The 1153433-nt window shown below is 38.0% G+C and overlaps 5 protein-coding genes across 12 annotated transcripts in view; 3 read left to right on the plus strand and 2 right to left on the minus strand.

The window, feature by feature from the left end:
• PTPN12 (protein tyrosine phosphatase non-receptor type 12) overlaps positions 1-27493 on the plus strand; it is a 69391-nt gene extending 41898 nt beyond the window's left edge. The window contains exons 9-18 of one of the 2 annotated variants that reach the window (XM_083860271.1): positions 1155-1221; positions 1802-1879; positions 1960-2058; positions 11064-11149; positions 18589-19553; positions 22489-22566; positions 23902-23990; positions 24940-24970; positions 25480-25596; positions 26190-27493. In XM_083860271.1, coding sequence (XP_083716397.1) covers positions 1155-1221; positions 1802-1879; positions 1960-2058; positions 11064-11149; positions 18589-19553; positions 22489-22566; positions 23902-23990; positions 24940-24970; positions 25480-25596; positions 26190-26251 — 1672 coding nt within the window. In that variant the 3' untranslated portion in view covers positions 26252-27493. The remainder of the gene's footprint in view (positions 1-1154; positions 1222-1801; positions 1880-1959; positions 2059-11063; positions 11150-18588; positions 19554-22488; positions 22567-23901; positions 23991-24939; positions 24971-25479; positions 25597-26189) is intronic. The other variant, XM_083860272.1, reaches the window with a different exon arrangement.
• Positions 27494-39868: 12375 nt separating this feature from the next.
• On the plus strand, positions 39869-81174 carry RSBN1L (round spermatid basic protein 1 like). Of its 2 annotated transcripts, XM_083858758.1 has the most exons (9): positions 39869-40469; positions 49701-49814; positions 60645-60905; positions 61224-61288; positions 73139-73276; positions 73475-73617; positions 75174-75341; positions 79878-79986; positions 80069-81174. In XM_083858758.1, exons 1-9 carry the CDS (start codon positions 39893-39895, stop codon positions 80720-80722), a joined length of 2229 nt encoding a protein of 742 aa, XP_083714884.1. In that variant the 5' UTR covers positions 39869-39892; the 3' UTR covers positions 80723-81174. The 2 variants fall into 2 exon arrangements, with proteins under 2 accessions (XP_083714884.1, XP_083714883.1); XM_083858757.1 differs by having other exon boundaries at positions 60645-61288.
• A 7942-nt stretch (positions 81175-89116) lies between these two features.
• On the minus strand, positions 89117-93875 carry TMEM60 (transmembrane protein 60). Of its 3 annotated transcripts, XM_083860448.1 has the most exons (4): positions 93791-93872; positions 93357-93406; positions 92753-92864; positions 89117-90648 (listed from the first exon to the last, which is right to left on the minus strand). In XM_083860448.1, the coding sequence occupies exon 4, from the start codon at positions 90604-90606 to the stop codon at positions 90202-90204; it is 405 nt and encodes a 134-aa protein (XP_083716574.1). In that variant the 5' UTR covers positions 90607-90648; positions 92753-92864; positions 93357-93406; positions 93791-93872; the 3' UTR covers positions 89117-90201. The 3 variants fall into 3 exon arrangements, with proteins under 3 accessions (XP_083716574.1, XP_083716576.1, XP_083716575.1); XM_083860450.1 differs by lacking the exon at positions 92753-92864; XM_083860449.1 differs by lacking the exons at positions 92753-92864; positions 93357-93406 and having other exon boundaries at positions 93791-93875.
• A 510-nt stretch (positions 93876-94385) lies between these two features.
• On the plus strand, positions 94386-156775 carry PHTF2 (putative homeodomain transcription factor 2). Of its 2 annotated transcripts, XM_083860273.1 has the most exons (18): positions 94386-94439; positions 108505-108581; positions 120129-120185; positions 123599-123668; positions 126209-126367; positions 130788-130953; positions 131634-131798; positions 136605-136806; positions 137909-138067; positions 140841-141059; positions 143075-143203; positions 144451-144723; positions 145873-146004; positions 146982-147068; positions 148133-148288; positions 151421-151516; positions 153857-153982; positions 154731-156775. In XM_083860273.1, the coding sequence occupies exons 2-18, from the start codon at positions 108537-108539 to the stop codon at positions 154749-154751; spliced, it is 2262 nt and encodes a 753-aa protein (XP_083716399.1). In that variant the 5' UTR covers positions 94386-94439; positions 108505-108536; the 3' UTR covers positions 154752-156775. The 2 variants fall into 2 exon arrangements, with proteins under 2 accessions (XP_083716399.1, XP_083716400.1); XM_083860274.1 differs by lacking the exon at positions 120129-120185.
• Positions 156776-180498: 23723 nt separating this feature from the next.
• Positions 180499-892506, minus strand: MAGI2 (membrane associated guanylate kinase, WW and PDZ domain containing 2). Of its 3 annotated transcripts, XM_083859299.1 has the most exons (23): positions 892030-892506; positions 679373-679489; positions 472397-472516; positions 423796-424011; positions 416629-416842; positions 404465-404544; positions 339160-339217; positions 332120-332241; positions 330381-330563; positions 301428-302063; positions 272757-272788; positions 268128-268317; positions 257762-257803; positions 252424-252515; positions 246292-246484; positions 245229-245315; positions 243018-243266; positions 230015-230200; positions 226286-226460; positions 223332-223572; positions 221337-221480; positions 203422-203560; positions 180499-183486 (listed from the first exon to the last, which is right to left on the minus strand). In XM_083859299.1, the coding sequence occupies exons 1-23, from the start codon at positions 892328-892330 to the stop codon at positions 182687-182689; spliced, it is 4617 nt and encodes a 1538-aa protein (XP_083715425.1). In that variant the 5' UTR covers positions 892331-892506; the 3' UTR covers positions 180499-182686. The 3 variants fall into 3 exon arrangements, with proteins under 3 accessions (XP_083715425.1, XP_083715427.1, XP_083715426.1); XM_083859301.1 differs by lacking the exon at positions 245229-245315; XM_083859300.1 differs by lacking the exons at positions 245229-245315; positions 257762-257803.
• Between the last annotated feature and the right edge of the window lie 260927 nt (positions 892507-1153433).

Consider the following 1153433-nt stretch of genomic DNA (forward strand, 5'->3'; position numbering starts at 1 on the left):
GTAAATCCTCCTGAGGACAAAACAGACTTTGAAGATCACTGCAAATCAGCTTGGGAGTAAAGGCTCCATTCTCAATAGGAGAGACTATGTAGCACATGCATCACTAAGAACTCTGTCTGTCTGTGTTCTAATATGACAAAAAAGATCTTTAATGAGCAGTAGTGGTAGTGAAACTGTAGTTTCCAGTTGAGAAGTCTTGTGAACAACAGTTTCATCCTTGACCTGAAATTTGGCTAACAGAAGAACTGTTGAGACTGAACTGCTATGAAAATATTTTGCTGAATTGACACTTTCTGACAATTTATCTGGAAATCTTGCCTATTGTTTTTAATGCTCTTTAAAGCAACAAAAGTTCATGAGTTATGTCAGGAAAAATTGAATACAGATTTATAAGCCAGGACATGTTAAATTCATGGGACTTGTTAACTCTTTATAGCTTAGTTATTCTCTTTAAGGGCTGCATTTTTTTTTTTTTTAAATTGTCACTGTTAAGTGAGGTCTAAAACCATAAACTGACTTAGCACTGAAATCTATTCACTTTAGCCTGTTCTTTTTGAATGTCAGTATAATTCTGAATGTTGATTCTTTACAACAGTGTAATTATACTGTAATGAATATGCATTATTATAACTCTGTATGTGTAAAACAGAGGAATTCATACAATTAAGAAAAAATAAATAAGATAGTTTGCTGTCATGCTTAAACTTTCAGAGCTAGGTTTTTTACCTAAAATGCAGAAAATACAGATATGATACTAAATCAAAAAAATGTGGCAAGTCTTTAAATGCATTCTGTTCTGCCATTTTACATCATTTATCATTAAACTTGGAGAAGACCACACCTAATAAAGCAGTAGTACCTGGGAATAATGTGCCAAAAGAAAGAGGCAATAAAATTGTCAGCACTGAATCATTCATGACTTCAGTTCCAAATGGCTATGAAAACTTGCATTAAAAGATTCAATGCTACATTTTGCACTGCTGATTTTATTTTTAAGACACTGTAGCGTCAGGCGTGAAATTAAAATGGAAGTTGAGAGACTTGGACAATTTTTTTTAATGTGGACTTAGGAAATATAAGTGTGGGTTATAGTGCGTTGGGGTTTTTTTATCAAATTGAAATAATATCTAACACCTCTCTGTTCATGTTCATAGTGCAGGGTGTGGAAGAACAGGAGCCATCTGTGCCATAGATTATACATGGAATTTGCTTAAAGCTGGGGTAAGGAATCCTAAAGGAAGTTTTATGACATTCTGTAATTTTGTAACAGTGATTGATTGAGCTTCCCAGTGTTCAAAAATAGTGAAATGTTTAAGACATTCTGGAACTCTTGTCAGGTTGGATGTTTAGTTTTATTGCATTTGGGCTTTAGTATAAGCTTACTTTCCTTTGACAGCAAGTTTTTATCTAAAAAGGTCACTATAAATTCTAATTTTTAAAAAATAAATTTCAATATAAATTGATTTTTGAATTCAACTTTCTCAGTCTTTCTGATTTATTGTGCAGGTCAAATATAAAGGGGTACCTTCATTGTAGGATTTCTGGATTATGAAGCAGTGTTAACATCACAGTGTCACGTTAATGGCATATCTAATTTCAAAAATGCTTAAAATGCTCTCATCTGGTCTAAATTAAATGTCACTTTGGAGTTGCTTTGAGAAAAAAATTAAATAGTTGCAGTGTGGAGAGAACAGGATTAATTTTACCTATAAAAGTTACACCTTTTTTTTAATGTTTAGCAGCTTTTGTATTGTTGTTCTGACAGTTATGTCATTGTAATTCACTTGTTTCTGTATTTCAGAAAATACCTGAAGAATTCAATGTATTTAATTTAATACAGGAAATGAGGACACAGAGGCATTCTGCAGTGCAAACAAAGGTAAAGTTTGTTTTAAAATGTATATCAGTATTCTTATAAAAAATCTTGTGCATTAATTTTTATCTGGTACCTTGTTGTAGGAGCAGTATGAACTTGTCCATCGAGCCATAGCACAACTGTTTGAAAAGCAACTGCAAAAATATGAAAGTTGTGCAGACTGGAAGATTGCAGATGGAGTGGTAGGTGTCTTTCCCATATGTAGCTGTTAGCTTCTGATGAAAATTCTCCTGTGAAGTTGTTTTTAAAGTGTTCAATGGTGTGATCTTATTAAGTTCTCATGTTTTTTAAAGTACTGCTGGCATTGAAATAGATTAGAGGAGAGAAAAACAAGTTTAAAATGCTTTTGTCAGGGAGCTTCATGCTCTACCCTTTTAGGAAAGGAGAAGGAAATGGAAAAAATATTCTTCATTGGTATTCACAGTATTTGAGGATTTTTCTGTCTTTCTGGCCTTTCTCTTTAAATTTCATGTCCCCTGTAGGTTTATTCTCTTCTTTATGTTTAGATATGTTTTCTTGGCTGTTGTTGGGCACTGTGTGAAACACAGCTTTTTGGATGAATATATTCTTTCCCTCCCACAGTCCCAGAATCCTGTACCACCCTTTGTCCCTGGATTGTGTTTTGTTTATTCAGTGATTTTCTGTCCCTAATTGGTGTAGATTCCATGGCTCTCTAGAGGGAGTATGAGTGGTATCTTCAGGACTCTGAAATATCTGGAAGCAATTTTAAATGTCCTTTTATTAAGCATCCCATTTATTTTAGGGATTTAGCTGTCCTCTGCTGTGCTTTCTAGGAAGTCTAGAATGTTTTCAATTCTTGAATTAAAGACATCCACCCTTCTGCTAACTCCTAAGAATTTGTATCAGTCCATGCAGTACTTATGAGGTCTTTAGTCATGACAAGAAGCCTGTTGAGTAAATGCAATAGGGATAGGGCTGGCTTCTTTTATTTGTTACAGATTTGATTAAGCTGATGTGGGATTTTTTTTTCCCTAAGAAATGAGCATGGCAGGGTTTGGAATATGCAGATTGATCAGCTTTTTACAGAAGTAATTTCTAAGTACTTGAGTTTTGATCATAAAATAATAGGTAGAGCAGTCTACTGTATCTTCTGGTTATTTGACTAAAATCTGGCCTGTGTCTGTGCTCTTATATAGAATCAAAAAATGTCTCTTATTTACTTATTCCTATTACTATATATACTAAATGATTTATATATTCCAGAAGATGGGTAAAACTGCGGCACAGTGTGGTGATACTCTGTAACAAAGGCAAGTGCTGACTTCAGCACAGCTTGAGAGATTTGCTGACTAATTAAACAAGACTAAATGGAAAATGAATGGTAATGTACATAGGGGTGAGAGAGGGATGAATCTCAGCTCTGTAAAGGTGGTGATGTTTAAAAAGTGTGAGTTTTGAGTTTTACTTGGATATGATCTTGGTTTATAATCAACGAGTTGTAAAGGAAATTGAATTTTAGCAGTTACTTGGAAACTAGTAAGAGCAGGGAATCTAATGTCATTGTGTGGGTACCTTGCTGTTTGACTGCTGACTGCATGTCAAGTCTGCTTATCTGAAAAGCATGTTCCAGAATTTGAACATGAAACAACTGGACAAAGGATCAAAGGTGTTGGAAGGCTCAATCCAAAGAACCGCCAGACTGAGGTGGAGAAAAAATGGCTGAGGTTAGATACAGCAGGGGCTGAGTAACAACAGAAAGCTATTATTAACTTTTTCTAAGGAATACCAGTGAGACCTGGAAGACTTAGTAAAAAAGTGACGTTTTTATAAAAAATGCAACGTGAAACTGCAGAGCTCCTTGCAGCTGAAAGCCTGTATCTTTGGGGTAAATATCTCACCATTTTGGCATCTTCTTCCATGAGTTTCACTAACCTCTGGCCTATGAAATTCCAGGGTTGCAATCTGTGGGAAAACATTCTAGGGAAGGATCCCTATATGCCTGCTCTGATCTTATTCTTCCCTGGAAGTTCCCTTTTGGTCACTGCTGGAAACAGGCAAAGTAAATCTCTGTCTGACTAGGGATAGCCTTTTTGATTTTGGGAAATGATGCTTCTTCCTACTGTTACTTGAATAATTCTGCAGAAAGGTTGAATGGAAAAAAGTCTTGTGGTGAAGAATTTCTGTATCTAAAAGTTTTGTACTTAAATTTGCTACTATCCATTTGTTAGAAAATTTGCTTTCAAGGAATGAATTGGTATAGGCTTTGCTTCTATTCTGGATTTATAGGGGAAACCTCACATATCCAGTTAAATATTTTCTTATAGTTTTAACCTGGTTCTCAAACCTTTGAAGCTCACTTGAGACATCACTTTGATATTCTGACAAAGCTCCTTTTTTACCTCCAGGGGTATTATGTAGAGTCTGTTGTATATAATATCTGATTTTCCCTGGAAGTTTTCTAGTTTGCTTTCTTTTAGAAAACAAGCATTCTGGGATGTATCTTGGTTAAAAAACTAATTCTGAGGCAGGAAGTTTTCAGGTAACTTTACTAAATACAATGTAATATTCTAAGGCTCCTTCATATATGTTACTCTGCCTGCAGATGCTACAGCAACTATGAAATCTTCGATAGGAACGACTTTAATTATGTCCAGTGAAAACAATTCTGAGTAAAATTCATGTGCTAGTTTGGATATATTATTATTAATTAATTAAGAGATGCTACTGGGATGAGGACAAAATGTGTCATTTATTCTCTTTGGATAATACTGTGAAGAGCTGGAGTGATCTGTAGGGTTGGTTTCAAGGTTTTGTTTTTCCTGATGCTGTTCTCATTTCAAGCAGTGTTTGGAATGGGTTGAGTTCCAGAGGCTCTGTGTGCAGAGCTTGCCAGGAACATCCCAGTAAAAGGTTAATCTGATTGGCAGTGAGGGGCAATATTCATGGGGAAGTAGCTCAGACACAATCCCAAACGTGTGTTCCTGTGAACTTGCCAGCTTTGCCCTGCTGGAAACAATACTGTAAAAAGCAGCAAGGCATGCAGTGTTTGAAAATAGACTTTTGATAAGGTTAGAATTTCCATTAGAATTTGATAGATTTGAAACCATATAGAATATGTATAATGTATTTTAATATTCTTACCATTAGTTATACCAATTGTGAATGTGTAGAACTACAAATGTTTAACATAACACTAAGTATTTAAATCAAATGAAAAAAGGAAAACTCTGCTCAGATACCAATGCTTTCAATAGTACCTCACAGCAGCCAAATTTCAGGGTGAAGAATTGCTGCTCAGGAGCCTTTTTTTTGTGATAAGAAAAGAATTCAGATGCTAAATTTGATAATCAGAACTATTCCCCTCCCCCACTTAGTAGTACTTTCAAGTTACCAAACAATTAAATTGGAACAAAGTCTTGGACTAAAGCCCTTCCCACTCAAATTCTTGATCATATTGTCATGTATTTCAAGTCAATAGCTGTGTTTCTCGCCATCATTGACTTTGTTAGAACTGCTGTGAAAATATAACACTTGGTGTTGTGTTTGGAAGCTTTGAAATGTATGTGAGATCATTAGTCTTGGCCATCTGATAAGGTATCCGTCAGATTTGTATCAGTGAAATATTTTATGAGTTATGTGAGAAGGTTCTTCGTGAGCTGAAGTGAACTGTTGTAGCTGTCTTGGAAAGTCTGAATCATATGGAATTTAATCAAGCTGGATGTTCTGTTTGGAAATCAGCAAAAGAAAATTGGTTAAAAGACAAACAACCAAGCTCACTCTCAATTCAAAAATGTTTCTCGTTGAATTTTTTCTCTTGATAGTACCAAGCATGTTACAGTACTGCAAGTCCTTGTTTTGTCCTCATCCACAAGTAGAAGCTTGTGTTAATAAACACTTTCTCCCAAATCTGGCAGTGCTGTACTCTCCAGTGTATCTTGCATTTCATGCTGTAAAAGCAACAGAGCTCTGTTGGTGTGGTTGACTGCACTCTTAGAAGTCATGGAGGAATCAGCTGCTATAAGAATGTTGTTATTTGAAACATTAATGTTTTAGAAACCATAAGTGAAAAGACTGCTGTTCATATTCTCTTTGCTGTTTGGCAGCTTGGAAGGATATTTCTTGTTATCACAGCATTCTAAAAAATCATGTATTTCTTCAGAGACATTTATCTCTTTGCCTCTGTTGGAATGTTTTGTTTAATCTGAGTCACTTGAGAGTATCATTTCAATCTGAAGTATTTCTCTTTTTATCTACTGATGCTCAGTGATTCCCATGCTGTTTTATGAAAAGGGCAAAAGGAATGCCTCAATTCCTTTTAAGGGAAAACATAAGATTGCTTCTGGAGGAGTCTTTGCAGTAAATTTGCCAATATTTTACCAGTACAGAAAGCTTCTGAATGATATTAAATATTTCCACTGTGAGTTCCAAAAGAAAACGATACATTGCAATTCCTGGGCAAAAGGTTTGGCAATGTGTATGCAATCAGAGTCTAAGACTATGATCCTGTATTTGCTTGCAGTTAGTGACAGCACTCTTTGGTGATTGAGCCAATGGAGGAAGCAGGTGGGGAAAAAACCCCCCTTGAGAGGTGGTAACACAGTATGGGTTACCTTAGCAAGCTGGATGCATTTGCCATGAGAATTCCTTGTTTCTCTGCATTACTACAGGAACATAAGTTACTCTGCAGTTTAGTAGACATGGGGCAATCAACATGAAGTATTTGAGTTTATGGTCTGGTCATTTGTTAATGTAGTCTTTCATAAGTAGGTATGCACATGTCTCTATATGTGCAATTTAACAGAATACCTAGAAATTCCTAACTATGAGCAGTTTCACTTGATCTCAGTAGCTGCTTTCTCAGGGGAGCAGCTCCAAGGGAAGTCTTGAAGTGTTGAGCATTTGATGCAAGGTTGCACAAAGGTCGGGGGAAGATCCTGTTCTTTTGTTTACCCATGTTGCAGTGAGAAGCCTTCCACAGTAGGATAGTTGTCTTCTGTGAGAAAGCAGGGTGCTACACTGAACACTTAGTGAATTGCACATTTGTTAATCCATTTTTAAAACGTTATTCTGTATGGTGACCCCTGTGAGCTATGTGTGTTGTCCTGGTTTGTCTAAGCTCATACTTTTAAAAATTGTGCTCTGCCCGAGAATGTAACATCTGTCTAGAGAAGCAAGGGAGTGTTGACTGATGTCGATAAGCTGTGCTTAGGAAGGCTGTGGAAGGCTTTTTCTTAATACCCCCATCTGCTCTTCTCAACAGATGCAGTCATCCCAGTGAGATACCCTACATTCACTTTCAGAGCTGAGCTTCCTCCTTTCTGCTCTGTGCTAGTTTTTCTGCATGTTTGCCTATTTGCTTAGTTTGATATATGACAGGGAAATCTGTGAGTTGGTGTCACTCAAGGGTATAAATACTCAAAATACTGGTTATTCCCTATTTCTTGTAACAGAAAACTGAGAAATAGTAACAGGGAATGACTTCTCTAAAAGTAAGCAAAGACTTCACAGAAACATCAATCCATTGAGCTAATTAAGGAGAGCAGCAAAGTACCTCTCTTTTTGGTGACAGTAATTCCTATAATTATTCTTGCTCCTCCTCATTCAATGTAACTAAAACAGTTAATGGATCTGGAGTTTAACCTGATGTACAAGTGAAAGTTTTGAACACCCCTCTGCCTGAAGCCTTCCCTGCATAGAAAATTGGGGTAACCACTGGCTATTCTGGTGTTAAATGTGAAAGTACCATTTTGTGTGTGCAGGTTTTCTTGTTGGGTTTTGTTTGGTTTGGGGGATTAATTTTTTTTTAAAGGAATTGTTTACATGAACTCTGTGGTTGTGTATGTGTCTTGGACATTTGAGTTTATATTCATTTTTCTGAGGCTTATACATACGTTTTGTTATTGGTAGCAAAAATGGCAGTGCCTTTTCAGCTACTTCTGCCTGTCTCAACTAGAAACAGCTTCTTACTGTATATGTGGAGTTTTAAAAAGCTTTGACATATGTTAGCTTCTTTAATAAGCTTTTTCTTCTGCCTGTGAGAAAAGCATATCTCAGGAAACATTCTGTTCACAAACACTTCACTTTACAAACATAGAAGGACAGGGATGCAGCTGCTGGTTTGTTTTCTGGACAAGTTAGTCTAGAGCCAACAGGCACACCCTTTCCCTTGCCAATACCCTTTAGAAAACTGAGTGCATAAATAAGAAATGTGTTCCTGAAAACTTCTGTTCTAGTGGAACTGAACTGGGAGACTTTTCCGATCTGTTGTAGGATGGAGAAGTTGGTGAGGGGGAGGAACTCCTGTAGAGTCTCACTCTGTCTGATATTTTTCTGCCTTGTGAAACTGGGATGTGGTGTGGTGCTGGGGCAAGGCCAGCAGCCTGCTCTGTTCTCAGGATGCAGTTGTTTAGGATGCATTCATTTCTAGCTTTGGTTGTTAGTATTTATGAGTAAGGGGAGCCTTTTTTGTACAATACCAATGCACTTAGTGCATTGGAACAAATACTTAAGGGAGAGATTCAGAGTTTGCATTGCACAACTGAGGGAAGTGGGGAGGAACATGACACAACCATTGAGCAGGAAATGGAGTTTATTGTTGAATACTGGGAGCCTCAGCATCTTTGGCACCAAGTTGCAGCATGGTCCCCTCCCTGAATGAGGCAATAAAATTAATGTCCATATTTGTTAAAGGCATGATGATCTATATGGTCACTCATTACTTGATGTCAAAAGGTAGGAAATTGATTCTTTACTTTTTTGAGAGGAGCTGGTAAGAGGAGTTGGATGTTTCTGGTGCTGAGGACCCCAAATGTGGATGCAAACAGGGAGGTGATTCTGCCCCTCTACTCCATACCTGTGAGACCCCACCTTGGGTACTGCATCCAGCCCTGGGGTCTCCAGCACAGGAAGGACCACTTGGAGTGAGTCCAATAGGAGGAACACAAAGATGAACAGAGGGATGAACAGGTCTCCTAAGAAGGCAGACTGAGAGAGTTGTGGTTGTTCAGCCTGGAGGAAAGAAGGCTCCAGGGACACCTTATTGTGGCCTTGTAGTACTTCAAGGAGGCTTATAAGAAAGATGGGGACAGAGTTTGTTGGCAGGGCCTGTTGCAGTAGGACAAAGTGTAATGGTTTTAAATTCAAAGATATTCAGACTAGAAAAAATGTTTTATGAGAGTGATGAAACACTGGAACAAGTTGCCCAGAGAGACTGTAGATGCCCCATCCTGGCATTCCTGACAACAGCCAAGGCCAGTTTGTCTGGGTTCTGGGTAACTTTGATCTTTTTAAAGATGTCCCTGCTCATTGCAGGGAGGTGTGGATTAAATGGCCTTTGGCAGTCCCTTCCTACACAAACTGTTCTATGATTCTATGAAAACCAAACAACTTTGATTGACTGCATTAGGAGCTTCACTTGTGTTCATTTAACTGTGAGTGGCTTTTATCTGCTAATTGAATCTTACTCCAAAAAACCCCTGATAGTTACAGCTAGTGGTCAACAGGACAATGAACTCCCTGTGCCATTTCCCTGAAAGGGCTAACACAATCCATTCATTAAGGAACAATTGAGTATTTCTGCTGGAGTACTTGTGCAATATTATATTTGACAGCGAGTTAATGGGGGCAGTTAGGGAAAAACAGTAAGAAAGATCACAATAGTTAATTTTTTTCTTCACAGGTAAAGCTCCACTTAGTAAACTGAGGAATATAATTTGATAATAGACTCTTCACAGTAGCCAACGGCAGTATGGTAACTTTTTAAGACAAGTAATAGAAATTAAAAACACAAAACTAACTAATCTAAATTTAAGTGAAGTTAGTTAACTGTTGAGGCAACATGTAGTTTCCCTTCCAAAGCAAAAATTGCTCACTGAATTCAAATGCAACTATCATATCTGAAATAGAAATTTATCAGGGAATTCCCTTTTGTTCTGTAAGACTGAAGAAGGTCAGTCTGTATCACCAGTCTCAGCAGGTAGGCTGGCAGATAGCAGACCCTATTGCCTCAGTGTGGTATGGTGCTTTGAAATGTATTACACCGATTGGGGATATTTGTTGTTCTTTTTTAAGATTGCTTTTCAAAAGAGAACTCCTGCAAGAAAAGCCATTAGGTAAAATAAGCATTAAAGTTAAGATAACACTAAGGTCCTCCTTGGTTTTGTTGGGTCTTTGGCACATGTGTGGAAATGGTATGTCAGCTCTAGACTGTTGCATGTTCTGTTTTGATTTTTAATCATACATGGTGTTTTCCTTATTTTGGCTTAGTGGCTGGGTTGAAACAGTGTTGATAGTCACTCTTGGGGTGCTGTGTTTTAAATCTGTGGTGAAAACTGCTGATGGTTGGTTGTAGCTAATGCTGCAGCTGTTGCTGAACAATGTTTGCACAGTCAGGAACTGGCAAAGGCCCACCTGTGGAAGGTTGAGTGTTTGCTTTTGTTTGACTTTTTTTTTTATCTTCTCCCACTTCTCCTTTACCTGCTGAACAATTTTGTCTTGACCCACGAGTTTTCCTGCTGTTCCTCTTTACCCTCCAGGGGCGGAGAAATGAGAGAATGGCTCTGTGGGGCTTAGCTGCCTCCCAGGGTTAACCCACAACTGTATTTTACATGTATATACATGTGTGTATGGATATATGTTTTTTATATTTATGGTCCTAAGGGGAAATTAAAGTCTTCATGCTCTACTGAGTAAATTAAACTTTCTTGTACGCAAATGGGAGATTATTTGAAAGTGGTTTAGATCAATGCATTAGGACACAAGTGTAAGATCATTCTCATTTCCTTACAATACTGTAGATTATTCTTATCTTCACTGGAGTGATTGTTCAAGTGAAGATAATTAGACTGACTGGAAAATAAATGCTTTATTATCCAATTATTCATTTAATTATTCAACATGAATAATTGGGAGGGTGTACGAGAGCTTGCTCTCTACTAAAGAAAGGTCAACTTTTGAATATTTTCTCTAGCGGATTGTTCAATGGCAAGCTGTTCAATGGCAGAATCCTCAGTCAGAAAAATCTCAAGTTGGATACACAAGATAAAAAATAATTTTGTGCATTTACAATAGAGTTTTCAAAGTGATCTTTATATTATAGCCAAAAATAGGTCATATTGTTATATGTTACTGCCAGGTGTCATTACAGATCTTTGGACCTCACAGGGCAAATATTGTGTGTATCAGCTTTACAGCCATGAGTAAAAATACCCTTTTTTCTTTTAATCAGGATGAAAATAACACAGAAAATGCTGTCAGTTCTACAGATGCTGAGAAACAGGATTCTCCTCCACCAAAGCCTCCACGGACCCGCAGGTAATTAACTGTGCTCCTGTGCTATTTTAAGCTGAAAGATGAATAAAAAGTAGAATAAAGCTACTGATACTATAAAGACTTAAGATGAATATGTTGTGTTTATAAATAGAAATATACATAATGTGAATAGAAGTCTTGTAATTGACTCTAAATATAAGCTACAGTACCTTTGGGAATTCTGTGTTTAAATATACCAACTTTGCAATTATTTTCTGTGAGTGGATAAATTTACTAGTCAGATATGTTAGATCTACTTGTGTTTTAATTCTGCTAGGTGATAGTAGCAAAACGAACTTAAAATAGCCTCAAATAATGACTGAACCCTCATTTTTGGAGACAAAACCATAATGAAACATACCCATTTATTCCAGAAAAATCTCAGACAAGTACTGTTTTTGACTAGAGTATGGCAACCAAATGCTGTTACTATTGACAAGAAGAATTGGTCTCACCAATCCTTTCATTCAGCAGAGGAAAATCTTCTCTAGCTCCTACAATGCCTAGGCATAGCTTTACAGAAGCCAAAAGTAAATCTGAACCAACAGATTCATCAGCCTAAAACGGGTACCCAACCCAAGTGTTAAGACAGTTAAAGAAGCAGCTCCTGAACCAGGTGTCCAATTCTCCCAGCTGGTTTGCAGAGAGCTTAGAGCAGCCTTTGCCAGGTGATCCTGCCTGTGTTACTTTGCCTGTAGTTAAATATAAGGTGAGCACTTGAGTTTCCTGAAGTTGTCAAATGATGTAAGAAACCACCAGCCACTTCATATTCATGCATAACATGTAGGTATAAGTAAAGTATAATTCCTTTAAAATAAAGAAAGAGATTGAAATAAGTTGGAGCTTTTTACAAACAAATTACATGGTTGATGCTATGTAGGCAATATATTTTTCTACCTTATTTGATTTGATGGTAATGTGATTGTATTCAATTATGTAGATTAAGATGATGCCAGAGGAGTCAGTTAACCCGTGTTCATGATGAGTTACAAGCTCTTAAAACTTCATCACTGAGCTTAGAAATATTATTTCTGTCCAATAGGTGATTTCCTTACTAGTGTTCCTTGAAAAAATCTTAGCCTGTATAATTTTTATATATTCATGTAATATTAACATATGTATAATTCATGTAATTCATGTTTAAGCACACATCTGTCTTATCTGCACAGCATTGTTCTTTACTTGCTGCATTAAGTTAAAATCTTTTAATCTCTCCTTAAAGCCTGGGGGGGTTTTTGGGCCTGTTTCCATAAAATCATACTTTCCCATCTGCCAGCAGGGGCAGGCAGATTGGTTTCTTAGAGGTGAATAAATGGAAGCTTTTAGCAAAGCTGTTGTCTTTCTAAAAGGGAGATTATTTTTGAAAAACAATTAATTAAACTCCTCCTGGAAGATGCTTCTGAGGAAAGACTTTATTTGCTATTAGTCACATCTGCTCAAAATACCCACTAATGAGCATGTTTTTTCTTGATGTGGGGGGTAATTATTTCAATTCTACAGCCTGATTCAGTCAGGACATAGAGCCAGGTTTTGTGTATTGTGGATGTTTTGGCATAGATGAACATCCTTTTCCTGGGGAGGATGGGAGAGCAGAATTAGTGAAACATTCTAATTTAATCCCCATATGCACAAGGAAACACTTTTAGGTTGCCAGCCAAATGTGTACTTGAGTTTTACATGCACTGTCTCTGAAGAAGTTACAAGCAAGTTGCTAAAGCTACTATTTTTGAAAAGAAATAAGGTTTTTACATTTTTTATAATCTGTTATAAATGGCTTTATAATGTGTATTTAGTAAAGCAAGCTGCATTTTTTTAGAGAAGGTTTAACATTTGCTTTGTTTTCAAAAGCAAAAAGGGCTATATAGGGACTGATAGTGCAGAGTACTTTGGGCCAGCTTGGTTTCAGGTGAACTTGCCTGAGATGATCCTGAGAGAGCAGGAGAACAGTTGGGGTTTTTTATTTGCCTCGGGATTTTTGTTTTCCATATTGTTACTGGACTAAGCCATGTTTCCTTAGACAGTAAAGTCTGTGATAGCTGTTAGTGGTTTTCTGACAGCCCCATGTCTGCAGGATGAGATGGTGACATCTCTGCAGCCCTTTCCACTGGCTCACCACTCAGGACATGGCAGAATTTTTCTCTGAAGGTCTCTGAAGAGGCTTTCTCACCATCTCTTGGTCAGTTTGTAATATTATAATTAAATCAGCTCAGTATCTTCTTTAGACTTTAGGACCTCTTTTTCTGAAAGTGCAGCTAATATGTAAACTCTCATGTCTGTGCTAAGGATGAGATGTCACTGAAGACTTTTATCATGTAAAGTAGGAAGCTTACTCAGAGAGGTATAATTAATCCTTTTAGTACTTGCTTTGGCCTGGACATGTATTAGGGAAGGAGTGATACTTGCTAGGCTGCTTTTATGTCTTCTTGGCAGTTAAAAGTATCTTTAGGATATTGTTATTATATTGGTATTAAATTGGTATTTTATTTATTTAGGTCACATGAAGCATCTAGCTGTAGTTGTTTTGCAGAGGTTTTGGAATTGCCTTCCAGTCTTTTATCACCTTGTAATGCTGTAATGTAATTAAACTCACTGTACAATATGTGAGTGCAGTCATTTAGCTTAATGTCTCTCTCCATTTGATGTCAACATAAAAAAATTCTAATATTACTCCTCGGTTATTACAGAGGTAAACAAGAACAACTCATTAGTGCATACATCAGCACCTGATCCTAGAAATTGCTTGGCTTGGCAGTTGATGATCACTTCTTGTGAAAGTCACCTTTCTTTAGAGGACTCGAGGGGATGGAAAGTCTTCATTAGTCATGTTTTAATTATGTTCAGGCTAACAAGAGGGCATAAGTAAGGTTTAACTTTGTTAGATGTAAGACTGCTAAAAAACTTAAGTTTTAAGTTTACAATTTAGGACTGTGCTTGATTTTACGTGACTGATGTGTCAGAATTCAGAGGGAGCACATTAATAACTTCTATGTATTAGTCCTTGAAATATCTGTGTACTTAGTAGTTGATTCTGAAGTTTTTGGGGAAAGAGGTGGTTTGTTTTAGTCAAGCTGTATTTTGGTTACAAAAAGTTCTTTATTTTCAAGTTCAAATGCACTTTGAAATCAAAGCATAAACTTAGAATAAACTCATAAAAAGCCAAGATGATTTAACAGCTTTTTTGTATGCAGTATAACGAAGAGCTGTGTGCTGCTGTCTGAAGGAGAAAAGGTGAAATACTGTAGCAGTTTAACTTCTCATCAGATTCTGTTTGGACTTCAGTCTAATGGTAGTAAATACCTTTCCAGTGTTATGTATTATTCTGTTTTGTTTCAAGCCCTGCAAACCATCTCTTTCTATCTCCTGCAAAGCTAAAATAAAACTCATTGATGGGTGTTCCTTCTTAGTTAACTGTCTCTAATTTTTATGCCACAATTAAAAAAAAACCAAAAAGCCTCAGTAAGTAAATTTTAAGAGATAAATTCACCAGCTGGTTCTTTTTATTAATTCATTGTACTTTTATATAAATTATTTGTAGTACATTTGCAACAGCTTCACTCACTGGACTGCAGCTTTTCTTTCATATGGATGGCAGTGATTTATTGCTGGAGTAGAATAATATGGTTATCTAGCTTCAGCCTGGTTATGTTGAGTTTAATTTTCCTATTTTAATTATGAGGGAGGAGGTAGAGCTTGGTATCTATTTTTGGTTATTCATAGCAGCTGCATTCCATGACCTTGGCATCACTCTCTTTTATTTGAAACACCCTACAGTATGCTCCATAGAATAACCATGGATTACTTAAGGCTTTTTTTCTTTTGAACACTGGCCAAATTTCATTTAAATCTGAACTCATTGTGCAGAGTTTTAGTAATACAGCTCTTTTCCATTAGGAGTAGAATGGATTGGATTTTAAAACATTCTAAAAATGTATAATATATTGCAGAGACAGCAATAAATGGCTTTTTTCATGTATACGTTTTTAGTTGAAAGCTGTGGGAAGGCTTTCTTTATTTTTTTTTACAAACTATAGTACTTTTGACAAATTGTGTGTAATTGTTATTACGAAAAATAATTTTAAAAAGTTGTTATTGCCTAATTCATGGTTTACCTGACACCTGAGAAGCCACTGGCACTAGGGCACTGCATCAGCTGCTCAGGCTTGTGTGGCAATAAAGGTGCATGAAAAATCTGCCTCAACCACCCAGGGAAATTGCATATCCAGCTGTAAATGAGGAAGTACCAAGTAGTGGCATTCCAAGATAATCAGGAGCAGTTGTATCTGAAGAGGCACTTGAAGGCTGAGTCATGACAAAGCTTTCTATTTTTTTATCACATAGTGAGATTTTGCAACCATATGTGTTTATTTAAAGGTATAATACAGGGAAGCTTGTGTCTCTTACTTGAATAGCCTGGCTTTCTTTGGTTCACTGACTCCTTTCTGTCTCAGTATCCTCTTTCATGAGCTTTCTGTTAGTTTCCTGGTATTTTAAATCAATCTGGTCCTACTGTCTCCTGTTGTTTTTAACAGTATTAGTAGTTAATTTTCAGATAATTTTCTGCCTCTGGGGGCAGAAATGTCTCTGGAGCACAGCTGTTGAAGGACATTCCCAAAGACAGCATTATGCAGCAGCCCAAAATGCCCAAGATTCACAAGACTTTTAGAAAAAACTACTACCAAACAGATTTTCTGAATGTGTTCATATCCTAATATTTCTGCTGTGTGAAAACAAACAGAAACATTATTTGCAATGCAGAATATGTGAAACAGTAATATTAAAAATGTCAGTAAAATGGAAAAAATGTTACCTATTGGGATCTAGTTCCTAATCTAATGAGAAAAAATACATAAGAGTGATATTTGGATGTCTCAGTTCCTGAGGACAGATATCCTTCAATATAAATAAGACAAAGGATGATTTTTGGCAAATGATTTCTCATTTTGTCAATGTAAGCTTTCATTTAAGAATGAAGGAGTGACATTTAACTTCAAATGTAATGGGGAACATTGTAGCAGTTCTGTTGAGATGTGTAGGAGAATGCTGTTTAACCACATTTTGGGGTGCTGATTTGTGCAGCATTTCCTGTATCATCAGTTCTATGGAGGCATCTGATGGAACTGTTGGAATACACGAGGCTCTGTTTACCAGTGGATAAACCAAAGGGTAGAGTGATTTAATGGAACAATAATTGGTGAAGAACTTAATGAATTTTGACTGGTATTGCGGACTTATAACCTTGTTCTATCTATCTAATGCTATCTATTATCTATTTAATGCTAATTTGCTGCTTTAGCTAATTGTAATGCCTAATGTTAGGTCTGTACCAGATAAGAAATTAGTTTTGCTGATTGCAAATAACTCTGGGTCAGGAAAATCAGGTCAATAAGGGAAAATCATGATTTTCAGTAGGAGGATTTAGTGGAGATTACTGATGGGCATCACTGCTGGTAAAAGGGGGCATATAAACATTTGTGCAAGTGCACTGTCTCCCTCCCCATTTGGAGCAGAGGAGAGAAATCCAAGAGGGAATTGTCCTTGTCTCTTGTCCTTAGTGTATTAAATTGGAGCAAGACTTATGTCCTCCCCCTTTCCCATCTTGTCTTTACTAATTCAGGCAAACAACTTATTCTCAAGCTTATTCAGTTTTCAACAATATCTAGAGGCAAGAGTTCCCAAATTACTTCTGTTAAATTGCTGTGATATGCTTTGCATTTCTCCTGTTTTAATGTAAAGAAAAACAGCAATATACAAGTGCAGGGAGGAGAGGAAGAGAAGGATTTTGAGGCCCAACTCTCTGTGGCAGGAGTCAGGCAGAGAATAGAAGAGATCACCCAGAACTGCAAGGGGATCTGAGGTCTTCCAGATACAAAGATACAGGAACTTGTAGGACATAATTTGGAAGCTGAGAAGTTTTCAGTACTTCAGGGGGTTTGGATTTTCACAAACTGGGAATGCAAATGGTTCTCTAGTGTGCAATCCCTTGTATAAAGATTTTAGCTTTGTAACCCATATAGCTATAGCTTGGTGCTAACAAAGTCACAAGGATGAAACACATACTGTAGCCTGTCCCAAGTCAGGTATGCTTTTATTTCTCTGCAGGACTCAGTTGTGAGACAGTCCTTGGGCTTTTTTTTTTTTTTTTTTTTTTTTTTTTTTTCCTATATGTCATGATAGTCTCAAGAATTTGCACTTGCTGAGTCCTTCTTAGGTTTGGAAGTAGGGGAGCCAAAGTAGTACCTTGATTTGCTCATTATGTGGCATGCAGACAAATAATGAGAGTCTGATGCCTTTGCCTTGTAGGCAAAGATCTTGTTGCAATTGTGTGGTCCTTTTTTATGCTGGAAGGTCTCATGAGAGCAGAGTATAGGGGCAGAGTAGAATTCCCTCCTTCCATGTGCTGGCCATGCTGCTTTGGATGCAGCCCAGGAGAGGGTTGGTTTTTGGACTGTGGTGAGCTGGTTTCTGCCCCCTGCTGGGTCATGTCCAGCCTCTCCTCCACCAGCACCCCCAAGTCCTTCTCCCCAGGGCTGCTCTTGGGTGTTCAGTCCCCAGTCTGTGTGCTGCCAGGGGTTGCCCCAAACCAAGTGCAGCACCTTGTACTTGCCTTGTTGAACCCAATGATGTTCTCATGGGCCCACCTGTGGAGCTTGTCCAGGTCCTCCTGGATTTTTAAAGAAATGGAAATAATAAAAATGCCTTCATCGGTTATGCTAAATGCTTTAGTCAACTACTTTGCATCTAGTCTGGCCATATGCTTGAAGAACTTCTCCTTTTAAGTAGCTTGAGATGAACTGCAGTTATAAGTGCTGTGGCCTTGCTAATATTATTTTGCTAATATAATTTGGATAATAAATTCTACTGGGAATATTTTTTACATTGTATGTATCTCAAGTCTGCTAAATTTGGTTTGCGACTAAGCAGAAACTATCAAATACACAAACATAAAAATACAATCCTCTTGGGCATGGACAAAAAATAAAATTGAAGGAAGATATTCAGTGTTAAGTAGGCTGTCAGGAATTTTTTTTTTTTAAGAAATCTTTCTTGGCTTTATTGAAATTTGAATTCCATATGTCAAGTTTCTCAGAGCTACTTAAGGAAAAAAGTAGTGAAATGCTGCCACAAGAGGGCCTGTCTTGCAGTGTCTTTGCAAAATGCTTCTGGGAAAGGATGTGAGCAATCTTTGAACTATTAGTGAGGATTAGTTGTGGCCTGAATGAATGTCTTTGTAATATTCTGAAAGATATTTTGAGTGTGTTGACTTAATTCTTGCCTACCCCACTATTCATATTCTGTAACCACTGTCAGTGTGCAATGGAAGCTCAGTGTGAAGTTTAATATTGGTATTACAACATTAATTACTGCAGTGGGAGATGGATAGATGTCTAAAATCTTGTCAAAATCCAGAAAACTTAGACAATTGTGTTTTGGTTGTTTTGCAGTTGCCTTGTAGAAGGAGATGCTAAAGAAGAGATCTTGCAGCCTCCAGAGCCTCAGCCAGTACCACCAATCCTAACACCATCTCCCCCATCAGCTTATCCAACAGTCACTACGGTGTGGCAGGACAATGACAGATACCATCCAAAGCCAGTTTTGCACATGGTTTCATCAGAGCATTCAACAGACCTCAACGAGAATTATAATAAGTCCACAGAACATTCAGGGAAGAACGAACCCAGCGAACACACAGAGAGGAGGCTGGAGCGCAACTTAAGTTTTGAGATCAAGAAGGTGCCTCTTCAGGAGGGACCACGAAGCTTTGATGGGAACTCCCTGTTGAACAGGGGACATGCAATTAAGATTAAGCCTGTGTCATCCTGTGTAATCGATAAGAGCTTTAAGCCACAGGAACAGATTTCAGGGGATTCATTTGTAGATGCTTCTCAAAACTCATGTATGGAATACAGTGTGCCACAGTCTAACACAGCCTTAATATCTTCACCAGAAAGTCTGCAGAGCCAGCAGGTGTCTGATACCCCACCCAGACCAGATCGCCTGCCTCTGGCAGAGAAGGGACACGCCACGTGGTCACTACATGGGCCGGAAAATGCACTGCGGACGCCCGTGTCCGAGGAGTTGTCTTCAGACACCTTGTGTCACGGTGTTAAAACTCTCTCTCTAGTATCAAACACCCCAGCTGAACATCCTTCCAGTGATACTGTTGATCATACTCCTCTCTCCGTTCGAGCACCCCTCTGTTTTACCAATCCTCTCCATGCAGATGATTCTGACACGGATGAGGTGGACTTTGACAGAGCCATGAGCAAAAGCGCGTCCAATGTGTCAACCGCAAGTGCCACAGTCTCTGCTGCCACTAATACTGAAAACATTTCTGCCAGAAAAGTATTGCCAATGTCTATTGCTAGGCAAGACTTAACAGCTGTAACATGTTCTGAAGATGGCAAAGGTAGGTTTCACTGAGGTTCAAAGTGCTGCTCTTTATCTAGAGCCAGCATCTGTAGAGCTGGACAACATAAATTTCTTTGCAATGCAATTTTCTAAAGGTAAATTTAATCAGTGCAGTATGGCAGCTTCAGAGGGCACGACTCTTTTCCTGACAGCTCTCAGTTTGCATGTGATGTGAGCTATTTTTGGTATAAGATACTACAGGCAATGATTAGCTGCTTCAAAAGCTATACTGTGAGCTTTATTGTGAGCATTTGTTTAATGCTTTATTTATAATGCCTTCCTGTAGGTTTGTATGTAATGGTAGGTTTCTATGTTATTATTTGGTGCATATTTTTTCTCTATGCCCAGTTTCATGGAAGTGTCTATAATAATTGGAGGTTGACTAGTCAAAGCATTTTCAACAGGCTTGTGCAAATACATAACAATTTCATGCTTATTGGTTGATGTGCTGTTCCTAAAAATGTAGATGTAACCTCATTCACTGCATTGGTCTTTGAAGTTGCTCATGATTTGGCTCCTGCATTTTAATAGTGTTGTAAATATTTAGCTGTGCTTTCCTCTTTCTCTGTACGTGGCTGGGGGTAACAAGCAATACAGCTGTTCATCTAAAAATCCAAGCTATGTGTTGCTAGCACTTTAAAAATTATTTAGTGGCTTTTTATCTTTTACTAATTTTTTGAGGCTTTTTTTACAAAAATTTGCATGTTAGAACATCATTTATTGAAGGCAAAAGGGTTCCAAAATGTGCAGGTGCAGATTTCAGTCAGGCTGGCACACTTAGAGCAGATGGAGGACAGAGCTGGGAAGAACAGATTAGGCCTTGGTGACTGCTTGTGCAAAGCCCAACAAAACAAGAAGTAAGGCTGTGGAGCTGAAGGAAGAACATGAACTTCTGGATCCAGCTCAGACTCCTCTGCTTGGAGCTGCTTACAGCGATGGCCTCACCTCAGGAGTCTGCGCAGACTTCATGACTTTCTGAGGTGAAATGGGGCTCAGTGTGTGATGCAAGAGGCACAACCAGCTGAATTGAAAATACTGGCTTTGTGAACTGAATGTTCACCAAAAGTCGTATATCCAGAGTTGTGAACTATTTTGCAGCCTTAAAAACAATCTGTTTCTGTAGATTTTATATAGATGTATAGATATTGTGAACTGTATCTATAGATCTATAGATTTGGGGACATTGTGTAAACACAGAACAGTACTTGCACATACATTTTTAACACTGTGACTTAAAAGATGCTCTGCAGAGCTGACGACATCCTTTCGTCATAGTTATTTCAACTTTACAAGCAGTTCTCCTTGGATTTGTTTTATAGATTTCCAGGCTATTGTATTTTTCCTTTTAGCCAGAATTTTTTTTTTTCTTTCCCAGAGCAATCATTGTTTGTCACTGTTTGGAAATTATCACCTCTCTGTGCATCTCATTATGTAGATGCTATAAGAACATGCAAATAAAATAAGTGATATGTCATAAATATGATAAAGAATTGGAGAAATGTCACTCTAGAATTTGTTTCATGTAACTGTATCAGAAACCTCTTGAAATAACAGTACAGCCCTTGTGCTGCTGGTATGTTGATGATTTCACAGGAATTGATTAAAATTCTAGCATTAATCTTTTTTATTATTTATCTCTTGTTAATAAGGGTGCTTGCATGAGAGTGAACACTTCCCTTTTTACATTCTGGTTGCAGGTCTTGTAATCCCTCTGGGACTCAGGAATATAGGGTTAGATCGCTTTGCACCAGTGATCCTAAACCCTGTTTACAGTGTTTACAGGCTTTCTCATTTTCGTACTGGCTCAGGACTCTTCTGTTTTGAAGCTGGGAATGTGCTGCAATCACCAGTGAAACCTGTCTGTGAACTTAGCAGCACCCTAATTGCCTAACCCTGACTGCTGCTGTGCATGATCTTACCACACAGTTAAATTCTCTTTTTCATTCAAATGAAGTGAAAAGTAGTTGTACCCTGAGGTAAAAGTAAAAACAAACAAACAAAGAGAACAATAAAACAGCAACACAAAACAAAACCCTTAAAACTCACTCTCAGTTAGTGCATATCTGTGGTGACTTTATTTGGTGATTTTATAGAGGCCCTTTCTATTAATTAAGGTGTTCTTGTGCTGTAAACTTGAGGTGGAGCAGGTCTCAGAAGTCACTTGGAAGACGATGGCATGTAGAACTTGATGGGATTCTGTCCCTGCAGCAGCTGGGCACGCTGTCGACTCAAGCTTTGTGGCTTTATGAGCTGAAATGCGTCTTTGTATTTTTGAATCCTGTGCAGAGTACAGTTGTCAGATGAGATTTCTTATGGCAGCAGCTACTTTAAATTGTTTTAAACCTTTAATTACTACTCCGAATTTCTTAGCAGGTCAGAGAGGGGCTTTTGCTGCCAGAACAGCTTGTGTTAGTACACTCCTGGGAGGTGAGAGGGGACAGACTGGGGACAGGATGTGGTACTGGCACCAACAGTAGCCATCTCCTCTGGCTCCTGCTTACCCTCCTGCCCAGTAACCTTTGCACTAAGCTGTGTAACCATATCGGTGCTATGGGAGCCAGTGGGCCTCGACATGGACTTGTGAGCAAAACTGAGACCTGAAAGAATGAGCTAAAAGTATTCATTGGAATTACTGAGGGCTTTTTCCTCCAAATTATTTAGGCTGAAAATGTGTTTTTGTTTTCTTGCTTGCATAACACACAAACTGATCCTACGCCCTTAATGTGAAGTTAATGTTGTTAGATGAAGTTGCTCCACAGTGTTAGTTTAGTGTGGTAAACCAAAATGTTTTATAATACTTGGAGCAAATTTTTCTTTTGTTTTAGATATCATACCAAGTTTAGGATTATCTCATATATGAAGAAATTAATTTCTAAAAGTCTAGGAGAAAAATCTATGTTTTTTAACTTGTCTAAATGTCATATTTGATTTAGATGCTGATGCTAGTGAAGATTCCTCTCCCCCGCTCCCAGAAAGAACACCAGAATCATTTGTATTAGCAAGTGAACAGAGTGAGTTTTTCATGTTTGCTGATAATTGGAGATAAAATGTGAAGAGCATGTCAGTATTGTATTTGAGTACTCCTGATTTTTGGCTAGTCTGTTGGAGCAAATTGTAAAATGGAATGAAATCTAGCATGTGCAGCAGCTTATTCTGAGGTAACTTTTACATACCCTTGAACTCAGAGAAATTATTTTTCATTTTCTGACTAAATACAGCGTTATGTGATATTTAAGTAATTGGAGACTTCAATATTAGTAGAGCTGGTTTTCAATGTGAAGGGTATGGAAATGAGATGATATAGTGGGGAAATGCAGTACAGTTAGGGAATTTCCCAGATATTTTAATTTCCTACTGCTCCCAGGTAGGGGATGGGTATGCACATGAACAGTGTTTATCTGATTCCCCTTTCTCGGGCAAAGGAAAGACAACGACACTTCATTCTGCGCTGCATGTAGTGAACAAGCCCAGTTTGTCAAGTTTAATGGAGTTCACTCTTTGACTGTGTAAGAAGAGTAACTGCAAGAGAAAGCTGACACTCACAGATGATGTGCTCCTGTTGTCATAGTTCATTCATCAAGATAGTGATGGCAGAATACAAAACAGATGAATTGAAATGAAGTGATAAATTAGGTTGATGCTTGGTACCTTCCAAAAAACCTAAAATGATGTGATTATTTACTGAGACTTTTGTTTAGTGTAATTTTGAAACTCAAAAAATTTTGGATCAAGTAGTTAATCTAGATATTTTTAGCATGAAAATGCTGAAGTTTTGTAAATGTGTTCTTTGAGCATCATAAGCATAGGTAGTTCAGAGTCAAAGTCATCCTTTCTTTGGATATTATGGACCTGTTGCTTTTCTGTGACCTCACAAGGAACAAAACTGTTTTCTTTAAAAAAAAATAAATCTTTCTTCAGGATTGGAATCACTAAAACCACTTCCATTTTGTTTGTCTTTTTGCACTATGACAGTAAAGGACAGGAATGGCTGTCCTGACTTGTATGTTTACTTAGGAGATCTGAAAAACACATACTATTACTGGCCAGCTGATATAACAGAAGTTCTAAATTGTCCTTGAAAAGGAAGCCAATTCCCCTGTTGATGAAGAGCCCCCAAAGAAACAAAACAAACATCCACAATGCAATCACTGTAGTCTTGTGCTTTGAGTTATATTGTGGCATTTTGCCTTTTCTGGAGCACTTTTCATGTAAAGACACTTTCATGTTTTTACAGGCATTTAATCTAAGAAAAAAATAAAAGGTTTAGAGCACATTTCTAATGCTGTGTATTAATGCCTCATTGTGAGGAGAACTGGAGTATGTTGAGTTGATCTAATTCTTCCTAGGCACAGCCCTGCCGAAGCCAGTTGTGATTGCACAGTCGGAGTGGAGCGTGTTGCGGGATCAGCACCTGCCCGAGCAAACAGCCTCCACAGTAAGTGCAGCAGACAAGTCTGTACTGATCTGTCATTTCTGCTTTGCTTGGGAGCTACAACTAAAAGTAAAGTACATGCTTGTGAGAAGTTGCAGCTGTTGGTCATTTAAAACTGGCCAGTTTTTCCTCTGCCTGAGCTGCTGAATTGATGTGAAGAGCATGTTTTCTTTCCAAGAAAATTATCTGGTTTTCAATAGGTCGAAGGTCAGCAATACCTTTAAAAGGATTAATCCTAAATCTATGTTAAACTATGGCCTTAAGAGTGCAAATATGCTGCTTTTAGGGAGCTTGCTGTCTGCCCTTAATGGATCTTAGGCCAATTCAGACTGGAGGAGAACTGCAGTCTCTCGTCTAACCTCAGCCCAGGCTAACCAGAGCTTTTTCCAGCTGCATCTTGAAAACCTCCAGAGAGGGACACTTCTTATGGGCAACCTGTTTTGTTGCCTGAAAATGTTTTTCCCTTATGTCCATATTTATTTCAAACCAACTGTTTTTGCCCATCAGATTTCACTTTTCACCCTTCCAGCTCACAGTCATCCTACATGAACAGCTGGCAAAACTTTAAAAGCAAATGAGTCCTTTTTTACATTTGTTACCTTTTTTCATTTTGCCCCAATATCTCACTTAAAAATATGGCAAAAAAGATAGATGTGAATTTTCAGGGACTGTAAATGTAGTGTGAGAACTAACCTACCTAAATTTTCAAATAAGTTGCAGTGTCATGTTTCCAAATTTTTATCAAATGCTAAGGTTCTAATAGTAAATTCTCATACTAGCAATTGTAGCATTTTTTTGTCAATGTTGAGTCAAGTCAAAAATGTAGAGGCAGGTAAGTATTTCCATAAATGTTACATGGTTTTGGTGATGTTTTCATAATCTTAAATTTATGACTTTATTTTAGGTTTATGGAAGTGATTTGTCATTATTTTATATATCTCTCATTTAACAGGTTTTGAAAACAACTTCACCTATACTACCTGGTAAGTAGTGGAAAAGCTTTTCTAATTTTTTTTTTCAAAATACATTTTTCCTTCAGAACAAAAATTTGCCTGAACTTGGTGTTTGCTCTGAAGATATCAAAGTATATTGTCAAATATACATATCCTATATTAAATATATTGTTACCTATGATTTCTAAGCACCTTTAGCTTAGAAAAAACATGAACAGATGCCTTTATGTTGATGTATTAAATGGCACTGTGAGCTTTTGCTATAAACGGATGCTATGTGGGATTTCAGCTATCCATACAAACTAATACAAAATAATAATCCAGATTTGGAAAACAGGAATATGTTGCTGTGACTGAACATCTACTTCATAGACAATTTTCAGGTATCACTTTTAAAAAATGAAAAATTGGCTTTCAAAGCTTTATTTTTGTAAATAATATTTGCTGCCAATATTTGTTTTTTGGACTGTAATAAAAAGTGGCATTGCCACAGTAGTGACTAAGTGAATGTTACAGTGAGGAGTTTGTGTGTTTTCCAGATTGTCCTGAACGAAGCAACAAAACACCAACTGACATTTTACCTCAGATTTCTTTTTCTGGTTCCACTGATACAAGAGGTCAAATACCAGAATTTCCTGCAGAAGTAACAGATATTGGTAACTACAATTCTTTCAAGATATAATCACTAGATGAGTTAAACAGGGGATTCACTATCAGTACTGGTTTGGGTAGCTGCTACTACTGCTGACTTCCAACTCTGCATCCTGAGATGCAGAACCCAGACAAATAAGCCTGCCTAGTCTCTTCAGCAGCACTGAAGGAATTTTCCCAGAATAAATTATTAAATAATTCTTTGCTTTGAAAAAACCTGAAGTGTATAAAATACAGAATTTGTCAAATGGGTTATAATTTTTTTAAAGTGCTGAAAATTTCCAGAAATAATACTTGATAACTGCTTAGGTATGCAAAGAAGTAGAAAAAAACCTCCAAAGTATTTATTGAAAAGTACTTTCCAGCGAGGTTTAAGTACTGAACTATAATGGTCTACAAATTCTTCTTACTATTTGTATTTCCTATGGCCAGAGTGCATTCAGAGTTCCTTGTATTACAAAGTTGTTTTCTAGCCTTGAGAATAAATCTATTCTGTAAAAACTGAGGCCATGTCTTAGTGATGTTTTGACTGCTGCCAGCCTTTGTGAGCCTGTGTTGTCCCAGCAGGCAGGAGCATTAAATACATTTCTCTCCTTAGGTTTTGGTAACCGCTGTGCAAAGCCCAGAGGACCAAGAGAGCCACCCTCAGAATGGACATGATCCAAGAACCCATGGACACACAATCCATAAATTATACTGGAAAACTCAAGTGCCACTGAGACCTAGAGAAATAGAGTTCCACTTTCCTGGGGGGCGACTAACACAGAGCAGTGTAGATCTAACTATCAATGGTACATCCTTGCAGTGCATCCCACGCAAAACCTGACACATGGTTCACAACAGCGGATTCCAGTATTACAACCTTTTGCTGGGCCATCTACCTGCCTTACTACACTTAGGAGAAAGTATTACATATGATTTATTTTGTAACTTCAAGTATTATTGCCTTAATGTCTTTTAACCCTGTTACACGCTGCTTGTAGACATATGTTAATATAGTAATACTTTTGACAGATTGTGTTTATGGACTACTTTTTGCTAACATTTGATTACCATGTATGCATTATTTTGTATATGTACAGGGCAAGTAAGTATATAATTTGATAAAGTTGCAATCATAAAATATTAACAGAAGATGTAAGAAATCTCTGCATGATCTAAATTTTTGTGTACCTTATTTGTAAGTTATTTGCCCTGAAGTTTTAGAAAATAGTTTCTGGGGTTTTTTACAAAAATTGCTGGACACACACAGCCAGAATTGCAGGTTAGCAGAGATAAAGATTGTAATGCATTTTGTAAATTGTAAGCAAAAGGTTATTTTTATATTATATACTGTTTAATTGTCAGATCTGATTTGTTCTGGTTTTCATCTAGTCATGGAGATTCAGTAAGTGCCTTGGAACAGTATTGAATTCTCTTAGCCTGTGTATGTTACTTCAGTGTTTTGAGTTCATCTGGAATTAGATTATCAAAAATATTTGTATGTTTCTTAGTATATTTGACCTGCCAGTAAAAGAGAAACCATTTTACATAATCAACACTCCTTAGTTTTCATTTTAATGTTTCATCAGTTGCAATCTTTAGATAGTTCATCTCTATCACCTTTCTGTATAGTAGGATTTTACAGTTTTAATATGGCATGTTTCTAATTTGGGAAAACCAGAACACACTGGTAAAAGGACTGTTTCAATACCACTGTCTTCTCTTACAGATGGGGAATACAAATTATGTTGTTCAGCGACTGTGTATGTAAGAAAGCAACTTATATGAAGGTTCACCTGGAGCCCTTGCAGCTACACTGTATCTTGGCAATATATTATGTCAAGAGTTAATCCTTATAAGGATTCCTTACTTAAACTTTTCTGTAATACAATCTTTAAATTAAAGAAAGTAAAAATCTCACTCTGGGTGGTTTTACTCTTAGGAAAGAAAATTGTGTCCAAAAGCAAAGTGTAATAGAGTGAAGGATGGCAGCCTGGCTTAGATTACAGATCTCATACTTGAACAGAACACTGACACTCAGAACCTTATTTTTAGTAACTACTTTAAAAGTTCTGGCTAGCAATAATGCCAGAGAAGCAAAGAAGAATGTTCAGAAGAAAATGTTCATTTTAGCTGGTGAAACTATATTAATCTGAGCTTTAGCTGGAAATGCTGTCTGATCTACTACTTGTACCTTTAGTGTCTCTGCTAAAAGACAGCTAATTGCCTGATTGCAGCTCTCTTGTAACTTCCTGAAGGTACATAACTTGCAATTACTGTCTCTGACTCTGGATTTAATCACCATGTGCTTCGTACATGTGACAGACTGCCAAGCTGGGGAGCTCTTTCAAAGAACTGTATGCACTATAAATACTTCCCATGGATGTAGTTTTGCAGTTATTCATTTAAAAATAAATCATTCAATGATATATGCCATCTGGGATAACCTATATCAATTATATTCCTGATGTGTAAACAGTTCAGACAGCTGGAATGTTCTGCAGTTGGCAGAAGAAGGCTGGCCTGAACTTTGTCTTCCTTCCCTTGTGTTGCAGATGATTAGCTCACACTTTCACTCCTACAGAGCTCCTGTGGATTTGTAATGCAAGATGGGCTGTCAGCACCCCTGGGCAGTCCAAATCAGTGGAACTTTTGGGAAAAAAAGTTAAATAAGGAAATTTCCAAATATGTTTCGGATGTACTTTTCAAGGATCCCTTCCATATTTGTCAACCAATAAAACAAATCTGTGCAGGTAGTAGTTTTTCTGGTTTTCACAGATGAATTTCACTTAACAGTAAAGGCTGACCCAAGTCTGTGCACTACAGAAAGGCCCTCTGGTTATGTTTAATTAAAGTACATCCCGGTTCATCTCTTTTTTCCAATTTGTTTTGCACAGATTTGGATTATATTCCAGGCTGAGTTTGTCACAAAAAAAAAAAAAAAACCCTCAAAGAAAGGCTACAGCCTTTTTTTGCTTTAGTGATAATGAACTGCAATTGTCCAGTATGGATTTCTGTTTCCCTTGACAAAGCTGATTCACAACTTGCTGTTCCTTGCTTTGGGTTTTATATTTTCACCTACTGTATTTCAGATAAGCTGGCAGTTTTAACAGCAAGGTGAAGCCTACCCAATGTCATTACTTTCTGTATCTGCTCTTGTGGGTGGTGCAGAGATAACTGCAGGTCTGGATGCTTTACACTGGGGAGTTTCACATCATAACTTTGAAAAATTTTCATCTTAACAGATTCATCAAAAAACCCCAAGACCTTTCCTTGTGGTTTATTTGAAATGGAATCTAGAAGGGTTTAGAGCATTACATCAGCTTGCAAATTACCACTGTAATACATTACACTGTAATGCATTACCATTTTGTACATATATTGAAATCAATCCTGTTTAGTTCCAGTCTTGATTTTTTTCCGAAAGCAGTCGTCAGTTTTCATCTCTGAAGTGCAGCTTTTCAGGCATTGGCTTGATCACTGTAGCAAAGAAGTAGTAATGCTACTTAACCCAGCTATTTTTATTAATAACCACTGCATTGGCTTGTTTGTCCTTCAGTATTTTTCTAATATATCATTTATTAATTTTTTTCTAAAGATATTAATATTGAAATAAAGCATGCAGTGAATTATCACATCAAAAGAAGAATGAGTTCTCTATATTTGAAAATGTGAATTCTCCAGACTCAGAAGAAAGCGGACTCTACTAAATACCATTGCTTGTCTCTATTACTCAGCATATTTAAGGTTGTGCATTGATTTTGCAGGTAACATGCTATTTTAGTAGTAATTAGAGCATTACACCAGCATTTTTATTTCTTATCTGCTAGGAAAACCTGCTCTGTTTACATGTAATTTTCCTTAAAGAAGTTTCTAATTTGGGAACTAGGCAGAACAATGAAAATCTCAAAGAATTATCTCTGGGTTTTTGTACATTGGAATCTTGAATTGGGTTTCTTTGGAGATAAATCTTCAAAAGAATGAATGAGATCAAGTGCAGCGCAGTGACTGGGCAGTGATAACCCTGTACTGCTGGGGCAGCTGCTTTTAGCTGCAGGTCAGACTTGGGAAGCACCCAAAGCTCCTGCCTGCAGCATAACCCTGACACACTGCAGACAGAGAAAGGAAACCCAGCAAGAAAGGGCTAGACTAGGGAAAGACTAGCAATGAATCTCACCTTCAAAAGGGGATTTTGAGGAGCAACAAAGAGTTAAGGACTTTAGACAATGGAACTGAGCAATGAGATACAATTGCACACAACTCAGGCTTTGAGAATTTTCTCAAGGCTTGAGGGAGGAGTAACATCTCTGCAGTATAAACAAACAAGTCACAATTCCTACTGCCCATTGCCAAAGAAGGGCCTTTCTCACAATCTCAAAATGCTCTTCAGCTCTTGAGAAGCTGAAGAACCTCGAAGAGAGGTTATCCTGTGTGGGCTGAAGAACGAGGCTAAATGCATGGAACACTGGACTAGGACTGAGCATAGCTGGGGCCAGCATAACGCACTGACTGCTCTGGAGCCCTCCAAGTACCTAAAGCCTGTTAAGAGCAAGGCTGTGAAGTGGTAACAGGCCTAGTAACAGCTGGGCTCTGTGATAAGACTTTTCCTAAGCATTTCAATGCATGTATTTGAACAAAACACAGGTTTGTCAAGTGTTGGGTCAAACAGAACAAGAAAATAATTGTTTTATTGGCTGCAATACTGTCATATCCTCAAGATCTGTACCAAATGCTTCACTTCATCACTTCTAAGACCACATGGCAAAAGCTTAGTATTTGCAGTCTTAAAGCAGTGAGTAAATAAAATGTTGTTTGCTGTTTTGTCTATTCAGTCATAGTTGTAACAGTTGATTTCTTTAAAAGCTTGACTCTTGCCTCTGAAATTGTATTGTGTCTGCATGAAGAACTTACTGTGGTGGAGCCAAGGTAAGAAATCAGTTTTGCATTTTGGCTTAAATCCTGCAAAGTTTCATACCCTGTTAATGTAAACAGCCATGGTGAGCTCAATGCAGGTATTCATCCAGGGGTGTTGTGTGTTCATATTTCCAGTTCTGGGGCACTCCTAAGGACAGAGATTAGCTCTGCCTCAGGCACTTTGACTGAGCTCCACAGATTTCAGTAGTGAGGTGGAAGTTGTCTTTCACATCTACAATTCCTACTTTGATCCACAGAGTTACAGTCCTTGATATAAAAGATCACAGACAGGTAAAAAAATTGATCTTTTGGGTAGGTAGTGCCACAATCTCACGGAGAGCTTGACTGTCAAGTCAAAAGAAGAGCCAGACTTGGATCAAAGATGATCCCATTTTTCAAACATGAAGTATCAAAGACTGCTGAGCTTTTCTGCTTACTCAACTGCACTCTTCACCAGAAGACACCTGGTGTGTGGTTCCATCCCAGTATATATTGCACCTGCCACATCTCTGGCCTGATGTTAAATGGACCAAGAAATCCCATGAGGTTCATAATCTGAGTGTTTTCAAGTCTTTTGCTACATTTGTTCAAACTTTTATTTGCTTTCTTGCTGTTTTCACATTAAATGGTATATTCATTGTTCTAGTGAGGCTGGAGAAGCTGGCAGGAAGAAGACACAAACCTTGTGAGGGAACATGCCAGCTCTGGTGTCCATTGGCTGTAGCTGTTCTTTTATTTGCTGCATCTCCAAAATGTATATGCTTTATGGTGAATATGTAACTTTGTAATGTCAATTACACATTTTATCAGCCCTGCCCAGTGCACTTCTCATCTTAGGGTTCCAGTCTGGCCTGCACTGAACAACTTTTGCTGTAAGCGCAGGAAGGTTGGACCTGGTACATTGTAATTCCACATGTTACTGTGGAACCTGGATACAACTGAACCCACCAGTGAAAGGTTGTCAGTTTTGTTAAAAAATAGTAATGTAGCTTCTGATCTGTTTCATTAGAGACAATCAAAAGCTGAAATAGCAATCCCTGTGAACTCTAGGGAATCTAGGGTTACGCTTCCCATTAATGTGAATGGCCCCTACCATCAGGCTTTTCTGAAAAAACACTTGTACACTGGTTTTTATAGAAGTTAATTTAAAAATTACTCATAACTCAGGTCACGAGATTTGTGGGGAGTAATGTGTGAGCACTTCAGAAGTGAAGCAAGTTGCCTGGCCAAAGTGATCCACAGAATGGTCTCTGCTTGGTGTGGGTAAAGAGTGAGTCTGGCAGGGTTGAGGAGAACAAGGAGCACGTAATGCCAGAGAAAGGAGGTGGGAAGAGCTGAATCGTAGTAAGTACAAGGAGGAAACTGTCTTTGCCTGTGGGTTATAAAAGGCTGACATGAACTCGTTAAGCAGGTTCCCGGTTTTGTAAGCTCCTCAGATGGGCAGAGAGGTGTGGTTGGGGAACAGGAATGCAGTAGAGGAAGATGCTTCTTTAAATGAATTGTTGTGTTTGAGTTTGTACTCAAATCTGAGTACGAGCCTCTTGCGTTTTGCCTGTTCAGGCCCAGACAAAGATTACTCTGCAAGGTGGGAGAAAAATAAGGATAATAACCTAATTAGGATAAACTGACCCTTGAAACATCCTGGAGCTGGGTAGGAGAGGTGGAGATGTGAAGAAAGTTAAATTCAGAAGCAATCTCCTGTCAGAGATTTTGAGACCTCAAAGTGATACCTGAACAGGGCACTTTGTGATACCATTGCCATGCAATGAATACATCTTTGTGTGCCTGTTGACATGCAAATCACTGGTAAGAAGGAAGCAATGCAAGTAATTCTTTTTATAATGTAAATTAACTTTTATTATACATTAGGACTAGTGAGACACCTAACAGCTCTGAAAAGCCTTGCTGAGCAGCTCTTGCCCTTTCTTGTATCATCAGACAGCAAATTCATACCAGTTCATTGATGCTGGAAAGAACACTCAAGTGTATTTTTTTCCCTTAAATCTATCATTTTTGGAAATAAGTTTTCAGACCCTAGAAAATATTTCTACAAATAAATTAGTTCTTTACAGTTTGGATACTGGGTATCCAAAGTTGTCCTGCATTTACTTCTCTGCCACTACTGCCTTTCACATGTCTTATTTAGAAGAATGAACCCCTCATTTGGGCAGCTATTCTGCAACAGGGAGGGTGGTCTCAGACTCCCTGATTCATAGAAAAGGGGGTGTCTAGTCTTACAATTAAAAGAAATGAAAAAAAATCAGGCCTCCTTTGGACCTCAGGCACCTGCCAGCCTCCTCTGGGTGCTAAGTTGGAACGGCCACATGAGCCAAAAGGTCTCTCTTAGACAGAGACCATGTTAGTCCATAAGATTGCGCTCAACCCTGTCTCAAGGAGGGGTCTGGCTCCAAGAGAGGCTCCTCTGCTCTTGGGCCTGTCTGCAGTCCCCAGATCACAAGAAGGGACCAGCATTTGTCACTAAACCAAATGCTTTGTGTTTCAGCCGTTCAGGGCTCCTCACCACTTTGGAACATGTGATGTGCTCTAGGGACTCCCCATAACTCAGAAAATGGAAAGGTGCTGTTACAGACCACATCATGTGCCTAATTTATATTTGAAGCCATGAGACAAATCCTCACTTTGCTAGAGACCAAAACATGTCTAACAGTAAGGTCCAGAAACAGACCACCAGGTTACATCACTGCTTGTAAATTCGCTGCACACTTCAGTTACACAACTCAGAACGCTGGCTGGAGTTTTTATTAGAATTTTTATCTTAATGATGCTTTGTAGATATATCAAGCAAGCACTTTCTAGTGTCTCTTCTTTCAGTGATTAAGAATGTGTGAAGAATTTTTCCATCTGCTTCTTCCTCTCCCTTCCCCTTAACTCTGAGCATCAGAAAGAACCAGCATGAGGGAGCTCACTTGGAGCAGCCTCTGGGCCAGAGTGTGTGGTCAGATGACAAATCTGTCCTGCACATTTACTGGAAGTGGGGCTATCCATCAGCATTCCTGCCTCCAAGCCAGAGCAAGACTGTACAAGTAACAAGGTACAGTTGTGATTTGACATGAACAGGCTGGGAGGAGCCTGCTCATCTTCCATTTCAAGACTGATCTGAGGCTGATAGTGATGTGTGAGATTAACACTGAAGTTATTCTGTCTATCCTGAGTGAATCCCAAAGCCCCTAACTGCTATCCAGTACATATATTGAAACATTTCTGGGTGACTTTATACTGTGAAATGCTTTCCTAATGCCATGGTCTAGAAATTTCAGGTGTAATTATCTTCCAGTTCCATTGGTACATCAGACAAAATCCAAGAAAATTATGGCAAATGCATTTTTACTTTCAAGAGTTTTTCTTAAACTGTTTCCCAGAATCACTGTGGCCACTGATCTGAAGAGCTGCTGCCTCTGCTGTGAAACTTGTGAGTAGACGGAAAGCTCTTTATTGTGGATTCTTCCATTAGGATGTTGTTTCTGTGAGCAAGAAGCTGAGATGAGCAGTGAAAGATTAGCTGCTACATATAACTAGCTGTTTGTTTTCTTTTTCTATATACACTTACAAATATAAACTGCTACTTTAAGTGTCTGTGCCTAAGACACAAGACTTGAATTTCCTAGAACTAAATGTAGTCCAGATCAAGGCCAGGTTGGATGGGATTCTGATCAACCTGGTCTGGTGAAAAGTGTCCCTGCCCATGGCAGAGGGGTTGGAATGAGATAATCTTTAAGGTCCTTTCCAACCCAACCGTTCCACGACCATTCTTTGATCTGTTTATCATTTCATAAGCCTTTAGGGTCCGGGGAAAAAAAGCCATCAGGAAATCCATAGGGATTTCAGTTCATTGACTTGAACTCTTTGGTAACAATAAGAAGTATGCACCTCATAGAACTGCTTGTTAAGGAATAAATATTTGAAAGTTTAGTTTGGGAGAGTCTGTGCCTTTTCTTTAACAGAATCATGGAATGGTTTGGGTGGGATGGGAACTTAAAGATATATAACAGAAACTATGTCAAAACTTATACCAAAAAAGCTCTCAGTCAAAACAAAACTAACTCCACAATCACCTGTGAAACCCTTGGAATCTCTGTGGAAAGACTTCTGTAGAATTTCCAAGCTGATGCGAATAAAGGATGGGATATGGGGGTATTTACAGCCCAGGCAGACACAGCTCAACTGGAAATGTGGCTGGTCTAAGTCCTTGTCATAGCAAATAGATCCTGATTCCTGTGCCTGCTGGAGCAAAGACTTGCAGGTCTTTCTTTCCATGATGTTTGGGGTGACCTGCAGCTGGAGCATCCACAAGCAGAAGAGATGGTGATTTCCAGGTACAGCCCACAGAACGAACCCTTCTCCTGTGGTCTCCCTTTCTCCAAGGACAGGAAGCCACAGCCTTGCTGTAGCAGCTGTGGTAGATAAGGTGGGATATAAGGTTTATATAAGGTTTAGGCTCTGTATTGTATTTTTAAAAATGCAGCCAGGATATAGTGAACAAATATGGGAGTGGACAGACTCTGGAGGGATTTGAGTGAAGGTGGATCTAATGCTAGTGGATTCTAAGGAAAATGAAAAAATCACTTATTTTATTATCTGTACACATCTGTGCAGAGCAACAAGGAATTCAGGTATCTCAAATTGCAGTGAGGAGGCTGTTAATCTGTAAAAAATCCAGAGTTGCAAGCCAGCAGCTTCATTTGAAGAAAATTCATCTCTTAATTTTTACTGAAATAAGAAAATGGGTAAGACTTTGATCCATCTCCTCCATATGTAAGGAAATACAGTTTTGCTTGCCTTGCATCCTCTTGATTTCATACTGATTTTATTAATTATGTATCTTTTGTACTGAAAAATTCTAAAGATCTTTCAAATAGTCAACTTTTTTGGGATGCTATGAAGACAACAGCTAAGCAAACTACTTTTCAACTGCAAGCAGATATAATTTAAAATTGTGTATATCAAGATTTTCCAACTTTGCTCCATTGTTGTGATTGTTATTACACTTCAAAAGAGAAATATTGGAGCTGGGGTGTTTCACATGTTAAACACAAGTGAGAAAACCAGCTGTAAAGACTAAAGAGCTGTTACAGCAGTAATCTCTAGCTGTTGGAAAAAAACATTAAACAAGAAACAAGTAATGAAAGTCCTCCCTGAAGTGTGAACTCCTTTTTGTGGTTTTTTTATGGATTCTGTAAAATGTTGGCAGACGAAGAGTGTAATAAAAACCATGAGTGTCCCCAGTTGTCTGCTCTGCCACAGTGCCAAATGTCTAACCCACCACCCTGAGCAGTCACAGAGACATCTGCTGCTTCTGAGGGGAAAAAAAAGGCTTTTTGGGACAACTGCTGCCTTGGTCACCAGTTTGAAGATTCTGGGCTACACATTCCCATGGCTCAGGTGTGGGGACACTGTCCCTTGCTAAGCACAAGGGCAGGAGGGGACAGTTCTTATCCCCCTGCAGCAAAGCTCCTCGTGCTGTCAGCAGCTCCCAGTTATGAGCCAAGTTAGTCCCCAGTGCATCACTTAGTTCAATTGTTTGGGTGGTAATTGCAGAAGTATTTGGATATGTCACTGGCTGTTCTGAAAACCCTGACTATGGAAAATGAAGCTCTTCTAAAATAAATCACACTTTTACATGATGAGACCACCTTTGTCAGTACATTTCTGTGCACATGAGGCTATTTTTCACCTCCATTTCCAAAGATGAATTAACTCACTTTCAATGAGTTTGAGGAAAAAAGGAATAACATTAAAAATTACAGTTAGCTAATTTCACAGACAAAAACCAGCATAACAACAACTAAGTGTTATCAAATGTTTTCAATTTACACTTGGCACAATTATTTCCATGCTTGACTTAAGAACTGTGCAGATGCCAAACCAAAGAAGTAAGCACACGGAGAGCAAGTTGTTGAAATTATAAAAAGATTAAATAACATTTCTGAAAGCTTTTTTCCTCTTTGGAGACCCGAGTAAGGCTACAAAGCATCACTTTGGTAGCCAGTTAAGAGTATAAAGCCAAAACACTGTAACTCAACCTGTGTACAGCATTTAGATTCAGTTTTTCATTTTATAGAGGATGTCTGAAATGAGTCTAAGTTTAGGTGAGCATATACACTAATTTGTTTAAAGAAGTGCTTTGATTAATAATAATTTATATCAGCATTTCATAATTATCCTAATTAAAATGGCAACACACTTGCAATAAGCAGGCTAATAGCAGGGGAAGCTTATTCTTAATGCATGTTGGATACTGGACTGCTTGACATTTTTACTGTTATGGTTTTGCCTCATTTCAGTTTCCATGGTCTAGAAAATCTTAATGGATTTCCCTAAGTGCATATAAAACTATAGACAAAAGTACATTGATATGATTTCCATGGTCAGTTTAAAGGCTTCTGCTGAAAGAGATGAGCTCTCTGGTCTCTGTGTGGGGGGTGCTGCCAACACCTCAGGGACTGATCCCACAAGGACTCCCAGTTCACACAGCTCTCTCTGTAGGGGACTGGAATTGTGACATGAGAACTACTGCATTTCTGTGCAGCTGTTTGGTTTAGGGCAGTGTTTTGACAGTGTTTCTTGATATTGTATAATTTCCTATGTATCTCACTCTTTTCAATTAACATCAGAACAAATTTGATTCTAACCTGTATTTTACACAAGCTATCCTGCTTGTATTTACCCCTTTTTGTTAAAGATACTCTTTATTCTGAAGCAGTTTTAGTGTTTCTCATCTGTCTCATTCAGGAGCGTCTGCCTGGGACGTGTGCACCAGCAGCCAGAGGTTTAATTAAAATAAGAGGTGGTAAGGAAGACACCCTGAAATTTAGTTGTAATGCTTTGGAAGGTGTGCTCACCACAGCTATGGTGGAACTCTTTAATGTCTCTGTGTGAATGGTGACAAAACAAGTGACAGGGACAACACCCTCCCTGTAATGCCCATCAGCAGCACGACTGTGGGAGCTGACACAGAGCCAGCCTCTGAATTTCATGCACCCTGCAATTTCCTCAGCTGACAAATGGGTATGAGATAGCAGCAGCAAACCTCCAAACATTAGTCACACTGCTTTCCAACAAGCAACAATTACATGTAATAGGTACTCTGTCATCTTGCTCCAGCTGAATTTTATGAAGAATTCACTAATAAAAACTTGGCTTATGCTTACAAGCACAACATGCTACTTCAGAAAGCACAGCAAACAAGTTCAGCTTGACCTGAGTTTAGTGGCATGTTGACAGCTCTTAAAGTTTGCTGCACATTTATAAGTTTATTTGTCAGTTTTTAAATCATGTTGGGCTATGAGTTCTTTCACCAGTTTTATATGTCCAATATAAAGATCAGAAATATGAACTGTCTTAATTATTAACAATGGTGGAAGTGCACATATCAAGATATTCAGCTATTTATACAGCTATCCAGACTGATTAGCCTAATACATCTTGCTAAGCCTGCTGCATGGAGAAAAGGGATGTACTCCTAGGTGACTGGCATTTCACAGAGGTTCTAGTCAAGTTCCTTGAACCAAACCCAAGCCCTAGGATTTACTCTAGTTAAAGAACAAAGAAACACTACTCTTCCACTTCTCAAAGCCCCTAAAAGCAAGAGGTGAAAATATGATTATGACTTACGTGAAGTTTGAGTGAACTTAATATACGATTGACTTGGGATCAATACTGGCATAGAAGTAAGATGAACTTGGTTTTAAAGCCTGTGAAGTTGAGACAGTGCCATGAGGTGCCTCAAATTCTCACTCTAGAGTCAGCACAATCCAGTTTCCATTAGGGACTGGTATACAGGGACACCCATGGCCTCGTGTGCATGTTGTGGCACCTCTAACATCAATTGAGACAAAATCACTGATTTGGACTAAGGTGGATGGGTCACCTTTACTTAACCTGGAAAAGAGATGTCCATTAAAATGTGCATTTTTCTCATCCACCGATTGAGGGGAGCTGAAGATGACCTTCACACTCGTAGGCCCACTCTAGTTTACCAGCCTATGTACACATGGGTAGATTTGTACCTGGATTTCAGCCTGGAATTGGATGTCAGTTGACTATTGCTGCAATACAGGCTGTGAAATGTTCTTCCTTCAACGCAGATGCCATTTTCCCCATCAGGCCCAGAAACAGAGTCTGAGGATTCACTCTCACAGTAGTGGAACTTGAGACATCTGAGGAAAAAGCAGCGTTATCTGCATACAGGAAATCTTTTCTTTGTTGCTGTTGAGATGACAACGAACTGCGCTTTGCCTGGTTTACAATTTCAAAACAAACAAAGGAGGAGACGGCCCAAGTGCCAGGAGCTTATTCTGAGGCTGATCAGTGGCAGCTCAAATGAAAATGCTTTGTGGAACAAAAAAATCTAAACTTAAAACCTTGTTTGCCTGCTATACACCGTGTACAGAACTCCTCAGAGCAGTTTCACCCGGCTGCCATCTGCCACGCTGGGTTTAATGTGGCAGCGACTCTGCTCTCCCCGCGGCAATCGGGAGACCCGAGGTGTGACTGACCAGAGCAGGAGCCCGGCAATAGAACACTCCGAGAAACTTCTGTGCATTTCCACAGCGCTTCCTGCTGATGCCAGAACTTGGTGAGAATTCAGGAGCAGAATGTCAGTCTGCTGCTGAGCCGCGGTTACGGCAGCTTTAGTGGCCACAGGCAGGGGTGGGGGGCTCCTGTTGGGAGCTCAATCCCTTCCCCGAGGCCCGGTGGTCGGTGATCCCCGTGACAGGGCCCCGGCTGTCCTGGCCCCGGCTGTCCCGGCACTCGCACGGCCCGGCCGCCTCTGCCTTCCCCCCACCGGCCCCTCCGGAGCTCCCGAGCGTTATCTGACTCCCGTCAAGGATGAGGGAGAGCAGGGAGAACTGGGGTTCACACAGCACCGAACGAACAAGCCCCCGGGACATGCCGAGGGACAGGTTCATCGCCTCCCGGGGCACATCAACCGGGAACGGCGCTAGTCCAGACCTTCCTTATTCCCGAACAAGCGCGCTTCCCAGGAACAGCTCGCGGGGTCGGGGAGATCCCGTCAGCCGCTCCCAGGGCGGAGAAGCCCATAACCTGAGGTGTTAACGAAAGCCCCGGGATGCGCCGGGGTCCAAACCTTCCTTATTCCCAAACGCACGCCTTTCCCGGGAGCGCCGCCTCCCCCCGTCCCCGCTCCCCTCACGCCGCTCCCGCGCGCACCCGACAGCGCCCCCGCCGCGCGCGCCCTACGCACTCAGCCGAGCCACCGCCCCCAATGCCCTGACAGCCCGCCCCCTCTCCCCGCACTGCGATTGGTCGCTCTCACTGTCTGTCCGGCATCTCCCCGGCCCATTGGGCGAGGCCGTGCCGCTGCCCTGCCCTCGGAGCTGTCGGTTGGGGCGAGCCGAGAGTAAATAGACGCCGGAGCCCAAGATGGCGGAGCTGCCCAGTCCGGGTCGTGGCGCCGCGCCCCCCGAGCAGGAGCTGCTGGGCGCCAGGACGGCCCCGGACGCCAAAGGTTCCCGCGGATCCCAGCCGGCCGCCAAGAAGGTGAAGGGAGCCGAGGAGCGGAGCCTGAAGGGCGCTAAGCGCGTCAACGGTGAAGGGGGCGGCGGTGGCGGGAGCGCCAAGCAGCCGCTGCCCGCGGTCGTGCCCAGCTACAGCGGCCCCGGGCCCTGGGGCTTCGCCGCGCTGCCCTCGGGCCCCTCGGCGGGCGCGGGGGGCTTTGCCTTCCCCTCCCCGCTGTCCCGGAAGCTGCTGCCGCCCGCGGTGCTGCTGCCGCCGTCCGCCTCCCCCTCCTCGTCCCACCAGCACCGCCACCACCGGCACCGCCTGGCGCTGGCGGCCGAGGCGGGAGGCGGCGGCAGCGCCAAGCCCAAGAGACCCAAGGAAAAGCGGGACAAGGAGAGGAGGAAGCACGGGGCGCTGCCCGTGGTGGCGGCGGCGGGAGATGGCGGCGGGGCCCTGAGCCGGGAGGAGAACGGGGAGGTGAAGCTGCTGTTCCCCAAAGGTGAGCGGCGGGGCAGCGGGGCCGGGAGGGAGGGCTGGAGGGGCAGAGGGTGCAGGGCCTCAGCTCGCCAGAGCCGCTCGGCGGCAAAGGGAGGGGGACGTGACCCGGGCCGGGGGTGCGGGCGGCCCTGGACCCGCTCTCACATCGCCGGCGTTGTGTAAGTTCGTGGGGAAGGCTCAGTCCGCCGTCAATCCTGTCAAAAAAGGGGGTGTGGAATTAGCGATGGCGTCAGCCAGAAGCTGCCAGAGGCCTTAGGTTTTCTTACCTATTAGGGAAATGAGGATGCCGAGTAATTTATTAGAAATGTGCGAACGAAACCGAATTCGGGGAAAAAACGCAGAACGTGTTGCAAAGAATCGACGTAATTTCAAAATTAAGTCGTGAATCATCTCGTTTCATAGGCTAGTAATTTTTACAGGCTAAGTCATTGAGTACTAGAGAGCGTGCAGTTTAAATTTAGATTCTTGGACTTCTGAAATCTCATGTAGTTGCTGCTTCAGGCTTTATTTCTTGAAGCTCACATCTCCCAAGGAATGCTGGAGGCCTTCAGGTGAAGGGGAGGAGTGCTGGGCTGGTTCATTACTGGGGCTCACAGAAATGGCCATACGAGATAGGACAAGATGTCAGGCAGGAGTCTTGCTTGGATTCCTGCTGAGATCAACAGTAAATCTTGGGAGCTAAAAGACAATACATGAATATCTGACGACAGTACAAGAATACAGGCTTTTATTCCTAGTGTGTCCTTTCCCAGTCTCCAGTGACCTTAAACCAGATGTTGATACATTTATATTTGCATTGAAATATGAGGAATTTGAGACATGCACCTAGTTTAATCAAATTTCTTTTAAAGGAAAGATAAATTACTGTTGTGTAAATTTAGGTTACTTTGATTGTAGCCTATACCTGTAATTACAGGATCAGCCAAGCTTGTAGAGAAATATCAATATGCCTTTTTGTCTATTGATTATGTTGTCTGGGCTGCCTTACTTCATTTTCCACTAATTTCCATGAGTATCTTAGTCTATGATTCACTTACCATTGAGGTTGGTTTTTTTTTTTTAAATTTACTTGGATTTTGATTGGTGGGTTTTAAGTATGTAATTTCAGTGCTTTCAAGTGTTTCATTTTAGAGCTTTTTTTCCCCCCTTCGTTTCTGTTCAAAAGGTGACTTGAAAAAAAGCCTTTAGAAATGATGCTCAGTACCCACTTGATGCTGGTGAGGTAATTTTGTCTTCAAGGAGAGCTGCTAAGAAATTCACCCAATATCCTTCTTGCAAAGCTCTGTAATTAATAACCATATTTGCTCAGATTGCCATAGTGTCCTACCAGTGTTAAAGAGTCATGTTACTAAATCTTGGACCATATTACAATAGCAAGATGAAATATTCTTTCACATTGGTAAAAGAAATTGACACCGATAGTGTGAACTGAATAATTGATGTGATTTGTCTTTAGAAAGGAGATTGTGCACCTTGTATCTGGAAGATACTTTTTTCAGAGGTTATATACTCAAAGGCACAAATTCTTTGGGGTTTTTTTTAGCTCCTGAGTGTTCAAAACCTTACATTTATTCCTTGAAAACTTATCTACATGCAACAAATAAATTTTCGAAGGCAAATGATATCTGTTTGGCATCTGAGTCTACAGATTTTTGTTTAGAGGAAGTAGTTTCTAAACCTCAATTTTTGTGGCAAAATTTCCTATCTAAAAGAAGAACTTTATTTTAATTAAACAGTATATTTCTGCAGAGAAGGCTGTGAGAAAGTGAAGGATACACTGAGTCTTCTGCTGAGAGCTGCCAGCCTTTCAAAAGTGATTCAGTATTTGACTGTAGATTAAAGAACAGGTTTGTGCTGTTAATCCTGTGAATAATTTACTTTGCAGAGAGGAAAGGGAAAAATGCAGTTATGATGCAGGGAGAAAAGAATGGCTGGGGGGCAGGCACATGGAATCCTAAGTACAGGGGAAAGCTAAGAATGCCATTAAGGTGGGTGGGTGGCATAGTCAGGACTTGTGCATTGGGAGTGCTGAAGCTACGGACTGGAGAAAGATACCAGAGGGGCTGTGGTTGCAGCATATAATGAGTGAACGTGGAATGAATTGGAAATACTGAGAGGAAAGGAGAAGAGCAGGCAAAAGCAGTTTGGAGGGGATTCTGCTCTTGTTTTGGGGCAAAAGATTACACTTAGGTGCTGTAGGAAAGGCCAGGAAGGTTAGAGGAAGGTAGGGTAGAAGGAGAATGGAGATTTAAGGCAGCCTACAGATATAGGTAAATTTAGACCATTTGAGGTAAATATGAAAAACTGAAAGGCTTGAACATACAGAATATATGAGGGGCGTGGAAGTAGGAATAAAATATTCTCCTTTAGGTGTAATGAGGTGAGTTTGTAGAAGCTGTGATCTGTGCATTCTAAAAATCAAACTCATGCAGGCAAGTGCAGCCTCTTGCTCCTGGAGTCTGCAGTTAGACAACCTTTTTTTGCTTTTGGTGCAGTGGAAAAGGAGCAGCAGTGTGGAATTGATGGTATTGACCATTTTTCTCTCCTAGCCTTCAGAACTGATACACGTGCCAGTGTTACACTTGCCAGAAGGAAAACTGTGCCAGAGGGGAGACTAGAGGTATAGAGAGGCAGAAATACTAAGAGATAAACAGGTGGAATGGGTGTGAGAGTTCATTGGTTGTTTTGAGGTTCTGAAAATGAAACAAGTCCATCCTCCTGTTGGCAGCCAAAATGGAGATATATTGCAGGTGGGTACATGGGATGGAGTGGAATTCCCAGTACCTTTGAATGAGGAGGAGTCATGTTTCTGGTCACTAAGCTGTGTGCTTTGCTGCACAGAGCTCTTAGGGTGTGAGGAGAAAAAGCTTTACCTCTATGAGAGAGACTGGAGGCCTGCACAGATCTCAGTACTAGAGAAAATGAGGAGCAGAGCTAGGGGAATCAGGAGAAAAATGGCAAAATTTATCTCATGAGATTGTTAGGACTGTGGTATAGACAAAATAATACAGGGAATCGGGGTGTGCGGCGATGGGGAGTGAATGAATGTGAGATCTGGCCTTGAGAGTAGTAGCAATTGCATTCTCCTAATTTTAGTTTAATTACTGTAACGATGGTAGGGGTATTGACACTGAGGAGGAAATTTTGAGATTTTTCACCTTGCATTCAGAAAAGCTGATGATAGGAGCTGGTGTGTGTCCTTCACTTGCAGTAGTGATTATGAGGTAAGGGAGCCTAGTTCTGAGGCACCCTGATTTCCTAGCCAAGATGGATGATGTGTCTAAAAACTTATATTTTCTTCAAGTCTTCCTTTAAAGACTTTTCTGGTCTTTTAATTGCAAAGAGCTTTTAAGTTGCAGAGTCATAACCAGGCCTTAGAGCTTGTGATTCCATTAAATGAATGGAGTTCAGTGACCCCTTCAGAGATGATCTGCCATGCAGAGAACCTGAAAGAGCCTTTTGCCGGATGCATGATTTATTCTGCAGATAACGAGGTTTAGGCTGTTTAAACTGAGCTTAAATTTCACTTGTCATGTACGTTCTGATAGTGGAACTAAAGTTGTGCAATGTTTTTGTTTTTAAAACACAGCGTCAGTCTGACAGAAGTGATTGCTGTTCATGCTGTGGCTGCTGATTCAGTTAGTCATTTAACTGATACTCTGCTCTAGCAGTCCATAGTTGAAATTGTTTTCATAACAGTGCAAAGCTCAGCTCAGCCACTCCCACTTGATTAGACAACGCCTGTCCAAATCTTTGGTTTTGGTCCCTGTGCTTGCTGTAAGGTATAATAGAATGGCATGATCCATCTTTTCTGCTTTTCTTGCAGTTTCTCTGTACAATTTCTCTTTCCATGCCCTTTTTTTTTTTCCTCAGTTATCCATTTTGCTGATAAGATTGCCTCAGTGTGCAGGCAGTTGCAAAATGAGATTGACATCTTTTGACTTGCAGATGGGGATTCCCCATATGAGCAGGAAAGCTGAATATGGTGCTGTAGCTCTTGTTTTTAATATTAGTCTACTTTTTTTTTTTAACTCTCCCTCCTTTGCTTCCCCCTCCCCACCCCCCTTCTTTCTCCTGCCGTCTTTGAAGGATAGATTAGATTTCAGATGAACATTTAGCAATGATTTTTCTGGTAACTGTTACCTTGTATTGTGTGATTCTTCTGGGATTTTAGCATTTAAGAAGCTACACTTTTTGGTCTTAATAGTTTTGGTCTGCTTCCAGTGGGATACTCATTTCATAGTCTGTTACCAAAGCAGGTTGAGGGAAGTTTTGGATCTTCTTTTTCCCTGCTTTAGAACTGGAACCATTCATCTTGCATGTTAGGATGTCTTTCATTTTTTCTTCTGCTAAATGTTTCCTTCTTCTGTTAACTTCTATTTCCCTTTTTTTTTTCTTTTTCCTCGTGTTACGTGACTTGACTCACTTCCCCCTCCTGTCAGTTGATTTTTTTTTTTAATATAGCAGTCATTTTCATGATTATGAGGCCTCCTGACCACTCTGAATTCTTCAATATACTTCTGTTTAGATACCCTGCTGTAAGCAGCAATGTCTAGAAGGTTTTAAGTATGATATTGAGGAGGAAGGGGGACTTCTCAAATTTCTGTTGCTGTTTGAGATTTCCATGCAGTTCAGTTTTCAGAGCTGGTAGTGACATAATGTAAGTATGCAATGTTGAGATAAATTTGGAGCAGTGCATCTTTTTCTTAAGGGACCCTGGCCCCTTTTTGATAAGATAACCTGAAGCTTGCTAGGCAGAACAAAATCTTTCTAAGCGGGAGAACCATGCCCTTCCTGTACCCCAGAATCCAGCTTCATGTGTAATTTATGCAGCAGAAACTTACTCTGATTTTAGAATACTAAATAATTTTTCTTAGTTGACACAAGATCAGGAGGCTGAAGCATTTGATCTGAAACCTCTTGAAGAGGCCTCGTTTGCAGCTGTCACATTCTCTGTTGCTGATTTCTGATGCAATGCCTCAGTGCCTGAGCTTAAACTTGGCTCATGCAGTTCTGCGTGTAGAAGATCTCCCTGGAAGTGCAAAGCTTAAAGGAACTGGGAACTGTAAAGATCATATTTCAGTTTTTTGGAAGTGTTTTAATTCTGAAAGGGATCTGTCTTCCTTTCCATTCATTGAAGAGCTTAGGGAAGTGTTCTTGCCTGATAAGAGGATTTCTTTAGTTGTATCTTGGATTTTAAACTTAAATTACTGAAAAAGGTGTCAGCCATTTATTCCTGGTTGCTGGGATGTGAAACCTATCCCTTTTCTGATGATTTTTTTGTATCCTGGAAATACTATATGGATTTTTCCACATTCATTAAATTGGGAAACCTGCTCTGCAGTGTCAATTGTAGGATTAAATAAGTGCAGGTGTCAAAGCTGTTAGCGTGGTGATATTAAATGTACTTCATGTACCTGCATAACCAGTTAAACATGGCTTCTGGAGGTTTTATTTTATGGGTGTTTGTTCAGAGTGAGGAGAGTGCTGATGGAAGGGATGGGAACTGATGTTCTTGTATGCCCCTCCCTATTCCCCCTTCCTTTCAGTTACTCTGCTGGTGGTGTTACCCATATTGATGGTGTCCCTTAGCAGTAGTCTGTAAATATTTTGCCCCATGTGCAGTGACAGCCCTTAAATCAAACAGAGCAGAGAGAGGCAGAATACTTTGAACATAATCTATGACTGACTACTAATGTGAGTTACCATCTGGAAAATGATGCAAAGCAGCTGCAGCTTTTGGCATCTGACAGGGTTGTTCAGCTCTCCTCTTTCGGTGCTGAAATGGACTTGCTTGTTTGAGCTCCTGCATGGGCTTCAAGGTGCAAATTTCCCAAGTGTCAGCCAACACATTGCATGTAGCCCATCCACTAACGAGCACTTCCCACTTCCCGCTCATTCTCTATGCTCTTAGTTCACCTTTTTGTCTATAAAAAGCTTGCAGTAGAGGCAAAGATCTGATTAGATTTCTGAAATCAGGATGGTGTGATCTTTGAATTTGTGTTCCTGTATTTACTGCTTAGGAACTCGTGGTAGTCATTATGAGAAGGTATCTCCTGAGTTGGGAAACTAAGAACTTTTACTGTAGCCTTTGGTTGTAAATGGCTATGTATTGTATAAATACAATGTGTATCCATTTCTTTTATTTATATACTTAACCTAACATCCAGAAAAAATAGTTTTGGAATTTGAGGAGCAAATATGCATATAGTTTTTTAATTAGTTCAGTTCACGGTGTAAAGTGAAAGTATTTTTCAGATGCCCTTTAGAAAGGTGAGATGGCACACACCATAATAAAATTCTTTGTCTATATGTAGCACTTCTTTTATTTTAATGTACTGCAGTTGCAGCATTTCTTTTGTATGTGGGTGTACTGTTCCTGTAATGTGCAATGCAAAGAATATGGACTTTATGGTGATACTCTTTACTGTGAACTTGAATGAGACATGTAGAAATCTCTTAATTCCTTGGGAGTTGTATTTTCTCTAAGCAGGAATCCTTATTCCTACAAAGCTCTGTATTTTAAAAAGTACAGACTGGTTTATTGAGTAGAGTTGGGTTTGCATGGCAAGGCTTTGGTAGCAGGGGAGAGAGAGGAGTGGCTTCTGTGAGAAGCTGCCAGTGACGGTGGTAGCATTTCTGGGATTATTTTAAGAGGGGGAAAAAGTTACTGCACAGGACCAAGTGCCGCTGGAGAGGTGAGTTGAGAATATCTGTGAGAAACAGGCCTGCAGGCACCAGGTCAGTGCAGGAGGAGGGGCAGGAGGTGCTCCAGGTGCCAGAGCAGATTCCCCTGCAGCCCCTGGTGAGGCAGCTGTGCCCCTGCAGCCTGTGAGCTTTCAGGGAGGAAACCAGAAAATCTGTACATTCAAATTGAGCTTCTCAACTGTTCTTTACTTGCATCAGGCTCTGCACTGGTTTTGTTACAATACTGTGATTTCTAGAAGGGAAAATTTTTCCTGAACTTTCCTCAGCTGCATTTATATTGTATTTGCAGTCACTTAAGGTATGATTTACTTGTTGCTGTTTCTGGGGGATGTTAAAGAACACATTCATTGTTTCTTTTGTTGGTAAAGTTTCGCTATTGACTCTAATTGCTTTGTAGATGTGAGAATAAACTAGAGGCTCTTTAAAAGGTTCTCTGTCTTTATGTGTTGCTTCTGACAAAACTAGAAGATTCATTGGCCTGTGATGCTTTTCATGAGCTGACCGTAAAGGATTCTTTCAGTCTTTTGTCCTCTTTCAGCAAGACTCAACATTTGTATATGGTCTTCAATCTTGCTTTGATTTGTAAGTGATAGGAGAAGTCAAGTGTGCCTCTTAACCATACGAAAATGTGGAGATAAAATCTAGGTCTTCCCATGATAATTGTAATTCTGGCTGAGTTGATCATTCAGTAAAGGTTATAAATCAAGCCTGGTGTTACTGCCTACTCGCTGAGTGTCTGCTTTCAGAGTGTTACACTAACTCCTGTTGTACAGTTTACCCAATTTCATACTCAGGTTCCAGGGGATTTACAAATAAGAGGTTCCTTTTTGGGGAGAAGCAGGTTGTAGAGGAAGATTTATGTTTGTTTAACCTATTCCTAGAAAGGTTTGTGTTGCTTAGGAAAGCTTGTTTGGTTTCCATGGTCTGCTGTACACATAAATCTGCTTTGTCATCCATCCCATCCCACAGAAGTGAAAGGAAAAGGCTGTTCTTGGACATGATCGTTTCAGTCACTTAAAACTCAGATATCCTGTAAGTGCAGCTACCTTATTATGTTTGTGCCAGTCTATTTTCTGTTCTCTCCCCACTGCTGATCATGATCTGTAGAGAGGCAACAGACTTATCTCAATTGCCATCTATTTTGGTTTTTGTTTGACTTATTTTCTTAAGACTCTCCCTAGAATACATTCTTTGCTTCACCCTAAGAATTGTGAGGGTTTAAGTTCTGTATCCTTATTACAAGACTCCTCAGAAGATAGGTATGAATGCTGTGGAATCACTGTTAGAACATTCATTTTTGTGGATTACTGTCAGCTCTTTGCACCTTTATCAACATGCTTCCTGATTAGTTTGGTTAGGGGTCACTCTGTGTTGCCTTCTAGAGTTGAGAGCTTTCTTTGGTTTGGTTCTGAAATATTTCTGATTTGTTAGTAGTGAACATACTCGCTCCTTCAATTTTATGTGAATGCTTAAGGAAGAGTAATTGGATTTCTTTGCTTCCACTTGGGGTTTATAATGCAAGTACCATGAATAAAACATCAGGGCTGTCTCTCAGCTGTATTACTGAAGCATAACATTATGTAGAAGCTTGAAATCAGATTTCCTCTTTCCCTGTGGAGGTTAAAAAGCCCAGTGAGCTCCTGGAGCAGGTACTGGCTTCAGGCCAGGAAATAAGGCATGAAGTGCTGGCTGCAGTGCATATAAGCCTAGTAAAATCTGACTTCTTTAATGCTTGGCCTCATAAGTGAATCTCAACTTGGCTTGCAAAGATGGCTGCTTGAAATTATGAATTCCTCTAGGTCTAGTGTTTTACACGCAGCAAGTGTGCCTAAAGGCTCTGCTTTTTCATGTCAGGGATTTAAAAACCTGGGGTGACTTGACAAGAAGGTAAATGAATAATGACACTGCTCAGGTGAGCTGTTGGTGATTGTAGGTGAGCAGGGGAAGCACCAGTGAATTAAATCTCTTGTGTGAATACAGCACATCTTATGTTTTTATTAATTATATCTGATTATTAATGCATTCATTAGCTTGTGACTAATATAAAAGATATTTCAGTTGACAGATTAAGCCACCTTTCCCAGGTATTTGCAAAAGCCTTTAAGTTCAGAGTACCTATAGATAGTTATGAGGTTTTCAGGGTAGGTGTGCACCCAAGAAAATGCAAACTGTATTTTTCCCCAATTCTTATGAAATGCATGCAATTCCAATTTCAACAAATGAGCTGACTGCAGATGCAAAATAAGAGCAGAAGGTACAGGAGTAAGCAAAAATTATTATACATTTAACTTGCTGGGTTGTTGCATACAGTCACAGCATAACAAGCAAAACTTTTCTGAGTTAAAGAAGCTTATGTTGGATTACGCAACAGATAAATATTAGCTTTTCATATTGTAAGTACTGGGATTTCCTTGTAACTCCTCCTCTATATCCTCTTAATAGAGCTTGCATAAGAGTAATAGGAAACATGTATGTGACAATTAATTTTCTGTTCTTGCTTAATTGTGAAATATTTATGTTTCAGGTCAAATCAAAGACAAAGTTAAAGAAAGGGAAAAGAAGCAAAAAGAAAAGAAGAAGCACAAAATAATGAATGAAATCAAGAAAGAAAATGGAGAGATCAAATTACTGCAGAAAGGTAGGTTCAAACTATGTAATAGTTTTTCATTCTGGTGCTAGAAGTATTTGTGATTGGATACTGTGTTTTAATACTATGTTTTTCATTTAACTTATGCCATTTTTCCTGGTTAGTTGATACAGGAGTTGTGAATTAAAACCTGATGTTAATTTTTTTTGTCAGCTGTGCTAGGTACTGGAAATTAGAGATAAAACTGTCATCACAGTGTTGCATGTACAATAGTAGTAATAGGAAAGACCAGTACTTCCAGGAGCAATATTAGTGGTTCTTCAATAACTGCTGAGAAGATGTAGGTTATCCTTTTATATATTGTGGAGAAGAAAGATGGATGCGTGTTACATTTTATGTCTAACATCAATTGTACAAGACCGAGTAATTAAGGAGTTACAGTTCAGGAGCTTTGTCAAATACTAAGCAGTTTTATGCAACATGCAGTCTTAGTTTTGGCTAATTTCTTCAACTTTGTTTTCTGTAATGAAAGGTTGTTAAGGTTATATTCTCATGTGGCTTATGCATCCACTGAATCTTAGAACTGTACAATAGTTGAGGTTGGAGGGGATCCAAATCCAACTGCTCCAGGTATGATCAACTAGAGCAGGTTGCCCAGGATTATCAGACACTTTATCTCCAAGGGTGGAGGCAACAGTTTCTCTGGACAACTACATTCAGATTATATATACAGAAGGGTTCTTTTATAATGATGATGGTAAGAGACTGGAGCAGGTTGCCCAGAGAGGTGGTGAATATCCCATCCCTGGCAGCATTCAAGGTCAGGTCAAGGATTGGGCTCTGAGCAACCAGATGTAATTGTGAAGATGTTCCTGCTTATTGTGGGTTAGACTAGATGGTCTTTAAAGGTCCATTCCAATGCAAACTGTGTGTTTGTTGTATGATCTGTGAAGAAAGGCAGAGACTGCTGGGACTGACAGGCCCAGAGAACAGGAGGCTCAAGGGCTCTTCATCAGTGTGTGTAAAAACCTGATGAAAGGGAGCGAAGAAGATAATCAACCTTCTTCTGGGTTTGTTCCTTCTAGGTGTAGGGTTTTGCCCACGCTTCTTAACTTCACGAATCCCCCAAGTTTTCCCATTTCTACAGCCTCTTGAGGTCCCTCTTGCTGGCAGTGCAACTCTGTGATGCATTAACTCCTTCTTTCCAGTTTTGGATCAGCTGCAGCTTGCTGAGGGTGTGCTCTGTCCCATGATGCCATTAATGGAGAGACTGAACAATACTGACATAAGATACTAAGGTCTGGATTACTCCAGCCGTGACTGTTTCCAGCTGGAATTTGTGCTGCTGCTCACAGCCCTTTGAGCACAGCAGTTAAGCCAGTACTTGAACCACCTTACTCTTCACTTAGGTCATCTGTGTCAGATTTTCTGTGAGGGTATTGCTTATTTGAGTAGACCAAGCGCTTTTTAATCTGTTGTTTTCATTCTCTGCTTTTGAAGTTAGGAACAAATTTCTGATACGTTTTTCTGTTACCCTATATATTGTCAGATTTAATTTACAAGCCAGAAACTGAAACCCTGAAATTGAATCTTGAACTTCAGAATGCTCATGTGAGGTCAGAGGCACAGAACCTGGTAGTTTTTACATCACATATTATACTCTACACACAAGTAACTGTATTAAGAACAATGGCAGTTTAAAACCTTTGTTGTTCAGATCTCAAAGTATTGCCTTGAACTTGAGGACTGTGTAAGCCTGTGACTTCCTCTGAAAAGGGCACGTGTGACTAGTCTTTGCTGGGCATGGGAGGAAGTCAGTGGTTGAGATACTGGGCAACACTTAACTGCCATAACAGTGGGTTCTTTAGGCTTTGTTTGAATAGCAGCCTTTTACTAGGTCCTGTTTCTGTTGCCATTCAGCAGATGAGGTGCAAACGGCAAAGACAGCAAGTTGTCTTACACTGATCTAATGGATGATACCTAATGGGGCTGTTGAGCCTAAAATTGTGCTTTATTTTCAGGTTAATGTAAAAGTGTGCTTATGCCCAGGGACTCTGTTAGAACACCTCTGCTGAGAAGCTTATTTCCACAGTAAACAGTGCTACAAATTAGATGCTTTACCCCTATTTCATTTGACATTTTATCAGTCGAGTATGTTTTAGGTTTGCTTTAAGGTGTTGGCTGTTAAGTGTTTTGTAGAAGCTGTGTTTGGTTTGCCAATATCCTGCAAAATTGACTCCTATTTCAGGGAAAGAAGGGAGTGAGTTAGTAGAGCAGACAGTTTTTTAGAGAAGACAGATCATCTCTATAGGGTTTGTATCCTGTTCAGAACAGCAGCTTGGTGTCTTCTGTGGGCCTCTAAAATCTGACTGGTTGTGCTTGTATGTGCTGTGAGGTTTGTCTAACATTTCCTGAGCTGTCCTGCTGATCTAACTTTACATCTTGGGCAAGAGAGAGCAGAGGCAGAAGTGCTTAATGATGCTGCTTCTTGTATGTATCAGTGGTCAGTGTCTGACCTTTTCAAATATTAACTCTTTATCTAAGAATGTCTTCTTCCTGTGTAACAAAAGTTAAGCTTAAAGCCCTATTGTTTTGAGTGCAGGATTTACAGTGTGGGCTTTGGAACGGAGTTTTGGAACGAGTCTGCTTTCCATTTCTTCGGGTTTTTGCTTTTGTGGTTGTTTTTTCTATTTTTAATGTGTGTGTTTAGAAACCAACAGTACAGTGCTTAAAGACAGCTTATTTCCTTCCTCTATGTATTACATCTATATCTTATTGTTAAATATTGCTCTGACCATCTGTTTGTGACTGACTTTGATGGAGGGGGTGGAGGTAACAGCCTACGTGACTCCAGACAGCTAAACTGGCTGTCCAAGGGCAAAGGTGACGAGTTACAGAAGAGGCCAGTGCTGAGGGACTGATGCCTTTTGAGGGAGAGCTGGTGCATAAGCCTAATTTTGGTGCTCTAAGCTGAATGTGGAAGAGTTTATTTATACTGGAGGCTCCGGGCTGTGAGCTGTTCATCTGCCTAAACTTGGGTTGGCGTTCTGTTGAAAGCAGTGATAAAACTTGCCCGTGTTGGAGAAGGGCGATTCTTAAAAAGGGTTTTTGTGCTGTGCTTGAGGCTGATAAAGGAAATGAGGCTCTTTCAGAGAGCCTGATGGCTTTTCTTATGAACCTAGAATTAAAAGGGTTTTTTGTCATCCTTTTGCACTTAAAAGATGTATTCTCTGTAGATAAGGCTATAGAATTGCCTCTATGGCTCTGTCTGCTATGTGGAAGAGCTCACTTTTCAGACAGACTTTTCAGCTCACTTTTCCTATGGCACACACATATTGTTAAAAATTCAGAAACTCTTAAGTGATTTAAACTTATTTTTAAGAAAAATCTGCATTGTAAATAGTTACTGTCTAGAAATTGAGCATTTAATGCAAAATATTTGCACCAATGTGACCTGACAAAGTTACTGGAAGTCCTGCAAAAAGGAGTATGATTAATAGGTTTATTTGTAAACAAATCCATTTCTGTTCTTCAGTTTAGAAAAAACCAGTCAGTCTTGTTTTTCTGATTGTTTATATCTGAGCACAGCAACTGCTGAAATTGCAGTAGGAGAAATTCTTAGTATGTGTTTCTGCAAGATTAAATGCCTTGGTTTATTGAATGCCAAGGTCCAGGAAAGAACTGAAATAGTATTTTATTTGCTATTATATAACATATGTAAATCCAGTTTGTTTTCTAAAGCTTTTTTAAAATTATTCTTCTGGAAGAAATGACCTTTAATTGTACATTCTTATGAACCTTGTAATTTTTTTATAGATGGCTTTTTTACATGAGAGATTTATAAAGTCAGTATATTGAACATGAGACATGAGTCTTTGTGTATCTTAAAGGAAAATGTTTAAGTATTTGTATGCAATGCATTTAGTTGAGCAACTGAGATAAGAGTGCAGGGCACACAATCCACCACACTAATTTGTCTGTGAGACTGAGTTTGTTTCACAGTCCTTAGGCACTGAGTTACCATCTTTTACCAATAAAATATATTAGTAGAGGGTAAAACACAGCTGTCAAATGGGATGGAGCAAGTGGCAACTGGAGGGGGAGCTGTGCTAGAAAGCTTCCTGCTGGAGCTCTGGATCTGGAGCTTGAGGCCAAGACTTCTGGTACAGCAAAATGAAAATGTTAAATTTTGGTGACTGAGCTCTCCTAAAGTAAGGAAGTGAAAACCGATTTTAATTACTGGCTGCTGTTAAAAATGTTTGTGCCTTCCTGCTAGTAGCTGTCATCTAGAAAACTGTGGGAAACAAAGAGTTTAGTGTTATTAATTTTTGGCTTTTGTTTTGAAATGTCTAAAGTCCCCCTCTAATAATTGCTCTGGTTGAAACAACTGAATAAAGTATCAGACTTCATGGTCTCTGCTTATTTAAAATTTCAGATCAAATGATCAAGCACAACAAATGGATGAAACATAACATAAAATAAATTTCAGGTAATATCTGACTTCTTGTGAAAACTTTTATTTGGAAGGTATCTGTAATTTGCCAGAGATTAGGTTGTCTAGCATCAATTCCAATTCCAAATATGTGTCATCTTGTAATAACAGAGCATTGACTTATGTGCATAAAATCTGAACAGTTTTGAGTATCAGCCCTTAGTAGTAGTTACATGTCACTAACAGTGACAGGGATATTATGGCACCACAAACTACAAGGTGTGCTGAGTTACCTTGGAAGATCCACCATTCCTTTAGACCTGTGCATGCAAGAATTATTGTTCTATTTATGGTACATAAAGCTTGGTGCCTAGAAGATGGCTAAAAGTTATTTAGCATTAGTTCTGATACTGCTGAGTATGTGCATGAACAGAATGAACATAACTTCCATTCCTCTGATTTTTTATTGATACAGTGCAAATTTTGTAACTCTGTCCTTGTGCAGATACCGCTCAGCCAAATAAGAGCAGAAGCTGTTCTTTGATTTTTTTATAGTCCAGTAAAGTGTGAGCTCAGTCTACTTTTTAACGACAGATCAAGGGGGAAAGTTCCTGTAAGTGTGGATGCTGAGGGTTTTTCTACCCCCTCTCCCTGTTATTTCTCATTCTTGGGGTCCTAGGGCCATGAGTCACATTAAATAAAATGTTTTCAATACAATCGAGAATCGTTAACTTCTGTCTCCTGTTCCTGAACCGTGTGGTGGAAAAAGCTTTTTGTTTATAGGTTCAGTACTTGTTGTGTCTAAATGGATCTCAGGACATATAGAGATGAAGATGCCATGCACTTTCAAACATATGAAATTAGATTTGAAGAGTTTATGTGTATGTATGTACATACCTGTGCTGTGTGTGCTAGTGAAGACTCTCTGAAACACGTGTCTTGAAAGTTTTGGGTTGCCAGTCTGTGCCTCAGCAGTAAGAGGTGAATCCTGTTAGCTTGCATCAATTACTGCACTGCTGTTCCCAAATCAGACTTAAAACAAAGTAGTTTGGATATCTCAGCTTTGTGTTGGGATCTTTATTTAAACTTTTAGATTGCTTATTTATGTTTTCACCAAATTCTGTATGTCTGCTCTGGTGCAACTTGATTACTGCCCTAGAGAGATGTGGAAGGCTGCCCTTATTTTTTGGCATTCGTGAAGTGTCAAAGCAGCGTTATTGGTTTTGGAAGAAGCCGTGCATTTTACTTTTAAGTACTTTGATATATGCAGCAGAGGAGTGACTGAATGAGTGTGTTTCTGCTCCTCTCTACTGCTAATGCAGAAGAAGAAAAAGAAGAAAGTATTTATTGGGCATTGCTGATAGCAATTCCAGTATTCCAGCGAGCTAACTCATTTTGCTCTTAAGTATTTGCAGCTTCTCAGCAGCTTTAAACATTGCTTCAGAGTGGATCTTTGAAATTCATCAGAGCAGAAGCCTTAGGCTACAAATGTGCTTCCTTCTCTATCTGTCATATTTTGTTGAAGCTTTACTGAGAAATACATCTAGAAATCAGTTTTTTGTTTTGTGTTTGTATTCTTCAGGAGAACTGTTCTACACTAAGATAGTTGAACATAAATATTCTGAAATTGGGCTTATGCAGGTGTCAAAGCAGTATGGAGAGCAAGCACCACCCACACTCCTTGTAAGAGGATAGATGGAGGAAATTGTAGTCTGATCCGTATTACAGTTAAATGAACTAAAATGTTACCTTTAAAAGGTAAATTTTATAACTTCTTTGTTAAATTTAAAAGTTCAAGTGTTCAGGTTACAAAAATTTCTATTAAGGTTTGCTAGGAAATTGATCCTGTCTCATAAATATCCTGTTGGGGAGGTGGTAGGAGTTCTTTTAACCTGTAAAACTTCAGCTTTATTCAGTGCTGGGGTGGATGGGGAAGGTGTGAGGGACAGAGTAGTGAAGCAGACCAGGTGGTTTGCTGCCCCTAGGAGGGGTGGGTGCTGGTTCTCCTGTCCTGCTCCCAGTGGTCTGTGTGCTTTAGTTCCTGTCTGACAGTGCTGTGAACAGGTCACTGATCTAGCAGCACAGTGAATAGTTTTCTGCTGAGCCACTGAGTTGTTGTGCAATAGATGAGCATCAGTCAGTAGCAGCAGTGGGACAGGACAATGTGCCAGGAGCAGTGCAGAGGAGAGTTGGATCATCTGCCAGTGAGCTCAGACATTGCTCAGCTGTGTCATAGCCATTCGAAGGATGAAATAATAATTAAAAATGTCACATTTTTTCAGTCTTCCAATATTCAATTCGATTTAAAAATTTTTTTCTTTGCAATGTGTTTGAAGTATCTATAAAAATAATTTTCCATATGTATGTCATATGCTGCTAGTGGGGAAATGAAGTTTTTGACAGAACTTGTGTATGCAGTAGCAAAAGCTCGTGAATTTTAACAAGGCTCAAAACAACTAAGCTGTTTTTGAAGTCATGTTACCTAATTCCTGCTTGAAGTGGTTTTAGAGAACTAAGTTTTACTCTTGCTGGTTTGCAATTTTTTTTCTAGGTCTTTAATTCTTTGAAAAAAAAAGTTTTGAAAAAAGCCCATTTGGAATCCTTTTTATCTTCTGATTTCTGTGTTTGAAGGCTTTTTTCCACTTCAGTGGCATCAGTAGCTCAGACCCTTGAAGATGGGATTCGCGTTTTGTCTCCCAAGGATAGATACCATTTCTCTCTTTCAGTTGCCAGTAGCAGTTTGGGGGCCCTGTTACCTTCCATTATAGATCTTCTGGTGGGTTTTTTGTTATACAGCCTTTTGTTCTTCCAGTGATTGTTTCTCTCTTGGTTTCCAAGTGTTTCAGAATTAAAACTGATCTCGCTTCTATCCTTTTTATATATATGAGGTCCAGAACATTCCATGGAAGAGAGTTGCACACAGAAGTGAGGGGCTGTGGGCAAATGCTTATTTTGTTTCAAATTGTGAGCATCGTTTTTTCAACCTGGTGTGATTTGAGAAGTCTGCAATGATGAATTGTAATACTTGATATATATGTAAATGGCATAACCCTTTTATCTTGTCTTCAGAAGTAAAAGCAGTCTATATTAAAATCAGTGTATTTAAAGCTGAGCAGAAAATTTCTTTTATATACCCGAAAAAGAATTATTTTTATCCTCTGGTTAGAAACTTCTGTCTCTTCTGAAGGTTTTGTAGAGATGGTGTGAAAACAGAGGGAATGATAAATGTTCTTCACTTTAAAAAGTCTTAGTGTAATTCCTTCTAAGGTTTTAAGTGCTTCTATAGATGTATATCAAGTAAAAAAAAAAAAAGTACTTTTACAACTAGTTTTGAAGACAAACCTTTTTGGATTTGCTCACGTGAACTTTGCATAATTTGAGACTGATTTACATGCCATCTATGTTTTTTGTCTTAAAGGCACCACTGCTTTTAAGACCACGACTGTGCTCTTTTGAGTGCTGCTGACTGATTAGAAAAAATCAACTATTTCAGTTGGAAGGGGCCTACAGTGATCATCCAGTTCAGCTGCCCGACTGCTGCAGGGCTGGCCAAGAGTTAAGCCATGTTGTTAAGGGCATTGTCCAAATGCCTCTTAAACACTGACTGCCCCGGGGCATTGAGCACCTCTCTAAGGAGGGCTGTTTTGTTGTTTAATAGGCAAAATTTTTTGTTTGGTTGGCTAGTTTTTCTAAATTTTATTGCATAGCTGTATCCTTGAAATACATTAAATGATTGATTAAAGAAACTGCCACCACATATTACAGGAGCAGTTGAATGATTGTTAGTAAAACTTCTCAGAAGATCAAATCAAAATGAATGGAACAGATTGAAAGGGGAAATCAGATAATCTTCCTTCTTGTACTTCAAGAATAGAAGTCAGTAGTTTTTGCTGTTTTGCACAGATACAGATTCATATCCATCTATTATATAAGTACCTTACATTTTGGCTAGTAATGATGGAATGTAATTTAATAGCTGGATGTTCAGGAAGAACATACAGATGCTGATCTTCAGTTGTCTTAGGATTTTCTTTGATGATTACAAACATGCTCAGGTAGGAGAGAGCAATTTGGCTTTTACCACAGCAAATAGCTTCTTGTTTTGAAGTTTGTTGCTGTTTATATTACTCTGATTAAACCCCAGTAAATATAAATTTCCATCCTTTCCCTGCCATGCATGATGTCCCAGATCTGAGTGACTAGTTTCAGCAAAAACCTGAACTCCATTTAAAAGCAAGTGAAGTGCTTTTAAAGCAAGTGAAGAAGGAACTCCTGCTTCCCCCTACATCACCTTGCTCCAGCTATAATTCCATAGTCTGTATATTCAAACTAATATAATATCTGCAGAATGCTTGACTTCTTTGTGATATCCATCAGTATAGCAAAAAATGTTCATATTTAGAGGGAAACAATTTTAAAATGCTAAGTTAATGCATTTTTAAGTGTTTGCAATACCTTTATACTCATGGATGCTTTCAGGTTCTGTATTCCTGCAGTCAGGAGGAGGGGAAAAATGTGTGAGTCTGTATTTTGAGATTTGTATTGAGATTTCAAAGCCTGCAATACTTAAGTTCCCACTGTCATAAACCATTTCTTTGGTTTTATTTCCTACTGACAGGAGCTGGTGCCGTAAGGACACCATTGCAATACCCCAGAATGCAGCAGTAGGTGATTTTTGTCAGGTGATGACATTACACACAAGGACCCTGCCACCCTGAATGAACTATTTGCAGGATTCCTCTAAGGTTGAGGTACTTAGTTGGTGAACGTCTGTTGCTGCTCTTTCTGGTCTTTTCATGCCCACTAGATTTAAAGACTCTGGTGACAGAAAGAAGATAATTATGAAGAAGTGGTGTATATTGGATCTATCAGATGAAGCAGTCCTGTTGCAGAGATTTAATGCTGGGTTTACATTAAATTTAGCCTAAGAAAGGACAGACTTACATGAAGATACTCTGCCTTTTGGCAGTTGAACTCAGTTAGCTAAAAGTGAAGGTGTGTTCAGAGAGTGTGCTGTGTTAAATCTGATTCTGAGTGAAGGGAGTCTTTGTAGTTATTAACTGTGTGGATTAGGTTAAGAAATCCTAGAATCCATTTCCTTGTTTGGGCTAAATAAGAAGTAAGGTGACCTCAGGGCACTTCTTCCCCTCTCTGTGAGAAAATAGAATCCAGGGAGATAACTAAATCTACCTCCACTTCAGGAGTCCCAGTAGTATTTAGCTGCTGTCACAGACCTCAGGAGACTCAGACCCAAGTGTCTTAATTGCTTTTTCTCCTTCCCAGTATCTGGATCTTCCATGTCCAACTTCTTAATCATCAGCAAGATTTTGTGGTTCCATGCACCAGCAGTTCTGGTCTCACTTTTTTTTTTTTTTTTTTAAGGGCTCTTGTAAGTTACTCGGGTGGAGGATGGCAACCTGAAAATAGTCTAGTGTGACATAGTAGTAAAGGCTGGCTAACTCAACTCTTGCAAAGAATTTCATATTAGTCTTGCTATGAAATACTCAATTTTTAAACTTCAAAGCTTCTGTGTTTGAACATGCTGGTCTTGAATCGCTGGTGTGATTATAATTTTGTGCTGAAACATACCCACTAACTTTGTTTTACTATATGCTAAGTCATTTTGACTGCTTGGTCTTAGGGCGGTGAAGTGCTGCAAGTTTCTTTTTGGCTACCACTTCTATTACTTGCAAAAAAATAACCTCTTGCTTGTTTAAAACAAGTGAGAACATTTACCTTGGGAATCACTTGAATGTGTTATCCCCAAAGGAGTAAGTTATGCCTTTAGGACATTTTGGACATTTAGGACAGTTTGTTTTCACTTCAGCTTGTATATTTTTTGAACTTGAAGCTGGTTTCTTTTTTGTGAGCATTTTCTTTAATGTGTCCTTTGTTTAAATTTTATTTATGTTATTCCATGTATGGGATCAGATTTTAGATGTTCCCACATGTGCTTCTTCAACAAAGTTTATCTAGTTGCAAAGGAGTGACCGTGTGAAGGAGCCCATCAGGCAAGGTCAGTTCTGGCAGTGGGATCTCGTGGGCAGCTGCTGCTGCGGGTTTGTGTCCATGGATGGTTTGTAAGGCCCTTGTCTGGCAGTGTTGGACAGCTCTCCTTCCGTGTCTCTGGGCTTCAGGGGACAGACACTGCTAACGGCCAGCTGGAGGGAATGATGGACTGCTGCTCATCATGAAAGCAGCCTTGGGAAACTTGGGTTATTGTGATGTCTTTCCCTTGTTGTCTCAGTTTATTTATCAGTTGCAATGTGACCATGGCAGGTGTCTCTTGCCCTCCTCACTTTTGGTAACATAGGCATTGTGAGCCTTGCTTTTGATCTCTGGTCTCTGTGTGCCATGGTGAGGGTTTTGGTGACTTTGAATCCCAATCTTTAAATACATATTTTGCATAAAAATGTCCTTAAGAGATTTTTTTTTTTAACTCTCAACAGGTGGGAAGGAGAAACCAAAAACCAATGCAGAAGAGCTACAGATTAAAAAAGTTAAGAAGAAAAAGAAAAAGAAACATAAAGAGAATGAGAAGAGGAAGCGTCCAAAAATGTACAGCAAATCCATTCAGACCATCTGCTCAGGATTGGTTTCTGATATTGAGGATCAGGAAGCCAAAGGCATCATAGATGATCATCTTAAGGATTTCAATGGGAAAAATATGGATCCCAAGAAGGACTGTGAGTCCAAGATACCAGAGAACAGTGAGTTTCCATTTGTCTCGTTAAAGGAGCCACGGGTTCAAAATAAACTCAAAAGGTTGGACACATTGGAGTTCAAACAACTGATTCATATTGAGCACCAGCCTAACGGAGGTGCATCAGTTATCCATGCCTACAGTAATGAACTCTCCCACTTGTCTCCTGTGGAGATGGAGAGATTTGCAGAAGAGTTTGTGGGTCTGGTTTTTAGTGAAAATGAAAACTGTGCAGCTTACTATGTAATGGGTATTGTTCATGGGGCAGCTACTTATTTACCTGACTTTTTAGACTACTTTTCGTTTAATTTTCCCAATTCACCAGTGAAAATGGAGATTTTGGGAAAGAAAGATATAGAGACAACGACTATGTCAAATTTTCATGCTCAGGTAAGAGGTTATGCATTTTACTTTCTAAAGTCATATAATCGTTTCAAACAACTGTGAACAGATTTTTTTTTTTTAGAGTAGCTGCTGTTAGTGCTGCTGTGTGGGTGACACTGAAGACTAGAAACAAGGGGTTTCTGTAATAAGTCACTTCTGTGTTATTGAAGATGAGAAGAGACATAAAATTGTTAACTGAGACATCAGGTTGCATTTTTGGTGGGAGGGCAAGTGTTTGCATGCTTGTGTGTGTAGGTTTCTTTGGATTTGTTTCTGTAGCTGAAGATTAACCATGAGTTGGAGGGTTAAAATGGTTTAGCTGCAGCTGTCTGAACAGTAGTTTATCTGTATGAACTTTGTCGTAAAACTGAAATGCTTTAATACAATGTTAAACATAAAAGCCTGTGTAGGGTACAGTTAACTTAGCAGCATTTGTAGTTTGGGTTTTCTAAATCCATCCTCAAAGAAGAGCCTGGGGGTTAATGTGGTTACGGATTTGGTCCTTAACCCTTTGCATTTCTCCTCACTTGGCTGGATTCTCTGGAAAGCTCTCAAGTTAAATGGTGGAATGACTGGCAACTTTTGAATATTTTTAAGTTTTTTTGAGAGAAATTATTTTATATTCTCTTAAAAACAGCTGCTGATTAAACATCACCTCTGCTGTTTATTAACTTGCTGGAGAAAATACATTTCTCTTGCACAGAAATTATTTATAGCACTGGTTTTCAGGAAAAAAAATCTGTCCAATTTTCACCTTGATGATAAGGTTACTGCAGAAAGCCCCTGCAGTGAGTATGAAACAATTTATGTAGAAACTCAATCTTGTTTTTAATTATATCAACTTTATCTCACAATTACCGTTTTAACTCCTGTATTTGTGAACTTAGATGTTGTATGGATCAGCTTTAAACTATTTTAGTCTTCACTTTTGAGACAATTAGAAAGAGTTCAAGTGTAAGTTACATTGTCATATTTTTCATGAAAAACATGCTTCCCCCCCTTTGGCTGCATAAACATTTGCATAGAACACTTGCATGTGTTGACAAATTTCAGATGTGTGTTATCCACAAGGATATGCAGAACTAAAATGGTGCTGCAAGAGAACATTTGCAGTGCTGGCTGAGAAAATATCCACTGCCATGGAATATGAATATTCTGTAAACTACAGTCACTGTTTTTCTTGAGTATGTAAGCTGAATCATTAATAATAAAAATCACAGAACATATGATGGGCAACTCTCCAGAGCTGCTCTATCTTTGGCCATTTTATGTAAGAAAAGCTGGATCTGTCCTTGTAAGTGTGATCCTTAAATCCAGCTGGTTGTCTTGGGTAGCATTAATAGAGATACAGCTGTGTGCTGGTACCTGCCCTAAAGAAATACTAAAGTAAAGCCCAGATTTTATTGTTGTGAATTATAATAAAGTTATTTACTAAAATGATAGATTAAACTGGTATTACAATGGTAAGATCAACATCTGTAGGTAAACCAGTCCTGTGTTTGTTGGGGTTGAAATCATAATTCCCCATTTTTGCGTAAGTGAAGGAGGAACAGAGAGAGGCTGTGGTTTGGCTTCTTTCATCCAAACTCCATTATTACAGCATTCAGTTGATCAGCTCCATGGTCTAAGCTATATTTTACTTGGCTGGAGGTTTAGTTCTGGTGTCGTCTTTTCCTTTCTGTTCCCTAATGTTTTTCCTTAGTTTTTGTGGCATTTTATCACTTCTCAGTTTGGTTGCTTGACAGAAAATGCTTGGCTCCTTGTATTTTTGCTAACTAAGGGTTACATGGTGTATAAATAACATGTACAGGCAAACATCAAACTTTAATTGTCTTCTGTGCAGCATTCCTGTTTCCTGGAATATTTAAGTCAGAATCTTGGTTGCCTAGTATATTTCCTTATGATTTTCTTATTTCTGTTTTACTTTGGCTGTTTACTTTGGTGGGGTTTTTTGTTGTGGTTTTATTTTTTTTTTTTAATTTTTTAATGTGGTCTGCTGCAGTTAAAATGTTTTGTTAGCTTTGTATTCTCCTTTTTGACTTGTTACATTTTGTGCAGATGGAGAACATTATCCTGTCTCATTAAGTTCTTTGTGAATCTTTTAAAGGAATTCTAATGTCTTGTTGCAGTATATTTTGAGGAAACTTTAAATGTATTTAGTTTTCTGTTCTTAAATTGCCCAAGCTTTGTGCTGTGGTGTTCCTTGTCCTGAGCAGCCTGAGCAATGTCTAGCAGTTGTTGTATGGCCTCAGTTGAGGAACGATTTGTTTTCTGAGGTCTAATTAGGAAGTTGGTTTTATCAAGTCTGCTTTGAGTACATATCTTGGACTTCATCAGCTTTAAGAAACTTGGGCATTCCTTTGCTAATTTTAACTAAAACACTGAAATGAAGCTCACTTTGGTACAAGAGGTTCCTTGGTAGTTTCTCAGAGCTCATGTGCCATATGTAATCAATCTGACAAATGTAAGCATTTAAAAAGACCAAGAAAAGTATTATACAAAGGAGAATGAAGGCTGAGCTAAGCCTGAAATGGAAAATATTATAGAGTGTTTCATCAACTTCTGTTTTTCTTAATCCTTTTGTTACTACTCAATCTTCCACCTTCTGTTTTGTGACAGATGGGGGTTTGGGATTTTTGGTTTTAAGTAATGCATATTTCTAAGTCATCAAGTTCTGTGATAAGAGCCAGATTGCACAGTAAATTCTGTTGCTGAGGTCAAGTTGGAGTCCTCCTAAGTTTACCTGGAAGATCTGCATCTCTCAAGTAATTTACTTAGTTTTCACAATTGTAGAGTTGAAAACTAACTCCTTGCAGCTTGCTTCCCAATACACCTGTGTCAGATAGGAGTAATGTAATTTTACATGTTAGAAGATTGTAAAGGACACAAATCTGTGAGAATATTTACAGCAGGTGCAGGAGAGATGAATTTGGAACTGGTTCTTTCTAATGAGGATTAGCTTTTAAATTTTGCGGGGAGAGGAACTGGGGAGTTTTTCATCATCCATCTTGGGCCTATGCCTGAGTACTCCTAAAAATTTTTTTGCACTAGTGGAACAGCTCTTTCTGAACTGACTGCAAAGCTTAGTCAGACTGTTTCTGTAGCTGGGCAAAATGAAATTAGTCTGGATATCCTTGTAGCCAGTAAGTCAGTCCTTCAGGTGGTGAAAAACTATCTTGTAGCTCCATCTTCCCTGGGCTGTGTATTTGTGCACATGGCAACAGCTGCATCAGTTACGCGATAGCCATGAATCTGGTTAGGCTCTTATGAGGATTTTAAAGAACGTAAATAATCAGCTTTTGCCACCTACTTGCAGCTTACATCACTTCATTTAAGCTATTTAGTGCTGTTGAGACAAATGTTAATATTTTGAATTTGTTATTTTCCTCGTGCCTGGCAAGTGTAAGTTGTTTTTGCTGTGCTGAAAACCCAAAGCTCACAGTTGGTGTTTAGCAGAAACAATACTTAGTGCATTGATTTTACTGTCTTGCGTCAGAGGGAACTTCTTAGTACAGATGAAGTAAAATGCTGCACAGTACCAAACAATTCCTCTGCTGCAAAACAAGATGGAGTATTTTAAAGCTATATTTGACAGGTCCTTGTCTGATGTGTTTGCAGGAGATCTGAAGGTGATTCCACTTTTTCTAAAGAACTCTGTTGTAAGATCATTTTTTTCCTTGTTTGACCTCTTGCTCTTTAGTGGACAAGGCAAACAATTTATCCTTTTCATTCCATTTTCTCTATATTTGAAGATTGCTTAACAGCTCCTTTTTTTTTCCTTCTCCCTAAATCAAGTATTTTGAGTTATTTCTGTCTGTGGTCATGTGCTATACCCTTATTAGTGTTTTCTCCTTATGTTCAGTTCAGTAATCCATATTTTTTTCTTAATGTACAATACTAAAAATCGACAGTGTCTGCCTGGTTTATTGATGTCAAAGACTATGAGAAGATTGCTGAAAGTGTCCTGCAGATTATTGCTCTCTTACATCTATTTGTTCCTTTTTCAGAGCAGTTTGTGATCTGCTATAGCAGCAGCTCCTGCTAATTGAGTCACTTCCCTTTTCAGGTTTATGCAGTTCATTAAATATTTATGTGAGTATAGTTCTTGCTTTTGTTTAAACTGAATTACATCCTTTGCATTCAGACCTCCTCTCCAGTTTCAAGATCTTGTTAATTTTGATCCTTTCCTGTAACAGACTTGCAGTGTTGTGATACCTGTGGGTTTTATGAAGAGACACTGCCTTCAAAGGAAGGATCCTTGCTGCCTGCCTCAGATTTAGATAGTTATGTGAGCACAGACAAAACTGCCCAGTTTGCTCTTACTAGACCATAGCAGTTTTTAGAATATAATGGAAATGTCAGATGTCAAGATATCTGCTGCTCCTCTGAACAAGCCTATCCAGTCATAGTTAGAAAGGTTAGTTTGACTTGACTGTTTCCGTTGTTGTTTTGGGTGGTTTTTTTTAATGTGACCATGTTTATTAGTTCTTACTATGTTATTTTCTAGGTAGTTGATAGTTGTATCCAGCTAAGTGTTTTTTTTTCCTGTAAATTGGAATTAGGCTGAGTAGTCTCTAGTTCCTCTGTGTTCTCTTGACACCTATTTCTTTAAGATGATGTGTTACAGTCTTCCATATCTGAAGAACTTGTTTTGTGGTTTTGAGTTAGAATCATTGAATGGTTTGTATTGGAAGGGACCTCAAAGATCATTTAGTTCCAACCACCTGCCAGGGACAGGGACACCTTCCACTAGATAGGTTGCATCCAGCCTGGCCTTGAACACTTCCAGGGATGGGCCATCCATGGCTTTTCTGAGCAACCTGTTCCAGTGCCTCACCACCCTCACAGCAAAGAAATTCTTTGTAGTAGCCAAACTTGCCCTCTTCCAATTTGTAGCCATTCCACCTTGTTCTGTCACTACATGCCCTTGCAGTCTCCTTTAGCTAGTTGAAGGTTGTTCTAGGGTCTCCCCAGAGCCTCTTCCCCAGGGTGAGCAACTCCAGTCTGTCTGTGAAGAGTCTGTCTGCACAGGGGAGAGGTGCTTCAGCCATCTCAGCATCTTCATGGCCTTCCTCAGGACTTGCTCCAACAGGTCCATGTCCCCCCTGTGCTGGGCCCCCAGGGCTGGATGCAGCACTGCAGGTGGGGTCTCAGCAGAGCAAAGGGGCAGAATCCCCTGCCTTGCCCTGCTGCCCACACTGCTGGGGTGGCAGCCCAGGACATGTTTGCCTTTCTGGGCTGCAAGTGCACAAGCCTCTCGTCCATCCAGCACTCCCAGTCTTTCTCCCCAGGGCCGCTCTCAGTTGATTCTCCGTGCTGTGTTTGTGCTTGGGATTGTCCCAGCCCGCATGCAGGACCTTCTGTCACGTGGCCTGTTGACCTTCACAAGGCCCATCTTTCAAGCCTCTGCATGGCATTCCTTCCATGGTGTCAGCTGTTCCACACAGCTTGGAGTTCTCATGGATTTGTTAAAGCTTTGTCTTGTTTTACCTTACTGCCTTTGTCCTTTTGAGGGGATGCACATCATTCAGCCTGTTCACTTCAAGAAAAGTCACTCTAACTCTACAGTGTGCAGTTAGACAAATGGCCAGGGCCAATCTGGCACCTGCTGCTGCTAAAAGAAAACGTCCTTAGCCATTCTTTTCTCCCAGCTGCGTGCTCTTGTTTTCTTCTTCAACTGGTGAATTCAGTTCGTTTCATTAATCCAGCAGAACTACTTAACTACTCTTGAGGGATTGGTTTTATTACTGAGTTGGCAAATTATATTGTTTAAATGTGTCAGAGGTAGCTCAGGAGTGACTATGGGTCTACACAGTGAGCCCCATTCCATAAAAACAGGCAATTGCATCTTCAGAGAAATAATTTCTGTTGCTTTTATTCCCAATTTGGAATAAGTTCATGTTGCCGTGTTAGCTGCAATGGACACTCAATAGTCAAATATTATTGAATAAGTACTTTAGAGGAGAACCTGTGGTAGTAATGAGAGTTCATGTTTGTGGTGTGACTTTATGTGAAGCATTGTGCTCAGTTTTTCAGGTTCTGCACTCAGAGCTTGTCATTCCCCTTCTCTTTCAGCCTCTTCAAATATTATCCTCTCCTTTCTGTCCTCCTCATTTAGCACGTTAATAGTTCTTTTGCAGAGGTTTTTGCTGTTAAGTTATTTTTTAATTTGTGAAATCTTGCTTGAAGTCACTAGTTCCTTTAGTATTTGAGGGGAATTGCTGAAAATATTTTTAAAATAAAATCTCAAATAATTGGTTAGTGCTTCATTTCCTTATCATTAAAGATTTGTGCAGTATCTATTTCTATATATTGTGTTATTTTCTTATATTCTAGAAAGAATTCTTTTATACTGGAGCTATGCCTTTTCAGTCATGTTTCAGTAGTTTTCAGTAGAACTTTGTTTTCAAGAGGATTTGCTTCTTGCCTTTAAGCTGATTAAATGTTTGGTTAGTTATTAAAATGTATAACTTTTTTAGTTTCTTGCTGTTACAATTCCTCCAAAATCCTACTTTTTTTTTTTTCCTTCTGGATGATGAAACGTCTACCCATGTTATTTGGGGATTTCATATGCAAGATGAAACATATCAGGTGATAAATGAACTACAGTAGTAAAAGGATGCTGGTGAAACTAATAATGCAGTAAAAATCTTGAGATAGTATTTTCCAATTGGAAGTTTCTGGAAATGCAATTTGTTGAAATTAGTTTTTTAATGACAATTGGGTAATGCCAGAACTGTCAAGACATCCCGTTCTGATACCAAAACCTGACCTAAAAATGGGAGGAAAGGTGAAGGAAGAAGTATGAAGTACGTGTAGTTTAATAGTAAAAAGCAGCCAGATTAAGGAGTATTTGTAAAATCAGAGCAATTTTGATGAATATTTGTTCAGTGTTGGCTCCCATTAGGAACTGGAAGTAAAAGGAAGCATTTAAGGATTTGAATGAAGTTGGCAAGGAGCAGAAAACCACTTGGGCACTTTATTGTAATGTACCAAATGGGCAGGAATGGTAATGGCCTCCCATGGCTGTAGCGTTTGCCATTAACACTGACTTTGAAATGAGATGTTTTCTGTTCTGAGATACCAGTGTGTAAGTGCATTGCTTGTGCACTTGTGTAGCAAAACCCTCTATTCCCTCAGTGTCCTTGCATATTCTTAGGTGGTGTAATGTTTTTGGGGTTTTTTTGTTGATCTTTGGTGGGATTTCATGGGTTTCTTGAAATTATTTTGAGTTCAGTTGGTGGATGATTTTTTGTTGTTTACTTTTTTTCCTCTGAGGACTGTTTTTCCAGACTTTCTTGGTTTTAAAGGAGAAAAATTGAAAAAAATTTAAACCTTAAAATTCTAGCAGGAAAATTAATAAGTTTCACTTAAGAAAAAAACTCCTCCATCTTAACCCCACAACAACCCACACCCTACTATATTAAAAATAGGAATTCAGTTGTTACTTGCCCCAGTTTACATTTTTTAACTGCCTCTCTTGGAATGCGTGGTTTCTTTGGATTGTTCCCTCCACTTTGTGACTTACTCCGACATAAAATCTTTAACGTCTAAAATGTTTCCATTTGTCAATAATGCTCAAATGCTCAAATATATTTTTGGTATTTATATATATAATATGTATTTTTGCATCTAGTCTTCAGATTCTTGTCAGACACCAAGACATTTCTGTCAAAACATTTGCTATTGCATTAAAAAAATCAGTTGAGGCCGTGCGAGTCACAGAAGCAGATAATTCTCAAGTTTTACTGATTGTGGATTCAGTGGTGGTTTTATTGTCACAGTTTTCCATTACTATGATGCAAAAGAATTGCAGTCTCCCCTTATGTGTTTTTAGGTGACATACTTCAGATGTAAGCTACATGAGAAGAAACAAGTTAGGATGTCATATTTATTATTTTATATGTTTCTATCTCTTCTGCCTGTCCATAGTATTATACTGCATTACTTGGTGATTTGTATGTATTCATTCCTGACCACATGCTCAAAGAGCAGCATGTCCTTGATTTTCAAAATATTTTTTTAATATATATATATATAGTTCCAGTTTTAAGCAAGTCTTTAAAATTCTAAAAGCCTGATCACACTGTAAGCTGTGATATTATGTCTGGGAAGATTATTTTATAGAAGGTGTATATATATATATAAATACTTCGTATATATAGTGCTTCTTTAGTGGTCAGTGCATAATTTAATATAGAATTTGATTAGCATGGGTTTTAGGACATCAGTGTTGTCTTTGTGAGTTTAGAAATGCATAGAGGAATCTGTTTCTCTTCCTATGAACAAACCAGCCAAAGGATACTGACACTAAAAGGAAGGGAAAATATTGCTGTTATCTAATATGCCATAGGTTATATTTGTTTGGTTGTTGTCTTTATTACGATTAATTTTATGTTTGTCATTGATCTAACATCAATGGGAGATTTTGGTGTTTTCACAGTATTACTTAGTAGCAGTCTTAAATTGGGAATGAGTGAAAATCAACTCCTCACTAAGAATGACCTCGCTTTTTTATATATGCTTGTCTAAATCTTTACCCTAATCTGAGGTAATGTAGTTCAAACATTAACCTCTTCTCTAAGAGTAGAGTTTAGGATGCTACAACCCAGCTCATGGAAGAGATGATATAGGAGTTGCCTTTCACGTGCCCACAGCTGCTTCATCTTTCAAACTCTTGTTCTTTCTGGAGAGGCATTAGTATTTATGACCTGTGTCATAAATTGAGAATAGAGTTTCTGAAATAGAGAATTTTTTAGGTAATTCCTGGATTAAATTCAGATCAGTTCCCTAGACTTGCTCCCTGATCATCTTTAGAGGACATAATGCTGTGAGGAAAGAAGGGAAAAGAGAGCAAATCTTCTGTTTTTTCCTGTTTATACTGGGTCTGGATGGATTAATTTTATTTGTGGATTGTGTTTTGGGTTTGTGACTAAAACTGTTGGTAACACACTGGTGTTTTGGCTATTGCTGGGCATCACTGGCAGAGTGTCAAGGCTTTCAGGACCCCCCTGGTGAGTAGACTGGGCTGGGCAAAGAGCTGAGAGGGGACATGGTTTGGACAGCTGGTCCCAGTTGGCTGCAAGGATATTCTGTGCTGTGTAACATCATGGTCAGCAAGAAATCCTGAGGGGACTGATGGGTTGGCTGGAAGGTGCCTATTGCTTGGGACTGCTGGGCATCATTCTGTTTGTGGGAGTTGGTGAGTGGTGGAAAACACCACTTGGTGGTTTTTCTTCTTTGGTTTCCTCTTTGCTGAATAAACTGTGTTTATCTGGACCCATACATTTCCTTGCTTTTCCTGTTCTCTCCCATGTCTCACCGTTGTGGCAGCTGAGTGAGCAGGGGCTGTAAGATCAGTATCTGCTGCCTGGGGTTAAGCCATTACAGAGTTCATAATCACTCAAACATTTCATTCTGTATTTGCAATTATGTGTTTCTGAATATGGTCTTTAAAGAAACCAGTCATTGTTTGTCAGTTTGACATTATTTAAACATTCATGTTGGTATTTCTTCTCCTAAGCTGGATCTTGAGAAGCAGTTGTACTGCCTCGTGATCAAGGGAAGGGTGGTTGACCAGGAAAGCTGGGAGTGAAAGGGGTTGGACAAACAATGCTTGAAAAAGTTGTGTTCATTTTTCAGTTTTAACTTTCAGTGACATGGTCTTTTTTTGGAACAAATGAAAAATTACTAAATTGATCTTTCTTAATGCACGCATTATGCTGCAGCTAAATACTTTGCTGACTTGATGTTTCATTGCCAGCACCTAGTGGTATATAAGCCAAATGGGTGGGTTGATCCAGCTGGAAGCTTCACAGCTTTTCCAAGCTTTAAGTTAGTATTTTTAGGAGAATTTTTAGAGTTTTTACTTGGAGTAGTTTCACAACCAGCTTATCCTATTCTACATGAATCAAAATGATTTAAGATGAAAAAGACAGGTAGACCTTTTTAAGAGTCAGCTGTTAACCCAGTCTTGCCAAATTCATCACTTAGCCATGTCCTTAAATTCCACATCTACCTGTCTTTTAAATGCCTCCAGGGATGGTGACTCAGCGTTTCCCTGGGCAGCTTATTCCAGTGCTTGAGAACCCTTTTGGTGAACAAGTGGTTTTAATATCTAATCTAAACCTCCCTTGGCACAATGTCAGGCCATTTTCTCTTGTCTTATCACTTATTACTTGAGAGAGTGGTAGTGTAGGTAACACGAAGCATGGAAAAAGGCATAAAAATTGTTCTCTTTAATCAGGGATGTAGATGAAAACAGCATTTCAATATGCTGGACTGGAGTGGTGGAATACTAAGCTACTTACGTCTGAGGAAGAAACATCCTTTTGCATGTTGGGCTTTTTTATAAAGTATCATAGATGTGGGTGTCTGTAGCTTCAGAAAGTGGCTTTAGGGTTCTTCCTTGCTCATTGCTGTAGTTGTAGAAGCTCCTGATGCTTTGTGGCAGTGCAGATGTAGCTGAGGACTGAGCTGATGCAGATTCAGCAGAAATGAATGGTTTTCGATATTTTATCACAAAATCACCAGCTATCTCTGAAAAAAAAAAAAAAACAACAAAACCCTGCAGGAATGTATGACTAAGGATTTGAGGAATAGGGGATTATTATTGGACTGTTCTTTTCAGTGTGTCTGTGATGGTTTGCTGTAGCATTAGCGAAGACATTTTGTAAAATCCTACTTTTAGCCATAAATCTGTATGCTGGGAGGAATGAGAGATGACTGGGAGATGGGAACAGTGTTTGGTTCTGCATTTCTGGAAAGATCTGGTTACTTTAGTTGAGTTTCTCAGATGGGCAGTGTTGTTCCATGCTTTATTTTCAGAAACTGCTGTTAATTGTCCTCTACACTGCCATAACTACTAGGAATGTTGATGGTCTGTTTGGGTAAGGAGCATAGCTAAGCAGTATTTCATTAACTTTTCCTTGCACTTGTTTACTTTTCTTGCTTTGGGTGCAGAATGTTCAGAAATGCCATACAGGAGCCTTACTTGGTGTGTGCAGTAATCCATCTGCTCTTTCCTCTGTTCTGATCTCTTCATACTTCATCTCATAATGCCACTGTGTCTTTCAGCCTGCTAAATAGGAAATTAGAAGCTTAAAGTGGACATGATCCTTGTCAGTCTCATGCCTGAGTATTTTGGTGATCTAACACAACAGATCAGATGGTTGAAAAAAGCCTTTAAACAATGTGTTTCTGTTCAAATTTTGCAGTAGAAGATTTCTCGTGAGAGGTGAATGTTACAGTTGTTAAAGTCTGAAGGGAGCACAAGATATGCTAGCACAGCAAAAATGGAGTGATGATCATTGTCTGGCTTTTGGTACAACTCTTTATGAGCCTTGTGTTCACTGTTGTAATTTGCTCCAGTTAATGTGCCTGCAAATAGGCAGTACTGGAGAGGATGAGGAGCAGAGGAAATGTTTAGAGTTAAATTACTTGAAACTCGGAGTTCTGCCTGTTGCAAGAAAAAAGGTAGAAATTCAGCTAGACTTGAGTAAGCCAGGTAAGAATTCCTATTGGCTAGTTACTGAGTGTAACATCCAATGATACCTTTACTGGTTTGGAATGGTATCTTCTTGAAAGGCAATAGTTACTCCAATTTACCTTCAGGTGTTAAAATAAAATACAAATAGTTGTGGATGTTTAATAAGATCTTCTGTCTTTCAGTTTGAAGTAATTTACTTCATAATAATCTTATGAGTATTAATTCACTTAAATACACTGCAGACTGAAGGATTAAAAAATCTTTCTTTGTATCTCAGCACAAGCATAGAGATTACAGGTGCTCATTGAATGTAGATTTTGCACAGTAGAGGACTTGGTATAACTTTTGCTGTCATATTCTACTTGTAGGTAAAAAGAACATACTCTCATGGTACGTATAGAGCTGGCCCAATGAGACAGATCAGCCTGGTTGGAGCAGTTGATGAGGAAGTGGGGGATTACTTCCCTGAATTCCTTGATATGTTGGAAGAATCACCCTTCTTAAAAGTAAGGACAGAAGGGAATGGGCTGGGAGAAGGGGAACAACATGCTGTGTAGTGCTGTTCTAATAATAAAGTGAGAGTATGTGATACTTGTTTAGATAATGGAGTGTTCTAATAAAGGCTTTCATCGTGAGGGATAAAGGCTTTTAACAAGTTTTTTAAAGTAACTCACTTGAAAATTGTGGCTTGTATTTCCCATTAGTGTACGCTGCCATGGGGAACACTTTCTAGTTTAAAATTAGAGAGTCGTAAAGACAGTGATGATGGTCCCATTATGTGGGTACGTCCAGGAGAACAGATGATCCCTGTGGCTGACATGCCAAAGTCACCTTTCAAAAGGAAGAGGTAAGTTGAATTATTTTACTTGGTAAATGTCTGGTTAGTATTTCTTTCTTTCTTTACAAATTTATTTTATCCCAAACCTTTTACTGTTTGATATTATATGTTAATATAAATTACTGTAAGTCTTCACCTCCAAACTCACTTTTTTATTCTTATGTAAGAATCTGGAAATTTTTGTTTTAATTTTTACTGTGTGGCCAAGTAAGGTGCTGGTCCTTTTTGGAGCTTTAGTAGAGATTTAAGGTGAAAACTTCAGGAAAATGTGTATACACATGTAATTACTGATATGTGCCATGAGACTGGAATTGATACACCTGTTGTTACCTGTGAGTGGATGTGTTAGGACCTCTGGGGACAAGGGCTTTTCTCTCCCCTGGAAGGGAACAACTCCAACATTAAATGAAATCTTTAAGCTTTGCTGTGGTATTGGGTGTAAGAACCAGCTGACTCTTCAGCCTCTGCAGAGGTTGAATATTGTACATGTTATAAGGAGTTGTCATGGGAGTTCTTTTCAAAATGTAAACACAAAAGGGGAGCGTACAAGAAGTGGAAGCAGGGGCAGGTGCCTCAGGAGTACAGAGACACTGTCCATGAAGGGGATGCAGTTACAGCCAAATACCATCTGGAGTTGATTTTGGCAAGGGATGTGAAGGACAGCAGGGACTCCCACTAGTGTAGGGACAGTGGAAGAAGAAAGACTAGGAAAATGGAAGGCATTTGCTGAATGGGACAAAGGACACAGAAAAAGCCGAGATAGTGCTTTCTTTGCCCTTGTCTTTTTTTGTGAGATTTACTTTCAGGAATGCTCTGTCTTGGAGACAGTAAGAGTGTCTGGAGCAAGGGCTACTTACTTGCCTTCAGTGGAGGAAAATCAGGTTAAGAAACTTACTAGATATGTGGGTTAGACAGACACAAGCCTGGGGGACCTGCTGGGATGGGTCACATCCCACAGGTACAGTGGGAGCTGGCCAGTATCATTGCAAGGCCACTGTCTTTGAAAAGGTCATGGCAATTGGCAAAGGTTCCTGAAAGCAAATGCCACTCCAGGCATTTAGAAGGGTAAGAAGCAGAACCTGGGGAACTGCAGGTCAAGTCAGTCTCACCTTCATCCTGGGAAAGTTGCCATTTCAAGCATGAGCAGCATGGCAGATTGAGGGACAGGGTTCTTCCCTCTACTCATCACTGATGAGACACATCTGCAGTGGGATCCCCAGTTCTGGGCTCACCAGGCTAAGGCAGACATGGCCATACTGGAGTGTGTCTGGTGACCTGGGAGAGCTGGGATTTACTCTTGAGAAAAGAATGCTCAGTGAGATCATATCAATGTGTTTAAGCCACTTCATGGAAGGTTGTAAAAAGGGCCTATTTCAGCAGTGCCCAGTGACATGAACAGAGAGAATGGACACAAACAAAATTACAAGAAAATCCATTTAAAACAAGGAAAAGAAAAGGTTATTTTTTTTGCATAGCTGAGCTGTTGGTTATGATGGAAATTAGATAGTTCAGAGAAATTTCTATATCATTTACTGTTTTTACTGGTTACTGTTTCTCTTATGCAGAACTACCAATGAAATCAAAAACCTGCAGTACCTACCTCGAACCAGTGAGCCCCGTGAGATGCTGTTTGAAGACCGGACCCGAGCCCACGCGGATCACATCGGACAAGGATTTGAACGACAGACCACAGCTGCTGTGGGAGTGCTGAAGGCTGTGCACTGTGGGGAGTGGTACGTGTTGATTGGCTTCACCTAGATGTCTGAAAAATGTTTGCCTGAATTTCCTTTATAATTGGAAGGGAGTGCAGAATAGGTTAATCCAGGATTAAAGATTCAGTGAAGACTTCGTAGGTCCTGGCTGAGCATTAGATGTTTGTCTGCCCTCTTTAGATTGCGTGTGGCTTTGCTGTGTGGTTGCAACCAGAAAGGTACCTTGCAGTGACAGTTCAGTAGCTATAATGGAGTTGCTGTTACTGAGGCCACATTAGATGTAAAAACACCTCACAGTTCAGTTTGCTTAAAGTGATGCATAGAGACTGAGCTGTTACTGTGGCGGGAGTGCACATGGAGTCCTTCTGGCAGTTCTTTGTGTTGTCTGGAGATGGGCAGAGTTCTTATGCTTCTGCGTCCCAAATTACAACCCATTCCCAAATGCAACCCTGATTTATGTATGGAAGCTCACCTCGGAAGAATCCTGTTGGAACTGTGTGATATTTTTTGGTGTCTGTCTTTGGAATTCCTTTGTGAGATTCAGGAAATGAAATGTGGCTCATTTGAAGCTTGTTTACCTGTTAACCAAATAAAAAGCCCATAACCATATGGACTACCTGGTTCAGATGTAAGAGGCATTTATTAATGTCTTCAGACTATGAAGAATGACTTTAGTTTTGGAGGTTACCTTTGCATATGTAAACACTATAAATAAACATATTTCTCTTTGTGTCTAATAAAATGATGCCAATTTGTGTTACAGTGCATGAGTTCATTGACATAGAAAGTAGAATGATTGTCATTGGGGAAGCACTGGGTTGTTCAGATGATAATGTGTTTGTCTCTTGGGCTCTGAGGTTTTCAGTTTCCTTCCTCTTCAGGTTGATGACAGTGGGAGCCTTCAACTTCCTGTCTGCTCTGACTCTGCTGTGGTGAATTAAGACTGAGCCGTAGTAGCAGGTCAAGAGCTGAGATAACTCTGTAGATCTGAGTATTTTAAGTTACACCTTGCACATTTGAGAAAGAGACTTGCAAAAGAAACACTCACTCCCCAAATTTGGGTGTTTGTGGAAATTAAGAAGTTGAATTGATAGTAATTTAAGTGTCTGGGAATTTCCCATTCTCATCCTATAGCTTTATAGCATTCTTGAAAGTCCTTCAGTTTGGGGAATAAAAAAGAAATACCAGCATTTCGCTTCAGTGTGAAGACTGAAATGTATCTTTTAATGAATAAAAAAATTTTGACTAATGTATAGAGAGGAGTAAAATATACAACACAAGCAACACAATAAAAGTTATGTATTCCAGGCCTTATTTGGCCTAAATTATAATTCCTGCATTCCCTTTCCACTTTTGTGTAATTTTGAAAAGCCACTTCAGTGTACTTACATGATGGGAGCTAATCAGGGCTTATGATAATGAAGCATCATTGATTAATGTGGCACATTAAAATTATTTCAGGTATTAGTTTTGCCATAATTTGCAATCTGTGGGTGGATTTATTTTAAAGGAAGCAACACGAATGGAAGTTTTGAAAAATCTAGTTTTTATTTTTGTTCAGTTTTGTTTCGTTTCTTTTTTTTAATCTGTTTGAGTAGTTGAACAAACCTGAAAAGTTGGAGATCTTCTGGGGCAATTAAGGCACTATGGCAGTAAAAATGCACATGTTCTAGTGATAAGATAATGTATATAAAAATAATTCTTTTTGTGAGAAGAAATTAAAACAATTCCTGGACTACTGAACTAAATCCATAAAAATGGATTGTGTGTGCAGGAAGAGCTTTATATTTAAAGCTGTAGATTTAAAGAAAGTAGGATGTATTTCCTAGCTGATGTTTATGCTAGGTGAGATAAATGGTGCCTTTCAGAACAGACAGGAACAGAAATGTTGAAAAGCAAAGAACAGGTTATGGTGCTACAGGACAGACATGGAAACTAAACATAGTATTTTGAGAAGAAAAAAATACTTATCCTTTCCCAGGTGTGACAGGATATTGATTTGAGGTATTTTGTAAAATTACTGTATTATGATCTTTTTATTGCTTTGAGTATTTACAGTTTACAGAAGAACTCTATAACTAGCAGACATTTTAAGGATTGAACTAAAATCTGATAAATGCAGGTGTGATCATGCTGGTTACTTAATACCATTTTCATAGGTGATACCAAGTGAGCTTTAGAGCTTATGAAGTGCCAGTGAAACTTTAAATTACAGAAATTTGTAAGATCTTTAAGTGGGAAATTTGGGTGGGTTTTTACAGGGACAGCAAAAGGCACTTTGTAGCATTGTTGGCAAAATGAAACCTGTGCTTCAGCAAGCAGCTTTTGAGTTTGTGTTCTGAAGACTGAAGTTGTTGTGCTTCTCTGTGTGATCATAGGAATTTGTTATATGTTGTCAGTCTTTATGCATTAGGCCAGAAGTATTAATAATAACACCTCTAGTTTTGAATCTGTTTTGAAAAGTGACAGCAAAAGGAATCCAGTCCTTTTGAAGAACAAGGTTAAGGGGAAAAAATACTGCTGAAACCAGTTCTCTAGTAGAGGCTTGAATGGGTTTTTCTGAAGTTATCTTAAGTTTTGTTTTCATTTAATGTCTTTCTGGACATTAACTGAACTTCTGTGCTACAGTTTTGCTTGGGGGTACGTACATAATACCTAAATTAAAGGTTTTGCAAAATATTATCTCGAAATTGTACTAAAGATAAAATCTGCAAATACAGAATTTAAAATTATCTGACGGTATTTTTTCTCAGTTATTTGCAAAAGGAATGTTGTGTTCTGTGACACAATTGCAGCACAGAGCTGGTGAGCCATTCTCTTGGACAGATATATATGGACTGAGACTAGGAATGACAGTGCATAAACCAGAATAGACACTGCTGGAAAAACACGTTGATTTGGATTGAAGTTCTCTAAGTGTGTGAAATATTCTTTCAATTGATTGAAAGTCTTAACTTCATTTACATACTTGGGACTCCAAATGCAAATTCATATTTTCAAAAAATAAACCCAAACCAACCTGCATTATAAAAGGTAGATAAATGTAGTTAATGTTGTTAATGATACTTATTAGAAGTGTTTCTAAAGCTTTTTGCTTTCAGCGTTTAAATCCTTTTTGGGAGTATATAGCTCAAAACACAGAGACACATTTTAATCTTTGTAAAACCGAAAGTAAAATACATGGTCTGAAAATTCTCCCTAGCATACTTTCAGAAGTTGATCTGGGACTTTTTTTCCTTCTGAAAGTAGCCTCAGACTGGTTATTTTTTGCTTTATTGAGGTCATGACCTAAATAAAATAAACATGTGTCCTATGTTTAAAAAGCCTGAATGAGGTGTATGTCATTGCCTGCTTCCTCGAACAGTAATAACAGGACATATATATATATATCTATATATCTATATAGATATCTTTATATAAAAATAGGGGATCATCTTGCTTTTTAAAAAGGGCTCTTGAACATCTGTTAGATTCTGAAACATCTCAGCAGCAGCAGATCACAGTTCTGGTCCCTGGTTCCACTCCATGGTCCCGACAGGCAGTGCCTGGATGTGCAGCCTGTGCCCATTGCAGGCTGAGGAGGTGCTGCATTCCCATCAGCCAGGGGGACTCCAGAGGAGGAAGGAAAGAAATCTTTAACCAGGTCCTTGCAAAACTACTCCAATATGAGCTTTATCCTTTATCAATGAAATCTTCGTATCATCACATGTAAATTTAAAAAAATCCTTTTAAAATGTAAACATGCTTCAAAAGCAAGTATGTGAAGCTTTTTTATTTTTACATGTTTTCAGTGAGGAACAGAGTTTGGCCTTTAGATCAGAAAGTTACAAGGATTGTAGCTGCTTTTGCCTTTTGTGAGCTGATTCTAGATGATGTTTCCAGAGGAACTGTATAAACGGTGTGCATTTCTTTGGGAGAGACACTTTGGAACTAGAGATGTTTCTTGTAACAATTTGAATATGGAGACAAAGCCTAATTCAGACTTCACTCTAGTGTAGCTCTCTCTAGTGAGCATAAATAGGGATGTATTTTTAAGATATGTTCTCTGGAGGATGCCAGTATTGGCTAATTACTGGCATTGTGGCAGCTTAATATATGTTCAGCTTTTAGTCCTGACTCTGAGGTGTTTGGTGTTTGGGGCTGAGATGCTGAGCAGTGGTTGCCATAGTGCTGCCAGTCAGACTGCTGCCTGCTCAGGTACCTGAGGGGTGTATCCTGTTGGAGTGCTGACAGAGTGAGCCCAGTCTATCTGGGACAGCTGTCTTTCAGCATCCAGGCAGCCAAGAGGCCAGTTAAAAATAGAAATTAAAAACTGTGTGTTTTGTTGGCCTTTTATTGCTGCCTTTACTTCCACTTATGAAGAAACTGTAGTTAATTTGTTTAACTGCTTTAATGAGGTTGTGTTTTAGATTTAACTGTTTTGATGAACTTTTTTTCTTAAAAATGTAGGTTATGGTAGAGTTGTTGGGCTTGTTAAGGTGAAAAATTTGACCTTTTATTATTTTCTGCAGCATGGTAGTTTTAGCCTCTGACTTTGCACTTCTTACTCTCCTGTAGGTCTGAGCAGCCTCGTATAACCAAAGATGTAATTTGTTTTCACGCTGAGGACTTCTTGGAGGTAGTTCAGCGAATGCAGTTAGATTTGCATGAGCCCCCACTCTCACAGGTAAGCACACTGAGAACTGATGGTCAGTGTTGTCTGAGCACTAAGTCAGAGTTTTCACCTTTCCCCCTTCTTTTCCCTACAGTGTGTCCAGTGGGTTGATGATGCAAAACTTAATCAGCTGCGAAGGGAAGGCATTCGATATGCCAGAATCCAGTTATTTGATAATGACATTTATTTCATCCCGAGGAATGTTGTGCACCAGTTCAAAACAGTTTCAGCTGTGTGTAGTTTGGCTTGGCACATCCGGCTCAAGCTCTATCATTCAGAGGAAGAACTCTCTCAAAACACAAGTACTGTTGAAGCAGGGACCTCTGCAGACCCCAAGTCTTCGGTTGTTGGACTTCAGACTGACAGAATTTGTACCATGAGCAAAGATACCTCCGAAGACACCAAATTTCCAGATGCTCTGCAGACCAAGTACCTGCAGCAGGAATTTTTGCCGGTAAAACATGAACCTCTTGCATCTTTCCCAGTAAAAGAAGAACCCATGAATGTTGATCTTGCTGAAAAGACAGTGACACCTAATGACGTCGGGGGACAGAATGTTCAGGCTAGGCTGGATCACGTTGAGTTGACATCACTAAAGTTGGAAATGGATTCTAAATTTGAACCTGGCAACAAGGACTTACAAGGCAAGTTGTGCTCTGGAGGTCATGTACATCCAGATGATACAAGACAGCCTAGCTCATCATATCCAAAATTGCATGGACAAAGAGAGGATGATTTTTTGTGCTAAATTTGTATATATGGTTTTAAATTCCTTTTTAAAGTTAATGATGTAATAATGTAAAGATCATAAATTGTGAGGCAAGTTTGTGACTTGTCTTCGCATCTGTTACAGAAGATAGTTATGTAGCTTTGTAACATTCCTCAGTGCCTGTCCATAACTGTGAAGTATCAAAGCACTTAGGGCCAGATGCACTGTAAACACTGCAGGTTTAACATAAAGAAGTCTTTAAATAATTTTGAGTTGTAGGTTTTAGAGTAGAGCTGACATTTAACATATATATTTTTTGTAAGATGAGCCAGAATTCTTTTTGACAATTCCAGGCTTTTCCATAGAGCTTATTTATACCAATTTTTTCATTTTAAATGTGTCAGCACTGTAGTGTAAATATCTTTTTTAAGAATCTTTTTAGTGTGATTTATACTGAAATGTGAGCCGCTTAATAAAGGTTCATAATAACAGATTGGTTTTATTTTTGGGTCTGCAAAAAATAATTCAGTTCAACTGACTCTTAGTGGTTATGTTTCTACCTGCCACTAATGCATAGGATGCCCTTACGCCTTGAGGGTGAGGAGCTGTAGCAAACTGAGGTAGAGCTGAGGCATCTTTGTAAATGCAGATTAGTCAAAGGCAGAATCAGTCCTCTCTTCACACGATTCCTTAAGGATGCGATTCCTTACGGATGCTTGTTCAGGCACTCCCCAAATTCCTGCTGTCAGATATTCACATGAACAGGGAGACAAACTGGCTGTTTGGAGGGCAGTTGGACATGCAGTGGGCTCCAGGAGCACTACCAGTACCTGCCTGCATCTCTCTAGATGAGCTGGTGCAAGGGAGCAAACTCTCTCCTGGGCTTTGCCTCTTGGCCCTGCTCAGGGCACAGTTCAGACAGTTCCATTTCATGTAAAAAAAAACAACCCACCCAACCAAAAAACTAACAAACCCACAAAACAAGCCAAAATAGCAGCCACTCCCTCAAGTCTGTTATCCGACTACAATTAAAAGAATATTTAAGTGGATACTTACCAAGCTAAAAAGGCCTCAACTTTAGCAGTGACCTGTAATTCACAGAGACATACCTGTATTTGAATTGCTCCCTGTGCTGATGGTGCCAGGCAATAAAGAGGCTTGCCAATATGTGTAGTGGGAAAGTTCCTCATGAGTCACAGTTTGGAAGCAAGAGGTGTTTCATTAAGAAAATAACAGCAGTGTCCAAGTTAACTGTGCTTTCCCCATCTATGGAACACTTGGATTAAGTTGTGTTCTGAGGGAAGAGAATTTCAGGGCTAGCTAGCATCTGATCTGGTAACTCTCTCATTTAACTTACTTATTATTCTCTGTGTAGTGTACTCCTGGGTGGTTCAAACACAGCCAAATGATGGGTCTCTTGGGTAGCTGCACACAGCAGTAAACTGCCCTACAGCCTGTCCTTCAGCTAAATATGTAAAACTTCAGATCCAAGGTGTATTATTTCCAAAGCCCTCTGTATCTCTGATTTTTGTTAGGATTTTCTGTATAACATTTTTGGAAGTTGTACCTCCTTAAGTACCTGGTTTATAAACTTTGATGCACTTAGTGGTCACTTTGGCTTCATTTGTAGCAATAGAACAATGTGATTTTCTGGCAATGTCCAGTTCAACTACCTGAGGTCCTTCTGTTGTAAATGTTTTTTTTCCTCATACGTTGTTAAAATGTAAAATGTTGCTGCATACTCACAGGTGGCACTAAAATCAGTTGTTTGTTAGATGAGTTCCCTGACTGGTTTAATCCAAAATAGGTCTGTCAAGGAACTATTAATTAAATCAATATTTGAATTGCTAAACATTACTCCTACATAGCCATAATTATGTATTAGAGAAGCAATAGAAATGTGAGTCTCTTGGATGTGGCTAATACATCCTTAAGTCTTACTACTGTTTTCTTTAATGCTGGCTAAGAGATTACTACCAGTTTTTCAGCCTCAGGGATCTTGCTTTCCCCTTTGCCATGAGCAAATGATTCATATGTGATGTGGTAGTTTATTGCTTTAGCAGATTCTGATCTAAAAAAAATTAATTTGCTCATGTAAGAATTTGAGCCTTCCTTATAGCAGGAATGTGGTCTCAGCTCCCTTTATTGTTTTCTGGATTTTCTGAAAATAATGCTTCCACCTGTAATCTCTGGCTTCACAAACATCCACATACAGTGACTTGGCCTTCTCTTCCTGTTCTCCGTGCTGCCCATGGGAGAACAGCAGCAGAGCAGAGCTGCAGGTTGGAGTTTGCACCAAGCATGAGGCTCTGCAGGTGTGATAGATGAGGGCTCCAGCTTTAACAAAACCAGCCTTGCCAGATGCTGCTTTTTAAAATAAAAACCACACAAAACAAACTCCCAAAACTGTTTAGTTGACTCAGAATAACAGTCTTAGCAGTGTGCTGGTTGTGCATACACTAACCACTCATTTGGGTTCAAGTAATTTTTGGTAACCTGTCAGGTTTTAGCGAAGGCTGGACGTACATCCCCCAGGACAGCTGCTGACTTTCTGCAGCATAGACCCTGTTCAAACAGAAATAATAAATCTTTGTTGTTACCAAATACAACTTTACACTTACGAGTAGGACTTTTTCTTTTGGAGACCTGCTCAGTGGTCTTGAACTTCTGCTCAGGTATCTTAGTCCTGAGATTTTGCTTCTGAAGTGCCCATAACTTCAACCCATTTTTTCTTACCATTTTCAGACCTTTAAGAGATTTTTTTTTTTAAGTGGCAGGGTTTTTTTGCAGTTTTTATGTGTTCTTTTGGTTTTTTGAGACAGACTAGATTCTCACTGTAGGCAGAATTCCTTGCAGACAGAATTTGAACCATAATAGGATTATCAATGGCTACCAGACCTCCCTTTGCATTTACAGATGTCTGCAGTCTGGGCTGACTGCTGCATTACTGTTTGCTTTTTAAAGAAAAGATTTAAAAGAAGTGTTGTCCTCTCCCTGTGGTATGTTCATTTTAATGAGGTTGTCCTTTGAGAGGGGAGTACTTTTTCTGAGAATTTCACCTCCCAAATTGTTCATTAGTCTGAAAAAGGCCTTGCTTCCATCATGTGCTACAGCCTTTATTCCTGCTGCATACAACTTCAGACTTTTGCTTCAGCAATAAATCTTTCATGTGTTCTGCTGTACTGAAATTAGTCCTTGCTTTTCCCTCTTCTCTGGATTTTGGTGATATATAAATCTCTGTTATTTTGGCTGAAATCTCCAGTGTTTTTGTTGTCTCTCTTGGCCCTTGTTCTTGTGCAGATTGGAGAGAGCTGCCCAAGCCCAGTGGTGCTGTTCTTATCTCTCTGCACATGCAGTGGTGTTCCAATTAATAATAACATGGTGTGCAGAAAATTACATGTTTTTCTAGATCTTGGTACATATTTTTGGGTAGCAAAAAATTGCATTGTTAGAGTTGCTAAGAAAGCTTTCAAGGGGGTAGTGAAGTTTTTTTTCTTTTAATATTACTGGATCTTTTGCATTTCACTGGCAACTGACTTCATGTGTTACATACAAGTGTTACTCAGTGTTGTGTCATCCCCAGCCCTTCAAATGCCTGAAAATTGACTCTGAAAGAACATTTTCATTACAGGTACTGCTGGCATGCAGATTTCCCCTTCCTTGTTATTATAGCGAATATTTCAATACTACTTTCACCGAAACATTAATTCTATCTAGTATTAAAGTATTATTTTAGAGGGTGATGATTTAATTCTTCATCTGTGAAAGAATTCCTTGGCAATGAATAAAGTTGATTTTTAAGTGGATATACATGTGCACAGTAAATAAGTTGGAATTTCAAAAGATGTAGGAAATGGAAATCTGAAATAGTAGAATGCTGTGAAAGAGATCCGAACATTACAGATCTGGAAAATTGAGTAAGTCTTCCAAGAAACACAAGACTGGTATTCATTTATCAAAATGACTGTTTTCTAATATTTGCTTGTGAATAAGATGCTGAATTGACCAGAATAAATCCATGATTTCTCCTTGTTCATTGGCAAAAGGAACTGTTGTAAGATAGTACCACATGTCCCTGCTAGGCTGAGAGCTGTACTGATCCTGATCAGGAGATCAAAGAACTCCTTGAGCTTCTCAAGTGTCATTTAATTTATTTTCTTGTAGTGATCAGGTACGTGGAGAGCCTTGTGTTTAGGCAGCACAGCACCTGTACCTTACCAGGATGTATCCAAGCTGGAAATGGAAAGGACAAATTTTCACTGCTTTGTGCTTTGCTGTGAATGACTGTCAAGAATGTTTGATTTGATTATGAGTCACTGTGTTCAGCTGATATTTTATTACTTTCTTAAACAGATGAAATGCACTTTAAAATTGTATAGAAGTTACTGATATTTTGTGCAGATCCCACTGAAGTTGCAGCAGATGTGGGAATATTTGGGGAACAGATTCCCATCAGTCACTCATTTAATTTTTCTTGAAAATGCAAGTTACTTTGTGTTCTGTTCAGAAGCAGTGATTAACTTCACAATATTTAGGTTGCTGTTTCTGTTAAAATCATCAGGGATACTGACATTGCAAATTTAGTGTATTATATTCTAACCACTGTTTTTCTCTGTGCTTTGATGCTGATATGATCTCTGCTTTGAAGCCGTGCTGTACTTGAGTGCCAGCTAAACATTGATCTTCTCTTGTTCTGGTCATGCTGATAGATGAGCCTACTGATGAGGGCGTTAGTCCTAAATAGTCCTTTAATATTTGGTGTACAGTTATCTGATACAAACATTGATTAAAAGAGCAGTTTAAACTTCTATTTTTATCAAGTTTGATTTTTCAATAGCTATTTTGATACTGTGTTTTATCATTTAATTTGCCATCCACTGGAATGACAGTGCGATGTTGGGTGCAGCTCAGGCCTGTGTTCTAAGGACTCTGCTTTTTGTGGGAGCTTTTTAATCTGGTTGTGTTAAGACAAAGTGGGGCAGTTAGCAGAGAAAGCTGTTCCTGGTGTCTGGAGATGAAAACCTTGAGAATTAGACCCATGTGTGGGAGAAGATGTAACATAAGTCAAGGCTGCTAAATCTTTATCCTTAGCATGCAAGAGTAACACTCAGGTACTTGCCAGTGTGAACTGAAGCAATTTAGAGTTTTAGTTAATCACAGAAAAGGAATTTTTAGACTAAAAAAAATCTTTAGGCAGTGATTTTTTAATGCCCTTCAGAAGGAACACTGAGATGAACATTAAGGCAGATGAACTAAGCTCACATTCTCATTGCTTTCCTGTTTCTTGCTCTTTTGCTGTTGTTCTGCACTGTAGGGAGACTTTTCTTGTATTTGTCTGTTTGGGATGTTGGTTTTGTTAGGAAAGGCAGATCAGAGGGAATGGTGTCACTGAGCTGCAGATTTTCCTGTTCTTTATCCCGCTTCAGTACCAGTTGAAGGAGAAAATACAGAATTTATATTGAACAATACTTCAGTGGCCCAGCTGCAAAGATTCCTTAAGTTGTGTTAGTTTCTCAAAGCCTGATGCTTTTCAGCAGCAAGTTGGTACCCAGGCCCATTCAGGTCTACAGGGCTCATAGGGGAGATGAACTCCATCAAATCCTTAAAAAACACTAAAGTTACAGTGAAAAGGTGCAAATGTTCTTTTCAAAATTCAGCATAGTTGTTTTTACTGCAATCCTAATTAAAAGCCAGGATGTGTTCCATGATAGTGCTATGTTTTCCATGCTGGTAAATTCAAACAACTTATTTCTGAGGATGCAATGATTCGGGAACTTTATTACTGAAAAGCCATGGGTTTTTTTTTTCCCAAAATTATATTGATGTTAAAAAAGGGAACACCTGATATTAAAATTCTGAGTTTCTGGGAATCTCATAATTTTCACTTTTAATTCCACTTTATGTTACCCAACTTTTTACACTGTGGAAATGTGAAAATTTTCATGAGGTTAGGCAAACACTTTGCTTCTGTACTATGATGCAGATGTGTCAGCAGATAATACTGATAATACATCTCTCAGATGGTTGTGTACTCCTGTCTGTGCTGGTTCAGGCTTTGATACTGCCCTCTGTGCCCGGCAGTGCATTTTGTGTGTGTCTGCACAAGTTCTCAGAGCATTCAGGGTAAACTTTGTTATAGTTTGTCACATAACTGCATTTTTCAAGTATAAAAAACCCACAAAACTGGATACTGTTCTGAAATGGTGACAAGTCAAAAAACCCAGTATGAACTGGCAATTGAAAATTTTCATTTCATGACCTTTCACACATGTGCATTAAGTATTTTCTGTCATTGGACAAAAGCAGATACTGGCTTGCAATGCATGCTGAAGTGTTCAAACTTCTGTAAATAATGGAAAGAAAGAGAGAAATTATATGGAATATCTCTCCATGTCCATTATATCTAGCCAGTACAGAGAAATACTTCCAGTTGGTTTTGACAAACTTTTGAATTGCAGTTTAAAACAAAGCTCCTTGAAGGCCAAGTTCTCTCCTTTGCCCTCCATCAGCTGCCACAGGGAGCTGAGACAACATCCTTGTGCCTTTTTATCACAAATCAGTGTGAGCCATCTCAGCATGGAGCTCTCCTGTTCCCTGCCACTTTGAGAAAATTTGCTTTTCACCTGTTTTATCCTGTTACTGAAGATCAGTTGGTCAGTTGGTAAATTTAGGAAAACCTGTGAGGAGCAGAAGTTCCACTTCCAAGCTGTGATCAAAACCTTTGAGAACAGTGTAATTATGAACAGATGTAATTAATTCCTGCAGCAGTTTCTGGAAAGGTCACAGTGGGCTGTAGTGATAAGGCAGAAAAGCAACATTCTGTGCACAAAGATCTCAGCACTGTTCAGGTCAGTTAAATATGATACAAAATACTCAAAAGGGATATGCTTTTGTCCAAGTTTCCCTGCAGGAACAAGGAACTTGGGAAGTTGAGCACTTCATCTGGCTGTGTGTGTGACTTCTGTATGACACCAGCAAGAATCATCTGCTTCAGCTTTCCAAATAATTTATTTCAAGGTTTGTAAACCTTTAAAAAAAAAAAAGCCAAACCCACAACCAACACTGAAATTGCTGATCTTTCTCTATTGAATTAGAGGCAACAATTAAAAGATTTGTAAGGACTGTGTGTGATTCTAGTTAATTAGAGATGTCAAACTTTCAGATAATTGTTACATCTGTGGAAGAGAAGGGGTTTATTAAGGGGGCAGATTCACCATTCACGGCCTATCTTGCTAATAATACACCCAGTTCCAATGAAGCCAGTTCTTGTTCTTCCATCTTTTGTTTTTTATCATAACAATCAATTACCATCATCAGCTCAGCTGAGAAAAGCTGCTCTGCTCTCCTGAGCAGCATAGGGGTGTTCTGGCACCCTCTGAACAAAGGGATTTGGAATTTTATTCCTCCAGAATCATCGGATGGGAAAGGACTATGGGTATTATTTTATGCTTGGCCCCATACCTACCACAGGTAAGTGTGTGCAGATAAAATCGTCTTGTCTGAGGTGCCTGAATGCTTGTTACATGTATCACTGCTTCTTAAGTGGGTCACCAAAGTTTATCTGAATTGGAGGTAGGGCTTTAGGTACTCTATAAATTTTGAAAGCAGCCATAACAAATTCCCAAGGTCTAGATTGCCTGCCATGGAGGGGAATCCATTCCAGGCAGGGGCTCAGTGCCCAGGTTCCCATTTGCAGAACAGACCCAAGAGGAAGGAGCAGATGAAGCCCATTCCTGTGGCATCTGCACGTGTGGACTCACTCTCACAGCTCCTGTAGCCAGCAGCTCTAAGAGCATCTTCTGAGGTTAATGTGCTCTTCCCCTCCCCACAGCTCATCCTAATCACAAGGGCCAGTTTTACTTGAAAAGTCACTCGAGGCTGAAGGAAGTTCTCCACAGGACCCTCACATGAATGGGTGGAAAGTCTCAAACACAGAGCAAGGTCCTTCCATTAACTATATTTCAGAACTACACAATGCATAGATACACCTCCTAAAAATAACTGTTCGTGCTAGGCACTCTCCATAAATAACCTGATGTGCATATCTTAGGGCTGGGTACATGGGTTTGCTTAGTAAAAGCTGATGTGTTGTTATAATAAAGAGTTTATAAATACTTTAACAACAGCTATGGTTTAAAATTCTTCTGCCTTTGTCTTTTCCTGGCTTCTCTTTTAGTGAGATAGTGCAGTCAACCACTCTGAAATAAATATGACTTAAATTAATTTTAAGATTATTTGTTACCTGATACTCTGAATTGAGGTTTGTTGCCTTAGAATGGAACATGTTGTTTTCTCGGACAAAAGCTCTTTCGGCAGTCTCCCACAATATGGTTCCTCTGTATTTTTACCCACATCTGCATGATGAAACAGCAAGAGTAAACCACACTTCAGGAAGACTGCTTTTTTCCCAGATAAATACATTTAAATGTACATAATTTTATTACTGAGACACTTTGGTCCTGGTGTGTCCTGTTACCTAGACTGTTTTTCATTCATTTGACTTTTGTCTCTAGAACTGTGAGTGGATCAGTACTTTCAGCATGTTAATAATGTCCCAGATAACTGCTACATTTGAATTTGGTGTTACTGTATCTCCTAAAAGAGCACTTTAGTCCACAAAATACACTTCTTTCCTGAAGTCCTATTCACTTGTTACCTGACAAAGGTAATTTCCTCACATCTGAGTGAGCCAGTGCTCCATGAAGCCAAGGCTTCACCCCCCCAAAATCTCATATCCTCGGGTATTAAAAACCTGAACCAGAGTTCAGGTACCGCCTTGGGCAGGTACAAATGCAGTACTGAACTCACCCTGCATTTTCAGTCTCTTGAAATACTGGTGATTTCTCACTTGGAAAGGAATCACCATTGTCTCCCTCCTCTCTGTACCTCAGCACTGCTGGCACAGCTCAGCTACTGTGTTCCCTAAGGTTCCCTAACACACTGGTTATGGGCTGTTTCAGCAGCTTAGCAAGCACTGCTTATTTTTAGACTGGCAATGGAATCTCACTGTCCAAAAAAACCACAAAAGGTGTATTACTTTATTCCTTTTCTTGCTCTTATTTGGCTGCTGTCAGTTGTTACTGATTTTTAAAGCAAATTCAGCTCCTTATGGAAATTACTGTTAACTGGTTATTTCTTGACTTACACCATAAGTGGCAGAAAATGTTAGTCCTCTGTCCCAGGATTACTCAGTGTGCTGAATACTCTGGGTAGAACATTTGTGGTTTCTTTGACAAGGTCTTCTACCTGCATGTGAAGAACCTGTATCTTATTCCATGTAACAACAGTAATCATATTAGAACAGCTTATGTTGAACAAATACTTTTATTTACAAGAGCATATGTGAGTTTTAAAATAAAAAAAAATGAAACAAGTCTACTTTCAGTCTTCAGCCTGCTTTAGCTTAAGTCTCCAGCTCAACTCATTTGACTTTGTAGTTTGAAGACCAGATTTGTGGCAGCAGGGCAATAACCCGGTACTTTGGTGCCCATGTTGGCACTGGAAAGCCCTGGCCCGGGTCAATCTCTCCGCAGATAGAAGACGTTGTAGCCCAGCTCCAGCAGGGCCCCCAGGAGCAGGGCCCAGAGCGGGATGAACACGTAGGCCAGGCGCACGGTGGTGAAGCGCTGCAGCTTCGCGCACAGGGCCAGGCAGAAGGACAGTTTGAGCAGCATCGCAACGAGGTACCAGACCTTCTTCTTCATGTTCTGGGAGCCGTTCCGGGGGTCAAAGCCCGACTTGCACCGTCCCGCCATCTTTACAATTAACATGACCAGGAGAATTGTGTCAAATATCCACACCGGAATGAAAATGAGGAACCAGTTCCACGGCGCCTTCTCATCCAGCTTCAGCACCAGCATGATGAGGAAGAGTAACGTGAACAGCCATGTCAGCAGCACTCTCTGCGCCAGGGACATTCTCATTTAAACAGCTTTGAGAGGAAGTCCTTCGCTGGCAGCAACAACCTACCAAAACAAAACAGGGTGGGAAGGCATCAAAAGATGGCACTACACCAGCATTAGGGATATTCCATACAGGAGAGCAATTCCTTGCTCTTGTTTCCCACTCCTCACCCACATCGTGCTTCCTGGCACTTCCATAACTACCCTGCTCAGCTGAGCAGTGTTTGTTCCAGTCCACCATTCCTTGGAGTGCCTTAAGTCAGCTGTGTGACTGCCTTAATCTAAATTAGCTCTGTGAAACAAACTGTACTTTAATCCTAAACAAGCTGTCAGACTCATTTTGGGATTTTTGAATGCTAAGAATATGTTTAGATCCATTTTCCACCAGCACTGAGGCACTCATAGCTAACACTTAAAACAATTCTCTCTCAGTAACAAAATAACCACAGTAAAACGTGAGCCAGCACAAAGGGGCACAAAACCCCTCGGAGGGATCCTGCAGTTTGCAGAGCTGCAGCTGAAGTGGCCCGGGCTCAGACTGAGCCAGTGAGCACTGCCCAGCTTCCTGTCAGCAATCCTGGAATTAATAAAAGCTAGATACCTGCCAAAAGGCAAACGTTATCTCAAGTATTCAGACACTGCCTGACAGGTTTATTGGCTGAGTAGAATATTTAAATTTCTCTGTAGTCATGACAAAAAAAACCAAGGCAAATGCATCTGCCACTACAGTGATGAAAGTTAAGTTCTTATATTCCTAACTGGAAAGTTTTATCACTGCATCTGCCAAAAGCCTTTCACTACAAGTGTAAAAAACAGAAGTGTGAAGGACTGTGATCTTCCTCTAGATTTCATGCTACAAAAATGAATAATTTTTACCAATGAAATGATGCTGAAATAGGTATTTTAATTATTTTAAAAATTTGAGTAAAATTTTTAAATAATTCTCTTTAGAACACTAATAATCTTTCACCTGAAATAGGAAAATGAGCTTTGATTTGTTCCAGACCACAAAAATATTTGAATTACTGAAAGTGTGATGTTGTGTTCTGAAGCACCAAGTGGGAAGGACAAGAGCTGCTTCCCCTCTGTGCCCCCAGAGCCCAGAAGCTGCTGCTCCCTCTGTGTTCTTACCAACCCACACACCAGCACCTGGTTCTGGCTCCTGAGCTCACCCAACAAGCAGAAATCCACTGACACCTTTTCCTTTTTACCTGGGATAGTTTTTTTTGCCAGATTAGGACCTTGAGCAAATTCTGTGCTCAGGTAAGATTTGCTGCTGGAAGGAGGGAAGTAAAAGTTTCTGTCTGAACTGGTTCTGAGATAACCTGCTACCTTACAGTGAGAGGATTACAATTTTGTACATCACTACACTCATCCTATGGTTTAAATTTGCGTCTTCTGATGCACAGTTCAACAGATCTACTATTTTGTTCAGTCTGGGTTTGAATGGATTTGATTTAGTGAATAGCAGTGGGATTTCTTGTAAGAAGACCCAGTTTTGCCCAAAATCACCCAAACTGGAGTTGCAGTCGGTGCATCCCCTCTTTGTTCTGGGGCTGACACTTGTGGTCAAAGCAGGTCAGTTCCCTGAGCTGAACAAGGGGGGAAAAAAAAGGAGTTTAAAGTAGGATTTTATAGTTTTGCTTTTCTCAGTTCTGCTCAGATCACCAAAGGGCCTGGTGACAGGCAGTTCCTGCCAGGGGGGAACAAGACCCTTCTCTCCCTCAGGGAAGAGCTGGAGCTCAGCAGCAGCAGCCAAGAGTTAAGGGGACAAAAATACCAGAGGAGGTTTAGACAGCATTGTTTTGCTCCTGTTACAGAAACAAACCTCAACCAGCTGGCAGGGGATTACAGAACAATTACTGTGTCTGGCCTAATGTATTTACAGTATTTTGAAAACACTTCCAATATCCTCAAGTGCAAGTCTGTGGCTGGAGAGTCATGCTCTGAAATGAAGTTTCAACATTCTTTTCATGAGAATGTTTTTCAAAACCAGCTCTAGAAATCAATGCTACAAACACTACAGGAAGGAGACTCTCTTATTAGCAAAATGGAGAAAGCAGAAACCAAACAGGAACAGACTGGAAACCTGGGTCTGAAAGGAATAAAGAAACCCAACACTCTTGGCAGTATCAGGTTATCAGACACTCAAAGAAGGTGCTATCACCTGTCTCTGGAGGAAACACAAGGCTACTGAAGATGTATTACACAGGGCCACTCAATTTGAAGGTTGCTCACTTGAAAATACTTTCAGTTTCCCAGGAACCACTTTGCAACAGCTGGAAAAAGGAGGCAGAAAATTCAGCATGGGAAGAAGTTACCCTGCCTTTCTCTGACCTTACAGACCTTACTGCCAGACTGGGCAGGAGTGGAAGGCTCCAGTCAGTTTTAGAGACATTTTTATATGAAAACTCAAGAAAATCCAAGTGTACTTTTCAGATTTTAGAGTCCAAATAAAGAAAGCCATCAGATTTTGAAAGCTGGGTATAGAGCTGAGATAACAATGAAGGGTTTGATTACAGGGAGCATTTGATTATCTCATGCTGGAAGAAAGATGATGGGCAGACTCTTTGCTGGAGCCCATCTCTCCCAACAGGATGGGTGACACGGGAAAAGGATGCAGCTCCAGGTCTGAACTGGCTCTCCAGTGAGAACACTGATGGCAGGCCGGAGTGTGAAATAAAAAAGCTCTTCACTCCTATTACAGGACCTACATAATTAGGGAGTGAAAATTTTGAGTGAGGAGAAACTTCCCAAGGAGCATCACTGACCTTGGTGGGATGATCTGCATAACGAGGAGATTATGATCGCTAATTCTGTCCTGTTTGGAAGGAAAAAATAAAGAGGAGGGCAACTTATACGACACTCAGCTCAGTAGTAATGATAACATGAACCTAGACATTTAGAGTTATACCTTGAACATCGCCTGAAAAAATCCTGAGATTCGTATTATGGTGAAACCGTATTAAACAGAACCCTAGTTCGATTAAATACCGTTTTAGAGCCTATTTCGATCGTATGGGTAATTTAACTCTTTGAAAGAAGTACAGCGATAGGCCCGGTTTAAAGCCCCATTTAAACACGGCTTTGTATTTACAAACTCGGCCCCTCCCCCGGCCTCACGGCCTTGTCCCGCCAGGCCCCGCTTCCCCGGCCGTGCCGGAGGTCCCGGAGGCGGAAGCCCCGCTCGTTGCCCGTCACTTACCGCAGGTCCCGGCGCATCCCCCGGTCCGCGGGGCCCGCGCTCAGCTGAGGGGGCGCCGGGCCCTCCCCTCCTGCTCCGCCTCAAGGATCCGCCCGCCTCCCTCGCGGGCCCCGCGCCTGCTATTGGCCAGCGGAGACGCACGTCCTGCCATTCTCCATTGCCATTGGGCGATGGCGACGTCGCTCAAGTTAATCCCGCCTTCCTCTCCTCAGCAGTCGGTGACGCCCCTCGAGCTCGGGCCGCCCCTCCCGGCGGGAGGCGGGTCAGACTGGAGCCCCGCCCTCATCACCGATTGGTGGAGCGGCTGTCCGTCATGGCGGCCCCGCCTCGGCCCCGCCGCTGTCCGTCAAGCGCAGCCCCGCCTCCCTCTCGCTCTCGTTGGGCGGCGCTGCCGCCACTTACACCTCAGCCCCGCCCCCTCGGGGGCGGGAGTGGCCGCCGTTGGCTCCCGGCCCGCGCCGGCCCCGCCCCCGGCCCGGCGGCGCGCGCGGGTGGCGCGCTGTTGCTGCCGCCGCTGCCGCCTGGACGCGCGCGCCGCTCCCCGCCCCCCCAACACCCCCCCCCCCGTTCCCGCTTCCCCCGCCAGCTGTTGCCTCGCGCGCGCCTTTCCGCCGCCGCCGCCTCGCGCTGCCCCGCGGCACCGCCAACGGTGAGAGGAGGGGGGGGGGGCCCGGCACCGGGGGGGCTCCGGCACCGGGGGGGCAGCGGCGGGGGAGAACCGGGGCGCCGAGTTCCCGCGCGGCGGGGGAAGGGGCCGAGCGGGGCGCGGGGGGCGCGGCCGGGGGTCGCGGCGGCGGTGCCCTCTCGGTGCCCTCTCGGCGCCGGCGGAGGCGCGGCGGGGGCGCGGGGCGCGCATCCCCGGCGGGGCGGCGGGATGGGGCGGCTGCCGCCCCTCAGCCCCTCCCGGGGGAATCCCAGCCGGGGCACGGGCGGGCGGCCGAGGCGGCGCCGCGGGTCCCTCGGGCAGGAGCCGGCGCGGTGCCGGCGCCGCCGGGGCGGGGGGTCCCAGCGCGGCTCCGAGCGGCCCCTGCCCGCCTTGGTCCGGCCGGGGCCGGCGGTGCCCGCGGTGCCGTGTCCCCCGTGCCGTGTCCCCCGTGCCGTGTCCCCCGTGCCGTGTCCCCCGTGCCCTGTCCCCGCCCTGTCCCCCCCGTGCCGTGTCCCCCGTGCCGTGTCCCCCGTGCCGTGTCCCCCGTGCCGTGTCCCCCGTGCCCTGTCCCCGCCCTGTCCCCCCCCTGCCGTGTCCCCCGTGCCGTGTCCCCCGTGCCGTGTCCCCGGTGCCGGTGCCGGTGCGGGCGGAGGGGCAGGGACAGCCGGGCCCTCCCCGAGCCCGGGCTCTGCCCGCCCCGCTCCGCTCCGCCGTGAGGCGCCTTCTCCCCCGGAGCTGCTCGGAGGCGCCGGGAGCTGCCCCAGTGCCGTGTCAGGCGATAGAAGGTGTTCTCTGCTCCCTTTGGAGGGTCCTGAATTTCGGCATCTTCGTCTGACCTCGTCTCTTGTGTTCTCGTGTTTTACATGCGTTCATGTTTTCTTTTTCTTGACCCTTTATATTTTTTTTTTCCCGTTTCCACCCCAAAGCAGTGGCGACCTGACTACAGCTTATCCTTGGTTTTCCATTTGGGAATGACAATGTTAGGGGACTTCTCATCACTCAAAATTTATCCCGTCACATTCATTTTCTTGGTGTTTTATTTGCTGTCTTTTTTTTGTGAGAAACAAAGGAGCTGGGAGAAATTTTCCCACAGTACTCGAACTGTCCAGGTGTTTGTTACTTTTACTTCTGTTTCCCCTACCTTGCCTCTGAGTGTTTGTTGGTCAGGTGTAACTCAGTTTCAGATTCACTGAAACTTTGAGTCCATAGTGTCAAACTCTGTGCCTTTCATTGCTTTTACATGTTACTGGTCACTTGAAAAGTAATACTGCCGAGTCTTGCATTTTGTTCCAAATTTGCCAGTATCTTATCCATCTGTCATATAATTAACTGGAAAAAGTAATTAATTGGAAAACCTGACTTGTTGAAAGTACTGTAATTAACGTTCTGAAATTCTTTGTGATGAAATGTTCCTACAGAAAATACAGCTCATCTTACAGTTTGGATACACAAGTTCTCTGGTAGGAATGAGACTAGGTATGGTGTGTCATCAGTAATTTGTCTGCTTGTATCTTCCTGTTGATGATGTTAAACAGATGGTGGTATCTGTTTTATCAGAGCATCTCTTGAAATAACCTGTTAATCCTAGTAAGTGAATCCTGATTTCTTCAGCCACACTTGGGGTGGTCAGTGAGCAGCAGAAGGATGTATTTCTGTTACCTACATTAGTGCTTGGCATCAGACTTTCTGTTTCCCTGAGGTTAAGAGGCTAAAAGTGTTCTGTGGGTAAATCTCTGGGTTATAAATAGCTGTATGCATTTGGCTATTTTTGTAGCTCTGAAGTTTTGGTGATCTTCTTTGTTTTGCCTCTTTGCTTGTGATTCCCTAGAAAGGATAATCCTTTTCTCAGAAGTCTTATTTCTGTTCCAGTAAGGTGTTTATGCATGTACGTGTGCACATCACCTTGATGGACTCCATTGTACAGTATTTGCAAGCAACTTTCATTTCTGAAGGTGAAGGTTGAGAGCAGTGCTTGGAACTTGTGTATTTAAGATCCCAATCCGTGTTTGAAGTGGAATGTTTGTGCGGTTAAACGTTCTGTTGCTATGTTTTACTGCCAATGTATGTTTTTATTCTGGGTATAAATATTACAAAGGATAAAACACGAGCCTGAGTCACCAGAAAAAAGAATTGGGAAACCTAGTTGGTTTAATTCAATGTTTGTACTATCATTTTTTCCTCTTGTGTTGTGTGGAATGTGACATACAAATAAGTTGTCAGTAATTGTTGGGAACTCCATGGAGCATTTCAGGTATTCTGGTCGTACTGGATTTCTCCCAAAGCAGAGTTAGCTCAGCTTGTCTCAAAAAGTTGATCCCAGCTGTTTCCATAAGCTGCTGAGTGTTGGTGTGAATTCTGGGAGAAATCAAAGTCCTGCAGGTTTTGAAATAGGAAACAGTATTGGTGTGTTTTGGAGGGGAGACAGAGGTGTGTTAAAGAATTCCAGTCAACCTCGTTTGAGGCATTTGACCAGACAGCGAGGGGTGGAGCACTCTTGGAGCTGAACAATGCTGTTCCTGTCAGGACTGGCAGGGGTCACTGGAAAGCAGTGGACTTTATTTCTTTCCCAATTCTCCAATGTTACACATACTGTCTTCCTTGGCTTTTTCTAAATATCTGTCTTTACTTATTTCTAGTAGAAATATTGTCGAAGAAATTTTTTTCTTTTCTCAGGACCCCTGTGAGTGAGAGTGATAACAGTCAAAGATTGGGGTTTGGGTTTTCCTTTGTCTGTGAGGAAGTCTTTTTCATAATAAACAGTGTTGTTTATGGATTCATCATCGAACAGTTTATGTGGATTTTTAGTGTGACTTATTAAGGGCACAAAGCTTGTACAATTGCTTTCTTTGTCTGTCTTCTCCCATTTGAGTCACTTCTTACTCAGATGATGAAACCCAAGTTAATGGCAACTGAAAGACATTAACTACCTACACTGTTACAAATTTTTATAACAATTTTGACAGGTAGTGACCCAAATTAATATTCCTACCCCAAAAAAGGCAGTCATAATTGATTCTCTCCCTTCCCCAAGAAGTGAGCAGCTGTTGGGCAGTCTATGTGCTAAGCTCTGGGCCATCAGCAGTATCATACTTTACTGGCCCAGCCAAACACTTGGGATGGTTGTTATGATGGGTGGGGGGCAGGAAAAATATTATGGGTGGGGTGGAACAGGACAATAGGGAGCTGTGGGACAATAGTAAAAGCAGCCAGACTTAATTGCTTCTGCCCACGGAGCCAGGTAGGCCTGTTTTTTTCTCTAATGTTTTTTTGTTTTGTGAAGGAAACAAAACAAAACTCTTGGGATACCTGTTGGAGGTACTGCTGCATTTGACTGAGGACAATTGACCACCACTTAGTCAAAGATATGTGGTGGTGTGAAAAGTAACAGACTTTGAAAGCTTTAAATGTCATGTTTTCTCCCTTGAGTTTACTGTGCTGTTATTTGTAAAGGTCCTTCTTGATGGGTGCAGAGGAAATAGTTAACTATTTGAAGAAAGTATATTTGAATTTTTAAGGAGAACCTGAAGAGCTTAATAAATTGCCATAGGGGAAAAAAGAGTTAATACTAATTAGAGCTATAATGTATTGCTCTGTAGCAACACATTGTATTGTGTCGTGTTTGGGTATGCTTTACATGTAATCATGGAATAATTTAGGAAAGGGTCATTGGAAGTCATCAGTCTGGTCCATCCCCACCTCAGAGCAGCTTCAAAGGTAGAGCAAGCATGTATACATATAGAGAGAGATAGCCATTGTGTTGTCAGGAAATTCAGAAATACAGCTTGTTTTGTGGTGGGTTTTTTGTGGTAGTTTTTGTTTGTTTGTTTGTTTTTAGTTGAAGGGGAGGATATCATGGAATTCCTAGAAATATTTGTCTTATTTCTTAATTTATGCACATGAAGGGGATTTTTCTCCAAATTTGTTTTTGCTGGGAATACATGTATTTAATTCTTCACTCATTTGAGGTGATCTTGGTAGACGTTCTCCAAAGAGCCTAGATGGCTTTCTGGAGTGAGTCCAAGCATTGGACTCATATTTGCAAATAATTTGTAGTTCTGTTCTTAAAAAAAAATAAAATGCAACTGCAGAGTGGGAGAAGAAATTAAAGCAATATCACATCAAACGTGAAATCGTGCAAGCCTTGCATTTTGGAAGTTGGCCAGCGCCAGATGCTTTTGGGTTTTAGGTGGCTGGCAGATGCTGGCTTGGCAGCCAAACACTCTTCGTGTTGATCTGTCTGAGGGACAGTTTGTTCTGTGTGTGGCTCATACTCTCCTTGGTATTGGCTTCTGGCCGTCGTGGGGTCGGGTTCAGGGGAGCGTTTGCATGGCCAAATACAGCCCAGTGATCTCTTTGGATGCTTCCTTGCATCCTGGGTTGTGAAGCTCGAGATTCCCTCAGCTGTGTGTTTATTTTTTCCCCTTATTATTATTGTTATTGTGTGTTTAAATAGCTGCTTTCTTTTCGAATGGGAGTAAAATCTTGGCTTCAGTGACTTCCTGTGGCAGTGACTTTAACAGTCTACTGATGTGTTGTAATAGAATATTTCTCTGTTAAAAATTTGGCTTCGCTGTCCTCTCAGCTTAGTTAATAAATGAAGTTGCCTGTATTATTGAGAAGCTGTTGTTTTCTTTACTATTTTCTGTTTTTCCCTTGAAGTCTCATTTAATTTATTGTAATGCCTTATTTTTCTGTTCATCATTGTGTGTTTCAATATGAGAGTCTTTCAAGTGGTTGGTAATTCATAGCCCTTCTCAGAACCCCTCCCCCAATATTTTAATATTCTTCTCCCAGTAAAGTAGGTGTATTTCAAGTCAGATTGCACAGCTGATCAACAGAGCTGTACTGCAGTGTTTTCTTTGTCCTTCCCCTTTTATTCAGGTCTCCCTGCTCCTCTGACTGTATTATATTGGATGGAGGAGGTCTCTGAGCTGCCAAAGTTCCTTTCTGGATTTGAGATATCAGTTCTTAAGGCTTTGAGTGATGTTCATGGTTCACTCCCCTGTAAGCCTTTCCTTACAGATAACATTGGCATAGTTGATACTGAATTCCATTTATTTTGCCTCTTCATTGTTAAAGTTCATACATATTCTTAAGCTTTGCTAGTTTAAGATTGCCACCTGGAAATGTTACTGCTTCAGGTTTTCTTTTCTTCTCTGCAGTGTAAAAGATAAATGTAGTGAGCACTGCTAGACCTTTTTACAGAAGCTTAAAATTTGGAATAATAGGACAGGGTTCAGTTCACTCTATTTCAGAACTTAATTTAGGCAGTACTTCAGAAAAACTCTAGTCTACTGGTCCAACTAGGAGGAGGAGAGGGGAAATAGCTCTGATTAGTCAAGATTAGTGTGTTAATGGTGCCTGAGAAGGCTTAGCAGGAGAGATGCAGAGTGTTGAAGCTGGCTCAGTCAGAGCTGCCTCAGTGCCATTGCTGCTCCCCATAGTGCAGGGTGCCCAGGTCAATCCTGTGGGAGCTGCTCACAGGGACAGTCAGACCCTGGGGCTGTCTCCTGCTGGTGACTGAGGACACTCTGCAGTGCTGAGACTGGTGTGGAGTGGTTAAAACCCTTGTGGAGCCTTACAGGGCCATCCCGACCTTCACCCTCGGCTGTATGGATGTGTCTTTAGGGAAGAGATTTGCTTCTGCTTGAAGTTCCATCTTTAGAGCTCTGGGAGCCAGCAGGAATGTGGGGTGTCTCAATTTGTGAGCTACCCTTACCTGTCAGGGCCCGATGAGCAATGACATGGTGTCTGCGTTCATCTGTCTAGTAAAAATTCTGATGGCTGGAATACTTACCTGGAATTTGCTGTTTCTGGATGCTCTCATCCTTTAACAAGGTAGTCACCAGGCACAAGTATGCTGGATGAAGCCCTGAATGTCTGCCTCTGTCACCTCAGTGTGCTGAGGTATGTGAAAGCTAGTGGAGCATAAAGAGACCAGACTAGGAAGATTTAGTCTGTTTGGTTTCAGGATTAGGATGGTTCTGCATGAAGGAGAATGGGGATTTGTGTGCACTCTGCCTTGGACTGACACTGAATGGAAGAGTTGCAGACCAGTGGCCTGTGATCCAAGGAGCTTCTGGGCACTGGTATCAGGTGCTCAATAGCTCTGTGCAGACTGGATGCTGCTGTTAATCTTCATTATCCAATTAGCTGATTGCAGTAAAGAATGTTGATTCCAGATTTTCTTCAGTGTTTTGGCTGGTTTTGATCTGCAGCAATGTTTGCTTTTCATAGACAACAGACTATTTGGAAGTCTTTGACATCTTTCCAAAGGTTCTTTGAAAGTCCACATATGTTCTATCACTTACTCTTGTTTATCAGTTAGTTTGACATGCCCAGAAATACTGATAGACCGAGACATGATCTTCCTGTGTAGAAACTGCTGATTAGACCCTATCAGATAGTCTTTCAGGTATAATGGTGTTCCATTTTTAATGATTGTTTTGAGGACCTTGCCAGATACACATGTAAGGCTTGTTACTCTGCAATTCCTTGCTTGGATCACTCCAGAGACATTTTTTTTTTTTTAAGAATAGAAGCTCAGCATTTTCAACTGTGTTCCTACAGAACAGTGGCTGTTACAAGAGGCAGCAGCTTTTTCTGACAGCTCAGCCACTTCATGCCTCAGCTGCTTCAAAAACTTGCTGGATAACTATTTGTAGAACATGATGCTAACTTGGTGATTTAGGAGTGGTTTTCAGCTTCCTGACTGTAGTCATCAAGAAACCACAACTCTGCTGTGCAGCGCCTGGTGACAGATAAACATGTCTTCCTAAACACAAGTCAGTATTTCCAGTGAGCAAGATTTATTACTGTGTTAAGAATCTCAAGAAGGAAGAAAGGAACATGGTCTTTTATTTCAAGGTGTTGACTATATTTGTTTGTGTGAAGGGTTTTTTTACCTCCCTAGTATTTGATGAGGCAGTTATATATATATATATAAATAAATTAAAAACTTGGTGTTTGTAGAAATATTTTTCTTTAATAAAGTTGTTACAGTTGTAAAAATATATGTACAGTGTTTCAGGGATTTATTAGTAAAAGGTTGCAGATGTTTCATGGGATATGTATGTGCGTGTGTGCAGTATTCAGTACTAAAAAGAGGAATAGAAAAACCTTGAGATCAACCATGTGTTGTTTTTTATTTAGTTTTTTTAAAAGATAAAGTGTTTTCAGAATTGGCTTGTAGATCCAGTGTGCTGACAGCAATTACTGTATTTGGTGAGAATATCTTATAGTAGATAAGAAGCAAAATTAACTTGAGTATAGTTCCCTTTAAAGACTTGGATTTTTCTACTTTATTGAACAGCAGAATATGTTTAAATATTGGAAGCTTTTTGCTAATTAATAAATACTGCAGCAGGCTCAAAAATAAATTATGGGAGGTGTAGAATCTTGGACTTCTCAGCTCAGAGTCCTTACCCCCCTATTTTTATGAGTAAGGTATCTATGAGATTGTGTCATGTTACTTCCAGTGAAGCCATGAACCAGTTATGTAACAAAATTAGGAAACTTGCACAGATCTTAAGGCTGAGGACAGAGATTCCAGAAATGGCTGCAGCAGTTGCAACAACTGCACGCAATGTTCTTTTACCAGAACCTGAAATAAATCTCAGAAATCCTGCTAGTCAACATTTTGTTGCTATTTCAGACAGTTGTGTAATTCCCTGGCGAAACAAGTATTCCTTGGATGAGAGTTACTTTGTGTGGCACTTTGTTGCTTCAGGTATTGGTGGGTTTGTTGTGGAAGTGAAGGTGAATAAGTTGAGTCTACTTCCAATCAGATTTTGAAAGCTGGTTCTCACTGCACGCTCTGTGCTGTGTCTGTGGTAGTTTCCTGCTTTGGCTGGTGAGTGATCAAGGGCATGAGCTTATAAGGAAATAGGCAGCAGCAGAAATAGGGTCAGATGCAGTGGTTTGTGGGCAGAATACTGAGGCCTGAGAAAATATCAGCTTTTCAGCATGTGACATCTTTTTGGAGGCACAGGCAGGCATGGACATGCTGCCAGATGTCTGTCTCTCATCATACATCACGTTTGGTGCATCTCTGTTCATAAAGAACACGGCAGCCACCATAGGGTCTGATTCATGTCTTACTGTTGCTGCTGTTGGCCTGATGAAACAGGCCCTCTCAAACAAAAACCTCCTGAAAGAGGTATCTAGGGATGTTAATTTTTTAAAATTGGTTGTTTGAGGGTGATTGTTTTTTGGGTTTTCAGGGTTTTTTGGGGGGTTTGGGTTTTTTTTTTTTTTGAGATGGCATGAAGGGCAGAATTTGAACATTAACTCTCCTAGGAATGCTGGTATCCAGTTTTAGCAGAGTTTTTGGTCTTCGTTGGGGAAAGCAAGTATGTTAATTCCTTTTTATTTACAAACTATTATGACCTTGAGTTGCAAGATGATTGGAGGGGCTTGGCAGGCAGGGCAGGAAGAGTACTTTTCATGCTGGTTGCTGGATATTGTCCTTTGGTTAGCAGTGTCTGGAGTTTTCGTAATTTAACTTGACTTTTTTCCTTCTGTTTTGACTGCTACAGGTTTTCTTAAGGGTAGCTGGAAGGAACATGATAAAACCTCCACTGAAAGGTGTGAACCTGGGAGTGACAAGTTTCTCATTTGCTTGTATACAATTTGCAATTCTGAAATGCTGTTTTGAGAACAGTGATGCATAGATAAAGTACTTAAAAAGAACAGTGAGTGCATGGCTTAGTATTTGATGTTCCCTTTCAAAAAAGAGATGTAGGTTTAATGGTTTATGTGTAATGCACATGAAAAGTAATGATTTTTTGGAGCATTGCTTTAATGCTTTCATCCTGTTCCTTGTGGCAGTGGCAGAGCTCCCCTGGGTTTGAGTGGAGGAAGGATGACTCCTGGTAAGTTTAGTGCTGTATCTGCATTACAAGGATACCTCCCTTGGTTTATTACTCATGACAGAAGCAGCTTTTCAGTCAACAGTGGATGCCTAATGTGACTCAGCTGTTTATTTGGCTCATTTTAACTTAAAGTATTGAATAATGTCAGCAATTTGGTGATAATGTTAACTTGTATTTAGATGTTGAACCTAGAAAGTGAGGGGTTTTTCCTTCATTAAAGTTGTTTTCTAGCTGTGTGTAAGTGTAATGCTTTAAGAGAGTTTGTGTGATACAAATGTTGCTATAAAATTAGTAGTTTAGGCCATAGTCTTTACTCTTCTGATTCATTGTCTTTTCTTACTCTGCATGCCAGGGAATCTTAGTGAAATTATGCCTGTGATTGTGAAACTGCAATATGGAGGATCTAACATAATGGTAAAACAAAACAGTTCGATCTTGGAAAGCAGTTGAAACCATGCTGTAGTACTCTCGTGGCTTTATATGATAACCTTTTTAAAGCTGCCTTTGATTTCCTGAAGGTACTAAAAATCAATGACTTTTTAAAAAACATTTGAGACAAAAGCAACCTGTTTTGCAGTTTTAATTGTGGTAATGTATAGTGAACATGCAATTTCATTGCTTCATCAGTCTATGATCATAATGAGTTGAGAAGGACACTCAAGTCCTGACTCAACAGCTGGATGGTATCTTGACCATTCAGGTTGGGATTGTTATAAAGAACAGGTTTCTTGAAATACTTAGTGATTCACAGTGTTTACAGGCAAGGAAAGCAACTATTTGCCTGTGTGTCCTTGCTTGTGTTGTGTTTTTAATTATGTCCTTTTGCTAGGTGACACTGCTTAGACTTGAATATTCTTAAAAAAACCCCTGGTTTTTTTCTTCTTTGTCACTATGGAAGAGCACAATTTTATTCTTAGCTTCTGTCAGTTCAGATTGCTTTAGACTGTCATTTGGAGATATATACATTTAAGTCTGACTAGGGTCGCCAAAGCCTGGCCTGTGGATATGAGTAAAATTTCTAAATATACTTTGAATTTATTTAAATCCTATCTTACTCAATAAGCATTGCAGTACTGTGGGGCTTGCATGAGCTCTTAGCTACCTAAAAACATCTAAATATAAATTTCTGTGGCTTTTGAGAAACTGCTAATTTGATTGCAAGGTGTATTGTGTAATATGATCATGACCTGAACTGGGAAGTGGCTAAGAAACCCCACCTCTGAACAGGGACCACCAAAAGTAGGTAGTCCTTTCTATTAAGCCTTAAGAAAGTAATGAGGCTTTGATTAAAAAATATTGCTAGTTATTCATAGCATTAACTGTGATTTTGATGGAAATGTAATGAAAGCTCTGTTGAATGTTACAGAGATGTGATCATATTTGGATGCTGTGTCTAATCTCTGAAGTTGGGAGTACTGTTTGTGTTGCTCTTAGTCTTCAGCTAGTAAAGATTAACTTAATTTTGCTGTGGTTACTCAGGATGTTGTACAACTGAGGGCTTAAGCTGGTCACTGTCCTAGCTGCAGGTGTTTGACACAGAACATGGAGCAGAAGGCTGGGTCCAGAGAGGATGGGGGGAGAACCAGGCAGAAGAGCAGGCACTGCTCTGTCCTGTTTGTCTCTCAGCTGTTTGCACTTGTTCACTTTTACCCAGTTGGTGCTGATGAGCTTTAGAGCTGGTCTTTTACAGGCTGGCCTCAGGATCAATGTCATTTGGAAACAGAAATGACAGAGTAACTTGTAATGGGTATGCAGAGTTCTGAAATTGCTAAAATACTTAGTCTCCAGTCTAAGGTGTTCAGTGAGCTGTGGGCAGATAGTCAGAGCCAGGGCTGCAGCTGAAGTACCTTGAATTGTTTCCATCTATCCTTCACCCAGATAAACTAGCTTCAGGCTGAGTCTATTAAACTCATCATGTCTCATTGCACTTTGTTAAACCCCTCAAAACCTAAAGACAAACTAAAAACCAAACCACAGGCCAATCCCAGCTCCTGCAAGCAGAAACAGTATCCAGAAAAATAAACCTTTTCACCTTTCATTACTGAGCTGTCTCAGAGATGGTTGTGTAGCTCTTGAAGAAAGCATGTGATATTTCCTAGTAGAGGTATTTTTACTTAGCACACCAAACTGTTTTGAGGCATCCATCCCATGATTTTGTCATATTTACTTTTGTAAGCATCATCTTTGCATTTGTTTATGCAAATGTGTATGCAAATAAGCTTTAAATGCCACCAAGATAGATTCTATGGAGGATTTAATGCAGATAGTTTCTTAAAAATATGAAAACCATGGATAATTAAATAACAGGTTTGTTGATAGAAATCAAATAAAGCTACTTCTTTATATTTGCTTTATAGTTTTGTGAGGGAATTGTTTCTTGAGGCAAAGGATTTCTGAGTGAATTGAAAAGCTACTGCAAACAAAGGTTACTGCCTTTGAAATGGCTGATCCATTTTTAGTCATATTTGACACAGTTCCAAGTCTTGGATTCATGAGTTAATGTTTGGGTTCCTGAAAAATCATTGACCTTGGAGAAAGACATCAAGTTAATGTAGCTGTTGAGGGAAAGGCTTCTGTCCACGTTCAGCAGTTCTTTACTGCTGATAATGAGTTGTTCCAACTTTTTTCTCATCCTGTGATTAGGCTGGTAGGAAGTAGGGTGTATTGTATTTGAGAGGGGTGTTATTTAAGAGAATTGAGGAGTTAAAGGTCCTCCAAGATGAGGTCATGAAGGCAGGGAAGGCGAGGGTGTAGATGAGATCAGTATCTGTGTGGCCCCTTCCTGCATTGGCACCTCTGTAGCAGGGAACTGCTGTCACTGTGACTGTGTGATGTAGGTGGTGTGTGTGGAGGCCACATGTGTGGGGAAGGGTTTAATGTCACTTTTGAGCAATGTAGCAAAGGATTTTTGAAGTCAAGTTTAGTTGAAGAGGTTTTCCGATAAGAAAGCAAGTCCTATTGTAAGGTTTGTATGGGTGAGAAAGAAGGGTGACCAGTCTATGTGATACACCAGGTTATGTCAGAGTCTCTCTTGGACTCCTTCCTTTTATGTGATAGTATTTTTATATTTATTGTGGCAATGAATTCTTAATAATTGATAGTTGCTCTTAGAAAAACAGACTCTGTTATCAGAAGCAAATAGATCAGAAACAATTACAGATGTTGACAGAGTCATGGCTGCTGGCTTTAACTGACTCGATGTGACTTACGTGATATTTTCAACAGTGGAGAAATTGAGGTGTTTGCTTGTTCAGTTGCTCCAATTGTCAGTGTTGTGATATTTCTCGAATTTTCAATGACTGTCTAAGCTCTCTGAGACATTTCTTTCACTTGAGTTGTAGTTTTATCTGAAGTTGTATAAAAGATATTGGAGTTGAACTGTTAGAAATCTTAAAAATAGGTTTGTTTGGGAAACATGAACATGTATGGCATTATGTTGCTTAGAAATCCTCAGGCACTGATATAATATCAACCCATTTGTTGAAGGTTTTTACTACAGTGTATATGGTGCATGTCCAAACTAAAGGCAGTATTATTTATATCTTTTAAGTAATGCACTGTGTAAAATAGGAGTATGTCCATGCACAAGTCAGACAAGAATGAACAAACAAATGTCGGTGCAGAACTGAGTCTTCTGGAGGGTCATTTTTAAAATAAATAGAATCATGCTGAGTTGGAAGGGAGCCATAAGGATCATCAAGTCCATCTCCCTGCCTTGCACAGGACAATCCCATGGATGTGGCCCTCCATTGGATGCTGTCTTGTATCTGAACATCTTTTTGTGTTGTGGTGCCCAAAACTGCTCCCAGCACTCGAGGTGAGGCCACCCCAGAGCAGAGGGGACAATCCCTTCCCTGTCTGGCTGGTGATGCTGTGCCTGATGCCCCCAGGACAGGGCTGGCCCTCCTGGCTGCCAGGGCACTGCTGGCTCATGTTCAACTGTCCACAGACCAGGATCCCCAGGTCCATTTCTGCAGCTTCTCTCCAGCTTCTTGTTCCCCAGTCTTTATACACAACCAGGGTTGTCTCAGATGCAGAATGTGGCACTTTCCCTAATTGACTTCATATGGTTAATACCTGCTTTAAAAAAAACCCGCAAACATTAGCATTTTTGGTGATGAATAATGTACAGTGAAGTGTCATGAGTTACTGTAATGCTTAGGTTTTTCATAAAGACACTCATTTTAATCTATTGTACAGTTTTGGTTTCCATCCCATTTGTTGAATGTTGCATAATTCTTGCTTCCTCTTAATGAAGAAATATTAGGTGCAATGTTATTGTTGATACTGACAATCTTACAGTAAGTGTAATATTTTTATATTTTTGGTTTTGGGGACTAAGCCACTGCTATCCTTATGACATTTTTAACCATGTCCTTGCCATCAGTGAGGCCACACCTGGGGTGCTGAGTCCAGTTCTGGGCTTCCCAATACAAGAGACACAGATGTACCTGAAGACTTTTTATATTTTTCTTTTTTTTAATGAACTCTGGCTGACTGCACAAAAGAAGACTATAAAAATTAGTTTCAAGATACAAATATTTTACATAGGCTGAAAATTTGGGTTGTGGGGTTTTTCTTCATACTGAAAACTAATTATTACAATGGCATCAAAGATTAACTAATGATATTGCTATCTGTTACCATTAAAACAACCATAGACTTTTTCCTTTAGTTTTATCTTTTTGACTTAGTTTTGGTCTACTGTTTTCATGAGGGTGTTAATTTTATGGTTAGTGAAGTTCTAGCACTGGTATTGTTTTCTTCTGCAAGTATTTCTAATAGTTTGTATGAATTTTTCTTGCATTTTATAATTATTCTGGACTTCAGAGTACTGTGTTGAGCTAATAATTATAGGTTGCTTGATTTATCAGAAAAAAAAAAAAGCTGCATGTGATATAACACTTGTGAGTTTCCTGTGAGACAATGACAGATCATCTCTGTGCAGCCTGTGTGTTTTACTGGGAAGGAAGGACAGAACTGGGTCTTTTGATGTCCTGTAGCAGAAGATCTGGATTTTTTTTTTTTTGTTTGTCTAGAGGAGAAAGCCCAAACTCTTACTGAAATAGAAATGAGGCAATGTGTAAAGTAAATACAGCTGCTCAGTTATTTGCAGGTAACGGGAGTGTTTCTGCATTCCCTGTTTGGCCTTCGTAGGGAAGTGGAAGTAAAGTTCTGTCTCTTTCTGTTAACAGCCTAAAATGACTCTGTGAATTCAGTGGAATAAATGGCGTCCAAAGTAACTGATGCTATAGTTTGGTACCAGAAAAAGGTAAGATTTCTATTTGTTTTTATGGTGGCTTATTGTGTTTACATGTTAATATAACAAATATACTTATGCATTACTTGTTAGCATTGTATGAGAGTGAGTAGCTTGAAACTTTTCTTCTGTAGGTAAATAAATACTTGGTGACTATATTTAGTGAAATGAAATAGCTTCTGGTCTATGCTGAAGACTCCTTACTCCCTTGGTTACCTGTGCTCTGCAAAAAAAGAAATTTTGTATTCTTGGTAGAGTGCTAATGAGTACAGGAGAACATTGTTTCTGTAGCACAGAAAAGAATCCTTGCATTTAAGTAGAAAGTAGGAATTGAAACAAATTTTCTGTCAGTAACAAAAAACCTGTATAATACCTGCCCAAAAGAGGCAGTCTTGGTTCTCCATAGTTTAATGAGTTTTTGTGAGTCAGTGTTTTCCTTGGGTCTACAGCTGTCGTTTGGAGAGGGTACATCTTGTCCTTAAGCAAATAATGGCAATGGTCTGCAAAACAGAAATTCTGGTTTGCTTCTAGAAAAGCAACAGTTACGTTTTAGAAATAAGCTAATACTGGTCTGCTTTGGTGAGGGCTTTACAGCAGTGAATTAAATGTACTGTTGAAAGAGCAAAATAATTAATTTTGCTGACTTAATTTATACCAATCATTCAATTATGTATTAAAATTTGAAAATAATTCAGTTTAATGATTAATATTTTGTTTGGGTTTTTTACCATGTACTCTGATTTGGAAGATGACTTGCAAAAGATCTAAAGTAATGAAATTCATTGTAGGATCTCATGGAAGGGGGAAGTGATGTTGGTTTTACCTGCTTCCACTCATTCTCTCATACACTTTATTCACTCACTGTGTAGTGATATCAGAATACTGATATCCAAACACCAAGGTGTGTTTGTATTTGGTCTGGCCAGGATCTCTTTGTGCAGTGCAAGAGATGCTGGATGTCAGCCCCTCTTCATGTCTCTGAGGTTGTTTTTGTTGGTGATGTCCACTATCCTGTGGACAGATCTTTCATGATACTCAGCTTTACATATAGATGGTCCTTTGATGCAAGAAAGAGCCTGCAGTCTCTGTAAATCTTAAGTGAAGTTCATATTTGTTGTTTGGTTGGTTTTGGTTGTTTTTTTATTTTTTTCAGATACTTGTCTGTTTTCCTGTTGGTCAGACAGTAAAAGGAATGGCACATTTGGTATGCTCCAACTTTCCATGCTGATGTTAGGAAGGCAGGATGAGTCACTGTGGTGTGATTTTACAGAGGGCAGGCCTTCTGCTCCTGATATAAACAAACTATTCCTCAATTTTACTTTTCCCAGGACATTGCTCCTAGCAGGATTACTTGTTATCACTAAGGGTCATTCTTTTTATCCTTGTTCTGTTGTCTTTTCCAGTGGCTTCACACACTTTACCATTCTTTTCATTCATAGTAAAACCAACATTCCTGTGGTGAATCTCTGTAGGCTTTTACAAAGATCTGCTTGGCCAGGAATTGCCTTTATGGCAAGGAGACTTCTGTTACTTCTGGAAGGACTGAGCTGTCTTCAGGAGGGATAAGATCATGTATAAACCAGATGTTGGTCTTCTCCCTGATGTGAACAAAATTTATTTGCAATACACATGTGGACTGGGATCTGCCAAATGAGCAAGTTATGTTGCTTTAGTGTGATGAAGTGTAATGTTTTGAGACAAATGGCTGTATTGCAGAAAAGCTGCAGATTTTCGTATGAATTAGATTGTAATTTCTTAAGTTCCACATATTGAGGGTTCTCCTGGATCTGGCTAGTAACCCTGAAAAGTTTTCTAACTCTATAGTGTGGGATCTGTTCCTGGGAGCATTCAGACTCTGTCACCTATGCCCTCGATTTTGCTTGTTTATTTGTATAAATCTATTACATGGCACAGTATTTTTTACCCATGGATTTTTTGTTTAAACCAAAGATTTCAGTTTGGGGAACAGAAAGAGTTGTGCTGGTGTTTAGTTGATACCAGACTTTTTTTTTTTCTTCCTTATGATGTCAAGAAACTGAACTGTTATAACCTGTTGTTTGCTTCCAGTTTTAAATTTTAATTTCAGTTTTTTTATTGTAGTTGTCAGAGTTTTCCCACTGATTAGATCTACTGACTCATCAGAGCTGTAACTGGAATTGAAAGTGGGGAGAGATCAAAACATAGTGCATTCTCGTAGTAGGAGTTTGTTTCTGGGGCAAGAGAGAACCAGGGTGGAAGTAATCATTGATCAAATTGATATTACTTGCCTTTATGATTAAATGAGAAAAGCTGTTGTTTTGGGGAGGTGTTTTCAGATTAATAAATTGGTGTATGAATGCCTTGAAAAATAACGTTAACTTCTGGTATTTCTAGTTATACGTGACTAAGAAGCACTTGGGTAGGTTGGGGCTCTGTAAGAAACACTGAGCAGATAACTTGCTCTTTGTCTTTCTTAGTTTTCAATTTTAATGTATTTTTAATGTGTTTATTACATGTGTCTCTCTACTGAGTTTCAAAGGTCTCTTGGTTTCTTGAACAAGAGATGTTTTTATATCTCTTCAATGGAAGGAGTTAAGCAATTGAGCTCTTCCAACCCTACTTGAGGCAAGTTTTGCAAACAGCAAATTTACTCATGACTCATACTATTGTCTGAAATTGTGCTCCTTACACCAGGACAATTTTGTAATACCCTTAATTGTTTAAAAGGTCAGACCTTTTATTATGTAAACATGTTTTTCTGTTTTGACAATAGATTTACTCTGCTTTTAGTGCACTGGAGCTTCTGATTACTGTCTTGTAAAAATACAGTAATCAATTCTGAATTATTTTAAGTTGGATTGTAAGATTTCAGAGTGATATTACAGCAGCTTGTTATTTGAGATACAAGATTGCATGGGCAGAGTTTTAATTCTTCCAGGGATTGCTTGCATTTCCCAGCCAGTACAAATACTTTTCCAAGGCATGGAATCTGCTAGATACAGGTTGGCTCTGTAGAAATTAAAATAAATGAAACCTCACATGAAAATGTGATTCTTGATGCACTAAGGAGTGCAGTGCTGAGGTACTGATGTGTGACAGAGGGTTTGTCTGGCTTGTTTTCAGCCCTTGGAGCTGCCCTGCTTCTTGCAGTAAAAGGGAGTGGCAGGAGTGTCTGCGTTGCTCTCTGCAAGGGTTCCAGACAGATACCCACCTGCTGCTCACATAGATGCACCACTTGGTCAATATCCTTGGGGTTATGTGTGTGTACCACAATGCTGAAATTGCTTCAGCTTGATAATTGATTAATTTTATGGAGAAAGCCATCATGATGTTTCTTGTGAAAAAAATCTGACACCCCATGTTTATTGAAAACAATTTCAGTGTCTGGTGGTATGACTGTTCTATGATACTGATACTATATATGTACTTGAAGTATTGCCTGAGTAGCAGTAACTGATGTTAAAAATAATAAAGTTATGAATAGTTTAAAATACTGCTTCTGTTGGTAACTTTTTGCATTAATTTCTTATAATACTTTCAAGTTTTACAGATAATAGTAGGTGGAATTTTTGGTCTGGTGTTCGGTTTGGAGAAGATATGTAAATTTACCTTAATGACTTTCTGATTTTCAGTCGTTACAGAAGTCTTGCTGCTAAAATGGGAAACTCTTTCTCCTGCAATATTACCCACAAATTTGTACAATTATGTTATTCTTTCTCTTGGGGATGGTTGTAGGGGAAGGCAGAATGAAACTTAATGAATTGAGGCTGAATCCTGCACCTGATTGCATATCATTTAACTTTGCCAATGCAGCTTTCTGCTGCTTTGGGTGTCCCTTGGGTACAGCTGTTAAAGGGCACCATAAAACAAATGAGATGTTTTCTCTCTCATGGCTTTAAAGGGCAAAATTAGAGTTCTAATGGCATTGCTTTAAGATCTTAATATTCAGTGTTTTACAGCTCATCAGTCCAAGATTATGCTTGCTTATTTAGATTCATAGAATGGCCTGGCCTGGAAGGGACCTGAAAATTCATGATGTTCCAAGGCCCCCCCCATGGGCAGGGGCATCTTCCACTAGAGCAGGTTGTAACTTGGAGCACTTGCTAGTGAAGGCCCAGGCAAAAATATCAGAGTACCTCAGTACTTCTCCATGTCCCTGGTAGCCAACTCTCCTCTTTCTTTCCACAGAGGGCCCACATTTTTCCCTAGCATTCTTCCTGTCATCAACAAACCTGTAGAAGCTTGTTTGTGTTGCCCTTGAGGTCCCTGCCCACGTTTAACTCTAGCAGTGCTTTAACTTTCCTAACCTGGTCCTTGCATTAAGTTAATAGAGGATGAATGAAATGAAAATTATATCCTACCTTTAAGCCACCCGATTTCCTTTTTGGCACTGAATTCACATGATGCATTATTCACCCTGGCACTAAAGGCAGTTTTTACCAAATGGACAGGCTGTGTGGCTATTTTACCTAAAACTTTGGATGCTGGAACCGCATTGATTTGAAAGCATCAGTCTTCAAATGCTGAAACCTGCAAGTGTTGGAGCTGGCATTTGTCAGAGCACTGGGGAAGAAAATGTATGTTCAGATAAAATTTCCTTCCACATTTGGTACTCAAGTAGTTGCCTGATCTAGTGGGGATTTACCTTCAGTGCCTTGTTTGCTGAGGCAAAACTCTGGTTTCTGAATCTGGTGCAAAAGATGACTCCAACAGGGGCTGTGGCTGAACAAAGCAGGCTTGCATTTTGCCTGCCTGTAGGCTCCCACCCCTGCTTTGCCTTCCCACAAACTTTCATACATCTATTTAGTGAATTTGATCAGGCAACTCATGCAGCTACAACTAAAATTGAGTCTACAAGGAGATGAACCTCTCTAATGGCAGGGGAGTGATGAGTTGAAATCTGTCTTGAGAAGGGTTTTTTGATTCCTAAATTGTTTAATTAGGCCTTGTGAAATGACAGCCTAACATTTTCTTTTCTCTTCCTGCGTGATCTGATTGATCTTTTAGCCACCCAGACAAATGCAGGGGCAACAAGGAAAGCATGCTGTGGGAAGTGGAAATGATCAGGGACGTAAGGGCAATGCTATTCTAAAATCCTAGTTGCAACACCAATAAAGTTGCTGGGTTTTCAGAGGTCTTCAGGGAATTATACTGAATAATGAGCCTGTCAGAGTGGTTTTCTTTTCCCAGTTACATTTTGAGGCTGTTTTGTTTTGTGCAACTACATTGTCATTAAAAAAAAAAAAAAAAGATATTTCAGAGGTCTTAAATCTTTAAGGCTTGGGGAGTAGCTGGGTGTTGTTAGCAAAAGTGTAGCCATGGACATAGAAAAAGGATTGCTCTTGACCAGCTCAGACAACACTAGGGTGCTGTGTCTAGCTTTGGTTATTCCTGTACTCTCATTTAGTTTAACCTGCAAATGGTTTCTAACTGTTCTTCTGTATATAGTTTATGTTTAATTGTGTGATGAAAAGAGATGTTTTTTGTGGTTTTCATAGATAAGCTAAAATTTGTAAACCATTACTCAGGGCAATAAATAAGTATGGCTGACAGATCTTAAGAAAAATTAATCTGTAAAGAATAATTCAGAAAAACCATTAGTATGTAGTTGATAAATGTTTAATTAGCTATTATTGGACTCTGAAAGGGATGGTATCTCTAAAGTGAGCCTTAGGAAAATTATTGTTCAGTGAAATGGCTGTAAATACAGTGCTGTTGCAGTTATTGGCAGAATTTAACTGGGTCATTAGTTGGCAATTCAAATAACAAATAATGTTAACAACAAAGTTAATAACAAATAACTCTTATTAAAGTTTTGAATGGCTTACTTAATTTTACTCTAAGCAGCTGCTTTCATTTCTCCATCTGATACCAAACAGGGAGAAGGGAGAGGTATCTGGATATTTTAAAATCAGAAGTAACAGTTTGGTAGTTACAAATTCAAAGCTCTGTACCTTAGGATATAGAACCTTAATCCCTTCACTGTCCTTCTCCTTTTGATTAAAAGTTACTAAACTCTTTGCTGTTAACAGACAGTGTACAACTATCATATAGTGATTTCTATCTATGGTTTATTGGCTAAGTTTGTCTTAGTTTAGCTTGTCCAGTCCACATATCCACCATAAACAAAACTGAAAAAAACTTCTACTCTTGAAAATGAAAAATATCCAGGAGGAAACCCATCCCAAGCCTAAAAGTCTTCTCCAACAGATATAAATGTACTGCTGAGCTACTGGACTATTGCCTTTACTGCAATGGGGATCAGTTTGTGTAGGAAATAAACTGGAGTTTAAAATAACTTTTAATAATCCTGTTCTTAAGTTTTGAGAAAATGAGAGATATTGTAAAAATTAGTAATATTGCCTATATAGAAATTATTTATATATGGATATCTTAATGGAAAAAGTGATAAAGAAAATCATAGTTATTTTAATTATGTCAGACTGTAGAAGTTTATAAAACATATTAGTTAATATTTTAGCACTAAATATTTTAATAAGGTGTCAGACAGTCCAAGGAAGCATTCATTATTTATTTACCAAACTCTAGATCTTACATATTTCAGTTTTGTAATACTATTGTTACGTGCCTTGTAAAAGTGTTCAGAGGTTTTAAAGAGCAAAGTTTAGCACACAAGTTTCATTATTGATAAACATTAAAGTTTCAAGATCCAGGAGGAAATACTATGTATTCTTAGGATTATAATCTTTGTTAGTCTGCGTGGCCATAAATTATAAATGCCTCTTGAAATATTGATCAATTCCATTAGAATCAGAAGGGCCTGGCGAGTATTGGGCTACAGGTTGATACCATCACTACATTAGCTTAAAGTGAATATCAGTGTCATTCACAAAGCTCAAGTTCAATCTTCATGCACACGTGGCTTGTTAGAGAAAGGCACTGGGAAGAAGCACTGTGCAGTGCTAAAGCCCTTTCCACTGTGCTTTGAACTAAATATTGCTGTGTTTTCAATAGCTTAGCTATTTACTTAAGCTAATTGCTATTGCTGTTATACAACCAAACTGTAGAGGTGCCAAATTTCAGATGTATGAAGAAATTTGATCAAATGCTTCCTGACGTATTTGATTAGGAAAGAGTAAGTGCAGTTATTTTAGATAATTGCAGGAGATGCAAATATCTCTTAAACCCAGAAAATCTTACGAGGAGTCTGCGCTTAAAAAGGATCTCAAATGTATTTGATCTTTCAGTAAAGAGCAAGTTTTATTGAGTTTACCAAATGTGTACTTGTAATTTCCCATGCCAAGTCACATGCAAGGTAGTTTTTTTTTTTTTTTTAAGATTACCTGTGAGGATTTTTTTTTCAATAAAACCTATTTGAAAGTTTATTATACCTAGTTAATTTAGGATGTTAAAAACCTGCTTCTCTGTTGTGAAAGAGTGGCTGCAGTTTTTATCTGATTTAATCTCTTACATACTGAAAATTTTTATAGTTGCTTGAAGAATGGTTGCTAATTCTGCAAATGCATAAACGAACAGAATGCCTTTTATTGTCTTTACTTGGTATTTACTGAGGTGTGGGATCCTCAGAACTGAGTGTTTTAGAGGTAACTGAGTTGGATAGACTGGATAAAATCTTGGCATTGAGAAGGCCTGGGATGCATGATTTAAACTGTGTATGAAATAACATTTACTACTTTATCTAATTCAGCTACAGGTAGGTTATACCACAATTTTTAATATCTGTAGCATATTACTGACAGGTTTCCTACAACAGGATTGTTTTGATGCTTGGTGATAAAAATTACATTTCCAAATGAGGCGATAGGTATCTTATCTAACTTTTTGTTAATTTATTTTCTACCAAGTCATAACAAATAAAAAATGCTGTAGAATACAAATTTGGATTAGATATTTCATAAATTAAATTTAGAATAAATTTCTGTGTGAAATCAATTTAAAATTGTGATATTATGTTTTATAGTTTGCTTTAAGAAAAGCTTATTGCCAGTTGTAGGCTAGACTGGTGGATTGAGACCATCACTATCAGCTGTCCTGCCAAGAGTCTTGGGCTAATTCTTGAAGAGATTTTAGAAGCATTTCTTACAGTTGTGTACTTAAAAATGGGACCATTTTTTTGACTCCTGTGTCCGAAGGATGGTGCAGAACTTGCAGCCGTGAGGGATGAGAGTCAAGGCACAGTGGGCAGGCAGTAAATGGGTACTGGAGCTGGTTGGAACATTGCTGTTGGCAGAATCACTCCAGCCAAGGGAGCCTGAATGCCTGGCCTGCAGGGGAGCCCTGGGACAGCTGCATATTGAGGGAGACCAAGTTTTGTGTATATTTAAATTACTCAGGTTCCAACCTGATCTTATCTCTGGAAGGCTATTCCTTCCTTTTACTTGCCTTTAGAGCTTAATTTCTTTGGTGCTAGACTAGGCACTAGGCTTCTTTTCCGTGTCCTGCAGGTATTTACAGTTGTAAGGAAATACGTGAATAGCCAAGAGCCTATATTTGTTTTAGATTTACATTAGATTTAACATAAAACAGAATTCAAATGCAAATACTTGTAAATCCAAACTCTTTGAAGCTGGAGTTGGCTGGTGCACTCAATAATTTAAAACTAGGAAGGTTTGCTAGTATTAACTTACATTCTTCAATTCGTTCACTAATTATGTTCTTGATTTTAATTCATATGTGTGTCTAGCATCTCTGGTAATCATTATATGTTATAATTTAGTTTGTTGTAAATGACAATGAACCTTTCAGTGAATTCTGGAAGACACATTTCACAAACTAAATCTGCTTTCCTGACATAAAGGAGAGGGAAAAACCTCATGCCTGTGTTTTTTACTTGCCCTGTTTCAGTAACACTAGTTCTTCCTATTTTTGTTTAATGTGGGAAATGCAGTGTGCCAGTATCTAGCATGCTACTTTATGGCGATGCCTTTGTTTTCATGTATTTTCTTCTGATACATTTGGAAGAGAAATGTAGAGGGATGCATATGCAAATGTCAAGAGGAGAAGTTGAGTATCAGGTTGGAATTTGATGTGCTGAGTGGCACACATACCTGCTCTCTGAAGTGCTCTTTAAACTTTGTTAAAACACGAGGAGGTGATACAAGCTAGATTAAAGTAGAAACCCCAAACAACAACAGAAACTATGTGAGAGATTGTAATAGTATTCACTGTCTGTAATTCTCTCTTCCACTCCTTTCAGTTCACACCAGCATGTCTTACTAACAGTCCTGTGCTCAGTGTCAATAACCAAAGTTGGTCAGAGGTGCTTGGACAGATCCACTTCTCCAGTAAAACAGTTGTAAAGGACCCTGTCCTTCAAAGTATCTCTGGCTCTCTCATTTTACCTCCTGATGGAAGAGTTGCTTTATAGGCCACTGTTAAAAGAGAAATGTGAATGGCAAAATCCCTGCTTCTTGTCTTTTTGTGGAGATGGAAGCTGCTGCCTAAAGAAGGAAAAGAAATATTTGTAGGAAAACATAATTAAGATTTTAAATCAGTCAACTTCCTTGTGTCAGATGTCTTCTGGGATCTGTTTCCCAGAGTTCCTTTAACAAATGGTCTGTTATTTGTCTTAAAGACTTTCAACTCCATACCAGTTTCAGCTATGAATGGAATTACAAATGGAGTTTGCTTTGCAGCTTTATTGGCACAAAGGCTTCCTTCTGCCTTTGGTTCTTGCATAACAGAGGGACACAGACTTGCATCCCCCTTTCTGCCCTTGCAGAAAGAAATTTTTTTGACAGTGGGGAGGGGAGGATACAATGTTACACAGCACAAAAATTTCACTTGGGGCTTAGCAAATTTAATGAAAACCAGAAAGGCCTGAAATTTCATTTGAGATGTATTTAGAGGGAAAAACAGAACAATTAGCTATAAATGCCTGGGTGGAGTGGTTATTCAATATATTGACTTTTTAATTGCTGGCTGTTATCCAGGTGGAGTTAGCTGTTAAATTTCCTTTGGTTTAATTACTTTAATTGTAGTAAGTCCTTTATTCTGCCCACTACTGTGCCTGACTCCCTAGTTTTTTTCCACAGCTTCCTATTTTTTTTTTCCAAATGCGAGGTGTAAAGTATTTATTATCAAAAAGCCAGTAGATTGTTTCTTTTGCAAAGTTCTTAAGTAGCAAACTGTAGAAATTGTTTAGCTCTTATGAATGGGAAATATTACTTAAATTTGAGGAAGAGTAATTCAGTTTGCAGTTCTCACTTTCAATCTTAGATATACTTTGGAGTTTATTACTCTAAGTTAGATTTTTTAAATGTTTGGTGGGGTTTTTTTGGGGTTTTTTTTTTTTTTTTCCCACTTATTGGCTGGATTCAGAGGCACAGAAGATGCCTTCAGATTTCTTTATGTGTTTGTGACTTGGTTTCCCTGAGTATTTTTTTGCATTTATGTTAAAAGGTCCTGTTTAATTAAGAACATCTTTTTTCTTTTTTTCTTTTATAACATCTAAATTAATACTGAAGGCTGAAATACTAAAAGAGAAATGAGAAAAGTGTTTTCTGGTACAAGATGTGTGCACTTGTGCTTGGATCTCATGTCTGCTGCAGTTGTGAACTGGAGGGAGGAGTCACACTCTTGCAGTAAGATTGAATTGATGCAGATTTGAATTTGCTCAGATGATGGGAGTTGTTCCTCTCTCCTCTCTGTCAGGTGTCTGTCTGAGCTGCTTGTCACCTCTGCAGGCTGGAAAAGGATCTTTGAATCTCAGGAACTGTATCTGTCTCTCTCTTGTGACTAGAAAGTGATCTTACACATAAAAAACTGCTCAGAGTTTGTGATCTGAATCGATCCCCACAATTTATGTGTCTAGGTAGAACAGCTGGGATGGCAAGGCTTTAAAATTGCCATAGTAAAAGAGATTATTATTGCTGATTATTGCCTAGAAATACTGTTTGTGTAGAGTTCAAAGCAATCTGATGATCTTTGATGACTTCTTACGAGACTTGGATATGTTGTCTCATATATTGACTTGTTCTTGTCACCATCTTAAATCCTGAAGTTTAAGGTTGCCCTTCCTCTAAATATCTGCAGTCAGTGAGGAAAAGTGCTATTTCTTGATATTCTTTGGGTTCTCCCTGGGCTGTAAGCTGGTTGATTACCAGCCTGACCATATATTTGGTTGCTGTGCACTGTTAAGAGATAAAGCTAAAGACCATCTGGCTTTAAAACTATGTGGAATGGAATGGAATGGGAATTATAGGTGGTTTTAAAAAAATAAATTGAGGGTATGGGTTCAACTAGATGTGCACATTTCTTTTGAAGTTATCTGAAAGATCATGTCAGTGTAGCTGCTGTAGTTCTGCTCTGTCTCATGGAGACTGGAATCCTGACCTGGGGTGAGAGGGAGCGTGGTCTTCCCAGTGCTTGAGCTTGCACAAGTCCTGGGATGAGGCTGGGGCTGTGTGAGGCTCAGCTCTCCCCTCTATCACAGTTCAGTTACAGATCAGCTTGATCCTGTACAGCCGAAATAAAGATTTCCTTGTAAACTCCCCAAGGAAATAACTTGCTGGCTTCATGCTTCTCTTGTTGAAGGTTGATTTGATTTTGTTTGATCAGTGTCTTCTAAATCCTAATGTAGATTTTTTTTCTTTTTAGATTGGGGCATATGATCAACAAATATGGGAAAAATCAGTAGAGCAAAGAGAAATAAAGGTAATAATACAGCATTTAATTTTTTTGTGTTTGTGGTTGTGGTGAAGTAGCCTACATTGTATGTGGTGGTATTTAATACTGGTAAAGTAAAACTAGACTTCTGGAGTGTAACCAAATGTAACCAGCATACTATGCTCTATTTATTTTACATAATTAATGACTGCAGCATTTAGTGTGATGCATCTTTCTGTATCTTAGTACTTTTTTTCTTTTCACTTAAGGCAGGGCTTAGTTGTGTTAATACCTCTGTCTTTCACTTTTCTTTGTGATGAATTCTAATGTCAGTTATCTGAGCTCTCTTTGCTTTCAGTTAGTTACCTTATACCTGCAGTTTACTTTCCCTCCTTTATGATGCTGTCATTGTTTTGTACAGTTTATTAGACTGGTAAGTACCTCAGGCTTTGTTTCACTGAACAAGCAGTTTAACAGTGTTCTGTGCATTTTGGTTTAACTAACAGTACCATCAGTGTCTGCTACGTTGCTCAATCGCTTTGGAGATAAGGGAATCAATCCTATAGGTGCCAGTTCTATGGGTTGTATATTAAATATCTATCATGTTAATTTAGATAACATTTTCTTGGAATTAACCTTTTTTCCCTCCGACACTGCATGGAAGTATTCTGCTATTTCTGCATGAGTTTCAAGGTGTTGCTATAACTTAACATCAGTAAGTTGTACATCAGTAAATTGTACATTGCTTCAGTTGCCTCAGGGATGGGTTTTTTCACTCCCCAGTACTTAAACTAAACTATATGTGGGATTTGCTTGCCTTTTGTGGGAACTGTTACTGACCTGGGCTACAGAGATTTTGTACAGAAATACACACATGAAATTGAAACCCATACTTCAGCAGCACAGCTAAGCCTGGGGTTGCCTGAAGGGTCCTTCCCATGTCCATGAAACCCCGTCACAGCTTTGAGAAGAGTTCACTGACTGCTGTGTAACAGCATGTTATTGAAATAGTTACTGCAAATAGTGCCCTGTGCTGATTGGAAACAGCATCTTGTTTGGCTCAGGAGTCCAGTAACTAACACAGTACTGGTGGTGTCTGAGTTTGGCTTGACTGAATGAAGTGCAGTTCGGGTAACACCGAGGAACATGGCTGAGTTCTGATATTGCACATTAGTGCTTTTATCTCAGAGCTCCTACAGCACTTTGATGTTATAAACTTAGAAATAATTATGTAATGTTTATAAGTTAACTCCACTAAAAATCTGAAAAAATCTTCTTTTTTACTAGAAAATGCATTTCTCTTACTACAAATACATAATTTAGTTATAACTGTAATAGAATCTATTAAGATTAAATTTGAAATTTATGTAAAAGAGTTTTTACAACAATAACAAGTACTTTTAAGGATTATTATTTAAACCTTCTTTTGCTAATGCTTACCTGAAATGTGTTTGGTGCTGAATAGAAATTATATGAAGTAACTAGATGTGCCTGAGCATTATAAAACACTGAATTTTTTTTTTAATAACCCTAGTCTGAAACACTGCTGTTTTCCACGTATGTTAGAGATTTGTGATGCATTAAGAAACTGTAGAAATTGCATCTGAATAAATTGAATGCTTCTACTGTGTGTGGCAAACAGTTCAGGAGCCAACTCAGTGGAGTCCATGGATGCTGAAAGTACTGTTTGACCAATGGAATTCTTAAAGAATGAGTCACCATTTCTTTTTCTCTGAAGGTCGCATAAAGTTGTACTCTTGACTTAGTTTTTTCAGAGTTCTTTCTTTAACATGAAAGCATAATTTGAGCCCCAGTGGTAAATTTTTCCTCAGATTGAGCATTTGTTTCTAGGGGATTATTTCATCCAAGAGACACATCTGTATTTACACTTTCAAGAGCGATCTTGTGGCCCATGAGCACTAATACATTTGAAAATGATTATATCATTCAGCATTTTCTTTTTAAACTTCACTTTTATTTATGAAATGGAGTGGCTCACTTACCCAAGATTCACAAGAATCTGTAGCTGATTCTAGAATTACAGTAATTTCCAGTTCTAATTATGGGTTTCTTTTCTCATTCCTCATAAAATTACTGCAGTTTTAAGACTGCAGTTCTGTAAAAATCTTGCATTATAAGGTCATTGTAGTCCTTGAATTTAAAATACAACTGGTTGTCTCTATTTGCCATCCTCAGAGCACATTTTGTCTTATTCATATTTCAGTTCTGTGCATTAACATTTTTTTGTTTCAAGCAAACTCATTTTTTAATAGACACATTCAAATGACTACATATCCAGCTTGTTTCAGTTTGATTTTTTGTCTTTATTTCTGCATAAAAAAATCCAGTTTAATTTAGATGTGAGAAATATTTTGAGCTGCATTCAGCTAAACGTTTTACCTGACACTATTCTTACAAAAATTAACACTACCAGATTTCATCTTTATCTCATTAACAATTTAATTTTTATGTTTTCATTTATACTTAATGTTTACATTTCATTAGTGTTTTTACATGGGAATGAACCATAGCAATGGTAGAAATGTACAGTTGACCAATTTAAATGCTTTTTGAATGAGAACAGTTAAATGACTTTCATAATAATTCCATTTGTATCCTAAATATTTTTTAAAATATTTTATTTTACTCTGTATGAATTGTATGCTGTGATTTTCTTACTGTCTAATGTAACCAAGAATCTCAGCTAAGGGGAGCAGAATAAACTCACAGCTGTCTCTGAGACTTGAGAGTACAGCATCACATTCTAACATGAAAAACAAACTTGAAAGCTTTGCCAGAGAGTTTGGTTCTTCAGTGATGGAAGATGCTGCTTCTAAAAGACAAAATAAGCTTGGTTTTCTTCCTGCTGCATTCCTGTTGTGTGGGATTTCCCCCTTCCTTTTAATTGGCTAATCTGTATTCCCTATTGAGGAAAAAAATTCAATACTTTTCTAGAATTTGGATTTTTGAGAGTTTGCTGATTAGTGGCTCCTGCATTGCAACATGATTTGCTATTTGGGTTTGGAATTAAGGAGTTGCAATGTAAATGTTTTGTCAAGTTGAATTAGACTTCTAAGGGTAAGAGAGATTCAATAATATAATTTGTTGCAAAAAATTCTGAAAAGCTATTAGACATGTATTACTAATTCTTGCAAGTGTGTGCCTACTTTGTCTGCATAATGCAAAGCCATGAGTGCTCAGTGCCTGTTTGGAAAATAGCCTGATGGGTCAGTAATTGGTTGAGTTTTATATAGATTGTGAAGTGTGTAAAAGGCATCCATTGTGCATTGTTATCTGGAATGTTTAATTTGTGATATTTTACATCTATGAAGTTTACATGTTTGTCTGAATTTTCAGTAGCAGTACAGGTTAAATACAATTACTGACCACATAGATATTTTTGTCTTTTGTAATGTCTGTCATCTGCATGGAAGTATTTTGATGGTATTTGTCTATTGCAGGGTTTGAGGAACAAACCAAAGAAAACAGGACATGTGAAACCAGACCTCATAGATGTTGATCTTGTAAGAGGTGGGTTCTGAGCTAGAAAAAGCTGAATTTCTCAGTATTAAAATAACAGCCATTCTGTGTCTTATAACCAGAGTGGATTAGTAGGTTTAAAATAATCCCAAATGAAAGAAATCACAGCCAACCCTACATAACTCTTCCCTAAAGCAGATGGATAGAAAATATGTTAAATAATGATACTGAGATAAAATTGAAAAGTTAAGAATTTAATTTAAATTTTTCCTGTATAGATCTGGATTTTTTTTAAAAAAGGAAAGAAACTTGTGTGTTGTCTTTTTTCATTTTAGAGTTACTAATTTAAAAGTCTCCTACTGCCATGCATTTAGACTTCTTTCAAGTCTTCTGATATCTGGAGGGAATGTTATATTGAAGTTTTTGGAGAGTAAAAAGTGTATAGGCCTTGGTTGTTTCTTGCCTGTTTTAAATAACATAAAATCAACAGTAAGTCAGATGATAGTACACTTTTCTAAAAGTCTTTATTTAGTCTTAATTTATTCTTATCTGTATGTAATTTCCCTCATGCCTTGTGAAGGCTAGGGAAAACATTATTTAGTGCTTTTATGCATGAGCCCAGCAGCCAGCACAATCTCCTGCATCCCTTCCAGGAAGGCAGATAGTGCACTTTGGGCACCCTCACACCCAGCGCTGGCCTCCAGCAGCCTGCTCAGCCCCTTTCTGCCCTGGGGCCTGAGCCCCTTTCTGCCCTGGAGCCTGAGCCCCTTTCTGCCCTGGGGCCTGAGCCTCTTTCTCCCCTGGAGCCCGAGTCCCTTTGTCCCTGCAGTCTGCCCTGATGGGAGCTCAGTCCTTGCCAGGAATCTCTGGCTGTGCTGCTCTCGTTGTGGCTGCTGCACCATGGTCACACCATGGCCACACAGCTCCCCCCAGGCTCTGGCATTGACTGTGGTGCTGGCACTCAGCCCCGTGTCTCAGCCCCATATCGGTGTCCTTGGACACAGAGCAGACGCTCCCTGGCCCTGGAGGGTCCAGGGAGTTGAGGGAGAAGTCAGTCCAGGCTGTGTTGAGCAGCCCTGAGGTCTGGCCAGACAAACAGCGCTCCTGGCAGTGGCTGTTTGTGTGACCAGTGCTTTTTATCCCCTTACCCCTCAATTTCACAGCATTTGTTCCTCCCTAAATTGCTCAAACCCTTTCTTTCTCCCATCTCTGGATTCTTTCCTAAATGCCCTGTAAGTACTGTGCCATCTGATCTCCTTTTCGCTGGCATCCCTGCAGTGAGTTCCAGCCCTCAGGCAGCATCCCTTTTCCTCTGAAAGATGACTTGGAGAGCTGCTCCCAGCAGTGCCTAGTGAAATTTCACACCTGCACAGAGGGGTCATGGCTCTTCTGGGACAGCCCTGGGAGGGGCCTGGTCATGGTGCTCATTCCATGGTTTGGATTCCCACTTCCTTTTCTGCCTCTGTCCTGCTCTGCCCTCATGGAGGTGGGCCTGAGATGGGCTGACGGTTCCAGAGATCGGTCTATGAGGAAAACCCTGGAAGGGCCCTGAGAAGTATTATTTGGGCCCCCCCTCCGGTTTTCTCTCTGAACTCCTCTGTGGTTGTGCAGATAAGCTTTTCTCACATCACCTAACAGTATGATTTTTTAAAACTGGGAATGTGAGAGAAAGAAACAAATCAAATACCATTACAAGAAGCTAAGAAACCTTTTCAGTGCAGCGGTGTACATGAATAGCATTTAAATGAATGCATGGATGTCTAAGTTGGCATTAAAGTAGTTTCAGAGCTGGCAGTATTTTACCTGTGCAGCACAGAGCTCATTAATGCCAGTGTTGCTTGTAACTGAGATGGGGATGGTGTAGCAGTATGGAAGTAGTTAATAGCTTTCAGTCAATAACTTTGCATAATTTGAGTAGCATCCTCATTAAGTAAATTTTACACAGTTTTGTGGCTGGGAAGAAAAAGAAAAGGAGAGATACGGGAGAGAGAAAGGACATTTGAATGAGAGAGATAAAAATTGCTTTCCAAGGAGACACAAATATAAATTCTTCTTTGGGTGGCTTCCCTGCTCCTGGGGCTAGTCCTCAGTTAGACAGATTCACTTCAGTGTTTCCAAACCTCATTCCATATTCCTGAATGACATGGCTGGTGCGATTTACAGATGCTGCTGGCATTTTAGATCCCTTTTCTGTGTTGAGAAACGACTCTGCTGTGCCTGCATGGGCTTGTAGAGTTTTCATGAGAATTGTTGCTTCATATCAACTTTCTGATACCTCTATGAAACAGAACAATTTTTAATAATTCATTTTAGAATAATTTTGACATGGCAATGTTTTATTATTCAAACATTCTGAAATACAGATATTTGTAGAAGTTCCTCGTAATGGTTGTCAAGAGGGCATCAACAATTTCTGCCATAGTTGGATTGAGGAGATAGTTATTTAAAGGAGCAATTATTAAACTCAATTATTTGCATACATCTTGTACTTCCACCATTTCACTATCTCAGCTACTCTGCTTCTAAACAACTGAGGTTTCTATTAGCCATAATGATGGAATAAATTCAAATTTCTTTTCTTTTTTTTAAAGGATCTGCTTTTGCTAAAGCAAAACCTGAAAGTCCTTGGACATCTTTGACCCGCAAAGGAATCGTGAGAGTTGTTTTCTTTCCATTCTTCTACAGGTGGTGGCTACAAGTGACATCAAGGGTCATTTTCTTCTGGCTGCTTGTTCTATACCTTCTCCAAGGTAGAGTTGGATTACAGCATCAGCTTTGACTGAATGCCTTATTTTCAACCATATGGAAGCTGCAGTGTGCTGCTTGGTTCACTTCATGCTGTTAAGGTCTATTCCAGTATTTTCAGAAAATATTGGAATGACACAGTCCCAAGCATATGTCTCTTGGTTAACATTTCTTCTACAAATATAAAGGATGCATAATGAAAAATTTAACACTCTCCTCACAGGCTTTCTTCAGCATTTGGCACATGTTAGTTTGTCACATCTGAATATAATTCAGATTTTCAGGACTATCTAATTCAATTCAGGACAACTGTTAACAAACAGAAGTCAGTTCACACCTTTTGAGATATTCAGTATTGAGTTCTAGCAGTCTGACTTTGTGAGTCTCTTATATGTGATACATAAGAGGAAAATTAGAAAGGGAAGAATGTAATGGAGTGAGTCAGTATCTATCAGTATGAAAGTCACCAAAAGAGTAAATGTTTCAGAAGTTTGTGCAACAGATATAGAACAGAAGGTTAATGAAAGTTGGGAGCAATATAAGTACCCTGAGAAGCTAAATGACTAATGAATTTTCCACTGAAATCCAATTAACATGCAATATTACTTTTTCAAATTCACCATCTGTCGTCTCAGTTGTGAATCATTGTATCATTTGAAAATTTTAATTAGAACAATATATGGAGTTTAAAAAACAAGGCAGTACCTCTTGTGTGGTGATGTTATTAGCAGGCATAAAATTAATCTCACCATGCCAGTGCCCCAAGACCTGCAGTACTGACAAATACTCACATGGCCTTCTATCAAAAGTTTTTCTTATCCCCATTTCTGAGATAGATTCCTAATTTGTTTGTGCTATGGTAAGAGATCCCGTAGTGCTAATAATTTTAATCTTGTTTATAGTAATATAGATAGTAAAATATGTCAGTTGTGGTTCGTTTCTTACCATATTCGTGGGTGTTTTATTCTGATAAACAACATTGCAGTAACTTATTTTCCTATCTTAAATTTATTTTAAATAATATACTCCCACTTAATTTTTGGCACCTCCATGAGACCATAAAAGTAGAAAAAGAGAGAGACAATGTAGATTCTGAGTGCAAGCAAGTTTTTAATTACAGAGCTTTCTTATAACTGGCCTTTTTCCCTCTCAGATTTCTTAGGGTCTCTGGTTTACTAAGTTGTGGTTGAAATGCATAATTTCCCTAATCCATATAGTGTGTAATGTGACAAACTATTTTTATGGTTGTCAGTTAACAAATAGCAGGAAATAGTGAATAGTATTCCATATTACACTGTAATCCAGCTATTTGAAATATTTAATATTGAAACTGTGCAGAATAGCTGCAGATTTTTTGAGTTTTTGAAATAAATTAAAAGACTTAGAATAAACATGTAAGTGAAATTAAATGGACATATTTACTTATTAGGAGCTATTTGAAACAACCCTCCCGAGCATTTACATAGAAGTTTTGCTTTTATTTTACTCAGAAAGTGTGCTCAGTTATTAATTTTGTACAGGCTTAGTAAAGAAGCATCAAAACATGAAGCATCCATGATGGATCCTTAAAAATAAAACACCTCAAATTCCAGTGGCCATATTTCTGCCCTGAATCTGGATATTGTATTGTAGCTTGGACTTTCTGTCATCATGACAGATTCTCACTGACATTGTTGTAAAATGGTTTGACTATATTTCATTTATTTGTGTTCATAATTAAATAACTTACTAAAGTATTTTCTATAGATTTATGAATTGCATTACTTGGAATTACCGCTGTAAAATTGATTAGCTTTACCAAGATACTTGCTAGGATTTCTGTAAATCTACAGAAAAAGCTTTTTCCTTGGCTGTAGATTTAAGATCTAGGTTTTATTTGCATTGCTTTTGTTTTGTGTAAAGGGGTTAGCACAATGTGTGATAAGAGAACTACAGAGAGATGTTTTATGCTCAAGGTCATAGAACAGGCCAGTGACTTAAGAAAGAAATAAAACCTTTTTCTTCTGTTCCCTTGTCTATCTAGTTTATTGTAATACCTCATTTTTAACTTAAAACATTTTTAGATTCTAATGGGGAAATGAAGTGCAAACTTAGTGTTTATTGTGTATTTCTTAAGTATAAAGCAAGAAACTTTAATAACGATGTAATAGTTGTTTGTTGTGGTAGTGAGATATATAAATATATATTTAGGCATTTTTGATTTTGGTATTAAAAATATTTCCAAACGTTAAATATTTTAAAAATAAATGCTTGTTGGTCTTTGAATTGTAAGGTTGCTTTCTCTGAGCCAGCTATTTGTTCAATGTGATGTTATTTCATTTGTGTCTGTTTTACAAAATACACCACTGTGTTCTAGAAAAGTGGAGGTCAAAATACTATAAATATATTAATAATTAAAGGTGCTGTAAGAAAGCCTGTTCCAACCAATCCTACCTAGCTGTTGGTAGGAGCAATTCTTGGATAACCTGAACTAGAACATATTGTCACACTATGCAGAAATAAATTCTTTGATTTCCCTTCCATCACACTTAGAAAAGTATGATGGGAGGGAATATCAATCAGAAGATTCGTAATATTTTTCTAAGTCTATGTGAAACGTTGTGGTAGGAATCTGCAATCTGCAGATTTTTGTCTTCTGGAAGATGATTTCTTCTAGACAGCTCTGCTTTACTTACTGTTTTTTAAGTAGCAGTAGTGAATTTTAAAATTATTTCGTGTAGGCCTACTCCTGCAAATAATTTCACATGGATCTGTGGAGATCTGTGTTCTCAGAAGTATGTGTTTATCCAAATTGTGTGGTAGGAGCCAAAATCAGCTCCTTCTTTGCATTTCATACCTCATGGAGCTAGTTGTACTTGTGAGGAACTCAGATAAGCTCATTTAGAAAGAGATAACATTTTCTTTTGCTCTCTGTAGTTATTTTTATTGATTTTTAATAAGTTGGATTTCTCATTGATGCATGTGGTCTTTGAGAAACCTTATACAACAAAAATGTAGTTTACTTATAAAGGATACTCCCATGCAAAACCTTTGTGCTGTAATTTAGGAAAAAGACAGAGGAGAAATCAGGAGTAGTTTTTCCACAATCAAAAATAATTCCATTGTTTTATATGTTCATCATATTTCTAATACTGGTTACCTTGCTAAAGATTAGTTAATGATAAACACATCAACCCTCTTTTTAGTAGACAACATCACATCTAGATATCTGCTGTGTTAGGTGTTGCTTCATGGGATTTATTTTAGATGTTTGAATGTGGCACATAGCTTGGTATGTGACTGCATTTTTTTCAGTCAATTTCAGTAGAAAAACTGGTGACAGCTATTGAACTTGTATTTCTTGTGCTAGGAATAGGTCTAAATTATGGGACTTTCACTTCTCAGTAGTACATGAACGCAGCCAAGTTCTCACGGGATGTGTGGATGTTAGGCACAGAGAATTATTTCCCAGTTCTGTTTCTGAATTGTTTCTTGGAGTTTCTATGGGTGGGTTTTTTTGGGGTTTTTTTTGTTTTTTTCTCTATTGCTTCTCTCAGCTGAGTTGGACATCACAGCTCTTCAAGCCAGAGCAACGAGGACATAGAGTAAGCAGAGAGGAGAGGGGTTGCTTTTTCTGCCTGCTTCATGCCTGGTGGATTTGTTCAGGTTGACCTGGAGCCTGTAAAGATGTTTCTGGGTTTTTGGGCTCTGGGTACAGGAGCCTGGATGTTGGCTGCACATGAAAAGTCTTTATAGGGTTACAAAACTAACAGTTAGCCATGGAATTGGAAGCTGGCCCTTTTTCCAACCACAAGTGCTAGTTGGAGCCCTGGTCATTTCAGCTGGACTACCCCATAGTTTACATGGTTTGTCTTTTGATCTTTCCTCACTGCTAAAAGATATGCACACAAGTATATTGAGAACATTTGTAGGGTTGTATTTATGCATGGCTGCCTGCCCGTGTGGGCAGTTTTGTCCCTTGGCTGGGACATGGAGTTTAAAAGGCATTCTGCTGTGTAAGGAGTTTCTAGTCTCAAGTCTCATTGAACTCACTAGATTGTGCTTTGTTATAACACATGATACAGAACTGAATTTATTTGGGCTGCTTTAAGGATGATATTTCCTTTTTTGGTTTTGTCTCCTACTGACATTTCACCATAGTTAGTGATTTCTTGAGAGATACAACTTCCCCAGTCTCATTTCATTCAGCCACCTTTTTTTGAGCAATACCTATAATATCACAAGTATGAAAGAAAAGATGAGTATTAAGACAGTAGTCAACTCTTTAGACCCTTATTGCTGCTGGTTTTCAGCAAAATAATAATTTCGTTCTCTCAGAATTACAAAAAGTTGGCTTAAGATGCCGGTAAGGTTTGGTTTTGGCAAAAGCCATATGAGTTGGCCATTTCAGACATTAAAATCAACTTCATTTCCCTTCTTTTCCAGTTGCTGCTGTAGTGCTATTCTATACGGCCCAGAGCCCACATAATATACCTCTGACTGAAGTCATTGGGCCAGTATGGCTCATGTTGCTGCTTGGGACTGTGCACTGTCAGATTGTTTCAACACGAACTCCTAAGCCACCTCCCAGCACAGGGGGTAAAAGAAGAAGGTATAGTCTGTTAAAGTACTTTATCATTTAGGACTGTTAAACTACTGTAGAGAATGTGCATGAAAAAAAAAAAAAAATAGGGGTTTACAGCCTGTGCTTTGCTAGAGATGAGAAATTGGTGCTCTGTTTTTTATCTGAAACTTCAAAATGGTGCTTAATTGGTGCTCTTTAACTTTTATGCATTGACTAATTTAGGCATAGCTTTATTTGAATTTTAATGCATTAAATCTGACATTTTGTCTCAAAACAGTTATCTGGTAGAGTGACAGTGTTTATATTACTGCAAATTTAGTTTTATAAATCTGGCTAATAATGTATGGAAAGTATATGTGAAAAGAGATGCTCTTGGAAATGTAGAATTTAAGTCTTCCAAGCATTCCACTGACTGTGGTTTGCTACAGTGAATTGTCCCATTAAAATAGGAAACAGTGCAGCAGTGAATTTTGTAGGTCTAAGCTTCTGATGATGAAATGAAATGTGTTTTGTGTTTAAGTATTAGAATAATGAATGTATCATACTTTGTTTATTAAACAGAGTTTATTAAATTCATATGATGAAGCTTTAGCAAAATACTTTGAAATCTTGCTTGTTTTTTGCATGCTCAAACTGCTGAACACATTATAAAACTAGCAGATTGCACTTACAAAACTACCTTCCCATTTTAATCTCTTCTGCTGAAGGAAATTAAGGAAAGCAGCACATTTGGAAGTACATAGGGAAGGAGATGGCTCTAGTACCACAGATAACACACAGGAGGGAACAGTGCAGAGCTACGGTACAAGCACCTCTTGCAGTATTGGCGCTGTCTTCAGAGATATCTGGCATGCTGCTTTCTTTTTATCAGGGTTTGTATTTATTCAAGGCTACATATGTGTTAGAGATGCACTATCCCTTTTCTAATTAAGTAAATATTGATGTAATGATTAATCTTCTGTTGATCTAGTTTCTGCTCTTAACAGCAAACTCATCTGAGTATTTGAAAATGGATTAATGTGTTGTTTCTTGAGTTTTGAAAATGCTGATGCAATAATTTTGAAAAAATATTGAATTGTCATAGAATAATTTGGGTTGGAAAGCACCTTAAAGATCATCTAGTTCTCTCCCCTTGTCTTAGGTAGGGGCAACTTCCACTAGACCAGACTGCTCAGAGCCCCATCCACTGTGGCCTTGAACACTTCCAGAGATGGGGCACCCACAGCTTTTCTGGGCAACCTGTTCCACTCTCACCACCCCCACAGTTAATAATTTCTTTCTAATACTGGAAACTAAACCTGCTTTTTTTTCCATTTGAAACCATTGTCCCTTACTACCTGCTCTTGTAAGAAGTCCCTCTCCAGCTCTGGAAGATGCTCAAAAGATGTCTCTGGAGCCTCTTCTCCAGGCTGAACAACCCCAATTGTCTCAGCTCCAGCTCTCTGATCATCTTCTCATGCCTCCTCTGGACTTGTTCCCACAGTTCCATGTCCTTGACATATTGGGGGCCCCAGCTGCTCCAGGTGGGATCTCATGAGAGCAGAGTACAGAATTAACTTTTAGTTAAATTATACTTTGTTCTTTTACTACACTGTGTAAGCTGTCAGGAAAAAAATCAACTTAGTTTCTCAGTTTTAATCCAAAGAGAAAAATTCAACTCTAATTTAACTTTATTACATTACCTCCTTGTTAGTCCAAGAGAGTGGTTATTCAGCTCTGTCACTGTCATCAAATGACATACTTTTTCTTCAGGATGCAAATAAACACTGATTTGGCTCCTAAAAAAGTTCTTTAAAAACCCATTCTATAGCTCTATAGTGCAAGACATGCTATGCATGCAGCATTTTGACTTCTATGTATCAGCATTTATAAATAAGTGAAAATATACTCAAAATAGTATTAAATTGAGAAAGGGATAATGCAAGTTGTTACATTGATGTTTTGTTGTGCATGCTGCATTGTAAATACAGGAACACTAACATGTCTGTCGTACCTGTGATCCGTGCTCTTAACCACTGGTAAAACTTACATTATGTTCTGGGAGTATCTACTGGAAACCTTGGACAAGTTTTAAAAATGTTTAAAAGTGTTATAAGAGCAGAGTTCATTTTACTTTTTCCTGTGTGGGTTAAACTCTCTTTGATAAACTGTGGATCACAGTGATGGGCACCAGAGCTGTTCTTTGGGTCTATGGGCATTGCTCTCTGGTATGTTTCAACTGTAGTCTTGTAAACTTTTTAATGTTTTATTTTCCCTTCGTTGAAGATACTGATCTGCAGTAAAAAGAGTGTTGGAAGATTATTTTTTTCCTTGCCTTTCCTGCTGTTGGGCTCAGAGTATTTTCAGTTGGGAAGGGCTGTGTGGAACTTACCTTAAAGACTTCTTTAAACCATTTAATGAGAGGTAGTGTGTGTACATATGTAGATGTGAAGCCTCCATGATGACTACTTAGTATATACAGTATTTTCAGAGGAAAAAGGACATGGAGTTACTGAGAATGCTGTAAACAGCCCTTAATCCTTTGTTACCCCACAGGCACAGTTGTTTGTATGTCTAGAGCCTTACAAACTTGTCCAGATAAAAAAACCCCTTTTTTTTCTCCCCAGGGGAACATGCAGTTCAGTTTCTTCATGTAATTTTTTTCATGGTAATGCAAACAATTTTGTCAGCATAATGGGAGTGGAGCTGGGAATGAGGAAGCAAGAGCGCAGTGTGGAGTACATTGACTCCTTTGTGATGTTGCTAAAAGAAAATCTTACGAAATCTCAGTGCAAGGAAGCTTCACAGCTACACCTGTCCTGTTTCTTAAGAAATACTTGAAAACTCTTCGGATAAGCACATTAGAATGTCTTATATAGAATGTCTCATTAGGGTTTATTTTCAGCAGTTTTTCACTTACGTGAAATCTCTGACATACTGTTTTCTGGAATTTTAAGTATAGGTCATAAATACTTGATTTCAGATTAACGTCAGAAATTATGTTTTCTGTGTTAGGGCAGGACCCTGTGTACCTACACCTTTTGCCTGTGCTCAAATCATTGGTAAACTGGAACTGTGTATTCAATAAATATCCTTTGATTGGCAGAACTCATTCTGACTTAAAAATTATAATTCTAAACTTTAATGCAGCACAGGGGCAATTTAGAAAATACTGTTGATAAGCTTTACTTGAAAAGAGGGCATTAGCCAAGCAGGTGATTTGTTCAGAATGTAGTACAGATTTGGGAATTTGCTCTGCGTGTGTCCTTACTCCAGTGGAAATCTTGTAACTTCTCTGAAAGTTTTGTAGTGGGAACAGAGGGGAGAGGGTTTCTGATCAACCCCAATGAAAATACACTGAAAGAATACTTGAGAGTGCAAATTCACACTGTTCCAGAAACTTTATTTGACTTTTCCTTAGTATTTTCTCTGGCTAGTGCATGAATAAGACTGAGAATTCATTCTTGGTTTAGCTTTTGCATATATTCAAGCCTTTTAAGACTTTGTATTTATTCCTGGTGTTCTTTGTTTTACTCTAAATAGTTTTAATTCTAGCCTAAAATAGTAAAAGTTGATTAAGGATGTATGTATATGTAGTAATTCTAGAAAACCATACATTTTTGCCTGCTATAGTTTGTTAATGTGAGGTGTTTGTTTGTTTAAACACATGCACAAAAGCCCAGATGTATATATTTCTAGCTTCAGGCTTACACTTAAATTTAGGAAGTCTCACAAAAAATAGCTTTGGTTTCTCTGTTAGAAGCAAATAAAGACTTCTGTCAAGCTCCCTGATATTTAGAATGAGCCTTAGTTGATACCAGACAAGTAGCTTTGTGATTTTAGCACTCAAACATTGCTTGAGTAGTGAAATCCCATCTGAAAAAGTTGTGCATACTTGCATATGTTCTTTCTTTCTCTGATCTATCCTTATTCAGCTGTTTCAGGCTACTTCTTATAGCTTTAAAGTTTTGTATAAAATGTATAAGAACTTCTCAAATGAAACTTGGAAGAGTTGTCCCATTAATCTGTTCATAAAGTTTAGTAGCTTGTGGAGGAAGTGTTTCTGACTGGATGTGTGTGTGTGATGAGAACTGCATTTACCTCTGCACTGTTAGAAAGAGATTTTTTTAAAGTGCTGAAATGTCATTCATTTAATGAATGACAGATTAGTTTATCTTGATTCCTCCTTATTGGAGATAATTTAATTTTAGTTCTACTTCCTCAGTACTCACAACTGACCTTACTATTTTGCAATTAGTTGCCACTGAAGGGCAGTCCCTTTGCTTTAAAACAACTATAAATGTTAGCTTTTTTCCTAGTTAGGGTGACAAAATGAAATTAAAGGTGGGAAAGGAAGATTAAACACCTTAGTAACATTGTCTCTTCTCTTGATCATTTTGTCTGCATCCCTCTATTCCATTTTTTCTGCAAGCCATTATTTTGTGAGCTGAATTGGTCTTCTTTTGATTTTTTCCCCCCTACTTTATCCAGCTGTGCCTGGCCATTTTCTGTGTTCAGGACTCCCCTTTACATGTGGGATACCTTATCTTGGAAGGAATGTGAGGCGACTCTCCAAATTCTCCCAATTTGTTTGATGTACATATTAAAGAGGAATTTAATCTTGGGCTGTGTAATCTAAGCTCTCGCAGAATGCCTCAGTTCTTAAAGAGAAAGGCAGTGCATATTCCCTCAACAAGATCAATTGAACAGATTCTTGATATTTCCTTGATCTATGCCCAGTGTTCTACTTGAAATAAAAATAAATTCAGAAGCCTTATTTATAACACTTTCCTCTTGTCTTCTCTCCCCTCTTTTTCCACCAAGCCGCCTGAGAATCTAAGAACCAAAATTTAATTTACTTTGACAATACAGAAGCTTAAGAGAAGAATAAAAGTCCCTATCAGTAAGGTAGCAAGTTGCTATTCCTCTTCATGCCTTCATCCACTGCACTTTCTAGTTTGGGAGTATAATCATGCTTTGGGAGAACCTCTTCTTGCATTAGGTAGTCTTGCTGGCACATTTATTGTCTAGGGCCTTGATTCTGGAGGATGTTATGGGAGACTTTCCACTGTAAGTGGTCTTGAGATTTTGTCCTTTAGAAAACAGCTGAACTGGTATGTTTGTAAGAGATATTGAAAAATGTTGCCTGGGTTGTTGCTGGGTAATACAGAAAAGAGTAGATCTCCTGTTTAGGAGGAGTTGTCAGCAAGCAGAGTATATTCAAAACAACATCAAATATCAGTGTACAGAGTACTAAACAGCATGTTTGTTTGCAGCTTCACGAAATTGCATGCTTGCTTTGAATTAGTAATTATTAAAGCACCTTCTAGCCATACTTGTTTTATTTGTCAAGGTAGAATAGAGGAGGTGTCTTTTCCATTTTTGAAGCTTGTGGTTTTTCTATTGCTAAAGCTGCTGTGAAGTTTTATTTTTAAAACAGGTTTCCTTCTCTTTCAGTAGCTAGTGATATGCATTTCTTTTACACACTGACAGTTTATAACAATTTTAGAAGAGGATAATGGGTGTTATTTAGAAGATTAAATAGTAACAAATATTGCATCAAAATCAAATGTTAATATGGTTAGTTTGTGGACATCTTAGTAAAGGTAAGGCATTGGTTAATAGGAATAAGCAGAATTTAGACTGAGAAATAGTTAAGAGAATAACTAATTTAATACATGTATTTCTTTTAAATACAGATCTAAGAAAGCAAAAAACTCAATAGATAAATCCACTGAAACTGATAATGGCTACGTGTCCCTCGATGGGAAGAAGCCAGGTAAAGGCAGTGAAGAATGTGTGCAGGGCCACGAACGTCGCTGTGAGGTGATCAGGCCAGAAGAGACTGGGTGGAGCCCTTCCACAGTGAGAGACACCTTGAGCAACCACAGTCACCACAAAGTAAGTGTGTTTGTTGCTTTTTATGATGCCTTTGATGCATTTTTATCTACTGTATTCTTAAAAATATTTTAAAATTTAAATTAGGTTTACGATCCTGGAGCCAAAAAATTATAGTGAGTTGTCTTACTTCATCCTATTCCTGGCCTTTCCTTTTTCTTGTAGGAGCAAGCTTAATGATGTTTAACATTCTTTGATATTCTGTATTTCAATGCACAAATCTCTGTGCTGTGTTTTATCTGTGGGTATTTCCTGACCAGGTAAATGTTCTGTTCCTTATCTGAGAGTCTGGGCTTCTATGGTCTGTCTCTGTGATAAAATAAAAGAGATTTTGGATTACTGACAGTTTGTAGTTTTAAGGTCATTCTGAGCATTCATTTGCTTGTGAATCATCTTCCATTTCCTTTTTTTTTTTTTTTTTTTTTTCAATTGTTCTGTGTGAAAAACGGGGAAAGCAGGATTTCCCTCCTAGTGAAATTGGCAAGACTCTCTATAGTGAGGAAGAGAATTGAGAGGGAATAATAGAATCATTACAGAATCATTGGAAGTGATCATAGAAGAAAGCAGAACTTTTAATTTGTCTGGATCTTATTATCTCCTGGATGTCCTGTATTCAAAGTAACACACGTTAGTGACCTCAGTATTCAACATGCATCCTCTAAGCACTTCATCCTAGTAAGAGGTGGTAAATGTTAACTTTGTAGTGAATACGTTGATAATTCAATATTATGCTGTTACTTTTGATTGGTTGGTTGGTTTGGATTTTTTGGTTTGGTTTGTTCTCTTTTCGGATATGGTACATTTTCTCTAAGCCCATCTTGGCATGTTCAGTTTATGAAAAATCGCATTTAAAATAAGAGCATCATAATCTTTCTTGAGGCTAATGTGAGCTAGGCCTTCCTATGAAAAAATGTTTTTGATGCTACAATTTCTGTTCCGTAATTCCTCCTCTGCCAATCACTTTTGAGTCTTGAAAATGGATTAATATCTGATTTAACTGAGCACAGATACCAAAGCTGTAGAAAAAAACTTGATTTCACTAGTTGAGAACAAGACTTACTAAATATGTCTCTGTGCCTTACCAATACTGTATTTCTTGCACTAGGATACTCACAGGACTGTGACAAATTTATCAGATGAAGTTTCTAGTGAGGAAGGGCCTGAAACTGGCTATTCCTTACGCCGCAACGTGGATCGCACCTCTGGCGACTGTACCCTTCGCAACAGGAAGTCTCACCATTATAAGAAGCATTACCCTCTGGAGGTATGTTCATTTCTGTTGCTTCTTGCCTGTAAATTCTTAAAACCACTTGAGTTCTTATTGAGTAAGGTACATTGAGCAAGCAGCTTGCATGTACTTGCATGCTGGCTGGAGTTAAACTATGACATTTCCATTTTTTTTTTCCTATATCAGATTTTAGGAGTCTGTAAATTGAAGTCATGCTAGTGAGGAACAGAGAAAATTTTGGTTTTGTTTTTGTTTAATGACTGTTTTGAAATTAAGAGGTTGTAATCTAGTTTCTTTGAGCTTCATCCTATTTTTCAATTTGTTATAAGGAAACTAAAATACGTTCAGTAGATTATGCTTCAGGTTGTGGTAACTCTGTTGATGTCTTGTGACACCAGTTATCTCCTCTGGAAATTTGCTTTGCTGCAGAAACAGTAGTAATTTGGAATATGCAAATTTTCAGCATGGTACTATTCCTGCTTCTCTCCATTTAATATTTTGGATTCACTTGCTTTCTTGTGGAGAAGTTCGATTGACTCTGAGTTTTCATTTTCTTGTTTGTTGAAACAACAATATAAAGTCTTGTCATGAAACCTTAACAAAATTGTTTAAGTGTAAAAATACTGAAATTTTAAGAGACATTACAGTTACAGCTTTACATTACAGCTTATAATAGGGGAGTTCACAGATTCCATATTAGCAGAATCCTTAATTGTAAGGACTCAGACATTGAAAGAGAATGGGATATCTTATTGTGGTTTTGTTTATTTATTCATAATTTAAAAAAATTACGGTGTTTGCTAATGGTATGCAACTTCATAGATATGGAACACTTTTAAAAGGCTCTATTGCTATTTTTTCACTAACACTGAGCAAAGAAAGCAAAGAGTAAAATCAGCACTGACAAAAGTCCACTGACAGATCGGTTTGATAGGCAGAGTCTCATGAGTAAACTCTCTACTTCATATAGGAAAAGTGTATTGGAAGGATTTGGGTAGTGCTTGCTCTGATCACAACTGCAAAGCCTTGATGCTTTGCATAAAAAACATTATTAAATTAGCTATTCTTTCAGTTATTTCTCACAGACTTTGGTTAGAAAGCTCCAGAATGTTAATTAATCTCAGCATTTAATGCCTTGCATGTGTGGTTTGTGATAATGGCACTGTTTGTTTCATGTTACAGAAAACGTCCCTTCACTGTGTGCTTGTGCAGCCAAAGTGCTTCACAGGAGGAAGCAGAAAGACACCATTACAGTTGATTGATTTTCTTTTTCAGCTTAGATATATTTGAGTGCTTCAAAGCCAGGGAAGACTTTGTAGATACCTTCAGAAACTAAAGAGACAGAATGTACTCCATGTTCAGCTATGGCAGTACTGTTTTCACACTTATTCCCTGTTCACTGATCTGACTGATGCAATGAAAAGAGGAAGCTTTTCTTTCTTGATACCAACTCGCCTCCCCCACACCATTACAAAAGAAAAGCAACAATAGTTTTCAAATCAGTGAAAGCTTTCTTTGTATTTAAAAGAAAAAAATTAGTAAGTCAGTGGATATACTCTCAAATTCTGTCCTACATTTTCTTTTATCTTAACATTTACGTGTCTACTTAATTGTTGTTTGAGCAAGCTATTTTTCATGTTCTTACTTTACTAACTTTCAGCCTCAGTGATATCCAGTAGTGACTGCCTTCTATAAATATCTTTTTTGCTTTAAAATAAATATACTTCAGACTCTTTCTGCATTGATGTTATCCCTCTCTTTGTAAAAGGTAGAGAAGGAGTTCAGATGAGATTTTTTCTGAACATTTCTTTACAAAATTATTTGCATAAAATACATTAAGCATGGTTTTCAGAAAAAATGAAGAACATTTCTTCACATAGTAAAGGACTATGAATAACAGTAAGTTAGTATGTCTGCTGAAACAGTACTTAATTTTTTTTTCAGTGTAAAAAATTGTGTGTTCTCAAGATAAATTAGTAGAAAGAAATAAACTTGGCGCTAAGAGGGAATGGAAATTGCCAGAGGGTGGCAGTGAGAAGACTGATACTGCTTTTAATACCACACCCCTGTCTTGCTGGAAACAGATTCTGTTTATTGTATAAAGTAGTGTAAATTCTACATTATTTTTCTGAAGAGAACAGTGGATTGTTTCATGTGTATGCATTGGGAAATTTGAATATCCCAAACTTAAGATTTTTCTTTCTTTATCTAAGAGCTATGTAAAACTTAAGTTTACAAAGGCATACTTGGTTGTCAAGTGCAGTTTGTTTAAAATAATTAAAATTTTATGTCTAACTGTGCACATTACACATAAACCTGGCTTAACTATGTGTACCCTTGCTTATTTTTCCCCTCTATACCTGATGCATCTTACTGTGTCTTTGAGTATGTTAGTAGTAACAATGTGACTTTAGAGGACTTTGAGGGTGAGTTCCTCAGAAGTTTGAGATATAGCTGGAGTTTGGGGCTCAATAATTGCTGTTCAATTCTAAACTAATGAGCTCTAAAAATCTGTGAAGTAGTTGTTTCCTTTTAATAATGAGTATAATTTGATTTTTCCGTATGTGAACCCCTCCCTAAAAAGCAGGGGCCATGGACTGTTGCTTTTTGGTACAGTATCTTAAAGTATGCAACCCCTTAGATACACTTGCAATAAACATACAAATCTTTCTGATGACAAGGAAAATGGATTAGAACCTAAAAATCCAGATAAATACAGACTCACTAATCTGAACTTTACAACATCTCTGCCAGGAAATGATGCCGAATAAAAGAGCGGCATTAATTCCAGTGGGTGTTTGGGTTTCAGGATACACCTAAATCAGGTACTAGCTGCAGTTCTCGGTGCTCAAGCTCCAGGCAAGACTCTGAGAGTGCAAGGCCAGAGTCAGAAACAGAAGATGTGCTGTGGGAGGACCTCTTGCACTGTGCTGAGTGCCACTCGTCCTGTACCAGTGAGACCGACGTGGAGAGCCCTCAAATGAACCCGTGTGTGAAGAAGGAATTCAGAGATGACCCATTTCATCAGGTTGGTACCCAGCAATTCTGGTTTTTTACACTGCAGAAGTCTAATGTTATCTGTTATGGGTCACAGAAGGCCTGGGAGAAAGACCTATATTAGATGGAAGTAACAAAGCCAAAGTGAGTTGTTAGAGTAAAAACAAGTAAAACTTGATTTCTACTACTCAGTCATTAATTTGTCAAAAGCAGAGGGTATGATAATCTATCAAAATAGCCTATAGAATATTTGAGTATTTGAATCTTAATTCTAATTTTGGGTTAGTACTGATTCATTTAAGTTTCCTCTGTGATAGGTGGTTCTGTTTGGTTGTTTATTTTTCTATTTTGGGTTTTTTTTCCATTGTTTGTTTTTTTTTGTTTAATTTTTTGTTGTTTGGGTTTTGGTGGGTTTTCCCCCACTTTTGTTTTTCTCTAGTGGAACTGCTTTTTATAAGCACTTATCAGACATCTTTCTGTTTGCTTATTTAGAAATGTATATATAAGAAAAGCAAACAGAAGGAAAATGTATGCTTTTGTATATGTGTGTATATATTATATCATGGGTGTATTATACATTTCTAAATTCTATTTGGTTATAATTTTTTTTTACCTTAAAATTAATAATAGCAATTTGGATTATTTTATGCAATCTTTTATATTTTTTAAATTTTAGTTCTTACTGCTTACATTCCATAAAACACTAAACCTAGGAGTAGTGAGTTGAATTACAGTGTGTGTGTATATATATATTATATATATATGTAGACTTGAGGATTTATATTGATTTAACCAGTTGAGAATTTTTCTATTTGATTGCAGATTTGAGTTTCAGCTGCTGGTGTTGATACTCCCTCTAGAGGGAGAGCTTGGTGAACTGTGGTTAAGAAAAACCTGCAACAAATATTTACACTGTTTTTATATTATAAATAATTTCCTCTTCACCCAGTGGAATTAAGAAGGAAGATAATTGAGTACTCAGCAGATTACAAAGATTTCAGGTCAATACTTACAAAGAAAGCAATAAAATTAAAATAAAGCTTTACTTTTAATCAATGATAATCAAAATCTAAAAATAATACCATGCCCTTGCTAGCACCACCACTTCCAGTGGTTTGATGCACAGTGCCAGGTGACTAAAGCTGAAAGCAAATTTAATCTCCTGAATGAATGGGATAGGAGGGAGACAGGGCTGAGGAAAATCAAGAAATGGCCACAGCAGTACTTGTCACCTCAATGTTTTTTCTATATCCTTTAGTTCTCACTTGGCTCTGGTTTGGAAGAAAGGTCCCTGAGCCCTAAGTGCATTCAGAAGATGAATTAATTAGATTTCTTGGCTCTAGGAGCTGACTGTAGTTGTGAGACACCTACTGCTCTCTGGGGCTGGCCAGACTCACTGTGCACAGGGGTGTCGTTATGCATAACAAGGATTGTGAAGTGTACAACTATCATACAGAACAAATTAAAAAAAACTGTTTCCCTTAGGCTTAACCTGAGAAGAGTGCTTTTCAGAATGTTGGGGGTAAATAAAAAAAATTAAATGTGTCAGAATTAAAAATTACATAAGTAGAACTTTGTTTTTATATTTCTCTCTTCTTCAGTATTTTTGAGTGAAAAAGAAGCCAATAAATCCGTAATCCCATTAACTCATCCTAATTAGAAAATGGAGTATAGAGAAAGATTTCTGTTCTCACTATTTCGTATTTCCAGCTATTTCTTGGAAAAGAAGGGGATGATTTTGAGCAATGAGGTTAACATATAGTAGAAATAAATGCCATATAGCAATATTTGTGTCAGTCTAAATGGTGTTGATTTGGTTTTTTGGTGGGTTATTTTTTTTTTTTTTTTGGTTAGGGTTTTTGGTTTTTTTGTTGGTGTGGTCGTTTGGTTTGTTGTTTGTTTGTTTTTGGGCAAATTTTTGTTTGTTTTTTTGTTTTGGGTTTTTTTTGGGGGGAGAGGGGGTTTGTTAATATATTGCTTACAAAGACATATTGACATGAAAATAGATTTTTGTTTGTGATGGAGGGTATTCTTTGTCTTTCCCAGAGTCATTTGCCTTGGATCCACAGTTTGAATCCAGGACTAGAAAAAATAAGTGCAATTGTATGGGAGGGTAATGACTGCAAGAAAGCAGATATGTCTGTGCTTGAAATCAGTGGTATGATAATGAACAGAGTGAGTATTTGTTTCACTTTATGCAAATATTGTATTTAGAAGTGTAACCACTACCTCTATCACCACTATCAGAACCAAGCTTGGTTTATGGTTGGCTGGCGAGGTTGTTGGTTGGTTTGTTTGTTGTTGTTTTTGTTTGGGAGTTTTTTTGGGTTTTTTTGTTGGTTGGTTGTGGGTTTTTTAATTTGTTTATTTTGTTGTTCATGTTATTAAGTATCTGTTATTCACATTGTTTTATGTCTTACATCACTTTGATTTACTTGTTACTACTAAATTAAAGAGCTACCGGATCTTCTGTGTTGGGATAATAAAAGCTGTTTGCATTTTTAGGCACTTGCTCACATAGCCAACCTCAGTTTTATTGATAAATGCTGTGAATATATGAGTTTGTCTCCTTGATTTCAATGAACAAGTAATTTATTGGCTTAGGAATATACAGATCTGAGTATCTGGATGCTAAAGTTAGGATTGGAAAAGAAAGCTTTCCTCTTTAGGAAGCAAACCTCTAAGAGGATGAGTGGGATGTTCTCACTAGTCCTCCCTCTTGTTTCCTAGTACTCCTCTCCAGGAAACAGTTGGAAATGCATTGAATTGATGTGCTCTTTTTCAATATAGACAACGTGGGTATTTTGTAGGTTGCTCATAAAATCCAAGCATAGCCAAAGAAAACTCTCACTAGTTCTGACAAGTTGATACTCACTCTCTCAGCTTGTTAAAAAGCAACTTATTCACAAACCTGGTTCTGATCTCTGCCTGACTCAGAGACTTTACAGGTTTGGATGCCATCACAGCACAGAGAAACTCAGCAAGCCATAGCCAGCACAACAGAACTGCAGTCCTGTCTGCACTGTAAACACTTGGATTCCACTAAAAAGGTCACAACCTAAACCAAACAAAAATAGAAGCAACATACAGGATCTAAGCAGCCCAGTCTGATTGGCCCACTTGGCTAATTCAGCATTCAGTGAATTTTTAATGCAGGAATATGCACTGGAATTTATCTGCAGTGTTTTATTGTTGTGATTAATAAATTATTTGTCTTACTTGGTTCCTGTGCATTAAGTACTCTTTGAGGACTTCCAGGTTTTTAAATAGTAAAATGTGAAGATGATTGGTTGAAGTTTTCATGCAATTTACCAGATTATAAAGTGTTTGTGATAAAATAAAAACATTGATATTTTGTTTATCAAATTAATGACAAAATCATTCCAAAATAAAATATATACCTTGTTTTCTTTTGTTTTTAGGTGAACAGCTATATACCAGGAATTGGCTATCAGATTTTTGGAAATGTCATATCTTTAATCTTGGGTTTAATGCCCTTTGTCTTTCGACTTTCCCAAGCTAAGGATTTAGAACAACTAGCTGCACATTCTGCCACTGAGCTTTGCATGACTGCATTTGGATCAGATGGAGATGTTCTGGTTCTCTCAATGGTTATTATAAGTTTTGTGGTCCGGGTATCTCTAGTGTGGATTTTCTTTTTTCTGCTCTGTGTAGCAGAGAGAACATATAAACAGGTATGGATGGACAGCAGAACAACAGACTTCGTCTAAAGCAAACCAAGGTTTAATGTTTGTGTTTTTTGACTTTGTGGATATTTTAAACTTGTTTTCTTCAGCACGCTCTGAGTCATAGATCAGTGATGAGAAACACTTCAGTGGGCTTGCAGTTTAGGAGATGACTCAGTTCCAGTGGACTGAAGTCTCTGAAGCTAAAAGGTTTTTTTTGTTGGTGGTGTTTTTTTTTTTTCCTTGAGAGAATTTCTGGGGGCAAACTGGCTCAATGCATTAACCCAATGTTTAGTCGTGTTCCAGTTTGTTTCATGTTTCCACAAGGAGTAGTTGTTTCTGGAAAAGAGCTCTATAAATTTCCAGTGTGTTTCATTCAAAACCTTCAATTCACAGAATCATAAATGCTTTGGGTTGGAAGGAACCTTAAAGATCATCCAGTTCCAAGCCCTTGCCATGGGCAGGGACACCTTTCATTAGACAGGTTGCTCAGAGCCCCATCCAACCTGGCCCTGAACACTTCCAGGCATGGGACATTCCAAATAGTTCTGTCCATCCCTGGCCAAGGCCCTGCCTGCTTTGTTGTTACATCAGTTCTGTAGCTGGAGATGGTGGGAGCTGCTCTCTGATGTTCTGCACCATTGCTTGCTACTGCAATTGAAACTTCAGAGAGCAACCTTGCTAGCTGCAGCATATAAATACTTGCTGGTCTGTAAAAGAAACATTTTTATTCTTTCTGTTCTCAAATCATAGCCAAAATATGTGATGTAATACAGTAGAATGGAATTAACCTGCTTCTAATAATGATTTCTATTGAAAGGAACTTTGGTGGTATAGGAGCTCTCTAATGCAAATAATTGGCAGGGGTTTTTTTACCCCAAATACTAAGAGCATGGCAGATCTATTCTCTAAAATTGGAAGAAAGGAACTCAAAGTGTAGCTAAATTTTGTTAATCATTAGAATGTGGAGACTTTTAAAATGTTTTAGTGTATTTCCGCTCTTTAATAATATGCTACATTTACTTCTGGTTTATATTACCATATTTTAATTTACACTGGTATGGTGTACATTAGTTTGACTTATTTAGTGAAGCCTTTTCTCTTTTTTTTTTTTTTTAGTACCTCTGAAAATCATTTAACTTTTTTTTCTCTCTGCAGAGGCTACTTTTTGCCAAACTTTTTGGTCATCTAACATCTGCCAGAAGGGCAAGAAAATCTGAGGTACCTCACTTCCGCTTGAAGAAAGTGCAGAATATAAAAATGTGGCTTTCTCTCAGGTCCTATCTAAAGGTAAAATAATGTATATTTTTGCTTTAGTAAGTTTTTAACACATTTAAGAAATTTTAAATGTCTGAAAATAATGTATGTTTATGTTCTAACATAAAATTTCTCCAATACTGCTGATGGAAGGTAGGTGATGTAGTCTGAGTATTTCCTCCTGTACACTTACCATGGGTGTGCATAAGGCCCAAGTATGTTTCACTTCTGTGACTCTGGGCCAGCAGTGCCTGCAGGCAGACAGATTTTGAGAAAGTTAATGTGTGGTTTTTGCCTTGGATTAAAACCTGAGTGTGTTCAGAATTGGAGTATTTTCTTAGTAATGCCATCTGAAAAGTTATGTGAATATGTTGGGTAAAAAATGACCACTTGTAGTCTAATACTGACAATATCTTATTTTAAGAATCTCATCAGTTGGTGTTATTAACACAAGGAATTTATAAAGCAAGATAGTTCTTGTGTATTTGTGCTGTGAGTGTATGGGTGCCAGGTGAAGCTAGAAATTATGCCCAAGTATTATCTGTAAGACATTCTGATCCCTGAAGTCTCCTATCACTAGTTTTTACAAGAAGAAAAAGATTTGTGAAAATATTAAGAAATTATGATGTGGATTCTGGAGATCATGGAAAGCAGGAAGTATAAGCAAACAAAACTTAGTGTGGTGCTTGGTGGGGTGGAAGGAGGATAACATAGCTTGGATAATAGAATGCAGTTTGGGTGTATTAAATTTCTGCATATGGTAGCCCTGCTGTAGAATATCTTCCCTTCTTTCCTTGTAACCACACTTGTATATTCCACCTTTTCCTGTGCCACCAAGAACATTTATGTAATAATGTGGTTAACAGAAAAGTGGTCAGAGGCAGGTGTGTAGGGAACTGACTCAGCTGAGAAATAACCAGAGAAGAACAGTGTGATTCTAAGTAGTTATGCTGAACACCAGTGCTGACTGGGTGGGGTTTCACTCACATGTGCATATCCTGTATTTTCAGCGTCGAGGTCCTCAGCGCTCAGTGGATGTCATAGTTTCATCTGCCTTCCTACTGACTATCTCAGTTGTGTTTATCTGTTGTGCACAGGTGAGGAAACATTACTTGTAGAGAAACAGCCATGACTTAAATAGGTTTTTAAAACAATTTTAAGTGTCTTTTGCATGGGGATTTCTAGTAAATTAGAAGACCCCAGTGAAAAAACAGTATTAGCTATAGAGCTTTTTGGAATAGAGCTCCATTTTCTATGGTCATTTAATCTACTTTAGAAAATTTTTCAGTAATACCAAAAGCAAATTTTGTTGCTACAAATTAGAGGAATCACCAGTGGTGTGGAGTCTATGGAGGACAAGTGGTGGATTCTACACCTGGGACAGTATGATTCCTGGGGGTGTCCTGTGCAGGACCAGGAGCTGGGTTGATCAGTGATCCTTGTGTATCCCTGGCAACTCAGGATAATCTGTGATACCACTGTTATATGTTAAATCTGTGTCCCCCTTCATTTTTCATTGTGGTTTTTGGAACTTTTTTTTTTTTTTTTTTTTTTTTTTTTTCTCCCTTCATTTTGCATCAAAACACACTTCTGCAAAGACAGTTGATACTGACCTTGGTTGATGCGTTTTGTGAGAAACAGGCTTGTTGGCTATATTTGCCTGCCCTCTAGTGGAAAATCTTTTAGTAACCAAATCTATGTTTAAAGAAGATTTCTGTTGCTTAAGATTTGTCTTTGAGCTTCTTTTTCAAAATATAGGGGGTCTTCTGAATGGCTTCTGGTGGCATTTTGTTTCCAGTTTCTAATTAAGTCTATTGTGTTTGCCTGCTAAGTAACTGTAAGTGTTTTATTAAGAATGTAAGTTACATAAAATTTAGTACATTTGAGGGTGTATATTTTTTAACTCATGTAGTGCCTTAGCAAGTTTGAACAGGAGTTTAAAATTGTCTTAGTGTATTTTTTATCTTTTCTCAGATCTCATATCTCTGATACAGTGTTGATCTAAGATTGAGTCAAATTTTATAGGCCTAAGAATCATCCATGTATTTATTACTGGGATATGTTTCTTGAAGTTGTGGAGATACTTAGCTATTTTATTGTATCATAACGTAATAATTGTTTCAAATTAAATTTTGATTTCTTTTCTCTTTTTTTATTTCAGCTACTTCACATGCATGAGATTTTCCTTGATTGTCACTACAACTGGGAACTCGTAATTTGGTGCATTTCTCTAACCCTTTTTCTCTTAAGATTTGTTACTCTTGGATCTGAAACAAGTAAAAAGTACAGCAATACCTCGATATTACTTACTGAGCAGGTGAGAATTTGTACAGACCTATGTTTATATATCTAAACAACTCATTCAATCTGGTAGGTCTCAGGCCTTGTAGATTTATTAAAATAGTTTGGATTAGGGAGTTAATTATGGGGAAGTGAAGCACCTTTGCAACTCAAAGCTCAGTTTGAGATAAATGTTTGACTCTATCCCAACTTCTGTTTAAGTGAGTGGGATTAGAGGTACCATCTCATTTGATATAATTTAACATCTAACAGAACACATACATAAAAAATAATTTTTAAGTATGGAAAAAAACCCCCTGGAATTTCAGTGTTGGCTGAGTGAGTAAAAGATTTGAAAAAAAATTTAACCCTCTATGAAATGAGTTGCTGTTTCCAGTCCAATAGCTCAGGGCTGCTAGATTGCATGGGTTATATATAGCCTCTTCTAGACTCCTTGGAAATCTTTTTTTTCAGTCATTTTTTTGAGCTTGGCTTTGGGTCTGTGTGTGTTTCTTCTCAGGAATGTTCTGGTTGGTGTTTGTACTTCAGACTTCCCTCTCTCCTCTGCCTGGCACTGCTGGTAGTTTTCCAAGCAAAACGTGTTCAGTTAGTGTTAGGTTAGAAAGAAATCTCTTTCTTCTGAAGTTTCACACTAGTACAAAACAATCCTTTCAGGGCAAGGTAATTGGGCAGTTCCAGAAGCCGTCAGAGGTTTCCTACAGAAAATGTGTTAAAGTAGGAGAACAAAATCTTCCATGCTGTGTGTCCCAAAGTCAGGATGTGAGGCCTGTGACAGATGATACAAATGACTCATTCTGCCTTTACTGAAGATAAGGTTGGACACTGAGAAGCTTGACTGCCCCTCTGCCTTGTCCTGAATGAGAGATTTTGCCCAAGTCTGAAACCTCTCAGAGTTCCTGAGACTGGAGATTTTCCATTGTTCTGTTGATCTTTGGAGTACAAGTAGCTGAATGTCCCAGGGAAGTTTGTCTGCTGTTTCTGCAATGAAAATGGAAGGAAGTATTCCCGATAAGGATTGGGAAAAAAAATGCAGAGAGCAAGGGGAGAGAGATTGTCAAGCCTTTATTTTGCTTTAATAGGTTTCTATACTATGCTCTTCCTGGGAGTCAATGTTTGAACATTTTAATCTAGCTTGGATATTGAAAGAAACACTTCCTGTATGTCCTCAGATCTTTAAGAAGTGTTATGTCATCAGACACTTACCTTTGCATTGGATGCAGCTTACCCTGTTACAAGTCTTTTTCCTCAAAAATGCTTGAGAGCTTTGTGAAATGAAAGCCAAAATAGAATTCACAATTGTTTCTCAGAAAATTAAAAGGATGATACACTTCACCATGGGTAGGACTCATTTTAGAGTGGTTTCACTTGCTAGAGCTGGGTACTACAGCATATTTACAGTGTTCTTGAGACAGACCCATGGAAGTCTAAGATTCTGGCTTTTCAGGAAAGGTCAAGCCCAAAAAACTGACTGACACTCACTTTATCTAAAAGAGCACATCTGATCCAGTATCCTGGAAAATGGCACACTACAGTTGTTAGGCTTACTGAGAAGGAAATAAAGCTGAAAACAAACAGGAAAATACAACAACAATGAGAAAAAAAGAAATTAATTTTAATTCCCAGATGCAATTTAAATGCTCCACAGATAAGATGAAATTGAAAATTCTACTTTTGCCAACAGAGTTCCGGACACTTCTTTGTACTTTATATTCAATTATGGATTTCATGATTAGAAGTCATGATGGGAAACTAAAAGGGATTTTTTTTTGATTTATGTTGTTTGGTTTTTGCCAGTTTTGAATCTCAAAGTAAGTGTGGTAGATGGCTGTGCATGCACACTTCTTCTCCTGATGCCAAGTTTGTTATTAAAATTAAGGAAATCATAATCATTAATCATCTCTTAAAAAAGATTTGAATCTTCCTAGGGTTTGCAGGGTTGCTAATTAGAGCCTTCTTGCATTGTTGAAATCAATAGTTTTATTTTTAAAGATTGGAATCTCTGTGGCTCTGAAAACATAATTTTAATTAAAAATGCAATGGTAATGGTTCAGGAGCTTAATATGCCTTGGAATGCATAGATTTTGATTTTTAACCTGTGTAAGAAACTTAGAGTAGACTTTTTAGGGAGATCTGATAATTTGTTACTTGTTTTAGATATCTGTGGCCCTTATTTCAATAGCCACCATGCAACAAGGTGGTTAAATATATCATAGCCTCATATAGCATCACTTCCTTTCTGTAGTCAGATAAGTGTCATCTGAAAGGCTACTTCAGCATGCTGCTAAACTGTTAATTTTTTTATTTTGAAAGGTGTCATCTAAAATAAAAAGCTTGTGGATTTTCAGGACATTTTTTCCTTTGATTTGTTTTGGTTATGCAATAGAAAAGAAAAAAACTTAGCCTTTCTCTGATCTAGGATATCATGGATAGGTTGCTTGAGAATGAAAGCTGATGTTTCAAAATTGCTAAAAGGCTGAAAGAGAGATAGTTTGAACTCTTAACTTTCTCAGAAATAATGACCTAAAAAACTCTGCATCACAGAAGTATTGAAATGTTCAATATGCTGTTCTCCTACAGCAATGAAGAGTTTAATAATTTTTCAAATATTTCAAGGCACTGGAAAGATTGATTTTCTGCAATCAAGGTGCTCATGAAGTACTAAATTACACTTGAATCTTTTAAAAGAAATTACACTTTAGCAGAGTTATGGTTTGGAATTTCATTCTGCTCAATAACTTTTGAGGATGTTAAGTCTTGTAAGGTCTGCCCACTAGTATAAAAACCTTCTAGGGATGAACTGTCAAACCTCAGGCAACCCTTGAATGAGGAAAAGAAATTATGCAAACCCTACCTATGTTGGTGGTTTTTTGTGCCTAATTTATAGATCAGACTAAACTTCAAAGTTGGTGCTATAATAATGTCAAATGTAATTTGTTATATCATAGAGCATTGTATTTTCCTGTGGTGCTGAGCCAGTACTTCTTGAATATTGAAAAGGAAACAAAATGTTGGCTTGCTTGCAGAAATGTCAGTGCAGTTTTGTCATATGGTTGCTGAGTAATCACATTGTTGAAATATTAAATAGTTCCAAATTAATTCCTTTAAATTCTGAGTAGGTGGTGATACTTGTTGTTTTGTTTTAAATCAGATAAACTTGTACTTGAAAATGGAGAAAAAGCCTAATAAGAAGGAAGAACTGACACTAGTGAACAATGTTTTAAAGCTTGCTACTAAGCTATTGAAGGTAAGAATTAAAATGACATTCCCATATTATAAAAAAGAACTAGAATAGATTGGTTAAAGAGTCACTTGTGTTACTTCTGCAGGCAGTAGGATATGCTTTGGTTTAGATTTGCCCTCATACCTCTTTCACAGGGATGCTGCTCGTTCATACATACACTGCAGTCTGTTATGTTGCTGTCATTGTAGATTGCAAATTATTATTGCATCCAGTAAGCTTTATTCTTAGCTGTATATTAGCAGTGTGAGAGAAGGTACTGCAGGGTGGTCAGGATGATGAATGCTTGGGAAATAAATGATGCAATTTTATTGTCTGTTTTGAGTGTCAATGCAGAGATGATTTAAGACCTTGTGGCCTCACTCTACCACATGCTGAATTTGGGTCCTTTAGCCTGTTGATTCCCATGTACCAGAGAGCAGCCCTTAAAATGAAGTTAAAACGCTCTTTAATTTAATCAGCCAGGAGCTGAGGTCAGAGTATTTCTTCTGGTTAGATGAGTAACCTCCACCAGCACACCTTGAGCAAGGTGTGTGTTGGTCCCCCACCTCTAAAAAGATACACAGCACTTTCCATGAGAGGACAGACAGAGTCAACAAGGCCTCAGAGCTGACAAAGCAACTGCTTGAGAGTTGTGCTGCAGCAGCAGGGAGAGCTGAATAAATCAGTGACCATCTCCTGGTGTAAGAATAAAGGACTGCAAGGCTTTTAGGACTTGCTTGTGGAGCAAATGAAAGGAAGATTTCTCAATGCATTGGATGGTGACAGGACACTGTGGATGCAGAAAGGTTATCTGGATTCAAGGAGAGACTGGCAAAGAATAGACAAAGCCCAACAGGTTCAGGGTATCATCTCATGAGCAGAAGTGTTTGTGTACTGTGGGAATGTGGATAGGTTGGATGCTGATCAACTCTTGATCTAAATTGCTTCCACTGTTTTCATGCACTTCTTGGTGTTTCCTCTTGCCAAAAGTGTATCAACTCACAACCTTTTCCAGTGGAGAACTTAGCTCTTGTGGCAGAAATCCCAGACCCAGGCCATCATTTAGCTACTGTGAGAACATACTGAAAAGTGAGATTTCCAAGCCACCTACTATGAGCTTTAAATAAACTCTTGGTAGTTGGTGATCAGTACAATTACATACTTCATTCCCAGTAGCTAAATGAGCTCATGGTTTTTTTAAATTTGATTTTGGATGGTTTTGGTCTTTAAACTTTTATAAAGACTAAATTCTGTTGAATATTCTTACTGTTTTCTTACTGACAAAATGGTAAGATGAATCCAAAATCTAAAAACTTTTTCCATGCAGAATTTCTCTGCTGTCCTCCTCAGATTCATGTCTTTTTATCTTTTGTATTTGCAGCAGAGTTTTATATGACATTACATCTAAATGAAAAGGTTGTTCATTCTTATTTCACCTTTTTGAAAGAAGAATCATAGCTTTGAAATTCTTCATTTCTAAGAAAGGGTTTATAAGGCCTTTTTCAAGGCCTAGGATGTAATGCAGGAGAGGGATGAAGATGAGTTTAAAACTAGGAAATATAAATGAGTAAAGCAGTGATAGTTGGTAGACTTTATATAATCCACTCTTATATTTTAGAACTCCTTTCTCCTTCCTTTATTTGACATATTTCCAGGCCAGAAAAGTTTAAGTGACTATATTCACACAGCAATAATTGAAAAATCGGTGAAACAGCTTCTTTTTTCAAGTTTTGTTGCAGATTAATTTGGGCAAATGTTTTGTTCCTTCCAATAAAAAGAAGAGTAAAATATTGGCAGTCTAATAATTATTAGGATTTTTTTCCCTTTATCATCCTTTTCTGGCTATATCAATCAGTTATTAGTTTCAAAATTAATGGAAAAGGAAGGAAAATGGCAATAGGAAAGACATTTTTGTTAATTTCCATAGTCATGAGGTAGTTTTCTGTCATTATGAAAAATCTTTCTTACTTTTTGTAGTTCTGCTGCCTGTCAGTTCTTTTAACACTGAAGGTGATTTCTGGTAAATGTAAGACATTTAGAGATGGTGGCACCCAGCTCTTTATTTTCTTGGCTTCAGGAGCAGTTTGGTAGATATTGCACATGGGTTGCCTCCAATTTTTTTGAGAGTTATTTAGACAACAGCAGTCAACAGTCAGTTACTGTGATATTTTATATCTTTTATCTCTCATAGGATATTTTCCTGCACATTATGTTTGATATGCAGAATTATAGGAGAATATTTTACTCCACTGGGTCTTCAAGACTTCCCAAAGTATCTAATAATGCTCAATATGTATGTGAACAAAATGCCTTTTGTGTCCCTTTTTTTTTTTTTTTAATGTTGCTGTTGTTTTGCCTCATTAGGAACTGGACAGTCCTTTTAGGTTATATGGGCTTACAATGAATCCACTGCTTTATAACATCACCCAAGTTGTCATCCTGTCAGCTGTTTCTGGGGTCATCAGTGACTTGCTTGGATTTAATCTAAAGGTAAATACTTGAGAGGCATCCTTTTTTTTTCCATAGATGGAACAGATAGTGAAGCTTAGTTAATTCTTAACCAGGCTAACTAGAAGATTTAGTGTTTGAAAACTGTTACTAAATTATTAAATTAAATCTATATCAGAAGAATAATGGTGTATTTGTCAGAGCAGCGCTTTGAACTTTTTTTTTTCATTTTGCGGCTTTGTAATTTTATTTAGTACGCTTAATTACAAGAATTCTTAGACATAAATACAGAGACACTTGAACACAAATACAAGATCTTCCTTAACTTTTTTTCACATCCCAGATTTGATTTCTCTCTTGAGCTCCTCACTGTTGACTCTGTAGCTCTTTAAGGGGGGCAGACAGAGCTGGCTATCCTTGCCTTGCACTGCAGTGAAGCTTTGCAGCAGGAATGGTACTGCTGTGACCAGTCCTACAGTGTTGGTTTGTCACTGCTGAAGGACTCTCTGTCCCCTTAGATCCTTCTCTCTGGCCCATCCTGAACTGGAAACTATTTCAAGATTCAGGTTATGAGGCAAGAGCTTGTAGTTGGTCACAAAGCCCTTTATTGGCCATTAAGTTTGCTTACATCTTCTATCTTTTTCTTGTTAGAAGTAAGTGGATGTAAAATATATTTTATTGTCTGTCATTAGAAGATGTAGCAAATGCAGTAAAAAGAAATGTGGTATTGGGTTCTGGTAAACAGAAATAATTTTAGAAATAAATTGATGTACTGCTCTAATTTTTTCAGCTTTGGAAGATCAAATCTTGATGGTATAGAGAGAAGATGAAAACACAGTGTTACAGAAAAGCTCATTGATGGACAAAACTGCCTCACAGCAGCCACTGAATCTGTATTTCAGAAGCTACAACCTCTTCAAGGAAGTCATTTGGAAAACAGAAGTGTTTACATCTGTCTTGTGCAATCTTCATATTTATTTCATCTTCTCACTGGTTTATGTTTGTTTTAGTTGACATTTATGTTTTATTTTTCAAATTATTTGCTTAGTTTTGGAAAGGGTCCGATTTAGGAAAGGTCAAAAACTGTGTGTCTGAGAGTTTGAAATCCTGAAATTCCATTACACTAAGTTGCTGTCTGTTGTTAAAGCTAAGCCAATGCTGGACATTTTTAGTTACCAGTAACACTATATGGAAGTCATTTGATTTTTAATAGTGTGGTAAAATTGCTTAGAATATTTCATTTGCACCAGTCATTTATGATGGCAATGTCAACAGATGCTTGGTTGCAATAGAAAAGTGAGATACTGAAAAAATACTGACAGTACAGTATGACAGGTAGCAAAAATGTTTTATATTGCTATTAGAAACAAGTGGGAATTTCTAATATTTTGAGTAATTCCAGGATCTAAACCTCATATAGGCTGCAGTTTAAATATCCTGGGATATTAAAAAGGTATTATATAAGAGGTCAACAAGTGTTCTTTGATAACACACTTATTAGAGCAATAATTGTAAATGGTTACCATGCTGTATAATATTTTGATAAAAACTGAATATTGTATTTATTTGAAATACTGGGCTGTTCTGCACAGCTCTGACTGTGCATGTGCACTTTTTATTGTTACTTTTAATGAGAAACTTTATACATATAAATGTATATTAATTGGGATATATTATGGTGAACTATGGAGCAGTATGTATTATATGTTGAAATTGAATATTTAAATAAGCAGATTATTTACTGGTGAAAGGAATGCTTTGAATGACTGAGCAAAAGATAGATAGATAGATGCTCTCCTCTTGTGCACTATAGTATATGCCATTCATACCACATTGAAGTTTAAGAACAATTAAACACAAAGAACAAGTTGCTCTGCTGAGCAGCAGAACTACAAACCCTGGTATTTGGCAGGTTTGTGTCTTGAAATAACTCCCATTCCTCCCCAGCAGGTGTCATTCCCATGTGCTTTCTGCTGGGCTTTCCAACACCTCTCCCTCTGCCTCCCACAAGGACCAGTCATATTGACTCGTGGTTCTTCAATGTGACAAAAATGTGTCCATCCCTGTGGAATTAAGTAACTTGTAACAAACTTTCCTTCTACTGATTATTTTGGGAGGATTAATACCACCAGGCACAAGTATTCTTATATTTTATGTTTCTAAAATACTGGCTTCATACTGAAATATGACCAATAATTGTTGACAAGAGTCTGGATATTGCCCTATGTTTACTAATTTTCAGAATTCTGAAAGATTGGAAGTATTGAGTCTTAAACTTATGTGGTATAAAAATATTTTTATATATAAAGCAACACAAACAAGCATTTTGTATTTTATTTGCCTCTGTACTAATGTTTAATAATGACCAAAGTGCATTCTGGTTTTTGGAAGAATGTATTACTGGAGCTTTAAGAACATACTATATTTAGTTTCTCATGTGAAAACTTCAGCTGCCTCTGATCTGTTTCTCCTTTCTCTGTTGTTTGACGTTGGAATTGTTTTTAAAAATTAAGTACATTTTATACACAGTTTTTTCCAAATTATGGTACAGACCTACACAGAACTTAATTTTGCACAAAATATATTTAAAATAAAAAAAAGAACAGCGGGAGTTCTATGGGTGATAAAAGATAAGGCTGTTGCTTTTTACAGCCTGTCTTTATTACAAAACCATTCTTTACTCTAGAGTGGAATTATTTTTTAGAAATGTGAAATAGTGACTTTATGGCTTTCATTACTTTAGAAAAAAAAAGGTGAGAGAAAACACTGCAGTTTGGGTCGAAGGTGAAATTAGTTTAACCATGTATACCTCAGCAACTCGCACTGTGCGGTTTGTTGCACTAACAAATGGCGGCTTGGGAAAGTAAAACATTTGTGAAATGAAATTAAAAATAATAAAAACCTTTATTTGCTACCCTTAGGTATATTCGTTATGTTAAAAATGAGAGAGGTTTATTCTCCATCCCTCAATGTGGAAAGTCCAGTATAAGAATAGAGGCAAGTAGAAATATGGCAGATCTTGCGTGTTAACTGTTATTTTTTGCCACGTGTTTTGTAACTGAAAGTGTGATCAGGCTTGGAATAAAGCTTTCTATGGTTGATGGTAAAAAAGAAAAAATTATGCAGTGAGCTATATCTTTTAGTAATGTCCACCATATTTCTGTGTCTGCCTGTTTTGATTTAAATCCATATAGTCTGTTTAGATTAAAGCACTTTTGGGAAAGAAACCTGCAGAGGGAATGCAAATGATATAGAATGTGATGTAGAACAACCCAAGTTAAAATACAGGTGAAATGCAGAAAGATACTTTAATAATTTGATTAGTTCTCCATGTTACCATCTAGAAATGAGACATTTAAAACTCTTTGGGTAGCTATCAAATTTAGTGACTTGAAAAAACTTCTCTGGGTTACAGGTTTATTTCATTCCAAGTAACACTTAAGGATATTCAGATTTCAAAGGTCCATCTTTGGCACCCAGCAGCAAACAGTAGAGAGAATTATCTTTTTTTACAGATGGTGGTAGTGGGCTGCTGCTGTTGTCTCTACTGGGTACTTCAAACCCAAGGCATCCAACTTGTCTGTCGGGGAAGAAAAGGAGTAAAAAGGTTGTTGGTGTTGTTGATCTGCCCACTGCTGCCTCCTTAGGTAGACTTTTTTTATGGGCTTCTCAGTAGTGGATTTCACTCAGAAGGAATGTAAGAGAAGACTTTGAAGGAGGAATGCATGATTCTTTGCTCTCAGTCCATAAAGCAATTATGTTTTTATTGCATGCACAAAATAGATCTGTATTGGTGCAGGAGCTGGGGAAGCAAATCTTTTAGTAAGAAGTAGCAGCTGCCAAAGTCATCTTTTCCAGTGTAATTCTTGCAAGACAACAGAGCGAGTCATCTTGAGAAGGTGCCCGTGTTGTTTGTTTTGTTAAAAAAACTTCCACAACAGTCTTCATACAGCTCACCACTTTACTGTGGCTTTCCTCGTGAATACTGCCTTTGTACCTTGTCAGTCTTAGGAAAAGTAGTGTCTCAACTGGGTTGTTAGGATCCTGCTTTGCTGACACTTCCTTTTCCTGATAATCACCCCAGTCATTGGTGATGGACAGAGCCTGCACATGTCCTTTGAAGTCCCTGTATGGGGATGTTGAGACAGAAGGTGATCTTGGCAATTCTGCTGGGCCTTAGGGAGTGTCTGACCACAACACACCAGGAGGTTCCTGCATTGCCAGTGTTCCTGACTGAGCTGATAGAGATGTTTATGGTAATACCTGTCAGCTCTGCTTTATTTTATCTGCTCCTTTTGCCTATTGCCTTCCTGAGTGAGCAAATAGACCCCACTGGTGACATCAACCAAACAGCTGTCTTGGGAAGGGGGAAGTGTCCAAGGCTGCCATGGACAGTTTGTGAGAGGAGTAACTCAGGAAAGAATGGAAGTGTGATACCTTTGATTCCTGGAACTGACAATCCACTTCTGGTGACAGTTCTGTCAGAGTTGGATATCTGCATTATGAAGTAATACCCCTGAGCCCAGCATTGCCTGGGGCTTGGTGGAGATAAGATTTTGTCGTTAGTGTCTCAAGCAGTCAATCACTGCTGGAGTCTGGCATGTCATGTACATTCTCTAGACACAAAGGCAGCCTTGAGAAGGGCCTTCATATGAAGCTTTTTCAATAGGAAGGGGACACCAAGATTTTCTCCTTATGTGCTACTACTTCCCCTGATAAGGACTGGGATAGGACAGAATTTGTAATGGACAGTTTAGGGAAACAACAGAAATCAGAGGAGGCTGCAGCTGTAAGTCTTGTCCCTTGTTACTTGGTCTTGCTGTGGATGGTCAAATTGCAGGCTGATGGCTTTGTCAACCTGTGGCTGTAGATTACTGCAGCTTGCCCAAATCATCTTGGGGAGGCTAAAACATGTGGAGAGACTGGTTCTAAATGTAGAGAATCCGCATGTCCTGCATCTCAAAGCTGATCAGCTGCTGCCACCGGGTGTTGGTCCTCTCTCATAATTTTGGTCCTCAAATGCTATACCCTGTGCAGTTTAATTTGCATGGGTAACTGCAGTATTCTGGAGGATGCTGTGGAATGTAAGGTGATTGGTACAGGGGAGGTTCATGTGAAGGAGAATTTGCCAGCCTGCAGTACCAGGAGTTGGATCTGCTTCTCCAGTCCAGGAGCAAAGCCTTGCAGTGGGCTCTGCTTGTGGCTGGTGTTGGAGTACACAGCTACTGCCACAGCAGCTGGGGCACTTGGGCAGCACTTTAGCTGCTGTTATGTCATGTTTAAGGCAGGTTGGGCTTGGTGGCAAAGATCGTGTTTTAGTGCTGTCACACCAAAGACACACCCAAGTTTTATCTATAAGCAGGTAAGACGTTGGATTTTAATTGGATGTTAATGTAGGAGCTCAGGTCAAATTGTGAGTCCCATCTTGGTTTCATCAGGGAAAGTTTGCAATGTGGCTATAGGAATAGATGGGAAAGGAGAAAGAAACCCATCTGGTTGATGCCATCTGGAGTGTCTGTCAGGCTGCCATTTGAGAGCTTCCCACAGGTACCTTTGGTGCATGTTGGTCCCTATGGAATGTCTGAATTATGCAAGTGTAAAATATCTGTAGAGTATTACTTCAGATTAGTTAGTTTAGATTAAGCGCTGGAGAGTCAGTATGTACTTCAATATGTTACAAATAACCCTCCAAAAGTGTTATTAAATAAGATAATTTTTTTTAAAGTGTATATTTTTACCTATTTCTTCTCACTTTAGTCATTTTACACTTGAATGGACACTTTGCCATCCTTAAACAAACTTTCAGAAATCTGAAGTTGCAGCAGATTTGGTTTTGTGATAAGAAGTCAATTCTCTGGGCTGTAAGCAATGGCATGTCTCCTGCTGTCAGTAAAGGAACTTTCTGGAGAGATAAATCAGGAGAGATTTCCTTTCTGGCTCTTCAGAGATGAAGCTACAACATTCAGTATGGACACAAGCACCTCTGATAAAATAAACAGCACTGATGGCTGGTCAGATTCAATTTTTCCAATACAAGCTTGTATAAGTTCACGATCCAGAGTAGGAAATAAGGTCATGCTGCAGAAAGATTTGTCCATTTTATTTCTTTTTTTCCCATTTGATTAATCATTTCAAGGAAAGGAAAGCACATGCACTTTAGGGACAAGCTCCCAGAAATATTCCACTTCTTACTAATTTAATTTATTACTTCAGTCTTTTGTTTAAGAATGACAATACTTTATGTTTAGGCACGTTTGCATTCCTAATCACCCACTGACTTTTCACTTCCTGCCCTCATAAACAGTTCCTGCTTCTTGAGCATGGCCTTATTGGTAATGAAATTTGTCAGGAATTAGCTGGCTGCCTTCTGCCCGTATCGCAATCCAAGCCTGAGTCTCTGGATATGTGATTATGAATCAAATGAAATCTTTTGCTCAAATGAGATCCTTTGCTCCTGCTCTGTCTCGTGCGTGTAAGTAAATGGGAAGTGAATTACCTGACTAATTGAAAATTGCAGTTAAACAAATGGAAGCTAAATGGAAGTTGGCACTAAGCCAGTAGTTTTGGTGAAATAGTTGTTTGAGGCACGCCATTATTTCATTAAATCATCTCTACAGTAGTGCTGACTGGGGTCAAAGACAACCAGCCTAGGGATAAAGGTTTGACCTCAATGAAAAGTCACTCTCCAACAGCTCTGCATGCTCTGCTTACTGTACCCAGGAGTGTGGTCTTCTACTTTGTGTAGGGTTCTTTGTCCTGAGATGCCTAAATTTTCGATGCCAAATTGACCCAGGGCTTCCTTGGCAGTCATTAGAAAGTCACATTTACCTTTAGAGGGGAATTAATTCAGTTGATCTTTGACCCTCATTTTAGTGATCTTCTGGGATATTATACTGTCTTGAGTGTAAAAGGAAAAGTGTGTGGATAATTTAGAATCAGATGCAAAACTTCAAGCCACTTAAATTAGGGCAGATATTCCAACTTTACTGTTTTGTTCTGCAGTGCAATTTTAACAGTTTTTGCAGCTGCATAATTAATTCGGCTGCCACTGGAGAGGAAGACATTTGTTTTCTTATTTTCTTTTTAAATTTTATTAGTTTTCTCTTAGAAAAGATTTTTGGACATGAACTCTGCAGTCTTGCCCCAGCACTGGGATCTCTCCCTGTCCTGGGGTAGGCAGCTGGTGAGCTGCCTACGTGTGTGCAGCCTGCAGGCAGCTCTGTGCAGGCACAGCCTGTGCCGGGGTGACACACAGGTGTACCTGAAGAGATCTCTGTCTTTATTACTAAAATGAGTCACTTGAAGGATGGGTAAGATCGGCTCTGGCCTTGACCTCACACGTGGGGAAACGCTGTTCCTGTTTTGGCAGAGTTGCAGGGGTCATGCCTTTGTTCTCTGCCTGTTACATTGGAAATCGCTTATGCAACACTGCTGCCAGGTGTAAAGGTGTGATGCCACTGAGATGGAAAACCCATCTAGAAGCAGAGAGCCCTCCCTGCTTGGCAAGATCATCTCGAAGCAGGGCAGGTCCCTGTGATGTGTGTCCTCCCAGCAGCTGGAATCAAGGGTACTCTGCTCAAAGGGAGTAGGGCTGACAGAGACAAGGCTTTGCCATATGTCTCCTCTGCTATCTTCAGGCTGTAGACTTGCAGCTGAGTCAAAGATACTCCTCAAAGGCCTTGCTGGCTGGCTAAAAGTGTTTGCAGAGTGGATAAAAATAGCACAGAAAATCTCCAGCTTGCAGAGGGGGAATCACTGTTATTTTACCCCGTCCTTCAGCAAGGTGTTCTGGTTCCAGTCTTTTGTAAACCCATGCTAAGTCAGACTGCTTCTAAGTGTATTTGTTGAATTATTTATTCGCCCAGCCTATGTGGATGACAGAAATAACTTAGTCACCTTCAGAGGATGATGCTGGAGCCCTGTTTCTGTAACAGGCCATTCCCCGCGGCACCTGTGCTGTCATCGTGCAGGCAAACACAGCAGGAAGAGAAAAGTACCCTATTTAACCTGCATTTCTCACCTCTCCTTTATGCATCACCTTTTGAAGCAATGGCTCTTGATAGCAGATAAACCACACTGAATATAATGAGGTGAGTCTGTTTCTAGTGTTATCGATGTGAATATTACCAGTCTTTTGACTTCTTTGCTGTCCAGGGCTCTGACTCTTCACAGCTGTTTTTTGGCCCTGCTATGACCTGTTTTCACCACTTGTGAAACTGGCTGAAGCAATTCCGGCTTCTCTCAAGTGGCTCTGCACATTTCTGCTGTCGTGCTGTTGCTACTCCAACCCACAGTGTTTATACCCTGAGCGTTGGTACTGCCACAGCTGCACAAGGAATGTGCTGCGGGAAGGGGGTGGCAGCTGGATTTTTGGCTGCAGAAAGCACATTGTGTGCCTACAAACAATAGGGATCACTGCCATCAACCTTGGAATAAATAGGAGCCATTGAATTTATTGAAATGGGATTAATTCCCATTGTGTATAGAGGGGAATTAATACAGTGAATGCAAATAATGTATATGGCCAACAATTTTAGCCTTGGGGTGACATAACACTGCAGTTAGGGATTGCCATTATTTCTTATTCTTCTTTCCCACACACATGTGCACATTGTGAATTCCAATTGCACCACAAATCCTGGCTTTCTAGATAAAAATAAAAAATTAGAAATTCAAAGTATGCAAAAGAGTAATTGTAAAATAATTGTTATAACTTGGAGGAAACAACAGATGTTTCACTTGTTGCTGGAATTCTCTGAAGGAGAACTAATTTTCCAAGCATATCGAGTACATGCTAATCAGAAGCATTTTTCTCTATGCAGCAGCATAATGATATTCCTGGAAATGTTCTTTGTGTTGGCTTAATAATGCACAGCCAAGGAATGCACTACTGGGACTAGTGGAGCAGCTTTTGCCACTACCTTTATATTTTGTTCCTTTCTAATTCTCTCAACTGGGCCACTTGAAATAAAAGGCAAAATAGATTTATTAATGTTTGAAAATAACAAACCCACCTATGAAGATAGGTGGGGGTCTCACTGAAGATTAGGTTGGTGTCTTGTTGAAGTTACTACTGAAAATACAGATACAGCACCTGGATTTCACAGGTGCTCTTTCCACCAGATCTCAACCTTTGAATCAGATCCTTCTAACAGCAGCTGTGACCTCAACTCATCAAGACAGCAGCCCAGCTCTATAAAACTTATGGTTGTAATTGCAGTACAAGAAAACCATGTATATTCTGTAACTTGGTTATTGTTTGTGGAATCCAACACTGGAGAACATCTACTGACCTTAGATGGAGATGCAGACAGGGTGGAGGGGATCAAGCCACCATCTACACCTGCCCTATGACGAGAGACTAAAGCAGTTTGGTCTCCTCCCTGGAGCAGAGAAGGTTCAGGAGTGCCTCATCACAGTATTACAGGGCTTAAGGGGCAGCTACAAAGAGAATGTAGCTCTCCCTTCACAAGTGGCAATGGGTACAAATTGCCTATTTTAGCCACAGATTTCCTTGCATATGCAGTTGTGTGTTCTCAAAATGCAAAGACTTTCATCGAATCAGAACACAAAATCAAAAGACAAAACCCAACAAGCAAGACAGCAGGACTGTTAATTCCTTGCAATGCTCCATCTTAAATGCAGTTATTATTTAGGAAAACATTTCCAGAGCCTTTGGGATAGAGTTGGGATCAGCCCTGACAGCATGCTCCTCTGACTGGGCCAGCCACAGAATTATCAGCGACGAGCACCATTTCTTCCTATTATTCTTCTAAGAATATTCCTATTTTTATTATTTCTGCACTTACTAATGCACTTTATTTAATAACAGCAGTAGGATTATCTCGTTTTTAATTTATATGGCACAGGGAAGAAATCTTAGCATTGAGATCAGGTTGCAAATTTTTATTTGAAGGTAAATTGAAGTCCTATGTTTTTGGCTTAATATGTCAGACTTAAGCAGGAGCAAGTTATTGACTGTCTGACTACAAGCAAACACTGTTAGTGTCCTAAAACTATACTCTGCAAATAGTTATAACCAGCATCAACATAATCAGACTCAAAGGACCAGAGATATCCTATGTACAAGTGTCCACAGCCTGCCCTGACTTTTGACAACAGTTCAGGTGAATGGTGTATCAGCAACATGTAACACTGGTAGGTATATGAGGTTGTACAGGCTGTTTAGATGCTCCATTAAATACTAAGAAATTATTTTTTTCAATATATTTATAAATTTCCCACACTCTCCTCTGAATGACTCATCATTAGCTGGCAGTTTTCTTTAGTATTTGCAGGAGATGTTGGTTCTGTGATGGAATGGTGTTCTGTACATGTGTGATGTGGTTGGGAAGAGCAGACAAATGGATCACTGAGACATGGAGAAGGAGAGCAGTGTGTGCATGGGGGTAGAAGAAAGATTAGAAGCAGACCAAGAATCACCAGCTGGGATCTTGAGAACACATTTTCCCTACAGAAAGATGGCATTGCCTCATTAGTTTAAGGCTGAGTGCATGGAATGTTGATGTTTAGAATAATGATAGAAATTGGGAGTAAGGTTTCACAAAAGCACAGTTTTGCCCATGTAACCTCTTCATGGTGTAGAGAGGCCAAGGAATAGGAGAGGGAAGATGTCAAGCTGAATGGAGTACATGAATGGAGTCCTGGTGCCCAGGATTTCTTCCTGTGCTTCAGATGGGGTAGGAGGACATGGAGGCAGTTATCCCTCAGTCTTTTCTCCATACAAGATTAAGGTGGCTACAGTGCACTGCTGGACCTGGATGGTTTGGAATTTGAGAATATTTCGGGTTGGAAGGGACCCCATAAGGATCATCAAGTCCAATTCCCTGTTTCTTTCAGGACCGCTTAAAACTGAACTGTATGACTAAGAGCATCATTCAGATGTTCTTTGAACTCCTGTGGGGTTGGTGCCATCACTGCTTGCTCCAGGAGCCTGTTCCAATTATGACCAACCTCTTTGTGAAAAACCTTTTTCTAATGTCTGATCTAAACTTCCCCTGTTGCAGCTTTGTTCCATTGTCCTGTCACTGGTTACCAGAGAAAAGAGATCAGCACCTCTCTTACCCCCTCTTGAAGAAGTTCTCATTATGCCATATCACCCATCAGCCTTCCCTTTTCTAGACTGAACAAACCAAGTGACTTCAGCCACTCCTTGTAAATTTTGTCCTCAAGAGATTTCACCACCTTAGTCACTTTCCCCTGTATACTCTCTAATAACTCTATATCCTCCTCACACTGAGATGCCCAAAGCACACAGAGTGCATACCAGGGCAGTGTGGAGCAGGACAATCACCTCCCTTGACTGGCCAGGAATACTGTGACTGATGCACCCCAGGATACAGCTGGCCCTTTCAGCTGCCTGGACACACTGCTGCCAGTTTACCATCAACCCAGAGCCCCTGATCAATCTTTTTGTGCCAGAGCTCTGGGAGCCAGGGGAAGCTCACATGGGTACGAGCATGGAGAAGGAAGAGTTACCATGTGGAGGGTTGGTATATTTTTGAAAACAAGCCTGGAGCACTCCACTCCCTTGTTAATGTATCAGAGAGACAGGGATGGCATTTCTCGCTTTTTTTCTGTTTGCAGCATTAGCAGTAGTGCATCTTTGGGTACTTGTGCCATGTTCTGAAACATATGGCAAATTGCTTGCCCATATGGGTTTGAAGAGCAGTGTGTGTTCAACAGTTTAAACCTCAGAACAATCAGAAGACAAGCTTTGCATTCCAAGCTGGAGAGCATGGCAATCATCTCACATTGTCTAGACTTTCCTCTCTGTCATTTTTACATATTTTGCAGTGATTACATTCATTTCCTCTGTCTTCCTTTCTGCCAAGATCTATCTGCAACCTAGATATCAGTTAAGGTAGTTTTTCATATTCATGGTATTAGTCACTGTGAGCATATTTGGAGTGAGCACTTCTGATGCTCCCATCCATTTTCGTTATGGTAAATTAATCCCATTCTGGGAGGGTGATGGAAAATGGTGTTTTTTTTGATTTATCTGTGCAGATCTCATAAATGAAATAAAAAACCTATAAAGCCAGTGTTTTAAAATAATGATGAATCTCATTTTTCTTGGGAGATATATTATTAGACAGATATACTATAGAAAACTCATTACTTTGGTTGTAAAAATGTATTAATTAGAGGACTGTGTCACAACAGCAAATGAAGACAAACTTACTACAGAGTAATTTTCACTAGAAACTAGTGGAAGTGCAGTTCTTGACTTGCTGAACTTAGGGGTTAATATCACCCTTTACAGTTTTCTGATGTTGATGAGATTTTAAATTGCTTTTGACAAATTTGAGTAACATTGCCTATATTAGCAAGCTGTCTGTGAGCAGGTGAAGGAGAGTGCTTAGATAATGGTGAAACCTCCTAAAATGGGAAAGGGCTGGAAGGTTGACTTTAATCAAAACCTTCCTCATGCTTCTTCAGCTAAAGGGAAGAGTATCTCACCTGAAAACATTGATTAAGCAGTTCTTTTCTTTTCTTTTGCTTTAGGCTGAAACTCAACATGTTACTCTTAATCTTCGCTTTCCAGTGTGGCGACTAAGGAAAATTTGCCTTTAGAATTTCACTGCCTTAGGGTTTGGGCATCAATTATCAAGCAGACAAAATCTTTGGTATAAGCAGGAGTTTGAAGGCTGTTGGTGTTTGAGGAAGCAGTGAGCCACCATACAGGTGCTGTGGAGCTCTCAGTTCAGCTGCACACACCCCTGTCCCCAAATTTGTCATGTGTATAGCCATTTCCTCGAGCTGGAAACCTGGGAATTGATTTGGTTTTGTTCATGTGATTGATTTTTGTGTTGCTATCTGAGTAGGTAGTTGTCTTTCTGCTTTCAGCTGTCATGAAATCCTAGCCTGGTGTGAGGCTTGGGAAGCTGCTGTGGTTTGGGGCTGCTTTGGGTCACCAGAGCAAGGCACCAGCCTGAGCACTGGATCCATACCCCCGGTTTCTGCAGGTTTTGTGCTGCTCTTCTCTGCACCCCTGATGCTTCCCCAAAGCATGAAGCACTGCCATGCATGTACCTGCTCTGCCCCAGCTGCACACACAGATGCGTCTGCCTGTAGCTTGTTCCCACCTTTCTGTCACTTCATCCAAAGTAGGTGTGTGTACACATTGCACACCTGTACCTACACCCAGCCTGACCCTGGCAGAACTGCACCACAGCTGCCCCTTTACAACCACTTGTGCAGAACAGATCCTTAAAGGCTCTGGCTGGTGATTAAGTGATGAAGGGTAGAAAAAATATTAACTGCAGATCCCTGCCATGATTTGGACAGAATGGCTGTTCTGTATCCTCCCTTGCGTTGCCATGGTTTACCCAGCTCAACTCAGTGTCCCCCAGCCTCGGGCCCAGCTCAGCCTAATGCCCCCCAGCCTAGCTGGGGTGCTGAGCTGCCCTGCTCCATCCTGCCTGCAGATGGGGACTGAAAACTGCATTTTCAAGGCACAGATGCTCTGAGTGCTGCAGCTCACTTCCAGAAGGCAATTATTCTTCTGCTGCAAGCCAGGCTCTGCCTCCTCCTGAGACCAGCATTTCATGAGGGGGGATGCAGTGTTTAAAGAGCAGCAGCTCTTCCCCTTGAGCTGCCTTCCCAGCTCCTCTGCTGAGAAACAGAAGGAATCTGAGGACCTGTGATGGATGCACTCTATGAGTGCAGACTGCTGTAAGAAATGGGCTGAAATATGTGGAGTGCATATAAATATGCACACATATACATGCATTTAATATGCTTTGGTTTAGATCTCAAACAGAAAATGCTGGATATACAAAACCATGGCCAAAATGTCTTTAATGTTGCCTATTCTGGGGCACAAAGCAGCAGGGAAGGGCAGCTTGGCAAGTTGCCTTTGCTTCTCTGGGAAGAGGTCATTTGGACTGTAGATGATCCAGCTTGCAGTTGTTACACTGATAATCAGGGATGGCTGCTGTGCATCATGCCTCTAAGCTGAGGTGGAGTGCTCTGGGACTGTGGTTGTCCATGTTTCCAGGCCAGCTCAGCTTTGCAGAGTACGTAGGGGCAGAAGGGCACTGCAGCACTCTGCACACCTGCACACACTGTTTTGCTCTGGATGAAGCAAATCTAGGTATTTGCTTTTGAGCACATGCTGAAATCCTCTATGGTATGTAAGAATTACTTCTCGTTTTGGAGAGACCCAACCAGGGGATTTGGCACCAGATTTCTGGCTTTTACGTTCCTCGTAAAAAGCTTGAAGAGCTCAAGTAGCCTGGTACTCTGCTGGGGATGTTTCCCCTGGACTGAAATAAACCAGGCATTACAGCTCATTTCTCTTCTAGGTTTACGTGAAATCCCGTCCACCTTGAAATCAGAGGTTTATGTTTTATTCCAGCGGAGCCAAGTTTTCATTTTTATTTCACAGGGAGTTTGGTCTGATTTATATTATTAAGAGTTTTATAAAACTTATTATTCTTGTAAGGACACTTCCTCCTCCTCCCCCCCGCCCCATTCCCCAGCTTTTAGAAGCTTTCCTAAGGGTAGAGGGACACACACTGCCCCATAAATTACATGTCTAAGATGAGGCTCTTTTTGTGACTGTGAACAGTAATATGGATAAATAGGGAGAAAACCATGACTGCCTTGCACCCCAGTAGAAAGATCCTAGAGGACAAATGCTTGGAGAAGAACATTCTCAGAAAACCACAAACACTTTAAATTTAGCAGCCTGGTACAACGTAGAGAGGGAAGCATGTCAAGGAGGTTAATGCCACTCTGAGTTTTCTTCTGTCTTCAATTTGCCCTTTTGTCTTCCTCCTCCAAGATTTTCAGACTGAAGGCTTATGAACACTGCCTATTCACACTTGCAGAATTTTGGTATGTGGGTAATTAGAAAAAAAAATCAGATGCACGCAGTTCTATTTTGTGTTGATGTTAAAGAAGACCACAGAAGGAGTGACACTGGACCTTTGCCTCAGCTCCCACAACAAGCTGCTGCAGGACAGCAGTGTTAAGATGCTCATGCTGCAGCTTCCCTCCAGCTCCTTAGCAGGACAAAACCCCTACATTTATCCTTGGTTCTCTCAGGTTTGTGAGTCTTGGCTTGACTCTGCATCCCATATGCCTGTGCTGCAAGGTGCAGGTCCCTAAGCTCTGGTGGTGTCAGCTGCCCTTGTCCCAGGGGAAGGGCAGTACTGGAGAGCCCTGCTGGGACAAAGGCTGCCACAACTCATCCCACAGTTGTGCTCATGAACATCAATTTTTTTACTTGCCCCAAAGATTCTTTGATCCTTTCCTATCTCCTTGGTCCCCCTGAGTTTCCATGCTGAGCTTCAAAAGATTTACAATGGCTTTTGTTAAATATTGAAACCTTTTGCAACCCTTTGTTATGTTCTACGGCTTCCTGAGAGACTGAATTTCCAAAGCATTTTTTGTTGAATAGCACAAACTTTAAGTCCCAGCTGTCTTTCCAACTTGTAGTCTCACTCTACCAGCAGTTGCGGGCTTTGATCATCAAAATTTCTATTATGCAACTTGATTAAAGGTATTCAGCTCTCAAGGTGAGAGCAGAGAGAGATTTACATTTGAAGTGATTTATTAACCTGCTGTAATTTAAGGTCAATGCTAGTTTCAGAATATTGTTAGTCCTTAATTTCAGTCTCTCTTTGTGCTATCCAGTAATAGACAACCAACATTAGTTTAATTCAAAGGCTTTTTGCTTCCTTGGAGGAAATACTAGAAGGAAACAAAAATGCTGTAGTCATTAAAAGGGATTAGGAAAAAAAGTGCTTTTTAATTTCCATTCGCAAAATCCCTATGCTACAAACACAACCAATTAATGTACCACCTAGGCAAGAAATTGTTGGGAGTTAGGTTTGCTTCTTTTTTACTTCAAAGAATTTTTTCCCTATAAGTTACCAAGAAGACTAAGTGTTGGATACTTAGAGAGTACTTGACCAAAACAAAGAGATGGCCAAAAGCTCAGGTGGGGAGGTTTTTTCTTTATCTATTGTAACTCCAGAAGAGAGGGGGTAACTGCCTTCTCTGATAACAAGTCAGCTGTTAAAAAACAGGTGGGGTATTGTTTCTTATCTCTGCTCAGTCTTCCAGTACCCTCATGGAATATCTTCTGTTAATGGACCATTAAAGTTCACCAGTGGCATGACACATTTCATCATCTTATTGTGAGATGCTCCACCCAGGGAGAAGGAGCCAAACCATTTCCACCTCGATAAAAAGGAGGCACAAGTGTTATCAGGCACTCTAGTGTTCCCACGGGACTCTCAAAGGAAGACTGGACCCACTTGGGGACCCCTGGCTCCACAGGATCATCATCTCTGCTTCCAACAGGACACATCTGCCACTCCAAAGGGCTGACTTTGGACTGTTTCCAACACCCTGACCAACAGGGCGTCAGGTGGTATTTCTGACTCTGTCAGGGTTTTCTAGGATTTCTTGTTTGTTTGTTTGTTTATTCTTTTGTACTGCAACATTTGTATTTTTAATATCCCTAGTAAAGAACTGCTATACCTATTCCCAAAATCTTTGCCTGACAGCCTTTTAATTGCAAATTTATAATAATTTGAAAAGGGGGAGGGGCGGGCTTACATTCCAAGGGAGACTTCAATCTTCCTTGGCAGATACCTGTCTATCCAAACCAAGAGAGAAATAAATAACTGCCACTAGTCACCCAGCTTGTATTGTACCTTTTACGTCACTTCATAACAAGGGAGTATCAATGTGAACTGTGAATGGTGCAAGTAAATTGTAACCACAGTCATTGCTCGGTAGTCTTCTTATTTTCATGATATGAAAAATCCTGGATGGGCCAAGTCTGGAATAGTTCAGCTATGCATATAGTAACCATACTATGCTACACTTCTACCAGTGTCACTGTGTGGTACAGGGGGATAACAGTTCTAATCACTTCGTTGAACATTGTGTTGTCCCACCCTTAAGGGAGAGGGAGCCCTCAAGATTTGTAAATGCTCGTGGTTGAAAGGAATCACAAAACTCAGGGGGTCCATAAAAACATGAAGTTTTTTTATTAGTAAATTACACAGTTGGCATGGAAATTTTTATGTTAGTCCCTGACCTACTATATAAGCACATGACAGTGGGTTTTAGATAAAGAAGTAAGATGAAAATGAAGAGAGAAAGAAAGAAATGAATGAAAGAGAGAAAGACAAAGAAAGAATAAAAGGAAGGATGCTCAGGCTTGGTGGGGGTACCATTTTGTAGAGAATTTTCCCTGCCCTGAAGACCACTCCTCTCTCTATGTGAATTAGTGATCATGCAGAGTCCATTCTTTCAGGCCTTTCTGGATATGAGTCAGAGGGCTTCAGGGGTCTTGGGTGGTCTCCTACGTTTCATGTCCACTTCTCAGCTTCATTTCTTGCTTGCATCTGACTTGTGCTTATCTCCAGCAGCCAGGAAAAGGATGCTTGTCACAGAAAAGTATTGCCCTACTTCAGTATATTCCCCTTCTCCGGACACATCTTGTTCTTTCCCACAGCACGTTATTACCAACAATCCTTGGCTGGCTCCACAGCCATCCAGCTACTGGTATTCAAGACATACACATTATTCCCTTATATTCTGGGCTCCTATACCAGCCCCTAACCATTTTTCAGAAAGCCAAGGAAGCTAAAGAATATTTTGGGATTCAGGCATGGTACAGAGAGTGCTCACTAAACACACTCCATTGTTTTAATATGAGTCACTTTTCCTTGAGAACAGAATAATCATTTGATATACATAACTACAAGGTCATGACTACCATAAGAAAAACAACACAAAATTCAGGTATCATGATAGAAAGCCAAAATGTTTCCACTACAAGAGCAAGTCAGGCTTGGATGTACCTACACAGGCTTTATTGGTGAAACTCTAAGCAGGGGTTGCTTGTTCCACTGGTGGGATGCAGTTTTGTGAACGTGTCTGTCCATGCATGTGTAGCTCCTCTTTGCTGTGCCCTCTTTAGGCAGGGAAGTTCCATTTCATTTTCTGTTTTTCACCAATCCTATCACATATGCAAAGAAGGAGAAAATAGTTCTGCCTCTGTGCCCCCAAAGGAAGAACTTAGTATCCAGGTACTGATTTCTTCCATATTCTGTGAGGACCTGGTCCCATCTCTGAGAGATCCAAGCTTAAATTTTGAAAATAGCTGGTATTCTTTTAAAAGAGAAAAAAAACCCCACAATTTATGGGGAAAAAAAAACACCAGAGCCAAAAATAAAATCATCTGGAAGGTCTGCAAGAAGAAAAGGTAAACAAATGTGAGGAATTCAAGTTGGGATGGTGGGCTGTTGGTCAGGGACAGATGCACTGACAGGTTCCAGGCAGAAGCACCTGAAAGAAGGGACCTGTGATGAGCCTTCAGAAACTGCACTCCGAGGGAAACTGTGTGCATGCTCTGTTAGATACACACATCTCTCTCTAACAGCTCCACACCAAACCCCGGGCTGTGCTCCCCAGACACTGAATGCACATCTCAGTGAAAAGCAGCATCATCTCTTCGGAAGAGGACACAGGATCTGCCATGCAAATGTGAACTTTGGAAAGAGACTGTAAGTTACCAACATGACACCTTTGCAAACACATTAGTAATTACCTGTTAGTTAGATGCACTGTGAAAAATTCATTCTTATAAACCTGTGACACCCACAGTTACTCACTTTTGTGTTACTTTCTGAGCACTGCACTTGTGTTCTGGGGCTGCAGCAGGCAGTGGCTGTGCAAGCAGTGCAGGCAGGACAATAACAGGTGCTGGGAGTTTTGGGCTCAGCAGCAGTCCCTGGGTAGGAGGGCTCCAATTCTCAGAAAGGCCTGGTTGCCTCCCTTGTTAGTGCTGGTAGCAGTTCTCTAGGTTGTCCCACACTGGCAGAGCTGCAGCTCAGCTTCTTCTTGACTCCCTGTAGGGCCGAGCCTCTGCCTCAGCTGTGGGTGACTGAGTGGAGATGTTGCACACAGATAATATAACAAATAACTCTGGCTGAACCTTCAGGGTTTACCTGCTTAACTCCTTCATGCAGACCAATCCTATAGATATGCTCTGGACGTGTCTCAAATTAAAGGCATCTGGGAATATTTTAATAGGGATTTAACTATCCTGACTTCAGAAACAGAGATATTGGACATGATTTGGAGCTAGTGACCCTGAACAGGTTTTCTAGACAGTGGAAATTTTTAGATGCTTCTGCAGAATAATTAATTCATTCCTGAAGGTGCCAGACAAATAGTTTTCTAAGAGTGCCCATTGGTGTCCTTTGCAAAAAACTTGGAATGAGGAATGGTAATGTAGCTATCTAAACTTGGATGAGGTTAATCCTGCTCTGTATTTGTATCCCATTAGTGCCTGGAACAGGAACTGAACCTGGGACACTAAAATTCATCTTTCTAACCATTGGGCTACTGGATATTCTCTGTCTCTATTTGCTCTATATTGTATAAATGTCTACAGGGAGTGATGACTTGCCTTTAATCCATAATGACCAGTTGTGCCTCGGAGCACTGCAGCAGCATGAGGCTATGGAGGAGGAAAGCTGGAGCAGAGACAATGTTTGCACACACACACATTGCTCTTAAAATCCTGTTTTTCTCTACCCAGTGACATGGTAAAAGGTAAGGTCCTAGAAGTGGCTGCTTGAGCTGCAGTGGCAGAATGTGACAGTGGGAAACCCAAGGGCAGAGTCTTTCTCTGCTGGAGGTGATGGAGGAACCACTGCAGATGCACAGGAATGCTGCTCATGTTAAGGGCAGCAAGGAAGATGGTGCTGGAGCAATTGTTTTCTCTCTTTGACCCTTGGTCCTGGTCTTGAAGGGTCCACAACTGCCTTTTGTACCCCCTTCCATCTTTTTTGCACTGTCACCGTATGCAGGATATTCACGTTATGTTTTTAGCTGTGCCTTAAAACAGGTTCTTTGAAGCTCTTGGGAGCACTGATTGGTGATCTGTGCTTGTCATCTTGGGACCCTGGTGTCATGTTGTTCCTTAGCACATCCTTCAGGATGTCTGTGCTTTCAGAGCTCCTTGCTATGCAACATAGTGTTATCCATTGATCACCAATTCCCAGTATTGATTAAGGCTACATGTCCTTTGAGTTTTTGACAGTGACACACTGCACAACATTTGTCATGATAGAAGTACTAAGACAACCCAAAAAAGTTTGTTTCAAAGGGGAAAATGAAGTTAAAAGACATTGCATATTGAACTCACAGAGAAGCTTTATTCTTGAGAAGATGACTCCAGTTGGTGTTAAGCTGACCAGACATCTTGTGGATACCTGCCTGGGGAGGATATTTCCTTTCTGCCTAAGACTCAAAGTTTGACTGTTTTTTAAATTAATTGATATTCTCATCCTGCTTTTATAAGTTTATGTAGTTCTAGTTTCCATTACTTTTTATGGGTTATATTGATTGCATTACTTAAGCTGTAGGTCAGTCTGTGTAACTGTGTTGCTGTGATTTGAGTTCTTATGACTTGGTAGTTTCTCCTGTGTCCATTTTGTTCTGTGTTTTCATGCCCTGATTCCTTTAGACACCATGAAATATCTGGTGGTTCCCTAAGGTCACATATATGGTAATTTAAAATATTTTTTAAATGGTGCAATATTAGCCAATGATAAGAATTCTGTGACTATGTATATTATGTATGATTTAGAGGATAAAATTGTTTTCTTTTAAATTATTTTGGTTTTTATTATGCTAGTGAATGACCTTTCTACTGAAAGACCTTAGTAAAAAATACGCTGCTTGCATTTTTTCCTAATGCTTTTTGCTAAAGTTCAGAAGATCAGCACTGGGTTGCAGAGTCTATTTTCTCTTGCCTATAAATAACTCTGTATCCAGAGCAGAAGAGCTTTAGCAGGGCCATGCCTGTGTGGCTGCCATACCCTGCATGCCAGGGGCACAGTCCCATGGGCAGCAAACCTGCTGTGGGCTGGAGAGGCCACAAAGATCACAGGTCTGAGCTGCTCTCTGCCAGCAGTGAGGCTGTGAGGGAGCCAGCCCTGAGCAGAGCTGCCCTTCTCTCTGCTCTGGACACGTGTCTGTGCAGGCGTGCACTGTGTTCCAGGGCACTGAGCAAAGGCAGCAGCATCCCACTTGGGCTGACTTCATCCCCCTTTCCCCCAGGGCAGCTCCCACCACGCCTGTAGCCTATAAAAGCTGGCCATAGACAGCTCTTTGACATACAAAGGCAAGAGAAGTGAGTAAGAGATGTTATTAAATGAATGGGTCAATTCATACTTTGTATTTCACAATGCTACAACTGCCTTTTTGCTTTTTAATCTATTACTTCAATACAGTCTTTTATAAAGAACCATGTAATAGTTCCTTACTGTCCCTCAGGCTATGCTGGCTGAGGTTTCCTGTGCTTGGTAGCTTGATGTGAGAGTAATTGTTACTGTTGTACAGTGACAGCTCATACTACCCTGCTTTGACTCGTGGGGCCCATTTGTTCCACCTGAGCCTGCAATGTTTACATGGCAAGTCCTGGATCAGTGGTCCCCAGTGACTTTTCTGTGTTGGCTGGCCCACCAGGAGGCAATCCAGACCCAGATGGGGAAAATCAGCCTCTGATTCTGCAGGGTAGTTTGCTCCAGGCCAGCCTTAGGCTGATGGTGGCAGAGTTGATGTACACATTGTTTACTGTGTCCTCCTGCTGTGAGGGAAACGCCTGAAATGAATGGAGAAATTAGGGGGAATTTGTCATTATGTTGGTCCATCATTTATTCCACTTAGACTTCACCAGCTGCATAAGCAATGAGGATTGCCAGGCCCTGCACATCAGAGCAGGGATACCTGAGTGGGAAGGTCTGACAAAAAGTGAAGAGCTCCGGTGGCATCACCTCCAGTGACCTTGTCACCTCCACTCCCATTGCTGGGGTGCTCACTGCAGCTAATGAACACCAAAGATGCTGGGGCTTATAAATGGGGCTGGAATATGAATAACTTCTATGTAATTTGCAAAATAATGTAACAATCAGTTTTAAAAACACTAGCTATCAAACCTTTTGAATTTATTCCAAAGCCATTGAGTCTGGGATGGAGCTGCTAATCAAACAACATAATGGGCCTATAAAACTATGAGGTAGAGGCCTACTTGTTAACCTCAGGGGACTGAAGGTCTGGAGGCAACCAATTTGGGCTGCACTTGCAATTTGTATGCCAGTGTGAAAAATGTTCAGTATAAAGAGACCAGGATGAGAGATGGGAGCAGAGAATTGGGCAGAGGCTGCTTGAAGCGTGTTCCCATAGGAGGTAAGGTTGCTTATCCTCCAGAGCTGCTTCATGACCAGAGCCTGGGGCTGTGATCTTTCAGTTTTATCAGTTGTGAAGCTTATCTTGCATTGAGATGTGAAGTCAGGGCAGCAGCATTGCTGGAGCTGCCCTCTTTCAGCAAGAGTATAAATTAGTATAAATCACTATAAATTAGTATAAATTAGGCAAAGGAATAAACAGCCAGGTTAAGGGGCTTGTACACCCCAAAACAGACTCTCATAATAAACTGTGGTCTTTAGGGAAAGAGCTTTTGCCCTTGACATGAGGCTTGTTTGGAGGCTTGTGGTGCTGGGTGCTAGTTGTTGGAAAGTGTCACAAAGCAGGACTCAGTGCCACATGCCCAAGGATGTAGAGCTGTTGGTGCAGCTCCACAGCCAGAGCTGTGACCCCTTCTCAGCTGGGTGTCACACAGGGTGGCTCTCTGCTCCTGGATGCTCCATCTGGGGCTGCTCTGCAAGTCAGATGGGAAGGTGCCTCCAAAAGGCTTTGTGACCTCCTGCAGCTGCCCTGGCATGGTGACATGGGTGCATTTCTGCCAGAAACCAACCTGAAAGGCAGTGCCAGGGATATTGGAGACAGGAGTCATTCAGGAGGAGGCACATGCTGGCATTTATCTTTCCTGGAGCAATATAAAAGAGTAATCAATTAGTATTGTTTGTGATGTTCAAGGTTTGAGAAGTGCTCTGAAATACTCTGTACTAACAGATTGCAGTGCTCCATGTTGCCTGCTGGGCTTATTTTTAAATAACTTCTGGAGTGAATGAAGTGCTAATTGGAATAGGTATTTCATAAATGGTGAGCTTTCTGGACTATGCTCACTGGGAAACCTCTGATTTTCCTTCTGAATTAAATAGGTACTTAAATCTAGCTTTCTGTACTTGCTGCTTTAGAGACAGGATGAACAATTTTCTGGTTTATGGACTGCAATTATTTAAGTACTTCAGCTAAAGCTCTTGGCATAGTTTTAATCCCTTTGGGAAAGTACTAACACCAAAATTCTTTAATTCTATATATATGCATGAATAGAAACTTCAGAGCCATGGGCAGCCCTGCTGCGTGGTGGTGGCAGGAGAGTTTTGGACTGGGCCTGTTGTTCATTGCCTTTAAGTAAAAGGCACTCCAGGAGGAAAATCTGCATTTCTTTTAGAGTGTTAGTAAAGAAGTGTAAATATTCAGGTGGCTTCTGTAACAGCAATGTCCCCAATTTACTGAGAGGGGAAGGACAGAATGATGCCAGTGCTCTGGTCTCACACCTGGCTGTTCCTCAGAATATTTTTTCCTGCTTACAGCTGTGCTGGGGCTCTCATCACAGGTCTGGGTTTGGCTTTCTCCTTTTAGTTCCTCCTCCCACTGCTTCCACACCTACATCTTTGGGTAGACAACAGGTCCATTGGTGCTGTGCACACTCCTGGGGTGCAGAGATAAAGGGAAATATCCCAGGGATTGAATTCTTGACCTTCCTATGTCACAGTGGTGCTGGCCCACCATGGCAGTGCCTGCTCACTCCTGGAGCCCGATAGCTGTGGAGGGTGGGAGTCCTGTGGGACACAGCTGGGGCAATTCTCTCCCAGCCCCTTAGAAGTCAGGAGAGTAGGCAGCCTGCCATCCTTGTTGTTTGGCCTTTTAAGCAGGAATTAGAGAAAATACCCTATCTTCTAGGGAAGGGAAGAGGAAAAGGCCTCTTTTGGAGACTTATGTGAAGTCAGTCCCTAATGGGATCAGACATCCCTGGGCAAGTCCAAAGCCTTCTCTAGCTTTGAGCTCCATGGCAGTGTACCAAGAAACTTTTCCACTTCACAGCAAAGCTTCCTTCCAAGCAAGGACAAACCTGAAGGGTGACATCTCATTTGCTGAGGGGTGCTCTTCCACTTTTGCCTCTGCAGTTCTGGCCCCAGGTTTCCATGGCAGCAATGTACAAAAAGAGCATAGTGGATAAGACAGAAATGTGCCTGCAGCTTTGCCTGTCCTTGCCTTTGTAAAATGAATTTGGAGACTCCCAGTAGAGATCATGGTATGTTGCATCCACAAACCCTGTCCTGAATTCTTGAATCATTAGCAGTACAGATATTCAGAAAAGAAGATAAAACATTATTTGTACTTGCAAAAGTAGTTACTGGCTGCATGTAGACTTAGTATGTCTAATAAGTAACCACTGGTGGTTTCTGGAAGACAAGGGAAGTGATTTGAGCTTCAATGCAAAGTATGTCTTTACATTTGGGTATGTCTGTCTTTACATTTGTATGACACCCAGGAGTGGGTTAATGACTTGGTGTGTAACTGGTCATGACACCTCTTAGAAAAGGTATCTCATGTTGAGCTGCTGATACACATCAGGTAGAGGTTGAGAGATGCCAGATGGTGACAGAGGGCCAAAAGAACAAGGGAAAAAGAGGAAGACAAGTTCTGAGGGACAGAAGGAGAAAATGGAGAATGGAAGATTTGATTTTCTGAATGGCAGCAGCACTTATCTCAAGTAGGATTAAGGACCAGTGGGGAGCTTAGGAGGTAGAGAAGAGATTAAGAATAAATCCGGTGGTGATGAGAGAACATGAGATGCAGAGAGGGCTAAGCATGAGATGTTTGTGTTTAGCAGAGTTGGCACAAATCAGATGGAATCTCATCTTTGATGGAGATGAGAAGATTTTGGCAATTGTGGCTAGCTGCACATTCAGATGAAAAGTATCAGGGAAGAAATGGGTCATGTTTGGACTTCTGCATCAGTTCCTAGCAGGCAGCAATCCACACTGGGTCTAAACTGTTGTCAGTCTAATCACTGAGGCCATGAAATAGGTGGATATACAGGCTACAAATGCCCCTCCTGTTTAGGGGAGCACAGTGTAGTGAAAGCAGTGCAACCTATGCTCTGTTGTAGTTAAATGAAGAGTGCTGTTCGTTCAGCAGCTTTCTGGAAGAAAAGATGACATCTTTGGTGAGATCTTGTGGGAGCAATTAAGTTTCCTGGCTTTTTTATTAAATTTGTTTGAAGGTCAGCTCTTCCAGGCTCTGCAGTTTGTATGAACAGCCTAAGGCAGAGAAGTACCTGGAGAAGGATTGAGCTCCAGAGCCCACATTTGTCACTGGTTAAGAAAAGGGCTGCACTGACATCTGTCTGTGGTGTTCTTTGTCGAAACTCCTGTCCAAATGTGCATTGGTGATCACAGGCTGGCAGATTTACTTACACTGTTGCACTGCATTTCGGAGCAGAGAATCTGCATCTATTTCCTTGTTGCAAATGCTGTACTACTACATTTAAAAGACAAAGGACACATTATTAACTGAAAAAGATAGACTGGATGAAGCCAGATGGCTTCAGAACACTTCCCTGTGATACTTCTGGGTCTGAACCAGGCACATATCCTGATTTCTCACCATGAAAATAGTGGCTATTTAAACAGCAGCAAATTATTTTTGAGTATTAAAGATGCTTTGTATTTTCTATGTGTTTATTGTATTGCAAAATTATATTATTAGTTCATCTGGTTGAAATTTTCAATGGGGAACATTAGTCTGAAAAAACAAAGTTCTGCAGAAGTTGACTCAGGCAGTATGAAGACAAATTATAATTTTTAAAGAAAATTATATTTTAAGGAAACAGGAAATATTTATATTTAAAAACGTCATATTTGTGTGAAAAATATTGCTTGTCTTCTGGGTAGACATCTTACAGTGTCTAGAGTCTAGAAACTGATGGTTTATTTTGTCTGACTGGAGGTAAGGAGCATTTAATGATGGGTGGATTTGGTCCCAAAAGAGGCTGGCTGGTTACCAATATTTTTTACAACATTATGATTTTTTCTGAGACTTTTTTTTCTGTAAAATAAATTGAAAAAGTAATTATGCCCTCTTCACACAGCTTGTCAACAAAACCTTTCTCGGGCTAGTTAGAACTGTCCATTTTCTGAGGCAAGTATGGTTTATTCTCAGGTTAATTCTGTATATGTGGTGTACTCTCAGGAGTTGTCTCTCACTGCTGGGAGTCTGGCCACCCTGGTCCTGTGTCTCTGGAGACTGGAGGGAGAATAAGAGTTTAGGCTTCTCCACCAAGGAAGAGATTTTTCTTTGTCTGTGTCACCTCATAAGCCTTAACTTGCCATTATAAAATTTGTTTGGTCACCTACATATTTATTCATAAATTAGAGTAAGAAATTAAAATGGTCTATTCTGTTTTTTATAAGGCAGTAGCTAATTAACTCTATTCATATGCAAGAAAATGATTGTTTCTCAGGGTAACACTGAAGCCTGTCACTCAAAATTAACACAAACTCTATACCATTGAAAAAATGAAAGATTTTTGGATATATATTTTATTTGACAGTGGTTTAGAATATCATACAGTAAACAAGATTTCTGTAAAAGTTAATTTATCCATAGTGGTGCGTTTCATAAAAATAGTTGCTCACTTACAGCCTTTCTGTGACTATTAATACATGGAATTATATTTATAGAGATAGAGCTGTACAAGGTAAATTCACAGCTAACACTACACAGAAATATTATTTGGAATGGGGTTTAGATGATGTGCTGTCTTCACAGGTTATCGATTACAGCCGCATAAAGCAATTACTGCACAAGGAGTAGCTGTGAACTGTGCAAATTAGAGTTTATGCAAGCATAATCTCAACTGTTTTTCAGATTTCATTGTTTGCTTTCTTAAATACATAAAAATAAGATACCGGGACGTGCATCTACACTACAGAAGCATTGTCCAAAATCAGATTCAATAAATTAATGGCAAATTATATTGGATTCTAGTTCAGGGGATAAAGATTTTTTTTTCCATTAAATAAGAATTTTATAAACAGCTACATGGATTTGTGCTTTTTTAGAAATTATAAATGGATTTTTCTTTCTAAAAAAAATGTTTGAAAGCTGCAAAATCCTTGACTTGAGGCTTTTCAAATAATCGGACAGGAAGAAACATGTCTATAAATTTCGCAGTCCAGTGCAATGTTTGAGACATACAGTAATATGCTAATTTCTTGGAACAAAGCCAATCTCAATCTAGTTTTTCAGCAGAGCATGTGAGGAACTAAGATTGCTAGTGAACAATAATTTTTAAATGTGAATTTTTGACAGTACTTAGCTTTATGATTTTTTTTTTTAATTACCAATGTATTATTGCCCAGGATTTTGTTTTAATTTTGACAGACGAATAAGCATATGCACACTTACACAGACACACACACATCTTTTTGAAACAAGATAATGACTGATTGACTGAACTCGGAGTTATTTCCTGTGAAGGCAGACTGGAATGTTTACCTGGCACTTAAGGCTTAAAATTCAAAACAGACAAGCAAGAAAGATAAAAACAAAAAGAAAAAAAAAAAAAAGGAGAAAGAGAAAGAAAGGTAAAATGGAAACCATTTTTAAAATGTAAAAATACTGAATTTACTGAATGAGGACACCAACAACTGTATTTCAGAAACCAGTCTAATTATTGTTGACGTGTGCCTGAAAGGCACCTGCTCTGCCAAACTGAGGGGATGAGAGGTGAGAGTGTCCTAAGTAAATGTGGATGGGTATGAAACATAGCACTGTTGATAAGTGACGCTATCATCTTCTGCAGGAAGGAAAGGCCTTTCCTTAAGGAAACTGCAGCTTTTTCTCTGTAGCACTCTTCCTTTCATTGCAAAGGCCTTGCAGATGCCTGGGGTTTGAGCCTGACCAATTGGTTTGTGTGCTACCTCGCAGGACTTGGGGAACCTGTAATAAATCACTTTTGAGAATAATTTGCAAATACAACTCCACCTTAACTCCTTTCCAATGTACAGAAACATGGTTTGTTCACAAAAATGGCAGTAGAAATGGTATCACAGAAACTAATCCTCTGGATTCCCCACTCCTCCCGTAGCGCCTGGTGAACTACGCTACAGGGAACCACATGGACCATCCCAAAGCGTTAACAGTGGAGACGTGTCATGGGTGTACAGTTCCAAACGATGCTTTAAAGAAACCCTTTAACCCCTGTCTAGATATGTCGAGAACAATTTATTTACAACATTTTAGCTCCATGAAAAGATCCTCTCTCGGTTTCAGCTTGCTCCGTGCAGTTTTATTTAAGGCGATGTTCCAGTTTGTGATTGCTCTAACTTGTTCCAGTTTCTTGATATAAAGTTTGAATGAAATCCAAGTCCTTCATGCAGTGGGAAAAAAATGCTAAAGCTACACTGCACTATCCTTCTCTGATGTACTGTCCTTCATATTGTTTTGGTTTCTTCCATAGCTGCCAAAGTCCCTAAAATGGAATTGGGACTTTAGGGTCGATTTTAAATCTCTGTGTTGACTATATGCTTTTGAACTTATTAGATACTGTGCACATTGTCATGGAATTACACACTAATGTTTTCATTCCTCAATGCTTTGTGTATATGTGTGATAGTTAAAATAAATTAAAACAAACCAATGTGAGACAAAAACTAAGAAGAATGTTCTGCGTCAGTTTGAGACAGTTAGAGGGCAACAGTCCCTTGCTTATCTGCTCATGGCAGAAGTACCAGACTTCAGGACGCTAGGTAGCTTATCTGAGCCAGGGATTTTCCATGGCCCTGGAGAGACCGTTGCCTTTCGAACTGCGGTGTTGGTGCTGCGAGTGCTAATGGAGTGGAGATGTCCCTTCCTGGGGAACTCGCTGGGTTTCCCATCAGGGTCCCTCTGGCTGTGGTCCATATCACTTCCAGGCGAGCTGCAGCGGTTGCTACTGTATGCCTTGGTAGCTCCTGTATCTATCTTGACATGGTCGGGTGCTGCAGCTGACTTCTTCTCACTGGTGTTTGTAGATCTGTGATCTTCTCTTTTGCTAAGAGATCCTCCTCTCTTGCTTTCTGGCTTCCTCAGCCTCCCAAACTGTTCATCACTGGTTCCAGCACACACGTGCTCTCTTGCGCCAGCCTCGATCATAATGCTGTGTCCCACCCCTTTGCTTTCTGAGGTGGGCCTGCCACCATCACTGGTCTTATTTTTGCCTTCTGAATATCCTTTCCAAGAAGCCTCTTCGTGCTTTGACCTGTCTACCTTTTTAGGACTTGCTGACCTTTCTCTTTGTTCTCCTAACCTTTTCTTTTTGTGACCATTCACCGAAAGCTCCTTTGGTTTCCTTACATCGTGTTCCCTCTTGATATCCCATGTTGGCTCTGGGCTTATCTGGTGAGAAGGGTCAGAGGGTGGGGCTATGTGTGATGAAGATAATGGTGAGATTATGTCGTCGAGGGAAAGAGCTACTTCCGGCAGACCTGGGGAGGTGGCAGAGGGAGCACTCCAGGAGTTTGGTTCGTCTGTTTCAACAACAAAGAGAAGAAAGTTAAGGGCGTATCAGCAGCACAGAGTGTATTGCATAGGCACATGTATCCTGAGCAACACTGACACCCAAACCATGTACCAGCCTTAAACCCCTCTGTTTCAGCTGAGGTGAAACTCCCCCAGTTGTGGAACCAATAGGGAGAAAACCAAAAATAATCTGTCCACAAAAAAAAAGAAAAAAAAAAGAAAAAAAAAGTACAGGAGACACAAGAACCACAATACTGGTAACTGCAAATGCTGGAAATCCTGGTCTTTTTTAATACAGATTCTGCTTTCTTCTGCCTATGTTAAATTATTCTTAAAATAATAAAGGCATGTGCTCATGAAATCAAATAGCCTCTTTTGTAGCTGTATAATGGATTTCTTAGCTGAGCAATATCAGAGCTGTCTCTGAGGACAAATGAGAAGGACTTTCTGTCATCTATTAAACATGCCCCTACAAGCATATGATAATTGACAAGAATTTGTAGCTCAGATAAGGTCATCATTGAATTCTGTCTCATATTTTTTCTAAACAGATATAGAATTGCTGTGTTTATGGCCTCACAATTCTTACAGGGTACTTACACAGCTCTGCCTTTATATCACAGCGTCAGCTGCTGACTCTCCTGGTTGTGCATTCTGAATTTCTCCTGGTTACTTAGCCTCAACACAATATGGTAGGATTGTGCAGACCCTGTTTAATCTAGCTAAATAAATGTCTCCTTTGCTGAATCATGATGATTTTCCTAATCCAAACCAGAACATTCTGGGATGCCTTTCTCTTGCATATACATTCTCATTTCTTTTGATTAACCTTCTGGCAGAAAACAACTCCATAGTGATTAATGACAGCATGGTTCCTATTCTTTACTGTCTACTTAGAGGTTAGAGAAATCACTGAACTTGGCTAATGTCATTCCCTATTTAGCACCATTGCCTGGCTTTGAACAGTATGAGGAATAATCTGTCAGAGATGAAGGACTGCCTCAGGAATCCATGGAAACGAGGTGGAACTTGTGGCAAGAGCTGCATATTTTATGGGAGAGAAAATGTAACCTTCTAGGTAAAAAACAAGCATGGACTTCTTCAGGTCAGGACTAGTATCTCTCAGTCATATCAACTGCCCTTTAAAAAAGTAACACGCATTTTTCTCAGTGCTATGGCTGCTTTCAAATTATCATGGAGATGCACATTGTTTCAAAAAATGAGATGGATTCTACTGCCCAGCCTGGGATCTGCAGCTTGCTTGACTAAAACCGCACTTTTAAGTTAATAGCTGGATTGAGTGATTGCTGTCTTGCAGATAAAAATAGGAGAGACAATAGTGAGGTGGGTGACGTAAAGGGAGGGAGCAGCACAGTTAGCTGAGGAGCTATTTATTTTCCCAGATGGTGTTTGTCATATGCTTTTGCATAATGAGCATATGTGTGGAGAGGATTAGCATTTGAGAGGGGTAGAAAGTACAAGTTCTGTGTAAGACAAATAAACATTGAGCTGGGAATCTAAATGGGCTGAGGGTCTCAACTGAATTAAAAAAAAAAAAGAAATCACACTTTCTTACCCTCCAGTTAAGGGTGACTAATGTACCATCTGCTCCCAGCTTGGCACTCAAGCAAGAATAAAAGAGGAAGACTCGTGTATGTAGAGTGATCAGCTCCTAAGAGTTTGCCTACAAAAAGCATCGACTTTGATTGACTTGTTCTTTACTTCTGTTCTTCTGCACCACCAGCCTGATGGGGGAAGAACAGACCCCACCCTGGCTCTTCTTCAGTCTGGAATCCAGGGGATCTCCTTTTATTTAATACTTGAGCCAGGGACCACGCACAGAGTCCAAAGCACTAGAACTATCCTGGGACTCAGCATAAAGCTGCCTATGTGCACCAGCAAGGTACCTGAACCAACTCTGAAGAAGCCACCTTGAGCTTTGGAAAATTAAGTTTATACTTTTCATGGCATTGTCACTCCTACCCAGAGTAGAGGTGGTGCCAAGAGTTGGACCAACATATTTGTCTGAACTACAATCTTCTTTCCTAGTTGTCCATGAGATGTCGTTTTTTCAGTTTTTCAGCGTCAGTGAAGAGCAGTGGGCCATTATTCAATCTTGTGTTAGGCTGTGAGAGCTTCTGATTACAGAAGAGCCCATTACTTTGGGTAGTATCAGCTGCACACCAGTGAAAACACCAAATAGCCTGGAGCAGCAGGATGCTTTTGGGTAACAAGATTGCCTCTGTGGAAAATATACCACTGTGCTCAAATCAGCTGTTTGTCCTCCAGGAGGACAAACCAGGGGGGCACCATTCAAAATCGACCTCTTGTGGCTCCTCTGAGGCACAAAGGATAATATGGTACCAGTTATTTGTGGGATGCTCTGTGGAGGAGACCTGGGGGTTGGTGGCTTACTGCTTTATTCCCTGGAGATGACAGAATTTCTTCTACTTTTTTTTTTTTTAAAGGGGATGAAAAAACCAACCAAATGTTGTAGTGAGAAATCACAGTGGGTTAGAAAGTACTTCAACAAAAGTGAGTCAGCATATCTCTTACATATACTGATATATTAGTATAGGTGTCTATAAACTGGGACATGCCATATTATATGCATTACTGGATTTTATTTCTTCCCCAGAAAATCTTAAGTAAAAGACAACTTGGCCAACTAAGCAAGAAAACTTGTAGCCACAGCTTTTTAAGTTTGGCTGTGGGACAACCCCAGGTGGGTCACTGGCTGCACTATGTTTAAAATACTTGCTGGGAGAGCACCTATATATAGGTTGCATTTTCAGTGGTTATGGAACAATGTTGCCATGGAATAAAACTATCATTTGTATTCTTTGGCAATATAGCACTTGCAAGTAAGAAGAAAATGACTTTCTTTTAGGTTTAAGTACCATCAGTCTGAGACAACCAGACCCAACCTAACCTGCTTTTCTTTCAAATGAAATGACATCATATAGACAGTCGTCCTCAGCCTTGGTAGACATTAGTGTCAACAAGCCATTGTTACAATATGTCACTGGCTAGTGAGGAGAATACTCATGAGAGGGTATTGCAGCCAACTTCCCTCTAATGTCTGAACATTATGGAAAAATATAAAAATTACTAGAGTAGAGCAAAGTGCAGGAATGTAAGTAATTTGTTGCTCAGAAGAAAAACCTTTTAAAGAGCCGTGTTCAAGCCATAAGGGTTCATTTGGACTTGTTCAACCAGCACTAAAATGATTGCTTCTCCATAACAAATATAAACAGGAGAAAAATGTAAAATTTTATCCTGCAGAGCAGTTAAACTAGTAATTTATTTTCATGATTATACTCAGTTTCTAGCTACATTTTTGAGAGAGTTATTAACATTTCTGAATATTTTTTTCTGTTGGTCTAAGGCTTTTTATACAACCTTTGTGTTAATTGGCAACATAACCTACTTTTACTGTCTGTTATTCCAACGTATCTCAAAGCATTTTGTAAACATAATAAACCGAAGACAGATCACTGATTTTACTTTTTTCTTCCTTCACCTCTGGGAGGAACTGAAAACAGTATTTGTTTAACAGAGCATGAACTACTAATGCCCAAACAACTTGCAAGCAGATGAGAAGAATATTGCACTCAGTTGCAACTGCTGCAGAGATTTAGGGACAACATATTTTTAAACTTGTTTCTGACTTTGTCACTATTGATAACATCCTTACTGTGAGAGAAATTGTTTTTCAAAAGTATAGCTCTCACTGAAGGCTAATAGATGCCTTCCTTCTTTCTTTGAAGGGAGAAAAATCTCCCTTGACCTACTAATTTAGACAAGACAAATGAGCTGGGAGCAGCACTATAATCTGTCACTGTGATGGCATTTCATTTGGTGTAATTTAGTAGGTGTTTGCTGGGTGGCTTTTAGTTTCCGCAAGCTACTGCAACACAAGTTGGTGGCACTTCTCCATGTGATATGTAAGAATGACTCACCTACAACTGGCTTCACATAACTCCCAGGCAGAGGAGTAAATTGCTAACTAAGAGCCACCACAGACACAAGATCTTGAGTGTTGGGAGGACAAGTGGGAGATGAACGCAGCCATTTTGGGGGAAGAGTGACACAGGAAAAACATCAGGAGCAGTTTTCTGTCTAAGGGTTTTTTTTTATTTGAGGTAGAGCTGCCACATACATGAATTGTTTGTTTTGCTCTGTCAGCTCTCACACATTCAATGGAGTGGAAATGAGGACACTATTCTCATGAGTCTACTGCTGTCTTAGCTGTTCTACCCAGATCCAGTGCTTGCTGATGGCTGAACCATGAGAAAAAGAACCCTGGCTTTAGTCCTAATAGAGAGGAGAGCTCTGCCCATGGACCTCTGATTTGTGGCTAGGCTCTCCCTTAGAACTAAAATATTTCAGATAATTGTTTAGTAATTTATCAAGGATGTGTGATTTTTCATCAGATATAATTATCCATAAAGTTCTAATATTAATTTATTGAATATTTAGTACTAAGAGTAGAAATTACATCACATTTTATTACTTAAGTACAGTAAAATCTCAAAGCCTTTTAAATTTTCAAATTTTATGAATAATGTACAATATATTAAAGCTTTGAACACTTTCATTAGTCTGAATGAAGTGTTTTCTGAAATTTCTAAGCAGCTGTTCTCATATCTTCCCAGAATTATTTTCCTAGGGAATCAAAGAGAGTTTGATTGAATAAAAAACATGGTGCTTTATGTTTTCTCCCCATTTTTGTCTGAAATTATGTATTGCCAGGAGGTGGCAAGCAGTTCTTACAGATGCTGCTAATAACAAAAATGGGACAAACTGTCCCCTGGTGAGTATCCACTAATGTTGGCAGTGCTACACCAGGAATGCATTTGGATCTTTCTCATTATAGTTTGACATGTCTTTGATGTTCCTGATTGCATTGGTCTCCTGAAGCTTTTCTTTAACGCTCTCTAAGGAGGGGTATTTCAGAATATATGAAGAATCTTTAATCTTTTATCCTGACACTTCCACAACCCAAACACACAGCACCCTTTGTCTCCTGAAATAAATGATTCTCTGAAGATTTCAGGGTTAGAAAAGCTCTTGGTACTTTCTGTTCAACTATCAGCCTTATGGAAATGTGACACAATATGCCACCCATTCCCCCAGCCTCTCCCAGAGAGTGACAATGGGCTCTGCCTCCACCTTACAGCCTGCCTGTATTTCTAGCTGTCAATTGTAATTCCTGTTAATTATTCAATATGCTATGCAAATGTTTTCTCACAAATTGCACTTTTCTTGGCATAAAATTACACTTTGCTTGTCTTCCCTTCCATTGAACTTATCCACATTCAGATCCCTGACCACCAGTGGCCCTGGGAGCAAGCACCAATGGGTTTAGGTGCCTTCTGCTGTGGGTGTTTTGTGGGGTGCTTCCTTTGGTCAGTCACTGTGGGCACATCCAGGTGGGACAGCCTTTCCATCATTAGTGCTGCTCTTATGCTTTACAAAGGTATGATGGCAGCGTGCTATGGCTACAAAATACTAATTCTATGTATAGGAATTAGATACATGGCATATACATTTATAAAAATAAACCCAGGTTATACTTGTTTATTTTAGTATATGAACTACTTTTTTCTCACACATGCAGTTGAGTGATCAGCTTAATCTTTTGAAGCCTTGTTTCTCATATAATGAAAACCTAACCTAATTATTTGCTATCTTAATGTAGCCAGATTTGTTCTACCACTTGCCTGTTTGTACTCAACAATGTCAGGATGACTCTGAATGTTTAGAATACCTTATAAATGTAACTTTAAATGTAGCTTTGCTCAAGTGTGGAATCTTTCTAGTTTTTAGTAATTAGATTTTTGGCTTCACACATTTGTTTTTTCAAAGTTTGAGGACAGTTGCTCAGGGTAACCAGAGTTAGCTTACAAGTCACAAAAGATTACAGGAAAACAAACATGTATCTGAGCCCTGACATCTTTTATTTCTAAATTTTATGCTTGGCATTTTCAAAAGAACAGAATGATTCATTAAGAAAGGTATAAATATTTGGGGTATGAAACAATGCTAGACCTAGTTTTTCTCTCCCCAAAGTCACTGTGCAGTTTTGTTTTTGTCACTGGTCTAATACTGGAAAAGGTGACCACTATTCCTATTACATGGAGCTATTGGTGGTATGGCTTCTGCAGATGTTCACAAGAACTGAAAAAATATGAATGCAAGTGTAGGGTAAGCAATGAATACTTCTATCCCTGTAAACCCAAAATGTTTAGTTTTACATCCAGAAAATTCAGCCACTGACCCATTCCAACACTGGGAAGAACAGCCCTGCATCCTGTGTGCCTCAGGTCCTAGTGCCTTTGATATTCAGATGCCCTATTTCTTTTCATGTTCCTGGCCATTACTGATGAACAACTATTTAGTTCCTTTGGATTCATTATATCCATCTTCCATTGTATACTTTACCTTGCTATTAAATGGAAGACGCCCTAAATATTTTTGCAGCAGACACAGTGTTCATAAAATTCTTGCAAAGGCCATTTAATGAGACTTTGAATGATCTCATCTCAGGTAAAATTCACTTTCATCACCTTTTCTGTACTCTGCTTAGAGGTTTGTTAGAGAACCGCTTTCATGTTCAGAGATCTAATTTTAGAATTGTTGCAACACTTCAGAAAGAGCAGATTGTTAGTTATACTTGGAAGACCAAATCTACAGATGCTCAGGAGATGATCTTACTTGGTGTTGGAGCTAAGGAAACAGAGAGAAAGGGGAAATTTAAACTTCACTAAGAGAGGGCAAAACTTTATATTGCAAGGAAAAAATGTTTAAAAATTCTTTAGAAAAATGCTGAATGTTTTCTTGAAACAAGAAAGCCACACACATTGATTTGTGTTTGCTTGAATCTGTAGCAAGCCCTATGGATGAAAGCCCTTTTCAATTTTTTATGTAATCTAGTCTTTAAATACGATTAACAAAGAAATGGGAAATGACTGATCTGACTTGGAGGATTCCTATTATTATTCTGCACTGGTTTTCATCCTACATTATTATACCCAGGGCATCATCAGTAAATCCCTTTCCCTGAGTCGGTTCTTTAATTATGGCACAGTTTCACCAGTATTTTACTGTCCTTACTACTTGAGATAATAATTTAATTGCCTCACAGAGACAGAGAGAGAGGTGTCTCAAAAGACCTCTGGAAATAGATGTCTACTCTTTTGTTGAAATGTACACAACCAATGTTGGGGAGTTCCTTTTGGAGGCTGTGGATCAAAGCTGAGTGGAGGAACAGAGAGATCTACACCCATCACCCCACACCAGGTCCTTTTTAGAAAACACAGGCCACTGCATTTAAGTGGCCTGAGACCTTTCAGGCTGACACAGGAGATAACTACTGAATTCAGAAACACTCAGACTTTCTGCCATGGAGAGCAGGTGGCTTATATTGTCTTGGATGACCTTGGGGTGCTGCTTTAGCCCTTTCCTGGTTACTCTGCCATTGTGCACCCCTTAAATATTAATTGCATCCATAAACAATTCATTGTGATTTTGTAATAGTGCCCAAGCTCTGCATCATTTGGCTCCCTCCAACATCACTCACACCTTACAACAGGATCGAGACTTTGACACTGCCCTTACAATAATAAGAATAAAAAAAGGTCATTTTTCTATGTGGAAAAAAGCTATCCAAAGCACAGGATGGGAAATGGGGAAAAAGTAAGGAGCCACACCTACAAGTAAGCTGTATTTCAGAAATGGGTAAATTAATGCAGTAAATCAGTTTACTAATTTACTGTAATAGTCTTCTGGCTGTAAATCTTAAGGCCAGATGATTATGGGTACACAGTTTACCTCATTCCAAGACCCAGTTTAGTTTATTCAAAAGCTATGATTATAATTATATCAACTAAATATTTAAATCATTGTGATCATCAGTCTGAGAGAACTTGGTGGAAGAGACTGAAATGTTAATGATTAATGACTCAAACAATTTTCCATTTGCAAAAGCAGCAGGTGCTTTGCTGAGGATGTGCAAGGTCACAGCCCAGGAGCAGAGCAGGTGTGTGTGAACTTTTGTTTAGGGACAAGCTGGGTTTTGAGCCAGATATGAGAAGAGGCTGATAAGAAGCAGATCCTGTGAGGTGGGATAATACTTTTTATCATGCCAATGTCCTCCTCCCTTACACAACTGGCTCAGCTGTAAAACCCCTCTGGGGAAGATATGATGTTATTCATCACTTCTGATGGGGCATAACTGGCTCAACTACAATGATATGAGAGGCACCTATCATGTCTTAGAAGGTTCCTTCCTTCCTTCCTTCCTTCCTTCCTTCCTTCCTTCCTTCCTTCCTTCCTTCCTTCCTTCCTTCCTTCCTTCCTTCCTTCCTTCCTTCCTTCCTTCCTTCCTTCCTTCCTTCCTTATGTATTTTCTTAAGTGATATTTTTATGCTTTTATAATGTTATATTACTATAGGTAATAATAACCAAAATGGCTACATACCTGCTTTCCATTTCAACCAAATTGTTCTAAAATAAACCCTATATATATATATACACACATATATATATTTATAAACACCAATCACACAGTGTTCCTTCACTCTAATCCCCCCCAAGGGATCTATTAACAAGAACTGCAGTTACCCTTGCCTCCAGGGACAGGTTGTAACACTTGGTAAATTAGATTTTTTCCTTGAATCAGCTTAATCCATCTGCATAAATGCTGCAGTATTACTAATACTGAAAGAGCCAAAGTGAAGAGTAGCAGCCTGCATGGGGCTTTCACCCTCCACAGGAAGCTCCTCACTGTAATGTCAATGTTAAGTCTGTGGACAGCTTAAGTACCAGTCTTGAGTGGTGCTGCTCTAACCACACATTATCATTCAATAGGTCCTCCAGGTGGTTTGGTGCCCTTTCTGAAGTGCTGAGCATCTCACATATTTATCAGATCAGAGCTACTCAGGCAGTACTTGTTCTGTCAATAAAGAAGGTTTTATTTTTTCCTGTGTGGTCAGGCAGCAGAGTAGAACTGGAGAAATCTCAGCAGTTCTCTCCCAGAGCTATGCTGGAGCTGGAAAAACTATATTGGAAGTTACTGTATAATTAAAAAAGATAATGACTTTCAAATTAGTTTTTATTAATAGAATTAAGCCACATTAAGTCATAAAAGGTGTTCATAAATATGTTAATAAAATGTGTGGTATTAATGAAAAACATTCTGCAGAAACTGAATAATTTAAGACTTGGATATTACACACTTAATTAAAGTTAAATATTAAAACTATTAATTATCACTGCTAAAATGGGCGTTAACAGTAGGCATCACATTCAGTCAAGGCAACAAATAGCTGTCATTAATAAAAACATGTAGATAATAAATAAAATTTACTTAGTAAGTGAGGAATTCAGAGCATTTTGACTGTGCATGATATGCTCCTGGAAAGTCGTTTCTGGTAGGCACTGAGGGACTCACTCAATGAGTGAGAGCAGGATCTTAAGCAAAACACTTGGTTTGAACTAAGTCAAAAAGCTCATGAATAAGTAATCCTGTTCTGCTTAGGGTAGAAGCTGCAGAAGCAGTTTAGTGTCTCTTCAGCAAACCCTTTTCAAACTGGGGGCCTTTAGGCAGTGAAAGTGCAGAGTTGACTCTGGAACCACACCTGCTCTCAGGGCTGTTGTAGGATCTGATTTCTTTGAAATGCTGAGACAAATTTAACTCTGTAATGAGATGTTGCTCTTGCTCAACAAAATTCAACACTCTCTATGGTCATGTTTGTTAAGCATTGGTTGGAGAGTCACAGTTACTTCATATTGTCAAAATAAAAAAAAGCCCACATTTCATTTTCTGAGGGTTTTTTTCCCCAACTAAGAATAAGAAGGTTTAAGAAATCTGACAGAAGCCATATCCTCTGCTAACCTTTCCCTGTGGTTGGGGCACAAAACATCAGCCAGGAGTTGCACCATGGGCTGGTGGAGCAAGGACAGAGGCAGGACCTGCAAGTCCCTCTATGGACAAGACAGACCTTGCCTTTGCCTCCCTAATGGCTGGAAATAACAGATTTTGGTGTCACTCTCTGTGTGATCATTTAGACCCATCATATTTCTGATGTCAATGAGGAGAGACCACAAGAAGCCTTGTTAGTTTAATTTAGTCTTGGGCATCACAGAGCCAGGCACTGGCAAGGCTCTTTGACACAGGGATTAGGTGATGCCTTCACACTGTTCCCTTTGGTACATAGCTCCCTGTGGCAAGGAGAACATCACAGATAAGTGGGGAAGCTAACTCTGGTAAGAACAACTTGCAGTGCTGCAGTCTTGCTATTAATTGGGTTCTGTGGCAAATGAAAGGGACTGTGAGATGAGCAGCAGGAGAGGGATTTTCTGGGATATTACCCTCCAACAGCAGAAGACTGGACTTGGTCCTATGGCAAACTGCAGAGACACAGTAAGTGTTACTGAATCTCTATTTTACCTGTTTATCTGGATTACATGAGGAAAGGAAAAACTGATGTTGTGGATACAGAGGTATGGTTGGGTTCTCTCAGATCCTGTATTTTGGGTGCTTATCTTCCAGTATTGTCAACTGGATGGAAATACAGGGAGCCATGGAAATAAATGTTAGAAAAAGGCTTGTGGGTGGGACTTTCCCCTTCTTTGGGAAGTCTGTTTGCCAGTTTATGGGAACCAAAGCAGGGATAATATTTGTTCATCTGTAGTTTTGCTGTAATTATCTACACTTTACAACATATTAGTAAATCTACTCCAGAATATTATATTAGAATAATTAAGCTTTAATTATAAGAGAACTTGCTCAACAACCTTATTAATAAATCTTTGCTCAGATATGGGGGAACACTGCCAATTTTGGTGTGGATTAGCAAGGTTCTGCTTTAGTAATAATACTGAGTAGTCAACTAGGAATTTTAATCTTTAAAGCACTTCTCAAGCATTAAATAATTAATCCCCAGAACACTCCCATGAGATAGGTAAGTAAATATTACTATCCCTGTTATATAGATGGGAGAAGCCTGGGTTGAACTATTCAACTAGACTGGCCTGAATCCACTGGGCGTGTCATTGCCAGCAGTGTTTAGGACTTGGTAGCTTTGCATGTAAAAACAGAAGAAAAGGTATGGCCTTTCTGGAAGCTCGAAGCCATTGTCACAAAACTGAAAGTCTCATGCCATGTGCCCCTCTTTATTTCAAGACAGTGTTTTCTATTTCTACATCAAGGGATAAAAGGTATGCATATCTCTTGAAATAGAAATTTGCTATATGACAGAAATAACTATATGCACCCACTTATACATACACATCCACTGTTATTTAATAGAAGGATGTTCTACTTTTCTGCCAGCTGCTACATATTTATTAAATGCTACAGACATGTTTGTAAAGCAGGTTTTAATATTCAATTTTGCCCTTGAATAGTTTTTACCCATAGCAATAAAACATTCTAGAACCTTTGGGAGCCCATATTCAAATTGCCTGATGGTTTTAGACCAATTTTATTAACCAGTATATTGGTTCATTTAGTTAGTTTTTTTTTTTATTTTTTACACACCACAGGTTCCTGAAATTAAGTTGGTATTGCTAGAAGTAAGAAGGTGGTATTGGAAATGCAGCAGGAATACGAATGAATGTTTGCAGTTCCACCAAGGTGGTCACAGGCAGAAAGGGCACTTTTCCAAAATGACTATTGATTTTTGCACTCACATCAGATAAATGATATATGGGGTAGTTCAGGTTTCAAATAACACCCAACCTCAGCTCTGGAGATTTATAAAATGAGCATTAAAAAAAGGATGAACTGGATTATCTGATCAGTACTCTGAAAAAATAGGAGTATCTGACTTCAACGTATAGGCCAAGATGCTTTAGCCATTTATTAGACAAATGTAAAATCTTCAGCCATTCTAATAGAACTAGAAAACCCAGTTTGTAGAAGACTTTATACTGGAGACTTTTGAGAGATATAACTATATTCAAACAATAACCCCAAAGTATAAGCTCCCAATTTTTAATCTATTTTTTGCAAGTATAAATGCAGTGGTCACTATTAAGGGCTACCAAACCTGTGAGGCAGTGAGGCACAGGAATGTATCACTTGATCTGGAGGTACCTTTCAAACTCCCTGCATCTCCCTTGTGGTATGTTTAAGTTCAGGTAAGCCTGCTGAGCATCTTCCAGAAGTGATTATTTATACAAAAGGGAACAATTCCTTTGTCTAAGATAAGGTCTTAAAACAGACTGCTGCTCTATGATGGTATGGTAGGGCCTCTCTTAAGGCACATTAGAATGGATAATTTGTCTGTTCTGCATCAGGAAATTTGACTCCTTGCTCAGTGCTCTAATGAATGGTAGCACAGCTACATTTTTGGTTGGGATAAGGCCCATCAAAATAGGCTTTTTAGGAAAATCCTTCCCCTCCAAGCTCTTTCATTAAAAATACCTGAAATGGAGACATTTTATAACAATCATATTTTTATTTGACGTGATACTGCTTTTTTATCAAGCAAGTATTTCTTGAACAGAACTAAAGTTCTTTTGATTTTCTGGATACATTATACTGAGAAAAAAAATTCTGTTGCAACATTTCCTGCCAAATCAATGAGAACCATTCACAGCTGGGTGACTCTGCAAAACTAACTTAAGCTATATTATACAGTACTTGCATTTCTACTTATTTCATGAAAAAGACTTATTTCCTGTGTATGTTTTTTAATAGGAGGAAAAATAAAATGATGCCCAGAAAGTTGAGGTTATAAGTATGTAGAACTTGTGCTAGAATTGCAGGTTATTGAGCTGAACACTGGGACTTGTAAAATGGCCTTTATGCCAGCCTGGATATCTACTCTGAGCTACGTTTAGTGAAGAACAAAACGGAGGTAAAAGTGAGAATACAAGGAATGATGGAATTAACATTTCTATATGATGCAGGAACTTTGCAGCTAAGAGGTCTCTGATGGTGACATACACACTTGAAATACATGGGAACATTTCGATATAGCCTCCAGATGTGTCCAGCTCTGCAGCAGCAAATTATATGGATGTGTCTGTGTTCAAAAAAATCTTATTTATAGACACAGACTGGAAATAAGCTCTGATTGGAAACACATTGGTTAGATTACCTGGATCTGCATGTGCAAGACTGATAACTTAAGGCCAGTTTAGTGCCTGGTTCCTGGGGGCAGAAATTCTGTGAGCATCACATTGGAGGAGCTGCTTGAATCTCAAAGGCTGGAAGACATCTCTGGATACCATTCCCTTTCTATTTCCAATCTGCCTACTTCACTGTGTGAGACTGTCTTTATAATTGTAGCAATTGTACTTCATTGTGCAAGGTCAGCAGCAGACAGAGCTGAATGCATCTGAACACTGCTGTGTTTTCTGTGATGACAGCAATCAACAGGAAAATAGAAAAAATAAGTTTTTCTTTTCCTTTGCTTTCCAGGTATCATATCTGTGCCCTGACTCTGTATTACAAATTAGATGTATCTGAACAATCTGTGCAGTTGGATCTAGTTCTATGAAGAAAATTGCTTGAAATCAAGAGCAAAGAGCTTTGTGTAAATTCAGCATAACCACAGGGTTTAATAAATGAGTATTGCCTTACAGCACATTTCAAAATGTGTTCAATTCTACATTAGTTATTTCTTCAAGAGGCTGCACATAAATATTGTTTGAGATCAGCACCGAATTCCCACCTTCCTATAGTTAATATTTTTGCAAGCCAAGTGCCATAGAGAAGTGGAAAATTATGGCTTAAACTCAAAAGTTTAAGATTCTCTACCTGAAAAGTCATATTCAGAAGATAAACTTTTGCCATGAGAAAAAGTGGATATATATATATATATAGCAGACCTTTGCACTAGCAGCAGTGTAACATGCAAAACTCATTTAGGATATTAAAATACATTTGTAGAATGCATAGCTGTTTTGATGTCTTAGATAATCAGTCATGAAAGAAAAGTCGGATACTGTAGAAATTATTAAGTGAGCTAGCACGTAAGAAAAAGTTGGAAAATACTCTATTAACAGTTGTGAGAAACAAAATGCATTAGAAAGATAATATACATGCAGAGTTTACAAACCGTGTCTTTAGGGTGGCCCAATAAGTAGAAATATGGGGACCCATGCTTGTCACTTTTCATGCACATGGAGAGACTGGAAGGTACCATTCCTAAAGGAAGGGGAGGAACAGCCTAGGACCAATCATTAGAATTAACAGAACCAGTGACATACAGACATTTTACTATTGTTAGAGCAGAGAATTCTTAGTAAGTTTAGAACAACTGAGTGAAAAGCTTTTATGTAACAGGAAAGAAGTATTTCTGTAAAGCTAAGACAAATAAGCATGCTGTAAGTCTACATATTAGTGGATTATTGAAATTACTGTACATATATATTCAGGACATAGATTCACCTGGTCTATGGATATGGAGTACATCTTGAGGTGCTTCCTGAAGGAGTCATAACAAATCAAAAGCAAAGGGTTTAATGCATTTAAGAACTGTGCCAATTTACTTGCATGAAAAATCCTTGTATTGGTATCAACTCTGACATTTTTTGGTTTTTTTCAGTAGTGCTGAAGCAAGAGATGAGAGTTTCTTCAAGGCCCTTCAGAAATGACTTACTGCTAAATAACTGGTTGCTTTTATCTCTTAACCAGCAATTTGCATATACTGAAACTTTAATCTTCCTCCCTTAAACAGCCCAAACTGAATCTAAACTCTAGTTCTGTAAAACCACCCGTGTGTAATGAACCCATGGGATGTGCTGTGTACATAATTTGGCATTGTGTGAAGAAACAGAGATTCCAAAAATACACAGTGCAACCCCAGGAAAGGTCTTCTAATAAAGCAAAACAAAGCAGGGGAACAGAGGGGAGGGGACCATCATTGTGTAGATCCATAAAGCACCAACCATCACCACACAATGCAGATTCCTGGTTCTCCAAACCTCAGTGATTCCAGTTCCCATAGCTCTGTGTATCCGTTATTATCACAGTGTGACCTAAAGTGCTCAGGGCTAGATCAAGATGTCTGAGATAGGGCAATGGAAAAGTTTTCCAAAATCTCAGTGTAAATGTGCTGAAGTCTCTAGAAGTATAACTTCCTTCAGGAGCTCTTAAGCAACTTAAAACTAAGTAAAACTTGATAGAAAAATTTTATCAAACCTGACAGATGATTTTGTAGTCCTGAAAGTGGGAAGGGAAACAAATTAGGTTGTTCCAGATGCTCCTTACAAGTGAAATTCAGTGTTTTTGCTCCCTCTGCACTACCAGACAGAAAGCAACAGGGGGCAGGGGGTTATTCCTTGCTGGAGAGCTGGAGTCCACCTACAGGTGCCTCAGCCTTCACCTTTACACCCTGCTGGCATTTGATTATAAGACTCATTGCTTTCAGAAACTTCCAGGAACTTTGATATATTAATGTACTGTGAGTAATAAAATCTCCAGTCAGAAAAGGCTAGGAGCAGTAAGCCAGAAAAAAAACAAGCTGCCAGGACTGCTGGGACTGAGGCTTTCCTAGGGAACTTCCTCCAAAGACACCTAGAGAAAAGACTAGGTGTTCCCAAAAAACCCTGCTGTTTTCTGGGTCTGATCAATCAATAGAAATAACTTTTTGCAGAACTCACAGATGGCCAAAGAGACTGATTTGCCAGCTTTACTTCCTCTTCAACTTTACTATTTTGGGATTTTGTGAAGAGTTTTCCCACATTTTGCCTTTAAGGATGATACTTCATCCCAGTGTTTGGCTATGCAAAGTACGTGTCCTTTTCATAGTGTTTCTATAGCTATGGCTAAGGCCTGAAATACATAATCCTAATGAGGCTCCCACAGTGTGAACAGACAGATTTTTAGAACTGCTGCACACCCAGTAGCTCCTTCTGAAGTCAGTAACCCCTTAGGCAGGTGCACACATGGGAAATTAGGCAGCCACTGCAACAAATGTCTTGACCCGTCACTTTACTCAAATTGTTTTTAATGCTGGTGGGAGAAGTGCTCAGTTCTGCAGTGATGACTCTGGGTTTTGTGTCCTGTGACATGAATGAAACCTCACACTCTCTGCAGCCAGACTTCCCAGACATTAAGTGCTTTTTGGGATCAGGATTCCCAGCAGTACTTCTAGTCTTTCTTCACATTAATATGATTTCTTACTATGACTTGGTTCTCTGGAGAGCTCAGCTGCCAGACTGTTTCCAATGAAACATGATGTTGATGTTCTTTGGGTTTGGATGAGCTGTAATATAATTCACCTCCCATGGAAGCACAGTTCCTCTGGCTATCCTTATCCTCAGCAAACATGTTCTGAGATACTGGGTGATAAAACACCTGTTTTCAATGCTTCTTTTGTTGCACCCTGCTGTGAAATCAGCTATAGTTTTCAAGCATTAATCATGTCTGAGCCCCTTTGCTTACATTCTGATGCTCCCAGGGACATTTCTGCCTTTGAAATGGTGTGGGATCTTTGGCATTTGTTTTCAAGCAAAATCAACAGCTGGAATGGAGGTAAGTTATGCATTTGCAGCACATTTTATTTCTTACCCTAGGTTTGAACAGTGTTTCAGCTCAGCCAGAATGTTCCAAGATTGGAAACGGACAGATTTCCAGGCAGTATAAGCTCACATAACTCATTCAGGAGATTTGTACCCTTGCAGCAGCTTGTTCTTTGTTTCTTCATTAAGTGCTTTCCTGTTTTCAGTACACATTCTTTTCTTTCACAAATCACTTTCTTATAACTGATGAATTTTCCTTAACACTGCTTTTACTGATGTCAATCACATCATCATTCAAACACTGACATTTCTTGAAATTAAGTACATCCCACCCTACTTTGTACTAACAGAAACATTGCATTGGAGTTTAAAACACAAGGAAAATCAAGAAGTTGAAGACTGAAGACAGTAGTGTGACAGTCTTGGCTGGCTGGTTTAGGTAGCTCTAGATAAGTTCTCCTTTTCAGTGCTGTCAATCTGAGTGTTGCTGCTGTTGGAGAGGTCTTTAAACACAGCATTACTAAACCTGACTTGGGAAGTCCCTGACCATTTCACCTGTCAGGACTGAGAATATCCAGGAGATAACCCTGGTACAATTGTGCTACTGTTATATTTATCCCTAGACTTCTGCTGCACACCACCATTGCAGTCCCAATGCCAGCTCTGTCCTCCAGCCTTGCATTTTTATACTCGACTAAGTGTTATTTTCCACTGATGCTCTCCACAGCTGGACCCTGACGAGTTTAAGAAATACTTTTGACATATACTTGCTTAAAAAACCCCATGACTATTTCAGTAAAAAGAGCTCCAATTAGTCTTGTTACATCTCAGCTGTGAAATTCTGGTTGAAGGAAGAAGGAGCTACTAAATATTGACTAGTTTTCCTGCTGTCCTCAGGACCACTTTGTCCTCAAGCCTATGGTCATAATCTTCTCTGCATTCAGTTTTGCATTATTTGGAAAAGATGTTTCTGGGGGTCTCTGACAGATTCTTCATAGCATGATGACTTAATCTTGAGATCTGGCCTGCTTGAGATGTGGCTCCCATTTTAATTTGCTCTGTTTGTTAATTTCTGTTTTTAACTTCCTAGGCAGGATGCTGTTGGAATTTAGGTGCACCTTCTGTTTGTTTTTAGACTACTTCTTACACCTTTGGGAAATGATCTAGGGAGGACTTTAATTATTTCAGTTAATTTCAACACGCACCTTCTTATTTTGCTTCCATTCTGCCTCCAGACGGGATACAATTCCAACACTTCTCTGCTTGCACAAAGCACAGATTAAGAACTGCAGACGTTTTCCTTTGCTGTGATGTTTTCTGCAGGTTGTGTGTACACTACGAAGTAACTCCTGAACAATTTTACTCCTTTTTCAGTGCAGTAGAAAAAAGGGGCTTTCAAGCACAGTTACTTAGTTCTTCTCCTGTATGGAGCTGTGAGCTGGACATGCAGCTTGGAAAATGGTCCGATTAAACAGCACTTCTTAGTAGCAACTTTTATTCTCAGTTATCTGCAATTTTAAGCAACTAATGCTAAGTATTCCAAATGCCTTCCCAAATGGCAAACTTGGGTTTGAACAACACTGTTCAACGCTGAAGTCACCATGCAGCTTTCTGTTAGCACTAAAAGCTGTGTCTGGATTTCTAGTGGTTTATATGTATTTCCCACTCATCATCTTCTGTGGAAGAGAAGACTTGTGCACATTTTGGAAGATGTGTTTTCCTAAATCAATGATACTTACACTGAAGTATTTGTAAATTTAAAAAAAAATTTTTTTTAATGTTTAAATTTATTTAACTGGAATTAGGTACAATTTTATGATTATTTGAATAACAGAAATTTATTTTGGATTTAAGTGCCATTTGGAACTGAGACTGTAAGAAATTCAGATTTGGAATTGGTCTGAACTGCAACAGATTCTTTGTTCATTGTAGCCTCCTGGACCTACCTTGGATTAAATTGTTTTCTGAGGAACCAGAGAACTGCTGGTATATAGTTCTGCTATTTGAGAAGGATTACTACCACTATATCAGTCCTGGATGCTTGTTTCTTCTTTTATTAAAAATGATGCACCTCTCCCCATAAAACAGTCATGGAGGTGACCTGAATTTCTGTTGGAGGTCTCTGAAAGGATTGCACACTAGTTAAAATTGATATTAAATGTCTTAGTATTATTTTATCAGAGGCCCTGAAAGCCATTTTGGCTTTGTTTCTACTCATCAAAAGTATAAATCACTAACTTTATTACCAGATGAGCGGGCTATGGCCCATCTTTTCTGCCTTTATTCAGAAGTTCTTGAAAGTTGTAAAAAATGCAGCATCCTGAGTATTGGCTTAGCCATAGAATTAGCTCTAGTTTAGAGGAGAAAATAGTGCAATTACCATGTGTATTGACAGCTGGGAAAGAACTGACTTTCAGTGCAGCTGATTTTAACAGAGGTATTGAATTTATGTTGGCAACAAAGGCCCACCTGAACCAATAGTTAAGCCTAGTTATTTGAATTTTTATGTGACTGTAATTTCTGATTCTAATGGGAAAGCATTCTGGAACTTCAAAAGTAAAAGTAAAAAAGTTTAATAGAGTTTTGCACCCCCTAGCATAAAGAAGTTAAGTACTTTTCATTAAAAAATAGCCCTTTTACTGAGAGATTTAAGGCCCAGAGGTGCACATCATAGAACTTATGTAAATATATGAAATTGTCACACCATACTATACAGTAAGCCCTGCTTTCAGGTTTTTTTTTTTTCAAAAAGCTCTTTGTCTTTGAAATTACCTTTGGGTAATTTATTTTTACTTTTTGTCATTTCAGTTATGAAATAAGGTTTCTATATTGTCTAAATGACTCACATTTTTGAAACACTTAAAAAGTCTCAGAAGTCCCTCTGTAACAAAATGTAAGAAGAATGGATCCTGTTTTCTCACCACAATGAGCAAAATCTCATGTTTTAAATTCAGAACTGGCTTCTAATTGATCATCCATGTATTTTATCAGAGAGAATACAAGGGGTGAAGTTGTCAAAGAAAGGAGCACTTTCTTGATAATGCTTAGAGTCTCAACCTGAGCCACTCAATTGCATGGCAACAAGATCATCTGCTGGGACTCAAAATGTGCAGAGAAGTACCAATAAGGAAGAAATCCCAACAAAGGAAGAAAAGGAGAGTTTAAGGGCAAATCAAGCAACTCCCAGCACACTCAGAGATGTCCCCTAGGAGGTTTGTAGTGCTTCCTCCAATGCACATCTTAAAAGCTACTGCCTGTGTCGGGAGGGCAGCAGATGACAGTGATGTACACACATGTGAGTAAGTCCACCTCTATACAGGTAAGCACTTAAGCCTATACTTAATGTGCTCCAGTAAATTACAGTATATAAATATCTGCAACTGCTACTTAATTCAAAAGCAATATAATTAATTTATATAGAGTCATGCACATATAAAAATGTAAAGATGAAAACCCACCATATTCTGGGACCTGGCCTGTTCCACGTTTCAACAACAGTCGCACTCTCCTGCCACCAGACTTGATTAGCTCTATTGCTCTGGCATGTGTCATGTCCCTTGTGCTTTCTCCATTGATTTCAATTATTTGATCTCCTACCTGTCAGGTAAGAAGAATATTGAGTCAGACAGAATTGCAGTAAAAGGAGCGTTTCAGGAAGAGACATATTCAATGGATCACAGGTTACTTGAATGACAGACAGACACATCAAGATAAATTTGTTCCTGTCTATCTGAGGAATATTACTGGCAGATCAAATAACCTCCAAAGTGGATTCTGAATATGGTATATCAAATGCTGCTTGTCTTCTGCTGAAATCAGTGTAATACCTTTGCAACTTTCCTCACATCTTCTGCATGTAAGAGGCTTTGTTGAATTGCTTGATATGGAGGAATCATTGGAACATTATCTGTGCTACTCTTGTAACATGCAGTGTTGTGTGAACCTGAAAAGAACTTTGTTGCACTTGCTGTTTCATAGAGAAAAGAGAGGTTCAAAGCACAAATACAAACTTCCATAATTTGAATTTCCAAATCTTGGTAGTAAAGTTTCACACCAAATTCAGAGTAGTTATGAAGCATGCTATTAACAAAGAAAGGTTAGTGCTATGACACAGGACAAGCAGGTTTGCTGGAGCTCATAGAGCATGCTTTGAACTATTTACCACAGGAGCTTTTTGCTGGGAGTAAGCACAGCCTGTGGCTGAACTGTCTAGTTAGAGCAGCTGACTCCAGGGTTCTGATTATGGATTTCTGCCACTCATCTCCTGGCCAGATTTCCAGTCAGAGTTGGCTTCATTAATATTGCTCTGCTCTGTTTCTACAGCAGTTAAACGTGGCACTGATGTCTGCATATCCCATCCACCCAAATTTCCCCAGCTTTGCCTCCAGCCTGCATGTTTTGATTTTGGCTGGCTTTCCATGCTGGAAACCTTCTCCTTCAGTAGGGGAGCAGTTGCCTTCTGCTGTGCCTGGTCAGTGCAGCAGAGAGCACATGCAGGGAGCAGCACAGTACAGCCTGCTGTGACACCCCTTTGTGGGAGCCTTGAACAAGCAACACACTAAGGTGACATGTGAGCCTCGTGTGGGCAGCACCACAGCCTTTGGAATTCGTGTCTTGCAGAAGCCGCCCAGCCCCCTTGGAAGTGCAACCTTAGTGAAACCCAAAGGGAGGGATGATCTCCTGGCGCTGGCAGAGGTGCAGGTCCAGGTGATGGGCAGCCAAGAGTAGGGCATGAGGGTGTCATTTGAGCGGGTCAGCACACTCATTTGTCAGTGCCAGAGGAACACATCCCTTCAGCAGGATCCTACCTGCCTCAGTGTGCACCTACGGCTTCCTCAAAGTGTTTTCACTACACTAAAGCAACAATGCCTGCACATCCTAGAGAGGAGATTATACAGACTTCAAGGTGATGTGCACTGTCTTTTCCTCTTACAAGACTGTCTTAACAAAACCAGCTCTTAGCTGGCCTTGGACATGGAAATATCTTCTATTTTATATGTTTTCTTTGCTACAATTGTACTTCTGTCAGCTAAAAGTGTAATGCTTCAGTGTAATGCTTCTTTCCTGAGTTTGAAATATAGTATTTTCCAAATAAATGTGCACAATGTGAAATGCCAACACAACTCCTGGAAATCAAGGAAAACTGAAAAGGTTGTCAAGAATTTATCTAGTCCTTACTTTTGCTCAGAGACAGAAAGAATGTTAGTAGAAGTAGTATGGCAGTGTTTCTTAATAGGAATTAATAGAATTAATACTCTGCATACAGGATCCTGAGAGGATGCAGCTCCTAATGACAATCTATGCTGGTACTTGGTGTGGCTAAAAAGTCATTTATCCAAATAAAACCTATCAGCATTGCTATTACACTTTGTAAATGCAGCAGAATTAACAGTGGGAGAAAAATATCAAAATTATTTTGTGCAGGATTATTTTTGAGGTGCAAATAAAAATTCTCTCTTATAAAGAATGCATTTGGTTGTACCATGCAGTGCAAAATTTAAAATATTTCTGATGGCCTTCAGGCCATACTGACACACAACACAGGTGCTCTGTGGATCATGGTGAGATCTCCCCCAGGTCTGGCCATACAGGGCTCTCTGAATCCCCCTGACTTTTGGAGAATGCAGTTGGTGCACACACTTGGAGCAAAAAGAGAAAATATGTGACATATTTTCTCTTTTGTATCTTCTGTAACACAGACAGAAGACTGATTTGTAGCATCCCCACAAGGATATCAGTCAGGCCAAATAGAGACAAAATTCAATGAGTTTGGGAAAACCTGTTTCTAAATGTCATGAAGCAATTAAACTCCATAGAAATCCTGTAAAAGTAAAGTCAGATTTTCAGAAGGCTTGAGGAAAGTTGTGTGTTTTTTCTTTTTTTTGGTGCTACATTGCCTGGGTAGACCATATTTTGCAGAATGTATTTAAAATGTTCTTGTTAGCGTGCCTTGAGAGAAGTGCCAGATTAGATCAAATGAAAGAGGTGTTTTTAACACTCCTTGATGAATAGCTTTTAAAATTAGTACTGAAAGCTGCATAGAGAATGTACAGTCCTTCAAATAAAATCCTCTGCACTCCAGAGGAGAAAGACAGAAAGATTTTAATACAGTTTAATATGTAAAAAGGTTAAGTTAATGTCACATTTTTCACTTGCTGTTTGCCTTCCTTCTGTTTTCATTGGTCACTATGCAGGGACTATCTTGTATTAATGTAACCTTTTCTGTATTTCTGTGAATTTGAATTTTTTTCTCTGTAGGCAGCATGTTGCTCATTTGGTATTTTCTTTCATTATAAAATATTGTAGTTGATTTGATATTTCCTTTTCTTATAAAATATTATGTGCAAATAACTTGAAAAAAGCTTTAAAAAAAAAAAAGGCTAGCATCTTAATTATGTGACTGAAGGAGGGGGGAGAAACAAGTTTGCAAAAATTGTTGTAGAAATTCTGATGTAGAAATCTACATCAGAAAGGGCGAGACCAGGGGTATAATGAATAGTTGCAGGAGCAGTGGGTTAATTGTGTTCCTTGCTTTTGTGTCTTGTGGATGACTGATGTACAGCTGAATTATACTGCCTTTGCAGCACAAGCCCAGCTCTGATTAGATGAGAAAAAAAAAACAAGGAAGAGAAAAGTTGTCAACACTCTTACCTCGAGAAAAGCTTCAATTAGACTTTACACTCATATCTGGGAACTCTTACAAAAGAGAAAACCTTGGCTGAGGAGTGGTTCCCCATGTATCAGCAAGGTACAATTCTTGGTTTTTTCCTGCAGATAAACCTTGATAACCTTCCCTTCCTTTCCCTCCGTGATGCAGATTTTTATATGGCTGATACAGGAGGAAACCTGCTGTGTGTTTTCTCTTTGTCCAGGCATTCAAATACGCTTTCTCCCTCAACTTTTCTATTGTGGAATAAATTTTTAGCTTTGTGAAGCTATTTCTGTCTTTTCTAAATCCAGTGATTTCTAAAGAGGATCTTAGAATACCCAAATATTGAAGATAAACCAAGATAAGGCCAGAGGTAATTGCAAGCATAAAATCACTGTCTGTTACATGGGATGCTCATTCTGTTTTTAGGATCAAAAGTTGATTCCTGCAGTTTACACCACACAGAATTTCTCTACACTTCTCTTCTGGATCCTTCCATGTCTGTTCACAGTGTGCAAACTGGAGGTATTATGAAGGTGGAGGATAGGCAGAAGAGATCAAAATGATAACATTCTTTCCACATTTACTAATAATGTTCACAGAACAAATTCTTTGCCTTTTTGTAACACGTCAGATTTGCAGCTCATGGTCAGTTTGGATTCTGAGCAGTTATCTTACATTTTACATTGTACATCTGATTTCTCTGCCCTAAACTGAGCACTGTGCACCTCAGTGGATTTTATCAGATTGACTGCTTTAGTAGGAAATTTTTATTTTGAAACAGTCTGTTTCTCAAAGTCTTTTTAAACTTCCTATGAATAGTGACATACTGGCATCAGCAAATTTTATTTTATAATTTATCAGTAGGTCTCCAATTATTAATGGAATACTGAACTGAGTTGCTTTCATCCCAGACGCCTCAGAGCCACACTTGTAATTACTATTAAGGAGCAAATCATTCAGAGCAGCCTTTGAGAGGAATTATTGTCAGTAACCATGTTAAAAGAGATTCCACCTAGAGCCTTTTTCCTCAGCCTTTTAATGTGAATTTTATAGAATGTAGTGTTGAAAGGTGAAAGGAAGATTTTACATTTTCCTCCTTTTTCCAAGTAGAAATAAGAATGAAAATCAGACATGGGAAAGGAAAATTAGACTGGTGTCACAAGATTTGAATTCCACAATTCACATGTCAGTGAACTTTCTCAGCTTTTTGATAACTTGTCACAGATTATTTCTGAGTACAAAAGTTAAAGGGAATTTTCTTTATTTGACTTTAAAAATAGGGTATGTGTTTTGCTTTCTCTAGTCTAACTTTCTTGTCCTCCATGATTTCTTAGACATAATTACAAATACTCTGTATATTTACCTTATTCATTGAGCATACATGAACATCAGCAAGTTCTGCAAACTTGAATCTAAGCATGCTTTAAGCCATTTTCTCTTTATTCTGATTTATACTAATTCCTCTTGGTTTATGTTTCTTCTGAACATCTCAATGGAGACTGATACAAAGAAAACACTGAATATTTCAGCCATCTCCTTGTTCTCATCAGGCAGCAGACCTTTTTTTTTTCCCAGTTCTTCATATTTCTTTAAACATGTGAAACAGACGGATGTTCCCTTTCCCAGTCCCAACAGGCAAGCCCTGATTGTGGGACAGTCCCCAGACTGGCATCAGCTCTGGTTTTTAACCTTCCTGGCAGTCTTCAGCAAAGACTACAAAGCAGGAGTGATCCCTCTCTGTGTCCTCCAGATGTTCTCAGCAACTTAAGGGTGAAGTGCATTGGCCAGACAGCCTGGGAAGCTTGCCTGGCTGCTGCCTGAGCTGTATTTATTCAGAATAAATGTGCTCTTTGCAGCTATGAACCTGGAAATTTTATACCTGTGGATTTTGCATTGTGTTTCTTTCTTCCTGAAAAATATGACCATTGCTGAATTTCCATGCTGTTTGGGATAAATTCCTACCCAGACCCACTGGTTCTCCTCCTAACCCAATGCCACTTGGCAAGCAGGACACTCCTCTATTGTATTCTTACAATGTGCAAGCACAAAGTAAACACCCCATCAATGTTTTGAAATTTGAATATTAATGATTTAAATGTAATTTTGAAAGTAGTTTATGTGTATGGAAAATGTTTCTTTAAAAAATCTGTTTCGGTTCAAGTTAATTCAGACGCTCCATCCATGTGTAAGAACAACTGAGCTATAAAATTGGGCAACATGTTTTCTGGCAATAATGAGAAGATAATATTCCTAAGGAATGTTTAAGTGGCATCACTATTGATAGGTTAATTAGAAAGAAAATTGTAAAGCTTCTCCAAATCATTAGAATAAAGTGCCTCAAGTACATGTAGGTTTATCTGCAGAGCCATTGTTCTGGCCATATTTTAAAGCAATTATTACTGGTCTTGTTAAAAAAAGCCGACCATACACACAAACAGAGTTTCAGAAACAGGGTGAACCAGCAGAAAAACACATATAGCTTTAATGTAGTAAAGAGGTTTTTCCTTGCTTGAGTATGCTTTTAAACTATGGATGAGAGCCCTGAGTATGTTTGCCTCTGCTGGCACATAAGGAATGGTCTCTAAGCAGGTGTATGATTCCCAGTTGCATGAAATTAAATTAATTGTGTATGCACATTTTCACTCTACGTTAAATCTAATGATAAAAGCAGCCTCAAATGATTTGTGTGGAGGGCATTGCTATCTGTCATTTTATTAATGCATTTTATAATTAAACCTCAGGAAAGAGACTAATCACATTTAATTATTTTTATATGGGCATTCTATTTTTATATACAAAACACTTTTACATGTTATTTGTTGTGGTTGTTATTGTCAATTGGTCCAAAAGGCTGAAAAATTTTCTGTACTTAGAGACCAACAGGCAACTCCAGGGTATCTATTTTGGTGAATTTCCAAGTACTGTCAAGCTCTAGCATCATTGCCTGGAGTTAGGCACAGGCTGGATATGTGCTGTGCAAATTTCCTCACAGCAGAGAATCTGTACTGCCTGGAAATCCCAGGTGTAACATGGAGCCTGAGCAAAGCTATGGGGTTTTGGTAATCTTGGACTCCCTCTGGTGTATTTTATGTATGTGAGCTTGGATGTCTCAGTAGGAGACACGGTATTTCTCTTTGGGGCAATTACAATAACATGTCCCATGCTACTTTTGAATGAACCACATAAAAGTTTGGAGTGAAAAAGTCCTTTTTTATGTGGCCAACCAGCTATTTAAGCAGCTGTGGCTTCTTATCCCCAGAAATGCCAGGCCCTTTTTTCCCACAGAGAGGGAGTCTTGACTCCTGCCCAAAAGAAGGAGGAAAGAGGGGACATAGGACATGGTGCAGAGCAAGAAAAGGTCTTCACACCACTCCTCAGCAGGAGCTCTAGCTTTTTTCTTTTTACTTTTTCACTTTTTCCTGAGAGAGAGAGAGAGTAGGGCTATTTGAGAAAGAGAGCTTGGAAAGAGGAAAATGTGCATACGTGATTGTCTGCAAAAAATGGGGAGTACAAGAGGGAAAAATGGAGTTTTCAGTCATGAGGGCTGAAAAGATAGCAAAGTGAATTTCTGGTACTACAGTACACTTGATGCCTTTCACAACATTGCTGCAAAATAATCCATGCATATGTGAAATAAAGCTGTCAAAGAGAAAAGGAAAATGCATCGTCCTACTGTATTTCATACACTATTACTTTTTTAAAACAGAGGTGGGATAACTCATTGTAGCATAATGTAATATTAATAACATGTACTTCACCATTATAATCAGGAATGGAAACCAATAGAGACTACAAAAAAGAAGAAGAAAATTTTCTGATTATCTTCTTGGTGGTCTCAGGCAGTTCTCATCAGGCAAAAGCAAAGCAAATTCAAGATATATCAAGCTGATTTTATAGATCCTACAGAGAAATCTGAGCATGGAGATTACATCATCCAAAGTTGCATCCATGCAGCAAAAGAGAAAAGAACAAAATCTGACAAGATAAAGATGAAACCACAAAAAGATTTTGAGGGGGAAAAATGCTGAAATATAATATCTAAGAAGATATTTTCAAGCATACCAGAGGGATGGAGTCTGGCAGATCTCAAAAGACACTTTGGGCACAAGGTAGAAAAGACTGCAGAAAACAGATTAATTCTTTGCATCAATGTTCACTGAAGAGGAGGGCAGCAAAACTCCTGCAGAGGGTCTGCTCACTGCAGGGTGGAGTGAGGAACTGACTCCAACAGCAGGATCAGTGGCAAAGATTTTATAACAGACTGATGAAATGGATAGTGAGAAACCACCAGAAGTAGATGACTTTTATCCTCAGTTCTAAAGGAATTTGGATATGAAGCTGTTCAACTAGCAGCTATAGGATATAATCTACTGCTTAAATCAGTAAATTGCTGAATTTCAAAGGAATGGGAAGTGGCAAGCGTGACACCAGTCTTTAAGAACGGTCTTGGAAAGTAACCAAGCGAGTCTCATGTTCAATTGAGCAGATGGAAGGAAGCAATAAGGATGGTGGGGCTTAGCTGGCACATGGATAATGATGATATAGTGGGAAAGGGTCAGTGTGGCTATTGTTGAGGGAAGCCATTCCTCACAGATCTATTGCAGGTCACTGGAGCTCTCAATGACTATATAGATTAATGTGATCTGGTTAGTATACTGACATTTTCAGAAAGCTTTTAATAGTAAAGTCTCCAACAGAGGCTGTGCTGTGGGATGAAAAAGAATAGGGTCTTCTAGGCAGGAGATTAAATTCTAGGAAAAAAAAAGCTTTAAATAAGTGGTCAATTTTCACCATCAAAAGACTTTACCACAGTGATTATTCTGCTCAGTATACTTGCAAATGGTGTGGGGAAGAGGTGATAGGATTTGCAGACAGCACATTACCATGCAGTACTGTCATATCTAAACTTAAAAGCTCTAAAAAAAGATGGCACAATCCTGTGTGCTAAAGCAGCATGTGAAATCCAGTGGTGCTGAGTGCTAAGCACCAAGTATAGTACATGTGGAAAACTACCTACTACATCACTCTAAATCAGCCATCACCCCAGAAAAGACAGATCCCACAGTCCTTGTGCTTAGCTCACTAAGCTGAAAATGTCAACACAGCCAAAAACCCAAACAGAATACCAACTGTTAGAGGGAAAGTGAGGAATAAAGAAGAAGCCATTGCTGTGTCATTTAGGAGCACCAATATCCTGAAAAATGCAAATTGTTCTGGTGCTTCCACCTCCAAATGAATGTGATCCATTGAGAAATGGTTTGGAGGAGGCCAGTGAGGCTGGTCAGGGGTAAAGATCAGTTCCCATTTGATGTAAGATGAAGTACATGGTAAGGTTCAGTGAGAAAAAAAGTGGATATGATATAGATCAATAGAATAAAGAATGATACAGAGAATGATAAAGTAAGGTTATTATATTATAACTACAAACAAAAAAAAAATAGTTTTTCTTTCCAAAAAATACAGGCACTTAGACTTGGGATCCAATGACACATTATAACTAGAATGTCAAAAGCACGAGTACATTCAAATAAATGGTAAAAAAACATTCCTAAACTGTCTTAGCATAGAAAAGTCTATAAACATCTGACTGCCAGGGTCTTGGATGTTACTTGCAGTGAAGAATCATTTAATACTTTTTCTACATTCCTTTTCTAAGCATCCTTTACCTGTCCTTATTGGAATGAGAATACTAGGCTGGTGGGTGATAGCAATGGGCCCATATCTATCCTTTTACCTTCAGAGATGACCTCTCCCAGTTTCCACTTCTCATGATTTGGGAAAGCACAGAAGAGAAGTCAATGCCTATGTCACTCCTGTTGCTGGACAAAGTGTTTTAGTTAACAGAGCAGCATCATGTAGCGTGCTCATTTTTTTTCTAACACTTGATTCTTAATTTTTAAGTTAGGGTTAATTAATTTTTTAGACCTGAAAACCTTCATAAATATTCCATAAATCCCAGATTTAAATACGATGTCTGCCTGCCAACTATTTTAGTCTTAAAATTTAATATGGAACTATTTTTATCAAGATTATTAACTTGGATTTTTTTCACAGCTGGCTTGAAAGATTTTGCTGCTAGGCATAGAGTTAGAAGGATGCTTTGAATGTGCCAAACTGGATACAATTTTGCAGGAAGGATGTTAATTAAGTGTGTGAGAGGAATACTCCTTACCTTTCTGCAAACAAATTCTAAAAAACACACACAGATTTTTGGAGAAATGCTGAATAATAGTTCACCTACAGTTAATTTGCTGTTGACTTATTAAGCTTTTATACTGTCAAAATGTATTCAGGATCCCCGAGGGCCTCAGTTTGCATTTCTCTGTTGTGCAGACAGTAGAATGTTGATCAGATTTATGTCTGCACGTCAACATATTCTTCCTTGAGTTCTGCCAATTACCCTTACCCAGCACTGAGCTCCTCTTGCCACAGGCTGGCATCCAGCTCATATGCCTGTGTATCCCAGCTGAATTCTCTGAGTTCAGATCAATCATACCTAGTCTCAGTACAAGTGAGGTTGGACAGTGATGTATGTAGTAGGGAATTGGAGTGTGAGTTAGATTACCCCAAAGGGACATGCAATTCGGTGGGAATACCTAACATCTTCTTGTGCTGTTCAGATGGATCACAAATCACAGAATAAATGGATGGGACTAAGAATATCTTTGCCTTTTGTTCCATTGCAATGACAGTGTTGACATTCACTGAATGCTTATTATGAAGGTAAGATTTATATTACTGCATAAAGTCAGCCAGGTATGCTGCAGGTTTTAAGAGTAAGTGCTACTTACGTAGAAAAGATGGGCTACTTAACTGGCATGAATCACTCTGTGGGCATTTGTCTTCCAGATATGTGCACAAAACCTTAGTTGAGCTGCTGGTGGTGGAGCACTGTATGCTTCTGGAGTGTACTTCTGCCCCCAACGTGTGGGATTATTCCGAATATTAGTTACTCTTCAGTAGAGTTTCTGACAGCTTTCTCAAGCCCTCACTCATGTTAAGGGTTCAGTAGCTGAATCCCTACTGTGCCAGCACACCACATGGAGGAGACCTTTCTGGTTCTTAGGGCCTATCAATGTTCCTCCTAGGTTTGTGTTTGCTGTGATTAGAGTAAACTTGCAAAGAGGCTTCCCAGCAGCAATATCCACTTTCCTCCAATATTCTGAACATAAGACTTCACTGCTTTTTAGGACCTGGAGAACCTGAGGATTTTCATGAGTCACTCAGCAGTATCTCAGTCTTGTACTTTCTTTTCAATCTAAAATGTGATTCTATGCTATTGCTACATCAGAAATTACAGATTAAATTGGTAAATCTTTCATTCATTCTTGGATACTGGGATTGCCTTAAATGTTTGTAAAAACTCATGACAGATCAAGCTATTCCTGCATTCTTCTTATTTCCTTGCTGTAGCTTTCTTGATTGGATAAAAAAAAAATGTCAATATGTCACTTACTCTCTTTACTGTATGACAACTGTTTCTCTCTAATTTTAATGCTTTTTGCTCTAATCACCCTCAAGCTGAGCTGAGCTACTTCTTGCTAACTGTGCTTACTGATTGCAACCTTAGGTGTTTTCCACTGCAGACTGTAGGAAATCATCCTTTAATGTGGGACTAATCACTGATGGAGCATCCCAAATAGATGCTCTGGTCTTCATTAACAAGAAATCTCAGAGAGGCTCTACACAAGTGAGGAGTCAGTGCAGACTGTGAGGTCTGCATGGCAAAGTGCTTTCAAGGATTTCCATTTACTGTAGAGTAAGAAATTGTTTGTTCTTCCTTTCAAGCTTTGATTTGATTTGATGGTCACTGACAGAAAACAATCAGTCCTGTTGATGATCAGTGCTTTTTCATATTTACCCATTTTCCACATTCCTTTAGCAACAGGACAACAAACAGCTCAGATAACCCTGCAAAGACTTTGTTCTGAATGGACTGAAGAAATACAACAATTAATGCATGGAGACCAGAATCACAAATGTTAGAAGGTTCCTAGGCATGAAACTACAGGAACAGTGTGTGGTTTCTGGTACAAAATTTAGTTGTGCAATAGGAATCTAACAAAATGGTATGTGGTACTCCAGGCATTTCTATTGGATTTTGTCATCTCTGAGATGGAAGACAACAGCAACTGAAAAATAATTTTAAAAAAGAATGAGAATATTTTGCACATGTTAATTTGGACTTAAAAAAAGTGTCTATGGAAGCTATATTACATCCAAGCCTTAGAAAGGGAATAAAGGGATCCTTTATTTGGTGGAAACAGATGACTGATCTGCTAAGAACTTAAAAATCAAGGGCTGTAAAAAAGGGATACAGTGATTTAGTGACTAGATGAACACCAAGCTAAATGTGTGCAATACCCAGTAATAAAGAAAGATGAAATGGAAACAACACCATGATGAAATGAGAGACTTCTGTTTTGCACGGCATAAAAGACTTTCCAAACACTGTAGGGTCCTAATTAGCTCATCTCTGACTATCTATTCACTGAACCCAGAACACCTTAAGTGATTTCAGGGTGCCCTGACTTGAGATGTTTGGAAATGTCATATTCCAGATTCATCTATGTTACTTTGTTAAACTCTACAGTTGTACAGCATTTAGAGAGACCAGATGCCTGCATACCACCTGATCCTTTGAGAAGCCTGAAGGGTCTTAATGGTAACAAATTTATTCTGAGACATCGTTAGCTATAGCCAACTATGGCATGCTACCATACTGTTCAGAAGCCTGGACTCCAGACTTTTCAAAGGGAACTTAAAGTTATTTCTCCTATGGCTCAAGAGAGGGCTTTAGCATCATGAGTTTGATAGGAGCCCTGTAACTTTTTTGCAAATATGATTTAGGACACATACAAAGAAGAAAATGTCAGTTTTAAATGTTGCTGAATGCTCATACATGGGTTTTGACAGCAGTTTGAAATGCAATATTTATGTCCTCCATGATTTGAAACTTTAGTTCTGTTTCCTTCCAAATAAGAGACAGACTCCCTCTTTCTGCCTGCCTCTTTTGACCCTTGGTTCTTGAACACCCAACTCTCCCCTTTTGCTATGAATAATTCTTGGTATGGGTGGATGAAAGTTTCTGAATAACCACAGATAAGTTTGGTGTGAATTTTATTATTATGGGAAATTACTTAATACACAAACTGTGCTGGTTTGCAGAATGCCATGAGCCTGAGCACAGCACAGACTGGTTACTGGTGTGAGCATCACTGCTCTGCTCACTCAGCAAGCTGGAACAAGCAAGCAAGGCCACACAGACTCTTATGCCACAACACAGAAGCTCATAATTGACACTAGAGGAGTCTCCTTGTCCATTGTGTCTGGTTTTATCTCCAGCTGTGTAAAACTGAAACAAAAAAAGGGATGCAAACCACAGAAATGCAACAAACAGGAAAAAAACACTGAAGAGTCAAAGCAGAACTGCAGACCATGAAAGATATAGAATTCTGTTGTGCCTGGATTTCAGACGTCTGTCCTGCTAAAATATATGCAAAGTAAACAATAAAAAAAGGAAAATAATGCAGCATAAGGAGATATCAGGAAGCTGGAGATAGGGCTAAATGGTGCATGAGGACTGAGAAAAATGAGTTGACAAGACAATGAAACTAGAAATGTCAGAGATGAGATGTATGGCTTTTGTGGAAGATGTGAAAAAGAGGACGTATCTCACAAAGTGACAAAATGACACAGATGTACACCGTCTATAAAAAAAGCACATTTCACCCTCATTCTTCAAAAATTTCATGTTATTCTGGACCTTTGCAGCCCTCAGTCACAGGCTCTTTGTTTGACACTGATTTCAATAAACATGCTGGCTGCTGGAGATATCATTCAAGGCAATAAGAGATCTGTTGATCATATCTCCTGTCTAGCAAACACTACAACCATGCTTAACAATTCCCCTGAGAGCAGTAAGGAACTTATCCCTTCCTTCTAAGACAGGAAGGGATAGAAATCTGCAAGCAGAGTTCTGCCAATCATTGTCCTCAGCATGAGGCAAGAATAAAATATGTTAGCATAAGCCTTATCTAAATAGACCTGTAAAATTGTTTCCAGTAGTGGCTGAATCTTCAAAGGCTGTGGGGACTGTGCTCCACATTGTCTGTGTTATGTCCCCTGTCTCTGGTGACAGATTCAACTCAATATGACTGTCACTGACTGTGTGTGCCAGGTTCTTGCCCTACTCTGAGACTGGGCCTTGCAGTTTTATTCTTAATATTGCCATCACCAGCTAGTTTCAGTGTTTTTCCCTGTTAGGATTGATTGAGAAATGGAATGCTGATGTGCTGAAATGTCTGCCATTCTGGGAAAAGATAACAAAGGCACTAATAGTTCTCCGAACTATTTTCATGGTACTTTTAATACTTTAATCCTTGTCTTATGGAGCACAAACATAGATAAGTTTTTCAGAATCCACCATTGTAGCTTGCTCTCTGCTCAGCTGTCAGAATTAAGTCATTATTTACATATATTAGATGCATTTTATATATCTAAATAAAATACACTGTCAGTATTTAATTCCAGTGTAGTGATGAGGTTTTCCCTTACAGCAGTCTCCTGTGAGAAGCTGCCATATATCTTATCAATAAATTGCAGTAAAATCTTGCCACAGTTAATTGTGGTGTGACCTGACATGATTTTATATGAAGCTGCACTTATGACTATGGTTCTCCAACACTGGTTGAGAATTGTTTAACAACCACGTGGGCAGAACATGCATGCAAAGAATCAGTTTCCTGTAGACCTCTGGGTCCTTTGATGGGCATTTCCTTCCCATGTTTGGTGATAAATGAATCCAAGTTAAACTAAGATATATGCTTGGACTTTCTGCAGAGTCTATGGGCTCAAAAAAAAAAACAACAAACAAAAAACCCCAAAAAACCCCAAAAAACCAAACCAAACCAAACCAACCAACCAAACAAACAAACAAAAACAAAAACAAAAACAAAAACAAAAACAAAAACAAAAACAAAAACAAAAACAAAAACAAAAAACCCCCCAAAAAACCCCAAAAACAAACAAACAAAAAAACCCCAGTGCATGTAAAGGTGCCATGACTAAGTGTAACAAGACCATGAAAGTTTTAAACCTGCTTTTAAAGGAATAATTTGTTGAACCTCAAGACTTAATGCAGTGTCTATCTAGGCAGGCAGAAAGGGATCCCTGAGTGGAAGAGCAATAGGATCAGAAAACTGATGAACTCTGTATGACATCAACTCACTGCTCTTCCACCTTTCCAGTTCCCAGAACAATTGTGCAGAAAATTCAAGTAGAAAGCTTCATCTGTCATGAAGTGCAATTAAAGACTATTTTAGATCTTGTAATCCTAAAATGGAGTGTTCCTTGGTGAGTTTGTTTCCAATAAAAACACAACATGCCTAACATGCCATCCCATCATGTCTCCCGAGAAGGGAGACAAGAATAATAATCCAGTTATGATTGGAAATGGTGATGTGATAATGAACTTCATAAAATCTTTTTCCTCCTTACATCAATATTTACAAATCCAGACAGTTTTGGCAGGGCCAGTGGAAGTTCACTTCTTTGGCTTGTTCTATGAGTCTGTTCTCTGTCTACTCACAAGTCTCACTGAAGTTCATAAAAGCCTGAATATCAAACTGAAATTTTCATATGGATGTCCTGATTTTGATGTCACTTTCTTCATCTTGTTTTATCATTGCTTTCTTGTTCAATTTCTCTTTGCTATCATTGACATATTGCACTCCTTCCATACTTACCTTCCTCAGTAATGGATCTACTTTTTTTTTTTCTTTTACAAGAGATAGCTCCATTCCAGTTCTTTATTTATATCTGTTTTTCTATAATCATAGTTTTTACTTTAATATACTCTGCATCTGTAATGCTTAACTCTTTCCCATGTATTTAGACCTTAGAATCTTTTGAATGTGTGGTGCTGGACTCTCAGATTTTTTAACACATGTCCAAGTGGAATTTAGCTGCTGGGACTCATTCACTGTGGTTTTGCAGTGTCCACTAATAGATTAAACATACAGACTTTGACTTCCCTATCCAGAGCTGTATTCAGTTTGAGATTTCATTTGTTCAATTATACAATTTTATAAAATCACTAGTATAGCTTCATCTCTATTACTTTAAGGTAATTATTTTATTTATTTCTGTAAAATAGGGAGCTTTATATAAGTATGAATCAGTTTCTATTCGGGCTTTTTCTGGCTGCACATAGATTGAAAACAAAATATTATTTGTGGAATATGTTTGCCTAATACATCTAAGGGCTCTATAGGTAGCATGCTTCATTATATGATCTATTTTTTGCTACAACTTAGCTGGTTTTGGTTTTCTTTTCATGGTTTCATGAGTGGGAATTGGGCTGGAGTTATGTGCATTATTTCTTTTTATAAGCATGATCTGCATGCCCCCTGTGCTATCTGTTTCAACGTTTCTCTGTAAAGCTTCAGTTAAATTAAAGAAGGCTCTTCAAGGAGGAGGAAACAGCAAGCAAAACAATAATGGAGACAATGAGGCCATCAGAAGAACTCTTAGCTGGAAAATGTTCCAGTAAGATCCTACCACAAAGGCATGGTTTGCTATCCTCAGTGCTGAAAGCATGATCAGAGAATCATGTCTTTAACAGCAATGGTATCTAAAGCAAGAAGCGCTGCCCTGATTTTTGCATGTTTTGCTGTAGAGATGCACCTGTGAAACAGAGAGATACAGAGATGCAACAACCAGCCAAGAAGTGTGAATGAATCTGCATTGTTAAAAGCTGATGTAAACTTAGGAAAGGAGATGTGGGTACAGAACCCTGCTTCCTTTGCCCACCTTCCTATCTAATATATTTCTTTCAACAATTTTGTTTTCATTTGTTTCTATTTTTTCTATTTTTGTTTTGAAGTTGTTTCTTGAGCTTCTGCTTTCAATCAGTCACAGGTCACTGAATATAAGAATCTTTCACATTCCAAACCCATTTGTCAAGTTAAAATGTCTTTGAGGCAGGAGAATAAAAGGGAAGACTCAGTGACAAGGATGCGTGGTAGAACTGGTTCCAAATAATGATGCTTTTAAAAGGTAGACAAAATCCCAATTACAGCTATCTGGTCAGAATAATACTGGCTATATGTTGTGGCCACTACAATGAAAAAGCTTTAAATCAAGTTATTTTAGAAACTATATTAGCAGTAGTCATTAAAGCATACAGGACTTTTCCTAATGCAATTGAAAAAAACCACCCCATATTCATGTCAAATACTTTCTACATTTAGGCTATTCACAAAGTGAATAGTCTACATTCCTTAGTACTAGTTTGTTTAAATGATACACAGATTTTAATGTTGATTTTCTACCTAATATAGGTTATTATTTGAAATGAACCCTCTTCAAAGGTGCTCTTTTATTTGTTTCTGTATTCTTAGCCATATGTTTCCAAATATGTGATTCTAGAGTTTATTAAAAGCACAGCTTTTTCTCCATCTTTAATCACATCATAGCTACTAATGCACATCTTGCATATGGTGTCTCATTAACAGCAACTGACAATGATAATACTAAAATAAAGGAAAGAATGAAGACCAAAGAAGATATTCTTAGCTTAAAGTTCTTAGTTTAAGCTAAAGCTGCAGCACGAAATCACCTATATTTCACACAAAAAATAAAGTGAGAGTATATCTCAATTACCAGTTGCCTCCCTGACTGCCCCACTGGTTTTTGTGACACAGGGACTGCTGCTGCCACAGCTGCCAGTGCCAGGGCCCTGCACTCCATGATACAACTGAAAACTAACTGAATTTTGCAATTCTACCAAGTGGCCAAGTTAAGAGTCATTTGAAGCACAGCAAAACTCCTGAGTTATACACAGAAAGACAGTGCTCTCTCAGTAAGACATCAAATTTGATCAGATTGTTTAGACTGTTGAGCTGAGTAGGTGTAACAACCATGACATTTGTAAAATCTGTTCTTACCACTGTACAGAACACAATCTTCATTGCCCATCTTTGAAATAAATATTGGTTGAACATGACTGCACTAATTAGATACATAAACAATTTTTATGTTGACTCTTGGTAGTCTTGCCTGTGTTCTTTCCTTCTTTTTGTGTACTCACAATTCTGCTAAGTATTAGCAGGCCTGGATGAGTTTATACCTTGTCTTTGTCACAACTGAACAGATTAAATGTCTCTATTTTTGATTAGGTTATTTTTCCTTTACACACCATGTGTTTGCTTTTTATTTTAATCATGATCCCTACAAACAAGATTAAGATCAGTAAACAAATTTAGCAAATGCTACAAAGGTGATTTGCTTAAATCAATAAAATAACATAGATGAGGTCTTAGGTTTCATAGTTATCACATGTCATATAGTGATCATTTTGCTTTTGTGATTAGAGACCCAAATGTCAATTCTGTTATTATTATCTAAGAAACATCAAACATTGTCTGAGATTTTTAAGTTGCTTAAATAAGAGTGAAAATAATGATGATAAAAATTTATAACATGGTAAAAGGTATTATCAGTCAGAAGTAATACATTTATTTGCAAAGAAACTACAGGGATCTACTATATGTATCAACTAATTTCTTGAAGTCCTATGAAATGAGATTATTTTATAAGAGGTATTTGGCATTATTTCTTTAAAACCTGATCAGAGGTGAAAAAAATGCTTTGTCTTTGACGTCATCACCAAACATATCTGTAAATGTTGGAAAAAATATCACAATGCATTTTACTCACCCTCATCCTTCCATTTCTTATTGCTGGTCCATCTTCTGCTAACCTCAATACATACAAATCCATTTTGTATTCCCTTCCTCCTCGAATACTAAACCCAAATCCTTTGGCTCCTTTCTCCAAATCAACGGTGAAATAATCAAAGTCCTGTATAGACAAATACAAAATGAAAGACAATTAACTATATGGACATTGTGATATACATTCAAGAAAACTTTAAAGTAGATGTCTTCAGAAATGTATTGATCCACTTGATATAAGCAAAGGTCCACAGATGGGTGTGGGAGGGAAACTGTGATGTAGCTCCTGATTCATGGTCAGCCAAGAGTGCAAGATCCATGGGAACAGGAGAAAACAAAGAGCAAGCTTGGGTGGTTCAGTTTACTGATTAGAGAATTAAACTGGAGATGCTGCGAAACAGCCTACCCAAGCATCTCTCTAGATGCTAAGAAGTATCTTACAAGGTATGCACATGGGGATAGAGATTTGCTATTTATATACTGAAATACACAATATTTTCACAGGGTTCTCTGGATCCTATTTAGGAATTTCAGTATTTTTCTTGATATGGTTTATGCGTCTGGTGTTGAAAATATGGCCGTACAAACCACGATGGTTCCAGCATACAGTGTCCAGAAGTTTACAATTTAATACTTTTTGACCTCTGTTTTTCCTGCCGTTATGTAAGGAGAAAGGAAGGGTTTTTTTTCCCAAAGTCTGAACTTTGAGCTAAATCCTCAACCTTCAAAACTGTCAGTAAATATCTATCATCAGAGGAGTCATGTCCAAGGTACCATAACTCTTCATCTAACTCATCATCTCTTTGACTTTGTCAGATTGGGCTCGATGTCAAAGAAACAAGTTGCATGGGCTAGTTTCTACTCATCTGGACTATTGCCAACAGAAATTTAGTTTTATCAGTCAGGATTTTCATTCCTTTATTTATTATTCCTATTAGATAAAATCTTAATTTTCAAGAAAGCTGTAGAAGTGCAGCCTGACCTAAGTACACCCACCATAGTTTGATGACTACGTGCCAAGAATTAAAAAAAAATTCCTCTCCTGATGAAAAGGCTTTTTATGTTACAATTTTCATTTCAACTCTCCAGTACCTTAAAAATGGCATTTATTTAACATTACGTTCACACATTTATAAACGTAATGTCCATTTACAGATCACACAGTTACACATTAATATTAACGATTTGGAAGTCAAAGAGAAATAGAGTAAAACCCTTTAATGCATCTTTTCCTTCTGTGGTGGCATCTCCCTTGGCAATACCCATGACCTGTCCCTACAGACCCTGCTGCCTGTCCCTGCAGACCCTTGTCAGAGTCTGTCTGTGGATGTGTTATGCCCCACAATGGTCTCTGATGGTTGAAGACCAAGACCCCCGAAGAGACTGGAGAGAGCCCCTGGCCTGGCTGAGGTGGGGCACTTGCTGAGGACTGATACGCATCTCCACGAGAACGGAATGCAAGAACAATAGTAGCTCGTTACAGTGGACTGAGCTGACTATACTGACTGTGCTAAAAGAGTACAGCTTGCAGCTTGTTCCTGAGCACCCAACCTTAACACAGGTGCCTGCCTCGGCCCTGTGTCACTTGCCCGGTTCTCCTTGGCTTCGTGCCACTCACTGTGGTAACCAACCTATAAGAACTCCGAAGATTCCGAACACCTTCATGATCACCCCACTGGAGAAGATCGCGTCTATGGGCATCTCTACACCTTGGAGATTTCTGACTCTCCACATTGGTAGCTATAATCGCCTCCCCCTCTTTCTCTATCTTTCTCACTATTCTCTATTTTCTTTCCCTACTATCGCATTGTGGGCACTAAATAAAAGTTCAATTTTTGTTTAAGCAAACTGAGTTGTCTCCTGTTGTGTCTTTTGCACTTTGAGATCTCCAAAACGAACCATCAGGTTCCCCGCATATGTTTGCGGACCCTGACAACCCTGCACTGTGCAGGAGGGCTCAGAGTGACTCTGTCCGTACCTGGGGCTGCCTGTACTCAGACAGGGGGAACTGCCGTGTGTCGGGGGAGTGCTGCCTGTACTCCATCAGCGGCGGCTGCCGGTAGTCCAGCGGCGGTGGCTGCTGGTAATCCATCACCGGTGGGTGCCGGTAGTCCAGCGGGGGCTGCCGGTAGTCCGTGGAGGATTGCCTGTAGTCCGTGAATGGAGGTTGCCGGATGTCAGGCTTCACGTCCTGCCGGGCTTTCACTTCTGACCTGTAGCTGAGGAAGGTACCAGGGCTCAGTTTCAGAGAGTGGCAAACCATTCGGAATGTGCAGCGGTGAGCAGTGAAAGCCAGCTGGCCTGGCTGCAAAATTGCATGGAGCAAATCGTCACAGAGAAGCAGAACTCTCAAGGGTAAAATAGTGGAAGCATCCAGAACAGTGAGTGCTTTTGAAAGCTGGGCATAAGCAGTTTTTCCTCAGGTCCACACTATGCAATTTTCCAGCTTGTGTCAGTGAGATCAGGATTAGACTCAAAGGGACAGGAACAGAAAAAGCGTCTTGATTCCAACTTACCTTGCCTATTTTGAAGATGAAATGCATGTGAAAACACCCACTATACTCACTACAAAATAATTCACTGAGTTTAAAAAGTGCTTTTTTCCCAAATTATTATTTCTATAGAATAAGTGGAATATCAGTGCAGTTTATAACCCCTTTCATTGACATGAAATATTATTGTAAGCTTCTCAAGGTTAAAAAAGGATAAATTCTCTGTCTTAGCTGTTACCTGTTAAATGAAAGGTGTGTTTGATATAACATCTGTTAATATAGTGTGGATTATTGTTATTATACACTCACTGTGATGCTATCTGGCTAAAAGCTATGTCAGTAAAGTCATGTCAGTAGTCATGCACAGAAATAACACAAGGTGAAAATAAAATAAATTTGATTATGAGAAATTAGTAACAAGTAAAATATTGCTTTAGCTGATAACTGGTTACAGGGAGGTGGGCCCTAAAATTTGAAAGAAAATGTGACTTTCTGACGTACAGTGACTAGTTTTTTACTTTATTCAGATGGGAATTTCCCTTGGCACGTGGAAATTAGCACATAATGGCACTTCAGGGTGAAGTAAAGGACATTCCCTACGGCAAACTTCCCTACCTCAGCCATGTGGTGTGCTAAAGAGGCACAGAGAAAGTCCTGAACTCTTTTAGCAAAGTAATTCTGTCATAGAGGTTTGGGTTATATTTTAATAAAAATGTTCACACAGTGGATGTTCTTACACTCTTCCCCAGGTATCAAAGGAAATATTTATTTCCTATACAGGAAATAGACATTTTAAATTCTGCTTTAATCATGGACTGGAAATTTTCAGTCAACAAAGTGACCATGTCTGTTCACGGACACATACAGACACAGAGACACTTACAGACTGAGAAAGGGATTTTGAAAGGTACTTATTGATTACAAAAACTACACTCTGAAAAAACGACAGCATTGTTTTTGATTATGTTGATTTATATGTTGATTATATATAAATCCTTTATATAAACAGGAAATCTGAAACGAAATGTTTCAAAACATCATTATCTTTTTAACGTAGTTACAGTGACATTATGGCTAATGTTCCTGCACAATAGTTTTAATAATCTGAATGTCTAACCAGACACAAAAACATGGGAACTATTTCCCTTTGACTTTTCTGAGTAGATTAAAATAGACATCTGCCATGTGTTCTTTTAAAACCTGTACACAGCATCTATAATACCTGCATGCATACATGCAATCCTCTTACTTTCTTTACTCAGTATCATGAGCCTATGAAAAGAAGATAGAGGACAAACAGGCTTACTGTGATACTGAGCCTTATTAATACTGGGAGCAAAAAAACTAGTTAATATTCCTAAGAGTTTTAAAATCTTATTTTGCTTAAGAAACAACGTACATGGCTATACAAACAAACTGCCATTTAGCTTATAGAATCTAGTGAAAAATAATACTATATGAATTACCAATAGTTGGCCTTTTTCTGAAATAAGAGTAATCTTTAGGCAGGTTCCAAATATATGGCCACAGCTGCATATCAGATGATGTTTTAATTCACAGATGGAGGCACTATAATTTTTGCTGAATTTGTAAATGGTGACATGAGCAATTAGAGCTTATACTTTTCAGTATAATTTTTACAGAATTTCTTTCTGGAACTTTAATTAATATCGTTTGCTGGTCCCATCTGAAAATTCCCAGTTTAACAGATATTTAATACTGACTTCCAACAGCAAAGAATGATTTTTGTGAAAACTTTGTATCGAATTTCATCAGAAACATATATCTTCTAGGAGGTGATCATTTTTGGAAAAAGTACTCAATGAAATATTAGGAAAAGTAATTTTCCTAGTATGACTAATTTAAAGAAAATAATTGTAGGCAAGTGAAAGTACTGTATCTGTTAAGCAAGGAGAATTAGAGGGTGTAGTGTCTGAATCACAAGTGAACTCAAGTAGAGGGTGTAGTGTCTGAATCACAAGTGAACTCAAGTAGAGGGTGTAGTGTCTGAATCACAAGTGAACTCAAGTATTTTCAGAAGACAAAAGTTACAATCCTGTAACCAGCATCATTTGGGGAAGAAGATCTTGATGATGTGTCGGTTACTGAAGATTAGCATAAAGACAAGTCAGTGTAATCAGCCTTGTTTAACATGCTAGAAAATAATCCAAAGCCTAAATAGTGCTGATTGGAGGTCACAGAAAGTTGTATCATCTCACAGGTTTTAATAAAGCTGGTCACAAAATTTCTGTCCCCCCTACTATTTGATTTCTATTCAATATCAGATACATTTGCTAATGTATATGCATAAAATACACATGGGAAATTGGGTGGTAAATGGTACACCAGAGATAACACCCACCATAAAAAATATCTTCCTGACTCCAGATTAACACACAAGGTAAAAGAAAAACAAGAGACCATGGAGAAGATGCAAAACCTGTTCTCGTGTCCCTGTGGCTGGAGGGGCTGCGGAGGCGGCGGCTGGGCCACGGGGCTGTGCTGGGCCACGGGGCTCTGCTGGGCCAGGGGGCTCTGCTGGGCCATGGGGCTGTGCTGCTGGGCCATGGGGCTCTGCTTCTCCGAGCTGGGGGCCGAGGCTGGGCTGTTCAGCTCTGCATCATGGGGAGATGGAGATTAAAGACCTGTCACAGTGCAGCATTTAATAAAGGGCAAAGGTACACAATAATAATTTTCAGTCACGCGCTACTTCTGCAAATTTATGCTTTGTCGCTTTTACTCTCTCAGGTTATAATTAGATTTTAAGACATTTGAACCTAATGGCCTCCTTTTGATAGTCTGTGGGGTCTGAAGTCTTGGTGACTTCTATAATTCTGGTTGACACCATCATTATTTAAAACACAATTCAACGAGGGAAATTGCTTCCATGTTTCACGTATTCTTTTAAAGAATAGAAATACTGATTATAGAATGACAGAATGATAGAATGATAGAGTCATAGAACAGCTTGGGTTGGAATGACACTTAAAGATTGTCTACTCCAACCCCCCTGCAATGAACAGGGACATCTTCTACAAGACCAAGCTGCTCAGAGCCCTGTCCAACCTGGATGGGGCATCTACCAACTCTCTGGGCAATTTATTCCAGTGTTTCATTACCCTCATCATAAAAAAAATAAATCTCTTTTTTTATATCTGTTGGAATCTACCCCTTTTTATTTCAAAGCTGTAAGACCACTTATTCTATCACAACAGGCCCTGCTAAAAAGTCTGTCCCTATATTTCTTATAAGCCTCCTTTAAGGTCAGAATAAGGTCCCCTTGGAGCCTTGTCTTCTCCAGGCTGAACAACACCAATTCTCTCAGCTTCTCCTCATAGGAGAGATGCTCCAGTCCTCTGATCTTCTTCATGACCCTCCTCTGGACTGCTCCCAACAGGTCCAGAGGACCCCACAGCTGGATTCAAAACTCCAGGTCAGCTCTCATGAGAGGGAAGTAGAGGGCCAGAACCACCTTCCTCAACCTGATCATCCATTGAACAGTCCCCCATCAAATTTATTTCTCTTAATTTAGAGAGAAGGATGCTGTGGGGTACCATTCAAAGGCCTTACAGAAGTCCAGATAGATGAGATCTATAGCTTCCTTGTCCATTGTTGTCTACGGATATAGTCACCCCATTGTAGAAGGCCAGTGGGTTGGTCAGGCAGGACTTACTCTTGGTAGAGTTGTGGTGGTTGTCCTGAATCACCTCTCTGTCCTGCATGTGCCTTAGCACAGATACAAGATATTTAAAATGCTTTCCATTTAGAAAAAAATTCACTTTGAGAGAATGAACATTTTACTGCTGTTTGGGATGATAGACCTGTCACAAAAGCTAAAACACTGGTGTCCTTACATTAGCTCCTGCTGTCTTTGAGCTCATCAAGAGTTTCCTGTCTTTTTAAATTTTTGGAGACTGTGAACAGTAAAACAGTAAATCCAATCTCATAAATTCTGACTAACCATTTCAACTGATGTTTTATTTCTCTGTATTATGTCAAATGACTAAGGTTTCACATAGGAATAGTGCAGAAAAACAGAATCATTCTTTCCAAATAACACAAAATTCAAAAAGACACAGATTGGCATAGAAAATATGGTTTTGTTGCTTTGTTATAAATAAAAGATGCCAGTCTTCATTCAGGCTTCCTGCTGGACTTGGGGGGAGACATATTTGCTGCTGAGCTAATATCAAATATATTTCTTCCAACACACTAGCACAGTCCTGTTCACCATTTACCTATTTGGATACATAAATGTGAGAGACTCCACCCACAGGAGGACAGAGCACTGCAGAAGCTCCTGCATTATCAACAGCAAAGGCAAATATTTTTTTTTCTATTCCTGATTGCAAGAGAAGTGAGACCAGTGTGGCATTGTGCAAAACAAACAAAATGGACACACATATGGCTGAGCATCCCTAACAGCAACAGCTACACATGATACAGATCTTGCCTAGTTTTACATTTGTATCTAGTTTTAATTTTTATGTGTTTTATTTTTAAAAGTTTAACATGTGAATTTTTCCCTATGGGTGCATATTCTCTAGTTATCTAATTTATGCTCACAATTATTATAAAAAATTTGTCTACTTTATAAGATATTTTCAATTTAGGATGAATTATCAAAAAAAGTTTGTATATTTGCACTTAAAACACTTCTCATGCAGGCATAAGCAATACTTGTCTGTGTAATTACTATGCTTAAGGCTGTAATTGCCCATTTTGCATCTCTGAGTCTCTTGTATTACAAGTTTTAGAGACAAAGGTTGGAAATGTTGTCCCTCATTTCTACATTACTCTCATAACTATGGACGAACTGGTAAAATCATGAGCTGCTTCTTAAACTGCTTTGCATTTATATAGTATTTTTAACCTGAAAGTATATTACAGAGGTATTAGATTTTTTACCAATTTTTATAAGCTGGGAAGCTAATATCAGAAGGCAAATGAGGTGTCCAGTGTCACACAGTCACACAGGGAAGCTGTGCTTTGGGCACAGATCATTTCTCACCACTAGCACCTGAGAATATCTTGTAGTACTACAACTCAGCTGCACCTACCTCTGTTTTCTTTCTAATTTAATGCATCCATCTCTAACACTGAACGATTAATGATGTTGTTTAACCTGGATACCAGAGAGGCTTAAACAAACTTCGTGGACTGTATGAAGTATCACACTTGTTTTAGATGCTTGCAAAGCTGACCTCCAGTAATTAATTGGGTGCTAACTGAATAGGGCGAATTCTAAGTTTTTGTATGTTTGTTTTTCCCTTCACTGAATTCATTTAACAAAGTAGATGAGTTCCCTCAGTTGCAGTCCATGACCAGTGTCAGACTATTTCCCTGTCCCATTGCTGGGTGCAGCAGCATAGGGTGAAGGTCACCTAACTGGACCATGGATCATTAAGTAATTCCATTACCTTCTGTGTGTCATTCCCAGCTCTACTGGTATTTGTTGCTGAGATATAAAGACATAGTCTCATTAATGTGGTACAATTCAGGCAGCAGTGCAGCACATTGTTAAACTAAAAAAAGCCCTGAAATCAACACCAAACCCCATGGAACCAACATCAAAAGATTTCCACTGATTAGATGTGGAGTAATGACCAGAATAATGAGTCTATCCCCTTATCCTCACCCTAGAAATGAGATAATTCAGGGTTCAGTTCTTTCCTGCCTTGTGCATTTACAGTGATGTATCACTATATGATAGTGATAGAGGAAACTGCCAAATCTGAATTCTTCCTTCACATCACTTTTTGTCACATGTAGCTGGTAGCTGAACACGCCTGGTGACAGCCATTTCAGTCTCTTGTGAATCACTTTGTCAAACTTTGGCTTGGCTTATAGCAAGATATAAGGGAACAAACTCAAAACTTGGCTCTCTTGTAGAGTGCTTTTCCATGTACTAGACAATTCTTGCAAAAGACCTTAACATCCTCCTTTTCTGTCTCTGCCAGGTTTCTCCAGGTTTGCTTTAAATATCCCTTTCATAACTTTTCAAGAATTCAGATCCTATCTGAGCTAGTGCTAAGCTCGTAATTCTGGTGTGCCGCACGTTACAGCAGAGGAAGGAGAACAAAAGATGCTCTTTCAAGTGGTGACATAATTTAAGCTAATTGGAGGCTACTTAAAATTTTCTTCCTGTTTTTAAGGGCCATTGACTTACCCTCCTGAGGAATGATGCGAAGAGTTACACTGAGACCTGCATCTTTAATTAGCTTCACAATATCTGCATGAGGCATGTTAATAATAGACTGGCCATTCACAGCTAAGATCCGGTCTCCAACTTTAAGTTTTGCACAGCGATCTGCAGGACTTCCATCAATTATCCGCCCTATTTTATGGGGTACAGCTAGACAAGAAACAATAGACACAGTTAACATATGCTGAAACAAGTGGTGATATTCACAAACAAAAGAAAATGGGTTCATTTCGGAAGGAAGTTCTATACGAATTAAAAACCAGCATGTGTAAAACCTTATAAGAATATAAATTCTTATGCAATGTCATTTGCAGTAACACTGTACTGTGTTTTTTCACTAAAAATTCAGAATCCAGATGCATATATACACATGGTGTATACATATGAGGTCCAAAATAAGTTTATAATTCAGCTATTTTGCAAACCTGGCTTGAAACAACCTAATAAGCAGACCAGGAAAACAATAAGGCATTAAACAGGGAAAGGGCATAAATTTACACAATAAATAGCAGTGATAAATTGTCTCCCATCTCCTGGTTTACAGAATTTCTTTATTTGTATGTTGCAATAGAGGCACCAAAACCACTATTTGCTTTATATACAAAAAATTGTGGCTGAAAATACCCAGGGTACATAAAATTGTTCTCCTCCATTCAAATGTGTTTATTGAAAAGTGCAAATAAAACTGAAGATTTATTGAGATGTGCAGCTCTCTAATTAGATATTAATAATAAATGAATAGAATTGAATTGACAGCTATGAGTACATAGACATGTACTACATCAAAAGAGCTCAGCCCTCTTCTCAAAACATTACAGAGCAAAGCTTCTCATTTTTGCTCTTCTCTGTTCCTCACCATTCTGTTTACTACATCCATGCTCTTGTTTTGTCTCTTCCCTCACTTTTCACTGAATTTTCTAAATATTGTTCTTGATTTTTCGACCAGTGTTTCTCTCTATTATCCTCTGGTTTTTAACTAAATTCATATGCTATAGCTGAGTCTTTTCTCTAGGCTATAGCTGAGTCTTTTCTCTAGGCTCCCCAAAGAGCATGTTACTTTTCTTTCTCTCAACTACTCATAAATATGCTTATCACAATTAATTACTATACAGTCTATTAATATCCTAATGTTTGAGTAGTCCTCTGCAGTCCCACACTTCAGTCCTGGAAAACTTAGCACAAAGCAGCTCAGCCTCACTATCCATCTTTAAACTGGTATTTAAAAATCAGTGTAGTTTGGTTGGTGTATTTTATTTTATTTTATTTTATTTTTTTTTTTTTTTTTTTTTTTCCAAAAGATAATATAACCTTAACATTTAGCTATCTACAGAGAACTTGGAAAAATGAAAGAGACTGTTCAAACACTTTTTGGGAAACATCTAGGCTATCAATGCTCATATAAAGCAATGCTCTAACAGGAGATGTGTTCAGAATACATTGCTGCAGAACAAATTTCTCAGCACCCTGATAAACATTTACTGAAGGTTTTGGTGATTTACACAGACTGCACATCTGGTATAAAGTCACAATAGACATACATCAAAGTGACTTTTGTTTCCAGTATGGATGTAAGTGTTGTTTACAGTGTTAAAAATTAATTTTCAGAACACTGAATATATGAGTGAGTACTCTGAAGTGCAAGCCATAATCAAACTGCATACTTCTATACCACTATGGTTCAGGCAAGAATATAAATTAAAACACGACTTTAGTAATACAACACATGCACTTTAGACACAACAAATGCACTTCAGAAATGTCTTGCTGCTTAGGAAATACCTAATTTATGTCACAATGTCTGAACATTTCTATGTTTTAAATTATACTAAGTATCCATAGCCACATTTTCTACAAAAATTGTGTTTATTTTACCCTTAAGGCACACATATAACTGCCATGCATACAAATAATACATGCATAAAGTGAGAAAACAAATAAAAGAGTAACTTGACTCTTAAAATCAGTTCTTAATGCATCACCAAGAATCACTTAAACTAAAATGTGCCTCTTTCTGGCATATGTAATAAAAGATCTGTCTGAAATTGTCATGTCTGCTAAATATTAGTGGAGATCTGAACATGAGACTGTCTTATGCAAAAAAGCAAGAAATTTGCTAGTAAGAAAGAAGAAAAAATATGGTAGAGATGCCACAACTAAAATTGCCACACTTGCCATTTCTAACCCTAAAGATGTTTTTGGTAGCCTAAATATTTAAGTAGAGACATCATTTCAATAGTAAGTGGTGTGGGAGGGTGAGGGGTGGGAAGTCCTATTAATTTGCCAGAAATTTTTTTTGTTGGGCTTCTTGTACCTGACAAGTGAATAGAGCAGATGTCTACATGTGTGAGATGCCTGCTGAAATCAAAGCTGGAGGTGGGAGAGCCATGAGAGTCTGTCTAATTTGGATCCAAACCCTGAGAAATGGGAAGGGAGGGAGAAAGAGGAGGAACTTGGTGTTCTTTTCTTCTTCCCTTTAAGCCTAATGGTCTTAATCTTCCTATAAAGGCACCTACCCTAAATGTTTTGGTATCCCTGAACTCCCTTCATTCTGTTATGTTCTGAAAGGATCAACAGTAGGTGACTGTGGGCTTGATATTTTCTGAGCTTGAGAAGAGGTAGTTCTTCTCAAGGGAAACTTTTCAACAGTTTTCCCCAAAACAACCTTGTGTAAACAATATTTCTTTCCCATAACAACAGGTGTTGTTTGCTATTTCCGTTGCTTAGCCAATGGGAGAGGTGTCAGCCCTATGGACCAATAATGTGCCTTTTAGCACAGCATGTTATGAAAGGGCTGAATGAATTGTAAATAAAGCTTCTGATTTCTACTGCCTCCTGACTGGAGTCAAGCATCTTTATTTCGTGTCCTATTGCAACAGGTGACCATCAGAATAAAGCTTGTGTCTGTCAAGATACCTTTTCTACTCCACCTTGCTATTTGAGGATTTAATGCTCCTCTTCTCAGGTATTGGGGCCATATGTTACCATTCGATTTTGCTGCAAAGTAGGGTGTGGAAAATTTTGCAGAAGGAATCTGAATCTCTATTGGATTCAAGGTTATGCTCTATAGGGTTGGATTCACTGTTACGCTCTATAGGGTTTCATGGGCAAATCTAGCGATTTACTAGAGGAGCTCATGGCCACTCAGCAGAAACTGGTTTATGCACATTTCTAAAGAATATGAGGAGAAGTTTAGCTCCTGGCTCTTTCCCTCCCAGTAACATTATCCTGAGGAGATCCTGTTCTTTGCTTCTCTTCCCAGTGGAACTCTGCCTGAGAGCCCTCCTAAGCCACAATATCCTGGGTACCATGGTCCCAAATGCTTCCTTGGGAAGGCAGGATTTATTTAGGGCTTCTTTTACAAGCATGAATTCTTCTAAGGGGTGCAGACTATCTGATGTGTAGGTTGTTCATAAAAAAAACCCATGTTAAAATATGTTAGAAAACTTCCAATTTTTAGAGAGGCTTTTGGTGGTGAAATACTTTGAAGGGATAAGAAGGAGCTACTCTCATTAATCTCAGGGGATTAATCAGGTAAAAGCTAAGGAACAAAGGTAGACATGAACTGTGAATTTCCATAATGAAGAGTTTTTATTGTTCAGAATGGTCACATCTAAAACAACTGTGGAAGAGCTGTGAATTGTCAGTAGGGAGTGGGTTGACTGAAGTGGCAGACGGGATCTCATGAAGAGAAATGCAAGATGATGTAAGTAAGGCAAAAATAATTCTGCCTAAGATTAAGCAGAGATGAGCCCTAAATTAATTATCATCACTTAAGAGACCTTGAAATGTGTGTCTACTTCTCTAAAAACAAACTCATTAATACAGTCAATATGACACTAAAAGTTAGAAAAAGAATAACAAGTGGAACAAACTATTGCTAGTTACTGCTGTGTGCTAAAGTCTGAGTATTGCTGATCGTTTCAGTATCCTCATCTCAAAAATCATAGCAATGAGCTCACAAAGATTCAGAGAAGGGAAGCATGGAAGTCAGAAGCAGAAAACAGCCTCTGCTCAAAGGAGTTGGCCATGAACTCACAGTCAACACCTTGTGAAAGAGAATTTGGGGCAACCTTCTGGATGGGCAGAAGAATAAAATAATTCAAAAAGGGATTAGACCAATTTATGGGGAGGAAGTCGTTGCTGATTAAATCAGAAAACCTTGGCTGTGAAAGCTGACACAATGCCTGGGAAAGGTCTTGTCTGCTGTAGGTGCTGTCCTCTCTGCTGCTGGTCACAGCAAAGAGCCAGCAGGAAGCTGTGTGGCTGCTTTGTCTCTCCCAGCATGGCAGGTCTCTTCTTGGAAAGAAACCTCCCATGTCTGGCATTTAATTAGGGTTTTGTTAACATACGATACCTTTTTTTTCTTAAATTGCCTCTTTGGTGCTTTATTTTTGTCTAAGCAGAGCATTTAATGATGGAACCTTTTAAAGGAAGTCTCAGATCACCCAATGAGTGGTAAATGTTTCCTGTCACCCTTAAAAATTTTTTACTAATCTGTTCATGCCTCTTTTAACAATTCACCACAAGCTGTTCTCCAAACATATGTATCTACTGAAGAGTGGCAGAATGTACCTGGATGAGACTTTGCAGAGAACTGATCCACTTATTTCAAAACATTGAGTTACCTGAGCAGCATTTAATATTAGCAGGCTATACAGAAAGACTTGGATTTTTTTTTTTCCCAAGAAACCCACTGATTTTGCTAAATTCACTTGTTCTGCCCCCTTGCAGAATAATTCATTTCTTGGTTCTCTCAGACTACACAATTAATGAAACTGCAAGGGAAAATTACTGTGAAGAAGGATTAATACATATTTTTTAACTGTTGAAAATATGGGAAATTAGTAAAAATTAATTTATATGTATACAAATCACACAGCCGTTCAAAATAGACATACAGGGTCTTTTTCTCCAATAGTATCAACTTGTGCAAAATGTGATACTCAGGAATTATATAGTTGGACATCTACCTTAAGGTAAAAGAAATCCTTCCAAGACTGAAGGCATAATCCTAGACCCAAAATAATCTAGCAGAGAGTAATAATGCTGCAGAAACCTTATCTAACAAAAAAATCTTACAATGGAATGTTACTTTTCTGCAGTGCATTTTTCAAAATTTCATGACTTGGGGAAGATTTGAATCCTGAGAGCACCAAAGCTTCTATGATATTTGAAGTCATTAATTTCTCTTCCTAAATCTGGCTCAGATATTTAGAGCATTACAGCACAAACTGACCCAGAGTTGGCATGTAGCAGCTGAGGCTTTCCCAGGTCTTTAATTGTGCAATGATCAGCTCTTAGCTCATTAAAGAGAAATTTAATTAAAAAATTGAAAGACAAAATGATTCAAATAAGTGGATAAGGTCTGCCTTCAGAAACTTACCCTTAACTACCAATTTACATTTTTCTCTATATTAATATTTTTATTTGATAAAAAAATCACCCACTTGTGCTCTCCATGATTCAAATTAATATCCTTATCACACCTGCATGTCACAGAACAGAGAACAAATTTTTTATCATTATACAAAATTGTATACAAATTTTGTATCATTACACTGAGTGTCCATATGCTTGGGTCAGCTCTACACAAACTGAGAGCAGTTGCTGAATACAGAAATTGCTTCTAACACCACAAATCACAGAAACACAGAAGGGTTGGGGTTTGAAGGGACCTCTAGAGATCACATAGTTCAACCTCCTGCTAAAGCAGGTTCACTCAGAGCAAATTGCACAGGATTGAGTCATAGGTTTGAATATATCCAGAGAATAAGACTTCACCACCTTTCAGGGGGCCTGGACCAGTGCACAGCCACCCTCAAAGGAAAGAAGATTTTCAGAATGAACTTTCTGTGCTTCAGTTGGTTCCAAATTCCCAGTGTCTAGCTCTACTGTCTTGATACCCACCCTTAAGATACTTGTGTGCAACGATAAGAGCCCATCAGCCACCTTTTCTCACGGCAGAAGAGATCCAGCTCTCTCAGCCTTTCCCCTAAGAAAGTTGTTCTTGTTCCCTACTCACCCCTTTAGTGCTTTACTGGCCCCTTCCAATGTTTTATGTCTTTCAAGGCTGAGGAGCCCAGAACTGGACACAGCACCCCAGACATGGCCTCACTAGGGCTGAGAGGGACAGGATCACCTCCCTCGACCTGCTGGCAATGCTCTTCCTAATGCTCCCCAGGACACCACTGTCCTTCTTGTCCACAAGGACACAGTGCCAGCTCATGGACAGCTTGGTGTCCAGCAGGACCTCCATGTCCTTCTCCACAGAGCTGCTTTCCACCAGTCAGCCCCAGCCTGTGCTGGTGCCTGGGATTATTCCTCCCTTAATGCAGGACTTTGCATTTGCCAGTTCAAACTTCATTAAATTCCTCTCCCCCCAACTCTCCAAACTGCCCAGGTCTGGCCAAGCAGAGCTTTCAGGTGTATCAGCCTCTCCCCCCAGTTTTGTAACATCAACTAACTTGCTGAGGGTACATCCTGTCCTTTCACCCAGGCCACTGATGAATAAGTTAAACAAGACTGATTTATCTATCAGCCTCTTGGTTTTGAGTATGAAAATAATTTCTGCTCATTTGAAAGACACACAAGCTAAAAAAAAGTGGATTCTAAGAAAACATTACCTTATATAAGGCTTTTCTGATTTACATTGGTAATTTTTTTACATCTATTCAGTCCTCCTAGGCATAACTGTTGAGACTATGTTTTTTAGACAGCAACTTTCCAGTTTTCCCCCTCTATATAGTAGCTAAATGTCAAAAATATCAGTTAAGGGGAAAAAAAAATCAAACCTCTGCTTTATCTATTAAAACCTGCTGGCAGATAAATTCTTGCAATGTTTTCTAATGTTAAGCCAAACAAATGAGCCTTCCTGAGCCAGCTGTCCTTTCCAATGTTATACAGTGATCAATTGAATATTTATTATATTCTCAATTCTCAAAACATGCAAGAGTTTTCATTCAACCAGCAGGGTCCAGCATATCAAGTTTTAATTGAAAGAATGTATTAAATATAAATTGGAAGAATGTATTAAACACCTGTAATTTCATTGCTATAGAAAAATTTGAATTCTGGAAAACTTGAGTATGGTGGATTTCCCATCAGGGCTAAAAAATATTTTCCTGATATTGGTAGGATATTTTATGTGACACTTACTTGGAAAATAGAAATCTGTGGCATGCTGCATATTTGCATGTGAAAATAATCCCTTTTCTTTATAAGATTAATGAATCTATGAATGGAAACATCCCATTTTGTGCTGACATGGAGCATATTTGCTTGCATAGCACAGGCAAAAGAAGCTAAATGGGAAGGAGTGCACATACCTTAGAAAGCTGAAGACCTAAGAAAAAATAACAAAACTTATAGACTTTTATTCACATTTCTAATGAAAGCAAAGTGGGCCCTGTGGAATCATTAGAAAAACCTTGATTCCCTTGATGGGTTTGTGCTAAGAAAATTCACAGTGTTTGTTCTTTGAAAACACATGAGCAGCACCTGTAGGTCCAAATGATGTATTCAGAAACACAGAGGAGGACAGAAATTATCTAGGGAGGGGAGTAATGCAGTTAAGATTCTCCATTATTTATCTAAAAAAAAAAAAAAAATCAAACAGACAATTGAATATTTCATGCCTGCAAACTGCAGCAATGTGATTTGATGACATTAAAAATCTCTTTGACCTCTTAAGGTTATTTCACTATGATTAACTGCTTATGTTGATTCGAGAAACTAAATCATATAGAAATTTCTTTCAGCTGCAAGTTTTACTAACACTTAAACATACCTAGAAAGTATGCTTTTGTAGCTGAAGAGGCAGAACAGCTCAAACCTGAATAACAAAGCTGAACAGAAATGAGATTCCAGATTCCTTGCCCATAAGCTACAAGTATCTTCCACAGGAGATGCACACTGTGGGTGGGTTTTCACTGCTATGCTCCAAAAATGTCCTAGGTGGGGTAGACAGACATCCTAATTTCCAAAGCTCTGTATCCTTTAGAATTTGAAGATTGGTCACATAAAATTATGTCCCTAAGCACCATCTTACCTAGGAAAATCATAGGTGAAACTGCTGCACAAACAACTCAGATCACACAGTTATCACTGATCGATAAACTGGTTTTTGTCTCTAAACTGTAAGGAGCTCAAAAAACTCTGGGCTGAATGCAACTTATTCAGAATGCTGTTTTCTGCAGCCAGTAGAGGCTTATCTTGGATTTATGTTTTTTAGTCAAGACTGCATGTTTTGAGAAACTTCTTTCATTAGACTCTGTTTTATCATGTTTTCAAAATCCAGCAGGCACTGGCATATGTATTGTAGGGCAAATTAAATCTACAACTCCTCTGTTGTGAAGCAGGAGGAAGATCATAACATGTATATACAGTCTTTATTTTTTTGAAAATTGTTTATTGATTAGGCCTGTATTTTCAGTTTGTTTACACTTTATAACTGTGCTAATTGACATTACCTGCCACAGTAAAATTACTGGTAATACTGCCAATTTTCCAATTTCATTGGAAGTTGCAAATTAACAAGGTCTGTTTACAACACATGGTTTCTCTCTAAAAAAGTTACAATGTAGAGATTTACAGGGGATCATAAGTACTTATGGAAGCTGCGCCACAAACACAAAAAGTAATAGTGCCAGGAAGATATGAATAGGCAGGGACAAGTTTACTCCACAAAACTCTGGGACACATTCATGCAGACATCTCACTCTGGCCACCTCCTCTGCAAGTGCTTTTCTCTAGGCTGCAGATAGTGAAATTATCTTGATACCCTAAAACTACTTCCCAAAATGTAATGCAAAAGTGTAGATTAATTACTTAAATTTAAGTATTTTAGCTGTAATTTCTCATGTGTGGAGAAGGGATGAGAGCCACATCCCCGTTTAATGTTGGAACAGCATCTGAAGGAAGGCACAATAATATATTTTAGAGGCAGAGGAAGTTAATCCTTTCGTTAGAAATAGGCCAGGAGCCTGGACAGGTGTATTTTCTTTTCTTAATCTCTCAGCACTCTAAGATCCTCTGCGTGCTGCACTAGGCAAAATGACTTGCTCCTGGATATACCACTCAAGCACAGCTCTTTATTTATCCACTTTCTCCTTTTACTGATACAATTTTGAAGCATGGCTGACCTTTTCTATGCCCCTGCTCTGTCCTGTAAAATCTCTTCATTCAATCCTTGTCATTCGTTTTCCACTCCTGATCTCCCCACATCAGAACTGTAGTTCAGTGCAAGATAATCCCCTGTGCTGGATTAGAGAACATCCCAAGCAATGCTTTGACAAAGGGAAAACAAAATTTCTACCATTATAGACACAGGAAAATAAGTGTGCCACAAGAATTGGATGTTTAAGCAAGAACCAGTAAGGAAAAATGACATTCAGCTCCAAAGGCTGACTTTGAAGTACTCAACACTAATTTATCAAAATGACAGCTATTACAGTGCTGCCCATCACAAAATGTGAAAAACAATGTGTTTCCTAATTATGTCTGTAATCTGCCCTCACTCGGTCTACATCAATAGTGAAAAAAAAAAAAAAAAAAAAAGCATTTAGCATTTTGAAAATTTCTGCATGGCAAAGGCATGTCCATAAATCAACAGTAACAACAAACCCCTTGCAAACCATATTGAGAGAGAAGCTGACCAAGACCCTAAACCTCCCAGGAAAAGAATTTCATCTCCAGTTCTGGGAGCTCCTGAGCCTTTCATGGCTCATTCTCAGGTCAGAGGGAGCATGAGGCACTCCTAAGAGGCTGTGTGGGAGCAGTGCATTCCACACCCCAACAGAGGGTGGAAAAGGGATTTGAGACTCAGCTGGAGCACTGCTACTGTGACTTCATGGGATTGCCCTACAGCTTCAGGGGCAGAGCAAACTCTCCTGGCAAAGAGAAGGTCAGCTTTTGTGCAACCCCTTCAGCTTCAGGCCAACTGCAAAGCAGCAAACTAATGAACCTGCAGCTCTGTAGCCAGTAGCAACCTTGCTGGAATGACTGCTTCAGTTTTAGCAGTGCTTGAAGCACATACACCTAGTGACACAAAGTGCTTGAGCCTGTACTCAGCAAGAGCTGTTGTAATCTGTTAGACTCTAAAACAGAGTTTGTAAGTGTGATTTCAAGAACAAGGAAAATACTTTCAGTGCATAATGCATTGCCTTCCTGAGTAAAAGTGGTGATGATACTTATTCTTCCAAGACCTCAAGTCTTTTGCTTTTGCAAGAAAGTAGAGGAGGGAACAGATATATTGAAATAAATATTCTTAAATCAAAGGAACCCTTCTTCACTTTGCCCTGAGAATGCTCCCAGTGAGACAACTTCCTGGGTGTTGCTCTTCCTAACAGTGTCTGGCACTACATGACTCTCCCTTTTTTGACCTATTTTGCCCATTTTGATTTTTTTCACAATTTCTTCGCAATTACAACATTAACATTTAATTGTGCATGTATGTCTGTGTAACATCACTCTGTTCCACATGGGGATACACTGCCTCTGAAACAAGGGGCACTGGAGACAGAGCACAGAATTTCACCCAATTAACATATTGCTGCTATGTGAACTACCAAGGTGTCAGCATGGTGCTGTGCAGGTGCACATTTTGATAGTGATGTATCATACCTTTTGGACATTGCTCTTCCTGTATCCATTTGATAGTTTCCTCCTGTTGATATGCTTTCTACCCCTGATTGTGCATTTCAATAAAAGGATTTTATGTTGTTTCAAGCTAGAAGGTACCTCAGGAGAGTTTCCCTGTTTTGTTTTCTACCAAAGGGCTCAAAACTTTGATGCTATATTCTGAATGGGCGTCAGTGAGTGCTGAGTAAAAGGGGATGATAACTTCCCTCAATCTACTGGCTATGCTCCTGTTAATAAAGCTCAAATTACTTCACCCAAGTAAATATTAAGTAAAACAACTTCTCTAACTCTAGAAAGTCAATATTTTTTTTATTGTTTTCATTACTGATGACAGATGATGTAATATTCAGGACTTTTTTCTATTACGGTTTTGTAACAGAATTTACATAGAAAGGGTATTTTCTTCTTTTTTCTGTCACTGTCTATAGCAAATGTATTTTTTTGTTCACTGCTGTTCTCATAAATTTAGGATTTGGTACTTTTTGGGATCACTGAAATTCAATGCAGTTATTATTTGAATAAATTCTCTTGTCACTTCCACAGCAGGCTGTCATTTCTCTTTACTATTGGAGATGTTCAACTGAGCATCAAAAATGACTACTTACATAGTTGGTTGTGGAGAAAAAAAAGTACTGAAAGAACATGTCACAGGGTAGGAGGCAAAGCGGGATCTTGAACTTGGGTCTGTAGTCTTCAAGAGACTATTCCAGTCACAGAAATTTTGGCTGCTTGAGCAGTTTCTCTTTCTTTTCCTCTCCCTCTCCCATTTCCCTCTCCATCTGCCGCAACCACAAACTCTCCTTATAAAATAATTTTCTTAAAAAAGCATGACTGATTTAACTGATTAACATGTATGTACCTCAATGGATTATTTTTTTTTCTTATCTTCTGCAAAGAACTTCCAGTTCTTTGGCTATTGTATTCAGTAATGTGAAAACTCAGAGTCCCAGGAGGCTAATTAGCTATGGTTATGTTACAATATTAATTCCAGCAATCATGGAGTTTTAAAATTCAGCTGAGGTAACATGAAAAGCAACTCTTTTAATAACTGCACAATCATGAAATACTGCAAAAAGAGGTTTCTGAGATAACTTGCTATTGTGAGATAAGGTTTTTCCCAATACTCTCTTAGCTGCTTTTCAGGTATGAATTTAGAAGAGTGATGTTTGGCCCTGAAGTTGAAATTGTGATTTTATTTTGTCAGGAACCAGTTTCAGGCAAAAGAATAGTTCTTTCAAAACATATTTTAGTGTAGGGAAAGCATTGTATTAGGCTGCAACTTGCAAAATTATAAATGTTCTCACTTCTCTTTGTTTTTCAGCTGTGGTCAGCATTATTTGGTGGGACATATGGATGTCTCTCAATATAAAGCCTTTTTTGCTTCCTTCTTCCAGAGGGCTCAGTTCTCATTGGGTTAAACATCATTGGAAAGACCCAAAGGTTCCCCTTTGCCTCCAGCTGCCACCACCTGGGTTTGAGTCTTCTGCAGACATCACATCTGTCTGACCTCTCCCTAGATGTATATGTATCCAGGACAGCTCTAGTGGCACCAGATGTCTATATTAAAGCAATAAAGTTGACCCACAGAAAAAAAAAAAAACAAAAAAACAAAAAAACAACAACAAAAAAAAACAAAAAAAAACAAAAACAAAAACAAAAAAACCAAAATACAAAAAACAAAACCCCACTAGTTTTCTGAGCAGAAAGTGAAGAATAATTATTAAGGGCAGATCTTGCCACCTGAGTACTATTGAGTACAGAGAGACACACCTATCCTCCTGTACTCAGCTGTAGTTTTTATGCTGTCTATACTCCATCCAGTTAAATCAGCCTCTCTGCACCTGCATCTAACAAGTTCTCCCCATTTCCAGTTGCTTCTGCAGTCCCATAATTGGACAGCTGTTGTCATAGGGTTTGCTGTGATCTAAGCTTTTTTTCAACTTGCTGAACTTTATCTTGATCTATTTAAAAAAAAAAAAGTCTGTTTCAGTTGCATGGAGGAGAATAATTTATTCATATAACTCTACTTGTTACTTACAATGTCTTTTTGAGACATAGTAACAGAGAATATTTATTTTGTGGGTGATTCCTCTATTACTCTGATAGTCAAAGAAGTGTGGGAAGCACAGAGCTTGAGAGGCCAGAATAACCTTTGGCTTTGCCCAAGACAAAACAGACAAACAGTGCCTCTGAATCAACATCAAGAGTATCTTCAGTATAAATCTCTGCAGGGATAAATTATTAGCAGATAGGTTTAAATGAACAATTTTTTTTTTTTTATTTGGGGCAAACTTAGAGAAATATAAACTGAAGAACATGATTTACTTACTTATTGTGGACCCAGATTCGGGCCTGTTGAGGGAGCTGATGATGACGAAGCCAAAGCCTTCGTTCTCCTTGCGGTGGATGACCACGTCACTGGTTTGCAGGCTGTGGGAGGCGAAGCCCTCGGGGGGAGTAGCATTGCTGCTGGAGGCAGCGTGATTGCTGTTGGCATAAGTCGTGTAGTCACTTCTTGGAGAACTGTGGTGCGTAGACACCGAACCTGGGCTTCTGCCATTCTCTGGGCAGGGCTCTCCTACAACATAAATCACACCAGTGTCACAGCCTGACTCGCTCAGTGGCTCTGTGACTTACAGTGCCTAACGCAACATGAATACAGCTGACTGTCTACAGACCAGACTACCCCAAGTATTAAACTAGGAGCTGTAATAGATGCAGAGAGACAGGAATCTACACAATTATGCAGAACATTCAAGGGCAATCAGATAAAGCAAGCATGAACACCGACTGCTACACTAGCTACAAGAGAGGAAAGGAAAGTAAGAACAGCGTCTATCTGGATTGCAAAATCATTACCAAGTGCTATTCCCTTGTCTGCTGGTGGATCTGTCATCAAGAGGAAAATGTGACTGTTTAATCCAATAAAAAATTATTTGTGTTTGGATTACAAGAATTTAAGCAGGGAGCTAACAGAGTAATTAGGATTAGCTGCATAATGTTCTTCTTACAAGTTGATTAGCATGTTCAAAAACATTCAAAGAGCAGAGCTTTTATACAATGAAAAATGATCACAAGTAGTTTTTCTGTGGGTGTCGTGGCAGAAGCAGTGGTCATTTAAAGGTTTGGAGATGCTCTTGTTTGGCAAGTTCAAAAGTGCAGAAGTGAAAATGGAGTCCGTGCACACTTTAATATTGCTTTACAGCAACAAGAACAGGAAACAAGTTAAAACTTGTGGGATTACACATTTTTTAGTGTGAGCATTTTGGCAATGGAAAACAGTAAATTTACACTTCCAGACAGGAAAAAAAAAAAAATTCTTTGCAGATCTAAGTTATTTACACAAATCAGCATTTATTGACAGTTTTGATACAGAACTTTCAGATAAATGTAAGTATTATATTTTCTGTTTGGAACAATAAGAGTGGCAGAGAACTTTTACTGAATATGTGAAGAGCTCCCACATATACACATACATCCTAGGTAGAGAGTTTGCAAATTAGACCTTCAGTGTGTGTATATATTAATAAAATAAACAGCATCCAAGGACAAGCTGTTGTTTTCTCAGTCAGGTGTGTCCTTTAGCAGTCCTTCTGCAACTATGAAATAAAGTAATTAGAGAGTATAAAGAGGAAGAAAAACAAACAATTATTATACTCCTGAAAATTTCTAAGAGTTATTGAACCAAATCTGCAGCTAAATGCCATAGTCGGTGACAAGAGAATTCTCATTTTCTGGCTGTTGTGTTTCAGAAAGCTGAATATTGTTTATGTCAGTATGGCTGCAACAGAAAGGAAATTTTCTTACCCTGTAAGAGTGACCAAGAGCTGGCTTGGCCATAAAAGAATGCAATTGAATGCCATTAAATATAGGAAAAGAATGAAAAAGGAGGAAAAGCTTAAATGGCTATTTAAGTGTCAACTGTGCAATAGTTATTAATCAGAAAAATTACATTTTGCTCCTGCCTATGAAAAAGTGACATTTTAATCCATGCTGTTCCAAAAATCACATTTTCCTAATCAAACTGTTTTCCAGATCTTGTGAATTGTGATTTTCTGTTCCATGTCTGGCTAAGTATATGTACAAAATGGTAATTCCAGGTGAGGGCTAAGATACGTATATCAGCTACAGACAGGTAAAGGAAAACACCAGATCCCTCTGTTGTGTACATTCACGCTAGTGAGAAACTCCCATGAAATCAATTGGCCTGATATATTAATACAGCATTTTTCAGTCACGCCCAACATCAGCTGCTTTAAATTCTCCCACAAAGCTTATGCTGTAACACACCACATTAAAACCCTGTTCAGCTCCTGAAACGCTTCAACATGCTACACTCCCTTGGTGTGGCACTCCCAAGGCCCAAGAATAACTTCAGGTGTTTTACCAGCATGTTTACTGTCTGCACTGGAAGCCCAGGCTGGGGGGCAGACCCTTTAGTGTCTCACACTCAGCAGCGAAGGCCGGCACTGCTCTGTGCTGGCTTTGCTGACCCTGGAGCGGTGCTGGTGGTGAGGCTGGGCATTATTATTATTATTACCTTGGTTATTGGCCATTTTCCTCGCGCTGGGGGAGCTGCGAGGGGGCGTCGCACCGGGCGCGGGGGCACCTTTCTGGCCGGAGGACTCTGGAGTCAGTAACAGAAGAAAGTCAGTGCTGCGGGAGCCCGGCTGCAGGAGCTGCGGGGCTCCAGTTGGATGGGGACTGCGGACACGAAGGTGAGTGGGAGGGCGGCTTTTTTGGCACAGGAGCGAAGGGGAGCGGCGCAGGCAGTGACAGTGGATCCAGGGCACGGGCAGGCAGAAGACAGGACAGGCTGGGAATGTGGTTTTGCTCATTTCTGGTAGCCCAGTGAAGTGTACTCACCAAAAATGATTTAAAGTTCTTAAATAAAGTTCTTTCCTCAAGAAGGCACAGGTTGTAATGGAAGGTCATCAGATTCTCCCATTAAAGCTCTAATAGATGCTGCCACACATATTTTTTAAGGTTCTGATGCTTTTCAGCAATCGAGACTGATCTAAACATCTAATTTACTACAAATACTTCATATTGGTTTAGGTTCATTTTCTGAATGTGTCTGCTTGACAGAAGAATCCGTCCCTGTTCCTATGATCCACTTGTGCCCTACAGAAGATTTTCAGCCAGCTTGCATTGCAGTTCAGTGGGAAATTCCAGATGACATCAGTGAGACCAGAAATGGGCTTTTTACACATACAAGAGTGAAATGAGTTCCTGCCCTGAACAGTTAACAGTCATTGAGCCTTTCTCTTATTGACATAGTCAGCTCAAATGGCTTTAACTTAGGTGAATGTTTAGTCCCAAAAGTGGACAAAAGGAGACAGCACAGACCAAGACAGCATGGAACAAACCCAGAGCACTTATGATCACCACACCAGGGTTGCCAGCATGTTTCCACTTCCGAAGGAAACAACACTTGGAGTATTTTTGTCAGAGAAACAAGGGACACATATTTACAATTATTCTTTCCTCAAAATGACACAAACATTCACTTTGACTTCCTCTATTTCATTCAAAACAGCACTGGTTTGTGCTGCCAGCACTGGGATCTGTTTTCCCTTTCACCTTTCCCAGTCTCCACTCACCTGTGGGTAGCACCTTTCTCCTCACAGTAAGGTTGACCTGCCCATTTCGGGCAGCATTATGCATAAGATCAATCACATATCGGTGGGTTTTGCCGGCCACTGGGATCCCATCCACGTACACCAGCTCATCACCAGGGTGGAGACGCCCGTCTCTGTCTGCTGAGCCCATGGCAATTACTGCTCCAATGAGAATCTAGGCAGCAAAGAAACAAAATCTTGTCACACATTACACTGAGCCTCCAATTTAGTGACATGAATGGGTTGAACATAAAAGAGTGGTTGTCTCTTCTTTCTGAAATTAGGCTAGGTGAAGAAATCTGTGTATATCTGAAAGCTGTGCTTGTCCTCTTGTGGGTGTGACTAAAGATGCTTCCTTGCCTTTGGTAAAAAGGTTTTTCTTACCTGCATAGGAGAGATACACCAGAGAATCATAATCTGAGTTCTGCATGATATGTTCAAATCAAGATAATCTGTCTCTAAGGAGTGTTGAGTTTCTATAGACTAAATTATACAGAAGACCTAAAAAGATTAATTGCATGTAAGGATCTTTTTTATTTAAAATTAGCGAGCCTGTGTATTTCTTGTCAAAGGTTCTTCACTGCTGTGTGATTTAAGTACCTGGAGTGATATACCTAAGGACAGGAATGGAAGTGACCCCACTACACAGAGTTCACTTTGGGACTCTTTAGGGGAAAAGAAGAACTATATTAAATGTTATTACTTGTAATGAATGGCTGCTCAGGGAGTGCTTTATTAAAATGGAAAAAAGAGGAAAAAAGCCAGCTTGTATTGGACAGATTTTTTTTCCCAAATCAACACTTAAATGTAATTTGTATGGAACATATAAACTAGTAAAAAACCTGTCCAAAACATTTTATTGACTTTCTCCACTTTCTATGCAGATAATTTCACATACTTTATTAGAAGAAGACATATATATTTTCCCTGTGGAATAACTGGTAGAACAGTTGAGATTGATTCAAACAAAACCTCCTTTCTTTGAAAGAATATTAAAGCATTCACAGAGCGTGTTCCAAATTTTCTGCTCTCTTTTTCAGTGTGAGAGTCTGCACAAAATGATGGATATGACATGCCATGTGACAATCTGCTTTAAATAATAAAAAGATAACAGCTATGAAGCATTGCTTTTCATGATGAATTGCAAAGGCTAGATGTGGTAGTCACACAAATGGGCCTGTGGTTTTTTTGTGGTCTTAGCTGCAGAGTTGCAAGTATCTCAGCATAGTGTTTAAATGAAATCCCCTGTGGAGCCTGGAGAATTTCCCCCTTTTTTTAGCCTCCCTTTGGCTTACTTTTGCTTTCAAAACTTAGCAAAGAGAGAACATGATGAGGCTTTTTCCTGCTTTCTGGGGTTCCTGGGATCCTGTTAAGCAGTGCCAGGCTGAGTGGCTAGAGAGGCTGTTTCAGGTTCTCCATTCTGTTCTTCAAATGGTAAAAAAGTATACCTCAAAGCTTTGGAAAACACTTTGTGCAAAATTCCACTACGAAATAGGTAATTATGCTCCTTTACCAGACAGAAGAAAAGTTCTCCAAGGCTACATTTAGCTATATATCCACAAAATATTCTCAAAACTTTTGAGAATTAGGCATCTCATATGAGTAAGAATTTATTCCTAGTTATTTTGAGAAGAGATGGGTGATAACCCTCTGCAGCTTGGGAGTTTATAGGGACTGGCTTCCTCCTTTTGTTTTGTTGAGTGTTTCCAGTTTTTTCATATTTTTCTGACAAAATATTAAACAATTTGAGCATCTTTAACCTTTGGAAAAACAAAATGCAGATCACAGCATGGTAGATCATCAGTATACAGAGCAAACTGGAAAAACTCTAGTTCTGACTAAGTAATTATTGCTGATATTTCACATTTCCACCATGGAATTGTGTTACTCATCTCAGTGTCGGACTCCTAACATAAGCAGCAGAGTCACACTTCAAACACTTCAGCTAGGTGTGTTTGTCAAGATGATGGCCACCATATCTGTTATTTGGTATATTTAATAGCAGGAATAACTTAATTTTCTTACTTTTTCATTTTCTGTGTCTGAATTTGTTTCTTATGCAGTATCTGCTCTCATTTCATGGCTGAGAAGTTCCCATAATAGTTATCAATTCTACATGTAAAGCACAAATTGGAAAAATATATATCAGGATTATATTACCTCTGAAGTGTGGTTTCATACTGGCATGAGATTGCTTTGAATGCATGAGGAGAAGGATGATGGCATGTAAGCAATAAAGAGTGAGTTGTAGAGAAAAAATTCTTTTATTGTTTGAGATTAAACAGGACAAATTCTGGGATTAGGATGATTGTGGCAGAGCCTAATCTGAAATTAAAACCTGTGTCTATTAATTTATACAGGTTAATCTGCTTTGATACTGACTCTCTTTGTGATTATCTGAATTTGTATTTTGGTTTCTCTGAATATAACACAGTAGCTTCAGAGGCACACAGCAAAATTTAAGTATATACACATAAAGGGCAATTCACCTTATTTTAAGTGCCAGTGTTGTCTAAATCCAAGCTAAGAATTTGAAATCTGTCTAATCACTGCTAAAATAGGACTTCCCAAGGCATGGCCTTAGCCTAAAATTTAAATCTATGGATATCTATGTCTCAGAAAAGTGAAAAGACACTTAGAATGTATCTTTGCATTGATAATAAAAAGAACATAAACATGTATCTTGAGGACATTTTTGAGAAAAATCCCAGTTCGTCTGTGTTGAAAAGGTAAAACTCTTGGAGAAATTATGTATATGTTCTTGTGATTCTGAGTCTGAGCTGCATAAATTTATGAAAAATACATCTCCCCTTTGGGACAACAATTTTCAACTTCAGTAAAGTTCCAATTTATGTGTTTTTGCAACCTTTCAGTAATATTATAATTCACCATCACAGGGTGAGATTATCTCCAAATTCTCACTTTACTGGGAGACGTGATAAATTGCTGTTGTAGTGCAATATTATAAGATTTGAGAGGTGATTTGAACTGGCACAACTCATAGTCTTGATATTTGAAAGTTCTCAATAAATTTAAGTATTTCCTTTCAAAAGCATTTTTACACTACAAATATGGAAAGTGGAGTAGTACAACAGCATTTTCTCCTTCTAAGGTGCCAGGTACCTGGTATAACTAGAAGGAAACTAAGCTACAGGCCCTTTATAGTGTCAGTATTATTCTTCTAAAATAACTTTATTTGGATTCTGCTTCTTTGAAAAAGTTATTGCCTTATGCCAAAGAATCCATATTCCTTTTCAGAAAACAAACCACAAAGACAAAAGCTTCCTTTTGTTCTGCATTACCTGACTGCACAGTAGGAGAGCTGAAATAAAAATTTCAAAGCATCTCAGTTCTTGTTTCATAGGAAAGGCAGGGGTTTGGAAAACAGGCAAAAACTGTTTCTCCTTTTCTGGAGGTGAAAGGAATGGGAAAGCTGCAGGTAGGCTGCCCATGGGGGAGCAGGGAAGCAGTGGAGGAGAGATCAGAGTTAAGAAGTCTTGTACTTTGAATACAAAATAGAGGGACACTAGAAGGAGTACATCTGTTGTGTTTATTGGTGTTGAATTTGAGCAGTGAAAACAAGATGAGCAACAAGGAGGGAGTGAGAATTGAAGACCTCAGCACTGCAACACTTAATTCTAAGAAGGTGCCTTTTTGCCTTGTACAATCCTCAGCTTCAATTTAGCTTCTTCTTAACTCCTGAGGACTTTGAGAAATGTTTGCAAAGACATATGAATCCCATTGGATTGATAAGCCTTGGGGAAAAATGCTTTTGTGTGTGCAAGGCATGGAATAGAGATAGCAGCCTTGGGCTAAGGGCAGGATGAGAGCCTGTTCAACAGGACAGTGAAATGTGTTAAAGGGTGGTTCACAGAGGGCAGCGTTTTTGGTCCTGCTCCCAAAAAATAGCAAGGTGCTTATCTCTGCACTTGATATCCAGCTGTGGCTTTTTGACTTCAGACAGTAAAGTCAAGTCAGTCCTTGCTGAAGAGACACTAGAAAGAGCTGATCCTCTGTAATAGTTCAGTGCATAATGCATGTAGCTGCAGGGCAAAAGGCACGTTTCAAAATTTCTTTTCTGCTGGGTTGCTGAGCAGAGACTCAAGTCTCTCACAACTCCAGCATGTATTATGGATATGAACTACCAGAATATCAGATATTTTACATGAATTTTCTCTTAGTCCTTTAGGTTGAAATCATTCAGTTTTATATAAATAATCATCTTTTAGACAAGGCATTTGAGCTGCACTTTTCCCCATGAGATTGTCATAAACCTCCAACAAACAGAGCCAGTCAGACCCTTAGTCTGTGACTGCTTAATTATCCTTTTGTAGTGAAAAAAGCACTAAAGGAGACACCAAGAGAGCTTCTCACAAAATATTGATCAGCCTTGTCGCCAGGGACATTTTCCTGGGAGACAGGAAATGCCATTGGACGTTACTGTCCAGAGCAGGTAGAAGGAGATTTCCAAATCTTCACAGAATCATAGAATTGCTTGGGTTGGAAAGGACATTAAAAATCCTCTAGTTCCAATTTCCCTGCCATGCCATGGGCAGGGACATCTTCCACTACACCCTGTTGCTCAAAGCTCCATCCAACCTGGTCTTAAAGGTAATGCCTTTTCTAGGGTCATTTCCAGCAGTCTAAAAAGATCAAATGGAACATTTCCACTGACACCTCAAGATTTCCTTTTTGGCTTCACCCAGTAGGTGTGCTTTGAGAACTTATAATGACTGGGCTGTCCAGAAGGGACAGGAAAAATGCTTAGTTGGGGAATGTGCAAATGATGGCTCAGTGGCCTCATTTTATGTGCACTGGGACATGCTCCACAGAAGGAAGTTACATATCACAGGGGCTTCAGACACACTGCAAGTGTAGAGGAGGAAGCACTGTTGTCTTGGAGTCCTTCTGGGCAGCTATACTTTATATTTGAAAAACCATTGAAAATGCTTTTTCCAAACCAGACTGAATTTCAATGGCATTTGAAGCATATTTTTTCGAATACACTGCATTCTTTTCTATTTATGGGAGACATCAGTAAACTGTTAAGATTTATCAGTACTTTGACAGAGGCTGGCAGTTTTAAAATACAAGAGCTTTTTTGTTTCTCAAAGCCATGTGCTGGTTAACCTTAAGGCTTGAATGAAAAATACACTATCCTATATTCATTTGAATATGGAATATATAAATTATTGACAAGGAAATATACAAATCTAATAATTACTTATACATTATCTCAGAAATGTGGTAACACAGGACTCAAGCTGTGCTTAAAATTGTGATAATAAAGCCCTATCATTATCGACCTGAGATTAGTCCTAGCTGTCAGACTGTAGTTAACACCATTGAGTTTTTTTCTGAAAGAGCACTAATTTTGCTTGCTTTCAGAATTATAGTATTTAGATAGATCAGTAATTTATCAAAATGTGTACACATTTGTGGAATGTCCTGCACATTTTCTCCTTATTTTCTGGGCTTCTATACAGTTTCTTTTAAATATTGTGCATATGGTTTATTTCATATTATATTTTATTAGCAAACCATTCATGTTAATTTTGTTACCTGTTATTTGGTTACATGGGTGCCTCCCTCCTAATGGTATAAAGCTATCATTTTTATGCCTGTTGCCACACATGATGCTGTCATTTAGCCTGGAACACTGACTTCACTCCCTGGTGAGATCTTCTGTTTTCCAAAATAAACTGCATTGTTGACTGTGTCTTTTAACCACACACACACATTTTGCATACAAGTTGCCTATTCTGAAACATGGTTATGGATAGTCTTACATAATTGGATTTTTGGAATTTTCTGCTTGAACTTCATTTTGGAAAGTCCAGATTGAGACACGCCAAGCTATGCTCCTCAGTAATGGGATGAGTGATGCTCTGTTTCCACATAATTGCCTTCTTATTCTAACATAATTCTCTGTGACACTTTTTAGATGTGGACAAGCTGAGAGTTCTGTTTTTTTCTATGGATGAATAAAAGTAATTTTACTTGTAGCCTTAACATGGTGTCCATTTGGGTTCAGTTATATAGTAACATTTTTCTGACCTTTACACAGATTATAGAACGTGGAAGTAAAAGGAAAATCAGGAAGAAATAACTCACAGGCTGCCCAGGCTCATCTCCTCCCAGGATCCTGAAGCCAAACCCAGACTCCATTCTCCTAAGGTGAACATCCAGCTCCTTGTAATCGGGACCTGGTTTAAAGAGAAATCCCATTGAGCAAAGCATTTTGGTCTTGAGAATTTGCACCAACTTCCCTCCCACCTTGTGTTTATTGCATGTGACTAATGGCATCCTGGTTGGAGCTGGTGGAAACAAATGGGCCACAGACAAGGAGGAGAATTGAAAATGTAGGTGTCTCTTGGAGGATGGTTATGTTCAGTAGAATACACTAAACCAAACTAAAATACATTCACAGAAGAACAGTATGTAAAAGTCTGTCCAAAATAGAGGTTAAAATGTGTCTTCTTGCTAAAACTGACTGAATAATGGACTGCTGTTCATCCACCTCTGGGTCTTTAATTTGTCTTTCCTTGCAGCTCATTAAATCCTACAAATAAACTGAAATGGGAGATAGGGATGCATCAGTTCAACTCACGAAATACGAAAATCATTACAGGCCATTTAAGTTCCAAACACACACACACACACACACACACACACACACACACATATATATATATATATGTGTCTCTTTATGTAATGTAGCTTTTAAGTATTCCACTTCCAGTTAATACCCTCAATAAGGAGTTTTGATGAAAATAACCACTATAAACCTCAGACTCAGAGTTTAAATTGAAAGCTAACATCATTAACGTGAACTCTTTAATGCTACTCAATTAAAGCCTCAATAGCTTTATGAATCAATAAGGTTGCATTTCCATATGCCTGCCTGACCTGTCTTTAGACGTGTATTATGTTCTGTAATATATCAGTCGAGGAATATAGAGTCTTTTAAAAGTCAGTTTCTTATAAAGGTGTCTTTAGCTTCACTTGAAAGAACACAGTGTTCTGGGATAATAATAAAAATCATTATTATTATTTCAAATATTATAAAGTAGAACCATAAGCATTTAGAGGACTAAAAAGTTGTCTGTTGTCTGTTGTGACTATCGCTTTGTTGGCATGCTCATCAGAGATGCTTTGGACACACCACCTAAAGCAGCGATTGACAGGAATGGTCTTTCCTATGGATTGTACTCTATGTCTATACATTGTGATACAAAAACTTTTAGTCAGTGTCATCTTGTTGCTGACCCTAACAGAAAAAAGGGATGATAAGGTTTATTTCAGCAAACTGTTCATGAGTGTCTCCAGAGTGCCTTGTTCCCTCAGGGTGGAAGGGATTACAGATGGCTGAAATATGGTACTTCAGCAGCTCTCACTTATAGATCTCCCCTCAAAGCCATCAGTGGACACCTCGTAAACTGTGGAATTTGGCACATATCAAATGGTTTAGTGTGGGATTAAAGCCTGATTTGTTTCAGTCAGGTATTATTGCAAAGACAGATACAGAATGACATGCACTGGCTCTATACTATGACTATGCAATAAAAAACCTCTGTAAACAGCAACATAGTGCATTATTTCCACAATCTATACTGTTGAAAGTGAGACTGAAACACAAATATTTCAATTGGTAAAATAAAAGTATTACCTTTCCCTATCAACTTGCTTCTCATATTTAAGAAGACAAACCCAAACAGAACCAAACAGCTTATTACACTGAATTTTCCCATTTATTTGCTGTGTTTCAACACTAAGGAGCAAATGAATTCTGGGTATGTACAGTATGTTAGCTTAATGCAAATCATTTAAAAGTTGTGAGAGGCAAAGGAATGTCAGATGAAAGCAATACTGTACCTGGTTTGCTGTGCCTACAAGGATGGGGCTTAGCACTAGGGAGACAGTTTTGTAGATAGACACAGTGTGATCACCCTTTGTAGCCCAGGTTTAACAGTCAAAGGCACTGTCTCCAGCAGTCTGTCACAAACCCAGCACTGTCTTTATTGTGCACAAGTGAATGAAAATGCTCAGTTGGGAATACAAAAAGAAACTATAAGAATGTCAGGTTGTGAAGAATACTTGCTCTGGCAAACTGATATGAAAACCTCCCTCAGATAACATTGACAAAGTGTTTGCAACAGACTCTAAAAATAAGGGGTATTATTTATTTTTAAAAGATGCTGGTTTTCCACCCCATTTAGAATGGAATAGATAAGACCATCAAAAAGTTTAGGATAAAAAATATTGTACAGGGGTGTATTTTCTAACATAATTTGGAAGCCTTTGGATTAACTGACTGGGCTACAATGCTCGTTTCAGAAGAACCTTCCTTCCCAAAGACTTGGAATTCTGTGGAGCCCATTGTCTGCCAACAGGTCACTGAAAATTGCTTTAAAAAAATAACATTCTTTTCTGTCCTACTAAGGAAATAAAGCACTGGAAAGGAACCCCGGGCCATCAAGTCTAGCTTCCTGTTACTGCAAACCTCTGCAAGGAAGCAGCACACAGACCTTATCAGTAAAGACACAGCCAAAGAAGACACTGGCAGTTGAGCTTGTTTGTGGCCTTTGTGACTTGGTCACCCACCTTGCAGTATCATAATGTCACAGGATCTCTGATGCCTGACTGGCACACAAGCCTGTGTGCTGTTTCAGCTTTCATGTTGGGTATGATGTGACTCCACTGGCTACACTGATCACCTTCCCATTGCTCTAGAGACAGAGGAACCACAGATTCCTGAATTTACGTCACTGAAAGTGGACCTGACTTCTACCCTTGGTTTTTGTGCTTAAGTGATTCATGAAATAAGACAGAAGACTTACTGCAAGGCTCTCCAATAATAATCTTTCATTCTAGATACTTCTAGTAGAATTGCTTAGCTACTTTCTAGCCATTCATTGCTACATTTCATGCTAAGCACTGTCTTTTCCAGGCTAACATGGAAGTATTACAGTTATAACTGGCATTTTGTAAAATGTAAAGTATAGATTAATTAACCACATATCATTTGCTTGGTGTAAAAATATCAGTCACCAGGTTAGTCTGACCAACCAACTTTGGCTAAACTCCCTTTGCATAGTTGTCAGTTTATCTCCATATTAGCAGTTAGTCTTTGAGCAAAAATGTGTTCTAAAGCCTTACTGCTGCTGAGATCCTTTTTTGTTTCTTACCTGAAAGACAGGTAAGTTGTTCACTACTTTGTGCTTTTCCACAGGAGCTCATGTTTGGTAGATTTACTAAAAGCCCCTATGATTATGTGGCAGCAGTTTCAATATTCCTGAATATGCACTGATTAAGTATTCTTACCCTTGTAAATGATTACGTTTCATCTGATATTCCTCTAGCACTTGCTTCTCCAGGATTCTGGTACTATTTTGTTCCTCACAAAGGATTGTTAGACTAAATTTTGTGCTTTCTTGCTGGAGCAGGTTTTCAGTTGATCATACAGAGAAAATTACCTGTACTTACAGAAAATGACACTCCTGTGCCTTGCAATATACTACAAACTGCTGGTTAATACAACTTCATTATGGAAAATGTGTCTTTTTGTTTTCTCTTGCTAACCTAGATTAGCATCTTGTGGTTCATGCCAAGTAAGAAGTAACGAATAGGCTTGCAGGCAAGCCAATACTGATTTAACACTGTCTTTTCCAGTTTGTTTATCCTTCCAGTCAGCTTAATGTACCTTAATGACCTGTCTCCTACCAGTTTTACTGAAAGGAGAGTTTTGCCTTAAAGTCAATATTTTTGCTCATGTAATATGGGTATCCTCTGCCAGAGTGACAATGCTCCCTGTTAGTTATACCAGTTTGTTTCTTCTTTTTGTGTGAAGGAAAACTTTCTTAAGAGTTCATTTGGCCTGGAAGAAAAAACTCACATGAATTCACTTTGCTAGGCTATAAAACCAGCTGGCTATAAAAACCCCATGAATTTGAGAATGATATTGGACAAGCTGTGATCTGATCATTGCTGCACAATGAGGACAGTAAAGAGCATTGGGAAATTCTTTCTGGTTCCTGAATGATGGGGGATTTCCTTTAAATGTAATGGTATCAGAATAGATTGTTACTGAACAATAGTGAGATCTCACAGGTGAAGATGTGATTATCAACTTCCAGCTACCCTTCTGCATTGTATTCATCTGAATCACTGGGTGAACAACACACTGATAACCATGCACGTAGTTGTTTCTTAAATGTTGAGAAAATATACACCTGAAAAAGCTTGATTAATTTTCTGTATGAGACAAGTTGAACAAGTGCTATGTGATTTTACAGTGATAAACCATAAATGTTGATATAATTTTTTTTATTAAATCTCTTCTATAATGCAATTAAGGGAAAGATGAAGTGCTTTGGTGCAATAATTTTACAGTCTTTCTGGGTGTATTCAGCTACCTATTGAAAAGAAAAACTATTTTGGAATCTGTTACTGAAGATGGTGAAGATTTTTGTTACATGCAGATAATTATAAATTGTGAATTGTAATTGACACAAAAGAACAATAACTTCATCTGAATTTCAGATGCTCTTGAAAGATGTGAAAAGCTTGAAAACAGTGATGGATCTGCTCTGCAATGTGAGTTTTTTAAAAAAAGCATACATATTCCCTCTTAATATTTATAGACAGGAAAGCTGGCAAATAAAAACTTCAGTATGAAAATCATCAAAGAAAAGAAAAAAGAACTGGTGTGCTAACAGAATTATTCAATGTATAAACCCTACTGGGTTATGCAAAACCAGTCTGATGTTATATTTACTTTAGTATCTCTGTCCAACTTGTGTAGGACTGGAAAAACTTTGATAGGATTGTCAAAACAGCCTTTTTTTTTTTTTTTTTTTTTTTTTTTTTTTTTTTTTTTTTTTTGTATGGGATGCCTCTTTTAGCTGTTCACTTAGCATAACACTGCCAAATCAAATATTGCTGTTTTTAAAAAATGCCCATTGCCATTTTACATGATCAGTGTTGACTCAAACACCCCAGAAATCTCTTGATTTTGAATGTTTTTGCTTTTACATTTTTACAGCACAAGATAAAAGTATGAGAGCAAGGAATTGGTGATAGAATTAAGATAGAATTAAATTCAGATTTAAAAAAATGATTGCTTTAGCTTAGATTTGGGCATGAGCTATAGAGATACATTTGTATGCTTAAGAGTGAACACTAATATGAAAGTACACATAAAACACAGTAAAACATAAACAAAAACTGGCTGAGAAAAAAAGAAATACTTTTCCTTGCTCAAAATGCAAATCTATTATAAAAAGATTTGGCATAAGCATTATACAACCCCACAAAGATCATACACAATAAAATGGTGACTGGGCAGTCATGACTGTCCATTATCTTGAGAAATGATTTAAAAAGAAGAATAGGTAAAACATAAAATGAAGGACAACTAGTTTACAGAAAACAAAGGCTGAAGAATACTTGCCAGAGGAATCCGCTCGAAAACCAGTCCTGGGCAGCACTTGTTCTGAATAGGAAAATGGGGAATTAAAGGTGAAATACATTTCTCAAGTTATTTAAAGATGCAGCATCAATTTCTCTGTTGTGTTTTGAATTACTAAAATGCATTTTCTATTTTTTCTCGAAATTTTGTTTTCTCCTCCCCTCCTTCTTTACTTTCCATGTGGTACATGTACATATTCCTCCTAGATTAAGACCTCCCTGGCCATTTCTGTGCAGAGTGATAAAGATGGTGAGATGATAATGTTTCTTTAACATAATGTAGGTTCTGATAAAGATAAAATTTTTAGTTTGGTTAAAACTGTGAAAATAGTGACAATATTTGTGCTTATTCAAGTACAGCAATAAAAGGGGGAGTTAAATGGGTATGCTTGGATGACTTGACCTCAGATGACTTGACCCCTGCTTTTATACAACTCAATTGCAAAATGTCCTTTATCATCAAGAGGAAGATTTCTCTAGAGGGATATATGTTGCCAATAAGAACAACTGATTGTACATGAAGGTAAATGCACGTAAATCCCTTTAAAATACTTTTAATGCAGGTAGTTTCAAAGTATTTGCATTTCACTATATGAAGTGCAGCAAATAACTGTCTTGTTTTCATATAAAACTACTTTGCTTGCATTAGAGGAATCTGGATGAGTCTGTAGCTGAATTCAGTCATGCTTCCTTTGCTAATTTTGAAATGTTCTCAACAAGAATTTGTTTTATTATTTTGGCAGCACCCAGAGTGACTTGCAAAACATTGCAAACCAGAGGTGATTTCTGGCCTACACACAACAAAAGGGCAAATAAGTATCCCATTTATGTGACTCTAAGCCAGAATACCACACTATGCATATTTCATGCTATAAAGGAGGCAAAGTCTTTCACAACAGCACTTGGAGGACAATGATGCAACCCATGAGTATATACTATCTTCCCAAGACAGAAGGATGTGGTGAGAGACATAATACAGCATTTCTCCTGTGGGAAGCTGTCTACTTCTTTGAAAGAGTTTAGACTAAAGCCACCTGCCTTCTGGTGGACTGCTTCCTAAAGGCAGCATGGGCTGCAAGGGCAGCAGCTGAGTGATTCAGAGTTCACTTGAGATAATACTGAACTGGTTGTTGCAGGGTAAAGGTATTTTCCAAAAGATGTTTCCCAAGAATGGAGATGTTTTAAATTTTTTTTGGTAAGTCTATTTAGATAACAGCGATGCCCTGTCCAAATCCAGGTCCAGTGAATAGGGACATCCCTTTGGATTTGGTGTTCCTGGTGCATTTGTGTTTAACTGTCTGTGTTGAGTTGTGTCACATGGGCTGTGCTGCTTGACTTTATAGGTGGCTGCATGTCTTTACTTTGATGGTTAAAGGAGACAATTCCTTCACACACTTCAGATTTTGTACAGCGATTTGGGATCCTTTAGGTGCGACGTGCTATCTAAATGTAAAACATTCCACCAGCACAGCTCCTGAAAACCAAAACCTTTGAAACTGATGCTGCTCCACTGCAAACTTGGAGAAATGATTTTTTTTTTACTCACAGCCTTTCAAGATTCAATGGAACTCTTAAAAGAGACAAAATGATTTTAATGTAGAGAAAGCAATTTCATCTTGATAGTCTCAATACGCTTTTAGGTTTGAAGGTACACAAGCTTTTTCTCTTGGTCACTCAGCTAGAAATGCACTTTTGAGCTGCTGTAAGGTTGGTTCATTCTGTTTCCATTTCTGCTTGCAGTCACTCTAATATCACCCAGAACTGGCCTCAAGCAACAAAAGTGTAAGAATCACCACCATTCTCAAACTGTGACCAACTAGGAAACAACTTGCTCTGTTAAGACAGACAGCCATATATTTTAAGTAAGTTAACAGTGTCCTCTTTTTTGGAACTTTATTTGTGGTCAAGCAAAAGTGCCTGTCAATGAGGTGGTTTCCTTCAAAGCTAATCTCATCAAGGCTGATAAGGCTTTTGTTCCTTTGTCTGACAGAACTTCATGTAGATTCTCACTGTTAATTATCATCTTGTAATTGACCATTCAGCACCTAGCATGTGTTTTCACTGTCGTTAAGGAATTCACACACGAATTGGAACTGCTGTGCTGAACATGCTGAATCAAACCCTAAAGTTTTCAAATATCTGACCACCAGAAAGGTAAACCTAGGTGCAGATTTGTGTTCTTGGTAACCATAGGAAAGTAATGTTCATATTAGGAAGAATCTGCTGTCAGCAGTATGTGTCTCTCTGCAGTACACATAATTGTGATAATGTCACTGACACTTCGGAGAACAAAATATAACCTCTAAATAGCTGTGCTCATGAGACAAGCAAACTGTTAACAAATAGTAGAAAACTTCAAAAGAAGAAAGATCTGTAAAAACCTTTAACATAGAAGAAGGGACTGAGTTAGCACTGTCTCCATCTGTAAAATGCAGAGATAAGTAGTTTTTTTCAAAACTCACCTAATTCTGTGCTCAAAGACCCTACAGAAAAGCAACTTCCAACAGAGAAGGAAGGACTACTGGGCCTGGATTTCAGCTGAGCAGAATGCGCATCATTTGTGCACATTCTGGTGCCTTCTATCTGCTAAGGATAAATTGAGCTGGTAATTTTACCAGAATACTGAGAGATTTGAGTGAGCTTTGCTCTATAGAAATAGATCAATTAGGTTTATAGGAAACTAACCTTACACAAGGCAATTTAAAACTTTCCATTTATTTATTATTGAATTAATTTTGACATTTTCTAAACTTCTAATAGATTTTTAAAAAAATATGTTAGATGTCCTGCCTCCATCTCATAGAAAATGAGGTAGAAGAATGAAGTTTTGGAGAGGTCAGGACAAAGAGACAAGTCTACCCAACACTGCCACCATGAAGAGGCATTCAAAGTACTGAAACTTTTAAAATGATGACATAAGATTTCTGTATTTTCCCTATGATTCCTTTTTGGTCGAACTTCTGCAACTGCATTGCCATGAGTAGTTGTAGTCTTTCATGTGAAATAGGAATAAAGTACTTACAAAATAGAGCTTGAAGGTATAATAAAAAACTTGTTAAATTCACTGATTTAATTTTGGTTTAGTTCAGCTAACCTGTCCTAGAAACAAGAATCAAGAAAGTAAAACTAAGAAATCTTCTGAACTGTTATTTCTATATAACTATAATTAAATTAAATCTCCACCATGTTGATGACTCATGTGCTCAGGAGAATGAGGATGTAGCTGTGCATCTTGAGAAGTCTTGCCATACATCAAGATTTGTATCCAAACCAGACCATTCTATAGCAATCATTGTATGATTCTTTGCATGTCAGATGAATGCAAAGCTAAGATTAATTTTGCTATTAGAAGATAGAACAGTAAAAATCTTGTATACCTGTCTTCTTGTTTAGTCTAAAATCAGTTACACTCATAGATTTATTTCATTCACTTTAAACTGAAAACTGTAAAATATTTGTGAAAATAGACAAGCAATAAACGAGAGCTGGGACATAATCCTGATTTATATGAAATCAATGGTGAAAATAGCAGGATTCTTTGCTATCAAGATAGAGCCATAGGAGAGCACAATTTACCCACAATGTGACACAAGGTTATTTTTATTTACACCAGTGGAGCCACTGGTATTCTCTGGAGGAAGAATTATGCTGATGAAAGGTAGGGACAATATTTGATACTATTTGTTTTCCATATTCTGTTGTTTTCTGGATCAGTCTTTGTTGAAAGCTAAATACATGGAACGAAACTAGCACAAGGAAACATCTGTATTTCAGCATCTCAGTACTAGCCATGCTTTATGTAAATGAGAATTTCACAAGAGAGAAGAATGAACATGGTTATGCTGCAATGTCCTTGCCAAAGCTGTGCAAGCAGCAGTTTGACACAGCTCATAGGCAGTGCAGCACCCATTTGTCTCATGCACCTGTGGCCAACTCCCCTATGCCTACAAGTCAGTTCTCTTAAATTTTTACTTTGACTCTTAAGTACACCCTGCCACTTTGCAGATCAGAATCTATTTGTATATCTTTTAGTAAAGTGTAAATTGTTAAAGAGAAAGAAATACTGCATCTTTAACACTGCCATCAGCTGTAAAACTGACACTTCATATTAGCAGAGGTCATTAGGGACCTACTTTGCAATCCAGCAATCAAAATCATTTTATGTCCGTGGTACTGTGATGATTATATACTCATAATTCCATTTGAAAATGCTTTTGGTTTCACTGTCAGTTCATATAAGCAACAAATCCATTTTGTCATGGTGAGTATTTCTTTCTGCAGTGACGAACAATACAAAACCATTTGACATTAGTCTGCTAAATTTCCTCTCCCTTTATTGTATATCATCTCTTATTAAAAAGAAAGGCTTATATTCATTTAGTAATATACGTTCTTAGACCCTCTCCATGCTGTTGCTTAGGGTAGCAATAGTTTGAAGGAAAAAACCAACAGGGACTGTTTGGAAATTGCTTTGAGAAATTCCCTTCCTATGCCTCAGTCCTTCATACTCTAGGTCAAGGAGTAGTTTGATGATAATAGACCTTAATTAGGAATTTCCCCAATACTTTTATTTACTAAGTGAAGGCAGGCGTGACTTACTGACATAAAGGGCACTAACTGGTGAATAGAAATATTGAAAGATATGGTAAACTGAGTGCAAGGAAGATTTGAAACTAGAACCTGATTTACAGTCTAGCTTACAGTCCCAAACCCTTCACCCATACAAACCCCCCTTTATACAATACTTCAGAATACCGGTTATTTAGTGCTATCATAGTTCTGCATATATATGCATCTGTACACAGATGTGCATACATATATTTTAAAGCACCATAATCAAAATGTGGTTTCTTTTTAGACTAAAAATGAGCAAAAATAGGAAAAAAAGTTAGAGACAATTTAGTTAGAGACAATTTTTTTTTTTTGGTCAGGAAAATACTGTCTGAAACAAGTGATAGTACCAATTAGTACTATTTATACTAAATACCAATTATATAAAAAATTTCCTTCAATTTTTAGTATTTTCAGTCTTTAACTTTTAACTGCAGCTCTTCAGCCAACAAGCACTGGCAGGAAAATTCTGCTTAGCTGTGACTAAAAACCCCTCAGGTGGTAATGCGTTCACTGCTAGACACCTAATAGGTTGGTTTTTTTTTATGTTCCATGAGTATCAAATTTAGGAAACCCTGATTGCCTTAGTATTTTTCTGCAAGACTGGTATTTTTGTAGTTACACATTATGGATCAGTATAATGCTGTCTGACAAATCTTTCCTACTTTAATGCAGATCTGTGCTGAAAACCTGGAGGGATTCTCCAGAGGAAAGGTAGCCCATGAATATGAATTGAAGTGCTTGTCTGTGACCCTTACAGAAAGGTAAATCTGCCTAAGAATGCACCTTATTTTGTGGAAGCTAATTATGCAAATACATTTGCTATTTACATATTTCACAGGTGTTGGCAAACTTTGATTTTTGGTTCTTTTCCAATTTTTAAAAATCTCTGGCAGTAAAAAAAAAAATAAAATGCATAAAACAGCTGATAGATTTGAAAGGGACTTGAGAAATTTTTTGAATACTGTGGTCAGAGGAGACAATAACATGGGAGATTTTGAAGAAAGTAACCTTTGTCCTTCCAGCTAAAGGTGGAATTATAATTGTTCATATTTCACTTTTAATGAGAGCTTATCACTGGCTTGTCTCATTCTTCCTACTGGCATTTCTGTGTCACATCACCAGCCTTGGCTAACTGAAGGACAAATGTAACCCAACCAATGTAAAAAATAATTTATTTTACCTCTTTCCTTAGAGGAATATAACATATAACATCAAATTTCTATGATAACTAGAGAAATAATATGGCATTATGATTCTCAACAGCTTTGTGACTCTTGGTTGACTAATGTCTGCCCACAGGGGTGTCTGAACAAAGTTTTCATAAACTCTGAATTTACAATAAACAGAGTTCAATATAAATATATGACAGCATAAGAAGAATTTATAAAAGCAGAAATTTTACATTCAGGTGAGTGAAGTCTCCTAATGATAACTCCAGAGCTCCAGTTACAGCTATAAAAATCTGTCTCATATGAAGTCATAATTTTTTCATTAATAGGAAATTCCTGTTCTGATGTTCCATTTTCTACCTTCTGTACCTAACCTGGTTAACAGGAGAGTCACACTGTCACTTACAAGCTAAGAGTTTTTGCAAGGAGTTAAGGGTTTTCCTTTGAATTAATAGGAGGACAGAAAAAAGGAAAAAGTATCCAGTTGAGCAAATTATGTTCCAGCAGAAAGTTAGGTAGGTATTTTTCACCATGGAAAAGAAATAAGAAGAGAGAGGGGAAGAGAGTAAAAATAAAATCCCAAAACCCAAACCAAAAAAGCAAAAAACTGCAAACCAAACAAAAAAACCCACCCAAACCAGAGAGACACAGTAAAAGAAGACAACATAAACCTATTTCCCATGTTTTGCTTTTAAGCAGTTGTTTTAGATAATGTGGTAGTCCTGCACACTGTTTGGAAACTCCTCATGCTCCTTTTTTATCTCCTTGGAGCTTTGAGCATCAGTGATAGGTGACAGCAGAGGCTGGTGACAGCTAAGAAGGAAGAGCTGGCAGGTAACAGCTAACTCATGGCAAACAATTTTCAGAGGTACTATGACTTCCAAAATAGAGTTGCACTCTGTTTTTGTACTAATGTACTAATTTGATTGCCTCTACAAAACTATTTCCCGTGCAAAATGGTAGTGCTTTGCAATTCATATCAAATCATTACAAACTGAAATCTTCCCATCACATAGGGTCTTGCAGGTTCTTCATGCTTCCTAGGTGGAGAAACATTCCTACAGAATGAAAATCATACTTTTTCATTGAGACTTCTGCTTGAAACCCCATTCTTGCTACCATTAGGTGGGGATGAGCTAGAGGCAACATACTGGTCTAGTTCTTGCACTGCTTTGAGTCATGTTGCTTGTGCTCCTCACAGAACTACCCTGTTTTTCATAACTTGCTTCACTCCCTGACTGGGAAGCAGGAGGCTTTATGAGGCCCTGGTGAGAGCTGACTGTGGGGAAACCCTATGATAAAAGGCTCTGTAGAAATTCAGAGCTATCGAAGTACAAAAACTGTTTAGTAACAGTTTCACAATGAGAGACAAAAATTTTGCACTATCTCTTTCTTTTTGAATTTTCCAGGTCATGATTGTTAACTTCTCTGCCCTATTTTTAGAAGATGAAGATGAAAAGAAGGTCTTGCCACAAGATAAGAAAAACTTGCTTTGAGATAAGAAGAACTTAACCCAAGTAGCTGAAATTTTCCTGTGAATATTTAGGTTATGCTCTTCCCAAAGATAACCAACCTGACACTGCCAAATGGCAGGAAACAGTGTTGTCTTGAAACTCTCCCTCCTATATACTTAAATTAGATGACAATTACTTGACTCAGTAATGGATTTCCTTCCTGTTGTTTCCATCTTCAGGAAACAGGGCAACTATGTGGAGCTAAGGCTTGACAAATTGAGTTTGCTAAAATGCATGCTTATGGCATTCATGAAACAAAAATGTCAGGGAGAATAGAGATCTTTGGAGGCAGCTATTTATAAATAAGGGATATAAATGAGTGCAGACAAGATCTGGTTGGGAACTGTGGAACCAAATCTTAGAGAAAATGTTGAGGGGATAGCAGCGAAAGAAGATAAGAAATTTAAGTTTCCAGGATTAGCTGGAGGATGGGACATTGCTGGAAATCTAGGATAAGGTTACTGCAGTCTGGCTTTTTATCCCTTACTTTCTTGTTTTGGGCCTAGCAGCTTCACAATTTTTAGTTCTTTGTTTTTTTAGGCAGCTGGCCGAAAACATCTCACATACAACTTCCAGTTGCTGTTTGGACAGAACTCAAATGCAATTATACCATTTAAACACAGGCTTTAGCATAACTCCAACCCACGTGTTAGATCGTCTTCCTGTGGTGAAGTATACACTCAGTACACAGTATAAGACAGTAGCTGATATAAGTAAAGGATAAGAGTTCATCTTGGTCAAAGAAGTGCTCAGAAAACTTGAAGAAAGCACCCATGAATATTGAATGGTGTGAGATATCTTGTAATGGAGTATATAATCTTCTGGGGGTTAGTAAATCTTTGTAGTTGACAGCAGATCTATAGTCCCACAGTTTTATAAAGGGCACACATGGATCAAGCTTATATTGGGGATCAGGATGAAAGAAAATGCTATATAAATATGTATGTCATATACCCATATGGCATATATAATATTTTAATTATCTCACAGAGATATTTGTTTCAATGCAGGAAGTCTTCACACTTGGCCTGGTGACTTTACAGAAGATGGTTCTGATTGCTGAGTGTAAAGATGTTTGTTAAACTACATCACTTCTAAAAGGTATTGAGATGGGAAATGATTATTTGCAAAGGGTTTTGTTTGTTAGAGCTTTATACAAAGCTCTAGAGTTTTTTCAGTAGAGGTGCTGAACAAAAAGGTTTTTCAGTAGAGGTGCTGAACTAGATAAAATCCTTTCTAACTATGGAATGGATTATTTTCCTTTTAATTTATCATATACCAAATTCTATCACTTTGGGGAGTTCAAACAAATGTTTTTATTTATATATTAGTCTAGCCCTTGTTGCACATGAGAAAGTGAAAGATGGGAGATGTCTGAAAACTATTTCCAATCTTTGCTCAAAAGTAGTCCTAGTTGTACTTCTTTCAAACCTATTTGGCCTACTTCACACAGTATCCTGATCCATACTTCAATGAGTTTTAAAATTTCAACTATTATAGTCTCTTTTTGTACATTGTCTTGGGAATACCAGCCAATATGGACTACGTTGTAAATATACTGGAAAGTTTAGTTTCTACAACTAACAGTTTATAATTGAAGATTAAATACTTTTTTTACAAGGGTCTAAGTAAGTTCTCAAATCCATATTTAGGGTATTTAAGATATGTGGTATTCCTCAAAAAAGTCAGCAATTTATTTAGAGTACATAGAATTAAATTTTGGATCTTAATTTCAGGCACTTGTTAAATAAATAGAAAAACACCAACTACCTCAAAAAAAAAAAAAAAAAAAAAAAAAAAAAAAAAAAAAAAAAAAGTCTGGATTATGGAAACTGAGTTTTAGGGTGACAATCTATACTGAAAACTGTTCCACTAATAGGATCAATGTGGCAGAAGATGGTGGCACTGGCCACAGTGGCAAAGGACTGAGGAATGTGAAATGCAGGTTTGAGACAAGATCAGGGTTTACTTGGAGTTGATGTAAAACGAACTCTGGTGTTCCTCCAGCATATCCGATCTTGTGGGAACTGGGAATACCAAAGCCAAAGAGGAGATGCTGATGCTGTAACTAAGGTATAGGCCAAGGCAAGTAAGAACAGTATGAACAAGTGCTGGGGACAATAATGTATTTCCTTCAGAGTATCACTTCGCATGGTGAGGAGATGTGAACTTTCTAGGTCTCTGGACCCAACTAATATTAATGGGTTGGTCTGAATCAGCTCCAATATTTTATGTGTAATTTATAGCATGGTTTGATCTATAGGCTCAAGTATTTTACAAAAAGGAATTGAAAGGTGGCATGTGCAAGTAATGGCAGTTGTGAAGAAGCTTTCACTGAAAAATTTAACTATTTTTAAGAATTTATCTTAATAAGTGTAAAGGCTGCAGGCAATTTAGAACAATATTTTTAGCTAAAATATTCTTTAAAAAAGGAGTAAATAAGTCTAAGCCCTTTAATTATTGTTGTCAAAAATATGGGCTATATTTCCAAAACCATGAGAAATTAAATGAAGATGAGCATATTGATGGCTCAGTACTGTTTTGTATAGGTCTTCAAATAGTACTTTATGCTATGGGTGACTTTCTAACTACCAAGGACAATGTGAAAACTTGTCAAAGACATTTTTATAAAAACAAATACAGTTGAAATTTCTTTAACAAATGTCACTTTGAAGTGAAAGTAGGTGAAACTCTTTTTTTCATTGATAAATTCACATTTTCCTTTTGCTTGATGATGAAGAAAAAAAACCACAGTAAAATATGGTGGGACATATACTGTGCTTCACCAAGGATTTAACAGTCAAAATGGGGAGATCAAAAATATAAGGAAAAAACACCTACGAAAGTCAAATATCGGAATCTAGACAAGATATAAGAAAAAAATGTAAATCTACAATCTTTGAAACATTTACAATGGTCTCTATTTACTGGAAAGAAATGTAGTTTCTTTAAATTGCAAAAGATAATTACAGAAAAATCTGTCAACATGACACATTCATAGGCAAATTTCAAGTATTAAATGGTCAGCAGGGTCAAGAGAGCTTTCACTTACGCCTACTTTCATAAATAGCTCTTGATTTCTCATACAGCTCATATGGGTCAGGTTTTCGTGGATCAAAGGCCTCTGTTGAATCAGGAAATGAACTCCTGTGAAGAGCGGGTGGATAGGGAATATTCTGTGGCATGGCTGGAGCAGACACACTTGTTTGAGGGCTGCCTTGATTCTCCCATCGTTCCATCATCTGGAATAAAAACATACGGAGAATAAAAATGAAGTTTTGCAAAAACTGTGGCTTCCACAATGAGACCAAGGACAGTGATTTCTGTTGAAGATGTGTTTTATAAAATTAGTAAATCTATTTGCTGCCTTTTGAAATGAAAGGTGTGTGTTGTGCTGTTTATAAAACAACTTGGCTAAATTTACTTCTTAATTTGTTGCTTATGGCAAGATGTGACCTTTCTCAGGTTAGATTAGGCCCAGCATTACCTCTGAAGCATGTGGAGTGCCTCTCACAGAATGTGCTGAGCTACTGGAAATTATTTACTAAAGTGGAATCTGTAGGTTTGTAAAGACACAATCATCAGATTAATCAAAATATATAACATACATGAAGGTAGTGCTTAACAAAGGAGGGACAGACGGTGCAGCAAGTGAATGACCTTAATGCTGTATCTTCTGAGAATACATGAAAATAACTAGCTGCTCAAAGCAAAGTAGATAACTGTAACTGGGAGCAGTATTTACATCTCCAACTGAAGATTTAAAAATCCAAATTAAAACCAAAAGAAAATCAAAACAAATGAAAACTGAAAATTATTACAGCACATATTCAAGCATCTAGTGTTCAAAAAAATCCACTAAAGTGGCATTATACAAACAAGTTTCCAAGCACAGGATAAGGCTTTCAACTCTTCCAGGCCATTTACAGGAAAGAAGCCTAGAGCAGCTTATTGTCTACGCATGAGGACACTAAGACATCTGTAGTCCACATATACTTGGTGTGAAAAAAGCCTGATGCAGTTAATCATCAGAACAGAGAGTAAAGCCTACCTGCTGACCCAAACACCTGAAAATGAAAGACACCTCAGTTCATGCTTTTTTCAAGACTGTCTTTAGCAGTCTCACATATACATCAAGCTTGAAGATATGATAGGCTGAGCAAAAGAAGGCTTGAGAATCTGCTTTTTTGAAGAACAAGAAGTTGGCTACTAATCAAATTACATTAGCAAATTTCTTTGAAAAGGCTAACTTAAAAAAACCACAGATGTTTATCCCAGGAAATGAGTACTTGGCTATTCCTATAACCTCTCCTGAGGATAAGGGTGGTAAAGCCTCCAGAACAGTGTGTTCTCACACAAAACCCAACAATGGTAATTACAGAAAAAATGCCTCTTGGAAACAAACTGATCTGTAATTAAATTCCACTGACTTCTGTTGTTGTATCAGCAAAGCTTTATCAAAGATGATTGCAGGTTTGCAGTGAGCTTGCTCTACAAATTCTGTGACTATAATTTGTCTTTAGTTCCTTGGTTTAAGAAGGTGTTTGGGTCAGCAGGTGGGCTTTACTCTCTGTTCTGATGATTAACTGCATCAGGCTTTTTTCACACCAAGTATGTGTGGACTACAGATGTCTTAGTGTCCTCCTGGTGAATATGCTGAATAACTATTCTGCTGCACATCCCAGGTGGTCTGACCTTCTTAGGCTCATACTTAAGAATAAACAGATTATAGATATTGGCCATTTTTAGTTGTCAAGCACCTCATTCTTTTACAAAGCATTTTTACAATCCAAGCCATGTTTCTGTCAGAATTTCAGCAGTAGGTAGGGCTGGTTCATTCAAAACTGTAAATATGTGCATTCTGTGCAATACAGTGGCATATGGAAATACCATATTGAGTTGCCATTGAAATAGCTTAGGTACAGGAATGTACCTTGGGTCCCTTCAGGTACCCCTTACACCAAGGTAAATTTATCCTCTGCAAATAATTAGGTAAATTAGCCTTTGTGATAAGTCACATGAATAGCACAATACTACTTCTGACAGCCCTAAAGAAATTACCTCCAGTAGTTATAAACACTTGTGTAGTATATAATTGCATTATGGAAGTGTAAATTCAAAGGTCTAGAAATACACTTGATTAGGACCCCTATGTCTAAATAGGAAAGAAGAACTAAGCTCAATTCAAGTTTCTTATGATAAAGGAAATTACCAGAAAAATATGGTTAGGCTTTTTACCTTCCCTTAGGAATCTGAAAGAACACAAGCCAGTGAAACCAAACTATCTATCTTATCATTATGAAGAGGAAAGACGTGTAGGGCCACGTTTGTCTAGAAGGGAAAGATTCCTAATTTCTTTGAAAGTGCTGGGGAAATAGATCACTTACCTCTTTCAAAATGCAAAACTGGACAAAATCAAATACTTAAAGAAAGATTTTAAAAAAGAAAGGAAAATATAATTATCTTTGATGAGCAAACTTTACCCTGGAGAAAGGACAAGAAACTGGAGATCAATTGGCAAAACCTTACTGGGTCCCATATGTCTAATTCTTACTTGCTGGTTAGCTCTAAATCTTCAAATGTGACATTCAACCAGCTAAATAAGCAGATAAACAGAAGGGGAATTATATCTCCCAAACCCATATCAACTAATTAAACAGTCTCCTAGTGTTCATTAATGGAAGTTATCATAATGCTACTTCAGAAAAGAAGGCATTCTTGGAAGTGAGTAAGCACAATAGGAAGGGCAGGGCATCAGATCCAAATTGGGGCAATAGTTTGGTGACACTGGTCATGGTCATTTTGCACTATATATTATACATGATATACATATATAATATAGGCACTATATACATAGGAACCACTGAAAATATCTGTTACCCCAGGTTACTCTGTTTTCCTTTGCTGTTACACAGATACAGGCTGTTGGGGAGGCTTTCTAAACGTCCTGTGTTGGCCTCACTGCTTCAGACTGTCCGCAGACAGTGCTGCAGGCACTTGATTTCAATCTTATCTTCAGGTCTTGGACACGAGAAATTTATGTCTGAACTATTTCTCTAGTTAAAAGTGGTGACAGAGAGAGGAATTCACACTGCCTTAACTCGGTTAATCATTTGTGAAATCTCTTGCTGAGGTTACCCCAAAATAGAGTAGCTGTGAGCAGTCAGCCTGCAGGTGCAGCACACAATGGTGTTCTGTTATTCTGTGAGCCCTAGTTTCCTCACACCATTCCAAGAAAAACTGCATCAACTCAGGTTGTTTTTCTAGATTCTGATTATTGGCAAGTGCTACTTGAGCAGGAACTACCATACTGTTTATATAATGAAATGTTGCAGAAAATCATCAAGAATAAATATGCTGATATTTATTTATTTGATGTGTACATGGAAAGGCTAAGTATGGAGAGGAGGAGGTTTTCAAATGTGAATCTTTAACAAGTGAGTTCCAAGCTATCTATTCCCTTACTTTTTATCTGAGACTAAAGGTTGAACACCCCAGCCATTCAGGAGTCTTAAACTGGTGAGAAGAAGCCAGCCTTTAATAATCTGATTTATTTTCACAAATGTCCTGCTACATAGATGAACAAAGCAACTTCTGCAATACTTATTCCAGTGTATTGTATACATACTCTATCCTTTTACAGCAAAAGCACCATAAGCTGAAGCAGTCTGATGAAGTTGCATCAGCTGATTAATTGCTATTTGTACTTGACAGGGTATAAAAAATATTTTGGCAAAACTTAAGCATGTCGTGCTCCAATATGAGAGTATGAAAAGTTGTTCAGATTTTACATACTTCCCCTGCCTGCTCCCAATAAGAATGCTCTAAGTCCTTTAAAAGCTATTGCTACTGTCATTCCCATTGCTCTTAGGAGTCTTCAGTATCTATTTTCCTCTATACACATTTGATGAGAATTAAGAATTCCTCTAAGGTCTGTAAAATCTCGATAAAATGTCAAATTAAAAAAGAAAACCACCAAAAACCAAACAAACCCCTAAAACAATAAAACAAACCAGACAACCAAAAATAGTAGTCTATGAACTTTTTTTCATACTGTGAATGCTGTCACAAATTCAGGAAATTACATAATGTGGTGCAACAGAATAACTACAGCTATTGCTTACAGTCTTACAGTAGGAAAAGTCTTTACACCTTGGGTTTTACTGTCAAAATCATAGAAACACAGAAAAGTTGATTAAAAGGCACCTCAGCCAGTTCTGAGCCCAAGCTCTTATTTGAAGACTGCAGTTCTAGGTATCTTAAAGCAAGAAAGAATAACCATCTCTTTGAGGATGTTAAACTCAAGCCATTTGTAAACCAGAAAAACTGCATGTTGTTAATTTCAAAGAATTTGCCAACTAGAAGACTAGACTGGCCTCATTTCTGTCGCCTTCTCCTCCAGACCTCTTATTTTTAAGCCACCACATTTCTGGATCTTGCCACCCATGTTGACATTAAGGTTTTCCTTTTTCCAGACCACTTCTGGTAGACTCCAAGCCAACAGACCTTCAGAGCTTATCAGGGAGGCCACCCCTGGTACTGTGTCACTTGGAGCTGAGGCACTGCTGAGAGGTGTCTCATGAGCTGGGAACAGGATGGGTAGTTGAAAGTCTACAGAAATTTGGTTGGCATGATAGTCATCCTATGAACTCAATGTGTACGATTTTGAAAGGGAACTTACAGGCTTTGGAGTTTTCCATGGAGAAAAGAAACCTGAAATAAACAAAAAATAATGTTAGCAGCTTTTTCTGATGCATAAAGAGTGGATGCTAAGTGGTGTTTATGCTCCCATTCTCATTCAGGTCTGCAGGTAATATTGATAGATATGAGAATTCTCTACACACAAGGGGTGAAAACACAAAACACGAGGGATAATTTCTAAGAAGAAATAGATAGAAATATATATATATAAATATACATACATATACATATATATATATATATATATATATGCAAGTGGAGCTATTGAGATCATTGCCATACTTTACAAACAGCATGGGGGATTAGGTTGAAATTAAAAGAAGTAATCAAAAGGACTTCCAAATGTCTTGGTGGACATTGGATAAGACACCAAATGACCTGATATTGATGTGTCAAATGCAGTCGCACCTTTAGGAAGAAGCATTCAGAACATCCCATCAACAAAACCTAATAATACAAGAGATTTTTTTAGAAGAAAAGCCTGAAGAAAAATAACTGTTTCATCAGTCTAGATAAGGTGGCCAAGTCTTGAGAGGATTGCTTATTTTGATACTGTCCTGATTTTCAGTCTTAGTTAACAAGCAGTTATACATGACTACCTCTTTTACACAAGTCCTTATCTCGTTTTCCTTAGTTATTGGCTGATAACTTGCTTCAGTGACTTTCCTAAATTTCAACTCTTGTAGCTTACAAACGTTTAAAACTCCAGATGTGTCTTTTTCATAAAAGGAAATAATTTGAAACAGTCTTGTAAACACTATTCCTATCTTATGCATTACAATGCTAAAAACCTTTACAAAGTATTAATTTAAAAAAGCCTTACAAAGGATATCAGGTTAGATTTTTTAAAATAACAGCTTTCAACACAGCTTTCATTAAAAAACTCATTCTCGGTTTAATAGCAGGTAAAAAAAAATATCTGTGGACCTTCCTAGGTAATATTAAAAGCTAATAACAAAGAGTTCATTTGTTTTGTTAGAAACAGAAATGGGGCTTAAACTGAGATATCTAATAGGAGGGCTGTTCTTTCATTCAAAAAATGAATTCAGCTGAAAGAGTAGTACTGACTCCATTTTTTCTTTTTCTAAAGTGAGTCTAAAAAGAAAATTAAAATTATGAGAGCATTAGCATAGTATCTTTCTACAGACAAATCACAACAGAAATTATATTTGCACATATATTTAAGGTTTGTTGAATTCTGTGATAATGAGGTAATTTTTTCTGCCCTGATACCTAATTAATTTCAACTGAAATATCTTGCAAAAGCATTTGAGCCATTTGTAGTGAAACACTGGATATTCAGTAATGCTGATACACTTTTTTAAAAAAAAGTCTATTGAAAAAAGTAATCTTGGACAGGTTTATGTTTACTGACTCTACAGTGCCTGGATAAAAACTGCTTTATTAACAAGTGGACAGATTTCTTTCCATCTGCAAACTCAAGCTGAGATAACAGGCATCCTTGATAGGTCTGGCTTGTACATCACTTTCAGTATTAAAGATTCTGTAGCAGAAACTTATTTAATAACTTACTGGGTGGGTGGCAGATGGCTACCTTTTTATTACCCACTATGTTTCTGTACTGCTAATAAGAGTGAAAACTAGAAAGTGCTTTTCCACTCTGAGCTAAAGATAAGAGTAGAAATTTGCTCAAATCAACTTACTACCCTGATTTGTTCAGAAAATATTGGTAGAGGTAACACTCCTTACCCATTGATACTAGTGTACCTCCCATGACTTACTGTCATCAAAAACTACCTCTGATTAAACTGAGAAGTATTTTTTCCCTATTTATTTACTGTCTCCACCTTAAAAATAAGTTATACTGGAGATATCATAAAAAATATTACTATCAATTAAAAATATATTAAGTATTTAAAAATCAAATAAACAATGACATATACATCAAGTCAAGATTTTTTTTTAAAAAGACCTCCAATTAAAAAAATTCAATTATTTGTTCAAACAAAGAGAATATGAACTTATATTTAGCTTGGAGGTTATGGGCACAGACTGCAACATACAAATGACAACATCTACACTCAAAACAAATAAAAGGCAATATTTATTCACACAGCATGAAATTATGTTAAGAATACTAACAGATATAGGATGCCAAAAAAGTAAAAGATCCAAAGGAAAGAAAAAAAAAAAAAAAAAAAAAAAATTGGACATCCATATGTATACAAAAGGATGCTATAGAAGCAAAAATCTCTAAAGGTAATAACTAAAGGTAATAAACCTTGGGACTAATAGTAAAACCCATTTTTCTGATTTAATTTCATCTGTTACACCTTGATGTCTCATAAAATGAGATAATATCTCACCTCTGTCAAAGATTAAGTGCTAGACTAAAGGGGTGAAGGCCTAGTTCTATAAAGTAAACTTTACATTGCATCTTTTACATATATCTTGACAATTTTAATGTTGTCCAACATAAGATCTACACTCTCACCTGAACTAAACATCCTTTTTCCAACCTAAACAAAAATGATTTTTATAGAATACATGGCATTACCAGTTATTCAACATGAGACTGATCATGAATAATTGTTGTGTACCAAACATCCAGAATTATCACTGGTATTTAAACACATGCAACGAATGCTGCATATTCAAGAATTCAAGAGAATATTGCATATGTAGCCCACTGCAAGTGTTAAAGAAACTTCACATGAAGAGACATAAAAGGAAAATGCACTTTCTTGGGCATGCTACACCCCTCCTTCTAATTTTCACTTTTAAATAGTACTCTGCATGAGTACAGGAACAAATCTTCTACATGTAGAAAACTGAGGATTAAAATCTCACCTGAAGAATATCCCTTAATAATGTATATTCAGTGTCCACTCAACAGTGTTGGCATCAACAGCCACATCTACAGCAGGCAATGAGAAGAAGTGGACTTTTACCTAGTTTGACCTCACTTCACACCACACTTTCCCTTGACTTGCTGGTGCTCCTTACATGCCAAGTGAGCATTCCCCACAAGGGACAGCTGGATCCCACCTGGATGACAGCTGCCAGCAGACTGGCATCAGTTCATATACAGATGCTGATTTATCAACAGGACTGAAATCTGTTCTCCAAAAAATGCAGGGTTTTTTTGAGTACTAATTCAATACTAATACTGCCCAACCTTCTGATCAACTCACATCCAACTAGAAACATATACTGAATAAGTTGTTACAACCTCATTCTAACTCCAGATTTCTGCTTCTCCCTCCCCAAACTCCCAGCCCCCTGCTATCCAACTTGCGATGTCTTCATAAAAACATGAGTAGCTGAAAATATTATATTTCATTTACATATAAACACCCCTCACTTCCATATCCACGCGTTTAAAATTTGAAATAATAAAAGTCAAATTAGATCCACCTAAAAATACTTCATGAATCCTGTTCTTACCATGAATGGCTTTTGGCTCACCAGTGTGCCTGACAGCCACCCCTTATAGTAACCTCACCACACAAGCTGTAGCTCATCTTTTGAAGATTTCTGTACCTTTTTTATTAATACCCCTTGTAAAGACAGCCAGTACAGATCTGCATCAGTTTTGGAAAGGACAGTGGGGTTACTGGCTTTTGTTAAAGAGCAACCCCCAACATTCATCCAGGTGCTAGCAGGAAAATACACGTAAGCATGCAACAATAAAAATACATAACCTCATATTCATCTGCAAAATTAGTTTTGAGAATATGATTTCTTATTCCAGGTTGGTTATTTAAACTGTAATAAGGTACAGCAGCTGGTGGCCAGCGCATATGAACATTTTAATTATTTAATTAAAAAAAAAGCTGAGGTACAGTAACAACCACACGTTTTCTAAAAATCAGAATTACATTTCCTCATACAGCAGTGTTACAAACATTCTTTTTGAGATTGTTTTTTAAGTTGTATTTACCACCTTCCAAAATGAGCTTCCCTGGAAATCACAGCTGTGATGCTTTCTGTGTTGTAACTTAACTAAAACACACTGAGAACTGAAAATATATTTTGGATTCAAATATATTAGGAAGAAAAAACTTTTTTTCCTTTTTTTCAGATCAAGGCAAATTCCAGCTTCAGTTTACTGCACTTCTTTTAGATGAAGATATCCTGTAACAAAAGACAAATCACATCATACTCATTGTATCTACTCCTTCTTATATCCAAGGTTAAGTATGCTTTTGTTGTAAAATGTTCTTACAGATATCATGTGCCTTACACTTCAGCAGGGATTTATTGTTGAAAAGTTTAGTTTCCTAAAAGCAGCTTATCTGGCAAGGCTTTGAGCATTTGCAAGACAGAGTTCTGATTTGTTTTCTTTTCAGCTTTTTTTTTTTTTTTTTTTCAGTAAAAATCATGATTTTGGCAAATTCCATAATGACAGTAATACAAAACCAGCCCTTGGTTATTAGTCTGCTACCATGGGGATGACTTTTGCTTCATTTCCGTCTTCATTATTCTCACATTTTCGCATTGTTTCCTAGAAAAGTTCTTCCCACCTTGCAGAACCATAAGTAACTAACACAGCTATTGCTAAGTCACAGGACTTTTAATGATGTTCACCTCTGTGGCAGATGTGTATGGCTAATTAAACTGAAGCCTGGGAACAGTTTGATTTCTGCAGTGACGGCGTGTGCTGCAGGGAGGAACTCAACAGCATCAAACACAAAGCCTTTTAATCCAAAGCAACATTCAGGGTAAGTCAACATCCCTCCACATCACTTGTCACACTTTCACTTTTAAATGAGTGAAAGCCCACTAGCTTCCACCAGGCTTCTTGGGAGTTTTTTTGTGCTTTAATATCCTTGTTGCATATGGCTTCCCAAACAAAGCTGTCTTAAGCACTGAACAGACCTTTCTCTTTCCTAGATGCTTGGAAGTCACTGAACAGATGGCTGATGAGCACTCCCAGAGCCTTAAATGACTCCATGGGCATTTTATCAACATCCATGTGACAACACTTCAAGCAAAAGTTTTCCTTTCTAGAAAAGTTACTGGATAAATTTACTGTAACAGTAATTTTTTTTTTTCCTGTGCTTTTTTTCTTTCTCTTACTGGAATCCCTGAGACGTCTATTATTTGTCTACATGGGCCTGATTTCCAAAGGTATTAAATACTCATTAACTTCAAATGGATGTGACAGGAGGGAATACTGAGAGTTCAGACTTTAGCAGGATTCAGGGAGTTATTTCTTGCAATTCACATTACACCTGGTTTCTCCCTCTGTATGTTTACCTGTTGTTGAGCTATGTTAAGTGTGGTCAGATTGTGTGCATTAAAATTTTAAATATCCTACAGCTAAAATTCTGAAAATACTTGTGGGAGGTAATTTTTTGTGTGTATATAGAAACAAATATATACCATTAATTCAATTACTCTTCAAATATTTCCCCTTTTAAGGAAAAGAAACATGCTCAATGAGAAGTAGTACATTCAATTAATTTATATACTGTAGTAAACAAAATCTAAAAGGAGATAATGAGTGAAAATAAATGGAAATAATACTTATGAAAACAAGCAGGTGATAAAAAGTTTCAGTTGATCATGTCATATTTAAAGTATCAGATGATGTATAGGGAATGGCAATTAGTAGTTCCATTTCTAATAAAATCAATCATTATTACATAATATTTTTCAAAGGTCCATCTTTTTCAAACAGCTCTAAATATTGAGCTCTTACTCTAGCAACAACAAAAAGTTGATTTACCTTGAAATAAAGAGTAGGTGTAAGAAGACTGGGAGCTCTAGCTCTTCAAGCATAGTTAGCTAGTCCTGCTGTCAGCTGTCCTTCAGAGTGATGGTGCCATGCTGTGGAGGATCCATTTGGTCTTTAGCTGGGATGGCACCTGATGCAATGGGTCAAAAATCAACACATCCCACATCAGAGTGAGATGAATGACCCACTACCTTTGATCAGGCCACAACATTCCATATGTTTAGAGCCAGTGCCTTTTCCCTTGCAGTAGGCTACACACAAGCAGCATGGCAAGTAACTGATTCAGCACTGTGTTGCACTGAGATGAAGGCTGGTTACACTCATCAGTTGTTGTATCAAATGCAGGTTCACATTAATAAAACTGAGAAATACATCTGTCCTCCTTATGGCTATATACATATGCTCAGATGTTACTAAACACAGTTTTTCCTGAAAAAAAGACTCATAACAGTACAAACTGATTCTCAGTAGTTGCTTGTGCTGGCATTTTGCTTTATTTTGCATTTTGCTACTTGATTGCTCCTGATCTCAACCCAAGTGAAACTGCAACAGAGGTAGTACTCCAGTTTAAATTATCACTGGTTTTCACTCTTTGGCCTACTACACCTATGAAAAGTGATCCCAAAGGATGAAAACATTCCTGCTTACAGACAGTCTATGAAGCTATGGGCAAAAAGCTGTTCAAAGGAAGGTCAGCTAAATCTTTACCCCATTAGGTACCACCCTGGTTGGCTTATCTCTACTCCAGATGACTTGGGGGCATCATGAGTCCAAGTCTTTATTTCAGCTCTTCAGAAGTTCAGATTTCTTGACACATAGCATAAAGTGTGAGACAGAAGTTTATCAGAAATGATGGTACTCATCAGAGGTAGATGAGTACCTTAGGAAAATGTACCTGATCTCATCCTACTGAAGTTGCTGAGGTGAGTGGCTCTGGTGCTGACATGACCAGCTCTGGAGTGCTCCTGTGAGGGGCACAGGGGAGTTGTCTGAACTTGGGAAGCTCAGAGGAGGGACAACAGAAGCCTGCACCTCACACCACAGTGGCTGACAGGATCAGGAGCAACAGGCCAAGCCTTCCTCCAAAGGATAAAAGAAGCCTGTAGGGATCTCTAGGGGCCAGGAGCACCATCAGCAGGCTGGGCACACAGGGCCTGGTGTGGCACCAAGGGCATGATGTAACAGTCTGGTGGCAAGTGGCACAGAAGGGCACCCAGGAAAGGTGCTGCCAGCTATAAGAAGAAAGACATGGCCTCTTCAGCTCTGCACACAGCATGAGGGACACAGCTGCCCAGGTGCAGCTCCAGTGGGAACATGCAGCCACCCCGGTGCCAGGATTTGCACTGCCCTTGTGCCAGGGCTGCTGGCACAGTGCTCCTGTGCTCAGTGACACCTCTGGGAGGAGGTGAGTAGGCTGAAGAATCAGGGGTAGTGTAGGAGTATCAGACTACTGGAATCTCAGCATATTCTGAGCTGGAACAGACACACAGGGATCATCGAGTCCAACTCTAAGGGGGTGGCACATGCAGAGATGGAGCCTCTGACCTTGGCATTATTAGCACTGTGCTCTAACCTTCATTCCCTGTCTTCCCTGGGACAGACTCCCTAGATAGATAAGACACATGATAGAATTTGTTATCCTCTCTCCCTGGCTGAACACTTAAGAGATTGATGGCAGTGGTGACAAGTGCCTGCCCAGTGCATATCTCCTCTGGGGCTGCCTCATCTCTCCAGGTGTCTGGGCATGGCAGGTATGAGGCTCTGCAAGTGGAACCAAACATAACTAAAGTGGTGCTTCATCCAGCATGGGCATCATGCTGTCATCAAGTTGGCCTGCTCCCTGTGCCAAAGCTGCCTTCCAAAACAAAGATGGGTCATTGTCACAGCAAACTCCCTTTTGAAGGGAACAGAAGGGCCAAAAAAATACGCAGCCCAGACCCACTTCTTATGGAAGCCTGTTGCCTCCCTGCAGCCTTGGTTAAAGGTAGGAAGAAAAAGCTTCCTACCCTGATACAGCCCTATTATTCATTTCTCAGGCAGAGACAAAGTTGGAACAAGAGGTTAGAAGGAAATCAGGAGAGATTTCAGGACCTTGAGACGAGTGGTTAAGGGATCAGAAGCACAGGTAGTGTTCTTCTCTATTTGTACAGTTGTGGAAGATTATGACAGAAGAAACAGGAAGAACCAGCAGATCAATCCTTGGCTCTGAGCCTGTGCCACCAGCACAAGTGTGGGTTTTGTTTTTTTTGATCATGTGTTACTTCAGAGAACACCAGTACTTCAGGGAACAGACAGGGTACATTTGTCTAGTACTGGGGAATCTGTGCATTGAATCATTGAAAGCAATGCAAATCATTGAAAGAGGTTTAAACCAGATTTGAACGGGGTAAGGGATAAAACCAGGCCTGCTAGAGGTAACCCTGGGGGCTGCATGTCACTCTTTGGGGGACAGGGTGCTAGCAATGTCCTCTGGTCTGCTGTCTCAGTGGAGGTGAGGGATGGAGATCTGTGAAGAAGCAGAGACATGAGGGTTATTGATGTGCTAGATACCATGAGTGCAGCCAACAATGGTCACATGTGAATTAGGGCTTCTCCCCCCAAAAAGGGGTCAGGATCAATAGCCCAGGTGGAGAATGTCTACACCACTGCACACAGCACTGGCAACAAACAGGAAGAACTGGAAGCACAGTTCTTGGTACTGCAGGAGAACTGTGACATAGGTGCCTTCACAGAAACGTGGTGGGATGACTCACATGACTGGGCTGCTGCAATGGATGACTATAAACTCTTCAGAAGAGACAGGCAAGGAAGGAGAGGCAATGGGGCAGCTCTGTATGTTATGGCCTGTCTTGACAGTCTGGAGATTAGTGGTGTGATAACGGGGTTGAATGTTTAAGAATCAGGGGAAAGGCCAACTAGACAGATAATGTGGTGGGAGTCTTTTGTAGACCAACCAACCAGGATGAAGAGGAACATGAAATATTCCTGCATAGGGCCAATGAAGGATCTGGAGCACAAGTCTGATGAGGAGCAGCTGAGACAGCTGGGGGTGTTTAACCTGAAGAAAGGGAAGCTCAGGGGGGACATTTTAGTTCTACACATTTCAGGTAGGAGGTTGTGGTGAGGTGGGGGTTAATATCTTTTCCCAAGTAACAACAGATATGACCAGTGAAAATGACTTAAAGTTGCACAGGGTATGTTTAGATTGTATATTTGGAAAAATTTCCCCACCTAAAAGATTGCCAAGCAGAGGAACATGCTGCCCAGAGAGTTGGTTGAGTCACTATCCCTGGAGGTATTTAAAAGATGTGTAAATGTGGTACTTCAGGACATGGTTTAATGACAGACTTTGTAATGCTGGGTTAATGGTTGGCCTTGATGATCTTAAGGCATTTTCTGATCTAAACCTTTTTATAATTCTATGATTCCAAATTTTGATGTTTATAGAGCTGATACAAAAGCCTAAATGACTGTGACATCAGGTACTACCAATATTCAGCCTTTTAAACATCGGAGCACTTTTTTGTGCAGTTCATGAAATTTCACTGACCTAGCCTGCTTAAGCAACAAATTTTCAACAATATTCAAATCTTCACAAATAATTAGAAAAAGGATAGCTATTCAAAGTCATGAATACTAGAAGTAATTGCTGTTCTAGCTGGAACCGTCACCGGTCACCTGAGTCTATCAGAATGTAATCTAAAATACACCAGAGAATCTCAGGCTACCATTAAATTTCACTTTCATGAATAGCAAAGACTCTTTGTTAGCAAGAATAGAGCCATCAGAAAAGGTCAGAAGCTGGCATGGTAATGAGTTAATTTACATTCTAATGGACATACAGGTGTTTATTTTCCTTGGCTGCTACAGCTCTGTGAATTGCTTATCAGTCAGAGATTTAAAATAAGTTATGAAACCAGGAAAAAATCCCTACAAGTACCATGTCTTTCTAATTAATCTAGATGTGAGGCAGAGAATTTTTGCATCATATCTAAAAAACTGCAGAGGCAAATGCAACAGTTAGTGACAGTTTCTGATGTGTAACTATGCTAGACGTTGAAAAAATAAAAATCTCAATTTGTGGAAATGAAAAACACATTTTTGGAACAAGCTTTGTATGTGGTCAAAGACCACACACAAAAAACCCAACAATGAATTATTTTCCAAGGACAAAGATACTAAACACCTACAGAATATCTCATTTTTACACAAACTGTCTTCACTTTTCAGACACCAATTACCAGAACAGCATTACTCTGTTACAGATTTATTTCCTTGCTGATAGCAAATTATATTATCTGAAGGACAGTCATGTCTTGGAATAGAGAAAATGCTGCTGCAGAACAGATTTTACTGGGACAACTTGACCTGGAGTAGAAAAAATTATCTTATGGAATTAAGGAAGAGCCTTGTCTCTTTTTATGACCAAAGTTTCTACTAAAAGTTCAAATCCTTAGGTTTATATCTTAGTTTTTGATTTGGAGATGCAGGTAGTATTGGATGAACTGTAATTTTTTTCTCTGAAGTCTAAGACTATGTATTTGTATTTAAATACTAACCCAATTAGCAAAAGTCTGCATGCATAGGTACTCATACATGATGAGCAAGACATCTCAGATGGTTGCTCACAGATTGTTTAGTCTATCAACATTTTGAAAAGGTCAAGGGTATATTTTTGTACAGACATGAAAAAGAACCTTTTCTTTGGCTGAAGGGAAATTTTCCCTGAAGAATCTCCAGGCTTTCTCATGTGTGTTGTCTAATGGCTGCTGCTAAAACCAGTGTCACTGGTTCTCTTTCCAGACTAGCAATTACACTCTTGACTGTACTGCTCTAATGCTGTGAGAACTGGTCAGGAAAGCAATGCCTTTTCTTGGGCAAAAACATATTGTTGAATGCAACTCCCTCTGAGCAGAGCAAACCCAGCAAGGTGAAAAGCCTGTGTCAAAAACACAGAACCAGCAACATCATTTGGAATATAAATTGAGACTTCAGAACCCTGACAGCTTGTGGCTGTTGCCTTCTAGAAGGGCCTGCAAGTGCTGCCATACCCCAAAAGACTTTGTATGCTTGGTAAGAACACGTCTGACAACTCAGCCTGGCTTTAGTGAAAGCTAATTTAAGCCTCAAAAATTTTCAGGAATGATGCGTCATATTTTCGGAGCTCTCTGACAGTCAGAATCTCTGCCTAACTATATCACACTCTCTGTTCTTTCATGTGTTTAGATTCTGCTCCCATTTAAGCTTTAACAATTTCTAAGCCCAATAAAGAAATCTCACATTGCATTATAGTATGTCACATTGATGAATATCAAGGCATGTTCTAAATATTTTCCGTTACAATGTAGATGGCGTGTAAGTTGTTTTAATACAGTGTCCAAAGTCCTCTTTATGAAAATACATTCACCAAATGTCTTCAGCAAGTGTGGGGGAAAAAATTCAATAATAAATCCATTCTTTTGATTGCATGTCTATCCTCCTAGTGCTGCCAACTGTGACAAAAAGGACCTTTGGTGGGAAGTGAGGTGGAAGATCCATGGGCATCTCAACAGAATAGGATGTCTATATGTCAGCAGTTAATTAAAGTCCTCATCAGTTATAGCAGACACACAAACACATATGCCAGATTTAGATATTGATATTCAGACTAGTAAATTTTCATGTGATAGTCTGTGAATTAGGAATTTAACACAGATGCAGAAACACAGGTCTGGTATCCAGAGTGCCATAACTAATGTTATTCAGAAATCTGTCCTAGACTGGCAGATATGACACAATCTATGGAAGACTTCAGAGATTCAGCTGTCATCCTTACTCTGCCATTCCAGTAAAGATTTCTTGGTATGCCAGTGCATCTCAGATGGCCCTGGATGTTGCTGATGAGCTCAGAGTCTCCCTCCTCCTGATTTCTCTAAAACTTGGGAGCACTGGACAAAAGTTCATCATAAAGCAACAAGTACTTGTGATTATAGAGACTTAGAGAACCTCTTGGCCTCCTCTGACTGCTTGTCATTATTAAATTACACAGTAGTGACTTCAGTATTTTGTGTTTAATATGTATCAAGCTGTCTGCATTTACTTTTGAAATCTGTTCTATAGAAATGGGAAGTGTCAGGAGCTCAGGTGTGTTAACCATAATTGATGCATTTTCATACCACATGACAAACACTCAATGGAAACATAATAAAAAGATAATCATGCCACTTGGCCACAGTGGTGAAATCTGGGATGAACAATAGCATGATTATTTGATGCTTTGGATCCAGATGTTATTCAAAGGAATAATTAATTTCCAATTTCCTGCTCCTTCACACCAGCTTGACAGATGAGTTTATTCCTGGCTATAGGGATTCAGGTAGAACAGAAAGATTGACAAACCATTGGAGATTGTGAAAGAGAAGACCAACTGGAGAAGCAAAACTTATCACAAGACCAAAGTTTACATGGTTAAGTCTTAGATGTGAAAATACAACATTTATTGTTGAAAAGCAAAATATTTGGCAAGGGATGTTAGTGGAAGGCCCATGTACAAAACTGTGAAAAGAACAGAGAAGTTCTAGATTTGCAGTTCCCTGGTTGAACATTCAGGCAAGATGCTTTGCTTTGAGCTACTGAAGATTTGATATTGTCCACTCTGACACGTACCTAGTAGAGATAAAGGTCTTTGCTTTCATGTTCCCACTCAGGAGGTAATTATCAGTGTACAACTTACTTATCAAGAAGAACAAAACTGAATTAGTAAAAGCTTTGCTGATCACTTTAGTGATTTAAATTATTCTAGTTAAAATGATGTTCAGATGGTTTAGCATAAGACCACAGGAGCCTGAAAGAAAAAAAAACGAGAGAGTAATAATGATCGATGGGCATGATATTACTGCAGTACAGAACACTGAAGAGTATAAAGCATGATAAATTGATCAAGATGACCTGGCTTGCAAAAAAAACATTAAGAAATGTCAATTTTTTATGAATTCCTGAAAGTTTGGAGTTGAGCAATTAACATAAAGGACGGCTGTGTCCTGAAGTCTAATGAGAGAGGAACAGTATTGATGTGAATTTTATGATGTTTAGATTATGTGCTGGTCACATGTACTCCTGTGCAGTACTTAAAAAATTAATGAACAGAACACTAAAAAATGATGCTGGAAAAGGATCCTGACAAGACAGTTGGGAAGTGATAAGTATTAAATGAATGTATTACAAGGAAAAGGAAGAAAAAGTGTGAATAGTTTTTTTTTTTTTTTTTCCTGTGACATTGCTGTGTCTCTCAGAGGAACACAAATTGGTGTCAGACTTGAGTTAGATGATATGTCCAACATAATGGAAATAAACCCCTCAATACTGAGAAAATTGGAACAGTACATAAACATGACAAGTTAAACAGAGGAGATTATGGTGCTGACAACCATGAAGCACTTTGTGGACCTTAAAAATCAGCATTTTTAGAAAGACATGCTAGGGTACCTTGCATGTATGTCCCTCCATATCTAAAACCAGAATTTACTGTGTAAGAAAACAAAGTTGGATGTAGTCTTTGGATCCATAAACCATCTTCTTCCTCAGTCTACCCTTATACTTCAGTATAAGGTGATCACAGGACAAAAACTGAATTTATGCCTGAAAAACATAGCTGGCCGAGGGACTCTGGACAAACAGCACAATTAATCTGTGATGGTCATGATATAATTAATCTGTGATGGTCATGATATATTCTCCTTGGGTTTCCCCAAAGAACAGATAAATAAAATGCCACTAAGGGTAGATCTGTATGATCTTTACCCTGTCACCCTAGAGTTTTACAGGTGTATAATCCCAATATGATAGTATAGGAAATATCTTGTAGAGGAAATTTCCCTGGTGTTCTTTAATTTAAATTTAAAATAATTTAATTTAAATTAATTTAAATTTAAAATAAATTAAAAAATTTATATTTTTAACTCTAACAAGCTACCTTAAAGAATATAATTCATGTCACAGGGATCAACAACAAAGGGTCTACTTAAGAGGAAAGGGAAGGAGAAGGTTAATTCAAAGTAGAGCCTTTTATCAAAGGGAGTTTCCATTGGTTAATGGTAATTTTCTAATACCATTTTTTGTGAAAAGCAGCTGCATTTCTAGAATGTATTGAACATTTAACAGGTAAAAAAACCATAATAAATCAGATCTCAGATGAAATTTCTATTCAGGTTCTAGAAAAAATACCTACTGACTATCTAACATTTAGCAGGATCATTTAATATTTAGCAAGCACTAAATATTAGATGTCCCTCATAACATCGAGCCTGAAATAATTTACCCAGCAGGCCTTTGCTTTTCATACCATCAAAAAGTTTTTGATCTATCAGGCAAACAACAGTTCTAGATAAAGTTGCTCTACTTCTCAGTGGATGATCTCTTTGGTGAATTTTTTAAAAAGCATTAGGACTCATAGGATAGAGAAAACAAATTACAAATCCATTCTAACTTAAAAAAATTATATTTACCTCTACTTAGAAGTTAGTAATTCAGAAAAATTTGCTGCAATTTGAAAATAAAATCATTATGCAAGAGAAAACAAAACAAAACAAAAAATTGTTTTCAGACTTTCCACAGAACAATTTTTTCCCTGAAGAATGTTCTGAAAGTTGTGTGTTCTGCCATACAAAGAGACCTTAAATGGGAGACACGGCAAATACCTATAATTCTCCTTATTCTTGTAAAGTTTATTTACTGTTGAGGCAAATAGAAAAAAAACCAAACCAGTGTGCAAGTAGCTATCACATATTAATGAATAAAAATAGGTAGCTCTGTAGAAACAGAAGCCATGAATTTTTATTCATCTTTTTCCTAGTAGGAGCAAGTTAGAAATGTAACTGAATTGCAATTCTACACCAGTAATCTGCAATAGATGCATTTAAATTTAGTGACAGAAGTATCTATGTTGTTACACTGCAATTCTTTATCTTTCAGACAACACAGATGAGCAAAAAAAAAAAAAGCTTGTGAATATTTCAGAATTAATATTCACTCTCTAGAGACTAGGCTTGATCCCTCATCCACAAAATTTCAGAGGCATTAATTTTTCTTTCTTAATTTTTTTAAAAATTTGCAACACTCTTTTCAATACACCAAATGATTATTTTCTTATTTCTTATATTGCATTCTAAACTACTATTATTTATTTTATATTTCTTTGATGTCTGTATTTTTTTCTAAATATAAATTTTATAGCTTTAAGTGGCAAAAGAGAAAATGATAGCAGTATATTTCAATTTGAATATATTTTTTTCTGACTTCAAAATGAAAATAATACATATTATTTTTGTCTTTATCACCTCAAATTGTAGAACTGGTGCAGTAGAACTTCCCCTTAATGTAAAAATCTCTGAAATCCCTAGAATTTCTGTGTGAGTTTTGTTTCTTCATTACTAACTCACAATTAAATAGCCACAGAAATGATAATCAGTTCCGAAGAAAAAGCAACTTCAGTTCTTAGTTCCAGAATTCAAGCCTTTAATCTTGAAGGCAAAGATGTATCAAGCAAGAGAAGAAGTTACATTCTATTTTGTGGCAACATAGCAGGTTTTGATTTGGTGGGGTTTTTTTTTTCCCACATAAGTGTGATCCCAGGCTGGCCAAAGATTTTATCTAGAACTGCCTAAGGTCCTTCTTATAATAGCTCAAAAGGCTTGGTTATATATATAACCAAACCAAACCCCAAAACACTGAGCTTTATCATAACAGAACTAAAATACATATGTTTTCAAATAGGGAAGACGTAAAATCATTAACTGGAGAACACAGAAATCAAAGAAACTTCAGAACAGCTTGCCCTGCTCACGATGTCCCTACATTAGAAGTCCCTGTTTCCAGTGAAATCAATGACTCTCTGAGTTATAAAAAGCTCTGTATAGTCCCTGCTTGTCCCCAGATTTTCACCCCACTCCCTCTGCAGCCCATGTGTGTGTGCTTTGCTCCTCTCTGCAGGTTGCTGGATTAGGCTATTGATCTCCAGCTTTCTGCCCTGACCCTCCTTCCATTGCTCAGAACCCACAGCCCCTGGAAATGTCTCTCCATCAGGACCTCAGGAAGGAGGGCCTGTCTTCACTGCAGAAGGACCTGCCTAACTCAGGCACTTTTCAGAGGAACAAAGGCAGCCTACACACCTAGGAGAAACCAAAGAGATCTCTCCATCACACTGCTGTTATCTATTTGACACAGAGGATGGCTGCAGCTGTTTCAGGTAAATATTTACTCATGGTGACTACAAATGTCTTTGAAGCAGTTTTATAGCTAAAAGACTCTGATAACCAGAGACCTGTAGGTCAGGGACTGTGCCTCCTATCTGCTGGAAAAAGCATCACCCAACAACACGGCTCAGTACTCTTTATGTGACCCAAAACATCTTTTCTGAATGTCTAATCTTCACTAGCTGGTTTCTATTCTTTCAGCTCTGTTTTAGACCACTTTTCCCAAGCAAAGTCCTTTTCTTGAATTTTTACAAGCTTTTCATGAACAACTACTTGTAAGATTCCTCACAGGAAATAAATCCTGAAATTACATGTCCAGTTGTCTGCACAGGAAATGAGATCTATTAGAGGAGTGAGGTAGTAAGGAAACATCTTTCCATCTACTTTGCATCCAACTGAATCCAAAAAGCCATTACTTTTGCTATTGAAGAACTGTATGGAAAGTCCTATAGAAATCCTGTATTTCAGGTCTAATAAAAAAGAAACTTTAAAGATATGACATCTACAAGAAGCTTGATCTTTGCATAGTATAAGGAAGTGTCACAAAGTAACTTTGAAATAAATGGGAAAAAAATGGAAAGATAAGATGGAAGGACAAATATGAAGAAACAGGGAAAGACAATCTGGAACAGGACTTCATTGATTTTGTTAACATTAATAATAATTGCAATAAAATAGTTTACCAATGGCATCTTAATAAGAAAAAATATAAACAAAACCTTTAGTTTTAAGAAGTTTTGCCGAATCTGCCCTTTTTCATTGTGATGAGATGCTCAGGTGATTATGCAAAATAATTCAAAAGCATTTTTACAAGTTTCGGTTGCATTCCTTACTCTCTTTCAGGAATTAATTTGCAATGACTGGATAAAAACACTTTCTGTCTGCTGATACTTAATTTATTAAGCATTCCACATTGCTTTTTATCAGTAATGTCTTGTCTATTCAATGACATGGACCAAACTCCCTGCCAACTGCAAGTTTATCAGTATTGATTTTATGTTTTCTACAGGATTTTCAAAGGAAGTACATTTATTCAGAAGCCAAGAACTTTTCCTAGAGACAGTTCACTAAAAATAAATTCCCTCACTGATTTCCTACTTATAATTATGTTAAAAGATTGATAAATGAAGTAATTTTTCAATCCAATGTAAGCCCTACTAATTTTACTTGTTTCCATTTTTAGGTAAGGAGTGAAGTTGTTGCATGTAAAGATTTACAGAAGTTCATTATATAAAACAATTAAATGTTATAATAAAATTTGAATATTAATAAATATATTAATATATATTTTAAATGAAATATTTTATGTAGGCTACATTTCTAACTTCATTTTTATAAGGAAATCCAGACTATTTTCTATAGTAGCACAAATGGGATTCCAGATTAAGCCTTTAGTGCATGAGACAGCTTTCAGCTGTTGCAATAATGCAGGGTTTTTTTTAATAACTTTGATTATTACCTATGTTTGCCTCTGGTGTGGGCAGGACTCATCCCATGAGCCCTTGCTCATCTGGCTTGTCAGTGAACCTAAGGTTCTCATCCAGACTTCTCTCCAATCTGTGCAGCATAATGGGCAAACCCAGAGAACCAGCTGCTTAGGCAATGACTGAATAAAATTATTTAAGTCACCTTCTTCAGGTGCTTTTTTTCCACCACTGGTTGTAGGGGTACATATATTGACTCATGTAGACTAGAAATATAACTTTTTATAGTTAAGTTGGGCTGTCACCAAAAATGAGTAGAAATTTAAATTTGAAATGTTGGTAGGTGAGGTTATAAAAATTTTAATAATCAACAGGGAATAATAGGTTTTTTTAGAACACTATTGGTTTCAGCTACTTTAGATGTTTGCAGTAGCTGAATGGCACCACAGAGATGCCTGTTTCCCTCACCACAAAAATCCCTGCTTGCTGCCCAGAGCAGATGAGGAAGGACTCACTGCAGTTCACACAGGATCCCTGATAACAAGTGCTGTGGAGAATGTGGCTCTATGAGTTGCAAGGCTGGGAAGACAGATCGAAGAATGTTGCATGTAAAAGATTTTCAGCTTATTTGCCTTTAGGGACATGTGAAAAAAAATAGACTCAATTAATCACTGTGAGATGAACACTTAAAAAAGATGATTTTGACTGAAGCTATATATATATGGTTTGTCTTTTAGTACAAAGCTTCCTAATGTGATGCTATTAGGATAAAGAACTTGATAAAGTTAAAAGTCTGATATGCAATTAACAAGTTACAAGAGAAACCTCTTGCTTACTCAAGATTAACTTTAGTAGAAATAATCATTCCAGTTGGTGGACATGCAGTGAATGTTAGCTGCATCAGACTCTCCAGATGTTTCTATTTTAGAGCCAACTCCACAAGCAACTGAGATCTCCCAGAGATGCTACATAATAAGTGAATAAATAGTGCATTATTTTTCAATTACAGTGTGAGAATAATTTATGATGTATTTAATCTCTAGGAGCACATCTGGCAAGCTGAAATCAAAAAGCATGTCACCAATCTTCCTGCTTGCATTGACTTTCAAAAAACTCTCATATTTAAAGAACTACAAAGAAATATATATTCTATATGGTGTAATAAGGAGACAAGCTTAAAAAGCTTCTCTTTCTCTCTGAGAAGTACTCTGGAAGAAGTATAAAATCATTGAGATGATGATTTGTTCAATCAGAGACCCCCTCTATTAGCATCCTGGGCCTAAATGTGGGAACCATAGAATATTCTAAGTGTTTAACCTGGAAGGGATAGTTGGAGTTAAGCTAGGCCAATCTCTTGCTCAGAGCAAGGCTAAGTTCAAAGACTGGGCTGACATTCAAGAATGGCAACTTCTCTGAATTTACAAATGAAAGAAAATGGAGCCAGAATGACAAGCTATAAACATGCAGACTGAGGAAGGACTGGGTAAAACATGGAAAAAGCTAGTGAAGAATGGCAGAAACTGGATGGAGCTGACTGTCTTTGACTCTGTCACATTTGTTGGCTTTCATTGGTCACAGATCAAAGCCCTGTGGACTTTTCTCAGAATTCTCTCTGGGCTGTTCTAGGGTCTTCCATCGATGTAATCATCTTGCATTTTGGCTAAACACCTGAATCATCTGCCAGAATCTTTCCATTTTCACTAAGTACTTCCTCATACTTATTCCAGAGAATATGAGATGTTAAATTGTGTGTGGCTTAAAAGTGATGCAAAGAGATGCCAGGTCTTCTGATACACTCTCCCACTAGGATCATATTGACAGTTCCTCCACTGGTCATTCTTCTTTTCCCCTTAAGGAACAGATTAAGGTGCCTTTTGCTGTACTTCAGAGAGATGATAAAGTTTATATTGCAGTACAGAGGCACTACTTGGCCCCAGATGCCTAAAATAATCATATTTAATGAGAAAAAGTTAAAATACAGAAGTTGTGCAGGGGTTGTAAGAAAAAGATATTGGCTTTATATTGATGAGTGAATTTAGTGAAATGATTAAAATAGAGACAATACTGTGGTATTCCCATAATCAGCAAACCTTTTCTATAATGTCAAATAATCTCTGAAGTATTAATAATTTTTTAAATTTCTTTAAGAAAAATGGCATTATTATAAATAATATTACTACTATTATTAATAATATTACTACTACTATTACTACCATCATCATCATTTATTAACGTAAAACATTAGCAAATTTTCTGCTATGAAAAAACCTAATTATAGAAATGGAAATGAATTGATAAAATGGATGTAAAGATTATTAAAATATTTTCTCATTCAAAGATTTTCCATCTGTGCTCATATTCATGCATACAGATTATTTTTCTAATTATCTGTGAATTTTTAGAAGTGCTCAATCTAGAACACATGAAATACAATTAAAAATGCTAACATTAGAGAAAAAATATTCTAAAAAGTGCACTGAGAATAATTTGCACTCATCTGAAATATATACTAAAAATAAGGTGACTCTGGGAATGTGTGTAAAGAAAGCTTGCCTCCTTTTAGCTTATGGTAATAAAAGGTATCAAGCAAATAAAAGTCAAGATATCAAGATTTCTCTCATTTACCAAACAGGAACACTGCACAGTATGTTTCTTCTGTGCTGAAATACTGTTCCAACTTATGAAAAATTTGGCTTTTATTTATTTCCTTTAGAAATCTGTTTGGATATACTTGGGAGACAGCTTTCAGAATTTGTGCCTGGCAGCTTTGGCCACCATGTCCTTTTTTTAAAACTGTAAACTAAAGGTGACACAACAAAGGGGTATGTATGCTGGTGCTGGTTTTGGTTGTGTTTGAATCACTGGTCATCCAAAAGCTTCCTGAGAAGGCAATGATGTATTTAATAGATGTTATAATCTTGGTTTATTAAAAAAAATAATGTTGAGCATGAATCATAAAGGGCAAGCATAGCCATTGTTAAAGCCTTCCTTCCCTTTTTAAGAATGTAAATGAAAATTGTTCAAAGAATTGTACAGGGATTAATACCTCATTTACAAGACTAATTTAGTTTCTGCATTTTTACTGGATATGAAAACCATAGGGGCCAAGAGAATTTTGTGGCTTAGGAAGTGCCTGAAAAGCACACCTTCCCATCTCCCCAGTGCTGTGTCTCAAGTCTGTAGCACAATAGATAATGTAGTCACTTGTTTCATAGTGTATTAGCTTACTTTATTACTATAAAATATTGCACTATTTTACAAATCACCACATCACAACGTCTACACAATGTACGTGACAACAGATTTGGAAGCCCAACAAATGCTGTTTAATAGGACATTACATTATACTGAACCAACAAAAACATTGTTCAACACATTTAGACTAAACTTTAGACATGCCTCAGTACACAAGCACAGGTTGTATGGTACTTTTTTAGAGTCCAGCTCTGTAGTTCTCCATCCTTTGCTGAGATCTCCCAAATCTCCTCTGAAGAAGGTGAGATTCACTCAGAAACTAGACTATGAGTGACTGGGAAAATACCCCAAGTTTCTTCATGCCTCAGTATTGCAGTAGGCTCTCCCACGTACCATGGTTGGGAGGTATTTGGCTTCAAAAGATGTCATCTTTCACTGAGATGCACAGTCCAAGAGAATACCATTAAGTTTTCTCGTAATACTGCTTGCAAGTGCAGAGGAGAAACTTCTATGGCCTGGCCAGATCCCAAGGTAGACAAGCCAAAAAGTCTGTTTTCTCAAATGAACTGTTCTTCAATTTGTGTGAATTCATTCACTAATATCAGTAAGACTGAAACCAGTCTGCAGTACTTCCACTGGAGCTATTGGGTTCTGGCAGTGACGTGGGCTGCAGCTAGCAGACCATAACGTGCCCTGTACCTCCTCAAGAGAGACAAGGAGTTGCCTATCCTGAAGGCAGAGTTCCTGCAGCTCTGCACAAATTCTGTGTGCACAGTAAATCTCTCTGTACTCCTAATAACTCTAATGTCTGACTGCTCACTGTTTGTAGCCTCTTGGGTATAAGACTTTAATGCCAGAATAGCCACTGGAGCAATGGTAGTTACCTCTTTATGGCATGCAACGATGACAATATACACCTATACACTTGTGTTTTTGCTAAAAGGTTTTCTACAGGGACCTATTTCTCCAGTGTGCAAACTAATTCCTTCCAATGTCATCATGAGTTAGGAACACATATCCCTAGGAGAAATGTCCCCAAGTTTTAATAGAAGCACTGTTCAAATTTTACACAGACCATACAAACCTACATTAGAAAACAGTTTCACCAGTGATAAAAGCACTTTTGAAACAAAATGCTTTCTAATAGTCGTTAAAAACCTTCTGTGTAATATATGTTAAAAGAGTTTATCTAGTGCTTTGCAAAATTATCCACAAATGTACCACACAATGCACAAACATTAATAAGAAAGAAGCAGCAAAACCATAGCACTACCACTTTGAAATGCAATGCAATTAATACTACTTCCGATAATACAGTGTAACAGCTACTAACTATTATTAATGTCTATTTTTTCAGGAATCCATATTCATTAAGGAAGTCTATGGTTTCTTTATCTTTTATTCAGAAATATGGAAGCAATTGCACACTGTTTCACTGCTAATCAGAGCTATACAAGAAAAGATATGAAAGTTTCATTAGTGCAAATTTCAGGATAACTGGTCTCCTGCCCTAACTCCTCCTGTTCAAGTTTGTTATTCCCTGTGTTACTGAAAGGTTACAATTTCTCTCAGCAAAAAGATTTACATTGAATCCCTTCATAAATAAGGCTCTATATGTAACTTATTTTTTTGTTTATCTGCTATAACATGTAATATTTATTGAAATAGATTTTATACCCGGTAATGGCAACAAGATGCTTAAAAATTATTTCAAGTGAATCCAAAGTATAAAACAGTCTCAATGTGTATGGAAAAAAGGATGTAAATAATTGGAAGGTTACTAGAGAGTACATATCTCACAGATAAAAATATGATACTCCGCAAAGTGAAACATGCCCTGTTAAAATCAGTCAGGAAAGCAGTGCTTCAGAAATTTTGTTAATAAAACAGGTTTTTACAACTTTTTAACAACTGTTAAACTGTTTGACAACAGTTTTAACAACTTTTTTTTTGCGCGTTAATGGTATTTGCTAAAAATCTTTCAGAAATTTTATTTCTGGAATTAACAAAGGGAAGACAACTGTCCTTCTCACAAGGCTGTTAGGAAATTATTCTCCATAAAATACTGATTTCTATGTAGGGAAGGTAGAAAGGGCAAGTGTCCATGGCTGGGAAAAGGGCAAAATGACACCTAACAGAAAAGCCAGTAAAGTGGACAATATAGCATGACTCACAGTATTTTTTGATAATTTAATGTTTTTGGATTTACTAGCTAAAAATAGCAACAAAAATGATCACAAAAACCCAAGGGAAACAAAAGCATGAGAAGAATATGTTTACAGAGAAATCACACTGAGGGAACTGTTGAATTTATGATGTCATAAAAAAAGCTCATAATTTTGAGATGGAAAGGAAAAGGGTCAGCTATGAACCTTTGTTTTCCATCATTTTTAAAGCAGATGGATCCAGGAACAACAAATCACTTTAGAGGGATGGCAAGGTAAAATGGTGTGGCAAATTGGAAAGAGAAAATTGTAGGAAGATGCTGTCAGCAGCACGTTCAAAGGCATTTATGTCTCCAGTTTCCAGGTATCAGTGGATCATGTGGTTCACTTCAAATGGGTCAGTGGTTCACGTGCACATTCCTTTTGTGTGATCAAATGTCCCTTAAGCTCACAAACAAGAGATACATGTGACATTTAAGAATAGGGCTAAAAATGCTGATATTGCCAAGTATTCCTCTCAACATTAGACTACTTTCAGGAAATAAGAGGGAAATGGATCAGGGGCAAATGTACAGTTGAAGTAAGTGTCTGCAGAGTAGAAAGTATATCAGGAAACAGCAGAGATATGAGACATCGTGTGTCCCAAAATCTCTTCTCAGAAACAATGAAAGAAGCAGAACTTCATGAACAACGCAAGTATGAACAGACTGCCATTAATTTAAAGTACCGATAGGATGCAACTATACGAAGACTGGGTTCCTTTAGGAAGTGACTGGAAAAGACGAATTTGCCAATGACTCAGGGATGTAAAACAGTAGAGACAGTAGGATGACTTTAATTTCTTTAAATCCTCAGGACTGTTGACTAGAAAGTCCTGAACTGGTGATGAGCAAGCCATGAGATACAGGGTCTTCAGTTTGCAACAGGTACTGTGTTAATATTTTGAATGAAGAACTGCAGAATGAGAATAAAAGCCACAGAGACCTCAGTGGTGGCCTGAGCTCATGGAACAAAAGAGATCAGAATTTCCTGGGCCAGACCAGTGCTAGCAGGGTGACAGTGCTGCCTCAGCTTTATCTCATGCAGCTTTCCCAAAAGACAGCAACCTGGAGATAAAGAAGCATGAGCTTTCCTGATCAGAGGAATTGAAACACATAGCAATCCTGAGGAAAAAAAAAAAAAAAAAAAAAAAAGGAAAGGAAAGGAACGGAAAAATATCACCTCTATGGGAGAAAGGTAAAACTGGCAAATTTGAAATAAGTCCATGGAAAGGGTGCTGAGGATGGAGGGCTCCTTCCACTGAAGTCTGCTTATTTTGGGGGGTTAGTGTTTTTCACTAGAATATTCAGAGATTTTTTTTGTGAAATATCTGCCCATGTTTGCAATTGTTAATGCTGTGATTTACTGGTATCTGTTAGTGGTTTGAAGGAGTTACACATCTCTACTAAGATTTATACAATCTCTGAGAAAGATAATTTGTCTTCCTTTTATTCACACAATTTACAAGTATGTAGTTGAATTCTCCCTCCCCATCTTGACTGTGTGTGCACTGCATATGGCCCTCACTATTTCCCATGTCATGTCATGGTGACACTGGCTGCTGACAGTCTGGTCCCACACCATGACTAACGATTAAACTGTGTCAACAGTGAGTCAGTTCTCTGGCTCAATTTTGTACCAATATTCTCAGTTTCTCAGAGCCAGATTGGATTCTACCATTTTCTGATTATATGATTATAAAATAGCCATCTGATGTAGGAATTTTGTCAGTCTCCCACTTTTTGCAGTTAATGTTTCACTCTCAACACCTGTTATGAGTTGCCATAACTGCATGAATCAGTCCTGGGTTGTCTGCAGGTTTCCTTAACAACAGCATTTCAGACATAGTCATGATGGATCTACATTTGAATTTATCAGTTCTTTTTTAGACAGGAACCCTTCTGGAGCTGGGCACTTCTGCTGTCTATAGGTTCATATATTTCAAAGGTACTTTCTAAAAGAGATGGCATATTTCAAATACTTGGATAGCTCAATTAGTAGAACATGCCAAACCTAGTTTTTGAAATCCTAATTTCTGAATATTTTGCTCTACATAAATTTACTACATACCACTTCAACCACTAAGTGCTGTTTTTCAGTAGTACTGGACTAATTCAGAATTTATGCTCTATCTACATTCAGAAAGACTGATTTTTGAGAGCTCTTCCATACTATTTCAGCAGCCTGTACTCAATGAAATCTACTGCAGAAGCTGAGGATAAAGTGTAAAGCTGAAGCAAAGTGGGAAAGGAGTAAATCTCATTGAGTGTTATTTTCTTTCTTTTATATTATTATTTTTTTTTTAGGTAACACTTTTCCCATTAACTTTTCCATTATTTTAGTTTTTGTTTTTCAGCACAAACACATCTGTCAGCTTATAGTAATCAATGGAAACAATATGGCTGTTCAGCAAAAAAAGATGTAAAGATACTGAACCATTTTGGTGCATCTACTTAGCAAAGAACTTGTCCAATAAACAAGAAAATGTAAGATGTTTAGCCAGTGCTAGAGAGATGCTTTGCATTTCCTTTGAGAGACAGTAATATTATTTCCATTACTATTTTTTTAACAAGCAGATACATTGCTACTTATGCTTTAGAAATCTTGAAACGAGTAGACTATGAGTTGTGGGACTTCCTCCAGCTGGTTTGTACCCCATGACAAGTCTCCTTTTGGTAATGGTGAGAGAGATTTAACTGACTTCTTTAAATTTGAGTACGGCTATTCCCTCCATCCTTTTGAAATATGCAGACCTTTCCTTCTGCATACTCTGGCTGTTGACCTTTTAAGCTTGAATTTTTAAATGTTTTTTAAAATGCTGTAGCATGTCTACTATGTGCATCCAAGGGAGTATTTTTCCCAGTATGAGATACTTCTTCCTATAGTGAGAATAAATCAATGTCAATCTGTTTCTTGTCTGCAATGTAGATAAGATTGCTGGATGAGAGAGAAATTAAGTCACTTACAGAAATGGATTTGCCACATTTAGGTGTGCCATATTCATATCAGAGACAGAAACATTACAAGGCAACACACAACCCTATGCAAAACACAGCCATCCTCCACAGGCAGAACAGCCCTTTGGTCTTAATCTTAAAAATGAGACATGAAAGACAGAATGTATAGGGTAATGATGGAAAAGGATGGAGTAATTCAAGTGCCATTACATATCAAAGGTAATAAACTAAAAATTGCATCCATGAGTAATGAGAAAGTATGCCTTGCTTTACCGGTGTCACTGACCAAACATTTCAAAGAAAGTTTCTCTAAATATTTGGTTTTGTATTTAGATTATCTCACATGACCAAATCTTATCACCTGTTTATTATATGTAACATGTTGGATAGACACATACACCTGAATCAGTCATCCTCTACTCCCTTTATAATCGGTCAAGCAGCAAATATAGTTTTAAGGTATACCTAGATATACCTGACTTATTTGAAACATCTACAGTGGAATTACATTATTACATCATAGAAAAAACTATTTCTACACCAGGACTATAAAAGGAGATACGATGACTAAAATAGACATAATAACCTGCATTTAGTTCATATTTAGTCACATAGATTCCCTTTTCCTATGAATAGATGAAAAAAAAAAGAAACAAAACCCTGATTTTCGTCTTAAAACAGTTCTCATATTTGTGTTAAGATATGATTTAGCCATCTCTTAGGTAGATCAGGTTTGATACATACACTATTTTTTTTTTCCAGTTCTTTTGAATCGCTCAAAAAAGTGAGGTTTGTTTGAATTTTAATTTCATAATCTCACAACCTTGAGTTAAGGTATAGTCACTATTTCTGATGCACAAAAATTAATGATAGTAAACTTGTTTGTTCTGTATCATCCCCTTAAGCTTAATGACACTGCAATACTTCCAAACGTTTGCTTCAGTCTTGGTCATTGTTCTACCATGAAGAAAACACGCTCTCTTTCTCTTCCTTGCATTCTCTAAAGCGACCAACCACCTCCTGCCCCAGCAACACAGGGTTAAATGTCACTGCATTTGGACCTGGTATGTTGTGTCAGCTGAGCCAGGAGAAGGCCCTGTACCTCGCTGTTTGGCCTGAGAGGAGACCAGAGGGTGTAAACTTAAAGTGCTTTTATTGAGTGCTGAGCTCAGTGCAGTATCTCCTACCTGCCACAGCCATGTGTAGAAAATAACCACAGCTTGCTCAGTTAATGTACCAGAACTTGTTAAACTATCATGTTGATCAATGTTAAACTATCATGTTTTGATCATGAATCAATGATCTAAGAAGAAATTCTCTTCAGAGAGAGCAATTATCCTCAAGGGCTTGAGTATATTGCTGCTTCAGTTTATTTTTTTTTTTTTTTGCTACTATCCTGCACTGATTGCTGAAATATCTATTTTGTTGTCTATTATTACTCAGGCTTGTTCAGCATAGTGGATTTCACACTCCACTTCTCTCTGAAGACTGGTGTTCCAAACTGTTTTCCTCTAGACGTTGATTATCTTGCCTTTTTCAAAATAAAATTCCACATTTTCGGGGTTACGCTAACCCTTCTAATCCTCTTTATGCTCTTTTTTGGCTATGAACTTCTCCCTAATTTGTCAACTTCTTAATAAAAAAATGTTGCTTACTCTATTGTTCAAGATTCTTAATGGCCATTAAGAGGGACCAGATTTAATACCAATGAATACAGCTTCTCAGCAACCATTAACTTTCTCTAAATTCATATATTATAGTGACTCCAATTTAATTATCTTCCTAATTTGTTTTCATTAAAGGAAATATCAGATTCTCTCTTGTAAATCTTTTATATATATACATGAAAAATAATTTATTGACTATGTGCCTTTATTGTGTGACCATAGTTCGTCTATAATCACCTTATGTTTGTTACTTCTGCAGTTTGATATGTTATATATTCCTTATTCTAAGGAATTTTACGTATTGTAATGATAAACATTTGTCATATGCAAACACTAAAGCTTCACTTCCCAATTTCTATTCTTCAGAAGGAAAGTAGTTAGTATTTTTGCATATTTGTGCATAGAATCCTTTTCTTTTTCTTTTGAAGCACAGAGTAATGTACATTAAGTGACATATGAATGCCTTTAGACAAACCAAGATTTTTAATTTAAAAAATCCAATCATTATTTACTTCAGGTAATAAAAAATTAGGATGGATGGTCACCTCAAACCACCAAAGAAATTTTGTTTGGCTAAAATAATAAAAACTACCAAATAACTTATCCCTGTCAACTTTTTAACTCTATTTCTGTTCTTATTGCTTCTTTATGGATAAGTCTTGACCCTCCCCTTCTAATGGTGAACATTCAAACTTACTGTGTCAGGCTGGTGAGAAAAAACAAGTTGCTAGAAGCCAATTTTTTTAAAATCAGAGAAATATATACCATGGATCTCTGTTATCAGGAAAGAAAATAACCCCAACAACTGTTGTACAAATTTTTACAATGAATGAAAAGGAGGCAAAATGGCTTAGGAAAACCAGTAACCTTGTAAAGGGCAAATAATTGCTCTGATTTTGATCTACAGTAATGAGTCAATACATACAACTATACCTAAAACTTGCAGCACTGTTTAGAGACTACATGAGTTTGCTGCAGACACCACACAAATTATTATGGGGTGAAAGGTCCAGGACTGCCCTAGTTTTACCCTTATACAGAAATGGAACCATTGACACTCAAAACACATAAAGAAATGTACAACAAACTGTAAGATTTTGCCTAGGATACTTAATTACAGACACACTTTTCCAGACCCAATGGTGTTCCTTCCCACAACATGGAAATTAATTTCCAATCTAGCAAACAAGGATGTAGTGAGTATATGTATGTCTTATGGTTTCAAACCTTTTATACACATTTTTGTAATTGTACAGACTTTCCAAACTTACCTCCTCTATGGATAATCAAAGAAGTTTCACTTCCAACAGGACATTCTTTAAGTATATCCACTACTTCTGCATGGCTCAGGTTCTGTACATTCTGCTGGTTGATCTCAACAATGAGGTCACCTTCACACAAACCAGGACATCCCTGAATGTCTAGAATTTGCTTCACCCTCTGTCCTGTAGGACTGTCTGCTATAGTGAAGCCAAAGCCCTGGGCCCCTTTCACAATGGTTAAGGTCATGAGTTCAGCTTGGGTGGCCCCAGAAGAAGCCATTGATATATTATCATCATGGGCAGGTGGTGGGAATGTGCTATCAAGCTGACTATCTGCTGGAATGGAGTGCAAGGAGTGTGGTGGTCGATCTGTTACGTCTGGAACAGACTGAGAAGTCCTAGAAATGTATTCCAAATAAGTTTCATAGTTATGTCTTCCATTTACCACTACCGGAGGCCTCTCCATTACTGCAAGGGGTGGCACCATGCTGTTGGCAGGATCTTCAGGATCAAAGGGCAAAGGGTATCCACGACATAGCACCAAGTTGACACTCTGACCAATAGGAACAGACTGGAAGAGTTTGACTACATCTGCGTGAGTATGTCCAAGGACACAAACTTCATTAATATAGACAATCACATCACCTAGAACGAGAAGAACAAACAGTGACAACATGAGACAACTTCAGTACATTTCTTTTTAATGAGATAGAAGTTTACTAAAAAAAATATGATAAATTCAATCAACATACTGACTCATATAGGAGAGACAAAAAAGTAAAGTTTGTCTGGCAGCAAATGTAATACAAAGACACAACAACAATACCAGTTATTTTCTGTGTAAGCTCATAGATGGAAAATTTAGATGGATCTAGACATTCACCTTTTCTTAACATTTCCTCCCTATTTTTCCAACTCCTTTCAGTGTAGTCTCCATAGATTACTTTTTTCATAAGGTAAAATGGACAATTATTTGGAGAGTGTGTTGTCAAGAAATATACTATTTGTTTGGTAAAGAGCAAAAAAAAAAAAAAAAAAAAAAAAAAAAAAAAAAAAAGTATTCCTGGACTTAAGAATCAATGAATAGCAATGCAAGACTGTGTATGCATGTGCATAAGGAAACACTTTTTGCATTGATCATGATATTGACACTTTTCTGTTAAATGTGATTACTTGCCATCAGCCATTCAGAGCTGCTACAGTAATTTCCTATTCTAGACATGAAATATCTATCTTACATAACACAGAGGTGTTTCATGGCATTTTCTGGAGCCAAAAGACTCAAGGACAATGACACAACCAATTATTTTGGTTGGTTCAATACTTTATATTAGAAAAATCTAGGCAAATATATGAAAATCAGTTTAATATTTTCGCCTAAGCAGCTGGTCAAATAAAACCAAAGACAATACCTTTACCTTCAAATCTTGTCTCATGTATAGCAGACCTACCAGTCTGAGCATATGGACGCAGAACACTTTAAGTCAACAGGCTATTTATGGGTCTCCATATTGCCCATGCATCAACCAGCTACTGTTACTGGAAAGCTCAGAAATAAGTTCAAGATTCTTCTGGGTGTTAGAATAGATCTATATATTTATAGCCATAAATATTTTTTAACCTACTGTTAATGTGCACATAAATATAAAAATGAGTTGTCAGTGCAAACAATTTTCAGAAGAGTTTGATGACCTACAGTCTGTTTTCACTTTCATAAAAAGTTTGCATCTTTACAGATAAAGAAAAGGATATTTGGTTAGAGAACTCTAGAAGTTAAAGTATTTTTCTAAGTGAATACTGTCTTATTATGCTATCATTAATCACCAGGATACTGTGAGATGTCTACAAAGTACACAATTCAAAAATTGACACATCACAACAAAAAGCTTTTTAAAGGTATTGAAAACTCAGCAATAAAATGAGAATGATTTAGGGAGAATGAGGTGGTTTGGGTGGAATTGCTTTAAGTGTATTTATGGAATTATGTCTTTCAAGTACTTCAATCAAAATATCTAATCCAGCAAACTGAGGATAAGAGTGTCATCAAGATGCCAATGCAAGCACTGTTTCTAAGTGAGGACAAAAGGCAAAGGCTGTTTCTATGTGAAAACTAAATGGTCAATTCCCACATGATCAGACTGTGTAACAGCCTGACAGTAATTAATTGCATATGCACAAACCGTGATTCAGAGGAAGATTTCTTCAGAGGGTGCCTAGGGAAAAACATACTAAGGACGTTTGCTTAAAGGATTGTGAGTATTACACAAATAAACCTTAGGAGCTGCAAATCCTTTCTTAAACGTGCATCATAAATAGATTTTTAAAAAAGCACAAACAGTAATGTCACTTCATAGGCAGTGCTGAAAAAAATCCATTGCTTTTGTCTCAAGCAGCTGAAAATAAAACAGTTTTCAAAAGTCGAAATTTAAAAGAAAATATGCACTGTAGAAATTACTGTTGCAATGGCTGCAATTCATCATGATTTGCTCATTCCCTGGTATAGAAAGCTCTTACCTGCATTCTCATCCCTGGCTCCCACGTTAGCAGTGAGGCTGACATTGCTCACAACAGGACTGCTTCTGTTGAACTGAGAGCTCTTCAGTGCATGCTCCTGTTTCAGTAGCTATGCCTTAATAGTAACCTTGCGACTTTTTAATCCATGCAGTCCTTATTTCCCTGAGTGCTGCCAATGCAGCTATGTGGTGGGAGGAGACCAATCTGTTTGTTCATCCTCTCTTACAATACATTAGCAGAGTGCAAAATGAAAAATGCAATTTTTGTGTTGGGCAAGTAAATTGTTGCCTGCTTTCAGCCCTTCACTTTAAGGATTTGGACTGGATTAGCTATAATATAAAACTTAAATCAATATGATTTCGATATATCAGAAAATTACATAAACTAGTTGACATTATATAGCTCTGTAGTGAAAAGAAATCAGCTTTTGCAAAAGGAGTGCAGTCAGGAAACATAAAAGCCAAGTAGTCCCTTTCCCCAGTCACTAAACAGACAAAACTGAGCACTAGAAGATTTTGGGTAAGAACTTCTTCAAATAATGACCTTCCATTATCCCTCACAGGCCAGCAGAAAATCCTTCGGCATTTCCTGAATCAATATCTTTAAAGCTCTTTGTTGTTTCTGAGGTATAACATGAACACCACACCTGGGCAGATGCTGAAGCTGTAACTCAGTCACAGTGGGACCATTTGGGACCCACCTGCTGTACTGTCACTTGGAGAATGTACAGCCGCAGGTTAAGGGTGATGAGCACAAGGGCATGAGTTACCAAGCTCAGCTCAAAGAAAGGAGTTGCAGTGGGGAGAAACAGTTTCAGACCATGAGACAGAAAGGAGGAAAAAAAGGGGTTAATTTCAGAAATCCTTCAAATTAATCTCTCAACTGTACTTTCTCCAAACCTAACTCATTTTTCCAGGCTGAGAGCTCCTCGTTGCTGACACAGAGAGAAGTACTCAGTATTTGCTAGGAAGAGAGAGATAAGGGCATTACAGAGCCAGTGCCACGCTAATGCAAAGTTCAAAACCTCTCTTCTTTAGGAAACCTCCCTTAAAGGTTCCTGTAGCATCTTTTCTGCCTGTTCTCTTCTGCTGCTTCTAATAATAATGGGTGCATATGGACAAGCATAATAGTGATCCACTTTATAACTCCTGTCTGATTTTCTGAGCAAGCCATAGTCTGCCTCCAGAAATCACAGTTTCACAGTGAGTGGGTATCTTTGAAGTTATGCAGAACATTTATATTAAGCATCAAACTTTGCCTGACTTATAGAATTAAATTTACCAAAATGACTGGAGCTTGCCTACAGAATGACTGAGCTTGGCAGGGATCTCTAGAGGTCATATTGTCCAAACCCTGCTCAATCAGAATCCCTTAGAACATCCTGGGCATCCCAGTTGCCCAGGATCATGTCCAGGTGGCTTTTGAAAACCTCCAAGGAGATAGACTCCACATCTTCTCTGGGCAACCTGTGCCCATGCTCAGTCACCCTCCCAGCAGGAAAGTGTTTTCTGACATTCAAAAGGAGTTTTCTGTGTTTGAGTGTTTTCCGATTGCCTCTTTTCTTACCACTTAAAAGAACTTGGCTCCATCTTCTTTGTACAGGTATTTATGTAGATTGATAAAATCCCCCTAAGCCTTCTCTTCTCCAGGGTGAGCATCCTCTCTATCAGGTACTCTCCAGTTTCATCTTCCTCACTAACCTGTACAAACTGCCCACATGCCATACCACCCTCGTCTTGAGACAGTTGAGGGATGAGGGAGCCCAGAAGGGCTGATCTATGGAGAAGGCATCTGAATCATCCTCTCTAGATGAGCTGGCAGGTTTGATAGACACCCAGTAGACAACAGATACCCTGGCCTACATCACAAAAATCTACACTGCCACGAAAACAGATTCTTCAATGTCTAAATTCAGCACTGAGTTGAAGAATCTTAAAAAATGCTGACAGCAAGCAAATTTATCAAACTGTCCTAAAGTTACCTCTGATTTAGTTAAGGCTCTTGAATTTAACTGAAAAATTTAGAAAGATGGGTCTGGAGGGGACTTCCTGGCTGAACCTAGTCCCCTGTTGTCAGATACAACACAGTATGTTACACCTGATGAAATTTGATGTCTTCTTCATGGAAACAACCACAAATCCCCATAATATTTCATATATTTTACTAGCTTGCTTTGCTTATTAAAGTCTGCTGATCATTACTTATTGTCATGCAATGTTAATTGACTCAGTGCCTGAATGTTTGATTAGAGGTTACATTTTGTTATCTACATATTTCAAAGCAAAATCCAGATCTATGCTGTTATTATCTTTAGTTGGATTAGTAACTGGTGAAGAAATTTCTGAGCTTAAGTATCTTTTAATGACAGATTCTGTTTTACATTCCTCTCTACAATAATGGCACAGAATTAAATCCGACATCCTGGGGATTTTCCACAAGCATTAATTCTGAAAAAAAACCCCAAATATTTTTCATGCTTGAAGTGCTTGATCCAAGCAGAATTTGTTTTATTGACATAACTAGTTTCATCACAAATTATCTTATAGTTTCAGGCAAGGTTACCAGCTCTATTTACCTCCTTCCTGAAGAACCTGTACTATTCAGTTGACTCCAGTTATTATTTCTGATAGGTTTTTGCTACCCCTGGATTCTCTGGGTAAACGTTTTGCACTTGTAGGTAAAGTTTGTCCATTTTCTTACCTGTGTTCCCACTATTTGTATACAAACATTTTGCCTATTTCTTCTTATTATGTTTCTTGTGCACTTAGGTTTCTGGTTGTACTTCAGTGAACTGAATTGCCTACTAGGCTGCCATTCTCATTGTTAATTAGAATTCACTAAACTTTGAAGTATGAATGCAGAGAAAAAAGTGCAGATTAGATCTTTGATCGAAATTTAGTAGAAATATCTCTATTCTTCCTGACAGGTTTTTGATCATGTTCTTAGTGCTAGGTTTATGTGCTTAAAATATGACAGAATGCTGTGATTTGGGGAGAAGACAGCCCTGCTAGCCCCCTGCAGCCAGCACAAACCAATAGCAGTGGAGCTAAAACCAGCTCATGGTTTGGCAAGTCAGCACAGGACGCACCAACTCTGCAGGACTTGGGCTGCATAAATTTTTGCTGCATTTATAGCCCACATAAACTTTGCTAACTTCTCTAGCATTACTTATTCCCACTTGCATTTCTCACCCATATAATCTAAATTCTGCACATGCATACTTTGCATCAGTTTCAGAGCTAGCAATACATGATTACTTCATCGTTGAAGCTTTCCCTTCACCTGCCCACCCACACTCTCTACTGTCATTACCAGATATTTCTGTCACTTCTCAGCAGTGACCTTGTCTTCTCTTTCTGCAGACTGCTGCAAGATTGCTGGCACTGGAGCCTGGTAATAATAAATTCAGAGCATGTTTCCAGTATCAAAATCTGAAACATGGAGGTAATTTTAATAACACCAGCATGTGATTGATGGTCATAAAAGAAGCAAAGATTTGTAAGAAAAGAGCCATTTTTACATTCATATATACACTTACAAGTAGCACTACAGAGAACTAGCGTGTGAGGGATCCTTTAGTTAAACAGTAGCAGACAAACTACATTCTGGAATTTTGAAACTCAACTTCCCTCCACTTGCTATAGGTGTTAATCCAGTGTGGGAATAAATAATTTCCATTACAAATGGCTAGAAGTATTTTTTCGGCTGTAAAAGACTTCAGAAATTTCTGCATAAACAGAAGTTCTCTGATTTCTTGTTCTCTGACTTGCCACAGAACCTCATAAAACTTATTTGGCTCTAGCTGCTAAGATCTGACTGCCAGACAAAAGATAAAGCCTAGGGTCTTGTAGTTCATGGTAGACTGATTTGTCTTAAAAAAAAAGAAAAAACCGCCTTAATTTTACTAATACTCAGTATAAAATTACCCTTATTTTTAAACTAAAATTTTGGAATTACAACAACTTCTTAAAGGAGATTGCAGTGTAAGATGACTATTGCATATTAGTACTGAAATACTTAAAACACCTGCCAAGAAAATAGTTACTTAGTTCTTCTAAAGAGGAACATTAGATTAACTGCTAAAACATATCAAAAAGGCAACCTGGGGAGAAGTACATGCATACAATAACTCAATAACTACAGCTACTGATCAAAAGAGCTAAATTTAAAAGTGACCACATTATTATCAGCTTTATAACAACGTTCTCTGATAGACAGTACTGCAGCAGTCACAGTGAAATAAAAAGAGCTGCTGGGAGACATAATGGGCAGCTGCCTCTGCATTCAGAAGTAGTTTCAGGACCACTTGCTGGCACGCAAGAACACTAAATCATCCATTAAAATGTCACTGCTCATACTGGCATGGAAGAACCATTTTCCAATCTTTATCACATACAGAAAGTTTTACCCATGTGTGAAAAACTTGGCAAAGCTGAAAGGTAACCAACCTCCACAGCTCCTCCTTTCACTCACTGAACTCTGGGAACTGAGGTTCAGGGGGCAAAATCAGGATAATGAAAATATTATTTATTTAATCAATCATTAATTATTATTATAATTTATTATTTATTTAAGTTGGACAAAAAGTCAAGCCAACATGTATTCCTAGGCATTCAGGCTGGCCTGATTTTCCTTTTTCTGAAATCTGAGCAACAGATATAAATCATCTGTTTGTCAGATTTGAGTCAGTACTTGTACAGAACAGCATTGTAGGCGTGGTAACTTGGGCTAAAATCTGTACCCATCACTGGACTTCATCATTCCCATTATGAGGGACTGAGCACTACCTCTGAACTTCCCTGCAGAGGCAAACACAAATATATGACACAAATACTTTTGTCTGCAACTTCATGCAAGACTCACATCTGTTGAGTAAGCAGGTGCCATTTTTATATAATCAATTTTTTAGAACCTATTTTAATTCTACTGTGACCCAATGCATATGCCTAATTAAAAAGCTGTCTATTCAAAATTTTTGTGCTTAACCAGCATGTATCATTTAATTACACTCAGGCAGATGTGGATTAGTAGAAGAAACTATTTCCTTTTTATTTTGAATATAGTGGTAAAGGCTATTTAAATAGAGGCATTTATTTGGAAGAGAATAAAATACATTCCAGAAAAATCTAAAGACCTTGATTATTTGCTGATCTAGTAAACATGAAGCATTGCAGATTAAAAAATGTAAGTAATGCAATAGAAAAAGCAAACTTAAATGAATGCTGGTCATAAAGCAGTAAAAACTAGGCAAATTTTCTTCCTAGAAACAGTTTTTCACTTCTTCAAGCATCTGAAAGCATAGCAAGGATGTTAAACCTGCTACTTTACAAAGAAAAGTAATTACTTAAAAGATGGCAAGTATACTGGAGGCAAAACCACATAAAAAGAAAAAGGTCCAATTTTCCAGGTAGCCTTTTATTTACAAATTATGTAAGCTCTTTCTGTCTAAGCTTTGCTTGCAGGAACTACTTGTGCATCCTGAAACGCCTGGTGTGAATGAACTGTGTGACAGAGCGTCAGTGGATCTGAGGAGCGAGATAAAAAATGTATGCCATGTTTGCATAGCTATTTGGGATCACTTTGAAAGGTGTCATTGTGTGCAGAGGCTCATGGAGAAATGAAACCCTTCTTTTTCTTCAGAAAAAGGAGGTCAAAATTTACAACCCATTTGCTTTTGTACGCACATTTTATTTCTGTAGGCAGCGCATCACATTTATCTAGGTAATGGCTCCCAGGAGGAAAGTAGCCCAGCCAGCCTCCCGGCAGCCTAAAGGCACAGGGGTATGGAAAAGCATGATGTAAATACCAAGCAGCCCCTGTGCCCCACTGGGAATCCTGGCCATGTGCCACCTGTCCCTGGTGCAAGACATTTTCAGCAGCATTGTCAGCTGCACACCATTGCCACTGCTGATTCCTGACATAAACTGTCAGGAAGCAAAAAGGGAGATGGATGAGGTGAGGAATTAGATGGAGAATTTATAAAGATGCTGCAGCACAGTGACAAATGCCTTCATATGTTGAAATATATTTAAATATGTATACGTTACTGGGAAATTTTAGTAATAGGCAGTCATGTTGTGAACTGAAATGGTTAATAGAGCTATTTTATTTCTTTGAGTAATGGCAGCTATTCATGAGGACAAGAATAACTAGTCACACACTAAATTAGTAATTTGTGAAAGCAACAGCACTCTGTTGGACACTTAAAAAACATGTGCAAAGATAGATGAGTAGGATTCATCTCCATTTAAAATCTATAGAGATACAACTTGAAAATTCATTTCTATTTTAGAGATATTATGGTTTCCAAGGAGATTCCTTGTAACTGCAGTGGGCATTACTGCCAGAAGTGGGTCAGTTTTATAACTCTGTTATCTATTTGGTAAAACTGCGATTTTCATCATTGTTTGATCAATACTTTGTTTTTCCTGCTACACTCACACAGTGCCCATCCAGGTGCCTTATTCACCAGATGACTCCCTGAGACCACTACAAATCTAATTTGACTATCAGTCAGGTTATTAATTTAATTTAGAGCTAAGACTTAAAGCTTTGATTTGTGGATGTTTTGTGTATTCATTGCTCAAGTCCACATTCTGCTGACTGAGATCAATGTGAGCTGCCAGCAGACAGTGTGCTCATTTCAGATCCAAACCATGGATGTGGAGCCAAATGCCAGGCACCAAATCTGAAAGTGTTGCTCTGATGTATTGATTAGCAATGCTAATCTACAATAATAATAATAATAATAGTGATAATATGCATCCATATTCTTCCCCAAAGTAATGTTTACTGTTGTCCCAGATCCTACTTTTTATGCTACAAATTCACTACCAAACTTTATGCTGAAGAATCTGACTGATTAACATCTTAATCATGCCATTAGTTGTAATGAAATGTGTGCTCATTCACTGCTTCATCCTAGTTATTGGAGCTTCTCCTGTCATGCCAAACCAGAAATTCAGTATATATATGCACTCCTAATTCTACATATATATAAATCCTCAAATCTTGCTGTATCTTGAAAGTAGTCAACAGGGTTTACAAGGTCAGCACTCCTCAGAGACATATTTCAAAAGAGGTCTGGATCACTACAGATTAATGCTTTTATGCAAAATTGAAGACAGGGAGCATTTTATCAGGCAGAAATTAAGTGTATCAAAACAGTGAAATAATTTCCAGCTAAACAAATGGATTTTTACTAGTAGTTTACTACATATAAATACCTCAGTGCATTTGAAATGGAGCTATAGATGATTACCAATTCATTAATAAATGCTTATACAGCTGTATGGCTAGTATATAAGTAATTTTCTATTCATAAGTTTTATAAAGGTCGTTCAAATTTTAGTTTATATGTGCTCGCCTTATATATTACTTCTGTATTTTCTTTCTTTTTTGATAGCAAAATCATCTACAAAAAAATTTACCTTAACTTCAGACAGCTTCTCACATAATTTCTATACCAAAAGATCTACTCAATAGTTTTTCAGGCATGTATGAATATATTATTTGCTTTGAAATTGCATGGCAAAGAGAAACAGTGGAGTTCCTTTAGGTTCTCTAAGGTTTTACAGCATTTTGCCAGGTTAATAGAGGGTAATGCATTATCAAACTGACCTTCCTTCCAAGCAAACATTGGTTGCCTTAATATCTCTAGAGCCCCTTGCACTGCCAAGAACTAATTTTCAAGGACAATATATTTTTACTCTTTGCAAAACAATTTAACACCTTCACCACCGAATAATTATTCCTTCACATTCAGCTCATTTCTGAATACTAAACTGAGTATAAAACTACAAAATTCAGCTTGCATGATATTTTTTTTTGTAAGAAGAAGGAGGCAAAATCATTAACAAAAGTCCCGCCAAGCTCCTTCTTTAAAACTGCTTTATAAAACACAGAAAACTGAAGCCTGATAATAGTTAGGAAAATGTCACTTTCTACCCTTATAGCTTTATGGCTAAGAATCAAATTCCCCTCTTATGAGGATCATGGAGTCTCCCACTAGCTATTCTTCCTCCTTTTATGTTGCATTCACCTTCTCTATTTTCTGTTTTGGTTTCTGAGAGAAAGGAGAATTTTTATAGCACTGAGAAGTCACAATATTGTTGGGACTTTATTTCCACTGTAGTAAATACATGACCAGTAACAACACCATTGCAGGGCAAAATACTCCATCATTTTCTTTTGCAATATAGGGATTCAGTGGAATGTTTGGATCCCAACACTTGCCACAACCTGCTGCAATACTGGATACATCAATTGCTGTTCAGTAGTCAAATCTCAGATCTTATATATAAAGGGGCATTAACCCTGTTGTGTTGAGAGAACAACCATTTTCCTCTTCAGAAAAGAATTAATTTTCTGGATGTCTAAATTTATTAATTTTTTAAATTGGTTAATGAATAAAGGTAAATTAAAATGTGTTATTATAAATGACTGTGATGCCACATCAGACTATTTGTTCAGATCATGAAAAAGCAGTCTCACACTATGCCTGCCATCTCCCAAATAATGTCCCCTGTGAATCATCCCATGGTAATTAACAGTCCTTCCAAAAATTATAATTGAATCTGATTTTTCCTCAAAAGGCTACCACTTAATGTCATTTGCTTCCACAAAATATCCTGCTCCTGACAAAATAGGTGGTACCATCCCTCCTGAGAGTGAATCGCTTCTATGTCCTTCAAAAACTGAGATCAAGTTGTAGTCTCCCATCCCATTGGAGATGGTGGCCAGAGTGGTTGAAGGTGATTCATGGAAAAGTTCTCTCAAGCTTATCACATACACAACTTCCTCCTCTTTGCAAAATCTGTAAAAATGGTGGGAATTGGGACAGCCACTCCATAAACTTCCTTCTAAGAAATGCTCCATAAGAAGTGCACAAAGAATGGTGAGAGTGCCATGTGTTAATGGATGCAACACATTGGAGACACAGGATAACTAAGGCTGAGCAGGGGATGTGTGTGGTGGGGTACAGAAATGGAAGGAGCTGGAGGAATGTGGGACATGAATGCCAGCAGCAGAGTGAGAGAGCAGAAGTTGCTATGCACCGAATGCTTTGTTCTTCCCTGTCTTTAAAAAACCCCTGCCTGTCTAACAGCCTTGTCCTGCTTCAGGAAGGCACAGACTGGAGCATGCTAGTGAATCCTACTCCAAAAGTTGATGTTTTTAAAATGGAGGGCAATTTACATTAAACCTCCTTTTGCTCTTTCTGCTTCTTATGGCATTTTAAGTAGGAAATTATTAAATTTTCAGACTTGTATGCAAGCAATGCTCACCTACAAGCACTACCTGAAAATGGTTTCCAGATAAAAAACATAATCGGGTCAACGGCTTATATGTCAACTACAATTCTTAGAAATACAGTGAAGTTACACAGTCATGATTTCCAATGGGGATTATAATCAGAGATCAAACTAAAAGAATGCAAACAACCCCAGGTATAAAAATGAAAATATGGCTTCTTGTCTATTTTAGCTCTACTTTTACTACAATGTTTGAGTTGAAAAAAAAACTCTCAAGATTGTCTTTGTGAATCACTCTATCCAAAGATGGGACTGCTGACACTAACAAGAGAGATATCACCATAAATAATACTGTCCTAACAGCAAAGTTAAGCACTGCTGGATGAATGAGTTCAGTGTTTGTTTGACCAAGTGTATTTTGATTTCATAGATTTTATGATATATCTAAGAGACTTTATACCAGTTCAATATAATAAAAAATAAAGAACAATAAACCAATTCACAAAATAGAAAAAACTTTTACAATAATTGATAAAAATGTACTAAATGTTATAAGTACAAAATATGATTTGTCCCTATTTTTATTTCATTAATAGTTCATACATTCTCTTTTCAATTAATATTTAGAAGAACACATTGCTGAAGCTGACAGTCCTTTAGCTGTTCTCAGCAAGGAATCCTCAAATTGTTTAGCCTTGAGAACTTTTACATACATAAAGATGAACCAATCAATCAATGAATTAAATGTCTAGTGAGCCTGTGATACTGTAAACTGCTTTTGAAACATTTGCAAGGCTTTCAGTGTTAATGAGTAAGGGGAATTACAATTAAACACTGTGAAGAAACAAATTCTGAAGAGTTCTATAATTTAATTTTTATTGGGATTGAAACTATCCAGTCTTTTCACTACCCCTCTAAAAGTATGTATATTTGTATCTCTTATGGCAAAACTATTGTAACAGAACTCCCATGGCAAGAAATATTCTGATTAACTGGGACTGTAAAAGGGATTTATGGGGAAAAAAAAAAAAAAAAAAAAAAAAAAAAAAAAAAAAAAAAAAAAAAAGATACAATGCTGTTAATGTCCCTATAGCACAATTTCTTACACTACTATGAATTATTCAATATGCTCAGGATAACTAGTGTGAATGCTTCTCAGTGTGCTTATTCATTATGTGACAGACACCATAAGAAGAGAGGACAGTAACTTTGATATTAGCAGTGACCACATTTTCATTCTCTGACTTCACTGTCCTCCCAGATTTATTGCAATAAGCTGCAAACAAAATGCTGAATCCTACAGTTCCACCTAGTAGAACTCATCTAAAAGGTACTTTTGGAAAACAGGGGCATGCATATTTCCACACTTATTCATATATCTTCAGCTAGCTTCAAAAACAGTTCTGATTTAGAAGGAGATTAAGTGGTCCATCTACTCTGAAAACTGGAGAGCATGTTTTGGATTCTAAGGCAATTTGGAATTTATAGAAAAGCAGGCATAGCTGTTTCTCTGCAGAGCTTCTGATAAGCAGAGGTGGCACATTTGCTTCCAGCTGTGTTCACTTGGGCTTGAAGGCACAGGACAACCTTCACCCTGAGGGAGCAGAGAGCACTTGCCCACATGTCCAGTTTCAGCTGCTACTCTCAGAAAGAGCCCCACAGCACCAGAGATCCCTCAAAGCCAGCCTAGCACAAGGGAATAGTGGAACTGATAGTGTCAATTAACTGATGGAAATGGAGAAAAAACAAATAGTAGCAGCAATGGAAGGAGAAATATAATGATGTGAAGAAATTGTGAGACAAACCCCCCTGACAGTGCCTACTGTCCCCCATGCTGGCCAAAGCAGCTGAAAGGCATTTCTGTACTTGCACAGTCCTTGCCAGTCCATAGATAATCTTACAAAGAGCATGCTCCCCAAAGCTTTTAATGGCTTTGTCCTGACATTCAAAAAAATATCATAATTAAAATGAGTAATAGCACAAATGGTCAAATGACAAGCCTTCTGCGTGCACAGGGAAGAACTGTTTGCACATAAAAGATGTGCTTCTGTTCCACAGGAGTCTATGCAGGTTCTACTTTGGATTAGAACTAAATATTTTCTCAATTCTCTCTTACCCACTCTCTACATTTCTTCTGTTGAAGGACTCCTGCTTGCCCTTCTCCGAGCCAGGAAAAGTAGAATGAGTACTTGTCTGTATGATTATTTTTGTGTAGTTAAAGGGAATCTGCAAAAGCAAGACTGTTTAAGATGAATGATAATATATTCCTTTTTTTCACTTGCACAAATAGAATCCTTTTGGGAAGGATGCTCTTGAGGCGTAACAAGGATTTTGAATACCTAAGTAAGACCCAGATGTGCTTAGATACCAAAAAGATGTGAAAGAGATTAAAAACTGTTGCCATTAAAAGAGAAATTAGTTACGTGAACATTCTGCAATTTCCTTAAACCTCTCACTCTACCAGATTAAAAGACAGATGCATTGCCTAATTCAGACACAAAAATATGAGTTGTGCCTTTATCTAATGGAAGGATAACACTGTTACATTCAATTGACTGAAATGCAAACAAATGAAAGAAAAGAGAACGAAAATTATACGAGCTCAATGTGATTTTTCTCATTTACAGACAAAATGGGATATAAAAAATATCTAATTCTATCACTAATAGCAATAAAATAGTAAGGCTATGGGTGCATGAGAAATTTAAATTACTCTGAAGGAGTAGCTTTTATATTTAGCCTGTCCCTAAACCTTGTTATTGCAAGATGCAAACAGAGGTCACAAAAAAAGTTGTATCTCATGTAATTTCTAATATTTGGGAGAAGAACTTGCTGTCACTGCAAGAAAGAGTAAAAATCTTGCTGCAGTCTGTTGAAGTGGATGCAATTACACTGTACAGGTATCATGCATCACTCTGTCAACTGGACAGGGCCGCTTGCATTGCCATGGGATGGCTGTCAGAAATGGACTAAACACACTCACTTTCTCCCTCTAGTCTTGACTCTGAGAGAGGTTGTTTCAAATGTCTTCTCTGATTTCTATTATATGCTCCAAATTTGGGGTAATCTTTTGGAAAATAATAGATTAAGGATTCTCTAAATTGTCTTGATTGTGTTTGCATTGCGCAAACAGCTTTTGATATAGTCTTTACTGAGACCATACTTTGTATTTTATTCTTTGCTATAGGGTCTTTGCTCTAGCCCCTCCTTTTTCCCATACTTGGCGTGGCTGTTTCCCACAGTTGTGTTTTCCAGTTATGTGAGAGAGAGAGGGGAAGAGATAGAGAGAGAGAGAGAGAAAAAGAGAGAGAGAGCAAGCGCACCAGCCTGAGGTAGCCTGCTATGGCCACTGCCATTACTGCACAGCTTAGCTGGAGACCCAAATCAGGGAAAGTCTGGCTTTTTCTGTCAGCCCTTGGTAAAGCATGTTTAACACAGAATTCATACAGGAGAAAAAAATTAGCACCTGATTCTGACACACACATGCAAAATGAGACTAATATCTAAGTGTGGTTATATTTTTATTTGGAAAAGATGAAATCCTATATACCAGGGACCAGGCTGATCACACCCAGCTTGTGGTTAGGTAGAAGATTTTCTGAGCCTGTGGCACAATTTTTCTGGAATAGGAAATTAGAAAGCTCTCTAAAAATTAGAATTGTTGTGATTTTGTTTTTCACTGAATGTTCTTAAGCTCATAATACTTTCAATTTGATTTTTTTAATATCCTCCCAACATTTTTTGAAAAATACTACTTCCAGTTGATGTGAGATTACAAGTATTATGCCCTAGCAAAAATGAATTCATTATTCTTTTAGCAAACAAAATTATTGAAGTATCACAGTCCTGCTTTCAGAACTGAACAGACTATTGAAAGAGTATTTACAACACTTCTCAGTTCAAAATAAAAATCTATCCACTCAGCACCTTGGCTGGAGTGGAATTTTTGGCATAAACAATTGCTCAAGTAAAATTCTAATTATTATCCCTATTTCCCCAAACAATTCAGAACTACTTTTTCAACTGTGCTAGAAACACTTGAATGTCTTATATAATAGTCAACGGCATTTTTTTTTGAAGCAATCAAGTTTGGTCTGAAAAAATATACTCTTGTCTGATATGCAGAAAATAATTGGAACAAGACAGACTAAAGAGATAAAAAAAAATCTGCCAAATTAGGAAGTTTTATTGAACTCTGAGTAATGATGCTGCCATTGTGACCTGTCTAGAAAATGACCAGAGATGATATGAATGTCTTCAACTTCTCCCATCTGTGTTAGAACAACTCTATCCCACTTAAATAAAATAACCTTCTAAAGTGGTATTAAAAATATAAATGCATAAATGTGATTAATATTTTCATACCATGTGTAGCACTGCAGTGTTGCATGACTTTCCTGTGGAATTTGACAGAGGGATCTACCCTCAGTCCCACTTGTCAAACAAACAAGGTTAAATACTTGTGTGGTTTACAGTGCCAGTGACCAGGTCTGACAGGAGGCAGTGTTTTTGCTGTGGGTGGATCTATTCCTCTTAAGCTGCCTGAGGAAAACCTGCCTGAGCACACCAGTCTGCTGTGTGGTACATCGACTTTTGTGGAGATTTCAGTACAAGAAAGCCAACTAGACTCCAATAAACAAAACAAGTACCAAGATCATTAGCTGAGGCTCTGCCCAATTATCCTGGTAACATGCTAGTGAGGGGGGTATGATTAATGCTGCCCCACACATCCAATGTGTTTTTCAGTCCCATACAAAGATGTTTCTTCACCTCCCCCTTACAAGAAAGCACTGTCAGGTTCTCATCATTACCTCAATTTCCACATTTGCCAGTTTCCCACCTCTTTCTGATGCCTTTTTTCAATCACCCCAGTGAAAAGCAACCAATTTTTTTCAGTGCTCTTTCATCCCTTCACCATGTTACAGGCTTATGTCTGACAGCTTCTTCAGAACTGATGGGTTTGCAGGATTCACTTTTTGCATGATTTCAGGCCAATAATCATGAACTGCTGATAGCCTTTTCTTATTGAGACTTGCAATTTTGCTTATGCAAAGGTGGAATAGAAGAGATCACAAATAACAGAGCAGCAGCATAATCCAACATACTTCATGACTGACCTTTAGCCTATGAATAAATTCTCAAGGAACACCTATCAAGACAAGGTCTCTCTTATTATCTGACTTTTCCCCAGCAGTACTACAGGTGATGCTCAGCATGGCAAAGAAAGTCTCAGTAAATACTGCATACAATGATGCTGATTTTAATGCAGAAGAGATTAGTTTAATACAAAGAATTTTAATTTACTTTCATTTGGAGCTAAAGAAGAAAGCAATACATCAAAAGTAGTGAAACTGCCAGCGTTTAAAAGATCTGTACTCACATCGGTGCTCTCAGACCTTTCTTGCAGAGCTCCTTTCTTCTTTTCCTTAGAACCTTGCCCTCCCCCTCCTGCCTCCTACAGAATCACACATGCATAGAAACACCCACTCTCCAGCCATTTCTAGCATAAAATTACTGCCTTTTCTCTCTGCCTCCCTGCAGAACAAAAACAAATTATGTCATCTTCAGCTCCAGCATATCCCAGTGCAGTCAGTTTTCTCCCTGTTCTGCACCCAGTCTCTGGTGACCCTCTTCTCCCCCACTCCACCAGGCAGTCACCCCCTGAGGCTGATAGCCAAGGCCTGGCAGAACACCAAAGCTCCAGACACCAAGAATTTGTCTAAGCTCCTGTACACAACCCTCACTTATCTGGGCATGGCAGCGGAGAAGTGTTTAGGGCACCTTGGCTCTACCACCGTGGCACTGCTTCCCTCTGGTACCTGCTGAAGGAGGAGCTGAGGAGGAGCCAGTGGTGCTCAGGCAGCTCCCACTGCTGCACACACAGAGATTTTGGGAGCAGCAGGGCACCTCAAAGCTCCACCTCCATCCACTGACTCAGGGACAGCATCACACTTACGTGAGTGCTGCAGAGGAGAAGACTTGTGTGGGACAGAGAGAAAAGACTGGAAGAATTTTTCCAGGGGCTTCTCACTTTCCATCAGGATTCACTTCATGCCCACCTCCTGGTTAGAAAAGTGCTCATTATATCATTGAGAATTTTTCATTACAGGTCTTTAAATAAACAAGCTACTTTTTAAATGTCAGAATCATCAATTACAAAGAGGCAGTCACATAAGTGCTGGAATAAACTTTGCTCTTCTTATAAAGGCTATGTGAGCAGCTAAACAAGGTCAGATGAAAGGTGCATCTGTGCTAATATCCTGACTCTGGCAAACAGACAGTGAAAAATGTTTTTAGAAGTGAACTTCTAATAAAATTGCCTCAAATGTCTCTGTAAATGCCTATTAGTTAAAGGTTTGCAAAGATCCTCAAATATGATTTATATGCCTGGAAAAGTTTTTGTCATCTCTAATGTAACTCTGGATAGTTATAGTTCATGCCATGCATCAAATGATAAAACTCAGAGCACTGACAAAAATATTGATCCATATCTGATTGAGCACAGATTTCTCTTTTAATATACATTGCACAATTGGACTTTGACAATATTTGGCCTTAATATCTTAAGCTGAACTCCATTAGGTTTCTTTTCTCCAATGTTTTTAGCAGTTATGATGGGAGTTGCTAACTTCAATAATTGTTGGACTTTACCAAGTCCTAAAATGACTGTTTCTCCTTTTGGATGGGGAAATTCAGGTACATGGATGTAAACTAATTTGTTCAAGCAAAATATTTGCTAACTGCCAAGAGAGATATTTGCCATTCTAAATGTACAGAAGAAATTGTTTCTTAAAATTAATTACTTAATTTTTTCTTAAATCCTCAAAGAATTTAAAATTTGTTCTCAAAAATGGTTAAAGGCAAAAAATGAGGAAGTTTTGAAGTCTCAGATTTTAGTATAGGTACAGATTGAATTTGCTTGCACAAGTGTGGAGGCAGAGGTGAATATACATCTATATTTTTTCTTAAAAAAACAAAACATTATTTATTGAATTAAATAGTACATGAGAAGATGATTATTATTTTCAATGTATATTTTTGTCTGTTCATACAAATACTCAAATCATGTGAGATATCTGTTAATTACATTTGATAGAAAATAAGTAATTTCTGCAACTGCAGCATTTTTGGTAGCCACTGAGTTCAGTGCACGCTGCTTACTCAAGTGGGAACTTGCAAAACATACAAAAACTGTCCTAATAAATGTGAGAATTATGGCAATATATTTGTCATCTCCTGGTCTGTGTTAAATATCCTAACAGAATCTGCAGATTTCGCATGATGAAATTCAGATGGAAGAATTTATGGACTTCCTAGAATATTCATTCACAAAACAGGCTTCAATACAAACACTCAAATTGGATAAAAGTGTATTAGGATGTGATAGTGGACAGAATAAATAGTTTAACATTTTTTCTGCCTTTGTATTTTGCATACTGAAATAACTATGACATAGCTTTAGTGTCCTTATCTATGCTTTTGCCCTTTGTGGCCATTTTTCCATGGAGTCAGACCTTGCATTAATAGAAATATGAGACTGCATATACTTGAATAATTTGTGTTCAAATAGCCTCTTTGCTTTTTCCCCTTTACTCTTTTACATTTTAATTTACGATTTCTTGATTTCTGTATGATCTCATTTTCTGCTAAAGATATAGCACCTTTGAGTACCAGAATATCTCCATTTACTCTTTTCCTAAAAGAGATTGAGGGTGTGTCTTAGGTTAAACAGGGTGTGTATGCCTTGTGTTTATGGTTTGTGTTGTATTTGTCCATAAGAGACAGGATTTTTATATTATCACAAATAGTATTTCCATTATGCCCTCTCTTCCCATCAAATTACTTCACCATTAGTTTCTGGGTTAAACAAAAACATAACTGCAGGCAGAATCTGGTCAAAGGTGAAACAGCTGGATAAAGGACAGTAAGTGCTGTACATATGGAAAGGAATCTGGCATGGCTGGGCATATTCAGACCTCAGCCATCTCTAATCAAGTATCTTCAGCTTTCTATAGTTGGTGCTGGAAGGGTTGCTCTAATGGCTTAAATATTAGAAAAATCTCAGCACATATAAGCAGGTCTGCTCATGTACTTTCTCTGCTGCAGCAAATCACTTGACACACTTATGGAACCCAGAATTTAACCTATTTACATGTCCAGGATTTTGCTGTTTCAAGTAACAAGTACACATTATCATTCTTGGGACTGATAACCATAGATCAAAATATAGTGTCAACAAATGTGAGTTCTTTAAAAATTAGGTGTCATAAACCATGAGTATTATGAGTTGTTTCCTCCTTATAAATATGGATTTTATCAAAGCAAAATGAAAGACTGGTGTTCTTTTTGGATTCCTCCTGCATTTCTGTGTAATATGTGGACTTGAAAAAAATGAATGACTCACTTCAAAAGAATTTTGAAGAAAAGTTACCATAGGAAAGAAAAAAAGTTACATATACAATATTCAGTCCAGATATTGGCATATTCTTTATGGGTAACAATAATCTATGAAGCAAAATATTGTAAGTGCTGGAGATGAAAATGAATTTATAATCCCCAGTATATGGGGGGATGAACTCTATCATCAAACTTCTTATAATGTTGTTGTTTGAACAGTTAAATGAGAAAGAATTAAGCCTATTAATTTAAAAGGGTTTTTTGTTGCTTTTTTAAACTATTCATAAAACCACAAATGTGAGTTTTGAACTAGGCTAGGGGAAACAAACATCCTTAAAATTGTCAGAAAAGGATTATTATTATAGTAATTAATCAATCACTGCTTGCTCTTTTAGATGATAAGGAAAACCAAAGGAGTCTATCAACACACTCTTTGTTGAAGGAGGAATGAGGTTGTTTAAGCAGGGGTCTAATGTCCTTTGCAACAGCCTTTGACATTTGAGATATTTGTATGTGACTTGCAGGTACCACCAGGACTTACAAGAGAGTGATGCCTGCAAAAGTAGGAGGAGGAGGCTAGGTGGGATCCCTGGAACTTTTAATGGCACTGGACACCTATGTTTATGTGACTGAATTGCACCCGCATATTGGGAGTCTCAGTTATCTCCTTTTCCTCCCTATTGCCACCTTTCTTGGGAATCTATTTTCCTTAGTGTCCTGCTTTGAACCACCTGGAGTTAAGGTACTCAGCATAAAATGTGAGATAGAAGATTCCCAAAATTTCTACATTATGGCAGACTTTAGGGCTAAACCCCAGGATATAGAGTCAGAGACCATTGAGTTCCATTTGAACTAATAATGCAAGCCCAGAATCATCTCATGAAGACATGACATGATCACGAGACATCATGTTATGTGGAGACAAGAAGTTCCTAAGAATTTTCTTTTTTGATTGTTCCTGTGACTTAGAAAACACACTGTCCATTTTCAGAAGCATTTTGAAATTCAACTTAGATGCTCTGCTACAATTGCTCTTTCAGTTTGCATCAGTAATTTTAATTGAAGACTTCAAGGGAATAGACAAATGACAGGGATAAAAAGAATCAAAAGCTCTCTTCATAGCTTGAGGAATGTCTATTTGTAGGCACTACTTAACGAATGCTCAGTAGCTTAGAGGGGCAGCACAGACTCCAAATCCCTATCAGGCAGAACAGATAGTGACACATGGATTTTTTGCAATTCAGAGAGAACACAAAGATGTTGAATATCACACCAGCCAACTAAAAAATCTGACGAGGTGCACACAAAGGCCTCAGATGTAGACAGAAATAGTGCGTGGTATACAAAATATTGATACTTTTTTTAGGTTTGTCTCTGTCCTGGTTATCATTCAATGAGTACCTCACAATATAGTGAATATCAAAAGAAGGAAAATACGAAGAAAACACTAAAATAAGAATGTCACAGGGATTAAAATTCAGTAACCTTGTGAAAAAAGCAGACATCTTTCCTAATCCTTTGGTCAACATAAGGAAAAATTTACATATGTTAATGTGAGCACTGTACTAAATTATTTGAAAGCCATAGAAACATAAAAAATATAATGGAAAACTAATCTTAGAAAAAAGTAGCACAAGTATGAAAAATTTCTAGCAACCTAAGTACTATCTTCTTGTCTTTCTATTTACATAGAGAGCTTAATGAATTCTCTGCCTTTAAATTTGAAAGAGCAGGGGATAGAAAAATGAATCTCTTAATTGCTGTCAATATTCCTAAGATGCAAGTATTAGTTTTACTGTCACCATCACACATTTAAAACCACAGCTCATATCCCTTTCCCCAGCTAAATTGAGTCTTAATATATGATATCAAATAAATAGTAAAACTGGCATTTTTTCCTTTGCCTTGTGTTTGAAACCCCTTAAATATAATGTGGTCATACTTTGACACTTTCCTCTGTGACAGGGGAACAGAAGATTTATCCTGTAAAATTTAAGATAAGATTCAGATTTAGTCCCCTTTAAAGAACAAAAAATAATTACGAGTTTTGCTTTAAAGAATTCTGGTTACATAGAGACTCAGGATAACATTTTGAGGACTAGCAATATTGATAGATTGTTAAAGCACGGGTAATTTTAACTCTACACCTCTTGCATAGTTTTGGCATTAGTTATATGATGTGCAAGTTTTTATGGTGAGAAATATAAAGTGGATTAAATTAAATGGGATATTGTGTACTGCAAAAAGGTAAAAAAAAGGTTATATCAGTTTGTCTCAGCTATAAACTATCAGGGCATCTTTTAACTCTGTCCCCATGTCTGATGCCAAAACTACAGCATTCACATTGTGGTTCCAGTCTCCAGACCCTCACAACCTCCTCGATTTAAAAAGCCAAATTAACTTGTGTAATGAAAGAAAACTGGTACTGCAAAACCAGGCTGAGGTTTTAACAAATAGTTACTCTTTGTATGTCTCACAAATGAGAAAATGTAACCAGCACTGTTGGTGGAAGGAACTACAGGTTTTGATTGTACCTGATGCAAATATAGTGTTTCTGCTATGCTTTGCAGCATTTCATCATCAGCCTGGAGGATGCTGGAATACAAGCAGCAAATATAACACAAATTCACACTGACTGGCCTAACGTGGGTGGGAGAAATCATTCTCCATGAAGCCTGAAGTAATTTTTGTTATTGCTGTTACTTTCCAAACAGTTAATTTTCTTTCTCTGAACTCCACGGGATGATTAGCAACATATGGAGAAAGAGAGATGTGCAGTCTCAGATGAAACAGCCTAGCTTCCAAATAAAGCAGGGGTAGTAAGAAAAGGAGATAATACAAGCTGGTTTTATTTGTGCTGTTCCACTGCCTCACCTGGCATCAGCTTGCAGCTGCAAGGCTGCCACTTCATGGGGCCTTGGTGCATATTTGAAAGAGTTTTAGCCCAGAGATGCCCAAGACCAATGAAAAGATAGTCATTCCTCAGCAGTCCAACCACCAGCACAGCTTCTCACTTTCCTAGCACCGTGCCTTAACTTTGTGATGCCAGTTTTCCTGGAGCCACTGGATGAGAAGGTGTCAGGCAGGTGAGATAACTAAATTCCAGCCAGCTTCAGGTACTGTGGAAATCAAGCCCTACATGTATGTTACCAGCTCCTGGTCAGTGCACCTCTTGAAATAGCAACTGTGGTAAACAGTTGGCTACCAAGGGAAGGGAATGTTGTAAAGAGAAGATTATTGGTTGGGTTTTGACTGGTAGCACTTCAGAAAGACATGACCTGTTTGAAAGAGTACAGGTACTGTGGTGTGTGGTCATGATACACTGAATGAGATTCTGAAAGTATTAACATTTCCAGATGAGTGCCAAAACACAAGTTTTAATTTTTACGTATTTTCTTCTTTGAATTGAAGGCATTCAATTCATAGTTCATCTTTTCTCAAACTAGATTTGCATCTCAGCTGAGCTCACATTAGGTGAGATAATGGTTTGTTCACATGATCTGACAATGGATAAACAGGGAACAGAATTAAGTATCTGTCTGAACTCATAAAAATGGATCCTTTTGCAGATATCCCCAATTCATTCTGTCTTGAGTACTCCACTTTTTATAAAGGTTGTAAGATATTAGCCTTACTGTGAAAAAATATGCATTAATGAAATTAGATAATTATTTCCTAAGCCTAGTGACATTGTAGGGTCAACTGTCTGATAATGGCTTAGGGTTTGTTCTTATCCACTTAAATAATAACACTCATGGTTTTGTAGATCAACAAGTGTGGTTTCTCCAATTTTCTTACATTTAAAGTAATCTCAGCTTTTTGAAAAACTCATCATATGCAGAAGACTTTTATGGGTCTTGATGATATGTCCATGGACAGAAACAAGGCCATGGGTCACTCCTTACAGCATTTTTAGCATCTCATTCCCTTTGGAGATCCCTAAGGTATAGTAAAAATGCTGAGTGGTAGACGTAGGATCAATCTCTAGCTTTTTTCTCTAGGCTTTATCCTATTGCAGTCATACAAAAGTAATAAATGTCTGCTTATGTGATAGGTGTAGACATCTGTATTGTAGACAAATATATCTGTTAGCTGAACCTTATCTTTAATTTATGAATTTCTATCTCTAGGATAGACCAACTAACACAGAAAAAAACCTACCATTCCTGAGAGAACAACATCTAAAAAAGCCCAAGTTTGCATTGTTTACAGATGATTTAGCATCTTAAAGCTGGCCAAATACATGCTTGGCAGATGAAACGAAAGAACGTATTTCCCCTTTCTTGATTCACACTGTTGAGCTATGACATTTCCCCACAGATTTATGTTTCTGGAAAGTTCAACCTGCAGTGACCAAAGATATTTATCAGTCAGAAGGGTCATCACCAGACTCCAAGAACCACTTTTGCACCATGCCTTTGAGCTGTTTCCTGGAAACTTTCACCAAAGGAAATGGAGCTTGCTGAAATGCGGAGAGTGAGAATCTTTCCCCGAGCTTGATTATGTGGGAGTGCTTCAGTTTATCCAGTCCATTGAATAACCTTGAGAATTGTAGGAGAGTTTTTGCCTTTGCAGCTTGAGCTTTTATCTGACTCAGCCGCAGGCCTAAATCTTTGTTTGCCTTAGAACAGCAGTCAGTCAAAATCACTCACTGTATAAAAACCTTTTCATGTAGATGCAGTCTTTTACCAGTGATGTTCACTCAGGATTTTAATCGAATGCAGGGGCATCTTTATATACACAGAGTTTTCTGTTGTCTGCATGAGGCTTCAGACAAGACAAAGCAATGTAACCTCCCAGAAAAGAATGTGGTATCAGCTCCTAGGCTTTCCTGAGATAGTCAGAGATGCTGTGGAGTGTAACGTTCATCTCCAGCAGCTTGATTGAGCTCCAAATGCTAAAACACGTCCTAGAAAGGCATTTTCAGGATTATTAACAACCATTAGTGCACAGATGCTAGATTTACATGAGGGCATAATAGCCCCTATGAATTCTGAAACATCTGGTAAATGGGATCAGGAATGTAATTTTGGTTGTTTTTGACTCATCCACTGAGATGTGGTTCTTCTGAGTCTGCTTGTGAGGTTTATTGTGGGTCCAGGACAAATATAAACACCTCTTAGTGCTCAGCACTGGGCACCGAGTAGTTCTGATAGCTTGTCAGGACCTGAGACATCTCTTGTTGCATCTCAGTGCATTTGGTTTGCTTCATTGCTTTGTTTCATAGCAATGCCAAGTCACTGTCAGACAGCTGCTTCTGTGTTCCCAGTGGCTTCCAGGCTTTCATCAGAGTTCCTCAGGGGTCAGTTACGGGACAGGCACCATTTAACATCTTTGTTGGTGACTGAGGCACAGGGACTGAGCGTACCCTCAACAAGCTTGTGAATGACATCAAGCTGTGTGGTCACATGCTGGAGCTCCACCTGGTTTAGTGGAAGGTTCACCCGTTTCTGGTATGGGAGGTAGGACTGGATGATCTCAAAGGCCCTTTCCAACACAAACCATTCTATGGCTGTGTGTTCCAAAGGATGAAATCCAAAATTGCTCCATTTTGAAACCTCCAGGTCAGACTGCTTTGTTATGATCATAATAAAGGGTGACAGTATCTTACATAGACTCCCTCTTTGGATAGCATTTGCATCTGACCCTTATACTAGATTTTGGGTGGAGAAATAAACCAAAGTTACAATAGTAGTTTTCTGTGAGCTTGTTTCTTTAACAATCATCTTGAAGTACAGCTTTGGTGTCTTTGCGGCCAAAGTTTAGGTAAGATAAACAAGATGTTGTCTTTTCTTTGTATTTCCCCCAAATCTGATGCAGGTCTAAAATATGAAGATTTTGATAAATATTTGGCCAAAAAATAGTATCAGCTTTGCAAGGGACAGAGTCCAGAATCCTATCAGAGCTGGGGGCAGCAGTGCTGTGGTTATCCCTTACACTCAGGTCACTTCACAAATCATTGTTACTGCCCTCAGACTTTCTACTATGATGTCCTACTGCCACAACATGATGTTTTGATCACTAACTAAAGCTTCCTATGACTCTGATCATATCTGGACTGCACATAAATTGAACAACAACAACACATAATTTGTATCAAAAGAGTAAATAAAATCTATTTAAAAAGCTGTATTTATTATCCAATGATGCCTAACTAACAACAAGAAGAAACAGATGTAATTTCAAGTGGTTTTCCAACATAAGATTTCAACAACTTTATGAACAAAAAGCTATTGATGGAACCTGTGAGGCTTTCATATCTTCAGCTGATCATATTGTAAAATAGCTCAATAGAGAGAGAAATTCTAATTCAGAAAATGTGAAAAGGATTTGATATCAGGAAGCACTTTGTTGAACAGTGCTTTTATAAACTTTCTGACCTTAAATATACTTTTTCAGTTTACCATTAACATATTTAGAAATTACACTATTCATAGAAACCATGTTAGATGCCACCATCATTAGTTGAGATTCTCCAATTACTTTACATCAGAATCTGTCACTCTTCTTAAAAATGAAGACATTTGAGGCCAAAATTTGTCCTGAGATCTAATTTTATATGTTTTGGGGTCACATAATTGTAGAGTGATTATATAACTGAATGTACATTTCTGTTTTACATTCCTAATGTAGTTGAATTAATTACCCAAGGAAAAAAGACAATGCTCTTTCTATGCATTTTAAAGAACACTGTTCTTACATGTTCTCATCACAATCCATGACTACAATAATGACCATCAACAATACTATGAAACCCATATTCAATTTCAGCATAAAAATTCAAGTAAGTTGTAAGGATACCCTGTTGTCCAGAGGAAATAGCTCCATATGACAAGTTCACTCATAACCAGGTCACACTTCAGAGGGATTAGCAAGTAACTATATCTGAGTTCTGAATCTGAGAATGTTAAACCATGACAAACAAGGAAAAGCTCTCATGTCATGTATTAGATAGTACAAAAATATTAGGGAAAAATGAAGTTCAGGTCACTCCAATCTTCTGAACTTTAGGAAGTCTGTTGTATCCTTTCACGTAATCAGCTAATTTAATAAATTTTGCCTTTGGTAACTAAACTGCATTAAGTTAAAGTGGCAACAAGAATTTTTAATTTAAAAATTAAAAATCTATATTCTGTCTCTTTCTTACATTTTTTTTTTCATATAAATTTTCTGTTTATCTTTTTGGCACTAGAAACATCACGCAAACTATCATGTCTGAGTTTTTTTTTTAAGCAAATCCTGTTTATTTTTTTTTAAATAATACTTTTCATAACCTTAACACTTCCTACTTGATGAGTCCTAGAGAGTCCTACAAAATAAACTAGAATCCAGGGTGATTTATTCTGACATATGAATATGACTATAACAAAAACATTGCTGTCCTCCATAAAGGAAGGATGAAATGATATTTCCAGAAAAATCACTTCAGACTATTCCACTTGCATCATCTGTGCCTGCATGTGTTTCTGTCTGTTCCCTCCACTGTAACACACTAAAAAGACCTTTCTCTGCTGCTGTGATCTGTTAACAATGATTAGAAAATTATCTTCACAGTGACTCTGGCCACCATGAAATGGGTTTTCTACAGAGGAAACAAAAATCCAAAACTAGCTTTTCTTTATTTCAATGTCTTGGTGAGAAATAGAAGGATAAATTATGCACATGGGATAAATTATGCTGGGGAGAGATAGCACAGAGTGACAGGGCTGCACAAATACAGGAATACAGGAGTTCAGTCCCTAGTAACCAGCTGTAACCATGGAAAGCACAACTGGACTTACAGAACAAAAATCATAAACAATAGAATGGTTTGTGTTGAAAGAGACTCTTAGGATCATCTACTTCCCTTGCCACCCACTAGACCAGGTTGCTCAGCCTGTGTCCAGCCTGGCCTTCAACACTTTGAGGGATGAGGCATCCACACATTCTGGGCAAAAGTCTTTACATGAGAGTGGAGAAACACTGGGACAGGAGTTCACAGAGGCTGTGTAATCTGCGTCTTATTAACTTTTCTCAAAGTTCATAAGACCCTCAGAAATATGATCCAAGCACAAAGTTATCCTTATTTTAAGCAGGGGGCTAGTGACTGAAAGTCCCTGCCTACTGAAATAATTCTATTATTCTCTGACTGTCTTTTCCTAAAGAGGATGACAACTGCTTGGAAACTGAATTCATCTTCCTCCAAAAGAATTTCAACCATATATACACCTGATGTGACCTTTCAGACAGTGGTTTGCAATATTTATCAATCTGTGAACATGAAAATGTTTGCTGTGCTGGTCCAGATCTTCAGAGCAGCTTTCAACATCATCAGAAATTTCTTTTATTTCATGAGTTTTCACAGATTCTTTTTTAATAGGAAACAAATGCCTATGTGTCCATATGCCACATTGAAAACTCTTGTTATGATGGTTCTAATGAGAACAGTATTGGATCAGACTCAACTGATTATTTTGCAACACCATCCTTTCCAAAGAAATAAAGTTGCACTTAGTAGTCTGTGCTCCCTATCTCTTTTCTTTCCATGTATACTTCCCTTAAGTAAACAGCCTATAAAACTATAACCCATTTTTATGTAGGGAAATGAAGAGATTTTTTGTCTCTTAAAATATTGTGAAATGTGAAAAATAAGTTACCTGGCATTTATTAGCAAGAAACTTTTACCAAGAAACTTACCTGTTCTACATATTAACACAGAAAGTCATGTGAAAACGCATACATTAATGGAGAGAGCGAGACTCAGCAATCTATTTCTCATTCTATTTCTCACGTAAAAGAATAGAGGAATCTTCATAATTACCTGTTTCCATTTTCCCATCTTGTGCTGCAGGCCCATCAGGGATTACACTCTTCACCTGGAGAAACTCATCCGGCTCGTCCCCACCAATGATGGTAAATCCAAAACCCATGTTGCTTTTCTTAAGAGTTGTGCTGAGGAAAGTCCCCTTCAGCTGTGATGCATCGCGGGTGAAGAGTGGTTTTTCTACATCAGTCAACACAAACAAGAAAGACCAAAGTTCTGATCTAGTCACAACATAGCAGGGACAGAAGATAATATCAGCTGGCACCAAGTGGCAGTGTATCAAAGGCAAGAAAATAAAGAGTGCAGGCATTCCAGGAAAAACATTTGTGAGTTCTTGTACTAATACAAAGCTAAAAACATATATTTTATCTATAGCAGATCAGCCATAAATAAAAAGATATAAATTTCCTTTGATATTAGAAATCCATTTAGAAGTGGATATTGTGTAGCTAAAATAATTACAACAATAAAAATGATCTGTGAGGTAATTTAAAAACCTCTTTCCCAACCTATAAATTCAGCTTTGTCTACAAAGTAATACATTCTTCATAACTTCCCTCCCAACCGCAATGAAGAAAAGATCCCCTGTGAACGTCTCATTCCATTTGTTAACAAGAGGAGGTAAATATCAGACAAGCATTTCTCTCCAAACACACGGGGGCTTAGGCATCCAACAAGTGACATACACGACTGCTGTGCAAACTTCCTGTGCCTTGGGGTGCAGTGTGGGTGCTGGGGGGTCCCATGCTGCACTCAGTGAGGGAGAGTTGGGGAAGGTGCAGGGTTTGTGGCCCCACTGGTCCCCCTGGGGCTGCAGTGGGGACGTTCTGTAGAGCTGCACTCAGTGATGGATGGATGGGGAAGGTGCAGGGTTGGTGACCCCACTGGTCCCCCTGGGGCTGCAGGGGGGACATTCCATAGAGCTGCACTGGGTGAGGGATGGATGGGGAAGGTGCAGGGTTGGTGACCCCACTGGTCCCCCTGGGGCTGCAGGGGGGACGTACCGTACAGCCCGCGGGCCCCGGCGGGGTCGCGCCGGCACTGCGACAGGTCGCTCACGCTGCGGGACCTCCTGGGAGCAAGGCGCAGGCGGGCAAATTTGGGTCTAGGTAAGGTTGATGAGGAGCTTTCTACTGTTACAAAGGAGAACAAGCCTCATTCTCTGACTGTAACCTCACGTTGAAGTTCATTTGTCTGTACCAGTACTGTTTGCTGCTTATACAGCTCCTTTTGAGCGCATTAATTTTTATGTTACCAAGTGGCTGCATTCTTGTAAACTCCTATAATACTGTGCTTGAGGCTTTTAACTTAATTGATGCTTGCTAGATGAGCCAGCTTAGAAACATACCAAACATCAATTAAGAGTAATTTAGAGAAAGTACAATTAAGTATTTCAGTGTTGCCAACCTCGGGTGCTCAAGAGAGAGTTGTACATTCCCAGGAACAGAATTTATGATTTTATTTAGAAAATTACTTTGGGAGTCTTACTGCGCCTTTAGTTTCTCAGCCTTTAGAAAATACTAGATTCAACTTTTCTGTTTTTTCTCTGTACCTCTGAAATTTTAAGTTGGCTGGTGAGTCCTTCAACTATTGGAACTTGGACTAAGGAAGAAAGTCACTAAGATATAGGTGAGCATTGGTAACACTACTCTTTTAACCAGACTTTGACAAAATCACTGTCACATAATTAGGAGAGCAGGATCTATCATCTTAACTAAGCTGACATGGTACTGTACCTCGGAAACCTTGGGCCTGCATAGGCTTTGTTCCAAGTTCTGCGTTGGGCATGTTATGCTGCTGTAGCTTCCTTTTTGCTTCTAGGACAGGGTTTTCAAATTGAGTTCTTCTATTTATGTGGCTGGAAAAAAATTGGTTTTGATTAAAAACTGGGTTCAGTTGGGTAAAATGATAATTTTCCCAGTAGGGTGCTGCACGTGTCTAAGGTGTGTGTAGTTAGAGAGTAAAACCATGAGGAATGCCCAGTGGGCCTCAGCGTGTCCCTTACATTCCACACAATTCCACACCATTTTGTTAGGGATGAGAATATACAACCCGTGCCCTGTGTGATGAGCAGCACTGAGCAGCATCCTACCACTTCAATATGCTGAACTCTGCTACAGACAAGTGGTTTTGATCTATGGGACTACATATAAAACAGCAGCACTGATGAAACATGCTACAGAAACAGTTTTTCATGCCTTCAGCAAGACCACTGTTCTGTGTATGATTCAAAGGATCTCAACCAGTTTTGTGCATTATTAACAATTAGTTGTAAGTGAATTTGCTCAATCACTTACAGAAAAATAAAAGCTTAGACAACACAGTGCTTTTATGATGGTAATTTCCAAATAAATCTAATATAGGTAATAAATTGAAGATTATTCCTTTTTAGTACTGTGGTATGTATCTGCTCAGTTCTACAGAAAAATCTGATGCAGAAACCAAATTAGATGGCAGATCAGAACTACATAGATCATATATGAAATATAAGAGAAGTTAGTACACACATTTTTTCTTGATTTTTTACATTTCCTACTACAGGTCATTAAGTGCATCTCTGGCATTACACCACTATTTTTCTACATTGTGTTTAGGATATGATCTTTACTACTAATGCCACCATACCCTTGATTTCAATTCTTTAAAGCACACATTTTATTAATGTGAGCTATCCTTCAATCCTCTCCTGGGATGTGTTTTGCATGCTTTCTGAAGGAGGCAAAACAATGTAGTAGGCTGCAGGGAACATAGCTGCAAGATAGGATCACGATAGAATCACAACAAAGAGAAGGGACTTGTGCTTCAAACATTGTTCTGAGGAAACAAATACATATGTGCAGAAGGGCAGGCTTATGTCACTCCTTACTTGTCACTGGGTTACCATCTATTGAGGTCTTCTGAAAATCCTATCACAAACATGGGTTTAAACACTTGGACAGGTTACCTGGTAACTTTCACAACTCTAAGATCCTAAAAGGGTCTTTTTTTTTTACATTGCAATGACCTTTTGTGTCACATTAAGCACTTTTCAGGTCCTTTGAGATTTTGATCCTACCGTCACTTCAAATAAGTGGAACTGCCATTAAGAAGTGAGGTAGACGAAAGGCAGCAAGTCCTATGGGAGTGCAATACACTTGCAAAATAGGATTTAGTGGCCAGTGTTAATGAAATGACAAGACTTTCAGTCATGTAAAAGAATATTTGATTTAATGAGATGAAGTAAACATGATAAAGCCTTAAGTTGCTACTTTGTTCACATGGCTGTAACTCATTCAAGTGACTGCTAGCTTACTCACATACTCTAAAATTTTGATTAATAGCTTTCAGTAAATTTTTGTCTGTGCTGTAGACAGAGAAATTCCGTCTCATTTCTTTCCTTTTTCAGACAGGCTGTTTAAGATTGTAGGTGTTCCTTTCCTAGACTTTTGCTTTCTGTTATTTCTAGTAATTGTCAGGGTCTTCAGCGCCTTATTCTATTGTAAACGTAGAAACTTAAGATAAAAGGGAGAAAATCTTCACTAGTTAAAAAAGGAGAGAGCAAGACTTATGTGCATAAAAAAAGGCAATAATGAACTACTAATATAAGCATGAAAAACATAATTCTGTGATGTGTTTATCATTTGATGTATTTCCATGTTGTAATTTCCATGTTGTAAAGGAAATACTGCTTTTGCCTTTACACAAGACAGTTACGAAACTCAAATGCTACATAAAGTTCAGAGCACCCATGATCAAATGAAATGAATATATATGAAAGGTGTTACAAGAAGACCAGTGAAATAGAGCATTCTACTATAGAAGATCAAAGAAGTTTTAGCTTTTTATTCAAGCAGAATTAATTCTGATATATAATTACATTCTATGAATACATTTGGAAGTAAATACTAGAATGTATTAAAGATGCCAGGAATTCAGACTTGAAGTCTGTAGGCTTCTCACAAGAGAAGTGTGAAGTTAGAAAACAGCTTCCAGTAGGAGGTATGGAGTGAGTACAACATCTAGCTTGTTTTATGTCAGCATTTGATAAAGTTAAAACCAGGGTTGCTACACATGTGGGTTAATGGCTTCAACATAGGGATCATCTCCTTCTTTAGGGGCTCTAAAGTATCCTGCCCTGTTCTCCAACTGCCCTCCATAAGAGCAGAGGTTTGACATGGCTTTTGTGCTGTATCATGCAGATGTTATGGATATCCAAGATTACACTCCAGATCTTCATTCAGGACCTTGCATTATGCTTAGTGTCATGTTGCAATTGCAGGGGACATCCCAGAGCTGCACGAGGGCCCCTGCAGACCTGGTATTCAATTAATGTGGTTCTATGATATAAAAGAAGTTGGGATTTTAGCTAATCTGTGTTCATGGCTCAAGCAAGATTTATTACTGTGGTAGTGACATCAAAGCTGGAATCCTTTTTCTACTGCCTACCTACAGTTTCTAGGTAGAGTTTAAGTTGTGGTTTGGTCCATTTAAACAGAAATATCTTTGATAACAGCTATCTTGAAAATGACATTTTGTCCTATCAGATCAGATAGGAAGACTAATGCAGGTTCTTGAAGCACCTCATGTTGTTGGTGTCACTTTAATAATTCTAAGCTTCAATTTAACCCCATATTTTGACTATTTTTTTTTTTTTGAAGTGTGCAATCTCAAAAGCACATTGTGAAATTTCCAACTAGTTAAAAAAGATGCATTAAATATTGTGTCCAACAGGAGTCAAAGAAAAGAAAATTATACTTATAACCAGTCATTTTTACCAGTCAGTAATATTGTATTATGCTTCTATACTGATACATGAAACACATCTCTTTTATGCAATTTTAAGTGCTATTCAGCTTCATGGTTAAATCAGAAAATGTGCTCCTGATGAGTTTACTTGAGAAAGAAGCTATTAGGCTGAGTAATTCTTTAGAAAGGACATTCTAGCTTTTCATCTACCTACTTTAACAACATACAAAATATATATTACTAGTCTAGGCCTTCATAAGACAAACCAAATGTGAGTTTTAGAGATGCATACAAGTAAGTGTTTTTGTGGTTAAAACAGATTTTGGATGGTAGCCAAAATGTATTGCTCATTCCTCATAGGATCTAATTCAGTGAACAATTCTAACTTCAAATTTCTTCCTTTATTTTACACAATATATATTAAATCAAAAATCCTAATGCAAAGCCTAATCCAATTAATTTCTTCTAGGGCTACTGTGGCTGTGCAGAGAAGAAGGAGTGGCTGGTCCCTCCTAGCTCACTGTATCTTAACTGGGGACATACCCTCAGAGGCAGGACTTTCTTCTGAGCTGCATTTACTTGTGATGTCAAAATACTCTCTCCATGTGATGAGGAGGCACCATCACCACCAGACAGCCTATAAGACACACTTCTGCCCTCTCAGCAGTCAGTGGGGCCAGGCTTAGTTGGTTTTGTGATGAGTTTCAGCTCAGATGCACTTAAGGCAACTGAAACACATCCTTAGGAGATTTGTGGGCTGTAGAGTCTAATTTGCAGACTTTAGTTGCTGGTCAAGGCACTGAGCTTTAACAAAATGGTAGCAGGCCAGAGCATGAGCACCAGTGGAAGGATTTTAACCTATCTCCTTTTTTCAGCTAGTTTAATATGTGGGGTGGTTTTTTTTTTTTTTTTTTTTTTTTTTTTTTTTGTAATTTTTGCCTATATCTTTTGAAATTGTTGCCTATTACCCAACCAAGTAATTCTGGGGATCAGGATGCCTATAAAATGGATACTCTAATGCATAACTTATTAGTATCTATCTACTCTTTATATTCACATTTTTCAGTTGATAACACCTTATAATGACAAAAAGACCTGAGATAACTTTTTCTATTTGAGTAGTAACAGAGTGTTGTCAGAAGTTGTAAGACAAGGAGGTATATTTTTCCAGAATAAATACCTATGACTAATTTAGCTGTTCTATTAAAGAGCCCACGTCTGGAAACTGAGCTCTGTGTTGTAGTTAATCATCCTTAAAGAGGGAAACAATCTTTTGGCAATTAGAATCCTGAAAGGCCCAGTGCACTCTAATGGCTGCTTTCCACAGTCCTGCACAGCTCAGTGCTGTTAGCTCTTAGTTTACAGATTAAGACCAGATTGCAGGAAAGTTAACAAACATATAGCAAAAACTTCTCATTTACCCACTACAAATGAAGTCAGGACTTGTATAACAAAGCTAATGAAAATGATAATGTTATCTCACACCTACATAAATCCATGATTAAGAGAGGTAGCTATACTTGAGACTTCTATACTTGAGACTTTTTTTTAACAGAATTTGCAAATATGTTGTGATTCTTCTTCAGGAACTCGACTAGCAAGAGGTGTAAGTTTCTTTGTTCTGGTTTGTTTTCTTTTTAGCTTTTTTCCTGGTCTCAGAATATTTGAGCTGAACATGGCTGCTCCTCGTAAGGTGAAATGGAGCCTGCCTGCCTCACTGCTCAACCTTACAAACTTCCCATGGAATACAAGTACCTCAGTGAGCAGAGTATAAGCCCTTCTTTCATGAGGATTTTGTAGTCCTGCATGTAAACTTGGACTGGACCAGAATGTGTGGAAGTTGGTAATCTTGCTTTTCATAATTTACCTACTTATATGACAAAATTAAGAGAGTTTATTGTAATCTGATTTTATCTGGTTAGAAATGAACTCATCTGTTGAATACTGGTAATAAAAAAGCTGTGACTGTTATATATTGTAGCTGGAAAAATGGGAAGCAGTCTTTGTTTCAAACTTATTGAGCTCAGACAGAAAATTAAACTACAGCTACATTTTACTGACTATAAAACCCCATGAGAATTTAGCAGGGCTGCAGTTTAATGCCATACCATGAGCATCCATTCCACTTCTAAAAACCTCAGAGACTGCGGCAGGTTTGATTTATCTGTCCACAAATCTTATCTGTGGTAGGATTAATAAATTTGGCACTAACAGCCTTAAAATATGTAATTGCACGATAACATCTGGGCCTGGCGTCTGTTTACCTGTGGTTGGACATGAAATGCAGATAAATTCTTGTTCCTTTTCTGACTCTGCAGTGGAGGGTGAGCCTTGCTGGTGCCAGAATGCCTCAGGCTGCACTAACAACCAAGTGGAGTCTCAGTAAGAGATTGATGCATAGAAATTGTACAACACCTGTTACACCCCAAAATACACCAAAAACCACTGGGGCAGAAGCTTTACTTACACCCAGCAGCTGCATAATTGCACCTGCAGAAATATTTGGCAGGGGTTAAGTACAAAATTATATGAAAACTGCAGCCTTTACCTACTTGGGGACATCATAAAAGAACTCAGGCATCACAAGGGGGAGTAATTTAATGGTATTACGTAGGGACTTCAAAACTTATTTTTTTGCTTGAATCTGGACTAAGGTGACTTGAGCTGAGCAGCAAAGTAGATGGAGCTGCTGCCTCTTTCACCTGAGGGCAGGAAGCAAGCTGGGGACAAAGAAGGAGAGCAGGTGCTCTGGCATTTGGAGAATAGGACAGAAGGAGTCAGCAGAGCAGTGATCAAGCACCATTTTCAGTAATTTGTTTGCTTTGTAGAAGGCTGGGGAACATGCAAGGGCATCCACAAGCTGCTGCTCTGACAACAGGTAAGAAAGGGTTACATCTTCTACACCTCCAGAAATAAGATGATTTTTTAATCTCCCTGCACACCTGAACTCTTGCATAACAGCAGAATATCCTGAAGCCTGCATCTCTAACACCTGTTCAGGGCAATCCTGCAGTCAGTGTGTTAGTATGGATTCAAGAGACTAAGGGAAAAATGTGAGACACAAAGGAAGTTTTCTATTTTCTATAAAACAACTAGAAAAATGTACTTCTTGAGTGTCAGGATTTGAAGCAGATTTTAGGTCAGGGGCCATATTCTCTAAAGATCTCTCTTGTTTAATAAAAGGCACTAATAGATAGTTGTTTCTGAACCTTTCAAGTGCTGTCTGCGCAGTGACAGGAATGATTTTCTGTCTTCTCTCCTGCACAGTGTCTGTAGAGAGTGGAGTGAGAATTGACCCCTCCCAAACAGGTCTCATAATCTGAATCTAGATTCATTTTGCATAAGTCTCATTCACTATGTTAAGTTAAAAAGCAGAGGAAATCAGATCTACTTATGTACAAACTGGCCAGGTTCTACCCTTCAAACAAAGACATTTTGTTGGCCTTTGCACAGAGAAAGAAGCTTTTTTTTTTCTTGTTTCATGACTAAAATAAAATCTGAAGAAAATAAAAGCAAGAATTGTGCTATGAAAACAGAATTTATATTGTTTTCAGCTGCATTTTTAAATACAAAATGAAACCTAAAATTTTATATGCAGCTTATAAATAACTTGACTTCTGCTACAACCAGTATAAGCACCTGATTCACAGTGAGGACTACCCAAAAATAGATGTTAACTGAGCTAAAATGATTATGCTTTGCTCTATTAATTGATCAACAAGATTTATACCTTGCTGTATATCAAAAGCTTAGATAGAAAATGCAACATCTCTTTAATAGAGATTTTCTTTGTACGAGTGTCAGCTGGAATGGTACCATGAAACCAGACCTTGGATAAAGAGAGTGACTGAATGCCTGAGTCACTGATTTGGGACACTTCGAATATATCTGGATACATTAACTGCACTGATGACTCAGAATTCCTGGTATACCCTTAGTTTAACATGCCAAGTAATTGTAGCCATTCCTTGCCAGGCTGAGCATTGCAGAGGATACCAATCTTAGGTTATGACATATTAACAGCAACTTAATATTGAACTTGGGAACTTACTCAACATAATAAGTGCCATAAATGGGATCATCAATTTTCTCCCAGCCATATGGAAGCTCTGAAAAACAAAGAGTTAATCCCTCTTAGTAAATGCAGTACAGAATGTAAAGATTTCTAATAACAAAATTGTGGATCTTTGCTGGGTGTTGAGGGAAAGAGTAGTGAAATTAGATCAAGTGACTAAAGCAAATGCCAAATCTTGAACACACCCCATGGCAGCCACAAGTAGTAGTAACTTGGAAATTTGCATGTAAAACCAGATCTCAGTTTCTAGAGCAACACATTTTGGTTGAACATCTTTATTGTTCCAACAGTTGTACCAGTCAACAACTGTAGCACATTTTGGGTGACATCACCACCAGAGGAAGTGAGGGCATTCTATTTTCACAAATAGGTACACACACAAAAAAATTGGTTTTTTGAGCTTTTTTTCTTAGGAATCCTGGAAAATTTGGTCTAGAAGGAATGAAAAGAGTTTGTCTCCTGCCATATAAGTACAGTTAGTATACTGAAATGTTTGCATTACCCTTCTTACTGTGATGGCAATTCCACAATCTCCAAAGGCATCCTGTTCCAAAGGTTAGTTACATATCAGGAACACAGGAGCACAGAATAGTACATGAAAGTACAAACCAAAAAAAGATATTGTAGCATACTCTGGACATAAAGCTAACTACATTTTTCAGAAACAGAGATCCCTAAAACATTTTACTCTTAACAATGAAACTGTTATAAATTCAATAATCTTGAAAATCAATCTGCATTCATTTATAACCAAACGGCCACATACATATTCATGTACATCCATACTTATTTTATTATCACTAACAATGAATGCTTAAAAAATTATTATACTGCCAACAGAATTTCATCTTGTGTTTAAAAGGCACCAGACAGAGGCAACAAGTATCTCAGTTGACATGAACACAGTAAAAACTTCAGTACCAGATGTGGTGAGTTGTATAGAGGAGACTCACAAAGGAATGGGCATTCTCCTTATGCACAGGAATTGATTTTTCTGAAGTTAAAGACTATGACACAATGTGTGGGGACAGATATGGAGATTCTAAAAGGAAATTTGACTGGAATTTGGCTGAGGAATTCCTTCTCTCAGATTTATTTTTCTTTTTAAACTCTGTTGCGCTATTTTAAAGCAACTTTTTGGAGACAATAAGTACTGAACTAGACAGAACAGAACTGATTTAGAATATTGTTAGCTTTGAAATCTTCCCAAGTCCTCACTCTGAATGACTTTTGTCAGGGCTATTTTGTTACTGTCACTTCATAGTAATAAAGGCAGGATAAGGTATTCAAGCAGGTCACAGAATTAGAGAATGGTTGATGTTGGAAGGGAACTTTGGAGGTTGTCTAGCCCAACCTCTCTGCTCAAAGTGGGGTCAGCCAGATCAAATTGCTCAGGACCATCTTCAGCCAGTGCCTGAATATATCCAAGGATGGAGACTCCACAACCTTTCTGGGCAACTCAGTCTGTGCCCTTTTGCCTCCTGTCCTGTCACCAGACACCACTGCAAAGAGCCTGGTTCTGTCCTCCTTGCATTTCCCTTCATGTATTTATTTAGATTGACAAAATCTCCCTTGAACCTTCTCCTCCTCAGGCTAAACCATCCCAGGTCTCTAATCCTTTCCTCGTGGGAGGGATCCTCCAGTCCCTTAATCATCTTAGTGGCCATTTACTGGACTCTCTTCTTTATATCCATGTCTCTCCTGTACAGGGAGCCCTGGATCCAGCACTCCAGCTGTGTCTCACCTGTGCTGAGCAGAGGGGCAGGATCATTTCCTTGATCTGCTGGTGATGCTCTGCCAAGAGCAGCCCAGGAGACTGCTGACCTGCTTTGTTGCAGGGGCAAATCAATGGCATATCAAGTCTCTAAGCATTAGAAAGCCCTGGTGATGCTCTTTCCAGACCTTCTCAGAATTTGAGTAAAATGAGGTGAGTTACCCTACAATGGCTCTCACAAATCCTGTGTATCTTGGGACAAGACTGTGTAATGTAATCCATAAATATTCAAAAAGAAATTAGCTGATTCAAAAATCCTGTACTGTCCCTCCAGAAAGTTTCATTGCCAACTCATGCACGATAAATAAGGAAAAAATCTGCTATGAAAAATGATGCTCTTAGCAAACACTAATGACACAGAATGAATATAAAGTATTAGCTTAAATATGATTGTTACGTTTTATTTTCATGTAACCTTGTACAGTTTTCTTCTGCTAATTAGCTTAATATTGCTTTCATAGCTGTCCATCTAAAATTACATTTCCTCAGAGAAAACTCAGACAAGTACCAGTAAAACCTGTACATAGAAATATATGCAAACACACACACATCCCCATATACATACACATACAGGTGGGCATAAGTTCCTCTCCCAAAGTCCATTGGTAGATGCATTTTTTCCAAGTATGAAATAAACAAACAAACAGATATTGTGTTCAACTTTGAAAGAGGGTATTTTTATGTAAGTTTATACACTACAAGTGTATAGATGCAGATATCGTATTTCATTTTATGTATTCATAAAAATCTGAAATAATTGAGGATTCATTATTAACCTGTTGGCCTATTTTTTTCCTAAAGTAATACTTAATTGCAATTATGAACTGGCACAACTACTGAGAAGGAAAAATTCCCTTTACTAGTGTAAAAGTCTGTAAAAAATTTAATGCATTTGACATACCAAGAAGAATCCATTTTTAAATGCATAGATTGAATGACTGATTATTTAACATCATAGGATAGCCATGGGTTCAGAAGAAAGAAAAGCAAGATTACCTTTGTGTGCTGTAATACACTTCATGTAAGGTTATGCTCTGATTTTATTATTCCATTTAAGATTTGGCCTATCAGCTATGTTTAAATAAAATTCTGTGTTGACCACTAAAACAGAATTGCTAGAGCACAAACCCCAGGCCCCTGCCTGTTGAGAATGGCAGATAGGATTAGTGGAGTGGAGTTTACTACAGAGGTTCTCTAAGAAGAATCTTCTGCTACATTAGCTTTCATGAGCACTGTGATTATTTTTCATTATATTAAATAGTGGCATCTATTCCATTTTTCACTATTGAAATGGAAGATTAAAGGACAGAAATACTTTACTGCTTCATAAAGCAGGAAGCTAAGCATTTCCCAGATTAGGGGTGAGGGCATTACAGTTTCTCCTTTTGATTTCACTGTGCCCAGGGATGATCATTAGGGATTAAAGTGAACAGTAAATATTTGTAAAAGAGAATTGTTGTAAAACACGAGTGAAGGAGATTGCTGATGGCCACTATGATATGAATAGGGAAGGGAGATATATCTTACAGCTGATATTCATTTGCTAACCTCAGCATGCTCATTCATGTGTCATTTTTGCAAGCACTAGTTCAGGGATACTGTGCTATAATATGACAGACATCTTCATCTTCAGGAGCTCAGCACTTCTACCACCCATCTCCTCCAAGTCTCTAGACTGCTGAAGGCTTTCCCTGTACAGAAGGAATAAAATTAAAAATCTACATTTTATTTTTCAAGCTTAACTATCTAACATCCTCCTATCATCCAGTGCAGGGCCTGTTCAGAAATATTTATAAAATCACCTTTTAAAAATCAGTAATAGTTTGTGCAGTGGTCAGCAATGCTGACACCATGAGTGGATGTAAGGTGCTGGATAATCTGTATGGTATCTTTATATCCTCCAGTTTTTGCAATGCATGCTTTATTCCTTACAAGAAGAGCAGCATGTAGCCAACACCAGCCATCCAAAACAACCTTTGCTCAGTAAACAAAAGCTCTGGGTGAGCTTTTAATTTGGAAGAAACTATTTCTAAAAGTTAAATGCCCAGTTGTAATGGAAGTCAAAGAAGGAAGGAAGAAAGGAAGGAGGGAAAGTAAGGAAAGGAAGGAGGGAAGGAAGGAAGGCACGAAGGAAGACGGGAACAAAGGAAAGCAGGAACAAAGGAAGGCAGGAAGGCAGGAAGGCAGGAAGGCAGGAAGGAAGGAACTATGAATTTGAGGAGGTCACTTTAATAGTCAACTGTAGTGCCTTCTCATCCCAGACTACTTATGCTAATGGTGCAGATGCTCTTATTCTGCCTTCTGAAATCTGTTGCATTTCAGAACGATTTTTAATGGTGCCACTTAACATTCTCTAGGGATGGAGGAAAGAGTACATATTGGATCTCAATGTGCCAAGATGAAAAAGCATACTACCAAGCCTGGAGATTAATTTTTCTGAAGTTTATCATTTGCTAACTGAGTTAAAGAGAGTCATAAAAACTTCTCAGGGTTTCAGAACAACAGACAGCATTGTGTCTCTACCCCACAGACAGGCTGGAAGGAAAGATGAGAGCATATTTCCTGATTCAGCTGCAATCAAAATATTTGTATCGTTCAAAGGAATATAGCATGAGAGAGAAAAAGAAAATATAATGCCTGCTGTTATTGAAAATACTGTCAATAAGGATGTGGAAGCTTTGGAACTCAACATGAGTTTGGTTCACCTGCCTTGTTAACACCCAAGCACAGGCCAGGAATCATTTTTAACCTATATGGGAAACTTTTTCAGAAACATACTGTATCTTCCCACTCACAAGTCTGTGGATTTTTTAATTTCTTGTTTTCTCTCTTTTCTTTCTCCCTGTTTCAAATTCAGTTTTGTGTTTTCAAGTCAGTTACTTAAAAACAGAGAGTATCAAAAGAGTTACAAAACAGAGCAGCCCCACAGTCCAATGCAGTCTCACAGACTCCCAGTTTCTCTAAGAGATACAGTTTTTGCAAATGTTTATCTCTAAGTCTAAACCAGTGTTCCTCACTGCATAGCTCACACCAACTAATTTTGCTTGTAATACCCTAAGGCACAGCACAGAGGTTCCCAGGGGGTGGATGCTGCTCCAATCATGCCGTGCTGCTCCCTCAGGAGCTCAGGCTTGGAGATAGTTGGTTTGGATGCTTTTGCTTGTTCAAGTCCACATTGTCCAGCTGATAAATGAAACACATTGTGGTTCTGCTGCTGCTCCTGAAACCTCTGATGCAGGTTTCCATAAAGAAAGAGAGGATAACACTACCCAGTGAAAATCAGGATTAACCTACTACCCCCATACCTGTGTGAATTCTACTAGGTCACCTGTCTGGATTCCATCTGGAGCTCCAAAAATGAAACAAATCAACAGGCATATGTTATGGCAACACTGAGTGGGTGGGAGAGGAAAAAAAAAAAGATAAAAACGCTGGAGGTTGAATTGTTCACTCTCTCAGTGGAAATAACAACAAAGGTAGGATAGACAAATCCACCTCCACAAAAAAACCCCAAACAAACTGACTATTCCTTTCATGGAAGATTTGGAAAACATAGGGAATATACCACCTCCAAGTCAAGCCATGTAAGTTCAATTTCAATGAAACTCATGTTCTCCAACTGCTATTCTCATATCAGGAAATTTCACAAAATCATGACTGTTTATGTTCTGTCTGCAATCAAAAACCATTCATGTGCAATTTCTTCTCACAAATCAAATGTCATTATGCAAAATTTCTCCTTACAGAATGGAAATAAATGTCTAAGTAATATAGCTGATAAACGCATCTTCTTCCTTCTGTGCAGCTTCTTGTGACATGCTACATCTTTAGTTATGTAGAACATATATTACTTAATATTACTATAAATTCAATAATATTTTCCCCAGCATTGTTACCAAGTGAAATACTGCCAGCAGTAGGGGTATTTTTTAATATTAGGTATACTTGATTCCTGTGACAGGCAGAACTGTGCAACTGCTAATTAAGATTTGCATTAATACAGTGAAAAATTGTCAACTGAATTACTTTTTTTTTTTGTTTGGTTTTTTTTTTTGTCTTTGTTTTTCAATCAATAAGAGTCTATAAAGGGCTTGTTAACTTTTCATTCAAATAAAAATTAAAACCCCAAATCAATTAGAAATAAATAAGGGGGAAAATAACTTATATGTTGAGAACTTAGCTAAATTACTGTAGGCAGTGCCTGAGACAGTTTCCTTAATAAAGTTTTAATAAGGAATTCAGTGCTTAAGAGGTAAGCGGGCAATAGCTGAAGCTTGTCTAAAGTACCCTCCATGGGCCTTTTCAAGAGAAAGCCAAGAGTTTCTGTTAAAAGATTTCAAACAAATTATAAAATCCTGCTTTCCAGGTATTTATAACAAATAGATTTAAGGAAAGCAGGAACATTGAAAAAAATATTATTAAAACTTTACAATTTTTTTTCATCAAATCTTGTTATCCTTTTATCTTATTCTCTGTCCTTACTCCTGGATTACGCGTGACAGATGCCTGGTTCATATTACAGAACTGCTGTGGAGAGAGAAGCTTAAACCAGCTCCTTGTTGATCTCAAAGTTCCCACTAAAGTGACCAGCATTCTGCTGGGGAAATAGAGATAGCTCACATTTTAGCTGCAAGTTCTTTCTCAGAAGCCTGGATAGGAATGCATCCAGACTTCCTTGGAATAATAAAACAGCAGTGTGCCTTAGCTTCCAAGAAGAGTGTGGTAAAATTTCTGAATTCTGTGTTAAATTACACACCATCTCATTTTTAATATAACAAAGGGTACACATAAAGACAGTATCTGCAACACCCTCATAGCTGATAGTTTTTACCTAGCTGACATGGGTGCTGCTAGGAATGAAACCCCTTCAGGACAAGGGACATTTCTGCAGATGCTGGAGGAGCTGGTCCCTGCCCTGGTGGCTCCATGCCCCAAGCCAAGGTGGTTTCAAGGCTGGTTCAAGGCTGGGCAGTGTCAGAGGCCAGGCTGAATGGAGATTGGAGCAACCTGGTCTGGTGAAAGCCATCCCTGTGCCAGGGGGATATAATGAGATGATCTGGCCCTGGCACACCCATTCTGCCTGCAGAACAGGAGCCCTGAGCACATCAGTTGTACTCTGCATTATCAGTTTGTATTCCGGAAGTTCAGCAGATTTGCTTCATGCCATGTAGAGCTCCAACGTGGAAGATTCTGCCTTTGAAACTGATTTTATTAACACAGCTGTTATGTGCTATATTCTTTTGAAAAAAACCCAACCAACCAACCAACCAACCAACCAACAAAAAAAAACAAAACAAAACAAAACAAAACCCCCAAAAAACCAAAAAACCACCAGACTGAAAAGAAACACTCTTTTTGATCTTTTGCATGTTCAAATCTTTCAATGCTTGTATCTCATTACTGACTGTATCAATTCAGTCTTGATATAAACCAGTGTTGTCTAACAAATCTATGATGTCATGAAGTTAGGTTTTTCTTCTATTTGCTTTTCAGTCTCTCACTTTACTCATATTCTTTATTTTGTTGTTAAATGTTTAAGTCCTGTGAATTTGTGGAGTTACTGAATTTACTGTTATTATAAAACCTATACCCTCAAATTTGGCTACTGACCTAAAAAGATCCATATAAAAGTATGTAGCTACTAACAGCACAGGCCAAATTTTATGGGAGGCTGCCAGGTATTTTGCCAGTCAAATTCAACAAATCTGTTCACCTCTTAATCTCTAGCATAACAAATTAAAAAAGTTTATCATTCTGTAACAAACCCAAATGACACATTTGAGTGCTATTTTCAGTGCCTTTATTAAAGAGGAAACAGGAATACCCTCAGCCTTTGCTCACAGGGTAAGTGCCCCTACTCTTGCCTGTCTTGGTTGCCCTCTGCCAAACTCCTCTGTATCATGGGGTCCAAAATCTGGATTCAGTATTACAGATGCAGACTAACTACTCAGTTCCCAGCCTGTACTGTTGCTGGGATATTGTTCCTCCCCAAGTGCAGAGCTCTGTATTTGTCCTTGTTGAAATTCACAGGGTTTCTGCTGGCCCAGTCCTCCAGCCTGTCCCAATGCAGCCATGCCCTTGACTTGTTGATGGGTCCCCATGGGGTCACCTGAAAAGCTGACTCTGTTTTCTTCTTCAGACACAGAGATGTCAAACAGGGCAGATTTGTCTATAAACTGCTGCAATACTTCTCTTCCACAGGCATTCAGGCACAGTGTGGCCCATTAACCACTACCCTCTAAGCCTCAACACCCAACCAGTTACTTACATGCACAGTTTGTCACCAACCCAGATTTTTAATGTCTTCAATGTAACACACAAAATTTTGTGACTGAAAAAAAGAATCTTGAATACGTCGATAAATGTCCTCCACTGCTTTTACTTCATCCACAAATCCAGTAATTTAAGTACAACAAACAAGCTTGCCAGGCATGATTTGCAGTGGGTAAATTCCACTAGTTGCTCCCAGTGTACTGGATTTGGATGGGATGGAGTTACCTTTCCCCACTGCAGTTTGGATGGGATGTTACCCATCCAAAGTTACGTTTCCCTACTGTGCTTTGCTCCAGTAGCTAGAAAGGTGTTGATAACATACCAGCGTTTGGCTACTGCTGAACAGTGCTAACACAGCATCAAAGGTGTCTCCCCAGCATTCACACCTCACCAATTGTCTGGGTTTGGGCAAGCTCTTGGGAAGGGGCATAGCCAGTACAGATGAGCCAAAATGAAAAAAGGCATGTTCTGTATCATATGATGTCTGTTCAGAAATTAAAGCTACAAGAAATGACATTTCTCTTCCAGACCAATTGCTATGTGTGCTGAAGTTCTGCTTCCTGAGAAGTAGCTGGATATCACTTTGCTGATGAAAAGAAGAGAGCAAAATATTTTCCTTTGCTTCCACATGTGACCATTTCTGTTACTTCATTAAACTACCTTTATCTTGACTCATGTTTTTTCCCATCTTATTTTCTTGCCTTCATCCAGATGAGGATGAAATGGGTAGGGCAGCTTGATGGGTACCTGGTATCCTGCCAAGGGCAACTCACCACACTCTGTCACCACCCTCTTCTTCAGATGTCCAGAAATGTTCCCAGAGGACTCCATGTGTCATCCAGGACACTGTCAAGGTCTGATGTCAGCCCATGTCCTGAGCTCCTCTGCCTCAGCATCTTGAACTTCACTTATTTCATGGTCACTATAGCTATAGCTGCTGTTGATTATCACATCTCTTGCTAGTCCTTGCTATTAGTTCATAACAGGTCCAGGGATGCATCACCTCTCATTTCCTTATCTGGTACCTGTAACAAGAGCTAATTCCCCAAACTGTCAGAAATCTTGGTGCCTGCTTGTCTTCTCCCTTTTTGTCCCTGCAGCAGGTGTCAGGGAGCCTAAAGTTCCCCATGGAAGCCAGAATCTGTGATCAGAGACTTACTTGAGTTGTTTAAAGTACATTTCCTCACTCTGATCAGGGAATTTGTACCAACACCCAGCACTGTCTCCTTTACTGTCCCCTCCTCTGATCCTGCCCCACAGACTCTCCATCAGCCAGCTGCTCAGGAGAGCTCTAGACAGCCATGCTGTTCCTGTGCATGGCGGAAGCCCCTTTTCCCTCACCTCCTCTAACCATCTTTCCTGGTCTAACATGTTATTTTACCTTGTTCCTGAAGGATTTTTAAAATAACAACACTGAACCTTAATTAAAATTTCAATCAACATTGGAAAACATTTGTTTCGTGACTGCCTTTTTCTCACTGGGTCTTGGGAGTCTCAAGTCAATGTTTCAAAATAAATCACATAGAATAATGCTGTCTGGTTTTCTGGTGGCTTTTTTCTGTCTCATTATTACAACAAATGGCAATTACTCAGTTTTATTTGACAGGGCAGTGATGCAAATGGATCAGTGTATTATAAAGATGTATTATAAAAAGAGACAAAAAATGTAGCATCTGTAGTGATAATGTAAAAAAAAATAAAATAAAATAGCCAAGTACTACTTTGTATGCTTACAATGAACTGATTATCTGTGGGTGGTCTACAAATAAAAAGCTATCCTGCCCAGACAGTAAAATTTCAAAGGTACAGTACTTATTTTTGATGAGCTGCAACTGCCTCAGAATCACCAGACACTGACCCTGGATGGAAATCTGAGAGCAGGTTAAATAAACTAGTGCTCTGATCAAGTACAGGGCATCTCACATCTCTGTGTTTTATTCACAAGTGGCCAGTGAAGTTCTACACAATCAGATAGAAGAATCCTCCTCAAGGTACTTTCTATAGGATCTGTTTCCATGACTACCATGCTTTTTAGTAACATGTTTTTACAGTTCTGAACTTGGCTGCATATACATAATGCAGACACAGTAGTTGTTTAAATAGTATTTGATGAAATAGATAAATCAATACAATTGATGAGAGAGATTACATTGAACTGGGGAAAATTCATGTTAACACTGCACCTGCTGAAGCAGGAATTATTCATTTATATTAGTGAAATAAGATTAGAGTCTGGTTTTTTCCTTCTCAATGGCTTCATTGCCTTGCTGAGGATGAGAACTTTAAAGGCTCATTTTTTATTAAATCTTGCTTTGCTGTACAATCAATAAAAAGCTGCTTTGGTTGCATGGAACTGCTTTCTGAAACTTCTTGTTATAACTCATTCATCATTATGCATTAGTGATATTTATGGGGACACTCACTCTGTACTTTAAACATTATGTTAAAAAAATCCCTTGGCATTTGAGTGACAAGGAAATATATATGAATTCACAAGCTTATTTTTCTTTATTTGAATTGTAATGCCATCTGCTAAAACTCAGTCTCAGTATGGTTCCGTGAGAGCAGCAGAAAAGAACTTTGCATGAGAAACAGGTGTGTGGTCCTTTGTTAATGTGCCAGACACAATGTGCTTGCATTCATAAGGGCACGTTGCAGTTTTAGTGTCTAATTAATACATCTATTTGTGTCAATGACAAAATCAGGTTTCTAAGTCGCTTTTCCTTCAACAGTTTTAACTGTGTGGGATAATAATACAATAAAGATATATCCATATTTTCTTCATGTTTCAATGTTCATTAATGTTGGCATGTCCTAACGTGGAAGAAAAGTTATAGGAAGAAAGAAAAACAAAAGTAAGGCAAAGAGAATACAAAATATGTGTGTTGTCACTTTTTATGACATTTCAGCACATAAAAATAAAAAACCATTACTATGAAAGAAGATTATAGAACTACTCTCCCTTCCTTTTATTTTTCTCTCTTCCTTCTCAGGGTAAAACCTCCCCAAGAGTGAATAGAGTAGCAACCCAAACACTAGAGAGGGGACTGAAAGGATGCTGTGTTAGTGGGATAGAAACAGAAAGGGGACAGAGAGATGGAAAAAACAGTTACTGGAAGAAGAGAGTGTCTGCTCACTTTTTCATGCATGTGCAGAAACAGACTATTTGCATGTCCGGGGACTTTCAGCTTACTCAGTCATGGCTACCTTTATCATAAACACCAACCCAGACAGATGAGGCATCTGACTTTCATGGTATTGATACATGCAATTTTGGAGTCAGCAACTGATCTACTAAATTCCAACAGAAAGTAACCTTCTACTCAGTATGCCCTGGCACGGGTATTATATAAATTGGTTCTTTAAATTAATTAATTAATATTAATTGAATTTGTGCTTAATGGTTGAAGGTAAGTCTCTAATTTGAAGCTGTACCAACTCAGTGGCAGGATAAACAAATTTCAATTTGATTTCCGCTTTAAATTTCTGCTCTTTACTGTACTCCAATCCCTTCGGCTTTTTAAATATCAAGGTGACTACAAGTTCTTTAAACAAAAGAGACCTCCAGACTGCTTCTCCTACAACTATCCCAAAATATGTATGGCCTACCACAAAGTTACTACAGAATATAGGAACAAAAATTACAAAAATTGAACAGATCTCTCTCTCACTGCAGTATTTTCACCTCATCCTAGCTTTGCCTAACTATTTTATGCCTTTCTAATTCTGCTGTAAACCAGCTTAGAACTAATCAGGTAAAGACATACAAAGACATGCCTTTTACAGACTGAACTAGTGACACTTGACTGAATTTTTTTGGAGATTTCTCCCGATGGCCAAGGAGAAGAATTCAGAGTGATTAGGCTACATCCCCTCAATGTCAACACATCCTGTTCAGAAAGCCAGTAAGAAAGGCAGCAGCATGACCTTACTCACTGCAGCCTCAGTTATTTACAAAAATACATGTATTGGGCCCAAAAGGTAATATATAAACTGCTGTTCAACCAAGGCTGTCCCTAAATCACCAGAAAAGAGTCTGAGTACATCAGGCAAATAAACTGCAGAAATTGCAAGCAGAAGAAATGCTAAGATTGATTTTGTTGTCATTGTGTGTAACTATGCATAGCTGTATTATAACCAGGGAAGAGCAAATAAGTACAGAAGAGAACTTTTTGTGGCTGGTTATGTTTCTTTTCAGTCATTTACAGTCTTCATGAAACTTAATAAACTGTACTGCAGACAGAACTCAGAGGATGAAAATTTATTGAGACTTCTATGTTGGACAGGTGTAGAAACCATTATCTTAAAGGCAAGCAGAGCTGGAAGGGACTTGATTTTACATCTCCCTTGATAGGCATTCTACTGATACATAAAGTAATGGTGGAATTATCAGCCACAGCTTTCGATGCAGGAGAATGAGAAAAATCATGTTTCTTTGTAATTTATGATATATCCACTGTGTGCACTTACCCAGAGCTAGGTATGTTTTTCCTTGGCAAACTTTAATTATTTTGAGCAAAATGTTATATGCCTACTGAATATGTGTGCTCAGCTCCTAAGTTTGCCTTTTGGGCTGAGCTACAGTGAGGACTTGGGGATTTAACTTGTATCTACTTTCTTCCCTGATCTGTATATAGGTGCTTGCATTTCACAGGCTTAGTTAACATCTGGTTCACTGGCCTGTGCTCACAGAAAAAGACAATTTCTGTACCATGGGAGAAAAATAAGCCTCCTAATCCTTTATCAGAAGCCTTAAAAATGCAGGGAACTGAATGCTACATGCATTTTAGGTGCATATTTGTCTCTGCTCCACTGACAAAAATAGTTGTGCAAGTGCCATGTTTGTAAACTGGTTGGGTTGGAACACTTCTAACACCTGTGGCAATGGCTCTGCCAGCCTTTTAGAACTCAGTGAAATGATAGAAATGTATTAGCTTTCCACTTTTCAGTTGCAGCGCTAATTGCACGAGGCAGCTGGTGCTGCAGGAAAACCTGTACTGTTTTACAGGAAAGGAGTTTAAGTGGAAGGAGGGAACATGGTGTTGCTTCACAACTGTCTCATTTTTGTCTTTAATCTCTTTTTTCCTTCTAGCATTTTAGAATGACTAGATGATGAGAAAGGAGTAAGGGACAGGAAGACTGGTGGAAATACTGAGAGAAAGCAATGGTGTGCCTGTGAGGGGAGGAAGACATGGCATGATAGGTAGGCAAGTCTTGCTTGAACCGGCCCTGAATTTCTTATTTCCCTCCATATATTATGTTTCTCCTTGAATTGTCAATCTCTTCTCATTTGTCAGTACTATTTCCTCTATTTTTATTTATTCATTTTTTTAAGCTTCTTTTTTCCTTTTTTTTTTTGATATTGAGTCAGTAATAAGCAGTATACCCTTTGGTCTCCTAAAAGTGACAGGAGACAATGGTGTCTCCTGCAAGTTAAAATAAGAACAACTGTTCATACAGCTTGTACCATATATCCTAAAGAAGAGAGAATGTTTATGTCTACAGCTTCTGAGTTTGCAGAAGCTGAGTTTGCATACCTGCACAAAGTATAAAAGAAAAGGGGGGCTTGTATAATATGATTTTAAAATCACATGCTGGTTGTTCCTTTAAACACAAAACCCCCAGTGATATGAATATATAATTCACCAGTGAGTGCTCAACATCCCAAGGATTTTATGAAATTAAAACTCATTTAGATGGCAGTCTAAGGTCCTCCTGAGAATATTTGCATTTTCTTGTCTTCCTATAATAAAGGTAATTAATGCCACTCAGTTTTTTTTTTATGACTACAACTGTAAACAAGATAAATATGGGCTGTATCAGGCCTGTCAGTTTTACATTATCCCAGAGTCTGATGTTCACAACACTTAATTGCTCTGTGGTGGGATGACCCTGACTGGGTGCCAGGTGCCCACAAAATCCACCCTTCAATCTCCTCCTCAGCTGGACAGGGCAGAGAAAATATAATAAAGGTCTTCTCCTGTTCCAGCAGGAGATCCTCCTCTTTGTCCCATGGACCTCCCTGGGCTGCAGGATCACAGCTGCCTCACCAGGGGCTGCCCCAGGGGCTGCAGGGGAATCTGCTCTGGCACCTGGAGCACCTCCTGCCCCTCCTTCTGCACTGACCTGGTGCCTGCAGGGCTGTTTTTCTCACAAATTCTCACTCCTCTCTGGCTGATGTAGCAGTTGTTTTTCTCCTTTCCCCCCTGCTTCCTAGCTGTGCTGTCCCAGAGGTGACGCCCCTGTCACTGATTGTCTTGGCCTTGGCCAGCAGTGGGTCCATTTTGTAGCCAACTGGCATTGGCTCCACTGGACACAGGGGAAGCCATCTGCCACCAAAACCTTGCCATGCCAGCCCAATACACATTGTTTTCTCAGATTTCCAGTATCCTGCACTCTTGTGTTAGCTATGATGGTATCTAATTACCTGCAGAATTGAGGGTCCCCTGAGCAACTGCAATACTACAAACACCAAGGTCATTCTCATGCCCCTTCAGAACAGGGCAGTTAAAAGCAATTGGGGTCAGTGTCTCTGAGCTAAACTCTGCCCACTCTTCGATTTGCAGGTCAGACTTCTGTCCTCTGGACATTACCAAGGTTCTGAAATAATTTAATAATGTGAACTGAGACTCCAGCTATTCATAGCAATCAAACACAGCCATTCCCTTCCACACTTAGTGACAACATACTGAAATAGCCAATGAAAGTAATGAAAAACACTGTATTGGCATCAAGGTCCCAGAAATCATCAATTCTCAATTCAATGTGTTCACGCAGCAAAATTGGAAGTCTGGAGGCTGTTTTACCCTCAAAATTGCAGGCAACAGCACCTTCTTTGCTGTAGCAATAGCAATTCACTGCAACCAGACAGCAATTAAACCATTTCACAGATCAAATTATCCTTGACTGATGTGAGATTATATTCAGCCCTGCTCATGATTCTACATTGTTCTCTTTCTTATTAAAGTTTTCTCACAGCCTTTTGGGATCTTTTTCTTAACTGCTGAGAGCAATAGTTTTATTTATTAATAGGTTTGTTTATTAAGAATAAACATCAAAAAATCTTTAAAGGACTGGAAATTTTCTGTGGGTCTATTGATGACTGTTATTTTGTGTAATCACACTTGTCTCTCATGAGGGGGACCTCTCAATAAAGGACTCAAATTGTGATGCCGAGCACACAACTTTGATACAGTTCTACAATTCAAGGTTACAGAAATAAGTCAAAACCTTTCTTCCATAACACTGTGCAAAACTGAGATAATCTGGGCAATTTTATAGCAATGAGAAAGGATATTTAGCAGGGCAAAAAGGACTGAGGAAATAGAGACACGTAATGTGGAGGTTGCTGCAGTAGGAACATTTCTGTGCATGGGCACATGAATTTACATCTCCCACTGGCAGTAGCTGCCCAGCCCTGGTGGGATCCAGACTGTCCCCTGCAGCACAGCAGGCTCCTCTCCCAAAAATCCTGCACCAGTGTCACCACTTGATGGGAAGCAGCAGAATTTAACCCCTGGTAACTGGCCATTATCCACTGTCTTATCTTAAAAATCAGAAACTGTTTATAGAGGATTTTTTTTCTGTCATATTAGCTAATCTAATGGTCAGAGGGAGATCACTCCTCAAGGGAAACTACTGCTATTGCCTCATAAGTAAGCCACTTACGTTTTTAATTTTGAGAAATTGCTAAACATTTCTGATATTCAGGACAATTAAAGACTGTGACAGTAAAAGGAAAAAAAAATATAACAAAAAAACCAAAACCAAGGACATCAGCACTTGATCTTGTGAGAACAAAATATTGGATTAAAGAAACAGAAAATTCATTCAGTTACTGCAATATGAATGGTCTTGAGATGCCAAACATGAATACAAAATTCAATTTTTAATCTATCTAAAAGTGTATGTCTGCAGTCTTTGATTTAAACTCATGTCTAATGCAAATCTTATTAAATAGATAAAAATGTTTGAAAGAAAGAAAAGAGAACAGAATCAACTGCATAACTTTTCCCCTTCCCTCCCAAAAATATATCTTGATCTCATCAGGATAGCACACAAAGGCCCTTAATGTTTTCGTGAGAATTTTTTTTCCCATCTTAATGGCTATTTTTTATAACCTTTGTGTTATCTAGAGGCCATAAAATGGGAATCTCTGCTAATGGTTCTACTTCTAGCATTTCACATCCCTTTTCAAAGTGATATATGCTAATTAAATGAACAGAAATAAAACAAATGTGCATAAGCTGATTTCAAAGATGTCAAAGTGCCATTTTCAGTAAGGATAGCCTCTTTTCTGATGTCCATTCCAAACCATATAGTAGACTGACAACATCCACAGACTATTTTTCACATTTTCCAAAGAAAGAACCTTGTAACTCCATTTGTACGCAGTTGATGCAAGACGAAAAAGATGAAGATAACAAAACCAGACAGTGCTGCCATATGTTCAGTATAGAAGCAAATTATAGTACACTAACACCCCATCACTATTGTATAAAAAGGCAGCAAACGCAAATGTACCCTAAAAAATTCTACTAAAGAATTAAAAGATGGGTAAGATAAGAGTTTTAAATTAAATACAATCTAGCCCCCTTTTTTCCTTCAACATTCCTTTTTTTTTCCTTCACTTTTTTTTATTATTAATTTGTTACAGGTTCTTTCAGTACTTTTTCTCACTGTCATTAGAGATCTTAATCTCTGACCAGTAGCTTCATATTTATTTCTTTTTTACAATTAAATATTCCAGGAACTATAGTTTGAATAGCCTAAGAATATGTAAGCTTCTTATGTCTGTTATATCAAAAAATCTCAGCCCACACATCAGTGGTCCTCAGCATCAAATCATAGTATTATATATGCCGCTCTGTCATTTTTTTTTTTTAACTGAAACATGTGACTTGTCTAGTTTAGTGCTTTAATACAAATCTAGATTTTTTCATTTCGACCCTCTTTATTTTTCCCATCAAAATTTATTTCCCCTTGAAAGAAGTTTAGGATTAAGGTAGGCTGTGCTTTGCTTTTCTGTGGTTAATGCTATGCATGGGTATCGTTCTGGACTGAGGGTATCTTTTACAATAGCTGAATTCTGAATGCTTCATGTACTCACAGGGACGGAGCTGGAAATATGTATTCAAGGTTCTGCTTTCCAAGTGTTTACTGGATTCTTCAGTTTCCCTTTCATCTTCAGAAGAAGGAATAACTACCTAGGGGCTAATAATTACATTAAAATCTCCAACGGAATTGCAAAATTCAGGAGAAATGAGGAGGGCTTTGAGCAACCTGGCCTCGTGGAAGATGTCCCTGTGCATGGCAAGAGAGTTGGACCAGATGATTTTTGAAGGTCCCTTCCAACACAAACTATTCTGTAGTATAAAGGATAATTGCTAATGTGCAATGTGGACAACTTGTCCCCAGGAATGACAGTTTCTCTACAGACAAGCTACTTCTTTTGTTTCTACTTTCACCCCCTCTTTTCCCTCCACAGCTTCCAACCAGTCACTGTTCAGAGATACTTTTTCCAGATCCTGAGTCCATTTTCATGTATCTTCTCACAGATAATGTTTCTTCTTTTCTTAATTTTTTTTTGCATGTTGCCACCAATAATTTGTGCTGATTCACCCTGAATTAGCATTCAAAATGAATCAGAAATCTTAAGAAGTGCTATGATTTATACAAAACTTGTCAAAAAGTGGCTTTTCTCAGGACTGCTGGTTCTTGGTGATGGTGTAGGTGGGTTTCTTAGCCCAGCAAGGTGTCATTGCCACTACATTTTCAAAGCAGACACAAGTCTAATAATACATTAGTCATTTACACAGCATTCTTCTCCCAAAATAATGATCTTAGAGCATCTGAAGGTGTGTGAACTGATCCAGTACAGTGTGCAAAACCACAGTGGTCTGACAAGAACCAATATTCTGGGTGGGGAAGGAGAACTCCTTAGGAAGCACAGGCTGGCAAGACAAGGAGGAGGAGTTGCCCTTTACGTGACAGAATAGCTGGAAAGCTCTGGAACAACTGGAAATGGAGCTCTGCCAGGGGATAGATGAGGAGCCAACTGACAGCTTGTGGATGAGGATTAAAGAGAGGTAAGGGTTGGTCTGTGTTTTCTATAGGCTGCCTGACCAGGAAGCACAAGTGGATTGGATCCTCAACAAGAGAACCAGATGAAACTCTCTACAGAAAGAAGCAGCTCCACGTTTGGAGACCCTGGTCATCACGGAGTATTTCAACCAGCCCAGTATCTGCTGAAGGGACAGCACAGCAGAGGTTCTTGGAGTGCAGCAGGAACTTTCTCATCCAAGTGAAGACAAAGAGAAGTGATCTGGATGTCACATTCACTTGTTGAGGACGGAAGGTTCAAGCCAGCCTTGGCTGCAGTGACCACGAGTTAGTGGAATTCAGAGGTCCCTCCCAACATAAAGTATTCTGTGATTCTGTTAGGGCTGAAGACATTGCCAGTATCTACAGGATCTGTGGTAGCCTAGATAACTGGATAATTATTTGTCAAAAGTATTTAAAAAATGCTTAAAAAACTGCATAGAAACAGGCACAAGAAAGACAATGCAAGTGTACAGAAAAGTGAAATGTACAATAGTATACAATGGGTGAAATAAATTTAGCCTCTGTATTTATTCCTCTTTTTGTCCATTTCAGCTTCAGTTTTTGAGTCTGGTTCCAGGACGTGTTTCAATACAGAGCCTACTCACTCACGAGGCACACAACTTCTGAAAATGCTTGGGTGTTATTGAATGTTTGCTTTTACTGCCTAGATCTTATAAATCTAAATCCTTTTCATGGAAATTAATTGACTATTAAAGAGAAATTTGGTTTCCTGTTTCACAAAAGTATTCCCTTAATCCTTAATTGTGCATGCTATCCCATTCCAATCAAAGCTGTAGGACTTTTAATCATATTTACATATCCATTAAGTTCTCTCTAATCACACAGGTAACATTTTATCGACCTATTTCTGTTCCAGCTCATTAAACACAGCTGTTCTGATGCTTAAGAAAAGAGCAGAATGTAAACAAACCACCCCCCACTCCTCCCCAATTAAGTGTAAAGGTGTAAAATTCAGAAAAGCAAAATGGCTGATTTAAATTCTCTCATCTGAATTCTCTTCTCAGGCTCAACCAAGTCCTCAGATTTTTCCTCACCATGAACTGAGGTGTCCTTGCAGAATTTCCATTGAACAAAAGGGACTAAATGTTGCCCTCAGTCTGCAGTGTGTAAGCCCTCACTGGAGCCACATTTACACAACTTAGTCCCAGAAACAGTCTAGCAATAGACTTGGCAGCACAGAGCTGCAAGAAAACTAAATTTATCTTGCTACATCTCATGCAGAATAAGACCTTTAAGAGCTAGTCAGGCATCCCCTCAACGTGTTTTGAAAGCTGGTACTTAATTTGTTTGCTGCACTGGAGTTGTCAAGAGTTTTCTTAGATTATAAATTCTTCTGGGCTGAGATCAGCTAATAGTCATTTGTTTGGTAACCTCAAAAAAAGGCTCTATTTTATGCTATGTGACAGTACATATTAATAATCATAAAGTTATAGTAGCAACAGGTCAAGCAGTGGCAAAACACAGTGTTTTCAGAGTAACTGAAAATTATTTATTCTGTAAGACTTATAAGCAAACACAATAAAGACGAAAAGGACTATTGAAAAAGTTCTCATCTGAGATACGTAATAAAAATGTTTTATCTATGATAAACAGAAAATTAGAAAAGAATTCTATATTCTTAGGAGGCTGAGATGGAAGCAGATGGAAAAACTGATAAAATGGGATAGGATGGCATTTCAGCTTCTGAGTCATACTGTTGAGCGTTTTTGCTTTTCTGAGATTTCCAGGATATGCAGATATGTTTCTATTCAATTAAGCCTGGATTTGCCTCCAGTTACAACTCAGCATTTATTGAATTGTAAGGATCCTTATATTCAAGGGTTTATGTGCTGACTTCAGGTAAATCATGATTCTCAGCAGCATCATCCTCACTATGAGATATTTTTTGTTTGTTCTTTAAATTACTTGTTCAAAGCATTACTTGCTTTCCCAATGTGTAGTTGAATTAATTCTCCAACAGCTTAGCAGAATCTTTTCCATATGAAATGCCAAATCTGGTTTCTGTGCTCAGCTTTCTTTTTCCACAAGACTACTGATATGTGCTTACACACTACTCCAAAATATCCACAAAGTATAATAACATTATGTTAAGAAACATTTAGATATGATAGTTTAAACTGTGCTTTTGATTCATGATATTTAAACCAAGAGATTAGCTGATTAAATCTGACAAAATAATGGCACCTGCTTCTGAATGTGGAGCTGTTATTACTGGTGCACAGTTAAAGTTGCTTTGAGATTGGTAGCTGCAGCTTGTACTGAATCCCTTGGACCTGGGCCAGAGCACATTAAAGTCAACCGAAAGAAGATTTGCTCGCATTGAAATTAATCAGAAATGAACTCATGACATTTAGAGCTGGCAAAATTGTATGCATTGTTTACCTAGTTTCCTAGATGCATGGTTGTTTTACCTACAGAAGCAATGATTGTCATAAGAACTTCTGGAATGCAGAAACAGGGATACTTTCAAAGGCACAATGTCAAGTCCTTTGCTCCTAATGAAATTATCTTTAAATACTCCCTTTAATAACATGTTTTGCTCATGCAGGGGGGTAGAAATACTCAAAGGAAAAAATGAAAAATTCTATTTTGCAGGAAAGACATTAGCTTTATAATATCTCTTCCTCAGAATATACCAATGTTTTGAATTCTCAAATAAATTAAGCAAATACTATTATGCTCATTTTTGCAGCTGGGGATGCTAAAACACAAAAAAAGATGCAATTTCTCATAGTCACACATTAAATCCCTGGCAGTGCATGGGACAGAGTCCAGGACTGCAGATTCCCTGTGAACCACTAGACTACACTACTCAGCATGATTTAAAGAGCCACCTTCAGTCTCAGAAGACAGCTTTGTAAAATATAATTTTGCAAAAGATTCTTGGCTGGATTTCACACATGCAGTAATTCTAAGTCCAATTTTTTCCACTCATCCTATTTCCCAGGTTTTTGATTCACAAAATGTTTTGAGATTAGCTTCTGAGAGCCTTGAGTTTCAGCCAAACATGGATTATGGATCAGATAATGCTAATTACAATTAATAATGTGGGCAATGGTATTGTAAATTGAGAAATTACCACAGAATTAATTTTGCACTGAAAGTTGGAGTGATGCTGCAAGAACAATATCTATAACTAGAGACCAAAATATGATAAAGATTAATTTTAAAATATTTATTCTGAATTGGGTTGGATGATAAGTAAATTTACCTACAGACCCACAATTATTCAGAAACTGGAAAAAAGATGGGATAGATTTGGCTGCTGATATTTTTTTCTCGGTGAGATTCATAAGAATAAAACTTATTTAATTTAAACACAGTGTGCAATTACTTCCCATCAAGATGTGGCCTTCATGTTCAGAGAAGATTTGAAGGAAATTCACCATTTCCCAGAAGTATAGCCTTACTGCTGTTCTCAGTCTAAAAGCAACTGTTTTCATTTGCTTTTTCAATTCTTGTGATTAGTTGTTTAACAGACTAGAACCTGGAGTTCACATATTTTCCTATAACGGAGCATCCTTCTCACTAGGTTCAAAAATTACCCACACTGTATTTTTCACTGGTTGGCTGTGCACAAAATAGAAAGGATTAAGCACAGGATGGATTAAGAAAGTAATGACGTATGAAAGTCTGGTGAATAAACCTGTAACTGGGAAACCTCTGCCCGCACCAAGACTTTAATGATTATGATGGACATGATTAACAAAACATCTGTTTTATGTTTAGTGTCTTACACTACAGTATTGAGGATTTACTGGAACAGGTAGACACATGAATATGGGCCATTTCTATGCTCACATCAGCTTTTCTGTTACTCTTCTCACTGCCAGCAGTCATGAACATCTTTATGAATGATAAGGCTGAATTAGAAGAGAGGTAATTGTGAAAATTTAGTGATCCACTGCACTGCTCCTGAAAACTGTTCTTTCCAATCACAGAGTAGAAATTGTATCAGTAAAAATTTGAAAATTGGGCAAATTTTTGTGCTATGTGCAATTTTAAATTTGACCTCTGAAATAAATATTCTCACAGAAAATGTGAGTTTCTAAGTGCAGCATCACAATATTTTAAAAAGTATTATTTTGCATAACTAGTTACATGAAAAATTATAAAATGCTTATAGCCATTATGCAAGCAGCAAAATGTAATCTCTAAGTTAGGTGTTCAATTATTTTCTCTAATATCATTAGATATTTGGTGACTACATGGTAATAATTTCTCAGCCCTAGTTACTGTAAACTGTATGAATTTACTACACTGGAATTTACTTGTTCAAATGAACATTAGAAGCAAATGATGAAGGGACCACAATTATATTCTTTATAATAGACCCTCCAAAGAGGAAGTGATATGTTCTGTTAAATCTGATGCTAAAAGAGCTGAAAACTTTCAATATTTAGAACTGACACTTAAAAAGATAAATTCTGATCTGTAAGTTCATTCTTCTAAATTGGAGAAAATGGTAGGCAAAATCATTACTGTGGAAATGTTTCAACACAGATTTATACTTGTTCAAATTTTTTTCTTCATCCTTTCCCCAGACTACTATGAAAAATTTGTTACTTTGTAAAATCCCTGTAAAATATAATATGATTAACTTTTTATAATTTGCAGTGAAATACTGGCTAGCATAAATCTTTTAATGATGCCATTACAGATGTACTGATACTACACTAGAGTGCTTTGTGGAAGTAAAAAAACATTGCAAGTGTGCTGGATATAAAAATTGTAAATCTGAGCAAGGTTGACCAGCATGTTTAATAACTTCTTGCCCATCAACATCTGAAAACATTGAATGATGCAATAGACAGCAATACCTTTGTAACAATTTTTTTTAGCTCATCTGTAATTCTTAACTATTGAAATGCTCTATTGCTGCCTCACGGACATCATAAGTACACAGAATCAGAGAATGTTTCAAACCAGCAGTCGTGGTGGATGCTTTGAAAGCATAGCACAGAAATGGTATTTCACTTCTTTTCAGTATCAAAATGAGGTAATAAAGCACCAGTCAACAAATAGCAGAGATTTTGGAGAATGGCAGGTGACCAAGGAAACTATGACAACAGTATTATAATAAATTCATCTCTCAAAGGGCTTTGGAAACTGATCAGGCACTTGGATTGTTAGTGTAGCATGTAAGATATGGAAAAAAACCCCACATTTTCAGACCCAAATGATGGTGTATTAAGCTGGGCTCGCTGCCCCACTGATGCTGTTACACAGCTCCAGGAGCAGACTGAAGAGCAGCCAGGCTGGAGTCTGAACAGAGCAGACACCCAAACAAACACACATCACACACTGTTTTGGGGGTCTCACTCTGGAACATTTAGACATATGAAGCATGATTTCATAATTCAGTGGATGTTTTCACAGTATTATCTTTTTAACACTGACAGTTTCTTCCTCTTGCAGAAGTAACAAGCTAGCAGAGAATGGCTCTAAAACAAATGGAAAACCAAAGCAAAAGGAATAAAAAAAAACTTTGCAAGGCAGTGACTGAGTCTGTACTATCTTACTGAAGAATATATTAAAGTTAAAGGCGCAACATTGCATTACCATCTTTAAAACCTTAAATAACCTCAGCTAGAAACAGCACTTCACTTTTTGCAGTCCTTTTTTTTATGAGAAACCATTCTAGAGAACAATCTGATTTAAAGAATTTGAACTCAGTAGTTTTAAACTTCTTTGATAAAAGAACATAGAAAAAGCCAACAAAAGAAATAAAATCCTGCCAGGGTATCTGATGCTAACATCTCTATAATTCAGTTTCTCAGAAGACAGAAATCTACCTGATTTGTCTCTTTAAACTAAATTCAGCTGGATTTCCTCAAGTACACTTAAATCCTTAAGTGTGACTCACTTCAATTTAGGTTCTGGAGAGCAAGGAGAAATAATTGATCTTGAGGAGGGAAAAAAAAAGAAAAAAAAAAAAGAAACTGCAATGCAGAAAAGCAGCAGCTATAAAATGGAAGTTTCAGCCCATGATATTGTGGAGTGGAGGTCAGATAAGAATGAAGGATCACATGAATGAAAGTGGGGACAATGCCAAGTCTGGTGAGTCTCAGATTTAACCACTTACTGCGGCATCACTGTCTGATCAAGTAAAGGAAAAGAGAAACTGTCCAGAAAACTTGTCATACAAAGCAATATGCTCGTTTCACCAATGCCATATTCACACTCACACAGGTGGCAACTGTATTTTAAAGCAACTAGCCTGTGATTCTGTAGCAATTGTGATTATTAAAATGTGTGCCTAGAATCCATGTGGTTCTCCTGGCTCTGTTGCAGGAAAACAGGAGAACACTTCTGGGTGGTCCATCAGCCTGGACAAGCTGTCCATGGAGATTCTTTCTAGTGGCCTCAGAGCAGGACTCTTATGTTGTGGGCAGTGCTGTCACAATGACTGTCACCAAGCCGTTGGAAAACTCCCCTCATAGCCTTCCTTCTACTTACTTTGAACTTCTGATAGAAAATTGAAATGAAAGTGGTCCAGCTACTTCCTAGAAAACGACCAGCTATTTCCTAGAAAAGGTTCAGAAAAATGTATTTGGGACAATGATAAGAAAAATCAATAGATCTTGATTATGAAATGCTATAAGAAAGTTTCTGCTTGGGAACAGAATTTAAAGATAATGTTTTTACATCAAGCAGGGCCTTTTATTAGACTCAAAAAAAATCACTAAATGTTTCAAAACCTGGTCAGGTAAAATTTCTGCAGATCCTGTCCTTTCTAAGCATGCATAAATGTGCCTGCTGATGAGATAGAAATGTGCATCTTCTTATCACAACTCTACTGCAAACATATCTGCACGAGATAACAGAGGGACAAGTGCAATATCTGATTTTGTAAGTACTTGTTCTGTCCAAGATCATGTAATCTAAGATACTTGAATTTCACCATTCCTTGTCTGCTGGGAGCACTTGTGTGCTGCAGACTATCCAGCCCCCTGCTAGCAGAAAGCCCTACAGACCTCACAGGGCAGTCCACAGCCACAACCCCATGCACTCTGCTGTCTTCTCATGTGAAGGAAATGCTGCTATTGAAGCTGCTCTTTGCAAAGTTGCAGATAAACCACATGAACCAAATTATTTCAGTGTCATTTCCTCCCACCTGCTTTTTTTAAATTTTCAATAAAATATATGGAAATCAATACTAAAATTTTATATTGAAAACTGAAAATTTAAGATTACTTCCAGAGTCTTAAACTGACCACCCAAGAAATGAACACCACTAAATTGCAACGTAAGAATGCAGGTCTTCAGAGCTAGATTCAGCAAGAGTAAGTTAAATGAAGGTTCAAACTGCCCCACTTGGCCATTTCTCCCCGCAATTCCTTGCATCAAGCACTTTGCAAAAGAAGCAAAAACATCCCACAGCCACAAGTCTCTTCTACAGAGCTCTGAGCCATGCCAGAGTACACAAAGTTCTGTCCTTTGTACTCAAGGAAGAAAGAGCCCAAGTGAAAGATACTCATACCCACATAACAAAAAGACAATATCACAGTCTACATGAACAAAAGATCCAAACTGAAATCACACAAGAAACCTGAATTTTAATGTGTTTGGATATTCAGGACTATGTTTCTATCATCTTAACAGCATTATGTAACAGTTTCTTTTTCTTTGAGTACGTTCATGTATTGAAATATATTAATTATCTAGGCCAAAGTTTTGTTCTGTCTCCACATATATAATAAGATTCAGGAAGGCAATTACCACATGGCAATTTTTTCATATCTGAAGTTTATTTCAATATACATTTCACGCTGATACGATTACAGAAAAACCAACCTACTTTAAAAAATCCTGGTTTTCTTCAAAGCTCAAATGGGATGCAGAGTGAGATTAAAATTTTAGTTTCTGGTTTTGATTACTTGGTGGCATAATGACAATGCTGTAAATTAATTAATACATCTACAGCAAGATGCAATAACATTAGTCTGAGCAAGGTCACAAGTTTTCAAGGTACCTAGAAGACCTGAAGGGTCTTTGAAGGGACCAGAATATGGAGTCACAAAAGCTGTATCACTATGCAGAGTGACAGAAAAGGAAACTGGACAACTTAATCCCTTCTATATTATAACTGGCAATTAAGGTTTAAACAGATTTAAACCAATTTAGACTACCACACTACCACAGACTAGTTGAAACAGGTAGAAAAAAATCGAAACCAGATCATGAAACTCTAGAGATTTCATCTGATAGTAAACCCAACAGGTAATAACAAGGTTTTACTGATTCTATTACCTAATATCCACAAAGGGTGATCTGACCTGTGAGCAGGAATACTGTTAATTAATCTCATTCAGCAATATGCTTAGCAGTTACATAGCAGAAAGCATTCAACAATATAAGTGTAGTTAGCAAGTTTAGTGTGTAAGTAGCTCCAGCCATCAATTGTTTTATTTCTTAATACTATTCCAGCTTCTTTTCTGCTACTGAAGAAATGCATAGACTGAAATAGTGATTTCACAGTACATTTAGATAATAAAATTGTCTTCTTGATATTGTATTTACTTCTCAGCTAGATAGGTGTGAAAATATACAGTTGTTATAACACTTTCCACAGCATTAATGAGACAGTTTCCCTTGAGCTGTGGCAGTAATATTTCTAGTTAATTTGGTTTTAGAACACTATAGAATGAGTTTTAGTTTATATTTTTGCAGAGGTTAGGAAAATCACCATGAAGAAAATCAAAATACCAAATGCTTTGGAAAACAAAAGTTTTTTTTCTTGACATCTTATCTAGACACATGGGAAAGAGCTACCTCAAATTCAGAAGAACTAGTGGTCAGTGGCACAGGTACTTGGTTTTGGAAGTTGATCAGAATTTCAATGAAAGCTTCATAGAACTTTTCTGTAACAAAACTTACTAGGAAATCTGGCTTAGGCAAAATGTAATATTCTCAAACCCACAGCACTTGTACTAACAATGTAGAGTAAGAGCATCCTTCAGGCAAGGTCTGAGACAATTCACCAGCCAGCCATTTCCTTGCCTTCAGAAATGCTCTATAAAAGGCTGCTCTGAGGCAGCTCAGGTGTTACTGCTCTAAGTGGGAGCTTTAGATACATTTTGTGGTTTTGAGTATTGCTATGTTGTAACCCTTAGGAACAAGACTTAAGAACAGGTTCAGGAGATCTCCAGCTGCTCAGGAGCCTCCAGCCATGCCACTGCAGTCCAAGCCAGTCTGGGTAAGCTGCACTGTCTGTCCTGGGAAGGTCAGACACAGTAAAGCCTCCCTCCTTCTATTCCATCACTCCTGCCTCTCTTCTGTGTACACATGAAGTTGGGAGCCCAGCACCACAGCACCCTCTACTACATTTCATCTGGGAAAAACCTCTCCTGGGATCCACTGCCTGCCACTCAGCTGCTGTGCAGCTCAGCAGCTCCGGCAAGGGCACTCACCCTGGGGAAACACCATTGCTGCAGATGCCCGCTTCCAACCTTTCTCCCACCAGCACCAGTGCCTCCTGTAGGCATTGGAAATATTTCTAGAAATGTCCTGAGAAGCTGGACTGGGAGCCAGGCTTGGGCTCCTGCCCCTGGAACACCCAAGCCCATCAACTGCAAACCCAGCTGGCAGGGGGAGGAGAGAAAAAGCTTTCATAGTTGCTTCTTCCAACTTTTGTGTGCTGAAGGAGATTAAATGGGCAAACATATCTTCCTACACAATGCAGTGGGTGTAGAAATAACTTGAAAGTCTGCCTGCAGTCCAGGGCAGTAATGCAGGCCAGATGTTTTTCATGCTAGGAAAGGCCATTGATTCTTATGCTAGGAAATTTAATTGTTATTAAGTAAAAAGGTAGAGACAAATTAAATCTATGCAAAGGGAGGTTGAAATGATCAGAACTGTTTTAATTTTTTTTTTTACACTTGGATATACAGAAAATAAATTGAACATGTTTATCTCCTGCACATTTAAATAGGGAATCTAAAGCCACTGAATTTAAGTAACAAAAATAATTTTTTCCATAAGACCTGATTAACTCAGCACCAAGGAGTATCACCAAGACTTAACAGGATTTAAAACAGGTTTAGTAATTTGTAAGTCTAATGAATATTTGGGATAATAACTGAAGGAAAAAGGTCCTTCAGATTGAGGTCCTATCACAAGCCCATGAAGGTTAAGAGGAAACTTCCTCTAATTCAAATTAAACTTTAATTGCCACTCCTGGGCTTCCTGTGCTTCTCTCTGAAGCACATGACATTGTTAGTGTTGATCAGCAACAGGAGTGCCTATGCTCATAACATTCTGCAAAGCAAGACCACTAACCTAAACCCTGCACAGATTTCTGTACAAGTGCTGTGATTTCTACTGCAAGAAATAGCCGCTAAGAAAATTGTGTGTGTGTGTGTTTTTGTTAACTCTGTGATTTGGCAGCATGTTGTGGATTGTCTGTATCAGTTTTTTGCTGATGGACTCTCCCTTCCAGGCCGCAAAAAAAAAAATATTCACCAGTCACAGCAAGTGGGAAAAACAGAAAGGCAGTATACAGTGAGACAGGATGCATCCCTGCAAATAAAATGAAAGGTAGAATTGTAGTCCTGAGTTTCTTTGATATGCTGTCCTCAGATTATCCCAAATGATTGTCCTTAACAGCAACAGTGCACTGGGAATCACCTTTAATTTTCAGAATAAATTAGACAAGCCAGGACATGCAGTTTAAAGGGTTCTCTAGCTGAGTACTTGTTGTGTATGCAATTTTTAAATAATCACATTGAAGTTGCTCCCTGACGGCTTTCCTTTGCAAGTGACAGAAACTGCATTCCAGAATCCTTTTCTTCAAACAAAATTTATATATATTTCAGTCACTGGAGATTGGCTACTTGCATTCTTATGACAACATGAAGGCATATTATTCAGTGGAATTCCTACTTCAGTAAAGGGAAAACTCAGTTACCCCAAATTCCTCCTAGCATTTCAGTAAATTAGCATTATTCTTTTCACTTCCTATTATAAAATGTTTCTTTATTAACATTTCATTTCACTAAGCCGTTCTAATGTACTTTACCTTTCAATAGGCAAAGAGACTGAAAATCTATTCTGTTTTATTAATCACTGGTAAAATACATAAACCACTCAGATTCCCAGATAAATGGTGTAACAAAACTACAAAAATAATATTATTAGTACCAATCAAATGCTATAGTTATGACAACTAACAAATTCAAAAACCACTTGCACTAAGAAGTTTGTGTGTGCCTGTTTATTTCCTTTAGAGTGCTTTTCCAAAAATCAGAATTTTAAAGATTAAAATAATTTCTTCTATAAGGACAAATCAAGAAATTAGAAATCCCAATATATATTAGTATTTATATTTTTGATGTTTATGATTCCAGGATTAGGTTTTGGGTTTTTTTCCCTTAGTGACAGTTTTACTTCCTGATAAATAAATAAATAAATAAATTTCATTACTTAAATAACTGCAAAACACATACCATGTATTGACTTAAAAAAGAACATCCCATTCTTGGGGAAGCAGGGCTCATGCATCTTAGGATACTTTTAGCCAAACATTTTCCAAGCAAGCCATTTGAGTTTGATTTATTACATACTGAACTGCTTTACAGGAGCTGAGTAGAAACTCCAGAGACAGCCACTAATCTATTAATGTACACACACATCTTCTCCCACAAACTTTTACGTAATTAGGCCAGGCTATAACTTTAAATATAAGTGCTCATTATCTTAGCTACACAAATCTTTAGTTAATTTTCATGCACTATTATGGAATATGGGTCAACCTCATTATTTCCTGTCTACTGAGGATAATTTCTCTTCCTGTTCATAAAAGCTGAATGTCATAACCTATGAATTAAAATACTTGCCTTGTATCCTCGCTTTTATTATTATTACTACTTATGCAAGTTCCACTAGAAACAGGACTTTTTGTTCTGTGCCTACAAGTTCAAAGCCCAAGGTGAAACTTCACACTAAAAATTATATGTGATTAAACTGGAACCTGGCAGAGACACAAACCCAACATGAAGAGTTCAACTCATTAAAAAAACATCAGGCAGGCAGGTGCTCTGCAGTTCTGGTGTGGCTGAGTCACACAGCAGATGGGGGTGAATGGTAAGGGGCAGATCTTAGCTGGGCTGTATTGCCTGAGCTCTGCTGGCTTCAACAGAGCTGCCACAGCTCACGTGAGAAGAGAGATGCCCTTGACTACCGCACACAAAAAAGCAGATACCCATCCATGTGTGTGACTTAAAAGCAATGGTAAGAGGCACAGTACTGTAACATGAGGGACAAAATTCCACCACAACATCTTAATATTTCATGAGGCAACTCAATTTACTCAAATGCCAGACTTTCTAATTTCTGCTTTTTAGTTTTTTTTTTTTTTTACATGTAGGTTTTAATTAATAACTCTTTGTTTGGCTGGAAAAGGTGAACACTTTAGGATATAAATGCATTAAAACCAACATCACTCCTCTGCTGTTACAAAGTTTTATTAATAATCAGAAGAAAACCAGTGTTTACTACATGGATGTCCAACAATATTCCACCAAGCTCTGGTACCCTTTTAGTGGAGTGTATGGGTGTGTGCAGGCATTTACAAAATGAGCCCTTTAACTCCTTTCCAAAGTAAGACTAAGTTTAAAAGCTAATTTTCTGCAGGTTTAGGCCCAAATACATATTTTCCTCTATTTTCATAGGGGCCTGTCAGTTGTAACAATCCTATATACCCTCTGAGAGGGCTCGTGATTTTAAGTTTTTGTCATCCTGGCAACAGCATGTATGCTGCATCTTCCCAAAGTACAAATATTTGGGATGCTGTGTGACATATCCTGTGAATTTCCTGGGGCCCTGATGTTAGATAAGGGGGCACATGGACACAAGATACTGCTCCTGTGAGGGGTTTGTTGTGTAAAGGGAAAGGGATGCAGCTGTAGCTGGTCACCAAAATATTGCCCAGGAGGGCTCATGGCAGCACAGGGCTGTGTGTGACCCTGCAGAGCCGCTCTACAGGCTTTCCCTGTGCTGGGCTCTTGTGTATCCCAGATCCATCAGTCAGGTGGGCTTCCCATGGGAACATGGTGGGGCTGAGCTGAGACAGTCTGAAAGAGGAGCGGTGGAGCTGAGGGCTAGTAAATGTGTGGCAAGAACATGTGAGACTCAGCACATCTAAAGCCATTCACAGAGGAGAAATCCATGCTCAGCCTGGGCTGTGCTGTTCTAATTGGAGTCACAGGGTGCCTGACAGCCAGAGCCTCCTGCAGCTAATGGGACTTGTAGCTGAAATACGATGATTCAACTGTGAAATTCCATCACTGACTATGATCCTGCACCATACCAGTCCAAATGACAAACTCTGAAAAGCAAGTAAAAGTCTTGGAATATGTCAAGTTTTCTTCTCAACAGGGTAAATTGGCACTGCTCCTGGTCACAGTAAGCCAGAGCGCTGTGGTCAGTGTGATCTAAAAGCAGATACTGTTCATGGCCACATAATGAGCCCATGGCTGCTGTCAGATTGAACTGATCTGCAGCAATTTTTATTTGTGCAATGATCCTGTCCTACAAATTCTTAATATTACAAGGACGAACACAAACCCAGTCTGATTGTGAGCATGGTGTTATGCAGCATTGGGCCCACTGTTTGTACTAGCTGAACCTCTTCTCACTGACTTACTGTGATTCTTAATTAACATGACCTTGTAGGTCATTATTTTCATTTAAGGGAAATACTTAATAAGCACTCCACCTAGTCGTTCAAAAATAATTGGAGCCACTTAAAAGCACAAGAGTCCTCAGAGAAGTACCTGCCCTGCTGTGCCCCACAGGCCTGAAACACTAATACCTTTCCTGCAGGATCAGGGACTTTTTTTACTTTGACAAGAGAAAGGAGTTTGAAGCCTCAGATATTATCTGTGGGGGCTAACTCCTCCTACTCAAATGATGTTAAGGAAGCATCACTTCATCAGAGACTGAGAGGTCCAAAGCCTCTCTGCCCACTCCCATCATCTTTCCAGTTACTCTTCTAGACTCTGTTTAGGTTATTTTGTTGGCAAAGAACAGAATTATGATGTCACTAAGTTCAGCCATGAAAGCCTTTGGCACCCTGGCATACACTGGGAATGACTCTTATTTTCCCTACCAAACCTCCAAAAAGCCCCACTAGCCCAGGTGTGGGATCTGCAGGGCTGGCCTGACACCCCTTCTGACAACCTGGAGCTTCCATGGCAAAGCTGTTCCTCATGCCCAGCCTGTTTTTCCCTGCCTGACTCACAGATTGCCTCAGCAACCCTCAGTCTATATATTTCTAGTTTCATACAGCTTTCCAGCTGCTGCACATGTTTGCTGCCCTTCCTGGGAACTGTTGGCCCCTGGTCACAAAAGGCCCACATAATTAAGAGAGATGCTGCCTTTTCAACTCATTTGGCCCTCAGAATGAGGAATCCCAAGGTCAGAGGATGGTCTACCCAAAGTGATTTCTTTCTTGGGAGCTCTTCAACTCACAAGTATACCCAGCCACATGCAATGCACACAGTGGACACAGCAAGGCCAGGTGTGGGGTGTGCCTATGGGGAAGGACTGGCCAGTGTGATTTTACTCTGCTATTTCAGTTGCAGTGAGGTAAATCTCACCCTTTCATTCATAAGCTCTGCTCATTTTGTCCATATTAGACAATTTCATATGGAAGTCCATGTCTCATTTCTCACATTTAATCTCAGTAAGTGCCTGTGCACACACACAAGCAGGAACACCCCACATCCCTTCACCACAGCTGAGAACAGCAAGTGGATTCAGCAGAGCCCAGCTCTGATTGGGGTGGCAGGGCTGTAACAAATCATGACTTCCTTTTCCCCTGCCCAAGTCACTTATTCTGTCACTAAATATACTCTGTTCTTTAGGTACCCCACCAAAACCATCCCATGGTTGTTCACATCCCTGACCCCAGCTCTGCTGCTTCTGCTGTTCCCAAAATTCTTGCTGAGGAGGACAGAGAATGTAACAAGTCACAGTCTTGGCTTCCTCTGAGAATGGTGGTCTTACCTGAAACTGCACCTCCCAAGTGAATAAAGGAGAGAAAACTACTCAGAGTGGAATTTCCCTCTCCCAGAAGAAGTTCATGTTCAGACAGACCAACTCAAAGGTAAGACATTTAAATTTTCCATCTTGTAACATGGAAACCTATTGGCATCCATCCTGTCTATGTGCCTGTGTTGATCACCACCATCGTCTCACCTACAAGATTCAAGCAACGTGTTTTGATCCCTCTCAATTCCAACATCCTAATACAGGCAAGAGATTAAGATTTATTTTTCTATATATAATGCATTCATTCTTCTCATCCCCATGAATCAGAGATGATGCCATGCTAATAGCCTCTGTTGGAACTGTAAGATTGAAATTAGACAGTCTGTGGGAGGAAAGGTTGCAGGGTCAAGCATACTACTCTCAAATGATTCCAAAATGGCTCTGCCAGGTCAATTATTTCAAGCTTTTATGGTACCTCTTCTGTTCAGCTAGATCAAGTGCAAAGCCTTATTTAAATTATAGATTAGAACAGCATGGCAGTTACAGAGTCTACATAGAATTAATGACACACCACAATGCTTAAGTAAATGAGTTATTTTACGTTCATGTATAAAAAGAAAAGAAATAAGGAATCATCTAAGAATTAAGCTACTCAGTACCCTGAGCAAACAGATACTTCTCTTCTAGATGTTCTACTAGTTTGTACTTTCACCAGCTGGAAACAGGCAGTACACACAATTTAACACTTATTTGAATCCTTAATAGAAGTATACTGCAGGCAGTCTGACAAAGTGAAACAAACCTGATAATTACTTCCTGATAGTCTATTAAATGATAAACATGAGACTCCAAAGGAACCGTCTGGTACAGCGTAAACAACAGCTCTGACCAATTAAAAATGTATATTACCAAGACACCGACTTTCATGTGGTGGAATAACTTAGTGGGTTTCTATCAAAGTCTGTCTTGCTAGAGATCTGATCAGAGACAGAGATCTGATGAAGCTAGACAGAGAAATATGAGTATCCAGGGCCAAGACAGACCTTACGAACATCAAGAATAACAAATATTAATTAGATGTCCATTATGAAATTTCAGCATTTTGCAGCCTTATGCAGGTTGAACTTCAATACTGTACATACCAATTTGCATTTCTCACATCATCTTTTTCACTTGCACTCTTTTGATGATATCCCTAACTTCTAGGTATGGTGATTTTTCCCAAATGTCTTTCCATCTAGTCAGTAAGGAAGATATCAGATAAGAGATAATGTGGATTATATAGTCCAAGGTACATATTTTAAGCAGCTGACTTTGCTCTGTGGCTCAGCATTTTCATCTGGTGACATATTCCTCTTAAAAAATATTATAAACTGAAAGAATAGCAAAACCCCATTATGGCAAAATAACTAATTCTGATCTTGCCTTCAGCTTGACCTTGACATCAGTGCAAGATATCCAAACTCTCTGGTCATTTCATGCCCTCCAGCCTCACTAAACTGAGCTCTTGGTGGTGGTATCGCTTTCCTCTGCATTCTTGGCAAACAGTCAGACATGATTCTGCTTCCCTTCCTCACTCAGACACACTCTCAGAGGTGACACGAGCCTCCTGTGGGGTACTGGGTTTCTAGATGGCTGATAATTATTGACATTTCACTGAGATCTGGGTGGGGAAGGTTACTAATGTATTAGGGGAGTGATGCGAGGCTGTCTGAAGGGCAAAGAGATGAGATCAAATTTTACTGCTGTAAAGGATCACAACCTTTGCAAGAATTTTTCCTTTTCAGGGGTAACCAGAACCATACATTAACTAGCATTACTAGCATTACTTTCTTTTCAAAGAAAAACAGTCCCTTGCTTTTGTTACAAATAAAAAAAATTCTACAGGTTTTAGAGAATTGATGTAACCTTCCCTAAAGACTAACAGCTCCATGCAAAGGACTATGGACTGTAGCTAAGCAGTACAAGTTTCCAAATCTGGAATACAAAACATGAAATACAGTAACAGCTTCCAGTGAAGTCGGATTCACTGACAGGCATAAATATCTTTAACCAGGAAGTATCTAATGGATGGGTTTGGAGAACATGGGATAGAGGTTACCAGGGATTGGGACAGGGAGATAGTGTGAGAGCTGATTGTTATAAATCCTTTGGCAACCCTTTCTGGGTACGTATTGTACAAAAATTGGATCAAATAACTTTCTCTGTAATTTTGGAAGTTTCATAATGGTGATTTTATTTTTGGCTATCTAACCTCAATAGATAAAGGGTTGCATAAGTTGCTCCCTTTCTCCATTTCAGTAGCTGGTGTGTTTTATATTGGCGCTTCTGATGTGGCTTTGTTAAAGCTGTAAATATGGAGATGGAGGCACACTTTTCTCAGGCTATATTTATTAAATCTCAGCTGAGACTTTCTCAAAGGATCAAATGCAACTCAGGAGCTGGGGAGATGACCCTGCTAGAGCTGGAAGGCAGTAGGGAGACTTGGGAAATGGGAGAAGTCCCAGATGCACCCAATTAAAATTCATCCACCTCTCTGAAGGGAAAGCTGACATGAACTTATCTCTGTAGGGAATTATTCTCCCTTGGGATACTGCATCCTCAATTCTAGGACTTCCAGGCTGAAGAAATAAATGCTGCCTGCCAATATAACTGAGATTTGCTAAGAACTCTGCAAATGTTACTAATTTTGCCTTGTCAAAATGGGTACTTCAGAATTACATGAAAGTTGTCCAGCTCACATCAGTCAGACTATCAATGAGTAATGACAGCCTGGAGGAGTAAAACCCAAAGATTAAGGACACTGCTTGATGATTTTTCATTTCTTCTCTAACAGTTTTGAAACTGACATTGACTTCAAAAGGCATTAAAAACCCCCCAAACAAACCCAACCAGAACTGATTTTATTTTGTAACTACATATTTACATATTAAGTTTTTGTTTCACACTTGCAAAATACATTCTCACTTAGGATATTTCATTTTCTTCCTCATATTAACACTTTCTTTTGCTATGGAAGACTGAAAATGCAAGCAATTGCTATATGAAGACAAAATACTAGTGAAGGGACCTCAGTTCTATGCCAAACTACAATTAAGTTTTTTGAAAAATATTGTGACTCCCAGTGGCCCCAGAAAAATGGGGCAAACAGTACCTGAGGAGGTGCTCCTGAATTGCTAGAACACCATTTTAGTAGTGCTTTGAATCTCTAATAGGCTGACTAGAAGTTTAAAGAATTTAATATTATCTTTCAACACAATTGCTGTTGTGGGAGTTTTGTCAGATGCTGAAGAAAAACTACTTTCCCTTGACTGTAACTCAGCTGTAAATTAACTCAACATCTATGATCTTCCTTTCAAATTATCTTGCAATATTTAGTCATTGCTCTTCACAATGAGAATTTTTCCTTGTCTTTAAAATGAGCAAAACTTGTTCTCACCTTAGAGGAAATCCTGCTAGAAAATTAATTTTCTTTCAAAGAACTTGGACATATTAAAATATATACAGAAGTATTTGTTAATAGTATTAATACATTAAATCCCAATTTCAGTGGTCACTTGAAGTTAGTAGAACTTAAATTTAAAGGAATACTGTGGGTAAAGAAGTGGGCTGAGCAGGTGATAGCACAAAACACAGTTACTGAGCTTAGGACAGCTGATATATCCCATTTTAAAATAAACTTTAATTGCTTAAATATTTTGCAAATCTTTAACCACTTAACATAAAAATTATGTGTTGAGTGTCTGCCATACTAAATGAGACCAGGAATTTTTTTAATAAACTCATGCAGTTAACACATACATTGATTCACACAAAAAAGATTGGACTGCCTAAATTTTGGTATTTCCTCATCCCTGGGTGTTTGATGTTGAAAACGCCTCTTCATTATTTGAATGCATTTGTCTTGCATTTATTTTTTATTTACAATTGTGAATTTAAGAGCCGTATGAGTTTGTGAAGAGCTTTCAGAGATGTATCTTCCACCTGAATTCTACAAGGAACTGAAGTGAATGCTGGCATATGTGGTGTGCAGAACCTGCACTGGGATTTTACTCCAAATAGACAGCAAAGGGCCCAGGGTGCAGCCTGGAGAACAGAACAAGGCTTAGGAGTATTTTTGAATTTTGTGGAAGGGTAGAGTCCATTGAATTTAAATAAAATTGGTTTGTGCAAATTGGCTTCTCCTCCACAACACAGTTTCCCAAGGAATGGGTGGGGTTTCAGCAGCTGCCTTGGTGCCTGTGGACTCCAGAACGTGCTGGGAGCTCCCATCCAACACCATGACTCCTAGGACAGCTCTCACTTCCTTAGAATAAACAATTTGCTCCGTCAATGTCAAAATGAAATAGATACTTTTCCCCTAGAATTACAATTACTGAAAATTAATTCTTTGTAGTCTTTCTAAAGACTTCGAATTTTCTTTAAAGTCACAGTAAATAATGGAAAAATACATTTCTAGATTATAAGATAACAGCACTGCAAAGAGACCCCAAATATCTGGTAATTACAAAGCATTAAAAAGGCACAGTGAAAACAGGAGTGGCATTTCTAAACTCTGGGCATGTGCCATAAGAGGCAGTTTTATTGGCCTCAAGAGCCCTATAGAACCATAGACTCATACAATTTCCAACTTTCCAATAAGTTGGAAAAGACCTTTAAAATCATCAAGTCCAAGCATTACCTCTGCACTGCCAAGTTCACCACTAAAGTGTGTCTCTAAGTACCACATCTACATGTCTTTTAAATAACTTCAGGCATACCTCTCAAAATTATTATGTCAAAAAAAAAAAAAAAAAAAGGAGAGAAGAAAGCAATATGAGAAGACTCTAAACACATGAAGAATAATTTATGGAAAAATTGGTTTTCTTTTAAATGTATAAATTTTACACTGCTCTCTAACACCTATAGACTGGTTTTCTCCTTTTTTTTATTTGGTTTTACAAAAATTATTTCTTACTCTTTGCATAAATAGAATTGTACAAAAGGAACATGCATGCAGTGAGGAAGACACAGTTAATACTACACAGATGCTAAAAATTGTCTTGGCTGTATCAAAAAGAAAAAGCTCTTTTTCAAGAGCATGGTGTTACAGAGTGCCTGAGAACTTGCACTGCTGACCTTCTGCACCTACAATTCTTGTCTTCTGGAAGATAGAAATGGATTTCCTTTTTTTAAATGTATGAAGTACTAGAGTGCTGTTTGTTCTGTAGCTTGTAAGATTTACTAGAGCAAAAGAAATGAGAGCTTTAGTCAAATGGGAAGGCAGGTGTCCCTCTTGAGATTACAAAATCAATCAGCTCTTGTTTACTGTACAGCAACAGAGTCCCCTGCTGTGGCTAAGTTGCAGAGACTGTTAAAACACTGAACAACATTACCATAAACCTTATCTAGTTTGCTGAGTGAATTTGGTTGTCCCCTGACACACAAGTGGCTTTCTCATTGCCATATAGTTGAGCCATCAATATTTCAGTCTGGGGTGAGAAAGGCGTATAGGAGATGATGAGAAGAAGTCCAGAAAGGGAAATGTGGGTCCTCACAGCAGAGCTCTGCTTTCCTCAAGTCTTTAAAATTTACTCCTTGGAGTCTGGAGGAATGAGGGCCCAAGACAGACAAGGAGCTAGTGATGTCCATCAGTCATTCTACTCTCTTTGCAGCCATTTCTGAACAAATCCCAGTTTTTAGGGAGGAACTGGAGTACTGAAGATGTTATAATGGGTGGAGAGCTCTTTCACACTTATAAATTCAGCCTGTATACTGGAATGGGTGGGCTTTGAGCGCACTGGTGTGCCTTTACCTGTGCCATAAATGCTATGGGATTCAAGATGAGTCTCATGTCTGTTTCATTATCTCAGCACAAATTATCACTGGGACAGGAGAGTCTGAAAAAAAATCATGTGTCCTCTAACAAATCATCAGAACCACAATTCACACTGAGATTAAAAAACCCTCACTGACCAATTTTATATGGAAGAGTGGAGACCCTCAATTTACAGATTTGTAAGGTTGTACAGCCAAACAGCTCTACACCAACTCTAATCAAGGTGCATGTACTTCATAATGTTCTTGTTTTTCTTCATCCCCTTTTAAACTCAAATTTAGCCAAAAATTACACAGGGCATTTTTCTTGATTTAATTTTTACTGTTTGGAACAGGAAATTAGTAATACTTCCTCAAAGACAAGATTTTTGTGAGGAAAGATGGCTTCTCTTGTTCAGTGGATTTGTGAATAATACAGAAACATTGGCATATATCACTCAGAGAAAATTGTAATTCTCATTTGCTTTCTTAACTGTGGTTTTAGTCTCTTAAGTGGCAAGTTCAGACAACACATTACTATTATCCTTTGTAAAGTGTATTAATAAAGACTGCAAAACTCGATACAGCAAGCCCACCAAAGCACAACAGTAATGCTTGTAATGCATTTACTTAAATGTTTTTTTCTCTATTGACAGCATGGCATACCACCAAGTGCTAACACAGTGAGGAGCTAGACAGGATTTGTTTTCCATTTCCAGTTATTTATTTTTCAAGGAAGACTCTACCCCCAGTGTTTTTAACAAATACACAGTTGTTTTTTTTTTTTTTTAAACACACTGAATTCTTCACTGAGAAGTCTACTGCGTGTGCTTTTCAGATAGAAAACTTTCTGGTTTTGATCTCTGCTTAAACTAGAGCTGTTTATAATGCCAGAATAATTCTTTTCTGTTGTGATGTGCAACTCACCTAGAAGCATTGGTTATGAAATATCCCATATGCCCAGGCATGGAGAGCTAGGTCCATAAAGCAGGATTTAAGAAAACATGTTTTTCAGGGCTACAGAATCTAATATTGTGCATACAGTGCTTAGACCAGAATGCACAATGTGGTTTAAACACCTGGCACTGTCAATATCTCTGTACTCAATGTGCACTGGGCATTCCAAGGTGCTCTGCCCCAGAGAGAAAATCCAAACAGCAGGAACTACCAGCTGTCTGCCTTCTCTGAACAGCTCAAGACAACAGAAATACAACAACATCTGAAAAACTGAATGTGCATACAGAATTAAACTAGCTAATAAGAAATATTATGCCATTTCCAAATAAACATAAAAACTCCTTAAATCCACTGTTTTTCAATCCTATAGCAAAAGGTAAATTATAATATACTTTCTATAAAATCAGCATTTTCAACAATAAGATCAAGAACAAAAAATAAGCTATTCAGAGTACTGCCTTGGTTTTATAAACCAAAAATAACTATTTTTAAACTTAAAAAAAAAAAAAAAAAAAAAAAAAAAAGAGAGAAGAAAACTTCTGTTTTTATATCCAAAAGAAAGCTTTTCCTGCACAATTGGACAAATAACTTGATCTTTTGTTTGGTATACATAAACATAAATATCCTGTATCTATTTCTGTATTATTTTGTATTTTTTTTTTCCTTCAATAGTCTAAATAATCACTACATTCTGAAATGATGTACAGAAAAGTTATAAAGTCTTTTTTTCTACCTTGCAGACTGTGCAGATTTCAAATTTCAAAATCTAAAATGAGCACTAGAAGAATCACAGAGTAAAGTCTGCTTTCATTTTTCTGAACTGGAGTAAGTCATTCAATATTTTTGCCCTAAATTTTCTTCTCAAAACTATTAAAAAAGAAGACAGGATGTTTTTTTAACTAATAAACTCTCCTACACATTTGCTGTCCATCATGTTCCCTAGCACTACTGGATCCTGGCCTTTTTTCCCAGGACTTCCACAACTTGATTAGATTTGGGGTTCTGAGACTGCAGAGGAAAAGGACCGCTATCAGCTCCAGACAGCCTATGTAACATGTATTTTAATGTTAACAAAGCTGACTGTGGAAATGCCATCCTGAGTTCAGTGGCAGCTATGCAGGGGAATAGATTAATTCTTTAGACAGAGGAAGCAGAAAGAGTGGTAAACAAGAGAAAATTAATTTTAAGAATAATGCTACTTTCCTTATTTTAAAACCATTGACAGTACTAGGATTTAGAAACACTTTGTAATTTTTCTCTATTGCCTTTATTACAGAATGCATTTTGTCTCACCTAAGCTAAAGAACATGGAAGGAATTGTGAAGAGGTACCTAATACACATAAATGCTTCTTTGATGAAGATGAAATCTAAAGGAGGAATGTAAGAAAATTATGATTCGAAATACTAAAAATATTGTAAGAAGCCTAGGGATTATTTATAAACCCCATGAAATCAACTGGAAAGACTATGAATACACTATTTTTTTTTCTGAAATCTAGTAGCAAGAAACTGTATTTGCCATATGTAATCACTTTGTTGATAATCTTGATCATCATTAGTTACAATTTTGGCATAAATTAGTGGCTGTATATTACAGGTGAGATACAAATCATGGTGTATATTACAGGTGAGATACAAACCCTTCTAATGCCCATGTTCATATCTGAAATACATTGTTTCAATGAAGTTTGTATTTCCTACAATGTCAAAACCTAGTGGAAAAAAAACATTTAGAGCCATTCCAAATACTGGGTGACCATGTAGTATAAAGTATCAGCTGGTCCAGAGCTCATTTAACACAAGCTGGCATATATTGATTGACATGATCTTGCTGGATGAAATGTCTGATTATTCTGAAAGATTGGAGGAAAAGGTACAGATCTCCATTGAAAAGCCAGGTTTCAGTAGCAGAGGGTGGAGGCTGATGCTCTGTGGGGTGCTACCAGCAGAGTTTGGGTAAAACAGGTAAGTAAATTAAACAGGAATGATTATTTGTGTAGGATAGACTGCATAAACGTATCAGAGAGCCTCATCGTATGTTCCATACACAAGGTAAGCACTTGGGTTTATTGGGGCATTGATCAAGGATGAGGGAGTTAAAATACATGTTTCTTTTCACAGTTGTTTGGAGATTTGGAGTGAGAGACACTTCAGCTGAATTGTAAGCTTATTTTTTGTCATTAAATTTCTTAGCATTCATCTGGCACTAAACAGCCAGCATTTTACAAGTCATCATAACAACAACAGCAACAAAACTTTCCTTGTCAATTCCTCTTTAAAGGAAAGTTTCATCTGCCCTTTCTTACAGATGTGGCTATTTCCCAAACCAAGGTCTTTGGTCCCACTATTATGCTCTGCTTATCTGGACTCCCTTCCTTCCTTTGGACAAGCCCCTCTAAGTTTGTTTAGCCACTTCTCCAACCCATTTTCCTCCATCCCATTTTCCTTAAAAGAAAGGTGAAATTATATGTCAAGTGTATGAGGAAATATATCTTAGTTTATATTTATTAATAATCAATGGTTTCAGATGTATTTCCATCAGGATTCCTTGACCTTTACTGAGGTGACAGGGGAAAGAAATCCACCATATTTCTGATCTTGTGATTTTCTTTGCAGTCCACATATAGAAAATAGGCTGGATGCATTCAGATTGCCAGAAAACACTATGGATGCTTTTTTTCCTCCGGATAAGTGCAACCAGACAGCCCACGACAAATTCAAGTTCACAGAAGAGAGCAGAGAGATAGGCTCATGCACATCCAGTCAGGCCAGGGTGAAAACTGAGGTTCATACCTCCTCTCTCTGTTGAAGGCTTAATTCTGCTGTATCAGAGATGCAGTGGGTACCATATAATGGATGAGATGAATGTTAAGTGGTTTAGACTTTGGGGTGTACTGAAACCTTCCAGAGATGAACTAATAGACATACTATTTCTTGTGGAGTATTAAATTTGGTGGCAATAAATCTGTGATACTAATTCCACCTTTTCCCACTAGGAGAAATAGAAAAATGCTTTTAAAGAGAAATGGGTTCTAAATGTAGCCATAGAGAACCTCATTTTTGTGGCTTATCAAAGAAAAATTACTACAAGGTGAAGCAATGTTCTGTATTTGTGGTAAGCAAAAATCTATGCCTGAATGCACTGCTACTGAAATACACAGGAAGTCTGATGATGATTTCAGCAGGAGCACAGCAGCACTTTCTCTGGAGTTCTGCCAGAGCCTAGTAAATATTTGGCATCTGAAAAAAAGATGCCAAAAAAAGGTGAAGGGTGACAGTTCCAGGAGCACTGTTTCAGAATCAGAAATGGGAACATCTAGTCCCCATCTATCTCAGTGAAAGGAAAAAATCACATTTCAACAGAAACTTCCTCGCTATGCTTTGTTCAAAGACTAAAAGCTGTCAGCATCATGGCATACAAGTAACAAAAAGAAAAAAACTGACAGGAAAATCATAAAATTGACAGAAATGGTATGTCTATGGCTCCTGCTGACAGCAGCTGCATCTATTTTCAATGAGAAAATTGAAAAGTTTCCATTTCATTTAGGAAAAGGTCAGAATTATACAAAACAGATGAGGAGAAAGTCCTAGTAATCAATGAAACAGGTCTTCCTCCCCAGCATAAGCTTCAGTCTATCAACTCTTGAATGAGATTGTAATAGAAACCTACTGAATTGGGCTTTTATGTATCTTCCTGGGAATCCCTCCAAGACCTGAGCATCCCTTGTGTAGGTGTCTGCATAATTAAACTCCCCTCATTTCTGCCCCTCTCAAATGGCTGCAGCTTGTGGGGTCTCTCCAGCCCCAGCCCACAGGGAGAGTCTGCCCTTAGGGTTAACACAGGCTGAGCCTATCTGACTTCACACAACTCAGACACTGACTGAGGAGTCACAAGAGCACAGGGAGCTGTGATACAAAATTATAAATGCATTTATGAATTGCCTTCTGATTTCAGTTTCTGCTTCCAGTGAAGCCAAATAGCTGCTTCCATCTTGCACATCACTCACTTTTTAATATCTTAAAAAAATTCTAAACCCTTGCTGGCTATTTTCTTTTCAATTTTTATAAATTGGAGTAGATAGAATAAGGCAGCTTATCTACTTTCCTGTATCTGAAATACTGAAGCTCTGCTTGGCCTAAATCAAGGGAAAGGCCGTGGCACACACGTGGGTGATTTTGGATTGCCTGTGATTGGCATAGTGCAAATGTGCATCAAGGCAATACTAATTACTACTGAGACATAAAAACTCTATTGCTTTTCTTCATTCTAATCCCAAAGGCAAATTGTTCATAAATAATATTTGAGGTTAATACAGCCATGTGAATCTCTATACAAATATTTAATCAACCACCAATTCAACTAGCAGATAGTGCTGGTTTAACTGCTGCTACTTGGGCACTACTGGAGACTTTCCCATGGAAGTCATACTTTCATTAGACTTTAATATAGAGATATAATTAATGGATAGCTGTCACACCTGCTCTATCTGGTGATTCACTAGAAGATGTCTGAAAAATAAAACGTATTGCAAAAATGCCAGCTGCAAGTGGCAAACGGGAAAAACGACATGTTACATTATTAAATGAAAAATGATTGACTATTCATTGTAGTATGCATTTAGATGAACACCACGTTACTGAATTAGAGTTCATTGTGATAAAGGACCTGGTACAAAAGGCCTGGTTTTCAAAAGTCTTCTCTGTCAGAAGTTTTAAGGATGGGTCTGTGCTGCAAGTCTATGTGAAAGCTAACAAAACATGTCTTGTCTGTGCACTTAATAAAGCTGTTTCCTTATGCCAGGATGCCATTATCAATCATCTGACGAAGTCCTTTCTCTCAGGAAGGTGATGCCTTGCCTAACTGTATTTTTAGATACTCTGTAGAGAATAAAGCACTGGGCACTCCTGGAGAGCTAAGAAGAAACTCAAGGTACATTCAAATCTTTGCTTATGCACCAGCTCAGACATGATTCTGCCAGATAATAGTTTCCCTCATAGAGGTGCAAAGTTTAACAAGTTAACTCTAACCATCTTTAGCAGGGAATAGGACTTTTGCACTTTTAAGTGACTAAAAGCTGATAATTTACTGAGTAGCCCAAGTTTAAGTGACAATTAAAAGGTTGATATTGGTGAACAGTGGTACTTGTAGTGCCTGAAAGATTTTGAAGCAGCTTTCTACTGCTAAATCCCCCCCAAGTCTGACAATAGCCACAAGATGCATTTTGGAATAGCAAAGATAAAGGTGAGTTCAGACTGCACCTTGGGTGTGAGGAATTTCAAGTAAGAGACTTCAAACTGCTGATACACACGACCTTAAGGATGGACTAAATGGTTAGGGCTAGCTAGACTTTAGGACCAGACAGCAAAGTAAATCTTTCCAGTAAAAGAAGACAGTGTTGGCAGAACTAAACTGTTGTAAAAAACAAATTTAAAAGCAAAAAGTATAATACAGACGTCACTTCCATTTCCCACCTCCCACCCTAAGACTGCACAGCAAATTTATACAAATATTAGTGTATTGATTAGCAGCATTTTAACAGGAAAGGTTTAATTTAACAGTTCAATAACTTTGGACATGTCACTACATAACAGCCAAACAGGTGATCTCTTTTGCCAATTGCCAAGCTCTAAATTTAAATTCATATTGTTAATGGTGTACAGTAACACCTCAAGTGCTGGAAAAGTTGATTTTAATAAGATAGTGAATTTCTGAACTGGTATTTCAAATTTCTAGGCTCATATGGGCCTTTTTCATAGAGATGATTTTCAACAGGCATTTTTAACAAATAAAAGGAACTGTTAAGGATTATCTTCATGAAGCAATGCATTCATCTATCTTTTGTTAGAACAAGACTATAGGTTTTCTTTTCTTGGATGGTGATAATCCTGGAACTAGAGCAAGTAGCTTGATAAACAATGGTAAAGTTTTTGTTAGCTTTATACACCCTAAATCCAAAACATTTCCTTGAAATGATGGAATGGGAAGCTAGCAAAGCTAAAATCATCCTTCAGGTTTTAATTTGTCCCACTGAGTGGAAATCTACTCTACATGCCCAACACTGTAAACAAGCAGCCTCCTTCCCTACAGCAGGAATTTATGGCTGGTTGTCTAACAAAGATATCCTCTGTCTGAGGACCTTGATAAGGGAGAAAACCCAACCAGGATCTAGGGGAAAAATATCTACAGAGAGAACAAGACAATTTACATATACAGAAAGTCACTGCAGGATAATGACATCTGCAATTCCTTGTACCTCACTGGTCTGTGCCTGGGCAGAGACACCTGCCTGCAGAAATCCAAGGGCAGGCTACAGAAATAGGAGCTTAGAGTTTGAATAAACTTCACAGAAAGAGGGATGATAGCCAAATGCCTAACTAAAAGGGGAAGAAAAGCAGAAAGCAGAAGAGGGGAATTTAACAAATAAAAAAAGAAAAAAAAAAGGAAACACATTGGCCAAAGTTATTACAAGCAAAAAACACAGGAGAAAATAGGCCTGGTTTATGATGCACAGCAAAAGAAAAATACATAAATGTTAAACTGTTATAAAAAGAGGGAATTAGGGGAGAATTTAATAAAATACATATATAAAAGAATCACTGTTTTCTTCCTTATTCTTTCTGCCTAGTATTTTTCTAATTAGCTCAGCATTTGTTGCTTTCAGTTTTGTGCTTTTAATGATTAATTTATAGTGGGTTATCTGGGGCATTATGTGGTGCAAATACTTAATAACCATGACTGTAATTGGTTAATAGCCCAAACACCATCAAACATGGAGCTCTGACACAATGACACGATGCAGAGCAGCATACACCTGTCACATACTAATTCATCATCAGTGGTCAATCTGCAAATATTTCAGCAGTCACCACTGAGGAAGATAAAGAACATGGTGTATAGATTTTCCTTCTCTAAATAGGAGCCTGAGTAAAGTCCATGACAGATAATCTGTGCTATAGGACTGACATTGCTTACTCCTGAATTAACAACATCTTTAAAGTCTGATAAAGAGTCTGTATCTGCAGAGCTATCAGCCTGACATCTTTAGCATCTGCTAAGATCACTTAAAGGGTAAGGAGAGGAAGAGAGATGGAAAAAAAATAGGATGAATAGAAATGAGGTAAAGGAAGGTTATGAGGATGATAAACAGTTTAAGAGTTGAAGTAGCCCTCTAGTCTAAAGGAAGAAAAGTTGGGCTTTTAATACACACTAAATTACCTCAAAAGAGACAGGTTTAAACCCCATTTCTGAAGATATATCTAATAATACTTAAAGAGAAAAAATATGCTAATAAATCCATGACTAAGAGTATCTGTAGGCACATAAAACTGTTAAAGCTGCAAAATCTTCTTAAAAAAGCCCCAAACCAGATGTATTAATAGCATGATGTAGTGTCCTTGTTGTTCCTGTAACCTTGTGATTGCAGTGACATTGCCAGAGCATAAGCAAAGGCAGCTATAAACTTCTCCATGCTGAATAAATTGTACGTTCTCTGTTGCCGTGGGGATTTCCCAGTCTGAAATCTGCAGGATACAGGTGACCCGGTTTTTGAGCACAGGGTGGCTGAGCCTGCTGTGTTCTGCTGGCAGCACACCAAGCTGGCTGCTCAGAGCTGGGCACAGCATCTCCCCTCTGCAGGGCAGGGAGTGCCCACAGTGACAGAGCACTCCAGGAGAACACGGCTCCCTCTGAGCCAGGCTGCCCACGCCTGTGACCCCAGAAAGAGCTCTGGCCCTCCGTGGGCTCAGTGTGGGAGCAGTGGAGGTTACTGAAGCTGGAGTCTAGAATACATCCCTGGGAAAACACTCACTTGAAGGACAACTGAGAGATGAGAGAGAAAGGACGGCTGGGATTCATCAGGAGGTACCTCTTGAAAGACAGGATAGAATGGGAACTGTTCCCCACACAGCTAACGTGGGAATGAGGACTTTTAAGTAAAAAAATCACTCAGATGTGTCCTTTAGGCTTGGAGAGCATCATCCAGTCTGAAACATGGGAAATCTTTTGCTTTTTCCTATTTCAACTACACCTCCTCTTCAGCAGTCAATACTTCCACCTTGGAAGAGCACCAGCTCCTCTATGCCAGCTTTCAATGTGGTATATATTAAACCAATGGAGATAGGCATCTTCAGGAAATTGATTTTATAATGAAAGTAGTGCAGCGCTAACTGTAGTGGAACTCCAGAATGGCATTCAAATTGATAATAAATAACTCAATTTTCAGCCCAGTGGTGATACAATATTTAACACTAACAATTCCAGTAGCCAGTAGACTATGTTGTATCTCTGTTTTGCCTTGCCTTTCCAGGGGAGGGAGTGGAAATCAGAGAATACTCAGAATCTAATTATTGGCAAAAAAAGGTAGTATAGAACAGTAACAATGGTGGGATCCAGGAAAAAAACAAAGCAGGTAAAAGGTCCTCAAACAGCGCTACTACAGCAGTTCTCTGCAGAACAGACAGTGTGCTCTAACAGAGGTGTTGCAGAACCACTTACCAACCTCACCTTCCACAAAGGGCAAGTTGGAAGGATACTCTGTGGTTCTTGGAACTGTACTTAAAGCTCCTCTAAAAGTATTTCTTCAAAATGTATTATTGTTCTTTGTCCATCTATGCTAACTAGTAATTTGACAAATGAATTTTAAGATTTCCGTGAAGGTTTGGGTGCCAAAATCTGCCACTGATGGCTAGCTGATGTAAGCTCTCTTAAAAGGTTATGGATGAGGCTGACAAAGTTCCACATCATTCAAGTGATGAAAGGTCTGTTTTCTCATCATGGATTTAGCGATTTAACTTGAATCATTAAAATATGACATTCTAGAAATCACAATAGTGTGGACTTCACTACCAGTCTCTGTGTTCCCCTAATGGTCCAAAATATGTAGGTCAAATTACATTTTGTAAAAGAGATTGTTTTTGTCCTTTTCATTTTTACTACATTACCCTTTATGGCAAAAAAACCCAGCAACTAAAAGAAACCAAATAGTAAAATGCTTCATTCAGTCTGTAAAAATTGTAAATTGCTTTTATGAATTAATTTTCTTTTCATTTTACCTTTCATCATTAAATTGTAAACAAGTTGATGTGCTGATGATGCACATTTCTGTACATATATGTGGAATGGACCACTTCAAATGAAAGATAGGGAATTTACTAATATTTATTCCTTTAGAAAGATATTAGCTAGCAAAATTCAGTAAATCATAAGAATGTTCGAATACACATTTAATGTTTGTATGATATTTTTAGCAAACTGAGTTTTAACAGAGTATCAGTCAGTCTTTGGATACTTAAAGATTCTACTCTGTCATTTTTAATGTCTGTCAAACATCACTATAATTTGAAAAGAATATTTTTATAAAATATCTTTCATTGAAAAGAAATGAAAGTGCTGTCTCAATGTACTTTTTTTCCCTGCTTTTTTTTACAATTTAAGAGTGCCATTGCTTTATATTAGTATATATAAGAGAATTGTTATGCAGTCCTCCCCTTTCAAATTCCTGTGTAATAATGATGCAATATTCACATTTCATGTATTATAGAAGGATCATTTTCTTGCTTTCATCTACTGCAGGCATGTACCTAAGTACATATAAAAAAATGCCTGTCACTGTGAACTGCTAAAGAATTTTTCTGCTTTTGGCTTATGTTTGAATTAGCATATTATGAATCTGTTACTGGAAATGAAAGACCTTTGGTTTATTTCCTCCAAAAAAGACTTGATTTAAGGTCAACATCACAAGATAATGCATCCTTTAGAGAGTTCCCCACTGCAATGCAGAGTTTTGCTAAGATCAGACAGGCTGTGCCCTTGGCCATTCGGGAATCCCCAACTGGTAATTTGGCTGACAAGCCATTCTATTCATGCCTCTAATCAATGGCCCCTTTTTTCTCAGGCTAATGACAACCTTATGAAGCAGTATTTCTCCCATGTCTCTCAGAAAAAAAAACAATTAGCCATAGCTACAAAAGCCATTGACACAAATAGATCCTCAAATTTGTTTTGTGATTTAAAACTGTGGATCCAAAAGGTGTCATAAATTACTTCATTGTTAAACCGCTCTGATCTTACATTTACTAGGAGACCAGGAGGCAAGCTAGTAAAAGCAGTTATAATGTTTAAAGCAGGGCTTGATCCTGAAAGATGCAGGCCAGCTGCAGTGTCCATTGACTATGCTGAAAATTCTGCAGGTCTGTCCTTCTCTAAGTTCTGCACGTAATGTTTCTGTATTCCCAGTCAGCATCAGGCAGAGTGGGCACGAATGGCACTTACAATAGACCCACCTCATAAAAGCATCACTCTAATACTTAACAGAGCTGTACATCTTTCCTTAGCAAATCTCTTTTGTCAGCCTCTCCTGGATCTTGTGTTTGAAGCATTTACTTTTAGTGAGACTGTATAAAGCCTTTTGGGAAAGAACCCAAAATTTTCTGTCGGGCACAAAATGAGTCCTTAGATTTTGAGCCAATATTCTATTAGTGTTTGATAAACCTGATACAGAAAAAGAAGTACATCTAGTACTCATCTCATACTTTATATATTTTTATGTTCATGCTCTATAAATAGATGTGTGTACATAGACATGTATTTCTCTTATAACACTACAAAGCTTTGTAAATAATGAACTTTCACAGATTTCACACTAATCAAATTACTTCTTGCTAATAGGTATCCATGGAGGCTGCTCCCCAGGTTTTCTAATTTTGCTCATTATGTTCTCTAATTTTTCCAGAGAGACAACTCAAGCAACTATTTGATATACAACGGCTGTACCCAGCTGGCTTTCATTTGAGCAGTTGCTTTGATACAGCATCACATGATGATACTCGTTACTTCAGATAAATTATTCAGAAACTCCCAGATGCAGTGTCCTGCAGTTTACCAAGCTATGGCAGAGTTTCACTAAACTGTGATGCTGGTATATCACAAATGAATATGAATTTCTGAGTATTATAGACTCTTAATAAGCCAAAATAACCTGGGTCACCAAATTGCAATTAAACTTTAGCATTATTTCTCAAAATGTTCCCTTAATGAAAAGTTCTCTTTTTCCTATTCTCTGTGCTGTTTAAGGTTACTAAGTAGATATTAACACAGCAGCAAAATCTTATAAAGCTACAAGTTTTATTTCCTGAAATTCTTAAAATGATTAATCTTGAAAAACAGTGTAACATTTTAAACGACACTACAGTATTGATGCATTACATTTCAAAATTTGGATGAAATGAATTTAAACTTTATTCTTTCATTCAAGTTCTTCAAAGCCCTTAGATGGATAGATAATACCATGGAAAATTATTTTTAAATCTAAAATTCGTTTGTGTGTGTATACATATTACTAAGTTTTCCCTTTACCTGCAGTTTTTAACCAAACACAATCCTGATTCCAGGCCTATCCGAGCGTAACTATTTCCTTTAAGAACAAAACACCTATTAGATTCTAGAAATCATTCTCAAAGCAACCAAGTGAAGCCAGAAGTCTATTCTCTAGCAGATCTGCCTGCTGTCCACCTCTTACACAGCTCTTCAGTAGCACAGCATCAACAGGAGGTGCACAAGAATAAAGGACAAGTGTAAAAGGCTCAATGTGTCCTGCAGAAGAAAAGGAAGGTAACGCCTGCTGTTGCTGCTTTGTCAGACCAGTTTTGCTGGAGATCCCACACTAAATAAATTTCTCTGTCCATCCCCCAACCTAGTTGCCTCAGGACCTATAAAGGGGAAGGCTTTTCTTGGAAACTGCCAAGACTGAAGTGAAAAGCATCTCATGTACTACAAAGAGCTCCATGTGTCTCTCACCCAAGGTCGATCCCTGCTGATTCCCTTCAGATCCACCTGGGTAGACAGGGGCGTCAGAAGGAAAATCCATCTCATTTAGCATAAAAACCAAGGGTGAGGTGAAACACTCTTTGGAGGCGTCTACAGACACAAAGAGTCCCTGCTGTCCAGCTCTGGGTTTCAATACCCCATTTTTCCTTTGCTAAGTTGGGCCAGTTGGTTTCATTTCTGTGGAGTAATTAAATTCAGCTAATTAAATGGAGCTGCTGTTACCATGCATTCCTAAAGCCTCCATTTCAGGAACAAGATGATTGTATTAACTCTCTTATTGGCTCTTTTAGCACAGTTTTAGTCCGTTTTACTGGTGAATAAAATTATGCAAATAATCATCTTAAGGGATCAAGCATAAAGAAGGTAAATAAAAATTGCCACACGTTCCTTCTCAAGATCTTTTGATTCTGAAGTCACTTTCCTGATTCTGAGATATTGATGAAAGAATGTAAGACTCAGAAAGCTTATTCCAGATAATCAAATTAAAACTGCTTGTGAGAACCTGAAGAACAATCTCACAACACTGAGTGTAAAAATGGATGATTAATTTTAATCTCCATAAGTGCAAAGAAATGCAGAAAGTGAAAAAAGAATGCTAACTGTACGTACACACATATGTAATGATGGGCTCTAAAGTAGGTATTAACACTCAGAGAAAAGATCTTCAAGACACCAGATTAAGCCCATGGGTAGTCAAAAAGCAATCATAATGTCAGCAGTGTCAGGAAAGGAACTGAAGCTAAAACAGGAAACACCATTATACTATCAATAGTGCAATTACACCCTAAGTAATGTGTGTTGTTCTGGTCATTCAACCAAAAAAACAGGTATCAGAACCTGCAGAAGTGCAGGGGGGGATAGATAATGCTGCCAGAGATTTGCCAATGCAAGATTTTGGGGGCTAGGGTTCTCCTGCTGGAGAAATATCATATAAAGGGATATGATAATGGAATATGAAACCTTTCCCAGAGAATGGAAAAGTTTAAATGACTTTAAAAAGGAATTAGACATATTTATAAAGGACAGTTAGAGAACAGTGATCCTGAAACCATCACCAGCTCAGAGATTCTGTAACATAGTGAGAGATAAAAGTAGGAAGGTGCAAGAGGAGATTATTTCCACTTTGTTTCTTGTAGCCTTATGTCAACCACTTGCTCCAAGCAGTACTTGAAGACAGGATACAAGTTAGACAGAGAAGTATTCTGAGCCAGTAAAACAGATTTGGTGCTTTTACTATGTTGTCCTCACTATGTGTAAAGTAGGAATTTATCTTTATTCAGCATAAGAGTCAACTTTCCTTCATCTACACATAAGTTTAGACCAGAAAAGGCTTCTACAGCTTGTAATCCAGATATTTAATAAAACTTTTTGTAGGACTATACTTTCCCAGTTCTGACAACTGTTCATGACAAATACCAACATTTAACATGCTTGAAAGAACTGCAATGTATAGCATTGCTTTTAGACAACCCTAGTGCATTATTCTGATGCTGAAGGTTTGAGGGAGTTGACTTCCTGTATCTTCCAAAAAAACCCAAAAATTATGTTGAAACACTTTACACAGAAAAACAAAACAAAACAAAACAAAACAACTTAAAAGTATGTTAAAGCCCAATAGAAAACAACATTCTACAAAATTCAAGCTGAGGTAGCCATACATGATTTTAATTTTAATGATAGCAAGGTATTGCTCATCTCTCATCAGGGACTCTCATCACAGCATGACAAAATTCCCCATTGTATGAACTAAGCAGCCTAGGAACACCTGATCACAGTTATCCTTTTAGTTTAACTCCTTTGATGAGCAACTCCCAAAGGCAATGTTTAAAGTTAGTGGAGAAAATATATCTCTGGCATTAAACTCAAAGACCTACAGTGCTGGAAATACATTACACAGAAGTAGAGATTCCAAGCAGAAATCCAAAATTCTTTCAACCAGTTTAAAGCTTATCTTGCTTTGCTTGGTGTTGCAAAATCTGTGTGTCTGAATATATGCAAAGCTGAACTAGAATTTGGCTACACATAATGTTCAAAAAATAAAAGCTGTGGCTCAGTTCTCAGAAGGATCAAATCCACAGTGGCATTATTTCAACCTCAAATTCAAGTCTCTATGAAATCTCAGCTGTTGGGCACTCAGTCATGTGAAAGGCAATGTACAACAGCAAAAGCTGAAGGGCAATATTCCCAGTTCAAACATCTCCTCTCAGCTGCACATGATACTAATGAATATCAATATTCCTCTTATCTTAGATAGCTCCCTACAGCAACATCAGTGGGAGATCTGCATACATAAGGAGGGCAGGGTAGCAAAACACAGAACCTGCAGCTCAGAAGTTATGGTGATTAGAATGGTAGAAAAAGCTAGATTAGGTCAATGGGATGAGATGAGCATGCCCTCACTATTGCCCAAAGTGTAAGTATTAAATGAACCACACCAACAACAGTGAATGCACTCTGAAGTTTGTGCAAATTCACTGCCTCTGTGTAACACTGTACACGCAACAGGAACAGAAAGCACAATTAACCTTCCTGGGAACACAGGTTTTATTTTGCAGAGAAGGACATTATATAAATATCAGCTCCACCTTTCCACCAGACAAACATTTAAAAGGTTTTCTTATTGATTTTTCAAAGCCTTTTGTATTTGTAACAACAATGCCTAACTTAATTACTGTGGCAATAACTGGGCACATTTACTATCCCAGAAAAGGAATGAGAATCTGCCGTTGTGTCTCTTTCTTAGACTAAGAACTAAGTAACAAAAAATACCTTGACACACCAAGTATTCTAGCTGGGCTCTCTATCAATCTGGTCATTACTAGAAGTTATTCTAATGAGAGAAAATTTATTACATTTTTTGAACCACCAAAAACAAATGAAGGAAACATGAGCAGATCAGTATCTCAGAGATGATGGTTGGCAGAAAAGTGGGGGATTAGAGTGGTGTTAATTTTAGTTTTGCCAGTGTCCCAGTAATCATGGGAACAAAGCCAGCACTCATGCAATTTGCCCATCAGTCATTAATTGTCAGTGACCACTGCCACGGTCATTCAAAAACAATTAGAAGTGAAAAAGGAAAGTGCATCACAAAGGCACAAACAATCCAGAATAACCACTGCTGGCACACACATTTCGAATGGGGATTTCACTGCCACAAGAATGCATATTGTTCTCTCTGGAAAGAATATTCATGAGGACATAATTACAATATTTGATGTTGCATAAACAAAATCTCAAAAAGCACACTCCTCATCTGAATAGGGAACCCTTCAAGTCAATCAATGATGGAAGCTTACACTCAGAAAAAGGCAAATCCTCCTTTTTAAAGATGTATAATCTTTCCACATAATGCAATGCTCTTTAACAGAAGCTGTTCAGTGGATTTTGAAGAAGTCCCCTACCACCTTTCATTGACTGAGAGTTTGTTTGGGCTTCTCTAAACAACAACAACAACAAAAAATCAGTAGGGCTTTTTCAAAATTAATCTAAAAAAGCAATGAGAGGATTTTCTGCCTTCTTCTCTTGTATTAGTGTCACTTATAATCTTACTTATGCTTAAGTAAGAGATTAGAGTTTGTTTATTAATGTTGTTTATCCATAACAATTTATTCTAATTCTGCTTTTGCCTACCTAGTGGTAGTGCAGGTGGAAAAAATTCAGTTCTTTACTAAGGCAAATCTTCCTTAACCTCAGAAATTTATTTATTGCAGGATTAATATTAGGGGGGAAAGATTAATTGCTTTTACTCCTTGCTAGACCAAATTCTACTTTTTAAACCATGTGTTAGATTCAGTTATTGAAACAATATAGACTTTAAGCTAGGCATAATGAAATTTTAATGAAATACCATTTACTGAAATAGATCTAAGACTATATTTTTCTATCCAGCATTACCTGTTCAATTTATTTATAGATATTTACATGCTAATAAATATTTTCTAGTTACAATCAGGAATTTTCTAAACAAAAATTGTTGTGCAAATTCCAGTGATCAGTATAGCAAGCAATACTGTTATACTTGCCATGATCTTTTCACTAGACCAGCAAAAGTCCAAAACTACAATTTAACTTTTCAAAAATTAACACCCACATTCAACAAATAATCTAAACTACTCAGGAGATGTTAAATATGACAGTATGAGATCAGACAGTGAAGGGAAGCCTGAGAACAAAAGGATGGTGAGACAAAACTGAAAGTGATAAAATCCTTCAAGAATTTGAAGAAAAGAGACAGGAAGGGGACTAAGTGCAGAAAGTTCAATGAATTTTGAAAGTCACCTTTGTTGTGAACGAGTATTTTACGCAATATGTAATAGTCTGGAAGACACATACTCTAAGGTCTTTCCAGACCATTTTTCACTACTCATCGGAGCAACATTTTATGATTTTGTATATTAATGCAGAACTTGCAAATACAGGCATATTCTTCAGTTATAAAGAGACCAAGTAAGTCAGATAGTGGTGGGGACAACAAGGCCCAAGCAGAAATATCACGGCACAGAAAGTGACCACAGAGAATTGAAGGGTAGAAAATAGGAAAAATATCTGTATCTTTGAACAAAGTGGGCCACCAGAAAAAATGGCAAGTTTAATGAAAATAATGGAGCTACAACTGGCAACAGCCTACGAAAACATCTGTCCCCCAAACCACCAATGAGTGCAGCCCTTTCCCAGTTCCATAGCTGAAAGAAATTGTCCTCTAGTCCAGGGGAAGAAAGTAGAGGATCATTTGAAGATCACTGACAGAAGCCCTTAAATATGAAGGTCTGAGTATACAAAATATAACAGTTCCAAAGTAGCTAAAGCTGCCTTTGTCCACCCTTTGTCCGAGAGTGAAAATTTCTAAAAAAATTACCTATGCTGAAGATAAGATGATGGTCAAGCAAAAGCCACAGTATGAAAAACATGAAGTCCACCCTGCGAGAGCAATGGCAGACACTTTCAGATTCAGTAGTTGCACATAACCCCAATGAATGCTGAAGTATTTAACTGCTTCATTATCAAATTGATAAACACTTATTCCAGACATTTTTCCAAACAGAAGGAACATGAATGTCAGATGTGGATCAAATGCATCTATTTCTGTCATTGGAAGAATGGAATGACTGAAATTTTGTTAAAGGAGTGAAAATGGTGAGAATTGTATTCCTCTGTAAGGAAAAAACTTGCTCCCTCAAGTAAATATTCTGTTACAGAGAAGGTAAACTCTGACTTTCTCTAGGCAAAGATTTTCCCTGTAAAAAGCAAAACTCAGACCACTTTAAAAGAAAATAGATAACGGAAATCCAGCTGGGACTGAAAGAATAAAAAGTATTTTAAAAATATGAATCCAACTCTCCTTTAACCTTTGCTCCCTCCTTCCCAAACAACAAAACTTTTGGACAGAACAATTACTGTCTTTCATGGTGATGCATGAGGTGAAATATTAAATAAAAAATTCATATAATTAAAACATTTCTCAAAATTTCAGTCTATTTGAGCAAAAGTACACTGAAACAAAGTCCAATGTCTAGTACATTTAAGCATGCAGACAAAATAAGTTGTACTTCTGTCACCTCCAGAATGAAGCAGAACAATGTTATCACTGCAGTGACAGTATAGGAAAGATGTGGGTTATCAGTAGTGAAATGTTATCTAGACTAGATAATTTCTCAGACAAAATTGCTATTTTGAGCAATTGTTAATAATTTTGATAGTAAAATATGACTTTTTTCCCCTCACATGAATCTTTTTGCCTCTTTCATGCACCAGAAGGAAGAGAATCCAACAGAAGAGCTGGGTGCTTCACCTTTATATGGGAAGATCCCTGGGCAACCTCCCAGTCTCAGGAGTTACCAGAACGTGGCCTGCATGGCTACAGAAATATGCACATACTGATATCTAAGTAAGGCTCACTTGTGTTTGTAGCAAGTGACTACATTCATCTGGAATCATTCTGCATTTCAATGGCCTTTTAATTTTTACAGTTGCATAGACAAAAAGATCCAATGCTTCACCAGAATGTGTAATCAGAAATTATTATTTTGATGAAACATTAGACTGTATTCTGTAGAATGTAATTACATATAAAGGTTTGATGTTTAACGGAAACAAATTCTAACATTTCTTGTCAGGATTCCAAAATCCTGCCTGTTTGCTTTAACAAACCTTTTACCAGGCCTCACGATTTCCTCATATCCAGAGATTATTTTCCCTCTTCATGTTTCTATGCTGAAATAATTCTAATGCTTAAAGACATCACAAATCCAAATATCTTTTTATATAGTCAGCAACACATTCTCCACATCTCTGCTTTTTATACTTTCTACCTTTTATAGGCACTTATTCTATTCCAAAGCCTTCTACTATGAATTCTGCAAATGCAGTCCTCCCCTCCCAACAGCTCTGCAGTATCTCCCATCCACACACTAAGTGCTGTGCCTTCCTCCCACTCAGGCAGATACAATTCTTAAAAAACTTGAAATGGTACCACGTTTTTTCCCCTGTCCCACAAACAGTGATTATCTGCCACTGGGTCTTCAAGGGTATTAGTCATGAAAGACTGAGGCTTTTTAAAGTGCTGCATTATCTGTCAAATCTTAAATACAGGATATCTGTGCTCAGACAGGATTTCCCAGTTCTATTTAACAGGGACTCCAGCACACATTTTGAGGATTTTAGGCTGGAATCAAAGACCAGGTGTCACAAAAGGAAAATAACTGAGATCTTTTTAAAAGCATACTGCAAAAATAAAAAGAAATGGAAAGCAAAGTACAAGGAATTCACTTAATATTAAGACAAAACCCTGAGGTAACTCTGCTTGTGAAGCTCAACTGCTAATAAAACAGAAATTTTGGATACATCTTCTTTTTAACTGTAATGCCTTGTGAGCAAAGAGCAGTCAAGGAATGTTTGGAATTAATTGCAAATATTCTATTTTTAAAGCTATCTGCAAAATAAAAAGTGTTACTAGAGACTACAAGTCATCATATTTCTTATTTGGCAGTAGTGGACTTCCAAATGATTGCCAGGAAATAGCCAACCACTCTTTGCGACAAGTCAAAATTTCCATCAAGAACCAAATTGGTTTTTGGCTTCTAAATTTGATAAAATTGCTGACTTTCTAGATGAAATTCAAAATGAGATGATTATGAAGAATAATTTTTAAAAAGGAGAAGACTGACATTCCTTTTTCATTAATGATCTCTGTTAAAAATGAGAGCTTTCATAGAAAATCAGAGGGAGGAGAAATAATAAAGCCAAAGGTAGCTGGACATATTGTAATGAATATAATCCCACAAGCCCCTCATTGTTAAATCGATCATGCTTCACTGCCATTTAGAAGTCAGAGACTAAAGGATTAATGCTATAGGGAGAACAGGATTAAAAATCATTTATGTTGATTTCTATCTATGATTAAACAAGGTGCCTATTTCAGAAGGAATTTCAACCTTTTGTTTTTTGCTGGCATCAAGGCCTTGATCTTTGTGTAATGTTGTGGTGTGAGTCCTTTTCTGTACGAAAAGACAGGACCTCTCCTTTCAACTCTGCTTGTAGGAATATTTCAGGCCACCTCTATTCTCATACCACACATTGTTTGCATTTTAGTGACAAAAATCCAACCTGGTGCTGTCAATGAGAATTTTGCTACTTGCTTCAGTGGTGAGTGGAATTCAATTTATACCTCATTAAAGATGTGAATTGCTAAAACTCTAGTCCTGTTTCTCCTGATGTGTTTACAAAATCTCTCTGCCTCCCTTTCTAAATTTCATTACACATTCCAGCTGAAAACTACTTAAGCTTCACCATTTAACTTGGCAGCAAAATGAAAAAAGAGACGCTCTCAGAAACTGGATGTGAGTTGCTTCAGCAGCTCCAGCAGGAACTGAAGCTACCATGGCCATTCTGTAGTGGTCGTGTAACCTTGGACCACCTTTCAGTAGTAGCATAATTTAAACTGTACTATCATTTTTGCTCCAGTGTGCTGGCTGTGTTTTGGGGTATGTCATTGCTGGATGTGTTTATTTTATTCTGAAATTAAATTATAATCTGAAAAAGTCTTACAAAATAAGAGTGAACCTTTATTGCTGTTAGAAAATGCATCATTCCTTGTATCTTACACCACCAATGAACATGCTGTGTGCCTTACAGGTGGAATTTGTTATACATGTTATAACACTTTATGCATAAAGGGGCCATTAGCAAAAATAATATTTCATATCTTTATGAACCTTTTCAGCTGTGAATCTCAGTGTACTTTACAAGCAAATAAGCTTCACAGGCACATGGAAGGTGTGTTTACATGACCCTCTTTCACAAAACTCAGAAATTTGAAGTGATTTATTTTCATATCATCATGAAGTAATTAGAATGATAGCCTGTGGTTTTTCTCATGAAAGACCATGGGACAGGCTAGTAGCTTCCTCAACCTGCATCTAGCAACTTCTAAAATCCTCAGGTTGCTGGAAGGGTTACTATGGGTTGCCAATAGCTCCAAAGACAGGGATCCTTGCAGGCTGTGAGCTGTGACAGCAGGCAGCTGTGGGATACCTGTGGGTCCCTCCCATTTAAATGCACTGGGTGAGCAGTGGGAGCAGTGAGTGCAAGAGAGCCAAGTGCTCGCTAAATAATCAAGGAAAATAGAATTTTTTTTCCCCCTACTTTTACTCCGTCTTGTCCTTGCAATTACCAACTCTATTTAAGATTAGTGTTAGCACTCTAAGGGATTTGTATGGCTGAGACTGTGCAAAACTGTAATGGTTCTGAAGGCAAAGTAATACTTAGTAGTCCACTACAGCTTAAAGGATTTCTCTCTTACTCTGATAAGTGTCCTCCAAGAAAGCTTCACTGTATGCAAGAGCTCCCCCACAGAGATACCAGAATGTTGCCCGGGGCACAGACAGCCAAGGTCTGTACATGTGGACAGCTATTTTGTCTTAAAACTTATCCAAGGATGAAGAATTCCTCTTATAAGCTGTGTCACTGAACCAGGTTATCCAGAGAAGTGTCTTCTGAATTTGTCCCAGGAAGAAAATCTAATGAGGTGACCCTTAGTTTTATTATCATTATTGTGAGTTTGGTGTGGAACAGTGTTTTGGTCAGTGAATGCCCAGATGGTGTTGCCAGCATGAAATGCCCTTCCAAAGGTCATAACAGTTCAAGATATTTTGTTATGGTTTAATTTACCCAAAATTGTAAATGCAAGCTGAGAAAACCATGTTCAATATGTCAAAGAATGACAGAAAAAACCCCATTGTGATCAATATTATTACAAGTAACGCCAGCTCCATTACAAAACTGATTAAATAATACTTAAAACGGGGTTAATAATCTGCAAAAGGGAGTTCTAAGTAAAACCAAGCAAATAAAAAACTATTTGTAGGAAACTATTTACCCTCTACAAGTTGCCATTAGCAGGCATCAGAAAACACAAACAGTATCTGTATAAGATAAAAGTTTGCTAGATGACTTCCAGTGAGAATTATGTGAAAGAGAATCAAGAAGTAATGCTTTGCCCATAAAAGCCCAAATGCATCTATAAAACAAAAATATGAAAGGTTGGTATGTCTTACTGCAGCATAGTAAGGAATCAGGTAAGCAATGACAAATTCTGCAGAAGAACTGTGCGGGGCACTGAGAGCATCAAAGGTACCACCTGCAACTGCAGGAATGGGGAATATATAACCCAACAAAATGGAATGGGGTGGGGCTCAGTTCAACATGAAGACGGTGAAATGCAGCAGTCTGTCTGCACACAGGTGTTTCACAGGTGAATCAGGTGTCTGTGTCCTCTAAGTGCCAAGGCAGAGCTGACATTCCCAGTCAATGAAGTGTAAAGGCAACTCAGCTCACCCTACAAAAATATCTGTATTTTGCAGTCAAGTTGGTGGGTGTAGAGGAGATGGAAAGGCAGATGACGGATGAATGCTAGGTGAAAATCAAAGTTTTATTTATAGTTGTAGGCCTACTTGTATTTGAAAACTAGGGGTAGGAAAAAGGAGGTTGACATCAGAAGAAAGAGATGGTTAAGAGTGATAACAACTATGGCTTGAGATGGATTAGTAATGAAATTAGTGAAAATTTTAGAGGAAATAAGTGAAATGACATATCTGATCTCAGGAAATTTCAAGAGCTGTTAAATCGCCAAACTGGATGCAGAAGAAATTGTTGATTTTTCTCCAGAATTAAAGAATTTGAAAAAAATTAATTGCTGCATTTTTCATGAAAAATGAACTTTCTAAAACCTGTGATATTTCATGTCATTACAGCCTTTCAATATTTATCTACATTTCTTACTGCCTTATGGGACTTGTAATTCTTTTCCATATTCTCTCCTGAAGAGCAGAATCAGTTAGAAGACCACTCACACAATATACCTGTAATCATGCAGAGTCTGTGAATCTGCTATGTTACATGACTTTAACAGGAAATTTAGCAATGAGGGAATCTAGCTCACAGATACAAAGGGGGCAGAAATATAACTTCTCTGGTACTCTACACATAGTAATTGTTTAACCAATTTAGATGTGAAAAAAAAATTTAAAAGTAGTATTTAAATTCAGAAAGCCAAAATATTTATTTATATTTTCAGCAGGGAAAACACAATTATTTCTATTAAGGTCAAGATTTTCTGGAGGAAGCCAGAAATGTGCAAAAAATTGCAGCTGTTATTGTAGAACTGCCAGCTATTTCTACTTATTGCTATTATGAAACTCAGATTGGCACCATAAAAACAGAGAATAAGAGGCAGTTCTTGCTTCAAAGTCCTGCCATCTAAGTAGGTCTGACAGAGCACAAGTCAAAGTAATTTGCTGAAACTCACACAGAAGTTCCACGACACAGAGACAGAAATAAAGATCAGCACTTAAAATCTCCTGACCTACAAAGGGATTTAGAGCAGTAGGTGTCATTAAAAAAGAACAGAAAGAGTCCACAGCATGCAGGTGAAGAAAGCTTGACTTGGTAGAGCTTGTCAATCTCTTGGCAAAACCATGTGAAAATTTTTCAAGAGGAGGGATGTGCTGGAAGGTTGATTCAGATTTTGCGAAAGGAAATGAGCAAGCACTAGCATTTGCAGCTACAGAAGCCAGAGATAATGAAGAAATCATATTTGTCAAAGGAATATTGAAGAGCAGAAAGTGGAAGAGAGGAAATGCAGAGGGGGCCCTCAATATCACCAGCCCAGAATATCAGGACTCTGATATTGCACTCTGCTTGGACATTGTCTGGTGTGGAAACCCTGTCCTGATGCAGGGATGAATGAAGAAGGAGGATTTGGCAGGATTTGCACTGAAAGGAGAACACAAAAGTTGGGTTATTCACAATGAAAACCTGATAGCAGAATCTGGTAGATGATAAAGACATCATAATGTATCTCAGAGAATCAATACAAGTTTCAGATGTGACAGAATGAATGTCAGTGAAAAGCAAGAGTTATGCATGTAGTGATAAAGCATCAAGGTAAGTATCATTTCCTATCTAAACACTGATGTCTTTCTAAAATTTTGTATCTCTGAGTAAAATATGCCAGAATAAATCATGAAGCATAACAGAAAATATGTTTGGCATAAAAAAATCTACCAAACCACAGCTGAAATTAATTCTTGAAGTTAGATTAAATTTAAACAAAAATTTCAAATCCCTGTGTGCTACAGCAAAGTCCCTTGTGTTGGACCTCCATGGCAAGGTACAGTCATTTTAAGGTATGTAAGTGATTTTGAAAAACTTTTTCTCTGCAGGTTTTGGATTAAAAAAAAAAAAAAAAAGGACAAACGACAATTTTGAAAAACAGAAGAACCTTAGAAAAGAGAGGATGTTGGAAGAACAATCACTGTAAGAATAGAAAATCTCTCCCTAAAGTCTTTTATGCATCACTCCAAGTACTTTGCATTAATGAGCTGAGCAACCTTAAAAGAACATGACCCAGCATACTATAGTGATTCAGTAATCCAGTAGTCAAGTAACTATAAAATAATGCCTTTTTAAATGCACTGATCCTCATTTTAAATTGTTTCAGATACCTAAGTATTTTTTAATGTCTCAGTGCTGTTCTGATCTCACAATACAACAGTTAATAGAAAAAGAAAAAAAAAAAAGCAATACATATGTACTCCAAGTAACTCTGTGCAATGTTACTCCACAGATATTGGTAGAAATTTTTTCCAGCTTTTTCCATTAATATTGTCTAAGAGGAAGCTAAGATATAGGTTCATACAAGTAATGTGATAGATTTAGAAAGCAAAGCTCCCGTGCCCTTGTTTTGTTTCAGTATCAGACCTCTATTGTAATCACTGTAGAATTTAGTCTGGGAGCTCATGTTGTCCGTGCTAGAATAAGCATCACAAAATCATTCAGACATGTAATTTCTGATGTCAGAAGAGAACGTCAGCATTGCTGCTGAAATAAGGAAGCGATTTTTAGAATATAGCAATCTATCAAAAGAAAGCCATTTACAAAAAAATCCAACCCAGGAACATTTTTTACCAAACCACTGACCCTGCAATTCATACAGCCAATGATGTCACAGTGTCCCCTTAATCAGCCCTGAGTTTCCTTTCTGTTAATAGTATTTACATTAACCAAATGAATGTATTTTGGAAAATTTAAAATAAATCAGATGCAGTACATGAAAAATTATGAATACATTTAAAATATTTTAAAATGCTTTGAATTAATGCACATAGCATGCATGCATTTAATGCTCTGTATCTCACAACAATAAAAAAAGTAGCAGTTTTTGGAAATCATAACAACTGACTAATCGAACTGACAGAGAAGTATAAAACAATGAAAAAAAAAACCCTTATCAGAAACAGATCGATTGCAACACATTCTTGCCTTGACTTTATTAAATGATTTTGATTAATGATAAACTTTACCAGAGAAAAATTAGAAATTATACTGATATGATTTGTATTATTTCAAATCTCTGAATCTGTCAATATAATAATATCTCCTGCACAGCAGCTACAGCTCCTTTAAGCATCCTCAGCAGTATGTATGCTTTTAAATTTTAAAGCATTAGCAATGTAGTACCCCCCAAATCCAGCCTTGAACTCTGACAGACACTGATCTTTTTCTCCCTCCCACACCCTGTTTTATCAGACACTATTTTGTTTAAATTGGCTACTAAATAGCATAGCACTGTACCTTTAAATACAAATCAAACAATATTCATATTCCCACGGTGCTGCTAGTTTCCCTTATGCATTGAATCGCCTGTAGATTAAAAGCTCAGAATCTGAAAAGGATTCTGTTCTGCAGACCAAAGTTCTCTGTAGGAGATGAGGGAGAGGGTCAGTCCCGGAGTCACACACACAACAGGCAGAAAACACACTTGTGATCCTCAGCTTTGGATAGCATCAGAAAGGGGAATAAAAAGCAGAAACACATGGCACACTGAGAACTGGTATCACTTATGGCTTCTAACCAAAGCAGCAATTAAACACCTTTCATCATTCCCCCAAATGCTTGTTTTTTGTAAGAACTGAAAGACACACACACACACACACACAAAGGAAAATCCCCTCTGAGCAGCAAGGAAAACTTAATCACCTACCATTTTCTTTGCACTCTTCTGGAGGTTTAGCCTTTTTCGCAAGTCGTGGATCCAGCCATGATGTTGTCTTTGTGTTATGGCTGAAAAGGAAAGAGATCACTCTGAGCAGACACATACTGAAAGGAATCAAGTTTATTCCTTAAGAAAAAAGGGTTAGTCCAACAAAATTGCAATCGATACACTTAATTTGCTTACTGGTTCTAAGTAGCCCTGAAGGAGGTGTAAGAGTAATTGTGCAAGGCAGTTGTAAATTTGGCAACCTCAGCTCCCTGTCCTCAAAGCAGCTATTTTTATTAAAATCAACTAGAATGTTGCCAAGTTAACCTCATTGAAAATGCAGAACTCATCCAGAGCAAAAGGAATTTATTGCAAATACAGTGTTCTCCCGTTGATCGAGTGCAGGCGACAGGATTCTGTACCATTCTCACAGTTTCGGGTAGAATTATTTTCATCTTAAACCTGTCCTTTTCATAAATACAGGTTTGTTATTTCTCTCCAGCAGCAGTGACAAGGCATAGCAAAAGTGATGCAAATTACAGCATGCTCCTGCAAAGTCTACATTTCCGGACAGGGTGATTAATGATACTTTGTTTAACAAACCTTTATCTCTCCATATATAATCCTTCTATAGAGATAAAATAGATATGCACAAGCAGAATGAATCATGTGGCTCCTTTCTATGCTCAGAATAGATCTTTGAGAAATCAGCCATCCAAGAGCATTGAACTGGCACAAATTGTTTTCTGAGAGATTATTTTGCCAAATGAATTGATACTTAGCACAGCTAATGAGACTTAAAGCCAGATCCTTTCAATGTATACCTTACCCATAAGCAATTAAATTTGGAGCCAAATTTTGCAAATATATTAAAGAAGATTATAAACCAGAAAACGATGTGATCATTACTCCTTGATTTTTTGAGATGCCTTTCCTACAATACCATCATTCAGAGACACTTCTAACCCATGTTTTATTTATCTGATACATCCTAGAGGAAGCTCATTCCAAACAATACTGAATTATTTAGCCTATTATTAATTTGCTGTGTCATTTTAAAGTGTGCTTACAGCTTCTCTTACAAACATTGGTATAAGGTGTACAAAAACAGGGGACCTAGCAAAAAAATGGATTAGGATGCAATTGCTTGTTACTGATAGTCCATGTGATCCCAACACCACTGGTTCTCCAAGGGAAAAATAAATAAATAGAACCAATTCCTTCTCCCACCTTGTCATCCATGGCAGATAAATTTTCCTCTGCCTCTATTTCTCCCTCTCTCTCAAAACAGTGACAGTGCCTACTTCTCAGCAAAACTGTCACCATGTTAAAGCTTCCTCCACATTTTGAATGGGAAAGAAGGTAGATCAGAGTTATGTATGGATAAAATGGCAACTAAAATGAAAATTGAGGCATTTAAATTATTTTTTTCTTAAAAGCATTAGCTAGTCTAGAACACCATTTATGACAGGTGAAGATGATAAACAAACCCTTCCCTTTGGGAGCTGAGCTATATTTACAGAGTATGAAGAATGATGAGCCAAAAGTAAGGTGAATTTGAAATTATGCCAGCAGCCTGTGCTCGATTGCAAGTGTAACTAAGACACTTTCTCAGAAGCTCTGGCTGCCTGTGGTCTCCTGTAGGGTGCATTTTTATGCTGCAGTCACAGCCCAACCACAGCTTGTGCAGACATACTTGAGCTAGCTTTAAATTAACTGGGGGAGATGCTCCAACAGTGTCAGTGCTGCAGGATGGAGCTCAGCGTGGGCTCATCACCCCAGCATCCATGCACTGAGCTACTTGGGTGCATCCAGCAGCACAGGCTGAGCTCCACACCACAAAGGAGATCCTGTTAGCAGTGCCAGAGCTCAGAGCAAGCTTGGGCATACCTGTGGGAGCTGCAGTTGCATCTCTGGAGTGTGGGCGTGTCTGGACAACAGCCACTCTCTCCCAGCGCTTAATTCTGAATTATTTTAGGGACCCCACTGACTGCAGGGACTAAATTAGAATCACAGATAGTTTCCTATGGCTTTAAAAGAGCCATATATGACTACTACTAGCAATGTTTGCTGTGGTATGGAGTAAATCTCAAAGCATTTTACAAAGGAAGTAAACCCCTGTTTTAGAGGCAAGAAAATGGAGTCACAGAGTCATGAAACTACTGTCCAGAGCCACCAAGCAAGCCAGTGACAGCAACAGTACTAAAAGCCAGCTCTGTTGCAAGTCAGCTGGCCAATATCCACCCATCAGACTGGGCCAATTCACCAGCCCTCAAAACACCCCTGTAATATTTTTAGAAAGAGTTTTCAAGTAGCTGCAAAGACAGGTGCCAAGCTGAAAACAAGGCAAATTCAATATCAGTATTTAAAAATGTAAATTAGTTGAATTATAACCTTCAAGGCTTCTGTTGAAACTGGGAACAGCAAGCAGTTACCCTTCCCTTTAGCATAAATGTGGCTTCCACAAAGCCAGCAGGACTGATGTCCCAGTTTTGTTCAAAATGACCATATTAAACAAAACCATAAAAAAACCTAAAAAATCAACAGCTCTTCCAATAGAAGAGTGATCCTGCAGTCTGCAGTGAAATTTCACAGAATGGAGATGTTATTTCATTTAGATCAGCACTTACACCACTCAATCTCCTCTTCTAGGTGATATCTGTCAAACCTGTTCTGATACTCAATAAAAGCAAAACTCATCCACAAGAACTTTTGTCTATAACAAATAATTGCAGGAGCAAAGAACCTTTTGAAATACATCCCTCTTTTCCTTGCCTGTATCTGTGCCTTTTCTCTTGTCCTGCCTCTCCACTTCATAATCTATACTAAACATACAATGCAGTGGGACTAAACAACTCTTGCAATGGGACTTTAAAGGCTTCTAGACAAGTGCTCTACTGGGTAAAAAATCCTTTCCTGCTCTGAAGGCAGGACTTCAAAGAAGGCAGAATCAACCCCACCTGACTTCTAACACCTCCACAGTACCATCAATGTCCTCTTATGCTCTCCCCTGTGCTCTTTGCTTGGATCATCTTAGCAACCAGGTACAGAACACACCAACACTCCTTCACAGAGGATAGACATGGCTACTGTCACATTGCTCTCACTAAAAGGGAAATGAGTAGCCCTGGAGTTCAGCATCGTGTTTTTTAGGCATGTCTACTTCTCCCCTGCATAGGAGGTTTACTTGGCAGAGTATTCAGCTATTCAGTCAACCATTCCCTCTTCAGATCTGCAAAGGACTAGAATCTGTAAAAGCTAATGGGAGACAACCTTTATGTCCTAAACTGTTTTTAATATAATTTAAAGGAAGCCTTGATAGGAAAGTTTCAACTGTGAGAGAGGAGACAGAAGGAACAGTAAATTGGTCAAATTAACACTAATGGCAAAAGTAACATTAACACAGATCTGCTGCATAGGCTGTGCAGACTGAATGCTTTTTGAGCACTGAAAACCTTGTAGGGGGCATAACGTGCCTACCTTACCACTAAGTCTAATCATGTATGTCCATTTGGGAAGTCTTATAGACAGACCAGAAGGAAAAGGGGTTGGGGATTTACAGATTAGTTATGAATGAACTGCAGATGAATTGCAGCAACAGTTGTGGAATAAATGCTCAAACAGGCATTTGGAGCTGTCAGTGATGGAATGAGAGTGAAGTGATGGAACAAAAGCATCCTGTGAGAAATACAGCTGTGGCTCCAGCAACATTTTACGCTGACCAATGCTTCATTACTCTGCAATAACTATACCTTATCACTAAAACATGTCTAGAAAGCCCATCTTTACCTAATTTCAATGATTTTGATAACTAGTTAGGACTACTGAGATAAGTGCTGGCAAATCAACAATGTATGGCTTAGAATTTCTTTAAAAATCAACAGCAAAATCATAATTTTTGAAACTTTGAAAGCAAAGTTTCCTTAACAAAGGAAATTCCATCAGAACTTGTTACCTATGCAAAAACTAGAAACTGCATATAGGCCTGAAGTGTACTGTATGTTTGGGGTTTTTTTTTAAGGTCATTCAGTAAAGCAGTGGAGCTTAATATTTTAGCCAAAAGTCAATACAATAATTATTGCTGAACTAACTTAAATCCTCTCTCTTTGCCAAGCATTTGCACCTAGTAGAAACAGTTTATTATAATGAGAGTCCTCTGGCATTAGTTGCACACGAGTTTAAATATTTGTGGAAAAAATGTTCTTCAATTGGTTTAAACAGAGTGAAAGAAAGCATAGAATACTTCCCAGAAGTCTTGACTCAGCCTCATGTTCTTCTCCAGATTTTCTTTGTAGCTCTGTTTTTAAGACTTCACAGAGACTGTTTGAATGTCTCTGTTCCCTATTAATAGCTCTGGAGCTGAGTACCAGGACCAGAAGCTTTCTGGGAATCTCACTGGATACTACTCAATATCTTTAGAAATTAAAAAACACTAGGAGTATGGCTTTTCTTATCTAACAACGTTTTATCTTTTTATTATAATTATTTGTTAGACAGTATGTTATTTTACTTAAGATTTGAATAGAATGGATTTGTGTTAACAAGCTGTCAGTTTAAAGCACTTTGACAGATAAAGTTTCTTGTACTAACAAAGCCTTCAGGCAATCTCTTGAAATGTTTTTGAAGGAAATATAGAAAGTACTTACTGACAGGAATAGCCTTAATGTCCTTTAAAAGCACTGCAAACCTAGTCTAAATTGTGCATCTTGCAAGGTATGTAACCTGCACGCTGTAGTGAAAAGCATTTCAAAATGGGCATTTACCAGTGTGCTGTTTCAGTGTGTTTGGGGGCAGCACACGTGAGTTTGTGTGGGTTTTTATTGTGAACATATTACATTTAAGCTGGTCCTTGAGCTAACAGCTTGGGCAAAGGGGAGCATACAACAAGAAAACCACCATGTTCTGTTGAAGTTAGTCCCCTAACTTCAACAATGCTAACTCCTCCCTCCTTTTTCTTTATGCTGAAGCATTGTGTATCTGCAGAGATTTTCAAGTGGCACAATAATGATCTTCAAGTAATTTGTGTGTGGAGGGACATGGATAGGAAAACAGAGCATTAAACCAGCAATTTCGCAATCCAACCATTGTGGGATGCTGCCTAAACTTCTTGCACATGTGTAGGAACAGATACAAAAGGAAGTTGTCCTCTGGCAGTGGTTTGCATGGCAGCAGCTGTGACTGCCAGCTTGCCTTGCATTTCACCATGTGCTCAGAGTTCATGGTCCTTAAGAGACCTGGGCTTGGGAGTTCCTATGCTGTGAATCTTAGATGGCTCTGGGCAGTAGATAAGCACTTATGCACTCAGCCCAGAGACAGTGGCGCTGCCTCTAGGCATTGACAGGAGCAGAAGATGCTTATGCAAGACTTTTTGGGGAATATATAAATACCTAAAGTCTCCTCTGGTAATTCTGCTGTTGAAGTAATTCTCTTTGACTGCGGCAGTTTAATGTCTGATAAAGAATGGTTTTCATCTCATGTGACTACAAAAATTACATAGCTAATTGTGTAGGATTTGTCTCTCTTCAAGGGAGAGACACCTATACAGAATAATTTATCTTACCTATTATCCAGCAGAACCACCTAACCATATGCTCTGAAGTGACATAATGCTGGTATGTCACCACCCAAATGGCCTCTGGCTGTCACTCCAGAAGGGTCCTGGTTTTGACAAGTTCTTTGTCATATCTGTCACGATAATGGAGATGTCTTGGGCTGTTACTGTGCCTCTACAGTGGTGCTTTGGCTTAGATCAGAAGGTCACTTCTCAAATGAATCTCTCCTTCTTTTTCACACTAAGCATTCTCCAAGCTTGTAAGCTTTTCACTTGAATTTAAACCAGAAGAAGCACAGCAGGAGCTCACCTACTGCACTACATTCACAGGCATGCAGCTCAGGGCACCTTAAAAGACCCAGAAGCTGTGGCTGCTGGGTCATCAGCACCAAGAGTCACTCTGTAGTCATCTGATATTGCTAATTTAGATATGGAAATGGTTTAAATCAGGAGCTCAGACTGGTTTTAACTGAAATCTGGTCTCATGGATGGTGTTCAGAGTCCAGAGGTTGTAGAAAACTAAGTGCACTTGCAGAGATCAACTTTCTTTTCCATTTCACCTGAAAGGAATCCAATGTGGGTACACTGAAATGTGAGCCAAATCACAGCGTGTGAAGACAACAAGAAGATTTCCTTCAAAAGTGTACTCCTGACACAAATTACATACTACTACAGACATAGTTTTAGATATCTGGAGACATATTTACTAATAGAAGCAGCTGTATTTTGGCAAATTAATTCTGCCCTTATATATGGACAGGATGAATCAGCCTCTGGAGGTAATTATCTCTCTCCATTGACCACAGAAGGAATCTTGGCAACTGGTTTACATTAGATACCTAATGCTGTATGGCAAGGCAGGTGAGCTGATTCTTCTAGTTCAGCAAATACAAAGGAGAAAAGTTACAACAACACTACAAATATCAGAGGAAATGTGCTGGAAGATTAATTTTGCAGAGCACAGCAGCAGAGACCTTTGGGGGAAAGACCAGAAATAAGAAAGTGAAGAAAGACAAGAGGAGTTAAGCTGGCAGTTTGACCTGGATGTCAGCACAGATAAAAACAGCAAGTGAGAGCAAGGGACAGCACACCACTAGTACAGACTGATAACGTCTTTACAACATCAATAGACAAGAGAAAAAAAAAAAGAATTCAGCATTCCACAAAATTCTTTCCAGTTCTACCATCTTCATGTTTCCAATTAACTTGTCATAAGGAAAAGGAAGTGGTCTCAGGAGAAAAGATCCCTCTCAGTTTCTTTAGGCTGCCTGTCCTATTGTATGTTGTGTTGAAGTCCAAAGTGCATTAGAAATCTGATTTTTCATGCTGACCAAAACTGATGGATCCCATCCAACATATAAACAAAGAAAAAAAATCACAATTATAATGATATTCACAAGACCCTTGATGGATCAGAGTTGTCTACACAATGTATCATACTGATAGAAGATGGCTTGTTTCCCAAAGAAAAATCCCATTAGAAGTGAATATTATAACAGTATGCAGGAAAAAAACAACAACAAAAAAGAACCCCAAAAATATCCACCAGAAAATCCCACAAAAAACCAAAAAACTCAACACAAAACAAACAACACCCCGCCCCCAAATCCTTAATCCTAATTGCCACTTAATTCAAGTAGCAGAAATATCCGGACAACCAAAACATTTCAGTACTATGGACTGATACTCTGATGATGTAACATAGAGAAGTGCCAAACTAACTTATAAAAGTTCCTGCAGTTACTGCAGGATATGAAATTCATCTTGAGCAGATAGAAGGGTATGCTTCTACCCAATACTTTTAGTATCTTCTAGTACAAAATATAATAATGGTATATCTGGTCTTAACTAAAATATCCTGCTTTCTGATGGTGAACTGGTGGAGCAATCGGGAACAACTAAATATATCATGGTTCTTCAGGTAGATAAGATGTCGGGATAAATGTTATTCCTGCAGTCAAAAAACTTTTCTGCCTTAAAACTACTACAAATAAAAACTGATCCCAGTGAAGTCCATAGCAATATTCTTGTAGCTATACTCTTGAATATCACCTCAAATTGCACCAGCTGTATTAAAAAACTTAATGGCTTTTTTTTACAGTGAGAAGGAGAGTCCTTGGCAAAGGACTATTTTATAGCTGTTTTTTAGTCTTTTATGGTACTTTCATAAAGAAAAAAACACTTTAACAACTAGAAAAGGTACTGCAACAGGTTCAAAAAGCAATGCTGACTATGCTGTTTTAAGAAGTAGGTGTTGAAGCTGTCAGAGGCTGAATGTCTGCAAGATGTACTGGAAAGTGGTTTGTTAAACCTTATGTGGCCACATTCTCCTGAAATTCATCAGCACAAGTCAAAAAAGATGATGTTTTAAAGATGCTCTATGGTGGTTTGCATTTATTCTAGACATTTCTCCACTAATAAAACAATTAATGTAGTATATGCAAAGGAAACCACATATGCTTTTGAACATCATGGAGTCAAATAGCTTTAGGTTTCATGTCCTACTGTCCTTGCAGTTCTTTCAGAGTTCTGCTGCCTATACGTGGACAGAAGGCTGGAGAAAGACAGAAAGCCAACTCTGCCTCGTATAAAAAAGTATTAAAATGTGTAGCCAACTGTACAAGACAGTCTATGATGTAATAATGTATGGGTTGGAGCTGGATAGTTGGTGAGGGCCACATTTCAGGCTGACTGCACATGATAGCACATGCACCTAGAATTTGGGTCCTTTTTTATTTTCTTCAGCATTGCACTGGACCAACACAGCAAACACTGATTGCTTGGGATCTGACACAACCAGCATCTGCTGACTTTGTGAGGACAGCACAAACTTGGCTCTCTAGTATGTGGTTTGAGAGTTGTTGGCAAGGCAAGGTCTGAGGGCTATGGGGAATCACAGCCTTTCCTTAACCCTGGGAGAGGGAGAAGCTAAAAATCAATGACAACTATGATTTATTTAAGCATGTCAAAAAATGCCATATTTATCAGCCATATTTAAAACAGGAAAGAAGGAGCAAAACTGGAGGGTTTTTTGATGGCATTCCAATTTATATACAGTCTGTTAATTATTGCATGTTCTCATTAGCATATGTTCTCAGAGAAACCAAATGTAAGAGATGGAGTCCTATTTGTGTAGTGTGCGCCTGTATTTCAAAATTCAGATTCCTATGTAAGGGAGGCTGGAAACAGCCCAAGAAATGTATTTAAGTAGCTCTTCCTGAAAAACACTGGTAAGTATTATGTTGCAAGAAGAGATGCTCTTGTTCTGTCTGCAAATGTTAAAAAAGGTAAACATAAGGTCATGCACCTATGTCAAAAAGAGAATGAAAGGAAGAAACAGACCAAGACATGCTCTAAAATACAACCATCCTCTGAATCATTCAGTGAATCTGGTAGATGATTTTTTTTTTTTTGTCTTTGTGGTCCTTGAGGCAGAAGAAATTCCTTCCACTGTGCTTTACAAAATGTTAACTGAACCATTAATGATTAACAAATAAATAATCCTGTCTATAGACAATTATCTTCCCCCCTTATGAAATCACTTCCTCTTTCACTGTAAATGTGCCACACTATTCTGATGGCAGCTTTGGTAAGTGAGATCACATCTGAATTTTAGAGGTTAGTTTGAGGTGAATGAATGAAAATGCTGTCATGAAATCTAAGACCTTTGAGTATACCTGTGACAACCTGGAACATGAGATCGTTTAGTGTTTAAAGGCACAAGGCTTTAGTGTTTAAATCCACAATTCACATGAGCCTCAAATAAAGCAATAAAAGATGCTGCCTAGTGTGACTTTTTTTTCCCTATTCACTGTGATGTGCACTTTAAAAATGTTTGTTTTTCATCTATTATTTAATAATCTAGTACAATCTTGACTACTGTTCAGGGAGATGTTTTTAGACAAATAGGTTTTTGTTGTCTTTTTATCTTTCCGTTTTTTTGTGAAAGCAAATGGAGTCTCTTCATGCCATTAACCAAAGTGACTTGTAAACAAAGAGGCAATTTAACAGCATCCCCACAGCATTACATTCCTACTTAACCCTGCAAAGACTGCAATGTAAAAACTCAAATGATCAGAGAGTTTTTCCATTTCCTAGGATTCTACTGTGTAATTGCAATTTTTTGGAAATACATTGTTCAAGAATATAATCCCAAAAGTAAGAAACCCTTACAACAGACCTTGTAGCCAGTCTGCACCTTTGATTGACTTATTTGCTTTACATAACATTCAGTTAGTGGAAGTGAATGATGAGCATTGTCAGAACTACAGTGTAAACCAGAGCATTTCCAGGAAAGGAAGTAAGCTGTAACATCAAAGGAATTTGAGGCATGCAATGGCTGCTCTGTAGAGTGTCAGGGTTATTTGCATTAACTGTATTTGTTACAAAATATATATTATTTTCTATGAAATTACTTCCTGCAGTATTTGCTACTCTCACAGTTTGGTGTGTTAGTGATCTACTCATCACCCCTTCCCCTGTCCCCCAAATGTATCACAGGTTTTTGTCACAAGTAAAATAAAAGTGCTATATAATTCAGTCTGCTTTCTGTCAGAGCATTCAATATGTGTGGAAAAATTAAATTTGGGAGCAAGGTAAGAAGGAAACAAGAGTTTCAACTATCCCTGAGGTCATCCTAGCTCTTCTCTGCTTGCTTGGATTAAAGTTATTATAATTATTCTTTTTCTAGAATAAGCATATTTTTGCCCTTTTCAGCAAACACACTTATGTTTTAATAGTTGCTGCTATTTTCAGCCTTGTATATGCCAGAAGCTATAGTTGGCCATGCCAGTATTCATTAAAAAGTCACATGCACCAACTTTATTCTTAACATTTGTTTATACTTCATGTGATAGTCACAACATTTTAAATTAAATACAGGATTTAATGCACAATTGACACCACTAAATGTTATTTTTACCTACTAATAATCAGAAGAACAGATAATGCTCCTAACTGTCCAGTTCCTTAAAGCAAACATAAATGGTCCTTCTACCTCTGTAATAGAGCTCTATTGATGAAAATGTTGGTTTTTCCATTCTCTTTTTTCTTTTGAGGAACACAATGGTACACCAAATCAGAAACCTGCTGTACTTTTATCCTGGTAATGTACATTAATCAGAGTCATAGAATGTGCTGAGTTGGAAGGGATCCATCAAGATCATCAACTCCTGGCCCTATGCAGGACACTCCAATCACACCACGATCCCAAGAGCATTGTCTAAACCCTCTTAATTCTGTCAGGCCTGCTGCTGTGACCATTTTCCTAGGGAGTCTGTTCCAGTGCCCAACCACCCTCTATGGTGAAAATCTTTTTCCTGATATCCAATCTAAATGTCCCTGACTCAGCTTTAGGCCATTTCCTTGAGTCCTGTCCCTGGTCACAAGAGTGAAATCAGTCGACTCCTCCACTTCCCCTTATGAGGAAACTGCAGACTGCAATGGGTTCTCCCCCTGATGCCTTAAGTTTTAGCTTTCATATTTTTCAGATTCTGTGCTGCCTAGGTGTGTAGTTCTAGCCTCACATTCAGTGTTAGTAAGTTCTCTTCACAGGGTAGGTAGACAAAACAAATCCTTTTCCAGCCTGAGACCAAGGACAACCATTACAAGTTTCAGGCCCAAAAAAAGCACAAACAATGGAGGGCTGAGGGGAGAGAACAGGGAAGACGGAACTTCATAACCTGAAGCTGTAATTGGACAATTAAACCTCAATATGCAAATGGACCAAAACTTATAAAAGCGTCAAACCTCATGACTGGTCGTCCATTTTGTGACCATCTTGGGTCCATTCTGGGTGTAGCCCTGGCCAGGCTCTTGTACTGCCCAAGGTGTATCCTTTAGGGCCTTTTGATAAATACCTACTTTATTCTCTCAGCTCTGTCCATCTCTGTTCCAGGCCAGCCTTCTCGAGGCCTTACCCCCAGTGTCCTCTTCCCCAGCCTGAACAAACCAAGTGACCTCACCTGTACCTCATAAGGCTTCCCCTCCAGACCCTTTACCATTCTTGTGGACCTCCTTTGAAACCTCTCTAATGGCTTAATGAGAGCACATAGAGCATAAAGAACTTTCATAACCATTACTTCAATGAGTTTACTAATTAGTAACCGGTATCTATAATCTACCAACAGGGAAAAGTTTCTACACATAACAAATGCTCCTCATAGTCTGCTCATTTATTTTACTGTTTCTATACACAGCATAGTCTCCCTCTGCTGTTCATTAGCTAGTTTTTAGTCCACTCATTTTCCTTTCCTTTTAACTGGCAAAAAGCTTCAGGCTTTCCACCTTTGTCCACATAAGGAAGGACAAAACCAGTGATTGTGTAACTTTCCCAGCAGAAAGCACCAGAAGAGCAGGAAGGCCTTGCTTTCAACAGAAGAAACAAAAGCTTTATTCCTGCCATCAAAGCAAGCAGACCAGTTACCTATCTTTAAACCCAGCAGGCTTTCATCTAAATCACTAATGCAGGAATTGCCACCAGCCCTCAGGAGCCCTGAGAGCCAGAACATTCCTGCTGTTTTAATGAGGAGTGCAATGCTCCACTTCACCATACAAACCATTTTCCCACCCAGTTAAATACAATACAGCTATTAAAAAGAGAAGAAATAAGACTTACTCAATAAAGTAGACTTCCCCCTTTTCTGTATAAGCCATTTCCCAGTTATCAGGCAGTGGGCCCAAGTCATCATTCTCTTCAGGTTTACTCTGTTTCGTTACATCCGTATCCTCCTTTGCTTCCTCAGGCTGACCATATCCTGGGGCAGGACAAGGCTGGGTGGTAGAAGCCTCACCCGAGACAGCTGTACTCTTCTCTTCATGTTCACTTGATTCTACAAGAGAAGAAAAATTACAGGCTTTGGATATTCACCTTAATGGTGAAGAATTTACTGACTGCAAGTCTCTGTCAACTGCAAGCCTTGAAATAAAGAGAAAAATTTTCTTTGGTTTAAACAAGGGTCTCTCTGATGATGCATTTTATTTGGAACACAATAAAAGAAAATAAAACCAAACTGGAACAAGGAACTGGTAAAGAGTTCTGGTTCATTCTGTCCCAGGAGTCCTTCCTAGCAGTAAGCACTGAGCAGAAGGCAGCTTCATATCCAGCAGCTCTACTATCTCTTGTCTTAACTTTGCAAACTAGACTCATAAACACACACATATATATACACACACATATAAAACAACTACCCCACTGTTTTACTACAGACTACAGATCCTTCTCATGTAAAAAAAAAAAAGCATATGCACTAATTATTTTATCTGTATCCATATATCAAAGAAACCAATGACATCCATCAATTCAGCAATATTTTAAACACACAAAGTGGTTGTGATTTCATTGCCGATATAACCTGTGGGAGGCTTAGTTGCCCACAGCTAATACCAAATGCTTCAACATGCCAACACTGTAGTCTACAGTAAAGTTCAAGAAGATGACAATTTATTAAATGATCTAACGGTGCACCCAGGGCAAGGAACTATGCAGTACCTGTGTGAAACATGTAGGAAGGTGGAAGACAGCTTGGGTGAAATGTTCTAATTAGCAATGCTTACAAAAGCAAGAAAAAGAGGAACAAAAAATTAACAAAAACTGTTTATAAAGGCCTAGATGGTAATTAACCCACAGAATCAAAAAATGTGATATTATGGCAAGCAAAGGTAAGGGAAAAAGTTTAGGAGAACTAGTAAGTTTTGAATAAGCAATACTCAGAATGCAAGTACAAATTGTTGTAATGAAAAAGAAAAACAGTAAGTTTAATTCAAGATAATTTTAATTAAGTAATGAATTTGCAATGATCTGCTACTTTCTGAGACAGAATTGCACAAAAGGTGAAAACTAGATAAAATTCTTAAGGACGAACACAGAAAAACAACTTGGACATCTAACAGCAAAACAGAAAGTCTAGAAAGTGGGATACAGTCAGGACATTAGGGAAAACAAGAAAACTTTCTGTAAGTGCAATAATAACAATATAATAATAATACCAAAAGCAAATTTATTCTAGTGTGTTGGAAGGAAAGCTAACAGTTTATGACGCATAAAAATCCCAAGACAATCAGTGCTCTTTTTGCCTCAGCCACTAGTACAAAAAAAAAATCACCTGTGAATAAATGACTAACATAATATCAGCAATAAGGCTAAAGAAGGTGGAGTGGGCTGAGAACAGATCAGGTGAAACTTAGATTTACCAGCTGTTCTCAACAGGCAGAGCTGATGAAGTGGAACCCAAGGTACAGAGTACCATGTGAGCAGACTCATGGCAGGTAACAGCAACACCTTCCAGGCTTCATGGGGAAAAGAAACTTGGAAAGGACAAACACAACCCCGGTTTCAGCAAAGTATCTATGATTTAGTTTTTGGATAGTTTTATATACTAATTTCTGAGTACCTAAGCTTCCTCTGAAATGATTTGCCCAATTCGGCCATTTTGTCTTTTTGTAAAAATAAAAATGGAGGAAGAAGACACATGAAACTGTAACTGCACATCTTTCTCTTTTTAATTCCTAGGATTGGAAGTAAGAATCAAACCACCTACATGTAAAGTCTTCAGAGACCATAAATATTTGTCAAGACTTTTCAGGAAGAAATTGTGTCAAGCTAATCTTTTTTCTTTACATGACATAGTAAAAGGTGCTGCTTCTTGGGGATAAATGGTAAATACAGTTTTCATGATCTTAAAAAATACTTTTGACACAGACACATCAACCCTTCACAATAGTATGAAAAAACACCCCAGATTCAACCTTTATCTACAGTTCTACATCCACATGCAGCTCCTGTTACTAAATCTTAACTCATGCTTGAATATTGTGGAATTACAGTAATTTTATGCTGTTTGAAAACATAAATCTGTCTGTAGCATTTTCAAATATGTAAAAGCTTCCTGCAGAGAAGAGATGATATACGGTCCCCATTTCCCCTGAGAATAGGACAATGTAATAATTGCTGAATAATTTTTGGGGTGTTTTATTCTTATCTTTGCAAAGCAAAGGTCTTCAGGCACTATTAACAGATCTGTGAGTTATATTCCTGAGGCTGCCTGCAGCCTTGACCACATTTCTACCACAGGAAGGAAGATATGCAGATTAAACTGAATATAAGAAGACAGGGTCACACGACAGATAGATATGATCACAGTAGAACAAATTCATTTGGGGCACAGGTACATCACATACAATGACTATTGATCAACCAGTTCATCTGATAGAGCACAGATGTGGTGACACTGTTGTGTCCTGGGATTTTATCATGATATCTCTAACATGTGCTCTTCATCAAGATCTTATTTTCAACAGGTCTGAAGAGGTCAGATTTGTGATTTTCAATAACTATATTAACAAATCCCAGCCATAATGATGACAGAAAAAAAAAGTGAAAATTGTTTTTATTATTTAGTGTAATTCTTGAAATTTGCCATCTAAACATGTAAAAGGACTCTGTCACTTTATTCTTTTATTTTAATGCTGCAGATTATTCATGTAGAGAAATTCAAAAACTTAGTCTCTTCATCCAAAATAACCAACTGACCCAAGTAATGTCAGCAAAGAAAAAAAAAAGTATTATTAAATAGTAATTTATGGGGTGGTTTTAGCAGTTCTGAATAAAAGTATTTCATATCTTTATACCCTGATTGTATCAAATGACTAATTTTTAAAATTCTGAACAGGAAAGAACCCATCCTTTTAAAATAACTGTTGGATACAAGAGTAGTTTAACTCATGTTTGTCAATATATATGTGGGTTTTCTTGTAAAGAAATAACTTTGCAGCCTTGGAGTTTTTCCCTTTTCCATAGAGCTGGAGTCATATTCAGGGCTTGGTGCTTTGGTATGGAAGCACCTCTCCCACTGACTCCTGACACAGTGAGAGCCAGGAGCTGACCTGGGCAAGGAAAGCAAGAGTCATGAGAACAGGGTATTGTATGGGTCATAGGATGTGATTTAGCTGTGATAAATTGAGTTTAAAGAAAGCACCTAGAAAAAAATCAATGGATACCAACTTTTGTTTGTTTTTAAATCTCATGGCTGTCGGAAGCGTTGTATGTTATTTTCATGCCTCTGGCTGTCTTTGCTGTGTAATAATAAACAATAAACTCAACCTGTTGCCTGAGACTAGTGCACCTTGCATGATGATTGATGGCGCTGGGACTCTGGTCTTTTGTTCATTCCTAAGGCCTGGAATGATAATTTTGAAACTTTATGTCATATCTTATGCCTCAATTAATTTGAGCCTGACAGAACTCCATTCTCTGAGTGCAACTTATCATTGCTCAAGTACTGTCAGAATAACACACATACATAAGCACGATTTCAATGTTAAAGTGATTCTTCTGGAGTTTGGATGATAAACTTCATCAGTCAGCAGTGGAAAACAAATGTGACATGACCAACATAGTGCCAAATACTGATGCTGGTTGTGAAGGAGACTGACTCAATCCATTGCAGATATAAACAGTGACAGCAATAAAAACTGCTGAATGTCTGACAAGTTTCTGATTACAATTTGATCAAGATTCTTTTTACCTCTTTGGTCAAAGCATCAGTTTTGCAGAAATCATTAATTTCAACACAGTGTCCATCAGGAAGGTCTTCTTAGGTGCAATATCTCTCACCCAGTAATGAAAACAATTGCACTAAGTTTAAGAAACCCAGTACTAAGTCTATACTTGCCCATCTTAACAGTTAACCTCCAGACTTTGTCTCTCATATGTTTCTTGGCAAATAGTAAGGTTCTTAATTTAAATTTAGCCATTTAGGCTCTTCTGTATCTTTAGGCTGAATTAATCGTTCTAAATTGTAGAGGTGATCCCCTAAAATGTGTATCTAAAGCAGCTATACTCTCTTACATTTCAAAATTTTTTTCTTTTTATTTTATATCAACAGATCAGAGACAAATAGCTCAAACAAAAAAGTAAGGCATTTAGGCATATAATTTACTAAAGCTGGATAAGGTAAAACCCACCTCCCAAATCACACTATTTTGTCCTGAGAGAACTTGATCCAGGATGAATGACTGAGAGTGCTCCATCCTAAAAGGGCCAAAAGCCCCATCTTGAAGCACTGAGAAGTATTCCTGGTGGCTTCTGGGCTGAGGACAGGTGACACAAATCAGAAATTATAAACATATTGGGCAGACAATTATGGTCACTTTGTCCATATACAGCTGTCTCAGAGAAATCTGATAGACATGAAGCAAGGCATATGGAAGGTATTAATGAAAAATTGCTAAAGCTCAACACTTGCAAAGATTATGCCAAGAGAAACTGAAAAGTTGCTTGAAAATTCAGACCAAAAGCACAAAGATCTCTGTAACCACAGATATCACTTAATTGGTCTGATAAGGATGGGGATTTTTTCTTCACAATCATCTCAGATCTGCTACAACTTCAGCCTCGTGGTCCTATGTGTTAGAATGGTCCTTTCAATTGACAGGCTCGGATATGCAGTTAATTAGCCATTAAATTGCTGAGCATCTATAAAAAATGAATCAATGTTTCAGATGTCCCAGGAGTCCTATAATTAATAAAAGCCTCCTCCTGGAAGTGACATATTTAAAATAGAGCACACTTTCTAAAAGAATTGGCAATAACAAATGTCCTACCTTGGCTGATTTCTATAAAAACTAAAATGCTCTCACCACCAAGATTTTAAAAATAAATAAATAAATTGAAATATTCTGTTTTTCCTGATTCTTTAAAGACACAAACTACAAATGCAGTGACATTTTAGAGGTGACTAAGCCTCTGTCAGCTCACAGAGAAAATGACTGCAGTAACGGGGTCTGTGGGAGCCACACTGCCCAACAAAGGCAACACAGCATGTATGTACAGAGCTGCTTTGCTCCAATCCCCAAAGTCCTCAATCAGTGTAACTGAACAACAAAACCCTGCTTATAAAACCATGAGAGCCAACACAGGCACTGCTTGTTCTGCTGGCCACACCGACAGGATTTACTTTGAGGGGGAGAGGAGGGGGAAGGGGGGCTGTCTTACACCCATGCCCATGTATTTCATTTTGTTACACAGCACATGCCAGTGCCTGCCTCTTGGGTGCTGCCTAGTCATTGTTCACACAGAAATTGCCTGGGAGAAGCATATTATAGGTGCAGAATGCAAGGAAAAATGCAGGTAAATATTGCCTCTTGATCCACTTGGAGCTGAAACATATTGTCCTGGAAATTGCTCCTCAGCAATGGTCCCGTATGTGGCACATTTCAAATAACTACAAAGGATGATCTTTCTAACGATTTCTACAATACACATCAGAGACCAAATCCTGCCTTTGCCTCCTTCTCTGTGGAAGTATCCTGGCAACAGCAGCAGCGCTGATGTTAGAATCTCTGGGCTTCATCCTTTCCTGCTTAGCTGTGCAGGGAAGGCACTTAGAGCCAGAGCAATGCCAACAGATGCACTCCTGTGTGGAAGGGATGAGCAAGGCTTGTGCAGCATGTGGTGCCAGTGGCCAGGGAGCAATACTCCAGCCCTTTGGAGAGCCAAGGGGAAGAACCAGACCCACCCTCACCCCACTGCTCCTGGACACCCCTGGTAGATGGGGATGGATTCTGCACAGAAATTCTCCTTATATGTAATGTCAGGCAACAGCTAAAGAAAATTATGTGGCAAAATCATCCTGCACGGGAAGATATCAAATTCACTATACTTTGTAATGAAGCAGGAATTTAAAAGGTATATATAGACTTTGGAATATGAAAATCCTTCTACAGAGCTTAGAAGATAAGGTAATAGATTTTTTGTTTCACAGTAACCTATACATTTAAAGAACTTGCAATATTTCATTTTATGTTCTCATCTATGCGATTGTCACTAGACTTCTTCAACAATCTGTTTCTGAATTTCTAAGTTTACCGAAAAGGATTCACAGCTTGATTTCTCAGACATATAAAAATCTGAATTCTTTAATTTTCTACATGAACAACAACAAAAGAGTTTCTTAAATTCTATTTCAGGATGAGAATGATTAAATTCTGTAAAATATTGTCTTGCTGAGAGGTTGAGGGGAAAGTTGATTACTTGCTTCAGAATAGGCTGGAGTGCTCTCACTTGAGATACCCCTCAGTATCCAGAACCCCTTTTTTTTTCTGAAGCACTGTGATCCAAGCAGTAAAACAACAATTTTCTTTCAGGACTTGACATCTGAAACCCTTATCAGCTTTATGCAGGCTGTGAAACATTTCTGAAAAGTCTCCTCCAGATAGTATTGCCAGCTAAGTTTTAATGGCACTGCCACAACTTTGTTAACGTGATGTCTTTAGCCTTCCACTACATTGCTAAGTCTTCATGACAGTTTACAAAAGTTCATTTCATAAAGTGCTGAACAATCTTGTGAGTGTCACCATTTGAGAACAAGAAAATCCAAAACACAGAGACTATTTATCTGAACAAATTGCAGTTCTCTAGACTCCCTCTATAGTCAACAAGGAGGAACAGGAACTTGTGAATAATATCCTAACCTAGAAATCTAAACCAGGTCACAATAAATGCTCAGAAAGAAGGTATTTTTCTCTTTGGTCTATAAAGAGGGTTCAAAGAGACTAGTTCAGAGACAGAAATTTTTACAGTAGCTGAGGTAAGTGAAATGTCTCCCCAAAAAAGAGGTCAAGTAATTTTTTTTTAGGCTTCAGAAAAATCCTAATATTCAGGATTCCTGCCTTCCCCTCTTGCAAGAACATCCTTACCTGCACATGCATATTCTCACTGCAGAAGGAGGTAACTGAGGACTTTGAATAACAGAAACTCACTGCAAAGTAAGAAGGAAGAACAGACCTGGCGTTACTGTCACGTCATTTCCATTGACCACAGGCCTTTCTTCCTCTTCTTCCTCTGGTGGTTCAATGCCTGTCTTCTCCATATTGCTCACAGACTTATTCCTTTTACGTTTGCCTTCAGCCCCGGGAGTGGCACCTGGGAGGATCTGGTCTGTCACATTTAACAGCAATGGAGCCGGTTCTGCTGGAGGCTTTGGAGTGCCGTAATAGTTGTCTGGAAAGAAAGGAAAAGGAATAACACATAAGATTGCAGAAATACAGAGACTGCTGCTGCTTCTTCTTTTGTCTTAGATTAACAGATGTGTGAGGTAGGATCTGGCCCATCAGCTAAAATAAAGAATAGTTCAAAATGTTTTCTGCAAAATGGAATGTTTACCTTTCCTGAAATGGTAATTAATTTTCTTGGTGGTAGTACAAGTGATGCAATCATACTCACAAACATGTATCTTATTAACAATGTCTGAAACTATAACAGGTTAAGTTTTCATTCCTCTCATCCAAATACCTGACTGACTAGTAGTGTACCAGAGCTGTTCTCTTATTTCAAATCATTAGTTAGGACAAACTAGTTTTGCAATATTTATGCCACAAAACAAAAGTTTCTTAAGGATCAAAATGATGATAAGAATATCGATAATTTATTATGTTATTTCATTTTCACTCCCTCAAATTATCTCACCTGCTTATAAAGTAAAAAGTTATCCAATGATTCAGGGATTTGCAGTTTTCAGTAACACTTTCACTATCTTGTTTTTCATATTTGTCAAATTTTTGCTATTCATGACTTCAAAATTTGCAATAGTTAATGCTAATATATTTTCAAAGAAAGTTGAAACCTTATGCTTTAGGGCTTAACATTACCTCAAGGTACTAAGGAATTCTGAGAAGACTTAAGGTGGCTGACAGATTACCCTCTATTTGTGTCTCCTGAAATTTCTGGCAACTTCCTCTGAGTCATCTACTTTCAGTCAGAAGGATTATTAGATTAGATGGACCACGGTCCCATCTTATCTATCAATATCTGTATGTTTGCATTTCTACCACATCTGATCTCAAAATTAGTGTCCTACTGATACCACAAACTATTCATTAAAAATATGGTTAAAAATAGATCAGTAAAATAACTAAAAAGCATTTTTTAAAGCATGAGCTTTCTAGAAAGAAACATCAATAGTAATATAAGATGCAAAGATGAAAATATGGGGTTTATGCAGTTATCTTTTTTCATCTGTAAGCTGTATTGAAGGGCAATAAACAGGTTGTTTTACAAGTAGATTTACAGCAGTTATTATGGGAAACTAAAAATACTGTCCAGGTCTGAGAGACTTTCCCCGTTCTAACCTCTCCTGGCTTTGTCCCCTCAGCCCTGCACCCCCTCTCAAAAAAAAAAAAAAAAAAACCACCAAAAAACCAAAAAACTCCAAACAAACAAAAAACCACAAACCACCTCTGTAAGCACATCAAGCTGATGTCAATATTTGTAGATTGACAAATTATGTAGATTGACCTTATGACCATTTTTAAATTTCTTATCCCACTATTTAGGACTTCTCTATGATCAAATAGCAGCAGCAACTCTCAATATTATTGTAACCAGACATAGGCATGGCAAAAAAAAAAAAAAAAGGCATATGTTATACATGCACAGCAAACCATCATAAAATACATTTTGCAGGCAGAGTAAAAGTTATTACTGGCACTTGTATTTCTGTGTTTCCAAGGACTTTAAATGTTCAGCCACATGACCACCTCAATACAGGTAAGTAACTGAACAGCCTCGCAACTTCTGAATACTCAATGAATTTCTCACAGCAGTGTAGCAAAACAATATTAATAACAGATATTTCTCTAATTGTAATTCACAGTAAAAATATACTGTGTTAAATGACACTTATAGTCACTCTGGACTTAGGGATGTCTGAATGAAACTTTGACTTGCTGCAGATTTTCTTTGGGTTTTGTGAGATGGCAGCAGGTTTAACCAAGAGCTCCAGTAGGGCAATGAGATATGGCTCTGTAGGGGTGACTCTGCCTGCCAGAGTTAATGCAGGGGAGAAGGATTTGGAGTCTAAGGGGGAGAAAGGAAATCTACATTGATCCACTCACCAAACTGTACCTCCAAAAAATGTCAAGATCACATCTATTTGCAGTCAAATTTCTATGTTCTATGCTCTGACAGTACAGGCTGTTTTGAGAGCATCTGAAAACCAAGAGTGCTCAGTTGGAAGCCTACTTTTACATTGCTCTAAGATCATGTTACCTTTATTGGTGAGATGAGTGTCAGAAATATCACATATATTGAAAAAAGCATTCCTCAATTAAAAAAGCTTCCTGGCCTAAGCCATTTTGCCAGTCTCAATCAGTGCTTCAGAGTCCTTAAGCCTGACAAAATTTGTCAAATATGCACTGATTTCCACTGGGTCCATAAATATCAGAAGATATATCTCAGAGATATCATACCAGTGTGACACAAACTGTGAAACTAAAGTGAAGTGAAGGCTTATTTCCTTTGTTCTTAGTTTTGTCATTGTCATACAAAATTGACTGCAGTAGTAATTAGCAGTAGTAGATGAGGTGTTTTAACTGAAGGACACTCTCACGTTATTTTAAAATATTAGATGCTTTTTCTCTTTGACTGACTGTATGCATTAGTGAGAGCTAGAGATAAAATTCACAGGAAAAATTAAAAATCTATGAATATCACATACATAAAACTATAAGAAAAAACTGCACATGTAAGATCAGGGACCAAAGAGGATTTAACTCATTCTGTTTCAAAGTGTAAATGTATAATTTCCAACTTCTGTCCTATAATGTAACACTTTATGTGCTTTAAAATCCAGTAACCAATGAGTTAAAAGTGAGTTTTAAATTATTTATTGCCAGCTACTTATTGATCTATACCTTTAATTCAAAAACATGCACAAACAATGCAAATAAAAATAAGAAACTATACACATACTGATACAATCAGCTTGTCATGAAAAAATTAGTTAAACTCCAATGGAAAAAATATATAGGGTGAGAGATAAAGCCATTTCAATGAAGGAACATTTCTCCATTACAGAAAAAATAGAATCAATGTAAACTGTATCTTTTATCAAGAAGAAATTCTCAGTTTTTTGAAACTCCTTACTTAAGACTTGGGACATTAGAGATAATAGGAGACTCTCATAAAACCTTGGCAAATGTCACATCTAGGCATAATACAGAGACTAAAGGTTTAAAACTCATAACTTTTGTTGCCATGAAAATTTGAAAATCTCTGATCTTTTTTTCATCTTCCCTGAACAGGGCCAGGGCTGGTTCAATAGGTTATTGTTGAAACACTAATCATAAGGTAGTGAAATTCATTTTCATGTTGGTAAAAATTGGACCACCAAATAAACAATTTCAACTGTATTTAATTTTAAAAAAGGAATTGTTTAAAAAAAATAAAGAAAAAAAAGGAAGTGTACTAGAAGAAAACATAAATCCCATGCTCATTGGCAGTCAGAAAAAAACAGCAGTTAAGAGTTTTCAAAAAAAAAGAATGGAGCACAAAACAGACGACACCTTTACAGCACTATACAAAACCACATAGTACCCTCTCTTTTGTACACTGCCTGCTGTTCTGGTACTTGCCTCTCAAAAATTACATGGGGGAACTAAAGAAGGGCAATTAAAGCTTGGAACTGCTTAAATTGATTTTGAGTTTTCAGCTTGGAAATGGGACAACTGAGGGGGGATATGGCAGATATGTATAAAAACAGGACAACCCTGGGAAAGTGCCTAGAAAATCAATGAATGGATGCTTGGCTGCCCACTACTTGAGAACAAGAGGATGCCCAATAAAATTAGCAAGTTTAAAACAAGGAAAAGAAGTGGGATTTTTTTTACACAGCATAAGAGAATAGTGGCATTCACTGTCAGATGCTGCCACTATCATAAATGCAGTTAAAAAGCAATTATACAAAGTCATAGAAGAAAAAAAAGACCATAAAAGCCTATTAAACGTAAAGGTACAAATTCTGAATCAAGAGTTCCACACAATCAGATTGGTAGAGTGCAGAATGTAACTCTGCATGCTTTCCATGTTCTTGTATTTTATGCCTTAATATCTTACAGGTCTCTTCCAATCTCAGTGATTCTGTGGTCTATCAAGGGGCAGTAGTAGAGACAGTTTCCCTCCATTTGACTAAGTGCAGCTGCCCTTTACTCAGGTCTCTCCTTGTTTACCCAAAAAAATGTGTGTGTACTCACCTGCCAACCCTGCACAGTCAAGAGGTCAGTTTAAACCCAAGTGAAGTTCTTCGTGCTGGGCCTGAATCAAAGCCTCTGTTGTAGACAGGCAGTGCAGAAAAAGCCCCACTGCTGGATCCATCTGGCTGCTGCTCCTGATTGCTTCAGTACTCCCAGCTGGTTCTGAGAGCAGCTGAGTACTGAAGATGGTCTGGCCTAACCTACTTGACTTGGCTGCTAAAGCAGCTTGGAAGCCATGGCACAATGACAATTATTACCAATCCCTTGCCACCCCTGAGCTGTATGAACCCTGGTCAGCGCCCTGATTCTGCAAGGAAGAGTCAGACAAATTAATGGGTAGGCTTGCTCTGATGGCAGAGGCCAGATAAGGAAGACAGAAAGTCACAAGAAGCAGAAAAATGAGGAAACAAGGAGGATGAAACAGATTGCTTTTTTTCCTTAACTTTAGTTCACCTATGTCAGGATGTAGTAAGACTTATTTTATCGATAAAGTGTTTGATGATAAAGCAATATCCTGACTTGCTTCCTGAGAAAATGTAAGCCTTTGTGGACAAAAAAAGGAGCATTTGGGTGGTAGTAAAGAAGCAGAAAAATCCTCTTGCTGAAATGATAACAAGACTCAGATATACTGACAGTGCCCATACTGCTGTCCTTGACACCCAGTGATCCCAGTTAACTGGGCACAGTTTTAAATGTGTCTCCCATGTTGTGCTTTACTTTGTGCTCCATTGCAGGGACTGACCTACATGCATTTTCCTCTGCCTGATCTTTCCAGTCCCTCTCCCTTTCTGTGAGGAATGATCCAAAATGCAGCACAGAGTGAATATCTCCACTTGCCACCCTTCTGGAAGGAGAAGGGAGAGGAAGGGCGTTGTGCCAGGTCTGCACTCCAGCCTGTGGAGGAGGATGTGCTCCTTTAGCTCCTGGACAGGCCAGCCTGAACCATCAGGTTGTGGAGAAAGGGGATCTTTGCTGAGAGCACCCTTTGCCTCCTGAAACTCCACTGATCTCATCTAAGAAATTAAAAACTCTAGTTTAAAAAATGTGTTATGCAAAGTTAAACAGCGATGAGAAATTAGGAAATTATAGTAAAAATGAACAACCAGACAGAAAACAAGAGGTGTGCCAGAGCCAGAAGCTTTTAGGATGAATACTTCCAGCTCTGGTGTGACTCACATTCTGAGCCCAGAGCAGAGACACATTTCTTTTCACACTTATTTTTAGAGCGAGATGAAACAATACTCAGCTACAAATACACACCTGCCTCTGCTTATTCAGCACCCTCATCTAGATTGATCTGTCTTTTTTTGTTTATACAGCTTTGAATTGCTGAAGTATCAGTCAAAATTATATGAGTCAGCCACAACTCTAGGAAATGAAAGACAAACCTTATTTTTCAGTTATGAGAACAATAACTGCAAATGTTATGACGAATATTAAACATCTACATATTTGCTTTTGTGATCACTGACTATTGATAATAAATTAAAGGGAAGTACTCTTAAGTCTAATTATTGCCTAGATTTGAGTTACATTTGATATTTTAACAGTTCACAAATAAATGGAAGTGTAATAGATTACAATGGTATAGAGAGTTTTAGATAGGCAGAAACGAGTTTAATTTTCAATAAAATAATAATGTGAACAAATATGAATATTTTATAATTTGATTAAAAGAAGATGGCTGAATTTATTTATGACTAGAAGCCAACTGTATGCAACAAGAAGCATCTGTTCATGATTTATGTCTGTTTACAATCAGTATCCAGATGAAGACTGGTGACAAGTGGTGTCCCTCAGGGGTCCATATTGGGAAAAATAGTGTTTAATATCTTCATCAGTGACATCACCAGTGGAACTGTGTGTACTCTCAGCACATTTGCAGATGACACCAAGCTGAGTGGTTTGGTTGCACCTGAAGAACAGGGTGCTGTCCAAAGTGATCTGGACAAGCTCCAGAAGTGGGTCCAGGAGCCCATCCCATGAGGTTTAACAAGACCAACTGCAAGGTGCTGCACCTGGGGTGGGGCAACCCCAGTGTCAGCACAGGTGGGAGATGAACAGATCGACAGCAGTCCTGCCAAGAAGGACTTGGAGGTGCTGGTGGAAGAAAATCTGGACATGACCTGGCAATGTGCACTCACAGCCCAGAAAACCAACTGGATCCTGGGCAGCATCCAAAGCAGTTTGGGCAGCAGGGCAGGGGAGGGATTCTGCCCCTCTGCTCTGCTCTCATGAGACCCCACCTGCAGTGCTGCATCCAGCCCTGGGGTCCCAGCACAAGAAAGACACGGACCTGTTGGAGCAAGTCCAGAGGACAGACACAAAAGTGATGCACCACTCCATGAGGACAGGCTGAGAGTGAGAGTTGAGTTTGTTCATGCTGGAGAAGAGAGGACTCCAGGAAGACCTTATTGTGGCCAGTCAGTACCTAAAGGGGGCTTAAAAGGATGACTTTTTAGAAAGACATGTTGCAATAGGACAAGGAATAATGGTTTTAAAGTAAAAGAGGGTAGATTCAGACTCAATAATAAAGAAGTCATTTTCTTATTGTAAGGATGGTGAAAGAGTGAAAGTTTTCCAGAGAGGTAATAGATGTCCCACACCTGGAAACATTTAAAGTCAACTTGGACAAGGCTCTGAGGAACCTGATGATGCTGAAGATGTCCCTGCTCATTGAAGTGGGTTGGACTAGATGACCATTAAAGGTCTTCTCCTACTCAAACTTTTCTATGATTCTATAAAAATCAATGATATTTTCTTAACAAGATATTTATTTCTTAACTTAACCTGCTTTGGAGTATGTAAATGCACTATTTGGTCTATATTCACTCTACCTAGCTCTAAGTGTTTAACTGATGGAGTGTATAATTGGCATTAAGTAAAGCAATCATCTTCCAGGAAGTGCTTAAAAAAGAAAAATCTCCATCTATAATGACCCCCAGCCTGCGAGCCCTGGGACATCAAGCTGATGTCTGCTGCTGTAGAGTCTATACCTTGCACATTCTTGGGATCTAAGTTTAAGTGTAACTTAAACTTTCTTGCTGTCCAGAAGACAGCAAGAAAACAAGCTCATGGTTTTGGTATTATTTGGGGCAGGCCCAGCACACTGGCAGTACAGCCAGCAGGGTACCACCATATGAGGTTGGTAGTCTTTCAAATTTTGTGTGAAGTTTACCTGGAAAATATGTCCCAAGAATATGGGTTGCAGATATTTTCTTTGAAGGATTTAGTATTAAAACCATGGAAAGACTGCAAAAGACCTCTAGGATCATCAATATATGTTAACACAGCACTGCCGTGTTCACCTCTAACCACATCCCTAAGTGCCACAACTACAAGTTCATGAGCATTTTCAGGGATGGTGACTTAAACCGCTTTCCTGAGCATCATTTGCATGCAATAGACGTCATAGACAAGAAGAATTCTTAAATGCAGGTTCTGTGGCGTTCCATGAACTAAGCATGTGGTATCACCATGCTCTCACTTCCCTGTGCACACACATCACTTGGCCACAGATGTATGTCTAATCAATTGCCAGCTCCTTGTGAAATCACTTCATTCTAACATTTCTGATCATCTGTATATGTAATATAGAGCTTTTTTTTGTATGTGTTTTATTCTACAGTAAAAATACACAAGTATAGAATATTCTAAAACTGAAAAATTGCCTTCTCTGTATTTTTACAAACATCTTATAAAATTCCTAAAGAGGAAAAGAGTACATAGACTTTGTTAAAATATAATTAGTGATGTATTTTAACAAAATCCAAGACAATTACCACCTCCTTAAGGAAGTCTAGCAAACTTCTTTTCACCCACTCACCCTGAGTAATTTATTTTGACGGGTGACTATACTATAATTAGGGCTTTTTTTAATCATTGCTGTAAGGTTGGGTGAGTAGATTTTGTTCTTGGGTTCATACATTTTCATGACGGTTTTGCAAAGCTGCTTGATGGATTAAAGTTGCAGAACTCTTACTGTGACTCCAAAGAAAGTGGAATTAAAAAACGAAGCCTTCTGAAGCCTTTAGATTTTAGATTTACATTGGTGCTATTTTTACTCATGAACTTGTGTCATTAAAATGCCAAAGAAGTAGGAAAGGTTATAGTTCAGATATCCCAAAATTCAGGGGAAAAAAGTTATTAAATATAGATTTACAGATACGTCTTTAAACAACAGCTTTTACTTCTATTGTGTTCTCTGAAATATTCACTAGCTAAGTTATACTTTACCTATGATCTTTGTGGCTACTTTTAGTTTCTTTTAGACAGAAGACCGAAGGTCCCAGAGATATCTTTTCTCTTTTTTTACTAACTAAGCCTTTGAATCCAGATTTCTTAGTTCTCTGAGCCTTGCTGTTAAATTAAAGTCCAAGTTAAAAATACAGATTAAAATTTATTTACTTTGGGAGTGCTGTCTGAATGAGTTACACACGATACACAGAACTAATTCCATACTCGTTGGATATCGACATCCCCAGGGCTACTTGTTACAAAGTCTGTTTTTTCTCCCTTTTCTCTTTCCTAACTGCATTGGGCTTCAGCTATAAATCAAGCTACTTGAAAGAAATACTTTTTGGACATCCCAGGATTCTGTTAGAACAGATGTGTCAGAGTTATTGCCTGTGCATTCCCAAGAAACACTTCAGCATTTTCTGGCAGGGGCTATCCAGCTGTTTCCCAGGGGCTGGGGGATTTTTGATGCCTTGTGTTGCTGTGCCTCTTCCCCAGACAGAATTCTCATTTGGGTTGGTCCCTGCAGCTCCTGTTAACAGACATTAGGCAAATATGCTAACTTCGGTGTCAAGTAATGACATTTTAATAACTGGCTTCAGGATTGTCTATTCATCTACATTAAAATTAAGTCACTAATTATAGCTGAGGATTTTTGCCCAAGAGTGTTCTGGCCCCCAATGAATGCAATAGCAGAGGAAGTTTCTAAATTCACAAATACAGCATTGGAGACAAGACAGGCTGTCAAACCTTCCAACATGACAAAACTGCTGTTCTCTTACTGTTGGACACCAACTGCCCCCAATAAGAACATCTCTTTTCCATCCATACAGACTAGGAAAGACTTTATAAGTAAGGATATATGATTTTGTTTTTTATTTCTTGATTGGTATTTTTGAAGATAAATATCAGTAGCAAACAAATATTCTCAACATTAAGGTGGTGATAGAATACGCCAGATACGTATAGGCCATGGTCTGATTTTCAGAAATTTTGAAGATCCCAAAATTAAGACGCACATAAATTAGTTCTCATTTAAAAAGATATATTTTCCTCAGAGGTATCATTTCACACTTTAGTGTATTTCAGAGAGTTTAGACTTCCAAGATTTCTTCATCACTGTTTCCATAGCTCCATTTTACATAGCTGCTTTTCCTTTTCATGAAAGTATTCTTTTTTTCTCCCACCTTTTTAAGTACTAGGGTGGCTTTATCCTATAAATACTCTGCATTCCTTAGATTTTGCTAATTAATCTTTTAGCTGTTTGCTCATCTACAAATTTAGGCACATATGCAAGACTAATCCCTAAAGCTCTATGTAAGAGTACAAGAAGCAAGTACAAAGAACAATTTCACCTTTACGAATCAGGCACTGCCTGAACTGTTTTCATCATCCCTTTAATTTCTACCAAAACCAACTGTGTGAACAGATACAATCCTCTTGAGTATTAAATCTCTCACAGCTGGGAAATAACAGTTTTCCTGTCAGATGTGGGAATCCCACAGGTTGAAAGTGTAAATACCTTTCAGATAAAGTAACTATAAACCTGTGTTGAGTCTAGGTGGAGGTGGCTACAGAGAGGGAACTGTCTTGCTTTAAGATTCCTCTAAGATTAAGGTCCTGACCTTATTTCTCCCAAATATTCTTCAAGTTTATATTTCTTGCTGAGAAGCAGAACACATCAGTTTTAGATTATGGCCTAGAAGAGAGAGGACTGCTTATCAGATGCAGCAGAGTGCTGAACACACTGCACATCATCCCACATCTCCCAACCACCAGCAAATATGAAATGACCTTTAACTTTCATAATTTGATCTTCTGCTGAGCACAGTGTACCAGGAGTGAAAAATCTAGACAGACCTCTTGAGAAGGCTACTCTTAAGGAAAATCACTGACAAAGGGCCAGGATTGAATAATTAATACAAAATGGAATTTGGACTTAAAAATTAGGAATCACAAAGGTATGAATGCAGGCTATTGGAACAAGATTATGCAACAGCTTGATAAATACATTAGTAATTGTTTTATAGTGTTCTGCACACTTTAAAGCAATTCTGTCATCCAACCTTGTTCTAAAAAGCAGCAGTGTAATCTGAAACCTCTGCTTTCCCAGAAAAGAGACATGGTTCAAATCCTAAACAGTATGTTTGCTGCAGCTAAGCACAGATACTGAGATACTTCCTCCCACCACACTTAACTTTTTAATTGTGAGCTGGCTTTTGTTGTCTGCATGGGTCCCCTGAGTAATCACTTCTCCCTAAATGTGTATGTTCCCTTTGTGATACAGGGAGTGGGTTTTTACCTAATTTTCACTTTTTCTGCTTAGAAGTTCAGTATCTAAAATAACGACCTCTCTCCTCCATCTGCCCTGGTGGTGATCTTAGATGACATTAATTGATCTCTGGAGGTGTACTTGGGTTTTGGTTGTTACTTTACAAGAAGGTCTAGACACCTTTAAGCTTAGTAATGACAGAGGACATGATTCAGATCCTTAATGACCAAGGTCCAAACCCACTAAATCATGCTATTACTTTCTTCCTTCATTTAAAGATTTAGGCTAAGCAAACGGTAAGATTTTCTGCTTCCCCTTTTATATTTTATATATTATGGCTAAGATTCTTATAGAAGTAAAAATCCTTTGCCGTATTAGAGAACAGCTTGCAGCAGAGTCCCTCCCTTTTGACAGTAGTGCCTACATGGTTTTACACCCTTACAAATTATCTGGAAAGATAAGAAAAGTCTAAGAACATTTCTAGACAAAATTTTATCTAGTTCAGTCTGGGCAACAGAAATGAATGTTTCTGAAGCTTCAAAAGTCTTAAAAAGAGAAAAAAATATAAGTCTAAGGAAAGTTATCATGTTAGATGAAATTGATTACTGATTAATGCAAATCAGAGAGCCATTTTGTTGCAAATCACTATTCTTTCTACAGTCATACTGGCATTACTGCAGACATCTCAATATATAGGAGCAACTTCCTTCTGCTAAATAATAAGCAAAGCTAGAATCATTAATTGAACTGAAGGAATGGAATGTCATGCAGTGCTCATCATGTGGTTAAGAACTTTAGCACATACAGCATTGGCCCAGACTTTTTTAAGGAAAAAAGTTACAGAAAATAAAAGATGTAGCAAAACATAACAATAGCCAGTAAAATGATAAGCTTCCTATAATAAAAATAAACTGCATTTCAGTTGTACAAATTAACTATATTTCTGTAAATGGGATGAAGGAAAGGATATGCTTAGTTTGTCAGATGAAGTTTTGGTTAAAAAATGGGAATGAATTTCAAGAACACAGAGTCACTACACCAGAAGTTTCTGAGAGATTACCCATATGTTAAATCTATCCATAGTTACTACAGATCTACCTGAAAATGCCATGTGTAGGGTAGCAAGGGCCAGGTGAAGTTTATTCAAAAAATGATACTGCAGAGGTCTTACAGTCATGACAATTGTCTGATCTGTCTTTTGCCTGACATAAGAAGCTGCATTAATACCCCCATCCCTGGCTTGATCAGTACTGTGCCTCCTTCTCCTTTTTTTTTCATAGGACTTCAAGCTTATTTTAAAAGCTGTGTTTATAGACACCTTATACATTTCAGAGTAGCATTTTCTCTGTGTTATAGTTGGAAATCTGTCTCCAACTGCCTTGACAACCTTGTGAAGCCACTATAGACTGCTAATTTCATCTGACAGTTTCTTCAAACCTGAGGAAGAAAAGAGATCCCTGTAATCAATCAGTTTTTCTATTCATTTATTCAAGCTGCTACCAGAGAGTTATCTTGTCAAGTGGAGAGGTATGTAGGGAATCCTTTCCTTTTGTGCCTAAAAAGGCAGCTGCAGATTGTCCTGGATAGTCATCTTGCACAATATGAATAAATCAGATGTTCCCTATTGGTCTTCCCTTAAGGAGTTGTCAGAATAAATAAAAATACTTCTCAGAGACTCACAGTGATTCCAGGTACGAAAAACAGACTTCCAAAAAAAAAAAAAAAACCCAAACCCCAAAAGCCCCAGAGAAAAAAACCAACATAAATTATTTTCATCAACTGATTGTTATTTTGCCATATTAGTGTGAATTATCAGGGGTTTTTTAAGGTAATTTGGATTTTTAAACCTAAAATACTAAGCCATAACTAACACTTAATGGACACTCTGTGTTTCCTATTTTCCTTAAAGCCAGTAGGATAACTCTTGCTAAAGTGGTATTTTTAACCTCAATATTCTGTCTTGCCCCTGAGATGACTGAGATATGGAGCTTTACCTTTCTCATGTGAGTTTTAATCCATAACTTTACTGCCAACGAGGTCTTGTGCTACAAAAAGACATTTTAGCTCCTCCAGAGTTCAGTTACTACATAAATATCTATGACGAGGAAATCCACAGCCCCAAGAACCTGTCCTAAAACCACACAACTTACCAGTGTTAAAACACAACATTTTAAGCCAGGAAGAAAAAAGAAGGTTTAAAACCCAATTATTTTTGAATCATTCAGAAAATTTTTGATTAGAAACAAGCTGAGAGATATTGAGGAAGGAAGTAATTGATATTGCCTGGGGTGAGTTTATCACATATTAGTAGAAAAAAAACAAAACAGGGAAAGAAAGAGTTCTGAAGTTTGTAATAAAAAGCCTGTTCATGCTTGATGAGTCTTTTCTCCTTATTCTTGCTCCTAAGCTGAATAATGAAGCATTCTGGCATGCTGTTCTCCAGGCCCCACAAATTACAAACTTCACGATGTCATTCTCCCAAAAGAAGGAAAGAGTATCATTCCCTCTTCTTTCAGAAGCTAAGCCACTCACCAGGAGGGCAAGGTGAGACATTAAATAAACCCTGACCTTCCATCAATTCTTTTCTTTGGACATGAGGTGACCAAGAAAGTGGCCAGTGGTTGTAAAGAAAGTCTCATAACCACCATCAGAGCCTGGACATTTTGCCATTTGGCCAACTAGTGTTACTCAATCTCTGAGTGTGGATAGGACTGTTGGGAAAGTTGGGTAAAAATAGGTGCTTTCCACTCATTTATTGACTCTGACAGAATTTAGGCACCAATAGACACTTCGGTCCCAAGGTCATGGAGGTCTCTGCTTACGCAGTACTGCAGACATGCAGCAGCTGCCAGTGCTGACTGGATCAAGTGTTATTGGAGTTGATGGTGGCAATGTTGCCCTTAATTTACACTAGAAAGATGCAATATAAGTGTTATTCAAAACAGTGAGAGTTGTAGATCCATTTGACCAACAGCAGAAAGAACAGTTGCAAAAAGATGAAGAGTTTTTATTTTGTCTCTCAAAGAGATTATTATTATATGATATAGAATAACTGCCTGAAGGCTATTAGACAAATAATTAAAAACAGAAGTAAAGTAATTAATTGCACTTCACCAGGTTGACTGTGGGGAGAAAAAAAAAATAAGAGGTAGCTGAAAAATCTGTGCTCTTTTCATTCTCTGTCAAGGACAGCCAAATGTTTTTGATGTGTGGTCTGCACAGTCATTACAGATTGAAGCCAACATGCACAACTGTCCAAGTGTTTCTTATCTCTCTCTTTCTCATTGACACACTGTGTTGCCCCAGGCTACCTTTTGTTGGCTGTCCTTGTTTTGCCTGCCTGCCTGCTTCATTTCTGATCCTAAAATCCTGTTCTGGGGTAAAAGACTTCTCTACTTTGTCACGGATACCTCTTGACTCTGCCCTGTGAGCCAGAGGAAGCAACAAAAGGAATTAAAGTCATCTGTTTTGTTTCGAATTTATGTTTTGAAAACTGCACCTAATAAAAATTATCTTGTAATACTAGGCACTGCTTTGATCCTTTGAAAAAGCTAAAGCATTAGTGCTCTATGGAAAAAGAAAAATCAGTTTGGTTAAATAATTTAGGTAAACTATTCATCTGTGAATGAAGGAATCTTCCAACCTCTAAAATTCTGGTACAACTATGCAAATCTCTCCTGTGAAATAAACGTGTCATGATCTCAAATCCTAATTTATCAAATGTCACAGTAATTTAATTATAGCTAAATCTTCAGAGAAGACCTGTGTTTTCCACAGCCTTCATTCCACCCTGAAACTACCCTCTCACAGATATCAAGGATCTGATTTCCCTTTTGCATGAGCATCAATCAAATATTTCCACTGAAGCTAATGGACTTACTGTGTTATGAAGGAAATGCAAAGTTCAAGCATTTAAAAAGTGCAGTTCTGTGAAACAAAGGGGTTTTTTTTTGGTGATCTTTGAGTGATGGCAAGATTCACTATATTTACTCTTGCAAATGGCAAATAATCTCTTTAATTTTCATTCTGGACAGAAAATGGTTGGGAAGAGTCACAAAGTAATAACAACCTTGAACACTTACTCAACACTTTGCATTTCAAACTGCTTCAGAAATGTAAACCAATTAGGCTGTCATAATGATTTATGCTAAGGGAGACAAGAAATATGTAAACAAAGTCAAATAGAAATGCAGGGCTCCAAACTACAGTTCTGTGAATTACAAATCACTGAAAGAGCCTTCCAGGGACTTCCTGGAAAATGGAAGATAAAACTCTGGAGTAGATTGAGTAACAGCTAAGATATTGTAACCTAGTTACTGTTGAATGGTCACATCTGTCCATATGGAACACAGAACACATAAGTACACCATTTGTCTAAATAAACATTATCAGCTTCATCTCACAAATAACTATCATTCATTAGCTCATTAGTGAATTTCTTGAGATATCTGATTTACACTGCAATTACCCCTGGCAGATCTGTCTAAACTGATAACCAAAGGGCAATTAAAATCAGTACCCACGCCAGACCATTAGATGGTTTAAAGAGTAATATCTATGCTACTGGTTCCTTTTACAAGTACATTGTTAATATCAGAGGCATAAATGTTAATTAGAGTAATGACTTCATTCACCAATTTCTTTTCTACAAGGCCATTTGGATCAGAATTCAGCTTCTCTGTTTGAAAGGGCAAGTTCTTTTTAATTACGACAGCTACTCCATTGGTACTAGTAATAAATGAGAGGAGAAATGAAGGTTTCACTCACCAGGATTTTTCCACTTTTTTGTTTCTGTGTAGCATTCAGTACTTTGGAAAAAAGCTCCAGTTTTAGAAAAAAAAAAATTAAAGTCCCCATTCTCATAATGTTAATGTACATCTTTTACAAACATCTATCTGCAGCTCAGATATTCTCATATCATCATTTATAAACATCTATCTGCAGCTCAGATATTCTCATATCATCATTTTTGAGATAAGTTTTCCTCCCTGCATGTTTCAGTAGGTAGATCAGTGGCTTTAGGTCATTGCTATTCCAGTGGATCACCCCCCTAAGGCAGGGGTCTGTGCCAGAGTGAGACTAGTCAAGAAAAAGCTTCAAAGACTATTTAATTTCAAGCCTTCTCTTCTTTCATGTATCCCTCACTCTTCAATCACACTCTGACCCTGTCAAGGCACACACATGCAACTGGGAGAGGACGGGCTGCTCTTAGCAACGGCAGGGCCCAGTGCTCTGCTTGGTGCTGACCTGAGCTCCACAGCAAAGGCTTTGATTCCAACCTGCAGACATCACAGCATGAACAGACAAAAGGGTGTAGGCTGAGGAGATGGAGCAGGGAACACACAACTGCACTTTCAGGGCACGAAACATTTCTCCTCATCATTCTTACCCTAGACTCGCAAAGCCCTATGGACTTTCACAAGGCTGCTGCCACCTTTCCTTCCTCAAAAGGTTGAATACATTATTACAGAATAGGTTGAATTCTTACAAGTTAATTCCTGGCAATATTTCTTAAATCTGGCTGGGCATCTCCATGCACTGGGCATATGCCTTGATAGGAGTTAGTGGCCAAGGATGGTCTTGAGTCAAGAAGGGGCAGTTACATGGTTACTTCACAGGCCAGAGCAGCAGAGTGTAAAGGCTGAGCTTCATGTTCTCAGATTCTCCAAAGTTCTATGTTTCTGCAGGTTCTGAGATCCACTCTTCACATTCTCCAAAAGAGCAAAGAATAAAAAGGAACAGACTTAACTGGGAGTAGACAAGGGTGTCAGTCTTCAGCCAGTTTTGATGGGTACAAGTCCCTTCTGGACTCTAGTCAAGTCTATGACCTTGTGGGCAAATTATGTGTGCAGAATCATGAGGTACATTCCTCCACGGAAAGTATTAACTGGCAGATAAGATAATGATATTCTATGGAGCAAGCAGTAATTCCTCTTAGCATCTGTAGAGATGGCAGCCAGATATATGCACAAGAATATACATTTACATGCACACAGTAGTAATATCATGCTCAGGCAAGGTTTCTCATACACCCATATGAGAGAGAGTCATATCTTAACTTGACCCTAACTAGATCACTAGGAGTTACCAGTGGGAGGGAATATGCAGAGGCCTTCAAAGAACCATTTATCTGGGCAATACCAACAATCCCTTCCTAAGATTAAACACAGCAAGGAATTGTCTTACTCTGATGCAGTCCCAAAACAATATTGCTAAAATCAGTGTCTTTAATCCTATAAATGAAAGTCAATCAGATTAAAGATTAATATAACAATAATAATAATTCTTCCATATGTCTATAAACAGTATACTCCTTGTACATAGTTAACACTTGGTCCCACTTGTTCATACTAAACACCATTACAGTGGGCTAAAATTGCAAAATTAATAATTTTGTCAAAATCTTCTCGGTTCTAAAAAGTTTTGATGGTATTATGGCCAGCTGATATTGCTGAAATTGACTCAGTACATCTAAAGAGTAAAGTTTAAAGAACTGCAAATTTGCCAGGTTGAAGCTACATCACTGCAATGACAAGGTGATGCAGACATTTCCCCTGTTAGGGCACTACATATATTATAACCAAAATTTATATTAAATCAAAGGAATATATAGTCACTACTGCAATAGAAGTCAACTGTAAGCCTTGCTATTAATGGTTCACAGTGTCAGAAGATCAAAGGTGACCCAGGCATGGAGAATGCACAAGAATGAGATCCTCATACGCAAGGCAAGATTAGATGATGACTGAGCAGGCTGCAAGGAAAAACTCACTGAGCTACTGTCAGTTCTGATTTTCAAGCTGGATGTTCCACATTAAAAATGTCATTCAGAATGATCCTAAAACTTGCTGCTGTGTGCCATTAGTTCAAATGCTGTGTTAATGTAACAGTGCTGTGTTAACATCAGAGCCTCCCTAGTACAAAGTTTTGTGTTTTCTTTGGAAATGCTGAATTTCTGTGCACATTTTCTGTCCAGAAGAACTAATGATGTCATAGCCACTACATTCACCAACCTTGCTGAGCAAGACCTATTTTTGTGTGAAGCTCTCAATATAGCTTTTAGACTGCAGCAGTGATGGAAGTTGGAATAAATCCAAGACTTGTGAGAGTTGTACCTGATCCCCCTCATCACTGCCCTGTTATGGACCATCATCCTTACAGATAGTTCACTCTAGTGCTCCTGGCTGATTTTGTCTGAAGCAGATCAGAGGGCTGTTGAGTACAACCTGCTCTTCTGGCAGATAAATGGGAGCTACGGGAAAGAGAGGGGAGGGAGAAAGCAACAGTGAACAGCCACATTGGCCAGTTCTCCACCAGCTGGTGCTGGGCAGGATGTCTGTCAATGCCCCAACAAAGGAGTGAAATCCAGCTGTCATACTGACATAATGAATCCAACTCAAACACTGCACAGTAAAGGGTGTAAGGATCTTTTAACCCATTAAAAAATCCTTTTTTGGCCCTGGCATTAGCTTAATATCCAACTCTCTTGTGTTATATCTCTAAATCTCCTTTAGTTTAATGCAAGCCTGGATTAAATACAGGTATTTCAGGTTAGTAATCAAAAAAGCTGAACTGCAGAACTCAGTGTCCTTCAGAAGACTGTAAAACAAAGACTGTTGTACACTGAGTGCAGTGAAGAAATTACTAACTGGAAATTAAAAAACCTGAATGGTTTCTTAATGGTAAGTGCATGTAAAGTTGTATTGGGTAGATGTGAAAGCAAAACAATCAGAACTGGCTCAGTATGCCAGTACCTCTTCAACTTGGAAAGAGGTTTTGGGCTTGACTGCTCATAGGTCAATCTCTCTGTTCACGAAACAGCAGGACTGTTTATGGGAGAGACAGTTTTAAAACATAATTACCTGGTGGTTAGAAACTCTTGAACAAAATCCATTCACAGACTTTATTCAAAGAAAGTAACGTATGGATGGCCATGAATATGGATGCTTTTTTTACCCAAGTGACATGTTTTATAAATTGCCATGCTGATTAATCACTCGACTCTCTTTTTCAGGGAAAAATGAAGATAATTAATTACTTAAAAAATTACTTTTTCTTGCATTTACTTTTTTGTTGTTGTTGTTGTTTGGGTTGTTTTTTTTTTTATTGCATAAGAATGTTCTTCATGGAAATTTTTGAGCTAAATTTAACCTATCTACTACCAATGTAAATATCAGTCACCAACTGAAAAGCAGATATAGCAACATGTTAATTTCCCTTTTCTTACTACTCCTGACAAACCATTTCATTGGATCAAACTGAAAAGCTAGCATGCTGAACTTCTTACTCTGAGGTGTTTGTTTTTCAGCTGATTACATTTTAAGTCAAGTAAAAATAGTTGAACTGAAAATAATATTTTGAAGGAATAGAAAAACAGAAATGTGAATAATTTAGCAAAGCTATCCCTATGATTTCATATATTGCATTCTGATATTTTGTCTGTCTAATTTGGATTACAGCCTCTTAGCAAATATATTATAAAAGAAGACATCTGAGATTAAGAAACATATTTTTTATGAACTGTGTTGCCTGTGCATGCTTTGAAACTTACACTTGTTTCCTATACACACTATGAATTTTTAGTTTCCAAGCCATTGATACTTAATTAAACTGACTGAAATGAAGCAATTTCCTGGCTGATGCTCTCTACAGAGTGGAACAGGACGGGAAGGACGGGAGGGAAAAATCAGAGGGAGCTTTCACTGGTTGAAGGGGTGAATGCATTGTGCAGTCACAGTCTGACAGACACCTCTGGCACTGCTACTGTGTTGGGGAGGTGCTGCTCTGACAATGCCAAATACCCCATGCATTATAAAAACAGAGAGTGCTCCAATGCTCTTTAGGATGCACTATGCAGATTTAAAATGGATATTTTACATTTATAGACTAAACAGACGGTGTGTTCTTCTGGGACAGCCCTATCATGCAGTTGCTAAGCAGCCAGAACCTCACGTGCACAAGGCCCATGTGCCGTGCGGTGCCCAAGCAGAGCATGGCTGCACCAGGGTCTAAAGGCACCTGCACAGCTCCTGGCACACAGCAGTGCTCCCAACAGCTGCCTGGGGTGCAGGGGCCACGTCTCACAAAGTGCCTTCTGGCAGTGCCACTAACCACACAATCCCCTAAGAACAGCCAGAGCATCTTTGCGTGCAGATCTGCCTCCCCCATAGAGTCCCGCCAGCAGTGGTGGAACTCTGGGAATGCCAAGACTATTAGATGGCTCCATCTGCTGTGAATGCAGGGGATGCCAGAAATAGATTCACCTGTGATGCTATGTAACAGCACTGCACCAGGAAAGGCTCAGCCTGTGGCCTGAAGACAGACAGAAAAAGGACTCCTGCCTCAGGGTGACCCCAGCTCTGACCTCTCCAGCCTCCATTCCTCCTCTGCTGGGAATGTACCAACAGAATCTTGTAGCAACATTCTGCAGGAGCTAGTGTGATCCAAACCAAGCCACCTCTCTTCTTCCCTACAGGAATCTTATTAACTGGTAAGAGGGGATAATATCCAGGTTCTCAGACTGTAACATATGGTACTCTTGTGAACACACCCACCCCTGAATTAACTGGCATTTGAATTGTTGACTGGCAAAAATATCCTTAATTTAAAAAATTTAATACATGGTAACCCTGGCTATCTCATTATTTGCCTCCATTGCTAAAAACATGTGCTTCATGGCTAATCTGAACAGGTTTAAATTACAGCCAGGGGATTGTATTCTGCTTTGGCTGTGAGACTGAAGGACTATCTATTGCCTGGTATCTGTTTCTACAAACACTGCAGAAGTACTTGAAAAACGTGACAAAGTCACCTCTTCATCTTTATGGTGCTAACCAAACAGACTCGTCTGATTTCAATACTTCTCATGAATTCCTCTCCAACTTGTCATCTCCTCCTTGCACTACAGGCACCACAACTGGACAGAGACAGCCAGGAGAGCTTCAAGCAGCTTTATACACAAAGATGATGCAATCTCTCAGGTCCTAGAAGCCTATAGACACCTTATCTCTTTGCCCTAACACCGCAGCAGGAGCTCTCACCCATTTAATGTAGTTTGCTATGCTCTTTAACTACCACCAATTATGAGAAAAAAATATCATGACCTGTATAATGAGTCCCAGACTAATCATCACTTCATAAAGAACTTCATGTTTACAACCTACTGTCATTTACTGAGCTCTTCTAATGCAGAACCAGTCATCTGCCTTTTAGCAACCAGCTCCTCACTCAGTAAAACACCTCTTCACATGTTTGAGTTTTGGTTTCTAAGATGGTGTAGTATACAACCACTCTAAAAGCTATGGTGTCTGCTTATCAGAAAAACAATTTTTTACACCATTTTATACCTACTGAAGCATGAGAAAGATGTCTGTGGGGCTGTTGCACAAAAGGGGCTGTGAGAACAAAATGAATTAAGCTTAACAGTGACAAGGTAACACAGACAGACAAATATTTTCTTGAAATCTTTTGCTTCCTAATAAGCCATTATGATTGAGATGCCCTTAAGAGAGCTGGATATACACAAGTTTACATAACAAGAGGACCTGTGTCAAAACCTTAGGAAACAAAGAAATGTGTGTATGTATAAAAGTATAGATTCCCTCCTGTTATTGACAGAAATGGCATGACAAACTGCTGGAGCAAAAATGATACATGAGATGGTATTAGTTACTTCTACAGCTTTGGAACTGGAGAACAAATGGTATACAATACAGTGAATGCACCACAGACCACCGAAATGATGTAACCTTGACCAAGCAAGCACAAAGTCAAATTTCAACTTATCTGAATTTTAGCTAATGTAAATATGATTCTTCACACTTGCTTTAACAAAGTTTTTTCAAGTGTTGAAGCAAGAGGCATATTCTTATCAAGACTTTAAATAATATTCCACATTACAGATGCTCACTAGATATTTTGACCCCTAGTTAGGCTACCAAAACAATTGTCTGCTCATCATGCATGATTTATTTAAATAAACTCTTTAATAAAAAAAAAATCAAAAATATGCACAAATCCGTAAGTTATAGAATAAATTATATCTAGTTTCCACTCCTCTAGTTGCACACTCAGCCAGTTCATACCATACTCAGACATTTGGTTACAGCTACAGTATGTGCTGTGGTGGAAGGAAGATTGGAATTGGAATTTTAATCCTCTTGACCTGCTGCAAGCTACATTGACGTACAGTTTTTATCTGTTTAATGTGACTGGTTAAGGAAGGCATCCTCCTAGATTATGCTTAAAACACTCTGTGTCAATCACACATCAATAAATATAACTGAAAAATGGCAGTTTTCTGACTGAAAATTACTGAAAAAAACTGACTATATAAAATTTTCTCAGACTGTAACCTGATTCTGGTACTCATCCATGAAAAACTGGCTTCCACTTCTCATGAGTAGGAAACAGAAAAGAAATTTAAGAAGGAGATGAAACGAATGTGAAGACAGCAAGCTTTGATGTTATGAACCTATTTAGCTTTATTTAGGATTCATTGCAGTTTCCACTCTCTCTAAAAAGTTTTGTGATTTTTAGTGCTCCAAAAGATCACTCAAAACTTATTATTTATTTAGTATCATTCATCTCCCAGGTGCTTTAATGACTAGAACATCACAAATGAGTGGCAGAAAAAACACATAGTATTATCTACTTCAGCACCTACCAGCATAGATCTTTTTCTTGCCCTGCAGCTGTATTGCTTTTCTGGGTCTATTTTAAATATAATTAAGGTATTAAATCAATCTTAATGAATTCCCTTTTTTAATCTTATTCCTTCCAAATAAGAAATGTATATAGTTAAGAAAAATTCTGTTGAGAAAAAAAGAAATCAGAATCTCACAAATATTGTAAATTGAAAAGAGCAGTATATTTATACACATTAATTATCCAGCCACCAGGTGAAAACTCCAATTCCTCATAGGAGGTGGGGGGATGTTGCAACTTTATTGTTGCAATGGTTCTTTGCTATCTTTGCATTCTTTACCTTAAAGAATGAAGAAAAAATAGTTTTAGAACATTTTACTAGTGCTTCTTCAAATTTACTTTTATGTAGAGTTTAATTTTCAGGAAGATCTGATCAAAATGAAAATGGCAAATGAGTTTTAAATGACGTAAGGCAATCCAGTGATGAAATTTCTCCTGTTATACAGATTTCATAGCTATAGACTGTACTTGCATTTTTCCTAGGTTTTATTTCTAAATTCATAATTATTGTGCTTCAAAAATTACATATACAGATTTTCTTAAAAGAATTGTGGTCTATAAAGCTGTTTAAATGACAGAATGGTTAAAGTCTGTTTAGATTAAGTCAGGAAATCCTTCCAGGCATATGAGAGTACAAATGAGTTTGTACAGATACCTGTGAGCAGAGGACAGTTCTGTAAAGAGTGAAATATTCCTTGTCATTTCACACAGATATTCACCATTCTGCTTAAATGGTGATGCACCGCACTGATGCATGGACAGAAAAAGGTGTGGAGTATTATCTAAGACATGTCTGAAGAGACCAAGAAGTCTCTCCTATCTGTCATTAACATTCCCTTGAAAATTCTAGTCAGATTCATAAAAAACCCCAAACTTTCAGTCCATTCAGGATGCTTCTGAAACAACTGGTAAAACTCTTTTTCTCTTTAAAATTAAAGTTTAGTATTTACTTAATTCTGTTTTGCATCCCTGATCTTTTCCTCTGAAATTGTCTTTCTGCAACTCAGACTCAAAGTGACAGCAGTGTCCCGTGCACTGAAATAAGAAGTAGTTCCCTGGCAACAATATCAACACAAAAGTTCTCATGATTTTCTCTCTCATTCCTGTGTCTTAATGGATTGTATAATCCAAATAGCAGAGAAAAGCAACATGCCTCTGATCTTAATGAACTGCAATAGCTAGAGACAGCAGGAAAGCAAGTAAAGGTATTTGTGCTATTTATAAACTATTGCATCAGCTGACTCTGCTTCACCAGCATTTGGAATAATTCATATTATATTCAGTGAGTCATTTAATGAGACACTTTAGTGTGTCAGGCTATGTGCAAAATATTCTTACACTTCATTTTTACCAGCAGTTCGATCTGGTAGCTATAATACATTGGAGATTAGGAGAAGCATAGGTTACACCTTCAATATGATCAAGAGATAGGGGAAAAACAGCAGTTAATTAACAGACCACAGAATGGAGTGGCCATTTGGATCCAATACTCTGAAGTAGGCTTGAATCAGTTTTGACTGCTTAACCCTCAGCTAAATTCTCCCCAGATCTGTTACCCATCCCAGAATTACAGAATCAGTTAGGGTGGAAAACACTTCTGAGATAATTGAATCCAACCTATCACTGAACACAATCATATCAACTAGACATGGCACAGTTTCAACCATTTTGAGTTTCTCTTGCCACTTCAGCTCACCCTGCAACAGTCATTCATCAGCAAATGGATTTTTCCCATGGCTATGAATGTTGTGGAAAATAAAAGGGAAATAAAATGAGAAAACCAGACTAGTTGTTTGGAAGGAGTCATTATCAGTCTGCTTTTCTCAGGTAGCATCCACACCATCTATTCAGCATTTAAATTTACAGATTAGTGTCACTATTTATAAAATGGCTTATCCTGTACACTTATATATATATATACATTCAATGTAAGTATAGGTGAGGACATTTTCTTCCCCATATTACTGTGGGGATATGTACCAGACTGGGGATGCTGACAGTGGGTGTGGTCTTGTCTGCACAGCAACTTCTGCAGCAACCTGCTTTTTATTATTCTTTTTGAGAACATCCAACTAAAGAAAAGGTACTGCAGTACTGCTATAGTTTATGTAAAGGAAACTCTCCCATACTCCAGACGTGACTGGCTAACAAACTTCACTCCAGACTGTGGCTACTAGCTGCTGAATAAAACAAAGAGCACGAGTTTGCAGCTAAGGAAACTGGAAATATTGGTCTGCAATAAAGCAGAAAACAGAGCACTTCCAAACCTTCCATAGTTCAATTCTACAATTGTGATCTAGAGGCATTTGACACACAGCCAAATACTTGTCTGAGATTTTATGTGATAAGTGATGTGTAATTTACAAAATTCTTTGCTAGTTCTCCTGGGACTGAGAGAACATCTAACTGTTGTTAGTATTCACTGGATGCCAAGACCAAATGTATAAATATTACATTACTCAAACATGAATATAAATGAAAAATGAAGTATGTGAAACTAGAGCATGAAGTGAACCTAGAAAAAATTGGCAATGCCAGAAACATGAAAAAAAAAAGTTTCAGCTGCTGCAATTGAAAGTTCATTGTAAACATTAGCAGAGACTGAGACTGAATTTTGTAACTTCAGTCTATTTTACTGTGTGGAACTGGGCAATTGATCCACATGTCCACCTTTAGTATATAATCTTCCATGATGTGAAGTGGAGATCAGTGTTGCAGGCCAGCTGACTCAATACAAGTGCCCTCTGCAGCTTTGGAGTCAGTAAGATACCTGAGGCATTCACACAGGACTGGTAGACTTGAAACAGGACTCCTGGGAGACTTGTGCCCTTCTGGAGCAGCAGCTGAAGGTCCAGTGAGATATACCACATCTGTACATACATTTGGGCATTTGAGTTGGATCAGAAGTGCCCATGTAATTCAATCCCCTATTGCTCCTATTTCCCATGCATTGCTGTGCACATGGAGCCACCTCAGAGTCCACAAGCTGTACCTTCTTCTGATGGAACTAAGAAAATGTCCTCTGCCCCTAAGTGTGCTCAACCTGCAAGACTAGGATGGAGCCTAACCCGCAGGATGTTAGCAGTGACAACTGGAACCAGAGCATGTGAATGGTTCTCCTTGCAGAGCTCCTCCCATATTCCATACCACCTACCAGGGCAAAGGCAGGCTACATTTTCCCAAATGATACTAAAGGACTTTGTTTTAAACAGCTGAAATCCCCTGGCCAGAAGGGGAGAGAATGGTTCAGTCCAGCCTGAAGCTGACAAAGAGTGGCTGATCACTGAATCCTTGTCCAGACTCCCCTTTGCTAATGAGCTGGATCTCATTAACAGATAGCAGTGGGACATCAGAGTCCTTGACACGTGTTTTAGGACAGAACTGACTTCCACCATTTGTGTCAGCATCACAAAATCTCTTTGGGACTAAAGTTTTGTTACCTAGAAAATCCAGCCTCCCTACAGACCCACCCTCTGTTGGCAATGGTCGAAGGGGTGTGGATGATCTTGGATATCTGCTAGGCAAGCAGAGCCCTTTGATGCTCTTGTCCTCATCCAATATCCTTCAAAACCTCTACAGTAAACATCAAAAAACCCCTAAAAGTCAAGCACTACTAAAATCTTCAGTTAATAGAGAACAAATTGCAATTAATATACAAGCAAAGAGCCATGGGGGCAGGTTACTGCCTGTGGAAACCAAATTTCTGTTATCTGTAGACAGATGTTAGTTTCTGCTGTCAATTTTCCTTTTAGCTTTAAGTAGGAATTTTAATTCATAGCACTAATCAAAAGCTGCTCCATTTTTTTTAAAAAATGTAAACAAACAACACTTATTCACCGTGTGAATACTAAGATGAGTCTTGGAAAATAAACACATAAAAATTAGCATTTTTGGTCAAAAGTACAGATGGGAAAGATTTATTTTGTTCCTAAAGCTGGATTCCAGGGACACTTAGGATAATAATTTCCTCAAATAATTTTCTCAATCTGTGCTTTAGTTTACTTTTGATTTCCTAAAAGAGAACTTTGCTGCTGCTTCTTTTCAAAAACATTTTATTACCCAAAGGATTTTGCTGTCAGAAATTAACCCTGATTGCTAGATGAAATCCTTTCTTTTTAAATTTAATCCAGCTATTTTACTAATACTGCTCACAACATCACAAATAACCTCTCTTTCCTGCTGACATTTACACATTTCAAATACTTGGGAGTGTGTTTTGCAATCACTTTTTCACTGTAGTTATATAAATCATTTAATCTTTTCATTATTCTGGTCTCTCTGTGCTTGGTAAAAAATTAAATTGAATAAATACATAAATACTCTGAGTAACTCTAAATCTACTTTATCCACACTATTTACAGCTTACTTCTTTGTCTATTTTTGTTTCCCAAATAATACTATAAACCTTACCTGGAACGTCAACTTTAAACACCATTCAATGCATTTAAACATCTAACTCACCTTGGCACTTCTAAGATTTTTGCCACAACTATTTTCAATCATCTTACATAATTTTTAACCTAAAGTAACTGGATTCAAAAGTTAGATAGATCTTCAGAAATTATATCATTATTTTAGCTAATGCTGAGATAATTGATAACAAAACTGCTTAATACCAAACACAGGAATCTATTTTTACAGGCTCCTGCAATAATCAAAATCTTTGAAGGTATGAAATTAAATGAGAAAATTTATGGGCCCCATTAATTATTTTCTGTAGACAATAAGGACTTTCTCCTAAGCCTTTGTGGAAAGGGTTTTCCTACTCTACTATAGTAATAGTCCATACACATGTGAAGTAAAATACACTAGAGAACGTGATCATGAAGACGTGTCTTTCTTTCAATTTTACAAGTTCTCAAATTTACTCATTCTTATTGCTTGAGGTCTGTCTGTGGGTAAGTAGTTTGTGAATAGTTCATTTCAAGGATAATTAAAATTTGTAGCTGTGATTAGTCATTTGGTTGGAACAGAGAAGTCAAACATTTTTGGTTATCACAGGAATAACAATATAGAAGTCCTAAATGGAGAACAATCATGAAGCAGCATGTTTATGGGAACACTGCAACAAATATTCACAATGATTATTGATGTATCTGCTTAGATTCAAATAATATATAATAGAATATCTCAGTAAAAATGAGAGTAGAAACAAGTAGGGTACTAGAATGAAAGGGTATTTCAATTACCAAAGTAATAAACACTGAAAGAGATGTCATATTATTTACTGCATTTTAATTTCTTAACAGCACACATCTCAAAGCCACAGACTAAATAATGTGCATTAAGATAATTTTTGACAACTAACAGTGAAAACAGAATTTTAACTGATAATGGAACACAAATCAAGATCTTTAGATCTTGGCTTTTTCAGCTTCATCAATTGACCTGGAGAAGTACATCCTAACTTTACATTTGGATAACATGGTGATTTATAAATGACTTTAAGAGGAGAAAACAAAGGCTTATAATACCAAACCCCCAAACTTCTAAATCTATATCATAAGTAACTTTCATGTTTAACTACCTTCTTAGCCCTATGATTGCCTACTGGCAATAAGAAGCTTTTAGTCCTATATTTTTCAGATTATTTCATGTAGACTGCATTCAGATATTTTTTTTCAAAATTATAAGCTATCTCCTGGTTACAAAATTTACTTTTATAATGTTCTGGTAAGTTCACCAAATACATATCCCATGATCTGATTTCTAAACACTCAACCCATTCCTTGTCGGAATGTGCATCTTAAGCATAGAGCAACATTAAAATAAAAAGTAAGTATTGGGTTTGGAAATATTTTTTTAAACATATATATTAAAAATAAAATAAATTACCTCAGGATGATTTTCCATTTCTTTTTTTTTTTTTTTTATAATGTATTGGCTAAATGATGTGTGACAGCTTTGGGCCAGTAATAAGACAATAAGAGGCAAAATTGGGAAATGTTATTATACTGGTGATGCTACTACACCCTACAAGTCAAACATGAAACTTTGAACACAAATCACTGGAGTGAGACTGTGAGTCTCCTGAAGACCAAATCCCACTTGCCCACTCAGTGATCCAGTTGTCTTCACTATCACAAATTAATTTTCTTTGCTGACTTTTAAAATATGTTATTTAATAAAAAGGCCTTTTAATTAGCAAAGACTTTAACCACTTTATTGAAACAGATGACAATGAAATTATGAAAGGCAATACCCAATTCTTCTAGCTTTAGATGTTGTACTCTATGCTTCCTAATTATCCAAAACACCAGGGATGCCTCTATGCTCTCCTTAGAACAGACATGAGAAGATCACTAAGATTTCCAAATTTTTTCCTTTATTCTGAAATGACTGAGGAGTAATCAGGATTTTTGTCACAGTAATTTCTTTGGAAGTGGGAAAAAATTATCCCTCACAGCCTCCTCAAGTAACACAACTGCCTCGCAAAAGCCTCAGAGTGGACGTATTTATTCTAGCAAAGAACGCCTCTTGTTGGGAGAGTTTATCTTATTCAGGGAACCAGTGGGAGTTCTGTCCTTATAAAACCTCTCTTGCTAACATAAGGCACATTTTCTCAGGAATGCTTTACTGATATGAATATATCAGCAAATATGTCTTAGTGTAAGTCTTTAATTCAATTAGCAATTAATACTTTCCAAGCCTTAATGCTTTTACTGCATAAATTAACTAATATTAACTTATATAATAATTATGATCCTTATAATGGTAGGAAAATTTTACCTCATATTCAAACAAAGCTTTAATAACATTCCTGACATTTCCAAAGGTACTGTATGTATTTCAGAATTGTTTTGAGATTCAGCATTTTTTATCTTGGTTTTTTTTAGAAGATGATTTTTCTAACATTGAAAGCCCTTACTAGACCTTTTAGAAACTTTCTAGTTTATGTTTATACATCTTCCTTTCTGTTTTTTGTGACTGCCTAATTTGTCTTTCATCCTACTGATGTCATTTTAGCTTAAAAAAATTATATTGCTTTGGGGGAAAACTGAAGTATATTCTCCTACTAAGGTAATTTTGGTTTACCTGGTACCTAAATAGATACCCTTGTATATCAGGAGATAAAGTGATCAGATGTAGTTCCCTTTTCACACATATGTTTGAAATATCATTTTATTCCTATGCTTCAGGAGCAATATCAGCTCAGCCTCATGGATGTCCATTTTTCTGAATTTATTTCTACTGTAGTTCAATGCAATTGCAATTCTTGCTTTCCAATTATAGGTGAAGAGATACTCAGTGTCAGTTATTTACTCAGAGTTCGTGTGGGACCATTCAGCAATGTCTCTGTTGTATAAAAATACAACTTAAACACAGATCTTCAAAATACTCATGAAAGTTTTCTAGAGGAAAAAGTATCATTACACAATATACCACAAAAGGACCAGAACAGATAGAAAATTAAATTTTCTAGATGAAATTTCTAGTCTAGAAATTAAAAATAGTAAGTGCAATAAATAAATATCTATCTTATTAGAAATTATGAAATAATCAATGACCTGATGAACACTGGAATATTTGGTGAAGATGATGATGAGAATTTGATTGCATTTATTAAGAAATGGTTTCCATGAAAGAAAAAGTATTAACTGTTGAGAAATAAAGTCTTTGGTGATTTAAGTTCCTTATGGTTCTTTGTAAGGCACCACTGAAACCCTTTACCCTAAATAATGCTGGCGAAGCTTAAAAGTTGCAAAGAGGTACTGGGCATCAGCAAACATCATCCCAGACAAACTAACAAAAATATAAGAAAGCTCCTCAGGAACAACTTATATTTGCTGCCATAAAAATAACAACAATGTGTCTAGGACTGCGCCACAAAGTCAGTGAAGGCATTCAGGAAAAAAAACTCATCAGTGAAGGACAAAATGAACAAATTCTACCTAAGAGAGAAAGGACATATGCTGCGCTTGATCTGACTTGCAAATACAATGTATCAGGGGAAAATTTCTGGCATAAAGCAAAATTATTAATAAGTAATGATAGCTGGTACCCAAGCCACACTGGATGAATAAGGAAGTCCTAGTGGAGAGCATGAAGCTTCCAGGCTGCCTCTCAGGGCAGGGAGTTCTTCCCCCAGCCTTTTTGAAGGGAAGGACTGGAAGTCTTGCTGCAAGACACCATTCCTCTGAGCAGCAGACCTGGATGAAGAGGCCACAGGGATCAGAGCACCATTAACACAGAACATGAGGTTTCTCTGAACCAATTCTAGTGAACTAAAGCATAGATGCTTTCTGTGTGTTTTTTTCTCTGAAAAAAAAAAAAAAAAAAAAACCAAACCAAAAAAAAACCCCCAAAAAAACCAACAAAACAACCCAGATTTTTTTTTGGAGTAAGAATTGTCCAAATTTCACCTTTTTACCCCTTATATTATATACTTTGCTTCCAGTCATTCTGCATAAATTTGTGGTACTCAAATTTTAGTTTCCTTCAGGCTAACACCCTGCAATTTCTCATCACTACTAAAGGATATTTAATTTTAATACCACCTCACTCCCTTTAATTTAATCTGTAAATACTAATTTCTTTCAACTCAATTCCTCTTCTCCCTTCCTATGATGATCTGTGATGAGGTCCCAGGTTACAGATGCCAAACCCATCCAAGTACTGTTGAGGAGAGTGTTAAAGCAGTAAAGCTGGTGGAGAAACAACAGTGAACACAGACTGAAAGAGCTGCAGTGAAGTGATATGTTGATAACTTACACCTTGGATCCAGAATTTGAAGCATTTCAGTGGCAAAAAAAAAGTGGGGAAAAAAATAGTATGAAAGAATAGTATCAGACTATAAGCAATGGTTCTAGGAATACTTAGACACATTTAGGAATAGTTTAGTTAGACTGAACTAATTACAAGTCAGAATGCAGAGTTGGAAAAATCAAGGGGAAATATGATCATTACCTCTCTTAGGAGGGTCAAACCCAGAGCAAGAAAAAAAAAAAAAAAAAGATTTTAAAAGTCCTAGATAGATACAAATAGGAACAGTGGATCAAACCTGTGCACAATAAAACCTCCAGCCAAGTATCAGGAAGAATTTTCTCCCTGTTAGGATGTCAGATCACAAAGCTGTCTCCCAAGGGAGGTGGTGCAAGGAGCTTCACTGTATGAGTCATTCAAAATTAGACTGAAACAAAGCACCTGCACATACCTCAGGCAACATAGCTTCGTTGGCAGGCAGACAACCTCAATGACCTGACAAGACTTAACCAGCTCTCCTTTCTGTCATTGCATTTAATTTTAGTCTGCTCATATTAAACAAAATGAGAAGAAATAGCATTCTGTGTAGCACTCATGTATTTCTTTCCTCAAGTGACTCATTACAAATGAAAAATACATAAATCGTTGTAAATATTCAGACATTTGATAGGTAAATCTAATGACTAGCTCTGGTTTCTGTTACTATTTAGGAAGTTATTTTAAAACATTCCCCCTTTCCCCCCTACCGAAATGACAAATTTTTCCTCGCCAGAAGGTGAGCCAGCCAGGGGTAATCAAATACATAAACAAGATTTAGTTATACCTGGGATGATTATGGTCAGAGCATTTATTTTTGGACTCCTACTGCTTGAAATATCTACCTTTTCAGACACTTCTTAAGAATGCCAAAGCAGAAATGGTAGTAGAAGAAAACAAAACAGTGCTGATAAGAAAACACTCATGTCTGAGCAGCAAGACATTCCAAATTTGCTCCCCTGAGTTTTTCAGCATGTATTTCAGAGGACTGAATACCTAATTTGCCTTTTTTTCCCCCTCCAATTCCAGCCACCATGGGCTAAACAGAGAAAGGAGAAGATTTACCCTTAAGCTTTGGGGGAATTCACAGGAAAAGAACACAGAGAAAAAGATGATTAATTGATTCTCAGTCCACTTCTGATATTGAAATTCACTTCACTCTCCTCTGTAATATTATTTACATTATTTTCCATGATTGAAAAGGAATTAACATATCTGTAATTATGCACTGCAGAATGTGAAGGAGAAAGCAGAATGGCAAAGAAGAGTTCAGTGTTCTTAAAACAGAGATAACAGGTAACTTCCACTGCAGAAACCCAGTACCTGACCTTTTGGACTGGCAGTGAGGATATTCAATGTATACATCAAATTTTATGCTTGACAAAAAGCAAATAAAATATTGATATTAGGGAAAGAGGAGAAAAATATCCAAGTATGCAGTGGCCTATTATTCTGACTTCAAAACTATACAGGACTTTAAAACACACTTTGAAGTCAGAAAACAGGAACCTGACCTCTCTTCGGTTTGAGTTTTACGTGAACCCTTGCATAGGACATGACTAAACCAACATGGGTTCATTCAGCTTAGCAGAACAAGAATTCTACATTTGCACAGGGTGATGTAAGAGTAAAATGAAAAATTAACTGGTACTTTTAAAGCTTTTTTTTAAATGCCATTTCACACATTGTAGTCTTTCCTGTGTAGCCTCTAGAAACTACTATGGAAAAGTGCAATACTTATAGATCATACGGAATATCTTGCAGTCACATGGGAACTATATTGGATATCAGTCACACTCAAGGATATATCAAAAACAAAAAGGGCAATTATGTTTAGATCATTGATTAGCTACCAAAGCAAAGAGTCACATAAGGGAAATACACTACTGACATAGAAGTAAAATAATGTTGGCTTATAAGGAACAAAATACAGAAATTAGAGATAATTTTCTGTGTAGATGAGGAGTGATGTTCTAGAGCAATATTTTCATATGAAATAAGAACAAGACATTCTATGATTGTGAGATAGAGCTTGATAAGTTTATAACAGCAGAAGTCTGGAATCTCTTAGAAAGAACAGAATGATGCAGAATGAAGGAGGAGGTTCTTGTGTCCAAAGCATGTGACCAGAAGCACACACTATATGTCAAGGATGGCCAAACTAAGAGCTTTAAACTGGTAACTAGAAGATAGGTGGAGATTCCTCAAAAAGCAAGTGAGCAAGCTGAGGATGTTATAGGCAAGGTAAGAGCCAGGGGAGATGTTAGAGAAGTGACATAGAAATCAACAAAACCAATGATGATGTGGAATCACTTTCAGAATAGGTCCATAAAGAAGAAGCTGCCCATGGAATGACTTTGAGACTATTCTGGTGAATGAACATGTCTGGGTGCCTCTCTGAAATGCTTGACAATAATGGATATGGCATGGGCAAACTGACAGAAGGAATCAGAAATCCACAAGCAGTTACAGTCCTTGAGCTAATGGAGACACGATACAATAGCCACTAAATTTCTGAAATGGCTGGGTACAGACTCTTTTGGAAAGACTGGCTGGGAAGGTGAGGTGACATTTTTGTGAGACTGCAGCTGAAATGCCTGGTGCTCTGCCTAGGGATAATGCCTGGGGATAATGTACTGGTGCCTTGGATTTTCTTCCCCAGTTTTGCTGAACTTTATGAGCTTACTTTCAGCCTAATTTCCCAGCAAGCTAGGTCCATTTGAATGGTAACACAACTGCGTCTATATCAGTCACTCCCAGTTTTGTATCATCTACAAACTTGCAGAGGGTACACTGTCCCATTTTCTGGATCATTAGTGAAGGTGTTTGAGTAAGAGTATTGGCCCCAGGACCAATCCCTGGCATAACACCTCCAGTGCCTTACCTCCAACCTGACTTTGTACCACTGATTTCAACCCTTTGGACTTGGCTGTTCAGCCAGTTTTTAATCCATCATACTGCTGTCTTGTCCATATTTTGCCAGCTTGTCCATGAGAGTGTTGTTGGAAACAGTGTCAAAAGTCTCGCTAAAGCCCAGGTAGGAAATGCTGCCCTCTCATCATTCACAAAGATGGTCACTGTGACCTGAAGAGGCACCTTCCAGCCTAAGCAATTCTGTGAGCCTGATCTTGAGGGTGACCATTTGTGTGTGCCAGACCAGAAGAGTAGACAGACTGTGGCAATCTGTGTGTCAGATCTCAGCCACTGGAGCGCCAAAGTGGTTGGCACTGACTAATATCAGGTTTCCTGATATGAGTAAACCTGGAACCTGACCTCCACCTGTCAGGCTTCTTTTGCAATCCTAGGGAATGTTAGAACTGACTTCCTCTGAACTGATGTTCATCAGGGGTATTGATGGAAATGGTACCTCATCTCTGTATCTGCATTCAACAGACTGAAACACTGATGTGTTTTCCTGTCCTCTGTTTGATCATCAGCCCTGGAATACAGTCCCTGTTTAACTAAGGGCCTCTTCTGGCATCTTAAACAGGTCTTCAGTATAGGAGTGTTCACCTCATCTACTTAACTCCTTCAGCAAGTGCCTGGTAATTCAGTGCACCCAAAGTTAAGCACTGAAATTCTCAATAACAGAATAAAAAGAACTGAATGCCTCTAGGTGATGATTTGGAGCACTAAAGACTTTAATTTACATAAATACATAAATAACCCCATCCTCACCTCTCAGTCACATGCAAATTCTCCTGGTGAATTCCTGACTCATTCATACAATGAAAATGTACCAAATGACATGAAAGAAGGATATTCAATATTTATTTTTATCTGAACGCTCTGTGTCTTCATAACATGTATCATGCAAACTTTTGCAGTTGATAAAGTAAAGGTGCTGTGAGGAATGTTTTCAATACCTAATCAAAAAATACAAAGAAGGCATAGATGGTTTGTTTTACCTTCTTCTGCCTTGATGACTTATTTGGAATGTCACTCCTGAAAGTAAATGCTATTTCACAAACCAATGTATTTCTGAGCATCTTTGAAATGAGGAATGGAAAGAATGAAATAAAGCAGCAAAGAAAAGTAATTATTTTGTAAATTGCAGGTCAGCTGCATGAAGACCACTATAAAATATATCACTATGCTTTGCCCAATGCTTTTTTACAAATAAATATTATACTTATAAGTTGGAAAGTTATGGCAGTACTGAAAACAGTGGAAACTGCAACCTGTCATTCGAGCAACAAAACAATCCCCTTCCCTCCACTCCCCCTCCCTGCCCTAGTTTTTTTATACATTAACAGCATTTTGACAGGACAATGCATTTCTATGGGGAAAAAAACCAAACCTGTCTCAAAAAATTTATTGTCTATGTGATATTTCTTCCTGAATCTTGCTTATCTAATTGGATTGCCACATTCCAAAAAAGGGTCTCTTGAGTTCATATTAGCTGTTTCACCATTTGAAGACACATGCAAAAATTAGGCTCTGTACAAGCCATGAACCATTAAGATAAACACTCCAAATATACTACATACTTACAATGAGGAGAAATTATGGAATTTTCAAAAACCAGAATGATTTTCCTTAGGAAAAGACATTGTCTTTTAATCTTTTGCTTGGAATGATTTTCTTTTTTTCCCGCCTTGTGACTTTCACTGACAGAAGCAGTAGTACCAAAGGTCAAAAATAGTTTAGAATGCAGGAAATTACTCATAACTGATAAAACTAAAAAAGCATAGAGAATTTAATTAAAAATTGCTTAAAGTCCAGAAGGTCAGAGATGCAGGGTCTGCTCCTGTTGATTCAACCTAAGCCTCAACATAGAAAATAATACCAAATTTTTACCTTACAGTGCCTAAAAATACTTTTCTCTGAGTTTCCATTAAAGGTGAGGCAAGAGGATTATTGTGCCATGGTCAGCTCAGCCTCCTCACAAAGCACCTCCTGTTGACTGTGTTTCTATCAGTGGTTTCTACCTCACCCTCCACTACAATCCCAGTAATGAAAAGGCAGAAGCATCATCCCTCCTATGGGTGGCAGACCAAACTTTTGCTTTACCCTAATCAACCAAGCATACCTGCCTTTGTCTCAAGGTTATTTCTCTAGGTAGAACAATCCACTCTAGCACTGATGGTAACCCCTTACTGTGGGGGTTGCAATGAAGCACCAAAGGCAGAGAGCTGATACTGTAAAGGCACTGCCAGGTGAGATTATGAAGGGAAATTGTTAAATAGTGCTATAGGGGCAGCTCCTTCATTTCTATCACTTTGATTTCCTTCCTTTCTCTTTCCAGCTAAATTTTGCCACTGAGCATATAATCATGCACATCTTCATACCATCTGTCTTCTTTCATATTTTTACAGCTGAGTCAGTCAGAGTTTTAATTTCAATTTTCATCCATCAGGAGATTTTTATCCTGTCTCACACAGAGAGGTAGAGGTTTTCCAAAGATAATAACAGTTTCAGTAGCCTGCAGAAGATTTTATTTCTATTTCTTTTAGCTGTGGAGTTTTATGCTCAGCAGACTAGTATCCAAATACAGCTGGGAACAATATGACAACAAAATGTGTTCTAGGGATTACCAGCACAAGTACCTGAAACCAAAATCTCCACAGGGAGGTGAGACAGAATTTTTCTCAAAGGACTCTCAATTATGAAGTTACAACAGCCGGCAGCTTTTGGTTAAGTGTAACTTGTAAAGAAAAACTTGTATCTGACATATCCCAAGTGTCAGCTCAGTGAGGAGGATGCTCTTTCCCTTGTCACAAATCCACAGTAAATGAAGTGCTCCTCAAAACAATGATAGTGCAGGATCTCCTCCAGAGCCTGCACCCTCTGCCACAGAGTCCATAACAGGCCTGGCACATACTGAGCAAGGGAAGAGGAAAGACTTGCACATTCCTCTGTGTCTCTGTGTAAAAGCCTTTCAAAGCCCTATCACAAAAGATGATTAATGGGATATTTTGTGATAACACACAGCCCATCCTGCCTATTGTAGTAGAAAATAGGAAACCAACTTGCTTTGGATAAATCCTTTCTTATGACCACACTGAATATAATTCTCTTTAAAAGAATGTGTTAAAAATGCTGACATAGTATTGTTCATGCCAGAATCTGTGCTTTAAGGTTTTTAAGTTGTGAATTAACTTTCCTAGTGAAGCTTTAAATGATAAAATAATTTAGCTTTTCTCATTCTAACATGTAGTTATTAAACTAATATAACATATTTCTTATTAAATTGAGCAAGAAAGCAATTGTGAGCTACACCAGTTTCCAGATCTTCTCAGTGGTGGGATCTTCCAGCTCCTCAGAGTGGAAGAACACTACACTCCCAGCTGCAAGAGCCATTCAATCCTCACTGTATTTACCTACCTTTTTACCACTTTTGACTAATTTGCCAGCACCCTTTTACTCATCACAGTACCCATCTCTTTCCCTTCCTCATTTATTTTCCATACTGACATTATTTTTCCACTTGCATAACTCCTTACTCAACTCAGCATTTGCTTTACCTTTTCTGTTCTTGTTAGCACCTGCTCTTACCAAATCTCTTTGTATCTCCTGCTGCTCCTGATGTGCCCTCAGGAAGACTTATTTATAGCCACACTATGATGTCACCAACTTCAGGCAGATGAAGTTGGAAGGGACTTGCAGAGATAATTTTGTCCAACCCCTCACCTTAAGGAGGGTCACTTGGAGTAGGGTGCTCATGGCCAGGTGGCTTTTGAATGTCTCCAAAGATGGAGACTCCACAACAATCCTTGGGCAACCCTGTGCCAGCATTTGGACACTTTCACAGTAAAAAGCATTTTATGATATTCAGACAGAACACGTGCTTCTGTTTGTGCTCATTGTCTCTTCAATATCTCTATTTACCTCTTTCTCACTGCTTTAATCTCTTATGTTCCAATGTACAACTGTGACAGTGGTCAAACTGCAGGTCCAAGGACATCCACTGCTTGGCATTTAGCTGGTTTCCCTACTGACTGCTTTCATCTATTGTCCTTCATGTTAAAATATACTCATAAATTCACAAGAGAAAATGTTTTATTTTTCCTCTGCCTCTGCAGTACCTAGGCAATGGTTTCCAGTCTATGCCTGGGGTTCTCTGAAACCACATAAATATACTTAGCAACAATTCTGTCATCTAAAGCTACTAAAATCTTATTAGGGAAGGGGATTCATATACACAAAACACAAAGGAAGAACAACAGTATCATTTCCCTACAATTGAGCTCAATGTCTGTGGAAGACCCCACAAGTGTTGACCCATGGACAGTAAAAGTATTTGATTCCCAGTCACTAATTTGAAAGTTCAGTATTCTTATCAGGCACATTGTTATGCAATTCAGAAGGCTTTCAAGATTTTTATAAATTGTAGAATTTTTCACCCATAGCCCTGAATTCATTGGTAGAGTATGTAACATAATTTGGTGGTGAACTTAGATCAAAGCAAGATTTTTGTCTTTGCATTCCTCTGATCTTCAGCAGCCTTGAGGATGCTCTAAACTACGTCAGATACCACCAACCTGCCTTGGTCAAGGATATCTTGCATCCTACCTCTTTCTGGTGATGACTGAAGCTGATTAGACTTACCCTTAACTTAGTCTGGAAACAAATCTCTGGAGAGCCACTCATTTTGCAGACTGTGGCACCTCTCCTGCACCACTTCCAGTGCTGGTGAACTTCCCTTATGCAGGCATAGTTTTCTGCTGCATTAGAAGTGTCTTTTAAAACTTATTCTATGTTCTTAATTTTTTCTCTATGCACAAAATAAAATAACTGTAAATGTAGGTCATCACCTGTGCTTTATATTTAATTCTCTAGCAGCATATTTCACCTTGATTTCTGATTGCTTCTCTGCTATTTTTTTTGGAAATACAAGGAGAACTTTCCATTGGCTAAAACTCCCTGTAGTTCTATTTATGCTTTCATTTACACAAGGTAAAAAACAGCCATTATTTTTGAAAATAGTATAAACCAAATATACAGATTTCCCTACACTTGAAAGGTTTTGTTCATTTGTTTTTAATATCTTCAGGGTTTTTGTGTTTTGTTTTTAATCAGAAACTCCTCGCTCTGAAACACAAACACTTCTTTTAGTGGTTGTGGTTTTTTGGTCTTTTATCTTGCTTTAATTAGCTCACTTGGGAAGTAATGTAACTCTATTGCAGAAAAAGCTGTATCAGTAGCTGAATCCTTCTTTTCAATTAACCATACAAATCCAGGCCTTCTTCCCACACTCATACTGCATTATTTCGCACTTGGCACAACCTACTTCTCTCAAAGTCCTTTATTATTTTAAGGTCATCCTGACAGGATGCATCCCATCCTACTTTGTGCCAACAGGCAGAAAGTTGCACACTTTTTTTCACCTGTCTGGAATCCACAATAGCAACCATGGCCAGGGTTGCATGCAAGACTGCAAAGTCTTACAATACCTTGCTATTGAAACAGAGTAATCAAAGTGAGATTTAAAAAAAAACTCCACAATTCCTTCCAAGGCCATAACATGGAATTTTTTGTGTCTTGCTGCAAAGCAATTTCTGCTGAAAAAACAGAAATACAGAAACCACAATCCTTGCTAATATAGAGAGCCCTTATACTGACTTTATAGAACATTGTGCAAACAAGGGAAGACTTAAAGGATCACTTTTCCTCCCAGGAAACTCCTCATTACAGGTGTGTCAGGAAGGCAGAAGCATGGACAGGCAAACAAGGAGAAATACAGAATTGTTTCCTGGGTACACAGGGCAGAATAGGAAGGCCAAAGAAAAGGTGGAATTGAGATTGCTAAAGTACATCAAGAGCAACAGGAGAGGTTACTAGAGCCACAGCAACTAAAGGAAGACTGGGGAGAATGTGGGACAGTGTGATAGGTGACCAAGAGATGGAGAGTGTAGGAAAGGATAATCTATTATGGTAGGGAAGTGTGAAGGACTCAGTATTTTCCTTTCCTCAGCCTTTACTGGCAAAGTCTGCTGCTCACTCCCAGGCCATTCAGGTCTTTGCTTAGGACCAAAAGATGGCAGAGACAGGTACTACCATCGTACAGAAGGATCAAATTAGACACTAATTGGATCAGCTAATGTGCAAGACATGTGATAGTCCATAGGACCAGACAGGACGCATCCGAAAATGGCAGGAAACTGGCTTGTGGTTTTTCCTGAACCATTCTATCATGTTTGAAAAGTTGTGAACAAGAGAGCAAAGACTAGAAAAGACTCTTTTTAGTCTTCAAAAAAGGCAAGAAGGATTTAGAGAACATACTCAGAAAAAAACCCAATCTTTTCATTCATATAAAGATGTTAATGGAAAGGCATTGTGGAAGCTTCAGTATACCTTGAGTTTAGAAAATATAATGGCTTCAATATTTTTTAAAATTCTGAGATTGGGAGAAACGGAAAGGGGATTTTCCCTCTTTGTTTTCAAAAGAACTTCCCAAACACCTTTTGGACTGCAGTGTATGGTATTTAGCAGAATACTATTTGATACAGGGAGGTGATCTGAAGCTTAATATTGAGGAATATCAAATATGAATGTGTAGTATCTGAGAGGATATAAACTCTAGAGCAGCTTCACAAAAACATAACAACATGAGAAATACATGGAAACTGGATAAAACAAACATTGTGTCTTTCCAGTAACGTATTGAAAAATGGAGATCTCTGTAACTGAGAAATGTAGATAAACATTTCTGCAGAGCACAGAATGATTTGCAATTTGAATGTTAAGTTCTTTTACATCTTTTGTAATACCTACAGGTACATGTGGATTCTCAGTGTGATAGCCTGGTAAGTCAGGCTGTACAGTTTGATTTTTTTATAACACTGTTTGCATTTAAACTAAAGCTACATAATATGTACTGCAGGCAAAGTTCACTTAGAAATGTAACTGAATTGCAAACATGAACTGGTTGTGACCCGTTTTAGAAAAAAACCCATGATCAAAACCTAATGTGTCACACAGCATTAATATATACTATACTGAAGCATACAATACTATACTATAGCCCTTAATTAATCCTTCTACTAGTGCAGGAATATTTCTACTAATAACTACTTTTAAAATTTCTGAGATGAAATTTGTGTCTACACCTCTGGAGGTTATTTCAGGTTTTAAATCACATCAGTATGAGATTTTTCTCCCTCAATATTAAATTGAAATGCTCATCTTTTCCAGCTTCATCACATTAGCCCTGGTTACTTATTTGCTCAACTTTGAATTATCTTTATTCATTCATTGGGTTCACATCTTTCAAATTCCCTGAGCTTCTCAATCATTACTCAACAAAGCCCTATCTGATGAGTTCTCTAAATTTATCCCCTACAGCTCTCCTGGTAATTTGCATTGCTTTTGCCTGGGCACTTCAGTTTGTTAATACTTTTCTGCTGGTAACTGCATGGAATTCTAAAGATTAGGGCTGAGGTCTTAGGCTGAGCTGATACATGGTCAACCCAGCTTGGGAAAAGGCATGAAGGCAAAATTTCTTTCTTGATTTCCCTGCAATTGAGATCCTTTTGGTGCTGATCTAGGTTTGATATAAAATAAAGTATGTTGACAGTTGTTTCAGTGAGCCTGCTTGAGCAGACAGGGTTTCTGGAGCACCAAGACCCCTATAATTTGTGCTCTGTTGTATCTGGTCCTGATCCTGGGAACACATGTGAGCAAAGAAGAGCGTTGTCTGCCTGGTGAACATAAGCCCCTCCAATTTTCTTGGGAAAATTACCAGCCAGTAACATTTGAAGCAACTCTGAGCTGAGAATAAGTTTCTGCTTGTAGCAGTCACAGAATCTTAACAAATCTCAAATCAGATGAATGGAGTGTCCATGCAGCCTCTGTTGAACTACACAGCCCCAGCCAGCAGAGTAATGGGTTCTACCAAGCCACATGTGACAGTGGCTTGGTCTGAGACCTTGTGTCTGACACATGATTAAAAGAAGCACAGGACATTTGTAGCAGCAGCTCTCTTGTTAGAGGGTAGAAGTGAGCCAAAACACAGACTTCTTGTTTATCACAGCATGAAAAGGGTCCTGGTTTATTCCTCTTTACAGCTCAGCCATCCTGACTCCATCTATTCACTGACTCTTGGCTGCAGCAGCTCCTGCTGTAGGTTTCCCCTGCAGCCTCTGACTGCTGGTTATTTCCTACTAAACTATGATTGCATATATTAGTCTGCAGGCTCTGAATGCAGGCTTTTACCTAGCTAGGCTCTAACTGCAGACCCAGACTGACTTTGCAGCAATGATTCTCTCTCCTCTTCCTCAAGGCTCCTCCTCCTTCATGATCTGATCCTCCCCAGCTAACCCACTCCCTTTTATTGCACTTTATTGGATATAGCTGTTACTTATCAGGGGCAAGGTCACCTGTACTCCCTTCTCCTATAGACATTGACTCAGGAGGAGCACCAGCCAACACCCTAGGCCAGAAAGTTCTCTGGCCTAGAACCTTGGCAGCACAGCTGTCTCACAGCCCAGGCAGGGAGCTCAGCTGAGATTCTGACTGCACCACATCTCAGACAAGTGCATCCCACTCACAGCCTTCTGAACTTACAGGCAGATCAAATGTATCCATGGCTCTCTGCTGGGCAGGGGATGGAGCTGACAGGGCTCCTGGAGACAGAGATAATTCTAATGACTGCTGGTTTTCTTTTAGTTGAACCCTGTTAGAAGCTGTGGGGAACCCAGTGATCTCTTGTATTCCTCTGGAAGTACAGAGGATAAAGGAGGTGTCATATCTTTGGATGAGGATGCTGTCTTTTTAAAGGCTGAATGGCCCCACTCTCTCAATTTCATGCATAAAACCATAGTCCTTAAGGTTCTATTTCCTGGATGCCTGTGGGAATGTGCTTGATCTATACTGACACATGTGATCTCCAGGTTACATTTTCTAATGCTGCATTATGATATACATCTGTCTGGATGTTATCTTTTCTTACAGGTTGCGTTCTTGTAGTAGATCAAAGCTGACCATATCTTAAATTTTTATGAAATAATACTATTTGTCTATTGACATGATCTGCAGCCTCAGGTATCTGTAAGCTTCCCAGCAGTGTCATCAGTGCTGTAGAGGATGATGACCTGCCCTGGACCCACACAGGGCAGGACCTTCTAAACATAAACCTTATGCTAAACACAGACCAGGAATATCAATTATCAAAATAATGAGCATTTATGCAGCCTCAGAACAGACACAAAGGATACATTCTGCAACACTACTCCCACCCTTCAGAGTTTAAAAAGGCACTGTAGAATTATGAAAGTCACCCCTTACAATGCAATAGTATAATTTTTAAAAGCAGATGGTTTTCATACAAAAAGGAAATAATATGTATTCAATTTGATTCTTTACTTATCACTTCCTTTAGAAAATGACAAAATACTTAATAAAGTTTTAAAAAAGAGGTAAATGTGATGTTTTATGACTTAAAATAAATTTAAAAATATAGACAGGATTCCTCATACATGTTAATATATTCATTGCCATTACATTTTTGAGCTTCTGACCATTTATGTTCTTTGCATTTCGTATTTATTGACAAAATCCAACTCCTGCCTCTGCCCCAAGAGTAAGAGAGGAAACATAACAAAGTCGATAAAGTCTTACTAATAAAAACAGGTTTAGGAAATCAATCAGATCAAGAAGTCACTGACTGTATCTAAGATTTTTTTCTCCTATTTGTTGACCTAAATGTTGAAATATCCACAGTTACGTGCTCTCTGAATATGGGGTTGAAAAGTTGAAATCACACTAATATGAGATCTTCTTCTTCAAGAGGCACTCTCAACAGGAATATGATTTTTACTATCAAGTTTATCTTTTCATTCTTCTATGCCCTTGAAAACACCTTCTGCTGTTAAAAGGCATGGCTTTTGAAGGACTACTATTTTTATCTCTATGCATCTATCCTCATGAATCCTTTATTTTCCATTTTAAATCAGAATATTTCGTTAACTACTGTGCTTAGGTCTTAGGAGGGTAGCATTTTATTATCTTTATGTTGATTAATTTCCTTTGTATCCATCTGCTGTGAAGTGCTCAGGATGTCCTGCACACAAGGGAACACTGCACACAGTAAGTGGGTGGAATTTTTGAATACCTTACAATTTTTACAAGGAAGAATGGAATCAAAACTACTGGAATCAAACACCATTTTCATAAAACCATTTTCACCACAAAGCAGTAATTAAAATCTCCATTGCCTGCACAGAACAGTCCTTAACTCATTTTTAAAATTTACAGATATTAAAATGAAATGTTAATTGAAAATGCATTAGCTGAACAGAAGGGCTTTGATCATTTAGGCTAAATTTGGCTTGAGAGAAGAAATTAAAGCCTATGTAAAACTTAATGTCTTCTCAAGGAGACAGTATGGGAACTGTCTCCAGGTGAATGGAATCAGAGCACCTCCCAGTGTTGCTTATGTGCCAGTTGTTGGAAGAGTCACAGGCAAGACCTTGGCTGTGACCCACATTCTCTTCCCCAACGGAGCTCATTATAAATCTGACCCCCTAAAACTGTGCCTACAACAACTGGAAGTTTTGTCCTTGAATAATCAAATAATGCAAAACACTAAGGTTTCACCCATGGGATGTATCCAACCTCTTTTAAAAAGACTTAATAATTACAGATTTCTGGAATGTTAGGGAAATCCCAGCTAACTCACAACCTTCTGCCAAATAATACTCCATCAGTGAAAAAAACAAGGGTGAAATTCTGTTTTCTTTTAAGCCAGCTGGAAATTTACCATGGAATTCGGTAGGGCCAAAAAAAGTCCACGACCAAGTAAATGGTTAAATAGCTTCAGTGATCTTGGAATTTTCACCAGTGGATGAGTTTGAGACAATTGAAAACAATCAAACAAATAATAAAAAGTTGATTTTTGACAAAATTAATAGCACAATAACTAAAATCATTGCTTTTCATGGAATAAATTAAGGACTATTATATTATAAGCAAATAAGATGTATTTTACAAAACAACAATTATGGATATTTTCTGAGGAAAACAAAATTTTGATAGAAAAAAAGAGTTCTACTTAGTACATTATTGGTAAGTGTACTGATCAAATTAGTTGATCTTCTTATTTTTGCCACATCTAACAGTTATGGACAGGCTTTTTCATGTTTTCACTTGTTGTAGAGTTCCACATTGCTAAAATACCTCTTGCTTTAATGTATTTGAAATACATTTCTATCCTTATGGATTGCCAACAACTATGATTCTTTTTCTTACAGTATTTATACACTGAACATTTCTTCTTATTTCTGGTACTGCCACTACATATGTCACTTTTAAGAGGCAATTCTACCCATAGCATGCATTGCATTTGAACTCTTACATTTTTAATACTTCATAATGATGTCTTACTATAATCTTTGATCATGTGCCTTAACATATTTGGGTTTTGGAAATATTGAAGCTGTTACATTCCTGTTAATGAATGTTGACATTCTTAAGTAATATACAGTTCAAGTACATTTTAATTCTACTGGTACACTACACTGGCTAAGAATTTTGCTGATCTAATAAGGAGATGGGAGCAACATTTGATGTCAGTGATCCATGAAGTCTCCATGTGAGTTCTGACATATTGGAGAGATGACAGTGTGCTGAGCCAAACCTCCTACAGGAGAAGTTGTAAAAGCCTGTACACATACAGAGGCACACAGTTTGTCTGTTTATCACAGATTTTGCTATTCTACATATTATAGACTGACACGTGTCAATTCAAGGACCATCTTTGATCTTCATCCCAGAAACAAAGAAAGGAATGTGGGTTATTTTGCTGTCTTCCTGTGTTACATGAGTCCACATGGCAGTGGGTTTCATTCTGCACAGGAACACCTCCTCCTCTGGTTTTGTCATCTAAATAAGTGTGTTGGATAATGAAGTTATAATTTTGAACCAACTCAGAATTCCTTTAATCAGTACGGTAAATTGAAATTCTACTAAAAAGTAAAGTGAAGCCTTTAGGATTTGGTTGTGCTATTATACAAAGACCTTGAAATAAATGTTTGTTGTGCTTCAGCCAAACAGTCCCTGCCTCAAATAGCAATGTTCTGGTGTATAATAGATTTTTAATTTTAGATAAATGTGCATAATTAAATTTGTAATTTTATTACAAATTCAAAACTCAATGATGTCACTGAAGTTGATATGACTTCAACTGTTAAAATGAGTGAGAGTGGAACTGCTAAATACAGAATGATTTCCTTAAAACAAAAAAATAATAATAAAGAAATCTTCCAACCAATCTGTTAACACTGAGAACTATTAAAAAAGAAGGCTGATTTGTTTCCTAAATCTAATTACCAGTGTTGAGAAGGAGAGGAAAATTGATCTCCCAGAGTATGTATGCTCAAGTAAGTTGCTTGATCTATGCAAGAATTCAAAAATCATCTCCTCATGAGGGAAATTGAAAATTTCTTTGCTTTGGTTGGTATAACTTTCATTAGTAAACTTAATCACTGAAGTCCTAATGTGCTCAGGAAAACTTGTGACAGGATGATTAGTAATTTTTTTCCCCAAAGAAGGCATTACAGTAAAGAATTAACCATAAAACAGGAGGTGTAATTTTGTATGGTCATGTCCAAAAGACTTTGCATGGGAACAGGAGAAATTGCATCTGTAAAACACATATTTTCTCATGTGTTACCTATTTTTTGCCATAAGCCATAGCCAGATAATATATTATCTGATTTTTTGTCAGAATGCGCATCTGGTGTTCAGAAAACCTGGAAATCAAAGACAGGATTTAGAAAGGTCTGCTGAGTTTAGTTAGTTGTATGTTTAATTTCTGATTTCTTGGCTTCAGTGAACATGTCACCTGTGATAAGCAAATGACGTGACAGACGTTGCACAGTCACGACTCTGGACCTCTCTTCAGCTGGGTCCCCAGCTGGTTTGAGGAGTTTATGCAGACTTCCTCAACCACTATTTCACCTTGCTGTCCACTCAGCTCTGGTAGCTGGTATTAAAAGACACATCTCACTAACCCTAGAGGGACAGAAGAGCACTGTGAATTAATTTACTGCAGCAGTTCAATCTCTACAAACTTGCTGCAAACTAATGAAATTACATGGTCAAGCAATGACAGACTTGTGCTCCATTTAAGCTTCTCTAATGTTACTTTCAAACACCTAAGGTAACAAAAAGACACTTCAAGAAAGGTTTATTATTAAACTAACCTGTGATAAAAGTAAAATTTTGGTGGTGTATTAATGTTTAGGTAACTTGTACCATTTCATGTCAGACAGTAGGGAAAAAACCTGAAAGATGACATACTTTCCTTTATTTGACCTTCTTTAATGGAAATCTTTGTTACAAGTTCTGTATTGATATAACTCTTAATGAAAATTTATTTACTGGACAATGGGTACTTTGTGCTGATTAGGTGGGAAAGAATTACCTTCTTTGCTGCTATTTATAACACCGCTAATGATTTTTTTTGGGGTGAATAGCTTCTTATTTATCTTAAGATGCTTTTCTTGGCAGGGACAAAGTCAGGACAAGAATGTCTTCCTTTTTTTTTTTTTTTTTGCTACAAGGTGAAAATACAGGGTTGATTTCTGTAAAATGGCTCTACTCACTCATGTATTCCCATACATATAAGTAATATTTTTCCTATAAACGGCATTACCCTCTAATTCTGAATATTGAACCACTATCCCTTACCCAGTTGTTTTAAATACTAGTGTATTTGCAAGAAACATCTGGTTTGAAATAGTGTATCATTATTCTGGTTTTATGAAAATACCCAGCTATGTAACTGCCCACCTCTTTACAACAGTTTCACTTTCAGGATAACTGTGTTTTGGAAAAGGTTTAAAATCAGATGAATCATTGGTTCTCCTGGGAAGCAGAGTCATGCAGGAAGCTGATGGCTCTTTGCCTCATAGACAGGCATTGCTAATACAGCCATTAGGACAGCCCCTATCCCTCTGCCATAGTACAAAATTAATGAGTTCTTTTCAGTAACTTTACAAACCCCATAAGACATGACATAGCAAAGTCTTCCTGTGTTAATTAAGTAGTGAGATTTCAACTTCTGATATAGGTGGATAATTTCAGGATCCCATATGAAAAGGAAAAGTGTCAGACTTGCACCTGACTTCTGTTGTGGAATGCCTTTGTCCTATGTTAGAAAAGCAGCTGTTTGCTGAAATTCTGTGGAAATGTCCTTGAGTGTTTGGTGTAAAGGACCTGTATATGCAATGTAGCACCATGTTTCTCTTTACCATTATAATATACTAAAATTGGAATGAACCCATCTGCATTTAGCTTTTAAAAATGAAAATATTTTCATTATGGCCATATGGCTCTTCACAAATTTCTGATAACAGTAGCAATGACACATTTATAGCAGGATATCCCAGTGCAATTCCATCACATTAGAAAACAACACAATGGAAACGTGATACAAATTTAGCAGTAGAAGCATGTTTACCTTCATATGTTCCACTTTCTAGGAGAGCACCACTTTTCTCCAATTCCATAAAATCTTCAACAGTGATGAAAATATAGTCCACACCAGGGACTTCCCCCTCCTTATGTGGCCTTGTGGTGCCTGTTAATAAGATAAAAGACAAACAGTCAAGCACATGGCCTAAATGTGGAATGATCTTTTTGAAAGCTTTGGAAAAGTCACAAAGTGAACCATTTACACAACATTTTACATAGTGCATCTTCCTTGTGAGGATGCCTTTCAAAGCAATCCAACTATATTTGCTGAAGCTGACAGAAGTATATGAGATGTATGTTTAAGATCATGCCAGATATTATTTGGATCCATATTTATTCTCACTAATGAAAAACTATCATACTGTTCTTCTTTTTACCTTACGAGAAAGATCCTTACTGACATCAGGCATTCAGAAGTAATACAAAACAAAGTCTTTTCTACAATTAATCTGCTTCATGGTATTTTAAACATTGATTTAGAACACAAAATAGTTCTGTAAGTAAACCTGTAAGGGTTATATTCACATTGCTTGTTTCAGTGCCATAAGTGGACTTGACATGTGGTTAGGATTTAGAGCCTGTGGGGTAAAACTCACCTGCTAACCATGCTGTCAAACTGCAAAGGTGTTTATATTTAGTTATTGCCTCTATTGTCATCTCTGGATGGCAGAACACTGTAAGAGCTGACAGATAATATTACACAAACCTGACAAGTGACTTGGCTTAGCTAGCAGAAGTTGGGATGTTAGCAGGGAGGAGTCTGAAACTGACCTGATTTCCTAATGGTCCAGTCTATTGTGGTCAGATTATCCCTGCTTTGACTGAAATCATTAATTAGGTCTCAAAATTCCATTTGGAAATTGAAGTGTTTTAAGTTGTCCTAATCTCAAAGTGTTTGAAACATCTTAATCAATTCTTTATCAATGCTGTACTGATTACTTCACACTTGCAGGGTTTAGTTTAAAGACTGTTGACATTGGGAGGTGACTAGAAATCTGTCCAACCTCCTTTCTGTTGCTTGAAGACACAAAAGTGTTAGATTAACTCGATTTCCTGTCATAGAGACCTTTTTCCCCTCAGACACAGCCTGAAGTCCACGGCACAACTGAATGAGCCTGTCAAGATAATATTTCAGTACCTAACACGAGGAATATATTTTGATAAATCTATACTACTCTACCCTCATTTTCTCTGCTTCCAATTCCCTTCTCATCTCAACTCCATTAAAACTGGCTGTTAATTTCTGGGAATTCTCATACTATTATCTGTACTCTATCCATCTGGAGTACTGTGTGCAATTCTGGGCTCCAGAGTACAAGAGAGGTTTGGAGCTCCTGAAGTGGATACAGTGGAGGGCAACAAGGATGACTGGGAGCTTGAGAATCTCATGAGGAAAGGCTGAGGGAGCTGGGCCTGTTGAGCATCAAGAGGAGATGGCTGAGAGGGGACCTCATTAATGTGTATAAATATCTAAAGAGAGGATGGTAAGAGGCAGGCTCTGCTCAGTGGTGCCAACCACTAGGTCATGAGGCAGTGTCTGATGCACAGAAGTTCCATCTGAATATTTGGAAGAACTTCTTCACTGTGCAGTGACCAAGCACTGGAACAGACTGCCCAGAGAGGGTGAGGAGTATTGCTCCTGGGAGATATTTCAGAATCATTTGGATGCAATCCCAGGCCAAGTGCTCTGGGATGACCCTGCTAGAGCAGGGAGGTTGGAACAGATGCCCCACTGCAGTCCCCTCCAACCTGACCCACTCTGGGATTCTGTGATTACTCTTGTGTTTTGGAGATGGTATGGTCAAAGCACTCAGACACTTGGATTGCCCATAAGAATGCTGAATTTATCTCCCAGGGATTATCTGACTTCTGGGGATGCAGCAGATCTCCAGCCCTTTGTGAGAACTAAGCATTGGGATTCTGCTGTGCCCCTGAGCTCCAGGGAGCTCTGCTAACAGCAGACATCAGATGTTTGTTCTGAATGCTCTCTCCTGAGAAATCTTTCACTGTCAAAGAATATTGACATAAACTGTATCTTCCTCACAAAACACTCTGGCAAATCAAGGGTAGTTGCAGACAGCACAGGGAGGAAGCTGACATTTAGATGTGTATCTCTAGCTTACCGTTTCTTCAATTTTTTTTTTATTTTTTTTATTTTTTTATTTTTTTTTTTTAATGTAGACAAGCTTGGATTACCAATTTATCAATCAAACAAAAACACAAGTTACATAAAATGTTAGCCCTGCTTTGAGTGCAAAATTGGACCAGATGATATAAAGAGCTTCCTCACAATTGAAATGTTTAATGATTTTATGCTATTTAGTGTTAATACACCCTAGTTTGTTTTAAACAAATGTATATTCAGCCATCATTCATGAGGGATAATGGCAAAGTCTCACAGGAGGTCCAACAACAGACTTGGGTTATCACTCTGTTTCTCTGCTTTGGTCACAGCCTTTGTTCAACTTGCTTAGAAAACTTTAATGGACTAAATTTCAGATTCTGAATCCTTCTCTTAAGCTGGAAGCTAAAGACCTAATCTTTCTGCCCTTATATTACTTAGTAATGTATTTTTTCAGATATGGTACAAATATGATACATTTTGCTTATGCCTTGCATTATTTAACTATTAATGAAATATTCTGTCTAATCTGCTTAGACAACAGCAAGAGTTAACACCGTCACTTGGATGGTTCCACCCTCCTACAATACTCAGGGAGCCTGTTACAAGAGCCCTGAACTGCACTGTGCACTGAGGGCTGCAGACCTATAAAAGATCAAGTAGTCACTTCCCACAAAAACTGGAGAAAGGAGCAAACCATGATCAAAAGCTGCTTGAATTCAGGGTGACTCTTACCCCAGCAGCTTCCATCCCCAGCAGAACTTTATCGGTCTTGATAAAATCTTACTGAGTCCCATTTCCCTCCTGCATCTGTTCTCATTCCCTCAGGCTGGAGGACCTGAGATCTTGGAAATGGTTAAAGCAACTCCCTGGTAATGGAATAATCAATGGTTATTGCCTCTTTTTCACCCTGGAGGAACTGAGTTGTTGCTAATAATACTTCTGTCATCCTTTATAGTTTTCTGCAAGCACGACAAACTTTGTAATGTGCATGTTTACAGAGTTGGACACAGTTACTGGAGCATCTTAAACACCCATCAAGGCCTGAACACTGAGATCTATATATTGGAATCTTACACACCACAGGCAGATTCTCTCCTTACTTTTAACTGAGAGCTACACTTCTGAATAGATTTTGTCTTTAACATTCATATTGACAGACAACCAGGCCTAAAACTTATGGTGATTCAAGACTTAAAACAAATGACTAATTCCAAGTCTCGTATTTCTACAGAAACACATCTTTTGTTATGCAGCATCAAGGTTTAACAGGACACAGTTGTTACTACTTATAATATTTAGCCCTTTATTAATGCAAAATGGAAAAATGAACTCAGTTACAGTTTTGTTACCAAGGTAACCTGTGAAAAAATTATCTCTGAATTTCATAATGAAAAAATATTATACTTTTAGGTCTTTCAGGACTGAAACCAACAAGGCGTATTTGCATTATGCATATTTCTGATAAATGCAACTTATTGGTGTTGTTGAAGACACAAAATGAGAAGCTCTCAAGTAACCATGTCAGGCCAGTCATGCAAGTGCTGTCACACAACCTGTAGGTACCTTAGAAATTACAGGACCTTGGTGTGCAAAATCTGGACTGGTATTGACCTTCCTTGACTTCATGACCATTTCTTGCATCATTCACCAAATCTGCTCTCAAAGTCAACATTAAGGTCATTCAGTGAGCAACTATTTTGTTTGGGTTTATAGCTTCAAGATGGATAGTTGGTACAGTTTAGAGATATTTAAGGTATGTGCTGTATCTTTTTATTATTATGTTTTAAAAAGTCCCTTTGCAGCTGATTTCTTCTCTTCTGCAGGGGAATTATGGTGATTTGCCATACTTGAGGCCAGGCTTTCCATGCTCATGTGTGTTATAGGATGGTGCTATATTTCATGAGAGGAATTAAGTGCTGATTGCATGAGTTTAAGACATCTAAGGGCAGGTTTTTAGATACTTAAGAAATCTTTATCTCTATTAGAAAAAAAAAAAAAAAGAGTATGTTAATTTAATAGCAATAAACTATTTTTGAAATACTGCTTTTATGAACTTGGGGAACAATAAATAAATGTAACTTTTATGTTGACTTTTAGTGCAGATTGGAAAAACAATTGGTTCATATAGTGTTCAGTCCACATTACCTTTAATAGTAAAAAAGTATAGAGTTATTGATTCTAGAAGAATTCTAGGGTTGGAAAGCTCCACACCAGTTTGTAGAGATAGGAGAACAACTAGGAATTTATATCTGTCTTTTTAATCCCAAAATTGAATTACATAATTATAACATTTTATTGCTTATTTGGGAGCAAAGTGCACAGCCTGACTATGAACATATTTCTCCTACTTAGAGGCACTGAGTCTTCACAGTCTCTGTCCAGCTCTGCTACTTTCAAAAGCAGGGAAGGTGCTCCCTCAATTTTTTTTTTTTTTTTTTGCTACCTCCATGTAGTTATGGAAAAGAAAAAGAGACAAATTTATTTATTTATGTGTCAGCATAGAAATATGAATATTAGTTGAAACTCCTGGAACTATGACAGGAAAGACTCACTCAGTACTTTAGACATATTTTAAAGAACATATCATCCTTGCAGTAAATAATCTGTATTTTACAGTCTTCAGCAGCATCACAAGATTAATATTGTACTAGTCATGTCCTTGTAGAGTCTATATGATAGTCAGAAATGTAGAAGTAAAGGCCTTACTCCGTGCATGATCCAATGCCAACTCACAGACTGGGCTCACAGGTTCTAATGGTCCAAGCTTACAGGCATGTTATAAATACTTAAATCATTAATTTTATTTTTTTTTTAAGTTAAGGGCAAACCTGGTACACCCCCATCCTAACACCTTTACATGTATTTAGCTGATTTGTACTTGGATTCACAGATTGGCTCCTACTGCATGAAGTAATTTCAAAAGCAAAGGTGTGTCTTTGCCACAAGGACTTACAGTTTAAGTGAAGAGCAACGGAATAACCTAGTCCTTTTTACATATTGGCCTACAGTAATTTTCCAAATGTATAGAAGCAAATAATGTCATGTTTTGCTTATCTCTTCCAAATGTAACAAAATGCAAAGAGAAAAATGTCTTTAATATATGAAGCCCTTTAGTAGACATTCTACTGAGAATTTGTTCTGTAACTGCTCTGTTCAACAGCTTGTTGTGGAACATGGTCTGCCAGGCTGTCATACATTACAGTAGCTGGAGGGATCCCTCCTGCAGAAACAGACTGCTAATCTTTAATAAACTTCAGCTGAGCCCTTGGTATGACCTTGTATACACTTTGCCTTAGAAAAATTCAACAACACTTAATTAGGTCTTCTGTTTGTTTGCCAAATTACTCTGGAACACAATTACTGTGAGGAACTGAAATGTAAGGGAAATTATACTTATCTAGTCAAATTACTAACTGCATTAAACAGAGAAGTGCCACATTTGTCTTGATCTACTGAATTTCCAGCTGAAAAGAATAATAAACATAATTTTCAAGTAAAGTGATTTTAGATGTACTACAAAGCCAGAAGCTTCAAGTGTTTATGACACTTCTCATAACAACAACATACACCATGATAGCATAGGTCCCTTCTTGCCAACAGTCATGAAGAATAAAAGTATTTCCCCTTTCCAAGTGTGCAATACCAGCAATTTCTCTGAAGTATTCCTATTAAAAGAAAAGCTACAGAAGCAAAGGAATTAATTCCAGATTCCCGAAAATGTTTTTCAGGGGTAATAGTTTCAAACTGCATTAATAGTTGTCAAATATGATTCTGAAGAAGATCTGGACATTAATTAATTCAAATTTAGCAAAGATGCTGAATGCTCTACAGTGAGGCAAGAACACAGCTGAGAGGGGATCTCATCAATGCATAGAAATATCTCAAGGGGAGGTCTTAAGAGGGTGGGTCAGATTCTTTTCAGTGACAGGGCAAGGGTCAGTTGGCACAGACTGACACGCAGGAAGTTCCATCTGAATATGAGGAAAAGCTTCTTTACTGTGAGGGAAACAGCAGTGGGACAGGCTGCCCAGAGAGGTTGTGCAGTCCCCTCTGAAGATACTCAAAACCTGCCTGGACACAGGAATGTGCAACCTGGTGTAGGTGAAAAGCAGATGCCTTAGCAGGAAGTTGGACAAGAGATGTGCAGAGGTCCCTCTGAACCTCAATCATTCTGTGAAAACAGGCATTTAGCACCTGCTGAGCTCTGAGACTGCAGCATTATTTGCAAAGTTACCTGTTACACTGAGAAATTAGATGCTATTTTGAAGCAGTGTTTTTTTGCCATCTCCTGGATTATCTGATCAAGTTTTAGCAGAAAGTGAAAAGCACTTAGCCATAATTCATCACAGAACTAAAAGCTTCATGTGTAGGTGCTTAATTCATGTGAACTAAAAAGGAAGTTTTGCAATCCTTGTGCATAATTAGCATCCACTGTGAGTAGCAGAAATAACAGATGAACTACATGGCTCAATCTACTGTGCACTGAAATTAGGTGGAGACTTTTATTCATGTCAAAAGAAATGTTTAAAAGGAAAATAAAAGTCTCACCCATGGTTTTCACAGTTTCTGTTACAATTTGGGATCCATGACATTGTTGGATACATTTTGATTTTTGCTGAAGAAGCAAAACAAAAGACTGAAAAGCAGTCTTAAGACACTGTGCACTGACTTGTGGAGCACACATTCTACACCACCACAGAATTCATAGGACAAATATTTTATATGTTATTGTAAAACAGAAAAAACGAATTCCTTAATTTGAGCTTTGTAATTCACATAGGAGCAAAGAGCATGTCCTTAATGGAATATGCATTCTTCGAATGGTTCTTTAGATCTTCACTATTTCCAAACTTGAGACATATGCATTAGGTAAGCTAGATAAGCTCCTGCCTGGTGGTTAGCAGGATTATTAGATTCCAGATGCAGACATCTTTTCAAATACCTTTTTAAAAACTATTTTTAGATTCAATATGCATTTAGAAGCCTCTGATTAAACACACCCTGGATTTTCTATTTGTTCTCTTGGTTTCATGCAATGTGACAGACAGTGAACAGCCCTAAGATAATTTATGCACTGTAAAATAAAGTCATATTGGAGCTGAACAGAAAAGTAAAACTGAGAGATGCAAATGACAGTAGTTCTAGCTAAAGACTGCGGGTAGGAACATTATATATTTGTTTATTTATTTGGTTAATTATGAGAGGACCACTGGAACATGCAAGAAGAACTAGAGAAGAAATACAGCACAACAGCTGCAGCACTGACACAGATAATTGGAGACTTTTCTTTAAAATGTGGCATATCCAGAATAACCCTTACACAATGCAAGGATTTGAATATTGCACGATGTGCTCTTGTCCTGTGTTAGGCACTGACACACTGCATGTTTCCCCTTCAAAGGTACTGACATTGCTGGTGAAGTGACCCATCAGTTGGGTCACTTTCCTGCAGTTGGTGAATTCTCATTAAGTCTGCAGGATACTTTCTTTTGAGAAGAACTCTGGCCCAGTATTAAGCCAGATATCCAAGTTTCATTGCCAATACAGCAGTTGAGGAAATAAAATAGCTTATTTTTCATTATCTTTGCCAACAGCAGTTTTCAAAATGTTGACAATAAACTTCAAAGATAAAAACTAAGAGAAGTGTGAATACTCTGTGTAAAGTTAGGCATGGATGACTGCGGAAAAAACTTGCAAAAAACCCCATGAAAGCTGTTGCTAATATAGGTGTCTTAAACACTTAAATTACTTTCTTGATAATTCCTGGAAAATGCCAAATTGTGAAATTGGCTGTTTAGGCATTTGGAAGTATAGATCTTACAGGGGTTACCCAAGTCCCTAAAGGAATCTGATTTTCAATGCTCAAAAAAGTGGGAAAGATGAAAAGAAGGAAGATCAGCTATGAATAATTTTGGATTCTACATTATTGCCTCAAGAGGTTTTTGTGTTTTGTTTGATTGGTTGGTAGGTTGCTTTTTTTTTTTAAGGTAAAAATTAGTACCAGACAGGAAGCTCCAGAAGACATTAGGATTTTATTAATAAAACATGTTAATGTCTTGTCAAATACCCCAGCAATATATTCCAATATCTTTCATGCTTATTAGAAAATGAAAATTCCATATCAGCTTTCCAAAAAGATATGAAAGAAAGCAGTAAATTGCCTTAAAGAAACATTTCAGAACAAAACTTTGAAAATCTGATGATTAATGTGTGGTAGATTGTGTTGTGCGAAATCTAGGGGTTTGTTTTGGTTAACTAGGAACTTGTTGAGCTAATAAATAATTAATAGAGTCCAAGTTGGTTTTTTTTTTTTTTTTTTTTTTTTTTTTTTTTTTTTTTTTTTTTTTGGTACTTGCTTTAGACAGTCACTGTTCTTTTTTTCATGGATTTTTACTCCTTCAAGTAAAGATATAAACTAAAACACAATAAAAAACTTGTACCTCTTTTGTGCACTTAGACTATGATTCCTATGGCACATAGTCGTTTACACCCCCATAAATCTTTATTATAACTATAAATAGGTTTTACATGGAAATGAATATATATGCACAAGAGAACTACCTGAATAAGGAAGACAAACATTAGGGCATCATGATGAGAGACTCATACATGCATGAACGTTTATGTTTCCACACAGATTTATAAAAATCACTTGCCAATGAGATCCAGACAGAAACTTTTGATGTTACTAATAAAATAAAAGTTCAACCAATTACATGCAAAATGCTTTCTACTACTAGAAAAACTTAATTAGAAAATGGTTTCTTACAATCTTTAGAAGAACAAAGTCTTTTCTGGGAAATGCCTGATTTTTGCAGCTCTTCAAGAGGATAGATGATATAGTCAGAGAACTATTTGCATAGTAGTCAGTTGGCATGGGTATCTCTGCTAAACAGTGAGATATTACAGATGAATTTTGTCCAGTATTAGCAAATTTGTTATTCCTGCTGATGGTTCAATGGATTGGACCATCAGTGGAAATATTATTAAGTGAGATTTGGGATGATTTGTTTAACTGTGATGCCAAAACATCTATTTATATTACACATCCTTCAAATATACCACCAGAAATCCTGGAAACACACCACTTCTAGTGTAAAGGATAACATTTCTACTATCAGCAACAGAATCTGGTTTTTTTACCACTTGATTTTATTAACATAATAAATAAACTGTTATGGACGACTTCTGTTATGGAGCTTGTACTTAGTACCACACAGAGCTGAAGAACTCCCTTAAGTTCTACACACACCATAGTATACTTGAAAGGTTCTGCAATGCCTGAAATAATAACATTTCAACTCAAAATAATATTCTCAACTCAACTAATATTCTTATTTCCTTTTTATATTTTATTCAAGCATAAGAAGCCAGCTGCTCTGTATAGGAACTATTTGATAGAAAATTTTAAAAGGATTTGTGAAGTTGTTAGCTGTTGCTACTAAACCTCTGGAAATATTTAAAAATGTATTTTCTAAATTTACAGTCTTACTTTGAGAGGCATTAAAAGAGAGACTGTGAAATAGGCTACCATAGAAACCATCCACACATGTATTCTTAACCAACTCACTTCAGCTGTTTAAATTTGTGTCAATAATACAGAACAATTAATAATGAAAAAATAGTATGAAGCAATAAAAGGATTTTAAGAGTATCAGGGCAGATGACTAACAGAAAAATGAGAGGAGTTTATGCTTAAAATAGGCAGCTACTTAGTATGTGTGAGTGAAAAAAATATAAATCTATACTTAAAATGTGGCAGCCTTCAGATATACCAATTCTCTCTCCTTATTCTTGTTCTGATGCACCTCTAAACAGTATCAGTCCACAAGGCATGCCAGCAAGACCCAACCCAGAGCACTTCTTCTGAATCAAAAAGTACTTTCAAAAACTACGAAGAATGATGTCTGAAAGGTAGAGGAGAGTTACATGTTACTCGGGCTTCATCTTCCTGTTTGTAGCTGGTTCCAATGGTTGTATTCCTTGGCTTTCAGCCCAAAAGTTGCTGTACACAGCCAAAACTCTGTACCATTCACCAGACACTGGACTAGACTTTGGTTTGGTGACAAAAAGATGCTCAGATGTAGCTGCAGTCATTTTTACTGAACAAGTTTGAAGAAGAGAATGAGTGGCTGAGCAATGCTGTGTGCAACACTTCCAGTAGATTCCCAGCTGAAATCCCTGGTGGCCAACTGCTATCCAGACAGCAGAGCAAACGCTCTGCTAAGACACAGGGAATGCCAGTCCCTCAGCAGGGATCCCATCAGTGCTAGACAGGAGTTCTTACTGTGGGATGCCACCACATGCTATGGAGGGCTTTGAGCAGAAGGAGAAGTCATGATATGGGACTGCTTCCCATGGCAGCACTGCTCTGTCCCTGGGGAAGCACATTTCTCATCTGAAGGTTACAGACTGTTGAAGGCTGCACCTCTCAAGCACACTGGCAGAGCAAGCACATGCTCTCTTGTCTGCTTCTAGAGGAAGATAAAACATCTTGTTCCCTCTTTCATCCTCTTGCTCTCCAGTACAAAGAGCAAAAGTAGTAATGTAATTGTTAGTAGCTTGAATATGGTTAAAATCACCAAAGGAGGGACATCTGTCCACTGTAGCAAACTGCTCATCTGTGACCACCAAAGCCAAATCCCTCCCAGAACATGTCTCCTGACTGGAAATGGATTGTGAGTTAAGCCACCTGACAGGAACTTGAGACAAGGTAAATCTGGTACTATTGTCCAGTTATCTCAAGTCTAAAGAGAGGTAAACAAGGCTGCAGGGAGAAGAATGTACCCACAAAGGAAGCCTTTCTCAGGAGCTATGTTGAAAACCAGCTCTGGCTGGGTTCAGCAGGGCAGAGGCCAAAGCCCACAGACTCCTTTGCTGAGGTCAGGTTTGCACTCCTGAGGGGGAGGCTCAAACTCTGCAGCCCAGCATTTGGTTACTCATTTCATCTAGGAAACAACCCCTAAAAAACCATTTTTGTTTCTCTTTTTCTTTCACTGTTCCTCATAGAGAATAAAGTTTTCATTGAACTAAGACTTTATGCAGTAAATTCCAAGGAAACACAGTGTTTTATTTTTCTGCTCTACCAAGTCCAGTTTAAAATAGCAGCAGAAAAAAATATCTATTCTTCTTCACATCAATGAATGCATCATAAAACATTTCTACCGTGGTATTCAAAAAAGAAATCTATTATTTTGAAACCATCTTAGTTTTTATATTAAATTACTTTCCCTAAAAATATTACTTCCCATGAAATGCAAGCATTTGAAACAGATTTCTTCCCAACTGTTTTCAGGAAAAAAACTATTTTCAGTTTAACTCTCATTAATAAAAAATTAAATATTAAAATAAAACATTCCTCCATAACAAGTTGAATAAATCATTTATACAGAAGTCATTATTTTATAGCATATTCACAAATTTAAAAGTGCATGATGTAAACTTGGAAATTACGACTATTTTCAATTTTTAAAAATAAATTTAAAAACCTTGTTCATTCTTCTTTTGAAGGTAGACAAAAAAAATCTTACATTTAACTTCAAAGGAGTCAAATACAGTGAAATGGGAACAAATGCCACTTAATTCTGAATGCAGGAAACACATTGCTATTTTTATCTCCAACAGGAATTATCTCTGAGGTGTAACTATATAACACTGGTGACGGTTGTTTCATTAGGGCTACGTGATCCAACTAATGGATAAAATCCTTTATCGAGAAAAACATAAATGTTATATTTGAATAAAGAAGGGCTTGGAACAACCTGAAGGATTTCAGTCCCAGGTGTGACCTTGACGTTTTTCGTGTATTTGACAAAACTTAAAGAAACGATTTTGGTGAGTAGCAAGTGTTACTCTGGTTGGTTAACAAAAATTGAAGCTTTTAATATACAGTGAGGCTTCCTTTTCTGATATGATGCATTCTAATAATCAACCTTGCAACCTTCAATTCAGCAGTCACTAGAGAGCAGTTATTTTAGCCCCAAACAGTTAGCAAAAACTAGCATCTGTTGCTACTGATGATAACTGAGCAAATTAAAAATACCTGTCACAAACTGAGGCAGATCTATTTATCCTCTTATTTTTATATATGCAATTAATTATTGTTTATGAATTTGTATTCCAATAATTAGTATTAGAAAACCAAATTCCTTGAAATGTGTGAGTCATTGATTCTAGCTCCCCAGCTATCAGAGAACATGAATATTCTGTTTTTTTTCTTGATATTCTTTCTTTCCTTTTAAGCATCTTAGGATTTCTGCTTCTTCAAAGTTCAGTTCAAGACCTCTGTATCTCTGTGTAGGGTATCACAATTGCTTTTTCACATTAACCATCTCTCTTATACAAATCCTGACCCGTTTTGGGTTATTTTTTTGTTTATTTGGATGGGGTTTTTTTCTGGCATCACATGCCATTCATACAGTGGTCCCTTCATCCCAGTATGTAAAACTGCCCCTGCATTCAACAGCTGTAAAATTTGAGATGAATTTATAACTTCTCAATTTAACCCAAGTAGTGTACATGGCATACATACATTGCCTGCTCCTTAACTTGCTCTGTGCTTGTCAAATCCACAAATCTGTGCTTGTCATGAAGTATGGCTCAAGTTCAGACACTTCAGTTCTAGGAACTGTCACACCAGCCAAGCTTCTCCTTATTTGAGCAGTGGTCAAGCTGTCTAGTTGAACACGTTTTTATCTCAAATAATGTGTAGGGGAGAGCTCTCTGAGACAGGACTGAAGCTTTGTGACCCTTTTCAGGAAAAGGTGCTGTCCTCACACCTGCATTGCAGGGCTGCCTTGCTGCCATGGCTATTGTGTTGGAGAAGACCAAGACAGGAGTTTATTTTGGCTCAGGCTCCTTCCTTGTGTTTTTGCAGCCCATGACATTTGTCACTTAGCTGTTCAAACATGACTACTGCTGTGCTCACTTGGTACTACTCAGGATATACTGCTGTACTCAGCCTTGCCAAACGTCAGCTAATTCTGCTACAATTATTTCTCCAGGGGAGAACAACAGTGAGCTCTGGAAGGATAAGCCATTGCTGCAGTCTTTATAGGAACAACAGCACATAAACACATCAGCACTACCAACATCAACCCTTGTGCCACCACACTCAGCAAAAGGAAGGAGTCATTTACACCATGGGAAGTGACTTTTCTCCTCATTTACCAACAAGCCTCAGGTTTGTCACTCAGTAGGACTTCTTCCATACAGCTTTTGAACCAGCACAGGGAGTACACATAAAAATCATGAACTTTCTCTGATGGGTTACCAGATTGAACTTCAATTTTAACACTCACTTTGTAGGACTAGTTTACCACAAACAGGGATGGAACTCAAGAAATTAAGCAGACAAAATTATTAGCCCATGTGAACATAAATGTACCTCTGGTGGAGCGTCTTTGTCAAACATTTGACAAAAATAGTGTAGTATCTTCAGTGACCAAGTAAATACAGCTCACACAAAGCTGTGACTTCAATGTCTAATCCCCAGAGGTTAACACTAAGTTCATTGCTTTATTAACTATTTTGCTTGTTTTTAAAATGTTTGCTTCGTTTTATTTTTATTTTAAAAGGATATGTTTTGAAAAATGTAATTTGAATTCTAGTAAAAAAGGCTCCCTGAAATAATAAAAATAAAAAAAATCTAATAACACTTTTTTTTTAGGTTTTGAAAACCTAGTCAAGAACTAGTGGCTACATCAGTTGACCTTGAGGAAGAAAAATTATGAGAACCAAGGATTTTTTTTCTTTCAGCTATAGTAAACAGCTTCTGAAAGTAGAATAAAAAAATGGCAGCAATAACAGAGTTTTATGTTTGCTGAACTCTACAGGAAGAAAACTTAAAAGAGAGTTTTCAACACACTGTTTGTTTAAGGCATGAAGCTGTCAAGGGCAGGAAGCATATTTTTATTAAAGTAGTAGATGCATGTGTGTACCTAAATTATACTGGTTGGCTAAATTACATCTAATAAAGATAATAATTATAAATGAAGTAATGCTGTAATTACTGCACAAACCCACCCCCCTGCATATCCACTGAATCTAATTTTTGTGATATGTATTGCTTGCACATCAACCAGTATAAGGAACATTGAATTTTAATGACACTTTATGAAGATTTAAGATGTAAGAATTATGAGTGCAAATTGGCCTATTTATTATTTAACTCACAGTTGTTATTTATTTTTATTGCATAGAGAACATTAATTCACCACTGAGAGGTTCTGTGATTCACAGAAGCTTCAAAGAAAAAAAAAAAAAGGAAATAATGATGATGATGATATATGTCCAGAAATCTTGCATTCAAGTACATCTAATGAAACATTTCAGCTTGTTGAAATATTATTCAAAATATGTATGAAGTAAAGCATATTCATACCATGTACCACCAGAACATAAAAGATTGCTCAGAAGTTTTAGTAGTCAACAACATTTTGAATAAGTCATCTTCCAAACTCATGAAGATTTGGGAAATTATCTATTAATCACTAGGGGGAGTATGTTATATTTCTATCTGAAATAATCTATTAGCTACCTAAAGTCTGCATCTCTTTCACAATTTTTTCCTGTATTGTAAACAAAGTTTTAAATAAATACACTCCTATCTCTTGTCTTTTCAGAGCTGTCCCAAACTGCCACTAGATAAGAAATAAAGGAACAGTACAGGCTGTTGAATTTTTGATCAGCTACAAATAAGGAACGATCAAGTTAAGTGGGCTCAGCTGATGCAAATCTCCCATGAGAATCAATTCCACAGTTCCTGACATTCTGAAGTATGGTTATGGAGCTTTTCTTGTGAAATACCTGAAGGAAAGAACAGAGTTATGAGGAAACTAACAATATATAATCATACCTGCAACTAGCATAAATAACAGCAATTTCATTGATTTATACCAGCCAAGAAGTCGATCTGTGGCTTTAAAAATTTTCGTGTAATTGAAATCAAGCTTATAAATCACACATTACATTTTCCTCATACTTTAATATTAATTTAAATCTAAAATTTTGCAATAAATAACTATCTCTCTCTTGCTGCTGCTTTTTCTATCTTAGAATCCAGTGAAGTCAAGGAATTCACTGCAGGTGAATTAGTTCTCTAATATCACAGAGCACCACCTGTTAAACCTTCTCACGTAGAGTTTTTTGTGGGCTGTTGTTATTTAAAAAAAACCCAGTTGAACTGTATTGAGATCCATAAATGTGCCCTCTAACTAAAATGTAGACAAGAAAAAGTCGTGACATATTGCAAAGTTTGGATGAAGCAGGAAACTTCAGAAAGAAAATGGTAGAAAGATAAAGCAATTAGTATCACAGAAGAAACTGGTTTTGTACGGTGGCAATCTCAATGCATTTTACTGAGTCAAACTCATTTATCCCAATGAAGAAAAAGCTGAAAGAAAATCTCCTAAGGTGAAATGTAATGGATCCTAAGCTCTTTCAAAAGTACCCTTAGAGGAAGACACAAGAAGAACAAATGTACAGCACCAATTTCTCTGCTGTCACTCCATGCTGCAATATCCTAGAAAACCTTGTTTTATAGCAATGTGTATATATCTTCATTTTTGGTTCCCTAACTATGGATGTTGCTATGTAGATGTGTTGTTTTTGAAGACAGTCTTGAGTTTATACTGTTGGACATTTTAATATTAATTATGACTGTCCTTCTAACAAAATAAACGGAGTGACATAAAAGTTCCCTCATTGTTTTTCTTTTTTGGAAGAGCTGAGAGTCACAATGTTGCAAAAGCTGAAACATATGTCAGTCATACTTAAATTCACTAACTGCATTTTGGTAATAACACAGGTACAGGAAAACCCAATGAATAGTTATATACTAGAAATAAATGTACTGGCCACTAGAGAACAAAAAGAAAAATACAAGAACTACATGCACATTCTTTATCCAAATGATCTCAAAGTCCTTGAAGATTTTGTGCTATTGTAGGGACACATTTAAACACAGCAAATAAACTCATAATATGTTGACTCTGTAAACAGCAACTAGGGTATAAAGAGATAACAGGAATATGAGTGAAATCAGATGCAGGTCCAAAGCATGTATGTTTTAGGATCCCACAATGGAAGGATTCAATTAATATTTCAAATTTTACATTATGGAAGAGTGATTGATGTCTCCAATTATATAATTTTTAAAGCAGGAATTTGGTTTAATGAATAATTATGTGCTTCATAAAATGTTTAGTACCATGATCTATCTAGTAGCTAGAAGGTGAGTGTTCATGCACAGAGACTAGAAAAAGGTGTATGTTTTTAATATTGAGGCTAATTAACAATTTGAATTATTATCATGTAGTAGATTCTGTGTATCTTTAAGGTTATTTTTATATGAATTGTCTTAATTGTTAAAACCGGTTGAAGAACTCTATCCTTTATGTAACACACGAGGTCAGACAAGGTGAACATAATGATCCCCCCTGGCTGTAGAACTTACGACTCTATGAATTCAGCATGAAGTTAGTGATGGTTTTAGCTACAGAAGTATTAGCACATTCATTTTTTGGGTAATGTATTTCTACTCCTCATGCTGCCTCTCATCAAAGGCAGGTCACTGGATGAGACAGACACAGAAGCACCAGCTTCCAATAATATGGATAGCATACCTCCATCCATCCAGATGGATTTATCCAGGGATAAATGATAGTCTCTGGAAGAGGTATGACACTTATCTTGCATACTTAGATCTCAGGGATTTCCAGTCCCAGAGTTTAAAACCTTCTCAGTGCTGATCAAGAATTGGTGACCAATCTCAAATATTTTACGCAAGCAGACTTCTGTCACTCTCCAGTCACTCTTCCTTCCCCTAGAAAAAATATCCACTGCTTCCAACTGAAACTGGACCTACTGTTACAGTGGTTTTATTAAGAGACATCCAAAAGTGAGTGGGGAATTTATTTTCTCAGCCTAAATTCTCCTTTAATTATTCCAAATACACAGAAAGAAAAAGTAGCAAACACTATAAATTAAAATATTAAGATGGGAAAAAAATTATATCAGAAGTAATCAAGCACTGGAACAGGTATCCCAGAAAGACTGCATATCATTGTGATTATCAAAGTTAGCTTAAGAAAGTCTTAACAACATGATCTACAATCCAAGATGGTTATAACTTTGCAGTTGTTCCAGCTATGAGAGGAATGTTGGACAAAATGATCTCCAGAGAAACTTTCACGGGTAATTATGAGATGATCCTGTGATAATGGAGTTTATCCATAAAAGAAGTGGCCACTGCTACTGAACTAGCAATGTCCAGGAGAGTGCTGCCTTTCTGAAAGTGAAGTTCAAATGCACCAGCAGCACCAGGCTTTGCTTGAGATTTGTTTTGTGCTTTTGAATCTAGAATAAAACATGCATTTAGGAGGGAACACTCCTATTCCCTTCAGTTCCAGTTGTGTTGTCTAGCACAACTCCCAAAACATGTAGCAGTTGTCAGTACTAACTAACTATGCCAAGTGCCCTAAAGTCCATCCTGAATGTTCAATTACACCTCTGCTTTCTTGTCCTCAGCTGGCCTGCAAGCAGGAATACTTAAGAAAGTGTTACGTGATGTAAAAATGGGGACAAGGAATATAGTGTATTTTGGTTACAGTAAGCCAGTCCCTTAGAATTAAAAATGGGAAATCCATTTTTTAAAATATATTTTAAAGAATGATCTGGTTCTGTATGAAACACAGTGTCTATTTGCCTTCTGCTAACAGATGTAGTGCCATAATAAAAAGTGAAATGTTACATAAAAGTAATAGTAGTAATGTTTATTGAACAAAGAGACAGAAGATATTCAGCAGTTCGCTTTCCTGAAGCCCCACAGGAGCCCTGAAGGAACTCATCCTTGTTAATTGGAACTAACAGAAGGGATGTTACCAACACAACAGGCTGTACACAACTGTATAGCTAAATGTTTTCTGAGGAATGGTGATGCTACATGATATGAACTAATAACAAGGAACAGGACACAGATGAACCTGAAATCTTACCCTGTAAAGCCATCTCCCTCGTGGTGTGTCATAATGATTCAGTTTTGTTGATCAGGGAATACAGAACTAACACAAGCAGCTTTATTGGAATACTATGACTTTTTTGTTTATGCTGTCAAAGAAAACTAATGACTGGATTTGTGTTTACCTCACATTGCACTACAGCACGCTGGAATGAAAAGACCTTGGAGGGAATTTGTAATTTCTCTATTTTCCTTAACCTGCATGAGGGTACAGATGTGAAGAAGACATAGATTTTCCCATTGGCAACACACTTTTTTACTTTGCTTTAATTAACAGATTTGAAATTAACTTTTCATTCTCCATGGACTTTCTGATTCAGTAGCTTATTTAACAAGATACTTTGATGAAGAACTTAAGAATGTTTGTAAAAGTTCATTATTGAGAAATCTACATTTCTGTTAAAAGGTTTTGACTGAGATACCCATTATTATGTTACTTGTAACAAACTTCTAAAGAGCTGCTTTTGCATAAAAACATATCACATATATAAAGAGGTACTTTTCAAGTGCACAACTTTGGGTTTTTTTGAAATGCTAGTTTGTGGCTATTTTATCTTTGGAAGTGATAATATTTTTTGCTGACATTTTGTACTGAAATAAAATAAATATAGTATGGCTAATCCTATAAAACTTAACATCATATTATATTTATTTATTGAATGATTTTTATAGATTGGTTGCTGGTAAGTGTACTATTTCTCTTCTGATTGGGAATTGCATTCTACTTAGGAGAAAGTAGATCTTTTAAATTTTATCTTTCTTTCCATCTCACATTTTAGAATTTTTAGCTACATGACACAAAGTGCTACAGAATGATTTTATTTCACATTGTTTTGCCACATGAACAGCAGGCAAAAATGTAATTAATCATCATAAATTGATGTTTCACCACAGCCGAGATTAAGATTCTTAATAATTTTAGGCCCTCTTTGTAACTTTTAAAGTTAAATAAAAGCAATAAGGAGAGAACAGAAACCATGCAAAGTACACAGCATAAAACTACCAGCAAAATCAGAAAGCAGAAAATGGCATGAAGTTGACAACAGAAGTCCCAGTGCAGGTGTAGTTCATATAAAATATGGACAGTACAACTGATGTAACTGTGTTCTTAGCAATGCAATACTGAATGTAAGAAGTGAGTTATTTTAAATGTAACACCTAAAACATTTAAACTCCAGAGTCCAGGGGAGTGTAGCTAAAAGAGTAGAAGTTTTTCAGCCTTGAAAGGTGAACAATAAATATCACCTTATGCCTGAACTAAAAACTTGTCATCTACTGTGTTTAGAGCTACCCAGTGTCCTTCCTTGATATACTGAGCGTTTTCATAGCATGAGTATTTTTCCCCTTAACATCCATTGCTTCAGAAATATAATGACTATTCATTGTATTAATTTCTTAGGCCAGTTGCAGTATCATCTCCTATATTTGATACACAGCATGACGGGAAATCATTGCGCCTTCATGCAATAAAATGTGCTATTACATCAATTTATGTAGTGGAATCAAGAATATTCCAGACTTCAGATTGCTTAGCAATATACAAAAAGAGGTAAAATTAAATCCAGCTTCTAATCTAGTTTATTTTAAGATAATTTGTGGTAAAACAAACAATGAAATTTCATTCTGATTCTTCAATTTATTTTTTTTTATAATTGCTTTTTACAATACAAAAAACATATGCTACAACATAAAAAATACTGGCTACAAATGCCTTCAACTAAGAGTTGAAAACTGTTCTTAAAAATTCATCCTACAGTGCAGTTTGACATACAAACCTTGACCTGAAATAAATGCAAGGTAGGAAATGATGCACATACTGCACCTGTTATGAAATTACTGTCCATTTTCACTCTGTTTTCTTATAAAAATATCTCCATATTTAATACCTATTCCAAAAACTACAAATGCAATGCTCTTCTACACACACGAAAACAAGAAAACTAAATGCAAAAGAAGAAATGTGATGTGGCTTTCTGCTCACATGTTCTCGAACCAACTCTTTACACAGGAAGAGAATTCAGTCTCCTCTCATTAATGTATTGATTTGTTGCTCCAAATGTGATGCTCTGTGTCCCTCCAACGGGTACTGGAATGAGCTCACCCATGTTTAGCCAAAGTACATTCACTGTGTCTCTCATTAGGGAAGTGCTGACCCAGAGGTGACATCCTCGTTTTGGATTAGTGAAACAGTTGGAATGTGCCACCTAGAGCCATCACTGCAGATTTCAGCTGAGTCAGAAATAGGATAAAGTCTGAAGCAAAATACTCAGAAATCCCGTTTTTAAAGTTATATTTTGAAAATACAGCCCATAACAGTCACTGATTCAGGGATCTAATATGTAAATATAGCACAAATACAGCAAATCTTCAAACTTTACTGGGATATTGCTCCACACCTTGAATGCACAAGGCTAAACTAAGATTTCAGGTAATCTTTAGGATTTAGGACCCTCACATCTGAAAAACCTTTTGAAACTCTGTTCTGTTCTATTGCATTCTACTCTACTTTTGTTCATCATTATACTATGTCAGTAACAGTGGCAAAATTAATAACTCAGTACTTATTCTCAAAGCATGAAAGTGCTAGGATAGATGGAAAAATTATTCAAGCTAAAAATTAACAATAATACATTCTTGATATCTTCATGCTATCATGCAGTGTTAGAGAAATAATGGGTGAGGTAGCAAATACAGGAGCTGGAGTTTCATCATGTGTAAGGTCACAAAACCCACTCTCAGCTCCTGAAGCATTCTCATATCATTATATGCATTGTGGTGTCCAGTGAGCACCCAACATTCAAGAAATGCATGTTTTAAATTGTCTGTAGTGACTCTGCTCATGTTAATGTGGGAGATCAAGTACCACCTGATGTCTAACTGTGCAAATAATTTGGGGCTGGTTAACTTTTGTTCAGATTTCTTTTCCCAAGGATATGGGAGTAAAAAATGAGCTCAGAATGACCACGAGGTCTGACAGCAGAGTAAAAGACGTATATTGAGGACAAATGCAATGTCCACAAGACAGGCTAACAATTTTCTAAATAAAGTGCTAAGAGGTGGAAAAGGTGCAACAATTATTTTTGGACACTTTTGCAGAACAGCCAGAAGAAAGGTTCAAGTCATTTTTAGTAGAGCTCAACAGTTGCACTATGCATCTCATCCCCAAGACACCTCAGCATTGTCTGCTCACTCCATAGTAGCATACTAATTCATTAAGGATAATTTAAAGAGACAGTTTGGAAGAACATTGCTACTTCTATCACCCTTTGCAAAGATGCATAGAGATTTTTTTCATCCATTATCATCAAGCTAAACATTACAGGGTCTGGTGAAATAGTTACGTTTGCATTTTGCATATTATTGCTGATTTTACGTGACAGATTTTTCTGCAATATATATATGCAGATGTGCACACACATATGAATATTTACTAAGTATGTATGTTATAAAAATATGCCTGTAATATATAACAAACTTTCCTTATTCTTTATTTGGTTTAAAACATAAATTCTGCTGATCTTTCCTGAACTTTTCCCACTGTGTACATGATTGTCTGCTTTCATCAGGTTGGATTTTAAATATTTAATCAATTGAAACATACATGAATCACCCTGAAGGCAATTCCATTTAGGGACTCTGCATTGACCATGTAAAAATATTTCTCCTGAGATTTTAAAAGACTTTGAATGCTCTGAAAATAATTCCACCTACTGAGGAAGAGAAAGAGGACTAATTTCAGATTTCAGAGGACTAATTTTCATGTCTATGGCCAGTTATAGCAGCAATAAATACACTAATTTATAGGCACAAATAGCTCAGACTCCTGAGAAGGGGGGTCTTGAGCATGCTGTAAGGAAGAAAGAGTTGTGTCTCCTGTAGAGCAGTTCTGCAGACATTTACTGTCATTGCAGTAATTTTTAAGGCAGCGCTGCTTCACCTCCTGTCTGTGACCTCTTTCTTCTGAAGGAATTAAGTATGTAATGCTTGTACATTCTCCAGCTCATAGAAATGAGAAATTTAAAACACTGACAATACCTTTTTCTGCCAAAAATGTGCTGAGGCCAAAATCAGAAATGTTTCAAGCTAGAGGTAGCAGACAAACATGGGACAGTAAAAATAACAATAACAAGACAGACTGTGTGCATTTACAGGGTTGTCATCCTCTATTATTACTCACATCCTTGACAGACTAGCCAGGAAATGGCTCCAAAGGTGCAGCTTGGGCAGAACCCTGCCTACTTTCATCCTGCTTGTTTGCACAAAGTAACATTTTAGTTTTTGAGAAGTCTTCAGGTATCCACAGACTATTACAACTGCCTTGGTCCTAAATATTTGTGCCACCTGTTCTAATAGACTTGGGCAAACAGCACTAAAGAAATGGCAATACATAAAAATTCCTCTCTAAATAGTGATGGACAATTAGGCCCTGCAGATCACGTTCTCTGGGTTAGACTCCTGTTAAGTTTCTGCTTCAGCAATTCTCTTTCACTCATCACAATCTCAACTATAAATACCCTTCACCACTACTTACCCCATTTCTTCATAATCCCCCCTCCTCCCTTTTCTTTCTCACCTAATTCTTATGGTCTTATTATTTTAATTTGTAAAGCATCTGGGGAAATGTGCAATAAAGACCATCAACAACTTTGTTTTGTTTTACGCTTACATGAGTTCTTACAAAATTTGCACACCCATTTTGAAACACTCATTCTGTATTTCTAAAAGCACACAAACATTTCATAAACAGTCTTCAGGGGATGAATAATTGCAAAACATTGATGGATTACTGTAGAATAACAACTCACTAAAGGGTAATATGATACTAAGAGCACTACCTAGAACATTTACATCAAAATTAACTGAGCAGGCACATTTTCAGTTGCATCATTTCTATTGCTGTCTCTTATCCCTTAATGGAGTCTCTGAGACATACAAATATCACTCACAGTGGCTCACATTTCTTGGTAAGCATCCTTTACATTGACAGTCTCAAAATCATTTCAGAGACTTGCAGAAGCTCAGCTCTTTAGCTGGTTTCCTATCTTGTGATGCTGTTTCCATTTATTTACTACTGACTGAGGAATTTACAAATCTATCTAATCTACTTACTGAAAAGAAGGAAGTAACAATAATGCCATTCCCCCTGCAGAAGCAAAGACATTTTCCTAGATGTACTGAAGTGCTGATTCATGCATTCATATATTGACCTTATCCTATATAGCAGAAATCAGTTTTTTATTTCCTGGAGAGGCAGGAAATCAAACTCACAGTCTGGTATGGAGAGATTACATGGTTTGTGGGAAGCCATTGCTCTGTAAGAAGAATCTGAGAGCTGTGACAGCTTTTAAATGATAATGTATAAAAGCCAAATCCACTCTGAATGTAAATCCACTAGGTTCAAAACAACAAAAACTATTTAGTCCATGAATCCTGCTTTCCTTTAATATAAATTACATTTCACATTTCAAACAACTGCAGCAACTCCTCCTGTGGGTTCAGCTCAGTGCTTTAAAAAGCATTTGCCTTCCACTGAGATTCAGAGCAGGCCAGATTTTCACAGATGGAAATGCATAGTTGCAAACACCTGACAATATTTTACATTAATTACAGACTGCATCTGCAGACCTCACCAGGAGACATGACAACAAAAACCTTCAAAATCTTTTTCCCAAACAGGTGCATGTACATCTTTAGGTTTTATTCTCAAGCAAGCCCATTGTTCTTCTGCTCAGAAAACCTTGAGTATGCACCAGTGCAGAAGAGAAGAGACCATATCACAGGTCCATGTGCAGGGTGCAAATTGGGTGTTAAAGAAAGGCAGAAATCCTTTGGGGCAGGCCTGACTTCTCCTCCATCTCCCAGAGTCCCACCCCACACACTGTGATGACCCAGTCTGGGCTCTGTGATCATATGGTCTGAAAAGCTTTGGAGCACTCATTTCCACCAGCATTGTCTGTGCAACTTGTGGCTGTGTAGGTTTGGAAAAGTACCTCTGAAAAGGTTTCTGAAGGAGTAAGAACTTCAGTCTTAGCTGTGGGGTAACAGTCAAGGTTTTCAGCACTGTGAATTTCTTAACTGGGTGCTTTCACCTTCTCTTAATGAGAGATGTATATTGATATTGGTCACTGTGGGTCAGATCCCTGCAGAGAGCACAGGAAGCAGAAAACAGGAAGGATGACTCCCTTCCAGAACTGAACAAATTCCCCTCTTGGACCTCAGCACATGTTGTTATGCCCCAAGTTCTGGGACTTGCTTACAATTGCTTCCATGAAGGAAAAGTTAAGACTACAGCAATTCAGGAAATGAATGCAGGTGCAAACACACACCCTGCATATGAACACACCTTTCCTCTATGTCCTTCTATATTTTTTCCCCTTTATCCTAAACACTTAAGACACCTTAAAATGTCTAGGTCTAATAGCTGGAACGTAGGCAGGGAGAAAATATCATCCCTCCTGTGCAAAAAGAGATCACTCAGCAGCTCAGTGAGACTGCATGGTGAAATCTGGCTCTGGGACTGTTGGCTGAGCCACTGCTAGGGACTGCAGGACTCCTTTACAGCTGTTTCCTGTGGCTAGATGTGTGTTCCTGTACTTGGAATTTTCAAAGCTGGATATGTCTTGTCATGATGAAGCTTCTTCTACACATGTATACAAGGCTCAGCTCTAAATACACTCTGTACCAATCCTTACACAATTACCATTGGCAGAAAATTTCATTGTATAATTGTGTTCTAGAAAGTTTATTTCTATCATTTAAGATTAAAAGACTAAGCCAGTTACTCCTAGTTATGTGTTCATTAATTAAGAAAAATAATCAATCACTCCTTATGGTATTTTTATATATTGGTAGATAATTTTTATGCTTCTCCTCTGCATTTCCCTCCAGTGAACATGGCCAGATCTATAACCATCCTTGTCAGTTCCTACTTTTCAAATCCATTCTTTTATATAATGCTTTTCTAATGTATAGTCCTTCACCCTCTTCTTCTTCCTTTATTCCATATGGACTGAAGACAATGATAAAGTTCCCATGATTTCAGCAGTTCAAGATCAAGACATGCTTTGCAATACTTAGCAGGGTAATTAAAAAAAAAATTTCCATTGCTGATTGCACCCTAAATAACTTGTTTTTAATACTCAATTTCTAATATATCCTTAAAATCACAGAGACCAGCAAAAGAAATGTGCACTGTTTGTGCACACATTTCTCTTTAAGACATAATTCACCTTTTTCCTAAAACCATGTAATAGCAATTGAAGTTTCATACATAATTGACTCTCCTTCTGTAGCAAAGAGTAGGATAATTCTATTAATAAATTTTGTATTTTTGGAAGTAAATAATATCATACTATACCACCCACAAAGCAGACGAGGGAAAACTTCAAGCCATCATGCACCAAAACCTTGATTTAAACTACATTTTTGAAGTATATTTAAAGTATGTTTAAAAATATTTGAAGTATATTTTTGAAAAAATCCAACAAATACTCTTAGTCAAAATAGTAATAGAAAGAGTTGTATGCAAAGGATACTATTTTTAACAGATTATATTCATTACTGCATTTTATTTCAGGGCTTGATTTATGGGCATTTTATAGAGTCTATAAAATAAAGACCTCTGCATGTTACACTGTGGGCTTATTTAAAGAATTGATTCAAATGACATTTTCAAACTTATCTCTTCTACACACATGGATCTTTTTTTATAAATCCTGCAACAAAAAGCCCAGCTAAAACTACATCTAGAGCTCATCAACACCACAACTGAATTCTCTTCCTAAAAAAAGGAAGACAAAACAAAGAGAACTGCTACACAACCATGAAGTAACCTGGCAAAACCAAAGACTTAACTTCTGTTTGTTTTCTAAATTCCTCTATATAATGGATGTCCTAAGGAAGCAGACAGGACTTTACTATCCATGCAAGCCTACTGATTCCAAACAAAAGGGAAATTTGAACTCAGCATGCACAAAGACAACTCAAATGAGCTCATCTGACCAGACAGGATGTCAGACCATAGCTCAGTCTAGATTACTCACAGATTCTGACAAATATCTGAATGTCATTTATTTATTTATTTGTTAATTATTGTAGGATGATTGAAATGCAGCCTCACCCTCCACTCTAAGATAACAAGACAATCAAAAATCCATATAAAATACCAATTTAGGTGGCAACTAGAAAATTGCCATCAATTCTCTATCTAAAGTGCAAGGCTGTGTTTACTAAAAACTAATTTTCCACTAACAATTTAGAGGTTTGATATATGAATGTGCACTTTTAATTTGATGATTTACTCTTCCCTATTTGTGGAAAAAAAATGCACAGATGATGTAATGTAAATAGGAGAAGTTTGTAAAAAATCCTGCACAGAATTACTATTAATACTTGGTATTAATAGTAACAGATTCCTCAAAGACAATTATAAAATTTATCAGCTGGTTTCAGTTCTTGCACTTCCATAAGTTCTTGCACTAGATATGAACATTTTCTTTGGATGGTGTTCAAATTAATTTCCCCCTATTTTTACCTGTTTTCATTTAAATCTCATTAAGGTTTGATCCATATTTTTACTGCCACTAAAATAGATCTCACAACTTTTTTTTATAAGTAAATGGAAAAAAGAAACAAATTCAGATTCTAATTCCCTGGTCATAATTCACATTGATATGCTTGGAATAATTTACAGGCTAGAAGACTTAAAATATGGGCAATTATATTATTCCATTACTCCATACAATTATTTCTGAGCATCCATAACATTAATTACAAACTCTGCTCTTACTCTATACCCCATTCAGCAGTCTCCAAGATGGGTTAAGATCTATTCCTTCTATTCACAGAACTGCTATATCAAGACACAGACAGATGAAGAGAACTGCCCAGTGTTATTCATTCTCTGAGCAGCTAGAAATAGTCTGAAGCCTGTGGCAGAAATAAGAAGAGAATTTGTGCTTTTGATGAGCGGGTTTTGCACCGGAACAGGAAGGACAGAGGATTCTCTAAAATATGATGAGAAGGAGGGCAATAACAGGAGATAACAGCTATTTTGTTGATGGGTTAAGTCTAATTGAAAAAATGTTGGCTTTGGTTGCAGTGGAATATTCCTGAAAGATTGCAGTGGAATGGCTGATTTTTTTAACAAGAGATATTTCTAACAGCAGCAAGACCAGGCGGGCTCTGATGCACTGGTGAACTTGGTGCGACAAATAAGCCAATTAAACTCACATCACATATTCCACTTACTCAAACCATGAGCATAAAGCCGTAATAAATCTAATTACAATGTGATGATGTAACAGACAAAGGCTATTGTTTATATAGGAGGCCAGATCCTGTCTCTTTCTTATATTTTTTTCTTTTTTTTTTTTTTTTAGATTTCCTCAATTTAATTTAGGCAACTGTCATTTTACAGCTTTGTTAATAAAACAGAATCTGAGACTGCTGTCTCTTCTAACACACTATATTTCTTTTTGTGGAAGCAAAAATATAACTGGAATGAAAAAATCTTTCAATGTGTAAGCTATCTCATGCATCTTTCTAATATAATCTCCTATAAACAGGTTAGTCCTCTTAAATCCAAATGATGGTCCTTTAAATTAAACTTTCAATGATCAAATAAAACTTTCCCACAAATAACAAATGTAGCACTGAGACACTGTTAATATTGCAGAAATCATATTTTAATCTCCTTTGTGAGATTTTCCCAGGAACACTAATAAGGGAAAAGGAAAAGTTAGTATTGTCTCTTGAAGTTCCATTCAGGGAACAGAGTGAAAAATTAATTAAGCCAGTGAAGAAATAAAATTTGGTTCCTTCAGTTTAAGCAGTGGTACTCAGTTACATCTATTTTCAACATTTCTAGTTCTCTGTTATGAAAAAAAATCTTATTAGAAAAGAAACACGGATGAGTATAAGTCAGGATATCATAGTTTGCAAATTTTCATAGCTACAGCCACTGCTGTGTGAATGGCAAATTGTTTAATAGCCAGATGATTGAATAAAGTAAATAAAGGTCTTAAGATTATATTTAAAATTTTATCTAAAAAATCTCAACCACAGATGTCTCCAGTCTCAAGTTTCTCACATGTTTCCATAATATTTCTGGAAGGATGTTGATAAGGTAAGAATAGTTTGTTATGTTTTGGTTTTGGTGATTTGTTTGGGGTTTTTTTGCTTTGTTTAGTTTTTTACTAAGAGCGGTTAGGAAGTCATCCTGATTTCATCAAGGAATTACTTATCCCAAGTTAGATTTAATAGAGACAAACCTTTTTTTAAAAGAACTGGTAGTAGGTTCTTTTGCTGGTTTGTTTGTTTGTTTGTTAGCATTTTGGGGGTTTGTTTTGCTTTTCTTTGAAAAGAAATACTGAAAGAATAAACAATTCTCTAGAGTATTTTAACTGCAAAACTAAGAGAATCTTAATTACAACAGTAGAAGATTCTTCAACTGGAAAGACAGCTTCATTATAATCAAAGTACATTGTCAGAACATGTCAATTTAAGAAATTGTAACAAATGTGTGGAAATGAGGCAGTAGGATTTTACTATTTCATCCTTATTCATTTTGGCTTATGCATTATAATATTATTTTATGTACTTAATATTGTATATTTGCTATTGAAATATTCCCAAATACAACCCACAAACCCATCAAGTTTGACTATTCAGTCCAGCTGGAATGAATGAAAATATCAGTATCTATAGTTTTACATATAAAAACTTCCGTGACTTGCTGTGCACTGGCACTAACAAATAATTAGCTCTCAGTTTTAATTAATATGTTTTCATCTCCAACTTATATATGATTATGTAAAATCCAAATGATCCATTGATTAGTTTAATTCATTTAAATGAACACTGTACCACCTGCAGACTGCTCCCACCAGGTGGGAGGCACCTTGGTGTTAGCACAAATTCTGATTCAGGGCCCCGCTTTGAGTCCAGCAGGACTTGGAGCAAACTTCCTAATGCATTCCCAAAAAGCCCATGAGAAGAGAGCAATAAAATACATGGCAACAAAGTGCAAGTGCCCTGTTCCTGAAGGAAGCTTTCTGTTGACTGAGGATATTAACTATCACCACTTTCTTTAAAAACTAATAAGGTGCTGAGTATTGCTCTGGGAGAGAGTCTGGCACGGCTTATTGAACCTGAAATCAACTTCATTATTTACAAACACTGTTTTTCTCAATACAAAATCTTTACTTCTTCAGAATCATTGTGCCCTGATATCACTTACTCTGTGGAGCACATACGAATGTCTTCATGGTAATAAACACTGTCTGATCTTTCTGTGTCTTCCTCTCCAGGGCTATTTTTCCACACTGACATCTGTCCTCAGATACTTGCTTTCATATGTCTAAGATTAATGAGGCATTTATATTCAGCTTAGATGCTACGGAAGTTAACATTGTTTCTCTTGTTACGGAACAGAAATGAGCTAATTAGTGACCTTCAGATTTTGGATTAAAAGTGATTTTTTTTTGTAATTTGGAAACATAACAGAGCACACAGAGCCAGCAACAGAAAATGTTTAAAGATCAATTGATGTATAACAAAACTGTAGCACAGTTCTCTGAGAGGAAGGAAAGGAAGGATGGGAAGTTGAGAAAGTAAGCACAGATAGTTAGAATTCTGATTAGAGCTATGAAAATAAATTGGCTTTTGATGGGTAAATTTGAAAAATAAATGTAAAATAATCCATTTTAACTGTGTGGATAGAGTACTTATTGTTAATCAAAATTAAATATGCAATTTTGCCTTCTAAGCTTATAAGAGTTTTGAAAAATATCACTGTGATTAACTTTTGTTTTCCTTTCTGTATAAGCATAATTTTGGAATAGAATCCTTCAAATATTTCAGTTAAAATTGTTGATTTTTTTCCCTTTTAGGCTAAAAGCCTTTCATGTCATTTCATAAATGGCTAGTTTCAAAGTAAGAGGAACTTTTCTACATAGAACTAAGCCATAGGACAGTTAAAACCAACCAACAAACCAACACAGAGAAAAAAAAGAAAGCAAAAGAGATAGTGAATGTAACAGAGATGGAAAGAAAAAGAAGGGATGAAAGAAAAAGGAGAAAAGGGAAAGCAGAGTAAAGAAAGTCAGGATGGAGAAAGAAAAGAAAGGAGAAAAAGAAAAATCCATTCCAACCTTTTCAGAGTTTGCTGCACCATTTTTCTCTGTGCTGTCTAGCATGTATGAGAACTGCCAAAGCGAGACCCGCAATGTCCAAGGCAGCTTCAGAAGCACTATTAAAGAATGTGTTTATATTGCCTTTCTATGGAGAATTGTCTGAAGAAATTTGATGAAGAGCTAAAGATTTTAAATATAATTATCGTGTGGCTTTCTAAATTTCTCTGAATGTGTTAACAGCATTTCCAAGGACAGCATTCTGTTTTTTAAAAAGTTCCATAATTTTCTTAACACATTCAAAAACTTTTTTCTTCTTTTTTTTGCAATATTTTTTCTAAGCAGTAAAGTAAAAAGCAATTTTATGGTTTATAAAGTCCTATTGAAAGAAGTTTTGAATACAAGGTAATCAAAAGTTATACACCCCCTATGTGCACTGCAGGGATGAATAATTTCAGAATCAACAAACCAATGCATAAATAGTCTAGTATTACAGAGACTAGTCAGGTTGGCTGAGATGTAGCACTATCTAAGTCTGACTCAGCCAGGCTGAAAACTACAAGGATTATCGACTAAAATCTTCAAACCACAAGAACCACAGACTGAAAACAGAAAAACTGTTTGCAAAAGAAAAATTACAGAAGTCTCAGAGAACCTCTGCTGGACCTGTTCCCTTCTTACAGTCTCTGGTCTTTATTTTGTGGGTGGTTGGTTCTTTCATTAGTTTGCTCTGGGTGAGATTGGAGAAGGACTGAAGGAGGGACACAGTAGCCAAGTCTGGGGGGAAATCTTTGGCTCAGCCTGCAGATCTGAGCACACATGGTTGGGTGTTACTGCCATCCCAAACAGCGTCACTCCAGCAATCTCTTCTGTGGTCATTGAGCAGCTCTGGGGACAGTCAACCAGGTGAGGTCACAATTACTCTGGAGAAAAAATCCCAAAAGCAAAGCTTGAGAGCTCAGCCAGGTGCTAATAAAATATAACTGCATAGGCAGGACCAGATCAGCCTGCAATGAACCAGGGGATATGTACCTCACTATCTGCAGGCTTCTGAGGATTTGCTTTAGGGCTTCAACTAATAACTGAGAACTTCATTCAATGATTTATCAACTTTACATCAATTTCAGTCAACTTGAATGAAAATTTAAATACCCTGGTATTACAGGAAAAGAGTCAGATGGCATCACATAACTAATTTCTGTCTTCAATAGGCTCTAACAGACTTTTTTCTCCAAGAAACAACTCACTTCAATATTGCTCCACTAATGCCATTTTTTTGTGACAAATCAGCTTAGTATATTTGTTGTAACTGAAAAGGGCAAAAATCGGCAAATGTGCAGCATTGGTTTAAATGTACTTCAAGGGTGAAAAAAATCAAAAATCCAGGGCAGAGAGGCCAAGTTTCATGGTGGAGGCTTTCTCTGATATGAAGCCTTTAAAATGAAATTAGGGTGTAATGCCAATGAAAAGATGAGAGGTTCAGGCAAGAAATATTTGTAGAAGCCTGGGGTTTGTGTCATGCAGTCAGACATGACAGATGATTAAAATGACCACTTCCAGTGTGCAAATCAATGAAGAGTGGGTCTATCAAAATTTGTAGCAAATGGACTTAATCACAGAAAAAAGATTCAACAGAGGATCCAACAAGCATGCACGACAAGGACTGCCACTGTCTGTCTGAAATATCTTAAGTATCAAATATATCAAATATTTCAGACTATTTAAATCAAACCAAACCAAATCCACCCTCACTATTTTTCTATAATTTCAAAGTACCTATTTCTTATTTAATAGTGTTGTTAAGCACTTTAGTTATTTCCACCAGTGCTGAGGGAAATACAGGAGATTAGTTCAAACTTCTAGGAGCTAATTGAGTTACTTAATTTTAACTTTGAGCTGATGTTACATCCTCACTTCTGTTTATTTCCCAAATGCCATTGCTTCTCCTTGAATAACAAGGGTAAAACATGGAATTGTGTGCAATTTATCCAACAGGTTCTGCTTTCATGGTTTCAAGGAGCAGAGTAAGCTCATCTTAAGAAATTAACAGCTTTTAGATGGAAACTACCAGTGCTTGGATGAGATTGCTATTCTCATCCAAGAGAGACAGCTATTGCAATAGCTGAACCTCTAAGTGTTCCCAGTCTGTTGCAGTGTGAAGAGGAGGGGTTCACTTAAGCCATTGGTGTACTCAGTACTGATGAATGACATTTATTTCCTCTCCACATATGATATTTCCCAATCACACTCTTGCATCATGATTAAATTCTAATAATAATGCATTTCATACCCATGAACATACTTTAAACTTACTTTAATATCCCAGTTAAGTTCCCTTAATTATCACAGCCAAGTGAAATCTTCTTTTTAACTAGGACTGAAAATAATTTTTTGCTTAAAGGTCAACCATTCTAAGCAGTCTAAAATCTGTGCAATTATCAGACTTTTCCATGGTTTGGAGAAGGGAGAAAGGGACAGAATTACTTATCCTGATGTGGAATCATTTGAGAAAGTAAAACTGAATCAATATATTCTAAAAACCCTTATTCTTATTCTCACCTTCAGTCTGACCTTAGACACTAAAAAAAGATCTTACACACGGAAGAAATATCAACAGTATTATTAAAGGAAGATACAGGTTTTCTGAACTACTTCAGGAAAGGCTGTCCTCACCCCACAAGTCCTAGAGTTTCAGAAAAAATGATTCAATTTAAAGTTTGGGAAACTAGGACCTTATACTTCTGCTACTCCCAGTCACACACTAAGTTTGACATCACACCTGGCAGGTGTCAGAGAAAACTCCGAGCATTTTGTTACTGTTCAGTCAGGAGAAACAGAAGATCATCACACTGAGGTGTATAGAAACTAAGAAGACATATATTCTACACACTTCAATTCAGTTGGTTATTTTGCATGTCAGAACAGCCACATAAAATTGAGAGATTGGATACATAAGAGTGAAATTAGATACATATTTTCATATCTTGACTTTGTTTAGAAGTTTCTTTCCATGTATCCAGTTGACTGTATGGCTCAGTAAGGAAGTATGAAGTCCTAGTACAATATTCAGATGCCTCCTCTCTCAAGAGCTATTACAAAGAACCCAAACAATTAGTTCAATTATCCCAGCCCTATTTATTTTTTAAAGACAGAAAATAATAGTTTTGTCTACATGTGCCTGTAAATGGATTCTGGAGGTAAATAGAGAAAGAAATAGAGAATAAAGAAACTGGTTTAAAGCAGTATTTAAAACCTCATTGTAAGGCTAATCTGTTCTGAAGTGCTCACCAGTGACTCCTAGGAAAGTTTAATTTTGCAAATAAATGACATGTGGTCTAAAATACCCACTTACATCCTTGATGGCAAATATGAATTCATACTGCTATGATTCCACACCAAAAGACCCCCATAGGTTTAAAGAAAACCTTTCCATTCTTTAAGTCTTTAACATGCTTTTTTGAGTTCTGAAAAGTGATCACCTCTCCCAACATACTTTCAGGAATGGTTGCCAATCCCAGGAGAATCAATAGCTTGATGAGTCTGTAGGAGAGGTGTTTGTATAGAAAAAGCTTTGTTTACGTGGGGATCTCACACCATCAGACGCTACTCTGCCTCCTCTCAGGCTTCACCAGTCCCAACTAGTTCACAAACTGTGAAAACTATTTTTAAAAAATGACATAAAAAAATTTAAATCCAAAGGACTTCTGCTTGGCTTTTAAACTTTGAAATTTAAAAATCTTCATTTTTGTTACACGAGGAGAATTATCAATCTTTCCTCATAATCTAAACTTATGAATAGTAATGACAAATATGATAAAGTCACCCTTGCCTAAATCACCAGACCTGGGATTCTGATAAAAAAGTATTATTTAGCATATTCTTTGAATTTAAAAGTCAAGGAAATATATATTTGACCAGCTGTTTAGTCTGGAAAAAGTAATGTGAAATAACAGACTAAAATTCCTTACTCAATGCATTTCATGAAATTAATGCAACAGCATTTTTAATTAACAACTTATATAAATATATTTTTAGGTCTAGTCCATACTTTCACAAAAAATAGACTCTATATTGCCTTTAATTGTTTTGCTGGTGATCATATATCATACCCTATTCTGATATTAGTCTTTTCTATGTTTAGAACCTGAAACAGGATTAAAAAAACCTCATGGCTTAAGAAAAGAGTCCAGTATGTGAAATTTGAAAATGGATAAAGCGTTATTACTACTCAATGTTCTATTTTTACTGGATAGCCACTTTTTTGTCCAAATAAAGTTTAGGGTAATCTTCTAATCCTCATAACCAGAAGAAAACCAACTTCAGAGAGATGCTAGAATAGAAACATTGCTTCAGAAGATGCTACAAAGGCATGGGCAAGATTCCAAATTAATATCCTCTGGTGTAAATTTCAAATAGGCCCATTGACTTATTCTAACTCCACTGGAGTTTCCTGCTGGAGTGAAATCAGGGTGAGATCAGAATCTGGCAGTTCATTATTGAATGCAATCCATGTCACATGCTGGCTGCTTTCTAAAAGTAACCCTACTGTAATATGGTCAGGAGTGTCTAGTACAAAATACACACTGTCTGTCTACTGTAAGCTTTGTGATGGAGCTGACTTGTACCTTCAGATTTAAGATTTGAACTGAGGCTTAAAGGTGCTTTAGGACATTTGCCACCCAGAATAATAACCCCAAATATTCATTTCAATTTCCATTATGCTCTCCAGTCCCCAAACAATTAGGAAATATTTTGCCAAGCCTTTTCATGTAGTGTAACTATTTTTTTACTGTGTAGCAGCTCCCCACCTCCACCTGCCTATCATTAGAACGAGATTAGATTACAGTGACAGATCAAGTTGATTACAAAACATCTATTTGCTGCCATGATTTACAAAGTGACTGAAAACCAAACTGACCTAAGTGTAAAGCAATGTAGTTTAAAGAGTGACTTAAGATCAATTAATGCAGACGGACTATGAGCATTGTTGTGCTGTTTAGGGTTTATCAGCTGCTCTGTTTTGCCTAGTGCCAAACTCCCACAGGATTCTTCCTTAAAACTAGAAACTAAGGGAAAGAAGTAGCAGAAGGGAAGGAAGCATAAAAAGATTTACACGTGACATTTCTATGCTACACCATTTATTCCACTTTTGCTGCAAAAGTGCTATTGAGGGTTATCTCCAGGCCAGGACTAGCCAGCACATTTGGGAAACAAAGTCAGAGCAAGTGTTGCCATACTGCAAGAACTTGGGTCATTGTTAAATGCTTCATTTTTCAGTGATACTAATAACTGAAAGAAGTGCTAAACACTGTCACTGCACTGTTAGAAGTCAATAATATTTTATAGAAAAACCACACAATATAAACAATGCCTGCTTTCCCCCTGGAGCCCTCCACAGGATGATACCACACACAGTATCCAGTGAGTGAACTCACAACTTCATTGTGTTTGTTTCCTATTTCCTTTGATTCACTGCAGTTAAGAGTGGAGCTGCTCACACCCTTTCATTTATTATTTGGATACAAGGGGTTGAAGCCCAGCAAACACCTGCTTGTGCCTTATTCTTACATATTGTCTGTATATGATAGAAACTTATTCAGAGACAATAACTGCTCCTACACAGACATCCTAATCCACTTATTCCATTCTCCAGTATGCTTTATAATTTTCCACGCCAAATGTATTTTCCAGAGCAAAGACAAATAAAACCCCACCAAGCCAGAATGGACTGCTGGAGAGGGACTGTAAATATGGCAGTAAGACACAAGTCTCAAATTTAACACAAAGACACTACCAGCCTTTGGGAAGAGATCCACAGGACTTTTTCCAACACTGAAATGTTCTGATAGTCATCCTAAAATACTAATTAGGCAAGATCTATGATACTCATAAAGGGATGTTCAGAGTAGCCAGTTTTTCCAGTACTGCAATATTATTTGCATAAGAAGAACAGATGGATTTCTAAAACCAGGATGATGGCTCTTTCTGCACTTCACTGCCCAGATTCTGGCCAGATCATATCCTTTTGGCATGGTTTCTACTACCAAAGCTCGATAGAGACTGATAAAGGGAGAATAATGGGCACTGACTAAACAAGAAATCTCCAATTGATCTGTAGTTATCCGTAAGTTCTTTAATATTCTGTAGATGAACTGTTTAGTAAAATACTTTCAAGTGCATACATGCAAATATGTATAGAGCCTCTGAGAAGCTGCAGACATGTTAAATGTGAATTTTGATTCCACACATCATACAGAGTTTGACATTTTCCACTGAATCCTTGCATGAAAGAAAACATTTCCATACATATTCATTAATTCAGAAGCCTTCGAAGTATATCTATTTAGGAATTGTGATTTCAATACAAATACTTTAACAGATTGTATTTTATGTATATATCTTTTTATGACATAAGGAACTACATTCAAATGTGGAAAAACTCTGCTCTGGGTAATTTGCATCCTTATGTCCCATTATAGATTTTCCTATTTGGAGTTCCATCTGGTCTTCAATATCTTTCTGAGTTTATTACTTTAATGAGATCATCTTGGGTTTACATACCTATAATTTTATTACTATTTGGAATTAGTGTTGCCTGCTTACCTATCCATAGACTCTTTAGTCTTACCTTCTAAGCATAACAATGAGCAATGCTTGGGTGATGCTGATACAGAATGAACAAAAGGACTGTAAGTGAAATAATCTTGTTTTGAAGAACCCTTAATTAGGAAAAAGGAGTTCATGCCAACATCTTTCATAACCATTCATGCTCTGGTCTGGAAAAATAATGACACTGTACTTTAGGGTTTACTACTAAAATTTGCCATTTTTGTCTAATGGGCCTCCAATGTGATCTTTGCCACTGGCCTGTAGTATAACCTTGAGCAAGCTAATGTGTTTGGGAAGCCGCTGGAATGTCAGACATGTCAACAGAGTACTTTGAAAACCTAAGCATTATATAGCTACCATGCATAAATAATTTTAGGAATAATTTAATGCTTCTGCTTTGCCAAGTTCAAAGCGATTTGGAATAAAAACACTGGCAAGGAATACAATCAAGGCTGAGAATATTTATCTGCATTTATGGCTGCATATGTAAAACAAGAGAAATGACTGAAAGAGTCCACACCACTCTTCCTGGAAGATAGGAAGACTTTCATAATTCTACCAGCTTCATTTTAAACTTAGATTTTACTCTTGTATTTCCCTCAGAAAAACTGGTCAGGCACTGAAAGTCCCTGGAGTCTGAGCCCAGGCAATCCTTTGAGTTTCCTTTGGACTCAGCCCGATGGCGACTTAATGGAGAGAGGAAACTTTGATCCAGTTGTCCAAAAAGCAATTTAATGATACAAAAAATAATAAACAATAAGGTCTCCACTGTAACCAGATCAAAGCAGTAACAAGGGGCAAAAGGCATGTGGCCAAAGAGCCCCAGGCCAGGGTCAGACAGGGGTACTTACACATCCTGGTTGGGAGGGGAGTTAAGGTGGGCTTGAGGGAAGGGTCCAATGGGGGAACAACGATTATTAAAATTCCTGCACCAAAAATTAACCTATAATAACACAGAGAACTGAGAACTTTCTGGTAACAATTTACATAGAGAGCATGTCATCAGCCTTCAGCTTATAGCACTGAGAATGGAGTTTCCCAAGACATTTTTCCAGGGTTCTCTTCTTCCCTGGAGAAACTGCCCTCTACATCACACCTTTGAGTAATAAGGCACATTTTACAATTTTCAGCCAACATTTGTTCATGGCCAATTTATTCCCATTTATCCTTGTGTCAAGACTGCACTTTCAGTAAAGCACCTTTTACCACCTTTGTGTTTCCACCTTGGAACAAAGTGATCATTTACCAACACACATTTTTTTTGTTTGCATCAAGCTCTTTGTCTTTCCTGTCATGAAACAGTCTCTCATTATGACTGGCAGAACAATATCCTTTTCTGTTCCTAACACAATTCCAATTTGTCTTCTCAAATATTCATCGCCACAACTATGCATAAAATTCTAGACATGGTCATATCAATTCAATTAGTCTGTGCTGTTTAATCCACACTGTTTTATCTCCATCAACATTTCACATTGATGAGTCTCCAAGTTATAGCAGAAATATTTAGTGCAAAGCTATGGGAGTTTTTAATAAAACATTCATAGGCTTCATTTTACTTGTACTCTTCTATGATATTCCATTCATCTTTTGTACTGAAAATTCCTGTGTATTTTGTATTTTACACTAACACCACTGAAGAAATCATTACATACAATTTGTTCTAATAATGGTCCTTATTAGTTCTATTTATAAAATCTCTTTCAGACCAATAGTGGCCTTTTAGCAAAGCCTGCTGTTGTTAGCTAGATTCCTTTTTGGTCCACTACCCCATAATTGTTTATTAATTCTCATTTTCTAATTTACCTAATAATTTCTTACAGGACACCATATTAAATGCTTTCCTGAGATGCTGAAAAATTAAATTTAACTTTGTGGCAAGTTACTTGCTTTTGTTTTTTAAAAATAGTAGTTAGAAAAAGACAATCTTAGCATGGTCAACCTGAGTAAATCCATGATGCATTTCTCATTTAACTACTATAACCCTAACTAATTATTATTTATTTTCAAAATTTGTTCATAGTTTTTGCATGTTCCTCTACATTCCAGGTCTTGTCTATATTAAAATTCTTAGCTCTTCATTCCAGTTGACTTGAGCAATTAGTTTTCTTAATCTCTCAGTCTTCCCTATTCAAAATTAAAGTGTTAACACTATTTTGTTTTATATATTTTGTTTATCCTTCCATTCAAGTTAAACTGAATAAAGTCATGAACATTCAGTCTGTTTTCAAGACTAACTTCTGCAATATTTTGCCTAAAATAAGTTGAAAGACTTATTTTGTAGAAGTTGAATAACTTCTTCATGGGTTGTTGACCATTTGGTGACAAAAGGGGCATAACTGGAATTCATTGTTGTTAGCAAGGACATGCTATAGCTACACATTAGTCATATACCATTGTGACCAAAATTGTTGCAGTTTTACCCCCCATGGTGCAATGCAGAACTTCTGCTCTGTGTCTCAGTCCTTATCTGACTGTGATCATATTATTGCCTAAAAAAAAAGTAGGAATTTTCTCTCCAAATATGTACATTTCAGAACAACTACTGCAAGTATAATAATATTCTGATGTGTGTGGGCATCTCTAAACAATTCTGGTATAGGAGGGAATGAGTAACTCCTGAAATAGACATCTTTTTCAAAGAATGTTATAAAGAAATCAATACGAAATAAACAGTACAGAGTGACTACAAAGTATCACAAGCTTCATAGGAAGCTCAAATTTTTCTCTCTTTTCTCAAAAAGAAAGATTTCTTATTAAACTCTCCTTGAAGTCAATGAAGGAAGGTTGCTGTTTGATAGGATAATTTATCCTTGCTGATAACTTCATTTCAACTGAACAAATAAGGATGTGACACTTGGACTTAGATCCTTTTACTACTGATACTGTGGTGTCATTTCAATAGATTCTTCTCATACAGAATGAATTAAAATGTTGACTATTACAATTCAACATACTAAATTACTGTTTTGAAACATAGTCTCAAATAATTTTGCTTTTAGTGAGCATATTTCTGAAAAAAATAGATAGTGACTGCAAATAAGCTACTTTTGTTCTGCTCAGAAAACCTGTGGACTAAATTGTCATCTGTCACACTGCATCCTACAGTATCTCAGCCTGAAAGGGAACCAGCTAGCCAAAATAACTCCAAGATGTCTTTGTTTTCAACAAAAAGCTGAACTGACTCTCTGCAGATGTTCTTCAAGGACTCTTTAGAAGCTGTTTCTTAAGAAAGACTTTCCTGAATTGGATATGGAGGGTCATGAAAAATAAACATAAGATTGCGCTGCTCAACCTTGTGATTAAACAGAACGTTAAAACTTTATGGAATCTTTGTCAGGTAAATCAGCTGAGAAATGAGTTTATGGAAGAGAGAAATATGCTTGTGCACTTTGTCCCTCCAGCTGGTCTTTTCTGACATCCACTCAGGAAGAAGTTAAGGCTTTCTCCTGGGGAAATCTGATGGGGGTGTAGTGCCCTGTGAGCTGAGACCCTTTCCTCCTGCCCACCACTCCAGAACCAAGGAGAATACTCTATTTCTAGGAGAAAAATCTACTCGAAAATCCTATGGCCTCACTGATCCACAATACAGACAAATGGAAGGGAGGAAGAAAGGGAAGGGTCCTGGAAAATAATGCACCTGTTAATGTATATTCTATCACTAATAAATTTTGTAGGAAGAAATGACACTTTGATACATGCTTTTCACTCCAGTCATCAACCTCTTATAAAGATCTTCAGAGAGAGAACTTCCTGTTCCCCTTTTTTCTACAAAAAACCCCAAACCAAAATAACAAACAAAATCCCAAGCAAAAGACTCCAAACCCAACAAGACACAGCCCACTCCCTCAAAAATCAAACCAAAACGAAAACAACCCAAACTAAAACAAACAAAACCCTTGCAGGCTTCAGTGGTGCCTCTTGCTGTATTTAGTACTTCAGCTTTTCCAGAGAAACTTGGATTTCCAAGTCCACCTTGCAGTGGTTTAAATATTAAATCTAAATAAGCTAAGTACATATCTATGTCTTGAGGATAAGAAGGAAATGTGAGTAATGGCAGGTTTTCAGGAATATTTCTTGAACCAGCTAAGGTTTATTTTGGGGGACTGTCATACAGCAAATATATTCAGAATGTCTTCCACTGTTTCAGCGCAAATGCAGGGAGGTAAAAATGAATCTATGAGTTCACATAATTCAGCCTTGCAATGTGAACCACAAATAGTTTATTATTCGTTACTAGGCAAGGACCAATTAACTGTGTGAACTTGGCAAGGATCCAAGTTTCTAAAATAGGTATTATATCTACTTTAAGTAGATTTCAGAAATCCTTAGTGGATAACATTCAAAAGAGAAAATCAAAAATAGTTGAAATGTACTGCATTAGGATCACTGATTAAATTATGTTACAAAGTTGATAGGAAATACTTAGCATGATCTATTAAAATACTTTGAAAAGTATCTTGCTATTGTTACAAAAAACTCCCCAACGGAATAAAAAATGCTATATACCTTAAAAAGAAGGAATACCTTCATTCTAGATAGAGCTATTGGCACATGGAAGTGCCCATATATTTTTTCTTTCAGAAGATGCTCTCTCCTGAATACAGCTTTGTCTTGGACAAATTGTTTGGAATAGTGACAAAAGTAAATCTTGGTAAGAGCTGAATGCTAAAATAGGGGGATAACTATAAAAACTAGAGGGTGAAATGATAAAAAAATAGGGGGAAAATGATGAAAAATAGCAACAGAAGTAATAGAGGATTGCAGAAGCATCCAGTATGAAAGATGGTATGGGTGAGATAAATTTTCACTGATCTACCATAATGCTGTATTTTATTTACAATAATTAGATTTTTGAAAGTGCAAATTTGTGTTGATAAAGCATCTAGATACAAACAAAATACCTCATAAAAAGATTTCTGAGAATTTACTGAAAGCCTGAAGCACCAAGGTCTGAGATACCACTTACACCAAGTAAAATATACAACTTGTATTACTTGGCATATTATAATTTTCATACCAGTATTGAATGTTACTCATCTTCAGTGTACTCCTTTACACTTTGCAAATGCCACCAAGGACATGAGGTTATTCTCAAGAGGAAAGTCTGTACTGATAAGCAATTGATTACCAGTACAACAATTGCATAATTGCTAGGCCATTTAGCCAACCAAAACAGATCAGCAAAGAATATACCTCCCAAATAGAGTTATTTTATTTCTCACTAAAAAAGTTTCCACTCAGTTATTACAGAAATATTGGATATTCTGGTTTTTGTTGGTTTGGTGTTTGCTCGCTTCTCCCCCCTGCAAAACTAAGAATAATAAATGGTGACTTGAAAACAGTTTTTGAACTCTTATTTAGATAAATTAATTTAAGTCTTTCCATTAGTGACTCATGTTTCTCAATAGAAGAAAAATAGGTTGGGAACCTGTTGCTAAGATTATTTTTTTATATCAGGAAAAAAAATATGCTCCAGAAATGTGCTCCAGGTACATTAGTACTGTATTTAATTCTAAATAATCTCTTCTACATTTCTCTACCCCCTGTCCCCGCACCAAAGCATAACATCATCAACAACAAAAAAAATCAGTATTTTGTGTGTTTAAAGAACACATCATCCCCCTCAAGACATCTGTGTAAGAATAAGAGCCTCAGGGCAGATTTTGATCTTACTAACATTAGTATAAATGAAGTGTCACTTTTTTGACTTCTGCAGATTTACAGTTAACTGTTATCAGAATAAGACCTTAAAAATCCTGGTTTGGACTGGGATGACCAGCTGCAGACAATGTCTGAGCACTAGCAGAGGTGACCCAGGGAGGCTGTGGAGTCTCCATCCTTGGAGAAAGCCCAAGGCATCTAGCCATGGTCCTGGACAACTTGGCTGGTCCTGCTTGAGCAGAAGGATTGGATCGGGTGACCTCTAGAAGTCCCTTCCAAATTCTGATTCCATAAAGTCTCCTCATGGATTTTCTATTCTGTCAGTGCTGTCCTGTCATTACAGACAGATTCAAAGTGGTTTCATACTCAGCCCAAATGGAAATGCTTCAAAAGGAAAGGCTCATATTGGTTTCCCATCACCAGGAAAGGCAAGAGTGCACTGGAAATCACACTGGGGTGTGATACCCAATCCAGAAGAACTAATGATATTGAAAGAGTGAATGTGGACTAAGGGAGACAGGGGTGTCTATATCTGGGGTAGACTGAGTGGGAATGCAGGATAAACATCCGATCAAATAAGATTTTTATACTTTGCCTCCCAGTTGAACAGCTTGTTTATTTCTTTTCTCCTAGGCAGCAGGGATATGTACTGATCCATGCTGATTCCCCATAAGAGCTAATATTTCCTGATGGTTGTGCCTTGAAATGAAGAACAGCTCTTAATGACTTTACCTGTTAGCCAATATTGCAGTATAGAGTGCTGTATTGAAACCACTGAAGTAAAGGAAAAGCTTTAGAGATTTTTTTTAAAATCTTTTAAAAGCTTTTTTAACACTTTCTTGCCCTTGCTTACATCCTGCCATTTAGCAGTCCTCCTCTTCTAATGCACAACTCAAGAGTGGCCTTGGTCACTGCTGTCCTTGTTAGCACATGGATTAAATGTCCAGCTGATCTGGGGGCAAAATGACAGAACTGAGGGATCTAAACCCCAGGATTTTAGGTGGTTAAGGTCTTTTTGTATGTGGGTAGAGCAAGATAATGCTGATAAACGTAAATCTAAATCTCAGAGAAACAGACACATGCCAGAAAAGGTGTTTAAAATGCACTCTCCCATAACGAAACTATGGAAAAAGGAGCTACATGTAAGCATTAAAGTTCCCAAGACATATTTTGCCCTACCCCAGCTCCCCTTCCCTTGGTCCAATTCAAACAGCTGTGCAGAGGAAAGAAAAAGGAGAAAAAAAAAGTGAGGAAATTAATCAAAGAAACTCAGAAAGTGAGGACATTCCCATAAGCTTCTGCCTTTATCCCTGGAGACACCTTCTCAGCCATTCATCCATTCAAGTGTTAAAAGAATCTTCTTTAATGCTTTGCTATTTACAATCAGCTTTTCTATTATAATTTGGTTTTTTTACTTGTTTGTTTTCGCAGTATGAAACCACAGCAAGGTTTATGCTGGTCTTACAATTGACCTACCCTCTTTGAACAAGCCCAGCCAACAGGAAACTGGTTTCTTTGGAAACAGGAGCCATGTGAAATCCTTTAGTGCTTGTATTCATTTCAAGCTGTTCACACATATGTAACAATAAGGCACCAGACTTCTAGCATGTGATTCAACTTCTCCAGGCAAGGTAATTAAGGGGAACACCACAGTGACACCCCCGGCTGGTAAAAGAAATTGGCGCTATTTGAATTGGAACAAAACAAAAATCCCATCATCTAAATGATTTCTACTAGGTATGAGGGTTCTTAGTGGTCATAACAAAACAGAAAGCATCAGAAACAATCTGGGTGACATTTGTACTGTGCAATGTGGAGATGTTACATCATCTTTCTGATTATATGGAGACAGCATGGCCACATATATGAAAGCTGATTTATGGAGAACAATACATTAGTCACTGATGGGACTAATAAAGCTAGGTTAAAAATATTCAAGCCAAAGGGAAGACTTCCTAATTTCCCATTAACTCTGTTTTTGACTTTTAAAGACTGCAGCTGGACACTGACAGTCTGTCTTGGGTACAGCTGAGACAGGGGAAGGTGACACCAGTATTTTCAGTCCACTTTGTGCTCTGAAAGCAATTACTAGTCTCGAAATTGTCATGTCAGAAGAAACACATACCAGTTTCCCAGGCACTGCCATTCACAGGGTGGAATTACCATAAATCCCAGCTTAAGCTGCTTTTAGACAAAGTATAGGACTGTGAATAGCAGCAAATGAGGAATCAGCACAAGAATATTGCTCCTGCTTCAATTGCTGCTGGAACTATAACCTTTAACAAAGTTGTGGGCAGAAAGCAAAGATAGAAACATCTTATTTTATGTCTCCTAAATTTAAACCCTCCTATCTCTCAGAGCTCAGTTTCCTCACTTGCTTGGAATTTTTCAGCAGATAGCAAGTTTCCTGACTTTGCTGACATTTCCCACAAAATTCCACGACATTTGGATGTGCATAAATCAAATTGTTCCTGAATTGTCTTTGATCAAGAATTTGTAGAGATTCTTCACAGTGCCTTCCCACTTACATTAGAGCAGCAGCACTGTGCACAGCAGATAAAAAAGAGATAATGAAGACATCCCTCTCCCTGCTTTCCCATTGAGGGATTCCAGGAGGGAAGGAAAGTTAGAGATTTTGAACACACCTGGCAGAAATAATCATATTTCAATCAGTGAACAAAACCAAAGCATTTAATGATGATATATTTTATTATGACGAGAGAACTGGATTTAATGAGGAATTTGAAATTATTTAGGTATTGGGATACAAGGGTGGAAAAGGATGACAAGTAAGGAGAAAATAGGAAAACAATCAGAAGTTATGTCTACACATCTGATACAGAGAAACAGAGACAGACATTACTCACACACACATACATTCATGCAGATATTTATACACAAAAAGGGCAAACAACCATGGTTACAAATTTGCAGGTGAATACTGCTTAAGAAGAATGAACTTCTTTTCTAGCAATACTGCTTGGGTTTCTATTTCAGGGTAAGATTCTGTTAAAATAAATGAAAACTTCAGAAAAATAGGACCTGGTAAAGGGGCACTGACATGAGAATGCCTGGCAAGAGGAAACAACCACTCATCTCAATAAGAAGAGATAACAGAGTCAGCTCAATTTGCCTTTGATTGCTAGCTTCTCTAAGCATTTTAACATTTCTTGATGAACCAGGATGAAATCTGCTATAGATATAAATACATGTATATTTGTCTTTAATTGTTAAAAGAAAATGCATTGGTCTAATTAAAATATGTTCAAAAGTTTCTTGAGTTTTTGAGGTAAAAGCGAGGCAGTTACCTTACTGAAGTAGAAAAGATTAGAATTAGGATAACAGTTGGCAAGACTACTAGTTCAGAGTGATATTTTCTTGAGCCGTGGCCAGATTATAGACTGTTTTAGCATTGGCAGTAGGTTGCCAGCATTGAAGGAGGTGTTGACAATCACAGCTGATTGGAGTCTCAGTTACTTTTCACCATTTTTTCACAAACTAAGGAAGCCATGCAATCACTGGCAGTTCCTCCACTGCTTTCAGGGCATATGTTTGCAAAACGTCTCAATATAGTCAAAGCACAGGTACAAATCTGAAATGGTCTGGGGACTCAAAAAAGCTAATGACAATTGGGCATGAAAGTCAGGTATGTCCATTGAAAAAATGCACTGCTGTGCAAAAATACCTCTGACAGGAGCTACTGTGGTGTAGCTACCACAGAGCAGAGCGTTCTGCCACTCTGCCTGTTCTTGGAGACAGGGTTTATTTGTCAGTGCAAAATTCCTTTCTCACCAGGACAAAAGGCAGAGCATTAAATCCTACTGAAAAATCTCTTTGCCTGATTTCCTCCACTATAAAAGACCGAAAATCTTGATACCACAAAGGATCTTTACAAAGAACCAGGAAAGATTTGGAGGTGTCCGACACCAGTCATGGTACACGTTTGAGAAAGAGAGATAAACTTCAGTAATTAATGGTGCCTTTTCTTGATCTGGTGAACTCCAGGGGAGAGGCAGGAATTTTATACCACAATGGGTCTATAGCCTGAGGCTTTATTGTTTGCCATGACTGCATCTAGGGAGATTCTCTCAGGCATCCACAGGGAAAGGATCATGACAGCATTTTTCTACTATATCTTTCCTAATGCAAGGACTCCAGAGCTTCTTCAAGAGAAGAATGCCTTCAGTTAGACCAACTCCTACCAAAAGAGAAATTGCTTATGCCCTCAAATCCAGTTGCTTCCTGCTGGAGTTCACCCTGCCAAATAACCCTGAACTTCAGGTGATCAAACCTTCAGATGAAAGCTAGGAAGTTTTTGACCCTTATATTGGAAGCTCATTTCAGATCCTCATTCTTTGAATAATTAAAACCACCTTCTAATCCTTTTAATCCTCTGACTAAATTTCATTCTTCATAAGCGTCTGCAGCAACTCCTGATCAGTGCTTAGATGAGCCAACAGTTCAAGGACCATGATGCTTCCAACACAATTACCCGGAAAAAATCTTGAGGAGGGCAAAGCTGGGGTATTGCCTTTAATTTAAGGACATACAAGTTACTGGGGGATAATCTATGCCATAGGTGTTCACCAAATACTATTTTAAATTATGCACTTAACTCCCTAGTTTATTTTCTGCTACTTACAAGTAGCAGAATGTCTTTCCTAATTCAGTCTGCTCCTTTACAGCCTGTTAATTTTATAAGCACAATTTTATTAATGTACTTCTATCAATAAACTGGAAGGTTGACTTGTTGAGCAATCATTACTTGACATTAATGACAATATATACTGTTTTTTTTTCTTCTTTGTTTCAGATGGCACCATAGTTTACCATCATGGTCCAGAATATTCTAAGGATTATGCTTTGCACACCTTTTATTAATGAGCTCTCATTTTTTGGGATTTGGGAGCTAAATCCAGGAAGACATTAAGAGACAAAGCCCAAGAAGGGGGGGGGACATATGGCAAACATGATAAGTCTTGAGCTATGGGGAACTGCAACATAGAGAAGATAATTCTCATTATTTTAGACAATGATTAGATAGCAACAGGAACCGAAAGATCTTAACTGAGTTACTACTACAAAGAAATGTAATCTTTAAATTTTCAGCCTCTGGGTGACTTCATCCATAGTAAATAAAACAAAAAATCACTAATAATGAAGAAGAAATAATTAGTTTTGAATAACATATTCAGCAGCTAAATAGGATTTAATAACAACACCTCGTGTATAGAAGTCTGTATCAGCACACAGATTCTACTAATACAAGATGTTTTATGAATACATCTTAAAAAAATCATTACTACATCATAGAGCCCTGAAGAAGGGAGAGTATGACATTTATTTTTTCATTATTGCTTGTATTTCTGAAATAAAAATGTTCATGCATATGTAGAGAGATATGGAATTGGATTATTTAATTTCTCCGTAAGTATCATCCTTGGATTTATTTTCTAAGAGAAGAAGCAAATGGCTGTTTTGTTTTTATTCTATAGTAAATGGATCCTTCTTTAATATATCTTGTACCTATAGTATCCTGAAAGTACATGGTGTATACACTTCTATGTTATAAAAGAGTACATGAAGTCTTTGAAATTTAGTGGAATGAGTATCATTTAAAAATGTGTCCTTGAAATGTGATCAGGAGGTAGAAATGGATAATTCTAAAAACTAATCAAAGATTCTATATCTTTGTATGACATTTCTTTTCATAAAAATTAAGACTGAATTATTTCTGCAGTAGAAACTATGCTGGATGTTTCCAGTTCTATTTGTTCTCAGCTTACTGAATTTGTGAGATTTTAATAAACCGAGAGAGACATTTCTACACTAAACCCCAAGAACCCTTAAATGCAAAACAAAATAACTACAAAACAAGGCACTGTGAAAATGAAAACAAAAACCAGGGTGAGATTTGCCTTATCCTCATTTCCATGATACAAATTTGATGAGAAGTTTGCATTTGTTCTGAGAAATGCAGCTGTGCTTTGAAACAGAAGTCAGCCACTGATTCCTGCAGTGCCCAAGACTGGCAAAATGTCAGAGGCTTTCATGCATTCTCCCACGTTTGATCCTGATGCAAATGCTTAATTCTGCAGCCCTTGAATGGCCTCAATACCTTAATGGTGTTTGTAGAGTCAAGCTCATGGATGGATCCTTGTGGGATTGTGTATTTTTGTGCTACTGATATTTCATCTGAAGCATGGGAGATACTGACTGCCAGCTTTGCAGTGTTCCCAGGGTGGCCATACTAATATTAGTTTGCACATTTGAACTTGCAATGTAGCTATGGCAAAAAACCTTACAGCAAACAACCTCAGCAAGGAATTAAAATTCCAGTCCTGTGCAGTAAACATTGTCCAGCAGCTCTATAAATTTTAGTCTAGGTAACAAAAAATCCTTTACTTATTAAATCTCAACAAAGCACTAAACCATTACTTGTGTGTTCTTTCTTTACTCTTCCATTCATTTGACAGCATATATCAGAACTCCCTGCAAAACTTAAAAGTAAACAACTTAGTTTTCTTAATCAAGAAATTACTATAAAACAACCCTTCAAAGGCAGAAATACAAGTAGAAATTATTTAGATTTTTAAAATTGCTTTAATAACTATCAGCAATTATAAAATCAGAATTTAAGATTCAAAACCAATTAAAATACAGTAAATATGGCAGAATATAGAACGGATTTAAATTTATTTCATTATTGATAATTTCCTTTTCTTATTTATTTGCTTCAGCTGGCTTTTGCTAGAAGCCTGCTTAGCACTTCATTGGCAATTCCAGCAGAAGTTTCATGAACCCTCCAGTCAAGGCTGGACCAGCCACTGGCAGTCATTTAGTTCACCTTTAAAGTTTGAGGCATGTACAGCAAACCCACACAAAGCTCAGAGGGTGTCTGGAGGACAGAAAGCTAAACACACATCTTCCAGGCTGATTTCCAGTGGAGAACCTGTATTTCCTGTAATTCTCCCCCAAACCTCGCAGCACTGACACTGCTGCACTGCACTGCCTCCCTGAAATGAATGAGCTCTGCTCCTGGTAATTATCCAGCCCTTCAATCCACTCACTCCTAACTTTCCTTTCCACTGTGCTATATTTGACACAAAATGTTTAATCAGGTTCATTTATCATGACTGGAACAGCCTGACTCATTCCCCATTTATAATTAGAAAGGATTTCATCTAATAAATGTTGAGTGCTCTCAGCTACCAAAGTCAGTGAATAAAGAGTTTGCTCAACACCACGCAAGACCAAGGGTACATAAAACTATTTTATATGGAATCAGAAGATTCCCAGCTTTCTTCAGAAAATTTTCAAAATTTGAGGCAGTAAAATGTTATTTATATTCTATGTAAAACGCCCCAGCCTGGAAATATAAAGGTAGCAGGTAAATTACCTTTCTACCTTGGTCAGTCTCTCCATAAAATGGTGCTAGTGAGGGCTTTTTTTCTTTGTTAAGTGCTGCCAGGGAAGCCTAATTAATCATTCCATATCTGCTGAATATTTAATAGCAATTTATTTCCTAAGCAGCTAATATCTTGAACTCATAAGAAGAAAACAGTAATAATAAATTTAATGCAAACTTAACTTAAAAGAACAAATTAAAAATACCCAACCTGTGGCCCAAAGGTCAAAACAAAACAAAGGGAGATTTAAAGGCTTGAAGGTATTGAGGTAGACACATAAAAAGTCGCCCTTCTTTAGGTCTGCAATCTAAAGCCACTTTGCATTTTTCGTACTTTTTATGGTGCTGTGTTTGCCCTATATAATAACACTGAGCTGTGCTGATTGCTTTAACCCAACAGAGAAAAGGTAGATCATAAACCATTGCCAATTAATTTAAACACTGCATGGTCAGCCTTGAAAAAACATGCCGTGATTCCCTAAAATGGAGAATCCTCATCAGTTCCCATTGTAAAAGAAGAGAAAGAGAACTAGAGTGGAAAAAGAAAAGCATAAAAGAATAATGCAAGGAACAATGGGTGAATAATAATGAATAAAATGTCCCCACTGCTGTATTCTCTCTGCCTGAAGGCCTTTACTGGGGAGAGAAAGAACTTGAAATGTGTGTGCTAAATTTTGAAGCTGTGTAAATTAGAATTTGACAGCTAAAGCTGGCTAAATGAGCTGAGCTTCTATGCTGGTAGGTATTTAACATATATGGGGCCATAACTTTAGCAGTGAATCTTATAAAACAGGAAACGCTCAGTAAGAATTCATATAATGAAAAGACAAATTTATAGAATATGAATACGTAGGAAGACAATAAAAATGAAGTACATATGGTAGGAGGGAAATTCTTCCTGCTAAGACATTCATTTCTCAGATACTTCTAAGGAGTTTAGGCACTTCCTGGAATATGACTGCTTTGCTAAATACCAATTCATTATTTAAGTTTTGTATTTGACCTAACTTAATGCATCAGTTATAAATGCTTAAAGCTAGGTAGGGTGAATGTAGGCCATATTACTGAAGATTCCAAACATATTAAGTTTAAAAAAAAATAAAAACTTGGTATAAAAAGACCACTGATCTTCATAGACTCATACAATAGTTTGGGTCAGAAGGAATGTTCAAAGGTCATCTAGTCCTCTGCACAATGACCAGGGAAATCTTCACCCAGATCAGGTTGCTCAGAGCCCCATCCAACCAGGCCTGGAATGTTTCCAGCAGTGGGACATCTACCACCTCTAAGGGCAAACTCAGCCAGCTTTTCACCACCCTCATTGTAAAATAGTTCTTCCTTTTCTCAAACCTGAATATACTCTATTTCAGTTTAAAATCATTAACCCTTATCCTGTCACAACAGGCTCTGCTAAAACGTCTATCCCCATCCTTCTAGTAGGTGTCCTTGTTGTGGTATCACCCCAGATGGCAACTAAGTGTCACATACCTATTTATTCACTCCCCCCCAGACCCCACAATGGGATGGGGATGAGAATCAGAAACAGGTAAAACCCATGGCTTGAGATAAGAACAGTTTAATAACTGAAATAAATTAAAATATAATAAAGTGTCAGCAGTAATAGTAATGAAAAGGGAGATAACAAACACAGAGAGAAGAACAAAACCCAGGAAAAACAAGTGACACACAGATGTGATTAACCCTTTCCAGCCAAGTCCACACAGCTTAGGTGTTTTTCACATACTGGGCATGGTATGGTGTAGTTTTGTGGTATAGAATATCCCTTTGGCCAGTTGGGGTCAGCTGTCCTGGCCATGCTCTCTCTGGGCTTTTTGTGCACCTGCATACTGGCACAGCCTGAGGAATTGAAAAGTCCTTAGAACAAACAGTACTGAGCAACAACTAAACCATCAGTGTGTTATCAAAATTATTCTCATACAAAACGTGAAACACAGTACTGTGACAACTACAAGGCAGAAAACTAACTTTTCCACCCAGAATGAAGACTTCAGGGTTGAAATGGCACAATAAAGTCCCCCTGGAACCTTCTCTTCTCCAGGGGAACCAGCCACAACAGTGTCAACCTGTCCTCATAGGAGAGGTGCTCCAGATCCCTGATCCCTTTTGTGGCTCTTCTCTGGAAAGGTGGGGAATTTGGACCCATTCCAAGAAGTCCATGTCTTTCCTGTGCTGAGGACTCCAGAGCTGGCTGCACCACTCCAGCTAAAGTTGTACCAGGGAGGAGGAGAGGGACAGAAACCCCTCTCTTGACCTGCTGCTTTTGATGCAGCCCAAGACAGGGTTGGCTTTCCAGCCTGTGAGTTCACATTACTGCCTCGTGTCCACCTTTCAATCCACCAGTACCCCCAAGTCCTTCTCTATAGGGCTGGTCTCAATCCCTTCAGCCCCCACCCTGTATTGGTACCAGGAGTTGCTCTGACCCAGGTGCAGCACCAGCACTCAGCCTTGTTCCACACTGCAAAATTCCCATGAGCCATTCCTCAAGCTTTTCCAGGAGTGGCATCCCTTCCTTCAGGCTTGTCAACTGTACCACTATTCTTGGTGTCATTTGCAAGTGACTATTTCAGTGATGAAGGCATTAAATGTACTGGTCCCAATATGGACCCCTGAGGGACAGCACTGATGTCCATTGGGACACGGAGCCATTGACCACTACCCACTGGATACAACCATCCAGCCATTTCCACTGAACTTACCAAGTCAGTATCCCTCCAATTTAGAGAGAAGGATGTGGAGGACTGTGTCAAAGGCCTTACAGAAGTCCAGATAGAATAGACAGCTCTTCCCTTGACCACTGATGTAGTTAAAGATATTATTTAACTCTGCTATTCAACCAATTTATGTAATAAATTTAATGCAATATTGTATAGTTATTTTCACTGACTGGTATTCTGACAAGGCAATTATACCCTGCTCTTACGTCGATGCAGTTATGTCCCCTACTTTAGCTGACTCTCTGACCATAATAACTTCTTCCCCACCTATGGCTTCTTACAGATTCCTGATCTTCACTTCAAAAGATCAGTGTGTCATTGCCTCCACCCAGGACAATTATCTATCCATTTCTGACTTCACTTCTCCCACTTTTTCTTCCCTTTGCTTTTTTCCAACTATTATGCATTGAACTCATTTCCTGCCCTTCCTCACTGCTGGCCCTTGTCTCACCAAAGTCAGAGAAATCTCTCTTCTAATTCTCAGTACAAATCTTTCATGCCTATTGCACTGAATTCAGGAGGCAAAGAACAGAATTAAAGCCCAACAGCTAGACAGGTTATGGTGTCTGCCAACCACTGTGCGACTTCCCAGCTTTGTGCTGCCCTGTGTTTGAACAGTGATTTCCCTAAGTGACACCACCCCAAAGGGCCAACTTAATCTAACTCATCACATCCTAGGGAATGCAGGAATGCACAGCTGTTCCAGGCTCTGCACTGCTGCCCTGCCTTGACCCCTGTCCTGGGAGGGTGAATAAAGATTGGGACCAAGAAGGCTTCTTTCTTCCACCCCAAATCTTTTGACACAGAGTAAAACACAATAAAAACTTGCCTCTGTATGCTGCATACAGTTGCTGCAAAGCAGATTATTCAAGAAGAGCATAGAATAGTTATCTAAATATTTCATTTTAATAAAGTAAAATAACCCATGCAATTCATAATTAATGAATTATGAATTATATACTGTAGGTCATTCCAGTTGACAAAGAATATTTTAAATAATTTAAGACAACAAATCTATGCATAGCCATTAGAACACACAAATTAGCCCTTCATTTGAATGTATTGCTCAGCCTTATAAAGCTATGCAAAGCATTTGTAAAGAAATGGAAGTATAAAAACTTGCATATTTTCCTTTGCAATGAGCACCAAACAAGCAGAGACTAGAATTATAAGTGAGAGCAGTGACATATTCTAATGGATTTGTCATCAGGAGATAATGCAACGCCATTAACTCATCTCATTTCAGATTCTAGCAACTGCATGTCATGGTAGGTAACACAAGCTGCCTCAAGATCTCAGAAAAAGAATCCAGAAGGAGAAAAAGAATTTGCAAGACTATGGCTCATGGGTATATCTCACCCATGGTCAGCAGTGTCTATTTTAACTTTGTTGGAGTTCATGTTTAATGAGCATCATATTAAAGAATGAATAACTTGACTCACTAAGCCCTCTTAACTCTATTGAGAATGAAGAGGATTAGCTGATTCTCATTATTTTTGTAAAATAAATATGCACCAGGAGGAAAGAATGCTGATTTCTAAGTGCAGAAACTCAAAACTGTCAGAATTACAACAGAACTTTACCAAAAGAAAACTGCTCTTCATACATGCCTACACAATCTCTCCTTTAGGTTTTATTTAATAAAATCAATTCTTACAAACATTTAAGGAAAATAATAGCAGAATTCATATATATTCTCACTAAAATCAATAGTATTAAGCACCGGTAAAGATCTGCTCTTAACACAATAAAATTAAAGATAATTTCCTCTTTAGTATTTGCCTTAATGGCATTATTATTTATTTAACATAAGTAGTACAACAGTCTAGACCATAAATACATGCATAATATTGATTAAAACTTAAGCTACTATACATGTTCTCCAAAGAAATTTGTAACAATTTACAGCAGCTAAAGACCTTCCCCACTGATGCCTCTACTATATGTTTATCTCTGTCTCTTAAATAATGTAAGTAATTATGTACTTATCCAGTGTACTGGAATGACTTGCAGCGATTCTAGTCTGCTGGATCTCAGTTCAGTTCAGTTTAATATATGATAAATACAGGTTCTATAAATTTCTTTACTTACTGTGTAAATGTGTTAAAATCAGCTATTAGAAAATAAACGTTGGTGGCATTACAAGTGGAAAAAACACCCCAGATGTCATTGTCTTAGTCTGGGTTTTCAAACAGAAACCTCCCATGTGGATGATTCTGCTGACTCCCAGATGAGGTTCAGTGATAAAATAAAACCAGCTTCAGGGTTCTTAGTACCAGATAAAAGATGCCATAACCATTGACACAGAGTTCTGAACCTGTTCTAACACACATTTTCATTTCAAACACATCAAAAGATTTTTGATGGCTTAATTATAATGGGAAGCGCATCTTTTCCCCCCAGGTTAGGCACTGGAAGTCCAGGTATTTTTCTGCAAGTCTAACATGTTTTAAAAGCAGCATAAACTCAGTACTGCCTGCTCTTGCTAACTCAGCATAAATGCAGTTGTGTATCTCCTCTGGATCAAATATGAGTTGTCAAATGACCTGAGAAAGCACAAATCTGACAGGAAGAAGCAAGTGACTCTTCCTTGAAAGCCCATTTGAACCAGCTTAAACTGTGGACTTGAGCCATCCCAATCATCTCCAGCAAGTTACTGACACCAAGTACCAGCAGGCTGAGGTCTCACTGCATGAACAATGGCCAGCCTTAAAAAGAAAGAAAGAGCAGTTTTCAATAACTACTTTAAGCCATCATTTTCAAAAAATGTCACCAATTCTGCATGACTGGCGAAACATGGGATTTGGAAACTTTATCAGGTTATAACAGATTTGGCCATATTATAATATAAACATAGGTGTTCACACACCTGAACCTGTATGCAGGGATACTAAATTGAGCCTTGATTTCAGTATAATTCAGACTCAATTTTTCCAATGTCTCAAAATTTTGGCACTGGCGATTTTAAAATAGTAAAATGAAGTTCATTAGAATAAAATTTCTCATTTCAAATTTTACTCATTTCATACCAGTGCAATAAGGAGAATATTGCTGAAAATCAATATGATAAATTATGTTCATTTTAAATCAATTAATACTTGGTTAAATATTGATATCTGAAGGCACAAATATGGATCTGTATGTTAGCTGCTAATTATTGAAATCAGTCACTAGTGAAAGCAGATGTGCAGAAATCTTTTCAGCATATTTTTCTAACACAATTTTCTTGGTTTTATTTGTAAATGTCTTTTTTAGATTCAATATGAAGAATAGTAACTTGACCAATGTCCAAGTCAAATAATAGCATGACAAGAAGTTATCTCCTTCTTCAGGTGTTTTTCACATTCCTTAGCAATCTCCCAAGAACTCATTTGGGCTGCAGAAGCTATCTGTTCCTCTTTGGAAGTGGTCTATCAGGGCTGACATAGAGACCAGTGTATTGAAACCCAGATCCACCTAAAGCCAGGATAAGAATATAATTCTGTGCACATCAACAAAGATGCAGAAAGCTTTGGAATAATGTTTGAGATCTGAGTAACTCAAGCCCCACAGCCAAGACACAACAGCCACTCCAAGTATCAAACTTGGCAAGGTCAAGCCAACACAGCTGAAGAAAAAGAACTGTGGGCTAGAAAAGAACAAAGTAGTTACTCTTCCTTTTCTGTCCAACACAGGCAGCTAATACAAGGAAGAAAATACCAAAGTTATGTTTTACAGGCATCTGAAGAACAGGACAGTTCTTGGAGCTTGCAATGGGGATGTAGGAAATGGTTTATTTTGGAAAGCTGAAAGGTAACTGGCCAAAGGGCACAGAGAAACTTTATGTCACTGTTTGGATTGTAGTGCCCTCCCTCCTGTACAAAGTTGCATGAATCTACTAACTCTAACTCATGCAACTGACACAAAAATTGTTAGACTTTTCCAAACTCTATGTGCTTACCATTTAACCAGGTATTCTTAGCTGGATATAAGACTGATGGTATGTGGAACCTTTTTCATACCCTTCACCTGTGGTTTTTTTAGTCATTTAATGTGTCAAAAAATGCTGCTTCAACTGATGTAGGAAGAGAAAAAACTTGTAGTTTTTTTGGTTTTTTTTAATAGTTGAGACTATATTACTTTCCCATATCCAAGTAATAACAAATATTATGTCATGGTACAGGAGTTGTGATCCTGAGTAATTCAGCATAAATTTTTACATACCAACACATGGAATTCTCTGTGTAGTCATAGCATTTGGTTGTCTGCTCACATTTTAGTTGTTTCTATAATAAAAGCCCAAGCTCCCTAAGTAACTAATAAAGAGCAAGGAATAACTTCTTATGTAGCAGTAAGAAGAAGATATAAATGGTAGGTCTCCAAGTAGACCTTCAGATCTTTAGAGTGCTTTAATGGTGGTATTACTGAAGTGCTTATCTGGCTCGTTAGAATTTTCATATCTTACAGGTTACAGAGGAAATGTTCCTAAAGCCACAAGGACTCAATAATGACTGCAGTATCATTTTCCAGTTTACCATAAAGTTGTATTTTAACAGTGCTATAAACACAACATGTAAGTTAAAATCTGTATGAAAAAGGAAAAGTAGATAATGTTTTGAAGATCATGTCAGTAATAGGTAATATTCTTGAAAAAACAACTTAATAAGGACAGGGAAGGTAGAGTAGATAATATACCAAAATAATTGTAACTAACAATAGTGCACAGCAAAATGAAGACAATCTCCTCCTTAGTCTTCTCAACTCCAACTGTCACAAATATATGAAGTTAGAAAATCCTCAAATTGTTAAAGTAAATACAATAAAAAATATTCCTGTTCATTTAGGTCCTGCTTTTTATCAACAAGGCCCTGGTTCTGCATTTGTCCACAACTGGACAGGCTTCTGGACCTGTGAGGGCTCCTAAAGTCTTTAAAAAAGGGATCTGATTAGGTGTAGGTGTCCTTCCAAATAACCACCACTTGGAAGACTAGAGCCCAAACAGGAACAAAACACGACCAATGAAAATAGTGTGAATGTCACAATGCTGTAAGAATATTCCGTCAGTACTTTTATTGTACTACACAAGAATACACTCTAAAAACCATGATGTTATTTTATTACACAGCTCCTTCAATCACAGGCTTTTTGAGACTACTATGATTTTATGCTACATGCACCTGAGCACAAAGAGACTGATAGAACCTATTTTAGATAAGCAGTAGATACACTGAATAGCAATAAACACCAAAAACATTGAGACTGATTAGACCTTAAGTCTACACAGAGAGGTTGAATCATCTCACAAAAGATATTGAACACTTGTGTGCCATTATTTTATGTGTGATTGCATAATTTAAGTGTATAAGCACTTTTCATTATTAGTTTCTGCTGATCTACTAGTGAAATGTTGACCCAAATCTCAAATTTATTTCTCATTCTTCATAAAAGTTATCACGTTCCCTTATCAATTAGAATTTTTATTTAAATAATGTTGTGATGTAATAAATAGATTTCCTATAAGAACAAACGAAATTGTGAGAATGGGTCAATATATCTGTGGGAATGTTTGGTACTTCATAATATATTTTATTAATTAAACACTTTTTTAAAGGAAAGTAATAATAATAATAGTAATAATTCTAAATAAAAAATAGGACACAAAAATATAATAAGCAATTAATTGCAGGAAAAGGATCCAACAATCCAGATTTGGATTCTTCTACAGCACTGTAGAAGACCCTAATGGGTCTCACTTAATTATGAATGAGTTCAATAATGAAAGCAGACAATTTAAATAATTACACAGAAAATGAATGAAATCCTACTTTTAAAGCACACACCATGCACACCAGAGCAAAACAGAACCGCTTCACTGAAGAAAAAGTTGAATGAAGTCAAATAATTTTTAAATACAGCTTTTCCTCTTGCAGCCGAACTGAATGTCTTAAATAATCTTTCAAACATCCATTCAAATATTTTTGTCACAAATAGGAATGGTACATCATAATTCTGTTAAACATATCCTTCAGAAAAGAAGGAACAAAAGTTCCATTTATGATGGCTATGGTGAATATCTTTCTTGAGAAACTGTACCATTAGAAAGCTCTTAGTGTTTCAGTGTTTTCAAAACCATTGAACAATGTCTGAGTCATTTTCCCTGTGTATTTATGCTTCTTGCCTCTCCTAGTATATTATTTGGGACATTTTTATTTCCAGGAATATTGAATAAAAAGGTTTAATTCTGAAAGAGTGTCTTTCTCTCCTATAGCTTGCCCCTAGTTCATTTCCCACCTGATAAGATTCTCTTTCTGAAGGCAACACTAAATTCTGTTTTATGTAATGTGATGATCTAAATATTGCTGCGAAATTTGGTGAGGAGGAAGATTTATTCTTAGAAACATTATCATTAGACAGAAAAATATATATTGAGAAAGAAGGTAATACTACTGGGTCTTTTCCAGACTCCCCAAAGGATTAGGAACATTTCTGTCTCTATTTACAGGGGTTTGGCTCTGCAGTGGGGGCCCTGGCCCACAGAGAGACACATTAGCGATCATGGTCAGACACAGGATTCATGCAGACACACTCTGCCCACCTTTATCCTCAAAGGACTGCTCTTAACAGCCTCTCTTGATTCTCAGGTTTGCAAACCACACAGTATGATTTTGTTGACATGAATTCTTTTAATCCAACTCAGTCATCCCTACTCCAAGGGTTCCTGTGATGGATGTGGCCTTAAGCACAAGGAACAGCATTTTCACCTTTAAAAGACTGGAGACTGATGGAAAATCATTCCTTCTTCACCCTGTCTTATTAACAGTGGATGAGTCAGAAAGAAAGATAGAACAGGCTACCAAGTTGGAAATTATTTTGTCACAGGCACTTTCCAAGTTTTCCACATGGTGTCAGTGGCTCCTCTCACTTTTTTGAAAAGAAAAAGTTAGATTAACATATTTCCAAACTCATCTATGGTGTCAGAATTTTCAACTGCACATTGACTGTGTAAATACTGCTCAGGTAATACTTCAGGTAATACATCACTGATGCCATGCACCTTAACAATTGTTGTTTGCACTTTAGATGAAGAATTTGTTACTATGTGTTTGACTAAAGACTTCCTTTTAGTGCCTAAAACATTTCTCTTTAATGCCTTCCTCTTAACCAAATCTCCTTATTTCCTAAGAGGCAAACATGCAAAATAACAAATATCCTTCTTCAGTAATACCAGCCTAGAACTGAACAAACCTTTTATCCAAAAAACAATCCATTGACAAAAGCACTACCCTTTTCATGCACACAGGAAGTCCAAAATAGATGTTTTACTTTAATTGCACTAAATCAATAGACTGTCTTGCAGAACATTCTTATTGATTTATGACTCATGACATATATTACAGCCACAGCTATTTTTAGTGTCTCAGTAAAAAGGAATGATGACTTTGTTCAGAAGACAAGCAGTACAATACTATGTGCATTGCAAATGTTAAACTTGAATTTTAGATTTATTTCTTATGGAAAATTAATTGCCCTTGGTTTCTTTATCTTAAAAAAACCAAGTTGCCTTTTAAAACTAGCATTTAAAGTGTCATTCAATGAATATAGTGTGCCTTTATTACTTGAACTTTCAAGAACTTGGATGAAGAGAAAGACAAGAACATTGCAATGTCATTTACTGCTCCTCCTGCATATGCACACCTCAATAGTGTCCCGTTGCCACATTTTCCTGTTGGTGGTGAACAAGCACATTTTCTTTTGAGGGTAATCTCTAACTGTATCAAGGATCTACCTGGTCAAGTAGATGGACATGAAAACCAGTTTTAACTACAGTTTTAATATGCCCTCCAAAAGGCAGTTCAGGCACATGGTATTGGCCCATATTCCCTGTTTATATAGTTCTTACTAATATTAAAAGTATCACTATTACTTTATTCTTCCCTTTAGTCACAGACAGTGGTGACTGAAGAAAAATGGTCACCAGACAGCACAGGGAGGTGGGAGAATGTCATTTCCCTTTAACAGACTATAGAGACTCCTGCCACAAAAGATAACAGATACGTGTCCTAATTATTTTTTAAATTTTATTTCTCTTACTTTTTTCTCTTCTAAGGTAGCTTTCAGTGAGATCTCTGAAATCAAATACATATGGTCACACTTGCCTAGATTTACAAGAAAGACCTTTTCTTAGGCGTAATGTCCATTAGTTTGGAATGGTCTGCCTAGTCAGTCATCACTGCCATAACACATTAAATACTTCTCCTCTCAGGTGTCTTAAGATTTCCCATTGAAAAGTGAAGAGCACAGAAAATGTAGACAAAGTGCAGGTGTCGAATTGGCACAGTGCCAGTTACATCTAAATCTTCACATATAGAATCACACACAGAATCACTGGGTTGGAAGAAACCTCCAAGATCATCAAGTCCAACCCAGCCCTAACACCTCAACTAAACCATGGCACTGAGTGCCACAGCCAGTCTTTTTTTAAACACATCCAGGGATAGTGACTCCATCACCTTCTTGGGCAAACCATTCCACTACATTATCACCCTTTCAATAAAAGACTTTTTTCTAATATCCAACCTACATTTCCCTTGGCACAGCTTAAGACTGTGTCCTCCTGTTCTATCAGTTGCTGCCTGGTGACAGAGACCAACCCCCACCTGACTACAACCACACTTCCGGAAGTTGTAGAGAGTGATAAGGTCACCTCTGAGTCTCCTTTTCTTCAGGCTAAACAACCCCAGTTCCCTCAGCCATTCCTTACAGGGTTTGTGTTCCAAGCCCCTCACCAGGGGCCTCCTCTGGACGTGCTCAAGCATCTCAACGTCCTTCCTGAACTGAGGGGCCAGAGCTGGACACAGCACTCAAGGTGTGGCCTCACCAATGCTGAGTATGGGGGAAGAATGACATCCTGCTCCTGCTGGACACATCATTCCTGATCCAGGCCAGGATGCCATTGGCCCTCTTGGCCACCTGTGCACACTGCTGGTTCATGCTCAGCTGGCTGCTGACCAGAACCCCCAGGTCCCTTTCCTCCTGGGCACTGTCTAGCCACACTGTCCCCAGCCTATAATGTTGCAGGAATTATTGTGGCCAAAATGTAGGACTCAGCACTTGGACTAATTCAACTGTATCCTATTGGATTCTCCCCATCCATTAAATCATTTCAGGTCTCTCTGCAGAGCCCTTCTCCCTTCCAACAGATCAACACGTGCTCCCAGCTTAGTGTTGTCTGCAAATTTACTAAAGAAAGACTCAATATCCTCATCCATGTCATCAATAAAAATACTGAGGTTATGATTGCAGGACTACTCCAACTAGCTGAAACAGGAAGGCATTTGTTTCTTTTGTGAAATCCTCATGTCATACAGCTTCTGGTTCCTTTAGGAAACCAAATACTGTCACACACATACAAAAGTCATGCACATGTACTCCTGTCCTCTAGCACACCCACAGCAGCACCTACTCAAATAGACGCAGACAGCTCCAGCTGCACCAAAATGAGCTACAGGCTGGCACTGAACCATCAGAGAAGCTTTCAGAAGTCTGTACTATCACTAATTTTGGTTTTTCAAAGGCGAATGCACTCTGATTAGAGTCTTCTTCTGTGCATAATATGTTTTAAATAAAACACATATCTTTGCAGTTTCTGCAGCTGGGAATTATAACAGGGGAATCATTAGCACTACTTTTAGTGTACAGAATGTTCTATTATGAAGTATAAATATAACCTACACCTTTGATACTGTATGCAGTACATCACTTTTTACATTAATTTTTTTAATAGACTATCTGTCACTTTGTGAGAACTAGGAGACATAGATTCATGAATTGATAACAGATCACAGAGTATTTTTCTTCTAGGGTAGTGCTGGAAAATCACTTCTATTCATAGCCTGCATGAAAGGAATTAGTGACCTCAATAAGTTACTGAAAAATCCATCCAGTGCTGAAAAGTCACTATTGCATCTATTATTATAATTAGCTTTACCATTACAACACACCAGCACTGGCACATAAAGAGATATGTAGAGTGTGATCTAATGCCAGTAAAAGAAATACAACAATGCTGATACGTTCTCTGTACCATATTGATGACCTGTATTTACACATGGTGGCCATATTTTTCAAAAGTAAGCATCTAAAGGAAGGCACCCTAGTCTGTATTCACATTTTTCTAGAAATCTGAGCATTTTACAACTACAGAGTTTGAAGAAATTTAGTATACGTAAAACCAGGAAGGACTACTGATATTTAACTCGAAATATCTATTACTGAATGGTCGGAATGTTTCAGTATCTTTTACTTCAGATTTTTTTTAAGGAAATTTCTGAAAATAAGAACGTGTACAGTATAAATTAACATCTCCAGTAATACCATGGAAGGTGAGCTGTACCCTGTATTTCACTGCAGTATTTCCTACTTTGAGGCATTATTTTGCTCAGTTTCTCAGGTATATAGCTTGACTTTTATTTTGTAACAGAAAATAATTACAAAGCAAATCCCCAAAGGTATAGATATTCCCAAAGGTTCTTGATGAAAGGAATAACTTTATGAAAACTGAGCTGACATTGTAGCATTGCAACCTTTAAATCCATTACAGATCAGTTAGTCAGAAGGCACATACCACTGCAATTCGTACAGCTTTCCAACAAAACTGCTACTAGCAGTGGCAGGAAATTTCCTTCAGAGAGGGAAATGCAAAGTGAGTGTATAAGGATAAATGAACTATCTAAAGTAAAATTAGTCTCTCATTTACTTTCTATACATAGCTACATATATTTCACTATGGATATGATGATGATAACATCATATCTGTACCAAAGAACTGTACCAAAGCATGGATCGGACATGAGAAGAAGTCACTCCCTTGGAATACTCTCAGTTATGAATCCAGCATGATTCCAGAGTGAGGAACAGGACAATAGGAACACAGAGGGAGGACACATCACACAGATCAGAGTTCCATGAGAAAATACATGGCCAACACTGTTTCCAGTTTGCTCTCTGCAGCAAGTGTGGAGCAATTGGAAAAAAATCCTGATTCCAGGAATTAGGAGAGGCTGTGCAATTACAGCGCAGATTATCCCTTTTAACTGGAAGTGACCATGTTAAAAAAAATAATCTAAAGCTTTTCAAAGAACACACTGTTTTTCTACCTTTTCTGAGGGTGCATGTACAGAAAATAATTTGAATTAAAATAAAATAATGTGTAACATCTTTTTCATCTCATTATGCAATCACCTTCTAAAGTAGACAAGAATAATAAAGAAGAATTCTACATTGTTTTAATCTTATCTTTCTGGTGTGTGCAGCTCTGCACACTCACTGTGTACAGCAGAAAAAACATTAGTTTTGAGTGTGTCCTAAACCATCATCAATTTAGAACTGTACATTTGTAGGATGTATAATTTTACTTTGCTCCTGTGTTTCCAAATGGAAGCAAAAGAAACACACTAAAGAAGAAAATGTGATTCACTAAAACCAGATGCTGGTCTTAAAAAGCTCACAATTTACACAGTAGGTCTTGCAGGCAGTGAAGGCTATAATCTGCCTCTGGATCTTGGGAAAGGAATAAAAATCAAGGTCTTTGGAAAGAGAGCTTCACATCTTTGGAATGTATTTTCCAATTTTAACAAGCTCAAATCCACTGCAGAAAATACACCAGGGCAGCACAAGTTTTCATACACTGAAAATATGAACGGAATAGAAAAAACTAGTATGTTAGATTATTGACGTGGTTGAATCTGCATTAAAAAATAGCTTCTCTGAAGCTGGGGGAAAAAAGGCATGTTTCAGTCCATTTGTGCTATAACCCAGAGTACTCAAGAGCTAATAATACAATGTGCTACTGCAGATCGTACAGTCAGATTATGACTTCCCCTTACGCATGGCTGAGCTGTTTCTCTCACTAGTACTTCTCCACAAACAAAGATGGATGGCTTGGAAAGACACTGGCCTTTGTGTTTATCTCAGATGAGTGTAAATCAGGAAAAACTACAGCAAAGTCAATGGGATTATTGTACTATAAAATGGATGGGAGAGCAGGACACAGCTTCCTGCCCACAACACACAAAGCGGCATTTTAAAGCCACACTTTTAATTCAGCAATTCCTTTTGCTAATCTGGGATCATTTAAAGATTTTTTTTTTCTATCCCCTCCCCCAAGCATGACTGTGTGACACCTTACTTCCTTGCTTTAAATGCCCCAAAGTCTGATTTAGCATCACTGAAGCTTCATTAGCTCATCATCTGCCACTGAGCCAACCCCTGCCTGCGAGGTGCCCCCAGCCTGGCCCCGGGGGCCATGTGCTCCCACTGGCACTCCAGATGTGGCCTTACACAGCATCAGCACTGCACAAAAAAGTCTGTCTATGTCTGGTCCCCTGCACAGCAGCAAGGCCAGGGAGTGGCAGAGGACACTCTCATGTCCTGGATGTCTATACACCTGGATGTATTCATTCCTCTGTTGTGCTAGGCTTACAGGGGAAGAAGGAACGATGAAGGGATTTTAGTGAAGAGCATGGAGTGGGGCAAGAGGGCAATGACACAACTGCCATTTCAAGTGCAGTGAACAAGGAAAAAATTGCATTTTCTTATTAATGGCATTTTAAGGAAAGGAAAGAGGCAAGAGAGGCAAAGAAAAGGGCATGTTTCTACCTGCCTGTATTTGAGCTTCCAGAAGAGGCTTCTCCATTTAAAGATGGGGCACAGAAAAGAAAGGACCATTTTATTTTCTGCTAATTATCCTATGTGTCCACTGTTCTGCTGCCTGCAGCATTGGGATGGGCTGGCACCAGGTATGCACCCTCATCTTTAAATCATCTTTAAATCAAGATACCAAGACTTTCATAAAGATATGCTCAAATTCTACCAGAGGTTCTTAGGGCTAATAAGGTTTGCTAATACAGTAAGGAAAAATAATTCCCTCTGCTTTAGGGATTATCAGGTGAAATTCTGTGATTAAAGGAATGCATAAAATTGGACCAGACCAGAATTGCTCTTCCTAGCTATAAATATCTATGCAATTATCTCTCATGATTTGTCTGAAGACCAAATAATGCTTTTTCCTAATTAGGATGAATCGATAAAATTTTTAAAACAGGAATTATTTACAGTCTTTGAAAAATAATAAAAATATTAGAAAGCATCCCATTTTAAAATCAGTAGGACAATGTATATTGAAGATTGTTGCTTGAAGTTCTCAAAGTAGAAAAGATATTTAAACAAACCCCCAAAGAATGTAAAATAATATTTGGAATGAATTATGTATCTGGCATTATACATTATTTTCATGTTAACACCCTATTTTGGTAGTCATGGCACAGGCTTTCCAAGGGACTTCTCCCATAACTTTAAAGAAACTGTACCTTCCACAGTACTAAAGAAAATGCAATGTTTACTGTTATCAAACTTGCACTGATCTATGCAGTCATCTGAAAAAAAAAGAATGATCTTGCAAATAGGATGGGTTAGGGCTGGATAAGATGGATAGGTTAGAAATGGAATTGGTAAGAGATGCTACTAATTTGTGCCCATTTCTGTCACTTGATGCTGCGCATGTGCAGGACTTTCAGCACTATCATAATCCCAATTTAAAAGTGTAAAACTTTAAGACTGGAATTTATTCCTGGTCAGACAGAAAATCTGGGCAATACTGAAGGCTGAACCTGGTCCTCCAAGTTCTGCACCTGTGTCCCTATTCTCAACGGGTTGATTTCTCAGAATACATTGTAGTGGAACAATCTCCTGGGCTAAATACAATTCTGAATTTTGCATGAGACTTCAGAAATCACTGCTAAGGTCTCGCAGTATCATGGCAGCATGGGCTTTTTTGTAAGGTGTATTTAATAAGGGACTTTATGGATTCTTTCTGGTCTCATGGGAAAGCACAGGTGTCTCTTTGCAAATGAATGAACAATGAAAGCTTTATAAAGTAGTGGAGAATACGGCATTTATTCCCTAGGGAAATGGCACGTCTTCCTTCCTTCCTTCCTTCCTTCCTTCCTTCCTTCCTGCCTTCCTGCCTTCCTGCCTTCCTTCCTGCCTTCCTTCCTTCCTTCCTTCCTTCCTTCCTTCCTTCCTTCCTTCCTTCCTGCCTTCCTTCCTGCCTTCCTTCCTGCCTTCCTGCCTTCCTTCCTTCCTTCCTTCCTTCCTTCCTTCCTTCCTTCCTGCCTTCCTTCCTGCCTTCCTTCCTGCCTTCCTTCCTGCCTTCCTTCCTTCCTGCCTTCCTGCCTTCTTTCCTGCCTTCCTGCCTTCCTTCCCTCCCTCCTTCCTTTCTGTGTTCCTGCCTTCCTTCCATCCTGCCTTCCTTCCTGCTTCTTCCCTCCCTCTGCACAGAACACACCCCCCCGCCTGTTTTCCAAGATTTGTCCAGACTTTATTGAACTCTGTGCACATAAAACATTAATAAAACTATCATGACATGTCTCTTGTTAACCATTATTGCCATTGTTTATGACCATTATGTTTATTATCATTGTTTAAAGCTCATCATGCAGCAGAATCAAAGCCATGTTCACCTGTTGGGTTATTCCAGGCTATAGGTCAGTCTGCATCTTCCCTTAAACATCATTGTAATTTTTTATTAGTTCACACGTGAAGTACACCCTGGGACCTCCTCCTGTATGGACACAGGCAGTGGTTGCTGATTTTAATGATCACACCTTTTTGCTTCCCCTTCCCTGTGCTCCTGGCAATGGCTCACATGGCATCTTGCCCAGGGAGCTGGATGAGTGTGGAGGCTGCTGTGCCTGCCAAGCCCCAAAACATGTTTGAGAGGAGGGTGGTGGAGGCAGCCAGCATAATGGGGTCTGCACACACAGGTGGGCACAGTCAGAAGGGAAACAACCTTGGTGTGAGACTGGGATGTGTCCTGTGAAGGAACACGTGACACTGCAGGAGCTGTGCTACAATAAAAGTTTGTTTGTATAAAGATAAGGACTAGTAGGGCTTGGTAAAATTGCCTTCAAATCCACTCCTGACTTGGCAGACTTTAGCTAAACCAAATCAGTCTTTTGGATGTTAGGCCAAGAGCTGCTTCAATTTCACAGGCCATGTTGCATTTCATATGATACCTATTTATAAAATCCTAGCTACATTTGTGAAGTTAGTATAGAAACAAAACTTCTGGAGAAAAACCAACTTTACAGGAGCCATCTGTGTCCCTTCCCCCCTTTAAACTCAGAATCACAACTTCAGCAACTTTCTTAGTTCAGTATGAACCATAATAAAACTCCAAAGTTGAAGGCCTCCAAACTTTTGTTGATATTTTGTCTAATGAGAGAAGACAAATTCTGAAATTTTTACTAAGAATATGTAGGGTTCCTGAAGTGATGTTATTTCATGTCATTCTATTGGTCCACAGAGTTTGCTCAGTAATTATTCAATTCAAACTTATTCTGGTGTACCTGGTACAAAAGCAAGAAACATTTATTCATCCAAACCCATTGTCATCTACAGGCTAGGAGTGTGTGCAGAGATGAATGCTGTTACCAGAGATACTGAGCTGAAGTCTTTGCTCTCAGAAGATCTGACCAAGTGTTATCTGACTGGGATTTATGTACACATCATGCTCTTCCCAACCATATTTGTCTGCTCTGTTTTCTTATTATGGGGATGAGGTGAAATGTTTAAATATTCTGTCTTTGTGGGAACTTCACAGAGCATGACTGTAGGATTTCTGCATATCCCACTTATCGGTCTGCCTGCAGCAACAAAGGTACAGGGCAGCGAGGGAGAAAACTGCTTATGTGTATGCACTTACTGTCATTAAAAGTCAAGCAGTTTTCTGCAGTAACTAGAACTTTAAAAAACAAATAAACCATAAATCTATCTAAAATCGAGCTCATGCTATTTCTGCAAAGTGCTTGTTAGATGAATCCACTGAACAGCTTTTGGATATAATGTACTGCGGCCCCTCTTTTAGTAAAAGGCAATTGAGGCAACTGCCTAGAGCTTGTCTGATGGCTACATGATTTTCCATTAAATACACACAATGACCATGCCAGCTTGGAGATGTCATTTCTATGATGCCATTGGCATCTGTATCAGATCTTTTTGAAGTCTATATGAATTCTATCACTCAAATTCTCTGCTGAAAGGACTACCTCTCTTAAGAACAAGGGGCTAGAAGGGGGAAACAAGGGGCTAGAAGGGGGAATATGGGGATTGCTTTACCCATTTGCCATCAAAAATGAACAGGAAGTTCTTACCTTCTGACAGCTCTGAGCAGTTCAATAACTAGACTGATTTGTTATTACTGCTGCTATTCCTTCCAAAAAAAGCCCTTTGCCTCTTGCACCTTTTCCCTTTTCTTGCTCTATTTAAGTAAGTAACAAATGAGGAAAATAAGCCTTAAGTACGAATGCCTGGTCTGCAGTGTCAATAGTACTAGGAGCACATATTTATCTACTGCATTGTACTGGCATTTATCCATTAGAGAACATTAAGGAAGAGATCTGTGGAAGTCTGGGGAATATTAAGCCCTCAAGCAGTCAGACCTGTTCAGCCACAGACTGGCAGTGGCAATTACAGAGCTGCCTCAGGTGAGGAGCACTCATTTAACTGAGCTCCCCGTGCCCTGTGTGCAGCTTCACGTGGATCTCCAGACATTGAGCATCTCTTCCTCATGCCCATGCAGGTGGCAGCTGTTAAAACAGGGATGGAATAGCCTTTCTCTCTGTGACCTTTTGGCATTCTTGTTCCATGGGTCCTCTTCTCCTTGATTATGTCTTAAACCTAAATCTAAGCTGTCCTTGGGATCTCCAAAGCATCTCTTATGCTGGCAGCTGCTGTTCAATGCCTCCAGCAGAGAGGGGTAGATGTGTGCACAGTGGATGGAATACCAACCAATTTCTAAGGTTTTGCAGCCTCAGGAATGTTATGCTTACTAAATAAGAGTAATATTCTCAGCCACAGAGCTTACATGAACCCTTAACCACACTGGCTAATGCAAATTTCCTCTCACCCAGTGCCCTTCCTGCCCAATAGATCTCCATGCCTATGAATAGCTAATGTATTTCACAGGAACAGCCACAGAAAGATAAATTAATTTTAACACTAGCAAAGATTCCAAATAAAGAAGTACAGTCAACAAGGCAGAAATTCACACCTTGATCTTCTGTTTTCCAGCACTGCATGCTCACCCCTGAGTTCACCCAGCAGTGCCTTGGCAGCCAGGAGGGCCAGTCCTGTCCTGGGGGTATCAGGCACAGCATCACCAGCCAGGCAAGGGAGGGGATTGTCCCACTCTGCTCTGCACTGGGGTGGCCTCACCTCGAGTCCTGGGGGCAACTTTTGGGTGCCACAATATGAAAAAGATACTAAGCTGTTATAGTGCGTGCAAAGGAGGGCAAGAAAAATGGTGAAGGGCCTTGAGAGGAAGCTGCATGAGCAGCTGAGGGCACTTGGTCTGCAGCCTGGAGGAGACTGAGGGAAGACCTCACTGCAATTACAACTTCTTCATGAAGGGAAGAGGGACAGACACTGATTTCTCCTCTGTGGTGACCAGGACAGGACCCAAGGGAATGGCCTGATGTTGTGCTGGGGAAGGTTTAGGTTGGATCAGAAGGTGGTTTTTTCCCACAGAAACAGTTAGCACTAGAACAGCTCCCCAGGGAAGTGATCCAGCACCAGCCTGACAGAATTCAGGAAATGTTTGGACAATGCTCTCAGGCACATGGGGTGACTCTTGGGCTGTCCTGTGCAGGGTCAGGAGCTGGACTCGATGATGCTGATGGGTCCCTTGCAATTCAGCTTATTCTATGATTCAGTGGGATTACTTTCAGCTGTCCTTTCATCCCAACCCAGTATGAATTAACTCCTTGTTTTTCCCTTGCTCTAGTAGAATTCTGTCATACAAAAATCTGTATCTTATAATGTGAAGTTTTCACTTAGGGAAGAGTGTGCAGAAATATTCACTATTTTTTCACCATTACAATTTTAAGTCAGTATTTCATTGCTGAGTGCCTTTAAAAATAATTTTGCATTTTCCAATCTTGCTGACTTGCTGAGTTTTCCAGCCTGAGACGTGATGAATCAATACTACATTATTATTACTAGCACCTACAAAAATATAATTAGAATGCTAAATTTTATTTCAATGCTTTGAAAATCTCATATCCATTTCAATCAGCTGCCAGCTCAGAAGAAGGAGGTGGTGACTTATTGGGAGAGCAGAAAGGGCAGCAAATTTCTCAGAGTAGCTTGGAATGATTCACAGGAGAGCAATAGTGGGAATTTGCAGGGCTCACAAATGATGATCAATAGACAATCTTGAGAATGAAGTCCTTTGTGGAGCCATAAGATGTCTATATCAGCCTGGGGAGTGCCCTGTGTGAAGCCATGAAGCAGAGTGTGAAGACTGGGTCATGGGCTGGAAGTGGTGTGAGCCCACTGCAGAGTCTTGTGGACACACTACCAGAAAGCAGCACAGATGGGCTGTGTAAAGCTTACTGTGTTCATAAATTACTCTGGAGAATCTAGGCAGGTAGGCTGGATTTGAGGCATCCAAAGAAAGTGTGCTGATGGCCCTGTGTGCTTTTGCAGCTGTATCTGGCCAGCCTGCAGAAACTGAACTCCCAAAAAAAAGTTGGAAGATTTTTCAAGGGCTACGGACCCATTTCCTTGGCCATTTGTCCCTCTTTAATGTTTGAATGCCTATAAAAACGCTGTCAGTTAGCAGTGATTTGAGTCTCACTGCAGTCTGTCAGAGTCTCTGCAGCCAATATACGGGAATCAGTGTTTGCTTTGGATATCTCCATCTCCGACTGGCACACAGGAAACAGTGTGAGCTGTCGTGAGTTTAATTTCCCCCACTGTTTCCACATGCCTGAAGACGAGTGGGATGGTGGCCTCCTTTCCACATTGCAAGAAAGGAGATGATAATCTTTCTTCCTCTGGCCAAATGTAAAGCGACACTGCTTGAAAAGCCTCCCCTCTAGCATGAAGCATCCCTCAGTGCACTAAATTAAGAGCCCGGCCCTAAACAGACAGTGTTGACCTTTCAATGCTCTCATACTGTCCTGCCTTTAAGAAATATGACTCTCCCCCTTTCTCTACTTTTTTTTCCCCCTAATCTTTATGGTTTCTTTCTCCCTCCCTAAGCAGCTTTTTACAGGTACACTGAGGTAGTGAGTGCTACTGTCTGCTCCAGATGCAGCTTCTCTGAGTCAGGCAGAGGAGCTTCAGCTTCAGCCTCCTAATAAAGCAAGTATATTCTAAGATAAGTGTTGCATTAGGAATTGTGGATTTTCTCTTTTCCAAAGTTGATGGTTAATACAGAAATTTTGTGGGTTTTTTTCCCCAGCTAATTTTGGAGAGAAAATGCTGGGGAAGTTTTGGGTTTGGCTCTGAAGCCTGAATCTTCCTAATCCTACACCACAGGTCCTTGAATATGTTGTCAAGCTTAAATATTAATTTCAGATAGCAGCAAACTGTGTGGCAGGGCCTCATGTGGATCCCTGAGCGTGGGACTATCTGACTTAGCAGACTTTACAGAGAGGGAAGAAGTTCCCTAATCACCAAGACCAGCACAGTGGATCACAGCTGCCTTGCAGACAGCTGAAGGATGGAAATGTGTTATAGAAGTTGTCTATAAATGCTGCAAGGACAGAGTTGGGCCAAAAATTATTTACAATTTATTAAAGTTGAAAGACATTTCCATACCAGTATATAGGAATAAACAACTAGAGACTTGAAAGTGAGTCTGGGAGGTTTGGGAAGCATCAAGAAAGAGAAGTCTGACCACCTGCTTACCTCCATTGCAACCCTGTGTAGTGCAGGAAGAGTTCATCTCAGGGCAGTAAGGGGACAGCAAGGGCAGGTTTCACACACCAGCACACTCAAAGAAGGCATTTTTGTGCATGTTTTGTTTGTGGCAACACTGAAGGGATACAATGATTTATCTCTGTAGTACAGATATTTTCTAAATTACTACCTAATTTGAAGCAGCATCGCTAGAAAAGAAGGGATACTGGTTCATGAACAATGCTTCAAGTGATCCCCTGCTTGCTGCAATTTTAAAATGCCTAGTCTTTGAAATGCTTGCTATGAGTGCAATATTTTTATATGGGGAAAAAACTGTAGGGTTGGCTTGTGTGTTTTAAGGAGTTCAGATTCCCGGTCTGTCAGAAGTCCCTTTAATGAACTCAAGACATCACATCTACACAAGTTTTTTGCACTGGATGGATAGAAAACAAGCAGAACGTTTCCAGGGCTCCTCCAAAACTGCCATTTCTATCGGCTGTAATTGTTATTTTAATAGGCATCCTACCAAGACATTGTCTTTTAAAACAAATCCTTTCCTTTTAACAAATAGGCTTCTGTCAAACACTAATCCAGGCACTTTTGTGAGCTGAGATGGTGACTGATATTAGTGACTAGACACTTCTGACTGCATCTTAGTGCTTGTTCCTCATAGGATCTTTTCCCAAGCTGTAAAATGGGATGCCAGATTTAGTTTCTAAAGCCAGAAGAATAACAGTAATAGACAGTAAATGGGTGTGAGTTGTCACATACACCAGCATCACAGAGTTAGTGCTATGTCTCAATTAGCAGTAGACTGAAAATCAGTGGGAGCAGACAGTATTCTTTCTGGTTTCTGTTGCAGTTCTTGAGCTGTAGAAAAACTAAAAAGAAAGAAGCGTACATTTACTGGTGAGGAGAGAAGCCTGTGACTGCAGGGCAGCAGTGAGCAGTGTCCTGACTTGCCTGCTTGATGTTTCTGGAAACTTGCGTGGATCAGTTTATCCTCATGCACAAAGCTGAACACAAACATACAGATAACTGACAAAGGCTAAACCATGCCTGTTTTCTAATAAGAAAAACCAGTGTAATTCCTGCTGCATAACAAATGTTTGGTGTGGGCAAAGTATAACTTCTGGATATTCCTGAAATTAACTGATGCTGCAGCTTTTGCTGGTCCTGTTTCATATGCACGGGAGTATGTCAGTCCCAACTCTGTAGAAATCATCTGAAGTTTTACTACTGACTTCCAGGTGACAGAATTATATTTTCTCAGTTGTGAACTGTTTCCCAAAGTACACAATGAACTCATTTGCCTGTTAAAATGAAGCAACAACTACCAGAGATTACAGGGGAAGTGAAATTACATCAACAGTTTGCCAGTTCACCCTTGTACAATGCATTGGCAAATGCATTCTGGGAGGGATGCTCTGACTCATGAAGTGCTGTTGTTTAATGCATCTGAAACACATTTTCATATAATTTACGCAGGCAGATTGCTACATATAAAGATGACATAACCTTCTCTACAACTGAACTCTCTGATGTCAGTTTAATACTGGTACAAGACTTGAAATCAGTAAAATTATGAGGTACTAAGAAAATATTTACCTCATCTAAAACAATATTTTAATATACTTCTCTTGAGTCAGAGATCATAGATATATTTTAAGAAATTTAACATTTAATTACTTTTAATCACAGTCTCCATAGTTCAAAAAACTCCTATCGGCCACACAGCATTTCTGTTGACTAAAGTCCAGCTGTATCAGATAGGGAATTAACAATCATTCTCTATAATACATTTAATTGTTTCTAAAACTCCCTTTTATTCTCTGAAGCAAGCCATGGAGAAAAGTGCATTTCCTTTGAGAAGCACATGCATATCACTGGCAAAGCTGATAAAAGGGTCTCTAACAGTTGAAAAGTTCACTTGCATCATCCAAGAACAAAAGCTGAATGGATAAAGTTAATAACAATGCAAATACAGCTAATTCCATCAAATATGTTTAATTATTATTTGTTCATTTAACCCTTATCTGAGACATTGATGATGTATTCATAAGAATGAAAAGCAATGAGTTAAATAGGCAGATGCTATGTATTGCCTATACACATGTATCCTCTTAGGCTCTTTTAAATGCATTGATACACCCCAAGTTAAGCAGACTAAGCATTAGTGAACATCTTTCATATCAGACATCCATGCAATATGACCTGAAAATGGAGAGAAACAATTATATTAATAGAAAAAGGATTCATGGACCAGTGATCTCTGGTTAAGTGGAACAGTCACTCCCAAGTCTGGGTTTGTCCTTGTCTAACTCAGTTTTAATTAAGCACACTAGAAATAACTGTTCAAATTATTCTTAAACTTACCCACTTTATGGCTTTGTGTAAAAACTGATAACAACATCAAGTCAAAAACCAGCATACTTTCAGGTTTTTGGGGCTAAACTGAGAGCTAAACAGACCTTACACAGAAAAATTCTTTTAGCATAGCAGGCTTCATCTACAGCTCAAAACATCAAAGGAAAGATGCCCAGAGCCTTTGCTATATCCTTCATATAATGCCTTTGAAGTACCTGTGTTTACATGACCACTGTAAATATACAGTTCACTGGTGGCATCAGCCAGGGCTGGGGAGTAACACGCCTCATTTGTGTCTGCTGGATATACGTTGTCCCTGAGGCTGGGAGGGAGAGGCAAAACCATCCACAGTGGCTTTCACAACAGCTTTCCTTTACCAGCTCAGGCACATGAACACAGCAGCCATCCCCCAGTGCAGCACTGAGCCTGACCTGGCTGGGAATGGACACCCCCATTGGTCCCTTGCCCTGTGCTGCCAGAACAATCCCGCTGTGGATCCCACTGTGGATCCTGCTCTGATCCTACACCCAGTCCCAGGGCCCTCTGCACTGCAGGCTGTGCCATGGTGCTGCAGGTGTACCCAGCTGTCAGCACAGTAACACCCAGTGCTGCTCCACAAGTCCAGATCTGGACCAGCCCCAAAAAACCTTTTCTGGACTCGTTCCAGTTGCTGCAGCTATGGCAAATCTTGCTAGGCACAGTTTGGCTCTATAAAGGAGTACCTCAGTGTCTCCCTTGCTGTTGAAATGTGACCATATGTAAAAATTTAAAATCCAACAGGAAATATAATTTTCCAACTATTTTAACGTGACATATAAATGGTCTTTGCTCATTTTTTAGCAGATACCAATATCATTATGATCTTACTCCAGTTAAAAGTCCATCTGGGACGTATACATACCTCCTTTTACTATCCTAAATACCTATGTTTTGTTGCTGTTTGGAAAAACTAAATACCTTTTATAGGAAAACGAACTGGTTACATTTCCCCCAATTTTCTTTGTAACTATCTCTCATTGTATTATCACCTCTTTTTATAATCTATTCATGTCAGCTTGCACAGCATGAAGAAAGCAAATGAGTGCTGCCAGTAAAATATGCCAGCTTATGTGGTGTAGTATTAAATCTTTCTCAGTTTTGAGAAAAGTTAATCTTTTGGTTCATAAGGACAAGGAAAAATAACACTTTTCTCATATAAAAGACCCAAAGTATGCTCTTAGAATGAGAAACTGGAAACTCACTACTATCTCACTAATTTCTTTTGTTGGTGTCTGTACTCTTGGGCCACTGAAACATAACATTATACCTTTGCACTTGATAAGGTGTAGCAACATTACCAACACACCAATAATCACACAATAAGGGAGCATGAAGTAAAGAAACATTAAAAAGTAACATCAAATTGGAGATGCTTGTGTTTAAAGAGATTTGAAAGTTATTAACAGTAGGACTTCACTTTTTTGTCTTTTAATATAAATTGATTTTTTTAAAAAACCCAGTAAACATCACTTCATAAGCATCCTTATATTGCTGATATACAGACAAAAAGAATGTCCAATGACTTTCCCCAAGGTCAGAAAACAAGTTAATTGGAGTCAAGGAACTGTTCTAGAGTATTCTGATCCACTAATTCAGCATGTGGTTTGAACTCTTCAGACAGTTTGAAAAGCAATCAGTGCATTTGTGATACTGGATTTGCTTGTTTTGATTTAAAGTTTTGAGGGCAGTATCTTGAAAGAAGAAAGACGCCGCAAGGAAATGAACACCTTGGTACAATTCTTTACAGACATATGTTAGGTAATTCCTCACTTTGAATATGAATTCAGATACATCAATTAGCTTTAAGTTCTCTTCTGAGTATTTTCAACACATTGAGTTTAGGCATAATTGGATTTTTTACCCCTGAAACATTTAATCAAGGCTAAATCAAAGAAAAAATTCTCTTTCAGAAGAACTCTGCATTATACAAAGAAAATACTTCTCTATTTGCAAAAGATCTGCCAGCTTTATTAAGTTTCCTTCATTTAGAGACTTACTTGTTTTTCCTTTTATCCAATTAATGCATTAAATCACTTTGATGTGTTGCTTTTTAAATGCGCAGTATCTGCAGTTATAAAAAAGTACTAGACACATCAGCACCATTCACTTTCCCAAACTGAGACAACACTACGCTCACCTCAAGTACAGAGATGATTTTAAGGTGACTTGATTATTCCCCCAGTGTTTAAACAAACCTTTCATCAGTTTTAAAGCTACACAGCTGAAGTGTTTTCTTCCCTATGGAGCAAGGATTTCTGTCATCAAGTTAGCATGAGTCAAAGAGATCCTGAGGAAAAATCAATAGAGAGCAAGTCTTGTAAGATGAGTGTATTTGAGAAGTGTAATCCTTTTCTCCCATCTCACACGTTTTCCAATATCTTCCAATGCAGAAGAAGCTAACATATGTGAAATCTGAGTGCAATTTTGTTGTAAGTAAGCTGTCTGCTCCCCACCCTTGCACACCCAGAGGTGGATATATACGGAACTTGCTATGCACTTGACGGAAGTGCCAACAGTCTCAGGAAAGATACAGACAAAAATAAGATGTCAAAACAAGCAACAAGCAACAATTCAGCAACAAGCCCTTAAAAATTAGTTTATCAGTATTTATGTAGGGTAGACATCAAATCTTACCTGTAAGAAGCTATAGTTCTTATTATTGATAATAAAAACAAGGTCACTTTGGAAAAATGCATAATCACACAAAATCACCTAATTAGAGCTCTAATTTTAAGCATGTTGCCTAGAAAGACTGGCATAGTTATCAATCTCTGTATTTCACTGTCAAAAGATCAAAGGCATTAGGGCCTTAGGTATGAATATAGACTAGACCACTATTAAAAAGAACCCAAATAAATCCAAAACTCATGGGAATCCCAGCCCCATCTTCAGTGTTGTCTTCTCTTCTAGGAAGCCAAATCACAGCTTATTCTGCCCAAGAGGGCTCAGCCAAGTCACATCTGACAAGGGCACAATAAAAGGAGTTGCCTCAAATACCCAACTTTGCCACAAACATTGATATCTGTGTTTGTATTGGTGTATTTGAGATCAGTAATAACAGCAATAATTCCCAGAATCAGAATACACTTAGCATAGCACAACCTATTTGTGTGGAAAGCTGGTGGGTTCTGTTGCTATCCAGAGCCTCTGTGAACACATGCTAAGTCAGATTTTTACTGCTATAACTACACAGGACACACACACACACACACACAGATTCCACAACTTGTCTGTTCCAAAAGTGTTTTATAAAAACTCCAAAATCGGATGCAGTGCTCAACCCGTGTTTGTCACCTACTGGGAACTGTTTCAGTGGAGGAGGTTCAGAAACTGTTGCATGTCATTGCCTTGGCAACGTGGATGTGGCTTCCAGGGTGATGCAATCTGATAGTCCAACTGCTCTGTGAACTCCTGCTCTGCCTGGAACTAAAAGCCACACTGAGAAGGATTAGTGCTTTCATTTCTTCAACTCCATGGTTGAAGAAATAAATGGGAAAAGCTGGGAGAGCCTTAATTCTTCACGAGAAGCTTTAGCCTTAAGTAAAACCTCTAGCTAAGGTTATATGAAGGTTCAAGAAGGAATATTGTATGTTTTGCAATGAATCTGAAAACTGTGTATCTCTAAAGTTATAAAATTTCTGTCACAGACTATGCTTAAGTCTTTAAGGAAAACAAATAAAAGATATATGTGAAAAAAAGCATCTTTTCTAGGCTAATAAAATGCATTTGAAATCTTTTTCTTTCTTTCTGAGGTACACTTCCATCTTTTGTAAGCTTTTTTGTGCATTCTGTACTTGAATACTTCAATACTTCTGTATTTGAAAAATAAACTTGCTTTATGAGTGACTCTCAGCTTGTGTCAGCACTTTCACAGTGTAAACACAGAAAGCTTTATATAATGTAGATTATGTTCAAAGTAAAAGTGTCTTTCTCAGACTCCCAAATACGCCTTTTTTTCATTAACTATATGAATCTTAATGAGATCAGAATTGCTGTGTAAAACAGCAGTAACAATGAGCTGAGCCATCCCAGTGTCTCCTGTTTCTTTCCCCTCTCATTTTGGACTGAGCTCTGTTTCAGTTGACACAGTCACATACCCAAAAATACTGCCCCAGTAAGGGCTTGGCAATCATATAAAGACAGCACAGTGTAAAGTGCTGGCCACTGAATCCTTTACTTGTAATTTCCAAAATACTCAGTTAATCTTTACAGTTTTTTCCTGATTTCAGCCTGTTTAGAAATGCATGTCAACAGGAGGAGCAATTTCTACTCCTTCCTCCAGTTGCTTAACAACCTCTAGAGATTTTGTTTTCACAATAATATTTCCTTTTCAGATTTGGTTTCTGTACTAACCCATCATGAGGTTAATGCAAAAAAAAAAAAAAAAAAATAATATCCTTCTTTTAGCAATTACACAGCTTCCTACTATATCAATCCCTTTGTTATTTTCTAAGCAAACACACAACATTCTTCTTTATTATTTCTCCATTTACCACAAGCTGTTTCATAGGTCCTAGCACTTTTCTTGGAGTGACTTTAAACTCTATGACTTCTTTTTGTTTTGAATCAGCACTCATAAATACGAATGTACAATACTTGGATTGTTATGTTTTGGTTTCTTGTCATTTCATCACATTTCTTTCCTGTTGTATTGGTTTTGCACGGCCTGCCAAAACCAGTTACAAGTTCACTCCTGGTACATCAGCATTGGTCAGTAACCTACATGGGACAAAAAGCAAGGCACGCACTCCTCCTACTTGATATTACATGTGTGAAGAGTTTTTAAAACTTTTTTTAAATTTTCATTTCTAATGTCACCTACAGAAATCTCCCAGTAATGTATTGTGTGTGTTTACCAAAATAGCAGCTTTCCAGGGCTTATCAAGCTATGCTCTGTTTTGGAAGTCTTATGTGAAAATGTATTTCTGAAGAAGAATTCACTGGTCACAGTGGTACTTCTTCTATTCCTCAGTCATCTCTTTACAGGTCACACAACATTTCTCACGGGAGAAAAAAAAAGCGTTTCAGGAAACTAAATATCTTCACCAACCAAACGGGAAATAAAGAATTTTCACTTTGATTTTCTTAAGTGCTATGGCCAGTAAAATTTTGTCACCTGCTTTTATGTATAAATTCTAAGTCACTCATCTCTGTCATGAAAGGCTGAAGCACCCAGGTGTCCATATGCGGGCATTTCTTACTTCTGTTGTACCTCACTTTAGCCTGCTTTCCCATCTGTCAGTCTCCTCTTGTCACTTCAAAAGCAGAATCTCAAAGCATTCTGGAATGTGGCTTTTTCTCAAGTGACATTCAGGGTTGAGAGACACTTGTGAACATAGCTAAAAGTTACCACTTCACTACTGACTTCAGTCTCTAATTTCTCTGCAGGCGATGCTGCCGGTAAACTGACAAGTGGTTTGAGTCCTCCTTGACAGAAGGCTCTAGAAATGTAACAGCCCAGAGTCACAGCAGCTCATCGTGGCCAAAGTAACAATAAAGAGCTACATAAATATTCAAGAAACAAAAGCTACCTCTTCTACACCGAATAGTTTGTTTATGTAATAGGATTTATGCCACAAACTGCTATTTTAAGAGCAGGAAATAGTATTTTTTTACCGCAGGATTGTGTTAGCAACAGTACCTGAACTGCTGCTTAGAAATCCAGATTTTTTTTTTGTTGTTGTTGTATGTCTGGATCTTTAGCTAGGCAAGTCCCATATTGATGTAACACATGCTTTTGCAATTATCTCCCTCTCTCTCTCTCTTTTTTTTTTTTTTTTTTTTTTTTTTTTTTTTTTTTTTTTTTATTAGAAGAAATAAACCCTGAAAATTACCAGTTTGCTTCCTATCTTGTCAGCTCCAGGAGGAGATCAAAGGATGACTATTAATACAAAGAGTTGGGTGCTCTATAGACAAAAATTATTTCTTCATTGCTGTTTCCCAATACTCAAGAGATTATTCTAGGAGTCTCATGGAATATTAATTTTAATTGTCAACTACAGATTTTTTGAGATCCCTCCAACACAACAGCAAAGAAGAAATGGCCTGTATTAATTTTCTAAGAAATTCCTTTACTGAAAGTCTGGACCAAACAAGATCACGGGAAGAATAATTTAAGAGAATGTTGAAATGTGGAAGCACAAAAAATAAACTTAATAAATGTGATGTGATTAAAGGGGTGTGACCTTTCTCCATTAAGTTAAAATCATGTAAGACTTAATAAGAACATGGCAAAAATCACAATTAAAGGGGCTATACCTAGTGAAATGTCAGACATCCAGAACTGAGAGTGCAACAAATACAGCAATCATGTTTATACATGAGGGTTGTTTCACTGATCCATCATTACCGCAGATTCAACCAGGAGTTCAGAAGGATATTTGGCATAATGGAAGGCTCACCATCAAGCATTTTTAACACCTTAAGAACTTCCTCTTTTGTGTAGTACATGCCTTGTTTCAAGCACCAAGGACAATGCTTGTTTGTTATTAGATTTGTATTATTAGATTTGTTTGGCACAAACTGGATGTGCACTGTGACAACAAAAGTTAAACCAATCTCTATTGTGAACAAAATTTTTAAATAAATTTATTTTTAAAGCATAACTTAGAAATTATTCTCCACTTTATTGACAGACACATCTAAAAATCGCCCATTACTTGATATTATGACTATGACTTTAAAATAACAAATAAAGAGGAAAAGAATTCAGTAGAAAAAGATATGATCACAATGCAGCTAGACAGGTGGAAGGGTATAAGGCAGCAAATCTGGCTGCTGGATGAGAGATTATTCTGCAAAATGTCTGTATTTGGGTCAGTGAAGGTGATATGCCTGGTTAATTGGTGAATAGAGCACAGCACAGAAATCAATGAAAAACATTGATAACTGAGGAGAACGTAGTTGGTGCTCCACACATTGAGTACAGAAAAACTGATTTGCTTATCCAGGAGATTTTATGATACAGTTGCCTGTGATTATAGGGGGACTGAATTCAAAGGCTTAGAGGTCTCTTCCAGTTCTAAACTTCTGCAAAAATGGTACATGTATTTTAATTAGAAAGAAAATATGTGATCTCTGATACAGTGTTATAACTCTAGTAATTTCAATAGGTGGTCACTATTTTGCTTTTCATTAGCAAGAAATTGTCAAATAATTTAATTTGAATGTAGAAAGGTTTCAGGTTTGGTCCTTCCTGTGCAAAAAAAATCAGTGGAAAATTAAAATTTTGTATATGAACCTCTCAGTGTCTCTCTGTGATGGATGGATGGATGGATGGATGGATGGATAAATAAGTTCTTCGAAATGCTTTAACACTGCATGGTTTACACTTAGTTTGGAGTAAAATGTGCTTTTATGTTAGGAATTCTGAAATCCTTGAACAGTAGAATACATTGTACAGCTACAGAACATGTCAAATGTAGAAGTGCATGTTCATGACCCCTTTAAGGTGGGCATTGAATTTCTGTTTATAAAAGTGTACAAATGATACTGATCAAGATCTGTAGTACCTATTGCATCAGAGGCAATCACTAATAAGTTAACAGCCATCTTAATGAGGAGAAAAAGGAATTATTTGTGAAGGACTATAAAGAAGACTAAAATAGCACATGATATTAGTGTAAAAAAAAAAAAAAAAAAAAAAAAAAAAAAGGATGATGAGAGGATTAGGACTAATGGTCCTAGAAAAGAACTCTTTTGATTATTTCCTGGAATATCCTCTCAGTTTGACATTACCACCTGGAATGCAGATACAGTGTCTAAGCAAACTAAATTATTTGCCTCTCATGTGTATGTTCAGTCTTTGCCTCTTGCCATTTTAATATAAATTGCAACACTGATTTCTCATTATCCACCATCCACACCTCCCCTCTGATAAAGCCAGCACTTCTGTCATTATTACAAACTGACAAACCTTGGACCACCCTGACATTTAATGCATCTCTAACTATGAAATACCTGTAGCAACATTTCAGAGATGACTAGCTCTCCATGTTTTTAATATGCATTCCCAGGTTTTGGGGAACACTCCTAAGCACAGGGTTTAAAGTAAAACATTAAGTATGGGTTTCAGGTGAAGTAAATTTTCTACAGTGTAACAGAAGGTTCAAAACATAATGATTTAACCTAATTTAGTATAATTGTAAAATGAAGGTGATACTTAATTCTAATCTTCCAGATTAAAGGAAGTGCCAGCACTATATTACGAGAAGTTTGCACTACCAATGATTTAGAAGGAATTCATCGCCCTGCTTGGGGGGAAGGGGTGAAGTTCCTCTCTTCCACTGCTAGGAAAATACCACTGATTTTGAGTGAGTAATTGCAGATTTACACCACAGTGCCTCAGATCAGAGTATGGCTTGTAATAAATCTTCACTGTGTTTCAAGAGTGAAGACATTTCTTCAAAGACTTTAAGATAAAGCATATGTTTTAGATTTTCATTTAACCAGGTTTTACTCAGGCTGAGCTTCAAGGAACTTGAGTGTCAAAGTGCTAGAAGGTGACTTTCTGTCAAAAACTATAGTTTTCTCTTGCTCTCATATAATATATCACAAAGCACCCAGGATTTTTGGCTGTTTCTCTCACACTGCTTCCTTTCTGCCTTCTCTCATGAGTAGGGATGCCGCATAAAAGCCACAATGACTGGATTTCTCCATCTTCATCCATCCACACTCTTCTTTCTCAACAGCCTATGGTTCACCAGGATGCTGAAAATCTGCATCAGACTTTTTGCCCCAGTGACAGCCCTGACATCAACCCTCCCCACACTGCAGTGGTGGAGAGGAGCCTGGTACAACACACCAGATGCTGGGTCCTTCTGAAGGGAGGATATTGTGATGGTGGGATATGGATGTTTTGAAGCAAGAGGGGGATGGCACGAGCATCAGGAGCAAGGAGGAGAGCCTGGGGTGGAAGTGAAGAGCATCACCTCCTTGAAAATCTTAACACCTGAGGAAGGAAATTTATCACTGGTTTAACTCTCTTTGGACACAATCCAGTTCACAATTATTTTTGTTTTCAAAGACATTTTTCTCCTTACTCCTTAGCTTCCATAAGGCAAAACCATCCATTTCTGTTAAGTAGCTTGGTGTGTCAGTTTTGAGCTAAACAGTAACCATAAAGAATGCCTGTGAGAGACAATAACTGTTCTTGATGTCAAGTCTTTCCACAATGGGGAACTGCTTTTAAATAACTTCTTTGAAGAATAAAATAGAATAGCTTCCTGATAATTGTTTTATTTCCATGGAGAAGTGAAGGAAAAGCTGTTGGGCTTATATTCTTTACCATGACAGCTTGAGGATGTGCATAAGGATTCCTGTTTCTGTCATCATTCATTTTAATTTTTCCTTCTCTCTCTCTTTTTTTTTTTTTTTTGTTATCTTCTCTATTTCTCTAGGAATTGTTGGATTTCTTTCCTTTTTGGAGCTTTATTCCAAGCCCTCTGCTCTCAGCTCCTCTCCATGCCCTGTCTTCCTCTGTGCCACTCACTCAGCTTCTTAAACACTTGCCCTCCCACTGACCTTCTAGGTGCAGAGATAGTTGGTTACACACCTTTGTTGACAATGGCCAAATCTCTCTGTCAGTGTAAGATGTTCACTCCAAGGCTCAAGGATAGCCATTTTCAGAGAGAAGGTCAGTAATTTTAAGGGCAAACCAAGGCTGTCTCTTACAGACAACTGCACTGCACTCAAAGACAAAAATGCATTTGCTCATCATCTCCCTATTTCAATCCAATCTCCCCTCACACCTTTGGGGAAGGGTGGGAGAACCCTAAAAAGGATGAACAAATAGGCAAACCAAATTAATATGCAAAATGATAAGATGAAGTTGCATTTCAAAGGCATGCCTCAAAAATAAGGGGCAAAAATATTCCCGTAACAGAGAAGAGGTGATTTGATGGAGAATATTATGATCCTAGAAGAGGAGGCACATTCTACTTCGAACACTTTCCTAGATTTTTTTTGATAGTAATTTCCTGAAAAAGAGTTTATTCTGATTCCTTTTCTTCTTTTTTTTTTTTTTTTTTTTTTTTTTTTTTTTTTTTTTTTTTTTTTCTTTTTGGATTACTGTACTTTGCCTTTGCCAGGCATGACTCATATGGACAGAAGTGTCTTTATCACAAATGAAACACATTTTCAGATTTACATGCTGACTTAGCCAAAACTCACAGCTTTTGACTTTTAAAGTTTTAAAGTATTTCTAATGATGGCAGGAAGGTCTGATGTGTTCGAAGATATAAGGCTCATCAACAAGGGAGTAGTAAGCTCAGGTGAAGGCATAACAAACCCATTTTCCTCCATGACTGGGTCACCCTGTACTGAGGTGTAAAGGTCTGGTTACATACACACCACTGAGCATGTATCCATGAGAATAACACTGGAAATGACATTTCTTCTGCATTGTGTGGCCACATAAATATCAATTTGTGTTTGAACAAGAATGTCGTATCACTTGGAAAATATCCTAGTATCTTGGCAAGTTATGTTAGAAACTGAGAGGCATAAAAGGAAAGTATTACCCCACATGGCCTGGTGCTGCTACTCTATCCCAGCGTGAAAAGCAGGATGCTGGGCCAAATACCCTGCTGTTACTCTAGCTGGGGAAGCAAATTCCATATCAAACATTTAGGATATTTTGCCGGTAATTTTTGTATTTGCTGTTGAGGTGAAATCTGGATTGTCTGATCACATATTCTTATTACAGTGGACAATTCTAAGCTTTATAATACTGAGCTTTATACACAGAAGTGATTGAAAAACACAGAGTATGATAAAAAAATAATGCATGGTAGGAAGTAAGAGTGTGTCCTCTACCTTCAAGAGTTACCACACCTGAGTGGATGGGTCTGCTGCACCAACATTTGTAGCAATTATTGCTCACCTGCTGTGGGCTGAGAACCTCAAACTGAGAATATCAGTGCTTCTTAAAAGCCATGGTCATTCCCCCTAGAGACTCTGGGGGCATGTGGGACTTTGCTATTAAAATGAAAGTGGGAAGAATAGTGAACAGGATAAGAAAATATTCAAGAGCTAGTCACATTGCAGTGTGCCTCCACCAAGGACAGTCAGCACCTTATCTCCTGGAAGTACAGAGCAACAAAAACTTTCTCCTTGTTCTTAGGGCAGCTGTAGGCTACACATCTTTTTCTGTGAACTGCTGTGGCTATCCCAAAGATCTGTGGCAAAAGAAGCACACTAGTATCCAGCACAGTAATGCTGAACTAGCAGATAATACCAAAGTACCTACATTTTCTTGTGCTCTCTTTTTATTTCTTTCCTGCTTGTTATCATAACTATGCCATGGAGAGTTTTCTTTGAAGCATTCTTTGAAACACAATAGACAGCATACATTATTTATCCTAATGGAATAGTGTGCAAGGCACCCCTCCCCATATCTCAGTTCCTCTGAATAACTTCAGGAGAGAACAGAGCAAGATAAAAACAGGCTACATTTTTTTAGTCAGAAAGTGATGAAACTTCACAAAAGGCAATTCTCATGAGGATGAGGTTGCAAAAGTAGGAGCAGCAGGAGATAGAAAACTCAACTTTGTTTTCTCCTGTGCTACTGAGTCATTGGGGGAGCCAGGTGCAGGTACTTACAGACCGAACCACATATGAATCCGAGTGTTGTGTAATTAAGACAACTCATTGGGAAGGCCCTGAGAGCCTGACTAGCTCTAAAGGTGACTGAAAGTTACTTCTGTTTAAACATGATTGTGTACTTTTTCTGTCTCATCCTCCCAAGTTATTTTCACACTTACAAAGGAGTGAACCCCTATGGATTTTTTTTAAAAATAAAATTACCTACACAAATGTAAAGTACTACTTGTAGGAGAGAACTGTGAACACTGGGAATTTGACTTCTTAACATATCAGCAATAAGGTATTTTTATACAGGTTCCACCACTTAAGGGGCAGAGAGCATTTACTAATGTAAATGAACAGTGCTGTTATTCTGTTGGTATGAAAACAGCAGCAAACATGCTTCCTCAGTTTAGTTTTGAATTCTGAGCAGAGCTCGTATTTCACACAGTAATAGTCAGTAACTTCCATGGACAGGGAACATAATTACAGTGTCCTAGCTCCAAATGGCTGAAGGTTGTAAAGGATAATATATAGCACCTGCTGAATCTGCAGAAGGAAAAAACCTAACACAATAAAGAGCTCCCTACTGGCACACTCCTCCTTTTTCAGAAGGACTTTCCAATAGGCACACAGGCAGGTGTTTTTTGATGGTTATGTCACTGCAATTGGTTCGACAACAGCATTTGACAGCTGCAATGACAGAATGGGAACAGACTATCCCCTCAGTTATTCCAGGTTTTAAAATCCAGCCATGCAAAGTCTAGGAAAGTTTGGAGTTACCATTTCCTTTTGTGTGGCACATTCCTCCTAGTGCTGTCTGAGGGATAGCTACCACTCGTCCCATAAGGATTTCTGGGGTCCAAAGATACTTGCATTTTCACAAACTGTTCATTTGTGTTTTCCAGAACCTCTTTCTATCTCATCATCTAAACAAGAAACACCAAAAGTGCAGTCTCCTTCTGTCAGTCAGGAGCTGCAGAGATCTGAAGACAGAGGCACACATGGCTTCCAGTCACCACAGTCGATTATGTGATCAAACAGTGAACGATTATGATCTGATCAAGCTCCTTTATTCAGCCATCTACAATTTGGCCCAGATGTTCTAGATTTATGGAAAATTCCAGTGGATGGTGTCATAAGCTCTGCTTTTAGACGTTCTCGATTCCAACTATGTGATAGAGAACCTTAATTTGTGACAAAGGCCCTGCTCCTCACACATCTTTCGGTTGTGTGCACTGTTAAAACACAAAATGCTGGATTGTATCTGACTGCATAACATTACAGGGTGATGCCAAGTTACCTTTCAGAATTTCTTCCAAGAAGCTAATTTTGAAGGTGAAAAACCCTCTAATGAAAGTGAGCTCTACCCTGAAGGGCCTGTCCCTGCAGAGGCTCTGCTCACCAATGTTGCATTACAAATATTATCACCTCCTGGACTCATCATGGCTTTGGCATCACAGAGGTGAGTACAGTCACTCCAATAACTTTGGCCAACGTCATGAGCAATCTTGAACACTTAGGCCAGGACCTTGGGAGAGGAGACAGATGGAGAGCAGGAGCAGCACAGTGCCAAGGCTTTGTGCTCCCATCAGAGCAGGTTTCTCAGCAGATGACCAAGTCTGAACTTACACAGTCCATATCCAATTAGCCTACCTGAATCAATCCAGACTTTAAGAGTTCCTGAATCTTTACAAACTTCCAGAAATCTTTAATTTCTGTTATCTAGGACAGACTTTTATAGCTTACATCCTCTCTGTCATCAGAAAAGCACTCTAGTGGAAATAATTCTTCACACTGTACTTCACTGCAATTTATTTATTTGACTGGAAAGGAAAGGATAACTGAGAAAGAGAGCTTTTATTGTGATGTGCTCTCTATTGCAATGCTTCCCGCATCCATGCCCATTTGTATTCCATCACCTCTGGGTTATGAGCAATTCTGTCAATGGGGATTGTCATGGCTGTAAAGACTTAACTCCTAATACCTTCAGATTAAAGCATTTTTCCCAGGCACTTTTTTTTGTTGTTCATATATTCATAAGGGATAACAGTTAGGGGGTTTAGAGGTTCAGTGATCACCCATTATCAATCCTATTTGCCTGTTTTCTTTGCCAGGAAGGTGATAAAATGTATTTAACCTGAGCCCTTCTGCAAGATCAGATTTTCTCTACTAAATGTTCTCTTATCTCATCTCTAGAGTGCAACTTGGCACCAGTTTCATCAGAGGCAGAACTGAGTCATAAACCCCACTCTCCTTTAGTACCATTCATATGATCATACAGGTATTCAGGATACAGATTCAGATTATAAAATTGTCCCAAGAAAGCCACCAAAATACATTTTCCCCTTCAGCAGTTTGAACCATGGGAATATTGACTAAATTCTTTATGGTATACTTGGCTGATGTTGGGATGAAAAATAATTTCCTTTTCATTGTAGGAAGACTGATGAGATTGAAAGTATTGTGCTCTCTAGGCATCTGGACACACACCTCTATATAATCTAGTTCCCCAGCACCAAATTCTGACTTCACCTGGACTAAAGAAAGACATGGAGGCAGAAATTGTTTCTCTGTTGTCCCAGAACATGGAGTTAGGGCAGAAGGGAAAAGTCATAGATGGTTGGTAAGGTTAAATCAAAGAAGGTCTACATAAATAAAGAAGTTTGTGGAGAGTCAGAAAAAAGTATGAGAGGAGGAATACAAAGAAATTACAAGGGTGACAGGAAAAAGATTGTAATGTCAGGTTAGAAGCATCTTGCATGTTTCCAGGGAGAGTGGTTTCCTTTATTTAGTTGAAAAAGTCAATCTAACCTTTCATGGTTAGAGAAAAAACAAACCCATCCAACTTTCAGTTTACAGTTTTCAGTTAATGCTACCACTGATATTTTGTTTTCTACAAAATAGTGTACAGTCTAAATATTGGTATCCTTTGTACACAAACACCAAAGGTCACCAAAAGAACCATCCTCTTTATCCCACAGCATAACATAGTCAGAAAACAGTTGCTACAGTGATCAGAGATCTCTGAGATTTTTGTCTGGAGCTTTTATGAGACATGTGGGTCTGGGGTTATGCTATATACATGAGGAAGCAATGACAGAGGAATAGGAATAGGAAAGGGGATGTTCTTACAGGGAGAAAAAATAAAAAAGAAATAAATTATGCTGACCATACTCTTTTCTTGGCCCTTTGGGCTACAATCAACTCTGTTATAGTGACATCACTTACAACAAACTTGATTTAAACTGGTTGCATTAAGGCAGCCAGGAATACTATATGGCTTTTAATGTTCTTAAGCTGATTTTTCAGTGAGAGCATGATGGTTTCTGTATAGGCATTTGCTACTGAAATGGGAAATAGGTGGGCTGTTTGATGAGTCTGTCAGCTGGAACACTGGCAATTGCTACTTGGACTGCTCCAACGTAAATATAATTTTCTCAAACTTCAATTCTCTGGGTCTGAGCCTTTTTTCCTGTTAGTATATACTAATCTATCTAATTCTTGTTATTATTTATTTTCATCACAACCAGAAGACAATCCTGACTTTAAATACACCCACAGGATGTATTTACACAGCTTTCAGAAAGTGATGGTGAGAAATTTTCCTAGTGCCACCATTTTATTTCTGTTTCCCCTCCCCCTTTACAGAAGTCCAGCATGCCACTGCTACACCATGAGAAAATGTGCATTTCCAAGCAAAGTCCCTGGGCAGTTTTCATTTTGTAATGACAATAAAAGTCAAAAGCCATGCTTAATTTCTTAGATTTTCACTGCTAAATCCCACTTTAAATAATGTTGTTGTTAATAATCACATCATCAATAGACAATGTTCCTAGTTGGATGTGTGTATTTCTTTAGAGTTAAATTTGCTCATTTAATTTCTTCTGGAAACATTTCTGCCTGAAGTGATCTTCAATCCAGTTTTTCTTAATGTATAAAGTTCTAAAATCTAATTTGTTCCTGTTCAGTATTAAGACTCTCATTTTATTCTGTTTATGTACATACACACCTGAAAATCAGCCTGGTTTGGCTTACCTTCCAAAACTGCAGCTGCATTCCAGTGCTTTGTAACTATGGTCAGTGTGAATAAGGCATCTGGAATCTTTTTGTCACTCAAAGCTTTTTATCTCCATTTATTTGAACATCTCTTATTGGCATCTCTGTTTGTCTGATGGTTTGCAAGATGTTTGTTTTCTTTTCCACAATCCCAGTGTGCAATTGTGTCACTTTCCATGAAGCAAGTGTTTACTCCTGTCAAATTATCTACCTGTACAGAAGGAGCAATGGGATCTGCACGCAGTGTTAAAGTTCCATTTTTTGCTCCTTTCTGGAGGTAGTGGAAGCATTTAGGTCTATGAAAATTAATCTCAAAAAGACCGTAACAAGTCTGGCAAGTAACATTTGGGGGTTTTGTCAGTACTGCACACAACATGCTTTCTAAGCACCAACAAAAATAGCAGGCACTATTAAGCAGTCACAAAAAAACACTGGCCACATTTTCTGGAGAGGATCCATACTACTGACAACTTCTCACAGCTACCCTTCTGCCTCCTACTTGCCCTACTTTTGTGCTATGGAGCCACCTTATCTCAGGGAACATTTAACCAAGCGGTTTTCACTGGAGCGGAATTCCCAGTCGCCCCATGAATCCCCTGGCACAGATCCTTCTAGAGGAACAGTCCCCTTCCTTGCTCCCCTGCAATCACCCCACACATGGGCAGAGAGAGGCTGCTCCCACCTCTGGGCTGCAGCTGCTGCTCAGGAAGGCTGGAGCAGAGCTGCGGAATCAGCCTGAATGGCCGTTCCGTGCGGGGCTCCTTCCACCCAGCACACTTGTAGTACAATTAAAGGAGTGCCTCCCCTGCTCCTCCTCCTCCCCCCTCGCTCTTGTAGTACCTGAATGTGAACTTCTCCCTTGGATAAACAAACACTTGTACCCGTACATATCCTTCTGGCCTTTAAGGACTTTATTCCAGTGCCTTTTGTTCGGATTTTCAGTTTTACCTGTCAGTTCCTGGCTGGCATTCCTTTTTCACCTGTATCGTGGGTGGCACATTATTTAAGACACACGTTTTTCAACCCACTTACTAATTCCAGCAGAACTGGCAGAAGCTGCTTTATTAGCAGTATTTATACAACACATTTGCAATACATACTTTTTGAAATGATTTCTCCTTTGTAAGCAGTAGTATTGGCATGAGGTTCTGATTTCAGGTAAAACAACCACTGCCCACTACAGCCCCTCAGCCAGTTAAACAGTCAAAGAAAGCAAAGCAAAACAAGCCAGTCAGACATTACCAGAGAGAATGGTGATTATAACAAACAACAATACAAGGGGAAAATGCATGGCTATTCAGAAACTGTCTTTTGGGGACTGAAGAAGAGATGTGGAGCCATTTTTCACTAGGTTCACGAGAAAATGTCAGCACACAGATGCTACTGTACTGTCAGATTGCATCTTAATTTGGCCAAAGGGGACCCAGGCAGTCACCCCTCACAGACATTTTTAAAGGCCCATTACAAATCTGATTTATTGGTTGCTAAGAGTCTTCCTGCTATAGTCTGCAGATTTTGCATGACATGGAGCTGAAATCCAGTTAGAAATAAATGTCTGCTTCTCTGTATGATCTAAATCCATCTAAATTCAGTATTTCTTGGGCATCGGTCAAGCCTCCCCCGGTTTGCCCACCCCCTCTCCTCCTAATACCTTTAGGCAGTTTACTTCAGAATGAAGCAGAACATTAACCTGTATAAAATTGCTAATTTGTATATAACTCTTGCTGCCATTAAAAAAAATAATAAAAGGAAATGCCTTTTGTTCTAAAGAGGCAGGGAAAATTTTCAGGAACAAAAGAAATGCATCTGCCCAGCAAAAGAAATGAGAGATTTCTGGGATATGTTTTAGATGTTCAGGCATGCTGGTGTTAACAACGACCATTCAAATGAAAATGCTAATTTGCTCCCGTTCTTCGATATTTAAAAAAACATCTCTTGGCTTTTTCCTCAAAAAAAGGAAGAAATTCCTTGCCTTCTGTGAAAAGCCAAAGATCATACGAGTGAAATGCATTTGGTATTGCTGAAGAAACACCATTCAAACTTGCTCTACTTGAACTGCCCATTGTTACAATTCAGACAATGTACAACAAGCACAAGCTCAACTTCTAACCGTGCCCACATCACAAGGAATTCAAAGTCAACAGCTCTTCCTATTTCCATAAACTCACCTCCAAAGCCTTCATTTGCAGCTTCTCTGGCAAAAATCTACTAGCACAGGATCTGTCATCTGCCAGTTTGTTACAGAAGCAGCTCGTCCTAAAGCCTCATATTTGGTGAAGGAACTATTCTAAACAAAGACAACATCAAAAGCTACACAAGGATCACTCACAGCAAGTCCAACTCAGCCCAAGTTTGGATTCAACATCTGTCTGAACACAGCAGTGCCTCCCATTTTGGTTTTGTTTTGGGGGATTAAACCCCATCTAATCTCTTTAAGTGACCCTGCCTCAGGTTCCAGCTGTACCGCTTTACAAATCCAGAGAGAGAGAAGGGAAAAAAAGGCAAGAAAGAGAAGGCAGCGCCTTATCCCACCTTTCCATGGCTCTCAGCCCGTCTGTCTTCGCATGATCCGCAAACCACCTGTACTGGATCCAGCCCATCCTGGGGACGGAAATTATCTTCCCGGTAGATGTAGTCTCAGCCGTGCTTCGATTTTTTTTTTCGGCACGAATGTCTAGAATCTTCTTCTGCTTAAGCCCAGACACGGCAAACACAAAACTGCAGCTGAGCTCTTTTGTTTTCCCTCTCTCCAGGGCTGAGGCAGCGGCGCTCCCGCTCCCTCCGCCCCCGGCAGCGCTGGGCTCCGCCGGCCCCCGCAGCCGCCCCCTACCCCGGGCCGGGCAGCTCCGGGGGGCGGTCAGGTGATGCTCTTCCGCTTAAAGACCCAGAGGATGCTCGGGGACCGAGCGCACGGATCCGTGCTGGGATTCAAACTAGCCATTTACATTACAAAGCAGGCAGGGAAATAGGGCTCGCAAGGAGATCGTCAGGGCGTCCTTCTGCTTTTCCAGCCCTGCGCTGGCAATCCGCACAGGAAGGTGCAGCGCGAAGATATGCAATTAAACTTTTCACTGGCAATCATCATACATACTCTGGATACCATGAAACTCCTAAATATCGAAAATTAGGGGCGTATTCCTAATTTTTTTTTTTTTTTTTTTTAATATGCTATGCTGGTTCTGTATCCCTTTACAGATTCTTCCCAATTGTACATTTTTTTTTACAATGCAATCTTTAAATATTTATGCTGAAGCCATATTTAATTTCTCATCAGCAAATGGACTGTACTCAACTAAAAACAATTATTAGTTCTTTATTCATACTATTATATTGCAATTCTAAGTATCTTTGATGTAAGGTCCATTATATTTAAAACTGACTCTCTGAATTGCAGACTATCCAATGGCCCTGCTCCCTGGGATTACCCTGATTACAGCTACCATACGGTGCAGGGCTTTGGAATTCAGGCTCTAAAAGACTGATAGAATTCAGATTCTGTGAGAATCCTAGTTATTGCCAAGTAATAAGAAATACCCAAATATTGTTCCAAAGGTCAGAATTACGTGCAAATTATATGTTACAAGAAAATCTTATAGGAAACAGACTGTGAATCTTGATAAAATACTGCCTTTTAAACCCCAGTTTCCATTAAAAAAATCTATCATGTTTAAAGAGACCAAAATTTCACCCAAAATACTCCTATGCATTCATTATAAAATGGTAACAAACAGGAAACATCTGCAAAACTAGGCACAAAGGGTAAAGTAGGCATCTGCATTTTATCAGTCTTTCTGAGAAACTAAATGTGTAGATGTAATGTATCACCTGTTCCAGAAGAAATCTAAACCCATTTTCCTACGACCACGTCCTTAAAGACTCAGGTTAAAACCAGAATGCCAACTCATCCATCTACCATCCAACACAGGCAATTCTAATACTTCCTGAAGTTTCCAACAATACAACAAATAACCATTTACTTATGTTGTATTAACTGTGGATCTGTCCACAGACACCTCAATTTCTCTGGCACTACACACAGAATGCAGATTTCCACCTTTTACTTTCTGTACCATCACTCTTATGATGTAAGGTAATACTTCTGATAAGTACACAAAGGAGCAACCTGAATTTCTTTTAGGATACTGAGGGAAAAGACTTATATGAGACATCATGGATTAACTTCACCATATTATTAGGCTATTTTTATATCTACTAGATTGATACTAACAACTCTATCTTGGTCTGACTTTCAGAGACTTAAGGTTTTTAACCCTGACACATCCTTTTCAGTAATGCTCTAATAAGAGTGCTTCATATCATTCCTATCATAGCCAAAATTTTTGCCACAGTCCATGAGCTTTTGGCAGAAGCCAAGACTGACTCTAAGGGGCTGGTAAAATTCCCATAACTATTATAATATATATATATATATATATGAGGCATTTTTTCAAATCAGTCTTCATGGGAAAAAATCACCTGACTTTCGCTTTGCTACATTTCATTTAATTATATATTGAAAAAAAATGTCAGAAGTGGGACACTTGTCATGCCCAGGTAAGCATATCCATGCAGAAATATATTCAACAACTACTGCACACTGAGCACAAGAACATGTTTAAGATGTTCCCAGCAATGAAGTCTATAGGAACCAACACAAGACAGGAACAAAGCAACTTCAGCTCAATTGTCTAAGTTTCTGGTTACAGGTGGAATTCTGCAGTTCTTTTGGGCACTCTGTGGAGCCACATGTAGTTACACTTGATAGGTTTTTCCTTTCACCCTCCTGAAGCCACAATATTGCAAGCAGAGTAGAGACATTTACTATCTGCAAGGGGTTAAGTATGAGAGAGCCAGCTGAGTAAGTCACCTGCAGGAGAAGCCAGCAGGGCCAGCCAAGCTACATGTCTTCAGAGCTCAGAATTGCATATATATTGGTGCTTTCTAACTTGGATACTGTCAACCTTTTATTATTGTTGTAAAGTCAACATAAAACTTGGTTTTAGTAAAAAAAAAAGGCCTAAACTATCATTGCTGAAAAGACAAATAGACACAAATTATCCTGCCTTAAGAGTACTTCAGAGTAGTTACAATAGTGTGTAAATCATGGGACTGCTTGACAAAATTTCTGATGTATTCAACTACTAGAATGCAGTTGTGTCATTCTACATGGGACTCCCACTGAATGTGATGGGTTTCTTGATAAGCAAGAGGATTACATCTTATGCACTCTTATTACAGTCATCAAAATGTTCACTTTAGCAAAGCTGAGTACAGTAAACTTTTCAACAATAAAATGCTGTGGTCACCCTTCTATTGCAAAGTATGGTTTACAACTCTCAAAAGAAAGTAATTTTGTCTGTAAGAAATAGAGCAATGATTTTAGGCTTCCAAAAAAAAAAGCCTTTTGCAATGTCTGGGCTGCCATACACATTGACAAGAAAAAGAGATTCAGACTTCATATCTTAATGCCATAAAAAGTACAGGTGTAATCCACTGGAAGAAACTGGAGGCTAATCTTCCATCTAAAGGCTGTATGTATACATGCCAGTAGGTATGTGAATAATGTGTACAGACATGTACACATAATTAATAAGACCATGTAATAAATATGGATGAAAACCTGTCTCAACCATGCAGATAACAATTATGTTCTGGAAACTGTGTGCAGCAATATTTATCAAAATAAAAATCAGTACAAACTGATACTTAAGAAATAAATACAGGATTTTTTAATCCTTAAGTTTATCTCATGTAATCTTTAGAGAGGAATTTGAGAGTTTCCCAGAAGAATCGCTAGTTTAAAATCATACTCTTTTAAAAATTAGAGCTTTAATTCAAACAACACAGACATAATCAAATTATTGAGGCATGACAAAAATAAATTAATGGTCTACTTTGTGATAGAAATAGTCTCAATATTTGCAATGTTAATTTCAAAACAGTAAAAAATGCATATATCTACATAAAATAACAATAAAAATCCCTATTTTAGTTATAATAATATCAGCCTTAAGGCTGGATTTATTCCTAAAAGAAGCCATAGAAATAGGTTGCATCTTTTTAACAGTTCATTTATATGCAAGTCAAAAAGGTATATCCTTAAAAATGAAACTATATTAATCAGTAAGAAAATGGGTATGTCATGTATTTATGAAGTCTTTTTGAATTTGTGCAGCAAACAGGCACAAATGGCTTCTTTTTCTATTACTCTTCAGATGTAGAATTTGCAAGTGTATGTTTCAAAATTAGTGCTAAAGGAAGAAAACAGCTTTTGACTTCAGATCCTTTACATAAATATTATTGATGAGTGAAAATATCCAAGTGCATACAAGTTACACATGTAATTTTTACAATGGGGCAAACCACAACCAAAATGGCATTTACAGTACTTTAAGTATCTTCCACTCTTTAAAATACTGCAAATTATAATCAGGAAATTTAACAATTCTGAGATAGATTTGGTTTGGGTTTTGGGTTTTTATCTACAGTCCTTTGTCATCACAGGTTAAAGACTGCAAAGAAGAAAGCCAAAGAAGGCTGAGATAGAGATGTGGTCTGAATCCAGTTACAGCCATTTGACATGTGGTCTGTGACTCGTGCTAGAGAAAGCCTCTATAGAAGACCTTTCCATGGAATGGATTAGTCATTATCTTTGACTGTAAAACAGGCAGAAATAACTGAGAGATGATTAGCTACATTAGTACAAATATCCTTTGAAATTCATGACCTTTCCTCATCAAATTATGGGAAACCACAAGAAGAAATTATGGAAACTTTCCCTTCTTTAAAAAGCAGTTTAATGATAAAATACAACTCTGCTGGAATGTCCATGCTTTTTTTCTTCTTGTGGGTATGTTTCACATTGCACAGGATTGCATCCTTTTTTTTTTTTTTTTTTTTTTTTTTTATTATTTCCAGTGAGGGAGACTCCACAACCTCTCTTTGTCCCAGTGCTTGGTCACCTACACAGTGAAGAAGCTCTTCCTTGTCTTGGAACTTCCTGTGAATCAATTTCTCCCCTTTGCTCTTTTCCAGTTCTTGGTACCACCAAAAAGCACCTGGTCCATCCTGTTGACACCCTCCCTTCAGATACTTACAGACATTCCTAAGGTCCCTTCTCAGTCACCTCTTCTCGAGACTGATCAGGCCCAGCTCCCTCAGCTTTTACTGTCCTTACAAGAGAGGTGCTCCAGTCCCCCAGTCATCCTCACAGAACTGCACTGTGCCCTCTGCAGGTCTCTCTTACACTGAGGAGCCCAGACACAGCAAACCAAATGCAGCCTCACCAGGGCTCAGTAGAGAGAAAACTTATTCCCTTGTACAAAATTTGTACAGGGTTCAAATAAATTCCATAAAATTCAACTACTGGAGGATTTGGGGAATGGAATGTGCAGCTTCCAGCAAAACTTTAACAAAACTGCTTTGCCAACCAGTTCTGAGACTTGTGTTTCAAAGAAGACTGAATGTCTTCATCTAACTGCTAAACACAGTAGCTTTAATAAATTTGGCAGAAGCCAGTGGGTAGTGATGGGAAAAAAAGTCCCATAAAAATGTCTGGTTATTTTTTTGAAGATATTAATTTAACTTTCTTGGGATAGTTCAACTGTTTCTCTTAGAGGTTGTAATATTGCCTGTTCAGGCTCATGAGGAGAAGGAGAAGATAATTATAGTCCTCTTCAGACAGTGTGTTCATTAAGTGTGTTATTTAAGATAAGTAAGTTTTTTAATTGGTTTCCAGTGCCTGTCAGTAGGATGGTCTATGGTGTCATGGCAGTGAGGATCTGTGCCCCTACTGCTTGCCCCTGTTGGAACTCAATACAGTTTAATTGAATTACAATAGGGGTAACCACAAGATGTCAATTACTGGTTTATTCACAGTGTTCACTCTTCTTCCAATGGCACTTCACTCAGCACATTTCTCTTATTAGAGGACTTTTTCCCCTCTTCCTGGAGAATAAGTATTGCACCAAGATGCCACATTCTTTATTAAACAGCAGCATAATCACACAACTCTTGTGGCACTGACTGCAAAATTTTAAGCTCCACCTGGTCTGAGTTTATAGCATGTGACCTACTTTATTTGAAGCTAGAGTTGGAATGTCTTCCTGCACCTATGACTTTGCCCATGTGTTGATCGTCTCCCTCTCTGGAACTGGGAAGATACCATATTTTGAATTATGCAAAACTATCTTTTGTTCAATAGGAAAAAAAAAAAGTTTGTTCTTTTGAGAAAATATAATGTTTAGAAAGAATTTTTCTAGATTTCAAGTGTTTAAGTTATGTGAAAGAATTAAATAAAAATAAATCCTTAACCTATCTTTCTTACCATTCCCTAGTGCTCTGTCATACAATTTAAGACATGAAATCATAAAGACACCAAATGTTTTTGCTAAAATGACTTAGTATGTTGCAAAGACAATTACCTAAATCCATGAAAACTGGTCAAAGATTTTGCCACTTCTCCTTTTATGTAAATGATACCCTGATGAAATAAAATTTTAAATAAAAAAATATTTTTGCAATTTTTTTCCTATTAAATAGTCAAGCTGAATAACTTTTGTAAAACTTTTTCATAGAGAAAAATAATTTCCTGATCCATAAATGTAAATTAAATTAAATTTGAAAAATCACTGTGGTTGTATCAACATTAATATGACATGACTATGTTTTTTACTCAAATATTGTTCCACCATGATTTAAGAGCTAAATTACATTTTAGCAAACATTCTTTAATCCTATGTGCTACTACTAGTAGGAATGAGGCAGAAAGAATAAGAAACTTTAAATTTGCAGGAGGAATGGATGTGATATTACAAAATATCAAGACTCTTGACTGAGCCTTCTCAAACTAGTATTATTGTACTGTGCTTCCAAGTTATTATTGCACTGCTAGAGATTATTTGCTCAACTTCATGTTTGCTCAGTCCTCCCTAGCACCTGTATATGATACAAACTCCTTCTAAAACAGCTCTCAAAATATCTATTGCAAATTTTGGATTAAGATAATGCCAATAACAAGTTAAGAAAACCAAATTTTAAGGCATTAAGTCTACTAATTTATTATATTCCTAATAATTGTAACTATAAAAATGTTTTTTCTTTATTTAATGTCATATCAAAATAAAGGAACTCACAAAAGAAAGCATTTCAGTTTTCTGCTTGTATATACTATATTAAGATACCTTGCTTAAGTCATGTTTTTATGGTGTTGCTGTAATACCTTTGCAAAAGAAAATGGAAGGTCTATAGTTTTTGCACAAATAATCCAATTCCACAGCTTGGTATTTACAGTAAGGGAACACATTCACTATTGTAACTGCTAGTGGTTACTGACCAAAGACTATAATATTCCTCTGAAGCCAACAATATTTTACTGGCAAGTGGCCGATTTTAAATTTCATATAAGATTGTGCTGGGGAAACCAAACATTTGGAAATTATGACACATTTTTCCTTTTTCCCCCTCCTGCTGTGTGGTATGGGAAGAGGAGGTAATCATTTTTCATACAATTGGTCTTCCACTCTAAAACTTCAAATGTGGGGAACTCATTGGAACTTCTATAGACTAGGAGTTTAATTTGAAATTCTGGATTTTTTATTTCCTATTAACAAAAGAGAATCATTAAATTACTCAGAATACATGTAAAAGAATTCTATCTATATGTAAGTATGAGGTATGACAGCTATAATTTTAATTATTTTATTTAATCTTTCTTGTACTTTCAGCATTTTAACTAGGTGCAGTAATATTTTCTCATTAATAAGAATCTGCTTTTATTATTAAGTATCCACCTCTGAATTCATGTAGTGTTTTAAATGTTATGTTTGCATGTCATGTGCATTTTAAAAGTCCAAAGATTTGTATCACTTAATTCCTATATGCACACATGAAACTGATGGTTTTGTATTTAAATCATTTATTGGACAAGCATGTAAGAGACTTTTCTGGCACCATTTTGATTTTTTTTCTTTCTAGGAGATTTTGCTTAGAAAATAAAGCCTCATATTCCTATTGTACATAGTAATATTCCATCTAGTCATTAATAGTCAAACATTCGCACAGTGGCACATCTGACATAGGCAGCTGAGTTGGGAATTGAAGCCATAATAATTAACAATAGATTTCCTGATCTCACCATGACAAGTAAATGAAACACTCTGTGGTGTGCTTGCCCACTGGAAGAGGGAATTAACTCAGTATGAAAAGCAGAATGGAAGCATATCTCTGATTAGATCTAATGCACAAGGAATGCAACAATGGGAAGCTTGTGTCAGCAGAACACATCAAAATCTTTTCTAAATATTGTGCATGAGTATGCAAAAACATGCACATTCCCCATATGAACCACAGTGAAATGCACAGGCTGTACAAAACACAATCCCTACTGCAATAAGAAAATAAATAAATAAGTAGATTAATTAATTAATTAAACTGCTGAATGTTCTAACTTACACAAACAATTTAATCCAACATTTAAAATTCTTCAGTAATTTTGGCCCCATTCACTTCAGATTTCCGATTTAAATGATTCCTATCCCTGTTCCTCCTGACCAGGCTGGAGGCTCGCAGCGTTCAGGACCCTGGAGAGCAGCAGCGCCCCGAGCCCCGCACAGCCCTGCCCTCAAGTTCCATTCATTATTATCCTCCCTGCTTACTCTATGTCTCCTATGACTGCTCCATATCCCACTTCCTCTTCCTCAAATTGTCTTTTTCTCTTATAGCGACGTTTACTGTTGCAGCAACTTTTTGTCTGAAACAAAATGCCCTCCCTTTCATTCTTTAAAATGTGTTGGTTTGGGGGTTTTGTTTTGTTTTGTGTTTTTATTTTTGTAAGGCTACCTTATCTTTAATGTTGACAATATCATCATGGGACATTCGATATAATTATTGTATCAAGCATTACAGCTTTCTTGTTTTAATATGTACCTTCCTGGATATACTGCATTCTTTTACATTGTGTATTGTTAGAAAACTTACTTTATAATATCCTGAATTAGAAATTATTGTGTTTGTAGTCATATAAAGTAGTTCTGTACAGCCATAATAATGCAATTGTAGTCACAAATCTTCTTGCATGTATTAAAAAATGTAATATTTCAGATTCTCTTCAAAACTTAAAAGATAAAATCTAAAATTTTAACTAAAAATCTGATTCTGCAAAAACTTACAACGGTGAATAATCTCATTCACCTGCACAAAGCCACATGGTATGTTCTTGCAGATCTGATCCTAAATGATCTCATTAAGCCTCAGAGTTTAATTAACTCTCAGAGAGATATAAATCAAGAGTGACTCCCAAAAGCCAGTACAGACTCATTGGTGTAGCTCAGTGAATTTATTTTATTTTGGTTTCTTAAGGAGAATCAAGTTTCTGTGATGGCATTATGAGAGGGAGGCAAGAAGGAAGGAAAGGAGAGTGTGGGTATGGCACATACACAAACATGCATTTGTCTGTGTGTCCTTCAGCCTCCACGACTTGGAGCACAATGGCCAATTTCAAATGATCTTTATAAAACAACATTCATCTTCAACCTACCAAGCTTTTAGAATTTTGTGAAGATACAAAGGGGTAGGGGGAATCAGGAAGGCCTGAATAATGATCAGTTCTGGAGATCAACCACAAGACTCATAAGAGACCTTTTTTTGTGGATTTGGCATCATGGAAGCATTCTTTCTTCCTAAAAGCCATGAGAGTTCAGACAATATATTTCATGTCTCTCTTTCAATATGTGGCTTTGTAAGTTTACTCTGCTATGTGGAATTCAGAGTGCATCCTCAGTAGTGGCTCCATCAGAATAAGAAACAGCCTCTCTTTCTTCACAATAAACAAAACACTCATGAAATGTTCTTTGGAAAATTCAGACACATGAAAAAAAAATCCTCAAAACAAAACAGTCAAACTGTTGACACGCCATGATGGACTGTTTATAGTGGCTCCAAGGCACCTTTTAGCAAAGATCCACTTTCAGTCAAAGCACTTATCAATACACAGTAGGAAAATCAGGTGATATAAAGTGGGAGGTCTGAAAGGTAAACTCCACATATTTGCAAGAATAAGGATGTGTCCTTTAGACAAGAATAAGTCAAAGGTGCCCACAAATGCAGTCACGTTCAAACACCATCAATGAATCATAGCCTTGCTCTGAATCACTCAGAACTCAATTTGGCTAACATATAGGTCATTACATAACCTGGCAACTGAAGATAAAGAACCATGTGCCTAGCAGACAAACTTCATAAGTCTGAGGTGAATTTTAGACTCTACAAAGCTCATTGGGCTGAAGAAGCTCTTTCTTCGGTACAAAATCAGAGGTCCTACTTCCATATGCAGTGAAAGAGGAAGGCAAACCACCCTCATTGCAGGGAAGGAGCTGTTATTACTGAGATCCCATACCTTCAAATCTGAGAGCAGAGAAAATAATGCTACTCACTCTGTAGGCACTGATTGAATGTCAAATGGAAACCAAAACACTGGTACAGTATGCTTCTAATAAATAATATTTTACTTCTACACTTCTACATGCCTGGTTTGTTTATTTTTTTTTTTTTTTTCTTTTTTTTTTTTTCCCTAGCACAAATAAAAATCTTTTCTCTAGAGGAATCTTTGACAGCTTGACTCTGATGGAAATCAAAACTTATTTAACCTCCTAAAGAAGTGGTTTTTTTTCTATAAGGATACTGGAATTAAGAAGCACTACACTTGGCAAAAGAAAGTTGACAAGTAAAGATTTTAAAGGAAATCTGTGAATTCAAATGTGAAGTTAAAAGTGAGCTAAAAGTTAGAACTGGCAATAGATAGTGACTGTTATCAATAGGAATGCCTAATATACAACTATAGAAAATTAAGGTTCCCTAAGTCTTACATGCTATGCAGTGGGAACATTAAAAACAGTTAAAATACAGAGGAAAAATTGCAGTTGCTATATGTGGAAGTCAAAAATAAACACTAAACACCCAATCTTTAATGATACTTTAGGTGGAAATGTTATGATTTACAGTTATGAGGCATCCCAAGCACACAGCTTACAGTCTCCTTAGAAGGTAGGTAGCAGCAAATACTCATTTTCCAGAGTGTCAGGCCTGTATCCAGTTGTCAGAATCAACACCAAGAGCCTAATTTTACTTTTTCTTCTACTGTATCTTTCTGTATTCTGTGGAACACCTTCGCACATGAAGAGAAACCCATTTTTGACATACATGTCAAGATTTCTGATATCACAGTTTACCTCACTGTGCTCCACTGACAAAAAAATTCTTGTGAACAAAGTTTAGACATACCAAACTCCAGTGCATATTCACTCAGCCCTTCCAGTTTCTTATATGGAATTTGATAAAATAAGAACGAACTTTTGAGTATAGTCAAAATCTTGTAGCCTAGCAAGCAAAAAAGATACAAACCGAATAATGAATTGCAAATATCTCTAGCTTGCTACTCCATTAAAATATGATACAGAAGGATTTTTCATTTCATCAAAAGAGTAGAATAGGAGCAACTTACATAGGGCTACTCCAAAATGAGAGCTGAAACTTTGACTAGATTATAGATCTTTACTGCTGGTCCTGTGTTCCCTAGAGGAGTCATAAGAGGACTTGTGGATTTTTGCCTTCCATCTGATTCCAGTGATGGTACAGGCAACAATTTTCATACGTAGAATATTAAGGGTGTTTTAAACTGTGAATAAAGAATAGTTATTTATTGGTACTAGGATGTACTGCAGATACTACACTGAGCTTTTGAAATTCTTTTTCTGCTGTTCAGCTTTTTCACAACATAGCAAAATATTCTATTTTACAGGTAGTCCCAGATAAGGAAGAGTTCCTTAATCAATACCATGATCTCACTGCCAGTAGCACAGGCTATTGAGTGTTATTGGCATTTCCTCACAATGGCAAAACAGATGACTGAAATGGGAAGAACTCATTTTTTTTAAAACCAGGCTACAGTCAGATAAAGTGCATTCTGAACTAAAAACTAGATAATGAATGGCTGGATTACTTCTGTCCTCTCTTTTAGATGGTAGAGTTAGATGTATCAGGAGGAAATACCTTCCTATTTAGGGCATGGTTAAAACAGCCATCTATGCATCTCATTTCATGAGATATGTATTCCAGAGGGAAGGAAGAGAATAGTCAGAGATGAGTGATGAGGCAGACCATCACTTCTAGGAGTACTGATAGAAAGTATCACAAGTCCTTTTTGAAAACTGTGGATCTGTACATAGAAAATATGCACCTCTCATGATTCTGTGGCTAGAATTTCAAAGAATACTTGTATCCCACTGAAGAGCAATGGAAAATCCATGAGGCAAATAATAAGAAAAAAGCTCTTCAAGTATATACTAAGAGTAAAAAATCGTGTTATATAATTCTTGCTCACATTCTGGATGCATTCTTCTCACTTCCTTTCTTTAGAAACCCACTTGCCTTGAAATCTGATCACCATGCATGCTTCTACTATAAAATGTATTTATATCAATAATTTAATGATAGCTGAGCCGCACAAGGTCATTTGTGTTCTGTGAGGTAGAGGTTATTTTACTAGATTTAAAAATGAAGGAATAAAAGAAGCATGACATGACTCAGTAAAAAGGCATCTTTACTTTAGGACCTAAATATTCTAATCAATAACACTGTGGAATCATTGTTCCCTGAGGAAAGAAACAAATTAATAAATAAATGTATTTAATTGGCATAATAATTCCTTAGACTCTCACATTTTCAAGGCAGAGTGTCTTTGGCATAATTAGTCTTTCTTGTTTTCATTCCCTGACCTTAATGTCCATCTTTCTCCCTTTCTGGAGTATTACCAATAGACTAATAATTTTGAATTCCAGCCAAGCTAACAGTGGTGGTGGTGACAGTAGATTTTGGTATTTCCTTGGAACACTGAATTGTGCAGATAATTAAACTGATTTGAGAGATGGTAAAATAATCTAATGGTCTGTAGTCTATTGTAGTTTCTGATATTTATATCCTCTCTAAAAGCAAAGAGAAATAAAAACATATTCCTCTCAGAATACACAAAAGAGTCTCAGGAAATGTCTTAGGAAATAGTCAAAAGTCTGAGTAAACAACAACAACAATTTATCAAGTAAGATGACTATCTTATGTCTTTAGATACCCAAATCTCAAAGCAGAACACCTAAGCCCCAACAGTCCAATAACTGAAGTACAGATAGAATAGAAAGAGGACACCTCCTCCTCTTTTGGACCTTTTGGTTAGGAAATGTACAGAACAAACAACAGTATTAGGCATGCATGGAAATAACAGAGCTGACATAATTACAACAGAGAAAAAAATTAAAGAAATAAAAACCACTCATGTACCATGAAACTTATGCTTCAGCAAGTATGAGATCGATGGATTATATGGCTTTTGAAGGCTTTCATTTACAGTTAAATCCAAACTGAAACACCAGAGCATTAAAGCCAGAAAAATCCAAAGGTCAGCATTTTTTTTCAATGAACAAAGTATTAAAAATACTCTCTAAGTGAGCACTTCTTTTGTTATATAAAACCCTGTTCACTGAACCGATTTCCTGTTAGTAGACTGAACCATGGATTAGGTACATTTGATTTGAAGAATGTCACTAATGAAACAAATCATCAGGAAAGGAAAGAGAATTTTAAAGTGTGCTTAGAACACTGCAGGGTCAGAGTGATGAGGTTTTGCAGAGCAGGGTGGAAACTCAATGGAAAGAAATAAGGGAAAATATGAGTGTATTAAAAGGGATTAATGATGTGGCTTTAGAAAGCTGAACCTTCTGAAAGAGGTGCTTGGAACTGAGGTAGCTGATGAAATATAAATGTCAACAACCATTACAGCTTAATGCAAGTGAAACAGTTGTAGTACAAAGTTATAAAGAAGTCTGTAGTTGAAGTTGGTCAGGGTTAATTTATGCTGTATGTTCTTAAAATTTGGACCAAACAATTGCTAGTCAGAGTTCCTGGCTTGCACCAAAAATTTTATCCTTAAAATGATGTAATTTTAAGCAAGTCATTACTGCAATGCCTCAGTTTACCTGTTTATGAAACCAGAATGGCATTTAACTGTGCTATGGGGCGTAATTATGCTCATAAGGTACAGGGCATCATTGTAGGAGATATATGCATGTGAATTTTTATGAGCATAACATCTGTATCAACAGTTCTTTGAATAATAAAAGACATGTAATATACAGGATTGGAGGTGTAAAGAAGGTGCTTTTTCCCATCATTGTACAGTAAATCACACATAATTAGAAAAAACAACACTAAGATAAAATGGGACAACTTTATAATTGTGCTGAGAATCCAACACTCATCCCACATGTAAAAATCTATAACCTTCTAGGATGTTCTTTTGATATTAGTCTGGAAGATAGTCAAGGTTATGCATCAAAATCTAAAAGTCCATAGTTCATTATGGTGCTACAGATACAAACCATGAGTGGATCCTTGCTCCTGTGCCAAATGATAGTTTCAGTTATGACATTTACCATAAAACTTCAGAAGATTGTTACATATATCTTTCTCTGGATACCGTCATGCTGAAGAGGCAACTGCATCCTCAGCACCTTTCTAAATGTCCTTGCCTCTTCAGATAGTGAGAAATTTGCATGTGTCGTGCCTTTGACTTACCAAACAGTCCCAATTCAGTTCCAGTGTCTTTTTTTTTTTTTTTTTTTCTTTTTTTTTTCTTTTAGTTTGGGTAACTGTGGAGTTTGTTTTGGGTTTTTTTCTGGTTGGGTTTTTCTTTGTTTATTGCTGTAGGAGGATTCTATGTTTTAGTTAGGCCTTCAATCCTAAGACAATATTCCTGTATGGCAGAGATCAGAGATAAACCTATATCCTCCTACATTAATAAATAACATTCTCTGATAAAAAACCCCAACTTTGTTAACATACATTTAAGACTCTCCCTAGTATCTCTTACAGAGCATCACTTCAGAAAAATTAAACCTTCTGAAAAGCATAAAATAAAGAATTACAGTACATGACAGCTCAGTCTAACTCACTCCAATTTTACCTCTGCAAAAGCCACTGGGAATATCTGTGACAGCCCATCTCCAAAAGCAGTGCATGACAGGGCAGAGTGGTAAAATATAAAGTAAGTTAAAGGGAAAAAAACGTGTTTCTGTGAAGTAAGTGAAGTGCTTTTTCCATGATTCTTTTATATTATCTGCAAAAACAGAATGCAAAATATATATGGCAGGCCATGGATTAGCAAGGGCAAGGCTAAGGTTAATTTTATCTTTCCTCATTTCCCACAGTTTGATTCTGACAGGTCAAAGCAGTGGTGGTTAGCTTGTGAATTAGGCTACAGAGGGAAATTTATAGATGTGTAGGCAACTCATATATTTCAGTTAATACATTGGACTACTTTCCATAAACATTAATTTTGTTTTTTTGAAGATGTGTGGATGCTAAAATATGAAAGCAAACCCATTTTTATACAAGATTTGAAGCTGATTTAGGTGGATACAGCTATTGCAGAAGTTGAAAGCTGAGTTACTGCTGCAATTAGACAGAAGGAAGTTGTTGTTTTTTTCCACTCCTGACTACGTTACTAAAGCAGAAGAGTAATCATCGTTCCCATTATTTCTATAATTCCCATCACTGGATGCTGGAGTTACTAAGATACTAAGAGAGATGGATTGTTAGTTTTTCTCAAACCTAAATAGCATCAATCTCTCTGTGTTACACTCTTCTAAGTATGAAAAAAGAAGGCAGATGTTTTACAGATTTATAGTTTTAAAAGAGTATGTGCAGGGCTAAAGTTTCCTGACCTCAGGCTCCTTGCAGGGGGTTGTTAATGATCAGCATGAAGGGATGATCACCATGCAGGGATGGTGAAGGAGTGTGATGGGTTGTTGGTTCTTTGTGAAAGAACCTGCCTGGTCCCTGAACATGGACAAATGAACAGCTTATTATTTAAGTTATAACCTGAGCTGGATGTTATGGAGCAGTGAAATATATAAATGTTACTTGATTTCCTCCCAGCCCTTGTGTTCATAACAGAAATTCTTTGTTTCTTTTTACATGTTCTTATATGCCTGTCCCTGGACATCCCTAAATCATTGAACTTACCTTCTAAACTGCAGCTAAAAAAAAAAACAAAAAACAAAAAAAACAAACAAAAAAACCCCAAAAAAACCCTAGACAAACAAACAAACAAAAAAACCCCAAAACAAAAAAAAACACCAAAAAAACCGAAAAACAAAACAAACAAAATCAAAACAAAACAAAACAAAACAAAACAAAACACAACAACAACAACAACAACAACAACAACAACAACAACAACAAAAAAAAAAACCACCAAAAAAAACCACCAAAAAAAACCCCAAAAAAACCAAACCAGACATAATATAGACAGATGTTGGAAAAGAAAGTTCTGGAAAAAAATTAAAATTAATGGGCAAAATGCATAGCATTTACATAGCAAAAAATTCCTACATTTTATGAGAGCTATTTCAGAATCCTTTATCCTATTCGTTTTTTACCTAAAGACAGATAGTGCGGAAGTACTGTATTCTTGAAAGAAGAGATAAAAATTAGAGAAAAATGTACTGGGGGGGACAGATGTGTTCTCACTATTGTCAGTTTCTGCTGTCATGAAAGGAAGTGGGGCAGACTCAGAAGAAGACAGTTTTTCTAAGAAAATTGTTTCTACCATAATAACCAGTTAAGGGTTTGTCTTTTAGAAAGTCAGCTTCAAGTTCAGTCCCAACTTTTGCTGGACTTGGGGATAAGATTATGTAGAATAAATAACATTGTGCAAATTGAAACATGGAATCTATGCTTTAAAACCCATTCAGCTTAAGTTGGAAAACAACAAATCATTATGGGCCTTCTCAATTAAAGACAAAATTAGATGTCTATACATAGTCAAGAGAGAGCATACTATTGGAAGAAGTACCTAGTCCACAGGAATTTTAGAAGAAGAAATTAAAGTATTTGAGTTTATCTAAAGAGATCTTCAATCACAGTATTTGGGTTGCTATATTCAGCAAACTGCAAGTTGATTTGAAATGGAAATATATATCTTTAGAGTAAAAGGAGAGTGCAGATGGTCTTGGATGACTGAGAAACAAAACGAGTACTAGCACAAAATGAGCACAAACTGTTCATTTTATGAGTTGTCATGGAGAGAATTATGAATGGAAAATATTCTTACTCACTAATGAAGGCAGGAGAGCCCTGAAAGCTGCATTAATTATACTGTAACTGCATTACTCCAGTATGGACAATTTGTTGAACAGTATTTCTTATTTCAAGTGCTGACAAACTACTGTGTAAAATTTCATGCAAACACATCAGTTTTCTGAAGAGCAAAACAAAACATTTAGATTTGAAGAAAGAAACTTGCTATATGGAAAAAAACTGTTGCTCATTCAGCAAAAGTGAACATGCTAAACCTGAGAAAAGGTAAGAAAGGAAAGGAGTGCATTTAATTTTTATTTCAGGGAAAGAGATTAAAGGACAAACAGTAAACTTTCTGTTTCTTTCTGTAATGACAGAGGTGGATTGGTGAGGCAGAGCAAATCAACAAATACTGATAAGAATGACCCACTGATTGTCGTTTGGGAGGTGAAGTAGCAGTTCAGGTATGATATCAGTATATTACTGATCGATGAAGATTCAGTGATTGAATAAATTGCTTAAGTTATTGTAAAGTAATTTATTCATTTAAAAGTTTATCTGATAGAAAGGAAGATTGTCAAACAATATAATGTGCCACATTTCCAAATTTATCACTAGAGGATTTGCAGTAGAAGATTTGAGAACAGGATTTTCTAATTCCTTCCATAACTAGGAAGGGAAATGCCACAGGAAACCAACCTTTGAAGTGCTCTGTTACCTACTCACTACAACAAAAAATGAAAAATTACCTATTTAAGTACTTGAGATACCATTTAAAATCAGGCAAATTCAGGATCCTTTAAGATCAGTAGGGAATGATGATGTAAAATTGAATGTAGCAGCTTATGTTTGAGACAATGCTAAAGTTAAGGAAAATAAAAAAATCAAACCAAACCAACATTGCATTTCAGTCACCAACTGTGAGTCCCTAAATCACACTTTTACTGGTCATGTACATCTCAAGATGTTCCTTACCTTCTGTCACTGTGCTGGCAGGACAGTAGGAGCACAGGAGAAAAAAAGCCTGATTCTCATTTGACAGCAAAAATACACCAGTTGGGATGCAGCATAATGCTGGTTCCAGAGTCAGCTCCCTCACGTAAGGTAGTTTGCAGATTTTGAGATAATTCTGTTTAGAGCAAATTCTTTCAAATTGCCACAGCCTTTAGTCATAATTTGAGGGTTACACAAAGAAAAACTCAGTATCTACTTTAATTAATGATACTGCCATCAAGAGTGGTGTAAAAACAGGTGTGTATATTGGGGACAAGCACTTTTTAAAACATAAAATCAATTCACTGAGAGGTTTGGTGCTTCAAAACTAGTGTAACATATAATATAATGTTATTTCTGAATAAGGAATAATGCTTGATTTTCTTACTCTCTGAGCACCTCTAGAAGCAGCTTATTTCTCTAGCTAAACTCAAAGTCATATACATAATAAAATTAAAATTCATGCCTCACAATTATCTTTCTGCATCATTTTCTTCAGCTATTTTATTCACTCTGAATAAAATCAGTATTTGCTTTATTTCTCACCCTGTATATGAAAGGCTATTTGCAGTCTCTGCATCAAAAGAGAGATGAGAATTCTTAGATGCATACAAGTGGTACACAGATATACAGCACAAATTTAATCTCAATATTTGTAAAACCTTTCTTGTTCACAAAAGATTTTTTTTTAAATTTCTTTTGTCATTTTGTAGTTTTCATGGCAAACAGGCAGCCAGTAACAAGCAGTGGGTTTTACTGGTTAAACTCATCAGGTGCAGGTGCTGTATTTATGTTGATATTTGCAATAAGTGCCCATTTTGTGATATGAAAAAAATAAAGAAATTCTTTTGATGCTAGTAAATGCAAAATGCTTAAAATGATTGTATATTCAAATACAAAAATATAAGTTTTTGTCAGGTAACTACAGGACTGATTCTGAAAGTTCTCCTTTACTGTATTTCACACCACAAAATTATTTCTCCTTTTCGTAGTTTTTTTAAATTAATTATTTTTAGGAATTTACATAAGATTTACAATTTTTTTTATTTATAAAGGGCTTTAAAACTCACTTGCTTATATTTAATTGCCAGTCTTCATAGGTCACCTGGGATCTGTGGTTTATTGGAGGAAGGAAGCAGGTGTTTTGGTCTTACATTGGGTTGATTTTTTAGAACCCAGGAGGTCTATGAGTGAGGCTCTCACCCACTGCCTGATCAAGGTCTCTTCAGCTGCTTTCTGAGGGATTGAGCAGTAATGCTTCACTGACCTTAGCTGACACTTTGGATGCCCAATTTTGGTTTACAAAAGCAAAATTAAGCATCCACTGCCTTTTTGTTTGTTCCGGTGGTTTTTTTTTTTTTTTTTTTTTTTTTTTTTTTTTTTGTTTTGTTTTGTTTTGTTTTGTTTTTTTTTTTGTTTTGTTTTGTTTTGTTTTTTGTTTTTGTTTTTGTTTTTGTTTTGTTTTTTTTTTTCAAATGTGTCTAGTAATTCATACCATCACATAACGAATAAAACCCAAAGGAGTTGCACAGTTCCTCACATGTTCTCCCAGACTGGCTCCTATCTGGTTAGAAAAGAGCTGCTTGACATAAAGTCATAGTGCATCTCAGCTTCCACACCAAGTCTATAAAGTTCATGACCTCTTCATATTGTCAATCCACATGAGTGACAATGACTGATTATCTTGCATGATTTTAATTTGAGTGTTAACTGATAATAAAGAAATAATTTTTGCTCTGATATCTTTGTAAACAAATCTAGAAATCTCCCCTTTAAGTAAAGTTTACTAGAAAAAATAAATGGATAAGGTTCACTGACATTCTTTAAAGAAAAAGCATCACAGTGATAATAGTACATTACAATATGATGACTCTATCCACATTACTCTTCCAATTTTTTAGGGGACCTGCACTTTATTCAAACTAGCTCCAACAAAGACCAATGCAAATGAATGGCTAAACCCAATATCCCACTACTTAAAATGCTGATGAATATTCCAGGTAGAAACAACTGCATTCCAATCTTAGCAGTCATACAGAATTTCCTACATGACAGTGGCAAAGTCAAGTAAATTCTAGACATCTGTTTCTCTTCTAGCGTGAACAGTTCTTACTTTTTGTGATAATTAATCAAATTATATGTTCCTTTTCATTCATGTAACATCGCCACCTCAAAAACAAAGCATTTAACAACAACAACAAAAAAATCTCACTTTTATACATAGGTTTCTAAATGTCATATTTTTGAATAAAAAAGCTACAATATTTAGTTTCAAAACAGTTGAAAGAAGATATTTCCCTTCCCTCTCTGTAATTCATCTGAGAGCTTAAAGCAAAGATCACATGGAGTTTAATCCCTGAACTTCATTTTTCAGGAAATATACATTCAGAAAAAAGTCACCAACAGCTAAGCCTATTACTATCACTTCCTTAATATTGCCTTGTGTAATGGATGTGGACATTTGAGTGAAAAAGAAGAAAACAAAAAGATTTTGTGCTCTTACAGTTTTATGCTTATACTTGGAGATTTGTATTTTTCTAACTAAGACACAATTTTTTAAAAAACATATTTCAATATGTATCTACAAATTTTAAAAATACATACTTTAAAAACCAGAAACTCCTAAATTATAGTATGCAGGAAATTGTAGCAAAAGTAATACCTAACTGCTCTGAATTGCTCTCTTCAATCAAAGATTTTTTTCATTTTGTTTACAAAATCCATTGTTTCTGAGAAGTGTTCTAATTAACAGCTTAGGCACAGTTATAAAATACTTTCCATTGCCAGCTGCTTTTCTCTGGTACAAGACAGATAAGGAAATAAATAGGTTTGCCCTTCCAGAAATGCAGTTAACCCTTTTAAGTCAGCTGATCCATTCCAAAGCAGTTTCCCTTGACATAGGTAGTACTTTATCCAACAAAAGAAAAACAAACCAAATTGAATTGAACATTAATATAGGTTTCCTTTTAGCTATCATTCTAATTAATCACACAGTCAATAATGAAATATTTCAAACCTTGTTTGTAACAAAATATAGATCTAGATACAATACTTCAAAGGGAATATTTCTCTGCTCAGTAAAATTTAAAACAGATATGCAAAAAGTCAATCTAATGGGAACATTTCAAAGCAGTCCTGTTTTCATGTGAGAAGTGTGACTTTGCTAAACTGCTATTCCTTTCAGCATTATTGTATACTGTCAAGTGATTTATACAATGAAAGATAATCACTTTATAAACACATTAAAAATAATTTAGGATGTATTTGCAGTAGGAAAAAAGTATTTGCAACTGTGCCCACTTACTGATCTAGTTCCTGAAATCTTGCTCTTTTATTTATTTCTATTGTTTCACACTAAGAAAAGGACAGCAGTCTGTATCAGTGCAGAGCAAATTTGCCATGGCTTCATCCTCTCTCTCTTCCTCCATTCACTGCACTAGTTCAAGATGCTGATCTGTCCCAAAGCTGGTCAAGGTATTTTTACAGGAAAAATCCTGTCCCACAACCAGTTCTCAAGCTCGCTTACAAACCATACAATCCCCATGTCAGGACAAAGGTGTAGGTGCTCTTTAAGATTTGACTACTCTGAACTTAAGCATTGTTGATTCTTCTACCCCCAAAAAAGTCTATTCTATATTGCAGCAGTCTGTCCACAAAGAGTGCTTTGAATTTCACAGACACCTGCTAAGCAGGAGGCTTTTGTTGCTTTATTATTACCCTTCACATTACAGATTTACCTCAAAGGCTGGACTTTGGGTGGCTGATCCCAGCTCTTTGAACCAGCAGTTCAAGAAGTCTTCAATCCACCTCACAGTCCACTTCTCTAATCCATATTTAATCAGTTAGTCTATGAGATAATATGGGAGACAGTGCTGAAAGCCTTGCTAAAGTCAAGGTGTACATCTTCTCCTGCTGTCCTCTCATTCACCATGCTAGTTATTTTACTGCACAAAGGCATGATCAGGCCTGATTTCTGCTTCATAAATTCATGCTGAGTATTTCCAATCACCTTCTTGTCCTTAGTGCATTTAGTAATGGGTGCCAAGTTTTTTCGCTCCAACCCCTTCTCAAGGACTAAAGTGAGGCAGGAAAGCCTGCAGTTCCCTGGATCCTCCTCCTTTCTCTTTGATATAGGAGTAATATTTGCTTTCTTCCAGTCCTCAGGAACCTTTCCAGACAGCTGTGACCTTTCAAATACAACCAGCAGTGGCCTTGTGGTGACTGGCCAGCTCCCTCAGTACTAATGGGTAACAACTGTCAGGGATGCACTCATACCTGTATGTCCTATCCTGATATACCTGTTTGAGTGTCCCCTTATCTGGTCCTTCTTCCCTAAGGGTAATTCTTCCTTTCTCCACACTTTTCCCACTGGCTTCAGGGACCTGGAATTGCTGAAAGCCAGTCTTACCAGTAAAGACCAAAGCAAAGGAGACACTGGGCACCTCAGGCTTTTCCACATCTTCCTCATCAGGTGCTCTGCACAGATCAGCAGCAGGAGCACATTTGCCCTATTTTTGTTTTTTGTACAGATGTACTTGCAGAAGCCTTCTCATTGCCCATCATGTACCCTACTGGATTCAAATCCAGAAGGGCTTTGACATTTCTAACCCTGTTCCAGCATGTTTGTACAGTGTTTCCATATTCCTCCCAGATCATGTGTCCTTGCTTTCACCAGTCAATACTGGTTTTCATGCAAACTAAGGTTACTTGAAGAGTTACAGTTATGTTTTGTGTGTATATAAGTTTTAATTTTATTTAGTACTGTAATACATTGTTTAACCCTGATGTTGAAAACACTTGTTTTGAAATCCACTCTCTTGGAGAGTTATACATTTCTAAAAATAATAATTGCAAAATTCATAACTCATGATAATTACCAAGTTAATTCTGACTACAAAGCAAAATGCCTCATTGCCAAATCATGGTTTTCCTTCATCCAATATAATCATTTGATTAGGCATTCTGTTCCATATTTCCCTAATGGTTTTAATTTTTTCCTCTGGAGACTGAATTTTTAGTCTTGTTTTTCAGATGAATGTCATAGCTGATAAAGAATCAACTTACTTCTAGCTTGTTCACAGATAATGATAATAAAATGGGGAAACATCAAGGATGATTTATTATACCACATCGAGCAGTGAAGGAAAAAAAATGTCAGTTGTGCTCACTTCGTTTTATTTCAATGAGTGTGATAATGTCCTCCTTCTCCATCTTTCCCAAAGTAAAGTAATGTTTATTTGCATCTGATTTCCCAACAATACTACATCATATAAAGGAAAAAAAAAGACATTTCTGAAAGCAGAGTTGGTAGACTGAGTATGCACTGGTGTTTGCAACTTAACTGTCTTAAATCCCTTGCTTGCTGTATTTCTAGATACCATTGATAGTCCTCTTTAAGCACCCTTTAAAATGTGATGTACGCTGAAATTAAGTTGCTGGGGAGTGATAGGCAGTAACAGCACGTGTCAGCAGGAGAGATGTAACTCTGCAGGGAGCAGTGCACCTCTGCTCTGTCTGGTGCATTACTTTGGGTACCAACTTCTACTGTGATTCTGCATGGTTCCCACAGCAAATGTGTTCAGGATTTCCACTGACTCCGGTATTTACTGTCCACATCCACACTTTTCCCCCCAGGTTTGTGTAATCCTTTGCTGGACTGACCAAGGGATACTGGCTTACGGTCTAGTTGTTGCACAAAAAGGGAACAGGATTCAGTTCTCTTTCTCATACCTGCAATATCTCTGTAGGTCTGGGAATAGTTTTTATAAAAGCCAAAGCAGTACTCCAAAATGAATACTGTTTTCTTTACTAAATTCAGCCAATGTGAATTAGCAGTATAAAAATACTTTCACAATAGATTTACACTTCAGGAACAGACAGCATTTATTTCTGTTCTTACACATTAGAGTAAAAAAGAAAATACTGAGTAAGAAACATTTTTTTTTTCTTTTTTCTTTTTTTTTTTTTTTCAAAAAAAGTGGATTTTCAGTGACCTAAGAGACTCATTTCCATTTTTACTGCTTTGCAAGACCCTGCAATGACCTCTAAGACCAAGATAAACCCACCTCCTGTTTAGCAGAATCTGAAGATGGCCCTTCCTGTCCTGACATCTAGAAATATCAGTCGTGGAAGGAAACTGGTTGTGTTAGTCCGTAAAAATGCCTTGATTAATGGTACAGAGGAGAAAAAGGAACATCTGAGAGTTTTATAGCTGTGTCCCTTAAAGAGGCCAGTGTGGCATTGCCAGATCTGCTGCTACATGGCTTGGTGGTGGCTGTGAATGATACTCATGTTTCTGTGTGAGCTCCATCCCTCATTTCTCATGCTTCCAGCAGACTTCTGGTGAATGAACAGGAAGCAGGAGAGGAGATTTTACCCTTTTACAAGCCTGGAAGCTCTCTTTACCTGAATTGTCACTGGTGTAATAGGACATCAAAGCTTACAGTTAGAATGACAGACTATTGTCTGGTTTTAGGAGACAAAGTGGCAGAAACTGCCAAATGTGAGTCCCTTGTGTGCCTGTGTGTGTAAGGTGAGAAAAAAGGGAGCCTGGAATAAAAGCTTTATTTAGAAGCAGCATAAAAGCTGCTTGCAGGCTCATTGCTACTGGGATCTTTTATACTGAGAGATTTTGAAGGGAAATTTAATACATTTAAAAAAAATTAAAAAATCTGTCTACATTCTCAAGCCTGAGATTACTTTATGAGTGGAGACAATGAATTGCATACTTCTCAGAAGAGGGGATGTTGTTTTGTCATGGATTAGGGGAACAACACAAACTCTTCACAAACAATGTTAGTGATTTTAGGACTGAGTTCTTCCTAGTGGAATTTCAGAATATATTTACAGAGAACATAGATAAATTGCCATCTTTAGTATTTCTTAATAACAGGCAAAAACTTTTCAGCTCAACTTTCCCCCAGAATGTTGAGCTGATAATTCGCAGTTTACCTATCAGTGACAAAGATAAACATTTCACAGACTCTGCAATGACATGATTTTAGACTAGTCAAGGCAAATAGTTCTCAATTAACAAGACTTTAACTGCAAACAATGGGAATCAGTAGGAAAAATGCTTGCATGATCAGGGCCAATCTCTGGGCTCTAAATCAGATTAAGGAAATTTTGAAGTTGCTTTAGTCTCTGAAAAGGTAAGAACTCAGAACTTATACTCATTTTTGAATACTGGCCCTCATTTTCTAAGTCTTAAATATGATGACAAAACTATATTGAAGAATCTCATGAAATAATTTAAAGGAATATTAAGGGGTAGATCTTACCTGCTTCACATTGAAGAACACTTTCACTTCACAAAAATTGGTATGTCAATTTGCAGACTAGACGGGGCTATAATTTGGGTTAATTTTAGCAACAGAAATGATAGATGTCAAATATAACCTAATCATCTAGTCTGCCTCACAAAAAGGGACAAGAATGTCCACAGGGCAATGTTTTCCACTTAGCTTTAGTACTTATCTTAGAGGGAATTAGTCTCCAGTATCACCTATCTCTTTCTGCTGACTGTTAGGAAATCCTAGGCAACTATCTCAGATTCATATGCTTAGCAGATTATTACACCTTACTCGTGAACATTTTTAATGCACCTCAGGAAAGAAAGATGTCTGCAGATAATTGACTGAAAAATCTGAGGCTTTTTTTTCAATTCTTTGTCCATTTTTTTGTTTGTTTGTTTGTTTGTTTTAAATTTCCTTGTGCATTTGTATAAATTAGGGAACCAGAGAGGAATTTTGAATTCCGAGCGTCAGTGTTTCCTAAAAATGAGCACATCAGTGGACTGAAAAGGAACTTTTGTTGCTCATACTTACAAAAGTACGACAGATGTTCTCTCATATGCCTGCAAAGATACATGGAGACTTTTAAAAATGCTTAGTTACTTAACACCCAAGATTTCCATATATGAAACCCTGTTAGGTGTTTGACATTTTACTGGATGCTCAAATACCACCACAATTCCTTTTAAATATGTTTGAAAATCTAGCCTGTTCTAAAGTCATGGATTGTAAAGCCATCTACATCTATCGTGTGTGTTTATACATCCTCTAGCACCAAAGCAATTGAATGATTAATGAAAGACAACAGTAAGGTCTGACGTCACTGGAACTAATAAACCAGAAATCATTTTAGAAGTGTCTTGTGACTGATTGACCTTGATGTCCAACTGAAACATTTATAAATCTGTGGAAATCAAATTATTTAATTAATTAGACTCCTCTGCTTCTAGAGGAGATTTCTAAATGCACCAAGTTCAAAAGTTTTTCAAGAGAACCCAAAGACACAGACACATGCAGGCAGGGGGGATCTGTGATCCTTGCCTTCTGTACAAATAATGCTACAAAGAAAAATCTCTTCTATGCTTGCAGAAACATTGAGCCATTCAACCTAAAGCTCCAACTGGTCATCATCCAGTCTCATTAAATTTTGTTCCAGTCTTATTCAGCTTGTTTCAAGTCTCATTCAGCTTCTTTCCAGTTTTATTCAACTTATCAACATCAACAACCTGGATGAAGGGATAGAATGCACTCTGAGGAATTTTGTTGGTGATATGAAACTGGGGTGAGTCACTGATACACCTGAAGGCTGTGCTGCCATTTCACCAGACCTAGACAGACTGGAGAGCTGGGTGGAGAGAATAATGAGGTTCAACAAGGGCAAGTGAAAGGTCACTGGGGAGGGATAACCCCAAGTACCAGGGAAAACTCTGGCCAGCAAGTTGAGCGTGGTGATCCTGGCCCTCTACTCTGCCCTAGTCAGGCCACATCTGAAGTCTTGTGCTCAGTTCTGGTCTCCAGTTCTGGTCTCTCTTCTTTCTCTGTTCAAGAAAGACAAGGAGCTACTGGAGCAGGTCCAGTGGAGGGTCATAAGGTCAATTAGGAATCTGGAACATCTCTCTTATGAGGAAATACTGCAGGAGCTGCGCTTGTTTTGTCTGGAGAAGACAAGACATTCATGCATATAAATATCTCGAAGTGGCAAGGGGATTGTGCCAGAGTCTTTTCAGTGCTGCCCAGCAACAGGGCAAGGAATAATGGCATTAAACTTAAACACAAGAAATTCCACCTCAACATGAGGAAGGACCTCTTTACACTGAGGGTGGCAGAGCACTGGAACAGGTTGGCCATGTGGTTGTAGAGCCTCCCTTTTTGGAGACTTTCCAAACCCACTTGGACAAGTTCCTGTTTCACCCGCTCTGGGTGACCTTGCCTTGGCAGGGGAATGGACTGGATGATCTCCAGAGATGATTCTGTGATAACAAAACAGTGAATATACAATAAATATATCTAAAATAGGATTTTTCACCTTTCTTTAGGTATTCTCCAGGTAAAGGTTATAACAGAAAAATGTGGAGCTTCCGGCAGATGTGAGGGGATACCAATAGAAATGGACATGCAAAAGCAAAAATAAGACCACAGCTGTAGAAGTGGCCTTCTGTGAGACTCCTACAAACAATTGCATTATTTACTCTGTCTGTAGCAGTTATGTCAACTTAACCAATAACAAAAGAAGAAATTTACCAGGAGGCAAAGAAATGTAAACACATGGCTCAAAAAATACATATATTTATCCTATCGGGGAAAATATTTTCCATGTTTTTTCACATACAAAGTGAAAAAAAAGAAAAGAAAAAAAAAAAGACTGTTCCATCAACTGTTTAAGTGACAAATTTCTGATATGTCTTCTTACAGCTGAAGAATTACTGTGCTTGGCCATATGAACTGAAGAAAGGTGATGTCAAGTTCAAATGAATTTAGAAATGGCTGATATAAGAGATGTTTAAATCTTCTGTCAGAAGTACTCTGGGAGTATCTCTAAAGAGCCTTCATAGTGTATGGGTACTGAGAATATCAGAAGTCTCCTCACTCACCTTCCCTAAACATTTCCAGGTACTAAAGCTGTCTCTGAGGTACACAGCATGGTAAGCATGCAGCCTATTCCCCTGCCCAGTTAAAATAACAACAAATCTTCCATCAGCAAGTCTTAGAAAAACAATGATTTTCTCAGTGTTTTTCAGGTCAAGCACTAAAACCAATCACTGTTGATCCATGGGGTATCATTCTGTGCCTTTTTCAAACAGGCATAACAGGTAATATCTGGCCAAAAATCCCTGAAGTAAAATTATGAGAGAAAAACTTATGTGAAAGTGATGGGACAGTAGCCAAGCTGTATGGGAATGCTTCTCAGTATCCACTGTTTCTGTGTCTTATCGTTGTTGCTGGGTCCTACAGATCTATCTCAATTACCATCTCAGCTGTAGCAAGTTGATAAAGTGATACGTTAATGGGTAAGATGGAATTCTGATAGCAAGGGCACAAGAAGGCAAGCAAACCTCCAACTAAACACAGACACAAAGAACAGACAGTGAAATTCAAGGTCTGTTAGGAACTTCACCATCAAATTAGAATAAAGAGTGTAAGAAATCTGTGCATTTAAAGAAGGATCTCAGAAATGAGGATAAATCTAGTCTCTCTCTCCTTTTTCACCTCCTCCCCCACTCCCCTTTATTTTCAATTAAAAAAAAAAAAAAAAAAAAAAAAAGATGTAAGAATTCCTGGAGTAATTCTTTTGTAAAGATCATTGTCCTCTGTTGTGGTCTAGAAACTCCATCCCTTTTTAGTGAGCCCTGATCACTTGGACATCTAGTCAAGCACATCCAGGGATTTCTGATTTGTACCAAGCCACCAAACAACCCTATCCACAAATGAGATTTTGCTCCATTTTCCCTTCTGTCCTCCTGACTACCTACTTTTTTTTCTTCTCTGCCCATCTCTCAATTTCACAGTGACCCTGAGCCTCACTACACTTCACAGCACTGGCACAACAGGCTGCAGCAGCTCCTGCTGAGAAGGAAACAACTTGTCTGGTGGTGCCTTAAGCCCTGAAATAATCGAAAATATAAAGAGGTGTTGTAGAGGACAGATTGCATTAGTTGCTGACTACAACTGTGCGTACCACATAAGGGTGCCTGTTTGTGGCTGTCATAACCATTTACACTGAGAAGATACTCTGCTCTTAATACTACGGGTTGCTTTGACAAAATTGGGAAAATAGCCATTATTCGCAATTGCCCACTCAAAATTCAGAGACAGGATTATTCTATTCAGATTTCTATATGTGCATGTCTAAAATAGTAACTCTAACCAATATTTTCAGTCTGAAAAATAGATTTATAAATTTTTTGCGTTAATTTATCTTGATTTTGCATTTTGATTTTAATTTTCACTTTTTTCCTTTTCATTCTACATAGCTTTGGCATAGGACTAAATTGTCTAAGATCTCTGTACTTGAGCACAGAAACTATTGAAATGTTGAAATTCACATGGAGTAGGGCCAAACTCTTAGCATATTTGTATATTGAGATATTTCTATTATCCTGGGTGGAGTTACATCAATGCCAAATGGTCAAAGCAGTCTAAATAAATATTATTGTCATACTGGGTTTTTTTCTGTATTCAAACAAATTGAAATAAATTCAACTAGCAGCTAAGAAACTGGTCAGCATTATACAGGTAAAAAATACAGCCCCTCATCTTTCAGAGGTTATTCAATGCAAAGCTCTTTAAAAATAAAATGCAGTAAGTATTTATATAGCCCCCTCAGTCATCAGGCAAGTTCTGTTTTTCTACTTATGTTCATGGAAATATGGGTGACTTTCATGTTGACTTGTGGGGTGTAAATGATAACAAAGTAAGATAAGAAGAGTTCAAAATGGTGTAGAAGGTAAAGGATTAAATTATCTGGTAGCAAATACCTACTTGGCTGCATGGATTTTTTCCAGACAACTTTTCTGTGTGCACTGTTTGAAATACAGTTTGAAATAGAACCATGTAGGAAATGGGGACAGAATAAAATCAAATTATAGCTAGATGCTAATGTATATCTCTCCTGTAATCAGGTAACTTCAAAAGGGGCTATTATGACAAAAAAATATACCAAATCACAAATATATGTCCATTAACAGATTTCAGAACATTTTTTTTCTCTTCCTTCTATGAATCCAGATGGACGATACAGAATAAACAAAAACTGGCTGAAAAAAGATAGTCTCACTGTTTAATCATGAGAGTCAATTAAATGAAAGTGCCTACTGATCATTCAAATATCCAGCTGAAAAGTCTGCATAGCTACTTGCAGGAAAGACAATCTAAATACAAGATTACTACCATATCCTCTGCTCTTTCAAAGTTTTAGTAGTTTTTACACCTTTTTTTTCTTTTTAATCATATGACAGCAAGCATACCCTTAAATAAAAATGACTCTATTTCAAGATAAAACCTATTCAACCAGATGTCTGTTGACTACCACTGAAAGAATCCCAGTTTTAAAGAAGAGGTTGAAAACAGCTGGTTTTCCCAATTTATAAAAAGCACAAGTGGAGATTAACTTTGATAAGTGCTCACAGCAAGATTTGATTTTGCTGTTTAAGTAAATTAGCTTTAAAATATCATTCTGTTTTTCATTTAAAACTTGAAAGTGCTAACTAAACTACCAACCGATTTTTAGAGATATTTAATTGTACTCCAAATGGTCAAATAATTAAGGGCTTAATGTTGTAATTCAGTTTATTCTCAACTTAAACAATAAACCTATTATATGTTCACTCAGAAAGAAAATGGAACAGACAAAAGCACTTTATGAGCTCTGCTATAACTAAGGAATTGCAGTGTTTACATGAGTTTTGTAACTTAATTACCAAAGACAACATTAACTTTGTAGACCAGGACACTTTTCTTTTATAGCTGCTGTCATTTTATTTGTCAGGCACTGGTTTTCATTGCAGGATAAACTGCTGTATATTTTAAAATTTTGGCTTTAATAACTTACCCCCCTGAATCTCTTTCTTTTTAACAAAATTTTAAAAAATAATTAGAGCTCATACAAATGCATGATGAGACTTTGTGGAGGTCAGTCACAGAAGTGGCATAAGAGGTCATAGGACATAAACAGTCTCAGAGTGGTGGGTTTTAGGAAGATCTTTCCCAGGCCCAAATTCAGGATATTAACTCTTGAACTTGCAAAGAAACATTAAGTGCTTCTCTCTGTTTCTTTCTGAGGGAAAAGTATCAGGCCACTAATATTGGTATGCTAATTACACTTTGAAAATTCAATTGTTCAAATTATATCTGCCCTCTATAATCCAGGCATATAGAAAAGGCAAAAGATGAAACAACACTAAAGGAGAGTAGTAATGACTCTGTATACTCTGCAAAAAAATCCAGTTCACCTTTGTACTTGTCTCCAAAGTCTCCGAGGAGTCCTTGAAGTAGAGTCCCAAGAGAAGAGAACTTTTTGACTCAGTTTTTCTTTTCCTACATCCAAATGACACTTGTGGACAAATCTTGTTAACATGATTTTCTTCATGTTTCAGACAAGGACATTTTCTTTAAAATCAGAAGCCAAACGAGGCTGCCTACAATGAATGGATCCCATCCATCCACATAAAAACTTTCTTCCTTGATCAGATTTATTCTTCTAATTTCTTTAAGCGCTCAAAAAGATCAGCTCCTGAGCCTACAGCTCCACAATGATGCCTCAGCCTTGACTGTGTGATGATGACAGCTTTAGCATTCAGTGTTTTCATGTTTAATAGAAGAAAAAACTGCAGTTTACCAACTGATCTTACTGGCTTCAATCTCCTTAAATATATATCTGGACATATAAAGCTAAATCCATTTAAGTGAGTACTCAAATAAAGAAAAAGAGTTATGAATCAAATTGTATCTATTGCCCTATGGACATGGCCAAAATACATGTAATATTTAAAGGTTACATAGACTGAGGAAAATAAAGAGAAAATAATGCTGACTGGACTCTTCCTCTACTCAGGCCTCTTTTTTTCATACTGGGTAGTTGGTACAGCTGCAATGACATCCCCTGTAACTCCTTAGCACCACCTCCCAGTCTGAGTTTCAGTCATGGATCAACTCGTCCATTTACCACTTGCTCAACCTTGTCATCCTTCTGCTTTGTTTCTTTCTCCATATCTCAATGGATGCATCTGACCTCCTTCAGAATCATCCCTTCTCCTCCATCTCTCTCTCTAAACCCATGATCCATCAATGTCCAGTACTTATTTACTATTTCCAACCTCATTTTTTCCCATCTTCTGCTTTAGCAGCTCAAGTTTATTTGTCTGCCTGTCACAAAACAACCTTTACTTCATTATTCTCTATTATAACTCTTCAACATTCAAAGTACATCTCTTACCTTTCTAAAATTAGAACACTGTTGAAAATGTGTATACTTGTGAAACAAGATCACAAACAAAAAACCCCAAATAATATTTTAAGCTGTTTCTTGTTACAAGTGATTGAAAAATGATATTTGAATGCTTTGCATGCACAGACTATAGGTAAATGTCAAAACTCAGATTATGGGGAGATATATTGGAAATAAATAAATTCTACAGCCTCCTTATCCAGTCTGTGCATTTGTTGTCTGATTGGGGCATTAAATAATTGAGGATTTTTTTCTTTTTGAGAATATCTAATAAAGCAAGAACACAAACCTGTATAGCCTAAAGACTGCATTACTGGTAAGCCTGTGGTTGTCAAGGATTACACATTACTGTCTGCCACAGGAAACTGTTTACTTCATGTTTTGTTCCATAGTTTAAAGCATCATACTTGTGCAATGTGCATCAGTCAACCTTAATACCAGCACTTGCAGTCAAGGATAATGAAAAATACAGAATCTGTCATTAATCATAATTGTATCTTTTCCTAAAAGTGTAAGAAAAATGTTATCATCATTTGAAAAATGGGCATTTAGCTACACTGACATAAACACTTTTATTTTCTAATAATATTAACATTTGCAAGATTAAATAGAGTTCATTCATTTAGGATAAATCTAAATCTTGTCACATGAAGACTTTATTATCCCAGTGAATCCTGGGGCAGCATCATGGTACATGTTGAACAAGTTCTAACTGCAAATACCAGATTTTTAACATTTACCTATGGATGTCAAGTTGTGTGACTCAGACAAAAAATGTATGTATAGACCTATATGTAAAGTAGATATCTAATTCAGTCTATGTATGAAATGCCATTCTGGGTTCCCCAGTTGGTCTTATCTGCTGTTTGCACCATCTCTGCACTAAGACATGTAGAGGAGGCTGTGGAACTGCTACATTCGATATATTCCTTTTTCTGAAAAGCAGAGGCTCATCTGGTTGCTCTGTGGGGCAGGGTATGATACCAGCCTGTGGACGCAGTATGTTCTCTTAGGTAATGCACCTTTTCATTGCAATTTCCTCTTGTGTGAATATGAGCCAGGCACAGCTGGCCACCCACGCAAGCTCAGCCAACCAGCTGCTTCTCACACCTGGGACCACAAAATGAGCAAGGCTGAATAAGAAAGGACTTAATTATGAAACTGTGGAAATCAGTTTTTCACTCAGTGCTTGACATTTGAATTGCCACTTTCAACTGCCTGAGCTAAGCAGCCTTCCATATCACTGCAATTCTTGGTCAAAGTTTCCCAGAAAACCCCTCACACTACATGGAAGAATATGGGCAAATCAACAGGAAGATTTTTTTTCAATCACTAGCACTATAAAGTCAGAAAACATTAAAAATAAAGGCACTGATAAATGAGTGCATTAAATGAGTCCAAGACACCTTTGTGTAGGGAGCTACTGGCAGATTTTGTACTTACACTTTTCCTTGGAACTGCTTGTATTTTGGGTAAAGGAAAAAAAATCTAGAGAAGCTATATCTTGAGCAAGGCAAAGCAAAACATTACCATCTTCTTGCTTAGAGGACTCTTTGCCATTTTAATCTTTGTAGGTACATTAGCTAGCTAAAGATATGACACAACAAGCAACTAACCAAAGTGCTAGAAAAACAACAACAACAAAAAAAACCCAGCTGAAGAATATGGGAAACCCAACCCATAAAATTTGCTCCATCACTCTTGCATGCCATGCACTATTCTCAGACTTTGCTGAGTACAAGAAAATCCATCTAATGTGCTTCTGATTTCACTGGTCCCCCAGTTATACTGTTGCTGGTCAGCTGAGCAAAGAGCTGACCAAATTGGACCCAGTCTGACAGCCTGGAAGGCTTGTATAACTTAGATGTGGTTTAAAGATGCCCCAGGTGCCCCACAGCCCCCAGAAGCACAGGGTTGAAAGGGCCATCACACAGCTATATACAGAAATGCACACAAGAAATTCATGACTTGCTCATCATCTCACTACGTGTCTGGCATTAGCAATGAGGAGCTAAGTGCTGCTCTAAAAGCTACTGCTGGAAATTCATGGTGGTCAAGACCATTTGACCTCATATTTCTACAGTCTCACTCCTCTTCTTTTGCTGCTTGACAAGCAGTCCCTCCAGAAAATGTTGTTTTTCTGTTATTTTTCCACAGCAGGGTTTTACTAACCAAATCATACTGGAATTTTTAGAAATGGTCTAAAGTAGATAATCAACCTCTATCAAAAGGTAACACTTTAACTCACAATATTAGTCATTATTGAAAATATGAGATACATTGCTTTGAGAACAAGTCTTATAATTTTCTTTTTTTACCCATACATTCTGTTTTCTCACAGAAATACTGTCTCCTTTTCTGTTTCTAAGCTTTCCTTCATCTTGTGATCAGCATTTTGTCCTTCCAGTGACCACAGCTGCCCAAAACAGTGCAAAAACAGACACAAAAAAAGCAACAGAACATGGAAGAAAAACAAAATGTTCTCTGTGTCCTGATGTAGTTGTTAAGCAACAGAGATTGCATGGAGGAAAAGTTTGTTGTATTCATTAAATATAACTCAGGGTTGTTTGTGCATATTCTCCTTGAAAGCCAAAAGCAAGCCAAGAAGGAAGGAAAGGACTCTTCTTTCTTTCAAGCACCCTTCAACATAAAAAGAACTGCTCCTGCTATTTCTCTGATGAAGAGATGACTTCATTACACAGATCTGGTAATCATGTTGATGTTGAAAGGTAGCTACATCTATTTTTATCTTGTCAATCTAATGGACTCAAAAGGCTTTAGAAGTCTATAACCAGTCTAAGTGGCTTGTGATTGTTCCACAAGGATAAGTGCACACAGCAGAACATGGGATCCCATACATATATTTCAGTGGTCAAAGGCAAGCTCAGATGGCAGAAAGGAGGAACATTACCACCCCTACTGCTGCATTTTGCCTGGGTAAATGAGGATTGCAGCATAGCAAAGTGTACTACTACAGAAGGGGATGCTCATACAACTTTAAACCTTTTCCAGAACTTAAATTAGCACAACCTACTTCTACAAGGGATTGCATTTTGGAGCAATCTCCAGAAATTCTCACTTCAGTGTTATTTAGGTGTAGCAGAAATGCTTGCAAGAATTAGTCTCCCCACAAAACCCCACCACACTAGACAGTTGCTTTCATCTTTGGATAAAAGTATGAGCTTGATTTTCTTCTCCTTTACTTTGACTTTACATAGAATCATTTGAGCTGTCATGAGGAATCAGACCAATTATCCATCTAATCCACTATCCCGTCTTTGACAGAGGCCATCACCTCATGCTTCAAATGAAGGTGAAGGGAACTCTGCAGTTGACAATTATGAAACAATCAGCCCATAGGCAAAAAAATGCCATTAGTTAATGTTTTGTCCTATACTCAGAAATCTGTGAGTTTGTATCCCTTCTCAAAAGGACATGCTTTATCTGATTTGACTATGGGTATTCTTCAGTCATGTGTATCTCTTGTTTTTTAATACTTTCAACTCTGAAACTCAATTTATTCAAAGACAAATTCAATGTCGTACAAAGTAAAAACAATAGAAAATAATTGATCATTTTACCATTTAATATTAGTGACTATCTTCGATTTTAATGAGTACTCCTTCTGTTTGGTATAAAGGTAAAACATACAGTAGGGGCCATGGTTACATTGTCAGTACTTCCAATTTATTACATCTTACTATCACATCTTGCTTGTGTACAAAAGTTAGCGTCAGACTTCTCAAGCTCTCTTCATTACTTTCAAAGTCTTCTGCTCCTATTTATTTTGCTTTTCAAAATTCTTTCCATTTTTCTTAAATGAGGTGATTAAAATCTAGCATGGGAAATTTAAACTGATAAGATGATACTGAATACTCTGCATTTTATTTTCTACTTAGTCTTTGATCTCTTAAACATCATTGTCTATTTGAAAGTTCCTGTGCTCTAAACAGAACTATTAGAAAAACTCCCTGAAATGGTACCTTGTTCCTCAGCAGGAGCAATTTCCATATCTTTAGGCCCAGTGAGGTATATAGATAATTCAAATACATATTTTAGTATTCTTTACTTTGCATCTGCCATCTCCAAATTTCTTCTGCTATCATGCCAACTATGTAAATAAAGGTTCATTAAGTCTCTCAGAAGCTAAGTATGTCTAACCCTTAACTATTGTGATTTAATTTGCAATCCCCTCTGCTGCTTTTGATCTTTCCTGGAGAGTATTTGAAAAATTTTGCTCAAGCAGTATGACAGACACTGTCAAATCAAACAAAATCACTGTTTCTATAGCCTCCTGATCCGGAAGCTGTGTGATTTTGAAGTAGGTATATAACCTTAAGCTCAGCACTCTAATACAGCTCCTTGGCACCTGGACCACAGCTGACCAGAGACAAGGATCACAGGCAGAGTGAACAGATAATTGATTGTGTCTACTAATGAAAAGATACCAAAATCAGTGCAATTTTACTCTAATTATTACTGATTTTCAGTATACCAAGGTAAATATCAGAGTGTCTAGTGAAATTTAAGCATCTGATTAGAGAGATTGGATGTTTTGATTACAAAGATAGTATAAATGTTTGTGTCAATCAGACTTCTGTCACAAAATGCCAATGAACTTCTGACTCAAAAGCTCTCACAGGAACTCAAGACTTGTGAAAATTGCAAGTTAAATGAAAGCAGTAACACACGTCTGGGTATATATTGTGATTACAGGAGCACAGGGCTGATCCAAAATACATTCTTGTTTGACTCCTGTGAGTTTTCACACCAACTTCCAGACAAGTATCTTTCCAGGCATATTAGGTTTCTCTTGTCCTATTTTTTTGCAACATTGAACATTGCTATCTGTAGTTATTTAAGGACAGGCACATTTAAATTTGCTTAACAGAATATTAGGAGTCAGCCACTTTTTAAGACTGATGCATTAACTTCAATAATAACCTTTCCTATTAGAAATTCATATTAAAATAATTAATAGTACAATTAAAAAAAAAAAAAAAAAACAAACCCAAAAACTCAAGAAACAAGGCAGGGGGAAATATCATCTCTGAGTTTTTAGTTCCAGTGTGACTTAGGGTTTACAATACAGCCTCTAATGTAGCTCCTAGGCAATAAGTTGTTCTGAAATCTAAAGCAAAGAATTTCCAGCAAAAGGTAAAGCTTTCTATTGCTTGAAAAGACAGCTGGCAAAAACCCACAGAGATCAGTTAGGAAACGCTGAACAAACATCCCTTTCTCATAATGGCCAAAATTTATTTTCATTTCTACTTTATTTCCTTTATTTAATACAGAATGATTTTAATCTACTATTCATGTGTTCTAATCATGTCAGATGTGTGGGCGTCCTGTAATTCTTTATGAATAATAAGGAATGCAAATAGTGCTATCTTCACACTCACACTTGACTGCACTCTGTTGGCTCCCCATCAGCACCTAATTTATCAGCTACTAATTTTCAGAGAGATAATGTCTAAGGCTAAAAGAATGTCTTTGTGCAAATAACATTACATTGCTGAGGAAGAATGTTAGAAGCATTTGACCAATTACATGTGCATCAAGACAGTCTTATTTGATGGAGGTAATTTTCTAAATTTCCCTCACTTTATTTATCAAGACTTTTTATTATTTATAATTAACAGAAATCAATAATGATTTTTTGCAATATTGTAAAATATTCAGTTGCCTCTCAGTTATTACAGAATTTTTTTTTCAGGCAATTATATATTAAAGTGTGAATGGAAAAAACCCACTGTAATTAAGCACTGCAGAAATAAATACCTAATAAAATCTGAAATTATTAGTAACCAATTCATAAATCTAATATGAAAACAATTTATAAAACTACTAGTAGTACTATGAAACAACGTTAGATGACTGAGATATAATGCATTTTCCACTGTTTTTCATTTCCTTTTTTTTCCTACATTACATAGACATTTCCGCAGAGTTAAATTAAAATTTAAGCTTACCTTCCTTGAGAAAATTGATTTAAAACTTTTCATGCAATAAATAAATGTTTATGTTTGCAGTTTTTTAGATTTTAGAATGGATGAAGAAAAACATAATTAAATATAAGTTTCATTTCGTCAATAAGCTTCCACCTTTCTTCATAAGGATTTTTTTCATCCGACTTGTTTCATATATAAATAGCATTTCCTCACAGAAAATAAATTTTGAAATAACTTAGGGAGTTACACAACCTAATCATTCAGGTTGCATTAGCAAGTTTCCATGCTTATAGTTTTGAGCCCTGGAGGAAATTTGATACAAAATTCATGTCTATGTTTGTTTGGATGTCATATTCCAAGACACTACTCTCATTTTCTTATATACCTTACTAGAAATTAGTTTTCTGGGTCAAAAGTTTTCTATGCTTTGATAGAAAACAACACAATAGATCTTTAAATCTTACTGGAACTTCAAAATAACTTTTACTTTTCAAATGTCTGGTTATTAATACCTCTGCTGCCACTAACTGCACTAACAAAAATAAAACCTAAAATCTGTAAGCCAATGAACAGAAAGCCTTTTCTAATATTTAGATTCCTTTAAATTGCTGGTAGTGATATGCAAACTTCTTTAACCTCATACAATCTTGATTGCTCAAGAAGTAAACCTTCTATATATACGTGAAAAATACTATTTCAGCCTTATTTTTGGCGATGAAAAAACTCTGGGTAAAAGTAAAATCTTTCTGATAATATGAATGACCACTATTTTTTGTTATTTTTGTTCCCATAGCAGTTTTGTGGGGGGTTCTATTTGTTTCCTTTTGTTTCTTTGTTGCTTGTTTGGATTTTTTTTTCAGTGGAACAGTAGCTTTTAGGTCACTGAAACATTCTGGAAGAAAATAAGATATATATCAATATATACAGAATATTAAATGAAGATTCATTCTGGCCTACTTATGGATAGATTGTAAAAGAAAAAATATTTAACAATATTCAGGGACAACATGGAATAGTATTCTGTGATGCATCCTTCCCATTATTGGAAAACGCAGCGATGCTTTAGCAAAAATTGTTGGTACTAGTTTGTTTTGACATATAAATGTTTTATCAAACCCAGTTTGTTCATCACGGGGTCTTTCCTGTGATGGTCAAAGGGTGATATTTCCCGTGCTCTCTTTGATGTCAATTCTCAATTATACCTTGTCCAAGCTCTGCCTGGGTGCTGCCAATCCAGGGGTTTTTGGAAGACTGTACGAATCCCATCCTTCATGTAACTTATCTGAAGAGAAATTACGCAATGCCTATAGTTCTTATTTTCCCCTAAGCTTTCCCTGAGTGGAGCATGCCATTTCTGTCTAGTCTGTAATGGTTTTGTTATATAAACCAAGTCACTGACAAAATTTGATGTCAAATCCTATTCACAGGGGATTGTTTATAGCCAAAAGATCAGAATGACTTTCAACCCGTTTTGTCAGGACTCAGTGACTGGCCTCCCTTACAGAGTTATCCTAGGTTCATATCACTTTTCCATGTTGCTATAATTCTAAAAGAGTTCTTTCAAAAAAATATGAACAGCACTGGAATTTTAGTTTTATTCTTCGTACCACAAACACAAACAGATACTTTAATAATGGATCACTAAACCTGAATTTATGTTATTCCATATTTTAGTTGATTTCAAATGACACTTGCAAATATTTTTAATTCTGTATTTAGTTAGAATAAAAAGACAGAAAATTAAGAGGTTTTTTCCTGACTACCTTCAAGTTTATAGTACTGAAGTTGCATCAATTACATAATTTCCTGGTAATTTTTAACAGCCTCTTATACCAAGTAAAATGTTATAGAAAAATTACAAGAGAGGCTTTTGGGGTGTGGTATTTTCTGTCTGCATGCCTTGTCTGTGGAACTCATTGATTAAACCAATCAAACTGCTGAGCAGAATGCCATTAATCTTTTGGGGAAAAAAAAGGCAAAAAAAGAGCAAGCTGTTGTTTACTCTTCTCTGAAAAATATAGATATAATAAAATGTGATCAGTAAAAAGTCTCTCTTACAATTAAATTATGTGTATAGATATTTTAAAAACATCATTATCTTGGATTTCAGCTCCACTTCTTCTTTTACCCGGTTTTGCTTGAGTGGAAACTACTGAGTGGATTATTCAAGACCTAGAGACACAGATTCATCACACCGGGATCAATAGAAATTGTAGATTTCAACAGATCAACTTGGAATTCTTTAAAACTGCAACTTTTTAGGTGTTTTAAATGAGTACCCAAGCTTTGGGAAATAAAAATCTTTTTCCTTAAACTCTGGATAAAGAAGACACAGATGAATGGAGCTTGATCAATGGAATTCACAGCTAACCAAAAACTAGTTGGATGAGGCTCTAGTTCTACAGAGTAGAAAATGATGACCAGAAAAAAAAAAAAAAAAAAAAAAAAAAAAAAAAAAAAAAAAAAAGAAAAGCTACAAATTTAGCTTTGATTTCTAAGTCATATAAAAAGCATTCCAAATTGCCATCTTTTAATGATCTTAAAAATGTCAGTTTCATTTCTTGGATTGATAGAAAGTATGAAATTTGGTTATTTAGAAATATAAATTAATGATACTTTAGACAGAAGTGGAACAGTTAGGAATTCTGTAGCAGTTCAGAAGGGATTTTGAGTGAACAGGTATCAACCAATTTTGTTTTGCTGTTATTTCACATGGGTTTGGTTCCAGAGGGTGAACTCCTACAGGCAGATCCCCCTTGGACACTGGCACACGAACAGGAGCTGGTGTTTGCCCAGTGGTTTTGCCCTCCCCCAGTTTGTTCTCAGTCTTCCACAGCTAAGAGTCAGCATCTACACTGATCACAGAAACATTTCCAAAATAACACAGCTAACACTTTCACACAGTTCTGATGTTACATTAATGATTGGAAGAGTAATTTCCATCCACCTGGCTTTTCAGGGAGCACATGAACATATCTGCACATGCAAGTATAAATATATGCAAATATCTACACAAACAGAGCATTTTGAATACAATTATTCTTATGTATAATACAGTTTTCCAAGACTTATAGGAGGAGAAGTTAAACTTTATGTGGACTTTCCTGGTCTTTACTATGAAAAAAACACAACTGAGTTATAAATATGCAAGTCTAGTGGAATGTACTCATCCATTTTAAAGTATTTTAAAATTTTTATTCTAGCATGTTGGAATACCTAATGAAAAACTTATGGGAAATAGATGGCTCCTTCCTGTTAGGTTCCATATTAGAGTCCACACTTCTTTACAACCTAGTTAATTAGTTATGATAACCAAAAATTACATTTTTTATTGATTCCCAATTCAGTTAGTAAATTTTCTTCTCCAAACAGTAATTTTCTGCTTGGAAAATTTACTCTGATCTTTGTATCTTGGTTAGCAAAAGATCATGAGTTTTAGCAAAGAACAGAGTTTGTATCCCTTACCAATACTGAGAAATATGGAAATATATAACTTTATGTCATATAAATGTGAAATCTATCATCTTTTCTATTCCTATTACAACTAATTTCATGAGATAAAAATGTAAGTGTTTATATTTTCTCAGACTTACACATGTCTAAGTCAAAAAAGGAGAACCCTTTGCAGTGATATATTGCTGCCTTAACAATGGAGAGCAATTCTTTCAGCAGACTGCGTGTGGCTGACTCAAAAAGTGCTGAAATTCAGGGGACAAGCTTATGACGACTTCAAAAGGTTTCAAAGGTTTTTGAACAGGCCCCCTAGTGTCTCATCCACTCTAATTTTTAACACCCCAAGCAATAAAACTCCCTCTAGCCTTCTTTAATTAGCTCACACAGTAATTTTGTGAATTATTTTAAAATACAGAATCTATTTTACATCCTTGCTGATTTCACAGTTACTTGTGTAGAGCTCTCCTATTAGTGAGTTCTCAGAGAATTTAATCTTTTTTTTCGAATCAGTTCAGAATGCCTTTTTTCCAGATGTAATCTCAGTTTCCACAATCACAAGGATAGTTCTTTTATAACCTAGGAAATCCTTTGATGTCTGTTTGTGTGACTGTGGTGTACCAGTAGATATCTAGACCATTAATATTTCATTTGACTTGGATATACTGTATTTTAAACATCCTGGAAATATTTGTTCCTCTTTTTCCAGCAGACTTAACAGTTTGCAGTAGATGTTTCTAGTGCTTCTATTCAAGACAAGACAAGACAAAACAAACTAAAATGAACCCACTTCATTTGTCAAAAACAGTTTGCTGGAGTTGTGATTATTTTTGTTACACTGTTGACATATTATTGCTACTTGCTTGTAAGAAGTACTGTAATACTTTTACAATAAACACTCATTGATGTTCCATGTAGAGGAAACATTACCCAAAACTTATATAGGCCCATTTGTCTTTCAACATTGTAATTTGCATTATATTATAATGCATATTCAGAGATACTGATTAAAAGAGTTTATTGCCATCATCTAAACCTCTCTAGCCTTTGCCAGTGGTTTCCTACTTTGATACCAGGTCCTTTAAATGAGTCAAATTCTCAAAAAACCCCAAACTTCTCAGTATAAAGTCAGATAAGAGAAATATATTGATTTTTTTACATACGTGCAATACTAAGGATGCAAACAACTGCAAAGGCATCTTATAATCTTAAAATAACATGAAGGAAAACTCTTTTATGACAATGAATAACCATGTCTTTACTACAGTCAATTAAAAGTTCCCCACCAACTAAATGGAACAATATGTGCTTTAAAGATCACAGAATCATAGAACAGATTGGACTTGAGGGGACCTTAATGATCACCTCATTCTAACTCCCCTGCCATGGGCAGGGACACCTTCCACTGGACCAGGTTGCTCAGAGCTGCATCCAACCTGGCCTTGAACACTTCCAGGTTTGAGGCAAATGCAATTTTTCTGGGCAACCTGCTCCAGTACCTCCAGTCTTCTTTTACCCTCACAGTGAAGAATTTTTTTCAAATATCTAATCTAAACCTGCCCTTTTTCAGTTTAAAGCCATTGCTCCTTGTCCTATCACTACATTCCCTTGTAAAACGTTCCTCTCCACCCTTGTTGAAGCCCCCTTTAAGTACTGGTAGGTGCTCTAAGGTCACCCCAGAATGTTCTCTTCCCCAGACTAGACACATCATTCATTCTAAGCCTGTCTTCATAGGAGAGGTGCTCCAAACCCCTGATCATCTTTGCTTTCTCCTCTGGATTCACTCCAACAGGTTCATGCCTCTCTTATGTTGATGACTCCAGATCTGGATGCACAACTCCAGGGAGGTTTTCACAAGAGCAGACTAGAGGGGAAAATCACCTCCCTAGACCTGTTGGCCCCTCTGTTTTTGATGCAGCCCAGGATACAGTTGGTTTTAACAACTGTAAGTGCACATTGCTGGTTCATGCCAAGCTTGTCAACCAACACCCTCAAATTCTTCTCCTCAGGGCTGCTCTCAACCTATTCTCCACCTAGCCTATATTTATGCTTGGGATTGCTTCAACTCACATGCAGGACCTTGCACTTGACCTTGTTGAACTTCATGAGGTTTCACACAGGCTCACCTCTCAAGCCTGTCAAGGTCCTGCTGGATGACATTCCTTCCCTCCAACGTGTCGACAACATCGCACAGCTTGGTATCATTGGCAAAACTGCTGAGGGTGCACTCACAAAAAGATGACTAGATTCTTCCTGACTATGAATGACAATTTTTTTCACACAAGTAAGCAGTATTTCTTTAACATCCATGTTCAAATTGTTCTGGGTGATGGATAAAGAAAATGCTGGAAGGAGCTCTGCCTCCCATAGTCTCATGCCCTTAGTGGACCAAGACAATGAGTGACTCACAGAGACACATCTTTTCACGTTTGGTGTGTTCCATTGCTCACTTATTTCATGATTTGTTTTAAGATTTTAGACACATGAAACCCATGCCAGGATTTGGTAAGATGCCTGTGGTGTAGCTGTTGGTGTTCCAAGAGTCATAGTTTTCTTATTGTAACCTCTGAGTACCAGAGGCAGATTTGATTTGCTTAAAAAGCAGGAGCATTACTTAAAGCCTTCAATGGTGTCTGTTCAATAAAAAAAATGGTTAGAAATCACAGGACACTTTTTCTAGATGTCTTTAAGACATGGTAGCCTGAAAATACAGAGGGAAATATTATAACCTTTTGGTATCTTGTTTTTTAAAACCAGTTATTTATTTCTTAAGAACACAAAAAACAAAAACGAAAACAAAAAAAACCAAACAAAAAACCCAAACAAACAAACAAACAAACAAAACCTCCAAACCCCTACAAGTTCCTGTCTCAAATTGTTATTTGATTTGAACTGTAAATGGGAAATTTTTCATGGTCTTGTTGGAATCTTTCTCTCAAACAGACTGATGTCTTTCTGAAAAAGAATCCTCAGCCCTCTTTTCTTTCTTATGAGACTGAGATAAGATTGTTGTAGCTCCTCCATCTTCCAACAGCTCTCATACTATTTAGACATCTATATCATACCACATACATAAAGTACTTTACCCTTATTTGGAGGTTTTTTTATTGACAGTCCTTTTCATTCTCACTTAAAACTGTCTCTAAGATTATTCAAACTCCCATCAAGTCTAGAAGAAGCTTATGGTGAATCAAACAAGATACTTTCACTTCCTGAAAAGAATATCCCCTCTTCATTTCTCTTCACTAAAATGCCTTTGAAAAACCTGATATAAACTTACTGCTTAGAAAGAGAGAAATTGCAGTTGTTTTCACTGTTGAATATAGAACCCAGAAGACACGTTGCATACACCTGATGGCAGTTTACAGAAAAAGATCTGCTTTTTAGACATCAAAACTTCTCAAGAAACCTTCTGTTACCTTGCTGACACTACTGACTTTTCTCCAGATGATTGACACATGAGTCCAAAGAGAGGGTGAGAAAATGCAGTCTTAATCAGCACCCTTAATGATGGCAGAAAACTGAAGTTTCTCATGTGTTCTTTATTAAGACATCTCGTACGTGAGATGCTCTATTTCCTCTTCTATTTTTAATATAGGTGAGGTTCAACATCAGAAGAAAATGTCTGAAATCATGTTTACAACAAAAAAAGTGAAAAAACATGTTCACAGCAGTAATATCAGGTGTTCTACAAATGATGACTGTCCAGAGCAAAGCAGTCAGTATATGGTTGTACTGCTCTCTGATCAGTAACTGTAAAATCTTATTTTTGGGGTGGGGTTGGGGGTGATGTTTGTGCATGCATGTCTGTTGCCCCCTTTTTTTTTTTCTTTTTTTTTTTTTTTTTTTTTTCTTTTTTTTTTTTCTTTTTTTTTTTTCTTCTTCTTTTTAATGTCAGGTCAGAAAAATAGCCCTTCCTCATCTTTTATTCTTATCTGAAACAGAAATGGTGAATCTGACTTGGACCAATTCACAGGCATATACCACCTTTTTTAAACAGTCTCAGTCTTGGATGTTCATTGCCTTCACTGCACCAGCTTGTCATACGGGTTGTGCCAAACACACACCGGAACTCCCTGCCTCCACAGCAGCCTCTCATGATCCCTCAGTTGCCTTTGGACATTTGAGGGTATACGGCACAGCATTTTTACCCATCCATCTGCTCCTTGACACACCTCATTAAAACTCATTGCTCTGCTTACATTGGGTCTGGAAAAAGACCAAGTCCCAGGATAGTTGTACATTTTTAGCCCTCATGCAAGACGATGGCTCATCTCATGGCTTAGCCTACTCTGAAAAAGTTTAACCCACTTCAGAAAATGTAACAGTCTTCCTTTGGTGGTGGTGTTTCACTAAGAGAGAGATTGAAGTCTAGACACCCAAAATACAGAATCACAGAATCACTAGGTTGGAAGAGATCTCCAAGAGCATTGAGCCCAATCCATGCCCTAACACCTCAAATAAACCATGGCACTGAGTGCCACAGCCAGTCTTTTTAAACACATCCAGGGATGGTGACTCCACCACCTCCCCAGGCAAACCATTCCAGTACTTTATCACCCTTTCCGTAAAAAACTTTTTCCTAATATCCAACCTGTATTTCCCTTGGCGCAGCTTGAGACTGTGTCCTCCTGTTCTGTCAGTTGCTGCCGGGTGACAGAGACCAACCCCCACCTGACTACAACCACCTTTCAGGAAGTTGTAGAGAGTGATAAGGTCACCTCTGAGTCTCCTTTACTCCATTTGTTTACCTAGAAGCAAACCTTTTGAGAAGCTGTGTTCTGCAAAAAAACCCTCACCACACTTGTGAAGATAGAGTTGAACATTACATGACTGCCAATGACTACATGGTGTTTTACTGAAAGCCTTGTAGCTAATGAGTTACCTCTACTGACACTTGACTTGCAAACCACAATCTCAAAACTACAGCACAGTCACTTGTACTCTGTCAAAATGTTATGATGCTATTTCGTGTCCTTGACAGTTTTACCATCACAATGGCACACTACAGTAGCTCTGCTAAGAGTACCTCCTGTTTTTAAAGGCCTTTCAATAAAAAGTAAAATAAAATCCTTAAAAAAAAGCATAAAACAACCAACACTTTACTTAGCAGGAATCTGTAACTTCAGAATGGCAAAAAAGAGATTAATATCAGGAGAAAAATTGTTTAATGCAAATGACATGATCAGGTTTTCAGTTTCTGCAGTGAATCACATGCAGCTGTATGCATTTGGACCACAACTGTGCCTGCTCTGCACTGCCTCTCGTTGGCAGTTTGTAACGAGGCCATTTGCCACATAAGAAGAGATCAGCTCAGATGGAACCTCAAATATTTACTTAAAACAACAGGGCTCATTGCAATCAGTGTTTCACAACAACAAGCTCCAAAAAGTCAAAGGAAAATAGATGACTGTGTATATTTTATGGAAATACCATATTTTGATCCATGTACAAGAACGCTTCCACATAACACTGGGAAAATGTCCAGAAGATGAGCACACCATCTTCAGTGGGGTACTGTGAGAAGCACACAACTCAAATACAGGTACAAATGCTCAGAACAGCTTCTGGGAAACAGCTGCTAACCTGCTTCCAAGCTAGTTACCATGTGAAAGCAAACAATGAGCAATCTATACTGATCTATCAAAATAAGCTGCATTTCTATGTGCTGTTCTACATTTGATTTTTTTTTCTGTTCTATTTTTATACAATTTTCAGAAACATCTAAAGACATTTTGTTTGTTAAAAAATTCATACTGGGAGATATTTTTAACTTTACTATGCTATTCAGCAGAGCATACAAAATATGGAAATATAAATCCTCCACAAAATATTCTTGTTTTTTAAAAATAATGCATCATATTCAGACTCCTCCTATAAAATAGCTTTTGAAGCATAGACCAGCAAGAGCTGTGGATAACAGTGAGAAAACAAAGGCAGAACAAAGGTGATTCTTGAATTACTCCATATCCCAATTACTAACAGACGACAACCCATGTTTATGAAAAAAAAAAACCCAAAACAACTCTTCTTGTTGGCAGACCAGTGTTGTACTTTGACCCTCCTTCATACGACAAAGAATGCCACTGATTTGCTATGTTTGGGGGGGTCTACAAGTTAAACCTAGGTCAGACACAGTCGGTTCTCTTCATTGTTGTCAAAGAGAAACAAGCACCTCCAAAAGATAATACATTTCATCCTAAAATAGCTTCTAAAGTAGGCCAGATTATTTATCTTTCAGCTATGCCTATTTATTCCATTTACTGGAAAGGAAGCCTTTGTGACTAGCATGAAATTAGACAACTCTCTTTAAGAGGACTGAAGTTACATAAAATTAAACCTGTTCAAATCATCTGTCTTTCATTTAAGGATTAGCATGGGAATACGTGCATTTAATACTGTATTTATTTTTATATCTGCAAGGATTTGTAGACAGTAGTTAAACACTTAACATGATGTCTAATTGCATTTTATACAGTAATGCATAAATCCCTTACCTGGGTGTAAATACATTGATCAAGTAAATGTTGAGCCTGCAAACAAGGTCTGTTAAAAGAACATTGCATTGGATCAATGTCCCTTATTTTCAGTTAAACATTCATTCACCATCATGTTGGTTATTTACTTAGTTTAAGTTTTTTCCTCATCTCTCTGCAAGGAAAATTTAGAAGTATCTCCACTAAAAACTCTACAGGAGTGCTCTATAACCTTTATTTCTCAAGGGTCCATGGAAAAGGAGATCAGACTTCATCTAAAGAAAAAATTTCACCACACCAATGTAGCCTGGGCTACCAGGTAAATGTTGTCTCCATAGCATGGCTCTGCAAAAGTTGTCAACTGATAAATGAACTGTAGCTTTCTGTGTTATGTTAAACAATTTATTACATTTTTTTAAAGCTAACATATATTGATTTTCTGCAAAACACAAACTATCTTCATTATTTTTTCCCCATCTCTTTTTTTCCTCCTTTCTGTAATCTCTCTATAAAACTTTCCTTCTTTCTCTTACATTTAATTTCTTTGGTTTTGATTTCATTTTTGATTTTTTTTTCTGCAACTGCCTTCAAATTTTCTGCTTGTTCTCTTCACCCAGTCTTTTAGAAGAGTGGGCCATTCCCATAATTCTTAACATGGTATATAAACAATTCACCACCCAAGCCAATAGCACCATGCAGAAAACTGCCATATATTAAAAGCTACAGGTCTTCAGGCCCTGAAGGTTACCTACAATGCTCTCCCTACCTCTCCTCTTCTCTTCCCTTTTGCAATTAAGCTCACATCTTATATTAATAGACTATCCTGTATCGGTGAGTTTTTCACACCATAACTGTATTTAGTGACTACTTTAGCTGTATTTCAAAAGTCTATTCAGGCACCCATCATCTTCAGTACAACCCAGTGGCAGGGTGTAATTTCTGAAGATTTATTCTGGTGATATTTTCTGCAGCAGCTAGCAGTGTTGTAGAAGCAGAGAAACAGGCCTGGGAAGCATTTATAAGGCTTGACAGTTTTCAAAGGACAACTGAATGTGCATCTAAAGCAGCTTCCAACCCTCTGAGCTTGGCCAGTCATACAGGATTTTCATCTCTCTCCATTTCCACCCACGATTAAGTTTTCTATGGGCAGCATAATTCCTACAATGAATGGATGTATTTAACTGATTTTCATCTGATGTTTCTGTCCTCCAGCCTGATAGGGTCTCCTGCCTCTCATGTAAAAAATAAAAACCCACTCATACTGGAAGAAAATGGCACAGGCACTTGGATTTTAGTTGTTGCAACTGTATGAAGCACTCTGGATATATTTGGAGGCAAAACACTTTCTGATGCCCAAAATTATTTTCCGTTATGGTCAAATAAAGAAAATTGCCTTAGGAAATAAGTGATTTCATTCAGCCTGGCTTTGAAAAAGGCAAAACCTCTTAGTTTTCTAAGTTTTTCTGTAGGAGAAAACAAGTTGCTTTTTTCAGATTCTGTTGTGCAACAATTCAAGGGGAGATGATGTTTATCGTATTAGTACAATCATTTAAGGCTAATTCTACCTTTAAAATATACAGCACAAGGCTAGATTGACATCTAAATGAAAACATAGATCACTGGTCTCACAGCAAGACAATTCCCCTGGTGAATGGGTTAAACTGTTGCTGTCAGATTGGATACAATTAGTACAAGTGATATGCAAAGAATTGCTCTGTCAGGAAATGTCACTGTCATTGAGCACTGTTCCCAGGCTGCCTCCAATTTTTTGTCTGGCTCAGAAAATTTTAATAACAGGTCAGAATTCGAATGGAAAATTTAACCAAAGTGCATAGCTTCTCCCCAGCTTCTATTTAAATTTTCATTTTCTGCTTTTTGCTTCACATAATTTTTTGGTTACTAGGAAACTATTCTTAACTGTCCATTTTCTGATTTACTTAATTCTTCTTCTCTAGTTATTAAGTGAAACTAATGGTTTTTGTTGGTATTTCTTATGCCGCTTTGTCTTTTGAATATTTTTTCAAATACCCATTAAGAAACCACACAGACAGAAAAAGACAAATACAGAAGAAAAAAAATAATTCTGTAGAACATCACTTGGAACTTATTCACTGTAATGCCCACCCACACCCTGTAGTCATTCCTTTTCCCACCATTTTTTTATTGCAGTCCTCCAAAGGTTGCTTTTGGTGCTAATCTTTTTTTTCCCCTCTATATTTTTGCACTCAGTACAGGAGGCATTTTAGGACCTTGTACTTCTGTGCTAACTCCTCCAGATTGTCCTTTCTATTTTGGAGAAAACGGTCACCTTTTCAGGGCTTTCCTGTTATTTTCCAGCAGGTCACAGATTCCTGCTGGCCCTTTGCATGACACTCTGTGCAAAACCTTTGAGTGAGTTTGCAGACCTCTAGTCCTGCAAGGCTGATGGATAGGGAATAATGCTCTGGGAGCAAAAGTGCCCTCAGGAAACTGGGTTAGAGATGGGTCAAAGGGAAGGTTAAGTGCCCGTTCCTAGAGCCATGCTCTTGTACAGGCCAACGAAGCAGGCGGGATGAAACGGTGCTGTGATGGCAGTAACCAGCTACTGGCTTAAGGAAATTGATGATCAACAGGGTACTCGGCTTGACCTATCTGGGAACTGCTTTTGGGCTGGAGTGCCATTAACTAAAAGATTGCAGTTCTAGAGCTCAAAGCATAGGAATTCCTTTTCCCATCCTTGCTAAAGAGCATCTTTTTCTATATAAGGTACTGTCTCTCATGACCCAGAGCCCCCAGGAGGCTCAGAAAGGGGCTGACTTGCAATTTCTTCAGCATTTGTCACCCTTCTGCCATTGCAGATGGGAAGAGCAAGGGCCACACCTTCTGTCAGCCCTACGGAGGTTTTGCTGACCCGCGGGGATCAAATGCTGCTCAGCTGCCCAGCCCCCTCAGCTCCTCCTGGCCCAGCACAGCCTCCATCAACCACAGAGACCCGAACCTGTCACCTCCCATCGCTTCCCTCTCCCCACCACTCTGAGCAAAGAGTTTCCTCCTGTGTGACTCAAGCACGCAAGTTTTCCAGGTTCTGTAAATCCATTTCATTAGCAGTTTGTTGTGAAATTACAGATTCTGACCCTTTAGCCAGAATTCAGGTATGCTTCAGGTATGAACTAAATTCCCGTTCTCTAGGGACAAACATGACAATGCAAGGATTAACCCCACTTTATTTTGCCTCCTGGTATGCTGAGGCAAGTCTGCGTGCAGGTTCTTTTAGATGAAGATACATTACCTTTCTTACTTTTAACTCCTTGTAATAATAAACAGGTTTTTAAAAACACTGACTTCTAAAAAAATAAATGTGATGAGAGCTTCATTTCAGGCCATACCCCTGCATACAGCCATCCTGAGAAACATCCCTTTTCTTTCTCCCCTCATAAAAACTCTCATTTTCATTTTCTCAAATCTCTTCAACTTTCTTAACTCAGGAAGTGTAAAGTTCATTTACTGTTTGCTGAAACCACTATCCCCTTTTTGGTCGAGAGCCTTGTATGTCCAGCAAACCACAAGGCAAGATGAGGGAGCAGTGATTGCAGTGTCATTGCCATCTAATTAAAAAAGATACACTGCAAAGATGTGCCTAAAAACTCAATTAATTCAGTTAAATATATATCTTCAGCTCTTTTGTCTGTGAAGAAAAACGCTAAACCTGAGTACAATGTCTTCCTGAGAGTACTGGCTTCCTGAAAGAAGACCCAGAGGCAAGCAAATTGTTCTAATCAAAGCTGCTACTTTCACTTACACTATTGCTAACCATAACACTCACATCATTTTAGTGGAATGATTGAACTGATGCTTTGTTAGTGGATGTAATGGCAGATAACAGGGCATGGTCTGGGGAAACCAGCTGTCATGAAAATCTGCAGGAGCTAGGGAATGAGATAATCCTTCTTCCCAGAATAAAGAAAATTGTTTCCCCTTCCTCAAGATGGGACAGAAAATTAATCTTTTCCTCAATATTAAATGTTTCAGTAAGCTCTAGATGTGTGAAATACACATCCTTCATGCCAAAAATCCCAGCTGTCCACTAATCACTTGCCAATATCTCTTTTCTAAATATGCTGCCATATTCATATGGAAAGTGCTAAAAAGTACAGTATAACATGATATACATATAATATATATAATTATGTGCTGTAGGCTAATTTTAATGAAACAATAATGTGCTCATTTCTCTTTTGTCTTTCTAGAACCTTTATTTCTCTTTCACCAGCTCACCAAAATAGGAGCTAAATCAGATTACTAACTATGCTAACTACATGTAAGCCACTCACTCCTGTATAATACTTAGTCCATGAGCCATTGTGAAATTTGACTACATAGAGAAGGCGAAATTTTCAAATTCAGTTTTCTCATTCAGATAAAGGACTCTAAAGTAGTTGCCCACAGAGAAAAAAGCACCAAGATTATATTTTTAGAAGTATGTATTTTACCCTCATATTTGAGTGTAGTGTACACCTTCTACTCATACCTTATTCATCATTCAGTCAGTGACAGGTAAGTAAATTAAGACCAAAATCATATGTATAAACTGATTTTCTCATTAAAATTATAGGCCTTGGTGTCTTTTCAGAAGCAGACTCCTCCGAGAAAGTAAAAAGTGTTAATGATATAGCATGATTAAAAAAAAAAAAAAAATTATTCTTACAACAATTAAATATTAGATACTAAAAGGCAAGTGAGCCAAGAAGCTTTTGCTGGTGGATTGTTATGAATCAAAACATCTTATTAACAATGTTCCTATCTTCAGGCCTATCACCTAAAATCATAAGCATTTTTTTTAAAGGATACAATTACTCCTTAAATTTATTCTCAATATTTTTGATGGTCCTAGATTTTGTATGCTAATTTCCTTGTAGATGATTTAGAACCTTGAGATCGATTTGTTTAAGTGCAACAACCACTCCAGCCTAGGACAAAGAAAATATGATTGCTTAAATCTCATATATGCATCTTCCCATAGGAGTGGAATACAGATGAGCTGCAAATGAAACACTCTCATCACCACACTGCCCAAAGCAATTTTCCAGTATGCCCCCTCCCCTCAGGACATATTTTACTCCACCTTTACTATGTTTATAACATGATTTACATGTTAATGAGAAGTGACAGGGACTAAGTAATTAGGAAGCAAGACTGTAGCTCGTCATGCATTTTAAATACTGTAGACTGCAATTCTGAAATAAATATTCAGCCCCCTTCCTCATTTTCTTCTTAATTAGAAAACACAATCAATTTAGTCGTTATAACCCAAATATACCTTCCAAAGGTAAATAACAGGAAAAAAAAAAAGCATTGCTACAATAAGCATGTCTGATCAGGCTAGTTCTTGTACATTTGGCAATTTTTCTTATTACACTCTGTTTATTAAGTTTGGACACCACAGTGAGAGCAACATAAAATCTAGAGAACAGTCCTTCCTCTGAGGCTGTGACCTCTGTAAAGCTCCAGTGGTTTGCACTGGATGGAAATGCTGCATGGAAGTGCAGCTGTGTGTCTTACTTGGATAACTCTGTGGGTAAAGAACTTTGTGTTATGACTGGGGAAAACATTTCTTCATGGGGCTATTGAGGCCCTGAAATAAAGTCTGAAGGCTTCCGTGTTTGGACAGAATGTCTTTTTGATGATGTATAGGAAGAAAACTGAAGAAATTCAGGACAGCTGACAACCCCTGTGTATGTATAGAAGGCAAGGACTGGGAAATGCCTACCAGTACAGCCATTTCCAGAGTAGGGATGAAAGCGGTGCCAATCAACCACAACCTCCTTCACCTTCTTCGTCTCCTTTCACATCCCTTCCCCACACACAGTGTCTTTGCTTTTTCCAAGTTTTTACATGGTGCTCTTTGTAAGATCAGGACCTCAGAAAATAATGCTTACTATTTCAATACTGATTGTCTATAGGGCCAAGGGAATAAGTTTCAGAATACACTTCTGATCTATGAACACATCACTGTTCTAATTATTCAGGTCAGGAAAAAACTCAGAGCAAAAAAAAAACCAACTTGCTTCAAAGTATTCTAATTGGAAAAAAAAATCAAATCATTCTATCATTCTCCTTGCAGATCTTCACTATTCTTTTTGCCAAATACATAACAAAGTTTAAAGACCTCTGAAGCTAAAAACTCTGTTAGGTTTATGTTACCATTCTATGCATTTTGCTTTCAAACATCAAATGCTTGGAGTATGCCATAGAAATGTGGTGCTTTTTTTAGTAAGCAATGCTGCAGGAAAGAGGATGCATATTTACTAATTCTTATTTCATTACTGAAAACAATTGCAATGGGTGCAGACATGATGGAGATTTCTTGGTAGAGAAGTGACCAAAATGGAGCTGGTAGCTATTAGATAGGTGGTGATAGGTATAGTACCTCTTCTCTGAACCAGAAATACTTTTCTATCACCCCATTTACAGTTCCTGACTGCCTGGTAAACTCTGTTCATTCACAGGACTTTTAAGTTTCCAGATGTGTGCTGCTTTTCCTTGGGATACAATTTTCTTCATAGTAGCTGTTATGGGCTATCTTTTGGATTTGTGGAAAGAGTGGATTTGCTGGAAAGAGTGTTGATAATTCAGGGATAGTTTAGTCATTGCTAAGCAGAGCTCACACACAGTGAAAGTCTTCTCTGTTCCTCACCTCATCCCACCAACAATTGGGCAGGGGGTGCACAAGGAGTTGGGAGGGGACACAGCTGGGATAGCTGGCCCCAACAGACACCATGGCCTCATGCTCAGCACAAGGCAGGGGGAAGAAGGAGAAAGCAGGAGGCTTTCAGTGTGGTGGCATTTCTCTTCCCATGTCCCCACTGTGAATGATGGAGCCCTGCTTTCAAGGAGGTTGCTGAACACCTGCCTTGCCCATGGGAAACAGTGAATGAATTCCTTGCTTTGCTTTGCTTGCATGCATAGTGATTTTGCCTTACCTACCAAACTGTCTCTATCCCAGTCCACAAGTTTCTTCACTCTTGCTCTTCTGATGCTTTCCCCACCCCCTCCAGGGGCAGAGAGTGAGCAGCTGTATGCAGCTCAGTTGCCAGCTGGGGTTAAACCATGACAAGATGCTTACATAGTACTAAGAAATCTAAGTGTTCTCTAGGGGCATATTATGTATAATTGCTATACATGCAAGGTCTTTACAACCATTACCTTGGAATGGATCTTGTTGATACAGGATTTGAGAACTAATCATGCATATACTATAAAGACTGAAGTATAAATAGATTTTACCCAAACAGAAGTGCTAGGAGGCAACAATGATATATGCAAAGAAACCCCAAACTAGTGAGAATAGTTTACTTCAGTCTCTTTTGCCAAAGAAATATGTTCACAACTTTTCTCTTAGTAAGACAATTTTTACTCTAGTTATTATTATATATTTGAATGTCCAATCATACAAATATTTAAATATGAACATTAACATCAATCTGAGAGCTACCCAAAGGTAAGCAAAACATGGCAGTGATTAATTGTTTTTTGTTAGCAATTTTCATGGGAATGCACTCTAAATATCTCAGCTTGAGGTACTTGCCTCCCTCATCTATAAAATATGCAAAACAGTTAATTAAAAAGGGACAGCTAGGCTATTTCCAGTTCCATATTACCTATATTAAATGCATATGGAAATGAAGAGCCAAAACCCAACACTGAAAGGTAACTGGCAAGTACAGGATCTCCTTGTAATTCCCTCTGAACTCAGCTTTCCAGAGAAGCATAAATTGCAGTCTATCTAGCCACTGAATATAAGAAGAAAAAGGGGAATTATTCCTTTGAACTCATTTTTGACAGGTGAAGTGCTGGCAGTATAGTGAGACACTTTCTCATCTTATTAAAAAAATAATTAATAGGCCAACTTGACCATCTGTTTACATATTGTATTGCTACTACTGTATCTGGAGTGTGAAATATGAGATAGAAAAATACCCCTCCCTAATAATCTGTTTAGTAAATTAGTTTTTTAAAAATGAAGAAAGGAGAGTTTTAAATGCAGAGATTGTAAAGGGGCAAAATAAGTTTTTAAAGCTGAAGCAGTTAGAGTCAACAAAGAAAGGTGGATTTACTCAGCATTGGTGCAGGAGCATTTCTATAAATTAACCCAAGGCCCATGTCTCATAATTCATTTGACAGTTTATCAGCCCTGAAAATGAATTCAGGCAATTTAGATGAAGGATGGAAGCAGTGGCTTCAAAGCCCTATGAGGCAGCTCAGAAATATTCCCTGAGCTTAAGCTTTTTGTGTTCTAAAGGTTAATGGTCCCCAATCATGCCTTCCACTGGGTTTTATTAGTGGAAAAACCAGCCTGCAAGATACTCTGGGTGCAGCATAAGAAAGGTAAATAGCATGAAAGATAGTTGTTTTCAAATCAAGCTACCTTATGTTTGGCTAAGGGAGGATGGGTTTATGAGTCTTCAAAGCCACCTTGAGGAACAGCCAGTACTACAAGAAAAAACACATATTGTAGATGGGATTTCACCACGATTTGCTAAGTCCTGTTGTTATCTAAGTGGTTGTATTTAGAACTAGAATTTTCCAACATGGAGACATGAGCATGTCTTCTAACTGATCCATAATACTGATGAAATCTGGCATATGGTCACTTACAATTAGTTAAAATTATTTTCAAATATTACGCTTATATTATATGAGGTCTGATCCTCTTGCACACATCTGCAGTTCAGGAGTCAGAGGTCACAAACCACTCTTCCATGAATTGAGCAGCTACATGCACAACAGACACTTTTGTTGGCATTATGGTTTTTCATATACACAAAACCTCAAAAATAGGATTCTTTAGTGCGTGTATTCTTAGCATTAAAGGGACAGATCTCACTTTTGTGAGATAAAATTCTGCCAGTAAAAGATAGGTTTACTAACTGTAAGCGAAACTGTTATCTTTTTTTTTCCTTAGTTCCCACTGTGTTATGAGAAGTACTGTCTCAAGTGGGAAACACAGACTCTCAAGCCTGATAAACATGACTTCGGCTGATTCTTAAAATTCTTAAATACTTATTGTAATGATCTGGATTTTCAACTTCTATTTTTTTTTTCCTCTATCTCATAGTGGCGATCTTTTTGCCTAAGTTCCTGCTCTACAGCAAAATTCTGGTTAGAATTTCATGTAATTAGGGTAGTCTTTATTCCTGCTCCAAATAGCTTTATTGTATTGCTATACTCTATTAAACTGCCTTATGCCATACTGAGAGAGTAGATGAAGTGATTCCTGGCCGTGGGTTCAAAGAAGTAACAGTGTAGTCATACTGCATTGTGAGTGTCTCTGCATGGTTCTGTTAGACAAGTCATAAAAGTTACTGCCCTTAATCTGTTTAGTTAATCTTCCTGGCACAGTCCTTCTGTCCAAGTTGGAGGAAAAGTTCCCTGATTTCACTGCTGTGCAAAATACTGAACTGGAAGGAGCTGTGGTGAGCATCAAAGATGATCACTTGTTGCCTTGGTCTTCCAGCTCTGCTGAAGTTTCTTTCACCAGGAGAAACTCATTCTGAGAGTCAGGTTAGACTGAGAGAGCTCTGGAATTAAGATGTACCTGTCCCAAGCCTGCAAGAACCTTTATTGGAAGATTGTTGGGAAAGAAAAAAAGTGAAGAAATCTCAACAAATTAGAATACTCTATACCCTTCTTTTATTCACTAAAATGATTTACAGGTCCTTGATACCTTTTACCTTTCCTCAGAAGGGCAACAGTAGTACTGCCAATATCACAATAAGCTCTTAGCTTTCAGTTCAGCTTCACATGTTGCCTTTTGTACAAAACACAAAGCATGTGAAGGAAACAGCAGGTTCTCCTTGTACTTTAAATGGCTGAAAAAGTTTGTGTACCTTAACCTTTTTAAAATATAGCTAGATTTAATATTGCTGTAATGGAGGAAAGTGTTGGACTCTTTAATTTTAATCAGGGTATCTATTTTAAACCAACAAACCTAGAAGCTTTCTGATAAAAAAATGAATGAAAAAAACCCTGCACTGTGAAGTAGCATTTAAAATATATATGTCCATCTTCCTTGTAAAGCTAAGTTTGTAGCCTAGGTTTTAGAGCATTCACATCTCATGTGAAAGAAGGGTTCAACACTTCCTCAGCTAAGTAATAGGGCAGCCAGCCACTTGTAAATTTTTAATTCCAGGTAAATTTTGATCATCTAATAATCTCTTGTGATAAGATTTTTGACTATATTTTTCAGAGTTCAGAGTCTGAATAAATACTCGCAATTTCACAGTAGAGAACAGGGGTTATAGCTTGAGGATGTTTTTCTTCCTGCTGTAAAAAACATGTTATATAAATTATTAGAGAACACTACAATGGTTTTCTTTAAAATGAGGAGAAACATATTGAAGTAATACAAAATTGATGATATTATCCACTTAACCCTCCTAAAACGGAATATATAAAATTCAAAGAGATTAATATATCTGGCATGTCATAAGTGAAAAGAGAACTGCAATTTCTCTCTAACTTTATTAGAAATAAAAAAAAAAAACAAAACACCAAACCAAACCAAACAAACAAACAAACAAACAAAAAAAACCCCCCAAAACCCCAAGAACAACAAAAAACCAAACCCATGCAATACTTTTCAAGTACTAAACTAGTGTTTATCTTTCCACTTATTCACAGAAAACTGTTACTAGTTATATAGTCTTCGATTTTTTTTTTTTACAGCCCAAGGGAACCATTGTGATTAGCCAGACTGACCTCCTCGATAATCTCTGCAACAATTTAGGAAATGCATGCATAGAATCACACATAACAGAATATAACTTTTTAATAACATTTCTTTATACTTAGGGTATTTCAAAGCACTTTAACACTAATAAAACAAAATTGACCAAGCAGTTTCCAGAAAATATCCACCACTGCTCCAGTGGAAGTGATTACACATTTCAGAGAGAGAGATGATATGAAATTAAAAGGTGATGAACTTCTTAACTAAATGTAAAATTTAGAACTCATTTACACTCTGAAATACTTTACAGCCTTGCAGAAAACACATTCAATACATATTTGACCCCAAATTGATTTTTTTATAATACTCAATACTTTTTACAGAACACTGTAAGTTTTAAGCAACTGCATAGAAAAAAATTAAATTGTTTGGTACCATGAAGAATATAAGTGCACTCTGCCATGACTAAACTGGAGCAGCAAATTTTGAAGTTTGGTGCAAATCAGCTAGAAGAAAATAATATTATTCGCAGATAGTGAAAATGGCATAGCACTGCATTAACATGAAAGAATATGCAGCATTACTTTTAAAGTAATTAGAAATATTTAGATATGTAATTCTCTGATTACTTGGCATATTGAAATCAGCATTTGCATGTTGCAAAAATATGTAAATGCTGTGGCTTCTTTACTTTTTTTTTTATTTTATTACTTTTTTAACCTTTTAAAAGAGGGATTTTTTTTTCAAGTTAAAAGAGCAAATATGAATTATGGGATATATATTTTATGCCTAAATCTCTTCCAAACTCTTCACTTGTCTTTATTCAGCTGCATTTTACATGCTAACCTCTAATGCAGAAGCAGCCTTTACAACTTCTAATTGGCTAACAAACTCATGTCATTGTGTTTGACTTGCCCACCAGCATCCAGGAACACAAGTGGAACATCAGACCAACATATGACTTTTATACACTCTCACTTGATGCATCAGCACGCAGGAGCTCCAGCAGATCCTTAAACTACCCTGTGCATTCCCATGGGTGTGCATTCCCTGTTGGAATACACACAGGTGCCCCTCCCTCCCTGCTCAAGGAGACATCTGAATCAATTGCAAAGTTCAGTACTTAGCTACAGGATAAACCATGAATTTCCTTTCTTTAATGGAAGTGAAGAAATACATGATCATTACCAAAACCATCCAGAATTACACAGAATAACCTGAAAGCTCAGCTGATATATTTGACAAAGAATCTAGAAAATTCTTTCTTTTTTCTACTACTGATGTAGGCACAGCAAGCAATTAAGCAAAGCTCCAGGCTGTAAGAAAATGCCTTTCACAGGGTGATGTGATAGATTAATCTGACCTTTTCAAAGGCATGGCCCACACAGGATTTCATACAGTGAATCCTGTATCAATTGCGTCTCATTGACCTAGAGACTCTTCCTAAGAAAAACATGAAGGGGATGACTTGCTTTTAGAAACCTGAACACAAATGTCTCCACTTAAACCCGGTGCTTTAATGACCATTATGTTCAACAGAAATCAATTCAACACTGTAAAAGACTATAGAAGTCTGAACAATCAAGTGAACAATCCACTGATCTCCAGAGTGAGCTGCAGTGCCACCTGCTCTCCTTCATTTCTTTTTGGATCTCTCTACATCCAGTCTCCAGCTATAGCTTTTATTAGTTTTTGTCTTCTAAAGTAAAATGCTTCTGCTCTCAGAAACTACTTTTCCTGTAACTACCTCTTAAGTACTTTTTTTGCATGATCAAATCAGATCTTCATTTCTCTTTTTTTTCTTTATACTATGCATGTTCAGATTATTTGGACTCTCTCAGCTTTTCTAGAATTAGAATCAATCTTATTTTACTGTCATTTTTTGAACACTTTCCAAATATGCAGATTTTACTGAACAGGATATATCTCTGAAGCTTCTAATCTTTTACATTACTTAAAACTCAGAATTATGTTCTTCAAATAACTCCAGCTGACAACTACTACAGTCTTTGCAAAATGTAGCGGCATAAAGAAGCACAGCAAACTTCTATTTTGTTCAGGGAGCTTACAAGCCTTACTAAACTGTTTGCCATTTTTGCATTAAAGTAATGGGCTGGGAAAACAAAAAGTCATATGTTTATTTTTTTATATAGTTAATTTCAACAATTTCAGCAGGGCCACTCATGCCCCAACCCCAACAGGTACACAGACCTATGGTAAGGATATAGTTTCAAAACAAAACTAAATTTTATTCTCAGTATTTAGCCTTTAATTCCTCCATTCATGTTTAGGAGCATTGAGTCTAACCTGAAACCATCTGGACATTTAGGCTAAAAAATCAGTTAGGCCCTTTCATAAAAGGCAGAAGATTTAAATTCCCCAAATAATCACTAGTCAATTATGAACAGGATGGACTATGACTCAAATTGAGTGAACTAGGTCAGATGGGCAATTGCTCTGCTGGCAGATTTCTCTCCACTACTAAATTTTCATGGAGAAAAAAGACAGTAAAGGGAAAGAGGAAAGAGATTTTCATTGATAGAGTTTAAACTGGAAATTTTTGAAAGTTTCATGACTTTGAGCTGAAGAATAAAAAAATAACTCTCTTAAAAATGTCTGATGGAATCATTTAGTTAGTATGGAAAATAAATATGTGCAATCTGTTCATTTGGCTTGAACACAAAAAATGAAAGGTAATAAATTATTATAGTTGAAGAGGTTACCAACAGAAACCCATGAAATAATGTTGAGTCAAATTGGGTGAAAATAGAAAAAATCTTATAAAATACATTTTTTAAAAATACGGCAAATATTGCAAGGAAAGCTCTTTTAAAGTTCTTATGGATCAGTTGATGAATATTTTTGTTAGAGGAAGATATGAAAAATTCAATATTTCACATAATATTAATGCTTCAATGTTACATTGCATATCACTTGCACTTCCATTTTCCTGCAATTTTCAGCCCAAAACTACACAACTGAAATCTAAAGGTTAAAAGCTATTAATATCTTGTAAATATATGCATTTCCTTTAAAGTAAAGAATCATTTAATGAAACATCTATGCTATTTCTACTTAAGGTATGGCAAAGGGTTCTGCAATGAACACTTTGTAAGTGAATCTATCAAAAACAATAGTGCAGCAGTTCAGATGAGTACATGCTATGAATATTCTCATTGGCCTAGTTATAACACTGTTAGAACTGTTTAATAGCCACATGCTTCTCATTTACTACATCTGAACATAGATTTATTTGAAGATGCTCTTGTTGTACAATTTAGTTCAGTCAAAAGAGAAGTAAGCAATTTGGGAAGAAATTTGCTCCGACTTGATGGAATCAAAAATATTATCTTTGACTGTATCAGTAAGGGCATGCTACATGCATACATGCTGAAAAATAATCCCCTATAAAATGATAGAAGTTGAAAAATAGAAAACAACAAGACTGAAAATTCACATGAATGTCTGCCAGCTCTCAGAAAGGGGATTTTCATCCTCCTCATCCATCAAATTCTCCAAGTATTTCTAATCCGACCTCTCTGCTTTCTGGTGGTTGAGTGGCTATAGAATGTTTGACTAAATATATGTCATTGACATATCCTGACTAGTCTTTTCATCCAAGTTGAACTGAGTCATTTTGCTCATGGGACTTCTCATCTGGCCACATAAAATATTGCTGTTATACTCTCCTACCAGCTCAGTGAGCACAGGTAATTTGACAGCTCTAATGAGTTCCGTACACACAGTCCTGAGACTTCAGTAGAATTTCTATTCTAATTCATTCAAAGAAAAGGTCAGTTTGCATATTCTGTCTCATTGCTGTATAAAAAGTGTATAGTACATAATGACTAAAGGCCAATTCCCTCAATCATTAAAAACACAGCATTCATGGTGTTAATACCATGGTTAAAAAGATATATTCATGGACATTTTCCTATCATATTTATTTCTTAACAACTACCTCCCCAACAGAAACATTGAATAGGCTTCTTAAAAGTTTTCTCTAAGTGTTTATTATTTGAAGTTTAAAGGCCTTGCTTTGATAGAAACAAATTTTGTGTTCACTAAGGCATGGATATAATTCCTGGATAGCTAAAAGACCAGAATTCTCAGGGGCAGTAAACATACTTATATCCAGACAGAAATACATTTCTCAATCTATTTTCTCATGCTGTAGTTCTATATTTTTGAAAAAGTGCACTATTTCTTCTTTAAAATTTAGAGAACCTTTTTGAAGAACCATGTTTTCTGTTGTAAAATATGTCAGAGAGAAATTCCTGGAATATCCTGATTTTGAAAGCATGAAAAAAAGTTGATGACATATTCTCATTAATAAATGGGCTTTTATTCCCTAAACAGTAAATTACTCAATGACATCATTGACAGAAGCTCTGGCTATGTTGGAAAGTATTGATTTGTGTTACTAGACAGTATCTAATTAATTTAGTGGATTTCAAACCATTACAGAACTGACTGGCAGGTGAAAATGACCCAGTTGAATGGGGAAAAAACCCCCAAACATTTGCACATATAGCTGCAGCACAGCTGACCAGGAGCTGCACAACCCCACAGACACACAGCGAGGTTTTGCAGGAGCTCTTTCATTGTATTTGTATTTAAGTCAGAAACATTAATACCCTAGCCCTATGTTTTCTGAACATTCTTGTATGAAAAAACCCCAAGCTGTGAAATACTTTTAACAGTGTGCAAGGAAAACATTCAGATCTGAATTCTATGAACTTTCTAGTAAATGGCTGGAGTACAGTTCAAAAGATTGTGAAAAATAAGTGCTCAAAAACACAGTAAAAAAAGACCTGTTTTCAAATCTGTAATGGCTTATCAAGTAAACCTGTATTCAGTGTCCTCTCCACAGGTTTTTCTAAAGGGAAAATGTTGCCATAAACTGACCTTTTCCTGAAGCATTTGCTAAAACTCTACAAATGTCAAAACAGCAGTTCAAAATGAAGACAGCATCATCAGGAAGGAAAACTCCAGGGGTACTTGTGCATGTAATTTAACAAAGTAACTCAATGTATAAACTGTTTTTACTTTGACTCCTAAGATCCCTATCAAACTAGTAGACTTCTAGCTACATGTCAAACCAAAATGCAGCCAATAGATTTTTCTAATGTGCAGTGTTCAACAGCTTTCTTGGCATTAAATGACGTTTAAAAAATAATGAGAAAAGCAAACTAATAAGGTTTAATTGCCACTGACTAGTATGCAGGACCAAATAACATGATGAAATTTCAGGGCAATCAGAAAATAGTACACATTCTCCAGGTATTTTTTTCATCTTTTATTGTATCACAGTCAGTACTAATACATTTCTCTGTCACTACAGTAAATGAATCCTCATTTTGTTTTAGAATAGGTATTCACCATGCATCAGGAAGACTCACCAGTTTCACTGGAAGACTGAGAGAAACAAAAATGTGTGGAAGTAAATACCTAATGTTTCATCCAATCTTGTTTTCTAAAAATTGCATGACCCTAGAATGATGCCTAAGATTACAGGTTTGTTTTTTTTTATTTTTACTATCAAAATGTCAGAGAGCTAGAATGGAGAACAATATATCTGTATTTGAACCTAACAAAAATGCCACTGCCTTTGGGATTACTGGGTAGCTTTGAAAAACAACTGTCAGGAGAGATTCTTACAAATGTCATTGATTGAATGAATCAAACAAAAAGCCAGTGTTAATCCTAACCTCATTCTTTTGGATACTTATCCATCTCCTGCCTTTTAAAGCTGTTGTCACATGCTTGAGATTCACCAGACATCACAACCATGCATTCTTCTGAGTTACTGCAGAAGAAGGACCCATCCCACCTCATTCAGGAGAGCCTCTAAAATCACTGAAGTTGATCAATTCACTTAAGATGCAGAAATAAACAATATGAATGAAAGCCAAACAACCAGTCTCAATGACTGAACTTTGCAGACAAGGCAGCAGACAGCACAGCAGTCTTAGAATGACTAACTCCAATACCAGTGAGTAGGAGCACATCTATCCAAATGATTTTGTGCAGTGAGTTTGTGGAAGGTACTCTTTAAGAGCATTTATCTCACTATTACCCTAAAATATTAATTTACTACAGAGAAGTAACTCATAAAGTAAAATACTCAGTATCTAGAACAACAATGATCCTTCTGAATTCCTTCCAATTTGAGATGTTCTGTGATATTCTATCCTACTAGTACAGATTTTTTGCAGACTATTGGAGGTGAAAGTAAGTAGTCACAGGATAGCAATAAAGGTTTTGTGACTGGTGGATGCACAGGTTTGACTAATAAGTTTTTGTCCTAATGACTCCAAGAAAGAAAATACTTTCTACAAAGCATTTATAGACCCCATAATTTTCCTCATGTTCCCTTTTACTTGGGCCTAACTACTGACCTGCAGTCAAACTTCCTGGAGTTGCTAGGTTGAAAAAATGCTGCAGAAAGCCAAATATGACCTTCAAGCTACAGAGATCATGAAATAAAATCATTTCTTGTTATGGAAATTTAGAGGGTAGGTTGATAAAATACAGATTGATGGGGACTGATAAATCCTCACAGTATAACATAAAGAAAGATATCCAAACCGGTAAATGAATCCATTCTATTGGAAATATATCTTATAGAAAAGTGTGAAGCACTGGAAATCTGTAGAGCATCAGACTGAGTTGGATAATCAAGAAACACACTGGATGTTATATCCAGTTGGAAGAGTTATGCCTGCTGCTCAGCTTTACGGCTGTCTAGAAGCCATTAAAGTGCATTTAGCTGGAAGTGAAACAATATTTTTCAGTGTTCAAATGTGGCAGTTTTGAGTGTGAGACAGAAGACAATTTAGGAACCTCTGAAACACTCGTTGGTATAACAGCAGCTATCCATCCTCCCTGAAGCAGCTGCTGATGCTTTAGTTTTCTCCCCTGTTTAACTAGCAAAGTGCTCAGATGAGCTCTTGTTAAACCCTGCTTTTGCCCTAACAGGCTTTGCTGGTCTTGCCTCCTAGGATTTTTGGAGGCTCACCTGTTTTGCACAGTGCTTCATCCTCTTAATTCATGCATTAAAAAGCATTTCCTCTGCCTCGTAAACAAAGTGGGAGTTTGTTTCCATAGAAACAACAAAAAACCTGGAGCTGTTTCTCTTTCCACAAGTGTGAGGCCCTGGCTTTATTCCTCAGGAAAAGCATAAGGATTCCACATCATGCCCTCTGTGAAGGGGATGCAAGACCAGCACTTACCCAGATAAAGCCTAATTCTCTCAACTCTGAATCATAAACTGACCTTGCTATTCTTCTGTTTATTGAGATGTAAGCCACAAATGTGGCTTAAATATTAATATTTCCTAACTACATTGTTATTACCCCATCACCATAATATAGCTTTTGGTTCCAGCTAACATTTTAATATCATTGCATGCTATTCAGAACTCAACCTTTTTACATTATTTCTTTAGCCAAATAATAAAATTATTCAATTATACCTAAATCTCCTATAAAACTATGTCAAAAACATGAGGTTTCCATGTAATATAAAAGCTGACCTAAATAAAAGGAACAGTAATTTTTATTCAACTGTTTTCATTTTCTTTTGCTTTTCTCTCCCCATACTACACACATGAAATATCAAGTCCTGTTTGCTGCAGCTTCACTAGGATTGCAGTACAGCAAATACTGAACACTTTAACTCCTTTGAGTCCTCAACAGTCACCACTTGTTTCACATTGGGGTTTTCTGACTACTACAAGACTCAAGTTCTTCATTCGAGTTTCTGAGAGGTTCATATTTAGTGGCTAGTAAAACCTTTTCTTTTTTTTTTTAATGATCATATATTTGCACCATCAACTCCTTATTATGAAGCTTCTACCTATGACCAGAGATCTGAATTCTTTCCTGCCCTTTCCCATATGCAAACATATGTGCACCTTGTTTCATAACATAGACCTAATTGCTTGTACAGCTACATTATTCTGACAGTTGTATTCATTAGAAACACAGATACTCTGTGTCTTCATCAGCAAGTGACAAGAAAAAGTACAAAGAAAAGGGAAATCCTTAAGGCTTTGAATATAAATATTACAGTACAGCTTGCAAGTTCCACATTTTTCTTTTATTTTCTTTATAAAATAGCTATTTTGATAACAGCATTAGGTTTATTCTCAAAATGAGCAAAAGCGTCATCAGTGCTGATCCCATTCCTTTCCTTGCTAACTCTTCTGCTGTTTTTAATATCATTCTCTCTTTAGATTTTTGTTTTCCTTGCAATTAATACTCTTTCATTTCTACTCACTGGTATTATAACTTACCTGAGTTCATTGTGATGTCTGTCCTGTCAACATCTGTTTTTCTGAAAGTTTACGCTATTACTCAGCTGAGTGGTTTTACTGACTTCTGAGGGCAAAGAGAGTAGGGGTGATTAATAAGTACTCAACAGAAACCCCAGGTGCAGAAAATCACTCCACTTATCACTGTTTTCTGCCTTGTCCCCTTTAAAACTTTAAAAATATTTCCTGAACCTTTATAAGCTGTCTTTGTTATGCTCTTTATAGAGGAAAAATAAAAGATAGTCCAAAATAAAAAAAAAGCAGGTCATATCTCAACATTTCTAAGCCTCAGAATTTGCAGTGAGACTCAGAGATAGAAATGGGATGCAGAGAAAGAATTCTGCTCTCTTTAGGGCTTGAATGAATGAAAAGGATACTCAACCCAAAAATCTCTTAGTTGATTTAGATGTTCTTTGAGTCACTGTACAAGAGTAGCCTTCACTAAGCTGTAAATCTCAGCAAACCAGAGGCTTCCCACAGATAGTCTTGAGCACACGATTCATCACCTTGCTTGTCCTAAGGTCCTTCATGAAATGCAACAAAATCTCTTGTCCCAAGACTTCATATATCATTTAAAGAACTACAAATAAAGAGAAAAAACCCCACCTTTAAATCACCTTGAGCAAATTCTCTAACTGACAGGAGCACAAAAACTATAAAACTACGCTATCAGGTCTACATAGAATTTACTTTCACAGAACAGACCATAAAGTAAAAAATTCTGGTCCAGAAAGTAGAAAACATTCTGTATGCTATAGATCCTAATCTTCTTGGATAAATTAGGATAATCTTGTCAAGAGTACATGAAGCTCTACTTCTTTCAACTTACATAACTAATATAGGTCCTGTTGTGAATTACTTCATCGAGTGCTTCAATTACAATAAAGAACAGAACTTGTGACATCTAAGAGGTTGATAATAACAAGAATGTAGTCTGAAAGTATATGATATGTAAAAAATCCATACACAAATGCTTTTTCACAGCAATTACTGTTCTCAGGAACAAAGAAATCCCAAACAGTGACATCAATAAAAATCTGAAAAAAATCATGCCATGAGACTCCTGCTCAATTTTTTCTGTATATTAGAAATAAATTAGTGTTGGGATTTTTTTTCCAAATGTCTGGCTTCTCAGTTGCCTTCATCCGCTCTGTTTGAAATGAACCCTTTATGGCTACAAAAGCTCACACTCTTTGACAAAGTGTCAACATTCACTTTTGAGAAAATCCTCTAATCTCCACTGATAGTCAATGGGATAAGTACCTCAGCAACACATCTTTAATAAGCAGAGCCTAAAGTAAGTAGTATTTGTATTGGTGGCCACATCATAGGCATTGGAAGTTCACTGGGATAAATTTCACTGTGTAGTTTATAGCTGTACAGTGACAAGTGCTAAGACCAGGAGATAAGAATGTAATCAAGGTCATGGAAAGACAGATTGTGTCAGAGGTTAGGACACAGACCCAGGAATGGTGAAATACTACTTCAGCTTCCTGTTCTGCTCTTATGTGGTCATGACCAAGTTATCTAGCTGCTTTAACTTAGATTTAACTTAATTAGTCATCTTTGTCTGTAGATAGCTAGTTATCCAGACTCCCTGTGTGGTTAATAAGACAATTCATGCCCTCAACACCCAGCTCCTGCTGAGGGCCTTCAACATGAGTTTAGCCACTAGTTCAAATGCAAAATTTGCATTATAAAAGTACAAACATAGGTGAGAATAATCTTGTTCTGCATTAGAGACCTGGCTGGACTAGACAGACTAGATATAAAAGAGTTTCCATTTTATCTGAACTTGAAAGTCACTTCAAAAAGTGCCAGAAAAGGAAAAAAAAACCACTTTGAAGCAGGCTAGACCTACTAACTATTATTTCCTTTACCATTCTCTAATGGTGTGCCTAAGTTCTTAATTGAATAATGGGTCCAATTACATTTTCTTGCTTGCAAAGGTGCCATAAACTTACAGAATAAAAATTGTGAAATACCCAGATAACACAATAACGGAATCATATAAGTACCTGGGAGAGATGCACTACCTGTATATGATCTTGTAAAGGTGAAAAATGGAATGAAATAAATCCCCTCTACTATATAATTATGCTGAGGCTGAACATAGTAAACATTTAAGGTCAGAAACAGAAAAACGAAAAAATTAAATCTTTTATACGCGTATTTTTGCTTTCTGCTAAGGCACAGGTCTGCACATACATGTCTAGAAAATTTACTGTGTATTTATCTTCCACGAAGCAAACATTTGGGAACGAGCAGACTGGCATGAAAATAAGGTAATGTTATCAGCTATTTTTACAAATGCCCTTTTGACTTTCACAATTCATTGATCAAATGCTGATTTTCTTCTTCCTAATTTATATATAGGGAATTTGCACACCTCTTCAGGCTGCTTGGTTGAACCAGCTGGCAGAGATTAAAGGTTACTGAAATCTCTCTCCTCTGTTATGAAAAAGAGTAATCCCATTGCACATGGAAGAAAATAATTTTACACTAATGGTTAAAGACATAGACTTGAAATCAGCCAGAGATTCTGGAACATCATGCTAATAATGCATTCCCCATCAGTTGTACTTATAGAGTTCTAGACCCACTGATCCTGGGGCTGTGTGCCTTTTTTTTTAAGGGTTGAGAGGAGCAGATATGTCCTCTGGTTTTTCATCTGAGCAGGTGCTTTGCTCAAGGCATCACAAGCTCTACAAATTTACCTTGCAGTTTCCCTGCATCTTTCTGGCTCATGTTGTGTAGGGGAGCATTCAATGTGAGGATTAAGAGTGGCTGCAAATGAATACCAAACACCAAGAACTGCTTTTGAGCTGCTGCTTGGAACAACAAGTCTACACTTTCCAAGTGAGGTCAGCAAACAACAGGCAAAACTGTTACTTAATCAGGAAATTCACTCAGTCAAGTTTAGATATGCAGTTACCAAGGTGCAAGGCCAGACAAGCACTTGGTTTCTCTCTCATCTTGTACTTAAAAAACAAGAGAATTGTGGACTTGTTCCTTGGTTAGAATCAGTTATTTTTTGATGCAGAACATTCAATGAATATCATGTTACAAATATAATGTAGAAAATAAACCCCTTCACGTTAGTCATGATTCATTCAATAAAAGATGATAATGTGGATTAATATATTGGATTTAATTTTGGCTTTAGTGACAAATTGAATCTGCTAAGAGTATCAGCTTTAAAAAAGCTTATTGAATATTTTCCAATAAGTGAGGAGCCATTCTGCTGTCTGTATCATTGACAACCACTACATATTAGGTTTTGCACAATCTACTAATTAATAACATTCTAAAAAACTCAAATAGCAAAAATTTTTAAAAGTCTCAGTGTTTTGTTCAAATATAGCATATTGATATCCTGAAAAAATTCATTAAAGAAATCTATCATTCCTGAGGCTCTGCTAGCACTGTGTATGACAGAAGTACTACCAATCAAAATAGAAATCTAATAATTTAGTAACTGTCCTTTTGCCCTTTTACATCTGTCCTGTTACATGTTTGCACTGGAAATCTAAACACCAACTCTCATTTCAATATGAAGAATATAAAATGGTCTGTTTACAAGAGAAACCCTGCAAACTTACTGAAATGTAATCAACCATGTGAAATCTTTAATACAAATACATGAGTCAATGTGCAAATCTTCACCTGGTTGCTTATCATTAGCTCCTTACTTTAATGGAAATGTGTTCTAAATAATTTAACAGAGATCAAATTACCTTCTTGTCTTATACATGTGTCCCTTTACACATTTAATTTAATATTGTATGATATGGCCTGCATTTACTTTAGGAAATTATTATCCATTCCATCACTTAGAGTAACACCTTAACAATCCATATCAACTTCTAACATGCTAAATGAGAAATACTTTAGATGCCAGCAGTATCAGAAAAACTAGAACATAAACTGGCAATCTATTTGCACAGATCTGCCTTGCACTGTATATACAGAGAAGTATTTATGTCAAAATAAAACAAAATAAAAGCTTTCTATGCAATTGGTGGAAATGCCAAGAAAAGGGAAATGTTCTGAAAATGCAGGAGCCACACAAGCAATCTTGAATCATTATAGCACTACTCTTACAAAGAACAATCCATTTTTAAACAATTAATGAAAATGTCTTCATGCCTTTTACCTCTGTCAATACCAATTAGCATTTACAGTGCATAGCATCTTGGAGAAAGGACTGAATTCAAGGCAGTCCTTTTTCTGCAGAACAAACCTGCTTATTTGATCAAAAAAATCCTGTGGAGATGTTTGGCACTTGTTAATTGCCTCTAGATATAGATCAGAAAACAGAGGGCAAAAAAATCAGTAAAAACTATTCTGAACCAAACTCAAAAGTAAACACACACAAGACACGGTGTGTCAAGGTTCTACAAATATTATCATCTAACATTTGTACTTCAGCAGCTAGAGATATCTGTCAAGACTCATGCTTTCAGATTGTTTAGGTGGATAAATATGCATTTACAGTTTTCTATTTTTGAAACTGTTTTTCTAAACAAAGCAAGCTATCCTGCTCTGCCACCCCGAATGACCAGAGAACAGAAAACCCAACCTGAGAATAACACATGGTACAAGTATCCAGAATAAGGGGCATATTCTCACTGTTTACTTTATGCCTCATTTAGACATGTAATTTCTATAATGAAATATTTGGCATTAGTGTAATCATTCAGGGAGCTCAAGTGATGTTCTCAAGTCTGACACCAGTGCAGAATTCTGATGAAGTGAGGCACCTATTTCTCCCCCTTGTGTTTAGACACATTTCAAGGAAGATTTGATGCATTTAGCATATTTAATATATTAAAATGTATCCTCCATTGCATAGGAGGATACTCTACAGGAAGTGAATACAAAACACTAAACAGGGAATTTATGAAGATATACAGCCTGGAGCCTCAGAGGTATCTTTTCCTGTATCTGGATATCAATACATACAATACCATACAGGAATTAAAAGGTAAACATGAAGTTAATTCCACCTTATTTTTGTCATCCTCAGGACATTCTGCATTGATCTCTGGCATGCATGGCTTCATTTTCTCCTAGGTTTTCTGCTACAACTTAGAATTAGCATTTTAGACTTACTCCTAGGGATGCAGCAAAAGATTTGAGTAATGAGAAAGACTAGCTATCAGGTTTATATTTAATTTGGTTCCACTTTTCTTGAAAATTTATTCTCTCCTGCAACTACAAAATATTACTGGTAAAAATTGTAAGCATTCCTTCAATTTTTGCATCTTGGTTCTGCAGAAGCTAACAAATATCTTTTGTTGACTTTAACAGTAATAAAGATCAGGCTTTTCACAGAATCACAGAATATTCTGAGTTGGAAGGGACCTACAAAGGTAATTGGGTCCAACTCTTAATCGAGTCTCCCTAACAGAGACAGAACCCACAAACCTGGCATTATTGACATGATGCTCTAACCAACTGAGCATTTGTTTGAGCATCTCTATTTGTAGGTATGTAACCAAAATAAATTCAGTTTCCTGAAACTTCCTTTATTAACAATCATTTCTAGATGACCCAAAATAATTCCCTCTCGAACAAAGCTGCTACTTAAATAGAGTGGAAAGTTGAGTTTCATCTGAAAATGACAATGGTCAGGGCACTTCACAGAAAAGGCAGATTAGCTAGATAATAAACCTGTCCTTCTGCAACTTAAATTCTGGAAATTCATACAAGCAGAGCAGAGGCCACTGTTCTGTGCTTGAGTAGCCACAGTCGAGGCACTGGTCAAGTCCACAGCAGATGCTGGATTAGACTTTTTCTCTATTTCACAGCTGTGCACAGGATTGGAGATGCTGCCACTGGAAATGCCAATACATCGTATGTGCAGGGATATTTTTCCTTTCTGTAAGAACAAATACTTGTTAAAACCATATGATTCAATCCCTTTCCATGTGTGATCTTAATATTGAATACCCTACCCTAGGGGCATATACTTTGAAAAAGCTTTGAAAAATATTCAGTGATGTCATCAGGTTTTGCATTTTCCTTATCTTTCATAGAAGACCAAGAATACCTCAATGTATAACAAATAAAGAATATAACAAAATGTCTCAACATAGTGTAGGAGAAGAACTAAGGCTCTTTGGAGGAGACAGACCTGGGAAAGAACTTAAGTTCAAACGACAACAGTGAAACGTTACATCTATTTCTGACTTTTAGCAGTTTGGAAGAAGCAAGAAACAATTTTCTCTAACAAGCCTATTTAGTGATCAACCAATGTGGTGACATTTTGTCTCTAAGGACAACAACAAGAAGAAAGCAGTAAATGACAGAATGATGACTGAGTGAAGACACCAAGCCTTAAAAACAACAAAACAGTGACACACCAGCTGAAAGTATATTCAGGTGATAAAGGTCAAAAAAAAAAAAAAAAAAAAAAGGAGAAAAATGAAAGTGAGTGAATTCCTCTTTGGCACTTTCTATAGAAAGGCAGCTTAATACAATATTGGGGGTTTTTGGTGACTACTGTGTTTAAGGATTATAAACTGCTCCTCTCTCATCCAAAGGATGTGTGACAGTCATTCCAAGAGAGACTACTATCTGCCACGTTGACACATAATTGTGGCATGTTAAAAGACTAACTAATTTTTTTTTTCCCCTTCTGGCCAAATTTCAACTAAATGGTCAATGGTACATGATCTGTAGTACTTATGAACTATTAGAACTGTGACACTGTCATTAGCAATTCATCCCTTAAATGGCAGACATATATGAACTCTTACCATAGAATATAAGGAAAAAAAGGAAAAGAAATAAACAAATTGGAATAATTTCACTAAAGAATTAATGGCACATATCCTCATATGGTACTTTGATAGGTACCATATGAGGATAGTACCTCATAGGTACTTTGATTTTCACATGATATATAGCATAAATACATTTTACACTTGCTTTGTATTTGTGATCCTACTCTCCTGCAATCCCAGGTCACCTGCCATGTACTGTATTAGAGTTCCCTCTACTGGATGAGTGACTGAAGCTGTTCCTTAAGAATTTGCAAAGTAAACATTAAATTTACTTTTACTCGGTTTATTTACTGACCTGAAGTTCTTATGCTGAAAAACTGAAGTCTTCTCTTGGTGACATATTGAACTAGAAGACCAAACCAGATACAAACAATGATGTATTTCCCTGATCCTAGAAGGAATGTGTTGCTCAATTCAGTGAGTGTTCACAGTTCAATACCAAAGATATTGTCCAGGGAATTTTCTTCACAATAGAAGCTTAAGGAAATTCCATGATCTGAAAGCCTCAGGAAAGTGTCACTATTTGAAAAGGAAACTGTATCTTTTATTTCAGTGACATAGAGGTTATCTATGCACAGTGTTGTGGTTTGAAAACAAAACGAGTGAGAGGCTCCAAGTCAGAGATATAATTTAATGAGAAGAAAGGTAAAAAGGTAAAAATAAAATAAAATAAATGCAATAACACAAAGAATCACTGACAGGGTCAGAATGCAACCTGAGCAGGATGGTGGAAGCAGTCCAGGTGAAGTGCTCTTCCTGAAGCAGTGATCCTGTAGAGAGGTCTGGGAGCTCTGGTCCTCTGGGAATCCAGTGGGTAAGTGCCCCCTGCACTGTCCCAAATCCCAGCTTATATCCAGGTGAGAATGCTTGGCTCCTCCCCCTGGGCAGAGCATCTCACAATAGCATGAGAAGTGTGAAATGTGTCCTTGATGGCCCATTAACAGAGATAACCCCTGGAGGGAGTTACCTGTGACTCATGGGCCATTAGCAGGAGACACCCCAGAAGTCATTAGCAGAAAAACACCCCAAAGGCGTTAATGGGCCATTAGCAGAAAAGGGCAGGGGGCTTGGGAAAACACTAGCCCACCTGGTTTCAACAGTTCATGAAGATGGTGATAGAATAAATACTTTGTGTACATCCTACACTGCAACCCAGGACACACAGATAATTGCCTAGTCAACAATGTAAAAAGTTATGCCAGCTTTAATTGTTGTACAAGAATTCATTGAGGTAAAGGAAGATTTAAAATCTGATTTCCTCAAAGAAATCTGCAAGTTTAAGGAGGCCTAGTCCAGATTCATTATAATATGAAGAGTAATTTCTTGGCCATGGAATTTTGCTTTTACAGTTTAAGGTTTCAGATCCTCTGCTATTACTCATCTCTTTGATCTTTAGGAGCAATTCACCACTTTCAGAACATATTGTGACAATTGTGTAACTGGAAGTCAAAATAAAGAGTGAGCCAGATGACACTCACAATCTTTGCAGTATTCATCACTTCCTCAATCACTGTTCATTGTGCCTTATGATAGTGGATGAATTACTAAACTTGTTGGAACTAATATGGTACCTGAATGTTGACAGTATAGAAATACATGAGCATGCTTTTAATTTTCAAAGACATATGAGAACCACTGCTGGGTGGAAAAATAGCAGGAAAAATCCTGCTTTGAATATTAACTATTGGAAAACTGTAAAACACCAGGCAGTCATAAGGTCCTTTCTAATCTCATTCTGCTGTTAATTTTTCATTCAGCACTGAAATTAGACAATGAAATTGAAACTAGGCTTGATTTCTATTTCATATACTAGTTGAAATCTACAGCCTTATATTTGGGACTTTGAACATCATGACCTAATTTTAGAGCTTTATGTATTTCCATGCCCAAGTCCTCCACAGGAGGACATTGGGACAGTTTGAATGTCAAGTATCTATGTGGAGGAGCAGAGGTGAGAAGGAACTGCCCAGGAATTACACACCAGCAAAGGAACAGTTGCAGAACATCAATGAGGCTGTGTCATTTCTGTGGCCTTAATGAAGAAAGGACAGATTGCTAGAGCTGCAAATATAGAGATTTTTCTTCAGAGTGGATGTACTTTTAAAATAAACATGCTGCAGCAGATTTCCAATTCCATTTGAGCAGTTCAAATATTGCCAAACTAACACATTGAGCTCGTACCTGTCTTCTGACTAGCTATGTCACATGTGAGAACTCATATCTTAAGAATAATTAATGAAGATATTATGTAGGGTTTTGAATTTTTTCAGATCTTAAATGCAGTCCTTGTTTATAGCATGGTGGTTGTACCTTACACACACCATATTTTTTTTAGAGATTTTATCCATGAAAACTATTTATGAATATTCTCCATGTGTATACAGTTTCACTCATATCAATAGAATAATTCACAGATTTAAGCTCAATCTCCATTGAACTGCTTCTGCTACATTAAGACCTTAGCTAGTTTTTTTTTAAAGATTGATGTATTTTGTCAAAGTTTGGTTCATCTTAACATTAGTAAAGCATGAATTAACCCAATGTTAATCTTATCTGCTGAATTGATTTTACTTAGATATGCCTATCCTTTCAGGTGGAGTTAAGTTCATACTGTCCTCTGTGAAGGCAATTATTTTAACATTAAAACAAAAATGCCTTTTGCCTAATTAATCTTGATGTTTCAATTTCTAAAATGAAACTATTGTCTAAAGCTAAGTTTGCTGTATGTAATAAATGGCAAAAATAAAAAGCACCAGAGAAAAAGCAGAGGTACATCTAAGCTGAGTTTCCATATGCATGGATTCATGTATGTTAGTCTAAACATCTAAATAGTAGAAAATTTGAAAAAAATATGAAATTGAATGGCTGAACCAGACCCCCACCTTCACTGAATTTGCTGCTGACCTGCAGTAGAGACAGTCCTAAAACATTTGGCATGCATTGTCTTTGAGGCCTTGGCTGTGGGAGAAGAAACTACAACTGCATTGAAATCTCTCTCTCCTGGGAAATCTATGCTGTATATAACCACAATGAGTAAATATAACTTCATGGATTTTTTTGGTAGCGTTTTATGAAACATGAATGTTTTTGACATTCATTCAAAACATGTGGTGATGTATGGCCTTCTGCAGTATCAGACTGAGTTTCCACCTCCTAAATGAAATATAATACTTGATAGTCCTCAAAATGCTATTCTTTTCCATGTACATTTCTAGAGAATCTTTATGATGTATGACATACTGGGTTTCAATTAGACCAAGATGTGCTAATACTGTATTAACATTTCATAGAACAACCAGATTCTGCTAATTTATTTCACACCAAACTTCCTAGCTTTAATTAGCAAAAGGAAAATATCCATTCAATTTGATTAAAGATCCCCAGGTACACTCATGTCCATCTGAGGAAGTTCTTGTGAAGATTATGATAATGAGTAATTACCTTAGGCTAAAAGCTGCTTTTATTCCATTGTCTGGAATGAAGAACTTGAACTGTTTCCTCTCAGGAAATAAAAAAGAATGAAATATAAACTATATTCAAACTCTGGTTGGATAGTGAAATTTACGTCTGCATTTCCCCTCTACTAATTTTCATTTAAAAAACACTTTTCCATGACATATGCTCATACCCTTTTTTGGTGTACGGCAGAACCTCTCTCCTGTTTGAGACTGGCAGTTATGGTGTCCCTGGAAATATTCACATCACTGTAGGGATTTTTTTTTTTTTTTTTTTTTTTTCTTTTACAGGCTTCACCTCTTTGATAGGTACTGACATTTTTGACCTAGATCTAAAAGGAAAGAAATTGCAACTGCACCCTTAACTTCTCAGGAAACATGAATACATTTCTCAGATATTAACTTTTGTGGCATTGAGCCACTTATACCAAGTCAGATGCTTTATTTAACGTTTTGTACAAATGAGAAGTACACTCATAAAAAGGCTCTTTCAGCTGACCTTATTTTTATCTCAAAGACTTTTAATCCCTCATTACTTAGAAGGAAAAGATGAAAGAAGCCCTTGCAGAAGCAAGGGTACACTGAAGGCAGGCTTGCCATTCAACACATCCCATGGAGGAAAGGCCACCCTGAGTGGCACAGATTGCCTACACACAGGCTGCAATACAGATGCACACCATGGTCAGCCCTGGTGTCTTGTCCATCCCAACTAGAGATCAACAATTCCCTTCTAGGTTATGCTCTTGAGCATCTTTTAAGTTAGGGGAGGAATGTCTGCCTGTCTAGGCCTTGCCCTAGTGTGGTGTTTCGACAAGATGAAGTTCCCACCTGGATTTTTGAATGACAAAATGGACACTGGATCACTGGTCCAGACAAAATCTGAGTGCTACACATAATCCTATTTTTATTTTCCAAAGGGAATATTCATTATCTTCCTAGTAGTGCTGGCCAGGATGCTGGAATGAGTGTGAGTGTGTGTCTCTGTGTTTGTGTGCAGCCAGAAAGAGCAGACAAAAGGTATTATCAAAAGTGCTCTTCTCAGACATTCACTTTGGTGGCATGAAGAGTTAGTCCCCAGCTTTAACACTCATTGTTTGTATTAATGTCCTAACTGGTTTCACGATTTATTACCATTCCTCATTACCAAGGGGGCATTCTCACAGTTGAAACACTTTACCTTAAGATGGATCAGGTCATCCTTAGGGAAAATATCTAACAAGTACTTTAAGTAAAAAGAAGATATGTGGACATTGCCCTATTCATTTTTAATGAGTTTTGCATATCATGCCAACTGAAATTATTCTGGGATGCACAGAATGTGTTAGATAGGATAGCAGTGGGGAAAGAGCTGGATGAGAGGAAGTGGGGGAGAGTTGTTTCTTTAAACTACTTGCTTCTAGACACTTCAACACTTTGTAACTGTAAAGTATATCTAAAATAAAGGAGTCAGTAAAGACACACACCCTTCACTCTACTGTGCAAGCACTATATACATTAGTATATGTTTTAGAAATATGCTATCAATGGGAAAGACAGAAAAAAATTCCTAACAATAAACTCACCTTCTCTTTGTATTGGTTCTAAATTTACTTGTGATTTAAAGAACAAGTTATATTTCAATGTTATCAGGTCACTATCAATGTCACTTAGCTTTGCATCAGGATAAAAAAATGTTCATTATGGAAACTGCTGTTTCTTCAAATGAAAATGCCCTCCCCTGTAGAGATCTCCTGCTGTGTCTAGTTTTCTTGAGAACACAGAGGCTGATGAAAACACTGCTCTATCCACACAGGCACTTTCTGATCATCAACAGCTGAACTCTTGCTCATGGTGCTGAGTTGTTCGATCACGAATAAATGTCCATGACAACTGCAGGGTGCTGCAGGTGCTGCAGGGTTCAGGACAGCTGTGACCAAAATCCTTCAGTGGAAGGGCATTTTTAATGACTTGTTATAATTACAGGATTTTAATTTTTCTGAGGTGAAATGCTGGTATATTGGCTTCGATGAAGCTGACGTCTCTGGTTACATTAATTCATTTAGAGTAGACTCATGCCTGAGTTTGCCAAAATCTGCAGCTGTTTTATCTGAAGTAAAACCTCCTGTGGAAGGCTGGAATTTGCAGGTCCAGTTACTCAGTCAAGTGGAGGCAGAATTTTTCAAAATTTTTCAGGCAGAACCCTATAAACACAAAAAACTAGAAAGCTGCATTGTCATGGACAAGGAGAACTTACAGCACAACAAAGTATCCATGGAATCAATACTTTTGACCCCAAAAAATCTTGTGTTGATTGGCCTTCTTCTGATCTAAAGGTCTCCCATTGCACACTGCTATCTCTTATCAATCAGACATTCTTTCCAAATACAAATAATCCAGTTCAAGTTCTGAACCTTAAGTTAAAACCATTTCTTTGAAAGAAGTGAAATTCTCCCATCTAAGCTGTAGAAAAAGAGGGAAAAGATCTGAGTAAAGACATTATATCATAGGCATTATATCCAAAGATGTAATTCCCCACTTGGGGAATTGCACTTTATTCTCCACTTGGTTCTCTGATTTGACCTTCACTGGCTGCTGGACGAGACTATAACAGAACAGCATCTGACTTGGGAAAAAAGAATTGGTGATTGCCATGGCAATAAACTCCCTACAATAAACCTATGAGGAAATATAAGGTGTCTAGCAATTTCCTGGCTTCCAGGAAGGGCTCCTCACCCACAGGAGGAATAATTTGTAGTTGCTGAATTTTAAGCTCTTTTAAGAAACTTGATCTCTAAATAAGTTATCTTTATTGAGTTAAAATGGTCCCCTGGTCAGAGAATGGGGATAGTTTTGGCAAGTCACTACCCTTCAACTCACTGGAGGTAATTAGAAATCTCTTGGGATAAACTGGGTACCTGCCAAGTAAACTGGAATGGGAAGCTAATTAAAAAGCTTTTTGTAAAATACGCAGTCTAATTATAGCCATTGAATGAAGACAACAGAAAACCCAAAAAACAATGTTTTCGGTAATTACCTAGAGACTTCTTGTAATCTCCCTGCACCTGTGGTTTTGTTACTCTTTGGATTATGGATTTTTAGTCTGCACAGACTATGCACATGTACAGAAAAAAAAACCACAACAGAACAGGCCGTCCTGGACTGCTGTTCTTTTGTATCACTACCCTGACTAAAATACAGATTTAGCAAAGGAGTAGAGAAGTTTTGGGTTGTTTTGGTGAGGGTTTTTTGGGGGAGGGAGGTTGTTGGGTTTTTTTAGTTTGATTTGTGTGGGGTTTTTTTGTAAGAAAGAATTGGGCCTTTTTTTTACTTTTTTTTACAGAAATACTGAACTGATCTTTTGGTCTTACCAATTTTCTAAAAAGGGTCATTGATGGAAGAGAAGAGATGGACAACAGGAGAACACCTTAGCTACCCTGAATACACCATTAGTGGTTATTACAGGGCATGTTAAGCAAGTTCATGCCCTTCATAAACTTCATGGGTCAGTTAGCAAACTGTCTTTGAGTGCAGCTTGGGCTACACAGGTGACTTTGAAGAAAAATTTCTGTGGTTTAATATTCTCAGCGGCCTCTCAAATGGCCAATTACTTTCTACAGGAAAAGAGAAACATGTAGATATTACTGAGAAATTGTCAGGATATTTCATTTGATACACAAGCAGCAAAGAGCAAAGAAATTATGAATGTAATAAGTTCAGTGAAGACACAGTATCACACATAATTAGTTTTTCACCAAATACTTTTTCTTAACCATACTATAAATAAATAGTTTCTTCCACTTTTGCATTAATAAAGATCAAATGACAAGCAATCTTTGTGAATGAATTACCAGAAGGTAATGCTGCAGCCATGAAGCAACGTGTTCTGCAGGAAATGAGTAGTTCTAAGGACGTCCAGATATAGCAGACCAATTGGGTATGCAAAAAACTTAATTAAAATTAGCAATAATTCCTTAGGCCATTTCCTCTTAAGTAAATATTCTGCATCTTTCACATTCCTGCATGATCTACTCTGACAGTTTTGGAAGAGTTGCTCTTTTTAACAGATTGCAATCTAACCCCAAAATAAACATTTATTAAAAGAACATTTTTAATGGAATATTTCATCTAATCTTCTAGTGGAGCCTATGAAAAACATGTTCAGTTTGAAACCAAATAAAAGTGACATTATTGAAGGCTTTATCTTAGGAATTAAGATTTTTCATTAATTTTTCTTTCCAAAAAATTCTGTACTTATTCTATTGGTTTTAATTAAAGTATTTTTGGTACAAGGCTGTTTTCTTTCCTATTGCTCATAAGTTTTATAATTCTCTTTATTGCTTGTTTTTTTCTGAACTACTTTATGCATAGTGATTATGATAGTACTGGGTCTTATCATGAGGAGAGTAGGCACCAGCCTGCATAACTTATTTTACTACAAAAAGCAAGAGACCTGCAAACTGTCTGGTGACATCAGTATTCTGTGATATTTCACCTAGAAGGCACTGCTATTCTCTTTAACTGTGGAGGTACCCTTTATTTCCCATTTCTCTAGCAAAATCTGACCAGGTCAATCAAGAGAGCACTTTCATAACTGAAACACTACCTTAAGAGATATTTTAAATGCGAAAATATAAAAAGCATTACAGTCTACAATTCTGTACTCCAGACATTTCTAGAAAACAGTACCTTTATGCACAATTTTCATACAAATTATGTTGGGATAAAGGCTGTTTCCGTGCATAGCTTTTAGGTTTTGTTGGTGGGCTATTTAGGAATTACTGAGAGAAGACAGTTGCCACACATGTAATTGCCCCTTTGAACAGGGCTTTCTCAGAGATAGCTGAAAGCAGAATTCAAGCTGCTAAAAGCTCCTTAGAAATGTCATAGGCACACAAGAATAGAAAAAAGGCAAAGTGCTCTCTGAGGGGAACCGTGTGTTTCTGTGAGGAAAAAAAGCAGCTAAAATTGCATGAATATATCTGGAGAGGACAGAGATACTGCAGCCTCCATTCAAGGCACCACTGTCAGCAGACCAAAGAGAGGGAAGGGATTCCTACCCAGAACACCATGAAATGCCCATATCCACTGCTCCTGATTATCCTCTCCCCTGATAATACCACTGCTTCTGTGACCCCATGTCCCTTACGTGAAGCCTCATTCTACTTTTGATGAACGGGAAGAGTCGCTTTACTAATTAGTATACATCTTGATAATACTTGTGAGTTGAGAAAGACAAAAAGGTCCAGGAATCCTAAAAAATATTATTAAATTTCATGCCCCATTATTGGCAATATGGGAAATTATAAATAAAAGATTTTGCCACACATTTTTGTCCAAGTAGCTATAACTTTGCAGAAATGCAAGAACAAAAAATGATGTCAGACATGTCAGACAACAAGACATTTTAACATATCGAAACTGTCAAACATTTTGTTCATTTTCCTAAGAAAGCAACTTAAAATGATAAATGACTCAGTGCAGATGAGTTTATTTAGAGTTTATGAAGTTCTCTTAACTTAGGAGAAAGCAAATAATGCTCCCACTCAAAACAAGGTCACATTTCCACATGGGTATGTTCCTGTTCTGACCTTTGTGACCATTTAAAAGTTTGCTCACTTGTGACATTTCTATAACTACAATTAACTAAACACTGAGTTCTCATTTCTAGTTCTAACTCTTCCCCCCTTTCCTTGACATTCCTATTTTTAAAAATGAGGTGTCAGATAGGAAGTTTTAACTTGTGATTCATCATAAAGGGAAGTTAATTACTTTATGGATACTATTCCTCACACTCAATTATTTTTCAAGGCCTGCATTTTTATTAGGATTAAGTCAATAATAATTTTTCTTCTGATGTGTTGTAGAAATCAGGTGTTCTATGTCACTTAAGGCATGACAGAACTGCTTTTTTGCAAACTCAATATCTCTTTGCTATCCTGCACCATGCTGTCCTTGCTCCTATTAGTGTGCAACTGGGGTACTTGGATCACATATTCTGCTGGTTTGGGATTTTTATACACATAAGGACAGATACACCACAGCAAGAAATTTTATTTCTTTACAACAACGAGACTCCTATATTCGTACTGTTCTTTTACAGTTTAATGTGTTTCTGCAGCTCACTTTGTAATCAAAGTTTACATCACACACATGGGTTGGTCATTAAACCCATTGCAGGATTGCTCATTTCATCATGATCTCCCAGGGCATCCATTTAACTCACCTTTTTTGGTCCAAGGCCAGGTTACATGCCAATGGAAAGTCAAGAAAAGATGTACTCTTGTGTCACAAGGACTGGGAGAAGTGTTTGACATGCAGTTATCTCAGATAATGACCTTACCACACTTCTAAGTTGCCTTCTCTCTGAAGTAGAATAACTGAATTTTAGAAGTTTTTATTTTTTTCTCCATCAATGCCTATCCTCCCACTGCTTTCACTGCTCTTACGTACATTCAAGTTCAAACTGTCCTGCTCCCCATTGAGCTCATATTTATTTTTCACTTTCTTGGTGACAGGATTATCTTTATACATGTCTAGTAGACATCTTTCGCTGACCTGGAAGAGCCACAGTTTTCAAAATTCAGTTCTTCACTCAAAAAAATTGCCAGTTCCCTCTGCAAGGCATTCTGTTGCATTTCAACTAGGGTTTGGATTAGAAAGCAGAATATTATTTTCTTTGCAATTACTGTCCGGGTCAGTAATGGGGTCATCGGTAATTAAAATCTAGAACACTTCTGATAATTTCTGGTTTTATTAAAATAGCTAAACCTGCCATCCTTCTGTTTCAGGGTGGATTACATGTTCTTTAATACTTGAAATCAAGAGAGTAAGACTCACACTACTAAACTAAGTGTAAATAATAAATTTCTGCTTTTAGAATGAGAGATTCTATGTATTGTCTTCAACCTTTCCAGTCTCCTGGAAGGAAAAAGACAGGGTAACATACCTTTAATTTCCATCTGATGGATAAATTTTAATTAAAATTGAAATTAAGAAAATAAACCTATGAGTCAACTATAATAGGAGTATTGGCTTATTTTGTGAGATATAATTACCATAATAAAAAACTGAAATCTACTTTATTTTTAATATACATTTTTCTATAAACAGCTTGTTTATAGTGATAAGCCAATTAATGCTAAACAGCCATTTAAAACATGACAGTATCTAACCATCAGCTCATTATTATTCTGCTTTGAACTTCATGACGTGAAATGATAAAACTAATTTAGAGATTTCGTTAACTGGTAATATATATTTGATCTGATTTTTGAACATGAATGAAAAATAAATCTGAATAGTACTAGAATGCAGTTATACTTCTAAAACTCAAACCACTCTTGCTGATTCATGTTGGGCATCTCACACTTTTGGCATTTCTTAGGCCATAACAACTAATCTCATTGACAAACCTATACAGTGCACCCTCAGCAAATAATTTTATTTACAGAAAAAATAATGATTCTTTCAAATTATGAAATTAAATGCCATCTTGCACTTAAAGAAATTTGAACATCTTTCCAGTTCCTGTAGGTGGCTAATTCACCAAAAAGTGCAGAGGAACAACCCCACACACCAATGCTGGGTGTGCAACACCCATCCAGAAAGCAGCTGGACACGAGAGGACCTGAAGGACTCCAGGTGGTGGAGTCTGGACAGAGTCCTGGGCAACTGGATCCAGAGAGCCTTGCCTGAGCAGGGGGATTGGAGGAGATGATCTCCATGAGTCACCTCCCACCTCAGCCATTCTGTGATTCTGCTACTGTTGATTGCAAGTAAAGATGAATTTATCATTTTCTCTGATCAGTTATTCTAAGAAATTTACAGTGACATATTGCCCTCATTGTTAGGAAGCAGCATTTTATTTCCAGTCTGAATATTTCAGATTTCTATTTCCAGCAGTTGGATCTTAAACTTTTTTTTTTTTTTTTGCACAGACACAAAGATGGGTTTCTTGGGTTTCTCTCCAGGAAAAGAGAAAACTAATTAGTGTTATTACTGATTCTGAAATGCTCCTATAATAAATCTGTTCCCTAATTGTGTTTGCTGGCACAGAGATGCCAGCCGCCACACTGAACAGATGAATGACCAATCATCTCTTTATTTTATTCCTTAGAAACAGTGAAAATTACAGAGAAAATTAATGCTCTTAACTTTTTTGCAAGGAGATTATTTTGAAATTATTCCTGAATTGAAATCATAAGCAGAAGTAATTTGAAATTTCTCCCATTGTGCCATAAAAGAGTCCAAACAAGGATAATTTTACATTTTTCAGGTTCAGAGATGTAAAGAATAAGTCTCTCAGTGTGGTAACAATTTCCACACACTCTACAAGGACTGGGAGTATCAATGGAGTGATTCCTTCCTCACAATATTACACTGCAAGTTGTCCAGCAATCACCTCTGAAAAAAGAAGGATAAAGCAGAAGGATCTCACCCTCCAGTATCCCTAGTACTGGGGTTATGATGAAAAACAGTAACTAAAATACACAGAGACAATGCCAGGTTGTAATTCACTCACAAACATTTTCTATCTGGCTCTAACTCACATTTTTTAAGGCCCACTGAAACATTGTTGAAATAAAAGCATTCTCATCCGATTCCTTTGCCATGACAACAGCTTGGAGGAGGTTTCAGAATGATTTTATGATACAATTTTTGTGCTGTGCCATATTATTTTCATGCAACTGTGGAGCATGCAGACAGAAAAATATTAAAGTGTCTGCATCTTTATACTACAGTGTGTGGAAATAACAATCACCTTTCTTTTTTGTTTTGGTCTCTGCTGCATGCCAGAAGTGACCTTGATTCTGCTCTGTAGTGTTTGATTTCAAATGTGCAACTCCCACCATGGCCAGTTAACAAAGAGTAGAAAGTTCATAACACACCCAATTGTCTAAATACCTCAAAACCAAATGAGCTCTTTACAAAAAAACCAATGCTGTATTTAAATGCAAGTTGACAAAAAAGTCCCAAAACTATGGAATTTCTTACCTGTGATAAGTATGAATGATTTCTATATGTGACAACCTAGAAACTATTGGATCATGGTATTTGTTTTTGATATTTAAATTACAAACATTACATATATTTAGGCTATGCCTCTACCTCTTAAGGAACTTATTGGAGAAATCACTTAACTTACTGGCAGCAAACTCTGGGCATCCTACCTCATTCATGCAAGAGAAGGGGTTATTCCACACACACATCAGTTTAGGAGCTATAACCCAATGACTCCAGGCATTTTTTATATTCAGTGATTGCATGATCCATTTCATACCAGGACACCATTTTCAATCCTTGAAAATATTAGGAAAATAAAGCAGAGTTTGCTGTTGTTTAAACACATGAGCACCTTGAGACAAAGCCGTGTTTTCTTTTTCTGTGCCCTGAAGTCATCATCTCCACCCATATGTTTGATAAGTAGATGCAATGTCAGATAATTTGCTCCTTAGTGCAAGAGGAGTTTTGCATCCTTCCCAAACTTACCGAGTGACATAGATTAGTGAGAAATCACCTTGCTTTCCAGTGAGAGAAAAGTGATGTTCTCAGATTTCTTATTATAAGCATATTTCATCAAAATTTTATTTGTGGCTCACAGCAAACTAATTCTGAGTTGCAGTATGTGCTCTTATGAAATTGTAAGAAATACTATGAAGTTGTCAAGTTTCAACTGCTTGTTTTGAGGGAAGTGTTAAGTCACTGTTTTAACTGTAGTGTCAGGATAGAGTCCTAGTGCATGACAAAAAAAAAAAAAAAAAAGAAAAGAAAAAAAAATTAGAATGTAAGAGTTCATAAAACTAAGACAATAAAATTTGAGAACCCCATGGATAGAAATAGAAGCATTCACTGTTACATAGCTGTCCCCAGTTAATGTAAGACCTTAACAAGGAGGTATCTGTGGAGGACCTTCAAGGACAGCCCTTTGCAAAATTGGCTGGATAACAAGGGCTGTTATGAATATCTAAGCAGGTGTTTTCTTAAAATTATCTTAAAGAGGAAGATGACCTGTAGCTGGATTAAACTGAAATGGGGAGTTAAAGGGAGTTTCAAAACAAAAAAGGCATCAGCTTTAAAAAAGTGTAAAATGAAAGTAGAAAAAGACACCCCTTCAGTAATTTTGGTTCAGGTATTTGAGAGGGTATGATTTTTGTCTGAGGGTCTTTGAAGAGACATCCAATTTAACCTTACCTGAGATACTTCTGCTTTCTATCTTGACAAAAGGTGCCCATAGGAGTGCTCATAGGACTGAGATTCAAGTAGGGTACATTTAAACTCGACTGGCTTTTCACCTAAGATTAGGTGAAATGAATGAAGGTCTTAATGTAGAGAATGACTAACATAATTCTAATGCTACAATCTTATCAGTGGCAAGTTTCCCAATGCTTTTAATAGCTTCTGATTTCAGTAAAATCATTGGCTTCAAATTAATGGAAGGCTTTATTTTTGAGGCATTTGTTTTCAGTGGGCAACTGACAAGGCATCAAAAATGCCATTGAAAAATATAAAAACTGTGTATATAGTCTGCTGATGAACACCTTTACAGACAAAGACAAGCATGTTACAGTTGATGCAGTACCTATACATCTCAGTTTGTGTATCAGAATTTTACAACAATGTTGTTAAGTCCTGAGAAAGTGGAGATCTTTCTCAGAAAACCTGACAGGCTCTTAATTATATATGTCCTGGAGTACACTGGTACAATACCAATTTAGTTTCCTTGGTTACTAACTCATGTAATCATAATGTATATATTTTACCACAGCCTTATTATGACATGCCAAAGAAAGCATGTCATTATTCTGGCTGGCAAACACTTAGTAAAATCCAGCTGTACATAACTTTAGATTATTTAAATTATTTTAAGCATTCTCTTTTCATTTGACTTAAAGAAAATGGCAGCAGTAAATCAGGGTATGCACAGAAGAAATCAGGATTATATCAGTTATAATTTTGGCAGTGTAATCTTTATGACCAGCTCTACAGTGGACTTTGGAAGTTGTAATAAATGTCAGTGTCTTGTTATGAACACAAAAGGGATTTGGTTGGAGAGAAGCAGCTTGCTATGTTCTTCATGTCTTCACTAGGAAAGAAAAAATTGTGTCAGGGTGGTAACCGAAATATTTGCAATCTCAGGCTTTCATTATCATACAATAAAATACTTAATTCAGCTTTTGCCCCCATTCATTTCTACCTCATGGTAAAAGGATGACAATTTCTTTTTACTTGAATATGACAAATAGATTTTGTCAATGTCTCTAGCTACAGGGTATTTTCTGACATCCAAAATGGATGTTTCTGCATAGAGCATATCTCAGAAAAGCCAGACTTAAAGGGAGAGTTTACCTTGGATTTTACAGCTTTTTAACTTTATCACATTTGAGGCGCTATGAAGAAATGTAAAATAAGATAAGGATTAAGTATGAGCATGGAGTTTGAGTGCAGACAAACTCCATTAATTTCTACTGCAGGCAGTTTCACTTTCCATTGAACAAGAGACAATGGCAAACAGCACAGTGATTTTTTTTCCATTTTTTTACACCTCATTTGGGGCAGGGAAGTGGTGGTGAGTTGTTCACCTGAGGGATAAGCCACAAAATACTCTGCCTGCTCTCATCTGCATTTGGTAGTGCTGCATACAGTTCAGTCCTTGCCTGATTTTTAACATCAGCTCTGGTCCTTTTCCATAGGTTTCCTTCAGCCCCCTTTGGAATTGACTTAGAAGAAGTTTGGAATGAATAGTTGAAGATCACTCATGTAATACCTATGAAAGGTTCCATATAAAATGTTGAATGCATAAATCACTGCAAGCAAGACGCCACTGGGACCCCTTTGCTACAGGGTTTCTTTTGTGTGTCCAGCCTCACCTTAGAGAAAAATGTCCCAAAGAAGAAGCAATTGTAATGCAGTTTCCTTCATATATACTTCAAAGCGAATTAAGTTTCCTTGATAATTTGGTGTATAAAAGATTTTAACTTTTGTAAAAACTACCTTTGTAAAAGATTTTAAAACACCAGCTGCAGGAAAAGATGGAAAATTTACAAGGGAAAAGAGAAATTAGCATCATGAATGCAAGAGGCGAATGAACAGAATAGTAACTCTGGAAGGGAACTCTGACTTTATGTACCTAGACATCTGTGTTTAAAATGCTTATTAGGCCTGTGCGTATAAATGTTGAAAAGAAAAGAACATTTTTTTCCCAGGGTAGATGTCAGAATAGATCAAATGCATGGCTTGGAATACATTCAGAAACAGATCAAAGCAAAACCACAGCTCTACAGTGGTGCAGCCTTGTTGGCCACAAGTGAGACCAAAGCAACATTAGGGTTCCCATCACTATTTAATAAGATGTGACCAAAGAAATATTTTGGTACTGATGGAAGCAGTGCTCACTGAGATCTGGAATCTCAAAATGATGTTTTGAGGGAAAGGATTTTTTATGGTAATGGTAAGTAAAATATAAAGAAAGAAAAGTAGTAGTGTCTGATATGTAAAGCTAATGACACTAAGAAGGCAGGCTGTGAACATGGTATTCATGACAAATTCAAAGCTGGTAATAAATAAATTCCACATATATTAAAATTTACATAGATGAGGAGTTCTTGTAAGGAAATCTGCTCATTAGATGTTTGCATCATCTTAGCTGTGTGACTTGGAACAAAATTTTTATTATCTAAAAAGACTAGTTCCTTGGGTGAGGTGTAGAAACAGGTCACTGTGACATGCTTATAACCAGGTGAAAAATACAACAGCTTTTGCACTGCTTGTATTGAGATGATTATGCTGTGACTTGACTGGATGTCCCTTAAAGCAACAAAGGCATGATTTGAGGCTCCTTCAGGAATGAGGAAAAATCTGAGGGAGAGTGAGAAGAGCATAAGGGAAATGAGAGGTCAATAATATGTAGGTTCCAGTTTAGTAAGTGAGACAGGAGATTACACTTCTCTTTCTGTGCATAAATGTAGATCTGCAGTAGATGCAGATAAATGTAGCAAAAAGATAGCAGCTGTCACTGCCATTGGTGTCACTGCCATTGGTGGATGATAATAGAGACAGATATTCTGGAAATTCCTACCTAAGTCATTTAGCATCTTTCTGAATCTATATGAAAGCCATACACGGCTTAAAGACCATTACAAGGCCCTCTGGGTAGCTTTTAAAGAAAATTTAAATGCTTTCCTTCAAAAGACTTTCATAAACTGAGGCATTATTTGTGAGAATCTTTGGTAATAATTGAGAAACTCTAAAATCTCAAATCAGAAAAACACCTAAAGCATTGTCAATATAAAAGTTTAAATGAGAATAAATAGGTGTGACATTGCTGATTTTCTAGATTGGTATTTTTAGTAAAACTCTCTGATGCTACAGTAAGTCCATAACTTATTATTCAAAGATGCAGAAGTTTAACAGGATGGTTTAATGTGCACAGTTGTAATTCAGAAACAATGCTGCAACTTTCTCATAAAACAGAATGTAAAATTTCCTGTGAATAGATTCTGCAGTCAAGTCCATTCCTTGATGTATCTGGGGTTTATTTTGCATTTAAGAGAAGGGGTTAGCATTCACTTTGTGCCAATATAAATTCTCCCCAGATCTACTATTGAGAAATGAGTGTTTTTGATGGCAGGTAACAATGTAACCAGCATAGAAATAATTTTTGAAAATAAATATAAAACCTGAAGACTTTTAATTTTCAATAACCAGAAACAGAGTTATAGAGCTTGAAATGAACAAGTTTTACTACTGACCATTTCATACAGATAAGGAAAGTAATTAAGTTGGGTGATTAATTAATTCCGTACACCCTGTGGATGATGTTGATGACCTAAACAGCCTTAAAATACTGTGTCATTCCATCCATCAGTTATTCCTAAAGAGAACCACTACTTGAAATTCTCTCTTGACACTTCTGCATCTGGAACTCTAGGAGTAGACATCTAATTCAATATTGTCAATTATATTTTCCTTATTGCTCTTGAGTTCTGGGTAAAAAGGCTTCTATTAAAGACAACAACAACAAAAAAGCTTCAGGCTATTAAACTGCCAAGGTACTTATCTCTTGTATCATTACATTGATAAATTTTTGTTTTCTTTTTTGGCAATGATAGTGTCTGTGCAAACAACCCTTTGGAGATGTGAGAATATTTATGCCATGTATTTAAGGACTACAGCCACATTCCTTTTACTGTACATAATTTGTTTTACACAGAATATATGTTTGAAGCTACTTCTGTTTTGCAAAATGTCTCTTTCCTCGAGGATACACAGTGCATCGGGTGGGTGACCTTCTGCACTTCTGTACTGATGAGATGACATTAAACAGCAGAAGTGTTGTGTTTTATCTGCTTTGTAGAGCTCGTTTCTTATAAATAAAATAAAAAAAAAGTTATTAACAATTAACTTGTACAGTTATGTTCTAAATTAATTTAGACACACACACAGGAGGAAGTGGGAGTGGAATAGGATAAACATAATTTCTTCTCTGGTGTCAGGAAAGGTTAACATAATAGTCTTTTTTCTTTTCTTTTTTTTCTTTTTTTTTTTTTTTTTTTTAACTCTGCTATACAAGCTACTTTTCAGATTTAGATTGACAAATTTTTGTATTCTTCTGCAAAGGCCCTTCTTCACTAGAAACACTTGATATGGGAAAGAAAAGGTGTCTGTGTTTATGAATACTCCCTCATTCTGGAACATGCCTTTCACTCCATTCTCTAGATTTTTTATATTTTTACTCTATTTATAATGCTTTTAAATCAACAATAACCTTTAAATGACAGTTTGTACATGGAGATCCTTTATGGAGCAAAAACTACTAAAAATCTAATAGATAGCAAAATAATAAAGTCATCAAGTTCTGAAACGAAAGCATCACAGAACAGGCACATTTATCCTTTTGTTTCCCACTGAGTATCCCACTGACTACCCTAATCTGAAGAGGTCCATGTTTTTAATAGGAACTGCTAAAACATTAAAGTAGATACATGTGTGTATTGCTTCCTCTATTTCTCACTTACATTAGACACACATAAAATTACAGTGGTGACTACACTGAGAATAATTGACTATAATTCTCTATACATATCACATCAGCATAGAAACACTCAGCTCAATTACACCTCTGATACTATAATAATGGCTTTATATCATGGATTAACATCAGCATTGTTTTGTTGGCTGGCATGGACTGATGACAATCACAAAACTGCGAATTAGGTCTGAGAAATAGGCTTTTTTAAGAAGAGCTGAGAAATCTTACTGTTTCTCAGAGTTTGCATAGTTAAAATTCCATCTTTATAGTGTTAAAATATCAACAGAATTATGTATATTCAGGTTTAAACAAACAAACAAAAAAGGCAGTTTCTTTCCTTGAATATTTTTTATACAGAGATGTATGCTTTAGTAATTAAATTCAGTAACTCATGACTTCACTGCCACTGAAGCATATACTGATAAGCTTTGCTAATCTGGACTAAAACATAAACTCATATCTAGAAGAATCCCAGTCCTGTCATTGGTGCTGTAGCACACAAACACATCACTGAAGGGGAATGACTGTATCACATACAGGATAGGAATGATTAGCTAAAAGAAACTCCTTTTATCATCAAGTTCAGTTTACAATCCCAGGGAAAATACAAGCCAGCCTCATCCACATATTTAAAAATACTTTCAATTTACTCCCTTAAAACCAAAACCCATGAGCTTTTCAAAAGTGCTATTAATTTCCAGTCTTAATAGATTCATATTCAGGTTTTATCCCTTTCCTAACTTCTTTTATCTTAATATTTCCTTTTATCACTCTGGTATTCATTCCTGAGGCTTTCTATAGAGGGTGAATAAAACTCCTCTTACATATTGATTATAATCTTAACTTTGCTAAAGTAATTAGGCAAAGCTATTTCAGAAAGACAAGAACTTCACTCTGCTGAGCAGCTTTGTATGTTTTCAAAGTGCTTCCCCCAATTTTACATTCTTTTTGGATGTGCAAAATAAACCAGAAAATTTCAGATGAGGTCTTCCAATCGACTATTCAGTAGCTTTACTTTCTCATCTCTCCATACTAAACATCACAGTGAATTACAGACCAATTAATTCTGTGGTACACTTCCTCAGGTGATAAAATTAGTAATTCCATCTAAGAACTATCAGATTTGCTTGACTTTTTAAAACCTTTTTTTCTGTATTTTGTCTCATTTTCTATTTATCTCTCTGACTTCCCTTTGTCAACACTTCAAAATTATTTTGCTTTCTAAAGAGGGGAGCAAATAAAGTAATAGTTTCCTGAAAGGTGTCTTTCTCCTAAAATGGGCAATATTTGCTATTATTAGTATCACTTGTGACATTATGAATGAACTAAACATTCTGGATGTCAAACTTGCAATTTAATATTTAAATTCTACGGATACTCTGTTGTGGAGGTAATATGCTCTCCTATATATCAAGTCAAGTTCTTGGTTTTGCCTATATCTCAGATGCAATAAGATTTTTTATTAAAAAACAAAACCAAAACCACTCACAAAACCCAAAAACCAAACAAAACCCCCTAAAAACACCCCCCCCTCCCAATTGACACTCTTCCTCATTAGCCATTTTTCATCTATGTCTCGGTTTTAAATGATCTTGACTGATTTTTTTTTTGTCTGAAGTATGGTAAATCCTAATCAACACCTACTAAGGAATCACCTCTCTTCTCTCCTTATTCAATTTCTATTTAGGTGCTCAAATAATTAGGTTTTTTGTTTTGTTCTCTGGAGGTCTCATTCATCTTTATTTTTCTCAGTCTTACTTTTCAACCACTAGAGCAGAGTTTATTTTCTTGTCCAATAAATATCTTTGCTGTTCCTTGTAGATTCTTCACTCACTGTTAATATTTTTTTAATTTTATTTTTTTGGTAGCTAAACATTGAATCCCTTTCTGATTTTCTTTTCCCTTTGCCTGGAAGAAAATTCTGGATGGATTTACATATTCATCTTACAGAAGCTTTACCCCTGGCTATGAAATTTCCCAAGTTAACTGACTCAGTACAACTCCTCACTGTGTACAGTTAAGTCATGCACTCTTACCTTCTCTTATCAAAGAAGAAAATAAAACTGGAAAAATATGAAAGGAAAACTTTCTTTGTGGAATTGACTGGCATTTTTCTTATCCCATTGATCAAAACTCTATTATCTCAATGCTTTCTGAATGGAAAGCTATGAGACATTATTGGAAAATGGATGTTTTGAGCTTAATTCACATATATGTGGTACACCATTGAAATGATACTTCATATTTTTCTTAGCTGTTACTTTCTCCTAGAATATAAAAGTGTAATTGAGGGCCTTGACATCTGAATCAATGAGTTAGCTATAATGCTTTTTGTGCCATAGCCCACTAGAAGATATTTTTGTCTAGAGATTAAGCATTATTTTTCAACACAAATTACCAAAATGACACAGCAATGCTTTTTGTTCATATAAATTGTGCTTGCATGTGCAAGTGACAATAAGTGGATACTTCATGAAACATTTCTCAGGGCAATGAACACACAATGGATCCATAACCCTTCTTAGATTTCCGTCAACCTCTGTTTACATATTTAAAATTGTAAACAAGAAATTAAATGAATAATAATTAGAAGTACTCTCAGCTGAAGTAGGAATCCATCCACTAAGACCTGTAATAAACTTACAATCACCAAATTTAATTTAACTCAGAATTGAGTAAGAAATAAGAATTAGACCTTGGTCATATATACTGCAGAACTTCCATTTAAGTGATCTTCTATAAAGCCAACATTGAGCAATGGATTATTCATGGACCTAGATCTGTATTGATAGCAAGTCTGAAATTTTTGATATATTTTTCATGGTTTTTTTTCCATCATCTTTCTTCATGAAAAGATGATCATCTTTCTTTATCTTTTTTTATTATGAAAGATAATCAAAATCAACCACCTAACACAGGCCTGAAATACCTCCTCCCCCAAAGCTCTCTTCATGGCATTAGAGTACCATGAAGCTGAGGAGATTACTCGTATAAAGAATGTTTTAGCATTTTTTTCAATAAATGTTTTCTGTCATGAAAGATATGAAATCATATGTCTATTAGCCATAACCATTAAAGTAAAAATCATGTTTTTAATTAAAAAAGAATAAAAAATCCCAGTCCTCCTACAATATTATGAAGTCTTACAAATCTATGGTTTAACAAAAACATCCTGCTCAAGGATTATAGTGCATATGTATTGTGACATATTAAAATACATTAAGAAGTTATTACAGAAAGAGGGCAGAAACAAAACTTAAAACAACTGGGTGTTGTGATATGTCATTATCTGAAATCTACTTGGAAATGGGTTTTTTTTTTTCAGATCTGAGTAAGTTTTTAGACTGCTTTTGACAATACTAACTAAACACATTTTACTTGATAGTCTGTTCTATTTCACACTACACTTGGTGATATGAAATCATTTAATGAGTCTTCATTAATCTGCCTTCACAAGAAATTTACAAAGACTGTTATTTCTCTTGCTTGTATATGAAGAAAATGATTTTTCAGCAAAAGTTTAGTGACTTCATTAAGTTTGAACAGGCAAAAAGAGCCATGCTAAAATGAAAGCAAATACTTTTGAACCCTAAATATCTTTCTCTTCTAACTACAGGGTGACCTTAATATTCTATAGCACAGATAGAGATCTATTTCTATCTCTAGATTCAGCATAAAATTCTTGGTCAAATTGGTGTCTCATTTTTGGCATTTGAAATCAGCATATTTCAATTCGCTCCTACTTCACTTATCTTTCTTGCACAAAGCTGATGTTTACATTTTGCCAATAACAGAAACCATCACTTTCATGATCACTTATTTGTGTTCAAATTAAATTAAATGAAATGTTTAAATCATTTAATTATTCATTAATTTGCACACTCTTGGTATATCAGTCACGCTGTGACTAGAATGAACACAAAACACCTTTTCAAGAACATTCTTCTACTGGGTCTTCTGACATGTCATTAACAAGAAGCTGTTCCAACTCCTGGCTGTAACTTGTGAAGATGAGACTAAAAATACTTATTAAAAAAAACAAAACAAACCCCACCTCAAACCCAAGAAGTTTATCACATGTACATTCTTATTTTGCTCAAATGGTAATATATTGAGTCAAGAAAAATAGGGACATATATACTATAACCAAAGGTAAATGCCAACTAATGAATAGGACTCAAGGTTTTGCTGTAAATACTTAGCCAATCTACAAAGTTTTAAGCCTCTAAAGATAAAATAAACTAAGTATAGAACTTTTTTTTTTTTTTTTTTTTTTTTTTTTTTTTTGAACTCTCCTATATCCCACTTCTTTCCCTCCTGCAGAGTTTGGAGTCATTCCTGGTTTCTCACAAGAGGTCTGAGCACCTCTGACTGTAAGTTCATGGACATTTCTTGGTAAGGAACACAGTCTGGTACTGCTGCTTGAAGAAAACTCCCTCAAAGCCAGTTCACACCATCATTTAGACAAAAATACATCTCTTATTTTAAACAGGATACCACTGCAAAATATTTCTGAGCTACCCCAGCACTCACAATGCATCTCAAATGCTTCTGAGTTTACGAGAAACCCTGGAGAATGTTTGGGATTAAAAGAGCATAATCCACATCAATTGACAGCAAAAAAATTAATTTTTTTCTTCTCCTTTGACATAACTCCACTGTATTTTTTTAAAGAATGCTACTGAATTTTCCAGCTAATACCTAAATGCCTGCTTGGCACAATGATCAGGTACTCATATGTTATTAATGTTCTCTTATATGTTATTAATTTACAAAACCGCTGTAAATAAATGACATAGTCTCAATTTTATGAACACTGGGCTATACATGCTCTTAGCAAGATTTCACTTTTTGTGAATCTTTATTTATCTTTGTTTTCTGTACCACTCAAGGTTTCTAGCTGCAAATGCCAACATGTATTTAATTATTTTTCTTTCCTCCAATTACATCAGAATGATTGCATTAAACTAATTAATGATTTGAAAAAGTGCAAATTTCTGGGAAGAAAGTTTAAGAATGCCAACTAATTTTTTTCTTTTAATATATAAAGCAATACTGCGTCTTCCATTAAGAAATTGTTTCAGTCTTCACATTTATGAGAGCTGTAGTTATTTTACATTAAAGTGAGTTTGAAAACTTCTTTTTTTTCCCAGAGTACTGTTTAACAGAAACAGCAAGATAAAAATAAACAGACACAAAGTAAGATAAAAGTATAATTTTTACAACCCCTCTTAAAATGTTATTATTTCCTGCAAGTTTTATGACTCTCTCTCCACTGTAACTTATGACAGAAGAAAATTACTACACTTATAAACCATAGAACTAAAAATTAGAAAATGTCATAGTTTATCAGTTTTAATTCATGTCCTTTCTTATTTCTATTACAATGAAATATTTAATAATCCTGTAACACATTACTTTCCCCACAGCTTTGCCATGGCTTTTTCCAGTCTTGTGAAAATTTAACCTCCTTTTTACATTTGCCTTAGAGAAGCCCATGTTCCCCTTGTCCATCTTCCCAGCTGCTGTCTCTGAACCCATGATCACTCTGCAGCCTGGTCTCACACATTCCTTGTTCCTAGTCCTTATGCAGAAAATCAGCATGAATGGGCATTAAAAAAACCCCAAAACCCCAAAAAACCAGCATGACAAACCACTGTATCACTCCAGTATCTACTGTTCTTTCTTTCAAGGAAATAGATGCCTCTTGCCTATGTGAACAGCACTGGCCCAGGGTCTCACTGCTCTGCTTCTGTTTTCAGAAGACATGTGGGTTAAAATTGCCCCATCAAAATAATGTTTATGAAAATGAGAGCACACAGAATTTCAGTTTTCCAAACTGCCCCTAATTGTGACCAGAGCACCTGGGTTTAGCTGTGAAGCCTACACCAATTTTGCAAAGGGAACAATAGGTAGATCCTCAATTACAGCTGCACTCAGGCATGCTATTGCTTATAATAGTGCTTAAACCACAACATGACATTTATTCTCAGAGGTAAAGGCCAAAGAAATAAAGAAGGAGAAGTGACAGAAACGACCTTGGCAAAGGTATCCTTTCCTAGGCAGCAATTATGACAATCTCCAGCATGCTGCAAAAATAGCCTGCAGAGTGAATTATTTCAAAAACACAAAAATGAATGAAAACAGTTCTCTTAATTTTAACCTTAGGGTGAGCACTGGGTTTTGGGCTTTTTTTTTGTTTGTTTGTTTTTAAACTATGAAAATGACAATAACAGTACATTATTTAAAGAAAACAATAAAGCTTCTACTGCTTTTCAGATTTGCAACCTTTTACAGTTTTATGATTAAACTTCAAGCTAAATTCTTCTGTAATTGAGGACAACAAAGCAATTTACAAGTCTCTACAGAAAAATGCTACAAAACTTTAATTATTTTGATATTTCAGGAACATATTTAGCTCAACATTGAACAAAGCTAGTTGTGCCAATCTACATCAGTAACATCCAGAGAGCTGTTAGAATTCAGTAATCATTTGGAAAATGAACTTGATGTTTCCTGGCTATCATAACAAGGTTAAAGCCTGAAACTGTGCTAATTCCTGAAAATCCCCAACAGTAATGAAGTTACACTGATTGACATCAGCAGAGAAATTGTTGCTGGTGTGTATTCAGTATACTGGAAACTCTTTAGAGTAATGACTTAAAATTCATTGTACAGAATAAGTTGCAGAAGAGGATGAGAGTTCTACCTTCAGATCTAATTCAGCTGTTCCATCAATAAGACACAGCTTTTGACCCTCCCAAGCCCCCTGGTCCACCAAAGTCCCTGTGAGCACCACACTTGAGACCTGGATCTTACAAGGTGTTGTGGGTGGCCCACCAAGGACATGTGGATCCCTTCACATCTGCAATCCTGCAGGCATTGCATTGTCTCAACAACTGCTTAACTCTGGGAAGTATCAACAGGGAACAGCATATATCATAATTAATATAACATTTTCATAGACTGAAGAATATTAAGAAGTGAAGAAGGGGTTTATCTGATTGCCAATCCTTTTACTTTGCATTCATGTAAAATAGGCTGCTTCCTCAAATCACCAAACTGCTCTAATAAATAAATTATTTTTACTTTCCTGGCATTAGTCATCTGAAATATCTTACAGGTGTCTGACACATCATTAAAGTGTTAGCCATGAACAATGCATGATAGCAGGATTCTACCGAATCAACGATTTTATTGCAGCATTACTGGATACAGAGACATTTAGACAACCAAATCCTTGCCTCTGTGGACAGCAAACAAAGTCAAACTCAGCAGAGCAGCATTGGTGCCTGCAGAGAATGGACAGGCAAGTCCTGCTCATGTACTCCTGGCCTTGATGAGGGAAGCCATGAAGTGAGAGCAGACTGGTCATCAATAATCCTCTCTCCCCTGTGCTACTGCAAAGCTCATTGAGGAGCTGGAGGGTGAGAGGGAGGGTGAGGATGAACTCTTTGCTGCTATTCTCTTCCATGCTTTAGGGCTGTGACTGTTTTCTTCTGCTCAAGCTTTTTAGGGACACAGAAGGAGGAGTAGTATATGGCCCAGATTTAACGAAGCCGTGGGCCAGAATCCTAAATCCAACATGAACAATGAGAACAGAACCAAAACTCCGACTCCTAATATTTTAAATAATGCTACATAGAACATGAAAAAAAAAACAAAAACAAAAAAAAAAAAAAAACAAAAAAAAAAACAAAACAAAAAAACAAAACAAAACAAAACAAAAAAAAACAACTCAAGAACAAAAGAGGAAAAAAAAAAAAAGGCACAAAAAGCCCTCCCAAACCCCAAACCCCCTAACCATACTAAAACAACCACAACAACAAATCCCCAAACAAATAATAATAAACCAAACAAAAAAAACCAAACAAAAAACCAAACAAACAAACAAAAAACCAGAAACAAAACAAAACAAAAACACCTAAACCCACAGAACCATGTCAAAAAGATCTATGTGTGCTAAGAGACATATATTAAATATTGCCCTGATGTAATAGTGCAGAATAATAGTTGACAAGTTGCTGTAGTGTTCTTCAACTTCCAGAAGTGAAAACTGGGCTACATCATTCAGAGTCAGTTTTTCTATCTTCAACTTGGAAGCACATGTCATTGGTAAATAAGCTTGGAAGTACACTTCTGTAGGAGATGGATGGAGTAGTGGAGACAAAGAAATAGAACATCTAACTAAATCATATGTTTTTATAATTGGAGGTGAGAGGAAAGAAATCCCTTCCCACCAGTCTAGAGTTTCACTCTTTTCCATTCATCTCCATCTGCTTATTCTGGCACAGACACAGCCATCACCTTGAAATGGTTAGGACTCTGCATTGTTAATGAGGACACTCTACACTGGCCAAGGAAATTGTGTTCCCACATTTTCTCTGATGTCTCTTTGGGGTATGAAAGGAGAACTGGGATATGAAGGGAGCACTATCATATGGAGTATTGCATGGAGACAGATTTCTCTGTCTGTCACATCTGCAGTACTGCACAATACTGTCTGAACAGGGACAGTGCACAACCGTGGGGAACAGAGCAGCTCTCCACAGTGAGGTACATACATGGTTTGAACCAAAAAAATAGATCAACACATTTTAAATGTTCCTCTCTCTTACTAAAATCCCCCTTCTCTTTCTGCACTGATATGACACTGAATTGGAAGCAGTTTCTGTGAACCCACTTAAAATACCTTTAGCTAGACCACATAACAGGAAGAAAAGATATTTTCTATCTTGTGCCATGATCTGCACTAGAATAAAAGTGGAGTGGAAGAACACAGAGCCAGAGCACTACAGAGTCTCCTGTGAATGACTTCTGGAATAATCAGGTTGAGTCTAGTTTCCATAATTACTCATTGTTTTCTTATTTCTCTGTACTCTTACACTTTTATTAATCCTTCTGTCCAGGAATGTGATGTGCTTTGCACTTGAGTTTAACAAACCTGAAGTCATTGATTTGTTCCAGCTTTAGCTTTGAAGAATTGTTAGTGTTGTGCAGATCACATCTTTATAGGTCCTATATGGAATCATATAATGAAAGAAAATTAAGCTGCTATAAACCTCACTGTATTATCTGGGGAAGAGGTGCATTATTTTCTAGCCTGCAGAAAGCCAAAGTCTGCAATAATTTAACAAAATTCTACAGGAGACATAGAGAATGAAATTAATTCTCACTTCAACACAATGAAAGTTCATGATGATATTTCACTTGAACAGTAAAAATTGTGCTCCAAGTTATGACTGTTCCTCTGTACACTTCCTACATAATTTTCCTTATGTTCTTACCCAGTGGGTTAAAATCATCCCTCAAGTGACATATAGTTCATTTTCACTGCTTAAGCCAAGCTAAGGTGGTAGTTTTCTTCCTTCCCTTAAGATTGGTCAGAGCAGAAATGGGTAAATAAACTGTAATCACATCAGAGAAACTTAAAAAATTAAATACAAGGCCTTTTATTTTGTACTGCATGTGTATTTTAACCTGGATTAAAGACAATCTTCAGTCTAAAACAATGATCCGGTTTCAGATTGAGTATTAAAAAAAGTCAGGAAACTGTAGAAAGCTTTCAATTTAACATGCAAACATTTATAAATTTACCTTCTACAAAGGTAAATTTATAAATTTGGTATTCCCTCCACCACCCAAATGGCTTCACAGTCTCATTGTCTGATACTGTGACATGTACCCTGAGACCTGTGAGGTGTCACTCCATGGGAGGATACGAGGTGTATTTTTTGGTCAGAGCTTACTGTCTCTCCAAAATCATCATTATCCTCCTAAAATTCTTAAAACTTCTGCCTAGTCTTTGGTAACAGCTTATGAGCACAGACATTTCCAAAGCAGAGAAAAAAACCCACTTATTGCTCTTTACATCAGAGTTTATGACATAGCATGTCCCTAACAATGGCAGCAATGCTGTGATCCTCAGGAAGCTCTTGCCCAAGTCAGGAAAGCTTCTGCCTTCCTATGAGAGCACAATCTGGCCTTTGGCCACAATGCAGTCAAACACGTCCTCAGCAACCATCCATGTTTCCAAACACAGTAAAAATTACCATTAGAAGGGTGCAGTGACTAATGAGCTGACTCATATTTAACTTTGCCTCAATCAGGACCCCAGGTACCTTTCGGTGGCACTGCTTTCCACCATCTCATTCCCCAGTCTGTCTGTACATCCAAGGCTGCCCCATCCCTTGTGCATATTCTGTGACTTTCCCTTGTTGAACAAACCCTTCTGCTTTGCTTTTTCATTTTCCTTCATGTTCATCTCCTTGTTTTATAGAAGAGAGAACTTAAATCAGAAGCTTTTTTCTTTTTAAAAAATAAACCTTTAATCTTTATTCAGAATTCTCTTTTATGATGCTAATGGATGATTATACAAGAACTAACATTTCCCCATGTTTATTATTGTTGCTTAAATCTTCCACATTTAATGAAGAGGGACAAAAGACAATATAATTGCATCTTGCAGAAGCCTTTTCTTTTCTTTTAGACTTTACTGCTTTTTCAGAATTTTAAAAGAATTTAAATAGAGTAGGAACTACTTAACAGAAATAATTTTTTCAATACTTAGAGCTTGGTTACTTTCCTCAACTGTGCAGGGAAAAATACTTTTAGAAACACAGTGTCACATGGACTTCTAATATTTTTTAAAATGTGTAAGCTAGTGGGAGCCAGGTCAGCATTGATTCTCTCAAATATCCTGGGTTTTTTCCCATTTGATTTCTCCAGTTCAGACTGAGCAGTCCTGATCCAGGACAGAAATAACCCTGAATCTTACTCAGAAGACTCTGAAAATTAAAGTTCCCTACAAAAGCCTACCAGACATGCCAGAGCTGGGCAATGCAAATCGAGGATAATGACAGGAAAGGAGTAATTAGATGTTCTCTTTTTGTGAAGATGATGAAAGAAAGGGTTTTCTCCAAAATTCATCACTTTCTTCCAGGACATTGCATTATAAAATACAAAAACAGAACAACCACTATTCTCTGACAGTTTACAGTCCAGATTACTAAATTGTTTCTGGCTCCAAGTGCCATGTTTCTGAGTCAGTGTAATTTTAAATGTGTATTTAAATAATAGTTTGCTGGTGCCTAACTCTTAATACAAGTACAGATGCATTTGCATTGTAGATAAAAGTGACTGATGATCTCATGGCAAGTTTTGAAGCTTTATAGGAAATAATCATTATTTTTGAAGTACACAAAGATAAACTAAAGATTATGTATATTACAGCTTGCCTCATTCACATGACACACAAGGGGGAATAATCTTTGTCTCTGGCAATTGATGGGGAACTTCACATTTCACATATTCCTTGAATGAAACCCTGAACAATAGAATGACTCACCAGTCAGCTGTACCTTTCACCATGTCCTCCCAGGACCCAGAAGAGAAAAACAGAGGAATAAGAAACCAGCCTGATTTTTATCCTGTTCTTGAGAAGGTAGTGGCACTAACTTATCTAGAGGATATAAACCTTGAAGTATATTTATGAATGGGCCTTGCAAAGGTTCATGCCCTAAGCACCAGCTTTGGTTAAAGCCACATTCTTAAACCTGTGTAGAACCTACAGCCTGAAGTCTCACCTTCCTTCTCCTGGCCAGTTATGGAAGGCTTGGAGTATGGAAGGCTTGGAGTCAGGCACCAAACCACAAGCTTTCTGAGCAGGGACTCAGCTAGGGTTTAGAAATATGGAGCCAACAACATGCAGAGGCTCAGAACGACTCAGCATTTTAGTGAAAGTCAAAGCAGGACATCTTAAGGAATATTTTAAGGGAACAAGAGAATTTTTTTATAGATGCTGCTATGACAAGGATACTGTATATAAAAGTGACTTCTACTTTTACGTAAGAAAGGAAATCTTACCAAATCACCATTTTGAGTGCCCCTTTAGCATACAACTCCCAATGAATTAAAGGTAATTAAATGCTGTTCTCTGGGTTCTAAGAGCTCTTCAAGAAGGAGTACAATACAACATGCATTTTTTCAATTAAATGAAATGTTCTGTGAAATGAATGAATCATTACAGGGCAGAGCTTTATGGCAAAATTTCTGATACACCTGCGATCAAGAAGGTTCCACAGATTCTTCTGCGGAAAAAAACCCCATCAATTTCTGGGTGTATCTATATTAAAAAATGCCAAATGAAATAACTGGTCAAGCATCTGCTCAAGTCAGTACCAATATGGGTTGAAGAAATCATAGCAGTACCAAGTTGAAAAAGAAAACTCAATAACCAGTCAAAATAAAAAATGGGAATCAGAAATTACTAGTAAGTTAAACTGAGTGCTGGTGTGCATTTTGTCACCAGCTAAAGGCCACTACAACATGTGCAGACTGTACCTTCAGCAGCCTAGAGTGAATTTTCTGCTTTCCTGCATATAAAATGATTCACTATTCTTGTGAGCAATGTGAAAATATCTTAGCAACGTATAACAGGTATTAGTGATTAGTTTCAACAAAGACACACTGATAAAATAATAACAAATGTAATTTATTGAAAAATTTATACTAAAAATCTGGTCTCTTAAATTAAAAGCATAATGTTTTATAGACCCTGTAATATATGTCTTTGCAAGCTTTTAAAATTCAAAGATAAGAATTTAAAAGCTAAAATTACAACACTAGTCTGCATTTAGATGCAGATCCCTGCTTTCATTTGCAATACAGAGGTCTGGAACCTCTGCATTATTCTAATTATATTTTTCTAACAAAAATGTATTTCTGCCATCTCCACAGTAAGAAAGTTTCTCTATTCAGACTCAATGAAATAAATTTGACAGAATTATTTGAATAATCCATAATAAATTGATAGCTAGTCAAGAGGTTGATGTGTTAATAACAGTAATACATTAGAAAAAGAAAAATGCATTAGCTAGAATCAAAACTTGGAGACAAAGGAAAAACATAAAGTTTTGACAAACTGTCATGGGTCAAAATCAGGACAGCAGTATCCTCAGGATACAGGAAAATTAAAAAAAAGGACTTGCAGAAAAGGAGTTTCCTCATGAGTTTTTCAGCCAGTAAATCATAAATTAATCTCACTCCTATTGATGAAACTGGAGTTTATATTCACTCTTCAGGTCTTAAGTGCCTCTTCAGGTGTTAAAGCACCTCTGTAATCTTCATTCTCTAATGCTTTTTCTTCTCAAAGGGATTTATTCTAGCCAGGGTACTTTTGAATCTAAACCATGGTGCCACTAGAGAGACTTGTCCATTGACCTGGGCTTATTCTACACAGAAGGTTGAAATTCTTTCTTTTTTTGTAAGACACAGAAAATATGCCTGCTTCTCTACAGCTGGGAAAATCTTAAATCTTGAAAAATATCTAAAGTTGTATAGCCTTATTATTGCAACTAGTGACCTTTTTAAATGAAGGAAGTGTCCTTCATTTAAAGCACAATGTCCAAACAAACCAAGAAGGACCTGGGCTCCAGCTGGTGTGAGGAGGCTGCTGAACGGCACTTGAGATGTGAGAAATTTGTTATTTGGAGAACTTGGCCAAGTGCTTCCCAATTCACATAAATTTCTCAGTATGCACCAGATGATCTATTCATGAGGATGTCCATCATCACTACCACTGACTTTCTTTTGTTATGGTTGTAAATGAAAGCACCAGAAGAGAAAAAAAACCACAAAAGCACATCCTACTGAACTTGATAATGGACCTTTTCATTCAATGATGAAGTTTAACTGGTTAAACTACTGGTTAAATCAGAATATTGATTCTTTTACACAACTCTTTTTTGTTGATATTGTTCTGAATTTCTAAGGACAGCTGTTGGTGTTCCATGTTCACTGTTCAGTTGTTTTTCACATAAAAATCAGCAAGTAAAGATTATCCACTGTCTCTGACAGTTTATCTTCTCCAGACTGAGAGAAAACAAAGATATTTAGAGTATCTCAGCTTACCTTAAGAAAAAAAAAAATCAATTTTTGACCCATTGGACTCAGATGGAGGCTAAGTTTATCTAGAGGATATATTTAAAAATCTTTTAACATTGAAAGGCAATTTGGAAAGTTCATGTAGGAAATAAAATATGCTTTAGAAATCATAGGAACGCTTAGATTCTACAATGCTGCAAGTATTGTTCATCATATTTGTGATTCTTAAATTTCTCAGATACTTTGGTTATTTAAGGAGAAAGGTCAGTAGTATATCTAAGACCATCAGGCTTGAAAAGTCTCCTGTCATAGGGAGATACAGCCCCTACACAAACTTCAAGCTGCTTTAGGCCACTCAAGAACTTTGACTTGTACTTGTGAAATAAGTTATTTGTGGCCTCTTCTATTGTTTGCTATTCTTGTTCTGCTGAGGCAAGGTACTTCATCAGATTCAGTTTACTGACCTTCTAGTTTGCTGCTAGTAGTCAATTAAATTAGGGCTATCATCAAAATTCGTTTAAAACTGTCACTATCCTTTATCCTTTTGGTATCACATGAATTAGAGAACCCATTTTGCAAAATTAGAGAGCCTCCCCCAAGTTTAAATAAACACATATTGATTCCTGGGGACCATCAGCACAAATATTGTAACTAGACTCTCATCTGGAATTATGCATGTACCTTATCACATATAAATAATTCCAGACAGATGTGATGAGCAACCCATGATGCTTGACATTAGTCTTTATATCACATGCCACCTAACATAAGTTAAGGAAGATATGTGATAGACTTTTGTAGGAAAATGGCTTTAGAAAGGTTGGGCTTGCAATTTCAGAACATTTTCTTATCCTTTTTTCACTGCTAAAACTTTTAGTGACTTTAGTGGTATTTTATCAACTTTCCGGTTGGCAGGGCATCAGATTACCTGTTAGAAAAATAATTTATATTGGCACTGTTTTGTAAAAAAAAAAAAAAAAAAAATACTGATTCTGAATGATTTGGTTTTTTAAATGTGAGAAAAGCATGGTATTTAAAAGAGCAGAAAGGAGGGAATAAAGGAGTGGGAAGAATGGAAGTAGGGGACGGAATTACCAGTCTCAGTGTCTTGTACATGTGATTTGGGTGCAAAGATCTCTGAGAAACAGAACTGTTGTAACTGTACAGATAATGAAAACATCCTAATGTCTCCATACAACCTTTAAGGAACACTTAAGTTGCAATACCAGAAGGGGTACACAACTACTGCTCTTCACTTTGTCACATCGGCTTCTCACTTCCTGCTACAGATACATCTTAGCAGACACAATTCTTCCTCCCTTCTTCTTGAACTGTTTTTTTCTTTGCATGCATGTTATTTTAAGGTGAGTACTCAGTCACTGAATACCTGAAAGCTGATGTCCCCAATACGTAGAACTGAGAAATTTCTGAGGAAAAAGACAGAAATTAAGTACATTTTCTCTCTCATGACTAACAGGCAGTTTATTTTCCATCAGTGTTGTTATTTGCAGATATAGTTTGGACATCTGCTTACCCTAGACCTTAATTAAAATTGCAGTTCACTTTAATAAATAAACTTTAAAAATAATTTTTCCCTGGTTTTATTTTTATCCTCTTTCTGCTGAAGGCAATGCAGTGCCTGCAGCCCAAAGATGCTCTGGGCTCTGTACAAACTGATGGAGAAGCAGCGCAAGTGCTGACTCCAACCTTTACTACCCTGCTCTGAAACAGATCATAGGTCTTTTCATGTCATAAAATAACATGAAAAGTCATTACAAAGATCTATAAGCCCAACTCTTTTGACCAGGTATTCCCAGTGCCCTCAGAAAAACAAGTCATTGTCCCATATGCATTTTTAGAATAGTGAATGCAGCAATGGAAAAGAAAGCCAAGTCCACAGGCAGCAGTTTAACCACCACTCCACCTCACGCAGGACAAGTAGGCATTGTTAGTGCTCTGTGATTTTTTGTCAGCTTTAGGCTTCTAGTTATTGGAAGCAGTGATGTCTTTCTGATCTTTTGGTACACATGGCTGTGCTGCAACCAGCACAGTGGGACCCTCATTTCACATAATTGCCTGATTTTGCTTGAAATGCCAGTGATTTCACTTTAAGTACACTTTGGAGATGTGCTCCATGAGATACACAAGGAACATTTTTTAAGAGCTCTGCATTGCTCTATTCTGAACCATCAAAGTCTAAGCAATAGCTAACACTGGAAGAATAAAGCCGTCATTAAAGTTAGGTACTGTTATTTCCAGTGATGCAGACATTTCTAGGCAGTATGGTATGCTAAGCACAGGTTATTTTATCCTAGCAATAGCTCCATATGACGTCAAACTGGCAGCTCTTTCACTGTCAATACCTCTTGTAAGATACTTTTGACATGAACAAACTTGTAAGAAAAATGTACCATTGGTAAGTCTGGTGTGGGGGTGCTGAAATTGTATCATAGGTTTTTTAGTTGTAAGTTTGATGTGATTTGGACTTTAACCCTAGCCAGGCAAAGTTCTTGTCTTGGATTGTTCTTATCAGAAGTTGATAAGAGTTGCTAAGGCAACCTAATCCTCTGCCCAGAGTTTCGGTCGTCCTATTGTATTTTCCCCCATCCTATTGTATTCTCCCCCCCATGCCCATCATCCCCCAGGTCCCAAAACCTTCAGGAGAGGTGTCTGACAGTGATTGGTGGGTATCCCAGGACCACATCCCAAATTCACCTGATTTGTTAATGTTGTGTATTGCATTTTGGCCTTACCCACCTGGCTTTGTTTCATTGGTCTTGTAACTTGTGCCCATCCCTGAGATTTTGGGGGAACAAAAACCCCCTGCAAGAGAGGCCGGGGGTCACTCCCCAGAGGCACAGGCCTGGAACCAGGGGCTGCCCCCTGAGTTACCCGAATAAAACCTTTCTCCCTGAGCCTGGAGTGTCCCCTCTTTTGAACCACAGCCGAGACAGCTAAGGCAAAAGCACTGTGGAGCCAAAGACCCACGCAAAAGTACTGTTGGGCGTATCAGAGCTAGCAGGGTGGCCCAGCCGACGCTGAGCTGACCTGAGAGACAGATATGCGAAGCAACAGTCTGTTTCACACATTTCCCTTTGAATTTCCTTGGCTATATACTTTTTTTAAAAAGAAGTAAAAAAGCATTTAAAAAAAAAAAAAAAAAAGTTGAAAGGCTTCATATCTGTCCAAATATGGATTAGTCAGGTATACCTCATAACCTTATCCAGAACAGCAGAACTAGGCACAGGGAGCTTCTGAGTTTGGGCTACCCTCAGCCAGTACAGAGTTATTGTCCACTTGAATTCTTCAACTCTGTCCTCAGCTTGGAAATTAGAAACCTCATATGAAAACTTAAGTATGTAATGTGGATTTAATTCGGTATTTACGAATTATTGTGACCAAAATAAAAGGTATTAGAAGAAATACAAATTATGGTAAAACCTTGAGAGAGGAAAGTCTTACACACTCCCAGAAGTTCTTTATTTCTGATAGGTACCCATGAATTAGATTATGAATGACTAAGGTTTGCCAATATGTTACACTTCTCTGACAGAGGGAAAGACCTTGTTTGTTTTGCACTGTTTTGGAGACGGAGATTTCTTCAGGTCTGGAAGTGTGAATTCCCCTGCAGCCTCAAGTATAAACATATTTTATTGACTTTAGTATCACCAGAATATAAGCTAATGGCTCTAGTTTTACTATATATGATAAATAAAACTAACACCCAGAAAAAAAAAAATTATCACTGTATGTACTTTTTCTTCTGGGAAGAGGACTAGACAACAAATATAAGCGTGCTGTAAGATAAAACATTTCAACAGTACACAGACAATATTGCACCATGTGGGTTAAATTAATATATAGACCAGACTATAGTAAAATACAATAGAACAAAACTATATTTCAAAACGAGGCTCTTATTTATATTGACTCAAAATGATCTAAATCTAAATACTCACAGAAGATGGAAAAAAATAAGTCACAGTGGAAGTGACTTAAGTGACTCATTAAGTGTTCATAGGTGCCATATTTGCAGTGCAGTGTTAATTATATTCACCTAACACCGAGCACCCATGGCATCAGCAAGCAAGAAAAAGGAGGATTTGTTATCACCATTTGGTATGTGGGAAACTGCTGCTCATAATGATTCCATTTCTTACCCCTGGTCACTCACTGAGCATATGGCTCAGTTACAAACCTATTTTTTTTCCCTAAGCTGCTGATAAATGTCTTATATAAAACATACTTCCTCCAATTTCTGTGCTAATGGTAATACTGCAATACCCAGTGCTGTAAGGCTGATTCACATACCCAGTCTCTCTATTCTTACATCATTCCTTTTTTTCTAAACTCAAAGACTAGGAAGGAAGATTCTTCATCCTCAATGTTTTTAAAGCTGTTTTCCCTGTTTTCACTGTGAAGAAAGCATTCATGGGATGCATCCTCCTATGGTGCAGCAGGATAGACCAATTCATCTGAGCTTCTGTCAATCTGAGGTTATATCCCAGAGGATATCAATGAGCTTCTCTTCCTGCTGTTCTGTACTGCAGGACAACCACAATAGTGCTCCTAAATATCTTCAGGTGTAAGCTTAGGATATGGAAAGTGCTAAAATTCTACAAAACAGGAAAAGGGGAAGAAAATGCATGATACAAACTTCAGCTAGGTCTTCTGAAACTGGAAAATGAGGAACTTTTCTTTCCCCCAAAACTGCGTTGTTAACAGCTGCATCTTGACTGCTGCAAATACAATTGCACATCCTGCCCTGGGATATCTGCATATCATTCCTGTTGGCAATGCAGGGAAAATCAGTTTCATATGGCATTGAGAACTGTGACACTTATGGAAAGCAGCATTTGACTCTCAGGGTAACACAGTCATTTCTAAATTAGTAGAAAGGGGCACTGCATTAGCAAAACCAGAGAAATGGAAGGATCATGAGCCCAATCAATTCATCCAGTTCCAAGGGGCTACAATTTCTGAGGACAGAATTTACCCATTATCCTCAGATCATGTGACTCTGGCCCATCTATTCTTTGGTGTAAAGGAGTGTGCACTTGTTCAATAGACAATTCAAAATCTTACCCAGAATCACAGAGTCATAGAATGTTAAGGGGTTGGAAGAGTCCTTAAAGATCATCTAGTCCCAAACCTCCCCCCCCCCCACCATGGGCTGGGACACCTCCCACTAGAGCTGGTTGTTGAAAGCCTCATCCAGCCTGGCTTTAAACACTGCCAGGGTTGAGTCAAAGGCCCAACCTTATCTACTTTCTAGTAAATACTAGTTCAGTTGTCTAACTTGAATTGGCTTATCCTGATTTAAAACAGGTATGAATTAGTTCTCTGCTTCCTGGTTTCACAGAGAATACTCACTCATTCAATGCAAATGAAAAATGACTTGATCTAACCTAGACAGCTGAGAAACCCATATTAATGCCCATTGCACTGCTGGCCAGTGCTGCCAGTGTGAACAGAAAGCAAAGAACTTTGTCAAGGACAAAGGTCAAGGACTCTCTACAAACCTTCTTATGGTTTTACTGGCAATCATGCCTCTGTAACAGAGCAAAGACTGTAGATGCATTTCTAAAAGGAAAATGTTGCCACCTATTTTTCAATTTTTTTTTCCCTCTGTGTTACAACCTTGTCATTGGAAATTAAGTCTATGCTGCCTACAGCTGGGTTTCCCTTTCTGTTTTTCTACACAAGAATTTGAAAAAAACTGAGTGCTGCTTTTGCTGTGTTGATATCTGTTGCAAGATCTGTAATAAGGTCATGGTTAGGTGCAATCATTGAGTGAACTTGTGGGCAGTGGTACAGCCAGTTAAACATCACCACTGTATACCAAGGACAGTGCGAGGACAACCAACCAGTAATCTTAGACTATGCACAGAGCTTAAAAACAAAATACTGCCCAAAGCTGAAGATTCTGAATACCAATGCTCTTGAAAGGTAAGTTTGTGATTCAAAAAGTAGTAAAGGTGTATGAAAATAAGAAAACAGTTGAGAACATTTTCTCTCCTAGGCATGAATTCTGGGGACAGAGTAAAATCACATTATAAAAAGATTCACCACAGTTATGATATAGAGGAAATTTGGGTTGCAAACTATGTGGTACTGTCCTTTTTTATTTGACTGATTATGAAAAATCCTTTAGCTAAGCACATATCATCCTGTCTGCATTTGATAATTTCTTTTACTTTAAATACCCACTTTTAAGAAAGATTACTTTTATAGAATTTTCAAGAACATTTTGAAGAAAATACAGCAATTAGGTACTATGGAGGGTGGTTGTTGGTTTTTTTTGTTTGTTTGTTTGTTTGTTTGTTTGTTTGTTTTTAATTTTTTTTTTTTTTTTTTATTATTATTATTATTTTTTTTTTTTTTAATTTTTTTTTTTTTTTTCCCCTACTACTACTGAAAAGAGTCCTCCACTCTCCAAGAGCATACCAGCTTACCTGGCAAATCAGCACCTGCCATCTGCAACACTATAGTATATTTCAAAATGTAGTTTATACTTAGTCAAATACGCTCACTATATAACACAATAATGACCTAAGAATTTAACCACCTAAAGTGACACAGAAGATGGAGAAGCCACAGCAGAAAGGAAAGATTGTAATGTTTATAGATTCCAAATTGTAGTCTTTGTGGTTGTAGTGTTTCATTTTGAATGATGAATTTGCTTCCGTGAGTACTGTATTTTACTTGACACGAGAACACTTTATTACTGCCTTGAATGAAAATAAAACAACCTCAAAAAACACTCACTGTGCCCATATTGCTGACAGATAGTGTCTGTCACATGCAACATGTATGCAGTAGTTGCAATATTGTTGTATTTCTCTTCTTCTTTAACCTGGACATGTGGCACTAATGAGCATGGACTGGGGTTATAACAAGGATACATTTGGGCTAATGATGCTCCCAGGCATCTTGGAAATGGGATTTAATCTCAAAACTTTTCTGTATTTGCATTTCCACTTCAGCTGTGACTTTTCTCAGCATTTTCAGACAAACCTAATTCATCATAAATCTCACATAATTATAACATTTTTTGTTTTCTGCATACAGGTAATAACTTTTAAATGTTTTTCTCCACCTTCCTTTCTGATCAGTTGCAAATGAAACATTACAAATTAGGAATTTATTATTTTTTTTTTTAGGAGGAGCATTTCAAAGCTTCATTCTTTAATATTATGAAAGAAAAAACATACAGTAGCATTCACAAAAACTCAGCTTTCAAAAAGCATCCACCCATTATCATATAAATAGCACAGCCACTTATTCAGTATACCTTCCTCTGCCTATCATTCCAGTGTCAAGCCTGTAAGTTCAAAAGTGCACCCCTTTTTTTTGCCAAAACCAAAAGACCCATTTTATGTCTGCTAAGCAATTATTTTATGAGGGAAGAATAATGGAACTTCAGTCCTTTTTAAATGATATATTGTCTGTCAGCCAAGCAGATCTGTTCTGAAAGGCATGGCCACGACAGTCGGACACAGCTTGCGTGACTGCTCAATTTCATGTCTACTGCTGAAATAGGTGAATATTGTCAACACAACAAAAAATGTTTTAGAGGCTTCAGAATATTTTGAATATTGACTTATGTGGCAACAAACACATATTCAAGGCAGTACAAACTTTCATTGCCAGGCCTGTTGCATGCAAATAAAATCTAGTTTATACATTTCTTCTGTTGCCTTAATACCTTCTAAATCCAGTGGCATTATTACATAATGGATATGTGAAACATGGGGCAGATCAAACTCTCTTTGTTGGACATCTACTGGACCAGCCCAAAAAACTGTTTTTTTCTCTTTAAATTTGCGCTTTTTAAAACTACTGAAGAATTAAGATTATTATTATTATTCGAGAGCCAGACTTTATGAAATTACAACTTTGAAAACACCACAAAAACATCAGCATTGCACAGCTGAATTTCTCAGCAGTAATGTGCAAGACTGGAGCCAAGCCACAAATCTATTAACAGGAAGGCTGTCTTTTTTCCACAGACCACGTCTTCATGCATTGCAAAGGGCCTCAGCAGCACTCACCCAGATAATCTATTCCACTAAAAAGCCAGGTTTGTCCATCTGCACCTACTTACATGGCACCGTGCGGAGGTAGAGATTGTCTCTTATGATCTGCTGGAGCTCATGGTCCACCGAACCTTTCTGGAACCGTAGATTGAGGTAGTGACGAAGGTCCTTATCAACAATGCCACCTGTCAGGGAAAAGACAAATGAAAGTACAATTTAAAATTATATTGCTTTGATGGAAGCAATGAATCACTTGTGAAGTCTTTCCAGCTCATTTTCCTTCATGTTTCTGTCATGATGGAGAACAAAAAGTACACAGAGCTTTCTGGTTAAAGGATGTGGTTGGTACAGTAATTTTGACTATTGATAATTGTAAAGGTTAAAAACCATTAATGACAAATAACTGGCCAAAACTGTACAGTTCAGAAAATACATATAGGATTAAAGACAGAGCTGTCAATTTTCTTTCTGCATTTTTTTACACAACTACCTACATATGTATCTAAACAATAAAGTATCAGGCATTATGTTTACATGTTAGGTATAACATGTATTATTACATGTTATTATCATCAATTTCCCACTTCTTACTAAACCAAAAATTTGGTTCAAAATCCCTCTGCAGTGTTCAGGTTTTTTTAGTCCATGTGTAACCAGAATAAAATGTGGCTGTTCTTAGTGATCATATAAATGTTACTTGTCTTGTTTTATTTATTTCTGATAGAACTCACAATTGAAAGAGACACTATCAAAAACAAGGGTTTATATTTTATTTCCACCACCAAAAATATCATTACAACATCTCAGCAAAGCAGTGAAAATGTGGAAAAAAACTGAGTAAAAAACCTTGTATTTGCCACTTTTGCTATAACTTTAGGACAAAACAATTTAAACTACTATTTAGCCACTGACTGGTGTATCATGTTCCACTATGAAAGGCATATCTATAAATCTAATCCAACATGATTAATAAGCATTTCCCAATATAGTTCCTCCCCATTTCTTTTAACCTTGAATAGGGATCACATTTATTATTATGGAGAAGTCTATAAATAACTCAATTTCTTCTCTCTCTGAAATTCTGACATAGGAAAAATATAGAAAATCATTACTACATTGAGTTCTGACATATATTTCCAAGATGAAAAATTACAAGTAGATAGATCTCTAACTTGTTGCTTCACACATGCAACCTTAAAACATTTTTTCAAATGGCATTTGCAATTGAACCTTCTGTCAAAAGTCTTATTGACTTAGGCTATATAAAGATTTTCCTGTAAATAGGAACACATAACATCCCTACCTAATTATATGAAAGTCACTGCAGAGCATAAAGGGTTATAAATTAAAATATATTTCTTCTTACAGCTATTCCTATTTATCTGCCTATTATAAGTCCGTAATGTTATTATTGCTGCTCTTTGTCAGTAACTTCAAAACCTTTTGTTCCAGGTTTATAAAAAGCTTTTAAATAATTTCTTTCTTCTTTAGCTAAAGGCAAAAAACGCAGCAAACTTTCATAATCAAAAGAAGGAAGAAAAAAGCACCCCAGCTCATAAGACACAAAATACCTGTATGCTTGGTTCCCTGAGGCTGAGAATTTCCATATGGATCTCTTTTCTTCCAGGATCCCCAAACTCTAATTGATCTACTATGTACCACTAACCCTGTTTCTTGCAATAGGTTCAATTTGCAGACGAGACCATCCTTCTAATTCTTGTGAGATTTCCGAGGAGGCTGTGGAGAAATTCTCTGAGTGTGCTGTCCTTCGTGATCAGCTGCAGACAGTAAAGGTCCTGCAGCTCTTGCTCTACTCACTCTAATATACAGAACATGCCCAGTGATGCTGATGCTTTTTGGCAGCCTGAGAAAATGCCAGTTCGAGAACAACAGCTGTAGCCTGCCCACTGACATAAACCCAAATCATTCAACTTATAACATTAGTAAGTTTAGGAATCTCCAGAGATTTCTGACCTCAACGTGCATTTTTTTCGTTACAGCCTCTTATGTCAAACACAGTCATTTAGCTAATTTAGATCAAGATGTGTAATGAATGCACTAACACCTCCTAAGTACTTCATGAAAAGAGTTACCTGATATTTTTGGCAAATTGCATATTCCAAACTAGATATAAAAATGTGTATTTACAGAAAGAGATGCCTAAAGCCTTGCATTTGTTACATGCCATTCAAAAGGAAGTTTCTAACAGAAATAAACAGAAATCAAATAATGATGCAGAGGAGATAAAACTTAGCAGCTTCCAAGCACAGTGGAAACAGTATAATTTTTTCCTAATATCTGAGTATATACTGTAGAGTTTTGTTGATTTTAAAGAGCAGTCAGATTAACTACAGTCAAAACATGTACAATTACAAATTTTCTTCTTCAAAAGTCATTCTGTTGTCTGAACTAATGTTTTTAATGTTATGCTCAATTCGCTGGGCACAAGCTACCTTTTTTATTTTTAATCTGGTAAAACAATGACTTTTTCCTCATGGAAATTGTAAAAAATAAAATAGTAGTTCTAGAGCCCTGAAAAAATAGATATAGTATATTTTTAGTTCATCCTTTCAAATGTCATTCTTCTGCTTTTCTCCCCTAAAAAGTTCTGTAGTTTTACCTGATGCTTTTTAAAAGCATATTGATTCCAGACGTGTTTTTGTGGTATTTATAGTACCTGAGCTTTGGAGGAGCCTGATCCTTTTGAAGTACAATCAGAACAACATCTTGCATGTGCAGTTATGTGTCCATAAGACTTTTGCAAAGAAACTACAGTGAATTACAAATATGTAGACCAGTCTTGATTCAGCAGCAGTGAATTACAGTTTGTGTTACAGACTATATAAATCAAGAATAACATGAGTTATAGTAATAGGACTATGTCCTCCAAAAAGCTGAAAATAAGGCACAGAAAATGTTATAATTTGGTTTACTTTAGAGGGAAAGAAGAACAGTGACATTGACAGCGAGTTCATAGAAAAAGAAACAGGGGAAAAGCATTTTCACAGTCAGTAACTACTATTTAATGGTCCTATCCAGCCCAGTTAGACAAGTGAATTCTGTAGAATTCAACTTCTATTTATTTTCTTTTTTTGTAGAACACTGAAAATTACTGAGATGTTGAAAAATTCCTGACACGAACCCAACCCCCTTCTTTTCTCTTATTCCCAGCCTGCCCACAGTGTAGGAGTTTGTGGCAGTGCCCAGGGACCAGGAGTGCCCGTTGTGCCCATTCCACAAATCCCCTGGCACTGCCCTCTGGTTCCCCAGCTGGAGCTCCCAGGGAAGGAGCTCCCCCAGGCCACATCCTGCTCACTTCATGAGCAGCAGCAGGAAGCACTGTTGTGTGTCTGAGGTGTTATACAGCTCAGGCTTTAGGAACCCAACCCAGAGACCATAATTTAAAGGGTTCTTTGGCCACTGCCACAGGAGGAGGCTGACAACTGCATGATGGAGCATTCACTGGCTTGCAGCCATGCAGTGCTTTTATGTTATTTTTTTTTTTCTTTTTGCTGGCTTGAGGCCTGTTCTGTGTTTCAGTTTCATTTCACTCCAATGAATCCCTTTGCTTTGCTAGCTGAGAAACATGGGATGTGAATTAAATACTTCCAGTAATGATCTCTTGCATAATGTATGTGTGGTTTAGGTACAGCTACCAATCATGATGGCAAACTCATAACCATGACTGAAATTGATTCCAGACATTATAAAGTAAGACACACTTGGCTGAACTAAAAAATGCTCTGTTTGCATGTTATACTTATGAATTTAATGAGCAATGTATAACTTTTTACAGTGTTCTAATGCATTTCTCTCATGTTTGCTTGCCTTTATAAAATCTAGTAGAAAAGTCCAATCAGAAAAGAAGTACAATAAAGAACAAACAGACAAAAAGGGAACTGAATAGTTTCTAGCTCATTAGAAGATTCAAACCTGAAGATAATTGCCATTTCCAAGAAAATGGCAGTGATAAAGGTTTAGAATTTTGTCTAATTCTAAATATTGAAACAGATTTTGTGTTACTTCCTATGCAGTAACTCACTAAAGGTCCAGCTGAAGTCTACACTTGCATTATATTTTCCACGAAGAACATGTAAACACAAACATCCCTCTTGTTCCTGCAATAGTAGCTGTAAATAATTTATTTGTTTTACCCTTAACACATTTTTATTGGCACAAACTTTCAACAAACTTTCAACAAACACTTCTGAGTATTCACCCATTAGCATTTACTCATCTTGTATCATAATCTTTCATTGAAATGACTTCCCAAAATGTACTGTGGTAAATAATTTGGATTTTTCTAATAATAAAATCAATTGCATCTCATCTGAGAATAGTTTGCCTTAGATATTTTATTTGCTGGGATTAAAATTTAAAAGATTTCAGTTTCCCTGAATACTCCTGGTTAGAAATATCCATATGCAACCAAGACTTTTAGATCTATATTTGCATCTGTACATGATCTGCATCTGGGGAAACTAAAGGAAATGTCTTAGAATTGTTACTCTGTGAAAGCAGACAAGCTCATAAACTTTCAGTATAAACCACTCCCTCTCTTCTACTGCCATACTTTAATCATATTGGCTCTCCCTTTGTTTTTAACAAGCCTCTACTTCTGACTGTAAGCATAAGCCATATATTTGGCAAAATCAAATGCCTTGAATGATCTGGCTTTCATCAGCTTCAGCAGGAGTATTCTACTGGAGAGTCTCATCCAAATGATTTATTCAGGTGGTACCTGCAGCTTTATATCCATACCATGGGGTGGGTCCATGGCCATCTGACAACAGCTCAAGTTTCTTCTGCACCTCTTCAGTAGAATATGTGCAATTTGGTGCTTGCTAGATTAATTTGTCCTTCACTGTTCCCACATAATCTAACTGACCTTTCTATAAGTAGCCTAAATGATGACCTAAATTCTTTAAATCAGGTATTCCAGGAATACCTGATTTATTAATTCTTTTCTCTACCAATGAGATAAAAAATTATTTTACCCAGGAAGGTGAGTGAAAGAATATTTTTTGTGACACTCTTTGGGATATATCAAGAAAATCATAGTCATCACAGGTAAAAAGCTGTGTGCATGATCTAATTGCTCGTTTTTTAATGTCTTTTTAAATGGTCCAGTAAGAATTCAGAATAGGTGAAATTACCCTATAGAACCCATCTTAATCATTCCAATCATTTTAGTGACACCATGGCCACTTATCTTTAAACCACACAGCTGTGAGAAGTGTCAGCCACAGCTCCTAAACTCCCTCTATTTTACACCCTGAAAGGTTTTAAGCATAAAGCAAAATTTCCTGCTGTATCTCCAGGTTTTTCCCTAGACAATCCTCTCAGAAGAGCACCACAATTCCTTTATTCCTCCCAAAAGTTCAGCGATATTTTTTATGTAATAAACTTCAAAAAATATCATTAAGAAAGCCTTCATTAAAATAAAAAACATGATTACCACTACTCATATGATTTCCTTCTGTTTACAGTACAAATGGTACTTTTTAAACAAATGAAATATGTCTTATTTTAGTACTTGATTAATAAAGATCTCATTTAAAACTTATGAGTCAGTATAAGATGATTTGCTTTAATAGTTTCTTTAACTGGCAACAGTTAACCAGAAAAATCACTTTTAAGAGGGAATATGAAAATTCCAAGTAATATGAAAACTCTTGGTTGGATTTTATAATGATTCATTATTAAAATACAGCCTGTAGCTAAGCCTATTATTTAAGGGAAATTATTCTCAACAAACCTATCTAGTGCTCAGATTAGTATAAAGATGAGTGTTGGCATTTCACTAGTCATAGTACAATGGGCATATTCATCAAGGGATGTTCCTTCAGGTCTCCGTGTAAAACACGTAAACACCATAACAGTAAAAGAAAAAACTTTAATAAATTATAAGAAGGATTTACTACACTGCCAGTCACCACTGAAGATCACACATTCTATTTCAAAGCCTTTCTATCCCTACATTAAACTGTGCATTGTCTTTGCACTTGTGCCTGCCTTTCACCACTACCTTCAGCCAAGTGTGCCATCTTACTTACCTGCAAAGCCTCAAACCTTTGGTGTGAGCTATGAGCTCTGTGGAATGTGTGTGAGAATCAACAAGGAATCAAGAAGGAATTATACATGAAAATCCTCAAGAAGAAAATTATTTCTTTCATATTTGGAGCTACTCAAATAAATTGTACTCCATGTTCCTTTAATGGAGATCTAAACAAACTTCAAGGCTTTGGAAAAAAATTAGATCTTGGTATTATTTTATGTGCTATATACAATGAAAAACATTTTAATATCTAATTTATTGATGCGATATGCCCTTCTCTTTAATAGCCTGCTATTTTGTAGCCTTTCTCTTCGGGTATGGATTATATTACTAACCTTTTTGCTTATGGATCTTTTATATTACATATCCTACACATATGTCATATTTATAACACTTAGAGTTGCACCCTTAGCTTTATCCTTTGATTTCTTCCTCCTAGCATTTCAAATTCAAAATTTTAAAATACAGGATTGTAGGACTTCCAGGTTAAACTGCATGAGGATAGCACTACATACAGACTGTATTAAAAAACCTGCAATAAATTCTAGCCAATGACTGATTTTCTCCATTATGAGAATTCATATTTGGATGTATGTCTCTGTACAAATATGTGATTCCCTAATCTCTACAGATAATATATTGCACCTGCTCTCCTCAGACCAAGTGACAGGCTGAGGTTTGCACACTCTTTGATCTTCATAGCGGAGAAAGTTTCCACTTTGTTTCTGGGAACAGAGGAGTCCTCATTGCCTAAGGACACACTGGGTTCAATTCACCACAGTGCTACACCTGCCTTTGTTGTACCTTCTGGGGTAGTCTGAGGACCAGATAAACAGGATACCCTGGAGCAGCCACAAATGAGACCAGCACCACAGGGGAAGGCTGATTCTAGGAACACTGTAAAAGCATATCATTCCTTGGATTTATTTTCTTAGTTTTTGTGGCTAGCCTCAAGCCTCTGTTTGAAATGTGAAGACGCAAGTGTGCACTGTGCTGGAAGCAAAAATGTGGTTTGTAATGATACAGAGAGGCTATGTCAGCAGGAGAATCAACAGAGCCAAACACATCTGCATTTTGTACTTTACCTCAGATTGCTGAACTTCAGCTCTTATTACAATATAGAGCTCCACTCCTCATGGCTACAGAGAGTTTTCCATTGCAAAGCCAGCTGGATCACCTTCCAAAGGCTGCTAGCAGCATACAACATGCTTTCTAATCTCAAAGCTACCCCAAGTCAACTTCAAAAAATGGACATTTACCCAGTAAAATAATTTTGTACCTTTGCTGTTTAGAGGTACTTTGTTTTCTTCAGTTAATTTACTGCTCAGCACAGTTCCAGATTGAAGTTGCTGGGAAATGCCGTGATTTAACTGGCTAATAAAAAAAAGTCCAGCTGTCATTCCTGTAACAGAGAGGACAGTTTGGGGCACTTTGCTTCCAGAATACTCATCTTTTATTCGGTGTTCCAGTTAATAGGTGCATAAATAAAGTGATACTCAAATAATGCTGCTGTTCTCTACAAAGCTTGTCTGGAAATGAACTGCCTTTTATTCCAGCTTTGTAAATTTGCTAAAGCTAATTTATGAACCAGCTGTTTGTAGATGCCTCCAGTTTATCAATGATTTGATTTTTAACTTACACAAAAACTTTAATGACTGCTACTGAGATATTTAGAAGACTCATTTTGGTCCTACAAGACTTGCTACAAGGCAAATAATTATCTTTACAGACGTTTTTGACAAATATAAAATTGTAAGAGATTATACATTTACTTACAAAATGAGAATGTCAAAACCCACACTCAACCTGTGCAGTCATATAGAAGCCAGTAATATTTGCACAGATAGGTTTCTCTTGAAATTTGTACATATTTACAGAAGCCTTTACTAGCAGTCAAATACTACCTGGCATTCAGAAATCTCCTTCTATTTGGTCAAAAGCTGCCACAACAGAGTTTGAAATTTGCTAATGCCAATGTTTGTTATGTAACTGAGCTCTTAGATACAACTCCCAAAGAAAGTTCTAGAAACTGACTTCGAGAAGTCAGTTGGAAAAGGGAAATAACACATCTTATACCAATATTCTTCTAAAGACAAAGTGTCTTTGAAAACTGATGGCACACAAAGATGAAAACTCACAGCGTAGTTTTAACCAGAGATTGACTGTATCATACTAAAAACATTTGAGCAGACTAGCAAGGCTGGTTTTAGTTCAGAATAACATTTATATTGTTATTTGATTTGGATATATTTCCAGGAAGATGTTTTGTATTCTGGGAAGATCTATATTAGTCAGAAATGTCCAACAGGCAAATTTAATTAATAAGGAAACAAATGCCATAATGATGTAAGAATTTTATTTTTAATCAAGCTGTAGCAAAATATTTTTAATGTGTATACTTGGGGGAAAAAAAAAAAACAAAACAAAAACACCAAAAACCATGTGCTGCTTATTGACATATTCATTACAAAAAAAGGGACAAATTGACTTCTCTGGAAAAGATAGAATTAATCTCTAATACACAATAATGGTGCTAATGGGGGCCTCGTTTGTTCTGGCTGGATACAAATAATGCTTCACCATGTCAGTGCAATTCTCTATGATTTAAGGGTGACTCACCCAGCACCAAAACCCTGCAAGCTCTCTTGGGGTCAGCTGGTGGATGCCCAGAACACATGGAAGAAGGGCCTGGTCGCACAATATTCCTAAGGAAGCAGCCACACACATCTCACTTGTACCAGAAGCCACCTCTGCTGTCCACATCCAGAGTCTCTGCAGTCCCCTCTGAGCTCCACTCTGGCCCCAAAAACCCTGTGCTGGGAGCTACATGGATTGACTGTCACTCTTCGTGGAGATTCTGTTACAAGTTTTATTACTCAAGCAAAAGCAGAATTTATATGTTCAAATTCTCTTCCAGTGGACAAACATTCCTCTGTCCTTGCTTTGCAATGGGTAGACAGCTCCTTGCCAAAGTAGACAGAAATTGCTCCTCATCTTTAATGGAAAAGTTACTGTTCTGTTTAATACTCTTTTTCTATTAATACACAGTACAACTGTTCATCTACTATGGACACAAATATTCTTTTCCTCTAATACTCTTTTAATTTTATCTTTGTGGAAGACAACTGTGATGGAACTTTGAGCTCTGACATGTATTTAAATAAAATATGAAAAACTGAATTGGAATAGCGGCATAATTTTACCAGACTTGAATTATGTGAAAGGTATTTTACTTAAATCATAGCTGCACAATTTTAATTGCTTGAGATAGAGACTTATTTTCCTTACTTCTGGAAATAATATTGCCATATTAATAGGCTTTGAATTATGTGCTGACACTTTTTAAAAAGAAAAATTAATCTATGTAAAAGAATCCCAGTAGTACACAATTTATGAGGGAAGTAAGCTCACAGAGGTTACCATTGTAGGAGTTCTAATAATAGTTTAAAAAAATGATTTAAGTTGGTATCTGAATCATGGCAGCCCAGTTTTTTAAAGTCTTTGTAGCATCTCAGTCTGAACTCATAATGTAGCATGAAAAATCACTGCCATAATACATTACTTTCTTGCTTTCTGATAGTCATAAATAGCACAACAGCACTTTGCAGACTTTGTATCAAGAAACTTGTCAGTTGAAAACTCAGTCTTGCAATAGATAATGTGAATTTTTCGGAGTTCACAAAACTATTGATAATCTCTAAGACTGAATTGCATATATGTTATTAAATGTGTTTCCTTCCCTGAAAATGCTATTTACAGAATCAAGTGTTGTGGCATTCAGATCAAGTCAAAACAAGGGTAAAATGCTGAGAAAAATTAAAAGGGGAGATGCTTTGCAGCTATTTTTCAGCAATGGGAAGTTAAGGCAACACAAAACATGCAAATAAGCCTGAGGCTGAGAAGGCATCCTCCAGTTCTTTGAACAACACAATACTCAGCACCAGAGAAGTGTCACAGCCCTCTGTATTTCATTTGTGTGGGATGTTCCTCTCAGCTTGCAGCCCACAGGGGCACCACCTCACAGTTATCACACAAGTCACCAGGACATGCAGGAAATTTCTCAGCACAAAAAGCTGATGCTGGAAATTGAGCAAGTGGCACTTGTGTCCCCAAATCAAATAACAATATAAATGTTATTCTGAACTAAAACCAGCCTTGCTAGTCTGCTCAAATGTTTTTAGTATGATACAGTCAATCTCCCAGTGCAGGTGAGCTGGGAAGCCACTGGTCCAGTGGATGCTCTGTTCAGCCCTTGTAGGGTAACACTGAACTGGTGATGTGTCCTGCACACTAAGAAACCTGCATTTCAGTCAAGACAGAAGAGAGTGAAGACATTGGAGTGCTTGAGGTCACCTGCAAGAAATTCTGCTCTACTAGTGGAACAGGTCATTATTAGCCTTAAAAACAAATCAAATAAGATACAACTAGACTAGCAGACGTAATATTTAGAAATTTACAAGACCATACTGTTAATTCTACTGAAAGGGAATGAACACCCTATTTAGGTGTTAATTAAATATAACAATATTTGTCATAAAACCACTCAGCTCCAGGTACCAGAACATTTCACATCAGAGAATTATTGCTCTGGATCACACTCTGGGTCATTATATTTGGTGGTCTGTCTCTGACAAACATTTTGTCAAGGCAAAATCGAACCATCAGAGTCTGGGTGTTCTGGCTGCTGCAATGTGGCAGGGCAGACACCCTCTCTAATTCTGCCTCTGAGTCATTCCCACTGAGGATAAAATTCCTACAGTCACTCTTTTTTTACACATAAGGAAAGGAAAATCATCCTACTTGTTTCAGAGATAAGCTGGCAGGATGAAATGAAAGCAAATAAAGAATCACAAAATACAACATGGAGATTTGCAGATGACAAAGCAAACAATTGCCATGTACTTACTGCTGACAGAGTTTTCTAAGCAGTGCAACAAGGTTCTTCACTTGTAGGCACAGCCAGACTGCATCAGTCCATGTCTCTGGGTTAGACAAAAACAGTACATCCCCAGCAAACAAACACAATGTAGCTTCAAAGTAGCCTGGTCTTAAAAAGCTACAAAAATGGGACTGATTTTTTAAAATGAAAAAATTGAACTCTTTTTAATGCCACTCAATAAGCACTTCAAAATTACTGCATGTGTAGCCAATAGAGCAATGTCTTTATGCCATCAAAGGTACCTTTTGTGTAGAATGGTACTTTAGCATGAAAGACAGCACTTGGTCTTGGAGCACTGAACCAGCTGGTCTGTGCATGAAGAGGCTGTTATATTTTGGGACAGTCTCAGTTGGTTAGCTGAGTCCCCTCGTGCTGATTTAATTAGCACCGCTGGAAAATGCAAATGACCAAAAGAGACACTGTGCATTGTGCAAAATTAGATTGTGAAAAATATGTGTGCTTACATAACATGATTCAACAGAGAAATAAAATGCTCCTGTTCCCAGGAGCTGTAGGCAGGCAGATGGTGGGTACTCCAGCAGGATCATGCACTCTGCCTGCAGAGACACAATGCCCTCAACCTCTGGGGAAGGGAATGCTGCTGCACTTCTCTAATACCCCTGTTTGCTGAGCCACAGAACAAAAACACACAATTACAGCCGGACTAAAACCGCTCACTCTGCATCCCCAGAAGCAGAAAGGTGTCACATCAGGGGACGAAAATGAGATGTCAGAGCTGTAGGTTCACTTTGTTACCCTTCAGGCACATTGTGCCCATGGCTATGATCTACTGGACTGAAATCAATACAGTCTGTAGTTCAGGAGTATGCTTAGTTGTTCTGCGGAGAATTTATTACATTTTCACAGTCGTTACTTAATTAAAAGAGAAAACTAGAGGGCTAAAATCATGGGACAATAAAGAATTTGGCAAGCCACCGAGGTGTGGATTAATAGTTACACATTTCCAGTTTTATCTGTGCATGTTAAGGTCAATATCAGCCTGCATATGGTACAAAGCCATTAAAAGAGCCTCCAACACGAACATTATCAAGAAGGATGTGACTGTAATATCACCTGCCTTTCTCTTTTGAGATTTTGATGCATATTCCATAAAATATTAGATCTGTACTTTCCCAATGCCATTTCCTTCATTTAATGCTACAGGACCGATATACTGTAAGTAAATTTTACACCATATGAAAAATGCCAGCAGTCAATTTACCTTTTTCTATTTTCAACATGTTTGACAGTATTAAACCAGCATGCAGAAATAATGGAGAGATTTATGGTTTTAAATCAGGAAGCTTGTAAAAAAATTCTGTTTCTTTAAGACTGCAATAAAAAAGGAAATTAAAACAATAAAAGGCCGGATTCTTGGATACTTGTGCAGCTACAATGAAGAAAATTTCTGTTCATCTCATGTATTCTCTTCTACACGCTTGAAGACTGAAAGGAAACAGAATAACTTCAGTACCTGGCTTGAAGTATTTTACTTTTATCCATTTTGAAACACTACTGTGAGGCCTCTTGGACAAATGCTGGTGAACTTGGGCCTCATATGCAGAACAATGCTAGTGTGCAAGTCAGATTGTTTACTCATCCTATACTAACAAGCTCAAACAATGCTAATGCCAGAGCAGCTCTGCATTCAGATTTTGGGTTATAAGGTGTCAGAGCAGAAAAAACAGATGGTTACATTTAGGAACTCTGCAAGTGTCTCTTTTCCTTTAGAAAGACTGACAAAGGCTGATGGCACAGGATGAAACAATGAATTTAAAATGCATATTTCATGCAATAAATAAACCATACCATCCCCTGCACATTAGGAAGGAAGTTTTTTGTTTCAGGAGTCCCTTCAGACTCAAACATGCTGAGGGTTCAATTTGAATGTTGAGGTTGCTTCTGAAGGCTCCTTGAACTGCCAAGTGATGCTCCAAAACTGTAAGTTAGTTTACATGACAGAAGAACTTAAAGATTCCATTGGACTTGTTCAGTGTGAAGTTCTCAGAAACTGTACAGATAACTGAAAAAATAGTGCAGCTTGGGGATCAGTATTAATAGGGAGCAGGTTTTACTGGCCCTGCCAGTCATGCTGAGTCCTCAGAGGAAGTGCAGCCCACAGGACCAAGGCTCTTGATGTCCCAAACAAGCAAGTATTGGGTCTGTATAAACTTGCATAAACCTAACACATCTCTATCTTTATACCCCTTTCTTGCAATAGATGTCAGATCTAATGAAATGTCTCATAAAAAAGGAAATATCCATGTGTGTTTAGATCAGTATAGCACAAGCCAACTGCCCTAAAGACCTTCAGACCCTATAATACTGAGCAGAAGAAATATTTTTGCTTGCAGTCAAAGAACATTATAAGCAAAAAAATACTTAGACCCCCTGCTAATGATGAGATTTCTTTTGCACAAATAACAAGTTGAAATGGTGTCAGAAAGTCAGTTTAACTCAGATTAAGAACTAGTTTCTATACCAAAATAGTGAACTCCTGAGGGGGAACATCTAGAGCAGGGGAACTCTCTTGTTTTAACTGAGACAGTGAGGGAAGTGAAAATCATGTTTGTCCCAGCAAAAAGAAAGAAACCAAAACATTTCAAAAAGTTATGAATGTGTGATGTTGGTTGAAGCTTGGAGCAGAGCATACATGGCTGGCTGTTTAGAGACTGACTTCAGTTGAAGCTATGATCTTATTCCTGAGGTGAATTCAGAGGTATTCTACAAAGAAAACTGATTTTTGGTGCTTTAATTAAACAAATGGAGGAGAGACATTTCAAAGAAAATTGAGTAGAGCAGTCTGTCCTGTACTGCAGTCTGGAGGCATCTTTTAATCAGCAATAGACCAAAGACGCCATGAAAAGGGGATCTGGGTTTTTTCTTAAGGAACACATAAAAGATGTACTAATTCACCAGTTGTCAAAGAAGAGCTGGCAGATGCCCTTATTCAGAAAGAGAATAATCAGTGTATGAAGATACCAACTTTTTTGGTTGGAGATATTTCAACAACAAAGGAATGCTATACATCAAGGAAAAGCAAGAGGAAAGCTAACTTCTAACTTCTGAGGATGCTGCCAGCACTGTAGCTGGCAAAAAACTATAGCTCCTAAATTCTATCAACTAGTCTAAGCCCATGGACTCATGGTGGGCCTCAGAGCTGGCCACTTCTTGGTTTATCTTCAACCAAAATGAATCCAGTCTGCATCTTGTGATACTGAACTGGAGGATGAACTCAAGTATAAAATTCATTTCTCACTGCAAATATGTTTCTCATGCCAGAAATTACTTCTTTTATGCTATACTAACTTGTGCTATGTGTCTTGTTTTTGCTTCTGTTCTGCAAGCATAAGTTATCTGTTGTCCTAACAGATACCCAAAAAGATACTCATTACTGTTGCTACTTTCAGTATTCAACACTATTGCTACTTTCATCATCATAATCATAATTATTATTATTAATATTAATGCCTGTATTAATCTCTGCCAAAAATAGAACACCACAAAGGGAAAAGGATGCATTTAGGGATTGCAGCCAACTACTACACCACAAACAAGAAAAAATGCTACTGAAAAATGCTGGATATTAGAAATAATTTATTCAGAGTTTTGGATTCAAACTAGCAAGGCTGCCAAAGGCTACTGAAACAATGACTGGGTTAGAAAAATGTCACTGAGCAATATTTATATTTCTAAACATGGAATTGAGCATAAGACAGTCTTAAGATTACTTCTTTTCTGTTTTAAGGAAAATTACATTTTCTGAATTTCTACAGCAAAAATATGAGGAATTTAGAAGCATAACACAGAGAAGTCATATCTGTCATTTGGTGGCTGCCGATTTGGAAAGATCAAAAACAACCCCAAACATGAGCAAAGGTATGCAGTTGTATTTTAAGATTATAGATACTAATGCTGGATGCTGAAGATCAGAAAAAACCCTTTATATCCTTTAGCCTGATCTCTCACATGTTGCAGGATATGCTATTGCAACCAGTACAGTGACCCCTGTACTGTGTCTATTAATTCATGTTGCTACAGCTGTTTCCAGAAACATCTACAGGCTTGAAGATGAGAAAGGCTGGAGACCCTTTCTTCTTTCTGCAGAGATTTCATTGCCTTTACTCTAAAAAATGTATGCCTTAATTTTAATTTGAATGTCTCTGACTTCTGTTTCCAGTCCTTGGCTTACAGTACCCCTCTCTCCCTTCAGTAATGAAATACCTGTAACTGCTCCATGAAAAAAAGTTTATGTTGCAAATTAAACTGCTTTTTTTCTCCTTCTTCCTCTTCCTATTATTTTACTTCTTCCTTTTTTTTTTTTCTTTTTCTTCTTTTTTTTTTTCCTGTTGATGTTGAGCTGAACAAACTGAGACAACAAATTTCTCTGGTTTTATACCTCTTGGATATTTTCCTCTGCAGCTGATTTCTAATTTGTCTACATCTCATATAAAGATAAGAGCAAAGCTAGACACAGACACCTCACTGCCTCACCAAGAGCCACAGAGAACCCATGACTGTACCACCACTGGAACTGAAGGAAATTTGATGTTTCTTTAGAAGAACCAACTGAAATGAACTCATGGGTCTTCTGAAAAGCCTCTCATTTCTTCACAGTGCCTATAGAACCCTGTGTATTTAAGAGTATTTCAGTATCAGAATAAAAGAGCATTCAACACAATTATTTAAGAGAAAGAGGAAAATTACAATACAAGAACAGGCACTATTTTATTAAAACCACCAATCATGGCATTCAATGTCACAGGTGACCAGTAAGAAATATGCTCTAAGGGCTATTTGAAAGGACAAATGTATTTACTATGATTTCAAAGTAGCCACTAAAATAGGAGGTGGATATCTATGTATTTTTTGTGATTTGGGCCTAGATAGCTTTGGCATTGCAAGATAAAACTGCAGGGAAAAAAGCTGGACTATTTTAAAACAAATAGAAAAATGCTTGCAAGAAATAACAACAAAGTCTTAAACATAATTTCCTGTATGAACACTGAACTTGCACTTTTCTGCGCAAATATCTCTAAAAATTCTAATTTGTATTTACTCATATGGTTTCATAATTTTCCCCTACTTGCCTAAAGCTTATAAGTACTGATATCCCTAAATGGTGAAGTGGCTTATGACAAAAAAGAAACCCTGATTTTTACAGCACAAAATGTTATGGTGGATTCACATTTATTGTTATTACTGAAAAAACATTTTCCTAAAGCTTTGAAATTTAAGAAAATAAGGAACTGCAATTTGATGAGAAAAAAAAAATATTTTCAGATGTGCAAATCACTGAGATTCACCATCCTTAATCTGTTTGTTGATCGGTTTTCTTTTTTATTTTTTCTCTCTAGTAGATATTTGAACAAATTTTAAATGAGAATAAAAATATTTAAAGTCTCACTCACTTTCAGTTGCACACACATGGGAAGGCTAATAGAAAATTATCTCCTTTTTATTATTAACAATTCCTCTGTTATTGCCCACGTTTAATAACAGAGACAGGTCTGATGCCGCAGATGGAAATCATTTGACATTATACAACATTGAGTGATAAACTGTAAACAGTTTTACCCATAATAACGCCAGGAAATCCCTGTGCACAAGGGACAGTTAACACTATCCAATAGTTAATAATGCCATATTAACTGGCATTTCACTGCTTCTGAAGGCTTAATTGTCTGACATTAACATTCTTCTTGCACTCGAGGGATGTTCTTTACACCACTCCTTTAGCTAAGGCAAATGTTATTGCAGGTTGCTTTCCCCTCCTTCTCCCCAAAGCACTCTGTGATGGCTAAATAGCTGCTGCACTTACAGAGGAAAATATGTATTGCTGGCTGATGAGCAGGACAAAACAAATGAGAAAATTATTCTGATGAACACAAGATGTATGTTGAAATTTCCAAACCGTTTTTGGCACACCGCAGAAAACAGGGCACCATTTTGCTGGAAAGGATTGTGTTAGTCCTTCTACTTAACATGATTTTTCAAATAAAGTATAATTTCATTGTCATGTTTATTTTCCTGTAGACATAAGTCCCTCAAAAATGGAAGATACAGCAGTCAGTGTCCACAGAGCAGATCATTGATTATCTGACATGATAATCCTTAGTGTTCTCTTAAACTCTCTCAGTTTAGAGTAACAATAACCTTTCTGTGCTTTTCCTAGGTCGTGCCCTAAGCTATAGTACATTTCTATAAAGATGGGTATGGTATTTCATTCACACCTTTTCTGTAACTAAGACCTTTTTCATAACCAAGCTTTTCTAGGATAAACAGATGTTCTGATGTCTTCCTGCATCTGAAAGACTGCTGACCTGCCCAACTGAAGTGCCACTTCTCTGAGCTGATTCCTGTGGCAAAACAGGACATGTAAAATTCATTATACTCTAGCTGGTTTTATATAGCTGTGTAAGCTTGTCTTGCTTGTAAACACTGTGGTTAAAATTTTTCATCACTCCAGGCCTCAAGATGCCTTCCTCCATCCTCCAGAAGTTTCAGTGCAAAATGAATCAATTTTTGCCCTGACCTTCATAAACAGGTTCAATCCTTTGTGACTGGTATGTTAATTTTTACTATCTAAACTAGATACAACATAGAATATTTTTAGCTGCAAATAATTGTCTGCATTTTAAAGACAAGAATCTTGACAGATCCTTTGTCCAAGAGATATGAACTGTCATTCCCTTAGAAAAAGCTTTTAAGAGAGCCAGATGTTTCAGGACTTTTTGAGCCTGTTTCTCAACAAGGAATTTTTGTTTCCAGAGCTGGTATGCCGAAGAGAGGAAGTACCAAATTTCATTCCAGCTGTTGCATTTGAAAGTCTCAAGAAAAAAAGAGTAAATATGGCTTCCTTGCTTTTACTAATTGAAAGTGTTACAATCTGTATTTTAAAAGAAATTTAAGTTTATGTATAAAGGGTATTTTTATTTGGTAACAATTGCCAATTTATTCCAATGTCATATATTCCTTCAAGAGTTATTTTAGAAGATGATTTTCTTGGAATAAAACATTCCTTTACAGGATATTTTAATTCAAAGATGCAGAGTGTCAATTAAATGTGTACCAGGTTTCTTCTGAAGAGTAGGATTTCACCTATTGTGGTGCTGCAGCTGGAATTAGACTTTGAGAACAATTGTTTAATCAGATTCATTACAGACACCAGATCTGCTGCTATTGAGTGCATTAGAGGTGGAAGAGTGGAGCTGAGAACTGGTGGTACTTCTCTTACCCCACAGTAATATGATTGACTTTTCCCTTGAAAAATGAACATCCAACAGATGATAAAAGTCTATAAAAAGCCCAATAGAGCTTTTTATTCAATATTTAGGGTGCCTTAAAAATGTTAGATGCACCAGAAAGCTAAAGTATCTGGTAAAGTATATACACATTTAAAATAAAGCCTTGTTCTCTTGTGCCAAAGGTCAATCAGAATAATGCTGTCCTTCTGTTAATAGACTGGAATCAGTTTAAGTACACACCTCCAAGGCTGGCTAATAAAATCCTCCTGAGGTGCTGTCTGAGAAGATCATTCAGCAGCCTCTGCCTGGGAAACCAACATTTGAAACCCACTCCTAAACCCAGCATATTTGTGAATTCTGGATCAGGCAACTGCTAAATTCACTGCGTTTGAAAATTCTAATTCTACATACCTACAGAAAAGGATTAAGACCAAATTTCACAGCTAATTTGCCGCTGTCTTTTACCACTTGCAATTTGTACATAAATGTCTTTGCACAAAAATACCTCAGTGGTGTTTTCACATCAGTAGGTTTTAGCCACAGCATGCTACACTTTAACAAAATCAAATTGTTGTGCTCTTAGAGAAGGACTTTTAGAAATGTGTTGATGAGTCTTGCAAAATGCTTGGGTTTGCTTCCAATTGGATTTTTACCATAATTACAGAAATTTAGTCCTTGGCTTTCAAGGAAAAAATTGCTTAACAACCTCATAGATTCAACTGCATGAAAGTAGAGGTATTATGCTGTTAACACTTAGTCTCATAAATTGAATTGCTTCTCCTTGTACTCTTCTCTCTCAATATAAGGGAGCATTGCTTCCCTAACATTGCACAATCCTGAATAAAAAGACTGTACTTATAAAACAAGGGAGTTACAGTGACAGAGGAAAGGAAAGCCACTAAGTCAAATTCTTTATATTTAACTTGTTATCCATCTGCTTTTGTCCCCACTTCCTACATTTTTCACCTTCCACTTCTCTATTAATACTGTGAAGCAGAACTCCATGTGTCTAGCATCTGTAAGGGTATAAATTTCAGAGTCTCCTCAAAATCCCTTTAGGTCAGTTGCAAAACTGAAGGCAATTTTTTTTTTTTTTTTTTTTTTTTTTTTTTTTTTGAGCAAAAGAAAATACCTGTGTCTGAACTTGCAAATTCCAAACAGGCCACAGAGGAACAGAGGTGGCCATGCCTGGCTGCCCTCAGGTACCCTGGGGCACCACCTGGGCTACTCACAATTCTTACAGAGGTCCTTACTCCTCATCCATTTTCACCATCATACGTTACTTGCTTTCATTTCCTTTCAGACTTTAATTTCTTAAAGGCCTCCCTGATCCTGTTTTGAATTGTCAGGGAATTAATGCTACAGATACTGGAACATGAAAATTAAAGTTGAAAGCACCCAAACCACTGAAGCTGAAAGATTCATGACTTTCACAGCTCCATTCATTTTCCATTCCTCATTTACTGGGGATAAATTAAATTATACCATAGAACAAATATGATTCATCTTTAGCTATCTAAGAATCAGGTATCCAGTCTGAACTAGTCATTTGGTCTCCCTTGGCAGTTAATACAGTGACTAACAATGTAGACATGATTTTAGAGAGGGTAGAAAAGAAGTAGAATCATAAAGGAGAAAGAGAAAAAAAAATTATCCTAGACTGATGCAGAAAACAGGACACTAGCATTTAGAACACAGTGCCTCATGAGGCTGCCTGCAGTCCACCTGAAAACTTTCCACCAACAGCCTCGTCACTCCTTCCCATGCATCTCCCTCCACCCCAAACATTTTGGCATCATTCTCAATTAGATTCCATGCTGGGACAGTTAACTTCCTAGCCAAACTATCGACAAAATTTTGCTAAAGTATCCCTCATGCTTCAATTTTAACTTCATTTTACAACACCTTATGGGAAGTGAATAAGCTTATAAAGTTTTTCTTGTATTGTCATAAGAATATCTACTTTGATTCCTTATCTGACTAAGGACACAACATTGATTAAGTGACATAGAAACTAGGATCTTTTCATTCAATCTTTCCAGGCACTTATTGAAGTGTAAAATCTGCACATTATATAGCAGTGCAACCAGAACCAGAATTTAAGGCTAAATCTGTATGGACTGGTCTTCCAAAATGTTTCATTGAAAAAAACCCACAAAAAACCAAAAGCACAAGGCAAAAAGTATTGTTGTCAAAAGAAGTGCTGTTTTCCAAGGAGCACTAGGAACATTCAGTAAAGCAGACATATGGATGCACTTTATTCTATCAAAAAATAATGTTAAAAATCATCCCTAGAGACTTGAGAATCCATTAGAAGCTGTTTTGGTGGGGTGAAAAGTGAGGTATTAAAAGAAATAAAATATGTATGAGTTCTAGAAAGTCATCTCTCCAGTTCCTTAACTTCTAACCTCTTCAAATCTTAAACCCAGATTTTTTTTTTTCAACAGAAGTTTCTGGCAGAAAGAATTGCTTTCAAACCAAGGTGTTCTGCACTGCTACCATTAGCTGGTAACATTTTTTAAAAGTGTTTCTGCAGTGACCCGTGTATGACTCAAACATAGTTCCTTTATTGCAAAACTATTTTCAGAGCTGCATGTGGCTCAGGGGCCTCCAGCAGAAGGAGGACACGGACTTGCTGAAATGAGCCCACAGAAGGCTCATGAGGATGATCCACAGGCTGGAAAACCTCTGCTTTGGAAAAGGCTCAGGGAATTAGGGCTGTTCAGCCTGGAGGAGAGAAGGCTCAGGAAAGAGGGTGGATGTAGATTAGAGATAAGGAAGAAATTCTTTCCTGTGAGAGTGGTGAGGCACTGGGAACAGGCTGCCCAGAGAAGCTGTGGACTCCCCATCCCTGGGGAGAGCTCAAGGCCAGGTTGGATGGAGCTTTGAGCAAGCTGGTCTAGTGAAAAGTGTCCCTACCCATGGCAGGGGGACTGGAATGAGATGATCTTGAATTTCCCTTCCAACCTAAACCATTCCATGGTTCTATGATTATTGCAGTGTGCTTCTATCAGGAGTATGGTGAGTTACAGGACTCAGTTTAAGTTAACAGGAACAACTTCAGTTCATGATCTGTTGCACTAGTAAGACTTACTCAGATTACTGCACATATCAGCACACAGAAAACCTGTTGAAGACTTACTAAAATCTTTGCCTGATTTGTTGCTTTTTACTTTCTGAACAGTCAAACATCCACAACAGCTATTTCCTTTATATAGCTATAGCCTTTTTATTTATAGCCTTTATATTTTATGGGCCCACAGCATGACCTGACCAATGCTTAAGTACATTCTAACCCTTTCTTTCAGCAAGTACTTAACACAGGAAGCACTTTTAACTGAATGCCTTACAAAAAAATCTTATTTTTAAAGCACATGCACAAACCACTGGTAACTTAAACTTTGTGCTAATGTCTCTTGACCCCTCTCTTTGTGTCCCTTTTTCTAGGTGGTGCTACCAGCAGAACATGTACACCTCATACTACAAAGGACCACAATAAACCATGTACAGGTCCTTGTTCTCTTAGTAACTGGATCTGACGTGCTTTGTGCCCAGTGCAAGAAAAAGATGTAACATACCTCAGTCTGTTGCACTTTAGGTCCAAAAAACCCCAAATGAGATTCCTGGCTCCATGGTTTGAAAATTCCTCAGGCACGTACACTTGTTTAATGACCAGTGTGGCTATGACTGAGCAGAGGACCCCTGGATTCTGACCAAACTACATGTAAATCTAGAAATTAGATGAAAATAAAAGCCCCTTACTCAGATGGGCCTAATCCACGCCTTCATCTTTCACCTTTTAGAGATTAAAATAATGACTATTTGAATTAGTTCTTCCTTCTCACACTTCTTTCTTACACATCCTTCGTACACAATTTGGTTTCTCAGCTCTGTCCTCAGATTCTCCTCTTGGGATCAGGGGCCTAAAATGTGAACATTACTGTTCTCAATCTGCAACTACTTAAAGCCTTTAATGAATATGAAAATAAAAAAAATCTAATGAAGGTTGGTATTGCAAAAGGAAGACAGACCTACCGAGATTTTTCAGTAACTTCTTATGTTGTATCTGTATGTCCTTCTGCTTCGATCACCTGTTTATGTGTGACTTTCATTTCTTGCTTTGTCTCCAACATGCTACCAACACTCTAATTTTATTCCAGGGTCACGTTTATACAATTATTTGCCTCCTAACACAAAGCAACAGACATTCTTCACCATCATTAAGAAGAAGCAGCAGCAAGGTTTCTGCTCGCCCAGATTTCTACCAGTGATTTTTTCCTGGAAGGAAGGTCCTCTTAATAGGATTCCTCACTCCTCCCAGAAAATATTCTGTTGACAATATTATATTTTCTAGGTTTCTGCAGAGCTGGAAAAGTGCATTTGAATTCTAGCACAAAGAGCTATGAATTCACACAGTTTGCACCCAGGACAGTCCATTCTTTACCAAAAATAATTACACTAAAGTCAACCGAACTGCACAGATGCCTCATAAGTAGGATATAGGAATTGGAAAATATTTTTAATGCACATTTCAAGAAGAAAAACTCAATATAGGTACTGTGGGTTATTCTCAAATTGGTAACATAATTGGGCAGTTCAGCACAAAGCCTGCAAGGACAGGCTTTTTCCAAACATTTTCACAAGAAATCAAGTGAGGATTGGCTCTTTCAATTTTTTTTTCAAATTTAAGAAATTTTTTGTGAATACTTTTGATAGCAGTACATTGTGCAGAAGCAGATAACTTTCAAGAGAAGATTTTTAATCATGATTTTTACCACTCAATGACCTGCCATGCAGTCATAAGGCTGTAATTTTTTCTTGTGAATTGAAGGGCTTTAATTACAATGCTGAGACATATAAGAAAAATTGATCTAGGTATTTTTAAATAATTTAAAATAGATTTTGTAACTAAAAGGCAATCAAAATTTCCTATTTGCAAAAATGTTAAAATAAAAAAAAATACATTAATCTTGTGCATGAATTAAAGTGCACCTAGAGGGCGCATGTAGAATTAAAAATCAGATGGTATTAAAATGCAATTAAGAAACTATAATTATAGGTTAAACAGAGAGAAAAAGACAAGGGATAGCTTCCTATCTCAGCTGTGGAATAGTTGTTCAGGGTAAATGAACTGAATACAGACTCCCCCACACAACACATTGAAACTGCAGGCTTTTGTAGAGCTGTGTAATTACTTAAGATCTCAGCAGCTGCTCAGAGAAGCTAAAAGCTGGTATTGGTTAAGCAGTTTATTCATGGCGCTGGATGGCAGTCCTTCAGCTCTCCTAAGGAGGTGGTTTCAGTTTTATCTCTGTATCTGACTCAAAAGGCTTCCAAGGGGGCTGAAAGAGTGGATGCTGAAGACTCTTTATTAGTGCTAATAAACTGGAATCAGTTTGGATGCTGCAAAGACACTCATTGCTGCCCTTCTTCCCCAGCCCCTGCCAGGTCCACAGCTCTTGTTGCAGGGCACTGACTGCCCCAAGCACTCTGTGTGGGCACAAAGTCAGGGCAGAAAAGAAAATTTGTGTAAGAAAAGGTCTGACCTGGAGAAACAGATCTTTGCCGTCTTCCTAGAAACTCTGCTGGGATCACCTACACTGGGAACAACCCCATTTAAATGGAGAAGAAACAGTTATTCCACACACCAGTTATAGTTGTTCCTTTGTAAAATGGTGTGTTTAGTCTATTTTACTGTTTTTCCTGTTTGCGGTCAGGTTTTGGTTTTATTTTGTTTTTGTGGGGTGTTGTCTTTGGTCTTTTTAGTTTTTACTTACAGCCTTGGTTTCAGGAAAATCAGCAAAACCTGCAAAATCTAGAAGCTATTTTATCTAAGATGCTTAGAAATTGCAATTTGGAAAGGCATACTTTCCCTGGAAAAAAGAATATTAGAATACTCTCTTAGACATGTTCAAACACCAGTAGAGTTTATGGTTCTGCTTGCGATGGGTTCACCCAAACGGAGATGTCTGTGCATTTATGTAAGTGAATAAACTCTAATGATTCATTATAAGAATATTTCTATTTTGCACATTATACATATTCTTAACCTACTTGTTTGCCTAAGAATCTGGTAATTTCTTCTTTACTCATAAATTCTTTCAGAAAACAGTGATTTCTTTTGCTAAGACAGAAGTTTCAGGTAAGATGTGGAGTAGCATGGGCACTGTGTAGAATAGCAGTTTATTTTTTTCTCCATTTTTAAATATAGTTTTGACCTAATTGTCTGAAGTCCAATGTGAAATAATTATTTCTACTTAAACAAGTCTGCTAACACAAATGATAAATTTGATTTGACAACTGGATATTCTCATGGCATGTTGGTGACTCATGTGTCCTCTAATCCAAGTCACAGGCCAACATTTTATCATTATTCTTTAGAGAGATTAAAAAAATTTGCACACAGCAAATGTTCAGGTCTTAACTATACACACAATTTTCAGAGTTAAGGTTTATCAGTTTTTTATGTTCTAAATTTCCATTTGTATAAAGTATGTTTAGTGCAAAAACCAGCCACTTTTTTTCAGTGCAGTAGAATGAGTCCTTGCAAAGCACTTTTCCAAAAGGTAATAAAAATTAATATAATTTTAACCCACTGGATGGCCAATTGTGTCTCTCAGTGTAGCTCAGAAAGTTACACGGTCTGTATTATAAACACCAAAATGTTTGCCCTGACAGGTCCCAAAACACCTGAGAAAGATTATTTGGGCTTTTTTGTGGCTTTGTTTGGCCTTTTTTCTGTACAGCTTCATAACATTCACTAGCAAAATATGATGATTCATGGGTGGTTTATTGTAAACTACATTTACAAGGGTCTGTGCAGCCTGAAATAAGTGCAAGCTAATGAATACATATTTTTCTGTGTTCTGTTGTAAATGACACCATAATTACAATGATTTCTCAGTAAATGTTCACAAACTACAAATGCTTCTAGACAGAATTAATTTATTTCCCTTTTTTGTTTTCATTCAGGTTATACAGAAAATATATAGAAGCTTCAACCAGAACTCTAAAGACTTTTTTTTCTTATGGTGCATGTATTATCAAAGCTTATTAATAGGAAAAATAGTAATTAAAATTAAAATAATTCCTTCCAGACATCAAAAAAATGGTGTTGCTTTTGGAGTTCAAATTCTCTTAGTCCAAGTGAACTCCTGGCTGTAGCTAATCTATATGTTTCAAAGGAAAGTGAACTAAAGACAGCATAGAAATTACCTGATTTTATGTGTGCCTAAATTTCATAGCTGCATATTAATTTGTAATTGCATACACACATGAAGCAGTTGAAATGCAGCAATGAAGACTGCAGTTCCTTTTGGAAATACATAAAAAATTTAGTAGGAGAATTCTTAAAAAAAGAAGCTTGTCAATTAAAAATTTCATTATTCAATTACTAAAGCATCTGAATTTTTTTGGCTTCATCTTTAGTGTTATCCTTGATTCTTTCTGGGGTTCCTTATTGTTTGGTTCATTCCATCAATAAATGAAAGTATCTAATTAACACCTGTGTGACAATAGCATGCATATTTTTATTATGATAAATTTTAACATTAAAAAATTCAGTGGCAATGTCTGCTTATGAAAATACACTCACATGGCAAACTGGCAATCAAAAAAGCACAGTGGCAGCATTTAAAATTGATGTGCTACTTTATGAGAACATTCATTCAGCTTAAACAAAGGGCAAAAAAATCAAGAAGTGATAAGGAATTAATTCCAGTGTCTGGAAAATTTTGGATTTGGTCAGGTGAATCCTACTCTCTCACTGTTCTGTGTCTCATTGCTTGTTTGAAGGTGGCACAGGAACTCACGGTCTCTTTACTGACTACACAGAGATTCATCAAAATGAAATGTTCTATATAATTTTAGGATCTTACCATCAAGCATGTTCTAGACTGAACAGAGCAAAATTATGCTATTTTTTGTCAAGTGTATTGAAAGCGTCTGTGTCTACATTTATTTTCTTTTTCCCCAGCTATAGCATCAGCACTATTGCATAGAATATAATGTCCACTGTCTTTTACTTTGAGGGTAGACTATATGCCTGAAAGATGAAACAGATCTCACACAGGCAGCACACTTAAGTAATGAAAAGAATATAAGGAAGAAACAAATTTGGAGCTGTCTTTTGCTCTGTGAAAAAGTAATTTGCAGATATGCATACTTTAATTTCCATTTTTTTTTTTTTTTTTAATAATCTTCAGACTTTCAGCTGAGATTGAAATGTTTCTGTGAGCTGACAGAAGGCATGTACTTTATGGTTCAAGAAGTCTGGTCATACAGGAAGAGGGCTGGAATGGTCCAGCACTAAAGGAACTAAGCAACACACAGATTTTTCTCATTTTCCAGACAGAATCCACAGGACTGAGAGAGGCTGATGGCAACGCTGAGAAGAGCTGGATTGCCCAAAATGAAACATGGTTGCAGTAGATCTGCTGCATGTGAAATTCCACAAAGTAAGGCATAGGAAACCCCTCCTTTAAAACCAGCCTGTACTCTACAACATGCAGGAACCTCACCCAGGCATGGGGACACCTGGTGCAACATTTGTACCAGGCAGGAGCATGAGCCAGGTCCTTCAGAAGTCAGGGGGAAATCAGTGCTGTCCTTCAAAACACTGCTGAAGGGAATGAATGGTGATTGTTCCCCCAGTGGTACTTCTCTGCCTTTCAGCTTTTAAGGAATATGCTCAGGAATGTGTGAGGACACCTGCTTTCAAATCCTTCTGCAGAAGGTGATTCAAACACATCCAGGTTCAGCCCAATGAATATGGTTTGCCAAGCACAAGTCTATGGTATTCCAGGGCCCCTGCAGGCAACTTTAAATCGTTCCTCATTTCCATTTTGCATAAATATTTGCTGGGTAAGAGACAGATTCAGTGCAAGGCTTAGTTTTAGGGCATTTATCTGTGATGGTAGGTCTGACTTCCAGTCCTTGTTGTACCTTTTTGCTCAGCACTTCCTGAAACCAGAATTAGTGTTCCTCAGTGCTGTGGCTAATTAACTGTGACCATCACATTTTCCTTCTATTTTTTTTTAATGTTAACATTCATTAACATTCTTTTTTTTTCAGTTGATGGATCATAATAGTTCAGGCCAAGTGGAACAGCCCTTATGAGAAGAATTTAGACTACATCCTTCATCACAGAAAATGCTGATGGCCTAATTTTTCTCCTACACAGAAAATTGAGACATTTGCTTAAGAGGTAGTTACACAGACTTCCCTTACAGTAAATGGGGAGGAATGAGCATTTTTAAACATGATTCATCTCACCCTAAAGCAGCTGCTTTAGTATATGCCACACCAACCAGACTCTACAAATTCCTGCAGAGATTTAAAATTAGGAGAACATGATTACACCATAATTGCCATAAACTGCCTCTACACACAACAAAAGAAATGGGCAACTTCCTCAGGGAAATCAGCAAGATGAATTTGCAGCTGGAATTGCCCTCCTCTGTTTGCACTGTCATAGTCGGGAGCTGATGCACTTCAGAAACAAGAGTGTGTAGAGGTGATCAAACAAGCTGTGAGCCTCCAAGGGCAGGGACCTCAGAAATCAGTTTTCTGTGCAGCCTGTTGTGTAGACAATAGATGGACCTTCAGTTTTCACCTCCTTTGCTGGGTAGTCCCCAGCATGTGAGCAAGGGGAAAACTGCAAGTTCAAAATTAAAAAAAAAGTCGATAATTTACTTTTTCTTTCCTTTTTTTTTCTTCCATAGGGAATCACAATACACTTATATTATTTCCTAGTATAATATAAAGCCTGTGAGGAATTTTACAATGCAAGTTAAAACCCAAACTGCTGAGGAAATGAACATGAAGAGTAATGAAGCCTTCAAAATACTCATGGCCATCGCTGCATTTCAAATGCATTGTAAAGCTTCTAAACAACAACAAAAAACTCAGCTCATTTCTAAAGGGATCCTTTGGATAGCAAAACTAATTTCTTGGAGAACCAGAAAGACTGAAACTAAGAATATCCAACAAAACAGATTCATTTTTATGAACAGGGAATGCAAAATTATAGGTACTGAAAGTGCTCACAGTCTTGGTTTGGAGACAGCAGTAGCCACTGACTGACTTGAGTTTATTATAATCAGAAAGAATTCAAATCTGTTTACTACACAAATTGTTAGTTGGCTCTGTATCTTGTTCCTAATAGTAACAGAATTGTTAGTTGGCTCTGTATCTTGTTCCTAATAGTAACAGATGTTTCAGAAACAGGTGCAAGAAGCTCTTATCATACTTATGTGCAGTAACACTTGATCCATATCTATTTCTAACAGTAGAGATTAGGATAAGATTTGATGTGGACATCTTCACAGTTTTTTAAACAATTTGAAATTAATTATGATCAAAATTTTTGAAGATCAATATGTTGTTTTTCATATTATTAGGTCAACTCCAATATACGCTTACTATTATTTCCCTTTTTTTAAAAAAAAGCATTTTCAGTCTTATTAAAACTTTTTTTCCCATGAGAATTGCTTCCTAAACCCCTCTTGTTTTGCTACTCTTTCTTAGCAAGAGATCATCAGCACTGGGTCAACTTTCTTCAGACTGTTAATCATTCTCTTCCTTATTTAAGCTAATTTTGCTTAGTGCTACCAGTTGTAGGTTAAGCACAGGTCTTCACTTGCCTATGAACAATTTAATTTTGGGGTGGATATTGGGGCAGCTAACTTAGAACCATGTAAAGTGTATTAAGTACACAGTATTTGAAAAATAGACCCAGTAAAAGATACTGTACCTAATTTTTTGCTTAAAAATTTTATTATTTTGGTTTGTATTTTTCTAAGCATACCTTTTTTATATGCTTATTATTGCCAACTCTTTTTGCTTTTGCGAAGAGGCACCATAACTGTTTTATTATTGAATTACCTACTCTAAACATATTTCTGATATTGTGATTGTGAAAATATAACTCAATATTTTAACAATTTCTTTTACTTTTAAAGATATGAGAGGGTTTTAATGAAATATTTCAGTGGGATAAGAAAGTGAACTGGTTTTCTGCAATTTAGTTAAGTATTTTTTTCAAACTCATTACTACAGAAAAATGACTGAAATATTTTCTTGCTCCATTTCTTAATTAGCAAGGAGATGAAGTATTGCTTATCATAACTACACAGTGTTCTGTCTTGCTCGGTAGTTTTTTTCATCAGACTTATTTGGTATAAATTGTCTGAGCATGGTCATAAAAGCTTTTAATAATTCACTTTGGAGGATGTGAACCTTTATGACACAGAAATAAAGACAATTCAAAATATATCTTTTTAACAGAGGACCTTGGCTATCTCTGAAGCTCTGTTCAGCTCCACTATTTAACATTTTTGTTTCCACATATATTTACATCGAGGGTTTTATATGCACTCAGAAACACAGAAGAGAAAAAGCAAAGCTGTCATATCTAATATTAAAGAATACTGAAAAATCTAAAAAGAATAACTATACAACAAACTCCCTGGATATCATATAATCAAATTTTTGTCCATGAGAATAATTTGCTTTAGCCTGAGGTTCTCTGGACTGGACCTGCTTTGTCAGGATAATTGCAGGTAAATTTTGCCCTTTCTTAGTGCTTTAGCAATTTGGTGGTAAAAACCTGCACAGCCTCTGGAGCTGGTGCTGGTAACAAGGGTTATCAGGTAACATCTGCCAACAAAGGGGATCCATAATCCCCCAGACATCCTCCCTGACCTTTGGTGAAGCCTGCCAACTCTTCCAGCTAAAAGTAGAAAGGTGTGCAGTCCAACCAGTCCCTGCTGCTCTTTTACCAGGCAGAATTATACATCTATTTTCATATTTAAAGGTGTCAGGAATCAAACAGCAGAACTGTTGCCTTTGCTGTTCAGACCCAACCATTTCACATACACCACATATGATTTATTCCACAATTATTATATGTGAACATGAGATTTCAGTCTTGAATTTTAGTTTAAATATAGCAGTGATGCCTTGGTCATATTGAAAAATACTAAATAAAACATAATATGCCTAAGAAATTGCTTTTATTTTTATCTATTTGAACAGCACCTTCAGACACCTACAGTGAAAGGTACACCCTTCTTAATATAAATGATTTGCACTTTTGTGACTCTTGTATATAGTTTCTAAACAGGAAGTCACTTACTAATACTGTAACAGATGAACATTTAGATAAATTCCAAATACCACCAGAGAGTCCTGAAAGAAGAAGAAAACCTCACATCTGCATTTTCATAAAGCTCCTATAAAGCATTCTATGAAGTCAAAAAAGCAATTTTATTATAAGTCTAATACCTTAATGTGTCTGAATATATTTCATACTAGATGTCACCTCCTAAACTACTGAGAATTGAAGGATATGTCAAATGCAATTTGAAAGTAATTTCTTACAAATATATAATAAAGGCTAGAATTTTACCTAAAACCTCAATGCAATACCCATTTAGGCATTCACAGAATACATGTTCCCCAGACCACACCTTGGCCAATACTTGCCCCAGGAAATAAAGGCTATGAAAATATTTTAAAAAGCCATCCTAAGTCCTCTCCAAGAAGTGCATGAAATTTACATTATACAGAAATACAGCTAATGCATTAGAAATAGATGCAGATAAACACAAAACGAGCAATACTTTACTCAGACAACAGTATTGTATTGACTAAGGAAAAACATCTTGCTGTGCTTCAAAGATGAAGCCATGACTTTCCTATGAGGTTTTTTAGTGCAGAAATACTTTGAAAGTCTTAACAGCTGTAGACCACAGAAATATTGGACGTTTGCATATTGATCACAACCAAACATCAGCTAAAACTGATCTACTCAGTTTGCTGTCCAAAACATACTGCTGGGTAAATAAGCATCAAACTTAAAAAACACCCTATCTCCCATTCCAGAAACCCGTTACTTGAGGATAATTTTTTCAGTACTGCAAGAACAGGGATTTTTTTTTTTTTTTTTTGGAATCTTGCTGGATGAGTTGAACATCAAGCGCACTAAATCATCAGACATTGATTCTTTCTGAATTAGTAATAATAATAATAATAATAATAATAATAACAATTCTGAAATGTTTAGGTTTTTCTTGTGACCGCTGTCTCAGAAGAGCTCAAAGTTCACTTGTGTAAAAACCAGACTCCCCTTGTCATTTTTTATAGATTTTCCTGACAACGGGAAAGTTCAAATGGCTAAGAGCAAAGCAAGAAACAGATTCCATAAGACAGCTTTAAATGTTAGTCAAGTACAAGAGATTGCTTATGTACTTTAAGATCTGATTGCCGCCCCTTCCATGAAAACATATTTTCACCAAACCAGAGCATAACCAGAGAAATAAGGATTTCACCTCTATAGGTATTCTTCTAAGGTGACTGAAGTCTTTATATATAAATGTGCATATTTTTACATCAATTGTGCTGCATTATCAGAAAAAAACCCAACCCATTAGATTAGTTCCACATTTTACAGGGGTGTTTGACAAGCTGCAAAGCAATTTCCCTGTGCTGTAATCAGCACACCAAACACTGGAATGTTGCCCTGATGTTTTGTGTCACAAACTGATGTGTAACAGTCGTGACAAACAGAGTCTCACTCTTTTGGTTACAATATTCATGCATCTCAGTAAATGAGCTTTCATATTTTCCCATTTACTAGCACTCCTAAGTTCTACATAACTGCCATGGTATTTATCAATGCCAAGCCACTTAATTTGTTTTATAGGTGACTTCTCCCACAGTTGGTTTTCCTGTACAACTGCCAGGCATAGCTGGAAAGCATCGTCCCCTCACCATGCCACTCCTGACAGCACTTTTGTCTCTGCTAGCAGACTTTTAATATCCACAACAATAAGAGTTATGCATAAGAAGAGTCAGAGAATTTTACCTCTCTGCCAACTAATATATCAGATGTATTGCAAGAACATGAATGAAATTGTCCCACAGAGAGACTGGTCCTTAGCAATTAACAGTGAAGGGCTACTTAACTACCCTGGGTTGTCTGCACATAAGATACTACAGATTCCTCCACACTCCAGGGCAAAAGAATGCTGAATTCATATAGCTCCAATCCTAAAGTGTTTGAGAGTGCTTCTGTGGTTTTAAAGAGGGAAATAATCTGTTAAGCTCTGGAAGTAAACTGGGGAAGTAGTAGCTATTTCTGCACTACATGACTTTCTGCACTATGTGACTTCTTCATGGGAACTGATTCCACCTCACTTTGGCACAGATGAGGGTACAACTGGAGCCCTGGAATATGTTCTGGCTTGAGGTCTTCGGCATGAGCCAGACACCCCCAGTCCAGAGAGAGATACAAAGGCAATGTGAGAGCTGGAGCACACAACAAGTGCATCAAACAGAGCACATTTGACATTTTAATTCTCCACTCCTGACAGCATGAAATAGCTGCTGTTTTCTGTTAGTTACTCAGAAAGTACATTTCCTTGAAACACATATGATTTTATTGACATTTTAATTGCATTTGGTTTTAACTTATGCCTAGTGATGTATCTTTCCATTGCCACACTACCTCCTCCTTGCAGATTATTCAGCAGAATTTTTGTATTCTGGCACCCTGTGAGATATTGAAGTATTCATTGTCATCCACAGTTCTCAAAGAAGAAAGTTAAAGTGACTTGCTCAGGGCTGTGAAGAAGCTGTTAAGAGACTGAGGGTCAGAACAAGATCTTGGTATCTTAAGCCACCATTAGTCTTCTTACATAAAAAATTGTGCTTCACATTGAACCAAGACCCTATGTTAACAGGCCACCAATATATATATATGTATATATATATATATATATATATATATATATATTTATACATAATAATGTACTGGTGTGTTTGTAGCAAGAACCAACCAATTCATAGCAAACAACAGAGAGCTATTAAACCCCCACAGCAAAAAAACATAACCACAGAGAAAACTGTGTTTGTTCTAATGACCTGCCATGAAGATCATGTAGGGCATAGAGCTGACCTCCCAAGGCAGAACAGAATTAAACAGGAAAGATTTTGAAAGAAGTGGATCTGGTCTATTCAATCTGCTTGGAGCATTTCTGCCAAAGTTTCACAGCTCACCTAACAAGATTATCCACTTCTTAGAATAAAAATATTAATTGAAATAAAGAGTTCAATGACTTCTTAAATCAGTTAACTCCAGAGTCCTAAGTAGAGACACTAAATAACTAATAGTCATAGAAAAAATTAACTTCGCCCAATGCCTGAAGGAGATGTACCCCACAACCTTTCTGCACAGATGCAAAAATACAACAAAGCAAAATAAAACCACACTCAAAACACAAATTTGAGCATTCCAGTCTAAAGGATAAGGCACTGGACTGTTACCTGCTGCAGGACATGAAGAACTGATACTCCAAAAGTGAGCTACTTGGGCCATAATCCATTTATTCCAAAAGGCAATGTTCTTGTGGTTTTCTGATGCTGATGTCATTAAGGCCAATTATTATATTAATTGAATTGTGCTTTTTGTACAATACCATTTACATGAGCATGAGATACACAGAAAAATGTGGAGTCTGTTCTTCTAGAATAAGAAAACACTTTAGTTCTGAAATTATAACTTGACTTCAGTGATCCTCCAAACACCTCTGAAAAAAGACAACAGGAAGAACAGGAGAAGTGAGAAAAAAGAATCTGTAGTTGTTTCAATGTAATGTTGTTTCTCCTATTTGAAACAACCTTCACATTGCTTCTTTTCTGTGATAACCAGTAAGAGCAGAAAGCATTGAAGATCCTCATTTTTCCCAAGGTATCCATTAAAGGAATGTTGTAACACACCACATGACTGGATACACTCCAGTTAATTGTAACACCTAATTTTTAAGATACCTTCCTTTCTTCTTTCTTATTCCCAGAGTCTTAAAGTGCTGCCTTTATACTGTTGTGCTACAGAAGGATGAGACTTAAAGGAAGCACATTAGATACATAATATAATATTCTCTTTATTTTCTAAATTCTATCCTGACCGTTTATCTTCTCATAAGCTTCAATAAATACAGCAAGAGACAGGTGACTTCCATGACAGATAAGAGGGTTCAAGATACTGAAAGAGGAATAGAAATAGCAAGATTCAAATATCAAAGAAGCTGCAAACCACTCCAATCTCTACGTGACTGAAGATGTAGGCAAATGACCAAACAACATCAAGTCACAGTAGTGAACAAAGTCACTTCAGAGCAGCCAAGGAAGTATCACCAGTTGCCAGGACTCACCTCCCTTTCCAATGAAGGATGATGAAGCACATTACCATGACCTCATGACTGAAGAGGTTAAAAATATGTGCTTTGTTCAGCAGCTGCTCAGCATTAATTTATTATACAACTGTTACTGATCTGCTTTCAAACATCAGCTCTCATCTTTTAGTTGCCACCACCACCCTTTTCCTGTCCTGTCTCTCCAGAGTGCAAGGTCTTCTGGGAAGAACTGTCTCCTCTAACACACTTCTGCAATGCATGGCAAAATTTGGTGTCTGATTATTTGTGGACTTCTAGCTGTTGGTGAAATTAAAAAAAAAAAAAAAAAAAAAAAAAAAGTAGAATAATGCTTCATATTTACTAATATCTTTTCTGCCTGAATTCTTCACACATACTCAATTGCATTTTCATGGGGTGGCAAAAATCTTTCTTGAAGACATGTCTCCTCTTTGCAAATATTACTCCTGGATTCACATATTCAGGTTAGTCCATAAAAGCAAACATCTATTTTGCAGAGGACTCATCCCAATGTATCATTTGTATAGATCCAGCTGACAGCACTCAGACACAAAAAATAACTCTAATGCATTTGTATCTGTAGTTCTGGTGAGTTCTGTATTTTGGGCACATCTCTACCATAGTTCATTGCTTAGTAAAACACTTTGAGCTATAGTATATGAAAAGCACTAAATAATGCATAACAGAATATAAAGTGAACCACCTTATACTTAAAGATTAATGTTTCCTCCAAGTGAATAACTGTCTTTTGGAACTATCTGTGCTCCTGTGTAGGGGCTGTGTTTAAATTGTGTGAATTAAAAATAAGGAGTTTATACTACATTTTGCCTTGTAACTATTTACCTACACTTCAGATATGCCCAATGGGGAAAATAATGGATAAATTTTAAAAGTCCTTAATTTCATTGATCCTCTGCTAGAACTAGTTTTAATTTTGATGCTGTTTTTTCTCCAACTGCTCAACATTACTTTAGCTTGCTTATTATCATATTTTTATATGAGACTCCTCACACCTTATTATCTCTAGAGAGGCCTTACAGGTTTGTCCCCACAGTGAAAGAATCTGCAAGGTTAAAATCAAGCCTGGGATGGACACAAGTGAGGTGCACATTCCTGTTCACTGCTTCCATCCCTAGCGCAGGCAGGTTTATCAAAGTTAGCAGCTACATGACTGACAACTGCTGAAAGAAACACTGACCCAAACCTCCCACTGAAACGTCACAAAGTATCAGATTTGAGAAGGAAATAATTCTATCACTTTTGACACCAAAGTATCAACAGAGACCATGAGACTATGTCCTTTACTCCTTTACTCTCCAATATCAAAGGAACATTAAATACAAACTAACCATAATCTTGTGAACTCTTAAACCCCACAATCAGAAGCCTTTTACACTGAAATAAAAGTTGATGGCAGAAAGGGTTAGCAGCTTCTGGATTTTGAAATGGGAAATTTGAAACATCCTCATGCAGTACAAACATGGAATAATATTGTCAACACTCTCAGGAAAACCCCAGCTCTCCCCAAGTTCATTGGAAGCAGCAGGAAGAATATGTCCTGAGGTTAAGGAGACACCCTTTTTCCTATTGAAATCTTTTCTATTACATAAATGCTCCCAAGTGTGCAAAAGTACTGCTTTTCAAAATACAGAGACACAAGCTGGCAACAGAATTATTAAGAACAAATTAAACATTGCTCAGAAGCCTGAAATTATCAATGAAATCACAGAGGCAAAATTCAAGCAAATGAATACCACAGTTCCTAATATCAGCAGTGATTTCAGCCTTTGCTGCTGACTCAAATTTAATTGAATATTGTCTTTTCAATTTTCAAATAACAAAATATTCTGATTTTTCTATTAAGTTTCAAGTGTACTGAACAGACAGATGCAACCTGCATTACAATTTTCTACTACTGCAGTACCAGCAACTGTGGCAAGTAAGCAGAGCACAGCACTGTGCTATGCAGTGTTGGCTGCCTGTAGCAGAAAAAGGCTCAGCTCTGAAGGGCTGGGAACCTTCACAAAAACTGCAAGAAGGGCAACAGAAAGGTGCAGTTAACAACACAGAATTTTGAGATTAAAAGAGGCATCCAGCCAAAGATGTGACAACAGGACAGTGCTTCTGACATGGACAAGCCTTGTGCTGCCTAATCAGCTAGGTCTTCTCTTACATTTTTAAATAGCATATTTCACTACTGAATATCTATTAGCAACTCTTTTCCTTTTAGTAATACAGAATTTTCACTTACAGTGACTTACAGGATTCAGAAAATTCTTTCCCATTCAGACCTTTTACTCAGATGCTGAAGCTCTAAGTACCTATGAATGATTTTAATGTACTTGTGGTGGAGAAATTCAAAGCAAGGCATTTACCAAGATATAGATTTGTCCTATACACATTGCATTAGAAGTGGAAATGATCTACAGCAATGTCTAGACCCAGAACCCCATGGCTTAATATTTTTATGTTACTGAGAACTTTTGCCTTTGGCTGTCTGAGCTTAAAAATCAATTCACTACTTTAAACTTTATGCTGCTGATGTCATTTTTATTGTTGAACTCAATGATCTGAGAACTTCAAAGAACAAGATCATGAAAAATTGCTTCCCGTTTACCACAGTTTGAAGCAAAAGCTGACCAGTTTCAAGTCTTCAGTTTCTTTGCCCTTGTGCAGCATGAAACTCTGCAGGATTGCTTTGTGATTAGTAGAACCAAATTTGAATCTCCAGCTAAAGGGTTTGGCTTTCACATGCTATGTTCATATTCTTTTCCACTTTAACAAACTCCTAATGCCTCTCTCTATTTTCAGTTTTATGACTGACTTTTATTGATCTATTTCTGCTCTCAGCTATGTTTACTACCAGTTTATAGCATTATAAACAAGATCAGATTTCACATCAGTGCCCATGAAGCCATTTTGCTAAACAAAATAAAAATTGCACCCCTGTCTCTATGATTCCTAAATAATTCTCAGTTATATTTTGACACTGGATCTGATTTTCATTATATGAAATTTCTCTCTTTTGCATCTCAGAACCGAGAGAAATGACATGAAATGTTAAACGCCTAATGAAAAGTCATTCATGTCTACCTGGGATCCACCTGTCTCCTTTTCCTCACTCCTTCAGCAGAGGGGAGGACCTAGCTGCATCACTCAGTGACATAAATAAGAAGAAAATGGAGGTTTTCTCATTTTCTTGTTTTCCAGACCCCTGGCTCGTGCTGTTCCCCCTGAGCCCATCAGTCATCTCTTTCTCTGAAGTGTCTTGGGTTGCAATATACAACCAAAAATGTTTGTTCTGTTTTCCATCTGCTGAAACCACTTGGGGAGGTGTTTTCTTTGGCTCCAGTATAACCCATTCCTTATAACTCCAGGGAGGAGGGGGTGGGTGTCTTCTGATAATGGGCCACCTGTTGAAACCAGGTGGGGCAGTGTTCTTTATCTCTTCCAGGGCCCATCCTCTCTCCAGGGGGATGTCTGCTGTTAATGGGCCATTAAGGCTCACCAATGACTGATAAAATTACATCATCCCATTGTGGAGGGAGACAACCATTCCTACCTACGTAAAAACTGCGACTCAGGAACACCAAGCAGCCTTTTTTCTACTGGATTCCAGAGGACGACTAGACCGATCTCACCACCACTGGACCCTTCTACAGGATCATCTCTACTCCAACAGAACCACCTCTGTTATTCCAAGAGGATTTATTTGGACTCTCCCAACATCCTGACCAACAGAGTGTCAGGTCATATGCTGACTCTGTCAGGGTTTCTAGGATTTTTGTTTGTTTTCTTGCTTGTTTTTTTTTTTTGTACAACTACATTTCTACTTTTAATATTACTAGTAAAGAACTGTTATTCCTGTTCCCATATCTTTGCCTGAAAGCCGCTAATTGCAAAATTATAATATTTTAGAGGGAGAGGTTTACATTCTCCATTCCAAGAGAAGCTCTAGCTTTCCCAGACAGACACTTGTCTTTCCAAACCTAGACATGCAGGTACCTGGCCACGCCACAGCCACTGTTCTGTGCAGGAGCCCCTGCACCCTTACCCAGGGTGTTCACCTTTGTGTAGGCTCTTTCCCACTGCCTCCTCTCATCCTAGTGCTCCCAGGCAATCAAAGGACAGGTTATTGCTGCTTTGATGTGAGAGGACAGAGAACGATTTTTGATAATTGACAGCATTTTCACTATTTGCTGACAACCAGAACACTAGGTTTGGCCTGAAGCCCTAGATGGTGGCTTATACTTTTCATTCCTCATGGTGCTAAACTGAAATGACTGCACGCTATAAACAGATACTTGGCAAGAACCTCTCCTTCACTGCATTTTTATTCGAGCTTTCTTCTATAGACAGGCTTTTTATTTGTTTCCTTCCATTATCAAATTCATCTCTTTCTTTTTTTTCTCTGTACCTTTATGCAACAGATGATTTTACGTTTATCTGAATGTTTTCTGTCATTTCTAAATTGATTGCTTCAATAGCTGTGCAGTTTGGTGTCTGAAATCAAAGCTCTGAAAACGTCAATGTGTAAGCTACAACATCTTAGCTTTACTTTTATCAGGCCATAGAGTCTCTCATAGATTCTTGTTTTCTTAAATGTGTTTGAATGGAGCTATAAAACAAGTCTCCTGCAGGAGCCAGTTGGTCAGTGAATGGTTATTGCTTCAGCGGGAGCAATCACAGTATCACCAAATCTGTCAGATGGACAGAGTTAATTCTTTGGTGTTTGGCTGGTAATTACAGAGCATGGGAAAATGCCTCTTAACCTGGAGGCAGTAACTACAACTGCTGACACAGTGTTACTAGCAACTCCGGTACCATGAACAAGCTGGCAGGGTGATTAGCGTTCCCAAAGTCAATACTTGCCAGCAGTTATTGAAGCATGTGTTGTGAGATACTGTGGAAAGTTACAATAAGGAGTAGCTGATACTGCAGCTCTGTTTATTGGATTGCAACTCCTCTTTCTCCTGCTCCAGAGGCAAAATCCCTCTGTGCAGACTCTGCAATAGGAATGGCTGTTATTTTGGTCTTCAATGACCCATTTGATTACTTCTACTCGGGGACTTGGACTCAAGAACAGGACTTTCTGATTGACAAATTCATAGAAGAATCATAGAATGGACTGGGTTTGAAGAGACCATAAAGATCACCTCATTCCAAGCCCCTCTGCCATGTGTAGGGACATCCTCCATGAGACAAGGTTGCTCAGAGTTCCACCCAACCGGGCCACCTTCCAGGGATGAAGCATCCACACCTTTCCTGGGCAACCTGTTCCAATGCCTCACCCTCACAAAAAATTTCTTCCTAGTACCTAATCTAAACCTACACTTTTTCAGTTTGAAGCCATTCCTCCCTACCCTGTTACTATAGGCCCATGTAAAATGTTTCTCCATTTTTCTTGTAGGCTCCCTTCAGGTAGTGAAAGGCTGCAATTTGGTCACCCTGGAGCCTTCTCTTCTCCAGACTGAACAATCCCAATTCTCTCAGCCTTTCCTCACAGGAGAGGTTCCACCCTTTTAATCATGTTAGTGCCCTTCCTCTGGACTTGCTCCAACAGGTCAGTGACCTTCCTGTGCTGGGGATCCCAGAGCTGGATGCAGCTCTGGTGAGGTCAAAGCACAGCAGAGGGGCAGAATCCCCTTCCTCCCCAGCTGCCCACTCTGCTCTGGATGCAGACTGGGACACAACTGTCTGCACATTGCTGTGTCATGCCCAGCCTCTCACCCAGCAGCACCCCCATGGCCATTGAGGACTGAGGCAGAGAAGTTGAATACCTCAGCCTCCTCCTTATCCATTACCAGTTTACCAGCACTGTTTACTGGGGGAGCACAGCAAGGATGAAGGGGTGTATACCTTCATTGACCATTCCTTTGTGGTTAACATATCCACAGAAGCCTAACACAATTCCTGAGCTGAGGAGGAGAGGCAGATAATAAGTAGTTTTGAACAATTTCTCTTCCCCTTTCAAGCACAAGACGAGCATAATTTCTGTCTATCCAATTGTTTCAATTTACAGTAGCAGGAGACACACCTGTGGGAATGGGATCAGCCAACAGGATAGCTTTGGGGCAAGCCAAAAGCAAGAGTTGAATGGGCTCTGGCTGGAACCACAGCACACACCCACAGCCAACTCAGCAGCCAGCTCCATTCTCAGTGTAAAACCATTATGTATATTAGAAAAATACAAGACTTTTTTCTTTTTTAGGTAATAACCCTTTTCCTCTCCACTCCCAGCAACGACATCACCAGGAAGTTTATTAATGTTCTGAAGAGCTTTAAGGACAGTGTTATTTGATAAGGTGCATTTTAAACACATCTGATTAAAATCTGCAGCAAAGTGAGAAGTTACTAGACATCTGTCATGTAATTGCACTGTCATTAATTAATTTTATCAAAATGCTACTGCTTTTGTGATATTGCTGGAAAGCTTATTTTAAAGTAGTATGACAGAAAATGCTTTTTGCATTACCACCAGCTGTTACGGAAACTTTTGAACTCTGCTTAAAATAAAACTGGAAATAAAATATTCTTGTTTCCCTTTCTGCTGTTACTAAAATCAGTTAAAATAAAATACATGGATGGTTGATATTATGATTAAGAATAGGAGGAAACCAGCAACAAAGATAAGAAAGAAGGAATGTCATGTTCTGACTTGCCTTGGACAGTTGGTAAGAATCCTTGGGTAGGAATCCTCAGCACATATTAGAGACATTTTCTTAAAAAAATTCTTCCCTACACAGTAAGATTTTTTTAGATAAATTCAGCACCATGGATGCTTGATATTCAGCCTCCCAATTGAAACAGCTGGCCTAACAAAGGCATAAGAAGCTTTGTGTCTCTAAGCCCCTGACCGAGTTCAGCAATGATCACAGACTTACCATATGGCTGATGTTAAAAGGAAATATTGAGTAGTTACTGGTTCAGCGATCACCACTTATCCCTTGCTCTGACTGAGACAACAATTTTGTGGAGAAAACAAGGGTTCAGGGGCACTGAGGAAAAAAAGAGGTAGGAAACTGTAAGTAATTTCATGTCTTAAAAAAACCCAACAAACTTCCAGTGCTATTTAGGGACATGGCCCAGGCTAAGATAGCTTCCTTGAGAAGAAAGGCAAGGGGCTGGCAGTAAGAGGACATTCTTTCTATGTGCACTTACCTCCCAAAGAGGAACATAAGGCCAACTTCAGGCAGAGGCAAAATAAGTAGATGCTCACACTGTCAGACTGTCCTAGCAAGAGATGTCCCAGCTGTCAGCTCTCCTCAATGGCACAGTCCCAAGGTGATGACCTTGCTGTTCTTACTGTCATCAGCAGCAGCCTGTGGGCCTGGGACAGGGCAGTGGGAACACAGGGAGGTGTTCCCACTCCTGTCCCACACTGAAGCAGCCAGAGAGAGATTTTTCTCTTGTACTTAGAGCCAAAAATACTCAGAATTAACAAGGACCATTGAGCTGGTTCTGATGATGAACATGTTTCGTTACCAATAGTGCTGAGAAGCAACAAATCCCAGCCTAGGGACTGCAGTAGGCTTGGCCTATCCACAGTACACAGCTCTGCTCTATCACCCCTGGCTTTTCCTTGCCCTTTGCATCCCTTACCCCAGGTCTGTGAATCTTCCAGCCTTAGTCCAAATTCCCTTCTCACTCTGTTTTGGCTCCTGCTTTTCTTCTCCACCTCCTTTTCCATTGGGTCTTCTCTCCTTCTGCCTTCACTACTTTCTGCCAATCTCCAGGCACTGTGTCCCCACAGACTCTGAACTCCCAAGTGAGTCCTGTTTGAAACCATTATTATGGTTCAGCAACCTAAAAGCAGTTCTGTAATAGGCAGTACTTGCCTGAATTAGAATCCAAAGCACAGATAATACTCTGCTGCTTCTTACTTATTTTCTAAGGTAACTCAACAATATATATTGTCAAAACTTTAGTTGGCTGTAGTCCCTTCTACCTTTATATCAAATAATCCCTTTGTTCTTTCCAGAGCCTGTTGAATAAGTTTTTTTCATGCTTATTTCAACCTCTAGACATTAATCTTCTGAACTTTCATCAATAATTGCAGAATCCTGTAATAAATGATGCATCAATGACTTACAATTTGTGAGAATAGTTTCTTAAAAGACACTGTGAAAGGGGGACTATCAATAGGTTTCTATTCTTAAAAAATAACCATATTTGTGCATGCTGCCTTAAATTTTCTTATTATTTCAATAATTTAATTTACAGGTCTGCTTTTTTTTTTTTTTTTTTTTTTTTTTTTTTTTTTTTTTTTTTAATAAAAGCTGTATATCAAAAGCTGAAATCATGAATGTGACCAACAGTATGCTCTCTGCTTTTTTTCTGGATGAAGTTTAGATGTTATTACCAAAAAAATCCCAAAAAACCAAACCAACAACAACAAAATAAAAACTAACCCCAAAAAAACCCCAAAACCAAAACCAAAACCCTCAAAACAAACAAACAAAAAAAACACCCCAAAGAATTGTTGTTCAAACTAATTGTTACTTTTTTTTCTTACTGCTTACTCACTAATTTTATTAATGTTAATGATTGCTTGCCTTTATTAAAGAGGGAACATATCCACCTCCACAAATAGATTTATCTAATGGGACTATGCCTTGGCTTTAAGTACACTGCTGGAATGGAGCCAGAATCATAAATCCCATCACCTTCTTTAACACAATATGAAACTCCAGGTTGTTGCTCTCACCTTGAAGACCTCACTGAGCACTACAGCTCCTCATGTATTTTTTCCCCCTGTTGCCTTCTTATGCCACTGATTCCTAAGCAGAAAATCAGAGCACGCCCAACAACATGGTGTTCATGCACCAAGTTGGTTTGGTTTAACTATTTGGGATCCTCATGTAATAGCACTCACAGATGACCAGGATATTTATAAAAAAAGTATTAGATGCAGTTCCTGTTGACATTTAGAAAAACATGCATGGCTCTAATCTTTAAATAGCAGTTTAGCATCTTGGGATGCTAAAGTGGATTACAAAGTAAACCAGAATGAAAATTTAACTGAAAATTCTCATAGGGAATTCTATAAACTGCTCTTAAAGCTGCCTGCAAATATACATAAGAAGGTGTAGATTACTGACTTCAAAATCTTCTCAAGCCTCAAAATAAGGATTAAATTTGTGAAAAACATATCTGAAGACATTTTCCAGTGGAAAAAGTGTAAGGGATAAGTTAATGAAGTTTCCTGCATTGCTTCTGCCGCTGTCTCTGACTGGAACAGAGAACAGCAGCAGGGATTTGAGCCAGACTCTGTCAGCTGCTCCAGGGGCCAGAGAACAGACTGAACATCCTGCTACACTCTAGAAATCTTTGAACTTCACTCTGAACATCACCTAGGACTTCTTCAATTTGTAATCGATTAATCAATTTGAATTATTTCTATTCTACAGAGAAGAACATGGTCCAAGACTATTTGGAAAGTGATTTTACTAAAGAATTTGATTAATAGTAGAGATGATTTCTACAGATTTAGCCCTATATTTTATTATTGTGGACACCATCTAAATACGCCCCACAAACTCAAACATTTAATATTGATTTAGGGAGTATGTAAATGTCACATGTATTATATTTATTACTAGCATTTTCCCTCTTTGATCTTCTCAGCTTGACAACAACAGGTAATTTTTTATAAAGCTGTACAAATATTTAAAGGATGTTATCTCAGGACAACCAAATCACCTGATGTTTCTCGTTCTTTTACTACAGTCTCATGTTGGCAGTGAGCTGAGCTGCTTTTTCATCAAGACTTTTCACAGAACAAAATATGTGCACAACACTTACAAAAACATGGTAAAGGAACATCAAAACATGTCATTTAGACCCAATGACACTATCTAATCTAGCAAAAGATATGAACAGTTAATGCAAAATTTCTGATTTTATTAGAGAATGAGGTAACAACATGAAAGAGAACTGATCCCAAGATCTCTGCAGAGCCTACATTTCACCAGTATCACTTCCACATTTAAATGGGTTGGAGTGGAATACAGAACTCACAAAAAAAAAGAAGCTGGTGGCTTGTTCACTTCTAGAAGTTATTCAGCACTGGAACAGCTTCTAAATCTTAACAAGAGAGATGGAATTGTGGTGCGTGCTTCTGTTGTGCTGAGTAACCGCAGTGAAATACATTCTCTGATTATGAATGAGTTTTAGGTGATTCATCTTTCCTGATTCTGAAGTTAAAATTGAAATGACCAAGAAGCACAAAGGTTGTCAATTCTAGAATATCATTTCTCACTGCCAGTGGCACCACAACAACAATGAAATGTAATGAATTCACACTTTTCACTTCAGTAGCAGTGGATAATATCCTTAAAAGAATGGAAATAGGTATTTCCAGGTTTAACAGAGACGCTGACTAGACAATAATGTAATTACAGGTCTGAAATATGTGTATGTTGTGTTTCAAAATACTTAGATCATGTCTTCAAAAAACCCAAAATAATTCAATTTTTAATATGGCTTTGGTTTTGTCACATATGTAAGAAATGTGACTGTCATGTCAAATGTGACTCAGTTCAGCATACACATAGAAAAGACCTGCAATGAATGGCAAAGGTTAGCTCCTAAAAGGCAAAGGAACATGTTGTACATTTGTATTCAGAGGAAATATGCTGGGTTTTCTTCTGTTTCCTAAGGCAATGATTTCAGTAATTTGAAAGCACTACAAAAATATGTCACATACTACTCCAAACAACAGCACCTCAATCCTGAAAATTAATCCATCAGGAGCAATCTTGATGAGCACAAATCTTTGCCAAGCACATCAACAATGCATTGATTTTCTCATTCAAAGATAATGTATTCATCCAATAAAAAACATTAAGGGGTTTTTGTCTAGTCTAAGGCTGCTACATTTTTCAACTTAAACTGAAAATAAGTTTTTAAAACAAATCTGTTTGTTTTTTTAAAGTTTGCTACTTAATGGTTTGATCCACTTCTCTCCAAATTTTTGTCCAAATATACCCTTTTTATCTACCTCTGCCCTCACAAGCCCCATGTTGCAGGTCTAGAAAAGTTTAGATGAAACAAACTATCAGTCTTGACCCAGGCATCCTGATCCTGTTCCTTCAGCAATTCATCTTGCAGACATTTTTGACTTGTATTCAATCTCTGAATTTGTTTGTTCAGCACCTACAGTGTCTAAAATTCATAATTTCTTAACTCTTTATCACCATAGTTGTTTGAAGAAAAATAGAAACCATATATTACATATAACAGGTGCCCAAAGCAATCTGCTCTCCTGGAGACTGGAACAACAGGAAGGCAGGAATTATTTTTTATGAGATTATCTTATTTTCCACCATTTGTTTCATCTCTATGTGCAAAGATCCTTCAAGACAACAGGGGCAAAAGAAAATTGCAAGAAAGTCAAGTGGTAGATTCAGAGTCAAAATTTCTTTTTCCATTAAGCAGTTGGGTTTTTTTAAAAATTTCATTAAGCCAACTTGACCAAATATAAGAGTGCAGCTCACATCTCAGTTGAGGAATTACAACCATTAGACCTACTAAAGGCATACAGAAACTGGGTGAGTGAAAAAGATGTCTGACATAATTTTACAATTAAAAAACCTATTTTGTTAAATGCTCAGAAGCATTTCCTAGCCAACAACTATCCATGTTTTTCACTCTCCATGAATGTTCAAGTACTTATGGTCACATCACCCCATCTCTGTCCTTCAGGCCTTCAGGTAGCAAATTTTATCAAAGTAATCAGCAGCTTCACTCTTTTGTTGATTAGGAAGGTTTTCTATAGTAGAACTGCTAAATTCCCAGGAAGTCAGAGAGGCACCAATTCATGTTTGGAAGATTATCTTTACAGCAATAAATATGGAGCAATTTATTTCTGAAGCGTCAAATCCCTCCAAGCAATCTTTACACTTGAAAGTGCAAACAATTCCTAAGCCCCAGCAATTTGAATAGGGCATGAGAAATGCTGAATAATGATATTCTGTAAGCTTCAGTAATGAAATTAATCTCAAGAACTGTTAAACTCAAGGCTTTAATTTAAGGGATTTAAAAACAGAGAAAAAAAATAAAAACAGAGAAAAAAATAAAAGGGTATTTAACAGCTAATAATGCCTTATTACATAAAGGTCTTTGGGCTCCAAAGGCAGAAAACATTCCTGCAGCCATTAATAATTATAGGAAACACTATCCTGCCCAACTAGGAAGGTAATGGTGATGTTTGTGCCACTGGCATGGGGCTGGGGCTCAGCACTGAGCTGGATACCCACAGCAGCAGAGCTGAAAGCCCGTGGGCATTTGCCACTTTTACACAGCTCCCTTACACTGGGGTCAAAGCTCTCCGCACTTCCACAGCAAGATCTATTATGGACAAATCAATTAATTAACTATTGTCAGAAGAAGCATTTGAATTTACTACAATAATTCAGTCATGTCTGATTCATTTTCCAATTCCAAACACTTTTGAACCAAGCTCAAAAGAAGGAGACTACACAGTGGAGGCTCTGAAAGCACCTGTGTGTGTGCAGGTGGCCCAAACACAACCACCCATAAGCAGGAGGATGGAAGAGGGAGTTACATCATGTGGAACATTCAGGTATCAACATGAGCCCCTAACATTTGTACACAAGTTGGATAGACTGAAGGACAACTTTGGGATTAAAATAATAATAATATAACATATCTTAGGCAGATAAAAGAAGTTTCCCTGTCTCATTCTGATGCAGGCATGTGCTGCTGCAAAGCACTAAGAAGCGTTTTCTATTTCACCTGCAGGCTGGCAAGGGGCTGCAATAAATACCTCCAGGTACGTAGATTTGTGTTTCACAGCCTTGTAGAGCTCTCTGGGATGTGTTATGATGAAGAGTACTATAAGTTATCTCTATTATAAAAATACACTCAAACTCTACTCTCTGGATATCCACAAAATATTGTCTCTGTATTCCAGATCTTTTAAACAAACTGCTGTAATTCCCCCTCCAGGGAAATGATGTTAAATGCCAAGAGGATGCATGCACTCATAAACATACACTGTCCTTCTCTAATTGAAAAGAAAAATATTAATATAGCAGCTCTACCATTAAAAACCTGCACTAAAACCACACACACTTATTTCTAAAACAACTTTCCGTCTGCTCTGAGCTGCTGTTTTAACAAATCTTGATCACCATGATTTTATTTCAGCACATAAATGGAATCAGTTATGCTTCACTGAGCTCCTTTTTTTCTCCCTCTTCTTTTTTTCTTTACTTAGTACAACTGTCTCAGATTAATAGGTTTGTTTCCATACCTTATGAATTTTGACTGCCTTTTAAATACAGGAAAATATTCATTGCAGTTTAAATTTATTCGGACCTAGTATATATGCAGTTCCAAAACCAAATATACAAATAGAAATCACACATTTCTATTGCAAATAACACTTAATTGTCTTTTGCTACTGCACTCCTTTACAATGTCAAAAAAATGCTCCAAATCTGATTAACAAGGTCTACTTCTAACACTCCACTTGGATGCCCAATATAATTTTCATTCTTATTAAACCTAGCAGCATTTGCTCTTTATTACAGTTCATTCGAAGTCAACACAAATGAAAGAAAAAGTTACATTTTAATTAAGAAGATATGATTTAGCTTTGCTTAGGAATGACAAGAGATGGTGACAGTCCATCTGGTTTTTACATTCTGGATGGTTGCTTAAACATGCAAGATTTGATATCACATGTAAAAACATCCTCATTTGGTTTAACAACATAATAATGAACCCTTGTCACAAATTATGTAGAAAAATGTTAATGAGATTGGTCAAAACATAAAATTCTATGAAGATGTGGTGGTTTAATCCTGCCTGGATAACAGGTGCCCACTAAAGCTGTTTTATCCCTCTTTTCCTCATCTGGGCAGAGAGAAAATATAACGAGAGGCTCATGGGCTGAAATATGGTCAGAGAGAGATCAGTCACAAGTTACCATCCTCGGCAAAACAAATCTAACTTGGGGGAATGAGTTTAATTTATCAATCAAATCAAATGAATTTATTTTATTAATCAAATCTGAATAGGGTAATGAGAAACAAAAATCAATCTTAAATACGCCTTCCCTCCACCCTTCCATTTTTCCATTCTTCTTCTGGGCTGGACCTCATTCTGAATTCTCTGCCTCCTGTCCTCAGCAGCACAAGGGGATGGGGAATGGGCATGTGGTCAGTTCATCCCACATTGTCTCTGCCACCATTTCCTTCCCAAAGGAAGGACTCCTCTCACCCTTCTCCTGCTCCAGAGTGGGGTCCCTCCCGCAGGAAACAACTCTCCATGAACTTCTCCCAGGCGAGTTCTTCCCACAGGTTGTCAATCATGAACTACTCCAGTAGGGAGTCCCTTCCATGGGATACAAAGATCATAAATCCTGCCAGGAAAGCTGCTCCAGCCTGAGCCCTTCTCTCCATGGTACCACAGGTGCTGCCAGGAGCCTGCTCCAGGAGAGGCTTCCCATGGGGTCACAGCCTCCCTTGGACATCCACCTGCTCCAGCAGGGACTCCTCCAGTGGTTGCAGGTGGATCCCTGCTCCCCCATGGACCATCCTGGGCTGCAGGGGCACAGCTGCCTCACCAGGGGCTGCCCCAGGGGAATCTGCTCTGGCACCTGGAGCACCTCCTGCCCCTCCTTCTGCACTGACCTGGGTGTCTGCAGGGCTGTTTCTCACAGATATTCTCACCACCTATAAGAAAACCTTTTTCTAACTAACTGTGATATGAGCTAACTTTGAGCAAAAAGAACCAGGCACTTTCATTCTCCTTTGAAACAAACTCTCCTTCAGGGTGCAACTCTGGCAAGTGTGGGCTCACAAGAACACCTGTTGGCCTCAGCTTCTCTCTCTGGGTACATCCACAGGTTTAATACATACAGGAATGACTAAGATGGGCAGAATGCAAATTTATGTTGTAATAATGCAAATCAACTATCACACTATCTCTATCTCTATCTATCTATCTACCTATAAAGCACTGTGACAATATAAGGCAGAACCCCAATGTCCCTTGTGAAATGGAAAGAATAAGACAGAAGGAAAAAATCACATCACATCATGCATGATGGTGACACAAAGAGCTGGTAGGTGATTGCTTGCAGTTCATCTGGTAAAATTATCTACATAAAGAGAAATATGTGTAAAAAAAATCTCTGGTTGTTGGACCACTACAAAATGCATTAAATTGATTAAATGGTTCTTTCAAGTGCTTAGCATGCTTTTGTGGGCAATAAAAATAATTAATAATAATGACAAGAGCAGATGAAATATTTCTCATTTCCCACAGTCAGTAATGTCCCTAATAAACATATCTCTGTTTACCAGACAGAAATACACCATCTAAGACAGAATGACCTACTGTGTAACCATCAGATTAAATATTGGAGAAAAAAGATTAATGCCCCGAGTCAGAGAATTATTTGTTGTATATATACTGCATTGCCAAAGGTCATCAAGTGTATAAATCTACACTTCACAATTCCTTGAAGAAATGTAAATTATATATTTTACCAGAAACATATAACCTTCATGTTAGAACTGTACAGGGTCTGTACCACTTAAATCATTTAAATATTCCAGATATAGCAGGCTGTCTGTAAATATTTCATGCAACTAGGAAGAACTTGTTCATATGCCTGTTGATTCCGTATAGTTCCTATGAATCAGAAATCCAAATGGTCCTATGCCTTCAAATGCAGTGGCTTATGAAATCCCATTTACCCTGTACACCTTCACTTTCATCAACAGCAGCCTCATTTACCCAACAGTTGCTTCCATGGGTGAAACACAAAACAAAATATGAAGTCCTATTTTGCTAGGAGTCAGATGTCAGTTTCTGTGAAAAACATGCATGATCATTAGATTTTTTTTTCCGGAGGGGGGGGGGTAGGGAGGCGGCAGGGTTTGTCCATTTTTATTTTAAACTGAGCTATTGGGTGGAAAAAAAAAAGTACAAACTGCAATTTTGTGGTTTTGAAATTCCACAAACCATAAGAACTCTAGTGGAACGTGGGTTAGAACAGGAGCAATTTCATGTCATTAGCTGAAATGTCAGCAATGGATGCCTGTGTCACTTGCTGAAAAGTGCAATACATTGCATTGCTTCAGTTACAGTCACAAGAGTAAGAAACAAGTAAAGAGCTGTGTTTACACTCCCTTTAACTGAACGTGAAAATCTTGTGGATGGCTACCAAAGTCATATACACACCAGCCATGAGTGTCCATCCACATATTTGCAACTGAGAAAGAAGTGACACAATTTAGTCTCAAACATGGGTCTCACAGCACAGACCTGACTGTTCCAACAGCTCCCAACAGCTCAGAGATGCTACAGGAACAAAGACCTGCTGAGAAATCTCTGAGCTGTCATGTTGAAGCACTGATGTGATACACACTCAGTTAATTTGAACACCAACATCTTCATGGCTTTCACTTGAGATTTCTGTTACTAATTTAGTAATGAAAGAACTTTTGTGCCTCATTTGGGTATAAAGCCAGTAATTATGAAGTAATAAAGGCACAAAGGCAAGGCTTACGTGGGCTACCTTTGCCTGTGATCAGTACATCTGCTGCCTCTGAAGATGACCACAGGACTGGCACAAAAAAAGATCCCTGGTGTGTGTGTGTCAGCATGTTCAGTTCTTGTCCTGCTCCAAAAAGGATGTGTTTGTATGCATCCTACATTAAAATGTCCATTTGAAAGCAGGCTGAAGGGACCTGACACATCCTTATACAGTTGATGTTTTAAGGATTAAAACACATGAAGTATAAAGGTATGCATCTCAAATTTTTTGAAATAAACACATAATCATAATGGACTCTATTGACTGAAAATGCAGTTATGGGTTCAAATAATTTCAGACAGACATTGTCTATGACTAATCTTTAATAGCTATAAGCCATTTGCTCAGTTATTGCTTTGAAAAGACATTCAAATCTGTAATGAATAATGCTAAAAATGATCTGACCTCAGGAAAAACACAGCAGAATATGCAATTAATTATGTGCTTTGCAGCTAAAGACACTGTAGATATAACAGAACATACATAATTCTGCAAGTGTGGTTTAAGGGATTGGGGTTTTTTAAAGTCAAGAGAAGGCTTCAGGGACAGCTACCTCATCCCGCCAATAAAATCAAAAGGGTGATCAAGAAGAGAGCTCTGCTAAAGTGCAGAAGAGAGGTGATGGGCACGACTTGAATAGGGATCCTACTGGGTATAAGAAAAGAATAAAATCACTGTGAGGATAATTAAGCACTGGAACAGGATTCCCAGAGGCTGCAGGTTCCCATTCTTGGACTTTCCAAGACCCACTGGACAAAGCCTCGAGCAAACTGCTCTGAATTCGGTGTTGCTTCTGCTTTGAGCACATGGACTCTTGAGACCTTTCCTACATGGGTGAATTCACACTGCTGTAATTACCTGCTGAAGTTACAGTTTTCAGCTAAGGACAGCTATCTGTTCAAGGGCTGGCCAGAAGAATACATTTATGTGAGAAAAGTGCAGGTATGATTTTACACTTGTGCCTTTAGCAAAGGCAAAAGAAGATAACGTCTATTAGTTTCTATATACAAAGAGTAATGTGATACAAAGACTGCTTTCCTCCCAAGGCTTTAAAATTCCTTAAAGAAACAAGGCAAAGATTCAGATAAATAGCTGAATAAAGAGACATGCAACAACTGTAATTCAGGATAAAGGTTGGCATTCAGTCCCTGGGAGATTCTGTTCATCAGGATCACATTATAGAAAGACAGCTTGCCAGGAATTGTCACATAATGCATTTGAGATCTAAATACAAGATTGTTTCCAATTTCCAATACTATTTATAATAAATATATTTCAAGCTCAATGGAGAGTTAAAGCTAAAACTGTGGTACAGACTAGGAACATGTGTTTGTAGACAACCTGATCTAAAAAATACAATACCCAAAGTAGGCCTGGTTAAACTGAGTTTTTTCATTTTGCTTTTCTAGTGACAGGATGCTTTTGTATTGGACTCAGGTCTGCTTCCATGTTAGTCACTGACAAAAGTTTCATTGACTTTATGGGAACAGATTGGACCCTCATAACTGAATCCCTTTTCATGAATCTTAAACTATGTGGAGAGGAGACACATCTGTTAATCTAAAATGGAAGACTCCAGAGCTGTTGTCCTGGAGATCATCAAGCATCTCAGGCAATGCAGATGCCATGAAGAAGCAATTCTGCTCAGCCCACTATTTGTTTGTTGACCCATATTTAGGTCTTAATTTCAGGGACACATACACTGGGCCATAGTTGCTGGAGGTTTGACTCTGGTTACAAGGTCTGAGTTCATATAGTTGGCAAAATGGGACGTAAAATCACTCCTCCAGGTGTCAGCAGTTGATGGCTACAGTTTTAAACTCCTAGTACTGCAGTGTAAACTCAGTTGCTTTTCTGGATAAAATAATGATAATGACTCCAATGGACTGGGACAGAGAATATGCCAGCACTCAGCTCATGCACTTGTGTATTTGCTGGTGCTGGTGGATTTGCTTCCCCAATCCTGAAGAGCTGATTCAAAAGTGAAGATATGATTTTCAGGTAAATACTGGGGAAGATTTATTTAATATTTTTGATATTTTTCAACACAATTATGGATTGATGTATATCATACAGGTATTCTTCTATCTTTCACTGGGTCTGAGAAGATAAGAAAATTAATCGGTTCAGATAGCTAGGGTAAAGCACAACTGCTTAGTGCTCCATCAATATTTTTTTCTGAATGGCCTCTTGATAACCAGAGTTCTAGTTACAGCACCCCACAGGAAGCTTCTGTTCACTTCATTCCTGGCCTGATCAAGTTTGGTACCCATGCCCTGAGAAAAGGAGCTGCAACCTCACTCCTACTGTGGGTTTGAACCAGGACAAGATGTGTTCAGCTGCTGCAGGACTTTTCTCTGCTTAACTAGAGACAGAGTCACAAAGAACTTAGTCCTGTCCTTTCCACAGTTGCCTCCTTTTCAGACCTTCTGTAATAATAACAGACATTTGCCAGGGTCAGGGATATGCCTTAGGAGGCCAGTAATTACAAAGAAAAATTAACAGTGTAGCTTCCAATACCAGCATAATTTGGTACTTGTATTGATTTAAGAAAATGGTGCAAACTACTCTTGCTGCAAGACTCACTGATCTTCCTTCTCAGTGTTTTTTGTTTGTTTGTTTGTTTGTTGTTTTTTTGGGTTGTTTTTTTTTTTTTTTTTTTTTTTTTTTTGAGAAAAGAGTAGCTCGATTCAGATCCAAACCAGCTCAAATTTAACTTTTTTCACTCTATTGCTTCAAAATTTTACAGATAACATTTTCAGTGTTCGGTTACATATTATGGATCTGGATTTGCTTGAAATTGCAAAGGTTAAGAGACAACATTGGTTGATCTCTACCCCACAATAAGGTGGGATTTTATAAGTATATTTTTTAATGTGGAATATTATAAGTATAAATAGTTTGAATGAAAATATTATCTTTTCTGTCCTTATCCCTGCCTCAAAATTTTAAAAATTCCTATTCCCATGATATTCTCCTTTTATCTTTCCATAATGGTAATAACATACTTACTGCTTGAGATGGCTTTTGTAGCTCCAGCTGCACTTTGGCATTTAATAAACTATAAAAGCCATTTATTGCTTCATGGACTCAATATCCAGGAACATTATCACTTAACTATATGATTGCCCAAAGCAACAAAAGGAAAGCTGTCTATACAGTAGATATAGGCCCCATTCATCTTTTTGTGTAGTTCTAGTATCCAAAAGCAAATTACAGCTATTTTGTACTACTAGTAATGTACCTTTACAAAATCAGTGAAAGAAAATGCACATACTGTGCTCACGCTAAAACTATTTTTAGGGAAAACCACCAGCTGGTAACTTCAGCTCTGAAATTATTAAAAAAAAAGTAAAAAAAAATGGAAAGCAACCCGGATGTTTTATAGGCATAGAAACAAGAATGGCGTTATCTCAGTGCTCACTGCTGAGCCACAAGTAGGAAATGTTTCTCTCTCTTTTGGATAATTTTTTTTTTCGATACTGAACATCCCGTTCTCTGCCATTGCATTTCTCAATTATCCAGTGCAGGCTTTCAAGTTGGCATTTGCCTCTGCTATACAGAATATTTTACTATCATCAACAAGTTTCACTCTAATTTTCCAGTTGATTCATGACCAGGTAAAAACCCACCATTTAAAAAAAAAATCTACCACTGAATACCCTCTAATACGAAAATCATATTCCTGTCCTGTTTCCTGAATGTTTTTAGCCAGTACAGGTATGTTCTCTTCCATCTTCCTCTTTCTTTATTTTTCTGTAGCAATGTCTACTGTCACCTCAACTTGAGGCAGATCCCCTGTCTGTGTGAAGGAGGCCATTAAGAAAAAAAATCACTTAATTACCTCCTTAGTGTTATCAACCTTGCATACTGCTTTAACTCCTACAAAATAAGGCTCTAGAACACAAAGGCTGTATCCTGTACCCCTTCCCCACTGGCATCTTCTCTGAGGACCTTGCAAGTTCAGTTTTACAGCATATTCCAAACACTGTACACCTCTGCAGGATACAAGCAGAGCCTTTGTTTCTCTTTTCTGCTTACTTTGCTTCCAGATGTGTTCTGTGTTTCATAAGCCCTTCGATGCTAATGAAATAACCTGACTCATACTAAATAATTAACTGCTTGATCCTTTTGGGACCTCCAAGTTTTAATGAAAAATTTCAGTTTTTCTCAAATGTTAAAAAAAGGAAATTTTCTCTCTATAGAAACCTGAAGAAAGTCCTTTAGTACAGCAATCCAATTTTTGCTCACCCAACTCTGATTATATTCCTGTTGATAACTTTTCATGAGCTGTCTTCACTAAACACCTACTGAATCTCAGTCAAAAAAATTCAAAGCAACTGTTCAGCTTTTTGTCCGAAGAGTGAAGGAGGTCTAAACCATCCACTTGACACTTGGTCCTTCATGTGACATTTGGTCTTGTCTCTACAAAATTTTCATTTTCTTTCAAAAGCTGATTAAATGCAATGCAGTCTTGACCATTTGTGAAAAATGGTGAATAGTCTTATAAATCAAATTACTTATTTTTATCGTGTAGAATTCAATAATTTTATCATACAGAATTCAATGAATCTGAATAACCACTCATCAGATTAAAACTATCAAAAGAAGAAACAGAAACTCAACATGTTTCATTTATTTTTTCACACAGCAGTAGAGTAGTTTGCTTGGTTGGTTGAGATGTGAGGTTTTTTCCTGGTTTTGGTGGGTTTTTTTCTCTTAACAGTATTTGTATAGTGTTTCATTCCCACTTCTCCCAAAACTGCACTAAAAATGATATATAAACTGACAGGAATCACTCTGCCTATTGCTGAAATTCACTGTGATAAAAGGCAACAGATGTTGAATAACACAAATCAGCCACTGAAGACAAGACAAAAAAAAAAAAAAAAAAAAAAAAAAAAAAAAAAAAAAAAAGGATGAAAAAGTAATTTAAAAAGGCATTCCAGGACACAGGATATTTGTACATCTACATCGGCAGAGCCTCTGAATTCAATGGAAATGATACCCACCATCTAAACTACATTATATAAACCATCAGTGCAAAGTGTGCCCATGTGCATTAAATTGTTCATCTCCAAGAGAACAGAGATTCCTATTAACAAAGATGCAGCAGCATTTTCACAAGCATCAGAAGAAATCAAATTCCCCTTCCTTGTTGCTGTATCACCCAGTCAGTGCCACTTCTCTGTGGAGGAGGCTGAGAGGAGGAACTAAGCAGGAAAGAAGGGAACATTTCAGCTCTCTTTTTATCTGCTCCTGACTCTCAGAACACAGGACAGAATCCAGTCCCACCTGAAAGTCCAGTGGCTTTAATTTCAGAACAAACTGAAATTGGAGAAATGCATGATACTCTTTCTAATCAATGGCAGATGCTCTGTACCAACTGATCATCTCAGTTCAGCACCAGCTTTCTTCCATGTAACTTACATAGTTTTAGCATGTTCTCCCCCAAATCACTCTGCTTCAAAACTGGAGAAGAATAGACTCAATGTACATAGTATAATTAATCAATAAATCAGCAAGAAGCCCCAGACACATTATTGCGTTAAAAAAGTCACTTATATCTATTAACTAATGGGAGTGTAGGAGGCAACAGTCACCTCAGTATCAGGTAAAGACACATTTCCAAGCAGTGGATGATGTTCAGGAGATCCTTGGCTGGAGCTCTTGCTGGGGCCACTCCAGGTAAACCTGTAACTACAGCTGTTGTACATGACAAACAGTGTTATTCCTAAGTGCTGACAAGGAGACTTTTCAAGCTACTTAATTGATTAAACCCAAAAGATCTGTGCTCTTTTAGTGTCCTTATGAACTCCCACAATCTACATCTAGTTAATGAATTAACAATACTCCTACTATAAAAATAATGGGATTTTTTCCCCAAGGTTTAAGTGACCAGTGTTTGAAAGAGGGTTGATATGCATTACTTGCAGCAAAAATTATCTTTCTTCAGCTTCCTGCAATGATTCACAGCATAGTAGTTTTGTCACCAGGTAGGAAGTGACAAAAAAGGGATTTGTGCATTGATACTCACAAGTCCTTTGAGCTTCCCTGCTCACACTACACCCAAGTGGGGCAGAAAGAGTTGTAGCAGAGGAAAAGCAATCTGACAAGTACATAGGGCTGGGCAGCTGAAAGCATCATCAAAGCAAGGGGGAGATTGCAGCATGAGCAAGGTTAGGGTACGTTCTGAATCTGGGATAAGGAGATTTGAGAGGGAATAGATAAGGGGATGCAGAGAGATAAACACATGTGCATGAAAGCAGGAAAGATTATGAAGGACACAAAGCTGACTGGGCACAGGAAAAAATGGAGAGCTGGAATGGGAAAATCAGGACTGTGAAATGTTTCAGGGGATTACAGAGCCAAGGGAGGTGCAATACAAAGATAAAAATAATGACAGGGAAAGAGAAAGGAAGTGAGAAACCAAGACTTTGGGCACTTAATTTCTGCATGTAATAAAAATGGAATTTCAGAGTAAGCAAGCAAGAATTTTGCTGGTTTTTTCAGTCTTTATCCACAGCCAGGAGCACTGATATCTGAGAATTTTATGTATAGCTGTGTGGGGCTTTTTTGTTATGTGATCATGACTATTTTTATTATATTTACATGCCATTCATTTTTACCACTTTTTAAATATTTAATGAAATAAGGAAGATTTGTTTTAAATTTACAAAATATATCAGCTGAATTATTTTGTATTAACCATGTCAACAACAAATCAGCCACACTTAACACGTTTCCAGTCTCCTGAAGAATGAACACAAATTTTTCAATTGGAGCCAGAGAAGATCTAGTTGCATCTATACAAACTATACCAAATATTGATTTTGTGTATAACCTCCATTTTTCTTAACATTTAAATGCAAACAAGAGTAAGTGTAGAGGTCCCTGTTTAAGACACATGTTGGGAACACAGTTCTAGTTTGGTGAATCATGGTCTGCTTCTGATATGTAATTCAGCACAGGTTAACTAGGGAGGCCCCCACCTTCTGCATTAGGTTAGAAAATGGAATGAGTAATGGAAGTTCAGGCTAGGCAATGTTCAATGAGAATTAATAATTTTAAGAGCAGAACTCTGTGTTTAACTTTTGCACTAGAACACTTATAATTTGAGCTCAGTCTTTCCTCTATTGTGATAATATTATATATATTTTACTTTCATTTGAATGAATTTCTGTGAATATTTGCTTCACATTTTTCATAGTCTTTTCTGAATAGAAAAAAATTTCTATGACTGTAGATGGAAACCTGTGGATAGTTGCCAGTTTTCTATCATTAGCGTGTCAGTCAGGAATTAAAAACAACAACAAACAAACAAACCCCCTACCTGCTGTAAATGCTTAATACTACTTTCTCATCCAAACATAAATCATGAAACAGTAGACTCTTAAAAAGGTGCTTGACAAAGCAGTGAATGAAGTCTAAATGGGAATATAAAGGATAAAGCTGCCAGTATTAATGCACACAAGCTTTTCACATGACATTGTCTTTATATTTCTAACCTGTTACACAAAAAAAAAAAAAAAGTCTTGTAAAAAAAAGGGTTTTCAACAGTTATGCCTTCTGGGAAGAAAGACTGTGACAATGTCTTCACAGAAAATACAATTGCATCACAGGAACAAACTCCAGAACATATGGCCTAATTTGGCCTAATCTAATCTAACTCACAGATAAGAAAATATTTCCTCATATAATTTCCAGTTCTCAGTGCTTGGGCAGCGTCAAGTAGTTAATGCAAATAGATTTATTCATCTTATATGCATGACTAAAAGCGAAGGAAACTTAAGGGATAATAGAAACAGACTCCAGGATAGCATTATCAGTTTTTTAGAGACTGTATTTTGATTACATTTCTCTGAGATAACTGCAAGACTTTTGAGTTCAAGACTTCATTGACAACACACTTTGGCATATCCATCTCAGATGCTGAAAAGTGAAATTTTATTAAAGCTTTTGAGGATTTTTCAGACTGTGAAGAATATGGAAAGTCTTTGGTGGATAGAGACTTTGGCTGGGAACCAGGGCTGCACTTCAGGCTCTCACAGGCTTCCTCAGCTTCCCAGACAGGCAAGGGGGATGGCAGCTCTATTTATCTCTCTGGGCTGAAAGCCCACCATCTAACTACTGAGACTAACCAAGATACTGTCTGTCACCTCAAGTCATCACATGTGTGTTTACAGCCAAACATGAACAGGAGATTTCACTCAAGTTTAAACCAACACCCTCCATCTTCCTTTACCCACGACAGCAGATCAGCTCATGTGCATTTTTTCCCAAGTGACAAGGAGAATACATGCAGTAACCATTCCTCAGATAAGGGGTTCCCAGATGAGGGAAAAGCCACCTTACTCATCTGTCCTTTATGAACATTCCTTTTATTATATGTATACAGAGCCTCAGAAAACAGATTCATCTCACCCATCTCTCTGAACAATAACATTTTAGCCTTTCTGGCACTCTGTTCCTTTATAAAATGAGAACTGACTTCTCTAAGGGGATTAGAGCTGACACTCACTAAAATGGCTGCAGTGATGAGTTGGATAATTCTGCCTAGGAAGAATGAAATGTAAGTTGTACGTGATATTTTCACCCTTCCTTGAACTTCCTGCAATTAAACACATTAACATTTTAAGTTCTAATATTTTTACAGCTGCTTAGAAATCTTTGCACTGTAAGAATACCCTGATGCTCTCCAAGGAGTGAGTGCCAGTGTTTGCTGTGTTCCCATCCTGAATCCCCAGGATCTTCCAAATTGGTTCAAAAGGTACAGTTAAAATAATTCTGCTTATCTCTCTCAGCTGGGCTTACAGTCTTTCCCCACCCACTCAAAACTGCTCTGCTCTCCAGATGTTAGGCACTATTTGTGTGCACCAGACTGGTCACAAGTATTTCCCTGCCTCCTTTCTAGTACAAAAGGCCAAAAATTGACATCACGCAGTGTGGTTTCATGACCTTCTTTCCTCCTCAAGACCCTAAGAATTAAGTTCTGAATAACTTTTTGTTTGCTGTTGATCCTAAACATTTCAAATGCATGTACTTAAGCCTGCTGGAGGAGAAGATTTCATCTGACAGAGATTTCAATACAGCACAGCTCCTTTAGACACTAAATACAGCTTATGACACAGTTAATCCTCTGAATTGAATGAGCTCAAGATGAGTTTGGGTGTCCCAGTATCTCAGAACCCACAGATGCTACAAGTGCACTGCTACATGCAATGTACTGAACTTCCCTGTGTAAAGTCATACATCACCTCTGCAGGAAGGGTGTGGGCATGAGATCCAACATGTAGGATAAGGAGTCCATATCTAGGCTCCTAAAATTTCATATTATCTATACATATAAATGCATACATAAAACTAGCTTAAATTTCACATGGTCTGAAAGTATTCCCTTACAACTGGCTTCCAGACTGTCAGTACTTCTGTGTGGGGAAAAAACCGAAACAACCAAAAAAACCCCACCCATAAATGGGCAATATATGGGGAAAAAGAGAGGAAATAGAGACAGCAAAACATCTGGGATACACCTCTCACTGCAAGACTGTTGTGCTGCCTTAGAGTGCAGGGCCAGTTTTTTATTGCCTACCAAAATAAAGAAGACATCTGGGGCTACTTCAGGTGGTTCTTGGACACTTGGCAGCCAAGCTGCACATGCAGAGCAGCACACATCTTCATTAGCTCCTGTGCCATGTCAATATATGCTCTGCAAATACCTCAGATATTGCTGGACATCTAAAATTGCATTAAGTGTCCATAGGCAAGCAATGGAGTCCTACTCCAGATGTAACCTAATCCTTGTTATTTACTCGTCTCTGAGTTTGTGGGATTATTCAGGTTGTTTCCACTACTCCTCTCAAATATCAATCTGTCTCAACATAAGCTACTCCTGTGTGTCATTTTTTCCTTCAAACAAATAGAATAAACTCCTAAAATTGCAGGTGTCTCAACTCTGTAACAAAAAATAACCATCATCTTTAGTGCATACCTACTTCTGTAAAGCAGCAGCACTGAGTCAGACTGAACAGTGGGTTTATGAAACAGAACATTTGTAGTAAAGGATAAGAAAAGACAACACACTGTATGCAGGACAATACATTAAGATAAACATTGTGTAAGTTATTTATTCCAACTCAGCTCATTCCAATTCTGTTTTAACAGTATCTCCATATGTGTAGCCCCCCTGAAAACATAACAATGAAATGTAAACAAATCTGTACAGGAAAAAGTCCTAAAATTTTATCAGGTCTAATGCTGATTTGAATAAAATTAGACACTTCTTAGAAGAAAAAGAAGTCAAAGTTTTTTAAAAAAAAAAAGTAAAGAAGGGAACAGATCAATGAGACTAACACCTCTGATAGACCAGATTTATGATTTCCTAACTGTGGACAAAATCACATAAAAAAAATAAAATGGGAAAGTATGGTTATTTTAAGAAATATATAGCTGAGTTACAACTCCATTGGGATTTACCCTAGCATAAAATTCCATTGCAGCTCTAGATTACATTTTTGCTGCTTGAGAACAAGAAAGGCAGAATAAACTCAGACAACACTATCTGCATTGCAACTTGCTCCAAGTCAAGCCCTTTGTTCTGCTCAAACGAGCAATGGACAGGCTATCACTGCTCTCTGACAGCACTTCCCCAGGCTGGCCTAATAATTAAAAACAAATCCAACTGTACCATGACAGTATTTACACAACATTAGTCACTGAGGAAGCTTTGGTGACTGTTTTCTTTCCTTTTAATAGTTGATCTTAAAATGCATGTTTGTGGCTTTGTGGAATCCCATCAAGAATGAAAAAATAATATATAATTAAGACATTGTGGGAAACACTTACTTGCAGAACCATCCAGAATGCATTTCTGGCAACTCAGTGGTACTAGAGATGTGTTTGAAAGCCAGGAAAACACAGCTGGCTCCAAATATGCAGGTATTTACCTTGAACAGTGATAAATGCTTTTGTTGTTGTTCTTGTGTCATCAGGGCATATTCTCTCCTCCAAACTTTTCTATGACATTCATTTTCCCCAATCCTTGACTACCTATCAATGCCTGAGATCTGCCACCTACAAAACAGGACTCATAAAGCCCAGAGGGAGATTTATTGCAGCATTAAATAAGGAAGTTAAAAAAATTATCTGAGACTGAAGTAATCTTTATTTCATAATGTCTGTTCCCCTCTGGTTCCTTAGCTGTTTCTTTGTCACGATAAGGGTCAAAACAATTTTTGAGAAAGCTTAGAAGTCACATGAAAAACAGCACTCATTCATAACAAAAAGTTATCTTTCTCTAAGGTCTATGAGTTTCTTCTGGGATCCTTCATATTCAATTGATTTTTATTCTGCATGCCAAGAGTAAGTACTCAGGAAGGTTTGAGTTGGTTTTCTTAATACAGTGTTTCACTCTGTTATGATTTCCTTTAGGCATAGGTGTTCTAATTCATTAAAATTGAGCTATTTTCAAACAAACCAAAACAAACAGAGAACTGTGAATAGCTAAAATTTAAAAATCACTTTCAACACAAACCAGCCCACCGATATTAGCAAACCTCACCCACTCATTTCTTGACTTGTCTTCTGATTGCCGATTAAGAACATAACAATTCATAGATTGAATTTTCCTCCCAGGGCTAGATTTAAATAGGGTTTACATTTAAGGTTCATCTACTTCTCTCTCACTACTACCCAATTTCTTTGCTCTTCTATCTTAGGAATGGAACTAATGAGATCAGGCTGACCTGGCTGCCCAGGGAGGCAGCAGATTTGTCCCTTCTCTTACATCCTTGCCCTGCAGAAACATGTCACACCATTTCAGGCACCTCAGAGGGTCAGTGACCTGTAATTCTCTCCTGGTTCATCTTCTCCAAGCCAGCTACAGCAATACAGGCACTTTTGTGGCTATACTGATCAAGCAGACACATGGAATAAGTTTCACAGCATATCATGGTGGATTTAGCCACCACTTTTCAAAATAGAAATTTACACATCCAGTAATAGATTTCAATGTAAGTATGATGCTCTCAGTCATACTGTTTGGGTATTTGGGATTGAAATATGGATGATGAAGAAAGGACAGCTACAGAGATGGCAGATGATCTGTACATTCTCTCCATGCACAGAAATTTATGGATGAGTGTATATTGTCCAGTCAATACTATTCCTTTCCCTTTTCTAAAAATAACCATTGCCAGAAGCAGCAAGGATCTTGGTAATAGACCAGAAAGTAAATTTTCAGGAAAGCTAGGAGGAACTGGCAGTACTCTTAAGAGCATCATTAAATCTTAAAAAACTGGAAGTACACTTTAAAAAAATGCTCTCACCCAAGTTGAATATAAGAGGGAATTGGAAGCAGGAAAATCATCTGTAATGAAGAATAGAGTTCCTTATACATTTTCTTAAGGAAAAGGAATAATTGAATTGATCGTAAAAAAAGGCACAGGTATTTCCATGGTTCCACCATCTACTTGTCAAATATGTCAACTGTCTCAGGCTATTGGAGGGAGGGCAAACATCTTACCAGGAGGAGATAATCAGCCATATCTCCTCTCAATCCATTCAGTCCAGGTAAATTGGCACAATTGGACAGCTGTGATCAGCATTAATCAGTCTAAAACAGTACATTAACTCCTTAGAAACACAAAAGAACAGCTTTTCCTCTCTACAAATAAACATGTGTACCACAAGGGATAGGATTGGCTCTCCAGCTTTAAGGCTTGAAAAGCATCCAAATTAAGAAGGGTCAGATAGGGAACAGCTCTTTGAAATCCCCTTTTTTGTAAAAAAAATAAAAATGCATATACTTCAAAAGTGCAGCTGTAAATTGTTGCAGCAGTCTGTGCTGGCTGGCAGAGAGGATGGTTGGTGCATGTCCACACATCACAAGAGACATTAACCACTGGACAGAGTCCACATGGCAGCAATAAGGATAAACAGACAGACTGGGGGATCCCCAAACCAACAATCATGACAGTTTAGGCTAAAAATAAGATGACCAATTAAGAGAGAGAGCATGAAAACAGTCTTCAATTACTCAAAAGGCTGCTGCCAAGAGTAAGGAAGTAATGTTTGGTAGAGAGTATTAGCAAATGCTAGACCAAACAACATCTAAGAATAATTAATATGAGATGAGATTACTAAAGAGCTCACTTGGAAAGCTCCTTTGATGCCAAGCAGCATGCTGTAGCTGTTTCTGAATTGGTTTTGTTTCTCTCTGCCAGGTACACTTTGAATGGTCCACACAGCCTCAGGAGGAGTTGTTATGGTGAATTTTTTTTAAATAATGATTATTTTTAGTATTGTTACATGACTAGGAAAGTTCTCACTCTAACAGCACTGAGGCTGCATTGACTTTCAGGAATGTCCAGTTAAGACCACCAAAAATACAGTCATTATTTTCCCACAGTTCTGTAAAAGCTGTAGCTTATTTCTTAGTAAAAATGTCACATTTATAAAATAAACAGAATAAGAAAAAACATGCCCACTTTCTTTATAGCCATGATAATTTGTATGTTATTTCTGCTCAGGACTTTCAAATCATATTTGAAGTTCAAAACCTTCATAATGGAAGGAAGATTATCAAATGGAATATTTAAAGGTAATTTCTACAGCATTGCAGACGTTAGAAAAAAAATCTTTTCTGGAAATCAGACAGCAGGATAAGGAGATCATCTTTTAAACAGACACTGTACTACACGTTTTAAAAAGAATGCATTAATTTATTGAAAGTATTAGGGAAAAGAATCAAACTATTTCAGAATGAGTGATAATTTTTATATTTAAATAAACATTTCATGCAGCTTTAACTGTATTTGCAGAATTGTTGACTGTTTTCAGCAGGTTATGATAAGCATATCTATTTGGGGAATCACAGAAGAGTTGAGGTAGGCAGGGAACTCCGGACATCCTCCCACCCAACCCCTCTGCTCTAAGCAAGGCCACCTACAGCCATTTGTTCTGGGTCATGAACAGCTCTTGGTTATCTCCATGAGAGGTGATTCCACAAGATCTCTGAGCTATCCATCCATCCCAACAGTTCAAACAACAACAAAAAGGTGGGTTTTTTATGCATGAATGTATTTTCCTGTATTATTTTTGTGCCTGTTGCCTTTTGCTCTGTCACTGAGCAGTTTGACTTTGCCTTCTGTACAACCAATCTGATATTTTTACAGATAAATAACATCCCACTGATCCCCCTCCTTCAGGTAATTTCAGCTTAAAGATGATTTCAATCCCTTCTTCCACAAGAGATATTATGGAAATCAACTCTAACCAGCGCATGAGGTGAGGGCCAGCACTTTGCCTGTCTAAAGAATCAAAGTACATGAGTGGCATGGCTCCACTTTTAGGTCCCAGAATATGAGAAAAATACAACTGGTATAAAACCATGGCTTGCTCAGGCTGACAGGCCTGAACACCACAAAATGTACAAGCTGGTAATCAGAGGTGGCTGTGAACGTGATATATTCTAATCATGCTGTAGATGAGCAGAGGGGAACACAGGACATTTGGTAAGGATACTACTGCTAACCTCAGATGCCAGTCTTCCTGAAATCAGTGGCCAAAAGATGCCAGTCTTCCTGAAATTAGTGGCCAAATATCCACTAACTCATTCAGGACAAAAATTTGTACCTTAGCCAGGCAGCTGGGAATAATGAACAGCTGGGGGAAAGTTCAGATGTTTTAAGTGTCTGGACTTCAAAGTAATGTCTGTTCTTACATCTCTGCTCCAAAGGTGTCATCTCTGTTGAACCCACTTCTTTTTCTTTAATGATGGGATGTTCATGGTTTTGCCCTCCAAATATCCCATAGATCACCTCCCTTCCTTCACTTTTAAAGACTTGCCCTCTCTGTCAGCAATTCATCTGCTCCTGCAGTGTTTTTGCATGAGGGAGCAGGATTTCCTTTTGAAGAGCAACGAAATCAGTAAATTTCACTTTAATGTCTGCTAAATCTGTCTGGGATACACATCCAGCTTGCTCTTTCAGGGCAATGCACTTGATATTGAACCAGTTTCCAGAGGTTCAATAAAAATTCTGTTTCTAATATCCTAAATTACCTGGAGGCACTGAGACTGATAAACTGAACTTAGGTTGTGATTACAAGACACTGTCTTGATTTGCCAGCATCGTTTGCCTGTGGTCAAGTTATTAATTCTGACCATTCTGTCTCATAACTTGGAGCTACCTCCAAAAAACTCGGAGTCAGAAAACAGAGAAACACTTTGAAAATATCTTCATTATGAGTTATTTTAAGTCTGTAATCAAAGAAAAAGCAGACAGGACAGGTTACCTGCTGCAGAATTTTCAAACTGCAGCTCTTTGCTGCCCTCTCTAGATACAAACAAAAACTGGAAATTTGAGACAATGAAAATGGAATTGCAACTCCTTTCTATCTTTTACACCCTGGGTTATTCACTAAAGGACATGCAGTATGACATTGTTTTCAGTATATTAAATAATCTCAAGCACTGGACTTCCCTCTCGCCTCCCCAAAAGACACATTTCCCTTATCATTTAAGAGTGATAATGAAATCACACAGAAAAGTGTCAAATCTCTGCGTACAATGACCTGTGGAATGCATCCAGCATTAAAATGTGTATTTTGGAAAGGGAGAAGAAAAAACAGAACCCACAGGAAATAAAAGATTGTAGAGATTTCCTAAAAAATATTTCCCTCCATATAAATCTATCTTCTTTTCACTTTAATCCTAGTGCTGGTGGTGACTCCCTTTACTCCTTTGGGCAAATGAAATACTGTATGATCGGGGTGTTGTGAAATTATCATTTGTAAGGCATTTTGAAGCTGAAAAGTGCTAAATGTTATTATTATTACAGATGAAAGGTTAAAACAAATATGCAAAGCTTCTCTTATCCTAAATCTTAAGACAGAAGTCTGAAATCCTGTAGGAATAAGTACTTTATACTCAGCCTTTCATTGCAACTGTTCTCTTCTTTGTGAAAACTGCCAAGGAAATAGCCACTTTCCTGTAACTCAAACTGGATGCAAACAACCATCAGACTGATGGCACTGAAAAATAAAACAAACTGAGCCTGTTCTTACCCACTCAGATGGATGTACTTCTGACAACAGCACTTTTAATGCCAATTAATAGTTTTTTGGATACGTTACCCACTGTTGCCCCATCAACACTTAATAACCTGTGACCAGATGAAGTAGCAAGAAGAAGGAATTCTGAATGGAGGGCACATGCATGGTGAAGGTGTGAAAACAAATGGCCATTAAATCTATTTCTGGAACAACAGGGCTTTTTCAAGGAAACATCAGACTCTTGTAGCCCCCCGCACAGCGTGAGGAAAACAGCCCCTACAGCCACAAAGTGCAGCAAAGACACAGAGCTCTGGAACTTCTCAGAGGGCTTGTGTGCCCTCAGTGTATGGGGCAATGCTGGCAGAAATGTCTTTGAGTGAAAGTCTGTTTGAAGAAGAAAACATGGAAAACTTAGAGTTACCCATCTCTTGTCACACAGGTGTTAGACTTGTTTAGTCCTATGCCATATGATGGGGATGATCTTGGGAAAGGATGACTTTTATTATTTAACACTTGGATTTCTCTTTGGTGTCTGAGGGACAGAATTTCTAAATTCTAAGCTTCATGCAAATCTATTGCTATAATACATACTATTAAAGCTTAATCCTATACACAGGACTGAATCCTACAGAATGCAGAAGGCTTTTCCTCAGGCTGCCTTTGCTGTGAACTACATTGCTCTGGCAGTTGCACAGGGACACACAAAGAGCTTTCTGCCCCTCTCACCAGTGGCCAATTACCCACTGCACATACTACACAGCTCTGTACTCTTTACAAACCTACCTCAGAGTAGGTGCACAATCCCTCTATTATAAATATTTTAAGAGGATAAATTTACACATTAGATGTACAAAAGATACCTTATAAAAGACGTTTTTCTTAAGAAACATTCTTGCTACCACTGAGACAGGGGAACCATAGTGCTAATTAACACAATTCACTCACTGCTCTCTACAAGATTAAAATATCAAACACTCCTGGCAAAGGCTTAACAGAGACTCAGTGCACAACGTTTTTCTAAACTTCTGGAATACAACTAAACAAGAATGTTAGCTTGAAGGGCAACCACAGTTAGAGATTTCTAAAACTTATCTTAACAACACCATAGTGTTATATTGATGCCTCATTGCCTTTCCACAAGAAAACACAAAAAAATGGGTAGAGCCTCTTAAAATAGACTTCTCCCCACCTGCAAGCTGAACTGTACCAACCTATCAGATGTTTTTCAGTACTGGGTTTGATCTTATTCTGAAACCAATGCAGGGGAACTTATCATTATGAAACTGTATAGTTACCAAGACACTGAGAATTCTAATTTGTAAAATTCTTGTGAGAATCAGATAAACCATTCTTAGTTGAAAGTTGAGTCTTTCAGATTTTCATATTCTATTAATCTTAAGCTTTTCAAAACTGATTACTCAAATAAGAAAAGGAAATGGGAGAGTGACTTTTCTCGCTTTAATTTTATTTTTATTCAGGGGTAAATAGTGAATTTATCCAGCAATCATTTAATACTTTTTTACCCAAGAAAATATTATTAATATAAAGCTTCTTATAGGAGAGGAGAAAAAAAAACCCCAAAATCAGAAAAGGCGGTATTTAGGTCATTAGCATGTGTCAAGCAGAGTCAAAGAATAACTCATGAGGCAAGACTAAACAAGATCCTTTGAAAGTGCTTATCACAATGATAAAATATGGTTAGCTGCACTCATAGTGATCTGGTGAATAAAGATAATTAGCTGTTAATGCAAAATTTAAGAGCACTCTTGAAATACCTGGATATTTCAGTCATCAGATACCAGTTAGTCATGGATGCAGCCCATGAAAAAAGAATGCCAGATTTCCTGCTTTGGTGGCTCTTCTCCAGTCACTGTAATACAGCCACATTGTGTTGTGCTTGCAGAGTTTCTTTCACTACAATCTCCCCTGCTCTGGGTCATTCTTACCCCAAACCTATTTCCAGAAAGCTCCAGAAAGGCAGACATTACACAGTGCCTGCAGGGATCACTGGAGATGGGTAGGTGGGTACCACCCCTCTTTGGGAGATCAGCTTTTCCAAAGCAGAGGCAGCCAGCCCAGCATGGAGTCAGTGCTGCTCAACATCTGCTTCTGATCCTCACATCAGTCTGGATCTAAGTCCTGGGTCTCTTTCAGCATTGTTTTCTGCCTTCTTCAAACCTATCTCTACTCTTCCTGTCTGACTCCACTTGCTGCATTCATGTTTTGTGTGCCAGACCTTGTGTCCTGCCTCACCCACAGCAAATCTTTCTGATCTCTGCTATTCATTAGCCTGGCTACATGCCCAAAGCCTCAACCTAAGGTTTCACTGGGAGTAGCCCCATCATTAGAGTTTTGCTAGCTTAGACTACTTGGCTGGAAAAATCTTCAGGATATAGCAAGAGCACTAATAATCATGGTCTAAATTCAGCTTGCTACAAATGGGATAGTTTTGACTTAGTAGGCACTGGCAAGGTTTGATTGTTAGGAAAGCCAAGAAATAAGAAACATTTCTCTGGAAGTGCAACTGACCTTTGAAATGCTTCTTACCAATAGAAATTTCAGTAGGGAACAGCCAGAACGGCAGTTTCCTTTTCAAAAAGAATGCCCTGCATTTTTTAGGACTACATGACAATGGAATAGTTTTAGATCTGAAGGAATCCCAAGGGTTTAGAAATTTCTCAGTCTTTCTCTGGCAACTCTAAAACAGAATAAGAAAAAAATCTGTTATTTGGGCATGTGTTACATAATTTACCCAAAGGGACATGGCATTTCCTAAGCCTTATTATTCATCCTCTCAGTGCTGTTTCCTATGTTTCCCTGAAGAGAATTAAATAAGAAAATCCCAAACTATTTTGGGCCTGATTCTTTGCACTTTTGAGCCTAATGTAGCAATTGAAGCCTGTTTTTTACATCTGCTCCCACTGGTTTGAGTGATTACAGAACGTTTACATGGAGAATCATCATGCTCTTACAGGCTACACTTATAACCCATGCACACTCTACCATGATGTAAAAACCTATTTCTTAGACATTTATTTCCTTGAATTGTCCTCTCCACACAGGGAAGTCATTAAGATCTGAAATTCCAGTACAGTACTCTAAGCAGCAAAATCCTAGAGGTGCTTAAAAATTAATTTTTAAAATTAATTTTTAAAGCAAATACTCCTTTTAAAAATAATTCCAAACCGAGGTTTCTTCTCAAAAGCGCACACTGAGCATCACTTTACCTACTGCATGCACTCCACAGGGCTATGTACATTGTCACAGAGCTAACCACAGGCCCTCTCTTTGATAAAAGCAAACTTGGAAATTAAACCACCATTACAGTCTGCACTTCTCAAAGATCAAAAGAATGGCCTTATAAAAGTCTTATCTTGGGGATGAGGCTGGGGTAGAGAGGCTTAGTCTGAGCTAGAATGTCTTAATACTTGCATTTGTCAGTGCAGGTGGCTTAAGGCTGTGAATTGATCCAAGATATTACTGTTATTACAAAAGCAAATAAAATTATGCCTCTGTGTACAAGTATCAGAAAGATGATGTAAAGTATGTGAATCCAAGAATTGTAGAATTGTTTGGGTTGGAAGGGATCTCAAGGATCATGTTCCACCCTCCTGCCTTGGGCAGGGACACTTTCCCCTATCCCAGGTTGCTCCAAGCCCCACCCAACCTGGCCTTGGGCACTTCCAGGGATGGGGCAACCAGAGCTTCTCTGGACAACCTGTGCCAGTGTCTTGCCATCATCCCAGGAAAGAATTTCTCTCTCATGTCTAATCTAAACCTTGACATACTGGCCACTCTTGATGCAGTCCAGGATCTCTTTGGCTTTCTGGGCTGCCAGTGCACACTGCCAGGTCATACCGAGCTTCTCATCAACCAGAAATAGACTTAAAAAGTAGTAAGAGCAAATGCAAAAAAAAAGACATTTTGGCATTGACTTCTATGAGGGAACAAACAGAATATTTGACACAGTTAAATATCTTCCACAATTTAAATTTTATGTTGTGGCTTCAAAACCAATTAGACTATGCTACAGTCTGATGATTTGCCAAATTATCCTTCGTAAAACAAAAGTAGTTTTTGACTAACAGAGGCAAAAGAAAACTGCAATTATGGCATTTATTTTCATTTTTATAGTGTAATATATCTAGGGCCACATCTCAATAAAACCATTTAAGCATATTTGTAAATTCATGGACACAAGAAGCCCCTACCAAATCACTATCCCAAGATAATGGCTTTTCCAATGACTTACCTGAGATGGAAAAGCAGCTTAATGGCTGTACTTGTTCATGACAAGAAACACACACACACACACACACACACACACACACACACATATATATATATATATGCCCAAAATTTCTGTCATTCTGCTACAAAAATTCCGAAATTAAATCAAATATAAGCTCATATCTCCCAGGGGAGGAAAACAGCAGTGGCACAACATCAGCATATAGTGGGAATGAGCCAACAGAGGTCAGCAGTACATAAGAGAAATAACTTTTTAAGAGCAGCCCATAAGCTAGACTGACCCACAGTCAAAAAAATTCTTAACTGATATTTGGTGGATTTTTTCTGAAAAAAAAAAAAAAAAAAAAAAAAAAAAAAAAAAAAAAAAAAAAGATTTTTTGCATAACAAGAAGCATTTTCCTATTTTGGAAACCATCAGTATTTCCTCACTCACAATGCCCATCACAGAGCTTCAGTTTGACTCATGCTCCTTTTGTAAGCCCTTACACTGCGTCATTCCTTGGATGTTGGCCATACACAGGTTAAATTTTTAGTTACTGTCCTAGGGTAACATTATGATGCTATTTTTTCCTCCCAAATCTGCCTAAACCCAGGACAAATACAGATCTGAGAATTTCATTGCAAGAGAGCTTAGTCTGGTAAAAAAACAGTTACTAACTCAGGCAACTCCGACTTAATTTCCTTTTCTTTAGAAAATAATGTTTTTCAACCAGAGAAATTTGGCTTTTCTTTCTTTGGTAAATTTAGTAATTTTTAATATATCTTTCTAATTATGTCATACATTAGATTTTTTTAAGATTAAAATAATCTTTATTCTTCATCTTGATTTTCACCATCCACGTCTACTTCTTGCAGATAAGGTTTTTGGATAAACACCTGAACTCTGACTATGAAGGTTTAGAGACTTTTTAAATTTTTTACATAATTTCGAGGAAAAAATAAAGTTTTAAAATATTCAGAGATTGTTATACACAACAATAATTCTGCTTAAATTCAACTGAAATGCTCATTTATAGCCTATGAATAACAAATTTGGGAGAGAAAAATACCTTATATTGGATACCCACTTGAAAAACACTGCATTCTATTTGTCCAAATAAGTGGCTGCCTTTAGTCTGGTAATCACAGATCATAGTTAACAAAATGTGTATTAAGCTTGGAAAACAACCAAGAAAGCACGAGAAAACAACAGTTTAAAACAAACCCTTTAAATAAGGCAGAGAAATAATTACTTTTTCGGTGGGCAAGATTGTTATAAACTAATTTGCCACCTGCTATCATAGAACAAGTCTTGTTCATCTTAAAAAGGAGATAGATATGTGACTGTACAAGTCAGCAAATCTTTTAACTTGAAGAGGGATAAGAGTACCCAGTGAAGCAACAGCAGAATGAAAGCTTCCTGCTTCCTAATTTACCACACACACATTACCTGTTAATGTTGCAGAAATAAAGCAGGGGATATTTATTTAAAAAGCAGGATCCAAGAGGTTCTGTAAGAATTTTGTACTTTTTACAAATCTTAAATTTTAAAGTTTTCTTCCTTTAAAACAATTAATTTTTCTAGCCTTTCCTCTGTATATAAGCTTAAATGTAACTTATTAGAATAATGAAATCCTACAGGTTCCAGCAGATATCCTTACATGCATTACAGCCATTGATCTCCTGCATGAACATCAGCTTCCACAGAAACAATGGCTGATGATGCCAGAGTGTGTTGTCAGAGAATTAATGGAAAAACTTCCATTAATCTTTGGTCCTCATGCTCTGCAGGACTTTGAAATTCAAAGATTTCTCCCTTTAACTTTCAGAGTACAAAGACAGTTGGAAAGATTATCATGGTGCTGTGTGTGCATTGCTCTCATCTCCAAGGAATTTAATTTAACATACTAACAAAACATCTCTGCAGTCTGTGGTCTCAGGTAAACTACACACCAGGCAGGGGCAATGAATCAAGATCAAAATAACTTTAGTTAGGCCTTGACCATTGATGTTTTCCTACCATTTTGCATAAAGCATGCAGCCACAGCTGAGTTGTGAGAAGGATCACTTCTAGGCTGATTCTCCCCAGCTCAGAGATGGCAGGACTGGCTTTACTCGTGTATTTTATGTACCTGTAGCCTCACTGACCTTATGCCTAATTTACCCCACCTTAAGATCAGAATCAGAGCCATAGTATCTGGTCTTTCCATAATGGAGCTGTAATGAAAGTAATTCAGAAAACATTTGTAATTATGAACTGAAACCAGCAGCATTTACCCAGGTGGAACCTTACACTAACTTCAGTGATTGATTTCTATAGTAGTTTTAGCAAAAATTGCAAGTTTCGTTACTATGGTTAAAAACTTTTCATTTTTAAATTGAATATAGGCAACAGAATTCAACTGTATATAAAAACATCCATAACTTTTCATTAACAAACATCCTTTGTTTATTAGCAGGATTCCAGATTCTCTGTGCTTACAGTGTAAATACCACAGCCATTTAATCTTGGCTATATTCATTCAAATAGGTCTTTAGAATAATTACATTCAGTTATAGCATCAAATTTGAACTAGACAGCAATTCTCTAGAGTTTCAAGTATATTACCCTTCATTTCTTTTGAATTTGGAGAATGAATTCATATGCTGGGGAGGAAAATTTAAGAAAAAAATAATTTAAAAGCTTATAACTCTCCCTCGTATTCAGCAGAATAAAGTTTTGCAGATTTTGTTCTTCATTGGTTTGCTTTGATTTTTTCCAGAAAATCTTTCACTGCCTGGACAAAAATTTTGTCAGCCTATCAGTAGGGAAATAGCATTTAAAATTCTAGTTTTATCAGAGTTTACATTTAGTTTAGCTAAATACTTCATTAATTATCAAAATATTATTGAGGTATTAACTTCTTATTTGAGATGTACAGTGTTGTCTCAAACTCAGGATGAAATTAGCTTTTTTTTTTTTTGAGGGAAGCTTATAGAGGACCAAACAGCCAGGTCTCTGTACACATAAATATGCAGATAGAGTGAAATGCTCTTGCATTAAATGTATCTTGAGACCACCTCCACTATCAGAGCTGAATTTTCAGGGAGAGGCAATATCTTTTATGAGATACAGTTGTTCAGAAGCACATATATATTACCTCTAACTGTGTAGGTTGTCCTTGGTTCAGGATGTGCTCCCAGGCTGAACACAAACCCCCTTGACTGGGAAGTTCCTCTGCATGTTCAGAGCCACAAGGACTTTGTGGCAGTGACTTGCATTCCCTTGTCACACCACAGACTCTCTCCAGCCATGGCTGCTCACACCTCCAGCCTTTCTAGCCCGATGTCCTCAAACTCTTTTCTCTTCCAACTCAAACTTCTCAAACTTGTCCTCAAACTCTTTTCTCTTCCAACAGCAAAGAGCGAGCCTTTGAGATATTTCCTGCATGAACTGGTTTTCTCAGAAGGGTGTTTATATGGGGGAGCCTCTGTACCTAAAGAGCCCTTCCTGCTGCTCTGCACAGTGACCAGAATAAACAAGTAGGAAAACCAATATGGATATACAAGGCAGGAGAATTTTAGCAGGAATATTATAAATATTCCAAAACAGATTTTCCTGATACTTTTTGCCTACAGTTACAATCCTGACAGAGATTAGTTTGATTTTATGGATCACCTATACACAGGGAGTCCTAGTCTTTAAGTACCAGACCTCCTTGACACTAAAACCTGACAAAGGTAATAATGTTTGGGTATAATGAACTTCAGAGACTCTAAACTCCTGAAAACATTCAAAGCCAGGTTGGCCAGGGCTCTGAGCAACCCAATCTAGCTGAACATGTCCTTGTTCATGGCAGGGGGAATTGGACTAAATGGCCCTTTATAGGTCACTTCCAACCTATATCATTCCATGATTCTACGAACACTGTTCACAAAACACAGCCACAAGTTGCAAAGTTTAGCAAAGCCCTGTGATGTGAGTTGAGCCATGGAGGGGTTGCTGGGCCTGAGAACACCCTAACACCTCCCAGAGCTGAGTGCTGGGTTTGAATTGCTAAGAGCAAATGCACTTACATTGCTTGAGTTATTGCAAAATATTCAAGGAGCATAGTAAATAGCAGATCTGACACACAGCATTCATTTCCTCTTCCTCCTCTACAATTAAATTGCAAATAATAAAAATCAATATTATTTTGCTTAGATTTCTTCCTCTCCCCCTGCACTGCCACAGAGCTGTTTTTCAGAAACCTGTGGGAGGGTATGTCCTCGTTTGGATTGCAGGGAATCCCATAATCTCACAGGTGAATGCATCCTAATGAAGTAGAAAGATCTACATAATCCTTGCTTGCAGAGCAGCATCATTTATAATACAGAAAATTCCTATTGTAATTTTCTTCTTGACATGTTACAGTCTCACTTCAAATTTTCTGAATTGAAAAAGGGCTTTTGTTTTGTTTTTACCATAACTATCTATTTTAACTTTGACTAATTTTTTTTTCTTAGCATTTACTCCAGTATTTCATGCTCTGTTTGAGAGAAGTAATTGGTTCATTCCTTGAGGGAAAAAGCAAAACACAAGCAAATACAGTTTCTGCACACAACATGCACACACATTTTTGCTTTAAAGAAAATATAAATAGCCTTTACACCCTCTAAATATTAAAACCACAAAAGTCTTTGCCCAAGTGAATATAATGTTAATTGTCTTAGATTTATGGTATTCTTATACCACATTTTAATAGTGTTTCTTACCAACCAAGTGAGAAAGCATAGCTACACTAAGTAAATAATATAGTATCAGCTACTGCAAGGCAAGAAAATGCTGCTCTGGTTACAGCAGTGGACTAAGATTAATAAGGTCTTAAATTCCAGATTCTGTCAGTGTCATGCTATGTGACATTAAAAAAGATATATCTTCATGCCCAGACTTTATTTCCCTTCTATAAAACAGAATAGTAAGAACTGTAAAACTATTGGACAGAACAACATTCTGGTTTTGTGCTAAATCACTGGCTTGTATAGTGTGGCCATAATTGGTTAAGGTTTATCTGCCATACTGTAACATCTAATAAATGATAGCAATCTATGCCTTCATGAACAGAAATATCTCCACAAAGACCAAATAGTTCCCCGCACATTATTTAAGAAACTGAGTTAACAGAGTGCCATGCCAATACCAAGAAATGCAAGAAGCAGGAGCAGCAGCCCAACAATGAGGGGAGGCAATGCAGAGAACCACCGACCACAAAGGCTGAAAATTTCAGTCAGATCACTAAAATATCTGTATCCCTTCCCACTGCTGGTGCTGGCTGGGAGGGAGGATTTTGCTACCCAAGGAAGGAACTGCCCTGCCCAGGAACTCATGCACACTATCAGTTACCCATCACTCTGCCTCCAACAAACCCCATGGCCCCACTGACATCCCTGGGGCAGCAGCAGCAATTTAGCTGGGACCTTCTGCATGGGCTTGAAGTGCTTCATGTTCCCTCCACTTCCTGCACCATCTCTGAGCAGCTTCTACTAAAAGTGATACCTTCATTCTCAGAGGTGACCTTAAAGAGTAGGAAACCCACTGATCTCTCACACATGTGGTCTACAGGCACTGTGTAAAGTCTGTGTGTGGCGCAGTTGGTTGTGGGTTTAATGTAAAGTGAGAAATGCTAGTCAAACAAAATTAGTCATGTACAAAATCCTGGGAATGTTTCACACTTGTTTTACTCTTCATAAAAAGGTAGATAAATCACTGTAAGTGCTTTCTATATTAATCTTTGCTTATGGATTTAAATTTCCAGCTAAAATTGCACTCCACTGCTGCCAGGTATAAGACACCACATCTGATGTGGAGGGAAAAGGCTTATAGCCATTTTATTTTCTTTACAACGTGCTTTACTAATCTCAAGCAATCTGGAGGGAGAGAAGACTGTAATGGATATGAGTGCCACAGATTATATTTGTTAGGTAATTTTTCAAAAGTGCTTAAATACGCACAAGAGTCCATAAAAGCTTCAGAAAAGATAATAGCACTCCAAAGTATTAAAAGGAGTAAGAGAACAAGCAGGGGAATGCATACAGTGCAATTAATTAATTGCTTTGCACTCTTTCTCGTTGTTCCTTCTATCAAAATCTCCAGCAGTAGCCAGGATGAGTACAGTAATTAATCTTTTTTTATCATCTGAGATCAGCATGATTACTGGGCACACCTTTTAAGTGGAAATCTAGTCTGACATCCTGACCCTAATTACTCACAGTCATGATTAAAGTTGGTGATAGAAAAAAGAATAATTGCACAACACAGATTTGCAAAATTCCACTCAGTAAAGGGATTAAACCCAGAGATCAACATCAACACTTTAGTCACAACATCCTCTGTGTAAAGTCAACCAAAAGCAAGAAGAACTGAAAGTTAGATAAGACAGTATTCAAGGCAATACTGAAGAAACCAGACATTGGATCAACTTCCAGCCACATGGAAGGTAGCAAACATCTCTCTTACAAGTTGCAGAAACTGAGAGACCAAAATGAAAACATTCAGGAATACAATTCACTGAGATGCATTTGACACAACTCCATATTTTAATGAGTCATTTTAGAGTCAGGTGGTTTGACAGGCCATCACAGAAGTACATGAATGAATCATAAGCAAATGACTTTTTTGAATCACTGACTAGAGAATATTGTCAAACTAATTTATTAGTTGTGCTATTTATTTGAATGATTGTATAGTTTATTTTGACAAAGGTAAATCAATTTTCAGTATTAATGTAATGAAAGCTATCACACAGAATGCTTGATGCTGCATGTGCTAAGAGGAGCACAGCTGTGTCACTGGTGCTTAAAGGGGTCATGTACAACAAAATTTCAAATTACTTCACCTTAAAACCAGAAACTTGTGAAAAGCCACTCACTATTCAACTACTGTGAAGTACCTCCAATTCCTGTCTAAGTTTTCTAGGAATATAAACATTATCTTTTGCTGAGTAAGAAGGAAGCAAGCCAGGTTTATGCAAATCAACTGAAATATAAGCAGCTTAAGACAACCCTAAGAGGTGTTGCCTTAAATTTTACAATTTACTTGTAATAGTATACAGTTTATAACAATAAGTGAAATCGAAATCTGAGAGATTGATCCTGCAACATATTAATGTGATTTAAAATGAGATAATCTGCAAGACTCAGAATGTGGAAAAGACTTCCAAGCCTAGGTGTGCTTACTTGGTAAATACTCAACTTTATGATGACACAGACATATTGGTCAAAGGCAAAATTGTTCATGTGTTCATCCAACTTAATTCTTACCAGAAACTGACAGTCACATGACTAAGTTTCAATAAATTCACTTTTAAATTATTACCACCACAGTAATATGGGTCTGAATTTCAATGTAGCACTGACTGCCCAACCTGGAATGACAGTTCGCAATTCTTGAAAAGCTGCCTTCATTTCTATAATTTAAATAGAATGAAAAAATAAATATTAAAAAATAAGCTGTCATGTCCCAACCATTACAGTGTTCTCCACAATTCACCATACTCTAAGGAAATTATAAAACAAGAGGCATAGGAATTCTAGACACATCATTACCCCCACTGTCTCATTTTTCTCCCTAAAATTGTGGTAGCAAAAAACTAAACTTGCATGCATACTAAAAAAGTCTTAGAACTTACTATTCTGAACAAGAAGTAACACAAAATTAGTTTTACAGACAAGCTCAGATGATTTGTACAATACTAGAAAGAGTAAGTAAGATCAGAAAATAGATCAGAAATTTGTTAAAAGCCATGAATACAAAATCATACATTTGGCTTCTCATATCCATCTTTTAAACAAGTATTAATAATAGTATCAGACACTTTATCACACAAGCTCTAGCAAAAAGGCTCTGAATGTAGCTGAACATAAGGGTAAAGAATGAATCTTTATAGCTATTAGGAAACATTTTCAGGAAAATGAAAATTAAGAAAAATTAAGAGTGCTATTAAGGGATGTTCTGGTCTGGTGCAGTGATCCACTTCCCCACTCATCTGGGACACGTCTGGAAGCATTTGTACTTTGGCAGTGCACAGATGCTCAACCTAGAATTGAGATCCCACTGTGAAAGGTAATAGGTATACACAGGGAAAGATGTTAGGCTAGTAAAATGTGTATTTTGCTCCCTATATGAAAAGACAAGAGAGAAGGAAAAGCAGAGGAAAGCAACAAGTGATGGTACAGTTCTGCAGTTAACCTTTCTACTGTGCACTGTAGTTATTTCAAATACAAGTAGATTTGGAGTACATGAGGGCTCCATGATCCTATGCTTTAACTTGGAAGGTGTGAATGTGTCAGCACAGGAACTGGTAACAACACACAGATTGATAGAGCTACGAAATAAATGTCAAAGGCCAGGTGAAAAGCAAGAATGTACATGAGTATACAAAAGCACCTCAGCCTGACTGTTTTTATTGTGACAGCATAAGAACAAGGACAACTCCACCTGTCTCTGAAATCATCAGCCATTCTCCCCTGCTCTCTGATGGCCACTTGGCCTGCAGTTCACATGCTCAGGTTTAAGTCAAACAGCTGTTTTTGCAGAACTGACAGAATAAATAAGAGTGCAGTCATCCATCTGTGAAGACAGTTTACTCTGTTTTCTTTGCTAGGAACAACGTTTCGATGACTGTATAAGAAAACTAAGTGAATTGTTTAGGACAGCACTGGGAGCAAGCAGCCAGTGCTGGTTTGTAATGGGGTTAGATGTGATAAGCTGAGGCTGGGACAGATGTGTCTCCCCAAAAACACTAAAGAGAGTCACTGCTGCTCTTCCCAGCTGCTCAGGTAGGTGCTGTAACTAGATCACTCATTGGGAAGAGGAGTCTCTTACATTTTCTGGTGAGCTAAGAAAAAAGAAAGTTAAAATTAAGTAAGTTAAGCAGCATTTAGGGCAAATTCATTTAAATTTAACCACTGTCTTGAAAAATTCTCCTATCTATTTCCACAGATTTGGGAATTTCTTAATTTTAAAAGCCATCACTTTTCCAATGGTTTTCCAAAGCATTTTATCATAATTATTTGTTGAGTTCAGGTTAAACTCACACATGATTTCTATTTCCACAATAAAAATTCCAGTTTTCTGAATGAGATTAAAAAATCCCACATTTTCAAATGGCATTCTCGTCCCTCAGAATGTTGTTAGTAGTCATCGCTGAAAGTTTATCAAATATGCTTTATGAAAATCTTACCAAACTAAGACGACAGATTGGTTTAGATGTGACATCCTTAAATTTGTTTTTCTTTGACTGATTTATTATTTCTAAGCTTCACTCCTTATTATCAGAATCTAAGCCAATGTCTTCTGTTTTCACTACAGAGGTTTGAACACTTGATATGAAATACCAAAGCTTAAATCTGCTAATACAGATCTCAAAGAAAACTTGGAAGGAATATTCAAGCCTGAATTTGTGCCATTCTCTTATCCATCTGTTAGAAAAATTAAAAGGCCAGATGTTCCTTTGCAAATTTATCCCACATTCATAAAGTTCAGTGAGTCACCTACTATAGCTGTATTTCTGCAGATTTGGTAACACTCTGACACAATTTTCTTTCCTGAAATAAAAAGACACGAAACTATTATTTTACTGAATTTTATGTGAAACCAATTGTTTCTTTTTCTACTTAGAGCAGTTTGTATTTTGAGCATGGAGTAGTTCAGAGTTGAGGTATTTCCTCGTGCCTGCCAGCCCCTGGCCTGTGAAGCAGCTGCAGCCACAAAAGCCACTCCGTGGTGGGCCTGCAAATAAATGCCCAAAAGATTGTCTTCAGTTTTCCCAAGACATTATCTACAGTAAACTACTGCTCCATATTTCCCTTTCTCTGTTTCCACCATGGCTTCAAATCCTTCCTCCCACCCGGATTGTCCTGTTTGCCCAGCACAACTTGGGGAGGGGCAAATGTTGAGCAGCGAAACTTCCAGCCACAGCAAACCCCATCCCTGACAAATCCACATCCAATATTCCCACTGGTTTTGAGCCTGAGAATTGAGCCAAATAGTTCATGAAAAGGTTTAACCAAAGTGAAGAAGTGGAAGAAGGGGAGGATTTGGAAAATTGGGTTCTGGAAGTAAAAAAGAGAGGAAAGGAAGGGCTATTAAATCAGTGTTTTGGCTTTTTAAGAGAACTGCTTTCATGCAATAATCATGCAAATGAGAGGATATTTTATCTATGTAGCCAAACACAGCCACACAGGGTTATAAACATGTCTGGGCTAAGATATTCTCCTGATTAGTCAATGTAATAAAAAGGGAGAAAGACTAATCTATGTTAATTAAAACATGCAGCAGAGCCTTTGTAATATCCAAAGCTGCTTAGTCAGGCTTCAGAAAGACAACACACATTTTATGGTTGACACACAAAGCAGCACAGCTGGGAATTGCCTGCTGGGAGCTAAATGCTACCTGTAGGCTTTGGTACCTTTACTGCCTGTCACCTGGTGCAAAGCCTGAACAGCGTGTTCTAGGAACACCTTGGGTTGCTGCCAGCAGTCCTGCCAGACACCAGGTAAGAGGCTTTGTTAGGAAACCTGGGGATTTGTTCTCTTCTGGTTTTAGAAGACAGGTGCAAACAGGGCACAATCCTTAAAAATTGAAGATATATTTAGTACAGTTGAATTTATTAATTTTAATTGCATTATTGAGTAATTCAAATACAAATAAATTGGAAGAATGAATACATACTGGAAAATCTACAATAGCATCAAGCAAATGTTCTTAAATAGCCCACTGTGGATGGTTAAACTACTGCCCTGGTTAAGAACCTCCTTCATCTGTTAAGGCACATAGGATTAATTAACAGGTTTTATTTTACAAACTTTGCTGTTGTTTTCTATATTATTAACTTGTGTAATCAATCTTGTCATAATATTCTGATTTTTCATATATCTAGGATTACTGCTAACAGTTTTTTACATTTGGGGAAATCAGATTATCCAGATTCTAATAGAAGAAAGCAACAATTTTAAACCAAACCACCTGCATATGACAGAGAAAGATTATCAGAATAGTCTGAGAAACAAAAGATCATGACCTGCTGGACTCTAAGGCTTTGTGACAAATACATATGGGATGCATCCACCAAAATTAAAGCCTGATAATTTTCTTTTACTTAAATTTACTAAGCATTCTTTTTCAGATTGAATTGCTTAGGGTATCTTAGGGGAAAACAAACAAAAACCAAAACAAAGAAAGCAAGAAACCAATCCACAAAGCAACCCACAAAGAATAGACCTTGAATGGAAAAGTAAATTCTTCTACATTGTTTTCCCATGACAACAATTCTTTCAATTATATGTAAAGGACAGCTGCTGTACTTGATGACAGATTCTATTTAAATTGTCAGCTAAGTCAAATCACTACACTGTCCCTATTCCAAGTCCACACAGTGTTTGGCTTCCTTTGGGATAAAGGAATAGGGGTCTTCACCTACTTAGAAATAACATTTTTATCCAGTGAAATACAGTCTAAGTTATTCAAAACTGTACAGATAAGCACAGGCTACATAATTAATAACAGTAATTAAAGAAAATTACATATTAATGACTATTTTGGGAAGCAGAAGGACTTGAACTCCCCCTGGAAGAGAGCTTGGTACTGGATAATTTTTATGGTCTCTTCCAATTCAAACCATTCTATGATATTTTTATGGTGTTTCTTGAACTGACCCTGAAAGTGAACAATCAAATGCTTAATCAGTAAATTCACTGTTAGGCCAAACATTGCTTTAAATGATTATTTTACCTTCAGCAGAAACAGCATTTCTGCTGGTCCTTTAGAAAAGTAAATTACAAAAAGAATCTCTGGACAAGAAATAGTTCTTTGTGAATGGGAAACAGGCATATGAAAATTTCTGACTCCAGTGAATTTGATTGCTTTCATTCCTCACAGTAGAAAATGTCCATTTGGTGAGCAAGCTGGAAACAGCAGAGCTCCTTGTACCATTTCTTTAAAAACCACATTTGTGGCTATTTTGTTAATAGACAAAACAAACCCTGTAGGGCATGAGCACTAGTTTAATACCAGAGGAATGCATCTTGAATGACAAAATATGTCACAGCTGTATGGACAGAGGTGTGCTTAATGAGCTGTACCTAGAGTGTGGAAGTGGGGGAAAAAGAGCAAACATCATGACATAAAAGGTAAAGTGACTGCATTAATCATGTCTTTCAAGTGGTTTCAAATGATCAAACTGAAACTGTTTTCCACAGTCTTAATAATTTCATCTAAAAGAATCAAGGAGTGGGGAATGAATTTAAAGACACTGATCTGTAAACTATCAGTTCATAGGAAGTAGCTTGTCAGAAACCCTGGGTATTCCTTGGAGTGTAACTACCACCACTACGCTTTAGCAACAAGCCAGGGCCTCTGAGCTCCTCAAAACCTTGCAAAGACACAGTGTAAAAACTGAGATCACTGTCAGCTCAGCAAAAGCTGGAGGGAAAACCACATCTGACTGCTCTGCTGTTATCCTGGCTGCCATTTCCCACCCCTCTCCACCTCTGTCTGTAAGTTTGTGGCATCTGCCACTTCTGTGCTTTCTGATGTGAATACTTCTTCTGCTAAATGCCTCTGCAGTATCTGCTCTTGTCCTTGCTGTGTCTCCTCTAGGCAGAGAGTTTATCTTAGCTGGGCAGGTGGAATAGCCTGTCAGTGATAGGAGAAGGTAAAGCTGTTATTTTTAGAGCTGTTAAGGTTTACCCACAGGCTTGAGTCAAATTTCCATGAAGCTTTAGGAAACCTCTTCAAGACTGAGAGAGATCTCAATTTTATTTTCTTTTGCATTTAAAGCCAGAACAGCAAAAAAGAAAGGAAAAAAAAATGAGGAAAAGAGCAGGTTCTGTCTGGATAAGGGAATGCAGCAGCAAATGTGAGGGATAATATAAACTATTCCATGGAGTAAAAACAAAGGCCAACTCAATATGCTGCAGAAGAGCTTCAAGGCACTGAGTGGAAAGAAACACAAAATGAAATATAAATTAAAATGAAGTGATACATGTAAGAAAACAAACTGTATGCTGTGGTTGGGTCTGAAATAGTTATCATCAGAAAGGAATAAGATCTCAAGGTTAGGGTTTCAGAGAAAGAAACTCATTGACCATATCAAGTGTTATGAAGTAGTGATGGAATGAATGCAAAGTCCATTAGGCACAGTAACCCAAACTGAAATACAGCAAAGTAGGAAATATAACAGCAGAAGACATAGACTGCATACAGTGGGACTTTTAAACCTCGAAAAGATAAAACTGGAGTGGAACAGGAAAGAAATCTAAGAAATATGGAATGATGAATGAATAGGTAATATTTGTTCACTGCCTTGTTAAACAAGGACTAGGGGCATCAAAAAATGGCATCATAAAGCAGGTTGGAACAAAAGATATTTCTCTATATATCTCACTATAAAGATGTTATGATATTACTTCCCAAAGGATTTACAATATTTACCTCAGTTCACAAAACAGCTGGACAACTTTATAGAAGAAAAATCCATGGACAACTATTGAATAACAAGTCCTCTCCTAAAGTTTATCAAATCTGTGATTATGATGTGCTGGGAGCCATTAAAGTATTCTAGAGAAGTCTCACAACCAGATGATTCTGTCTTAAAGGCCTTCTTAAACACCTGTGGTAGGCAGTGCTGAGGGTGTGGATAGATCTCAGGTCTGGGTTTAGTGCAACGAAAATCAGGTTACTCAGGAAAAAAATTACCTACTTGTATTCCTTGTTGAATGGATGTGGTAATTAAGTTTTGTTTAGAACACAGCAAGACTGGAGCAGAACTTGCACTGAAAGAACAAGAAGTGTTTCTGCAACTGGAATACTGGAGATGTGGAACTGGAATTAGAGACTTGCATGGTCATACAAACCAAATTAAAAACCCCCATAGAAAACCATGTTCTGTCCAGACCAAGACTCAAAAAAAAAAATCAAAAACTCTGGTGAAAAAAACTAATTGTAGGCTTGCAGTAACTCAGGATTACTACTACTGCACCATTGTCTTATTGGAATATTTAACAGCTGTCCACACATGAGGTTTGCCATTCAACAATCCCTGTTTATTTGTGGTATCTTCAACTACCTGCCCACTACTGTTCAATGAAAGCAGCATCTTAATTACTTAGCAGCATGCTGAACATGCCTGTAGTAGATCCAGCTCAGGGCATGCAGGGGATCTCAGACCTTTAACTGTATTGGTGGCAGTCTATAAAAACCAAAAATTAAAATACTCATTTACATAATCAAGCTCTTGATTGACAGATCAAGCTTGCCTTCTGCCTCATTCCTGCCTCCTTAGGCCCTCCCTGACCATATGCTGTAGCCTGGGAGCAGAGGTTGAGGAGCTGCCAGATCCTGGGGGTCCCCTGTCCCTGCACAGTCTGCCAGGCCTGGGGCACATCCAGCCTCAGGGCTTGCTGACACCACTTCCAAGCATATTCCATGTGTGGCTGCTTAAAGAATGCATTGGCAGGTTGCAACCTTTGTTCTCATCCATGCTGAAGGAAGCACTGGAGCAGCACAGGACTTGCTGTGAGAGCCCTCCAGCTTTTCCCTGGCTACAAGCACTGGAGATCTATGGGAACAAGTCTAGGGGCTGTGTCCTTGGTTTGAGCAGTGTTGCCATAAAGCACTTTGTTTGGGTTTTCTTCAGGGTGGAGGTGGGGGAAATGTGCAACTTCCATTGTGCCAGAGATTAAGAAAAAAAAAAAAAAAAAGAAAAAGAAACCCCAAACTATCCAACATCTCACTAAACAAACCCCACCCCCCAAAAAAAATCCCTAGATCTGATCAAACTTTGATTACTTGTACTTAAATCTGACCTTCACATTAAATGTTAGAGACATTGCAGATGAAGATACTGCAGTAATTGTAACACCCCATGGCACCCACATAAAATCTAGACTCAGTTTTGCAGAGTGAAGGGGAAAGAAGGAAAAACTGCAGAGTGTCCAGAAAAGAATCACAGGAGAGCTACAGGATGACCTGGGAAGTGAAAGAAAGAGCTAAGAAAGTAGTTTCCAATACATGTGTAATTCAGCTACACAACAGCTTGTGAAGGGACTTGGGAACAGTTTTCCAAGAGACAAAAGCTAAAACTGAACGAGTTGCTTCTCATTAGCCCTTGTCTGTGCAATTAACTGAGTAAAAGACAAAGACCAAAGCTGAGCTCTGAAGTTATCTTCACAGCTTTCTTAAACTGTGAAATAATTGCTTGAGGCGAGTTGTGGGAACTCTACCACTTCTGGGATATTTAAAAAACTACAGGGGGCATAATCCTAGAAACAGTATTTTAAAAGGGATTTTTACTAGCAAGTACTTAACAGAGCAGTTCCATTAATTGCTTGTAGCTTTTCATTTATTAAAACTCAAAATTGCTGGGGTTGTCCAGTAAATTACTTTTGTGGTAAGTGTTCCCTGAAAGTAGCAATTTTTACAAGATTAAATAATATTAGTGCCACCAGATTAACATGGTATTTGAGAAAATTCACATGCAACATTCAAAGTTTATAGAGAATCAACTGCTAAAGACAGCATCTTACCCCAACTCTGGATTATATTTCCTGATTGCTTTAATTCCCCATTTAGCAACTTAGAGCCCAATTTAATCTTATTTCAAATCTTATAATGTTTTTTTTTCTTCATCTTTGAAGAAGATCTTTTATTCCACTCTTTCTTTTGTTCTCTTTAATCTCTGTTACTTTCACATTTCTTGTCCTCTCATGCACACACTGCTCCATTCTGTATTTTTGCATCATTGGTGTCACATATGCCCTGCCAGAATCCACCTTTTTGGATTTTTTTTGTTTGTTTTTACCTCAGGTGCCCTTTCTCTTTTTTTAAGTTATTCTCCAGTCTTAGTGGCTCCCTTCAGCATTTTACATTCAGCACAACATTTGCATTTAGTTATGCAGTGCAAAAGAACATCACAGTTCAAACAATTTTACACAAATGTGCTTCTCCTTATGGCTGTCCTTTCTTGTGGCTTCTGTTCAGATAATATACACATTTTGTTCCATTTTATTTAAATGCCACAAGGTCAGGATGAGGAATAGTCATTTTAAGACAGAAAGCAAATTGAAAGGAAAATAAAATATTTAAGTAGGAAATAAGAATAGCTCTTCGACTCTTATCTGTTAGAAAATAAAGATAAGAAAGAAAGGTCAAAAATAGGCTTAGAGGTCAGCTTCCAAAGACTTCTTTCTTTAAAAAATTGTTATCTTTTTACTTCTCACAGGTAAATTATGATCAGAAGTTATTTCCCTCCACCCATTGCATCCTTCCACCACACATATTTTTTATTTTTTCTAGACCCAAATACAAATCATGTTTCTTCAAAAAGCTGTTTTTTCCCTAAATATTTTGGTGATTAATCCCTCCTAAAAAGGGAATTCAGAGGCATCACATATTTTTCTCCCTACTCAGATGTTCAACATTATTCCTTAACCCATCAGATCTTGTCTCACAGTCATCACAGCTACCTGTAAATTTATACAGTAGACAAACAAAAAACATTGTCCCTTTTTCAAGTTTTGTTTGGTGGTTTTGTTTCTTTTTGTTTTATTTTGTTGTTGTTGTTTGGGTATTTTTTGTTTGGTTGATTGGTTTGCTTGTGGTTGTTTTTTCCCCAGAATGGGACCAACACATTTCTGGCTTCATTTGAGCACTGAAAAAATATTAAAAATGCCTTCAACAGCAGCAGACTAGAACAACACCTGTATACAAAATAATTTAATTTCTCCCTGGCACATGGAGCAACTCTTCTTATTTAAGCAGCCCTAGTTGTATCTGCACAGATTGCTCCTGAGAGAAGCTTGGGTGGCCCTGCCTGGGTGCAGGAGACAGCTGAGGGTTGCAGTGACTGTGACACAGTGCTGTCCCTTGCCTGCTGTGGGTGCAGGGAGTGTGACACAGCGCTGTCCCTTGGTTGCTGAGGGTTGCACTGACTGTGACACAGCGCTGTCCCTGGACTGCTGTGGGTGCAGGGAGTGTGACACAGTGCTGTCCCTTGGCTGCTGTGGGTGCAGTGGGTGTGACACAGTGCTGTCCCTTGGCTGCTGTGGGTGCAGTGACACAGTGCTGTCCCTTGGCTGCTGTGGGTGCAGTGGGTGTGACACGGTGCTGTCCCTGGGCTGCTGCACCCTTCACTCCTGTTACATTTGCACCCTCGAGTGCTACTTCAGCTTTTAAACTTAATTTCCTTGCTCAGGATAAAGATGTGGACAGAAGAGGCTGCTGGTTCCTGTTTCTTTCAAATGCTAGGATTCCTCAATAGTCCATCTCTCATCAGCCAGAATAGCACAAATGTTGCCACTTTTAAAACCATAGTACATTACAGTCAAATGTATCAGTTCATATGGGGATAGCTAAAATAAGAGCATCATCGAAGAAGAAAATATATAATAAAATCAAAAGGAGGAACGAGCAAATACTAATTAGTTCCAAAGAATCCCATCTTAAAACTGGTTTTCACACACTGATTTTCAGTCTCATTTTTATGCTGTTCTCTGATTAGTAACAGAGACATGCACAATATTTCAAACACAGCAGGTACATTTACTTAGCTGATGTGCTTTAGAAGGTTCTCCATTTAAATAAGAAACTAGCCCCAGGCAAGTGCCTCACAAGAAATACTTGCTAATAGATGCTCAGCCCTATATCTTAGGTAGTAAAATTAAGTTGCTGTCGAAACAGATTAATCAACCATCATGCAGAAAAGAAATAGATACAGAGTGGCACTGTGAAGACAAATTTCTAAACAAATTTTATGCCTAGATAATTCTCCATTTTTAGTTCAATTATTTATTCACTTCAATGTCTTTATTCAACAGGCAAATACCAGTTTCTACTTTCTTAATACTAGCTGCAAATAAAAAAATGAAAGTAATTTTGTGTAAAGCTCACCTTCTCCAGCAAAGACAAAGGTAGAAGATACAGAGGGTTATACTGCAAAATGCCTTACCCATAAGCATTTATGATGTCCAGAATAAACATAGACAACTACTATTACACATTACTTAAAAGCACTTACAACAGACCTGATTTTTACCATTATCCTTGTCATTGTATTTAACAAGCAGCAGAAATTATAGCATGGCAGACAGGAAAACATTTTCCTGCTGTAACCCCAGGATTAAATGGTCCTGAGCTGTGACCTATGTGTATGTGAAAGGAATTTTTCATTTGCTTCTTTCTGCATGCTACAGTATTGTGTGATAACCACACCTTGCACCTCTCTTGATGGATTTTCAAACTGCCACTGAATTAGACCTGTTTGCTGTAATTGGAACAGGGGAAACTGTTGCTCATGTTCAATGAAGCTAGGGACTTAGTATGTAAAATCTTTCTAGATATAATTACATCAAAGCTGGGTCAAATTAAGAATTAAAGTCTTTAAATAGAGATTCTAAGGCTCTGTAAGTCCTGCTAATGGTTTGTCTGGGCTTTTAAAACAGACTCTTCAAAAAATACAAAGCGTTCAGCAAAATCTAGGACATGTTTTCACAAAGGAATAGAATTCTTTTCAATGATTATTTTGTGTCAAATGCAGACTGAGTCGACCTATATCAAAAGGCAACATATTTCTGAGAACATAAGAAAAACACCCAAAGTCTCTGCCCCAAAAAAATTCCTACTAATTCTTTTTTTCCTCCAAATCTGTGCCCAAATTACACATTTCTGTCTTTTATGCAAGAAAATGTCACTGAATCATCTTATGTCCAAAAAATTTCATTACCTTTTCTTCTAAATTTCTTAGATGATGCTGGAGCTCATGGTGAAAGAGAAGCTAGTAGGGACTCTGCTTTTTTCTACCAGGGCTTAACTAGCATTGGATTTTATCAAGGAAATATACACATTTCCTTTTTCAGTATCTTCCATATGATTAGCACAAATACTGAGATGGCTTCTGAAAGTATGTTTTAGGAAGAGGTCAAAAGGAGTCCCAGAAGGATTTGATATGTTTTTTGTTGCCCACTGCAATGGGGTAACAGTCTAATGACTGATTTCCCATATCAGACAGGCTCTGGGCTTATTTGCCTATTTATATTAGTAGTTTCTACATTTAAAGTATAGAGACAGAACTGGTAAAGCCTTTTTTCTTTCTGTGTTCTGCTGACCTAGTGAAATCACTCAAGGTTAATACAATTAGATGACGGATAAAGCTCTTGATGGATGGGGCTGCTGTGACACTGAAAAATGTGGTGCTCATTCTATTAAGAGAGATTTCTGCATCCAATGCAATTAAGGGAGGTACAGACGTGAATATGGGAGTAGTTGGAAGAAGAAAAAAAATGGCTTCATACATCTGTAAACCTCTTTAAAAGACATTTGAATTGAGACAAATATGGGTAAAGAGATAATCTTCCTTCTTCTGATGGAGGTGAACCCAAGGGACAGTGCTCATGGACTGTGTCAAAGCTGTGAAATCCTCGCCTGTTCCTTAGGTGGGATTTTCCTGGAATTTGCCTGTTTTCCCTGCTGCAGAAACTGAGACACATGAAGATGAGGCAGTGCATAGTGTGGAATCAACCTACTCCCAGGCTGGAGCAAGACTCTCAAGATACTCTAAAAAGGACACACCTTTTTAAAAACTTTCAGGGAGAATATAAAGGTAAAAGGTGTTTCTTGGCCTTGACTTTATCCCACGAGCCTTAAGTGAAATATGTATTTTGAAAAATGAGCCTCTGTTTTTTTTCCTCAAAAAATCTACAAACAATAGGAGTGATATTTACAAACATCAGAAGCAATGTTAGAAACAAAGTTATGTTCTGAAAGAAGCTGAGCAGGACACGATGCTGCACACAGCTCTATTATTGGCTCCCTGTGCCAGTGTGAATCCTCCTAGAACTTGATCAGACACAGGAACAAAAGAAAGGTTGATGATGTTGTTCTTATCTGCATTCAACAACCTTTTATTTACAACAAACAGAATAAGAAAAGTATTGGTAAATGCACCAATCCATCATGAGCTCTTTCCATCCATTCCTTCCCGTGTGAATTTTCCAATGCCTAATATTCCTGTGCTCAAACTTAACTACATCTCACACTTCCTTTTTCCAAAGCCTTCAGTACCATCATCACTGGAATTCCATTTTTCTGTCAAACCCGGCATAAATTGGACAATTGGTCTTGAAATTACCACCTGTATCCCAGTACCTGCATTCAGAGATCTGATGACTGCAAAAGTCTCATTTCCCCTGGGGAAATGAATGGAAATAAGCCACTGATGTCCATTAGCATTTTAGCACCAAAAAAGGGCCAAATTATGAGAAAACCTCTGAAGATTTTTTCTCTGAGAAAACTTTTTTTTTTTTTTTTTTTTTTTTTTTTTTTTTTTTTTCTTTCTTGTGCAAATAGTGTTGGCAAATCCACATTCTTTCTGCTTGGAAGTCTTTGTCAGCAGGCAAAGGTTTACAAAATAACAGACTAAAACGTCTACCCTACCCCAACTGTAAACTATTTGCCTTTCTTCCTATGCTCTTTAATAATTTGTGCAGATCCATTTTAATGGATGGCAGCTTTCCATCACAGCAATAACTGTCACATTCTTCTGCTAATAATAAGCACCCCTGGAAATTAATCTTCTGGTACAACTCTTATAACCATTATTTCACTCTGCTTTCCTCAATTACAGAGAAGTTATGTCTACCTGGTGTTTTTCCTTAGTGCCTATTATCACAGATCACAGGCACGCCAGGTCTCCAATTCAATTCAATGAAAACTTCTGATGGAAAATTACATTTTTAAACCTGGAAAATATTCTCTGTGATGGCCAAGCAAATACATCTTGCTGGATCAGAGAAGGAAAAGGAAACGGAAAAGCAGAGGGAGAAGGAGAGGGAAATTTGCCGATTCTTTATTGTAATGATTCTATGAGAATTATCTAAAGAGGGTTTTTGCTGCATTATCAACTCCAGTGTATGAAATTTAATTACTCTTCAAATATGGACAGTTCAGAATTAAGAATTACATGGGTTTTTTTTAAATTCTGACCACTGAAAAAGACACCTGCTCAAATCTGCCACCAAGTGACCATCATAAATTACTTGGCAAAAGCCCATATTAATGTTTTCAGTACACCACGACATTTTAACAAACAGATCTCATTAGAGGACATACAATTTCCTCACCTTTATTATAACAGTAACAATACTAATGTTCATAATGCTTATTCTTGAAAGGAAAAATAAATATGTATCACATTTACTGAGGAAAATTTTGGTTATGGCTACTAGGAGCACTTTTCCAAAGTACAAGTATTCTGGGTCTCATCCAAGAGGCTTCCAACTTGACAAATGGCCAAAATAATCAATGTTTTCATTTAGGACCAAAGAGAATGTCTACTTCATCTGTATATCCACGCAACTAACACTGCCAGAATGGTTTCCACTGGGATGTATTAACCTTTCAGGCAGATTCTCTTCTCTTAACAGGCTAAACATAGATCTACCTAAAATGATGATTTTAATGAATGGAGGAAAAAAAAGGCACCAAAGGCAGCAATAGAACTAAAACATACAAGTACTAAGATACTAGAGACAAAAAATCCACAGTCATGCTTTGACTTCAACAGAGGAATTAGACAGGTTTTCTAGCTTTGCTATGAAGTTCAGAAAAATGACCACCCTGTCATTCTGGTATCTATTTGAGTACCTATGACCTGAGAGCTGAATTTGATAACTTGAAACATCCTAATGAAGAAAGAAGTATGTTTAAAATCCTCCTCTTATGCTAATCAGCATTGTCAAGGCTTCTTGGCAAAAAGGCACAAATATTGCTTCCATTGCTTCCTTCACATATTTTATCTGGCTCTGAAGAGCTCTTTGAAGACTTATAGAAGCAACCTTTCCAATCTGCAAGACATCATTTATCACCTGCTCAGAAGAGTTCTGATGCTTGAAGAGACTACAAGGTGTCTCATAGCTGGTATTAAGGAAAAGGAAAAAAAAAAAGAGAGAGAGAGAGAGAGAGAGAGAGAGAAAGGAGGAGTAAAAAGCCATATATACAATGAACAAGGATATTCTAGGGACAGGTTTTTCTCCATGCTATTGACCCTGTAATCCTTGGGGCAAGTTTTCCCCTTGGTATTGCTACCTAGTCCACAAAAGATGCTGATTTTTTTCAGTTGCAAGGTACTATTATGTATCTTCCAATTTCTTCGCACAGAGTCTGACACTCACACCGGCTGTCCTAGCAGGAACAAAGCAGTTATTCATGAGAGATCACAATGGTCCTTTGAGATTCAGGGAATATTATACCTTCTCTATTAGCTATCCAGTCCCCGAACTATTTCACTTTGCTGTTCCTGATAGCACATGGTTAAGGATCATTCACCAGCTAAACAGGTGAATCCCTTATAAATTAATGAAATTTAGGATCTTGACTTCTGCCAGTAGGATGATGTGATGCAGTATGGGAAAATTACTGGAGAGGATTAACATGAACACCAAGCCACTGAAGCACATTTGCAAATGAAATCATGATTCCCAGGTGATTTCCCTAGCAGCTATAGCTTTTTTCTGACACAGACATGTCTTTAATGACAATCTTTTCAAGATCAGCTAACATCCTTCCAAAATCAGTTTCTACTAAATGAGGCTGCATATTCCATCTAGGCTTCCTAGCATAGCCCTTACTACACCAGGTCTGTTTTTAATCACAAATCATAAAAGAGTATATAGGGGTTTTGCTGTCTCTGGTGGGAATGATCAGCAGAATGCATTTCCATCTTCTATTTTTCTAAACACTGACTTTAGTATTTCTGTAACCCAGGAGACTTTTCAATATTTAGAAATAGGTTTAAGATGAAACACATTTATATTTTATATTTTGCAAAGAAAAGCCAATGCCCTAAATTAATAAATTCACCTGTGTACTGCAGGAGATGTGGACAATGAGTGGGAATCTAACAACACCACCTGCTTTGAAGGTATTTATAGAGGGGATCTGTAAATTGCTTCTCATGGCTTTATCCAAAGACACTCAAAGACCCTATATTATTAGGATTCAACATCCATGTTTCATGGTTTCTACTCCAGAGACAACTTTGCAGCAAGATTCTTGCAGAGCTCCACTAGTTTCCCCCTCTGGACAATGCCTATTTTTCTCCTTTTGTCTGAAGCTATAGCTGGCTGTCATTTCCCAGACTGAAAGTTCCTTGCTAATTGCAAGGACCGAGCCCAGGAAGGGTGGGTTAGGAGCCATACAGCTTGTTCTAAAGTCTGGAGTTATTCCAGAAACTGTTTGCAAAGTGATACTCCCTCTTTTTTTTGCTTTGGGGACTGCCTCATTCTTGCCACTCAACACTTAGTCCTTTCTGTGGATTCTGACAGAAAAGAAAAAAAGAGATGAAAAAGCTCACAAAAAAACTTTGGTGGATTCTGGTTTGTCTCAAGCTTTCAGCACAATTTTCTGCTCTGGCATTGAGAACTGGGATTTTCCAAGGCATCTAATTTCAGTGCCCATGTATCACTTTTACAGATAAACCTCTGGAAGAGGGGATGCAGAGGACTGTGTGAAACATGCTGACACAGCTGAATCTCACTCTTCTTAAAAAGGTTTGGTTTTTTAAATTTAAACAGAGCAGAAATCATACACTCAGCACGAATGTTAGATCACTAGTGAAAGCAAGGGCACAGTGTTCATGACCTTTTAGGCTTTTATCTAGCTCTGTATTGAGTAACAAAAATTTGGTTTTGAAGCTTTTTTTAACGTAGAGACATGGAAGCTGAAGTTACATCTTTGATTTGCAGTCTGGAAAGGGTTAACAAGAAAAAGGACAAACATCTCCAAGTTAAAAACAAGGGATAAACCCTTTTCAGACAGTCATGTACATCAGACCAATTACTAGGAATGATAAATTCCATAGCCTCACAAAATATAGGGAAGACTTTGTCTCTGGGGGTTGAAGCAGGCAGGATAGTAGGCTAATAAATGTGTTGTTAGCAAGAGGGCACTTCTTTTTCTGTATTAGGTTTTTTCCCTTTAGTCATGGGAAGAAAGACACAGGAATAAAACATTGTCATCTGAAGCAGGACTAAAACATTGTCATCTGCTTCTGCGGACATAAGGACACAGAAACTCACAGTGGTACCTGTACTTTATGGAAAAATCCAGGTACTGGTTTGGATTTCCACAAGTGGAAGAAAATCTTCTTCCTTAAGTTCCAGCTTCCCAAGCAGCATTAAACACAGAAGTGGCTATTGTTTTTCTGGGGCAGCTATACTCACTGTCCTTTTAAGAGTACATTCACACTCCTTGAAATTTCACTAGTTATACACAGATGTTTCCACTTAATCTCTCAGTTCAGAGAGGTGGCTTTTCTCCCTGTAGAAGGGGGAAAAAAGCCAACAAAATCCAAAAATCTCTTGGGAAATCAGCTTAGATCTGTGCTTTATTCTTTCTTCTCCATCATTTATTGGGAGGGCAGAAGGGGAACTGAAGGCCAAAAGATTAGCCCTCCCTACTGGATTGCAAAATGTAAGAAAAAACAGTGCCAACAGATTATCTTTTAGACACCTGTTTATATGCTTTGGGGAATCTGTTCTTTTGATTCTCTTGTGGAAAGATGAGCAAAACTGAATGCAGAGATTTCTAGGAATTCATTTTTCTTTAAACAACTCTTGATGCACTTGAAGGTCAGGAAATGGTATAAAATCAAGACCCAAACCCTCTGATCAGATTTGCCCTTGCAGGACAGATACCAGGACTGATCTCCTGAGAAGGCTGGGATGGAAAAGGAAGGCAGCATTAAGCTCTATGACTGCACGCTCAAGCTTGAGCACAGAAAGCTGAGCTCTTCAGCCACATGAATGATTTCCAGGACAGGATACAGGTGGCTCCTCACTGCCACTGGCAGAGTGAATCTCTGAAGGGAAAGGAAGCAGGGAACCTTCCACACCTAAAGCTTTCACACTTGGGCCAACAGCTGCCAGTGTTCTCTTTCTCCTGGCCCAAAGCTACTCCATGTGCTATGAGAAGCTACTGAAGTAGGTATCTGCTTTTCTTTCTGGCTCTCTCCCCTCCATCTGAAAACAGTGCTGTCAGCATCCAGGCAGAAAGACGCAGGGAAAAGGAAGAGCTAGACTTGGAAGACTAATCTAAATTATTAGCCAAAGTGTTAGAACTCTTGAAGCTGACCCATTGGGTTTTTACAAAGCAAGAGAGCTTTCATCAACACTTCCCTAATGGTAATGATTAGTAGCTCTGATCCATCTTTGTCTGCTGTCACTGCTCACACTGCATCTCTCCAACCATGAAGTACGTAAGTTTTTTCCTTTGAAACAAACTGTAGACCTTTATGCACCAAAGAACAGCATGTGTTATTTAAGATTACAGGTTTTATACAAATATTAAGCAAAATACACAGTATATGCATCAAGCTGTGATGAAAAGAAACAGTGCAGTACAATTACAGTAATTACCTCTCCAATGACTCTGAGGCCAAAAGGTCCCCTGCTTTTATATTACTTGAACACTCTCTAATGTTCAACAAAAGCTGTACTATTCATCTTTAATGAATTCAAATATCATAGGACAGAATATCTGCTTCATTGTGAGATGATTTTATAGAAAACTTTGTTAACATATTCAGAGTTGAGATTCTGCCTATCACATACCTCCATCCTGAATATCATAAGAACATAAAAGGGGCTCTGGCTCAATACAGACATCCTTGTAAAGATCCACATCATCTGAGATCCTGCCTCCAACAGGCACCAAAACTGGATATAGAAACAATGTGAGAGAAGTCTATTTGCCCAGCATACTCTGTATTTCAAAACAGGCTGCAGCTGAGGGAACTCCTGACCCACAGGAGTTTAACCCTTATAAATTAATATGTGCACCTTCCTGTGATGAGAGTGCTCTTAGCAAATATGCAGTAAGAAAAGCAACTTGGAAAAAACCCAACCCAAAACCTAAGTCTCCTACCAGCTCGTATGTCGAGCTAATGCACAGAACACTTATACCAGGATTTCTGGAGCACCAAAAATGCTTTGTCATTTTGGTCCCTGCCTCTGTGAGGTGAAACAAAGGAACAGCACACTACTACCTATCATTATTATATTGATATGCTAATTTTTAATGACATCTTGTGCATATCACATTTCCAGAGCCAAAACAAAAATAGGTAAGAACAGTGATGCAATTTTATCTACCAAGTCATAAAAATAAAATTAGAATAATAAATTACATTTTCCAAGCTTAGAACTTCTCTCTTTCCCAGGAACTGCCATGTGTTACAACAATGAGGCTGACAAACCACAGTGATGAAAAACCAGAAGAGAGTTGTGTGCACAAACTAAGATCCATCTACTGCCATTCTGGAAATGCTTATCCTAACACCAGAACAAAAGACATTGTCAATCATTCTGCAAAGGACAGTCTCTTCTGGAAAAAATACTGCCCATAGCTCTCATATTGGCCATGTTACACAGCTTTTGCATTCATCTGCTCAAAGCAATAAAGCAGATCATGGTCTCAGAGAGACAAAACATCCCTATCCTGAGGCTTGACAGGGATTCTGCAGAGGCAAAATGTCTTTGAACAAAAAGCAGACTGGGCAGAGCAGGCAGGTGAATGTGACATCGCCCCCCTGCCCTCACCTAATCTCTTCAAAAAATCCTGAAACTGTTTGGGTTGGAAAGGATCTTGGGTTTTTATAAACCAATATGGTCTCCTGTGAGGACAGGGAAACTACCTGAAAGATCTCTGAACAAGCACAAGACCGAATCCATTCACAGCCAGCAGGACAGACCCTGTTAGAGCTGGGGTCTAACCAGTGGGAGGGACTGCACACAGCCAAACCTGTGATGGATGACCACTCTGCAATTAGGATATTTTAGGCAAACAATGCAGTTCTTGAACTCTGTTCCCAGTGGGATTCAAAAGGGAATCATGCCCATGAGTTGAGCGTGCCAGCAAGGAGGCATCGAGCAATAAATCAATAGCCAAACTTTACCATTACACAGCTTGAGCCACAAATTCCATTGGACTGAGATAAAGGAATAAATAAAGAGATACTGCAGTGTTATATTTAGAATCATTTGAAGAGCACTGCATGAAGATGAAGATCTCTCCAGTGATAAGAAGGATTTCAATAACAGTATAATGTTATTCTTTTTGCAACTCAAACTAATGACAAAGTACATTTGTAATACATAGAACTAGAAAAGTGAGTTTTGTGTATTTTTAAAGCAACTCTTATTATATTAGAACTATTAGACTATATATATATTTAAATCTATTAAATTGATTTTCACTACTCTTACTTTAAATTTTGCACAAAAATGTAACTTATGGACTGTTTTGTTAGATAACCTGAGAGACATAAAGCAGATTCCATTAAGCACACTGAGATGCCACTGCTCTTGAGAGCACAGATTTTCCTTTCAGATCCAATTCTTCCAGCCAGTTTCTGCCTTGTAGTCCAGTCAACTTTCAGACACTGTTGGTTTGTTTTCCTGTTGCACAGGAAGAAGCACAGACTGTGTCTGATGGCCTGTTATGTGCAGGAACTGCTGGACAAGACACAAGTCTACTCAAGCACAGCAATATTAAGGAAGGGACTAACCCCAGGTTTTATTAGAGCAAGCTCTCTGAGACTGATATGAATCACAGAGCTCAGTAAGACAACACTTAGAGTAATTCCATATCTTAGGTTTTAGAAGACACTGTGGAGCTCAAAATAGGAAGGTACGAATTATAAATGACTAAATAAGGTCTTTTTCCCCCCTGTTGTTTTAGTCAAGTGGTTCTGTACTTGGAAATCAATGATGTATAGAGACTAAAATGATGCTATTTAGACAAATACACAGTTTAAGGAGCTCACAGAGATTATCAAAAGCTAGTAATAAACCTTCTGAAATAAACATTCAAACCTGAAAAGGCACTGTAATACATTCTTCAACTTTCAATATAAATTGAAGTGAATAGACTTAGCATTCAGCTCTTCTGAGAGAGCAAGAGCACGTAATCCTCTTCTTTCCAACTCAGCACAGCTGGAACCCAACTGTGAGCTTTGTTACTTGACCAGCAAAAAGGAAACCTCCATCCATGCTCAGCACAGTCACTGCCAGAGCTACTGAAGGGATACAGCTGTGGAGCTCTCATTCAGGTGTCCTCCAAAGCCCACCCTTCTCTGTGACATCCCTGAAGTGCTTCAGAGAAGAGACAAGACTGCACATTTGTGGGCCAGTGGGCACATTTACTGTCAGGCACATTTACCATAACAGGTAAAATGGTGTTGTATGGACTTGGCCTCAGTTCCTAAAACTCATCTTAAGCTTTTGTGGTGCACCATGTCATCTAATGGTTCTGATTTTGCCAGAGTTAATACTACCCATTATGTCCCATTGCACCTATCAATGGCAGAATTTAAGGTGTCAGTTTGCAAATCCCATCCCACCAAATAGGGATCCCACCCCACTAAACAGGGACACACACCCCTGTCCTGGCCCATCCCTGTCTCCACAGCCTTGCCCATCCACTCCTGGCTGGGTCTGACTGCTGCTCCTCTCTCTGGGTCTGAGCCTGTTCCCCACCCACAGCTCTGTGACCACTGGCCCCAGGAACCCCCTGGCAGTAAATGCTGCAGTTTGTCTGTACACTAAATTTTGAGCATGTGTAAGTAAGCCACACTTAGAGAACATCGTGTTTGAATGTGGGAACCCAGAACTATCAGTACATAAAAAACTGAGCCCATCTGATTTCTCTTTTCTTTGGAAAAAGAATTGGAAACAGCTTCCTAAAAGTCAAAAAGAGCGGGGGGGGGGGGGGGGGGGGGGCGGGTAGTGGCCTGATCTGCTTCCAAATGCTTCTGTTTGCCAGTAAGTGAGAATGCTCCAAAACAAGAGCTAAATTTAAGTTATAAGTCATAAGATGCTCTAATTGATTATTTGACCTTTCCTTTGATCATCTCACCAATAAGCAACGACCATGTTGTCTGTATTTTACAGTTTTATTACAGTACCCTACTCTGAAAAAAGAAAAAACAAAATAAGTGGCTGGTCATTTTTCATCAGTACTTTTAAAAAAATTAACCTTGTATGTGGTAAACAGACCACTCAAGAGAACTCATGAGCAAGGCAGAAACTGCCAAGACCCTTTACCAAGATGACTCCAAAAACATATGGTTTTTAAGAGGGTAGCTAATATCATAGAATAATAGGTCAGTTCTTTATCCTAAAGCTTTTTTAATTACATTTGAATAAATAATTTTCCAGACCAACATAATTACTTGAAATATCACCTGCACACATGCAGATGGTGGTGGTGGGAACTGCTCTGCTATTATTCTGGCAGTAAAGAGTGAGAAAATCTTGACTCTAAGAAAAGATTAAATTGCTTAATTTCAGTCTTTGCATTTAAAGTAACATTTTTAAATTGAGAAGTCCAAAATATATCTCTTCAATCTACTTTCTTCATTTACATTTTCCCTTTTTAAAAATGCAATATTAAGCTCTCGAAAGAGAAAAATAATATAAAATCACTAACCTGAGCACGATCACAGAGAGAGAAGGATCTGAACAGTGCTCAAACACTGCTAAAGAAATATCCCTGCACTGGCAAGGTCACTGCTGTTTCATGGCTGGGACTCTGCTGACTGGACACTGCTAAAACAACCCTGTGGCAGGCTGGTCTTCTGAGGAAAACAAACACTTAAAAAATACCAAGTCCACTAAGCACATTTTCTCTTTGCATATGTTTGAGATTTCAGCTTAAGTTCTCATAAATTAAGTGTCCTGCAGCCTCCTCTGCTTTCTCTCTCCCTCTCTCTCTCTCTCCCTCTTCCCCAATTTTTTTCCAGTGAAAAATCAATGCTCATGAAAGCTGCAGAATGAGAACTTCAGAGACTAAAGGCCTCTAATTATCTAGAAAAGTGCAAAAATCTATCCTTCCCCATTTAACCCCAGGAATGCCTCAACCCCTCTCTGCAAGGATCACATCCCTAGAAGAGGAAAAAAAGAAATAGTGCAAGGAAACAGTTCGACCTTGAGCTTTCTGCTAAGCCTCCAGTGATGCTGATTATTGCCAAATCTGACAAATCTCCTCGTGGCAGTGTCACTTTGCTGTTGGAAAATACACTGACAGCCAAGTCACCGGAAAGTGGTCACTGCAAGGAGCAGCTCATTCACCAGGGGGCTGGGTACCCCATAGTCTAAAACCACTTTGCTTTTAACAAAAAACAACAACAATGACATATTGTAAAGCCTAAATTGATCTTTCCCTCTCCCCAGAACAAATTTCTATTGATTGAGAAAGGAAAATTGCTTAACAAAAACCAAGGAAGCATTCTGCAACAAACAACTCCCTGAACCAGAAGGCCAGAAGTGTTATCAAGTTCTGATGGGATCTGAAACTCAAATGCAAAGCCTTAAAGAACTATGTTGAATACACTAAAATTAAACCTAGATATTTTGATTTAAAATTATTTCACTCAAGTTAGATCAGAATAGAAATAATTTGAGAAAGCTACATTGAAAAAAAACCCCACATGCACTGACTTTGGCTGCTGCTATCTCAATTCCAGAGTTTCAAATATGCATATCTACTATAATAAATTAAAGTTGACAGTTTCCAGGGTTTCTCACACTTGAGAAGAATGATTTCTATTTAAATGTGTAGCCAGATGCAATCACCAGAACAGCTAAGGCATCTTCTCTGGACAGAAAGAGAAGGGACGTAAATTTACATTATAGATATTTAGATGAGCTGCATCTAGAATAGATTTCTACCAGTGTTATAATATAATGAAGCTGTAATTTAGACTCACAAAGTGATGCAAACCCATACATTACTCATAAATGAATGTTCTTGGTTAGTGTACTGTTGGCAAAGTACCTTTACCATGATTAGGGTAAAAATTACTTAAGTTTCCAATTCTACCCATCTGGCTCACACATCATTATGAAGTTTGTATGGAAACACCTCAAAAGGAAAGTCTGGTCATATATTAAATCTGAGACTTTTCATTACCAACAAGGAGTGATTAAGTACTAAATCACTAAATAATTCAAAATGTTTTTTTTAAAAAAAGGGTAAACCTGAACTTTTCCCAAGGGACAAAGCAGTGCTCTTAGAGCAGTGCACCTGCAGTCACCCTACCCATTTAAGGGTATCTGCTGAAGACTTTAACCTGGATTGATGCCAAGTTTTAACCTTCACACAGCCTTCTCCCCCTGACCCATCCACGTTTAGAGATGCTATCAAATCATTGAGTCATATGGTAGAAATCACTTTTCACTTCAATCAAGGCTGGGAGCCATCTACTTCAAAGGGAAGACATTGGCACAAATCACTTATTCAGTGTCTGTGCAATATGCTTCTGAAAATACCTCTCATCTCCCCAAGGACAAACAAGTACTTCTGCAGCAGACAATAGACTGACTAATCCTAAAGCTTTAACACACAAAACCAAAATAAAACAAAACCCACCCCAGAATAGAAAAAAAATTCATAATCAAATAACCCCCCCAAAAAACCAGAAATAAACATGTACACACCAAAAAAGCAACCAAGGAGGAAGCCTGCTCCTACCCATACACACAGATCAGTGCTGTGCCTTTGCACCACCACAGCTTTACAGCAGTGCTGCAGCATTAATCCAACACTAAAACAAAAATTGAACAATAGCTAATGCTAGCAACGTTCAAACAAAACCATACACGTACAGCGCAGAAAAGCTTTTGTTGCAACATATACTAAAATTAAAGCATTCACAGCAAAAAGAATAATCTAGCTGTTTTATCTCCTTTACCAAAGTCCTAGGTGGGAGTTAATCAATCTGTGGAAAAACCTTGAAAAGTAGCAAGAATAATGCTATTATTCATATTTTACACACAGTTGCAAATATATTTAATACTCAATATTTTAAGTAGTGGAGACCTTGGATGGGCTGAGCAATTTCACAGTAGAGACACATCTATGCAGTGATTTGTACTTCTGGCACAGACTTAAAATACATCTTGTCATCAATTATCTGGGCAAGGAAAACATATTTAGTATGAGATTTTTAATTTTTTCCCTAGGCTTGCCTTGAGTCATTTTAAGATGCAATTTCAGTCTACATACATTGATATGTATTGATTCACTCTTGAATCAGCAGTTTAACAGAGAACAGTGGTTGCAAAGGAGCTGCAACATAGAACATACACAAACTAAATGGATAGGGGCTGTAAAAGCAAAAGGTCAGGATATATTAAAAAACTGAAGTTGCTTACAGCAACTTCAGCTATATCTTAATAAACATTTGAAAGACTTACAGAAAGCCATACTTAAGGGATAGCCTTCCATGTGTCTGCAATATGATGTCATTCTTATCTGCATGACCTTCCCCAAACTCTTCTGCAAGACCTTTGTCCATTTTAATGTAAAAGATGGATGGCAAAGGTTATTCAATGAACAGATATTTAAAATCTGGCTTTCTCTTCAGTGTTCACTGTGTGACCATATGCTTTAGTTTACCATGCCCCATTCAAACATGCTCTGCAAACAAAAGCAATTAATTTGCTAGTGGAATTTTTCAAGTATTCCTTGATGTGATCTCAAACATCAGAAATATTAGTTCATTTTCATCAGAGTCTTTCTAGAAAGACAATTTTATTATCTGAAATTTTAAGATGAAGAACTTTAAGACAGAAAAAATTAGCACATATTTAGTGATTCAGTGCCCAGTTGGCAAGGAATACAATCTGTTATTTTCTAGAACTCTTCATATTACTTGGGCTTTACATATCCAAAGCATTCAACTCCACTGTCAATTCTGAGTGCTCAGCATGCCTGTAACTACAATCCCAGCTTGTATTTTCTGTGAAAATTCACATTTAAACAAATTGATTAAAACAATATAGGAGTTCAGTGGCACTGCTATAATCCAGTCTTTCACAGAAGCACTGAACTTTTTCAAACAGAAGGCAGTCCCTTCCCTTCCTACCTTCCAGTTTGATTCAGCCCAATGTGTGAAACTTGTTTCTGCATGAAATGAAGCAAAGTTGCAAAAATCATTCATGGTGAATCACAGGAACCGTGAATCTCACTGTTTTCTATGTATAAAGAGCAATTTTGGACTTCCCTGTCTGTAAGTGCTCTCAAGCCTCCAATTTCCTTCTCTCTCTATGTGCAGGACCCCTTCTGCCTAAATCCCCTCCATCCTGTCCTCCAGTGATACATCCAGTGCCACCATAAGGAAGTGGGCAAACCCCCCTGTCTGGCACTTCAGCCAGTGTTGTGGTGTGCTTTTTGGGGGTGGAACTGAAGCCTAGACCCCAATAAACCTCTCTGGTGGAAAGGCCACTTGGGGAAACTCTGGCAGAGCAGTCAAGCTCACACAGCCACACACACCACGTGGCTAGCTCAGCAAGGATAGGCAGAAGGCCTTTGCACTAGATCAATTCCAGCCAGGTTTATTTCCAGGAGCTGAAAGGGGAACCAGAACAAAAAGGGGTGAACATGTGCCAGTCTCAAGCTTTACTATGAGGATAAGCAGCCAATGACCCTGAGTTACAGGGTGCTGCAAAGGGCAGGTAAGGTCAGTGTCCTATAGGGAAGGTGGGATCCCAAAACCAATGAACACACAGAGGAAAGGAGAAACCAGAGGGCCAGGGACATTGGGAAGGAGAGAAACTGGGACAAACCACCATGTGCAAGGTACCATTGGAAGTCCTCTCTCAGGCTGAGCAGGTGACTCTATGATTTCTCCTGCCAAGGCCAGACCCAGGTATTATGTCAAGAGGCTGTAGGGACTGCACAAGGCAGGAGAGGATCAACTCTGCACTGGGTACACTAAAAGATGATTGTGAAGGTACTATTGCAAGTGTACGAACATCTACACATACCCAACCTCCTTCTGGTGGACAAGCACAGCATGCTGTGTCACCAGCCAGCACCTTGACCTGGACATGGCCTGATGGCAGTGGCACTGCAGGGGCTTCACTCCCTGTCCAGGGAAGTGCTGGTGCTGGTAACCAAAAGGCTGCATAACATGAATTGCGTAAGTAGTCTGGGGATGCCAGGAAAGGTGTCTCTGTCCTGACCCAAATGCCCTGGCCTCATTCCCTAGGCTGCACCACAGCCACAGTCAGCAGACAGCTGGAGAAACAGCAGAATGATGCTCCTCATCCTGAGAAGGTACCCCACAGCTCTGGAGTCTGAAACACTGGCTTGAATCCCTTCATGTGGGAAATTTTCAGCAGTCATTTTCTATAACCAGTGAAGGACACTGGTACCCACAGCTCATCTGTGCCATTTCTAACCATCTTCACTGCATATGCCTTGAGTCAGTTTGGAGCATTTCAAATCCTCCCTCAGGCCTGGGAGCCAGTGAACAGGAAACACCCAGCAGTTCTTAGCTCCAGACACAGCTTTCCAGATAAGCAACCAGAGCTGCTTCATTCTCACCCACCATCTCTAAAGGAGCTTGAGCAACAGCTCACACTTGAGATTCTGCCTTTGCTGGGCAGCTGTCCTGAGTTTAAGTCATGTATGAACTATGAGAGTGCAAGTTTACATTTTGGTTTTTTGCTTTTTTTTCCCACCTGAAATAAAATGAAGTGTTTAAGCTTTTCCATTGCCTGTGTGTTTCTGGGTGGTATTTCTTTTTCATCAGTAATGTTTAAAGTCCTGTTGAGTTTTACAGGCAGGCCCCTAGCAACATGGAGGAAAAATATTTGACCTCTAAATTAATATCTCAATCTGGCTACTGGCAGAGTGGTCACCTACTTGACCTCGAACTTTAAATGAAATCCTAGTCACATTAAGAGTCATCTCACATGTTCCAAAGGTACACTGGAAGGGAACAACAACTCACAATCCAGAGCAGGGTTCTGTCCAGGAGATGGACAAGTTTCTATTTCAGGGTCACTTACGGGTGAAACTCTACCTTGGCTAAAGTAATCAAGACCTTTGATGTTGATTTCAATGAAAACATGGTTTACTTTTAAAAGGAAAAAACCACCCAGCCCAGCCCATAACGAGAGACATTAAATCTCCAGCAGGAGAGTGCTCAAAGCTCTCTGCACTCAAACAGACATCTTGTGCTTGCCTCTGTCAATGCTTCAAGCTCACTTGGAAAGCACAGGCAGTTGAATTTCTTAAATTCCTAACGTGTTTTCTCTTATGTTGAGAGACTTGTCCTTTACTGTTGTTTTTATTACTAAAAGCTTGAATTATTTCTATTGCAGTTATCCTTTTGATCTCTGTGCTATTTTTGCTGAAACTTTTCAAACTACTCCAACATTTATTTACTTCCTTAGAAGCCAAAGAAGGGTATTTGTTCCTGACTAGTGGGAAAAGGGGGTGAGGGTGAAGAACATTCCTCACAGTCACGTTTTAGTATGGCATTTCAACACTAACATTAATTAAACAACACCTGTTTGTACAACCTGAAGGACTGACCCCATTAGATTTAAAAGCTAAAGAAAAACAGCATAAAACTATCAAGACAAACTCCAATCCCAAAATAGTTGAATTGCACATACCTGGTTCTGGCTTTCCTTGGTGAACAATCATAGAGTTTGAGGGATTAAAAAAGTCTGACGTTTTCAAATACAGTCTCACTTATTTCTATTTCTTTTTTTCCTTGGTAAGAACTCAGAAACATGAAAAAGTAATTTGAGTTTTCCATCTTTTTTTTTTTTTTCAGTTTGATATTAAGGAGTGGAATTATTTGACCTCTCTTTCCTTATGCTCATTTTCACCACTCTTTTCACATCTTTCTGTCATCTCTATTTTGCCAACAGTAGATGGCACCAGTAAATTCTATATTCATTACAATATCGAGGGTTTTGTTGTTGGTGCAACTTCCATGGTTATATTTTCCTGACTGTATTCTATGGGGTTTTATTTAATTAGTCACCATAAAAAAATTCTACTTGTGAAAGTCTCTTAAATTACTGGCACGTGTTTCATTTTAGTATATGCTTGTTGTTCGCATGTTTAGGATAATCTAAAACTATAGCTTGATACAATGCCAAAACAGTAATTTTCTTCTTTAACTTTAATTACTTCACAAAAACTAAATTAATTCAATAACTGAAACTTAGATTTTTAATTATATTCTTGAAATTGCATTAATTTAATAATGGCAACTTGAATTTCTGCTAGCAATGTTCTTGTTTTCAAAGAAGAAATTATTTTTTGCCACGTAATTCAATTTAAATGTTTCACAATCATGTTAGCTTATTTATTTAGCTTATACTTTTAAAATGCAGAAACTAGGCAGCAGCTCTGCTGGTGCTTGGGTCAACATGTTCTTTTACCCTTGTATTTATCTACAGGCTCATACTTATTTGCTCTATTCAGGTCTAAGCTTTATTATACAAACACAGTTGAATCAGAATTTTTTATATATATATATATATATATATATATATATATATTTATTTACAAATGAGAATACATACACATAAAAAAAACCCCACACACATCTACAGAAGAAATCAATTACAGCAAGATCTAGAGACCATTCTATACCTCCCAAACACCACACAGCAAACCAACCCTAAAATCTCTACTGAAGATACATATATTAAGTTCACAACAAGTTCCTTTCATATTCTGTAGGAATCTGAAAACACTTTTAGGATCCATTTTAGCTGAATACATTTGGTCAGATGAATTCCACTTTTAATTTCATATTTTTCAAAATAAATTTATTATCGATTATGCAAATTTTTGGATGAACTTTTGCAACAACCTTCACTTTACCGAAGATTAAATCATAATTTGGGTTACTACATATGCTCATATCTATCTATATCTAATCTATATCTATACCTATATCTATCTCTATCTCCATCTCTATCTCTATCTATCTATATCAATATCATCTCTTTGTTTCTTTATATGTATCTGACAACACAATAGCAAGGAACAACAGCCACAAACAGGAAAGACTGAAAAGAGATGATTTTTTAGAATATCGTCATTTAAAAATTCACCATGAAAAAGCATTCCAGTTCATTGGGTAAAAGCATCACAAATCTAAAAGGAAGGCTGTCCCTCTGACCTACAATAATGGACTGCTGCCCTATTGAGTTCAGGGATCAATAGGCTTCCTGCATCTCAAGAATACATCCAAGCAGGCACTTAACAGAGTTCAGATCAATGGGTTTCCTTTCTCTATGATCCACAACATCCGATATCTGTACAAAGCTGATGTTCAGCCCCACTCCCATCCTAAACTAATGATCCCCAAGTTCCTGTTGGGGTGAGAATGACTTGCATCCAGGTCTTCATAATGAATAATCTGCTACACCCACAGAAAAGAGAAAAAAATATGTTTGCAAACAGTCATGGTCAGTGAGATACCACAAAATGACAGTGGATTAGATAAAAGGCAGCTGAATACCACAGCTGTGAAGCTCATGAGGTTTTCAAAAGCTTGCATAGACTACAAGTTAAAGTAGATGTTTTCTGTTTGCTATTGGCTTATGCCTTCAGGGGAAAGAAAGCAGAAGAGGGGAAATAGAAAAGAAAAAAAGTTTTCTTTTGAAACATTAAGAATAAGAGCACAGAGATGGTGGGTAAGAAGCTATTGGCCCTTACTGATGAGTGACTCTGAGTTGTATATCATCCCACCCCAATAGGCTGACCTCAAAGGCAGGAGAACATGAGGAAGTTGCTTGTGGCTGTACTGCTCTTAGAACTTAATTAACAGAAATCCATCTCACATCTAGAAAAAGACTGCTTTAAACACTGAGTGATTTTCAGAGGATCTAAAAAAGATCAGAGGTATTAATGTATAGTGTACACCCAGCTGATGTTCCAGGTAATGTCTGGCAGGAGACATGGTTGTATTCGACAAGTGTGGTGCACTCAGGCTGGAGGTCCACATCCTTCAGGGGGTGGCATGGACAGCCCCCTTCATCCTTCTCCTCTCTCTTTTGTTCCATTCATGGCTATCCCTAGCCCTGCATTTGGCAGAAAAAATATGTGTTTGCACACACATTTCCCATTTGGAACAAGCTTGAGGAGATTTTTTGCCACTTTTTTGGTTTGGTTTGTTTTCTTCATCTAAATGAATTTTTCAAGCTGATCAAGTCTCCATTGTTAAAACCTCTCCCGGGATACTCTACAAAGCAGCATTGTTGGAGATCTTTCTGCTTCCATCTTATACTCTATCTGCAGTCCCTCATTTCAATAATATACAGGTTTTTAGGATCATTCTCCTTTTATTCCCAGATGAAAACAAAAAGAAAATGAAACTAATCAAACAGCCAAGCCCAAATGCAAATTTGAAGCATTCAAAATAATTCAGAACATCTAACTTCAAGCTGCAATTTCCTCTGCATTAAAAAAAAAAAAAAAAAAAAGGAAAAATGAAGTTTTCCTGCTTTTGGAATTGCAGGATTTCTAAAGGAAATTAAATCAAGACCAGTTAGAGCTAGAAAAGTCTGCCTAGTGCTTGCAATTCATTACAAATAAATCTTAATGTTTGCTGCAATCTTTTAATTGAATCCCGTTCAACCTCTTAACATGTTCCTTATAATTTTGCATTTAAACAAGAACAAAAAAAATCCCATCTCTCGCATTGATTCTGTAACTATTGCCCAAATTAATAAAATTGATATGAATTATATGTTTAGTTTTATAGTCTCTGCTTTGTTTCAATATTATACAAAAAACTTGTAACAATAATACCATATCCAGAGTAGAGGTACAGAGTAGTACAGAAATGCCATGTTAACAAAATTCTACAGTCATAACCACAAATCAAAAGGTAAAAAGCTCTTGTTATTCTACACAGTTTCTGTTCTTCCCATTCTGGCATGACAATCATTGGTGGCATCACAGCTATCCACTGGAATAAGAAGGTATAATTAAGAGCTGTAATTAAAGTACTCCAAATCAGCCTCACAGTGAGTGCAGTTATATCCTCTACACTACAGATTCTAGATTTCAGTATAATCCTGGGATAAATGTTAAGTGAAGAATGAATAGTGTTTAGCTTACAGAATACTTGGAAGGGTAATAATAACTCTTTAAATAAATATATGGAAGTTGCTGCTACAAATAAAAGAATCTCTCCTCCTCGTCTACAGAATGACCTTGAACTACAAAAAGGCACATTCAGGTAAGAGAGCTGGAAAAAGACATTTCTGGTGTAAGAGAGGCACCAGAACGGGCTGCCTGGCTACAAACACTATGGAATTTCCATTAATGCAAATCTTTAAGAAAGAGCCAGATAAACATCTGTCAGGAAGTATGTAGGTATAGTTGATACAGCCTCCAGATAAGAGTGGAGCTGGATGAGTTCTCAAGTTCCCAGGCAACCCTCTCCTTATTTTAATTCTAAGTAACAAAGGTACAATTTCTATATTTTTAGTAATTACAAAAATTATAAGGTAACTCTGTTATTCATTTCTAAATTATTTGAGCAGAAATTTCTGGTATGCTCTCACTCAAGAACTCAAAAGACACCAAATTTTCTTTTTCTACCCCTCAAAATAAACCTCAAACCCCCAATAAACTCTTACAATCAATTTTTCTACAATAACTTTTATCAGTTATTATTTTAATTATAAATACTATTTGCAGAATATACCTACTAAGTTACAAGCCAAAATTAAGTATATTATAAATAGAATGGGCTTGATTTGAGAGTTGGTGTTAATGTAACAGTTTTCCTTAATGACAAAAAGCAAGTGAAGGAGATCCTATTTGACAGATAATTTTATCTAACTGACTGGAACTTTATAGTATGAATGATCTAATGTCTGACACAATAGGAAATGTGTTTTCCTATTTCTTTGCCAAACAACATATACATGTGCATATGCACTCATACAACTGCATGGTTTAGACTGTCTTGTCCTTAAACTGAATTTCAGGGGGCACACACATAGCTGGTGTCTGCCTGGTGCTGTTCACCTCATCACCCATGTGAGGGAAAACAGAGCCCCTGCTTTTAACATTACAGCATCTCAGTCAGCTCAGGCATGTGAAAAATCCCAGTAGGTAAACACCACTTGTGTTTGTGTAAATTAGGCATTCACACAAGTCCTGGTGGATCACAACCTCCATGAAATATGTGTGAGGGTTAGTCAGTAGCTTCTTATTTGCTATAATATCTATAGCACAAATATAGGACTAAGGAGTGAGACCCATCAATTATCTACACTTTTACAATATTTCTCTTTGGTTACCTGGCATTAGACCTTTATCACCCTCTCTCAACAACATCACTACTTACATATTTACTTTTTATCATGCAGCCATCATCTGCATTTATGTGGGAAATATGCTATGTCTACCCCCAATATATAATTCAGAACATCATCAAAAAAAAAAGGCATTTGCTGATGGGGAACGTCTGTGGGGTTTGTGGGTTTGGACTCTTCCCAACATCCCTTTTCTTTTTTTCCTCCTCTCAAGCAGTTGTTTTTTTTTCTTTAGAGCAAAGATTACACCCTTTATTTCCCAAACCACACATTCCTGATAACATTTAAATCTTTATGTCTCTTTCACTCTTCCAAAAGGGGAAAAGCAAGCCACAGCTGAGCCAAATTTCAGAGGTATGTGGAGACTTCTTAAATTTGAATTTCACAGAAATGTGCATAAATTCAATTGTCCAAACCAGGTGTAGATTGGCCAATCACCAGAATTGCTGAGATGCAGTCAGAATTCCATTCCAGAATAAAAGTCATTTATTTAATTAGAGAGGGGGAGAAGTCCCATCACCAGTTAATCCTTTAATTTTCCTTTTTCCTCAGGAAAAACTGTTGTTTCTTTTCAGTATGACACATGGCAGAAATTCTGGGAAGATCACTGTTCTGAAAACCTGACTTTGGCATGGAACCTCTGTAGCAGCAAGTTACCCCATAACTGGAGAAGCAGTTTTGCTTCCAGCTTCCTCCTCTCCAAGACATGAGACCCTGTTAAGCACCATCCTGCAAGACCTACGTCTTCCAGCAAAGACTTTAGTGTAACTACCTGATCCCAACTAACTCTCCCCTGCTCTCAGCCACAATTGAATTAATATAGTCAGGCAGAAGCTTCTTCTGCTTTACTCAAATAACCTACAGAAACCCTCTGAAACTGAGGGCAAAGGGCAGCAGCAACTCCTCTCATCCTCTTGTAACACACAGGAACTGCAGCATTGGTCCTGACACTGAATTAATTCTTCAGGGAAATTGATAGATCTCAAAGCACATAGAAATAAAAAGACCATTGCGCATCTTATCAACTGCCACCGCACCAAAATTAGTGTTCTCAAATTATTTTATTTACTGCAACACCTTTGCTCACAACTAAGAGTATACCTTATCAGAGCTACTCTGACTGAGGAATCCATTTCATACTAGATTTAAAAGAAATTCCTTTCAGCAATCATATAAATGTCAAGCTTGTGGTCTTATTTCAGAAAGTAGTTAGGAACATTTTAGAAGTTTTACATAAGAATTTTAATGAGGTTTTAGTGATTTTGCTATCAGAGTAGTTAATGCAACCCTGATTTTTACCATAAATTATTGTCATATTTTTTGCCAAATTTAGGACAAATTTACCTAGTGAGAATCTGTAACTGTATTTAGCATCAGCAAAGATGTTCATTTGATTGTTCTCATTCCCACTGAATTCAAGTGCCTTTTTAAAATTTATTTCATTTCTGCAGACTTGTGGAAAGGCAGAAGCCAGTATATGATCTTTCTGCTTACCTACTTTAAAAAGTAAACCCTTTTTAATTTCCAGATCAGCATGAGACACCTCAGTTGTGCCCTTGCATTCAGGAGAGTTACACATTGTGCCTGAGCTGTGCCTGCCAGCCCAGCCAGGAGCAGCTCCCACAGTGAGACAGGTGCTGAGCTCACTGCCAGGACAGCTCGGAGCAGCACCCAAGGCACTCCATGTCTTGCCTTCCCATGAGCCCAGAAACTGTTTGGGTTGCCTGATACACTTTCCTGGCTCCAGCCTGGCCTCCTTGGGATGAGGCAAACCAAAACTAACTGATAAAGGAAAATGTCTGTGTGAAGGATTTGGGAATCATGGAGAGAAAGCTAAAATAGCAAATAGCTTGCTCAATCTCAGTCTTCACAGAGCTTTACCTCACCCCATCCATGGGCATTTTTGTGTCATTGCAATGAAAGTAAAACTGGGGTGAAAACTTGAAGAGCTGCTGCTGCTTAACTGAGAGACTGATCATATATGCAATTCTGATATGAAAGACATTAATACTGCTTTTGCTTCCCTGAAGCACAACAGGTTCAGCTAGTTCAGTCCTACAGCTCTTGGGAATGACATCCCATTGAGCCAGTGGGACCTATGTCTGATTTGCATTCCAGGATTTTAAGCAAACAATACATTTGTATTCAGTGTATTCAGCAGAAAGAATCTGGAGTGAATTAAATCTGTAAAACAGAAATGGACCAACACTGAGGAAGATCCAACAGCTCAGTCATGCCTGGCAATCTTCTCCTCCAGAAGCATGTGACCGAATTACATGTCAAATAAAATGAAGCATGAATATTTCATTATGAAGCACTTAAAATATAATTTCAAAAGATTTTTTTTAAAAAATTAAAATAAAAAAAATAAAAACCAGCACACATATTCTTGCTGAAATGCTGAATTTGCTCCTCCAGCCTGCCTTATTTTATAATCAACCTTTCCCAACACAACTTAATTGAGAAAAGGCAAGATCAGAATTGTAGAGACTCTGGTAACACCCTCAGACTGACACCTTCATTTAAGTACAAAGCTCATGTGCAAATTTTATTTCTGGAAAGCAACTTAGGTCTTTTGAATTTTACTATAAGCAAACATTTAATAGTCACAACCAAAATTTAAAAGAAAGTGAATATTTTGAATGAAAACCATTTTATGAAATCCTGGGCCGTCAAATAATGAACTATTCCACTAACTTTAAAAAATGTAAGCAAAAAGTAGGGAAGAAATCAAGCTATAACTTGCTTATTTATGCTTTTCTCTGTGACCAAAATACAAAATTTTGATTAAAATCATGACTGTTTATTCATAAATAACATCATGACATAAGTGCCTCATTCTTCATGATTTCTTGTTAGACGTGGCAAACAATCCGTCATCCAGAAGAGAGCACTTCCAAATTTCCCATGAAGAAGTATTTATAAAAGAACCTTTATAATTTATTCTACATTTACATGCAGAGTTCCTCAAGACCACTTAGGGTTATATATTGGTGGACCTTAACTCTTGGGAAGAGAAGAGCTCATCCGCATCACTGCAGCCTTTGGTCAATCGGAGATGGCTGAGATGAGGAGTGAGCCTGCAGAATGTTCATGCCACTGAGAGTTAAGGACTGGAACAACAACATCAGAGAGATTCACTGCCTCACATGCACCCACAGCACCTTGTACTGTGTGTCAGTGGGAGCAGCTGAGCACCCCTCCACCAGACTGGGGTCCGTGCTGGCAGGCAGCAAGAGACAGGCGTGGGAAGCAGAGGGAAGAGCGGATCTCCCTGCCTGACAAGGCACCTGGAAATGTCAGATGGAGACCTCTGTTAACACGCTGTCCTCCTGTGCTCCTGGCAGCCAAAAGGGAGGATGAGCTGAGAGCAAAGCAGAACAGCCCAGACAGAGCTGACAGAGCAGTGCTGTGGGTGCTGGGATCCACACATCCCAATGTGTTCTGACAGCGCCGATCGGGACGAGCTGCCCCACAAAGCCAACGCAAAGGCCACACAGGGATCAGCAGCTCCACTCCACAGTGCAAGGTGCAAGGCAAGGTGCAAAGTGCAAGGAAAAGCCGAAGGTACAGGCTCCATCCAACATGGCACAGAAGAAGCTGTGGTACAGAGTGACAGACAGTGTGGGAGTTAGCACAGTTTGTTATTCATTCAGTAAGATGTTACCCAAAACAGAAGAACAAAAAAAAAGTGTCTGAAGAGCAACGTTTTGCTTTAGAGCTATGCAAGTGTGGAGGACTTTTTCCCTTATATTTCAGAATTCATAAATATACTAGAAGTCCTATAAATGTATTTTCCTAACTAGATTTTATTAAAAGCAAAGAAATAAAATTTTGATGAAGTATTAAAAAGCTTTTGCCACTCTCCTCTTCTTTCTGCTTGTCTGATGTGTGAATCTATTAAAGCTTCAGTGACAACTCTTCCAACCCAGCTATAGAAGGTACAGAAATAGGCCTAGTAATAAATCCAGCCTTTGCAGATAAGGATGCACTGAAATGGCAAGTTCCTACAAGTCTGACATTTTCATGTTGTCATTGAGGCAGTCAGCTTACAGCCACCATCAATGGATAGAGTTCCAGTGATTCTAATGTCCTCTACCATGATGCATTTATCAGTCAGCAAGAGAGTAAAAAAAAAAAAAAAAAAAAAAAAAAAAAAAAAAAAAAAAAAGGATTTGCTTTTCCTGTCAGAAAAAGGTAAAAGACAGACAGACATTACAAAACAAAACTGCACATAGAATTAGAGAGCTTAAAATCAAATCCATTACCTTCAGGTAACCAGGACACCATCCCAGGAAGTACTCACTACCTTATAGATGGGCTTGGAGTTTTTTATGTCTTCACTCCTGCTATGCATTTAACGTCTTATTGTTCCCGGTGTTTCTTTTGACAAATTTTTGACAAATGAAACATCTTTAAACTAAATACAATGGAATTGCATCTATGCAGTTATGTGCACACGTGTGTGCCAAAATAAGGCTTTATCTCTATGATACCATGTGCCCTGGAAAAGGCCCTGTTCAGACGCTTCAGCAGGACAATGTGCCTTGAGAGCCACAGCCCAGGTTCTGCAGCAGCCTCTGCTCTGAGGATGGGACAACTGGCATGCAGATCCCATGCTGTGCATGTCTGAAAAATCTGCCTCAAACATGTAATTCAGTGACTTGTGTTTGTTCTTTCTGTGTCCTGAAAGCTGGCTGGAGGAATATCGTGTCACGTATTTGTGTGCAAGCATGTTGGCTTTTTCTTGAGAAACACACACACACACACACACACACACACACAAACAGTTTCTCCTCAAGTAATGATTTATTTGCTGGTTGGCTCGAAATTTATTCTGAGGACAAGTCTTAATATTTTCATGCTGGCAAAGTCCATCTTAGTAAGAGTAAAAATAGCAAAAGAGGGCATGTGAGGCACATTTCTCCTTTCCTCATTTTTAAAATAATTTTTCTTCTAGATTAAATATCCATGGTATGTTACAGCCTCCTACAGGGTGCATGCAAGCTTTAGTCACTAAGTAGTACTACCTGGCTATAAATTTTCCATTGCAGGCTTGGTACATGCACTTAAAAATAGCCTTGTGGTAAATAATACCATTTGTAACTTCTCCATTGTGCATCATGCAGCCAAATGTAATTGCAGATGAGTTATTTCTGTTTCTGCAGTAGTTCACTGAAATCCTAGCCCTGTTCAAAGGTTGTCTTTAAACTAATTTATCATCATTTGCTATTATAAGAGTGCTCCAAATCCACAGTTTCATCACATTCCACTTCACCTTAGGAAGGGAAAGATGCCATTTGATCTCTCAGTCTAATGTTACACCTTGTTTAAAGTCTCTACAAACTCTCTAGAAGGAGGCAAACATTGCCTCAGGAAATCAGCATACACAAAGACTCAAAAAGCCCTGAAGGATCAATCTATTTGATGCAGTTCTATTTTAATCCACTCTTTGGTAACAGAGGATGGTCAAATACCTCCAAGTCTCCCATTAACTGCATCATGAAGAAAATAGCATTAAAGGCATATTTCACATCTTCTAACTTTGTGACTTGTCATCTCCTCACTGATCTTGCAGTGTCTCCTAGTCCAGTTACTGTATTCAGAGGTGGGATCCTGTTTCTCTCTCGTATTCCTTTGTTTTCTTTCTTGTATTTTCCTCTCTACAACTTTAATCATCTACTGGTGGCAACAAGCTGCATCACCCTTATTGCAGTCTTTAAATTGCCTTCAAATGTTGGACTCTAAAATTCTTGTGTCAGAAATGCTGGAGATTTGTAGCTTTTTGGCTTTTTCTGTGGTGCAAATGTTCAAGGAATAATCACCATGGAGTAAAATTTCCACAAAGCATCCTCTACACACTGCTACCTAGAGATAAACAAAACTGACTGTCATAGTCCAAAATTTAACTCTCTGGAAAGGACACCTCAGAGGCGATTAATACATGCTTTTTAAAAACAAAGAAACAAAACACCCAAACTCTTCAGGGTAGTAGTCACAGCACCAAATTTGTCAGAGTACAAAAACCATCTGGACAATGCTCTTAGACCTGGTGCGATTCTTAGGGTGACCCGTGCAGGCCCAGGAGCTGGACTCAATGATCACGATGGGTCACTTCCAACTCAGCATATTTTATGACTCTATGAAAAGAAAGTGAAGATCCAAAAAAAGGTTTATCAGGAAGCCTTATCCAAATTTTTTTTTTTAATATTATTTGGCTAGAATTTCCTAATTCTAGCTAGCTCAAGTTTGCTGAGAAAAAAGTAAAAATCTCACTGACCCTTTCAAGATTTATGTTTGTGGTACATCCCTGTTGTCTCATTATGTTTTGCTTCTTTTGTAAGAAAAAGAACCCCAAAAACAAGTGGGAAAACGCAACTGACCAACCACATAGCCCCAGGAAAGCACAGAGAGCTCTTCAGCCATACCTTGAAGCAGAGTATATGTAAACTTCAAATCAACAACTTCAACTTACAGTTGAAACTCAATTATCCTCAATTATCCTAATGATCTTTTCCAACCTGAATGATTCTAGGCATCTAATATATGCTAAATAGCCATTTCTAATATTGATAACATTAAATTAACATGCTAACATTAGTCCCTGGAGAAGAGGGGTTCAGGTGTTCAGCTACCTACTGTCTTACAGATATTTAATAAATTTTCTGGAGCACAAAAAATAAAATAATACCACAATGATCTGGTCTCATGTCATGGCTGCAAATGACTGCACATATTTAAAGACAGCCAGAAGTAGCAGTGACTTTTACTTTGGGATCAAAAGATCCACAAAGTTTTTCTCTCCTAGATTATTTTGCTTCAATGACAGCTGACTCAATCGGGATAAATGTCTCCAAAATACAGGCAGCCTTAAAGTGCTAAATCCATGGGCAATTCACAAATGCCAAATCCTTCCTTTCATTTTACTGTTATGAGGCTGCAAAACTGGATAAGGAAATTATTTTATGTGCCTTGTTTTCTCCCTCCATTGCCTTTTTGGATAACTAGTTTGTGACGTAAGATTTCACAGGATGGGAATAGGAAAACTGGTGGAAATTACTCATTTTTCTGCTTGCTTCTGTGTGTCTATTGCCTGGCATTAACAGCAATGGTTTTCTCCTTGAATTGAGGAAGCAGGAAAAATCTAAGATGAAAGAGAGCAGTAGAAGAAAGGACTCACTGCAAGTCTTAATTATTAAAAAACATACTCTCTTAGATATTAATTGGGCTCAACACTGGTCATGACACCTCTCTCAGTCCTTCACAGACACCTCTACCAGAGGAAGAAGACAGATTATAACACGTTCCCTGCACTGAGTTCCTTCTCACCTATCTGGCTCACCTCTCCAGGCATAGGACAAGAGTTTTAATGAGGAAAACCACTATTGACATCAGCACACATTCTTAGGATTCCCTGTTATTCTTCAGAGGCCACTCAAAACCATTCCCTAAAACAGTGCAAGTGACAGCAGCATCTTAGAAGAGGAGCCACACAACCATCCCCACCACCCAAAACTTGTTACATATTGATCCCCAGGGACTTGTATGATCTCCCTTGGAATATGACACATTGATCTATTTCTCCTATAAAGGCAGTTATGTTACAGCACCATGGAACTTCAGGGTTTTAATTCACATTAAAAATGAAAAGTTAAAAAAGTGAACCAAAAATATTTCAAGCATAGCTATTTATTTTGGCTGAGCTCTCAACTGTGTGGAAAATATCCCACTCCCATTGTAACATTCAGATGACAGCTGGGACAGCCACATCATTATCATTTTCTGGAGTGGAATAGAATTGATAAATAGTTCAGGGGAAAAAAATAAAATAATAATTTCAGCCTTGCATGTAATTTGATTTATTTTCCCAGACAGATTTACATAGGCATTACCCATAGCAGTGAAATAAAAATTCACATCCCAGGGGAGTTTCATAAAAATGTCAGCAGTGAACTATTGAAATCGAACTTTCATGGCAGTTTTCAGGATTACACTGATTGTAGAAGAATATGAGTGAACGTAAGTTTTGCCCTTAACAGGCCATGTAAACAAAGTGAAGAGCTGTTAACGTGTATTATCTGTGAATACTGTGTTTAAACCACATATTCTTGGACAGGTGATAGCTCTTTCATAAATGAGTGAAAGATCTTGCCATGCAGGTCTCTGAATTCCAGATGGCTTTAAAGTATATTTTAACATGTATCATTCTGGAAGAACAGAACAAAATTCACTCCTCAGCTGAAGATCATTTTAGCTACAATGTCTTACAGACTAAAAAATCTGCAAAAAATTAAATAAAGAGGCCCAAAACAAAAGACAAGAAATAAAAAAAAAAAACTCTCACCAAAATAAACCCTCAAAAAATCTGCAGAACAATCTGAATCCATGTGGAGACAGGCCCATCATCTTTAAAACAAGACATTTGGTGGAGCTTGGCAGGCAAACAAAACAAACACAAGTCTGGCAGAAGTAGCTCACTTGGGAGAATACAGAATAAAATATGATTGCTCATTCTGGTAGAGGTGGGGAGAGGAATGGTTGTAGCATGTGAATTTTGGAACTGACCCATAGAGCTGGGTAAAAATGAAAACATTTGGAGACATGAAATGGAACACATTAAAATAAATAAGAGAAAGATAGGCTCAAGTCAAATTGTGTCGTGCTAAGTGAAAAAGTTACTTCCATCTGGCCCAGTGATGGAAAGATGCCTATCTGTCTATTTAAGACTCATAGTTCAAAATTATGAAGAGAGAGTCAAGTAACTGAGTTATGCAACAAGTCAAACCCCTTTCCTCAATTTAATACCTCTGAAAAGGAATGCAAGAAAGCATTTCCTCAGTAGTACATAGCATAAATCTGTGTGTATTTCAAATCCTGGGAAGGGTTGAAATGAAACCATAAATACTGAATCACAGAATCATAAAATTCTTCAATGTATTATTTCAAGAAAAAAATAAAAAAACTAAAAAGAAAAAAATCCCACAAGGTTTTTGAGCACATCTCTAAGCAAAAGTCACAGTTTTTCTCTTGATGGAAGGATAGGTAGAAGATACAATTACTGTTAAACAGATACATCCACATCCTTCAGATTTTCCTCTGCAGTTTCCTACTAGTGTAATCAGTGTTTACTTCTGCCCACTATCAGCACCTGAATAAATGACTTTGGGTAGTATGAACTACGAAACTGACATTTGTGAACTCTCTATTATTATTGGACCCAATTCTGCAAAGACTAAAGGATGTTCTCAAGGTTCAATGGGACTCAGGAATATACTAATGATCACTATCCCATATATGAACCTAATAGCAAAATGGTGATGAATTTGGAAAAAAATCCACACTTGAGTACTAATGTAAGATGAGAAGGGGTTACAGGAATGTCTACAAAATGTAATACAGGTATCTTTACAGCCACAAGCTGTACTGCAATCTGCAGCACACACCAGAACTTTAATCTTCACTAGAGTGCCTGTTCAACAATTTACATCTTTCACTTAAATAGTGGTGGGGAGTTTTTTTATTTAATAAATAAAAACAACAACCCAAATTTAGAATGAACTGTAAAAAAAATAACAACTATTTTTAAGCAACAAGGGATGAAAATAATTTTGCTAAGTACAAAACTATTTAAATGACTATTTTTTTTAAGAACAGCTCTCTCTGATCATGTTTCTGATGGGATGAAAATTTAAGTGAATTTCTTTCCAAGCACAAATTCTAATTTCTCAATTCACACAAGCTTTCAGATACCATCTTACAAGAGATGTACACCTTTACTCTGTAACTATTCTCAACCTAAAACAAGTTGGATAATTTATTTACTCTGTAACTATTCTCAACCTAAAACAAGTTGGATAATTTATTCTGCTTATGCCTATTTTTGAATTCAGGGTATTGCAAGCGAAACCATAGGAAACAAATAAAACCCTGTAATATGCAGCCTTAAAAATCTAGTCCTAAATCAAAAAAATATTAAAAAGAATGATTTTTAAAGTTATTATTCTACATAGAACAGAGTAACCTGTGAAATATTTCAGCACTGGAAAAGGAATATTTTTAATTGAAAGAAATTAGCAACCATTGGACAAAAAACCAAAATTGTGTTAGAAAAGAAAATCAAAAGAGGAGCATTAAAGGTGACTGACCAAAGTGTTAAAAATCCATGCAGTGTTGCTGTGTGGCCAAACAATAATCTGAATACTTGGCACACGTAACCAAAAAAAGTGCCAACCTGGACAGAAGAAGGTAATAACACGATGCAAGAAAAGGCTGATGATCTCCCCCTAGACTCCTGTGGCATTTTTTTTTTGTCACAGAAGTTGCATGGTTATTATAATTATATGAATATTGATTCAATTAGTATATTCAAAAATAACCAAAACCCGCAATAAAAAAACTCCTATCCACCCCCTCAACCTCACTCCCCACCCCAAAAAATAGTGTTCTTTCTACACCACCAGGACAAAGAAAACAGGTCTCCAGATATTTGAAGGATTTTTACCCTGGGCTTCTTAAAACCTTCTGCTCTTACTGACTCTCCCACCACTTGTTCATTTCAGGAAAAACAAAAATGGGCATATGCATGTCACTGCTTTTTGTTTTTCTCCATATTTTCTAAATTTTTTTAATTACTTCATGCCCACAGTGATTAGTAGAAACACAACTAATAATAATGCTCTTTGCTGAGATTAGAGTGATATATAATTGTACTAATTTAATGTTGCTTCCTACAGAGAATTTTCATATTTTTTACCTAATGGAAACATCAATGCTAAACTATTTTAGCCCTTGTTGTACTACATACTGCAGAAAAATCACTCACTGCATCTGAACATTAGTTCTCCATTGTGAAAACCATAGATACAAACCCTTGCAAAGGAAACAAAGGCACAAATTCAGTCTGGACTCTGGTTTGTGATTATCTGGAAGCTAGGGCAATGGACATTTTGGCTTGAAATAATAAACTGATTGGAATGAAGCTCTAGAATAGCTGATGATAAGGAGGACATTGGCACTGCTCTGGAAAGAAACTCGTGCCCTGCATAAGCAGGAAGGGCAGTTTTAGCTAATGCACATTGTTAGAATGAGCAAATGAAATCAGGAATTACACATCTCTGAAGCAAAACTTGGAGTCAAACAACACTCACACAACTAATTAGTAAATATATATCTGCAAGTATTTAATCCCATGCAAACTGCTGAAAATTAGGGACACAAAACATTTGGTGCCAGGGCCAAACAATGCTCTCTTTCACCCAGGCAATGGATGCACCAGTAAATGCTCATCACTAAAAGGCAGCAGCTGCCTCCCCCTGTGACCCCTGCACTGGCAGATCCTCCACTGGTTTGGACTGATCTAACTCAGCAATTTTGCAATCTGCACCTCTTATCTTTCCATGCCCAACATCCAAGTCCTTTGTGGGGTGTCAAACAAGATCCTTATGTGGCATCAACTGAGATCTGGACCGAGTTATCAAACAGTCTAAGACCTTGATAAAGACAGAAGAGTAGAAATAGAATTGGGTGTGGTCACAAAAACCTTTCTGGAAGATTATAAGAGGAAAGTTGTGAGCACTATAACACAGCCCACTCCCATCTCCTTATTTAGAGACTATCCTGCCTTCAGAAATTTGCTTTGCATAAAAGAAGGTGGGTCAGCTTCTTTGAAGAAAATTCAATATACACAGTGATATTAACATAGGTTCCCAACAGATTTATGGGACAACATTTAAAATTAATGTCTTTTTGAAATTACTTGTTCTCCTAAATGTTTAGAGGATGACAGACAATTTTAAGGAACTTGTGTTCGCTGATCATATTTCAGGGCCATCTCACATCAGCACTGAAATCAGGAAAGAAATACAAATTTTATTTTTTATTATTATAGCACTTCACAATGCTATTCTTTTCTATTCTAAAATATGAGGGAAGTGACATAAAAATTAAATTTTAATAGATCTTGGATTTATTTGGTCAAAATAATTAAATCTTTTCTGACTTTTTACTCAATGCTGTACTTTCATTTCTATGTCTATGAAAAATTGTCAGAAAAGCATCTGAGTATGATTTATCTAACTTTTTTACTGTTTACTGATTTACAGAAATGAAAAATTTTGCCTTTAAAGGAAAATATAAGTAATCCAGAAATATACCAAACATCCAGGAGCCAAAATGAAAGTAAGCTTCAGAAAGGCATTACTTAGAATTGGCAGTACAGAATCATCCAGATATGTGTAACTTGTTTCCCAACAAGCTGGCTCTAAATTTAAAAGCTAGAAGCCATTCAGGTGAGATCTAGAGCCTACACACATATATACTGAAGAATGTGAAATACACATCTGGAGTTAGGAACTATTCCCAATTTATTCCAGCACGGCAGGAGGAAAGCTGGGCAGAGTCTACTAAGGTCCTTTTTCTTTTCCAGGATGGATGAAGGGACAAAATAAGAACCAAAAGTTTATAGGCAACATATTTGCCTGGAAAAAGTTTGTAGGCAACGTATTTGCTGTCCCATTGGATGTCCTGCCCAGAGCTTAGATGGGGCCACCAGCATAGAACAGCTCTGCCCAGCCCAGCATCAGCACCACAACCTCGTCCCCAGGTTTGGAGCTGCTCCTGCAGAGCAGCACTGCTCAGTGGCATTTAGATGCTTCACTCACAAGTAAAGAAAGGAGGCAGGTCCAAATTTCTCCTACTAGAATGGAAGAAGTTTTGCTCCACTGCCTCCAGACAATGCTTGGTCAAAGTTTTGTAACTGTTTTCTTGGGACTTTTTGTAGCAGCTGTCAGTGAATCAGCTATTTCATGTCATATTTTCCATATGGGCATGTATTTTCCCTTATCTCCCTTTTTTCTGTAACACAGCAGTGTGCACTAAAACTAAGGAATGCAACTCCTCTTTAAGCCTTTGTGTTTCTAGCACTTCATCCAAAAAGAAATTCAAGCAGGCAATAAACTTTTCTCCCTCTGTGCCATTACTTGTAATGCTAATCTGTTCAAGAAATTGTCTGCTGCTGCTGAAATCGCAATAACCATCTCATTTGCAGCAAGGCAGTCATATTCAAATACAAAATGCAGTAGAATGCAACCTCTTGAGACAGTACTATATTAAAGTTACTAATAAAGGCCCCAACTCTTTTTCCATTAAAAGTACAGTGACTTTCCACTCAATTCAGTGCAATTTGAATTGGGTCTAAATTACTCTTTTTAAACACGAGGTCAAACTTTCATCATGTGCCGTAGGAGAAGCCTAGTAATTCTACCCTGGGTCTCCTTTCTGTTGGGCATTAACAGTTTTGACACTATATACATCTCAAAGGAATTTTGCTGCATGGTTATATATAATTTTTTTCTTCCAAAACATAAAGAACACATTATAATCAATAAAAAGCGAGCAACTATAGAAAGCTGTATAGTTTGGAATCTTTACTTGATTTTCTTGTCTTGGCCAGGATAAAGTAAATCAAAACATCCAATATTTCAGGAGTTTATGGCTCTTTCTTTCCCATTTCCTTTGAAGCAAACAATTGAATACTATTAGAAAAGGAGATACCCCATAATTCAATATCAAGATTTTTGGTAAGATCCTGCAGTATCATCCTATTTTTTATTTTTTAAGAAAATTTCTGTCATAGTCAGAAAGTTATCACTTAATACAGAAATCAGGCCTTGCTGTACTTTGTCTCTTCTACCTCCCAGAATGGTATCATTCAATCGACATTCAGAAGGAAGATACTAAATCAGAAAAACAGACATTCTTGTAGATGTAGGTACATAGAACTTCTGTCTTTAGAGAAGCTTCCTCTGACTGGGGACCTCCTCAACTGCACATGGGCCAAAAATAAAGTGATGCTGATCCATGGAAGAAAAAGTGCACTTCCCAAAGTTTTCTTTCTCAATGGTTTTCTTTCTCAAGCTACACAGTGAGTAACAAAGGAGATACTTGTTTAATGCTCACTTTGCTTCTGCATGTTTTTGCTTGAAACAATTATGCTGAGCTGTATCAATCAGTTTCAGCTCAGTGGGTCAGGGTGCAGAATTTATTTGAGGAGGTTTCAGGTTCTGCTGACACACCATCTGATTTTCACTTCTGCCAGACAGTTGGGTTTTTTTCTTTATGTAAAGACTATTTGAGAGATGGGAAGAAATAAATGGCCTATAAAACCTGTATACTTACAGAGAGCAAAAAAGAAAATAAAATAAAGAGATGAGAATTTTTTCTTGCTGGGTGACTACAGAAGGAATGCTAAATTTATGTGAAAGTCATTCTTGTCTTATAGAGAATATCAACAGGTCAAGAAAACACTAAGCACCTACAGCAATGTTCCAAATAAAATTGAAGATACTGAAGGTTACCATACCCTGGACTTCAGGAGGAAAAACAAAGGCAAGCATGTAGTCTCCACTTACAGTAGACAGAATGCATGACCTCGTAAGAAAACTATATCAATAGATAAACAACATATTTTTAAAACCTTGGAAATTCATAAATTCTGCTGCATAAAGCTTCTCTACTGACACCAAGGACAACCTGCTGGCCCTTCTCTGATTGCAGGTGGTAAATGTAGTCAGAAGTTATAGAAAAACAATTTCAGGATCTTTGTCAATCGACAGAAAGATTTTTCACAATGCAAAACAAAAGGAAAGATGGTCTAGCCAAAAACATGAGGAAGAGAGTGATCACAAAAATCTTGGCTATAAGGGGCAGCCAATGTAACTGAATGATTGAGAAGCTCTGTATCAACACATGAAAGTATTTTTGGGCGACACTGGATTCATCTATATCAGCATTTTAATGCATTTTCATGCATTAAATTTTGTTCTCAAGCATCTTGCACACTTGAAGTAGTTTATCTCGTGGCAGAACTCAGACTGAAGTCACACAGGAGATTTTATCCAGCACACCCATGCTGTCTCTCTCCTTTACAATATCAATACCATCCCACCCAGCCTCTCTCCCCTCTCAGATGTATCTCCAACTGCAGCACAGTCTCTTTATGCAATCCAACAATCCAACCAGCAGTTCATCCCCTGTCCCTTGGTCAGCCAGAGCTCTTTCCTCCAATCCTCATCTTATCTTAGTCCTGTGCCCCTTCCTGTTTAGCCATGCAAATACAACATTTTTACTTGCCACTTAACTAATAATCACTCCCATCCACCAACCCAGTTCCTATTCCTTCTGAAGTTTAATCCTCAGTGTTGAATTCACACTGCTGTGCTAACTGATTATAACAGGATGCTCTCTAGAAAACATGACAGGCAAATTCCTCAGGCTCAGCTCCTCTGGTTGTACTGGTCTGACCTGTTCAACTCAGGGCAGCAATTTCAAGGAAAGTCCCGTCCTAAGGGAGGTAAACATCAAATACATATGTAATCTTTTGGAAATGCAGCTGCTAAAAAATCTAATAAAACTTGACCAAGAACGCGTGAAATGCAATTTTTCAAATGTTCATAACTTTGCCAAATGTGGGTGGATTTTTACAGGCATAGTAAAAAAGCATATCCAGGCTATAAACTTCAAATCCCTCCACTACACAAAGAAAAACCTAGATGCTCAGAAAGAAAATGTACCTAGACATTTAATGTCAGCAAAAAACCACTAATATTGTGAGATATTTGCTGAAAGCCTGGCAGTTCCATCCAAACAGTAAACTGACAATCTAAGAGTTTCAAGTACTAATACAAAAACCAGCCCCAACCACACAGAATAAAAAACTTTTACAATCCTCACCCATAAACTTGAAATTTTTCTATTAGAGGAACTGAAAAAGATTTTGATTTCTTTTTTATCCCTGAAGAAGTAAAATTAAAATATATTTTAATTCCAGACACCTCACCAGATTCACCACACCATCTAGTACCATGTAAATTACACAACTGACTTTAAGAAAGGCCTGGAAGTTTATCTTTTTTTTTTTCACCTGTAGATGCACATTACTATCACATTATATGCAGTATCTAATAAAAACTGAAGAAGAAATGAAAAATGAACAGGGTCATAAACATTTGATGAGACAGGCAAGACAGCCACACTGAGATAAAACTTCAGCATTTCATACTTAAGTACAAGTATTTTAAGTAAGTCCTATAGTGAGACCACAAATTGATTTTCTACAAGTCCTCTGAGCTCTCCTTTGGGCAAAACACAAAGGCTGTGTGCCCTCCTTGGCTGGATAACCCCACAGACAACTGCCATGCTAACACTTCTCTAAATATTGCTACTTATTAATGAACCCCACTGTAGGTCATCATTTCAAGAGAAAATAGACTCTAGAAGAGGAGTGGAATCCTTTAAAGCATCAAGATATGTTGATGTAGAAATTAAAAAGTTTTTGCTGTTTAGTGACTCCATTAATAAAAGAAGTGCCTGCAATGAAGGCCATCTCATTTTATCAAGTCCTTCTTTGCAGCACAAATGGTGCTGTGCAGCACAATCCCTGCACCAAAAGAACAAGCCCAACCAGACCAACAGAAGGAGTTGCCATCTGAGCAGTACTGCAGGCACTGTGTGTAAAAAATCGGCCCTACTGTGTAAAGATTAATTATCTTATTGGCGTTGTTTTCCAATTAGATAATCCCGACAGCTTATCCTTTTCTATTACTTTCAAGATATTTTTCAGTGAGAAAACTGTTTGCACAGATGCAATGCGAGACTATAATTTAGCAAGCAACAGGCAGCCTTCCTTAGCCTTACCCTCACTGAAGCTGCTCCTTCCTTTAGGAAGAACAGCCAAAATCCAAATCATTTCATTTCCCATACATGCATTTACCATAACTGTTAGGCAAGCCCACAGACCATTTGGCTGGTTGATTTTTTTTTTTTTTTAACCTATTAGAGCATAAATTCTATCTTGGTCATTTTATCCAAAGACTCCTCTGGATTGAAATTTCTTTTTTCCTTATTAAAAAAAAAAAAAAAAAAAAAAAAAAAAAAAAAAAAAAAAGGTATTTCAAGCTTATGGAATATATTTATCTGATCTCCAGCATTGCCCAGGTAAAAGCAATAGATCTTAAAAATGCCTCTGGAAAAAAAAGAAAAAAAGAAAGACATTCAAGATTTATGTAAATAATCTGGACAAGCTCAGGCCTCTTCAGACTAAATTTATGTTAAGGATACGTCCATCTTAGGAGACCAGCAGGAATACCTGTTAGTAAACTGAACTGAAAAGGTTGAGTTGAGCTTTGACGGCAAAAGATTTGTTATGATCAATTACAGTGGAACCTGGAGGCATTTATGCTGAGGTTTATAACCATAACAGCAGTAGCTTGGAGGGAGCAATTAGTTAAGTAGGGGGAAAGTCAAGGCAAATGACTCTCCAGTGCTGCCTTTTGTACAGTGTTGCACAATAACAACTTTAATGCACAAATCCAAATTTTCTGTTTATGAATTAGAGTCCTTTCTTTGCCAGTCTTTCACTCCATGTGCTGCTAATCTTATATTCACTGCTACTGAGCACAGCCTGCATCAGAGCATATCTGGCTGCATTCCTAGTACATTGTACCAATAAATATTAACTCCCCTACTCCTCTAACTCCCACGAAATAACTCTGCATGAATTGTTTATATACGTTTATGACCAGCATTTATGAGAGATTAGGCTTTATTCTATAAAGTTCTGATACCCGTCTAGAAAAACTAAGATAAAGTAGCATTCTGCCAGCTAGCACAACCAGTTTTCATTTAAAGGGAATTCTTGGCACATTTTTCTTTAGTCAAGAGCTACAAGATTACTGTGATGAGCAAGTATATTTCCTGGCATTAACTCTTTCATCATATAGTAGAGTCATAGAATGGTTTGGGTTGGAAGTGACTTCAGAGATCATCTAGTTCCAATCCCTCTGCCATGGGAAAGGATATCTTCCACTACACCAGGCTGCATCAACTCTGGTCTTGAGCACTCCCAGGGGCATCCACAGCTTCTCTGGGCAACCTGTTCCAGCACCTCACCACTGTCACAGCAAAAAACTTCTTCTTCACATTTAATCTAAACCTACTCTCTTACAGTTCAAAGCCCCCATGTCCTATGGCTACATGCCCTTACAACTCTTCCTCTCTAGCTCTCTTGTAGGTCTGCTTAGAAACTATATGGCTGCTGCATGGTCTTTCCAGAGCCTTCTCTCCTCCAGGCTAACAACCTCAATTCTCTCAGTCTGTCTTCTCAAGAGAGGTGTTCCAGCCCTCTGATCATCTTCACGGCCTCTTCTGAACTCACTCCAACAGGTTCACACCCTTCTTATGTTGGTGACCCCAGAACTGGGCACAGAACTCCAGGTGGGATTTCACAAGAGTGAGGCAGAAGAGGAGCATCACCCCCTCAGCCTCCTGGCCACACTGCTTGTGACACAGCCTGTGACACAGTTGGCTTTCAGGACTGCAAGAGCCAAAAAAATATTAAACAGCACCAGTGCCAGCGCCTCAGGGATGTCACTTGGTGTATTTGATCACCTTACTTACAGACCTGTTCTGTTAGATAAACCTAACCTCCATTTGTCTACAAAGCCACCTTTCCTGCCCTTACAGACAGTTTGAGGTTTTTTTTGTAGGTTAGATTTCCCTCAGTTATCATTTGAGTAAATTCTTTGCCTGTTCTGAAATAAGAAATAATATAAATTTTAAAATTGCAAAACCTTTTGGTGACAGTCTCTACTGGGCAAAGCAGAAAACTTCCCCTGAGAAATAGAATGCTTGACCGAGCTACAAGAACAGCACTACTACTTTTTAAGGAGACAATGAGATCTTAAATTTGGGGTAATTTTATTGATCAAACCATTTTAAGAAAACCACTTGTCACTACTAATAGGATCATCCATCAGAAAGAGACTGTTTGACCATCTCCTTATCCCTATTCTCTAGTTAAACTACTTAGAGTAAGATGTACAATAGCTATTCAGATCAGGCAATAATAGACAGGAAGTTTTAAAAAAGATGAAAATGCACAAATGTACCTACAAAAAATTATGTGACCTAAAATATATTCACAGTCATGGTATTTAACAGTACCATTAGACAACAGTTGACAATTCTGGGCAATTGTGCCCTGGAGAAGCAGAAGTTAGTGTAATAGTATAATTAATTTTACTTAAACTAGCATTATGTAAGGCTTACACAAAACCTTGAAAAGAGTAAAAATACTATAAATTGTATTGATAAGTAAAAAAGAAAGGGCCATTCACTTACTCTGATCACTTACTTTTTCTGCTAAATTACATTTTGCAGAAAAAGAGGAGATTAATATTTTTCAACTCTAGGAAGCTAAAATTCAGGTATCTAAATCAAAGCTGGTCACCCTGAGTTCACCTACTCACTGGGGAGAGAATCAGGCACTTCTAAAAGGTTAGCAGTCAGATCTGTCCTTCTTATATTGGCATCTCCAGGGGCTGAGGTGGCAGAAAGAGACAGAGCCAGTTGATCAGGGAGGCATTTATTTCAGTTACTACAAAGAGGGAGAGGATAGAGGTGCACCTTTAATATTAACCAGAAAGTCTTAGGAATTCTTTTCTATACACATAGATCAGCACCAGACACTCAACAGTCTTCTTTCAAGGAAGTCCAGGAGTCACCATTTTGTTTTAAGCTGAAGCTAGTTGCGTCAGTTTTATCCAACATTTTCTCAGAGCATTATAGCACAGATAACTTCAGATGTGATAAGTCCCTCATTTCAAGGGGACCCAAATTCCTCTTTTACAGGCATTGACTAAGTATTGTGATACAGAGAAGTCTGGGCCAGGAGCTACCTCAGTTTCAAGTGCTCTTGCAGAGTGGTCATACTTTGTGAACTGCTGGCACAAGAAGGCAGCAGGCTGAGGCTTGAGTCTGTGGCCATCTGCATGGGACATTCGGGTGAAAACAGTGAGGTTGGGTTTGCAGTCTCTGCAAGGACTGTTAGACACATCAGTAGCTGAAAATCACAGATAGGAAATATTTCCTACCCCAAAAATATCAGTGTTTGGTTAGTGCTAATTTTTTGAGTTAACAAATATCAGCACTGCATCATGTGCCACAAGGCCTTCAGAAGGACTGCATCATGGCTGAATAATGCCATAAGGATGACTCTAAACATCAGGTCCCTGGAATATTATAAAGATTAACTTTAAAAGAACAAAGCAATCCAAATGCTCGTCTAAAAAGAGTAAATTTCAATTAATGTGTTTCCATATTCTCCTGTTTACTTCCATTATAACAATTGCATTTTAAGCTTTTTGAAGGCTCAGTGACAGCCCCAGCTTTACTACCATGTTAGTTTGGGACTTGGTCCAAAGACACATTTAAGACTCCTTTCCAAGTGCATTGGAAGCATTTGTCTTGGTGAAACAGACTTTCTTCTCCCTTAACAAAAAAATACTATGATACTTGTAAGATGAAAAACGTACACATGCCAATCCTCCATGAAAAGCAGTCTGACTACAAATCTGTAGTCTGCTCCCAGGCTTTCCAGAATTTCAAAATAACAAATTCCAACTCACACATTCTAGTTTTGTGCATTGCCATTCAGTAGTTAAAAAAGCAAGAAGATAAAGCAACAGCAGAAGTGAAAGGGAATACAACTCCAAAATAAAAAGAGAGGAAAAAAAACCCCAAACCCATCACCCAAAAACATTGGCTCAAAAAATCTGTTCAACCAGCATGAGCAGAGACAACCTTGGAGAGCTGACAGGTTGCAAAGCAGATTGCTGGCAGTGTATTTTGACTTGCCAGAGGAGAGAAATGACAACTAGAACACAACACTCTTCCTGCAAATATTGCAAGGAAGGGGAAGTGACTTGAAAACAGACTTTAGCAAGTCTCAAGGTGTAGTCGAGTCAGGCAGAGAGGCAGGAATACATTCAATACATTCTGAAGCCTCAATCTTTTCAAAATAACTTTATTTTATTTTAAAATGGCACAAAGAAAAGCTTGCCTCAGATCACAGAATCTGACACATTGGAAGGAACCCACAAGTATCATCAGGTCCAACTCCTGGCCCTGCACAGCACCATTCCCAAGAGTCCCATGTGCCTGAGAACGTTGTTCAAGTGCTTCTAGAACTCTGTCAGGCTGGGGCTGTGACCACTGCCCTGGGAGCCTGTCCCAGTGCCCGATCGTCCTCTAGGGGAAAAAAAACTTTTCCTGATCTCCAACCTAAACCTCCCCCAACACAACTTCAGGCCATTTCCTTGGATCCTGTCACTGGTCACTGGTACCTGTCCCTCCTCCTCACAAGGAAGTTGTACCTGCAGTGAGGTCTCCCCTCAGTCTCCTCCAGGTTGAACAGACCAAGTGACCTCAGCTGCTCCTCATACAGCTCCTCACCATCTTCATGTCCCTCAAAGAAAGGCTTCTCTGTAAGAAGATGTCTGGCAGCATAGTAACTTATTTGAACATTTCAGTCATAATGAGCTTCATTTCACCCTCTCTGTTCCATTTCAAGAGTATTTCTTTCCCACTAATTCCTAAACTGTACCATGTTTAAATTAAGAAAAATCACAAAAAATTTTTTCCAGTCATGACAACAAAGTAGAATATTAAGGAATTAAGCTGTTGCAGCACGAATGCATCATCTCAACAAGATGATTTTAAGATGTTAGGACCTCATTTAAACACTGTGTCAATGAACACAAGTTGAAAATTCATTGTGCTCACTTAACAAACACATGTAAATCAGCTGTGACAGTGTCCAAGCTATTGCGTTATTCAACTTCACATCAGGCAAGTGTGACAGTTTCAAAGCACGTTCATTCCTTAAGGTACATATGTGGTAAGTACACAGAATTAGAAGAGGACCAGGGCACCCTGTATTGTCAAATTTATGACAGTAAAACCTACAGTAGCTTTATGGTCCATAGGAGCTCTTATCACAGTGCCATAATTGCAATTAATGGCATAGTCTGTGCTCCTGAGTCTGTTCCCAGTTTGTTCTTCAAGCCTTGAGTGCTGCCCATTGCAGCAATGACTTCAGCTGCAGCAGAACTACCCAGCCTCACAGCCTGGGGGATGTTAGCTTCATCATCTTGGAGAGGATTCCCTCCATCCCATTTCAGCCTAAAATATAAGTACATTTAGATAAGCTTTTTATCAGGATTTATTATACTCGTGCCAAAAACACAAAGTAAAAGCTGGTATGTCATCCAGATGTAGTGTTAAGTGCTTGTTTCCAGGATGAAAAGAAAGACAAATTTCCTACTATAGTGTAATACTTTAGTTTTCCAATGGAAAATAAAGACAAGTTTGTAAAGGGAGGGGGAAAATTCAGTGGGTAAAAAGTGAAACACATAAATAAACTGACACTAGTGAAAATTCCACAAGTCCTTAAACTCATACACAAAGTGCGTGGCAATAATATATTTTATTATGCTAATTTATGCACATAAATTTATACAGTCTTTATTACCTCAATCTGTGAAATATTTACATCCAAATTAAAGTTGCAGGACTACTGTGTTTTCACAGAAGAATCAAATACCGTTTTGGAACATTCCCCCTCAGGTAAATCAAATAATTGAAGTTCAGTGAACATATTTTTGAGAGCTCTCAAACAAAAACAGATCTTCTGTCAAATACACAAAGGCAATATGGAAAATAATTAAGATAGAATATAAGTACCGAGAGACATAATAAAAACAACAGATAATGCTCTCATTGCCAAAGATGATAAAGTGGAAGTTTGGTGGGAATCCTTTGCCAGACCCAAATACTAAGATCCATAAAAGGAACAGTAATCTCTCAGGAGCAAAATCATTATTATACATGCACGTTTCAGGGAAAACAACCCCAAGCAATACAAAGTGTGCTCAGAAAACAAGAAGCAAACCCAGCAACAATCTAATTGTGTCTCAGTGGATGTAGAGCGCTGTAGTAGCAGTATCCCAGCTGATCTCATCAAAGTGCTGACAAGGGAACACAGTCCCAAATTTCTACTATAGAAAATGCAATACACTTGTGACTCCTATGACCTCAGAAGGGAAATCTTTGGCCAGCTTCAGGAGAAGAAGAAAAGCTATTTTTCTATTCTCACCTTGTCTGGCAAGGTAATTGCTTTCAGTAACGGTGAAGATGCATTAAAAGAGGAAGAACATTTGATTTGAAAGGACAGCTTTGCAAGAGAAATATTAATGAGAGAGACTGACATGGGGTACAGCACACCCTAGAGCACTGATGACAGCACTGAGGCAGACAATGCTAGCCATCCTATACACAGAGAATATTTCCTTAGCTATAAAGAAAGGTTTTGGGATATATAAGAGAACCAAGTGGCTTCTCAATGAGCTTTTAAGCAACTCTCACAAGAAAGGTTTTCAATAACCCATTCAAAAAAAAAAAAAAAAAAAAAAAAAGAGAGCTTTTTTTTGGACAATAATGCATAAAAGTTTTTCTGGAGGGCTAAATATAATTTCTATTATTAAAGTAGATCTATGGAGAACAGCTGAAGCATTTTATATGGGATGGGGCAGCTCTACACATGAAAGCAAGTACGTCCAAGAAACATGACAATTTAACTGTAAAGATAGCAAGTATAAATCTTGTCTAGCTTATTTTGAGTAAAGATAAGGGAGATTTATTTGATAACATTATCTGTGCATGCTTTCTGTATTAGGGTCTACTACTGATCAATTTTAGAGATTTCCTTTAAGTGTGCATTACAGGTCTGATGAGTCTATCTGGTTTCTTCTGAGGGTTAATCTGTCACTTACATAGATAACTAAGAGATTTAAAATGGGAATTTTATTGACCTAATTACTAATAAAAGTCTTAGTGGTGCAGTTGTACATGGTCCTTTATAAACAAAAGATGTGTTCCAGTTTAATGGTACTGAAAGAGAAAAATATATTTAGATTTTTAAAAAGGCTGAATTATTTGTTAGATATGTGCAGTGTTTGTTCAGAAGACTCAGTCTTTACTAGTTATTAGATCACTGCTTTAGTACAAAGATCTGCAAAGATTGCAGTCCCCAGCAGCCATTTTCTGTTGCATATATGCAGTCTATTCCCTCATGATTTTTATAAACCTTTTGTTGTGGGGGAAAACAGTTTAAGGAATTTATTTGAACTGATTTGTAAGCAGAATAACCTAATTACATCTATAGCATAAATTCCATGCCATAAATTTCATGTATTGTTTGCATTTGCCTCTTCCAGTTTTTTGTTTAAATGATCATGAACAAGTTTGCTATTCCTAAAGGACTGGAGCAAATTCAATTTGACATATTCTACAGAAGCCTTTTATTTATCCTTAAAGTTTTATTTGCTGTAGTCTTCTGAGCACTACACAATAGGGTTGTTTGTCATTTGGCACAACTTAAAACCAAATAATAAGAAATTATATTGCTGCTAAGGAACACCATTATTTACTTTTTCATAATTACAACAATTTATGATATGCATACTCAGTGAATACAAAAAAACCTGGAACACACGAGTAAGATGAATTACAGTGAGATATGAGAAATTTAATTAAAAAATTGTAACCCTTTACCAGCATGTTCTATATGAAAGTAAAAATAAATTAAAAATAGTGAGTTTGACCTGGTAACCAAAGCATTCAGATTTACAAGCATGTGCAGCTATCCCTGAAATACGCAATGAAACAAAGTTCATGAGATTATTTAAATTTACTTGTATCTCTAGGGAAAAATACATTTCTGGAATAGAATAGCTTCATTTTAAATCAATACATCAGAACCAACAGCTAGACCACATTACACATGCATACATAAGCACTGAGACATAAGGAAGTTTTGCACTTTCTTGAAAATTTTAAATTGGCACTTTCTGGCTTATAAACTATTCACAATAGAAATATCCCAGCTGAATGCTCAGTGATCAAACATTCAATTTCTGTATGTCAGATGTATACACCACTTCATGTTATATACAGCAGCAATTCCTGGGAGTGATTTAGTTCCTGAGAGAGGACAGTTCTGGCATAGAAAGAGGACTTGTAAGTTTATTTGATTCAAGGACTGCAGAGACAGCACAGGAAGGAGACAGATTCAAGGAAGCAGACTGGGAACTAGTTAGTATTTGCATCCTTTTGAATATACGTTTTCCTCTCTATTGGAAATTAATAAACAATCAAGAGTCAAAGGTAAAAATAACGTGCTTACAAAATATTTTGGTAATTTTGATAATTTTTACATATCTATTTAAGTGGCTTACAACTGTTAACAATTTAAAAATCTTATAAAGCAAGTCAAAATATGGAGAAGCAGCAAAGCAGTAGCAAGAGATGCAACTGTGGCTTGAGAAACACTAAACTCTCTATCTGTGGCAAAACAAAGTTTTAAACATTATAATTTGCCACATGATATTTAGGGATGTTGAAGTTTATGCCCTTCAGGGACTGACATATTGTGGGGAGATAATAAACAGTATTTCTTACCTGAAGTTTCTCAGCCAAGGAGTATTATTCATTCAACAAGGGCAGCAATCATTTATGAGATGTGCCCAAGAATACCCTTCATTCTTTATTAAATGTTACACAACAACAGATTTAAGAGTGAACAGGTACTTTACTGAACAGGTTTTGCAGGAAGACCAATAAAATTAAAATATTTTTCTTGTTGTTGTTGTTCTATAGGAATGTCCTTAGGCCTCAGGAAGATCAGGAGACTTTCAGTACCATTTAAGATTTTAGAACATGAACTTGTACTTCTTTAGTAAAAGTACAAGGACTTTCAGTGCAAGACTTTCTTACAAGTTAAGAACTGGTTCCTGCTCTGAAAAACTTTTAGTCCAGCTGAACTAAGATGGGTAAGAACATTAAAGGAAAGTGAATGAAGAAAAAAATCTCCATTCCTAAGTACAAAAGGTTTGTTAGCACACGTTACACAAAAACACCATGAAAAGAAGATGGATTTCACAAGTCAACTGTTACATAACACAATTGTCTTTCCCATCTGTAAGCAAAAATTGCACCTAATTAAAAGTACAATGATTTAAAGAAAAAAAAAATGGAAGAAAAATCTAAGCCACTGACATAAGGTTTCAACAAAAAATGGAATTAGTACAATCTAGAGTCATTCCAGGAGATGGATTTCCCTGGCATTCTCTTCAGAGCTCTGGTATGAAGAGATGGGTGCACGCCTGCAAAGGAGTCTGTGTACAGTAAATCAATCTGTCAGGCAGTATCAAAGTACATATTTAAGAATTCATGGGCTTTTCATGATGGGCATTATGTAACACAGACTACATTTCAACTCAAGTGGCTCAAATGTGACTTGAGTTTTACCTCCCTGTAGTTTTCTAGCCCATTCTTCAACACAAAAATAATGATTTAAAGCTTTTTTTAACCAATCAAATCTTTACACATTGACAAATCTATTACAAAAAATGGGTAGCAGCAGGCTCAGGAAAAAAAAAAAGCGTAAGACACCATGCTTCGCTCTTAGTGAAGTTTTTCATTGTTTTCCAGTTCTTCCAGGCTAAACACAAAGATAGGATCTGGAGCACACGGCAACTATAATCTTTTCTTAGGAACCTGAGTTACGTGCAGGGTTTGAACATCATGGATTCATAATCACACTCACCTCCCAGCTGAGGGTAGCCCTTCTAAATGAGTGTAGTACCAAAACCTTCTAACTCCTTCCCTACCACAGATCAGATCCAGCACCAAAGTCACCTCTGAATGCTCTTCTGGCCACCAAGAGCCCCTCCAAGCAGCACACAGTCTATTTGACTAAGAATCCTATTTACTTCTTGGAAGAGTGGCAGAGACCTGCCTGTTTCTCCTTCCTCTCCTACAACAGAGAGAGGCATTTCCCTGTCTCAGATACATCAAGGGAATCATGAGGGGGATCTGGACCACTCCTGCATGCAGCAGGAGTTATCTGGTGAAGAGTCCCAACAGTTAGAAACCAACAGGATGTGCACTGTGATCTCAGGTAAATAATTAAAAAGCAGCTCATACCGGTGTCCTTTCTCAAGTACACACATCTGTCAGTCAGTACACACAAAGACAGAGCTAGTGTTAGTGGGTTTGCCTAAATACCTCATTCCTTTGTCACCTTGGCCACTGTGTGGTCCTACTTACCTGCCATCTCTCCCAGGGCCCTGTGTTGAAGCTGGGGGAGGTAAAACACTCCTGAACCTTGCTGGGTAATGATGAGCATCCTGGGGCAGATGGGGGAAGAGCTGCATGTGTGTCTGTCAAAGAGCAGAGGCTGCAGAGTGGCTTTTGTGGGATTGTTGGTGGTGGAATTAATTTGTGAGCAGCACAGCCCTGTGAAGTACTTAGGGCTGGAGGATGTGGAATCAATTACCTTTTTGTTATTTTTGGGTGGAGGGAGAGAAGAGAGAGAAGAGATGCATAACTTGTGCCAGAAGGCCTGATGTTTTGGAGAAATATGTAACTTCATGCAAATTGAAAAATATTTTATGTTTTTGGTAAAGTCTACTGCCAGATGGAGAGGGTCATCCAGTGGAGGGCTACAATAATGTTTAGGGGACAGGAACAGCTCTCATATGAGGAAAGGATAAGGGAGCTGGGCCTGTTTAGTCTAAAGAAGATAAAACTGAAAGGGAATCTGATCAATGCATACAAATATCTAAGAGCAGACATTAAGAGGATGGGGCCAGATTCTTTTCAGTGCTGTCCAGTGACAGGACAAGGATCAACAGGCACAGACTGAAACACAGGAAATTCCATCTGAATATGAGGTAGAACTTTACTGTGAGAGAGACAGAGCAGTGGAATAGGCTGCCCAGAGAGGCTGTGGAGTCTCATTCTCTGGAGAGACTCAAAACCACAATCCTGTGGAACCTGTTCTAGATGAATCTGCTTTAGGAGAAGGTTGTACAAGGTGATTTCCACAGGCCCCTTGCAACCCCAGCTGTTCTGTGATTCTTTGAGCTTGTAGGCACTTAGTGGAGGACAATTATTTTCTTGCTGCTCCTGGGGTAGCATCAAATGCTGAAGTAGTTATCCAAATATGTATTGGATGAAATGCACGTAAAAATTTGCCAAGAGTGTCTCAGCATTGCTGTTTAGGGAAGTATTAACTGGAATGGGTAGATAGATGTAAAATGATGAGTTAAAAATAGTGTAAATATTGAAACAAAAAACCCAAACAAACCAGAAACATCTTAAAACTTAGCCAAAAAAGGAGTATCCTCTTCTATTTTACTCTTCTTGAAGAGATGTCTTTGTTCCTTTTTTCCATGGCAGTCAAGAGACTTGTATATTGCATGTGTCTCCAAAACAACATTAAGAAGAAATTAAGTCTTGAATAGTTCATAAATAAATTATTCGTAGTCAGATTATGAATACATCCAAGTTTAATTATTATAAGGACATGCTCACAGGTATGTAAAAGCTTTTGGTTTTAAAAAAGCATACAAAATTAATATTGAGTAGTAAGTGCTGTAGTAATTACTATTTTCTTCTTTGATATAGGCAAAAATCTTTCTCCCCTAAAAGAAGGAGTAATGGAAAATTTTGATCTGTAGATGTGTGCAATAATATTGCACGCTCACCTGAAGCTGATCCCTGTGTAGACAGGCAGTACATCAAATTCTCTGCTCAGTATTTCATTCTGGTAACCATGTTTATTGAGACTAGTCACAGAAGGAAGTAAGTAAAGGACTGATTTTGTTGAAGGATCAAAACTTTGACTTACAAGTTATGTGTATTTTAATTAGATGCCATTCAGAAATTGTACATTTAGGCAAAAATCTGTTCTGAGGGTTTCTGCTTCTATTCCTCATATTCCTACCTGCTTCCTGCCCAGTAAGTATAACAGAAAGGTCAACCATCAGCCAGGGTGTGGGGTTTACACCTTAATTAAGGTATTAATGAAGGTAGGTAAGGTGCAAACTATGTCAATGTTAGCTTTCAGATAATCTCTTGACCTTCCCTGGTGTCAGGTTCAGAAGGCCAGCTGTAACCTTGCAATGCCATTTGCACAAATCTATTTCTATTAAAGGGCAAATCAAGGGGAAGTTTCTATCTGAGTACAGAGGTGGGTCTATACAGCCCACTCAAATTTCTACATGTTGGTCCATTGTCTGCTTTCCAGAAAATTCAATTAGCTACTTCCCCAGTTAGTCTGAAAATCCCTTGCTTGCCTTAATTTAATCAGCCAAGTAGGAGGTGATTCAATGATATTAGTTTTTCTGTATTTGCAAATTGGTACAGCATTTTACGCTGCCAGACATTGCCTGAGCATCCACTCCTGGAATCCTGAGCACGCCATGAGCAGAGCAGCTACCCCAGAGGTGAGTGCTGAAGTCCTAAGGAAATGCACATGAAATCTGGCATCAGTGAAAAGGAGGAGATCTAAAATGAGGAGATCTAAGCATCGCTTCTTGGACCAGAGTGAGGGTTTTATACAACAGTAATATAATGTAAAAAACAAAAACTCCATGGGAAAATGACTATAACCTCAATTTGTACAGAAGTGCAGGCCTCTGCACAGGGATTTTAAGATGACCAGGATTATCTGTCTTGTCTTCATTCCTTTTCACTGGTTCCTTATAAGCCCACAGATCCCCATGGTTGGAAAAGCATCCTTATCAAAATACATAAGGTGGCTGCTGGCATGCTACTACACACTGCCAAAAAAAGATTGGGCTGACTGGGTGTCAAATCTATTTCTCAAAAACATTTGTACTCTTTCCCTCCATTTCTGTGAAGGCACTAAATCTGAATAAGACTCTCAAGGTGCTGAAAAACCCCACGCAGTTAAAAGAAGAGCAGTGAGTATTTAAATGAGGCAGACTGGATCCTGTACATCTTCAGAAGTTCCTCAGTTGAATACAAAGGAGATAAAACAAAATTATGGTTGGCAGACTGAACCATATGAATATGGAATTGGGCACTTGTGCTCCTTATGAAGGAACTGGTTATTTAAAACAGTAGACTGGATTCTGAATTGCATTAGGGAATTAACAGGTTTATCAGTGACTCATTTAAAAGAATGAAAGTTCAAAATGAAAAACATGTATAATTATTTTGAATTATCTCTTAAGGTAATCAAGTATCAAAATGTAAAAAAAATCTGAATACAAAGTAATTTACTGTAATAAAAAATAGTGTTCACATCAGTTCTGTCACGCTTTTTTGGCAAGCGAGATATCTAAGATGAAATGATTATACAGGAAGATCAAATCATTGTATCTAGTAACTGAGAAAAATCATTCAAACATTGCATAAATTAAAGATTACTTTAGTGCTGAAGGTGGCTTTTTTTATGCATCACAGGAACAGGGTTTTACTGACTAATGTCAGAGGACATAGAAAACATTTAGTGGCTGAAATGGTCTGGAAAAAAAATGAAAGTTATTTTTTATCAAGACCTTTATATTAATGAAGCTGGAAAAGGTAAGCATGTGACAAACAAAAACATCCTTCTGGCCTAGAGAAAAAAAAATCAACAGGAAAGTTAGATGCTGTGATGCCTGAGGTTTAAAAAAATTTCTCCTCCAAGGCTTGTAGTTGTATAACTTGCATACTGAGGGAGAGTAAGACATTTTTGAGCAGTATTTGGAAGTGATTGTAGCAAGATGTTGTAGAAGATGAATGGTTGAACTGATGCACTGTGGCAGTGGCTGGTGATCTTGGGAGTTGTGAATGAGTGTCAGGCAGCTCAGCCACTATCCTGCCTCCAAAACAGTAAGTGGGAGGGAGGAGTGGCTGCCAAGAGGTTATGAGTACATGTGTGCAAAGAGAGGGGGCAGATGAGGACACATTCTGGTAAGTAACTGCTGGGAAATCTAATATACTACTGATAAATTATATGATTTTTATCAGGCACCCACATTCCACCCAGTTGTCTGGGTATTTTCCCATTCCTGATGGCCTCATTTACTTCAGGCATCCCAGGACACACTCAGGTGAGAAGGTCCCTGTAGGTCTGCTGGGGAGGCATCCCACGTGCTGTATGGGAATGGGAATCTACGCAAGGCAAAGGAAGCAAAGCTCCTGTGAAGTCTGACCTCATTGGCAGCACAGACCAGGTGGGTGGATGAGTCAGACTGACTGGGTACTTTGTGTAAACTCATCATAGTAGCTTTCCATCTGCTGGTAGTGCTCTCACATTCACAAGTCTTCTAGGTACCTCACAGAAGATGATGCACTTGAGAGTCTGTGTGCTACAAAATGAATTTTACAAGTACACAACACAAGCTATCAGTTTATTCATGAGCATTTCTGTTACTCCTCTCCCCTGAATTTATGGCTTTGTGCATATTTTGGTCCTTTGGGCACAGTTGTTTGGTTCCCTCTGCAGTGAGCTCCTTCAGTTGCTCCCTGTCTCTCCAAGGGCACATGCACATCACACCAGCCTGCCCTGAGCTTTGCTCTGCCACAGGCAGACTGAGCTGACTTAAAGATAATGCCAAATCTCTGTTGAGAGCAGCCTCTGCAGTGCTGATATGAGAGTGCTGATGCATGGGGGGTGGCCCCACAGCAGCTCCAGGTAGCCGATTATCCAACACAGCTGCAGCTTTGCAGCTTTGCACAGCACACTGAGCCTTGCAGCCACCTCTAGAGCTCCAAAGTCTGCACCCAAAGTCACTGGCAATGCTGCCTTTCACAGCAGTGAGTCAATGATCAAACTCTGGCACAATGAGGGAAAAAAAAGCAAAAAAAAACCTTAGAAACAGGGAAACTCACTGGGGGGTTATTTGCAGGTGTTGTAAATTATTCTCCTTTTAACTCTGTTTGTAAAATGGATTAGATTTCCAATGGTGACGTTCCTTTAATCCAAATTGGCAAAATAGACCACCAGCTGTGGCAAAAGAACTTACAAGCTGAAAATATCTAAAATATTTATAATGATGTTTTTGTATTTAAGGACCAACAAAACAATACAAATAAAATGTAAACAATATGTGAATCCATTAACATAAAACATTCAGCTTTTGCCTTATGCTGCACTAAAATAAGGGTACTGTATGCTTTTCCGTGTAAAATTTATAACCCCCCATTTTCCTGTAATTTAAAAGCATGAATTTACTCACATGAGCTACTAAATAATTTTAGCATTTTATTCAGGTATGAGTCAGATCCAAAAACAGCTTGACCAATTTCCTGGTGGGGATGCCAGGAAGATGCTCTTCCCCCTGCACTACACTGGGACCTGAGCTGCATGGGCACACTCAAGTTGTCTGTAAAACCTGAGCAAGAAAGCTCTGCAGTGTGGGATTCAGTCAATATGAGAAATTTCCCAAATCACCAGTTCCATTTTGGGTCACATGCATGGAAATTATTTCACCAGCTGAGAAGAAACCCTGATCTACACAAGAGAACCCTCTCCTGGGATAAAGATGACTTTGGACCAAACTCCTCCTTAGCTTGAGGTGAACAAAAGCCACATTGCCAATAATGTATGAATGAACAGACTGCAGGCTGGGCCAGGTGGAGGGTTTCTCCTGCTGTTGAAACAGAGCCATTGTGTGGGCAGGAAACCAAGCATTGTGGAGACACAGGGAGACAAGGCATTTTCATATGGACATCCACTTTAGTCCATGTGAAAATCACCTAGAATGGAGAGTTTTAATCCATGGTGCCTGGTCTCTGGAGAGTTTCAGCATTTTTACCAGAGGCTAATGTGACCTGCCTATGTCAGCACAGCTCACCAGTGCACGCCAGGGCACCAAGCTTCAGGGTCAGGCTCTGTTTTGACCCCTCGCTTCAGTCATGTCCCTGTGTTTGTTGGGCTGGGCAGAGAATGCTCACCTGCATCAGGCACCCATGGAGTGGTTGAAGTTCTCACCTGGGAGTAGAGGCTGCAGAAGGCAGCTTTCTCCTGCTCCCTGGGAAGTGTCCACCCACTGACTGTAGCCTATGTAAGTCAGGTACTATCATGTTACTACTATTTCCTCACAATGGCAGCAGTAGATTTTGTTCACTTGTTCCATTAAAAAAATCTGGAAGTGGCTAGACTACAAACTATATCCCTTCTCAGGATCCAAGGACAGGGATTAGCTCTTGCCATGGGGTAGGAATTCAGATACCATTCCTATACATTACCAGTTAACTTCTAGTAGCTTCTCACTCAGCTTCAGGTTTTCAAGTTGCTTCTTTGAGCCTCCAGTTTCGCTCATTCAGTTTCCTGGGGCTTAGGCACCCAGTTCCCACTGCAGCATTTTCAAGGGGTCATGATGTCTACAGCAGCCACTGACATACCAGCTTGTAAATGTGTCTTTTATAAGCCCTAGTCCTAACTCTATTCAGCAACAACTTTCTGAAATGTATAATGTGTTCATCAAGCTGTTTTAATGTGGTTATGCCCTTCATGTAAATAAAACACTTTTCTCTTCCTTTACTCTGTGGAACAAACTGGATTTTTTATCATCCTGTTACAACATCTGTTCAACAGAGTCAAGTCCAATACAGTTCTCAGGTCAGTTCCTGCAGCTTGAGCAAACAGAATCTGTTATTGTCCTAATTTATCTGTGATGAAGCACTGAGGCCAGCAGTTCATGTTCAACATTCCCTGACATGCTCAAAATTCTTTGATTTTGGATACTTCCAGAGCCAAGGAACAATGCCATTCTATAGTGGGAATTTCTAACAGATTAGAAATAATTTGGATTTGGAGGATCCATGCTAGCATGAAGGCAGCTGAGGGAATTATTATGGGATCAGTTTCATCTATAACCTTCTAAAATAATTTAGACTCTTACCTTGCAAACAATTATGTATGTGCTGAACTTTAATTACACAGCTGTTAAAAGTGCCACATAAACAATATGCTGGAATCCTGGTAACATTCAATACCAAAAAACTGCTAATTATGTGAGAACAAAGCTATATATTCATGAGCACCATCTACTGGCATATTCCTATTAGCTCAAAATTTGCTTATAAGGAAATATCACACAGAGCCACAGAAGGGCTGAGATTGGAAGGGATCTCTGGAGGCCACCTGGTCCAACCCCTCTGCTCAAGCAGGGTCACTACAGCAGAATTCACAGGACTGTGTCCAGATGGCTTTTGAGTATCTCCAAGGATGAAAGATCTCATAAGTATACCAAGACCAATGCACCATGTGTGACTAATAATTTACAGTTAAATACATACATACATACATACATACATACATACATACATACACACACATATATATACAAAAGAACAGATTTTGAGTAGGGAATGTGGTTAGAAGGCAGTATAGTGTCCTATTACTCAGCTGCTTTACACTAAGTGAGTAAAGGCATGAGGTAGAGATTCAGATCCAGAATAAGAATCTAGATTTAGGGATCTACACATAATCTGGGCCCAGAGCTTAACTGCTTAAACAGTTTCCAGTAATAGTTGAGATGTTTTTGGATATCCTTCCTGTGGTCCCAAGAATGCAGGAGTTCTATCATCCTATGTTCTGCCATACTTCTTTCCTAGACATTCCAAATACAGACTGTGCCATCTGGCATGTGTAAGCAAATTTTTGGCTACTCAAGAGATAACTTCAATAGATGGAGATTTTCTCCTTAGTAAGACTAGAAACTGCAGAAGCCTTAATTTTAACTTTCTAAAGTATCTCCATGGGGCAAAACCTACATTCCTCAGGAAAACAGTAGGGAATAAACAACACCATAACCACGTTTTCAACATTCAACCAATGTACAGGAAAAAAAATCCATTTAAGGCAAAGGCAAAGTTTTATTTGACTTAAACAATGCTAGAGACTTTTTTGACCAAGTATTTAAAATCTCATGCTATAAGCACACACACACATTTTTACAACATACCAAGTTCTATGTCTTATGTAACAAAGTCTACCCAGAAGACATAATTTTGGAGTCCTATCACTCTGAACAGAATGCAGCTCCTTGTGTTTGAATGCTGAAGGGTATTGGTGCAAACAATCATGATTTTGACTGACCATGCAGCATTGCTTAGGCAAGCAGCTGTGCTTTAGAGTACCTTCCCTTACTACAGGCAGAATACATTCACTGACCCCACATACATGATTATACTGGATTCTTAAAAATCAAGATTAAATATATATCTGATTGCTCTTTGTGGAATTAGAATTTAGAAATTAACAATAATAACATTAATAATATTTTAATACATATGCAAACTGCATTTAACAAAGGTTTTGATTTACTGTTCCACTGTAGTAAACCATGAAGGAGTTTGTTTGTTTGTTTGTTTGTTTGTTTGTTTGTTTGTTTGTTTTTACATCTGCAGTAGCAGCTGTATTGTTTCCAAGTATAACACCTCACAGCTGGACAAAGCATTGCTCTTCCCATGAGACCATCAACACCATAATGGATGTGACCCTGCATGAGCAAGTCTGGGGAAATCTGACGGCTCTTTTTATCTGAATGCCAAGAAACAGAACAAAGATTAAGTTTCCAAGGAGAAGACCCCTTCATCATTTTTAGCCAACTTCAAGGTTTGATTCCTATATTTATACAGTTCATTACTTTGTCACAAGAAGCAAAATGTTTTTGTTCCACAGCTAAATCAAGCTATGCATGAGGATTTAGCAGCATATATAATAATCATTCCATTCTCTTCATTTTCTTAAAGAGAATATGTAACACAAAGGAAGACACCAGGAATTATTCTCCAAGAAAAAGCAACAGCTCAGCTTCACAACATTAACTTTGACAAATATTCATGAAACCATAACTTAACAGGTCCAAAAAAGGAAATAGCTCATATTTAAATGAATTCATTTTCACAACTATTCTCATTAATTTCTTCTTATGTAGGCTCATATTTTAAACATAAAAGAATTCCTTGCTTCCATTTCCTATACTATTTTAGCTCCACGCTTTCTTAGAACAGCTGTACCCAACTTCTTATTTATGCAAACATCTTCTTCACACCATTTTGCAGCTACATTTCTGGGAGTTTATAGAAATGTGCATTGTTAGACATAGAAGGTACACTTTTTGAAAGCATGTGTGGGACTTGGGATTTTTTGTTTTATTAAATTTCAATTGCCGCTGTGATTTCACCCTTGTTGGTCCATCAAAAACCAGTTGTTTGACAGAACAAGAACAAATTTTTTCTCTACAATGTCACCCAAACAGTAAGTTACTAATTTTAGCTTCTGATAGATTTAATATAATCATCAGAATTTCCTTATTACAAAACTTACTGTATAACACAATGTAATTTTCAATTAATGCAATGGAATCTTAAATCCGAGTCTAGAATTACACCTCCTAGACAGGTTTCTACTTTTGCGTATGACACCATGTTACTGCATTGCTTCTTTATATTCTCTGTGGCCCAATTTCCTAATGTGCAAAATAAGTACTAAAAAAGTAATTATTTCATGTGGAAATTTTGAGCATCCAGACAGAATAATACAGGCTATCATTCTGCAGATGTTTACCCTGAACCAACCTTTCAAAAATCTCTCTCTTTTTCCAAAGTGAACTCTTCGTGTTTTCCATCCTCTGAAAAATATTTTCTTCTTTGCAAATATTTTATGGTCCTTCAGATCTACTTAGTCTACAGAAGAACAACATTTTTCTTTACAACAAAATCCATGGATGTGATCATGAAAAAGGTGTTTCTCTTATACATACCTTAAAAAATCTATACAATTAATCTTGCCTTGCAGAAGCTGGAGAAAATCTCAGTTCCTGGAAATCTTTTCCCAACAACAGGAGAACTGCCCAGTGTGACAGAATTGCACAATCAGAGCACGGATGAAGCTGGCACACATCCCTGGAGACCATGTCATCAAGCCTCCTGCTCAGAAAAGAGTCAGAGCTGTTTGCTCAGGGCTGTGTCCATTGCATTATCTCCAGGGATCTTCACAACCTCCCTGGGCAACCTGTCCTGGTTGTGTTTAGCGTTGTCCTCTAACACTAAAACTCCAACAGTGCCACTCTAGCAGTAAAAGTGGGGTTTTTTGGATGCTTAAATGGAATTTCTTTGTCTCTTGTCTTTTCACTGGGCACCACTGATAAGAACCTGGCTCTGTCTTCCCCCTTCCTCCATGCATTGCTGAGATCCACATGGCATTCCTCTCTTCCCAGCTCCCTAAGAATCTCCTTAAATAGGAGATTGTCCAAGTTATGTATTTCTGTGTCTCTTCCTTAGATTTCCTGCAGTCAGTCCATGCACTGGGCAACCCAGCTCTGGACACAGCATGTGCCAATACAATGTACTTGTTCCCAAAATGAAGATCCTAAGTGATCTGAAATGGTATGATTATCCTCATTTATCCTCTTCAGCAGAATTTTCATTAAAATCTGTGTCTTTTACTGCCCTTTTACGGATGAAACACCTTGTAAAAATCAATGAGTGTTTAAGGTGTGGATCAATGTTATAATATGGCATTTAGTCCTTATGTGAGGACAACCTGCTTTAATTGGCTACTTATTTAGACTTAGGGTCTCTTCCTGGCAGGCTGATTAATGGAGATTCTCTGTCCTTCATCTCTGTACATCATACTCTTTGACTTTGTGAACAGCTTTTTCTCTGCTGCCTGCTCAGCTTTGCCCAATGTATCTAATTCAACACTTCAAGCAAATACTGAAAAATATTATTGCAAATTTAATATTTAACACCTTATATTAAAATTGCTCTATACAGAAAATTCAGATGGAGTCAATGGGTATTGTAGGATCAGATAGACTGCAGATTATTTAAGCTTGTGGTAAGGAAAATATTGCTAGGAGAGGATTTAGATAAGAAAGAAATTGCAAGCTAAAAAATAGCTCAAAATATAAAAAAGGAATGCACAATAACAACAAAAGACCCTCTAAAATCCCTACTTACATTCTCAACAATTATGGTTAGCCCAGTAGAGAAAGGAACACAGGTTTCAATGAGTTTAGACTACTTTACTTACATTAACTTGCATTGAGCTCAATGTTCCTCATGTGTAATACCATGCTTGTCTCACAGACAATTACCTGGTAAATATTTTTTTTTGTATGGAAAAAACCCTCTTTCCAAATAAAGCTCCGTTTCTCCACCAATTTAGTGGTGAAAATACCAATATTAAGAATAACTTACATTCCTTTGAAGAATCTTAGGGAAAATCATACACATTTATGAAAAATAATTCCAAATTACTGCTAACTGAAAATCAAAGATCAGACTGTTTTATTTCTGACTGGGACAGAAGGGATAATGAGGCCATAAAACTAGCAGAAAATCCTAAATAAAACTTGAGAGAGGGAAAGTCCCACTTTCACAAGTCCATGGGAATTCTTTAGAAAGACAGTGATCTGTTTGTCATCTCAAGGTAAAGAATAATCTCAAGTTTATTTGCACAGAGCCTGCTCTCTAATCTAAAGTATATCTCCTGCATAGCCTGAGGGGATGAATAGGTAAATATTTCCTGTGACTGAAACTAACAGCTCTCCATAGATTAAATCCTCTTGCAGCAAGCTGGAAATTTTTTGAAAAGTTATTTTTTACTTGCGTTATGTATGCACCTATACATACTAAGTACTACGGACCCAGATAGGAAAAAAGCTTAAAACAACGATTTTACAATCATATTAACTGAATGAGAGGAAACAATGAAAACCACAAATACTTGTGAAAGGAGTAGAGCAGGATAAATTTATGATTAGCTGCATAAGCAGCTAGCAGATTGCTGGCTGCTACTGAAGTCTGTGAATGTGCAGCAGCATGGTGGGAAATTCTGAAGAAGGATTTGAATGAGCACAACATAACAGCTAGGCAGACATTTGTCTACAGAATGGTGCTTTCAGTCAAAGTCATTCAGTTTTGTTTTTTTTTCCTTCCCTCAGGCAGTGGAATTTTGGGTGTGAAGCAGAGGAATCCTTAATCAGTTTCTGATTCAGCAACATTTTCCTTAACCAAGAACAGGTGCCGTATGTTGCCTCCCGTGAAGTGTTCCAGGGTATTGGACAAACACTGGGCATATGTTTCATAAATTAGCAATGGGCAAATAGCAAATATATTTGTAATATGCTGTAGCCATCAGGTACAGAGGATATCATGAGATTTTATGACAACAGTATTTTGACAGGACAAGAAAATATAAATATTAAACTTCTAAGCATGAAAATAAAAATAAGTCAGATATGGCATAAGAGAAAAATTTATATGGTTTGGGAATTGATGTAACATGCAGTAGGAATTTCTGTTAAAAAATCGTCTCCAAATCTGAGGACACCAGATGATGCAGGTACAAACAACAGCAAGCTTGTTTGAATTTGGGTTTCAAACACTACCAGATATCCAGCTATCAAGGCAGAAAAATTAAAATAATTATGAGCACCCTAGAGTTGTGTTCAATTTATTTACATTAAAAGTCTTCCTGTTATTATCAATACCTATCAGAAAGACAGCTAGAGCAGGCTATGGAAGAGATTGGAGAGGCAGTTGGAGAGATTCTTCTTCAGTTCAGTGCACGATGCCAAGCATCTTTTTTGAAAGCATGTCCAGGCAACACTGAAAAGATTCACCTCAGCTCTCCAAAAAGCATAGAAGTGTACAAAGATTAAATATGAAAAAAAAATTTAAAGTATTCTTTTCTGTTTCTATTACTGGAAATAAGACTAGCTGGACATTACAATAAAAAGAAGTGTCAAATAGTATTTGGAATATTTGTAACTCTACCTTTTAAACTATCATTAAAAGAGGAAAAGTTGAAAAAAATACAACTGGTTTGTAAGGCAGTGAATGTCATACAACATGAGCAAATGGGCCACATTAGCCTTAAACCTCTTATCACTATAAGCATAAATATATTTCCTGACTTTTCCTAAGATTTAAAGAATCCATTTGGATAACATATCTCCTCTTAAATCTCTCTTGTCTATGGAGCAGGAATTGAAAATAACCAAACAGGGTCAGCAGGCAACTAGACTGTGCAGCAGGATAGGGTCAAAGAATCAGGACTGAGTATGATAAGCTGACCCAGGAGAGTCAGGTCTGACCCAGGAGAGTCAGGTCTGACCCAAGAGAGTCAGGAGTATGCAAAAGAACATCACAGATGGGTTGGTTCATGTCCACTCAAACCAATGAAAGATGTGTTGTGCAGAAGCAAAAAAGCAGTGTGGCCACCCAGGACTATTATGCCACCAGCCTGAAATGAGAGAGACATGAGGACCACATTCCTAGAGCAGACTATTGACTTATTTTCACAAATAGCACAACAACTGAAATGACTAACAGGGAAGAAGTAGCCTATGTGAAAACTGACAGAAATTCAGGCTAAGCTGAGGCTATGAAAAGACACTACGAACTCCCAGTTTCTCACCAAATGAACACAGTGTCAGTGGGATCTGTAGTCACTCTCTAAGTAGCATCAGTTAACTGCACAGTTTGCTCTTGCAGACACAGAAAGTGCTCATGTTGCCCTCAGCACACTCACCAAGAACACCTTACACTGGCAATCTACAATTTCTTTGGGGTTAAACACAACATAAACAAGAAAAACTCCATCAATAGCAGGTTTTTTCCTGTATGATAAATGGCAAACTCTGTAGTAGCAGTGATGCCAAAGAAATTGCTGTACTTTTTGATGATACTCTTATTTGAAAGTTTAGGTTGAAATAAAACCTCCAATTAAAATGATTAAAACCTCAAATCAAGCTTGTGGCGTTACATAAATAAACATCACAATTACAGTTATTGGAGAGTTGCCTATAGTTAAAAGTATCAAAGTCCAATAATCTATTTTTCCTTGAGAGAGAATTAGTCTACTACACTGCACAGAGCTGAAACCCAAAGCACACAGAGAGAAAGAAACACAGCCTTAAAAACTCGTACAGCAGACCTCAATATTTAAATTATCTCTTACAGTGTTGAGCAACTAAAACTGCTGTGTATTTTCATTACAGCTGCTTGTGAGTCAAAAGAGCACTGTCACATGGCATGTTGCATCCACCAAAATGAATAGAAATCTTTACTCCTGCTGGGTGTGTCTCGAAGATGTCATGGGAGGAGGATTTCCTCACCTGTACCCTTCCGTCCTCCTTGAGCCACCTGAGTATTTCTCAGATACTTTCTCATTAACCAATACTTTTCCATTACCCAACACAGAGTTATATCCAGAGTTATATCCACTACAGTCTTGCTGCAGTTCTTTTCCATATGTTGGTAAAGACAGAAATTAGTTCTGCACCTGGCTTGCAAGGGAATCAATCGGACCCTGACATCTATGCTGTTTAGAGAACCCCACCTGACTCAGCTGAAAAGAGGTCTTTAACCAAGGTCTCTAAATGGCTCCCAGTGTATGAAGTTCTTATAGTTAAGAAAACCATCTGGATGAAGTGAATCACGTATAAAGTATTACGTAAAATAAATCACTGAGAGCAATCCTGTGTACTATTTACAAAGAAACCATTAAGAGCTGCAAGAGCTGCTCAAGAGTGGCACAAACCACTTAATACTCTCCATACCTTTGTGAGAGATATCTTTACCCTCATTCATTTTGGCACTGAAAACCAGAAATACCAACTAAGAGACAGTAAGTAATGGTGAAGAGTGATTCAAAGAAGACTTTGCGGACAGGCATGTCTAGAATAATAGATTTATAAGCCATTACTTATTTTTTATATTTTAGAAATAAGGTCAGGGAAAAAAATAACCTCTTTTTGGACATAAGTTTCCAGTGGTAGCTCTGATGTACAAATTCAAAATCAAAGCCTGTTGTTGTCCTCTGAAGAACCACACTGGTGATTATTAAGTTGTGCATGAAGAGAGCTTGCATGGATCAGACAGGGACTCCATTCTCTCATTTGCATCCACAGCTTCATGCCATCACTCAGCAGAGTATGGAAACCTCAGTGAGGTGCTTAAGGTTTATAGTATAAATAGTATTAAACCCAGAGAAATGCAAAAGCTCAAATGAAAAATGTGGCTTTTTTAATGAAAATATATAGGAATAGTCTGCATACTTCTAATAAATAGACAATTTGCCCCAAAATACTATTTCCACATTTATCATAATAATTTCTGAGATCTGGCGAAATATTTTTTTTTCATTTCCTATCAATTTCTGAAAAATCAGGAGTGTGCAACAGAAGGCAAAAAATTCTCATATTAGTAAATGAAAATACATAATTCTAATATGTAGTAGACTTCCAGTAAACCTTCTATAGTGGAAAAGAAATGTGAACTCTCAAACCCATGTCTTTAGGGTACCTAAGTGCCATCAAACAAATGAAGCCAGCCCCAAACATGTCTTCCTTCCCTTTTTTTCCTTCTGCATCTCATGCTCTATGCTTCATTAACATTGAAACATTGTTACTATAAAAGAAATTTAGAGGGGAGTCGCATGTTTGTTTTAGCCACTATTTTAAAGAATGACTCCCAACACCTCTATTACAGAATATTATTCCATCAGGAGACAGTTCTCTTACATCTAGGCTCTGGTTCGCCTCTGACAAAATAAATAATCAAGCTTCAAATTTTTTAATTTTATTTTCCATGATCTGAAGAAAGAAAAAGGGAAGAATGAAAGAAGATAAAAAATAACAGCAAAGTGTATGAGGCAACACAACAACTAAACAGTGTTAAATGTCATTAGCATTCTGGAAATATTTGTGGCCTTTCATACTCAGAAAAAATGTATCTACATAAGCAGTATTTCCTCTCAAGAACAATACCAACAGCCTTTGATTTAGCTGGGGGATGGTCATAAATATGACATTAAAGTGGAATTAACTTTTTTTGGATCAAGATTCACATTCAAGATTCATGAACTTGTGGTTCAATACCACAATCACATTCTTCCCTTACACAACAAATAATGTAATCTTCTGATGATTCCAGTGAAAACTGTTGATCATCCAGAATGTTTACTCCTTTACTCCCCAATTTCAAAGCATGTCTGAAGGTCATGCAGTTGTTCACTACCATGGATTTAAATAAAGTAGCTCAGTATCATTAACAGAAAACCAGGTACAGAGTCAGAGCAACAGATGCACTATAAATTCTTGGAGAACCAATACAAAAAGGAATTTACAATGCAAAGGAAAGACAAAGAACTGGATTACCCAGGAGACAATAAGAATCTAATAAATGAAGGAATAAATAGAGTTTATTGCCAAAGGTGTAAGTCGTAAGAGCCTAAGCATAAAGTGGCTATTCAGAAACAATTGAGAAAATAGGAGTTTGTGTAAATCTTTCACAAATAGGGGAGTTTATTTTGTGGCAGGAGATAACATGTAAAAAACAGTGAGATAAAATGTGTTTGGTGCTGCCAGAGGAAGCAACAAATGAACTGAAAGAATATGATAAGAGAATGTGAGGGTCATAAGTGGTGCAGCTGGCATGAGGAAAAATGAGAAAGAAATGAGTGGAAATAGAAGCAAGAGAAGAAAATTAATATTTGAATAAAACTCAGAAAGTTCATTAGAATTCATTTTTGCCCCTCGGATCTTTTCCCAGAATACAATGTTTCATTCTCATTAGATTTTTCAGTGAAAAATACTGACTCTTTGTCACAGAAAACAGGAATTTCCCTTAGACAGCACTTTCCCACCATTTTCTCATGATCCTTACATAAAACTCTTGCTAGCCTCAGGATACATCTATTCTACTTACCTTGACCCCAAAGCTGTACACAGTAACTTTGAGTCAGCTTTGGTACCAGTAGAGGCTGTGGGACTATGGGACAGTGCAGACTGTCAGACTCAGGTTAAGCACTGTATGGCATGATGGCTCCACACACCAAGGGCTGCATGGCCCAAAATATCCATAATAACTGAGGATTTACTTGTGCAGGTCAGGTCTGCCTCTACACTGCGACTAAAATTCGCATTCAAAGTTTGATTTGAGTGATTTGCTCCAGATTTCTAAGAGCCTGAAATGCTGCCCCCATTTCTCTGCATCCTGCTGGCTGCCCTAAACATAACAGGCTTCATCAAGAGGACTTGAGACATCAGGACCAGCAGGACAACAGGGTAACAGGCACTAGTGAAGCAGGAAAAGCTTGAGCTGTGAGAATTTGCAGGTATTAAGAAATCAAAAGTGGATTGAAAGTCCATCAAAGTGACATCGAGGACCTGGGGGATCCAAGGCTGGGGCAGCAGCTTTTAGGAAACAAAGCTACAGAGCAGAGATGGAGGGAATGGAAGGCTGCTTCCACATCTTGCAAATAATACCTTTAAAAATATGTTCCACAAAAATCCTTTATAGAAGGATAAAAAATATTCAGATCAACTAGGATTTTATAAAAAAAACGTTAAACTCATTTTACTCAAAACATATAATCAGTAGATTGAAATGATTTTGCACCAAACTTATCTACTGGAACAGCTAATGAATAATCTATTGTGCTGCAAATCTCTCCTTTTCCACAATGTTTTACATCAGGAACCACTGCTAATAAAGCCAGAAGAAATAATATCTCTTTTCAGAGAAGTTATTATCAGAGTACAATTACTCAGTAGAATTTAAATGTTAAAGGAAAAAAAAAAAAAAAAAAAAAAAAAAAAAAAAAAAAAAAAAAAAAAAAAAAAAATAAAAACAACAAACCAGAAAAGAACTTTAAAATAAAGGAACTTGAGCCAAATGTCTCCCACCTGAGAAACAATTACTCTCATGGGAATATATACTGTCAACCTCTTGAATTCTCCCTCAGTCTGCTTTTACTCTGTACTAAGTAGCATAAAAAGAGGGAAATCGAAACCTCTTCCTTCTGGGATGAATAGATGTAGACAAAAATGCATTGCCTTCTAAGCCATTAAGCAACTTCAACATCCAATAAGCATGAGTGAAATAATGTAAATTAAAAAGCCCAACCAACTATTCATTAGGATGAGGACTAAGTCTTCATACTTGGCTATGGCAGCTTACAGTCAACACGGTGATATGAAGTAAATTCAAAACTCCCCTAATAATCCCATGATGACTCTCCAGACCCCATAAATCCTTAGCAATTACCAATACTACAATTTGTTTGGTATTTTGGGATAGCAAGTGACTTAAGGCCTCTGTGCTACATACAGAGTAATTAATTAATAAAATGTCACCTGGTCCCTTGTTCTCTGTAAGAAGGATTTTTCAACCATACACAGGGTTTTAGAGGGTCCATGTGGGAAGGTGAAGACTCTGCAATGATACTTCAACATCAAAGAAACCTAGTGACTATAGTTAATTTGGAACAGTCATTAATTTCAGTGTGCTGCTAGTGTAGGATCAAGAGCATGGGGAATGGAATATTAAGTCCAGAACTGTGGAAGAAGCCTGGAACTGCAGTTGGAGTCCCAAAGTCAAGTACTGCCACTGTGACTTCTCTGCATCCAAAGAAATTCCTGAAATAAGCCTGTGTAATATTGACTACACTGCTAGTAACTAAATCCAGAGAATTGTTTTCAGGTACTAGTAATATTGCCCTAGGTCATTCATATGATCTAGAGGACTCCTTTGGAATTAGAAATCAAGGAGCCAGACTTGTTTAGCAATTCAAACAGTGTGAACTAGCCAGAAGGTGTGATTTCTTTAGATTAATAAAGAATAACCCAAAGGACTCTGAAGTCAAAGCACAACTAAAGAACCAGTCAAAGCTGCAGCATTTCATCTCATCAGACTTTTGACAGCATGTCCTGAGAGAGATTATTTTATCTTCAAAGTGACACAAAGTCGTAAGTTTTGTTCACTGAACCAGGAATCTGGTGCAGACCCAACTTCAGTCACATTACCAAAACTGAAATCCATTTTAAATACTGACAGGATTACATTGACCCTCAAAGGGCACAGTATCTTTCAAGCTGGTTTTCTTTTGCTTTCCATCAGAGGAGACATTTCTGACTAACTGAACCTCCACGTGCCAAAGCTCTGTTGTAACTCCCCTGACTTAAATAAACTCTGACTAGTTATAGACTTAACCCTAGAGAGTTACTTCAGTCCTATGCACAGCTTACTTACTATTACAGATAAAATGATGTCAAGGGAACTGTTTACCTAAAAAACCACAAATGAACAAACACAAACAAAAACATTAAAAAAACTACCCAGGAAAATCATGTCACATCTCACTTCTAACAACTGTCTTTTCTGCTCCATCAGTCTGTGAATGCTTTCTTCTTCTTTTTTTGCCTTTACTTCCCTCTTTCAACATTCTGGTTGTGGGACAGCCCTGTGTTCTAGTGATGATGGAAAATGCTGCCATAGGAAAATGCCTCAAGACTTTATTTCCTCCTATGGTGGTCCACAGTGGAATCATTGCAAAGCAGTATGTTACACTTCTGGTACAGAGACTTTCCTCCCGTGCTTGTCAGTAAATAAAGTACAGATTAATGGGTAATGGCTGATGCTATAGGAAGTGATTTACAAATTTTAATTGAATGTTATAGCACCCGAAAGAGTTCAGTTCAAGACATTTTTTAAACAACTTTTGCCTTAATTCAGTAATGCAGTTAAACAAATTAAGGCTTTAAGGATCAAAATTTTAAGCTAAAATCAATGAGTATCCACACATTAAACTATGCACACATTTAGGTAATTTGATGATCCACAGTCTTTGTGTGGGACAAATTAAGGCATTTCTAAAAAGTCACAGATGCCCTAGAAAATGAGATCTGTATTATTCAAGATTTGACATTCAGAATCACTAGTCACTACTTACAGAGGAAAAACATTAAATATTTATATTAAAATTATGCATTTGCCACTCTCAATTGAGGTATATGACTAATCAAAAATAAACTGAGTAGCATTCTTTGGATAGTGAATTTTGGATAGTGAATGAAGTGCTGACTCATCACTGATTACATTTGTTTGTCTGAGGGATGCTTAGTATAAGTGAAGGAATGTCCTTCTTTAGCTCTTTGCAAAATGGCTGTTACAGTCATATACAAAACAGACATCAGAATAACTTTAGTAATTGTAGAAAGTTCATGTCTTTCACTTTATCATTTTCTCTTTCACTCGTTCATTTTCCTTTAATAATTTGTTCACTAATATTTTTCCACTAATCATATTTTTACTTCACAATATTCATCATCATCATAAATAATCCAGTTACTTTATCAGGAGATTTGCCCAACAGAGGTGCCCTTTGTCCTTGTCAATTCAGAGTCACCTGTTTGGTTTTTTTTCACCTGGAGAATCAAAGATCACCTTCTAGGGCTCTGCCCTTCATCCAAGGGCAATGGGAAAAGCCATTCCAGGACCACCCCTGCCTTGGTGCTGAGATGGAATAAGGACCAGCAAGTAAGAATCCGCAGGCTGAGGACATGGCTCTTGGTTTGAGTTCTGTCACTTAAACTCATTCTACACATCACTAACTTCTCCTTGTGAAACAAGGTCTTTCTTATTTTAAAGTCATATTCTCGCCTTTCATTTTAATCAAGCTGTCCTTCTATCTCAGAAAACTTGACTGTTTCTAATCAGCAGGAGAAAAAACCAAACAAGGGATGAAGAAGAAAGCAGCACATCATACTAGACTACCCTAAAAACCTTCTATAGATTGTCTCCTTTAATGAATAATGAATCACAAGCAGAAGCCTATTTGGAAATTCTCCAGCAGGTCATTCCTGTACCCTCAATGACAATACTATTGGGATAAGAAGTTACAGCCAACAATGTCATGGAGATCAAAACAGCTTTAAATAATGTTGACTTCTGTATTTTCAGCTCAGACATCAGCTTCTAGATGCAATGAATTGGCACTGAGCAAGAAACAGATCTTTTACAGGATACCACATTTTTTTTGGGGAAAAAAACTTCTTCAATAAAAAACCTGAAATAACTCCACTCTAGCCAAATTCTTCATGAAATGCATCAGAACTATGAGGCTGTAACAAAAATCTGGACCTTTTAAATGAACAGTCCTCCATTCTTACCACGCTTGAAATAGCCAAAGCATGTAACTCATATAAGATGCTTCATACAGGACAACCAAACAAATCTGAGAAGTTAGCAACAATTTCAGGGAAACACGAAAATTCATGTAATCATACCAAGTGTTATTAAAGATATGGTTGGCCTGACTATTTGCCTCCCACAAGAATCTTTAAAAAAAAGAATTGCATCTCTCCTAGGCTTTAGTAAACAACACTGCCCTGCAACTCTGCTTCTCCTTACCTGGAATCCAAAGAGTTTCTTGCCCTTGAACCATCTGACTACATTTTTCTGAAACAAATAAAGCAGCTGAGTTCTGTCCAGTGTAGACAAGCCTATCAGTACATCACTTGGGTGATGGGAAGCTGTAAACACTTTGAGAAACAGGATGCCCTGTATATCAAACAGAAGATGTTTTTCATAATGTCCACTCAGACTCCTCTCCACCAGAGCCCAGTGTGTGCTGGGAGGTTTGAGCTCTCAAGGTCTGCAGGATGATTTCTGGTTTTGCAGCCCTAGGAATGGATAAAGACTGAATCTCTGATCCTTTCGTGTTACTTAATATCCACTGAAGAGTTACTCTAGACTGCTTTTTTCAAAAAGTGTTTTGCTTTAGGGTATATAACATTACCTGTATCTAGATTTCTATCTTTGACTTGCTGGTATTCCTGAAGCACAGTCTACTGTGAAGTAAGGAAGACAGGAATTTATACAAAGTAGGCTGAAAGTGTTGTTGGCAAAATAACAGCAGTAGGTATGAATTTAAATTACAAAGTTGTACCTTTATACATCATCTCAACATCCCATGACCATTGGAAGATTTCTCAGCTTTAAATTAATGGGTTTCAATATCTCCCTTTAACATGAAAAACCTTTAAAGTCTGTGGACTTTTCCTCCCTTCACTTTCAGAGATCAGATAATAAGCAGAGCTCTAAATAAGGCCATCTCTGCCTTTTAGCCAGATAATGCCTTTTAAAGCTTGTGTGGCATAAAGAATACTGGCAATGGAGCTGCATTATATTAAATCATCCATCAGCAACACACACAGAATACATTTGAAGATAATGAATCCTATCTTATGATCCTACTGAATAGCTGTGCTTCCACATCCCTTTCTATTTAGACAATATCATTCCATGCCATGAAAGTAAATAAATTTACTCACACACATGAATTATGTATTAAACTTCTTAGACTGATTTGCACATAAAGAAAGAAAATTATGGTTGATGCCCACAGTATAAATTGCCTTTTTTGAGGTTTTATGCTAAGCTTTAGAGATTTATCACTTGAACACTGGCTCTTTTGGTTATATTTATTGATCCTAATCTAGGAAAAATAACTTTCTCTTAAGGATTTTTTGTTTCGTAATAATTTGAGCAGTGACATAAAAAGGCCAAGTTCCTGCTCTTTGTCCTCATTTTGGGTGCTGATGGCTATATTTGTCCTGCACTGCAGTGAGCTAAGGAAGTATTTATCTGTTCTGATTATCCACCGTTGAATAAAAGTTCAAATCTGGTGCTGGAAATTTACTAGAGTGCTCATGAATGATCTGCATATTTTACAACCTGTACAGCTGATGTAAGTGTGCTTAGAAAGGAGAAGGAACAATTTCCACCTTTCTTTAAAGGATTCTCCATGTACAGTGCCACTGCTCATAGAAAAGGCATTTGTCTCTGGGGTTTGGTGCTCCTTTCCCACAGTATCCAGACACCACACCAGCTTCACAGAAAATGGAAAGAAGATGAAAACATGGACTTGAAGAAAATTCTTTCCTTGTCTAAGGTCCCCTAAAACCCCCCAAAAAATTCTGCAGTTACATGTGCAAATCTTTTTGCAGTCTTGGAATCACCGCTACTGTATTTTAAGTGGCAGAAGTTTGGAAACAAACCGAAGTCTAACGTGACACAAGTAGCTGGGGTGCATGATATGTGGTCAAACATTTCTGGATCTTGAATAATTTTCCAATCTGCAGAGGCAAAATCCAGCCTCCTAGGAACTACTGGAAGAAAACCTACTGCCAAGAACCTCCCCTTCCCTTTTTCTATTACCATTTCCATTCTTTTGTGTCTTGCTCGTCTCATCACTGCTCTTTAATCACACAAATGTAGCTACATTGTACTAGGATTTTATTATTTTATTTAAATTCTCAGCAGTATGCCTTCTGGTCCTTTGTCCGAACTAATTATTCATCTTTTATACATCATTATTCTTTGTCAGTTTATCGCCTGTACATTATGTTCCTCAGTCACACAAGGTGGTAATCTCTGGGAGGATCAAACCAAAGCTGAGGTCCATGTTCTGCTTTCAGAATCCAGTCAATCTTGACAGGTCTTGGACTGGATTTCTGTAAACTCTAGTGTTTTACAATTACTCCCAGTCATTGGGTAAACTCTTAGGTTAAAATGTTTTGAGTTTCAATAAAAAAGGACAATGTCTTCACTGTGTGCTCATAAAACAGAAAGTTCTACTTTCCATTAAGTTACTCTTACAAAGATGCACTTATTGGGAACAATTTATTGACTTCTTTTTGGATACTGGCCTAGGTCTCTGGCAGTTTCTGCATCCCTTTATGCACACCCTGTTACAAAGATCTAACTTGGCCATCTGAACATTTAATTCTTTCCATGTATATGGTATATTATTTTTACCAACATTTCATAGTTGCGATTCATGAACTTTGGAGGTTTTCTGAAGTTCCCATTGATTACAAAAAGGTAATTAGGAGAAACTTGCAAGGTTCTAGATATTGAAATCTAATATAAAGAATTGAACAGCTTATTCCATAAAGCTTCTGTCCTTCAAGGCTGAATATTATCCATTAGCTTTTCAAAACACAGACACACTTCTAATTTACACAGGTTTATCATTGCTAATATTTCTTCTGTTTTTTATTCTTACTTTAATACTAAATCTAGAAGAGTGTAAAAAATCTTTAGTTTGAATAGAGGTCACCAAGCTGGAAAGGCTGAGACACAGAGTGAGAGATGAATCAGACAAAATCTAGTTGGCCAGATTCCATTGCAACATTCCAATGATTCTGTATTTCTTCACATGGATTTAAATGATGTGTAAAATTTATAATGGCAACAATTTCATAAGGTGTTCAATAAAAAATTGTTCATGGCAGTCAAGGTCATTTAGGCCGAAATCAAGATATCTATTATCAAATTAGATACTTGTTGCACCTTTAAAAATCATTTTTAGCATTGCAGATTGTTTTAATTCTTGAGCTTCATAAAATAAATTATGAAAGTAAGCATAATTTGAAGTTTTTTTGATGATAAACTATTTCTTTCACAAACAAGCTATGCTCCTTTTATCAGTTGTTCAAGATGTAAAATAAAACTGGTTTTAATTGTGTATGTCACATCATATATGTGACAAGATACTACATCAGGTCAAGCTAAACCAAATAATGTAAGGTAAGCATCAAAAATAAAAAATAATCATGTCACCTATGTGACATTTCTCAAGTATATTGAGCATGACCAGCAAAGTATGAACAGTGAAAACTCAAGTTCAGAACACTCTTGTAGTTTTTTGCTGTTACAAGTGTCAAAATTGGAATTGCATTTCATGGGCTTTTCAGTCTGAGAGATCAAAGTGCCAAAAATACTTATGACAAGGATTTTATATACCTTAAGTACACAGGACCAATTCTCCCTTACCAGTTCAGGCAACTGAGAATCTCATGTAAACTGAAAGCAAGAATAGTTAATTATAGACTGCTGAAGAAAACATCTGTTAAAGATAAATTAAACAAGAAGTCAATGAGGTGATAAATTTTGCTGTAAATGAAGGTAAATTTGGAAAAGGCATTTTTGGAATTTGGGTGGGTTTTTTTTGATTTACATGGCAGCAAATTGAATGCAGGATATTGAATGGCATGAAGACCACAAAGCACTTCTTCTATCTCTTTTTTTCTCTTTTTTTGGATTACAAGAAATTTCTATGCATTGTGTAGTCTTCCTCCTTCTGTGGATTGTGCTTTAATATGACCGTTATTTTTTTCTCCATCTATAGAGGCTTAAATATCTATGCTTGTAAAGCTCCATGCTTTGTGAAGTGCTTTGAGCTGAAATGTATTATAGTAATGCAATCATCATTCTTATAATGACGGACATTCTCAGAGCAATTTCTTTTATCTAGATGAAAAAACAGTATGACAGCCAAATTGACTTCAGTAATGATAGAAATATAACTTTTTTTTTTTTGCATTTGTTAGGCATCAGCTGATGCAATATTGAACTAAAATGTGTATTGACAAAACTACTTTTCCTCTGGCTTTTGAGTCCCCACACACCTGGGAGGAGTCCTTCAACACCTCCTTTGGGGAGGCTGTGCAAGTCCTTGAATTTGGGAGATGCAGAGCTTAGAGGGTTGCAGGCTTTCAGCGTATTGATGGTGGTAATAAGATAACTTCTTCCCATTCCTTCCTGCTTTGGTGCTCTTGACAAAAGACAAAAAGAAAAATGGAAGTTCCCTTTCCTTTCCACCAAGTCTCAAAAGCACGAGAACCACAATTCCATGGACCTGAGTCTTTCACTATCATCAAATTAAATGATGGGGTGATGTCATGGAACTGGTTCATCCCCATCCATTGTAAAACTGGCTCCAATAGCTTCAATTTCCTGACATGCTTCCGTCCAAGGAAAGATGACCAAGAAAATTCATACTGCTCAAGATTTCCATTAAAAATTGAAAATGCATGTTTTCCAAATTTAGAGTATATTCTACTGAGAACTGCAGGAATGAAATCTTTACTTTCACACACTTGACTGAAGAAATGAAGGCTAAGCAACATGTCCATTGTCCAACAAGCCTTTTTAAATACCTTTAAGTCTACCAGTTAATTTTAATAAAATTTAAAGGAGGGGAAATTCTTTCAGATCTAGTTCTGAAAGTACTGACTACATGAGATAGAAAAAATAATTGTGATAGAAAACATAATCCATATAAATGCTAAGTTTGGAAAGCTTCTCAACTACTTAGTCTGACAACACCCAAAATATCTGGGAAATAGCCATTATGAATCCCTAAACTACTAAAAAAAAGTTTTAATTAGAATAGCCACTTTATTAAAGATACAATAATGAAAACATAAGAGAAAACTGCATGGTACACCAGGCAGAGGTTTGCCACTCTTTTAAAGACTGTTCTTGTGCTGTTTTCTGTCTTCATTCAGATAAACCTGAACTGTCCTACCAGATGAGTATTTAGAAGAACAAGGAGGATGATAATAAGAAAAGAAAAAATTCTATGCATTGAGTGAGTTCAACCTCTAAATGTTGACCTGTGGCCACTAAGAGACAGAGCAACTGGTCACCAGCCTCCCTCACTGTAACTTAGATAAAGGTGCAAGAAGGACAAAGATCTTTGGATCTGTAAGTGTACTGAAGCTAGAAGAGAAAAGATGATATTTATGACACAAGTTGGAGTCCAGATCTGGCTTACAAACCATCTTCTGAACCATTCTGTTCTTATGAATGTGGGTGAGATTCAATCAATAATCAGTTGGAAAACTAAGACAGGAGAGAAACTACGATACAGGTGGGGATGTGTGCTGGTTTTGGCTGAGGTGCAGTTAATTTTTTTCACAGTGGCTGGTATGGAGCTGTACTTTGGATTCATGCTGAAGACAATATTGAAAATCTAGAGATGGTTTTGTTATTGCTGAAAAGGGCTCACAGAGAGCCAAGGCCTTTTTTGCTTTTTGTACTGCCACACTGCAAGGCTGGGAGGAGACACTGCTGGGAGGAGGTGACCTCAGCTGACCAAAGGGATATTTCAGACCAAGTGACACCATGGTCAGTCTATAAAGTGGAGGAAGAAGGAGGAAGGGGGGATCTTTGGAGTGATGGTGTTTGTCTCCCCAAGTCACCATCACATGTGATGGGGCCCTGCTCTCCTGGAAATGGCTGAGCTCCTGCCTGCCCATGTGCAGCAGTGAATTAATTCCTTGCTTTGCTTTGCTTGTCTGTACCACTTCTGCATTTCCTATTAAACTGTCTTTATCTTAACCCAGGAGTTTTCCAGCTTTATCCTTCCAACTCTCTCCCCAGTCCCACTGGTAGGGGAGTGAGTGAGCAGCTGAGTGGGGCTTGGATGCTGGCTGGGGTTGAACCATGAAAGGAAGACAAGAATATACATAAAAATTATAAGGAAAAAAAATGCTCTTAACTTGAATTTAATGGGTTTTAGACTAATCATATAAAATTGAGGTGTTTTATTTACATAGAAGCAAAAAACCTCCATAAGGATGTGTGACAATTAATACCTGCCTATGTACACTTCATATCCTGAAAACTCAAGGCAGAAACATGATTAGATATTGTTAGTAGCAACTCTGAAAATTTTGGAAAAAAGCTAAAAATCCAAAGAGTGTCTCAGCCTTAGGAAATAAAACTAAAAATAGAAGCCAAGAATTGACACAGAACCTGATGTGTGAAGGATGTAAAGCCAATTCTAGACCATCAGTTCCTAATCCCAAAACAGAAGGAGCTTTGTAGGCACTGGCAAAGTAACTCAAGTGCTGTTACTGTTGAATTGTTCTATAGTACAACATAGGGAACAATTCTTGCAGGCTATGTGTGAAGAAGAGAGTACCCTGATATCTGGAGGGCTTTTGTCAAGAGCTTAATGATTTGTAAATCTACGAAAAAAGAGAAAAAGTTAACTCCTTTCTTTTTGTTCCTATTCCGATAATTTTCACTGTTAAACTCCTCCAATCTCATTTTCTTGAGGAATTTGGCCATATTTTTTTAAACTATTTTCTTTATGTCTTCAGTTTCTTCTAGCATTTACAGAAAGGCTCTACTGAGGTCCAAAGGAGAATTTAACTCTGTGGGCCTTTTTATCCTGATCCAGGCTGGTTGTATTCACCCATTATTCCTTTGGGTATGTACTATGCCTTAAAAAAATAAAAATAAAAATAAAAAAAAATAAAAAAAAATAATTAAAAAAAATTTAAAAAAAAAGTGAAAATGGGGAAAAGAGAAGAGTTCTGAGACAGCTTCCTTTATTTGTATCGAATAACTAGTAAGGACTTTTAGCTCATCTCTCTTAACACCTCTTGGATCTGTGAGATGTTTTCAGATCTCACAAGCAGGGTAGATGTTTACTGGCAACAGCTGAAGTTTGTAAGGATAGTGAGGATGCAGAGTGTACTTTGTGTATGTGTGTTCACTGTGGGTCCTGCTGTCTCCTCTTGAATCTTTCAGATGGATTTCCCAAGAGGAAAGAAAAATGCAACTAAACCCTGCCTTTTTTGGAACTATTTTCTGCTATCTCTGTCTCTCTCTGTTGAGCCTAGGAAGAAGGGCTGATGAATAAAGAATCAGAGTTGAGGCAGGACACGTAACACCACAGCTGAGTTCTGCAAATGAGGGTGGGAATGGGATAAGAAGCTGTTCAGGCACCACATGTGCTGCTTTGGAGATAAGCCATCAGTGACAGATGACTGCACTGGGAAGATCCATTGCATCTTTGTGTCTGTGTGGTACCTTTGTTCAGCACTGCTGCTGCAGTGACACCATGACTACTGCAGGCACTGCTGTGGTGACAGTGGGTGACAGAATGCCTGGTCAGAAAAAAACGCCATTAACTATTTCTGGAACTTTGGTACCTAATGAGCTTATAGTGACATTGTGAACTGACAATTGCATAATGCTTATAGCAAATGCTGTCTTGTAGACAAAGTTCCAGAAGCCAGGGTCATGATCATCATACACACCAGACACTAGTAAAGAGTCCCTGTCAGTCCTAAGAGTTCTGGAGAAGGGTATAAAAGGTAAGGAACCACGACCCACTGAATACTCAGAGTGCAACAGAATTCTGAAGTTTCATGTTCCTTCCCTGAGCAAACTTTGATGACCCTATGGCATAGTATTCAGAGCAACAGCCTGAATTGTGAGCTGCTATTGCAAAGACTTCACTTCCAGTCCTGGTATTTAGAAGTCATGTAGATGTGGCACTAAGGGACATGTTTTAGTGGTGGACTTTGCAGTGCAGTTAATGGCTGGATTCAAAGGTCCCTTCCAAGCTAAACAATTCTGTGATTCTATAAAGCAAACTGAGAAGTTTCCAATAGTCTTAGAGGAAGAGAAACTTATTTCTGAGTCAAAGGCACACACACACTCCCAAAGGCACACAAACTTTGAAAAGACTCAGCTGCAGGATTAGGTTAATTTTTAATACCTGGTGAAGGCATGTCTGGTGCAAATGACAAGAAATGTCAAGAACTTCTGCTGCTTGTGATGCAAAGAGCTAAGTCCCTGTCACCAATTTTTTACAGCTAGCATGACTTCTGCCAGAGGCTCTCTAACAACAAAACCAGAAAGCATGTGAGGAAACAGTGCCCCACATGAGCAGAGTAGTTTCTGCTCTCTTTTCCAGTGTGTGAAAAGGCATTAGACTCAATATTATTCTCAGAAGTGACATTCCTCAGTGTATAACATGCAGCCTCCTTTCTAGTCTTGCCAACAACAGAAGCAACGGGTGCCATGCATCTTCTCATGACATATTTTATGATGAATAAATTCAAACAAATTATGGAAGTGACCATAAACTGAAAATTTTCCTGCTCACTCAGGAATATACTTTACTCATGGGAGAATGCATGGACTAAATATATAAACCATGCTATATCCTCTTGCTTTGCTTTAAAAATACATTCTTTTTTTATTGAATTTTGCACTCTAGTTTCTATGTGCCTTCATTAATTTATAGAACTTACTGGTTGCAGGGATTCTCTTGAAATGTTGCTACACTGAACTTTTGATATGTTAAATGGTCTAATTTATCACTGTCAAGCGTGCATAATTTTGGACATAATAATTCCAATGTAATCTCCATTTTTACATGATTCCTCTTTTAATAAGAATTTATAATGTCTTTGCCCATAAAAACCATGATTCAACAGAAATACATCAGAGATTATTCTGTTATGTGGTTCAGCAAATATTCTGAAGAGACAAATAGCTTTACCTTTTGTAGGTACAGTTCTAACTCCTTAGGAACTGATGGAAAATTCAGGGAACCAATCCAAACCCCAAGCATTTCCTCTCAAAGTCCCTGGCTGTGCCTATGCAGCTGCAAAGAAGCAGTCACAAAGACCAGCTCCTGTCTGTTAACTCATGGATGTCTTGGGACCATTAGCACTTTATATGTTCAAGCACATCTGGCCACGTGCTCTGTATGTACCTGGAAGGTTGGTCAGCTGGAGGGAGGTCCTGGCTAGACACAGACACGAATAATGCTTCCAGAGCTGCTGCCTAAACCAAGCAACAGGAATATGGAGGGAGCAGGTGTGAACCTGATACAGTCTGACACAGTCTGCACAGGCTTTTGCATATGCCTGTGTTTACACCTAAATGAAAAGCCTGTGCCATGCAAATGCTAACCTGTATTTTCAGTGATGAAGCAGGTACATAAATGACAAACAAAATTATAAAGCAATATGACTTCCATCAGAGGAAAAAAATTATTTTCCTATTCCTCTGCTCTGTACTTTAGGATGCATATGTACTGTAAAACACACAAAGCAGTATAATTGTATTAAAAATGTGTATCCTACTCCTGAATTCGTATGGGCTTAGAGACCTCTTCTGGGATGGAGTTCCAAGGGCCAAGATCTACAGAAGATGTCTTAGCTCTCCTCCTACACCATCTGGATTCAACCCCACTATAACATAGTTTCTTTCCAAGTACCTGCAGGACGTTGATAAAAGTGTATCTGAGATACAATGGTGTATTTTACTGATGTGACTGGAGGTGTGGGCATATGCAATTCACATTTATATTATAGGGCTGATTGTACCCTTTCAGTGCAGCAGCTATTTGCTACATAAGCATGAGTCAGCTCTCATTGACTTTGTGAGTACAGATCATCATTTTCTCAGAACTTCAGTAGCTGCAGGATTCTCAGTGTAGTTTCTAATGGTGTATGACCTAAAATGGTGTATTTTTCTCTATTTTCTTATGCTAGAATGCACATGGCAATGATGAACAGGATATATATTTCTTTCCAATGCACTTTTCAAACTACCATCATTAGTTCCATAAAAGGGACTAAAGTAGCAATTAACTAAATAATGCATGTTGCTCATCAAAAAAAAAAAACCCTAAAGTTTTCTAAAAGCAAGCTGAATTAAAGCCTTTTTCACCAGTTATTTCACCATCCTGCAGGTTACTCATCCATCAAACACAAAATCATCATGTACTATCCCAGATACATAACTTCCCTGTTGAGAACTGGAGCACTACCTTATACAATGAGATTTGACCACTCAAACATAGCTCAGCTTTACTCTGCTAAATGGCTGATGGGATATCTTGATTAATTCATGCCAGGTCCATCTAGTTAATTCAGCGCTTTCAACTTCACTAAGGTTCCTGGAAGATAAGGGTACTCAGCACTTTGAGAACATTGCTCAGCTGGATCAAACCTTTCTAAATTTCTACTAAAGTAACAATAAGAGTCTGGTTTCCAGCTGGTTTTGTTTACATTACATACACATGCCACCAGACTTAAAGCTGAAGTTACTCAGTTTTATTAAGAACATTTGGAAGCATACTGATGAAAAAACCTCTTCTTCTCCATCTTTTGTAGGAGAGATGTATCTGACAACACTGCTTATGTTAAATACAAATTTAAAGGCCTCACGTTGCCTATTAGATGGAATATCTCAAATTAATATGGGCACTACAGATGAAGCAGATCTCCTGGTCTCAAACTGCAGAGGCACCATAGACTGTTTCCATCACTTCAGGAACTGGTTCAATGCTCACAGTCAGGCCAGAAATTGAACACTCACAGCAGAGGAGATGAAATACTAGGAAAACACAAAATTCAGATGAATTATGACATGTGGATTGTGCTATGTTGTACACAGGGATTAATCAACGACAATACTAGAAACAAGAAAAAGGATAGGAACTTGGCACAGTGCACTTTTTGATGCTTTATGACAAGATCACTCATATGTGCAAATGGTGTGGTACACTGGTGGGGAGCTACAGGGAATACAGAATTTGAGTCCACTAACTGTTCATGCTCAGATTTTTCAGAGGTTCTAAGGGATACTGCTGAATAACAGGAAAAAGGCAAAAACATCTCTATTCCACATTGCCCCCTCTCCCAACAGGACAATTCAAACCCAAAGAATCAGCACCCACATCTGAAATGTTCATCCAGACTCTCACAACACTGTCTGTCCTCATTTCACATCTGCTGAAGGCTGCTTCATGAGCAGCAGCCCTGAGAGTGAGGGATTCCCTTCATGGCTAATATCATTCCATCAAGAGCTATTTTTAGGAATGTACTAAACGAAATGCTAATTTATCGTGGCATCAGCCTTCATATAGTCCTCACCCTCACACTGCATGGGAGCTGAGCACTGTGGGTTCTGTTCAGAGAGTGTGGAAAGATGGACAGGAATTCAGCCTGAAACAGTCATTTAAATCCTGGACTTTCTGTGGTTTCTCGAGGGACCCAGCTGAGGTATAAATTATTCCCTCCTTAAATCCAATTGCAAATACAGTCCAGGCAGGAGGTAAGTGCTTATCTCCTCATAACAGGAATCCTGGAAGCTTTCAGGTAAAGAAAGGAGATGTTTACTAGGTTATGGAGTCCTGGAAAGTAAATTTGCTGGAATGTTGTCTGGGTTGGTGAGTTTTTAGCCTCCAAAGATTTTAGCGCACTGGATTTTACTTTGGGTCCTAGCATTTGAATACCAGACAGTTCTTTAAGTTTGAGGAATCAAATTCCCTGACAGAGAGAAAAGGTAACCTCGGTCAAATTAACATTCAGTAAACCTGAGATGAGTTTTTCAATTTAACCTTACAGTTCATAAAACTCCCTTTAAGTTTATTCATTCTATTTTAATTTCTACACCAGAAAAGCTAATCACACCCAGCACATTAAAAAAAAAAAAAAAGTATTTCTGATAGTATTATTTTGTTTTATTTTTTGTATTTCTTGTACTATACAAATCTATAATTCTATGTTATTATTCTATGGACAGAAATAGGCCTTACAACAAATTGTTCCAATTTCATATAGCAACCTGTTCTTCTGTTATACAATAATTATATTTGCAACTTCTCCCAGTAAACAAGAAAAGTTCCAGCATTATAAATACATCAAGTTCCATAAAGATAAAATTCACTTCTTTATTAAAAAAAAGAAAAATAATTTTAAAAAAATAAAAGAAAAATAATAAAGGAATATAAACCAAAAGGTAAGAAATTTCAGAACTGAAAAGAAATCAAAGATCATGTTGTGCACAACAAGGCACTGCCTCCATATGGAAAGGCATTAAAGCTTCCTGAAAGGCTGTCTTTTCCATTTAATTCTGAAAGACCATGAAATGCGTCCATCAATGCAAGTAACATTTTGTCTGAGTTCAAGACTCATGAAAACATTTCATATAGAGGTCCACACGTAGCCAATAAAACTACAATCATGTTAGTTAGTCCAAATGTACATCTTGTTTCCAGTAACACAATTTGTGATAGGTTAAAAAAAAAAAAAAAGGCAACTCAGAATGTAACAAATATTCATGTAGTGCTGGCTCTATGATTATATAAATGCACAGGTATACTCAGCAAAGAAAACACCAAAGGAGAAAAAGACTATGCCATTTATCTTTTCCAGTACACTCTCCCTAGAGAAAAGCCTCAGCAGTTTCCTAGGATTTGTTTGAAGTCACTGAATTAGTAATAGGAATTGCCACACCTACTGATCAACCAGAAGAAGAAAATACATTAGGAGAGAAACCTCTAGCAGATCAGTGCAGAGAACATTGACTCCATACAGTGATAACACCTCTAGACCTGTACAGACCTGTTTTTGGGCACTGGTGCCCTGGGCAAGCTGTGGAGGCTGTGCCCATGGAGGGAGACCCCAGGAGGGTCTGATGGTCAGGGCAGCCAGGATGAGACCTCTGGGGTCTGGGCACTGAAGGGAGCCTGGGGGTCACAGCACTGGGGGTTACTGGAGGCTGTGAAATCTTTCTGAGAGAAGAAGAAAGGGGGGAGGTGTCTCCAGTCTCCAAGAGATAACTAGCTGTAACTAGTAATTCAGCTGCAAGCTAGAAAATGTTCAGCACAGAAAGAAGCAGAAAGCCATAAATATTAGCATGAAATCTCAAAAGGAAATACCAGAGAAGCTTTAAAGTTCTTCTTACCCTGTAAGCAAAGCAAATGCTCCTCCAGCTTCTACCACGAGTATTTCCAGGACACCTGCAGTGTCAGTCTTTGGTTGCCAGCATTAAACATCCATCCCACTGCACACAGCGCCAGCATGAGTGTGCAAATACTGAAGGCCAAGGGCCTGATCTTGAGGTGTAGTAGGTCTTTTCCCCCCAACAGCAAAGGAACCTGAAGGCACTCAGCACCTGACAGCATCAGGGTCACTGAGCAGCGAGATGGAAGTTTTGTGTCTGAGTGCGCCCTGGGAAAGATCTCCCACAGAGCCTTAACTTTGGACAGCTTTTCCTTTTTAGCACAAACGATCTTTTATAGTGCTCTTTATGGATGTGTTTTAAAAGCAAATATCACTCAATACCTGAGGCAGATCCCATTTCATGCTGTGCTGTGAGGCTGCCTAAGGTGGGTTTAGTTGGGCCATCCTAAAGAAGGGAAAAATTTCTCACTTTAAAGTGTTCTTATTTATAGGTTTTGATTAAGATGGTATTTTAGTTCACACACTTCTATAAACTACACATATGAACTTCTTGCTACTTAATTCCACGTGGCTGCAGCTAAACTACCTTGTATGGAAACTTCCAGACACAGAATATTACACAGAAAATTATCAGAACTATTGTAGTAAATTATCTGAACTTTATTTAGGTACTTTCAAAAGGGCACTTACAAGGAAAATACAGTAAATCCATACTACTGTACTACTTAGAATAATGGGATTGTAGGAATTTTAATCTAAAAGTTGGTTTTTGGTTTGCATGTACCAGTGTCCAGGACTGAGTCTAGATTTTGATTAGAGAAATTAGCCATAAAGAACAGCCATTAGCACTATAAAATATTGCTATCCCTTTATTTAGGCCTAATAATTTTTATTCTGTTCTCATGGTAATTATCTTACACAAATTCAGCCAATTTTTTTTCCCTTTTCTTCCAAAAAAACCTATTGATCTAATCCTACAGCCAAACTAAAAGATGTCATAGTTGCCTCACCACCAATAATTTCTCTAAGTACATTTTAATAATAATTGATAAATTTGGACACTCTTACATTTAAGAAGACATTCATAAGGAAGACTCTATGTAAACAGTCAACAGTTAGTAACAGCCTGTCCTCAAACTCCCTTTGTCAAGTACAGATGTCCTACTACCCACTCACAACAAACAGGCAGTTTAATAAATCCATTTGAACAAGCCATGGAAATCCAATTTGACTGCACAGCTTCCTGACATCTCACAGGCATCTTACCACAGGGAAACCAAAAAAGCATCTAGAAGTCTCTGTGCTAATTTGTATTCTGGCAATAACTGCTGACATCTCCAGCAATGTCTAATTTGTTAGGCTGCTCTAATGTCACCTACTATGTCAGGAAAATACCATCTTCAGTCCAGTTGAGAAGAGAGAGCCACGTTCTTTCAAAGGAAGAAAAGACTTGGCCATTACCCATCTTTAACTTATAAGCAAGTATTAAATATTTAACATAAAGTAATGTTTAAGCCATTCAACCAGAAACTGGAAGAATTGGGTCTAAGTGAACACCTTGAGAACATTAAGCTGACACCTCCCCCCATCACAGATGAAGCTCTTAGGCTCTCTTTAGGCCCCATGCACCTCTTATTCTCAAAACTTAAAGACTTGCGACTGTAAACTCTCACTTTGCCATAAGACATCTGACACAGAAAAAGTAATGAAAACTACTACCCACCTGATTCTCTAAAATTTCTACCACCCTTACTAAACCTGAAATATTGGAGAGTCCAACAAAGCAGCAGGAGTGAACTGCCTGGACCTGCACTGCACTGGTAGGTGCAACCTCCTAAGGACCTCAGGGGACAGCTGTGAGTTACTACTGCCCACCAATGTCCAAATTACTGACCTTGTGTTTGGTGCCTCAGTGCTCCACTAAAGAGGACAGACTTTTCAAACCTCCAGATACTCGAGCATGCTCCTCCCAGTTGTCTTAGCTCCTGCCTGTTTCACAGGTAATCAATTATCCACCCAGCAGGGCTCAGGTTGTCAGTGGCCTCCTGCCTTTGCACTGATCTTCCTGTACAACTCTGCTATGACAGGTGAACCCTTCCAAGGTTCAGTACAAGCAGGAGGGAGCTAAAGGCTCCACGGAGGGCCAGGCAAATGGAAAAGTGCAATCATCAGCACTGCAGTAGCAGGCACTGGGTTTATTTTAAGGGCTTCTTAAACTCTTACACTGTCAGCAGATCTGTCAGGCTGGCAAGACCATTGCTGTACTGATTGTAATTCCCCACTGAAGATGTTCAAAGCCAAGAGATGTAGGGTTCAAATGTGATATATTTCCACCTTCAACACTACAGGAGGAAATACATGATCATTATGATGGCAAGGAATATAAACCTACCACACACTCAGAAATCTCCATGGTGATGTACAAAGTCCACAGGTAAAACCAGGTACCCCTCACATACAATCAGAGCTCCAGCATGTACTTCTTGGGATATGCTGGTATCCTGCTCCTGTCAAAGAACAGAAACTCCCCCTGGCAAAGCTATCCATCCATCCTCTAGTGCCATAACCAGTGTGTCTGATCCCTTCCAAGGACCACAGTGCCCACGAGTTTCAAACAGTCACCAGCTTCTGCTGTGTGACATTGCCCGTGAGATGGTATTGATGCAAATACGTGCAAAGACAATGGGGAGCTCTTAAAAATCCTGCTGGGGCAGTCTTGAGGATGAGATACTGCAGCCCTTGCCCAGCAGCAACCCTGAACATAGCTGTAGTAACACAGCAACTGCAAGCAAGGGTGATATGCAAAGGCTCCCATGCACCGATATCCTTCTATACCAGCATCAGCTTCATTTTGCAACATCAGGCTCACCTGCTTTTCCAACCTTTTCAAATTCCTGTCCTGATCTTTTAAAAAGTTCTTCCTCTGTTTGGCTTTTTTTTTTTTTTTTTTTTTTTTTTTTTTTTTTTTTTTTTTTTTTTTTTTTTTTTTTTTTTTTTTCCCATATTTTTCTTTCTGATACAAGAGACATAGAGTATCACTGACTGGAGAAGGCTTGGGGACAACAGATCCTTCTTCCTCTGCTATGAAAAAGGACAGGAGCTTTGTTAAGAGTTAGACAACATAAAATTTCCCTGAACTCATGCAAAACATATTTTTAATGTAGGAAAATTCTTATTTCAGCTTGGTAGACACAATTTAGGGAAGCCTGATCCATCACAAAGGTTATGGGAAACTACAGGATTACTCAGTAATCAACATAAGGAAGAGCAGCAAATGTCCCAGGTGCCTGCCAAGTCCACAGGTTTGCCCAGAAAATACTAGCCATGCATTTGCCAGCATTCATTCTTTCCACAGTAAAGTGTTTTTGCTGCAGGGTCAGGTCCCCTCAGACCATGCCAAATTCTCCATTTCCCTCTGTAAGAAAGAGAGTTCATCCCAAAACTGCCCCCTGACCCTGGGACGAATGGAAACTAAACTCCACAGGAGGCTGAGGCAGTCATAAAGCTCAGAATCTTCCCAAAGGACACTGAGTACAGAGAACAGTCACATACTGTAGAGTGCAAAATAAGCTTTAATTGTTAACACATTTGTTTTCCGGTTTGACAAGTGCAAGACAACTGTATTAACCTTATATAGAAGAGCTGTTGGCAAGGAGCAGAGCTGAAAGCCAACCAATATTTAACTCTGTGGATTACCTACCACAATGGGACACCAGTGAGCAAACAGAGAAGATATTTCAAAATGAGGCAGCTGTTCTTGTTGCAGGCAGCACGGCACACTCAGTTGAACTGTCCCATACATATTTTCATACAGGCCACCCTTGTTAACTAGGACCAGATGAGATCATACATAGTCTTGCCACCCAAGACTAAGAAACTGGGCATCCTTAGTGAGTGAGGCTTGAAGTTCAGAAAAATTATATGCACCAAAGAGTACTCTTACGGCTTTATCCCTCTGAATGAGATGACAGAGAAAAAATAGAACTAAAATATTCTGTGATCTGAAGGGTAGCCTGATATAGAAGTATTTACAGTACCAGCATATATGTGTTGAAATGTAGTAAAAATATGAAGATTTGTAGTATTTTCTGCCCTATTATTATGGCCCAGTCTGCCCACCTTCTCATTAGATCAAGTTATCCAATTTTAATTAGAGTTACTAGTCTGTGACAGAGCATCTCCAAATGTCAAAGTCAAAGCCAACAACAATAACATTAAAAATAAAATAAAAATAAAATACTGTGAGTGTAAGTCCCATCAAAGGCTATGGATATCACATTACTGGCATTGATGAGTTTGCAGGTGTGCCCTCCAAAGCTGCATCACACATTGACCCAGCTATGTGAGTGGAATTCCTAGACTTGATAATACAGGGTGAGCCAGCAGACCAGTCACTGTAAACACTTTCTCTGCTTGGAAGTGGAGTAGGGTGCCTGGGTGTCTCCACTCGACAGGTGATTATGGAATTTTCCTGGAAATTGGCAGTCAAACTCTCATATCTGAGGTGAGAAGTGCCACAAACTCCTCACGCCCCAACGAGTTCTTCCATCTTATGGGCTCACAGCTGCACCAGACCTACATGATCCTGCTGCAGCTGTTCTTGCTCATCTACACTCTTGGTAAGCTTTGTTATGGCCTGGTGGCATCATACAGGCCTACTGGAGCCAGGAGGTCTGGGATGTCACACTGCTGGGTGTGCCCTCTGCAGCCTGGACTTCTGCTGGAGAGGAAGTGGGGCACAGGAAAACCCATCACACCGAGGCACTCTGCCTGATGACTCTGTGAAGAAAGCAAGGGACAAGGCTGTCACTCCTAACTGACCATTCTGACCAGAGGTGGGTCAGACTTGCACAGGCAGTAGCTGAACAGGTACATTTCTTTCTGGGCAGTCTGAACAACCTGTTTCTTCCTCTGAACCAAAAAACTTGTAAGTGCTAAGCCCAGTTCATGTTGAAAGACCCATTTCTCAGAGGGCTGCTTGTCCTTGCCTTCATGTGACTATAGCCCCAGAGCTGCCCCCTTTAAAATTACCTAAAATTACCTCAACCTATCCTCCCTCTCCCAAACATGAGACCAGAACCCAGACGCACCTATGTCCTAATCCTGCCTGTTGTCCAGCAGGAGTGAGGAAGAACTTTCTCCTGCATGATCTGGGCTGGGTGCCTAGAACAAGCCCCGTTCCACATCTGCTGGCAAATGTGGACAGTCCAGTCAGAGGGCTCTCAGGAAACTATCAGGTGGGGATGGCCTGAAGATAAATAGTGGAGTGGTGTCTGTGAGCAGGAGCCTGCTGGCAAAGAGAGGAAGGGGAGGAATGGCTGTTCCAATGCAAAGACTACAGACTCAAGTGTTTTAGGCAAAAATGCTCCCTGCCACATTATGAGGACCATGCCAAGAAAGACTGGACAATGCTTTCAGAAAGGGGCTGATCTCTCACACTGTTGGCACAATCTTGATTCTCATACTCCAAGCCTACCAAGGGTGAAGCCTGAACCTACATGGACACTTCCACCAAAGGTGAAACCTGAACCTACTCCTCTCCAGAGAGATGAGAATTGTCCTTCTCCATGCCACAGACAGTCTGACCTAAGAACACGAACTGGATAGCAAAACCAGCAAGTTGCATAAAATCTTATGTATGCAGAAGCAGATATTACCTATAAACAAGGGCAGCTGTACTCAACCATGTAACCTCCTCCAGTTTTTCTGCCCTCATGTAGGACTTTGACCCATTTTCTGGAAAGTTCACAGGTAACGAGTTAATCACACAAGTGAGGCTTTGACAAAGTTGTGGTGCCAAGTGCACTCTTCCCATGGAAAGAATAGACACAGATGTCCTTTGAGACCAGTTGATACTGGTCACCTGGGCCAAGCAAAGTCTTGAAAAAAAACCAAGAGAGTGTAAAGACAGAGGAGCAAGGTTATGGCATTTGTCTTTCAGCCTCATTGAAATCAGGCTCTTCCTGGCATTTTTAGTCACTCAAACCTCGACAATTGCACTCCTGGCACCTCATCTGGGACTTCCAATGGCTCTGAGAAATTGGATAATCAAAGGTTTGGGGTCTTAAAGACCACACAGTAGCTTTCTCACAAAACCAGGTAGATAGAGCTGCTCTGTGTTTTGTACAATCTCACACCAGTGACATGTCCCATCCCTGCAGTGTTTGTCCACCTTCTGAGTTCCTGTAAACAAATGCCAGAGCCTGAGCTTGTTTTTGTTAACTTCTGCTTCTATTTCTATATTTTTAAAATGGCTAATCGCAGCTGTCATTGTTGCCGAATGAACATTTACCGCCTCGCTGTAGCCTTTAGAAATACATTTATCATGCAAATGCTGGTAGAATTTTAAGCATAGCTGAAATAATGGGTAGTTCTGTAATAGCCTTCCCTATGAGATATTGTGCCACAGTTGGCCACAACAGTCCAAAAATAGAATGATTGTTCTCAAAATCAGTAGCACACACGATGTGAGTTGCTCATCTCTCATCACAAGGGACACTTCTGTTTTGTACAGCTGTACTCTTTCTTGTCTAGATTTGACTGGTCACATGCCATGCTAAATTAGTTGGCTTTTTGAATTTTTGTTTTGTTGTTGGTTATTTGTATCACTCATTTTGTTGTTGTTTTTTTTTTTTTTTCACTACTTATATTTGCCTAAGAGTAAAATACTTCTTATTGCAAATTATATCAATTACCTGTACCACCTGGAATCCTGCTTCCAGGAGGAACCAAAGGGGATTTTTAGAGGAAAGCAATTAAAAACTGTATATCTAGGTACTACTGCAATGCAGGTGCAGAGAGAGCAGGGGGAATTCTCTCCAGAGACTATCCTCGTGGTCAGCTTACACAGCAACTCATTGGCAGCTCTTTCATTCCCCTGAATTGCTAAATATTTCCTTCATATTTTACAGATTATAAAATCTCTTGAAGTGCAAACATGCTGCCTCTTTGGATGACTTCATATTGCAATAAGTTTCACTGTATGAGACTAAAAGCTGCCAAGCCTTATACAGCTCTGAGAAACTGAGAACACTCAGGACCCTCTGGCATGTGAATCTTAGGAAAGGATGGGAATTTTTCTTTGAACACTGGCTTGTTTTGCTTTTAGTGAGTATGAGGTTCTCATTTTAAGGATGAAGAAGAAACTGAAAGGAAAAATGTCGTATTTTTGCTTCTTTTATTGGCCACAAGCAACTAGATGCACTCTGCCTGAAGGTGAGTGACCCCTCTTAGTTTGAAGGGACCAAGAAAGGTCCCTACAGATAAGATAGTGGAGAACAAGTTTTTAACTTTATCAAATTTGCCATGTGATGCCCAAAACTAGACACCACATGCTAGAGAACAAGAGGTGAGATACCTGCTGCAAAGCCTGATATTACCAGAACTTCTTGCTCCATACAGGCCTGAACTATCCATCTGCGATTGCCTAAGCATGGACTGCACATTGTAAGGCTTTCTGACTGAATGGAAACCACAGTGGGTGCCTAAGTAGAAATAAATTAATTTCATCTGCCTCATTATTTTTACATCTAAACCAACATCAACAGATTTAAAAAAAACCTATGCAACCCTTATTTTAAAATTTTTTATATATATATACTACAGTAAAATGTAAGTTATATATTAAGAAATAGCCATATGTTAAAAACCAACCAAATCAGCTAACTTTCACAGAAATGCAGTCTATTCAATAATAAAACTTTGGGTATAAAAACCTCTGATTAAAGACCAGTTTTCAAATATTTTATGTACCCTTAGCTCTCACAATTTTCATAAAACACTGGGTGTTCAGATTAGGAATATATTCTTTTGATTCATTGAGTTATCGAGTTTAAAGCTGATAGGCATTTCTGGCAGCAGACAGCTTTCATGAGCAGTTTTATTTTTTTCTTTCTAGAAAAATGCTTTGATCTGCTGCTAATAAAGTAGCCATTTAGAAAACTGTATTTTAAAAATAGCATAGATAATTAGCCATCCCTTTTAGCATCCTACCTCTCTTATAATAAATCTATGTAATTTCTGGTATATAGTCAAGAATCAACTACTGAATTGCAAAATGTAATTAAATAGTTACAGTAAGATTCCAAAATGAAAGTGTGTTACAAAGAAAAAAATTTAGTCGTAGGCAAAAATGTCTTAATCAACCAGGTCTAAGCCAATCAGGTGCATTCCAACTGTAAAGAAAATAAATGGGGGGCACTCCACACCCACACAAGGCAGTTTCTGAGGTCATTTTTAAACACTTCACAGTTCTATACATAGAAGACTTCTAGCAAAAAATATTTTATGGTGTCATAGAAAGAAGTTTTACTAAGTGACACGGCTATTCAGGTATCATTATGGACTGTACAGAACTCTGCACAAAACAGCCCTGAGATCAAGGTCCATAATGATTGCTGTTGTGTGAAGAAAAAGCCTATATGTTAAGGAGCTTATTGTCTGTGGTGTGAACTCAGTCTGCACGGCATTTAAGCTATTTTTTTTAATGGTATTCTATCCATAAAAAAGATGTGGGCATGAAACTGAACCTAAGTCACAACACCCAGACAATTCTTCATGTGTTTGTCTTTCAGTTTGCAGCAGCAGCAGAAAACATAGCTTTGTCCAGTAAGGCTTAATTTTTGTGAAATTTTACACTCCTTCTACGCTGCTTATTTCCCACAGTGAAAGACATTACATTCCAAAATCTGATCCAATATAAGACTGAGCACGTAGCAGTACACAGCAGTTACAAGAGAATTCACATTTGCCAAAAATGAAGAAAATTCAGAACTGTACATATCTATATAACTCTTTGTGTTACTTGGGAATAATTTGGTGCTTAAACAGTAACCATAACTTTGGAGTAAGAACTAAATTACTTGCTATAACCTTATTAATTACATAAACGTGGCATGCCTGGTAAACTGTGCAAAGAGTGTTCAAATATGGCAGTGATTTCCCCACCCCAAAAGTTCACCAAGCAGCTCTACCTCGGCCATCTCCCTGTGAACAGTGGCTTTTTGTGCCACTCTCTAGAGATCTGTTTACATAAACCCCCAACTATAGCAAATGTACAACATGGTCAATGAGGTTCCTGTAAATCTTAATCCAGATATGGAATGCTAATAGGAGTCATGTGCTGTCCCTGGGCTGATTATTTACCAGATTCAGGAGATATTAGCCACAGATGAAGGCTAATTCACCACTCTGGCCAGCTCCCCAGCATTCCTGCCACATCAAAAGGAGCAGATGATGATTTATCACCATTTCGTTCAGTAAGGATTCTCCAAGTAAGACCAGAGGGATGTGAAAGATTCCTGATACATTTGGCCACCAATGGCCAAGGGTCTGTGTAACTCCTCATCTGGCCTTAAAGTCAGAGAGGAACTCACCACAGTGAGTGACCTCAGTTCACACAGAGGTCACAGAACAGGAGGAATGGAGCGGACTGTAATTCTGACATTTCAGAGGAAAAAGGATTGCTGAATGATTTCACTCCAATTGCGTAAGGCAAAAATTCTGCTCCACTAATCAGAATTAAATTTTGCTAACACCCAAAAAGGTTTAATCTTAAACATATATTTCTGATACTTTTTTAGTGATAGGCTTAATAATCATAACAAAAGAAGAAACAATAACCACAGTTAAGGTTTCCTCACAGATATTGTGTTATTTCTGTCCATGGCAAATTACGTTCAGCAAATTTTGACCTATTGCCAAATAGCAGAAGAGTAACCACCTACCAGGCTCAATTTAGTAAAACACTCTTATGCTGATTTACATATAGAACAGTGGGTTGGATGGTGTTAAACATTTAAGTTTAGGCCTCTGATAAGTTCATATACAAAACAAATTATTTAACTGCCTGAGTAAGTGATTCAGAATCTGAACATCTCAAATGGGATGACGCCCCCATTGTATATGATGAACAACTGTAGGAGACTTAATGACTTCACTCTCTAAGGGCAAAATTAAATAAAATTACACAATGAGAAATCTGGCCAGCCTGCATTCAGTTCTTCACTGTGTATAATTTCTTTTCTGTGTATAATTTCAAAAGGACTGTGTAGAGTGGGTCTTATAAGTGTGCCTGGCATCTAGGGTGAAGACATCTACTTAGAAGATAGCAAATTACACTTTAGATCTCATCAGGGAAAAGAGAATTTGCATCTTGGGCCTCCTACTTCCTGGCAAGGGATCTAGTCATTAGGCTATTACATATAAATGATACAGGCTAATGTATATAAATAAAAATACACACACATATATGTAAATGCCACCTTTTTTTAGGTATCTTTTGAAAGGACTGAGGTTCTTAAGTCCCCCCTTGCAATGCAGATGGTAACTTCAGGGTAGTAAACTTCAGTCTCAAGGACCAGTAAACCCAAGACAATAAGACAGACCACTCCCAAACTGGAGGGGAAAGCAGGGAAATAGGAACAATCAGACATGTTCCAGCAGGGCCCTGCTGAGCCAATTTTGTACCTTATCTCAAGAGTCAGAGGAAAAAACCCCACACTATCTGAAGCCCTAGTTATTTATAGTTTATGTTTACTCTTTGCTTGGTGGAATAAATGTGCTGAGTATTACTGTGATAAGACATAAAAACATTACTTGTTGTACTGACACATGCTCTAGTAAAACCTTTAGAAATGCAAATAATGCTGCTAAGTTGCTCTTATTTATGTTTCTAAGTCACTGTACTCCTATCTGCCATATCATCCTTCATGCCCTAAGCACCTTCTGAATAGCCTCCTTCTTAAATTGCTTTTTATAGATTAAATCACTTTTCCCAGAAAATTACATCCTTTTGGTACATAAGCCATGCAAATGAAGCCCAAGGCAGGTAGGGTGCTGATCAGATGGAGCTGGTATTTAATGACTGCAGTTTAACAACACTGAAGTTCACATTCTCATCTCCCACCACTACACCCTGTGTCTCACCAACCCCCTCCCCATGCATCAGTCCACACATCTTTTTTGCCCTCTGCAAATCCCCCCTGTTCTTCAAATGTCTCCCTATTACTCCCTGTATTCTTTCAGGTACTCTTTAGGCCACATTTTCTCTTCTTCATCTCTTCAGTCCTACCCATTCATACTCCTCATGAATGGCAGACCCATCTATTTGTTCCCTTAACTATTATCTATCCTCCCTTGTGCCTCCTTCTGTATTATTTGATCTTGATGAGCTCAGACATGGGAAGGTAATCAAGACCTGCTCTCCACACAGCTGCCCCCAGAGCTGGCCAGAAGGTAAAACATCTATGTGAGCTATGATATCAGATCAGGTCTCACATTATCTCCCAAGATAGCCAAAACCTGCCATATGTTTTTATGTTGCAAAAAGCTGCCCAAAATGATCAGACACATCTAAGGAGGGAAAAGGGCAGCTCAAAGCATTATCCAGCTAAGACCAAGTCTGACCTGCGAGGCTGAAGTCCCGGACATCTTCATCACTAAACCCAAGAATTACAGCATGGGTTTTCCAAGTGGTCTGAGCTCACTTGTGTGAGTGGTTATTGCCAGATACACTCTGTCCTTTGGGGAAGAATATGGACTTTGTCTTTTCCATTTCTCCCTTTACCAGCTATGGCATTTGAATGTAACACAGCAAACTGACTGCTTCACTACCCTCTCAAAATTGTAACTGTGATTAAGAGAGCCCTATCTAATCTTGTTGACTCATTAATCATTTAATCTTCTAACATTTTTTCTTCCTTTCCCACCATACCTCACAGAATTGCCTGTGTCTAAGAGTAGCTTAAATCCCCACTAATGGCTGGGTTAGTAATAAAGGGCATCACTTAGCAATGACATAATTCAGTTTTCTGATAGATTCCTCTTAATATGGATTTTTTTCACTGCAAAAAATGTTAGATATTTGACCTATGCCCTTTTTCCCATTGCAATTGTCAGAATGGTTACTTTCACATCACACTCATGACATTGAAAGTAATTGCAAGATACACACACACATTCTGAAGCATGGAAGTAAGGAGACAAAATCTAGTTTCACAATTCATAGCTCTGTTCACACAGATTTATTGCCTAATAGAGCATAAATCCTATCACTCTCCGTGTCTCAGAATAAGAAACATTATAGTTACAATAAGTGGTGGATGCAAAAATGTGATCAAATGTGAAAAAGATCACTGCATGGATAATGAAGTGAGCATTCAAGCAATGCTCAGAATTGGCAGTACCATTCTGGCTTCATAAAATCATTAGTGGAATAGTGGGCTCAGCTTTCATGTCTGTATTTTAAACAGCTGTTGATAAATTAAGGAGCTACAGAAACAACTGGAGAACTGGAAAATGGATACTACTCAATAAACTTCAGGTGTGTAGTTTACACATAGAAGGTTAAGAAGCAATTTAGTTTTCCTCTCCAGATTTAAGTACCAGGGTATTTTTGAGTTAATTTTCATTAAAATGCCTAACAAAGTTCAACAACTGGAAGCTGAAGCTAGAAATATATACTAGAAGTAATTAAGGTTTTTTTTAAGAGTTTGAATAATTAGCTATGGAGCACTTCACCTATCACAAATTTCTCATCCATTGAGGTCCTTAAATCAAGAGGGTGCATATTTCTAAGAGATATTCTTGAGCTAATAAACCACATTCGAAACCTCCAAAACTTATGGACTTCATTATAAACCCATCTATTAGAAATTACATGGCGAGCATGAGGTGGAGTCAAATGTTGTGATGGCCTTGCTAAACTGAAAACCTGTAAATCTTGAAATGAAACACAGTACAAGATATAATGCAAGTAAAGCCAGACTCAGCTGAACCTTCCCTGATAAATCCAAATAGATGTCTCTGTGACCCCAGGCATGATGTTGCACTGTCACTCACCATGTTACTGAGTAAAAGTACCCTTCACCCACAAATTAGTATTGTTACCATACATCCTATACAGTCCTGAAATAAACTGAAGGAAAAGAGAAAGTAATTTAAATGTAGCTCTGAAATCATGTAATTGGTCAGAAAAATAAAAGCCGTTTCTGTTAAAGGTGGACCATGTATTTTCCGTACATTTTTCAAAGGAGGATGGAAGGATTGCCCACTCCAGTAACTCCTTCATCCCAGACTCAAGCGACCATTTTCATGTCTCCCTTGGCAACCAAGAGTTGTTGACTAGAACTGAACAAGCCAAGGTTGCAGCCAAGTGCCTTGAGAGCACAGGAACTCACAGTGATCTTTCTTTGCCCAATAATGTGACTTTGCAGACTTAGGCTCCTACCAAAGCAGTCACTGTGGCAGGGCCATCCACACAACTCTGACTGCAAGAGGATTTGTCTCAATCTACTGCGGACTTAATGTCATACTCCAGTAAGCAGAAGGTCATGATTATCTCCCTTTTCTTGACTAGACAATCCTGCCAAAAGCACCACCACCACCACAGTGAGGGTTTGTGTTACAACACAGTGTTCAGGGCACCTGACTGTACCTGCAGTGTATTGGCTTGTCACTTGTCAGGGAGAGGGCTTGTCCAAGAGACAAAACCTCACAGGAGCTCCAAGTGGATCACAAACACAAGCCAGGGAAGTTGCTGACTTTACCACACGCTGAACCAAAGACATACCATACCTAAGTCCTCTGTTTTAACTTTCCCACAATAATCTTAGAGCATGGCTCAAAAAGCCAAAAATATCAGCAGTTCTTCAAAGTAGAGACAAGTGCCTGAGTATTGCCACTCTTTTCCAATTTATGGGGGAGACATTCAGATAGTAACTCAAAATCTTCCCCTCCTTTTCCTCCAAGTACAAAGGATTGTCTTCTAAACCATCCTGCTCTAGCATAAACTTACAGCAGCATGTATACAGCTAAAAAAACCCATCCAAACCCAAGCAACAACAAAGGTCTTACAAAAATACAGCACTGCAGGCAGGGTTCTTCCCTGGGGAGAGGATGAAAGAGCAACAAGTGACAGATGTTAGTCATACCATTTTATATAGTATTCAAATGTACTCAGAAACAATAGTGATGAGAATGGTATAAAAACCTAAACAGATCAGACTGAAAAGAAGTGTTATAAAAATAACTCTTGAAAAAGAACAAAAGAAGTTAAATATAGAATGACCAAAAAAGTGGTTTTAGGAAGCTTTGTTTGTTTTTATGACAATTTAAAGAAAAGAATAAAGTCTCTTTTAAGGACTCTCTCAAATCCCAAATTTGTCTCCATTATCTGCTGACTCAGACACTTCACAAGACACTCTGGCTGGGAAACTGCAGGGGTTGCTTCCGACATAATACAGTATTGATGTACCCCTGAAGGATGTAACAGCACCATGAAACAGACCATCCTCTTTGCCTGCAGGGTTTCTAGCTATTCTCTTAGGCTCCTTATTTCCTCCCTACAGCCAAATCCTCATTTTCCCTTATGTAAAACTCCTTTCCATACCAGTTTTATAAACAAGCAGATAAAAAGAATAAATAAATTATCCTCTGGGAAAGTGACTTGGCAGTGAAATGTCCTAGTGTAATGAATACCTGATCATATAGGAATAAATTTCAACTATGAAATGCAAGGAGAAGCAAGAACACTCTAATCATTCATTCATATAAATATGTATGGAGGCAACCTACAAAACTGTTCACCCAGTTTGGGTAATACGTATTTTAGCATGCAAACTACTGCACAGTGGTTGCACATGCTCCTATGGGGAAGATGGCACAGATGCTTTGATTTTTCAGGCTGCTGCTATTCACTAAAAGACACTGAAAGCACCATTCTTCAGTCTGAACTGGGTATTGGTATTCTATTCTAGAACTGAGATGCTTAAATCATTCTTCAAACATAAGCTGTTAAGCAGCCTAAGCAAAGAAAAATCCTGTGTAGTTTTTTTTATTTATGTTCAGGTATTCAGTTTCTGCAATAATTAGATTAGGAGTTATCTTCAAACAGTTTCAAATACTTTGTCCACAAATGTAAAAAAAAAAAAAAAAAAAAGAAAATTAAAATTCAGCTTACCTAGAGTTCCTAGAAAAAACCTTCAACTGTCGCCATCACCCTTTCTTCCTCACAGGGGCTCAACACCCATGAAGAACCACTCTCTTCACACAATAGCCTGTGTGCTTTCATCTCAATAGAACTATTTTCCACAACCTGGTTTAAGAATGTACTTCCACAAATTTCCCCGTTTGTGCAAATGTAATGAAAGTTTTACAATGTAAACAAAGGCCTTATGTACAACATTAAAGAGATGGCCTTTCCTAAAACAGTGGGACACAGCACTTGGAAGAAAGAAGACAGAGGAAAACACATAGTGAGATAAAAACTGAGGTGGATTCATGGCCTGACCAATGTGAGCAGAGACAGAGAAACCAGGAAGCCCAAACTCCCTCCCTGTGTCCCTGGCCTGTTGTTCAAAGGTGTTTGCTTGGAGGGAGGAAGGCACTGTGGAGAGCCACTACACTGTCCTGAACACCACAGCTACTACAAACTACTACAAAAATCCTTCAAAACAGAAAATTGGCATTTTCTCTTTAGCAACAGGTACACAGGGAAGCAAAACCACAAAAACCCCCCCCCCAGGTTTATCGTCATCTTTAGGGGGTAGTGCTGCTCCAAACAACAAAACAAAAAGCTGGAAGTTGGCAGAGAAAGAGCTTTTTCCCTCTCCTCCATCCATACAACCTCAGTGAACAAGCCAAAGAGAGGAGAGGACACCCAGTCAAACCACTGAAGAAGAAATCACCTCTGCTTTTTAAAGAGGTCCACTCCACTTTTCTTTAATCCATTTAGGAATTAAAACTGGTTGATCTTCTTTCTGACATTTAATCGAGAGCATATTTAGGCTAGAATAAAATAAAGGTTCCCATTCATAATCCCAAATTAAAACATAAATGCCTGTGAGTGTATAAAGATCCAGCTGGTAAGCAAAGTTTGCCTAAGTTCCTCAACCACCTAAAAACCCCACTGGCTGCTTTTATATCTTTCAACACCCATTTTTAAAAAACAGGGCTGGTGGTCTGTGGTCAAGTAATCAAGTAATTGAGGACTGAAAGATCATACCCAGATTTTGGAACACTTCCTTAAGCTCCAGGGGGATTATCTGTTCCAGTCACTACCCCAAGTGATTAAGTCACATGATTCTGAGCACATCACAAACAAGAGACCAAATCTGCTTTTCTTTCCTACAAAAGATTTTTCCAACATGTGAATCAACATGCAATGAGGTAAATTTTATCCGCAGTGGTCAGACAGGAGTTCAAAGAAAGGCATTTTTACCATCCAGTAAAAAAAAAAAAAAAAAAATTCAGTCAGACATAAATTGAGTCTGCTTCTGTGTTCTCTTTAATGAAACTCACTTGAAATGCACTTTTTAGAAAGTGTCCTTTTGAATTCATTTGTATTTTTTAAACTCAAGTAATTTTAAACTTGTTAGAGAATTCTGGGAAACAATTCTGAAGATTAAGTGAATTTTCTGCAAAATGTCACCATGGAGTTATAAACACAGATAATTTGAATTCTGACACGCTTTTGGCATTACTTCCCTGATTTATACTTATGTATTAAAACCCAGCTACTTATTTATAGTAGTTAACAGAGTAATTTTACTTTTCTCCTCCACTAGTTTTACATTTTTTCAGTGAATACTAATGCTTATGAGCTATAACCAGCTATGGCCAAACTAAAGAAAGAACCTTGTAGCCTGGATTAGACCAATAAAATAAAACAGTGTTAAACTACATGGAGACAACAATTTATTGAGGCATCTTGTCGTGCTGCTGAAGAACATAATTTTGCAAATTTGCTTTTTTTTTTTTTTTTTTTTTTTTTTTTTTTTTTTTTTTTTGGGGTCACTCCTAGAAAAGTATGCTGATACTGAAACACGAAACTACTCTTTGGGTTGTGATGACAATTTTCTATTTCAATTTTTTATTTCACTTTCTATTCCTAGTAATTCCAGACTATTCCTAGTAATTCCAGAAATATAATACAGATTTCTTTAAAAACCCAAACTTACCTTTTTGTTATCAGGTGGTGAAATGCAGCCTACAGTGCTAAGGAGTGCAAGTTATAGGAAACTGCAGTAAATTTACATGACAACTGTCACTGATACCTCCCAAATCTATCATATATACATATATACACCAGTAATCTGCTCTTTTACAAGGCACCCACAAAGTTTTTGAACTCTTGTTCAAAAGAAGAACAAGAAGACAGAGAAATTCTGCATGAATGGCTGCAGGAGATGGAAAGAACAACCTTACAGCACACATGTTCCTAAAAACTGTAAAGAGTCACTGCAGGGTAGACCAGATAAACCTCAGTGACACCACTGCTCTCTCCATGTGCACTCAGCACATGCAGCCTCAGAGCTGCCACCCTGGGCACTGTCCAGATCTGACACAAGCATCTCTAGGTAATGACGTACCCAAAAAGTAATTTTTCTATTTCATTCCCAGTTCCACAGAACAGAATCCACACCATGAAAGGCACTAGGTGACCTTCCCAGAAGGAGGTGAGCCATTTTGTTCTTGGTATGAAGGAATTCACACCCCACTGTGGCATTACAGGCACGTCCCAAGTTACCTTTTCTCAGGTGTTATTTACCCTGGGAAAATCAGTATGTTTAATCAAGAGCAAAAAAACCTTGACTCCACCATGGTCACTCAGTCATTTACTGGGAATGTAAGAAATGCCAGCAGAAAAAATAAGCCAAACCAACACAAATTCTCACTTCCTCTTTGCATCATTCAGTTACTTGTCTGTTCCACATAAATTAAAAAGATAATCAATTATTGTCTTCAAGGTAAATGGCTACTTCCTTTTCCCTTTCTGTAAATGCTTATTTTGTATGTGTATACAATGAAGGAATACAATGTTTCCTCCCCTTGAATAATGGACTCTGCAGAAATGAAGACCTGTATATTACTGAGTGGAATTAGACAGCACCAAATGGAATCAATGGCTAAAATGATCAGATGGCTCTTTTAAACAAATTACTAAACTAAATCATGCACTACAGAAGCCAGACTCACTAATAACCCTACCGGTTTTAGTTCCTATGCTGGAATCCTGGAGAACAAAAGGCAGCTGTGGAATTGACTGAGGTCAAGTTGCATTTACTGTCAATATAGGACAAGCTTTGGCCTCAATCCTGAGTGATCATCAATGCCCAACACAGCTCTCTCAGGGTCCCAGAGATCATAAAATTATTTGAGGAAACCAACACTGCATTGGAACCTTACTCTCTTAGAGAAGTTTCATGAGGGCTATTCTATTTCAGTGATTTCCTGCTCCCTTGTGTCCTTTTGAAATCCCAGTCTTGGCATGTTTTTCTCTAGGCCTACATACTCTAGTATCTCAACAGTGAATATTCTACCTCAACACCTATTTTTTTTTTTTTTCAGTTTTCTATGATCTGTGCTGCCCAAAATTGTAATATGATTTTCCAAAAATCATTATATGTCCATATTTCCTAGTGAGATTAATCATGACTCAGAGAGGCTATGAAAAGACATTCCAGCTCAGCTTCAAATCAAATGCACTTAGATCTTTGATACAAAAGCTTACTATCCAGAAAGTCAAGCATCCATAAATCTAGAATCAATAAAAGCTAGAACTGCTCAAAGAAAAATTATCAAAACAACTTTTAAAATTTCCAAAATACTTCCTATTTTCAGGTAGGACTGTAAAAAAAAATGAGTTTCCAGTGGCCTTCAATAAATTTGATTAGGTAAAAGTGTTAATCATCACATACTTTATTCTTTCATTTATTAATAACACTTTCTTCTCCTTCACACAAGGTAAACCTGATACTAATTTTAACTACCCTAGGAATTAACTTGTAGTAGCTTCTTATTACTGCAAAACTTAAGGGTTTATATTAGAACATGTAAGAAAGCTCTCATATGAGAAATTTATAATTAAAATACCTCTTCTCAAGGCTTATACATCTGTTTGGAAAAATCAGCCTATTTATCTGCATCACAGCTGATGAAGGATTTCCAAAACTCAATCTGACAAGAGAGTTTGAATTTTTCTCAGAATCCCAAAAAAACCCCAAACAAACTTGCACATTTATGCTTTGTTCCTAGATCATGACATCAGCCTTAAGCAAACATTTCATCTACAATGAACTGCTTTTTCAGCCACCATGATGCAGCCACGTAACTTCCATTTTTTGTTCTTAAGTCAGCTAGGGAGCAGTACAGAGCCCTTCAGATACAGGTTTGCCACAATAATTTACCATAGAGAAAAGAAAAATCTATAATTTAAGTATTGGCTAAGAGCTTCAGCTGAGGAAGAGCAATTGGACTGCATCCCATCCATCTCAATTGCTTTGTGGGCAGCAGATTATACAAAACTAAAGATGATGATAACTTAAAATATTAGTCCTTGCTTTACATGTGAATGGTATAAATATTTGATATGTTAAGATATTTGTAGGTCCACAGAAGGATGGAATCAAAGATCACTTCAAGCCACAGTTCAGCTTTTCAAGCTCCATAAAAATGAACAAATCCTTCCTCCAAAACTTTTCACACTGGACATTATGATAAACAGTAAACCTGAAATATAAAGCAGAGATATGGAGTGACTTAAATTTAATGTTCTGGTGGGTAATAGTTTGCTATGCATCAAAGCCAGACATTTTGGTTCTTTTTACTCTATATAGTGAATATAAACTAACTTATGGCAGATAAATAATAATTAAAAAAATACATTTAGGAAATATCTATCTTCACTGACATCAGATATTGCTCCTATAAGTGGAGAAATTATAGCCTCCAGTACCTTAAAAAACAAGGAACAAAGTGAAGCATACTGTGTTTTCATTTTTTCCATGAACACAGGGCAATTCCACAGCAGATATAATCAGGGTGTACAACATCTTAACAGACTGCAGATTTTGTCCCCAAATTTTACAAAAAAAATCTCAAACAGAAATAAACCAATTGACTCTGTTTATATCTCATATTTGTTTATGCAGATGAATTATTTTCTTTTAAAAGAATTTCCCTTTCAAGACTATCTAAATTAACTAACCATAGTTTCGTATGATCATTTTGAGGCAAAAGAAAAGGTGATACCCTCTCTTATTTGACATCTGAGAACAAACTCAGGCTAGGCATGTAGGATACCTGACAAACTAACTCAAAAATCCCAAACAGTTCAGAAGTCCGTAAGGAAACTGTTCAGAAAACAAACAAACAAACAAACAAAAAGGGCTGAATTTCAGATTATTTAATATCAAACACAGATCAAAGGAATAAGTCATATTTTTTTCTTTTCCAAATCACCTTCATTAGGAATCAAGTTTAGTACCTGGTTGCCAAATGTGGCCTTATCTTTTCATTGGCTTATTTTTTTCTGCACCTAGTGCTCCCAAAGTTTACTGAAATATTACAACCAAGCTGCAGGATTTGAGCAATTAGAATCCAGCAAATACAGATAAAAGGTTCAGTTGAGTTACCTTTAGTACTGACTCTGAGACTGAGGTTTTTGTAATTCTCTTCACTTTCAATGGTGTATCTACAACCCACACAAGAATTACCATATTTGGATGAAAATGAAATGCAAAACGTTAGACAAGAAATATAAAGCAGAATGTAGATTCCTTATACAAATAAATAAAATAGACCAACCACAGAATGATAACAATGCCAAAGAAGAATAACAAACTAACACAAGAAATACTTCTGTCCAGATATCTTCCAAAGTGTTCACAAGCACTCAGGAGAAAAATCTAGTGCAAAGATAAGACTCACAAACAACATAAACTTCTACTACTGGAGTTCTGTTGGAAAGTAAGAATTAAACTGTCTGGAACCTCCCCACAGTCCAAACATTCAACCATCAGTTTTACATACACAGCTTTACATGCTTAAATAAAATCTTCAGCACACAGGCTGCCATGGTGAAAGGAGAAGCATAATGCACTCTGTGACCTTCCTACCTTAACTATCTCCAGCAAAAGAGACTAACCCTCTGGAAAATAATAACAGCAGAAAAAATATTTCTCAGCTAAAGGGAAAAGCCCATTCTGTGCAGCTAAAAAAAAAAAAAAAAAAAAAAAAAAAGTAGGAAGACATAATAAAAAAGATTACTGACTTGATAAGAGAATTTTCTCAAAACTGATACAGAAAGCATCTTAAGCCAGTGCATTAAAGAAGAACACACTCTTAAATTAAAAAAAAATTAACTATAATTTATATCATATTTACACAATATCTGATTCAGCTTTCAGAGTTTACTTTTCAAGGATCAGGTCAATATTGATTAATTAGGAATTACATGTCTGTAAGTCATATTAGTCTGCTACCCTGACTGCTATTGCAGACAAATGCATCACAATTAGTAATTGAGTTCCCTCAGAACTCTTTCTGAGGAACATATTATTAGTTTAATAATCTATGTGATTTTGTTATCATTGGGGAACTAAGGTAGAGAGACTGAGAAATTTATTTAAGGTTTCTAGAGAATCAGACAGAGCCCAGATCTCTGAGTGTTTGCCCACTGCCTAATCTACTTAAGCATCTTAAATTCTACACCATTGCACATTTCAAACACTGCACAATACTAAAACTACCAATGGATTTGCCAATATAAAACAGGTAACAAACACAATAATGACATTATTATATCTCAGCACCATATCAAGTGACACAGATATCATAAACCTTCTTTTGTCATGACTTTAGTATACAAACCCTTCACATGCACAGCTGCACACAACTAACTATGAGAGCTGTCAAAAAGAGATGCACTGGTCTGGCACAGATGGCAAGAAGTGGTTGTAGCTACTTCCAATCTTTTCTCCATCCACCCAGACATCACCACCAAAGGCTCAGATGGCCCCAGCACTGCTGTCCCCCTCCCTGCCGTTGCAGCAGCACCCTGGTTTCTTTCTCCTGGCCATGAGACTGATGAACTGCAGCAGAGTCTAAAACAGCTGCAAGCTGTATGCTTTTTTTTGAAGCATCACATAAATTCAAATGGATTAACACTGGTTCTAAATTATGGAGTTTACAAAGCATCTTCTGGATGCTCTATTTTTTTTGTTTTAATTTCTCTTTTGTTTGCTCTTTTTTTTCTTAGGGTTTGGAGGTTTTTGTTTTGTTGTTTTGGGGGGTTATTTGTTCATTTGATCTGTTTTTTAGTTTTGGTTTACTCCTTGAGATAGCATCTTTATCAATACTTCAGGAGCCACACTCAAGGCCATTAAACATGCCAACCATATCCTGAGTGTCATCAAAAGGAGCATGACCAACATGTTAAGGGAGGTAATTCTGCCTTTTACTCCACTCTTGTGAGATCCCATCTGCAATGCTGTGTCCAGCTCTGGGACCCCCAATGTAAGAAGAACATGGACCTACTGGAGTGGGTCTAGAGAAGGGCCACAATGATGACCAGAGGTCTGGAGCACCTCTCCTTATGAAGACAAGCTGAGAGCTGGGACTGCTCAGACTGGAGATGAGAAAGCTCCAGAGACCTTGGAGACCTGCTACAAGAGAGCAGGAGAAGGACTACAGGAAAAGGGGCAGTGGTTTCAAAAGAAAAGAGAATAGGCTTTTATTAGATATTAAGAATAAATTCTTTACAGTGAGGGTAAAGGGAGACTGGAGACACTGGAACAGGTAGCTCAGAACAGTTGTGGATGCCCCATCCCTAGTGTTCAAGGCCAGGCTGGATGGGGATTTCAGCAACCTGGCCTAGTTCAAGCAGGTGTCCCTGCCCATGGCAGAGGGCTTGGAACAAGATGATCTTTCTTGGGTTGCTTCCAACTCAAACCATTCTGTGATTCTATGATAGCAACAACATACCTCATAGTCACCATCCTCAGGTATTCAAGAAACTACTGGATGTGGCACTTAGCACTGAGGTGTGCTAGACAAGGTGATGATCAGTTAAAGGCTGGACTCAATCTCAGTAGTCTTTTCCAAACTATTTATATGGTTCTATGTATTGAGTGTTCTGGTGTTAGAGCTATGTAATAAAACATATTTAAAACACAGGGTAGAAGTGTGAAAAGAGCCCAGAGAGCCAAGATGTTTGAAACACAGTGAGATTATGCATGTAACTCCTATCAAATCACAAGATCAAAGACTGTGATAGAGAAGAGTGTTTATCTGATTGAGGCTGAACATGCTCCAACACACCAGTAAGGATTCAAACAGACGGCATCAGTTAGTTGCTCTGGATTCTGCAGTACAGAAAAACTGAACCTCTTCCACTGATAAAATGATAAAAAGCATGTCCATGAAAACAGTCACAAAAAGAGGATATTTTACATACACAACAAGCTTAACAAAATATGGATAAAAAGACAGATTTTCAGTTTCATCGGAAATCCTTGAATCTGTTGGTTTAAATCAAATCCTTAATGCTACTGTAACTTAACCACTTATGCATTAACATGCAGCTTTTCCAGAGGTTCTTGATACACATTCATAAAAACTGGGGGAAACACAGGATTTTTTTTAGACCAAGTCCATTAGTTTTCTCTGTTGATTTCAATTGTACAATGAAGGATAGCAAATAGCTCTAATGATTTGTTACATTGAGACTCTTCTACTTAAATGTCTGCACGGGGATTCTGGCTCAGGAGGTGCCATGGAGGAGCCTGCCAAGGGCACTGGCTTCTGCCCCATGCACAAAGCCCAACCAAAAGCAAAACTCCCTCGGTCTCCCATTGTTTCCAACAAGCACAAGGACCTGGAATAGTCTCCCTGGGGAGAGCAATCTCTCTCCCTTCTCCACTCCTGTAGTCAGAGTCAGGGCATCAGCGACAGGCCTCTTCCACCTCCCAAGCTAAACTGAAGAACAGTCTTTCCTGCACATCACAGCCAGAGCTCCAAAGGGAGGACATCTCCAGTTCTCAGTGAAACTTCCCAGCTCTTAATTAGATGCTATCTTCCTTAAAAAAACAATTGAAGAACACTGTACAAGAATATGTCATCTGGAAAGATGGAAATTCTCAGGCAGTAGCATCAGCACAACAGACTGACAAAGCTTTGTAGCCTCTTAGTTGGGACAGAACTGGATGGGATGGAATTACTCAGCGGTGCCTTCCACTGCTAATTTTTTTCCCTCACTTTTCTTTGCTGACCAGATTATTCCCAGTATGTATAGTAAACAATTGTAGAAATACTTTGCAATCATCTCTGAAAAAGAAGACAATCAGTAATTTCCTGGTATCATAAACAGTTGTAAGACAGAAACAAATTACAGGCATTACTTACAGACAGCTTTAGTAGCCAAAACTCAGTTATAAACCTTTGAAACACAGCTCCAACATACAGAAATACAGTATCTGAAAACAATTGATTGGGAATCCTCCTCTAAGAGAAATATGAAATATTCCACGCTGTACTTTGAACTTGATAAACCTGATATGAAATTTCCCTGAGTAGATGATATTGGCACGTGAAAATAAAGCAAAGCTCAGCAGGACACACAAAATTAATGCATTTCCAATGTAATTCCAAACAGTATAGCGTAAGTCAGCATGGGTATGTAATTTCTGGATCTTTGACATGAGTGAAGCAGAAATTATGTGTTGTTGCAGGTGCTTTGCAAGCAAACATGACACCCAGCTGACTGTTGTTAACAGACAAACTTTTTTTCAAAGGAAAATGAGCTGAAGGAAGATCTCAAAGCTGACAAATGAAAAAACTCAGGTGGAAATAGTTACGACCACTCCTGGGCTGGAGCAGTCAGATGCTATTGTTTGTGCTAGGATGGCACTGGGAACAGGCTGCTCCTGGGGAAAGCAGGAGCTGGCTCCAGCAGGCTTGAGAAGCATTTTGGGTGATGACAGCCACTTCCAGCTGGGCCAGCTGCTGGGCTGCTCAGCAAGGGTAGTTCCATTTGGCTCAGAGATTGTGAGAAATGTGCACCTCATACTGAAAGCTACAGAACACCTGCAATTTATGTTCTCTGAGAAAACTGCAGTTTCTAGCATCTCAAAGCCAAATTTCAAAGTTATATGACTTGTAATACTGTTAATCATGACAAAGATCATTTTGCTCCAATCCCCTGCCATGAGTAGAGGCACCTTTCACTAGATCAGGTTTCTCTGAGCCCCACCCAACTTGGCCTTGAACACTTCTAGGGATGGAGCACCTACAGTTTCTCTGGGCAACCTATTCCAGCACCTCACCACCCTCACAGTAAGTAATTTCTTCCTAATTTCTAATCTAAACCTACCTTCTTTCAGTTTGAAACTTTTACTCCTTGTCCTATCACTACATGCTCTTGCAAAGAAATTCCTTTCCAGGGATGTCTTTGTTTCTTATACAAAACCTCACATGTGTAAAATACCTCTGGGTGCTAAAAATGGAGCTTCTCTGTTAAAGGTCCCATTTACTATTGAAGATATATTTTACATACAATTCAAAGCCTGAACACACAGCCTTTGCAGTGTGCTGGTTAGGGTAGTGAAGGGAGAAAAGAGGTCAGAAAAAAAAAATCTGATCTTTGTAAAGTCATTTCTACATTATAAAAAAAAATAAGTATTTACAAAATAATTACTGTAAATTCAACAGATACGCTTTTTGTAACATAAAAATATATGTTTAAAAAATCTAAAATATAAAGAGGGATCCCTGACTTGCCAATCTGGGTGAAATATCTTGCTAGAGGCCTTTTCCCCTCTTTATTCTGCTGCCCTTCTGAAAAATTCTTGTGCAAATCATAATCTGCAGTTTCACCCACCTTAACTGCAGAATGTTTCCAAGAGACAGCAGTTATCTGTAACTACCAGCCAGAAGGGGAAAAAAAATTAAAAAGGCTTAAGACTCACAGAGTCATGACTGCTCCTGGATTTGATCAGAAACCACTTCTCAGCAGTGACACATAATACTGTTTTCAGGCAAAACATGAATAAACATGTGCATAAACTTTTGATTCAGAGCAATGTCACACTAGTTCTGTAACACATCAGTTCTCAGAAGATAAACATGATGTGATGGGGTCATCCCTTGCCAGAAAGGCATCTAAACAGCAACTGGAAAGCTGCTACTAGTTGGTGATGGAAGTAGATAGGACACTTCTCAGTGTGCATAACATGTGGCCAAGCAAAGCAGCAGGAAGCACTTGCTCTTGAGTTAAAATTGCACTGAGAAAGACTGGTCAGAGAACAAGGATTTTCAAAAAAATGAAGCATTGACGTTTGGTTTTGTCTAAAAAATAAACTGGAGGAGAAAGAAGCCAATCTTTCAAATATTAGTTGAGGAATTTATACCCAAGTGTAGTCCCACACCAAGGACATCACTGTACAGACCTGCTCCACAGGTCAAACTGGAGCCCATCCACGTCACCTGCTTGCAAGTGTGCCTTCAGCAACAGCTTTATGGTGCCCCACACAACATTCCCAGAGCTCACGTTCCCTCTCACCCAACAGCAATGCACTATTCCATCCTCTATTTTGGAATGTGCTTGGGCCCAGCACTCTGTGCAGCTTCAGCTATCCCATCCTTCTGAGGATAGACACATACAGAGGCATTAAAAAAAAATAGTATTCTTCAGTGCAGAATAGCCCAGCACCCTTTAAACACAGGTGTTTTTTACCTTCTGCTAGGAGGACACCTGGCATGCCTGAACAGCCTGATCCTGGCTGAATTCTGGACACCTGGTCCAGGGGGGATAATGATGCCAGTGCCATTCCATCAAGTACTGCTTGGAACTCTGCTTTACAGGAGTGCAGACTGGTAAGTCTGGTGCCTAAGCCAAAGTCTAGCTCATCTCACCTATTCCCTGGTGATACTGGCCATACAGAGCATTACACATTTTCTGCAGCAAATTGTTGAGCAGTTTCACCATGCACTGTGACCCAGCTGCCCTGGCTCACCAGCTGGAGACATCAGCTTTTCAGGGTTTTCTCTGTGCTCAGACCTACCAGTGACTGCACCTGTAAAAAGCCTGATGAATTAATAATGGAAACAAGGCAACAGTGTGATCATGATCAACTTCAGAACCAAAGTTCAATCAGAACCCATATAATAATGGGTGCTGCAGATCCAACAGGACTGCATGGCTGTCAAAAAGACACATGAATGCTTCAACAGAATATAAAAACAGGAATGTGCTGCACTGCCTTGTGCCAGCTCCATTTAAAGGATCTAGAAGTACTTTGGTACATAGAAGGGGATTAAAAGAAGGATTGCAGAACCTCAGCTAGATGTCATCTTAATATTATGCAACTCCTTTCTCCTGAAAACAAAGGGTGGATTCAGAAAGACCTAAGCAGCCTTGCTTGTGCAAAAAGCTAAAATCCTGCCCTGACCTCTCACTGATCAATGCTTTAAGTCCACACAGGCCCCAGGCGCTGAAAGAGGAAAACCAGAGAGACCTTCTAGACAGTGAAACCTGCTCCAGCAGAGCAGGCAACACTTTACTTTGTACCAGCCTCTCCAAGGGGAGTGGGAGGAAAGAGCTTCCAGTGAGAAAGGAGAAACCAATGCCAAAGAGGAGGTTTAAGCACCAAGAGGCACCAACAGCTCTGCACAGATGGACAGAACCAGAGGCACAAAGGAAACCCTTGGTGTAACCACAACTGACACAGCAACAACAGAGCTCTGCCTGGGATTACCAGGTGTCCTTGTAACATCAGTACAGACTCACTCCTCCACAATTCCTCATCAATTTGGTGGGATGTCAAGCTGGGCTAAATCTAAGATTCTGCCAATAACCCCATCCAGTTTGGTGCCAACACCAGCGCTCTGAAAGAAGCCACCACCCAGGGAAACCAATCTGAAGTCCCCCACTGTGAAAAGTCAGAGGCTCCCACTGGGTTCTTAATTAATATTTTGTACCTTTCACTCAGCAAACAAAATTCTGGCTATGGTAACATTCTTAGGACTTCTCCTATTTCCAAGACATTTTAAAACAAAAAGACAAAGGGGGTGAGTGGAGGAACAAACACCCCAAAAGAAACCCCACAAAAATTACTTATAATTTTTTTATTTGTCAAACAGTGGCTTTAACACGCCAAAACAACTCTAATAAATGTTTCACACAGTGACTGATGTACCTACTTGTCCAATTAGGAGTGCAAACAAACATAAATATCTCATTAAAATATATAAATGTATATAACTTTGGTTTCCTACACTTCACCACTTCACCATTTCCGAAATGCATTTTATTTTAGGAGAAAACACTCCATCACTCACAGATACCTCTGCATGATTGTGCTTCTTTGTTAATAAAAAAGCTTCTGCTTTACGTGGGATTTGTAATGTAAAATATAAAATAAAGACCTACAAAAATGTTTTACTCAAGCAATCAATAGAAACCCTCACTGAACAGGAGAGGATTTCTTGTGTGGTTTGTGTGCCTTTACTTGGATGCAGTACTGCTTGCATAGACTTTTAAATTACATTGCAGTGTTCTCCACTCTGTTATTGATTGATCTTAGATTTTTGGCAAGCCATTTCACCACTGTGCAGTTCTCTCTATTCCTACCTATCCTCTGCGTCTAATTTGCCTTTATAAATCCTTTGGGGCAGCAAGTGTTTTTTACTGCCAGCTTGTAGTACCTGTCACCATGGGATCTTAGTTCAGCTGGTTTCATAGGCTAATAACAACATTCATGTTGTAAGAGATTAATTTTCTAAAGAATAAAAGGAAAAAAAACCCTAAGCAATTATATTACAGAAATACAGTACCAGTTCTATGGGCAAACCACACATATTTATAAAAGATTCTTTCTTGCTAAAAAACAGAACAGTCTTTAACAATGAAATAAATTTCATTTTAAAAATGAAAAACAAATAAAATCATAAAAAGACAGCACAGAGGACAAAAATCATTATGATTGTCCAACTCAGTGATTTTCCAATGGTTTTCTCATAGCCTAGGTCAGGAGACCAAAGAGGGAAGGAAGTGTTACGTAGTCCCAGCTTCCCTCCTCCCACTGAACTTCACAGAGGTAGCTGAGGACATCAAGAGTAACTCCCTGTCTGGGACTCTGAGTAAGATTTTGTAAATGACTTTTAGAATCTGGAAGCAATTCAGATAGTGTAATAATAAGGCCAATATTAGTATCTAAAGGGATACAAGTGAAGACTTCTGGTTTAATGTCCCAGCTGCAAATCTCTTTTCTAGCAGCAGCATCCTCACTAGCTGGCCAGCAGTGCACAGATACAGAGGGAGGAATTCTGCAGTTCATGCAATCTGTTCCTACAGCAGTTGGTGAGAAAGTTGCTCACTACTTACCAGAAATCTTCTTAATATTGACCCAAAAGAATACTAATTGGATTTACGACTTTTCTAGAACTGGAACTGCTCTAGTCACATGCAGGAGGTGTCTTCTCACATATGTAAAAAAATAAAATCAAACTTTCAGGTTCTCTGACTTTTACCCTCAGAAACATTAATTTCACTGCTCTTAAAACACAGGCACAGACATGAATCCCTATTGAGGCAAAGCAGCTGTTACACTTCTGCAAGTCAGATTAACTGTACACAAACCCATACAATATTTCACACATATTTAAAAGTGGCATATTTAAGTTTTATGGGTTCATCTGTTTTGAAGACTCTTTTAGTACGTAAGTATCACAGGCTTAACATAAAAACTCAATGTAAATATGAACCCAGAAGATCTTTTAATTGAGATTTCAATTACTGACTTTTAGCTTTAATTAAGCAAACCCAACGTCTTGATTTTACTTTATTTTCTTAACAAAACCTCCAGTACTGTGATGGATTCTTTTCCTGAAATCTTTTATGCTATTTTTACTGGAAAATGACCAAATAGAGTGAGTGTTGAAAAAGCTCTTTTTACTGGCTTATCAGAAATTCCAGTAATTCTTCTAGAAGTTTACAGGGCAGAAATGTTCTTCCACATCTGTAATCAAGTAGATAAAATGAAAAACCAAATTCTTCAGGAAACATATTCTCTGTACACAGTATAACAAAGATTTTTTTTGAACAGGCTTCACTAGCAGTAGCTGTAATAGAAAAACTGCAAGACAACATACCAGCACTATCAATACAGAAGCTCCACACCAGTAATTACTACTATATTCTCTTAAATCCAAAAATATTTCTCAACTTTTATCCACTTTAAAACTTTGATCACCAAGACTGAATTATGATCAATTTCAGATCCTATGTTAAAATGATACAGAATACTTCCAGCAACCAATTCCAAAAAATTCATTATGTTAGACTCCAATTTTAATGTGAATACTTCCTTACATTGCCATAGAAACGAGAGACTCTCAACTTGAAATTGCCATGTTAGTTGCTACAACAAAAAGGCAGTTTCTCTCACCAAGAGTTTTCAGATTTCATGCGTGAGACAACAGGCAGATATAACAAACCCAGATGGAAAGAGAAATCAGAAATACCAGTACAAATAATTACTATACAATTACTATATATATATATATACATATATATGTATATATAAAAAATGAAAGGCGGTCAGAGGAAACCACCTAATATCATCAAGTGCAGAACAGTCATCCCAATGGGCCTGAGCTTCAAGGAGAGTTTTCCAAATGAGTAATGTAGTGGCTGAACAGGGAATTTGGGGGATAATTACACTTTATCTAAGCAAAGCACTCAATAGTTTAATCTGAAGAAGTGTTCAGCTCCTCCATCAGTCTGATACAAGAGTTCAGCAGCTGCTTCCTTTCCCACTTCACAAAGATTTCCATTCCATGATAGGAGCACCTGCATGATCTTTTAGCTTTTAAGATAGCAACACAACTCTGCAAGGCTTTGAAATAAAAACTGCTGTTCCTATTAAAAAACAAGGACAGAGAATTAAAATATAATGGGATTAATACTTGTTTATACTAACATACCATTTTGGAAGCATGTGAGAGGCTTACGTGACATTTATTAATGCAGATTTAGCACAAAGAAGGACTTAGTAAGGGAAAAACAGAAATGAACAAAAAGGAAATTAACCATTCCATTCCAGTTAAAGAACCAGCTGTGAGAATGTAACATGATAGAAACTATTCAGTATAACTTATATGGGGTAAAAATAAGACTGTTGATCACTTTTCAGTCTAAGCATAAAAAAAGGCATGTGTTGTAAGAACTTACATGTGAAATAGATGTCCTGGAATGAGACTGATGCCCCAATTTTGTTTCCTTTTAGCTTCTGTAGGACAGGTTTGTTTTATGAAATGGCAATATTTTATCAGAAATAAGCAGATTAATTCATGACTGGCATGATGGAAACAAAGGTAGAAGATTTTTTTATATATACATTACAAAAAGAACCTTAAAATGTGGAATTTTAAAAAAATCATTTTGCACATTTCATTTTGAGAAATGCAAGGACAACGTGAGATACAAAGATACCAATAAATAGATAAGTAATAAAAGATGATTTGTACCTGTTTGCAGAAAGGATTCCACTCTGGAATACTGATGCTACATTAACTCAGCTACACGATGTACTTGCTTGTATAGTGTAGAAAATTTTGCTTATTGTACTCTACCACTGCTTTCCATTGTTCTGCTATGCACTACTTGTAATGATGAAGTCTATTTCTAGGGGGTTTTTCTTTCTTTTCCTGCATAATGAGGACACCATATTTCTTCAGCATTTTTCAAAACAAACACACTATGACTCTGCAGAGAGTAAACGATCTCAATTTTGTCCCCAGTGTCTGACCTAACAGACTGTCAAAGAAAAACCCTGGTCCCAGTGTAGTAATCTGGGAACTCTCTGAACAATTTAATAATTCTGGATAATTCAATGAAATTACTGCCATCACTGACTATAGAGACTACAAGGCTGTGTCACGTATCTCCCAGACCAGGCACAATGGGAGATTGTTATACCAGGCTTTCTCCCATCAGAACAGGCATGATCTGGAATCATGGAATGTCAGAATTCTGTGTCCAAAAAAGTTTCTGCATCCTTTCTGAAGTGAACTCAAGCACAGAGAGCAGAAATATCTTAGTGGCAGAATAAACTAGTTGATGCTAATGCCAGACCTGAAAAATGTGCTACCAGAAAGGTTCAAGGTGAATCCCAGGAAACTGCTTCACTAGCACACAAGGCTTGGAGCAGGCAAGAAAGAAGAATGTTGGTGGCAGATAGGGCTCCATGGTTTGCAAATGTATAGGGGGTCCTCCATGAAGTACACACTGATCTGAACCAAGGATGGCTCAAGAAAGTAACAAAAATATTATATAGAAATGTATATAGAAAGGCACTATTTCCCCTATGGATGTGGCAGCAGACAGCAAATTTGTCCTGTCTGAAAACCATAAAACACATGCACATTTGGTATTTTAGTTCCATTTTCACATGGTGTTGAATACCTGAACTGTTGCCCTTGCTTCCCAGGTCAAAGGCCTGAAAAGCAGTAATGACTTAGTGGTTATGGTCTTACACTACCACTACTTAGTGCTTATGGTCATGACACTCAACTGTGTTGGCACCAAAGAAGGATGCAGAAATAGAGCCAGGGGGGCCAAGGTGCTGCCTCAGCAACAAGGAACTCAGCATGCAGTTCTGTCCATAATGAAACACCACCTGGTTTTTCTTCAACATCTTTTTTTGTAGGAACATCACACACACAGGAAAGTCATCCTACACAGATATGTGTTTCACCCCCACTTCTCAGGCAGCACCATTGTTTCACCCCACTTTCATGAGAACTTGGAACAGAAACACAGATGTGTTAACAGTAACTCATTGCTTTCATCTGAAGAAGCAGGAATGCGATTTTTTTTCCTTTGGAATGAGTTCATTGTGCATACTATAGAGGGACAGCTTTACACCAGCATCCTTCTGGAAAAACCAGCTGGTGATAGCTTGGACTGGTGCACTGTTTGCTGTATATAAAACTGACTGGATGGCTGGGCCTAGAGAGTGGGGAAATGGAGCTACATCCTGCTGGGGGGCAGCCACCACTGGGGCTCCTCAGGGCTCAGTATTTGGGCCAGACCTGCTTAATTCCTTTATCAATGATCTTGTGTCTTCATTTCTCAGCCACTCATCACAGACATTGAGGTGCTGGAGTGTGTCCAGAGAAAGGCAGCAGATGGAAGGGTCTGGAGCACAAATCTGATGAGAAACAGCTGAGGGAGTGGGGATGTTTAGCCTGGAGATAAAGAGGCTCAGGGGAGACCTTATCACTCTCTACAACTGCCTGAAAGGAGGTGTAGCTGGGTGGGAGTCAGTCTCTTCTCCCAAGTAACAAATAACAGGACAAGAAGAAATGGCCTCAAGTTGAACAAGGGAGGTTTAGGTTGGATATTAGGAAAAAATTTCTTCTCTGAAAGCATTGCCAAACATTGGAACAAGCTGCCCAGGGAAGTGGTTGTGCCACCCAACCCTGGAGATGTGGCACTTAGGATTACAATTTAGTGGTGGACTTGGCAGTGCTGGGTAAATGGTTGGAGTCAATGATCTTAAAGGTCTTTTCCAAACTAAATGATTCTAAGATTTCAACATGTTTTGAGAAACTAAGACAGACTGAGGAAACACGTTTCCTGTGCTGATTTTTCCTGTGCTGGGGGCACAGAGCCATACACTTTCTTGAATATGACAGAACATGTAAAATCTAAAACCAGAAATACACTTTAATAATCTCTATTTTTTTCCACAATTTTATGTTCTCCAATTTGTTCCTTGTCTTACTTTTCTTTGTCTCAAATTCATGCACTGTGGAAATAATCAAAGACACCCAGGAGAAACGTCTGAAGCTGATAAGCAGAGCAAAACAGCATTATTCATATATTACTAATCATAATGTATGTATGAATGAGAAGACACTTGTGTTGACAGCAAACTACCTTTTGATTAAGCTTTCTGGATTCTTGCTATCTGAAGGTACTGACTAGGAGTTCAAGAATAATGTAAAAAGGATAAATACATGGCAGATACACACAAAAAACAGCTTTCTTTCAGTTCAGCTTCTAGTGAAGTCTCCAAACTGTGGATAGCAGGTTTGACTAAATGAGAGATTTTAAGTTAACACTAAAGAACATTCAAACCTTAAGTAGTGTTTTTAAGATTATCATTTACCAACAAGGATTTTTGTCCAGTTTAGGAATGCTAACAAATTTTTATTAAAGCCCTTAAATATCTTTCTTTTCTCTCACTTCTGCCACCATTCCACTTTTCATTGGATAGTTTCAGCCTACAGTTAGAAAGCTAAACAAATGGCCAGAAAACTATGATACTTTCTTACTGGACAGATTTCTAAGAAAAGTTGATTTATAACAAATTAGGTGTGCTGAAAAGATCCTGTTGGAATCACAGCCCCTGTGGTTTTAGAAAATTCAGTTAAGGCCAGTATTGCAACGGCATTCAGCAACAAAACCCAATGACAGGCACATTGCCACTGAAATCAATGGCAACTCTGTGCTCTAGACTGCACCTACTTGGATAGGCATCTAGTCAATCTTATTCTAAAGTTTATGATTACTTTATTTCCTACTGCAGAATCCTGTGCCATTCTGTACATTGCTTGGCCACCATAGTGAATGAGTTCACTGTAAATATAAATATATTTGTACCAAAACTTGAATGAAAAATATTCTAGGGTAGTACTGTAGCTATACTAGTATAGAAGTACCATACAAATTCTTACACAATCCCAACCTACAGATGAAAATTCCCGCCAGTCCCCCCCCAAAAAAAATTTGTACAAATTTTAATGTATATTCTTATATTTATAAACACCTAGGTATGTAAGCAAAAAAAAAATTAGTTCCAGAATGTTAACACAGTCAAGGAATATCAGTATGTTCTTTGAACTTCGCCTTGATGCTCCCCAGTAAAAAAAAGAAAATTTGCTTCTTTTTCTTCTTTTTTTTTTTTTTTTTATTTGTTTATAGCACCATAAGGAAGAGAAGAACAAGAAACATCTGCTTCTACAACTACTGCAGCACTTTCTTCTCCATCACCCTTTCTAAATCACAGTTGTGACCACCTCCTCCCATGAAGCCCTTTTGAAGGAGTACTTTTTCCATGTATACACCACTTCTTGTATACAAAATATACAGATGAATAATTTATAGAATCTTTCATGTCATGAAAGGAGCTCCTGATCTATAAAGAGCAAGGAGAAGATCAAGAACACTGAAAGCAAAGCTCAGAATCCATATCTTTCATGAAATGCTGAATTAATGCAGGTGAGTTTATAGGATGCATAAAGGAAGTCAGACACAATTCTACCCCCTCACACCAGTACTTTCCTTTGATGTCAGCGGTACCAACAGATGGACAAGTCTTACTGTAAAATTAACTTTACCTTATGTGACTAAATAGAACTAAGCAGAGCACTCTCAATTATTTAATTTCTTCAAGGAAATGATGCACTAACAAAGTCATGGCCCCATCCTTTAATGGCACATTTGTAATTCTCAGGGAAGGAAGAAGACTAATGAATATAATTCTACTGCTGGTGAACAGAGTCCCTGACATGAAACATCACAAGCTCTCTGGAGGAGCTGAAGAATAAATCACAAGCTACATGAGTCAGAAGTCAGTTTCAATGGTCTTTAAATTAAGATGGACAAGCATAAGAATAACACAAAGTGATGGTAAAAAAAGAACTCTGAATTTCATTTCAGGAGTTAGTAAAATCCTAAGGAGCACAAATTAGGAGAAAGGAGTAGGTCTGAAGTAGAGTTGATTTTCAAATACTATCTATTCAAAAGTCATAGAGAAAAGTACAACCACGCAGGTTTTCAGGGTTTTTCGGTTCTGGTTTTTGAAAGACCCTTGTGATTTTTTTTATTCTGAAAATCATGCAGATTTCTGTTGCAAAATACTGTTCTTCTTGTGAAGATAACTGTATCTAACATTCCCATCATGGAACATAGAATATAGTGAGTGATATCCAGAAATAAAAGGTCTAATGAATGTAGAAGAGAATTATTTATGACCATATATAACATGAAAAAATAAAATAAAATAAAAAATAAATAAACATAGGAATATGTGTAGGAAAGAAGTCTGTAGTCTGCAGGTAAAACTTTGGAAAATCGCAACATTCCTCCATTTCTTGTCAAAAGGATTGTCACAGACTTTTAAAGAAATTTTAAAAGCTAAGCCAGGCTTTAATTGCAAAGCTTATGGATGAACCCATTAAGAAGAAACACTACAAGGCTACTAAAGCCCTTAGCCACAAATCAGTGGGTGTTGGGACAGTACCATCCTGTCCTTTTAGTCTTCACTTGGCAATCACAGTCACGGCCACCAGGAATAGGATGTAGAGGATGCAGTCTGCCCAAACTTGGCTGCTCTTGTATCCATCCTAATGAGTGTCTAAACCTTTTCCTGACGGGGAAAGCACTTGAAAATATGCCCAAGCACATATCTAGTCTGCAAAATGTTCTAGCATATGCTTACTATTAAGCAAATAATTGGACTAAGAAAATAAACTGGTTTTCAGTTCCACCTTACATTATGTGTACTAAATGCCTTTTTTGTGTAAGGAGCTGAAGAAATAGGGGTTGGTGCTTCAAGTCTGACTATGTAGAGTCAGATAAGAGCCATTAGAAAGTGTCCACATAAAGTGTCTGTTTTATTCACAGTTCATATAGTCATACCACTAAATACTTCCAAAAGTAAATTAATCACCTGGTTACTTAATACATCCAAACCATTCTCCTTGAGAAAGAGATGCATCAGGCAGGAGCTCCAGGACAAAATCTTTTGCAATGCTCCTGAGTTTTGAAATCCATGTTTTCAGACTGTTCACTGAGATTCTGCTGAGGGCATCTGTGGAAGTTTATAACTCTACATAAAGAATAAAGATCCTGGTTTATGCAGCACAACCAGGTGGGCTGTTTGTGCAACCCTTCAAAAGTGAGTGTGCACAGCACAGACCCCTGTCAGCCACTGGTGGGAATTACTGTGGATCTGAGGCAGCAGTGATGGACTGAGAATGGAACTGGAGGGAATACTGTTCCCCATATGACTCTTCCCCATGTGATTACTTATCCAAATTAAGATGCCTTTCCTTAACACACTGCTCCTTTTACAACTACGCATCTGTACATGTGTGGGAAGAAGACAGCACTTAATCCAAACTGTTCTGCATGTAAAAACAAACACATTTGAAATTCAGAAGTATTTCTTTAAGAAACAGTACAAGGCTCTTATCCTCACTCAAGAGAGCAGAAGGTCAGAATATACATTTGCAGTGCACTCAATGAATGTAATTGTTCATGTAATTCTCTCATTGGAAGGGTATATATTCAAAAAAGCATGGGGTTTTGCAGGGAAATCCTGCCCTCTTTATCTGATGTCAAGTGCAGCTTTGCCTTTGACTTCATCTAGGCCAAGATTCCACCCCATGTGTTTCCAGAGATTCTCTGTGATTCTGCCAATAGTAGCACAACAAGTGGCTTGCCAAAAAAAAAAAAAAAAAAAAAAAAAAAAAAAAAAAAAAAAAAAAAACCAAAAAAAAACAAAACCTAACAAAAAAACCCAAAAAAGAAATAGTCACCAAGGAATACTCCTTTGTCAACTCTTAAAATTAAGACTTAATAATAATAATAATAATAGTGATTACAGTCTTTTCTCCCCATGTAAACCCAGGCACAATGTCCTGCATTAAAACCCTATTTATCAGGTGTCATGCCTAGGAGAATTCATGTTGACTCATATCATGGAATGGGAAATCAGCTTCTCATGAAGTTTACTCCTCCTCATAACATGCGGCAACTCCTACATCATATGTTTGGGGGTTTTATAATTCAAGATGTTGAGCTAACACAAAACAGCAATATTCCATCCAACTTTTCAAAAGAAGTATTTCATCTAGTAATGTGATAAATGATGAAGTATTTAATTATTTCAGAGAGGGATGCGTTTAATCAAACAGAAGGAAAAATCATGAAAGCACCTTTTCCATGCTTCAAACCAGCTAATTCTAGAATTAGCCATTCCCTGGTTTCATGTACAAGTGAATTTTCAGTGCTGAATTGTCAAAACTTTCAAACAAGAGCAATACTCACAGTCTCTTAAAGATCACATTATAAATAGTTGTGTCCTACCTCCACATTTCTCTCTGACTTCATTCCTAGGCAGCACTGAAGAAGCAGCTACAGTCACATGGTGCATTCAAGGTCATGCTATTCTAATTGACAGAGATAGCATTGATAAATTATGCGGAAACAATGATAATGGAGTCATTAACCTTGTTCCAGCACACTAAAGGTGCCTTATAATTAAAAGGAGTACAAAAGTTACAAAAACATATAAAGATTTTATAGCTCAGCCTTTTCTCTCCTACACACTGCTGCAAAGCACTGTTGGGGAATAGTAACATTGCTGTAACGTGGCTGCTTGTGCTTTGTCACCGAGGGGCGCAGGGATACACTGCCTTACTCTTGAAGGAGGAGTCAGGTAGTAAAACGCACAAATCATTGACTTTTTTTTTTTTTTTTTTAATAGGAAGTTGGATACAGAAGGCTTTGCTCTTTGGCATAAAGGATGCTGGAGCACATGAAAGATCATTCCAGCCAGGAAGTCTTTCTCAGTCCAAGAATCTATGCTGAACTGTCATTTCCAGACACACAGTCATGTGGCCAGTGCTTTGAGAACTTGCATTAAAGCTGTAGTGAGTTAATATACTGAACTGAAACTCCTCAGATATGTACAGATACAGAGACAGATACACAGAATTGGGTAAGATTCAGAATTTATCCCTTACGTCTCACGCAGAAGCTTGCAGTAATTCCCAGACTAAAAGCCTGACTAATGTCCCTAATTCACTTATGACAGGTAATTTATTAAGGGTGCACACATTAATGAATCACCGGTAGCTGCTTTGACTTCAAGGGAAATATTAGAAAACAGTGAAGAGATAGGACATATATTTCACATAGCAACTCAAAGTAACCTTATATTTGCCTTATTGTAAAGAATCTATAGGATTTCTGGAAAAAAGAAAAATGGATTACAATCTACCCTTATCTTCTTGACACTTCAACTGCTGCTTCTTTTTGAATCCCGTCACAGTAAGACCACTCACATTAATATTATTAATAAAAAGAGGACAGTACAGAGCAGGTTTCCTGGAGTTCAGTGCCCAGAGATGACACTTCACCGCCAAGACAGAATCCATTATAATCATTTTTAATCTTCACTTATCACATGAACTATTGTGTCTCCCTGCATAGCCCAACTGTCAAGATATGATCTACAGCATATTGCACAACTTACCCATAAGGAAAAATAAAAAAGTCCCAGATCATATCTGTATATAGAGGCTTGACCTCATGGAGATAACTGAATATACAATAAAGTACATTCTCAAGGCCTGAGTGGAAATCAGATTCTTTCTACTGGTTCTGTCATGTTTGGATAAACTAACAATTAGCATATTCTTCAAGCATTCCGAATTATCGGAAATTATTCTTTAAAAAATAAGTCGTCAATTACAAAGAGCAAGTAAAACTGCCAAATTATACCCAGTGTCAGAGAGATTCTCCTGTGTGTCCTCTGAGCACAGGCTGATGGTTACAGTTGCAGAGCACAAGCGCCTCTGATGCATGGTATCTAAAAACTTCCCACCGCAGAAATTCCCAAGTTTTCAATGGCTGGGCTCCCTGCCCGGCTGGAATGCGTACTGAGTGATACGCCTACAGGCGCTGCACCGCCCAGAGCCAAGGAGCACCTACGGACTCGCTTCCCAGAGCAGCTCCTGTGCTCCAGAAATGCTGCTGGGGTAGCACAAACCTCCTCGCAGCCGTTCAGCTGCAGAGCACTCAACTCAGCATAGTTTAAAGAGGACAGAAACAAACATGTAAACAGCATCTGCGGCGCCTCTTCTCTATTGACTTTCCTGGAAACGCATTAACCTATTACAGCACTTCAAAATAAATAAGCGAAACAGAGGCGAGGCAAGAAGAGCATACCGTTCTCTCCCAAAAGTTTCTTTCTGCCTGTCCTCTCTCACTTGCCCTGAGCTCCCCGTTCCTTGGGATTAGCGATCGTTTTCACCAGGGATCAAATGAATGACTTTTCCGCTAATGACACTTAAGAGATGCTCAAGCCCCCCCGGGCGCCGCCGGGGACCCTGCGGGCGGCGGCAGCCCCTGTCCCCACGCCACGGCGTCCGGAGCGAGGCGAAGCCAAGGGCAACAAGCCCCGCTCCGCACCCGGCCCCCGGCAGCGCCGGCGGCAGCAAAGACCGGAGAGGCGGCGGGACCGGGGCCGGGGGTCGGGCCGGGCGGGGAGCCGTCCCCGTGAGGCCGGGGCTGGCAGGGGGTGCTGCCGCCGCCCCCCGGCCGGCCCCCCCCCGGCATGGCGAAGCGCTGTCACTGACGCACATTTAATTCGCCCGGCTGCGGGCACCGCGCAGCGCCGCTCGCATCCTCCCCCCGCCGCCGGGGAGGGGGCGGCTCCGGCGGGGAGGGGGAAAGTCAAACTGCAGCAACAAAGTTGCTCCCCCTGCGCTCCCCCAGACCTGCCCCGGCCCCCGGGGCCCACGCCCGCCTTACCTTGCTTGACGCACTTGAGGCGGATGGGGTCCTTGCAGTGCTTGATCACGGCCAGCACATCCCTGATGGTGAGCCCGGCCACGGGGGTCTCGTTCACCTCCAGCAGCAGCTCCTCCGGCACCAACTTGCTGCCGCCCTCATAGGCCACCTTGCCGGGCTTCACTTCCCCCAGGTAGGGGAACTGCCCATTCTCGGCGCCCCCCTTCAGCTCGAAGCCCAGCTGTCCCTCCGGGTTCCTCACGATCACGATCTCGTGGACTCTGCTCGTCCAGTGGCTTTTCTTCTTCAAGCCCTTGGACATTGCCGTGGGGATGCTCTGCCCGACTCCCTCCCTGCGGTCTGTGCTCCTTCCCCCCTCCCTCTGTGGCCCCGGTCCCCGGGGCGCTCCTGGGGCGGGCTCGGGGCGGGCGGGAGCGGCCGCGGCTCCGGCCGGGGCCCCGCGGGCTGCGAGCGGTGTCGGGGAGCGCCTGTGTGCCCGCTCCTGCCGCCTTTAGCTGATATCCATGGCAGCCGCGGCGGCCGGACCCTGCCTGCGCGGGGATGCACTAGTTGTAGAGAAACTGGCAGGAGGGAGGAGGGAGGAGGGAGGGAGGCAGCGGGAGGGAGGGACGGCCGCGGCGCGGGGAGGAGGAGGAGGAGGAGGGGTGTCGGTGTCGGTGCCGGAGCGAGGCGGGCGCTGCTTCGCCGCTCCCGCCTCGCCTGACCCGGTAGTGAAGGCCGAGAGAGAGAGAGGCCGCCTGGCACGGCCGGCAGAAGGCGGAGAGCGGCCCGGGCGGGGGGGCGAGGGCGCTGGGCGGGCGGGAGCGGCAGCGGCGACCCCCCCCCGGCCCCCAGCGCGGCCCCGGCCCGGAGGGGGAGCTCGGGGGAGTGATGGAGGTGGCCCCGGAGCCTGCCCTGCTCTGGCCGGACACTGCCCAGCACTGCCCCTGGGCCTGCTGGACACTGCCCGGGACCGCCCCTGCTCTGGCCGGACACTGCCCAGCACTGCCCCTGCTCTGGCCGGACACTGCCCGGGACCGCCCCTGCTCTGGCCGGACACTGCCCGGGACCGCCCCTGCTCTGGCCGGACACTGCCCAGCACTGCCCCTGCTCTAGCCGGACACTGCCCAGTACTGCCCCTGCTCAGGCCGGACACTGCCCAGCACTGCCCCTGCTCTGGCCGGACACTGCCCGGGACCGCCCCTGCTCTGGCCGGACACTGCCCAGCGCCGCCCCGAGCTGCAGCCCGAGGGGACCGGAGGGAGCTCGCACCGTGCGGGGCCATCGCGGCGCTGGGGAAGTGCCCGAGCCGAGCGGAGAAGGGTCCCGCTGTCCCGGAGCTCTGCTCGCGGCCGGGAAGGACCGAAGGCAGTGGGATTTCGGGCTGTGGTTACAAAACCAAGCGACACCTCTTTGCTCCGAGGACCTCCGTGTCGCTCCGTGTTTGCAGAGTGGTTTCACTCCACGCCGAGGTCTCAGTTTATTGAGTTGCACATGGGCGTTATTGTTTTCGCTGGGTGCTGTAGCCAGAGCTGATGGCTCAGGTGGGTGCTACGCCTGAAGAGGGTATGACAGGGAGAGGGTGGCAGTTCTTCCATGAAATTTCCTGACTGTCACCCAGCAGGTGTTCACACCCTCGCACAGGTAGCCTTCTGCTACTACTTGTCCTTAGTGGCCAAAATCCCACACTCCAACAGATCTTCCCCAGAGCCCCAGAAGTGAGATAGTCTGTTCAGCAAGTGGTGCTGTAGCTCACTCCTCCTGCGAGCTGTCCTTTTAATTAGTTCTGTCATATGCCTCATGTGTGAGAGGCATGGAGTGTAACAATTGGCGTGTCCTTCTGGGAAACTTGCCTTGACTAAAAAAATAGTTTCCATCCAAAGTGGAGGTTGACAAAATACACTCAGAGCAACATCCTGACTTTAAGAAGCATAGTTTTTGTGCCTGCAGGATATAGGAGGACAGGATACATGAAGGCAGGGCTCTGCAGACAGGGTATTGAATGGGATAAGGCAGGAGAAATGTACTTTGTGTTATGACATGTGATTTAAAGATGGTCAGATATTTTTAAAATTTCAATTAAAGTGACTCTGCAATGAAATTTTTCAAATTGTACTGCTGTTTTTCCTCTTGGTTTCTATGGAAACAGGCCTTTATGTGATCATGCTTGGCTGTGTCTCCTTTACTTCTCCAATAACTTTTGAAGCTGTTGGGCAGTTTCACCCAAATCTATCTCAAATACAATTAAGCTATTTCATGAAAATAGGCAGCTGTGTAGGGCTGAGAGATCCTGTAAATGTCCCAAAGGCTGTAACATGAACTTGCCTCTTATTAAACAGTGATTCACATGGTTGAGAGACCATATAAATGTCTTGGTAATAAGAAAAGTTTCAATTACAGCTCATTATCAGCCTCACTGTAAGTCCGTGGGAAACCAGGGTTCTTCAGTTCATTTTCCCTTGGAATTACTTCTGTTCCAGAGGTGGAACAGACACGTGCAGAAGGGAAGAAGGGAAGAAAACATTGAGAAATTACTGACATCTGTATTCTGCAAATCATTTACCTGTTTTGCTGGGGGGGTCCTGGTCTGAAGTGCAAAACTCTGTGTGTGAGTGGCTTCACAAAAGTGGGCTCAAAGGATAAACAAATCCAAGACCCCACATATCTGGAAGCATGAGATGCATTGGTACAGACAGCTGAAGATGGGAGGGGAACTGGAAAGGTACCTTGACTGGAACGTACTAAGATATTTTCACTGGTGGGACAAGGGTTATGCAATGGTCTCCTTTTCCAAAGACCATCATGAATGTCCTGTTGTCACTAAGGAGCAGGGTCTGTGGTTTGGACAAGAGGAGGCTAAGGCATTTGGAAAGAGAGCAAGAGAATCAGTAGGTTTGTCTCTCTGTTTGTCTCTCTGTCGCCCCACCTTCTCAATTTGTCTTGGTTTTTAGTTCAGAAATGGGGTAGGAAGCAAAGGGCTGATAGGAGGAATACAAGACATAACATCTCATTATCCTTCAGTTTCACAAATTTTACCACAATCGCTTCTTTGCTGAGTCATCTGCTCTACTAAAGTCCACTCTACTAAAGTGGTCACCATTTCTTAATTTAGTTTGTAGTCATTCTGCTAGTGTAGTATTGCAGTTGTTGATTTGTCTTATAATTAAAATAAAATTTTTAGTGACTGCATGTTTACCACAATATATGTTCAACACTAGGATATCTGCCAAAAATGCAGCTTTTAATAAGTGTGTCAAGAAATACTGGAAATATCCCCAGATGAGGGAAGGGCATCCTGTAGGTGTTATTTTTCTGTTTCTTAGGAGTCTCTCATAATTTATTGACCAGAATTTTTTAAGTGCTCGTTACCATTTTAAGACAGATGACATTAGTAGTAAGTAATGGGTAGAGCATTTCTGATTTCACAAGCACTGTGGACAAATCCAGCTGAATAAACCTTTCATGTCTAACTGCAGTTGCATTAATTTAAATAATACCATGTAGAGTTGGTGGAATTGGTGTTCCAGGGGCATTAACTTTGCCTTCTGGAGGTGGGCAGCAGTGTGAGCCAGACAGAGCCCAGCACAGGCATCTGCAGTTTGGCAGAGAAGTGGGAGATTAGATGGAAGGAACCTTAACAGTTTCCCCAGAGCAGATCAGTGTGCTATCTGATCATGGGATCAGTTGACCCTCATGTCAGGAAAGAATGGCAGTTTTCAGGTTCAGAGACCAAGAACACTTGGTGAGTAGAATGTCAGGTCATACCTGTTAAGATCAGGAGAGAGTGAAGGGTGGCTGAAGAATACAGTGTTTCTCTGCAGCATTTTCTTACAGAAGGCATAAGGTTTTAGAGTTTTGAATTGACTGTGTATGGGTAAAATTTTGCCATCATATCATAACTGCCTTATGTGCTTTGGGCCTAGGGCAGTAATACCAGAAATACATAGTTTGCTTTGCACTATTTCGGCTAATTTTGTTTAATTCTTACAGGGGTGAAGGAGTACCTGTGCAACAAGATTACTCTTGTCTCTGACAGAGCTGGTGTCCCAGGCTGTGACTGAGGGGCTGAGTGAGCAGATCTACTGTCTGGCCCCTGACGATCTTGGAAAGGACTTTGTGATTTGCCAAGATCTTTCTGTTAGTCCCTTCCATTGGTTCATCCCAGGAGGCCATGCAGACTGGTCCTGAGTGTGAATGTAAGGGTATCTAACACAAGGGGTTTCCTGTGAGCAAAAATAACAACAGCACATAATGAAACACATTCACCAAACAACACAAATGCCTTTATTATTCCTTTAAATCTGACCCTGTAAACACAGGAACCAGTAAGTCACTGTACATTTGGGAGGAAAGATGAGCACATGAATAAGCTGAAGTGTGAGACTTCATAAATAATTATATTTGGTAGCTGGAAAGGAATCCTTCCTACTGTAACATTACAGATTCAGTAAAAAAGTAACTGAATTCTGGTTTTATTTTCAGTATGCCATGTTTTTAGATAAGTGAATTCCACAAACAGAAAATGATGTATTGCACATGCCAAAGGGGATAAAAAGAAAATACATCCATTACCTTCTATTATTTATGCAGCAATGGAGTTCTGTGCCTTGTAATTGTGTTTGTAATGTTGGATTTGAACTCAGAAGACATTAAATTTCCTTCTTCAGCACATGCTTCCTGTGTGACTGGTTGATAACTACATGATATTGCTATCTCTTATTTTTTCCATTTTACTCTGGGCATAATTCCTCTTTTCTCTACAGTTTTCTATTTAGTATGTCAGCCACCCAACAGTTATTCTTAAATAAGCTTTTCAACACTACAATATAGATTCACCAAAGGACATGTATTCATTTAGGATCAGGAATTCAGATGATTAAATCCAAAATCACAAATATTTTCTTTCTACCCTTAGTCACCCAAGAAGTTTAGATAGCAATAGATAATAGATAAGTTTAGATAGTAATAGATAATCTTCCCATCAGTGGAGCTCCAGAGTGTCTTAGTTGGTTTATTCTGCTTGGAGTTCTAGATGTTTTCCTTGGGATTCTGGGAAAATTCGAGGTCCTTTATGTCTTTGGATAAAAGTTGAAAATTCCCAACCTTCTCAGCTGCAAATACCACAAAAAACCCACTAGAAAATTTACTATGGTCACACATGTCTTCTATGAGCTTAGTTTTACTAGTATGAGCCTAGAGTTATCTCTAGTGTAATCTTTTCCCATTTCCTGACTTCAGCTTTTGAGAACACTTGCTTCAGGAAGGCTAAAACCTCAGGCTATTTATCTAAAAACTCTTTCCTCAGGTCCTCCAAATTCTCAAGTTTGATAAAAAATACATGTTTTATTATACTACAGAGCAAAAGAAGAACTATTTTGTGTGTTTGGTTAGGTTTTTACTTGTCTTAGACCAAAATGTTCCATAGTTTTGGCTATCAGTGCTTCACAATAATTTTTTATTTAATTTTAAACTTCAACATTTTGGAAATCATACATCTGGCAAAAATGGAAAGTAATGGGTTCATCTAAATAGTATTGTTTACAACAGGTTTATAAGATTGCAGGAAACATTTAGTTCTCTCTTGCGCATCCCTGTATTGATTTTTGTTTTAAATGGGATCTTTCCCAGTTACTTTTCTCTTTTGCTATCAAATTCTGGTATTGTATACTTCCTGTAAAGCCTTGGTATTGTATACTTCTCATGCTGCTCTTGCTAGCTGCTCATGAGTTGATTAAGGTGAGATACAGAGAATTTGGTGGAGGTCAAAAACGTCCCCAGAGACAAAGTTCTGGAGACAGTCTGTCAAAATAAATTTGGAAAGAGTCACTGAGACACACAAATGATAGCCTCTTTCTACAGCAATGCAAGTTTAAATTGCATCCCAGTAAATATCCACAGGAGAAGACAGAGTAAGACGGAAACAAAACTGCACACAACACCCTATCAGAAAATAATCTTTTAAATTTGTCCTGACAGTAGAAAGATAGCAGACCTACATGTATCTGTTACAGTGAAATGAAAGAGAAGTGTGAGGCTCACTGTGAGTTACTGCTGCTGAGTGGTGGCTGGTATCCTGAAAAACAGCAGATAAAGTGGCTCAGTAAGAGCCTGGATTTGAATTGATGACTTCTCTACCACCATGGCACCAGTTTGTGCACTTGCTAGTTAAAGTTGTCCTATATCTAGTCTCTTTCCCATTTTAATATTTAGTATTCAGTGATCTATAAATTCATACCATTAAAATATCCAAAAACATTTGGTTATTTCTGGTATGTTGTGATATCATAGATTAGCAAACTATGGTGGACCTATTATCTGAATTCTTTTTTCTGTGCCTTATTTTCATTTCCCTTGGATTAGACAAAATGAGACTTTCCTCTTTCATGTTTATAATCGGTTTCATTTTACATTTCATATGAACTAACAGTGCTGCTGAGATTGATCTCGCAGCGTGGCTGGGAAAGGAGATGAATATTTTATGAACTTATAAAAGATAAAATGAAAGCATATTATTCTAGGGATGTATTGTTGATGTTCCATGTAAAATTGTGACAGCATGTCCATTCAGAACCTTATTTGCACATCTCTCTCGTCTTTGAGAGGAATAACTTTTCCATGTCAAAATTCTAGCACTTAATGTGATTGCAAAGCCTTTTTGTCATGAAAATTAACAAATACTTCTGAAGTTAGAAGCATTCACACAGACATCACCATGGAAATTTATGAGAGGTTACATGTTTTGTAGATACATTTCCATAAATATTAAAGCATGGTGCAATGAGGAGTTTGGAGAAAATGACTCTAAAATAATACCTGCATAAGCTCACCCAATACTTGTCACTGCTCAGAGGCTGTGAAGGAGCCAAGCTGAGCAGGAAAGAGACCTCAGTCAATTTAGTGCTTCAGTGCAAGAGCTGCTGAACCACTGAACTGGCCAAATTCTCAACGTTTTTACCTTAGTAAGCCTGGAGCTTTAATGAATTCAGTTGGTGAGGATGATGTCTGATTTCTATTGCTCTATCACACTTTTAAATTCAACAGAGTTCCTGATTCATGCTGCCTCATGACAGCTGAAGGACAGGGTATCCCTTGTTTGATCAGGGGGTGCTGAGGATCAGAATCCAGCTAATCTCCATTCCCTGCTGTCCATGTTTTTCACAACTGCGGAAACGTTTGGATTGCTTTCACTAGCTGGTTGTATTGCAAGATTACCTGGTTGGTGATGGAGGCATGTTTAACTATCATCACAGTGAGGTTAGTGACAAAAATTGTTTTGAATTAGCAGGGCTTAATTTCAGAGTGATATATAAATAGTCAAAAACTTGAATGCTAGGGTAAACTTAGAGCCCTTGTCTCTGCCCCACAACCAAAGTGTGTGTGCTCCAGATGATGATAAAGGCATTTGCACCATTTGCACTCCCTGAGTTTTTATTCAGTTTTGTTTATGTAGTCCTGGAATTGGTCCACGCATGCTTAAAAGCACAAGATGGGCTTTGCTGTGTCTTTGGGATGACAAACAAAAGTGCTTTCAAGGAAGCTGAATTACGTTATTGTGCAGTTTTGGTGTAATTCTCAGAATATGGCTCCATGCTCTGTCACTCTGGTGGCTGTACATTATTCTCAATAAGAACATTTCTGCACAGGTGCTTCCATCAATAGCAGCTCACTGATGGGACTGCACTGTACTGTCAGGTCACTGATGCTGTTCTTGGATGACGTTTTCACAGGGAAAAAAAAGCTTCAGCTGATGTAATGACCTAAATATAATGATTTGAAGACAGAACCCTCAATCAAGACTTCAAGGTTTTTGCTCCTGTAAATTGTAGGTCAAGGCCACAGTCTCCAGGAATATTTGATGCTTGACCAGAAATCCAGCTTATCCTGGGGAAAACTCTCAGATAGACACTTCTACTGAATTTGAAGAAGGAAGCAGTCTCACTCTCGTGAAGCAAGACAGGTGCAAATTAGCCCTTACTGTGCTCAATTGAGATATCTATGTTGAACACATAGCATATAAAAACAGAATTTAAAAGTTTCAGAAGTCAAATTATTCTTATTTTGATTTTGGAAATGTTTTCTTGAGCTGAGAGAAGATATCATCCTTTATCATTGCCTTGTTATATGATATCTGGAAATAAAAGTGTTTGCTAGGTGTTGAATTTTTTATCACTAATCAATGGAAAAATGTTCTCAGTCACTGTGTAGTTAGAAACACATGAAGAAGAAACACTGCATGGGCAATTAGATTATTTTTGCAAGTTCCTACAGATTATTTAATCAATCTGAGAGACTTTATTCAAGGACAAGTTTGTTAGTTTTCTTCTATCTAAATAATATTTTAGCTCCCATAACCTTCATGTCATCATGATATTTTATTCTCATAAGGATTCTTTATTTGTAAGTCTTGTTCTTTTCTGTCATAGCTAGTGCCTGGGTTGTTGTGTCAGACGCCAGTAACACTTGCTCTTTTGTCCCTTTCAGTTCATGATGTAGGCATTGGTGACTCTAATCCACAGTTCTGCTGCTGCAGTCCTTCACTTCATTCTTTTTCACCCCAAGGTTAATAATGAAGTAGTGAGATAATGAACATACCATAGGTAAATGAGGAGGCTAACACCAGTGCTGAGATTTATTTTAAAAGAAGTTTTAAAAGAGTGGAGAGGAAGAAGGAAAGAACTACTATAATTAGAAAGAACTTTTAATAGAATTAAATTACTTCCTGAAGACTTTGTGATATATATTGGTTTGGTCTTGTTTTCACTTTAGATTTTAAAGTCAATGAACTTCTTGTCAGATACCATTACTTGCAATTCTCATAGGACTCCTACCATCACAATGAGCTTTGTGCTATGTATTTACATCATAAGTCAGGGTTTATGTTCTGAACAGTTTTTAATACAGCTATCACGGGTAACAGGGGCAAAAGCAAGCAAGATCACATAGTTCCAAGATCACTTTCTGAGCATATAATAGATGTTGAGGGTGACTGAACACTAGAACAAGCTCTGCTGAGAGGTTGACTCACTGTAGGCTTCTAAGATCCAACAGGGATGGACCCTTAACAGCTTGCTCTGCTTGACCTTGCTCTGGGCATTGGTTGGACTTGGTGACCTTCAGAGGTTGTGTCTAATCTCAACAATTCAGTAATTCTGTGTGATGGTGTGCCAAGTCTCAGGAGTTTTCTGACACAACTGTTCATTGAGCCACGTCATCTTTGCCATGAAGTTGTAGGAAAGCAGTATTGTTGTGGATGGAGACCAGTTCTGCAATTATTAGATTGAGCAGTACTCCTTAATAGCAATTGTCCCATTGACTTTTATATTAAATTGGCTTCTGAGCACCTCTTGACCTGAAGGGTGAGCTCTTAGTTTGCAATTCAATTTAAAAATTAATTGACACTCTTAAGACACTTCTTCCAAACTCAGATTAATAACCCTCTTAATTTACAAACCAAGGAGCCCTGAATGAATTAATAATGTATTTACTGGGTTTATATATTGGCATTCCTACAATACTAAATGTGTGCAATTGGTATTAGTTCAACTGGTCTCAGATTGAAACTGATTTTTCCCAGTGATGAGAGAAAATGACAAATTGTTCATTTGACAGGATTTTATCGTTTGTGGGTGCTTTAGAAAGGGGTGCTGGAAATAGAGGAAACTATTGCATTATCCTATAGAGATAAGTTAATAATGAATTATTTTTTACTTCTTTTCAGGTGAAACCAGATTCTCAGTGGAACCCACATAGTGCTGCACTTATTTTGTGATTTAATTTTCGGGTATGCATTTTGAAGTGTCACTAGAACAAATCTTTTGTCCTTGCTGCTTGCACTTAAAAAATGAATATTACACTGGCATCTGTTTCCCTGCAGTGTTAGTATAAGAAAATGTCTGACCTACTCAATTAACAATATTCTTTTCTGAAGTACTTAATTGTTTTCTTGATATTGCTCCTTCAGTCTTGATATTCACTAACCTCAGGGTGCCCTTTTCTCAGAAAGTTCACAGGTTTCCACCTGCAGATTTTGTCTATTCAGTGATCTTCCTAAAGCAGATCTGCACACTGTTGTACTGAAGTCCATTATCTTAGCATTGTTTACAAAGGAAATAAAGTTAGTCAGATTTTTTCTAAATTATTTTTGTACATTAAAAAAAAATAATTCATTGGATAACAATAACCAGAAAAGTGAAAAATTGGTAAAAATTTCGAGGTTTGTTTGTTTTCTACACATTTAAGGGAAAGAAGTAAATTTTGTGATTTAGAAGTAGCAAGTCTTTTCCAGCCAAAAAGAACAAGTAATTTACACTTCTTCGAGGTGTAAATGTGATGGCATTAAACTCCATTGAATTGATTTGCATATATGTGTATTATAATTAATTATCAAAACAAAGTTTGTGTGACTATTAAGAGACTCACTTTAATCCTAGTGTGAAAAAGAGATAAAATAAACTTGAATTTCTGTTCTTAATGATTTATTTTGAACTTCAGTATTCTACTGTATGTACATATATCCTACAGTTTACCTGTAGTTTGACATTTATATGTTATTGAGTAGTTATAATTCTAGATTTTTTATTTGAAAAGTGGGTTATTTTCTAGGATAATTGCTGGAGATGTAGAAGGCAACATAAATTTTTGACAAAGAATGTAGCTGCTTGCATTTTTTATTCTGGATCACAGGTGCTTTTTATGATTCTAGAAATTGTGATTCTAGCAGCGATTTTGACTGTTATGAGTGCTTACATTTTGGGAGCTCACTCCTTTTTGCAAAAGCATGGCACTTGACAGTGTTTGTTACTACTAACACTTGGCTTTCTGCAGTGATAAGAGGATGGCAGTAGGCAGGTGTTACGCTGTGACTACTACTTAGCAGAAGAAACTTGCTCCTTATCCTAGCCCTTATTCTCCCATCTGCTTGCTTCACTCACTGTTGTGTCTGGCTGGAATCCAGATTTGTAAACTCTTTTGGGGACTTGGATTCTTAAATTTTTTTTTATATATTCCATACTTCTGGATGACTTAACACAGAAAGCACAATAATTTTCCCTTCTTCTAAGACTGCAGGACAAATATTGTACTCTACAGTCTTGCCTCCTGACCATCAAACTGCAGGACTGCATTGTGGCCCTATTCCTCACTGTGCAGGTCACTTTTCTTGTAATAGGAATAAGCATTCTTAAGTGCCCTTATTTGGGCTAAGAAATAAAAATAATTGGTGTACCTACTACACCAAACTGAATTAGTAAATAAATTTAGCCATCTATTTTAATAGTAGCTTGTTGGTGGTAAATTGAATTTAATTGCCCATTATTATGTAGAATAAAGAGTACTGCCACAGTTCATTGTTATCTTAAACTTCTAAACTAGTCAATGAGCTAATACTTGGGTAAAATCAAAGTATATTCATACTTTTCTTTTATTTTGCATTTGGTTGGAGATTTTCTTTTCCCAAAAGTTATTTAGAGTATTGTGGTAATAACATCAGTGTTGTGGGTTGATCCTTGTGACTCTCTTCCAATTCAGATTATCCTATGAAAAAATATTGTAACCTGTTTTAGAACTGTGATTTACGGCAATGCAAAACAATACCTCAGTGCTTTGGAAGGTTATGGAGCACCTCTTGAGTGCCATCATATTTAAGTGCCAGCATGAAGGCCAACCAGGGATCAGACCCAGCCAACAGGGGTTTGTGAAAGGCAGGTCCTGCTTGATCAGCCTGAGCTCCTCCTATGACCAGGTGACTCACAGTGGGTGAAGAAAAGGCTCTGGGTGTTGTCTGTCTGGACTTTAGTAAAGCCTTTGACACCATTTCCCACAGCATTCTCCTGGAGAAACTGGCTGATCCTGGCCTGGATGGGAGCACTGTTCCCTGGGGATAAAACTGACTGGACAGCTGGGCCCAGAGAGTGGAGGGGAATGGAGTCACATCCAGCTGGTGGCTGGTCCCCAGTGGGTTCCCCAGAGCCAGTATTGGGGCCAGTCCTGTTTAATATCTTTGTCAATGATCTGGACAAGGGGATCAAGTACTCCCCCCATGAGTTTGGAGAGGACACCAAGTTGAGTGGCAGTGGTGATCTGCTGGAGGGCAGGAAGTCTCTGCAGAGGGATCTGGAGAGGATTGATGGGCTGAGGTCAATTGTGTGACAAGGCCGAGTGCTGCACTTTGGCCACAACAACCCCAGACAGCACCACAGGCTGGGGCAGAGTGGCTGCAAAGATGCTTGATAGAAAAGGATCTGCAGCAGCTGAATATGAGCCAGCTGTGCCCAGGGGGCCAAGAAGGCAAATGGCATCTGGACTTGTATCAGCAACAACGTGGCCAGCAGGACCAGGGCCCTGATTGTCCCCTGTACTCAACACTGGTGAGGCCACATCTCAAATCCTGTGTTCAGTTTTGGGCATCTCACTAATGGGAGGACACTGAGGAGGAGACATTATTAAGGTAATTCCCTCTCAAGTCAGGGCTTGGCAAGATTGACATTATTTTTTTTCCTAAAGGGGATCTCTAAGGACATTGCTGGAGTGAGTCCAGAGAACGGCAACTGACCTGATGAAATCTCTGGAACATTATGAGGAGTGGCTGAGGGAGTCAGGGTTGTTTAACCTGGAGAAAAGGAAGTTCAGAGGGGACCTTATCACTCTACAACTACCAGAAAGGAGGTTGTAGCAAGCTGTGGGTCAGACTCTTCTCTGAGGTAACAAATGACAGGACAAAAGGAAATGGCCTCAGGTTGTGCCAGAGAAAGTTAGATTTAGGAGAAATTTCTTCCCTAAAACAGTTGTCAAGCGTTTTAACAGTGAAGTGGTGGAGTCACTATCCCTGAAGATATTTAAAAGATGTGTAGATGTTGCACTTAGAGACATGGTTTAATGGTGGAGTTGGTAGTGCTGTGTCAACAGTTGGACTCAATGATCCTAGAGGTCTTTTCCAACCTAAATGAATTATGTGATTCTATTCTATAATGCAAATGGATTTAGGCACTGAATGCACACATTTTTAAATATGCTTTGAACTTTAAACAAATAAGCAGTTTCTTTACAGGCATAGCTCATTAAAGAAGTACAGAATTCCTGCAGGTGATTCTAAGATCAGTGCCCTGCATAGTTATGTTGACACATAAATGTTGACATGAAAATGATGTTGTTATGGCCTTGAAGAAGCCAAAGGGAAGAAGAGGATTTGTAATTATGTTTGAGGTATTCAAAATTATTTAAAGTTTCTTTATCTACAAGGTTAACATACTTTCTCAGGCTCTCCCATATGTTCTTCAGATGAGCTCTAAAATAATTCTCTGCCTACATTTCCTAGCTTTAGGTTCACCTTGCCTGGCAGAATTTACAAGTGCAGATGAATTTGCAACTAGTACAAAGACCTATCAATCTATTATTCCACTTTATTAGAACAGTAATGAAAATCTGATGCTCAAGTGCTTAAACTTAAATGATATATTTCTGAACACACTTGGGAAAGAATCAGCTGGACAGAATGCTTTCCCTGTGCACTGGTCTTTGCAGCATAACATTCTTTATTGTGTTGCTGTTTATTTATTATCCCTCTAAAGCATTATTGCACTCAAGATGTACTTATGTAACAGGACATAAAAATAATTTGCAGAGTAGTAGATGGAAGTTAAAACACACTGCTGTCTACGCTAGACAGGATTTAGTTAGAAACCTAAGAGGAAAGTCATGGAAAAGTAATCTTTTTTTTTTTTTTCTTCTTAATCTTTGCTATTCCTTCTCTGTACATGGCATTTTTAATCAGATGCAACTGCTTGAAGATTCCTGCATTTTAAAGATTTCTTTTTGAAAAAATTAATGTAAATCTAGCCAAGCCCTGGCTTGAGAGGGAATTATCTTAAAACTGATTTTGAATGACAGTAATATTTTACTGTTTTTTTACTTACAAATGTTAATATAGGTGTCATAGTAAACAAGTTTTGATAGTGAATAAGAAATTATCCTGTTTCCCAAGGATGACACGTGAATTACCTTTATACACAAAAGTGAGAAAACATAATTATTTAGAATAATTTTTTACTATTGTGTCCAAATAAAAGTCATTATAATACCTAAATAATTTATTACTATTTCCAGAAACTGTTAACAAATAAGTTCATGGTAGCATGATCAAAGTGTACTTTAACATATGGCATGATGTTTATAATGGAACATGAAAATCCGATGAATAAAAGAGATGAAGATTGATACTTTATAGGAAAGTTTTCCTATAATATTATAGGTTTGATTTCCTATACCAGAATTATTATATATATAATACATATTATATATATATGTGTATATATATATCTATATATAATTACATACAATATAATATATATCATATACCTCCCTATAAAGGTTTGATTTCCTTACTGTGTGTCTCCTGTCTTCATAGCAGTCTTCAATACAAGTCTTGGATACAAGGTTCAGAACGATTTCTGTAAGGTGGTGGTGGTAGTGTTCATTTTTCCTGTTTGAATGGATAGGTGCTAAAATTAATTTTGTTGTCTGGAGCTTTCTTTGATAACAAACTAAAAAGCTGAATCTACTTAGTGAAATCCACCCTATCCAGACTCCTCTGAGGCATCTTTGACAAGGGCCAGAGAAATAATTGAGCCACCAACAGACAAGAAGTGGGTGGAATCACTTGGCTGTGGGGCTCAGAGAGCCATCAGAACTTTTTGAGTTATGTCAGGGAGGTGAGAGATCTTTCCCTGCCCAGTAGATCTCAAACAGGAGAGCTCTACCAGCACCCACATTTGTGTGGTTGAGCCAAAGGACACCTACAGAGAGGCACAAACTCAGGTCAGCAGGAGCAGGGTGGATTCCTGTGGTGGGAAAAGGTGTTTGTTTAGGGAATAGCTACAGCACCGTGGTACCAGAAACAGCGTGGAAAAAGCAATGGTGAGGCAGGACTTGGGTTTTGCTAAAAGTTGTAAAATGTTTTGAAAATTAAGCTTACTGAATATTATTCCTTTATTCTTATGCTATACTCCTGCATAAATGTATGTAAGTGAAGTATGGCTGTATTTTTTTCCTTGTTTGTATGAGAACTCCATATATTAAAATTAATGTATATAACAGTTATCTTCAGACAAATTGACATTAGTAGCTGAAGGAAGCATGGGCATAATTCTTTAGGAATATAAATTCTGCTTTTCTTAATACCCATAAAACTTTGCTGTTGTGTGGGCAAGGCTCCAAATGCTATATTTCTGCAAAACAGCTACCAAAATCAGCTACTGTTCATTTAAAGTGTCATTTGGAAACCATGGGAATAGGAAAACTTGATTGGGGAAAAAAACATTTCTATCTACATGCTTCGTAAAATATGTAACAACTGCAGAACCTGCAAATGGCTGCTGTGGTGACACTTTTCATGCAGATTAAACAGGTGGAGTCCAAAGTCCCCCGTTAGGATAGTAAATTGTCATCTTGATTTCTAAAACCTCCTGCAGAAGAGAAGGATTGACTGATCAGCGCTGGATCTGGGTAGGCATTTTTCAAAGACGCACTGCCCTGGTTTCAGATGTAGGACTTGGGTCTTGCAGAGTTACGGTGTTGCAGAGTTGTCTTGGAGTAATCAGGGGAAACTTGGAACTATAAACCTGGCTAAGTATAAATTATATATTGATAATTAATGTTCATCTGGTGTATAGATTGGGCCCAAGAAAGAGACCCACTGATGTCTTCAATATGAGTGAAAAATTCTTACAGCATTCTTATGCCCCATGTGAAATTGTAGGAAAGGACATTTAACGTGCACAAAGCATGTTTTATAGCTACTTTTTCCACCATCTAATGGTTAATCTCCCTTCAGTAAGTAAAAATCCTGTGATCAACTCTCTTTGGCAGCCTGATGATAAGGCACTTGCATTTCTCAATTTCTCATATTGCAGCTTTTTTATTTTACAAGAAGTACATAACTATATGTATTCGAGAGGAAGGATGACATTTTAGCCCAAGGTCAGAACACAAGGAGCTCACACAGAGTATTGTACTGCCTGATGAAATAGTCCTTGGAGCAAGGGCTGAAATTCATGTAACTTTCCAGCAGGAATTGATCACTTTTATGTTTGTAATATGTATGTAATATCCCACACAATCTCTGTCTTTGGTGTCAAGTGGCTTATTTCTGTATGTCATGCACAGTGGAACAGTTTAAAGGACTGAGAAGTTCCAGCAACTTGTGTTTAAATGCATTAACATGGAGAACATGTGGCAGGTTGAAAGCTCTGGACAGAAAATAGATGGGGGGTTTTTGCTCATCACACAAGCACTGTGCTGGCTTCTAGGTAAGAGGGAGGTCTCTTCATCAGCTCTTAATTCTGGGGACCAAAAGGTGGGGGTAAATTTTGCTGTTAAAGCTGTTTGTAGGGGAAAGGTGTTGGGAAAGCTGGTATATGATTTTCAACTGGGCATGGGGCTGAAAGGGGGCCCACAAGGAGGAATGACCACACCCTGCCCACACTTGTTCACAGCCAGAGAAGCAGCTGAGATCCAATCGAGTTTAGTAGGAGCTGCAAAACTTTTCTGGGTTGTTTTGTATGTCACACCACAGACAGATCAGGGCACTGTTGGAAAGAAGACCTGGGGGAGATCTAAAGGTGTAGGAATGAAAAAAGGAATCTTCACTAAACAAGAACTGGATGAGTGGGTGGATGGCAGAAAGGAGGGGAACTGATGTTCTTTTTTCAACCTGGTTTTGCAACAAGAAAGAAAACTCTCATTTATTTATTTCTTTTTTGAACAGTCAGTCTAATTTTCACTCATGATAGGAGGACATGCATAAAATTATTTTAATGAGCAGTTACTTAAAGGAAGCATAATCAGGGAGATTAGGGAGTTCTGTACTTTTTCAGCTTTAATGTCTGTATCTAAATGTGCAAATTTTTTCAAGAATTAATCATTTACTTTCAGCAGAGCTTTGGGCTTTTCAAGTAATTTTTTAAAGCATTGATGTAGCCCCATATTTTTCCATTGATGGTTCAGAAATAGGATTTTCCCCACGTTTTTACTGTCAGAGTCAGTAGAGAAAATAAAGTATTTATGACATAGTAACCAAGTTACTGCTCTGCAAAACAATGTTGCAAATGTGTGTGTAAAATGTTCAACTGTTTCATTACTTCCTAGAGCTCTCTGGATGAAAAACTTCTGCATAGTATTTCAAGCTCTGTATCTATGTTTACCTCAATAGAGAAACATTTAAATAAAAGGTTTTAAAATTACTGATGTTTTCAAGTATAACAATTGTTTAGGGCATTGCTATAGTGACTGACTGAACTGAAAAGAAAACACAGGAGAATTTTTGAAGGATCAAAACACAAACTTAGAACATCTTAATTGAAATAAAAAACACTTTTGATAGCAGGTTTTTTTTTTCCTTAAAATAATGAAATTAGTATTTGGAATATGTCAGATTTTTTCCCCCATATTTTTGTTATTGCCATGGATAGTTTCAGCCTAGCCAAATCAGCCATTCCTAATAAAGAACAAAGGTGCATAAGTGGCTTCCTACCAAGAACACAAATATCTCCTAAGCAGTAGGCTGACATGGAGGACAAAATGCTGTAGATGGGGAATAAGAGTCTGGAACCATTATGATCAAGCCATTATGATCAAAGATCATTAAGGGGCCTTGTGAAATTACAGTGGGCAGGAGGATATGCTGGAAATTAAGAATAAATTAGTGCAAAACAGTTCTCAAAAAATTATTTATTTATTTTCAGTCTTCCCTAGGAACTGTCAATTCATTGTTTTACTTACATTTTGCTCTTTTTACTTCTATCCACTTTCCTCTTTTCATTTTATCGCAAACCCCTGAAAAAAAAACCTTTAGAAAGTACTGCTAGAAGCAGAGAAGTCAAAGTTCACCCCTGGAAATAAAGGCATGTGGAGGAGTATCCATTTTACGCTGCTGCAAAGGGTTTCAGAAAGTTTTGCCCATGCCTGCGCTTGTTTATGCTGTACAAACGGGAAGGCATTTCTCAGAGGAATGCAGCAAGCAGCGTTTCTGAAAGCGATCGGGAAATTCTTGCTGACGTGGGAGTTGCCAGCACTCTCCCAAGCTAATGAAAAGCCCAAGATTGGGATTAAGTTCGAAAGAAAAGCGTCTGCTAATTGATTTTCGTTATGTGTGGAATAAGAATGGAATGGTTGGCGGTAGAGCTGTGGCTCCCTCCTGCAAGGCCAGACACTGCCCCGGCTGCCGGGGCGTCATTGTCACCTCCCAACCCCGGGGGCTTCAGCCTCCCTTGAGCGATTGCAGCTCTGCAGTCCTCTGCACTCACAATTCCTGCTTGTTCTCCTCACTCACTCTTCCCAGCTCCTTTTAGTTGCTGCTTGGGCAGTTTGCTGGAGCTTTGCGGGGGTATTTCTGTATTTAAAACCCAGCCCTGGGGTCACGGCTGGGCTCACACTGCCGCTGCTGGCGCCCCCCGGCAGTGGTGGGAATATCCTTGTCCTGGGGCACCGAGCGAGGAATTCCCGCAGGCGGGGAGCGATCTGTGCCTGCAGAGGGGTCTTCCCTGTATCCCACAGACATTTCTGCCTGGCAGTATTAATAGCGGCTCGGGCATCACGCTTGACCCCGTCTCCGTGGCGGGGAGGTCCCAGCGGTGCCGGTCCGCAGGGCTGGGATGGTGCCGAGCATTCTGGAGTGCCATCTGCTGGCACCGCGTCCCGCCTGCCTGAGCAGAGACACCCCCGTGCCAGGAGATGGATGCCGGGGTAAGCGCCGGTGAGTGTGAGCGCTGCAAACTGCTCTGCCCTGTAGCAATGGATCTGTGTAACGGGCCGTTCTGATGCACCAGCCAAATTGGTTGTGAGTGATATTATCAAACCACCTGCAGTTTTGTTGTTAGAGCTCTCAGGAATTCATCAAGGTTACTGAGAAAACAACAGGATCAAAAATAAGAAGGGAGCCTGAGAAAATGTCTGCAAAAAATGTAAACCCTAGATAGGGGAAGCACAAGGCGAGGATGGACTCTTGACCAACCGGATGTCCTGAAGGATGTGTGTCTGCCTCATGAAGAATCAGCTCAGCCAACCCAGAGATGTGTGCCCATGTGGACAGTAAACCTACAATCTATATCTGCCATGTAATGTAAACAATAAATGGCTTCTGTTGGAATCATATTGGTTCTGTTAATTCAGTGGCCCATTTCCCCCTGCTCTGCCCCGGGGTAAGGATGAAACAATCACGGTAATCAGTAATGTACAGTTGCCTTCCAATTCCCCTCCTTCCCAAGCCCAGAGACACTGGGGCCTGCATTTTTCCTGACTTTGTGTTATAAGCATTAGTTACATTAGCTTTACAAGCACTACAAGTCTGCACTTTTACCAGAGATTTCTGTTTGACATGACACGTTTACAAACAGTTTGGTTACTCCTGCTTCGTTCAGAGTTCTGATTTGAAGGGATTGAATCTATATTTCCATTTCTATGGAAACAGCTAACTGTCTTCTAATATAGCTGTTTTGTAACTACTGGGTCTGATTCTGTTCTCATGTGGGCTGTTTTTAATCCAGTTTAGTGCTGTCGATCCCACCTGAGTGGTTTGAAGCTGACATTTATAACTGAGAGCATTTAGATCTGCTGCTCTCCCAGCACACTGCAGAGAAAAGGACTTACATGCAAAATGTAACCAGGTTTGCAGCAGATACTGTAAAACATCCCTTACCATCCATCATTTCGATAGCCCTAGTTCTGACTCCAGAGAGAGAGCAGCCACAAATTTCTGTTATATGGCTCACACCAACCTGCCAACTGTGAAGAATCAGCCTTTTTGTATTCATTAGGAATATGGAGTTAGATTTGATATTCCTCCAAAAACGTCTGAATACATAATCAGGATTGCATTTGGCTTTGGTGAGGGTTTTTTTTTTCCCATTTGTGCTAACACTCATAATGCTATGTGTTTCAAAAATGTAAGGTGTTCATAATTGTTCACTCTCTTATGCACTGGCCTGGTATGGAAGCAGGAGACTTCCCATCCCTGACTATGGGAGAATCTGTTCTTTGATTTTATGCTATCTGCCTTTCTTCAGAAAAATACAGTAGTTTGTCTTGGGAGTTGCAATCTTAATTACATTTTGAAATGAGGCTGATATCAAATGGGTTTGATCCTCATATCAGGTGGTTGTGGCTTTAGAAAAAATCATAAATGGTGCATCGATGTCTGGTCATATTGCAAGAACAACTTTCATGTTTCTAACAAGTGAAACCATATGAAAATCTAGGAAAAACATGAATACTTCCCTAAGATAGTGTATTATTTGGTCATTTGGAAACCGGATTTCCCTCACAGCTATGTAACAGCCAGAGCAGGAGTGACCATTACCTCCACAGGCTTTTTTCAGCTCACACTCATAATGTCCTGCTTTCCCCAGTTCAGAGAACTTGTGCTCACTTCTGAGCTGGCAGCAGCAGCCAGCAAGGCTGCACACATTCACCTCTTGGGAACACTCCTCTTCCACTTGCTCTGGCTGTGAAAGGAGTTAAAATGTGTTCATCAGGCAGGCTTTGTATTTCACTGTGTCTGGCACCATGGAGCAAACTAGTTTTGAGTCATATTTGCACTGTTCCCTGATGGGTAAAGTAGACACTCTCTTTTTTTGTTGTAGCTCTCCTGAATTGAATGAACCCATGATCCAGTTCTTCTCTGTGGTACTTTAATGTTATGATAGTAAATACAGTTTTTCATTTACCAGTCACAATAGCTTAAAGCCAGAGTAGTATTATGGAAAAAGCTGTTCTTGGCCTATAACTTATACTGCTTTTTGGAAGAGATAAAATATACATAGCACTAAAAGGAGACAATTTATATGCTAAATAAACTAAAGGGAAAAATAAGATCAACATATTTAAACATCTACTGAAGCATATGAAATATATATAAAAATTCACACTTTCAGCTAAATTATGCCACAGAGATACTGATAAATGCATTGTTAGAGGGCAAAATTTGGGCTGTGGTAATATACCCAAAGAAGAAATCATGGTAGGTAGCAATCTGTGCCTTAAACAGCTTGGAGAAGGGGGTGGAGTAGGGATTGAGGGGGGGATATTTGGTTTTTTTGTTGCTTTGGAGGTTGTTTTTGCTTATTTAGTTATTAAATTATTTTATTTATTTATTTATTTATTTATTTATTGTAATATTCCTCAAACACTGTCATATTCACTTTGTCTTTGTGAATATGTTTGTGGAGAGATCTGACAAGGTTGATACTTTCACTGGGCAACTTCCTAATGCTCAGCATGAACCCACTTATTAAATAAATAAATCAATCAATAAATGTGCCTAGTGTCACTCTCTCTGTTACTGACACGGTGGGGTTGAGTCTGGATGAGGTCATCTCCCTGCTCAGGGGGTACACTCTGAAAAGGCAATTGCCTGGCAAATTATGCACAGGTGCCTTCAGACCATCTGCTTTTCTGATTAAACTGACAGGGGAGGTTCCTGCCCTGGGCCAGGTAGCAGGGGCACAGTTTATGTGCCCCTCTGAGGCCACAGGAGGAGGGAGAGAGTTGCTGGGCATGAACCCTGGTAGAAGAGGGCACTTGGCAGGCCTTGTTTGGGTGCAGGACCCTGGGCAGGGAGCCTCAGTCCCAGCTGCTGCCCAGGGAGGCCAACTGTCCTGCCATTCCTCTCCAGCCTTATCCATAGAGCACTGTCACATGCTGGCTGGGCAGGCAGCTTGTGGTGCCAGCAGTGTGATGATGTCCTGTGAGGGACAGTATGGAAATTATCCAGTGTAAATTGTGTTATTCCATAATTTTTTCCATAAATTAATCCATAATTTATTCCATCAATTAATCTCACCACTCTTTGAATGTCATGGGAGTCATGCCCTCATACCATTGTAGTCTTGGATTCTGAAGGTGGAAAACCTTTTCCTTGGTGTGAGTGTCTGGGGAAATTGCAAATGGAACCCTTGCAAAGGCTGGGCCAGCACACATCAGGCTTGAGTCCAGGATCATATGGATATCCCAAGTGCAGTGTTGGTGCTACCATGATAAAATATAAAAGCAGCACAAGACAGTTTCCAATAAAAAGTTATCACTACAATTCTGAAAAATTGTGTTTAGAGATTTAGGAATTCATTTCTAAGGTCTATAAGTCATTCTGCCTTGAGCCTATCTTTTTCCATTTTATCTCAGTCTCTTAATTGTAATTCAGGTTTAGTGCTAAGGTGTTAGTATGTGGTGAGAACAGTAAAATCTCTCCTAGTACTGAACATTTATTGGTTTTAAGCTGTGTAAGACTGTCATTATTTAAAAGCCTATATTTTGTTTTTACTTTGCAGAAATGTTGTCCTTACAAACCTATGGCCTTATTGACAGCAACATATTTGCCTGAGATTATGTAGAAGGGGACTCAGCCCAACGCAGGTTGTCTCTTCCAGGGCTAGTTAGTTAGCTAGTTAGTTTGCATATAAATTCAGGATATAAAATGTAATTTAGTGCAGTGATTCCCATTCTGTGATGTTTAGTGCTGTGATATGGGAATAATTTACACTTGAACAGCCAAGAAAATGCTTGATGGTACAGAGAGTTGTGCCTGTGGATGTGATCCTTTCCTTCAGATGGTCAATGGCCAAATGACAGGGAACCTCTAATAAATACAAAAAAATCCATGTGATTCTTTAGGACACATCTTGGGATCTCATAAATTGCCAATATCCTCAGGATGTGACCCTTTGTCATCTGTATAAATGGTGTGTAAATACATAGAAGATGTATCCATAGTTGATCTAAATCTGTCTGCATCTTAAATAATTTAATAATTCCTAGAATTTATGCATCACACAACTTCAGAAATCAAACAACCATCAGTCAGGAGACAGAGGTAAGCTTGAAAACACAATTGCATGTGTTCTTCCTAACGAGTTATGCAATGTAGCAGTATAAATAATTGCTTACTATCAGTTAATATCTAATTTATCGCAAAATGGAATTTCTTATGCATGCTGGCATAGAACAATGCTCAGTGTGCCTCAGTGGTTTGTAGGAGTGAAGGCATGATTTCAGCTTATTTAGGTAATGAAAGGTGATGTATCTCAGTGGTAATGGTAAAACACTATAGCTCAGAGGAAGCTGCACCTTCTAAGCACCAGAGCTTGGATCTGCAGTCTGGAGTTGGTTTGATGAATGACATTTCAAGGAGATCTAGAACTCATCTGAAAATAGCTGTCTTTGAGAGAGATCTCTGCAAGTGACTTCCTCATTTTCTTCCAAATATGTCCAGACTTTGGTGAATTCCCAGACTCGGGTCTTCATTGTGTCACTGTGGATCCATGTCAGGAATTTCTCTAATGTCTGCTTTCTTCCTTTCATATGTTGCCAATTTTTCTTTTTTTCTTCATTTGAACAAGAAAGGCAGACCATTATGCAAAAGCCTACTTGGAAAAATAAATTGCCTTGAACTAGTACAGCTGCTTTGCTATAAATAAAGTTAAATATACTGGCATTTTAACCTTGCAGTTTCACTGCTTTAGATTTAGAATAGCCTCACTAGAAACAAGCCCACTGCCTAATATCCTTGAAGAACTCATGTTTTATGTGTATTTCAGGTTTTGTGAGCAGAACAACAGAGGAACAGTTGTTATAAACTGTTATTTATAAATCATGACTGCAGGTACACAGCAGATTGCCACTCCAGTGTCTATAAGCAGTGCAAACACTGAGAAAAGCAGAGCTGGACTTGTAGCAGTGTTACATCTGAATATCCCAGAGATCTGAGTAACTGTGAACTGTTTAGATCTAAAATCTTGAAGGGTGTTTCATATGAAACAATAACTACTTTTCAGGTTTTATACACTTTTCAATAATAAATATTTTGATATAGTAAAATAAAAATAAATAATAGATAAAATATAGTTAAAATAATCTAGCTCTATAGATAAAAGAAATATTATAATAAGAAATACTTTTTTATCACTCACTTCAATGCCCAGTAAAATAACGGAAAAGATTATTCTGGTTGGTATTGAAAAGTACCTGGAGAACAGTTCAGTCATTGGTGACAGCCAGCATTGCTCCATGAGGGGAAAGTCCTTCTTGTTGAAACTGATTTTCTTCTATGACGAGGTAAGCCCCATACCTGATCTACAAAAGCCAGTAGATGTCATCTTTTGGGACTTCAGCAGAGCTTTCGATACTTTCTCTCACAATATCCTGCTGATTAAAAAAAGTCCAGCTCAGAGCTGGATAACTGAGTTACACGGTGTATGAACAATGGGCTCACAGGTCAGGCACAAAGGTTACAGTGAATGGGGGGACATCAGCCTGGGGACCTGTCACTGCTGGGGTTCCACTGGGCTTCATTCTCAGCCTGGTTCTCTTCACCATCGTCTTACATGCTGGACTTGTAGGATTACTGAGGAAGTTTCTCAAGAAAACTAAATTTGGATGAGCTGTCAATTCTCTCCCAGGCAGAGAGACCCTGCAGAGAGATCTCAACAAATTAGAGAGATGGGCAATCACCAACCCAATGAAGTTCAACCAGGGAATGTGCTAAATTGACACGTGGGATGGGGTGGCCCTGGATGTACAGACAGACTGGGGAATGAGAGGCTGGACAGCAGTGCTGGGGAAAGGGACCTGGGGATCCTGGTCTGTGGACAGTTGAACATGAGCCAGCAGTGCCCTGGCAGCCAGGAGGGCCAGCCCTGTCCTGGGGGCATCAGGCACAGCATCACCAGCCAGACAAGGGAGGGGATTGTCCCACTCTGCTCTGGGCTGGGGTGGCCTCACCTCGAGTCCTGGGGGCATGTTTTGGGCACCACAACACAAGAAGACTTTCAGGTATTACAGAGTATCCAAAGGAGGCCATGAGGATGGTGAAAGGTCTGGAGGGGAATCCTTACAAGGAGCAGCTGAGGTCACTTGGTCTGTTCAGCTGGACAAGAGGAGACTGAAGGAAGACCTCACTGCAGTTACAACTTCCTTGTGAGGGGAAGAGGAGGGGCAGACACTGATCTCTTCACTGCTCTTGTCACCAGTGACAGGACTCAAGGAAACCACATGAAGCTGAGTCAGGGGAAGTTTTGATTTCACCCAGAGGGTGGTTGGGCACTGAACAGGCTTCCCAGGGAAGCGGCCACAGCACCAAGCCTGGCAGAGTTCAAGAAGTGCTTGGACAACACTTTCAGGCACAGGATGGGATGGGTGGGGCGACCCGTGCATGGTCAGGAGCTGGACTTGATGATTCTGCTGGGTCCCTTCCTACTCAGCATATTCTATGATTCTATGATTTTTTTTGTTTGTTGGTTTGGTTTTGGTGCAGAACATGTGAAATAATTTTACATAAATAATAATCAGGCACAACTGAGGCACCCAGTATTTTGAAATGGATTCTGATTCCTGCCAAAGCAAGAAATCGTAAGTAAAACAATTAATGAATACCATTCCTCACTTTCCAGCATAATTAAAGGAAAATATAGACAAACACAGTAGGCTTTTAAATGTGTATATCTGTGTGGCAAAATGTAGCATAAAGATCCTATCTGTTCTGTCTGTAATGTTTAACTCAATGAAGAGCACTGACTGTTTTTTAGAAGAATGAATTCTGATTGAATAAAATAAGATAAAAGTTCATGAGTTTATAGAGCTTCATATTTCCTGATTTAGAGTGATGACAAGAGGTAATGAAAGCTTGTTGGATATTCTCACTGAAGCTGGGACACTCTGAGACTGAGTCACAGTTTGAAGCTTGTCCAGCACTTGTAGCTGACCCGCTCCTGTCTGATACATGAGGTGAAATTCAAAGGTTTCAACATTTTGGGGCTTGGAGGCTTGCAGAGGTGTGAAAAGATTGAGCAGAGCTCTTGAGTTTTATTGCATATACAGTCCAAACTATTCCTCAAAATTCAAGAGGATAGATGTTGCCCATGGGATTATGACCTTTACCCTGATGCTCAGGTTTTCTCTGTTTACACTAGGGATAAGCTAAAATAAATATATTTACTTCAGATTGCCTGCGGCCCAAATGGTCTAAAAATATTGAAGCTTACTGCAGCATCTCAGCAGTGAGTTTATTTGAACAGAATCAGCATTATTTTTATAGGACACAAAAATATTTTATACAGTTCCGAGTAATGGAGTTTGTTATTTAAGAGCCATCCTCAGCTCCCCTCAGAAGTGTGTAGTCTCATGCATGGAGAAGCAATTATCAACAACTAAAACCTTGAAACAGTGTCTTTCCACTTTTGAAACACTCTTTGAAAAGCTTTGAGGGATGACAAAAAAAATGCAGTTACTAGCCAAGCACAGAGGAAAAGTTTTAGTTTGAGTATCAGTGACATACATTGTCAGTAGTCCTTGAGCTCTCCTAATCAGATATCTGGCACAGCAGAGAGATCTCCACTCAATACTACATAATAGTGCAAGTATTTTCCTTCTAGACCTGGCCAAGCTTAAAAAAATACAAAACATTGGAGGTTCTTAGCACTTTTGTCTCTTGGACTCCAGGCGCAGGGCATTGATTCCTGGAATAGTTGACTTTTCATTAGCAAGAGGCTGACAGGGTGCTCTGCACTTGTCCAACTTTATTATTTATTCTCCAGAATGTGTCCACTTTCCTTGTTTTTTGTCTTTCACTGTTTGTTCCTCCTGAGGTCTAAAGGCATGACATTCAGAGTGCACTTTTTTATATATCGCTGCTTACTATCTCAGTGGCTGCCTTCCCTACCTGTTGGCAAGGACTTGATAGGGGTTTTCAGAACACAGTGTGTTTCAGCAGCATGTTTTTCTTTGTGTGGTTTTTTTTTTTTTTTTTTTTTTTTTTTTCTTACTCATTCTCTACTGGTACAGATGGATGAAAAAAGTCCTGTAAAAAATGAAAAACAGTATTGTGCTGAAGCACAGGGACCCAGGTTATTAGGATGGTCAGTGTAGGAGTGTCCTTAGGAAAATTCCATGGATGGATGGATGGATGGATGATCTTCAATTCACATACTCATTTTGGAGGTCTCTTACTTGAGAAATCTTGGACATGGTGTCCAAGGAGGTCAAGTGTTGTCTTCTTTAGCTGAAAATTAAAGATTCAGACATTGCAATTTTCAATGAAGCAAAATGTAAATGAAATTGATTGCCTAAGTTTTATTATACTCAGATCAGAGGAACAATTTTGATTTGACCTCTCTGTACTTGAGATTTCCTATCAAAAAGGTCATAATCTTTTTTCTGCTAGTAAGGGGTGGGATCTTACTTCCCTGTGCCAGCCCTTCAAAAGCTTTATAAATTTGAGAAGAGGGTTGTGGTCTACTTGTGTGGTATAATTACATATTTTATTCATGTTCCTTTTCAAGCAACATTGAACATAAACATTTTTTACATATTTTTCTCAGTAATTTTTTCTTGTGGTAAATTCTTAGACTCTGACATACTTTGAGCTTGCCTTCAGCAATCTGTACAGATGTTTCTTATTATGATCTCCCTTGTTACATCATTTATTAGAACACTGTTCTGCCAAATGTTTGAATTAGGAAAAGCATGCCATTTTGATGTTATTCAGAGATTTTTGCAGGGAAGTAAGGTAAGATATAGATGATATTCTGTTTTGAGCACATAAGCGCAGACATTTCTGATTAGAGTTTCCAGCAACTTATAAAACCAAATGGGATTTGATAGAAGCTGGCTCTAAAGGAAGTTTTGCAAAACTTCTTAGAAAGATTTGAATCCTAATTTGTGTGTATTCCCAGCTGAAGTTTCATTGTGTAGGAAAATGAATATGGAGAGCTGTTGCATAAGCAGCAAACTCCAATTTGTATTTCAGAGAAACATAATAAAGTGAAAATAAATTACATGGTAATAATTGTTTTGGACTGCAGGGCTAGTGCAACTTCCAGGGAGAAAAACAAAACCTATGATTTGCCATGGTATTACTCCATTTTTATACTGATTTATGTGTGTTGCATTCAAGGAAAACACTGGAGAAAGAGCAGAATAAGGACAAAGATGACTCAGGTCCCCACAGTGGTGATGAATTTCTTATTATAACAAAGCACATATAAGGAACCTATAAAAAGCAAGTACACCTCATTCACTTGACGTTTTTCAGTGACAAAGTACCATCCATCTGAACAAGTTTTCTTTTTAATATATGGCAGATTGTTCAATTGTACCCATCAGCACAATATCAGGATGACAGTGTCCCACAGTGAGGCATGAAAATATTATTACTCCGTTACAGACTGAGGCACAGAGAGACTTAGAGACTCGCTCAAGTTCAGGCAGGATGAGTAAGGCAGAGATGGGAATGAAAATCACAGCTACTCTTTCCCAACCTAGTGCCAGGGTTTGCCTAATTTCTTAAAGATGTCCTTCCCCCATACTTATGGGGCCAGAGGACCACAGCTTTTCCCTGTTCAGCCAAGTGCAGTCACTAATTCATTTTGATGTACGTGTCTTCCATGAGAATGTACTAATTCTTTCCAGTGCCCACCAAGGAAAACTACTCATGTGCAGAAGCCTAGCCTTAATTTCAGGGTTCTCGTTCCATATCTATGCTATAAGAACAGTCAGAAAAATAGAATAATGATGAAAGGGATTCAAAAGCCTTCTCAGTTTTGTGCATTTCTCTGTGCATTGCCAGGGTTTTCTCCACCATCATCCCTCCCACCCTGCTTTTCAGACTCAGTGACTTCTCAAGAATAGGAGCACACTGGAATTCCTTACTCTGGAAGCTGTACTGCTTGAAACTGCATTTTTTAAGCATCTAAACCCACTATTCTATTAATCATATTCAATGTTTAGCACATACAAGTTTTTGTTACTGTTTCTGTGTTCCAGCATCCACATGCTTTATTTCCCTTTTCAAACAGTAGGTTTTCAGCCCCATGTGGCTCTGCATACAAACTACATATTTTCCAATGCCATCTGCAAACTCTGCAAACATACAGGTGTTACGTAATAAAGCAAACCCAGCTCTCCCAGGCTGACAGACCTCTGGGCTGGCCCTGGTGCCATCCTTCTGTCTGCAGGTATCCCAGCACAACAGTAGAGACACCCAGCAATGTTCTTAATCAGCTCCGGGAAACTGTACCCACAACAAATCCTGTTGAGATCCTCAGAAGAGGAATATTTTAGAGGAAAGGCATTATGAAATGTCAGACGAGGAAAGAAATACATAAGTTGATCACTGGGAGAAATTACTTTGGTCTCTCCCACGGCTCATCTTTCCAATTAAAATTGTTGTTCCTTCTCTTTATGGAGAGTTTGATAGTGGTATTGAAGATTAAACCAGTGTTGGTTTTGAAAAATCTCAGATTTTCAGTCTGCTCACCCAACACTAATATTTATTTGCTCTGCTGTGCTGTAAGAGAATAATGAAAATAGATATCTCTATTTTCATTCTGCTTATGTACAGACAATGTCCTCAAAACTTTACAATATTATTGGATGCCAGAACACATTCAACACATTGGATGCTTTGTCTATGTCCAAAGTATCACTTGATGGTTACAGACTATCATCATGCTAGAAATACATTGACTTTTACCATAATTCTAATGAAGATAGTTACAACAATTAATAAAAAAAATAAATTAAAAGTCATTATTCTTACAGTTTCCCAGAACTTTGTGTCTAACCTACTCCAGTTACTGCCAAAACTAGAGGTTGTGTGATATTGAGGGCTTTGACAAATTATAAAAAAAAACCCTAGGAGAAGGCTAGGAGACCATGGAGTCTCCCCAGTGGAGTCTGCCCTTGTGCCAGGCAGGTGTGGTGCTCCCAGCAACTTCTCAGCAGCAAAATCGCTGTACTTTGTCTTCCCAGCAAAGCTAACAAGGGCATCAGTTTCACTCACCTGCTGCCATGACTAGGGAGCTGCTGCTTTGGTGCAAACTTTGTTCAGATTTGCTGCTTATTTTGATCCAAACCAAAATCACTTCTGTGGAAAAATAAGTCTGCAAAGTGGAAACTGGATTTGTATCCAGATTTACTCTGAATTTTAAAAAATTTGGACCTTTTAGATTCTTAATGTGGATTAAAATTATATAATAACATAAGTAGCCAAACATGAAAACTTAACTAAATAAATAATCAATTTCTAGAGGGTATGAGGAAAACCAGTACCACAATTTAAAAAAAAAAGATATACATCAAAAATCTAAGTATGGAAAATAATTATAATTTTGGGGGTTCTTATTGTCTTTTCTGGACACATGTGTTTCCAATTTTTACATTAGCATTGTAAGAAGTAAGAAATTTTGATTTAAAAAAAATTGGAAAAAAACCCCCACACATTTACTGACATTTCCTGAGGACTTAGGAAAAGTGCCAAATGTTGTGAGGCTGTGATAGAGGCAGGAGCGTGAGCAACATCAAGAGCAAGAATAGCTTTGTGCAGGCACTGCTGTTCTGACAAAGCTGCTAGATTTATCTTGAAGAAAAACTCCCTTTGCTATACTCGCATGCTGCACTGGCACTTCTAAAATTTTCTGATTTGCATTTGTACTCACTGGTTTTACACATTATTCAATTTGTAACTCATTGTTTTCAATTGTGCAAAGTAAAAATATCCATGTGCGATGTAAAATTCAACAGTGTGTTATAAACAAATGCTGCATGCTGTCACTTACACATTGCAGTAGTATGTGTGCTTATACCTTGCAAGTGAAAGGCTTGATAAAATGTAACAAGGAATGATGATTGTGTATTGTGTGTTTCTCAGGTACCACTGATCAGACCGAGAAACTGAACCACTACTGAAAGTGTCTTACACCCAGCCTAGGCTTTGCCATCTGTATTTCACAATACTAATGCTTAAAATGGGCATTTCTAATGTGTGATGTGTGAGCAAATATTGCACATAATCCAGCAGCATGTGCCTGGTCCCAGCCCTGCTGGCACTTCAGTCAGAACAAACCTGGTGCCTCTGTGTGCATGAGCTGTGTCCTTTTGGTGTGGTGTCTGTGTCTAAGCAGGTCCTTGTCCTATATATTTCCAGAAATAAAATAATCTTTTAAGGAAGAAGGTCCTGTACCCACACCCTGGACATGGTACAAACCTTCAGGGCTTTTCTATTGTCTTCTACAGACTTGTCACTAAAGATTAAACTTACAAATAAAATTATTCTAGAAGATCATCTATGGTTTAATTTGTTTTGAAAAAAATTAGCATTATGAACATTATTCCAGACAAATAATGCCTGGAGTAGTTATGGCCATTAACATCCCTGGTCAGAGAAGTCTCATCCTATCAGCAACCACCACCTGAACTTCCCTGGTGAGTAATAGCAGCCAGACAGTCCTTGACTGAGTACCCCTCTCTGCCAGTCCCTTGGGAAATTATTTATTAGAATAGCCCAAAACTTGTTGCTTCCTTTTTTCTTTGGATAAGAGGAATCTAATTCTCATTTCTATATCTTTATTTTTGTTTCTGTGGGATTCTCCAAACAATACCACGTTGTATTTATGTGTCTAACAGTTGGAGCCTGCACTTTCTTTTCAGTGATGCTCGGGAAGCTGGATATTGTATAACAACCAATAAGTCATTTCCTAGATGAAATTATAATTCAGGCTCTGTTAGGTGGATCCCAGAATTCTACAGCTTTTTATTTAAATAAAAGCTAGATGTGAAATGTATTGTTGCATGTTAAAGAACTTCACATAAATCTATTAATGCAACTGCCTACTTACATTTCCCATATTCCAAAAATAAACTCCTTCAGTACTGGCCTTGGCTCATATACCTAAATAAAAATATATTAAATAAAAATTGAGAGCAGCCTAATCCTTTTACTGTTCATCCTCATGGGAAAAGCTCAGCTGAAGTCAATGGGAAAGACTCAGAGATATAAGACGAATTCTTACCCCAACCAGACATATAAGGTTATCAAAATAAGCTGCTGGTTAAATGAATGTGGTTATTTTAATTGCAGCACAAAAAGGTGAAATTCAGTTTCATAAAAACAATTTATATTGCATATTTGAGGGTTTGTTTGATTTCTTGGGCATTTTAGTGCTGGACTTGATGCCAGAGACCGTGAAAATATGGACAATGAAAAGAATAAAATCCTTACACTTCTTTTGAAAATGTGTCATATTTTAAGTGGTTTTGATATCCTTTCCAAAAAAATGTTACTTGTGAAATGCATGCCTTGAAAATGATAGCACAGTTGAGCATTTTTGTTGAAAAGTTAATATTCTTTAGCAACTAGGCAACTGGCATATCTTGGATCTCTCCATGTAGGAATTTGTTTACTTTTTTTAGCAAGTAATGTAGTCATCAACAACAATCTTGGATATGCAATCAGCAGCAACTTGTGTCTTCTGCTACCTTATTAATGCACATTATTATTCAAAACCTCCTGCAGAACTAAAATACTACTGGCTTTTGAAAACTTAGAAAGTATAGGGGAATATTAATGCTCAGACTAAGAAAAGGACACTAATGTTTGAAAACCTAAGATTCTGCATTGTCCTGTGTTTTGCATCAATGTCATCTTATACCCCAGATGTGCTGCACTAATGTTGAGATTTAGCAATGCTTCATGGGTATTCTGTTTATTTGTCAGAACATTTCATGATAAATCAAAATGCAAGTGGGCATCAGACCTATGAAACTTCAGTTATAGAACCAAAGGACAAATTACACACCCAAGTTACATATCCAGGGAGAAAATACAGTTTGTTAGAATTGCTTGGATGCAGCTAAATTATTAAGATGGATTTAGTTTACAGCTACTTTAACGTAATAGATGCTTTGTAATAAATGGCTTAAAATCTGTTGATAAAAATCTGTATCTGCACAGATGACTAGCAAGACATATGTTTTGCCATTCAAAACTTCTCTCAGCTAGAAGGAGAAAAACAACATCCATTTGGTGCTTTCATAGGAAAGTGGTTTGTCTATTAGACTAATAAATGAATGAGGAGAAAGGTAAAAAGACATTGGCAGCACCACTGCATTTTTCTTTTTCAAGAAGACAACTAGTTGCTGTGCATAGAAGTGGTCTGAGAAGATGGCAAGGTCCAAGTTTCTGGGGAATTAAACCAAGAAGCTCCTCTCTGTGTGGCACACTGGAGGGAAGCACTCAGGGGCTCAGCAGTTCGGGATGGGCCCAAAGTAAAGCAGCATCTGGAGAAATGTAAGGCAGAATAAGGTGGCAGGCCTCAAGTGCAGGTGGTCTGCTGAGCTGCTTTCTGTTCTTCTGTTGATTCAAATTTACAATGATTTGTAAATTACAATGATTTGTAAATTAAAATTGTAAAATACATTACCATGTATTCAAGTGTTACATTTTGCCTTTGCCAGGCTGAGGTGGCCAAGCCCTTCACTGTCTCTGTGCTTTGGCTCTGCTTCCCTCCCAATAGCACCTGGTGACCCCTCCATGACAAAAGTGCCCCAGTGACTTTTACGTGTTTCATTCCAGTTGACTGCAAATCCTCTGATAGCAACCCACTCAGCATGGTTAGTTGTTATCTAGTCAACCTGAAAAGCATCAGGTGAATAATGGAGGATGACATGAATGCTGACCTCTCTCCACCTACAATATGAATCTAGATGACCAGCTTAGATTAGATATCTAACTTCAGACGGCTAAACATAAGATAAATATCACCTGTATTTGGGAATTTCATCCCTGGAACACACTATTTCTAATTGCTCAAGCCACTTGTCTTCAAACTCAAGAGAAAAAAAAAACCAAACTTCTTCACGATTACTCATTTTTTTCCTGTATGCTTTTCTCTAAACCCTGTCTTAGGGTTTTACCTACATGCTGACATAAAGCTCAAAGTCTGGAAATTATAACATTATTTGGAGTATTTCAAACTTTATCCAAAGCAGTAGATTTACATAGCTTGTTATTCTGGCTCTCAGGTTCCTTCCAGAATTCCTCTGAAAAACTCAACTTGCTAGATATTGGCAGATTCTTTTATCATCCAGGTATGAACAAGTTATAACGACCCTAAATCCTACATTCTAATTGGAAACATTATCAAATTAAAAATCTTTGTCTTCATTATCCTGGGTATGTATAGCAGTGATATTTAGAAAATGTAGCTGACTGTAAAAAGTCAAATAATTTGTCATTTTATAGTTACAGAAATCTTTGGATTACCATTGTGAGCTGTTTTGAATTTAGAGAGAGGCTGAAGTTATGTTCTCCACATACAATTGATCACATCAGCAACAGTGGATTTGCTGCCTCTTTCTTCCTCCCTCTGCCTCCCTCTACCCCCATAATGAACCAGCTGGTCATTAAAACTTGCAGCCAAGTATACAAGGAGTAAAATACCACCCTCTGCTTTGGGAAAGCCAAAAATACCCACAGGTTTGTTGTTCAGCATGTATGTCTGTCAATCAGCATGTTCCAAACTCAGGAGCAGACAATGCATATTAGCTCTGAGGAGCTGACAGGGATGTGGATTGAAAACTTGGAACACAAGACACTTGTTCAGGGGAAAAGGGGCAGGTGGGATAACTACAAGAATTACCCCTCTACTACTCATGTTGTTTCTCTCTTGCTACTGAAGGTGAGGGATGAGAATCAGAGCAGCCAGAATAACAGAACCGTTGGGTTTTATGTACTTGAAGTTGTGAGGAAGAAAGTATGTGAGCACATAATGTCATACACCTGAGAACCATGAATCAGAGGTGAAAAATATGTGTTACACACTAAAAGGCAATGTTTTATATTAAGCAGAGAAGTAAGGTGAGGATTTTTATTTAATAAGTCTGTTAACTTTTCATTTTTTTTCTGTTAACTTTTACATTTGGAAGGGAATCAAAATGTAGAACTAAAATGCTATGGCAGCAGAGTGTAAATAAAAGCAGATGACATTACACTACAGGCACAATCGAGAGCTCAGCTTCAGAAAGCTGAAAGACCAGCTTGCCTCTGCCATATATTTTAGTTTTGTAAGAAGACAGGTTAGGAGACTCTAAACTTCATGTTTGACTGGGTATCCCATTTGTATCAAAATAACCTCATCATTCAGTGCCATGACATCTTACGTGCCCCATCTTCAGGTATGGGCCAGGTTTTGTATTTCTGAAGAGATTAAGCATCCACAGAGTTGTTCAGCAATCAGGCAAAGTGATAGGCACAATTGCATATGCAGTTTCTATTCTGAATAGTAGCCAGGTTAGCTAAAATATTTAATCTAGTTCCATGCTTGATCTGTAGGCACTGATGGAAAACTGTCAGGAATTACTATGGTCAACAGGGTACTACAGGATCTCTGGCAAGGATGACATCCTGAAGATATCTGTATATTACACATTGTGGTGCTTTGCCATCTTCTTTCTAGAACATCAAAGGTTTGTCAAGTTAGTTGCCAGGTCTTTTAAGTTCTTGTCTGCTGAAGTAGATCCAGACTTGGAAGGTGGAGGAATCTTTAGAGGTTTGGGAAAGAAATTGAAAGAGGAGGCTGTTCAAACTACAGTCCTTCCAGCAACTGTGACCTTAACATTTCTGGAGACTAAATTTATGGTCGCTGGCCTCATTCTGGCCAAGCTAGAAGACTACAAAAATTTCAGTATTTTTTCTGAGTTGTAATATTACAAAGCACGTTATCAATTCTCTATGTTAGTGCCTATAAGGAAGAAAATAGCAACGGCAATAAAAATAAAAATGCTAGGAAATTTGAAGTTCATTAACAACACAATTTCCATAATGATTGTGCTCTGACAAGATCTAGAGAGATAAATATCAAAAAATCCATTGCCTTGTTTTGTTTTTAAATGGAGCCAAGAGATAATGAGGGGAAGGGATGGAGACTTGAAAACTTAAATATGAATGGTCAGTTATTATCAATATATGTTCTGAATAATAAGTGATTTCATGGAATGACTGATAGGTCTGCAAATCTGTCCTCTAGATGCTAATCTGTTAAACTGTTTCTATCACTAACAGTCTGGAGTGCTTGTGTAGTGTGTTTTCAATTTGTCCACCATGAATCACAGATAATTTAAATTGAAAAAAACACAACAAACTGATTCATGTTAAGTCACATCTGGATTGTTTCTTGCAACCTTTCATTTTGTATTTTTTTTCCAGTGTGCTTATACCTATCCCCAGATATGGGGTTCTATTATTTCCCTTTAAAGACTATTCCATGATCCAGTAGACCTTATCATTATTAAGACACTTTTCCTCCTATTCAGCCTAAACTATTCTGTCTGTATCTTCTTGTTGTACTCTCATGACACATCTCCTTCCTTGATATTTATGCACCTCAATTGCTTAGAGATAGCAATTGTGTCTTTTCCTCTTGGTTTTCATTTAACACACACATGAATGTTAATATATATTAAGTGCAAAAAGTGTATCTTTAAAAAATGGATTTTATACTAAGGGGGAATTTTCTTAGCTCAGCTACAGCTAAGAGACCTTTAGAATTTGTAGTGGGAGACAATGTAGGTCTTTAAAGTAATTAATGTGATGTCATTAGTGCTTTTAGCCAATGCAGCTACATTATTATGGTATGCCATATACATAAACAGTATTTAATCTTATTCTTTTTCTTGCATAGCACTTCCTTGTGAAAGCAGCAGCTTTGCTCAAAGGATTTGTTCTGAAGATTTATACACTTATAAACATTTTAGGCTTAATATTCCAAGTGTATTTGCTATAATCGTTCTTTATGATGAACGTCTCAGCACTGATGCAGTGTTCTTTTGTAAACATATCTGTGTAATTTATTTATCTTGAAATATTAAGCCTGAAAACATTTTTCTGTGTAGAAATTTAAAAAAATATTAGATTAGAAGCTTCCACTAATAGAAAAGGGAAGCTGAGGCACGGGGGAGAACATTATTTCCTCACAGGCACACACTGAGTGTGTGCTATTTGCCAAATTGAGTGAGACAAATTAGAGACTGGAGAATAAAATGCTTAGATTAATGTTTATGTGTATGTTTGCATCTATGAGAGAGAATTTAACAATGGAATCTGTCTCTGACTGTCATAACTCCTTCTGAAATCATTGTTCCTCATTCTTTTTAACACAAACCATGGAAGATTTACATACATTTACATGCATACATACATCTGAGATCTTTGCATAGTGAAAATGGTCTTCCTGGCACATTTCCAGAGTACTAAACTTGTGAATTGTTATCCCACATTTACCTATGATACTCATTTGGGAAATTTCTCTCTTTGGGCTAGAGTATAATCCCTGGATGTCAGGTGCTCCAGGTGACAGCAGAAATTCAGGCCAGAATCTGCCCATAACTCAGCCTTGTTCTGGGTGAGACCTGCAGGCTCATTGGGAAGGGGCCCTCCAGCAATGCTCAGGGGCATGTGCAAATTAGCACTTTGCCCTTGCAAGGTAGTTTCAGTCACATGGCAAAGAAATTTTGGGAACACAGCTGGGTTTGGCTGGCCAAGACAACAGTCCAGAGTGTGCTGTGCTTACACGCCTCTCTAAGTCCCAAGGTGTAGGTGCTACTCAGCTTTCAAGGTGCTCAATTACCTCTGTAAATCCATCTTTTTGTTCATCTCTTCCTTTATGGCATTCTTTTATTTATCTCTTCCTTTTTTATGGTAAAAATATAGCTTCTGTCACTGGGCACTATCCAAAAACTATAGAAATGACAGACATCAACAGGACACAAAACTACCTTATAGCCTTAAAAGTGGTTGATTTCAAACTGGGTGAGCATTTCCCACTGTGAGAAACCTACACAGATGTATTTCAGGTTCTAAATCATATTCAAACCGCAACCTACTACGTGTAGTGGAAAGTTAATTAATGTGCTAATATTAAAAATAATTATTATGGAAGTATAATATTAAGCAAGAATCTTTTTGCTTTGTTGTCAGAAAGGTTATACCCTTGGCATTTTTAATGCACAGCCTTCTCATCTTATTATTTGCCTTTCATTTCCTGCTCACAGTATGACAAACCAATACAGTGTTCCTAACAGACTATGAGGACCCTGGGAATATTCAAAGTCCTATGGCCTCTTGTCGTCCCCCTCACTCCTAACACCAGAAGTATTTATTACCCGAGCAAGTATTGCCAGGAGTATGTTACCACTCAATTTTAGTATAAATGACAATATTAAATAATATTTAGATAATTCTGATGAATAGTTGTTTTCTGTAAGCTCAGGTTAAGTAGTTAATGTGTTATGTTCATGCCAGATGGGATGCAAAACCTGGTTGGTGACAGCACATTATTAGTAGCAAAGAAAAGATGCAGGGTGTGTAAACAGGCATTGCAAGGCTTCACAGAATGTATGTAGGTGGGACTTTTCATCAGGGTAAAATGATGTTAAGTGAAAGATAATAAAAAAATCTTTACTGATGATAATGAAGAAAGAACAGATAAATTTAGCTATGTACACTCAGATAGTACGGGAACAGGAAGAGGGACAAAGACTGTCCAGAAAATTAAAAACGTGTGATGAAAAAGAAATTGGATTTCACTTGGGGTCAGTGCTGTGGCTCTTGTGATGGACTTTTGATGTTTGAATGCAGGAGTTAGACATCAGTTCCAGGAGTTTAGTTTTAATTTGATTTGATTACAACAATATCCATCTCTGGTATGAATTCATGCTCTACATTCTCAATCCCAGCTCAGCTGAGGGATGGGTGAGTGGCTAGTTCTGGGGTATATGGAACAAGTTTTCCTGATGCTTCAGGCTTCAAACTGCAGCAGCAGTGCTCTGTGGTGTGGGCGTTTCCTCCTATCCTCTCATCCTTTTTTCCCAGATCCAGATAGCTACTAGGACAATTCTGTATGTGGAGATTGTTTTGTTACCATCCAATATGCAAGTCATTCCTTGTCATTTCAAGTGCATCTGGAAAGGATAAGAGACAAGGATTTTTGCTTCTTTACTTCAAACTATTTCTCATACTTCAGAAAAGTTCAAGTTAGAATTTTTAATATGGCCATTTTGATTGCTTGGGTTGAATGGCAAAGAGCTCCGTTTATTAGGGTGTAATAATACTTGTTCTGCTAAGAATCCATTAGAAAACAGATCATTAAACTTTGTGACAATACTCATGAAAATTAAAGCAAAAGGCTTGTGAAGGAAAAGAAAATCAAGAATCTCATCTGTTTTCCTGGGTCTGATCACCGTTTTGATTATAATATTACACATCAGGTTGTCTTGTTTTATAATCCACAAGTTGTAGGTAATGCAATAATGGCATGCAGAAAGACGTGCAAAAAGCATCAAACACAAATGGTGTTACAATGTTACCAAAACACTCTTAAATCAAAGCCCTATTTTATTGTCCCCATGGAAACAGAAGTCACATAAGGATGAGAGACCTCAAGTCTGGAGCATTGTGTGTAACTTTATGTGCCTTGCTCAGGAGTCTCCATGGCATGAACAGTCTTTGTAGCTTCTTTCTTCAGACAGAGAAGAAGGATGGGCACCCCTGGGGAGGACTCAGCCCACCCAAGTCACTTGTGAATTATCTTACATTCCACATTGTTATTCCCACATTATCCCACATCCCACATTCAGCTCATAGGAGTGGTTTGTCTTTCTCCACTGATTTTACATATATTAGATGTCTAAACATAAATGAGGTGAATCTGAGACGAAGAGTCAAATGGGCAACTCAGGCAAATAATCTGTAAGGAAGAGGCAGCAAAATAATCAGAACTACTAGAAATACATAACAGTGTCTCCTTGGAGCCTGAGATGATCTGTAGGCTTTTTGAAAGGTTTGGTGAGGAGTGCTAGAGAATATCTTGGAAGGTGGATGTGCGCAGAGAGTCTCCAATAAATATGAGTAAGATTTCATGAACTCAAGGACACAGTGCATCATTCTGTGATGAGTAGGTGATTTGCCTGTTGGAAAGATTTGAACCAAACAAGCACAAGCGAATTACAGTATCACAAAGCCATGAATTCTTCTCTGCTGAATATTTAGCATTTATCTGCTCTCTTTTTGAGTCACTGTGTTGATGATCTCACTAGTGCTGAACCAGAAATATATTTTGTTTTGTTCTAAATACTCTATCGAAAGGCTTGAGAAGAAGAGTGTTTCTGGATTTGCACCAGATAAGGCCAGTTCAGGGAGAACTTTGGCACAGTCTAAGTGCACAAAAAATGAAACTCAATTTGGAACTAACTTCAGAAAAACACCAGTTTCCTGAGTTACTAAAACAACTGAAGTTAATGGGCTTGTTGAGTTCACCCAAATTAATTCTGGTATGAATTTAAATTTGAGATAAAACCTCATGGGTCTGACAGAATTAAAATCTTTCCAGTTAGCGCAGTATAATTTTGAATCATTAACTGAGTTGTAATAAAGACCTAATGAAAACACTCTTAACTGTTTCATTTTGGATTGTTTTAAGGTGAAAAATAGCTACTCTTTTGGTGGACTGGCAAGTGATGGGTGAGTACCAGATGTGGTTAGAAAGAGGATGACTGCTAAAGTAATAATGCCTGAAATTCCATTTAAAACCATTTCAAGATCTAGCTGCCCAAAGGGGTGAAAAGATTCCTTTTGCAGTTATAAATTTCTCACTCTTTCTTCCCTGGAGTATCATAGAAGTGATGGAGAACATAATATAGCAATTAGGTTCTGCAGCAAAATTCCTCAGCAGAGAAGTGCACTGTAGCAGGCAAAAAATATGTTTTTCTACAGTTGTAAAAGAAAGTACAGAAAATTACTGACAAAACCTTGCATTGATTGTGAATGATCCCTGTAATGATACAAGAAATGCTGGAAGAAATGCTTATAAACCCTGCTTACCACAAATATCCTTCAATATTTTACCTCAGTTCAGATGATTTTCACTTATGTTAGTCTGGAGAGCCACCAGCCCAGGGTAATATATTGTAAAGCTTTCTGAAAATTATTGTCAGTTGTTTGTCATGTTATGCAGATGGCAAAAGGAATTGCATTTAATTATGAAAATTGAATGTTGCAATGTGGCTGATAAGGAAGTATCACAGAATTGTTTAGGTTGGAAGAGACCTTTAACATTGAGTCCAACTCTTAACCCACCACTATCAAGTCCAGAACTAAATCATGTCTGTAAGTTCCACTTCTTCACATCTTTTACAAGCCTCCATGGATGGCATCTCCCACTTACAAGTGTAGCCTGTTCCAGTGCTTAACAATCCTTTTGGGCTAGAATTTTTTCCTAGTATCCAATCTAAACCTCCTTTCCCACAATTTGAGGCCATTTTTTTCTTGTTCTATTACTTGTTGGGACAAGAGACTGACCCCCACCATGTTAAAACCTCTGTCATGGTCTGTAGCTGCAAAGATAAATTGGGCTATAACAGACCCCCAAACTTGACTGGCCTAGAAGTACACAAGTCCCTGAGAGAGCAATAGTAGGATGGATTTGAACTCAAACAGGGAACCTCAGCCAGTCCCATTTAACCCTGAGTGCAGTCAGAGAGCCTGTGGTATTAAGACCCTGACCAAGCAGTTATCTAAGCTTGGGACTTTTGAACTCCCTATAAAAGGGGACCCCAAACAATAAACCAGGTTGTTTGTCAAGGTCCTTGGTGCCTTGAGTTTTTTGTCTGTCTCCAACCTATGACGTAATGTAACAAACCTCCTTTCAGGGAGCTGTGGAGAGTGATAAGGTCCCCTCTGAGCCTTCTTTTCTCCTAGTCAAACACCCCCAGCTCCCTCAGCTGCTCCTCATCAGACTTGTGCTCCAGACACTTCATCAGCTTTGTTACCCTTCTCTGGGCATATTCCAGCATCTCAATGTCCTTCTTGTGGTGAGGGGCCCAAAACCAACCACAGGATGCAAGATGTGGCCTCACCAGTTACTCACACAGGCCAGGAGACCACTGGCCTTTTTGGCCCCCTGGGCACACTCTGGCTCATGTTCAGCTGCTGTCACCAGAACCCACAGGTGTTTTCCCACCAGGCAGCTTTGCAGCCACTCTGCCCCAGCCTATGGCACTGCCTGGAGTTGTTGTGACCCAAATGCAGGACCTGGTGCTTTGTAGAGGTGTCAGTGTCTCTCTGCCTTGGCCAGCCCTGACACCACGACAGTAAAGGGTACAGCTGGTAGCAGGATGAACCTCACTGATCCCTTGGGTTCTGGTTTGCCTGAAGGAGTGAAGTGACAACAGCAGGAAAGAGGGAGTCTGTTCAGGGTTAACTACTGGCTTTATTCATCCCCCAGTGGGGATAACCTCAGTTCAGGGTATCTGCCTCAGCAGACACCTCTCAGCAGAAGTGATCCCTTGGCAGAAAGAGCAAGAAAAGGCGGGAAACCCCCCCAAAGTAACATCTTTTACTGGAGGGAGGAACTCAGGGATGGGTTTAACTGAGGACAAATCAGGGATCATGTGGGTATAGCTCTGCAGGTAAATGACACATACTACAACAAATCAATAACTCGGGTGGGGAGACAGCCAGGGTTTTGTCCAATCACTTGAGGCCCCACTGGAACTTTCCAGACTTTTGGGAGAGACCCCCAAAGTGATAGACAAGACCCAGAGGCTGTATAACTTATGACTGACACATAACTGGGGTTGGGGTAAAACCAAGAAGGGTTGGATATGGGTGACATGGGCAAACCATTACAACTTATAAAAAGCTATATAAAACAAGGAACAAATACATACATAAAACTGATAAAATGAAAAAGAGACCACTGCAGTGCTTGCCCTTCTGAACATCACACAATTGTCCTTGGCCCACAAATCCAAGCTGTTCATATCTGTCTGCAGGACCCTCCCGTCCACCTGGAGTCATCTGCAAAATGGCTGAGGAAGCACTCGATCCCCATGATCCCAGGCTTATCTCTAGCAAGTGTGGATTTATCCCTTTCCCCCTTCAAATCCAGTTGAGAAGCTGTATCTGACACAGGAACTACTTGAGAGTCTTGCCTAATTGTTGTGTCAATCTGACTTTTTTGTTGAGGCAGCCAACTTCATCCCACTAATGCATTCTGTATCTGTTTTCAATTGCCAGTTTCTGAGCTGTATCTCAGGGGGGAGGTGGGGGGAAAGCTCTTTTTAAAACACAAACCTCACTCTGTGAGTTGATTAATTCAGATGAATGGCATTATGGAAAGTCAAGAAAAAATGGGCTCTGACTGACAAAGCTTAATACGATTACTACTTACTTCAACATTTAGCATTCTTTATTTCTTGCTGCTTTCTACTTCGTTTTGGAAAAGGGTGAGAAGAAAAAAATGGAAAATATCAAAGGCAAGTAAACCCTGATTTGCCCTAATTATTTTGCTTTTATTTTGGACTTAAAAACTATAGGTTTTTTTAAAAAATCATGGTTTTCCTTTCACCTGACCGTTTCATTTCAAGCTTACAGTGCAGCATTTTATGAATATTAAGAAATAATAGCCAATATTCTGTGAAGCAGTTAACCCGAAGTAAAGTGAGTGAGACATTCAAACAATGAAGCCTTCATTTTGAAATAGCTGGCTTGTGAATATTCTTGACACAAATTAGTTAAGATATAGTAAAAGTGTCTCCAGGTGTCTGGCTGGCCTTCTAGGTGAAGTAGAAAGCATAACAAAGTAGAAATGTGATGACTCTTTCTCGCACTTTTGTTCCTGTAAAGTGCAGTGACCATAAAATACGTTCTGTGCTGCTGCAGGAATAGACATGCCTCTGACATAATGACAGAAGTACTGGTAACTTTGTATTGATCCCAATCCCCAATATTTATTTGGGCTGTTGCTAGACTTCATCTTTTCATTCATAGAGAAAACAGACGTTCCAAAATATTCACTTAAGCCATCCTCCCATTTAGAGGTCTCACAAAGCATTATTTCCATTAAAACAAGACTTAATTCCACTATGGTTTTCATGTATTAAAATAAAAACTTTTTTTAAAGTAACACACTGCTTTTTTCCTCTCTAAATTAAATTCTACTCTTAAGCCAGTTTTTAGAAGGAAGACACTAATCTTCCCTGCATTTAGACCCAACTGACTCACGTAATTTTGTTCTTAGAAATGGTTCCTTTGCAAAACACCATCACTGAACCTCAGGAGTCTTGAGCCTATCAGCTAAATTAGTGGTGTGGGACCAAGAAAGGGTGCTGCAGAGAAGAAAAAGGAAAAGAAGATGACATCTGAAAGTTGCATATTTCATTTCAATAGTTCATCTTTGTTAGCATTGTATTTTAATATACACTTGACTAGCCAGGCATTTATTTTTTTCACGACAAGCTCACATAAGGACAAAAATGGATGAAAGATTAGAGTTGATCCTCAAAGAAACTGGCATCATATTAACATATGAATTGAAATCTAATCCATATTTTAGATTACTGAAGAAAACAAGTAAATGTGAAGTGCCTGAATGATAATGGGCTCCAAAAATACATTGATGTGGCCCATAAAGAAAGTGGAAATGGAGAGCAAATGTTTAGGATTTAAAGATGATTGAAAACCAAAAAGTGATATTTTAATTTGCATCTATTAAAATTTCCATCTATTCCTTGGGAGTCACGCTTAGGACATGTCCAAACTGAAACCCTGATTCTTCTCATTCTACTTAACCATGGAAAGAACATCATAAGAGTAAGATTTTACTGATTTGGGATGGCAGAGACCTTACAAGGTAAGACTGGAGAATGTGATCATTGAAAGCAAACCTGTATAACCCAGGTCTAAACTTTGAAGCCTCATCTTCAACTCATTCAGTTTAAATCTGATCTGAGCACAATCACTCACCATCTCTCTATATTAGATATAATGAAAACAGATAGGAAACCTCTCTCTTACACAAACTCTCTATACAATTCACCAGTGACCTATTACCACTGCAGCTCACATTTCTAAGACGACTAAATTCAACATCATTGGCACTGAGGAAAGGTCATCTAAACCCTGAATATGGCTGATAAGCACTCCGACCTGCCCAGTGACATGTTTTATACTGTTGCCAGTTCCTACAACATCTGAACAAATTCCTGAGAAAATAGACTGGCACTACCACAAAACCTGTAGTGGAAGTATTAAAATTCTGACTTTTTCCCTGCTCTACATGATTAAAAAAAATAACGAAGTTGAATTTGGGGCAATTCAGAAAAGGAAAGCTTGTAACTTCCTTTTAAAGTAATTTTCTGGGGGGAAAAAAATGTTGAAAATTTCTAAAGCATTACTATAGAAGATTTCAAATGGTCAGATTCTGGTTTTATCCAAGCCCTGTTAAGGTCTAGTTCCCTAACTAAAGAATGCTCCAGCATACTTCATAAGCTATTTTTCTTCAGAGAAATAATGAAATAATTGTCTGCAACTCAGTTCTACATTGTGTAAGAAATAAATTAGCAACTGCGCAACAAATGGAAAACATTAGATTCTGGGTTTTTTAGCATTTATTTTTTCAAAGCACATGTGTTTAACTGAGAGCAAAACCAAGGTCTAAAGTGTAAGTTTATACTGTGAAAAAGAAAATAATTGAAAATTCTTTCAGTGTGCTTAAAATCAGGGACTATTTTTTCTGAGTTACTTTATTTGCAAGTCAGTTACAGTCTTACAGGATTGAGGGAAGATACTTGGGTTTTCAAAACAGCAAAGGCTGGGGAAAAATCTAACCCCGGAGGACCAGGTTTATAGCAACATTTCTGGACTACAGAGAAACTTCCAGTGTGTCACAGGTGGCATCACCCTTAGCTCTCTAGCTAATCCTACTACTGAGGTATTAATCCATACACAAAGATGAGGAAGCAATACAAATCTCAGATTTCCTTTTCCACATTTAAATAAAATGATGCATTTGCTAGAAGAACCAGGCTGAAAAGTTTATCCCTGAACTTGTAGGAAAAATAAGCTGATGGAAGGATTTTAAATAACATTTGAGGATTTACCCTTGCCACAGACAGCAATATTGACCTTACAAAGAATAACCCCATACAAGCTGATGATAAAAACCCCCAGCCCTGTCCAGGGGTCAGCACTTTGCTTAGCTGCAAGGCTCCATGTGCAATAAACCAGGAACAGCAGTGAGGAATGAAACTCTCTTGGGGGAGACTTAAAAGCATTACACTGAGAAGAATATCTGCTTAGAAAGGTACTGAAGTTTAAGCAATGACAAATATAGAAAGAAAGAAAACAACCTAAAGATATAATTGGAAGAAATGAGGGCCACTCAACCCTAGTACTTGACCCCCCTGCAGTGCCTGTGTTGGGGCTCAGCTTGAAGGAAACTCATGACAAAGCTGAGGAGGCCTGGGTCAAAACACAAATGCATAATTTTAAGCATATCGATAGGCTAGTAAAGAAATAAGTAAAAACCTTGCAGGCTTGATTTAAAATCTTGCAGGCACTGCTTATATATTGAAGTTACTCATGTGCTTAAATGGCTCTCAGAATGGCCAAACTTCAAACTTCTGGAGGTCACCTGGCCCAAAAATCTCATTCGAGCAGGGCCATCTTATGGAAAGCCACATCACACAAAAACCTGATGGTCTGTTTATGTAGAAAGGTATTTATGGGGCTGTGCATGGAGAGCTGGTTTATGGCTGTTTTCATTTTTCTCAACATAGAAAAAATTTGCTGATTTAGCATTTTCCATGACCACTAAATTCAATTAAAATAGTAAAATCAGCAGCAAATCGTTAAGGCCGGTATTTATTTCCTAAATCTGTGTTGTCTGTAATAAGAAGAATCATCCCTTTAGTTTTCTTTAGTTTTCCAAAACATTTTATAAAGCAATCTGTGAATACTCATAAGAATCTATCATCAGGTTCATGCCCTTGTGCATGTTATTGCTGGTATATTTTCCAACTTGTAAGTGTTCAGAAATGTCAGCTTCCAATAAAATTTTCTCACTGGAAATTCAAATTCAGTTATGGCAGTACATTCCTAAGTCTAAAAGTGAACCAAACTGTTTTGATGGCACTGTCTCTCCGCTTAGTCTTACAATTTTGGATTTTAGCACAAGGAAAAAAAAAAAAAGTGTAACTAAGAGACCTTTGCCTGCTGTTCCTCTCCTACATTTTCTGAAATATTTGACTTCAAATTTGCTTTTGTTCCCTTTCCCTAGTACAATATTGTTTAAGATTCACTCTTCTGAATACTTGATATGTCCATATTTTCTGTTTGACATTTTTTCTCTATGAATACTGGATAGGAGTTTCTTATTATAATGGTTTGAACTTTAGAACAACAGTGATATATAAACAAATCTTCTGATTATTTTCCAGTTTTCAGCAGCATGAGACTTGAAATGTAGATGAATGGTTCTACCAGTTGAGAGAAGAGAATGTTTACTACTGTACATCTTAGAACAAGCTTGAGGGAATTTCCCTCTAGGAATTAAAAAAAAAGACAGTTCACAGATAGTAAAGCAGAACAAATGAGAGATACAAGAAAGACAAGGTTCAGAGAGATAAGAATAACAATCCAGCTAACAGTAGGTAATTTGCATTTAAATATCAGAAGATAGAGTGAGCAAATAAGAAAAAATTCTCACTCTTTCCCCCCCCAAGATTAGTGTCAAACAGTGAAAAAATAAATGAGATGTATTCTTACCGTTGCACATACACGGGAGAAAATACAGCAATACAACAAGTAAATATTTGAAAATTCCCTTAACTGCAATTGGATCATGCATTTTGACATACAGGTTATAAATGCCACTCTGGTAAAAAAATCTGTTCATCCGAATTTAGCTCAGAGCTCATATTCCAAAGAAATTGTACAGAGAAATAATGGATTAATAAACACACATAGAAAAACAAAATACCCTCCCCCAAAAATTCCCAGAGCCCGAGAAAGCTTGTTTGTGGAAGGGTCAATCTTGCCCTGTGTTGAAAAACTTCATATGGGTGAAAAATCTGCAGTGAGTCTTGTTAGACTCACTGCAAATTAAAATTACTAGTTAAGGTATGTACACACAACCTTTTGAATGTAATCTTCCTTTTCTTAGAATGAGATTTCCCATCCTGCTGACATGTTTACTTACACTATTTATCCTTCTATTCTTACATTTTCCATCCTTGCATCCATATGCAAAACACAGCTCTCAGTCTATGTACTGAAATCAATCAGGTCACTGTTTTCCACAGGTCATTTGCTCCTCAAGCACAAATTATGAGTAGGATCATTTTGCTGCTCTCTTAGAGCCTGATGCTTAACCTGGTAACACAGTTTATCTGTGGAAGTTATATATTTACCATGCTTAATCAATCAAATAAAGAGATGTTAATCACTTTGCTTCTCACAGTGCAATTGGGCTGATCTCTTTGATCTCATATCAGTAACTAAGAAAGCAGCTGCTTTAGGGCTGTTTTGACTTAAACCAAGATTTTGTTTTTGCCTTTTAATTCTGACCTTGAGTAAGAGTTAAATTCAATGCACAATAAAATCTTTTACTGGACATCTTATAACTGCAGCAATTATTTTTTTTATGCTATACATTTAACAAATTTGTGAACATGTATTTCACCTATGAGACTGGAAGTCATCCTGATTTATTTCCTGTCTTTCCTTCTGATCTTCTGAGTGACTATGTGAGTCATTCAGGCCCTAAACTGTGTTTCTTGTTATTTATTGATTTGAATGTTTTGCCACACAGAAAATCCTATTGATTAGGGTAATTCAAATGATTGAAATATAAACAGTAGTATCTAATAGGCCAACTTCAACATTTCTGACTAACTGTAAAGCAAATGCAATAATGGATCATTAAGTAAAATTTAATTTTTGTTGTTTAGTGCATTTCTGGAAACACCTATTTTTTTAAATGAAAAAAGCAGAAGATATTTGCACCAGAAATTTCTATCTTCTCTAAGTCTATATATTCTCATGAATGTCTTCATAGGAAATTTCCAGCAACTCAGTTGATCCTCAAATGAAGCTTAGATAGGTTCCCTGCTCATTTGTGTAAGAGGGAGACCCAACTCCCTCCATGGTTTCACCTAAATTTGATTGAAGATTCGTAGTGAATATGAATCTGGAAGAGATAAGCAGCCACCTTTTCTCTCCATGTTATGCTGATTACAGATGGAAACTTTTCCTGGCATATTTTAGAACAATGAACACTTTATTTTAAATAATACAATGGAATATGGATCTTGGGCTGGATTACTGCACCTTTTGCTCTTTACTCACACCTATAACAAAGATTTCCGTCTGTCTTGAATTTCCTTTATTTGGTTAGTTGAGAGATTGGGGCATCCAGGCAACAGATATCAGTATATGTGGTATTAGGTGCATCCTTTAATGTGAACAACATTATGATTTATTGGTGTTCTAGGAGAATATTGACCTTGGAATCTCCTCAGTTAATATTTAACTCTTGGGTCAATAGATCTGGAGAGTCACTTATTCAGAAGTCACTATCAACTTAATTGTTATTGGCAGTACATACTGTAAAATCCTTAAGAGGCTGATAATTGAGTATTTGTTACTAGATGCTATGAAGAATATCACACTAAAAACCTGATACAGTGATGACAAAAATTATCTTGTGGTCATAAAATTTTTGTATATAGCAACATGAGTAGTGTTCAAATAGAAAAATAAAAAAAAAAAAACAGACATCAGTTGTTAGTATGTGTTTGGTTCTTTCATTTCTTCTCTTTGTTTACATCAGTAGTACCAGAATTTTTTTCAATGACTAAGAAAAATCCAAATTTCTGATTCTCATTAAAAATGATTACATGGTCATTAAATGAGCACATAGCCAGTATTTCAAGGGAGTGCTAGCACTTCTTTGTCTGTCTGTCTGGAAATCTGTTAAGCATAACCAAATTCTGAAACATTTTGTTTTTTATCTTCATGCAGTCATCATGTACCAAACTCACTGAGGGCATTGATCCCCTCAGCAGATAACCCAGTAAGACATCTGATAGTAACAGCATCCACTTCTCCTGCTGGTGTAGCTTGATGCCAAGGTCCTAGCCACAGGGAAAGGAGTGGGATCTGAGCTGCCAGCTCTCACTATTCTCAGCACTAGGAACTTCTAGCTGATGAAGCCCACTTGAGCTGTGCTGGATTTTTATGAGGTCCCTATAGTAGGTCATCTGCCAGTCACTCACCCAACTGCCCTCAGCAGTGGACGGGCATTGGATTATGGTACAGAGATAGTTCTTTAAACCCAGCATTTCATTTTCTCCCTCAAACCCAGTATTGCACTTTGTTCCTCTTCTTTGACACAGAGGCTCTTCTTGGGGATGACACAGATACCTTAAGGCTCCAGAACTTCCTCACTAAGTCTCTTAGAAGGGCTTACAAGCTTTTTATGTACCCTGAGTTGGACACAAGGAGAAACACCAAGATATTCTCAAGAAGGCAAAACAACAAAAACTTCACTGGCAAGCTTTAGAAAAATCAAGTAATTTCGGCAAAATTTTAAAGCAACATTCAATCAACATGAAGCATTTCATGAAGCATTAACTTAACAAAGGGAAGCCCCCTCAACTTAGCAAACTGCAATCCATTCACCTTTAAGTTACTCAAACTCTGAGAGGAAGAAATTAGAGGGAAAATATAAGAGATATAGAAAGGAACAAATGCAGCTACCACACCTGCTTCCAGTGGTGCCCTACCTGATAAAAAAGCCACAAGAAATTAGGGTCAAGACCTATAGTTGTGTTGCATTCTGGTTTAAGTCCAATTTTCTAGGCTCTCCCCCCAGGTGGGACACTGGTTTGGTGGACACTCAGGAGCTGGCTTAGGGATGCCAGAGGTGGGATGTGGACCATTGCTTCCAGTCTACCAGGGATGTGGCACAGCTGGGATACAGGTGGGATGTATTAAAACACTGCCTTGCAGGGGAAGACTTGACTTGCGCCCTTCCCCACACATGCACCTGAAATGTTTTGACCCTGCAATCCTTGTGGTCTCTCCCAACTAAAAAAATGACTTGGAAAAAAAGCATGTATTTTGTACTTTCCAGTTGTGGCTCATCAACAGGATTTCATTTTAAATTCTGCTTCTTGGAAATATCTTTCAGTTGGATTTTTTCTTAACATGCTGTAAAGACAGGTGTGCCCCTTGTGAGATTGCTGGAGGTTTGGGCACATTATTGTGTCCTGCAAGAACCCAGCAAGGTCTGCTTGGCTCTTCTGAAGAGCCACTCTGTGCAGCAGTGGCAGACTGATCCCTTTGGGAGTAACAAGAATATAATTTGCCTTACACAGAAACAGAGAAGGATGGCAACAAGTGCTTCTGCTTTCATTTGGGCACTCACACGTGTCTTGTGGCTTGACACTCTTTCTCTTAACTTCTTGTGTAGTCCTATGATGGACAGGAAATAAAAATGAAGAAGAATGGTCTTTTCTGGGGCTAGCACATACCTGGTAAATTATCCTATATTAGTACCTCCTACGCAGTAGAATAAATATCAATCCTGGCATGGCTTTTACACCAGCTTCATGATTAAATAATACTCAGGATGAAGATACAAATGATTAATTAGGTGGCAACAGACTGATCCAAGAAAAACAAATATGTATATATATATGTGTGTATATATAAAAATTAATATATAATAAGGCACATAAATGCCTTTTTAAATAGAAATCTGTTAGTGTTCCAAGATACTTTCTGATACTTTATTCATTAGTATGATGGACTACATGATGTGTATGAGTAATTATTTAAATATATGAGTATGAATGTATTTAAATAATTTACTTTTGAGATTATATAACATTTCTGAATTCAAACTAGGTTGATGCCAAACCTATGATGATACTGACAAGTCAAGCTCTGACAGCATTGGAGCCCTAATGATGTGGTTAATGCTGAAGTGATGTAAATATAAGGTCTAAAAAATAAAATAGAGTATTTCAAGGATCAAGCCAAAATACACAGGTGGTTAAATTTCGCAAATTAAAAGATACCTAACACATCTTGGAGAAAAAAGAGCATGACTGAGAGAAAAGTTTTCCTTCAGTTATTTGTTTTAAATTCTCTGGTTTTTTTTTTTTTTTTTTTTTTTTTTTTTTTTTTTTTTTTTTTTTGTTTTGTTTTGTTTTGTTTTGTTTTGTTTTGTTTTTGTTTTTGTTTAGTTTGTTTTGTTTTTTTTTTTTAATATCCATCCAGACAAGAGGGCTTCAAGTGTAAAGGAAATAGTCTTTATAATGTGTTTTTCTCCATTTAGCCTCAGTTTTAAAGACATTTGATCACTTAAATCTTGCCTAAATATAGATTAAGAACCTTAAAAACTCAAAACCAATCTAGCTTACCTATTCTCCAAGAGTATTGTCCCTGTGTTTACAATCATAGCACGCCCTTCTGTTCAGCCTAAATCTCTCTGGATGCCTTACTAGAGTTGTTCAGTTGCATGGAATAATAGGAGTGAGATGAACTCCCATATCTTCCCTAAGGGTGTTTTGTTGTCATAAGGCACAATTCCTGGAGAAACTGCCAACACTAAAATGAGCAGTAGTGATGCTCTTCCATTACCTTTTCGATTTCTGCTAAACAATTTAATCATGAAGAGTTGTCCACCCAACACTTGGGTTTTGTGCCCATGCTTCATGGAACCTTGAACTTACAATACTGGATAGTTTATTTTTCATTTCTGTTGTGCAAACCCCACAGTATTCTTGTAATAACTCTGACAGCTTTCTGTGACTGCTGGGATGAACTTAATTAAAGAACAGGTATTTACCTGGCTTATCTTTAATAGCCAAGTAAAAGGCTTAGGCAGCATGATAAAGAAAATAAAGCTGCTTTGGAGAATAGGGAGGACAAATTTCCTTCATCAGCCTCTAAATTCTTCAACAGCTGTAGTATGTGAAGACCCATCAGACATTTTAAGATAAGGCAGAAAAATAAATGATGAGTAAAATGGCATCAGGCAGCCATTTTAAAAAACCCACATAGTTATAGTTACCATATGTGGTGGCATTTGATGAAATTGCCCTTGGACATCTGAAGCCGTATTTCAGTGCCTGATGTAGAACACCTGTGCTGCTCTTTTCCCTCTCCTAACACTCACCTGGCTCAGTAAGGGTCCTGAGCAGAAGCCTCTCTGGGCTGGCACAGTGTTCTTGCAGGTGGATGCAATTACATCTCCTGGTTTTGGACAGGATTCCTAACAAAGCTACAACTATATTTGTTTAAATCTGACATTCTAACTTTACTAGAGGAAAGTGTTCTTGCACTCCAGCTGGCAGTGTGAAATGTCCAAGGAGTTTCTCCAGCTGGCTGACATGGGAACTAGCACTGACAGCAGAGCAGGTCTGCCTGCAGCAGTGGAAGATCACAGTTACCTGGGAGCTGAGCAGCTCACACTGCGTTAGATCTGCCAGACTTGTCATTTATGATACGAGACTTTCATACTTAGAGGCCTCAATTCAGATTTAGTTATATAAGCAGACTTTGTAGCTTCAGAAAATCCATTCAAACAGGAAGAGCAGGTCCTCAGTTGTCTGGTCTCCTTCTAGACATTTAGGTCCTGCTTTCTTGATTTACCTACCTTACCTTAATGGTTTGCCTTTAACAGGAGGAGAGAAAAGCATGCTGATGCAAGAGACTGCCTGGAATAATATTCAGTGTTGTGTTTTCAAGATTTTCACTTCTTGAGTCTCTGCTTTAATTTCTGAACTAAAATATAAAATACAAGCACAGCAGCCCTGGCCCATTATGTTTCCTCCTCAGAAGAGGGCTGGGTAATTTGGATGACAAGTGAATGAACAACCTTGATATTTCCTAGTGATTTCTTCTCTGCTGCATGGATACTTGACTGTAGGCCAAGTGACTTCCCCACTGCAGGTTTTCAGCAGCACTGTGAGAGCACAGAAATCTCAAGCAGATATTTTAGGCATCATGGGCTGCCCCCAGAGCCAAGTATTTACCTTTTTGGGTGAGATAATCTTATGTTAGGAACTTCTGTCCATGAGTGTGGTTACGCTTGGGAGGGAAGTGACCGGCAAGCACATATGTATGTATGTATATGTGTATACATGTATATGTACATCCCAGGAAGCAAAGCTTTAGTCACATTTCAAGAAGGACATCCCAGGACTCTGAGGATGAAACAAACCTGCAATCCTCAATTTGGATCTTGGCATTTCACTCCTCACAGCACAGGAAGCAGATGGAGCTTGGGAAATCTCCCAGTCCTCATAATCCCCTCCTCCTCTAAAGCCTGCAGGAGTCATTGGGAACTGCTGAGATGTTTCTGTTTAAAACAGCAGTGTCAATATTCTGCTCTAGTTTGTGTACGCTCACACCATTGCACTAATAAACCCTTGTGAAACTGCTGTAAGCAACCTGATCATCCAGCATCACGAGCAGCTCTTTTCTTTCCCTGAGGAGAAACTTTTCACTTCAAATCTTCTTTGAAGATTATTTGATAAATATTATTCATACTGTGAAAGCTGTACTTGGTAAAAATGCTGAAGGTGTGCCCAGAAGGAAATTAGAATGGGGTTCCAATGAATGGTTGTGCTGGGTCTGAGCCTGCCTCTGGATGTCCTGCCTTCCCTTGCAGTGAACATGGGAGTGGCATCCATTGTTCCCAGCAGTATGGCACAGTCCCTCCAGAAATTTGGGATGTGCTAGGGACCTCTTAGAATGCAAAGATGATTTTGTTGTGTCAAGTACATTAAGAATAGCTTCAACAGGAGCAGAAAACTTTGAAGCTATTCCCAAATAAGATTCTCTCTCCAATTTTAGGTATAGAAGGTACCCTTATTCTGGAAACAGCCTTTCACAGGGTGGTCTGTCAGGAACTTCCTAGAGGAAGCTGAACTTTCTAGGAACGAAAATTGTGAAATGGCAGGTTTAACTACAGTAGGAATGTTGCCATAACACTGTGTTTCAACACCTTTTCTGTCATCACTCTGAGTACCTGGCTTGAGAAGGTAACAGCTGTTCCTAAGACATTTGTGAAGATCTTTGGTTGTAGTCTTCCCTTATGGAGGAGTGAACAGAGTGAGATAGTGACAGTTTTTAAATTTGTAGTGAAGTATGTTCCTGTGAAAAGCACCTGATCAGCAGAGCAGAAGATTCACGTCTCTTTGAGGAAAACTGTACGGCTTTGTTGCTGAGGCAACAGAGGTACAAGGGAAACAAATTCAGTGCTTAAAATCAGGGCAAACTTTCTGTGCATCCTTAGGATCCTTAGGCATTGACTCTGTAAAGCAACTCGGTTTTCCAGTGATGTCATTGTATGTGTATATTTAAAGACATGGTCAGAACAGGACTTTTTTTCTGTTCACATACTTTGGCTATTTTATTTGTGAGACATGTAAGATCCTTAGGATACAGATCCTTAGACCAATAACTCACTCTGTGCTTGTTCAAGTGCCCAAAACAAAACAGATCTGTGGTCCAGTCCCCAGGTGCCAGCACAGGCCATAAATTTATGGTCATGGTAAACACACCCAAAGCTCATTTGAGTTAATGGAAAAACCTCTTTATCATTTTATGTGTTTGTATTTTCCTTTGAAAAGAAAAATCTAATAATAAAAAGACTCCACTGTACATAAGTTCAAACAAAATTTAATGCCTAGAATGTCAGCAGATCCAATGGATCATATGCTCCTGCTGCCAGGGCTTTGCCTGTCATGGCTTGGAGTAGTCATGTGCTTGAGGGGGCTGGAAGTTGTGTTTCCATGGTTATGTAGTTCCCGACTTTCTTTTAATAACCCAGACAAGAGATTTGTTAATGTTCACTACTGATAATGGGAAATTATAGAAAAAAGTCATTCCCAAGAGCTTATTTTTTTTTTTTGGTCTGCACTGTAGAAAAGATGAGGAGAAAAAAATAACAACAATTCATCCACATAACTAGGAGCTACTTAAAACCAGCAAAATGTGAGTTTTACGTTTGTGAGCAGCTCAAAAATGAAGGCACAGTGGACCTGTTCCAGCTCTAAAGGAATCTAATACTCAGAGAGTATTTACCCTTGGTGGCAAATTTGTAAGAGCATCATGATACAGGAAAGGGTACTCTTGCAGTCAATGGTCCATTCTTTTCTTGTGATTGCATCACATTCCAGGAATCCTACTAGAAATAGAGACCACACTTATGAATAATATCTTGAGAGAGGCTTTTATTCATCTTCTGCATGAGGGTATATCAAGATCTTTATTTTCTGTGGTCAATTGAACAGTAATTGATGCTAATGATAGGACATGAAGTAACCAATAAGGCTCTCAGAGTTTTTAAAAGTAGTGCAGCATGGTGAGTATTCAGTGTTAATATCTATTATATTTTCTATGTTGAAAGGGCAGCTACAAAGGAAATATGTTGGCTTTGTTCATACACTGAAGTTTGCAATTTGTTGGGGAAAGATGTAGTCTCAAGATCCAAATATCTATTTTAAAATAAGAAACAAAAACAAATCCATGCAAACAAATTAACAACTTTTATTATTCCAGTTCAGATATGTTCTGATGAATATGAAAATATATTCTGAAAAAGTAACATTGAAAAATTGAATGCCGTACCTGTCAAAGTTCATGAGAACTGATGGCAAAACCAGAATTGGGAACTTCTGGATTGTACTATCAACACCATTACATACCCTGGTGATCTTTGGGATGTCACCTAAGTGAAAATGTTGACATTTTTCACCTTGATTTTTCAGAGGAGTTGAAAAAAAAAGTGTAATTTTAGCTAAGATTCTTTGGGAACCTCAGCTTCAAAGGGAGCTAGAAATCAAATTTGGAAACAATCCTTCATGTATCTGATTTTAGACAGACACATATGATCTTACCACCTATATGACATGATTTTCTAAAATAATAATGAATAATGATGGACAATGATGGATCATTTTCAAGTTTAAGTATTTTCCCCTCTGGCTCACTGCAGGGTGTCTATACGAGGAATTACAGAATGGCAAAATAATATTTGATACTATAACTTTCAAATTACTATCATAATATTAGAGGAATTCAAGAAATGCTGATCCAGCTACTCTTTTAGGTCTTGATTTGATTAGACACTTGAGGAAGAGCCTGATTTATAGCCTATAAGCTGGATCATTAAAATTAGTGGTTTTAGAGAGAGCCTTAAGTATTAGTGACCATCCATAGAAATTACAGGAGTGATGCAAATACTTGACTGCACGTGCACCATATTAAATACATATTTCAGTAGTGATATAAAAGGAACTTTATCAGATCCTGGCTTAAAAGCTGCTGAAACTGTTTTTTAGTAGAAATAGAAATGTTTTCATTACATTGAGCAGATTAAGAGGTAGACCTTCCAAAGTTATTTCATAGATAGCTACTTGTGGCTCAGAATTGTGTCTTAAAAATTTTAAAAGTAAGATTATCCTTTTTCTGAAAGACAGTAATCACATGTGATCATTGAAAATGTTTAGCAACTTCCTTAGAATGATTAAGTTTATTCGTTTTCAGTACAAAAAGAAAATTATTATTTTGTACTGGTTTATACTGAGACCTTCATCATGTGCAAATATTTATAATTTTAATACCTGCTACTTCCAGACCTCAATGCCATCTGATTTAGTGCAGAATTTACATAAAGTATCTTAGGTTAGGACCTGTGTTACTTTATTGTCATCTGGGAATGTCAAATCAATAACTGCATACTTTAAGCTGTCACATTTTAATCCATGTATCAACTGTGAGGTTGTGAAACCTTAAATATATTATAACACTATTTCCCCAAATTAAAAAAAAAAAAAAGATTGAAAGCAATTTTAAAATTTGTGTTTCTCTTTGTGTTTTCTGGGCTTAAGAGTGCAGAAAATATCATTTAAAATGTGGAAATGGTTACATGCCATATTACATGACAAGGATGCTATGAAGTGTCTCAACATCTGAGGATAGGATGGGTCAAGAGCTAAGGAAAGAAATAAAGGTATCTCTAGGCTGCAGTTTCAGGTAGATAAATAGATATGTGTAGACAAAAAATTGTTTTTGAGTCCAACCACTAATGTCCACTCCTTCCAGAAGAGCAGACAGAAATTATGTCTAGGGCAGATGCAGAGCTAGATTATATATGCAGAGATTTAAGAGTTATTCTTGTCTGAGATTCTGAAGAAAGGATTACCCTAAAAAGTAAACATGGGTTTGAAGACATATGGGAGCTGCAGAGAAGGGCATTGCAGAGGTGATGCTTGACCTGACCTGTGGGTCTCCCATTGAGCCTCATTAATCTGTTCATGACGAATGGAATTCATTGTTGTGATAGATTTGATCTTGGGAGAAACCTTCCTTTTCCTTGTGTCTTAAAGTCCCATTAGAGTTGGTAAATGTCACAAATTAAAATATATGATCTGTTAGAATTTTGACAGGTAATGCAGAGTTTGTTCCCCACATCAAACTATATGCAGTCTTGAATTATTTTTCTCAAGAGCTTATAACTTTGGCTCCTCTGAGCATGTGGGTGGATTTGGAAGTGATTCTTCTCTGGTGATAAAACCTCATAACCAAAACCCAATCTTTATTTTCCTGGGTTCACACTATTTTCAGGACTCAGTGCACACATGAATGTTTTCCCAGAGCCAAGGTTACAGGAGCAACATGTGAGTGTGTCCTGCTCAGAAGGGCAAAGCATGGAAGTTTCTTTCCCCCTGGGTGATTTAGGGGAAGTAAAAGATGGTAGGAATGGCTGTATCAGTGCAGATCCTGATGTGGTTTTATTCATAGTAGTTTGATCTATTTCCCCATGTTGTTAGTTCAATCCAAGTTGTGTCCTCCCACCTAGTTGTCCATCTACCCCTAGACCTGCCCCTCGTTACAGAATGTTACCTGTCCCTCCTCTTACTGAGTTGTCAATCCCACTTTGTCCCAACCCCTTGCTTTGGAAATTCTCCTGGAAATCTTCTATTCTTTGAAACCCTACTGGTCTGTTCAAACTGTTCCACCCTCCTGTGCCTCCTCATTGGTTTAAATGTTGTAAACTCCTCCTTGTAGTCCTCCCCACTCCTTCCCCTATTGGTTGAAAATTTGTATCCTCCCCTAGATCCTCCCCTGTATAAAAGTCCCTGCACATCAGGGCTCAGGGTCTTTTGTCTCTGAGTCCTCCTTGTTAATAAACCATGCTGAAATCTGCACAGAAGATCTCTCCCTCATCCTTGTCTCTGCCTTTGGCCCTTCAGCTCAGCCCTGTGCCCTAGGGAGCAAGCCCTGTGTCATGGTTTGAAAGCAAAATGAGTGAGATGCTCCAAGTCAGAAATACAATTTAATAAGAATAAAGATAAAAAAGTAAAATAAAATAAAATAAAATAAATGCAATAATACAAAAGACCACTGACAGTCAGAATACAACCTGAGCAGGGTGGTGGAAGCAGTCCAGGTGAGGTGCTCTTCCTGAAGCAGTGATCCTGTTGAAAGGTCTGGTAGCTCTGGTTCTCTGGGAATCCAGTGGGTAAGGGCAGTTTGTACTGTCCCAAACCCCAGATTATATCCAGGTGAGAATGCTTGGCTCCTCCCCCTGGGCAGAGCATCTCACAATGGGATGATGAGTTGTGAAGTGGGTCCTTGATGGCCCATTAAACAGAGACAACTCCTGGAGAGAGTTACCTGTGAGTCATGGGCAAGGCATTGATGGACCATTAGCAGGAGATAGCCCAAAAGAAGGGGGCCTGAGAAGACACTGCCCCACCTGGTTTCAACAGTTCATGAAGATGGTGATAGAATAAATACTTGTGTGCATCCTATACTACAACCCAGGACACCCTGCTCTGCTCTAACTCAGATTGCCTCTGGGGATAGCCACTCCCAGCACATTGTTGGGAGCCAGTGGCTGATTCCGGCACCATGTCAAGATCCAGGTGCCACATGGTCCAGTGCAGTATTTGCAGCAGCGGACAATTCTTAATTTCCTGGATGTACATCAGACAGTGTATGCTCACTCAATCCATCGGTTTTTGATGTTGACAAGGGACTGCTGGCACGTCTCTGTTGGTAGCACGGATAGAGTGGCTCTGGATGAAGCTGAGTTAACTGTCCAAAGAGGGACTTTAGGGTGCTCTGGGGTCATATGGGATTTAGGAGATACCTTTTTCTCCTGTGGGTCCTATTTTGCTTACGTGTCTCTTTGCTGGCACAGTTCTTATTGTTGGCACCACTTTGAATTCCTTTGAGGACAATGAGCCAAAGAACATAAACATTAGGACATTAGAGTGCTCAGTGTAACAGTGTCTATTTGATTTTATTTTCCCTTGGAACAAGCTGTACCTCTAATGAAACAAGTTAAACCTGATAATAAATATCCTGTCTCCTGACACAGACATTAATTACTTCTTCAAATGAGCAGTTTTTTTAGTCCAAGTACTGAGACCTAGTTCTAAATCAAAAGATAGCACTCTTCTCTTTGAAGAGGACCAGAAGTAGAATAATCAGTGACAAGGACATAATTTACTAAAAGAGAAGTATTGTTTAAGCTGCTCTGAGAGAAGAAACATTCTCCAAGGCCAGATTTACCCAAACCTTTAAGTACTGATCCACATCGAAAAATTTTGTTTAATGAAACATTTCACATTCCTAACCTGAGAACTTTTTAATTACCTAGTTGAGCTGGAGTCAAGAATACTCTGCAATCAATAGCATATTGAAGAATTTAAGAGAAGCCTAAGAAATATTTTTTACTGTTCAAGGAGGATCTTGAACAACAGATGCAGAAACCCATGTAAAGTCCTGAAATCCAGAGAAACAATGGTCTAAATTACAGTCTGGAAGGAATTATATGAACTTGACAGAGACATTTATTAAATTTTAATTGGGGAAAAATTAATGGATATTTCAGAAGTAATAAACAGCAATTTGTAAAATAATGATTCAATCATCTCAGTCACAATAGACTTAAATCAAGCTGTTCAGTGAGATCATACAGTTCACAAAGCTCTGGTTTTGCTCTTGAAAAAGCTGATTCTTATATTTCTACTAAAAGGAAATATTGAAAAAATCAAGAATATTTAATGTGGAATAATAATAAAAATATACAATACACAATTTCAAAATATAGTTTTTATATTGAAAAATTACAAAATAAATTTCTCTAAATAACTGAAAAATTCTGGTTGAATAAAAGATAAGGAAAATTTCTTTAATTAATTTTTAAGATGTAAATATAAAGTTCGTAAAAAAGTCCATTCTTTTCTGTTGATGTTTTCCTGTGGAAAATCATTCTCTTATAAAGGGAGGTTATTCAATATTAAAGCAATTTAAGCATCTTCCCCCTTCCAGATATGTAAAGCTATTAATGACCTGTATACCTTTACATCGTGTCCCTTTATCAGCTATACAACGTTATTTATTTAATGGCACAGCTACCTGTCCTTCCAACAGAGCACAGCTCTCCATAGCCCCCTTGGTGTTTGTTTCATAGGTAACACAGTCAAACTGAGAGCTGTCTTTAACACAGAAAAAATCTGGATAGAAATTTTAAATTAGCCAGTGTTAGCTGCTTATTTGCTTAACCTATGTGTGCTGATTTGAAAGATGTTTTTAGATGTCTCCAATATTTGTGCCTCCAGGTTTGATCTTTTCCTCTTGTGTTACATACACAAAATCTAATTGAATATTTTGGTTTACATTATGGTTCGCCTCTCATTTAAAAAGAAAAGAGATACCAAGATTTTATTTCACAAATAACAAAATTAAATTGCACACATCTTATCTTCAACATTTTGCTGGAGCACATGGATACTGTAAGTCTTGTCACCTATTTCTGAAGCCAGAGCAGCCCCTTTGATTGTTGTTCCTTTGGTAACAGTGTTGATTTAAGCTCTTCTGATCTCTGCTTGTTCTGTGTCTGCATTGTCCTTTGTTATGACAGCACAGCTTTTGTGGAGTGTGTGATGGACGAGATCAGGAGCTGATAACCAGTAACAAAAAGAGTGGCTTTATTTGGATGATTGTTGGATTTTTTTGCAGAGTTATTTTGACCATGGGTCAGCTCTGTCAGAAGGGCCACTGCCCTTTTCAAACAGCAGGTGCTGTTCCCACACTAGTGAACAAGTGCAACTGAGGGCCAGGTGGTGTTTCAAAGTGTTGTTTATGGGCAAGGAGGAAGAACACTTCACACACGTGAATCCAGTGCTTTATTGTTAGCATGATGGAAATCTCAGCAGCCTAATTCAAGTAACATTATTACTCTGGACCTATTTCTGGCCTTGAAAAGAAACTAATTATGCTATTCAAGTGCTTCTCTACAGGAAAGGTCTCAATAACAGTGATACAATTGAAATATTAGCACTCAGTTCTTGGTTTTCTGTGTTTTTCTTGAGGAATGCTTACCCTTGTATTTCATCAGATTCGTGATGCTGGGAAGGGTAAGGCCATAAGCCATCAGCCCATGATCCTTCAATGGGAAGGATCCAGTCTTGGTCTTGCTGGTTTCTTATTAAACCAGATTTTCTTCCTCTTACTTTGCCCATTTTTATACATATTCTACCATACACTTTTACTACCATACACCTTTGCCTTTGTTCACGGTTTTACAGTTCCATGTTACAGCCATACTTACTCTCTAATACTCACTTTGTGGAAGATAATGCTGTTTTCTTCTCTTTGTTACCATCAAACCCAACTCCTAGTCTGCAATCCTTTGCCTGCTGCTGGGTGGTTTATATCTCTGGACACCTTAATACCAGCCTGGGACCACTCTTATCATTCCAGACAGGCACTTTTCTATGCTGCATCCTGCCTCTACACTTCCCAAGGTTTTTTGGTGTTGTATTTCTCTACCTTACATTGTTGTGTTACAGATGTAAGTATCTTATTCTCCATGATGCCTTGTTACAGCTATCTGTATAAAACCATGGTTGTACCACATGAAGGTAAGCAAAAGTAGAACAAATTAGCCATAGAGTTGCAGGAAAGTTGAGAAAAATGCAGGCAGAGCAGCCTTGACAAGCCTCAGTCCTTATGGCCTCTCTAGCAGTGGCAGTGTGGTGCTGCAGAGCTACAGGGTCACAGTGCTGGGGAGGCAATAAATGGGCAAGTGCCTGGGTTAGGGACTGTTGAAGTCAGCTCTGTGCAAGAGAAGATTGCCATGACAATTTGGTTTTAAATCTAAGATTATTTGTATAAAACCTAGTAGATGGTCTGTAATATATGTGCTAGTGGTTTTGCATCAGCTCATACAGGCTGAATATGTTCTAATTTCTTATTAGAAAAGCATTTAACACACCTGTAAAAAGTGTGAATCCATTGGCTGATCAGACTGAAGAACTTCTTTCAAAACTTTATTTGTCTGAGATGCACATTGCCACTCTCCTTTGTGACAGGGCCAGCAGCTGCCCAGCCAAGAGATCAGGGACCTTATTCAGCTGATCCCATCAAGGTGAGGGACTAAACTGAATCAAGACCTCAGCCTGGCTTCTGCCTCTGGTACAAAAGCTTGGGTGATCCCAGATGAGGTGGTTTGAGTAATTCACCAGGGTCGGGGTAATGATAGGACTGCTTCTTCTAACAGCTTCTCAAAATGCTGTGGCATTCCTCCCAAAGCCTTACAAAAGGTATTGAGGATGGCTTTTTGGCTGCCTCACTATCTACCTGGAAAGCTTATGGTCATTTTCGGCTGAGTTTCCTTATGCAGTGTGTGTTGTAAGCTTATGGTCATTTTCGGCTGAGTTTCCTTATGCAGTGTGTGTTGTGTAGATATAGATAGTCAGCTATGTCTCCCTTGTGCTGTTTCTTTACTCTTTTTTTCAGGACATGACATACTAAAGTTGGCTCGAGGCCTGTTAGCAACAGATCAAAATATAGTATCTAGATGAGGGAATAACTAATCTTGTCTAAAAATAGCATGTCAGTTCAAAAATGCTGAAGAAAGATATGTTGGATGCACTTTGCATTAACTAGGGATTCTCCATAGCACAAATCAAAGACAAATGCTACATGAAATGTGGGCATTAAAAAATGCTCTGGGATGTATTCTAAAAATAAATTATCATCTTAAGATATAACTGTATGCTATTTTGAACCACACTGTAAGTGCTAGGGGAATATTGCTCAAAATTCATGCTTCCATGTGGTGAATCAAATATTCTTTAAATGGCTCTAGTGGTCTAAGCAAAGGACTAGCATGTGAGGAAGGCATGTCTCCAAGAAAGGTGATTCTGAGTCAGCAGCTCACTGAGTCTTCAACACTAAGAAAAACCCAGTCCTGCTCTCTATCTGTGATGACTGCTGGGTGTAATGCACAGCCTGTGGGAGAGGGTGAATTTCAAAAAGAAGAATGACATTAAGACTGTTTATTATTTCTTTTAGAGACTGGAAATATGAAGTAGAACTATTAGCAAATGAAATGTGGGTTTGTGGTTACACATGAAAACTGTTCTGTGGTAAAAGCCCTTCAGCTCTTACTCTTCATAAACAAACACAAGGAACACGTTTTGAACCAACTGCATTAAAAAGATCTATTGTCTTAGAACCTTGGCAACGAGGAGTCAATGTCCTCTTCTGCCCATTATCCTGCTTTAACACATGAGATACAGTCTTTGGTGGCAAAGCTGGCTATGAAAGTTCCTGCTCCCCTCTGCCAAAGCCAGGTTTAACTATTTATCATGCTGTCCTGGCACAATCAGCTGTGTTTTCTGTTGTGCCAGTTTACTATTTGTAGTGGTGTACTGTACACAGGTGCACGGTTACTTGGCTGTAAAAATTCAAGAAACCTTTTATTCCTGGAGTGTTGTCTTTGACCAGATCCCCTGGTCTACTTCAGCTGGCATTTGTGTGTGCTTCTTTTATCAGTAAATATGGTGTGGTGAAAGAATTTTTAGTATAATCAAAAGCAACAATGAAATCAAGCCAGTGGCAAAATACTTGTGGATTAAATAAGCTCGGGTTTCCACTCAGAATAGATGTTAGCTCTGTATTGTTATTATCATCATCACCATCATCTATTCTGCACTCTTGAATAATACATGCCATAAGGCTTTCCTGAATAAATTTGCTTGAATTAAATATTTTTTCATTAAAAAGGAAAAAGAAAAAACAAAAACCAAACCAAATCAAAAAGCTAACAATATACCAAACATTAATATCATTAGGTTATCTTGGTGGTTGCTTATAAACTTCTAAAAGTTCTCACCTTGTTTTATTTCTCAGTCTGAACTTTCCTTGCTTCAATTTAGTCCTTGAATCTTCTTTTATCTTTATTTATGAGGTTGATGAGCCAGCTACAATCAGATTGTTATCCAAATTAGAATTAACAGCCCATAATCAAATCACTTTTTTTTTTTAAACATAATGGATTCAGACCTTTGAAAATTTTGTTGCAGGCAATGTTTTTCAAGCTGTCAATCATTCTGAATCCCCTCCATCCCTTAGTTCTTCTTCAATCTCTGTGGCAGCAATTTAATATTCTAAGTGTCAGTGGTTAACTTCTCCTAAACCTCTGATACAATGTCTATACACAAATTCAGTATTTTCTTCTTATGTATGAGTGAGCCATATTAATCTGTTCACCCAAAGCACTCTGAAAGGAGATCAGGTAGTTGGGAATCAGTGATTGCTCCTCCTGTCTAACTTGGTGTTACTTGTAGGGTCAGGAAGATGCAACATTTTCTACCCCTGCAACTCTGTCTCTAACTTCTCTGTGAGCACAGTATCTGATCCATGAACCAGGTCCAAACTGGATAATTCGTGAAGAGTCACCCTGCACTACAAAATTGCTATTATCTCCAAAGCTTTATTTCAAAATATGACAGTTTGGAAAAAGAAAAAAAAAAAAAAAAAGAGAGAAAATGAAAAAAAAAAAAAAAAAAAAAAAAAGGAGGAAAGAATAAAGAAATAAATCATGGCAGCTGAGCAGAACTTGTTTATGAGGCACTTCATAAACTCACAATAGAAAGTGTATAAATTCCATGTACCTTCTCTTCTATTCCTTTACACACTGCAGCCTGCAGCCTGACTTGTATATTCTGGGTATGACTATCTCTAGACTTCATTTCAGCACTTCTTTCGACTATTAGAAAAAACAGAGATGGACATAAATCCTTATCCTCTCATACCTTTCTCAAATGTCTCACGTAGAGAAGTATTACGTGCTTGTGTTCCCTTCTCCTCTTCCAGTCCAATGTGGAATAAACAGAAATCAACACTCAAGTGCAGGCTAGGAGTATTTTGTAATTGTCTGAAATCCATTAGCATTTCCATTTTCTACACCTAAAGCTGCTATGTTGAAATGCTGGCAGATGGGATTAGTATGCCCTTCTGCTTTGGGGACAAGTCAGTTTTTAATGCCAAGGCTCAGCTCCTGGGATAAGGCACAGGCTGTTTCATTCTGGTGCCTTCCACTGGCCCTGGGTTTGAAATAAAAGTGACAGTCAGATATGACTGAAGAGACAGTGGAAGGCTTGAGTTTTTAACTTTGAAGACAGTTTTTCTTCTTTATTTGACTATTCATGTTGTAGTGCATATTATTTCATGCAATTGTTCTTAGTTTCCAATACAAGTACTTCCAGGCCAGATCAAGGCTCTACTCATTGGACTGTTCTTATTCTTGACATGGGGCATTCACTGGAATAAAAATTAGACAAGGCCTTTGTAGTGAAGCCATAGTTTTCCACTTTTCCAAATGAAAGTCCCCATTACCAATCTGCTTAGTTTAAATTTATTCCTGATTGTACAACAAGCTGGTCTTGACAGAACAAAGTGTACCCTGACCCAGTGTAAGCAGCCTGTTAAGGCAAACAAAGCCTTAAAATTTGCTAAAATTTTATTTTTTCTACTAGAATAAATTGTTAATGCTTATGTTAACCTGGGTGACTTGATCAGATTTCAGTGATTTATGCAAAATACGACAGGATCATGTACCGAATAGTTTTCTTAACTTGAAGTTCATTTCCTACTCTCTGCTGAAATAAAGTACAACATAGGATTTTTCTATACTCAGAGTCGCAAGTTCTGATTTAGGAAATGGCCATCTGCTATAGATTTCAGGAGTGTGCATCCATTAATTGAGATACAGTGTGCTGTGATAACCTGGCCTTCTTGTCTCTTTTTTCTTAGAGAAAGTCATCTTCTCCCTGTTAGTATGGAGGTCACAAGCAGAGACCAGTAAGTGTGACCAATCTTTTGCTCCATCTGGTGTATTGGCATAAATTGGGCAGCAAAGAGGTCAAATTAGACAAGAAAGATATCATCCTGGAAATGAGCTGTGGCAGAGCTTCATGTGCTTGGGAACTTAACAAATCAAAACCTGAAGTATTACAGAGCTTTGGCAATTGCAGAGTTAGGAAGTTTTAAGTGCAGAACTCTCAAATCATAAATTGGAAGCTGTGCTCTTAAATCATCTCCAAATCTATTTTCAGTCCCAGCATCCTTCGTGGGGCAAAAACCTTGGCTGTAAAAGGCTCACAGAAAATTACTGGAACTTTTGTATGAGTCAGATAGGATTTTGGTCCCAATGACTAAAAACATATATCATCACTAAACCCAAGATCTATTATTTTTTGTGACTGTTGTTTTGAAAGTAAACAATAAATTAATTTCTGTATCTGTATATATAAATCAATATTATTTCAAAATTTCAACAACTTCCTGTTAAAAAATATACAAGGAGATTAAATATCTGTTTAGCTCTGACAAAAATGAAAAATATATGCTATTAGTGCTTTAGAATTGCAGGCAAAACAAATTACTAGTGACATGCTGTATTCCAATTAGGTATTAGAATTAGTACAATCCATGATCTTGTATGCATAGAGAGGGAAGTAGTAGTAGTAAATCAGGCACAACAGTGTCTGAGAAAATTTCAACTTGCTTTAGTAGAATAAAATCTGTGCATGATTAACCCAGAAACTGGGAATTATAGAAGAATTATACAATCCCCTAGGATTGTAGGGCTCAAGCAGCGGAGGACAGTAAGCACTGCATAATCAGAATGCTTTTTCCTGAAGAAAAATTCTTCCAAGATGTGAACAGAGGTTTTAGAGGGAAGAATACTCTAGGTATATTACATGAACCGTGTTTTGGCAGGAAATCTTCAGTAAGGTATATTTTAAGTGAGGAAAGTCAAAATATTTTGGAAGTGTTAAAGGAGATGACTGCAGTAATGTATATTATAAATGAAGATGATGCAAAGCAAAGGAAGAACAAGGATAAGTGATTGAAAAAGCCTCCAGGTTGTGTTATCCATGATATCCACACTGAGTGCCATGTAGGATAGAGGCCTCCATGTTCTGAAGGGCTACATGTCACTGGCTGATCATCCTGCAAAAAGCCATTGACATAGGCCTCAACAAACTGGATTTTCTTGAACAAAAGAAGAACTCAATGTGGACTGAGTTCATGTCTGGAGGAGTTAGAGAACAGGCTGGTAGGAGAAGCATGGCCTTGAAGGGGAGGTTGACATCAGCATCAGTCATCTCCCCTGCAGTTTTAAGAGAACGAGTGATGAATGTGCCTATCCATTTTAGGTGGAAGGAAAGTTCCTCTTCTCGGTCGGAAGGGGAAGAATAATGTACGTGGCATAATACTGGAAAGAGCTAGTGCATTGAGTTGGCAGTAAGGCATTGTATTGAATCTGTCAAACTGGAGATGGTACAGCAGCGAGAACAGCATTATGGTAATGATATTTGAGAGAAGGAAAAAAAAAATAATCTTGAAAACTAGATATATGTCAGTTTGACCTAAGTATAATGAAAAGCTTTTGAACAAATTTGGAAGAAAAGAATAATTAAGACATGGAGATAAATGGAAAATGGGATTAAGTGCAATATCGGTTTATGAAATCAGATCGGTCCAAACTAATTTCCCATATTTCATCTAAGATGTGCCTAATTTTCTAGAAAGAAAAAATATAGTGCATCTCAGCTGTTAGGATTTCTGCAGAATGTTTGAAGTTTCTAGGTCAGCTAGGAAACTTAATACATGCCCAGCCTCCTCTTTAAATACGTATTTCTGAGAAGAATGAAAAACAGATCAGACGTGTTTAGGACTATCCATAACATTTTAAGATTAGACCATAGGTAAAAGCCAATTTGATATCCATTTTTTAACTGATTATTCATTCATCTTGAACTTAGTACTTATTTAATTACATTAAGGTACATTATGCTACATAATGTCAGAAGCCTTATTAAAATAAGCTACATAATATATTTTTCTTTTGTTCTTATCCAATAAGCTATTTAATGAAACTAGAGTGGTTTCTTATTAATTTTCTTGACTAAATCATGTTGGTCGTTGTTTATCATTTAATTATCTTTTGGACATTCACAAAATGAACCTTTAATAAATTTTCCAATGTATTTCAAGATTTGGAACTAGGATGATTAGATCTGTATTTCACTGACTCCTCTTTTCTCCACATTAAATTGGAGATAGAGAATTTGCTAGTCCTTTTCCAGTCCTCAAGGGATTATCTGCCTCTTACAGCTTTTAAAAGATAGTAATCAGAGCTTATTTTGTCTATATCCTTAATCATCCAAGGAGGAATTACATCTGGCCATGCCTACCTGAATACGTCTATGTTAGCTAATTATTCTGTAATCTGTTTTTTCTAAGTGTCGCTTGTAGTCTATTTCCTTGTAAAAATGTAGTTATGTTTGTTAAAAACTTACTTTTTTTTTTTTTGTAAGGGCCAGAGAAGAGCAAGCATTTAAAGTGTTACTCTTGTTTGAATCACCTGCATTCTTTCAATTTAATGTGTAATTCCAATGTGATGTTTGATTTTGTACGAAATTTGCCATATATACACACACACACACACACACAAAAAAAAAAAAAAAAAAAAAAAAAAAAAAAAAAAAAAAAAAAACCAACCAAAAAAACCAAAAAACCCCCAAACAAACAAACAAACAAAAAAACCCATCATGATCTAGCTTTAAAAGCAACTGCTATTCTCTCCTGTGGCTTTTCAGGCTTCAGTAGTTACAACAAATAATTTCTCCTGAATACTAAAGTTTGTATATGACTAAGATTGTTTATATCCTCAAATTAGGCTCTTTGTTCTACAGTTATTCTATCTGACTGGTATTATGTAGGTATTTGCTTTTATTTGAATTTAGCAAGTATTTCATAAACATGTGTTTTCTTTATGGCAAATATAAAGACGCAGAGAGAAATTATTTGACTTGTGTGTGTTTCTTTGTCAGTGCTGTACCTCCTCTGGATTTTCTTGGCAGGTAATGCAGATTTTTGAGTGCTACAGTAGTCTCCCTCACTCTTGCATCCCCTGATGCAGAATGAACTGGCTGCTTACTCTGTACAAATTTTATTTTCACTGTTGTAGCCAGCTCCACAAGATTACTGATGCTGAGGTAAATAAGCTCAAAAGAGGTTTCCTAAATACAATTATTTTTTATATCAATGGCAACTCCATTTTTTCCCCCTGGGATTTGTATCATGAGCTTTCCTTCTTTATTTTGTGAATTTTCAAGGGCATTATTTCTGTACATAATGCCTTTTAGAAATTTATCTTGGCTTTCAGCATTCTTGATGTTGATTTATCCTAGATGACAATCATGGAGAGTTTGGAGACACTGCATGTACCTCATGTAAATCTTTCAGTTTCTCCAGCTGAGTGCAGTTCAGTAGTTCATCATTTCCCATGATTTTACATCCTGTGGCTGTACAATGAAACTATTTTCACATTATTTGCAAATCACACAAATCACTTGCAAATGTTCATAAATGCAGATATTCTCACACCCCTGTGTCTCTCCTACCTGGATGCCTCAGCTACATCTATGACAACTGTGGAAATTCTATTTGTACTTATGTTTCTTAGCAAAATCTTGTACCACCAGACTAAGCAGGCAATACTTGCAATTTACATTAATTTAGAACAGACGTCTGAAAAACACAGATGATGGAATAATATCAGACTTGCAAATGTAAATATTCAACAGCTAACAATGGAACAGGAATAGATTTCAACCTTTTCCAAACAAGATGTCACAGCCTGCATATAAAACCAGAGTGTATATGCAGAACGTGCACTATGATGAGTGATTTATATCATAGTGACTTTAAGCACCATTCAAATCAACAAGGATTAATTTAAATAATGTTTATCCTTTTCTCAAAGATATTCTGAAAAATAGCTCTTCTAATTAGCTGAAATAATTTGATAAATTTACTGAAGTTATTTGCTCAGTGAAAAATGCATGTCTACTACATATTTGTCTGAGCTGCAATAAAACTACATGCTTTTATTGTGCTACTTAGTATTTATAGTTTTATTATGCTGGAAATCAGTGAATAGTGAATTCATTATTTAGTGGATAATTCACCTTTTTAATTATTATTTGTGTGAAGTTGCATTTGAATGTAAATTCTGTTTAGCTGATGCCCAGTTAAAGATTAATGGTATTTTGATATTGTTTATTTGGGACTTAAAAATGCAGAGAATGCATTAAAAAGCTCCTCAAAACAAGCTTTAATACAAATTAAGGTATTAAATGGAAATAACAGTCATCACTGGTCAATGTTTTTTTTTCTTGCCATGTTCTTCAAATTTTTTAAATGGGTAAATCTCACCATTTCACACCTCATCATTCATTCACAAACTGTAACTAGAAAATTAGCTTTCCTCCTTTTTCAACATGGTCTAGTTCTCACAGCTTTGCTTCAGCTCAGCATTACGCTAAAGTAGTGAATTAAAATGAGATGAAACATATTCATGTGCATCTTCATGAAGCACAACTGTTGTCAAAAATTAGCTCAACAGAACATGTTTTTAGTTTTTTAACAGATAAATCCTAGGTCTTCATGCTCTGATTGTTTTTAAACTGTAATGGAAAACCTGCTCTGCTTAATTGAATATAAACGATGTTTAGGGGCTATCAAAGAGTCAGTATATAAATGGTATTGTCTTTTAAAGGTAAAAATATTAAATTTACACTGGACAATATACATCTTCTAAAGTGAATCTTTATCTTTACTGGTCTGGTACAAAAAAACAGGTGCATGCTGTGCATGCGTGTGTAAATAAATCCTGGCTATTTATGCTTTTATGGTATAATTTAAAATTTATTTTATTCAATAGTTACTACATTCCTTGAATTGCAGTTTCTTCATTGGATATACTCAATCAGCTGAAAGTAGTTTACAAATTTTGCCAGAACACCAAATGATCAAAGAAAACCTGTGAGGTTCATCTTACATCATTTAGCCTACATTATGCCACAGAAACCACTGGTAAGGGAATGTGGGATCTTGCTTTAAAGAAGATGTAAGTGGACTGATGGGACACGAAGATACAGGTACATGTCTAATCTAGACACAGAGACTGAGGGAGGAGATCACTTGAAGTAAAAGGAGGGAAAGACAGTCCCTTACTTGTGGGAGGGTGGACAGTCGTGGGGAATAGAACAGCAGTTAGGAAAAGCAAATGCACAACTGAAGGGATACAGATAATAGCAATGGGAAAGGATAGAAATGAAATTTCTATTTCTATTATAAGGGATAGAAATGTATTTTGGGGTTTAGGAGAATAAAAGGAGATCCTGCAGTAGGCAGTGGACTTCATCTATGGAGTCAGTTGAGTATGGGACAGTGTTGCAAAATTATTTGTATGTTTGAGTAAGAAAAATAGTTCTCCTGTTCAACATAAGGATACCTCTGATATTTCACCTAAATTTGAGATGACTGGAGTGCAGCTTTCTGTATCTGAGATAATTATCTAGACTCCTTTTATGGTCACTGGAAGAAAAGAGGCATTTTGGTTACATTTTAGACATTCTTTTTGTGAATGTCTAAAATTATTATCTGTATTGCATGCTGAAAATATTTTTCTGTTGAACACAAAAGAAGTCCAGTCAACTAACTCAGGTTGAGTAGAAATGTAACACAATGTAGACATCTAAAGTTAAACAAAATGGGTCTCATGCCCTGTTGATAAGACTTCCAACTGGGCAGGGACAGATTCCAAAATCTATTTGGTCAAATTCTCCAATCCCTTGCATTATTGTTTTGTTTTTCATGTTGAGCATGGATGAAGACTGATGTTTTTTCACTGATTAAATTGTTGTTGAGCAGTGCATTCCTCTCCTTACTCTCTGTGATCAATGTGGTTTTGTAGATCTGTGTCACACCTCTCACTCGTGTTTTTCAAACTGAAGAGTGTGGGGTGCATTTTTACAGCAGTAAAGAGGTGCTCTCTTTGTTAGCTATTTCTTGTCCAACATGTTCCTATCATGTGCTCAATTTTAAATTTTTTTTTAAACATTGACCAGCCATATGTTGGTATTTTTTAGAACCAACAGTCATACCCCAAGTTATTGCTCCCAGGCAGTAGAAGCCAGCTCAGGATAAACCACTTTGTCTGAAGGTACAATTGGCTTCTCACAAGGGGCATCATTTTGCATTTGTCTGCACTAAATTTCATCTGACATTTTATTGCCCAATCTGTCTTGTCAGTTCTTCTGCAATACTTCACAGTTGACTTTCATCTTACTATCTTTAATAACTTGGAACCATCAGCAAACCCTATCATCGATTACTATCCTTTCTAGGTAATTTATGAATATATTAACCAGCAGAGGTCTCAGAACAGATCCTTATAGAAACCACTGCTGACATCCTTGATATGTAAGAACTATTTATTTGCTCCTTTTAAAAGTTTTTTTATATTTTATCAAGTATTTTTTACATGACAAGACCTTCTTTTTCAAGTCATTGCTCAGTTTCCTTTAAAATGTCTTTGGAAATCAGGTTAGATGAAACCCTTCAAATAATTATTATTCTCATAACTTTTTACTCCTTTAGAACCCTCTAAGACAATTTTAAAGCAAGACTTGCCCTTAAAGAAGCAATCTTGAATTTTTAATCCAACAGTATTTATCCACAGGTTGACTAATTTATCTTTTCTGTGTAGTTACACCACAGTCTTTCCCACAGTTACTTTGGTTTCAAACAGATTCTCTGCAGACACCCTTGACCCTTTTCTCCTTGCTCCCAAGGAAAGATTTTCATGTAAGAATGCCCCAGTTTTTTACTAAAGTTAATGTCTTTTTGAAGAATTAATCTGCCTTCTTCTGTGGGCTTGTCTTTCCTGAGCTCTCCTTTATACTTTGGGCTCTTACTTTTTAAAATATCATTGCAAATGCTGGCACTCCTCCACCATTTATTTTAAAAGTTCCCTCCAACTGTTTTAATTTTGAATGCCAGCTGACTTTTTTTTCTCTTAGGATTCACCTCTCCTGATCAAATCACTTTTATTCACAATGGAGTAAATTTTTTCTTTCCATACAGAATCATAAAATTGTCAAGGTTGGAAAAAACCTCCAAGATCACTGAGTTGAATAGTTAACCCATGCCTGCCAAGTCCTCACTAAACCACGTCCCTGGGTGCAAATCCACACACCTTTTGGACGCTTCTAGGATGGTGACTTCAACACCTCCCAGGGCAGCCTATTCCAATGTCAGACCACCCTTTCAGTGAAGAAAATTTTCCGAATATCCAACCTAAACCTCCCCTTGTGCAACTTGAGGCCATTTCTTCTCATTCTGCCACTTGATACCTGAGAGAAGAGCCCAACCTCCACCTGGGTACATCCTCCTTTCAGGGAGTATCGGAGAGCAATTAGGTGTCCCCTGAGCCTCCTTTTCTCCAGGCTGAACACCTCCAGTTCTCTCAGCTGCCCCTCATCAGACTTGCGCTCCTGACCCTCCACCAGCTTCATTGCCCATCTTTAGACATGCAAACAAAATGTCTCAACAAACATTTTCCTCTCCTTTTCTTTGTCTGTTGGAGTTGCAATTCCTTGTGATGTCTACCACATTTGTGGTGAGCAAAAGTCTTTGTACAATCATCCTCAAAGTAGCAAACTTTCTGCCAGATGGTTACGTCTTCTACTCATCAACATTTTCCCCTCTTCCAGTTTGAATTCCTAATTTCAGAGGAGCATCCTTAGTGCTGGATGCTACACTGATATTATCTAATGGGGAAAACATGTCATCTGTAAGCTTTTTTACCTTTCCCATCTTCTGTGATATTTCTGAATTTCTTGATGAACTGCTCCATCTCATTAGGTAGGACTTATGCCCCTTTCAAGATTAGATGGCTCCAGCACGTCCGTGAAAGTGCTGCTGATTAATTTTTCTGTCTCTCTCAGTTCCTGTTATTCAGCCTTCCAATCTCATGGGCTTGAATTCTCTCTCTAAAGCTTTCATGTTGCTGATACAATTGCTGTGTGACATTTCCCCACGAGGCAGGTACTCAGCATTTGGCATGTCAGTGGGTAAACTGAGAAACTGTTTCCCTTTTGGCTGAGTTTCCCCTTCATTTCTTCTTCACATAATGCAAAGGTGACTTCTAAAGCAGTTCTGTATGTCCACATGACTTTACTCACCTCACCTCCCATTGTACTTCCTTAATATAAAAGCCACAGAGCATGAACAAGCACTGCAATAGTAAATGCTGTAGTAAATATATGAGTAAATATGTGTTTTTAAAGTAGCAAGAGGGAAAATATTTTTTTTTTTAGCTTTATGTACTTACATTTAATCACAGATTCATATAAGTCTCTTTAGGGATGGAAAAAATATAGTCTTAATTTAGCTGAATTTTTAAATATGTCCTCAAAGTCAATTTCTGGGAAAAAAAAATAAAAGGGCAACTTCTCATCTCACAAAATTCTTAAAATTCCAAGAAAATTCAGAATCACATAAGTTTTCCATATGTATTCTCCAAAAAGAAAGATTAAAAAAAAAAAATTCTAGTCAATCTCTGTGCAGAAAATAGAATGAGGCTGTTTTGTATGTCATTCTCCGAGACTGACATTTAACACAAATTCCTTCAGTGGTTCTTTTATCTTGTAACAACCAACAGAATACCAAAGGAAGATCAGACTATCCTGAAACCTGCATCATCAGACTGCTCTTCATAAGGCAGTGCACGGGAATATTAAAAAACACTAGTAAATGTACAAGACGTTGTTGTTCAATATTGAAACAGCAGCGCCTCTAGAAGGTACAAGCCAAAATAATCTGTGTAAGATGGTATAAACAGTTCCACAGCAGAGTTCTAGGACTGGAGACTCCTGTAGACTGTAGGCTTGTCCTAAGGTAAGTACTAAACCCCAGAACTGTTGTTTTCTCTCTAAAACCTCAGTATTTCATATGAGACAGAGGATCACAAGTGAGACTCAGTGCTCCCGTTTACAAAATAACTGAAAATTTTAAACCACAATTGTTCAGCAAGAACAATGTTTCTTGGCATTCAGATCTTGATTTTAATCTGACAGAATTTGATTTTGAAGTCTAAGCCAATTTAAAACAAGGTCAAATATCCAAAACATTGTGAGGCATATAATTTTTTAATGTTTTGTGTGAAGAGAGTCAATTTATGTTGTATCTATACTATTTCTGAAGAAAAAAAAGTCCTCTATTTTGTGCAGTTTCAGACCTTGAAAATACTATCTGCTGTGTGTTGGCATTGGATGGATTTTGTAATTGCACTTGATTTTTCCCTAGACTGGTTAATTTAAGAAAAAACTATATGATTTTCTACAAATGTATATAACCAGATTAAAACAGAAGTAACTCCAAAATCTACTATGTAAGAATCATCTTAAAATCAATACACATGCAAGCTGCTCTTATGAAGTATCATGGATAGAACTGTAATATTTGAAACTGTACAGCTGAAATTGGAGTCTTGCTGTGAAATATCTGCTGAAGGGAGCCATGAATAGAGAGGCTTATAGGACATTCCAATTACTTCCTATGGCAGAGATTAAATCTACAACTCTGGTTTTATCTGGATACCTGAAGAAGAATCTCAAATAGCAGCAGCGGTGATATCCTGCCTCATTGCATGTTTAAAGGTTGTTTCACACACTGGATTTGCAAGCACAGGCACAAATCCATCAGTTCAATTTTCTCCTGGCCAACCTCCCTAGCAGCTGCTTTGTGGGAGTTTTCACAGCATCACAGACTGGCTGAGGTTGGAAGGGTCCAAACCCCTGCTCAGTAGGGCTGCCTAGACCCACCTAACCAGGACCTTGTCCAGACATTTTTATCTCCACAACCACGCTGAGTGACCTGTTCTATCTGAAGATATATTGGGTTTTTCTACCTAGAGTTATTCCTTGATCATCTGAGATTATTTTTTTTATTATTTTGTAAAAAACGTATATCCCTTGAGATGCCAGCATGTATCCTAGGTTGCAACAAAAGCAGTGTGGGCAGCAGATCACAAATCTGTGCCCTGCTCTTCTTGGATCCCACCTGAGGTACTGCACCCAGCTCTGGAGTCCTCAGCATAGGAAGGACATGGATTTGTTGCAATGAGTCCAGAGGAGAGCACCAAGTTAACTTGAGTACCTCTTTTATGAGAAAAGGCTAAGGAAATTGCATTTATTCATCCTGGAAAAGAGAAGACTTCCAGGCAACCTATTTCTGGCCTTCCAGTGCCTAAATGCAGCCTACAAGAAAAATGGAGAGGGACTTTTTACAAGAGCATGCAGTGATAAGACAAAGGGGAATGACTTCAAGCTGGAAGAAAGTAGGTTTAGATTAGATATTAGAAAAGAAATCTTTACTCTGAGGGTGTGGATACTCCCTTTCTAGAAGTCTTCAAGGTCAGTTTAGATGGGACTCTCGACAACCTGGCCTAGTGGAGGGTGTCCCTGCCATGGGTAGTTGTTAGAACTAGATGATCTTTAAAGTCCCTTCCAACCCAAATCACTCTATGATTGCATGATTCTGTGTCACTGGGATGGCAATGAACATGAAACAGAGAAGGGATCCTGGTCAGTGCCCTTTGGTCCTACACTGATTACATGGTTGCAGACCAGAACTGCCTTGTACCAGATTGGCCTGAAGCAGGTGTGCAACTCTGGGCATCTGCCCTACCATGCCTTTAGCTCATCAGGTATGGTTTGGTACATGCAGTGGCAATTGGCAGAGAAGAGCACAAGGTGAGCTGAGGACACCACTTAAGTGCATGAGAATTAGACAATACAAGACAACAGATCCCACGGAGGCATTCTGGAATAGCCTGACACCTGTGGCAAGAAGTGTCTGATTTTCAAACAATATTCATGAACACTGTTTTACTCTCCTTCTCTTCATTAAAATGCTTTACTATAGGCCAGGCCACAGAGGATTAATAAGCAATCAGGGGTCAGCCATACAATTTTGGTCTGCTGTCCTTTGGTAACTGGCAAAGTGTTCATCTGAGAGATACTCCGACACAGTGACACAGACTTCCCTGCACATGTGTTGGTAGGGAAGGTTTACATAGAAAGACCTATTTTCTAAGTGCATGCTAGTTGCCAAAGGCTCTGCTAAAAGAATGCTTCACTGAGCAAATCTGGTTTAAAATGTGTGTGATTTATCAAAATTATAAACTGTGGGGGTGACTCAGCTGACTCTGTGTAGGCTCTATTTGATCTAGACACTCCTGGCTCGCTTTGCAGTCATTAAAGAGAAACAGGCACTTTTAGATCAAAACTCATCTACACTTAAAATAGATGCCATTTATGTCCTAATACAGAGAAGCCTGTAATTAGCTGTAGGAAGTTGAGTCTGCCTGCTTTAAGTGTAGACATGTAAAGTCAGGTGAGATGATTCCCACCCCAAGGCACTGCTGTGGCAGCGTGGCTCTTCCCTCAATTCAGTCACAAGTATGAGATGCACAATTCACCAGAGAAAACGTGTGATTGATATATTTTCTATTAGTGGTGCAAAGGTATGGATGTGAAGTTTGTCATCTGTTAAAGGAGGTCACTTGTCGCGGTGCCTGTGTCACATGGCTCGGCCAGCCCCGGCACCAGAGCTACACCACAGGGGTTCTTGGCTGACCAGGAGCAGGAACGCGGCAATGGCAGGAGAAATGTTGGGAAAGATGGGACAGGAAGGGCTTATGAATATGATTGCCTAGTAAGAAATACTAGAGATGTAAAACCTGTGAGGGAAACAGAAATGAAGGCCAGCTTTGAGATGTAGGCATGGCAGGCAGGAACACAGTGATTAGCTGGAGTCAGGTTGAAGGACAGAAAACAAAAGGACCCAAGAATGTCCTCCATTCATGGAACATTCTTGGGTCCACCCTGCCAAGGCATCAGGGAAAAAGTAGATACGAAAAGTAGTCTTTAGAGTTTAGACTATAAGATGATATGGTAATATAGTAGTTCTCATATGCTGCATGCAAAGTTTGTAGGTTTTGTATCTTGTGCCGGTTGGTCACTGTAAATTAGAATATTTAACACAAAAGGAGATATAATGTATTGTAATAAGGTCTTCTCTCTCTTAGCTCTTTCTCTTACTCTTCTTAGCTTTTTTACCTCCCTTACCTCATACCTCTCTCTCTCTCCCTCTCTTTTGGGGCTTCACTTCAGCCAAGGCTGGTGGCTGAAGGCAGGCCCTCTTTACCCACGACCCTTGCAATAAAACCACGTGTTTCCAGAATATCTCAGGTCTGCAGAGTTCTTCTCCCTGCCGTCCACGGATGCTCCTACAGAGAGACAAGACGGGACTCCGCCAAGACTGAGCAAACAGAGTTTATTGGATCAAAGCACCCTCACTTCAGAGCTCTGCCTCAGGAGAGACCCCGAGCACCTGAGGGGAGCGACTTATATAAGGGGGTGGATCTCAGGGATGGTACAGCAACAAGCCAGTGGCAGACAAGCAGGGAGTGGCTCTCAACATAATGTACAGATACATCATCAAATCATAAGAAACTGGGAGAGGACCACCTGGATCCTTCCCAATCACTCAACACTTCTCCTGGAATCTTCTGGACACAGGGAGAGTCCCTGGAGTGACTGACAGGACCAGAGGGCTGAGTAACAAATGACTTAACAGCCACGGGGGCAAACTGTAGATTGACAAGGAAAACTGCTTGGTAAACAACTTAGGGATGAACCAAGGGAGAACAGGAGGGGGGTACAGAGAACAAACCATTTTACAGAGAACCTTCTGGAAACAAATTTATCCAACAGGAACAAATAAGGTAAAATCCAAACATGCACCACCACAGTCACTCAATGACTAACCAGCAAGAAACAAGGAACCAAGGACAGTCTGTAAGAGCAGAGCGAATATATAATTTGACAGAAACCATGCTGGGCAATTATTTTTATGTGACTGTCCACTGTTATACATCAATACTAATAGAGCTGAATTTCCCTTACTTTGAGCTTTATTCTATTCTCACAACACTCTTTCACATGTGTAGCTGCATGGTTTGCAATGAAGTTACTCCTGGTTTAGTCAGTGTACATGGCAGTGTCATTAGTCTTCTATTGTAATTTGCTTCAGTTCAATCTATTTGTTCTTAGTAGAAAAAGATTTCCTGTCAGTTCCTGCAATGCAGTTCTGTGCTGTGCTTTGCACAGTGATTTCAGCATTATTATTTCCAATGGAACATTGTCACTCAGAACTTCATTTCGTTACTGAAAATTTACATTACCCTTTTGATCTCCTAAATATCTTCTAATAATTAAAAAGCCTATGCTTTTGCTCTTGAATCTTTATCTTCATCTATTTTCCTTCTTTGCTGTTCTCCAGGCTGTGCTCTGCAGAGTGACATGACTGACTCAGATGCCTTGGTACTATGGAGATTCAGATATTATGGTAATGAGCCTGATAGGTACATTAGACTCCAAGAAGGACTTCAGGGTCATCACAGATAATTACCTTAACATGAGATGCCTGCAGTACTGCAGGCAGTAAAAGGGATAATGTGAACTTCAGAATTACATTAAGGGGAAGTTACACCAAGCAGAGGTAGGAAAATAATCTGAAGTTTGTCTGTGTGTGCATCTTTGCCTGGAGCATTGCTTATGGGGCACAGCTGGAGGCAGATCATCAACACTGCTCTGTCAGTGCCCTAGTGATTTGCAGTGAATCCATGTCCTTAGATGTGCTGCAAGTGTAAAGCAATCACACATTAATGTTCAAGGTGTTTGTCAGAGTTTGGAAGAACATTTTTCCTTGGTTTGGACAGGTTATTTTGAACAGTAGGTTGGATTTTTTTTTTTTTTTTTTTTTTTTTTTTTTTTTTTTTTTAATTTGGCTTCTGCAGTATGAGATAAGGGATATATGAGATAAGCTGTATTTCCCCTTCTCAGTGTCTTGACTCTAACCAGCTCTCAGACTGGCGGTTCATCACTCTTTTCCCCTCCCCTTGTTCACACTCACAAGATCGAGGGACTGAGACCTTACAGGCCTAGGTGACTTCATTGTTTCTTCTCTTTTTCATTGAAATGTCCATGCTGGAGACAGGGGTGCTCTGCATCATGTCCCATGGCCTTAATCCCCATATGGTGGTCACCAGCACTCACACTTCCCTCACTTTTCTCTGGAAGCAAACCCGTTGGGAAAGCAAAAAGACATCCTGTGCATCTTGATAGATTGCCTGTATAAGCAGCCTGAAGAGAAGGGTGGTGCATTAGGGACTCAGTTTCTAGAGAAGATTTACGTTTAGCCTGCTGCCCGTAATGTGTAAACTACCTGAATGAGTCCTAGGAGAGGATCCCTAAGAGCCTGACCTTCTGTTTCTGTAAGAGTGTTACAAGAAAAATTATGTCCCCAAAAGAAAAAAATTCTTTTACTTTTTGTCAGTAATGTATGTGCTTGCCAAAAGGCCTAATATCATGCCTGTAATTGTGAATACAGGCAGGACCAGAAAGAAGGTTGGAGTTCAGGAAAGTGTGTTTGAATTTATGCTGCAGTGTTGACAATACATATTCACCCAACAATATTCTAGCTAAACTTTTTGGCTGAAAAACAGTTTTGCATTATCACTGTCTTTAATTAAATGCTCAGTATTTGCCCCTTTTAGTACAGAGAGGATGAATACAGTATTTGTTTTTTGGAGAATTGAGCACTGCTTTAATGAGACCTGTGAAATCAATCAAAAATTTCTCCCCAAGTTTCCTGAGATTTCCAGTCACATAGAGAAACAGATAGAGTGCTTCTAGCCTCTGGTGTAAAAGCTTTTGGAAATTCTATGATATTTCTTTGAACTTATGTCTGAACTTCCTTAAAGCTAATTTAATGACAAAGGAAGGCTTGCAAGTAAGGGCTGGAGAGGGAACCTGCCTAGTATGTGACCTCAAAGATTGACACTGTAGCATTATCGTGAGATCACAGGGTAGAAAAAAATCAGATAAATGTTTTAAATGGCATGTCAGACTAACACTAAGGACTTTAACAAATGAAACTTTCTTGTTAACAAACTGACATTATTGTATTTAAAGGTCAGCTGACAAAAGGGTAGGACTCCCAGGCAATCTCTCTCAGGCTGTGAGCAGGACCTCCTTGGGGAGACACTGACCTTTTCCAGGGGAGGAGCATTCAAGGCTGATAAAAGTCAGTCATTTCCAAAAGAAATATAACAATACTTATGCACTGAACTAGGAGTGGACTTCTAATAGCTGCATGGTTATTCTAGGGCAGAAGAGACACTACAGAATTCATTGGTTCCCTTCTTATGCATGTTTTCCATGGTGACTGCATGCAGTGGGCTGACGGGTGCACTGATTGTATAGAATCAGTTTGGTGCTGTTCAAATGAGAAATGGTCTTGCCATGGAGGCTGGTTGAAAAGTTCTTTCCAGATACTTTTGGAATATTTTGGAATTTTTCAATTTTGGGAGTTTTTGATGATATTATCCCCATTGCTGACTATAAATTTTCTTGAAGATTTCTTGACTTCAGTAAATTAAATGATTTCTACATCAGCTGAGAAACAACTCTTGTTGCTTGAAAGAATGTTAAGATGAAATTAGCTTTTTCAGCCTCCATTTGGGCAGACCTGTTAGTGAGGGTTAGCTGAATGATTGCAAGCTCCTTGAACCAAACAAGTATTTTCTTGAGTGCCACACTAAGGCTAGCCCAGCTAAAGGCAGATTTACTGAACACCCACAGGAAACTACCTTAGATCCATCTTGCATGTTCCAACATTCCTGTACCCAGATGCACAGTGACCAAAAATTCAGAGTAACTACATCTGATAAAAGGGTAATACAGAGCAGAATCCAAAAAGGAATTGGTCATGTAGACTGTTGATTAATATAAACCTTCAGTGCAGAAGTGCATTCATGGTGCCAGTTATGTTTTGGGTCTTGTGTTTGTCAAAGTTGATATTTGCACAATGTCAGTGAATATGTCATGTAGCAAAGCTCACTAACCAAGTTCAGTTTAATTAATTAAAAATAAGATATGGAAGAATGCTGAAAAATGTTTTAAAACAAAGTTTTGCAAGTGTGAGGTTATTTATATTTCCTCAGTGCCTTTCTAAAAAGAAGCTGATGTAGAACATTACAGAGCATACTAGGCTGCCCTGCATCATCATTATGGAAAAAATCCAATCTTTCTCAGGGTATGTACTCTAATTCAACTGTAAATTACTGGATTTGACACTGGAATCACTTGTGGGAAATTCTGTAACCTGAGCTATACAGGAAGGAATAAATGTTCATAATAATCTTTTGCCTTCAAATTTGTGAATCTATGTTCATTGCAAACTGTTTTTTCTCTGTCAGGGATAAATCTTTGAGTCTGTAATTCTGCAGGAGAAAGTAGCACTACAGTGAGATTTAATCTTTTTTCTACCTACTGAAGACTTGCAGTTAAAAAAAAACAGAGCTGAAATCCACTGAGCTAACTATGAGAAAAAACAATTCCAGTGGTAGAAAAATGAGAGACTTATGGTTAAAAAAGCTTGTAATTTGTCCACTTAAATTATTAATTAGGATCTATACTGAGGCACAAAAGCTTGAGAGGAGTTCTTAATGTACAGGAACCAGAAACTTGTTACCCATATCCTTTATGCTGCACTGACTGCAGACCCTCAGTTTCCTGCATGGAACTCACAACTGGTGAGGTTCTGTTTTGTGTGATAAATGATGCTGCCCGTGTTTAGGGACTCTGGCTGAGACTGCTTTGGCATTTAGACTCATGGAACAACTTTGGTGACAGATGAGTGGCTGGAGGCTGCTGTATTAGTCTGGAGTCTCTGAGCAGCATTAGCAGTCACTGGGAAGGCAGCTGCACCCTGGTGTCCTTACCTGAGCCACACCTATTCTTTGTTGAGATGGGACTGCTGGAAATTCATTCCTGTGTTGTCAGCTGTATGTTTCAACCTATTTTCTACTTGAGTCTGTGGCTGTCCTGTTGGGAATGCCATGGAATTATCCATGATGCTGTTTCCTGACACCCCCTCTGCTCATCCACCACACAACTCATCTCGTCAAGGCTCTCCTTTCCAACCCAAACATATTTAAATCACTTTTTGCTACTCCCGTGCTATACTAGAAATAGAGATTATATCATCTGCCTTGTAGTCATTAACAGGGATTTCATACTTAGTTCAGGAATCTGGTGCAAATTACTCAAAGCTCTGACCTAGCTGTCAGTAAAGCCACCCATCTGAAACTCCTACCAAATTCAAAGAACAGAAAGTGTCCAGCAGGTACTAAAAAATATGATTTTTGAGGAAGGCTTACTTCCTCGTTCTCTTTCTCCCCTATCTTTCTCTTTTTACTATAATTACCTGTCTTTTCAATCCCATTTCCCTAATCATTGAACAAGACCCTTCCTCTATGGCATGCCTACTGTATGAGAGAGAGGTCCTTGTTCTTTAATTTTATTTTCTTCTTACTTTAAGATGGCTTATCTATCTGAGTTTGTTGCTCTATTGTGCACCCTCTAGAACATTCAAGGGCTCCTGTTTGTGTCAATGGCAATATTCATTTGAAGATTATGTTGAATAGGGGGCCTACTATGCAAAGAGAAATATCTACTTATAAAAGCTGTCATGAGATGTGCTGGCTGCACAGGCTGTAGACATACATTAGTGCACTGGCAGAGCTCATTCCTGGGCTGTGTGGGGTTTGGGTGGTCTGTCAGCCTCTCTCTGCTGAAGAATAGAGTGCTGCCTTTAGGCAAGGCTGCATTTGTTCTCATCATGGTTAAGCATGGGGGGTTTTATGTAAAGGTATCTGCAACAGCATTATTCGGGTTGCTTGCTGCATAACATTGGTTGCATGACAATTCCCAGTATCTGACTGAGGGGGTTCTCACATTCACAAAAATTCCCACCTTTCTGGTGAGCAATGGAAAAACGATTTACTGTCATTCTTCTTCCTCTTGTATTCACCTACTTAGAAACAAATCCACCTGAGATATCTTCCCCAGCAGGTTTACCACTTCTTCCTTTTTGCAGAATATCAGTGAATCACAATTCTCTTACAAACCTGCATGACTTCAGGTGAGGCAGACTGAAGAGAACTTCAAGCAAAAATAAGTACAAAGTCTGTGCCACTAAATTGAATGCAAGATTTATGATTGATTTCAGTAATCACAGAAAATCACTCCTAGATTATTTTTGAATCTTAACAGAACTGACTTGTGTCTCCTTTTATACACTGCTGCTGTATCAGTGCTGCTTCAAATGTCACAATTGGTTTAAAATAAATAATATATAAATGTTGCTCAAAAATCTATGTGCTTCATATGTGGTAACCGGGAGTTACTACTAAAGTTGATGTCTTCACAAGCCATGACAACTCCCTAATGTCTATACATCCTCTCCTAGGTTTACAAGGGCAAAATAAGTCCACCATTCATCTGTTTAAAAATTCATAACATTTCAAGTTGTTGCTATCCTTTTCCCATATATGTCTGTGAAAGCTGCAGAAGCCAAGACTTAAAGTTTATGCTTAAGTTTTTGTTCTTGCTGTGGGGACAATTCTATGAAATTACATCATCAAGCTGTTCCCACATATTCAAAATGTTTACAGTAAACTCAACCAATTTTCCTTAAGGGTCTAAAACTATTTATCTTTTAGAAGACAAATTAGGGCACAATTCCAGAAAATGGATTTTTTTGACTTATAATTGTGAGCACTTACAAATATGGATGATTCACTAAAAAAGAGACCTTTCATGCTTAGCTATAATCATTACTATTATTTTCTTTAGAAATGTGTATTTGTTTTCTCTAGCTGTTGAAAACATAAAGCTGTATGTCTAGAAAAGATTTCCCCTGCATGGGAAAAGAGATCTTTTCAGTTGAGTTCCTAATTGGCTTCAGTTGTGCAACCAGAATATTTTGACAAGGGCATGTGTTCTTTCTGTTCTACTCTGTTCTATTCTACTCTGCCCTTTTCTCCTATACTCTGCCTCCATCATCATAATTCAGTAATTCCTTAATCTGGAAATTATTAAATGCTGAAATAAGAAAAAAAAATTATTTTGTTTCTTTTCCCCCAAGAGTTTCCTCTGCTAATCTGTTGAATTTGGTTAGAGATTAAACAGATAGCTCCAGAATAACTGGGAATAGTTCAGTGGTAACAAATTAAGCATTTAAAATTTAACTATAATTTCAGATTAATTTGAAAATTTGGAGACCTCCTACACTGAAAACATGATTCCATCAATGTTATTGATATCAGAATGCAAATAAGTATCTTACTTTATTTTCCATTTGTGCCGTTAGATTTGAGTGAATCTGTTTGCTGAAGAATGGATCCATGTGGATTAGAATTGTACCCTGATATAAATTCTGTTCTGATCAGGTTCTTTGAAGCAAGGAGACATATCAATCACATTTCTTCCTCTTTCTGATTAGCCACTACTACAGAGTGATAGATCTTGTCATGTTCAGCAAAAATGCCTTAGCTCTTCCCAAGTCTGAGACAGAAGTTGTCAATAAAGGTAGGGCTCATGCTCTCATCCTAAATTTGATTAAGTTGCCACAGAGCTCTTTTTTGAATAACTAAGTCTTTAATTACTTCATTTACGGGGCTGCAGGTGAATGATTTTGCTTATTATAGCATGCAGTGGTTCACTGCAAGGTTACATTGGTTTTACAGCTTGAGCAAGGGCAGGTGATTTCTTTAGATTACTTGAGGTTAGGAAGACACTGATTTGCATAGCTTCAGGGCTGTTGGAATCCTTTGGGAAGTAAAAGTAATTTTCTTTTATTTACTCTCATTTCTAAAGTTCCTTCTGTCACTTATTCTCACTGGGTCAGCCCTTCCATTTTCTAATGTTTATGTCAGTCTATTGCACCAGAATTATACAGATAGATTTCACTTGAGCTTGTGGAAGGGTAACATTAATATTTTGTGAATTCAAAATTTTACCTCTTCTTCTATCAGAAAGCAACCAACAAATCTTCTGTTTTGTCAGAAGAAGAAAAATTAAATTTTCTTTTTCTTTTTTTTTTTTTTTTAATTTTCTTTTTTACCTTCCCCTAGTTACTTTTTCCTCACTGCTGCCACTGTTTCTGCATCTGTACCCATATTTAGTATTTCTGATACTTACTCATGTAACAAGACAGCAAAATTACAAAGTATTGCTATTTTTCTTAGGTATTGGTGGTCTGTCTTGTAAGTCTGGTCTTCCTAAAGGTTCCCTTTATTCTGCTACCAATGGTCTGAGAATTCTGTCTGTTTCTCACATATGTCTTCCTCATAGCTTTTAAAAACCTAGCTATTCCTCATGATGCTGTTACTTTTGTCAGCCTCTCACCTTGTTACTTGTTAAGCCAAATATTTTTCTTGTGTCTCATCCAGCGATTTCTCACACCCTGTTCCCTTAACTTGACCTAACCAACATCCCAGTCACCCACTTGTGACCCCTAACATTGCCCTGCTCTCGGTGGAGATCCCCCCCTTTTCCATCTCTGTGCCACTGAGCCCAGGCAGGTGTCCCATAGCAGCCCCAACATGGGCTGCACACCTTTGGGCAGGGGCCTGACTCCAAGGGGTTTGCCCTGTGCAGGGTGTTCTGGGGTGCAGGGTGGCTTTTCACCATTGCCAGACCCCATACAACCCTCTAGAGACCAAACAGCATGAACAGAGTGGGGCATTTCCACTGCTCAACACCCCTGTGAGAGCAGCAGCCTGCTCCTCTTCTCTGGTCCTGTGGGTGGAACATCCAGTCGTTGGGTGCTGCTCGCTTTGGAAATACTCTTATTTGTGTGCCCTAAACATGGTAAATGAGGGTGATGAGATTAGGTAGAGAAGGGCACTCCTGACCTGAATGAAATGCTAGTGCAGGCATACTGGCATTGTATTAATAAATCAACTCAATAATCATCTCTATGCCTGGTCTTTCTTGAATAGGGGCAACAAGAATGACATACAGAATTTCACTTGATGCCTTACACCATCAGGGGTGTATTACTTTTCCCCAAGACAGTATATTTCTCTCATAGTTGAAAACCTTAGTGTTCCTAGGACTGGTGGACTGGCCAGACCTTCTTCACTTCAGAAATGGGCCTAATTATACAAAGCTCAGTACCCACAGATTAAAGGTGGAGAAGGGAGCTGGTGCAGATGTTTGTGTTGGTCTACAAAAGGAAGCTGTGCTAATAGTGATAAAATTAGCATACCCGAGTAAGTGCCAAGAGGAACTAAGAGCAACAGTACCAGTGATTAAGCTGGGCTGCTTAGGCTGGAGCTAATCAAAATTATGTGTGTAGTACTTAAAACAGATGCACGTCAGAAACCCTGGCTGGTGGCAAGGGCATGGCAGAGCTCTGCAGCCAAGTTGCTGCTGTGTAACACTGTGCCATGCCAGGTCTCTTGCATTCAGGAGGAGCCAGTACCCCATTAGTGACTGGCTGCCAGCTGGATATAACTCCATTCCCCACCACCCTCTGGCCAGTTTTCCACCCAGTAAAGTATGCATCCATCCAAGCCACGATCAGCCAGTTTCTCCAGGAGAATGCTGTGGGAATTAGTGTCAAAGATGATGTGCTCCATGTCCTTCCCTGGCACTGAGGTCAGCATGGCAGGTCTATGGTTCTCTGTATCCTCCTTCTGGCTGTTCTTGTAGATGATATTTGCTAATTTCCACTCACCTGGGACATCTCTGGTTAACCAGGATTGCTGGTAAATGATTAAAAATGGCTTGGTGGTCTCTTTTATCAGCTCCTTTGTCACTCTCAGGTGTCTCTCATCTGGGCCCATAGACTTGTGGATGTCTAATTAGCACAGCATGTCACTATTTCCTCTGGATTGTGGAAGCTCTACTCAGCTCCCCATCACTAACTTCCAGCTCTGGTAGCTGGTTATCCTGAGGGTGGTGGGGAAAAACAGTTTTTGTCACCTACAAGTCTGGTGCTCTTTGTCTCATTCTCTACTATTTTACACCACAAATTTATCTTCAGTGTCTGTAAGTATATTCTGTACATTGTATTTCATCCTTTTTCTACTGTGCACAAACCATGACTGTCTTGCTCTTTCCTGGTGCTATCCCAGTCCCTCCATGTGCTGACTGTGCCCTATTTAGCAGCATACAACTACCCTTAGTGCTTAGGCTGTCAAAAACATTTTAAAAAATCAATGGTAGGGAATGGTGAACTCTATCCAGATTGGTATTTTCCCCTCCAGCATGGCCAGGTGTCATTTTCCATAAGTCATTTCCTTTTCCCATCAGAATTCACTTACTAATTCCCAAACAGTTAGGGTTTACCAACTGTTTTCCATAAAGCACTGTATTTAAAAATCAGATAGAAAATACCTACTATATTTAAATTTTCCTCTAAAAATAGTTTCTCACTGAGAAATCAGGCAAGCCAGTGGCAATCCATTGTTTCGATAATGGAGATCATCCTAGTTCTGATTTATCTGTCTGTTTTCAATATTGTTTTTTATTCCAAAAATTTGTTCTCAATTCTTGCATAATTTTAAGGTTTGACAAAAGTGGTTTTATAGCTATTGATGTCTCTTTTTCCATGTTTTTTATTTATTTTTTTAAAGATGTATTTTTAGCAGTTATATTTTCTTAAGAATATTTTATACTTTATCATGGATGTTGCCCTGATTTTTATTTATTTATTGTGCAGTAGAAATTGCCCTGTCCTCCTAAAACTCTAAATAAACTATATTGCTTTCACCTCACATGATAAATCCACCATCCTGTACTTACTTGGATTTTCAATTACTTTTTTCAGCATTTATTTGACACATCTGTCCTAGTTCAATATTATTTTTAAAAACTCTTTCTTTTTCTTATATTGCACCCTATTTCTCTCTGCTTCTGTGGTCTTTATATGGATAAAAACCATTTGGGATTTTTTTATTTGTTCTTATTTCCCATAATCTTTTTCAAGATTTCTCTCAGCATTTCCTTTGACCAGTTTCACTTTATTGCAGTATCACTTTATTTCTAGCACCTTAAATATAGAATCAGAAGGCTTAAAGAGCCTTGAGAGGTGACGTAGTTCTTTTTCCTGTCCCAAACCAGGACTACTGTAACATGGTTGTCTAACCTGCTCTTAGATATATCCAGGTTGTCCCACCTAGAAAAGTTCAGTATTTCACTATCATTTCTATCAAAATAATTTCTGCTGTTTAATTTTAATGTTCCTTACTTGAATTTAACCTGATTACTGCTTATCTTTTTAACCAATAACACGAATAACAGATTTTTTCCTTTCTCTCAGCAGCACCCCTCTGCAATTTTGGGTAATTACGGAGCTGCCGCTCAGTTGCCCCTTCTTCTTGCCAGCCAGTCCCACTTTTTTCCTCACGATGAACTTATGTGCATGACTAAGATTTGTCTCATTACTCTTCTCCAAACTCTGTCCAACTGATTCTTACCATGCTTGAGCCCAGAACTGACCATCAGCTGAGTCTTCTAGGATGTTGATTCAAGTACTTTGGAAAACGTGTTCCTGCATATATGTCTTGGATGGTATCTGTCTGGGGTTTTTTTTTTTTGCATCAGGAAAGTTTGATTGATTCAGGTTCAGTTTGCAAACCTCTCTAAGGGATATACCACTATAGAACCACTCCCTAATCTATTGTCCCCTTCCGCTGTTTTGTAGCTGATTTCTCCTGCTCTGTAATCTGTATCTTGCTCTGGTTCCTGGTTCACAGACAGCCTTATGCTTCTTCAGGTGCCCTCATGAATTATTAAGATTGTTTGAATTCCAGGTGAATGTACTTGCAGTTTCATCCAGGATGATGTCACTAGCAAATGTGAGAAACATGCTTAATTCCATCATTCAAATAATTCTTGAAAATATCAATTAGTTTCCATCCACAGCAGACTTTCTCAGAACCCCATGCAATAAATCCTTTCATTTTCACAATGAACTTTTGACAACTACTCTGTCAATCTTTGTTTCAATAAAATATTTTTCTATTTTTGTAAGTTCTATTAGATGTGGAATTCTTTCCTACAGAATTCACTCAGGTGGTCTTTGCACTAGAATTGACTTCAGGTATTCCAGAATGAATGATTAGAACATCTTGTCACTAACTTGTTGGGTATTTATTTATCTATCTAATATTTTTTTTTTATTTGAATTTGACATCAAACACTTTTTTTTTTAAATGGAACTAGAAAAGCTTATGTTTCTTCTCTGTGTTCCACTGCAGAATTAGCCAAGAGTAATTTTTTGCACACCTTGACAGAATCCATTAATTGAAAAGAGAGAAAAGTCACTACTGAGTAATGCCAGAGAAAGAGTAAACACCAGTTTAAAGACAAGAGCACACAGCAATAGATGGAAAGCATGTATACCATTCATTGCCTTACACACTTGTTGATGTAAATTGATTATTCTTATGTGTGCAAACCTATATTTGCAAAAACTATTTACTGTCATGTGTATCCTACAAAATCTATTTCTTATATTTTAATGGTATCTAACATGATTTCTAGAAAATATGATGATGAATGGAAAATACAATTTTTTTTACCATTAATTTTTTTGAAGATCATGGTCAACTATTTCTAGCCTCCTACTTTTTGCCTTGCCTGATGCCAGCTGTAGGCTCATTTGTGTAGCAGTTTTCTTAGAGGGAAATTTAGTGTGACATTAGAGCACACCATGGTAGCAGAACTATCAATGTCTCAAGTGACCTCAAGCCAAGCCAAGTCTGGGCATTGCACTAATGTCCCTGGCTGGACTTTTGCACTCCTCTTGTGGATCTGAACTCTGGGTTTCACCCAGTCTTTTATGAAGTTTTTTTTTTTCTAAAGCACTTTCCTGAATCAAGTCCCTTCATATATTACAGAGAATTTCTATTTGCAGCCATTCTACCAGATGCAATAAGTTTTATAGCTATGCTTCAGTAAACAACTGCACTCCACAGAAGGTTGTTTTGATTATTAAGGCCAATGCACTTTTTTTGTTTTCCCATTTTTTTCAATTTCTTTTTTATAGTGCAGCACATTTTCAGTTAATCCAGGCAATGTAAAAATTAAGTATCAATTAACTATTCTCCCGTTTCACTACAGCAGGATTTGCACAATTATTCAAGGTTGGCCATATGACCAGTTCTGAATTAGTTTGCAGTAACACTGTATTATAATTTTACATGATACCTAATAGGAATTATTTTTCCATGCATATTTTGAATGGATTCTACTGCATTTCTCTTGTGACACAAAAAATAATGATCTTAAGATTTATTGATTCCTCTCTCTTCTGTCATTAATTCTGTCTTTTTCAACTCAGATGTATTCACATGCTAATAGTTAAACAGTTCATGGTTTCAAATTTAACAGATCTGTCTACTGAATTCTACCATTAATACATTTCCAGAATATTGTATTCAAGTTTTTCTCAGTTTTTTAATAATTTTGTTGGTATTTTTCAAGCTGAAGTGAAAATGTACATCCGTGCTTCTTGGCCTATTTATCTTTGATGATATTGTCATTTTTATAATAATTATTTTTGTCAGTAATCACACTGCCATTTCCTTCCAGGGGTCCTTTTGACTCTTCCTCCATCATATATTTTCAATTTTTTCACATTTTTTCAGCAAATGCTGAAAATCCGGGTGTTTAACCAATGGGGGTTAGAAGGGTTATTTATTTTAAACCAACCACAAATAATTGTTTCTGGAGAAAAAAGGAAGTAATGTTTTCCAGGAAAAAAAAACAAACAACAAATCTAAATGATAGTCACTTTATAAATTTTTGCCTTTCTTTAGTCCACATGTTTATTTATTGCTCTTAGCATGCTTTTGGGCTACACTCACAAATGCATAAATTTTATGTACAGATTACACTATAATGAGCATGTAGCCTGATTTCTTCTGTAACACATGAGGCATGAAATTCCTTGTAGGAATTCTTACCAGAGGCCCAGCAGCTTGTGCTTAAAAGGCACTATTCATCCACCTGTCAAACAATTGGTTTGATCAGTACAATAGATTTTCTTTGGGGGACAAAGTGTTCAAAGGCAACTTGACCCCAATACACATCTCAGCCTTTGAAAAGATCATCCTTCTACCCTCCCAACATATGAGATGACAGGTAACATTTCTTCAGGCTCAGTCATAGTGAAGATGCTGGCACATAAAAGCATATATTAAAGGCACATAAAGTTTCCCCTGGAGGCTGGTATGTTGTTTTGCCCTTAAAGTTTGTTGGGATTTTGAATGCCATCGTATAGAATGAACAGAGTGAATTACATTGCCTGATTAAAGTAATAGATGGTGCTAGCTCAGAATAGTCAATATACAGCAAATGGTGGTATAAACCCTGAAGGAAAAGTCTTTCTTTCTTTAGAATCTAATGGATTTCACTTCTATGTCATCTATTAAATACAAAAGTCCAGCAGATATTCACAAATCTAATTTTAAAAATTAGTCTAATTTACTTTATTTCTCCCATTTTAAATTCAGAATATTATAAAACCCCACCTAAAATTATTAAATAGAATAATATCCAGTATTGGCAGGATAAACTGACTTCTCTCTAGATGACAGAATTGGCTTTCTTTGTCTGGGTGAAAGATAGGTTTCTCCACTTGGATACTTGAGCACAAGTCCAAGCCCCAACACAGATTAATATACTACCTGCAGCATCTTTTTTCTTCCCCGAACTCTGGCTGCATTGGAAATGTTGCTTTTGTGGAAGAAAATGTCTCTGACCAGGGACTGCTTTGCATTCAGTTTATGTCCACTTCAGAAGCTCTTTAATGTTGAATTGACTATAATATTTTAATGCACTGGTGACAGAACAGTGTTTCTGCTCTACTCTTAACTTGAATTTCTCATACTTTTTTAAAAAAATGGGGATCCCATGTATCATAACAATAAGTTATTATACATGATGTCTCCATTGGCCACTCTGTTGGAAAGTGAAGGAAAGTCTCCCTTTGACACAAGGAAGCTCACAGGAGCTTATTCTAGACAGAACTAATTCAGTCTAATAATGCAAATACTCCCATCCTCTAACCCTTAATTTCATTATTAATAAATCATATTATTTTTATGATCCAACTCTGTAAATTCAAAGAGCCTCTCTCTTCAAAATTATTAAAAGTTTCCATTCACAGTGAAAATTCCAAAGGAACAGTGATCTACAAATCATCTGTTTGCCAAAACCTTCAGCTCATGAGTGACATTATCCACAGCAACTTTGTGAATTGGTCTCCTTCTTTCCTCCATCAAATCTCTGTCTTATTTTGAAAGCTCAGTAGACATGGGCAATATTACTGGTCACCAATAGGCTGATTTTTTCTAGCCCACTCTGAATTTAAATCCCTCCTATTTCATTTAAAACATTAATGAGATTAGGAGCAATAGGCAATCATCCACAAACCCAATTTCATGCTGGCAGGATGTAGGTACCATTTTTGTAAGAAATGGTCAAGGCTGGCCCCTGCTGAGGGGAGGGTAGGTTGGCATGATTGTTAAGACTATGTAAGCAGTTACAGGTGAAGCTTTTCATTTGGTTTGGGTCCTTTTCTTTATTTTTCTTATCACCTTGCAGGATGTAGTGTGCAAGAGGCTTTTGCAGGTTTTTATTTGACTAATGCCATGTGTTAAAAAAGGATGAGGTAGTTGAAACTGTGTGTGTGTCCTGGAAGGGCTTGACCTTGACACTAAAATTAACGATGTCTTGATGTTATGTCCAATTCTAAGGACCTTTAATAAATATCACTCAAGTTGCAATTATTACAGTATTACATGATACAATACTACAAAGAATTACAAAAATTCTGAGAAATCTGCATTATTGGTGAGGAGGATACTGACAGACAGATCTTTTATCTTTCATGCCAGAAGAGAAGCAAAGTCTTTTCTAAGCATGGCACTCTAATATGTCACCTGTTTTGCAGGTCACCTGTACATCAAAACATTTTCAGATGATAAGGCCAGCAATGGACATGTCAAGAGAAATCTTACAAACACATGACAATAAGCAATCCTATTGAAATTGTATTAGTAAGTTTTCTGGTAATTGATCAGTTTTATTCTAACTATCTGGAAACACTTAATTCTTTCCATATTTAGACATTGGATAAACTTTAATTTTCCAAGCTTTATTAAAGGGAATGTGAGACTAAAATTAGTCTTATCATTACTAATGAGGGCTAAGGATAGTCATTATTATCCAGAGCAGTAATTAAACTATCAAAACCAAACTCCTAAAAGAATTAGTTCTGTTTGGTCTAAGAAAGAAACAAAGGGAAAATCATAGTAATGGTACTGTGACTTGTCAAAGGTTATACTAGAAGAGATATTTTTTTCATGGCTAAAGTAAATAGAAAAGTAAATTTACTTCTAGCATTGAAGAATTTACATGAAACATTACGAAACACATTCTAATCACTGTGAAAATTATCTGTTTAAGGTAGATAAGACCTATTTAAGGGAAGAAAGCTTAAAATCTCTTTACAGGCTCTTATAAACACATCAAACAAGGATTCATTCATGAGCACCACAAGGTACTGGATGAGATCATCTCTAGTGGCTCCTTTTATGTTTTCGGTCTAAACCTTCAGTTCAAGATTATTCCTTAGAAGATTCTTTTCTTCATCTTGAGTGTAACAGTTGTGATTGGTGGGCACATTGTACACAAGTGAATTGTTTAAGAAATTTCTTTTTTTCTGTATTGGCTATTAAAATTTGTATGCACTGAGTATGCTTCCAGCTGTCAAACACGAGGGAACTGGTTGTATTATTTCTGTTTTACTTTCTATTTCAACAACTTGAAGGCCAAAAGCCTTCAGGCTGTTTCTGACAGCAGATTTTTAATGAGAAATGAGTACTACATAGTATTGTGGGGAACACTATTTAAGAGCACAGAGCTCCCTGTTCACAAACCATCAGTAAAATCTGCTATTTCACAATCTTCCTTTCACCTTGCTTATTTGTATTCCTCTTTTTGATTCACATAAGGCTGACAGTATCTACATACAGAAATTATTTTTCTACCACCCTTTCTCTCCCACTTCTGCTTTTAATATATGAGTTCCACAACTTCATTTTTCTTCTGATGTTTTGAGACTAAAAACTCAGGAGAATTTCAGTATTAGATTTTTTTTCTCTTCATGAAAATATGCATATATGGTTCAAAATTTGTGAGCAAGATATCCAGTAAAATGCAAAATAACACTGTCATCTGTCTCAATCATTTGAGCATAGTCAAGAGTTAATTAATATTGATAGAAAAAAATGTCCAAAAATAGATGTATTTTTTAAATTACTGTATGCTAATTAGCCGTCATGAAAGCATGAGATTCTGAAGTATTCTTCAAAAATCAATATGATAGGAAGCATTTTCCAGGAGAGGTTTTACAAGAAGATCTAAATGACATGTAGTGTTGCCTCATAAAAATGGTTTATATTTTGGTGTAGCAATGTACTGCAACATCACTCACAGAAAAAGGTCCCCTTCTAAATTCCAAAACATTAGACCATTGAATCAAGAACTATTTTATGATTTGTATGTTTACTGCATATGCAAGCTGCAATGAGGATAGCAGGAGGTGTTGTTGCAACTTACTTTTTATCCATTATTTTATGTGGAATTATATTGTATTATGTTATATATAATTATTATAATTACATATTAAATATATAATAATAATAATTTATAATTTATAATTTATAATTTATATTATATTATATTATATTATATGGAGAGTAGAAAAACAGGTTTTCTGGGGTTTGTTTGGTTGGGGTTTTGTTTGTTTGTTTTTTCTTCTGACTGTAGCCTACATTGTTGGTTATTTTTTAAGATTTTAGGTTCAATTCTGGAAATTCCTGTAGTACAGATAGAGGTAATTCCAATCCATAAGAGAAATGTATGGATGCATATCACCCTCATGTAAGTTTTGATACTTAGGCTATAATAGGTTATTATTATTTTGTGATTACAGCAACTAACATCTCAATCTCCCATACTATTTTATCCAAAACCTCAAAAATAGCAGTAGCTTTATAAAGCTTTTCTGTGTGTAAAGCTGGAGGCACAGAGGAGTATTCACACTTGAAATGAAACACCATCTAAATACACAAACCTTTTAATAGTAAGCCCTTGAGGCTATGATGCAGTGGCTGCAGAGTCACTGCACAGTAGGTCGAGCCCCTTGTACACTGTGGCTTGTAGCAGGGGATTAGTGAGCTAGATGTTTTCCAAAAATCAGCTTTTGTGGCTAACACTGCACATGAGCCCTGGAATTGTGTGGATTTCCAGATACATGGTCATCCTTGATGAAATATCTGATCCCTGAGCACCTCAGCCCCTGGTGACATTTATTCAGAAATGTCCTAACATTTACCAAGAATAAAGGAGGCTTGTGGCTGGAAACATGAGCCTCTAAATCCACTTGGAACTAGGAAAATTCTGCTTAGTAACTGGGTGACTCTATTAGTTCTGTAATTTCTGTTATCCCATGGGATCATAGTAACTGCTGTGGTACTGAGTTATGTTCCCATGCCCACACTGCAGCCAAATAATCTGTTGAATAGCATCATCCAAAAGAGTGGGGAGTATTCCCACCCCTGAACTGCACACCCTGGTACCCCACTTTCAGAATAGCAACCTAGAGGCACTTCCTCCTGCAGGTCTGTTTTGGAGGGATGCAGCTGGATGCAGCTGGAGTTACAATTTGAGAGAAATAAAATCTTTGCAGAGTCCCTTGGACTTCCCACCCTGCCCCCAGCTGAGTGGAAGGCTGGTGTACAGGTTTTGGCACTGATGTGACCCTTCATATGCATAAAAGCAGAAATTCCGGTGTCTGGGAATCTTCAGAGTGAGATGTCCATGTACATGTTGACTTTAGTGCTCCTATAATGGGTGGTCAATACCAATGATTCTCCTTCAATCAAACAATTTGATTTATTTATTTGTACTTTGCCCAGCTTTGAGTAATTTGTCTCACCAAGGAACTCAAGATCTTGCATGATCTCTTGTATACACAGGGTGAAAATGCATATAAGTTTTCAGACAGGTCTGCATAAGCAAATGGTATAATCATTTTTCTGGTTCTGTAATAGGAATGTCCCTCAGTGAGGGAGTGATTTTTTAAAGAAATAATTTTCTGCTCATATTATCAGTTTAGAAACTGAATCGCAGGACAGCCTAATGTCAGTTAAGAAGTAGATGATTATCTCAAAAAATACTGTACCCAAAAAACCCCTTACATTCACCTCAAATCTTCTTGTCAACTCTCTCATTTAACTTTATGTCACTCTTAACTTTTCATTTATTTCATGTTCTGAATGACACAGTGAATATTGTCATTGACTTCTCTTCCTCCATTTTACTTTCTCTTAGAGGAAGGGAAACTTTCAGCTGTTGCTTATTTAGGCAATTAGAAATGTCCTGTTGGAGATTTAAAACTGTCAGCTGCCAGATCAATAGTTGAGCTCTGTGCTGTGATACCAGTTATTTTTCCCTCTCCAGATAACTTGCCTTCTCAGAAGATATGGATCTTATGGTTAATTCAATGGGAAAAGGGTTTTGAAGCCTGAGCTGCTGAATAGTGAACTAATTAGCAGAACTTCTGCTATTAAAATTAGATTTTAGCCAAGCTGGTGTGCAAATATGCTCAACAAATTTCAGCTGAACATAGAGCTCTAGCATTTGGCTGTAATAGTTTAGATTCAGATATATATTCTCAGATGATTAGCTCTGTGCCTGGTGTTAAACACACCAAGGTCATCTAAACCCACTTTCCCAGTTGTTCCAGACAGAGGTCTGCCTGGAGCTAGTGAATTTTTAGAGCAAAAGATTAACCTATGCTGTTTGTACATGGCCAGTCACTTGTTATGGAATGCACTGCTGTAACCTCCTTGGGAGCAAGGGAATACAGCTTGCAGGAGATGATATCTAAATGGCTTGAGTTCCCTTTCCCATTTGGAAAGTAACTGTCTTGAACAGTATTCACTAGTGGGCACTTTCTGAAACTCTACTTATATTAACTCCACTGGCCTGTCAAATTTGGAGTTTGATTAATTTTGCCAATTTAAAAGGCGTGATGCAGCTCCACCTGGTATGTTTCATTTCCTGTAATAAAATACTGTTTAAAATTGATTCATGCTGTGGAAAAAAAAGAAATAAAAAAAATTGTATTTCATTCCAGAGCAACCTCTTTAAAGGAAAAGTAAATCTTTCATGTTTTTTGGCTGGTGGTACCTTGAAGTAATTTTGAAGCTTTAACATTTGGAGCTCAGGACCAGATCCAAATCTTGAGGTATAAGAGGAGCATTTGATCTAGATATTGTTAAAGGTGGCAGGAAGTTGCTTTCCCCAGGTCTGAGACACAGCTCCCAGTCCAAAGGGGTACCAGACCCTACTGATGGCTTCCTGAACCTGAGCAGCTGTTTAAATTTATTGCTTACATGGGTATATCCTCCTGTAGAAACAAACTGTTCTAGTAGAAGTGATGAAACCCAGTTTTCTATGGCTTGGTAGACTACAATTTATATCTACTAAAGGTCTCTAGTTTTTTCCTACCTTAATTCTTCTGCTTTCTCCAGCCCTTCTCAATAGGCACAGTTTCCTCCTCAGTTCATTACCCACAGCCTTCCTGAAAAGCACTTGAGGTAAGGCTATGGCATCGTGATTTACATCTGCAGTGCTAGAATAGGAAAAGAGCTTTTTGTGTGTCTTTAAATTTAGGAGGTATAACTGGCTTGCAGGCTAATAGTAAGAGTTGAAAAATGCAAACAATCAAATTTAAAATTATAATTAGCATGACTAAAGGATTTCATTTGCAGAACAGGATTTTAGCTGTAATTTGGCATTTGACTCACAGTGAAGATGACAGGTTACAGACTCAAGAATAATAAAAAACTGCCTCTGGAATTAATTTTCTTTTACATCTTGTTGCAACACATTACACACATACATTATTTATCATCACATGGATCTCATCTTAAAAAACTCCAGAGCATTGACCCAGTCACATTCTCTACTCTGATTAGGCTGCAGCAGGAGATAATTATTCCAGGAATATCTCTGTGTTTGGGTTTCACAGCTGTTGCAAACTTACAACAGAGATAACATAAACATTGACAATAAATAAAACCAAGGGATCTTCATGTTTTACAATTTCTTGCAGGAGATGCTCCACACAGCTTAGAAAAGGCATAGCCTCAATTTCTGAGATTGCCTTGGGATCTTCACACAAATACAACCAAGCTGACTCTAGTGGGGAATGAGAGGAAGACTTCTCAGATCCCCTTGAGAAGAAATGCATCCTGCTTCCAGAATCTGTCTGTGCCAGGAACAAAACTGGATTCTGCTTAAACTCATTTTACATGATTTGATCACAGCCTAGTGGGAGCAGAACTATTACAGGTGCTGACATAAAGTGGGCTGAATGGCCAAAAAAGGATAACACTACCACAGTTTGCAAAAATGGCTCTGGATTTTCTCCACAAATGTTGGGAGACAGTTATGACTCTGGCACCCCTTCCCAGCTAAGCATAAAAGGCAAAAAAGTAAAGGTGATTTCTACAGTTTAAAGGTAACTGTTCAATATTCAATTTCAGCTTCACTTTGGTTAGGGCAAGAAAACAAAAAGAGGAAATAATAATATTGAAGTCATTTTATAAACTCCAATTCTCCTTCCCAGCAAATAAAGATTTCTCACAGGAAGAGAGAGAAAATGGGTACATGTTAGAAAAAGTGTCAAGGTGTAGATGATGGGAGGCGGTTTTCCCTTCACTTTGCTATATCAGTCTTGCTCTGGAGTAACTCCATGGGTTCAGTGGCATCAAGCTGACAGAGCAAGAACCAGGTTTTATGTTAATGAGCTCTCATGGGCTTGCTGATGAGTGAAATTTTTGGGACAAGAACATGAGGAATTTGAATACATGCAATATTCTCTCTATTCTGCTCTCCCCTTGGAGCTGGTTCTAATGTACACAAGATGAGAGCTGGAAAAGCTTTGTAAAGAGGTTTCAGGTCATATCTGCCAGGAAAGTCAAAGGACTTGTCTGGATAAGAAATGATGATAGAATCAGAGAATAATTTATTTTTGTCTACTGAACTACTGTTACTCCTATTCCTGACAGAGCTCAAAGAATAAGTTATATATATAAAAATATAATAATAATTTAAAAAAAGAGTATGAGAATTAAGTTTTTATTTTATTTTAAGAAGTAAATTTGCTGAATTCCTGGCACAAACCAAGATACTAGTTTTATCAACTTTCCAGGATCTTAAAGATGGAGATTTGCATTGTTTCTAACAACTTCCTCTCTTTCACAAATTCTAGGGAATCACAGTATAAACAGGAATGCATTAAACACTGAGAAATAGATGGAGCTTGATATTTTGGTGAGAGGCAAACAGCTTGGTAAAGAAAAATTCCCTCCCTTTCTTACTTCCTGGTATCTTCTGGATCATTCAGCATGCTGTGATTGTAAGGAGCAAAAAAAGACATTTAAAACTGAAGAGTCTGTGAGAATAGACTAGGCTAGACTAGAATAGCCTAGACTAGAATAGAAAATTTCAGATGGAAAGTACCTACATTGGCCATCTAATCCAACTGCCCAGCCACTTCAGGGATGACCAAAAGTTAAAGTGCAATATTAAGGGCATTGTCCAAATGCCTCTTAAACATTGACAGGCTTGGGACATTGACCACTTCTCTGGGAAGCCTGATTCAGTTTTTGACCACCCTCTCTGTAAAGAAATGCTTCCTAATGTCCAGTCTGAACCTCCCCTGGGGCAGCCTGGAACCACTCCCACAGGTCCTTTCCCTGAGTATCAGGAGGAAGAGCTCAGCACCTCCCTCTCCACCTCTCAGGAAGCTGTAGAGAGCAATGATGTGCCTTGTTTCCCTGGCAGTGACCTTCTCAGTGTGGACCAGGCTGTCCATGCAGTTCTTTGCTCTGTTTCCATCACTGTGAGTGCATTGGGAAAAGAAGTCTGCTGCCATCCTGCTCTTGCTTCATCAGGACTCAGTCCTGCTCCTTTTAAACTGAAGACAAAAGTGCGCATCTCATTTGCCCTCAAAGGCCTCAGATGTGTCTTTCACATTCAGAGGACCTGGATGTCCCTGACATTTGTGTACAAACATCCTCTGCAGTCACCAGCTCTGTGCTTGTACCTCAGTAAAATTTACAGAAGTCCCTTATAAAGCAGTGTATGGGTGGACAATATTTTGACACATATCTTAATTAAAGATAAGTAAATTCCCAGTGGGTGCAAAATAAAAAAAAAATACTGAGCCAATAATTTAATCTAACAAGAATTTCACAGAATTTCACTGAGCTTAAATACACAGTGTTTGTGAGGAAAAAAAGAAGTTTCCTTTGGCAGTCTGAGTGCAAAAAAGCTTCTTTATTGTCCTAAATAGATTACAAGACAGTGGCTTGTGAAAACTCTACTAATTGCTTTTAAAATTTTCCCTTTTAACAGCTTTAATTTGGCTCTAACAGACCCTTTTAATGCTTAGCTTTGTAAAGTAGCCTAAAGGAACTGCTATTTTTGCTATTTCAAATTAGAGAAAAATTTTGGTTGGAAATCAGTAGCTACCACAAAATTTGCTGTTGGCTGTAAATATTTGGTCTGCTGGACAGGATACAAAATTGTGATGTTGATAAGCATTTGCCAACTGATTTCAACAGCTTCTGCATCTTGACATTTGTACACTCCAAGTGTCTATCTGCTGTTGATAGTCGTGAAAATTGTTTTCTGGCTCTATTATTTTAGCAAATGCTTCTGCTCAGTGCTGAGTATTTTAAGGAGAAATAGATGAGGAACTAAATGCAACCCCAGAAAACCTTGTCTCAAATATCTGATGTACTGTGGAATGGCATCATACAGAGTCCAAAATCTAAAATTACCCTAGCTTAACTTAAGCAATGGAGTTAAATATGGAACACTGAAAACTGTATGTGAGCAACTATTTCAGTCCAATAATGGACTGGAATTTTTTTTTTTTTTTTTTTTGGTATATATTGATTCAGAATATTTAAACTAAATTAATTTAATCCAAAACAATAATGCTCACACAAAGAGCTCACACTTTTTAAATTAAACTAATTGAACAGATCAGATTTTCTTAAATACATTAGTTAACCAAAAATAATAGTAAGGAGGATGAAAATTTCATTAAGACCTATGGGTGATAGAAACAGTTATGGATACAAGGCAGTTTGGGATCAGACCCCAAGGGGTATTAGCATTGCCTCTACCTCAGGAAATCTTGAAGTGACTGATGACATTTTTTGCATTCTAGGACATTTAAAGGTATTTTGAAAGTAATGTGCATGCTCCTCCTAGTCCAAGTCAGGTTTTTAAACCAGAGTAACTTTGCCCCTGGCAGGCTGTGTTCTGTTGGGAAAGGGCTGTGAACCTTTGGTGCCCTGAACATCTTCACATGTCTCCTGCCATTCCCCATGTGAATGTTGAGACAGAAGCATGAAACATTTCCAACTGTTTTACTGCCAAGCACAAAGATGTAATCCCCAAACTCCAAATTTATTCTTTTCCCTATTTTTACTAGAATCAACAGAGCCACAAAGGCAAGATTTGTGCTTCTAATATCACATGAATTACCAGGAGGAAAAAATATGAAAGAACATTTTGCACTGCTCATCGTTGCTCTTCCCTTACCCTTCCCCTTCCCTTCCCTTTGCAGGACTTGGAGGTGGTGGAGGGCTGGCCCAGGTGGGTGCTGATTTATCTCCTTTATTCTCTTAAATATAAAAGTAGCACATTTCTTCCAGGATACCTCTGAAATTCAAAGAGCAGGAAGGTGGGAAAATATTCTGGAAAAATCATTATGTTCTTACCCTTCTCCCATATGCCCAGGATATTTGTTTTGGCTGTTGTCAGTCACAGAATGCCAGGCTGGGTGGATTTCTGTTTGTATCTTAAACCACATATGTCCTTGTGTAGGACATATCCACTTGCAGCATTTGTGTACATATGTAATTCATTCTCAGACTTGACTGTGATCTTTAAAGTGAAGAAAAAGTAAAGCTTCCAGTCAGGTCAAATGTATTTAAGAATATTCCAGTTTTCCAATGTTTAAGAGTTGTCTTCATTAAAAGTCATGCACACATACACAATAGAAAAAGCATGATTTATTGAATTATGAAAGTTTTTTCTGAACAGTTTGACTAAATAGCAATTGAATGACTTGGAAACTTAATTTTATGAACTTCCTTTGCAGCTTTGAAGCAAATACCCTGATCAAGACTTTTAAGTGATTTTCACAGAAAATATTAGAGTTACACAAAAGAAAATTATGTTCATTGTCATTTCTTTTACTCCATGTCATCTCATCTCAGATGTCCAAGTTCAAAAGGATTAAAAGTTTTATTTTGTGTAAAACTTCCTATTGAATTCTTTGGGCCATACACGACCCCCCCCCCCCCCCCCCCCGCCCTGGCTTTGCATCTTAAATTAATAAATTCTGGGGTTTAGGCACATTCTGAGCTTGATCAAATGAATAACTTTGCTGTGTCATACAGGTAGCTGAAACAAACAAGATGTGTCAGTGCTGAGTTCTCATTAATGAGGTGGCAGCAGAATATTTTAATTCAGTTTTTCATTCCAAGAAAAAGGTACTGATCTAAAGTAAGAAAAAAGACGGTTTTGTGTTTTGCATGGTTTTGTTTGTTTGTGGATTTATTTTCCAAACCACAACAAGAATACCAGACACCAACCCTTAGTGGAGTTGAATAAAATAGAAGAAATCAGGAACAGGAAACGTAAATACATTCATAACAATATATACAAGCTGAGAAGAAAACAGACCTGTACATATGAATGAATAAATACAATGTTCTTCCTCTTTATACATAGTTTAAAGCAGAAACCAAAAAACATCAAACAAAAATGCATTTATATGCTTGTGTCAATTTGCTGTTGCTACAGTAAACTAACTTGCTAATTTCAATCCCAGCTGGAGACTACCACTTAGTGCCTGGAGGAGTACATGGGTTTTTGAAATGACTGAGATACATACCAGTGACAGCAAAAGACTCCCAGGATTTTATTACTCCCCCATCTCATGAAAGATAGGAGTTGAGCTTGCTGTCATTATCACTTTCCAACAGAGAATTAAAAAACTAGGTGATTGTCTGAAACACCAGCCACCTTGAAAATTAAATATTTTATTGATTGTTGCAAGACCTCTCCAGGTGGGAATTTTAGACAGTCCTAGAGATTCCACTGGGCTGCTCCTGCTGTGTCAAATCCAATTTATTTGCTTACACCTATTGATTGATGTTGTGGGTGGAGTGTCACGGAGATTCTTGCTGCAGAATCAGTCAAACTGTACGTGGGCAAAACGTGTAAATAGCCAATAGAATATATTCCTACTGATGAGGAGATGGTCACGTAGGACAGCTCTTTGATTGGGTATTTTGAAGCTGTTTTGGATATAGTGGAGACAATCAATAGCATTTTATTGCACATGAACTGGAGTGGTCACGTACACCCACAGGCAGGTAGATTGCATGAAATGAGCAGAAGAGCATCTCAGGGAGTCTCACTCAATCCAGCAGAAGGTGCTGCTGTGAGAACCCTTGGAAGTGAGATTCCTGGGTGGGTCCAAGAAACAGTCCAATTGTGCCCTGATCCTATGCCACAATCCAAATACTTAATTTCTACACAATGACTTCTGTCTCTGAGAGTCTGTGCAACACCAGCAGCCAGGTGATGTAACCTGATGACAAGAAAGTATATGGATTTTCCACAGTAGGTGAGCATTAGAGAAAAGCTACACTCCATTAGAGCACTCTGGAGGATGTTGAGACTGAGATTCACAAGAACAGCCCAGCACACAATGAGGCTTTCAGGAAAGTTGCACATTTTCTTTCCATGAAGATTTTTAAGATGCAGCTGCATAAAGCCCTGAGCAGCCTGATCTGACTTAAGAGCTGACCCTGATTCAAGCAGCAGATTGCACTAGAGAATACTTGTTGTCCTCCCATCCAAAATTTCATATGATCCTTTGATAAGAATATGACGAACACAAGAGGAGATTTACATTTCTATCAGAGGTGAAAGCTGCCCACAAAGAATAAAAGGTGCTCTGAATGCTGTTGCTCAGGGACAGTGTATGGCAGAGAAAGAGCAGCAGATGATGACTGAGCCCTCTGGGACACATACAGACACTTGACTGACCATCTCAAGGTCATAATTTGAAAGTTGACACCAAGAGACAGTTTAAAAATATGAGTAGATAAGACAGTCCTCAACCAGGAGTGGCTGAGATTGAATACTTGTTTTTTAGAAAGCCCTTATGAAACAATTTGACATGAGCTTGTTTATTATTATTTGTTTATTAGAGAGCCATGGGCAGGTGCCTTTGAAGATGATTTTTTACTGCAGAAAGAAACACCATTTCTGTAAATGATGTGTATGGAGTATTTGGAAATGAAAAGGAAGCAAGAGGAGTAAGTTTTTAGAGAGGCAAGAATGTTTAAGAGGCTCATGTCACTTGGAAAGGAAGATTGTATGTAGAAGGAAAGGAGTCAGACAGCAATAAAATGATGAAATGGGGGAGGAAGAATATTCTAGAGTACCCCTCATGAGTTTTAGCCATCTAGTCAAGGTTACTTCAAGGGAAGAGGGGTCTAATATCTTTGTAGAACATCATAAATGTCCTTTGACTTCATACAGAATTTTCATTCACATTAAGAAAACTTATTATATTTAGGTATTGACTTAAAATACAAAAGAGTTCCCAACAGTGCCTGGAAAAAGTTTCAGGTCTGTTTTATAGCCTTAGCTGTACTAAAGCCAAAAGGGGATATTAGAAAAAAGCTAATTATAATTATTACTCAGAGAGAAAATGATCTTATCAAAGGCAGTTCAATGTTCTGCCATTTCAGAGGACCTCATAAAGTTTAGGAAAAAGTCAGATTCAGTTCATAATGGGAAACCTTTTCAAAAGTACCACAGTCTTTATGGAACCTGAGTCCCCTGTGTAGCCAGAAGGAGAACTGACTGAAAGGATGCAAAGCCACCCTTGCAGAGCATGGATGAGTGCATTAGGAACTTGGGAATAAACATTTATTACTATTTTACAGAGTATTAATATTTGTTCCACCATTCACCTGCTTCTGAGAACAATATTTTAGACAGTCTCAGAATTGATTTGTGTTTGTAATTTATTCTTTCAAGGAATACCATGGAACCCTCAACAAAAAGTGGCTGTGGCACAATTGGTCTACAAGTCAGAAAAACATTGGACTTATGATTCAGGAGGTTTAGGATGCCAGGCCTAGTCCCTGAAGAGCATGACACAAGATACACTGTTTTCCTAAGTCTTTTCTTGTGGTCCTTTTTCTCCTTCTATGCTTTCCCATGTAGGAGTCTGCACTCGTTTGGTGAGGGAAGAAGAGAAGGAGAGATAATGGCGGCACATTGCTGGGACCATGCAAAAAATACTTGCTCCTTCTGCCAAATCCTCTGCTTTCTTCCCAGTCAAACCTTTCTCCTGCACTTTTAAGAACCTGCTGAACTGAAGACTACTTCAAAGAGCACATCACTGAGTCACCAAGCAATTCCACTTAGGTATATCTAGACTGACATGGGAAAGAGAACATTTTCTGCTCAGGAACACCTGTGCAATGAATTTCTAGAGAGTGTTATGTGCTCTAAGCAAACAGGAAAGCTGTTTCTTGTGAATTTTTTTTTTTTTTTTTTTTTTTTTTCCAGAAGAGATGCTCATAACTGTGGCTTTGCCTAAAATTTCTCTGGGCTGTCCTGGGCACATGGAGAAAGAAGCAATATTTATCTAAATACAACCATAATGATTTGTCCTATGTCCTCTTTAATGTGAATTCAATGGAGGTAGGATCAACATTAAGTCATCACAATCTGAAGTCAGACAAAGAGGTAACACCCAGGGAGCCCTGAACTGAATCTTATTGTCTTATTATTTTTTTTTTATTTTTTTTTAAAGTCGTGAATTATTTTTAGCGTCAGTGGATTTTTGTTCTGATTTTAAAGAATGAAAATTTTAAAAAGTGGTCATTGGCCCTTTCTAATGCATTCTTCATTCTGAATTGGTTTCAGAAATTCATTAAAACACATCTGTGATTTTTGTGGAGCAAAAGTTGCAAATTCTCTTAAGTATCTCTTTGTCTGTATAAAATAATTTTAACTGTTCTCCCCAAGCTATTTTCCACCTTGAAGTAGCAGTGATTGAAGTAATGGAATTGGCACCAAAGCAAGCATTACTGTGACTCGTTCCATCAACTGGTTTACACGTTACCTGTGTAGAAATTGGTTGGGGTTTTTTTAAACACTGAGGAATGAAAAATATCTATCTGTAAGCAGCACTTACTATGTTGGAAAATTCTTCTCTGATGCTTCCTAGTGCAAAGAAAAATTTTTTTCTCTTAACAGCTACATAGTCACCAGCAAGGCAGTATGTGGGATATAGGATATCTTCAGAACATATTACAACAAGTCTGACAGAAGACAGACTTAGGCTGATGGTTCTTTTCAGTCTAATTTTGGGCATTTTTAATTAAGATGATGATTATAACTGGCTTTCCAGAGCCATTACTAGGCAAGTAAACTTACTGAAATTGTATATTAAGTTCTCATGAGAGATCTCGAGCAGTTTTGCTGGCAGTGGGTGTTTCAGTCATCCAAGTCTGTTAGAATAGCAAGTCAAATATTCATCTTTCTGCTTTGCATTTGAATTTTCCAAGTGGGCTACATCTAAAGTAGGATGTGGAATTTCAGAAAGTTCATATGCAATATATTATTCCAAAGAACTGTAATGGATTGGTGCATGTCTAGGTGCATGTGGACAAACATATGCTTGCACATGTGTCTGGGTGGCATCAAAACCTGTTTGTATCAAAGTTTAAGCAAATAATCATTTTCCTCTGGCATATAAAGAAAAAGTTGACATTCTGAATTCTCCTGTTATGAAGCATCTATCCAACATATATAAGTGGCATCTGTGCCAGCAGGTTTAAAAACTCTGAAAGATATTTGAGACAGAAAAGTTCTACTCTGAAATGTTGAGGAAATTTGGTCACGTCCGCGAAGCAATGCCTTATTTTCAAGTTTCAAGCAGGTGAATTCAATCCAGTTTCTCTGTATAAATTTTGTTGCAAACCAGACTCTGCAAAGCTAGTGCAGTCTTGCATAAAACAGTTTCCTTTTCTGGTCCTAAAATATACTGTTCCTTTCCACACATACAACAGCATTACTTGCTTGACGGACAAGATACTCATCTCTGAATCTGCATGTCTCTGTGGAGTTTAACAAGATGCAGCCATGTATAAAAGCTGCGAATCTGTTCTGTGCACTGCAGTCTGGCAGAAATCTGTGTTTGTATCTTCATATCTCCTTAGCTCAGCCTGAATGAGGAAAATTAAAAAACTTGTGAAATGAGTCTTATACTTCATGGTGACCAGATTGGTTGGAAACACTGCTGAGTTTTATGGGTTTTTATAGACCATTTAAGATGTATCAATTCAGCTGTACGGAGCTGTCATTCACCCCCCAGTATTCAACACAAGTCCTGAACAGCCTGTCTTCCTTCAATTAATTTTGGTTTTAAATAAATTGAAAAAAACCTAAGAAGGAACTTCAGGCCTTTCTTTCACTGTCTTGAGAGGTGATGCCATTATGTCTGCAATGTCAGAAGTGAATCAAAAGAGCCTCTTTGTTCCCCTCTGTTGGGCTGTTGCTGGTTAAAAGCATGCTTTTGATTTACCATTTGAGGTGAAGAACATTGTTCTTTTTATGTATATCTGTTCTGTTCTCTGATAAATGGCCCTTAAGATTCTACTGTTTCCTGATAGTGACCTGATATGTGTTTATTTTTGAGTCCTTTAAGCTCCATGACTATTATTTTTTATTTAGACACATTTTCTTTTGTCCCTTTGTTTCACCTGCCTTTAATAGACTGCTATCATTATCTTTAAATGGATGTCAGATGAGCTCCTCTCTACAGGAAAAGTGCTTTTAATCTTCATTACACATTACAACCTCTAGCTCTTTCTTATCCACCTCTCAAAGACAACAATACTGGAAGACTGCTATGCTCATGTCTCTTTTAAGGGTACTGATGGACTCTGTACTCTGTTAGGATGCTTTTTCATGCTTCTGTCATCCTTTCCAGCTGAAAAATTGGCACAATGAGAATTTATAAGGACTGTGGTGTTTTAATGGGCCCTTTATCTCTTCTATTCTGAAATCCCTGTGGAGTTTCAGAAATGGTTGGGCTGTGATGAAACACGCCTAGGCAGAAGCTGAATAACCAAATGTTCTGAGTTACATTTTAATATCAACTAAGTTAAACTGTGCATCTTCTCATCCATGTGAAATTAAAAGTAAAATTTGACTGAAATCTGATTGATATTCTCTTGATCTGGACAGCTGCACAAAGACCATGAAATTTGAAGGCTCCTGACCTTTGAGTCCTTCACAAGCTCTTAGTAAGTTGGGAGGTGAAAATTTGTCCAGAAATCCAGTGTTAAAAGGATGTGACCCACAAAACCATTGTATTCCCTTTCAGTGTGACATTACTTTATACATTCAGGCTGAGTAATGGGATTAAATACAGGATTATTACATGATTAATCTCTTGTTGTGGTTTAAGCCCAACTGGCAGCTCACAGTCACCTGGTCACTTCCCCCACAGTAGGATGAGGGAGAGAATTACATGATAGTAAGAGCTCAGGCACATGGTAATGCCAAACATTTCTGCCTTGAAATTCTAACCAGTAACAACGTTGTTTGAGGCTTAATTTTATGGTTTAAAAAGCTACAAGGTCTCTCATGTGAGTACAGGCAGATATTATACTTTTGTTAATTTTATTTATATTTACTTAACTGAAAAAAAAAGGATGACCTTGTTCGTTTACAGGAAAAACAGATTTGAGCATATGAAAACACTGGGGATACGTGGCTGCAAGACATAAATATATAATCTGAATTTTTTCTTCCTTGAAAGGTCTGGCTTTGGGAGACTTTTCGACCAATAAGTGTCCCAGCACCTCAAAGAGATAAACAGTAGTTTTCATGAGGAATACTTAAATAGCACCTTACATTTCTTACTTAAATAACATCCTTACATTTCTTATGAGGTCTTAAAACCTGAAAGCAAGAAATGTAATTTTAAAGTTTATTGTCAAAGAAAATGTTGTTCCTTAAATTAATGATTTAAGGAAAATCTGAAATTACATTCTTTTTATTTTACCAAGGGCCAGGCTGAAATATATATATATATGGAAAAACTAAGCTAGACAATCTGTGTGTAATGAATATAAATTTTATCCTAAACCAGCAGAATCAAATTAAATATTGTAACATTTAGCACTTCTGCAAAGATATATGCTATCAATTTTACAGTGCAATATAAATGTTCATAAAGAAGATTATTCATCCAATTTTGAAACCCAGAAATAAAAATTAAAATTAAATGAGCCTAAAATGAACATTGATTACAGTGTTTTTTCTGCCCCACTTAATTCATTCTGGTAAACCTAGGGTCCTTAGGACTCTTATTTCAGGGGAAAAAGTTGCTTTTTCTGTGCTAAGTTAAAATGTATGAAAGCCATGGTTCTGGAGGGCAAAGTGGGGGTTTTTCAGGGTTAAGACCCAAGCAGGGTAGAGGGAACTTCAGTGACCTTTTTGTACACCCTAAAATATTGGACACTGTGGCATTGGGGGAGGTGCAGTGAATCGAGTCCCATTGGAACCTCTTCCCCTGGGGGCTTCATGTTCTGTCACTGTAGGACAATAAAGAAAGATGAAAGATTCTAAATATTTCAGATGGCAAAGAGCATAGAGAAAAAAAAAGCTTTTATTGTCTAATTCTTACTACTTTTATAGGGTGTTTTGCTACAGACTTAACATGATTGCTGAATAGGAACGACACCTCTCTAATCCTATTTGTTAAACTAGAGGAACAGCAAAACAGCATCTGGAGAAGGATTGTTTTGAGAAAGGATAGTTGTTTGCCAAGATTGTTTTGAGAGAAGCTTTCCTGAGAAATTTTTTTCTTGGGAAAAAGTTATCAGCTGCTAGCAGGCTAAAATCTCTCAGAAATATCAGTCCCACATTCTACCAGTACCTTCACTCTGCAGTTGAAAGTATCACAGCAGGTCATGTACACCTCCAGGAATCAGCTTCACTCAGCTGTGCTGTTAGTGCAGCTCCATGGCACAGAGAGCCAATGTCGTCAGTGATGGCAGTACTTGGCAGATCCCCTGAGCCCTATCCTGATCCCCTGATCTCACTAAATGAAACACAGCTTGGGTGATTCTGAAGGTTAAGGGTGCTTATGTGTACAAAAAAAGAGCAGATTCGATCCGCATCTTGTATGTCTTCAATTAATGTATCATTTATGGCTTCTTTTATAAAAAGAAAAAGAAAAAAAAAAAAAACCACAAACAAAAAACCCAAAAAGGAAACAGAAAAAAAACCAACAAAACAAAACAAAACAAAACACACCAAACAAACAAACAAACAAACAAACAAACAAACACAACAACAACAACAACAACAACAACAACAACAACAACAACAAAAACCAACCAAAAAACAAAAACAAAAAAACCAAACCAACAAAAAAACCCACAACCCAACTAGAAAACCACAAGCCAAAGCCCTCATTACCAGGTACCAATGTTCAGGCAGTGAATTGCTCCCCAAGCACCCATGCTTTCTTTAAAATGTTTGATTTATAATGAAGAGATGAGCTTTTCCACTTGTTGAAAAGAACCCCTTGTTTTGACATTAAACTTGACCTGGTATTCTGAAGTGAACTCAGGAAAAGAAGTTGAATCTGAAGCAATTTTACTTCTTTGAGGGTAATGAATCCAAACAGGGCATCATTGCAATATTTTTTGCCAAAAAAATGAGAGAAGTAGGGGATCCTCTGGTACTGCTTCATGTCACAGTGGAAGGGACAATTGCCAGATGAAGAGAAAGCTCTTATTGAGACACACAAATCTGTACCTTCCAGACAAATTTTCAGAAATGGGAAGACAGTGGCAAATTCCATGTGAGCATAATGTGATAGGAAGAGCAGCAGCCACATGTTTAGTGTCCATCCAGATGTCCTTTTTGAGATGCAGTACTGTAGTCTCATGATCGAAATAAAAATATGTATGGACCCTGTTGCCTTGAGGTTTTATCAGTTACATGAATGGAAATTACTACTATTTTCACATGACTACCTTATTTCCACTTTGTATATCTTGCAAATCACTAAAAAAAATTGGAGTATTGCAACATTAGACTCAGGGATTTTGTTTTTTCACTGCACCACTTTTGTGATAATCATTTGGCTGAATTAAAGCAGAGTTTTCCCATAGACAATGAAATGCTCAATGTAGCTGCCTGACAAGGTCATGCATAGAGTAATAATTTGCATGGAGCTGGAAGAAGTACATGCCTTTCTAGGGCATAAACGAGCTTTGAGAATGCCAAAAATGATACAAGAAAAATAATTATAACTTGAATCAAACCAGCTTGTTTCTTTTAACCTTCCCCCAGACTCAGCTAATTTATTGAACTCTGGGCATTGCAGTCAGAGCTCCAAAGAGCTTTTCTGTTCCATTTTGCTGCACTCCACTGCATGAATGATCAGGCAATATAGCAGTGCCCTTGATTCAGATGTTTACAAATCACAGACCTGTGGTATTTGACTATCTTATCAGCACACATGATGCAGATAGGAACCTGTTCAGAGTCATGGCAGCACAAAGAGATACTGCCTGAATTGCATTATTTCACAAGTTGCAGGGCTGTCTATCAAAAGCCATAATGTATTGCTTTATTTATTTATTTATTTATTTTAAAAGAGTATCTACTACCACCTACTCCTAACATAAGATTTCTAATACTTTTGATCATAAAGGTACATTATTATTTTTACATGAGAAAAAAATATAAATCAAAATTGTAACTAATAGTTAAAGGCACCAAAAATATTTCATCTGACCCTGGTAAGATACTTCAGCAAATATTACATGTGTGTGGCAAAGAATTATTGTTCTATTTTCTGTAGAACTGGATAATGAATTAGATGCCAGGGTGGTATTTTGATGACCATGGACCTGTGATTGACTGTGCCCTATGACTATTTCAATGAGTTGTTTGCTGCTGTTTTATTTGTGTGAATGTGTTACAGATTTTTTTGTGTATTTTTTATTTTTTTAATATATTAGGCATCCTTGAATCTGAAAAGCAAATTATATGATTATGTTTGTAAAATCCATGCCATATATAGCATCTTGATAATATTATAGATATAGCCTCCTTAGATAGTCCTGTCTGATCTGACTTACACATCAGCCTGGTGAAATGTTGGCCAAATCTGTAAGGAAGGTGTTGTCCTGGAAGTGGAATGGCAGGGGGGAGACACTGAACAGACCTCTGTGCCAGTGAAATCATGTGTACCTTGGATAATTTGCTTCTGTTTGGGCTGGAATGGAACTATGGCACTACTCAACATTACCCTGCCTGCTGTGAGGCCCTGATGTATGGCAGGAAGATTAACTTCAGGTTCCTGTGAGGTTCTCAATGCCTGATGTGACATACATACAACTGTTGACAGCTTTGATGGCCTAGATCAGATTGCCAGAATAATGTCTCTAACCCTGTGTCATGTAAACTAAATTAATGGAATCTCTAACAAGGTCTTGAACCAAGAAAACATACCTTAGGTTAGGTCTGAAAAACAGGCAAGGTGTTAAAACTATGTTCTGGCATTGTAGAAAGTATGTGATGGTGCTGGATGAAATTAATTCCAGGCTTGAGCATCAACTTTGCAGAGCTTTCTGCTTATTATTAGTACATGCATCTTCTTCCAAAATGGGAAGTTTTTCATTAAGCTTATGGAGAAAATGTTCTGTATACATCTGCAGGCATGGAAGAGAAATTATGGAAGAGAAAGCCTGATTACCTCCACTACCCAGTGGAGACAAAGGCTGAAGCATTCAACCATTAAAATAGTTCTGTGGTATAAAGGAGATTAGCATGAAATCTCTTGTCAATAGACATATACATACAGGAAAGCAATTTAATGTGTCCTCATTTGCTAGCATATTGAATTAGACAGGGAATTTTGACATTCACTGAGAGCAAGTAAATACTTTCCATGGCCTGATGAGAGTATATTATTGATCAGTTGGACACATTTGCCCATAAAACAATGGTCCCAATCCTTTTGCAGAGGCAGATGAATTTAATGCGAACATGCATAATCAAGTCAGAAATGTGGCAATCTGTCAGTGTGACGATGGGTTCTTTTCAGTTCAAGCTTTGACTGGCAAAGCATAATGTGTAGGGTGGTCAAAGAAAGAGAAATACCAATGCCTTGCTTATGAAGGGTCATTGAGGGCAAGTTTGCATTATGTTCTGCTGGGGACCACAGAGAGATCTGTGAAACACCATGGTAGTGCTCTGCTGCAGAGCTGGTTGGGCAATGGATATTAAAATTTCTGTTAGGAATGAGATCCCTGTTTTGAATGATGCTTTGAGACTCAGAATTAAGTTCCAATAATTTAAAAATTTTGTACATGCAACCAATTTTTTTTTTCTCTAGGATTGTTTATGGATCTGAAAACATCAAGAATTTTACCTAAAATAAAAATGTTTAAAATGCCACATCTGAAAAATGTTACTGATAATTTGATATTATTTTTGACTTCATTATTTTAAATGTTCTTTTTCAGAGAGAGAGGCTGACATTAAGTAAAAATGGCTTTTCACTTTTGGCTTCCTTGCCTAAAGATTGATTGATGACTTTCCCAATAGATTAGTTTAAATCTTCACAAAGAAATTTTTTTCCTCTGCATAGTACAAATAAAAAGTATACATGTATAGATCTGAATTTTCTGGACATCTTTGCTAAAGCTCCTACCATATTCCAGGCAGCATTTGTGTGAGCAATTACCAAGACTGAGCTGTATCCTTAAAAGAAAATCTGACTTCACATACAGATACTTCATGGAGATTTTTGTTCTATCTATATGTATATTTATATCTATATAATTTCAAGAATCCATTTTTATATATATATATATATATATATATATATATATATATATGTATTCTTGAGAGCCAGCATGAATATGGAGGCTGGTGTGCGTACATCACTTTGATGAGCTGAACATATTGTTTGGAGAATATAAATCTCTAAGTAGAGACACAGTAATTGTAATGGAGGGTAGAGCAGGTCAGTATAAGATTTAACATTTTGTATGAGTCAGCTTCAGCTGCTGCTCTCCAGATAAAGAAGAGCTTGTTACAGCTTTGTCCTGTTAGCAGTCCAAGAGAATCCCTGTTACCCTTTTGCTGGACAAGTTATTGAATCTCCTGAAGGGCTGTGATTTACTCCTCTGCTGCATGTTGCTCATGGCTGCCTGGATCATTCCCATCCCCTCTGTGTCTGGAATTCGAGGGATGAGGGGCAGAAGCTCCTGGACAGGAGCAGAGCTGGCTGGGGGCTCCAGTCCTGGGGATGGGAAGTGGGCTGGATCAGACTCAGCCTAGGGACAGGAGGGACAGGGCTGTGCTGGGGCTGGAGATGTGTCCTGGGGCCTCGCTGGGGCTGGGAGTGATGGTCCCAGGGCTGGAATGGGGTCCTGGGCTGTGGGCAGGAACAGTAGGGCCCGTGTGTAGCTCTGGCACTGACAGAAAACCTGGAAGATATTTTGGGCCAGTATCTGCTGCCTGTGTTCCATGGAAATCCTGGCCTGCATAGCAGTGCAAAGGAAGTTTCTCAAGTTCTTATATGACCTGAAATAAGAGGCTTATTCTGAGCCAAAACATCTCTGGGGTAGGAGGAAAACAAGTGGGAAATGAATACAGTGATATCTCATGTAAATAGCTGATTGAAAAACAACCATGCTCCCCAAATCTATCATTCCTCTGCTGCCTGATCAAGCTCTCCCTGAGTTTTCCCTGCTTCTCATCTGGAAGGTATTCTCCTAAAAAATGCATTAAAATTTATTGATTTGATCTCATGATTCTTTGGCACAAAAAGATCATGATGTGCTCAGCTACTATTACTTTTTATTATCTACATCTGTATGCATATGACAAATTCTTTGGAGGTTTTATATATCACCTTTTAAAAACACATCTGTCCATTTTACTACAGATTCACACTTTGGAAAAAAACTGAATTTAGAGTGAGTCAAACAGACTCAGGATTTCTTTGCATGAGGACTCTCAGGGCCATTAATCCAAATTAAAAACATGATTTTACAGAAAATGAAAGCTATGAATCTGTGATTGAGCACCTTTATTCAGAATTCAAGTGATTGCAATTTTTTTTCACTATTTTCAGTTTGAAAGTGAATTGAACTACTCACCCAGGTTTAGTGCCTTTTAACTAACATATAATCAACCCAAGCTCATATTAACTTTTAGAGTATCTGTGTCTCAAACGAAAAAAACAAAGGCATTTTTTAAAATAGATACAAATTGATTTTACTCTATACGGTGGGAAAAGTCCTTCTTAGTCAATTTTTTGGTGCCTCAGTCATAAAAACAATGTACAGTTATTTTTTTTCTGGGAAACTGAATATATTTCCAGTAAAATTGATTTACTCACTGAAAGCTTGAGTGAAAGAATATCTATGATATTTTCCAAATAAAAGAAAGGAAATTCCAAATCAGATATATATATATGTATGTGTATGTATATATATTTAGAAACTCCTGTTCCCAACCCTGCCCTTTGATTCATTTTGTGTAAGTCTGATTTTGAATATCTTAAAGAGTTTTAATTTGTTTCACTCCCTATAGTGTCACACAAGCAGACAGGGTTCTTGCTGAATCCCTGCCTCTGAGAAGCTCTGTGCATTTCTTTACACTTTTCAAGGACTATCCTATTTAAAGGTTACAATAACCCAGACATTGCACACTTTTATATATAAATTTTACTCTTTTACCTCAGCATGATGCATTTCTCTGTATGGCTAACTATATAAAATGTTGCCCTTAGAAACTCTGTTAAATTTAGCATAGATAAATTTCATATAATTTTAGTGGACCAAAAGTGTACATAGGGGGGTTGTTTTCTGCTGAAACACACAAGAAAGCTGAAATGAACTTGAAAGTGATATGGGCTCTTGGCTTCATGAAAGAAAATGAAACGAGATGTTTAGATTGGACCCTCCTGAATTGCTGGGTGTCATGCTTGGGTCAATAAAGCTCACAGTCTGAGTTTTTTACAGCAGCCATGAATTTATGATTAGATCAGCAATGAGGTAAAGTTAAACATTTTTTGGGTCTGAGCAAAAGACTGTTCAGTGTTCAGTTTCAGATCCCATTATCCATCCGCCCATCTAGGCAGAAGAAGATAGACCACCACTTAAACTGCACTCTCTGACCTAATACTTTTATGAGAGACACTTCCCTTGGATTTATTTTGGTAACTTCTTGTTTTGATACGTGTGACACGTATTTCTGTTCCACTTAGGGGACTGGAAAAAGCAGAATGTTATGGAAGCTTATGAACAAAAGATCTGTACTATACTTATCAATTGCCAGTTTCAGGTGGCTTCTCATGGATGTGGCTGCCTGTGACTCATCTGTCCACAGAGCATCTTCAGGAACACTGGACTCAGTCAGCCTTGGAGTGCACAGTCATGGTGATCTTGGGATGGGCTTGGATTCATGATTAGCTGAGCAGGCAGCACATTGTGCACAGAGCTCCGCACTTGTCTGACTGAGCACCCTTTTCCTCAGCAGAAACTGGCATGCTTGGAGTTCACTGGGGAAAGCACACAGGAAAAAAATATGGGGTTGGCATGACCTTCACCTCAAACTTTTTTTAGCTCATAACTCATTGACCACAGCACAACCATGTGGAGTATTTGACATATAACCCAAAAAGTGTAATGGGTAAGCAGATATGATTAGGACTGAGATTTTCACAGGTCCCACAAGCAAAGAGGGGTTAGATTCTGTCTGAAGATTAAAAGAATTCACATGCTTAGTTAGTTAGTTAGTTAGTGCAGATACTCTTACACCACCATGAGGTGTTTTTTAGCAGTAGCATTTAATAAAATGAGAAAAGGCTCTACTTCTGGTTTGGTATAACACTATGCTAATAGCCAGTTTCAGCATTTTAAATACATCAAAAGAATTCAAAATGCTCTCAAACTATCAGACTCACAATGGAAGTGAAGACAGAAATACCTATAAACATGTCTGAGGTGCTTGAGTTTGTCTGATAGGCTTGGACAGTTACAACGTTCCCTGCTTGTGTTCTGAACTGCGAGAGCAAGAACAGTTCTAATTCCTGAAGCCAAAGATCTACATGAATATTTCAGTATCCCAGAGTACCTTCCCCTTTACCATGGCTAATGGTAATGATTGGCATCTAGCAATGAGCAAACCTCCCTCCCTCTATGAGCCCCATCCAAACATCCCACTATCATTCCTCAAAGTGTTTCCACACAAATTGCTGAAGTAACATCACCTGCTCAGCTCATCTTGACAGAATGGTTTGCCCAAGGTCACACAGAGGGTGTGACAGGCTGGTTTGCCCATGGTTACACAGAGAGTGCATGGCAGAAGTGTTCCCCAAGCCCATCCTTCCTCACACTTCCATGGACATTGTGTACTACATTCCTTTCCAAGACACTGGGAAAAAAAAAAAAAAAAAAAAAAAAAAAAAAAAAAAAAAAAAAAAAAAAAAAAAATCTGTACTACACTTGTCCTGAGTATCAGCAGGCTGTCCCAGGGAGTCAGGCTGCCATCCTGAATGAGTTCAAGGAATGCCACAGAAATGTCACTTAAAGGTATTCCAAGAAATCCAAGTGGTTTACATAACAACTAAAGACAGTCATTCTGGTTTTTTAGTGTGTGACATGGAAAAATTGGCTAAAGATGTGTGACAGCTGCTGGCAAACTCATTCAAAATGACAAAGCTCTTAAAGTAACTGCCTGCAGTGAAGAGGTTGACTACAAAAGCAATCACTTTTAATTGTAAGAATTTCCCTGGCTCATAATTTCATTCTGAGTCAAATTTCTTAAATCAAGGACACTTTATGTTTTAGACTGTAAAGGTATATCAGATCTATTCCAGTTTTTCAGTGGAAATGTTTTCTGGAAAATTATTTTTCCAGTTGCAGTGTTCTCATAAAATTTAAGAGGGAAAAAAAAGGGAAAAAAGAGAAGAATAAAAAAGGGTGAATGATTTTATATCTCTGACCTATTCTTTATACTCAGTCCATCTGCTTAAGTTTTGAAATTTGCATTTTTACATGTGTGTAAAGTGATCGGATTCATGTTATTGAATTTAATGGAAGTTAGATACCTGAGAATATTTCTACATTGTTTTTCCTTTACACAACAATTTGCTTCCTCTGTTGTTGCCTCATTATGTCATTTGTCGATGTCCATCTGCTTTTCCCAAAACACCAGATAGATTTTTTAGTTTGAACTCTGCATTCCTACTCTATGGGACTTACTTGGGATTTTGGGAGTACATCTACAGGATCTGTAATTTTATCTTTAAATTCTGTAGTGATGTTTATAAAGTCTTTAAGAATTGTTTTAAAATAAGTTTTAAAATTTCAGATCTTGGTTAATCATTGCTAGCAGACTGTGAAGTCATCTCAACAAAGTTCAGGATTTTTAAGCTTGTAATCTCTTGAACAAAACCACAAAATAATATTTCTTTGAATTCTCACTATGCAGATTGGCATAAAGTTGAATTATCCATAAATCAAGTGCAGAGAGAGATACTATGCAGAATAACAGATATTCTGAATTTATTTTTGTGATTAATCACAGAAGAAGTGCTAGTGATTTTAGAACATACACAAGTGTACACATACAAACAAGTAGGCAGAGAAAGTCTTGGGAACAGCAGTGACTGGCATGTACTAATCAATGCATGAAACACCATAAATACCAATGAAAAAGAAAAAGTCAAATGCAATATTGAGATGTAACAGGTGGATCATATAAACATTTTTTCAAGGGGGATTTTCAAAAAGAGATTTTTCAAGATGCTGAAGAAAAACCCATCTAAAACGTTATTTTTTAGGAAGTTGAACCAAAATCTGGATCAGAAATATAACAGTTACTGGGATGATCAGTTGAACGGAGAGGCTTTTCATAAAAAGTTACTAAAAAAGCTTTGCTTGTTAAGTCCATCAGATGAAGTCTCAGAGAGAGGATATGATTGCTTTATAAAGATCCTTGATGGGTAAGCATCAGGAAGGAGAAAAACTATTTATGGTAGAGGACAGTGCTGACACAAGGATAAATGCTTATAAACTAGCTATGGATGCAATTAGGCTGGATATGAGGAGATTTTTAACCATGACAGAATTGGGAACAGACTTCCAATTATAGGCATAAGGGTATAAAACCTAATTGAGTCTAAGACAGAGAACCATATTGGTTTCTGAAAACAATAATACAATATTTATCATCAAACAGCTACACTTCAGGAGTCAGTCTTGTTCCCTTATTGCTACACATAGGCATGTGTGTGGTTTACAAATTGTGTAGAGAACTAATGTTTCTGCATTTTAACAATTTTAAAGTCATTATCCACATGTAATTTTAATCCATTACTACTGTGTCTGTGCAGTACCTTTCAAACTGAGTAGGATTCATTTTGACATGGTAAAAGTGATTAGTCATCAAAATAGTTTTATGAAATAACTAATCAAATGGGATGATGTGACTAGCACATTATCACCTTCCATTTGAAACTCAAAGCTCATCTGTCACAACAGATAAAACTGTGAAACACAGAGACAGGAATATTTGAGCAAGGGAAACCATCTCCTGATCAATGTTGTGGTGAGAGACTAGACACTCACACAATTAACATGTAACATGTTAATTTAACATGAAAATATTTTGGATGCTAAAAAATCTCTCTGCAATGCTTGTAGATCTAAGGATAACTTTCTCAATGTACATCAGGACAAATAAACTCTTTTCTTTTTTTTCCCAGAAATCTGTGATAATTAGGTGGAGAGCTGAGGAGGCAGGAAGGCTGAGACTGCATTTGGTAAACAACCCAATGTGCTTTTTTGTCATCAAGGGCATCGTTGTGCCCATCTTTGACTTTGTACAAATAAACTTTCATGTTCCTGTTTATCATATATGTATTGAAATCTAAGACTGATCAAGTCCCTCTTTAAAGCATTTAATTGAACCATAAATTCTTCTGAAACTAAAAAACACACCTTCAGTGTTGTGGTCTGCAATGTTATTCCTTGTAGTCTCACCTCAATAATCCTACTTCATTACAGAAAGTAAAAAAAAAAATCATTATTAGAACATATCTGGATTTTACACTCATCTGTGCACTTGAAAAAAAATGACACAGACATGCATTTTTTTGATTTAAAGAGCAATAAAAATATCAATACAAAACCTCTGTGGACTTTAATTTAATAGATTTGTAATTACACTTGTTTACACAGACTCAAACAAACAAAAAAGCCCCTAGGCAGAAGTAAAGGGCTTCATACATCCAACCAATAGAGAAAATCAACAGAAGAAACTCTACTTTGCCTGTCTTTCTGTCCAAATCTGTAAGATTTCCCCCAGAGCTGCCAGATCAATAACCTCTGCATGCATGAGAAGATCTTGTAGCAGCTCAGTGAAATCAGTTCCACGCTTCATGGGAATGCCCTTCTGGCAATGCCCTTTCCTTTAAAACACGAGGCAATCAGTCAACCAGGTCATTTCACCCCTGTAACTACATCCAAAGCAAATAAAGGGTTCTTCAGACAGGTGTGTTCTGTGCTATCCAAGGCATGGCTCTCAGCTCCACACCTTGGGAACAGTTTGGAGACCACGAGGCAGATAAGCACTGCCTTTGCAGGCAGAGGAAGGCATTGGTGCTGTTTTTTTCTGCACCATGGAGCCACATGTCTTGGTAGTATAATTTGAGAGTGGCCAAGACTGAAATAGACAAGGCAAGCCACATCTAGAATGAGTACTTTAGTGCTACCTATGCCAAAATAGCAAAATGGACTCAGTGTCCAGACTGAGGACCAGCATGTGCTAAGGCCATCCCTGTGCTATTCATCCTCCTACATTCAAGGGCCACAAGCCTTAAGTCAGTCTAGGATCGCATCACCATTTTCTCTGCTTCTCACAATATGCTCAAATGAGTTTCAGCCTGTTCTCTAACTCCTGCCCATTTCTTTCACAGACATTGGCTAAAGCCTTCCCCACTTAAATGAAATGAGATGGAACCAAAATTTTAGTGAATGCGGACTTTAGAGCAGATTCTGCACCCTAAGCCTGATTCATGGCCCCCATGGCCATTACAAGGAAAGGAGCAGCTGAGTTATCCTGTCTGCACTCCTCCTTTTCCGGTGACATGGTTAAACCTCAGAGTATTTGCAAGCCTGTTGAGATCAAGAGATTTTACAGAAACTCTGGTTTCAAACAGCTTTAGTGCTTTCTATTCATTATCTCATTTTCCATATTAATAACTGTTTCCTAATCCCCAATTTTCCCCCACTAAATTATCTGATTAAAGTGAAGGAGTTCTTGTAATACCCTCCATTGTATGAAAGCCTGAAAGAACAACACATTATACTTCAGTTGTTGTCTTAACTGAGTGTTCAGCAGCACTGGATTCCATTATTAGCATCTGTACCTGGTGTCATTTCACATAGTCTTGGCATCTGAATGTGTTTTTATTTTTACTCAGAATAGAGTCATGATCAGTATTAATTTATTGATAAAATTAAGACTCAGAAAACACTATAGAGATAGATACAGTAAATTAAAGCTGATTTTAAAGATTATTTAATCAGAATGGGTCCAATTTTAAGACTGTGTTAGCTTTCCAAAGTTGAAAGCTTCACTGATTGCATTAAAATGGCTTTAGACACGTGGTGTCAGACCAGACAGTCCTAAGTTAACCGGTTTTCTCCATCAGAAAACAAATTTCATGAAATTTTCAGGACATCATTCATTATACATTTCCTTTTGGTGCCTCCTTGAAATGCTCCACTTCAGACACTTAAAACACAATCAAGATCACATGATCTCAGAAGTATTTTCTTCCTGAGTACACAGTCCTTGATTGTGCCCCAAGTAATGAGCATATCAGTTTTATCTGTTGATGTGGTGCTAAAATGTGTAAGTAAAATTATAAATTATACTGAGAGTCACTAACACAAGGGACGGTAGAAACCCATTGTTATTTTACAAACGCTAAATTCTAAACATTTCGGTTGTCTTGCTGTGCCCCAGATTGGATACTGTTTTATAATCTCGGAGTTGGGGAATTTAGTGGGTTGAAGAAAAGTAGCTGTTTCAGTAAAACATTAGAGTCAGTGTTTCTTCTCATCAGAAGGACTCTCTGTCTGTTGTGTATGACTGCCAGGTTTCTACTTTTTCTACTTTACTGAAGAAGACATTGTTCATGCATCAACCTGGCCAGCATTGTTCTCATGGTAAAATGAAAATGGCACTCCTTCCCAACACTTTGTGCAGGCAAATCAGAAGCGGATGAAACTCTAAATACTTCTAGCTGCCTTTGATTAGGCATTATTTCAGATTTCTCAGCACTCTTCAGGATCAAGAACACAGGGCATCATCAAAGCTGACTCTGGCATGAAGACTGAGAAATGGCCACCATGTTACACTGCATGGAAGGCTTTTCTGTCTCAAGACTCTTCTGTCATCTGCAGTTATTTGAATCTGCCATAACAGTGTGAGATTGAATCATGACTTGGTGTTGCTGCATGTCAAGGATTTCTGGTCTTGTTGTTAAGGGCAGTTGCTAGTTAATCTTCATTATGTAATAGATAAAATACATGCCTCTCCTCTTGAAAAATAACATCAGTTACAGTATTGATTTTAATCTAGCACTTCTGTATTGATAAAACATCATGTTTCTAAACAGGCTTTAATTGGTGTATGGGGCCAAAATCTTTGAATCAGAGTTCACTAAAACCAGTCAGATGTTTCTGAACTGAAATAATGAAAGTTTATTTTTTAAAAAAGCTATTTACATTACAGTCTCAAGCTCAGAAAGGCAATAATTTTTTATACATTGCAGTCTCTATATATCAACTAGAAGGCTAATAGTAATTACTTTATTTTAGCACCAGATTATCTGCTAATACTTAGAAATCTTTGGAATTACAGTTCATGCTGTTTCACAGTGAGAGGTTTTATTCCTGCTCTGGATAAAGATCATCCTCTGTATAGATTTCAGCATAGCAGATGGAAGGTGTCACATGATTCCTATACTTTATCTGGTCTGATATGATTTTGGTTGTTTTTTTAAGAAACTTACTGTAGACACTCTTCCTTTTGAAATGATTGGCAAGTAACAGGTTGTTGGCATTTGGTCCTTTGGGTTGGGGTGTTTTTAATCTTCTGAGAAGCCCATGTTGCTTTGGCATCAAAATTATCACCAAGTCACCATTGTCACCAAGTAATAAGAATTTTTTTGACAATATATGACAATGATGATAGTTCTACTTCTGCCAATTGAAACCATGTGAATGAAACTTGGCTCTAAACTAAGGTATATGATTTAAACATGTATATGTAAGGGTTCATATGACATTATGGCATCTAAACTCCCTTATCTAATGGTTATAGCCATCAGAGACATACTTGATTCTTGGAACAGAGATCCTTCAGCAGTTTATCTTCAAAGAAAAGTGGCTTGATTCAGTTATCCAAATAGAGGCAGGAGGTTGCAAGGCCCCCCTGTTGTATCTGCTACCACTGTGGGGATGTCTCAAATGCCCCAGAGTATCTCCATCACTAGACACTTATTCTTGGGCAGGTGAACACCTGACAGTCACTGGGTGAGTTTTATAACCTTCCTCATCACTAGAGCTATCATGAGCATAAAAATTGTTCAGGTGAAGCTGTCCAGAGCTGGACTCTCTAAAAGTCTGAGATAATATCCATGAAAAGTCATAACTGAATTAGAACATGACATTCTGTTCAGCAGAAATGTTCTTTGAAAAAAAAAAAAAAAAAAAAAAAAAAAAAAAAAAAAAAAATGTCCATCTATCTTAAGAGCAGAAGGGTATTTATGTTCTTATGTAAGGGTTAAGATGGGAGAAATGGGAGGAGGGAAGAGGGAGACTGGAGGAGGCCATGTGAGAATAAAGGAAAACAGAATGGAAAAAAGGTGACTGAAAATTACTCAAATGACCCTACAAGAAAATGAAGCTGCTTTTCCCCTCATTTTGCTTTTTAGATAGGTTGTGGTTGCACACTAGATTCACTACATACTTCAGGTAGATGGATTCTGCTACAGTTTGTCCCTGTTTTTCCAGCTCTAACTTGGAGTTACAAAAATAATACTGTGAATCATGAGAAAGTTTTCAAAACACAATGCCATACACATAACGCTGACTTTGTTGCATATATGAAAGCTAAGTTTTGAAGAAAGAACCTGGACTCTAATGCAATATCCCAGTGCCATGGCAATCAATTGTGAATCTCCTCTGGATTTCACTGGGAACAGATTTTGACCTTGAAAAAAGTAGCTCTGTGTGAAAAAAAGTCCATCACTTAATACAGTGTTCTGAGTTATTTTATTTGAAAAATATTTACTGTGTTCATAACCCCCCAAAAGAAAGGCAAACATTTTTTGCTTGTCATACTGTTTCAAATGTATATCTACAAGGGAAAAACATATCACACAGGAGCTGTGAATCACATTTTGAATAAAAGGCTTTAAAAGGTGGGGGAAGGCTGAGCCTTGCTGGCCCTGCTGCTGGCAGCTCTCCTTTTCTGTGAAGGGTAATCGGTTGTGGCACCAGCAGCACGAGAGCTGGATGTCGGTGCTGGCAGAGGAGCTCCTGGTGTGCCTTACCACTGGCTCAGCCTCTGAAGGGCAAAAGGAACCCTTTTGCTTTAAATATCTAACATTTATTTTAAAATTTAAACAGGGAAGCTGTTCTTCTGAGAAAGGTACTAAAACTGGTGGAAGCGTGGTTTATGGTCTGTCACGGGGGATCCATGTTACTTTCCTGTAGTATGGCGCATTCAGGATTAATAAGAAGGCTTTGCTATTTCAGGTCTTGTGAAGCAATTTTTTAGGGCCATAAATTTTCTTGGTGGTATTTTGTTTGTGCTGTCTATAGGAAAAAGGGGACTTTTGCACAAAATACTGGATGGCCAAAGGCGAACCACAGAATGAAATCCAGGGGCTGAGGGGGATTTGGAGAAAGGTTTAGAAAGGGGAATCTGTGTATTTAACTTAAGAAGTGATGAAACATTCATCTAATTTATAAATATTGGATGAGTGGACTTTTGAGGTAGATAAGGAGTGTTCAGGACAGCACTGAGCAGAACAGCTGAGTGCAGATAAGAGTTATGCAGAGAAAGAAAAGGCTGTGATAATAGATGAAAAAAGAAAATTCCCTTTGATTGAAGTTTACTTCCTTTGAGTGTTGGTCTACAGAACAGCCTTCAAGGACAGCAGCAGAAGTATTACTATTTTGAACTCTTTATTAACATTACTTTAAATTACAGTAGTGAGCAGACTCTAAATGAGATCAAGGTCTTTTTTACTGAGCCATAGCTGAGAGAAAAATATGTTATGAGATAATCCCTGACTTGGAAATCTAATGAGATTGATAAGGCATATAAAAAAGAGAAGAAAAGTGAAGGCAGGAGAGATTTCCTAAGGTTACAACCCAAGTAAGTTATGGATTTATTTATTAGTAATTTATCTAGTGAAATAAAGCCATGATGCATAGACTTTAAAATTACTGCTGTGTACCAGAAGGAGATGAGCCAAATAACCCTTTCTTCTGGAAAACTCTCCCATTTGCTATAATTATCTCACATAAGCAGAGTACACAGTGGCATTGTGAGTGCATTTTAGGTTATTGGCATTTACCTTGTAATAAGATCTGTGTTAGACATTTACATTGGATTTTGTAAGCTCCTCTTAACAAATTACATCTAGTAAACATATTTCCCTCATTGTTTCCATCGCTGAAAAATGCATAAAATTGGAGTTAAGAGAAAAGTCCCTATAGTGAGGATTGCATAACTCTAGTCAAGGCATTGCAATAACCTCTGGTTTTATGCAGATTATTTTTTCTTTAATAAGCATACACTTATTTGGGAAGATCTTGTGATCCTTAAAATGTTTTAGGAAGCCTGGGAAGTCTTGGGAGTCCTGCAGTTTTCTGTGATCACTGAGACAAAAGCTCTGTTTGGCAGGGGGGCCAAGTTTGACAATCAGAATTACCAAAACCAGCTCATTTATGTGCTGACTCTGGACTCTTAATATTAATGTCAAAAAATGTATTTTACCACATGTCAGAAAATGCTACTGATGTTCCTAGTTTTATTTTTTAATGACAAAGTGCAGGATCAAGGTCCTAGCAGTACATGTGACATTGTACAATACAGTTCTAAAATACTAAAGAAAGATGCATTAAGTAATACACCTCACAATTTGCTGATTTTTGCACCTATTAGAGAGACAAGATAAGAAATATTTAAAGAAGATTTTCTTAGCAGAGAACGAGCATTTGCAGGGTTATATAGCTTTCGGGAAGAATTGTGAAATAGCAGGTTACATTTTTAGGTACAGAAATATTGTGCAATTTTTTTAAAAACTTAATGTTTCTTAGGGTATACTTAACCTTATGAAGATGGGTAGTTCTTTTTGGTCTTGGTTTTCATTTCTATTTTGTTACATTTTACCTACTTTTTCTCTCTTTCTGTATCTAATTTTCTATTGTCTTTTCTGTCCTTGTAAAGAGTATTTATTTCCTGCACCTTTCCTCTGACTTTCACAGCTTGTACCTTGTATGTTTTTTCCCAGAAAACTGTGAAGGAAATCTGTATAACAGAAAATCAGTGAGTTTTAAACAAAGTAGGATGCTGGTGGGACATTCATCACACATCTATATAACTCTATAATACATGCCTACAAAAACAAAACAAAAAAGCAAAAGGCAAACCAACCCAATCTAAAAAAATTGTTTCCATAAAATCAACTTTCATGTTTTAAGACAGCTGAAGATACACTACAAACATATTGTGGGAATGAAACCCTTTAATGTAAATAAATCATTGTTCAGGAGGGTTGCCTTGAGTTTCTTGGTAATAAAAAAACCACTGTTTTTGTACTGTGTTTCCTTTTTATTTGAGTGCAGCTCTTGAAATGTGCTCAACATTGTGCAGATACAGAGACACAGATTCTGTTGCAATCTATATGCAGTATAAATAGATGAAAGTAGCAATACTCCCTGTAAACCACTGTCAATGTTTCCTTCCTTTTCCCAAAGGATTTCTCCTGACTGTCTCCAAGTGCAAAATGTCCCTGGACAGATGTTCAAGGGTATGTTGCTTTCCTTCACCTCAGATCACCATCTGGAAGATTCCAGAGGAATCAGAAAGATTCCAGAGGAGAGGATGAACACTCAGGTGGAAACAGGCACGTTGATGGTTCTGCCTAAAAGGTGGGGACTGACCCACGTTTCTCTCCTGTGCTCCTCCCTCTCTGTTTCCTCTCCTTGCAACCACCTTCATTCATTGCTTACATTCTTCCATTTCTCAGAGCACCTGTAGATTTGTCATTTTTCCCTTTCCTCCTCTTTTGTACCTTACACACCTGACATGAAGTGGATTTGTTACTAATTTTGACTACTTTTTGTTTCCTCTTTTATCTACCTGCAGATCCTTGTACTGCTGGTGAGTCCTTCAGCTCTTTTTCTCAGAGGGGGCCAGGACTCAGGATGAGAAGACTTAGACAATCCTGCAGTTGGGCAGCTGACAGTAACCACAGCATGTGCTGCTTGCCAAACTTGTCTTCAGTTCTGATTGGGGGTTACATTTAGCAGTGATCAACTCTTGGTAATTGTAATTGAGGCTTTTAAAAGCCATGTGGCATTAGTAATTATAGATGTTAATCTTTCCTTTCCAGTTCTTGTGGCTGTAGATTAAACATTTTCCAGAACAAAAAAGTCACATTATGAAAAATTTAAAGTCACAGGAGAACTAGAACTTTCAGAAAAATCCCCAAAGACTAAAAAAGCTGCATGATAAAAGCTTATGAGCTGATGACACAGAGCAGGGTGCTGAAGAAATGTCAGCCAGTACTGCAGCTCCAGCTGCATGTACTTGAGAACTGGAGTTCAGGGAGATTAATCCCTCATCAAAAACACAGACCCTTTATATCTCCTATGAGTGGTTGGGCCTAAAAAGAGATATTGACATCTCTGAAAAGACAGCAAATGTACAGCAAGCAAATTAAAGAGCACTTGCCTGTGCATGGGCTGCAGCTGATCTGCCTGCAGTACCTTAAGTCCATCTGGCTGAGATACAGAATACTCACAGCAACACAGTCTTTGGCAAATGGTTATATAGCTGCAGCGAAGCCTCTGGCATCATTGCTCATGGTACCTAGACAGCTACCTTAGAGCTAATTATCTCTCTCCGTGCTATTGTCATGCTCTCTGAAAGAAGTCATCCATCAGGAGGTGCTTGGTGTGTCACATGAATCTTCAGTGGGCTCTTCAAGGTGCCAGCCACTGTTCTACCAGACACCTGCTCCTCCTCCCTGATCTGAGCAAGGACACATAGACACCAGGGAGGCTGAGATGTGACAGCCTCCTGCCCAGCCCTGCCCTGCCCTGCCCTGCCCGGCCTGTGTTTAGGGTGGCAATTATACTTTGCTGTTGGATGCTTCATGGGGCAGTGCTGTGCAACTGAGAGAGAACACTGGGAGGATGGACAGCAATTCCAGCACAGTACCCTTTGCAATTTAGCTATGCAGAAACTGCCCTTTTTGTATGGTTCACCAAAATGTGGAAAACTTGTAAAATATGGTGTTGTCTCAAGATTATTTATGTGCAAGCTCAGAAGGAAAGTGATGAGCTCCATTGGGAAAGGGAAAAACTAGGTAAACAGGCAACACCACTAAGGATGAAGTTGAACCTTGACAAGCACAATATAAAGCACATTGAAAGGAATGATTTAAGTTATAAGTACACACAGATGGTCCCTGAATTAGCTGCAGTCTCATGCAATAAAGAATTGGATTTTGTAGCAAACAGCTCCCAGTTTGCTCAGAGATTGGGAAAGCAAAAGCATTTAGCTGCATTAAGGACAAGTGAAAATTACATGTTCAAAATCAGGGCTTGTACATACATGCATGTCAACATATGGCAGTTATTTCCAAAATGTTTAAATAACTGAGATTGGCAACTGGACTTTTTTTTTCTTTTTTTTTCTTTTCTTTTTTTTTTTTTTCCCCATATCAAGTAAAGGCAGATTATAGAGTCTGTAGGTAATTAATTTCATGGAAATAAGGGGGATCTTGTCAATATCTGTAAGCACCAGTCAGCTTGCTCCTAGCCCTCATCAGTGGAAAATGCATTGAAAATTTGATTGCCTTTTACAGGTACAGGTACAGTCATTGTTACCTGTGTCTCCCATGACTGGAGAAAACAAATTTAAATTAACAGTCTGGTATAGTGAGTCTGGATTTTGGGCTGCCCAATGCAGGGCAGTTGTCTGGCAGGCAGACCATTCCCTTCTTGAGATCCCCATCCCACTGGTTCTGGGCAGCCCCTCACTGGGTGTGGGAAGCTGAATAGCCCTGTTAGGAAAATATTTGCTTTATAAAAGCTAGAGAGACAGGTGGCATCTTAAAGACATTGAGAATTTTATTCTGAGAGGTATCTCCCTGTTAGACTGAGACCCTGAGCATATAAGGCAGATGCAATGAATCAGTCTTTTGGACCAAATACTTGTTTGTACATCTGTAGACAGTAATGTGCACACTACAGAATTCATGTGCTACTGCATCAGCAATATGTGGCTCAGTATCCCTAAAGATCTGAACACTATAAAACCCCTGAGTCATGACTTTTTTACTAGGGATTTTTAAGACTGGAATTCTCCTCAAGGAAACACATTTCAAATTATCAGAGCTACTGTGAAAGCAGAAAAGTTGTGGCCATTGGATGGCTGCAGACACTGATGACCTAGATACAGCTAAATTATTAAGACCTTTATGGCTCAAGACCAAATGTCAAATATGACTCATTATGAGTGAGAGATCAGCTTTAAGCAAAAATCCATTCAAATCAATAATCAGAACTAAAACTAGACAGGGAATGTATGAAAATAATTTCTTCTATGCATAAAAAATTGTGTGCTTCCCTTCTGAAATCACAGGTTTATTTTCATAAGAGCTTCAAACCTGCAAGGTTAATCTGTAGCAAAGGATGACTAATAGCCTTCAAAAGGAATAATTAAACAAAATGATTGTTGCACCTTAACCCGTTATTTGAAAAAAAAAAATAAAATAAAATCCCACATCTAAATTCCTTAACTAGTGCATTTACTACCCAGTAATTCTCAAGTTACCTGAGTTAATGTTGCAATAAAACACTCTGGGACAGCGAAGCAAAAAAGCATACACAGCACAAAGCCTTTTTTATATAGTCAAAAATTGTATTGCATACAATTAAAAATGGGAGATATAATTTAACTCTACATATAGTTGTAGGATCTGGTAGCAGACACCTGTTTTTGTGCAGCAAAAATCCAGGAAGGCCTACGAGCCACAAGGAAGAGCATTTGGTATGGCAGCTCCCCACTATCATGTGTGGAAACAATCCTCATTGTCAGAGTCATGTCCTGCTTTTCAGTAGCATCACATTTTGATGGCATTTTGATGTTACTTCTCAGGAGCCTCAATGAATTTTCTTTGCTATTTTAATGAGATTATACAGTAGGATTGCTATTTGCTTTCCAGAAACAACTATTATACTGCTTTGTGCCCAGAAAATAGTACCTTCATACCTCCACATTTGCAGTAATATTTCTTTCCTATGTAATCTCAAGGAACAGTGATTTTATATTAACTTAAATGGGGCCTGCTAAATATATATGAATGCTCTTTTGCCTCCCCAAGACTGTGTGTTATTTGCAGTGTGACTGCAAATATATTTTGAGAAATAAAAACATGAAGATGTATGTTATAAAATGAATGGGGAGAATAACATTCCTATCCATTACTCAGGTGCTTCATGCTGTAAATCAGCTGGCTAACCTCACACAAATAAAATAGTTGAAAATAGTATGAACTTGAATTTTCTTTTGTTTATTAATGAACACACATCTGAAAAAAATTTTGAAAATGTATGTCCGAACCTAAGATATTGATAGAAACAGAAAAAATGAATACCAAAACACAGCAAAACTCAGCTCAATTTGCTTGCTTGCTGGTGAGTTCAGCGATTCAGGTGCTCAAATACACTCCTGCTTCCAATAATTCCCACCCTTCTAATTTCCTACACTTCCCTCCTGTATTAAAAAAAAAAAAGTTTATATATATATATATATATATATATATATATATATAAAATTGGGACAGTAAATGAGGTTTTCAGGGCCTGAGCAGCCAAGCACCCCTGCTGGGGAAATGAAAAACACAGAGTAGGCGTGTCTTACTCATGCAAAAAGGCACAGTCTTGCTTTCAGACTTGAACTTTCAGACTTTAACTTGGACAGTTGCAACCTGACTTTAGAAATAGGACTTGTGAGTGATGGGCTTTGCAAGAAAGGTAAGTAAGAAATGCAAAAACATTTTTTGTAGTCCCCATTATGGGGAGGGTTTTACCTCTGCAGCAGGTCATCACATAATCCCCATGTTGGGGACTTTTACAGGGTGACCATGTGCAATGCTGTCAGTATGATTCTATAACTAATAAAGCAGCAGACAAACACAGCCCATGCCTTTAGTTGGTGTGTAACATTCCTGGTGTGCCATGGCTGTGTTCCCTGTGCTCAGAGCCAGCTGCCCTTGGGCTCCAGCTCTGTGTCTTAATGCTTTCTGGACCAGAGCTGCTCTGTGATGTTCTTGGCAGTAGATGCAAACACTGGTATATATCAGAAAGATTTGTATTTAAGTGCTGAACACATAGATGTACTTGCAGGCATTCTTTAAACAGTAATAAAAGTAATTGCCATAGCAGGGATCCTCTACAGACAAATTTTCTGTGCAAATGAGGTAGATGCAGTTTCCTGTGAGTAGGCAGTGAAATCAGTCACAATATAAGTTATAATGGAATTAAGGTTCTTGATAAAATCTGAGGTCTGTTGAGGAAGGAAATCCTCAAGACTGGGGCTGTCTGTTCCGTCCCTGCGCTGTCAAGGCATCATCAAACTCAGAGCATTACTATTCAAATCAAATCTGTGTAAAGAGGAAAATGAGCTAATAGGGAGCTCTCTGAAGAAAGTTACAGTAATGGCACAACTACAAACCATGCAAGGGCTAAGGATGAAATGCAGGAAGAGGTTTCTGTGGCTGTATCACAAGTGGCAACACAGGAAGGAAGTCTGGAGATGGGCAAATTAAGCCAGGGACAGATAAGTAGAGATAAGTATTCATAGACAATACAGAAAGCACAAAATGAGTATAAAATGAGGTACAGCTTGCAAGGGTCATAAAGATGAACAAGAAAAAAAATTGTAAGCGTTTTCAGAAAGATAGGAAGAACCAGGGAAAAGCTAGTCAGCTACAGAGTAGAGAAGTTTTTAACAATAATCTTCAGAAAACATAGTCAGCTGTGGTCAGAGAGCTAAGGCAATTAGGATGGGAAAAATGCAAACTCAAGATGTACCACAAAATATATAAATAAGTAAAGAATACTTATATTTAGTAGATATTTGAAATTGTTTGAACTGTGAGAGGTGAAATGGAAAGCATAACACTCAGTAAAGTTTCACACCAATTCTTTGTTTTTATTCTTCAAATAGAGTGAAAGGAAAACTAAGGTATTGTCTAACCATGACTTTTACTTCAGCATTTGGAAAAACACAGAATCACATTAAAAAGTTATGTGTTTCGTGTAAAAATAGCAAGGCAAGTGGTACTCAATATGTCATGTCCAGCCATGAATGCTTTGTGGACTCCTGGTCACTCCATCTTGGAGGGGATTTAATAGAACAAAGCTGATAAAAAGTTTGAACAGCTTCTATAAAGTGAGACGATTAACAGAGCAGAACAAATAGATTGGAAAATAGATGATTTAGGCAGTTTGGGTAAAAGCCTATAAATTCCTGAAGAAAGTGAATAGCCATTGATTATTCACTGTTTTTCACAATTCAACAACAGCAGGGCAGCCAAGAAAAAAATGTTTAATAGGCTTAAAACAATAAAAGGAAAGCCTTTTTCAGGGAGTACATCACTGAACTGTGGAACATATTGACATAATACACTGTGGAGACCAAATGGGACCGGTTAAATTCGTGGAGGGTTTACCTATCAGTGACTACAAAACATAATGGATAGTAAGGGAGGCTGTAGAGAATCTAAAGAGGAAAAACAAACATAACCAGGGATCATAAAATGCTGACCTAAGAAAAATAGGAGAAATTACTGTTGTGCGTGGCATTTTTTTTTTCTTGTTGTGTAAGAAATGCCTGATAAGACATGCAATTACTTCAGATAACCCTTTTTAACACAGTATTTTAAAATAGTTTTTGTGTCCTTCTAGTTCACTGGTAAGTAAGAAAGTGGACTCAATACACGGTCATTATGAACTTTGCTAAGAAATTTTTTTAATTTTGTTTGTTTGTTTCCTATCCAATTCTTTACCCATGAAAAGTTCTTTGCCTTTTAATCTATTTTTTCTCATTATATTAAATATAAATATTGAATCCTTTTAACCCACCGGTACTATTATTTTTTATTAATTTGTTTCTCACTAAGAAAAAAGTGCTTTTTGTAGGCTTCACATATCTTTTCAGCTTTTTTTGAATGGAATAAGAGCCCATGATAGTCTAGGACACACTGCACGTACTTAGCTCTTCACCTCTGCTACAGAGTGTAGCAAAAGTGTGAAAGAAACAGGTAGAGATATAAGTAATCATAGATCCAAGACACAGAGCCTGCAAAGAGATGCTGAAATAAGTAGAACTGCTTAGCATTATGGAGATATAATAAAAATAAAGTAAAATAAAATATATAATAAAATATAATTTAAAAATTGAGATTCTGGTAACAATCTTTATATACTTGAAAAGCTGCTGCAAAGAGAAAAATCTGTCCTCCATGTCCCAGATGAATGAGAATAACATGTAGGTTGGGTGTTAGGGCAAGGTTTTTCATGGTAATATAGTCAAAATTGCAATACATTTCTTGCAGAGGTTCAGACATTTCTACCAGTGGAGATGTGGTTTGGGAGCTGGTTGGACTCACTGCTGCTGGAGGGGGGACAGATCCACTCCTGAGGGTCTCTCTGGGATTCTGTAGGCAAAAGTTCATTAAAGCTTTCCAGCAGCCTTCCTTCATTAAGCTCTGAGGGGACTTCTGTGGGTTCTTTTACTTTCTTTAGAGTTTTTTCTTTTTTTTTTTTTTTCTTGCAGGCCTTCTGGCTATTCTCTTTTTAGAGGAAAGAGAAAACACTGCTAAGTGATCACTAGGGTCATGATCCTTTTTCTGTAAAAGTTAATGGGATTTTTGTTTCTTCAGAGGAAGTTGAACCAGAAGCTGAGATAGCAAGTTTTGAACTTACAACTACAGCGAGCAGTGAACATTATCTAAAAGAAAACTGGAATAATGTGAAGGTCAAGTGGACAGGTTAAGATCAAATCCTTTCCCCTTGATCTTTTTGTTTCTGGTCCTGCAACATGTTCTGCTGTTTCTTTGGTTGTACTGCCTCAGCTTTCTTGAGCAATAGGGAAGGTCAGAGTTCAGAGGCACATTTGGCTGCAGGACTTTCCAGCCAGACTCACCTGGGAGCCTGGGTAGCAGCTCCCCAGTTAAAAGAGCAGTGGATGCTGTTGGCCAGAGCATTGTGCTCTGCATTAGACATAGGAAGTTTAAAGCTTTATCTATTGATTTTGGAAATTGTTCAAAAGAACTCATTAATCATAAACAATCCCTTTTTTTCTGACTCTAATTCATAAAATGCTTTTAATATTATGTCATGAATTAATTAGTGTCCAACCTAATCTATTATTAATAACCAAGAGGATTATTTTTGTAACAGCAGGCTCATTATCATGTTACTTGATATGAATTTCCAGTGTGGCTTTGTCGTAAACAGCAAGCAGTGATGAAGATGTTTTCCTAAGTCATAGATCTGAAGTCACATTTTAGCTAAAATTTTATTGTTTTAACAAGTACCATTCTTCTAATGAATGAAGTAGGCAGAGGCTGCAGCTGGTATTATGACAAGACTTTAAATTAGAACAACCAAATCACCAGGAAAAAATATAATTTCCAGCCTATTTTCCAGATTAAAATTCAAAATGCATGGCTTTTAAAGTCCTGAAATACTCTTTAGAGTTTTTACATTTTGCTTTTGAACATGCAGAATTTAGAGGTCTGAAGCATCCCAGGATACTGCCAGGAAGACTGTTGCAAAATTTCAGGTGTGACCTGACTCCAGTGTTGCTGCAACAAACATTTAGACAGTCCAGGATTGAGATTTGTGAAGCTGTCATTCTAAAATTTAGTCACACAGTATAATATTTCACAGTGATGAAGAGCATTTGTTGAAGAAAAACAGCAGCAATTATACAAATTATGTAAATTTCATGCAGGTATATATTTTAAACTTCAGTCAGCATTTAATTCCAAACTTGCCTTTTGTTTGAATTGGCAGTTGAGGGAATTCCTCCATTGTCTCAGAAATCCTTATTCTAATAATACAGAATATACAAGCAAATGTATTTTTACTCAGACAAATGCTAGTAAATTATTGGTTATCCCTAAAGAGATCTCCTTTCCTGTGTGCACCTGCAATATCAATGTTTGTGGGCACTACTCACCTAGATTTCCTTACAGATGGTGGGGAGAAACAGGCAGCTTGTCTGTTGGGTGTTTGGACTCATCAGGACCATCTGTGTCACATTAACCTTCTCTGCCCTCAGAAATAGTCAGCAATGGAGTTTCCACAAGCTTTTCAATCAATGAGTGTTTTACTTTTTTTAGCATTAAATGTTTTCATTACATGTAAATGTAATTTATATCTCATACTTACACACAATTTCTTGTCTTATGCAGCTGATGGGAGGTCTAAAGACTGAAAGTCCAAAATACAAACCTGCAGGCACAAGCAGAAGTGAGAACTGTGTGTAGGGGCAAGTCAGACTGGCAGCTATACCCAAAGGTGCTGCAATGTGCCCATTCCAGCTTGGCTCTAGGATGTGTGTGTAAATACATGTAAGGACCATGACCTTGATTCTGACAGGCTTTGCATAGAATACAAAAAAGCCCCAAGGTTTTTCTGCAGAGGCAGATCAGGGGCAGATTGCACAGGTGATGATAAACGTTTATACAGCTCTCTGCTACAGGGAGTCCGTGCCCTATGCTTGCTATGCAGCTCACCTGGAGGAACAGGACTGGGCAGAGATGACCAAAGAAGTTTTTAAGTATGTTCATTTGTGCTTCAGACCTCAGTGTGGTGATGAGGCACCAAGTGATGTGTAACTTTCCCCCTTGTGGCGCTCGGTTCTTACTGACACAAGATCAGAAACTTTTATTTCTCTTGTGCTTCTCAACTTTTATCTGGTATTTGCACGCACTGTTTTGATTCCTGCACTCTTCAGATAAACAACAAATGCTTTTATGTCTATAATGAATCACAGTCACATGAGCAGCCTTATGGGAAATGTCTATTAAAATAAAATAACATTATTAAGAAAACTTGGGGAGGTGAATAGCAAGAAGTACTAATCATTTGCAGTACATTTACTGAGCATTGACCAGAAATTCTGACAATTAAATTACTTCAGCCACAAGATGTGATGTTTTCCATCAGTTGTCATAGTTCCCATTGTATCACAAAAATGGCATTTATTTATAAATAAATAATAGTCAAATAGTCAGTCAAAATATTCTCCCTGAAAAGGTTGCAGGGCGACCTGTCAGGTAAGACATGCCTCATGGCTCTCTGACGAGCTCAGCAAGCCCACACTCATGGCCTTTGCCAGTGCTCTAAGGCTTTCCCTTATCTTTACTAGATATCAGAAGAGATGGACACAAATAAATGCTTCTGCATCATTTGACTCAGCTTCAAAATAGACACCCTGATGTTGGAGGGCTGCCTACCAAAATAATGGGTGCAACAGCAGAGGCAGTTAATCAGCCCTGAAATCCTGTCTTGAAATACAAACTGCTTTTTAAAAAATTTTTTGAAAAGGAACTACTAGCAACAGTTTCTAAGTCTCTCAGTTGCTTGTTTTCAATATTGTGCATTACATCATTTTTTGAAATCCAGAAACTGAGGAAGAAGGTGATAATTCTCAGAAGCAAATGGAGCTCAGCTACTGATCCAAGACAGGCATAAAGAAAAAAATGAAGCGGCAAAATAAAAAAATTCCCTCACTCTTCCAAAGTCTGCAGGTTTTTCAATCTATTAAATAAATGCAAGCCTGAAACAACCCATTGCTGCCAGAACCTCCACTGTGTCTATCCTTCTTGGGGAGGAGAGAGAGCAAAGCCCTCCAAAATGCTGCACAACATCTGCAGTGCACACAAGGCAAGGTAGCAATTGTGCCCTTAGCCAGCTCTGGAGTGCTTGCTTGACAGTGCTTCCCTGTTCCTTGTCAAATAAACTATTGAAGGGCTAAGAGCAGCTGAAGTGTGTTTCAAATGCTGCAGAATTTACCTCTTTTCATTCCTTCACTGCTGATAAATATGGATTGTTGCTTCCCTGAAGAATGCCCATGTAAGTTTGCATCTGAATGGATGCATATAAACCAGAATATCTTTCAGTTAGTAAGTGAATAAGTATAGGGCAGGAGCAGTGAAGCAGTGAGCAGACAAGCATCAGGTTGCACCTCGCAGTGATGTCAGCTGGGGCCCAAGGGCAAAGTGGAGCTGTGAGGCCACAGCAGTGAACAGTCTGAGGGTGAGGCCATCCCATGTGCAGGGACAATGGGCCAGATCTGCAGCTCATATCCAACTGGTGGTGATGACTTGAGTTTTTGCTTTCATGTTTTTCAGATTCTGTGCTGCCCAGGGGTGCAGTTCTGAGCCTCATATTAAGTTCCAGTAAGCTCTCTTCACAGAGTAGGCAGACAAAACAAATCCCTTTCCTGCTGAAGACCAAGAACAACTTTCAGGCCCAAAAGGACAAACAATGGTGAACTGAAGAGAGAAACAAGAAGGATGAGACCTCACAACTTGAGGCTGTCGTTAGACAATTAAAGTCCAACATGCAAATGAACCAAAACTTATAAAAGTGTGAGACCTCGTGACTGATCATCCATTTTTTTGTGACCATTCTTAGTCCACCTTGGGCGTGGTCCTGGTCAGGCTCTTGTCCTGCCCATGGTGTATCCTAAAGGCCTTTCAATAAATACCTATTTTAGCTCTGTTCAGTCTCTGTTTCAGGCCAGCCTTCCCAAGGCATCAGTGGGACATCAGCTGACTTCAGTGGAGCTAGGCTGGTTTATAGCAGCTGAGGATTTAGCTAAAAGGTGGTTTTCTGCATCACTCTCCTTTTCAGCAAGTGATATCAGCCGTGGTCCTGCTTTTACCACTTTGCTGCACACACAGCAGCAGCACCATCAGCTCTCACCTCCAGGAAGGGCTGAGCTGTGACAGAGCTGGTGGCTCCTTTGTTGCTGCCCCACCTGCCTAAGCTGGGAGCAGTAGCCAGCCATCACCCTCTGCAGAACACTGTAACTCACCAGCTCTGGAGGAGAGTTGAGCTTGGCAAACAGCCACCTGCTGAGCTTGGGAACACGGACAAAACTCTGAATATAGGATTTTATATTTTCACTGGGGAACAGTTTTTATTCTTCTCCTCTTCCAGCTATTTGGTGGGAATAAGAATAGATGTCAAGTCAGTAATAAAAGAAAAATAAAATACTGTGGAACACATGCTTATTCCTGGCAATATTGTGCCATGTATTTTAAAAACCAGGGGACTCATTTATACTTGGTTTAAATTAGTAGAATCACAGGACTAAGTCAGCCCTCATTAAAATGAATATGAGTCTTTCTATGAAATTCATTGGAGGCTGCAGCAGGCTATTACGTGGTGTATATGATCCTTTTGAAAGAATAAGAAAGAAAATGGCTCAAATTATTTTCACTTCATGTTCTTAAACAATTTGCTTATTACTTTAATGCAATGGGTCAATGCATCAAAGGAAAGTGTTTTGTGAAAGCATGAACAATTTGAATTTCAGGGTTGCAGTGTATTAGATTAATTAACTGGAAAATTACTGTAGTAATCATAATGGAACTGGAATCAAACCTGCTAAGAAGACTCCCATGCTATTTCTTATTTCTAATGTAGGGTTGTTATTCAATGTTGGTAAAGCTGTTCCTCATTTCCATTGCACTAGCTGGGAAACACTGACAGTGGAGGTAATAATTTACCTCAGAGATATAAAGTTTAAAGTTTGCAGAAGGCTATGAAGATTTGTGAGGGAATATTTCATCCTGTGACAAAGACACTGTACTTAGCCTCACTGATTTATTCTATCAGTTCTTAGTACATAGGTTTGTGGACCAAGGTCAGAAAAGTCAATGATCCACAATGCTCTCATCCTATCTTTGTGCCATTTGCATCGATCACCCATCCTGAGTCTTCTGATGGTGCTCAGGATTACTCTAAATCATTGCCCTTTACCTCTTCTTTATACTTGTTCATAGGCTGCTCTTTCTTGGGACTGAAACCACGCATTATATGTCAATGTCTTATGTCATTTGGAGTCACAAACTCGTATAAAAGATCCTTATCTCAAGAGATTTACAGTTTAGAAGGCTTAAGGAAAAAATGAATGTTTCTAAGGCATGATTCATCTCTTCCTAAGATCATTGTCCAAAATAGACATTCAAAGTGTCTATTTCTCTCCATTAACTGGAGAGGTGGGGCTGACTAGTTCAGATTTAAGTATTGCAGAAGTCTCAAGTTAGCATGAACAGCTTTCTGCTCCTATATCTTTTCAACATATCTTTGCTGAATCCTGCTTAATTTTAAAAGAAAATTGTTCAAGCAAATGGAAGCTTCATTGTCACTGTGTGAACTGCAAAAGAGTTTTTGTTTTGTGCTTTGCACACAACATCAAATAGTTCATCTTGAGTTTCTTAGGACTGCAGTGTGCTCATTGTGCACCTTTCCTGTGTGTTCTCAAAAGGTGAAAACCTTCTGATGCTCACAGAATAGTGTAGCTGCTCTCATCAGAAATACAGTAGTTTTCTTCTCCTCTCCTCTTGTTGCAAAATTTTGTTAGTAAATTTTGTTAGTAAATTTGTCTTGTTATCCAAAGAATATAAAAAACCTCATGCTATGAGTTTAAAAATAAAAACAAAGGACTTGAAAGGTGTTCAAGTGTTAGCATGTGTTGTTGGAGATGTATCACACTATATCACAGGTTCAGAGGAATAATTTGCTCTTCTTTGTTTGTTGCACTGATAATAGTAAAAAAAGACATTTTTGTGTCATTCAGGTGTGTCTTCCTACATTCATTTTGGCAGCCTTTCTTATCTATTCTCATACATGTGCACATACTCCTGCTCCCACTCACAGCATGTGTGAGCAACTGCTGGCACCAGCATCAGCTGCCCCTTGTGCTGCTCCTGCTGAGGCAGCACCTCAGGGATGTGGTTCTCTCTGCCTTATTGCTGCTCTCAATAACAGCACTTTGAAACAGCTCAGATCTTTTTGTCTCACAGCCTCCTGCTGCAGGAAGCTGTGATTTCTTCATGATCACGGTGCTTATGATGTATTATTGCTTCATTTCCTGAGTTCTGTGTTGCATCTGCAAAAATAATTGATACAACCCTCTCCCCAAAAGCAGTTTTTAAAGAAATAATCAATAAGAAATAATAAGGTTTGGAAAGTGTAATTCTGAAAATTTAATAGTTTGTTTTAGGTATTGCAGATATTGGTATATTCTGGTCTAATCTGGCCTTTGGGACAGTAAAGGTTAAGAAAAAAATGAGCAAAGCTGTGTTGGAGAAAGCAAGTACGTGTCCAGACACATTGTTGAAGAAAAGTTGTATCAAAGTATTCTATCACTCTCTGTGAATCTCTGCCCCTCACATTCTCCTCTATTAAACCAGTCTTTTTATGTTGCAGTAAAGGAGTAAGGTTCAATAAATCCAAATTAGCTAATCCATATATATTTCATTTGCTGCATTTCTTTTTATTATTATTTTTCTTTGTTCTACACCAGCAAAATATGCTGGAGCAGCAGACAAGGCTTTCCAGTTTTTCATAAAAATTCAATTTGATCTCTGCCTCTTCATTTCTTTTTCAAGAGGCAGGAAAAAAGTAGGTTTTCCATGAAAAACTGTATTTGTTGGCAGCCTGGCTACAACATGAGATATTTTTTCACAAAAAAGCACCTCCTTTGTGATACATTTTAAAACTTCATTAAAGTCACATGTCACACACATCCTTTAGTAGATCTGAAATCCTTTGGTTGGAATTAAAGGTACTTTGATTTCTAATTTCAGCTCTGTCACTAACCTTGACAAAGGCTTGACTGCTTTGTACCTGTGTTTATCTACCCATTCCCAGCCTTTGCTGCTTAGATTGGGAGCTCTTCAAGATAAATACAGTTTCTATCTAATAAGTTGCCTTACAGAACTTGCATATGTTCCATTTGGAGAAAGCCATATGCCCTCTGTGATGACTGAACCCCTATTTCTTCTTGCCCTAGATTGAAATAGGCTCAAGCTATAAAAATTAAAAAGAGATTTCAGCAGCTTCTGTGGGAATTGCTTAGGCTGCTGAGGGATTTGCACAGGTAGTCTTGGTCAGAGCTTATATCACATGGATTCCTCATCAAAAACCATCTTCTTTCCAAGTGATTTCTTAGGACTTTTGGGTATTATAAATCTGAGTGAAGTAATCCTATGGAAAAATACTTTAATTAGGATGAGAGTTCCAAAAATCTTTTCGTTAGTTTAGTGTGTTTTAGGAAATGGGCATTGAGCAAAAAATCAGAAATGTGGTAAGATTCTTATATAGGTTAATTATCTAAGTTCTGTTGAAATAGTGGGAATGTGTCTAAAAATAAAGTTTGATTTTGCTTCTTTGCCATAGCTTTTCACTCCCAGTATTAATTTCAAGAAAATTGTTAGTTTGACATTGCAATCATCCACATTGATTTGAAACTTAATGGCCTATTTCTCCATCCTGAAAACTCCAGGGAGATAATTTTAAGCATTCACCAAACATGTCACAGAGCCACAGAACAAGAAATGAAAATTCTCAGGAATAAATAGATGATCAATTCTTTTTTGTTGATGGGGAGTGGGGAAAGAATCAGAATCAGAATCAGAATCAGAATCAGAATCAGAATCAGAATCAGAATCAACCAGAATCAGAACCAGAATCAGATTGACTTACTGAATTTTCCAGTTAATGGGATCTTGACCCCCAAATGAAATTTAGATTTTTAGAAATTCTCTTGTATATTCTTCCCCATTATATTTTTTTTAATAAAATTTTGTCTTGAAAAGAAATGGAAATCAATCAACTTGCCTGGTTTGTTTGGCTACATTACTACAGTTGCTTTTATATAGGTAACAAATTGACTAGAGCAACACAGAAAAGTGAAAGGAAAATTTTCCATTCTTGGTTTGCTCTTCAGCGATAGTAAGTAAATCTCATATTGCATATTTCAGATTTCTGTCCTCGTGGTATCCAACTCCTTTTGCAGACCATGCAGACAGCTGCCTTGCTCTAGCAGATCTCCCTCTTGTTTCTAAGGCCCTGTTTTCAGGGACGTAGTGCCTAAAATAATTATGGGGACCTTGGAATTTTAAGTTATTTCTATGTGCATACAATTAATATCCATTAAAGAGCTGCTAATAGGAAAATTAGAAAAGCTGAAGCAGGATGAAATGGTAAGTGTGCAGGAATATAAGAACTAGTACTGTCAAAAAAAAAATCCAAAGAATCCAGAAACCACTGTGCTTCAGCAGATTCCTAATATTATCTGCTTTGTCTGCTCTTTCTAACAGTCCAAGATACATTTATGGCCTGAAGATTTTAAGAATACTGCTCAATTTGAAAGCAAAGTTATTGTAACTGAAATGACAAAATGGACAATTCCTCAGGGAACTGACCTTTCCTATTCTAAAAAAGGAGTCTAGTTGCCTTGCTAAAATGTTCAGTAATGATGTACCAAATTTAAACATTTCCTTCTAGACTAAGAAATCTCCTGTTCATTACTGCACAAATAGACTGCAGAAATGTTTTATGAGTTTGATTTGCAAGGATATTTTGCTCCTATCATTTATATAAAACAGAACAGTTTTTTTTTTTTTTTTTTTTTTTTTTTTTTTTTTTTTTTTTTTTTTGATAGAGGATGTACTTTTGAAAGTGTTCATGTAGCCTAAAAAAATATTAATCTTCAGTGAAACTTCCACCTAATCAGTAGTGTTATAGCATTCTTCAGTTATAACAGCACAACACATTTTGAAAATTATGTTCACAGATTAGATTTCTTCTTAAAATATATTACTCACTACTACTTATGAGATATTTAAGCTCTAATTCTTCCCTCCAAAATTTTTAAGTTTTTGTAGAACAGAGGGTTAAGGGAATGGGTTAAAAAACACATTCCTTTAATTACCTCTGCCTTATCTGGATGAAACCAATGTCTTACAAGATGCTTCACAGAGAAATACAACCAAACAGCCTAAAAGCCCCAAAAGTGTCTGACACCCTCCCACTTTGGAACAGCAGGATGGAAAGCTTCTGCTCAGAGCTTGTTGTAGCTGCCTTGGATATCTGAGGTTTCAGACTCCTGCTTTCCCCTTTTTTGCAGCAGAGAGGAAGGTTTGAGCTACAGAAGAACTGTAGGTTAAGGCTTTTTTTTTTTTTTTTTTTTTTTTTTTTTTTTTTTTTTTTTTTTTTTTTTTTTTTTGCCTGATAAAGAGTTCTATGTTTAAATCCAACCTGTGAGAGCTCTATAAAAATTACAATGTTGCTATGTAAATCTTTTGGAAAATCAGAACTGGCTCTGTGCTACAGGCATGCTCTACAATTGATGTTCATGGGGTGGTGATTCTGTTATAAGTTGTATTGAATCCAAAGAATGTGTTTTTCCCTATTTTACCACACCTTACTCATGAAATAGAGAGCACAATGTAGTCCGATTCTAATGAATTTTCATTATAATAGATTACTTCACAATAGATTGGGGAGGTGAAGGACCTACCTAAGAATCATAATAAAGCTATAGCAACCTCAAATAATAAATGGAACACCTAAATCAGCCCCACAGTGCATGGAAAACCTGTTTAAATTAGAAACTAAACTGGAAAAATGCTACTATCTTTTATTAAAAAGATTCATGCAGCAGAGCATAGATACTCATCCAGATGAAAGAGAAAAATTAACATGTTTTAAATAATTAATATCTTTTAATAATATTCAGGGAACAACAAATAGTTCTTTTTCATATACACATGTTACACTTCACTCCCTAATAAATATAGAATTGTTTTTAGGGCTGACCTCTGAACAAAGAGTTGCTGCTGACTATATTGACTGGTCTTAATATGTCCAATTCCTGGAAATAATTGCAATTTTGGAGACTTCAGGGGGTTTGATCAGATTTTAAGTGCTTTGTAGGCATAGTGGGGCACTTTTTTCCCTGTAACTTTACTCAATTTGCACTATTTGGATATATAATACTTACTGTTGATAAAACCCTGTATTACCAATGGTCAATATAAAGTGGAATCCATTATTGCATTGCCTTCAATAGCTATGGAAATTAATTTAACAACATGATGAGTTGTGGATGGTTTTCCCCTTAAATGCTTAGATGAAAGGTAGAACTGTTACACCTAAAACTTAGAGACATACAGCAAATATATTCCATTAGTGAAGCTTAGAATGTGCTTTCAGTTATTTTGAAATTACTCATCTCACATGATACAGAAAAGCAAAATGTTAATTTCATAAATAAGTTCCTGTTTTGTTGCATAAAGAAACCATTATTTCCTTCAATCTTACACATTAGGATACATTACGGTTCAAAGGAGATAGAATTCTTTACTGATTTTTTAGATAAAAGATTTCAGACACATCATTCTCCTTATAATTTAACTTGCTCTAATTTAGCTAAAAACCCAGAAATATTGAAATATTTGACATGGTCCAGAGATCAGAAAATAACCTCATATTCAGAACATTATAGCTCAGTTCTGTGGGAAACCAGCATAAAACCCAGTCAAATGAACCTTTCACTAAAGAATGGCGATTTTGCTTTCCTCTCCTCCTTTTCTTCAGGACCTTTTACATGTAAATTAATCCATAAACCTCTAAGATACTCTGCCACTTGCCCATCAGAATAAAAATTATCAATTAGTTATTTTGAATCTAGAGTGGATGCACTTCTTTGTTCCCTAGTACTGTGAATATGAAAAGGCAGTAATCATCTGGATGTCCCTATAACTATATATCTCAGTGGAAAACACTTTTTGACAACCTGAGATGGATAATGTAACAACAAACTTTTCAGTCTGGAACGAGGAGGGAGTCCTCTGTTGCAAATATTAACATTTTTCCCTTCTTTTATATTTGACAGCTCTATTTCATACATTGTCTTACTGGGAAGTACATCAATGCTGCACATAAATAATTAATGTGTAATTTTAATAATTCAATATAGAAAATTCAATATAAACATTTAGAATTAATGCAGCTATTTTTCAATGCAGCACACTTGTGTATTGCAGAATATTAGAGAAACTTAATATTCTGGTGTTTACTTGAGGAAAGACTTTTGGTATTTTATTATGTGTGAAAGGTAAAAACAATAAGATAGAAAAATTGAAGATGGTGCAATTGCAGTAGCAAACTAATCCTAATGTGTTCATGTTCCATCACAGTAGTTTCAGAAGCACCTCATTAATTATAATTAGCTAATGGAAGACTACTTAAATCAGAAGAGTGTAAAAAAAGGTGTTTGTTGAATGTCATTAGGGAGAGTGCAGACACTGGGTTAACAGATGAAAGTTTGGTTAGACTCAGCCTAAGGAGTGAGAATGAAAATATCCCCCAGGTATCTCTGACAGGACAGTCTGCACCTTTGGGGTAGGTTTTTGTGTTGTGGTTACTGTGATGCAGACACTAGGAAGGGTCTAGTTTAGTTTCTATTATCCCGGGAGCTCAGCCATTGGCAAGCAACCAAGACAGCTGATGTGCTCCCCTTTGACTTATTCCACCACAAATAATTGAATACATGAGCCCAGAATGTGCTCATCAATAGCCAGAGGCACAGGGAGAAATTCTGACCAGGCCAGGCTGATGGTGGCTGGAAATTTTTTCTGCCTTTGCCCTAAAAAAATGAGCCTTAAGGAGTTTGTCACAGGACTGGGGATGCCAGGAGGTGACAGTACCCAGGAAGGCAGCACAGAGGGGCAGCCTGGTGGGTGAGGGCCAGGCTTTCAACGGCACCTCTGGGACAGGGGCTGCTCAGCAACCTCCAGGAAACTCATCAGGGCACTCTGACTCTACCTGGACCACATTTCCCTGCCTTTTGCCCCCAGGAATCCAATACTGAGGCAATGCAAATTTATGTTACCTGAATGTTACATATGGTGATTCTCATCACCCCTGGGCTGGACAAGGGGCTGTACCTCAGGTGAAGTCTGTGATCAGGGGTAGTGTGGGTGGTTATGAGCAGAGCAGCCTCAAGATCACCTGAACTTCAGTGGTGATGTCTGTCTTTGCCAGTGTGCACAAAGTAAAAACTTTCCATCTGTCTGTAATACTTTATATGCAGTTGGAAAACATAAGGAATAAGGTAATTTGCAATAATAATAATAACAACACCTCACTTCATCCATTAGAAAAATTTGGATTAATGAAACCTGAATGTTAATAGGTGGAGTGATACTCCAAATCTGTAATGACTACAGCAATTGAACAAGACTTAATTGTCCACTTTAATAGCATTTCCTCTTAGGCAGCAAGTCTCCAGATACTAGGAATAAAAAAATGGAGCTATGAAAATCATTAAAGTACTATTATGATTTTTTTCACATCTAGCTTTCTTCAACATTTAAGTTCTAACACTTCATGTATCTATATAAAATACAGTTTTATTTGTTACTTTTTAAGACTGCAGCACAATTTATTTAGCTCTGCTCTTTCAGCACTTCCTCGATACTGTGTATTTGTGATGTCCCCAGACTCTGCAATGTACCATTTTGGTGATTATGAGAACAGCATTCTTGCCTTTCCCTTGCCACTGGTAATAAACCCTTACATAGTGTATCATGGTAGTTTTCACCTTCTAGATTTGTTAAAAATGTAGACATTGGCTTTATGATTACTAAAGAGACAAAGCTCTTTTGTGGGTTGTAAAACTGTTAAAGCTCAACTTCTGGATTTGTATTTCAGTCTAGATCCATCTGCTAGGCTTCTCTCTTTCTGTCTCTCTTCATTTCAACAAGTAATATGGGGTGTTGTCCTGCTCTTTGAACCTTTTCTTCTTTCTCAATAAATTTTCAACTGTCTTCACCTGAGTTATTTCCTAGCTACTGTCTGAATCTAACTTGTTTTTCTATATAGACAGTGATCACACTTTTTAAACAAAGTTGATAAGCAAAATCCTGGGAGATTTTAGCAGTGCCCTCAGGTAGGAAGCAAGCTCTTCAGAAGTCTGAGGTTTACAGAATATATAATTTTGTCTATTTTATCACCTGAAGAATATGGTTGAAAGGTGATATATAAACAAAAAAATAGGATACATCAAAGGGAGAGCTCTGGTTAGTATGTCTCAGATAAGAACAGCAGCCAAAAGAAATGACAGAAAATCCTGATAATTCTGGAGTAATAGGAGGAGTTTGAATATGACACCAAATAATATCTTGCATATAACATGAGACTTAATGATTTATGTTATTTCATATAAGCAGATTGTTTCAAGGACTTCAGACACAACATAAATACCAAATGGACCCAGAAAAGTAGAAAAGTCAGCTCATAATCAGAATTCTGGGGGAAATGGTGTAGGCACCAACTTTATTTTGCTGGGAATGCCAGTACTGAATCAATTAAAAGAAGAAAGATAACATGTCTTATATGTGTATTCAGATATGAAGAGCACTGACGGAGTCAATAATTTAAGCATATTTGAGGGAAAAAAAGAGGACCCTTAGCAGAATGTGGAAAAAGCACAGAAGACTGAATGGAATTTGAGATTTAGGATTAAGTTGATAAAAAGCAGCTGTGGAGATGAATCCACTATTCAGTCAAGAGTGTACAATCTGCATATTAATTGATAGGTATAAGTTTATAAGTGTTGGATTTTGCTAGCATTCCTTATTTAACTTGCTGTAGTTTCTTTCCAATCTGTTAAAAAAATGCGAGAAAATAAATAAAAAAATAGATAAAAATCAAGCACCATAATATAGGTCCTTGTTTTATGTCTTTTATAATGACAAAGCACTCCAGTATTCTGCCTTCAGCTTTGACAAATATTTTTATTGCAATAAAGCTTACAGGAAAATTCATCTAGATATTATGGGAAATTCATCTTCAGTTTCATCCCACCATATCAAATATCTTTGTGAAGTCAATGAAGGAGAAAATGATTTCTCTATAGAAAGATTTTGAAAATCCTCGTGGATGGAAGTAGTTATGTACTTCTGTGAAATATTAAAACACGTCTTTAAATGATCAGTTTTTAGTCTTTTTGTCCTTTAATTTTCTCTTCAGGCGCAAAGATGTGAATCTGCTCTGGAGATATTTGATAGTCATGACCTCACCATGTGTTCAGAGTAAATCATGGGAATGCTGCTTGGAATGTAAATGTTGTCCAGCTGGCCAGGCATCTCACCCAGCCTGCCCTTATGGTTTATTTCTCTGCTGAGCTTTGATTTCATGTTCATTTCTATCACTACATTTTGTGCAAACAGATATCTTCCTGATGCTGTTTCTTTCCTGGACAGGAAACCAAGATTCTTCCTTTCAAATATTGTTGCTGCTGCTGTTATTAACAATGCTGTAATTTCTATTTAATGATACCAGTAATTCATTCACGCATCATCGAGGTATGCACAACACTGTGCAAATATTTGTGCACAATAACAATTGATATGTCAGAAGAACTTGTAAAATTCCCAGCTGCCTGGAACATCAGAGATTTGGAAGCATTCTTCAGATGAGAAAAAACCCCCAAACTGTTGCCATAACAATATTTTTCCCCTCCTTCTATACCTGCAAAAAATAATTACCTGGCTGCTTCCACCACATAGAAGGGTGAGGCGAATTGTTTTCTCATTCAGTGCGTGTGGAGATTATTTCATCCTTTTCATAAGCTATACATAATTTTACAGTGGCATTGTGAGCTTCATCTTTCTCCCATGTCACTGTTATGATGACAATTGCCATTATCTACTAGAAAAGAGAAGAGCTATTTTCCCTGTACTGTCAGACCTAGGGGTGAGATGTGCTCTTCTGTTTAATCTCAGAGATCCCACTGAGCAGCTGGGTATATATAAAATGTTGGTACTGTTGTACTTTCATCATATAGATTTTCAGCCAGGAAGAGATTTCTCCAGCTCACAATAAACCAGAACTGATATCAGGACTAGGAGAAATTACTTGAAGGAAATAGAGAATGAAGTTTATGCACCTGCACTTCTAATGCAGCTGCTGTGTAGATTCTTTCCTCATGTACACAGCGTCAAGTGGAGCACAGAACAGGGTTTGAATAGGGACACTGTAAGGAGTTAAAAATATCTAGATTGGTGAAACTTTTGAGTACATTCCTGTTCATAAAAAAAAAAACCCCAACAACTCACAGAGAGTGTTGAACTCAGGAATTCACTTTGAGCTTTCATCTTTGAGCTTGTTTTGTAATATTTAACTCCATGACAGCATCATGACACCTTTATAGGAAAACTGGATACCTTGACTATTTCCTTCTAAGTCTGAATGATGAGTATGTTCTCCATTTCCAGTTCTTTCTCATGAAAAACACGCAGGCAGCTGATGCATTTCATGGAAGTTTCAGCAACATCCTCCTGTGTGGCTTCATTGTTACATCACAAACAAAACCATGAGTTCTCTTTCCTTCTGTACAGGGCAGCCTATTACCCAAGCTAAAACAGATGCAGACCTTTGCATTGCTGTCCTCCTTTTCTTTAGAGGAGAAAATGTTAAGGCATAAGGGAATATGAGTTCTTTTTTGATTCAAGTGAAACAAGTACTTTTTATGAACTAATACAAGTGATGCTGGCATATACAGAAATGAATGCTTTACATCATTTTTTGAGAAGATTCAAGCAGAGAAAACTCCATGTAAGTTGAGTGAAGAAACCCTAGGATCTATTTGGGTACAGAATTTTTGGAATTGACATTTAAGATAATTTATTTTGACCCTCACATGTTAGATTGGACAGTATGAAATTTAAAACAACATTGTCTCCCTCAAAATTTCCTGTCATTATTAAAATTATCAATAAACAAGATAACTGTATAAATTTAACTTTTGAAAGCAGTATGAATACTAGCAGCCATGCACTGAGGAAATGGCATGTCCTACCAGGAAGCAGAAATGGCAGATTGTGTATATAACATGCCAGCTGCACACACTACCCGATGCTGCCAGGTACAAAAGGGTAGAAATTTCTGAAGAATTTAAATCAAGGATTGATAATAGTCTTTTTTCCTTTTTGTTCAGTTTACAGGTCATATAATGTTGGTAATTAACCTTTGCTTTTCTTGCCACGTTTCTTTAACCAGCCCCATTCACCACATTGTTGAGGTTCTGTGGAGGGGAGCAGTGAGTGGCCCTACATCCCTGCATTCTATTGAGAGGGCATCATCAGAAACACTTCCCAATGTGTTCCAAATCATCCCAAACACTTCCCAACAGCAAATGGTTTTGCTGTTTCACATTTCCTTCCCCACACTGATAATTTTCTGAGTTTTATGAGCCAAATTGTACATCTGGATAAACTCTACTCAGCTCAGCTCAGCTCCCCTAATTTACATCCTCTACAGAGGTGTACCCAGGCCAGTACTTAGCAACCTGGTGCAAAACCTCTGCCTCGTGTTATGAGACTGTTACCTTGTTTTTCTTTGCTTCTGCAGTTCATTATTGAATTCTCCTGATCCATTATAGTTTACTCTTTTCTAAACATGGCATAGAAAGAGTTTGTTGGAAGGGACCTTTAAAGGTCATCCAGTCCCACACACCTGCAATCAGCAGGGACAGCTTCCACTAGATCACTTTGCTCAGGATCCCATCCAACCTGCTTGTGTATATTTCCAAGGATGGGGCATTAATTACCCCTTTGGGAAACCTGTTCCAATGCCTTACCATATTCATCACAAAAAATTTCTTCCTCATATGTAGTCTAACTAAACCCTCTTTATGTTTAGAGCCATTATCCTTCATCCTATAGCAATAGACTCCACTAAAAAATTCTGTCCTCATCTTTCTTATAGGCCCCTTCAGGTACTGGAAGGCTGCAACAAGGTCTCCCTTTATATAACATGTCAGTTGTGGTAAATATGATGCATGATTACTCTGCTTTGTTTTTTCCAGGCACTGATCTCATTATGAAGACAACAAGCTACTGCTTCATGATGACATTAGTAAATGAGAACATAATGGCAAGAGTTGTTAGTCATGTCACACTGTAAAGAAAGAGCTAAAGGAAAGGCTGTGCATAGCAGTGACAATGAATGATTAAATATTTGCTATATTGTGAGCAAGAACAAAATATTTCTGGTGCTGGGACTTACTGCTTGAAATAAAAATAAATAGTTTTGATACAGTAAAAATATTGTCCTGCCAAAACACTTGTATTTCTTTACTCATTAAATAAATGTAACATTTAAAATTATCTTGTAATGGAGCGTAGAAATAAAATAATCTTGCTTCAATCACAAGACTAATTACTATACAAGGAAAATATTCTCTTTTCAAGCACTATATTTATTCTATGATACATTAAAGTGTCATTGGAGCCAGAACTTCCTTTGTTCTAATCTGGTCAGAAATGTGTTGATTTGAAAAAGAACATCCTTATCATTAAGGAAAAAACCACCAAGAATGCAAATAAGTTGATGTTACTTGAGTCAAAAAAGTCAGAGCAATGCTGGTTTCAAAGTGCTTTAAAAACAATGAAGATAGTTTTTACTATAAAAGGAACAATAAGACAAATCCAAAGTGTTGAAACCATGAAAAATGGAATATTCATGTGGTAGATATTTTTAAATATTTTTTTATAAATTTTCTAGAGAAAACCAGGTAGATTCTTAAAGAGGATCACAGTGTATTTAAACTGGTCAGCTACCAAAGCACACCATATCCTTTGAGCATTCTTACATCTATTCTGAGAACAAAGACACTGCACTGCTACAGAGAACTTTGAAAACATAAAACATGAAATGTTGTTGTTGAACAGCCTTTAGCACTCCCTAATAGACAATGCCTCTTGGTATATGTGTGTATCCAGGCGTGTAGTGAAGGAGCAAAGGCTTTAAACTGACAGAAAGTAGGTTTAAGTTAGATATCAGGAAGAAATTGTTTACTGAGAGGGTGGTGAGACACTGGAACAGGTTGCCCACAGAAGGTGTGAATGGCCCATTCCCTGGAAGTGTTTGAGGGCAGGTTGGATGAGGCTTGGAGCAGCCTTGGATAGTGGAAGGTGTCCCTGTCTATGGCAGGGCATTGGAATTAGATGATCTATAAAGTTCCTTCCAACACAAACCATTATATGATTCAAAGATATATCTTATCCAAATGACCTTTCCAACTACAAGGTTCCTAGCTTTGAACAAGGACCTGCAGCATAGGAAGGAAATCTGCTAATCAAAGTGACTGTGCTATGCCCCAGGTAGGGTTAACACATGCTTCAGGCCTGCACAGTCTGTGTACATGAATATTCAGGGTAGTTCCAGCACTTACAACATCTTTCATAAGACTGAATATGTTTCTCAGCAGGAACTTGAGAAAAAAAAAATCAAGTGTGGCTGGTTCAGCCACTATTTATAAGGAGTCTTATGAGGAGCAGCTGAGGGAAGTGGGGGCGTTCAGCCTGGAGTAAAGGCAGCTCAGGGGACTCCTTATTGCTGTCCACAGCTACCTGAAAGGCGGGTGTAAATAGGTGAGGGTTGGTCTTCTCTCACAAGTAAAAAGTAATGGGACAAGAGGAAATGGCTTCAGGTTGCAGCAGGGGAGATTTAAATTGGTTATTAGGAAAATGTTTTCACTGAAAACATTGTTAAGCACTGGAACAAACTGCCCAGGGAATTGGTGGACTCCACAGTCCCTGGAGAAATTGAAAAGATGTGTAGATGTGGCATGTAGGGACATGGCTTAGTGGTGAGCTTGGCAGTGCTGGGTTGTATTCTATAATCTTAGAGGTGTTTTCCAACCCAAAAGTTTCTGTGATTCTTGTCAGTGAGTTATAGATCCAAGAGCTATAAATATTCACCTTGTTCTCCTCCAGCCTTTATCCAAGCAGGCTACCCTTGAACTGTATGACCAAAATGAAATTCAGGACCCCAGACAAGCAAAGTCAGAAAATCACTTCATATGACAGTGCTGCTTTGGATTCAAGCACAATGCTGGACTTCTTTTGCAGCCTCAAAGCAATTAGATTTCTCTCCAGTTTGAGTCCCTACTATATCTCAACCTGATACTGCAGTACTTGATTAATAATTTCACATCCTGTGTTCCTGCTGTTGTTATTATTTTCAAAGTATAAAACTTGGTTATTAAATTACATCCTTGTTTTCCAAAATATTTCTTCTATTTTTCAAAGTCATTTGGACTGTCTCAAAGCATATTTTCAGTCTCTCTAAACTGGATAATGTTTAAAAATCTAATAAACACACTCTTTGTTCCATCATCCAAGTAATTAATGAAAATATGGAATAGTATTCTACCCAAGCCAGAACTATGAGGAGTGTAATTTGATATGTTTTCCATTTTGCCAGCACACAGATTATTATTCATACAGTGCTGCCATCTGACCCATCTGACTGACCCTGTGTTAGCTACCTCTAGTCAACACCACCCTAACATGCTTTAAGTGACAAGATGTGACAAGACCTCTGACATCCTCTGCCTCTGCTTCAAGCAGACTGAAAAATGTATTTATGACAGTAACAGACTGTTCTTCAAACAGGTGTTTTCCTGCTGTACTGAGGAAGATACAGAAGCCTCATGAGGAGTGGCTGGATATGGAATATAAACCACAAGGCTTCTGTGTATCTTGGGCTGTGACACAGAAAATTCACAGGTGTTAGTGAAGGGTTAAAGAAACGAGAGGCTTGTCACACAGGATTTCAAAATCACTTTAACAAAGCCATCTGACTCATAAAATAGAATGAGTTGTCAAGCATATCACAAATCTTGTGCCCTCAGAAGTGTTCATCAGCCATGAGAAGCTTGGGTTTTTTGAACACATTCCAAACTGGGGGAATTTGTTCCTCTAAACAGAAACCTAAAATGGCTACTGCCATCAGATCAGGTAGATGTCTTTCAATGACTTAGTTAAGACCTAAGATGAGTTATCCATCTCATCAGGAATTTTTCTATTATTTTTAGTAAAATAAGACAAACTCAGTACATGGATGAGCAACTAAGTAAAAGGGGGAAAAGAAACCTCTGTATTCACATGGAGATCAATTCAAACGATATTTCTGTGAAAAGTATTGTTTTCTTGAAATCTAATTATTTGCACTTATGTGTTTACAATAATGGGGTAGTGGTAGCAATTTTTTTTCTTCTTCAATGCCAAATATTTATTTTAAATAATTAAGTTTTCCAAAATTAAAAAAGGAAAAAAAAAAAAAAAAAAGAAAAAAAGAGGGAAAAAAAAGAAAAATAAAGTGCTAATGGACACTTAAAGAATTTGTTGCAACTATCTGTAGAATCCTTAATGAAAGCATTCCTTTTGTCATGCTGCTTGTGCCATATTTAGATCAGATGGACTATTTTACAAGTTACTTCTGTTAAGAGTTCCAGGTTACAAAACCAACAAAAGAAATTCAGGTCATCCATCATGCAGAGCACATGTATGACCACCCGAATAAAGGCATAAGTGGCACAAATAAAAGTGTAACTGACAGTTGCTGAGAGATGTCAAAACAATGATGTGAACCTTTCCTGCAGTAAAAATACCACTAGACAGACAGGCATACTTCTGATTATAAAGCTGAAGGACAGTAGTAGTGGATACTTTAGGTTTTTTTAATAGGGCTTTAGAAATGTCATTGCCCAGCAGTGAACACAATTCCCTTGGTGTAAACAAAGAGGCAAAAAATAAGTCGGTTTACCCTAAAAGACTGAAAGAACCATTTTATCCAGCTCCTTCCAGTTAAGTTGGGAATGGAGACAGACACAAGCTTAGCACATTACAGCCACTGTTCTTCCACAGGTAAACAGGATTGGGAAAAGAGAGAAAATGTGACTAGATTAACAAAGGAGAGATTAGCAGGAGATTTTCTCCTGAGTATAATTTTGCACTGATTACTGTAATGACCAGCCCGGGGACAGTGATTGTGATTTGTAATACAAAGCATGTGCTATAAATAGTTCAGATCTGAGACACCAGGAGACATTCAGGGCACTTGACTACCTGTCTGTTCAACAGACAGCCAGGATGATGCTAAGCATTAGCTGCAGAAATTTATTATCCAGTTACTGGCTTTAGAATATTTGCATCCAGCAACTTTAAGAGAGATGGTTAAGGACTCTCTGGCTCCTCCATGCTGAGTCTCAAGTCTTGGAGCACGAAGAGTCTGGAGCACTGATAGGAGGGAAATGCTGCAGCAATGTAAACAGGGCATGAGGCATGCAAGAGGCATGGCCTCAACTATAATTTTTAAACAAATAATTTCATAACTGCTAAAAAAAAGGAACTACTTAAAAGTGGATGATGCATAATTGATTTAAAAATTTAATTTGCTGCTTCTTTTCGAGTTAGAGCTAACACAAGTTTGCAAACCTAGAATTCTGTGACGTATTTATGCCGAGATCTATAACAATTTTCACTGATTATCATCAATCTACCTAGACTACCCTAAGAGCAACTGCTATGTCTCATCATGCCACTGTAAGTTGGATTTTTCTGAGGGTTTTTTAGAGGTTGGTCCTTGACTTTATGTATTCCACACTGTACTGCTGATCTGGAAGAAAATCGAAAATTGCCGCTGACAAAGTTCACGAGACACAAGTAATGAGAATGATAAGTAATCGTGAGGATATGTTACAGAAAGAAACCAATCACAATAATTACTTGATAAATCAGGCTTCAAGCAATTAATTTGACCTTCAATAAAATTGACTGTAAAATTACGCATTTAGGAAGGAAGAATACAGAACCTGATTACAGCATGAGGAGATCTATCCACATTAGAAATGACTTTAAAACAGGCATGCTGAGACAATTGTGATAATCAGCTGAACCTTGGCTCCAATACAATTATTTGGCCAAGGGACCGATGAAATCTTGGTTGTGCACAGGAGTTTATCAAAAAGGAAGTTACAAGCAGTGATCCAATTGCCTTTTTAAATACTTACATGTGGAACAAAAATCTGATAAAGCCAGATGCACCTCTGTTCCACAGAGACATGTGCAAGAAGCTACAAGTGCTTGAAATTAAACCTAGAGAAGCCTAGTCAATAAGTAGAGCACACACTATTAACAGCAAAGGCCATTAATCATTAGTACAGTTTAACAAGAGCTGTACTAGATAACTTTTCCATCACTGGAGGAATTTGAAAATCCCTGGCTACTCCTCTAGTTTCTGCTGTAAGCAGTAGTTCATCAGGAAAATTAAGTTTTTTGTTTTATGGAGACCTACAGATTATAGTGGTCTTTTCCGTCTTTGCCATGTGCAAGTCTATAACAGAGCTTTATAAGTTTATAACTGTCACTATGCTCCAAACCTCCAATACCAGACTTTGAGACCTCTGTGCTCTGCTGTTCAAAAAGGCAATTATTTTTGATGTTCTGTTGATGTAATGCAAACATGACTTTAACTAAAGCATCTCTATTCTTAATGGGGAAATATATCTTCCTATTAAAATACTAGAGAGTTCAATTATGGCCTTTGCTCCTCGATTTGCACATAAATGTACTGGTGTGACACAAAATATTCCTAATGTACCTCTTAAATTTACACGTAAATGTAGAAGTATGACCCAAAATATATCCTAATGAGCCTCTGGAAGCATGTACATTGATGTTGTCAGGGCTGTGAAGAGGAGCAGGGGTTTTTAAAGTATTTTACATAAAACAGAGCAGCTGGTGAAAAATTCAGTGGTTTTGCTTTCCTTTGTGTACATCTGGGATCTTTCTTGTTAACAATATTAATGATGTGTTAAACTAGTGTGTCTATTCAGAATATGAACCTGTTGACAGCTAGATAGTTATCTAGGGTAGTAATCTGTAGTGAGTGATGCTAGAGCTGTATTTCATCTGAGGCAGTGGTGAGTTTGAGGATAAACCAATCAGAAGAATTGCACTCTCAGCAGCAGCACCCATTCATAGGCACATTTTTGGCAACTTTTAAAAAAATCATCTCTGTTCTCTCAGAAAGTTTTCTCCTAAGGTAGATTAGTTCCTAACTTGTGCTGCTAATTATTGCTGATATGGCTAAGAGATATTTTTACTCTGTGGGATTAAGATGCCTCTTCTGAGTGAGACAAGTTATAAATGTCATGCCATAAAAAGAAAATAACCTTTCAGAAAAGGAATGAGTGCCCCATATCTTAAGAGCTTGCTTTCATGGTCCATGATGCCAGCAGTCTCCTTTCAAGGGACAAACATCTTGCATCACTCAGTAACTGCCTTGTACTAGTTCTAGTTCAAGCCTCAAAGAAGGCAAAAGAGGTAGTAAAAGTTGAACTTCATTGTCCCTGAATGCATTGTAAATACAGACTCCTCTCATCCAGTATATCTGTCACACAAATATCAGCTAGGATGATATAACTTATTTCATTAAATTTTCTTTGTTATCATTTGAAACCTGTGGCTTATTACAGAGAGTAGAGGATATTTTAGTGTATGAGCTAGATGATTTTTTGATGATTTTTCTTACAATTGAAATATTGTAAGATCTTTTAATTATGACAGGAAAAGACAGTTACCCTACTAACAGATAAATACTTGTGCAGTGTGCCAGAAGCTTCCTGAATGTATGTAAATATATGATAATTAGCTGATGTTCATGGTAAAACATTTTCAAGAGCTAGCAAGGCATTTCTTCATCTGATTAAGCAGTGAATCTGCAATAGTTAAAGGTTAACTCAATGTGAGTCTGTCATGTGATGTTCTAATAACATCATGCTGATTTAAGTGGGTAGCCATCATTTAAAGTAGAAACTCATTTTCTCAGTCATCATGTTCTGTAATGTCTCACAAAATGAAAGACATATTTAGGGAGTAGAAAGAAATGTAAGATGTGACTTCAAGGCAGTTTTCATTTCAGACATAGTGAAATACTGAGAAAAGTCTGATGAAACACTTGCAGTCTCTGCACTGGTTGTCTGAGTGACCTTGGAATAGTCCAGGATGAAGAGTATGTAACTAAGGGCTGCTTGAGTTTGTAATTTGTAATTAAAATACTACTTTTGCTGCTGAAAAAGCTTCTGCAACTAAATGACATGGCTACATTCACCCAATGCCTTAAAACCAGGCTAAAAAACTGAAATAATCTTGACTTTCAGATATTTACCTAAGACTGTATTTTTCTGATCTCTCAGTATCACTCAATACTGACAATAGACTTCTCAGGACAATATGAAAGATGATGTCTCGATATCATCCTTTATCTGCAACTTGCAGAGAAAGTGCTTGAAAGGGATAATTTCTGTAAAGTAGCTGCTATAGAGTATATAACTGTAGTTTGAACCAAGGGGCAGACTGATATATTCCCTTTCTTGCAAGTAAGAGCCACACTTACATTAACCTTCCTTTCTTTGCAAGGTTGCTACTGATCCCCGTTACCAAGATTTATATTTTCCTCCTTACTTTTATTTAGTGTTACACTTGTTCTACTCTTCCTCTACTTTCTATTTCCTTCTGCATTCCATTTCCCTGTTGCCACTATTCACCCTCCTTCTGTTCCTGTTTGCCAGGACAAATATTGAAAATGGTCTGGCACTATGTCCGACAGGATCAGTAAATCCTTTCAGCTTTCTCTACCAGAAGACACATTTCCCAGAGCAGTCTCCCATGAACTGCCAGGACTGCCTTAGCTAGTGTGTGTGTCCTGCCGCTTTGGAACCTGTTCTTGCCATTTAAATTCTACCCAGATAGTTCCTATTGTGAGTTATAGTTGCCTGATATTGGAAAGTCATTGTTCGTATCAGCAGTGCTGACAGGGACGGGCTTAAATGTATAACTTTTGCCTTCTGGAATCAGTGTGTTAATAAAAATAAAGCATGATTTACACCTCACACTGAAGCTGGGTATAAGGGAGTTGCAGTGAAGTGTTCTGTTGTTGGCTATGTCGTTAAGCTGAGCTCTGTGCATGTGTGCAATGCAGTACTGCAGTTTTAATGAGAAACTCCCTGAAAGTTATTACCGAGAAGCAAAGTATTGCTATGCAGTTTTATTGCCAGATCATAGAATTCATCTTTTTTCCCTTGGCCTGAGCTAAGCACACAAGAGAACAAGCCAAAAAAACCCACAAAACACAAACCCAAAAAAACCAAAGACAATCAAACAAAAAGCTCCCCAAACAAACAAACAAACAAACAACCCCAAAAACAACAACAAAAATCTCTACCCTTCTGGTCCCTGCAACATCTTTGAAATAGATTTTCTTATCTTGAAGATTTGGTGCTTTTGATCTATTTGTACACCTGTCTGATTAAGGGGTTCCATCTGCATGGATCTATCCCACCTGTACAGGATCTTTCCCCCCAGCCCTCCCCCAGCATGGCACATGCTGGCCACTTGCCAGCTCTGTTATCTGCTATGGTCCCTGCACTCTGTGGTTTGCATTGGCAATTCTGTGGCACAAAGAAAATTTAAGAGCAGAACAGCAGGTAGCTGCTGGGGAGGTCATGGTTGCTGTCCAAATAATTTAGAGTTAACCATTTGTATTTTGTTTCTTGAGATGCTGTCACAGTGTGGAAATCAGCATCTTTTTCTGCAGTGGCAACTGATGGGTGATGAGGGGGAGGCTGGCAGGAGATGCAGCTGATGAAGAGCCCAGAATGAAGAAACAAAAATATGGCAAAATTTATAGGGAAGAAAGAATGCAGATGCTGCTGTTTTGATTGATGAAGTAAAAGCTGTTAGAGATGCTCTCATTAAAGATTGCTGAACAATCTCCAGCAAATCACATACTCAGCAACCTAGTGGGTTTAGTGTGAGTGTGACTTGAACAGCTCCTCTTTGTAGGCCTGCATAATTGCAGGGTAAATGGACAATAAATAGCCAAGACCTCTGCCCGTGTAACTGATGACCGACATCATTCTCTGCCTCATTTCTTCACCTTGGGATAAGGGCTGGGGGACTCTCAGTGCAGATGTCTCCAGCAGTGCAGAAGTTCTCTCCTAGGGACTGTACACAGCTACTCTGAATTCCTGTCCTCCTGACTCATTGTGTGTTCTGGAGCAGGAAAAGCAATCTCAGTGTTTCAGCCTCCCCCACACCATTATCATTACCATGGTTTATTGGAATGTATGCAACATTCACAGGGGTACTGTGACAAGTCATTAATTAACATTTGACCAGAACTCTGGCAATAAACAGTGTGGTCTAAATGTTCAACTTTTCTTTGACCTTCTGTCAGAAGTAGGAGGTACAAACAAGAGAAGCCATTCTCTGTGGCTAGAATCTCCTTCATGACCTTTTCATAAGCACTGCAGCTCTAGCCAGACAATCAACAACTATAATTAAGTTCATGGTAGTTTGCATCAGGAAGTATCTGTCCCAAATCCTTTTCTTTTGAGAGTAATTTGCCAAGGAAAAAATCCCTTCTGCAACATTTTGTGGGCACCATGTTCCCTACAACTCTTACAACACCTCTGTTTTTCAACATGTCCCATAAAGCACCCACAATATTTGCCAATGATCTCTGTTTACCAGTTCACACTTGAACCTACAGAGGTTTTGGCCAATGGGCTACCATGGAGGTCTACAACGCTACCAAATAATCCAGATTTTCCCCCAGAAGGATGTTGATTTGGATTTTTCTCCCCTGTAGGACCACCATTTCCCATGAAGTTTAATTAATCGTTATTTTTGGGCCTTGGGAACCAAAATCCCATTTGTTTGAAATTGGTCAATTGGTTCAAAAATTCTCAGGGACTGACAATACCTTGTCAAGACACAAAAAGGGGTTTGCTTTCAGGAACACAGACCCTTGCTTTTTTTCATATTATCTCATGGAAAAGGCATGAGAATTTAATTCTAAAAGCCAAATTTTAATCAAGATTACTGCTAAACATTGATTTATGTATTTTTTAATGACACAAAAGTCTGACTATACATCTTTCCCACCTTAGACAGTGACATCTGAATTAGAGTTTTCTTATGTATCCAGTACTTCCCTGACTGATCCCAGAAGATTCCCACACAGCAGGAAAGTACACTTAATACTCACAAGAGAGGAAGGAATTTTTAGCAGAAACTTTCTAGTCTTTCTTTATTCCTCACATAAGAGCAAGGAAGAGTCTACTTGATTTTTTTTCTCTTTATAAGTCACCTAGACATTTGCATCCATAAATTAGAAAATTGCTGTGATATAGCTAATAATCCCTAGGGAATTCATGCACTGCTGGAGAAGATTTCCTCTCACAAAACCAGTCCTTGTCCTGATAAATACTTCTGTTAGTGAGATATAAGGAAATGTAAATTATTTTTTCCATATCTGCACAATTATGATGGTTGAGCTGCTTGGATTAGATCCATGTGGGAGTTAGCACAAGGCCCAAATGACAACAAACAGGGGAAAATGTCCAAAATCATGGATCAGAGCAGCTTCTGTCAAAACAAAATGCTCAGCTCAGAGAGCAATGGTAGATAAAGTACGGGTTTGATCCTGTGATGTATTTCAGTGTTAACATGCTGAGGACTCTGGAGGAAATGTAGTTGACCTCTATGGCTGCTATGAAAAATGGCATTATCGTGGATTCTCTGCTTGCACATAAATTGCTCTGTCTTGCTAATCAGACTGGTCAGAAAAACCTGTTCCATTACCAAAATACAGGCTTTTTCAGCTGCCTCTGCTGGAGGAAAGGACACTCACAACTCCTATTGAGTTAATAAATATACTTGCAACAACTGAGAAAAAGGTTTCAAAGCAACCTCTTTGTTTTAGCAACTAATGTTTCTTTTCTGTTTCAGAAACTAACAACGGTTTTTTATTTGTATATGTCCCTGTAAATGAGAGGACTCTGCTCTCACTGCTACAAGTTGTGCACACACACCTTAGCAAGCTTGTTAAAAACCAGCAATTAATAGGGTTTTCATTGCACCTCTTGTTGTTCTTTTCAGACATTGATGCCCCTGATGGTTGATTCTTGCCCTACAAAGGTATCCAGTGTTAGTACAACAGGACTTGCTGACTGAAGCCATCACTCATATCATGCCAGCCTCTCCAGTACCCAACATGTAACCTTAGTTTATACTACAAAACTGTAAAGCAACTTTGGCAGCACCAACACACTGCTGAGACCTTTGAAATGAACCCAAAAGAGATTAAGGATTCTGTGTCTCTAACTGCTACCCACTGGAGATCTGGCCAAGCTAAAATGTGATAATTGACCAAGGAAACTTTCAGGTGAAAATGCTTTTAGCAGTAGACAAACCACAACTTTCCTTATCTGGAGTACAACTTTACTGTCTTCAAAGCCTAATCCTGGGTTTAAGAACAGGTTGTTGGATCAGCAGGATGTAAAGAGTTATGTGAAGCTTGAGGCCAGAGTTATCACACACTGTGTCAGGGAAGCTAAATGCAGTTTCAGAGGGGGAGGTTCACAGTCAAGAGCTTGTGTGAGACTTGCCTGAGGCCAAGCAGGACGAGCTCCTCACCATGTTCCTCAGCACCCCGTTGCCACTCAGGGACAGCCCATGAGGCAGAGGGAAGCCAGGAACCTTTTGCAGTGTGAGGCTGGAGCCTGAGCTGGAGACATGCCTAGTGCCCCAATGTTCCTCCCTCTCCTCTGCTCTGTCAAGCCAAAATTCACTCAGGCACAGTTTCATCTTGTAGCCACGATGTTCTTCTGGCCCTGAAATTTACTGCTTGACTGAAACTTGTACTGTAGCCAAAAGAAATTTCAGTGCAGGGAAGAGAATATGGGCCCAAGGCTACACAGACGTATTTATTATACATCCAAGATTTATAATTGAATTGGACATTCTGGCAATGTGATAATGATCTGATTACAATTTTTATCACAGTTTCTCAGTGTATCCAAATGTAAAAGTTATCTCCTCCCTTCACATTCCACTGCAAATCCTGCCAAGGTATGTAAGCCCCTGTGTGCCATTTCTGAGGGCTTGCTGTGGGGAGCTTCTGTGTTGTCTCTGCCTGGTTCCTGGGCCAGGACATCTCCTGGCTATTGGCCTAAAACAGACCCAGTGCATGGCAGATTTCTCTCAGCTTGCCAGGTACCCATGTAATGTCTGGTGCAGCCTTGTAACCTATCAAGACTTACTTGAGGCATCTGCTGCAAATGGGGGTTTTTTTCTGTGAAAAATGAAAGGACAATATTTAAACCAAGTGGTGTAGGTTGTCAGTGAGGTTCTAGGTGACAAGAGCAAGCGTAAAAGGGAATTAAATAGAGGAAAATGTAAAATTACCTGTCATTAGTCCAAGAGGACTATGATTATAAATGTGTTCTACAATGACTATATTAATATTTAATAGCTTGGATTGGTTGCTGTGTCTTTTCACCTGACACCAAATCTCCACTTTTGATAGAAGATGTAATTTGGATTCCTCTAAGTATTTTTTCTATTTTTTTTTCCTCAAGGTTGCCTGTTTGAAGTATCTGTAAATAGGAGGGTTTAATTCCACTTTATTTTACAATTATTAATAAATAAAATAAGTGTTTCCTTTTCTTAACTTCCAATAGATGCAAAAAAAAAAAAAAAAATAAAATGAACTGAAAAAAGAACCCCTAAAAAGATACTGTACCCATTACTTTTAATCACAAGCTCAGCATTTTATAAATTTGAAATTATAATTTTCTTGCTTATATGATAAAACAAACTCAAAAATATAGGGAGAAGAGTCCAGTTATTTGAGATAAATTGGAATTCTTTACCTTTTTTAACAGCACATTGCCAGAGGGAACCCAAAATATCTGATAATCCATTTCTTGTTACAGTGACTATTTTATGACAGTGACATCTTCCTCTTTCTGTATACATGTGATCAGATTTTCCTGTTATCTGTCTCATTTTTAATGGGAGGTTGTAGCTCTCCATGGGAAAGGGAGGAGGAGGTTTCAGCTTGGGCTTCCTCAGATCTGCTTCTGGCTCACTCCAAAGAGGGACAGGGACATCAGCTCTGGATTCACAAGTGTTGAATAGTGCAGGGAAGACTTTAATCTGCACAGCAAACCTTGCCCAGGACCACTCCTTCACTTCGCCTTAGATAAACCCTGCCAGTGGCTGCACATAAATGAACAATTCATTCCAGATCCCAGCTGGCTTTACACACTCCTCTGGTTACTGGCTGGGCCTATGCTACCTTAAACCTCTGCACACTGCTCCACTGCATGGAACAGATTTGGCCTCGGTGATTGTGATATAAATTTCATTGCACATGTCTCAGGTCATTTGCCTCTAAAACTGGGATGAGATAGATTATTTTTGCAGGTGTGATACAAATGTCCAAATGTCCACAAAATCAGGAATTTCAAAGGGACACTGCAGCAAATCTTGCCATGTTTGTATCCTGCATTCACAAACCTGCAAATCCTTTATTTCACAATTTTTTCATCCCTGGGTTCATCCCTTGAAAATCAGTATTTGGGAAAGTCTGAGAAAAATTATGTTTGTATTCCAAAACTTAATTTCTGGAACTGAGGTAACGCTTTGAAAAACAGTAATAGCACTGTGCCTCAGCTATGCATAGGATAGAACATCCAGTACATAATTCTGTGTCTTCTTGATTGTCCTAAATGAGCCTCCAGATTTAGACACCATATTTAAGTGTTACAGAGTTGTATAACGCCTATGTGTGTGATAAATTTAGGCAATTATAGACAACTGAAATTTAATAAACAGTGAATTCAGAGACATTTTTGGACTCCTAATATAGATGCCTATTCTCAGAAAAGAAAAATTAGTAGCAATATTCAGCTGCCAAATCATCATTGCCTAGTGCCAGTTAGATGCTGTGGGATAACCTGTGCATCCTCCTGCTGCAGCAGGACACTGGTTTCCCTCTGGGATGGGCTCGTACCTAACCTAACCCTGTTCAGATGTATGACATCCTCCAGAGAATCTCAAACGGCATCCACTATCCCTGTTCAGGCAACTGAGTTCTTACTCATTGACTTCACAGACCAGGTGTTCATTAGTTGTGCTGAGAGCTGATAAATCTGACTGGTCTGTAAACAACTGCACTGAGACACTTAAAAAATTATGTGGCGTCAGTTACCACCCTTGGTTTATATTTGCTTCTCATGAGTGTGTCAGCTACAGTCAAAACAGCACAGCAATCCTATCGGGTCTGACAGCTGCCCAGCAGTGGTGAGTGATGCTGGCTGGGAGTTTGTGCTGGTGCACCATGACTGAATCATTCATCTTAATCTTCACTAAGCTGAGCAAAAGTCACAGAACATGTATGATATTTCATCAGATTTCTCTAATGCTGTGTACAAGAGCATGAGTTGTTTTTCTTCTTTTCAAGACTTGTTTTCCTGTAGGTTTTTCCTGGCACAGTTCAGGGCTGTGTCACCTCTCAGCAGGACCGATTAGTCTTGTGTGAAGCACTGCCCTGAGACAGACTTAATGCTTCCTGCTCTGAATGATAACTTGAGCATGCCCTAATAGGCAGGCAGCCCTACATGTCCATGCATCCAAAAACTATATTAACTACTACATCAAACTGAGAACATATGCCATTTTGATGATCAAAATATTTTTTCTGATTCACTGTCTTTTAAAATTCAATCCTTCCTCCTGCAGGTATGAATGAAATGTGAATTTTCAGGTGAATGTATTTTATGCTTATATTGATCTACAGAACTGATCTTATCTGCCAGGTCCCCATATAGTGATATTAAGGATTAAAATGCTAACATCACTTCCAGAAGCAGAGGGTTTTTCATTGGAGATCTGACATCCTTACAGGCACGACTCTGCTCAACTTACAAAGCCTGACAGCAGCTCTGAGTTGGGAAGATTGAATCTTGCTTCTTTATTCTTTAATTAACTTATCCTCTGCTGCACTGTCTAGTTAATATTAATGTGCTGTCCTTGAGCTCCACTACTTACCCATGTCACTATCGCAGAATCACAGAATATCAGATTAGAAGGGGCCTCAGGGATCCTCTGGTCCAAGATATTAACCAGTGTTGAACTCAATATTGATCCCTGGGGACCCAAATGTGACAGACTGCCAATTTGAAGGAAGATATTTACCACCACACTCTGGGTGCAGCCCCTCAGCCAATTCCCTATCTATTGAATAGAACACTTGTCCAGACCATAATATAGGAGGAGACCTTGGGAAACCACATCAATAACCTTGGGGAAATCTATGTAGACAATGTCTACTGCTGGTCCTCCATCAAATGAGCAAACTTCTACTTTGTCATAGAAGGTTATCAGGTTTTTTAAGAACAAGTTGTCCTTGGTGAACCCATACTGGCTTTTCCCAATCAAGTGCTTCATTTGACTTCTGATGGCCCCCAGGAGGCTTTATTCCATAATTTTCCCAGAGACTGAACAAGGCTGATGTACCTATCATTTCCTGGATCCTCCTTTAAGCTCCTCTTGTAGGTGGATTCAACATTAGATTTCTTCCACTCTTCTGGGACATTAGGCAATCTCCACGACTTCTCAGAGATTATGGAAAGTGGCCTTGCCACAGTGTCAGGCAGCTCTCTCACCACCCTCAGCAGGATTGCCAGGGAAATTGATTTTTAGGGCTCAGGCTTCTACAATAGTTCACACAGCAATCCTTCTTTCACTGACAGTGGGTCTGTGTTCACATCAGCCTGGATTTCTGTTCCCAAGGCCTGGAGCCCAACAGTGCTGGAAAGTCAGAGGTGAAGAAAGTATTAAGAACCTTGGTTTTCTTCCAGCACTGGGCTCAGCATTCCCTGGAGCTGTTTCAACCCCCTGGAAGGGCTCTCTGCCCCACCTCAGGAGTCCCTGGCTCTGGAACCCTTCTGTTACTCCATCCACCACTCAGCCTCAGGAACTACCATGTCCACCATCTGCCCCATCAAGTGATCTGCATGATCTTCTGTTGTCAAACAATTAAAACATCTCTTTCTCCCGCTTTTAGTTAACTTACTGACTATATTTCAGGAAATAGAATTATTCTTTTTTACAAAATCTAAGTATTCGCATTTATGAAGGTGGTGAAAGTGAGCAAGTACTTGGAATGCAAATATTCTCTGTGGTGGTTCAGATAGAAAACTGAAATATTTGCTTAGGTCTAAAATGAATTAACAGCAATTGGATAGTTTGCCTTCTGCTACTTATACTAAATGTTTCTGACAGATGAATGAAAATTGAAGAGAAATCATATGCTTTATTTTAAATTAATAGTAAATGGAAAAGCAGCCAACTTAATAAAAATTCTAATCTGAGTCAATTTTTTTCTCAACTTCTTTCTAAATAAAACTAAAAAAGGTACCCTCAAATTTCACTTTACATATTTTTACAAAAAAGGGATAAATATTTCTTAAAATGTATAACAGACTATTCAGAAAGAATGAAAAATCAATTTCAATCATCACAGAATGGAAAGAACTTCTACATCAAAAATTTTTCTATGTCCAATGTGACTGTTTTTTTCAATATAAATACTTGGTTTTAGTTCTATCTTGGCTCTGTAATGCTTAGTTACCATAAATAAATTAAAAATCAAAATATTTCTCATAATATAATACATTTAACAATCTTCCTGGAAAGACTGAAAAATCATTAAAACTTTATGGACGATGAAATGAATTTGGAATCCATAGATGCATAAAAATGCAAAAAGAATAAACCAAATGTTCTGAAACTTCTCTGTATATAAGATGTTAGTAAAAATATTGTTACTTTAACTATGTGCCCCAATGACACTGAATAAATACATTACCTGACCATGAAAGTGAAGCTGAATCTACTAGACTTTTTGTGGAATAAGATTTTTGCTTAATGGCTATCGACAATTTTATGCCTCATAAATAAATAAATCAATGTCATGTTTTAGCTGTGTGGACCTAGATATTAAAGCAAAATATGAATTATGTGAAAATCAAAGTATATTGCCTGCACTAGACAATGAAGCATAGGCACAGCATAAAACAAAAAGGATTCAGCATGTTTGTTGACAGGCTCCAAGGGGCAGCTCCATGTGTGTCACCCACAGAAAACAGTGCCAGTCTGCACCATACAGGCGCTGACATGATGGCTCTGAGCAGACTTGGACTTCCCAGCATGGTCATCCCTGGACCGCTCACAAAGGATGATTCACCCCCTTGGACAATAACCAGCCTCTAGGCTGTCTCAGTAAGGAACGAGTACTCTTTGGGAAGTCTCCTTGAGAGATTTCCTTGAAGCTCAGGGTGAGCAAAAATGCGTCAACCCATGAGCCTTTGCAGTTCTATGTTAATATTTCAGACCTCATTGGTTATCCCCCTTGTTCCTGGTTTTTACCCCTCCTGATTGGTTCCTTTTTGGATCCTTTCCCTGATTGGTCCTTTCCCAATTCCTTTCCCCATTGGCCAGGTTATGAAACTCCACCCTGGCAACCCTATATAGTCTCTTTCCCCTTACGCTATCAGGCTCTTTCCCCTTCAGAGCTTGTGGATTAAAGAAGCTCTCCTGGAGGTGGGAGAGACGCCATCTCGCTGTTTTACTGCTGCATTGCCCAGGGTGGCAAGTGTGGCTCTGCTGCTCAGGCAGCCTCACAAAAGAGCAAATCACTGCACTTGGTAGTGCACCTAAAAGGCTGATCACTTTGCACCTAAGGGTGCACAAAGAGCTGGTCACTCTGTGTCTGAGGGCCAGTGCCTCCATGGATCCAGATGTCTTTTTGAAAACACTTCTGGCAATGAGGGTCACAGCACCTTCACCACAAGACCAGACCATGACATCCCAGTGCACCCAATGTCTGCTGTCACTGCAATGCCAGGCCATGCCCTGTCCTTGGACACCTGCTGAACCTGAGCATCTGACCACCCAGCGCTAGTTCTTAAGGACATGACTGGAATAACTCAATAGCTTGTTCTTACTGGATTGTGTTGGACGTGCTCATGGCAGCCATTTGCAGGAGCTAAATGAAGTTCAGCTGCTGAACTTCCTCTAGTGCAGCTCTGGCTTTAATCTCATCATGTAACAAGCTGAGTTGCTTTATGACAGAGATTCAATGGAAAGGTGAGGTCAGAACTTTACATTTCATTTACTGATAGGCAGAAGCTAAGATGGAAGCAGACACCTGGCCTCACAGGGTTTACTCATGCCAGGCCACTGAGTGAATGACAGGTAAAGCTTACACCTCACTCATTTGCAGCCCAATTGATTGGGAAATAGAACTCTCCATTTTCCAGGAGTGCATTTTTAGTTCTGCCATCTCAGAGTTCTGAGCCGTTCTGTGCTTTGTGCATCTTCACAAAGCCAGTGGAGTTACTCTAGGGATTCACAAAATCATCTCTGTACATGACATTGAGAAGGAGAAAAGAAATATGAAATGGGAAATATGAAACATAAAATATACAATGAGAAATGAGAAGTAGGTCTCCTCTCATTGATTGTTTTCTATTCATAGAATCCAGCTCCTGGTTTATGATATACTTCAATCACAACCAGAAGATTTGATTTCTGCCTGTGATACTCAGTAATCATCAGTAATCCTGTCATGAAAAGTGCTTATTATGATATCTTTTGCCTGCAAGCTGGTGGGACTCTTCACCCAGTTTGGCTTTACTTGTCCCTTTGCTTATAATTAATGATTAGCACAGTGTAGACCACTAAAGATGTGTAAGACTTCAATGTACAGCTTGGCTCTCATTATGTTACCACTGGACAGGTTGTACCTTACAAAGCAAACAGTAAGTTCTGGTTTTTCAGATAATTGAACTCAACATCATAATGACTAATTCAGATAAGTTGCTGCAGAAAGCAGTTAAATAGTGTAGTAATATGAAGGATGTGATTTTGGATGAATTTTAATTCTCATTGGAAATGTGCTAATTCTGAATGAAATTCTAGGGTTACCTGTGCCTTGCCTGTTCCAGTCTCAAGCCACTCTTTCCAAGCAACAGGCTTGCCCCTAGATGTCTGTTGAGGTGGAAAACTATTGTCTGTCTCACCTTTGAATAGCCAAATCAGAGGAATTTTCTCCACTATTTGAGATTTCACCACAGGCACCAGCTGACTCCACTCCTTGTCATTTCTTGATGCAAGGCAACCCCTTGCAAAGGGGTTTGCCCCAAGGCAAATTTCAGATATTTATATCACAAAAAAAGGGGGGAAAAATGAAGACAGAAGAAAATCACTTTACAGTTGAATTTTATTTTTCCCTTGGAAATCCTTGAAATCTCATCTTTGACCCACTTGTTCCTCTGGAATCTGGACAGAGCGTAGGAGAAATTCTTCAAGCACTCAGTTTAATTTTCAGATGTTGGCCATATATTGCCTGGTGTAATCTGGGCTGCACATCCTTTCTCAGGCCAGACAAATTGTACTGAGGCTATTGTACAGCTGCTTGCTTCATGAAAGCTGAAGCTAAAATGTGTAATTACATGACACAGTTTGATACAAGCTTAACATTCCCTCCCTGACACTGTTTTAAAAGGGGACTTACTTGTGCCAAGGTGATTAATATATTAATCAGAGACTTGAGAACTTACCAGAGCTGTCTAATTCAAACAGCAAAATCCATCCAGATACAAAAGGCAGATATATGCAGAACTGAGAGCAAAACTACCCAGTCTTAAGCAGACCAGATGTTGCCATCAATCCAATCAAGCAAGCTGATTGAATTGCTCAAATTTAATAGGTGAAATACTGTGGTAGATGTACTTGCCCAAAGCATGTATGCCCTGAATAATACTATTGTTCTTTACCAGTTTACTGTGGCAGTCACTAAAAGGCTATTTTAAATTTAATTTAGTTTAAACAAGAACTCTTTTTTTAAATGTTGCTATTGTGGAAACTGTTTTCTGTTTACAATTTTCTGAAAAGAAACAAGACAATAAACTGATTGCAAATTCAGATATCTGTAAAATATTTTTATACAGGATTTCTTCTACTCTTTTCAGCTACTTCTTCCCATTTTAATGATATGTAAAGTTTTATTTCTGTCCTGCCTGGAGACTTTTGGGAGACTCTTGCAAGTCATAACAAATGACACTTCAAACAAATCACCATTATTAAAAGATTAATTTGCTGGGAAGGAAGCAAGTACAGAGAAGACAAAGGAGAAAAAAAATAGTTTTTCAGTGGTTTCTATATCTCCAAATATTTCGTAACTACCACTAACAATATTTGTTGTCTCTATGACTCTTTGTACACACATTTTTCAGTGTTACCTTGAACCTAATGAAACCTGTTCATCTTTCCTCTTCTGTTTTTAAAACTCTGGAACATGTTTGGAATGCCTGTGCAATTATATTGTTCAAATCTGTTGAAAACTGGCTTAAAGAAATAACATCTGGTTGTCCAAACACCATTGCCAAATCACAGAGCCTGGATCCTAAAACCATGTTTGCTACTTTGGATCAGGCTTCCCTTTAGGCATGAAGCATTACCTCAGACCACCATAAATTTACTGAATGCAAACTGAAGATGTAATCACTGATAGTTATGATCTATAACATGAGATAAGGCCATATTTTTTTTGGTGAAGTCTCAAGGCAGCTGGTAAACGTTCACCTGTATTTATTTGTGTGCCCAAGTCTGCATTGCCTGGAAGTGGGTATAGAATACTCAGATCAGTTTTCTACCAACCCCTAATATGTATCATCCCTTGAATATATTGTCATAGATACCATTTGCCACTAAGCACTGCTCTTTGCAACTCAAATACCTACCCAAAAATTATGTTGAATTTATTCGTATGCAAAGCTTTGCAGTTCACACTTAATTTCTCCTCCACAATCACTGGAGGCATCTACAAGTATTTGTGCTGTTTCCTGTAGCAGATAAATGATTTCAGTAGTTTTCATTTTAAAAAACTTAAATGCTGCGCCACAGTCATATTTATTTCCTTATTTTAGGTATAATCTGACACATCTTGGGAATGTAATTTCTTTTAGTTCTTTTTGAAGATACATTTTATGAGAAGTTTTACAGGGAAAAAAATATGAGAGAAAATTGCAGTGAGAGGTAGCTATGTTGGAGTTCTGTTTCTGAAGGCTCTGGAAACCAATTGAATTGACAAAATTGCACAACTTGTTGATGAAAAATATCTGCCATACACGTCCCTCACATTTTCTCCACAGGGGCCTAGTTGGGATAAAGGGCAAATAAAAACCAGCATGTGCAGCTCTGGGAAGGCTTCAAGTGCAAGTTCTGAAAACTTGATGTGGGAATATTGGGACAGAAGGTCTGCACTGACACACTCTGTTCTGAATCATAGCACACTAGATTGTAACTACTGAGTTTGGTGGCTCATCCTACAGGTATTTCAAGAAAATTCTGAAGAGGAGATATGGATACACATCAATGGTCCATCAGTGTGTGTGACACCGAGATGTTCCAAAATTAGACAAAAATCCCCCCACATCACATTGTGAAATAACAGATAGAGCTGGAAGACATCTTCTTAAACCACTGATTTTGAAGCGTGTTAGTCTGTGAATTTCTCCATAATGTTTGTAAATTGATGGAAGAAGCCAGGAACTGTTTGTCATGTTTCTGCTTGGGATTTCCTGGACTGAAATACACACACACACACACACACATGTTGCACAGCTGCCTTCTGTGTGAGAGTGAGCCAGATGTGCTCTAGATATGTTAAACTCACAGTGCAAAACCAGATTGATAAATGCTGTACAATTAGCTCAAATCTTACTCTCTTATTTAAAGAACATTTCCAGGGGAGAGGGGCTGTTGTGCCTCTTGGTCCCATCCAGGAATCAGGACTTCACCCAACCATCACTTCACTCTAGATCTCCTCTGGCAAGATGATTGTTCTGCTGCTGTTCTGAGCCAGACTGGCAGCTGTATCTCTAACTGTGATCAAGCTGAGCATGGAGTAAAGATTTCCCAAGCTTTCTTTTTTTAGGCATGCTGGCAATGTGGCAGATGTTGGAAGATTATCCCTACACGATGAAAGAGGCAGGAATACCTGCCCACAGTTTAGCAGTTTACATGTTTGGATTCCTCTGCAAAAATGATTAGTGGGAATTCCTGTGATCAGACTGAATTTTAATACTGGAATGCTCACATTTCTCCCATTTTACTTTCCAAAGTGAATACACTTTTTTAAAAAAAATGTTTGGTTTTTTTTTTTTTTTTTATTTCAGTGTGTCTTGGTTTGGAAACACAGGTGTCTGCTATGGAAGGCAGGAGCCTCCTTTGAAATGGAGAATGTAAACCCTCTCCCTCCGAATAATACTAATATTGAAATTAAAGGGCTCTCAGGTAAAGATATGGGAATAGGAATAACAGATCTGTACTAGAAAAATTAAAATAAAAATGTTGTAGTACAAAAAAAGCAAACAAAAAAAAGGAAAATACTGACAGAGTCAGAACACCCTGTTGGTCAGGGTGTTGGTAGCAGGCCAATCAAGTCTTCTGGAGTGACAGATGTGCTTCTGTTGAAGCAATGGTGTAGTTTTCCTCTGAAGGTCCAATGGTGGTTACATGGGTCCAGTCTTCCTCTGGGAATCCAGTGGAAAACAGGCTGTCCTGGTGTTCTGAATCTCAGGGTTTATCCAGGTAGGAATGTTTTGGCTCCTCCCACTGGGTGGAGCATCTCCCAATGAAATGATGTAATTTTATCAGTCATGCAGTGAACCTTAATGTCCCATGAACAGCAGATACCCCCCAGGAGGGAGGATGGGCCATGGAAGAGATAAAGAACACTGCCCCACCTTGTTTTAACCACTGCCCCATTAGCAGAAGTAACCCCCCACCCCAGCTGGTGAGGAATGGAAGAGGTAAAAAAACACTGTTCTCCCTGGTTTTAACAGATGGTAATAGAATACATACATTTGGTTACGTCTTGCTTTGCAATCCAAGATTTGCAAATAATTTGAAATCTTTTAACAGAATAATTTGAGTAACAGAATAATTTGAAATCCTTTGACAGACTTTGTCAAAGCAGAGGATTCCACAAAATAATTTGAAGAGAGTTCATTAAGAAGCTACATGGAAGCTATGGGATGTGTATTGTTCACGAAAGATAACATCAAGTATTCATTTTACAAAAAGCAACCAGGAAATGATTAGTTATATTGTGACACCTTTGCTGTAATAATGATACTTAATCTGGCAAGTAGCTACTTCAAGAGACATGGAAGTAAGTTTAGAGATCTCACTGTAGAAAGAAGTGACAGGCTTTGAACTCAATTTGTGTAATTTTTGGAGAACATGGATCAATAAATGATAATCTTATTATAAATCATTGTTTAATCAGTACTTTGGCTCTTTGAAGAAGTAGCTCAATCCCAAGATCAACACATGAAGGAAAAAAATTAGAGTTTAAGCAACTACAGGAATATATTGGCCATTTAAAATCTATATGGATAAAATTAATGATTTATAATGAACCATAAAAATCTCTGATTGGAATATTAACTAAAGGAATACAGGTTTAAATTGGGTATTATTCCAGAACCTACTTTAAAAAGAATGTGCCAGTGATTTGTTAGATGCCATAAGGATGTCTTCAGAATTACTAGGGAAGTCTTGCATAGGAATCAGTATTGATTTTTATTCTTTCTCGATTTGGGATATTTTGGGGGTTTAAAGCTAAAATGCCATCTATATCTGGGACTGGGACCTCCAAATACCTCTCATGAACCCTGCTGATAGCTGGAAGATCATACACAGGTATTGACACAGCTTAGATGTAAGAATAAGATTTGGGTAGACTCAGTGGTCTTTTGAGGATTACTTTTTTTAATATTGATTCTACAGAAAATTTGGATTCCAACTTTATCTGCTCTTGATTTTACCTGAATATCAACTTCCCTCCCTAAGTGGCATAAATATACACAAGAAGTTATCTGTAGCTATGACTAAGACGTCATATTTTCTCTTAGCTATTCTGTCTGCTTTTAGAATGATTGATTTTCATTACATTTTAGGTTTATTTTCTAGGTTATACCAAGTGGTTAGAACAAAACCTTTGTTGGCAGCCTACCTTGTAGTACCAGTGACTGTGGAATGAGGCACTGGAGATGCTCAAAAAGGGTCAAAAGGATTTGAGACAACTCATGATTTTGTACATAATTTTAGTCTTGATTGTTCAAATTTAAGTTCTTCAATGCATATATGGGAACTGCATTGTAAATGATTTTGCTTTCAAAGGAATGGATACAACAACCTTGGAATTTCCTTCAAGATTTTTTTTGTGTGAGATTCCAATTTTTATCTAGGTGTGTGCATCTCTGACAAACTTGATGAAAGCTTTTTTTGGCCCACTAGCTTTGACCACAGAGATGCCTTCCTTCAGTCAGAAAAATTCTATCAAATCTAATGTGCCTCACATCAAACCAGCACAACTCATTTGTTTGTCTCCCTCTTCCTACAACAACACTAACAATAATAGCATTTTGTCTCTCCTCTCAGAGCTCAGTAAGGACTGTGAATATAGGACTGAGCTTCCCATTGAACCACAAGAAGGGAAGAAACTTTGTGAACAATTCCCCTGTCTATGTTCCCTGGCCCTTCCCAACCATACAGAACCTGAAAATGAAGGTGACTAGTGCAGCATAGCCATGGTATACCTAGTGATTACATTTCTGCTAGGATGGCTCTATTTCTCCTTAGAACCCAAAGGAATTGCTGTGACATAAATTGCTATGTACAACACTGAAGAACTTCTCCACACTGATCAATCTAAGGGCAATTTATGTGCAAGAACCATGAAATGAAGCTAAGTTACTCTGGCACCTAATAAGGGAGTGAGATGATGTTTTTTTCTCTGATTGAAAGCCCGCAATGCTTTAATTATAAAGCATTGCACCAAACTCATCTTAATTTCATGCATTTTTGGGTTGACCATAATGGGGACTCTTGTTCTTATTTGAATTAGATTTTTAGCTTCCTTTTTCATTCTGAGCCCCTTGCAAAGAATTTAACAACCAATCTGCCAGCACAAACATCACTCCTGGTTACCTCTTAAAAAGCATAGCAGAAAACAACCACACTTCTCTCTGATCAGTGGGGAGGGCTGCTGTTACTAACCAAAAGGGAGAGTAAATGATTTAAATTGTTTGTTATAGCATGTCAATGTCTAAATCTTGGATGCCAACAGCACGTAATTTGCTAATATGCATCAATGTCATCGTATGTGTTGCTGCTTCTCTTCTCCTAAAAATTTTTCAAATGCAGAAACTATTGTGGGCCTTCAGGTCCTAAATTATTCAGGTAATTTACTGTTCTGCCAATTAACTTGGTATTTCCATAAGTTCTTGCATAAACAGGTATATAAACCACTCCCCCCAATAATCAGTTTTCTTCCACTACCCATAACAACACCATCCAATGAATCTCCTTGCTTCTTGTGTCTGCAGAATGTCAATCCCTGACAAGCTATCAGTATCCCCCCAGCATTTCACAGTGTTGACAGCCCTCTTCTGATGGACAACATGGGACACTGAATTAATCAAAACAATTGGGGAGTGTGACAATGACATCAGGGAGACACAGTTTGGGCAGCCTAACTGAGGTGATACACTTTAGTCATCAGGGTAGCAACATGTTTTTGTTTTTTGTCAAGAATCTTTTATATTTGCTAGAAAAACATATCCGTTACTGCAGGTCAGATTGTACTTGAAGTGTGGAATGGTAAAATTAAGGATGGACCACTCATCTTTAATAACTAATATCCTAATTTAAAAGTAAAAGTTTTCTATACACATAACAGTATTTCCCTTTATATATATATATATATATATATATATATATATATATATATATATTTTAATTGAAGTGTGCTTTTGTAATTCTTATTACTGGAAAGTACCTGGCTTCTCAACAGCAATATTGACTCAATTTTTATTCCCTTATAAAGGTGCTAACATTTCATCCAGAAACAGTTTAGAAAGGAAGTAAATCTCCCACTGGATTTTTAGATTGGTTTACTTACACAATTAAAAATAAATGAAAACATTTAGAGTCTACTTTGAAGTCTGCTCTCAATAAAATGCACAGGGATCCATGCTGGCAACTTCTATTAATACTTAATAATGGAAGTTATTAAGTATTTCTTCTCCAGGCATTGACAGGAGAATTTCCTGCTCATTTGTAAAGCAGGTGGAAAGTGAATGATCCTCTTCTCAGTTATTCTCCTGGAAATATGTATTAGATGTGGTTATGAACATTATGAAGGGAATTTTAAAAATCTGTTTTCAGAGGATTCTGTGGAAAGGTAGTTGAAGTTAGAAAATCAATGGATGTGGCAGTGCACTAGATCAAAAAATGACCTTGGCTGATATTTGTGTTGCAGCCAGTATCATCTTTGATAAATTACTCTTGTAAATCCACAGGAATGTTGTACCATCCCATCTGAGATAAAAAAGTTTAAGTGCTTCTGATGAACTTTCTAAATGGCAGCCAGCAGATGCACTTGGGGGCTATTAACTTTTGTACACTTAAAAATGGCAAAACATAAACACAAATGAAATATAGCAACCAAACTAGTAGAACTCTTGATGAGAAGAGCACCAGCCTCCACTGCCTGCTAAAGGATGACATATATCTGAAATATCATTAATCAGAGCTAGCTTAGATAAATAGTATATGAAATGTCAGAGGAATTTTAAAAGTAATTTTGTGTATTGTTTGCAGATTTAGATGAATGATTTGTGTAGAGCTGTTCAGCAAGTCCATTTCTTACTAGTTTTCAAGCACCTCATTTGATTTTTATTAACTTATACACACAGAGGTTTATTCATTTTACCAAAGCAGAAGTGCATACGTGCTGTGCTGTGTTGATCCTATGACCTGAATTCCCAGATGATTCAGGCTATATTATGTCCCTGTCCTGGGTAGATCAATATTGATGTGGGAAAGAATTGCAGGTAATGTGGGCATTTGCCTCTCCATAGATTGGTTCATGTTTTCAGAATCTGATAAATCAGAATGACACTTGAAATCTTTCTTCTTTACTTATACCTTTGGCTATGAACAAAATATCACTGCCAGAAAATATCTACAAATGGATATTAATTTTGTGTAAAATGGTGGACCCATATTTTAAATCCTCCACTGTTCACTGGGGATTTACACTTGCCCTATGTTCACACTGTAGTTGAACTATTTAAGGCCGATTGCCTGCAATGTACTAGAAGAGATAAAAATGAAGTATCACACTTACCCATAAAGTCCTACAGGCTGAGAAATTCAGAGCTGCAATTAATTGTTCTCATCCAGAAAGAGCCAGCTTGCAGAGAAAGAACAGTTTGGTAGGTCTTTAATGAATACAACAGAAAACGTCTCTCTAAGGAGGAACTAGAATAATATGAATGTAAAAAACTTCCATGGAAATAAATTAGGATTTCAAAGGCTCTGAGATGCTTTGGAATAAATATGGTCAGTGTAATTGTTTAGGCACTCTGAAAAATGCGAACTGTTCTGCAACATTAAGGTATGGAGGCAATAAAAAAGAAATCAAATTGATGCCTTGGGAAGGCTGACCTGAAACAGAGGCTGGACAGAGCTAGAGAATAAAGTAGATATTTATTTAAAGGCCTTTAGGATACATCCTGGGCAGAACAACAGCCTGATGAGGGCTACACCCAAGGTGGACTTAGAATGGTCACAAAATGGACAACTGGTCATGAAGTCTTACATTTTTATAGATTTTGGTTCATTTATATATTGAGGTTTAATTGCGCAGCTACAGCTTCAGGTTGTGAGGTTTCATCCTTCTTTTCTTCCCTTCAGTCCATCATTGTTTGTGCTTTTGGGCCTGAAAGTTGTCCTTGGTCTTCAGCAGGAAAAGGATTATTTTGTCTACCTACTCTGTGAAGAGACTGGCACTTAATGTGAGGCTCAGAACTGCACCCTTAGGCAGCACAGAATCTGCAAACATGAAAGCTAAAACTTGAGGCATCACAATCATTTTAAAATCACTTTTTTACTAATCTTCCCAGCAGGAGACAGCACATGTATGATACTGGATCTCCTGATAGAGCTATCACAGAAGCAATTTGCCTCGATATTTTCTTTAATGTCCTATCCCTATCTTGTTGGAAATATTCCATTTCTTTAATATTTTATACTTTTGCAATGAGTATTTATATTACTTAATAAATATGGAAAACAGAGTCTATTTTTCTGAAGATTCTACTCTTTCTGTTCATGCCTTAGAGACTCCTGTTTTCTTGCAAATTGGAACAGCATTGAAAATGCCCCTTCATATTACAACCCTTGCATTCACACTTTCTGTGAGCAAGAGCTCTTAAATCAAAATTTTATTTTGGAAAGCTTTCAGGATTTTCCATTCCAGAATCATAAAGAGCCTTCACTTCCCACATAAGCAGCAACAAAGTAATGAAAGATTTAAAAGAATGAAATATTTGAGTACATTGAGAGCTTAAAGCTCTGTAACCACAAGATGCTTCCCCTATTCTATAGCTTTACTGGAACTTGCATTTATTTGAATCTCATTTCAACCTTATAAATGGAGATGCTCAACACATACGCACATGGTGATGCCACAACACAAAGGTGTCATGATTAAGGATTTCTGTTAGGAAAGCTTCAGGATGAACTAGGATCATAGATCTAGTAGAGAGATGAAGAAATAAAAATTTTTAAAAGAAAAATGAAACTTCCAGTGAGGCCATAATGTTTGGGTTTTGGTCATGTATGAAAGATTTGTTTTTATTAAAGAACATAAGCCATACACTGAGTCTGAAGTATATTGCGTGGGTAAGTCAAGCCCAAATCAATAAAACAGAGTAAACCTACACAAAATTTCCTGCACACTGAAAGAAATTATGGCTGTGCAGTCAAACAGAGGAGAATGTACTTTAGATTCTTACCTGTAAAACATGAGGCAAATGCACATCTTTAGTTAAGCATGGACACAAACCCCTAAACTGAAGAATCTTGTGCTCAGGCACAGAGTAGTTCACGTAATTATTTATCTCATTTTTGCTTGTATGTTCGTCTTGCTTTAAATTTCAAGCTCCAACAATGCCTTCTTATCAATACCTGAAATTCACTTGAATTTGATTCATTTCACATAAATTATACATGAATCTGTCATGTATTTGTCCCAAGGGCTGATAGTATTGGTCTGTGTTCCAAGTAGGCAGTGAGACCTCCTGGTTAGCTGGTACCTGACACATCCTTTGTGCCCTCTTCACTTTAGCAAGTTTTTCATCATGATCTTGTAGAAACAAAGTATGGCTCAGCACAATAAATCAAAACAAATCAGTAGTTATAGTTCATCTTCACCAGATCCCAATGGCAATGAAAGCTGAAGTGCTGCAGTGAAACAGCACTGCTGTGTCTGAATGCAGCACTGCAAAGCAAATAAATGTCATGGAGAGGGCGTGTGTGTGTGTGCTGATAAATAGTGTATTACCTGATTGTTTAGCCTTTTCTCTGACTCTGGACAGCAGCAGTCCTAAAATGCAGAACAGGGTAAATAACCCCCAGCCACTAGTAATTTGTACCTCAGGGATCTCCAGGTGCCTTTGTATTTCATAGTTCTCAGTGGATTTCTTTACTTTTTTCTAATGGTATTCTGAGCATGTGAAAATATTTAGTAGCCAACAACATCCTAGTTGGGAAAAAAAAACCAAAAAAACAACAAAAAAAAAAGTCCATTATAAGAAGAAAAAGGGAGCAGTGTAATACTGCAGCAGTAGGATTACTACACTTACAAATAAGTGGTTGCTAAAGCTGTGCTAGGTAAACATGAATATCTACCTCTTTTGGAGATTTTCAGCTGTGTTTGCTTTCTAGGTCTGAAGCAGCAAATCCAATGTGAATTTTTTCTCTACCACAAAAAAAAAAAAAAAAAAAAAAAAAAAAAAAAAAAAAAGAAAAGCCCTCTTTACACTCAGGACTCTGCTTCCCTGCTCTGGACATATGCATCAACCAAACAATTTCATATAATCTTCTGTTTGATCTGAACACACTTGCCTCATGTAACTGGAAAGTTTCATTGCCATTGGACTACAAAAATAATGTTTTTTCTTGGCTCAGCTGTAGTCTGTACAAAACACATCAATGTCCAGCTAAAGCAGGCTCTGCAGTTCATGTATGTCCAATGAAGGAGGCAAGCTGGGGACTAGGACAAGTTTCTTAATTTTCCTGTCTTGGGAAAGAGTTAGAAAGCAAATGACAGAGAGCAACCACAGACCATTAATAAAGGCTTCCATTAACTGAGGTGGGGCATCCTGGGTGAGCCCACAGACACCGTGGCTGAAGAAGAAAGCAATGCAGTTGACAGCAGTAATTTCAACAATTAGTCTGTTGCTGGCACAATTAACAGAGACAGATAGGGGCAAGATTTGCAAAGTGAAAATAAGCAAGTTAAAGCTTTAGGAAAATTTGTTGAGATGGCTGAATAATGGGAGTGTTTATTTTGCACTCCAAAGCTGTCAAGGGCTGTGGCTGGAGCACAGACTGAGAAGAGCCAACAGGCAGCAGAGCTGGACACAGTGCAGGTGGGGATGGAGCTGCAGGGGCACAGCCCAGAGGGCCACTGGTGGTGCCAGGTACGTGTGGCACTGTGGGACCCTGTGCCCAGCACTCACAATGGCTGCTGTGCAGGTCTATCTCACACCCAATGTATTTTCTCATTAATGTGATTGGCCAGTTGCCATTTTTACCAATTGATTTGCTCTATGTTTCTTTTTGTCCAGGAAGCCATCCTATGTAAAAATACGAAATATGTATCTGCATTCCTTCCATAGATAAGCAGATATTTTTATATGTATAATGTATTACATATAAAGTTATATACAAAATTGTACAAATATATGTAAATAAATATTTTGTTTGTATATACACAGCTGCCTATGAAGTATGTTTACATATATATAACACCTATATTTGAACATATTTAAACTAAATATATATCCTTCAACATGTGTGTGAGTAACAAAAACCAGCTTTAATAAGATCAAGTGAATGATTGGTTAAATTTTAATGTTAATAGAAAGTAATTGGAGAAATCAAAGGCTGCTGGAGGGTCCCCAGCTCCAAAGGCTGCTGGAGAAGCCCTCACACCTCTGGAGTGGGAGAAATGTCAGATGGGATAGTGATGGACACAAACATGATGAAAACATGATGAAATCAGAGGTCAGAGTGCCTCCTCAGCCCATCCTTTTCTGCCCCACAGCATGTCCTGCTTCTGCTGAAAGCCCTCCTTGTGCTGGGGAGGACCACAAACACCCATTTTTGAACCTTCCTAGCAGCTACTTGGGTTCTTAGGAGAATGCTGGTTTTGGATATGTCTCATTGTACCCTTTGGAAGCTGGTGGTGATTAATCTTTGCACTGTGTCCACTGCTGTGAGTCATTAGCATTCAGTCAGTCTCTGTTCATACCTATTTGTTCAGAGGAATTGCAGTGTGTGCTGGGGTATTGATGACCTGCTGCTGGAGGCCTCACCAGCACATGCAACTTTTACAGTCCTTCTCCTGCTGGTATTTTGCATCCATGTGTTCACATTCTCTCTCCACTCATATCAATATAAAAATGTTTCCAACAGCTTTCAGCAGCCCTAGAAGATTCCCAGGCTTCTATTTCCTAATACTATCTGCTGACAAAAAATGGCAGCTACTTCTAGTGGCTTGTAAGTTTTCTTAAGTCACCAGGCCTGTGATGTTTCTCCTCAAAACACAGCAGTGTACTATGAAATACTTTCAATTTTTCTCCTGCAGAATTGAAAATTAATATCAAAATTACTTTCCTTGTATGCAATCATTTTGTCTATAAATTCTATCCTATCCTGTCTTCATAAATACCTGTTTTATTGGATTCTCAATAAGCTTTATTCTGTGCTGTGCTTTCTCATTGTACATAACTCACCTTACATTATCCCTTCTTATCCAAGAAAAACTGAGGGAAAAGTTTGAGAAGAAGAGGAAGAAACACTGAGTTATAATACACTTTGAAGGGTGTTAATGTGTAATAGAGTAATTAGTGTAACAAACATAAAGATTATCAGCTTCAGAAGACTGGTATCTCTTACAAGGAATAAAACATCCTCTAGGAAATAAGTTCAAAATCAATTGGGACTTCTAGGTGCTGCAATAAAGAATAGCAGTACACAGTACTTTGAGATCAAATTGTATAAAAGGACTATTATAGCCTAATCTCTGTGCTGTAACAGTTCACATCTATCTATGCTCTGAAAGCAGAGAAAACTAAGAATCATTGTCTGAGGTGAGCAAAGTCATCCGGGTTTGCTTTGTTCAAAAAGAAAAATAAACCCCACACTGATGAGGACACACTGGTAATTAGTTAGCAGAACTCAATTTCTTTAGAAAACAGGAAGGTGGTAACATTTTTCTTGCATTGATGCCCAGAAGTGTTGGTGAGGTGTGTGTTAATGTGCTCCAGAGTACCTAAAGATGAAGATGAGCTGCCAGAGAGAATTGCCATTGAGGGAAAAACAATGAAAACTGTGAAACAGGATGGGGGAGTAAGTCCTGCTCTTACCAACACAATACAAAGGCTAATGGAAGTTCACATTCTAGTATAAACACAATTTGTGGTGTCTCTTCAAACAGCCACCCACCAGCTGAACATTGGGGCAGATTTCCCACACCCTCACATCCCTTGTCCAGCTGCACAACCAACAGGTACTAAGACAAGAGTACACAAGTTCCTCAAGGTAGATGTAGCTTAAAAATGCAATGATGTGAGGTGTTCACCATACCTGACATGAACTGGAACACAGAGTTTCTGTGGCTTGAGAGACTGGGCTCTGTTTGTCTTTTAAATCTTCTCTAATTGGGGCTTGCATTAGATAATGAAGTTATCCAGACAGAGGAACTCAGGGTTTTTTTTTTCTTTTAGAATAGGAAGAACAAGAGCTGCTGGGATCAGCTGTGAATGTACTATTGATTTCTCTCCTACTGTTACCATGAATGACAAATGCCTTGTAAGGCTTTCTAATTTAGCTAGAAATATGAGCTTTTCCAGCAAAGTGCAACAGCACCACCACAATGCTGCCAGGAACTGCTTTTGGTTAACCACCCCGGTCAAGTGATACAGAGATTTGCACTCTCCAGCCTTACCTGGACTAAATCCCTGGATTTGCAGTCAGCAATATTATTCATGCTTTATGTGTGTCACCATCAGTGTGGAGCCAAGCCACAGATGAGCAGCATTTTTCTGCTGTGGTATGTGGCAGTTGTCCATGCCAGGATTCTCACTTGGCAGATTCAGGTGGCATCAAACAGGATGTTTGCTTGGTAATTTCCAGGAGGTGGAAAAGCAGGCTGGAGATAGTCAAGCCAAGTTTTATTTGTGCCTATTATCCAGCATCTTGAAGTATTTTAAAGCTCAAGTGCTCTTTTGGCAAATTTGGGGAAGAATGAGGTTATGTTTTGTCCAAATAGTCAAAGATTCAATGAAGTGGAAAATGAAGAACTCATTTTGTGATTTGCACTACTTTTTCAGCCTCTGAGCAAACAAAGGTATGGGTGTCCAGTGACTTGGACACTGGTGATTTTATAATTTCAAGGAAGTATGTTGAAAGAAGAAATAAAAAGTCTTACTATTCTAGTACATCTCTAAACCAGAAAATAATGTGCTTTTAGCTTTAAATACAGAGTTTTACATCAAATTCTTATGATGGCTGAACTAACCTGGTTGAATTTTAGCAGAAACTTTCCTGAGACCTCCTCTTAATATAGAATTTGATGCTTTTGCCTGTGTAATTGTATTAGACTGCTGGAAAAACATTCCTCTTGCCCTTTTACCAGTACCAGATCAAAGAAGGGCAATAACTAACCAGATGTTGCTGCATATGTGTCTGTTTGTGAATCTGCTTACTTTAGAGTGCTTTAAAGAAAACTAAGTAAAATCGTGTAATTGTAGAAATAGAAAACTGGGAATATTGCAACATTGCATTTTTATTCTTAAGAGATTTGAATAAGTAACTGAGCAAATATACTTTGAAAACATGAAGTCGGTGCTTAAACAACAAATTGTTTCTTACTCTCATTTGCTTGTGAAAAAAAACACATCAGAATTTATTGTCTCTACTCTTGCTACTTGTATTCTCAGCTGTAATATTAGGTCAGTGTTTAATAGGATGCATGGCTGTGAAAGTGTTTCCAATTCCCATCTGAACGTCTTAAAGAAATCTAAAGGTTACAGTACAGTGCCATGGACCTCACTGTGCTTTAAAAAGTAACAGTAATTTTTACAGAGGAAATGATTCAGTAATCCCATTTTTGTTGTATTTCTTAAGTTACAGAGTAAAATACATTACATTAAAATGCAGGGGGTTTCAATAAATGTAAAGTGTGTAGAAGTCTGTATAATTATACACACTTGACTGGGAAGACACTTTACCTGCTTTGATCCTATAATTCTAACAGAATTCAGGGGCTCAGGGAATATTTCCATGAGGATGAAATAATTCTGATCAGAAATAACTGCTTTTGAATGGAGCCCTGTCTATTTAAAGAAATTCCAGACAAAACCCTCTTTATGACAACACTGCAGGAACAAAACCAAAAAGCCTCTCCCTTCCATGTGGTGCTTCACTCTGTGTGTGCCAAAAATGCCTATACAGCAGTGTCACAGCTTTTCAGATTTGTTGTGTTTTGGTTTTATAGTTTTCCCACTGGCTTTTGGCCTCTCTCTCTAACAGAAACACACAGCCATGATCTAACCAGTTTCTTCTCTCCACTAACCATATGAACACTTAATTACCTCCCTCCACCAGACTGAACTAAAAATGTTTCAGCAGAACAATGGTTTTATATTCCTGAGTAAATTGTGCCCTTTTATTTTGTTCTGGTGGTTTTCAATGAATCAGCCCCTAACATTTTGCTCTTTCTGGCAGTCCCATCTTCTGAGTTAAAATTCTTTGCAGTTGTTACCATCCTGAAAGATGACCTCAACACCCTCTTATCACAGGAAGCAGTTATTGTTCTACCTGACCAACTGGGAATGTACTGGTCATGCTGACATCTGTGCTCCTCAAACTACATCTGAAATCTGAACAGCCCTTAGGAAATTTCTTTTACTCTCCCAAGAAACAGAGAACTGGACAATTTTTTTCCTAGTGTGGGTCATTACTTGAAATAAAGAGGAAGGACTCCAAGTTGGTATCAGCTGAATCCAACACAGAGTCTGCAATTAGGAATCTTATGTTGCTTACATATTTCAGGGATTCTGGAGGTCCATCACTCTTTTATTTTTTTTTTCCCATTTTTTTCAGATTTCAAGAAAATAAATAGAAACTGTTCTTTTTAAGCAAAACTGGGCTATGCATTTAAATTAATTTCTGATGCAGCTCTGCAGGGTATGGATTTGGGAAATAATAGCATTTTAGGTTAATCATTAGTGCTTATCTTGCTGTAACAGGATCACATCGAGCCACTAACTGCGAATTAAAAGTCCTTGTTTGGAATGCATGGAGTCTGTCTTAAAAATTTACAATATTTGAAATAATTGAAGAAAGTATCTCATATCCTATACATAAAATAACTGCTACAGGATGATACAGGATCTAACTGCTACAGGATGAGTTTTGTACTGCTTGCATTTGCACTGTAGCAAGCAGAAACTCTTTAGTTCTGCCCTCAAAACCTGCAAGTATAACAAAAATTTTCCTATGAGAATGATTTAGCAGAATGGACAACTGGAAAAGTACATCTAAGGAACTTTCTTAGAAAATTTGTTTTGCCCATTGCATCAAGAATGGTTTTACTTAGAAAGATTCTGCAGTGGAGAAGAATGTGTGAGGAAGCTGGGTATGAAAAAGAATTTTCAACCAGAAAGGAATGGATTACCAGGATTGATCAGAAAATTTATGAGGGTTTTTTTATTCATAGATTTTTTTGTGGTTTTTTTTTGGTTTTTTTTGTGGTGGTGTTTATTTATCAAAACTTAAACCTTTACAAACTAGTGGAAAGTTTAGGTGACGGTGCATTTTTCTCTCAAAATTCTACTGAATTAATTATTTCAGCAGTACTTCAGAAAAGATAAAAAAATCACATTTTAAGATTTGAAAAATGGATTTATTTTCTATCTTGTGTAAAAAGAAATCTAAATTATCAAAACATAAGTATCTAGAAAATTATCTAGTGTTTAACTCTTCTGCAGTCAATTCTCCATGAGGGTTTGGCTAATACAAATGTATGCAATTTTTAATTTTCATACCTTTTACAGTAATTATTTTCTAAGATCTTGATTTTTTGTCTTTAATGGGAAAGCTATTTCACACTCACATCTGCTAATTAGCTCAGTTATTCTTACTCTTTGGAAATGAGTGATTGTCTCCTAGACCTCAACTATGTTATCTATGCCAGAAACAGTCAACTAATCCTGTGAAGCTAAAAACCCCTCCAAAAATTAGAGGATATTAAAATTCATTTATCATTATATTTTTATTAAAAACCACGTGCCTTACTTTTATGCAGACTCATTCTCCATTGTATCACGTGTATGAACTGGTGATGGCACATGAAATGCTGAGTTTTGGCAAAGCCAATCTCCTGTTTCCAAGAGGGATGTTGGGGTTTAAATTCTTAAGCTGGGAAGTTTAGTTCTATTTACCAAATATATTGCAAATGTATTGCAAAACCCGAAACATTTCTAGGTACAAACAATATTTAAACCTATTCTCTTTTTTTATCCTATGACTGCAAATCTGTGCTCCAGAGTTAATCTGTGTTCCAGAATATGTTGGAATTTACATGTCTGCAACCCTGTTGCAAAAAACCAAGCTCTGCTAACCAGTGCAGAAATGTTCCCCCATTCGAAATATAAAGTGTTTTAAAAATTACAATGCCAGAATCGTGCTAAGTGCACATGCTCTACCATTTCTTAACTGGTGTGAGTCACTTTTGAGTGGTTCACTGCAGAAATATATGTGTAATTTTCAGTAGATGGAAATACCACCACTGCCATGCTACATAAATTAAAAATATTTCAGAATTCAGATCTGAGTTGGATATACTGGCTTCCTATACATTTACTGATAGAATTTATGTTTTCCTGTAAAGCATATTGGAGTAATCAAGGAAGAGCTCTAAAATATTAGGTATTCTTATATTCTTAATCCAAAACTATGAAGAGGAAGTACTAGAGTACAACAATAAAAAATGCCTTAAATCACAGGGCAGCAATGTAAAGGTTGCATATATTAACATTGTATCCTTAGATATGTGTTTTCCAGATAGTTTCCAAATATGTCATGGAAGTAATAAAGCATATTATTTATATATATATGTTGTGGTAATGGAAATTCTTCATCAAGGTTTTATGCTGATTAAATTTAGCTATTTTTTTAAAGTATATTTTTCATGGAAAGTTTTACTCTTTTTGGCAATAAAATATAGTTTTTGAAGAAAACATATTAAGCAAAACTTTCAGTGATTTTTTCCCAATTATTTATTGGAGCCATTTTCTTTAATTTTCAGATTATTACTGGTTATAAATAAAAAATGGAAGTAAGTTAAACATAAGTACTCATTGGGTTGAGCCCAAGTATATTGCTGTAAAATTGTTGTTACATAATATAACATATTTTCATGTTTCCATGCATTAACATTTTATTTTTCTAATTACTAAAAGTACTTTTTCTTAAAGTAAAGGGGAAAAAATGTTTTGACAATAAAAGGCCTGAGGAACAAAATTTGCACTGTCCACACATGCTTAAAGGCACATATCTGCTCAATCTCTTTAGCACATACAGAATAACTGATGTATATTAACTCCTTATATGTTAAATTATTAATAGGCTTAAGTATTTTCAGGACTGGGTCATGGTTCTAGTAAATAACATGAGTCCTTAAATACTTGGGGTGTTTCTCTCTTTAAATTTGACATGTAATGTTCATAAATACAGCTCTCATGTTTCTTTAACATATTATGGCACAGAGTTTTACCAGAATGTCTCTTTACATTCTTCATCTTGTAACTCATATCAAATTGCACTGAATAAATAATGCAAGCATATAGACTTCTGCTGCAAACTGACTAAGAGTCTATCAAAATCTGCACTGTCTGATGCAATCAAAATTTCCTTGCTAAATCTGGTTCCCTCCCAAAGCTATTTATACATTTGCTAATGCCTCACTTTGTGTTACACCAGATAAGTCACTTTGCATTAAAGTTGTGGAGTGTAACATGTCATAAATGGTGTAAGCAGGTGGGACATACTGGAAAGCAGTGACTGGAACATGATTTTCTAAAAGGTTATGCCAAAACAAATTGCAATACAATTCCTGCCATTATTTTTTTCCAATACACACATAAATTTAATATATGGTCCTCAGTAGCATCCTTTGAAAATTAATGAATTATTCCTTTTGACTGCTGATATAAAGATCATCAGAAACAAGCAGCATTTCAAGCCTGGTATAGAGGGTGAAACCTGTTAAATATATGAGTTCATGTATGATGGATTAGCCATGTAATTTTTACTACCATAGGCCTGGCAGGAAATATCTTGGATCTTACCCTGGTTTACCTTATTTCACATCACAGACTGGAAGACACACATTTGTATGAACCCTTGTATAGTGGTGTAACAGGAATTCTCCTTACACATATAATAACTCTTCACACAATTGCCTGTTACAAACCAGTTTTATGTCAATGTGATCTTTGTGTATATGTGCTACAAGGCAGTGAAGCCCTCAGATTTCTCTGCATAGCCATGTGCATTGTCACAGAACCGTAGATGAATTTCCACTTCCTCTCACTGTAATTAATTTAACTGAGATTAATTCACTTGAAAAAAGAATTCTGGTTCCCATGGTATGGCCTGAAGCAATGTAATTACCCACACTAATGATTGTGGGGCCCCTCAAAGCCAGCAGGAAGATGCCTGTATGAAATACATCCCTCTAGCCCTTGTCTCCCTGGCTTTCCTTCAGAGCTGTCCGTGGGTAGAGTCCCACACTGGTGTGTTTGTGTCCATTATCAACAGAGGCTTTTGTGGTTTTCACAAGAAAAACAGATGAAGGTTATTGGGTCAGGACCATCCTGGGTTTAGTAATAATCACTTTAAAACAATATTTATCTGGATAATGTACAGAATAAAAACATCTATTTTTACAAGCTATTTCTACATGAAAGGGTATTCATAGCTGTATAAAATGCATTAGTGTGGCTTTAAAGCTTTTTTCACATTGAATAGGGCCATAGAAGAAATTTTAAATGTGAGTTCTTCACTGCTCTGTAAAACATAATTATATGTATCTTAAAACTGAACACTTGAAAGATCTGGTTGCGTTAGTATAGAAAACTTAACTATTTCATGTGGAAGATGTTAATTACTGATCAGAGAATAGAATAGGACACAGACAGTAAATTGGTTTTGGCATAGCTGATAGTATATATGTAATAAGATCAATTGAGTAACACAATGTGACTGGCAAATGTGAGCAAAAAGAAAGGTCATACCATTGTACAATGAAATAAACTTGAAATTATGAAAATTTATACACTATTCACCTATTGTTTGATTACACTGATTATAACATGCCAGTGAGACCATAAAAAATATGTTTCTATTGCTTAGATGTGAAATGTTGTATATTGTTTTTTAAAGATCTAAAGGGGAAATTTTTAGCAAAAATAATTTTTGTACAACACAACTTTTAATCTTCAGTTGCAAAGGTATCTGATTATTTTTTTTCTTTCAAAAATGTTAGAGCTTCAGGAAATTTTAATGAGTCATAGGATTAATAGTTGCTTAAAATAAGATGACATTGTGTGACAATCAAGCAGTTCTCTTTGTACCACATTCTCCCTCAATAAACATTTTAGCCCTTTGGAGTAAGAGAAAGGAAAAAAAAAGGAGAGACAAAAAATATATATTGCTGCCTGGAAGAAACTATTATATAGATTAAATATCATTACGCAGGCTACAGGGAATATGCAATCCAGTGGAGATAAAATAGCTGCTATATTTATCAGCATTCTCTAGTGTTTTAAAATTTCTTAGCAAAGTCGCTGCTTATAAAAGGTGCAAGACTGACAGCACAAGAATATGAAGTCCTTTGTCTGTCTCCTGGAAAAGTACTGAGTAGGCAGACAAAGTCCTGGTTCTCTTTTCCTTTAAAATTATTTGTCATTTGTGTCACTGTTGAATTTACTGCGTGGTTTGCCTTTGATTGACAACAATAATTCACAGAGTACATGCCTTCCTGCAATGTAGTCTCATTATATGTCAAATGAGCAAGGAAGGCAACATTAAAAATAAAAAAGTGCCTGGTTTCTTTAGCTATTTTGTGTCTTCCAGCGCTGGACCAGAAGTGCTCTGAGGAACTCACTGAGCAAGCACAAATCAGTTCCCCAGCCCATGGGCAGTGACAGAAACTGGCCTTGAGTGCAATTCAGAGCCATGGACAGGGGTTCCAAGGCAGGGATCTCTGGGAGGCAGCCTGGCAACAAGGCTGCTGGAGGTCTGGAAGCCAGCAGAATGCTCACCAAAATGGAGTAGAAGTGGTGGCAGTAGTTAGAGATGCCATTTAGTCCTTGGAGTCTATCCAGATACATTCTCAGGATCCTACTACACCCATAGTTTTGTCATGTGGACGTTTTTCTCCAAGGAAATGAATTGAAAGTGCAAAGAGATCCCATAGATCAGGAGAGAGATGATAAAAGCTCCCATTGCCTATGCCAAAAGTTTAATAGGCATCTTTAATGTTTCTACGATAGATGCTGATCTCCTGCCAGCTGGTGCACAGAGTGCAGTGTGTGCCAGCTTGGCTGGGTGCAGCAGACAGCTACATCCCAGCATATATATATATATATATATATATATATGTATATTTTACCCACTTCATGGTATTTTGCCTCAATTGCCAACGTTTTTGGAGTACACGATTCATCTGCCGACATTCCTGCTCCTTTGTGTGGTGTGAAGAAAAGATTCACACTTTTGTTAATATTCTAATTTCACACTCCAGAGGCACGTTCTCGTCACTAGTGATGCCCTAAAGGTTAAAAGCAATTGCAAGGAGTTGATGAGGTTTTGTTTCAAACCTGTAGAGAAGAATGCCAAATTCAGAAAAAGGGGAGTAAAAAGCACTGGGCTGTGGGTTAGCCAGTGCCAGAAGTGATGGGCTGCAGTTGTCAACCAAACCCTATAGATGCTTAGAGTGGAGCAGATGGCAGATTTCAATACATTCCACATTATGAGGAATGTGCTTTTTTTTAATGAGTTGCTAAAATCTGCAATGAAAAATGGCAAAAAGCAAATAAATCATCTGCCTGGATTGTCTGTCACCAGAGGAGCAGGAATGATTTGGCTGCACACTGAAGCAGTGCAGTAGCTGTTGCAAACTATTGATATTTTTTATAAGAGTTCAGAATGGACCACATGTCTTAAAAGTTCAACTAAGCTTGAATGAAATCCCAAGACGTAAGCTATACTTAGGCAGAATTTTCTTGCCTCAGGGACTCTTCAACTTCAACATGCTGATTGCTCCTGCAGCCTCTGACACTATTCCATCTGCTCCATCTGTTGTCGTCCAGTTAACACTGGGGGAGGTTACAGCTGTGCTCTAGTCTGCTAAAAGTGCTTTCCTAACCTGATTATAAGACTACTCAGAGCTGCATGCAGCCAATGCTCCTTCTGCTCCTTCTGTATTAAGCACTGGAAAAAAAAAAAAAAAAAAAAAAAAAAAAAAGGAAGAAAAATATAGAAAATACTAGAAAAAAAAACAAACAAAACCCGTCCCAAACAGTAGTTGCTCCCTGAGCCTCTTTCCCTGTCAGATGAAAATGTTGACACTTGCTGAAATCATAAAGCCTTCTCTGATTGCTGGGAGAAATATCATCTGAGAGGGTGACCATCTTTTCTTTTCAGTTAGGAGCCTAAACTCTCTGATTCTTCAACATTACCAGTAAAACTCACTTCCACCCTGTATTTGTTTCTTGGGAAAGGGGCATGTAGAGGAAAAGTCTTGCTCTGGTTTCTGCTTTTGGTGTTCCATCCAGCATAGGATCAGACAGGTGATTAGATTAAGGCTGAATTTATTTGAAGAAGAGTTGAGGCAGTGGCATCCTGCCCCTCTCTCTCTGGTCTGATGTGTGTTCTGCCACCTCTGTCACTGCTGACCCACTTCTGTAGATATTCTTCCCTGAGACACTGGGTGAGTCTTGGAGAAGAATGTCCAAACCCAGGGCAAGAAATAAACTGGAAGTTCAGGGCTGACTGCATGCTGAGACTGCTTAACCTCCAGACACAGGGACAACCAACATTTTAAAAATATTACTTCTGGTTTTCATAATAGACCCTAAAGCCTTTGGACCCCTATCTCTGTACTAAAGTGTCTGAACAAACACTGAGTGTCAGTAAATTCATAATACAAACACAGTCACACAGCCCATCAAACCAGTGCCACCCCCATCCACTGCAGAAACATTGGGTGGAGTGCTTCAAACCAATATTCTGTAAGCATTTGCTAATACTTCAATATTGTGACATACTTAGATGATCTTTACACAGTTGATCCTAAGTGTTTTTACAATATTCTTCACTTCTGTAAGCTCTCTGATATTTTAAGATATACACTCAGCATGTTTTCTGAACCCAAGACAGTGACTTATCTCCAGCCCCTTCTCTCACTTAGAGGCAATATCTTTTCCAACAAATGGTTTTCATTTCAGTTGCCAAAACAAACAAACAAAAAATACATCACAAAAATGCTTCGGTTTTGTCTCCCACACATATTCTAACCTGCTTTTAAAGGGTCTGAAGGAGGTGAATGGTCAAGTGAGGAGGGAAAAAAAGTTAATTGAAATATGGAGGTTTTAAGCTAAATTTTAATCTTACAACCATGACACTGGCTTAGTTGAAAGCATAAAAGCATATTTGAGTCTCTTTTTAAAGTAATTGCAAAAAATTATCTCCAGAAAGGAAAAACAGCTTTTAGTTACTCCAGACTGTCATGAGTGTGATTATAGTGAATTAGAAAATATGTGAGGAAAAAAATCTCTTTTATGCAAAAATTCACCTTGAAGAAATTTAATGAGTGAGTGAGTGAAGGTTCTTGCAAAGGTGCTTTGAGGACTTTTGCATGAGTCTGCAGTCTTGGGAGCAGATAGCTGAGAGGGAGTAATCACAGATATGAGTACTTGTTAAGACTATCTGCATGATGCCAAAAGTTTAAGTGAGATTAAAATCAGTCCCTTTAGCTTTAAAACATTTTGCTGAGCAGTTTTGGATCAAACCATATAGACTTATACCTTAATAAAAATCCACATATGTTATCTAACACTTCAGGAGGAAGCACAGATATGTGATAAAACCAGAGCTACAGTATTACAGGCTGCTAAATGCATTCCCTAAATCTGGAGGAGTTTAGTTAAGAAGAAAAAGGCTTTGCATTCCAAGTAAATGAGATCCTGCAGCTCTGTAGGGAATAGCTTTAATTGGAAAGTCACATTCCTTGCCTCCCATGTAAATAAATCAAAGTACTTGAATTTGGTCATGGCCTTTGTCTAGTTTGAGGACAACACCAGTCCAAGGTAATGCTGTGAAGGATAGAAATAGCCCAGTGGAATCAATCTTCACATGAATTCGTGTAACACCATAGGCACAGATCAGTTTCAAGCTGGGATTGAAGTGAACCCCATTACCCGTAGAACATATTAATACATGAAAAAAATAAATGCACTCATAATGTTGTATTTGATTGGGAGTAAAATTCTTGTAGGTTATAAAACAAGCTAAATAAAAAATCACCCCTCTTAGCTAAACTAAAAATGTTCTAAGGCAGTTTTTATTGTTGCTTAATTAATTGGACTTTAACATGCAGTTACAAAAATATCACCTGCTCCCAATGAAAGCAATGGTGATGTTTCTGTTGTCCTTGGTATTTTCTCACTCCATTAAAAAATCCATCTGGTAGCTCTCCAATCACTTTAGAAAACAAGGAATAATGTCTTTAAACTGTCACTGTACATGGAAATGTATTGTTCTTATTTACTGTTTGCAATGCTTGGGTCCTACAATATAAAGTGCTGTTACAAAGGCAGCAAAATACATTCCCAAGTTTAAGATAAGCAGCAATAGGGACTAGAATAGATTTTTTAAATCATTCTCTGGAAACATGGAAGAAGATATCTAAACTCCCACAGATACTCCTCTTTATCATTCCAGCTGTTTTGTTATTTGCTATGGAGCTATGTCCTTGGTGACACCATGGGGAAATATATGATTTTGCCATATCTCTATTCCCAAAATATCCTAAATACATTAGGGAAAATCATTAATAAAGTGACACTTTGAAGCTTCTGAATTACATTTATAAGGGGAACTTTATTAATCTACTGTATCAAACTAGTTTGTACACTGGAAAATATTGTGCTTTTCATAGCCAGTTACATTTTCTCTTTGAGTTCCCATATAAATGTTTTACTTAAAGAAACACTTATAGAAGTTTATGTTACACTTCCCAGGAGCATGAGCTATCCCATCAAATCATGACTCATTTCACTTAGCTTTATAAACTTTAGGAATGAAGCCTAAATGAGTGCTCCAATCTTCCTCCATAGCCATCAGACAGAGGCTGACTCCAGCAAGGTGTGCAGAACTTTTATAGGAACTTGCATCTAAATCTCACATATCTGGATATAGATGAACATCATCCATGTTACTAGTGTAATGGAAAACCTCATGTCTAGTCTAAGAGCAGAAAGCTTCCTGCTACAAGGTGAAAACAGCCACAGGGCTGGTGTCAAATAACAAACATTTCCCTTGAACCTAAGAAACACATCCACCTGAGTTTTTGATATCAGAAATTATTTCTCTGAGGAGCCCTCAATAAGCAGCATTTCCCCACTCATAAGCACTGAGTCTATGTGTGAAAGAACATGAATTTGATTATGAATGATAACTAAGTGTACTCTGTGCTAGCTTTGTCAGCAGCTCATAATCACAATGCCTTTCCATTCTGGTGATCATGTAACAGGAAAGCACTCTTAAAGCACCCTTATATATATATATATATGTATATATAATTTTTTTAAAAAAAAAATTATTTTTTTAAGGTTTGTCTATACTACCAGATAGTTTAGTTGCTGAGTTCATGGTGGGCACTGGCTCCTCACTGTCTGCATTATGTGGTTGGTAGTTTGGGAATTTGGGATTTCTTTGGCAGTAAAGCAACCAGAGCAAGAGACACAAATCTTACATGCAGTCTATGTCAGGGGCCTCATCACACCTACAGGGCTGCACCTTTACCCTCAATGGTCTTTACAGATAGAAAGTCCTGCAGACTCCAGGACTTGCAAAATGTACCAATGCAATTAAAAAAAAAATCAGTTATGTTCCCTGCAACACAACTCAATCCATGTTCAAACTGAATTTCATCTAAAAACCCCCCACATCTACTCTCAGAAAAAACCCAGATTTTCTCTCTCTCTCTCTCTCTCTATATATATATATATTTATCACTGTGTCTCAAGGCAATGTGGTTAGTCCCTAGACAACAATACCCCTAAGCCAATTTGCAAGGGACTAGCCCTGATAAACAAAAGTGTTTTCTACTCTTTACCAGTTAGCTTAGGGCTATGGTTAACTCCTTGGGTGGGATGCATTTAGCAGTGAGGGTGCAACCTAAGGATATTAAACCCTATATGCAATGGGTTGGTGGTGTTTTTCCAGTGTCCTGAGGTGCAGACAGACAGATCTGTCCTCAATTCTTTACAATGTGCTGCTCAGTGGTGTTATTTTTACTGTTTGGCTACATAAGTTGAGAAATTCAACAAGCAGTGGTGCTCATTCTCCAGCTCATTCTCCATCAAATGATCATTTTGGCAATCAAAATCCTTATAAATGCACATCAGTAGCATACAGGACTTTTAGGTGGAAGTAATAAGGATGTACTGCTTCTCGAAAGCAAAAATTATTCTCCTTTTCTCTTATTTCACTTATGATTACTAATCAGTTCTGAATTTCACCCTGTTTATGGTAATTCTCAAACTTTCTTGGAGATGATCAAGAATAAAATTCCTCAAAACAAGAACTCTTTGAAAGCTATTCAAAGTCTCTCACTCATACTGGGATGTGGCAAAAACCACCTACTATATGGAGTTCTAACTCAGAGGAGCTATGGTGATAAAAACCTGATGAACAAGGTTTTTTTTCACCGAGAAATTCTGTTTCAAAAACAATGGGATGTTTTGGATAAAACATTTAATTTCAATGACATTTCTAATGGAGTTTTAAATAGTATTAAATTTTCTTTATTTTTGTTTCAATAGAATCATGGGATGATTTGGGTTGGAAGGGACCTTAAAGCTCATCTCCTTGCAACACCCCTGCCATGGGCAAGGGCATGTCCCACTGGACCACTTTGCTCAAAGCCCCATCCAACCTGGCCTTAGACACATCCAGAGGTGGGGCATCCACCAATTCTCCAGAAAAACTGTTCTGGTGTTTCATCACCCTCAGAGTAAAAACATTTTTTTTAAGTGCAGATGGCTTTAAAATAAAGTTTCCAGAGAAGAAAAACCTCACACCATCCCAATCCTACCAGTTTGATGCCAGTGCCTATTTTTAGTTGGCTTTCTTTTAATCATTATATTTTAATTTCACTGAAACTTCAATTATTTAAATTTGTTAAAGATTGATTTTAAAATGTATCACTGCATGCTACATTCACAGTAACAACATGAACCATCTTGACACCAACAAAATAAAACATTCTGATGAATCATAGAATTCTCTAAAATGAAATGGTTTTGAATTCTTCTTCCTCATAAATGTAGAAATTGATGTAGCCTACTGAGTTTTAGGAGAAGTGTGAAAATGTCAGACTCTTTCACTGGAAGAAAAATTGTTAACAATGATCTTAATAGGCAGAGACAGCAGTTTGCTCTCCGTCCACTCACCAGTGGGAGTCCATTACCTTGCAGAGGGCACTGCTTCCCAGCCTCAGGTGGAAGAGAATTGAGTTGCCTTACTGAAGTCAGAGTTGTGCAATATACCACTGTCCCAGTGCACATTCTTGTCACTCACCATAGATCTGTAACCAGAAGGTTTAATATAGTGTAACTAAAGGGTACAGCACCTTCTTTGGCAACTATCTGGGCTGGGAAGGCTGAAGGGAGTTGAGGTTGATATATAAATTACAAGTGAGAAATTATTTCCATATCCATTGGGATGGGAGGCATTTTAGAAGCACAATCAAAACAGTTAAATGACAGTGAGTTCTTGGAGGATGTTCAGCTCTGTGCTGAGGCACCACACTATGCTTAAAATGGTTCCTTAGATTTTATAAGCCACATAGAGCAGAAAAAAGGTAGCCAGGAGGAAGAACTTCTGAGATGCGAGTTTGAAACACAGGGAGATGGAGGTTATATATGAGGTTTCCTTCAGCAATAGGAGCTGTCATGACTTACCTCAGAAGAAGCTGAAGGGAACAGACAGCCCCATGTCCCCAGGCACCGTGGCATGGGAAGGGCCCTCAGTAGGTAGGTGCACATCTGGGCAGGACTACAGTCCTTGGGCTCAAGGGCACTGTAACTCATTAATGTGTGTAGACACTGATGAGCCATCAGGAATACTACACTACAGCTTCTCTTAGCCAGTTTTAGGCAGAGAAGATATTTCTCAGTGTTACTATCCCATTAGTGGAAGATTTTATTTAACAGCAGTGTGAGGTAGAGAGCTAGATGGAAATAGAAAAGAAGGATGGGAAGGGGGAGAAAGAGAAGACTAGAGAGAGAGAAATTAGGCAGAAAATAGTGAATCCAGCAGTGTTCTGTTGTTCTTTCTTAACCTTGAGCTTCCCAGTGCAGAGGTGGGGGCCAGAGTCATTCTTCTGCAGGCCCCACCTTTATACAGTCCAGGTTCCAGGTATCCACAGGGCACAGATGCCATTCCCATAACTTGGGGTGATATGTGTATGAGCAGCTGCTCCTTTCCCACAGTTCATCACAGTGGGAATTTTTGTCCAGATGCCTTAGCTCAGTGGGTCAGGGTGATAACAATTCCAAGGTTGTGGTTTTGATCCCAATTCATTTAAGAGTTTAAGAGACTTGGTGATATTTATGTGTCCCTTCCAACTCAGAATATTCTTTGATATTTTGATTAACCAGGATGTGCTAACCAGACTTTACCATCAGGGCTGAAATTAGCACTTTCCTGTTGCAAATTCCTCCCTTCCATGCTTATCTCAAGCAAATACGCTGTGGTGGCTTAGTTATTTCTAAGTTAGCAACTTACTTCTATGGCATTGACACTGCTTTGAGACAGACAGCTGTATTTTTAAAGTCCTTACACTCAGTTCTTGTGATAAATTTTTATATGTTGCCACTAAGTGTAGGAAAATGTCTGCTTGGCTCCACCTCAGAGGAGGCAGCATTCCAGGTGGTCCCTGTGGCACACCAACTCTGATGGCTTGTAAAGTGCTTTAGAATTCCTTCAGAAGAAAAATTTGATATTTAAGTGGAAAATAATGATTATTTCTCCCATCTTTCCTTTTCTACCTAATGTAAGCTTTCTGAAATAAAAGTAATTTCATAAATCTTGACTAAAATAACACCTAGGCTTCTAAAATGTTTCTCTTGCTAGTTAGTCACTTCAGGCAACAGAAGAAAAGGAGTTCTATTCTCTCAAAAGAAAGTGCACTTGCTTCACAGTTCTTATTGTTCCTGCCTGAAAAAATCATACTAATTTTAAAATAAAGCACACCGGGGATCCATAAACCTTCAAAGTATGTAATATATTTCAGAAATACTGTTCATAAGCTCTGTTTTTTTGAAAAGCAATATTTGTAAGCACAAGATCATTCTGCACATTGCTCCTAACTCCCTCTAGCACTCACAACAAAATCCAAAGGAAGAATCCAAAATTCTGTGCAAACATCAGCCTAGGATTGATCTCTGCCATGAATTCAGGAGAACAGAAATATTGCAATTCCTTTTTCTTCTATTCTGCTGGCTCAGTGATCCAATTTATGTAACTTATGTTAAGATGACCAGCAAAGGAAGTTTTTCTTCTGGTTTTGGAGAAAATTCATAGCAGAATACAGTAACAACTGTGTAGATACAAGCCATGGTTATGTTTTAAAAGTGCATGGGCTATAAAGAAGACTGTAAATTTTGTCTACTGGTTATACCATGGGAAAAGGCTGGGAAATTGAAAACACTTCATTGTGAGTTTATAGTGTAGAAATATTCCTTTGCTGGGCAGTGAAGCTTCTCCTGTGCTTTGAGATCCACAGCAGAGAAAGACCCTCCATAAATATGAAACCTTTTCTACTGTGCTCATTTTTAAATAAAATCCTGAGGATGATTTCTGCCTCGTTTGCTGTATCACGGGAGAATGTGTTAAAGAGGTTCAGGAAGAGACCAGTCCATGCTTGACTTCAGTGGTATGGTTTTATTCTCTTCTGCTTTGTCCTTTGAAATGCAACATCATGTGGCACAGCTGGAGAAAGGCAGGGCCTGCTCCCTTGGGGGTCTTCTTCCCACACCTGCATGGGTGGGAACTGGTGCTGAAAAAATTCCAGTTTCACAGGGACGTCTCACATAAGCAAAGAGAGAATAAAGATTTCTAGTTGGGGGTTGTTTTAATGCATTTCTGCACACAGGCAACTTATTCTATATGAGGAAAAGAGTTTCAGTTTACCTCTGAACATGTAGGGAAGTTAAACTAGACCTTTCCATAGCCTTCTCCCTGGAATTAGCTCAGTGCCAGCACAGGGGCATTGGTTGGATCCTTGGGATGCTTCTCAAAACCTGTAGCTGTTTCTATTGGCAGTTTGCCGATAGAATCCTCCTGGGTCATTCAGTTCTTAAAGATGAGCACAGAGGTGCTCTGGGCTCTTGGGGGTGTTTTTAGGAAAGTGTCAGAGAAGCCCTGACACCCGTGCTCAGCTTTTCTTTTGTTTCTGTATTGTTTTATTATTTTGTCTTTATTAAAACCTTTACTTTACAAAACACACCTGAAAAACCTTGTGGCAAAATTATTTTAAGCCATTCTGAGAAGTTCAGGACACTTTCAGAAATTGATGCATTTACACACTAACACTCAGGCAAGGTGGTAAACTTTATCAGGAGGTGTCAAGCCACACCTTTGAATTCCGCAGCAGGAATACTCTGGCATGGGTAGGACTACTATTAGCCATCAAGGAATGCAGCATTTTCTGAAGAGCAGTGAGGGAGCACCTGACTCATGTGTCAGGACCATGGGTGATAGAGTTTTACAGTGGCCAGAGTGTAATAAGCTCCCTGAAGATGTATCAAGTCTGAGGGTTGACTTGCAGCCTCCCAGAGTGGCTTAAAAATAGTGAGACAACTTCTCTGGATGTAGTTTGTAAAAAAAAAAAAAAAAAAAAAAAAAAAAAAAAAAAAAAAAAAAGTTTTGATGATGACAAAAATAACAAAAATTATCAAAGAAAAGAAATATAAACTGAACACAGTGCAGATAGAACTCTTGCACTGGCTAAGGCAGTCCAATAAAAAAAAAAAGCACCTGAGCACCTCTGTGCTCCTTTTTAAGTGTACTGTGATCAAGGAGGGACGATTTGGCTTGCTGCTGATAGAAACAGCTGCAGGTTTTGAGAAACATTTCCCAAGCCCAAGCAGAGCCCCTGTGCTGGCACTGGGGCAATGCTGATGAGCAAAGAATGGAAATTTCTGGTGCTTCTTTATAAAAGTCAGGGGTAAATCTGAACCCCCTTTTCCTTGTTTGGAAACACGTGCCCAGGTGCAGGAGTGCATTCCTATACATGGGCTGCCTTCGCACCATGGCAGCTCCTGCACCCTCCACACTGCAGTGGATGTTGTCTGCTTAAGGATACAATCCTCTTGCTATTCATTTCCTGGATTCCTGCTGAATCCAGCACTAAGTTTTGAATTGTGATGGAAATAACCTCACAGAAAAAATAGTCATTTCTTCCTGGAACTTTAATCAGCTCAGTCATAATTACGGTACATCTGTTGTTACTAGATTATTTGCTAACACACTCATGCCTGCACACTCTCTGGTAGAGTAAAGGACATGCTGGCATTTCTCTGAGATGTTGACAGAGAGACAATGTGTGCAGGCAGAGCCATTCTAACTACATTGTTGTTTTATCTCCCTGTATTATCATCAAGGATTGAGAACAGAGGAGGTCAAATCCACAGGTTATTCAGCCTTATGGCTGCTCTGATTTAGAATGTTCTTTTAATGCTTTATTGCAGAAACAAAAGGAAATTCCTGCAATAATTTTGAACTGGCCTTTGTGTATCATTTTGTCCATTCAAAATACTGATTTAATACAAGACGTTAGCTGTGCATTGCTCACTGATGAATTTTATTCCTATATACACCTCATCCTGAGGCTTCTGCTCTGTGTTTAATTTGCAGGGAGTAGGCAGATTACATTTTATTATTTACTTTTATTATTATTTATTTATAAATATTTTTTATTATAAATTATTATTTATATTACTAGTCATAGATTTTTATTATCAGATGCCAGTGTAGCTGGCTTGTTTTGTGCTTTGCACAAATACTGAAACAATTCAGCATGGAAATTCAATCAAAGTGGAATTTCGCCAAGAAAATTTCTCCAGTGTTGCACTCAGCTTATATTATTCAGTTATTTTATTATACACTATAAATATACAACCACTCACAGATCAGTAAGAGCATCTTGGGAAACCCTTAGACATTCTAACCCTGAATTCCTGTAAGATGGTACCTGGCTTTTTATGTTAGGCTTCCAAAAGCACATACTTGATTTTTAGCAAAACAAAAATTGTTTGAGACAAAATGTCAAGTACCACAATTTGTTGTAAGTGTTCCCTGCAACTCATTTCTGTATAGCACTTTCAGTCAGGAGCCTGAGGAGGCCAATTTAGACTCAACTGAATGCTAAAGGAGTGACTAGAAAATTGCAAACCTCTCATTAATCTGCTGTGCTTACTTTCCCACTGAAACCATCTTCCAGATTCTGCATATGCTCATAACTTAAAATAGATCTGGAAATGGTAAAATACTAAAAGTCCAGTGATGAATGTGTTCCCAGGTGTGCTCAGATCATCCGAACTTCTCTGTTTACAAAGAAGTCAGCAGCATTGTTTAACAAAATACAAATCAGTGCTGCCTTTCCCCTTAATAACTCTAAAAAGACAAAGCCTGTTTTGTACGACCACCATAATCATGACCTTATTACTTATGGAAAATAAATGCTTGGCACTGATCCCTTTCCAAGGTGATAAAGGGTAAAGCTACTTAAGGGATTGATCTACTAGACAGAAAATCAGCTCTTGCCTGTATGCCAGGAGAAGTTCTGTTAGCAAAACTCTGCAAAACCCCTAGCTGGAGGCAATGATTCAGAATTAAACTTGCATAAATAATAGAGGATTCATTGTGAGATAAACCAGAACCTGTTGCTTGACTTTAGAGTAAAGGAGGAAATGCTTCATTTATGGGTTATGGAGCCTTTAATATAAATATTTTTTTTCCTAATCTTTGTTAATTTAAAATTGAAAAATTGTGGTTTACAAAATCATTCATTTCATAAATTTAAAAATAAAAACTTACATGAAAATGAATTTTAACATTTTTCATATTCTGTTGTTTGAACAGCCTCTATCTACTGAAGTAAGCATTCAGTGGCAGAGGAGAGAAGGAGATCACAGTGGGGTTTTTTTTTCTGCTTATCTTTCATGGATCTGAGGTTGCTTGAAGTGGCCAAGTTCACCTGGGTTATGGCTGGGTGGCAGGGAGCAGGTGCCTGAGCTTGTCCTTCCTCTCTGAGCTGTGACCGTATCCTGCTTCCAGATATTTCCATGGAGCTCCATCCTTAAGTGCCATTGATTGGGCTTTGGCTGAGTCCAGCATGGAGAATTCATGTGGGAACTGCAGAGAGGCTGATAACCTGTCAGAAAAGCAGTATTTTAAGCCCAACTCTATAAGCACTTCTGCTTAATTCTAACTGTAAGAATACAAGAACTGTCACCAGTCATAACCTCTTCTAGCTGTAAAACCAGATGGTGGCATCACTCCCATTATTTCCTGTGTGACTGTATTGCTTTCCTGAATGATACTTTATAAGCTTAAGTTAAAAAAAAAAAAAAAACAAAACACCAAAACAACAACAACAAAAACCAAACAAGAAACAAAGGTCAGTATTTTTGGCCTGATTTTTCTTGATATTGCTTTTTTGTGCTTTGCCTAGAATATCTTTAATTTAAAAAATGTTAATATTCCACCATATTCAGCATTACTGTTTTTTACAGCCTAATGAATTAGGCTTTGACACACATCCTGATAACTGTCCAACACATCATCTTTCTTCTTTATATCCCATTACTCCTAATTATTGGTTTTGTGCATCAAATACTCAACATCTCTGTGATTTAATAAGGCAATTAATATTACACATTACTGCCAACACTTCTTTTAAACTTTTTTGTCTCTGTATATATCTGAAAGCATTTCTGTTACTGTGTGTCAAGCCTCTGCATGAGCATTTGCACTACTAAACACCAACACAAAGGACAAGGGAATGGAGACATGCAACATAATACATCAAGTTCTCTGCCAACCTGTTGCAGGACTTCAAACTTTCCTAATAACACACAATCCATAACAAATTTTACACCTGCAGTCATACCTGAACATCAGTAATAAGGTATGAGTGTAAAGTGTGATACAACAGTCTGGACTTGTATAGTTCATTGAAACCAGCTGAGTTCTCTAATACAAAACAGCTGAGCATTTGTTCCTGCCCTGTGTTACAGAGAAAAATAATCAATTTTTTATGGGGACTAATTAAGTTGCCAGGACACTCTTGAAGTTGCTTAATATTTAATAGGATTATAGTTTTGTTCATTGAATATTTATATCAATATTTACACTAATTATATTTAACAGTTATTAAATAACCTTTGAACAATTATTTGTTCACTAGTAGGTAGAGTTCTTTTAATAACCTGGGAAGGAGCAAGGTATGGAGCTTTGTGCATTATTGCTCCCACAGCAGAGCCATGGTGTAAAAAAGTGCAGTTTATTGCTGCAAGAAATCTTGTTGACCAAATGTAGAATGCAGTTTTCATTAAAGCCAGAAATGAAACTTCTAACATCAGGTCCTGGGCAGCATCCTCTGTGAATTGGTATTGATCTTGGATACCCTATAACCCTCCGCATCCCTGGATAGGCTGTAGTGTACAGGCCACTTTCAGTTACTGGGATCTAAATCTGCTCTGTAGGGCAATTAACAAAAAGCTAGTGGTCTGGTTTATATATTATATCTAAAAAGTACAGGATTGCCAAAGACACATCTGGATAAGGCACATGGCAGGTTTAAGGTGTTTCATCAGTCCTTGTGCACAGGGGGAGCCATGAGAGAAGAGTGGGAGCAGCATTTCAGGCAGGGGTTCCTCTGGCCAGCAGGACCTTGCTGCTTTTCCAGTTGAGCAGGGGACCCAAAACAATGAATAGGGATGGTAGCTCTGGTTTGTATAACTACTCTTTGTTAGCCTCTCAGGACTCATTCATAGATATCCTGGGTTTCGAGACCACAGTTAAAACAAAGAAATCAGAAAACAAAACCAAAAAAAGTCACACTAAAAAAACTCCTAAGACTGATGCAGCCAACTGTTGAAAGCAAGCTGGCTTGGACTGGGGCTAGAGATGCAGAGCTGTAAACCACACAACCCTTCTGTGGAGATAGACATTATCTCAGACACTGAGATATTGAACCCCCTCAGAAGGGTCCTGAAGCCCTTCTTGTCCTCCATCTCTCCATCCTCCCCATTTCACACTCACAGAATGTTCCAGGGGCAAGGGGGCTCCCACAGGTCGACTTTCTCAAGGCCTGTGTGTCATCAAGTCTATTCTGCTGTCAGTATTGGAAAACCAAATTACAGATGTGACAAATGGGAAAAGTTAAGTCCTTGTTGGCCAAAGAGATCTGAGAAGGAGGGAGGCTGCACCTCTTTCACTGCCACAACAGGGCATTCATTGGCAGAAGATGGAGGAGTAAATCACAGGCTCTCAAGAGCAGCTCCTGTTATCTGCATTTGCTGCATCTGGTACCTCAGGGTCCTGCTCAGTGGCTGCAGCAGTTCAGTGCTAATGCAGAAATGATGAAGTGCACACAAGGATGGATAAGAAGAAGTTGTTTTGGATGGTGGGAGCACACTCAGCTTATGCCTACAAGCAGGTTTGATGACAGGCTACTGTGATGGAATGTTAATCAGCATATTTGTTTCCGTAATATTTGCAAAAGCATCCAACAGGTTTCTTCTTTATTGACCTGACATTTCCAGCATCCAATGCAAATTGAGAATGGTTATATTAATAAAAATTGAGCTCAGGACAATATGATACATTCATTGAATTTCTACATAGTAATTAACTGACATCTTTTGGTGATAGAACTTATATATTTTAACATCCTTGGCTACTATCCATCATTTCTTTAATATGAGACTATTTGAATTTTCCAGTTAAATATTTTTCTGTATTTGCACAGGCTATGTCAATTCCTAAAATAATAAGAGAAGTGTTCCCCATGGTGTGATGCTTGTCTGTGTCTGTGACAAAAAAGTTAGAAATGTTTGCACTTACATATTTAAGCAACCCAGAATAAAAGCAAAACTCCCAATGGTAATTTAAGTAACAATGACTTGGTGGCTGATTGATACATAAATTAATTATGTGAACCTAGCTGTGGTATGTCAATGAACAGCTCATCATTTAAACTTTCAAAATGTAAATCTTCTTACTTTGTCTATTCAGTTAAATAAGGAATATAGAGATGAAATTCTGCATGAATGGTCATGAATAATAGCAAAAACTATATTCCAATTAAAAAGTCAGTAACCAAATGAATCTGACAGATACCAATCAAGCAGTGGTAGCTCTTTCCTAGCAATTTTGTTCCTTAGTGGTCTTCAGGCGTGTTAAATTTACATTAAATCCATGCAACTCATAAAGAATCTGGTGGAATAAATTAAGAAAAACCAATAAAAAGTTAATCAAATATTATATTCTGAAGGCTAAACAAAACTGCAGTTATGCACCTGTGTGCCTCTAACAGCCTGTCTACAAGGAGCTGCTATTGCAAAACATAGTTAGAATTATACATTAGAACACGATTATTATTCTGTGTTATCTTCCCAGTTTCCATTGAAGCTCAGAGCTGTAGGCAGAAACACAGAGGAGAGAAGTGCATCTGAGCTCTGCTTATGATTTTGGTCACTGCTGCTGAAGCTCTTCTGGAAGCAGAGTGGAGTGGTCACTCTGTGAGGAGAAGGGTCAGTAGCCATCAGAAAGAGCACCAAAAAAACCAGGAGCATATCCTGGCACACCCTGTGTGCAATGCTGATGTCCTACACACTGAAACATTGTCAGGCACAGGTACACTTGGTTGAATTGGCAGGGACTAAAGGAGTCCGAGGCTGATTTAAACCAAAGTTGAGTAAATACTGAAGTTCAGAGTGTGAATATTTTCTTTCTTTTATTTATTTTTTTTCCTCTATTTTCTTTCAAAACTTTGCTTTCTTTTAGAAATAGATCTGATCTTTTTTAGGATACCGTATTTAGAGATTTATGACCTCTGAATTTCACGCAATTATTTGAAAAATGATATCAAGCTAAACTTTTCTCCCCAGAATGAGTAACTATGCTACAAAATCTGGGTTTTTTTTCCAGAGAATTAGTACTATAACAGGGTGCAGGGAAAAATAAAGAGAATAATTTTTAAGTTCTCTCTGTGTCTGAAGCATCTTGAAAATCAGGTACTAGCAGACAAATGAAATATGTCTTCTCCAATGCCTGTGCATCTTCCTGACAGAGTGCTTGATAAAGCACCAATAAACTTAATTGCCTTTGCACAGCACTGATACAAAGAACAAAAAATATGTGCCCAAGTATGGCTCCCACTTTGCAGTGAGTTACTTACGCATTCTTCATTCTGTATGCTGTATAATCAGGAGCTGCATCTTGGAATTCACAGCAACTCTCCTCTGTGCTGAACATTTATGAGATTTATTACTATTTTTATAGATATGGTAAGTAAATATAAACTGGGAAAGTGTCATAAAGTATAAAACTCATCAACAGATGCTGATTAAGGAGAATTGTTATATAAGCTATTGTCCTAGGGTGACTTTATGATGCTTGTATCTCCAATTGTCTGTTCTGTTTATGGTGAATTGTATCCACATTTGTCTGTTTAGCCCGGAAATAAGTTTTGCACCTTTAAAACTGGATCTGAGAGTGAAGGAGGGGAGAAGGAGAGGCAGTGGAATGTCTGAGGTGGCTGTATTCAAAAACATAGAGATAAGAGCTTCAGCTTTCCTTCTCACGGACTGTGCTGTCTGCAGCACAGACAGCAGGAGAGAGCTCTCCTTTGCTTTTAGTTAGTTTTTAGCTAGCTGAGGCAGAGAAGTTTCCAGGACTGTGGCTTTTCTTTTTCTTGGAACTGATGGGCCCTGCTTTGGACTGAGAACCCAGAAGAGCACCAGGAGCTCACACCTGTGGCCCACCAGGGCCTGGGACATGGCATTTTCCAGTGCAGGAGGGACTGATAAGAGACTGAGCAAGGTGAGCTACACCCCACAACAAGGACTTTCCGAATTTGCCATCTCTTCAGAACAGCGAGAGGTTTAATTGTTTAATATTATTAATTTTTTATTCTTGTGAATACTTTGTGTGTTAAATAAACAGGGTTTTTTTTCCACTTTTCTCCAAGAAAACCGTTTCCAAAACCAGTAGGGGGAAGGGCCACTTGAATATGCTTTCTAGAGGCACCCTTTTGGATGTTCCCTCCCAAATTTGCCCAAAACCAGGACAGGTATATATATTTTTTCATTAGAATTTAGCTTTGCTGGTTTATTAGAAAAGGGTTCTTATGAGAAAGGTATGACACAGGAAATGGTGGAAGAACGAATTGTGGACACTATTGGAAGCATATAGTTTGAAAAACCTTTACATCCTACCATTGTTCCCTAGAAAATAGTGAAAGAGGAGTATTTCAAAAAGTTTAATTTGACCTACTATGTTATGAATAACACTTTTACTATAGCCAAAGTCTGTGACCAGGATCATTGGAAATGTTTTTCTTCATGGTATCATAGAATGGTTTGGATTGGAAAAGACCTTAAAGATCATCTTGTTGCAACTCCCCTGCAGTTTTCTCAAAGCCCTCTCCAATTGGAGTTGAACACTTCCAGGGCTGGGGTAATCACAATTCCTCTGGGCAACCCATTCCAAAGTTTCAGCAGCCAAGAAACTAAACTTCACTTTGCTGCTTCAACTTTGTACTCTTTGCAACTCTCTTTATACAACTCTCATCCCACACGTCAGGAGCTGAAGGGTGCAGCAGACCCTCACACGATGTAGAGAATGATGGAGACATTCAGAAGGCAGAATGGGAGATCCTTTCAGAATTATCAGGCTTGTGGCCAAGGCCAAAGGGAGTTTGTTGACTGAATCCTACTAGCCCATAGATAGATTTTTTTTAAAATTGTGTTTATCCACCATGTTTTCCTCTTGCAAATATCAGCCTTCAAAGATGAACAATTCCAAGAGGAGATGTTGCTCCTGGAACTGCTTCATTTGCAGTGCTGAATGCCTGTTTCATGCCTTCACCTGCCAAATATGGGGACTGAGGAACTGTGACCCAAATGAGTGGGTTGTGATCCAAAATGAGGAGCAGGGTTCAGGGTAGGAAAATTCACGTAGAAATTTCCTGTTCCCTGAGCTTTGGAGAGCTGAGCTGCCACAGAACATGGCTTCCTTTGCAGTCAACTGCAAGAGAGCTAATTCCTGTATCTCCAGAAAGAGCCTGTGAGCTGAGCTGATAAGCTGTGGCTGCCACAGGCAGTGGGTTTGCTGCATTAAGAGCTACACATTCAGCTATAAAAGTAACCTAATTGCTGATGGACAGAAGCATTAAATGCACAGTGAGTTCATTTCCTGCAGAAGTGAATAATTGCCATGTGCAATTTTACACTCAGAGGGTCAGATTTTGCTGTGTTAAAATCACACAGCTCAAAAGCAATTGGCTTTCCTCTAACACAGAACAATTTGGTTCCAATGTGGGATAACATAACCAACAACACTTCACTGCAGCACTGACTCAGCTGCAGTATTCCTTGGGTGCTGGTCAGTATAAATCTATAGCTCAGGGCTTGATCCAAAGCCATGTTTCTGTCACTGTTTCCAACAGGCTCTAACTCAGGAGCTAAAAAAGAAACCCGTTGTGAGAAACCAGAGAGCTGAGCGTATGTCCTACACAATTCAGCTGACTATTCCTATGCTCAGCAGCTGATAGTTTAGGGCTGCAGTATTGATTTGTGTTACTGTACTTTATAGCTAGTATGTTACAAGATTAATTTTGTGCTACTCAGCATCTGCTTTCTCCTTGGGAAGTTTTGTAAAGAATTTTGCTGACTATAAAGAATTGACTTTTTCATTTTTTTTCAAACCAGCTGAACACATTCTTTATACCCTGCCCTTCCAAAGCATAGCATGACAGATACATTTAAGATGATTATACTGTATAGTTACATGTGCTTCTGTGCTTACAGGAGAAGAGCTGAAGTCTTATTAGTACAGCTCAGCAACTTTGTTCAGTTTTCTCTCACTTACTTCCAGCCAACATTACTGTGATAGATTATTATTATTCCCCTAGGGCAGGCTATCTTTTGGCTCCTGTCCAAAAAATAATATAAATATATACACTTTTACAGATGAGTATTATTTTCTTCTTGCATTTACTTGTACTTTTAAATGGGAAACAACAGGGTCTGGCTATAGGAAAAATGTGGATATTTAGTTCAATAAATAAATGCATAAAAAAACAGGGGATGGCTATGGGAAAAAGGGTGGATATTTAGTTCAATAAATAAATGTATAAGTAGCTCAACAATAAAAATTAGGTATTTTCATGAATAAAATTTCAGATTTCAGATGGAATTTGTTGATTTAGATGCCTATAAATAACAGGGAAGCGATATTTAATACTGACATCTTGTATCTTTTCACCAAATCAATATAGGCAAGATTTTGAGTACCTGTGATTTGGCTGTGCCTCCCTTTGGGGGTTATTTAGGAGTAGGCAGTGTATGATGGATGGCAGGCAATGAAATGGGTCTTTACACAGCTTAACACCAGCCACTGCAATGCGCAGGGCTAATTTCAGGGAAGAATGGGAGAAATAAGTTGCATCATTTCAAGTCCTGACATAAATCCTTTTCTTCAAAGGAAAGGAGCTCTGACCCCATTTGTTTCTGGACGAAGCATCTTTGTGCTGGCTTTGAGTGAGACTGTGCTTCATTGCACATTGCTTTGTACACTTTTGTGCCTGCACTGTGCAGCAAGACATGAACCTCACCCTCCAGCTTAGTCGCTGAATTAAAAGCAATAGAGATGTGAAAAGTTATGTGCTCAGTCAAAGTGAGAAGAGGAAATGAAAGCATGGATGCTTCTTAAAGGTCAGCCCAGGCTGTGTCTCAGAGGCAGGGGCAATGACAGATGCTTTTTAATGAACCCTGAATGTATTTCTCATGAAGGTTTTTATAGAGGTGTTTCATCTACCTTGCTCCAGATTTGCTCTTATTGGGTTTTATGGCAGCAAAAGCCCTGTTTTATTCTTCAGGGAGTGCCACATGGTAGTAGGGCTGAGAGAAGGGCAGAATTATGGTGCCAAAGATTACAAAGCCTAAATCAGATCATCTCTGAACATGACCTCTCACACCTGAGGTTTCTGGAGTAGAAACATGCTGATTTATGCCCAGTGAAGTTCTGTCCCTTTTAGCTGGCGACACACCCAAAGGTTGGAACAGGATGACAAATTTGTAGTGAATTTTCTGTAGAAATCTGGAAGCATGCAAATTTTAGTCCAGAGAAAACAGAATAACTACTCTCCTCCATCAAAAATTCATGTCCTTCTCATAGCATAGGCTGTACACCATGACACAGAGAACAATTCAATAAAGTTAGCAATGTGTGAACAAAATTGTCAGGGTCCTTATCTGCAATAACCAAAATGTGCATGTAGGTAATCCTTCGACTCCAGACACCATAAATAAGAAAAGGTCAAGAAGCCTTGGCAAAGGATCTATGACAATGTACTATTATCTGGGTAAAGGCTGCTGTAAATCACTTTGTATGGCACATGTTCACAAGCAAAAATGGTTTAAACTCAGTAAGAAAAAACCTGGGAAAACTGCCTGCAAACAACCAGCAGATGGTGGTAAATCTTGGGAGATGAGTACAATATGTTTACTACTGCACCATAAATGAACGTGGTTCTGCAGACGTAAATAGACCATAAATCTGCTTCTGCCCTCAGTTAACAAGGCCTTTAGTGCTGACCACAGATAGAGCCACTACAGCTGTGAATTTCTCCCTCAGAGATAAACTCTATCCATGTTTCCATCCTCAACACCTCTACAACAGAAAGAAAAACAGTTTAGTTCTCCTAGAGTATTCTTCCAAATTTTTTTCAGTGCCATCTTTCTGTAGCATCTTGACTTTCCAAATAATAAAGGCAAATAGATTCACTCTACCTCACCTTAGTTGTCCAAAACTCAGTGTGAGAATGTCTCCATGGGCTCCAGGATATGACCTTGTAGAGGGCAATTCACCTGACAAATGTAACTGAACAGACCCCTTTGTGCTCAACACTGAACATAGGTCAGACTTGAGTTTAGACAAGACTTCTAAACTAAGGTTTCTGTAACATAGGTGTTTACATGTCAGCAAGACATGTCAGGTCCACTGCTGGTCCTCAGAAGTGAATTCAGTGTACCCAGTGGAGCCACAAGACAGGCTGATTTGGTTCAGTTCATCTCAAAATAGGCACATCTTGAGAAGACTGAAGTGGGAACCTGGTATTTTCTGAGATGTTCTACACAAAGACATGGGATTTATGGGAAACATATGTCTTTTGGAAGGGCCAGTAAGAAATCATGTGAAATAACCTCAGGCACATCAAAAGCAGAGATCCTAATGTTTAGACAACTGAATTGTACCTCTTTATGTAGACCATTTCATATGAACATCAGCTGAATCCAATCCCTAACTGCTTGTGTTAGGACAAATCAATCCCACCTGCTATATTATCTTCTGTCTATGAGATCTACAGGCCTTACATATTAAAAAAATATTAGGGTTTTCTTTTGTGGTGTTAGCCCTTGTTTCTGTATCTTTTCCATTCTTAAAATTGTTGAGGACTTTCAGCTGCCACCAAAAGGGCCCAAATTGGTGTTTTTTTTCATGTAGGAGGACAGGGTTGCTGCACTCTTCTCTGTCATTTATCACCAACATATTCGTATGCATCACTCATAAATTCAAACTTTTATAAACTTATCTACAAGGCTTACAATTACAGCAGGCTCTGTTAGAAATCATCCAAAATAAAAATGAACTTCCCTAATCCATGTTGCGTGTCTCCCTTTTGTTGCATTTATCTTTCATTCTATGTAAAAATCTCCAGAAAACATGTAGGGAAAAATATGCAGTATGTAAAAGAAGATAAGTTCAAATATGTAACTTTAATAAGCTAAAACAGCAGGATCCTTAAATCAACATGAAAGAAGATTCACTATCAGGAGAAAAGAAAACTGAAATACATGGTGACAAAGCACTTTTCACTGGAGTTCTTTGAAAACATATTTGTTTGATAGTTCCCAGATCCATTCAGGGTCAGACCCTGAGTACATTTATCATTACAGAAACAGTCTGAAGAGCAAGAGTGTACTATTAACCATAGTGTATTTCCTTCCTCCACTCAAGTTTCCAACACCGAGATGCAGCAGGAAACATTTGAGGGATTGTACAGGTGATGAAGAAACCCAGAGCAGAGAAAAACTACAAAGATGTAAATGAAATGACCTCTGCAGGTTTCAGCATTTTGGACAAGACTTGATTATGCTACTTGATTTTTATCATACTATGTTTAAAAGAGTAGATATCAGCACTCAATGTGAGTTTCAATCTCACAAAAAAAATTGGAGAACAGGTTGCTAGAGAACAGAACTCCCAACAAGTATTAATGTTGCTTTCTGAAAAATAAATCTCAATTACATCCCTAATTACCTGTAATTATGAAAGTCAAAGTCATAAAGTCAAATATTGAGATGCTTTTTCTCCATTCTGGTAAAGTAATCTTCGAGAAAATCCTTTATGTTTTGGTCCATAGACAAGAAAAACAAATGTTAATGAACCATTGCAGAATATCTTTTCATCTTAACTCTGCCTTTGTTTCCTTTCATATCAATATTAGCAGTTAATAATGAGACAGGTATTAATTGCATTTTAAAATACTGGGATTGATGTACAGAGGTGGGATAAACTGGTACTTATGCCAAGCACTGCTGGCAATTATACATAACCTTCTTTTAATCCTGATTTCATCCATTAGAAAATATAGCATTAGTGTGGAGACAATAAATCACTTGCAGACAGTAGAAAGATTCATTTATCTTTGTAGAGATGCTGTAAAGAAGCCACGACTGAGTTACTGAAATGAAAAGTGGATTTTTGACACTTGTGAAAGTACATTTGCAAAAACTTTTCTTTTTCAAGATAGTACTTTTTACACATTTTGACTTACACCTGCTCCTGATTTTTGAAACAACTATAGTTCTGCCTTTAAAAAATAAGTAATTTCCTCAAGGAACATGATACCAGATACAGAAGGCAACCTACAATGATGCAAGTGTGATAGCATAGAGAGGTTAGAGTTAGAATAAACAGGGAGCAGTGCTTGTTCCATATGCAAGATAATTTTGAATGAATGGATCTCTGAATAAGCATCACTGACAGCAAACCACCCCATTTTCCCTATCCCTAATGCTGTGTCATGTCACAGTCTCAGAAAAGGAAAGGCTGGATATTTCGGCAAATGGAGCTGTCTAGCACACTGTGGACTAAAATGACCTCTTCTCACAATGCTTACCACCATTTTTGCCTTTTTCACTGTCCTCATGCCAGAGTCAGCCACAGATTCTCTTTACACCACAGCCTCTGATTTTATTCTCTCTCTGGATGTCTGAAGATGACTGAGGTCACTGAAGATGTGCATCCTCTGAAGTTTGCCATCCTGGCAGGCAATTAAGGGTGAGGTAATTAGCTGGACTGAGCCCCATGGCAAAGTCACTCTAGGTTCTTTCAATCTGAGCAAGTATTTTGGGATGAAGAGATGCTTCCATGACACTTTACACCCTATATTTGTTAGTATCTTTTTTTAATTTCAGGTTGCTTTTTTTCTTCTATGTGATTCTGCTTTTCCCTGTAACTGTTACTGCTGGTTCACACCAGAGATTTGGATATTGATTCATTATCAGTGCCTACACACCATGTCCCTGGCACGAGCTGCAGGCAAGAGGAATAATTAAAGAGTGCTCGAGACTGCTCCAGAGTGCATTTAGATCTGTGTGCATAGCTAAGGGGAACACTTGCAGCAGTCCAGAGACACCAGGATGAATCACTCACTGCCCACCCAAACAGCTCTGCCTGGCTGACAGGTTGGCCTGCAGGCTGATGGTGAGGGACCTGGCTGGTTTGTGACACCAGGCATGGTGGTGGTGGCTTCTGCAGAAATATGCCTGGTAAATCTGGGCTCTGCCGGTGAACCAGTATTTTTATAGAATCATAGAATGGTGTGGGTTGGAAGGGAATTTAAATGTCTTCTGTTTCCAAACCTCCTGCCATGAGCAGGGACACCTGTAAGAGACTGAAATGTTAATGGTTAATGACTGAAAACAATTTCCTGTTTATGGAGGGTCAGGGTGCTATGCTGAGACCAGGTTTGCACCCCCTAAGCAGGAGAAGGTGAGTTTTTGGTGTAATGGCAAGACTCTTGTCTGCACAAGACAGAGGGGGTGAACAATCACCACCACAGGTTACAATGGCTTTAAGGGTAAAAAGAGGCAGATCTTGCAAGGTGGGATGGTGCTTTTTATCATACCAATGGCCCTCCCCTACACAACTCAGTTGTAAAATTCCCTCTCTCCCCCATGAAAGGTCCTGGGGCTATCCCTTCTGATGGGACAGAACTGGCTCAACTGCACTGATATGAGAGCCCGCTGTCCAGTTTTAGAAGGTGTCATAGAGTATCAAAGACCTCAAAGTACTCCCAGACTCATTTCTGAGACCTTCCACCAGAGGAGTGAAAGCTCCCCCTGCTCAGGGGAAGTACCTGGGTGTTCCCACCTGAACCTGAATTACTGAGGTTTCATCAGGCTTTGTGCTTTGTAGGCTGTTTCCCCAACCTGATGCATCAAGGTGGTGACCATCACTTCAACACTTCAACAACCTCACTTTGCCAAACAAGCATCTACTTTTTAACAATCAAGTCTCATTGTGAGATCCATGAGTGTGATATATTTTTACTTTTATCCTTTCTTCCTTCCTTCTCTCTTTCTTTTCCCTTGCTTAAGTGAGATTTTTATGGTTTCATACTGCTGTATTACTATAGATAATACCAAAATTACTATGTACCTGCTTTCCATTGCAACTAAATTATTCTGAAGTAAGCCCTACATACCTATATTTACAAACACTGATTGTTCAGTGTTGTTTCACTCTAATCAAGCCCCCCCAAGGGATTTACTACCAAGAAACTGTGTTACCCTTGCCTTCACGGGAGGGTTGTAACAACACTTCCCGCTAGACCTACTTGGTCAAAGGCCCATCTATTCTAGCCTTGAAATCTTTCCCATTTTCCACATAGAAACTTCCCTGCTCTGAACCTGAGTCTGGCGTGTGCTGAGCGAGCAGGTTCAGTTGTTCAGTTGTCCTTGTGCATCAGATTTGCAGTCCCAGCTTGGACTTATTTGTCTGGGTAATTTGTGTGTTTTCATCTGTTGGTTCCTTGTTATTCAGATTTGTTTGTTAGTGGTAAGGATTTGTGTATCAGTCACATAATTGCAGTAGAAGAGGAGCTCTCTAGTGGAACACAGCAGCTGTTTAACAGTTTGTATCAGCAGTACACAAACTGCAACAATGCAGGGCAAAGAATGATGCTCTGCTAAAAATCCTGGAGAACATGAATGAAAACTACTACTTAAGGCTATAGAAATCTCAGCTTTCTGAAAACTGTTGTAAAAGCTCTAAAGGTCCCTCAATGAGTCATGATTTTACAGACATAGCAGTAGTGCCTCTTGGAAACATGTGCCAGAGCTGAGCTCGTGTCACAGCATGGTGTATGAGGTGCAAAGTCACAGATAACAAAAATAAAATTACTGAGGTTTCTCTCTTGAGGGCCCTCATTTGAGTAAAGCAAGATTTTTCATTGTGGATAACTGTCCAGATTAGAGTTTGCACTGCCTTGGTTTAATTTCCTCTGCACACGGTATAATCGCTGAAATAACTGAGCTGGCTGCAATTATTGGGCATGCAATTTCATGCATCCATGAAAATTTATTGAAGTACAAATCCTTGCATTTGCTCTAATTTGTGCTAATGAAAGGCCTTGGTACATTTGCTAGTAAGTCTTACAAAGAAGACGATTCAGAGGGAATTCAAAGGGAATCACTGTAATGATTTCAAATTAGAGTAATAAATTTGACTTTATCACATTAAAATTAATAAAACTGTTGTTGGTGATTTGATTTTCCACTACTGTGCACCTAGTATGGAATATAAAGATGGATCATTTTTTCAAGAAGTTTCTGGCCATCCACAGCTGAAACTTTTGATCAAAGCAAAGCTATAGATTTACATCTCAGAATATTTCTCATTAAGAAATTTATATCTGAAGGAATTATTAGAAACTGCAAGAAAGACTGAGCTACAGAAACATGAAGGCTATCCTGCAGCTGCAGAATGAGAACAAATTTTAATGAATATTTAGTTTATAATTTAACTTACAAGCTGATTAATGGCACAAAGTTATATTTTTCCTCCAGATGACAGTATAATCAGAAAAGTGATATGTAGTAGCAGTATGACATTTTTATTTCTCATACCTAAATACTATTTGCCTGAAGAGCAAACATATTGTTCCTGTGCTGGTTGAAGCTGGTCTACAGTGAACATCCACATTATGCTCAGCCATGGCAATTCATCCCTTTGTCTGTCATGTTTTACTCATCTGCAGTGAAAGCAAAAGCTTTCAAATGTGCTTTTCCCTTCAGTATTCACAAAAGTAATAAATTTCCACATGAATAAAGATGAGGAAGTTGAGGAAAAAAGGCAACAAAACCGTTCAGCTGTCTGTTGAAATCCAGCTGCACTGTACCCTCTTGCAGCAGAATGGCCTCACTTGTACCCCCAAGGTGGGAATCACCAGATCCTGCCCTGCCAGAAGAGTGCTGAGGGCTCTTCTCTGAGCTCTCTCTCTCAGTGGGGCTGCTGACTCTGCTGTGAAGTTATAAACAGTGCCAGTAAGGAAATAGTGCACAGACAACAGTGCAAAATTCATTTGGATTGCAATCACAAGACAAATGGAGTGATCTTCCTTTGGTACAAGGTGGGAAGGTAGAGGAGGATGGGTGGCTACAGGATTGTCTTTAGGGAATAGGCAGAAGAAGATGGAAAGAGGAGAAACACTATTACTGATACTGATTCTGTTTTCTCATCTTCTCTCTCCTTATTAACCTCCAAATTCTCCTTTCCTCCATCTTTTTTCCATCTGACCTTAGATACCCCTTCATCTTGTCATCTCTTTCAGAGTCTCTTCTCTGCCTGGCCAGAGGAGTAACTGAGGATCCACCTTGTTGTGCCTGTGCTGTCCCAGAGTACAGTGACAGCAATCTGAAAGTACTGGCCAGATAATCGATCTTTGTGCCAATGAATTACTTTCAGAAGAGCAAGGCACACCCCCTGGGCATTTCCCCAGCCTGGACCCTGACCTTATTCAGCTGCTAGCACAGCTGTGCCAACAACTCCTTGAGGAACAACTCCTTGTAGAAGAGCTTTGGGCAAGCGGTACCATATATAAGAAGAGCCACACAATCCTAGCCCTCTTCCTGGGGAAACCTGGACACAAGAAAATTCTATATCATCACGACCTTCAGCCAGTTCATGGTGTAGGAAACCATTACTTGGTATTGCATAGCCAGGCTCATGTCAAGGTTTCTGGAAAAAAGGACTGCCTGGGTGCCTTTAATGGCTATTTATGTTCAAGTGGAGTATATAATGTCAATAAACTATTTAAAGTGAAAGCTGTCCTACAATGGATTCCTCCTTCTGTGAGAAACTGATTTGCAGCCCCCAGCTGTTCTCTGTTTTGTAGGAGGCATCATGGTAACACATATTACACATGTGTAGGGAAAAAAATCTCATGGCCATGCTTCTAATGGTACTGCAGACAGCTGTGAAGCTGCTCAGGCAGCTGACTAAGGCACTCTCTTTATTTTGTTTTCATTGGAGAATGGCTATTATCATGTTATCACCAAAGCTATCACATTAAAAGGCAGCACTCAGTCATTACTTCCTTACCAGTATGGCACTAAGTTGGAATTCATTCTTTTTTTTGAAGATTTTTACCTGCTTGGCATTACTCTTAAGTAACAGCATGCATGTATGCCATAAAATGATCATGGGTGGTAGTGATTTAGTGCTAGAGCTATAGAAACAAAAGTCACTCAGCCTGAGTTCTGTAAAACTTTGCTTTACATACAGCCTAAGGTATGTTTACTTCTTTTATTAACTGTGTATTAGAGACACAGATTTCAGTGAGAAAAGAGGAGTAGGGGAAAAATGCTTTCAGGAAAACAGAATTACTCCTGGGTTTTGGAGATATTTATGAGAGGTCTCCCTTTGCAGGGTTTTAGAGTTGCTTTTTTTTCCCCAGAAGCCTATATAGAACTGCTGTCCAATATTATCACAAATTGATTCATTGTTCAGTTTTTCATTCCAAGATCCTGACAATCTGGATCAAGCAGCTAAGCAGCAATTAACAACATTTATGGATGGCTGATGCAAAATAGAGATTGGCTACAAGGTGATCCCTCTGCACTGCTTAGCTCTTGGATTTGCTTGCAGGCATAAGGCAGATGGAAGAGACAATGAGTAACTTCTACAGAGAACAGGATGTGCAGGGAGAGCACTGTCTTCTGACAATGTTCTGAACCAAATTGAAAAACAATAGCCTAGAGTTCTAAAAGTTATTTTATAATTTTTTTCATTTTAAGCATTTTCTTTTATTTTAAAAATAAACTTTCTCACATTACAAATCCTATATATAAAAATGTCCAAAATGTCCTTTGAGATCCAGCAGTTCAGCAGTTGGAAGGGACAGGTATGAAAGTTAAGCTCTCTGAATGGACGTAAGGCACTTGTTCTTTGAATATTGTGAGATGGAAGAATTCCTGTATTTCTGTCTAGAACTTGCCTGTTTGTTTGTTTATTTGTTGGTTTTTTTTGGCTTCCTGTTCACAGAGCAAAAGCAGTTGTCATGCAACACATTCATCTAGGGGAAGGTATTAGGGTAGCATGTGTTGTTTATCATGAGGTGCACCAGAAATTTAGAACAAATATTCTAGTAATGTTTTGGGGTTTCCGAAAGAGCTGCTTGAGACAGCTGAATTCTAACTCTTCTCTTACAAAGCTATATGCCTCCCTCACCAGGAACTCAATGGCATAAATAAGTGAAAGCCAGCTAACAAGAAACCAGTGAAGCTTTAAGGTATCAGAGCTTTAATAGGTGTTTTATCAAGGCTTTCTGAGACTCAAAGTGAGAAACTGAAAAAGTCCATATTCTGAAGAGATATAGGTCCTACTTGCAGGCTTTCAGGGCAACAAAGCAATATCTCAATGTCTGGGAATGTTTTTATTTAAAATATCAGATTAGACTGGTCCACATTCATGATGTGCTTTAGTTTTGAATAAATTTGGGCAGAAAATCTTATGTTTGCAGGAGACAAGGATTTATACTTATCTACCCTGCATACCACTTACCTATCTGCCTGGTGGATTAAAATTAGAGTAACTCCTAGGGGAGAATGATTAGTGAGCAGAGAAGAAGGAAGTGGCTAAGGTACTTTATGAATAAATTTATCACCTAACTGCATTTTATGACTTACATATTCTCTGCTAGCAGCAACTAGAGTGCTGCAAATTACTTTGTTACTAAAGAAATAAATATCCATGTCTGACCACATCAATCTATCTTCTCCTCCATATTCTTCAATGCAGGGATGCTGCTTAAAATAGTATGTACAATCTGATTGCAAAATAAGGTTAAAATTAGTGTTAATCGTTTAATAGATTTGTTTCGAGGAACTGGGTTGAGAACTCTTTTTCTGGTAACTGCATCTCAACAATCTCTTACAACAAAATTCTGTTGTAGACTGCCCTTAGTTCACACTGAACTTTTAACAAATTTCTTCTATCCTGTAGTACAGTTCCATATTGGTCATTAGGGCCATGCACTATGTGCTCCTTCTTGCTGTGGTTTACTGTTGGCATACACCCCACACTCCCAGCCAGTGTTCCTGTGTAAGGAAAGGGGCTTCAACTTACCTCTAGACATTTTAGGAAGTTTACATAGAATTTTCCATACCCTTCTGCAAATGATTGGCTCAGTGCCAAGAGAGAACCACCTGTTGGACCTCGTGACTGTCCATCAAAGCCTGTAACTCTTTCTATTGGCAGCTCCCCAATGGAACCATCCTCAGTCGTTAAGTAGAAAAGAGAAAGAACAAAGGTGCTCCACACTTTTGCAGGTGTTGCAGCAAGTATGAGACCTGTCTCTATACTGTGTTTGGCTTTGCCTTTGTTTTTATATTATTTTATTTCTTATTAAAACCTTTTTGCTTTTTCAAGACACACTTGATCATGCTGTCTCGCTAATTGATTTTAGCCACTTCTCTACAAGGACTGGACCCCCAAAGGTATTGGGAATACCCATAGTTTACTCCTAATAAAGAAGAAAGAGGGAACAGTGAAGGAATTATTCCCACCCAGCAGTCCTCTTGGGGTACCCTTGGTACAACCTATACCACAACCTGGGTCTTGCCCTCCCTCCAGGAAAGTGTGATGGAGTGACAGAAGTTGGTTGTCCCTCTTTCATCCTTCAGAGTTCAGCAGCACAAGGGTCCCAGATCAGTCTTCTATTGTCATCCATTGAAGAGAATAGTTTGTAACCAATTTTGTTGATGTGTAAGGTGAACTCCAAAAGGAAACACAGACTTTCTCAGCTGCAGCTTTCCAGGAGGTCCAGCCCTAATGATGTTGTTGCTATAATTATCATGCCCGGTTTGATGTTTGCAAGACTGAGCAATGATCACTTACAACATCAACAAGCAAATGTGTTTATGAAGTTCAAACTGATGTGTGACTTAGAGACACCCAATTTCACATATTTCATTGGCAAATTGTTCCCTGAAGATTTTATTTACTTTTTCATAAAATCCTTCAGCTTTATAGAAAATCAATTTTCTGTCACCTAAATGTTGTCTTATAGCTCAGCATGCTCTCAATTTATTTCTGTATTGCTCCCTATTAATGGGTGTGCATATTAGAAATAGCTATGAAATATATGCTGTGCTTTTTTGCTGGGGACAATTTTAGAGAAGTTTGATGAAATTATATTTGAAGTGAGTGCTCTAAATTTTAAATTTGTATAATTTACATGTCCAGGGTGACAGATTAATCATAGGTGCCTGAATAACTTAAAACTCAGATTTAAATAAACAAAAATTAACTTGTTGGAAATGTCACGTAAGCAAGAAGTTAGTTTGAGTAATAAAAGAAGGTTTTAAACCAACTTCTTTTCAATGCTCTCAGTTAATGGAATTAGTGGACTACAGTTTACCATGGGTAGTTGTGTGTTTCAGAAGGGACTGATGTAGACAAATAATAACGATGGCTGTCAGCCTTGCATGAAAAATCCATTAAAATGACCTTTAAAAGAGAAGAGCTATTTTGTGGACGTCAAGCTAATGGCTTGTGCTTGTATAAACACTGATGGAAAAATCAGAGTGACATTGAGAGTCTGCAAAGGCCATGTTAAACAATAGCATTGAAAAATATGATAGGAAAATTTGGGGTTGGGTGGAAGTTATTGCTATTGAAAATCAGTTATTAAAATAAGCATTTATTTTTTGATCACTGGAGTTAACCTGACAAGCTTTAATCTTCAATTGATACTGATTTCCTTCTCTTTATCTCAAACTACTAAAATCAGAGTATTTTCCTGCAGTCTCCAATTACAATTTCTCATCAGCTCTAGCATCTTCAACTCCACAGAAGAGGGGAATAGAGGCATTGGGAGTGAAGGAGATGATGGTCAGTTTGGAATTGACTACCAGTATTTTTGGGGCAAGCAATGTAGGAATAAGGGTGAAATAAATAGACAAGAGAGTATGGCCACTGAACCCAGAGGAGAGAAGGGTCTTGGGAAAATCACATCTGTGAACTTCAGAAATGAAAATTGAAACTAGCTAAACCAAATTATAAAAGACACCTCCTTTACAAAAATCATCATATTGTATCATATTATTTAATAAATAAGATAATATTGGGAATTTAAATATTGGGCATTTACTACCAGTAAATCCTGAATTTAAAAGAATACTGTATATGAAAGCAGTAAATGCCGCTTTTATTTTTAACAATGAAATTAGTATCTAAACTTGGCTCCTGCAGATAAGTGAAAGCAGTAACAGGACAAATCAGCCCTTCCCTGTAACATTTATCCAAAAGTAAATGTGTAGAAGTAAAAGAAACACACGAGTATTAGTCAAAACATAGTGATCTTGATGTATTAAAGCCCCACCTCAACATGTCTAGCTGTGACAGGGAAGTATTTTGCAAATGGAAGTTTTCACACCACAAAATGCAAATGATGAAATTACAATGAAGATAGAAATTGCCTCATAGTGATAACAAAGGCTCTCCTAAGTCTGACAGACCTTGACCATCTTGATAACAGACCAAGAGTATTCATGTAAAATCCTAGCAATGGTCCAAAAGTATTTTCAGTCCAAATAATTCTTATTTAAAGACTTTACTCACATCTCCATAGGAAAAGTACAAAATAAGTACATTGTCAACCTGTGCATCATGGCTGACTAATGATCAAATCTTAAAATTTGAACCAATGTTGTGATAGATTAATCATGGCCACGAAGTATGAAGGAACTCAAATGGGAATACTCTGACAGCCCATAATAAATCAACTAAGAGCAACACGCAGAACTTGTAAATAAGCTCAGAACCAAATATAGAACATATGAGTCAGGGACAGAGCTAGAGCAGCAAATAATATAAATAAATATGGAAACCATAAGAAAGAAGTATTAAATTGCTACTAAAGCAAATGCAGAAATACATAGATAAGAGGAAAATAAAATGAAAAATAAAGTTTAAGCACTATTGGCACTTTAAGAAAGGCAAAAATATTTCCAAGTATTTCGTTTGTAAAACAATACTGCCAACAGTTTGAATGGGGAGGTATTTATATCAGTGTTTGGCTGCTGGAAGAAGAGATGAACAGTCTGCAAGGCAAGCCTTGAATGGAGCAGTAGAAAAGCCTACAAGTAACCCAGAGCCCAGGTGGGAGACAGCAGCATCACACTGGGATCACAGACTCTTCAAACAGGTAGTCAGAATATCTAGATCTAGATAAATATTAAATACCGATTATTTGTGGAAATATTGAAAAGTAAAGACAAGAGTGATGTGAGTTGGAGCATCTTCCTATGAAAGGGATAGCCTTGACTTCTCAGTGAATGGAATGGAAGATAGACATGAATGGAATAAAGATAGACAAAAATTGAAAGAAATGTCTTGCAGTGGTGTTTGTGCACGAAAAGTTCCCCCAGCTCTTTCAGGAGCAGGAAGCCATTCAAGTAGAACATGGCCATAAATCACTGGAGGGCATTTCTTAAAAGCAGTCAGCTCCAGAGTGCTTTCAGCCCATGCTCTGAGGGAACAGCACTATTATTTTATACATATGCTGCAAGAAATGGACTGCAATTACTGACAACTTATCCAGGCAGGAATCGTAGCATTAAATGAAAGACAAGTGAATAAGAATACAAAATTGCAACCCTTCCAGAAATATAAAAGATGGGAAAATGCTGAGACCGTTGGACAATAAATTTTCACCTCCCTTTTAGGAAATGGTCTGGGGAGAATTGTATGAAACACATGCTACGAACATTTACACCTATTCATAACATTTTTCCTTCTGTCTGTCTGATAAACAGAAAGAAATCTCAATTCTACTCAAGTGTGCTAGAAAGACTGACATGAGACAAATATCCAAGAAGGCATCAAAATGTACTTTGCAGTCAAACTGTGGCATCCAGACTACTGAGAAAAGAAATAGAAATTCTCCATTCCAGAATACAGGCCTGTACCAGACAGCTTGGGCATCCTGTGTATCAGCAAACAGCCCTGAAGATCTCTGAGATCTGATAATAAGATGTGATAGATGTAGGAGAAGGCCAGGCAAGCCACAAAAGAAAAAAAAAATACAGTCTTAGAGCAGAAGAGAAATAGATCACTTGAAAGCAAACTGCTCATGACTGTGGCCAGATTCCTTGACTGCTTCAGTGACAGATTAAGCAGTGTGTTTAAGTACACTTCTTATCACAAAGTATTATTTGAGAAAAGGGCAACAAATGAAAACAGGAACCACTCAGGGTCAGAGGGAATGTTCATTTAGAAAGAGGAAATATTTGGGGTTGTGTAAACTAACAGGTTGAGCACTGAGGTAGTTCTGCAAGACACTCCTTCACCTTAGTATGGCAAGGGACTTCCTAAACCAAAAGTGTTGGGTTTGTTTATTAGCCTCCACGGAATGTTTTTTTCCATCCATTTTTCTTTATAGCCATAGGATTCAATCTTTTCAGCACTTTTCAGTATGCAGTATGCCTGTGTGTAACTGAAGTGTACTATCTTCTCATTTCTCTGCTGTTTTTTCTAAAAGCTCTCTCTAAAAGTACTTCAGTGTTTTCTCTGGTAAATGCTGTTGATCTCATGTGAGCCTTCTCATGTGTTCTCAAACATTTTGTAAGTGCTATGACTCATACCAATATCTCTTTTCACATGAGGTTTTGCTAATGTGGCATAGACCAGAAAATTAACCCAATACATTTTACAGGTGAAATATGCATTTCTTAGAAGCCCAGAATAGCATAGCAGCAGAACAGCTGGAGATTTGTTGGCTATGATGTTGTTTCTGTGAGAACAAAAGCCCATTTGTTTCTCTTGTGCCAGAGTACTGCTGGGATGTTATCCAGAGCAGGGCTGATTGCACTGGAGGTTACACCTTTGCTGTCTTTTATCTACTTTCAGTGAAGAAAATAGTTCATGCATAGAGCAAGGTATGAGCAGCATTGTAGAGTCATTCCCTACTTATCTGCATGACTGTTCCAAGCTGTCTGTTACATAAGACATGAACACTGAAGAGTCAGTGCCTAGATGTCAACATAATAGACAGCTAAGGAATATCTTGTATGAAGGGAAAGATCTTATACATCAGTGAAGAACAATGAGCTAATGAGTCATGGATGTCCTGCATGAAATGTCTTAAGGCTATTATAAAGCTTTTCCCATTCTAACCCCAAATTATCTCACTAGGTCTGACTGGGAAAGGGGGAGATGTTTGCACATTCATCTTATAAGAATTTTCCATCTATGTGATGCTTAAGTGGGTTTGCTGGAAAAAGAAAATTAAATAATCTAATTTGGAGCTGTAGCATTCAAGGATGCAATTAATTTTCTCAGCCCACTGCTCATTTCTCCTGCAGCAGAAAGCACACACATCCTCCTGCAAGGCCACTCAGACTCACTGGGACTTGTGCCCTGGTTCCCCTCAGCACTCACCAGTCAGCTGGAAAAGAACAGCTGGTCAGAAAACAGCACCAGTGTGTGGAAGAACTGCTGGTGGCATCTTCCAGACTTTAACCAGGTCATTCCCAACACTCAAGTCATGATCCAGCCAAGGGTGATGGGAATTTTCAGCCCAAAACATTCCCCAAGTCCTGCAGATATTTCTGCTGCACACTGAGCTGACTTGAAGAATGACAGAAATTATGAAATTTCTGAAGGGCAGGGGGAAAATGGTTCAACTTTTGAAGTTCCTCATTAAAAGCACCTGAGGCACTTTCAGCATCCCAGCAAGTCCATACATGCTTCATAAGTGTTAAGTACTGCAGAAACATAAATCCTTTTATCAGTTTTGCCATGTTTGCACTTTTTATGAAGGCTTTAGTATCTCTTAGCAGTTAAAGTGAATTCTATGTTTCCTAAGCATTTTTGTTATTTTGACCCTACTTTTTTTTTTTTTCAGATGAAGATAAATTTATTTGTATATCTTCCCTGAAAATTCAGATTTTTCATAACACATTATAAGCATATAAATGTCCAACTAACAGGAGAAAAATCCCAAATAAATTGAAATTAATTCTCTGTAGTAAGTGCTTTTATACTTTCACCTATCCCTCTTGATATCTTCAACATACCTCATTTAAAATCTATATAAAGTGTATATAAAGTCCAAGGTTGCTATCAATGGCAAGCACATATTCATTGCAACATCAGTCACTCAGGTTCCAGAGTTCCATTGCCCTCTCTCTGACTGGGCTGGCAAGTGAGTAGAGCTACAGCTCCCTGTCCTGGACATATTATTAACTAAAGCATGGACAGTGAAGATCCTAGTTACCATGATGAATGAAGCCCTGTCACTGTCTGTATAATTTAGAAAGTACAGCTGACCCTCTATTCTCTCCTTATTCATCAGGTATAATTGCTTAATGACTGAAATCAGAAACTAAATCATGCATTTATCAGCATGTAATATATATGTGTATAGCTATCTATCTATATATATATCTAAACCCATCTACAGTGAAAACTTCTCCATCTTTTATCCTATATGTTGCTCTATGATAATTTCTTGCCATTCTTAGAATGTATAGTGAGCTGTTAACAATCTTCACTTCTCTCATTACTTGTAGGGAGTGATCTCTGGAGAGCAGCAACACTGTAGCAATATTTCCATCCTATATTAAAGTCATCCAAGAGGCGTCTGAAAAAGGAGCCTGGTTTTTTTGAGCCAATCTTGAAAATACTGAAGTTCAAAAAATTGCACAGACAAATAAGAATTAACTATACCGGAAGGCAGAAAATCTGGATCTCAAATTCAGGCTGAATATTGCTGAAGAAATTCCTAAAAATGCACAGTAGCCCACAGAAAAACTGTTATCAAGAACTCCCTCCCTCCTCCCCACCTCATCCCCAAAACCCCACTGCTGTCAAGGACACTGGATTTTTATTTAATTCACCCTCCTTGCCTTCTTCCATAGCTAATGCAGCCAGGCAAGCATTTCTGAAGCCAAGCATCTGATGAGACTGTCATGAGTAAGAATAACATTTGAGCTGTGTGAAACCAAAGGAGCAGGAAGGAATCTGCGCCCTAAGGAAAGTTTGTTATTGCTGCCTGCACACAGCTGGGAAACCCCATCCCTTTGGTAGCTAAAACAATTTCATTAGCCCCAACCTGAGCTGCTCTGTTATTACTCTGGCCCTTGATGAAAACGTTTCACAGCATTTCCCCCTCAGTGTTTACTTTAGCACATCACTGCTAGGAGGGGTGTTTTTAAAGCATTTGAGGTCAGCTGCCTTTTCCTCCTCTCCAGCCTGTGAGGAATGCTGAGTAAGTTGTTCTTACCTGCTAAACTAATATTATTGCCTCCTGCTTACAGCAGTTAGTGGGTAAACTAACAGATCCCACTCAGGCAACTCAGGTTCATACTTTACACATGGCCATCAGATCTAATGGGGGATCAAAAAAAATCTGCCAGAATGTAGTTTTAATTTAAAAAATCTTTCTGCCATCAGAAGCTTATAATTAAGAAAATTGGTCTAGGGAAGAACCATGAAGATTTTCAACTCTGGGTCACAGGTGCTGCTTGTACCATCATCCAGCTGCTCCCTAGCAATATCAATTCAATAGTCCCTTTGGCCAGGCCAAAATCAGAAGAAAAACAGCTACTGGGCAGCCTCAGCATGCAGGCAAAAGAATTAATCTCTTCCTCAAAATATTTAGCCCACCAGGTTAGAGTTCAAACTGATTGGGAAGGAGTTGAGAACTGGATAAAATGTTTCTGTGGCTATAGAGGGGATTTAATTTCCAGTATTGTTAATTTAGCTCCTTTTACTTAGAGTCTGTGGATTTTCATTTGTACCAAGTGGACATAGTCAAGCCCCAAGATTGCTTTGAGCTTTTCCATCCTGCCTCTTTTTTTTTTTTTTTTTTTTTTTTTTTTTTTTTTTTGGAAAAACCCCATAATTGCTCAGAAGCAACTCACTCTATTGCTTTATTTTCTTTTGAGTGAAAGGCAGAGTAACAAATGAAATCCACTCAGAAATTATTATTTTGGTAGAAGTTTTATGAGCCTCTGAGGTTCATAAAATGCATTTAGAAGATGTGACACTTCCAGCTCAGCCATATGGAACCAGAATGATTCTGTAGGTCCTTCCTGTAGTTTTGTTAAAGCTTTCATAAAGCCAGAAGCCTATGCAGAAACTGTATGTGAATCTGGAGACACTACCAGGCTCTTTGTGTTGGGTATTTAAAACAGGTGTATGTCCCATTTCAGAGAACTAAAATCAGTGCTTGAGGCGTTGCACTTTTTGTTGTGCCTTTTCTAATCTTATTTAAATGATAACCAAAGCCATGCAACCATGAACAAAAAAAAAAAAAGGCAGAGGAAGAGGCAACACTCTCTCCCCTGATGCCCCTGGGGGTGCAGGAGTGTTCTGTGTTGTGCTGCTTCATGTCTAATCACATCTTTTAACCAATAGTTACTGTGGTGACCAATAGTCACCTCCCTGAAATCCTTTACCTTGACAAATATTCCTCTTTCTAGATTTCTGTCTCAAACTTGTCTTTCCTGCAGAGTATCACAAAAAGAGCAGAGGACAGTCTCCTGATGTTGCTGCTGCCTTACTCCCTCCTGTTCTTCCTATTGGGAAGGGGCTTCTATGGCCACAACCACAATCCAAATTCTCCTCTATTCTGAGACATTCCACTACTCTGACTCTTTACCCAATGATCAGCCCACACCACAAGACATGGCTCCAGCTGGTTTTGTGTTGGCTGTAGGGTACAGACAAATGGCAGTCAGAGTCTGATTCCCTAGGAAATCTCCTGGGAATTTGATGGACCAGCAAGATGACTTTCTTCTAGCTTACTGCCTGACACCATGTAGCTGAAATGTTTCTGAAACAATCTGAGAGTAAATTTAGCATCTCATATGGAAAAATGGTCAGAGTCAGTTAAAATAAACTGCACTTAGAGGTACCCTTAGCAAGGATAACAAGGCAGTGAATGTTCTGCTTTGTTCTGCTTAGTTGTCTGGAAAGTACCTTGGTATTTTGAGAGGAAAAGCCCTAAAATCTTATGTGTTCTCTAAATTAGCAGAGCACATACATCACTTTCAGCAGTAAAAGTTCTGTGTTATAGAAAATGGTATCTCTGTTTTAAAAAGTAGAGATTAAAGATGAGCTGAGCAATTAATAAAGGTTATAGATCCAGATGGCCTGAGTTTCTGTGTCAAGCAGCCAATACATAGCCACCCACAGTAATTTATTTATGGACAGCTGGTGTTACCTAAACAGGGGCCTTTGATACCAGCTTAAATACACACTTCAGCTTTTTATAGCATTCAGCTACTGATATACTCAATTTCCAATACAAGAATGGACAGATTTCTTCCTCCTTTATATTTACTCAAAAGCCCAGGAAAATAGTCACAGTGTGACATTTTCAATAGACTTTTTTCAAAGATTAGATAAGAGAACCTGACGTAGATTGTCACTCTTTCTTCCTGTAGCCTGGGCAAAGAGGTAGTCCAGAAACCAATAATTGGAATATTAACATCTCAGACAGAGCCTGGAAACTACATTCAAGGCTGGAAACAGTACTGAGCCATCAATCTTTGAATGCATCCAGTGTCCAAGGACTGTTTTCCAGGTTGTTCACATTCTTCACCTATCTAGGCTCTGTCTTTTTATTAAACTGTTAGTTAAAACTTTCTTACTGATGAATGTTAGCAGATATTGCTAGACACAACAATACAAGAACATTGTGTTGATTTTTGACAATTTTTTTTTATATAGAGAGAATATATGTTACAAAACCGAGATGAATTTTTGTCTTTCCTGCACAGCAGGAGAAAAGAAGCAAGAGTTATTAAAAGCATTTATTGCAAAAGGTCTGCAATGGAAAATGAAACTGCTCAGTGCCATATTTCAGAAACCTTGATGGGCCTTACTCTTCTAAAATTCCAAGTTGATACATAATTGTTCACAACCATTACTACTTTGCTGCATTTTGTAAGAGCTATTTCTGCCACAGGGCTCAGTCTGGCAGTCGTTCACTGCTTGGTACCTGTGATCCGTTATCTTGGGGATTGAAATTATTGTGATGATGCTGCTTTGTTGGTAGGGCATATAGTCAATACTGAAGCCCAGAAAAGCACTAACTATAACCCATGTTTTGGCAGCTTGTCAATAATCCTGGTGTTATGATCAAAGGGGCTGTAGTAGGACTTATAACCTGTGTCAGGTGAACAGAGAGATTGACCTTATTGAGAGTGGGGTGAAAAGAAACAAAACCCAGTTAGTTTTATTGCCAGGAAATAAGCTGAAAACAACAGATTGCTTAGCAAAAACACACTGAAAAGGGCAAAGAGGACAGATCTTCTGAACTGTATAGTTAATTGGTTATTATTGAGAGAAATAATCAGTCATTAGATAATTGTGTTTTCCCACTTGATCACTTTCAAAGAAAAGTAAAAATAAAATCTTCGGAGATTTTTTTAATATTTCATTTTAACTGGTCTGTCTTGTCTTAACACTATCACATCCTACAAGTCTTTAAGGAATACACACAGCAAAGCTTTATTAAAAAATGATCCATATTTTGTACTTTTATATTAAAAGTTAAGCCAATTTCAGTCAGCACTGAAGAAATATCAGCCCAAGTAGACAGGATATCATGAGTTAGAAATGTCTCACAGAAACAAGAGGATTCATGGAAGCAAGGTACAGGAATAATTGAAATGCTTTAATATCTACATTATTTTATATTATATTTGAAACTCATAAGCCCTTGTGTCCCTCTGGGTGGAAAACACTTCTTTAATTTTCACAAAGAATGCTAGTTTGGAGCCAGTGCTGTTCCATGGTGGGCAGAAGGGAGATTTGAATTTAGCCTACCTGAGGCACCAGCCTGCCTAATTGAGCCCCCCAAAAGTGCTTGTTTGTTTTCATTGCCTTCACAGAGAACAGCCTTTTGAATCACACCCCTGTGGTCTTCTAAATCACAGATTAATTAAGATGCCTAAGTAGACTGAGTAGACAGTACCGATGTTCCTCATACCTCATCATAATTCCTTGGAATATTACAGCAATTTATTTACAGATCACCCCACCCTTGTTAAACTTGGCTAAAATTATTTTTTCTTTCATTAATAAGAGAATGCACATTAAGTTTTTTGTGTTTGGTAAAGGTTAGGAGGTTTTGTGGTGGTGAATATGTGTGATACTTAAGGTCTCAGTCTATTTCAGCAAAGTGCTTGAAAGGCCTAGTAATTAGTCAAGCAGAAATCACACCAAAGGAAATTAAATAAGACATAAACAGAACAGATATCACACAGCAGCATTATTAAGGAACTATTTCTCACATGAGAAGAAGGATGAGTAAGAGGAAAATGCAGACCCAGACTGGATCAAACAAGGTGATTTCAGTGAAGACAAGGAAGCACTGGTGACAACATCCATTACAGTAAGAAAACCTCATTTGGAATACTGTATGAGACTTTGGTCAGATTGACCTAAGGGGAAAAAAACCCACACCACCAATAATGGAAAAGGTGCAGTGAAAAACTGCTAGGGAGCCCAGAATACATCTTGCAAGAGTAAAGGCAATTCCTTTTTACTCTTAAGAAAAAAATCTTAGGGCAGCAGGATTTTGCTCTGTAAATATTCTAACACAAACAGAAAAAGGGAAGTGGGATTCAAGCTCCAAACCAAAGCCAACCTTCTTGGAAGAATAGTGGAGGTGGGGTCTGGTATTCCACATTGTTCCCTTTAGTTGACAAAAATAACCAGCCCAAATATTTCTGACAGCAGTGGTGCCTAATCACTCTGCATTTGTGAACTTTGCATGTTATGAACCGACCTCTGAAAGCCACAGAAATATATTCAGACATAGGACTGCAATTCATGAGCCTAGTAGAGACAGTGCAGATGAATCTTTAAAAGGAAAGCATCACCAAGAAAAGTAAAGTAATTTAAGTGTGGCTCTGAATGTTCTGGGATACGAATGTGTTAAAAACAATGTTCCATGAAAGAAACCATTTATGTGAAAGCACAATCTTTGATCTTGCTTATGCTGGAGTTTTCTGGGAAATGGAAATACAGGGAACCTTGCAATTGAACAAATATTTGAGATTGATGGCACATTCCAGATGAAGAGGGAATCAATAATTTAATCATTCCATCATCCTTGGCTGAATTTCTTCTCTACCTGTAATAACTCTAATGCTGATCCAACACACGCAAGCAGCAGCAGAACAGACATTGTGAGAAGGACTATGCAACCCCATCCGGGGAGTTATGCCTGTCTGAATTTTCATTCCTTAACCTGGCAGGAATAAAGCCAGATCAGCCTTATACCTAAGTCTTCAAAGGATGGATTTCCAACATTTGCTGTAGCAAATGAAATTTCATCATCTGTATCCAGGGCCGAATTGCTCAATGTCAGTACAGCTGCTGAGAGAAGACTTTTGGTTGTGGATATTTAGGTCTAGTGAAAATGTAAGACCAGAAATTATAATAGATTCCTGCCCTAGGAATTGGTTTTGCACATGAAAAATTACTTAGGTATGCATAGGTGTATACTTAGATATGTTTATCCTCCAAAATATAATTGAAAAAAACTTAAATTTTATTAAATCAGTTTGAATATCATAGTTTGTCTGAAGACAGTAAACTGAGATAATCTATTTTACTCCATTCTTATTGGTCTCTCACTCCTTATAGGAAGTAAAAAAGCATTTTCAGGGGATGCATTGGAGCTGATGATACAGGGAACAAACAGCCCTGAAAGACAAAGTGGCTCATGCAGCTGAATTGGAAAGAGGGATAGAGAAAGAACCCAGTTTTCTTTATTCCTATTCTAGCATCTTTCTTGATAGAAAATCTTAAAACCTTTCTCTCCTCTACTGGAGTGGTCATCCCTGAAAGCAGTGAGTGGATTACAGAGAAATATTTAAGCCCTCTGTTATTTAAGTATAAAATATATCTATAAAATGGTTTGGGAATTTATTTTTTTTTTCATTGTTATAACCGTCTGGAGAAATATGGACCTCCAACAAAAGACTTCCATAATTTAAGTCTCCAAAATTGGAGTTCTCCAAAACTCATTCCTGTGACAGCTACAGTTGCTCTCAAGCTTGACTATTAAATGTCAGAATTCAGATTTTTTTTTCCTCTGAGGGACCAGGGTAACCCCATTGTGTGATATATAGTTATAGAAACTGGTAGTATGAATATGTGGTAGCAGTTACAAAGAATGGTTTCTAGTTATTTATCTTTTCTCCTGTACTAAGTATTAGAACCACCAAATAACAGAGATTCATCAGCCATCTCAAACATCACTTAATTTACATGAAAATGTGTCTGTTTACACAAATATATTGGGAGAGCAGTGATTAATTCTAGTAAGCTAGGCAGGTAATTTAATTAGCTGGTAAGAATTCTGTCTTCAAATGTCTCATTAATTTGTTGTGAGCAGCTATCTCCAGAGTGTATCTATTAACCCTATGCAAGGATATATTCAAAGGTGACACACACACAAACCCAAGACAGTTACAGATAGAAAACTTTCAGTAATTCAGTTGGAGTTGTAAAATGCTTTTTCTCTGTCCTTGACAGTCCAGAGTGTTCAGTCCTTGACTGTCCAGTGTGTTCAGTATCCTTCAGATGTCAGCAACTCAGCAGAGAGTGAGAGAGGAGCAGCTCCTGAGGGGTCACTGCTGAGCAGGGGTGCAGGCAGGAGCCTTGGATGTGCTGCAGGAGACACACAAAGATCTTCTCCTGCCTCTGAAATCATTCCTGAAAAGAAATTCATCACAGCAGTGCCAAAAAATCCTACTGCAGAGGGCAAGGGTGTTGACAGGTAGAGAGAAAAGGACAGTTTTCCTCCTAGTCTGAGATTCCCAAAAGAGGCCAGCAAAGAGACAGCAGACCCTTTCCTGGATCTGATCTATTCCCTGCACCAAAAGGAAACTACTTCTCTGTGCCTAAGCTTCATAACACAGACAGGTACTGAGATGATGGGGTCACCCAGCTGACAGCTCACTCTCACTGTTTTCCTCTTCCTTCTAAGTTACTTTAGCAACAAGAAACTATTTCACTGTGGAAGAAGGAAGAACACTTTGAATACCAAGAAAAAGTGAGTAAAAAAATCTTTATGGGCTGCTTTAAGTGAGCTAAGCTTCTCCTGAAAGGAAAATAAACATATTTGAACCTGACAAAAACAGCTTTAATGGATCAAGGGACATACAGATTTAGGCTATGTCAAAATCATTAGGCAGGAAGCTGCTGCAGTGTGAAGCTTCCCTCCCTGTGCTCCCTATGCCTTCCCCTCCGTGGGCGGAGGCAGGATGGAGTGGGGTGATGTCTGCCTCAGGCTCACCTGGGTACAGCTGTGTGCCAGAAGGCACCTGGGGGTACTGTGGTTAAACTGCCATTTCCAGAGGAATTTCAGACAGGGGAGACACTGCTGCCCCTTGGAGCAGCTCCCTGCATCTCCAGGCTGTCCCTGCTCCACTCCTTGGCAGTGACAGCGTGGCCTGGGGACAGAGCTGGGTGGCTGTGTCCTCTCCTGCACAGCAGGAACCCATTTCTCACCAGCCCTGCCATGAGCCATGGACAGGAGGCTGCTGAGCTCCATCCAGTCCTGGGAGGAGTCTGCTCTGCCATGCCAGGGGACATAGACTGGGACAAGGCAAAGAAATTATAACTGCCTGGCATTAAAAATCTGATCTAACAGTGGGTGCCCCTAATTAAGGAGCTAAATCAGCAGGAACAGAGCTAGGTTTGATTGTCTCCTCAGCCTGGGGGGCTTCAATTATGTGATTTTTGAGACTCCTACAAATGTATCATTCTGTGTGACCGATCTCTTCTGTAGCTGCAGCTGTTCTTCCTCTGGGTCCCCCTTCAGACCCAATGTCCATAATTAACACAGCCAGGAAAAGTGTTATTAATGACAGAAGCCTTCCTGTGACACCAAGCTACACCTATCCAACAGGCACCAGTAGGATACTGAGCCCAAAAACCATCTACTTTATATAGAAACAGTTAGAAACCCTTCTGGATGGTTTAGGAAATACTTCACTCCATCTTGGTCATGACCTTTGAACAAGGGTATTCCTAGTCACAGACACTCCAGAGAACACCCAAACTTCCATCACTGCCAGCATCACACAGCCAGGGAGACACTCTGTACTGCCCAGGCTCACAGTAGTAGGATATTGAACATAAAATTTAAATATTACTCTTTCCTGTACAACCACAATTAAAAGATGGTATTTGTAGCAATAGTTGAGAAACTCAATTCAGACCAGCCTTGCTCCCAAGTGGAAACAGCACAGATGACTGATCTCACAGCAAGGACAAAGAATGAGGTGTCAGCTCTGATACCAGAGGCTGGGAACAGGATAGGTGCTTCTTTCTGAGAAGTAGAAAATGGAATGCTTAAAATTACATCAACCAGAGACAAACACGCTTCCAGCAATTATAAATTTAATGGCAGAACTCCCTTCTCAGTTGCCTCAGGCTGTTACATATACAGCTAAATAGGATAATTTGTCTCATCTTTAGAGAGGCACATATAACACAGGCTAGAGCAAAGACAGCTGTGCCATATTATGTAATATCTGTTTTATCTGACAGTTTAATATGGCCAAAACTGTCAACTCCTCCTCCACACACACACATGCATAAAGGGAGGGATACTGCTGATGCTAATCTTTGCTAATAGATCTGCAGTACATATGATTTTAACGAATTCACTCCATTATGGCTAGACGTGCCTTAGCTACTTCTCTGTTACCTTAGGTCTTGAGCAAAAGTCATTGATGCCATGAAAATCCTTGACTTAAGCTGATGCTGGCAATTTTCCACAATTGCTATATTCAGTTTTAGGAAGCCAAGGCTGCCTCTGCTCTGTAGTAGTTGTGTACTCGAGTAGAATCATACAGAGCTCCAAGGGTCCATGCTACAGACAGAATTTGATTCTATACCACTTGGTCATTGTCTAATCTACCTCTGTGATACCTGAAAAGGAAACAAAGCTGGGAAAAGATAGTAAGCCATGAAATATCTGTGACCTTTCAGAATAATTTATGAAGTCCACTGCATAGGTTAAGCTCTCCAGGAGTATTTGACTACTGGGAACACACTCAGGTGCTTAAAAACTGGTTGCTCTTTTTACTCTTTTCCCTCAAAACAGCCTGACCAGCTTTGGATGCCCAGCCTTGCCTAGGTTTAGCTCTGCTCTAGGCAGGTGAATAGTTCAGCTCATAAAATGAGACGAATTGTACCTATTAATAATTGAATATTGTTTTCTTTTCCTTTCCCCCCAGAAAATGAAATTTTGCCAAATAAAGTTAATAATGTCAGAATCCCAGTAAATAAAGATGTACTACATTTCAAATACAAGGAGAAAATGTACTTTCTTTTAAAAATACTAAGTTATGTGTGAGAGATAAAAGCAGGAAGCATGATACAATTCAGAGACAAAAAAGCAGCTCTCTATGACTGGGTCATGAAATTATGACAACTGCAGCATGGTCCACATGCCAGGACCTGGGACAGGGCTGGTGCTCCCAGGCTGAATTTGGGAGGTATTCTCTCCACCCAGACCACGCAGGCAGAGAGATGCTTCAGAGAGCACCACCACTCTCATGTCCCCACTGCTCCACCTCACAGGGTAATGGTCAACTGTGGAAGAAAAGAACAAGGCCAAGCTGGTGTTGGAAGGTTCAGGCTTTGGGCAGAGACCTAGAGCAAAGCTGTGAGCCTGTGGTAGGTTTTAGTACATTGTGAGGCTCCGTGTGCTCCAGCACTGGAGTTTTTGGAGCTGTGATGGCTGTTTTGCCATCTCTGTTTTTCATTTCTCCTGCACTAGACAAGTTTTCTCCTAGGGAAGAAAAGGGAAAAAGAAGGAAGGAACTATGCTCTTTGAATTTTTCTAAATCTCATAATTACTTAAGTTTAATGGCTTGCTGCACAAAAAGCTGTATTTATTAACTTTAGTCCTAAAGTGTGTGTGATAGGTGGCATTTAAGCTGCAACAAATGCAGTTGTGTCTTGTAATTAAACCAAAAACAACTAAAAAACAGCTGAGAATGACTGCAGAGGAAAGAAAAAATCCTCTAGAGTCAAACTGTAGACCAGGAGCTGAGGCTGAAACAGTGCAAATATCCAAGGGAAGGAGAGATGAGATTCCTGCCTGAAGTGAGACAACTCAATTGCAGCACTACTATGAGGAGGGCTATGGCCAGCTGGCCTTTCAGAGATCCATATTTCTCAGGATGAGGTTATGACACACTTCTGCAATGTTCTGCAGAGAGCACTCACATTTCTGATTACTGCAGTAAATGTGTCCTTCATCAAATAATGCCTCCCAGCACCCTGAATTTCCTCACTAACTTTCACCAAAAGGTCTGAGTTCTGTTGTGCTGCATTTTACACCAGGTAAAACTGAGCAGGGGACTGTGTTAGTTCTGCAGTAAACAACGTCCTGAAGGACAATTGATTGAGAGTTAATGTTATAAATGGGCGGAGATAATATTTTTCTCCTTAAAATGTCTTTATTAATCAGCTCTTACAATGGTGGCTCAAGGGGTTTTGGCAGCCCGGTTCGCCCTTGAGGAGGAGGGTCCTGGTCAGCTCTGCAGCAGGAAGTTCAGCAGGGCTGGAGAACTCTTCCCTCGTCGGGAGTCTCCGAAAAGTTCTGAATTCTGTTTGTTTGCCTCGAGGTCTCACTCCTGGTTTGGTACTTTTAAGTTACAGTGAGTTACAAAAACTGGAGTAATCAGTTCCACTGATGCTCTAGGGTATACATAGCTCAGTATTGGTTTTTGTGGGTTTAAATCTTACTTAGGTTTATTTTTATAAGGGGTTTTTGATGTTAAAAAAGGTCCCAAGATGCACCTGGGATTTCTAATCTGCATGTACGGGGTCTGGGGCAGGGGCTGCAGAGGCTCTAACAGCCTCGTGGTTGTTTCGCAACAGTTATCGGCGAGCTGGTTGCGCTTGGGGAGCAGGCATCTCGGAGGTTTCGATGGTGGCGGGCTTGGGGTTTTTCTGTGCTCGGCTTGGGCCGAGGTGGGACGGGGCTGGCTGGCCCATCAGTCTGTGGCGGCAGCTGGCTGCTCAGCGGCGGTCTGGCGGGAGCGCCCGGCCCCGCAGTTGCCGGGGGACGCGGATCTCTTTACAGGAGCCCGGGGATGCTCCGCCTCATCGGCACGGCTGCAGGACGAGGCTGTGGTGGGAACGGAGCGCGGTGGGCTGGGCGTGGAGGAGGCGCGGGGCCGTGTGGCCAGGCTTCTTTGAAGGGAGCAGGCAAGCCCGCTCCCGGGGTTTGTGTAGGCTTTTTTTAAGGTGGTCCGGGGTCTGGGGGGGGTTCAGGCTCTCTCTCTCAAGGCAGCAGGCAGTCCACTCTGGCGTCGGAGGGAGGGGGCCTGTGGGTGGCTTCTAAGCGACCAGGCAGCCCCCCCTTCACTGCCCTCCCCCTCCAGGTGGGGGGGGGGACCACGGAGGTGGCTTTTTACTGTTACATTATAATTTAAGATTATTACATTTAAAATATTAATACACTTGTTCTATGACAATCAAGTGTTTCAACTTTTCAAATCTTTAACATTTCTAATTTTCATTTTTATCAATTAATAATTCCATTTCATGTGTTGCACAATGTATAGGGTTCCTCAGCAGACAAGGGGAGCTCAGGGACAGGTATCAGCCCTGCCTCTTCCCATCACACCTGGAAGTGCATCTGTACACTTCCATGGCTCCCACCAGGTTCCAGAACCACACAATTGCCACTGGCCCAGCCAGGTTTGCCTCCCAGGGAAAACAGGCAAGAATAGTCAGTCTGAGCCTGGTGGTTCTGTAGTCGATACAAAAATCAAAAAACCTGCAAGAGTAATTTCTGGCTGAGATTTTCAAAGGATCCTTAGGGGGTTAGGATTCAATTCAATAGTGGGTTGGATTTTGAAAATCACAGTCTTAATCACTGAGGTACTGCTGTGAGAACTCAGTGCTGTGCTGTTGAGTAAAAGATCATTTTACCACATTCTTTTTTCACAACAGAATTATCCTGCACTGACAGTGATTAATAATCAAGAGCTAGTAATTAAGCTTGTATTTACAGAAAACAGACGAAAATGATGACTAAGGAAAGGGTGCTACAAACTGACCCTTCTCACTTCAAAGAATGTGAAAGGTGCAGCAGACTTTGCACTCACTCCAAGATAAATATCTAATTACCCTTATCTGCTCATCCTGAAAGCTGTAATGAGGAGGTTGCTCATCTAAGAAGTGAGAAAACAAGCAACTACCCTTCTTGAGGGTTTCTATAGGAAAGAAACCCTCACAGAAAAGTGAGGAGATGCTGTCTCTGCTTACACTGTGAGTCTTTCAGGGATCACTATTTACTGAGAACGCCTTTGTAGAAGACACCAATAAGACACAGAGACAGTCTGGTTTTTTGGGCCACTTGTAACAGTTCTGCAAGACAAGGTAGATCCTCCTCCCAGCCTGTCATATTGGAGACAGCTTTCTAATTTTTCTCATATGGGGTCCCAGCCCTGGAGTCAGCCCAAGGGAGCAGGTTTGTACATGTTTGTCCCACTGCAGGGACAGTGCAGCTTTGGAATTTAGTTGCCAGTGTGGTCCATGGTTTTTGTGGATCTATGGGCTCACCCAACCAAGTAAGAAGTCACTGCTGTGTGCTACAGCATGGAGCAGGCTGGAGAGGAAAAGGAGGGGAGACAAGCACAGATACCAAATTCTCTCAACTCCTCCATCATTTCAGATGATAACACATGGGCATAATACCAGTGTTCCTCAGCAGTGCAACAAGAACATACTGTCAGATGTGTCAGATCCAGGGAAGTCTATGGGGTGAGATCTGTGTCTTTGCATATCTGGGGATCAAAATGCAAGTTCACAGTGCAGGTGTGAAACAGATTCATTTCATGTGTGTTGAGATCAATTGCTGCCAAATCTCAGGCCATCTAAAGCAGTGGTAGGCATCTATTTGAAGTTATGAATCATGAATCACGCTGGGCAGCCTACTCCATCTCAAGAGTAGGTAAACTGTAGATCTGATAAGCTTTGTATTACCTTTGTAAAACTTGAATAAGGCCCTGGGGTGTTTTCTTACGTTAGTGTATTTAAGATTAATAAACCTAGACGTGGTGTACAGTTCAGGGATTTGGGGGGGGGGAATCCTTTATTTGTCAGGAAAGATGGATGAAATAGATACTTTGTGAAATAAATATTTTATAAAAGAAATAAAAATAAAATTCAGAATTTGTGTCTCAAAGGACTAATGTATTTTAACATTTATTCTGGGATGACTCTGAGGCCTCCAATGTTTCATTTCCCTTGCCTTTAAGCAACGTGATTAATTTAAATAGACAAAGAAGCAAATGGTAAATCACAACTCCTTTGAAGTTTAGAGCTAAGTGTGCTGAATCAGTATTAAGCTGTTCCTGCATTTCAATTAACTCTTTGAGAAACCACTGCTTCATGGAGACCTTCTGTAATTACTGATGTGAATGAATGGAATTCCAGAGGTGATGAAGACCTTTCAGTTAATTGATTTTGAGGCTCCAGCCAGACAAGCCATGAAAAAAAGGAGAACATAGCCCTGAAAGTGGTGATAAGTAGCTTAATCTTCAAGGCTTTTTAGTTTTATTTTTAAAAAGAAAGCAGTGAATAAGAATGTTTATTCTCAGAGTTCTTTTGAGAAGCAGCTTCTGTAGTTGAAACAAATGTGTTAGTAGTTAAAAATAAAATCAATGACCTCAGCAGCCTCCTCTAGATGCAATCCTAAACCAGTACTGACCTGAGCCTTTTCATTTGCAGATTTTTAATTACATGAAGACTGCCTCTTCCTTATTCTGTCACCAATGCAATGGAACAAAGCCACTTGCAACCTCATTTTTATAGTGGATTAGGTTCATTTTTTTTAAATTCAGGAGACAACAATTTAGGAGATGACCTATAGTTGTGAATGATCTCGCCAAGGAAGTACCAGAAAATGTTTCATGGTATGGCAAGAGCACTTATCTCCTTTCATGAAATCAAGGTTGGACAAGAGCAAGGTTCATCTCCTCTCCAGGTCATCTGAGTTTATTGCTTCTAAATATGTTGGCAGTGTACTGAAGCATTGACTAATACACTATAGCATGCATATTTATTTTTATAGCACCTTCTCTCTTTCTTATTTCCATGCCTTCCTAAAGTAAAAGGTGATAAAATTTCAAGAGAGCTTAAAGTATGAATTTTTACAAATTCCTTGGGGTGTAGGCAACTTGGACTTTAAAACTTGGTTATTAAATTCTCTAATCTGGTTTATATACACTAAATCTTGTGTATGTATGAGAGGTAGGATCTGTCACAAATCAGTATTTCCAAGCAAAAAGAAATTTTGGGGATATTATTCATGCTCAAATAAATAAAACCATAACTGACAAGTTGTTCCTTCTGTGCTAGACATTGTAGATGCACAGCTACTATTGTAGATGGGATTGCTGAAATCACCAAATAAATTTATGCTGTGCGCTGGCAGAACTTCCCCTGGGTTCTAGGCCCCCATTACCATATTCAGCTGCAGAGCTTTTAGTTTTGTTGCTTTGAGCTTTACCATGCTCCTTTATACACCTGGCACAGTATTTTTGCTCCTCAGGGTATTGACAGCTGTAAACATGGATGATGGCTCTGAGGATTTGAACAGCAAGCCCACAGGGACACCAAAGGGGCACCCTGCCCCCAGGACATGAGTTTTCATATGCCCAGGGCTGTCCCCCATAGTACTGGACATGTGCATTTGGGCAGCTGAGCAGGGTCCCTGATGGCAACTTCAGTGTGAGCTGAATTCCCTTCCAGCTTCCACTGAACAGAGCAGGTGGCTGCTGCCCCGTGCCCACAAGGACAGCTGCCAGTACCCACTTGGTGCCTCTACATGCTCAGATCCAGGCCTGGATCCCCCTTCCATTCTCAGTTCCAACACGAAACTTGCCAGTTTTACCTTTATTGCTCTTTCTTACTTTTCTCCTTCTTCTGCCTTGTCTGGAGCGGCATTTTGTTTTGGAGAAAAAAACCTCTTATGCTGGAACTGGAATACAGTAACGTAGAATGCTGTTTTGACCAAACAATTCATTTATGAAAAACAAACGTTTTTTCGGATTTTCTCCTGCAGCTTTGGTGAAAAACATAAAATACCATGACAAATGTTACAATATGCATTTTGGGTTTTCTAAAGTTCTGTATGATTTTTGTTATTAAGTACCTTTAATGGTTCATTCCTACCCCCACCCCCCTTTCCTTACACTGTTGTTAACCTACATAACAGGCCTGGCTCTCTCCATTTTATCTCCTTAATAGCCCTGTCCCAGTGTATTGCATCCCTATTGTATCTTACCTATTGACACACTCAGGTGCTTGATGGCCCTGGCTGAGCCAGGTGGCTCAGCCAAGGTTTCAGGTATCCCTCCACCCCTTTTACCTCAAAATAATGGCAATTCCATACCACCAAGTGTGAGCCACTCCTTGTTCCAAGCAGTCATGTCTCTGTCTGAAATCTGGACCCAAAGGAATAACTCATTTATATGGTATCTGAAGAGCAGAGCTAGCCAGGAAGACAAGCTCGGAAGGACCATATACAAAATCTTGACTTGGAAGCCAGTCAATAGTAACCTACTTCTTAAAGATATAAGCTGAAACTATTAATGATGTGGTGAAAAGATAAAATTGGGAGTATTTTTTGAGACAAAGCTATGGTTTGATTTATTTTTTAATTCATTATAATGAACTGTTTGTTTTAGTCTTCTACGAATTAAAGTGACTAACATTTTTATCAGAACAGTTTATCAAAATCAGTGATAAATAATGTTATTAGACTTAATATTCCAGCCTCATTTGCTTTTCACACAGAAATTCATAACAGCCAATAAAACACAGCTGTGTAATAATATTGTGCTAAAGCCATAAACACTGTATTTGTAAAGTTGACATGCAATAAAAAAGGACAAAAACTATCTTCTAACAAAAGAAGATTGCTGCCAGACTCAATAAATGCTGAGTTTAGGCTCTTTATAATACAAAACTGTGAAAAAATAAACTTTTTTTTGTTAAAAATATTGTTTTAATGAAATGAGAAAATTAATAATAATTGTTTATTTCTTCCCCCGTGTGTCCTTTCTGTCTCCCTCCCTGCCTTTCTACCACTTTAAGGAGGCAGTGGAAAGGGTTAAGGGAGGAAGGAAGGAAAAAGGTAATGTATACAAATCTAAAATCTGTAAATTACTTTGAAGAAATAAAACTATGTATTTTAAGCCTACAAATGAAAATTACTTCATTTTTGTGTGTGATTTTTTATTTCAATATTCTGATGTTTTCCAGCTTCTACTTGTTTGGATGTCAGCTAATTACAATCACATTAAGTATCTCATGTCAGATTTGTTCTTTTGTTGAGTAGTCTATTAAATAACTGGAGAAAGTTCATATGATGCAAGTTAATTTTATTGTCACTACCAAGTCAGAGGCTCCACCAGGAAGAAAAGAGCATGAAGAAATATGAAGCATAACTTCCAGTTCCTTTCCAATCTCCTTGCCCCATTTCCCTCCTGGGTTCACAGAGCACAGCCTGATGTCCCCATCTGTTTCCAACTAAGTGTTGCAGGCTGTTTCTTTTACAGAGGTTTTTTCTGCAAGCCCAGAAACATCCTGAAGCTCTGACTCGAACCAGACTTGTGCTGCTCTCCCATGAAAATACAAATTCCAAACAGAGAAGGAAATTTCCTTTGCCTCCCAGAGCTGGCTGGTGCTGAGAGATACCCAAACACCACTGACAACCCATTAAATGTGACTGTGTTAGCAAACACTGGTCCACTGACCTTGATATCACCCATGAGCAGAGGCCACAACTTTTTACAGCATGTGAATCTGAGTGCTGCAAAAGGTGGTATTAAAGGCATGCAGGAGGTGAACACTCCTCATTCCTTCCAGAAACGAGCTGCTACCACGGTGCCCAGAGGCCCAGCAGACTCATTTCAGCTGGGCTCAGGCAGAAACACACAGAGACATCAGTTCTCATTAGCTCTGCCACAAACTGGGCAACGGAGGCTTCTGGGAAAACTCCATCAAGGAAATGGATGAAAACAACCATAAGCTATGTAATGTTTCTAATGCCTTCCAAATCTCATTAATATATTTCAAATTGCATGGAGTGGTTTGAGCTTATGTATGATTTGATTTCTCATGATCAGTGACAACATAAGCAATCCCCAAACTGCAGTGGCTGAGATTTCCCCTGGAATTACAAACTCACAGTTCTCTAGAGGTGTATTTTCACCAATTCCAGGTCCAAAGTTATTATAGTTATTTAGAGTAGATATAGTCACTGTTTTTTACTGACTTGTTTAATTGCTTATAACTAGAATACAGTTTCAAACTAAATTTATTTGGCTGCCTGGAAGCTGTACAGCTTTCAACTGTGTATGGAGCCTTCCCAGATTCCATTTTACCATTTTCATTGCCAGAGGCCACTTTGCTGCCTGTTTAGTTTTGTGCCTTTATAAAATAATGCCATCAATATATTCAGACTGGAAAGAGAAGGCACACATTGACCTTCTTTTTGCCAGTACCTCTGGGCTGTTGCTATTATGTTAAAGATCTACAGGTCAATAAAAAATCTTATTAAGGTGAGGTTACTAAATGAAAACAAGGCAGACAGTGGGGGTCAGTCACCATGTGCTCAGAACAATATAAATATAGACTTCTCTCCTTACTTCCCTCTTTTTTTAGAAGTGACTTTTCATTTCAGCCCCAGTTAAATGGGTTGTGTGAATCTCTGCTCAACTTATTTCAGGTGAACAGAATCAAAATAGCTCAATCTTACTCTATAGATCCTCTGCTGATATAAATTATTGATTCTGATGATACAATAAAATATGAATTCTCAGAAATTATTGTGAAATTTCTTACTTTTTTTTTCTTAATTCTTTTCTCTTTAAAGATAGGTGGAGATCTATACAGTTTCCCCAACAAAACAACCCCCCAAAACCACCAGAAAAACAGAAGGAAAAAACCCTCTGAAAAATCAACATCCTTGAAAAATGGGAACAGTCATCATTGACATGATGTTCACTCATTTTTGCCAGCTCTAGTTAAAGCACAATGTAGCGTGGTGTAGCATTCTGAGCTGAAATGGATGACCTGCCTGAAGTTCACATTTATCTGTTCATTTCAATGCAATTTAAGCAGACCATCTGACCTAGATAAACTATATAGGTTCATTGCATAACATAGGTATGATGAAAGAACAGGTTCCTGAGAATATTTTTCATTATTACATCTAGGGAGTAAAAGGGCCAGTACTGTGAAAAATAATGTTCCAAAGAGCATAGAAAAAGAGCAAATAGGGAGAAAAGAGCTATTCAAGTAGATGGCAACAGGTCACACATTAAAACTTCAAAAGAGCTGGTCACAAGGGAAATTAAGAGAAACATTTCAGAGAGCATGTGATTAAGTTGTGTATAGAAGTGCTGCAGTCAGCAGTGGAAGCTGTGCTCCTGCTTCTCCTTTGACTTATATCACCCTCATTTCAACAGCACAAGGGTGTCATCAGACAAAAAATGAAAATGTGACTGCAGTGGGCTACTCTTATTCTGAAATTACCAGAAATTAAGGAGCCTGGACTCAAAGCACAAGCTCCCATTTGTATTGCACAGTGACTTAACTAACATTACTGTTTGAAATATGGATTTAAACTGCTACTGGTGATTCCCTTGTTTCCCTGCTCAAGGGAGAAATTTCCATCCATAGTGGTGACTGTCAGTTCTGACCCCAGGTACTTCCTCCAGCTGATCCCATAAATGACTGTAGGGTGGGGGAATATAACATTTATATAGTCAATGGCAAATAAGAGCTGAAGAAAATCCCTGGAGGGGAATAAACAGCTTCCCCCAGAAGAATCCTCAGAAAACTCAGAGCAACAGAAGAAAAAGGCTGCAGATCTGCCCTTGCAGGATGCAATTTATCCCAGGAAGGACAATATCAGAGGCAGCATTAGACTAGTACTTTTGCTCATTTTTTCTCTAATATCTAAAGGTTTTCCATTGTATAGTTTTTTGATTTCTCTGTTTTTAAACCAATATCCTTACATTAGATCCAATTAAACTTGAGAATTAATCATGCCCTGGCTTTAGGCTTATGCTTCCCTAGAGAGCATCACTTTGGCCTACCAAAATAAAACCCCAAGAAACACAAAACCAAAAATCCCCAAGTATTTATATTTACCCTCATATTCAAGTGTTTAAATCTATTAAACTACTTTGAACTCCTGAGGCACCAAAAAAAGGAAGACACAAAATAATAAACTCCATATTGTGTTTTTTCTCCAAAGTATTAGAGAAGGAGTTTTAGTCGCTGCTTTAAATTGGTAAAGACTCCTGTGAAGTTATCTTATTTTCTTCTCTTTTATTCTCCTTTCTTCCTCCCTCTCCCTCCCTGTAGCCAAGTCACTGATCTGGTTTCTGAGGTCCTTCTGGCAGAAGCTTACCCATCTGTTCAGCAATGTCTCTTTGTAATGATGCTGGCATTATTTCTTTTTCTGCACTTTGTTTTAATGGTGTTCATCAGAAATGTGCAATCTTTGAATTGCAGCCCACTTCTCATCAGTGATAACTTGTTTGAGTAAAGCTCTGGAAGGCAGAGAACCTTAATTTTACTTTAACAAGCATTTCAGAGATGAGCAGAGATGGGCAGTGGGAAAGCAGGCCTGAGTTACCTCCTAGCTGATGGCATTTTTTACTTCCATATGCATTAAACAGGAAAGATTTACTTTAAAATACTTCTAAGAACAGAGAGAGTGAACTGCTGAAGTCAATTAAATCAGGTTATTCAACACGTTATAATGGGTTGACAGTAATTTTTTTTTAAGCACAATGCTCTTTATCTCAGTGCTGATCAGAGCAGTGCCTCTTTCAAAGAAAGGGGGCATCAAATACAGCAGGAGAATATAAACAATTTTCGACCTGTGATAGGTGCATTTCACTTTCTAAGAAGGCTCAGGAATTCATAGACTTGTGGGACATATTTTCCTCCCACTATACTAATATAAATCAGAGGAATTCCATTTTTACCAATTGATTTTTCTGTGAGCCTGCATAAATGGAACATCACATGGTCTGCACCTTTTTCATCTTTTCTATTTTGAAGCTCATAATTTTAATAAAAAATTAGTGAATAACAGCTAATAATACTTTATATATATATCATATGCTATTCTATAACTCTTTCCACAAATCCTGCATCACCCTTGAGGAGAAATTTAAATGAATACTAATAGATAAGGAGAGATCTACAGGTTAGCTGGGTGAGAAATATGTAAACTCAGAAGGCATACACTGCTCTCTAGTGACAAGAGCAGGAACTCTTAATACACTGCAGCCCATTACCACATACAGTTTAAAATACAGGAATTTTTTTATTTGTTGCTCCTTTTCTTTAATAGAGAAAAGCAAGGTCAGTGCCCTACCACTGTTTCTGATGTCAAGTCTCAACAGCCATTGTTTGTAACTGGCAGTAGGGTCTGCATTTTAACTACATTTATGATTCTATGAAAAGTGACTGCAGCATTTTAAATGCTAAAATATTTTTCAAAATAGGAAAAACATTTCTATATTTAGAAACAAATATTCTTGAGAGAAGCTAAAGCAAAATGTCTAAACCAAGATACTCCTGTACATCTTCTAAAAATTAAAGTAACTCCTGTCAAATCAACTCAGTCCAATTTTGTCAGCTTATTGGTCAACTAAATATTTTCCTATCTTTTGCAACTGTTTCTAATGATAAATTTTGAAAACACTTAGGAGGCTTACTTGTAAAAGGATATATTAAGTTGCTTTCAGGGCCCAAAAGTGTCTAAAGAAATTTTTCATTTCCTAATTCAACCCAAAGTCTAAGGAACAGTGTTTATTTCCAGCTCTCCAGCATCCAGTGTGTTGATTCATCATTCTCAGCTTTATGAGAGGGAAGTTTTGCCAGCAGGAACAGCAAAATGGGCCCTGGGTTTGTGCTTCAGCCTATTCATCCTGCTGCCTGTAATGAGAAGCCACATTACTTATCTGATGCCCATGGCTGCAGACATCAGTTGAAGGTGGTGTGAAGTTCATCTCCCCAATGTTTCTGAAAAAGGCTCTCAGGATCTGAGAATGGTTGGTATTTGATTAATAGCTTTGGCAGTTTTCAAAATTCATTTTATTCTATGGCTTATGAAAGATAAATCCTGCATGGACAACAAGGCCTATGTTGAGAGCCAGTTTAAATGAACTTATATATGTCTTTTTACATATGATCCTGAAATAAAGCTGTGCCTGGAGGGAAGTTATTAAGGGAGGTCACTGGATAGGAACTCCTATTTCACTTTATAGTCAATGGAGAGAAATTTATGCTTCCCAGAAGGAAGGTAGAGGCAGAAATTTGTTTGACCTCTTTCAAAAAACTTCTCCGGGCTGAGATGAATAACAGCCAGAAATGTCCATTTCTTTGCATTGGTTGTAGAGGGAGCAGGAAAGCCAGCTTGGAGATGAGTTAGCCCAGAGGAAACTTGCTGAGGTCCTCAGGACTGAGAAAATTGACCAGTCGTGGTTCAGTCCTCAGACACTAGGCAAAGATCCTCACACAGGTGGGATTTCCATGCAGTAAAAGTGGCTGTACAAAGGCAGAATGACAATAGTGATGCAAGAGAGATGCTATTTAGGTGACAGGTCTGCCCTAGTGATTTACTCTTCTGATTTGGTCATGAGAAAGTGCAAGTCATGCTTCAGCTCACTGGATATCATTTATGCGATGCAACTTCCATTTGTTTAATGGAACTGCATGTTATCCAAGGAATGAGGCACTTTATTAAGTTTTATAAGCAGGAATCTCCATAAATGTACTACATTAGCTTAAAAGCAGCACATAGATCTGTTTTAATGATACTTTAACTCTTTTTTTCTTGCAACAGCCATTGACAAAACAAATTATCAAGATTTCAAAGAAAAAATATAGTAACACATTAACACAGAAAAATGATCCTGTAGGGAGGTACATTTCAGCTATTTCATAAGTCCATAAATTAACTATATATTCTGAATTTGTTCCCCATGATTTTTCTTCAGTCAGTGGGGAGGGATAGGCACTTTAAAGGTGACCAGCATTAGTAGATACGTTTTGGTAAGGAATCTTGAAACCACTTTCTGGAGGTGACCATTTTTCTCCCTTACCTATAAACAGCCAACACAGGTAGCTATCCTTATACTTCTGTGAGCAAATAGGAAGAGATGCTCCAGCCTTTATCTCTGCCTCTTCACTTTCTTTCCTCTCTCCCCTCTAGCTCATGTTTTTGGGCCATGTGAGAACCTACTAGGGCCATAACTGTAAAGAAAGAAAGAAGGAAAGAAAGAAGGAAAGAAGGAAAGAAAAAAAGAAAAGAAAAGAAAAGAAAAGAAAAGAAAAGAAAAGAAAAGAAAAGAAAAGAAAAGAAAAGATCATTTTAACCTGAATCCCTTCTGTAAAACTGTATTGCTGTGGCCAGATCCTGCCAGCATCAGAGAGGAGAAAGCACATAGGTAGGAAGGAGTAACCAATTCCAGGGGAACTGCTCAGACCTTAATGCTCAGCAGATATGGCAGCAAAGTGGAATCCTATGATGACCATGGGGAATTTAACTAAAATCTTCAATGATTCCTTATCACAAGAGGATTAGCACAAGTGTACTTTTTTATTTATGTCCATGTGTGATGTTTGTCTTTTGGACTCCTGGCTGAGAAACTCCAGTCACACTTGGCATGTGTGAGCCTGACTGCTTGGGGAGCCATGGTGGGGGTTGGCTGCCACCCTGAAGGGCACAGCAGTGACTCCAGAACAGTGTCTACAACTGTGAAAATAAACAACAATTATCTTGTCTTTTGCAGTGTGGTTTCAACACATGCACAGTGGATTTATTCACCGTCAGCCTACATTCACATCTTCATCTTACAGAAAAGTTTTCACCAGCTCAACCTAAACACACTTCTACCCTTCTGAATCAAACAACATTTTTCAGATGTTCAGAGGCAAGAATTACATATACCTTAGAAACCTCAAGTGTTGATCGATCTTTAACAATTCTGGGCTTAAAGATTTCATTTGGAGTTTACCCAATGCTACATTTATTCTGGAGTGTATTTTCACCAAAAAATACTCCTTTAAACATCTGCCTTCTTATCTCAATTGTAATCAAAAAGGTTTTGGCTCAGTATTTTCTAAATATGCAAACAAGCTGACGGGTGGGATTCTGTCTGTTTACACCATGCCATTACAGTCCTGCATTTGTGAGTCAGCTGTGACATTCTGCAACTGATCTCGGGGCAGAACTTTAAAAGGGCTGTTAGTGTTTGCACTGTTGAACAAATATTCTAAGGTACTTGAAATCCCTAAATCTCATCTCTGCATTCCAGTGCAGTGTATACAGAACATTTGTGCCAACACTGCTCTGTCCCATGTGAATAGCAAGGAGACAGTCTTCACGTATCAGGGTAGAAATACAGGTCCTCAAAAAATTGAAATTATCCTGAGATGCAGTTCTGTGTTGAGGCCTATAGAGCAGTGCCAGGATGGCACCAAGCCTGAGGACTTTGACATTTGTAGGGTTTGCAGTGCCACAGAGGTGTGCAGAGCCCAAGGGTTTGGTCAATCTGCCCATTTCCTTGAGAGTTCAGAAACCCGGATCTGAGATGTGGGAAAATATCAGACAGAAACAAGTGAGAGGGCAAATCTGGGCTCCAAACACATCACAGAATATTGCAATTCAAACACTCAGACTGCTCTGAGGAAGCTGCTCTAGTGCTCTGGAGCAGCTGTCTTGTATTTCATTGGACATAAACTCCTTTTGCAAATATGGGGAAATGTTCTCTTCTGACATCTGTCTTGGTTTGAGAGAGACTATCAACAATAGCTGCTGAGAGCTGTGTGCAGTTGAGGACAGAAGGCAAAAAGATATCTTTTTCAATTTTTCAAGAGTATTTTGGAATGATCCAGACAATTTGAAACTGAGATGCATTGACCTCTTTCCTCTCTTACTCTGAGGGCTCCCCAGTTTCTGTTTTCCTTTTATTCTGCAGTTTCAGACAGATACACATATTTATGTGCCTCTCCAAGTAAACATTCACAGCTGTCACTAAACGACTGCAGGAGAGAAAAATATCCTGCTTTCAAGTAGAACTATTGCTACACTAAAAACATGAGAGAGGATAAGTCCCAAAAGACTGATACTTTATGGCTCAGTCGTGAAGTAAATCTCATAAAATACAAAGGGTGTTGAAAGCTTATGGGATATTTCCTGTCTTAGTGTGGTTGTCTCTTGAGCTAACCCTTCCAACAACATCCACTTTTTGCATGAAATATAAAAATATATTCACACCTATTTCTGCACTTTTAAGCACAGTTCTTTTTATAAGCTTTTCTTCAATCTAAATTTTATAGATTTGTTCCAAACAACCATGTAAAATCTATAAAATCAGTGTTTTGATGTGGGGTTGAGGTGTGTGTGTTTGTGCTCAGTTTGGTAAATGAATAAAAGAAGGAGTTTTATTCATGTATTGTACAGTAGGGAAGGGAATGTTTTGGGTGATGAAGGTTCTTCAGTGCAGGACATCTGTTATATATGAGCTGTTCTCCAAGACATACCTGTGACTTTAACACAAAGAGTTGTAATTACATACTATATGTGTATATGGCAATATAAACAGTTCATCATTTACAGCAACATTTCTACCCTGCAAGTAAGGAAGGATTCAGTTGAACTTTCTGACTTCCTTTTTGTTTCTATCTCACCAAAATAACTTAATACAACTGAATAACTGAATTTCCCATGCTGCTTCTCACTCCTGTAACCAGAGGGTTTGGGGCTTTTTTTGACTTGTTTGGTTTGGGGGTATTGTTTGTTTCTTTCCATTTTTTAAAAAGCAAATACAAACCCCACACAGACACAAAGATTGTAAAGTATTTTTTAAATTACCAACTTTCCTGCTTTGATGATTTCCCCTCCCCCCATAACGCAACATATCTTCAAAATGTTACTATTCTTGTTTTGCTGTGAGATTTCAAAGCTATAGGGACTGAACAAGCAAGGAAAGTAAAGCCACATGAGCTGATAGTTGTTCATGCAGACACAAACACTGAAGATATACTTAAGTAAATACACATTTCTGAGATAGTGTTTCTATCAAAATTTCTATTTGTTTGTTGAGAGGGTGGATTTACATCTAAGTATCTCAGAGAGTTTTTAAACATCTAACGTCTGTACAACAATCCTGGTTTATTTCATCATCTCTGTGGCTATCATTTAGGAAAGACAGAGTTCAGAGGCACTGTAAACATCCCACTGCAGGGCACAGCTCACTTCTCTCTGATATCAGCAAGCAGGAGACAGTGTGAGGTTTTAAAGACATGTACCTACTACAGGTGCCTACTTCTTCAGAGGGAGGAGATTTGGGGTTTCTTTCATCCTTCTGGGAGGCAGGATTTAATGTACACAAACAGAGTGCCAAGATTATAGCTACACCTTAAGAGTGCTGCTTTCTTGTTCAAAAGGAGCTGCTAGATCCCAAACATTTCCTGCTTTGCTGCTTATAACAAGCCTGTGCTGCCTCTAGTAGTTACAGAGTGAATGGGGAACTGCAGCTGTGATGTTTGGAAAAAAGTGGTGCAGAGAATGAACAAATAGGCCATATGATGTTTAACTTTGTCACAGCTTGAGACCTTCCATGCTTAAATAAATCCTTGGTCTTCTGACTGTTTTTCCTTATGTAGCACAATCCTGTCAGTATTCTCTGCTGCTCAGCATTTTGAAAGGTTTTCATAAGGCTTGCATATTAAGAATTCATAGGTAATTCTACTCATGAAAAAATATTCCTTTTAAAGCAGAGGGTGAAGGCAACATTTTCCAAGGTTTCTGGCTGTTAGAAAGACGACCATTAAAATAAAGCATTCCTACCACAAAACTGCTTTTTAAATTAAAACCAATTCTTTCAAACTACTACTCCTGCCAGAACTGCGAGTTTGATGACTGAGGCCTAAAACAAGAAAAAAGAAGGATAATTAGAGCTTAAGAAGTTCAGATACAACATATACCGAAGACAGAGTGTGATTGATGAATGGGAAAAGCTAACAAGCAAGCCTAAATGTCTTTTTTACCTTCCTATTTTACTACTGGTGAAGACATCCACATTAATCAGATCCCCAAGCCATTAAACTGAGAGAGCTGAGACTGGGGAAGTGTAAACAGGAGCTGTGTCTGCATGAGCACCCCAACATGGTGCAGAGTTAGTGAGTGCAGACCCCTGGGTGAGGCTGGGGATGGAGAGGGAGTGAGGGCAGGTGCCTGAGCCCCAGGGCTTGATACCTGAGCTCAATGCATCCCTGAGGAGAGCTAGAGCTTGTCACCAACTACCCTTAATAGCCCCTCGCCTGAAAGAAGAGAACATCATTACTGCCAAACTTTGGGAATATACAACAGTTCTTTAAATTTGAATTTAATTCACACTGCTAAAAAATGGTACTGCTGCTGCAATCCTGCTAGCAGCAGATGAGGAAATATTGCTCCTGAAGGAAGCAAAGTCTTTTCTGCCCTGAAAAGAAAACACCTATTCCTGCTTGCTTGTACAGGCTTCTCTAAATCTCCTCACCATCAGGCCAGGTTGTTTCTCCCACTGATCCTTCCCTGTCTGCACGAGAATTTCTCATCTCCAACCAGACAGGTCTGAGACAGGTCCAGTTGGTTACTGCTCTTCTGGAGACCATGGGGCACCAATTTTCTTTCATTTTAGATCAAATGTATCTGTGTGTAAGAAAAAGTGGCTGGCCCTGAACTTTGTTCCCCCATCTCTGCATTCATCTTTTGTGCTTGCAGAGGGAGCAGGCAAGATGCACACACCTTCCATTACAGTTATAGGTGTCACACACACAGATTCATACATAAACTTACCTCCTTCCTGGGCAGAGAGCCTCATCCTGTGCTATTACACAATTTAAACTATTTCTTAATCATGAATTTAATTATTTATTACTTGTGAAATCTGTTTCCAGCCTTACACGGGCAGAGATTTGCCAGTCAAAAAACCCCTGGAACTTTACTCATTTACTATTGCTACCTAGATCCATATGTGCCTTTGCATGAAGTGATGAGGTGTGAGAAGAAAAATACACTTTTTTATTCCTCATAGCTATTCTTTTGTATCTCCAACATATTAATTTGAAATTAATATTTTACAGAAGAATGTGTAGTTTTCTCTATTCTAGATATCCTTGTTGCTTTGCTAACTTTTTTTTCATATGGTTTTCTAAACTTAAAACCTACAAAGATAAATGTTCATAACTTGGAATTTGTATGAAATATTCTGTATAAATATTGAACAACAACAAAAAAATAAGGTGTTCTGCATGTTTTGGAACAATGTAAAAAAAATAATAATGCAAAATAAGAATTACAGTATTTTATTCAAGGCTGTAAAATCAACAGGCATTTTATAGCTGAGATTCCATTCCATTTGTGTAAACTATGAATGTTTGTGAATTTTAAGCTAGACTTGACAATGTGACCATTTTAACAGCAGAAGTAATTAGAGAAAAGAATTAAAATACTGAGAGCAAATGTGGTTGTAAAAAACCCACTCACTATTGAAGTTAATGGGAAGCTGAGACACTACTAAACGATACTGCAGAGGTGTTTTGAAATCATAGAATTAATCTGTTAGCAAATTATTATCACGGGAAATTGTATTTTAAGACAAGAAAACATAAAGTGTTATGTCAGGAGGAGTTCAGGATTTCTTTGAGAAGTGTTTTGCAATATCCAATAAAAGAAGTGAGTTCCAATGGAAACATTTAACTTTCCTGTTGAGTATTCTCAACCACGGCAATTTTTCCTAGATTCTTGAAGGAACAGATATTTCAGCAGAAGGAAGGTAATTTCTTATGAAGAGATTTCTCTACTTTGTAGAAAGACAGAATTCTACAAACAAATCACTGGAAAAGCCTACAGGTATATAGAGATATATAGACTTTTCCAGTCTGCAGTCTACAGGGGTAGCTGAAATACTAGCCCCAACATCCAAAAGAAAAATAAATTTATCAAGAAATACTAGTGTTAAAAATTAATGTTGTGATGGAAATTCAAAGGATTTCTATGTTTGCAGCTACTTCTAAGCAATTGATTTTTCAAGATTCAATGCTTGATCAAACAGAAGAATATTTAATATAATGAAATTAAAATTATTGTGTGTTTAAGAAAATCTAGACTCAGTATGTTTCAGGTACAAATACTTAATTTCAGACATGAAAATGGTTGCTTCTACTGTTGACAGGTGGTCAGGAGTAAGTACCTGCCTCCAGGCTTGGGGATGAAGGGCAGGGCCCAGGTGGTGCTTCCTCAGTCTCGCTGGTGAAGGGGAAACACATGAGAAGGAGCAGCTGGTCCTGCAAATCAATACCCACTTGTGCAATTGGTGTCATCAAAAGGGACTTGGCTTTCAAAAATACAGGCTCTATTGTGAGGACTGAGGACTGTTAGGGAGAGAAGGGCAAAGCCAGGAAAGAGAGTGTTTGCTCACATGCTGACCCACCTGGTGAGGTGGGATTTAACCTAGAAATTGTGAGGGATGGAAATAACTCAGGGGAGACAGCACTGAACAGGGGGGGGAAGCAAAGGGTGAGTGTGGCAGGGACAAGAGACACCTCAGAGTCAACTAGAAAGATAAAGAGACATCAATTTTAAGAGTATACAAAGACCTGCAACCTGTGGAGGAAGCAGGAGAAAACAGACCTCTGCATGGATTCACAAAAATATTGGAATAACTGAGACATGGTGGAGCAGCTTGCACAGCTGGAGGGAACAACAAGATGGAGCAAGCTCTTCAGAAGACATGGCAGGAAAGACAAGGAGTAGGGTTTGCCCACTGTGTGCAGATCCAGCTTGGATTTACGGAGCTCTTCTGTGTGAAGAATGTCCAGCTGGTGGGTCAGGAACAGAGCCTGTGGGTCAGGGACAGAGAAGAGACTGGGAAGGAGACGCTGTGATGGGTTATTGTTACAGACCCCGTGGTTATGGTGAAGAAATGGACAGGGATTTCTCTACAATTAAGGGTATTTCTGGTCAAACACCCTGGTTCTCATGGGGAACTCAACCTAAGATCTTCTGGATGGGTGGCTGTGGAACACAACCAGTTGGTAGTTTCTGGGCATTCTCGAGGTAATTTCTCAATACAGGCAGTGGATGGGGCTGACCAGGTTTCCCAGGCATCTGTTCTTGGTCAAAGTGTTCAGGAAAGACCATGAAGCAGCAGCAGAGCTTTCACTGAGAGATTGATTCAATGTCCACTCTGGGAGGGTTCCAAGATCTGACTGGACAAAACCCTGGGCAAACTGGTCTGACTCTACAGATACCCCTGCTTGGAGTAGCAGATTAAGCTACAGACTTCCTGAGGTCTCTTCCTACCTGAATTGTCCTATGATCCTGTAATTTGCTGAAAAACAACTTGCACAGATGGATCATTAAAGCTAGTTCACAAATATCCCAGTTCACTCAGCCAAACCAAATACCATCTGTTTACCAAAGAGGTGAAGCTGACAGAAATAAGGGTCATAGTTTCAAGTTTCTACACCATGACAACCTGGGTCAAATGCACAGTAAAACAGTGAGTTATATCAGTCAATTGGTACATGATGACATATGTACAAGGAAGAAACCATTGTTTAACAGTTTACAGATGTCATGAAATAATTCATTTGAAGAAACATAGAGTAAACACCCTTACTGGGAATGACTAAAAATCTGCATTAGTCTTACCAAGGTTCAAACATCAATGAAATAAGTATTTTTGTATGAGGTCTGCTAGTAATAAACTTGGATGCAAGTTTGACTTTATTTATAAATGCAATTCTTTAATTTTTGGGAGAGAGGAGATATAATAGAAGTTGAACAATAAATCCTTTTAAGATTCATATTTGCCAGCAAGAATTTTCCAAGGATCTTTTTTGATATTTTACTTTGAAATGTATTGAGGAACTTGAAAAAAATTACTTCTGCTTGTGCCAACTCACATCCAGTTCTGAACTTTGTCTTCTCGCCCTCTGAATTTTGTATTAACCCCTTGAATAAAGCTTTTCCACTTTAGATGGATTTTTATGGGGATTCATAAGCAGTCATTTGCTTTTACTTGGAAACCCTCATCAGTCTGTTCTGTAAAGGAATATTCACAAGGACACCACAATGTGAGTGAACAAGGAGGGCTGAATCAGACATGAGAACTGAATGTTTGTGTGTAATAGATGATTGTCACTCTCCTGATGGCTCTGACACACCTGAGCCCCCTTTGCTGAAGGTGCCCACACCACCTCCCTGCCAATGACTGAGAAAATCTAAAACCAGGCCATTTCCTTGGGAAGAAACAAACATAATTTCCTTAACATTTTGGGTCTTGGATGGTTTTCCCTTCTATATGGTGCTTTGTTTTAGCCAACACCATACTGTTCTCATGAAGGTATAATTTCACCAGCAATAATGAGCTAGCCCTCTCCAGTAAGACAAAAGCCTTTATAGTAAAAGGAAAAGTCACTGCAATTCTGGCATATATTCAGAGGTTTAAATGAAAAAAAATTGTTTGGCAAAACACTCAGGAAGTGAGTTCCTTGCAACCTCCCAAGAAGAAAACATCAAAATCAAACCAGGTTTACTAAAATGATGCACCATAATATACCTTCATTTTATTTCTCATTTTTGTTCTCTGGCTTATGGACAAACACAGCTGTTTCTGTGATGCTAAACAAAAGACAGCTTTGTTATAACTAAATACATCCCAGATGGGAGTGCCTCCTTGCAGTAAAT

This window comes from Zosterops lateralis (assembly GCF_965231275.1).
Source record: "Zosterops lateralis genome assembly, chromosome: 4".
In the NCBI taxonomy this organism is placed as follows: Eukaryota; Metazoa; Chordata; class Aves; order Passeriformes; family Zosteropidae; genus Zosterops; species Zosterops lateralis.

Bases quoted from the DNA above. Each gene is read 5' to 3' on its own strand.
- RSBN1L (XM_083858757.1), top strand. From the start codon at position 39,893: ATGGCGGAGCTGCCCAGTCCGGGTCGTGGCGCCGCGCCCCCCGAGCAG. The intron at 40,470-49,700 runs GTGAGCGGCGGG...TTTATGTTTCAG, and splicing joins GAAGCTGCTGTTCCCCAAAG to GTCAAATCAAAGACAAAGTT. The intron at 61,289-73,138 runs GTAAGAGGTTAT...TTCTACTTGTAG, and splicing joins TGTCAAATTTTCATGCTCAG to GTAAAAAGAACATACTCTCA.
- TMEM60 (XM_083860449.1), bottom strand. From the start codon at position 90,606: ATGAGAATGTCCCTGGCGCAGAGAGTGCTGCTGACATGGCTGTTCACG.
- PHTF2 (XM_083860273.1), top strand. From the start codon at position 108,537: ATGGCGTCCAAAGTAACTGATGCTATAGTTTGGTACCAGAAAAAG. The intron at 126,368-130,787 runs GTAGAGTTGGAT...CTTCTTTTCCAG, and splicing joins TGTTCTATACCTTCTCCAAG to TTGCTGCTGTAGTGCTATTC. The intron at 143,204-144,450 runs GTGAGTATTTGT...TTTTGTTTTTAG, and splicing joins GTGGTATGATAATGAACAGA to GTGAACAGCTATATACCAGG.
- MAGI2 (XM_083859299.1), bottom strand. From the start codon at position 892,330: ATGTCCAAGGGCTTGAAGAAGAAAAGCCACTGGACGAGCAGAGTCCAC. The intron at 246,485-252,423 runs GTGAGTTATTTC...TTTGCTGCCTAG, and splicing joins GAGATGAGCCTGGGCAGCCT to ATTCTCATTGGAGCAGTAAT. The intron at 230,201-243,017 runs GTAAGTAAATCA...TTTCTTGTCTAG, and splicing joins CGAATCTGGGTCCACAATAA to CTGTACCCCATAAAATAGGG.